Source organism: Tyto alba, unplaced genomic scaffold, assembly GCF_018691265.1.
Source record: "Tyto alba isolate M040663 unplaced genomic scaffold, T.alba_DEE_v4.0 Super-Scaffold_27, whole genome shotgun sequence".
NCBI lineage: Eukaryota > Metazoa > Chordata > Aves > Strigiformes > Tytonidae > Tyto > Tyto alba.
In genome coordinates this window covers 11,198,735-12,331,751 of record NW_024881301.1, presented here as the reverse complement: position 1 = coordinate 12,331,751, position 1,133,017 = coordinate 11,198,735, and the positions used below count along the sequence as shown (strand labels likewise).

Below are 1,133,017 nucleotides of genomic sequence, written 5' to 3'. Positions count from 1 at the left end.
CAGGCTTTGAAAGACGATCTCTTGAGACAGCAGATTTCATCATTGTTGGTAGGCCATGTGGACATATGTGCAATTATCTATGGAAACTCCGGAGCACTGTTATCTTTCACAAGCACCATTTTGTTATAATTTCTAATAATGGCAACTAAATCCAGAAGCAAACATGACTGACTTTAATTGTCCACCCAGATCAGGCTATTAAAAAAAAAAAAGATTTATAAAACTAATTATGGCTCAGCAATCTGAGAAAATGATTTAATTTCTAAAGCATACATCCTTGCACATTGTTACCAGTCTTTTATGTTACTTAGATTAATTTCACCCCATTCTATTTAGATATATACTAATTATGTCTTAATTTCAGCTGTTCATAACTAAACAGCCACAAAAATAATTGCTTGTATATTTCTGAACTCAGTTTTCTTACTGATTTTACTTGGTGAAGGTTGGGACTTTAAAATATTAAATAGTAAAAAAGTTATCTTAAATGTTAATAACATGATAGAGGTAAACAATCATCAAAGTTTCTGTTAATATGTACTTTTCAGTGATAACCAGGAGTCAAACACAACTGCAATCAGTTGATCAGTTGACTGACTAAAACTCTGTTCATCGTGTTTCTGGCACCAGAAATGTGAGTTTTCTATGAATACAATTGAGGTGCATATAATTGATTAGAAGCAGAGCCTCTAGCAGATGGGCTTTCTTTCCTCTCTAACATCTCCTCACATACACACATGTCTTTTTCACACATATATTTGCAAATTTCTTTTCTCTTTATAACTCAAAACTGCAAATTAAGTATCAGATTAAAACCTGGCAAAACTCCACGCAGCCTCCACTGGAATCACTCTGAAGTTTGGTTGCTCTGCCTGGATAAGGCTGTATGATTAAAGCATCATCTTTGGTCAGGGCTGCACAATACATTACCTCTGTTTTTCCTGTCATCAAGAATCAGTTTATCCCTGCAGCTGTAGGTTTTGGCTTCAGGGAAATACAATGATCACAAGGAAAGTTACAGCCAGACCAGTGCTGCACGTCAGAGCTCACAGGTGGGATGGTTGCTCCAGTTTATTTATTTATCTGTTAATAGCTTGGAAGTAATTACACCTGACATTTTCCTTATTCTCTCTTTATAATCCAGCATTCTTCCCCGTGCTTATCGTCTGCCCTTGGCCGCAAGTGCCCAGCCATCAGCAGCACTAGCTCCTCGCACCTCCCTGGCTGCAGGCAGCGGGACCGATGCCCGTGGGGAAGGAGGTCCCAGCCTGCCCCTACCCCTCTCCCCTGGCTGGGAGCACTGGGACCACTCCTCCCCAGGGGGCAGAGCGGGCTCCAGCCTGACACCCACTGCGTTTCAAATAAGATAAGTAACAGTCACTGAGTAGCGCTCGGAACAACACACTCAGCATTTTGAAGCTTTTGAAGAAAAGGGAAAGGCTTCGATACGTTTGGGGTCAGGGCCCCAGTGTTTTTGCTTGGCATCACTGCACAACTCAAAGCGCCTGTGCAGTTAGCATGTTATTATAGCAGGACAAAACCACTGTTAACTTCTTACAATGGCATTACTTTATTGCCGGGCTTTGTCTATGAAAAAAAAGGATCACATTTGTAAGTTTTGCTTTTCAGAAGAGCTGAAACAAGCGAGATTTTTTTCATTAAACAAACACAAGCCTCATACAAAACAACAGAGCCGATGGATGTTAATCTCGCCTACTAAATATGGATCCCATCTGGAAAGGTGTGAAAGCTCTAGATCTTCCCTGCTTCTCTGCCAGGGAACATGACTACTGAAAATCCCATTCCCCGACAGCTTTTTTCCAAAGAAAAAGAATGGTCAAGAGAGATTTATCAGCCAGATCTAAGCATGCCAGAAGGGTAGGTCTTCAACCTTCATGCATCTGTCCCTTTGAAACTTTGTGTACAGAAATATCAGCAAATTCTTGATCAGTTGACACCAAGTAGAAGGAGCAAAAGGGTGAGACATCCACACAGGCAAGTAGAGTTTTGACATATAAGGCAAACTAAGGAGAGTCCAAATCACCAAAATTAAGAATAATTCATCATTAGTTAAATCACAAATTAAAAGAAAGGGGGGAAGTAGAGGAGGGGGACAAGAATACAGTCTTTCCACTGTTTTGGAGGAACAAGAAAGTCAAATCCCAGGGGCCGAAAGCTGGGTTATGGCACAGCCTGACTGTATTTCACATCCAGTATGTGGATGCTTTCCTAAAAGATGTAGGTAGGGCAGACTATAGAAAGAAAAGATGGAAAAACGGTGCAAAAATGTCCTATCAGTCATGGTGCTAGTCCCGGACTTTAGGAGATCATTAAGGACAAATGGGAATTAATGATTACTAATAGTGATTATTTGCATGCAATACCACCATAGCTCTGCATGGCACTTCAGAGGGATGTTAATGGGAAAAAAAGCAGAAAGAAAAAACCCAGATCCCTCCCTATGGAGTCTGCAGTCTAATTTAGACAAACATAGAATGTGGAGATAAAGAAATTAAACTTAAAGGAAAGAAATTAAATTCATTATTCAATGTAAATGATGTGATGAGAATGAAGGGCTGATCAAAAATTTTCAAATACGATATTTCTTTTCTGGCAAGAAGACACAAAGATAGATAGAGACCAACACCATCTCCTCTACCACCACCACCGGCTCAAGGGAACTGCCAGGCAGAAGATGGGTAAGCGGTTTTGGGGTTGCAAGTCTGGCAACAGGGCAGTCCAACCAGCACCCAAGCATCTGGCTGAGTGCCAGCACTCCTACCTTTCTCTGGAGAACCACTTTTCTTTGTGTTTTGCCTGGTGCCTGGTATTTTCCAAGAAGCTCCATTTTGCAATTCTGCTGAATAAAAACTTTTTTTCTTCAATACTGCTAGAGGTGGGTAAGCTCTACTATGAATTCTGCTTTTACACGACTTCAAGACAATCAATTTCAAAGGTATTTACTCCATGTGCTCTGTGGTGGGCACGGCATTCCAGCTAATTTCCAGGATGAGTAAGTAAAAACATCAGTCTTGCCATATGCTACACACATCTGTAAGCATGTGGACACACAGAACCTAAGTTTGTGGTTGCTTTTCATTCACAAAACTTGTAATGGGTATCTGAACTTATTTTAGGTATTTAGGGTGGCTGTTCCTGGAGAGCAGTGCTTTGAACCTCACGGGCTGTGTCTATGCCTACCCCCTTGGACCCGGTGGATGTTTGACCAGGTCGGGCACTTGCTGTGGTGCGCTCTGATCTCAGCCAGCGCACACCTCTGAATGCATACTTGGGTTTGGAGACAACTCTGAGTAACAACCTAGAGTTGGGAGATAGCTAGGATGGGCACCTATAGGCTGGGCTGTGTCAATGTATAAGACTGTTTCTCAGTCTTTCCTACCCTAAAGAATTGCTGAAGAAAACTGAATGGCCACCTTGCACAGTGCTGTTGCAACGGTTTTCATTTTCAAGCCCAAATCCTTTGCTTGCACGAGTTACAGTGTGTGTACAGCATAAAGGTATTTTTTCCCTGTGTGGTTTCTGGGATCACTTCCCCACATTGTGAGTGGTGCAGAGCTGACCCATGGTTACTTGGTTAATTTTCTGAAGTCCTTTTTAAGGCTTTCCAAGGCAAACTACAGCTGCTCTTAATGCCTGGATTTGGGCCGAGGAAGCAAGCACAAGGAATCCACTCCCTCTGCACTGCCCTGGTATTTCCAGGAATGAGGAAAGGAAGGACAATGCCGCCCACAAATCCTGGAGGACACAACTGTGTCTTCATGTAGCTTCATCTGTAATCTGCACGTGCACAGGCATATTTATTTCATCCATGTATCCTACAGACTTGCAGAAAAATAAATTCTCTGACCTGACTGACAACTCAATTCTCCGTAGCAGGCACTGCAGGCAGAAAGCCCAGTGCCCCATTTTAAGGTCTGATTAAGCTGTGTGTGTATTGGCTTGTTGGGGACACTTGGTCTGCTGTGTTCCAGAAAGCAGGCTGCAGCCCCTGGCTACCACAAGCCCCCTGTCTGCCTGCTCAGCTGCCTGTCCTACCCACTCAAGTGCAACATATTGTAATGATTTATTATGGTGGTTATTACAGATCAATGGATTTTAAGATTCCATCGACTCAGAGGCAATCCATAGGCCTTGGCTGTGTACACTGAGCCTGATGAAAGCACGATGTCACTCTCGGCTCCTTTTGCAGCGAGGTGAAACACTATCCCCATCTCTCCAGCTATAAACAGTAACCATACGGGTGCTGGGAAAAGCTTTAACTCCTACAGTCAGCAGAGAAAGCAGAGGAAACCAGGCAGACCGCTTTCCTGAGAAGGATCAGCCTACGGGATCTCAATAAAACCAGTGTCCAAAGGGAGACTGAGTGGGCAGCTTAGGCTCTGTGTTGTATCTCAGCCTGGGGGAGCATAAATTCACCTGCTGCCCCCCCGACACCAGAGAGAGATCAAACCCGGGGCTGCGACACGAGAACACATTGTGTTGTTGCAGTGTGCGAACTGCATTCCCTGCCAAGGTGCTCATTAGCACATAATCTTTGGCACTGTGTATAAATTTAGTTAGTCCCTAAGGTGCGATCCAATTATTTTGTGAGACAAGGTGATTTTCTCTTCTTGTAGAAAACCTCCAGCCTGAATCTACTGATACAAGCACAACGAGATCAAGAAGCTGCACTTGTGTCCTAAATTACTTCTACATTATCTCTGGGAGGTCTCAGTAGATTAAGGCCTAATTGCACTCTAGTTAATGTGTCTGATGCCCCTGTCAACACTTGTAAAAAGAAATTTTCAGTTTATCATGTGATTTTGTTCAAAACTGCACGTTCTTGAAAACCATACCTGGGTAAATGCCTTTTTTTCTTTGTGCATTTCTCTGCTGCCTCTTCTCTTCAGGGAACTCTGCAATGGAAGCAACGCTGAGTTACTGATAAGCTAAACAGAAAACCTGCAAGTTTGGCAGGGCTTACCACCATAAAACTAATTGGGGAGAAAGTAAAGATATTCTCCTGAGCAGCTGGGGATTTAATTTTTCATATTAATCAATAAAAAACAGACAACTGGGGACTTGTCAGTGAATTTCTCAATGCACAAAACTTCCCACCAAAAAAAAAAAAAAAAAAGGAATAAGATTAGTTAAAAGTTCACAGAGGAAAAAAAAAAAAATCATTCTCTTTTCTTCTCCTCTGGACCACCACAATTTTTGGCAAAACTTTCTTTTTGCATGGGGCAATGATTTATGTGTGATTAATCCAGGGCAGGAGTCCAAGAATGTTACTGACAGTGGATGTGAAACACATTGTGGAAACCTCAGAGAAAAGCAACCCCCAAAAACAAGGGAAGGACATGAATGTTTAAGCTATGTGGGATAACATTATTTGTTATTCCGTGATAGTAAATGTACCGAGGAGCCCAGATACAGACCAGGTAATTCTCCAGGTATTTCTGAATTTACTTTATAAATTAGATTTGTTTGGCTTTGCAAATCTTTATATCCCCTTATAAGCAGGATTTTAAAGACATGGAAATGATGTCATCACCACTGCTTGGTTTTCAGAAACCTCTCAGCACGCAAATGGAAAAGCACAGTTTTCTGAGAAGTGGGAGGTCGAACACCGTCAGGACGTTATCACTGTTTGCACTGACTTGTGTGTCAGAACCAGGCACTAACTTGTGTCTCAGGACCAAGTTCAAACTGGTGCAAACTGGGTTTATTTAGAAAAAGCATAAATTTTACTTTTGCAGATTGAAGTATCAGAGGGGAATGATAGATTTTAGGCAAAAAAAAAAGCAGAAAGCTAGAAACTGCAGAGTCATTTGAATTCAAAGCTGGCCGTATTGCTTTGTCTGTGCCCAGAGCCTGAAGGCTGATGCTCCCCACCAATCACCCTGATACTGTGGCTTCTTTTATTTACCACTTCTGTTTATATTTGTTCTGTGGGGGACAATTTCCAGCTGAGGTGAAGCCTGGGCTGTTATCAGCTTGCTCACAGCGTGCCTCCCCTCCAGCCCATGCAATGGAGCGGCGTGCCTGGATCAGCATCAGCTCCTGCGTCCGACGGGCTAAATCCCGGTCTCTGTAACCCACGTTAACTCAGCCCTGCAAACCATGAGCCCAGCGAAGAGGAAGGGAAAGGAGAGAGAGGCATCCTGTTAATTAGCTAAGACCAGTCTCGTGCCTGGCCATCAGCTGGCAAAAAAACCCGACGTGAGCGTGGGGACAGGCGCACACACCCCATCCAAGTCCTAACTGAAAGCTTTCTGTGGCTTTGTGGCTTCTGACTGTCAAGCTATGCAGCTACTGCAAATTATAATTATTGCACGCTAAGACAAATCTCTCCTTCTGCTCTTTGTTATACACAGCTAAGTAGTTAAAACCCATTCATATGTGGCACCATATGCCCAAGACATACTACAGTTTATTTTTGCTAATCTGCTCTCCACTTTAATCCAGTGATTTCCTATAACTAATGAAGCTGAGTAAGAGAAATGTTTTTTTTCTGGATACTGAAACAGTGTAATGAAAAAAGACTTTAAACACTAAAACATCATATGAAAACCTGTTACACAATCTTAGCCAGGATAAACACTTACTGTTTTCTCTTTTTTTTTAAAAAAATGTGATGTTATTCTGGAAGCAGACATGTAACTGAAAGAAGTCACCAGCCAGTAGCATCATGCCCTGGTGTGCAAGGTGGGTCACTATGGTTGAAGAAATACAGGGCATAGCCCTGGCCCTCACACTCACTGCTTTTCTATTTTCAACAAGAGGAGGTTGTCTGGTTACTGCATTTAATTTGTAAACTCTCAGAGTGAGGGATGAGTCTACCAATTTCTGTAGAAGCCTCAATGCACGATTGTAGCACACAGCTACCAGTCATGCTAGAAATACAAACCCTCGTGCCAAATCCTAAAAACTTCTTGCTCTTACCTGTAGGCTAAAGGTTACACATAGACACATCCCACTGGAGAAGCTAGGGGATATAAATACATGGGCTACAGTGTGAAAGAGAAAGTAATAAAGTCTTTGCTTGGTTGTACAGGGTAATACTTGGAAAATAAGGGGAAGGGAATTAAAACTTAGATAGGAGACATGGATCACAGGTTGAGAAACAGGCAGGTAGTGATCTCACTTTGGAATCTGTAAGCTCCACTCCTCACTGAAAAAATGGATTTCACAGATCCAGACTAACAAGTTTGTAACATATTGTCCTAGATGGGGCCTTGCTGTAAGCATTTTCACACTGTCCTGGTTGGATTTGTGTAAGTACAACCTCTGATCAGTGCTCAGCTGGGAGATTGCTTTGTATTTCCATAAGGCAGAGACTCAACCTTAGTCTGAGTCTGTCCTCAGTGTAAGAAAAAGAATGGGACATTTACCTCTGGGGGCTACCAGTGGATCACAGGGAGAAACCTCCCTCCCGTGTGTCAGTGCGGGACTAGAAATACAGCCATGGCAAGAAGGGACTGCCTGGCCAAAACCCCCTAAACCCTGTATGACAGCAAGGAAAGATGTCCATTTCACCACTGTGGGACCAGGCTGCACTTGTGTACGAAACACCAAAGCAATATAACTGGTATTTCAGTAGGATTAAAGGTAGAGAGCGCCACTGCAAAAACAAGTAGGTGAAACGAGCTTAAATGATTTAAAATGTAAAATGGTGCAATAAAGGAGCATTTCTCTTTGATGTACAGGAGGTTGGCATCAGCAGCTGATATTAATTAATGCTAGAAGGAATATTTCTATACTACTTTTTATATTCAAGAGACCAACCAAGGTTGGCCGTCTACCAAAAAGTCTTTCAGTGATGGTTAATCAAGTCCTTTGGCTAACATAGTCTCTTAGGAAAGAGGTTACTTGTCGGACATTTTCTACCCTCACAGTTTCACTGCAGTTTGTTGCCACACTTCTTGGCTACTAAGGAGAGCTAATATGTGGGGGTAATAAATTGCTCAGTGTTGTAAAAGTTAAACTTCCCAAAAGATTACTGGATGTAGTGACTACAGGATTAAAAGCAGGAAGAGATACAATTATTTTCACTTTTCCTAGGAGCCTAGCATGCACAGGAAGAGATCATTTGTGTCTTTCAGTGAATTCCATTTTTAACACATCCAAAAAGAGTCCTGCAAACTGATAAGTGAGAGTAAGACTAGCCACGTGGGGAACAGCAAACAGGAGTCAATGCACTGGATTTAGAAGTTGAGCAAGACATGGAAATAATGTTTGAGTTAAGAGCAATCATACATGTAAACAGATTATATTCCCTAAATTTTCATACTGAGGTAAGTGCTGAGTAGGATGAGAATAGAGCTGCAAACAGGCAGCAGTAGAGAAGGACTTGGAAAATAAGAACAGAGAACCAACAGTCCCTAAGAGCTGTCAGCCTGTCACTTTATTCACTGCTATTAAGAGGAGCAAGTCATTTTGGGTGCTGTCTGGCATCTGCAGGCAGGCGTGGGCTTGTTATCATATGCACATCAAACTGAACCTGCAAAATCAAGTAGTCAGCCACTGAAGTGACAATGTCTGCAACTTAAAACCAGAGAGGCTGGCTTGGAAAGTCCATCCCTGAAGGCAATTTCTATCACTGTGATGTGTGAGGAATTATGCACAAGTATCACTGGGGCTTAAGAGCTGTATAAATAATGTTCCATGTACAATGATGGCTTGCTACCAATTGCTTTTGAAATGGATAATCACAATTTTAATTTGCATTCATTAGAAAATACTGCCTGTGAGAGATCTGACAGTATTAAAAAAAAAAAAAAAACAACAACAAAACAAAGCTGCACAAGTGACCAAATCTACTTGCTCTAAATACAGCAGTAGCTGAAGCAGACTACTTTCACATTACCAGTATCTGCAAGGTTAACAGCTTCAGAGTTGCATGTTGGAATTTCATAGTAAGAGCTAACTTCTTGCTAGCTGTTGAGCCCCCTCATGTTCAAGAATGAAGAAAACATCCAGGGAGACATAATCTCTGCCCCACAGTACGTGACTCACTGGGAGATCTTGCCAATGGACCAACTCTTTCATAGCGGTTACTGTCCAAGAAACACCAGTGATTTAAATGAAGGTAATTCTGCTTGGCATGAATGTGAACCGAAGAAAACCAGATCCACTTGTAACAGATGGTCAGAAGGTGGATTTATCCCCAAGTGATGTAAACCAGCATTCGTTAACTGCATCACTAATCCTTGCTCGGGAATGCCTCACTGCAAGCGTTTTCCAGGCACTGTGCAGGACTGCATGGGAAGATTATGGCAGAGGATGAAAAAAGCAGGGGATCTCCATGCTCCTCCTCCAGCACCCCCCCTCCACACAAATCCAGTTCCACTGGCCACCGCAAGCAGTTTCACTCTCAACTTGCGGACTTGCTAGACCCTGCCACTGAGGAGATGCACAATTCCCCTTCCTTTTACTACTTCAGAACTACCCCCACTTGCCCAGTCTGGTAGATAAAGAAAAAACCCTTTGTGCAGAACTCTGTCACCCTCAGACCACTGAGGAATAAACCCTTCTAACAAATGCAGCACTGAGAGAATGTGACCAGGGCTTGTTTCTTTAGGAGCAGCAGCTTTCAGCTATCCCACTGCAACTTTCTGAAACCTCTTTCCCAGTACTGTCATGTGCCCATTTGGTGAAAAGGAAACATCTCCCATTTCTGTACCAACATCCCTTTTCTTAATGGTAGGACAGGGTGGCTTTCCATTATTTCTTAAGGCCTGAAGGGTCTAAATTTCAAGTATCCAAGTGAAGTTTTGATTTGCTGCCATCCCATGCTTCTGCATTACAACGGCTGCGCAGTGAAAGTAGGGTGGCTGCTTTTTCTATGTGGGCTCTCAGATGTATCTACGGGATGGGTAATGGAAGTGGAAAATACAATGAAATTCTAATTGCTTTTCAATTGCTGTAGGCCCTTGAAAAAGATATCTCACCAAGCCCTGATAAAGCTGGGTTTGACGCAAGTGATCTATATCTACACTCATTCCCACGTGTGTTTCATTTACTAGAAACCTCTAAATACTGTGATATTCATCATTCACATGACCTAGCTAAGCAAGCCATGTCTGAAATATCATAAGCATTACAGTTCAGGATAAAAGCCATCCCTTGAGTAAAAAAGCAGAAAAGTACACTAGCTTTCAGCAGCAGCTTAAATTTCCCTAACGCTGCATTACTCTATTGTGCTAAGCTTACGAATAGGGGCTTTGGAGGAGCCTCTTTCTTTTGCCTCTTACTACCAACACACGGCACTGGCTGTCTCTCACGGCTTCCTGGTGCCCTTTACATATGGACTGATGCTGTCGTGATATTAGCTGGCTTGGTATTTACAAATAATTCCATGTGACAGGTCTGGGAGTGTGCTGTGGGGAGGGATGCAGCAGGGTTGTACTCGCTGTCTGAAGCCCTGGAAGGCGAGACGGCAGCTTTTGGGTGGATGGGAGGCAGCTGGGCCAGCTCTGCGTTCAGTTCACAACATCATTTCACTTAGTATTTGGTCAGTAGAGGCTGACAAGGGGACCTGAGATTAATATAATCATGCTTATTAATATGATAATTACTTAAAAATCATTATAGTAATAACTGGTAAATAATTATAGCCCGGCGATGTAATAGTTATTAATATAATAAATGAAATACTGCAACAGATAGCTGAGATCCTAATCCCTAATTGGTGTACCACCTTCTTACCCAGTGCTTCTGCCCAAACAGTCTTCTTAATAACTTCTTAAATTCATTAAAATGTATTTTTAAAGTCCCTGTCTGTCCCATTTTGTTAAGACATAATATATCCAAATTGCATCACATGTGTCACAATATATAAAGAAAATTATAATACACTGAGATCAGAGACTTCCTTCTTTTTTTTTTTTTTTGGTTTCTATTTCAGGTGAAGAAAACCAGAAAGAAGCCAGGTAAGTCACTGGCGATGGATGCTTCTCCCCCTCCTGCTCCACCAGTGCTGTGATGCTGGTTTGCCAGGAGCAAACATGTCCCTCCAAACCTTGTCACCCCTCTGTTTGGCAACTATTAAATTGGAGTTCCCCACACTGTGCCCATCCCTTAACCCCCACGCACCACAGGCACGCTTGCTAGCCCTCCGCCGTGGCATCCCCTCCCTTCCAGCCCCTGCGCCAGAGGAGGAAGCCACAGGCACGCATCCCTCGCAGTCCTGCCTGGCAGGAGCGGCAGCAGCACTGACCGGCATCAGGGGCTTGCTGCCAGGTCTCTATGTCTCCATCTCCCACCATATTATGCCCTTAATGCTCACGGTTCATGTGTGCTAGCTGGGACCGCCTGCCTTCCCCTCCCCACCGGCACAGGAGGCAGGACCAGCACCCCAAATTCCCCTACATCAGCTGAGATGCAGTGACTGAGCACCAGCCTGCTCCTGGTCCCTGCAAATGGGCCGTGAACCACATCAGCTTGCACCCCTTTTGGAAAGAGCTTGTTCAAGAGCCGGGCCATTAATCCAAACGGTATGTGCTGCGCTGACACTGCCCGAGCCCTGTAACTGCCTCGTTAGTGTTATACTGTAGCAGACAGCCCGTGAAGAAAAGCACTGGGCACTATATACACACAGACCTCTCCTGAAACAGCTTGCCAACGGGGATAGTACTTGCCCTTGGCCACAAAACCCAATACAATGATACATACCTGGTGCCCATCTCCCAGGCCAAGCTTCAGCACACCGAGAGAGAAATGATGTCCCTCGGCGGCAGGGCGGGCACCCAGCCCTGTGGCCAGCGGTGCCAGCTCCGGGGCTCTCTTCTACGCCTCTCTGGACAAAACAGGGGTTGCAAAACTCCCAAAGATGAAACAACTTGTACAACTTTTTAAAGCCTTTTTTTTTCTCACATGACAACACTTACTGCAGCAGCCTGGGCAAACTAGACAACTGCTAGAGAAAACAAACCCTTGGAAACAGCTCCCAACATACTGCTCTGCCATGCACCATCCACCTCGCACTGCTCGGCATCGCCTGACGCTAAGTGCAGGCTGCCTGAAAAGAGAAGTGAACTGCCTTCCCCTCCTCTTCTCTGCAAAAATGCCTTAAAACCCATACCTTTTCTGAGGGACTGCAGCAAATGTACTGTTTTACAATCCCAAAGGAAGACAATTTTTGAGTATTTACTGCTGATCAATGCACACCCAGCCTGGCATTCCCTGTAGCACGGGCAACTATTACAGGCATAAATGTTTTTGGTTTGGTTTATTTTTTTTTTTTTCAGAAGACAACTAAGAAAGTAGTATATGCACAGGGGTAGATACCTGCTCTCCAATTGTAGAGATATGACCTGCTCATTCTGTGCCACCAAGACCATTTAAAAAGCCACGCTACATACCCGGTGGTCCTAGTATCAGGGCAGCCTTCAGCACACTGGAGAAACAAACTGGAGAGTTTGACAGCAATGAGATGAAGCAGAGCTAGACATGGTTTGGATAGTGCTGGTAAAGGAGAGGAGGGGAGCTGAGTGAAGCCCCAAGCTCATACTAGGTCAGGAGGTTCCTGCAGCAATATATGGCACTGGGAAAGCGAGAAAATGCACAGCTCTGCAATCTCTGTAGTGTTCAAAGTATAGGTATAAAGAGGAAATCTCCCAAAATCTAAATTAAAAAAGAATATTTTTGTTAGTCTTTTTGCAGAGAAAGCTGTTCAGGGCTGTGCAACATCTGAGCTTTCCACCCTAATAGATCAAGAGCCACGGGATTGTTTTTCACATTGTGGATGGAAAGAAACATTTTCCTTGAACAAACAACTGTAAGTATGAGCATATTCGATCTCCCCTGGATTAGAGCAACTTGCTGTTTCTATAAAGTATTAAATTAAATTCTAAAGCAGCAGGGAGATTAAAGACCAACTGCAATGATCCCCAAAGAACACGTCCCAGATAGTCTTTGTAATCCTTAGTCACCCATCTATTATTTCACAATTTTAAAGACACTGTATTCTGAAAAAGGGGTTTATAAAAATAGAACAAAAAGACATTAAATTCACACTTCAGTAGCTGGTGACATTTCTGAACCTCAGCTGCTACCTGTGACACACTTTCCTAGACGTCATTCAATGAACACATCCATTTACCGACAGGTGATGGGTCACCCCCAAGACACCACTATTCAGCAAGCCACAAGAGTCACAGTTCAAGCACAAATAAACTTAGTTCTGCTACAGTGAACAAGGCCATCAATTATAGGAATGAAATTCAAGCCAGCGCACAGCATTTGTAATTAAGAAAGGGTGAAGCCTGGGCCAGGGCAGGCAGAGGTGATGAGAAGGGGACAGAGCTCCTCCTCCACACCACCCCGCCGGTGAGCTGGAGCACACGATGCTAGAGGAGTAGCAGCGAGATGTCCACCTGCTCTCCCAACACATTCTGCAGGGCGAGTTCACCTCATGGGAGAAAAGTGCTAGGCTACCTACGAGCCCAATTGCAGCTGGAAATGGCCAGGAGGGAAAGAAATTTTTAGGAGAGAGTATAATTGCAAAAGCCACATTTTCTTATTAAAACCAGTCTATAAAGATGTGTCAGCAGTAACCCTGTAAATACCAAATGAAAAACTCTACATGATGGATATAGCTTCACAAAGATGCACTTGGAAAGGAGTATTACAAACCCAGTCAGGAACACACTGTTTTAAACACTAAAATTAAAAATGCACAGACAAATTTAAAAAGCGCCAAAGATGTTAACAGCAAAATATTCTGGTGTGAAGCATATATCTGAGGAGACCCCAGTCTGGGTGGGTATTTGGGTTATCCTTAGCCATGTTGCCTGCTTCTGGGGCTGGGTCATGATTGCCTGGGAAACCGTTCCCATTGCTGGCAGGGAGCTGGGGTGACTCAGGAAGCGTACAGGGGCTGTGCTCTCCCATGCTACCACTGCTTTGAAGCCTAAATGAGCTGTCTCGGCTCCTTGCCAGGACGAGTGATCCCTGCCTCTGGATATGGAGGGATGCTTCGACCCCAAGGACCAAAGCACAAAATGAAAGGCATATTGTGCATTACTGGGTTTTACATGGGTAAGGGAGAGCTGGGAGAAGGTCTTCATGCTCTCAGACCTCTGAGAGCAGCTCCTAGGGAGACAGGTGAAAGTGTGGGGTGAGACAATGCTTCTTGGATCTGCTCCTGGGAAGAACAGGCAGCTTTCCCATCCCTCAGCATAGGAGCTGACCACCCTGAGCTTCCCTGCTGCAGTGCCTCAGTGCTTCAGGGTGCTGGCTTCTGGGCAGGCGACGGCGCTCAGAACTTGCCCAAAGGAGAAATTTGTGCCTTTGGCTTTGTTGGTGTTTATCCCTCTCTAAACACATCCTATTTGGGGCCTAACTGCTGTACTTTGTTTGGATACTGATTTTATGTGAAGCACAATGTTTTATCTGTTTTTCCAAAACAGAATATAAGAGACAAAGAGGATGACCCATTCCCTTAAATGAGAAAAAGTATTAGTTTCCGGACCACTCAAGTAGCAATAAACCAAGGCAAAAATCTTCATTCAAGCAACATATTAATTTTAGGATACATGACTAAGGGACTTGAATCATCACTTCTTACTTTAAGTTGTTATATGAATGAAACATTACAAAAGTGGATTAGGACATCTTTGCTCAGACATGTGCTTTTTCCCCCTCACTATATACTATTATTACATTTTTGTTTAATTCATAACTTCCAACTTTCATCACTCCTCTTGACAATTTAGTCTATGCTTTAAGTACTCCTGATAGGGGATGATCTCTCTGAGAATTTATCCCACTGTTTGTGCCTCTGCCTCTCTTGTTAAACTAACCAAGCACGAGAAGCCTAAAATGGCAATATCGGTGCCCTTCCTTTTTTTTTTTTTTTTTTTTTTTTTTTTAAATACAATCAATATGCCCAATAATATAGCATGTTTCCATTCCTGTGTGTGGCATGAGCTGCAGGCACACAGCCAGGGCTGGCTTTCTGGAGCTGCTTCTCCATAAGAAATCTTGTAGCCTCCAGAAACTGGAGGACCTACCAGAGCAGTGCAGGAGGGTCACCACAGCCACCACCAGCCCTAAGCCAAAGCAGCAAGCAGGAAGAGACCATGCCTGCACCACATTAAGCTGACTGGGAAACTTCTCTTCTACTGTTTCCTAACCTTTCGTGTGTCTGAATTTGTAACCCTAGTCACATTGTACACAGTATTTTTATTATGATAATTATTACGGTAACAAATGAAGACTGACAGCACTTGGGTTTGATGGCTTTCTCTCAAAGGCTATAAAATGATGATATTTTCTTTGTACTTTTATATACCTGCTGTAAAATGTGTGCTTTGCTGAGAATATATACAGCTCATCAATGAAGTGGCATAATCCCACTCCAGCTATCTGGATTGTGCTGCTGCACATCCAAGCCCAAATACAGAATGAAATACAAAAAAGGTGTTGACTTTATAAGTCCCCAAAAGCTCATGCCAGTCCGTGTGTCCTCAGTTGTAATCATTCACCAAAACACATAAATTACAGGGAAGAGCTTACTGATACCATTTGCACAGCCTGTTGATGCTGCTGCCTAGTAAAAGAAGTGTCTGAAGATGATTTGAAAATCAGCTTCTGAAAAATCATTTTTAGACAGTAACTCCTAAGTCTTTCTAATCTCTGGGTACTTCGCATGTCAAAGTACATCAGAGCAGGAACATCCTCATGTGCTTTGTATTTGATTTGCCTACTCCAAATAACCCCTTCATATGTGGAAAGCTTTGTAAAGCACTCAGAAAGAGTAGAGCAGCAATGGCATGCTGCTGCTGAGGACTGCAGGCTGTGAAAATATTCTGGGGAAGTACCTTTTTATTATACTTCTTGACCAAAAAGAAAAGGAGGCACTTCTTTTACTATCAATCAGCATATGTAGTACAGGGATTTAACCATATACAAATAGCTAAATACCAGATACCACCATAGAATATAAATTTGTGCCAAAATCACATCAATCTCAAATTTTTAATGATTTTTCCAAAAAATCTCACATTTCATTAACTTCAGTTAGGCCTGGACTAAGGCCTCAGGCAGTGCAAGGTTCTCATTGTCTTCTCTGAAACGGAAGTTTGTAGGAGACTGGGCAGCATGCAGCAGTTGCTGCAGAGGGGTATCTAATGATCACTAATCCATGACTACTGTTCTGCTGTGATTAAAAGTAAGGCAGCAGGGATGCTCGATGAAAGGATGTGATCAGGTCATGTCCTGAAGCCATACCAAGTCTGACAGAAGAGAGTACAAATATAGGATTATTTTGCAAAGACTGAAGAAAGAGCAAGTGCAGATTTGTTAGGGAACTTGATAAACCTTCACCTCTTTTCTCTGACTAGAAAATAAAACAAAAAGGGGAAAGAAAAAGGAAAAGCCTCAAACCATCTAGCTAAATATTCTTTCTCTACCACTGGTCAAGCAAGGGTTGCCAAAAAGCTGTATTTCTTCTAGAAATACAAAAATGGAAAAGTCTGAGCTACATCGGTGGATGAGCTTTTGACCTGAAACATGACAACTAACAGCAGAATAGGCTTTATCCCAGCCTGGGTGCAGAAGATTAATCAGAATCACAGAATGGTTTGGGTTGGAAGGGACCTTAAAAATCATCTAGTTCCAACCCCCCTGCCATGGGCAGGGACACCTTCCACCAGACCAGGCTGCTCAAAGCCCCGTCCAACCTGGCCTTGAACCCTTCCAGGGAGGGGGCACCACAGCTTCTCTGGGCAACCTGTGCCAGTGTCTCACCACCCTCACAGGAAAGAACTTCTCCCTAATATCTAATCTAAATCTACCCTCTTCCAGATTAAAACCGTTACCCCTTGTTCTATCCCTACACTCCCTGATAAAGAGTCCCTCCCCACCTTTCCTGTAGCCCCCTTTAAGCACTGGAAGGCCACTATAAGGTCTCCCAGAGCCTTCTCTGCTCCAGACTGAACAACCCCAACTCTCTCAGCCTGTCCTCACAGGAGAGGTGCTCCAGACCCCTGATCATTTTCATGGCCTCCACTGGACCTGTTCTAACAAGTCTATATCCTTCTTATGTTGGCAGCCCCAGCACTGAATGCAGCACTGCAGGTGGGGGTCTCACAAGAGCAGAGTAGAGGGGGAGAATCACCTCTCTTGACCTGCTGGCCACACTTCTCTTGATGCAGCTCAGGACACAGTTGGCTTTCTGGGCTGTGAGTGCACATTGCCAGCTTATAGTCAGTTTTCCATCCACTAATACCCCCAGGTCCTTCTCTGCAGGGCTGCTCTCAATCCACTCATCACCCAGCTTCTATTTCTGTTTGGGGTTGCCACAACCCACGTGCAGGACCTTGCACTTGGCCTTGTTGAACTTCATGAGGTTTCCATGGGCCCACCTCTCAAGCCTGTCCACATCCCTCCGGATGGCATCCCTTTCTTCCGGCGTGTCAACCGCACCACACAGCTGGGTGTTGTCAGCAGACTTGCTGAGTGTGCACTCAATCCCACCGTCCATGTCACCAACAAGGATGTTAAACAGCATCAGTCCCAACACTGACCCCTGAGGAACGTCACTCATCACTGCTATCTGTTTGGTATTGACTGCAACTCTTTATTGCAACCATCCAGCCAATTCCTTATCCACCGAGCAGTCCATCTGCCAAGTCCATGTCTCTCCAACTCAGAGACAAGGATTTCATGTGGGACAGTGTCAAATGCTTTGCAGAAGTCCAAGTGGATGAACCTCAGTTGCTCTTCCTTTATCCACAAATGCTGTAACCCTGTTGCAGAAGGCCACCAAATTTTTCAGGTATGATTTACCCTCAGTGAAGCCATATTGGCTGTCACTAATCACCTCCTCGTTTTCCACATGCCATAGCATAGTTCCCAGGAGGATCCGCTCCATGATCTTGCTGGGCACAGAGGTGAGACTGACTGGACTGTGGTTCTCCAGATCTTCCTCTTTCTCCTTTTCAAAAATGGGGGTTATGTTTCCCCTTTTCCAGTCAGCGGGAACTTCACTGGACTGCCATGACTTCTTAAATATGATGGATAGTGGCTTAGCCACTTCATCTGCCAGGTCCCTCAGGACTATGAATAATATGTACACATTAGCGTGAATAATGACAGCCCAGTGGAAGGTCTGCCAGAGACCCACAATTTTTTTACATCATTATTTCTCAGATGACAGAAACTATTACAATAAGGAAATTCATGCACTTTTAATTTTTCTAATTAGAACACAAAAACTGTTTCTCTCTACCACTTAGTTCATTGCTCGCTCTTTCTTTCTGCATCCTCAGGCACCTGGAAAAAGTAGGTCCTCATAGGTGTTTCTTAGCTAAGGGCCTACCCTGTCTCAAACGGTGTTGCAGTGTCAGTGCTTAAAGTAAGGGCAGAAATAGCTGCCTTAAGGATCCCCACAGCAAAAGAACTGCCTAACATGAATTCCCAGTGATCCTAGAGCAGGCATGCTGTGGTTGCTACCTGGATGCATGCTCTGCCCACTGACCAATAAAGAAGGGGAATGAAACTGCTTCCAGTGTGGCTGCTGGTTAGCAGAGAAAATTTCATGTGATCACGGTCTTTATGGAGGATCTTGAAAAAATATGCATTTCTATTCTTTTAGAAATCTTGATGTGGTTTTTTTTGCTTGTTTGAGAAGCCTGAAGTCCACAGACCCGTTTGGCAGCTCTTTTCTAAGATCCTGGCATTCTTGACACCTAAAATATTGGGAGGTAGAGAGCTAATAAAACTACAGGCAAGTAGCAGCCAGTCTCAACCAGGACATCACTTCCAACACTTGCTTTTCCTTTAGTTGCTGCCCTACCTTGCCAGGCTCCCAGGAGCCCTGAAGAAAGCTCTGAGGCGGGCCCTGGATAAGCAGAAATGGAGAAGCACCCACTTTTTCTCAAAATAAATCTCTAAAGCATGGCAAAGCCCATGTCTCCCTCTCCAGACACTGATTCTCCCCCACCTTTTGCAGTGTGTTGCCTCTAAAGCCAAAGCAGGAGATGCAGTGCCCTTATCCTTACAACAAAAGGAGCTTCACACACATATATTGAGGCTTTCTTTCTTTTTTTTTTTTTCTTTTTTTTTTTTTTTTTTTTAGAGAGCCTCATGGTGTGCCTTTGGTCCAAGTAACTACACACAGTGAATGACGGGGAGGTTGGACTCCATGTATTGGGATGGGTGAGCAAGGAGTGAAAGCCCTTAGAGATGCACAACATCTCTTTGAAAAGTACCCCACACCCATAACCACTCCACCCCCCCCCCCGAAAAAAAAAAAAAAAGCAGGAAAAAATCAGGCAAAAGTCTGCTGTGTACACAAATAGCCTGAAAATATAAAATATTGACTGTTCAACACTCGTATATCTGCAAAATCACTAAAGGGACATGAAGTTATTAAAAAAAAAAACAAACAAAAAAACCCCAAAACCAAAACAAAACAAAAAATGGAGCTCTGTAAAACTTAGAAACCTTCACCCCATGTACTCGTGCTCTCTCACACAGATGAGCACATACACACGAGCATGCACCTTTCCATATTATTTCTCCACCGGCCAGCACCATCGCAGCCAGGCACGCAGCGCCATCCCTCTCCCACACACACACGTTTTGTCCCCGTGCCACCTGGCTCACCAGTGTCAATGCCAGAAAAGCTCTTCCTGACCACCCCAAATGCCCTGAACGGCACCCAATCTCCTAATCTGGCTTCATTATTTTCTCTTTATTTTGCATATAACTGAGGTATGAATTTCTAATAGGTTTTCATTTACATGGGAAAACTGGATAAAGTTGTTTGTGCCCCAGGAGACAAGGAAACTGGAAGCAAAAGTAGATCTAGAGTTAATCAAAATAAAACTAATTGAGATAATTATTTATAGTGACTTTTGGAACCGAAACTCATTTGGATGAGTCTTCTTCAGACTTTGCCTGTTCATTTCTCTGTCAACATAAAAATGGCAGGTTTTAGCAAAATAGTCTACCCTTACAACAAAAAATAAAATGAAAGCTTGTTGCAACCTTAAATTCTAAGAGTTATAAATTATTAGTTTTATTAGAACGCATATACTTATCTGAAATCACCTCCCATTTTTCAGATGAAAAAACTATTCACACTTTAGGAACAGCAAATGATTGATTCTGACTGGTGCTTAAAGAAGATACTTTCTTTTCTTTAACTTTACTTTCTGCCACTGGTCTCTGTGCTGCACTATGTATGCTCTGTATCACTTGTTGCTATGATTCCAGCAGTGCCTTGCAAATATTGCAAGAGGAACTAAGTAGGCTTTAAGTTCCCTCCAAATGATTCAATGGGGATTCTCTTTAAAAATAAAACTTTTTGAACACTATTCAGCGCTACTGAAACATAAAATAAAAAACTTTCTATCCCCAAATAAGACAAAAATGATAACAAAAAAAACCCAAACTCCCCCCCCACACACCAAAATGCAATAACCATTTTTATTTCTGCAGAGCAAAGTGACTCTATAGTATTTGCAGCTATTCAGGCTCCAAAGTTGTGCTGCATGTACTGATGTGAGTGGTTCACTTAGTCACGCAAGGCATCCCACTGACCTCACTTCAGTACAAACTGCAGAATCACAGCCCTATTATGGGCAGGCCCAATATTTATGCACACTTGTCAGATTTCACACGGCTCGTCTGAATGACATGCTCTCCTCTGGCCCTGCTTTTCTTCTCTTTAGGCACTTCCTTCTTTCCTCTCCCCTCTGACTTCTATATGGCTTTTCATAATAAGTGTGAATTTAACCAGAGAGGCTTTCCACAAACTCACATGTAAGACTGTATATTTCTCACAGGGAGTGCTAGTCATATTCATTAAGATTCCAGGCCGAAAAATTCAGTCACACAATAAACATGCAATTGAAGGATGCCCGCTGGCCAACACTAAAGAGCTGAACCCAGGGTAAGAGCTGAGGGAATGGAAGAGACTTTTAAAACTTTGCAGTTACTGTCTGCTGAAAATACTCCAGACTACCAGCTGATTGTAGTTCCACTCAGTATTTTAAAAAGCAGCTTTAACAAGCTTTCCTCTGAACCAACTGCTCTTCCTCCTAAATTTTTGTGGAAAAACTGTTCTCCATAGAAGCCAGGGGACTCTGATTTTCCTAAGAATAATAAGGCTTTAATACCAAAAACATTGGAGATTAGAAGCAATGCCAGGTGTCCTTGCATGCTGTGCGGATGGAGTGATCTCCCCACTGCTGCTGTTGCATTAACACATTCCCAGTGCAGAACAGCACTTCTGGTTATATTTCACAGCAAGAAATTACATGGGGAAACTACTATGTGGGAATAATCTGCAAAAGCAGTATTTTCCTTTTGGCTGGATTTTAACAATGAATGCAAATGCATATAGGCTTTTATAGTCTGAATGTTTCTATTCAAATCTTTTGATTCAAAAGCCTTTTTTTCTCAACCACTGATCATGAAAACAGAACCTAAAAACCAACTAGTCCTTTTCTGAATCAATATTCTGGGTACAATGGTGCAATAATGTCACCTAAGGGGTTACAGGTTTTAACATTATCACTAGCTCTTACATTTTTACTTGGCTATTTCCATGTTTTAAAAATGAAAACAGAATAATCTTAAAGTAGAAAATCCTGCAGGTTTGAGGTGTTTCTCAGGATACTATCTTGGTAGCATACTGTCAAATGGCTGCTCCCAGATTAGAGATAGGCTGGTATTTTCAGCTCTTCTGGTAATTTTTTACTTTTTCAATTTTATTTCCTTATGATCCTACTGTCGCTTTCCTATCTGTCAGTGTGTCACTACAGAGAGATTAGCTGAAATTTCAGACTCCACTGAAGTCTCTTTGTTCTGTCCCACATGATGCATTGGCTGCACATTGCAGTACCCCAAACAAAAAGAGATAACTAACAACAAAGTGGCCCAGTGCCCACACTGCTGATACAAATGTCTCCAAACCATGAGTTTTAAACCTCATTACTCTCAGATGTTTGGGCATATGTGCCCGGATCTTTGCGAACAGTTGTAAAAAAGTTGCTAGATGAAGAAAAGAAATATTGATTTTTCTCCTCTTCCCTACAATTGTATATTTATGATGCAAACAACCTCTAAAATATGTAGACTTTCTTGCAGAGCCTTGAAGAGGTTGCACAGTCAGCAGAGTCTGAAAGTTCAGCTGCAGAGGTCAGGCAGACACATAGAAAAAGGAATTAAAATGTTTTGAGACTACCCCCACTTCAGAGCAGAACAATCAGATTATTTTGCAAGAGAGGTCACGATTTCAGTTTCTCTACAGCTCAATTTCTACCCCACACAAATAGACAACCAAAGCAGCAGATGCAAGCAAGCATGTGGTAAAGAAGAATGCTGAGTTCTGGTTTAACACTAATTTTTGTATCACCTAATTTCTGGACTGCAGTTTGCTCATGTATGTACCTCACAGGATTGTTGCAAGGATTAAATCCTTGCAAGGATTAATCTTTAAATCTGGGTTTTGAAAAGATCTGCATATTATATGTAGAATAACATGTGTAGTTAAGGTCACTTGGTTATTCTCCAGGCAATATAAATTAAAATTTCAGCTGATAGCTATTGTGAAATTATCTTACATTGCAGTTAGAAAAACTCTCTTTACTATCCTGGGACAAAATCTGTGCATTATTTGGAATAATTTAAAAAGTAGGCAGGTATTGCAAATAAATATATCTCAGATTATTCCACAGTTAGACAAATGGAAGTCATATTTTATTCTTTGATTCCCTCTGATGTTCTCCCACACTGAAAGCACATATGTCATTTAAAATTACGGCAGCTATCTTGGAAATGAGCCAAATTCAGCATCAGTGTTAATAGGTGCAACCTGGTATAAGCCAGCCACGATACAGCTGCTGCCAACAGAGATTGGTTCAAAGCTCTGTCAAACTGGGAACACTCCAGTTTTACACCTTTATGGTCAGTGTCTGCAGTTCTGCTTCCCTATGCAATTCTATCCTGCTGCCTTCTTAAGTGTGAAGCATTAAATCAAAGAGAACAGAAAAAGTAAAAGACGCAGTATAGATCAGAAGTTCCCCAAAAAAACACAATGGCCAGGTTTATAGCTTTGAGGAGCTACTTCTTAGCTGTGGTCCTGCAGTCAGAGCTATTCAGATCTCCCTGTTGTTAGCTCTGACAAAAGAAAAGGACCTTCAAAAAGAGAAGTGTGTTGAGTTCAGTAGAAGAGGATGCCACTGGTATGAAGACCCATGCAGAGAAACAGGCATGCCATCAGTGGGAACAGAAGTATGTTCCCTGTGGGAACCCTCTGCAATCCATGGTGACCTCCACTTCTGGGTACAAGACCATAAAGGCTGTTTTGGGTGGAGGAATTTTTTTCAAGTCACTTCTATTAGTTGCTACCAGTGGCTTTACAAGAGCTTGCAGGGCCTGAATCCCAGCGGGGCAGACTGCAAGAGTAAGAACACCCGCCCAGAAGGGTCCTTCCCTTCATCTGGAAATGGATATGTAGGGAAAGTCTAGCTCAGGAAAGAAAAGGTCTATGGTCTGGAAACCTACATTAGGGAAGATCCCAAGAAGAGATGATTTGTAAGGTCAACCTAGTGACAAAAGCAACAGCAACCAGAGACTTGTGTAAGTGGCGAGAGTGGCACAATGGTGAGAGCTATCCAGCAGTAAGAGACAATAAACACTTAAATCAGATTTATACTTGGAAGTAACACTGACCAACAATTAATGAGGCTACTCTAAGGTCTATCCCAGCTGCTGCTTATCTAGTCCATAACTAAACTCGCTCTTCCATGTCCAACCAGTTCTTCCAAGCCACTTCTGGAAAAGTAAGAAAGCATGTTATTCAGTCACATCATTTGGTAGGGAAATGCTCAGTCCTTGCTCTCTGCAAACGTCTGTAATCTCCACATCACAAGAATAGCAAAACACTTTTTGGTCTTATCTGTGGACCACAGTCTGACATCAGTCCCATGCTGGCTTGGGCCCTCAAAGCTCCCGCTGGATTCCCAGGGGGTTTCTGCCCGCGTGGTAAGTGACTGATCCCCACCCATCTAACAGAAGGACACCAGCGCACTCTGTGCTTCCCTGAATACTGTGCAATTACAGGATTCAATGTAAAGCTCCTAAAGACTAGCAATCAGCTTCTCAGACACTGACCTACCAAACAGTAGGGTGCTCAGCTATGGAATAAAGGAAAAGCAGGAGAGGGCATTTCAGGAGTCTATTGCTAATGAGCAAACCATCTGTCTATCTGCTTTGTGAAAACTGGCTATTTATTCTGACATTTCCTTTTCCCCAAACACTTTTTCTGCTGATGACCATATTATTTTAAAGTAATGTAATCTAATTTTAATGCTAGCACTTGTTAGACTTTTTTTTAGGAAAAGCAATAAAGATAACTGTAGCTGTCTTGGCAAATGGAAAAAAAAAAATTGTACCATGCCCATGAGACAGAAAAAGTGCAAGTTATCCAAGATGTGAAGTCCCACCACAAACAAGCCTAGCTGGTGATAATCACACTCATTATTAATAAAGAAAACCATGGCCACAGCTGTGAAATGAGTGACCAATACTGAATTCTTCATATGGGATCATTCTTCCATCACAAATGAAAAAAGACGCTGAATACAAATTAGAAAAAAACAAAGGAAGGTCTCACTGCTGGCAAAAGCTCATCATAAATACATAAACTGGGATTGACTCTCCCTGGTCTGCCTTACCCAATTTATGTCTCTCAAAGGAATGAGTCCATTTCAGGACAACAGAACGTGCTTGAATGCCTGTAAATGCGAACATCATTCTAGCAGAAATGTAAGAAGAGGATACAGAGACTAATCAAGTTGTCCATCCATCTTCCTGTATCACATCTCTGCTGCAGACACCACCAGCTGCTTCAGAGAAATGGTTAAGAAGCCTGAGGGTAAGCTAATAGGATAGTCTGTCCAGCCAGGAAGTTTCCTCCTTATTCTTACTAGCTATAGGCTAGTTTCAGACCTCAAATATGAAGCTTTGTGGCTCTTCCAGGACTTTTCTTCAGAATTTTTTTGGCCTGTTTTCAAGCAGTGCCATTACAATCCTAAATCGGATCAGCTAGGCAATACCTATGCACTTCTAGCAAATAAGAATATTCTAAAATTTCAAAAACCAGGGTATACCAAATTGTAAAAATTAGGTCTAAGTACACGTGAGTGATTACTCTTGAATCCACACTCCCTTTGATCTGTTGTCTCCAATCAGCAAGCATGGCCCAACTCAGATCTCAGAAGTGAAGTCAGAGAAGGCTGTTTCTTTGGATGGGAAGGTAGAACTTGATAGTGTTTCTCCAACCACCTTCTGATATTAATTTTAGTTTCAGCTGAGCCTGTATTTCTTTGTGCATGGTTTTATGCCAGGTAGTAAATGAAGAACGCTGCATTTGGACTCACATCTGGACTTTGGTGAGGCAAGCATTTACCCCAAAGGAACACTTTGCTCAGGAACTTTGTCAGCAGCAGCATTTTTTGATGCTTAAACTGAAATTCAGTTTTCCAGACTTACAGAGTAAAAGGAGAGATTTATGGAGAAAGGACTGGTGCACCCTGCTGCTGTGAATGTCTCACAAGAACGTACAGCTCGTAACTATATGTGGCCCCTCTTTCTTCAGCCTGATGCCCTCCCCATAAGGCTTTGACGTGTCTGTGACACACAAAAAAAGAGGCATAACAAGCCTTGAGCTAGTACTAATCTAACATCTTTGGGATGTAAACCAGCTGTCAGGTATCAACAGCAGCACTAAATAACATCAAAATGTAAAAATGAAGGCGGTACAAGAGCTATATCTATTTTAATATCCTATGTTTAATGAGCACAGTCCCACATACCAGGAAGCTGGATCAGACTTCTGTATTAAGAGGAAGAAGCTGGTCATCCCTGGTTCTTACAGTGTGCTAAACAGTGTGATAAAGCACTGCATAAAGTCAACAGTAACCAAAATTTCCTTTTGATTGGGCAACAGTGGACACCCAAACAAGAACTGCTAAGAGCAACCAAACTGGCACAAACTTCTGATGATGAGTAAAGCTTAAGTGTCTCTTGCTTACTTGGTGGTTTATCTAAAGCACCTTGACTATGCTCACTTGTCTCTAAAGGCACTGTGGACAGCTACTCCAAGCAAAGCTGCTCCACTAAAAAGGGACTTCAAAAAACGTGTAGTTAGCATTCATCTGTCCTTCATTACTCCAACTGAATACTAAGTCTGAACAGATCTGGAAGAATGTGCTTCCTACACAGACATTTTTTTCCTTATTATTGTCTCTCTAAGTACTGAAAATGCAGCTGAAGGCATGAACAGCTGCAATACTGGAAGCTACAAATACGCTACTTATGCAGTAGCAATGCTGAAATAACCAGAGCACGGTGCTACACTTTTTCCAAAGGGAGGAATTTCAAGAGAGAACTGATAGAGCAGATTTTCCTGCTCCTCTGAGAAAAGCGGGTACTCCAAGGGCATGTGTTGATCAAACAACAGGACACATATTTCTGGTTTTACAATCTAGTAGAAGAGGATAAAGGACTAAAGCCTCCACAGTAATCCAGAGTATGTCTTGACAGCTATATTCCAAGTTGTTCCTTCTGGGAACATTAAGCAACCTGATAATTTGAATTTTCATTAAATGATGAAACCAAGTAGTATCGATGGCAATGTGACCTGAGAGGGAGAAGCATTCAAGACAGCCTAGTTACCCACTGGATTCCATTGCCAGATTGCTAATGTTGTTTGGTCTGAGAGTGACTGAAACGGGAATACTAAGGCTACTGTTATAAAAAAGCTACACCTCAAAAAATTGAAAAAATTAAAGAACAAAAAATGAAGGTGTAAAGTTATCTAACTAAAGGCTTTATCAAAATAAGTATAAAGACCTGGAGAGAATCAGAGGAACAAAGGTGGAAGAACTCAAGTAACCTAATCAGTGAAATCAGAGCACAAGTGCTTCATCAAAGGAGAAGATGAAGCTGTTGTCCCTGGAGTGAAACCCATGAAGAGTTGAGAGGAAGAAACTTTACTCCTGGACAGTCATGCAAAATATGGGGGTTACTGCCTAAGGGGGCAGAGGGCTTATTATGCAGGGGGAAGCAAATTTGGGGATGGTTAAAACCTATCCAGTTGGCAGTTTGTCACTTTAAGAAGATGAAATACCATATTTTGCAGATCCACCTGCTTAAAGTGGGCAGAAAAATAGGTTTAGGGTGAAAGATGGTGCCACTAGACAACCCTCAAATTTATTTTCTTTTTCTACTTGACATTGCTGATATACCTCCATGGATGTGCCCACAGTCGTAAAGTACACTACATCTGTGCGTTTTACATGCCCTACACCTGCATATTTTATTTATAGGGCTGAATAAGACAGCATAGCTACTTTTACTTATCCATTACAGTCTTTACTAGCTGTGCTCAATTTCACTTAAGCATCTCATTTTGACATTAACTGGCTGTAGTCAGGCTCACCTGTTCTGTGCTCACACTAAGCAAAAGACCTCATCATATAAGTTTCCAGGATGCAAAGAAAAAGGATTGAGGCCACTATCGCTTACAATGAATGGGAATCACATGCCTGTTTCCAAAACTGGAAATCCCATTCTATAAGTTTCTGATGTTCTGGGCAGGAACCCAGCACGATCTCCTAAGATTACCTCAAGTTATGAACACCCACTTACAGAAGGACCGCGAATCAAGGATTGTTCCAGTGGGTTAAGAAGATACGCAGCTTCAAAGGAGTAATTGAATCCCCCTTCACATAATTTGCCAGTATGGTCAGAACATGAGGAATTACAAGGACTTTACCCATTCTGGCCTTAATTTAATCTTTCAATACAGAGCACCCAGTGTGAATGGAGACATAACCTAAGGAGCTTTCTCTACCTCTGTGTACAGTGACTGAGTCATGGTGACTGACTCCTGACTGCCTCTCAGAGGCACCCCTGCTATCAAAAGGTGCCCTAAAATGGGCCATTAGCAGCACATATACCCCTCAGCAGCAACATGGCAGGAGTACACTTCACTGGCCATATGCAGAACTGCAGTTACAATTTCAGACCACCCTCCCTTACAACTTTAGACCACCCTCACTTTTATGCACTGTATCCGCATAAAAAATACAAAGTATCACAGATAGAACAGAGCTGACCTACCAAGACACTATCACACCTTGGTAAACCCCTGTCTCAAGTAGCTGAGAGACTTCTGGAGGCACAGGAGAGTCTATGTCAATCAGGAGCTTATAGTGGGTCTTTCCACCCAAGCGAGTGGGATGTCTCGTGGCACATGAGGAAGGGTGGCACTGTGGCCCTCCACGCTGTGCTACTCAGCTGGCCGAAGCAAAACACACCTTCTTCTTTCACCAACACTGTATGTGCTTCTGACTTGGATTTGTCTGTTTCTGCTCTTTTGGGACAAGGGACGCCATGGATTAGCTGTGAATTTTGGAAACAGCACAACAAGTTATCTAAACTGCAGCTGCTGATCTTAACATATTTGATATATGCACAACTTTCTGGAAAATGGCTGGAAAAACCCCTATCAGAACATAAACAGCAACTGAATCAAAGACAGAAACAAGGTTTTTTTTTAGATCTCATTGCCACTGTGCAGGAGGTCAGCATACTTCTTGGTTTACAGAGGTACTTTAACATCGCTAAATTAAGAAAGAGCATCTGTTAGGGAGAACTATGCTGCAGCCATGTTACAGAATAACGTTGAGAGAGATTCTGCAAACATTTCTTACCTGTTCACAGTTGGGAATATATCCCCCTGACTCACATATACGTAGGAGACCTGTCCACAGTCTGAGTCTATGAAGGAGCTTCGAGTAAGACTTTATTACAGTGTCTTTCAGTGCACACCCATAAACGAGTTTGTCTTCTCAGCATAGATCTTCTTTTACATTATATTTATGCTCCACTGCCTGTCTCAGGAAAACATTGGAGGGTTTATCATTGATAAAATGTGAGATGTACTACAGCCAGTGGTTCAGAAAATTATTCATTAGCTGTTAAAACAGTTAATGTAAGCCTCACTTTTAAACTGTAGAGTCTTTATGACAGAAGACCTGTCTTCTGCCTTTTCTGTGAAGTATTTGGTGTATTTTGGGACTCTTAAAGGGCTAATAATATCCTCACAATCAAGGTAGTGAAACCTAGCATTTTATAATGGTCTCTCTGATAGAAAATGTGTTCCAGAAAAATTCAGGCATACCTATCTCTATCTGGAAGTTTTACTGATAATCAGAAAAATATTTCTGTCTTGCCAGATCTTGATTTCATCCTATTTTACTTTTAAGCAGGTTTTCATTTTAATCATACTTTCACAGGAACAAATGGCTTCAAGTTGAAATCTCTTTACTCTTTGCTTTCAACCCTCCCTTATAAAAAAAAAATACCATGGAAATAATGCAAATAGTGGCCTCCTTGCCATAGGTCAGCACCAGAAAAATCTGAAAGCGTTAACTTTTTATATAATACTCCTTCTGTCTGCTACATACATTAACATTTACGATGGAAAATGTTGCAAGACATCCCACCTCCAGTTGTTCAAAAACTTTGTGTTTAGCATCCACTGCATACTATAACAGATTTGCTGGAATAGACATCTCTGCATCCTCAGATGAATACTCTGTGTGTTTGTAAAGGTCTAAGGGATAGGCATGCCAGAAAGTGAAGTTTGTTAACAGCTCCAGATGGTTCTCACTGGAGTTTCTGTGTGCTTCTAATACGCATCTCGGTATTCACCTAGAAAGACCATGTGTAATTTCTGCACAGAGCTAGAACCTGTGCAGTGGGCCAAAAGAGCGTTGGGGTAGATATCAGTAATTCCCTGCTATTCCATGTCTTTGAATATTGTCCCAATGCACTAGCCTCCAAGAAAGTTGAAACCTTTGGTCTTCCTACCTTTTTCAACTTTTTGCTAAAGACCTCCACATATCACCTTTTGCATCTACCACTTGAATTCCTGCTGAACACAAAGAACATGAGTCAGAAGTAGACATATGAAGCATACCAAATTCCTGAAGAACAAAATTGCATCTCGTTGATAAACTGATGAATACGGTTCTTTGCAAGTCAGTGATTAATCTCCCCTTGTCTGAATTGATTCAAATGGAGGGGTGTGACAAGAAGCACATACTTCCTTCTCAGCTAGCCTTCAACTCCCAGATACTCCATGTTATCACTTACTCTTTCATATGTGCAAGGACTTCTAAATCAATCCTGCCCACAAAGAGAGTCATAAGACTTATTTCAAGATTGTACTTGTTTCCAAGGTCCCAGCTAGTGTGGAAAAAAGTGCTTCTTGGCTGGGCTTGAGGCCATTTTGGGTACAAACAGTAATGCTGCTGCATTTTCCTGGGTGATAGATGCGGGGTGAGGGAAGGAGAGTAGTGCTGCCATTGGGCAGCCCTCTCCTAAGGGAGCAATCCTTCAGGGTGGGCAGTATTAGGAGAAGGACATGTTGGATGCCACCTTTTCAGGGACGGGTACATGGCTGCTCCCAGTGCTGCCGCATGGTTCGGGTTTGGCTCCAGCTCCAGGGGTGGCTCTGAGACACAGACTCCCTGTTCCCAGGGACTTTCCACGCTGCATCCCTGCTCCTTCCAGCACCAACCCACCAGGCATGAGGTCTCACGCAGGCACCATCTCAGTGATTCCACGGGAGCAACTCCAGCACCCAGCAGGAGCAGGAGCGTGTGTCCATGCACTGAGAGGTGGGCAAGTAGGTCGCTTGCATCTCCTGCATGCTAGCAGGGTAAGTGTACATCCACAAATGAAACAACTATAAAGGGAGCCCACGTTTCAAAGGCACAGCTTCTTTGACAAGGCAGCACTCTAAAATTGTAGTAAAATACACACAAGTATTTAAATTAACCATGCATGCACATTAAAATGACAAGTGATCCAAGGGACCAATGAAGTTGCCTATTTCTGAGGAGAGGAGCAAATCAGGCAAGGTGAGTTTGCTGTGAAGGTCTGCCTGGAGACCATCAGTTGGTGTGAAGCAGTTAAGCACTGCTTTATTTATTGAATTCATACAAAAATCTTTCAGTCTTACCTACCCATCAGTTCTAGCCTAGAGAAGATACGGAAAACCACCACTGGTCCCTTCTCCAAGTGACTCAGGACACTATGAAATTCAGCATAATGGTTAATAAAGATGTAATAAAATCCCAAAATCTTCAGGGTTGAACTTTCCAAGTAGTGCTGAGGTGGCATGGGATTAGTTCTTGTCCTCTTCTCACTTCCTCAACAGTGCCACCAACCTGTACACCCAGCACTTGGTCTGTCTAGTTCCTTCCTTCTACTTTCCACCTGTGTGAGAATAACTCCTATGCCTTGGTCATACTTACTACCCCTGTTTTTCCTACATTAGATGTGATAAACGTAAAGAGGGGACCAATAGATTTTATGTAAGCCCTGTCGAAAGGATTTAAAAACTTGGAGGATGCCTTTTAACAAGTTTCAGTGATCAAGGAAAAGGACTACACATATCTCTGTGTGGAGCTTGACTCCTTGCTAGATTCGGCTTCTCCAGTCCCAGCACAAAAAGCGGTCCCCAGGGGGCTGTGCTGAGCTCTGCCACATCAGCTCCATCCCTTCATGTCCTGGAGAAGGAGGCTGGCCTGAGCCTGGCACGGGGTGGCAGCTCTTCCCCTGAATGAACCCAGAGCCCAAATCCCCCCATAATGCTGCAGCCCACAGGCTCCACAAGTGACTGTAGATCTGTTATGCAGCTGTTCTTCTCAGGCACCTACCCACACAAATCCTGTTTACTCCAACTCTGCTGGAAAGGTATAGTGCAGCACTAAATCCTATTTCCCTATAGTGAGGATTAGGCTTATACATCCATGATGATAGTCTAAACCTTGCTAAAAAGCCATGTTAAAGCCATGCACCAGCTAAAAACTGAACTCTCAGACTTCCTTGAAATTCTGTAACATTATATTTTCTTCATTCACCATCAGGAGAAAATATTAAAAATAAAGACCTTGGTTCAGTTGAATTACTGATTCGATGTTCATCTAGCAGTTTAAGCAGAAGGATGATATACCCTACTTAAATTTAATTTATTTTGCCAGAGAAAAATTACACAAGCAACTGCATTATTAGGATGCACTATTTCTAATTAAAGCCTCTGAGAAGATAAGCATCAACTAAGAAAAGCTAGCTATGTCTGGAAGCTGTATTGATAATGAAAAAAATGAAATGCCAAAATACATTACAGAAACAGACTTTCAACATTTAAATGAGGATTTATAGAATAGGGAATTTTATAGAATGGTTAAGGTTGGAAGGGACCTTAAAAATCATCTAGTTCCAACCCCCCTGCCATGGGCAGGGACACCTTCCACCAGACCAGGGTGCTCCCAGCCCCGTCCAACCTGGCCTTGAACCCTTCCAGGGTGGGGGCAGCCACAGCTTCTCTGGACAACCTGTGCCAGTGCCTCACCACCCTCACAGGAAAGAACTTCTCCCTAATATCTAACCTAAATCTATCCTCTTCCAGTTTAAAACCGTTACCCCTTGTTCTATCCCTACACTCCCTGATAAAGAGTCCCTCCCCACCTTTCCTGTAGCCCCCTTTAAGCACTGGAAGGCCACTATAAGGTCTCCCAGAGCCTTCTCTGCTCCAGACTGAACAACCCCAACTCTCTCAGCCTGTCCTCACAGGAGAGGTGCTCCAGACCCCTGATCATTTTCATGGCCTCCACTGGACCTGTTCTAACAAGTCTATATCCTTCTTATGTTGGCAGCCCCAGCACTGAATGCAGCACTGCAGGTGGGGGTCTCACAAGAGCAGAGTAGAGGGGGAGAATCACCTCTCTTGACCTGCTGGCCACACTTCTCTTGATGCAGCTCAGGACACAGTTGGCTTTCTGGGCTGTGAGTGCACATTGCCATCTTATAGTCAGTTTTCCGTCCACTAATACCCCCAAGTCCTTCTCTGCAGGGCTGCTCTCAATCCACTCATCACCCAGCTTCTATTTCTGTTTGGGATTGCCACAACCCATGTGCAGGACCTTGCACTTGGCCTTGTTGAACTTCATGAGGTTTCCATGGGCCCACCTCTCAAGCCTGTCCAAGTCCCTCTGGATTGCATCCCTTCCCTCCAGTGAGTTGACCACACCACACAGTTTGGTGTTGTCAGCAGACTTGCTGAGTGTGCACTCAATCCCACTGTCCATGTCACCAACAAAGATGCTGAACACTGCCAGTCCCAACGCCTGAGGAACACCACTCATCACTGCTCTCCACTTGGACATCGAGCCATTGACCATAACATTTTGAGTGCAACCATCCAGCCAATTCCTTACCTACCAAATGGATTTCTAGTATGGAACTGGTGTTTCAATCTAGGGCTGATTCAGTTGTAAAACCTTCTGTTAGGAGTTTGGGGCTGTGAAGCTTCTCAGCTTCGATAAGTATGGTTTTAGCAAAGTTATGCATATGAGACAGAAAGACATCTGCACGTTCCCTTTGGGAAGCAAGCTAGGGATGATCACCAATGATGTCCGAAAGAAGAAGCTTCTGCAGGAAATCCATACAAGCTAATGGGACCTCACATAAATCTCCAAATTTGATGTGCACTTAAATCCTAAATCCAGTGCTGCTTTCACTCCTAAAATTTGTGGTAATAGTTGCACTCGTATGACAGGTTTAGTTGCTCACTTCATACAGATGCATGCCTAGTGTCCTTTGAGTCTCCCTAAATCCTTGCCCTTCAGGGATAGTCATATAGCAGTGAGTTTCACAGACTGGTGAGTTGTTTACACTGTCTACCCAACAAGTTATTCTGTCATGGTTTCTGCCTTTGGCAACCCTCTACACCGGTATAAATGTCACTTTGTCTTGGAATGGGGCAATAAAGTATGCAGCAGCAGAAACACCTTTTCTGTAGTAAACACTGAGGAGAAATGATGGGGGTTTAAAGATTGCTGTGATTTGGAGTGCTGTCCATGAAAGGATACCCAAACCTAGTAGAAACTCTTTAGCCACACACACATATTACAGTTCTAATCTAAAAAACAAAATAAAATATGAAGCTGCTTTCAAACATCCCTGGACAAACTACTGTAGTTGCAATTAAAGGGTAAGTATTCATTGCATAGTAATTGGGCCTCAAAGCCCAATGACCATACCTACTCGAGATCAGGAACAAAAAAAAAAAAAACAAAACAAAACAACAAAACCAAACCAACAATAACAAAAAAAGCTCACAAAGGTAGTATACATTTTAAATAATCCTGTGCCTCACTCTTCTCCATCAGTAAGCCGGGAGTGAATCACACAGAGAACTCCATGATGCAATTTATTAACTTTTGTGAGGGTCTCTTACTGAAAACATTTTAACAGACCCAAATACGTTATTAAATGTCAGTAAACACTCTGAAATACCATCTTTGCATTTTTGTGAGTATGAAAGAGCTACTCATACTTTAAGCAGTTATATTGGCTAAAAATCCGTTTAGGATTGCTAGAAATTCTTGCATACACAACAGTCCTGCACATTCCTGATTCTTCTCATAATGACTGTTTTCTTTGTAGTAGTTGTAATAGTAATCAACAGTAGTTTAAATTTATTTTCAGCATGCTCTTTCTTCTTAATTATAACCTTTTCCCACTACTGTTTAAATCCCCCTGGAACTCAGTGGAGACAGACCTCAAGCTCGACGGCATTGGTAGAGTATTTACCTTGCTCCTGAAATGAGTCTCAAGCTGACATTAGATAGGGCTCCCTGGATGTGGTTGAGCAGCAGTTTGCATGTGGCTATTCCCTACCACACCCAAATATGAAAACAAAGCATTAATCTCTGTTCATGCCATTGCAAGGAATGGTGTAAACATCATGAGATCATCACAGGAAATTCATGTTGTAAAAAAAAGCAGGGAACGAATAATACAAATAGATGAATGCTTCCAGGCAAATAAACTTCATACCAAAAAAAGGGGGAAGGTATCTGCCAACCTCTGCTGCACCAAAGAAGAAATGCTAATTGAAAATTCAAACAAGAGTGCAAGTATTTCATTAAGGTTAGGAAGGAAATTCATCTGACCTCTGATAACTGTCTGTGCCAGCCTAAAGTGAATTTATGGCATAATTGAAATTATACTAATTTTCTGCTACTCACTTGCTTCTGCTGAGCATCATTATGCTGATGCAACTTATCATATTTTATATCTGAAAGAGCCATTCTGTTTCCACAATCCCATTCTTTGTACCATCAGCCTCTAAAAATTTGGGAATTAAAATCTTCCGCCTCCTGGTTCCCTTTTGTGAAAACTCTGCAGACAATTGTGAGGCAAAATACAGAGGATGTGTACAATCTGTTGTGGGTTTAGTTCATTACCTGTTGCCACAACACTGAATTGACAGTCTGGAGTACCACAGGTAGGGAAAAGGGACTACATGGTTGCTGGATCCCACATCATGTGGGTAGGAGTAGGCACTCCACCAGAAGATGCTAATTGGAGGTTTTTAAAGCCAACGACTGGGAGTATCCACAGTTCCAAGATACTGAGACCATAATATTTTATTTGGCTGTAATCAAATTACCTTATCAAACCTCACACGCTTGTTTGTTATTGAATGTCAAACCAAAATAATGGGTGCTTTGATGCATACGTATTAGTCTGAAGTATTCATTAGGTCTGTAAGAATAATCAACAGTTTGGGATAGAAAAAAATTTTTTTATTAGGCAGTCTACCCCCAGAGATTGTCACTGTTAACTGGGAAGGCTTGACTTGCCCTCACTGCATAGCCAGCTTCTCTTTAAAAACTGCAGACAAACAGCAATCAGACCTTTGACACCTCCAGTGATGAATTCCCCTACTTCCAATTCCTTTTAAATATGTAAGTATTGTCACCAGTTTCTCAAAATTCCCATGAACTGAATGCTAAAGTCTGGACTGATTTTTCCCTGCTTGGGCAGCAATGTGATATTTCATTTTGCATTTCTTCATTACATCACTCCTCAAGGCTGCCTTTGTAACACACACTCAGTCATGAAAAAAAATAGGTCTGCAATTAAAGAAATAAAACAAAGTAAAAAGCCAAAGAGCTATTATACCATGATCTTAAGGAAAAAAAAAAAAAAAAAAAAAAAAAAAAGAGAGAACTGCAGGTAGCTATGAACATTCTGACATCTGCTTGCTTCTGGACAAATTGTCCATCTTCTATCAAAGAGAAAAAGATAAGCCGTCATTGCTATGCATGCCATAGAGGCAGAGTCTGGCTATAATAGCTAGGAGTGGTGTCAATAAAAAAAACACACCCTAAATGCACAGTCACTAATGATTTCATTATGGTAAATCTTTCATTTGGAAATAATAGTTGGTACTTTAATGGAGAAAATAGAAACTCAATAAATCCTTAGTGATGTCTAGTCTCTTTTATGCTAGCAGTTTTGTATGTTAAAAACAATTCGTCTTGTGAATGTCAACCTGCCAATCTGGTTTAAGGTTTTAAACTTTTATGAAGAATTCCAGAGGGAGAGTAGAAATATTACTGTTAATGGCTTTCTTTGAAATGTCTTGATTATGAATAATCAGCTATGAGCAGTTGCAGCACAAGAAGCCCCTGAAAAGAAAATTAAAGCTAAATCAGAAGTATTTCAAGGCTTTCTATTCCTCATCCCCCATCACAAGTCTCCAAGAGGTTACTGCCACGTCCTCATCACCCAGCAGTTCCTACTTCTGAGACAGAAGTAAAATGAGCCTTTGGTTGTGGGCGATTTATCTGAACTATTTCCTCTCCCAATTGCCCAAGCGGAAATCTCATATTTGTCCCTCATCTCTGAGCTGCCGAGTAAAACTCAACTCCAGGACCTCAGAGCAAGAGCTAGAGTGACCAAGAGAGGAAGCAAATCAGTTTCAGATGAGGAAAGGGATGAAAAGACAGCTTCAATTTTAAAGACCATATTGTAATATGCTAAGAATGGCAACCTTTGCATTCTAGTACGTGCTCCCGTCCCCTTCAATTATGTCAGTTGATGACCTGAAATAAAGGTGTCAGGATCCAATCAACACCCACATTTAAAACCAGTTAACAGACTGTCAGGTTCAGTTGAGAAAATACCTTTATTAGTAACCAGTCTCAGTGAATCCTGGAAAGCACTGCCAGTCTTTATGCACTTAGAATTACATGCTGGTTGATTTAGGAAACTGAAGATAATGTATGAAAAGGTCTTCTTTTCCCCTCTCTCTTGGTTTGTGTTCACTATAAAAAATGGTGTAGTAATGTTACAGAGATCCTTCTGTTAATACCAGATTCTTGGTACTCCACAAGCATCCACAATGTAATGCTCCGCTCCAAAAGAAGTACATTACATTGTGGATGCTTGTGGAGTACCACTTGTGGATACCTGTGGGTATCACATCCACAGCCTTTCTACTGCTCTTGCTTCTAAGGCAAGCATCTGTGAAGACATGAAGCATGTGTGAAATGGCCATGCCAGCAATGCTCATCCCAAGAAGGCTCCTCTTCCTTCCCTTTAACTAAGAAAACTACTGCCAAATTTTCTCCTGATCATGTAGCAAAGAAACAACAACGCTGAAGTTCTCCACAGTGCTTATTCATACCGACTCAGAAGGACAGCAGTTCATGGAATGTACCTGTTTCTTCCAACAACCTGGTAACACAAACCCATGTTCAATGAAAAGCAGCTGCAGGAGGGATGACACTCCATCCTCCTGTGCAGAACTTCAGAAACTCCTTCTATTTTCTACATTTTTTCGCCAAAAGTATACACAAATTGCTACATATGGTTACTCTTACAACAGTTGTGGCCAAGAGAAGCAAAGGATATCTCTCAATTTGTGCTACCTGAATTACTATCTCCTCTATAGCTATGTAGACTGATGGACTATCCACTCAAATAAAACTGAACAGATGCAAAACTTTACCCAAGAGTGAAATCAACACTGTAGGATCAAAACCACTCTGACTTTAATATTCACTGACATATTGTTTTTCATTTTGTTTGGTCTTTGCACTTATTATAGTCAGGACCAGAATGGAAGTGACAAATTATCCCAACAAGGGAATCTTCTCACAGTATTTCCAGAGAAATTGAGAGCAGGTGGAACCAGAAATAGCACAGAACAAACCTCCTGTTTAAAGACTTCTGCGCTTGCCTGAAGACCCGACCTAGGGGAGCAAAAACTTCTGGCAGCAGCTGTAAAGTAACTTTTCAAACAGCATAGCTCAGTGCCCAGAACTAGAGACTGCTGTCTTGAGGTGTGCCTGAAGTCTTGCCCATCACAGCTGCCCCAACCTCATGGGCTGGTTTACATATACTGGAGAACTGTGGATTTGACTTAGCATCCACATCTGCAATATGCAGAGGAAAAGCCTAAGATGAAGAAGAGAGGGAAGGAACACAAGATGCAAGAATCCCACCAAGGAGGGACTAGTAGAAGGGGAGGAAGGAAAGATGATATGTTTGGCCATCTGAGGAGCTGGAGAACACCAAAAGGGAGGACTGGTGTGCTGGGCATTTCAAAGATGCATTCCAACTCTTTTTAAAACACTTTTTTTTGTTTGGTTGTTTTCTTTAGAAACTAACCTTCATTTCTTTTTCCTTTCCATTGTGAAGGTAATCCAGAAACTATAGTCACATTCCCTGACAGCTGACCACAACAGTAGAGAACTTAAAAGCTATCCTATAATTTTGATGCATAATGGTCAAGGTACAACAGTAATCTGCTTCCCACAAATGATTTCCACCATTTCACATCCTGGTAAGTAATGCAGGACCTATGTTTCAGTCACTCTCCAGACTAAAATGGGAACCTTCCCCTGTAAATGTCCACGGTTTGTGATACTTGTGGCAATATGCACTACATCCTCTGGTTTGAGAATAAACAACAAGTTAATAAAGTCATCATAAAAGGTACATGAACATAGCAATGGAAAATCAGGAGTCCTTTAGAAAGGAGTACCCTGGGAACTACTGATCTGTCAGTCTCACCTCCATGCCTGAGAAGATCATGGAACAGATCCTCCTAGACACTATGGTAAGGCACATGGAGGACAGGGAAGCCATTCGAGATGGCCAGCACAACTTCCCCAAGGGCAAGTCTTTCCTGATCAACCTAGCGGCCTTCTATGATGGAGTGACTATATCAGTGGAGAAGGGAAGAGCTACAGATGTCATCTGTCTGGACTTCTTAAGGCCTTTGACACAGTGTCTCACAACATCCTTCTTTCTAAATTGGAGAGATATTGACCTGATGGTTGGACTGTTTGGTGGATGGGGAATTGGTTGAATCCAGAGAGTAGTGGTCAATGGTTCAATGTCCAGATGAGATCAGTAACAAGTGGTGTCCCTCAGGGGTCTGTATTAAGACCAGTACTGTTTAATATCTTCATCAGTTACACAGACAATGGGACTGAGTGCACCCTCAGCAAGTCTGTAGATGACACCAAGCTGAGTGGTGTGGTTGACATATCTGAGGGATGGGATGCCATCAAGAGGGAGCTGGACAAGCTTGAGAAGTGAGCCCAAGGCCAAGTGCAAGGTCTTGCAGACGGGTTGGGGCAACCCCCAGTATCAACACAGGCTGGGGGATGAGGGGATTGAGAACATCCCTGTGGAAAAGGACTTGGGGGTACTGGTGGATGAAAAGCTGGGCATGAGCCAGCAATGTGCACTCATGGCCCAGAAAGCCAACTATATCCTGGGCTGCACAGAATGAAGTGGGGCCAGTAGGTTGAGGGAGGTGATTCTGTCCCTCTACTCTGGTGAGACCCCACCTACAGTACTATGTTCAGCTCCAGAGTCCTCAGCACTAGAGGGGCCCTGCCACCAGCCAGGTGAAGAAAGGGACAACCAAGTTTAGTGGACTGTGTGAATTCAATGCCCTGGCACATCTGACCCCCAGAAATATTGGAAGTAATCAGAAATCGGCCAGAAGGCAAAGACTTCAGAATGTCACTAGAGAAAGAGGTGACTCATGCTAAAGAGGCTCCACCTTATAATAAACTACCAGATAATGAGAAGAAATATGCCCTGTTTACTGATGGGTCCTGTCGTATTGTAGGAAAACATCCAAGGTGGAAGGCTGCTGTGTGGAGTTCCACATGGCCAGTCACAGATGATGCCAAAGGACATGTATCGAATCAGTTTGCAGAGGTGAGACCCATCCAATTGGTCTTAGATATTGCTGAACAAGAAAGGTGGCCAGTGCTCTATCTCTACACTGACTCATGGATGGTGGCAAATGCCCTGTGAGGGTGGTTACAGCAATGGAAACAGAACAACTGGCAGTGCAGATGTAAAACCACCTGGGCTGCTGAATTATGGCAAGATATTGCTGCTCAGATAGAGAACCTAGTTTTGAAAGCATGTCGCTCTTTCACAGCTGTGAAAGTGCTCATGGACCCAAGAGCTGGGCCACTGAAAAAAATCAAAACAACCAACAGGTGGGTCAAGCTGTTAAGATTAATGTGGCTGAAGTGGATCTTGACTGGCAAAATAAGAGTGAAAAAGTTTATGGTTTGTTGGGCCCATGACTCCTCAGACCATCAAGGAAGGGATGCAACATACAGATGGGCTTGTGATCAAGGGGTGGACTTAACCATCAACACTATTGCACCGGTTATCCACGAATGCGAAACATGTGCCATGATCAAGCAAGCCAAATGGTTAAAACCTCTTTGGTATGGGAGACAATAGTTAAAATATAAATATGGGGAGGCCTGGCAGATTGATTAGATCATGCTCCCACAAACCCAGCCTAGCAAGCACTGTGTGCTCACAATGGTGGAAGCAACCACCAAATGGTTGGAAACATATACTGGTCTCCATGCCACTGCCCTGAACATTATTCTGGGCCTTGAAAAGCAAGCCTTGTGGTGGCATGGCACCCCAGAAATAATTGAGTCAGATAATGTGACTCACTTCTGAAATCATCTCATAGACACCTGGGCCAAAGATCATGGCATTGAGATGCCTGCCCCTATCACGTACCAGACTTCAGGAAAATTGAGCAGTACAATGGACTGCTAAAAACTACATTGAGAGCAATAGGTGGTGGAAGTTTCAAACACTGGGATACACATTTAGCAAAAGCCACCTGGTTAGTCAACACTAGAGGATCTGCCAATCAGGCTGGTCCTGCCCAGTCAAACCTTCTACATACTGTAAATGGGGATAAAGTCCCTGTAGTGCACATTAAAAATATGCTGGGGAAGACAGTCTGGGGAAGTCAGTCTGGGTTATTCGCACCTGAGGTAAAGATAAACCCATTCATGGGATTACTTTTGCCTAAGGACCTGGGTACACTTGGTAGGTAATGCAGATGGTATAATTGTTTTAAACTAAAAGAGGGTGGATTTAAATTGGACATGAGGAAGAAATTCTTTACAATGAGGGTGGTGAAACACTGGAACAGGCTACCTGGAGAGGTTGTGGATGCCCCATCCCTGCAAACATTCTAGGTCAGGTTAGACAGGGCTCTGAGCAACCTGATCTAGTTGAAAACGTCCCTACTCACTGCAGGGGGGGTTTGGAATAGATAACCTTTAAAGGTCCCTTCCAATCAAAACTATCCTATGATTCTGTAAAGGACCAGACTCTTGAAAACTTAAAAGGGAGATAAACAAAAAATCCTCACTGATTGTTTTATTTTTGATAGAAAATGTATTATATATGATGATAAACATTAAAGAGAAACCAACTTAAAGGCTTTCAGATTTAAATGTGCCTTAGAACTGTTTATCATGTAATTTAATTACTTTATTCCTTCCTTCATCACTTCAAAATGTGTCGTTTTGACACCACTGAACTCAGGGTTGGGAATTTATCCTGAGCTCTGCACACAGCGATGGTGGGGAGAGCTGCCTTCACCAATCTCCACACAAGACCCAGTTTCTCTCAGCACAGCTGACTGTAGCAAGAGGACGCTGAAGAGATTGGACTGTAACTATTTTGGAGTGATCCCTGAGAAAGAGGCCTTAAATAGACTAATACGTACATCTGGCAATCTCAGATGGATCATTGTGCTCCCTTCTGCCCACATAGACATTATGTTGATGCCCCTAAATATCAACACAATTTACTCTCCTCAGCTCCAGCTACTATCACTGGAGCAAGACCTAAAATTTTGTGTAAGAATATTTTGCAATGCTTATATTTACTTGGGCTTGAGCTTTCATCTTGCATCAAAATATACAGTAAAAAGAAAAGAAAATACAGAAAGAGGTAATGTACCCATTAGGGGTAGACAGCATCATTCTTCTAGATTGAATGAACCACTGTTATGGGTACTAAAGGAAACCTCAGGCTTTCTCACATCAAGGCACAAACGCAAAGCAAGTGAAGGCTTCACTGTGTCTCCTCCCACAGAACAGAATATGTCTCCTTCCAAGGCATTTCTCAGCAGGCTGAGTGTAGGAATGGGGTGAAAAAACATGCCAGCCTTGCATCAAGCTCCCTGGCGATATAACTGCCAGTAAAACCCATGGGGACCTGTGAGGTGTGGGGATCATTCCTATGGGGATGAGAAAGTGGCTGAAGTATTGCACATGCCATCACTTTGGCATGAATTTGTTTTGTGAAAAGAGTGAGATGGGTGGAAGTATCCTCATCTGTGGCACAAAGGAAACAGGATATTTACAGAAAGCAACAAAATGTGCTGAATCGAGGTTGCATTAGGACTTCCAACTGTGCAATTCCACCTCTTTGCCTGACCTATTTGCACCTACCAACTCCATTTTTCCATTCCAGGGGAATGGAGAAATTTTTGATGGATCCAGGTGAAGTGTGACACTGCCAAGCTGGGCTGCCTGACAGCCAGCAAGGCTTTGGGCAGCAGAGCCAGGCTTACCAGCACAGTGCCAGGCATAGGGAAGGAGGAAAACCCAGTGCCATAGCATGCAGCAAGGCAAAACTTGCAAAGATTGTCAGATTTTTCCCCTTCGTTCATCCTCTGACAGCTTGAGTAGTGTGATGTTAATAATTCATAAGTTATCTGTGCAATAAGTTACATTCTCCTTTTAAAAATAGAGCTAGAGTAGCAATTATAAATAATTAATCTGAGAGAGAAGTGATCAATTAACCCTTTCAAAAAAGGACAAAAATCAATAGCTCTGACTTTTTTTCACCTGCCTAAGCGTTTCTGGACAGTGCCGTCCCCGTGGCTGCCAATACTCCAGTGCAACACATATTCCTACATGCAGCATCAACACAACAAAAACCACATGCAGTCTGGGAATCTTGGTAGGAAACTACGCATCTCACAAAGCTCCTCTTCTCACCCTGACAGACTGTCTCTTCCTCTTTTCCATCCTGCTACCCAGAGCTCCAGATGCTGGGATGAAATTACCGGTGATGTGAGATGAAAACAGTTGGCGCTTGCTCACCGTGAGCCAGCCAAAGTGCAGCAGGAAAGCTGCGCCTTGCAGGAGTCAGGGCACCGAATTTGCACCAGGAGCCAAACGAAGGGTGCTTTTTCACAGGTTTATATAACCTTTCTCCTTCAGCTGGAGCTCCCCGATATGCTTGAGGCCAGAATCACTTAGGATCTGTGCTGGCTCCTCCGAGTCCTGGGAGGAAAGTAGGGAGGGCAGGGTGTGAGACATGTCTGAAACGGTGGTGCTCCAGGTACTCATCTCCATCCCAAACACCATATGACATTTCCTGCATGAACAGTTGCCAGATGGTGGCTGATCTGAATTTCACCGGAGAAAAGACAAGGGATATTCTTAATTAACGTCAGAGTACACTCAACTATGGATATTCCAGCTTTAAATCCCAGCTTCTGCTCACAGAACAGCAGCACGCTGCGAAAATTTGCTTGCCCTGGAAACAGTCTTGCCCACAGCTTGGCAGGGAAAGCAAAAGGTACTGACTTCACTGAGGACTTATGTCCCCATGGAAATGTGATTTACAATATGGAGAGCATGCCCTAATTTTTTCCCCCCAGAACAGCACTTGAAGGATTTGCTACCAATTTTTTTACACAGGCCTGCTGAAGAAAAATTTTAATTATGCTGTGGATAGATTAAAAGAAGGAATGAAAAATAAGCCCACATTTTGTTCCCATGAAAGTTTTATACAGATGTCACAGAGGCCACAGAGGCTAGTTTGTTTGCACTGTCATTGCTGAAGCCCATGTGACAAACAGGATTATTTCTGGTAACAGAGTGGAGGATGGGGAGACCAATACACAGTTTGAGCTTCGCGGAGGTTATCTCCATGCCAGTCTGTTATTGAAAGAATAGCAGTCTTTTAGTTACTGAAAGACTTCTGCTATATAGTAAGCAAAACACATGACAAATGCAGCATAAAGGAATATCAGTTACTATACAAAGACGATTTCCTTATAACTAACCGGTACCTGGACAATCATGCAGCTATGGTAGGTCATTGTTCCTGCTGTAAATGCCACCACTTAAACTTGATTTCTCCATATGCAAAGGCCAGTTGAGGTCCACCAAAATATTTAGGAGCGAGCCATGAAGGGCATGTTAGAAGCAGCCCACGTCTGGGATGAGAGGCTCTGCTTAGACTGTGTAACAGAAGAGCAGGGATTTTTGCATGATATAAAACTCTGAATCTGATCACCACAGTTATTATTGCTTTCTCTCAAAACCCCTCACTTCTAACATTATAACAGGATTTGGATGCAGTGTCAGATGATTCCTGGCAAGCGTGGTCAAATAGCAAATACCTAGAAAATACAGACTAGCTGGAACTTGGTGGCAATTTATTTGGTAAATTATAAATTCAGATGCAGACACTGTTCGGTGGGGGCAGGATTTATAGGCATAAGAGACTGGAATAAAACATTTTGAAAGTTTCAGAGTTTTTTGTTTTCTTTAAATCTATTTTTAATTTAATCTATTTTAAAATCTATTTTTAATTTCTAAAAAGAATTATGGACTGTGCATTAGAAGATGTATAATATAATTCCTTGGAATAAAAAACTCCCACATTACTGAGTTTGCTTCTTAACTGCTATACACTTTGAGTTCAGCCAGATCCATTCCCACACCTTCCCTTCGCCCTGTTTATCAGTACCAACACTGAGCAGACCATTTCACTACCTGTACAGGTCCTGAAAGGCCATAATGAGTACAAATCATTCACTGTGGTTTAGGTACCAATACATTATTTATCACAGTGGAAAAAAAAAAAAAAGTTACTGGAGACAAAATGATGCTGCGATTAAACTTTCATGCAGTTAATGGTTTTAGTTATGATTATTGCACAAGACTTCATTACTTGTAATTGTCACAAGCAGGGTTACTGAGTCAACATGGTGATCCTGCTTAGCCCTTTTGAAGTTATTTGAATCTATAGCTTACAAGTCTTCTCTTTGCCCTGTTTCTTAGCAAATTCCCATCATTTAAACTCATTGATAACTAAGAAAAATCATATATTACAAAACCAAAAGATTTTTCACAATATAGCCTACATCACCACAGTGAGTAAATTTCATTGCAGAAGTGACTAAAGAATGTTATATGCTACCTTAATAAACACGTATGAAGTCCTAGCTAACGAAAACATGGGCAATATCTTCTACAAACAAGTGTGTTTTCACTAGAATTTCTTCACCATTTGTGTATTATGTCACACTGTAGCTATGTATTTATATTAGAGAGAAAAGAGGGAAAAGTGATTTCAGATTAGAATAATCACACTTTACGCACATGTTGCGTGTATTATGCCCTACTTAAAAGGCTCAAAGCAATGAAAAATCAGACTGTCATGCTCAGTTCTAAAGTAGCATCCAGATTTCATTTTGTTATATTATGTTCATAAAGCTAAATTCTTCTATCAGCAAAATTCTCTCTACCTCTACTGATGTTAAACAGAATAGTACACATACACTTTGAAGCAAAATTTATCTCTAAATAATATGCCTGAAATATTTCATCTCATCTTGCATATTTCTATCATTTTTATAAGCATTTGAATGCAGCTTTTCACTCTGTTTAAAGGAACAGGTATTTTAACAGAAAAATGACCTTGTTTAAAGTGGCAGTTCTTGAACTATGCCTCGAAAAATCAGGTGCTGCAGGGGAGGAGGAGAGGGTAAGCTCAGGCATGACAGGATCCCCATTAGCAAGTAAGTCTTCGCTGAAAGAGCCTTGAGAGAAGCCATTACCCTAAAAGGCCCACAGGTAACCTGGGAAAGCCCATTTACAGTATGTACTGGTTTTCATCTCAGTCTGTGTCCTTGAGAGATGTGTTGGAGACATTACTAACGGCCAGTGGACTTGCACTTCTCTCATGTGGAAATGAATGGAAACAGTATTTTTTCGCCGTCCAATTTTGTCTCTGCCTTTCTTTGTAAAACCATCAGAGCTGCAGCCATGGTCCTCCATCAACTGGAAGTGATTTCCCGAGTGAACATGCCTGGAGAACAGCACTCGTGCCTATAACAGTCTCAACAACCTGGAGGGCTCGAAGCACAAATGATTTCAGCTGAAGTTAGAAGCTGGACAAGAAAACCTCAGTGTCACAGGTCTCTGCTATACCAGAGGTCCTTGCAAGAGAGAAAGCAACACCCTCCAGTCCTCTGCTTTCAGTGGCAATAGAGACTGTCATCTGCTCAGTGCGTCCATTCCACAAGCAATAAATGCCCCTTTCTTCCCAGTTACACAATTCTCATTCATTTCTTGCTAAACCATTTCATAGCGCTCATGTGAAATCTTTCGGCAGCTGCTACCCCCATCTCTAATCCTCCCCTCTCTTTGTCTGGTCCGGCAGGGCCACCCTTCCCCAGCAGCGTCAGTGCTGCTGTGGCCGTGCCTCTTTCTCTTCCTTGGCTCACAACGCCAAACCCAGACAAAGAATGCAAGAAAATACACATTTAGCAGCTGCAAACAAGTAACCAACTCATTCACCCTACATGGAACAGAAGCAGGTCCTGTACCATCTCAGCACATTTCTACACTAAGTAGCAAAAATGGTTTATTCTTCCTCAGGTATGGAGTTTTTAGAGAGAGTATTACTCAGAGGTATTACTTGCAGGGGAATTAATGATCACTGTACATAAAGGCACTCAACACTTGCCAAGCATCATTTCATAGTTGTTAAACTTACACTAAAGATAGATCATATAGTTGTGAAATATTTTTGCTGAGAAAATATAAGGAAGACATTCCCTAAAGACACTTTGTGGCTCCAAGGAAATGATGTTTCAGATGGGTTAGGTGTTGAGTGGAACATGCTCAGATATCAAAGAAAATTCACTTGCTGTTGTCAAGCCTCTGAGAAAAGATATGTTTTTTAGATGCTCAGGAGAGAAATGATAAGGGTTATACATAAGTGCAAAGAAAGGAAACTTTGGAAAGAGTTTTCTGAATTCTTGCTGCTTGACCAAGTTAAATTCTTAATATACATCTGTATTTCTCATGAGCTGAATTAGGATATTAGGAAGGGGAAAATGACAGTTGCAGGGATGTTGCTTAGGTAATCTGTTAGTGATGAAGTAATTTTTTCTCTCCTGACAGCCTACTGACTCAAACAGTGATGTTAATACCCTATACAACAAGAGAAAAAAGCAAGCAAGTCTTGGCAGTGATATGTGTATTCATTGAATCTGTGAGGGTATGCTGCCTGTGCTTCTGAAGTTATAAGGAAGAAGCAGCCTGGTAAGTCACAGAAAATCCCAGCAAATTCCTAGAAGGGACTGTTCTTAGAGATATCCCAGTTTTGCAAGGATATGCTACAAAGAACTGTTCACAGCAGTAGGAAAACTAAAGCTCTGAGGGAGAATGCCACAAAAAAAAGGCATCAGAGGGAGGCCCAAAAACAGTTGAAAAGTTCACAGTGGGGAGAAAAAAAGAAAAAAAAAGAAAAAGAAAGAGTTGAAAAAGGGAAACTGACAAAGTAGGTGAATGAGGTGAATGTGATTGCAGAAAAAAAAATAAAAATCAGTGAACCACAGTGCTGCAGCAGTTAGAAAAGACTGAAGCAGAAAAACCTGATACAGTCAGTAGAGTTAAAAATTATTCTGAGAGAAAACATTATTACCCAGTGAAAGAAGGAGCTTCAAAAGAATCAATGGAAGTATGTCAGGCAAGAGTAGCAGCCGTGAACCTACACAGTGATAGATAAACAAAATCTGAAAAAAATTAGGAAGCATTATGGGAAAGGAAAGCACTATATTATCTTTTGACTAAGAGGACTGAAAAAAAAAGTAGAGTGGCATGATTAAGCAAAGTGAATGCTAGAGTGCTGATGAACACATTCAGAGAAGAATGGTGTCTAACTGGAAGACACTGGAAGTTGAGAAAATCCACACAAGTATTGGTTAAGAATCCTTACTGATTCATATTTTAGCTCAAAATTCATCTATGGGAAATGCTGCAAAAAGCTGGAGGAATGGAGGATGCTTATGGAAAAGAAAAAAAAAGGGAAAGAGGTGGCATTATCCTAAAAACCTGTGAGTCACTGATGATTTGATAGCTCCTTATTGGAACTATCAGTGAAAACGAGAATATTTTGATGATGGGGGGTACCTGGCAGATACCAAAATAAAACAAGAGTCTAGATGTGGTTTTGATAGATTATGTAAAAGCTTCTAAAAGCATGTCATGAAACAGGAATCCAGAAGCATCTGGGACTGGGGATTGAAGTGCATCAGCTACGACGCAGCAGTAGAAGAGGAGATAAGAGCACTGTGAAGGACATGGCAGGTGACTTCGTCACCCTTCCTCTTTGTTGTAACTTTGCTTATGTTACTTGCAAAGCTGAGACACACTGAGAAATGTTATTTAGTGACAAAAGAGGAAAGTCTATCTCATATCTACTTAATACAGCTTGAAATTACATAGCCAGAAGGAGGCAAAAATTAATTACCCAGTTAAATCTGCAAGGTTTTTTTGAAGAAAAGACAAAATTTAGACAGAGCAAGCCTGTACATATTTAATATCAGAAGAATCCTGTCAAAAGTATCACAGGAGATCGAAACAGGTAACGGGGTGAAAGAATACATAACAGCACTAATTATCATAAATGTTAGGGATTCTTCAAAAGATAATAATAAAAAATGAATGTGGCTTTGAAGAAAGAGTGCTTTCAGATATGTGTACTATTCCAAAAGATATTTCAGCACGCAAAATACATTAAAGGTAATCAACATATACGCCACACACTGCAGTGAGAAACTGGACCCAAGAGAATTGTATGGCAAGATAATGCAGAAGCTAGCACCTGAATTAAGCAATAAAGATGAACGCAAATGTGAGAAAACTTTTTTTGTTTATCAGAGGGTGATAGAGGAAAAGGACCGACAATAGTCAAGGATATTACAGAAAATGAGCATATGATGACAGTGAGCTATACCAGAGAGCAAATACTGTCTAACTGCGTCTTGGGCAACACTCCAAGACTGGATAGGAAAGATGCTCCTTCAAAGTGTCAGCCTTTAGATAGACAAGATGCATAATCAGGGTGGATTGGGAAGAGGCTACGTGGCCTTTGGGTCACTCTTCTCCTGATATATAAAGTGCTAGTTTTCCCACTCGCATGTCTATAATACATTCCTTTAGAGTTTTGTACACATTAAGTGTTCCTAAAGAGGCATTACTTCTGGTAGTTATCTGAACATATCTTGAGGAAAGAATTTTTTTTTTTCCCCAGCAATGTCAACAACATTGCAAAACACACACTTATCTGGCACAGATATCACTGTGTTTTGCCAACTTTTCTCTTATCTGTCCTTGTGTGACCTGCTGAGGACCCAAACCTCCATCTTCTCACCTACTGTAACCTTGTGAAATTCTGAGTCCCAGAGAAACCATCACTCATGGTATGAAAAACCAGTCTCTATTACTACTGCTACATCTTATGCTACATCTTGTGCCCTGCTGTGCCTCCAGATCAGCATGAATGCATCCCATCATGCTACCTGCCATCTCCTGCTTCCTCTAGCTCCTCTCCAGCCTCTGCCTTTTATAGGGCAAAGTCTGTTTCCAAAGTAAGGGTACATTCACTTCAACTTGCAATGCAGTAGAGACATGGTTGAGTTAGTTGGGCTTCCCTGCCCTGCTAGGCTGCAGCAATGTAAGCAACAAGATAAATTCAGCCTGGTTAGAGTTAGCTTGAGACTTCAAGCACTGTTGGACCAGTTTCTGTCCCACTGCTTGCCCACAATTTGGTTTCCTGAACTGCTTAATCCCAAAGACCACCAAGCAGTATCTAGTGGACCTGTGTGTTCATCAACAACCACCAATACATTCAATACTGTGGATAACATGGTATTTTTGTATGGCATATAGGCTGCAGACCCTGTAACATGGTATCATGTCCATTAAGCACAGCATTCACAAACAACATTGAGAAAAACAAAAAAATAGCTAAAACATCATGCTGACTTTATCTTTTGTGGCAGGTTCCTAAGTAATCTAAGCAACACTGATATTTACACCAGATGATGATCAGTCCTGTTAGGTACAAAACTCTTGCACTGGACTCCTCATAACCCAAATGCACAGAGAAATTAAATAGGGGGTAGGGGGTTGTCCTTATAAAACTGAGTCAGGCTTTGTGCCAGTTGACTCGGAAGCATTGTTTGAAAGATTAAAATAACACATAACTGCACCATCTCTCTAAATCTGACCAGGGCTCAGGATAAATGCCTTACCTCATTATGTTTAAATGCTCTCTCTCAAACTGGTTTAAAACAGAGCAGAGGCTGTGAGCTACCAATCTGCTGTACTGTTAAGAGAACAGAAGTACCACTGCAGACTGGGATGTAGGCTCCAGCAAATAGCCACATTTAGTATTTGGCTTTCCTTTACTGTCCCCTGCTCCTCAGCTCATTTGCTTCCAAGGATCATCACTTCACCCAGTATGACTACGTGTCAGCTCCAATTTAAATGATCCCTTTTCTCAACAGTCAGTGTTTCTGTGCCTGAAGTGCAATGTTATTTATACATTACAGACCACATTCCCACTGGCTAGATCATGCTGCTGGCTCCCACTGTCACCACTAAAGAGCACCAGCCAAAGCGGTGGCTTGCCTAACTGAAGTATCCTCTCAGAGACAAGTCATGCACACCTCATTTGACTCTCAAATAGGTGGAAGTCCCAGTCTGCGTAAAGGAGAGTCAGAGATAGTTGGAGTGAAATCAAACATAGTTTGCTCCAGTATGAAGAGAGACCTTGAGGAGTCAGTTTAAAATGGGACAGAAGCCCTGTGAGAAGCCCTGGCCAAAAGCCCCAGCATCACTCCTCTACCTCTCTATTGTTTCCAAATTACCAACACATTTGAGACATACAACAAAGGTGAGGAAACTTTTGGGGCAATTGTACAAGCAGTATCAGTAGGCATTTCATATAAGAGTCTAAGATGCTTTCATGTCAAATTTCCCATCTAACTCAGCAACACCACTCTGCATGGCTTTCCTGACTATTGCTTACCTCTTTTAACTTGTCCAGCTCATTTTGCAATGTCTGCTTGGATACTTCCACCTCAATAATTTGCTGCCGAAGGATTTCATTTTCATCTTCTGCTTTAACACGTTTCTCCTCCACGCTCTCCAGCTCATGGTGCAGTCTGACAGAAACATCTTTGGCTACCTGGTCAGAAGAGCAGAAACACATGAAGACAATCCATGAAGAGCAACAGCTACAGTATGTCTCCTATAGTAGGAAGCATATTACAACCCTAGACAGCTGAGAGATTTTTTAATTCAATTATGAGACTGTTGATGAAAGACTCCAAGCCTTCCAAGTACCAAAATTAATATTAATTTCTAATAAAGAAATCCAAGATGAAAATATATTTTATTACCCATCTCCAGCTCCCTCTCCACATTATGCTAAGTCAGTAATGAACAGCTGAAGGAAACACGCAGATACCAAACCTGCAAATCAAAGTCCCAGCATATCACATTGATACAGAAAAAGATGAGGAATTGTGTTATAAAGTTGACAGGTCATCGATCAAAGCTGCATCCATGCAGCAGTCTCATCCGCCTAAATTTGCTGCTCTAGCAACAATCACAACTAGACAAGAGTGATATGAAAGCACAGAAATATATGCTAGCTTAGGTTTTCTGAGTCCATCTTAACAAGAATAAATATTTACTCCAAAAGCATTTGGAAAGGTGATTCATCATGCAAAATGAGGAATTACTGAATTACAGTAAGTCAGCAAAAACAAGGCAAACAAACTAAAAAACCCCGGTATCTCTTTCATTCGAATATATGTACAAGATTTTTACCAAGTGACATATCATTTCTATTATGATAAGGTTATAATTTGTTTTCTATCATAAACAAGATTAGGTCTGACGTTTTGAAAAATGTGATGACTTGATATGTCACTCATTTCCACTACTTGGAACCAATCATTCCAGTTTCAGAAGGTTATATGGTTTGCATTTTTAAGTACAAAATGCTTAATAATTCTAGTGGTGGTAAGTTCCTCTCTACAGAAGATGTTTTCCAAAGAGCTACAAGATAGCAATATTAAGAAAGACAAGTAAAGCTAGATAAGCATCACGCCTAGCCTTGATGGAAACACTTCTGAAAAACATAAAAACTGTTTCAGTATGAATATAATTTGTGGTTTTATGGGAATAGCATTTTGATTCTCTATCTGCCTTGCTAAAATATTGTAACAGTCTGTTCCTGTTGTGAGTTACTCATTAGGCACTAAGAAATGCAACTTTGACTAGTTTTTTTACAGTTATTTGGCATAAGCAAGAAGAGAAAAGGAAGGAGATGGAATGAATTGGGGAAAGCATATCAGGTTTTGTTTATACAGTTTTTCAAAGCTAAGGTTTTCAGTAAAAATGGCAAAACAAAATCCTTTAAATCTTTCAAATGCACAAATGTAACTGCACTGCATTTCTCTCATTTTGAATCTAAGCACATGTTTTTTTACTCACTAACACATCTTTTTATGATGATAAGCTGCATGTTTGTTCTCCACTGCAAAAGGAAACTGATCCTGACATTTGGAGAACTACTGCCTGCTTCATGTGTCATCCTCCCTTGCATTGCAGGCAGCCAAATCCCAGTCTGCACTCATTCACTGTGAATATGAATCTTTCACCCACCTTTAAATCTTGTTCCAGGCTTCTAATGAGCTCTCCATCCACATGTCCTGTTTGTGCAACTTTCAAGCTTTTCTGTTCCGCTTTCCTGAGACGATATTGCAGAATGCGGCAATTCTTGTTTGCCCTGTCCAGCTCTCTCCGAAGCTCCTGCAGCTGGTAAACATCTTCCTCTAAATAGCTGTCACGCATTTCTTCCATTTCAGCCCGAAGTTCATCCAGCTCATCCTGTGAGAAGTCAAAACAGTGCTCCATCATACCTCTAAACCTCACCCATGGGAGCATGATAGGAAACATGCTCAATAGGATACCATATTAATGAAGTGATACAGATTGCAACATGCAGCTCCAGAAGTCATTGGAACAGAAGTTTTATCCCAACATTGACTAATTACGCTGAACTAAATTAATGAATACTTGTTATATTTCTTACATTTGCTTGATTTAAAACCAGACCAGATGCTTATCTGTCTCCTGAAACTGGTAACAGCTTCATTTTACCATCTTGAATGAAAATAAAAAGTGCATAAGACTTCACCACTATCTGAACTGATTCCTTGCTTTATTTAGACTACAAAAGATCTACTTAACCAAGTACCTCACTGTCTCTGTGTGATGTGCCTTTTTAACAACCAGCACTTCCTAAAAATTAAATTGCCTTTGAAAATTTTAATGAATCTTTACACCAAATATGGAACTGCTCCATATGAAACTGCTGTCTCATCTGAGCCTAGCACTGTGCACGTGTTTAATGACAGATAGGTGAGGTGCGGGAGAAAATGGGTTTCTGTTGTGTGAGACATTTCAGTAACAGGACCATAGGCAAAAAAATAAGACCTGTGCCCATGGGAATAACCTGGGCATTCTTTTCTGGGCATCATGAACTGTTCCCAATTCCACATTATACCACGAGTGGCATACACTCTCTAAAGTCAGATTTAAAGATTTATGGCTGAACAGGATAAGGTCTTTCATTCCCATTTGTTTAATCTGTGCATGACTGAAGCTCCACAGCTAAAACTCTTATAAAGGCCTTCTAAGTACAGGGGTACAAGCCATTAAACTACTGTGTGAGAGGAAAACTATGACTCTACTAACTTTGAACAAAGTTGGGGGTAAAATAATCAAGAAAAAGAGCCAGGAGGAGAATATTTTAAATCAACTATTGATTTTTTAATGTTTTCTTTCAAATTGCATTTGAAATTCTAAAGATCAAATTTTCAGTGAAAAACAGCTCAAATAAGATTCAGGAAGAACTTGCACTGGGGCTAGCTGCACTGCCACCTTACTTCTGATCTGTAAATGATACCTGAAATACCAAGGATGGCTGGACAACATTTCATACTTGTATCAGGTGGAGAAGACACTGCTGAGGAGTCAGCTCTCTTGACAGAATTGCCCCCAAGGCTGGGCCATCCCTGTTGAGTCCTTCCATGAACATGTCTGCTTACATCACCCTGGTAGTCTTCTCAACCATTCTTCCTTCCCATGGCCTAACTGGATAGCCAGTCATGTTTTTCACGGTATTCATCTTGCTCCACTGGAGCTTTAGTAACAAAGGAGGAATAGATCTTATCTCTGAGCACAGTCCTAACCAAAGGAAGACATGTCAAACTTCTTTAGCCTCACTAGCATAGTTATGTTAGAGTTATAGTGTTACTACTACCAAAATCCTGTCCATGTAAAAAACCTCCAGTATTTATACAGCTACATGTTAACATCAGTTAGTCAAACCTGCATAAGTCAAATTTTGGGGAAGCACAAGGCTTGTTATTTCCAAAATGACCACTCTGGGCTCAGCAGCCAGGCTTTGTGCCACCAGTACAGCCCTCCCAGGTTGCTACACAGTTCTCCCTAGCTGCTCAGAAAGGACAGACAGGTTTTCTCACAAGCCCACTATATCACTACACATTCTCAACATATTCAGATTTTTGCTGTAGATTCATACAGTCGCACAGACTCCCTGGACAGCTGCAGGAGTAGGATATTTGTGTGGATGGAGAAGCTCAAGGATTACTCCCCGGTGAGCTGGACCACGCTCACACCATACACGGTCTGAAAAGGAAGAGTGTAAGCACAGCAACAGAAGTTAACCTTACAGCAACAACATCCTCAGAAGTTAAAAACACATTAATTAACCACAAACAGCAGCCTGTGAGGAAGCAAACAAGCTCTGCAGATCAAACCCAGCAGGATTCTTTCAAAACAATTTACGGTCCAGGCCCTATCTACTCCTCCTCCGAGTATAGACAAATACTCTGGCCAGTTTACAGCCAACACACCAGTGAAGTTTTGATAAATGATGTATATTTTTAAAAAGAAAAACACAGCAACATATGCTTGAATGAACTGGGCAGGAGACCTGGTTTTATAATGTACATATTTTTTCCACCATGCTTCACATTTATAGACACTTTCAAGAGGTAAAGTAAAAGTTTACCCAGTAAAGATAGAGACAGAGAAGAAAACGTCAAGGTTTTAGAAACTGGTTAGAGTAGCAATGGCTTTTAAATCTAAGAAAATTAATACACTTTCGTGTTACCAGTTTATTAACTAGTTATTTTAGCTAAGGTACTCATACCAAAAGTAGAGTCTTTACCTGTCAAAGTTAATATAGCTCTCGGGGATGAACAGGACCAGAGCTATTGTCTGGAGAGTCTGGAGTTGAGTCTACCTCAACTAGACAAATTCAATTAACTTTTAAAATATCATCTTCAGAATGCTAATGTTAGATTAATAATTCGGTTGTAAATTGAGAATTTTGAAACACAAATCCATAATAAAGGAAAACATCTGTCATCACCAAATTAATGGGATCTGGTTTATAATCTGATGCTTTTACTAAAGGACTAAGCAATAGCTTTTGTGTATTAAGTGGCCTGCAAAGAGCAATTACAATATTAGTTCATCTCTTATTCCTGCTTATTTGTATCAGGTTTCGGAATTAGTAAATCTGGTTGGTTTCTAAAGACAAATAATACACAATATTTGACTTCAAAGCATTTATTGCAACCAAATTTGGAAAGTGAAACTCACATCATTCCAAACAATCCAATCCCTGAAACAGTCATCCTACTGAAACTTAATATTCTCAAATCCTCTCAGTGGACATGGGAGCTCTCCCAGTCATAACAGTCACTGTCTCTGTTGAAGACTTGAATCCAATGTCTTTCTTCCCACCAAAGAAGTTCCCCAAAGAGCTACAAGCACTAGCATGAGTTTTATTTCAGGAGATAGGCCCATCTTTTAACCTCCAGGAAAACTGACATCTTCATAATCTCCCTTAACAGCACAACTCTGACTTTGCAAGTCTGATTTTTTTTTTTTTTTTGTTACGTTTGCCTATGGTTTTGCTTATAAATGCATAGTTTGCTTTTCTCTAGTGTATTTTTTCAGATAAAATTTAGGACACAGTCAAGAAAGCTGCACTTTAAAATCTTGCACAGTTCTCCTTTCAGACTTTTTTTCTGACTGAATTGAGCTTCTTCTCCACATTTCTTTTTCCACTCCTAAAACTTTCCTATAGAAATCAGACTGTGTCCCAACCCCTTGTATTTAGGAATACAGCATCCTTCGGACAGGCTTTAAAACATGGCACCATACATGCAAACACAATGAAGACGCAAACAATTTTGACTGTATAAGGAACAGAAACCTCACCGTACGGGCTGCACGCAGCACCAGCCCACTTTCTGCTGTATGACTGCGGTGCCTGGGGCTTGGATCTACATAGTCTGTCCAGCCCAGGGAGGAAAAACCCAAATGGGACAGATTACATCTTTCTGAGTAGTAAGATAAAGTCCTATTTTTATATATTAAAAATATATATACAGGAGCATGTCACTTCAAACACCAAAACATATGAAAACAACATGTGGTTCAGATTTTGTATGACAGCACACAATTATGGATGCTGGGATAATCTTTTATTAGTTACAGTAAAAACATAATCTTGCTCTCAATAGAGGTCACAACACCAGTGGGAATGGTGTAGATGCTTCCAGTTCATAACAAGTTATTCTTCTTGGTCAGTATTTGTGACTCTGCTGTAGATCTGAAACCTTGTTTGAGCATCTCCTAAGGCAGAGCTGTTACGATTACACCTACAAAACCAGGACAGCTTAAACTCCTCTTCTGAAGTCATGCGTGCACACAAAACAGAGGAAGCTAAGTTAAAGACCCAAGGAAATGGAAATTACAACTGAAACTTTGATGGTTCTACTTACTAAAGCAGCAAAACTACATCTTTGAAGGAAAACATGTCAATCACTAGTGAAATCAAAGGTAAATGCATCAAAGCCAGAACCTTAAAAATCCCAAACTCAGTAGCTCACAAAAAAGACGCTTTGGCTGTGAGGCAGTTGGAAATACTAGATAAACCCAATCCCTGACTTCATTAAAAGGTATTGTTGTTCTTATTATTATTACTGTGAATGAGAATTAAAACCTATTCTCAAGAGATTTTGAGGTTCATACCATGGACTTTAATGTAAAATTGAAGAGATTGGAATAGGCACATAAGGGTAATTAAAACAAACAACTAAGAAAGTGGCAATTCCTCTTTGTGCATCTAAAAAAAAAAAAAAAAAAAAAAAGAGAGCCTGCTCCCTTCCTTAAACAGGGAGGACCTGTTCCAGGATCTCAAAGTGGCGATTGAAATTAGGACGTTAAGTGCTGGCATAAGAAGCTTTACTTTGCTGTACATTCCTGTAGGGGATGAGAGCCTCCTCTTGTTCCCTTTTCATTTAATGGTAATTACATTATTACCTTCAGTAAGAGCAGCACCAGGCTGAGAATCCTGAAAGGAAGAATATTGTTTAGTAAAAAGCTAAACTGCTATTCTTTCATCATATCACCCTGGTCACCAGAAAGAACAAATGGAAGTGTGGAAATAAAATAACTCTCTAACTGGCAGCTCTTTCCAAATCTCCAGTAGAAATCCAAGTTGCTCCTGAGTCTAACCGCTTATGGTTTCAGCTCCTTGGCCCAAATGACTTCCTAAAGGCTAGATATATGGGGTCTAATAGGGATCACTCATCTGAGACTCACAGGATGGCTGTATGAACACAGAGTCACACTTATATAGCTGTTCTATTTGCAGGATTCCCCTAGACTTCAGTGCAAAAGCAGGAGAATTAGGATTCACTGTTTCGCTGTCAATCTACCAAGCCAAGGTGAACTGGCTGAAAGGGGAAAGCCTGTGTGCAGTTTACATCGCTGCGTAACCCAAATACATACTGATGGTGTTATTCGACATCTGTACCGTGCAAATTGAAGACCTGCCTCTCAGGAGAGAAGCCATTATCTCATTAATACTTTTACAGATGTCATGTTTGTTTATTATTGATTTAATTTATAATGAAGTATAATTAAGGGTAAATTATAGGAATATGCCTTGTTTAGGATTCTTGGGGGGAAAAAAAAAAAAAAAAGGAGAGAGAAAGAGTCAGGCCATGCAGCTATTACACTAACCCATACTCATGTGAATCATTCCCACTGAAGAAACCAGGAAGACTTGTACAACTGATGGGTGGTGACTACCCAGCTAGTCTGGTTGAGATCCATAATGAGGTCTGAAAGTAACTTTTTCCAATCATCCCCACCAACTGCACACTCAGTCGGCCCACAGAGCACACAAGAACCAGATTCCTTCTGAAATAAAAGAGAGACCTACATTCCAAGGGTGCACTAAGTGTGCTCCATTACTCAAGTCCTCTGGACAACTTTATAAAAAATATGCATGATGAGGACATTTCATTCAAGGAACCAGACTAAATGCAGTCCAAAGTAACACCCCTAAACTGCGTATAAAGAGGTAGGGGCCTCAGCACCAGCTGTGTCTAGGTCAGCCTGCTCATCTACCCTCACTGAGCTGATAATTACTGTCTAATATAGAAAAAGCTCTTAACTCAGGTGAATAGAGACTAAACACTGGAACACCATCACAAGTCAAAAAAAAAAAAAAGGGGGGAGGAATTTTGGAAGTTACTATTAGGGAGAAATTACATGCAGAAAATAGCATAAAAGATGTATGGATGATGAACTCTCTACTCTGGATCTATAATTACCCATAATAGCAAGCTGAAGGTCTTTAGGCTCCACTGAGTTAGAACGTATCAGTGTCCCGAAGGTATATACTAACTTGGAAACATTTGCAAACTAGGAAGACAAAAACATACAAACCAAATAAATTGTACAGTATTTAAGCAAATGCAAGTGAAGGATGAAATTCAATTGCCTATGTAAAAAAAATGTAAGCATTTATTAATTTAGCCCAAAGTCATATTTATAGATTATGCCAGTATTATTTTCTAAATAGAAGGTTATTTGACATACATTAAATCAAAGGAGGGGAGAGCGAGGAAGGAAGGGCAGAAATTACAGTGGGTAGCTGCTATTGCGCTGGCAAATCCAGAAATTCTAGAAAGTCCTTGACAAATCTAAGATTTGTGAACTGCGATTTTACATAATCTCTGCTTTTGTATTTTAAATATCTCAAACTGTCTGTATGTAGGAGATGCTAATGCTGCTAAGGAATAAACACATCCCCCGTATCACTTTACAGCTGTACTGCAGCAGGGGTAAATATGCTCTAAAAGGCTTTGGTTGGGAAGAAAGCAACAACCATTATTTTTGCTTCTTGCAAATTTGTTAATGAACCCAAAGTCCCTGGCCTGCTGGTATTATTGTTTAGCTCTCAAATCAAATTACAAGTCCTGCACCGATTCAACGTCGTTTGAAGCTTGTGCATGAAACGAGACAAGAACTGAAAAATCGTAGGACCGTGAGCACCAGTTGACTTCAGGACTGGTTTAAGTTTGCAGGATCCGAAAGAGCGAGCAGCATCTGGCTGCTTTTCTGCTTCGTTCAAGCATTAGCCCCAGTACTGTTTCAACACACTTCCTCGACAGGGGCGGCTGCAGTCCTTCGAGCAGTCATCTGGCTGGTGCAACGCTGCTATCACCCACCAAGGGAAACTGCTACTGGCTCCCCACGCAGCCAATCCCCCCAGGCAGCGCAGGGACGCAGCTGGGGCGAAGGCGGCACGTGGCTGTGCTATTCTTCCCCAAAAGTGACATTTCCCTCCGACAGCTGACCGTCCCTCCGGCCAAGCCCAGCCACGTAGGTTTTGTGCCCTGGGGCTCTTTGGGACTGCCGGTCACCAGGTGGGAAAAGCAGCACGTCAAGCAGAGATGGGGAATGAGCTTTGTTTTGCTAACCCCGATAGCCTTCACTAAATGGAAAAAAATTGGTCCCATCGCTTCGCATCGTTTTTGCTCTGCGAAAGCCTTTGACACACACAACTCCCTGCAGGTTAATAAAAGAAACGATGGTATTACTCCTTATGAGTTCATCTCAAGCCTACCGACTTGAAGTTCGAGGGAGCTGAGCTACACAATGTAACTTCATACGACACACTGTGATTTTAAACAATAATGATCATCCTTTAGATGTACCAGAGTGAAATAAGGGGCCTGAAGCGGCCCCTTACTCAATTCATATCCAGAACATGTCTCAGATAAATTAATATAGGAAGAATAAAAGACCAAGCAAGATAAACAAGACAATTGTCTAAAATCCAAGAAAGTTTAGAACATAATTTTGTGCTAGTCCACACTGTATCAGCATTTCTGATGTGATGAACTTACACCAACACGCACTCAAAAAAAAGGCCCAGTAAAGCAAAGCTGAGCAAGCACCAGTTTTGTTTTAAGGGCTGTATGAAGTGTTATGCCTCACGTAGGAGGCTGATTTCACGCTGTGGCCATGAAGGATATAAAGAGAAAAAGGGCATGTGTCACGACTAAAATACTACTACTGTTTCTGCTAGCACATCTATTTAATTAAAACAGTTTGAATTAAACTTTGGCCGAGATAAAGCAAGAACATTTTTAACTGCTAAAATCTGGGCCTTCTTCCTTCATCCTTTCATCTAAAGGATCCCTCATCCTTTAGAGGGCTCTACACCACAAAGAGCTCCTTTCAAAGTTTCCCAATTGCATGGCACATGACGCTTCTACACATGCTGGACACTTTAAAGTAATCTTGAAAAACAACCACTTGTGTGGGCAGTATTTTGTTATTACTAACAGGACTGGCTAGCAGTAAGCAAAACGTTACCTTCCACTAGCACTCACCGATGACCTCCTGGCTCCACAGAGTCAGGCAGCACAACAATTTATCTCTTACACATCAACAAATAAGTGATACCTTCTAAATGCTGCTGTAGTATTACAGTCTTCCCTCACAGGTAGCTTCAATAAGGTTATGCAGGAAATGTATGAAACTGAAATCGAGGAAATTTCAGAGGCAGTAGGAGTGAGGCTTCCCAGTGTGCACACTTCTCCTCAGCCACTTCACCTACGAGGCTCAACTTTACAGATAGTTGGCCACTGCTGGAGCCGAAGTCTCATCTAGGGTAAAATCACAGTCCCTGGAAATATGTCAGGTGGCAATTCGATATCAGGTTGAGATCAGGCTCACAGTATATGAAGCCTGAGACATCTGCAGCACCAACAGTTTGCTCTGCAAAGGCTTCCATGGAGCATTCTGGGAGACTTTCTAGAACTCCTTGAGTTAAAAATAAAAACAAACAATTGTGTTTGGTTTGTTTTTTTTTTTCTGGTAGCCCTTTAATCTCCAGCAATCTTTAGCACTAAATTTGTGTGTACATATATATACACACACACATATATATACACATACTATGTTCTATAACCCATGTTCCAAACATGTGAAAGACCTTTCTACGTGAAAGATAAATTTCCCTAAAACAGGCTTTAAAATTATGAACACTTTACTGTTGCACTGCAGCTGCAGGGAGGGATAAGGAAGAGTGAAAAACTAGAAAATTCAGCATATGGCCATGCTCAGGAAATTAACAGTTTCTTCTGGGATTTATCTAATCATTTCTCTATTTACAGCTGACAGCTTCCCTGTTACCCCTCAGCCCCTTCCAGTTAAAGGAGAAACACAGCTCACTCCAATACCAACTAAGAGAACTGCACTGTAAAAAACAAAAACAAACCAACCCACTAGTAAATAACTCTGACAATGCTGTGGTTTTAATTTGCAAAAGGTTTTTATAAGTTTCCCTAGAAAAGGAAAATGAAGTTTAGGAACTCTCCTGATAACTTCTGCACCACGGGGATGTTTCCAACCATTTTGAGAGAGGAGCAGAACTGCTAAGACTCCATGCACCCAGTGGCCAAGGACAAACCATGCACTCATTCCCCTCGCAAGAGGTGACAGTGTGAGCTTGTGGCTTTCCAGGCACCTGGACATGCCCACTGGAAGTCAGCTGAGACAGAGAGCCCCAAGAAAGCGGTCTGTATTATTCTACTGGTCTCAGAAATTCTTGTAACCTGAAAAAGTCATGGTCCAAATCAAAGAAGGGTTGGGACACAATTGCTGTAGACGATAAAGACATCAAGGCGAAAGACCTGAAGACACTGTTGCACAGGGTGAGAAGTCTGAAATGATTCAGAATAAAGTTCTTTACCTAGGACCTGCCAAAGTTAATCAGGTCCTATGATCAGAAAGTCCCTCAGGTGGGATCCACTAAAAGTAGTTGGTCCAAGACAATTGAGACAAACTCTTTTTTTTCAGTTTCCCACAATTAAAAATTACTGTCAATATGAAACAAGAGGCTTAACACATTCTTCATAATGGATTAAGTACTACAATTGTGCAAATCCTGTAATGCGAGGAGATGTGCCTGGGCTTTTGACCTCTGTGACTTCTAAGAGCAGTGCCAGTTTACCTACTCCTATTATCAATTCTGATTTCGCTATATCTACTCTCGTTTCTGGGCTGTCAAGTAGAACAGAAGCTTCTGATAAAGCTTCTCTATGCTGCTCATCATTTTACGGACTATCACATTTCCCTAACACGCTCCGGAGTTTTCCATCCAGTGAGTGCTATAAAAGCTTTGCTATGTGCCAATAATTTTTATTCATCTAGTTCTGTATTGTCCTTTTCTAGATGACCAGCAGTGCCCAAAGTATTTCAGGTACACCCACTGACCTGTGTAACACCTACTGATCTATAAAATACTATAACGTTTCTCTGTTATTATCTGTTCTGTTCCCAGTGAAATCTAACATAATTTTTGCCTGCAGTTTCACATTGAACAGAGATTTTCATTGCTCCTTCTCTCATGATGCTCCTGAGTTAACACAATGCATTTAAAAACCAGAAAAGTGCATACTCAGTCCTTCTTCTCTCCAAGTGTTTCAAGTTTTCAATACTAAGATTTATTTCCCACCCTCTGCCCTCATTCTTCACCCATTCCTCAAGGGTTAAATCTACAAATAAGTTCTGTCTGGTCTCTGCTGGGCTTGACTTAAGAAAAAATTAGTGTCATCTGAAAATTCTGCTGTATCATCGCTAGTTCATTTTTCCAGTTCATTAAGCAGCACCAGACCCAGCAAAGAACCTTGCAGCACCCCTGCTGTTAACCTTTTGCTATGCTGAACACCATTTCTTGTCCCTTAGCCAAAACCCCTCAATAAGCCCAGTCTGTATCTTGACCACAATCCTCTCTCAGGGTTATACCCAACTCCAGTCCTTATCTGAGCAAAACTCCCATGGATTTCCACGGTCATTTTGCCTGACAACAGGGCGTTTGCAAAATCAGGGAACAAAGATTGTTCTCACCAGCAGCTGAGTCAAATGGTACGGTAGCTGCAGTTACATGATTATCTCAGTTTATCTTATTTATAGATCTTTATGGATGTAGCCTCTTCGCTGTGCCAAAAGATCAGATTGTAAGTGCTAGTCCAACTAAAGGTTCCTGCAGGTCAACCCCGCTCAGAGCACGCCTGAATTTAGCTCTTCAGTTTCTCCGGGAACGAACGCACAGGGATGTATTTTTCTACCTGTACAAGGATGCAATGACACTTTTTACTGCTGCTCTTGTTATTCTATTAGCACTTCACAAGGAGCGGCTTCGCTTTCAGTGATAAAGTAACACAATAAACAGACAACACAATGCTGTCATTCTTTCCACATCAAATGAGGGAACTGGTTTCTTTGACTTTTTTTTTTTTTTTTTTTTTTTTTAAGGGTGATATTGAGGAAAACAGTTCCTGGAAAGCAGGGTCTCGCTAACTGGTTGAGTGTTTGTGGTGTTTTTGAATGAGTTGGGGTTTGCTGAGCTACCACCACGCCAAGCAAACGTAACATCGCCACGGTGCGTGTCGCACCGGACTTAACGTTCATCCGGCCGCCGCAAACGGCGCTTCTGCAGGGAGCCGCGCTCACACGCCGAAGCCCCTCGTCTGCCCCCCCGCCAGGCCACGGCCCCGCTTTGCGGGGCAGCGCCGGGCTGGCTCTCCCTGCCTTTCCCGCGGGTGAAAACGGGGCGTCTGACGCAGCGGGGGTGGGGGTCCCACGAAAGGTGACAACAGACCGCGCGAATCCACCCGCACGCCCCGGGCAGGAGGGGGCTGCGCCGCTCCGCTCCCGCTGCCTCCCCCTTCCCGGGCGGGGGGGGGGGGACCCGCCGCGGCCGGGCTCCGCGGGCGCCGCTCACCTTGAGGTACTCGTTCTCCGAGCGCAGCTCCTCCACCTCCCGCTGCAGCTCCTCCGGGGGCGCCGGCGGCTCCCCGCGGCTCGGGGCTCGCCCCCCGCCCGGGGCCGCGGGCAGCGCATCCCCGCGGGGCCCGGGGGGCGGCGGGGCTCCGCGCCCGATGCCGGTGGCCGGTCGGGTGGGCTCGGCGGCGGGCTGGGCGCCGGGCAGCTCCCGCTCGCGGTCGCTGGAGCCGGTGCCGGACTCGGCGTCGCTGCTGGCGGCCGGGGCCAGGCGCTGCTCGTCGGAGAGCGGCTCGGAGGGGCAGTCGGAGAGATCGGAGCTGCTGTCCGTGTGGCCGACGCGGGCCAGCGCCGCCGCCGCATGGCCGCTGCCCGCCGCGGCGCCCCGCTTCCCCTTCCTACCCTTGCCGGGCGGAGGGGCCGCCTCCCCGCCGGGCTGCCGCCCCCCGCCCCGGCCGCCGGGGCCCGGCTCCGGCCCGCGGGCCGCCCGCTTGGCGCAGGGGGCGGCCTTGGCGCCCGCCCTGCCGGCGGCACCGGCGGCGGCCTTGCCCCCCGGGGCGGCGGGGCGGCGGGAGAGGCGGCCCGGCGCCGCCAGGAGCCCCGCGGCCGGCGGGTGGGCGACCGGGTGCGGCGAGGGGGGCGCCCGGCCGGGGAGGCCGGGGGATTTGGGGGGGGCGGGCGGCGGCTTGGCGGCGGCGGCGCGGGCGTGGAGGTCCTTGAGGAAGGGTCTGGCGGGCGACGGGGCGCGGTGCAGCCGCTTCTTCTCGGCGTGCGGGTGGTGGTGGCCGCCGCCGGGGGAAGGCGGCGGCCGCAGCGAGTCGCCGGGCGCCGGGCCGGGGCCGTTCAGCGCCTCCATGGCGCGGGCCGGGGGCGGCGGGGCGGCGGCCGCGGCGGCCGGCGGCGGCAGGAGCGGCGGTGCCCGCGGGGCGCGGCAGCAGGACGGGCAGCCTCCTCCAGCCTCCCCGCTCGCTCTCTCATCACTTCTGCTTCTCCCAGCCACAGCCTTCACACTTTGCTTCCTCGATCCCCCTCTTCCTGCCCCCACCCCCACCTCCTCCTCCCTCTCCTCCTCCTCCTCGCCGCTCTCTCCCGAGCACTGATTTGTTTCACTAAAGCGAGCCCAAATCCCCCGGTGGCAGCCGTCTCCTCCTCCCTCTCCTTCCCCTCCCGCTCCCTTCTCCGCCTAGCCTAGCTTGATGCAGCCCAAGTTGTGATGCAGCCCGAAAAACCCCTCCTTTTCCCCTCAATGGGAGGCAAAGGCGTGCTCCCCGGCCGCCTTCACCGGCAAGCCCCCGCTCAGCCCACCGGCGCCGCTAACCCCATGGCTGCCCCGGCCCCGGCCCCGCTCCGGCCGCCGCCGCCGCCTCCGCCCGGCTCCTGAAATAGCCCCGCGGCTGCCGGGGCCGCTCCGGCGCGGCGCTGCCCGCCTGTGCGCAGGATCCGCCCCCTCTGTCAGCCAGCCAGGCCGCTCTCCCTGCAAACTACTTTTCCTCGCACGCTTTATTATAGGGGCGCCTCTGCCAGCCGCTTCCTATCAGAAAGCCTCATTTCGGGAGAAATTTTAATTTCCCAGTCATGAGCTGTATAGCGCTATAGCCTTGCCCGCGTATTTGGATTTTTTTTTTTTAATCTATCTATTTATTTATTTATTTCCCAGCTAAGACTTCATGAAAAACCTCTCTCCGGGGATTGTCAGCAACAAAACAACAGCCGCCGCATTATCTCTTTGCTCAAGGCAGACACAGGTTCACCCAGAGGCAGGGCTGAGCATCCGAGGGAATCAGCAAGTTCCTGGCTGTGGCTAAACTACAGAAGGCGCGGACCCATCCTTTTGGAGCACGGGGATATGAAATTACAGCCCTTTACATTTGCAAAGCACCCGGGGAGTAAATGAAAGGGAGGAGAGGCTCAAGCGTGGGAAAGAGGCACAGCCTAATGGGTAGAGCAGAGCAGCAGCAGCAGCAGCCAGGATGTTTCTGACTCCTCCGTTTGGGCACAGCGGGACCTTGGGCAAGCCGCGGTAGTTCCCGTATCTCTCAAACGAAGGTGGTAAACGCGTGCTTATCTCACGAAGTCCTTGGGAGGTTGAAAACATCCACGCCTGGACGGCAGCGACTGCCGGGAAGGACTTGGGGAAGGGCAATCCTGTTTTGTTTTGTTTTGTTTTTTTGTGGGGGGGGAGGGGACAGCACCCTGGGGCGCTCAGGTTCTCCCGCTCCGCTCACCTGGGTGCAAGGTATTACCCCCCCGGGGGCAAACCCGCCGGGGACCGCTGGAGCCTGAGGGCACCGGGCACCGTCGCTGCAGCAGCCGGGGAGGCCGAGGCAGGATCAGGCCGCTGGTTCCGGTGCCAAACGACGTGGGGCGCCTGAACCGGCCCGGGCCGGCCTGCCTGGGGGGCAGCGGGGGCCGCGCTGGCACCCCGGGACTCCCTGGCTCGGTGAAGGAGGGGAAAACTGATTTCCCCTGCTGAGTAACAACACCGATGCCGCCGCACGAGTACGCAACAGGTAGTTCTTATTTTGCAAAGGCTGCCGAGGTGGGGGGGAAAAAAAAAATAATAATATTCAAATCAGAGCTGTATTTACAGGTCTCCAGGATCTGGGAGCAGCTCCTCGGCACCGCCCCGGGCAGCCGGCGTGGGCAGCGCCCGCCGGGAGAGCGCGGTGATGGGCGGGCTGCCGGCGGGGCGGCTCCAGCAGCCCGCGGAGAGCCGGGGCGCGGGGGGAGGCATGGGGGGGGTGGGGGGGGGGTCCCTCCCTGCCCCCGGCCGGCGGGACAGACCCCCGGCACCGCAGGGCAGGGCAGCATGGTGCGGTCCCTCCGCGAGTGGGCAGGAGATGAAAGCCCCGCTCCAGGGCACCCACCGGGCGATTTGTTGCTGTTGTTGGGTGGGGTTGTTGTTTTGTTCTGTTTTTAAATCTCTTGACAAATTCAGCTTCTGTTACGGCTCACAGTTTCCTCCCGTTGGAATCGGTTCCCGCATCCAGATGTGCCCTTCAGGTCACACGGCAAAATACCTTTTGTGGCAAAGATTGCGCTTGCTGCTGTCGGACTGCGCATCCAGTAGAGCTACCGGGAAAATCTCCTTGGGCCAAGTCCTTTAAAAATTACACAAAAGACTCTGAGGGAAGGCAAACACAGCAAACCCACTCGCAGGTGTAAGCCCCCTCGTTCTCCCTCCGTGTACACCATTAGTAATTTACTTGATTGGGTGAGATAACCAGTCTACAGAAGAAATATGAAGTGGCTCAGGTTGACTTTGATCTAGAAGAATGACTTATAAAGTATAAACTATCGTTACATTTTGATGACATAGCATTTGTGTCAGACCATCACACACGATCAGTGTTTCCTACCAAGTTGTTGTGCTCTTAGCTGGGGTTTCTTTTGGCAATATGCTGCTGGTCAGTTCAAGCAATCCTCCTTTTCAAGAATGCTAGAGAGTGCAAGAGACAACAGTTGCTGTATTTAATCCTAAGAAACAGTAGTTATTATGGCAATACTAAACATCATGGATGTTGCCCTAGATGAGAGATATCAGGAAGGTTGTTTCGCTCTACTCTATTGCCACTCTCACTTGGTTTTGGTTATAACTTTCAAGAACAGACAGGAATTCTGGCTTCACCTACTAGATGTGCAGTGTTTTATGCCTGTGATGAAAGGGGAACTGCTCTGTGATAATTTATGAGTACACTGTTTTGACTTTGCCCCATGAACAGAACAGTCCAATTCAAAAGGAAAATGAAAGCAAAAAGTATGGCTCAAGATAAGCCATTTTTCTACAAACAATAGCTGAGAGACAGTGCCAGGCTTCTTTGCACTGGAGGGGAAAAGAATTAGGGAGGTGAAAAAGGAGCACATTCACAAAAGGCTGGGAATTGTCTGGGAGAATTAATCTGAGACACTTGAGTACACTTTCCTGTGGTTACCTTGTAAATTTTACATTGCAAATACATGAATAAATATATTTTTTTGCCTTTTTTTTTTTTTACCCCACTAAATGCTTTGTTTCAACTGCTAAATGCTTTATTTTAAAGATGTCTTGTTGTATTGCTGTGCACCACTGACCACAAGCTCCTAAAGGCAAAGAGGACTGAAACTCAGCCTGACTTCTGAGGAGGTGCCTTTGATAAATAGAGCCTCAGAATAATTAAAGGCCCATGACATGGTGACCTCAGATCAGAAAGGGGACCGGAGAGGAGATACCTCTGTAAACATGTATCCTTGCATTCTGTGCATCCTCTTCTCACTGAAACACACAGTAGAGTTTGTTATCCCTTGCATTCACAGGCAGCACCAGCTTAACTAGGCATCTTAACGAAGTGATTTATTTCCATTGATGCTCAAGCAAAATAGCCGTGGAACTGAAAACATGCAGCAGCAAAACACATTAGACTGACATGAATGCTCAGTCACATTAAGATCCCTTTACTTTGTGCTGGCAGTATAAAGCACTTAATAACAAAGAAATGCAGTCTCTGTAACCCTTGCTGGGCATGTGCCTGGCTGGGTGCAGATGGCAGGTTTGTGTGGTATGAGGCCAGCTGTAGTATTTTGGCTGTGTTCCTCTGTCTTCTGCTGTCTGTGCGATGCCATTTGGAGATCCCTACAAGTGTGGTGTAAATAGGCACAGCGTGAATGAGAATAAGACCCTAATATGAAAGCTAAGTACATACCACAGAAATCTCCATTGGGCTAGGCAAATGCCCAGTAAGGATTACTGATATCATATTTCTCATTTATTTATATCAAACCATTTTTTCCTTTACTTAAAACTCGCTAATGGTTCTCACAGGAACATGCAGTCACAGACCATCACTCCCAGTCTAATTCTCCTTTCCCTTTCTTTTTATTTGCTTGTAAAGTCCAATTGTTTTCTCTTATCATAAATTAGTCATACACTCCCTGGTGGTGGAACGGTTTCTTATATACTTCTGTAGCTCTTAACATAATAGGATGTCTGGGTGTTGGTTGAATACACAAATAATCGGACATACCACTTTTACAACAAATTTATTTTGGCAATGCTGATATCCTTTGTCTGATTAATGCAGACATTTGATAACTGAGTTGTATTTGCACAAATAATTATGAAAAGTAGATGCTAAGCCTGACTACTTAGATTAGCTATCGCATATCTTACAAAGCGTAAGACACAGTTTTTGGCAGTGCAGGGCTGCCTAAATTCTTTTCTAGGGCTGAGGCACGAGAGAGTTTACAATTACTTAGAGAAGACGTGAAGAGGCTCAATCTAAATGTAAATTTGTCCCTGAGCCAGCCCAGCTTACAGTGGCCTAAGCCTAAGCTGTTATTTTCTACTATTTCAAATCCCTGTTTGAGATCGACTTCAATGACACTGTAAGAGCTGCCAACTTACAATGGCTGGGCTTGGAGTTATAAGGGAGCACTGATGTTTACAGAGTTAAAACAAAATAGCAAATGAAGACACAAATGCATCCATACAGGCCATATGTATGGATAAAACTGCATATATCTGGTTGAGTCTATCATTATTCCCCCTTTGTATGTTGCAGATCCTGAGTAGTAATTTCTGTGTGGCCACACTGTGCTCTGTGATTATACCATCCTGGAAGAATCCTAATCAGGGCCAGCAGGTGTTACAGTAACACATTAACAACAGCAACGAGGCATAGCTTCAACAGAAAAAAGTGTGACATTTTCAAGTTTGCAATCTCTCCCTCAACTGCTATCTCTCCTTGGGGGATTCAAAGCCCCAAAGACCATTTTTAAAGCTTTATTCCTGGTCCCAGGAGTTATATCTAGATTGTGACTGCTCTTTATTTGTACAAAACCCAACTATTAAAGGTCTCGGTTCTTTACTGGAGCTTCTGTCCTACAGTAACAATATTACTGATTGCCATAATTCAATCAGGGAATGGAAATAATTGCATAACTAGCTCTATAAAGGAGTCTAGTTGCAGAAGAGGAGCTTAGGGAGACTTCAGGCACCTTCACCCAAAACTGTATTCCTCCAAAACCCATCACCCAACACCACAGACTCCTAGCTCAGTTGGCCATCTTAATTTTAGCCATAAAGCTCCATGGATGACCAGAGCTTTTTCCTTGTGTGTGTCCATGCTGCTCACTCAGAGCCAGCACTGGAGCCCCTTGGCATCATGCAGTCACCACTTTCTGGTAGAGATTGGGGTCCACAAAAAACACAGCAGCCATCAGCTCTGATGAGAAAACACCAGCACTTCACCTCTTGCAGAGGACCTGGTGGCCATGTGGCAGGGCAGCAAGTGGCTTCAAAGCCTTCCCCAGCCTGCAGGGATTAAAGACCGAACCCCTAAATACCAAGGAGCTGATGGGGCTCGCTGACTGCTATCAGTCATTCCTGCTGGTGCTGGTGGGTGTGAAACCTCCTGGGATCATGGCTGAGAAGCAAACATGGCTCTGGCACCCTTGCTGGGGAGAGACCTTGGGCCTCCCTGTGAAAGCAGCATGTGGTTCCCATGGGTGAAGCCCTCCTACCCTTCCTGAGCATGGAGCTACCCCTTCTCCTTGTTCCTCCAGCTCTGGGTTAGTCACCCCTGCCCTGGCCAAAATCTGCAACCCTGTTACCACAGGCATTCCCAAGGGAGCACAGTTCCTCTTTCAATGTTCAAGGAAACGCCAAAGAGGCAGAATGTAAAGTCCTACATGTTCAGTGTAACAATGCAGGTTTTTTCCAGTCTGGTGTCTGCTTGAGAGTCACAAAAGTTCATGCTGAGGCCTGACTTGGTCTGTTACCCACTGTCCCATCTCTGTACAGTACAGCTAACTGTAATGTTCCATGGGAAAAAAAAAAAAAAAAAACCAAAACCAAAACACAAACTCTCGAAATTTAATATATCATGCTATTGTACCAAGGGACATCTGTGAACCTCAAACACCAAGGAGCACATATCATGCTATTAGAGTTATTGCTTATTTCAGAACTAAACAAAGGCAAACATGCAGTTTCCAGTATTAATGAATTTGTACTTTTCCTCCTTACAAGCCACCTGTGACCTCCATAAACACCCACATGCACACTTCAAAATTTATCATCCACTCCCCATTGTAGGCACCAGTACCTAGGATCTGATTTTGTCTGTAGCATAGCACTGCGTACCACTCATTTTCCAGGTCCCTACTTTTCAAGGGATCACTATTACATTTCAACAAGTCTCTATTTTAAAGTAGATTTGATAAAGCTTCTTCTGTTTCTGGTTAACCTTTACATGCCACAGGTGCAGCTCAACCCAGTTGACCATTACTGTTTTACAGTTTTGGGGAGGGTTTTTTGAGGTAACTGTATTAAATCAAGACTTTCAAAGCCATAAAGCATTTGATTGTTTTGAACCCCTGGATGTTTGGTGACATTCAAAAGGGAGAGACCAAATAAATCAAGAATCGTTGAGAATCAAAGGCTGGCTCTAATCAGAGGCGCCAAAAGAGGAACCATTCATTTTGGGTCTTCCTTCACAGGCAGCAGGGAGCTGGCACAGAATTTATCAGACATGCAATGAGGAAAAATAAAGATGGGTCGTATACCTGTTACTTGCTGAAGACAGACGCTTTTCAGAGTTTCTGGTTGTTGAAACTGATACACATTACTGGATATACTGTTTGTAAGATACAGTCTGATATTACCTCAACACCAGAAATATTTCACAGAATTATGAAAGGTATTTTAAAAGTTGAGGAGGCAGACTGGTAAGATGACTGTTGGTTGGCAGTGTTATTGGTTTGGCTGTTCTGCAAGGGAAGTGTCACCTTACACTGAGCGAAACATCAGTCATAGAATATTATAAATTATCCATTTCTAATGGTACAGTTGGATGAAGAAAGCTGCAGAAAATATCATGTTCTGCACACACATGCAATCCTCTGATAACTAACCAATATCCCAATATAGCAAACATTCAATAGGATTAACTTCCTAGATATATCTGTGCCAAATTTAGCAATGAAAGAGTCAGTACGTTTCCACAGTGCTTCACTGACACTGTATTACTTCCTCCTGCCCCCAGCACCTCTTCAGCTATTTCTTTTCTGACAATGATTAAGCAGGCTAATCCCAGCAGAAACTAAATCCCAAATTTTTTTTTATTCCTACTTCAATTCCTCCTAAGATGCCATAGGCAGACATGCTGTATTCTTTTATTTTGTCTCTTTTCAGTAATTTCAATTAATCTACCTCCAACTGATCCTAAACCTTTAGGACCTCTGGCTTCTGTGCCAGTTCCCTTCAAAGCTGTAGCTGGTTTTGATTTAAGTCTGGTTTTTGAGACAGCTGCTCCCTATGTTTTTTAATGCCTCTGAAAAAAATCCTAAACAATTGCTTCTTACAAATACTCTGACTGTGGTAGTTGAGGAGAAGTCACTTTGTCCTCAGTGCATCTGCTGTTCTGTTAGGTCTCAGGAAAGCTGATTACTGACGTCTGTTTCCCTGCCTGTGCTTCCACGTGGAATTTCCTCTCCAACTCTCCCATCCAAATCTAGGGTATGTCATTGCATCCCTGTGTGACAGTCAAGCTCTCAATTATGCAGCACCTTTGAGGCAAGCCCATAGCTACCTCCTGTAGTTTAGACTCAGCCGAGAAGGGTCCACAATCAATTGAGAAATCAGTGATTTTTAAGGGACATGCAAACCCTCGCCCATCAGTGTTTAAGTACCAAAAAACAAAGGCTTAGAAGAAGCAGAAGCCAATGAGCAAGAATGTGTTCTACTGACCTAAAGAGAAGTATAAGCAAGGAAGATTGATTTCCATGCATCAGAGGCACATTTGGAAGATGGACCATTGATTGCAGGTGTAGAAGGAGGCACAATATATGTACATTCTAAGCACAAAATAAGTCACCAAAAATAGTACTAGTGGTATATTCAAGGTTCCACAGTCTTTCACTAAGACAGTCATTGACTTTAATTTGTGAATTTAAATATATAGTGTTAGCACCTCCTATTCAGAAATCAAATAATAAGCTTTTCTTGCTTTCTTGTCTCATAGTGTATTACAGTTTGTTTCTGATCAGTAGCAGAATGGATAGTGTTGCTTCCCTGCATGTATAGAAAATGGTTCAACAATAAAGATTTTCACTGAAACTGGGAGCTAATGTTCACTAAAAAATATTTTCAGATCCACAGATGCTTGTAACATATCCAAGAAGTGTCCTTAGCACTGAATTATTAGAATTCCTCAGATAGGCTCAAAAATTAGACACCTGTTCTATCTTTACAACACTTAAATCAAGGGAAGTGAAAAAGAAATGTATGATAAAGTAGAAAATTTAATGGTAAGACACAGAACATGGATCAACCTTTCTTCAACTGTCTTGTATGAGAGGGAACTCTACAGGATTTTAAAAATATAAGCTAAAACATATACTCTGCATCAGACCTTAGCAGTAAGGAAAATTAAGCTAATAAATATAAAATGAAGTTTAGAAATATTACAGGAGTAAATACAGAATGGAGGAGAATTGATCCTAGTAAAAATGGTATCTTTGAAGGAAAACCATAGAAAGACTGTAGAGAAGCTCAGAGAGTTTGTAGGACCCAAAATGATCAGTCCATTATCACACACAGGAACCTCTTCAGTGTTGTCATTCTATCAGGATGTTCAAGGAAGATTTCAATAGTTAAGAACATAACTTTAGTTTGCTTTGAAAAGGAACTACTCAGTGGGTTAAAAGTAAGAGACTATGTTGGTCAACAGAATCTAAAACCCCAGCTAATGGACATCGTAACCCCGTGTGCAGAGAACAACTCGGAGATGAGAACTGGATCATCTTTTGTCATTTTATGAAGATCTATGCTGAGCCTGATTTGGCACACATTACAGATAACTAGCATTGGATTATAAATTATATTGCACACCTAGATTTCTGTAAATCTACTATCACACAGCCACACAGAGAATTTGTGGGGAAAAGGGAAAAGATCTGGGTGAGGAGAAAGAGAGAAGCAAGTTTACAAATCAAATCACCTTCCAACAATTAATAAAATACCTCTAGGTCTAGGACATACTTCCCATTACAGTATATTTGGAAAACTATCTCAATGCAGCCTGGCAACAACTTGTACCTCCCTCTCTTGCCATCCCTCACATGCCCTTTCCAAGTGGACGAAGAAGAGCTGGGCGAGGGAGGGCAGGGGGGAGGAAGGGGCTGTCTGAGGCCCTGTGAGACACCATGGCCGAGGACCGTGCCCGCTGGCAGTGCCTCCCTCTAACAAATCCACCCCACACAACACAGGCCTTTGTCGCACAACGATGTCCCTCTGCTTGCTGTGTTCACTGGTGCAGAAGCCATTCACCCCTTCCGAGGGTAAACAGCTTTGCTACTCCGAGGAGTGCCAGCGTAACACGGCGCTTCATGAGGAGCACGGCAGTGCAGTTTCATTTTAATAACAGTGAGTTTATGTTTGTGCCATCTCTCATTTTTAATTCATGGATACATCAAATTTTTATCATTTGCATCATAAATAGAGTCCTTCGGGAAAAAGGAACACTAAGGATACATTATTTTTATCTTTCCCCCCCATTCTGATTTGCTGTTACTCACCTTTTCCACATGAAAACCAGGCATGTTTGATTTATTCAGGCAAAATGCTGATATTACAATTGGGGCACTTCCCTTTAGCAATAACCAGTGAATAATAATGTAAAGCATTACAGTATGACAGCTGTCACTTGAATGAAGAAGAATACACACCTGACACCCTTTTTGCTGTCTGTCAACAGTAATGGGTTCGGATCTGGCAGTGCCTCTGCATGGCACAGAACAGGTTGTGTCCTCATGTCTTTTGGACTCCTGTACAAAAAATCTGTGTTGCTATACTCCAGAGATTTTTATAACACTTCTGTTCTCCGCTGAATACCAAGAAAAATTTTTAACAACTCTTAAATTGGCACTTGTCACTAATTATTTTTAAGCTTATCATAATCTGTAACTTTAAAACTCTAGTTGCTTTAATTTTGGATTCTGTACATCATCCTTTTCTCATTCAAGGAAAGAGCTCACCATCTCAGGAGGCAAAGCGATGTGATATTTTAACAAACTCTCAAAGAGATGAAAAAGGTATGAATGGATTCTGCAGTCGAGGCGAACAGCTATTGTGCTGCTGTGACTGCATGAAAGAGATCAACACCTAGAATATAAAAAGGCAGGTTCACTTTCAGCATTAAGTTTCTCTTACTTTACTATACTTTCCCTAAAGCATGTGCCTTTGTTTATCTCTATCTCCTGCTTTCTCTTCTCTTCTAACTCCTGCTCATTCAGAGTATCAAAATCACTTTTGCCCTTTGGGCCACATTACTTCTCTCTTCAAATCATTCTGGCCTGCAGCATAAATTTGAAGGTCTTGTTGTCCCATCTTTGCAGGGTTATCCATGCTTCCAGCTTCTTTCCAAGCACAAAATATAGTCCGGGGCAAGAAAGATGCCGTAAACCTGCAGAGTTTGAAACCATTATGTTTAAGTCTGGCAGTTGATCAAGGCAGAGATGCAAATGCAAAGCTGCATTTTGGTACATATATATATTATTCCTGATTTGTAGTAGAGGTTAGCTGTGTAAACTACCTGTTGAAACCTTTTTGTGATGGAAAATTGCAGCGCCACAAAATAAAACATCAAAAAGAGAATAGGGAAGGAGGGGGATAAGGAAAACTGATGCTCAGTGAATTCATTACCCCACTGTGAGATGAAACAAGGTGACCAGGAAAACCAGGTCACAGGTGCTTGGCAGTGCTCTCCTACCTTACCTCCTCTAGAACAGGTAAGATCCATCCACCGTGGGGACAGCAGTCATAATCCTTGAAATAAAGGCCCATTTCATGGTGGATACAAAATATGTCTTCAATCTCTTCTTTTGTGCCCAAAATGCCACACTTACGCTGCTTGACCTTCAAGAATTTTAAAAAATATGTACTGATTAGCTTGATGCAAAATTAACAACTAGGAATGATGGCAGATGTATCTTTTCTTCATGGATACACTGGAAGAAATTAGGTTACAGTTCTTCTAAGTTATTAAATGCTGCTCTGGCGAATTACTGTGACTGTACAGACTGTGGGCAGGTTCAGGATGAGGGTGCCAGTAACTTTGCAGTGGCCATTGTGCAATATGAGATAAGCCAGGTACTGACTTGTCTACTTCCAAGCTAATTGCCTGCAACAGTGCTGCACCCTGCAATGAGGTTGGCATTTCCTTTGGTGACTTGTACTTTTGGGGGAACCACTGCTGCAACCATGAAGGCTCAGACACAAGCTCTGCTGCTCTCAGTTCATATAATATTGGTCTCACCATAACAGTCCTGCAAACTCAGAGATCAACTCTAAAGATAGAGGTCAGATTCACAGGCTGTGTCTCAATTGCTTGGTAAAGTGCTTCTGAATTTGGAAAAAAAAAGGCATAATAGAATATAAGCTGTTGGGGAAAAATTCATAGGAAAATATAAGCTCAGCATTACTTGATGGTATGTTTTATTTTGTATTCTTTGGTATCTTGCTGAGTTTGCCCATAAATCTGTGCTGCTACTGCATGTTTTATCTAGTAAGTGATATTAAATAATGGTAATCTTTTTGATGCATTTTTTTGGTCTCAATTAGTGTCCATATTTGAAATTTTACATTGCATTAAATGAAGAACGTTATCCAAGCAAAACTATGAAGTATAAGGTTAAGAATTGAAATCTATATTTTTAACTCAAGACTAGCACACACTACAGAGTAAAGCCCTTTAAAAAATACAATACGTTACAGATCTAAGCTTTTCAAAGAAGGATATGCAGGACTAAGGCTACATTTAAATCCAAACATGCTGAATGGGAAAAAACAAATAGGCAAAACATGACTACTTTATAGTTATGTAAGAACTTACATAGGGAAATAATTAATCCCCTGGTTCTACCTTGTAATGGTATCAGGAGGGGAAAAGATATTTTAAAACATTCTTTTTTTTTTTTTTTCCTTATCTAATCTGATAACATTATGCTAAAATACTTCAATCCAAACTGTATGGCAATTGCCATCACAGTGCAAAACTCATTTTGTCTGTGAGACTCAGTCCTGTATTTTCTGTTTCAGCACATTTTAATTTCTCTTCAGTACCAACTCAGCTCTGACATTTTAGGAGTTCGTGACCACTGAAATACTTAGCTTTGTGACACTTTTCAAATAACCTCAGCATTATCTGTACTACATTCTATTTTCAAGTTTGTGACAGATATTCTCAGTACTGACTCAGTCTTGAAGTTACTTGTGTTTTCAGGCAAGAAGTTTAAGATTACACTATACTTTGGGACTATATAACGTGTCTATTTTGCAAGCAGCTTAGGATAGGGACTATGTATCATATAAAGTGGAGTGTATAACCAATGCCCTTATTTAGTAATAACCCATGTTCTCTCTCCTTCTGACTGTAGTGCCCAGTGGCAGACTAGGATTTATTTGGGAGAAGATGAGTAGTAGCACAATATCATCTACTAAAATACACTTGTTATTCCTGCCTTTCTCGTTCAAAGTTGAAGACAGCAAGCAGCCACAGGCATAAACTCCATGGTAATCGACATGCATAAGAGGCTCCTCGATCCTCTCCTTGTTTTTCCATCTCCCACATCCCCAGGAAGAAATGCTGTGATGGAGACAGCAGCATTATCTGCAGGAGGGTGATGCTGCTCCCCTCCCTTCCTCTTTCTTCCCTCCCCCAGGCTCCCAGAGAAATATGCTGCCTTTGAAACTCACGTGCCAGGATATTATTCAAAGATTTATGGTTCCTGATTCTCACTACAGTCCGCTCTTACGGCTTTGTTTACTTGGCAGGGTGAGGGAGAGAGGAGGGAACTGGATTAGCCTCAAAACCCCACAACAAAAGGCAGAAAAGCTCTGCCTTTGGCATTTAATAACCTGCATTTCTAGAGAATTATTGAATATGCTGGAATTATCTCCAGAAATTTTGGTGTGTTTTAAAATAGTTATTCTTAAGAAACATTTCACATCAAAATAGATTTGAAACCAATAGTTTTGTCTAACTACTCTCGCATACCATAAGAGAGGAGCAAAACAAGATGTTCTGTTTTTAGCTACTTTACCTTCAGAAGCATAAATGTATCACAGATAAAAATAAACAGAATCACTGGGATAGTAGTATTGGGAAAAAGAAGAGGAAGCAATTCAGGTTTTTGGTCAAGTGAACAACTACCTTCCCATTTGTAAAGACCTTTACAGCTGAGAGAGGACTACAGTATTTACCTGAACGTAACATGGGGAGAGGACTGGGGTATTGGTTTCGTTGATTTTTTTTTTTTTTTTTATTTAAGAGAGGAAGAAAACTACCTAGTCTTTGCTCATGGTATTAGACAGATATCATACAATGGCTCAAAACGCTAATTTGCTTAATTGCATTAGTCCACTCCCCTCCTGTTATGGGAATTCAAGCTTCAATGGCAAATTCAACCTCCTAATGAGATTATGGTGACGTTCTCAATATGAGGCTGTAGGGTGGCAGTAAGATGGGCAAAGGAGCCACGCGTTTCCTTGGTGACTAGCTGAGTGGTTAACCCTGGTAAGAAGGGGTGGAGGGAAGAATCAGTTTGAGTGACAGTACTTCATCCTTTAAACTTCAGTTCATGGCTGAGCAAAGCAGAAATAGTGCCAAGCAATGACCGTGGGGAAATTACCCTTGTTTTAATCTCTTACTCTTCCAGCTGATGTCAGTAGAAAGGGACAAGACAAAAGACCTCACGCTGTGGTAAAGATCATTAAAACAGAAGAATATAAAGCCGTGGACAACACTGTGCCATTTATTAAATATTCATTTCAGTTGAATGCAGACATTTTTCTTTGTTATGCTGTTTGATACTATTATTATTATTATACTTTTAATCTATTCTGTATAGTTTTATTCTTTTTTTAAGGTACTTTGTAACAAAGGTGCCTTTTAGTCAGCTCCACCAGCTAATCAGATTGCTTTCTCTTCATTACTCACATTGAGTTTTTAAAGCCTGAATCCTGAGCTAACTGGAATATATGGTCATGATTTATGTTCTGTGGAAGAGCTGAAACTGTGCCAGAAACACAGCACACAGTTATGTTTTTATTGCCGTCATATCGAGAGCAGGTGAGATGCTTTTGAATTAGGGACTATCTAATCACAAACATGCCTAATTACTGTACAGGAGTAAAACACATGTGTTTATCATTCACAGATTTCAGTGGAACAACTAATCATCTTTTTTTTTTTTTTGCCATTTACCCAATAAATTGTGTTAAAACAAATCTAGGGCAATGTTAAAGAGATGATGTCTGTGAATGGAGAAAGACAAGAATCTTTTTGGGATATATTATTTTTTCCCAAGGCAAAGATATTTCTGAGTCAGAGAACAACATTGCCCACATGCAATTAAGCAGTCTATAGCCCACACACATGGATCCCCTGAGCCCTGTTTGGTTTGCAGCCGTGCAAATCTAGAGGATTTCCATTGCAGCCAGTAAAGTTAAGATGTTGTCAAAAACACCCATAAAAGCAAAACTGTTCCCACTTTCACAAAACTACATATGTGACGAAAGACTGGAGGTGCAGGCCTGTGGGTAAACATGAACAGAGGGCTCCAAAGGCTAAGTGAATCCAAAAGTGACAGAAAACTTACTCTGACCACCGAGCACCACCGATGAGTGATTTGCCTCTTTGGCATGTGGCTGCTGCCCGGGAGGGTGGTGGCGGGGAGCAGTGTCCTGGTGCAAGGGCGAGAAGAAAAGGAGAGACCATTACTACGTGAAACCAACAGCAGCAACTTCTAATTCCTCTACGTTCTAATTTAGTACAACTGAGAGTGTCATCAATTGCTGAAATCTCTTCACTATTTTTAAACCTTAGGGAGCAAATGGAAATTGCATTTTAAAGACAGAAACTTAATTAGGGTTTTTGAGAACTAGTCATTTGCCAAAGGAGAAGAGTCAAGGCCAGTTCTACATTCCTTACCTCTTCTCTCCTCTGGGAAGATTTCTGATGTCTGCTGCAGATCCACGCAGTGTTTCCTTTATTGTGGATTTGGCTGCAATGGCTCCCAGCAGATCATTTTGACATAGCTGGTCATCAGGATTAAAATAGAAGAATCAATGGGTTTTGTCTGTGTTTTGTTTTTGTTTTTTTTTTTTTTTTTGTCTTTTTTTGTTGTTGTTTTTGTTGTTGTTGTTGTTTTCTTTTGTTTTGTTTTTTGTTTGTTTGTTTGTTTTTTCCCTCAGTGCTTTTAGGAAAGCCTGTAATTCTTATAATCACATCCTGACCTCAGTTCTCAAGATATTCTATTTTTGAAGATACCTACACTGTAATCAAAGTTGGCATGGCTAGGTATACCTGCAGCAGCTTTCATCTAGCTACATTCATATTAAAGGTTTCTGCAACCTTTGGGCTGCTGAAACCAATGGCAGGGAGGCTGTTGCAGCAATGGGGCCCTTGCAGCCTCACGGGGAATTCTGGGCATCTGTTTGTGAGGGACCGTGGGCTTCCCTCGACAGCTCCTGCCTACCTGGCTCTGCTGGAGTCACACCTTTGCCTCATAGAAGTACCTTGTTACCCCTATCACAATAGGATTATCTGTAGGTAGATCTTCAAAATATGACTTCCTTCAGTCCTTCAGCCCAAATGTTTACTAAGTGTCTGACCAGTTTTGCTCATTAAGCTCTTGGAGTTTAGGTAGGCTGAGAGTTTAGCTCCAAATCTGGCAGCTACTCTTGTGGCTGCAACAAACATCTGCGGCTCCTCCTCTTCAGCTCCAGATTTTTTCCTGAGAAGTTTTCCTTCTTGATTTTCTTCAAGATTCTTTGCTGTTTCTTGTTGGTCTAGAGCCCAAGAAAAGATGTTCCAGTATACTACTGAAAGTTCAGCAGGATCAGAAAGTTAGCAGCTTAAAAAGTTGAGAGGCTGGGAAGAAGGTGAGATATTCACAGCACCTTTTTTAGGTATTTGATACATAATCAAATACAATCAATTATTTTGATAAATAAATTAGGAGTCTAGTCTCTCTTGACTTTCCTAACAGTGAAAGAGGTACTTCCTCCTGACTCCACTTGTGGGAGGAACCTAATTTAGGCATCCAGATTTAGATGAGTTAAGTATATGATGTGATGATGCCTTCCCACTCCTGTTCATTTTCCACTGCTCACATGGGTAGGAAATTCAGATGCATGTTACTATTTTTTTTTTAGCCACGTGATATGACTCCTTATTGCTAATGAGAAGAGATTAACCCTTTGAAATGTGAGGATGAAATTATACTCTGTTCAGGACTAGAGCCATGAACTAATATAATCACATAGAGCTTAGGAAAGAGTTATAGAGGCACCAGAACCTCAGATCTGAAATTTATGTCTATGATGAGAAAACCAGAACCCTTATTAAAGGGTTATTTAAACAGGCTCAGGATCACAATCACAACCAATTCCACCTTGGCCAGGAACAGAAAGCAGTTAAGAAAGCAAGGATGCAAACTCAGATCTCCACCCAGTTTCAGTGGGAGAAAAGATCATCTTCCGGCTGGGTTTTGCCACTGACTAATCCTGCAACATCAACAATTCTGATTTTTATGGAGAGGCCTAGGAACTAAAATGAGCTATTAGAATGCAGACCCAACACTGTTTGGAACTGAATTTTGGGTGTGTAACATCACTCATGACAGTCTTTGGCTGTACTATGTTTTGAACACAGCTGTAAGCACTCATGTAGTCATTCCCCTAGAAACATCCACCTTAGTTAGGGAAATATTAGTATGATTAGAAAATAACTACTAGTTATTATGAGAGAGCACCCTCATCTGACCGCATGCTAAGAGAAGAACCATGGAATATACACAGTATTACGTGGAAATTTTTTTAAAAAGGGTGTGAAGGCAAAGAAAGGCCAAGATATACCTTTGTTGTGATGCATTACCATAAAATATAAATGGGATAAAATGCACTCATGATTCCAATTCAGAATTTGAGGAATTGCTTAATTATGGCTCTGCCAGAGGTGAATGGCTGACATTGCCCTTCTGATTGCCAGCAACATTTTCAAACTGTTTGACATACACTTAGGTGCTTGTGTATCCTCAGGGGAGGAATAAGCAGGTATAATGTAATGGCATTAAATAGGTTTATCCAATCTGGAAAATACTTACCTGCATTAATTCATCTCCATTTTGGTTCTGCTGTCTGGCGCATCACATGGGATGCCAAGTCAAATACTGCAATTCTGGAAAAAGAGTTTTTGTGCTGTTATTGGCACAGTTTCAACACAAAGCAGAGGGCTAGTCCTGTGCCACCACAAAAGTAGCTCTACATATGTATTTTAGAAACAACCAAAGTACACACAGGCTGATTCTAGCTGAAAGACGCTTCCACTCATAGGCTAACAATTCTGTTGGCAAGATCTAGACTATGCTTTTAATATTATCAACATTTGTTTCAGTTTCTCTCTTACATTTCAGTCTGTCTGCTTCTTTCTTCCTTCTTCTCCATCCCTTCTAATTCTTCTGCTCCCACTGCAACAGAGCTCTTAAGGCTCCTGTCAGTCCCATCCTGTAGGTATGAAATGTGGACCTGACTTTCATGCTACGGCTCCTTGGATCCTGGCTGGAGGAGCTGAGCCCTGCTTGCTCGCCCGGGCTGCCTGGGGAGATCTGGTGTGCAGATTGTGCGGTGCTCTGCTATCCTCTCCTGATTGGCAAGAGGTTGCTTTGATGGTTCATCTGGGCACACCAAGAGCTCAGCTTGGCTCAGCTAGTGCTGACAAGGTAGACATCACCCCTACTAATTCTGACAGGCTGACAATACAAGCTTAATACTAAGGGGCACAATTTCCTCTTCCAGTACCTCATTAATATTTGTTTGATTAGCCTCATGTCTTCTTCCTTGGCTTCCTCACTTTCATTCTCTCATCTAAATTCAATATATTTGTGGTATACTCCCATTCATTCTCCATTTTCTCTTTGCTTTCCCCTCAAACACTCCTCTTATTCTCTTGCCTAAAGCAACAATGGCCAAGTGCACTGAGCAGTTAAAGCCCAGATAAGTGGTTACTGAGCTTCTGAGCCTTTGCTAACACAGCCTTGGATGGAGTTAAATGAGAAACAAGGGGCACAACAGGTCATGTGCTCAGGAGAGAGGTCAAGGTGCTAGTCATGGCTGAGACATACTTCCCAATGAAGAGCTTTTAAGGGAGATCAAAGACCAGCCTGACCAGATGTGTTAAGGTTGCAGTGTCCCAGACAAGGGAGGAAACAGGTCCAGCTCCCTGTGGTCAGCCTTTGCTGAAGCACCTCACAGGAGACTGAGGGGATGTAAAGGAAGATGGAAAGCATAAGGAACTGAACCCCCCAAGCGACATGGGGCAGATCTGAGTCTCAGCCAAATTACTATTTGTCGTGCGACACTTGAGGTCTGACTGTCCCACATCCCTACTCACATTTGCATTCTCCCCCCTATTAATTTTACTCTTCTCTTTTGCCATATAGGAAAATGTGAACCTCGGTGCTTTACTAAAAGGCATACAGCTTTCAAAAAGCCACTACAGCAGCATAACCTTCTCCCCTGCCTCTTCTCATGGCAGAACTAGGACAAGTTAGACTTTCTCTGGAACCACTGACTTGCTAAAGTTTTCTGAAAAACTAAAACATACAAAAAGCCCCATATTAATTTGATGAGATTTCAGTATCTAGATGGTGGCTGATTAGAATTGGATGGCTGATTCAGTTAATCAACCCTGATGCCTGTTGGTCAAGCTGACAACTGGTGTACTCCAGGCACTGCTTTCTGACCTCTTCAGAGATGGGAGGGCACCTGCAGTCAAATGTCTAATTTTCATTTGGACCCCTATATCAGACAAAATCCTCTCTTAAGACTTTTGTCTTTCAAACACTGATATTTACTTATGATACTTACTTAGAGCTGCGCAATGCATAGCTAAAGTTGATTTTATTGCAGAAAACATGAAATTCTCTTTTTCTTGCTGACCTAATTGCATGCTGTGTCCATTTACTGGGAAAAGAAAAGTTGAACTGGTCAGGATAGCTCTCTTCCATCCTCCTTTGGGTTTCATTATCAATGACATTTTCAATTTCAGCAGACACCTAAACTTTCTTCATGAGCTGCTAGCATAGCCTAGCACAACTGCCACGATTTAAATCTATCCTATCCAAATACATTTTACCCATCAGTATCTTATGACCCAGGAAGACATAAAACTCAATTTACTTATTAGCCTTAGCTTCCTGAAACTGCAATTACTGCCCTGTGGACAGTCAGTAATTGAATTGAGTGAGGGTAGCATGCAAATGCCAGCCGGTGCTAGCTACTGCTAAAAACATAATCCCACATGCTTACAAAAATTGCATGTGGCACACAGACATCAGGCAGCAAAGCAGAGTATTAGAAAGGAAAAGGCACAAAGTAGCACGTGCAGGCACTAAGGAGATGCAAAAGATCAGACTCACAGGAACCCAGTCAGTGGGAATAAACACAATATTATGTTATTCTGGGTTTATGGTTACAGTTAATAGCAGGCAGTTATTACTTTTGCATTGAAAAGCATTTTCTGAGTGGATGGTTTCACTGCAGAATCAATCTTGTTTTTCTTCCTGCCTTTTCTAATTCAAGATGTTAGCTGGCATTTTAGATAGCCTAGTATCCCTTGCCCCAACTGTAGCAAAAGAGATCAAGACATTACAAATAAGGACTGGAGTCAGCAGAATGACATTCAGTTTGAAGTACTCTTCTCTTTCAGCATTACTTTCTCATTTTTTTCCCTCCCATTGAACCATGAGTGTACACTTTTCCAGGCTTATGGACAGAGCTTTTACATTTTTCAGCTAGATCTAAGTGTAGGTGACTCTGGTCTCTTGGAATTTACATTTCTTATCTCATCATGGCCCTTGCAGAAATATCTCTCTGGCTGGTTCAGTGCATTTATTATGCAACCTCATATTCCTCTCACATTTAACTTGCTTTGTTTAGTTTCCTGGTTCCAGTCCTAATTTCTTACTTTCTGCCTCCACTATTGGAAGATGCTCCAGTAAGTAAAAAATGCCACTTAAGAACTTTAATCACGATGCTTCTGATCCTATACAAGGCACACCTACATTAGTAGTTTAATTCAGATCAGGATTATGCCTTCTTACTGCACATTGGTTCACATCACAGGATTGTGATGGAGATAATGAAGTGAATTTCTTCTAGAGGAGTCTAAACCGGAAGATGCTCTTCAGGAGCACAGGTAACAAATTCTGGCTGCTATCAGCAGTCAGTGCCCAAAGCCAGACCAGAGCAAGCACAAAGCAATCCCTTCCCTAGCAATGCCCATGCAGATTCCCAGCACCAATTCAGTTAGGCTGATCCACTCATTGTGGATCACAATACTTTTTAAGATGGACATAGCATCCACAGCAGATGTAAGTATACACAACTTTCTCCTGTTTTAATCTGGCAATGCCTTGCAAGAACCTACAGAGGATTGACAGCTATCTATAGAAAACAATATGTTTTTTTGCTAATATTTTTCTTGCAAGTGATGTCTCTTTAATCTGACTTTTGACTTCTTAGAGTAGTTGTCTGGTTCTCCTCTTTGGCTGAACTTACATCAGCCTGCCTGGAAACTTGGTTTAGCTTGCTTAGCTGTAACAACATTTTTTTTCTAGTGATCAGACAGCTACTACCCACTCTGTATACTTTTGCTTATTTTAATCATGTGATATAATAATTTTTATAGAGATAGTAGTGGCAGTTTGTTATTTTACATAGAAAGACGTAATTAGGACTCAAACATTCAGTGGCCAGTGTAGTTACATAGGAATAGAGCCAAGGTATAACAGCAAAGGTCTCCAATGTGGGGACACTGGATGAGATCTAGACAAATACAAGCCTAAGCTGACAAGAGGGGGCTTGGGATAACACTAAGGATGCAAGTACCCATCCATGGTCAATGAAAGATACACATAATTTGGAGCTGGGCAAAATGAGTGTTAGGAGTAAAAGAGAACTAAAAGCAGTATCCAACACATGTAAAATGCACTGTATATTGTAAATGCGGATGTAATGTACCTGCAGACCGGTGAAGAAGGAACAAAGTGTACGAAAGTGTCAGCAAACATGAAAATAGCCCCAAGTGGAACCTAGAGGGATGAAGAGGTTGCCAACATCACATTCATCTTGGCAAATAAGAGGAGCAAACCTCACATTCCACCCAGTGTGTGTGTGTGTTCGTGTGTGTTTCTTTGCATCATTTTCAACTGATTTTTTTTTTTTTTTTTAAAACAGTGACAAGTATTCTTTTAATTAGATAATTGGGACTGTGAAATTTAGTAACTGGACTTATCGTAGTAACTGTTTATTGCATTTTATTTAAGTCTACTAAAATTTCAGTTAGACTAACAATACATTCTTGGCTTTACATATAAGGTACATCCCCATTTTTGCCTATAACAAGGTCTTGAGAATAACAAACTGATTTAAATTAAGATTTATTTTCTGGCCATTTTGAGGAATCCCTGTCTGGATGCACAGAGTTCATAAGAACCTGCAAAAGCAAGTTATTTTGGTACAGATTTGTATCCAGAACACCACCAGTGAAGTAAGATAAATGTAACGAAGTTTAAACTTTTAAATGTGTCAGCATGGAGAATTTCAACGCTTTTAAACTGCTTTCAATCTGCTCTTAAACTGACAGAAATAGTGCAACCTGCCTGTGCCTTCCTTAGAGTGGTGACTATACACGTCTAGTGCAAAACCCACCCATTTTGTCAGCCCTCCCACATTCCACTGAAGACAGCTCTCTAAGGGACATCAGACTGACATCGACATGGGGGTAGTTGGTAGCTACTGTAATCAAAGAATAGAAGACATGTAGAAAAATTATATTGGGCATCTAAGATATCTGTGATAACCAGCCCATCATAGACTGCATGAAAAGGGAGATCCACTTGATCTAATTTACCTGGATTTATAAAAGCCATTCAATCACATTCGACATTGAAGGCTCTTAGAGATACTAAGATGCCATGGGATAAAAGAAAAGTCCCCTTCTGGATAAATTACTGATTAAATGATAAAAAGATATTGTGTAAACCTATGCTGAAACCACATTTTTGAATGCAGTGCTGGCCTTCTTGAAAAAAGATGGTAACAGAAAAAATGTACAGAGGAAGGCTGTAAGGATGTTTAAAGGTATGAAAGGGCTTCGATAACAGGAACAATTGAAGATATTAGAACTTGTCAAGCCTGCAAAGGATATGACTGATGGAAACATCTGATAAAGGATCTTAAAATTATGAGAAGCATTGAAAAGGTAAAAAGGACACAGCTGTTCAACTGTTCCTTCTGGTAAAAGAATGCTGGAGGATGAAATGAATTAGCAGATGATAGATTAATAATAAAGGGAAGCACTTTTTCTCATAGTGTATTGTTATGCTGTAGAATTTACTACCACAGTACATTGAAGATATCAGTAATCCACATGGGTCTAAAAAATGCAAGCAATCAGATCAATTACTGGAAGAAAAATCCACTGTTCTATTACAATTCATCAGCTCAGGGACTGCAGAAGTTTACCATCAAGATTTGCTACCCAGCAGGGGAAGAACTTTTATTTTCTTTTAATCCTTGTCTGATATAGGATAGCAGTGGGGAAAAAGCCTCTATTTTATGTTGGCCTATAATCATGGGGGATTAACTTAAAGAGGCTTGAGCAGCCCCTTCCACCTCTCCGTTCTTAAAAATCAAAACTGCATTGGGGCAAACAAAGCCATGCTCTAATGCAGAGGTCATCACTGGTTGCAGATGGATGTTTTGGTCTCTTCTTTCTCCCAGTGGTTATCAGAAATCTCTGGATTTCTTCCCACTGGGATTTTGTCCCCCTCCTGACATGCCACTAGAAATCCCATTAGGGGAAGCTGCAGTATCCTCCAAGGAGAAGTGACTGTAATCAGAAACCTGTAGCATAAAGTAAGTAATTTCATAATTTGGCAGATAATACAATTCTGGTTACCCTACTGCCTTCCCTCCTGCTTTTCGAGCAAACTTGGACTATTTCATAAAGCTTGTGCTTACATAGCTACCATGAATTTTCATCGCTGTCCCTGAGAAAGAAAAATGACTGCTGTCTTCAGTACTGGCCAGCTTTTAGGGACCATAATTTTATGACAGATAAGGAAGGTGTCTGCAGGACTGTGCGTACTAACACACTGAGGTACACATGGTAGATTTTATAACCCTTAAATGCAACATGAGGGCTTTAGAGAATGTGATAAGGAACTCTGGGTTAGAGGAAAACGTATCAATTTTAATCTAAAAAGCATCTTAATTCCCTCATCTCAACAAAAATCATAGCCAACACCAAATAGGACTCCTTTCTAAGAGACCAAAATCATCTTCAGGAAATAAAAATTTAAAATTATAAATAAAATAAAAACTAAATATTTTATAACTATCTGCTAGGATCTACAGAAAGCTGGATTTTTTTGCAAGGGCTGGCACTTGCCCAGACTGACTGAAAAATTTGTTTTAATAGCATTGACCCTGTAATCCTCTGTGATAGAACAGCATCTTTGAAGAATAATGTATAGAACTGTACCTCTGAAGTACTTAGAAATAAAATGAAAATTTGACATTTACAATTTTAAGGAAAAACACCCTTAATCAGAGACAGTTTATGTCTATTTTGGCCAGAGTTGGAAGGAAAAATAATTTTACTTAAGACCACCTAAATCAAGTAATAGTACAAAGAACAGATTTCAGGGGCAATTCTAAGCATAAAAAATATTATGAGTCCTGATAGAAACACAAGTAATAAACCATGCTGAGTTTCTTTTATATTTTGGTTCAATTATTAGGAAATGAAGAAGGCTTATCTGGATACTTACAGATTTTTGAATAAGTCATTGAAGGAGATCCTCAAGAAGTACAACTAAACAAATTGCACCTATCATAGAGATGACTGGAAGTTACCTAAAAATACCTTCAGTCAGAAAAGATACTCAAGCAGACACAACTTCACATACAGAAAGATAAGTGTCTATTTTTAGCCCTTCAGTACATCCTTCCTCGTACCGACACACTTGGGCATTTCTTTGGCTATGTTTTCAGTGCCCACTGCGATTCACCACTATTATAGATTAAGCTGCCGCTTTGGAAAAAGCTGGAGTTTTGACAAAATAGACACTGGCTCGGTGGGCAAGCAGCGAGGAGGAATCGCGAATCCAGCAGGGCCGGGCCGGGCAGGGCCAGACAAGGCCGGACAAGGCCCGGGGAGGTCTGGGCCGGGCAGGGCCGGACAAGGCCCGGGGAGGTCTGGGCCGGGCAGGGCCGGACAAGGCCCGGGGAGGTCTGGGCCGGGCAGGGCCGGACAAGGCCGGGCCTTCTCCAGCGGCGGAGCTTCGGGGACCCCTAACGGGCATCTCCCACCAGTGCACCCGCCCGTGCCGAAATCCCAGCCGCGCCACAGGAGCTCGCCGTACTCCAAACTTCTCCGTTCAGCCTGATACGCACTCGGGCGCTTCGGATTTTCGTTATTGAGCGGGAAGATATTCATAGTTCACAGTCAAGACGACTGTACCTGCTAGGATGCCACCTTCGTATTCTGACCATTTTGAAATGTTCTGAGGCAGAAGAAAGAGAAAGGTGAACAAACTCTATGTGTAATGCAGCCATTCTGACAACTAGTTAGGACAAAGCAAATCCAGCTTGTTAAAAACTAGAGCTAACTGGTTTTAATCTTTAAAAAAAAATGTTAAGGACTAACATCTCAAATTGACCCATTTAAACTATTTTTAAAGGAAGACTTGCAATCAGCACAATCAAGAGTCTGTATACACAACAGTATAATTTCAAAGCCACAGTCCAAATATTTCTGCCTTCCCCCCCCCATGTGAGGCTATACCTGCCATTAATACAGCAATTAGCTGTTTTCATTACAGGGAAAGGATTCTTTGCTTCAGCAAAACTACTACCATCTCCACTGAATGAAAAACTGCCAACACAAGAAGGGAGAATGAATTCATGCTGGTTGGTGCAGTTTCTTTTTGTCTTTCACAAACTGCAGAGATGAACTCATGTGAATGAACCCCCAGCACAGGAAAATGACAAACCTGGAAATGGGTTTCATTCCCCATTCCCCTTCTAGAAAAGGTTTTTCTTCACATTCTTTCTTTATTAGCTTGTCTGCTCTGTTCCCCTTTTCCTACATACCTTGCTTTCCTTCCCACCTCAGAAAGGTACCTGCTATAAATCTTCCTATCTCAGTGGGATTTTGACACACAGAAGGGTAGAGGTGTGGAACACAAAGCTCACAGAGCTGATGCTAGCACTGACAGCTAGTAACAGAGCAGCACCATTTAGACAAACGATAGCACTAATCTGTAAAACAACCATTGGCTTCCAAATCCAACTGGATTAACTAGAAATCCTTAACCAAGTTAGAAAGACCTACCAAATGCCCAATCCTGCTTAAATCCAGCACTCTAAGTAATCATCAGTTTACAATATCACTTTCACAAATAATAATGATAAAAAGGCAAATCAATTAAGGCAAAGCCTTTGCTGCCAGAAATTGTTGCCCTTTCAGTGCGGTGACATAAATAACAGGTTAAATGAAATTAAATTAACCTCTGGTTGGCAGAGTCCCTTGGGAGGCAGTTCTGAAGGGCAAAGGAGTTCAGGGAGGCTGGACATCCTTCAAAAAGGAAATCTTAAAGGCACAGGAGCAGCCTGTCCTCATGTGCAGAAAGAAAAGCCAGAGGGGAAGACCAGCCTGGCTGAACAGAGAGCTTTGGCTGGAACTCTGGAAGGAAATCAGAGTTTATCACCTTTGGAAGAAGGGGCAAGAAACTCAGGAGGACTACAGGGATGTCATGAGGTAATGCAGGGAGAAAATTAGAAGAGCCAAAGACCAACCAGAACTTAATCTGGCTACTACCATAAAAGACAATAAAAAAAGTTTCTATAAATACATTAATAACAAAAGGAGGGCAAAGGAGAATCTCCATTCTTTAGTGGATGGGAGTGGAAACATAGGGACAAAGGATGGGGAAAAGTCTGAGGTACTTAATGCATTCTTTGCCTAAATCATTAATAGTAAGACCAGTTGTTCCCAGGGTACCCAGACCCCTGAGCTGGAACACAGGGATGGGGAGCAGAATGAAGCCCCTGTGACCCAAGGGGAAATGATCAGCAGCCTGCTACACCACTTAGACACACACAAGTCCATGGGGCAGGATGGCGTTCACCCAAGGGTGCTAAGGGAGCTGGTGGAAGTGCTCACCAAGCCACTTTCAATCATTTATCAGCAGTCCTGGCTAACTGGGGAGGTCCCAGTCAACTGGAAGTGAGCAAATGTGATGCCCATTTACAAGAAGGGCTGCAAGGAGGATCTGGGGAGCTCCAGGCCTGTCAGTCTGACTTTGGTGCCAGGGAAGGTTATGGAGCAGATCATCTTGAGAGCTATCACACAGCATGTAGAGGACAAACAATCAGGCCCAGTCAGCATGGATTTATGAAAGGCAGGTCCTGCTTGACTAACTCAGTCTCCTTCTGTGACAAGGTGACCCGCTCAGTGTATGAGGCAAAGGCTGTGGATGTTGTCTACCTAGACTGTAGTAAAGCCTTTGACACCATTTCCCACAGCATCCTCCTGGAGAAACTGGCTGCTCATGGCTTGGACGGTTGAACACTTTGCTGGGTAAAAAATTGGCTGGATGGCCAGGCCCAAAGAGTTGCGGTGAATGAAGCTAAATCCAGTTGGAAGCTGGTCACAAGTGGTGTTCTGCAGGGCTGTTTTGGGGCCAGTTCTGCTTAATTTCTTTATCAACAATCTGGATGAGGGGATCGAGTACACCCTCAGTAAATTTGCGGAAGACACCAAGTTGGGTGGCAGTGTTGATCTGCTTGAGAGTAGGGAGGCTCTACAGAGGGATCTGGACAGTCTGGATTGATGCACCAAGGCCAATTGTATGAGGTTCAACAAGGCTCAGTGCCGGGTCCTGCACTTGGGTCACAACAACCCCATGCAATGCCACAGGCTTGGGGCAGAGTGGCTGGAAAGCTGCCTGGTGGAAAAGGACCTGGGGGTGTTGGTCAACAGCTGGCTGAGTATGAGCCAGCAGTGTGCCAAGGTGGCCAAGAAGGCCAATGGCATCTTGGCTTGTACCAGAAACAGTGTGGCCAGCAGGACCAGCTAGTGATTGTCCCCCTGTACTCGGCACTGGTGAGGCTGCACCTTGAATCCTGTGTTCAGTCTTGGGCCCTTCACTACAAGAAAGACATTGGGGTGCTGGAGTGTGTCCAAAGAAGGGCAGCGAAGCTGGGGAAGGGTCTGGAGCACAAGTCCTGTGAGGAGCGGCTGAGGGAACTGGGGTTGTTTAGGCTGAAGAAAAAGAGGCTGAGGGGAGACCTTATTGCTCTCTACAGCTACCTGAAAGGAGGTTGTAGCGAGGTGGGTGTTGGTCTCTTCTCCCAAGTAACAAGTGATAGGATGAGAGGAAACGGCCTCAAGTTGCACCAGGGGAAGTTTAGATTAGATATTAGGAAAAATATCTTCACTGAAAGGGTTGTCAAGCATTGGAAGAGGCTGCCCAGGGGAGTGGTTGAGTCACCATCTGTGGAGGTATTTAAAAGACATGTAGATGTGCATAGGACGTGGTTTAGTGGTGGACTTGGCAGTGTTAGGTTAACATCTGGACTCTATCTTAAAGGTCTTCTCCTACCTAAACAAGTCCATGATTCTAAAAATGAGGGAATGCTGGTATCTCCAACAGGGGCACAAACATGCAGCCCTAAATCTGCTTTAGCAAGTCACCATGTCCTGACCTTTAACTTTCACTCCTTTTTTTTACCATCTTCTCATCCTCTATCAGAAGTATCAAATGCTGACGTTAGTTGTGTATCTCTGCTTTGAAGAAGGAGAACATCTGGTCAAAGGAAGATGTGACTGTCACTATTCCTTTAGTGTACACAGCACAACAATGCATAATTTAAGATGTCCTGGTAAGCCAGTGGTTTTCAGCTTTTTCCGTATCATGACTTGCTATTATGCAAAAGAGAAAATTCCAGTCTTCCTACTTTCCTCCTGTTCCTGTATGAAGAAGTTATCTGTTAACTCAACCCACTAGTTGAATGTCCATTATAGGCAGATCTAAAACTTTATGAACACAATCAAATATTGTGTCAGTCTTTTGAGAGATACGAACTTTGGTTTTGGTACAAGACGCAGTGCTAACTGAACATACCACTGAAATTGTGTGATTTCAGCAATTCACTGGATTAAATCCTAACCACACTGAAATAAGCGGCAAACCACCATTCAATGGCCATGATCTATCTACCATTATTTCATGAAAGTCAAGAAACCACCACTACTTTGGAGCAGATGTTACTATGCTACTTCTGACACTCCTGTGATTCCTGCTTGCCATGCTTGCTTATCAAAAGATGCTCCTGTGTATTTTCTCCAGCATGAAGAAACTGCCAGGGACTAGAGGACCTTGGCAGCATCTGATAAGTTTAGTGGTAAACCATGTTGAGCTTTGAAGGAAACAACCCCCACACACTCCCTGAAGCTTGGGAATGGGCTACCCTTAACCAGGGCCCCTGAAGAACAGTGATCTGCAAACACAAGTTAGAACAGACTTAAAGCTGCAGCTAGTGCTCATCTTCCCTTTTTTTCATCCTGTGATCTCAACGGTTGTGCAGACTGTTCAAATGGTCCTTCATTAGATGTCAACAAAGGCTGGGCTGACTGCTGAACTTCCATGTGAGGCAATGGAGCAGTTAGAATAGCTTTTTTTTTCCCCACCCATCTTTCCATGCCACACTGCAAATGCCTGGTAGGTACAGCAAGGACATAAATTAACTTTTTTTGACTCATATAAAAGTTCCAGAGATAAAATTAGGAGACAAAACCATCTTCAGTCTCATAGTATAATGGATACAAAGCAAACAGGTTTCCTGAACTTTTTATGATTTCCAATGAATAATCAAATACATTCAAGCACTCTTACATAAATATGTCTTTCTCAAATACAATAATTTTTAATTTTTGGTACAAGAGACTGGGATCCCAATCTACCTATATACAAACAGCACAAAATTACAAAAAGAAAGTTTATCTAAGTCAAATTTCTTAATTTTTATTAAATTCAAAAACTGCAGGAAAAAAAAAATCACAAGTTTCTAAGTACAAATAAAAACAAATCGGCTAAAATAAAATGGTTGTCAAGTTAAAACTCATTTTCCATATTTTTCCCTTCCTTGATATTGCCCACAGTACCATCAGAAATCCTACAAGTGCTTTAGAAATTGATTTTATCTTACCAATATGATAGTAAACTGTAAGTTTACTACATTAAAAAGCAAACCGTTTAGGCACAAGGTGGCAGAAGACATAAGCACAAATATCAACCATGCTTACTTAATTTGTCAGTTGGAATTCAGGTGTGCTAAAGACCTGCATGGTATTGTATTCAGAATGTCAGAGCTTAGTCAGTGAAATAAGGGCGCTTTTTTTTTTTTTTTTCCCTAACACTAACAGTTGGTTGTGTCTTTTTTCATTACAGAAAACAGACAGAAGCTGTTTAAGTCAGTGGTATACCTTATTGGTCAGTGCCAGTGTTCTGGCTAGAAGAGTGGCAAAAGTGACAAAATGGGTTCAAGCACCAGAGAATGAGAAGTAGAGAAGCTGTAGTGTGAAAAAGACTGGTTCATACTTGTGTTGCCAGTGCAATTAATAGTTTGGTGACCACCTGCTAAGATAGCATGACAAGCAGTCACATGCTATTTGAAGGTATCAGCTGGGCTAGGTCATCAGCTACTCTCACAACAAAGCAGTGATCAAGGTGAACAACTAACATCTGCTGCTCTTCCAACTACACCTAAAGGAACTGTCCAACTGAAAATGACATCATAACAAAATTAAAACAAGTAGTATTCCGTAGTCCAGATTCTACCTTTTAACCATAATTTGATACTTGTCATTCTAATAACAGGTGCAGTTCCACTGTCATTCATAAATACAAAATTTTATTTGCACTTCATTAGTTTAGAAAGACCACAATGTTTTTCAATACCACAACATTCAGGACACACCAAGTTATTCAAATATGTAACTACTGATTTACCACAGCTAAAACTAAACAGTGCATTTTAATAAAAGATATACCAAAGATATAATTCACAAATTCATTATCAGACAAAAACCTAACACAGTATTTGCTTGATGGGAGTCATTTCCACCATTAGGAAAGAAAATAATTTTACCGTAGGTTCCCTTCCCCCCAACCCTACAGATGTCCAGACAAAGACACATATATATTCCTTAACATAGGAAAATGTATCATCTCAATTTTTTTTTTAAGAATTTGTCTAGGACAGAGGTGTTGCTTTTTATACCTTCTTTTAGAGCTTGAATATATCTTCATTCTTTTATTGAAACTTAATGATTCTTGCAACCAAGTTTATGTTAACGCAGAAAATTATATATGCTATTTCAGAGTGCAATCTCAGATCTGCACCAGATGTGATGTCTTGGTACACAAAGAAAGGGTGCAGCATTAAACAAAATAAATAAAAGACTGCCAAAAAACTAAACTTAGCTTTTCAATAAATCCAGTCAGCAGAGGATGCTACAGCCAAAAATGTTTTCACTACATTTAAAGGAAATATAATGCTGATTATGGAAGCTTTTTACATAAAGTCCTCTGTTTTTAAAAAATTTGTCTTTAAAATAGTTAGCAAAGCACCATATACTTATCTTCATACCAGAAGAGCTTCTGCCTGCCTGTTTATAATAACAAAGAACTATTACAACATTTATGTCAAGAATAGGTATAGATTTAATTTCTCCTCCTCCTCGACTGAAAGGGTGGTAAACCCCCACCAACTGTACAGTATTTATAACACTGGGGAAATGAATTTCATCATTGTGAGGGAGAGGGGTAATAATTAAATGTTATAGCTGAATCCTACACAGGATTGCATATTTGCATATTTACAAGTTAGTGTGTAGCTCTGACTCGAATAACAAAGTGCAACAAGAAACTGCCAAATGATTGTAGTGCAGAGTAGTACAGATACTTTCTTTACCCTCCTGCTCCTATTTTTCACTCTGTATGGAGTAACAAGTCAACAGCAACGGACATGTGGCCTTGGAGGAGGCAGTTCTGGTGGGATTTCTGGCTCTGGTTGCAGGGACAGGATACTGTTGGACAACTCATTTCTTATAACATCCAGTGGCATCTTAAAGAAAAGAAAAATCACCTGTAAACAGTCATCTGCATAGAACTCGGCACAAAGAGCTCGTTTTAAGAGTTCACTGTCAGCCAAAGCCTCAGTTTAAGGATCTTTTGGTTCTTATTAGTGAACTACATTCAAGTAAGTTGTGTTAAGAATTTCTTTCAGAAAAAAGTTACAAAATGTTGTTGAGATAAAGCCACTTCCTAAGCCAATTACAACAAATCACAACAGAACTGCCCACAAATGAAAGCAGGCAAATGTACAGTCAGCTGCTGATATACAGTGAAGTTATAGGAAAGAGGAAGTATGGCAAAACCAGATACTTACCAAATTCAACAGCACTATTTATTAAGTGAAGTGTTCAGCAGAGTCTGTGGACTACATCATGCCCACTACATATTAACCAAAAATTTCACCTGACTGGGTGCACTCACCCTCTATGTCTTCTCAACAAGTACCTGCAGTCATTATTATTTAAACATCGACCATCTGTGTGGTCAGAGGAACTACCACCTGAATATTTTACCTTTTTCAGAATGTCATCAACAAGTTTTAGAAATATTTCATCCACATTAAAATTATCCTTGGCACTTGCTTCACAGAACCGCATCCCAGTTATTTGCTGTGCAAACTGATGGAAGAGAAAATAAAATAACTACATGAAGAAACACACAAACAGCCAGCAAATATACACTGCTCATAAAACCTTTAAAAAAACCACCCACAACTTTCCATAAATCTGTGACTGAAGTCTAATTCAATTAGTAATCCTGAATCTCCAAGGTACAGCAAATATTGCCACATATAGCTAAATTTCACTTAGAATTGGTTTACTGGAAAAGTGTGCTGCATTTTTCCAGACTCAAATCTGTTAAATTAGTGTATTCAGTTGACACGGATTGCTGAAGATTGCCAAAAAGTGAGAACTTTTCAGAACAGTTAATCTCAACCTTATTATTAAAATGAAGAAAAGGGAAGTACAGATGTAAGAATCATCCTTGGCTCTCTAACAAAAAATGCTTCACTTCCAAACACATGATGGGTAGCTGAAGGAAAATGTTTGAGTATGTCCATACTGATAGTGTCCTGATCAAGACAGTGCTATGAGTGTCATGTTAAAATGTATTCTCTTGGAAGAGAACGAAAGAAACATGAAAACAAAGGTGAGCCAAGTAACCAAGCAGGGTTCCTGTCTGTCCTAAAATACTACTAAAAAAGCAAACATCTGTAAGAAGGCTCACAAAGATGTCCTGAGTAAAGATATCACCATTTGTGATTCAAGCCTTCAAGTTATCCTTTTTAAGAGCCCAAAAAGGAGTATCCTCTGCACTACAATGTAGTGTAAGCCAACTTGCAGTTTACTTTCTTTAGATCAAAGACAGAACGCTCCAGCAGGAATGCATATAACTGCACATTCCATAAAAAGTAAATACCATATGGATTTTGACAGAACACCACCACTCTCAATATGCTCCTTATGTCTAACAGTCTGAACAAGAGTAGCCATAGTCCATCAGCAGCAACGCCACAGCAGTTTTGCTTCTAACAGTAACTAAGAATTTGGTTAGACCCATTCTTACCTTTTCTCCCTGCTGCCGAGTAATCTCTCGATCAACTTCACAGTCCAGTTTATTTCCAACTAATAGAAGCTCTGCATCTTCTGAAGCATACTGCAATTAAAACATTCTTAATTAACTAAACCTAGAAATGTAAGATTTTGTAATACAAACACAATATTAAAAAAGGGCAATCCCTCTACTAAATAAGTAACCACACCTACAGAGTTTATATGAAAACATTCTTCCCAAACATTATTTCAAATGTTTTCAACTTCAATTTTTAAATTCCATTTTTAAAATATGACTTGAGAAATAGCTGTTCCAGTTTATCTAAGAATTAACATAATGACCTTATTTCACAAACAGAAAATAAAGCTTTTTTTTTTTCTCACCAGTGCACTGGTAAATGAGTAATGTTACAGATTTCCACTGACACTTCTAACTGGCACAATTCTAGTTCAAGGAAGCACGAGTAGGCAACAATTTGCAACAAAAGCACATTAATGTTAAATTCTGGCTAAAAGAATCCAGTGAAAATTAGTCGGCATTAGTTTAATAATCCTATATCAATGCTGGTAAAACTTTTACAGAGTACTGTTGAGGAATAAAAATTGCTTCTTTAAAAAAAAAAAAAACAAACAAACATGTAAAAAGAAAATACTTAAGGCCTACCTTATCAATCATTTTCATCCATTTTGGTAAATCGTCAAATGTTTCCTTCTTGGTGATATCATACACCAAAATAATTCCCTTGGCACTTCTGTAATAAGCTGAGGTAATGCTGTTGAATCTCTCCTGACCTGCTGTGTCCCTAAGAAGCAGCAGCAAATATTGGCACAAATATTTCACCAACTTGCAAAGTACATAATAACTTTGTCTACATTTTAATAAAAACACCCCCACACTCATTAGACACTTTATATTGAACTTTTTCTTCTATATGTGAGAATTTCAGGAAAAAAAAAATGTAGTACTTTTATCATAAAATGTTTTTGTATCAGGACTACTTATCCCATACTAACTTCACCAAGAAAGGCCACCAAACAGTTCTACATGTGTCTGAGAATGAAGCTGTTCAATGAAAATGTACCAGCAGATGAAGCTGGTTTTGTATTGTTGAGGTTTGTGTTTTTTTGGTTTGTTTTTTTAACAGCCCTGAAAAAATGAAAAAAGAAATGGATACATGCTTATCAAGCACAGCCAGACACCCAACTATAAAATGAGCAATGTGCTGGTCATTATGATTTGAGCTTTCAGAGTCTTTTTGGATCAATCACAGCAATTCAGTCATGGTTCTAAAACTAATGTAGAAGCTATTGGCAAAAGTGAGTGAAAAGAGTGAGCAATTGCTATGTGGTACAGCTTTTGAAAGTAGACACCTGGCTTTAACACTTACATCTATTAATCTGAGGTGTTCAGATAACATTTCTACTCTTACTTTCAGCATTGTAGATATTTCAGACAGGGTGCCTTTACACTGGAGACTGTTTTCCAGCAGTGACACCATGTTGCCCATACTAGCTATGGCTTATATTCCAAAGTGGATGAGACAGAAGGGTTATTTTTACTGAACCATGAAAAGCTGTGAACTGCTTTTAATTATACCATCAAGCTTGCTTATGGAAGATTTTTGGCAGTTATACTGAAAAAATAGCTGGTGTGTACCCCAAGTCTTAAAATGTGACTGTTATCACAACTGGAAAGTTATATGCTCCAAAGCAATCAAGCATTTGCTGCTTGAGTTCTGCCCTCAGAGTCAATGGATAATTATGAAATTCCACTGTTAGAGCAAGTCAAAAGACGGACCAAAATTAAGAGTGGATGGGGAAAAAACCCTGTGTGCATGTGTGTGTTGGGACTCAACAGTTCAAAAGGAACTCCCTTCAACAGTCACATTTTAGACAAAAGGAGGAGAAGGATGAATTTGGGAATGAGATTAACAATGGAGACCCGAAACACTTGTTACCAAAAAAAAAGTCATGTTCACAAAATGCCACATCGATTGCCCTGAAGAATTAATTCTTTTAAAGTCTATGCACAACAAGTAGTAGAATAAACTAGCACAAACTGTCTTGCTCTTCACAAACTCTTTAAGAATTTCAACTAAGCAGGTTTAAAAGTGAAGTATTTAACTTCCTCCTGAAATCACCACAAGTGTACTTGATAGCAACAAATCTTTGCTAGTGATTTCACAAAGTAAAGCAGTGTCCACCAGAAAAAGATTTGAAACCTCTGTTTCATAGATTGTGGAAAAATATTTACTAATACTTCACTGCAAGCCAATGGCAGTGCAGTATGGGGCAGAAGAGAACAAATTCCTATTGCATCCATTTTTATTTCATTTTTATTTAAATCCCATTCTCTACTCAGAACTTCAGAATTACATTCGTACAAACCCTTGAGACTCTACAGAAGGTAAAAACAGGTAGCCTGTTTCAATAAGGTCCAGCTCTAGTAGTATTTCAGACCAGTTTTAGATGGTTAATTGGTTGCTTTCTTATCACTAATGAGGCATTTTTACTAAAGCAATACAAGTTCTAGCAGCTGAAATTACATATATAAGTATCAACTCTACTTTCTCTTCCCTCTTCCATTACTTATTTGCAATGGTCAGATTTGTTTTTTGAAAGGTCCTTTGGATGTTCACTCCTTGAAAAAAATCAAAAATTCTAGTATGAACCGTTGATTTTCCACATATGGATAACATTGCTTTAGTGCTTATGAACAGACTTCTCAGAATTATGACCTTGTAGAGCTGCCTCTGCCATCTGTTGCTAATCCAGCCTACCAATTGAGCATATTAAGGTTGGTATCCCTTTACTTCCATCATTCCGAGAAGACATAACTAGATGGCAGGTAGAAGGGCATACCTGATGTGGAAGAACGCATCAACTCTAGCTTTGGCCAGAATAATGGAAAAAGTTGTGTGGCTTTTTTTGGTTGTTGTTGTTGGTTTTTTTTTTTTTTTTTTTTTTGTTTTGGTTTGGTTTTTTTTGTTTTGTTTTGTTTTGGTTTTTTTTTTTTTTGCTGGCCAGTCTTCCCCCTCTTCTCTGTGGCCCTACCAAAATGCAGAAATAAAGGGGCTATTTCAGTCACCTGGCTGTGCCTTCAGGTCAGTGCTGAGGACCTTTAGCAACTCCATCACAGAGGGGCTACCACATCACTCAGTTCATGCATCAGGAAAACCAAAGGGAAATAAACACACCAGTGTTCAGCTACCCTCCCTGCCCTCTCTGAAGACAGTTATCAACACATTGGATAAGCCTAGGGGTAGACAATGGAGGCAACTACGCAACATTACACTCTACCACTCCAGCTACCTTCAACTCCGCATTTACCTTTGCTGAGTGCTGTGTCTCCAAGTCTACCTGGGTGTTATCAGCCTCTCCTCACCCCACAACACTCTCAGGGTCTTTAAAAGTTTACTGTATTCCCAGGCTGCTGCTCCTCTCTGCTGCTGGACCCTCAGGTCCTGTGCTCCCCTTCGTGTAGGTCTTTCACCCAAATATCACACAACTTGTAGTCTGGCTTGCTGGTTAGTCAAGACACATCACATGCTGTGGCCAGTTTAAAACATCCATGGACAGCCTGGCTGCCCACTGCTATGTTAAATGGCCAGATGGCCACTGACTGTCACCTGCCAGTCACGCTAATTACAGTGGATTATGGCTGACTTTGCCTTGCTTTAAGTCACTGACTTCCCGGCACTTCACACAACCAATGCCTCTACTGCTGCAGCGAGTTTAACTGAAACCAGTCAGCAGGTTTCTGATTGTAAGCATGATATCCTAATCCTCGTTTCCTTTGAAAAGTGGAAGAATATAAGCTGAATTTGCTGCCTCTAAGCTGACACTAACATTGTACTACCCTTCAAATAGTAAGGTGAAAGCTGGAAAACTATTTCTGCAATTAGTAGGTTTAGAATGCAACCCCAAACTACCTAAATAAGCTGCAGTCTGAGAAGACTATCAAATTGATCTTTCATATGGAAAATCTCATCTTCTACCACATGCTATCTTATTTTTCATTAAGATGTGCAGTAAATGCTTCCAATACTGAGGAAGAAAAGACAACCCCCTAATGCAGAGCTAATATTAAAAGCATATTCAACTTAAAATGTCTTCCTTTCATGTGTGCTGCTGGAGCAATTGAGTTTGTTATACTGTTTTCATCGATGTATTACACTCCTGCAGCTGGAGTATTTTACTGAGGATAGCTATTGAAGCACTAGTGGAAAGCAGGAAGAAGAGATGATCATTATTAACTGGGCTAGCAGTACGCAACTCCATGAATTTCATGAGTGATACTAAGTGCTGTTAGTTCTTTATTTGCTCTGATCAGCATCAAAATAATAGAATAAGTCAGTTCAATTTAATTCAAACTCCAGAAGTCCAAATAATAAATTACTACAACTTATCAATGATTTAGCATCACTAAAAAATACAACAGATTACTGTTTTTTTAATGCTAAAATCAGGGGGTTTTTACTGATTTTTTTTTTCCAAGAGATTGCTCTAATGGAAAAACACTGATATTTCTAAATTGCAATCAGAAACATACAGCATATGACGCCTTGACCATCTATAATCTGCAATAATAAAATCCTACTGTTTGACTGTTTTTCTGCTTCCAAAACAGAAACTAGACATCACTCCAAAAATACAAACAAACATTACATCAAACAAAAGCAAATAATAAAAAACACAAAAAGCCCATTTTCCAGTGCTGACTTGTCATGTTCTCACTATTTCAGACTGCATAAAATACAATACAAATACAGTTGATGTTAATTAAAATAGGTTTGGATAATTTTGTTTTACATAAATGTTCTCTGTGACTATCTAAAACTGTTGCTTGAAGCAAACACATGCACAGACTCAAAACTATCTTTGGCTCTGAAGTTTAATTAATTTTTTATGACTGGCAGTGCAAAGTGGCAATAGAAGGGAAAATATTTTTAAACATAAAAAATTTAACATTGATTTAACACTTTCACATGCTCTGTGCTTTTATGGAATTTATAATATTTTTAAAAGTGGTTTTAAGTCATTTTAGAGGTTAATTCTACTTGTCAAGCTGAGCTTTCTCCTCTCATAAAACACAAATATATTTAAGATCTTTTATTATACAAAATAATTTATTTCAGAGGTAGTGAAGAGAACAAACTACCTTCTGTTATATTCTAGGACAGGTGATCTTTTCCTCAGACTACTCCTAAACCCAGAGAATTTCCAAGACAACAACTGCCCATTAAAAAACACTGAGCTGGCAGAATGTGAACTTTTTACGAGAATGCACCAATTTAAACCACCCTTAGCAGCAAATCGAGACTGCTTTTTTTTTGCCAGGTCACTGCCTTCCTTGGGCATTAAGCCTGTAGAATTTCCAGAGGGTCCCTTTGGCTCTCCAGCAAGAAACTGGGCACAATGGCAGGGCATCACAGCTTCCAGCAACCAGGTCCTTTCAGAGGGGAAGCCAGAAGTGACGGCTGCTTGTGTCAGCTGAGCACCCAGATGACTCAGGTGGGAGGACAGAGTCAGACACCCTACTGTCCTGCCGAGCCACTCCCGGCACACCTATGCTTCAAAGCATAAACGTGGAAATCCTACTTTTTGGCCTAGTTTTCAAGCTTTGAAAAAGCACTGATTCACAGATGCTCGGATTCACTCAGAAACACTATCCAGTAGTTCTAGTTACTGCACCCCACAGCCTGAGCTGCATGCGTGCATTCCTTCTCACAGAACATACGAGCTTGTTTCAGCCAAGAACTGCAATGCAAAACCAGATTTACTGTATCTACTACTTCTGGCTGCTCAAGGGGCAGTACTACTGTTCCAGGTGGCACAGAAAAGATGGACACTACTCTGTGTCATCAGTGCTGCTCTACCATTTCATAGTCAAAGGAGCAGGGGCTTGTTTCCTGACTGAAAGTCAGGGAAATAAGGGAAGAGGTACTGTGAGGTAGCAGGGACCAGTTAAGAACAGGTAAGCTAGAGGCGAGAGCAGACACCTCTGTGATCCTTAGCACACAGCATCCCATTGTGAAAGGAATATGGGGGACAAACCCAGTTTGTATGCTAGTCTGCTAACAGCAGCAGGTGCGAAAACTGCCTTCAGAAGGACATCCTGCACACCTAATTGCCTGATATATGTAACACAGTACTGCTGGTTTTTGATAAATTTAAGTGGTAGAGCTCTGTGGAGAACACTCTGCTGATTGAATGGCCAGTAGAGAGACAAGTCCAATGACAATAAAAATATGAAAGTTAGACTTTTTTTTTTTTAAACCATTCTTGCTTGATTTTTGAAGTAAAATCATCAGATGACTAAAAAAAATAATCAAACTTTGATGCTTCTAAACATAACCTTAGTCATTTTAAGAAAACAGATAAGCATAAACTTTAAAAATTATCTGTTTAACAAATAAAACAATTTTTTGTAGTAAAGTTACTTTAATCATTGTATATAAGACTACCAGGAAGTATAAGGCAACCTTAATTCTGTCTCTACGTAGGTATGAAAGGAGACTGACTTAGAATCAGCCATGCAACTTAAGTCTGTATTTCTAAACTTCTGAGTGTTTGACTTGGTGAATTGTTTTCCTCTCTTAATCTAACAACTGAAAGTACAGTAAGGAGCTGATGGAACTGGGGCTGTTTAGCCTGGAAAAAAGGAGGCTGAGGGGAGACCTTATCGACCTCTACAGCTACCTGAAAGGAGGTTGTGGTGAGGTGGGTGTCATTCTCTTTTCCCAAGTAGAAATTATTAGGATGAGAGGAAACCACCTCAAGTTGTGCCAGAGGAGGTTTAGATTGGCTATTTGGAGAAATTTCTTCACTAAAAGCGTTGTCAAGCATTGAAAGAGGCTGCCCAAGGAAGTGGTTGAGTCACCATCCCTGGAGGCATTTAGAAGGCATGAAGATGTGGCACTTAGGGACATGGTTTAGTGGTGGATTTGGCAGTGTTAGGTTAATGGTTGGACTCAGTGATCTTAAGGGTCTTTTCCAACCTAAATGATTCTATGATTCTGTGATTCTATGACAATAAGAGTTTATAAATAGGCCCAACATACACAACATAATTCAGGATAAATTAGCAAAAGGAGTGCTTATCAAATTGCTTTTCCAAAAAATTAGAAGTATACCAAGACAGTTTTAATGACTAAGTATAACAGCAGCATTTTAACACCCAGTGTTGGAGAGAAGTGACACTTCAGAGCAGGATGTTGTGCTCATGGATTTTATCATATTATTATAAAAATATTATCTATTTACATTGTGGTTTCTCCACCATTTTAGAAGGGCTTCACACAGGAGTGACAGTCCCACTTGAGCAACCTACCAATTTTTAGTTTTAAAGTTTCCTATATCCTACTAGCATATTCTCAATATGTGGAAAATAATGGTTTAAACATCTCTTTTCCAACAAAAGTCTCTCATATAAAGTATTTATTCAACATGAACAAATTGTTTGATAAGCTTAGCATATTTCATAGCAAGAATTCGTATCAGGTGTACAGTAGCATCTCCATATCAGAATTTTTTGTTACCTCTGTCAGCTCCAGCAGACCCTGGCTAACTGCTGGCTCAACTGCCAGCCTTGTGGTCACAGGTTTCCAAACAGGGACAGATGATGGATGAAGACATGCCACTAACATTCAAGTGTTAGGTGACTGATGATACCAAAGATGAAGCAGCAGTTAACTCAGAGGGAAGCAAGACAGACACATGGTGTGACAAACAGAGTTGATGGTGACCTGCCAAGAGGAGTTAGTAAGCTGAATTCACTGCATCCATGTAGTTAAGAATGAGAAACCACCAGAATATCCCCAAAGTGTAACAACGAGTATATTTAGAGCTATATTTCCCCTTTATGGATTGTTAGCAGCTCTAACAGTTTAACTACAATGCCAATTATGCATCACGCACTGTTAATAAACCAAAGTTAAGCTTCTACAAAGTAGTATATAAGATTAATGTATAGAACATAGCTGGTTTATTCTCTCATAACAATGTTTATGTATTGTACTACTCTGTAAAACGAAGGAGCTCTTAAGCTCAATAATTTCTAAACAATAAAAACTGTATTAATCATTGACATGGAGAATCATTGTCAGGAAACATGTAACCTACTCCAGAAAGGAAAAGCTTAGCTCAGATTTTGAGCTTTCTGTAGTAGAACATCGGTACCAGTTAAGGTATAGAGTCTTATCTGCATGGGATCATTTTACTTCTCAGTGCTGTTTAGAGTGGATATAATTTACTTAGTCTTGAATGCACTTCACTTTAAAGTTATTTAATATAGTGTCAAAGAAACAGCACTTCCGACACCAAGTTTTATTAAAACAGTTTAGAAAATACTTCACAGTTGTTTTATAATTGCCATTGCAATAAAGCTCAGTTTTAAACAGTCCAGAAAATAAAAAAACAAAATGTACTTTCTCTAGTGTCTATTTAACACAGTCACCTTTCTTTGTTTGTAGAACTCCTATTCTTTTTCTTGTGTAGGTGATACCATCCTTCTAGGAAAAGGGCTTGAGACCTCTGTGATTCATTAACATTTCAGTAATTACATTTATGTCCTATTTCTAACTTTTCTCTCCTTCTCCTCCTTTACCCTCACAAAAAAAGTCTAAGAGCTATTTGGTTTTGCTGAAGTCTTGTGGGAACTGAGGAGAGGAAGAATACAGAAAGAGCTAAACCAGCTTATAACAGTTAATAGTATTAGACAAGCATATTAATTCATGCTAGAACATAAAAATTAAAACATACTGCTGGTTGCACATTTGTTTTACTTACCAGATTTGTAATCTAATTTTCTTTCCTCTTAGCTCTACTGTTTTGATTTTAAAATCAACACCTATAAATAAAATACAGTAAACAGAAAAGTAGGAATAAGAAGCAAAAGTAACGAGGGTGTAATTTTTTTTTTTCCCTTTATATCAACTTGTAATAGTCTGAACAAGCAGAATGATTTGCATCACTATGGGTCATCTCAGGAACATCACGGGGATTTGACAAATGCTATATAGCCTGTGAGCCATCCAATTTGGCAGCATCACAACATAAACCTTCCACTTTGTGCAACACTTCCAGCAGCAGGTAAACCCAACATAACAGTAAAACAACAGGCACAGTATGTTTGTTTCTCCCCTGTTCACCTTGACTGTCAAGGACAAGCCTGCTCTACTTCCTACTGGCACAGATGCCCTACAGGCATGGAGCGAAACCAATCCCTCTGCCTGGGGTTTGCCCTCTGTGAAGTGGGAACAGTACACATCTGATTTCCAGGCTAGATGCTTAGCATCTGTAAAACATTTTAGTAGAAGTGCTGGAATTGTGGTTGGTTTATGAAGAAGTTTGTCAGCACTGTCATTCTTAATATTCCTGCAAATGTATATTAGCAAACTGCTTAGATTTAGAGAGGGTATTTGACTTTTAAAATTTCTTTTATACCTGTATGGCACTTCTATCTATCATCTCAAAACTCTACCCATATATCAAATGCATGCTAAACATCAAAGATAGGACCATGAATACCTTGTTATACAGAAAGATTTTACTTCTATTAAAAAAAAAAAAAAATGCTGGCAATCAACACATAAGACACACTATGGTCAGACAATACCTAGCCACAAAAGATTACCACCTCAACTACAAGAATATTTCAGGGTATAAGTGTCCTAGAATATCATAGCATTTGTAGATTGTGAACCTGTTCATTTTAGTATACATTTGTATTATGATTTTTGCTTCGGTTCTTTCTTCTGAACACCATCCCTCCTAACAGTGCTAAATCAAAAATGGGGAAATAAAAGGACAAGAGAACATAGTTCAGACTGGTACACTTAAATTCACATAGAAGTGTAGAAGCATAGTGTTGGAAACACTTTTGCTATTTCACATACAATTGTATACCAAATATATGGATGAAAGTGAAGAGGAAAAAAAAAAATGTATTTTCTCTAACAAAAACTACACATTTTCCTAATGTCTACCAAACTGAGTGTCCCCTGCTGATATTGTTAAGTCAAGACCAGATTGTAAGTTCGACAGAAAGGACTGAACTTGGCCCCTATATAAAGCTTTTCAAAACTCCTGAAAATTTAGGTAGGGGGGAAAAAAAAAAAAAATGCATTTTACACCCTGAAAACCAGTTATGCGTTGTTGACTTGGCATTTATTTCGAAGTGCTTTTAAAGATAGTTATGTTGATAAAGTTGTTGGTATAAAACAATAAAAGGGAAAAGGGACTAAGTTTTATAAAAACTATATATACTTTACTAATTGATATGTAAAGAATACACTCAATTCTACTTTTTGTTTGCAAAGCAGGCTGCCACTGTTCAGCTAAACTAAATAAATGGAAGGATCATGATCTTCAATCTCCTAAACAAAAATCCCTTCAAACAGCTTGCAGTTGCACATTATGTAGTGATAAAAGTATTGGTTATCACCACAACATTTGTCCTTCTCCTCTATGTGCTTAGAAGTGTCTAGCACACTTATTCACCAATTCTTGGAGAGCTATTCAGGACATACAATGCTTATCTGTCACTCACCAAAATGTATCACATTTAAACCCCAGTAGGGTTCTTGGGCAACACAGGAGCTAAATCATTGAACTGATTTGTACTATATAGTCTACAATTTTAATGGCAATTTTCAAGTATTCATATGCAAATTGAGAAAAAAAAATTAAAATTTCAGAGCATTTATTAATCCTAACTTTAAGAAACATTTTTCTACACTTTTGAAAAACCATCTGTGTTAGTGTAAAAAGAGAAGATAGTGAAATGATCCAGCTATGCTCTACTAAACAAAATGTGGGAAATAAGAATTCTTGTAATTACTGATGTTCTATTAATGAGTCTGTTAGGTGGCTTTGCTGTGTAAAGAAGAAGCCCTACTGTCACAAAAACCCCCGAAGTGTAAACCATCTCTGGTCCAAAATTGTGTAATAAAAGCCATCAAAGGAATTTCATGTAAGTTTCACCAACTCCACCAACATAACATTCTTATTTTTACAGAAGTGAGTTATACACTGCTGTCTTACACAAACCAAGGAACAAAAAGCTTTTGTGTTTTTTAAAAGGAAAAATAAATAGTGAACTATGGAGAGAAAATCCAACTGTTCTAATAGAGTAAATCTTCAACTAGGGACTTCCTGGAACTAGAAGGCACAACATATGAATGAAACAAAGTGGAAAGAAGCCTATGTATTGAAGACATGGTTTCAAAATAAATAGTATGTCAACAGCATTCTTATTTCAAAGGCAGATCTTTCTATTAATCATCTTAAAGTCATACCATGAAACATTTCCCTACTGTTAAATTTTGCAGCGAACAATGCAAACCAGTAACAGTTTTGGAAAAGCAGATTCTTCTACAGAACTGTTTAAATCATTTAACACTTAAGTCAGACAGCTTTCCAGAACTAAACAAAGGCTGCTCAACTGCTTTTTATAATTAGTAATGCTCTGCAAGCATCAACACAATACTAAAAGCTTCATGTCTGCCAATACCAAAGAAAAAAATCTGGCAACTTTCCTTTTGCACATGAAGAAGCAAATTCCTAAACCTGTCAGGTTTCAATACCATGTTTCACCATAGACCTGCCAAAGTTAGTGCTTTGAGTTTACATACAAATTAGTAATTTAATTAAAACACAACCACAATAATTTGTTTTCCACTTCAAGTATCATCTCAAGTTAAGTAAAAGTTCAGTGAAACAAATTTCACTTGATTAACATAATCAAAAATACCTAAAAAGTTTTGTTATCCATACAATTGCTACAGCTATTAAAAACAAGAGGAAACACGGTTAATATTCTCTGAAAGTCAATCAGGAAACTAACCCTTTCCACTATTACTGGTAACACATACTTATTAGTCATACAGAGAGCTAGACAACTGCACCCTTCCATTCACGTATGCTAAGCCAATCTTATATGTTCTTTACATTTGCAGCTGTAGAACAGAAGATTTAGAACAACTGCTGAAAACTCCCATTCTTCAGCAAAATAACTGCAAACAGTTCTTTTAAGCATCTTTATTCAGCACAAGATAGAGAAGGTATTAAATCTGCTCTTAGAAAATGCTGTGGTTTTTTTTGAAGAAATGTTTTGTAATACTACACTGTTGACACCAGCAATATTTGATAAATTCTTTAAAATCCTTGCTTCAACAAACAGTTGCACTAAACAAGATAGGTGTTTCTCAGTGTTGTTAAACCTAATTCTAAGACCTGTTAAGTACAGGCAAATTGTCAGATTTTTTTCCAAGTTTCACACTGTTTGTAATGATACTGGTAGCCCTTGCATAGTTACTACTCCCTTAAGCCAGATGCCAAACCACAACTAACACCCAAGTTTATGAAAATTGTGTTTGCTTTGTGTTCAAGGTCACCAGAGGCTGCTCCAGTCTCAAAGCTACGTGGCTGCACACACAGTGGTGTTCTTGAGTGTGTGCACTGACAGACAGGACTTACTAACCCTGGCGTAACTTTCCACTTGCACAGCTACACCAACGTGTTCCCCTCTGTGCACCTCCAGGTATGGTGGGTATCCCCTAAAAGGATGTCAACAACAGACAACACAAGTCACTTAAGCATCTTGTGTCCTTAATTATGCAAATAGAACCAAAGGCACGATTTTATACCTAGTTCAAGATGAATCAATAATTACTGTTGACAACTGCATTAAATCTGAATAACGCAACTTGTAAAAAGAAAGGATTTTAAAAGACTCTCTTTAGCTGCTACTACACCTACAAACTATTGCTGGTTTGCATGCTACATAGTCAGCATTTTAAATGCCTGCCAGCAAATTTATTGTCAACGAATAACCAAATGTACACATGCCACGGAACCAACAAGCGCATGTGCTTGTGATCATACTGAAGTGTTCCCTTTGCCAGGTCAGTGATGTGAGAAGAACTAAAAGGCTTATCACAGTCTCCCCTCCCATTAAAACATTGGCCTCCTCTCTGTACATCAGGCTTGAATGGACCACAGGCAATCAACGTGTTCAGTTTTTTCTAGAATTATTACACTTACACCCTGAGTAAATACAGACCACCACCTCTTTTTTTATGAATTAAAGGTATGCATTTTGGATATCAGATTTTGACCCCCATTTTTTTCTGGAAAGGCCTTTTTCAGGAATCCAAACACACATCACATATACATATAAGAACTAATGGAAAAGGCACAAAAGTACAGATCTTAGCCTCTGGCTTATGTTTCTGATTTGCCATCTATTAAGCATTTCGAATTATACTGATTCAGCTTGCCCTACCACTTAAAACTGCAAATGAGTGGCTGCCCTTTCCCTGCAGGTTAAATATATGTCAAATAAGGTAAGATTATTAGTTAAGGATTTTAAAAATTTTATACAAAGCACACTGCTTTTGTTACTAGTACATGATTAAAAATATGCTTCATGCAAATGAGGATATTATTACAACATGCACTCAACTGAAACTATGCTTTTTCCAGGGAAATCAAAGGGCTAGTAGAATAGAAGGGGTTTTAAAAAGTATATTAAACACACAGATAAGCAAATTGTCTGCATTCCTTTCAAAATTAAACAGCCTTAAAATAAAGAGAACAGACACACAAAATAGAAGTGCACTAATGAAGTTCTAGATAAGTGCAAGTTGGTGAGGATGACATATCTTCTCACTGAACCAAACGACACTGCTCCAAACTTGAGACTGAAATCCAATAAAAAGGAAGTTTAGCCCAGAACAGATTGTAATATATTAATTTCTTTCCCCAAACAGGAACTAAAAATTATCTACTAAATCACAAACTGAAACACACACAACTGGATCTAGCCTCTCTCTTTAAAGCTAAAAGAATTTTTTTAGAAATGAACAAATAGTGAAGAAACTTCTCACTATGCCTTTTGCGTTTACATTTTCAATGTTTTGGGGGTTTTTTGTCTAAGTGGCAGAAAAAGGAAGTAGAATCTGTTTTGTTTAATGCACAGAGTGACCCTTCAGAGGCCAAGATTTCCTGATAATGAAGTTAAAGGAGGAACTGGGAAAACAGATTCAAATAGAGGACCAAAAAAACCCTCCAACTAAAATCAATTCCAATAGATTAAATTTTCAGAGGCCTATCAGTGATTTGCATCAAAGCAATTCAATCAGTGAAAAATAATCAGACCGTGTTTAAAGAAACACAATCAGTTTAAAAATTCAGAGTTTATATACTAAATAACCATCACAGACATCATTCAAAGACTATGACGGTTTATTTAATTTGGACATCTGACAGCAATGTAGAGACAAATTTTCTTACTTTCGCTACAACTGACGACTGAGGTCACATGATTCTTGAGGTAAGAATCATCTTTGTTAGTCCTGGCCTGTGACTAAATACAATACAATACTTGCACCTATCCAGAAAGTACTGAAGTCAATGAAAAGATGCTCAATAGCTTTGATACTGATTTCTGCCATCTTGCTTGGAGGAGGAGGTAAGCAACAACAAAAGGTACATGGGAGGAGAGAAGGGAAGGTTATAAAAACTGTTTCAAGAAAAAAAAACCAAAACAAAACCCCCAAAACATTGTATCTTATTTTAATTGAATCTGTAGGTCATGCAATCAATTTTAAAACACAGTAAAGCAGAAATACCTCTTTCAAAATGCGTGTTATAAATTTAAAGATTTAAAAAAGAGATTTGGAAGCATTAAGTGTTAGTCAGATACCAGTCAGTTTGGGGATTATTTGAGAGGCAGGTAAAGTAGGTTGTCCATAAAGCTTCAGTGCGTAATTCTAGAACGATTAACATGCAGACATTTGAGACTGCTTGCCTAAAATAAAAATGTGCCCATATCTCAACTGGCAACTGTGCTACAGACCAGAATGAAATAGATACACTAACAACAGGGGAAAAAAAAAAGGTAATATACATGCAGTGACTAAATTCTGAAGGTGTAATAATAATAATGAGTTTTCAGGAAACTGTCAGTAATTTTTGAATGTCCAAAATACAGATTCTAAACATATCAGATTCTTGGTACTTTCAAATTCAGTGAGAACAGAGGAAGTTATAATTTCTTTACATTCTTGTGACCAGTAAAATTATAAAGCCTTTCACAAAAGCTAGGCTTTTGACACAGTTAACGGTACTAAGTTCAAAGCATGCACCAAAATTTTGATAAACAGCATGAGGTAGAAGGGGAGCTTGGGAGGAATGAGACTCTGTGACTTCCTGAACAAGCCTTACTTTCAAAACTTCTGATTGCAGAACAGGAAAACATAGTAAGCTACTGGTCTACAGCTACCTGACCTGAAAAGAAAATTGAATATGAAGAAAAGTTAAACTTATTTAATGAGCAGCACTATCCAGACTCTTAAAAGGCAGAATCTATTTCAAAATGAGACTGAATTTAACATTTTGTTTGGGGTACTGAGTTTCCCACTCCTTGGGATATCAGAAGAAGTAAGTTGTAAAAGTGTTGCTATGTGCCGTTAATTAGTTGCAATCTTAACTGGGAATCCCAAACCCCTTTCTTGTTTAAGACTGCCCAGTGAAGTCAGTTTATGAAGACTTCAGGATTTTTGCGATGAAAGGCGCTCTAAAAAAGTCTGTCTCTTCCATTTTATGGTTTAGCTAAAACCACAGTGCAAATGCATGCACTATTTTCATTAAATGAACATTTAAGCTCACAACTCTGATAAATAAGAAAGTCCGTAACTGAGAATCATGTGGCCCTACTTTCTTTTTTTTCTTTGCTACTGACACGCTCAGCTGTTCACAGCAGGGACTGAGTTTGACAGCTGCATTCCACTTTCCTTGCAAACTAAACTCCCCATTTGACACCATTCAAGTGGCCTCTTCATTTGGCCTGCTGTTTTACTTGCGTATTCTCATATATGTACTGACTAGGGACTACAAGATACTCTGACAGTTCTGTAGTGTTGATATAACCCAGTACCTGAATATTTCTACCAGCTGAAGTTAACATCTAGTTTACAAATTAAGAAAAAGTCCATTTCAAATCTACTCTTCTTCTCAACCTCTTGTTAATTAAAAATGCCATACCTCCCCAAAACACTATTCCTGAACCCTGACAATTTATATCATCTACCTACCACGTTTTCCTAAATTAGAACAGTTTTGTTACTTTATGAGGATCCAAATGGTTAGGCTTAGAAACCAATTGCTGACTACACCAAATGCTGTAAAATAGGCTTGGTGGACACATCCAAGGCAAACAATGACTTGCCAGGTGCTTTCACCTGCCGCAGTCCTTGGTGTTGTTTACAAGTGACAACACTGCTCCTACAGGTAAAAGGCAGCTTCCAGGGAACACAGGCTTCTCTTACAAGTTGCATTTCCTAAACTTACAGTTACAGAACTGAAGACAAACAAGGCAGGTTTATACATGTTCCCCAATTACCTTAAGGTTCTGTGTAAGACAAAATTGTTTTCTGTGCAAGTTTCCAGCCTCTTGCTCTCTTCTATTTGTAGTCTGTCAACTAATTGCCACACACCATTAATGAGGTATTTGCTTTATTTACACTATTCTGCACTAGCCAAAAAGTCAATTTCTGACAACAGATATGTAATAATACCCTGGACATGCGAAGATAAGAAGGGTCAATTCTCACAGAAATACTTATCACTGATCAGAACGGTCTTCTTTTTCTTGTACAAGAGCAAAAATTTCTCAGTCCAAGTACAGAGCTGATTTTGGATATAAAGCGAGGACATCTTACTGCTACTTTGTCATGATGTGGTAAAGCAAGAAACATCTATTTCTATACTTTCTCCCCTCTCCCCACTCCAGCTAAGTTTTCAGTGCTACCTTATGGAAGGGGGGGGGGGAATAAAATCTTTGAAGAAAAATTAAAATTAATTACACTTGTCAGAAAGAGCCCACAGGCACATCCAAATGTAGTGAAAAGATAAATGTTCTTCTCGTTGATGCAGGATGTTTTTCTGAAAATTTTATGTAGATTGTTGCTAATTTCAGATTACATCAAATTACTAAACTTGATTTTAAAACATAATTTCTATTATGATTTACTGAAAAATTATTTTTCAAATGGTTGGTAAGCCACACATACCACGTTTACAGTGCTTCTGAGAAATACTGACTAGGTAACTAAAGAACGTAGGAGCAACTTAAAGGGTAGTTCTGAAAAATGACCAACTGATACTTTTAAAATTAATAGGCTGATACTTTTAAGTGAATATAATTATGTTATATGACAAGCTTACAGGAATGAAACTTAATATTTATGTTGTTAGTCCACACTTTTTAAGGATAAAGAGAATGAGGAAAGGGTTTGAATTGTAACAGAAACCCCAAACATATGTATGTATATATATAATTGTATATATGTATATATATCATATATATGTGTGTATATATATTAAAACCAGAAGCTGCCTTACTTGAGATTGTTCTGGTAAAAGATACACCTAACTTTTTCACCATTACTACTGTTTATTTGATGAACATTAAGCATTTTGCAAGGACTTCTTAAAATTTAAAAAAATAATTTTAAGAAAGCATTTTTAAAAGAATTGATAATGAAAAGATTGCCTAGAGGCAGCAGCTACTGAGCTCTGTAAATCTAATGAGCTCCCAGCTTTACATGCCATTTCATACTAACATCAAAGTAAGGTGAGACAAGGTCAAAGAGCATTGCTGTGAAGTAAAAGGAGTCTCACACCACAGTGCATTTGCATGCCACTGATCTGGATCCTACAGACTACAATTAGTCCAGAAGAGATCACAGGTCACAACGTTCCCACCCTGATCCACAACAAACCTTCTCATTACAAACTTAGCTGAGTAGCTCTACCTATGATTTCGCTTGCAAACCAGGATGGAAGGAAGCTTTAGTGTTTACAAGTGGTACTGTAGCTTCCTGCGAGTAGCTGAGAAAAGGCACCCAAACTGCTCTGATATTATCAAAGGCAAGGCCTTGTTGCTGGGATGTTTTCAGACCTGGTGGAAAATGAGCTGAAGGATGAGACTAGGCCTTAGAAACTTTACATACTTAGCCAGCATGTGGAAAAAAAAAAAAAAGCTGAGGAGCTCAACTTGATTTGGAGCAGGAGAATCAGCTGCCCGAGAGGTGAGACAATGCAGGACCTCAGGTTTGGGTGAGCAGGAACCTCAGGTTCAGAGATTAAAACCCAGAGAGAAGCGTAATGCCTGCGGCAACATTAGATGGACAGGAAATACTGCTGAGTACAGGAATTTTGTACATCTGTCAGGGAAGAAAAACAGCAAAGAGACTGGGAATGAGCTACGATTTGGTGGATGCAGGTAGGACAGACAACTGTGAGACTGAGCAGTAGTTGGACAGATGCTGGGAAGAAAACAGAGGCCTCTGACTATTAAATAAAGGGACTCTGATGAAAAAGAGGTGAGATAACACTTTTAAAAAATGGATATATTAATTATAACATCACCACTATGGAGCTCTTAATTAAGATGTATTTGTTTGGGAATATGAACTACTTGGGGTGGGGTAAGCAGCAAAGGCAAGCACTCTTCCTTCACTATCCATCTCTGAATCTTCTGACAAATGTGGCAATGAGTATTTACCCATATACCCTTGGAAAGATCATCCTTTTTCATGATGAATTTGGCATACTTGGTTTTAATTGTCAAGAGTCTGAAAAACCTCCAAGTGATAGTTTTGGATTCTGCTCCTGGGTGAATATTGCAGGTGTATGGGGGTCAGACAACAAATCTTAAAAAGAGATCAAAATTTATTTTCAAAGAAAGACTGTATGTTTGTTGACAAAGCTAACATGATGCTAATACTACCCTTGCACGAGCCTGATTCCATTATAGAAAAAAAGTTATCTTAACCACTCTGGATTTAACAGTGGCATGAAGAGACCAGTTTTACATCATTGTAGATACAAAGGATCATTTCTAAAAACAATTTCTTTGCCCAAATAAGTAATAAAAGTAAGTTATAATCTAATAGTAAGAACAAACATTCAGACTGAGCACATAAAATTGGAAACAGCAACATCTATTTCTCATCTGACAATCACAGGCAAAAGTCAGTAAATATTTGAGCATATTGAGTATTCTCAGTACTGTGTAAATAGCAGATTAAGTAGACACAATATTCTATGCAACTAATTTCATACCCAAAATAAATACATCAAAAGAATTTTAGATCAACAGCACATTGTGTGCCATTACGAATAATGTGCTGAAATCTGCCAAGTTATTTTTGAACATTTTCAAAGAAATTCAGTATCTGAGATGAGACTGAAGACACGTTGATGTGTTTTTATTATAGAATTTACTTTACCAATCTGGCAATGTAGTCTTCTTAAATTAGCATTAAAATACTGTATCTTTCTTAATTGAGTCCACACCTCCCTTTTCAGTGGGACCACTCCACTTTTCAATGACAGAGTGTTATTATCCTAAACAGCACATAGGTATAGGAGACAGCCAAAGTTTCTGGATATCTGCAATTCTTCCACTGTCAGAGAAGACCTCCGAGTAGCCTGTACATCTTCATATGAAAGGTTAACGTGCTAAATGTTGTTCTGGTTGGCCTATACTTCCACAGGTTTAGTATAAAATCATAAAAGTAAGGTTGAGACCATTAATATCAAGGTAAGGGAGTAAGTATGTATTCTAGCATTCCATTTAAAATATAGCTTTACTAACATAAGGTAGGTACAACAAATTTTAGTTATTTGTTTCACTGCATAGCCTTTTCAAACTTCATCTCAAGGTACATTCAGTTTACGTAACTTCCTCTGAAACTAGATCAGTCACAGGGTTTTCAACAATGTTTCAGAACATATCCTGCACTTGTAATTCTTGAAAACCACTGCAGTAAGTGGCAACAAGGAAAGAGCTTTATGTTTTCAACTGTGTATCAAAGTCTGACCTCAGGTTGTTTTGGAGTGTGAGTTATTTTCAGTCTATATGAAATGGAAATAGCAGAGGTTACTTCTTCTTAATCTATAGTGCAAAAAAGCATGGTGCAAGCTGACTGTGAAAACCTCTTTCATTTAGCAGTCAAAGGATCTGGGGGAATCTCAACAGCTCTCAAGTTTAGTCAGAGGACCTTGAAAGAATGCCATTCCTGTCAAGTCTTTCTACATGTATTTTGGCACAAGTTGACTTCCCTATGCTGCTTTATGTTGGCACACTTTGTACATCAAACATTACGTAATCTTCTGTCTAGCAGTATACCACCATTTATTTCCTGTTTCTTTTCTAAACTAAGGAAGCTTCTCTGCTTCAATCACTGTCTCAGTTATCTAACAAATCAGGTTTGCTTACAAGGCATGAGCCTGGAAGTCTGGATCAGGGTCCAGAGCACCTCCTTTCACTTCTAAAGATCCACATGAGGAAACTAGCCCCAGTTACAGAGAGCAGCCCAGCCTCGAAGGAACCCTTAATGTAGGTCAACCCAAAGAAGATGCATGCGAGTCCAAAACAATACATAGAATTTATAAAGAATGAGTTCCACTATTAGTTCTACTTCCTCAGCTGTAACTCTTATTTAATTAAATCTGTCCATCTACAGAAGCCATTAGCATTTCTTCATTACAACATGTCACTTGAGGATTAATGCCTCTGATTCTCTACCACTGCCTTTCTAACTTCTACAAGGTTAAGTTACCAACTTCAAAACAAAAAACATACCAACACTAACAGTGCTAATCTGCACTACCAGATTTAGATGTTTACATTCTAGGAAAGAATGAAACAAGTGATAAAATACGCACTAAAACTAAAGTAAGAGTAACTGTGTATTGTCACGGGAAGAAGCTTTGGATAGTAATAATTCAGCTTCTAAAAGGCAATACAATCACTTTCCATCAGATGCCATAAGTTTCCTCACATTCCAAGCTACAATTACATATTTTCCAATGACACAGACTTAACAACCGCTTTGCTGCAATACTCAAGAGTCCGACTCCAAGGATAGGACTCTAATAACAATGCAGACTAACTAGCTTGTTTTCCTCCCTTTACACATTTGTGTATTAAAAGTCAGCAGGCCTTAAATTACCTCCAAGACTCATACAGATGACTAAACCATGAATAAGACAGCATACTAACAGAACTAGGAGGTTGCTCTCCAGTTAGTTGTGTGAGGAGCAAAACACACAGCATGCTCAAGATGTACTACTCTTCAAGAAACAAAACATTAACTTCCACAGATCTAACATCATGAGGGGGTTCTGGATGAAGGCATAGCAGCAACATGGAGTTAATCAGACTGTGGTCTGGAGGAGCATTTGAAGTCCCATCGACTACACTAAAAACACACTGGGCAACTTTTCAACTCCCAAAATACTTCTGTTTCCCTGCATGCAACACCCCAGACTTGAGCACAATAACCTGTTTTACCAACCACCCCTAATTTTTTTTTTACACGGTGTTTTCTGTTGCTCGCCAGGAAGGCTGAAACAGGATACCCAACACCTTCTCAAAACTTGAAAAAGATAACTAGGACCTCCGCGACCTTTCCTTCCATCAGGAGCTGGGAAGTTTGACACCCAAGGGCTCCCTCGCCATGAACCCCTGGGCTTCCCACCGCGAAGCAGCCCACAGTCGAGGAACCCACCCGGGGGGAGGCAAGGCCGTTCTGGCGGGCGGGAGGCCGGGCGGGAAGGGGACGGGGACCACCACGCACCCCGATGGGGACGAGGGCTGGGAGGCCCCTGAGGGGAAAGCCTCGGGCCGGCATGCGGGAGGGGGAAGGCCGGAGAGGGGCCAGGGCAGGCGGCCGCCACACTGAGCCCCGCGTTTCCACGGCCGGGCCCAGGGCTCGGACACCCCGCTCCCCCGGGACAGGTCCAGGACCGGGACCGGGACCGTGGCGCGGCCCGGCGGGCTCCCTTACCCACGGTGGACTTGCAGGCCTCGCAGAAGGTGTCGTCGGTGAAGCGCTCCATGAGGCTGGTCTTGCCCACCCCCCGCGACCCGATGATGATCACCTGCAGCTTGAAGTCGGCCGGGCGCGGCGGCTGCTTCCTGCGGCGGGACTGCCCCCCGGAGAGCGCTGGTGACCCTCCCGACGAGCCCGCCCCGAGGTCCAGCCCGCCGCCCCCCGCCCTGCGCTGCGGCAGCAGCCCCGAGCCCGGCTCCATCAGCGACGCATGCGGCGCCGCGCTGGCGCCGCGCTCCCTCCCCGCTCCCGCCCTCCCCGCCACCGGCGCCGACGACTGCGAGGCAGGGGGAGGAGGGGGCAGCGAGGACGAGACGCGGCCGCAGCCCGGCCCCTGCGCCCGGCCCGGCCTGAGGGGAACGGGAACGGGAACAGGAACGGGAACGGGAACGGGAACGGAACTGCCGCCGCTGCCGCCGGGAGCGGCGCGCCCAACCCGCGCCGGGCCGCGCAGCGCCCCCTACAGCGCCGGAGCCGCGGCCCCCGCGCCGCAGTGCCGGGGGCGGGGCACGGCAGCCAGCCCCGCCCATCGCCACGCCCATCCCCCCCCGCCCGCCCATCGCCCCGCCCCGCCCTGCCGCCGGGCTTGCGCCGGCCGCGGCTCCCCGAAAGTTTTGGGGGGGGGGGGGGGGTGCGCCCCCGCGCCTCAGGGCGCGGAGTCCGACGGTAGCGGGGCCGGTCCCGCGTTGCCTCGGCCCCTTAAGGAAGGTGGACGGACTCCCTCGCTTCGGAGGCCGGTGCGAACGGGTCGTGCCGGGACGGTGGGGTCGCCCCTAAAATTGACCTGCAGCTACTGAAACAGCCCCCAGCCCCCGGTGAAGCCCCCGCGTACGGCCGCGCAGGCGTTTCTGGTGTTGGCTGAGGGGGTGCGTTTCGCTGCCAAATCCAAACCGAACGCCTGCGCCGCCGGGGGATGTGCTTGCTCCCGCGTGCGCTGACCTTTTCATATCAGCCGCCTGTGCTCGCTGAGTGATTCAAATTCTAAGCGAAGGAAAAAAATGGCATCAGAGGAAGTAGTGTTATAAATCATGTGAAGGAAAACGCTCAGGGTGAGCCTTGCTCACTGTAATTTTTCAGGAAATTTCTACCTCTCCAGGCACTGAGGACACGGAGGTCACAGAATCCAGATTTTTTAGCAATGATCTGCAGCAAAGATGTGGGGTTGACTTCCAGAGGTAGGAAGGATTCACAGTTTTAACAGATCTACAGGTAGATGTGGTATTCCTCTGAGCATCAGAGGTGAGGGCAGCCAAAGCTAGTGGATAGCTGAGAAAGTGTGGTCCCATTTTCTAGATTCTCACTACCATTTGTAGGCTAAGAAATTTCCACAAGGGAATATCAAATCGGGCTTTACATTTAGGAAGCCATTGCTGTACAGGAATGATCTTGTCAAAGAGTTAATTTTCTTGAAGAAATGAGACAGTAAGACTATGTTGTCAAAAAAAACAGATAACTAGAACTAGTTTAACGTTTTTCTTGTCACTAATTTTCATCACCAGAAATAGTCTCAGTTCTTCAAACAAAAGAATGATCTAAACCTTTAAAAAAAAAAAAAAAAAGCTTAATAAATCAATCCCAACACTTTTTATGTGTTACTCCGTTACTGTCACCCCATACTCTTCTTACTGATTATCTGTAATGCTACAATTAGGTATTTGAAGGGGCAATCCATCATGGAGCGTGAAATAATCTAGGAATTAGAACCTCATAACCAGATAAGCTTTTTATGGTGAGGTTTTGGTTTTTTTTTTTTTTTTCCCCTGAGGTCCTTCCTCTAGAATGACAATGTTCTCCAAAATCAGGCACTTTCTGTGACCCACCTGTGACCTCTGATAGATCCTCAACATTGCGCAGCTCTTCCCAAATCATGCAGACCACTGGGTATGGTGTAGTCTGTTTCCTCACGTGTTATCAGTCATTAGAGTTGCCCTATTTCCACATAACATTTTATGTGCTACTAACTCACACTTGGGCAAGGTAATTCAAACGAATCTAGGTTGACCGCTCTGTTTCTGTACCTGCATATAGATATTCAGCAACACCAATATTCTTTTTCAGTCTCTTGCTGAGTGAGTTGAACTGTGAAGACCAGGCTTCAGTTGTGTAGCCTTGAGTCGATTGTATCCTTTGTGCAGCAGGAGAGCTTTTTCCGGTTAGTCAACAGCTACAGAGAACCCACAAATATGAACTGAATTCCTTTGTGCCTCCAGTCTGTCATGTGTGTTCTAGCTTGGTTTTATTCCTCTCTGGCTATTTGGTGGGGCCATCTCAGCAAGCACGCATAGATTTTTCACACTGGCTAGTTCCTTTTCCTTCAGCATCTGTTTTCAGCTTTCCCACACTGACATGCACAGTCAGCTACTGAGTATCACAGGATCATAGAATCACAGAATATCTTGAGTTGGAAGGGACCCTCCTTGCAGGACTACCTAAAACTAAACCATATGACTAAAAGCGTTGCCTAGATGCTCTCTCCTTGAACTCTGATGGGCTTGGTGGGGTGACCACTTCCCTGGGGAGCCTGTTCCAGTGACCGACCACCCTCTCAGTGAAGAGCCCTTTCCTAATCTCCAATGTGAATTTCCCCTGAAGCAGCTTCATTACATTTCCTCATGTCCTATTGCTGGTCACCAGAGAGAGGAGATCAGCACCTCCCCCTCTGCTGTCCCCCTTGAGGAAGTTGTAGACTGTGATGAGGTCACCCCTCAGCCTTCTCTTCTCCAAGTTGAACAAACCAAGTGACCTCAGCTGCTCCTCACAAGTCTTGCCCTCGAGGCCTTTCACCATCTTGGTCGCCCTCCTCTGGACACACTCTGATAGTCTGGTGTCCTTACATTGAGGATCCCAAAACCGCACAGAGCACTAGGGGAGTGGTGGCACCAGTGCCGGGTAGAGTGGGACAATCACCTCCCTTGATCGGCAAGCTATACTGTGCTTGATGCACCCCAGGACACGGTTGGCCCTTTTTGCTACCAGGGCACACTCTTGACTGACATTCAACTTGCCATCAACCCAAACCAATAGAGCCAAAGACTTGCCATCAAACCAAACCAACCAGTAGAGCAATAGGTCCTCATTTGTCAAGATCAAACTACGAATCCCAAGCAGAGTAAGGAGCATCTGGACAACCTGCAGTACTACAGAAATGAGTTTGTCATACCCTTAACTCTTTTACTCCAAACAGAACAAACATTCTTATTGCAGCTTCCACCCCACTCCATCCCTGCCCCCCCCCCCCCCCAGCCCCTGGCTCCGATAGCCGGGCTTGGATTTTCTTTAGAAAATAGACGGTACTATCAGTAGCTGCTGATGAAAAGTTTTTCAAATAGACTTTCAAAATGGTCATCTGAATTTTGATATTTTATATCAGACAACATCATTCATTGCTTGGAATGCAATTCCTTTTCCAAGGAATTGGATATGCCACAGTATTAGTTTGTTGGTGTTACTTGCCATCTCTGGGTGACCTGATCAGCATTTTAATCTCTCTGGCCTCTCCTACCCATGCCATAAAGTGATCATTAGAGGAAGAGTCATTATCAAAAACATGGAAAATGGGTTCTTTGGCTGAGCTGGAAAGAGATGGTATTTAGGAACTGGAGATGACATTTAGGAACTGTAAATATGATCTGTGGCAGAAACAGATTATTCTGAATTAGATTAAATATTTTAATTAGTTGCATTAATGTCAGATGAGTTTAACTTTTAAAAATGTATTTAATTTCAGGGGTAGAAGGGGCTGGGATCTGAGCTGCGCAGTTATAACACAGATCAATTTGACCGCGGGCATGTTTTTTTTTAAACCAAACTACTGTTGACATTCATAATATGAATACTCTTACTGTTACAAAGAGATTCAAATTGGTATGGTTCATACATTTTCCCTGAATGGGATCTGGTCTGTATGATGTATTAAGTATATATGCATCAGTAGAATCTTACCTACATGAGAAGGTTGTACTGATATTACTATAAAAAAAGTTTTGACAAAGCTGTACAACCTTTATGGATACCTTGGCCTACACTTCAACTCATTTATATACACAAAATAACAAAGTGGAAAAAAAAAATAATCAAAAACTAGCTGGAAAAGTAGAGAAAGAAATGGGATTTTGCTTTCCTCATAATTGTTTGGTGAAAAATAATCAATATGCTAGTAGGTAATATAGTCTGAGTTGCAGTGTTTTCATTACAAATTAAATTAGTATTGGCCATCAGAAAAAAGCTCGGGGCAAAGCTCACAGGATCAGTACAGCAGCATGGTTGAAATAGAACAAGAGCTTCTGACCTCTTAAAAAACAAAGAAACAAAGGCAAAAAAAATAAGATTCCTCCAAACCTCTAATTTTCTTAATTAGGAGATGTATAGAAAAAAGGGCTGTTTTATTACATTTCCAAACTCTGTTCTTAGGGGCAATCATAGTTAATGTTCCCATCCCTCCTCTACATCCCAGACACTCGTAGTGTAGCTAGTGCATGTGTTTATGTTTAGAAATGTGAAAGGAGACTTACTTCAATGTGTTGAGCTGTTTGGAGATGTCACTTTGTGCCTGTACAGTTCATTTCCACCATACAGCCTTTAGTATATGTCCCCTATATGTCATCTGTCATGCCTTAGGCCTAAACTCTTTATTTTCATGCAGTTTCTTCTGCTGTCTGCTACGTCTCGTACTCTTCTAGGTTTGACTGCGATTGAATTTATTTCAGGAGAAATACTTAAAAGAAAATACATGAAGTATTACTCTGGAGAGAGCGGGGAGAGCAGCACTGATTGGGTAGATCAACCTCAATGGCTGTCAAACCCACTTTAAGCTGAAAGGATATTGATGAAATATTGACAGAATGGTCATTGTTCCAGTGGAGGGAACTCTTGCTACTCAATTGAGTACAGGAGTATAGTTAATTTAACTGTGTCTCTAATCAATCTTCCTCACAGTCTGTTCTGGAATACTTATAACATCTTAACTATGTCACTATTATAATTAATTTCTCTTTTCAGTACACATCTAAAGGAATACCATTATGCCCATATTACAGATTGGAAAATGAGGCCCTGGTATTTTTGTCTGTGTACTGCTTTACACTGATTTGAAAAATATTAGATGGCTATTTTATGTTTTAAGTCTTGAAGATTTCCTTCAAAAACTGTTTGGAAATTGCTGTTTTGGAAAGGGTGACAAAATAATTTTTAAGACGATGGCAGTCAAAATGAATGCAAGATAGGGACTGCAAGCTTACATGCACATGCTGACAGAGTATAGTCTAAAAGCATGATTTCAAGGCTTGTGCCTTTAAAACAGTGTACATCGGCAAGGTTATAGCACCTCAGAAGATTAATCAAAAAAATAATAGTCTTGAGCTACTCTGCATGAAATGTGAAGCACAGAGGTATAGCCAACATGTCTCTTCCCCACAGAGCTCAAAGTTTTATACATCTTCTTCAAGGTGCATAGCAGAATGCAGATTCTCCCTCCTAGATTAATATCCTAAAACAATGTCTTCTCAAATATAAATCAACTCAGTGGCTTCTGTTAACTTCATTACTTCTTTTTCTGTTCTATAAATTTGTAAATATATCAACACTCTGGGTCTATAAGCAACTTTTTTCTTTGGTAGAAATAAACTATTAACTTTTTTCCCTTGTTTTCAGAAACTTCATAAGATCTGAATATTTTCCCTTCTTTTTTCAGGGTGATCAACTGTGATTCCCCTGTGAATTTTAGATATACTTTATAAATTGTTTTCATTCAAGCAATAATCCTCATTTTTAACATGTTTATTTCTTTCCAGACTTTAATATTTTATTTACTGTGTGAGTGAACTGAAAAAGCCTTTTTCCTAGGCCAACAGAACCCATTTTGGGATTAGAAAGGATAGCAATTTTGAGTTATATCACACCCTAGTTTAGTTCCTTAGTATCTTTTTTTTTCCCTGAAAATTCAATATTAGCATTATTGCATCCATATTTTTATCATTTTTGACAAATTCCATACACGCATGAGATATTTATCATCCAGTATCAACATGTCATATTGAGTATGATTAAATCAAATAAGAAAAACAAAAATTAGAAAAAGTCCTTCTGTAAACAGCTCTGCAGATTCTTTATTGTACTATCGATTTTAAGCAGGTCTCCTCACAGATTTCAGTGGGGAGTTTGGTTAAAAATCAATACTATGAGATGGCCTCCTGATTGTACCTTAAAATTTGTACGAACAATAAAAGGATTTTACGTGAGGGTGGACTTTTTACTAGTACCGTTAGTGTGAGACTTAATGGGCTGTATTCTGATCACTATCACTTCTGAATGAGTTGTCCTTTGACATGTCATGTGCATCATGCACATAGAGAACAGGTGTAATCATGTAGTCCATACCTTCATGCAGGAGTGAACAGCTTTCCACGTTTTCCTGGGGTCAGGATTGATTCCTACATGTGCAGGAACCCTTGGGAGAACTGGAAGGAAAGAAGCAGGACACAGTGTAGATAAGGGACAGGGGAAACAGACAGCCTTCATTTTTTAACAAATCTGTAGATGCCTAATACCATTTAACCATTGCCATGGATTTGTGTGTTCTGCCACAGGAACTCTGGTCTGTTCTGTGAAGGCAAGCAGTTCCCCATCCCCAATAAAGGGTCTCTTAGAATTATATTTTGCTGAATTCCTTGGTTCACAAAAGATTATCATCACAAGGAGAAATGTCTTTCTCTTTATTAACTTCAGTGGAATGGCTTCATAGCTACACAGTGGCTTCAGATTTGGCCTTAGTTCTGTAGTCACACTTTACATTCAACTTTCCAGTTCTGTATTTGATTTAAATGTAACAGGACATGCATTGTAAAAGAAGATGGCAGTTTTGAAAGCTTCAGTACATGAATAAGAAATATGAAACTCACTCCATCCATCTGTCCATTCATCCAGGTAGAGCTGGCTTACTCCAGATGAACTGTGAGATGTAGCGAAGGAGAACAGAGAAATCCAAGTATGGGCAGTAAGTGGCTTCAATGGCTGCTGCAGCTTCTTGTTACTAGTGTTCAAAGCAATTCTCACTCTTCTCTTGGCCCACCCATGTCATGGACTTTCTTGATACCCTAAAATGGAAACAGGGACTGTATTCATTGACTTCTATGGAATCAAACCAGATTTGTACTGCATACTTTTTTTTTTTCTTTGATTGAAGTTTCCAATAAATTTCAAAAGAGCATTAAAAAATGTACAGAGTGGTTTTGCTTCTGCAAGTATATTTACCTCTGTCCTGTTTCTAGCAATACTTCAGATAGACTTAGATATATTTGCTACTGAAGTGAGAAACTCAGTAGAGAGCAAAAAATGAATCCTGCAGATAAATGGATCTACAAACAAATTATTAGAATAAAATTAAGGCTAATGATCCAATAATCTCTGACTACTATAATATGATAAAACATGAAACATACCTTCAAGATATGCAATCTTACAGAGCTCAGGTTGTTACAATAGCTGACCAAGTTTCCTCCTTACTTTTAATTCTATGCTTCTCCTAGCAACGCAAGAGAGCTATTTGTTGGGTAGCTTTCAAATTTTTGATTATTTTAAACAGAAATAAACTCTGAGGTTTGATAATCAATATTGAAAATTATTATTATTAACTTGGAGTCCTTGAATTTAAAATTGAAGGGTTGCAATTAGATGAAAGCATTAAAGTACTTTATTGACTGTAAGGAATAGAAGATTTTTTGTAAAATGTGGAGCCTTTATACGGGTTGGCTCCATTGTAACCAACGGCTTTTAAAAATTCAAGTGTTTGTTTTCTTTCTTTCATTTGTCTGTGAAATACTAAAAGGGTAAATTCCCCCCAGATGAAGATCCAGATCTCAGAGCAAGTGAAAGTGAATGTTTTCTCTCCCATGCAAACACACATACACACAGATGCTTGTGCATGCACACACATACACATATGAAATCTAATACTTGTTTTTAGTTCATTAAATGTTATTTCAAGAACTTAGAACTGTTAAGAACTTGAACTGTTTATGCAAGACCACTAGGTGCTGCCTATTCACTGCAGCAAACTTTACAGTCTCTTATAGTGAGTGAAGAGATATGTGAATTATTTGTAGTATCAAACTGAATTTGAGTCCTTTTGTTTCCCTAAGTAATCTGAACAGCTGAGAATAAAGCTAAAAATGTGATAGAGAGCTTGAGTTGTGTAATTAGGAGACGCATTTCCTCAGCCATTTAATTTTGAGCCCTCAATTACTGACATGGTGAATAAAAGGTATCAAGAAAATCCTACAAAAATCCTTTCCAAAGTTTTAAGAAAGGAAAATACAAAAGCCCTCTCATATTCTGGTCTGCCCAGTATAGGAGGGATTTACTGTCAGACGATTACTGAAAATTGAAAAATATAATTAAGGTTCACTTAAAAGTTTCTAATCTTACTTTATCTCTGATGCTCATTATCATCTTAAATGTGACATCTATTGTTTTTTAAAAAACACGTGAAGAGCTGGGTTCTTACACTTAACGCTTAATCCTTCCTGATATATTTCATTACCTGCTAATTTTGTACATGCAACTACAGATTAAGAACAGACAGGAATAGAACAAGAAAGTTTTTCTGCATAATTATAATAGAAAGAAATAATACAGATCTCTAGATTTGAACAGGCCTATCCATAATAGTTGTAAATATGCTTAAGAGTGAATTGCCAACAGCAATCACAACATGTGTTACCTATCCACAGACAAATGGAAGCTCATGACTGCATGAAATGGCTTACCAACCTTTGCGACTTTGCTGTGCTTAACAAACATGTATTCCTTTCTTCTAGAAGATGGACTGATTTGAAAATAAATATAGGACAAGAAATAGAAGTAAAAGGCATGGACAGTGTGTCTGTATTGGCATATTATGATAAATGAAACATTGAAATAAAATGTGCAGTGTGCAGAAAGCAGGGTTATTGTTGCTATGTGTATTTGCTGCCACTGTTCTCTTTTCTAATGGAGATGACATTTAATGCTTCCTTTGACTCAAATAGACCATCTTTTTCAGTAGAAAGAATAACAGAGATGTGAAACTAATGTTGAAAGGCAGACCAAGCAATATCAAAAGTTTTTGCAATTATTTAGTTTAAAAATTTGAAGAGAACAATTGTTCTCCATGTCAGTAAAATGACTGTAAGAATGAAGCTGTACCCACATAGTTTTCAAGGTCTGGAAAAAAATAGTAATTCTTGAGTAATCAATAAAATGTAGTAAATTGCTAGCCTAGGTGAAGAGATGAATCACTTCTGTAAAATATCTGTCTTTTAATACCTCATGTAAAGATTGTCTTAAGGGAACATGTAGTCAAGTGGCAGAATGCCTGAGGGAGCAGGCTAATGGTAAGAGAATGGGTAAGATTCTGAAGCAAAGTTTAGAAGCCATAAAACCGCACATGTTCAGCTTTCAGTTTCCGCTCTCTTTACTTGCAAGGTATAAATTATATGTCCCAGAATGATGTTATGATCCAGAAAATGTAACATGAGTCAAAACACACTCAATGTTATATTTATCAGGCAGAAATCTCAAATCCATTTAAGCTAAGAAGAGGTTATATTTTTCACCTCTAATTTCAATATAGTGAGGCCTCATCCATCATTGCTTTGGCTGTTCCTTTCCATTAAGTGCTGGCTGGGAAGTTCAGGCTGCTACCAGTTGTGTGGAACAGGCACGACATTCCCATTCATGTTTCTGAAACCCTTGTTTTTCACAGCCACTGCTATGTTTGGGGCCATACAGTCACAGTGTTCTCTGCTGCAGATGTTTTCTCTTTTTTCAGAGCAAGAGACTTGTCATCAACTATTTATACTGTCAGCATCGTGTGATGTTTGTACAAATGTGGTCAAAAGAAAAAAGGTATGTACTGGAGGTGGGAAAAGTCAAGCTCATCTGATCCATGTCATGACTTTAATGTAGTGCAGATTTTGTTTCCTAGCAGTAGAAATTACCATGATTTAGGGAAGACGCTAGTTGTTTGCATCATTCCCTTCTCCAGGAGATCTGCCAGAAAAACAGCTTTAAATCATGTCTGGGATACTGAAGAGGTACTGGTGGCAGAGCCTGCCCCAGTGAACAGTAACCAGCTGCGTGGTGTGAAAACTTTAAATTCCAAATTCCTGAAAACCAAACCCATCAGCTATTTAACAGTGTTATTTTCAGTTACACATGGCAAGCATGTCTGAAGGACCTGCTTAGTGAATGTCACTAAAGTATAGACCTTTAGTTGTAGTAAAGCTGGCTTCTTTATGACAGTGAGGACAAGATCACTGTAACAAGCATCTCATTTTCTGGGTAGAACAGAACATTTACCTAAGGAAGGAAAAAGGAAAATATCTGGTAGTATCTTCTAAAATTAAATATATTTCTATCAATAATTCATGTCCTGTTAAATTTATTCTTGAAATGATATTAAATAACAATAATTTTCAAGTTATCTTGGAAATCTGAAGACATATCTGTAAGGATTTCCAGCACTGTTATAGAGAAAGTGAAGGAAACTCAGGGATCTACTTATTTGCTTAAATCCCACACAAAGTAACAAAACAGTTAATTTTGTTAAAAAATAAATTATAAACTTAAACTGTTGATCAACATAATTTCATAGAAGGTAGATATTTCCAAACAAACTCATCATGTTGTCGTGGTTTGAACCTGGTTGGCAGCCAAACACCATGCAGCCACTCTCTCCTCCTTCTCTTCCAGCAATAAGAAGGGACAGATGAGCCAGGCTTGGGGTCCGAGATAGGACCAGGAGGGTTAGATCACCCATTGTGGTCACAGGTAAAAGGCAGACTCGTTAAGGGAAGAAAAAAAGAACATACGTTTATTATAGACACTAGCAACACTCGACAGACTAGGACTGTGAGAAGCATTGCCACATCTTGAAAACACCTTCCGCTCACCCCTCCCTTCTTCCTGGGCTCAGTTCTGCTCCCAGTACCTCTACCTCCTCCCCTCAGCGGCGCAGGGGCAGGGAATGGGGGGTGCAGGCAGTGCTGCCACTTCTTCCATCTTCAGTGGGGAGAGCTTCTGGAACTTGTTCCCCCTGCTCCAGCATGGTCAACCTCTCACAGGAGACAGTCCTCCACAAACTTTCTCCAACATGTGTCCCTCCCACAGGCTGCAGCATTTCCTCACACTGCTCTGCCATGGGACACCAACTTTCTCCAACTGGAGTCCCTCCCACAGCTGCAGCCCTTCCCGAGCTGCTCTGGCGTGGACACCCCCGCATGCTGCAATCCTCCCAGTGCTGAATTACAGCAGCGGGGATACCTTTTCCCACAAGACCCCAGCCTTCTTTAGGCACAGCACCTTGATGATCCAGGCAAAAGCCACAGGCCATAAATCAGTGTCTGCTCCACCGTAAATCTTCATGGGTGGCGGGGGGGGGGGGCCGCCCTGCTGTCTCACCACAGGATACAGGGGGGTCTCTGCTCCAGCACACCTCCCCCCTCCTTTCTTTCTTTGTTCTTCCACTGACCTTGGTGTTCACGCAGCTGCCGCAACTCCTTCTCACAAGTCCGACTCCTCCTCACCACGTCCCTTCTTAAATATGTTATCACAGAGGCACAGCTGATTGGCTCAGTTTTGGAGCAGAGGTGGAGCTGACTTGGAGCTGGGGGAGCTTCGAGAAGCTTCTCACAGGGGGCCACTCCTACAGCCACCAGAAAACCCCACCACTCACTCAAACCCAGGACAACTGTGTATCTGATGGAACAAGGCAGCTGTATTGATACAGTGGTGTTGGATTTCTCCAGTGGGTTTGATATGATACTTCATATTCTGAATAAAAGATATGATTCACATGGGACAACCAGCATGCACAGCATATAGATTTTAAACTGGATAACTGAGAGGTCTTGAAATGCAACTGATAGAGGACTGACAGAGATGGGTGTTTCCAGCAGGCTCCAAAGGGGTTTTTAAAGTACTTCCAATGCTCCTTTTAAAGTCAGTTGTGTAGATGATGATACAGAATCTTCTCCTGGATGGTTTTAAGATGACATGAAGTTTGACCAGGATGTAGATAATGAATACAAGTTGATTTACAGAGAGGACTTAGTTACTTTACTAAATGCAATTACCCAGTCTAAAGAACTGTGATTCAGAAGAGCCACATCTATAATTAGGAGTCATTACAGGGCACAGCAAAATATGAGCCAGCACTGATGACCCTTCAGCAGGGATACTTTGTCTTGGCATGTGATTTTGGCTATACTGTCCTTTGTATTCAGATTAGCTCTTTAGGACCCACCTCAGATATGTCTGTATTGCATTCTGCAGGCTTGCTTACTCTCTGTCTTGGTAGATGGGTGACTCAAGCAAGAGCTGAAAGTTCACTGTAGGCAATCATCTCAAAGTCAGACATTAATGTTATATTTTAGGAAGAAGGACTGAAGGAAAAAAGTGGAAGTGACTTTGCGAGTACACATATCAATAGTAACAGCATTACCAAAATACTGTGTTCATTTTTCATAGCTACACTATGAAGAGAAAGTGGAGATATGGTTGAAAGATACAGAAGGGTACAGAGCAATGTCATTATAAGGTCTGTAGATATCTCTGCTTAGATTATTGGCTTCTAACTTTTAGAGAGTTTGAAAGAAAACAGAATGCCTTTCCACCATCAACCCTCGTTCATAGCTTCAGTTGTGTGGACTGTTCATTACTTGATTAGAAGAAGTCTGAGATAAAAGTATTCAGCCTTGTTCTGAGAATCACATCTGTCTGCTCTCCAGTTTGTGTCCCGAAACAGAATTTCTCTCTTTAGGCAGTTGGACTAGACGATCACTGTAGGTCTCTTCCAACTGAAATTCAGTTCTAGTCTAGTCTAGTCTAAAAGGTTCACCCCATCATTGGTCCTATTTCCTTGTTCTTTCCCTTCCCCATTTGATTCTTAAATGGTCCTTATCTTGTGACTTTCTTTTTCTCAAAGCCTGTTGCCCACCTAGAAAAAATAGACAAGATACAAGATGAGCAAAGAAGATTAACTAAGTTGTGCAGAGGCAATTGCATAATACTCTGTTATTTAAAATTTAAACCTGAATTTTTTAGTTGTTAATCATCGTATACTATTCTAAAGACCCTCTATAATTACCTTTTCATTTTCACTGACTTCACTGATAGCAGAGGGTGGGCCAGTAATGATCTTTGGCTATGTAGTGCTTTTTTCCTTTCAATGAAAGGACAATAGATAATTATAGCCTATTAATGGACAGGAGAACAGTTATATACATGCAGGAAAAAATGTTAGGGTCTCATTCAAAGTTGCAAAAGGAAAACTTTCAATGCATAGAGGCATTCTGCTTTATAGAAAGACTTGGTTTTTGTTTTTCCTCTAAACACTGGTTCTTTAGAGGCTCATTAATATTTTGCACACTGCATTATTTTGTTATTTAGCACTGTGTGAGGAATTGTATCTTATGGAAGGGGAAATTTACCAAAATTCAAAGCAGTTTCTGAATTGTTTTATTGACTTCAGTTCAGGCGGGTCTATCTTTTTCAGTTAACTACAGATATGAAAACAAGAATTTTAAATGTGATATAAAATGTCCCTGCTACTGGAAAATTTTTGTAATCTGTAAGCATCCCAAATGACATTTCAATACGTGTTTTTGCTATTTTTAAAGATCAATTTTTTATATAACTCCAGCAACAACAGGTATTATTTGAATTTAAATGGTTTCCAGATTATTTAATAAGTCTTGTGACTTCAAAAAACCTATATAGATCACATTAATAAAGCTAGGCCACCTGCTTCCTTCCTTGATCAATACATCAGTTGTTAGGGAATGGGTAAGACTGAGCTGTAAATTGTAGCTATTTGTTTGCACTCCAAACCCTCTAATTCAGTTTTTTTTAAAAAAGCAAAGGGAAATATGTCCTTTTCCCCAGTCCCTAACAAATATTGCTATGACTCAGAAGTGCGGTTTGAGATTAGGTTATTTCCATTTGAAAAGAAGCTTTGAGATGAGTGAATATATGGAAGATGCAAAACCACCAGTCTTTGTGGACCACAGTTTCTGAACTGTAATAGACTTTTTAAAAATTATTTAATGTTAATAAGATGCACCACAAGATGGCTCTCTAATAACAAAAATAGTGACAAAATCCAGGGCTGGTTCTAAAGATAGTTGAGCTCTGACTGGGAGCAAGTTTACTGGCACAGACCTGTTCGTGGTGCTGTTGGAACTGAGGAGAAACAGTTTAACCACCTGGACAATATCACAAGCATCACTGTTTTTTTTTTCCTCCATGGTGTAATTTGCTTACAGGAAGCAACTAGAATATAATAGCACTCATTTAAAGGCTTGATAGTAAATAGCCATGCCCACCTGTGACAGTGTATTTTTTATGTGGCTGCTGAGCACGATAGCACAGGAACTCACTGGCATTTTCAGCTGAAGAATAATTTCAAAATAATTTATACCAAATTTTGAGTGAAAAAGTGAAGCATTTGTTTTTATTTTGTACTATTTTGCTCTCTACTATCCTATTTGAAAGGAAGATAAACATGTCGCAAACTTCCATTTATTTACAGAAATTATGCACATAGCTACTATCTGATCAATGTATAGGTTTGATTGTTGGAAACAAAGATTTACATGTGTGCAAAAGTGTGGGGAGAGAATATCCATGTGGAAAATGCATACCCAATAAAAGTATCAACCTCAACTCGCGTGTGGTAAGTCTTAAACAGGTACAGACAGAAGTGACTACTAAGACAGGCCATCTCCCAAGAAATATGCACTGACTTTGCTGTAGATGAAGCACCACCTGTTTGCATTTTTGTCCTTCATCTCATAGGTTACTGCCAAAAAGCAGAGTTTTCCTGACTGTAGCTGTGGTGGGTTGACTCTGGTTGGACACCAGGTGCCCATCAAAGCCGCCCTGTCACTCCCCTCCTCAGCTGAACAGGGGAGAGAAAATGTAATGAAAGGCTGGTGGGACGAGGTAAGGACAGGGAGAGATCACTCACCAATTACCATCATGGGCAAAACAGACTTGCCTTGGGGAAATTAGCTTAATTTATTACCAAACACAGTAGGATAAGGAGAAATAAAAACTAAATCTTAAAACAACTTCCCTCCATCCCCTCCTTCTTCCCAGGCTCAACTTTACTTCTGAATTCTCTACCTCCTTCCCCCAAGCAGTGCAGGGGGAGGGGGAGAGGGGAATGGGGGTTGTGATCAGTTCATCACCTGGTGTCTCTGCTGCTCCTTCCTCCTCAGGGTTAGGGCTCCTTAGAGTCTTCCGCTGCTCCAGCGTGGGGTCCCTCCCACAGGAGACAGTCCTTCATGAACTTCTTCAATGTGAGCCCTTCCCATGGGCTGCAGCTCTTCACAAACTGCCCCAGCGTGGGTCCCTTCCACGGGGTGCAGTCCTTCAGGAACAGACTGCTCCAGCGTGGGTCCCCCATAGGGTCACAAGTCCCGCCAGCAAACCTGCTCCAGCGTGGGCTCCTCTCTCCACAGGTCCTGCCAGGAGCCTGCTCCAGCAGAGGCTTCCCACAGAGTGACGGCCTCTTTCAGGCATCCACCTGCTCTGGCATGCAGTCCTTCATGGGCTGCAGGTGGAGATCTGCTCCACCAATAGCAATCATGGACTACAGGGGCACAGCCTTCCTCACCTTGGTCTTCATTATGGGCTGCAGGGGAATCTGCTCCCGTGCATGGAGCACCTCTTCTCCCTCCTTCTTCACTGACCTTGGTGTCTGCAGAGTTGTTTCTCTCACATATTCTCTCTCCTCTCTCGGCTGCTGTTTTTTTCCCCTTAAATATGTTATCCCAGAGGTGCTACCACCACCCCTGATGGGCTCGGCCTTGGCCAGCAACATGTCCATCTTGGAGCTGGCTGGCATTGGCTCTGTCGGACATAGGGGAAGCTTCTGGCAGCTTCTCACAGAAGCCACCCTTGTAGCCACCTCACTACCACAACTTTGCCACGCAAACCCAATAGAGTAGCAAAGGCTAAAAAATACTTCAGTTCTTTTAAAGGCAGTGTCCATTTTTGGAGAGCCATTGTCTAGGTCTACACAGTCCCAGCACATGACATTTCATGCCCTGGACATTCAAAAGTCAAAGAGACTAGTTTTATTTGACTAGTCTCGTCCAGCTGAACTTCCCTTGGAACTTAAGTGCAAATTTAACAATGCGATGGAAGAAAGAGGGTCAGCATCTAAGACTGAATTCCCCATTTCTGCTGAGCAGACCAGGACACATAGAACCAAGAGGAGAAGGTTAGAAACTGTCCTTAGCTGCTCCTCATCTGTTAGTCGTGGCTGATAGCTGCAATTCAGTAATTGCCTGTGTGAGCAATTCTATTCCATGTGAGGACAAAACTCAAATTAGTTTAAATTCACATGTTTGAATTTTCCCCTAGATGGAGCAGAAGAGCCCTTGTAGGCAGTTACCAGCTCTCAGCTAAGAGTTATACACTATCCAATTCACAGCAAGGAAAAGAGCAGATTAGTTTGAACTATCTTCAGCAGCTTGTTAAGATAACATGTCCTGAAATGAAGTGCTCCCATAGTCAGGCATAGCAGAGATGTGATGCTAGAATCTATTTTTCCTTCCCTCTCAGCTGCTAGCTGCTGTCTCTGACCCAGTACCTGAGTGTGGAAAGGCTTAGGGAGTACTAATAAATCAAAGGCAGGCACGGATTTAATGTGTTAGCGGGTTTGCTGTGACTGAACTTGGGATAGAGAGCTTAGCCACAACCCATTGTTATTATGGTTCTGATAGAGACCACTTCACAGAGAGTTGTGGTGCTAGTAATGAAATATAAGAGGATTGCTGTCTTGGACAGAGATTTATATCTAGTCTTCCGAGCTCTAATAAGAAATGGTCCTAAGCCGCATAAAATAGGATCTAGACTTTCCTAAAGTTTAGTGGTGTTCTGAATGGAGACTTTGGTACAAGGAAAGCATTTATAAACTTACAAATCCTGAAGTGTCTACTCTCTGAGACTCCCTAGCTTTCTCTACAGCTCCCTGTGGAGCAGTCCAGCAAAATTACTGTGATAAATGTTCTGCCTTGCAGTTCCTCAGCCTTAACCCTGTCCTGGTTTCTCATAAAGGGCTCTTGTTGCCAAGGTGGCCTCTTTTGTTACTGCCCTTCAGGTAAAACATCTTTCACATAGGTGAGCTAAGGTTATAGACAATGCTATGGAGTTCTCCTAATTTGTTATAATGTGACCTTTGTTTGCTTGCCCATGTGAAATCACGGGATAGAGTGTGTCTGTTGATTGACACCAAGTGAGATGACACTGAAATGGCTGGATTAAACTGGAAGTCATGGCTGCTTCCTCCCCTACTACTCTTATAACACCCTGATTACTCTCTTCACTGGAAGGGTAACCTGTAGTTACAATCTGTTACAAAACTTAATCTGATGAAAATGGCCCATTTCAGGTGGTACTGGAACAAAAAAACTGGATCTTTAGATCTGTGGAATGGACCAGGTAGATTATCCATTGTTACAGAATCACAGAACAGTTGAAGTCAGAAGGAACCATCTGGTCCAGCCCCACTGTTCAAGCAGGGGCACCTAAAGCAGGTTGCCCAGGGTCATGTCCAGTCAGGCTTTGAATAGCTTCACAGATGGAGACTCTACAACTTCTCTGGGCAACTTGCTCCAGTGTTTGACCACCCTCACAGTAAAAAAAGTGTTTTCTTGTGTTCAAATGAAATTTCATGTGCTTTAATTTATGTCCTTTGACTCTCGTCCTGTCACTGGGCACCACTGACATGAAACTGGATCTGTCTTCTTCACTTCTTCCCATAACTTATTTATATAAATTGATAAGGTCCCCCCGACCCTTCTCTTTTCCAGGCTGAGCATATCCAGCTCTCTCATCCTTTCCTCATGTGAGAGATGCTGCAGTCCCTTCATCATCTTAATGGCCCTTGGCTGGACTTGCTCCAGTAAATCCATATCTGTCTTATACTGGGGAGCCCAGAAGTGGACTCAGCACTCCAGGTGAGGTCTCACCAGCATTGAATACACAGGAGGGACCACCTCACTTACTGGCTTCACTCCTCCTAATGCAGCCCAGGACACTGTTGGCCTTTTTGACCACACGGCTGCATTGCTGGCTCATGGTCAGCTTGTTATCCACCGGGAACCCAAGGTCTTTCTTGGCAAAGCTGCTTTCCAAATGACTGTCCCCAGTGTGTGCTGGTGCCTGGGATTATTCCTCCCCATATGTGGGACTTTGCATTTCTGCTTGTTGAACTTTCTGAGAATCCTCTCTGCCCAGTTCTCCTGTTGATGTCCCTCAATGGTGGCACAACCATCTGGTGTATCAGCCACGCCTCCCTCTTTTGTATTATCTGTGAACTTGCTGAGGGTTCACTCTGTCCCACTATCAAGGTCATTAATGAAGATATTGAACAGTATTGGCCCCAATATTGAGCCCTGTGACTTGTGCCAGTAGTGACTTGCCTCCAACTGGACCTTGGGCCATAGATCACAACCCTCTGGACCTGGTCATTCAGCCAGATTTTAATTCACCTCACTGTCCACTTTTCTAACCCATATTTTGTCAGTTTGTCTATGATGATGTTATGGGACTTGATGTCAAAGGCTTTGCTGAAGTCAAGGTAAACAGTATTCACTGCTCTCCCCTTGATCACCAAGCTAGGCATGTCATTGTATAGGCTATCATGTTGGTCAAGTATGTTCTCCCTTTTTAAATCCTTGATGACTACTCCCCATGACCTTCTTTTCCTTCATGTATTTGGAAACGCTTTTCTCCATCACCTTCCCAAAAACAGGTGGGGCTGACTGGTCTGTATTTCCCTGGATATTTGTTCTTGCCTTCTTTAAGATAGGAGTGACATTTGCTTTCTTCCAGTTTTCAGGAACTTTTCTTGGTTGCTATGACCATTCAAAGACAATCAAGAGAGTCTTTGCAATATCACCCAGCTCCCTCAGCACTTGTGAGTGCAGTCTCTCAGGCTCCATGCAATTATGTACCTCCAGTTTGTTTAAGTGCTCCCTAAACTATTCCTCCCTCATCCACCATGGCAAGTCTTCCTTGTCCCAGACTTTCCCTCTGATCTTGGGTGCCTGGGATTCCTGAAGGATGTTTTTCCTGGTAAAGACTGAGGCAAAGAAGGCATCGGTTACTTCAGCCTGCTCCATATCATTTGTCATCAGTTCTCTTGCTGCATTGAGCAGTGGGCCCATGTTTTCGATGGTTGTCCTTTTGCTGTTTATGAACCTGTAGAATCCTTTCTTGTCCTTCACAGCCCTTGCCAGACTCAACTCCAAGTCAGCCTTGGCTTTTCTAACACTATCTCTGCATGGTCAGGCAGACTCTGTACTCCTCCTGGGATGTTTGTCTTTGCTTCCACCCTTTGTACACTCATCTGTCATAGCCATGTACCTGCTGAAAATATTTCAGCAAACACAGAGGAGAGTAATAAGATTCTTCATTCTCCATCAGCCCTTTGCAAAACAGACTGTGCTAAGTTTGCCAGCTTCTGCTTTCATTTGCATCTATGGATTTAGCATGGTTTTCACACCTAGCCACTGTCAGTAGCTTCTGCCCCAGAGGGTGCAGCATCACCAATGCAACTGTGGAAACACTGGAGAATCAGATTATGTTCTAACTTACCTGGCTCAGAACCGAGCTAGGTCATACGGCGATGAAAACACTGCTGGTCCAGCAATGCCAGCCCTCCCAGCATTGCCAGGAAGAGTGCTGTCAGTGTGAATAAACCCAAGAAATTGGTGTCTCTAGTGGGGATAAGATGAAAGAAAATGTACACTTGCTTCTGCAGAAAACCCAACAGAACACCTTTTGCAACCAGCTGGGTCTTCTACCCAATGTGCAGCACAGGTTGCACGAGGGCTCCCAGGCCCCGGTGTCACTGCACTGGGAACAGGAGGAAGCACAGTGGCTGCAGCAGCATCTTGTGATCTGGAGCAGACTTGTTGCACTGGGCAGTGCCTTTGAGGTGTTACAGCCTTCTCCCAAATTTATCTTTGGTAAATCCTACCGTGGACTTTTTCGTCTACTGCTGTATATTTACAAGAACAATAGATTTTTTAATATAGAAAGGATAGGGATGAATATGTCACATGTGCTGTTCCATTTATTTCTGTTTAACACTTTATTATTGAAACTTAAAATGACAAAAGTGGCTTGGCCACTTGGAACATGCAATCTGCTGTATTGCTCTTTGGCAAGTGAAGTTTTGGGATGCACAGGACAAATTACCATTACAGTTGGTGTATCATGGAGACAACTGGAAAAATATACAACACAGCTGAAATCTCATGATCTTGTTCTAAGTTAAAATTCACAAATCTTTGCAGATTTAAATGGAGGAAAAATGTATTTTAAAAATTGTTTTGTGATTAAACTATAGATTATTAATAGTGAAAACAATAGAAATGCCTGTAAATAGAAGTGTAACAGTATACTCTGTGCATGCTCAAAAGTTAGCAATTTGAGGGAATTCAGTATAAATGAAAATAAAACACAATAAATTTCATCTGTGGTGTTCAAATGTATCACTGCTATATTGTGAAATTTACAGTCTGCGACTCAAGTGATGATACTTGAAAGTCTTAAGTGATAAAACACAAAACAGTGGCTCGTACAGAACAGAGAAACTGCATTAACATGGACTCAACAAGTAAAGCCACAATAAGGAACAACAGGAAGGAAAATTATGGACATGCCCTCGTTGCTTTCAGAATCAATGTGGGGATAGGGAGACAGATACTCGTTTGAGAAAAATACTCACTTCTTAAAACAAAATATCTATTGACTTAGTCAGCAGTAAATATTATTCCCAGGGTATTAAAGCATCAGCCAATGTATTTCGTCTTGTGAGATCTGTATCATTAATCTATACATGCTTCCAGTGCACTATGAGGTTATGTAGGTGCATATGGTTTATCAGAGTGTATAATATTTTTCTTAGATCTGACAGTCTCTGGGAAGATGTCACACCGCTAATCAGCATTAGAAGAGGCAACATTTTTTCCCCCCTCCATGTGGGGAGTTTATATTTCTAGACTGCTGACAGGGCATCAGAGACCTTTCTTTTCTCATTATTAAAGCTGAGGAGTGCTGCCACCAGTACATGACCAATTTTAACTGAAAGGTGCAATTCAAAGCTAATCTTGATGAAGATGTTCGCTCAAGGGATACGCCAAATGGACAATTTAACTTCCCAGTGCTTGTGCAGCTGGACCTATATTGGAACTGAGGGCACCTGTATGTCCTCACACGATCGAGTCTGATCAGACATCAAGACTGTTAATTTTCAGTTAGCAGTTGAAATACTGAGGGTCAGGCTGCCGGCACACTGTTGAGTCATCAAACTGCACCTTCTAAGAAGATGCATGTCAGCATCAGGCTGCTCTCAGGTGAGTAGCATTAGAATGGGCAGTGTCCTCCTGGCTTTCTCTTGCACTCATCCAGCTACGAGAAATAAAAGATTAGCCCTGAGTGAGACTGTCAATATCACTTTGAAGAATATCTATCAAAAGCCAGGAGGCTGTAGCACCAAATCCCAAAGTGCATCTCCTGAGAAAGAACAAATGTTTTCTGCTGTACACCATAATAAATTCCTCATCGGTGAAAAAGCTGCAGATGTAAGAGCTGAGGTTCAAAATTCCCAGGCCTTATCCTGCTTTGTCACACAATATTCTGTGCATTGAATACAATTATTTTCCTATCAGTAGATATAAGGACAGACATATGAAATATTTTAGACCTACCTTGAATGCCTTAAAGCCGTTCCTGACTGCTGGTACTGGGTACGTCAGGAAGAGCATCTTGCCTGGTTCTCGGTTGTTGTGCCAAGATTTTCAGTTGTTCTTTTAAAATCAAGGCTCTATAAAAATATATTTGGTACAATTAATGTCTTTAGGTGTTTTCTGATGAGGATATAACTATTAACAGAGGCAGCAGTAGGTAGGTTAAAAAAATATGAAAAATCTCTTCATCTATCAACAATATCTTTCAGGCTTGTATGCTACTGCGTACACTCATAGGAGATCTTCCAGGGTCAGTCCCCTAAGCGTGGGGGTGCATGAGTTCCTCCATACAGATAAAGCATCTGCAGCAGAATTAATCACCTGAAATAAGTTACTCACGTGCCTTAGTGCGCAAACAACTTAGCAGTTCTGTATTTACATTGTGCAGTTACAAATGCCAAGTTGAATGGTATTTAAGTGGTTAATTTTTTATATGAAAGAGATACCATAGCACTGTAGTAGACATCTGTGCATTGGTCCAAGGCAGTGTTTTCTATTTCTACAAAATTCTGTACTTAAATTACAATAATAATACTTTATTTGCTTAATGTCAAGCTATCATCAATCCCATACAAATTGTTAGCTTTGCAGCAAAACACCATGTAATTGTCACTACAATCTTAAGCCTCAGCAGTCTTGATTTTCAAATACTGGTTCATCAATAAACCATTTCAAAGGTTTTAAGCTCCAACAGGAATGCAGTAAGGAAGCTCTTTTCATCTGTGATGTCAATAAGCTGAGATGAGACAAGAAACGAGATTCATCCAAGTGAGAAGTGGATACTTATATTTTAACCATAATGAATAAATGACATCCTTATTAATGATTTATCTCCCTTCAACTTTAACAAACAGTTCTAGTGATAATGACTATTTTTTTTTTTTACATTAGGAAAATAAACAGACACATACCTAACATAGTAAAAAAGAGCTTAGTTTGATATTCATAAATTCTAGCTTTGTATATGGAACCCAAGTTGGTAATTACAACCAGAACTATTCATTTCCTTTTTTAAAAGTAGATACCTGGGAATGCCATTTAGTCATTACTCAGAATTACTTGTTATCTTTGATGAACTTAGTCTGTGCTTTCATCTGATACCAGACTGCATGCTAATGCCAATCAAGAGTGTAAATATGCAAAGAAAAAAAATATTTGGGATGCGAATTTTAAATATACTTAGTGTCATTTTCATACTGTTCCCATTGAATCAGAGACTGCAGTGGCAGCACCGTCTTCAAAAATGCTACCACAGGGGCAAGAGGCAATATCACCGTGCGTAGATAAATCCATCTCTATTCTTGTGACAAAAAATTCACTGAAAATGCGCATTTTTCTTATCCCTCAGTCCATTCCATTTGTTACTATTCTTATACTAATTTCTAGCCACTCACCTGTATCCTGCTCATTAGAGCTGGTCAGTAGGTGCTGTTCATTTATCATATGGGAAATAGGCTGCTTCACTGATCAGGTGTTTTACAGGAAGGTATCCATTTCAGTGAGGCTATTTCTTAAGTCTTGGAAAGCAAGAGAGAGGAGCCCTGTGTCCCAGGGCAGCCCTGCCATAGCCAGGAGTCACAGGTGCAGGTGTCGGATACTGAAAAATGGTACTTTGACACAGATCTGTTTTGTGCAAAGGATGGAAACGAGTTGTTTCTATCCTTGTACGGAGTAAAAAATACAGCAGCAACAATAAATGTCACAACCTGAAGAACTGCCACAAAACGGAAATGTCATCCTCTGGTCAACTTTTGGAGACATTTAGTTTGGAGATCTAGCTCAGCATCTAAGACAACAACAACAACAAAAAAAAAGACGATGTAGCTGTTTTTCTACAGTTGGCTTCTATTTTTTTTCACATCCTTACAGTTAAAATATCTATTTTAAGCTTTCTTGTCTGTCATCATTCTCTTTAGGTTTTGCAGAGGAAATTTTAAAACACTAATTATTATTATTATTAATAATAATACCATCAATATCTGTATCAATAAATACGAATGTCAGGGAGGAAATTACTCCTATTCTTGCCTTTGGAAAGTTCTCCCACTGAATCATTAAACATCCCCAGTGTTCTCTAACCTCAGTACATTTATCTCTAGGAAGATTAATGCTCTTTTGAAGTTATGGGTCATTTTTCAAAATGTTGGTTTCCTCCTGTTTTCTGTTCATTTTTCTCAAGATGCCTCTACTCCATGGTGATGCTGGTTAGTACATTAGCTCTTCACCTCTGAAGAGCTGGATGAAAGATTTTTGCCTTTCACACTTGTCCCTTATATTTAGTCAGTCATAAACCACAGCACAGCACCAGAAAAGCAGGAGGAAACGTAGAGCAGAGCTGGAGCAGGAAGCACAGTGCAAGCTTGGAGAGGGGTAATGTTAGTGCAGCTGCAAAGGAAAAACTTTTTAACGCCAGCAGAACCAGTTAAAACTGAGTTAGGCTGTCAGCACTGAGGTCAGTACATTGGATCAACTAGACCAAGGTGAAATCAGGACCTAACCCCCTTTTTCTGCTGCTTGTAGATTTGGTGTCTTGCTCTAGCAAGACTGTAAGAGCTCTCTGCCCACCTTTGGAGACCAGACAGTAACCCTGGAAGATAGTTATTTGCATAAAATATGTTGCAAATACTGGATTTCTGAACACAGGCTTCTATTAACATAGTTCTTCTATTTCAATAAAAGCACATTAAAAAAAAAAAGATGGTTATTTGGAATTGTCATGCATTACAGTGAATACAAATACACTCTTATAAATGAATAAAATGCTAAAGCTTCTTATGTTGGGATCTGCCACTCAGTCTCAGTGGAACTTTATCCTCTTCGTAAAGGATTAGGTTTTCTACTGAAATAAATATAAATCAGCACCTCATTCTAAGTCATCGAAATGGTGGTTTGCTTTGTTTTTCTTGACGAAAATCAGATGGTGTCCAGTTGGCAAGCTTGTAGTAAATGCCTTAGTGGTCAGACTAATCACCTTCAATCATTCCAAGTTCTGAACCATTCTGACATAAAAAGGGAAAATTCAGGCATTGCTGTCTGCACCTTCCTGCGTCTTTGGACACAAAGCCCAGTGGAGGCCATGTCCCAGGAAAGAGGGGCCAGTGGGAATAATAAAATAAGTTCAGTCTAGCCTGGAAATGTTCTTTGTCCCGGTGGGGACCCTTACAAGGCTCAGGAGGATGCTTCTGTTGCCCTTCAGAATGCCATGCTTTAACCTAACTGGGGAGGTGCAGGGGAAGTGGACAGGTAAATGATAGATGGTGCCTCCTGTCATGGTGTGTTATAGGCTGTGCAATTAGGCAGAGCGGTGCTATTCAGGGGTTTCAGAAAGCAAAGTTTGAGAAGCTGGCTGGCAAGAAGAAGCATGTGTGTTGTTTGTGACAGATCACTCCCAGGAAGAGGGCTCTCAATCTCTTTCCCAATAGGGATCTTTTACAGAAAGTCATAGCAAACATCAGACCAGGCACCAGCCCATTCTGTGGTTTCTCTGTCCTCAGATTTCAGAAATAGTGTGTATAGGCCATTTTGTTATTTACACTGAAAATCACAGCTTCCTAGCAGAGACTGGGGAGGTTAAATGAGATTTGTTAACATCTCTGGAATTCCTGCTGGGCTGAGGTCCATGGTCTGCATGCAGGTGTTGATAGTGTCTCTGTATGACAAGGAGGCAGCATATAGAAGTCAAAATGGTTGTTCAGCGTGAATGTGATTTACAACCACAGACTCTGCAGTACATATGAACCATCTCTGATCTTGTTGTAATAAGATGTAGAGGAAAATTTCCTTTGGAAAAAAATAATGTTAACAGAGCTTTCCCAGTTAATTTTCTTCCCTTTTGCCCAGATTCTTTCAGTTAATGTAAGAGTTGAGAAATAAAAGTATTTCCTTCCCCCCTTCCCTCCCTCTTTCAGCTCTCCCTTCTCCCTCCTTCTCAAGCTCTGCCAGACTCTAGTTGTTGTGCCTGAGGTGCCCTTGGAGCTGACTGTTTCCCAACAACATCTAGGACAAAACTTCTGGACTGGGACCAGAAAACAGCAAATGGAAAGGAGGGATAAGGTATGTGTTGCAGACCATTTGTTTTCAACCTTTTCTGTCCCCCATGGCATCATGCAATCAGTTTTTGATTATCCACATTAACAGAGACTTAAGATGGCTCATGTAAAGCAAAAATTTAGCTAATGCAAACCATATGGTAATTAGACTATCGGAACATTCAGTGAAAAATATAATGGGGAAGGGAAATAAAGCCAGCCAAACTCCCAAGACTGGAGTGTGGTGGTCTCCAAGCCAACATTTATTTGAGCTGGTAAGTCCACACTGCCCTGTGGCACCTGCTTCCAGTCACGTGCAAGATCAGAAGGAGCTGTAGGAGTCTACACCTCAAACAGTCTGCTGAAAAATAATCCAAGGGTAGTGACTCCAAAGAAGATGCAGGACCTCCTTTCTTCCTGCATTTCAAGAGGAACAATGACTACAGTCTCCTGAAGTCTGTCCCATCCTAAAACTGAGTTCAGTAAAGAGCCTTTAATAGTCATGTCCTCCTTCTCTAGCTAGTAGATTAACGTGGTACCAAGTTGTTCTAGTCTTTTTATTGACAAAGTTAAAGAAAACTTAGGAGTCTCTCAGTTTTCTCATCCCTTACCCAGCAGAGTTTAGAGCAAGATCCAAGCCCTAGGCTTATTTTTTTCCACACAAGCAAAGGTTGTGATCAACTCCTGTTCTTTAATGCCAATGTAAATGTCCTAGGTTTGAGTGAGTGGTGGGGTTTTTTGGTAGCAGGGGAGGGGGCTATAGGGGTGGCCCCTGTGAGAAGCTTCTCGAAGCTCCCCCAGCTCCAAGTCAGCTCCACCTCTGCACCAAAACTGAGCCAATCGGCTGTGCCTCTGGGATAACATATTTAAGAAGGTACATGGGAGAAGGAGTGGGACTTGTGAGGAGGAGCTGCGGCAGCTGCGTGAACACCAAGGTCAGTGGAGGAACAGAGGAAGAAAGGAGGGGGGAGGTGTGCTGGAGCAGAGACCCCCCTGTATCCTTTGGTGAGATGGCAGGGTGACCCCTCCCTGCCACCCATGAAGGTGGAGCTGACGCTGATATATGGCCTGTGGAGGGCCTTAAATGACCAATTAAGGTGGTTGTGCCCAAATGCAGGTGGGATCCTGTGGGAAGAAGCAGCCCCTGCTGTTGTAGTTCAGCACTGGGAGGATTGCAGCATGCGGGGGTGTCCCATGCCAGAGCAGCTCAGGAAAGGCTGCAGCCTGTGGGAGGGACTCCAGTTGGAGAAAGTTGGTGTCCAATGCCGGAGTAGTGTGAGGAAATGCTGCGGCCCATGGGAGGGACTCATGTCAGAGAAAAGTTGTAGAGGACTGTCTCCTGTGAGAGGGGGACCACGCTGGAGCAGGGGGGACAAGTTCCAGAAGCTCCTCCCACAGAAGATGGAAGAAGAGGCAGCACTGACTGCACACACCCCACGCCACCCTACCCCCCATCCCCTGCTCCTGTGCTGCTATGGGGAGGAGGTAGAGATATCAGGAGCAAGCTGAGCCTGGAAAGAAGGGAGGGGTGGGTGGAGGTGTTTTCAAGATGTGGTAGTGCTTCTCACAGTCCTGCTCTCTTTGTTAAGTGTTGTTGTTAGTTCCTGTAATAAATAGATGTTCTTTTTTTCTGCCCCTAACAAGTCTGCCTTTTTCCTGTGACCATAATGGGTGATTTATCCCTCCCTGTCCTATCTCAAATCCTAAGAATGTGCTTATTTTCTCCTTCTCAGTGCTGGGGGGGAAGGGGGAAGTGAGCGGCTGCATGATGCTCAGTTGCCCACTCAGCACAAACCACGACAGTAAATCACAACCCTCACCCTTCAACAATTGCACTTCAAACCTACCAATTGAATAACTGGGCTTGAAAATTATTAATTCCACTGTGGCTTCTCTGTGGGATCCCAGAAGAAATAAATCTTTGTCCATGCTCAGCAACCATCCACTACAGGTTCAGTTGCCCAGTGGTCAGCACTGAGGGACAGTAAATGCAATCACAACAGGTGAATACCAGTTAAAGCTTGAATGTGAAATACCCCAGCTGCTTAATTCCCTGGTTGGGAAATGAAAGGGCCAGGGTCAGAAACGGTTCCCATCTGATGAACTGAAACCCACATATTTATCCTGTCCTGGTACACTCAAGTTCTTGGTGGAAGGAAACGAGAAATAATTCCTCTTTAAAATGTTTCTATTAAAAACTTCTGTCTGCTGATAGTTTGATTGAGATATAAAAAGGCTTTACTGTTTGGGAACATTGGGTGTTACCTATAGGATTAAAAGCAAAGGTGCTGGAGTGCATTGTGAAATGGATTCTGGGATTTCAGGAGACAGCAAAAATATTCAGGGGGGCTTAGATACAAAACTATTGGGAGGGAAATCAGTAATCAGGATTCTTGCAACGATAGGACTGAAACCACCAGATCCCTTCTGAGCTACAGGACGTCACTTGTCTTGAAATCTAGTCTACTATTTCCACCATACTGTAGTAAAATGACTGGAAGAATCCTGCAACCTCTTCTCACCTGCCACAGCTGTCAGAGTGTGCCTTCTGGTGAGTCTAATATCAGTCTGTTGTTCAGTAGTGGAATACTAAGGGGAAAAGAGCTCCACACATGTCTGGGAGATAGAAAATGCCCAGGAAAAAAAATATCTGTGCAGGTTTACAAAGAACAAATTGTACCACCCAAGCAAGATTATTTTTTGATAGAATTACTAAATTAATGGATGATGGGAATAAAATCAATTAAGCAGTTCTGAGCTTTCAGTAAGGTATTTGATATAGTGTGTCACAAAATCTGGTGTGAAAAATGAGTAGCCATCTGAGCTGCAAAGAAACTGTCATGAGAGCTGTGGATTGAATCAAGGGCTTAAGGAGTGGGAAAGAAAGTTCAAAAAATAAATGACAGTGACAAACTAGAAGGAGGTATTTTCTCTGGGCTCTCCAGAATCTGGTGTTCATTTTACTGGTGTTTCATGCCTTATTAGGGAGCTGTTATGAGAGGTGGAGGTGACAGTAAATTAGGAGTTAGAAATATGAGCAGGAATTAGTAGGAAGATGAATATTCCCTCAGCCTCAGATTCACTCAACAACAACAATCCCTCACTTCTGCACCCCAGACACCCTGTAAAATCCCCAACAAAACCTAATACACTGGGAGAAGGGGAAAAAAACATAGCAGGACTGAAATGTGTGCCTGGAAGGAGTGGCATGATAAGGTCATCATGGACCTTAATGCAGAGAACAAGAACACACCTCTTGACCAGCTGACTGCTGGTTCAACCCATCTTACTGTCCAACTGAGGTCCCTCTGGACTCTGGGTTTTGGTTCTCTCTCACAGCTTACTGTGTCTGACAGTCATGCTCTGCTTGGAAGACTGAGAAGCCAGCAGAGACCTGTAGAGATGGGAATTGAAGAGAAGAAAAATTAGCAACCTGACTCACATAGCACAGAAAAATGATATTTTAAGGAGTATGCAGGAATGTTTCATATCATGTCACAGGAGGGTCCTGTCTGCAGAGTGCTGATGAAACTAGACTTCAAATACAGCTTTGCTGTACTGATTTTTACTCCCATTTCTATGTCTCTTCAATAACAAACAGCATCTTTTCCCCATCTCTCAGGTAAGCTGCACCTTTTGAAAAGATTACTTCTTGAAAATAAGCAGACAGATAACCCACATCCTCAAATAAACCAGGCAGTATGTCAGTGCTTGGTGCCAGGGGAAAGGAGTGAGGAACAGCTCCTATGCCACACCACATAAAAGGTCGCTTTGCTTTGACCTCTCCTATATTCACTGCTGCTGAATTAAAGATACCTCATGGCTGTGCATATGACATCTGTACTGCCAGCTTTCCAGGAATTACTAAATAATAGGGTAGGTATGATCTTTTTTATTTTTTCTTTGTATCCTATGTTTGGAGAAGTTAGAGGTGACACAACCAAGCTAAAGCACCAGTGTGGGTCTGTAGTGTAGCCCAGGACAGACCCCGGAGTACTTGATGCCTTAACAACTGAGTGCCAACATCTGTTTTTTCTAACTTCTTATAAACAATTCCCTCCCCCCATAATATTAACATTTACTCCCAAATGTGGTTGGCTGAAATCACTTGTAGACCTGGAAAGTGCCTTTTGTTCCTCTATATGTGTTGTAGCAATTTCTATTCTGAAGGTCTTGGACCTTCTATCACTCATTTTTTCAGGTGTTTTTAGATTTTTGAGCAAGTGTAGTAGCAACCATGAGTGATAGTAAAACCTTGCCACGCAGAGCGACTAATCTTCTGTTACAAAGATTAATGCTATTCTTTTTGGAAACAAAAGAAATCTCCTGGCTGGTGAACTTTGGTATGACACTGGGCGGGAATGACTCCAGACTGTTATTTTCTCTCTTTCTCCAGAATAGCTTTGCTCAGCAGCTATTTGTAGGATACTGAATAAGCCAAGGAGCCGTGCCAGTTCCTGCTGAGAATCAGTGATCAGCTCTTGTGCTGGGGGAAAAGGCAATAGGAGCTGAGCCCTTCTGAGGGAAAGCTGCCTTGTTAAAGACCTGTCAGCTGCTGCCAAAACCAACGAGGCGAACAGCCCTCATGGGCAGCTGTGAACCCATGGGGTTGGAAGGTCTCTGCTGGTGGCACAGTCCACTGGGTGAAAATACCTGGGTTTTGAAGAAGCCAGTGGTCCTTTCTGATTAACAGCCCCCTACAAAACACATTTTCATCTAATTTACCTCTTTTGGATTTCAAATAAGCAAGTAATATCACACCTGCTAAGCAGCTAGAATTATGCAGCATGATAAATTAAACTTTTTAATTTGCCAGAATTCCTGCCTTATACCATTTATCATTCAGAACCATCCTTCAGAGAGGCAAAATTGTTTCCTGCACGGCTATGTACGAGAGGGGAATCTTTTCCCCTTGCCCCGCAGCGCAGGATGAGGCATGGATGGCAGTGGGCAGTGGGTGCCAGCACCAGAAGCTCTCCAGGAGGATGAATCATTAGTGAAGTCATTAACCCTAGGGCACTTGTGTGGCAGTGCTGTGTTTTGCACCAGGCACCCGCTGGAGCAGCTTTAGGCTGAGTGACTGGCGAGGTGCTGCTGTTTGGGTCCCCACAGCACGAACTGAAGCGGTCTGTGGTGCAGGTGCCTTCGGGCAGTGGGGTGGCACTGAAGAGCCAGCTGCTTTGCTGCTGTCAGATGCTCTGAGAAGTTCTTACAAACGGGAGCATGATGCTCATGTTAGCGATGCTGTTCCAGCTGAGTAGGCTGGCATCAACTACAAACACCCTGCCATACAGGGAGGGAAAGTGTCCTTATGAAGTTGGGTAGTTTTGACCTCCCTCTTCCTCTCCCTCAGCTCAAGGCTTCAAGCTCCTTAACCTCTGAGACAGGGAATCAGAAAAGAGACTATTTCTGTAAATGCATTTCCTTGATGAAAGCTGGGCTTTGAAGATGGATATCTCTTGAAAATTCTTTAATACAGTGAATATCTGTTGGAAGAATATTGGTGAGACTGGGTTTTACATACAAGAGCAAGATGGTGCTGCTGCTTAGCACAAGCTTCCTGGAAGCAAAATCAGAAAAGTGAGCTTGCCTCAGGTCTGGTAATTGCGTGCAAAACGGGGTACCTGCATCGTCTTTTCCTTTGAAAATTTTCAGTGGGTTTTCCCCCCCTGCCTTTCCTTTTGGGCCAAACACTGGACCCTTCCCCTTGTTTGGAGAGTGGCAGTGGGTTCTCCTTCTAAATGAGAAATTATGACTTGCTTGTGGACTGGAATAGTTCAGGGTGGGGGATGTGGATTGGAAACACTATAGTGAAAAACCAATTTTCTTCTGAAGAAATATTTGCACTCACAACAATTTGGCTTTTGAACAAATCTATGAATTGCTGTCTAGGCAGCAAGTAATACAAACAAGTTAAACTAACTCACAGGCAGTTGCCCTTTTCCATAAGCAAAAAATCCATATGAAAACAGATATAGATATATGTGTATGTGTTTAGGGTAAGAGAACTGCATTTAAAGAACTTAACCCGAAAATGGTAACACCACACAGTCTAACATAAACAAGAAGATGAGGGCGATTTGTGGTACCTTGCAGAGAGAGAGTTTAATTTGGATGCTGCTCCTTCGTTCTGTAAACTATCCACAGAGCTGCTGGGGAAATAATTTGGGAAGGAGCCAAGGAGAACAGCAGTGAATGGCATGAACCCTGCAAAAGGGAAAACAAGGTCCACCCACCGCGTGCAGTGCAGCTCGGCCTTCCCTCTCTGCTGTCTGCGTTCCTCGGGCCAGTGGCGCAGCCCCGGGGTCAGCGGGCAGAAGGCGGGTTTCATGTGCTGGCCCCACTGCTGGGAGCCTCCCCCCATTAATTACTAACAGCTGTCAGAGGACCCGCAGCTCCTCCTGACCTTTTTGCTGCCCATTTTACAGCACCGCTGTTCCGGCAGGGGCCTGTGCCAGGGCTGCGGCCCCAGGGCCCGGGGGAGAGGCCTGCGGAGCAGTGTGCCACGCTGCGCCGGAGCCTGCGGTGCGGTGCTGGTTGGGGCAAGGTCCCTCCTGTAACAGACTAACTCACAGCCAGATCTGTTTGGAAAAATACCCTAAAAAGGCTATGGTTCCTAGTACTCCAGGCACAGACTTCAGCAAGGCTGGAGGTGTTCGCCAGTTGCTATTTGCAGCGGTTTGCTTCTGCATGTCCTTCCGGACAGCCCTTCTCCTAGCGGGATCCTGGGCTTGCCAGGGGGAGAGCAAAGAAGCCACGAAGGCTCAGAGATGCACATACTTACTCAAGGCATCAAAACTGCTCTTCAACCTCAGGCAGCTAGGACAATTAAGGAAGCTTTTGTCTTCCCGTGGTCTCTTCTGAGGGAAGACAATCTCTTAACCTAGTTAAATGTGCACGTTGCCCATGTCATACTGATAAAGGATCTTTTACACTATATCCCTGCTGTTAGGGATATAAAAATCCCTTGTTTAAATTAAGACTGCATTATTGCTGTTCACATCTAAATTAAAGTGTGGAGACCAAGTCTGGAATAGTTAGACACCTCTCGTCCCAAAGGACTTGGCCATATTTATTCTGTGTAGGGATGGACGTGGGAGGGTCAAGGTCTGTGAGCGTATTTATGCCTTGGATGTGCCGGCACCGCCGAGCCCCTCTCAGTCAGTCATGCAAATGCACCGCATGGGTAGCAGAGCGTGGCTTGCTTCAGCTTACGGCTGGGCCTGGAGCAGCCATGTGATTAATTCCAAGTCCAGTTGTGGAACAAGCCCATTCCCATGGGTCGGTACCATTATACATCTTCCAGAAGCCAAATCAAGTAAGTTGGATGCACATACCTCATCACCATGTGAAGTGTATTTAGGGCTTCACACCTGTGAGTTATAATAAAAAATATGCTAACATATACAGCAATAAGGTGTGATTTGTGATGTTAATGACTTTCTCATCTATACATTTACTGACAAAATATATTGCATAATTTATGAAATTGCTTTAGCGCTCAGAGCACAAACAGTGCCTCCTGATTGGCTCTGTTCAGTGCCATATGTTGTATAGAAAATGTATTTATACTCAACGAAGATATAATTTGTAAAGAAGCCTTGAGTACAATGATAAAATTATAAACACATTTTCTGCCTGTTGAACACAGAATTTATATTTGTAATCTTATCTTGGTTGTGTTGCAACAGTCAGCTTGGATTCTGTTTTCGCCCCTAAAGGCTTTCTTCAAATATTCCCTTACTAGAAGTGTTTTTTGAAGCTCTACAACCAGACAATTAAGTGAGTACAAAGAGCACAATAATTACTTCACACAGCCAGTATCGTGTCATGTGTGGTAATGTCTTTCTTCCTTTTAGGTTATTTGATCTAGTGATATGCTACACTGATAGACTGGCTTCCAAGTCCATATTCAACTCAGTTACCATCAGTTTCAAGAGAACAAACAGTGCTGTTCAAAAAATACATAAATATGCAAAAGCTTGAAAACTAGAATGAGTTAAAGTGATCCAGGGATTTTCCATTCTCATTACCTGATAAGAGCATTTCAAATTTAAACTCTCCTGCTATATTTATATTTTTATATACACACACACACACACACACACACACACACACACACACACACACACACACACATAACTCCATTTTCCCAATTAAGTTATATTATCATATAGCAAGTTACTTTAACCAGCCGGTTTGTCCTTCCCGAGAGGATTTAGGTGTAAAATATACAAGAGGAGAGAAGTGATGGTGGGCCTTGATACCTGTACACCATCTACATCAACCTGTAGAGGCAGATGGACCCCTTCAAGGATGACTCAACCTGTGGCCGTCTCTGCCTTCATGGGAAAACAGTCCTGGGGTAGGCAGACTCCAGTCAGGGTCCTTGGTGAGGTGGCCATAATTTACTGACCGAGACGGAGCCTTAGCATGTGTATTTCATTTGAAATGCAGCTTGCTGACAATCCTGGTAGACATTGGCCAAGTTGGCCAAGTCTTTTTTTTTTAACTATTATTTTTTTTTTTTTCCCCTTTCCAGAGAGAAATGAAGATCTGTTTAACTGCTGCCAACTTCGTTAGCTGATTGATGGGCTTGCTGGCCTGGCCGAGCACTGCTCTGAAGGTTAGGTTTCCAGAAAGCAGAAGGAAAATCCCCCCATGACCACTCTGGCACTTGTAGAACAAGCAATTTGTTTGACTGGATGCTGAATTTATTAATATTTGAAGTTATTTTGTCTGCTTGAATAATCTGGTGCCAAATCATGTAGCCATTTATCAGTTGTAATGGGAAGACGCTGCTCTTGCCCAACTGCCTGTAGAAGGTAACCACCATAACCTTGGTACATTTGACACAGCTGATTGTGGAAAATTACATTGCCATGTTGTTCTGATTGCTTGGTTACAAAAAGTATTTAGTAGCTTTATGTGCAAGGTTGGCCTAAACTATATCTCCATAGTCCAGGTGAAGTATAACAAATGAATTTGCAGTTGTACCAGCAGTATGAGTTAGGAGAGTGTGCCTAATTCTTCCTGTCTCAGCTAAATGGAAACCTTATGCAACAAGTACATGTGTTGAAAGAGAGAGTTCTCAGCAGAGTCTTTGGAAGGGGAGAGAATGCTCTATTTAAAAACACAGAAGATAAATGCAACCCAAGGCAATAAAACTCTGCCCACCTCCAGCAGACGATGTTCTGCCCCAGGCTGTGCTGCTGACAGATGTGGTAGGGAGGCAGAGGGGAGAACAACGCTGTCAGAATGAATGAGAGCCTTCACTGGAGAACACGCATTTGGCAAAGCCGCCTGTCAAAACAGGCACAGGATGACCACAGACTGATCCTTGAAGTATACTCAGAGATTCAGAATGTGGGTCAGAGTGATTTGGCAAGAGGGGACGTTGGCAGCGGGGAGGGAGGAAGGAAGGGAGGACTGCCAACAGAAGGAGAGGGAAGCTTGATTTGACTGGCAGGCTTTGTCATCTGATAGAAAGACTTTTACAGTTTAATATATCAAGAGCTTTTATTCAAATCAATTACAACAGCAGTCATTTATCGACCCTTTTGGCTGTCAAACTGAGGCATAGGTCCACACTAGGCAGCCTAAAGGAGGCAGAAGGCAGACCAATAGCAGTTCATTCATTTATTGTAATTGAAAGCAATACAGATTTGTGCATGGGCTATCTTCTTGCTAGATCTTGACAGAGATTGGTACAGGCAGGCTAGAAGGACCAGGATGTGAAAAGTAACTAGTATCCTACCAATCTTAGTAGGTTTTGCTTGTATCCTACCAAGAGAAAGCCACTGTATACACAAACTGAATATCATGAAGCAAAAGAGTTGCAAGCCATTGGCAGATGTTTTTTTAGTGGTGCTATCTCTGTGGATTTGCTCAAAAGCTGTTTGTTTTCAGATGGAGACTGTAATTGTTCCAAAATACAAGGCTGCAGTCCACCAGTGTGGCTGAATCTGTGCTGATCTGCTGTAATGGCAAAGCTACATTTTGTTTTATGTGGTGTGTAATATTGATTAAATTCCTGTACATGGCCAACAAAGGTCACTCTCCTTATGCCCAGCTGTGTGAGAGTTTCACAGGTGTTCCCACCAAATTGTGCAGACTGGAGAACATGGAGACGAGCAGATAATGAAGTCTTCAAGGACCAACATCAAATTTGATCCCACTTCACATGTGGCAAGGCAGTAACTATATTTCATTCCCAAGACTTCATCCCCCAAAGGCTTTATATTATAGGCTGATTCTTATATACCGTATAAATCAGAATTTCAAGGGGACACAATGGCAGGCTAGTTATCTGTGTGTTCAGCTCAGCTTCTAAAGGTTACAAATACAGAGAGTAACGAGATTGGATACATCCCAGTGTCTCTTCAGAAGCTGTAATTACTAACCCAATGTGTAATATGAGTAGTAAGTACGTGATCCAGCATGGTGCTCTGCCTTCTGAGTTATCTGAAGTTCATAGTCTTTGGGGGAGCAACTCAGGATCAAATGCCACCTCCTTGTACAGCATCTACAGTTGTGCAGGTATGGAAGCTCTCAGGCAGGACTCTGCTGCACCTGTAACATTCATTCATGGCATAGCAAAAACACTAGCAGACTTTTTTTGTTGCAGTAACTGCTGGTTATAGACAACATTTAAATGGGCTGAATACTGTACAGATACAGAGGCCAAGTACCTGCCCCAAATTTTCTGCCACACACAATTAAATTCCAGGTTTTTATCACTCTGAGTAAGTCAATCTGCCCCTGTCTATTTAGGTTCATTTTAAAAACATGCTTTTAATAGCATACATCATGTCCTTAATTTTAAGCACCTAAGCAATCCTATTCATTTTTTGAGAAGTAAGTTCATATTTAAAACTTCTTGTTGAAACATATCATTGACTGATGGCTTAGTCCTTAGTCCTGCAAACACGTCTGTACCGCCTGTGGCAGGCTGACCTCAGCCAGTGGCTGAGTGTTGGCACAGCCACTTGCACACTCCCTCCACCCCTGGTGGGATAGGGGAGAGAATAGGAAGAGCAAAAGCATTGAAACTCATGGGTTGAGGTAAAGACAGTTTAATAAGTGAAAGAAAGAGGAAGAAGGGAGGGGAAAAATAACCCCAAACGACTGATGCAAAGGCATTCACCGACCACCTCCCACAAGCAGACCAATGCCCCACCAGTCTCCTAGAAATTGCTTCTCTCTCTGCCCCACATTTTGTTTCAGAGTATGATGTTGTATGGTGTGGAATATCCCTTCTTTTGTCAGTTGAGCTCAGCTGTCCCAGCTGTGTCCCCTATCAACTTCTTGACCACTCCTAGCCTACTTGCTGGGATGGAGGCAAAGTGAGAAACAGAGAAGGACTTGATGCTGTGAAAACATTGATCAGCAATAGCCGAAATTTCGGTGTGCTATCAACACTGGTTTAGTCACAAATCCAAAACACAGCACCATATGGGCTGCTATGAAGATAATTAACTTCATCCCAGCCAGACCCAATATAGCATCATGATATGACATATACAAGGACTGATGAGCTCAGATGCAAAATGTATGTGAGTATCAGATCGATTTTTTTGAGCAAGTGGGACTAGACAAGAGGATATTAATGTAAATGTTTGTGGAACTAGGAGTTCTGATTGCATTTACTCAGGCCTGGCAGCAGTATTAATGTATGTCTAACATCAATGAGACTTATGCTTTAATTGTGGCCCCTGAGCACATCTTCACAAAAAACCCAATTACTAGAAATATCACAACTGTAGAGATACAATTAAAAGTCTTCTAGCTGCTGCTGAAAACACATCAATAGAAGAGCTTCAGGAGTGAAAATACCATTGCTTGGAAAGACTGTCAGTGAACATGAGATATTAATCTCTCCTGACACATTCCCTTAGACAAGCTACAGCAAGAATTGCTCTCACTCTTCATTGTCAAAGCCCACCTTTTCTGTGCTTTTGTGCATCTAGTACTATCAACAATATTAAACAAAATTGTGGCAGGGTGTTTATAGACCCCAACCTCTTCCAGCCTCACATCTCCTTTCCACCTGTCTCAAGTCATATTACTCAGAAAGAACTTCCCATGCTGCAGTGGCAGGACTGGGAGGGAAGCAGGATGGAGGTTCATGCGACAAGTTATACATGATCCTGGGAGGAGAGGCAGGACTGTGGCACCAGAGGACAGTGCATCTTCCAGGTGGGCCCTTGGAGTCTCTGATGGAAGATATAGACCTGAAAGCAGTATAGCACCACAGCTCTCCTGCTCTGTCCTGTCCGGCTGGGCCAGGGAGATGCATCAGCCTGGCTCTGAGAGCAGGTGAGGAGCTGGAGAGACGGACTGGAGGAGATGGGGGTGGCAGTGGTTGGTTTTCAGGCTTAGAGCAGGAGATCGGGCAAGCCTAGGGAAAAACCAGTGCAGGAACTGCCTTTTCACCCTTCCACAGAAAAGTCTGCTTGGAAATACCCAGCAGGGGTGAGGATGACATTTTGCTGTTGCTGTTTATCGCAGTTTGCAAAGGGTTGACAAGGCTTTGGAAAGGTTCCTTGGTTAAGGTGGGCTAGGATGCTGAAGGCGAGTGCTGGCAGCTGAGCAAGGACACACGGAGCAAGCCGCCTTGTGCCAGTGGTGTTCGGAAAGCTCCCGCCAGCAGAGCATGTGAATGGCTCATCGTCTTGTAATTTCAGGATCTAGACAAAGTCTAGGATATGCAAAACAAACAAATAAACAAGCTCCAATAGAAACAGTGTTATTTTTCACATGGTCTGTTGGGTTTTATGGGTATTCTGCCCCAAAAGTGACAGTGGTCATTGGCGTTCTTAACAAGCATCAAACAACAGAACTAAGCTGTACATTTTTCTTCTATTCCTAATTTAATTTTACTTTTAATAAAGCCAAGTGTCTGGCATCAGATATGGACTGCACAAGATTTTGTAGTACCAAGGCTCCAAGTTGTAAAACCAACAATAAATGTAAAATATGACAAATAATTCTGTTACAGCGATCTGCCTACATACCTCACTGTTTCTAAAGTCAAATGCACAACTGGTTGAAGAAGCTACTCTGGGAGGCAGAGCAACCAAATTACCTTTGAATCAGAAAACCAATGAGGCTGTAAAACCTCAACTAAACTTTCAAATCCCTTTCCTTCAGTCACCCTTGATTTGACAGGGGGGAGGGATGCGAAACAACCACAAGGGAGAGGAGACTCAGCAGCTGATCCTGCTGTGAGTGTTTCGGAGGGAGTAGTGCCAAGGGGCTTTAGGTTTGCTACTACCATTAGAGCCTCTCCAGGCCTCCCTGAAGGAAGCTGCCTGGAATAGCTGCTGCTGGAAGTGTCAATTTATCTTCATTGCCACACCTCAAAAAAGAAAAATCTATTTGTGTCTTTGCTACATGTTATTAAAGTGCTGACTGAGAAGGGGCATATGCAGTAAGCAGTTAGACCTGGGGGAACACCCACAAACAGTGAAATGAGAAGCGAATGCTTCAGAGATATTAAAGATAAGCCTTAACTGCTGAAGGAGAAATGCAAAATGAAGGTGGTCTTGATGCTGCACAGGCCCTTCTGATCAAGTCTTTGTGGCACAGACACCCTTTTGAGCTACACTGCATACAGCTGGGCAGGAAGTTTTTTCTCTGCTTTATTTTTTTCAGTTTTACTATATGTAGCCCTTAAGCTTTGGGTTAGTACTCTCTGAAGCTACTCTGACAGTGACAGACTCATTTTGCTGATAAAACAGCCCAGGAAGCTTTTGGGTGCATTGCTGTTAAAAAGATACAGATTACCTGCATGCAATCACTTGTCTCACCATTCCCATTGCTGCTCTTTCAGAATAGCTTAGCAAAAATCACCTACCTTAAGTCCCAGAGAGATGATGAGTTAGGTGATACATATAGTTAACCATTTAAAGTATCCCTTTATTCATTTATGTACCTCTTCTTATATACCGGGGATCGAAGAAAACATCCCTTCTTCTGTGCCTTCCAAACTAGGACGGACTAATGACTCCATAAATTCTGCAGCTGTACTGGTGTTGTAATTGCATAACTTTCTTCTGAAGAGGGAAGTTGGTTTATGAACACTTAAAATGGCTGTCACTGCTGTCTTCTTTCTGTTGCCTCCTCTAAAATGCCACCCTCCAGGTAACTTTCATAAACTGCATTCTGCTTCTTGAATACCTGACCCCCACGTTCATCTCTTCTTTCTGCTCCTTTCTGATTCCTTACTTTTTCTCAATTCCCTACTCCTGAGGTCCTCATCTGTTTTTTCTTCTTGCCAAAATACTGTTTTACCTAAGCCTGGATTTCTCTATCAATTGGATTGATTGATAGCTGTAGTACGAGCGTGAAGACACAAAGCTGCTTGATGCGCTTTCTTTAGCTGGCTCCAGTTTTAAGGCAGTGTAGTTTACAGAATGCCTTTTGGGACAACATCACACAGACTCTGTAACACAGGTTTGACTATGCCTACGTCAGAAGAACGACAACAGAAAAAAGCACTATTAGTAAAACAGTATGAAACACTGCAGAACTCTCTCCTCCTTGTCTCCTTACCCCTCTCATCCCCCCAGACCTACCTGTGCAAAATGTCTGCAAGAATACAGCAGCTGAAATAATGTCTGGCAGCCACTGGCAGTCTCTGTCCTTGGGAGAGATTGCCATGATTCTTGCTGCATTTCAGTAAATCTCATTCACATTTGGGATCACATTACTGGTGTCACCTTCTGTTCCAGGGTTCCTTCGGCACACTTAACTGTCTTCTTGAAAGCATCAGGAAATACTGGACACATATGTGCATTCTTCTATAAACAGATATTGGAACCCAGCTATTTAGTTCCCCACAATTATTACAAAGAAGCATGCTTGGCTGGCATACCTGGTCTGTCAAGCTGGTTGTGAGGAATATGTTAGAGGTTTGGAATTTGTTTCCTAACACAAGGGTTTCCAAATGAATCAGAGCATATTCTGCTACAGGGTTTATCCAAAGACCATCATTCTTCTCAGGGCTGGGGTTGCTTTTCATATGTTCTTTAGTACATATGTGCAATTTATAGCAATGTCCAGTACCTGCCAGCTAGATTTTTAAGCAATTTTATAAGAGATGCTTTCCAGCTGCAGAGGAAAACTATTCTCGTGTCTTCAGATCTGAATTTTGCAGTGGTTTGGAACTGGCAGTTGACAAGCTGTGAGTCACTCTGTCCAAGCTGGATCTCTTAGATTTAAAGGTTCTCAAACATTCTGACTGATACTTTTATATAGATACTGCCCCCACTCCAGATGGCTAGCACATTAAAAGGATCTTTTAAAGGGCTGAAATACTGTGCAGCCTGCTGCTTCCTTGCATTGGGTTTTCCCATATAGATTTGGAAGGCTTCGGTATTGAGCAGTTGCTCTGTCTGCAAGGTCTCTGCGACACTTCTGGGTGAGAGAAAGATCTGCAGTTCCAGTGCACGGTGCAGCAAGCCAGTGCTGGCTCACTCCCCTTTCTTGCTGCTTCCTTGCTGTGCTTCCTGCACCCGTGAGCACCAGGCAAGTCCCAGCCTGTTCAGACACAGGTGAGCACTTGGGAGAAAAGGGAACCTTCTGAACACCGTGCAAGTGCAGTACAGCCATTCTCGGGACTGGCAAAAGCTTTAAGGGTCTGAACCTGTCCACTGGCCGTACTGGTAACAGCCCTAGTAACAGAGCAGTTTTACTCACTTATTAACCCCCCCCAGTCATTCTAGTATTGGTCTCTTTAACACGAGGAATTCCTTCCCCCTCACAGCAGTCATTCTTCCCAAGAACAAGTGCACCATCACCCCTTCTGCAGCAGCAGAGGCAGCGCGAGTGGCAGGGCGTGCTCAGGGCTCCAGAGGAATGCTGTGACAGGAGTGAGTACTGCAAGCCCCCCATCACCTCAGCAGGGCAGTTTTCAGGTTCTGCATCTGTGCATGTGCATCTTTAAACATACAATTCACCTCTTTTTACATACTGGTGTGGCTCATCTTGTTATTGGCTGGATCAACACTGGATCACACAATAAACACGCTCTGGATGTAGCTCAGTATTTACAAGAATTAATCTGAAAAGAAGCTTAGTTGAAGGCACTCAGATGCCAAAAGATATTAAATTAAACGAGATTTTATCATGTATGTAATTATTTATTGAGCTGAGAATCCATACAAGGTAAACAAATGTTTACACTATCATACAGTAAGCATTTCCAGGGTTTAATAAAAATGATTGTCACTCACTGTGCTTCACAAAAAAATTCATTTTAATGAATAAATAATTTGATGAAATCAAAAAATATTTACAATATAAACAAATGAAAAAGCTTTGGATATATTAATCTGAGCATCCTGTATTTTGCATTTTCTAACTGTATTTCTATCAAGATTCTCTCTCTGCAATGGTACAAAGTGGATAGAAATTACAACTCAACAAAGTTAACATGATTCGGTACATGTCTTTCCATTAGTTCAGATAAGCTACATATGATTAATTTATTATGCAGGTGTTAGAATACAAATATAACTAAAATCATATATTATCAAAATGCCAGACAGCATTCTCCACAGAACAGAAATGTACACTAGGCTGTGACAATAATTGAGAATCACAGGCAACGAAATATAACAGAAAAGTACAAATTCCTTCATAAGAATATAATTGTGCTCTCTTATTTACCAGAGGACTATGCTGCTTCACCACATCAATGGCTATGTATAAATACAGTGTTCAACAACTGCCATGTGGTTTGGTGTATGTTCATATGGGTGTCAAGCAGCGGCATTATAGTGGAAAACGGGCAGTGCAAGCAGTTTTAGAAACATCTTCTTGGGCTCTTAAAAAGAGCCAATTATACAAAGCAGTATAAGCATAACACTGAGAAGTCTTCATCTCATTTACACAGATATCATGAAGTGACTTGCTTTGTTTGCGGTGGTGAAAGGAGGAACTTTGTCTGTGCTGTTTATGCAGTCAGCCAGAATTCAAGTATTCCAAAGCCACTTCATAGCAGAATTTGTATTGATCCTGAAAAACCAAAAGAAAACCATAAAGTCAGTTACTGAAGGAACTTAATTAAGGGGATCAATATTTCTCTTCTGCTAAAATTATTTACTATCAGTGTTGTCAATGGGAACCAGTTTGAAAATCCAATTTATATTCAGGTAAGAAAATCTTTATATTAACCAGACAATAGACACTACACACAGTAACTTATGGTACTGCTTATATTAGATGCGCATTTAGCTGCTCTAATACACTTGTATGAGAAAAACTGACTACATGTAAGCAAATTGACTTGCAACCAACCCTTCTGTCATCTGTCAAAATGGTCATGTAGTACTTCACCAGAATTGGAGTTACTGGAATTCCTCCCTTTATCTTAAAAGAGACTCAGTGTCTAGTACTTAGCAGATTGTAACTTTTATTTTAATGTCATTCATACACTTGCTACATTTCAGGGGCAAGAGCTGCTTACTGTTCCTCCTCTGACTGTGGCCCAAACCCATGCTGAAATACTGTCCTCTTCCAGTGCAATGGGCCTGTGAAGTCAGGCCTGAGCTAAATTAATTGGATTAATTCCAGTTCATTTTCAGCAATTCATGGTGATGCGTAAGTTATGCTCTTAACAGCTCTTCCGTTACCCAGACTAATTTTTCAGGCTTCAAACACAGACCTGCTGGTTTTATTTGCAACTGCTTGGAAACAGGGGCGATCCCCAGGAAATCCCCTCCCCGTGGCCCGCACACCCCGGCCGCATCCTTCAGAGGTGGAGGGTCGTGACTTCACCCCCCTCACGTCTGCAGCGCCACAGAGAGGCCAACGGTTTTGACGGACTCTCGCCCACTCTGCAACTTTAAATGATGCAGTCACTGACGACTTCACAAGTTTTGTGTACACACACATACCTCTCTTCTGTTTTCTTTCTTGCTACTTGCAGTATTTATCAATACTACAAACAATTAAATGAAACAAAGAGCTGAAAGAAATAGTAGGTGCAGGTTCCCTGAAGCCAAGGGCTCTGGCTTCTAAAAATTCAGTTTGGGAATACCTGCCAGTTTTATGACTATTTCTGCCACTGAAATACCTCTTGAGTCTTGAATATGCACTTGAATCAATTAATAAAAGATAACTAAACATGTACTGTCATATAGGAACAACAACAGAATTAACTAGCTGACAGTACTCAGCCTTCACCTTCCCAACATCACAAGTAGGAAGATTACAATTACACTTCAGATATCTTCTCTTTTTCATTGAAGGAAACGTTTTAAAGGATTAACTCTTTTGGCCTGTATTTGTGAATCTGGGTCACATTTTAGCTGAGAAAAGAGTCCACCTTAATATGCAAGAGACCAAATAATATTACAACGATCAAAAAAGCCATTAACAAGCATGGACAATTTCTAAGCTCTTTTGTTGAGATCTGTCACATCAAAAGAAAACAAATCTTAGGTGTATTTATCACCTAAGTTATGAATGAGTTGTATGTGAGGTCTTAAGACCCTGCATGGTTCCATAAACTGCCTGTGTCTTCTTCAGAATGAAAAAAGAATAAAAAAGATGAAAAGAAAAAAAGGAGGATTATGTGAATTATTCATTTTCCGCTTTTATTGCATATATGTTTCTAAATAAATGTGAATTATTCTGTAACTACATAACATATCAAGAGACCAGCAACTCATCCATTTCCATTTTCTGTGCTCATTTTATGCTGATTTACTGATCCAGCAGAATAACTGTAATTTTTAGTAAACTGAATACCTGTCTTAAAGAGCAGACATACATTATTTCACACTGTGTCCACTCATGTGTGTCCTTTGTACATTTTTATTATTCACTTGATAGTGGATATTAAAAGTCTCTTTACGTTAGCTAGCTTCAGAGAGATACATATTTTTTTTTCTTTTCCTAGAACAACTAGTGGTAGGTCCAGTAACATTTATCACAAAATGCTCTGGGCATTCTGTAATAGATGTTTTGTAATACCATGTGTTATGTTTGTATGATGGCTGAAGAATTTAACAGATTTCCATGTTGTATGGATGTGGCACTCAGATTTTTATACTTGCAGGAAAAACAAAGATTTCAATGAAATTAAGAGATGAATTTCTAAGTATGGACTGTAAAGATTCCCCTTCATCTAGTCAAAAAGTGCATAATGTGCATTGATAAAGCAGTCTTGAAATTATTTTTGTGAAATATTGTTATAATTCTTTTACCACAGAATTTTACAAAGGTAGGTGAATATTGCTGTTCTAATTTTTCAGATATGGAAACCGAGGCAAAGACACGCTAATGTAAGAAATGTCATAAAGGATAAAGTCAGTAACATGATCAGGAAAAGAACACAAGAGCCCTGATATCCTCTTACCATGAAAAAATCTACATGAAAATTGAAACTTTGCTAGTTCAAATATTTGTTCCTACGAAGTAGCAGACCAAGACTGAAGAGATGTGGTTTTAACTCTGCTTTATCAGAGAATTACGTGGTAATGGGAAAAATCCTGATCGTTCCATCTTTGTTCCTCTGTAAAGTAAGGAAAACAAAAGAGATCTTCTTCATGAGTGCTTTGAAATTGCTTAATGACAAGGTGTCCTGGTTTGGGCTGAAATAGAGTTAATGTTCCTTTTTGGTAACTAGAAGAGTGCTGTGTTTTGGATTTAGCTTTGGGTTTGGTATGAGAAGAATGCTGATAGCACACTGATGTTTTCAGCTGCTACCGAGACTCCAAGGACTCTCCGACTCCCCATGTCCTGCCCGTGCGCAAGGGCACAGGGAGCAGGGAGGGAGCACGGACAGGGCACCAGACCCAAACTGGCCAGTGAAATATTCCATATCATGGAACGTCATGCTCACTGTATAGAGGAGGGGTGGTCGGGAAGGGTCTCTCTCTCTCTCTCTCTCTCTCTCTCTCTCTCTCTCTCTCTCTTCTGGGATTGCGACTGTGGGATCTTGGTATCTCGGGGTCGCTGGCCGGGAACGGGCTGGGGATTGGTCAGTAAGTGGTGAGCAATTACGGTGTGCATTGCCCATTTATATTTTCTATTACTGTCATTGTTTTCATTTTATTACCATTATTAAACTGTTTCTATCTCAACCTGCAAGTCTCCCTTTACCCCTCCAATTCCCACCCCTGTTCCCAGGTGGGGGGTGAGGGTGGGTGAGCGGCTGCGGGGTGGTTGGCTGTTGACCAGGCTCAAAACACAACACAAGGCCTTAGAAGGCCTCTCAGTGCCATCCAGACATTCTCAATACCATCCTCAATTTATTAAAAGCTATTTTTATATTCTAAAATAATACATTTAGCTTTAGATTAAAAAAATTCTCTGCTGAAAAATGGAGACAGCTGCCTGACAAATCTATACCTGGAGAACTGTCACAAATGGGAATTTATAGAGAGCATTTTCTTCAACTGTACACCTTCACACTGGTAATTTTCTTTTTATTTCTATAAAATAAATGAATAAGAGATCAGTGAGTTCTGTGGACTTAAGCTCTGGGAGGATGGAGAACAGCAGGCCTGCCAAGTCTCTATCCAAACTATACTATCAGAATGAAGAAGTAGGACATTTTTCTTAATATCTAGGAAATAAAAATGTATGGTTCTCAGCATGATGATTCCCCTCCTGAGAATATAAACTAGAGGAAGAGAAGCCAACTGGGCTGCTCCCTCCCACCGCTGTGAATGCTTGATAGCTTCTCACTGATACAAGATTCATAGTTCCACATTGCTGGCTCATGGCCCTGTGGTACTGCTTGCAAACTCCCTCATTGCTTTGCACAGCTGGCAACATCTGGCTTTTCTCCATGAGCCTGGCCAGAGTAGGGCCTAGGGCAGGGTCTGGGACTTCACAGGTGTGGTAAATGGGAGTGCTGCGATGGAGGATGTGGTGGGAGCTGTTCTTCTGTGGGACCAAAGAGGAGCAGTCATACATGTGGCAGGCAAGTGGATAACCCTACCTGTCTACATGTGACCTGAAAGCCTCACTCTTCCCAACAGAAATTCCTGTTTTCTGCCCATTCTCCAGTGTGTTTCACACCCAGAGCTCAGTAGCTCATCTGAGAGAGGAGGAATCTCTCCTAAAATTACAAGAGGTTGGACCAGCTCTGCAAGATACCTTCTGCCTCACCCTGGGCACTCTGTAAAAAAGATGCTGAAGTATGACCCAAACTTGTTTAATCAGAGCCTGCAAAATTAGCTCAGATTGGTTTAGTATCTCTGAAGCTGTCCAGATGTTGCCTCCTCCTGCCTATGATGCTAAATTGAATACAGCTGCCTCTTAAGCAGCCACCTCTACAGCAGGATGTTGTAAAACAGTGTCTTTTATAGCCCAGTCTTCAGAATAGGGTATAGCACTATACCCATCTTCAAGTACAGAACTATGCACTGAAGTGTAAGAACCTGCTGGTTTAAGCTATTCTGCAGCTCTTCTGGCAAAGCAGCTGGCACTTCAGCAATTCTCCATTTTTAAAAAAAAGCTCATAAAACACTCTCTAGGAAAATAATTGCACATGGCCCCTTGTTTCTGAACTTCTTTAATCTTCTATGAGATAGAGCAACCATAATTAAATGCAATATTCTGCATGTCAAACTGAAATTCATGGCTTTGATAAATATTAGGCGATTAAGCTATTTATAAAATATATAATTTGAAAATCTGGCATTTCATTTTACATAACTATTATTTCTACCATGCAAGGGCAGCTCTCCACTTGGCTCAGCCTGCTAGAAAAGAAAATTAATAAGGATGTTCGTCTGAAAGTTTAAAACTCTTAAAAAATTCAAATGAACATAGACAAAGTCTCCTTGGGAAGAAAGCAGTGTAAAAATACTCTTACAAGTGAAGTGACTTCATTATCCCCTTTGAAAATGACTTGCTTGCTTTGTGAACAACTCCCACTGCAAATCCTGGAAATCTTACTGAGTCTTCTGAGAAAAAGGAACATTTTTCTATTTAGTGGTGCAGTTTAAAAGCTCGTACCAGAAGGTCCACCATGTTAGGCTTATTATTCCTCAGTGTCTTCACAGCATGGAATACGTCAACAGCCCTCTGATGTCGAAGCATTTCACAAACAATACTGATTGCACAAAATGTCCCACTGCGGCCACCTCCATTCCTACAACAAAAGTGATAAAATGGCTCAGTTACAACTGACTCTATGTTATAAGTTTGTACAGCACCAGGAATGGCTACAGAAGGCACAATTTCCAGTAGGGAGAAACCACAGAACATTCCTGCCCCCAAAGGCTGCCAAACTCTAGGCAGAACACGATTTGTAATTGGAATTAATTGGCTGAAAGATCTCAAATCTATGGTTCAGAATATATCAGGCTGAAATCCTGAAGGGAATTGAACAGCTGACTTTTGCACCACTCTCCAGCGAACACTTGAGACAGCACAAAGAGGATGCTAAAATAAGGACAAGGTACTTTTAGATTCAGTTCAGCAGCCCTTTGCACTGTAAATGCATGAGGTTGCAATGAGCAAAAGGCCTAGAAATGTTCTAGAGAAAGTGGATATTTGAGTTCTTTTATTCCAAATCCTGGTGCTTTCCTCCTGGACCCAAAGGTGTTTTGGAGGAACAGCAAAAGTACCCACGGTCTCATTTGCAGGAGCCCTTCTGGTGGTTCCACCTTCTGCATGGCACTAGGAGTGCTGCAATATTCCCCTGGCTGATGTGCTCACTCCCTGGCAGCAGGCAGAGGGGCCGGCTGCCTGGCAATCACTACTTTTAAAAGTGTATGTATTCCCCCTCCACCCACCGTATCAGAGGATGAGAACCCGAAGTGACTTGCTAACAAAGAAGCCAGGCATAAATGTTCATATGCATGATCAAATACAGTATTTAATAATACTTTATCCCTGGTTATTTTTAATCTTTAAGAGAATCTCTTTCTTTCTGGAAACCCTATTATTTCTACAGCTATTCTAATCAGAATCTTTAGGCTGTGCTTCACCGAAAATAATAAACGTTAATAATTACCAGAGTGCAGACTAGTTAGGTAGCAGGTCTTTCAAACCAGATTGGGAAACGGTTGATTTTCAAAGGAAGATACAACGTCGCACATCTGTCACATCCAGACTGTATGAAAAGAATGCTCTCTGCTGCCAAAACATTGCCTGATATTGTGGACTCTTTGAGAATTTTAATTAAAATAAAGTCATTTAAAAGGATTATATTGGAGCTTTTTCTTTCTTTACTGCCTGGAAGTGACGCATGTGTGATGTTGTACAACTATTTAATATCATCAGCCACCTCAGAGATAACAGTAATTTGCACTTCAAAAGGGTCTTTTCAGCTAAAGATCTCAAAACATTAATTAATCACACTGCACAATGCTCATTTGATGAAAGTATTATTATCCCCATTCTACAGATGTGGAAACTGAAGAGCAATGACTTGTTCAAGGTCAGTGATAGTGGGAATTATTAATACACTTTTAGATTTTCCTCCATCGTTCTAACATTGGGTCTCAACTTTTGAAAGTGTGCTAGTGTGTGCTTTTCCCATCAGCATGTCCCTTCTGCACCATAGCAGTGTCTTTAAACAGATGTTTAAAGGAGGTGGGATACAACTTCAAGCACTGAAGACTCGGTCTCAAAAGATTGGCTACTGCTGAGGGCAAACAGCATGTACAAGTATTAAGGTGTTTCAGAGGAAGGAAGACTGATGGCAGAGTGGATGAGAGTCTGCACAAGTGGGGCACAAAGGTCACAGAAGGACACAGATCTTATAAGATAAAGGTAAGGCAATTACAGGATCATCGTAACTGGTCTATCACACCACTTTTACTTCTGTGCTTTATGTCTGGAAGAGGAATCACCCCTCCGATACTGCATACTTCTACTTTTCTGTAGAAATAAAAGGTGCATTGTTCTGAAGGTTCAATTTTGATTCACTCTGAATAGACATGCACCTTTTCCATTTGCAAAAGTCACTGGACATCTTCATATAAAATAGAATTAGCTTGTACCTATCATCTTTTCACAGGGGTCTACCAAAGGACAGAGAGGGAAACTCATGAATCTACATAAAAAAAAATATAATTCCTCTTGTATTCAAAGCTTTTAAATGAGCTTTTAAAATGTTGTATTATTTATCCAGTCCCAGATTAGACAGGTGCCCCTTCATGTCTTCACAATCTTCTAAAACCCAGTGCAAATTCTATAACAGTATTTCCTTACTTTCTCTCTTCTGTTTCCAGCACTTACAAGCAATGTACGACTGTGCGTCCCTCTCCCCCGTTATATTCTTCCTGCCACTTCTCCACTTGGCGGATGAGCTTCAAGAAGGAGCGTTTAGAAACTGGAGTGTCTCTGTACATGGGCCATCCCAGGAACTGGAACTGCTGCACCATTCGATAGCCATCTTGGGGCTGTAGAGATCAGACAAGAAGCAGGGAAAATAACAGCATTTTTTGGGGTATATAATTTAGATATTTGCATCAGTGAGGAAAGTTGTTCAAGCAGATCACTGCTGACAAACTACTAATGTAATTTCAACTGCCCTTGAGGAATTATGGCTTTTAATTTCCAACAGAGTTATTAGAACAAGAGGTTTTAAACTGAGTGCTATACAAATAGACTAGAATAGAGCCATGGTACAGCTGCAGGATCAAGCAAATAATTAATTAATATCATAGCAGGAACTTGGTAGCAAAGAGGGAGCTGCAACACAACTTCAGTTATATACCCTTTTTTTATGTTTCATCATTCTGAAGAATGCTTGAGCGTTTCTGTCTTTTTTTGTAGGAAAGGTCAAAACCTCTCAAGGTATTTTGGAGCAGGAAACATTTAAAAAAACAACGAAACCTTCAGATGTTTCCGGCTTATAAAAAATCTAACTACATTTTATTTTATTGTGTGCTACTGCAGCAGTCAGAACCCCTCTGGTGAAACGTTACTGAACAGTTGCTTTATGGTGATTTAAAATAAAAAAGGAGCATAGAACAAGTGTTAGTGGCAGAAAATTACAGTCCTTTGAAAAGGGCATAATAAACACACATATGAAAACTGTTTTTGTAGTCCAGGATTTGCCACTTTCACTTCTGTGCAAAGTGAGGGCATTTTAGTGCCACTTCTAAAATGAGCAACACACAGAAATGTTGACATTACAATTTTTTCTCTAGAGTAAGAGGTAATAGAGAGGATGTAAGATTAACAAGATAAGGGAATAAACCAAAGTGGATGCAGCATTAGATCTGTTCTTCAATGGGTTTTGTCTGCTTTATGTCAAAATTTGGCATCTACTGATTTCCTGGCCAGTTACTTTCAGCTGACAGCCCCTCTTCCCAAAACACATCAGCCAGACCCAGCGCCTGCTAAAGCACACAGTAACACTGCTGGAGATTGTGTTTTGATGTTGTCACATTTACTGCCAATGCATGGCCTTCGCAGTATTATAGAAATATCTTGAAGCTTACAGTCTGCTTCCCTGTTCAGATATTAGCTTGGTTTTGGGTGTGTTTTTTGGGCCTTTCACTGTCCTGAGAGCTAGCGGATCTCAGGGCAGTTCCCAACTTTTTTCAGCAGGGAGTGTTGCTTATTCCCAGCTATGGTTCTTCGGTGACCGATACCAGTCCATTGCAAAGGCTCCCTCCATCTGGATGGAAGAGATGCCTGGTCTGTGGTGGAATCTTTTTTCCACTCAGCTTGAAAGACATGCCCCATTTAGTTTTCTGCCAACTTTATGGGAGCATAAAAACTGGATATGAGAACGTACTTGTCCCTCTGAAGTGCTTACATATATTATGAGGAGTGATTAGTGGAACAGAATCTTCACTAAAAGCCTGGGACTGGTATTGAAAAATATGTCTAGTATTGGTGCACAGCTTTCTTCACATGAAACAGTATACAAATATGCAAGATGGCTAATTTCAAACTGTTGAAATCAGCACTGATTTCAGCATTTCTTGGCTACCATACAATCTGAATACTGCATTCATTTCATTTGCATTTAATACATTTGAGATATGCATTAAAATACTTTTTACTTTAATTACACATAGAAGGCTTCTTTCCTCATTGATTATGGTGTGTCTCAGTATTGCACCATTGCTTTCAAATAAATAAGCTGAAAAATGAGAATGGTATTTTTTGTGATTTGAGTAGAGTCAACTCATCTACTGAGACAGAATTGTTTTTCAAATAACATCCTTACTCTGGCTGCATTATAAATTCGGAATATCCGGCTGATTATGTCTTCTTCTAAATCAGCTGATACAAACTCCACCTGAATAGGACCGTGTCGGTGTACTCCATTTTCTGGCCAGTACTGAGGACACAGCTATAGAAGACCACAAACACAAAAGAACACAGTTAATCACTTTGAATTTCATGCCGCCTCAAGATACTTCTCTAGATTTTTCTTTGTGCTACATTTATTACTGGAATTCTCACACAATTTCTTTATAAAATACAGAGTGCACCACCTTCCACCAGTTTCGAGAACTCTAGTTCTACTTGTGCAGAACAAGTTTAAAAAAATTCCTTTTCACTTAACTGAACATGCTACTGCTTGTTGCTGTATTCGCTATTCTCTGGTATTTGGAGGAACACATTTCTGACACTCAACATCAATTCTGCAATACATTATGACAAGACAGGGAGATGATGTCAAATATACCATATCTCAGAGACAGAGTGAAGCCTAAAGACCAAAGATCTGGTATATCCAACTGTCCTGAAAAGTTGGTAATAGTTCAAGCTACATCAGAATGTGTGCTTTAGATTATGAAGGGTGCATAAATTCTCAAACCTCAGGACTTAACTTTCACATCTGAAAGTTAAACATCACTGATGATATTGGCTAATATCAGCATTGCTTTAAATTTTCAACAACTGCTCAAATTCATCTTATGAATGACACCTGAAAATAGTAATTATACTTTCTTTAGTGCTCAGAAAACATTACTTCTAGGTATCTAAAGATCACAAAGTAATACTACCATTATCTTGGAAAGTTTTAGTGTCTAATAATATCACAATGACTTAATCCAGGAACCAATTACCATCTGTGTTAATACTTTAAAGATTAAATCAACACTTGGCAAAGACGTTTTTGAAGCTAGATTCTGCTTGTCCATTTCTTTCCATAAAAACCCTAATGATTTTTTTTCCAGAGATATTTAGAGCAGTTCAAGTATGTAGCTTTTGAAAGCATTCACCAAAATTAAGTATGAACTCATGAAATTTTGTTTGCTTGCAGAAACATTGATGTCATATTTGGAACTTTATTTCACTCAGTAAAACAGCTGTGGTCTTCATTCTGCTGCATTGCTGTTGGTGATCCAGAGTTGAGCTGACAAATCACATTTACTCCAGATGTTGTTTTGCATTTCTTATAACACTTAGTCCTCAACAAAGCCGTTTAGAGATGACTACATTTTAGGAAAACATAATCATTTACTACATCAATTAAAAAGAGAACAGGGTCTGATTTGCAGGAGTTCACTTTAACAAGTTAAAAACAGAAATTTTGAGTAGGAAAATACATTTTCATTTATTTCAACCCCCCACATCATTTGGTCTGCTGAGCAAATTACTTTCCAAATATTGTCTAAATTTTACATGAGTTTTTAGTATGAAATATGCTAGTGTACAGGCTAGCAAAATACAATGCACACAACTAATGCAAATTCCAATGCTCAGATCATTTAACACGTGCACAATTTAGTACACATCTTTCAAGTACATAGGAATACTGTTCTAACAGATCTTTGAAAAATGCTTAAATGATAATAAGTGGAGCTGTTTGCTGGAGCTGTTTTAGGAAACCAAGATTTTAAGTTCTAAAGAAACCAAAAGCATTTAGGTCTGCGCATTTTGTATGCATGTGATGCTAGCAAATCTCTTTAAGTCAGAGTCACTGTGAAGGGTTGAATTTCATTTCCCAACAGAGCATAACAATCCACATCAACTGTAATATTTAAACAGAACTTTAAACACCCCATATATACATAAATAATAATGATAACAGTAATTATTAATAAATCTGAATGTAATGAGTGTTTTTAATAAAATCTGCCCTCTCTTCAGTTCTGTTTGCTCTGAGGGTTTTGAGATTTATTTCTAATGAAAAGATTGTTACTCACATTAGAGGGAAAAGGTTTAACATACTGCAGAGGCAGGTGCATTAACTGCATATCCCAATAGCTTTTAAAAGCCTAGGAGACTAATAAATGCTTGAAATAGCCATGCATTATTGTAAATTCAAAACACAGCCCACAAATTAAAAAAACTCTGTTCAGCAGTCCCTAACAGTCTGACTCCCTTGAGTCTTTCCTTATTCACTCAGAAAATAATCTTAGACTCATGAATAAAAGTTTTGTCTTTCATTTCTGTTTTTCTCCCTGTAGACAGTTAAGGGCTTGGAATCAGAAATTCAGTCTTTAAACTAGTGTGTGGGATTCCTACACATTCATTTGAAAGACAAAACAGAAGATTAGTATGTTTTAAAAACAAATTCTTCACATTAAAAAGAAGTAAGAGGAAACACTTTTCTAAGTATGTGCAATACTCAACAAAGCTAAAAAGATTCCTGATCATATAAAGAATAAAAATGACATGCAGTCTGCTATAAAAAACAGCAATTGCTCTTAACCAACAATTAGCAAATTAAGAATACAGATTACCACCATGTTATTCCAGCAAACGGCTGGTGCAGGTTGTTGGAACCAAGGAAATTGCATCTGTGTAAATACCTGGAATTGTGCAGTTGTGAGCCAGGCTCTAGGACGCTTAGTGATTAATGCTAGTGATTAAATTGACAAACCAGTAGGTACAGTTTTCCAATTTTCTAAAGAACACGTACAGCACGCACAACTCTTTTGTAAGGTAATTACATTCCTCCATACGTTTCGTTGCCCTGTTTTCTCTTCCAAAGGATGCTTAATATCCAACCTTGTTTAGTTCCTATCTCCTTGCTAACAATGTCATTCTGTGCCAAATGTAACTCAGATTTTCACACTGGGAACACCTATCCCCTGGTAAGCAGAGCAAGTCATCGACCTGTTTCAGGCAGGCTAATGAATAGCTGTTGGATTCTGTTTATAACTTTTGGCTATTAGTGTGTTTCAGACTTCAGTCAGAATTTTACAATTAAGTTTTTGGTTTTTAGCAGCTCTTCTCAAAGCATGTTCTCTTATCAGAATAAATTATGTGTGCATGCACTTATGTGTGTGCATTAACATTTTGGTGGAGAAGCTGCTGATGGTCTGATTTACTCCTCTTTCCCTATGTGTATCCGCAAGCCACAAATCAATTTTTTAGTGTGTTAGTATTTAATGTTGTTTTATAAAACTAATTACGTCCTAAAGCTGTTCTGAAATGCTGAGGTGCTAGCACTCTTCATCTGAATGGAGCAGTTTTCTGGACTTACTTGTGCAGGATCCACATCGTTCAGCATAACTATTGAAGTGCAGTGATAATCTAGGACCAGCCTCCAGAAATCTTTGACAGTATTTGGTAAGGGATGCTGTGTAACTATAAAAGCTGATGGTTGCTTGTAGCTCTGCAAAGAAATAACGAGATGGTGAGAAGAATGGTAAGAGATAAAAATCCTTTTAACAGAATGCCAGTCATAGTCCCAAAACTTTGGGACTGAAAGCATTATTTCTATTTTCTATATAATTAATACATTGTTTCCAGCTCTTTCCTGAGGTCTTATATGTTTCAAAGTTAATAAACTGTATTTGGGCAGAATATAACTTCTGCAGATGTTATATTTCCAAAATGTATTTTATACCACGGGCATAGAGAAAAACCATCAGAGGTTTTTGTCTCCAATGCTACTCCTAGAAAATTTTGAGCAACAGCTTTGTTTTGAGCTGTTAATGGACAGATTAATCTTGGCTGTCTGCACTTAGCTGTTAATTTAAATGATGCCTGTGAAAGGAAATACCTAGTTATTTTTCAGAAATATGGTTGAAATTCCAGTCTATCTGACAGCAGTGAAGATACCCAGGGGATAAATTTCAGTGTTCTTTGTTTTTTTTAGTACCAGAGTATGTCACTGACTGAGGGGTTTGGTGGAACTGTTCCACTGTGGATCTCATACTAGCATTTTCACTTATGTCCTCCCAAGTGTTGAAGGCCAGTGTGGCCATACTGGGGCAACTGTTGGGAGGGGCTGCCATTGCCTTCATTAGGGAGGGCAAGGGAGCCTCTACAGGCCTTGGACTGAAGCATTTGTACCACAGCAGACATACAATCTGATCAGCTATTTGCATCTTTCTTTCAGAGACAGTCACTGAAGAGACCACAGAAAATGAATCCAATGTGTTTTGGGTTACAAATGAAGACATGCAACACTTCAGTTCTTCGTTTTGGTTTCAGCAAACTGCAACCAGCAGGCATGGATGCTGCTGGTACATCAGCCAGCTGCCTTCTGCGCTACTGGCCTTGTCTTGCTGGAAGCTGCACGCAGATGAGAGATGCTCAAAGGGCACTCCATTACTCCCTCACTTGGAAGCCCTGGCAGTTTTTTAGGGAAAACCATTCTCCAACTCATGCTGATACTGAATAATGAAAATTATGTTTGCTACCCCTTTTGCTTGAAGTGAGCTCTAAAGGCCTACATGAGGTGATCCAACTGCATCTCAACTGATGCAAGGGGAAAGGTTGAAATGCATCATCTTGCCTGCTGCAGACTGAGTGTTTAAAGAGAGGGACAAATGTCTGCTCTTGTCTGTCAGTGCAGGGATACTGCAGGGGCCTGGCTAGGATGCTTCAGGTGGAAAGCAGTCCAAATCTCCTCCTCCCTTGGAACCTTTTGCCCAGACACACTTTTGGATCCAGACCATTGTTTCAACAGTGAAGAAGGGAAGCATTTTTAAAGCAAATATTGAGGCACTGCTCTTTCTGAGAAGTACTTGATTTACAGAATAAAACAGTACTGAACTCTCCAGGAAAGAAGACAGTGTAATGGCAAGGTTGTAAATTGCAGATCAAGGAAGCGCTGTTCTAATATGAAATGTTGTTGACCTACTATGAGAACCTAGAGAAGTCAGTTAATCTTTTGTTCTCAGTTTTTCTACATATATAAACATAAAGATAATACACCCACCTTTTCATGAAAGTGTTTTGAACTTAGGCTTATTTTAGGAAAATGTTTTGAAAACTCGTAAGGAAAGAAGTGCAAAAATTGCTATAAACTGTTATTACTCTAGCTTCACTTTTCAAAAAGGCCATTTACAATGCGTTCATTCTTTGCTAACCTCTGTTTTCTTGTTGTTTATGTGTTTGACAACCGTAATTACTATAGCTCAAAATTGTCAAAGATAGGCTATAAATATCTACAGATGTAAAGGCGGCGTAAGTGTCTTTTTACTGATATTCTATTAGCAGAACTAGAATTACCATAAATGCATTAGAAAAAAAATTCTACACACACATGAAGAGGAACCGTTCATTCAAACAGAAATAAATGAAAAGGCTGAAGTAATGGCTTGTGCACTATCTTGTGCTGACAGACATTTTTTTTTGTTAATTACTGTTTAAATTAGAAACAAAGGGAACTGAAATATTGCTGCAAACATTATCCCATTTAACTGCCTTAGTGTCTTAATAGGTAACTCTTTTTTTTCCTAGGCCAGATGGTTAAAAATCCAAGCACTAGCGAGAAATCCAGACACATTTAATTTATCAAAACTCCCTGACTTGCTCTCCAAGTATGGCTTTGGAACCTTGGCTGTGACATAACATATGTGAGATCCTAAATGTACTTGGGAGTTTAAAGATTTTGTGCCATGTTTTGGAAAACAAGTTAGAAGGATTTCAGTCTTCTTATGCTGACTCTACTTTCTGGCATTGCCCAGTTTGGAGGGCTGCTTATTCCCTTTTTATTATTAATGATGTAGTGGAAACTTACATCCATCAGTGCAGCATTAATGTAGTTACTGCTCTCCCCATCTATCGTTATGAGGAAAGGCAGGCATCTGTCTGGAGGCAGAACATCCATACAGCGATTCTTTTCATGATTTCGTGGTAAAAGTGCTATGCTGCAGTCTTCTACACGCAGTGTCGGAGTCACCATATTTAAAGTCTTTCAAAAAGAGTAAACAATACAACAGAAAAATTAGCACAGCAGTGAAAGCATCCCAAAATATTTAAGAATAGATCAGCTCATCATTCAGTTTCAGTGGGAATCAATATGCAGAGAAATGAAAACACATCACAGTCAGCAGGGTTTGGAAGCAAAAAGTGCTGGAAGCATACAGATCTGAAAAATAAACTCAAAGACAGATGCAGAGTAACCTGCCTTGTGAAGAAAAGACAGTGGGAGGAATTGACATACTTTCCCTGAGTAGAAATGAGATTTCATTACTATCCCATTGCATTCTTGTATGATTTGGCATAATTCAACAGCAATTAGTGACATGTTATTTTCCCTTTTTTGCAGTCCTTCCGCCCCAGGTCTGGTCCAAAATTCACATGATTATAAGCAAGCGCCTAAGCATAAGTCTTAAGTATAGATGAACTGTATAGCTTCTAGGGAATGCTAGCCACAACTTACCCTAAATTCCTCTTTGATCTGGCTGGAGTTAGTTTGAGGATCCAGTTTATTCATTTCATAGTAAACAGACCTAACTTGAGAAGCTGGAATAGATGTGTCCCCACAAAGACAGGCTTCCAGGATAGCATCATGAATGAATACATACTGTTCCTGGTAAAGGAATTAAAATAATTACTGACATAGAGAGCATATGCTATTAGTATTTTGGTAAATAAATGGTTGCCGCTAATTCTCTCTAACTTTACCAGCACTGAATCAAGACTAGAAGCAACAACAGCAGTTCATAAAATTTCATCCAACTCATTTAGAAAGATAGAAGAATATTTTTTCTTGCAAAGCATAAGGCAGTATTCCAGTAGATGAACAATACCTCAGTCTGCACCATGTTTACTCTCCGAGATCGAAGCTCTCTCACGCAATTGTATATGTCTACAACACCTTCTCTTTCTGCCATATCTAGCATGATGTCAATAACAATGAAGCATCCAGTTCTGCCAGCACCAGCACTAAATTAAAAGAAGAGCACAGTTAATGTTCAGCAGTATACTGGAAAATGTAAAGAGCAAGGGTTCCTCTCACAGGTACTTAATCAGTGGGATGATAACTGAAATTGAGCCTTGCATTCAGGCATTTGCAGGATTTCAGACCCAGATTTTCCATTCTTGATTATATTTTAGGTATTAAGTTATTGTAGGTAGACCACCAGTGACTTCAGCAACCTGTATGGGGATCAGACAGCACAGGAGAAGCAAAAGTAGGTCCGGAGTTTAGTGGACAACACAATGGAGGGATTTCTGTTCTGCCTACCTGCAGTGAACAACCAGAGGGCCAGCGTTTGGTGGGCTCTTGGATTTGACCTGACGCACAAATCCCAGCAGGCCTGTCGCATGGTATGGTACACCGTGGTCTGGCCAGCCAGTGAAGTGAAACTGCCGAATTTCTCGAATCTCATGAGCACCTCTCTGTTGAAAAGACAAGAGTTGAAAAAGAAAAACCATCTGGAATGTGAAAGAAATTGGACGAGAGACATCGTAAGAATGTAACTTCAAAAGCCTGAGCCTTCCTGAAAAGCATCCACCCACTACCAATTCAATCTGTACAAACTGTTGGAGAGCTTTCTCATAGCAGGAGAGCTGGTTCAAAGGTTACATACCAACTGGTTTCAAAGCCTTGCAACAAAATTGAGTAATTTAGCACTAGGTCATTTAGAAACTTTTAGCAACAAGATGGATGCTCATCTCTATATTTAAGCACTAGGTTGCTTAGAAAACTGTGGCCTTAAGATGCATGCCATGATCACAGCACAGGTCAGCAGCAAGGCCATGAATATACAGCACAGACGACATTTTTTTTTTTTCCCCACTGCTCTCCACAGGAGTTTTGCTGCTGACTTCAGGGAACTACAGCTTCAGCATAATTTTACTTATCATTTGTCTCCTTCATTGGTCTGAAAGAAACAGCTGAATAGTAAGAAACCTTTTTGCAGCTCCAATCATAGGGGCTGTGTTTGTAGCCCTCCACATGTTCACCCTTCAAGTGATTTGCCATAGCCTACAAGGACATGGATATGGTGAGACAGGTATGAATGAGAAGCTGATCGTGTAAGTAATTTCCCATGTGACTTTCTGGAGCAGTCTGGATATTAGAGGTGTGTATGCTAAGTTTGATTTTTTTTAGTGCTTGTATTTCCCCTTCCCCCTCTGAAAATGTAGTTGCCAGTATTTTATTCTCATTAGAAATCCACAGACCAGAGGCCATCATACATATTTCATAAGCAAACAGCAAAATTATGACATATCATGTCTAGGCTGGACTAAATGTCAGTGATATTAATAACTGGTGGTTTACAGTTTTTCTTCTTAAAGATGTATTTCCTGTCTTGAGCTGGTTTGCATATAAAAGTTCTAATTCTCTTTGCATAATGAACTAACATAAACTTCTTCATTTATTGCTCATATGCAAGCTAAAAGAGTCTGGGATTTTCAATGGTTGAGAAATTCTGGCTGTGCCAGTGCTACATGACTGGAGTGGGCTTGGTGTATCTCGGAGTCTTGATGCTCTGACAGCTCAGGCTGGGGATCTGTGGAGACTGGGCATTTGTTCAGAGGAATATCCACACTCATCTCCCTCAGAAACTGTGACACAAAAAGGCAGGCAAGGGAGAAGATGAAGAGCATATGTGACACTGCTGTAGACTGAGGAGATCACACCCTTGCAACAGAAGTGACCTTATATCCTAAAAAACAACTTTAAAACATATTGAAACCCAGGAACAGACAAAGTAATTTGCATTTTAAGACAGTCTAGCGAACACATTCAAATATAGTTTGGTCTTTGTACTCTGGGGATTTTAGAGTGTGTTAGTTAACACATTTTTTGCTACTGTAAGCAAGGCCTCCCAACTCTGTAAATAGCTGTGTGTAGGTGGGGTATCCATGTCCCAAACACTTTTATATTGCTCATAACAACTGTCCACAGTCCTCCAAGAAACAAAGATCTCATACAAAAAAACAATGCCATGACTATACAAACCGAGGACTGAAACAAGTACCGCACACAAATTCTTCTTGCTGTATGCAGCCTTGCTTTTCAAGCAATTTACAAAAAGTAAACTGCCCATCCAAAATAATGTGTCTGGCTGATGCACAGATCAGGCTATGTCCTGTGTATCTTGTGCATTAGTTTTGAAAACACTGTCTGTTATGCTGACTGCATTTTTGTCTATTGTTGGTAACACTTAGCTACTTAGAAAAGGTTTTACATATAGGGTACTTTTATAATTAGTTTGCTTATTATACCTACAAAAGAATTTGTGTCTGTAGCTTCCCAGCTGGTTTCTAAACCCAAAATAGCAACACAACTGCATGAATCATAAAAGCATATGCTCAGCTTGGAAAGACTGTATTTTTACTTTTTCTTTCAGCTGAAACAAACAGAAAATGGTGTACACTGCTAACAAATCCTAGGATGTTAAAAAATGCTACAAATACTTACGATGCTGCTGTATGTTGCTGAATAAATCATCTGAGCTAACTGTTGTGCTGTAAAGGAACTGCTCCAAAGGAACTCCTTATGTACGTAGCATAAAGCACATCTAGGAAGTGGTCCTCAGAATCAGAGCCTGATTTTGGGTTTAATTTTCTTAGCATTATCCCCATACTCCTCAATAATTACAAAATTGGAATTTAAAAAAAAAAACCAAACCAAGTGATCAATTTATCTCCAAACAAATCAACTTCTAAATTGTATCTTAGTAGCAGGTATGAGATGTTCATCCACAAATAGAAAAGATGGTCAGAAGGGACCTCTGGAGGTCTCCAGTCCAACCTCCCACTCAGAGTGGGTCTGTGTCCAACACTAGATCTGTCTAGTTGAGCCCTGATGACCTCCAAGAACAGAGATTCCACAACTGTTCTGGGTAACCTGCTCCAGCACTGCACTACCCTTCTCCTGAAGGAGTTTTTCCAGTGCAAGCCTTCTGTGCTGTAACTTCTTGGCCACTGCTCCTTGCCATCTGCTACCATTGAAAAGAATGAGGAGAATCTGGGGCCCCTGATTTTCTAAACAAGTTTGAAGTATTTGCAGGCTGCAATTAGATATTCCTTACACCTCCTCCTCATCTCTACCACACTGAACAAGGCCAATTCTCTTAACCTCCCCTTTCAGCTCTTGTGTCTTACATCCTTAATCATTTCGGATGTCAGATGTTGTCACAGGATGTCACAGCCTGTACTGACACATGGGGTTAGTCCACCTAACGTGCAGAATTTTTCATTTTTCCTTGTTGAATTACTAAGGTTCCTGTTGGTCAAATCTTCAAGTCCTTTGGAACTGAGGCTCCAATGTTCAGCTTTTCAACACCATCCTTCACTTAGTATTACCTGCAGATTTGGTTAGAGTGCACCCTGTTTCATCACGCAGATTGTCTTGGAGACGCTGAAAACTATCAGTCCCAGCAGATCAGAAATATAAACTTGAGAGAATTATGGTGGAAGAGATGTACAGACTTGACCTTCCAGTACCACTGGAAGAGTTAAAAAATATGGAAAATAGGGTAAAAACAAATGTACTTTACTCAAACTATACTGACACTGCTTTTAGAGGCTTACTGAAAAACTACCAACTATTAAAAAGCAGTGTCTAAATGAAATCTTTTCAGATGGAGATTTTTTTTTAAGAAATAAAATGTTTAGTGCCTTTTATCTCTATCTGTTCTAATGCACTTATTCAAGACAGTTTGGTTATGTTCAACTGTAAAATCCTCTAGGTCTTTTTTTCCAGTCCCAGTTAAGAAGTGAAAAGCTAACATCAAAGCATGGGCTTAAAATTTGCAGAATAGAAATCAACCAGTGCTTCATCTACTTCAAAGTGTAGCCACTGTTTCTCATCTGTTTATTAAAAAAATCTAAATGCAAGGAAACAACAGGCTTGAATGAATTTGATGTACAATATGTATAGTGGTAAATATGATATAATATTTCAGTTAATTCAAACAACATAATTCTATTATCATTACCCTTGGGTTGCTGTATTGATACATATTTAAGTATTAGATTGAAAAATAAAACTGGAAAAAAACTAATTCCTTTGTTACTGTGGATGTACGTACAGAGACCCTGTTGGGTTGTCTTTTTGGCGGTTTCATCTACCTGGTTGCAGGATTCTTTAATGCTAAAGATGATGTTCTTCAAAACCGTAACTGAATACTATTTCATCATTAGAGAGAACCAGTATACCACAGGTACTGCAACTAAATCAAAAGGAGTTTTCTAGGCTAATTAGTTGAAAATCTACTAACGGTGATACTGAGAGAGCATTACTTCCGTATGCCATTAGGAATATCAAGCTTCCAAAGAGGCCCTTTCTTTGTTGTTCTGCAACTCAAATGAGTCTCGATACGTACAATTAACACGCTACTGTTCTTTAATGAAGTCTGAATAAAACCCCTGAATTGACACAAAATGCATGACACACTTCCTTCTTGTTCTCATGTTCAGTAAGTACCTTATTTGTTAATTTGTTAATTGTATGTTGTCCATTAGCTGTATGAGAGAGCTACAAGATCTTGTAAACATCAAACAAATCAATTACGTGATTCTAATAAACAGTAATAAAACACGCTGATTTGAACTCTCCATATAAAGATGGATTCCACATGAAAAGTGAAATTGCCTTGAGAAGAAAATTTGTTACAGCTATGTCTCTGCAGACCAGGAACATACCAGCCCAACAGATAACAGTATTCTCCACCACGGACAACTGAATAATGGTGCACGCAGCCTCTGGTACAGACAGAAAATGATTGTGGGGAACATAAGATGGGAAAACAGCACGAATGTGTTTTTCAATTGATTGCTGGGAGGGAGGCTTCGATTTCTCCTAGGCAAGGAACATCACTTTTTTTAACTCAGGCAGGGGCCAACAGTGATGGAAAGCACATAAAAGTTGCTGCATTTAAAGAAAAACACAGTTTACCATAAGAGGGCGGTAGTAGTTTACCCAAAAATTAGCTACAAAATCGGATGTCAGTCAAAAGATTTAACTTTCCCATGTTGAAGCTGTACAAGTTACTTAGGCAGATACCATTGTATTTAAGAAAACTGAATTGAGAAGCTTACCTTTTCTACTGCAAATGTTCGAATCACATATTCAGCCAGGAGCTCTGTTTCTATTAGGGTAACTTTAATGTCTTTATATATCTCCGTGTCATCTGGCCAGTATTTGCAGCATTTGACCTTTAAAAAATACAAAAGAAATTAAGTTTAATTTATTTTAGAAGGTTCATATTGAATCCATTCTGTATTCTGTGCAATGATTTCTGGTTTTAAATGCAATCACGTGCAAAACAGTCACATTTTCTGCACGTGGAAACGATTAATGTTTAAGGGACATTGTCTCTTCTTTTTCAGAGCTGCAGGTGAGATTTGTGTTGTGCTTAGTGAACTAAGGAAAATATATAAGGAGCACAAGAGATATTTATATGCTGCACAACTCAGTTACAGTAACTGTTCATTTCATTTGCTTTCCAAGGCAGGGTGTGCCCAGAGGCACAACTACCACCAGAAGGTTTTTTTCTCCAACCTCTAGTTAGTGATTTGTCTCAAAAATATCTTCCTACCTTCTAAAATGAAAATGTGCTTTTCAGACAGGAAAGATCTTCTCTATTGTTAGAAAAGTATCTGTTTTCTCAGATTAATTTTCCAAAGGAACTCTCCAAAGGATGAGAGATCACATGGCAAAACTCAACACTTGAAGTCGAGATGAGTTTTATGTCTGGGCTTTAACAACAATTCACTAGATGACCTCAAACACTATGGGTGGGCTTCATCTCACTTAGCTCAAACTAAGATGAGTAGGACGAATGCCTTTTAGAGGTGCCTTGATTTTTGTTATCCATGAAGAGTCCAAACGACTGCCTTAGCCTAGGTGTTTGGCTTCTTGATGGCTAAGCTTAGCTGAGATGAATTGTCCTTTCCCCCATACTGATTTCAGTAGGCTTCTGGAGCTGCGTGTTCTTGGCAAATTGATCCTGGGATATGGAGACAGAAAGAAAGTGGGTTTTCTGAACTGTATTTCAGATTTTCCGAGTCCTGGTGTGGTCTACATGGGACAGACTTCACTGTATTTAATGTATTCAAACTTGCACTATTATTCTGCTATTTTTTAAAGCAGGTGGTTGTGGGGACTGTATATGATGATGGAGATAGCTGACAAACTTAAGAATTTTCTCCTCCTTCCCATTTGTGTGGACAAGGTGGTGGGCGGGGAAGCTAACACATTACTTACATATCTCTCTTTTATTCTGTTCTATCACGGTAATAGCTATGCTATCACCACTGCATCTGGTCATTGTCCAGGAGTGCAGTACGTGCTAGGAGTAGCATCTGTTATACATCTGCTGTATATATGGTCTCTCTCTTTCTCTCACTGAAGGTAAAATTTAAAATGGATCTTTTGATACATGTAAATCTACTGGTTTACTTAAATACACCCTTGAGTGAGTTGGGTAGAAAAACAAAAGACTTCAAATATTCAGTGGAAAACTGATAGAAAAATTAAAAAAAAATATTAAACTTCACAACTGGTAGAGTATTTCTCAAACCCATTTTTATGCCAAAATACTTGGCTTACCATCATGTCTAGTCTTGAGCAAAACGTAAAACTGATGAACATGTGTATAAGCACAGTGAAAACTGTAATGCATGATTCAAATGATTTATTTATACAAACTCCAAGTTCAGTATATAAAGGATTACACAGCAAGTCAAACCTTGTCCTGTCAGGCAGAAGAAAATACTTTTCTCAGAATTTGTTTCAAGTGATGTAGCCGATGATCACATAAAATCCCTCTTTATTGTCTGGACTGAAAAGAGGTCTTGCCACATCAAAGTAGTGGTATCATCTGATAAAATAAAGTTTGTCCGGGCAGGGTCAGTAGTTCTGATCCTCTTTCTGAATCTTTAGCAGGATAAAATTTAAATCCAAATAGAACTGAGTTGAAGGGCTGGAAAAACACAGCCCCCCATCAGGATCCTCTTCAGAGAAAAAGAGAAGCCTGGTAGAAAGCCCTGACTCCCAGCCACAAAATTATACAAGCATCCTAATAGCTTATTTCTGCTTACGCAGCTGATGGAAAGCTCCCAGAGCAGAGTGGAAGTTCAGGTAGCTATAAGCAGGCTTTTATTTATTTCTCTATGCTTGTCTTCAGATCTAGTAACTGCATTAGTATTGGCTAAGAAAAATTCTTTATATTCTTCACATTTCATCTGGCATTAAGCATGGTTTCAGGCCAACTGGCAAACACCTACAGCTCCCTTCCACAGCGAGAGACTTGGAGCTGGGATGCTGATCAGTCCTCGTGGTGCTCAGCACTCCTGTACCAGGGGCAAGGGTAGCAGGACTGCTCCTCCCTCCATGCTCACCAGCCAGCAAGCTGACAGGGTGTCAGTGCGGATGGGGAGGTTTCCACCAGCCACGGGCCAAGCTGAGGGCCAATCTTAGGGTGCCTAAATGGCAGGATCTCTGGCTAACATGCATTCATCAATAAAGCATATCTAACTGTAAGCAATGAACAACCATTTCAATAGCATTAAGAGCAAGTCCAGTAGTTGCTGCTGCTATTGTTGCATCTACTTGACATTTATTCACATCTTACCTTGTTTCGATGTATTTCAAAAAATCCTCTAATAGAAGCTAAGTAAAAAACATTGAACGCTGATTGTTTTGTCTGTGTTGTTAAAATAATCCAGGAGATTCATATTGTTCAAATCCCTTAGGCCAGCAAATTGACCCTTTTAGTCATTGCCGGGAACTCTCTGAAACAGGGTTTTCCTACCTATGGCTAAGATGATTTTATGACTCTCCATGCAGAATAAGGTAATTCACACTGCCTCTGGACTGGAGCAGCCCACTGACAACCCCACCTCTGGAGCTGATTCCCTTTTCCTGCCTGTTCACTTATCCTTTCCATAGGTGGAACCTGAGCCACGTGGAGATGGCCAACGCATGTAGGAAGGGAGCAGCTGCAGCAGTGATCCTAGTCACAGCACGACTGATCAGCATGTCTCTTTGTTGCTAACGTTAGCCTTGTTTCTTTTTGATGGGTGCCTGCCATCCTCAAAACAGCTCTAGTTTAGTAAAATAAACAATTGGGGAAAAAAAACCCCAACCCTGGCTGAATTGAATTGCTCAGCCTTGAAGGAAAACATGCCTGTTTCTAACTTGGTAAGTCTAGACAGGCTGGATTATGACTAAGAACTAGGGACATTTAGAAAGACCAATTTAGGAGAGCACAGTCCCCATCTTCTTATTCTTCAAATGTTGGATTTGCTTCCACTCTTTTTTTAAACCTTATTTAATATGATCCAGTGGAATAATTGGGGGAGCACTGGGGGATGCTGCACAGTAGTTGTAGCCTTTCATGCCTCGTGCAGCTTGGGCCTGTCGGGGATTTCTTACTCAGCTGCACAGGGGATTTTGGGCACGGAGCAGAATGGAGCTGAGCAGAAGGATCCATGACAACACAATTTCCTGAAAACTCTCCCAAGTGGAACAGGGGCTGTAACAGCCGTGGGAACAGTGCCAGAGCCACAGTCAGAGCCACAGACCATCACTAAATGATTCACTCACTGGGAGGCAAAAAAAAAAAAAAAACCAAACCCAACACTTTTTTTTTTTTTTTAATTCAGTTTTTTTCCCCTACTTTTGGCTCTTGTTTTGCAACGCTGCTGCATGTGCTGAACTCTAAACATGGGAACTCTGTGGACTCCTGATGAGTCAAAAGCTGAGTAAATTCTTAAAGACCAGTCTCCCATCTCCTCCAGAACCTCTCAAATAAATGTAAAGGTGTCTTAAAGATCGAAGTAGATTAAACAGTGTAAATCAAACTCACACTTATAGATGTCTATTGGATCAGGGCCTTTATTTGTATAAGGAAAGACAATTGTAACAAAATAGAATATGGTTTTATTCATCAAATATGAGAAACACTGCTGGTAACATATGTTTGTTCATTTTTTCTTTTTAGCACAGCTTTAGCAACTGTAACTTGATGAATCTCTTTCCCCTTTTATAAACATTTGGTACATGTTTTACAGAAAAAAAAACCCTACTAACAGAAGGTTTAGCTAAATAATTGATAGATGAATCCAGAACTGAATATTAAATGCATTAGATTTTTTTTCACACAGTTGCTACAATAACAGTAAATATCCCCCACAAAGTAGAAAACATAATTTTGAAATCTCATCTGAGCAGAACTATAATTGAGAGTTTGTTCAGATACACCCCACATTTATATCCTAACAATGTGCCAAAAAATACAGATGTTCATCACAAGATGAAATAAAAGGGTGATTGCCAGAGACATAATGAAAATGCTCTGCTTTAATCTATTCATCCCAAGGTACACTGTCCAATTGTTCCAAACATGTTTATTTTACTAATAATTTTAGAAATGTGGAGAAGATTATTATCTACTGCCACCCCATAGCTCCATCCCCCAGCAAAATAGTCTAATGTGAGAAACTAAGAATTAACAATGAAGGTGGAAAGTTGTGTTGCTACTTCTAAATATAACAAACGATGTAGGCAGTGGATAGCTAATGAACACAAATTGTGACTTCTGAAGCTGTATATTTAGCCATTTGGCAATGTGACACATCTAGCTGAAGGCAGTATGAAAGCCAGGACAGTAATTCATTTACTTAGAGATTTGGAACAGGAAGAATATTAAAGAATTAATATGTGAGCTGGCTGTGAAATATTTTTTGTAGTTCATACAGGAGAGTTTAAATAGCACTGATTATTCAAAGTTTCCAATTTCCTTTGATTCTGAAATATTCTTAGCAAAAAGGTGATATAACTGGCTATGGACTGCATGAATTGTCGTTAGTGAAGAGCAGTATTATATATTCTAATCTAAAATTAATCCTCAACTAAGTAATGATGATAAGTCAGACATAAATTTTGAAGTGAAACCTCTAGGATATAAAATGAAATAGCCAACCAAGCTCACTGGTGAAATTTTTTAAAAGATTTTACAGATGTAGCTAGGATAACATCATATACTTTTATTTGTCTGACTTGAAGTAAAAGGACATCCAATAATTTAAAGTATTTTTATTTAAATACTTTTCAAACAAAAATTGTATTGTGATATAAGAACATTTTATAAGTTATAAAACAACCTTTGACAGAAGATAAAACCCAGTCTTTCTTTTTTTCACTTTCTTTGCTTGCTTTTGATCAAGTCAGTTAATTGATTTATACCTCATTTTACAGTTTTCTAAGAGGTATGGAAGAGTATTGAGAAATACAACATTTAAGATACTGTTTGGCACTATCAGTTAAATGGGTCTGTATAAAGGGAGCCAGAATTCTTTATGTTGTTCACAGCTCTCAGAGGGAGAGAGGTCTCCATGAATTTTACTACCTCAGTCTAACTTCTTCCAGTGATGACACAGAGCTGAAACAATTCTCCACCTTCTGCTGCCCTATGTTGCCCCAGCAGTGCAATCCCAGGTTGCCTGGTAGACGCAATCTCATTCAACTTCTGCCCAGAATAGCTGCCTTTCTGGACATGTCCAGTAGTAGTCACATGCTAATACTTTCTACCTGATGGAATGAGTAAGATCCCTTTGTTTTATGACACAAAGAATCAAATTTACCATTAGCATGCCATCAATCTGGTACCTTGGGTTAGAAGAAATTAAACTGACAGGCCAAACCCACAGTGTGCCCTTCCTTTGGCCGTAAAAAAAAAAAAAATTAGTCTAGAAGAATTGTTTTATGGTAAAGCAGTTGTAGTGCTCCTGCCTCCATTGCTAATACCAACAGAAGAATATGGATTGCCTCTTTCTCATTGCTTATGTTTAGGCAATTTTGTCTCCCACTGGTCATTCACAAAGGCTGTAAATTAGTGCACCTTAGTACAGCTCTGGAGGAAAAAAGGCTGAGCATAGAACACATGAGAAGGGTGGTCCCATGGCAAGATAAAGGATGGTTACAGAATTACCTGGAGCTACTCAAAGCCTGTTTCAATCCCTTACACAACTGTGAAATCATGGGCATATTGCTCAGATTCTGTGCTCGAGAACCTGATGTGCCTGCACTGAGCAGAACAGCCTGTGCTCTGAATCGTGCTTCCATTCCAAGAGCAAAATCATGCCATTAGTTGAGCTACAGAGCACCACCAAGTTAGCAGATTGTCTTCTGGCTCTAAAACCTGATCATCTGCTGCTAGGTTAGAAAGCTCAACATGTTACTCTACTGGGCAAGGTAAAACTGCATCGGTGCTTCCAGGATCCTTCTTCCTTCACAGAGAGACTGAGAGATTAATTTCACAAGATTGCTGAGGTGAGGAGACCAGCAGTGATGAAGCCATTTTGCTAGCCTCAACATTTCAAAGAAGAGCTTGAAACTTTGCTAACTGCATTAATACTTGCATCTTACACTTTGGCAGCACTTCAGCAGCTAGCCCAACAAGGTAGTCAATACATTCGTGTATCCTTAAACCTCTTTTATTTATTTTTCAAAGTGAATTATATCAATTGGATTAGTGAGCATTAAGATATTAATCTCTGTTGACTCACATTCTTTGAAACACAGCTTTTAATGGAAATGAGAATGCATCAAGACAGAGCTGAAACGATGTCTGCTTTGGGTGACATGGGAAAGTGCTGAACACTTGCAGGTTGATGTCCTGTTTGATGATGCTAACATTTCTAATCTGAGGACATCTTTATTAATTGATTGCAAAGAGTCCTTTCTTCTCTTTCCTGAAGAAAAACAGCCAATTTTTTTCCCCAGGGGCTTCTCCTCTACTATGCATAATGGAGTAATGCCAACTTGTTATTTATGGTTAGAAGTTTAGAAAGTTGAAATCTGTTTTGATGACTAGAAGGGTTCACTTACTTGAAAAATTAACAATAGTTTTAAATTATGATTGGTTTCTTTTATTCTCACTGATACTCTGTAACAGTATAAACTGTACTCTATCCAACAAGAGATCTCAAAATTACAGTGAAACCAAAAGTGTAACAACAGAATATATAATAGCATACAGTATGTACCATTAGCACAGGTCCCAGGTTTTCTGGGTAAACATGATTAAGAAAAAAAAATTTCTCTAGATGGTGAAGGACACTATTTATAGGTTTCGGAAGCTGAGACTAAAAATACCTACAGGTAGGAAAGGGTTTTGTACAGCAACCTTTCTCCTTCTCATTTACAAAATATGGTTTCTTTCTTTCAGTAGAAAAGTTAAATGAAATCTTAGTCACCAGTATGCTAGTGACAAACTCTTTGGCACACCTCCTAAGGAGCGCTAATGCCAGTAGCCTGAACTAATTCCAATGTAGGTAATTTGACTTATTATAATTAGAGGCAGTTTCAATTAGAGTGTTCTTCCATTTATACTAAATACAAATGTGCAGTTTGCGAGATGTTAAAGAGTTACTGTGTTTCATCTCTGCAGTATCTCTGTAATGGGTGATCTGAATCTTAAATACAATTTGAAATTACCTTTGTTTATTAGACGGTTCTTCTGCATGAAAGATTCTCAAAACTTGTAAAAAGCGGAAGTGCAAGCTTCATAATAGCTTTGTGTCAAAAATCTACTTTTTTATTCTAAGAACAGGTAGCAAGGTCATTGGAAATTTTGCACAGTGTTTATGTCGCTGGAATTTCCTATTAAGTTTTTGTTTGGTTCTTGCAATATGCTTTCGGCAATAAGTCTTTGGACAGGGCTTTATTTGGCAATTTTTCTTGAATGTCTAACATCTGCCTATAACAGAAACGGAACATCAGGAGGATCTGAAGAAGATCTGGTTCAACATAAAGATTTCTGGTTTTTGTTTGTTAAGGAAACATATTTGTATCTGTTTTAGAAATGTCTTGAATGCTGACCAAGGCTGCACATTCTGAACACCCAAGGCCCCAGCACATGCACATACGACTACTTAGGGCTGGGCCCATACAGTCTTTCCTGAGAAGAACAACTCTTTTCTGACAAATTTTATCTTACAACAGGGAAAGCTTTTTAGCCAGCCAGCATCAAGGAGATATTCCCTCTCTGTCAGAAGACCACCATATGGATCTCCTCACTGTCATGTGGACCCCAATACTCTTTTAAGCATGAAGAGTCAGAGCCATCAATATTTTTGCAGCAAGGCAGATCAGAGTGACCTGTATGTAACATGTCAACCTTAGGTCCAGTAAAACAAGCAAAGGAAAAGCTAAGCCACCACTGTGTTCTTTCTTCTTCCCTATGCAGATGCAGCCCTGCCAGATCCTGGGAGGGAAAAGTCACCCAAGAGGAGTGTAAGATGGCTATCAGGAAAGCACAACACTCTTGAGAGGTCAGATGGCAGTGAGAGGCTGTTTCAGTAGTGCTAAGGTGTGTGTGCAGGCATAAGGGCTATTTACCAGTCTATGACTGACCTTCTTTCCCCTGTTTGTGTCACATCCATTCTATTGTAGTCAACCTTGCCTCCTTTCAAAAAAGGGTCTTTTGTGTGCTTATTAACACTATTAGCACTGGCTGTTTTCTAATTCTGGATAATAATTGAGAAACTAATTACTGTAATTACTATGCTCCTGAGGTAAGGTTTTATTTTTTATAATTATTTCTAGTATTTTTTTTTTTTGTAAATCCTTTGTTATATTAAGAGCATGATAGACAATCATGAGTCCTTGCCATGCATTTATATATCAACCACCTCCACTGAATTTCATCAGTGCATTTCACCATTTATTCATCAGATATTGCTAAATTTCTTCTGCCTCAAGCAAAAACAAGGAGTGGGAGAGAAAGTGACTACTGACAAAGGACAAATGACGTGACATGGCAAGCTTGATTCAGCCAACCAAGTATTTGTACCAGCCCAACAAGAGCAAAGACGGAGGTGATAGCTAGATGGTAAAATTGAATATATTCTAAATCTTCCCAATATAACTCGTTAAGGAGGAAAGAAATGTTTCCATGTGTGCAAACACTGAAACACTTCAAGAAGCAACCTGAGACTTTGGCCAGTACATAAAGACCTTGACCCAGTTCTTATTGCTTTCCACAGAAGGATCCAGCTCTGGCTTTTGGAATCTGTACCCAAGCACAGTCTCTTGGAGTAAGCAAGATGTTCTCTTGTGCCTATTTTCCGATCACCCCTACACTGGTGGGCTAAAAATTTTTGCCTCTTCTAGAATAATGCACCAGATTATGCGAAGTCTCTCAGGAAGAAACATTGTCTGAAATTACACTACTATCTACAGTTTCCCTACCAGTTACAAACATGAGCATGGAGGCCTCTTGCATTAATATAATCCAAAATACATTATTTTGAAATAGCTTGTGGTCACACTGATATATTTTTATGAATCTCAGTTTTGTTTTTTACCTGTTACTGTGTGGTTTGGAAAATTTTAATTCTTACACTAAAATGTAGGCAGATTATACAATTACTTGCCATACCCTTTTTGTGAACTTCGTTGTGAATGGAAAGTTGTTGACCCCAGCATGAAGAAGACAGAGACTTTTTTTCTGAGGCTGCTTCAAGGGATGCTTAGTTTTTTTGTAAAAGTTCTTATGTCAGCCTAGGCCAATCTTAACTAAAAAACACTTCATCATTCGTTATCAAAGAATTGTTCATGCAACTCAGCAATGATTTTTCTAAATGACTGTGAGACCTCATTTAGATTTTTAATAAACAGTCACATTCTAATGAGGTCTTCATAAAACTGACTAAATATGTTTAGAAATCATTAGCTTAAATTACCAGTACAAAAGTCTCCTTAGGGAGCCCTGCAGATTTTGTGATAAGACTTCTGGCAGATGGATTAGTATAACAGCACAAGTGAGTTCTGACTTTCCATGCAAGCAGTGTAAATGTGAGTGACTGGGTAACAGGCTACTAGATAAAGAGCTAAATGTCCCTCAGGTGGGTTCATTAAAGAGAGAAAACAATCAAAACACATTTCTGTGCCATTTAAATACCAGGTGCACAGCAGTCTGCAGGTGCCAGAAACACTGACAAGGGTCCCTTGCTGGAACACACAAGAGCTTAAAGGGATGCATGGTTTTGACAAGTGTGCCTCAGATAATGACAGATATTGGCAGATGTACCCAGACCCTGCTGGAGGGTAATGCGGGGACTGAGTCATTTGCAGCAGGTGCTTGCATTAGGGACAGCCTCATGGTGATTCCTCCATCCGCAATTAAAACAGTCCTGATGCATAATGCTCCAGGGCAAGAAGCAAGTTCCTAGCACTGATTTAATGACTATCCAGCAAGTCCCGGTAAACAAATACACATACGCCCCCCCCAATGATTAATTCATGAAGGACATACACTGTGTGGCAAACATGTTAAATAGATATCCCTCTTCCTGAAAACAAAGGAATTTTCCTCCTCGGCTTACAATGGGTCAAGAGGGTTAAAAAATAAAAATAATAAACCCCCGTACATCTTATACCAGCAATAGCAATTGAAATAGAAAGCCTCAAGGTTGGGAAGGTTACAAGGTTTGCCCTGCAGGAATACTACCAAAAGGTCCATTAAAATCATTACTAATCAAGGTGGCACAGAACTTGTGTTAGGGTTTGCGGGACAGATGGTGTGTTGGTAAAATGCCTCCTTGTTGCTGATGGTTCCAGCTCTGGGAGTGGGACAGAAGCGCCAATGAAGGAGTGACTGCATTGTTCTGTGGCTCATATGATCTCATTTCCATTAAAAGCTCATTTTAATTTCTGCTCTCTGATCTTACCTATGCTGGCCTCCAGAGAAAGTGAGAACAAAGTAATTTCTACCACTGCCAGAAACAACAAAGCTGCAGATCTGTATCCCACAAGGACTCTTGCACCCTGAAGAAATCTCCATGGTGGCACAAACTGTTGCTTGCTGCTAAAGGAATGTGCTGTGCACTTAAATGTTGTGAGTTGAGGCAACCAATGCTGGCACCGAGACTGGCATCTCCCTGGTTTATACCTGACAGTTCACTCTAACTGACACTTTCAAATACTGAATTTAGGAAAACAGTATGTGGTTTCCTGCAGCATGCTATTTTCGTTCTAAGGCTTGTTTATCTATAACCTGAAAACATCCCTTTTTAAGTTGTCTGCTTGGGTACTTATGAATGTGTATAAAGCTTTAACCAAGAGGTTTGCTGGAAAGCTGCCTATTCTTACAAATCCATCCATTTTGAATTGATATGTGACTACCCAAGCATTTCCACCTTCTTCCTCACTCAAGCGAGTGAATTTTTAAAGCGGCCTCCATGATCCTTTTTTGTCTCTACAATTAGTCGTACATGTGTTGCTGCAGCAGGTGTTAATTGCAGCCACTAATCCCATTTTTCTTATATATCTAAAAACAATACTGGTACCCGATCTGTTGTCAGGCTTGGGCACACAGATACCTAAATGTTAGGATTTATATTAACAATTGACAAAGGACATAAGGAAGAATAAATCAAGATTGTAAAAGTGGACTTGCTAAAAAGGAGACGAGATCCGACACTTTGACTCACACCATCTAAACAGTGCTCTCTCGCCTTATGAAAATGCTAAAGGCAGAGGGGCATCAGCTAGCTACTCCACCAGTATGAAATGAAAAACATCTCTTAAAACCATGTTGCTCACATCAAGATATGTGCACATGGCTTCTTACTTCAACACTTTGACTAACAATAATTGCAGTAGTTGCAATAAAAGAAGGTTTGGTTTTTTTTTTTTTTTCATTCCAAATGAAAGCTATATGCCCATTTCCCAAGCAAATTTTCTTGAAAAAAAAATCCCAGATGAGAACTAAGACACCAGTGCATAGACAAAGCAGTAAATTAAAAGACTCAGTTATTGACGGTTGTGAGAAACAAAGAAAATGGTTCCATTCAATACTTGTTGAAAACAAAATTAGCCATAATGACTTGAGTAGGAGGCCTACTTTAAAAGTTATTAAGCAAAGAAAGAAAAGTACACAGTATCAGCCAGGTAGCTCAAGCCTTCCTTTACTACTCAGCTCTTGAAGAAGACCTCCTGGTCAATAAATTTAGTGTACAAATAAGTAAAGCTAATTTTTTCTGTTTTAATCCAGAAGGCTTACAGGAAGGAAAACCCAAACAAACCAGGTTGATTTAGACTAATATACTATGAAGGAAGTGCAGTTTCATAGTTTAACTACTTTTCTCAGAAATCTGTTTCAGAATTACGCTCCCCCTCAGCCTCTCTTAAAAAAAAAGATGGCTCCGTACCTTGTTCTGTAACCAATCCCCTGGTTTCCCTTAACAGAAATGGTATGTCTGCGATATATACAAAGATAGGATGCTTTTCCTCTTTGGCAGTCTTTGCAGGCTGTGCTGTACAGAATGCAGCTTTATCAGTTACTTTCTCATTGCGCTAATGTTATCAAAGCCAAGCATCCAAGGCATGTTTAAAAATAATTGATAACGAACCTCTTAGCACAGGCAGCCATAAATATTTTATGTGCTATATTCAGTATATAAGCATCTTGTTGGTCTGCTATTTAATTTCCAAAAGCAAACACCTTGGAAGTCTTTCATCTTTTTAAGTACAGAAATCACTTACCCTTCCCACTTCTACGAGATTAGTAACCATGATTATGCTGGCTGTGTTTTCATGCCATACCATTCTCCAGAAGTCATATATTGTCTCCTGCATTGGTCCTGAAACAATAAATCAAGGGAAAGGTTACTTTCTGAAAGTCTCATGATTGAAAGCTTGTCTCTGGGGAACTTTGAGAAACCGTGACTATACACATACATTCATATCACTATCATTTTATTTTTCATTTAGGGTCAATTTCTTTTCTGTCATCCAACCTATCTGCATTTAAGTATTTTTTCCCCTGAAATAGTGCTCTGAAAAAGTTAGTTCTCCAGCATTTAGGTATTTATCTCTGTAATACCCAGAAGTGGAATTATAAAAAATGGGTAACATTACTCTTTCTCTTAACAATTGGATGATAACCTAGGGAAGGTGTATTTGGAATGAAATGAGCCTCAATGGACTATGTGGCCTTTCCTGCTTTCTAATATTTTTCTTAGTATACACTATCCATCAAATTACCCCAGCTCCTAAATTGTACTTCCTGAAGTGAGACAGAAGTTATAGTTTTTTGCTGCAGTATATCACTTTGCAAAACAGTGAGGAAAGCAGTAAAGAACTCTGGCATGCCATGGCAACCATGTCCTCTGCAGTGCCTTCCCAAACAACCTGTGCACTTTTGTAGATGAACAAACAGGGATTCCTCTAGTGTTGTGCTAAAGCTGGGTACCAGCCCACAGAAAATGTCACAGAAATGTAAAATGTTGAGAACAACCACATCACTTTGTGTATGCCTGGTCCTGTCTGTTTCTAGCCTATGTCTTACCCGTGATGTTTGGTGTGCCACTCCAATTTTAAACCACTGCTTTAAAATCACTGAGCCAATAAGAATAAACAAATGTAAAACACTATCAGGCTCTATAAACTTAATATCCATATTAAATCCATTATTGAAGGGCCACACTGCAGCAAGCAATTAGTGGCTTATTTAGAGGAATGTCTTAAATCAGCTAATTGGAAGACAAATGGATGATGTATTGGCCTAAATGTGCCTCTAGTGAAGAAACCAACACTCTTAAAGCATTACAAAAGCATATGTTGACAGATGTGGGTAGCTTGGCACCCACGATTTGGTACTTTGGCTTCCTTTGAAAATAAAATTTTCACTCTGAAAGTAAAGTACTTACTGAAAAATGTAGTAATATATTATTACTATATTATCATGGCAGAGGGTTGGACTAGATGATCTTTGAAGGTCTCTTTCAACCCAAACCATTCTGTGATTCTATGACTTTGTGATTCTGTGATATTACAGGCAAGTCAAAACAAACTCACTAGGCAAATAACATCACAGTTATGATGTAACTTACTTCGAACTGAAGTTTAAGAACAATTATGGTAATATTCTAAAACTTTTAAATTTTTAAAATTTATTTTTATTTTCAGCAATTTCAAAGGATAATTTTATCATCTATACTTTGCATAGAACATTTACAGAAGTTATGTATTCTCCCCCTTACTTTTAAAAATGCTACATACATAGTTAGTCTCACTTGTTTCCCTACAGTAACTCAACTTGTCTTTTACTTGCTTTGGTAGTTCATATAACAGGAGAAAAAGCCATTTAAAACAACAGGAAGCTATGACTGCTAGAACACAAGAAATGTCAGAAGGTCTCAGAGTAGAAATAACAGCAGAATCTAAAACTACTGTTTCTGAAATTACCAAATTCAAGCTGATGTCATCGCTGCAAAACTAGACACCATTTTTTTCTTTTATTTTATAGGACAGAGCAGTTGATACTTTTGTGAGATTTCACTCTGAAGTATGACAAGAGTTAAATCACTCTTCACCTTATGGAAATTTGCAATAAGTATTTTACTTCTGTGTAAGTGTCCTGGATATGTAATACAGACATGTTCCAAGTGCAATTTTGAATGTCACAGTAAGATAATTAATAAACATTATAGTCAATGTTTAGCTTGCTTGTGTTTTAATAATGTAGGATTCAATATAGCTTTTTGGGCAATTAAACTCATAACTGCATTAGAAAGGTTTTGGGCTAACCTATTCTCCTGGCAAAAGGAAGGAAACTATTTTACTCATTGCAGGAAAATACTATCTCTGCATAGCTCCTTCCTTCCTCTCAAATCTCAAACAACTATTCAGCAAAATTACTATTGCTATCATCTTTGAAGGAGGGTAGCTAAAAATAGGACTACGGAAAGACAGTTTTCCACTGAGTAGTGTCCTAGAAAGAGTCTGCTGTCCTGGATTGAGTGAGTGATGGGGTTTTTGGTGGCAGGGGAGGGGGGTTATAGGAGTGGTCCCCTGTGAGAAGCTTCTCGAAGCTCCCCCAGCTCCAAGTCAGCTCCACCTCTGCACCAAAACTGAGCCAATCGGCTGCACCTCTGTGATAATATATTTAAGAAGGGATGCGGTGAGGAGGAGTTGCGGCAGCTGCGTGAACACCAAGGTCAGTGGAGGAACGGAGGAAGAAAGGAGGGGGGAGGTGTGCCGGAGCAGAGACCCCACTGTATCCTGCGGTGAGATGGCAGGGTGGTCCCCCCTGCCACCTATGAAGATCTACAGTGGAGCAGACACTGATATATGGCCTGTGTTTCGTTTCACCTGGATGATCAAGGTGTCTGTGCCCGAAGAAGGACGGGGTCTTGCGGGAAAAGGTAGCCCCTGCTGTTGTAGTTCAGTGCTGGGAGGATTGCAGCATGCAGGGGTGTCCACACCAGAGCAGCTCGGGAAGGGCTGCAGCTGTGAGAGGGAATCCAGTTGGAGAAAGTTGGTGTCCCACACCAGAGCAGTGTAAGGGAACGCTGCAGCCTGTGGGAGGGACTCACGTTGGAGAAAGTTTGTGGAGGACTGTCTCCTGTGAGAGGGGGAACCACACTGGAGCAGGGGGAAAAAGTTCCAGAATCTCCCCCCACTGAAGATGGAAGAAGCAGCAGCACTGACTGCACCCTCCCCATCCGCTGCTCCTGCGCTGCTGGAGGAGGAGGTAGAGATATCAGGAGCAGAGCTGAGCCCAGGAAGAAGGGAGGGGTGGGGGGAAGGTGTTCTCAAGATGTGGCAATGCTTCTCACTGTCCTACTCTGTTAAGTGTTGTTAGTGTCTATAATAAATGCAATAAAAAAAAAATTATTTTTTTTCTTCCCGTAACGAGTCTGCCTTTTGCTTGTGACCATAATGGGTGATCTGCCCCTCCTGGTCCTATCTCGAATTCCAAGCCTGGATCATCTGTCCCATCTCATTTCCGGAAGAGAAGGGGGAGAGAATGGCTGCATGGTGTTTGACTGCCAACCAGGCTCAAACCACGACAGTCTGCAAATGCGTGACACATTATTAAGATTATTTAAGCTTGATCAAGGACAAAAAATAACAACACTATTGCTTCAACAATCCTGATTCACAACCTAGTTTACTGGAGAAAATCTAAATGGCTCAACTGCATTCTGTCACCATGGGATTATGTCATGTTTCAGATTGTTCATCTGAGTACGTTTTCAGTAAAGCTGAAGGAAAGGTGAGAAAAGATCCTCTGTCGACACAGTCCTTTTCCCCTTGTAAGAAGACAGAATCTTTTGAGAAACCAAGGGGCAATGCAGCAAGTTTCTTTATGTATTATTTCAGTTTTCTCTCCTACAGATTCACTTGAAGTACAAGATGGTTGTGCCCTAATTTGTAACAGTCATTTATTTTTGACAGCTCTGGGATAACCTGCAACAATTTATTCCTGTTTTTTTTTTTTTTTTGTTTGTTTGTTTTTTTTTTTTTTCCTACAGACAGCATAATTTGTTTTGCGATTTAAAGATCCCTACATTTCTGATCCTGAAATCATACATTACAACTGGGGAGAGGTCCTAAATACTAATTTCTTCCTGAAGATTTTGAATTTGTCATTCTTTATAAGAAGTATTAGCATTTTTTCAGGCCAGAGAAAGAGCTGAGCTTTGACAAGTCTTTCAAGCTTGATTCCAAATGTTTTTCTAGAAGTAATGTCCTACTCTGCAGTGCTGAGTATGCTCTTCTCAATCTTACTATCCAAATGATAATACAATCATAATTAAAAGTGCTTGACAGAATTTCCCGCTCTCCTCAAGTATTATCAAATGTTTTCCTGCTTTTCCTCTCCAATTCTTACATATATCCTCCAAACTTCTTTCATGTTCAGGACACTGAAAGGAAAAAAAAAAAAAAAAAACCGAAAACCTACCCTAAAGTCTCAGAAAGTAATTCTTTTCTATCCTATTTTTCTTTTCTTCTTGACATTTTTCAAATTATTTTCTGACATATGAATAAATTATTACTTGTCTCCAGTCAGAATTGAAAACCATTAGAGGCTAGGTAGGGTTGGAGGATTTATTGTCATGAAGAACTGAGCAATTTGATTCCAGAGACTTGCGATAGGGAGAGAAAGAGCCTATAATTGTTCTAAGCATCAACTTAACAGATGTGTGCACAATAGGGAGGAAGGTTATTCTCAGCAGTTGCCCCCTTGCAGGAGACGAAGCTCTGAAGAGAAGGTACTGTGCTGCCTAACAGTAAGCCTGCAGTGTACCCCATTAACTACACAATATAGTAGCTGGTATCAAAGATTTCTGCTGTGAAAAAAAGAAATCAACAATATACTGCAACCAGAAGATGAAAAGAAAAGGGAAATAAGAAAAAGAAATCAACCCTCCAAACCCCAAGCTAATTAAATGCATTATTGAAAAATCTCAACAGAAATGATCGGTTGTATATACCAAAACCATTAGTTGTATTACCAGTAGTTGTTAGTTGCTGCTCTGGGAATGCAAACATATTAGGAAATGGAAAATCACACAGCTTGTAAGAATGGTTTAAGCTCTTAAGAAGCTGCTTCTGTACAGAGAGCTTTCTAGAGCTTCTACTCCCGATTGTTATTGTGAGATCCTGTTCTAACAACTGGTATTGCTACTGGGGTATGTGATCAATTTGAACGTGATAAACTAGCCCAGAACACAGGGAGAAGTGTTCAGATGTAGGAAAGAAAGCAAATGCACAAAGAAACAAGTAAAACCTGAATGTTGACATGTCCCCAGTACTTAATCAGATGGGACTTGTAACTCTATGGGTCATTTTTCAATTTCTAGAAAAGCAAGCAGCTTAAACAAGGAACAAATAGCCTGTAAAACCTTTTTCTAGCGTAGAATGTCAAATTCACAAGCTAACGTTTGGTCCACCTGAGACCAATTTCAGTGATCGATATTAAAGCTAGAAACGTGCAAAAAATGAACAGATACCTTTAAGCTACAAAAGGTCCCCAGGGACAGTGCATGGGCATCAGCATGTGTTGATAGAGGTAGCGGACTGACATGATGCAAGGCTTACATCTGCAGCAGTTAAATTCCATCTTGAAAAGAGTGCAATACACCTCCTTCTAGTAAGTAGACATCTCCACTGTGTGAGGAGGTAGTTATAAAATGGTTCCTTCACCTAATGGTTACTGCAGTTTCTAGTAGCAATAATAACTGTCTTCACTTTTTACTGAAGCAAAACTTGCTGCTTGCTATTGTGACTGCCTACAACTTGACCACTCAAGGACAACTAGCTAATATGCCTGAGTAGAGAGAGCTGCATTTTAGCCTTCATTCTTTACTATGTATGATCCCTTTAAAATGAACTTGAGATACAGTAAATGTTTTCCTATTAACAGATATGGCTGAATGGCAAGAAAAAGCCAAAAAGCAATGAAACCCTTTGTAACTACACTGTCAAAAACCCCCAAACCCATTATGTAGCAGAAATTGTTCAAAATACACATGAAAGCATAAAACCAGAGATTTTAAAAAAATTTTAAAGTACTGGGAGAGCAGACTGTAGGCTAATAGATTAAAAAGTTCAAGAAGTCTCCTTTTCCTAATGAACCTCTTAAATGTGACAGTCTAGCTGTTAGTAGGATAACTTACAGAGAGCTTCACAGGAGGAACAAAAATTACAGGGTTACTAATGCTCTGCCAGTCCAGTGATCTGATAATCTGTAAGTGCACGTTATTTCCTCTTTTACCCATGCTAGAATTCAGAGGTAAGAACAAAGTGTCCTTTCAGAAAAAGTTATGTAAAAAACTCCAGTTAAATGTTACTTTAAACTATAAATATCACTGACTGTAGGCAAGGGAACATCTCCCTGAACTGAAATACATTTTTTCCCGACTCAGTAAGGCAAATGTGCTCAAGGTTTTATCAACAGGTATTCGCAGACACATCATTATGTGATCAGGTTTTCATGAGTATTCAGTTCTGTCAGCCTCTCAATTACCTTGCAGGAAGCTCATCAGTGGTCAGCAGCTCTGCAAACCTGGACATCTCTTTGCATGACCAGGTGTACATTAAGGAGTGCAAGATTAGGTTCCACTTTTTCAGAAAGTAAAGTAAAACAAAATAAAATAAAATGTCTTGTTTTTTCTATCTCAAATAGTCTGCATACTATAAAGAAAAGTGACAGATCCCAGTTGTGCTGATTAAGTCAACTAGCAAGATGAATTACTAGTTCAGCTCTGCTATAAAAAGTTAAACTCAGACAGTGACCATGCAGTCTTTCTGCAATAACTTATCTCAGAACAGGTTTAGATATTTGTTTTGTACCATAACATATACACTTAAATTGACTTTAAAGACTTCTACAAGAGTATGTTTTCATAGGCACAGGATGTATGCTACTATAAATATTGTGAACAATTTTTAAGTCTGAGCTAAAACTGTGGTCAAGATATCACTAAACCATACGAGCCCACCACTCGCCAATAGCTATCAAATCCATACAGATCAGTCTTTCGTATTTTAAGATGTCAAGAAAATTATGATGAAAAAGAATCAGGTCACATAACCTGGATGCTTCTAAATGCTTTAATTAAAGTCCTCCCAAGTCTGTTCCAGAAATTAAAACAGCATTGAGGGTAAAATGTACCTCAGTGCTGTGCACCTATTTACTTTTACTGAAGTCTCCTATAGACCTGTCACTGTAAGAATCAACACACTGAAAGGTAACAGACATTCGTACTAGCAAAACTTGGCCAGAAATGCTTATGTTATATGTTCATTGCTGGTTTCTAGCTGCCCTTCTTCAGCATTAATTATTATTTGTCGCTTTGGCATATTCCAGTCCCAGATATTCTGTGCACTAAAGAATCTCAATGACAAACAAAACGCTTGTAATGACCTGAAAAAAAAATACATTCTCACTTATCACTTTATTTAATTTGACTTACAGTGTTTATTGTGACAGCATTTGAAAGCCACTTTCTAATTATAGCCTTATAAACTTAATTATTATGTAATCCTCAGCAGGGCTATATTGTAATTATACAGCTATGCTGGCTTTCCTGATAAAACTTTCTTGGAAATCTCTCTTGTCTTGGAAAAATCAAAGGATCATTTAGGTTGGAAAAGACCTTTAAGATCATAGAGTCCAACCATTAACCTAACACTGCCAAGTCCACCACTAAACCATGTCCTAAGCACATCTACATGACTTTTAAATGCCTCCACAGATGGTGACTCAACCACACCCCTGGGCAGCCTCTTCCAATGCTTGACAACCCTTTCAGTGAAGATATTTTTCCTAATATCTAATCTAAACTTCCCCTGGTGCAACTTGAGGCCGTTTCCTCTCATCCTATCACTTGTTACTTGGGACAAGAGACCAACACCCACCTCGCTACAACCTCCTTTCAGGTAGCTGTAGAGAGCAATAAGGTCTCCCCTCAGCCTCTTTTTCTCCAGGCTAAACAACCCCAGTTCCCTCAGCCGCTCCTCACAGGACTTGTGCTCCAGACCCTTTCCCAGCTTTGTTGCCCTTCTTTGGACACACTCCAGCACCCCAATGTCTTTCTTGTAGTGAGGGGCCCAAGACTGAACACAGTATTTGAGGTGCGGCCTCACCAGTGCCGAGTACAGGGGGACAATCACTAGCTGGTCCTGCTGGCCACGCTGTTTCTGGTACAAGCCAAGATGCCATTGGCCTTCTTGGCCACCTGGGCACACTGCTGGCTCATACTCAGCCAGCTGTTGACCAACACCCCCAGGTCCTTTTCCACCAGGCAGCTTTCCAGCCACTCTGCCCCAAGCCTGTAGTGTTGCATGGGGTTGTCGTGACCCAAGTGCAGGACCTGGCACTGAGCCTTGTTGAACCTCATACAATTGGCCTTGGTGCATCAATCCAGACTGTCCAGATCCCTCTGTAGAGCCTCCCTACTCTCAAGCAGATCAACAGGACAACAAAATACAAAAAACCAAAGCTGTGGATGAACTTCCAAGGAGTTTGGTTTCCTATGTTAAGCCAGCAGGCAGCCCAAGGAAGGAAGCCTGAGGCTATGGCTACTCTACTGCGAGGTATGGAAAAACCTCCCCCTCAGTTTTAAATCTTATTTGAATTGATTCCTCCACGGCAGTGGATTCAGAGATGGCACAGAGAGGAGCCACTTGTTTGTAGAGGCAGTAATTAACTCATAGTCAGGTAAGAAAGAACACCATTTTGTAATCAAGAATTCTACATGAACTTAATTCACAAATAAATAAAAAATGTTCAGTTTCTCCTAACACCAGTTTTAACCCAGGCTTCAGACTATACTGTACATATCAAATATATGCAAAATCTATATTTGAGCTGTAGCCAGACCACCATTTCTTTTTTTGGCCTTTTACAACAATACCACCTTACAGTACAAAAAAAAGAAAACAGTATGCAGCAACACTATTCCACAGTAAGTCACCTCAGCTACACTCAAGTAGGTTAATCAGGACTGAGCTATGAATTTAAAATGTGGTTTTCATTATTTCCTTACCTTAGATGGATTGTCAATAAGAAAAAGATCTGACTGAATCTTGTTAGCTTGACATTTCAGGAAAATGCTGCTTATAAAGCAAGCTGAAATGTTTTATTGGGACAAATCCTGCCCAGTACAGCTACTGGCAACACAGAGGCTTTCTACTGTATCCTTTGCTCAGGAAAAACACAGCCCTCTCTCATTACCAGCCAAGGGACAGCACAGTGAATAGTAATTGGCTGATTTTCAAGCAGAAACTAAATCCTACCTGCTTTGAGCTAGCCAGTCAGCAAGCCCTGCTGCCTGCACATTACTGTATGTGAAAATTGGCTTTCACAAAATGAAATTTTCAAAGTGCTTTCAAGTCCCATTAGCTTTCAACAAGGCTTAGATTACTAAGTGACTGAGGTGCATGTAGAAATTTTATCTATAGCTCCCATGAGACTGACCAGTGCTTTGGCTGGCTTTCTACACCACCTCCTTCTAGATTTAGAGTCAGCACTAGACCTTTCACAGAATAAAGGAAGGAAACACTTGGCCTGTAATGTGCCGTTTACAATGTACAGTAATGATGAGCCACAGTCCTATTGTTTTATGAAATATACACAAGCGTCTCACAGCTAGCTAAAATTAAAAAAAAATCCCTCCATTCTAAATTCCCAGTTTAATATAGAGATGCTTAAAAAATATATCCTTTGAGTAATGACAAAACTGATTATTCAAGGTAATTTTTTCTTTAAAATTGCTCATTTAACAAAATTAGATAATCAGTTTGAAAATACATATTTTTAAGTGTGTGTATACACACACACACATCAAAAATTGGCTAGAGCTGGATCATTTCCTCTGATCCTATTCTGCAATGATTCTGTGGGTAGTCAGAAAGTTTTAGGGGGATGTAGTATTTATTTTCCAGAATATCTTATAGCATTTTCTTGTATTTATTGATACAGATCTAACTAGGCTGGAACAACACACATCTCTATGCATTATTTTGTTTGCTTTATGGTACCATTTAGAAATCCCAGTCTGGGACTGGAGCTCCACTGTAGCAGGAATTGCATTATGTATTAAATGCCCATGAACACATAAAAGGTGTTTGTGCCCCTCACAGTCACAATCTAAACATACCTTGAGAGACAACAGGAAGCAAGGTAGGATTTGAACAAATTGAACGGGTGTGGCATAATATATAGCAGCCACAATATGCCAGCTCCCTAGCCATTTTTGAATAATCTTACCTGTCCCTGCTCCACATTAATATTTCCACCATGTTCAGAAACAAGTAATTATCGCACTTAAGTGTATTTTAAGTCTGAGACCAGACTTTATTTTTGCACTCTTGGCAGGTGCCATTTAAGACATTTTTATAACACTACAGCTAATGCTACCAGCTAACTTTCCATCTAATAAAGTGTTACACACTTATTGACTGACATTTCTCCACGTCTAAATTTCCAATACTAGCTCAGTTTGTTCTGTATCAACAAAACAAAATGAAAATGTCATATGATTTCCCAAAGAATAAATAGCACATTCCCATAACACCTTCTGACTACTCACAGAAGTACTTCAGATTGGGAACAGAGGAACTGGCAGCAACAGAAATGGTCCAGATTTATCCAGTTAGCCTGAGATTAGGCAAAGCTGAATGTAATAAAAGCTGTATACATGGTACAACTGGTCATTTATGTACCATTACGCCATTCAAGAAAGATGTTTTTTCTGATCTTAACTGCAGAAAATTGAAAAAACCCAACAAAACAATGTAGTTGTAGTTTAGTGTAGTTCATCAAGTATAACTGAAGAATTCTTTCTTTCATAGAATTTGTTTGCCACATAGTGGGGATGTTAAATGGTCTGTTCCTTTCATTAACATTTTCTCAAACTGGATAAATCCAGTATCTTCCAAATTTTGCACTCCTGGGGGTTAGGGATCCCTTAGTGAGGGTTATGTGGGATACCTGAATAAGGCCAGAGTATTGGATCTTTATCTTTTATAGCTTTTAAGAGAGTACTGCTAGGCAATGGCTTCACAGGCAGTATGTTTCAGGTTTTTCTGCTATGAAACAGGAATACTTTGAATAACTATAATTGTAGCTGGAGGCCTTATTGTATTTTCCAGTGGAGTGTACTGGCTACAGAGAAGAAGAGTTGGTCTCACCCTCACATGGATTCTCTTTCTCTCTTTGTGCTACAGACATTTAATTGTTTAATTACAGTCAAGCACATCAGGAGAATGATACGTGATTCATCTGGGAAACTGAGATACAGGACCAAATTGATTCAGATCAAATAACAACATGAGGTATTGGCTCTCCATCTGAGGTCACAGCTCTGACTGAGGGCTTATTCCAGAAGCCTTGAGCCCATGGTTTGAACCTGAACTGTCTTTGTGAAAGCAGTCCAACAGAAAGTTTCAGTTTAGCTGAATCAATGTTTTCAAGTAAGAAAGTTGGTTTAGTTTCTAATTTGTGCCTTCTTCTCAATAAGTATGATTTGCATCATGGAAATATGAATACCTATTAATCACTCATTCTAAATAGCCCATCTGAACTTGGGAAGACAAACAAATGTGGAATTTATTTTGTAAAAAACATGATGCCTGTAACATTTCCAACTCAAAAATCGTAGGTAATTGACTTGTTGGATTGGGTTCTTCATATCAACTTGTAATGCAAAATCAATTTTGATGATGGATGAGAAGTTTAAGAACATTTTATCCGCTTCAGTAGAAGGTTCCTTAGGGAGTGGACAAAAGAACCTAATTAGTCTTTCCCATTTCTACTTTCTATTTTCATATTGAGTCAATCATAAGCATCAGGATGTAATAAAATCATCACTATTCTCTGGCTCAAAAATATGAGTTCATTTTGGCTACTTGTTTCTTTTATTTTTCCCCAAGGACCTTATTGTGAAGGAATGTTGCTCATGCTTGTGAGTAAGATATTCAGATGCTGTATTTTTTAAATTTGTGCTGAGAGTTTAAGTGCATTAACATGAACACTTTACCCACATGAACAAACAAGATAATTTAGTCTACATTAAAGCATAAGTAAAAATGCTAGAAAAAACAAACTTGTCATAATTTATTGTCCTGATAGGTATCTCATCAGTGAGATATATCATTCACAATATATTTTTCTATTTAAAGCTGGAGAACTTTAGTACATTAATTTCTTCCTCTTCATATGTATCTTGATCTGACATTAGTCAGATCAAGATACATATGAAGGTCATTAACAACTAAATGTGTATTGGATATTTTTCCTTTTAACTTCAAGGTAATTAAGGTAAAAATTAAATCTGCATGACAAAAAATTCTCTCAGCACTATTATTTATTGTTATTTTTGGGAGCACATTGGTTATTTTCACCACTTCAAATAGGAAAGGGCAATGCTAACCTTTTAATTCTGTTTTTTATTATATTTTATAGGAGACCACAATATTTGATGCACACTGTAAACAAGGAAAGGCATTCTAACATGCGGAGTGTATCTGCGCTTAGTACAGACACCGTAACACGAGCATGCTTGCAACAGAATGAGATTTAGCAGCAGCAGAGGGAATCTCCACAAAGTCTACATCTGAACATGCAACTGCATGGAAAAATATAGACAGATAGGGAAGGAAATTAATCCAATAAGCCTGTATCTTTATTTTTCAAAGGCAGTGCTTCAAAATCACCCAGACTGTCATGTGCATTGGTGGCCATATCAATATAGAGATTTCAGTTGCCACCAAAGTATACAGAATAAAGATGACAAGTTTCAAAGGTTTGCATATGGTAACAAGATAAAAAAAAAAATGCTGCCTTATTTGTTTCTTGATACATTTGTTTCTGAAATACATTCTGTTTGTAAATTTGTTACTTTTTTTTTTTTTTTTTTTTCAACAAATGAGAAGGCAAAAAGCCTCCTTACACCTGCTGCCAAGCTTCCTCCAGGCTGCTGAAGACTGGCTGGAAAATAAACTTCACAGAAAAAAAACATGCTTTGACTACATGATTTTCCTGACAAACTGCATTTTTCTGCTCTTTCTTTTGCTTTATCATTAGACTTCACTGATTGACAGGTATGTTAAAAGTACTCCGTCAAGAGTGCCAGGTACCTTCCCCATCAAGTCCAATTTATGGCTGATTCTTTATCGAGAATGTAAACCCTATCATCAAACATCAGCTTTTCCGAACTCACATCCCCCAAAAATACAGACATGTGGTACATTTGTAAGGCTGATGTTGTATGCACCTTCCTTGCACAAAAACCGGATTCGACTGCATAATCTAGAGAACTAGGAGTCTGAGCAGAAAATACACTAATAAATGGCTACCACCATAATGTTCTTTTCTGAAAGTTTGTTTGGTTCACAAGGACAGTTTGATCAGCTCTTGAGTTTCGGGAAGATGATAACTACCTAGTTTGAAGGACATTTTATAGTACCATTTTTTAAAAGAGGACAAATATACTACTTTTCACACAATCATCTATTTTCTAAAATACAACCTTGAAACAACTCCTTTTGCCTGATTCACCTCTGTCTACTTAATTACTGTAGTCTCTCACTTCTCTTACTTCTGATATGCAAAATTCTGTTGTAGCTATTCTAGACTGACTTCACAACAGAGAAATCAAACCAGTATCTTGTCCTTGAGACAGAGATCCATATATGCTCTTAAGACCTTTATGTGTGATTTCCTGCTGCTCAATCTTTGCAGGAGAGGATAGAAGGGTTGCTTTTTCTTCCTCTGTGGCACTGACATGGGCTACAGAAAAATCATCAATTCCTCAAACCGTTGTTTCACAAGCCACATTAACAAGCGAGTGAAAGAACAGCCTGCATGGGATGTAGGAATTTATATTAGCAAATAAATATTGTATAATTATTCAGTATAATTTCTAGAGAATGTTTGTACTTTTGAAGAATTTCCAAAGGTTTATGAAAGGCAGGCATGTATTTTATGCAAAATGTAGCCACATATATGTGAAGAAGAATATAAGTGGCTCTACCTAGTAATGGATCTATCAGCAGTTTTCCAACAATACTCCTGTTTCACTTGGTCTGCACACAAAGATTCGGAGAAGTGACACATGGCAACAGAGCCTAAGCCAATTTTGTATCTATTGGAAAACTATGCTAGCTCTGCATTTACAGCCTTCTACACTGAGTGGAAAGCAACAGGGGCATCTCGTTCTCTGTGTAGCCAGAATTACCACACAGCTGGTTAAGACAAATACAGAAAAATATAGGAATCATGCAAATAGTGAAAGATAACTGTTCTAACATAGTTATCACTAAAAACTCCTGTTATAAACAAAGAGGCAGAGAGAAACTCTAGTATTCTCATAATGTGGCAACTGTTAAAGTGTTGACTTTGACGGTTATCAGTTTTTACTACACACTCTGTTTTTGTCCTCAACACTAGTTAAAAGTTCCAAGTTTTAAATGATGCTCAAATGTAATCATTATCATCAGCCTTCGGTGGGAAATTGTAGAAAGAAAGCTCTGGTGAATTTGCCATATGGAGTTACAATATAACCTAGAAATATCACTTCCATATGCAACGAGTCTATTACTTGTTTATGCATTTGGGTGTGGGGAAAAAAGTGACTTCTTTGCCATTTGTCACTACTATTGTAAAACAGGTGAAGGACATGTTTCAGAAAGTCTCGCCTATTCAACATACTGCTTAAGAATGGGTTTATCTCCTTCACTGAAGACAGATGGCTTCAACCACCTTTTTAACATTCTGATGATTAAGAAGTAAGGAAGAGCATCAAACACAGTTGAATCTTCAAGATTAATGCAAGTGTATAGAATTCAATCACTTCGTATATATATCAGGAAATCAGCATGACTATCCTACATTCTGCAAAAATGACAGCATATATAAAGCTGAAAAATTGTGTAGAACTATCTTGATTTGTTGTTTTTCAATTCTCCCTGCAGTAATTCTAAATGTTAATTTTCATCTTGAGGCTAAAACCATGGCAGCAGAAGTTTCTTTGTAAAGAGAATTGTGGAGCTTCTACATTTCTATAGTTCTGACAATTTTTTGCAACATAAAAACAAAAAACATGCCAAGGAAGTTACGAGTATTATTATTCAAAGCAATATTTCTGCTTCAGATACCTGAAAGAGAACTTTCAATTTGAAAGAAAAAGTATTTTTTTTTGTTCCTGAAAACCCTTATTAAAATGTTCACACAACATATATAGTTGTGTGTGGAAGAAAGACACATATTTTACAAAAAAGAGAAGGAATATGAAAGGGGTTATTACAGTGGCAAGTTTATGCTGCTATAGTGAAGACTGTAAACATTTCTATTGTAAATATTTATTTTCAGAAGTTTATAACTCACACCTAAAAACTTGTCCCTGACTAAAACTTGACTTGATGTCTGTCTTCATAATGATGAGATGCTCAACATGATCCAGCAATGTGCACTCACAGCCCAGAAAGCCAACCGTTCTCTGGGCTGCATCAAAAGAAGTGTGGCCAGCAGGCTGCAGGAGGTGATTCTCCCCCTCTACTCTGCTCTCATGAGATCCCACCTGCAGTGCTGTGTCCAGCTCATGTCTTTCTCATGTCCTCAACATGAGAAAGACATGCACCTGCTCGAGCAGGTCCAGTGGAGGCCATGAAGATGCTCAGGGGGCTGGAGCACCTCCCCTGTGAGGACAGGCTGAGACAGTTGGGGTTGTTCAGTCTGGAGAAGAGAAGGATCCAGGGAGACCTTATAGTGGCCTTCCAGTGCTTAAAGGGGGCTACAGGAAACGGGCGGAGGGACTTTTTATCAGGGAGTGTAGTGTTAGGATGAGGGGCAATGGTTTTAAACTGAAAAAGGGTAGATTTAGATTATCTGTAAGGAAGAAATTCTTTCCTGTGAGGGTGGTCAGACACTGGCACAGGTTGCCCAGAGAAGCTGTGGGTGCCCCCTCCCTGGAAGGGTTCCAGGCCAGGTTGGACGGGGCTTTGAGCAGCCTGGTCTGGTGGAAAGTGTCCCTGCCCATGGCAGGGGGATTGGACTCTTTAAAGTCCCTTCCAACACAAAGCATTCTATCATTCTCTGATAATCAGCAATACACAAAGTGAAACAGTTTAGTATCTTCTTTACAGTTGGATACAGACAAAAAAGAGGTTGAAAGGCTACACTGGGCTATTATACCTAAAGCTGTTTTACTTTCAAGAATAACTTTTTACAGTCATTAACATATTCTCTGAAGTACTTCCACAAAACATCATAGATCCAGTTCCTCTGTATGCTGCAGGAAGCAGAAACAATTTGAACTGTGAGGATTATTCAAAAGTCTGAGATGCACAAATGAATGTACTTCATATCCAAAGACATGTAGCTTGCATGTGAGTATCTGTTGTTTCACACATGTACTATCTGCTTGGAAAGCAGCCCTGGTGGAAATGGCCATGAGCAATGATGTAGAACTATATTAACACTCATTTGTCACTCACAATTAACCGTTGCTGGCACAGTGGTGGAAGAAGCATTACAAAACCTTTTATAGAGACTTGCTAAAAGAAGCTAAGTCATAGCCCTGTTAACTACATGAACTTCAGGGGACACACAACAAATAAATACAGAAAAGATTAATTTATCCTGCTTAGTAATCAGGGTAAGACATGTGAGATCATAGAATCATAGTATGGTTTGTGTTGGAAGGGACCTTAAAATCATCTAATTTCAACCCTCCCGCCATGGGCAGGGACACCTTCCACTAGACCAGGGTGCTCAAAGCCCCGTCCAACCTGGCCTTGAACCCTTCCAGGGAGGGGGCACCACAGCTTCTCTGGGCACCCTGTGCCAGTGTCTGACCACCCTCACAGGAAAGAATTTCAACAACATTCATCCAGTAGTAAGAACACCTAGCACTGTTTGTGAGAATAATTTCTGTACACATATTCAAACTAATGCTCTCAGTAAAGGACTTGGTTAAAATTCATTGATTACTTAGCTCCTGGAAAAAAAAAAAAACTGAGCTGCCTGTAAATTGAACAGATCATACAAGAGCTCAATATTCTGTTATAAAAATTTTTTAAGGAATTATATCCATGGGAACAAGGGATATGTAAAACAAAATAGCGAGTTTAAACTGCACCAGCTTGCTGGTTCTGCATGACCCAATATGCCAGCTTGTTATGAGGGATTCTTTTTAATCATGGTGACTCAGGTGCGGATCCCATCTGTTGATGCCAATTACAGCAGATCACCAAAAGTCTTTATTAGCTGTAAATTCAGTCTACCACTCACATTATACTTATCACATAAAGGAAAATTGATGTTAATTTTATAATTGAAATTGTACACTCTGAATGTATTACTCTTAAAATGGAAGTGAAACCTTTTTTGATTATTTGTTGAGAAAGACACCATTAGGTAAGTCTTTTAAAAAATGTTTCTCTCCCTAATTCAAATTTACAGCCGGATGCTATGAATGTCAAGGTGGAAAGATACCAGTCTGTATGTCAAACTCCGGTTAGCATGGAAGACAGTAACACTTTAATAAACAGGTGATTATGCAACTCCCAGCTCTGTTAAAAGCAGATTGGTAGTCTATTACAAACTTATTAAATTTGCCACTTCTTCACTTCAAACAATTATATTTGCTCATTAACACTTAATATGTTGAATGCAGTTTAAGAAGAACATAGGAAAATTAAATATCAATCATTCTAACTCCTTAGAGATTTAAAACTGACTCATATAATGATATTTTCCTTCAAAGAACAATAGGCATGTGCACCTGTGAAAGTTGCGGTGGAGGAGAAAAGAGAGAATAGGAAAAGTTATTTAAAGACTGATGTAAAGTAGACATCAGGGGAATTAATCATGAAGCTTAACTGTTGTGCTGCATGGATGTGTTTATACATAGCTATATGAAAGCATGTTCTAAAACAGAGCATGAACACTGTTGGCTATATTGCAAGCCGTGGCTCATGACAGGCTTACTAGTAAGGAAGACATACAGAGGCATAGTCTGTTTGACATGTGAAACAAATTTCTTTCCTTTTGTAGTTATTACAGAGCCTTAAAGGAGTTTTAGATTATTCCCAGTTACCTTATCACCTTTGCAAAAGACAGAGACTGCATCTTGCTGGACGTGTTGCTATTGTGCAAAGGCTTTTTCAGGATAGTGGAGAATAACACTAGCTAGACTTTGCACAGCTGCATCTATCAGGACATTGCAGAGAACTATAAAAAGCAGATGAGTATTTTTAACCCTATTCTTCAGATGAGAAAGCTGAGACAGAGGAAGGAAAAACAACTTTCTCATGAGTCTTCATCAGGCCAGGGACAGAGCCAGAGAGAAAGAGTAAATACACCTCTTGAGATCAGTACTCTGCATTCCTCCAAAATGGAGATACAAATCTGCTTCCCGACTGGCCTTAAAAAATACGATGTTAAAGCGGAAATCCACCAAAAAACTCACAGATTATTTTGAATTTTATGTAAATTGTATGCCCATTTTTAAGTGAATTTTATATTCTTCAGAGTCAGTTTTTTACTCATTGCCCCATGGGAGGGGTTAGGCATCTCTGTATGCACTTAGCTACACCTACACAGAAGAAACTGATGGGACCTGCATCAAAGAACAACAGCTGAAACAATCATATATCCTTTACATCTTGGAAGAAGACTTGTTTCTATTCCTCTTATTCTCCTTGACTAGGTATTTCTTGACACTGTATCAGGAAAAATGTGTGGCAAAGAAACTGTTGGGACTTGCTGATGGATCTGGTACATAGATTTTCAGTACATTATTAATTCATTACTACATACTTGGCTTTAAGAGCTGAAAGTAAAAAAAATCTCAAGCTTGGTATTTGCTATTCAAGTATTATGATGAATGATAGAGTGGCATTTAAACTTTCTTTGGATAGGGATGTCATATGTCTATCAGAAAGCTGTCAGGGAGATCTGGTGAACCTCCTGATGGAAACAACTGCATTACAAACTGCAAGTAAAATGCCAACTGTGTATCTCTTTATTTTAGGATTCAATTAAAGGTGAAAAACAATAGTATCATTAGCTAAAGGTTAAATGGAACAATCCATTTTTTCTTAGAAGAGGAGGGTGTAAAAGCCCAAAGGAAACTAAGCAAATTCTGCACTTTTGTCCTAGTTTTCCTGTCTGGCTCATCTGTAGAAAGACTTTGGACTGAGGAATGTGGTGGGTGGGTAGCAGAAGTGGAAGAAGAAGTACATTTAAATAGCTCATATTCTAAGATCACAAATTCTAATTCTAGTCTAAAAGTGTAATATTGACAGTAGTGAGTCGGTTCTAGAAATAAGATCTGTGTCCTGCCTCACTGTCATCTGACACAAAGTAGCACCTCATTTGGGACTGCTGGGTGCTGAAGTACAGAAAGGCACGGATACGAACTTTCCCACTGGCAGAAGTGGGGACTGGAGGCTGCAGACTCTGGGTTACTTAGGGGACAAATGAAATCACAGGAAGAGCTCTTATTTGACATGGTCAACATTTTCTCTGCTTTGATAAAAAGTCATTAAAAAGTATGTATGACCTCTAAATCCAACACATGGTAAGATTACTCTCAGTATATTATACTCAGTACTCCAGCTGGCTCTCTTAAAAGGTTGGGCATGTGCTGAAATAACGTACGTGGGTGTAGCTCAGCTTCTTCAGATCCACGGGCAAATGCAGGAAGCTCTGTCACCAAATACCTATTACAGAGAAGATTCCCTCCAAGCAGTAGAGGAACAGCCAAATTTTCACCTGTATGCTATCCAAGCACAGGCAGTAGATTGGGATATATTTCAATATTATGATAAAGCAGTCACTGAAGACTCATCTTTCCCACTTGTTCCAGTTCTGAACTTGACCAAAAATTAAATAACTGCATCAGAATGGGAAATTATGTCTTTGAAGACAAGTACAAATTGAAAACTAATTTGCATGTTGACAAAGGCATAGGTTCTTGTTCACAAGCAAGCTTTTAAACAATGGCCTGTAAAATTGTCTCTCAGGATCCCTTTGAAGAATCCCCCCTGCAGGCGTAATACGCCTTTGGGTCCTCTACTGAAACTTTCTAACTGAAGTGTTTTTTATTTTAAGGACGTGAAGACTAGTTATCATTGAACAATTAAAAGAACATACATTTTCATGACACTGTTGTCTCTCTGAAAAGCTTACTGAATATTTCTACCATGACTTACTTTTTTTTTTTTTCTCCCATGAGTAACAACATGTGAGTAACTTCTGTCAACAAGGATGCATTTTGCTTTTCTACTCAAAACCTATTTGAACAGGATTTGAAAGGATTGCTTACTTGACATACCTCAAAATTAGATAATAATTCAGTTTGCTTGTTTCTATCTAAATGATTGAGTCTACTGTGTCCTGGATATTGACTGTGGCAAGAAAGCATATTAGAGAGTACAAACTGTTATCCAAGTACCAAAACCTCTTAGCCTCACATAACCAAAAAGAAAGGGCGATTAACTTACCTTGTGTAGCGATGTAGTGATTTGGTCTATGATAACCCTAAAATAAATTGAAAAAAAAATATAAGCGATATGCACCTCAGCTACTTTGCTATCAGTGAAACTTCAGAGTAGTATTCAGTAAAAATCACAATAATACAGATAATGTATTAGATGTAAAAGTTCCTTCCAGTGGGGGAAGGGCAAGGGAGAAGGGGAACAAGAAGCAAATGTGTTTTCTGCAAGACACTTAAGTTGCAGCCTTGTACATTAGGGGACAGAACTAATAGCCCCTTGTTGGCTCTGCTGAAAATGAAGAGCATGAAATCCTGCCTAGCCTTGCAGCTAATGTCATCAGATGCTCACATGGAGGCTAAGATATAGCTCCAAGCTGTTGCTATTGAGTGCAAAGCCTATTCCTTTTTTAAGAGCTGATGAATCCTAGATTTGCATTCAGCCTGGGGAGCAGTGGGAGGATGTTCACTCTGTCCATTGTGATTTGTTTATGTTTTATTTCCGAACAGTAAAAGGGAGAGTATATACTTTGACTAAATGGTTTGGAATGAATACACTTGTTCACACCCGAATAGGAAGAACATAAAACTATTCTATGTTTCTGTGATGACAAGAGCAACTTAATCACAAACTGGCCATGCAATAAAGACTAATATTCTATGGATTATTTTCAGCATTGAACAGGTTGCTAATAGGGAACAGTATCATTTTTATAGTATTTGAGTTTCTGATGTGATGGAAGTGTCAACAAAGGTTTAGATAATGCATTAGTATATTGATAAATTTGGTTACACCAGTGCTAATATTTTATTAATGATTATGATGTGTTGTCAGTCATCACCAGGAAGAACTTCAAGCTGTTGCTTGCATGCCATTGCTATTTCTTTGTACAAGAGCAAGGGGCATTGTAGTGAGGCAAAGTGGGAAAGACTCAGAACAACTGAAGATATCTTCAATATTACAGAAAGAATAACACAAATTACAGAATTCATTCCTTTACATGCCATTAAAACAAAATTTGGATGCCTATGAACTAACAAGTGTTCAGATAGCTACAGAGTTGATTTTTTTCTGCTATGTGTTATCTAATATCCCTAGTGGCTGGGATCAAACCATTCAATTTCCCAGTGAAAAAACGCAGCATAACCATTGTCCCCCTCTCTTTTATCCAAGAAAATTTCATAGTGTCTATGATGGTGCCATTCCTTTATCGACATGTTTACTCTGACAACACGACAACTGTAGTAATAACCACATGTAAGAGTAAAATTGCAGCTGCTTCTGTAGTAGAAAGCCAAGATTTTCTAATGGAAACCTGACTAGCAAGATTATAAAAAAAAAAAAAAAAAAAAAAAAGCTGTGTTTTGTCATAGAGGTGTCTCTGGAAGATGTCTGCAGTCCTCCAAACTTTTCAATGAAGCCATCCGCTGAGTATGAGGGTGAGAATTTTTTGGTTCTCACCCACTGCTTCATTTGCGGCCACATTCTCTCCATCCTCTTTTACCTCCAGAAGCAAAAAAGGTTGCTATGCTGCTATCTTATCAGCATTTTAAATGAGACTCTATGGTCAAAATCCTTACTCCTCACATCTTTTAATATTTTAGAGTCAGACCAAAATCTGACACAAGAATATACTAGTAGCCTAAAATGAGAACAATCCAGAATGTTGGAGAAAGTGTGAAAGTGAATTCAAATCTAGGTGCCTATCGTGATCTCTCTCTTTCCTTTCATGACAGATTACTCCCTTCAGAGTTTAGTGAGACGTCAAACTAAATGTATTTCCATATATGCCTTCACCTCTCAGTGACTGTGATATTCTTTCAAAGAGCAAGGTAATGAGCAGAAATTTGAGCTTAACTTAATGGTTCTTGAACATGCTAATAAGCATTGATAGAAGGAGATATCTTCAGAAAGTTACAACTTCAGACTTCAGATTGTTACGACTGAAGTACCTACTTTTCTCATATATCTCTAGTTTCTTCATTCTCTGAGAAAAACATCTGTTACATTCCTGTTTCATACTGGTGATTAAATTTGAACTGCAAACTGTGACACCATTTTTCAAAGATGCCACTGCTGAACAAGAAATCTTTAGCAGACACTGTTTCCTATGAAGCAATGCTTTTTTCACTTAGCCTAACATCTAGCACTCCATGTAAACAATAAAATTATTATCTTTGCTATCCATAGATTTCTCACTTTAGATAGTATTGACTTTCTAATGATTTTCAATTCTACTTTTGAGTTCATTCTTTCAACCAAAACCACCTTGTCTCTTGAAGAATTTATTCTAATGTAAAACATTAAGCTAACATGATGCAGAATGAACAAAGAAGCCACCTTCAATAATTAAACAGCCTACATATTTAATGAAATGCCTTGCTTGCACCAGAAGTACTGGTTAACAGCTGCAGAATATACTTTGAAGGCGACTTAAAAGTGTAGAGATGACAAGAGACTGCAAATCTCTGCATTAGGCATTACAGAGTTTTGTCACATTAATATGCAAATAGCTTGCTTTTAAATGTGGAATGACGCCAAGCTGTTGACAGAAAGTGAAAATAACATTTCGTTAGCTCATATAAGCACCAGCAGGCAAAGTAGCCATACAGTGTTGCTGGCAAGGTTTCAGTCTAGTGGCAGTTGGAGGAAATGATTCCTTTCATTTGCTTATCGACAAAACCTTTGAGGCTTTTTTTTTTCCCTTTAGTGTATACCTAGCTTCCAATAATAGTACTTTCCAACAGTGTTTAGCCACTGGTATTAGCTGTGACACCTATTACAAATTATGAATAGAGAGAGAATAATAAGAGCTTCCTCCTTGACCTAACAAACTGTTAAGTTTGTTGACTGCATCAGTATACGCACATCAATATAATTTCCATTGATGTAATCGGAACTTGTTTCTCCTTCAATGGGCTGCAATCTCACTCTAGAATGATCATCTGAAATGGGAACAATGGAGAAAAAAAAAATTAATTAAAGCCACATTCAATAACAAAGCCTTCATCAAAATATTACTTTAAAGTCAAACTAAAACTCCAGCATTTGCAAGTTTATGCTTGTTTTGTTGTCCATGGAAACACTATATCTACATTTAATCCACATTTCAGTCATTCATAAGGCTTTCCGAATCCCCTCTGATTTTCAGTCTGAATGTCTTAAATATTTCTAATGTGAAATCCATTCCAATTATGATTTTTGCATTGACACCTCCCACCCCTTTTGTCAATAAAATAAATAACATACAATAAATAACAACAAAAATTGTCAAAGGTTTAGTCATGATATGCTTCTGCCAGGATTCAAAATAAGCTGAAGTCACTCTACAATACATCCTGCCACCTCACAGTTTCTGAAGGAAACTCATTATGTTTTCAGTAAAGGAGAAAGCAAAATAAAATAATAACAAAACCCAATCAGTCAGATAATGGCTTTGTCACTGAATTTTGCTCCACTGTGGCCATATACATCTATCCAGGAATGTGCAAACACTTCCAACTCTATTTTCTGAATTCCAATCCAAAACACCATGGCATGAATTCATTTCTTGTCAGCTGCCTCATTTTCTTTATGATACCACAGCAGTGATTAAGATACACACACCCACACCCACACCCCCCAAAGTATATCTGTATGTTGACAGGGCTTTTTCTTCTTTGAGACTTCATATCCTGCTCTTGATTCTCATGGTTCAAAAGCAAACAAACACAATGGCTTTTCCAGAAAGCTGCACAAATTGTTGATAAAACAATTTGAGGGTATGATCTCAAGGATGGAGAGATGGTAAATAGCCACTGCTGCTCTGTTTACAAGTTATTCTTGCTAATTAGATACCTGTGTATTATTGGTTTTGAATGCTGCTTGATAGCTGAGCTAATATTACTTGCAGCTGATGACAGACCTTGGTGATTGTCATTATTTTGTTGTAAATGTAAATAAGCATTAGAGCACCTGAAACTTGCCCCCCATGTTTTGAATAGCTATTTTTTTTCAGCTTTAAAAATCCTAAAGTATAACAAATCAATGAAAGAACATGAAGTGGCTTAAAAACCCAACTCCATCATAAGTATCATAATACTGGCCTACATTATGAGGCAGGAAGGAGAGGGCAAGTGGTTCTTAAAATAATACTGTTTTAGAATTACAAGTCAAGAGATTTCCCAATGGCTGAGTAGAAAAGGAAGAGGTGAATTCTTTATGTCATCCTATTTTATGCTCCAAGTCTCAGGGACCAGAGACTTTAGAGCCTCGTTTGCTTCCCTGTGATTCCCTTGAGAGAGAGAAAACGCACATTTTAAAATGAAATACAGTAAATCAGAATGAATTAAAATTCCAGCTCTAGGCTCCACACAACTCTTATATGCTATTTTCTCATGACTATTTCACCCAACAGTCTTCAAGAACGAGCTTTTCCAAACGTGCTGGAATATTCAAATCAATTATGTTCATCAGGTCAGCCTTTTCAGCCTCTTTATTTACTTTTTCAAGACTAACAATTTATTGAGATGTGACCCTCCATTCCATAACCCATGCTGTGCTATTCGCTGCTTAATTAAGCTATTTATCAGTTTCTGCAGAACAGAGGTACAGCTCACAGGCCTTTAATTCTAGAATTCAATTTTAAGAGAGATAGTACATTAGGAATGTTTTAAGCTCCAGACATGGCTGCTGCTTTTCCATTTTTGGGACCCGATCTAACTTCTGCTGAAGTTGGCAGACATGAGCAGTCTGGACTCATGGTATGTCTTCATCTACATTTTCATGATCTCCTGCATGATTGCCTCAAGAGCATTCACACCAGGACAAGTTAGGCTAGTAAAGACCTCCATTTTTATATTTTTTTAATTACTCAGGGCAGGATTCAGTTGTCTAAGCACAAGCATCTCATGCCACTTCATATACCCCAGGATACACTGCCTAGACTTCAGCCGCCACTATGGAGTAACACAGTTCTCTCAGGTGTACTGTGTCACATTTGTTGGTTCTGCACAGATGTCCTAGATCACCTGAAATGGCATTACACATCTATGTTTAGGCAACTGAATCCCTTCTGTGATGACTTCCCCACCAATGAGTTCCATATTTGGCAAAACAAGCTTAAATTTCCCACTATGGTACATCTTAAAAATTTAACTTCCTGTATTTCTTTTAGACTGATTCATACAGTTGAATAATATGCAGTGATATCTTTTCTTTACCTTTCTTTATTTACTCCTTTCTTTCCTTGCAATAATTCTTGCTTTGGATTGGGTAAAACTAAGAAAGCTACTTCATACCTATATCTTCGTATCTTCTTTTTGCCCTTTTTTCTTCTCAAGTGCATCCTTTCTAGTACTGCATTCTCAGCTAAGTTTCTGGGAACTCTGGAGGTAATGGACTGTTCAATACTCTTTTATTTGCAGTGGAGTTGGAGTGATTCTGTTTTTTTTTATTGCTTTGAAAACTCCAGTTAACTCCTTACTGCATGGCAACACTTCCTAATTTGAAAAAAAAAAAAAAAAATCTTTAGTCAACAAAAATAAATGTTACCGTGTCTATGCCTGTGCTTATGTCAAGTAGATTTAAACGTAAGAGATATACAAGACATACAGTCTTCCAACATGTATGTTGATTCTTAAGTAGCCTCTAGGTTAACTGTCTAGATTTTTAGGGCATTTATTTCCTTTATACTTCAGCTGCTCTTGACAATTTTTGTAGCTTTTAAATAATTCCTTTTTCAGCCTATTGTTATTTTGATACCCTTCTATTAGGAGATCAAACTTCACTGATCACTTAAGCTTTCAAAATTAGTTATGTTAGAATCCGTTTGTCTTTGTAGAAAATGGTAGCAGATAATGAATATAAGCATTTTATTCTTGCTCCCCTCATGTTACCTACAACATGTATATGCTAGCCTGCAGTCTGTGATCTCTAACAAGACCCTTGAGTAGCTGGTTGATTAGCATGTCTAGCCGATGACTCTTTCTTGGGATGTGCCTTGCTGATTCTTTGCAACTCAAGCCTTTTATAAATGTCTCACCTTAAATCTTTAACTGCTTTTAAAAGCTATGATCAATATTCTCTTCTCACTTAGTCAATATTAAGTTAGGTAAAAATAAATACAGAACCCCCTCCCTCTTCTGAAATTACCTCAAGATCTCTCCTGAGGAAAAACCAATAGATTTTCCCAAAATCCATGCATAACCCTACACAGTTATGGCAGAAACAGAATTTTTCTTAGGGAAAAAAGGATTCATTTAGCAGATTCATGCAGGTTTTAGTTCCTAATGAGAAAACACAAAGCTTTTTGTGTTCAGTAAAGAAGGAGCATGTTTGCTGTGGGTGACTGGACTGTGATCATGATTCAGCTTGTTGATACAGTGGCTTACAAGTTGTAGTTGCTTTCATACAGTGGGTAGGGCATGCCTGTAGCCAATTAAACACACATCACTTGTATAACGTAAAGCATATTGCCATTTTGACAAGCTCCTGCAATGCTGGCCGCTTGGTGCTATTGTTTTAGTTCCCTCAGAGAACAATAATGTCTACAAGCAATAATGTTAACAGTAGTATCTTGGGGAAAATTTAAACAAAGAGGATAAATGGATGGAAAAAAAATACATTAAATGCTTTACAGAAAAAAATACACATTTCATTATAATCATGTACCAAGAGTCAGTGGCATCTGCACCATCATATTTTTAAGTCTTTCAACATAGCAAAAATGGGCAATTCAGTAAAACACTTCTCAGATAAAGCAAATACTTTATACAACTATCTGGGACAAATTCTGAAAAGAGGACTCCAGAATTGTACTCTCTGACTCTGAGACAAGTGATCACCTATCCAGCAGAAAACCACATAAAATAATTAAACACTAACTACCCCATTTCCATACATGTATTTAACAGACGACAAATTGTGGGCAGTTTCAGCCTCTCTTTTAAGATATTGCCTTTAAATCTAATGGATTTTAATTTTAACTTGTGTTATCTGTGTCTTCACAGCTACATAAATAGGAAGTGTTACTGATAATAATTCCATCCAACTCTTTCCCTTTGCTAAATACTGAGGACATTAAAAGGAGATCTAAATGAGCTGAGTTATATTTGCCCTCTCAGAAAGCCTTCAGTATCACTTGTAGTTGCCATTGATTTGTGTATCTAACATCCTTTACTTGTTTTCCCTTGGCTACTCATCACTTCATTACCTCAGACACATAGCACTGTTAGTCTTCTGTTTTCTTCAACCGAAGGGTCTCAAAGTGTAAAGTGTACCTAACATGACAATAAAGAGAGGACTAACAACACTAAACCTGACTAAAAGAGAAAATCTATTGTCATAGGCTTGGAGTGAAAATAAAACTTTTTGATATTCTTATTTATGCCTTCCATATTTTTACTTAAATGATAATAGTAATCTAATGTATTGCTACATCCTCACAAAATAACCCGTTTGTTACACACTAAAGATTGCTTGGAGGGTAAAAAGCAGAACCACATATAGCTAACTTATCTTCTTTTGCATATGCTCCAGCCCATCACAGTATCACATTTCACTAGATTTCATTTCCTTTTTCAGTAAGAAGCAGAGTATATATCCAAAATACCCAGCAATACTATCATGTCCATTCAAAATGCTGTGGCAGCTAGTATCTCTTGCTTCACTTGCCTCTGCCTCCATAAGCATTTACTGTGGGTTCTTCTTCTTCTGCAGCAAGTTACAGGGCTGCTTTCTCTTTGAAGACTGTCTCAGCCCAGCTGGGCCATGGTGATATAAGGGCCTACTCATATCACCTACAGTAGGTCACTAAGCGAGGAGCTGGTGTCTCTAGACTTGTTATGCAAGCACTGCAGGGCGGACCTCCTGAGGTGGTGATTCAAAAAAATTCAAATGGGATCTATTTTCAATCATTTCCCTAGAAGAGCTGTCCTTCTCTCTCTCAAGTCCATGTGGTTCACTGATGTGGAAACCTAGGGAGACCTGTGCTTGCACAAGCACCTAGACTTGGTGCTGAATTTAGGCAGTGTAAATACGCACTACATACTCCTTCCATAGGTCTACCAAATGTTCAGACAATCAGCACAGTTTATTCTTCTATGCTGTCCCATGTACCTGGGGTTATACATGATTTTTGAAGTCCAGTAGTATCATTAAATGATCCCTCCTTAAATGCCATCGTTCATTTTCATACTTACAAAACTTCTGACATGTTGTGACTGCTGCTTATTTCTCTGCTTATACCTGCTTCATGGTTATTTGTCTGGTTGGTAGAAACACATACGCTTCATATCGTAAACTTAGATTTTGAAGGAACAATTGGGGAAGGGATTATCTCCTACATACACACTGGGAACTTATCCTTTAAGTGCAGCAACACTAGTGTGTAAAGAAAACTATAAATTTACCAAACTTGATAGATTTTCTGCCCCCATGCTCATGTGCAGCATCTCTTGACACAACATTATGCAATCTCAAAATGCCAGATTTAGGGGTCATTCACCAAAGCATTCTATCATCTCCTTAAGTTATTTGATTATCTAATTATATCTAATCTTCATCAAGTTTGGCATTTTTAAGTAAAACATACAGAGTCTGTTTTTTTCCTTAGAGTCTGTCTAGCATTAAGAGGGTAGGTCGAGATAGCTGTCACTGTTATTAAGGAATACTTAAGCAGCAGTATTTCCCACACCTACAATATTCAGAACACAAAATATCAAGGTATCAATGCGATCACGGGTACTCTTTTATTAAGCTTCCAGAAGTTTGGGAGTTGTTAGATCTGAGTACTGGTTACAGGTGTCGTTCTCCATTAGCCAATGTTGACCACAGGATGGAAGGTATACAGAAGGCTCGTTGAGAAAATGCATTAAATCTCACAGTTTTCTCTCTCAAAAAAAGTAACATCTTCCCTCAGTTTTATCTTCTTAATTAAAGAAGAGGAATATAGGCCTGATGTGAGCACGAGGCTAGTGGTCATTCTTATCCAGTTCTGAAGGGAATTTAACACAGTGCACAATTACGTTGTCAACACTTACATGCAATGATATTCCCATATCTATTTTTCATTCTGTTCTCATCTTTCTTAGCTGAATCCCATGGTGCAGACTGTCCTTCAAAGAAACTCTAAAAAAGCAAAGAAAGTGACATTAAGAAAAGTATGCAGCAACAGTTACTTTACGGATAAACCAAGGAAAAAAGCAAACACTACTTGTGGGTATTGTTGTTAAAGTGTCATTTAACTGATTCATTTATTGAGCAAAAATGAGTCTCCTGTTTAAATGGTATTTATGAATACCTCTAGATGTTAGCTAAAATTTGACATGATTATCTGTGTAATAGCAAGAAGAATTACTTGCACGTGAAGTGCTATTGAATATTTCCAAAGTTGCATGCTTGCAACACTAGGAGTCCTTTATTTGTGCTATCCAGATTCTCCGCATAGTTCCCATACACACACATGAAGCTGAAGGAGCTTCATCGCCAATGTTGGAGATGTTCCAGTATTTGAATGCAGAATTACACACTGTACTAACATGTTTTATTTTTGACATATCCACAAGTTTCAGTTACTTCTTGGCAGATGACCTCATGGATCTAAACATATACAGGCATTTAAAAAAATTCTGGATTCAACTAGCATGTATGTGTCTTTTTTTTAGAAACAAAATTTGTGATACCACCAAGATGATTATTTTGTCAGAGAATAAAAATAATGTGATTTATGAAAGACTATTCACTCAATCTCTGTGCTGTAGTTAATAAATTTAATGTAAATAAGAAAGTTGAAGGTGTTAAAAATATATTTTTACATTAATGAAACATACAAGCTGCCAAAAAGGCAGCAAGCAAATTGTTATGTCCTATCTATCTTGTGTGTTCTGTGGTCTAGAAGAGCATCTGCACAATTTCTTAATTTATGTACTGTATCTGGAAGTCATATAATGTAGATGCACTTTATTGTTTCATATTGAAATAATCTTGTGTTAAAAATATTTAGTTGCCAAACCAACCACTAGAATTCTATGAGGATGATGGCTAGTCTTAACTCACTAGAATGATCTTTTCTCTAGAATGATCAGTACATCAAATCTTTTGATTCAAGAGGGACATGAGGGTATATGATTTACTTTTCTGGTAACAGAAGCCAAAGTCCCAAACTAAACAGGGAAAACCTCAGGAAATTTGTATCTCTTGCAAGACCTCAACACATTCTGAGTGGTTTAAAATAGATAATGCCCAATAAATGGAGTACCATTACTGTCCTTTGCCCTCATACTTGAAATATATTGTTGTTCAAATCACAATAATTTCCATTAGTAAAGAGCATAAAAGTCAAAATAAACCCTTGATCTCTTGCTGAAGTCAATGGAACACAGGGGCATTCGGTGTCTAAAATGAGTTCACTAGAGTGCTGGTTTACAACTTATGATATGGAAACTCCTGGGAGTACCTGCCTTATTTCTAAGAAGTTTGTAAATAAAAACTTAAGAAAAACGAGAGCCTTGTCAAAAGGCTTCAATTTGTCTGTCCTTCATCTCTCCACACTTCCTCAGAAAATGTTTAAAGGTTTGCAAATTGAAATGATTAAAACCCACTAATATAAATGAGTTTCTCCTTAATCACGGTGTACCATCATTGGGTACTAGCTTTGAGAAATGCAGTTTGCCACCAGGATAGATAAGTGGAACTCTATAAACCCTAAGATGCTTAAGGTGCTAATCATTATCTGATTACGTATCTGCCAATGGCATCTAAAGCAAGCAAGCTCTCCCACTCCAGAGCACTCTCATCTCAGGCTGGATGGAAAATACTTTTGTAATAAGCCAGGCTGAACTCCATAAGGAATTGCTCTCCATGTGAAAAGACCTATGTCTCAATTTCTTGCAAAGTTCACACTTACCCTCAGACAACACTGCATGATGAACAATTAAACATAGTTAAAGGCAAAATAGAGATGGAAATGTTCAGCAACAAAACTCCAAAGGCCGAACAAACTAGTCATTCATCCAATCTAAAACTTGACCTGGTATCTTCCTCAGGATTTTGCATTTTAGGCAGCTAGATAGACTACAGAGCATTCTAGTTTCCTTACAGTCCTTCTGCTAGAGACTAGTTCACAGAATTGATCCTTAAAACACTAGCCAGCAAGTAAATTTGGGTTTAATTCACTAAGCATTATGTGTGCTGATACAGAGAGTCCTGTTGATACAGCTTCCAAGTCTACACCTTGATATATGGAGGACCAAGTATATTCCTAGGAAATTCTCACATCTCCCTGTGCCACTAATGAACTTTTACAAAATTGCTTTAAACCAATCGATTGAAGCAAATCTCTGGAGACAACTGGGAAAGATTTGCATGGTATTGAATTCAGGGAAGATATACAATAGACAATGTACTGGTTTGGACAGCTTGTCTGCTTCTCACCTGCTAATGTACAGGTTCAATTTCTCCCACCTGTTTGGAACTTCTGAAAACAATGATAAGCTTAATAAGCCTTACAGTTAAAATATCTCCTAACAATATATCTGCAACATAGATGGTTCCATTCTTTAGAATACATATATATCAAACCTCACACAATAATGAAAACCAGGAGACAGACTCATGTTTCCAGCTACTGCATATTGACTTCACTTTCTTTATTAGAAATGTATTATAGAAAAATAATTCCAGATGTATATTTTTCTTTGGGTTTTTATCAATAAATTAGTAAATGAAATAAAACCTATCACATAGGGAAAATAGATGTAATTTATGTAGATCCATTTTTCTTTTTAATTCATTTTGGAATACACACAGGTATTTCAGTGAGATGTATACAGAAAAGATAATTTGAAGGAAGAGGTATTATAGTGCAAAAGCATCAAAAGAAACAGCTATTGTAAAAGACAGCTGGAGTATCATTTCCTAAATTCCCTATGTGCTGCCATTATACAAACCGCAACAGAATGATAATCCACAATGAATTATAAGGAGAAATCCCATTTGTCCCACAAGTAAAGAACAGAGCAGATACCTCGTAACAGATGATCTGTCAAGATCTTTCCTTACTTGTGAGAAATATACGTTTCATTACAGAAATTCTTTTAATGTCTTTCCTGACATACCACTCTCCAGGGAGACTGCTGCACAGCAGCCCACATATTATTTTAGTGGCTATTCTTTCTAATTCATCCTTAAAAGTTTCTTAAAAATGTGGACTATTAGGAAGAAAAATGCCCCCAAACAGCTTCCTTCCACTGAATGTCTAGCAAGGGCAATGGAGAACCAAAAATGAGTGTAGGACATTTCTCAAATAATTTAAAGTAAGTATTTCTTTAACTCAAACCACACAAAACCTTGGCTACCCAGCCTCCATGATCTACTTGAAAAATGAAACACTTTTTAAGCCAGCTGTTGGTACAGCAGACATTTCAGCATGCAATGTCAACTGCCATTCTGTTATTAGAAAATATTTCAATAATCAGAATAAAACAGTTTCTGAAAAAACCATGAATTATAAAGTACTGCTGTATATGCAACATGAGAACTGGTCAGTGATGCAGCAGCAGGATCATCTTAGGATGAATGTGAAGCCTTTGCTTGCTTTAACTCAATGCTGCAGTGGTTTCCATTAAAAATTAAATATTTGCCAAGGGCTAATTCACTGTGACCCTCAGACTAGAAAATAACTGCGATATCTCAAGTGAAAGGGGGAGATAATCATTGCAAATACAGATTTTTTTTAAATTCCCTTTCCTCATTTAAAATTCGTAAGACCAGAAAATATTGGAAGGGACCTATATAAAACTATAGTTTGAGGAGACTGGAATGTGGAGAATGGGGTGAGATCTTCAGGGTACAATTTGTAGCTCTATTGATTGTAATTTTTGGCAACACACTTTCCATCCTAGATTTTCATGTTTCCAATTAACGATAGTAAAAATAATGCACATTTGTAAGCACTTTAAGAGCTACAAATGTAAAGTGTTGAGTGAAATTATTATTTTTACTATTAATCCAAAGTGAAGCAGCAACTTTTTCAAAAAATACTTCATAGTTGCTAGGTGACAACAGTATAGTCCTACAATGTCATTTACAAAATGCAAGCTCTTACAAGCAAAGAAATGAGAAGTTAAGGACATCATAAATCTCCCTCTGCCTACTTAATAAGCAAGCATATTATTCACAGGTACATAGAAATGCATATTTCACTGTGTAACAACCTTAAGCTTGATCCGTGGATTTGTTTTTAAATGTATAATTCTTTATGATGGCTGATTTTCACGATTGACCCTGAGTTGTGCCACTGATAACAACCATTTTTCCATTGCTATTTCTAGATAACCAGATTAAGATGTACTTTTGCAAAATGAGTAATTTGACCTATTCAGTTATAAATGCCTCTGGATTTGTTTTTAAGCTACATGCAGACCTATTCAGTTATAAATGCCTCTGGATTTGTTTTTAAGCTACATGCAGAATGTTACCTACACTGTCTACTTTAAGCCAGACCATACAACTAATGGTGGTCCTAATGGAGGTCCTTGTCTAAACTCAATAAACTACAGAAGAAACTTACATTTCTACCATAAGTCCTTTGAGCTGCAACTAAACTAAAGCCTAAAATGCTCTGAATTGGATAGTGAAGGTAAATTGCTAGTTTTACCTAAATACATCACCCTTTACTGCTTTTGTATCTACTTTATATGTGGAGATCACCAATGGAAAAAATTGCATCCATTAAACTCTGAATTAAGATCCTACTATTGCATTAGATTCTTCTTTGTATTTACAAACCCCAGTAAATACACATTTTATTTTAAGAAAGTCCATAAATGTTTGGAGGACAAGGACCTTCAGGCTCATTAAATGAACAGTGCAAGATTTAGGAGTACAGTAAATCTGTCATCTCATCGGTTTTTCAGTATCCAGAATCTGTAAAATATCTGGCATGTGAGGATGTTCTTGTTATGTAACAACATTAACTGTTTTTTTAAACAGGAAATTGAAATAATCACATTCAGCTTGTTGATAACTATTTAAGGAATTAAGGAGGAAGAGTCATTGATAACTATGTCAAAGAAATCTCCAGAGATGTCCAAGCTGTGAAACAACATTTTTTAATCTTCTAGTCACTTTGAGGAAAGATTTTATCATTGAAAATGCATCACCTGCAAGTAGTAGATCACCCCAAGTGTTTGTGAGCAGAGGTGAATGTTTTCACTGATGGCAACCCACTGTATGCAAGCAGATCTTCATACTTCAATCATTGCTTTGGTCACTGAAAGCATTTGTGGATGACAGCGTATCACTAGAGGATATATTCATCATCAGCTTTTTCTTCTCTGTCAACTTCAATCACTGAGAATTATGTCCAGTTTTCAAATAATGGAATTTAAAAAACCATTTTACTATGCTTGCCCTTGAAAACTGTCTGTTGCAAGAGCCAATGTGAAAATCTATCTAATCAATGTAAACTGCCTTCAGCAGTTATAAAGCACTTACTTTAACCTAGTGTTACTGTAACCTAGGTCTGAACATGGAAGAAAAAAAAAAAACAAAACAAAAAGACTGCTGCAAATAGAATATATTGAGGTTATTGCCAAACCTCCCTTGCTCTGTTTTGAATTTTCTGGAAAAATTAGGCTGACAGTTTAAATGAAGCTTTCTGAACATGAGATAAAAGGTGCAGATCAGTCTTAAAGCAGATACACAGTTAGAGTCTGACATACAGCAAGTCTCTAATATTGTTCCTTATGTCCCTTAATGTGGTTGTGCTCCCTTGAACTGATGCACAAAAAAAAAAAAAAAAAGAAACATCCATTCATAAAGGCTTGCACAGCCATAAGTAGGAAACAGTCTTTTCCTCCTCAGGTGCATTTAGGTTAGTATACATTACACATGAGAACAAGAGTAGAAAAGCAAAAGTCCTTCTGTTTTTTTTGAGACACTAAATATCATACTCACTGCCTATGTTACCTGTTAAAATGGAAGAGGAACTGTTACTTTTTTCACTGACTGCAGCATGACATAACATTTGGATTTCAAAAAAAGGACTAAAACCACAGGGTAAGATAAAATCTGATACTAATTCTGTCATTGTATTGGAGTGCTCATTTTTCAGCAGCAAGATGCTTTCAATTAGTGTATTTTCTAACACATTTATATTTTTAAAGTCAGAGGCTTTGGTACTTCCTGGACAGCTGACCAGTCTAGTCAAGCTGTAGTTGCATAATGGTAACGTATTAAAATGATCGAGCTGCTTTGGTGTGGTATCCTTAATTACATAGATAATTGTAGCAGTTAGCATGAGTTAGCTCTAGTCAACAATAGTGTTAGCAAATGCACATGAAATTTAGTTAACGCTATAGGATAAGGGAGTAGATCTGTTATAAGAATAGAGAAGTAATTTATGTGAAAGTGACTTATCAGTCACTGAAAGTTGTTAAGGTGTTGCACATCTTCAAGAATAGCAGATTCTGAGTGCCACACATGGTATAAGCTAATTTTTTGGCACCAAGTGCATTTGAACAAAATAATCAAGAACTATGTACACTACCCAGTCCCATAACTGAGTGTCCTGTGTTGCCTTGGGAGAGGACGCAGAGGACAAGGGAGGAAGTTCCCTGAGAAACACTGTAGAAGAACACATGGCGTGGCTGGAACCACCACGCAGACCCACCTTACTTCTCTCCTGGACCATGTCATCTCTCCTGCGGAACAGGGAAGTCACTCCATTTGTAAAATTGCATATTTCTGTGACTGAAATATTTTGACAGTTGAGTTCATTTAGTATCCAATGGCCAACTGTAATTTGGTCTTAAACCATGACAATACAGCAAAAGAGAGTGTCATGGAGTACTTTTATAGTAACTAACAAAGAATTAATTTCAGTAAATTTTTTACACCAACCTATTTATGAGATCTGTTGATGTCACTTCTTATCTTGCTATCTGAGACTGCCACACCTGAAGTTCACTTGTAAGATTCAACAGCAGGAATAGAAATCTTTATAGATCCTGCAGAGTGGTCTAAAAATTTAATAGATAACCTAGTTCCTATAGGCTTTCAGAGCCATTTCCATTTTAGCTACTTAAGTTTTAAAAACTCCATTACTTTAATTCCTTTAAAATTCTTTAAGACTCCTGTATAAGGAAAGATTTTAGAAATATGGTGAAATGTGAATTAGTAAGAGGTCTGCAATAGAACATAGAATTAAAATTCTAATTTAGAAACTTACTCTCTGGTATATTAGATAGTGATAACTTAACCTCATTAATCTTCCTGATTTATTTCCAGCAGAAAAATATAGTATGTTGATGGGATTTTATGATCCTTTTTTTATAGAAAGGACCCTCTGGGTACAATATGCACGCTTGCACTGTAACTTATGTGCAGGATACATTATTTTTACCTTGTGTGTAAAAAAAATTAAAGTTGGTCTCAAGTAGTGCTTATTTCCTCTCATGAAAATAGATTTCCTGCTTTTGGAGGATTTATCGAATAGTTTTCATGTACAGCAGGTGGGATTTTCGTATTTTCTTATTCCTCTCTCCCTTTTTTTTAACATAATATGTAATTATAAGTTTTGTTCACAACTATCAGACCTTGTACATTTTCAAGAAGACAGTGAACTTGAGCAACACTTGTGACTGTAATGTCTGTAAACATAAAATGAATAAACACAGGCTACATGGAATACCAACTACTTCTGTGCTCTGATACGAAACCTCTTCTGGGGAAATACAGAAAGACACTGATCAACACATAGGCACTCTCCATCCTTTTGTGAACAAAATTATCTTCTTCATTATTCAGTAACTGTTATGTCCTCGTTTCCTCCCTACATTATTCCAAAAGACATAATTACACATTAATTGCATACTGCATGAGTAAAAGATGGTGCAGAGTTATTTATTTCTTTATGAGAATTCCTACTTACCAAGATACAGGTATTTACACAAAAGGAGCAGGACTCAAGTTTATGTACAGGACACTGAAGGTGTGGATAAGGGTTCTAAGATAAATTCTAAGTTAACTTTTTTATACCACCTTCAAAAGGGTAATATGTAAAGACCTCAAACAACTTGGACAGAAGGAAAATACTCGGCAAGATCACTATGACGTGGTTTGAATGAGGTCTGAAAGGAGAGGTATCTTAAGATATTGAATGAAGGCAGAGGCATTGTCCTGGTTTGGGCTGAAATAAAGTTAATATTCCTCTTCAGGAACTAGAAGAGTGTTGTGTTTTGGATTTACCTTTGGGTTTGGTATGAGAAGAATGCTGATAGCACACTGATGTTTTCAGCTGCTACCGAGACTCCAAGGACTCTCCGACTCCCCATGTCCTGCCCGTGCGCAAGGGCACAGGGAGCAGGGAGGGAGCACGGACAGGGCACCAGACCCAAACTGTCCAGTGAAATATTCCCTATCATGGAACGTCATGCTCACTGTATAGAGGAGGGGTGGGCGGGAAGGGGCTCTCTCTCTCTCTCTCTCTCTCTCTCTCTCTCGCTTCCGGGATTGCGACTGTGGGATCTTGGTATCTCGAGGTCGCTGGCCGGGAACGGGCTGGGGATTGGTCAGTGGGTGGTGAGCAATTACGCTGTACATTGCCTGTATATATATTTCTTTTTCTTCTCTATCGTTGTCATTGTTCTTGTTTTATTGCCATTATTAAACTGTTCCTATCTCAGCCTACGAGTCTCCCTTCACCCCTCTAATTCCCTCCCCCTTTCCCAGGTGGGGAGGGGGAAGGGAGGGTGACCAGCTGCGGTGGTTGGTTGCCAACCAGGCCCAAACCACGACAGGCATCAACTCTGAGATAATGCAGGTATCCAAGGTATCATTACAACCATCTAACTATGACTTAATTCATGGCAGTTAACATTATGATGATGATGATGATGATTATAGCTGATGATGATAATGATGATGTGCCTCTTTTGCCCCCATCTTTGAAAACTTACCTCACTTTCCTGTATTAGAGGATAAAGTATCTAAAGTGGCTATTGGCTGCCAAACTATCAGTGTAATCTCTCCTTTTACCAATGTCACAGTGCTAAATTCTGGTGCTCTTTTGTTGCAGTTGTTTTACATGTAGCCACAATGACAGACCTCCTGAACTTCCAGACTGAGCAAGTTGCAATATTGCTGTAAATGGTGCCACAGACTTTGACTTTTTGCATCACAGATCTGGACTATTTGCTAAGACTTCTTGAGACTTCCTGCTGAGTAAGCTTTGCAGAAGAAAGGAAATGACATCCTGTTTTACTTAGCTGTGGTTTCCTCCAACTCTTTCCTCCTTGGCTGCAACTCTGCTTCTTATTTCCTTTCCCTCTGCTTGGAGTTACTTACATTTACATAAGTATGTCGGTATCTCCATGCGTTGCTACTCTACTAGAATCTGGAAAACTGTGGGTTTTTTTCTTCTTGTTTTTTGTTGCCAATTTTTAATCAAGAAACTTCTTTTTGAGTGCCTTTCTACCCAGAAAAACACTCCTTCCACAATACTCATTAGAGTACTCAGGAGTATATCACTCTTAGTGTTTCTCTGTTGAACTCAGAATGTTAGCAGGCAGATGAATTCTACAGTGTGTTTTTAGGTACCTTAGAGCTTTAAGAATAGTATTTGGGGCCTTTTTACACTTTAAATTTTAATTAAAAAAACTAAGAGAAGATTTACATATTTCTTCTGAGTCTAGCCCATTTTTCCTCCTAAAGATTAGCATTGTGATATTTGATTTACTTTACAAATAATAAAAGCTTGCCCCAAGGAATGGTTTCAAAGAGCTAAAGAAATGTTACTAAAGCAGAGCATAATGATAAAACGTGCCATGCAAAAAGTAGGCAAGAACTACAAATTTTTTTCCTTCCTATAGTAAAGAGAAGAGTTTGTAATTGGTTTAGAAAACAACAAGGAAGAAAAAAGAAAAAAAAAGAAAAAAAAAGAAAATGAAAAATACTGAGAAAGAGCGAGAGAGAAAGAAAGGGGAGAAGACACAAAAATTTCTTTAGTCATCAGAAGAAAACCGTCAGTGTGCATTTAACTGAAATAGTAAGCTTTATGTTGTAGTCATAATTTTCTGTTCACTAATGTTTTACGGAGTGATTGATGAGAGTTACTACACTCATTGCTTACATACGCTATGTAGCGCACAAAACAAGGCTTAAGGATTCCAAGAAACTATGAAGTAAGTGAGAAATACTTAAATTTCCATGGCAAAATACTTACTTTCCGTGACTTGATTGACACTGGAGGCCAGGACACTACTCTTTGAGCAATTATATTATTTGAAGAGGTACTATTTATTTAATACCTGTGCACTTTTGTCATCTGCTTGTTGAAGATTATTTCTAATGAAAGCTGATCAACAGTGAGCCGGTGGACACATATGCAAATAAGAAAGGTGACTTCTGACATATTTCTAGCTAATCCAGTAATATTTTTGCCCAATTTTATCTGAATAAATCACTGTAATTGAGACATTGCACTGAGCTCAGAATTCACAAGAACAGCCCGACTCTTAAATTACCAGCTGACCCAAGCACAGAAACCCTGATAACATCTTCAAACCCCCTGTAAAGACAAGCTGTTTCTGATTTAGAACCACACAATCTGGAAAAACCTTGAACGTAATAAAATTCCCTGAAGCAATAGAAAACAGCATGTGGAGAAACGAAACAAAAGCAAACAAATGTTGAATTTGAAAAGTGAACAAAACCCCTCCTATCTTCATTCAAGTTGTAATGTATACGCAGCTGATCTAACCTTTCAGAAGTGATAAAGCACCCCTCAGATTTTGCTCACTAAGTGAGCCTCAAGGGTTTTCATGAGTATATCTAGGCTGCTGTAGTTAATATAGTTTGGATAGAAGATAAGAAGGAAACAAAGCTCACATAATAAGATTTTAATTCTGCCACAGGGCAACACTGACATCATAGTAAACTACAAGATAAAAACCAGAGTACACTGGCGAGCAAAGATGGAACACAAATATTTTGCACGCTGTTGTTTTTTCCAGTGGATAAGATAGTACTTTTCAAGGGAAGTAGGAATAGTAGGGTATGCTAAAATAGATAAGGGTCTACTTGCAGTGCCCTTTTAAAAAAGGACAGCACTCCGTTGTGCTGGTTCATTACATTTTTTGATCTTCACAGGAAACTTTGGTGCCTTAATGTCTGCCTTGCTTGTTTTCAAATACACTATTTGCTAGCATATATAAAGAAAATTATTCATTCCTCTAGGCTTGACTTTTAGCCCAGCTTTTTCCTTGTTCTAAAGAAAAAAACCTATTCTATCTAAAGCTACATGTCTACTTCCCACTCTTCCTGGCTGGCTTCCAGTCCCTGTGCCTATTGTTTGCTACACTGCCCTGCTTGGGGGAGAGCAGTAATGGCTCATAGTAGCGCCGCCGAGTGCTTCCACAGCAGTGGGAGCTCCCGCTACTTCCCTATTCAAAACTCCTGGCTCCGGCTTTTTAAAGTTATGCTTCCTTTTCTCAGTCATCCCTCTGCAAACTCTACAATTGTCTCCTGCCAATCATCTTCCCTTTGGACAACTACACACTTGCTGGAAAGGAGTGGGTGTGTAAAAACTTTGAAAAAACATGGTGTTGGTCCTAGATGATTCCACACCTCTCTGAAAAGCTATTGAAAGAATAGCACAGAGTATTTAAGAGCATATAAAGATAATCAGCATAAAAATAGCAGTGCAGTAATGGGATTGACAATGACGACAAGTGTTGCTGTCAATTGTTAATCTAATCATTTTTAGCATGCTCACTGTACACTGACAGAGAGCAATGCTTTAATACAGCCCCAAGACTACTTGTTAGAACAAAGAGTGTCTGGTTAGGCGCGCTAATGAATAGTGGCAGCTCACCAACCTCAATTGTCCTATTTTGAAGTTTGAAATGTATATACAGCACTTTCTAATTCCAAGAGAGGTATCCCTGCAGCAATTTATCAACCAGACTTAAAATCAGACAGTTTATGCAAATATGTAATACATGGGATCAGAGGCTACTCAAATAACCCAGACTCAGCTAATGGATAAAGTGAAGTGGAAGGACTCTGGGTTAACAATGAGGAAGGGGCAAAAAGGGTTGCTGTCCTTAAACACTGTCACTTGAGGACCACTTCTTCATCATTATCTAACAGCAGATACGTGGTACTAGTATTTTGTCAATGGAAAAGTATAAATGTACAATACACAAGTTCAGTTCCACTATGGCGTGTATCCACAGGAGCTTATCAATGGACACCTGGATTATCCAACTGTTTCCTTGTATACAGCTAGTATATTCCTGATGCCTGAGAAATAAATTTTCAAAGAGCTTTGAGAAGTCTTCTAAACTTGTATTGACCTTGTGCAAGACAATGGAGATCCCTGAATATCCCAGTGCAAATGCCTCTTCTTCCTTATTTATCACTCACACAGCATACATTCAGAGAATACACTCTGCAAGTAAAATAAGTATTGGACTAACTAACAGAAAAAAAATCTATCTCCAGCAATATTGATGGAGATGGCAATTTGAGTGGCATCAGTTACTTACCAGGCAGGTGTTCAACAAAGATGTCTCTTCTACTCTAGGTTGGTAGTGTTTTACACTTGCCATGTACAAGTAACAGCACAGTTTAGCAAAATAATAAACCAAAAGTAATATTCACAGAAAACAGACTCCAGCAAAACAAGGGAAGAAAACATCCACTGTTTGATAGGACAGCCCTTCTTCTAAAGGACAGTATGGTGAGGACATGAAGGTGAGTTGTTTATGGAGTAAGGGAGCTAACTGAAAAGTTACAAAGTCCATGTAACACAACTGGATTATGAAATAAGAAACTTAGCAAACAAATAAAGGGTTAGACACAGAGGAAAAAATAGTGCAAAATATTGTTTACATTAACAGCTTTAAGAACAGAAAAGGAGTAATCATAATTCTGCACTTTGATCACACCCATGACATTATTCTGTGGATTTTTTTCTTCATGTGCAGGACCCTTGAGAACATGTCACCTAGCTACTCTTTTGTTCAGACTCTGATCTTGCTGAATATCAAAACAATTCTTCAGTAATGAAGATTGAGATTTAATGACTTGATGTATAATTCTGTTTTTTGCAATCTGCTTCTTCATTTTCTCTTTTGCATAAACTGAGCAAAATACAGCAATTTATCAACTCTCCGTGGACATTTCAAGATTTATATACATTTCAGCTCTACATTTTTATTTTACATTTCCTTTCATTAGAACGCTACACTCAAGCTAGATTAATTGAGGCAAGCCAACATTATAAAAGCTCTGTTGAATAGCAGCAGATGCCTTTATTCTCTGCATCCCTCCACAAAATAAAACTTTTTAAAATTTGAGTCTCTATATAAATATTTCCCTTACAAGACAACACAAAGATGCCAGGCATCTGTCTCTCATTAAGTCAATTACTAGCTGTTTAAAATAATCCAATAAAGTCCATATTTATCAGACTTCTTATTAAAACTATTATTAGACTATATGTGCCAAATTGTGCCAAAGGAACCAGATAATATGATGAAGAGTGAGCTAGATGGACAAGAGTGACTTGGCACTGAAGCATTCCAGTCCTGACATTTCCTAGAAGTTCCAACTTGGAGACAAACACCCATTTAAACAAAAGGGGTAAACTTACTGCTATGATATTCAGAGACATCAGTTCATTAGGGACTAGACTTCCAGCTAGAGTACTAGGGAGGACATATACCAGGGAGTATAGAGATGGAATATTAGGGAGGTCAATACTGGGATGAATCTTGTGTAACATCTTCATTAATGACCTGGATGATAGGGCAGAGTGCACTCTCACCAATCATAGAATCACTTAGGTTGGAAAGGACCTTTAAGATCATAAAGTTCAATTGTTAACCTAACACTGCCAAGTTCACTCCCAAACCATGTCCCCAAAGGCTGTATCTTCACATCTTTTAAATACATCCAGGAATGCTGACTCAACCACTTCCTTGGGCAGCCTCTTTCAGTGCTTGATAACCCTTTCAGTGAAGAATTTTTCCTAATATCCATTCTAAACCTCCCCTGGTACAAGATGAGGCCATTTCCCCCTGTCCTATTGCTTGTTACTTGGAAGAAGAGACCTACATGCACCTCCCTACAACCTCCTTTCAGGTAGTTGTAGACAACAATAAGGTCTCCTCTCAGCTTCCTTTTCTCAACACCAGTTCCCCCAGCTGATGAGAAAGAAATGTTTCAATTTCCTTTAATGCTGGATACAGGAGTCACTTGAATGCAGATTGTGATACTGAAATTTTATCTGACAGTTCAATGATTAGGACACCTTCCTGATACTAGCTATTTGCTGGACATGGGACATAGTATTCCTTAAAATTAGGTCTCAGCCCAACTTGCATTGAAACTAGAAATGTCCTGGAATTATCTAACATAAGTTACACGAAAAAATTTGTCTTCCAAACCAAAATAGGCTCCTGGGACACTGTGATGGTGTAAATAGACAATTAGTAAAAGATAGTAAGATAGCAAAAGACAGTACAACTGATTCAGGCCCAGCGAATCTTAAACTCTGGTTTTCTCCCACAGTTACAGTACCCCACTGCTAACAACATTTAAGGTTCCAGGAGAAACCTTTTCATACCTGCAAACTGCCTGGATTTAGTGTAAATCTGTCAAAGTAACATGGTGGTCCCATGTCCCACCCTGGCTCCCTACCTAGCCCTATGTCAACCTCTGTAAACTGAATCTTAGTTCCTTAAGAATTCCTTAAGAATATTAAGAATAATATAAAAGTATATCCGAGACAATATCCAAAAATGTATGGTTTGCTTTTTCATATTAGGTAGCTGAATTTGAAAGTTCTTGTAATTTCACTGTAGTCATAATAGTTGGCATCTAAACTCGCCATACCAATTAAAATACAAATACCTGATATGATACCAGATCAGACTTGAATTTTAGCATAAACCAGTGTAACTTTTCTGATTTTCATTAGAAGATGCTGAAACTTTTCCAGGTGTGGGCAGAACTATATGGTGAATGGAATACTTTATTGATTTATACACATGCATTTTCAGCTTTTTAAAATGTGATGTGTATTAGTAGCATTAAAAATACTATTTTCTATAGTGTATTTTTTTTCATTTTTCTCCGTGTAAATGGAGAGGAAAGCAACCTTTTTGGCTTTTTTATGTTGTTGCACTACTAAGCTTGAGCACTCCAACACACTTCTCCATGCTAAAACAGTCATATCTGTAGCACCATTCAAATGTTTCATGACACCAAAAAATCATGTTACTATTAAACTTCTAGATTAGTCAGTCAGGTTTCCAGGGACTCTGTCATTTGTTATTCTGCAAAACTGGGGAAAAAGGACACATAACAGGTGACCTTTTCCTCCCTCAATCCCAGAGACACCCAATCACAACCCTAGCATAACTCCTTCCCACAGCTGTTTCCGTATCCTGGCCTCCCCAGTCAGCACATCTCCACTGTTTTCTCGTGTGCAAAAAGGGGTGCTGCTAGCTAAAAGGAGTAAAGTATGAATGTAGTCCACCTTTTGCTTCCTCAATTTTCCTGCTGTTAGGGAGGAGGAGACCTACCCACTGTGCTGCCTGCTGAGCTCAGGAGAAGGAGGTGGCAATGGTAAACCCTGGGTGAGAGATGCAGGGTGGGTCTGGGCTGGACCAAGTAGGGAAACAAAAACTGTAGCACACCTTACATATTGTTCAGCATCAATTCCACTGAAGGCAGAATCACTATTCCACACTATCTCTGTGTTTTAAAACGCTCCTGCAATAGCTATGGGACTATGAATGTCTTCACCTTACCCTCCTGTGGCAGTCAGGGGATGTATCGAAAGGTAAAGCTTTATCTGTGGGGAAGGTTCCTGGTATCAGAGGGACCACTTCTGGGGAATGAGTGTAAATGTTGAGTAAGCACAAGTGGACCTCTGTGTCAGTGTGTAGCTAGACAAAAGTTTAGTAGTTTCACTCATTTCTTGGCCATTGGGACAGGGCTACTTTAAAAAGATCCAACCTGAACCCTTATAAGATATTTAAGGCAATTCTTCCGTAGTGTACTTGAGCTAAAAGAAAACATACTCCTAGCTATGTCAACAGGAAAGACATTTGCTTCCCAACTAGGCTGTTCTTCTGCCTCTGCAATGTTTAAAAATCGATTGATGGCAGAATCATAGTGTTTGGAAAAAATGTCACCAAAAAATCACAAACACATAGTCTCAGTAACAAGAAATAAGAAGCAATCCACAAAACAGTTAAACTTTATCAAAGTCCTAAATGCTGCAGACAGCATGGCCTTTTTTAGCTTTCCTTGTGTGCCAGAGATACGTGTTTTTAGTAAATATCAGTAAAATAAACACAAATGCTGTGCAAAGAACTGACAAATGGAGGGAAAATATGTCAATCTCTAACAAGATATACAATTAAACATACAAAAAGCATGAGCAACTTTTGTGATTTTCATTGGATTCAAACGTTTTTGTATGTTCTAACTACTGTCGGTTCTATAGACATGATTCACAATGTAACCGTCAAAATGTAAAACTCAAGCTGGTGATGTTGTAAAAGAAGAGACGATTAAAAAAGTCAGTGGTAAAATAGAAATGTGTATAAAACTACTAGGAAAGCAGCAAGACACAAAATTTGCTTGGATTGAAATATCTTTCCTAGTGCAAAACAAAAGCAAATGCTTTGGTGTGGTTTGGAAGCTCAACCTGTTTAATTTCAAAATTCATATAACTGTCCCCTTTTTGTTCTCCAAAAGGCAAGAAGTGGTTTACTGCCCATACTAGGAGTTTAATTCCACTACCTCTATGTAACGTAAGTAACATGACTCCCTTGAAAGCGCCTAATTAAAGTAAACAAGGTTCTTTGCAGAATAAAGCACTGTTCAGAATAAAAGCCCAAGGATTAGGCCTTAGCATGGCAGCTACATGCATTTTAAAAAAAAACATTTTACAACTGAATTTTTTTTTTCTCTTTCCCTTTACAGCATCATCATCTTGCATTTCACACTCTAACAGCAAGACAGTGGACCAGGAGAACAGCTACTAAAGTAAAAGAACTAGAAAACACCAAGGATACTAGCTAACTTAAAGAGCATTTTGTGCTCTTTATAGACTGATAGTTCTATAAAATTGACTACCAGTAAGTAAAAAATAAAAATAAAAAAATTACCATTTTACATCACTTTGTTTGCTTTGTATATACAGAAGCATTGATTTATTTTCTTCTTCTTTATGTGTGTTAACAGCCATACTGGGTCAAACAAGAGGTCCACACAACCCATTAATTTTCCTACAACAGTACTAGTAGCAGATGTTTACAAAAAAGTGTGAAGAATAGAGCAAATAGAGAGTGAATCTTTCCCCAGCATACTCTCTTAGCTTCTAGCAATCAATGGCTTTCCTTAGCAATCTCTTCCTCAGCCAGAGACTGCACACAGCCATTGTGTTTAATAATGAATTTGTCTAGCCCATTTTTGAACCCATTTATAATTTTGGCTTCACAGCATCTTGAGGCAATGAGCCCCACGATGTAATTATGTGCTGTGTGAAAAATATTTCCCTTTGTTCACTTTAAACCTGCTGCTTAATAGCTTTGTTGGGTGCTCCCGATTCCCTATATTATAAGGAATAATGAATAATTGTTGTTAGCATTGCAGAAGTAACACTGATCTCTGGCACAGCTCAGAATATCCTAAAGGGGTATTACAGCAGCCAGGAATGAGTGATATTTCACTATCCTGGAAACAAGGTAGAGACTTGCAACTGGAGCTGATAAAGTGCCTTTGTGCCACTTTAAGGATTTCCTTACTCATAGAATCTTTACATACTTTATGATGCCAACCTTACAGAAGCTGTGTACAGCAGTGTTACACAGAGCATAAAAGCTGGGGTTGATGTATGAACTACAAACTGAAAATGCAGAGTTTTATTGTAGTTGTTTGTCCAACTTGACCAGAGACACCAATGACAAATAGAAACGGGCACTGATAAAAATCAAGGGTAAGTGAACAAAAGCTCAGCTGATATCACAGCCTAACGCAGAGGACAATGATCTGAAATATTCTTCAAGCAAACAATATACTAAATTGTTCTGATTATGAATAATTGTTGACAGCACTTGGAAGAGCAATATCGGTACCACAAAAGATAGAAGAACTGTTGTATGCAGTCTTTCTCAAGATTAAAAAGACTATATTCTTTCAATACTTAAAGGGGGCCCACAAGAAAGAAGGGCAGGACTTTTTATTAGGGAGTGTAGTGACAGGATAAGGGGTAATGGTTTTAAACTGAAAGAGGTTAGATTTAGATTAGATATAAGGAAGAAATTCTTCATGGTGAGGGTGGTGAGGCACTGGCACAGGTTGCCCAGAGAAGCTGTGGTGCCCCCTCCCTGGAAGTGTTCAAGGCCAGGTTGGACGGGGCTTTGAGCAACCTGGTCTGGTGGAAGGTGTCCCTGCCCATGGCAGGGGGGTTGGGACTAGATAACCTTTAACGTCCTTTCCCATGCAAACCATTGTATGATTCTATGATCCTATGTCTCAACTTCACAGTCACGCTTAGATTCAGAAAATCTTGGAAGGACATAAAAATCTAAAAAGAGCTTTGCATTACAAGCTTTTCCCCATCTCATTTCTTTCCTAACTATTCACATGGGACTGCAGATGGCTGCTTTTACTGTTCTTTCCTGAGTAGAGGATACAGGATTTGACCTACTTTTTAACACTCGTTAGGTAATACTGAAATTTTGTTGCTTTGTCATTGTTGGTAAGGAAAGCACAGAAATTGATCATGTGTAGTAATTTACTGTAAGTAATCTGAATGGCAATATTTTCTCATGTCAAAACTCTAGTCCTGTGATACAGCCAAGTATTTAAGCATCAAAGACAAAGTATTCCCATTGCCTTCTCCCAGACTAATCCCACACTAAAACTTGATGCTTACTTCAGGAACTGCACTGCATGGAAGCTTCCACCATCCCAGAGGAAGCACTAGGAAGCATTATCTTCAGAAGGGAATCCTGTCGCTGTTTGGGTAGGACAGAGACAAAAATCTACAATTTCACTAAGAACAGCTTCTATCCCCTTCACTGCAGGCTACCTTTGTTAACAGAAGGCAGCCACAGCTATGTCTGCTTCTCAACAGCCCCAGACTGTGCATCAAGGAAGGTCCTCACCTTTTTTGTCTCCCTTTGGTGTAAGAGTGGATGGAGATAGCCTGCTTAGAGACTCAGACCTCTTTCTTTGAGATATAAGAACACCTTTTCTGTTATATATTTAGAGCTGTTATTATTGAACAGGCAAGCACCTTAAAGCTAGACAGGTAATAACTGAGCTCAGCTGGTAGATGCATTTTAACCTTACATAAACACATGCTATTAATTTTTTCCACAGACCAAAGCAGAGCAGAGAATCTTTTTAAGAGCTTAAGGGGAAAAGTGCACCATTTTGGTGGACATATATTCAAGTTCTGTCACCATTACATGAATATGTGTGAACTATTATGTGTCTGATGCCCTTGGTGTTGCTTCCATGTAAGTGAATGGTAAAATGTAAAACAGGAAATAATGTTTATTAAAAGCAACTTTAAACCAGTCCCTTACATCCCTTTAAAACCAACTGGACTTAAACATTTGCTTAAGGTCTTCCCTGCCTTGGACTCCAAATCATGCTGTAAACCTAAACCTTTCAGCTCTCGTGGGTAGGTTTGTGGCGAGTGACTCCAGTCTGCTGTTTCTGTCTTGTGAAGAAGTGTCAATATTAGGAATTTTCATCAGTCCTGAACTGAGCTGCAAACCCAGTTACTCCCAATAATTTTACATGGTTGATGCTGTCATCATGCCATTTCTGAAATACTCTCACCGACTTTTTTGCAAGTCCCCAAAACCAGCTTGCTGTTCCTTCTGCCCACCTCCTGGGCTGCTTTGCTTCCACAGGTACTCCAGTCTTCCCACCAGCTTTGGCCTGGGGGCCAATTTTATCCCATAGTTGCCCTGCTCATCTTTGACCAAGATGCCTGCATCCGCTCATGGCTGTTTGGCAGGCTATGTCCTCTTCACCTCTCAGATGACTTGCTGAGGATCCAGGGCGACCTAACTGCTAATTGATAAGACAGATACAGAACCAAGCAGTTGGAGAACAGCAGTAGTCTGAGTGTAGCCGTGTCATCACTGAGATCTCGTGTGATGGGTAACTGGGGAAGCAGCTATCACACTGAAACAGAGGTGATGGCAGGAAACCAATAGGAAAGAAAGGAGGCTTGCCAACCCCCTTCTCTGCCCAACTACAGCCCACCAGGTTTTCAGTGGACTTAATATTTTCCACAGAATCTTTTGGTCCCACCAAATAGTATGTTGTAATGAAAAAATCATTCCTGCTAGAAAATGCTGATCCTCTGTTCCATTGACAGGAGAATTACTGAAGCACCACAGGAAACATGTAAGAAGTCTAGTATTTCAGTTAGAAAACTTCTTAAAAGATACACTGAGCCACAGGCTACATAAGAATACAAATTTTCATTTCCTAAAAAATTTATAATGGTTATTTTAACTTATTTAAAACAAATGCACTATAGAAAATAATGAATGTTTTAGGTATGCTGTGGGTAAACTGCTGCTAAATGAAAACTCCTAATAGCTAAATTACGCTAATTTGATTTGAAAAGTGTTCCTCTCATTTTACAAACAGCCAATAATAATGTTCTGGTCATGAAATCAGCAATGGACTAAAATGCCTGATTATTTGTAGTGAATAAATACAATCCACAGAAAACACACAGGGTGTATATATAATTAATAAATAATAGATTATAATTGTATTTAACATAATTTGCATAATTTAAAATGGAATAACTACATGATTGATTTTTTATGTCTTTTAAAAAGGCACTAATAAAATATGAAAGAGGTAAGGAGGCTTATAGAAGTAGGAAGTAATGAATAATATCTTGAACATTAAAACACAATGTATTATTCCGTGCACATAAATTGGACCAATTCATTTTGCAGGTACAACGGGAAAAATATGGTACATCAGCAGTTTTCAAAAGTAAATAATATGTTAACTGAAGAAGAGATTATGGATTCTGATCAAATATTCAATGTCTTATTTGAATAATTAATAAGTCAGTGTGGTGCAAATATGCAGCATCTAGCCTGCAATGTTTCGAAAACTTTCAAATCATAGTTGTCACTAGCATTTAGAAAGTTTAACCTATCACCTTATTGCTGTAAGCATTACAGCCATTCTTGTGGATTTCCCTCTGGAAACTCATGTTATGAGTGAAATTAAGTTCACTGGCCTCATTTAGTTTCCTACTGTGGTGTTCAATAGCCCATAATGATGTGCAGATTGGCTAAATCTGAAACTAAACCCTAATTTCAAAAGGTACAGAGAGAGCATTAATTTGATACTAGCAAAAGCACAGTAGCAAGATCACTCAACAAAAATGACTTGCCTAACAGACAACTAGAGTAAAATATATTTTGAGAAGTCTGTTTAATAGAGTTTGACTGTTTCTTAACCTGTGGCTGTCAAAGGAGAGGAAGGCAAGACAGGCTGGAGTGATGTGCGAATGTTGGTGATTAAAAGAATAAGCATATACCTCTGTGTACATCCAAACACGAGGAAGCAGTAAGATGGAAAAGGTTAATTCTTTCCATTAAAATTGTACAACCCCTGTGTTAATTACTTGGATTTATCAGATATGGGTACTGTATTTCCAGAGATCTGCTCGGTGCCAAGTTGACAACAGTGAAACTTGGAAGCTATTTCTTTTATTGCTCCAATTTGACATTGCACATGTCCACAAATCTTTCCAGAATAAATTGAGAAAGATTTTTTAATGCTTTCAGAGAATAAAAGATCATAGTGATGGAATCATTCGTCAGGAAAAAGGGGAGTAAAATTAAAACAAGTTTTGAAAGACTGCTGTGGTAGCTGGACTCAAGATCGGAAAAACCCCACCACTTTCTAAAGCATATTGAAACTTTATTGCCATGGGATAACGGAGGACAAGAGGCATATCCACAAAACTGCATGCAACAGCTAAAATGGTTCCATTGTAAATGCTTAAGTAGACTCACTGATTAAGGATCAGGAATAATATCAGAAGTGCTTATCATGCTTTACATTACTTTTTTGATTTTCAGTCCAGCTATGATGAAATATGAAATCAATGTCTGCTAAATATCTAAAAATGGAAAAGACTCCCAGAGCATCTTCAGGACCATGAGAATTGAAAGGTTACAGTCCATTTTTTATTGCTGATAGATTTTCTATTCATTCATATGTTTGCCACCACATACACCAGGTCTACCACATTCTGTAGAGAGAATGATTAAACTACCTTCCAGAGCTCTTACCTAAGAACAACCTGCTTTAACTTTATCTGTCCAGTTGATCAGCTTAAGCATCTACACCTCACGACTTTTGAGTGGACCAAAAGTTTTCTGAGTGGATCAATACCACTAGTCTCTGTTTTAACTGCTTAGACGGATACAGTGGTCATGAAAGATGCACTTAAAAACTACCAGGCTTTCCTTAGGACACAGTCCAAACTTTACTTTACATACACAACTGAGTCTGGTAGACTTACATGGAGAAAAACACTGGGCTGAATTAGCCATTCTTGTTAGTCATCCTTGCTGCCTGGCATCATACACAGTTCAGACTGTTCAGGCTACTAAGACATAAAAAACAGGAGGTTCACACCCAAGCAAATCACAGACTGATCAGTACCAAAAATAGCCTTGTCACAGCACAAGCCAGCAGCTGCCTACACTCCAGAGGGTAATCCTGAGGATATTGGAAGCATTCTAGTCTATACACCTCTGCAATTTTATTATTCAAACAGATAAAGCCTCAAAGCCTTTCTAATGAAGCCACACCCTGTCTAAATCTATAATCTGTGGTAAGAATAAATTCTAATTAAACCTGCTTAAACAAAACCAAATTATTAAGCTGTTTCAGCATATACATGCACTTTTATTTAAATTGGAGAAGGTATTTTAGGGAGAGTGGGAGAAGGACAGCGTGAGATTTAGAAAGTCCTGGGACACCTTGATCACTGGGCAGTAGCCACAGTGCAGCATAGGGCAGTGTGATGTGAATGGTATTAAGCACTGTGACAGCACTTCTCATACATTTGAAATCAGTTTAAAACAGAAATTCACAGCTGTTAAGGACAGGTTTCAAACTGCATAAAACTGGCTGACACATCAACAGACGTTCAGCAAACTAAGTGTCTCCCCTCTGAACCAAAAAAAAACCCGAACAAACTCCTTTTAACTGCCATCCAGCTAAAAATGTTGACGACTGATTCTTGCTGATCAACAACTCAAGTCACCCATTCTGCTACAAGAATTAAAGGGATATTGCATGCACTGGGAAGTTGTGTCACTAATAACATACTATTTACCAGTGAATGTAGTTTCTGGTTTGGGATGACTTTATTTTAACAATTTGGTATTGATCTGGCGTACCTTAGGATTTCCAAACCAAAACATGCTTCATGGACATGGCAGCTGCTCATTTTTACTATTGCTTTTGACCTCCCTAGGTATGATCTCTCCAGTGCTGAGGCTTCCAGTGTCCAAGAGTCTGGGATAAACCGAAGCAGGAACAAGTTACTTGGGATTCATGGAAGGCTGCTGCAGATCCCACAGCAATCTGAAGGAACTGGGTTTTTCTGAACACAGTCCTTTGATAAAGGAGTAATACCTGTCTCAAACAAAGGACCTTTATCTCACCATCAGTTGTAGTTATCTTTCATCGTGCATGGGAGAGAACACTTACGTAATAATATATGCCTATAATCAGACCACTGCAATTTTCCAGTATTAAAGATAAAAGATTCAACTGGGCATTCAGGTGATTGTTCTGAGCCCCATCTAAACAGATTAAACTTCACAAAAAATAATATCAATGATTTCGACAGATGAATATTTAAAAAATTTTCCATATTGTTTTCACAGGACAAATCCCTACTATTTTGATTCTGTTTCTATCCTGTTATGTTTACAATCCCTAATGAGTTTTCTCATTGTTACAAAAACAGAAGGAGAGACAGTTACCTGCTCTTGGTGCTGGAGGATGCAGGTGGTGTCCTTCATGTATTTACACTGTGGACTAATGCCCCCATTCCCACCCAATGTTCCAGAGTCTTTCTGCTTTCTTTGTAATTTGTGTCTTGTGAGATAGAAAATAACCTGCACTGATTGTGGTATTGACTGTCTCAGCTGGTGATCCAGAATATCAAATATAATCAGAGAAAAGGCATGATAAAAATGTACAGGTTGGAGGTGAGACAGGCCAGTTGCAGTCACAAGGAGCACATGCAGCAGGACACAGCACCAGCTGGGTCCTGCCAGTAGCTATATCAACATAACTTCAACAAAATACTTATTTTTCCTAATGTTTTTAAGATTTCAGAATGGCCCCAGAAGCAGAGGGCTTAGAAGTGTCATGTGGCAACAAATTTGTCTTCCAGCTTGAACCAAAGAGAAAGAAAAGCTGCAACTTGAGGACTGGGTTGGAGGGACAGGATTCTAGCCTGTTATGCCTTTGCATGACAGCAGAAAATGGAAACTATCAGATTTCTGTCCTAGGACAGACATTTATCAAACAGTGGGCTGGAGAAAACAATACCTTAAGCAGGCACCGAGGGGCTAAACTCCCTCCACAAAGAATTTCCTGCTTACCTGCAATTCTTTCTGTCCCCCAAAACAAGGATCTGTATTTCTGCTGATTTTAGAGAGTTTTTTTCCTGTTTTGTTTCTTAAAACCATTTACTATTTACCCCAGATATTTCACTGGTCAGTAATACAATGCGTGAAAAACCTTCTTTCTATTTACTATCAGCACATCTGCCTGTATATCTTCTGAAGTTCCATTTGAATGAATATATTGCTGTGAAGAAAGGCTTTCATACCCCCAATTATTCTCAACACTCACCTCTGAATCCTCTTCAAATTACCAATTTTTTTATTATCACCTTTGACCACAATCCCCCAAGGTATAACTGAACAGTGACCATGACCAGATAACCTATTTTAAAATACTTCTAGCAATCTATAATAGGTGCTAAGAAGTGCTAAAATGAAACGGATTGTTTAATATACATTAGATAATATAATTCATGTTCCTGACCTTGATAGGCCCTCTGAGCCTGTAAAGGCATCCATCTATTTAACTGTGGTGATTTAGAGATTAATACAGTTACATTGGTGTACCCCCTCAGAGAGGAGACCGTGTAGCATAACAGGGGCATAATCAGTACAGTTTATCTTGACAGTATATAACTTCACTGTATTAGGAATAGTATTGGTTTAACGGTATTAGTATAAAGTAAATTCCCTGACTGAAACAGTTAACTGCCACAAAACCTTGAGAAAGGATGTGTTTGACAGGAGGGGAGGAGAGGGAAGACGAGAGAGACAGTGGGGGTAAAGGCCTTAAAGTTAAAGCTACATGGAGGAACCTTTTTTTAAACTCTGTTATTGACACAGTCCTGTTAGTGATGGTAAGTGAGGCTGATCTGAGCAGGAAACCCTTTGCAAATCCTGGCTTTTCAGAGGAACCTCTGGTTTTGAGATAATGGAAGCTCAGAACTCCCTGTCATGGAACATAATGTGAAATTGATTTTGCAAGGCTTTCTCTACACAAAGTTGCACTGGTTTAATTAAAGGTGTGTTTTTAAATCAATTCTGTTAAACCAGTCCAAGCTCCTGTGTGGACACTCTGAAATCGATTGGAAACTGTCTTATGTCAACTAACCTTAATTTGACAAAGAACCAATTTACACTGAACAGGCACCAATTTTTGCTGATTCAAAAATAGGTTAAAAATAAGTCTTATTTAAAATAATAAAACTTTGGTGAGTTTCTCTTTGCCCTAGTTACACCTAGCTACGTTGGCCCCAGCAGCCTAGCCTACATCTATTTAAGAAGGAGATGAACTCGCTTTTTTGTACCTATGTGTTTATGGCCTTGGTACAGACACATGTCCTTGTGAAAGGAGACAGTGTAAAGCACTGTGATACTAGGGACCCTAAAACCAAAAGGTGGCAGGTATAAGGAGAAAGGAGTGATGAAATTTAGAGAACACTTTCACCCTCCTTTTCTATTTATTTTGTTTCTGTAACGCAGAAAGGAAATACGCAATAAGTCTCCTTCATGATCAGTAAAAGCTCACTCATGCTGTAGTATTGGGGAGCATCTTAAATAACACACAATTACTGTAGGGGTGCATGTGAAATCAGGTCACTGTTATCCTGTCAGTCTAATGTTGCTGGAACCAAGCCAAAATCTCTCCTTTCTTAAGGGTCTGGCTGGGGATAGAAAGGATTTAAAATATCTACTGCAGACTAGCTGTGTGGAAATTTCCCCAAGTTTAAGGATTTTGTTGCAATCCCTTCCAATCATTCACACTTCACTAGGCTGCAAATGAAGGTCTGCATTTGAGTCCACAGCTTACAGAAACGTATCCACGCTTTTTCCACACCTGAGAAACACATGGGAAAATGGGCAGTGAACTTGGTACCAATGTGCCGCTAAGGTCATGTCTGTATTTGCTCTCCTTCCACAGGCACAGCTAGACACGAAATCCAAAGCTGCATCTAGGAGCCAGGGCCTGATCCTGCTGTAGGGAGCAGGAGCCTTCGCACGTGCCATCACAGGAGCAGGGCCAGGCTGTGGGATGGTTCCCTGCTTATACTCAATCAAAGCCTTTCCAGTGATGAGAGCCAAAGTATCTCAGCTTCTCCCAGAAGGAGAAAAAAGGGCGCAATCCTGCAAAGTATGGTGTTCCTCTAGCCTCTGCATATTGGGAGCTAAAGATACTCAGTATCCCAAGTGGGTAATCCTAATGCAGAGTTGAGGAGTGAGTGACTAAGTACTAGCCTGCTGTCACGTAAAGATTATTTTTCAACCTTTATCCCTTGTGTCAGTTACGTTACTCCAAAAAATCATACATGAAGCCAACACATAGATGTGATTAGATTGTGAACTATAGCCCTAGTTATTGAGAATAGTGGCCCTAATTATTAAGTTTAATTTTAAAGCACTTAAAACTGTGCACAACAGTAAATGCTCTGTGTCCTTGCACTCCTCTGAAGTGCTGTTAATGGGTAATGTGCTACTTTACTTCCTGTTTGGTTCAGCAGATTTATTTTCAGAGTGAATCCTGTGTGAATTTCTCCTGAATCAAACTCTTTCCCTGGTGAGACTATATAATCCTGCTGTCTTGTTAGAGCAAAAATCATCTATGAGACTTCATTCAAAACAAATCCCCTGCCAAACTATTTCTTCCTTTTCATTTGGACATTTATCCTTCTGATAATTTATAAGGAAAAAATTATTTCATTGTCTAGTTCAATCTTGTAAAGAGGACAGTATCAGTCTGACAGCAGGATAAACAAAGAGATTCTCAATCTTACCAGTGTGAATATATTGGGCAGTTTTTGATTGCATATGGAGGAAAACCAGCAATACTGCACTAGTTCAGTGGAAAAACCCCCTCAAAGATATGTCTAGTTATGGTTCCTTCTGAGTATAAACAATTTCCATATATAAAGAGGACTTTTTCAGATGCAGCTGCAGTATTTGAAGTCCCCCCTCCCTGCTACTAGTAATAAACTGCACCCGGATGTATTGCATCTACTGGCATTAGTCATGACTACACCTACGGTCCGTAATAGGATGCCATTCATCAGCTTGGTAAGCTCAAAATTAAGTGATTTTCCTGGAAACTGTTTCTCAGCAGCATCATTTGATCTGCTGTAGTTAAAAAGCCATGTCATTGGCTGTATTATGAATTCCGTTTTTTTTTTGTTTTGTTTTGTTTTTTTTTTTTTTGTAAATTAATTGTAGCTTTCCTCTAGGCTTAATGCTGGTATAAAAGGTTTTGGCTGATGAGCAGATCTTTTCCAAAGACAAGAATTTTCAATTCTATCAGTTTTAAATAACAGTGGCATAAAAAACTCACAGGAGCAAACTTGTTTAAGTCAGCTACACAAATGAAACTTGACAGGTGATTAGCTCCTTCTGGGAATGAATTGTTTTCTACATTTTAGGAGAAAAAATGTCATCAGTGACTTTTGAAGTGGCCTGAAGCATGAGCTTTGGAAGTCTAATACTACAAATGCCAGTTTAAACAATTACGTATTTAAGCTATTGTTATAACATGGAGTTGGCATGACAAAGTGCAAACTTCAAAAAAACACCATCTCTTGCTAAATTCAAGTAGTATGCACACTTGTAAAAACTTAGCAATATCCTAATTATTGTATTAGTTATCCTGAAGGAACTGCAACAGTGAATACATTAGTTCCTACTTTTAAAACTTAAGCATCGTTTATTGAGCTTCTAGGGCAGTGCACACTTGTGCATGCCCAAAAGAGAAATTGTTGCTGGCCCTACAGGGTGGAAGTAATTTAAACAACTTTGGCCAGTTGTCCTCCTCCCTTCTCTTTCTACCAGATGAAAGACTGAGAAGGTTGGGTTTTTTTGTTGTTGTTGTTGGTGGTGGTTTGGTTCTTTTTTTTTTTTTTTTTTTCCTTCTGGCTTCTACTTTGAGAAGACAGAATTAAACTTGAATCTGTACCATTCTGCTTCTCACTGGCTATGTCAGTCACATCACGGTAAGCCCCATTTTTACCTGTTCCTCTGATTTCTCACATTCTAGTTTCCAGGGAAAGGAAATTTAGGACGATGTACTGGGTTGGAGACGCAGTGCAATTTGAACAGGTTCCTCAACTGGACAAATGGACATTACCACAAACAGAGGCAGATATAGGCTCTGTCAGGTGTAGCCGGCTCCTGGAAGTGAGGAGGATGGGCTGCTGGTAATCCTTATTTGCTTCCAAGAATGCATGGCAGGGAACATTTTTTTTTTTTTAAAAATCCAATCACATCATCTTGGATCATAGTCCATATAATGTATTAAAAGTTAACAAAGTATTTCAGAGGTGACAGCTTCAAGTCTGCCTACAGATCAGACCCCACAAGTGCTTATGCAGTGCATCTTCCTACTCGATCAGCCAAAATTATCTCACAAATTCTCATACACTCATATGACAATCTTGACAATTTGTAGTCCAACCCTGCACATCAATCTTATGCATTCTTCCTATGTGAAATAAATATATTTATGCCACTTGTTTTTGGGGTTCAAATCCACTGAAGTGTAATCTTGTGGGAAACTACTCGCTGTAGACATCAACCCATATTAGAGCATTCCTGTATGTGAGAATCATTCACAAGAATAAACTCCTTAAAAACTGAGCTAAAAGGCAAAGAAAAGTAGACAAAGGACATTCATTTTTACATCCTAACAACTGCAAGACTGGACCAAAGCAGATTTTAAAGGGTCTCAAATCCTCCCTCACATTAGACAAGGAACCAGTTTGGTCAGTCTCTGTTGATTCAAATATATATTTGGATGAGTAGTGTGTTCTTGAGACTCTTTCAGCAAAACTAAGATCTGAGTCTACCCTTAATTTTGGGCACGAGAGCAGGTTCTGCTTGTATGTGCTTTTTTCACTTAGCAAACTGATGCATCTCACAAGAAAGACAGGATCTGCAGTCCAATGTGGTGTGTTCCTATAGTACTTGCCAGGATGTTTAACATCTTTGTTGGTGACATGGACAGTGGTGTTGAGTGCACTCTCATCAAGTCTGTTGACCACACCCAGCTGTGTGGTGCAGCTGACACACTGGAGGGAAGGGATGCCATCCAGAGGGATCTTGACAGGCTTGAGGGGTGGGCCTGTGCAAACCTCATGAAGTTCAACAAGGCCAAGTAAAAGGTCCTGTACATGAGTCAGGCCAATCCTAAGCACCAATACAGGTCGGGGGATGAGTGGATTGAGAGCAGCCCTGTGGGAAGGACTTGGGGGTGTTGGTTGACGAAAAACTCAACATGTCCTGTCAATGTGTGCTTGCAGCTCAGAAAGCCAACTGTATCCTAGGCTGCATCAAAAGCAGTGTGACAAGCAGACTGAGGGAGGTGATCCTCTCCATCTGCTCTCGTTAGATCCCACCTGGAGTACTGTGTTCAGCTCTGGCACCCCAGAGTAAGAAGGACATAGACCTGCTGGAGTGGGTCCAGAGGAGCACCACGAAGATGGTCAGGGGGCTGGAGCACCTCCCCTGTGAGGACAGGCTGAGAGAGTTGGGGTTGTTCAGCCTGGAGAAGAGAAGGATCTGGGGAGACCTTATAGCGGCCTTCCAGTACTTAAAGGGGGCCTACAAGAAAGCTGGAGAGGGACTTTCTACAAGGGCATGTAATCGGAGGATGAGGGATAATGGTTTTAAACTGAAAAAGGGTAGATTTAGATTAGGTGTAAGGAAGAAATTCTTTCCTGTGAGGGTGGTGAGACACTGGAACAGGGTGCCCAGAGAAGCTGTGGCTGCCCCCTCCCTGGAAGGGTTCAAGGCCAGGTTGGACGGGGCTTTGAGCACCCTGGTCTAGTGGAAGGTGTCCCTGCCTATGGCAGGGGTGTTGGAACTAGATGATCATTAAGGTTTCTTCCAAGTCAAACCATTGTATGATTCCATTATTCTATGAAGTTGTCATGACATTAACAGGGAGGAATAGGTCACTAGCATGAAATGAAGAAACAGAAGTTGAATTTAAAAAAAAAGGAAAAAAGAGAGACTATAAGTTCATATGAAAAACAGTGAGGATTAGAGGAAGCCTCCAGCTAGTGGGAAACAGTTCAGGCACCACAGAATAAATTTTATAGCCCTACAGGCCTCTCTCAAGATTTGCACAATGCCATTCCATGATGAATACTATTATTCCAAGAAATACTGCTTGTAGAACTTGACTTCTAAGCTAATATCACATTACAGGGTAACTTTGATTAGACAATCTGTAATGTAGAACTTTGGGAAAAAGCTACATTCTTCAATATCAAAATAAAAATATGGCAAGGTCTGGGAGAACGCTAGTGGACCAGTTTTTCTGAATATACAGCTTTATGCAATTAGAATTAGGCAGAGATTTCCAAGAAAGGTTTTTATATATCACTCCTCATCCTAGCTGATTACAATCAGAAAATTTCCTCACTGTAGTGGTGATTCCTTCCATTCAGTATCTTCCCTCACACAGCAGCTGGCTTACTTGAGTAATTATTTTTCCTGTTCTGTGGTACAGATAGCACACAGATAAAGCCAACAGTGCAGAAGACATAATAATCAGATCATTAGACCTGACACTTACTTCATATTCCTCTTTGAATCCATAGCCTTCTGCACACTTCATTTGGGTGATGTGCTGTAGCAAGTCAGCTACACGAATGGCTGGATGAAGCTGTCCAGTCTGGTAGGGCACATCCACTGGATCTCGCTTCTTGTAGGTATGGGATTGGACCAGGCTGCTTGTGTCACTGACCATCGTATGGGTTTCATCTAGAAAAAGAGTATCTCATAATGTATTGGCTCACTTGCACTTATTAATAGATCTATAAATTACACAGATTTCTAGAGGAATGGCAGAAAACTGACATCATCAGTATTGCTTCTGTCTGTGAAGGCTACACCAGAAGAACAATAAAACCACGGAGCAGTTTACACAGGAAAATTGCAAGACTGATTGGAATGAGGCAAAGTCCATGGTTCTACAATGGAAGCATTGCAGAGCAGTCCGAACTCTAATATTGCTTTAAATATCACTAGCTGATTACAAACAGGTTTTAAATCAGGCATTTGGTTCTAAACTGCATAGAAGTTTCATTCTGAAACTTCAACAAGTCCCATGGAATGAAACTGGACTTGTATTCTTCTTAGATTACAGAAGTGCTATATTTTACACTGCAAATTTAGAGCAAATGTTTGGAGTGAGCAAAATAAAAAGATGCACAAAATGACTTATGGTTTCATCAAGCTAGGACTGCAATGGAAATGTAGATCTGATACAACATTTGGAGACAAACTACGAGAGGACAAATGCAGAGGATCGTCTGATCAGGAAAAATGTCTTGACTGGCTGCTGAACATGCTTTAGGACTATGGTATATCATGAGCCATCACATTAGGCATGGAATGTTATATGTCAACTGACATGCAAGCCAACAAACAGGAGAATCCAGTGGGTTGGTTAAAATTTTCATGAGACACATACTCTCCCAACCCTCCACATCTTTTCCATAGGGCAAATGGGGAACTTACCATTGATTGGCACTTTTAAGAAGATACATATCAGGAGAAAAAAAAAAGAGGAGGAGAAAAAGGAAACAGGGCATAAGCAACAGTACTACATTAATAATTACAGGTAATTTTATGTTTGTAATTTAGTCTTTACACAGTGATTTCCTAAATGAGTCAGATTCTGATCTCAGTTTCACGGCAGAAATTAAATGTACTGAAACCAAGGTATCTTACTGTGAGTCAATTCACACAGATGCAACTGAGATCAAAATTTATTCTTAGCAGTAGACAGATGTGATAGTGCACTCTACCTAAAGAAGCAATATGACTTCCTGTTTAGATGGAATTTAAAAAATTTGTTCAGACTTGACAAGAGAAAAAAAACCCCCAAATTCTAAGGCCCAAGTATCATCATAAATAATTTTTCTGCTTACCCAAATAATAACTTTACATATGTCAAAGAGTTTTTGATTTTTAACTGAAATTGTAAATGTTGTGCTTTGACTTATTCAAACTACTCCTCACTGGCTGCACACTAAACATAGCAAGGGGTTTATAAAAATACTATATTTATTAAAAAGATATCACTTTGTAAAATATGTTGTATGAAAGGGTAGCATTAAAATAGTATTTCTACATGAATAAATTAGAGATATTACAGCACAAAGTTCCACAAACACTCTGGATGAAAAGGTCCCAGATTCTCATGTACCCACCAAAAATACTACCACACATCATTAATGGTGAGATTCTGGTCTTAGTTATACCACTGAAAATTGATGTTGAAGTCACAAAACTCAGTGAATCATATTTCAAGGAGGATTTTAGGTTCTCTCAATTCACACAGATACTAAGACACATGAAATCTGGTCCTCAATAAGCATACAGTCAATATGAACTGTGCATTTAAACCTAAAACAAAAATAACAGAGAAAAATTTATGGGTATGAGTATGGGCATTTCACTACTTTTCCTGTCAGTTTGCTAAACTCATCTAATGCAGAGGAAAAGGATTCTTCATCTTTTAGTCATAGAATTTGACAACTTTTGTCTAATGTGTGATAAAATTGTACTGCAAAGCACCTTGGGATGCATGGCATGAAGCGTGGTATACAAGTGTAGGTACAGTATGTTGCTGTTGAAATGGCACCTGAAAACTACAAGGTGGCTAAGACACAAAAGACAAAAAAAGTGTAGGAAGTTGACCATGGTTTTTTGGGTGACTTATTTCAATTTTAGAAACAGGTTAGAAAACTTGGGGTTTTTTTGCAAACTACAGAATTCCTTGTAACACAGAATGTCAGTAACTAAGATAAAGTTATCAGCTGGGTTTTTTTAAGCAGTTTAAGCCTTATGAATCTCTCTCCTGTGAGCTACTTTGTTTTAGACTAATGTTCCTCTCTCCATGTCTCTATCTTTTATAGCTGCATTAATACTATTTTTCTTTCTTCAGGAGTGATCTTTTAAGTTGTTTTAAATAGAGTGATTTCAATCCTTGGTTTATATGGTACATAAGGAGCCACATATATTACAGTTTTTTGCTTTGCCTTTGAGTACTGTAGCATGAGCTTTTCAGGTGTAACAGTCCACTGTTTTTAAAGGGTAAGGTCCTCCAGATGCAGTGCTCATATTCAATGGCAAGTTTGTCCAGCTTAAATACTCCTACAGCTGCAGTTGTTCTATTTTTCACTTACTCATACACATAGAGCTGTACAACAATTAATAAATAATATATTTATTTACTAGTTATATGAACCCACGACATGGAAGGTATCTGGAAACCCAGTCCAATATCTTTTCTGGGCTGAGACTCTTTCTCCAATTTCAGAAATATGTGCATCGCTCATACTAGAAAAACTCATGCCTAGCAACTATAAATGTAGCTCCTGTTATGTAAAGTGTTTTTTAAAATCTCAGGCTTTCACTTAGGTTATTAGGCTAAGCATGAAAGTTTTCCCTCAAATGTAAGAAAATTTCCTCACATCTGGAAGTCAGAAGTCAGACTGTTGCCTTTTGTGTCATTTAAAGAGTTCACCAGTAATTAAGTCTTTTTTTTTTTTTTTTTTTTTTCTTCCAATTGGTTAAGAAGTTCCTAATTTGCATGAACTAAAGATCTTGCTGTACATAAATCTGGAAATGGTAAGTGTGTTGTGGCCTTTCTAGCAGATTTTGAAAATTAAACTCAACCATTCACCAGACCTTTACCCTTCCCAGGAGGTCACACTGAAAAATTCTGAAAAAATCATTTAATTCTAACTACAGGCTTGACCTTGCAGTCTAGCACAAGTTCTAACACAACTTCTTTGGACATTGAAAGACAGCAAGGGCAGGTATTAGTTGCAATTAAAACCCAGCATATTTTGTTAATAGCTATATCCCTCTACCGACTCAAGTATAGATAATTTGATTTACCTCAGATCAAACACCACTCCTATACAGACAGCCATAAACACATTTTGGGAAAGAGACCTGGTCTGAATGGAACATCACTCATGAAAGGATACTATATTTTTAACATGTAATGTTACAAAAATATTCATTTTCCACAGTGAAATAAGTGGAAGATTTCCTGAGATGACTAAGCACAGGTTGCTGTAGTAGACCATAAAATACATATCTAACTGATTCAAGATTTTACAGACTTAGTAAAAGCCAAGAATTGTTACTCCCAATGTGTGTTTGTCTGATATCTGAATTACTTGCTTACAGATTATTTCTTGGGGGAAAAAAATCTAACAAATGATTTCACCATCATTATTATATAGCAAAGGATCACAAAAAATAATCAGAGAAACCATTAACTAAAATTTAATAACGCAGATAGGAAATCTCAAAGTTTTTCTCCTGATAATAGTACTTTTCTCCTTTCCCACACACAAGGTCAGAAAGAACATCTACTGGATGAAGCGTTGAATGAATGCTAAAGCACACAAAAAAATCTAACATCTCAGGCAGTTAATAGGCACTGCAAATTTCATTTGCATGCAGATTATTACATTGTTACAGTCACTACCATTACCTTCTTCCAGATTTACATAACGTATAAAAACGCACAAGTTCCTTCTCCAACTTATCGTGCTGAAATGCACTGCGCTAAATATTCTTTCACAATAACAAATTTTCAAGATCACCTTCCTAAACTTCTACTTATATGTTTCGCTCTACTTTTACTTGAGCCTGTTTAACTTAAAGTTTAAGGGCAGGAATCAGTTAAGGGGTCTTATTTTTTTACAGTGATTTGAAGAAAAAGGAGGAGAAAGAGAAGTATTTCTTATAAAAATAACAATCCTTGTAAAAAAGAGTAAATAGATGGGCTTAACATTGGAGTTTGATTTCTTCCTACAGTGCACTGTTATATTTTGATTTATTATGTAAATTAAATCTCCCTGTTTAGATTAAAATTAGTATGGGAAGGAAGTGCAAATGAATACAAGCCATAAAGCGGTTAGGGTTACTTAAGCACTGAAAATGCATTAGTACCTCATGCTTATCGTTTTATCAGTCTGCAGAAACCTCTCTCTTTTTGACAATGGACAATAGCAGGTTTTCCTAAATTCCCAGTGGAAATGATTTACACTTTAACAGTATGTTTTTAACCTACCATTCTACTGTTTTAGTTCATTCCCGTGACACCTGATGCATAATAAAGTATATATTCTAAGTGTCATGTTATCATTTTGCTGTTCAAAATACCATCTCTCCTCTGAAACTTCACTTTGACAAGCATGTCAGAAACTATGCGGTATTGTGAGAAGAAATGATAGCTGGTGGATGGCCAAAACTGTATTTTGTCTGATTTTCTGTATCATGAATAGTCTAATTAGGAAAAAATGTTATTTTTAAGAAGTGACATCTTCAGTTCTGAGATAAAACGGAAAAAAAATGAGAGAAACTATTTCAATTGCTGCGATAATCAAATTCTTTTGTATCACTCCAAATACATGCATAAACATTTCCTCACAAATCCACTTGTTAAAATTATTTCTCTCTTTTCTCCCCTGACTTGCACTATGACAGTAGTAATCAAGACTGATAACTATCTTTAGCATTCTCAGTGTAGCCAAGTCTACCACCTCTCCCTTTAGCAAAAAACTCCAGCTTTTTGCATTGTCTGCACCCCGAGAACTGTGACTTTCTAAATTACTTCAGCAATAAACTTTGATAAAGGGAAATGTTCTCACCTAAAATTGCAGTTGGCACAAATGGATCTGTCATACATCATAAGCAGGTCAATGCAGAAAAGGTAAAAAGAGAGAGAACAGTAAATGATTGATAAAAGTTCCCAAGTTTTCTTTCAGAAAGCTACTGTGATCAACCAGTATGTTGCTTATATATGTATTAAATTTCTATGGCAAGAAGTATAATAACATAATTATATAGGCTTTTATTATGAAAAGGTCTATATAGGGTAGAAAACAAGGAAATAATCAGTTACCTGGGTAATAAGAATTAGGCACTGTTGTGCTCAATGTGTTAGTTTTCATTGTAAATGAAGATGGTGAAGATACAGCTGCAAAGAGAAACAAAGCTGGTTAGAGATGGTGAAGTGATATGCGGCTATTTAAGCTGAGTGGTTGTGTATGTGATTGACTTGGTTTAGAGGCCAACCTGCTGTGTTTATTGCACTGGAATCAGGACCTAGGAAAAACCAGGTGTTTCAAGTGAATAAAATAGTTCATTGAATTTGATCAATTCTCTAAAACGAAATGTCATCAGAGAAAGCATTTTCGTTGGTGATGACAAATATACTTCTTAAATCACAAGATTAGACTGAATACTGATGCTTGCATAAAGATATCAATTATAACAGGTGTTTTTGACAGAAGCTTTGATCATTAGTAAGTTTACTTAATAACCCTGTAAATACTGCATGCAAATATTCTACTATAGTTCATTTTTTCTCTCTTTTTTTGATTTGCTCAGACAGGTGGATAACGTATATACAGATACTATTATCCCTGAATATTACTCTTTAACAATGGTTTTCAAGAAGTGATACATAGACCAACTCTCACATTGGTATTTAATCATTTAACCATTTGTAAAGCCTATGGAAAAGCCCAATGCAACAAATTAAGTTCAGTTAGTTCCCTGGTATACAGAGATCATGTGTATTACTGTTGTAAGCACAGGTACATTCAACAGGTGGGAGTCAATCACAACATTTTACAGGATGTTAAGCCAAAGAATCATTAAAGGTTTTTAAGCCAAGCTCATTGCAAATTAATCTTTAGTTGCTTGTCTACACAGCTCAAATTCAGTCCAATCAGTGAATGTAAGCACACTAACAGGAATTTGTGAGGAGTGAGATTACTCCTGATGGTTTTCATCCATCCTTTTTATTTTTTTTTTTGGTTGATCTTCTAGGGCATACAGTCGTCAGCTCTTGTTAAGATGGAGCTATCTGGAAACTGGCTTACATAATGATGGCAGTTATCACTTATCCTATAAATGAATTACACTTCTTTCCTTTGATTATGCCTCCTGAATCACTAGATGGAAAGAACAGAGTGGTATTCCCTTTGGGTAGGGATGCAGAGATTAGCTGAGGTCAGGGCTGTTGCAGCTAATAAAACCGGTTAGATACAGAATGTAGCCAGAATAACAAACTCTCATAGGAAGTAGGAATGTCCTAAATCTCTTCAGTACAAGGCCTTACACAAAGATTATTCCTAAAAACTGTCAGACTGCTGCTTCTGGTGACCACACTTCTTATGGAAAGTCTAATGAGTGGTTCTAACCCTCAAATGGTATAAAATACTTGCTATGCCCATAATTTCAAAGGCTTAAGGTGTTTTCCTCCACCAAGAGGATTTAGTCTCAGGAACTCATTGTAGCCTTCTTTGGTTGTGACCATTCAGTAACACCACTGAAAAATGACATCATGATGTCAGAAGATGAAATCAAACCTCACAGAAGTAAACAATCTCATTTACTGCAATGGTGTATTCTCGTCAGAAAGGCAAGTCAGATTTTGAAGGATCTATTTCAAAGCAATTTGAAAAGTAACTCAAATGCAAATTAACATTGCAAATTATGATCCTAATGGTGTTGAGGGAAGTCTCACTGCATAAACCTCACAGAGTGTTTGTACAATTGAGCTCGTCAAAGATAAGTTCTTAAGCATATTATTAAAGAGTGGGAGTTGGGCCTTGTATACTGTTAGTACTTGAAATAAAATTCAATTTTTGACAAATTCTGAAGATGTTAAAAAACACTGGTATACAAGAAAAACTGAAGTTCTTTAAGAACTACAAAAACAATTAAGCTTTTTGAACACAGTAATTATTTTTTCATTTTTTTTAACAATTATAATAAACTACTGTTTTCCCCTGTCTTTGGTTAGTGCTAACCCCTAGAGAGGAGTGAGTCCTTGAAAAAATTCTTATACAGGAAATTTTACATCCCAAATTTTATTTATTTTCAGGTTAGATCCAAAAAGACCCAGGATATTACAGAATCTCTTATGAAATTGCAGAACCAATAATTCCATTGAGTTCCTCCTTTGCACAAGAAACAGAAAGAGCATCATCTAGAATTGGAAATAAGAAGACAATTGGATCACCATTATTAAGTTATGACATTCAAAAATAAATTTTGCCTATAAGAAAAGATGTGAGCAGGGGAAGCATCTGAAGGACTTGGGACAGCATGAGGGATATAAAATTTCTAATATAATAGAGCTTGGAGAAAGGTAAAACCACAGCTGTTTCAGTAATGTCTTTGCTCTTCTGCAGAAGAAAAGGATGGACAGAAAAAAGCTCAATTATCCTTATTATTTTTAAAGAAGTCTATTCTTGATGTCTGGCTGACTTGCTCATCTAATACACACTGTAATGTGCTGCACAGTGGGAAACTCTGGGTCCCATGGATTTTCCATGACTGAGTAATGAGGAATATTTTAAAAACCATTGGCATCTTTCTTCCATTTTCCAACAAAAAAAAAAAAAAGGAAAAGAAAAGAAAAAACTTACATCTCCCATTTAGATTGTGCGTGTCCATGAAAGAGAAAGCTTCGTCACAGTTGGTGCCTTGCTCAGTGTAGCTTTTATCCATTGAATTCACCATCACTGTCATTTCCTGCCGTGTACTACTCAATGTCTCTTTCCGCTTTTTAGCCAATTTTCTTAAGAAATGAATGTTGAGGAAAAAAAAAGAAAAGAAAAATACAGTCAGTGAGCAGACATAGTATTCATGTTGTTTAAATGAGTATTGTAGTTTGTAACCACATTATTAAGTAATTACTCCTGTTTCTGGAAACTTAAATCTATTTCACGCTTACATCTTTCAACAGCATCTGGTAATCAAGGGATAGTTGCCAATGCCCTGATTTATGGTGAACAGTAGCTTAATCCTTGGGGACCATCACTGAATTAAAGGGGACTACTTGGATACAAAGATGATGTGAGCTACTGTACCAGAGGCTACATCTGTTTAAATACATAAATAAAAATGATAGGAGAGAACATTTCACTGACACTGACAAATCAGTCCCAGTTTTCACTTCACACTAGTAGAACTGTCTGGAGCTGTTTCACTGAGACACCATATAACAAAGCTAACTGGTTTACATCATACTGTATAGTATATGTTTGATCTCTAAACACATGTTGTATAAGCAAGTGACGTTTTAAATTGACTTGTATTTCTAAAGACTATTTTCTGTCAGTGAAATTTCATTCAAGTACCATAAATAAAACAGAACTCATATCTTTGCATCCTCCAGTCTCCTCCCTCCTTCGTAACTAATTAAAATGAATAAGAAATACATTATTTAATGTAGAATCTAAGATGAAACTCCTAATGCCTGAACAACTTAATGGAAGTCCTTTAGAAGGACAGGCTTATCAAATCGGTAACATGAAATGGATATAGTTTTTCCTCTTCCCACGCTTAAGCTCGGATGGCAACACACGAAGTCATGCATGACTTCTCTTCCCATCTTCTTCGGCCTTAAGCTGAAAGTACATACAGCTTCTCCCACCACCGGCCAACCACTGGGCAATTCCCAGTTTAGCTGGGTTGTGAAACCAGAACCTGAACAGTGACGACAGCATCCACAGTGCGGTCACGGAAACTTCATTTGTAAGGCACATATCCTACTTATTTTATTTCGCTGCTGTGCAGACCATAGGAAAGTGCTTCAGGACAATTCAGCACTAGAGCAATGCTCCAGGAAGGCATGCAGAAGCAGCTTTTCTTCACAAGAGTTCCCTCTCTTCGGGCTGGAATCAGCAGCTTCTCTTTAACCAGTCGTCAATATAATTAGCTATCTAGACACTGCATACTCACTAAAGCCAGGAAACTGCAGTATATAGTGGCCTTTGCTTGCCTATCAGGGGATCTGTGAGTACTATCTCTATCCACAAAACCTTTAATTGCTGTCAGTCTCACAAGCTCAGCACTTTCTCCGGGAACTCCTGCATGTGAACAATGTACTGGCGAACAGGTAACAACTCTTCCTTAACAGTTTTTTAAAGAAAAGTTACTAGGAGAATTGCTCAGGGCAACATTATAGAGATAGTGGTCTGTACCTGAAAATCCACAATGTGATAAGATGCATGATACCAGCCAGTCAGTAGGATTACAAAAAAAAACCCACCCATGCTCCGCAAGGTGTACATCTCGAGCATCTGCTGTTGCAGGGAATGTCCTTTATTTTTCAGTAAAAATTGTGTCCTTCCCAAGGAGAGCAAAAGTTCTTGCTTATTAAAGCAACAACGTGATGTCCACATTTTATAAAAAGTCAGCTAATTTTCTTAAAGGTATTACACTAACATTTTCTCATTTCCTTAATTTTTGGTTTTGGTCCCATTACCAAGCTATAGCAGATTGTTTTTATGACAGTAACAACTGTACAGTACTTCTCAATCTGAATCTAATTTTGGAAATAGGTCTTGTGGGAAAAGTTCAAATCTGAAACAACTGTTACAGGAAGAGAGCGATACCAGTCCGACTTTTGTACTGTGAACAAAAACACCCACTGGACTTAGGTAAACTTTAGCTGAATATAACACTTTTTACATCTGCAGTTTTCAGATATTGCTGAAAGTGTTGCAGTGCTGAAGTCTTTGCAACCCATCCACTCCTTAGATCTCTCAATCCCTGGGAGGGTCTAGCTATACAAGATTTAAGAAACTTGTAAAACCATGGTACTTCACATCACCATCACCGCTCATGGTCTTAGATTTGAAGTAGAATTTTGGGGAAAAGAAGACTTAAATATTTGATCATCTTCACTCATGGAAAAAACACCTCATAGCTACTCTCTGATGCTTCCTCCTTCTTAAAGGAAAAGAGATCTACAGCCAAAGGAAAAAATAAAACAGATGGGAACTCCCATGATGATTATCTAGGAAGAAATTCTTAATGTAGGGAAAGCAAAATGTTCAGTGTATCACACAAATAGTGTTACCATCACTATATGAGAAAGGAGAATATACTATGCCAGTCTTAGAAAAGAGGAGCCTGATGTTCAGAACAATCTCAAGACTAGCTAGGAACTGTTGGTATTTTAAGGCACAAGAAATTGTGAGAAGTGAGCTGGTATAATGGTAAAAATATGGTAAAATGTAGAGCAGACAAACATATGGACTTCCCCCCTCCTCCCCAAATTGTGTGGGATTTGGGTTATCATTTACTCTGTCCTGTTACAAATATTAATAAAATCAGCCTAGGAAAATAATAAGATAAAAGCTTCCTCACAATCTGTCCCCATTTTATGTGCCATCATGAAACTCTTAAATGGTGCATCTTCTCCCGTACAGTCCCTTCTACTTGAAAGGATCACCTTGTAAAACTTCTGCAAGCCTAACTTGCTACCTTTCTCAAAATCCTCTTCCTCTGTGATTTCTCCCTCACACCCTCCAACAAACCAGCACTAATAATTAAGCTGCTGCTACATTATCAGCATCTATTTTTGGTTAATTTTCCATCTACTTACCTGCACCCATTTTCTCTGTCCTGTCCCGACTTAAATAACAAGCTCTTTGGGACCTAGTTTGCCGTTTTCCTTCGTGCTTATAAAGCACTAGGCACAAAGTGCAAGGCACAATGGGACATCATCATAGCTTGAGGAATGTAACAACAGAAAAAAAAAAGAAGAAAAAAAAAAAGATGACTGGGGCTGATAACCAGAATCAATTCAGGCTTTGAAAGAAATGTGCCTTCCATCTTAGAAACAGTGAGAAAAGCATATTTATTTGACTAAAGCAAAAGCATTCACTTCCTTCTTCCCAATTCCAAGCTAAGTGGTACTTCCTTTTTTGTATAAGTATGCCTCCTTTCTTCCAAGAAAAGAAAGAATAAATAAGATGCTGCTACTTTCCACAGCTACAGCAACACACTACCACCACCAAGATATTATTAAACATGGTGAGATGCAATTTGAAATAGCATTACTAAAGGAATTGGGCTTAATACCTTTCCTCTAGTTAATTCAATTAACTTATTGTAAGTTAAGATAAAACAGCTTCTTATATAAATATTGCTTTAAATTTTACTTCTCTATTTGCAGACAGGTCACATAAATGGTTCTCATAAAGAAAGGATTGGGGGCTTTAATGCAACTCACTGGTGTGGTGTGCTTGTAGTTAGAAAAGCTTTTAACAGTTTGCTCACCAAACTCCTGAAAGAATGTAAACTATAATCAGAAAGATCCTTTAGTAAAATAATAGCTGGTTAGAAAGATACAATACAAAGAGTAGGACTAAATGTTCTTTTATTAAAACAGAGATACATTACTAGTGGGTATCCTACAGAAGTGCATGTTGGGATTTGTACTGTTCACCACATACACACTGATCTAGAAAAGGGGTGAACAACATTGTTGCACACAATGTTTTTGGACAACACACAATTTGTAATTGGTACTAAAAATAAGAAATACATTTAAAAAGTTACAAATTTATCTCATGAGATAACTGGATATGAGTGACTGGATATTCACTTAAAATAAAACTCAGTGTTGATAAAGTCATGCATATGAGAAAAAATAAACAACTATAGACACAGAATATTGGGTCTAAATGACTTTATAAACAATAGAAGTAAGAGATCTGGTAGTCACTGTCTGAAGACAAAAGTTCAGTGCTATGTATAGTCAAAAAAGGCAAAAAGAAGTCAGAAATTATTAGGTAAGGAATAGAAATGGAAAATGTCATTAAGCAACTGCAATAAATCTGTGGAGCTCTGACATTTTGAACACTGCATGCAGTTCTGCCATGTGTCTATCCAAACAGGATTTTCTCAAACTAGACAACATATACAGAGAGGTGATGGGAAGATCAAAGGAACAGATCCTAACAGAAGAGTGGTAGTCCTGATATAGATAGGGAATCCCCAGTTTAAAAAAGAGGAAGTTGAATTGGGAATATGATTAAAGTATACAAAGAGGAAAAGCATGAAGAAAAGTAAGAAATTGAGAAAGAATTACTATTTCTCAACAATGTAAGAAACAGAACCAGAGGGTACAAAGAAAATTTTTTAAATATGAAAGCAAATACTTTCACACAAACCAGATAATTATGGAACACATCACAACAGGACCCCAGACAGACCAAAAGCAAATACTGGTAAAAGAAAAATCGATTAAGTGCTGAGTGGAGGACAGTGAATGCATTACCTTATCTTCACACTGTTCCTGTATTCATTTAAAGGTTTGTCACTGTCCACTGTTACAGACATGATGTTATGACTGGTGGACTTTTAATTCCAAAATGTGATGCAATTTTTTATTATATTAACAATCTCTGCACAGATTATGCAAGAAACAGGATGTGAATACCTTATTTGCTTTTCTAACACTTAGAATTACTCACCTTTTTGCATTGTTTAGGCTATTTATGATATACCTGGCAGGATTAATTAACTCAGAAATTAATTACTTTGCCCACCTATTTTAGCTGTCTATGATATGCTAAAAGACACATAATTATATTGGGGAAAATGCTTTAATCTGAAATCATTTAATAAGCATCACTGCACCCTCAGCAAGTTTGCCGACACCCAGCTGTGTGGTGCGGTTGACATGCTGGAGGGAAGGGATGCCATCCAGAGGGACGTGGACAGGCTTGAGAGTTGGGCCCGTGCAAACCTTATGAAGCTCTACAAGGCCAAGTGCAAGGTCCTGCACATGGGTTGGGGCAATCCCAAGCAGAAATAGAGGCTGGGTGATGAGTGGATTGAGAGCAGCCCTGGAGAGAAGGACTTGGGGGGTAGTACTGAATGGAAAACTGACTGTGAGCTGGCAATGTGTGCTCACAGCCCAGAAAGCCAACCATGTCCTGGGTTGCATCAAGAGAAGTGTGGCCAGCAGGTTGAGGGAGGGGATTCTGCCCCTCTGCTCTGGTGAGACCCCAGCTGCAGTGCTGGGTCCAGCTCAGGGGCCCCAGCGTAAGAAGGACACAGACCTGTTGGAAAGAGTCCAGAGGTGAACCACAAAGATGATCAGGGGGTTGGAGCACCTCCGTTACGAAGACGGGCTGAGAAGGATCTGGGGAGACCTTATAGCAGCCTTCCAGTACCTAATGGGGGGCCTATAGGAAAGGTGGGGTGGGACTTTTTACAAGGGCAGGTGGTGATAGGACAAGGGGTAACGGCTTTAAACTGAAAGAGCAAAGATTTAGATTAGATATAAGGAAGAAACTCACTACTGTGAGGGTGGTGAGGCACTGGAGACTGTGACTGACAGAGAGACTGCGGCTGCCCCCTCCCTGGAAGGGTTCCAGGCCAGGTTGGATGGGGCTTTGAGCAACCTGGTCTGGTGGAAGGTGTCCCTGCCCATGGCAGGGGGGTTGGAACTAGGTGATCTTTAAGGACCCTTCCAACCCAAACCATTCTATGCTTCTATGATTCTGTGACCACTGATTCAGTGACATTCAGTCTGAAGATGTAATTTAATAGAAGTTCTCCACAAGAAGTGTGTAATAAAATCTGCTAATGTAACTGACTTAATCCCTGTTTATTGTGGTTTTATACATTTTTTATACTTATGTTGTAGTTATTTTTTCTTTAACAATAGAACAGTCCTTCTCAATAACTGTGACTGTTTTCTTGTCTTCAGTAATGGGTCCTCTAAGGCAGACACAAAAACACACACCACACATCATTATGAGAATTACATGTGTACAGTGGAGTTTGGGTTTGGTCTACCACTTCTGGTCTGAAATAGTGTACATTTGGTAACACTGGGTATTATTCTAATCTGTATTAGAAAATTAAAAATACTACTTTCTATATTTTAGGATATCCTTTTAGGGCATACCTTGAATCTCCAATGTCTCATCTGTACTGTTTATGTTACTGTTAAAAAATTCTCACGGAAAACAAGTTTTAGGAATCTGAATATCTAATCCAGTTCAACCAAAATGGTAAATTTCTTCAGGTGTTATTAAATAATTATCATTATAAGTAATTAATACTTTTATTTTTCTTTATATTTCTTATCAAAACAGCAGCACTCTGCACAGAATCCCTTCTATCTCCCCTGAATGGACTGAGACACAAATATGAAGCAATTGAAATCAAGTGAGGAAGTGAAGTAGTACGGCATTAGAGATAGTGAAGTTCTGCTCATAGCAAACTTCAATCATTCAATTTCACATTTATATGCTTTATATTGAAATTTAATATGCTCAAGAATGCAATTTCACAGTGACATTAAACTGTATACTGTCAACACTCTATCAGACAGAAAATAAGGTTAGGAGAAATATTTTTGAAGGCACTATGTTTTGCAGCAAGAACTAGTGAACACTTAAAATGCTTTACAAGTTGTCCCCACTTCAGGAACTAGCATTTCCGGAGAACAACCACAGGCAAAATAATTGTCAGGAGAATTTAAAAAGAAAAAGGTAGGCAGGATCCCACTGAATTCTGTTACTCCTTGCTTAGAATCACTTAGTATGCACACCAGTATTAGATTACAAAATTATTCTTTGCACTAAGAAGACCAACATACATTTTGTATTGACATCACAACAAAGTAAAGCTACAACAGTATGGAAGACAGATGTAGAGATTATGAATATCTGACTATAGCCAAGAGTGCATAACCCCTTTTACCTGACTTTGCAAAGGTGTGGCTTATTATAATTTCTTTTAGGTGTCTTCTCTTTGTTTTAATTTCAACTTCCTGCTTCCGAGCAAGCGCCAAGATTATTAATTTAATTTTTATCGTGCTCTTGCACTCTCTGATATAGACAAAAGAATGAACTTTAAAAAAGTGCTCTGATGCTGCTCAGATTTTAAAAACAGTGTCCCTGATACCACAGGATTTAATTTTCCTCACTTCCATTCACTGTGGCTTTCATTTTTGACACAGAGACTTTAGAAGCACTTTCAGTAATGTCAAAACTAGTACTGGGAGACCAAGAAGGCATCCCAGCAGGATGCTGCTAGCAGGACCTGCTAGAAAGGGAGAAGAGAGGAATATAAGTAAATGTGGGGGGGGGAGGAAGGATTCATTTAACTTGCAGAGTTACAAGAACTGAGTGTAAAATGAGTACAAACTTTTTAAATGGAAGCGGAGGTTAATGAAAATGGCTTTGATTTATGCCAGCATAAACAAAACCATTTTTTTCTGTGTTTTTTACTTGCATTTTTACTCACTGTGTATTAGAACTTTAATAGTCTTTTTGCACTTCGTTGCTACCAGTAGATGGGTTCATTAGCATTACATGAGCTCAAAGCAAAAAGCAGTTATTTGGTTACATCCCATTTTCAAAGTATCAGTGATAGCTCACAGGTAAAGTATGTCTTGGATCCAAAAAGAGAGAAGGAAAATATGGAGGGGAATAGGAAATGAGAAGGAAAAGTTGATGGAAAAATAAGGTACAGCTGCAGTCACAGACAGACAGCTCATCTAGTGTTTCTGCTAAGTGTTCTTTCTTGAATTCAGGTATTCAGCACATGCTTTGAAATTTGCTTATAGTGACTTCATTAAAAACTCTGCTTATTTGTTTCTTAGCTTCTACTTTGTATGAACTCCTACATGAGGTTATCATCTAAGTTTCTGCAAGTGAGAGTTACAGAATCAAATCCAGGAACACCTCAGGTCAAAGGAGGCATTGCACTGACAGATTTGCTTTGCTGATGCAGTGGATGAGGAGGAACACTGGTGACTGAGTGACAGTGAGAAAAAAATGGAGCTATGTGGTGTGTGAGATTAATGTAACAACATTTATTTGAAATGAGCTGACTCTCATCTTAGCTCACAGAGGAAGTTTATTTTGTGGTTACAGTTTAGTTCTTGTTTGTCCACCTAAGAAGACCTCAATATGTTTTAGTATGATTGACAGGCTCCTCAGGGAAGGCTCTAGGCTATGGCAGTAAAAAGGAATTTGAGAAGCTCTGGCAGAACTGTATGTCTGGAAATTTCCTGGCTGCACTGTTCCTGTCTCAAGTTAGTCACTGGTTTTGGTCTTCAGAAAAATGCACCCACACACTTTAAAAAATAAAATCCAACACCATCCTGCTCCCCCAACAGGAGGATAAAACAGTAATGAGATGTGACCAGTAATATTTTTCAAAATTTATCATTAACGGATTTTGACCATGACCTTGATTATTACAAGGAATGAATCAGGCAATAAAATTTCCCATTCTACTTAACTGAACTAAGGAAGGAAAAATGAAAAGCCACAAATTCTCTGAATTTGTTTCAAAATTTAACAATTTTGTAATAGGAATTTAAATTTGTGTTTTGATTCTTACAAACTCCAAATTAGTCAATCCAATAGTGAATAGAATACTTAATCAACCTATAGGTCCTCCTGAATTGTAAGGGTGTGTAAGGAAAATACAAAGAATATTAATACCTTGCTTTTTTCTCACAAATGAATTAAAAGGCAAATGCTTATGAATCTGTTCAGTTTACTAAAGACTTAGTTGACTTATTTACTTTGGGGTTAGAGCATCCATGTGGAACTACTTACAGGATAAGGATCAGTGTGCCACTTGGAATGTGGGAGAGACCAAAATATGACCAATCCTTTATGAGCACAGGGAGGAACCCAGAGGAACAGCAAACTGCTATGTGCCTGTCCTCTCTTCCCCGGAAGAAAAGAGGACAGCGGAGCAGCTGAGAGGTCTGTTACGGTGAGGAATGCAGGGAACCGGAGCAGCTGGGAGCAGCTAAATCAGGGTAGGGAGATGAGGGGTGAAATGACTGCATTCTACCAAAATATATCACTATAGTCTCTGACATAGGAGCGGACTGGTACCCAGGTCTCTCCTTCAGCTGATGACCCTGCTCACCAAACCAGTAAGTCATACTCTTTGATCCAGTCAGTCCTAAATTACTCTCTTCAAAGTAGTGTATTTTTAATGGTTTTGGAGAGTTCCTCCTATTAAAAAATGTATAACCAACCAAGGGATTAAAACCTTCTGATAGGAAAGGGCATGGACTTTTAAACGTTACCAGACTGATCAGGGAATTGAACCTGGATCTCTCCTGAATGACAAATCCTGACTGAGACTGAGAGTGTTGTGCTGGCTCAGCCTGGAGAAGAGAAGGCTCACAGGGATCTTACTGCAGTTTTTAACTACCTAATGGGAGAGTAGAGATAAGACAGAGCTAGACTCTACACACGTGGTGAAGACAATATATACTAGATGCAAGTTGCAACTCAGGAAATTCTTATTAGATCTTCATAAAATTTTGTCGCCATTGGCTACTCAAACAGTGGAGCAGGTGCTCAGGCAGGTTGGATCTCCATCTTTGGAGACACTCAAACCCTTGCTGGACAATGACCTGAGCAACTTGATTTAGTTTAAATCTGCTTTGAGCAGGAAGCTAGAAAAGATGATCTCTAAAGGTCCTTTCTGATCCAATTTATTCTAGGATTCCCATTAAATGTTCTGGTAATAGGGCCTTCTTAATAAAAGGAAGCAATGGGAATTTAAAGGATTACAGATTTGAACACAATCCTCAACTGTGCCCCTCCTTTGGGATAGTGCTACACATGAGATGCACAGTCAGAACCAATATAGGATAATATGAGCAAAATTACATACAGTCAAAGAATTAAACATTATGATAGATATATATTCTTTTTAGTTATTTCATTTTTTTATCATTGTTTTTTTCTGCTGCATGTACTAAATCACCTTTCTAATTTAAGGAGCAAAGCTTATGTAAATATTTTTATCAATAAAGCTTTTTCATTAGACAGTTAGTTATATTCACATTGAACTACATAATGAGAATGTGATAATTTTCCATGAAAAAAGGTAAATTATATTTTTTCTAATATGGTATTAATAATATACATGTTCTCATTTTAATGAAGATTAACTGTTCCATTTTCCATTGTCTTTGATTTGTATTAATTTCTGCTACATTAATTGTACATAAATGTAAAATGACATTACACTACTTTACATGCTTTGTATTACACTATTTCAACTTAATTGAAATGAAGTATCTGAAGTTTCTAAAGAGATCCGCTTCTGAAATGTATGGTCATGGGAAAATTCCACACCTGACCTTTCCTTATGCCTGAGGATACTTTTTTTTTCCCACAAAAAGAAATTTAATTTTCTTAGCTAACAGCTAACTCTGTTCAGAACAACAGTAAATGAAAATTTACACAGAACCTGGACTTTCTCTTTTGTTAGCATATATATACCATTTTACTTATCTATAGTTAACAAGAATACCTAGGTTCTTTTGTATGCAAATGAATATACATATCTAATTTTGTTTTAAGAGATAAAACTTAAAAGAAACAATTTAGCTGAATGAAAGATGTGTATGTCGTATTGGGCTCACAGAGAGATGTATTTCTTTCATAGTATTGTGTAGTTGGGTATTAAAGAATCTGCACATGGTACAAGAATACCATATTTATATTGTTTAAAAGACATATTTTGCATTTGACATTGCAAGTCTTCTCCTTTGTCTCTTTTTCTTGTTTTCCCCCACCATATTATCATATGATCTGAATAAAGAACTAAACAGACACTGGGGGCTATTCAGGAGGAGGTATCTGTGTGATGTATAGTGCCAGACAACATGAACATGAAAGCTTTTCACAGAAACACATTCATGACAGATTTTGAAATTCTCTTCCTGAAACTAATTATCATTTTAGAAAAGGTTGGCTAATGATGAAAGAAAACAAGTTCTTATCCCGTAGCTGTCAGTTTTAAATAGAGCCTCAAACTCCCAGGGGTGATGTGCACTGTAGGTGCCCAGAATCCTTCTGCTTTCACAAACTGAGACAAGAGGCAGTGTTAAACTGATGCAAATTTGTTCTGGGATGATCTTCCCCACACCAAATTTTCACCACATTTTCAGACGTGTTCTCAGCATGAGGAATTACAGAGCTGTATGGCAGATGTATCTATTACGTTGTAGTTTCATCATCCTCTCTGTCCACTAGCCTCTCTCTTTGAGATTTGCTATGACATTCTAAACTCCTTAAGCATGGCAAAGCAAATGTCCTTCTTTAGAAGAAAAAATCTGCCACATAAGCAGTTCCTTCCATAAACAGAAAATCCCTAAGACCACAGCACATCACTACCTGAGGCTGATCTGGGTATGGGGCAGGTGTTTTCTACATGAAATAACTTGATACTTTTACTACTGGGTTAGAAAGTTTGTCCTGCAAGTCCCAGCAGTGGAAGCAAGTTCCCAGATTTCTACAGAGTCTAATAAGTTACTTCTAGACTTGCACAGGCTCAAGTTAATAGAAAGCAATAGTAACTGTAACAGTTTTAAATATAGAAAATACTTTTGCCTCAAGATATTTATGTTTCTGCATAGATTTCTCTCCAACTGGACAGGAACTAAGTCACTTGGTTTTATCAATATAAGGACATGAAATACAGTCCAAATAAATTGTTTAAAGTTCTCCAAAACATTCCTTAAAGGAATTATCTTTAGCATATTTTCTATTTAAATATATGTAAATATAATATATGTATTGTATAGAATATACACATGCATGTATATATGTAAATACAGAACTAAATATATGTAGCAGTGTAGTGCAGAACAAAAACCAAATGTTTTAATAGGCTTAATCTAATATGACTCATTCACTGGCTTGCTGCTCCACACAAACAGAATACAAAACAGCCAAAGGTTTTTCGCCAATGAAAAATTCCATTGGATTGGTGCAGATGTTCTGGTAGACAGATAAACACCCTGACCTAGCTCCTGCGGTACGTCCTGCAGTGGGAGGTACTTACTTCTTCAGTTCCTGGGTATATTGCCTTCTATGCAAGACAGCCTTCCTTGCTCATGCTGGCTTTTGAATTGCAGCCCTACACTTGCTCACTTAAACAGATAATTTTTTGCCTTTTTGTAACCCAATACAGGCAGCAGCCTGGACAACATAACTGCTAGTGCTGGTACTGAGCACTTACAAACTTGCATATGGTTTTTCTGCACTACCTACACTCCATCTACATCATGTACCTTTCACTTTTTCAAGCAATTCCCTCCTTCAAGACTTTTGTAATATTCAATACATCCTGGCAGTTCAAAATACCCAATCACATAGGGTTTTAATCAGCCTTTTAGAGGACTCTATCTTCCTTCTCTTCCACAGGAGGAAATCTGTCTCAACAAAAGTCACTGACTAAAAGCTCAGAATAGGCAATACTCAGTCATGTAAAAAAGAAACTATTTTTTTCCTAAGTTGCTGCTGAACTTGGGCTATCCCCTTGAGGTGGGTAGAACAACTAGTGGGATGCATGAAGATATACCCGGAGCATAGTGTTCTTGGAAGTGCACTAATTTAATAGCGCTCTGTGCTCACTGAGGGAAGGCAGGCACTAAGCAGTGGTTCTTTAGCAGCGCGTAGCTTGTAAACCATTCAAGTTCTCTCCAAAGCCATGGGAGTATCATCTAATTGGCAGTGGAAGCATGGTGGCAGATGGAGTGCTGGTAATCCAAAGCTGTGACTACAGGAGGAAGCGGTCCAGCTGAGACATCGTGAGGCTGGTACTATTTGGTCAGTCTAGGATGCAGCTGCACGCTCAATCCAATCTTATCCCACGCAGAGGAATGGGGCTTCTGAGAGAAACTGTCATCTGTCCTTTTATAAACAGCTAATGAAGCTGTCCAGCCCCTACTTCTCTATTAGCAGATATGTGTGTTGGGGTCTTATGTCCTATATTCAGTGGCTCATAATGAAGATGATAGTATGAGGCTTGTGTGGCAAGGAATGTTGATTAATCCACTTTAAGAGCTCTTTGTACAGCTGTGGAAAGGGCAGCTGATACAGCTGCATACCATAGTGGGTTTAGGTAGGAAAACTTAAAATAAATGTATTTAGATCCCCTCATTTCTAATTTAGCAAACTTGAACCTATTAACATTAAAGACTTTCTTAATTAAAAGATGTAAGAAAGGTGCCAAGGAAACCTTCTCTAAATCTTTCTAATATAGTTTCATCTGGAAAAAAAACAGTGTTAGAGCCACAATAACTTTAACATTTGAGAAGAATGTTAATTAATGATTGCATATAATATGGGATTTTCACTCAGAGCTTTGCCACCCACAAGCAGTATAATCCGAAAACCGAGGAATCAAATTTTTTGCATGTAACCACGCCACATTTAAGTCTACACCTCTGTCACAGTAACACAAAGAGAAAATTAATGCCTTTTACTTTTTCTCACATCTAATTCTAAATTCTGTGAAAATACACTTTTAAAGAGAGAAAGACAACTTTTATCCTTGGAAAAGAAAAAATATGAAACTTCTGAATAGAGCTTGCATGGTAAAATTCCTTTTGAGCAACAGAATAAAATCTATAAATAATGTCATAGTCCTTCCCCTGACGAAATAATCCTTTGCAAGAATACTATATGCATGAACATGAGTTGCTAGGCACCGTGTTGTTCTTCAGAATGCAACAACCCCAAACAACTAAAATACTACTACATCATTAAAAATAACAGTCAGTTGGAATTTGCAATTTTAACAGTAATGATAGCTGCTGTTCTTACAATACACAGCCCAGTACTTAAAATATATTGGAATTTTACAGTTTACAGTAGCGATGTAATACAGTAAGCGTACTGAGTTTTACAGAGATACACAGACCTGTCTGAAGTGTTGCAGAGAGGCAGCAATGAAGCCAGAAAAAGTAGTAGGCTTTTGTGTTGAAAATAAGAAATTATTCCTTTGCAGTCCTCTAATAATAACAAATAATGATGAAGTTTCTAAGATATAAAGTGTTAGTGCTAAAATTAACTCTCCAACTCATTATTTACAGAGAAAGGATGTAAACCGTGACAGCTACAAGGAAAACTGCTCTTTATCAAAAAAAAAAAAAGAAACAAACCAAATAAACAACAGAATTTGATAACGAACAAAGCAGTACCTCTGTAGCAAAACTTAAGGGAGATCCATAAAAAAGATTCTGCATGCCTGAAGAATTTAATGGTTAATAATATCCTTTCTATGAATTTATTGAATAATATAGCTATCACAGAATTCTTTGTTAAAGTTCTGCATGATTTGGGAGATAGCACTTGAGAGGGAGTGTCGTAATGCCTGTAACAAACTGCAGGTTAGGTCAGGAGTCAGGTCTGGGTAGAAGTGCAATTAACAGAAATTAGAGGGAGAGGTTAGCAGGATATTAACTTGCATGACATCACTATCAGTCAGTAACATTTGAGAATATGTGGATATTTTATTCTCCTAGAGAAACTGCTGAAATATTTTTCTGCACTTAAAAAAAAGATGCAGTGAGTAGGAATGCTTCTAAAACAGTACAATATTTACTGTGGAACAGGTTCTTTTAATGTTTTGGCACAAATGTTGGTATATTTTCTACTGAATTAGGGTAAGTAATCCGTAATATAATCATTATGGCTATTTACCTATACAAAAGCACCTGAAAATATCTATGGTGTTGTGATTGTTTTCTAAAGCTAAAGAAATATGAATGCACAACTACAAATACATCACATTCATAAATCAGAACATGGCAATTTCTCTTTAACATACTGTTTGATTCAAATTATAACAATTTTAAGATCATATGTCAAACAAACGTTTTGACTAGACTGACATTTCCTAGCCTATCTATACAACTTGTTAAAAAGGTGTATCTCTCAAAGGAAATCACAAGACTCCTTACAGCTGACTTCAGTGGAGAGTTAAGTGAATGAGGACTTTGAAATGATGCATTCCACTTCTGTCCTTGGAGAAAGGAGTACTGCCTCTTTCAAGGAGCTAAGGGGATTCCCTTTGCTAACTTTTAGTTGTGCGAGACCAAACGTAGAAATGGGATCCCTAGTATGTATGGCACTTAGTAATGGAATCTTCTTAATGAAAAGATGATCTAAGTGCTGCACCATGGGTACTTACAAGAGCTTTATACTGAACTGCAAGTCTCTGCATGCAATGACACTGCCCTCCATCGGGGAGTAGTTTTTAACAGTCACTAGTAACCTTTAAGCTTACAAACATTTGATAAAAAATAGTATTGAGCTAGTTTCTTCAACAGCAAGGAAGCAAGTAACCTGAAAACAGATGAGTGGACACCAGTGCGATTCATTAGTGATGCATGTTCACTATTTAAATAGCATCTTCCCTCAAAACACTGTAACAATATAAATAACTGTAACTAAAAAGAGTGGGTAATGGACATTCCAATACTATTTTGACATAGGTGAGTTACAGGTGAGGAGACTGTGGTTGAATTTAGATGAGAAGTTACGGTAAGAAGAAGCTGGATAAACAAGTTTTCCCAAAATCCAGACTTGGAAAGGCAGGCTGAAGAAGATATGTGGACACCTAGTTCAGACGCTTGGACCTAAGTTTGGATATAATTTCAGATGGCAGTAGAACAATATTTCCTCTACAATGACAGCTGATTTCTGAAATTAGGTAAAGTTTCTCAATTACTGTCACTGGCAGGTGAAACAAACAGAATGGTTTACTCTGCCAGAAGCATAGAGAAATATTTGCATAGTTTGGTATATCTTTTTTACATACCGAAATATAATATGGATAGGAATGTATTAATATTGTGGCCTGCATCTGATAAGGACATTTTATCTCCCCTCTGCAGTCCCAGCCTGAGTTTGTCTCTGCCACTTCTTTCTTTTTTTTTCACTACAGTGATCTATGAAGTCTGCATTCCTACACAATATAAGACACTCATGCTATTTTTCCACTTTATTATTATCGCTCCCTTCACCTGAAGAGTTTTAAATATTTAATGGAATTTTCCTAATTAAAACCTACATCACTCCCTGTGAAATATGTATGGTAAGGGGACAGACAGAAACCATTTCACCCATCAGTAAAATGGACCTTGGAAGGAAGTTAGCAATAGGTTGACAGCTGTGTTACTTTTTACACAGAAGATAGAGACGACTAATGCATTTGGACAACAGATGCAAGGATTTCAGGAGGATGAATGCTATTATATAAAGCAATCAGATAGTGATAAGGCTTATGGCAGTTATGGACCACTCTCACTGACAGACTGGGAACTGTGTCTTGTTTTATTTATGATTTTATCCCCTCTGTCTAATGCCCCTCTCTTAACTTATCTTGCCCACTTTTTACGTCTGGTGTTTTGGATTTCAGGTTCAGCAGTGGTGAGACCTTCACTGATTGGGTGTTTGAACACCTAATGTGAAAGTGTGATATGGAATAGCATGAGTGAGGTTTTTAGATATTTTTTTTTACTAGAAATTTTAAATTAAATAAAAACATGCAAAAATATCACAATAGAATATGAGGTAAGCTCAGTGCCCTCTGGAAGTCCTCATCTCCCTCCAGGCTTGAAATGGAAGCCAGTCATAGTAATAACTTGTATTATGTATATTTACTTAGGATTTAAATTACATGGAAATAATCTGACCCTAATGACTTTAGTAGGACATAATCTGGTACACAAAATCAAACGTGTTTTAAGTTTTCCTAGTCGGGGGCACACTAATGCATCAGCTCTTAACTGCTAAAAGTAGTTTGGGACTAAAAGTGGTTTAGGGCACAGAGAGATAGGCAGACATATTAACTGTATTTTTATTTCGGCACTGGTCACAACATTTTTCCTTTAATTGCCAAATAAATCACCATGACTGGCTTAGGTGAACTTGCCATACTAGTGCTTCCCTGCTACTAAACCAGAAATGGTCAGAGTAACTCCTGGTAATTGTATTCAAAGAACCATTTTGCATCCATAACCATATCTGAAATATTTTGATCTGCTTCTTGGAAATAATGCATTTTATTACTTGCAGGTACTGCTAACACCACAGAAGTTGAGTCATTAAGATACAGGAGGTAAAAACAAAATGAAGAAACTGTGAAGTTTCTTCACTGTGTGCCATCATCACACGGTCTTTCTACTGATTTCAGAAAGAAAAAGGGATGTAATGGTTAATCTATTGTTTATTCAAAACCACCAACAGAAGTTAATAGACAGTTATAAACTAATTGAGTGCGTCTGTAGTGCTATCTCCTCATTCATCTCGCTTATTCAATTTAGCTCTGTTAGTGTTCCATATGGTACAGTGCCCCTGCTGCTAGGAACAGTCATTCACCGCAAAAAACCCCCTGTAACAACAGGAAGCTAATAGTTTAACTGTTCCTCTAAATTTGTTTGACAAAACTGACATTTAGTAAGCCACGTCACGTTGTCAGTAATCTGCAGTTTACCCTTAGGCAGGCAGTGGATGCTCATTTTATTTACCTCTCATAGTTAAAAGCGTAATTAATATTCCACTCTGAAACAAAGATTAGAGATTTGACAAACATTGCAATTTAAATTCTCCATTATAGCAAACATTAAAATCAAACATCTTTCATACACCCCGCTGCATAAAGGACATGTGTAGCTGTAATTTAACTTTTTAGCTTTTAATATCACAAACTAATTTCTGCTGTCAGTTTAATGAGGTGGAAAACACAAATCTTGTTGCTCTCTGTGTGCACAGGCTGGGACAGACTGCAGAGAGCTTGAATCAGTTTGCTTCACAATGTTTCAGTCAAAATCCCCAGATTATTGTGAGTCTGAATGATAAAAAGTCTTAAAAAAGACAAGTCTTAAACACTTTGTTTCACAAAAGGCTTCAATAAACAAATACTTCAGTAACAAAAATACCGTAACACCACAGCAGCTTTCTGAATTACTGAATCGTTGCTGAAAAACTTCCATAATTGCAGTCGGGGCTGCAACTTTGTGGCAGTGCTACCTGTAGCACAAAGCCCAGCTAAACTCTCCACCGATTGCATAAGGAGGGCACGTTTCCCTTCTCTCTGCTTGACCTCCTTCATCCTGCTTTGCACCGAGCTGAGGTTAGGCAGCCATGCAAATCATTTAATCACGGGCTTAAAGCAGAAGCAGGTTGCAGTGATTCCTGCCCCGAGTCAGCCGTCAGGCTGGAGGCAGGGGCTTGGCTGGCATCATTGCCTCTGCCCCCTTCCCTGTCCCTTCCAGGCCAGGCTGGCATACTCCTCCCCCTCATGCTCCTTCGACCTTTGCTCCATGCCCACAGATTTTACGCGTATAGCAAATGCAAAAACAACTGCAGTGCTTTCTACTCACAGTAGTTATGCTCTGTGTAAAAGTCCCACAGCAGGCTGCTTGGTGGCGTCTGCGTTACAACTGATTTATGGTGCCAGATTCTGTGACAACAGGGCATATTATCAAACTGGCAAAGTAGGGGGAGCTCTCAGAGAAATAAATGACTGCGGTTTTAACTCATGCTAATTCCAATTGGAATTCTAGCTCCATAAATTCTGTGTGACTGATTAAAATTATTAACATGTAGAACACCTTTAGGCAACCATGCTGGCTCATTAAACATGGAAGCCTAGAATTATCTCCACTGTAACAAATGTGTGTGAGAATGTGTGTGTTTCAGGGACATACATCAAGAATTTTTCTTTTTTTTTTTTTTGAGTTTTTCTTCACAGAAGCACCAAAAAAACCCCCAGCATAAACTCTACAAAGAGGCTGCTGTTACTCTCTTCTCAATCCATCCTATGTAGTAACCCACTGACTCCTGACTCCTTCACAAGACTTCATTAGTCACTGACAACTTCAATCTGCTTCAGTTATTTTGCATTCAGCTCCCCAAGGAAAAGCACTCTCCCCACTGATCACAGGCTAAACTAAAGATAAACTGGCTCATTTTATAACACATCAAGCTAACATGTCCTGAATCACACCAGCATCACAAACCAGGAAAGGAATCACTGAATATATCTATCCCTGACACAATGCTAAATAAGAGAGATGCACATTTCTAAAACTGGGTCTCCAAAGCAGGAATTCAAGTTTTAGATGCAGGGAGGTTAGTGTAAGCACATTATTTCTCTCCTAAATGTCAGAGGATATTTTCTCTTTCATAATAAATGTCTGCATATAAAAAAATCTTAATAGCACTATTATACTTTAAGAGTGCTGTTGATGTACAATCTGAGATTCTGTGAACAAATGATTTGAATGTCCCTGGTAAGAGCAAATATTTGAAAAGGTTATAGCAACTGGATGAACGTTATTTAGATTTTTATTTTATTCAAAATGAGATGCAGGTTATGAAAATGTATAAATCAGGAGATAAGCAGCAGAGCCACAAAGGTCAGAATCACAGCTGTTGATAAAGGGAACCTCATTAATCATAATGTAAGAATTGCCATATTGGATTAGACCTGAGCCCAAGTAGTCTTATATCCTGTTTCTGTGAAGTTCTGGATGTTTTATGGAAAGTATAGGAGATACCATAAAATGCAGATGTGAAAAAAAAAAACTGTTTCCAAGCCCTTAATGGCAAGAGATTGCTCTAAGTTTTGAAATAGCAAGTTTTACATGCCTTCCAAAATGCTTTTTGTCAGTATTTACACCTGAATTTTAACAATTTTACCTCTCCATACTCTTCAAATCCACAGAGATGTCCAGTTCACCTTTGAATATTACTATAATCTTAGCCCTAGCAGCACCTGGTGACAATCAGTTTCATACTCTAATTATGCATTATATTAAAGTTTTCTCTTCTACTTTAAATGCAAGTTAATTTAAAAACCTGTTCCCATTATGCTTGTAATAGCTGATTTATGGAGAATAAAAATTCCTATTATGATCTACAGTTTATTGATTTGTTTACTTTTACTGTGCCTATTTTTATATTTTTCCTGAAAAGGCCAATGCACAGCCTTTCAGTGCCTGTTCATGTACATTTTTCTATGCCTCACTCTGAAATTTCTCTCCCCCTTCAATATTCTTTTCCAGATGAAGACTGACCAAATTAAGAACAGTTTAGATTTGAACAACTCTAATGCACATTTGCCCTTTGTAGGTTGAATTCTTTCACTACTTTATCCTAGCTTGAATTCATCCACATTTTTATGATGTTGATTGCACTGAAGACTCTTAAGAAGCTGGCTGAAAGCCTGTTGTGTTTCTGAACTGGTCTAACAACAAGGGCTGGATTTCGTAAGAGCAAATTAAGAGAGAAACTTGCACGACAGGAGAATATATTTCTTTCTGAATTCTAAGTAGCAATGCCTGACTTGACACTGTTACCTTTTCCTCTTACAGGTAAATGGAAAGCCAAGATGGCCTTCAAGGAAAATCGAAGGGGCACAAGCACATGTTAGTAGCCCTCACATGTAATCAGTGTGCTCCACTGGCTCAGCATTACCGTAGCAAGAAGGGCCAGAGACTTCTTCCCTTGGGAGGTCTAGAATGACATAAAATCCATTCCATCATCGTGGCACCAAATTTTCCATAGACAGGGGAAAATGGGAAAGCCAGACCTTCATTTGAAAAGCTAATAAGCATACCGGGAATGTTCACAGTTTTCTTACTTGTGTCGAAAATGAAGTCCCTAAGTGTCAGGGGCTTGAAAAATCTGCTTTATATCTGTGGTAGACATGGAGATCACTAGGTTGTCTGTAAACTATTCAGAGCTGCTTTTGTTGTTTGACATCTGAATCTGCCCCAGGGTCAGTCTAGCAGACTTAAATATGAAGACTACCAATGTTCTCATTAGGGGCTTTGGCAAATCTGTTTTGAGGTTTGCTATGTGTATCACAAAAATCACCTGCAATTATTTTGCCTGGGTTTTGCATGGCCCTCCCTCTCCATAAACTTCCTCTCTCTGATCATGCTACAACAAGCTAGAGAAACCAACACAGGTTGTTTTACTCGGTCAGGGCTTTTATGTAGCTTCCTGAGAAGAAGAGAAGAAAAACCACATCGGACACGCTTACCAGTTGTGTTTTTCCCTTGCCCTACTTTTAAGAGAGAAATTACGTATATAACAACTGCTGTGGCAATGTAACAGCAATTATTAAATCCATGGCATTTTCATGGTCTTCTAATTGATGCGCTCTAATCAAGAGACCTTTAACTTCTTTGAGAATGGTCTTCAGAAGAGACAAAGGCAACTGTGAATAAAACATCCAGTTTGAAGGTTCTGCTTGAAATGCTCCCATCTTTCAATGATGTCGAAGGTTTGTTTCAACATTTGCACTCTAAATGTTGAGATGAAATTTATGAAGAGTCTGGTGGATTCTAATTAACACATTTTTTTTTTCCCCCAATTTAAAAAGCAACAACAAAAGCATGTTTTATTTCCTGAAGCATGCAAGAAGTTAGTGACTCTACCTGTGCTGCTCTTTTGACATACAACCAACGGAAATCACAGGCGTTCGGGAAATTATAGAATTCTTACTGACAGTGTCTGTTCAGCCTAGTCTGTGTGAATTTACCACCAAAACATTCAGCTTGCTTCCTAAGTGTAAAACATTGCAAATGTTTTCCTGAAAATGACAAAACTAACTTAGATTTCTAATTTTTTGCCATAAAGCTTCTTCTCAAAGAAGTGCAATTTTCTCAACAAGGAAAATGTCACCTAATATAAACCCCACTTAGGAAACTGAAGTTCATTATACACCTAAAATGAGACATATTATACAGACTATGCCAACATTATGTCCACAGATGACTAGGTAGGCAATTAAATATGAAAGCTAGCTGAATAAACAGTGGCATTCATTTTTGGCAGTCTAGATCACAGCTAAAAATGTCTTTTTTCTGATGTGTGAAATTATTTTCATATGTATATACATCAGTGTACATGTATCTTTCTGCATTACCAGGCTAATGGTACAGGGCAATATAATATAACAAGACTTTTTGTATTTCTGTTGTGTATCCTCTTAACCAACCTTTTCCAACTATAAACTCACATTATATGCAAATAGACAGTTAACTGACTTATCATTATATGTTTAATTTGATGATGCTTAGAGCTTCCTTTTAAAATCTTTCCCAGTGAACTAATTAATTTCATAAGCTTAAATGTGCTCTAGGACATTACTGTATCGTAAATTGTTTTCTCCTTCACAAAAGTCTATTAAAAAATTGTGAATCTGCTCTGCCATTGACATTTGGGGATAATGAGTGAAAATCCTGCATTGGTAACTATGTGAGTGGGAGCTATGTGTGTAAATGCTCAGCACATCTCAGTAGTCTGTACCTCAAATCCTTTATGAGAAAATTTGCTTTTATAATATCTATAGTTTATTGAACTTTCCTTACAATACTGAATTATTCATTCAGTCCACTTATCAATTCTTTTAGAATTTTTAGGAATTTAACAAAACTCTCCAAACACCCTCTCGTATTCCCTTTAGAGCAGATGATTTACAAATCTAAAGTCTTGGTGTGAAATGCACAGAAAGCTCTGAAGGGAGTTGTTTACATTCCAGCAAGGCTAGTTTAGACATTTATCATTGCAACAGATAAATCACAAGTACTTATTTATTCTTTGGGAATATTGGAAGCCCTATGATTTAATTGGTTGCATCTCAAAAGAATGGCAGAATCGACACATGGTATTATTTTAACACTTTCAGAACTGGTTTGTGTCAGTACAGATGTAAACAAAAAATTCCTCTTGATTCGTTGTGAATGTGCAGTTGTACTGTATATCCATTCACTGATTTATCCTGAGATGGGTGTGAATTGATGCTGTGCTGATTGGATTGGACAGATTTGCTGTACAGAGTGACACAGGTAAAGTTTTTCATCAGAGGCCTCTTCTAGTGCAAACACATTTTTCTTTTATCTCTAGGTGTTTCTATGGTTCCTGGGATTTTGTAGTTTTTTAAGGTGCCTAGCAGCTAGTTGAAAGCTGGAAAATTTGCAAAAAAGCTCTTGCTAGTAAAGTCCTATTCATGTGTGCTGTGTTTAGGTTCTGTATACACTGTGTAAATCTTTATATGTCTGTGATGGATGAATCATTAGGTAGATAAAGCTAATTGAACAGTATAGACCTGTTGTGCTGAAAAATTTAATTTTGCCTGTTTCATATAGCACCAAAATGTATTTCCTTGACAAATGACTATGACTGTGATGGTTTGGTATATAGGGCTGTATTATGTTTCAGTTTTTAATGGATACTGTATCTCAGTTTTCTGAATTCTACAACACTCTCAGAATTTGAGAGCACTCGTATTTCACTCTCTTGGCTAGAATGCTTATCTAATTGACATGCAAATTCAATAAACTGTAATCATTTAACTGGGCAATATTTGGGTCAATAACAACAGAGAAACCACTCCATAAAAGCAGCAGTAGTGAAGTTACAAGCAATACAGGTAGAAGCCCCCTTGGAAATTAGATATCTTTTGATGTTTTCATATAATCTTTTTAAATACTGTGGCTATCTCCATTACTAGACCTGAGCATTACAGGTCACAAAGAACTGAGAGAATTCAAAGGAATGAAAATAATTTAGGATGAAACAATGTTGAAAAGAATAAATCAGCATACATGGAATAACTGGTTGAAGATGACGTATAGATATGGAACTTCCAATCCAATCACTGTTCTGAATTGGGTGCAAATACAGCTTTAGACAAGTTTTAAGTGAACTACAGAAGACTGACCTTTCTTACCACAACACCTTCTTTCATTCAGTACTCTTCACCAGTGCAGATACTAGGCTGAGAGACATCTCCTTTCATCTCTGAATCTCCGTCTCCCTCCTTTCTCCCCTTGTCCCCTCCAGCCCCCACCCCAGAAAACTGTTACTGACATCAAGGTATGCTCATCCCTTCTTTCCACCGTTTTGTAGTCTGTAAGCAGCCATTGTGCTTTCAAAACTAATCTTCTTTCTATTTATATATCAATAAAAAAAAAAAAAAAAAAAAACGCCTAGACTGCAGCATTTCACTAAACAACTTCAGGGATTTGAAAAAGAAAACAAGCCTATTTCACTTCAAAATGTCAAGATTCAATTCACCCCACCAAGCTATTCAGCACACACAAAGAAGGGATAAAACATATCCCAAAGTGTAGTGAGTGACTACCAATCAAAAAATGTCACATTTAGGTAAAGAGCTATTGATAAACCTCTGGGAAGAGCAGGAGGAAGTGGGTACTAACAACAACAGTTATACACACCCTGAGAGGGAGAAAAAATGTGATAATTAAGGCTGTAATCTGTGTTTCTAGAATAAATATTAACTGACACTAAAGCAATACAAATGAGTTCACTATAGTCTTTCTTAGGCATCCACAACACAGTGATAGCATTTGTCTGTGTTCTGTTCCTACAAAAATAGCAATGGCAGTTTAAATAAGTAGAGAGACTGTTTGAAGATTTTTGAAGGTTTTTTTCCCCCTCTTTTATTCTATCTTGTAAGAGTGCCTCTATTCTAAAGAGATGATTGCAAAATAATCTGAGGAGGATACTTTCAACTTCAATACCAGCCACTAGAATTCCTGTGTCTTTTTTTTCCTATTTTCATGACAGTATGTTTATTAAGAACAAATTCATAGACATAAGCCATGAAAGAATAAATCACTCGTAGATATATAATGAAGGTTGGGCTTGAAAGCATGATTTTTAACAGTCTGCAAGGAACTCAACATGGAAGGACTGCCTTTCAGCCATTAACGGCATGCTCTACGTAATTTGGAATATTTAATTAGCCACTTATTTATCACATCAACAATGCCAGCAGAAACCTCTGCTGCTTTAATGCGAAGGTATTTTGATCGCACAACGTGTTTTCAGCACATACACTGTACCACTCAGGGATCTATTCTATTCCTGCTTGCACTGTGTTGTAATGACTTCAGGCAGTTCAAAGGAGTAATCTAAATACTGCAAAGCACACACAGAGATGCACGATTATTTTCTGCTGTCAAAATATCTACCTTTTACATAGCTTTAGATTAGCACAAGATTGTATGTATAGCCAGGAGAAACAGAAGAGACTATCTGGAGGAAGACTGCATGTCAGTTAAATTAACAAAGATGGAATCAGTGCAATGTGCTTGAATGAACCAGTTATGCCTTATTCTTCTCACCACTGTGAAATCTTCTTGTCTGCCTAAGGACCCAGGGCTGCATGAACAGTGATTATAGCCCCCGAGAACCTAGGGATCAAAGGACAACACTGCCAACCAGCATACCATGCCACTTCTTGGTCGCCTAGCTAGCAATTAATATGCATACTATGTGTTGCTAAAAGGCAGTGATGGTAAGATCATGTACTTTCCACTATTAAACTCCACCATCCCCTCTCCAGTGCTTTTGTCCTAAAGGTCCTCAGTTTATTCTCACTTCCCAGTACTCCAATACATTTATAATGCTTACTAACTCATCGGTAAACTTCATTAGTACACTTCCATTTTTTTGTGACATGGTGAGTAATGGCAAGTCAGAAAAGATTGACACAATGGCAAATCACAAAATATTGACACAACAAGCTCCTGTGTCAAAAAGGAGGTTTTGCTACTAATATAACCAACAATTGTCATCTCTCCCTTGATCACTTTCCTATGTGTCCTACAATTTCTGTAATGATTGCCATCTTGGCTATTTTAACTAATACACATCCCAGTGGCACTGCACCTGCTGTCTTACTGAATTACAGGCAGACAGACCAACTACATTCCTGCTGTGTAGAAGATCATTTATCTTATTACACAAAAATATCCTATTAAATTGGCATGTCCTACCTTGGCAAATCTATTTTTATGTGATCCTATTTACATTTAATCTCGGTTCCAAATTATTTTCTTAAAAAAATGTTCTAAAGCCGTGAATAAAAGATTATCTGAGACAATATTTGCCCATGTAGGTTTTTGGTTTTTTTTTTTTTTTTTTTCAAGAAGGGCACTACATTCAGTATTCTCCGGTCATACAGAACCACTCTGACTCAATAGCTCTATTAAAGATTGTTCTAGTGGACTTGTCATTTCATCTGACAGTTCTTTCAGAATTTGAGAAGGTGCATCATTTGCTTCCTCCAGCTTGGGTGTATCGTGAGTTTTGAGTTTTGCTTCCCCCCTACAGGGGTAATTTCCATTTCTATAACTTTATTCATGTCAGTCATTCTTCCTGACAGGCATTTATCCCCATGTTAACTACGATCATAAGACAGAAACATAGTCTTAGTTCAAGAAACCCCCTTCAGCATGGACACCAGGAAGAAACAGCATAAGAAGGGTAAATCATGAACAGAGAACAGATATTATGTCAAATGGCTCAAATGATTATACTTCCACCTTTGATGATTTGCTTGGTGAGTTATGTAATAACTCACTAAAGGAAATTATTTTTGAAGAATACTAATTGTGTTGATTTTGTGGTTTCAGTCATCCCTCCATCTCAGTACTGTTAAGAAGCAAAGAAAATATATTTCCACTGATGCTCTGATGTAAAAAACCACATTATTCTGTTCCAGAAAGACACAGAAAGCCTGATGTGTCCCAGGACATGCAAAAAGATTTTGGCTGAGCCAGAAATTTTAACACAGCCTTGGGACTCAACTGGAAAATAATCATTTCTTCCTATTCTAAGTCCTATGTTTTGGTACAAAGTTACAACTTACTCCTAATACCAAGAATTTCTGGTAAAAGTTGAGAGCACATTAAATGGAAATGATAGAGGAGGAGAAAGACCTGGGTGTATTATTTAACACAATATTATTATAAGCCATCAGTATGATGCAGTCTTAAATAAGGAAAATCCAGTTCTAGGATGTAACAGGACAGACACTTCCAGACATAGAGAAGTATTAATGCCAGTGCAAGACAGTGGCAAGACCTCATCTGGACTCTTCCAGATTGTTAAAAAAAAATAAAAACAAACAACAACAAACCTCAAATTGGATCAGATACAAAGAAGGGCATCTGGGTTATCTAGAATGGAGACCTTATTTAACAGGAGAATTTTCAAAAAGCACAAATGAGGATGAGTTACACATAGGACACATACAGATATGTGTTTGGACACGTGAAGACCACCTCTAGCTAGAAGAACTATATGTCTGCCTTTGACAACTAATAGCTTGGACATAAAAAGAACCACATAAATCAGAGGCCAATGCTAGCATAGGAAAAATTGTCTATAAACTGTATGTGCTGGAAGTATTCAAATATGGAACAAATTAGTCAATACATGGACCAACCTTGAAAACAAAGGGAGCTTTAAAGTAAGTATATATTTGTGAAAGTAATTTTATGATAATAATATTGAGAAAGTGATTGGATTTGATAAGCCTTCTAGTCTGAGTAACCTACATTCTTAGAAACTCATGTGCTGTGATAATCAAAACAACAGAGGCAAAATTGTCATGCATGACATTGTGCACATGGCTTTGTATTGATTTACGCAACTTGGAAAAGTAAGATGTCCATATTGAGATGGAAGGTGCAATTTTCTGTATACAAAATTTTTGTGGCTGGATAAATTGTATGTTTATCTGTTGGAATCAGTATGGTGATTATTATTTGACTATTAAGCACCCATGCAAATCTGGTATTTTAAATAAGTTTTTTACACTCTTACAAGTCATTTTTTTGACAGATCAGTTAGGAAAAAAACACCCAAGATGGGCCAAACCTTGCTACTACATAACTAATACAAACACAATCAATAAAAATACATAGAAGGTAGAGTACAGATAACATGTTAAACCTTTAGCTTGTGATTTAGACTTCACTCATTGTCAACAAATTTTACAGCTGAACAAAATTAAAACTAAAAATTAAGTGGAGAGTGTTTGGGTTAAATGGAGCTGCTCATCTTGATTAAGTGGAGTATCTTTATGAAGCAAGGGCAGATGCCACCTACAGTTCTGCCCTGTTACTTGCATTGTCTGATTTATTCCAAACAGAAGATTTGTACTAAGAACTTAGTAAGTACAACCCTCTGTGACAGATTTCAGCAGTAACGTGGCTGATTTGTAGACAGACATGCAGTGCTACAGACAGTAGCAGACATAAACAAGGTATGAGTTGAGCAATGCTGATCACATGTAATGTTTGAATTAATGTCAGTTTGCTGCATAAGGAAGTACTTTAACATGGTACATCACTGGACGTGTTATGTACCGCTGCAACTCACCAATGGCTTGCCCAAAAGGTCAGGACAAGGGTCTCTACTCTTAGAACAGACCATAGTGGATCATATCAGAATGTGATTTAGTGTATTACTATTTAAAAAAAAAAAATCTTTCCCCCTCATTAAGTGCATAAGACTGAGAATTGCAGATTTACAATCACCCCTGACTTTCAGTGAGAGTTATGCACCCTCAGCTCTCTTGCAACGCTGCTGCCCAAGTTAGTGAGTGAAGGAAGTTTGGTGATTTAGTAATACTGTAAAATGGAAACCCAAAACTGAACCTAGCTGTAAAGGAACAGAGGGAAGCTAAAAAATGTGCTTACTAAAGCTGAATCCTTGGTGTTTGGTTCTACTTTCAGTGTTGTGCCTGCACTGAAGGGCTAAAGTGGATTTGGGATGTGTACAAAGATGCGATTTAGGCCTTTCATGACTAAGGGCTATTTTTTTCCAGGAATCAAGGAGAAAGTTCTCCTCTTACTCCTATGGAGTAGACTGGGAGAATATTAGAAACAGAACAGACTTGTATTCCCATTGCCTCTGCAGTGGACAAAGAGAATCACAGCTAAGGTTGCTAGTAAAAGCTTTATCTCTAAGATATCTCACTTAAAACATTTGGATCAATATATTCCAGCCATATTTTTCTGCTTTAACAGTGTAAAACAGACATAAAATTGACTTAATTAGATAGTCAAGTCCAGTTAATGGATGATTTGAATCTCCAAAGTATCCCTAAGTAGTTGAAGTGTACTAGTGATTCTGGTCTTTGCAGTTTTATTTTATCTTTAATAGCAACATTCTAATGAGGTTCTCCCATGTTTAAAGTATATTAATTTTTAACCTGAAGTCTGTCTTAAAGTCATTTTGGGGAAATTTATGAAGTTTAATTGGATTTTGAGACTTTCAAAAAATAAAAAACCCAAATGAAATGAAATTTCTCCTATGATGCCTTTTCTTCCCAGTAAAGTTACACAGTCCATATTTTAAATAGCTAATATGTACACAAGATACCTTATTTTATCAACTTTTTTTTTTTTTTTTTCCAGCCCTTTACACCAACTGCAATAGCAAGCAGCTATCTTTTCTGGATTCTGCAATTTAATGTTGAACAAAATATCAAGTACTGGATTTTGACATCTGGGGGCTCAGACATAAAATGTAAAATGGGTTCTTATATGTGTAATTAAAGAGATGGTCAAAAATATCCCTTAATAGATTGTTTACTTAAAAATTTACTTGAGTTACGTATTTTATTTAAAATACTTCAATTTTTAAAGGTCAGTGCACATTGGTCTTTAGTAAGTTTGTAGCAACTGGGGGCAAACTGCAGAGGCAGGAAATCTGCAACACAGTCTGGATGATGGACCCTGAAAACATCTTGTAAGATGTCTGCTTACATAATGTACTGCCACGCAAGGGTCATTTGCAAATTAAAAGCATGAAAATGCTGATGCTACTCAAAACTGTATTAGCAGAATCACAAGACAGCATGTGGTCCGATTAATCTTATGAACTCGGCATTAACATATTACTAGCTCACAATGTAGATTACACATTTATGAGCGTATCAACATCCAACGCAGAGTAAAATATGCCCTAGAGCACCTTTGAGTGTAATTTTCATCTACAAATAAAAACAAAGGTTTCAGAGCAATGGCCAGTAGCACTTTCAGGCTTAACAAGAAATAATATGGTCACATTATTATCAGTTGCCACAAATGGCTGGTTCAAAATTCTATCTCTAGTTTCAGATTAAGTCTATTATTATAAAGTTTAAAAAATGGAATGTATAGACAAGGATTTATTTTCTGTACAATCTTTTCTCAAGACATATGGAATTCAACACATCATGTACACGTGTTGCTCATTTAGCATGCAGCAAGTCAGGAGGCAAGAATGGAACACCTTGAATTTATTTCTCTGTGCTGGTGTTATGTAGTTAAACACTGAAGGAAAGCATGCCAATAGATATATTTATATATATATATACACACACTACTTAAATGTTTATTATGCTCTAAAATAAACAAACAATAAAACCATCCTGTCTGCCATGGCTGACTTGTGTGATTTCTAATGTTGATTATGGGATCGGTACTGCCTAATATTAGTTTCCAATTTTACTGTGGGTGTAACAAATATTGAGAAGATGGGCAACAGTGTCAAATCAAGGGTGGATTAGGAACAAAATTTACGAGTCTGGGATGTTTGATTATGATTGATATAATTTTGATACAATGTTCTTAATACATTTTAATACATAGATACAATAGATTTTTCCTGCTCCATTAATTCAGGTAAAATGATTTTCACTATTTTCTGATTCAGAGAGACAGCTTCTGGGCACAACGTATCTGCTTTGGGAGTGGGTCACTGTAAAGTCAGCATTCAGCCTGGCTTTCAGTGCAGACCCACTTGACGAGTTTCCAGGCCCACAGGCCCCAAGATCTATCCAACAATATTCAGTAGGTTTGACAATGAATAGGCCAATCACAGTTTGCTTTGCATGCACATACTAACTGTGATGCAGTGCACTTGCTGTGTTGGGAACAATAATGCTCAGCGTTTCCAGAAACATTTAGGCAGCCCAACTAGCCAGGAGATAAAATTGCCAGTGTCAGAGGGTCTGATGCAATGTAGAGCTGGAAAGTTTCATCTTGTCCTTACTCTAGTTTAACACTAGATGCCCATACAGTATCTATCAGGCACTTCCATCTAGAGCTGATACCAACTACACATAAAAGAGGAGACATGGAAACAGTTTTCGGGTCCCAACTCCTTGTGCATACCTTGAAAATATACCACATTGCATCAGTCTAATTCGTTACACCCTTCATGACCTGCTTTTCATGGAAAGTAAACATGGAATGATCTGAGTCTGGGGACCCATACTTCATGCTCCTTCAAATCAGCTTACATGTCAGTGTGGTTTATTCTGGAGGAGAGCACTGACTCAGTATACGGCCAGCCCAGAAGTGTGGGAATCCAAACACATTCTTTACAGCACACTTTCACAAGAGCTTCCTTGAACACATACAAAGGGATTGCTGCATAATTACAATGCAACTCACAGATTTTTCACATTTCATTTAGTGAAAAAGCTTCATGTATCTCAGATGTAAACTGATGACACAGATCACCATCTAATAAACTAAACAGAAAAAGTAAACGTTGAAGGTACTGTTTATGAGGGATAAGCTTCAAAAAATTCAGATATCTGAAAAGCAATTCAAATATCTGGAAGGTCATTCAGAACGAAAAAATGTCGATGAAGTTATTTCCTGCTTTTTTAATTTCTAAATATCTTAGGATGTTCTGCTTACAAAATATGTATCACAGCTGCTCCTACCTTTTTTCTTCATAATTCACTGTGCCAGATTCTAAATGCCTGTGATTAATCTATCAAAGACATTTCTGAGTATACAGGACATTTTGCTAGAACAGACTCACTGACTTCAATATGATGATATGATAGGGGGGATGGGTGTCATCAGGCCAGATGCACAAGGACCCTTCCAACCTAAATTATTCTGTAAGTCTTTATCTGCTTACCTACTGATACCTTTGACATCAGGAATAGCTCAAACTCATCAAAGAAACGGTTAAAATTAAATGAAGAATTATAAAAAGGCTTATCAGGAGTTTCACTGTTCCTCTCCAGAGGCCTAGATATATGGTAGAAAATTGTACATAGCTGGTACCTCAGTCCTGGGGGGAGAAAAATACTCAGAAAAAAAATTCCACTTGCCTTTCTATTAACTACAAATACCCTACTAAGAAACTCCCTCTTATTCTGATTGTTCTCAAGACAAATATTTTTAATGTAGTCAAAAACAAGTGAGAATTCTACTATGGAATTACTTTTTTTTTTTACTTCAAAAATGGGATCTTTGTCTACCTGGCTTGATACTACACTCAAATACATGCAAGACAAAGACAAAGACTTGGCAGAAAGAAATAAATTGACTCTTCCTTTTAGCACCTATGTCAAAATGAAATGTCGACTTGAAGTAACAGCATGACTAGCCTGGAATCCTTTGTTGCTCAAATATTATAAATGAGATAACGAAATTTGATTATGGTCACCTTCTGCACTGCAGCACTGTAAGTGCATGCCATTAACACAGCAGAGTGTAGGAAGAGTCTTATTTCCACAAAATAAACATTTTAAATAAAGTACCCAAAGATTTTGCTGTGGACTGGAGTTCCACATTGATACCTCACCAGATGGAAAAGTCGGGTAGGTATCAGCTGTAGCAGTCCTTCTTGCCTATGCTATTTTCAGACTGAGTAGGCAAGATACAACTCCTCTGCCACAATTACAGCAAATAAACAAGGCCTAGTAAATAACCATTGTTGTTTTAGACAAGTCAAGGAGTTCCTGTTCATAAAGCAGTTTGTGTGTATTTTTCCCATCCTATTATGCCCTTGTAGTTCATAACAGAACAGATAAAAAGCATTCTACTCTTTGCTTTGTTACTTGCTAATAGGACAGGTGTTGATTGTGGTAATATATGTTTATTAAACACTGTAATTGATTTATTTTGGAGTTCTCTTCTTTTTGTTATATACCTGCTGACATTCAACCCCACAATAAAATACTGCATTAAAAATTCAGTTTCCACCTGGCTGATATAAAAATACAAATATATTTGATGTGAAAATACCATTTATGCAACTGGTCTTAAAACAATTAACTTTTTTTCAAGCAACACAAAAAAATAATCTCCGTGAAAAGATGTCAACCTTACCATATCACAAAGTACTGTAAACGTCCGCAAAGTAAAGTGAAGTGTTTAGCAAACAAAAAGGATAAGGAATAAGGACTAAGTATAGCTGGTAGATGAGATATGGCCACCTGACATTAGAAATAGCCTTTTAACTGCCAACTGTATAATGAGAGTAAATACCAGGTGAACATGAATTCACTGACAGTTATTGAGAGAAAAATAGTTGATGTCAAAACAAACCAGTACTACAAAATTGCCACGGTAGGCTGCTTTTCTTAATAACTTGTTTTAGCTGGATTCAGCTTTTCTGCAATTTAACATGTTTCCTTAGAAAGATGGTCAGTTTCTTTGCTAAAAGTAACCTACTGAAGAGCTGGCTGAATGCAAGGTTCATTTGCAGTACTGATTTGTTTATCTTAGATCTGTTTGGCATAATTGCGTATGTGAGAGTAATCATTAGCTGCCTGAAATAGTGCTGCATCTACTTGAATGGAGGAAAACGGAAGAACCTTCATAAATAATAGTGAGGTACAGTACTGATAGTCAAGAATTCTCTGTCCCTGGAGTCAATGCTCTTATATTTGGATGAAGATTGAGCATTGAACATAAGAACTGCAGCATGTGCAAGCCACACATACATTAAAAATGAACAGCTGAAGGCTGAGGGACACGTTTGGCTCAAACATTTTTTTTATGTGAATAGCAGACTGAGATACAGAACACTGCTTCTAGCTTTGTCTCTGATGTTCTTTGTGAAACGTCATTCTTTTTAAAATCCTCAATGGCATTTGTTCCAGAAATGCAACCTTTTATACTGCTACATCAACTTAACTTCTGGAAGCTGATTCATCTATCACACTTTTAACCTTATTATCATGTATAACTAAATAATGATATGAAAAATGCATTTTCTGAAAATTAACATCATTTTCAACTGCAGAATCACTGAAAGGATTATAGTACAGTGCTCTTTGCTTTCCTTATGGTTGTGCTGTTATTTACTTGGGAACTACTCATCCTTCTCACTCCTCATTATGTCATTTGCCACCTGAAAATGTCACAAGAATGTGATTTTGTACAGTTATTGTTCCATGTCAACATGAAAATGCCATTTCCTTTAGCATTCTACATGCTGCCTAGAAATAAATAAATAAAAAAAAAAAGATTTAGAGGCCTGGTTCAGTATAGAGTATCAGTATTCACATGCACATTTCTGGCAGAATTTGCTGCAAAATTATGGGTTGGTTTAATGCTATGGAATAGAAAAATGGCAGCTGCTGTTGCTACAATAAAGGGTAGCAAAAAATCCAGCTGTGGATATGCAATCCCTCTTTCAGTGTAATACAAAAGGTGATATTTCCTATGTCTAAATGCAATGTGCAACTTTGGCTTGTTTCTCACTAATCTCGTGTTTTCAGCTGCTTAACTTTCTTCAGGATTGAAAAAAATAGATGCTCAATGCACCACTCCCACAAACAAAAGTATCCATGGAATAATTAATGAAAGCTGTGTAATTTCTTTTTTCTATTTGTGAATCAACCCATAATTTCAATCTCTTCTGATTTCTATATAAACATTTATTTTTAGCTTCAGAGATGAAAAGCTGACAGGCTTCGTAAAGAGACATTCAAAAGAATTAAGGCACAGGAAAATTTTAATAGCTATTAGATATAAATGTAAAAATGCCATCTGTATATAAACTCCAAGATGCATATAGAAGAAAAAAATATAGCTGACGTTTAAATGTCTATATTTCCCTGGTAAATTAGCTACTGTAGGAAATTTTCCAGCATTAGTAATAGAAAATGTGACACTGTCTTGTAGTGGAGCTGACTGGTGAAGGGAACAGCACTGTCCTGTTCCCTTAGATTTGCAAGGGCAGAATGGAATAACAGAATGTCTTGTTGCATTATGTTATGGACTAAAACGCCAAGAGCTGCAACTTCAAATTTGGGCCACCATTTGGGTGGACCTCTGCCACCTGTTTATTCCAAGCTTTTTACGTCATATGGAAAAAGAGGAATTTACTGTATCACAGCAAGCCACAACAGGTGACAGTTCTCAAGTTCCCGCTGTACCCACCTCCACTTCAGCAATACTAGAAGGGTGGCTGACCGGCACAATGTAGGGACAAAGCGTGGGGGTACTGGATCAAAGAGAAACAGGATCCCAGTTACTTTTTCTCCCACAGCATACCTTTGCTGCTCTATCACCAAGAATTAAATTCCATGTAGCACCAGCTAATTGTTTCTCTGGTCAAATGGATACTTGAGGGTGTTGTGCTGTGAGGGAAATCTGTCAGCATCTGAGTCACTGTCAGCTGAGGATTTTCAATGTTTTTTCTTCTACTGAAAGTACTGCCTCAACCTCACAGGTATTTTCTTTCTCTGGTTTGTGTCCCAGGACATTTATTTTCCTTAGTTGTTCCCTTTCAGGGCACATTTGTTCATTGATAAAGCATACAGCTGTCTCCCAGCTCATGGCTAAACTGAGGAACCCAGCAGTGCTTATTAGCCCCAGCAACTAGGTGTATGTCCTGACTTCATCCTGACTCTCAGGTCACAATGAGAATGATCATCCCAAAGCCCAGGGGGTTTGGTTTCCTGGCAGATCCAAGATAACCAACATATTCAAGATTGCATTGCATTAGAGTTCCTGCACAAGGGACTCTGGCCGAGGACACACTGGCCTTCCAGGAGGGTATCATAATGTCAGGAGGATGACATGGCCCACTGGCTGTCACTAGTTCACAGCTGTTTGTCTCGTCTTACTATCTGGTGTCTATGTGCTTATTCAGTTGTCTTCCGCAGTAAGGTTGGTAAACTGTAGATGCCTTACGTCTTGAGACTTGTAACAAGCAGAATTAAACCCCCTGAAGTACCCCAGAACAAGCTTCCAAATTTTCTTCTCAAAAAGTTGTGTTGAGTTACAAGAAAGCAATGTGAAGAGATAAGTGGCTTGCTTTTTAAAGATCATCCATGCAGACATTGCCTGATCTAAAAGGAGTATGAACAAAAGGAAGGGGAAAGCTTGGTCAAAGATGAGGTCATAGGAGACCACATGCTCTTCTGCAGTAAAATTTTATAGCTTGTCACATTGTCTCAAACCCACAAAAAGACCATTTCAGAATGGGAGAGTGAACATAACCCACACTGCATTACTTCTACAATAACCTGCAATAATGATATTACTAGAGAAAGTCCCAGGACTAAATTAACCCCCCTTAATTTTGAAAGCTGGTATACGCAGATTATCATCAAAATGCTGGCAACTAGATGTTAGCATGACCTCATCTAAAAGAGTCTCAAATTCTCTTCTTCAAAGCTTGATAAAAAGATAGAGTTCAAATTCAACAAATGGAAAAGACTCAAAGGAGGCACTTATTTACTAGTTCTTGGGACAAAAAACTGAGGAGGTTTGCTGTGCAGTGCACTTGTACATGCACACCTACAGAGCTTCAGATTACAGCTTCTATAGAGGAACAGAGGTATGAAATACCTGACATTAGTACTCTGGCACTTCATTTCCTTCACTTCAGATACATCCTCAAATGATATAAAAATAGACTAGCATTACTTTCTGATGTGACTAAGGATCTTTAGTTTTGATCTACATACAACTGCATTAATAATAGATTAAGGGTTGCTATCAAAGCATGATCACATCCTCCAGAAGGAAGAAACTACAAAGTACAGCTGTCAAATCACTCTCACTAGCTAAAGCAAGGGCAAACTAACCATATCTGAACTTCTAGGACATTTGCTGATCTATTCAACCTCTCTTTTACATTTAAGTTCTGAGCAATGACTTGCATGCACATGACACAAACTAGTATTCTCCTTCTGACTGACCTTTGACACATAAGGAAAGAAAATAATTTTTTAAAGGCAACAGTATCATTGTAGGACATAATGCAATAAAACAGCAGTCTGCAGAGAGTAGGAGGAACTGTGGCATTAATATTTTGTTAGTTGATACTGAAGAAGCAGCATGTGACATAGATTTATTTAGTATCTCAATCCAATTTCTCAAGGATTACTCAATACTGAGTAGATGATGCCACTTCAAAATGCATAAACCCTGAGTAATCATTTAACTATCTCTTAAGCAACATAGTCTGTTTGGCCTGTAAATGTTTTAAAAATAGCTGTTTTGTTTTACTGTCTGGTAAGCATCTGACAGCAATACAAGCAACAACAAAAGAGACCCTATCACTGGCTTTCCTCAGAAAGGCAAAGTCATTCTGCCACAGACCACTGTAACGTCTGCAAAACAGACATTTCTCAACACCAATTAGAAACCAAGCACACAGAAGCTACTAAAATAACAACAAATGGCTAATGTGCATGGAGATTCCTTTTGTCACAGACAAGATCTGCATGAGTATCTATGGAGAAGATCCCAACAGGAAAATTCTAGCTCACAGGTACTGCAGTGGCTAATGAGATATGGGGAAGATGAAGACAGGCCAATTTAACTTTGAACTTCTGGTGACTAATCAGCAATCATGAACCAGGACAGTGACCTTTCCTGCTGTGTTTTCACTGCTAGTTAGTCACTCCAATATATATGTATTTCTTGGATTTCAGATTATGGAAGACAAAGTAGTTTTCCATTCGCAGCAAATTCACAAGTACCAAAACAACATCAAGTGACTTTTCGGAGGGTTTTACAACTTCTTTGGACCACTGCAATTCCTCACTCATATTAAAAGACTTTGAGATAGAGAACCAATTTGACTACAAAACTAGATTCTCCTTGATTAGTCAAATGCAAGAGATATATTATGAAAATCCTGCAGTATAAATTTAGACTAGATTTTCATTAGACTGACAGGACACAGCAGGAAAAACTAGGCTCCAAGAATGTCCACAAAAGGAAAATAAACCTGACATTAAAAAGGGAGAGTCATGAGACCAAAATGTTAACCTGTTGTCAATATTTTTAACCCACCAGGCAATAATGTAGTGATTGAAAACACCTAAGATTAAGTGATACAGAGAACAGCACTGCTCAGAAGAATCTGTTTACAACAAAACAGTGACAAATTTGATAGGATATTAATGGGATGTGCACTAGGACTGCGGTAGGCATTTCTTGTGTTATTAAAAAGCAGTGTGAAAGGGAAAACAAGTTTTACAACTTGGATCCTGTATTAAGGATGTGTGTTCCTTTGTAAATAATCAGAATGGCAGTTATAGGCAGACTCCATAGCTGAAAGTGAAAGATGTGATTAACCAAGAGTAGCTTATCTTGGAGTGCTCGTAGTGGACAGTAACCTTTTATTTATCGCTGAGGTTAATTTCTTTCTGAGGGTCACTAACTTGATCTTATTTGCTTGACTTACTGTTGACCTTCTGTAATCAGAGAAAAAAACCTTTGTAAGTAACTCCTGTCTGAATGCAGCTAATTTAATCGTATGACCTTTTCCATCTTATTTTCACCTTATGGCTATCTGTCTGCTTCTAATCAGACAACAAATTATTAGACTCTAAGTGGTATAGTATGCTCAGTTATTGTATTTATGCATTTCTGAAAATCATGAGATGCTAAATTATTGTATTATTCTGTTTTACTGTTCTCATACCTTTATCCAAGGAAATTACTACTGCAATATCTGGGCTTTAAAGATTTTTTTTTTTTTGGTCAAAAGAGTAATTCCCATGCACAAGAGTTCAAGCAGCAAAGCTCAGATGCTGATTACTCCTACTGTGGGAAAGGAGGCAGCTCTGCAGCCACTGAAGTGTCAAAGTAACTGATGTCAGAGAAAACACTTTACACCTCCCCTGGTGCTTTTGCAAGGGCTACTCATAAGAGAACATGTGCTTTTGCAAGTATATGTGGCTAATCCTGCCTTAGCTGATCACTGATTTTCAGGTACTAATATTCCAACAACATGCATTTTCAGACAGTGATGGCTTTCTATTTAGAAATACAAAGATCAGATTTCTCAAATCCAAGTGATGATAAAGGAAGCATGAAGTACTCTGCCTCTCTGATTATCACACCTCCAAAAGCCCTGATACCACTGCTTTGTAGCAGTTAATAGCAATCAAAATGTAATTAATGTGAAGAATATGGCACCTAAAGGTTTAAGAACTTTCATCAGCACACTGGTGGCAGAAACCAGACATTTTGATTCCCGTGCTCCTTCCATAACCTGTTTGGAAACTTATTTAAAAAGCAATTGCTATTATTAGACTTTTAAGCCAGGAAGAAGCCTGCAGGAAAGAAGTGAATACCAGGATTTCTGAAAGGATGACTTCATAGAACTGCAAAGTTATAGTTCATTCTGGTGGGAAAGGTTTTGAAGAAGTATTAAAATTACAAAACCTTGGGAAATTGCAGGGAAATTGTAGCCCTACAAAGACAGACTTCCACCAAACAGCCAAGTTTTTTATCTGCCACCACAGATCCATCACTCACCAGTTAATTTCTCTTATACTGCATGGCAGCAGTCATGGCAATATTTAGAAGCAATCAAAACCTGCTTTAATCAGCTATTATTGGGATCTGAGAGGGGGAAATAATGTTTGTGGTGACTTTATTGCCTTCCCAGAACTATATTTCTCTTTGTTTTTAATAGCAAAATGTACAACTGGGCCACAGACAATTTTCAGAAATCATTGTATAGGACAAAAAAAATGTCCCTTATGAAATCAAATCTATATTCTGCCCATGTATGCCTTGCAGCATTACATATTTATATGAAACAGTAAAACAGCTAATTCATTACACAACATAAGACAGTGATTTATTAGTCGTTTGTTGTGCTGTGAGAAAACCTGGAGTCTTTCGAATTTTAGTCTCATGTAGTTAGGTTTTGCAGCATCCTAGCAATTCTGTCCAGTTGAAAATAGGATCTGACCCCATGCAGAACACATTCCTCTATTCATCAGGGAGAGAAAAGATGGATCCCTATTCTTTAACGTTTAATTAGTACTTAGCTACATTATGCATGCTGAGGGCAAGATTAGCCATAAATGCTTCCAGGGGCACTGTACACTTACTAGTAACCTCTGCACGTAGAAAGTATGTATTTCACCCAGAACCAGCAAGTGGAAAAATATGTAGCAGAGAGGGTTGGACAGCATATAATTAAACTCGCTTTGCATATTAGGTGAGCGACTAAAGTAGAAACCATTACTCTCTGCCTTCAAAGCAACTCCCAAGGTTGTTGCAGGCAGAACCACAGAGTATGTGTCTTGAAATACCAGGTATATGCTGCAAATGACTAGTGAAAAATAGGCTTTTTGTTATGGCTGGGCTGAGACATCCAAATACAGGGCCAGATTCTGCAAGGTGCTGAAGTCAATGGGAATTGACGGCATTCAGAACTTAAATGGATTCACACAGCAGGATATCAGAATGGCCCTTGCTTTACATATTTGAGGGAATCAAATTTAAGTGGTTATGCTGAGTCTGTTTTACTCATTTGATGTTGGCTTTATCATTCCAAGATTTTAAAGCAGCATAGCTTTCCACTGTCTAGTCAAATTACCAGATGTAAATATGACATTATCGACATGATTTTAGGGAGAATGCTGATTTACTAACATTATATGGTGGGGGAAAAATATATTTATAATCTTAAGAATCCTATCTAATACAACGCAATCATACACCAAACAACTAAAGCAATATGTTCTACTGTATTTTTCTGCTTTTTTTTTTTCATGGGTATGTCAGCACTTTGTAGATGTGAATACATCAGTAACTTAAGCTAAGAGCATTTTTTGTGAATAATACTTTATACTTCTAGAGTCCATGTCATTGAAAAGTCAACTAATAATGATGCTTAGAAATTAATTTATTTCAGGTATGCTGTAACAACCATAATCAGCTATAAATCCTTTTGCCCTATTTGCATTTACTGAATTTGCCTTAATTATATTGCTGCCTAATTATGAAGCTGAGTCCAGAGGGGAACTTGCAAGAAGTAATGATGCAGAAAGCAGAGGACAGTTTATTCCACTTCATGGATTTACAACTTTCTACTACTGCTAACTGTTTGGAACAGACTCTATTTGTGAGGTCATTAACATGTAAACAGTGTCACACTGAAGACGCATGGCAATGACCTACCATGCTAATGAAAAGTGATATTGAGTTTACTAATTCAGATAAGGGTACACAGATTGCCTTTTCTCTAACATGGAAAAGCCTGTCACAGAAATAAATGCATGGTCCTTGTTGCAAATAATTTGATTCTTGTTCTCTTAAAGCTTTACTTGTAGATTTAATTAAAGCTTTCACGCAGCCCACACTTTCAGGAAGTATCTATGTTTAATGGCTTTTTCTCCTAAATTAAAGAAATGAGTGAAGGTTATGATTCAAAGAACAACAGGCAATCATAAAATGAAAAGCTACTCTTAATACAGTAAGAATTACCTTGTTTTGACATAAGTAAATACACAGTACTGTGGGTGTTGAAGAACATTTCTTATAATTAATGTTATATTGCAACTTCCATGGTGACATCACTTTCAATTGCTTAAGATAATTTTTTTTCTTTTTTTTGAATGTAAACTATTGCATGCTATGTTTCAGCCTAGAGGTGAATATTTTTAAAGCCTTGGCAAAATAATTTTTTAGGTAAGAAAAAATGAGCAAATAAAACGACCTTGCTGTTTTCCCATGAAAATAAAGAAACAATCCCTAATGAAAAAAATTCTTATGTAGATGTCTCAGTCTTTCCTTAATTTTACTGTATCAAATGAAATTATATCTAAAATATTACCATATTAAACAGTCTTTCCTTAATTTTACCATATTAAATGTTCTCACAGAGTAAGTCTATCTAAGCAATGCCCTTTAGTTAATATCAAGAATGAGAAGAATTACCAAAAAAAAGGTTGCACAGTAACAGAAGGATATTCTGACATTCTTAGATTGGCCTCTCCTTCCCTTCTACAGGTTCTGAGGAGAGAGATGGTAGGACATGGAGCAAGAACAAATGACTAGGCAGCCTGCATTAAGTATCAGGAGACAAAGCAGAGCATAGAGCATGAAAATGAGGCAATTTTAAGGAAATATTTTTCAGGACAGAGCAGACAACATCGTATCTGGGGGGGGGGGGGAGGGAAGGAAGAGGGGCTAAAAGAAAGCAGGAGTAACTAAAAGGAAGAGCAGAGGAAGAAGAGAAACTGATGAAAAAGGAAATGGTCAGTAGAGTAAGAATGCAGACTTAAGAGCTAGTCGTACACATTAGTGCTGAAAAAGAAGCTGGAAGGAAGACAACAACACTAAGATCTAATGAGTAAGTTATATAAACCTCTTTGTGGACAGTGAACTAGACAAGACACTTTCATGAGTGCACAGTACTCCTGTCTCAAAATAGGTTTACAGTGCTTTGGTTACAGCAAAAGGCAACTGAAACTGCAGTAAACTATTCATCAAAACAACAAACTTGTTCTTGCTGAGAGCCTGTATTAGGACTCAACATGCAGGTGTACCTTGTTTGCCTTTTCATTTATTTTTCTTAAGCATACAGTAGGTAATCCCTATGGTTTACTAACATCCTTTTGTGTTTTTATTCTTAATTTAAAACACCTTCTATAATCTTAATCTGGAGAATATTAAAATGCAGACATGAATCTTCCCTATTTGGTAAGCAGAAAGTAAAGTTCTACTGCCATTAACACCTGGATGTTACAGCTAAAGATCAGGGTCTTATTCTATGATGTATCATAAACATGACAATCTCACCTTAAAAAATTCAGTAAATACAAAGCATTCCGTATTTCATCTGCTTTTGAAAGTACAGTGTAAACCATGAACCTAGTCCCTTTGAAGTGACGTTTCCATGGACAATTGCCAAATAGGACCATAAAACTGCAAAATACATTGAACTATCCTAGAACGGTTTGCGTTGCACAGGACCTTAAAGGTCACCTAGTTCCAACCCATGGGCAGGGACACCTTCCACCAGACCAGGCTGCTCAAAGCCCCGTCCAACCTGGCCTTGAACCCTTCCAGGGAGGGGGCAGCCACAGCTTCTCTGAGCAACATGTTCCAGTATCTCACCACCCTCACAGGAAAGAATTTCTTCCTTTTGCCTAATCTGAATATACCCTCTTTCAATTTAAAACCATCACCCCTTGTCCTATCACTACACTCCCTGATAAAGAGTCCTTCCCCAACTTTCCTCTAGGCTCCTTCAAGTACTGGAAGGCCCCTATAAGGTCTCCCTGGATCCTTCTCTTCTCCAGGCTGAACAACCCCAACTCTTTCAGCCTGTCCTCATAGGGGAGGTGCTCCAGCCCCCTGATCATCTTTGTGGCCTTCCTCTAGACACAAGTGAGCAGGTCTTAAGTTGGGGGCCCCAGAGCTGGATGCAGTATTGCAGCTGGGGTCTCATGAGAGTGGAGTAGATGGGGAGAATCACCTCCCTCAACCTGCTGGCCACACTTCTCCAGATGCAGCCCAGGGTATGGTTGGCTTTCTGTGCTGCAAGCATAATCTGGCACATATCTCTGAGCAAACTAGATCTATCTAGCCTACCTGATCCACTACCTGCTGCAGGCAATATTCATGCATTATCATACCCAATATGAACATATCCGTACTGGAAGACCAACCTTTGGCTACTGACATCACCATGCAGGTGGAAAGCACACTATCACTTTGCGATGCGAGATGAGGAGTGGCATAATTGCTCTAAACCAGCTGATCCTCTCATTCCTGTACAACTGTGAAATGCACAGGTTGGGGAATGCTTTGCTTTACCTTTCCTTCAGAGAAGCCAGAGATGCCTCTGGTAGCTCTAACTTATGTCTTCACAATCAGTGGAATCAGAGAATGAGAAAGGAGAAGCTAATTCCCTCTGCAGGTGAACCAAGTATAATTTAGATACCCTTAGACATTTGGCTCAATGTCTTACTGAGGGATCTCTGATCGAATGCAGAAGTGGTCCTGAACTTCAGCTGCTAAACAGAAAAATAAATGTGCTTCTTTATGTTCACCAGCTAAGTACTCACAGAAGCAAGTAGTTCATGGCATAAGTCCTACAAAACTCTGCTCTGCCTCAACTACTACCTCTTTTTATTTGCATCACTGATGCTGTCTGATTGGCACTGGAACTATCTAACAGAATCATGCAGTACTTTTCTGACAGTCCTACAGATTTTTCTTTGTAGCACACACTAGAAGCTACAGTCTAATATTAATAACAGCAGTAAACAGTAGTAAAACCTTTTTTGCACACTTGTAAATGAAATAGACCCATTATTCTAATATCTTTGATAAGTCTTGTAAAAGATTTTCTTTTGTAACAGGGTGTCTGGGACTGATGAAATGCCAGGCTTTGCTGGATTTGTAAGCACACAGCACAGTCCATTCTTCTGCTTCCTTGCTTGGTTAGTTTTTGTGAGGCTCAATTTCACAACTGATGCAATCTTCCTAGCTACATTTTGCATATGGGCTATTGCCCTGAAATTAGGATGGACGCTGATCAGATAGAATCCTTGCAGATTTTCATAAATGGAGGCAGACGGTCAGAGTGACCAGGAGTGGCAGAAGAAAGCAACTGAGGTATGATTCCTTATCCTGTCATGCCAGAGCTAGGTAATTCATTGCAAGAAAACAACGACCAAGAAAAATGACAGAAAGAAAATTTGGAAATGAATGATGATTTTTGTCAGCTAGACACTATGGAAAGCAAATGGCCACTGTTCTTCCCCCTGGGAATCTGGAAGTCTAGACTTTAAGGGAGCTCAAGGAATACTGTCGATAAGAAAGGAAATGAATAGGAGAATAAGGAAAAGAGCCAAGATTAGAACACTTTCATTGTGAAATTAAGAGTGAACACTGACAGATGCTACCTTGAGGCAGATTACCATTAACCTGGCCTTAACTCCTGCAGATAGGCTTAACAAAGGTATTTCAGCTGAAGCATCTCCCATGGGAATCAGGGGTCAGAGAAAAGATTACAGATAAGAAGCTCAAATAAAAATATAATCACTCAGTAGAAGTTATTGCAATAGTAATGACTACAACACCTCAGTGCCCTGTGCTGACATCACTTGACAGACATGAACATTTCATTACAGTTGTTCTTATCTGTATCATGGAAGTGATCAAGTCTGTGCTTCACTGGAGCAAAGAAGTCCTAGGCTAGATTCACCATACGATTTCTTCTACCCATTTTTCTTTAAGCATTTTTATGCTGCTCGTCCTCCTTGTGTCCAGGAGAGATACAATGCAACATTCAACTTATTCCTTCTAGTCCCACCTTTTCTGGACATCTGTTGATCAGTTCAATTTCATTAAGCCATTTTGAAAACTAACACTTCCATCTTTTAGAAAAAAACACAGGCCTTTAGCAACCTGAGTTATGAAGGGTGTTTTGGTCTTAATATGTAGTGTAGCTTCTTTACTGTTAAGACATTTACAGTCACACAAAGTGTAATGGAAGGTTTGGGGTTTAGAGAAAATAAGTTTCCAATGCCATTACCCCTCTTGTACAATAAATACTAATACTAAAGTAAGGAAAAACTCTTCTTTCTATTTGGATATTTAAAATGAAAGAACCTGAAGTCAGTTTTGAGCTATCTATGCATACAGAAATGCTATTTCAGATTAAAAAATGCATGAATCGCACCTTTTTCCTGAGGGAGAAGTTTTAAACAAAGTGAATGAAAATTTTTCACCTTACACCCTCTTTGAAAGTCTAATTCAACAATGATGATAGATAATGGCAAAATCTCAGTGCCTAGAATGACTGCTGTTGACAGTAAGCATGACTGATTTGGGAACCAAATTTTTTAGGAAGCTACAATGTCAACAGGCTAATTGGGGAATTAATTCAATCCACAATTTTATAGAGAAGACAGTCCACCTTGGTAAACCGGTAACATTAACTGAACAAGACTCAATATGGGACAGCAATACAAATACTCTAATACAAATACCTGTTCCTATCCTCTCTTCCACTCCTGAATGTATGTATTATGTCTCAGTGTTATATGTAATAAAGCTAGGCTTTCAGGCTTATCCTACAAGAGTATATGGAATCCACAATTTCTAAAAGCAATTTTAGTATTCAATTCAAATCTGTGTATATTTAGAAAAGCAATACAAAGCTTTTATTAATGTGGAAAGAACTGAGACATCTCTGGACTGCACAGCATCTATTTTTCCTACAGTACAACTGGTTCCCACGCTAAATGTCTGGTACCTTCACAAAACAAGTGGTGTAAACTGAAACTGCCCCTTTAAAGACAGAAAAATCTCCAAATCCCAGCTCATCTGCAAATTTACTGCTTGACACTGAGGGAACAAGGACAGTAACTGAGTGTGATACTGTGACCAGCATAGCAATCTATCACTTCTAATAGTTCACCTCACTCTCTCTGTAGTACCCGTTTATTTATTTTGAAAAACCCAAACTTGCAGCACATTACGGATTATGGTTTTTCACTCAACACATCTGGGCCAATACAGTTTTGAAAAGTCTGGGTAACTTCAGAAATTACTACGGGTTTCCTATGTGAAGGTATTGGAAAAGTAACTTAAGTATCTAAACACGTCCAGAAAAGATGAACTAAAGCAGAGCTATTCCTCCACATGAATGATCTGATCTCTCTTACACTTCAAGAAAGCTGTTTCATATAGTTAGATCACTGCCTTGGGGGCATATTTCAGAAAGAGCTACTAAAAAAACCAAAACAAAACAAACCCCCCAACAAACCTAAAAGGATTTACTTACTGGTGGTCTGAGTATTAAGGATTATTAACAATTTTTTTCTACAAAGAAATGGGAATGCAGGCCTTAACTATAAATCGATACAATCAGATCCAAAAGAATCAAAATATACAAAAATTAAGTATAAGAAAGATTGACTTTAGATAGATTTAAAAAAATTATGTGGTGTATTTTAATTAAAAATAAAATTCTATTTCTGAGATTGCTTAATATCAATGCATGAAAGCTAGATATCATACCTCTGTACTCAAAGCATATGGCACATAGCCCACAAATGTATTTTTCAGTGACGGTGATTTAGTAAAACACCCTCCTTGCTATTTTGGGCACTGCATATTATCCAAAGATTTCAATATGCTGGCATTCTAGACTTTGCCAGATGCAACAAACCTCATGGGACATCCCCAAATCATTTAAGTCTATCTTACAAGACAATTACAGAAATCCATGTTTATTCTGGGTTATATGATTCTATGATAGAAGTCTATGTAACTATGCATATTTAAAGATTCAAAAGAGATCATAGGCATAGTCTAACAGATCAAACACTTCAAACAGTTCAAACACATTAATGTTTTTCTGTTCAGAGCTTTCCTCCATCTGCAAGATGCAAACGGATGAATTTATTCTAGTTCCAGGGGCAGCTGTAATTGAGAATACAAGGCTGTTTCTAACCTCTTTCACTATTTTCAAATTACTACAAAAGTTTTTAATGTGATGACTGCATGTTTCCTGGAATTACTCAGAAATCACTGTTAAGAGTTTCGTCACCATTGAGTTTTTGGAAATTCTATGACTCTGATTATTAGGGTCATTTTGCGAATCTGCCACTCTTGCGCCTTCTGCCAAAAGCACTAGGTTAATCGCAACAAGACTGGGGAAATGAGCCATACATTAAATCTCTGTACAATGCTCCAGAAGCCAGTGCTGAAAATCTGCTAGTGAAACAAGAGACACAGAGATAACTAAACTGAGAACAGACTCCCAGGCTCCTGAACTCAAGTCAGATACACAAGAAAAGTACTTCAACTGGGTCCCAAACTACCAAATTCTCATGAAAAGGAGGGTATGTTTTTCTTCACATTTACATGGAAAATGTCAGTGTTTGTAGAATTCATTATCTTGAGGGAGGAATTTTGTCTTCTTTGAGTCATGTACAAAGTACCAGGCAATAGGACCTCTAGTCATATACAGTCCATTTTAGTAATGTTTCAATACTTTATTAGGCTTCTGGATTGAGATTACCATACAGAGGACGTACCTGTGATGCATTTCTGTCCTAAGTCACCTAACTAGATGATTAGTGCCAGGTCAGACAATATCAGATTTCATACTATTAAGATCTCAACATGATTACTATTTTATAAGAATACTGGGCAATAACTGTCTCTTATTTCCCTACTTCAGCTTTCACAAGTTGAAATGACTGTGCAGCAGTGTTGTTGCTTAAGTCCTTAATTTCAATAATCATAACATACCGTTTTGATATCAAGATCAAACTAAGGGACAATAAAAGATACCTTCACAACTTTGTATTTCAACTGGTTGTACATCCTATTCATAGCAATGTAATGAAGCCTCTTCTTGAAAGTAACTTATAACAGCAACAATTTAATTATCTTCCCCAGAATTTGGGGTAAATTGAATTCCCCCAAGTGTTTATCAGATGCCAGCGTCTCAAGTCAACTCAGATGGTCCAAGCACTCATTTTGTTTGTCTGATGCTTGAATTTGCATTAATCTAGCTATGTTAGCTCCTGACTAATGATTAATGATCTCCAAGGGCAGAATCTTTATCAAAATGAAATCTCAGGTATAAAAGTTAATGGGCACCAGTGAGCACAGGGGCACTCGTCACCTGAACAGGCTTGTCTAGTTCATTTAACCACAATTACACAATCAACTACTAATCTACTTTTCTTTCTCTGGTCAATGTTGCAGGGGTTTTGACCATCAGAAGATGTGTCAGGAGAAAGCAGTCATGCCAGTGCTGGTTGCCATGCGGACACCACCACTCATTACAAGTGTCACTAAGAACACAGCCTCTGTTCTTCTTTTTTCCCACCTGGAATTGACTGTAAAGTCAAAAGACCTGCTGCAGAGTTAATGAGCACTATTAGGTTTGCTCTAATCTTAAGAACAAAAGAACTCATACAGGACTAACTACAGCCAGATGAAAAAAAAACTGCTGCCTGACTGAGGTGAAAGGTAAAAAATGCCCCCTTTCTAAGGAAAGCAAGAGTGGGAGGAAAGGTGCTGGCAGCGGCACTTAAGACCATTAAAAAGAAGCATAATTCTCAATAGCAGTACTCAACTTCTTTTCTGTAACATCTCTTGACTGGGTAACTAGTAAACACAAGATAAAATGGAAATAATTCTCTGCCAAATATGCACAGCTGTAGGTCCACCTCTGATGATTCATCAGCAGCTCTAGGCATCTGCCAATTTTTTCTTTTTTAATTTTAATTTAGAATGGATCTAGAAGTGGCAGAGATTGCAGTCTACTAGGGGAAAGAAGCCCACAGCACATAAGGAAAGCAGCACACAAGATAATAGTAACTATTTCAGTGCATAGATGCTTGCTTGGATGTTACAGCTTGCATTTACAATGACTAATCAGTAAATTTGAATACGATACTCAGTATAGAAGTGGTAAATTAGCAATAGCAGAGTACTTCAAATTATGTTTCTCAAAATACAGAACATTTTATAATCCATACCAACTTCCTCAGCCAAAAATAAAACTGTAATGAATTCTGCATTCATCTAAGATTTCCACCAATTTCAGTGAAATTGTGTAGTGCATAAACAGGTGGAGAATTTGGTCCAAAATACTTCCTCCTGTTGGGGGCCAATTTTGTCTGCTCTTTTCAGGGCTCTTACTTCCCTTCTTTCACCAGACTGGGAGAAAAACAATACAAGGTCAAGATCTCACAGTTTATTTTGAAAGAGTTAAGGTATCCAAACTACAAAGTTACTGAATTTGTATCACATTAATGAAAAGACAGATCTTTTCTTGAAGCTGCTGTTAAAGTATTCAAAATAATCAAGAGAGGCCCTATACTATCTCTGTGATTAACAGGCTCTGCGATTGCAAAACCTGTTTGTAAAACTTATAGAAACATTTCAATTCACATATTTTCCATTTTAAGTAGAAAAAGATAAAAAAAGATATAATCCAATTTCTGTGAATAATGAAAGTGTTGCATTTAATGTTCCATTTGTTTCAATTTTGATTATTGACTTAGTCTTGACACAAGAATCATATTAAAATATTAATTTAAATATATTTACTTATTATGGCAACAACATACTATATGACTTACAATATTATACTGTTTTGACATTTAAAACCAACATTTAAATGGCCCCAAACTGAATTTTTTTTTTGAAGGCCTATTTAATGGAAAATACAGTATTTTCATCTCAGAAACAAGTTTTACAACACTGTATCCGTGGAAGAGATCATTTTTTTCTGACCTTCACCTTAATACAGTGCTTTAAAGAACAGTTTTAAAAAATTGCACTAGATGCAAAGTGTCAAATAATATAATATGAAATTTGAATTACCAAGTGAATGAGCAGTTTCAATATATTCAGAAGTCTTAGGGAATTTCATCTAAGAGGTTTAAATTTTAGTTGCTTTAATTTATTTGAAGCATAGATCTGCTTACCAACTTTTCAAGTTAGAAAACATATATTATTTTTTGCATAAATTCTATAAATCAATGTTTGATGCTTTTCCAAAATATTAACTGGAAAAATAGTTACTTAAAAAGTTTGAAGAGCAGCTAAAAAGGAGAGCAAGAAACTTAAAATTGTTTTAAAATAAAAACATTACTGAAATGTATTCCTTTCAAGAGCATGCTACTACCATATGTACCTGAAAAATAGTACTACAGTCTGTCTCAAGCAAGTAGCACCACATCTTCTGTAACTATATAAAAATAACTCCTGGTTTCCCATGACTTTTAAACCTGAGCTTTAAATCAGACAGACATCTTCTGGACAGCTGATTTTTGCTGCCAGTCAAACAAGATCATCAAAAGCAAGGAAAAGATCAAAGAAGTTTAGATACGTTGCATTCTGCAACTAAGCAGGACCCTTAATATTTTGCTAATCTGAAAACTACGATGTACTCCTTGTACTTGAAAGCTAGAAAAGGTGAATAACCTCAGAAGGAGATTTGCTAAATTCACAGAAGAACCCGTCTCATTCATCACTTGATGACAGCCGAGAATGAAGCAAAGGCTTTGGGTAAATAAGGAGTCATATAATGGTATTACTAAGGACTGTATCAAAATGAAAAGTTATTACTTACTGAAAGTTACGCTTCATCTTGCCCTCATTTTTTAATGCTTTCTCCTTTGAAATTCACTTCAGTAATAGTAACTCATGATGTCTATACATGATCATTATTCATGAAAAAGTAGTAATATGTACACAGCAACAAATGGAAATGCTTGCACATGTCACCATTGCTCTATTTTCAATGGAACAAATGAGAAAAAAACCACTACATAAATTCTAAAAGTAGTTACTTGGGCATGAAAATTTCTTATAGACATGGTTGTGGTTTTTACACCTACTACTTTTCAATTAAGAAAATACTTTACATAATGACATTCAAAGGACTCTAATGAACAGTATGAGGCATAAGAAACCACTATAAAGCTAAATATTTCATTACATTATTGAACATGTTTTTATTTCAGTAAAAGTTTCACAAAGTCTGTTTTTATAAAGGAACTTTCAATATTAGCATTCACTACTTAAGCATGGAACAACATGGCAGAAAGTGTCTCTGATGACAAAGAAGTTACTTACAGGTAGTAAGTGTAGGAGTGATAGCTTCTTCTGCCATGATGGTGGAAGGATTAGGCAGTGGTGGAAAAGATGAAATGGAAGGAAAGAAAAGCCAAATATTAATGTATGAAAAATCAAGATGAAACTGAGACCAGAACTGGTGACCCAAATGAAAGGTAGCAAGAATGCATATCTGGGCATGTCATGCAATGTGTCTGAAACAGACAGATGACATATCCAACCTCTGTAAAACTTCAAGCAATACAATATATAATGTATCTCCAACTGTTAAATCAAACCACCTTAAAGTATAACTCCTAAGTAAGGTGAGATATTTAATGTATGTTTATCTCTGCATATACTACACACACAAACACTCCCAATTAAAGTGATAAAACACCTCCAGTTGCACCTCAACTGCATTAGGAGTAAGTATTTGGCACTTTTAACATGGTGTTAGAAGTTTAACAGTGCAGAATTTCAGACTATGTATTAAGTAGCTTCTCCTCATGTCACAATACTGTAGAATCTTTGGATATCCATTTCTTTACTTAAAGAAATCAGTTCTGTCATTGACATGACTAGGACTTGTTTCCAGATGGGAAAAATCAGTGGCCACAGCTTTTTAAATATCTCAGTTTTTTTAATAGCCATTTAAATTCTGAAGAAAAAAATTACTTCTTGCCATGCAAATAAAAAGGCAATCCTTGCTGGCTAAAGCTATTTTGGTGGTATTTTCCCATGTGGCAAAGGAAAAAATAAGAATTGATCCTGTATCCCTGCTATTTCTGCCCATGTGAATGTCACATACAACAAGTTGGAGACGTAGCAACACCATCTTGAGACATGTGGACTCAGTCAGTCTTCCCTGTATCACCTCTTGCACAGCCAGTTCCTCCACCCAGACATGCTCTGCATGAGCACAAAGTATAGAAGCCCTCCAGTGATGCTCTTCTGCTTGACATCTCTCCCTCCCTCAGTTATGAGCCCACTACAAGCAGGACTGCAACATTCCGAAAGGGGCAAGTTCCAACCTAAATTAATTCTATCTATTGATTGCAATTAAAAAGAGGCTGGAGATCTTAAAACATCTCTAAGCATAACATCAAGTAGCATGCACATGTTGGTGAGATAAAAGACTGAAAGAAACCATGTAGGCATTTGTAATTTTTACAGCACATGCATACAGCTCTTTGACTACAGAGAAAACATGTAAACAGGCCTTGCAAAGGACTATAACTAACGTTAACTTGCCTCTAGCTACATGCTTCAGGCATCCCTTTGAAACTAGGCTTTCATCAAATTTTCTCTCTCATCTTCTTTGTGTGAAGATGCCGTTAGAAACATTTCCCAGTTTTTATTCCCATTTTTCTGATGCAAACATTATTGTTCAAACACAAGAGGCTAGATACTAAATATTTAATCACGTGGCACATCTGCAAAAATGTACACCTGTTGAGTTTTAAAATATATATAAGAATTGTGTAAGGGGAAAATTCCAAACCAGTTGAACGCTTCTTTCCTCAGCACATACCCCATTGCCTTCAGTAAGGAGCACAGGATCAGGTCCTATCAAAGCAGACCAATTTACCTGCTCTGTTAGCAAGGGGTTGTTTTCTGGTTCAGTCATAATTATATCTCCTTCTTCCCTTCTTTTCAAAATTACTCACTTTCTCACTCTCATTTAGAATCTCATGCCACTGCCAATTCTGTTTCTTGCCATATGTTGTCATGACAGAGATTTAATGTAATTAGTACTAATGCTTTCATAATTTCAAAAGATGTATAATAATTGAGAAACAACAATAAATACAATTAATCAGTAAAGCATTGCTGGTACTTATATACAGAATTCCATTAAACATGTTATAGAGATAAATTATTCCTTAAGAAAGAAATGCTGAAAATTCAGGAATGGTAATATGTGTAAATGTCCCATTAAAAATTTGTGTAAGATGAGAAAAATTAAAATTCTCAAGGTCCAGTTATTTCTATATTGTTACAGTTGTGAGATTTTCCATATGAAAGTCCTTGAAAAAGAGCACTGTGTTTTTTGACTCTTAAGAATATCAGACACTGAAATAGACAGGTAAAGAGAGTAAATAAAAAACCTACAGAAACAGAAAGTTTTAGACTTGCAAGTCCTCAGACCACATGGAAAATCACCATTCATAATTAAAAAGATTTAGCTTTTTTAAGAAATATGGTCAGGTTCCATTTTAGTTTCTACATAATGTCTACAAACTTACTTTCTCTCCATGTATGCAAAATCATTTTCTCTTAAAGAGAGTGACCCTAAGATTTTGTCCAACATTGGCCAAGTTTTCTTCTGTGCACGGCTCTTCAGTCACTTCTGAATACAGAGGTTATTTTATGTCAATAAACTGTTTCTGTGTATAGTGATAATATAAAGCACTTTTATATTCTTCAGGACTGAAGATATAAATACATTTCATAAATATTACTTGTAGAATAAGGCCTTACTATAAAATTTAACAAAACCAATGCAGCTGGATGCAGGAGGATTCTCCCACTAGAAGGAAAAACTTCTGGAACTGTATAATTACCACAGTGATTTCTTTCATTGTCTCTCCTTTGTAGCTGGCCTAGAGGGAAAAACAAGGTTCAGGGGTAGCACTGGGAGAAGAATGGAGTTTTCCTTCAGCCCTGTTATCTCGAATTTCTATTGTAACTACTTGAAATTGTTGGCAAAGGTGTATAACTGAACAGCCTGATTTGCTATCAGGGAATGGGACCAATGCATTCCCAGCTCAGCTTCACAGAGTGCAAAAGCCCTCCTTACTCACTGCCAAGAATCAGGGTCTCTGAGTGAAACAGATGCCACAATTACATACATGCGAAACTACTGGAAGGCTCAGGCATAGAGACAGCTGAAACCAGAAAATAAAGATAGGCAAAAGAAAATAACCCTTTTATAAAGAAATGCAATGATCAGAAAAACTATATTCTACAACTGAAGCAGAAGCCAATGTAATTAAATTTTAATAACCACTTCCTTACTGCACTCCCACTGCAGCAGCAAGATGGAAGCCCCAAAAGAAACAGCTGCCCCAAAGACATGTATACTTTTAAGCAAACTTTGGACCAGTAAATCTAATTTCTCAACCACTGCATACTTTTTAAACTTAGCTGAAATAGAATACAAAAAACAAAACAAAAAAAAGAATAAAGCACTAAGGTTATGATTTTTCCAAGTCTTGATTTAATTGCTATTGCTTTTCCAAAGGCTGTGGGAACAGTTCTCTCATTTTGACTGCTCAACTTCAAGTTGACCAAAATGTGAACTTACTTGTTTAATTTTTTATTTTTTAATTTTTTATAAAGTCCTATGCAATTATATCAAAGACTGGCACTGATCAAGGGCCTTATCTGAGATTTAATATTCAGGATCAGATTCAAAATCCACTTTATTGTGGAGCAATATTGTGGAAACACATGTATTTGTTTCCACTGACTTTGTGTTAACTCTTACGTGAGAGGTTCAGAGCACAGCTGAGGAGACCAAAGCCTACTGTCATTGTTCTGACTTCACAGAGAAGAATCACCTCATTGGTATGAGGAGTATATTGGTATTAGGAATAGCTTGCAGGTTCCTAGTCTACATTACGCGACATCTTTATGCTGGAATGTGGTTGAATGGATAAAGAAATATAGAACAGATCATATAAAGAACTCTGAACAACCAAGCGAGGAGAAAAACAGGAAAGCACTAACAGTCCTCCCCTGACCCAGGTGACAGGTGTACAAATTTGGTTTACTTTAGTCAAAGACTGAGTGTCCATACAGAAAATGTTTTAGTGTCCATGATGTTCCTACCATCACTAGTGATTCTGTACAATACACTGAATAGTTAGGCCACCTAATTTCTCTGTGAACTAGCTTATAACTACTTCACAAGACCACTATATAGTGAAATTAATAATGATCCCTAATGACTATTGATATTTGCAGAACTTCTCTACCTATTGCTTTGACAGTGACCATATCCAAGGTATGTCTGTGCTGCACTGAAAACTCTGCTTTGAGTGTTGGCCTTGTCTACCTGGCTACTGAATTAAAAGTCAAAGAGGCTGATCTGTGAAAATCTGCGGTGCCTGGCACCAACCAAGCAAAGAATGGTTGCTGGATGAAATGACGTGTCTATTAAAGGAGTATGTTGGGCAAAGTCATGGCTAACATGTACAATAAAACCGCTTTCCAAATCTCTTGACGATGGCAAGAAATGGTTTGAAATTAAGTTAATTAAGTGCTGTGAAGCCCCAGAGACCAAGTAAATTTAATCTACTGGTGAGATCTGGAGATCAAGTCTACAAGGACCCATTTCCATGAAAGAATGAATAACAGACAGTATATGCCTTGCAATAGTGGAATGTGAATGGGATATTGCAGTAGCCAACTCCAAGCAAGACAAGTTTCAGAGCACGTAGACTCAGCGCAGTGAAACCTAGCATTGTAGCCCAGAAAGTCTGCACTTAATAGCGCAGATAGAAAAGTGCTTCTCAGGGGAAAGGTGCCACTGAATTACAAGGTGCTATTTTATTTTTTCACTCAGATCTTTACTTCAGTAAAACTGATAAAGTAAATGAAATAAAATGATCAAGTGTGGTAGTCAAACGACATGCTAGCTTGATAAGATTGTTTCACAAAGTAGCACCTAAAGTATCATAAAACTGCAAAACCACTACAGTTATACTAAGCCTGCAGAATGATTTATACATTTTCTTCAAATGCATAATGTATACACAGTAACTGAACCAAGGTGAAACCATAGGGGCTCTCAGCAGCATAGTGAATTAATGCATCAATATCAATCTACTGAATAATTGGTTCATCTCTTGCTTAAGTCATGAGTGTAATTGTATTCAAGACCTTCTATGCTACAGCATCTGCTTTAGAGGTCTGGGACACAATATACCTACCTCCTGAAACTCTCATTAAAGCCTAGTCACATCCTGTTACACAGATGAACCATTCCTACTTTTTAATATTCACTTCAACTCACTTCACAGTTTGTTTTGTTCAAGGCTGCAGCATCATTCTGGGATATGTTTAAGTTATTGGCATCAGTCTTTCTGTACTACACAATGAAATCATATGTATTTCGTAACAGAACTCCCAGACTTGTACTTTGAATAGTTTCATCTCTGTCACAAGCAGATTTATTCCAAACCCCAAAGAAGCTCAAATAATGCACTTTTCTTCTAACAACAGAATTACCATGAATAATAATTAGTGCGCTGTGGTAGACAGAAGGAATCAAGTATCCTTCTGCATTAACATGCAAACACTTACGATTCAAGACTTCCTGCCTCTAACAGATTATCAAAGAGCTTTTCCCTAGAGAGTTAAGCAAGAGCTGGTATAGCATCCATTTAGTCCGACACCCTGACACCTTGTTTACTTTGAAACTATTTGAATCACTTTGCAATGCTCTCCCTCCAAGATTAAGAAGAACTTGTCTCCCTTGGGTGAATATATCCTCCCTTTGGCGCAAATGCTTAAGAAAAGGCTCAGAACTGGAAGAGAGAGAGTGATGAATGCTGGTCAGGAATTATGTGAAGAAGGATTGGCCAGACAATGCAAGAAGCCTTCCTCCCTGCATGCCAAGTGCTGTGTCTGGCCCTAGGGAGGAGTTTGGGAGTTCAACTGTTAAAATTGAAGGTATGAATGATGCAAGAAATCAGAAGTGGGAAGAAAAAAGTACTGCAAAGTCAGAACATTTTAATTCTGCTACACTGTACTTCATTGAGAACATGTGGTTACTGGGTCAATTTTGTTGCCCCAGCCAGACTTACCCTGGGGCTTAAGTCTCAATCTCTTCTGTATGGCAGCTTTTGACTGCTTTACCCACCTCTTGTTGTGACCTAGCCCTCAGCCCTGGCCAGAGCTCATCTTTCTCTGCACAGAGCCCTTCTAACTCAAGGCCCTGCTTCTGTCTTCAAGGAGAGGGGAAAGCAGCTACTGTTGCCCGCCCTGAGGCACTGTCAGGCAGCTGCCTCCTTAGCTGTGCAGCTCCACTGTTCAAATTCTGGAAGAATTTCAGGCAGCTCAGGGGTTTGGACTATCTCAGATCTGCCAAACTAGTTAACAGACAATTAAATCACATAGTTTTGGGATGAGCAAAATCAGGCCAAGACTGCTCTCGAAGGAAGCGAAGGGGATAATACAAGGTGCATGGCAAGGATGTGGGGGGTTAAGGGACAGTAAGACTATGGCAGGCATGGAAGGAGAATTTGTGACTCTCTACACAGCTCCCATACATTCCCCATGCCTTCTATACAGCTGTAAATCTCACATCGCTCAGGATACAACCTAAAACCTTAATTCTACTGGCTAATGAATTTATCCCAATCTAGACTTAGCTTTTATTATCACATGGATTTTTTTCTTACCCATGACACCTCCCTAGCTTTATTTTTCCCTTTATTCTTTTTCTTTTTACAGTGTTGAGAAAGACAACCAGGTTTAAAAGCCTTATGCTTCTAATGTTGTAGCACTTTTCAAATGATATTCAAAGCAAAACAATCTCAGTGTGTGAGTATGTGTGTGTGTGTGGAACCAGCATTTGGAAACATTCAGCACCATTGTAACATTTTCTTTTGTTTTCAGGGAATAAGGTTTATGCAGAACAATATAGACCCCATTCTTAGCACAAATTACCTTAGCTCTAGTTCCTGTTTGACTGAGGATTTCTTTTACATTCAAGAATGAAACTACATCTAACTTTCAGCTGATCTGTTGAATAGAGCGGAGACTCACACTTTCAGGATAGAGCTATTGTTCTATTATTAGAGTCCATCATGCAGTACTAATGCATAAAGTGCTAGAATCACAAACCTCAAGTTGTTTTTCTTCTATAAGAAAGCCACAAACATTAATTCATAGAAAATTCTGTGAGATGAAACAGATACTGTGGTTTTATAAAAACCCAACAAAGCTTTGGGGGTGGGGGGGAGCAGAACTTCCTAAACAGTGTAGCAAAGGGCATGAAGGTGGCTGGGTACTTTTGCCAATATCAAACTAAGAGCTGCTGTAGAGGATGCTGTGATAGGAATATGTACATAGAAAGCATCTACTAATTGCTCACCTCTTCTTCATGACCAGCACGACCCCCAGAAATATAATGACGAACAGCAAGATGCCTGCAATGACTCCAGCAATTTTAACAGTATGGTCAGTCTGCTTCTCAGGTTCTGGGTCCGGTTTTCGAGTGGCAGCCCCTATGGAATCAGTAAAAGGAAAAGAGGAGAGAGGAAAAGAATAAGGATGTTATTCTTTTGATGGTTATACATTTAACCTATCAATGTCATTACTCTTATCCAGGGCCAACAGATATCATTGCTTGATCTTTTAAAAAAAATCCTGGTTTCATATGCATTGACAGAAATATAATCCTTCATATTGTTCCATGACATTTTGCAAGACCACAACACAGGTGGGATACCTCTGCCAGCCCTGACTCTTATAAGAGCCTCTTCACAGATGTACAAATTTTTATATTTTTATTATCTGTGCTGGCTTCCTTTTCTTTCTGCGATTTAGAAACTTGCTAACAACACAATAACTGTCCTAAGCCTTTATCCAAATTTGATTTGCTGGAACATTTTCCTCAATTATTTTTCATAAATGAAGCTGTAGTTCCATAACATATTAGTTTAAACACCTGGAAAAGTGAGATAAGCTCATTTACCATGCATTTTACCCACAATTGTTTTTTACACAATCGACTTTTTTTTTTTTTTTTTTTTTTGCCTTTGGAAATCTAAATCTAGGTCACATCTGGTAGGCAAAAAGACTCCTTCTAAGCAATTTATTCACAAAGTGGGAAGCAGCTGATGATCACACCACTGGCACCCACATTTAATATCTGTTTAAATGAGATAACCAGTGCCTTACAGCAGCTCCTGTCTTAGCTCTTCCAGCTTCTCCATTTAAAAAAAATAACATTGTTTGTACTGTTTACTGTATAATGTGATGGAACGACAAATCCATGTCTGATGAAATATCCATTTCCTCTACTAAATGAGTTCAGGATGAAAAATGTTAAGGAAGCAACATTCAAATCTCTAAACTGATTTAATTTTTTTTTTTATGGACTTCCTTCTTTTTTTTTTTTTTTAATCAAAACATCACAGCATTCATCATTGGAGGCACCATGCCATAAAGTGGATGCAGGAATTTATGGATCACTTTCCTGCTATAGCTTTCTTGGGAAGGGAGAAGGAAGGGTAAAGCCTAAGTGAAGTTTAACATTTTAAGACCACATTCTTATCTCACTGTCTGGGTTTCACAGAAGATTTTGAAAGCACCAATTATATTTTACTGGTTTCTTCACTACCCTTTTTTGGAAAGAAAGCAAATTTGTGATCAATTTACACACAGAGATATTTTCTTAAAAGTACAATGGAAACATTTCCAACATTTCTTCTCAGTTGTAACCAGGATATTCTAAGATGGCAAGTACTTCGAGGTGCCCACAGTTACACCTTTGGCCTACATATTCAAAAGTCCTTATCAGGAGGAATGCCAGGAAAACCTGGCAATTAATATTGCTGCCAGAAAAGGTGATAACCTTTAATCAAAATATATCTAGACCTAACTGCAGAACCAGGTTCTTTGGAAAATTCTGGCCATGGTACTTCGTGTGAGTGCGAAGTCAGAATAGGTGATCGGCTGCCTGTCTCTGTGCCCAGTCCCACCAGAACATTATCTCAATAGCAATACACTGTATTGCCAATACACAGTACAATTCCAAATTAATAAAATTCTTATTTCATATGAGTAAAGGTAACAGAATCTGGCTCTGTATTTTCTTCAATGCAGATACACAAAATTCTGTTATAAACAGTTCTATTTTTATTTTCCTTATGCCATATATAAGTAATTTTGTTAAACTCTATATTGCTGTAATCTGCAGGACACTCAAAAGTGCAGCAGATATTCAGAAGACATCTAGAGTATCTTCATGCAAGACGCAGCTGTTGAGTTGAACTTGGCAAACAGGAAGCAGCGAATCAAGTATGACGCAAATGGTAAGACGTGATAAGGAATTCACAGTTCTCTTAAATCTAAAACTGGAGCAAGGAAGAACGCAAAGTCAACAACAAGTAATAACTTTTTAGATGTAATTTCTAAGACTGGTTCGTTCCAAAGTCTGTTCTTCATTATCTCCTTCAGAGTATCTCATCCCACTGGAATACTTGCTGGTAATGCCTTCTTAAAATAAAAGTCTGCCTTATGGTTTCATTCCTTTCATTAAGGCTTCCAGTGCTAGTTTTGGGATCATGAATGCTAAACATTAAAAGTAAGTGAAGGCAACCTTGCCACATTTTCACATAGAACTCTCAACTATGCAATGTGTTTTATCTCAGTGTCATGTCTCTCTTTGACAGCACAGGGTCCTCACTTCAATGGAACTAGCTAGACTTATACTATGCAGAAGAAATAATATTAAAATTGTATTCAGAGCACACACATTTTCCGCATATCACGGAGCACAACTTTCATGAAATGTCTTCAATGACACAAAGCATTATCCTCTTGGGAGTCATGGACAAGCTGGGGAACCCACCACTATTGCAAATTCTCCAAAGCAAGCCTACTTAAGAAGAGATACAGAGCCTAACGTCAGGAAACTGAAACTCCCATATTGCATCATCTACTGATTAACCAATTGAGGGATCATCTCAAATTGTCTAAGAAAAGTGCATGTAATGCCCCCCCCGAGTTAAAAATAAAGCTTCCCACCATGATGGACTCAGCTTGACTCATAATAGAGATTGTCTTAAACTGCAAACATGATGTTGACATGCCTTTTAAAAACTCTTATCATTGATTATTATAAAACCCCCAAATATTGGCATTATCTCAATTCTCCATTAGTTCCATTCAGCACATCCTTCATTCCCTGACAGAATGTTGCTCCTTTCTTGGTGTCCATGGGTTCCAAAATCCACTTGGGTAAACAAATCAAGTTTGCCACTTTTCACCTTTTTTGAGCATCCCCTGAGTCTTTCAGTATTAGAAATTCTGGATCAACTTTCTTCATTTTATTTAATACCGTTTATTACTTTATTCCTCAGTTTTTCTACAACAGGATTTAAAAAAAATGTTGTGTTCTACTCCATTCTTTATCCTCCATAGCATTCTGTTTGGTTTTATTTTGACATCAGATGGACACCAAACAGGTCACTGGTATACTGTTTACAGTGACATTTACATCCCTTTCTTCAGAGCAGTGTTCAATTTTGAACCCTTTATGAGCTAAATGTCATTCAAATTTACCTATGATGAACACTACATAGGATTTATCAAGACTGAAATTTGAGTTATTCAGTTTACTTTTGTCCTGCTGAAATTCTTCAGAGTTCTCCGTGAATTCTGGTAACCCACATCACCTAGAATCATACTCAAGAGCTGCTGCGTCAATGCTGACTCTTCCATGTATTTAATAGACATACTGTAAACCATATAATAGTAAACCCTTAAGTTCATTAGCTATGATGAAATCTGGTAGTTTATTTCTCCCTGGTTTCTGTCTGATAGGCAGATTTTGATCCAGAGTAGTATTTGCCTCTCACCTCATATTTACTTCTTAACTGACTTTTAACCTACAGCCACACAGGCAATTGCACTGGCACCGTGGAGAGAAAGGTGAACTGTGTGTAAGGGGATTGAAGCAGCCAGGGGCAGTACTTCGGAAATTCATTTTACCACTTGACAAATGACAATGTCAATTTGTGCTTTTAGATTTGTTTGTATGTTTTCAAGAGATATTTGGAAAATTACTGTTGCAAGTCTAAAAAAAAGATGCCGTGGTTGCTCTTTTACTCTGTTGTACCGACACGTTAAAGAAGTTGATTGAAATGTAATCTTTATTTACAGAAATAGTGTTAACTATACACTACTGTATCATTATATAGTCCTGGCAGTTTATTCTATTTATTAATGTTATATCAACCAGTTTGTCTGACACAGTCATTTTTAATTTCCTTGAGCATCCTAGAGCCTTTAGAAATATATAGCTACAAGACTAGAGGAGTTTTGTATCTCCAGTAAAGTATCTGTTCTTAATGACAGATACCGTTGCCAACAGCTGAGCTAAGCCCACTGCATTTTTCTTACAACGCTGGGACCTAATGACTTATTTGTTTTTTTTTGTTTGTTTGTTTGTTTTTCTTTCAAGCTTTCTACCCTTGCACACAGAAGCCTGACTTCAAACCTTGCACAATTACTTCATTTCTGTTTTCTTACTGAGACTGTCTGGGCTAGTGGAGTTAGAAGAATCAAGGCCAAACTGACACTTACACTGTGGTCCACCTCTAGAAAGGCAATAGGTCAGTAAAGAGCAGTGAGTGCAGGACAGCTCAAGGGAGCTGCTTAGAAAATGAAAGGCCAAGGAAATGTTTCCTGACAGTTTAAAAAGGATTAAGGTGCTGACTTTGGAAAGTCCTTACTCGATGAGAACAAACTAGAGTGCTTCCTGCCAGAAGTGAAAAACAGATACACTTATAGATAAACCTCAAGGTGCCACAAAACCCTGCAAAGTATATCCACAGGCTTCCTGCATTGAATAAAGTAGAAGACAGTAACATTGTTTGGTTCCATACCCTTAGTTATTTACTCTTCTAATTAATCTCAGCAATTCCAGTTTCCTTTTTACTTATTTATTGCCCATTCTTTGTGACTTGCCCTACAGCAGCATTTAAAATTTGATTTTTTTTTTTTTTTCCTTCGCTTATTAAAAATGGCATTCGGCTGGCCTGTTTTATGACTTTCCCTCATGGGTCCCATTTAGTTCAGTACTTTGCAAGACCCAGTGATGATATTTTTAAGTAGCATCCATGAAAGACCTAAAGATTTTATTTCACTTATTTTTGACTCTCAGACCTATTCTATTAACTTTTTCTTAATATTGGAACCTGCTTTTCTGAGGTTTAGTGATTATTCAGCCACTTCTTGGCATCTTACCTCCTCTTCAGATTGAGAACTGTATTATATTCTAGTTGTTAATATTTAATGTCTGTTGTACTGTGAATTCTTAAATTACTTCATACAGTGAAATTTCTATTTTGGTACCATGGATTAGAAGACTCCTCTCTTTGAAGAATTTCTAGTTCTCATCAGAGATATACAGGTCTAGTATTAGTATTATATGAATAATTTGTGCTTTTTGGAAAATGGTTCTGCCGCTTGCTTGCGTGGAAAATTTTCTTCTCCTTTCTTACTCAGAAGGCACAAGTGCCGTGTTACTGATCAACTCCCAAACTTCATAAACAATAATCTCCTGTAGTTTGTTTATGGATAGAAAAGTTGGAGCAGAACTATTCCTCATTAAAATGGAAGCTTAGACTATTCTTTGAATGAACTAACCAGGCACAATATAATTCTTTTAACTTACATGCAAGTGATAACTTGTTTTTCAAAATCAATTAAAATGTTCTTCAGCAAAAGAAATTGACCTCTACCGAATTGAACAAAATCTCTCTCTCCTTCGCTCTTTGTAAATGAACAAAGTTTGGACTTGCTTTTCAATGTTTCTTAGTCCCTTCCAAAAGCAATGTAGTTAGAAATGACTGATCTTTGCATAGAAAACAATGACCAGTAAAATAATCCTGGCTCAGCAGTCTATGAGGCTGCTAGTTGTTTTTTCAAAGAAAGGAATAAGATTAAAGCTGTTAGTACTAAAAACTAGCTATAGGCTGTTTTGTTTAAAGTGATCTTTAAAAAATCCAGACATTTCTTCTCCTATTTGAGTCAACAAATAATTTGTTCCTTTAATTAACTACACTGGTCTCATTTTATTTCTCCTACACAAGGCTGACCATAGTTGCTGCCTTATTTACTTCTTTTCTGCAGCTTTAAGCTCTAAAAAGGTACTTGCTTGATAGGCCACTTACAAGCCTTTCCAACTGTATTTCATTCACAGGTGTTCCAGTGACTGATGTAATGGCCAAGTTTACAAGGCTTTGAAGTAATAATACAGTTAGTTCAGATCGTCCTAGCTTCCAGTCAAACTTGAGACTTACTTGTGTTAGCAACTAGCCCATGATTTTTTTATGCAGGCAGCTAAATTCAACTACCGCATCTCGGCACCTACTTTTAACTTATTTCACGAAGTGAGTCATGAAAATGAAACATTATATCCCTGTGTGACAGTTGCACTGTGAATAGGTGGCAGAAATGATGCAAAATGGTACAAGGCATAAGGGAGGCAGAGAGGTGTGATGCTTCCTTGGAACACCCATCACTAGGATCTTATTTCTCCTGTCACAGAGTAATAAGACTGAAAAGACCAGAGAACTTGGCTTTAAAGACTCTGCCCATGCTCTCCAAGGACAATACGAATTACAAAGGCTACTATAAGTATTACTCTCTATTATTTGTATGATAGTAGGATCTAGAAGCTCTAAATCAGTTTGGGAGCCCCACTGTGCTAAGAACAGTGCAAGCACACAGCTAAGCAATCGTTGCCACTAAAAGCATATGATCCAGCTGAGCTAGGCTGAATAGGCAGGGGTAGCAATCACAGGTGGGAGAGAAGCAAATACCCCTAAGAAAATGCATTTACAATACCCAAATAAATGAGCACTTCTATCTTTCCTGCTCTTTTAGCTAGCTGGTATCACTCTGCGTTTACAGTTAGCAACACAGTAGAAACAGATCTTCAAGAGTGATTTGAAGGTAGAGTAATATTTTTATGGATGATGTTGATTAGGATGTTCCAAGGAAGGAAATAACATAAAGGTAGGAAAAGCAGAGGTGTCAAAAGTAAAGGGCTGGAATAAAATGTAGTATGACAAAATACAGAAGTACACAAATAGGTGCTAGTGGTATCAACAGCAGTGCTCCACAGAGGTAAGTCCTTCTTATAAACGTCAAATGACCAACAGGAATTCCAACCCTGTATCACAATCTGCAAAATACACTTGAATGGGGCAGCAGTGCAAAGTGTCCAGTTTCTTCCAGAAGTTTCCTCAGCATTTCTACCCCCATCTCCCTCATGACTGCAGAAGACTGTACCCTCATCTTTAAGTCGGTAGGAGAATTACTGGTGTTATGAAAAGACAAGGCAGTTTGCTTTTTATTTGAGTTTCAAGTTGATTCCAGATGCCAGGATTTGTGACTGTGTTGGAGAAGACCCAAAACACATACAGATTTGTAGATGAAATGAATTACCACCCTGGCTGGTCTGTTTATACTGTAAGTGACTGGCATTCATTCCTCATCTGCTAGCCAGCATGTATTCTGCTAACAAAGTCTTTGTTTTATTACTCCTGGTAGAACTCCAGCTAAGAGAAAAAGTTCTCCCCCCCCTTCCTCATTGTTAGATTTCAAATCAGTGTTCCTAGTTTTCCTTCCAAACTGCACTGCTTTTTTTTCCATATGGTAGAAGTTACAAAGTGTTGTTGGGCAGGGTATAATTTGTGACAGAAGGTGGTTTTGATCAGTATTTGTTTCAGTTTTCTCTCTCTACTCCATGCCTTGAATCTATTAGTTTTGTAAATGCCTCAGAGTAAGATCTGCTTTACTTCCCTTTTTACATTATTTTTTCCTTTCTGTTCCTGGCTTCTTTTGGAAACACTCACGTATAAACTGTTTTTTCCATGGGGCAAAGTTTAAGTTTTCTCTCTGTTTTGCTGAGCACAGGAGCCATTTAAGTGTTGAAATTGATGTATCCTGATTTTCCCTCCTATGACATGTTAGAGTGTAAACCTATTTAGTCTGGGAAAGAGGGCAAACAGCACTTATATTTTAGCAGGGGAGTATCCTCTCTGTAATTTATGATCATTGGTACAATACATATTACTGTGTTCAGATCTTCATTTCCTAAAAAAGATTTCCGTACTTCCGTAAGACAACCATCCTGATTTGTTACACTGCTTACTTGGTGTTTTTTAAATGCAGGAGGAAACAGCCTTGTTAAAAGATCTATGGTGAGAAGTGACTATCAAAATAAGGCTCTACTGTGTAACAATAATTATGAATTATTAATTTTGTTTGTGATATTCTTTACAAAAATGTAAATACAAGTGACAAAGAAGTGCATGAAAAGAAATGCAAAGAACTACTTTATTGAAGAATATGACTCATTTAACTGACTACCAAATGAACTGTATCTTTCACTGGTGGATGATTCATGTTGGTGCATGTGAGCAAAAAGACTTTTTTTGTTAAACATCTGTGTTTCTGGTTGTTAGGAATAATAACATTTTCTACAAAACATGCATAAAACAAATAAAGTTTCCAGTTTGACACATATTTTTTGTTCTCATCACAATCTATTTTCTAATGGGATTTTAATCCAGGATCCTTAGACTGGATTTTTCTTGACACTGTGTTTTTTAAAAAAAAAAGACTTATAAGAAAGCAAGCAAGCAAGCCTTGATGAACAGCTCATTTGCTTCTTTGCAACAAAACCACCAACATTTCTGCTAGCTCTTTTTTTCCCTGTTCTGTTAATCAAGGAAATTTAAATAATTACAATTCATATAAATTTTCCACTCCAGTGGGCACCCAAGCAGTCAGAAGTCCTCACTCATACTGGAAGAAAGACAGTGTAAGTCTTCACACTTTAATAGCACTGAGATCATTAGAGGTTGTTTAAAACATACTCAACAGGTACACCACAACCAGAAATTAATAACAAATCTAGAATATACAGACACAGTGTATCTTCTGGGAAATAAATAATTTCTTAAGGAAAAAATATAAAATCTTTGGAACCTTAAACTTTCAAGTGTCCCTAAAAGGTATCCCCCCCCCCCCCCCCCCCCCTTTAGTCTATTTTATGAAGAAAAAAGTCTGGTTACATATTTATAAGTACTGTGTGGCCAGAGAAACAGACACAATGGTGCACATCACTGACCTCTATCTAAACAAAGGGAAAGGTCATGGCAGCGTATTTGAAAGACAGACCCTGCCACTGAAATAAAAGATAAAATGCTTCTGACTGCTATAGAAAGGAGAATCTGGGCTTCTTTGCCAAACTGCTCTCTCACTACTCAAACACTACAAAGGTCAATATGACTTCATGAGATGCAAATTTCTGATCAAGAAGGTTGTCTGAGGAGCAATGAGAACATACTTGCATCAAATTAGCTGTATACAAGTAGGTCTCATACTGAATAAGGTTGAGGAGGTCTGAGAAAGACACACCTATAAGGGCTAGAACTGCAGGTGTCTCAGAACTTTGAAATGTAGGGCTGATGCTGTGTGAAAGAAATCCCACTTGCAGCCACTGGAGGTGCAACTGCATCTTATAAATCTGACTTTTGTGAACGAGAAATCCTAGAGGTATAATGAGCGAGAAGGGTAGCTTTTAGCCCTAAAACATTTGATTTTATGGCTCTCTACATAACCTCAAGCCAACAGTACTCAGGGTAGAAGAGTGACTCTCAAATTAGCAATAAGGAAATGTATGCAGTCAGTCTAAATTGATCCTGTCCATATATAATGCATTTTCTAAGCAAGTCAGCACCACTTTCTAGCCACTCCTATAGAAGTAGCAGATAATTTATCATCACCCTCACCAAAGATATTTGAATTTCACAAATTGCTGAAGGAGACGTCTGGTTCACCCTCATGCTTTCAATGCCAGATCAACTCCTGAAACTATACTGAAAAGCATCAGGAAATATTAGACATACCTGAAAGTTTATTTCATCTATCTTCTAGAAACAGGAAAGGTGTGAATTTGAAGTCTTAAGAGGACTCTGCCCTCTTTGGGGGAGGTAAAATGTGGCTTTGCTAGTACTCTGTTGGCCTCCACCAGGCAGCAAAGATGTAAAGTCAGGTCAGAGTAACGTTTCTGGTGCTGACTTACTCAGGGTGAAACTCCGCTACAGAACTAGATGTTCTTGGCATGGACAAACACAACTGTGTTATTTTTCCATCCATGAATGCAGGGATCACATCCAGCATGAGTAACCTGAAACTATGGTTAGGAAGTCGTGGAATGAGATACTGTCTTCTGATCTTGCTGCCATCAAGGACTTAACTACAGGAACACTAATGAAAAGTTCCAAATGAAAGGCCAGTGAAGACCTGGTTACTTTCCCATTAGTGGGTGGGGTGTGTCAGGGAGCAGAAGGACAATGTAGCATAGGAACCCCCGTGGTAGGTCTGCTCATCCCTGTACATTTTGGCCTGTGCTGTGTACTGGCTCATAGATGAGGCTGACATTCCTGGTGATTTCCACTACCAGCCTTTCTCCACACTGTAGTCTTTATGAAGAGTTCTTCAGAAATCCTTCAAAAACAATTACACTCTCAGAATTTACTGACCATTACTCACTACCTACCTATTTTCTTAGCGGAAAGCATAACATAGCTCATTCTACTCAAAGAGAAATGGAATTATACATGCAACAATGTACACAGAAAGATAAGAATATATTTGTCATAAATTTATAAAAAGCAGGAAAAAAGGCATAAAACTTTGTTTTGTTTTGTTTTGTTTTGTTTTTGAAAGCATTTCCAGAGTCAACACTATTTTGGGACAGGAAAGTTGGCTAGGAGAACTGGAAATGAGAATCAGCACAAGAAAGGAAAAATAATTCCACAGAATTCTAACTCTGTGCCAAAACATTGTATCAATTCTTTCATTCACATTTCAGAAGTGCTTACAGTATTGCCAATAAAAAGCCTGTCCCAACTGAAGTGATGTTAGAGGAACCAAGATTCTCGTACAGGTACAAGAATAGACTAGGCCTCCTCTGAATTGTTATCACCAATTTATATTTCATTTTTCATGTATTTCCTGTAGGTTTTAGGGGTTACAGAAAAATCTCCATCTGTCCTATTTGATGAAGAATGCCTTAAATAGCCATTTTTCTAGTCAGTTCTTTTCATATCACTTTCAATTATCGACACATTTACTCATAACCAGAAGCTGTCTAAGTTAATGACAGCGTACTGAAAAGTGCAAAATAAAACCATTTCACTTCAAAAGGGCTTCAGGATTACTCTGTTTGATTTAAACTAATGATAATTTACCATTTTTCCTCTGTTTCCCCTTGTGTTTCCAATGTGAACTCAAAAGATGAAGCAGAACCTGAAACTACTGTATTTCCCCTCTTGGTAACTTGAAAGACAGCAACTTTCACTCACTTTTATGCAAAACTGTGACCCAACTTTCATTTGCATGGGAGTTTTCTATTTACACGAAAACTTCTTAGTGGTCAGCAATAACAGAAAATCAGATGAAGAGAAGGAAATGAAAGTTCAAAGCTTTGGAAAAATAAAGACCTGAAAATGCACACATATACTTGAATGCCTTTCCCAGAGCTCTAAAATCATCAGCTCTTGCAAACTCCACCATTACTGCAGAAAAAGGACATTTTCAATATAATGTATGTCTAGAGAAGCAGGTGTTAAAATCCCATCAATAACTACAGTCATGGCTTGCATAGTGTTAATTGTGTCAAGCAGACAAATGCAGCTTAGATATTTATTAAGATTTCAGTTACTTCAAGGAATCTAAACTGAGAGAATTGCCGAAACATTATTTTGCCCAAGGTAGTATGTTCTGTGTATTTTGATTGAAATTGACATTATTACTGTCCTCTTCTCTATACTACTCTATTTAACTGTAACACATTTTAATGTTCACCTATACATTAACACAAAGGTAATACATGCAAATATTGCATCACAAAATTGTTAGACTTTCCAGTGATACAAACACCGGATTTGCAGCTCCTTAGAACTACGGGTTATTTTACCCACAACTGGTCCCACATCTTCTTTCAAATTAAAATTCTAATTGCTTAGCATTTTATGAATACAGTCAATAACTACAGATGGGAAACACTGACATTCACAGGTTTTTTTAGTTACTAATTATATCTCTGAGTTTCCCTCTCTTCCCGTTCCTCTCCTTAATTTTTCATTGTGGTATATGCAAAACATGTTCTGCTTTGAATGTAAAAATCAGAAGCTTTTTTTTTTTTTTAATACAGAAATGAAATAGCACACTACATGACACACAACCATGCTCTAAAAATTACCTAGTGGTATTTCTGCTTTGTTTTGTATTTTCTGCTTCTCTGTAGGCTGCTGATGTTCAAATATTTTAGATAGATGTGGTACTGACCAGTTCTACACAGATGGCAGAGATTTCTTCAGTTTGTTCAGAATTTATCTTGGTCAGTGCACTCATACTGTTACTTTCATGACTGGGTTTTATGTTTCTGTTCTCTGTAATGAGGTTAAGGAAAGCGCCCTCACCTCCAGTCCAACCTGAAACAGCCTCATAGACATCCTCATATTACCATTACACATTACTGAGCAAACTATTTTTCAAGCTAGGATGAACTGAACAGACTCATCTTTAGTGGCTTAAGTTAAATTTTGTTTCACTCTCTTAATAAAAGAGATATTTGACAGGACACTTGGAATCATATTCTTCTTTCAGCTATAGACTGGAACACTCAAATTTCCAAATCAGTTGTGTACCTGAGGGATGTAACATAGCTCCTGCAATGACCGGTTATTAACTCTGTGGCAACCAGCTTTTTAACTCCTCTGAATAAAAGACAAAGTTTCTACAGTGCAAAACATACCTAATCGGGCTACTTGTCCTTCCTAAAGGGTACGGAAAGATTGATACTTTATTCTAGGTCATGGGATCTTCTCCAGCTGTTCCTGCCCCAGGTCTGTAACACCACTGGCTCTGGCGATACAGTGCCACGGCAGCTGATGAACCCAAACCTCCTTGGCCAACCATAAGCATCTAGTCGCCAAGGTCCCACTGTCCCCAGCATAACTTGTTCAGTGTAAGAGGAGTTGAATGGGAGGAGGTCCTGATCAGAGCCTCTGGTTGTTCTGTAATGACCTGAACACATTCAAAACTAAGGCTGCTAATTCATATTCAGAAAACCTTGTAGGAATTCTTATTATTGTAAAACATGGAGTACTTAATATCTCTAAAAGAATCACATTGGTAACTGACTTCTAATCAGCTCAGGTTCTCTCTTGTCTATAGCTGGAAAGGGCTTGCATTTATATTATGGGCAATTTCAGCATTTGTGAATTGTTATCAGCATTATTTTTAGGCCATCTTTGTCTAATTGTTTAACTTCAGCTCTTCTTCAGGTGCTCTGTAGAAAACGTACTAATGTTTCAAATCCTAAAGGCTTTGGCTGCACTGTCTTAAAAAGAGAACACCTGACATCTGACTCTGTAATGTACTAGGAAAAAAAAAAAAGGAGAAAGGGAAACAGTAGCTCCCATGGCACTCCTGTATCCCCTTAACATTTTCTTGTAACTATACTGTTTTATAGATGAAACTGTCACTGCAAAAATGACAAATATAACACATAAAAGAACAAAAATGGGCAATAAATCACAAGTGACACTCTAGCCCATTGAAATGCATTCAGCCAGTGCTGCAGAACGTAGGAAGATTTCCTTTTGCTTTGCATCCTGCCCAGCTGGGTAAGAGGACCAGAATCCTTGAACAATCAGTACAACAATTGCTGGGGCCATCATGTAAAAACAGGTGTAGAATTCCACTTTTTGAGAGTCAGATCCATTCTCACTCTGCTTTCCTTGTCACTTGGCCTTGCAACAGCATCGTAACATGGCTTTGACGTTACACCACATAGGTGCTTGCTCTCCCCTGGATGAATATCCACAACTCCCACTGATGTAAATGCTATTCAGAAGTATCAAGAGAAGAATAACCTCCTAAAATGGCGTATTCAACTTGCAGACAGACATATCTGCACAAAACTTTGCTGTTACAGACAGCACTGTAGTCTCAACTAGGAAATCATGGGTTGTTGGTTACCCAAAATAGCACTTCAAGTTTCAGCATGTCAGAATGCATCTCAATCAATGTTACATGGTTCAGGATGGAGAAAAATGAATGTGAATGTCTGTCTAGCTCATGTTGCTATACCTCAAATGCATTGTAAAGGACAATAAAGGAAAGCACTCCTCAAATTCATGCCGTTGTTTTTTGTGTTAATAAACTGTGTTTTCAGTAATGCAGTATAAATCTGGAGTAAATTTCTTGTCAGAAAAGAATGCAATGATGTTGTGATTTAATCAATCAGTGATTTTAGTTGATTTTTTTCACTTCTACAGTGGAATGGATGAGAACAGAATCTGACCTAGACTACAGGAACAAATCATGCTATGTATTGAATACGCATCTGAAGAAATCTGCATATTTTAATATGCCAGTAACTTCATAAGGGAAAAGAAACAAGTTGGGATTATTTTATGACTCCTTTTAACTTGGTTCTAAAATATGCTGCTCACCTAGACCTTAAGGCATTCAGCGTAAAAATAATTTAGGCTTTAAGATTGCCAGTACCTTAAAAAAAAAAAAAAAAAAAAAAAAAATATTTCTAATTCTTAAGTACCAGTTATTCTACAAAACCTCTGATATATCTTGTTGTATCTGATTTGTACCAAGAACTTAATCTATGAAGAGAGTACAATACAGAACTCTTCCTTCCAGCTGCATGTGTAATTAACAGTAGGTAGTAAAAAGGGCATTCTATGGAAATCAGTCTTAATAATATCCAGTAAAGTAGTGGCTGTTCCACTAAATCATAAATGGAAATACTTTAATTTAAATATAAGTAGCTCAGACATATTTCAACAATTAAGAAAATGTCTGAAAGAATGAACACTCTAATCATAATTCCAAGCATGGTATTTTATCAGAACGGAGAAAGAACAAAATAGATGAGGGCCAAGTGCATATCAAATACGGCCAATTTAAACCTAGTACATAAAGTGTCTCTTACAAAATAGTGAAGCAAACTGTAAATACTTTCAGGCTTTCTCAAAAGCATGGATTTGTTTTTCAACTGCAAAGTCAAGACCATACAGTCACTTATGCATGTGTTAAGTTTTTTGTTAACCTTCTGTATGATTTCAATTGTACTGTTAAACCATATTTATTTATGAAAACACGGAGGCAGTATTATGCTTCATGTATACATAGTCTTTTCTCCTGGTTGACAGATATTAGTGAGATATTCTCCCCATCTTGTTGGAGAACACGGTCAAATGAGTGGATTTCAAGTTAGTTATTTTTTGTAAGGTTAAAACTGAAAGCTAACCACTATCCCCCAAATATGAATACCGTAGTTACTAAGGAATTAAATCAGTGATAACAATGTATCACTAACTCTAACAACACTAATTTACCTATTTTGGCTTGCGAGAGTCCAAATCACACAGTTGACTTTATGGCATGTTACTATAACAAGAACAACTACATCGTAGATATTTTAAGTGCAACTGCAAGGAAAAACTCCCTTTGCTAGAGGCTGCAAAGGATTACTGAAGCAAAGAGTGGCTGTCAAGATATTTAGGGCAAATAGCAGGTTATCCTATAAATAGAAGTCATCTTATTTTTATATGAAATGGAAGGAGAAAGGGAGGATAAAGAGGAACTAATAATACATTGTTTATAAACTGTACCGGTAAGGGCCAGGATGAGTTTATGACAAGGGTGGAGGAAATAAGTGCAAGTAGAGTTGGCTTGAAAGCTGAGCTGTATTATCACAAACTTTCTGAAGAGGAAGACCTTTCAAAATTGGTAACAATACTCAGGAATGCAGCCAAGATTCTAAGTTTTCATTATGCAAGAAGCATCAGCTTCCCACCTGAAAAAAATAAAATCCCAGCTCTGACCTCCCCACTGCCAGTTATGAATCACATCATATGCTAAAAGACAAAAGTAATTTCTTGATCTCAAATGTAATTACTCTGGTGCTGAGCAAAGTAGTGAGGAAAAGGCACTGAAGAGAGAATGCTAAGTAACCTTATTTAATAGTTACAGCTGCAGGGCTTGTGGTAACTACAGTTAGCAACAGTCATATGATTTCCAGACGAAGAAGACCTTTTACATGTAGATCCTTTCCAGAGTCTGGGAGTTTGTAGGAGAAAAGTGTAGGGAGAACGTGTATCATTCCCTCTTTCCTCATGTCCAGTCCAGATCCTGTAAACCTCCTTTAAGAAAATCATCAGGTTCCTCATGGATACTGCAGATACCATTATTGCTGTACTGCCCTGAAGTGGAAAAGCCAGCCTAAGGGGCAGAGCATGTCTCTGTAGAAAAACACAAATTCCTGTTGCTGTCACAGGACCAACCACATTGGCTGGGTGAGGTTTTTTCACTCCCTATTGCAGTTGTGGCAAATGAGAAGGAGGAAGATGCTTCTTTCCTTTTCATTACACATTCTTTCAAGCATTAGAAGGGGGTTGTGAAAATGATGAGGGGATTTCAGAGGCTTTTTAATACATTTCAAAGATAGCCATAAATGCTGTTTGAAGGTATCATTTGATACTTTCCTTTTTACTATAAAAATTAGTTGCTGGTAGAACAGATTTGAAAAAAAAAAAAAAAAAAAAGAGAAAAAAAAGAAAAAAAAAGAGACATCACAAATCTGACAGACAGACACAGTGCCAATGCTATGAGCCACCAGTGACAAAGCAACCAAATAAATACTTTGCTGGTTGTCCTAAATTAGCTACATCTGTGTTCTCTCACTGTTAGCTACTATAGCCATCTCTCCCCTGTGGAACAGGCATATCACCAGTGTTTCTCATAGCTATCCAGTTTTGCATTAACCAAAAAGAAAGTAAGAGAAGAAAAACATTTATTTCCCCATATGGAAAAATACATAACCTTATTTGAATGCTGTGATGAAGAAATCAAAACTTGTTGAAGTTCAAGGATATGGAAGAGATGTTCTTTGTGTCTCCAAATCTTTATTTGTATTCTCAAGTGAGAAATACTTGAGCTATAAAAATGTATGTGGACAGAGCTTCTGACAAGCAGCACTAACAAAAACAAGCTAGTACTTCCTGTCATCATCTAAATAAGTTATTCTGGTTAGTTCGTATGTTATTACATAATATAAATATCCATGCAACAATTTTGTCTTGATGGGCATGGCAACCCAGGCATTGTGGATCACTCAGCTCTGTTATTAAAACACAGACCCCAGAATTAAAAGCTATAGCAGCCATGTCACTAATCCTCTTGTCTTAAGCTGAATCACTTAAGTGTTTCTTTTTGACTAAAGCAGTACCCAGATGCTAGGCAGCTGAACTCCTCTTCGTCCCCTAGAAACCCTGGTAGCAACATGTACACTCTTCCCAAGTAACTATGCCAGTATTCTTGAAAAAGACAACAATTTTATCATTTGCTAAATGATGATGGACTAGGTCTAACTTCCCCTGTTACATATTCCATCAAAATTACCTTAGATTCTAGAGTTTTTAATGCTCTTTGCTTCTATTTGAAAATGCATGTGTTTATCTTATGACTAAATTAACCATTTCCACAATTTCATAAAGATTTTGTGGTATATTCTGAACTAGTCTTCAAGCCACACACAGCTAATAATTGTCTCACTTGCATACTGAGTTTACTTTGACAATTAGATTTAAAAACCTCACAGATTTGTTCATTCTCATATGTCACATGCTAGGTTATTTTGGTTTAATCCTAGAACTCACGTATGAGAGAATTAAAAATGAATCTTTTTTTTTTTTTTTCATATTAAATGTAGTCAGAAAGTATGTTCTTCCCAACATTCTGCACTAAAAAAAAAATAATCCATTAATACAAGATCTTTGTCCTAACTTAACATGCAACTCCTGAGCCTAAGTTGTTTAGAAATTCTAGTGTCTTGATCTAATAACATAAACAGATATATATCTATATTCAAACTGTCTTTTAATTTACAGATTGAGCAACACTAGATCTCTTTACAACATCAGGGTTGAAGGAACATTCCACAGATCACACACACAATGGGCACATGCAGTGGAGTTGTACGTACAGGGATGTGTGTGTAAGTTTTGGTGCCAAGCACACAATTTAATTTAATGGAGCTGAAGAAAAAATTTTAAACAAAAAGAAATTTTTAACATAGAAAACTATTCATGAGCAGAGAGGGAAGAAACCATCAGGGAAAAGGAGCCAAAGAAAATGAGACGAAATGGGCATGATGACTTGTCTATACTTGAACATCTGACCTGTTAGTTGGTCGTCGCCTGCAGCAGGGGCGATGCGAATGTATGGTGTTGTAAGCTGAGTCACGATTATCGCAGCTAAGGCAAAGGAAGATTTCCAGGTCAGCATGCATGGGGGAAAAAAAAGCCAGACTGAAGCTAGGCCAGCAAGAAAAATCTTGGTCAATAGTTTATTGTCTGAACTTCTTACAAATAAAATCCGAAAAACTCCCACAAGTTCCTTTTCACCTTCAGTTGTTATTCTGGTTATTCTGCAAATTAATAAGCTTTTGTATGTGATTTTCATTTAGGAAAAGGACTCAAAGCACATTATTTACATATAATGCATTTGAGGAAACTGGACATTTTAGTTCTTCTAGTCACAGCACTGGGCTTTCTAAGTGAAAGTAAACTGCTTATTCAGATTACTCCTGCATTAAATTCTCCAGGTAATTTGAACTAGTTCATTTTTTGTTTTCCTATTTCATAATGGTACATTTTTCCTGTAATTCTTTTTTAAGATAATATTAATGTAAAATATTTTTGAGTTAGCTAAGATTAATTTTTCTTGTACCCACTTGAGTCTTTGTTCTGAAAAGGCATACACTACACATATACTTAACTTTCAGCACACAGGGAATGACCACTGAGAGTTGGCATGCTCTTAGCCATGTATAACTGTTTGAGGTCTGTTTCAAGTTCATGTTTTGCCACTAAGACAAGAAAAAGATGAAAAACCTGAACTATTTGTGTCCCTCAGGTATTCTGACTTTTCTGTCAGAGCTGCAACAATCACTGACTAGTATAGATAACTATTACAATGGCTAACATTAATAAAATCTCATATTTTCTGTTTGCCAGCAGTTCTGTGATTGCCTCTAAATGGTTAAGCATACTATGATACATATACATTAAGGAATATAAAAAAAAAAATTAAAAGGTCAGATCCAACATGATGCAGCTGGAGAATGATGCAAAGAAAAAATATTGGAAAATTAAGGACAAAATTATATGAAAGATCACTCATTTACATAGAACAGCCTGGGTGCTATTAGAAATGTGGCAACGAGTGAGGAAAATAGATCATCTACCATCTGCAGACAATTAAACTCAAAACTGCTGCTGCATAATATTTTGAAATATCCCTCTGCAACACTGAAATGCAGTGTTGATAGTAGCTGCTAGAGTACTGTTGCTATTGGATTTAAAATATTATAATACCCTTTTCTCTCTCATAATTAATGAAAGCCTTCCAATATTGCAAAATTAGAACAGTGATGGCTTCCTCTTGAGAACCGGATTCCTAGGAGATAACCAAGATGTTTCTATTCAGACAAGTGTTATAAGTCATATCAGGAAATATAGTCTTAATATAAATCACACAACACCACAAAGTTGATAGCAATAAACTTGGAGGAGTTTTGGAATGTCTTCAACTTTGTCTGCTGAGATTCTACAGTCATTTAGCTTGAAAAAAGAGTAGGTATATGAAAGCCGTATTTCAAGCAAAAGATGACAACCTTTATTACCACTGGTACAAAAATCTCTTCTTGATTTTTGTTTGTTTGTTTGTTTAATTATCTTGTCAAAAATAATGGGAGTGAAAATCCTGCAGTCTCCATATTTGTATATACACCAAGTAGTCACAGAGGTCCTAGAAGCCTTCCTCTACAGAACACTACGATCAGAAGACTCCGCATCACAAGAATATGCTGTCTGATCCTTCTCCTAGCAAAGTCAGTGGCAAAGGTTCTCTTTGACTTCAGCAGAAGCAGAAGGAGAACTTTCAGCTCTACAAAAAACAGTATTCTGATCCTAAGTTACAGTTACAATCATTGCAATCTTGCAATCAGGATTTTTATATGATCTCTAAAAGAACACATTTAATGGAGGTTTCATTTATAAAAATGTTATGTTCATAAAACAAGAGCATTTTTAAAAATGCTACAAATTGAGGTTGGTTAAAATACACTTGATGGAATGATAAAGTATTATCCAGCTACTGACCCTGCACGTGCATTTGATCCAGTAGATTTAGGCTGTACTTTTCTAGAGTTCAGCTGTACTTTTCTAACAAGAAGCCTGTTAATATGATAATAGGCTATCTGGTGCCTCTGATCTAGCATCACAGTGTAGTGTGTGACAATTCAGCACATGCTTGACATACATTACTCCTGTTGACACCAACTGGAGTGAAAAGTGAAGTACCTACTCCAGGGTTCTGCTGGATCTGGGCCAAGATGCTCTGTATCTCTGTATTACATTTACTCATTTATTTTTAACAAAAATTACAAAAGCATACAGTGGGCCATGGAATGAACACTGCAAAACCCAGTGATAAAACAGAATCTCAATGATCTTAAGAAGGTCTCCAGGGCACCAACAACTTTTAGATTGTATTGAGTTGGGATAATTAAAGTAAACACAGCTAGCAAATGATATAGCTATGCTCATGTCAGGCTCTGAACTCCCATATCGGTCCTGAGGGAAGACTTTCAAACAGGTTAGCCACATGCCATTAATACAGACAATGAGGTAGCTTGGCCAAGCTCAGCTGGCTCAGTGGAGCAGCTTGGAGGTTGCCTCAGGAGACCTGGATGTCAGGAAGAGCTGCCAATGTGCTTGGTGCTATTGCCAAATTACACAGGATTGGAATTTCAGAAGCTTTCAAGAAACAAGAGGACAGTTGGCTGCACTGGCATGTTTGTTTTACTAGGTGTACTTTATGGCACAGGTCTTTACCCAGTAAAATACTGATATGTATATTTTAAGACAGAGTAGTTGCAATGTAGTTAGTGAAATTATTCTTTGCGCTCAAAAGTAGGTACATAAATTACTTGATTACGGCCTAAAGGCATATGTTTTCCCACATATGTATTAAATTCTACAGTAGGTCTACTAACTCCAATGGCCTACACAAGGCTGTAAGTATTTTCAGGATCAGACCTTAATTTAAAAGAAGATTGTACCAGTTTTATACATGAATGGCCTAAAGCATTTATTTTTAGCTTTAAAAGCCACTAAACTTGAACTTTTACGGATAACAGAAGCCCAGGATGCAAACATTTCAGAAATGTTAGTAGATGGAAGCTCGATGTTGTACTGGAGAGCATTTGTAACCTTATTTGTAAGAAGCACTGTAATAAGTAGCTAGAACTTAAGTAGGTTACTGTGTAGTATCTATACTGCAGTCACAAAGCTCAGTGGAAAATGGAATGTGTCTGTAAGAGATCAGGCACAGTGGTTAGAGCAGCCTTTGTTTCCTGGGGTACAGGCAATGTAAATATTGTACAAGTTTTGGCAGGGTGTGGACAGAAGGGGAGGTGAACAGGAGCAGACAATTCTCTGTCTTGCCCCACTGCGGGTGTGGTGACTTCTGACCTACAGACATCAAGCATTTTTTCTATTTTTTCTAGTCCACATGTGTGAAGTCCAAAGAGGGCATAGAAGTCTGCTTTTCTCCCAAGTATCTCTTTTAAATCCAAGGGGAAAAAATCTGTACAGACAAGTGTTATTAATATTATATTAAAGTATATCATGGTCTCCATTTTATTTGTAAAAGTTAATACAGTTTAAAAATATAAAATAGACATTCGTTTTATAAGGATGAAATCTGTGCTTTATAGAAGCCCACCCAGAAAGTTTTGCACTAGGCACATAAATGCCATTGAGGACACCTCTGGTTTCCAAGTCCTCACAACAACCCCTCATACTATTTTACAGGCTTCACATAGGTATTACGAAAAATTCTGAATCATGCTTTCAAAACAGAAATGTATGGAGATTTGTATAAAATAGAAGATGCATTTCTCACATCTCCCTTGCCAAATGGGTTAGCTCGAAGTAGCTTGTTGCTATGGGAGCTATTCCAATCCATAAAGTAACCCTCGCTTCTCAAATGAGAGTAAGATTTTACAGTCAATCAAGTAATTGAAATAGTTGAACATCCATTAGTGATTAGGGATACAAATCTTCAAATAATTTAAAATCCATTCCTCTAATCACCTGTTATGATTTCTGAGGTAATGTAGTCCACTCCTGGTATCACTGAAGCTACTGGAAAACAACACAGGATTCCACTTGAATCTGGAATTAATCTCTCAACTATATTTTGTTGGGTTTTAGTTCAGATATTTGAAAGTTTTCTACGGTTTAGTAAGCAGTGAGTTAGTAAATCAGAATTAAAACTCCCTCCTTTTTTTTTAGAAAAAACAAAAAAAAAAAACCACCAGGAACCAGTTCAAAGAGCCATAAAAAATGTATTGGTCACAATAGGGAGGATCCAGCCTTTCAACAAAGGCAACTGCATGCTAACATTTCTGTTACCTTTAAGTCATGAGATTATCAACCATCCTATTTAGATTTAGTGGTGGTGGTGGATTTGTGAAGTCTACATGTCAAGGAAATTATAGTGGATTCAGTGACGTTAGGGATAGTCACTATGAGACATGCATGTTCTCCTGCAAGGAACAGTGCTACAGGGATGAAGTTTCATAGTCTTACCAGGTGCCCAAACCACAAGGTGGTATTACCTATTCCTACTCACAGCAGTACTTTCTTTCCTTTTCCTCTATTACAATCTCCAATTAATCATACTACGCCATCACTTCTTTTTCAAACTCTGAAGTTGCCACCAACTAGAGCTACTAAAAAGGTGAGACTACAAAGACAATCACAGACAGATCCTAGCCTCCGAAGTTAAATATATCAGCAGCATGTTTATCTTTCCCTGTTTAGGGATCAAACATATAGCTAGTACTGTCTCAATTATACAGACTTGTCCCACAAATGATAGTATTATGTGCTGACAGTCCAGTAAATATAGCTGATCTGTACCGTGAAAATGAAGAACATGATTTATCCATTTTTCTTTTATAAAGCAATTAAGATAAGATAATTGCTTACAAGTAAGGGGTAATTTTTCACTATGGATGTATAAGCAGCTAGTATGCAGTCTGCAATTAGCAATTTACAACTCTACTATATATAGAAAAGTCCAAAATATTTATTGTGAGATCATATAAAAACCCACAGAATATATTTTAAAACCCTGTGTTCAACTAGACAACTAAAAAGGAGTAATACATTTATTATTAAAAACAAACAAACAAACAAACAAACTTCCTAAATCTCAGCTAGAGACACAAATGAATCATTTAAAATTCTGTAATAGGTTTAGTGATGCCTTTTAGCAATATAAACACTTCTGGAAGTTTGCAAGACCGTGTGAAGGAAAGGTCAGCAAGCTGAAATACAGAATACATGACATAATATGAACATACCTTTTGTGGCTACCCTGACGCAGTCAATTTTGGTTTCCTGTGTCAAATAAAGAGGAAAAAGGTCACATCTTGTGTTTCTAAGCAAAGGAAGTCACCCATGATTCTATTCTTAAAAGTACTGATAAAATGTCAGAGAAGTGTTAATTTAATGTGCCTCATTACGTATTTAACTGCTTATTAAGCAACTCCAATGTGCTCTTATAACATGGACAAACACTGCTTGGGGTACAGTACATAAACATTTCACTTAAAATTCCTCTAAATGTAGGAAATGTGAGATATCCATAAGAGCACAGGCAAGTGTTAAGCTTTTTTATTTTGGAAATATAGTGGCCTTGGGAGTTTTTCTTTTTCTTGCAGATAGTATAGTTTGAGGCATCATGCTAGACAATTTTAGAAAGAAAAAGATAATCAATGGTGTTTCACATTTCTGCACTGTCAGTGCACTGTGAAAGAGGGACCATTATGGTTTCTGGCAGAAAACATTTCCAGGCTGTCAGCACAGACAGCCAAAGCTTATCAAGAATTGAAGGGCTCTGGGCAGGTCTGTCCAGGAAATGAAAAACAATTCCAGGAAGAATTAGTCCGATGAAACATGATCTGTGAAGACCTTTTTACACACTTTTCATTCCAGTTCCATCTACTTATTTTTCTTTTTATTGTTTGGAGAAAGGGAGAAAAAAGGTGGTTTCTAATTCAGTCAAGGCAACCAAATGAGAAAATACGAGTTCAAGATATTACAAACTAAAGTAATGTGACTGGACAGGCCAAGATATATGTGTTAAAATCCAGAATCAAGTTTGGCTTACACTTAACAAAAGAAATCACAACACCCTCCTCTTCAAAGCAAAAGAACAAAAACAACAAAAAAAAAAGAAAGAAAAAACCCCAGTCAAATACACTTATTGGACAGCTTTTAGATAACAAGACAGAATGGTAACGCACTACTTTGCCTACTTACTATTGACAAAATGTACTGTTTCCCCCTATTCTTTCCTGTAACTTTTTATCATTAAGCAATACTGTGTTAGGAAAACTGTTATTTTTTTTTAAACTCAGTGTGCTGGATTTCACGGTCACTTCATTTTCTCATTAGCAACTAAACTGAGCAAGAGCTAGTTGGTACCCATCATCTATTATACACAAATACTGTATAAAACCACACCTGTCATAAGACTTACCCCATTGGCTCTGCTAGCAGCTTGAAAATAGATGCTGTAGCTCTTATGAGGAAGAAGAGGAGTGTTCCAGAAACCACTGTAGGTTTTGTTATCACCGACAGTAAAAGGCTGAGCAGCTTGTAAACCATTGGCTGGAAACTCTGCAGCAAAATAGTACTGGGAATTCAAAAGTGAGGCATTCTGGAAATGAATGGGCACTGGGTAGCACTTCAGGATTTCAGTTGTCTTTTTGGTCCTCCGTGGGCGTTCTTCTTCAACAACTATTTGATAGACACTAAGGGTGTTGAAAAGAAAGAACAAAAGAAACACACAGGTTATTTTAAGACTTGGGCAGTCAACACATTCTGAAACCATACTAGCATACCAGTATTTATGGAAGAAAAAGAACCGTAAAAAGCAAAGGACAGAGGAAGAAAATGTCATTTTGATATTCAGATGTACAAATTTGTGGAATAGATTCAAGTTTTCAAACAAATTCGTTTTGTTTTGGAAAAACAAAATTAGCCGTACACACCACAGCTTTTCATATAGAAAATGCACAGAACATTTTCTTGTTTGAATGCTTGTATAGAAAAAAGTTTGCTTGATTAGTGTTAAAATGTAGAATTAAGTATTTTTTTTGTTCACAGAAGTGAGTATGAAGCTATAGATTCCATTCTCTAACCTGTTTATCTTGTCTACACAAAATAAAATATGTAGTAAGATAAAGATGAAGAAATAAATTACAAAGAGACAGGAAATAGTATTTGCTTAACTGTTGACATTATAACTTTTTATAAAAGCACATATAGAGTAAATTACAGTCTTTTAAAATTTCAGTGGGATATTGACTGTTACTGAGCAAGAATAAAACACTTTTTGATGGAAGTTATTCTCACTCAGCAAAGCACTTTTACACATCTTACAGATAACCATATTTTTAAGTGTTCTTGCATTCTGCAGAGCAGTTCAGTTTGCACTTGCATTCTTTGCTGCGCTGTGACCTACAGGGAACAGTCCATCCCTCTACTCCATAAAGGTGCTATGGACATTCAAGCAGGAACAAAGAAATTGGTATTTCTGCTGTATAGGCAAACAGCGTAATCATTATACCTCTGCAGTTGCTGTAAAAGCCTGAGTCAGTGTTTTCAAATTTGTGAAGTGGGAAGTCCAGGCCTCTAAAGAGGACTGGCTTGCAAGTTTATTGCTTCACTGGAGACCAGTGATTCTTAATCATTACTTGTCTCCTGGAATCTTGAATCCCAGTAAGCAACTCAGTATAGGTAACTGATGTTAAAGCGGCAATGTGACCACACTTTTGTACATCATCTAATAACAATACATGATCTTTCAAGTTGATAATTCATAAAAAGCAGCGATCTCTGAGTAGGGTATATTTCTTAAAGATGAAATATCCACATAGTCTTCTGACATGCTGTTGCCACTCTGTCATCTCTAGGTAGATGATTATGTTTACAGAAGATTCTGCCCGAAGTACACTTGGCCAGGGGACACTTGGGCTGGGCCTCTGTAGGTCTCAGTATGGACCCAGAAGGGTTTACTGGCTTAGTCATATCACTGCACAGCTATGGATATTTCCCTGCTGAAGGCAAATCTGCTTTAGAAATAAAAGAGATGACTTTGTGCAGTCACCAAGACAGCTCATAGCCAGTGAGTTCCTGCACCTGATGGGGGTCTCCTAGACTCAAGCTGCTTTGAGCGCTGGCCCTTGCACTCTCTGGAGCCTTACTGACCCAGTGCACAACCAGACTAACGTACTGCTTCGACACCCAAGATGACTTTGCACATTTAGATAATTCTGTGTGCCTGAATAATGCCTTGTCAGTGGAAGTGTTCAAGGCCAGGCTGGACAGGGCTTTGAGCAATCTGATCTAGTGAAAAATGTTGCTGACCACAGCACGGGGCATGGACTAGATGATCTTTAAAGGTCCCTTCCAAATCAAACCATTGTATGACTTCATGATTCTATAACAACATGATGTGAGGTCTGCAGAGCCTTCATAGTTGAGTATCATCAAGAGGCAGAAGAACGTCAGTTCTCTAGGCCATCATACTGTTTTTTTTTACCAGACCTGCTGATCATATGCAACAGACCCTGTTCACTATGTTTTTAAGATCTAGCATTTGAGTAGGAGATGCAGCACTTCCTATGCTCACAAAAAATGCCCAGAAAGTTAACACAGAATGCTTAATACCTCTTCTTCTGCCTGTTTTAGATTTTCCCCACGGTGGAGATTTAGTTTAAAGTTAAGACACTTAAATTTAAGTGTCTTCATGGAGATATCTATACATCTGTAAACTCCCATTATAGTCATTGGAGTGTTAGTACAGGCAACAGATCTTAAAGACCTGACCAGTGAGGTATCTACTTTTGGGACAACTTAATTGCTTTCTAGGCTCCACTGACTATAATAGCTAAATATGCAGCTCACATGTAGACATCTACAAGTAGACACCTGAATTTAGATGTTTTAATCTGATGCTGAACACCTCACAGAAATCCAACCACGTATAAATTTGTTAGAGCCAGGGAGACAAACAATGTCTTGAGGGTCCACTTGAAGGCCACCATCTGTACATTTTGCATCTCTGTGCAACAAAGTCTACACATCTAGCAGAAAGATTTTCATTTGTTGATTAATTCCATGCTGAGTAGTAAATGAAGGTCAATAGACAGTAACCTTTCCTTGATCCTACCAGAATTGATCTGTAAAAACTAGTCATGAGATATCTACATTACAATCTTGTTTTTTCTATTTCAAATCAATGTTTGACATGATTTTAGCAGTTATTTTCTAGAATAAAACACAGTTCCTTAGAACTGGGATTCCAAGATACTTTGGAGAGAGCGTGTTGCCTGTCCTCACTATTAATTTACAGTGAATCTACAATAAATACTGTTTGCGAATTTAAATGAAGTGTTGGAAAAAAAGCAGGTTGTGTTGTAAACATCTATTCTTGCAAGGTAATGAAGCTTGATACACTTGCCTAATACCACAGCAAAGTAAGAATCCCTCAGTTTCACTAAAGCATGATGGACAGGAAATGAAGTTATTTGGCTGTTGCCTTCAGGGTAGTATTGTTACGTTTTTTAATGCATCAAGACCGAATATAAGAGGGACCTTACACCAGACAAGGTAATACGACCTGTTTCAGTACTGGTTGAAATGAGGATTCTTTTCATTTTTCACACAGTGATTAAAGCTAAAGAATATAGATATTTTAGAAACAAATCTGTCATTAAAATTCTCCTTCTCCTCTGGCAGATTCATGTTAGTTATACTACATGCACTACTTCTTGTATATTGTATTTTAAATGCCTGCCATCTATTCATCTTCAGATACATTAAAGTAAGAACTAAGTTGACTGGAGCAATTTCAAACTCAAAATGTCTTTTCATCCTTACTCCACAAGACAAATTAGATTTGCAAGCATCTAGACCTCAAATCTATTTGCTCTTTAATAATTTAAGCACTGAAAGGTCAAGCAGCTCTTTTCTGTTCCTCTTTATCAAAGTCCAAGTGCTAATGAAAAATAACTAAATCCTATCTGCTGCCCAATTTCCATACACTGCTGTTTCTCCGATGTAAATTAACACATTATAAGCACCTGGGTCAATGGAAACCTGACAGAACTTTATGAGTGATATGTTTTACATTTGTACAAATGCGATCATCTTGCTAATGAGTTTTACAAAATTACCCCAATTACAATTAGAATCCAAAAGCTTCCTCTAATTCTTACTATTAAAATTGCTTTCTTTAATACGTAACAGCTGAATTGTCTACTCTGAAAAGAGTTCAAGCTTAGCAAATTGAGCTAGCACTGCACCAGGACTCTATTATTCCTCTTAAGTATTAGTCATATTTCCTGCTTGTTTGAAGTTGCATTATTCCTTTTCCACACCTCTAGATTTCAGGGAATAAAGCTGTCCTACTTGTAATCCAAAAAATAAAATCTACACCACAGTGAAAGGTGCCAAAGGCATTTGGTTATTGGTAAAACTTAGACTGATCTTTCTGAAGGAAAGAAATGTAATTTAATTCATGTTACGCAGTTCTACTATAGAATCACAATGCCTTGGTAATTGAACACAAAATCTACTTTTATACAGAATGAAACTTACTGTTGCATCAAGAAAGGAACACTTGGAAATTATTTTTAACTTAGGATTCAAATATTTCAAATTTGGGGATTAAAAAAGGTGTCTGGGAGAAGGAAAATTTGATGTAATTTTTAATCTACTTTTTATTTTAACAGTTCCAAAACAATTCCAAATTTAAATGATTATGAAGAGATACGGAACAGAACATAATAAAGACTGTAATTTTAGTTTGAAATTAGACATACCAGGCTTCTCTGCTATTTACTGAAATTGGGTTACTTAAACTAAAATGGTCTGTCGATGTCTGCTAGCTAAATATACCATTTTTCTTCAAGACAGAGTTGGAAAAAAGACATGAAAGAAAATATGTTAACACAGTAATCAAAGATGCTAAGAATATTTAGACAAATGAACCAAACAATTCAAATAATTCAGAAGATGGTTTAAGTGTATATCTATTCTTAAATATATGAAATGATGGGGTTTAGTAATTTGCTGAATCAGGACATTATTCTACATTACTGGAGTGCAGTAAAACAGATTTTAATTAATCAAAGTTTCATTCAAAGTGACAAAATAATTTTCCAGGAAGGGCCTATTGGACACAAGCATGGACTTCATGGTTTTTGTTACAGAAGTCCTTAACATGGACAATCTATGCATTTATCATTTGAAACTTACAAATTTACAGTTACACCTCCACCAAAAGTAATTCCAAATCAAAAACAAAGGGAAACCAAGCTTGATTACTTCATTATTGAAATATCAGCTCTATTTTTCCTCCCTTAAACAGTCTTGATGTTTCACCTAACTGAAGCTGTAAAGAATTTTTAAAAATGTATTTTACAGAAGAAAGATGGCCTAGGGACCTGAATCTAGACTAAGAATACCTTAATTTATTCGCTAGTCTTAATTCAACTGTTTTGTGTGATCCTAGGCAAGTCAATTAAATATTTCGCCCCTCAGTTCTCCATCTGTAAAATGAGAACAGGAAATTTCCTTATTCCCGCTGGCCTGCTTCAACTGTTCAAAACTAAAACCTCTTCAAGACCTTCTTTTTTATTATCATTGAAAAAGTAGGGTTTTTTTCCCCTAAGAAATGTACAAATCCTGCAAAGCTGTTAAGCTCCACTAACAGTGCCTTGATGAGCTGTGTAAACTGTTGGGCTACCTTTGCAGACAGTTATGGTGACACTCTAGAGCTTGATTTCATGTCTTCTGCTCACTGTAGTAAGTCTCAGTCTCATGCTTTATCATAGGCACATAGAATTGGTAATTTTATAGATCTATTTCTGTATCTTGACTTGTATGCTTGCTTTGTTTTCATGTAAACAGATTCAAACAATAGAATAACCTTTAATAGACCATTATTTTAGTTACTTATTCCCATAGCCTTATTTATCTATATGCTAGAATCACTTCACTGCATTTTTCTACTAAAACACTAAAGTTCCAATAGATGGCAAAATTACAAAACTCCAAACCCACCTTGTTATATCAGTTTCATGTCGATGAAGAACTTGATTGCTCAAACCATAACAGTCTATATGGTCCGCACAATTTCCCTAATACTTCTGTAGATGCTGCAAGCTTTATCATACTGCCATTTCAGTCAGAAGAACTTTTTAAAAATATCAGTTGTTCTGCTCATGTCTTCCATCCAACGTTTCATATATCTTTGCTCATTATATGTTAGGTAACGACACTAACAACACTGCTTCTTTAAAACAAGACAATCTTTGGACAATTTTTTTATATAATCTGCAACATAACTTCCTCTTCATCTCTGTGATCAGTTGTCTCTGACATGTTTATAACATATCTATATGGATTAACATTGGAGATGTTGATCTATTTCCTCCTGCCCTTATATTGCACTAGATTTTTGTAATTCATCCTATAAGTTAAAATTTTACAGTACTAGAAATTATATGTAAAACATATCTAGAAATGGAAGAGGGAAATCACTCTTTAAAGGACAGAATTAATAATTTACAGTCAGCAGGCAAATAGAAGAAGGCTACAAGAAATTGCCACTAACTCTCCCCCTACTGAGCAAGAGTCTGTACACTTATTATAGGTAGCATTAAAGAAAGGTGATAATGACAACCCTTGATTTATCAAATGTCTCACCATCATAGCTACACAGGCTTTGCCAGTGGGTCAGGAGTTCTAGCAACACATAATAAATTCTGAACAAATTATAACCCTCTGAGCACTGTAGAATTTTACACATTTTGTCAAAGGGGCAAGCAGACACTGTTCTACTGTGTTTTGTCTGCATATCAAACAGAGACCACTGCTATATTCAAGATCGGTGTTTACCGGCTGAAAGAACTGGATGCAGTAATAATTGTTGCTAGGAAGGGTATGGCCTCAACACAAGGGCAGTCTGAAAAAAACATAAAACGGGTACTTTATTTCGGAGGAGTGACTTTTCTTGCCCAAGCATTAGAAATGAAGCAATCTGTATGAGTTTGGAATTTTTTTTCCTTGTTTTTTTTTTTTTTTTTTTTTTTTTTTTTTTTTTTTTTTTTTTTTCTGAGAGTGAACTGGCATTGTAACAGGTGGGTTAAGGATTAGAACAATGAGTCCATAAACCTGGAGCTTAGGACAAATGAATATGCCTACTAATGATGGAGAATCCTTTTCAGGTAGCCCCCTCTGTTCCAGGAACATTTTATTTCAGAGATCAGAGATTTTCTGGGCTTTAAGCAAAATACAGACTTGCCTGCTATAGTTTGTAAGATAAAAAAAAAAATTAAGTTTAAAGAAACCCAAAACCTTGCATGAACATAAGGTTCAGATATGAAAATACAGAACTTACAGTAAAGAAAAACGAACTGACCAAACAAAACCTCCACATGAAGGCTGCTGTACCAATGCTAACAATGATGCAAGTATTATTAAAGTAATATACAAAGATTTAAAGGACTAAGATTTAATATTTAAAAAAGAAGGTAAACTAGGCAATGTTGCAAATAATATTGGCAACATAGAAGCAACCAAAATTCTTGCAACTGTTCACATTTAAGTACTTGATGTATCAGTGTTAGAGGTGTATTTTTTTTTTTTTTTCTGTGAGTGAAGAGAGTCTTGAATCCCTTTAACTTTCTGTTTGCGTATTCACTTGAGGTCAGCAGGTTTTATGCAAACAGAAGTTCCACAATCTTTGGCAGGCTTCTAAGTCTGTGGGACAGTTGGTGCCTCCAAAGTTTAAGAAAGGTACTAAGAAAAGAAAATACTTTGTGCTAGTAGCTTGTTGAAACTTGAATGGAGTGATTCTACTTACACACCTGGCTTTATTTACTGGCTTTGCAAGTCAAGAGATAAGTCTGGTTAGATTCTCCAAGGCATCACCTGTCTTTGTTCTTAAGTAACACTGTTACTGGCACCTGAATTTTCCAGCCCATGGGAAAAGTCAAATTGGAGAAAGCCACAAATCTTTCAGAATCAGACCTGGAGTGAACACAAGAAGGACTAATATTATACAGCACCTCCATTGTCATGCAAGGAGCCCTATTTCTCAGGTCAATCAAAGCAGAAATACCTAAACAGCTGTAAAGGAGGAGATAAGACAGCTTAAGGTTCAGCCCCTAGAGATACTGCCAAATGTAAACGCTCAGGTGTCGTAATAAGCTTTATCTTCAGACCCAAGTCCATCGGGGAACAGTATCTGATTTTTAATGTAAAACTCCTAAGCTGCTTTGTGACTGCTCACCTCTTTTGTTTTGTATGGACAGTCTCAAAGACTTAAAAGTTAGTATTTAAAGAGGGGATTTTCTGGGAAAAATGCATCCAAACAAACCACTCCTTAGCATTCCTATGGATTCATACAGGAAATCCTGACACTTGTCATATGGGGAGCATTATGTCACTGGAAGTTATTTTGCATGTTCTTTCCTCCAAGGACAGTCACCAGGGGAGGATATGACAATGCATTAAATTCCCTCGAGAACAAAACCACTTGCTACACATTATCTTAATTGTAGAAGAGTCAGATGGGCTCCGAACGTGGTAAAGCAATGGCCACCAGCAGTTCATCGTGGATTTAGATGTTTTTTCCAAACACAGAAGAACTGATAGATTTCTGTTTTGTGAGTTTGGACTCTGGGATCTAAGGGAGGCATCAGAGCCTAGGCTCCAAATATTGTTAGAAGAAAATCTGCAAGAAAGGAAAAGGAGACAATGACGCACGCTCCTTCCACCTTCCAGTGTCCAGATGGGTGCCACCTAGTCCTGACGACACAGCATATTTAATTTTTTGCCTCATTTCCTAGTATATGGATTCACTGTTTTAGAGAATCTAAGTGCACTAAATCAAGGGCAAAGAATGCCCAGCAGATATTCAGCCTTGTAATCTCAGGCAAACATGTATCGTTCATGACATGTTTGTGCAATGTTTCTGCCTTTAGATTCAGTTATCATAAATGATAACTTAAAATATAACTTTGTTTTGTTAGTAAATACATCAGAGAGAGGAGAGAAAAAATATTTTAAGGGTTTCAGTTTGTAATACTTTTGTTTCAGAAGGATAATAAAAGATTGACAACATCTAACTGGTAATAGATAGTAGAAAATCTGTATTCCATTTTACAACATTTAGCGTGCCGATGGACTCCAGTTTTAACTTTATCTAGTCTATCCTTTGTAAAAATCAATAAATTTAATACATATGCTAAGCTACCCTTATTCAAAGCAAGTATTAGTTTACTACTGAAACAGCATATTAATATTGATAAGAACCATTTGATCAACACATATGTAAGTGGTGGTTAGACATAATGCCAACAATAACTGTGGCGCAAGAGACTGCTCTGTTGTTCACTGAGATTCGCTGACTGGCAAGGGAATCAGAATTGTTCTCTTAACCCTCCCAATCCCCCAAATCCTTGATAAATATTGACTTTTTTTATTTCCTGCCCGCCCCCCTCCCCGTGTATACAGCCCCATGGTTAATTATTTCAACTCAGTTAAATAGTGGTGCCCAACTAGGACTTGGGAGTGATACTACTGTACTGGTATGCAAGTGTAAGAGACTGTCAGAATTATGACAAACAGGATGAGAAGGACCAAACTATGTGTCCACAACTGTTACATATGTTTCTACATCTGAAATTCCTTAATCCTGAAGCAAAGTTTCCCCACCCCCACTCTCCCAGGGACTGCCTACTATTCCATACTAACACAATCAATTTCATGAGGGACAATGTATTAGCAACTCTCCATACTTAGAAATAACCAAGTAATTCTACCCTTTTTTATTTTTTCTATGAAGATAAAGATATACGTCTCTGTCATTTTGAAGGCAAAACTTTTCATTATTATTTCTTCTGAAAAAAAACAAAACAAAACAAAACAACAAAAAAGGGTTCTAAAATATTGCAGGCCACATAAAAAACTACAATCAGAAACATACTTTTTCTGAACCACTTACAGCCTCTCTGTGGCTTGTGCTCTCCACACTTGATATGGATTCATGTGTTTGGCTGTTTTTTCTTCAACCTCACAATTGTCAAGAAAATATACAGATTTTGTACATATTCTGTAGCCCTGCACAGAATAAAGTGAGTGCAAATTGAAAATAAAATTAAACCTACTTATAATGATACTGTTTCACACTGACTTCAAAGTAATGTTCTACAGGTGTAAATCATAGAAGGCAAGTGAACATTTAGCTCTATATTCAGAAATTCTCTTAGCTATTAACTGTGTATTTGCTGGACAAACAAAAGCCATCTTTGATTACAGATCTTCCCAAATGTGCTCCGTAATGCATCAACAAGATTGAGCTACTAAATACAGACTGCAAGTGACAAACTAAGGAGGGCACCAGAGATTTGGTAGTGTATTTTTTTATTTTTTATAGAAATGTTTAGAACGAAGAGACTGTTAGGACACATTTAAATAGTTTTAGTTTGTAGATAAGTAACTATACATGTGAAAAGAGAAAGAAAAACTGAGCAAACAAAACAAGAAAAAGATTGAAACAATTAAGAATACAAAAGACTACACAGGGTAGGAATGTAGAGAAGAATAGAAGAAGAAAACAAAAGGAAAATAAAAGAACAGATAATAGACTGAAAACAGGTTGAGATGTACCATTACTTTTGATAAACAAGAGGTGAAAGAAAAAGTAGTAAGAGGAAAGATAAAATAAAAATGAAGTCTATCTCATACAGATAGACTTTAAACAAAACATTTTATAACAACTTACTGTCAGTTACTTTTTATAAATTACATGCAACATGTTTGTAAAAGTCTTTAATTTCATCATATAGTTACGAAATCATATTATACTTTTATAAGATTGGGGGAGGGGAAATTGTTTATCCACGAATGACTTCTACAAGATCCCTTTACACTCATGATGATCTACTGAGTATTTTTTGAATTGCTCTACCAACTGATACTTGGCTTCTTCCATAAATAACTTTGGTATACGTAAGTTGATAGTCTTTCTAATAGGTATGTCACTATTATATTTCTGGCAAACATAAATCCTCTCTGCTCATATCTCTTTCATGTATATGGGACAACAACTTCCCATTTATATTGATCTGGTTCTGGGTTCTTTAAATGCCATTTGAAAGAGAGCATGCTTCAAAGCCTTATAAATAGACTAAGACGCTACAAGCTTTTCAGCAAGAAGTGTACCCAAGAACATGCTGTAATCCCATCCATATTCCACACATCGTCTGTGATACCCAGCTCCCACCCTCAATATGCTCAGATCCTTTTAGTATCTCCCAAATACTGGCTGGAAAAGAGGCAACACATGCTGTGGCTGTTTCTGGGCTACATATGGGCTTCCTGGTATGTGAATTGTAGCTCTCTACTGACGGACTAAACGAAATGAAGTAACTGGCTCATACCATAACACTGCCTATCCTTCAGCACAGATGCTAATCTAGGTCTATCCTCTGTACTCAGATATTCCAAAATGTGGGAGAAACTTACTGTCGTGGTTTGAGCTCACAGGGCAACTGAGCCTACTACCCAAAACTCCCACCACTCACTCAAACTCAGGACACTTACTAATTATTTCATATGTGTTTGGAAATTTCCAAGAGGTCCAGTGTTAATGAGGGAAGGAAGGAACATATAGACAGGTGAACAGTATGATATATAATCCTTGTTTTCTTAGGAAACCAGGATATAAACTTTAACTTAGTTATGTTCCAAAAAGTTTAACTCTTATCTTGGATATGTTATACAGCACACACAAGCCAGGGAATACTTCCTTTCTTCATTTTACCAGTGAACAAGTTTTATCCCTCCTGAGTGTAAGAGCTCTGTCCCTGTAGACACCAGATACTATTGATCTCACTCCACAAGGCTTTATGCTCTTAATTTAAAGCCCAAGCAGGATTATCACTAATTTAAATGATGGTGGTCTAAACTGAACTAACCTAAGGCTTCAGATTCTCCAGGGCTTTGGGACTGACATTACTACAGAGCAGTATAAAATAGGGATACCTCCTGCCTATTTTGTAGTGTGCTCACAACATGGCTTAAAAAAGAATCAAAAAGAGGGCTGGATTGCGAGGGTAATAATTCCACAAAATATTCCACAAAGCCACTATTCTGGGATCTTCTGGTGGGCATCATGAAAGAGGTGAGTTAAAAAAAATAATTCTCTCCAGACAGCTAGCTATACATACAGCTGCTTATTACGACACTCCTCACTACTGCCAAGTTGTTCACAACCACGTATAGATATTTTTCCCTCTATTTCTTTAGAGGGGAAAATGCTACTTCCATTTATTTAAATTTTAGAGATAGGAATGGAGAGAGCATGATATATCAATTTGCAGAAAGCTACACAGATTGTCCCTACTTGAACCAGAAGTAAAACTGTGCTCTCATCTGCATCGAACCCCAGTGCTGTATCTTCTAGGCCATCCTTCCTCCCACAGTAAGACTACAATTTTCAGTAACCAGACACACACTGTAATTCCTCTCCTGGCCATCTGAAGAGGCTTAGCTCCTCTTCAACTCTACAACAGAGCTCTCCCTTGGGGAAGATGGGCCTACTCATTATCTTGGCAACTTTGCTGTATACAAACAAATAATAATTTTTAAAAAATGTTGCAGAGATACATTTCAAGAGGCTATTTCTACTCATATCAAAGAATTAGCAAACCATTTTGAGTACAGAGCTTCTTCTCCACTATCCTGATGGTGACCATCTTACTTTGAGTATTTTTTTCCAGCAATCACCAGTTCAAAGCATGGAGGAAAGCTGGAAAGGAGAAAGATGGTGAGAGGGAGTATGGGAGAGAGAGGGATGCAGAAGAAAAGAGGCAGTGACAGAGAGAGAGAGGCAGAGGGGGAGATCTCTGTAAAATCCTGCCAGGAACAGGAATGCCACTTAGTCCCAAATTATGTGAGAAGCTTTTATAATTAAAACCACTGATCATCAAAGTTATCTAGGTTTAAGAAACATTTCTCTCCAATCTTGTTTGCTGGTATTTACATGATAAGACTGCCTCCACCTTTCAAAATTTGTATTAAAACAACCTCCTTTTATCAAAATAGTTTAGAGTAATAAAAAATCCCTCAGTATGAACATCAATGAAAGGAAGGCATTTTGGTTTATTCCAGTTTACAGAACAAACACGGTAGCAACTTGAATGCTCAGATATTTGCATATGTCACGCTGTGGAGGTGTTCGTGCTTAGCAAAGCTCATAGAACAGTGTGTAACTCTTAGTACAAAAAGCATATGACCTAAACTGTTCATGCTCATAAAATATAACAGTGAAAACAGATAATATCTGGTCTTGCACAGACAATTTTTGCTAGATGCCACATTTTTGATATAATAACAGAGAGTTGAATATTTCATTCTTGTAACTTTAATTTCTCTTTGTCCTGGATTGATCAAGATAAGATCAGTCCTAAATTGCTGTGGAATATTAGCTAGGTACCATGAATGTATTTTGTATTCTCTCAACCATAACTCATTACATGGAACTTGCTTGGCATCAGTAAGTCACTATCGCTTTTGTGTGTACGTATGTGTGGGATCGTGTGCGGCTCAATACCCTGCTGCTAGGCTATTTAGTGATAAAATCTGATATAATAAAATATTAATTACAGCTGAAAGGTTGGATGAGAAATATGAACTCAATTACAGTCCCATATTGTGAACAAAGGGCAGGGTGAAAAAACCCTTTAGTTATAGAGGTTTGGGATAATAAAAGAACAACTAGAACATTAGACTCAAGCTGAGTGCTCCCTAGAAGGCCACCTATTATTAATCTTCACATCAGGCATAGAATTTCAAGTAAATTAGGTCAAGATGAAAGATTTTTGCTGCTGATTTTTTTGACTTAACTAATTTAAAGGTTTCTTTATCTGAGCGTTTTTTTCTTCAATGTCATTGCAATTTAGTAATGAGAAATTTGTAACAAGCACAAGGAGACAGCAATTATAATTAAAGGTTAGATATCATACATGGTATGCAAAATTATCACCTTATATGGTATAAAAATAGGTGAGAACTAGCAGTTGATTCTAAAAGTCTTCATTTCAGTCAGACTGACAGTTTCTTAGTGCCAAACTGCAGCAGATGTGGTCCTACCATCTTAGAAAGCCAATTTTTTTTTCCCAAAATACAAGAAGTGGAATACAAATTTTTTTAAGACTTTTTAATAAATACATTTCTGTTCATCTGAGGGTCCTGAGGGAACTGGCAGATGAAGTGCCTAAGCCAGTATCCATCATATTTGAAAAGTTGTGGCAGTCCCTTGAAGTTCGTGCTGACTGGAAAATGAGAAACATAAACCTCATTTTTAAAAAGGGAAAAAAAAAACATTCTATGATTCTACGATTTGTTCTATTTACCCAAGTGTGGAGTCAGATGAATTATGAAAGACCTAACAGAATGTGGTCTATTTTTATAATAGATTGTAAACAAGCACAACTGTGAGCCAAAGTTAGTCCAAACCAAATAATATAACCTTGAAATCCTATGCATAGTAGTGAATCATAAGAACTGAGCAATTTTATCTATTATTGCAAGCTAAAATGTGCCATTATATCATAAAATAAGATTTTCATTGTCTGAAGAACTGTGTTTTCTATTAACAGTGTTTTCTATTTCAATGTATTTTGCTGAGACTGTGGCAATATATTTTGGTACCAAGCCAGAAAACATACTTTCAAAGAATTTACATTTATGACACTTGGAAGAATCCAAAGACCATTTCAAAGCATCTTAATCAGCTTTATGTTCTTTGCTTAATTTCTTTTTAAAAAGAACATAGAAAAATTTTAAGTTCATAAATGTGAGATAAAAGTATCTTCATACAGCAAGTGAAGTGCTTTTATAAGCCAGTATTACACCATTTACTCACCAGTTTTCAGGTTGCCAAGGCCAATTTATAAAACAACTGGAAAGCAGGAAAAAGGGAGTAAAGTCTTTTCACAGATTCAAAGAAATTAAAGAAAGCAAAACTGTCTAAAATAATTTAGTCCAAAAAAGAATGATGTTAGATGAGATCTAAATGAAATATTCAAATCTGAAAGCCATGGCAGAGCTGACTGATCCTTTCTTTTCAATCTGTCACAGAGAAAGAAAATACTGATGCACAATTGTACTAAAGTACAGATCAACAAGGAAGAAGCAAAAGGAAATTCCAGGAGTCTGAACACATGCAAACCGATACGCAACAACCTGTGAGATCACACAGCACATCTTATCAAAATCACAGAATCAGTAGTAGCATTTCTGCAAGTGTATGCCTGACTGATATTCAAAGAAAGCTCACTACTGCTTGGAAATTGCAGGTCTGCTTCTGACTAGAACGGAAAGGTTCATTACATGCTGGAGGGAAGGGACACCATTCAGAGGGACCTTAACAGGCTTGAGAGGTGGGCTGCTGCAAACCTCATGAAGTTCAACAAGGCCAGGCGCAAAGTCCTGTACATGCATCGGGGAAATCCCAAGCACAAAAAGAGTCTGGGTGATGAGTGGATTGAGATCAGCCCTGCAGAAAAGGACTTGGGGGATATTAGTGGTTGGAAAACTGACTATGAGCTGGCAATGTGCGCCCACAGTCCAGAAAGCCAACCATATCCTGGGCTGCATCAAAAGTGAGGCCAGCAGGTCGATGGAGGTGATTCTGCCCCTCCACTCTGTGAGACTCTACCTGCAGTTCAGTGTTCAGTTCTGGAGCTCCCAACGTAAGAATGACATGGACCTGCTTGAATAGGTCCAGAGGAGGGCCCCAAAGATGGTCAGGGGGCTGGAGTAACTCCTCTGTGAGGACAGTTTGGGAGAGTTGAGGTTGTTCAGCCTGGAGAAGAGAAGGCTCCAGGGAGACCTTACAGTGGCCTTCCAGTACTTAAAGGGGGCTACAGGAAACGTGGGGAGGGACTCTTTATCAGGCAGTGTAGCGCTAGGACAAGGGGTAATGGTTTTAAATTGAAAGAGAGTAGATTTAGATTAGATATAAGGAAGAAATTATTTCCTGTGTGGGTGGTGAGACATGGGAACAGGTTGCCCAGAGAAGCTGTGGCTGCCCCCGCCCTGGAAGGGTTCAAGGCCAGGTTGGACGGGGCTGGGAGCAACCTGGTCTGGTGGAAGGTGTCCCTGCCCATGGCAGGGGGGTTGGAACTAGGTGGTCTTTAAAGTCCCTTCCAACTCAAAACATTCTGTGATTACAACACACTTCCAGCTCCACCAAAGTCACTGACGGTACCTGAACCAGACTCCACCTGGTTGCTTCCTGCTGTATAAGCAGGTGCAAAGAAGAAACAAACTAATTATCTTCCTTCTTACATAATATGACAAAATGCTATTGCCCAGTCTTCACAAATTTGGTAGAGAATAGATCTACCAAGGTCTATATGATCAGTGCACTTGGATTCCCAAGAAAACAGGAAGGCAGACTTGCACCTAACAGAGATATTACTAGTTCTCTAAATCTACATGGGATGAATGCGTTTTGTCATATCCATTAAATAACTTTGAGATTCAAGTACTTTTTTAAGAAATACTATACTACCTTGTTATCATTCTACAATGTTCAGAGTTGCTGGACATAATATGATAAAATACTGTATTGGAATTAAATGGAATGGAGTAACAGAAAAAGAGGCAGTCTTCATGCAAGAGACTGCCTGAGTCATTTCTACTTTCAAAGACATCAAGAGCCAACTGCAAACCACAGATTTCTTCTTCAGTTGTCCCGAAGAAGATCAATAACTACACAAAGTAGAAGAAAAATGAAAAAAAAAACCCAAACCAAACTAAACCAAAACTTTAAGAAATAATGTGACATTTTTAAAGAATAGGAAGATTTCCTCAGATCTAAATCCATACGTATATTATAAGATACACTATTGCTCCTTCTCCTATATTCAACTCCCAATTTATGTTTCTTATATAAGATGCTGCATCCTAGAGCAGTGTTTTTCATTCTGTTCTCTACAAATTCCCAGCGATGCACAGTTTGCAAAAGGTAAGAAAAACAAATATACAGCTTACAGATTTAAAATTGCAACATAAAGATCTGCACATACACTGCAGTATCTTCAGGGGTTTACAAATTTAAAAAAAAAATCACTTCTACTGAGAAAAACTGATTACAAGTGAGCAATATTCTACTTTAATATTTTCTAGTAAACCATAAACTCCTGCAATGCTGTGACTATGCCCTGGAATGTGTGCATGAGGTGTGAACACTCTGCAAATGTAACAACATTCACATGTGCATCTATGACAAGTTGCTCAGTTCTTATTTACAAATACAAAATAATATGCACATGCAAATTGATCCAGGAGCCTGGATATTACATAGGAATTAAGAAGCGGTATTTAGAACAGGAGATCAGCTAATGGATTAATGACACAATGTTAACACTAAAATAATGAGATCTTTCCATATTCTACAAGCTGTGCACTGGAAACTCACTACTGAATTGGGCAGGGAAATTAAACAAATAGATGTATTAAAATGAGTGGTTTATAAGTAGTGGGAGAATGCTTATTGTCACCCTTTTTCAAGGATGCTCTGCAACCTGCTGGTTTGTGTGCAGCAGAGAAAGAAAAATATTTGCTGAGGCAGCTGAATGAATACACAAGCCAATTTTAACAGTTTTTTTGATTCAAAGCTTGAAAACTGTTTACTGCTCATTAAAGCCCTCACAAGAGGATATGAAGTTTTTAATCTATTCAACCAGGGTATACAACATGGAGCATGGAGAGACTATCTCAAACACATCCGCTGCGGTGGTTTAAGATGTTGTCTCATTTGTCCATTTTCTCCTTCTGCCAGATGCTATGCTTTTATGGGAGACTTGGTGGGAAGAAGCATGTGCCTGTGCTTCAGTTGCAAGTGAAAAGCCTGGCGTTATCATCTAAGCAACCCAAGGTACGGGCACATTTTCTCCTGCCAACTCTGCTGTGGAAGAGCAGGACCACAGCAAAAATAACCACAACAAAATTCTCGTCTCTCAATGTTATCATCTCTTCCCACAACTTAAATGCAGTGGGTCCTGGTCCAGAAATTTGGAAATGGAGATTACCGTCTGTGTTCATTTTCATCCTTTCTTCTCTACAAAAAGGCTCTGCAGGTCACTCTCATCAGCAGTGCAGAATGATGCAGGCAGATACAGAAAAACAGTCAGTTTTTGTGCCACTGTCCCCAGTTTCTCAAGACTTCTGTGGATAAATACAAGGCTGACCTTCTATTCTGTCAGTGAAGGTATAATTCTTCCTCCTCCCTGCACTGGGAGCAACTCTGGTAGGATTAGGTGGCATAGAAACCTTGGCAACATCATGTTGTACAGCTCTTCCCACAGGAAATCTGGCCGTAGATAAAAGATTCTGCACAGTTCAGGATTAGCCCAACTGTTAAATACAGATGAGATTTTGGCCTTGTGCTTCTACTACCCTTCGAGACTAATCTTGCAAACAGCTTCAACTCGAGATGTGAGAACACGGTTAATTCATTCGTCCTCATCTGATTTCCCCATAGTAATTTCTCCCTAAATTCAACATTTTTATAATGCCTTAGACATCTATCCTACTGCTCTCTGAGACTGTTTTAGGCTGAGGCATTTATACTGCTCCTGACTAAAGAGTTGCTGCTTTCAGTTGTAGAGCCCAATAAGTGACTCTAATGTTTCTTTATGTCATTTAATGTAATCCAGTTGAGCAGATTAGCTTTTACTTAGCTATGCTTTAGAGTCACGATGCTTGTTGTAAACGTCAGTGATTTCCTTTCCTACTTAAATGAACAGTGTAACAGAAAGAAAGTTTTCATGTTAATGTTCAGTAAAATGAATAATCTTTCAGCATCCAGTACGCGAAATGACAGTGTTCCACTCAGAGTACATCTATACCTTTTCTTCCTCCTTCCGTGTAGAATTGCTCTTTATTCTTTTGTCTCCTTTAATGCTACCTAATATCAAATAAAAGCATTCACTTGTTTGCTTGAAATGAATGATCAAAATGCTTTAGTACACACAGAATGTGTCAATCAAATATTTATACTGAGAGTTAGGAATTCCCCCAAATTACTTTGCTCTAGAAACCACAGTCCTCCTGCAATATATTCATGTATTAGTAACAATCTTTCTTAATGCAGCTATTTAGTGTTTCCAAGAGAAGAAATAGCTCATACAAACTTGCTCAAGAAACACGATACTATAAGAAAAAACCCAAAGGTCAACATCAATATGACAATGTACCATTGTCAAAGAATCTATGGAAAAGGCAGTTAAAATGGTACAAGTTACTTCTGTGTTGTAACCTAAATTATGAGAAAAACCCCACTGACTTTTGGCTCCCTGATGAAGAGAACACTAATCTGTGTGAGCATCCTGATGAAAGCTTATACTTTTTTGGGGGTTGTCATGTACAGAAAACTGAAAAGGGACTTTTGGCACCACAGTGCCATGTGACTAACTCTCACATAATACCACATCTCATAATCATTTCTATAAATTTATCTAGTACCACCTTCCCGACATCTCTATACCTGTTTCAGAGCTTCAATTCACCCCTGGGTAGAGACTTTATACTTGAGTTGTTTATTTACATGCCCCCTGAACTGAAATAGTTTTTTCTTCTCTTAAGTTTACTCCTCTGATGTATTTTTAGAAGACAGCCGTATCTTCTCTTGGCCTTAACTGGCTCACTGAAACAAGTCGTCTCTTGGTCCCTCCATGTATAACGCAGGTTTGCCAATTCCCTGATCATAACACTCTGCTGCTATGGTGCTAGTACATTACTGTTTCTTGGCAGATCAGAACTAGGCACAGGAGTTCACATGAGGTCCTGCCAGTGTCTTGTACAATAGCATTTACAGCTTGTCACCTTTGCTGGAAACCCCACCTGCTGTGTACAGTCTATTTGCCTATTTCACAGTCATGCCATGTTTTGATGATCCACAGTCACTCCACAAGCCATAAATACACACTTTATTTTCTTCTGTTATTTCCAAAAATGAGCCTCTATCTTATAACATGCATCCCTGTTATTAGCTCATATAATGCAAACTTCTCATTTCAACCTATTTGTAGGAGGTTAATCCTAAAGGCTATTCAATATTTTCTGTGCAGCATTCCAATCCAATGCTGCAGGTGGGATCTACTTTTACTGCCAAATGGATTACAATGTGTTATATTTATATTTGATATCTATAAAGAAAATATGCAGAACATTATTGGGTCACCTCTCGGTTGATAATTCAGTACTTCACAATAAAGCTCAACAAGCATGTACTTATTGCCACTGGTTTAGAGCTCTTGTGAGCCACTTAAAAAGACATAGTTCATTTAAATACTTATGAAAGAAAAGCAACTGAATATCAAGAAGCACAGCAAATATAAAGTATATGACATGGCTGAAGTACAGAAAGATTGATGCATAACATTGACAAGGCTGCAGGACTAACAGGGCCCAAGCAACTGTGGCTTCCAATATGATCTGCAATACTGACTTGGATGCTTATTTAGTCAAATGGGTGAACAATCACTAAAAGCAACTCTCTACTTTTCACTTGGGACATCTCACTTCAGCATCCAGTACTTGTGAGCAAAGACACCAATGAGATTCAAATCTCCATGAAAAACAAAGAACTGTTGTGAGCTGATAAGCCACAGTGGAAGATCTAATTTCACATTGACATTAAGGATAGGGGAAGCACACATGTATAATACACATTAACATCAACAGTGAAAGCTCCCAGAAACAGCAATGGGTTATATGTGCCTGACAATTACTAACGAGTTTTGCAGGAATTCAGAACGGGTCACTCAGCCCTGTGGATACAAACTAACATACAGTTACTGTGATACGCATTGCCAGAAAATGATTTTAAAATGTCTCCACAAAGTACATCCCCATGTAATCCTGTTCAACAACCATTCGGGGAAATGTAGCTGACTCACATACTCCCCCTTCAATCCTTCCAGCACACAGTAAAATGAAAACAAATCCCTGGCATACTTCAGTAAACACAGGGGAACAGCATCTTTCTTACATTTTCAAGGAGTGCTGTGGTTTTTTTTTGCGTTTGAACTCAGGTATGTATAAACTGAGTACACTTTCAAAAATCATGAAATGCAGTAATTTCCAGTGATGTTTGTAACACTTTCATTACAGTCCCTAAATGAAACATCTCTCTCTCTCAAGGCAAGTGCCCAAAAATACACTTGAGTCCCCTACACAGTGGGAGAGAGAAACACGTCTCTTTACAACTCCAGAGGGCTACTCAGAGATGAACATGGGATTGTACCTCTCATACTGTTTCTGCAGGGTAATCCATGTGCCTGTAACTGAGGAACTACCTAAACTCAGTCAGAAGTAAATCCTTAAATTTAAAGACCTGAAAGACACTTTATTTGGGGCTTTACTGTGTATGTCTACATCTGCTCAGGCTACAAATTTCTGAGCTGTCTCATGAGAGATGTGACAGTCATGCCAGCTTTTTCCACAATAACCTAATGACTTGAGCATGTTCTCAGGAACTGGAGGCTAGGGTTCAATACTGTTTTCAACCTGAGAGGCTTTCACCATACTGCTCCCACCCCCCAACCACATGAACAGCATTACTGCGGTCTGCTGCTGCGGCTGGCCCAGCAGGCAGAGAGAAACACAAGAAGAATCAGAGACCCAGGACAGTACCCATGAAGGAACCTGTCTAATCAAATGATGACTCTCCTTTTTCTGTCCATTATTTCTGTTTTTATTCAATGACCACCTAACATATAACACACTAAAATTCCTGTGAGAAAGGGACAAGGACTTCAGGTCTCTTGCTTGCCTAGGAAGAGCTTTAGGAACTTCATGCTCCTAGTTAGATGTTTCTGCTGGTTTACTGAGAACATAGCGGTACTTGAGAACAGGCTGGTGGCTCAGACTTGCTAACACTGAGATGCCTAAATTCCATCTAAGCTATATGCATTACAGAAGACTGCACAGAGAAATGCAATACTGTCCTCCCTGTTAAATGGTTTGAAAGGTCCTCAGCAGAGCTTTGGCACCAGCCAGATACCACTGTCCTCAAAATTTCTAGACATGAATCAGAGCCTGTCCCAACTGGCCATCTGTAGATGGTCATTATGACTGGGAGCTCTGCAGCATGCGTATGGACTAGTTTTAGCCTGTTGGCCTCGGTACCAGACAATGGTACAGGGCATACAAAATTCAGTAGTAAATATGCACACCCAAAGTCTGAACTCAAGTAGGCTAAGTTGAGCGCTGAATAGCCATTCCTTGGAAAGGGATCATGGAAAAATGACACTGTTCTGTTCCTTGCATAAGAGACTGAGCTGTTCATTTCAGTAAGTAGATTTAAGAAAAACATGTTTTACCAATTCTGACTGAAGTTGGCAGTCTAGAGCCAGCAAAACAGGGTATGAATACCAGGAGTTTATGATTCACCAGTTGAAATGCTGCTGGACTTCAGCACTCACCAGGGAGAGTGGAAAAACCCAGTGGTCTAAAGGATGTTAGCAGAGAACTAGCCTAGCTGAACTGGACTATCATGCTGTCAGAATGAGAGGTAAGCAATACCTCTCATATGAGAGGTAAGCAATACCTCTCATTCTGAAGAAGACTATCATCAGAAGACTATCATCAGGAATTATGCAAACATATGGTCTCCACTGCATTCTACTTAAGGCCAGCACATAGAAGGAAGGTAAAAAAAAAAGAAAGCATAGCCTCATAACAGTGCAGCAAATTTTTCAATTGTTGATTATAATCAAAACCCATGAGAAAGTATTGATGAGTTATGAACCTGAGAAAGAATCTCTTCAGGGATATGGAATAATCTATTCTCTCTTTTATTCTGGAATTGCTCTAGCTTGCTTTATTTATCACAGATTAATTTTTATTAATCACATTGCTAAATGATAGGTAGCACTACATGCTGGGTTTTCAGTGACACAAGTTACTACTTAAAGAAATCAAGAATCAATGCTGCTTTTACACAGGGACTATGTGAGATATCACAGCAAAAGGACCATGGAAATTTCTGAACAATCCAGCAGGACATGTGAAGCTGTACCACGCATGCCCAGGCCACACGTACTATAAATTCTAACTCAAGTCACAGTAAAAATCCAAGGACAAGTTCTACTGCATAACAAAAAAGAATTACAGCATTTTTACAGCATAAGCAATTATTGTACTGTTCCCTCAATGAAACTGAAATTGACCCTTCTGCTGTAAATAATTATACTTGTTGCTATAAAGAAGTGACAATTATGGGCATTAATAAAACCCCATCCCTTCTGTCCCACAGACATTCTCAAACAAGTTTACTGTCTGTCTTACAGGTTGTAAAACTATGATTTGGAAATACAGTTTGCAGGCAAGAGCTGACCCTACAGCATACAATTCAAGCCTTTATGTTTACAGACCATTGAACAATAGAAAGGATCCTGTGGCAAGCAAATTAAAGAATGGACAGTAAGTTCCTTTCATGCTCTTTAGACCTTGTGGTCTCACAGTATTTCAAAAAGCTATATTTTGAACATGACATTTCAGAATACTAGTGAGTTAGTAATGCGACTTGATCATATATAGTAACATTATTTCACCATAACAATTTCTTTATCATAAATCTACCAAATATCTATACTATTTTATCAGCGAGCTCTTGAAAGGCCAAAGTTCACTTTTCATTTTATTGGGAAGCTTTCCAAATCTCTCCTGGTTAATGTACAGTTTTGATATTTCTCTCCTCAGCTGTGTCTACATGAGATTTTCTTTTTTTTCATTACTGCATTCCCATATAATGTCACTCGGAATAGAAGGAAATTAAAGTAACATGTTAGCATTACATAATGTGCTAGGTAGGAACTGTGAGAGGACAGAGCTAAAAATACAGATATTGCAGTGCTTTTATTTGCATGTGCTGTTGCCATGTTTTTGCCCACAGAATACTAACATGTCTCTTATTGTGCAAATCAGCATTTTCCCATTTCAAAACTCATGTGTTCACTTATCCTGAATTTATAATCATACTCATGATGTCTGCCTCCATAATTCATGCATGGGAACTAATGCTGCACTCTTACCATGCAATGAAGAAACTCAGACTGAGATACCAGTACCTCTTCTTCTCTGAGAAGTGGATTGAAACTTTGAGGCCCAGTCCTGTGTCTGCCATGTACTCACAACAGCAAATGCAAGTGCCCCATGGTCTCTTCAAGGTTATGGAAAGTATCCTGAAACTTTTGTATTCAGAGTGCTTGAAGCCCTGCTGGTTTTGAGTTCCAATAATATCTGCCATGGGTTTCCAAACAGCCTGGCTAGCTTGATAGTTTTTGTTTGGATTTCTTGATTGTCGGTGAAACAATTTAATCTGCTGATCTGTTGACTAGGTATTTCTGTGAAGGCAGTAACTGAAGAGTAAAGGTAGGTAGTAGTTTCTCTGGAAGGCTGTCTGTCAGATTGGAGGGTCCTGCAAAAGCTCTCTCGGGCTTCAGATGATCCCATTTCTTTGTATGGAAGTATCTGAACAGTATTGTAGGCCCTAACTGATGTGGTACAAGGAGTGAAAACTCCTACTGCCAGCCTATGAGAAAGTGAATAGACACAGTGACAGAGCAGGGAGGATGGCCAAACACATAGAAGGCTGATCCTCATGGCATCAGGCATGACGAACAAAAGAGATGAGGCCCTAAGACACATCCTCCTACCTTACAATGTGTGTGGCAGGGATGGGAAGGCAATTGTGACCTTTGCTTTGTGTACAGTGCATCGTGGTTCCAGTAGGGAACTGCTGAATTACATACAAGTCTCTGTGTTTCAAAGGTGATCACCTCAGTTTGATTAGCTCCTTCCTACTGATAGTCAGTGAGTAGGAGTTAGGTGTCCTCTGTTACTCATTTAAGAATCATACTATGAGTGTTGTCACTCATACGGCTAAGTCATATATGGAATGAAGTACTCCCTGGACTTGGGCTGACAAAGGTTTCTTTACACCATTCATCTTTCTTTGAATCATGCTCTTCCTATCCTAAGGACCATGTGCAGATGGCCTTAATTCCTCCTGTGACAAAGAAGTTGGTATTTACAGGGTGCCTTTAGAGGTCAGGATTAGGCCAATAAGAAACTTAAATATCTGTGGCATTTAGACAATCTGAACACATCCTGAAGTGCTTAGCTGATGAAGTAGTAGAAAGGAATGCTTATCACTTTAGATAACATGTAGTTTGAAATTTCTATGGTAGTTTTCACCTGCACTTCAAAATACTTAATAACTTTATATGGCCTTTTGGGCTGAAATATAATATACTTCTTCAGGGAAGAGAAATTAAAAGTATGTTTCAAAATTAAGCACTTCAAGTGAAGAATTGTTTACTTAATTTTCCCAGTAGAGTTGTTCTTATTCATGCATGCTGAAGAAGCTGGGCACACTGATGATAAAGGGGATGCACTGAGACTACACAGACTGCCTTCACTCTAGCACACTCTCAGCTTTTGGCTCACATAATTCAAAGTTTATTTGTTTCCTTCTGCATGTTTTCTTTAAGGTACTTCTAAATCATAACACTTGGCAATCGCTGCAATTCTCTCTCTTCCTCACACCCCATCTGGGTTTTGCAGCCCCAGGTGCTGCTGGACTGATCCCACGTGCTCCTAAATGCCGAATATTGCACCCACAGGGCGCTGCTGGTTAACATGCTTGGCCCTCCTCTCACTTCAGGCTGGAAGAGGAAAGCACCAACAGCCTGTGGTGTCTACACATGCAGAAAGGGTGGCCGAATGGCCCATTAACTGATTAGAAGGGTTTAATGGGGCAAATCCAGCTGAGCCAAACTCTGTAATGTAATATAAGAAAGAGACCAGGAGGCAGAGAAGAGCCTGGATGGCCTTGCTATCTTTCTTATCCTTCTTGCTCCTCTTCCCGGTTTGCTGCTCCCAGAGTGCTTGCTATGCCAAGTGGTTTTGGTCTTAACTGGGCCAAAATCTTTGAGATGTTTACTGTTAAGGCTTTTTGAAGATGTGGCACAGAATAGCAGGAGGAAGGTGGTATGGTGACAGCATTTTGCTGATTATGTAAGCAAGATAAAAGAAGTGGAAACACTTAAGATTTATCACGGCAAGACTGAATGGAAATCTTTGTGACAAAGAAAACTTGCTCCTCCACGCTGATGCTAAGAGCTTGAAGGAAAACTTTTCCAGAGAAGGTCACAAGAACCTTTTATAATGGGATGCGGTAAACAATCTAAAGCTCTTTCTGACATAGGTGAATATATAAATAACACTAAATACATGCAGTCACTGAGCATTGCATTTTTCATTTCTTTGTATGAGCCAGATCTCTGTAACAAATTAGCATTCCTTAGTTGAAGCATATGGAACTGAACAATCTATATACCTGCAGACAATTTAGCCTCAGGGTAATTCAAAATTTAGGCTAACTTGCCCTGAAGAAGTAAAAGGTAGAAATGATACTGCCTGGGAAGACTGAGTCCCTAAACAGATGTTGAAGAGTCCTCATATAAAAAATACTTGTATCTGTATGCTTTTTATGCAAATTCTTTAAAACTTTACTGACTTAAATACACGTCTTTGGAAAAAAGAGAATATCCACACAAGACATATATTATACAATATCCACAGAGCCATCATCTTAAATAGAAAAAAAAAAAAAAAAAAAAAAAGCCTTGTAAATTACAGTAATTCTAAAAATCAAAATAGCTTTGCCAGCTGTTAAAGAAGTGCATACATTCAGCATTACTGAATGCATTACTGCTTTAAACAGATATAATTCCAAAATAATCTCCTTGAAATAAACACAGAAACAGCCGTAAAACATGCTGGACCTGAAATTGAAGACAAAGCAAGCAGTATTTGTTGTACTAAAACACTGACAAAATACATTTTAATCATGTCCAGTCTTATGAATTCTAAACCAACATGGAATGTCATTTGGCTTTCATGATTAATGTGTACTTTATCATTGTAAACAGAGCTTCCTGAACATTTCTATAAAGTCTGCTTTTGAATAAACATTTAAACAATCAGCATTGCCCCTTCTCTCCTTTTATGTTGTGGTGGTTGTGTGCTGATTCTAAATAAGGTATAAGATAGTGGGATTTTTCATATTTAAGTAGATAAAACTAATTTAATCACAGAATAAAAAGCTGAAATTCTGAATGACCTCAGGTTTTAGCTTTGTTGACTTGAATGGTAGAATTTGTACTCTCCTTATCCATCTCAAGAATTAAAGAATTTTATGTGACATGGCTGATGTACTGATCAATAAAACAGCAACAATCATTTACACTGCAAGTTTAGTGCAGTTTCAAAAATCTGCATTAACTAGACGGTAGTTGTAGTAGAATCAATAGACAAAGCATCTCGTTTAGTGATGTGCATAAAGGAAGCATGACTAAACTTTTAACACCCAATGAATACAGATTAAGATGATTACATCCATATGCAGAATGAGTTCTTCAAACTATGCAATGAAGGTGTGCTTGAGAGTGTAATGTACAACAAAATATTAAAAGTATTAAGAAATTCTTACTTTAATTTTCACTCGCTGCTTCACTCAGTATTTACATTATGCGTCTGCAGTCAGCATTCATTTTATTTTAAGATCTGTTGCAAAGGACCTTGGTAAATTTGCTGCTCTGTGTTCATCTATCAGTTCTATACCTTCATGTTACTTTAAATCTCTCCTCCTATTTTCCTAACCACTCATCCCCTTATTTGGCACACTTTAATCTCCTAACTAGCTCCTTTCTATTGTCAGTGAAGTTTCTGATGTATCACTGATGCTATAGGAGTCAATCATCTTTAGTTCATGATACAGATAAAAGGAATGAAACTTTTTTATTAATGGTCTAATAAATTTGTCTTTAAATAACAATGACTCCAACTGGTATTATTTTAATCCAGATGCTTAAATTCAGAAGGACTACACTTTGTGAGATAAACTAAAACAAACATCAAATCAGTCTGTTTCTAATCTAATCTGCTAAATCAAACAGTTTCATTAAATCTGCTCTAATTGTTTTCTGTTTTCTTCTCAGCTGGTTCAGACTTCCCCAAAGTGCTACAGTTTCTTTTTAAACAGTTGTCTGAATGACCAACAGGATGGCATTTCCTAAATGCAGACCTACAGACATATAATATCTAATGCAACAATTACTATATTGCATAGTAAAAAACCCCTAATTATATGAAATTTTGAATATTCTGAAGAAACCTAAAGAACATTTACTTTCATTCATGCATATATGAATATACCTGATCTGTATTTCCCACACAAATACAAATTACCAAAAACCTTAGCATGACGATGAAAAAAAATTACAGACATTCACTACAGGAGGAAACTCTTACTACAGTAACAAAAGAATTAGCCATTTTTGATGATACAAGATAAACCAAAAGGAAAAACATCCCAAACCTCTGAAAAATCTCTATTTCTCTAATCTGTACTTTCATTTATTCAGAGTGTTGAGCTCATTATTGGTTCTCATTCAAAATAATCTAACCATTTCTGAGTTTTCTTCAGTGAAAAGTAGGCATCTTTTATTCTAATTAATGAAGAGCTTAGACAGTACTGTGTGTCTGTCAGTGAAATAAACCTCTGCAAATTGGAAATTAATTAATGGATACTATATAGTACTAAAGAATCCACGCTATGGGGTTTCCAGGCTGATTTTTTTCTATTTCTGTTATCATGGTCAATTAAATGTAAATACCTTATGAATGTTACTGTACGTATTGTTTAAATTGGCTAACTTCCTAAGAGTTGATTATCTTAAATCTGTGAAGTAAACAAGAAGAGTGAATATTAAAGATAGTAGCTCAGCATAAAAAATGTGATATGCCCTTGAACTTATAACACTTCAGTAAGCAATTACCTTAAAGAAGCCACCCACACAACAGAACTATGGCTTTGTTTCTTATCTTCAAAGAACAAGCCACATGCATCTGGATCAAATCCTTTAAACAATACAGGAACACTCAACATCAAAGCACTTTCATTTTCTTCAGCAATCTAATTTAATTAGAGCTAATACAAACAAGAATTTAAACACTGATTGCTGTGTAGAAAATCCCCAGAAAACATGTTCAATAAATTAATCAATTTGCTTTTAATTTTATAAAGATATTTTCCCAGTACCTGACAGGAGCGCCTCTGCTCTGTGCAGGTTTCAGCAAGACTGTCACAGTGCTGTCAGTTTGATTCAAAGGTGTTTCAAGTTCATATGGTGGCATAGAGGGTGCTAGAATAAGAAAAGAGGTAAAAATAATCATTATTCCTTTATTTCCTCTTTCAAGAGATGTATCTTTATTTGCACAGGTAGTTTTAAAGAATTCTTCAAATATAAAGACCATATTATAGGTCTAAGATGCTCTCTGTTACAACACAAGTGTGAGACAATTGTTAAATAACTTCAGCAAAAAAAGCTCAAAGAAATTGCAGCTCACTGCCAATTTCAAGACAGGAAACAGATACTACTAGGAGTAAGTTTGCAGAAAGTATTGGGAATCCATGACTTGGAAATGGAAAGTTATCTCAAGAAGAGCATCTGCAAATCTGCATGCTGAAGCAATGATAGCTTTTGAAACTGAGCCCAGCTTTCTCAGTATGTCAGTGGTATTAGGATGCACTATCAGAATTTGTCATTCCTGGAATTTTAACTAGCGCTGTATAACTGTCCTGGGTCTATTGTCCACCACAGACATAATTTACAGTAATGAATCAGGATCATCACCACAAGAGCTTATCCTAGTCTGAAGCCACACTCAATAGCACTTTTGTGAACTGTGTCTTCATTAAGGAATTACAGTTGTGATTAAAACAAATGATGCCTCAGTTACTGTCTTTTACTGTTGCTACTTTTTTCAGTACTATCACCTAGTCACGTTTTTAGCATTATATTGGATGGAAGGCTGCTCAGCTAATTGGTTGTTTAGCAGTCTGTTGTATCCTTATTGTCCAGTTGTCAATGATGATACACAATGAAGAGATTTAAAGGCTACAGAAGCAAAAAGTGGTCACTGCAATGATCTTTTCTGACCACAGGAATAATGCCAAGCAGTGAACTTCCCTAAACCTGATTGAAAAAGGAAATACGTTTGGGGGGGGGGAAGATCTTTTCTTTATCAGGTTCATCCAATGGCTAATTATGCTTCGCGTTGAACATGGAGACCTACTAGGCATCTCAATTTGTTCAGCTTCACCTTCCAGCCACTGGATACCTTGTGTACCATACTGATGAAGTTACCCAGAAGTTACTGATGAAGTAACCTCTAGGCTCCTCTAGCAAACCGAATAGCTTCAAAAATGTAAGTCTTTCTTTCAAGTATGTTTTCCAATCCTTTTCACCTTCCCAGTAGTAGCTGCATCTACTTGAAATGTATATTAACTTCTCCCTCCTTTATCCATATTGCCATATATATACAAGTAAAGATTGCACTAACACTTTTGTCCACAACTCTTCAGTCTGCTGTGAAAATCTTAACGTCTTCATCGCTTTTCGTTCATATTCACCAGTTTTGAAATGCTTCACAAACAAAAAAATTAATCTTCAAATACCTCCTTGTAAGATGAGAGGGTTTTAGTCTGTTTACAGTCTTGGATATAATGCACAAACATTTAGACTAATCAGTTTAAGTAATCTGGCTGTCCACTTTGAGAAGCCTAAGGGCATAATATTACACAGAACTTCAAAGATTCTAACACAGTTTTCACATATTTCAGTTTTTCATATCCAGAATTCATTCAATTAATGCCCCATTCTCAAGTTGACCATCCTGAAAATAAAAGAAGCACAGAGTAACTGCATCTCTAAAAAGCTAGATGAACTCTGAGCATTTTTGGAACACTGCAAGAGTAATTTATTGCCCTTGGTCTCCTGCCCATATCTTAACAAGCCTTGTAATCTTCCTGATTTATGACTCTTAGGTCCCTACTTGCACTCTTTACTAATCTTAGTCTCCATCCACCAAAATTGTCTTTCTGTCCAGGATATGAGCTGTGGTTCTCCCAGTCCCACCTTTTAGTCCTGTCTACTTTTCCTCTTCTCCACAGATACTCAGACATTATCTATTCTTACACTCTTCTACTGTCTAGGTTAGGACTCTTCCTCCTCCACACTGCTCACAAGTCAAGATGGAGTTTATCAATAAACAGAGAAAACAGGAGATACTCTTCCTGTTCAGTTTTTGCAACTGCACGCCCTGGTGTTCAGCAGCAGAAAGCTCAGATACACTAGAAGGTGAGGCCCCTAGAGACACCAGTGTTGGGCCACACGGAGTTGATGAACACAGGCAAGGCTCTAAAAGCTTGGGGAACTTAAATCCATTTAGCAAGTATGGCATCTATGGTGACATTCACTGCTCAGTTCTGTGAAGTTTCTGCCATTTGTGTGCAAACTGCAACATTAACAAATTGCCTAAATATGGACAGATTTTCAGAGTGATGACTCAGAGTAATGTCTATCTTCTTGCTAAATATTTAAATCCCTGTTTGAAAGCACTTCAGCAATGTATCAGTCACTAGAATCTTTCATGATGTCAGCCATGTTCGTGAAATGGATGAAATTCTTAGTATAAAAGGCAGCATACAAAATTTCAGCCTGCACAGCTGACTTTTGATAAAGCTATATGCAACAGAAAACAGTCTTCTAATAGAGTGCTCATCAGTTTTGATGGCATGCACTGCTACAAGCTCTGCTTTTGGTAATACATATTAACATACAGATCACTTCATTCATCACTGCCAATCACACAACTGTAGAATGAAACATGGAAACTACTTACAGTAGAGAATAGTACTACCCAAACACTTAAGACAGGAAATTACGAGTATTTTATTCAAATGAAAATGGAGTCTGGAGTTAGACAAAGTAAAATGCAATGACTCCATTCAGAAATTTGTCAGAATGCACTGTTGCCACCTCATCTGTTTCAAAAAATAGTGAAACCTTTCATATATAAGTGTTCAGCAGTTTTTTTTCACATCTCTCCAAAATGGAGAGCACTGGCCACATCAAGAGCCTCAAAGCCTTACAGTTAGACAATGAGATCACAGGCCAATAGCACTGAGCAGAGGGTACCATATTCAACAGCTAAAATTTCAGTTGTGATTTTTCAGTGATACTAGGAAATGTAAGCATTCTGCTTCTATTTTAAATTCAACAGGACATTGGCTTTAACTACGCATGGACAAGTTATAAACATTCCCTGTTAGTGCAGTAACTAACATGAAGTAATGAGAGGGTGGGGTGCAGACAAGACAGCTTGTGGCACCTCGCCACATGGTAGCTTGGAAGTTAGCCTCATTCCCAAGCATGCCTGCAATGTCTGTTCACACTAATGAGTTTCAGTTGGTGGCATATCAAATTTAGAAAAGAACAACAATTTAAGATCCAGCACTATTCCCAAATGTCCAGATTCTCATCCACTCTCAACAGTCTCCTTCCTTCCTCATTCTAATAAGGGCTGATTCTGACATCCTAACTCATATCAAGTCTTGCTGTGTCAGAAATTGATTTCTGACAAGAGAAAGTTTTTGCTGAGTATAGGAAAGGGGATGAAAAATGAACCACATCTTTACTAATCAGTATTAATTATGTTTATATTTTCTATAAAGAATAATTTTATAACTTGAAAAATATTTTTTTTTGTCTATGAACATCTGTATTGGCAATAATTTCCACCTTGCATTAACCACCCTTTGCTACAATAAGAAAAAATAAATTGCTCTATTTCTGATTAACACTTGTTACTTTTTTTCATTCCAGTGAGGACAGAAAATGAGTGATGGGGAAAAGTACACAGAGTGAGAAGAGTAAAAGAGAAAGAAGATTTTGTACCCAAATGCTTTCCTTTATCCTTTCTCAAAAGCACAGTTGACCACAAATAGATAAGGCAATTTTCTATCAGTATTATCAAGGAGCTGTTAGTTTAATTCCCAGGAAGACTGTAAAGAAGTGAAGAGTAAAGGGATTTCAACTGTAACTTCACAAAACATTTTGTCATCATTACATAAGAATTTTGGAGGATGCAATAGTATTGCATCCCATCAGCTAGAGAAATTGTTACTCTGCCTCTGGGGGGAGGGGGCTTTAAAATATTGTTCATGGATCTGCAGAAGTGACAGAGTCGTGCTGCTGTTATCTGAAAATCGCTAGTCCTGATGTTCTTGTCTAGTACAGTTTCATATCCACTTCAGTCTACACGCCTGCTAGGAGCATACGCAGGCTGGCAGTTAGCAGCACTTTCTAAGGGAGTGCTAGACATATAGTATTTCTGCTCTACTCTCAATTGTTCATGGCTCATTAAAGAGATTTTCCAGAACCGTTACTGTACTAATTTAGAATCATGTCAAGGCTGACTAAGCTCTGAATGAAACCCTCATTCTCATGTCCAAAAAACCCTATGCTAAATGTTGCAACAGCAGCTGGCACTGACTGCAGGCACATAATTCATAGGGTTTCTTGGGTGATAAGTTACAGTTGTGAACAGGAATTTCAAAGTACTAGTGATATTTAAGCACTTGGAAGTTTTTCAGTTATGTTAATATATGTCACTTTGACATCTTCAGGGATGAAGATGTATTTCACTTTTTCAGTTTGCTGCTTTTTACATCCTAAAGAAGAAAACAACAAAAGAATTACCCATGTCATTATTATAAGCAAATAATAATATTATTTAACCAAGTACCTGATATTTTAGTGGTGAACTGATTTGTTATTGGAGGTCCAAAGCCTTTAGCTGTGCTGGCTCTGATGGTAAAAGAGTAGGTAGTGCCAGGATACAGTCCAAAAAAGAGATAGTGCGTTTCATTTCCCAGCTTTGAGACTCGTCCACTTTGATTGGATAAATCTATTTCTGGGTCAAAGGAACTGACTGCTTTGTAGGTGATCTGAAAAAGAATAAAAAAGTTATAAACTGCCTTCAGCAGATGGACAGAGATTGCATCTTTATCCAGTAAACCCTTCTGATGTATGCGCTGTCAGACATTTTATGATAAGCTATCTTACTCTCTTACACTCTTCAAATCCTGAATCCCGTGAAGGGACACAGAAACTCAGCCATAACTGGTATGAGTTATTACTTTTATAGATACAGAGACTTAGAGGCAGCTAGATTACAACTCTAAAGGATGGACTCAGGCTTACATTAATTCCTTCAAGATGCTGGCTTTAACAGTGTCATATTTTGAATTCATCTTCCTGTTGCTTTTGATCGACAACAATAACAAAAGCAAAACAACCAGGTAAAAACAGATAAGCAAGTAACAGAAGCTGTAGCCCCCACTTCCAGCTTACTTCACTATAATTATACTTTGCTCTGAATAAGATTATCTGTAGAAGATGATAAGGGCAGCTTAAGGCAAATTTTTCAGAAAGTGGGTAAAGCTTGTATTTTAGTCTGAAGCTTAGCTATTGCAATTGCTAATTTGGAATTTTTCAGGTTATTAGATTGTACCTTGGTCAGATTCTCATTTGGAGGAAAGAAGAGATAAAATGTTAAGTAATATATGCAGAATGTATATTGTATTCTCAGTTCCTTTTTTGATTCAAACAGTATTTTTAGTTTTCATTAGAAATGTTAATGTAAGTTCACAGTAAAACTTGATCCAGATTTCTCCTATTAATTACTAATTTCCACGCACTGTAATGAGAATTTAAAAATAAGAAATCCATTAAAAAATTAAAAAGTAAAAGTGATTCATCCCTCATTTTTAAAGTTTCATTTGTATGCAAATAAATTCAACATTTATTATATAAAGTGATAGTTGACATTCTTTTTTGCTATATTTATTCCATATCATTATAACTAAGAAGACACATAAAACAGTACATAGAAACATCTAAGCGTTGGCATTACACACCTTAAACACTTGCAACTTCCTAAAACCTCTGACTTAATGAAAATTGATTTTTATATGACCCATCTAATATAACATCAACAAAGTGTTGAAAATTAGTAATAAAAAGTTTTCTACCACCTAGATAAACCCCAACATTATTTTGGTAGATACAGGCAGGTCCTCTACAACTCCTCATCCATAAATTGAACTGAAAGTGCTTTAAAACCCACTCAACTAACCCTCCTAATTATAACAGTAGACAGAAGATTATACTACCAAATATATGAACTTTTATCAGTAAAGAAATTAAGGTTACATATTGTCTAAAAGAATCTCCCTTTCTGATGGTAAGTGTTCTTATGTCTGCTTGTCAGAGAATGGGTCATAACTTTTTTTTTAGATTTTGAAAGACAAGTTAGACAACTACATCACAACTGTTATATACTGTTGATCTGTTTTTCCACAGATATGTGAACTAAATGACTTGCTGCAGCTCCCTTTAACTCTGTTTTCTGTATTTCTATGGTTCTTAACTGGATTTTCCAAAATCTCATTTAAGTTTTATTCAAAACAATACCAAGTTATTAGAGACTGCAGACTATGTCAGATTTTTACAAAATTTTTTTGCAGTGCTTAGTTATTAAGTAGCTAAGTGGCTGATATTCCATAAAGAAATAGGTTCTTACATGGATCATGCAGAACACATGAAAAAAAAAGTGTTTTCCCTGGTATAAATGAACTTGCAGTTTCTATATTCCACTTCTACTTGTAAGACTGTTCCTACCATTTTTTTTTTTTTAATACTGATTTCTTACATCCACCATTGCTAATGCCAGTTCAGCTTTGCAGTGATGAAAAAAAAAGGGCATGAGGGTAATTTTCTCACTGGATGTTGAATATTTTTATCAAATTTAGATAAAAGATTGCCCAAAGGACTAATCCTTTTATTCCTACAACTATGGACCTGTACTGGTGATAGAGGAGCAAAATGGCATAATTTGTCATTATAACATTTCTTCCTCTAAAGGCTTATTTCTTTAAATATTGGTAAAACAATTGGATTTGCACTTATTTTCAAAATAGAAATGAATACTTTAATACTTGATATTTCACCACACAGTTTTTTCCACGACATGTATTAAAAGACTGTCTCCTTCAGGCACTAAAAACAAAAGCCTGGCCCCAGAAAACAGACTAAGTTATGAGATTTTTAACAACACAGAAAGTTAGGTACTCAGAGTAAGAAATGCTAGACACAGAGGTGAGATTGAGCAGGGATGCAGACTCACGACTGCACATTAAGTTCATCTATCTGCTGGGATCAAGATCCTGGGAACTCCTGCTGAAAGAAGATGTCTGTTGCTGTAGACTTAAGGCTGCTCCTATAAAAAACAGCTACCAGCTTAAGAGCTTGCCCTGGAAAGAGCAATCTTGCTCCTATGTCTGGCTCAGGCTTACATACTTGCAGTTTTGCCTCACCCAAGCTGCATGTCTTCAACCCTAAAGTACCTGGCACTCTTGTACTTGCTTTCTTCCTGGCAGTACAATTCTTTCATTCCTGGTTGTGTACAGCCCAGTGGTGGATGACAGGTGAATGGAAGGAGCATTCACCCCTTGCTGCAGCTCTGCACCAGAGTCACTCCCCTGCAGGTAGACTATCATGAATTGGGGAACTCCTCAGGCTGAAATGTCCCCTACCTAGGCCTCCCCCTTACTAGGTTAGTGCTCATCTTCTAGGCTGTTGTCTGAAAGGTGAATGCTACAAGGACCACAGTTTTGATGAACATACCAAAGGTGGCATATGTTTGTGTGCCAGGCTTGTGTTTGTGGTGGGGGGTTTTGGTAGCAGGGAAAGGGGCTACAGTGGTGGCGCCCCATGAGAAGCTTCTCGAAGCTTCCTAAGCTCCAAGTCAAACCCACCTCTGGCCAGGGCTGAGCCAATTAGCAATGGTGGCTGCGCCTCTGCGATAACATATTTAAGAAGGGGAACCTGGAAGGAGGAGTTGTAAGGAGGAGTCGTAAGGAAAACATCTGTGCAAACACGAAGGTCAGTGGAAGAAAGGAAGAGGAAGGGGGTGAGGTGAGCTGGAGCAGAGACCCTGCGGCAGCCCGTGGTGAGAGGGCAGGGCCGCCCTCCCCACCACCCATGGAGGTCTACGGAGCAGAGGCCCATCTACAGCCTGTACAGGACCTCATGCTGGAGCAGGTGATTATACCTGAAGAAGGCTGAGACTCTGTGGGAAGAAACCCCCGTTCAGTGTCAGGAGGACTGCACCATGCGGGGGTGACCCATGCTGGAGCAGCTTGGGAATGGCTGCAGCCCATGGGAAGGCCTCGTGTCAGATAAAGTTTGTGGAGGACTGTCTCCTGTGAGAGGGGAATCACGCTGGAGCAGGGGAAGAATGAGAGGAGTTCTGCCCCCCGAGGAGGAAGAAGCAGCATGACTGACAGAACCCCCCCATTCTCAGCCCCCTGCACCACTGGAGGGAAGAAGGTAGAGAAACTGGGAGCAAACCTGAGCCTGGGAAAAAGGAGGGGTGGGGCGGAAACTGTTTTTACGATGTGGTAATGCTTCTCACTGTCTTACTTTGTCTGTTAAGTGTTGCTAGTGTCTGTAATAAATTTATGTTCTTTTTTGTTCTTCCCCTAATGGATCTGTCTTTTGCCCATGACTGTAACGAGTGAATCACCCCTCCCCATCCTTATCTCTATTCTGAAGCCTTTTGCTTTATTTTCTCCTTCCCAGTCCTGAGGGGGAAGGGGAGAGTGAGAGGCTTCACGGTGCTCAGCTGCCCTCTGCACTCAAACCACAACAGTTTGTACAACAGCAGCTTTACTGGCTATGCTTTTTAGATCAGAATTGTTGATTTACACAGAGACAAGGCTTAGATGCCTCTTTGTCTAAGCTTTGGCTTGCAACAAGGCGTAGGCAGGAGCTAGACACCTCACTTCTCAAGCATGGGTGATTTGGAGCTGTACTGGATGCACTAGATTGACAGCACAATGATCAATCAGAGACATCATGGATACTGAGACATCATGGATAGTCTAAATCAACCTATAAAACACAGGTACCAAAATCTCAGCTAGCTTGTCTGGATCTTATCCTGTGAGCTACTTCAGTTAGCTAAAATATACTTGAAGTATACTTCTATACTTCACTTGAAGTATACGTTTAAAATAGGTAACATGTCCCTGTAATTCACTGTGTATATTTGTTGGCCTCCAGGTAGTTTACCAGTCATATTTATAAAAACTCTGTGATACATTTTAGGCTTATAAGCAAATATCAGGGCAGAAAAAGTATTGACAAACAAGCTTTCAGCAACTAGACGTCTGCTCATATTCAGCCACCTGTCTGGACTGAGTTGGCATCTTTAAAACAAGGGACAATTTGGCTGCATCAGTCTGTTGGTACCTTTTACTTAAAAATTAATCAAATCAAGTTTCTGATTGCCTTGCTCCCTCTGTCTCTGCTTTGAGGGGTATTAGATAAATGGTATAAGGAGATATCAGTATTTTCTTTTCAATATTCTCTCCACTGTTGGAATGTGTTTGATGTTCAGAGACTTGCACAGTCCTGACTACCCTAGAAAGTCTGGCCAAGATATTCTTTACCATCTCTCAATACAACTGCATAATTCCCATTACAACTGATGGAGTTATGTATGTATATACATTTAAGAATGAACTGCATGTATACAGTGCATATACTCCTCAGCAATGTAATTAGACATGCATGCATTTTCCTAAATAGAAAGATAATTCACCACTGTGTGTTTCTATGTACATAAAGCCTAACATCAATAAAAACATTAACATACTAACTAAAACATTCTGATCCCTGAAGATAGGCAACTGTTGAACTAGCTGAAAAGTAGTTAGCTTTATGAAAAATCAATTCATACTTTTTCATAACATTTCATCCTCTTACAATAAAATAGTTTTCAAAACAGTATCAATGGGTTACATTCAATTTAACTTTTCTTTTACACCATATCTCACTTAGGTGTTTTTTTTTTAAAAACAAAGCATTTCAATACCGATTTTGTAGTAAGGTCAGGTAAGAAGCTTAACAGTGATTACTGTCTGACAGCTTAATCTGTGCAGTCTTTTGTCAATTTTTCTAAAAGGTATTCAGGCAGAGGTTCCACATGAGGAAAAGCAGCGATTTTTAGATATCTAGCAACATACAATTTTGTCAAATTTGCATTTTAAAAATGCTAGATTTTTTTTAATTATGCCTGGTTGTTTCTATTACAATAGGCTTCCTGTTATGTGTCTTATCTAAATGTGATGTTGACTGTCATCACTGTTTTACATCTCCTATTTTTTAAAAAATTCACTAAGATCTGTCTTTCAACCTTTTAAATATTTGATCCACATTACTAGGTAGAATGCTATATCACATGGCTCTAAAAATAACAGTTTTCTTAAAGCTGATAACCCAGGAACATTTTGGGTCCTGCATAATTCACTCCTATATTATATATTTCATTTTATTACTTTGTAAGTGCTACTATATTCAAAAAGAAGATTAATTTTACACAAACTGGAAAAACAAATCAACTTTATTTCTCATTATGCACTTTCGAAAATCAAAACTATACATAAAAATTGAAACATGGCAAAATGCTAGGTACCTCATACAAAGTGATCACACCATATGTTTGCACTGGCTCTCTCCATTGAAGAAAAATCTTCTCTTCAAAGGTACTCCCTTGAATGGATTCAAGTGGCACAGCACCTGGGACTAATGGATAAAAACAAGGAAAAAATACTGTTTTGAGAAATATTTCATGAGACACTCCACTTAATATTTGCGCTGCTGAGGCATAAAAACCATCCCACTATTACTTCCCCAAGACTGAAGCAAAGGGCAGAGTATCTCAAGAGGAGAATGACTTATTTAACAAGATTATGCCATTAAGGAAACTTACACGTCACCTTCAGTGTAAGAAGGAATAAGTGAGCATTGCACTTTTCCCATAAAACACTACTGATGAAAGCAAAAGACAGATTAGCTTTTTATAAGGAATTAGGTGATATCTCATATATATATTCTTATAAATAAAATCTACTTGTGATACCCACTTATCAATAGTGTTAATGTCCCATAGTGAAAAACATACAAAACTTTCATATATGAAATGGACAAGCACTGAAGTAACAAGGTATAGTTTCAACAGACTGAACTAGAATGGTTAGGTTAGAAAGATGAGCCACATGTTGCATAGAACAGTGATGCTCACTGATATTAGGCCTGAAAATCTACAACAGGGTCTATGTGAGGAAATTATAAATCAGCCAAGCACAGAATCTGACATTATTAATTTTTCTTAAAGTCTCTTAATTTATGAGAATGACCTCTGAAGAGTCAGGGATGTCAGAAGGTTGTGATAAAAGGTATGTCAACCGCTCTCAGGTATCTACTTTTGTTTCCTGTTTGTTCTACAATAAAGTTATCCCTGAACCAGCCTCATGAAGTTTTCAGAGAAGGAGATGCACAAACAGCACATGGACATGTATCTGTAATTTTATTTTTGTAACACTATTTGCAATGGAATGTAAGAAGAAAATTCCGAAAAATGCACAAAGGACTGTTGTGAGGCAACAGGCACTGGTGGGTTAGGACTCTTCCACAAACTGTATGTCAAAATCCAGTAAGATACACTTAACAGTTTCCACATGCTAGAGAAAGAAGGTGGAAACTACTTGCTGCAGTGGTTGAAAGAACTTCTCAGACCCCTTACTGAGATTTACCCAAATGGTTAAAGAATACGAAGATCTGAAAGCAAGACATCTGGTGACTGCTTCCCTCTGCTAGGTCTGGTAGAGTACTATCCTCCTCCGACTGCTCCATGCTGTCTGTCTGGTAGTTTACATTGTTTGAGACTTCATAATGACCTCTCCATAGCTCTCTGCAGAGTCCTCTGCTCTACCAAGGGGGAGTTCCAAGGACACAGGTAGCAATTTCTGAACTGGTTTACCAGTCCTGTATGGACCAGTAAGATTATGCCTTTAGGGTGACCTTAAACCTGTGCACTAAACCTTGCTTCCAAGTAGGAGAGAACTGGCAAAACTCATTTGGAGTCATGAGGTCAATGATTTGTGTGTAAAGGGAGAGGAATTAAACATAGTGTAAGTTGGAAGTATAGGAAAATACTGTGGTAACCCTCTAAAATCATCTGAAGGCCATAAACTCTGAGCAGTTACGCACTGACGGAGGTCAAACACTGGCAGAAGTTACCTAGAGAGGTTGTGGGATACCTGTCTTTGGAGATACTCAGAGCTCAATTGTATTAGACCTTGAGCAATGTGCTCCCACTCAATCTGCTCTGAGCAAAAGGTTGGACTAAATGAGCTCTGGAGGTCCCTTGTAACCTACATGATTGTGTGATTCAAAAAATTATGATCATTTTTTGGGTCAGTATACTCTGCTATGTTACATCCAGATTTATGTACCTTACTGAAAGTGTATGGTATACTAAAAAGTTAGCATTTTTGTCCAAGGTATTCTCTCAACCACTGATGCTGTTTATTAATAGGTCTTGGAATAATATAAAGTTCCAGAGGGCCAGGAATAAGAAAATGTTATGCAAAATTTTAGAGAAAACACATAAACGGCCCAGATAACAATAAGGTCTTTAGCTTTGTCATCCTACAATTGAATTGAATCAAAATTAGAGGATGACAGCAAAATTAATTCTAATTAAACAATTTTTTTGTTAGCTATGCTTTGTGAAATCTATTGCATTAGCAACTATACATTCCTCAACTGTTTCATTTATTCCCTCATATATTTTGATTAGATATTAGTACTACACAAAACCAATACAGCATATATTAAATGATTTAATAGGTTTAAATGACAGACTTTAAGTATTTATTGTAAGAGGAACTCATCATTGCTGAAATTTTTTTCTAGAAATCTTTCCAACACGTTTGCAGTAAATCTATCACTGATCCGGAAGAAAATACAAAGCCATTCCTGTTGAGATTGCAGATGATAAAAATGGGAGGAGTACAGATCTGTTACGTAAAGCAGTGCTAGTCATCTCACAAGGTTCTTTCAACAGTATGCATTTTAAAATGGCTAAAAGCAAGGTCAAAAAAACTAAGGTACACTTGTAGAGGGCACGAAGGGGCTATACCTCAGCACCGAGTGTTCTGGAAAGGTGAAACTGATTCCTGGTGCATGATCAATTCAACAAGGAAGTCCCATTTTAGTATCAAAGCTAATAAAGTTCCAGTACACTCTCTGCATGTATGAACACAACAATATCACAGAGAACTTATTAAGATGGTATAACCTTTTCATGCAATATTATTAGAGCATTACAGAGACACAATGGCAATTCTGCTGTCCATGCTTCAAAAAAGACACAAATTACATTATTGGTCAAAATAAAAAAATGAGATCTGAAAACCCCATGTTAGCTGAAGCTTACTACAAGAAAGGGACTACCTATATATTTCAATGTCTGTATATAGAATATATTGTCTGAATAAGCAACCAACAGCATCCAGTGACTGCAAAGCCAAAGCTAGAGAAATTGAAACCGCAAATAAAAAACAAATATTTAATGCTGAGCATATCACTCAGTAGAAAAGCTCACATGAAGCTACTTTGTACATTCATATGAAATTTCTTCAAACTGAAATTTTAAGAGGCAGAACATAGTTCAAGCACAAGTTATGAGTTTAATGAAGAAATTATTAAATGGCATGTGATGTTATAGGTTACGTAAAAGATCACTGTAACACTTCTAACGAACCCTTTACTGCCTTAAAATTAGTGAATTTGGTGGAAAATCTGTTACAGATTTTAGTGAAAGTGGAACATGCACTTATATAGAAAAGTGTACTGACTATCAGGTAGTATACATGTACAATGTATACATATATGTAAAGACAAAAACTCACCATCTTCATCAGTTTGTACTACAAGTTCTTGGCTTTCTTTTCGTCCTTCGGGATTCATTAGTACTAACTTGATGCTGACATTTGTGTATGGTGATAGATTAGTAATTGTGTGCTGCGGATGTGAACTTTCTGTATCCCAGCTTACTTCTTCTCTCACTTGCTCTTGTCCTCCAGCCTGGTAACGGTAATGGACTGTGAGGTTGTATCGATGGCAACGTGTGACGTTATATCCAAATGGTTCCCAGCATATAGTGATTTGTCTAGATTTGATCTCCACAACTTCTAATTTTCGTGGCCCACGCATTGGATCTGCAAAATTAGCAACATCATTCTGGTATGATTATTTATTCATATTATAATAATAAGTAACATGAGTATTAAGAATTTATACAGTTCTATAAATGACACATAAGCAGAAACAGAAAATCATTGCTTTATTGCTTACAGAATAAATGACAATAAAAGTATAGGTCTCTGAAAAATCAGGAAAAAAACACAGTGAGAAAAGGAGAAAGAAGTGTCTCTGATGAAAAATGAAGAGCAAACAAAATACCAGAAAGTTTTTACCATTAAACTTAAAGTGCATGATACAGTTTAAATGATGCTTACTCTTTTACCTATCTGTTGCTTGCAAAAAATAAATATCCAATTTTCTTTACAAATTAATTTGTGTTAACACTTTTAGAGCAAAAACCTTCACAAATTAAGTCTCTAAAAAGAAAAGGTAATTTTAGGGAAAATTTGCAATACATGGTGATTTTCTCCCAGGACTGTTTACACAAAGAAAAAGTGTTAGGTGGTTCTTCAGTTATTTCTATTCATCTGATTTTAAGTTAGACTGAATGCAATTACTCCATCTTTATTTGGCCAGGACACTAAGTTAATATTCCTATTCCTTTAAAATAGTCCATAGGGTTCTTTTTCCATAAACATTAGTTGTTAATAGCTTCTTTCTTTTTTTCTTTTTTTCTTTTTTTACCACATCTAAAATAAACAGTGGAAATACCTGTTTGCAGTAGTGGTTTAGCAAAGAATCAAAAGAAACAGACAGGAGACACATTAGCCAATATCCTACCGCATTTGTGCTTTCCTAGAGATATCCCAGTTGACAACCAGACATAACTCACATCTAGCAAAATCTTACCCAAGAACTTATGCCTATTGACATACAGGAACCAAAGATTGCTGCTGATGAAGTTCAATTTTCTGCAGTCTTACTGGTCCCAGCAACTGAGATAGAAAAGCGAACCCAAATTTCTACCATATTACAGCAAAAACACTGAGTTGACACACACCCCACATTTTCAAAGCACTGTCATTAACAGAGATATAATCTGGGTGTTTTCATATTGGAGCCCTCAACAAGATTAAAGACAATGTCTGGTTTCATCCACTGCTTCACTAGTTAAATGCTTAGAAGACTTTTAATGAGCTAGAAGCCTCTTATATGTAAACAAATTAATATGCATCTTCCCTCTTTTATGTTTATTAATCAACATGTCTTCACTAGGAATGTTCTAAACAATTTACACAGGATTTCATCTTTTTACTTTTTAATAAAATCCCTGCATGCTTGAAATATTTGTTCAAAGATGTTATTCATCTTAACTCCTTGAAGAAAAGGTGTTAAGAAATTGCTTCTTCTCTCTAAAATCTACAAAGCATGGTATTTTTTCCCCCTTTCAAATCCTGAAACTTTTTTTTTTTTTTTAATTAATTAATTGCTACTACCCAGCAGTGTTAATCACCAATACAGAATATTTGTCAATTGGTGAGAAAATGACAAAGCAAAACAAATTCAACAACAGATCTAATCATGGTCTTCTTTCTAGAGACTAGACTGACTGGTAAAAATGTCCTCACCAAGGATAAATCATTATAGGGCCATTTACCTGCTTCCACAGCCAGACACCCCAGATAAGAATCCTGGTGTTTGGGGTGTTTGAGATATTTTCTGTTGCTACAAAAATAAAGATTAATGAGAAGCAAACCTCAAAGACTGGCAAATCCTAGGACTTTCATGTCTTCCTTAAGCATTTACTTCTGCATAATTTAGACATAAATTTAATGAAAAAGGAGTTTCCCTTTGTTTTAATTTCATATTGGCTTCTAAGCATTTCTTCATTAGGTTAGACTATGAATAGCAAAGAACATTTGATGGGTATTGTGTAACTGTAATGCTATCTGAATGGGCTAAATAGGACTAGAAAATCAACAAAATTGAGGTGACCCTGACATACATTAAGCAGTTGAACAAAACTCCTAGCTGCAAGAATATGAAACAGCCTGCTTAGTTCCACAGTAAGTGCATCAGAAAATTCACAGGGGAGCTGAGAAATCATTTTATTAGAGACATAAAACTAATTCGTAGCATTTCAAAACTGAAAACGAGTGACTGTACAAAAAATCTGGATCAAAACCTGTCCAAGATTTCTGCCCCGGAGGAAGATATTCTCATGTCACATTACCTTAATAAAAAGTACAAGTTAGCCCTCTAGTTAAATCCTGAATTCATTGCTATGAGAATGACAGATAAATTTTCACTTCTAATAAAACATACAAGGGAAAAAAGAGATCAGGTTGTAAAAAGACTGAGACAATACAGCTTTTGTTGATATTCACAGGATAAAGCTCATCAGACAAGGCAAATATCCTGATTGCTTTGGTTCCTGACTCAGTTCTGTAATCTATAGTATCAGATAGCTACGAAGCTCCATCTGTTTTTCTTACCATTCATTCGCAGACTATACAACTGATAGGGCCCTAATGACTCCTTTGTGGGGTAAGCATAGTGTGTCAACCAGTCAATGTGTCAACCAGTCAATGACAGCACTTAGTGGAAAGAAAGGTAGGATATAAAAAACACTCAGAGCAGAGAAAGATATGTAAGGAAAAATAAAGCAAGATCTTATAGTACACACCAGGTGGGATAAACTCTGGTTTATGGGGGATATCCACTGAGAAAGTGAGTTCGAATATTCCAGAGACGTTTGTCCATGAAAGAGCCTTTGAAGGTACAGGCTTGTACTCTAAAGAACTTACCCCTGTTGTGTCTCACTGTCAAATTCTCATAATGGACATGGCTAGTGGAATAGATGACGCTTTATTATTTCTTTCATCAAATAAACCTGATTCCTGAAGTACCAGTACTTTATTTGTTTTATTTTATTTTTCTTTCCAATACTACACTTCTTTCATTTATCTGATACTACTTTATTACAGACCTGAGGATATCAGTGCTCATTTGCTCTATATGGTTGAGTTCTCAGTCATAACAGATCTATATGCTTCAAGTACATGCCAATTATTGGTTAAGTTAATTCATACAGTAAGCAGGAAAGAGATGAAGGGAAACATGTCTACTTTCAGCCAGAAAGAAAACGTTAAGGTAACAATGGAAATTTTGGATTAAAAAAAACATGTGGCTCAAAACAGACATGAAAAATAGCAGTTACTGAAACAGAAGATATAAAAAGAAGTTTCCATTTGATCAAGTTACCACTGAGCTTCTCTGAAGATATTGTTGTATACCCCAGAGGAAATATTTAATATGATATGGTTTTAAGAGCACAGTACATCGCTTCCAATACACTGGAAAGTATATGTTCTTCATCATGAAGGATGCAGGATACTTAGGGAAAGAAAACTGTTAAGCAACACAAAAAGAATGACAACTAATAAGTATGGTTTAAAAGGGAAAACTGAATTAATTACCACAGCATGATGACTTCACTTAGTTAATTTTTTTTTCTATAGAACCTTTTTATCACTTTCTCATGGTAAGTTCCTAATTTTAAGTGGAAAAGTAAGCATTCTATAGAGATGCTGCTGTTGGTGCTCATGAGACTTGCACTAACTATTCATGTGGTGCTTGAAGGTTGTCATCCTAGCAATGGTCTGCTGTTATTGCCTTGCATCAGGTAAGGTAAGTGATAGCTACATACACTCACTCTGCAGTTCTCCAGATGAACTGAGCCTCTTGTTCCTCAGTATTCCAGCCATTTTCTTATGCCCCACTGGTACAAATCTTGAGGTGAAAGGGGAATATAAGGCCTACCAATTCATAAGAGAAGAGGTTTTCCTCCCACAGAAGCGCACTGCCTGTCACGCCTGAAGCTCAGACAGGTAGTTCTTACTAATTCCCCTGCTGGTGCCTGCGGCATTTCTCATACTGCTTTCCTTCTGCCAGCTTCAGCAGGGTATCAAGCAGTGAAGTCTGACAGTTGCAGCTCTAACCTAGAGGGACCAGCAAGCCCGGTTCTAGCCCCTGGCACTTTAGCATCCCATTTAATCGGTGATTTTGGCTCCTTCTCTGCTCTGCTCTGTTTTCCAGAGAATATGGAGCAGAGTCTGACAGACAGGATCAATTTCCATTGCAGCTGCAATTCACAGCTCATTTCTCTGGAACTTCACACTTTACCTCTTACCACAAGTACAATGATTTTTCAGAAACTCAATTTCAGAATCACAGAGACATTTAGGTGTATTTTTAGCATCCTGTCACTGATCATCAAAACTTAGGTTTAGAATGAAAACTCAGACTGCAAGTTTTGTCTTTTCACCATAGACTGCACAGACCTCCTGAAATTAGAGATGAAGAAAGGAACAGCACAGTGATTTTATGCCACTCCATGATACTTCAGTAGCTGCAGACATCTGTTATGTGTTAGATATTATTTGGAAGACATCTGAACAACAGGAATGAAGAATTTACTTCTAGACAAACTATTAGTGTGGTTTAGCTCTGTAACAACTCTCGATATTAAAATCCCAGATTGGACTCTATTGTTCTTCCACAGGAAGCAAAGGATGAACAGAAAAAGAAAATATACAAATTTAAGATAAAAACTGAATCATTTGAGATTTAAGATACTATTCACTACAGCTTCTTTAAACATAAAAGTTAATTAATGATAATTAAATGTACATACTTTGTCACAGATTGTATAAGCAGTCCTGTTCAAATCACTTAACATCTTTAGACATCAATTTGCTCTGAGTAAAGTGAGAGTCATAGTACTCTAGCATCAGTATCAGAGTGTGTCACATACAATTTCATGAACGCTTGCAAGGAACTTGCGTACTACAGTGATGGAGACCGTAAGTACATACACACTTTTGATTTGATTTCGTGTGCTACTTCTGATTCAGCAGACAATTTAAGACATGTGCTTTGTTTCAAAAGACTACTTGCATTTTAAGTCAAACACATGCTCTAAGAGTTCACCAGCACTGATAAAAGTGATCAGGCTTTCAGTGCACTTTACTAAGTCAGAAGTACCTTCCAGGAAAAAATAAAACAGAATAACTGAGGAGGTGACACGGGAAGTTCACTCTTCCCTGTAGAAAAACTAAAACATTAAACACTTCAAAAAAATTTATCAGTGGAGATCTATGCACACCATACTTCATCCATGTTTCTCCTTACTTAGTAAAACGACACCCTGAAGAGGTTATAAAGCCAGATTTCTCTACTCAGTCTAAAGTTCTCCAGGTGAACAGATGCTCTGCTGCTCCTCAGTAGTCTAGATAGTATGTTATGTCTCAGGGGCACAGATCATGAGGTAATGAAATACCATTTCATCTGTAGGGGAACAGACTATATGCCTGAATATATGTTTAGAAAACAAGTATCAAGATTTGTATACAACTATAGTCAACATCAAACAAGGAAGTACGTAAAATATTTTACTTGTTTGGCTTATTTGATTTGTTTTGATATCCAATCTATAGATGACTGCAACCAATTTGAGGTTGTTTGCAAAGTTGGTCAGACAGTTTTGTAAAAGACCACATTCAACTGTGATGGAGTGATTTTTATACTGTAATTATTCTTCATCAGAGTTCTTCAACAACAGATTGAAGTTCAAAAAGAGCTCTTCTTTGCTCAAAATACCATGATTTATCAGATCTGGTAACAGATCAGGGGTTTTCAAATTCCAATTTACCAAAAACTGCAGAGTGCAGTGGGAAAAGAAACACTGGGTAAGATTTTGAGTGGTGTAACTGATAGCTTTTTAACACATTTTTGTTTTGATCAATAGGAACACATTGGTTTTATACTGCTGCATCTCAAACCCAGAGGAGCAGTCAAATTTGTTAATATGAAGAACTGCTTTGTAGTTAGGACTAGAGGAAGAAAAGGGGCACTTTACCCTCATGATTTTTCATACTTTCCATTATTTGGTTTATAAAATAAAGGAATCAAACAATGAGAAGGCAAACAAAGAAACAAAGGGACAAATGACTCATGAGCAAAATCAAAATCCTAATAAGATGTTGCTGATGTCATTGTCCTGCTGATTCCAGTAATTTTAAAGTGAAAACAAATACTAAGCTACCAGTGTGCACAAAGCTGTCTAAGATCCAGAAGCAACCTCTGGAGTAAAGAGCAGCGCATTAGAAGTTAGTCATCTGACTTATCTAAGAACACAGCATGTTGTGGCAGCAAGCAAAAATGTTAAAAGCAGCAAAGAACAATTGTAAATTTGTAAAAAACCTGAAACACTAGTTTCATCTGGGATATCTCGACTTCCTGTCATGGAGCAGCCATGGAAATTGATAACAATAGTTACTAAGATTATTCAGGTAAAAGTAAATCACCTCAAAAGATACCTATCATCTCCTAGAAAGATTTCAAGTCATTATGGTATTTTATTATGGTATTTATTATATATATTTATTATGGTATTACTTTAAAATTATTATAGTATTTAAAATTCTTATCAATCTTTCACTGTTATTTGATAATAGCATTTCAAAAAGAACATGCCCCTCCTTCTGCAAAATCAGGTGCCTCCCACAGAAAAGCAGTAATTCTATCAGTCTTCTAAACATACTTCCTGACACTTTAAAAAATGTTAGGATGCAAGCCCTGCAGAGCTTCAGAGCTAATGAGAGAAAGAACCATGAGACAGCAAAACTGAAATTATAGTCACCTGCAGTCCAAAAGAGGAAGGAAAATCAGTTATATATATATATATATATATATATATATATATATATATATATATATATATATACTATATGCTGGAAACCAGAGTATTCCTGTTTTCCTTTGAGCAAATTCTGGAAAAATTGGCTTCTTTTTAATTATATTAATAATTTTTTTTTTATGATATTATTTTAATTATATTCATTTATCTTCCACAGTCAAAATGACAATGAAGGAGGATAACAAGGGTGTATATACCCTAAAGTTATCAGGATGCTAACATAAAGCCTGTGGGGGGATCTCTTTGGCACCCTTCTCAGCTATTGCAGATTTAAGAGCACAAACCAGCAGCAATAAGCTTCCCGGATACGTTTCCCCCAGCACCTTTACTAACGTGATCAGCATCCACAGTTTCACAATAGAGAGAACGTGTAAAAAGGACAAGACTTAAGTATAAAAAAACACGTCAGGGCAACCCCACCACAGGCAGTTTTCCGTCTCTGGATTAAGCCATTTGCAGCATCTGAGAACTGGAAGATTCTCACTTAGAGCACATGCTCGTACTCAGCCTCTTTTTCCTGCCAGAGATGCCAGCAGTCTATTGGGCACAAGAGAAAAGCTAGCATCTCCCCAACTATCCTGCTGACAGTAAGATTATAGCTAACATGATTCTTCTTCAGTGTGGAACCAGATGCAAGATCGTCCTTCCACTGATTCTATTTTATCATACACTTTGGAAGTATTGTGTAGCTAAACCTCATGTAACTGTATGAGGTAAGACAATAGCATTTCTCCTAGTTTATATACAAAGAAACAGAAGCTCAAAAGAAATTAATTATCTGAAGGTTACAAAGCATCAGCAAAAGCCATTGAATCCTTATTCTCAGTCTTATTTTTAACTCATTAGAACATAATACTCAACATGTCTTTCTGAACTTTGTGGCCACAACTGGTTAGTTTCAGAATGTGGGAGCTCAGAAAACAATAAAAAACTTACTCACAGCTCACAGCAGTAAAATAAGCAGGCTAAGTTCTTAAAATGAGCCAGCTTGAATCCTTGCTTCTCAAATTCAAATGTGAGATACAGTAGACGTTCACTTTTAGCAAGAATGATCATAAGTTAAGTACTAATATCAACTTAACATTAGGAAACTACTTTTTGTGATTTTTTCTAGCTGAAACACAAGCTAAAAATGTAGGGAATCTTGGGAGAGAACCACAATACTTAGCCAATTATAGAAGATTAATTGAAAGCACATTCTAATACGTATCCAAGGCATCAGCTCACTGCTTACAAAAAGTGTATCCGTTGCTTGAAATCAGATGAGGCGTTGGATTTAAGCTTTTAGTAATGTATTATTATAAGTACGGGATACAAAAACATGAATGAGTGATATAATCGTGCATGACACTTTTTCACCTCTTATTCTCCAATTCATGGCTACACATATCCCACGAGCCCTATGTCAACATTCACAGTTGCAAAATATATTGGTCTAATGATCAATAACACCATTTTAAAGCTAATAGTACTTTTTAAGTGTTAGTTTCTATACAAGGTTTTCTTTTATGAGAGATCTGGTATGAACTTTTCACTTTATAGTAAAATTTGAAACTGAACTAATGCAAATTGAATCTAATATTTCTTTATGTTGTCATTTTATAGGTATATCCTGAATGGTGAGTCATTTAAATTCTAATACATTTAAATAAGGAATGAAAGAAAAACATCGTTCGATATATTTTTGTCAAATTACCTACATTACATGATTACTCCTCCACAATCAAAATCAGATTTTAAGTATGAATGATACAAACAAGATTACATTCTGAATCTGCAAAAGAGATTTTAGTTGCTTGTTTAAAATGACATACCTAGCTATTCAGTAATCACTTTATAATAACCCCTTTCATTTCTAAATCTACTTAGCCATCAGCCACTAGTGAGGAAAATGCTGGCAGTGGTTTTTACAACTACACATTACTTTTACATTTCATGACAAGCTAATTCTAGAGTTTGAAAGACAGACAAGCGTGTGTTCTTAAGTTTTTCTTTCTCTTGCATGAAGGAAGCACACATCTAACTGAGAAATGAAAAATAGAGTGCAGACATATACTTTTCACTTCACACATATGGTAGTGACAATTTATCCCAACTTCACCCCAGGAACCTCTGTGAATATGTAAATCAACATGAAATAAAAGGTTGTGACAAACACACCTCAGAAGAATTACTATGGTAAGATGACAAATAAAGTGGCTATTTCTGGTAGATGCTACCTTTGGTAGATACATCTTTGGTAGATATTTGGATCAGAACAATCTTTAAGGAAAATTAAACTCAACCTATGTTGCATATATTGTCCCCCCTTGATTGAATCTATCACAGGCATTTAAACCTTTTCCTGAGTTGATTGCATGGCTGTTTTACAGTGTCATTATTGTCCCTTTCTATCACATGTCCATTGTGTGGTAACAAAGCAGATGTCATTATCTCCTGATCTGACACATAGACACATTTAACCAGACATATAGCTCCACACCTCTGTTGCCCTTCAGAAGTTGGCACAGGTAGCAGACTTCTAGATCAATTTATACAGCGTGCAGCCCAGACGTTGCTCATATTTGAGAAGCTGCAGGCAACAAAAAGGAATCAGAAGGTCTGAGGAACTGCTCTTGTGGCCCCTTGACATACCTCCTTCACACAGTTACCACGCAACAGTATTGTCTTCACTGAACACGAAATCATCTGTTAATAACAGGGTCAATACAGAAACTTTCAGATATACTAAGAGATGGTGTAGGTGGCTGGCTCATAATTAAGTATATTCATGAGCACAACAGACATAATCTGACCCTGCACCATGAATAGAGGCAATAACATTAATGTAACATACTCAGTGGTCAAAAAATGGGAACCCAGGAGAACAGTATAAACATTTAGAAGTTCTTGTGTGAGGGAAAAATCTCTTTTCTAGCCTATTTTCCTGGAAATGTCTGGAATACATATATGACATTGTAGTATGTCAGACTGTTCTCTTTATACACTAATAGAGCACACATAGTTTTGTACAGTGAGTGCCCCAATCACTTTCTAATTGTGACTAATATTAATGACAAGGCATGCACTGTTTGCTCTGTTGTGTAACAAATTAGCATGTTTGAACTCATTAAGTTTTATGGTCCAGCTGCTTGAGTTGCCCCTGAAGTCAGCTGGAGAAAAGATAAACCATTGTGTAAATTAGTGAACATTTCAGCTGCTCAATACCTACCATGAAAGTAGAAAAACAGAGGCTGTTTATTATGCTGTTCAAAAAAATAAATGGGCAATGCTGTTTCATAGATCAGTCAGAATAAGATGTAGCAGTGTGTTTTGGTTATCACTGTGGCCTGTTGCTACTGACAAATCACATTAATTCAGAGCTGTTACGTGCAGTGGTGTTAGCTAAATTGGGGACTGAAAACAGGCCTTTATTGAACCTAGATGACAGGACAACATGGTCATATAAATCTGCATAAAAGAATGCCACCAATCAATGTTATTCGTCTAAAAAGAATATTTACCATTCTTTCTAATCTGACATGTGCAATCAACCTTAAACAAATGATGTAGAGTGAGATTGGTTTTGACAAATAACTCTCAAATGCATAAACTTGATAAATGAAACAGATTCTCTGTAACAACTGGTAAAAGAAAATTTGAACTTACATACATGTCAAAAGTGAACAGAATATTCTGTCTTCCTACTACACTATTATGTGCTAACTACTATTAATATGTAAGTACGATATTAAATGAGAGGTAAGTACTGTAAAGTTGAGAAGATAAAATTTTTAAATTGTGACAAGACTTTTTTCCCAAAAGTACCTCCTATGTAATTCCCAGTCAGTCTGGATACAGCCTTAAGTTTTCCTCAGGTTAGGCCCATCCTCAGGACTTTTCCAGGAGCTTCACACAAGTCTGAGGAGTTACTAGCTACTGAGAAAATAAAGGTGCTTTTTTGCCCACCAATCTATACTAGCATCTTTGTCTTCATATACTGCCAGTAACTAATAAATTTGGCCTCAATATCAGTTGCAACATTGAACTCTGATTCCTTTCTCAAGCTAGCACAAACGAGAACAGTACTTTACTCAGACTTTCTTAAAAGAAGCAAAATACAGACTTCTCCTATGCTATCTGGGTAACTCATCAAGTTTTGGATGTTTTAATTTAGAATTATATAAGAACTTACATAAATAAGTAAAGTGATTTTTGTTTTCCTGTGTATCGGGCCACCTTGTACAAAAGGAATTTCTTGCTGATTATCTTTCCCATTCAATAATTATACATGAGGTCTTTTACATTAAAGTACCTACATTAAGAGTATACACTGTTGGCATTTTCAGTTGAATATATTCCGCCTTTTTTTTTCCTGCTGTATCACAATATCTAGAAAATTTCTTGAAGAACTCCCCCAGATTGCTCCCTCTCTGGCAGATTTCTTTGAATTTTCATGTGACAGCTGAATAAGTTATTTGCCACCAGTGTTCTCTGCTATACCATTCCCTGTAAAAAGCAAACATAAGAAAATATGCTTGCTGATGAAAGGAATTTATACTGTTATACTGTACTATGAAATACAGAGGAAATCAGCCCACCCTTGCTTCTGTCACCTTTGTAATAAGGAAAGAAACTTCCAGTGGAGGAGGAAGGAAAAGAGCTGGGAAAAAGGGATGTGGTGGATGGTAAACTGCTCCAAAGTTAATTTTCTTTTTCCTCATAAGATTTAACAGAGTCCTATGATTCCCACACAAACGCATATACCTGGGACTTTGATGTCTGCCTCAGATACAGAATTATATGATACTACTGATAAAAGGAGAAGACAATGGAATACAATCACAGAATAAAGAGGAAAATATGAAAATAAACATGCTTTTGTGTAACATGTATCACAGGTTAGTTAAGCGTGTGGTGTGTTGTTTAGTTCCCTTCCCTAGTCATAAAGATTAATCATTTATCAGGACTACATTTCCCTACATTGCCTGCAGCATCCCCTGCTTTAATTGCTACAGGTCACTTTGCATTCGGTTATGTCCTTTAGCTTCCTTCCCTCTTCTAAATTTTGTCCCTTCAAATGGATTAAAGAACGTGTGCATTTATGCCAGAACCATAACTGACATGGAAGAACACAAAGCAGCCATTAAATATTCAGGAAAGTGAAGGTTATGGCAGGTTGCTAAAGTACCTGAGATCCTGAGTGAGGGAGAGGGGCCAGGGCTAGATTATAGTTTCACTGGTCAAAGACAGGCAGTTTCTTTACTGCTGAGACTAAGTCAGATCCGCAGGTCACTCAGTTGCCCAGGATCATGGTTTTACCTCACAGCTCAAGGAAAACAAAGAAGAGGTGACTGATAGAAGTCCACCAGAAATAAGATGGTGTGACAAATTATGGAACTGCATATGACAGAAATTACATAAATCTGAAGACTGTCTAATTCTATTACCAGTGATCCGGGATTCAAAGTCCATTAGGCATTGTTTTTTCCAATTGAACTGAACTAATGGCAAATAATTACTACTCTGAAAAAGGTCATATACAAAGTGATAAAAAAGCAAGTGCTAATACAGTCACTATTTATATGTTACTCTAATTTGAATTTATAAATTGTGGAAATCTGTTATAAATCATGCAGTTTCCTACAAAGCACTTAAGTTTCTCATCACAGGTTTTCCCCTGTCTCTATTACGATTATGAAAGTAAGAAATTCAGAATAAGCTACACAGGAGCTCTTCCTTACAAAACTGGGAAAAGAGTAAAAAGGAAGCAAAAAAACCCCCAAACCCCAAAGGCATAAAAAACAAGAAAAGCCTACAACAGCTCCCAGAGCTTTTGCTCATAGAATAACCACAAAAGTGTCCTTAGTTAAAAATGAAAATAAATTTTTTAAATAGTTTAATTTTAGAAAATGGGAAAAATTCAGAAAGATATAAACTGCACATTTCAAATATAAAAATTTGTATTTGTGTGATAGGAAATGTAAGTTCTTATTTGTAACTCAGAATTGAACCAAACAAGAAGGCAGCAGTAGAAGAGCTGCTGCTTTTGCATTTGCAGAATGGTTTAGGGGTCGCCCGTTATAATCCTGAATTATGATGATGCTTATTTTTTTGTCAGTAATCCACATGCACATAAAAATGGTTTGCTGGATTTAGTCTACATACAAAATCTAGAAATATTCATATAAAGTATAACCAATTTAAGCTAGAAGTTTCTCGACAACTGAGCATCTGCTTTGTGCTTACATAAGCCTGCCAGTGGCACAACAGCATTTTAAACTACATTATATTTGCAGGAAGAAATAATTTCATCGGTTTGTAAATAGGATTGTGACATTCAGAACTCCATTTCAAATAGTTAATCTGAAAAAATGGAACATAGCCATTAATAAGATATTATAAACATTAATTGCTATGGTACTAGATGGTGTAAACACTCCCATGAGGTCTTCCTGACTGGATCTCAAAGGTTAACTGTAGAGACAGATTGGAAAAAAAACTGACAGAAAGACAATACAACAGAGACTTGAAGTCAACAAAAGCTCATTTGCTTGCTTGCTCCATCCAACCCATCAGCTAAAGTCTGTGCGCATCAGTATGATTCACACAGGTGACAGGGCTTAGTGGAAAGATCCCTGTACTTGGGAATTTGAAACCTTGACTCAATTTCTGGCTTAGGCACTTGTCACTGGAAGATCGTAAAAATCCCACTCAACACCTCAGATTTGAATAACTAAATCCTCTGTTTGTAAAGCACTTTGATATTTATGGCTCAAAGGTGTCACGTTGGAAGAAGATATTATTACTTTTTCAGTATACTCTGAAAGTTGAGAGAAAAGCAACATGAAAGTCAGGGTGTCTCTAGCTATTCCACTGCTGAGGACACACGAATTCATACAACTGTGCTGATGCTAAATGCATGTGGTAGTCTGCTTCCCTAATGCACGACTTCAGAGACGTCGAGAAACTGATGTCAGGGAAGGCAAGCACTTCATTCAAGACAAACAGGGGAGTTAGGATGGTGTACGGGGTGCAGGTGCCCTGGCGCTGGGGGGGGCTGCAGGGCCCCCACCGTGAGGAGAGGCTGGGGCTGCACTACCCAAATCTATTTCAACTGACAATAAATTAAATTAATTTTCGCCGAGTTGAATCTGTTTTGCCTGTGATGGTAATTGGTAAGACATCTCCCTCTCTTTACCTTGAGTCATGAGCTTTTCCATCTTATTTTGTCCCCTTGTTCTGTTGAGGAGGGGGAGTGAGAGCGCAACTGGGTAGGTGTCTGTCAGCCACAGTCACCCAAGGTCAAGCCATCACAGATGTGTTTGGTATTTTGAAAATTTAGGTCTCATCCAGGTGCAAGTGAGTGTTCCCTGAATGAAGAATACAGTATCAAGACCTCAGTAAATCACAGACTAAAATAGACAAGAAATTTTGCACTATACATATTTTTTTTTGTTTAATTTTTGATGAATTCACATGATCTATTAAGTATTGGAGCAGAAAGCACTTGTTTTAAATTGTATCAGCACTAGCAGCATGTAACCATGGTAATTAAAAAAATATTATTTTAAAAAATTACAAAAGACTACTCAAGACACATCAAAAGGAATTATCCAAGAAAGAACATCTTTCTTTTGATAGCTACATTTCTGTAAGCCTTCAGAATTATTAGATGACATTTTTTACTCCTGCTAAATAGTTAGTTAGATATGCTACAGAATAATGATTTAAATTAAGAATTAAATTAAACAGGGAGTTTGAATGGACAGAACTTTCAGGAAGCCTTAGAGCATATTACTGTTGGACCTCTGAGACAATATTTTGACCAGGATTTTCCTACTCCTTATTTATATGGAGATTTCACTACCTTAATGCATATTTACAAGTACTCTAACACAGGCATTTTAAGAGTTAAAGCAGAAGGTGCTCAGAGGCATTTAAGTCCAGTTCAGCCCTTTCACTCAACACTGCATCTAATACTACCGTTAAGAACATAAGTGAATAGGGGTTGGAGGGACCGATCCCTCATGATGCAGTCCTTGCTTGTGACAGAAGAAAAAACTCAGTAGGCAACAGCACAGACTCTCTTCAGCGGTAAGTTATATAATAAAGTTTAATGTGGAACAAAAGCACTCTTGATTTAACTTCACTGATCTGAGGCTTCCTCTAACACTGGCTCGTTCCAATAACAAAAAAGATACAATTCCTGGATGTGTTACAGTTGTTCAATATGGTCACACAACTATCTCTAGAGCAAATTTGTTTTAAATTATGAGCTAAAATGAGGGAAAAAAAAATCCTTCTACAAGCCCAAGAGTAGTTGTTTTCTCTCTGAATTCATAAGTGAATTCAGCCACTGCATAGCCATACGTGTGGCTGTCATAGAAAACCTTCTGTAGCAAAGTAAATGGAGGAAAGATTTGCAAGTTCAGAAGACACACATCCTTTGCCCTCTCCAGCATGCTGCAGCACAGCAATTCCCCACAGAGTCCTATGGTGCACAGGATCCCTGTAGGGGCTTTCTGCCAACAGTAATGGGACCTTAAAAGCTCCCAGCCATATCTGAAGTCCATGAGTGAAAGCAGGCTAGGAAAGGCAAGTTTTGCCTTAAAAGGACAGGAATGTGGATTAAATATTATTGTAGACGAAAGAGATAAGACAGACAAATCTTATTGGCTCTCAAGTTTCTCATCAAATACAAAATTGTCACCAAAAGTCAAAATATGACACTGTTACTAACATGAGGAGATTGGGGCATAAAAGGTTAACGTCTTATCGTATTCAGGGAACTTCTCATCCTCCCTGCTCTGGGTTGTGTTTGAACATGCAAATGCTGCAGGAGAGATAGTCACTACAGGACCAACCTGTACCCCTGGGACATGTGCCCAATATCATGACTGACACGAAGTCCTATGCTTCCGAGGCATCCCAAGAATTTCTATCCTTGCTGTTTTGTTTCCTGAGTGACTGGTGTAGTAAAAGCTGCTGGCTCACACAAACAGGAAACCACACTTTGGGTTTTCTTAATTTCTCTCCATTGCCCTTGGCAAAATGCAGCAAGAAGTGGAGAGTGGAACAATGGTTCCAGCTATTCTCAGCTGCCTCCAGGAGGCATAGGGGACCCACTGCAGACAGACAGGTAATCAAATAATGAGGGAGCTCAAGGATGCTATAAACCTTTGGTTATTCCTACAGCCATGCAGAGATTCTTAGTGAAAGCTTCAAGTTAACCAGACTGTCTGATAAGAAGCAAAACTGCCAAATGTTTCCTCAGAGAGCCTGTTCTCAGTACTAGTTGATAGTTTAATTTAGCAGATTCAGGGCATGTGAAAAAATAGCTGAATAAAGACAAAGGCAGTTTATTTAAATTAGGCTTTAGCTCAGAATGACACCTGTGACTAGAGGAAAGCACTGCATGTCAATGCTATAGGTGAAAGACCAAACCAGGTAGTGTTTATATGTGCTGTGCAATGCCATGTTACATATTTGTAAGAGGTATTCTAAACAAAAAGCTTAAAAAGCTGAACCTATTATTATGGAGTTTCTGCCTTCTAGCAGAGGGAAGTCCAAAGCATGGTTATAACATCTATTTTTACAAGTTTGTGCCAAATCATCTATCCAAATTTTCTCTGGATAAATTTCCAGCGACAAGTTTAAAAACATGTATAAGAAGTTAGTTACAAATGGCAGAACAAACCCTAGGAGGCTTCTGGCAGATTCAGAGGCATTAATCATGATCCATATATAAAAGTAGTCCCCATGAATTCACATAAAATAAGGCAATAATTCCATCTACGGTTCCCAATGACACGAGCAAATGACTCAAGATTCAACCCTGTTGTTTATGATGTTGCTAGAATCTCTCAATAAAACTAAAGCCTAATGTTTATAACTACAGACACATTATTCTTTACCGTATGCTCAGCAGACCATAGGATTACCTACATGACTGTATCTTGTTGAAACAATTTTACTCTCAGTACAGCTGAAAAGCTATTTAAAACTACAATAAATAAACCCATTTGCTTCAGTAGAATTTGAAACACATTTCAAATTTTAAAAATAGAAATAGTTAACCTGATCTTAATGAAGAGCTATCTCTTCAGTCAAGAGGGAAACATGGACAACAAAGGAATATAGCAATACTGTGGAGACAAAAGAAATAGGTGCATGAAGGCTGTCCTATATATACATGAAATTACTTTATTCTTGCCTAAGGCACTGTCTGAAATGTCCTGGAATAAAATTTCTAATAGCTGGTTTGAGCTTTCTCTATTTCTTTTAATGAAGAAGAGCATCTAAAACATTCTGAAGGCAGTCTATCAGAAACACTAATACAGTGCTGCCTGTGGAACACCTAGTAATAATTATAAAGATCACTGTACACACAAAAATACCATTACGAAAACATAATCAACATCCAGAAAAATGCTAGTGTCACAGACATCACTGAAAATCCCGAGTTCCTTTATTTGGTGATAAAATTTAAATAATTTCATTGTTTCCCAATAAAGCTACAGAAGTGCACAGACAATGCTGGTATCAATCTGATCAATCTTGTGCATGCTTTTGGAATTAAATTTAGAGGTAGATATAGCTGTTTGTCTTACCAGGAGAGAAATTTAGCAGTGATTTGCAGATATCCCACTCCCATGTAAAAATATTTTTATATCATTTAAGTCTGGCAGTCCATATGGCAACACTAATGATTGCTGTTCCAATTTAAAATACATCTACATATCCAAAATTTAATTAAGGCTATGTCAGTACATGAATTTTTATCCTGAACTCTATTGTTAAGTAATATAAAAAAGCCATGTTTAAAATTTCAGTATCATTGGCTACTTTCCTGAAAATAGGGAAAATAGCTCATAAATAGCTTCTTTTTTCATTGAAATAGAACTGGATCACTATAGAAGTTGTGGAAATAAAGTAAAGAAAAATCAACCACTGCATAAAGATGCAAACTGAAGAAGACCAAAGAGGGAGTACTCTCAGGACTTAGGTTAACACAGCAAAACTGTCTTTTTATTAAAAGCACAATTTCACAAAATACAGGATTTGGGTTCTTGACTCCCATCAAGTTTATGGCTGCGATCTCATGTATGATGTTTATTGATAAGCACATGTGGTAAAAAAAATGGGGCTATTCATGTGACAGCTCATCTGCAGAACTGCCCTAAGCACTGAAGACCGCAGTATCGCAGCCAGCCTGGCGGTCCAGGCACGATGGCTCAGAATAGCAGCAATGGCAGGAACAGACATTCCCAAACACTGGGAAGGACAGGGCAGCTTACGCTACATTGAGAACTTACAGGTGAGCACCCTTGCTATTGAGCTCAATTTAAACAGTAGCAAGACAAGGCTGAAGTTCAAGGAATGGAAGCTGGCCAGCTGGATTCCAGAGGAGAAAGAAAAGAAATGTTTTCTTTACATAAAGACTATTAAAAGAAGAAGAAAAAGGAAAGAAAAAAATCTTTAATTACGAACTTTACTTAGCAATTATTCCAACGGGAGAAGTATACAGATAGTACAATCCATACACTTGTTATGCTGTGAACAGTCACTGCTTTTCACTCTGAGTTTGTTTCTATAAATAAACTATTTTTTCAGTAATGTTGTGGAAATAGAAAACTTTACTTTTAGAATACAGTATCTGAGGTTGAAGAAGAGCAGAAGTCCTTTGCAGAAATCAAACATTTATGGCTTGAGGCATGTAACAAAATAAAGCTAGTAATTCGTAAGGTTTCCTTTCCTTCTGACTCGACTTTCTAAAATGTGTTGTTTCACTTGAATCCAAAATAAAAACAACTTCATCAGATGGCAAATGGCTCACCTTGTGACCACAGGCTAACATCTCAATCTTGTATTAGAGTGAAACATTGCCCGTAGTAAAACTCACTCTGTCATTTTGGTTCAGGCAACCTGATACCTAATGTACACATCCAGAGGCGGAATTTGGCCATGTGTACAAAATAAGTAAATCTATCCTTTGGACAAAAGACAAATTACAATGTTACAAACCTAAGCCAAGCATATTGCCTAGGGTATCTGCAGACTGCTTGCAAACTGTTCACCTACTAGTTGTAAAGTAAGAAGACAAAGGGCTAGAGGCCCTTGTATCTAAAGTAGTACAGCAGACCTGAGGCCCCTGAATCTTCAAAAAAACAGTACATTTGAAATATTTTCCAATTCATTTCTCTTTTTCGTTAAGTACCTGTTTTCACTTAATGGTTTTCCCTTACTCTACATGATGGTTCTTTAATCTTTCATACCAATTTCTAGCATGATAAAACAAAGTCAGCATCCACTTTCATTAAATATTTGATGATTACTTGGTTCTCATATGGCAAAAAGTTTCTACAGTTTTCATTGTAGGTTTTGTATGTTTTGTAAAATCCTAAAAGTACACCAATAATTGTTTATGCCTTAAAACTTAGCTAGGTATACTTTGTGATACAGAACTGCTAGTCTCCATTATATCTGAGAAATGTTTTCATTCAAAATAATGCATGAGCATTTAATATGTGGCAACAAAAGACTTGAGCACACAGCTTTGTTTTTACCCATTAATTTCAATGTCTTTAGGCAGTAATACAACTTGCCTATGTTATTGTGCATCACTGGTTTATTTTATTAACAAAAGTTATGAAGGTGTTTCCTGTCAAATGAAAGCACTTACTAGAGTGCCTTTCTCTGGAAATAGTGAGAAGCCTCCATGAATCTATCTTCCCTTTGATTAGGAAATACCGGCAGTTGATTTAATCCAGTCTGGAGGCATCTCTGCGTGGGAAAACATTCTCTCCAGTCCTCACAAGCTTTCTTGTCTTTGCTTCTTTGGCAAGATAGCCCTGAAAGTTTGTGACTCCTAGCAAACAGATTCATAGTAGGTTTGGTGCTAATGATACTCCTGGCTTGTATATGCTCCCATGTAATGCTTTGATAAAGTTATTCAGGAAACCAATGTAACCTTAGGGTTTGGAATTTGTGCAGCACACACCTCAAAAGTCCATAGGATGACTAGATTGTTGCAGTTGTCAAGCAATGAGGCTCTCCTACTAGACTGATGACAAATTTAGTCTTGCAATATGTCATGACATTTTCCTAGAGCAATTCATTTTCTGTGAACAAGCCAGTTTTACTTGGTCATTTTCCTGCAAGACAGAAGGCTGGCAACTTCCTTCACCAAAGAGGAATACATTTGTTCAGCTCTTAATATCCACTCCGAGATGAAATATCATATCCACATTTATCCACTGGGCAAAAGATTTAATCTACATGAACCATATGGCTTCCACATGTGATAAAAGAGAAGACGTTAAGTTTACAGACCACTCTACTGGACAAAGAAACAGCAATGAACAAGGAATGTTGAAGCCTGAGATTTCATGAGGAATGCCAAGGTTCTCCAGGGAGCCTAAGACCCAAACTGGAGTATCGAAAGGACATTATCATCACCTGAAGCTAATGCTGTAAAGCCACAATAATTGAATGTGGTATTAATTCTCTATGTGCAATCTTTGCTTTGCTTTGCAGGCATACCGGTATATCAGGAAAATATTATTTCTGGAATACACTGATTTCGCTTTCTAGAAGGCATGGAAATTTTTTAATTTCATTGTAAAGTTTCCCTCAGCAGTTCACTGTCTAGCTAATGATACCTAGACATATTAGGTAAGAATTGTTTAAAAGCCTCATGGCTTTGTCTTCATGTGCCTAAGGTACTATTATGGAATAAGGTGAATTGGGTGCCTAATTGAAGGTTTGGACCAAAGACACAGCATCTTTAGCAAAAGCTCCTCATTTATTAGCAGTTTTGATGAGGAAAGCAGGCACTAGTTTCAGGTTCATTTAAAAGAGAGGCATACCATAACTCCTGGTCCCGTAACAATTCTTCTTCTCAGGTGACACACAGAGTCTCGAGGAGAGAGCAGCTCTGCACATATTTCATGTCTTGCTTTTTTTTTTGCAAGAAGAATTGTGCTAAAATATCCAGACTTTGTGGTTTAGTCACTATAAAGGTATAATTAGAACTAAAGGTCAGGTATGTCTGCTGCAAAGCACTGCAAGTGTACAGACATGTTCAGTCGTAAGCCAGGAGCATGTGACTGACGTAACTGTTCATCGAGAAAAAGCATGGTATCATACTGTTGATACTTCCCACAATTTGTAGATGAGAGTTGTAGCAGCTGCTGATGCATTTGATGATACTGGGAGAGCTGGTGGTGATGGAGTAGGTAGGATACCTCCCGTTATCACAAGAGGAGAGAGGAAATGAGACTTGGCATGTGATGGAAAGATGGCTCCAAAGATAAGCAACTGCCAGTGTAACGTGAGCAGTTAATCTAAAATGACCGCTGTTACTCAGTGCAAGATTTGAACCCTCTGCACTACTAGAGCTACAAAGCTCAGAAAGACCCTTTTCCAAAATGATGTCATTTCTATATTAGCATAACTATAAACAGTATTTTTCATCAGCCAATGTGCTTTGAGCACATTATCTAAAATAGCTCCTAAGCTTAGGAAACACAACAGCAAAGACATGTTCTATTCAGCCTCTTCCTTTCTGTTAAAATGCCTCCTTATACATAGGTAAAACTGAACTAGGATAGGAAAACAGACTGCAGAATCAGAGCTTCCTGATACACAGGAGAAAAACTTCCTATTTCTTAATTTAATATGGTATTCATTTTTATCCTTGATTATAAATCACATTTCTAGAAGAATTCTTATTTTTCTGTTAGTGTTTGTGGGTCTGATGAAGAAATGTGTTTACATTTATCCTACGTTCTCTTTCTTTGTCTCTCAGTGTTTTTTTTTAATTCTGTACCTTAGAGTTTGCATGACCACATAGCTCTGGTTCTTTTCTGAATAGGAACTGTTATGAACACTGAAGCATACTGCACTGCTTTCCTCATGTCATAAGTAAAAAAAATCAGCTCTCAGAACATAATACAGAAGAGACTGAGTGATGTAGAGAGCATATATTTTGCATTATGAATTTCAGTTTGAAAGAAAACAGAGAGAGAAGGGATGCGAGATAAAAACAAGAATAGATGAACATATTATTGAAGGACTCAAGCTAACAAGCAAGAACCAGTGTTTCTTCTTCATTAGTTCCTCACACAACATATTTGACAGAATTAATGCTATGCCTAACGACACAATCCACTGGTCTCCAAACTTCATGGCAGTATGTCCTTGTCAAACCTGACACCTGTTTTTCATGTCCTGACATTGATTCTCCACCGTGTAGCCCATATATTTCATAAGAATAAACTGTTATCATTACCAGCAAAATATTGATTAGACTGAAATCCCTACCTGTAAATTTATAGCCTTCATTTCCAGTAGGTTTCATCAGTTATCTTCAAGCAGATGAAGATGTAATAGAGTCATTAACATGTGTCAAGCAAAATGTTAGGTAGTCTCTCATGTATTTATTAAAGTTTAACGAAAACAATGAATAAATAATTAGCTCTATATAATTGGAGAGAAAAAATAAATAACAAGCACCTGTTCAGGGTCAGACAACTGAAATTCACAAATTGCAAGCCATAGACCTTATAGATGATTAATAACACGGACAGAAGTCTACAAGGAAAGAGCATAACTCTTCTAGTTGCAGAGCAAGAAAGGGGTCAAAGATCCTCCATATCAACCCCCCCTAAATCCCTCTAGTTTCAGCCTCTTACCATGGCCAGTTCTCTCTGTCCCTGTGGTATCAAAACGCAACCTGATTTCAGTCCCTGGGTTTCTGAAAGCCTCCCTGCCCAAGTAATCCTGGGTAAATTAAGTCCTGTCTGGCCTCCACATTTCTCATATTCCACCTGAAATAGCAGAACTACCTTCTAGCATTTGTTGCTTTACTCTGGTATATGCTGTTTTCAGTTTCCCATGAATTGTTTTATTATATTTACCCTCCTCATCACAGGGAGATATTAATTTTCCCTATATATTTCCACAGTCAAGATCCTCCTAATTCCGTTCTCATTCACTAAGCTTGTACTAATTATTTTCATTGCCACGATTCCTCACCTTTGGCCGTTGACTGTTCCTTGTGTGAATCAATCTTCTTTCTCTTCTGAGTCTTTTTTGACAACATTTTCATGTTCTACCCCAGATCTTTTTCCCATTATTCTTCAGGGCCATGATGCTAGTTAGCTACTGTAGAAACCCTTCACAACACTCTCTTACAAAAGGTATTGCAACAATATTTTCAGTAGATGCCTTATTTCATATGTGCAAGTGGAAAACTTAGACCTGTAACCTTATAACACTGAAGAGCAGGGTCAAAATCAACTTCTTAAAATGCAGAGTACTTTGCCAAAGAAGCCTATGAATAAAAGCTCTTCTTAGTCTTAGACACACATGAGGACACTTTCCACCATACTGAAAAACCTCTGAAACAAACAAGACCTCCAGGAGATCAAGGGTACACTTGTTTTCTCACTACCCTTATAAAAACATAATTTTTTGCTCCTTCAGTTACAGATCATCACCATCAGCCCATAATACATCTGAAGAACAAATGGGGCATTTTCAGAGCAAGGAAAAAGTAAATTGCTTTTCTAGAAATTACACTATTCTGACTTAATTGACTCAAAATGAATTTAAGTGACTAAACTGAGGATCAGAAGTTCAACTTCTTTTTCACATAAACCTCTGTTTTTTCTAAGTACAGCTGAACAAAGAAATGCATGTGAGTGTACATATTAGTTGTATGAACCTTGTTGGTTGTAAACATGGACAAGTGGACTTATAAGTGGAAATTTATAATGATTTGAGAGGTTATTTTCATTAAACATATAGTCCAGAGGAATCTGAAGTCTCAGTGCCTCAATGCCAACACTACAAGGGCTCAATTCACCTGCAGGAATACATTTATGATAATGTAATCCCAGAAACCTCTTCTTCTATCTCCTTCCTATAAACATGTAACTCCTCTATTTCTTCTCATTTATTTCTTAAGTAAATAAGTTATTTTACTTAGTATAAAGAAAAAAAAAATATATTGAAAATATCAATCTAAAATAAATTTATGCAATTTATTAAGATCAAGAAATTTGTGTTGTTTTCAGCCGCACTGATAATGCTACAGCTAGGAATGAAAATCCTATATAGTCACACTGCACTTTTCATATTGTAAATAGAATAACTCACCTTTCATTCATTAACCACATATTATGATTCACAAATGTAAAAGGAACAAGATAACTATAAGAAAAAATGCTAAAGCTTGGCTATTTGTTTTTGCCTATCTCTACAATATCGTGGAGTTCTTTTGTATGGACAGATTCAAAATTCTCTGGAAATCAACAGATAATAGTTAGATGAGATTTATGTGCTGAAACAGCAAACAGCATAAAATTGAGGAACTATACAGTTTCCTAAGGAAACAGATATATATACATTTTTCAAATTACAGGCAAGTCATTTACACTGATAATACTGATAGGTATTTCAGTGAGATAAAAATGCACAGTGTTTGTTGTGACAGAGTTGTGCCTAAAACCAGAGAGGCAGGTCATTACTACATCAATTTACAGTGCATAATACAAATTTTGCAACCTGTAAAAACATTATGCTCTGTTCTATTCTGCTGTGCTTACGGTTGGTCAGACTGACATTTTTCTTTTGAATAATGCAGAGAATCAATATTCTAACACAGAAGGGAGGTGGGGGAAAGGATGAAGTGGGGGACTTGCAGAAAAACTCTACTTGGACTGTGCATATTAAACAAGACCCAGCAGTCCACAGAGTAATACAGATACCTCAGCAACGAGGTCCAAATCTGCAATAATCTTTTCTATACAGAGACTGAAGGGTTTTTTGCATTTCTTTATTTTACAATCTATGAAATTCTCATAGGCCTCTCCATCTTGGAAAGGGAATTTCATCTTCTATGGAGCAAAGATGATGATGGTTAGGGAGTTACCCAAGTTGTTGCCTTAATTTTGTCCATCAGAAAATGTGAGAAACTCAAGTGGAAAATTCTCTGTTCTTTCAAATCTTACATACAAGAAGGAAGCATATGACAAAGTTGGTCAAATCACCAAGTACAGATGCCTGGCCACAAAGACAGAATCAGCAGGGTGCACCAGAACTGCGTATCTGGTACATAAACTATGGTAAAGAGAAGAACAAGAAAACTGGTTTGCTATTGAACAAAAAGGAAAAGTATTCAGTATGGACATCAAGGCAACTGAAGTATGTAATGCCCTTTTTGTATTAGTCTCCACTAAAAAAATCAACTATGATCTACTGGTTATCAAAAATGCAGATTCAAGGGCTAAAGATCTTAGCGTACAGTAGGGAAGGAACAGGTATGCTGAAGGGTTCTCAGGTAAGTTAGATATTTTCAAACCTCTAGGCCTGTTTCTCATCCTGTTTACTTGAAGACTGACTGCTCGTATCTTTAATATATTAGCATTTATTCTGGGAAACCTGTGCATAAGATCTCAAAAATGCAGAAATAAAGCTGGGGGTTTTTTTAAGTCTATTTCCAAAACCCTAAAGGAAGATACATGAAGAGTTACAGGCCTATAGAACAACTAACGAGACTACATGCAAGACACGTAACTCCTCCTCACCTGTGCCAAATTAGTAGAAGACAACTTGGACTTGGTAAGAACACATCACATAAAAAATTACAAATGTTTTCTTTCTATGACAAGGTAACAGGCCCTGAGTTTGGAAACAAAGTAGAAGATACCTATGTTTTGACTTTACTACGTATTTTGATACTATTTTAGAAAACTTTTCCATAACCCAAAGCTAAGGAGGATTAGCCTAAACGAAGATTACTACATTGTGGACTCCAAGAAATAATCAACTGGAAAACTACACTGAAGATTTAGCAATCTGGTACCCTGCCAAAGTGAAATGTAGCTGACAGGGATCTGTCTAAGATCTGGTATATTTCAAAATTTTCACTAATGGTGCGTGCAACAGCAAAATTGATATCTTGGCCACCAAATCTCAAAAAAACCCAGAAACAACCCCACCCCACCACCACCCATCAGGACAATACTCGTAAGTTGCAACTGTACAATGCTACAATGAGGCAGGAACAATGAATTGCACAAACTTTAGACACGGGACAACTGCTTTAGCTGTGTTTCTGCAGAAGATGGTCTTGGACTTAGTATGAAGTTTACACTGTTACGGTCAAAGGGTAGTGTTCAACAGTTTAACTGGTGGCTGGTTAGAAGCTATACTCCTTGGGGGATGACACTGGAGTTCACATTGTTCAGTATATTCGCTGAAGATCTGAAGAAAGGGATGGCATGTACCCCTAAGCTAAGAGATGAGAAAATTAGGGGAGCACTTGCTATGTGGGAAGGCATGACCACCAATCAGAGGGATGTCAACCAGCTGAACCTGGAGGAATTGCCCATCCTCATTAAGTTCAACAAAGAGAGATGCAAAGTCTTGCACTGAGGGTGGAACAATCTCATGTGTCAGGACCAGCTGGGGACCAACAGGCTGGTCAGCAGTTCTTCAAACCTAGAGATCCTGCTGGATGGCCACTCAAATGCGAGACACGAAATGTCCCCTTGCTAACTACATAAGGGACTGCATTAGCAAGCCCAGAGCAAGTAGGTGAAGGAAAGTGATTTTTCCTCTGTATAAGGCACTGGTGAGGTTGTACGTATGTGCATGTTTTGGTTCCTCAGTATATGAGATTTGACAACAAACTGGAATGGCTCAGAGGGTGAATAAAGTGGATGGAATGCATCAAACAATGAGGAGAAGCTGAGAGAAATGGGCATGCCTAGTCAAAGAGACATTTCTAATTGCTTTATTCCAGTACATGAAGGAGTAATGCAGATAACACAGCGCCAGACTCCTGAATGTGCAAAATAAAATGATGAGACGACTCTCATCTTGGAAATTACAACTCACTGTGAAGAAAAAAATTCTTCACCGTGGCCAAGCTCTGTAACTGGCTGCCCAGAGAGGCTGTGGAATCTCCATCTGTAGAAATATTCAAAACATGACTGAAAAAGCTCTGAGCAAGCTGGCACAGCCTTTTAAGGACTGTTTGAAGATAGAGATTGGACTGGATGACCCCCTCAGACAAAATCCTGTGATGATTCTTTGATTTTATGATATACCAAATTATGTGTAAATAATAATAATTTATAATATATACACTTACAATAAAATTTTAAATAATATTGTTATATATTGTATATTACATTATCTACTATGTTATTATATATTATTATAAATTATATATAATAATATTTATAAAAATATATAAATAACAGTAAATTTATTAATTTATGTGAAAAAAGCAATACTGCTAGGACTACTTAAAGCTCAACCAGAATGCCATGTTCAGGAAGGGAATAACCTTTTCTCTGTGTCTACAGCTAAAAAATAACAGGTTTATATTGCAGCAAAGAAGAATGAGTTTACAGATTATGAAAAAGTCTTAACAGCATGAACTGCTGGGACAGGTAGGACGAAGAAATTACAGAATTAAACTCCTTTGAGAGCTTTCAGAAAGTTATACAAAAAGATGTTACAAACAACAGATATACAGCTGACATGCTGTATAGCGCATTTTAGGACACAGAAGGAACAGAAGGCCTCTAGAGAGGCTCTCCATTCTAGGACCCTATGAAAAGTAAACAATAGTGACACACAGAAATGGAAAAAAATAAAAATGCTAAACAATTTATTTAGGTGTTTTTTTTTTTTTTGTTATAGGTTTTATTAAGAATATTAAAATATTAGTATTGCACCATTATTTTGAAACATAGCTTTCAGTTGCTAACATTGTTTGCTTTGGGCGAGCCCCTAGGAAGCTCAATTCGACGTTGTTTCCTTGAAGAAAGTTTCTGAGTAACAACCATGAGAAATTCAAAAAAGAAAAGAGATAGCTGCTTTCTTTCTAAGCATAAGTTTGCCATTAATTGTTCCCCCCCATGCTTACCTTTGGAAATGAAGTGCTATGTATGGACTAAGCATCTAGAGCTTCCAAAAATCTAGACAAAGGAAAATCTAGCTTGCCCATTGGCAATACTTGACATCAGCATTAGAAAGAAAATGTTACGGACTCCTTTGAGACTGCAGTATGTGATGAATAGAGAAAACTGAAAGCTCCAGGCTGACAGGTGGAATGCAGCAGTCTCTTGTATATTTTGTGACTGTAGCTTCAAAATTCTACCTGTAGTACTGTGCTCCAGAAATCAAGTTTTAATTTTAGCTTAAAAAATAAAAAAAACCAAACAAAACTCACAAAAACCCCCAAAACATCTTGCATCTGACATTTTGAAAACAATCACAATGATGACAATAGCGTGTATACTCCACATTCTTCTTTACTCTGCCAATAATTTAAAACAATAGCTTCAGGAGATTTAAAATCCAACTCTGATGACAAAAATTCCTTAATTCTAAAACCTGCCTACACGTTAACATCATTAACTCCTTGCTCTTGCTGACTGGCTATTATTCCTTCTTCTGAAGGTGAGGCTGGTGTCAAAATTTGACATCACTCTGATGTTAAAATTTGGGATATAATCTTTCTGGAGGCTTGTGTGTGTGTGCAGGAGAATGCACACTGAGGTACATGAACAAACCAGTACTTCTCTCTGCTAAAAGGAGGTAGTTCACCTAGATATTAAATAGCATCCTCAATTACTCAAATTGGTATTTTCTTCATCTTCTAAAGAAGCTTAAGTGTAATGATGTCATGCCAATAAAAGTTTCTTTTGATAAGCAGGCCAAAGTAGCAGATGTCTAGTTTAGCCTAGAGGAAAAGATGTTTAATGGTGTGTGACAAACAAGAAGAAATAAAAAAACAAGCAACATTTTTTTTTCAGTACTACCTACTTTAAAAATGTTGCTTTATTCTATTAAATATTTTGTACATCCCTACTTACATTTCATTAGAATGACAGTAATAATTTCCCATTCAAGACTGGGTATTAAAAATCACCATAGCAACCTATAATATCCTTAACAGACAACCCTCGATTTTATTAAAGTCTTGACCCACTACTTATCTTTTGAATGGCCACCTAACAAAAGTGAAGAACGATAATGGAGATAAATACAAGGAATCAACTGCACCATTGCTTTCAAGCCCTCCACATGCATACACTGCCAAATCCAGTTGACTCACTTGACTGGTTTAAAATTCAAGACTGGTTTCCCAGAGAGGATAATGGACTAGTGTATAAACAGAAATAAAAATAAAAAAGGCAACAAGGCAACACAAATGATAGAAACCTTTCAGGGGAAAAAAAAAAATAATCTTTTGAAAGAGAACAGATGCTTCAGATACTATCTGACTATAGCTTTGAACAGCAGCCTACTAACAAAAACATGACACTTCAAACATATTTAAAATAATAACATGTTATATCATTAAATGGTCCACAAAGCAGACAATACTCTCCCAGTAGTGCCTAATCTAACACCAATAATAATAATCACTTATATTACCAGTGGGCCTAGAGTACATAATTATTCAATATTCCATTGACCTAGGAGCTAAATACACACAAAATTAAATGACAGCACCTGTCCCCTGTTTACAATCTCGGGAAAATGGAAGATAAAATCAGAGACCACAAAACAGATTCCCATACAGGGGTGGCAGAGAACAAGTGAAAAATCAGATAGTATTAGTTACATATACAACATGTACTCTATGCCAGGGAGAAAAAATTCCTACAGTCTGTATTTTAAAACTCTGAAGAAATGTATCTCTGCATATCTGACAAATCTCTTGGATAACTGTATCTTATCTGGAACTCATTTCTTTTCACATAGCGGATAAAGGATATTACAGATTTAGGTATGGTAAGATTCTGAGCATCTTGTTTTTCATTCTGGATAGTCCATTAAAAATACTTACTATTATACAGCTTACAGTTAAAAAAATATTTTTCACATGTTATTGCTTTTGGAATAAGAAGTCGTCAGTGTGGTGGACTGGATTCTCTAATTCACTTTGATCCAAAAAATTACCTGTAGTACTTATGCATGGCTATTGCATATGCTGTGATCTCAGAACAACACACAGGACTAGGACAATAGCACAGCCTGTAAAGGACATCTCAGCACCAAATCCTGTCTTCCACAGTCTGTGGTAGGCTACATTCCTACCTCTCCCTTTTCACAGGGTGTAACATTTAACAAACTGTATGTGTGTTTCTCCTGTTTTTCACCAAAAGTCATCAACACAGAAACAAAGTTTGGCTTTCACTTCTCAGCTGCATGTTTTTACATTTCACAGAAATTCATACTCTAGATTCCAAAAGTCCCTTTGGAAACCAAGGTGAAAAAGGTGAGATCTTAATTCAGTATGCTCCAGAAGAAGCTTTAAAAAATAAGTTTACTCTCTTTTTAATGTTAGGAATGAAATAAGGAAAATAGTAGCACAGTTTGTGAATAACCCTATGTTATTTTGTATAGTATGTGTTGTGAATGTTGTTAAAAGCATCCTTTCACAGCAGTGATGAGGGTCAGAGTAGAAAGAACTGTACACATTGTACTTTTTATTACATACACATTTTATGCCCCTTCATACTGTGATTTAATCTTCAGTGGATGCTCTAAATAACATGTGTAATTGTAGATTTATTGAAAGGAGACAATTCCAGCAGTTCAGTGAGCTTATCAGAATGAATTTTGCAGATGAAAACGCACAACATTCTTAGAAATTAAATGTGAAGGACAGAGATGAGCAAAGCCCTTTTCTTCAGGGCTCTGGCTGGCTACCAGAGCATGCAAGTGGATATTTGTAATTGACAATTTTTCTCTGGATTCATAGCAATACATTAGTGGGATGCAACATAAACGTAGAACAGTCACAGGGAATTGTGCGTATTTTCCACAGCAGGTTTTTTTGACAAGATCTACAGACTTGCCTGACTGTAGACTCACACTCGTCATACATAAAGAGTTCCTCACTCAGAACTCAGTCCTCCAGGTCAAAGGGAAGGGGTCTGAAAGGGACAGTCAAATCTGGTGAATCAGCAATTGGTTATAGGACTGGTGCCACAGCCAGGGGTTTGGCTAATTTCTCACTTTGAGAAACCTGGGCTGATGTGGGCCGATGGGGTCCATCTGTCAGAGAAGAGGAAAAGTATATTTGGTCAAAGGCTTGCCAAGCTGGTAAAAAGGGCTTTAAACTAAAGTTGCCAGGGGAGGGGAGCCTCAGTCCATCCCACTCCTACCAGTTTAATGCCAGTGGCAGCAATAGATGCTCAAAGCATTGAGAAGGATCACAGGTGAATAGGAGAGCACCTGAAGAGCAGCACAAAGGAATTCCAGCCAGGAAGTCAGCTTCATCGGGGGCCCAACATAAATGTCTCTATGCAAACACATGTAGCATGGGGAATAAACAAGAGGAGCTAGAGATGTGTGCATGCCTACAGGGCTACAATCTTACTGGCATCATGGAGACACGGTGGGATGGCTCCTATGACTGGAGTGTCGGAATGGAAGGACACAGGCTATTTAGGAAGGACAGGCAGGGGAGACAAGGAGGGGGTGTCACCCTCTATGTCAGTGGCCAGTTGAAGTGCATGGAGCTCTGCCTGGGGATGGATGAGGAGCTGACTGAAAACTTATGGGATCAGGATTAAAGGGCAGGCAGGGACAGAAGATGTGATAGTGGGGGTCTGTTACAGGCCACCCGAGCAGGAAGAGCGAGTGGATGAAGCCCTCTATCGACAGACAGGAGCAGCCTCATGTTCACAAGCCCTGGTCCTCATGGGGGACCTCAACCACCCTGATACCTGTCGGAAGGACAACATAGCAGGACATAAGCAATCCAGGAGGTTCCTGGAAAACACTGATAACTTCCTTCTCCAAGTTATAGAGGAGCCAACAAGGAGAGGTGCTATGCTGGACCTTGTTCTCACCAACAAGTAGGGGCTGGTGTGGAGTGTGAAGCTCAAGGGCAGCCTTAGCTGCAGTGACCATGAAATGGTGGAGTTTGAGATCCTTAGGGCAGCGAGGAGGGTGCACAGCAAACTAGATACCCTGAACTTCAGGAGAGCAGACTTCAGCCTCTCCAGGGATCTACCTGGCAGAGGAGCATGGGATAAGGCCCTGGAGAGAAGAGGGGCCCAAGAAAGCTGGTTGATATTCAAGGATCACCTCCTCCAAGCTCAGGAACAATGCATCCTGACAAAGAAGAAGTCAGGTAAGAACACCAGGAGGCATGCATGGGTGAACAAGGAGTTCCTGGACAAGCTCATTCATGAAAAGGAAGCCCACAGAGCGTGGAAACAAGGACAGATAGCCTGGGAGTAATACAGAGAAACTGCCTGATAATCCAGGAATGAGATTAGGAAAGCCAAAGCCCTGACAGAAATACATCTGGCCAGGTACATAAATGGCAACAAGAAAAGCTTCTGTAGGTACACTGGTAAAAAAAGGAAGACAAGGGAAAATGTGGGCCCTCTCCAGAAGGGGAGAGCTGATTACCCAGAATATGGAGAAGACTGAGGTACTCAACAACTTCTTTGCCTCAGTCTTCACCAGCAAGTGCTCCAGCCACACTGCCCAAGATGTAGAAGATAAAGCCAGGCACTGGGATAATGAAGAACCACTGACTTTAGGAGAAGGTCAAGTTTGAGACCATCTAAAGAACCTGAAGGTGCATGAGATCATGGGACCTCATGAGATGCATCCATGGGTCCTGAGGTGTGTGAAGTGGCTAAGCCACTATCCATCCTGTTTGAGAAGTTGTGGCAGTCCAGTGAAGTTCCCACTGACTGGAAAAGGGGAAACATAACACCCATTTTTAAAAAGGGAAAGAAGGAAGACCCGTGGAACTATGAACCAGTCAGTCTCACCTCTGTGCTCAGCAAGGGAGCTGATCCTTCTGGAAACTATGCTAGGACATGGAAAATGATGAGATGACTAGTGACAACCAAAATGGCTTCACTGAGGGAAAATCATGTTTGACAAATTTGGTGGCCTTCTATGATGTGGTTACAACACTGGTGGAGTAGGGAAGAGCAACTGATGTCTTGTACCTGGGCTTCTGCAAAGTATTTGACACTGCCCCACATGATACCCTTGTCTCCAAAGTGGAGAGACATGGACTTGGCAGATGGACCACTTGCTGGATAAGGAATTGGCTGAATGGTCAAACTCAGAGTTATGGTCAATGGCTCAATGTCCAAGTGGAGAGCAGTGACAAGTGGCGTTCCTTAGGGATCGGTATTGGGACCGGTGCTGTTTAACATCTTTGTTGGTGACACTGACGGTGGGATTGAGCGCGCCCTTGACAAGTTTGATGACGACACCCAGCTGTGTGGTGCGGTCGACACACTGGAGGGAAGGGATGCCATCCAGAGGGACCTGGACAGGCTTGAGAGGTGGGTCCGTGCAAACCTCATGAAGTTCAACAAGGCCAAGTGCAAGGTCCTGCACATGGGCTGGGGCAATCCCAAGCACAAATACAGGCTGAGCAATGAGTGGATTGAGAGCAGCCCTGTAGAAAAGGACCTGGGGGGGTATTGGTTGGAAAACTGACTGTGAGCCACCAATGTGTGCTTGCAGCCCAGAAAGCCAACCGTGTCCTGGGCTGCATCAAGAGAAGTGTGGCCAGCAGGTGGAGGGAGGTGATTGTCCCCCTCTACTCTGCTCTCATGAGACCCCACCTGCAGTAATGCATTCAGCTCTGGGGCTCCCAACATAAGGACATGGACCTGTAGGAACAAGTCCAGAGGAGGGCCACGAAGATGATCAGGGGGCTGGAGCACCTCCCCTGTGAGGACAGGCTGAGAGAGTTGGGGTTGTTCAGCCAGAAGAGAAGGCTCCGGGGAGACCTTATAGCGGCCTCCCAGTATTTAAAGGGGGCCTACAGGAAAGGTGGGGTGGGACTCTTTACCAAAGAGTGTAGGGATAGGACGAAGGGTAATAGTTTTAAACTGAATGGGGGTAGCTTTAGATTATCTGTAAGGAAGAAACTCATTATTGTGAAGGTGGTGAGATGGTGGAACAGGTTGACCAGGGAAGCTGTGGGAGCCCCCTCCCTGGAAGTGTTCAAGGCCAGGCTGGACGGGGCTTTGAGCAGCCTCATCTAATGGAAGGTGTCCCTGAACATGGAAGAGGGATTGGACCTAGATGATCTTTAAAGGTTCCTTCCAAGTAAACCATTATATGATTCTTGCCTACTTTGATATCAACTTTTCACATTTCACTTAGCAGTAAACAACTGAGACATAATGTACCCATAAGAGGCAATTATCCTCACAGTTCTAATTGCTATGTAATACTTCTGCACTTTAGAGTAATAGAATAAGAAATGTTTGCCTTCTGCAGAAGCAATATGAGGATGAAGACGCTACTGCATTGATCTATCAAGATTTCACCCACACAGGTAAACAGCAAAATCTGAAAATATAAATGCATTAACAACAAATTCATCCACACAATTTATTTGAGCATGACTCAATAAAGTGCTTTTGGGAGCTATTTAGTTGCCTAAACATAGGTACCTACTGCTATCTGAAATGTTCTAGCATATCAAACTGATCTGTAGAAGGATTTCAGGTAAGACAGACTCTGTGGGAGACCCTCTGCCCTTCTGGAGCAGCAGAGAGACCATGAGGGACACAAGGAATCTTCAAAGATATTCACTAGTTGCCTGTGTTTAGGGACCTGAACTAAGCCTTACAACTTAAGGTAAACAAAGTAAACACAATTAGTTAGTACTTTTAAAATAAATTTTACATCATACACATGGCCCAGATGATCAGAATCATGCATGAAAAGAAGTAAAAGCAAGAAGAAAAATATTCAATTACTTATATGTTTGACTGCCCCGGACTGCTATTTCTATTACAAACTAATATATTCTCTTTTCCTAATATTACATGTATAATGGGAACAAAGAATAAAAAAGGAGGAAATTATTATACCAACTGCACATACTAATCTAACGCATTGTAATTTGAATACCATTAGTTTATGTAAGCAAATATATCTGTGGTCTAGCCTGACCAAGTGGACAGAAGGGAGTAGAAAAAAATTAAACAAGAGAATCAGGGAAGCAACTCAGACAAAGCAACAAGAGAATCCAGCTTTATTATCTGGTTCATGATTTCATTCTGTATCGACTGCTGCTTTATCTGTTTCTTCCATTCTTCATGAAGTCATGAAGATAAACTAACAAAACTAACTACACAACAATGGAAAATAATTCCTTGAAGTGCTAGTTTTGTTTCAGCGAAATACAGTGTTGTACGTCTGTGGCTAGAAAAAAGTTCAAGGTGGGAAATGAATGCACATGAATGGAGGCATACACTAACAAAAATTAGCTTTGTATTTCAAAAGTGGCAGTGAGTTTAGACAAGTAAAAGACTTAGCAGTAAACAAATTATGCAGCTCTTTCTCATTCTTCTGTGCAATTTTACACTGATATCATCAATATTAAGTTTTGTAAGCAAAGAGTAATTTTGATTCCAATCACAATATGCAATTCCACACTGCTGGAGGAAATGCATTAGGGAACATACATATTGCCCTTTGCAGGTTATTAATGTGCTTGCCAGCTTGAAAAGTAGCTCTAGAATGAACTATCAAATGAACATGCCTTGATGGTCTAGCTGTGGGTTTTTTTCATCATCATCTCTTTAGCCATTTCCAACAGCATTTAAAAAGAACCAACTGTTTCTTAATTTTGCTTTTTGGATGCTGCTGTTGATATGATATGAGGCCACAGGACAAATGTCTGACTTTCCATGGTGGAGCTTAGAAATGCTACTCCAGTTGGACGGGCAGGACTCAGAGATGTTCCTCCTTTGGCCCCACGTGTCTGGGTAACAAGCTGAGAGTCAAGCTCCACAAACTGAATCTGAAAGCACCATCTGCTTTCAGAGACATATATCTTTATGCAGGTAAAACTAATGTCTACATTCAAGTTTTTCAAACTTTGTGCAACAAAAAGCCATGGATAGGTGCATTAGCAGTTGTGTACAGTGGAATAAGTACAGAAGTTTTTCCTTGTTTGTCTTATGGGTAACATCCATTCCCAAACAAAGGAGTGAAGCTATGAAAAGAACCAGAAGCTATTGCTGTTACTATTACTCCATGGAAAAGACAGCCACCCACTTTGGAAATCCAAATAAACTGATGTGCCTTCTTAAACACTTCATAAAAGGATAGTTAAAAAAAATATTTGTTTCTTAACACATTCCCAGTGCTGTACAAAGAACATGTTCTTTTTTCTTTATGGATCTGTTCTAAAAACAATATATGCAGACAAAAAGAAGAGGTGGGGGTTTTTACCTCAAAAATTTTATTTTAAGCTTAACAATGAAACATTTCACCACCTTTCTTCCTCACCCATTAATTTTCCCATAGTATGTCAGCAGCTGTTTATTGATTTTTTTTGACATCTATTTTGCATTGTACAGGACTTCACTGTCAACCTCCTACTGTACACATCTGATAGTCTGCAATTTCCATGATATGTAGGAGGACGATCTGCTATTGGTAGTTAACATGGCAGCAATATTAGCAACTCGTTAAATTGGCAAAGACTTCTTATGTAATGTTCCTCTGATAATATACCACATATTCAAATCATAACAGGCTGAAAACGATTCACCTACATTTTACAGTTCATCTCTATGCCAAAATACTTGCTGATCCTCTGAGGGGGCCTGTCAGGGCATATGCCATCTAAAAATTTTGCAATCTGCATAACCAGGCATGGATGGTAGATAATTTTGCAAAAATATTCCAGAATAGTACTGAAATTCTGTCTCTTTTCTGAACATTACAAAGATATTTGACAGCATTAAAAATTAAAATGTTTTATTTTCTTACAAAATTTGCATCTTACTTGAGTTAGTATTATAAAGGTTCACCCAAGTAAGGATTTTAGTTTTTTAATATGCCCTAGAGTCACAGCATGCCCCTATTAGTTGAGAAGCAATAAAATTAAAATGCTTTTGAGCATTATCTGACTTTGTCCTTCAACATAGCTATGCAGTTTGTGTATGCAGGACATAATGATTACAGAAATCTCTTTTATTTTCATTTTGTACCTTTCTCAATTTCTTAACCAAGTATCTCCAGATCGGATGTAAATCTGAGTACATGATGGAAGAGGTACTGAAAAGACATTTAAATAGTACTTATCTGGTTCTATGGTATGTCACCAAATCTGGCAATCCAAAACCTTCTGCTCAGACCTCTAGAGCAGAAGCAATAATCCCAATATATTATACTTCCTGCCACCATTTAGAGTGTACTGCTCAAGTGGAGAGAGATTTTCCAAAGCTCTTTTTTAACCAAAGAAGTAATTTGTGAGAACGGAAAATGCGTGGATACGGCTCCTCAGGACAACAAGCTTTTAAAGCTTTAAATGTCCCTAAGGACTTGCTCCTTCTTTGCAGGACTAAATTAAAACTGATGAGTAGGATTTCACAGCTCACATGAAACCATGTAAAACTCTAGATTTTGTTCCAGTACTTTATAAAAGTTTTAAAGGAATTACAATTCAGGTTAGATGGGTCACATTCAAGTGTCCACAGATGTAACATTCCACCAGACCACCTCAGACTTAGGTTGTGGAAGGGTTAGATTTTCTTCTCAACATGGCTGGCTGAGAAGGCAAGAAGCACTCCCACCAACAACTGGAAAAGACTGGAGCAGTTATACTTGTGACTAAAGAGAACAAAAAATCCTCACAATAGAGAACTGGAAAGACACAAATCTTAACCAGTTCAGATAAAACACACTAGCCTTTTGTTCAAATTTGCTTGAGAATGGCTTATTTAGCCTAAATAAGTGCCTACTTACCTCAACATTATATGAAAATTAAGAGAGTGCACACAGATTTTACTCAGGCTACCTCAGTCTCATAGACAAAACTGGACCACGAGTGTCTTCTAAGACACTTATGTTAAACATTATGCCAGATCAACAAAGCTTCACAGTATCTAGACATTGTCTGATTTGCACGTTGCTCATGTCTCAAAAACCAGTCTAAGGTCAGAACTCCAATTAAACCAGTACAGCCTTAGAGGTATATCATAAGCTATAGCGCCAGTCAAATTTGCATGTCTGTGAGCAACTAAAATGAAGATACAATTAATTACCTAGTGTTCAGAGTAGTGGTAAAATGAGATAACTGAGACAGAACAAAACTCTCTAGGTGATATAAAACATTCGTATAAATTAGGCCACTGCAAAACTGAAATGGGAATGTGCAGTATGGGTGCAACAAAGAAAAGACAGACTGTGGAGAAGGCTCAGAAGGCAATGCCAATTCAGCCTGAGGGCTCCAATGCACAAATTCATGTAAACACAGCCACGCAGCTTCCAGACCCCAGCTAGCTCACTGGCAGCCAGCTCAGGTCTCCGCATTGGTGGCACAACCTACTGTGAAGTTGGATAATCTACCAACAGATAACCGTGGGCTGAGTGTGGCTCAGTTTCCTAGCAATGTAATTTGTGATGGCAGATCATTATAATTGGAATTGCTGTTGCTAGAAAAATACTAGCTGAGAAATAAGCAACCCAAACCAGTAAACGCAAAATAAGTATTTAGTACTGTGGGCTTCACCTGTAATTTCTTCCTAGTCTGCATGCTACATAGCATCATACATTTACCTCAATGTATATAATATAGATATTAATTCTATGTGATATAGTTGTAATATATACCTACAAGTATAATATTAGGTGATAATATAGCGGAAATATAATATTATGGCAAATATTATATAACACAGCTACTACTTTTATAACACATATAATTACTGCTTAGAGATAACACTACCCTTTAGAAACTTGTTTTCTCCCTTAGCCTTCACAGTGAGTTACTGGTTAATGGGATATGTATGGGATTTGGTTTTGAAGGGTAGAGAGGAAAACAAAACAAAACAAAAAGATAAGAAAATCATCACATATCACTTTCTCTACCTGAATTTCAGAAGTTTTACTATATCTGTAAAGGGTGTACAAATTCAAGAAGGTTCTGCTTGCATAAAAAGATTCTGAACTAATCCAGCACAGGCTTGATGTTTATCGAAAAACTAGAATAGGGTAGAATACTGTATCCCTACTTAGAAAAGTTCTTTTAAACTGTAAATGATTTGTCTAGAAAGAACAAATTAACATAGTAAAACACTGGTTCACACAAGCATAAACAAAGCTTTACCTGTGTTCACTATTCAGCAACACACGTAATTTAAAAAGAGCTGGCTACGCAAGTTTGTAGGACAACTCTATTCCAAGAATTTGAATCTTCAGAAGTTATTTTCAAATGTCTACTGGTATTGTGCAAGCACTGTGCATTTTCAGGATCCGTTCCTTCTACTACAGAAACATAACTCAGCTGGTAAACTTTACGAAGCACAGACACAGTAACAGTGAATTTTCTAAATTCTCACCTGTTTTTCACAGGTAGTTTCTCTTTTTCCTTGACTAATCTTTTTACAGTTTATTTTTTCCTTTCTTAAAATCATTCACAGTTATCTGATACCTAGAAACAAGATATACAATATATTAAATCTTTGAAAATATCTTTTTATACTGTCACTAAGATAAAACTCGTTTAATACTGTAAGTAAACAAAGCACACCAACAATGACATTTCTTTATTCTATGCACAATGTAACCTCTACTTTGGTATGGACCAGATCGCATGAAGAATAACCAAAAAACTTTACAATGACAGTATATCTGGATGGTGCTTGCTAATCAAGCTTTACTATAGGGAACATATTTTTTATGTGCTGAACAATGAAAATCAATTTTGACCAGCAATTATGGCATACACTGTTTATCTGAAGTTTAGAAAAACCTTACAACATTCAGTTGAGGAAGCTTTTTATGTTGAGCTATTTTAGGTATAGTAAATTTTCTATCATAAATGCTTTACAGTAAACAAATACAACCTAATGTTTGTATCACTATTACTGCAAATCTCTGATCTTATTGGTGTCTCGAAACTGAGGCCCTCAGATGAAAAGCCCTGGTCTCCTGTCTTGTGCTTCTGCAGGTACTGTTTGGTTTCCCATTACTGGGTGTGAGGCATCAGCAGGCCCACCTGAGCTTTGAGACCACCTACGCTTCACCTGAGGTGCTACGATGAGAGTGCAGTACATCACTGCGACACAGCTTTTCCAAAAAACACACCGCGTTTTCTAACCTCGGTAACAGAAATAGGCAAAGAGGAGTTTTAGCCCAGCTCACAGCCTACAGGCATTCCTCTCTTAGGAACACTTATGCAGACCTAATTTGGGTTAACAGAAATCTTCTCTATCCCCTCTACTCCTAGAACAATGTAATTCCATTTTCTCTGTCTCCCATTATTCTTTAGTCAGCACATGCCTTTAACCCATGCTGTTCCGAACCAAGCATTCAGAGATGGTCAAATGAAAATGTCTAAGGAGTGTTGCATTGTTCTGTGAAGCCACAAGCGTGGAGGTACATCAGTATTGCTTCCTTTTTATGCAGAATTTAGCCTAGGTCTGAACCATCTGCTAGAAAACACACTAGCCAACTGAGTAACAATCACGCGGATTTACAAAATTGGTAATTCCCAAAGTGTCACTATCTGATTTAGACTAGATAACACAGTTTACCATAAACCCTTCTATAAATCACCAGGATCGGTGTTTCTCAGCTGAGATTTCTGGGGCTCCATCAACTACTTCTATGTGATCCTCAGCAGGTAACTGAGCAGACCTCTAGTCAGTAGCCTTATATGCATTTCACAGCGCTGTATGCAGTAATGGCACAGCTGTACGGCTGTTCAAATTTTTATAGAGGTCTGCAAATCAAAGACAATGAGGGGGAAAAAAAAAAATCACTCTACTGAGATTTACTGAAACAGATGAGTGAATCATTAAATTTTCTGCTTTTTTTGTGTTACTTAATCATTCTAAATCTATCTGATTTACCAACACAATGAAAGTACAAATTAAGAGCTCTAACCTCTACCTTGTCTGAAACACTAATTTTGAAATTAAAGACTACATGAGGTTACTAGCCATTGCTGGGAGAAGTATCAATTAAACCTAAAACACTAGCACAACTTTACACGACGTTGTTGTTCCCACTATCTGCACCCAAGACCAGGCAGTTCTGAGACCGACTAAAGATCAAGGCCTGAGCCTTCTCACATTAACTGTGGTGCTAATTACTCTGGTATGAGCAGAGCTCCTGCAGAGAAAACAAGGCCCCAAGATGTGGGCTTTCTGTCTGCAGTCTAGCAGGGCCAGTTCAGTATAGTCATGACAAAGCCAGAAAGGACCACACAATACAAATTTTTCAGCTACCTAATGGTTAAAAGCAAATCACTAACTGGTAACAAAATAAACAATAAAATAAAAGCACGAAAAATACACGAAGAGTAAGACCCACAACCATGTCACAGATTGATTTTACACAAGTTATTACAGTCAAAATCACGTGGTGTAATTAGTTTCTACATCATTAGCGCTATGTGTTTTGGAACAACACTTAACTACAGGTATCATTAAAGTTAAGGAATTGCTTCTTTTATGAGGAGAGAAACATTTGCAGCTCTACAAACCACAGACTAGCCATCAGGGAAAACATACTAACATCTGAATTTAATCGTATGTTCCTTCTGTCTCAAAGAATGGACTTCAGAAAAGTTTAGTACCAATGCAATAGTATAAGCCTAAGATGCGGAAAATATTCTTATGGTTAAAATATACTTGGATTAAATATTTCAGATGTTTTTGTAGTTGGAACTGCCATTTTCATATGTCAAGATGCCCCCAGATTAAAGTAAATTCATAAAGAAAATGAAACTGCTTTTTCCATCTATTTTTCTCTGCCCATTTTTTTATTCGCTGCTTGTATACATGTAAGAGAAAGTTGATTTTGCAATGTGAAATATTATGACTTGCAGATTGTTTAAAGGATCATTACATATTGCGTTGTTATTTTTTTCCTTTTGCTATTAACACTTACCCAAGCAATGGCTACATTCTGTATAACACTATCTTGACAGGAGATCTTTACACAAGTCACCATTTATTATATAATTCATGACTTTTAAGATTTGCAAGTGCTGCTCCTTCCTGATGGTGATCCTGTTACTTATTATAGCACAATCTGGTTCTATAAAAAGTAGCTGAATAAATTTGCTAAGTTTTTCCAAGAAGGGATAAGGTATAACTTCTGTATTTTTAAAAGATCTTTCAATCCATGATGTAAGAGAAATTTCACTATATATCTGCATGGTAATAGGATTTATATAGGCTGCAAATCTCTTTTCTTCCTCTTTTAAAATACTGATTTTATGATTCTTTCTTAGAAGACTAGGCACCAAAAATAGCTTTATCTGAATATCTGAGTTCTCTCAAAATTTGACTTTCAAAAGCAAAGCAGTAAGACACAATGAAACTGGTCTGTGAAAAAGGAAAAGGCCTCCAAGCAAATATCTTGCCTTGTGTCTACCCAATGAAAAAATCTATGGCTAAATCTACTTGGACGTTTCGTTATCCACATGATAGTTTTCAGCTCTACATCTCTAGAGAAACAATGGAATTGGCAAAAAAAATATGGGAAAGCATATGTGCCGGGGTTGGAATCCAACCCTTTGGGAAGCCAATACTCCTCCTTATGTTTTTTCTGCAAAAATACTAGTTGAAACTAGTCCAGGAATTATTTCTTAAAAGACTTCTCATTACTAGGGACTTCCCTCACCAATTTAAAACTCTCATATTCCAAGATGCAGAGGCTGTGCCTTCTTCTGGCTAATGTCCAAATTCCTAAGCTTACTCCTTTTCTGAATGTGCTCTGAATTCCAGAATGATGCTGTCTGCCAGTGGACTCTCCTTGTATGCAAGGTCACACAGGGTTGTGGTCAACTAGAATATTATTAACTGGATCCCAGCCACTCCTTTGCATCCAGGAATGGTTCCATGCTGAAGTTAGCACTGTTTGAGCAGGGGCAATAACTCTGTGGGGAGAGAAATTAACTCTGAATAATCCAAAACACAATGCATCTCTGGAAATCTGTGCAGGAATACAGCTTTCATTTTTCTAAATCTAATTTCTGAAAGAGCAGCTCTGTCTCTTTTGGTGTTTATCTGAATCCCTGGAGGAGTCAGTGCTCTGCTGAAGATGAGATTGCTTTTGTCTAGATTTATTGCAAATCAATGTGTGCTGAGTTCACAATTCACCCTGGTTATATTCTAAATGACTTTGCTCTTGGATGATGGCTTGATGAAAGTGTCATCCAACTAAAGAAAAAAGTTCACCACCACAAGTTTCAAAAACGCTTTACAAATTCCTGGGATCATAGAGAAGCCAAATGGCACATATGTATCAATGACAGATGTCCTTTCAATGGTTAAAAAAAAAAATCCCCCCCATTTGAAAAACATCAAAGAAACTGTCCAGAGTTTCTTGGATCAAATTAAACTCTGAAGTAGCTCTTTATTTTACAAGGGAGATTAACCAGATGATGCAGGACATTCACAGTTCTTTGATTCCTTTGACAGTATTCCCTTTGGGGTTCCTCTGATCCGTTTCACAGGGCAATTCTGCTTGAAGCTCCTGAGGAGGGCCTATGACAAATATAATTCCTCCACAGGACAGAAAAGAGCTGATTCTTCCTTATTTGTTGGCATCGGCCTTCAGCAGACATTGATTGGCCAAGGACAATGGATCACAACTGAAAGAGTCACGTAGCCAAAGCTTCAGAGAAGTTTCTAGTCTCAAAAGTGGATCTAAGGAGAAATGGAAGTGCTTGTAGCACGATCTATACAATCCCAGCTTGACTGTCAGGTGTCTAAGGCTGGGAACTTTTCTGTGGCCATTGCCATGGCCAAACCTCTTCTATCTTGTGACAATTCACATCACTTTCTGAGAACATTACAAAAAAGTTTTCATAATTTCACAGATGAAGCATTTCAATGTCTTATTTTAAATAACGCCTTAATAGCCCACATTTTTAAAGAAATCTTTGAACATTTCTACTACTTTGAAATTTTTTACAGCCCATATGTATTATCCTAGATTTTTTTTTTGTTAAACCATTACCTATAAAAAGCCGGGGGGAAAAAAAAAAAAAAAAGATCCTGTCCCTTAGATCATCATCCCTTAGTTGCTTTATCTCTAGCATTTCCATTTCTGGTGGACAGGATACTAAGACTAAAGCAAGCAGAAAGTCTGCATTGTAAAACAAAATATGATTTAATATTTTCACTTTACTCAGTCTTACTACACCAACAGAGTAAAATGGAATAGCATAAAATTCAGCACATACTTTCAGGTGTGCATATTTAATTCAGTGGGACGTAAGTGTAATGTGATCCTAAATACCATGGTATAGAGCAAAGGGTTGTCTAAAGCAGAAGTAGCATAGGCAGCAGAGGAAGGAGAGTAAAAAGGTAAAGATCCTTGACAAAATAAGCAGTCACAAGAAGAAATGAAGTGAAGAAGCAGGCAGCACAGGACAACATTCTAAGTAATTTGATAAACACTTGCAACATGTTTTCAAAAAGTCAAGTACTTCAAATCTGAACCTACTGAACTTAGTATGTATTTTGGTAGGGAAGGGGGAGGTCTTGCATGCCTATGTTTCTTCTTCCATTGTGTCACCCTTTTTTAAGTCCCCTACAGTCTTGTTCAAATGTCTTCTCCCAACAGGTCTGAAGGGTGTGTGGCTAACATCAGAGATTTGTTCTTCCAGGTGTCACTTAAGTATAAAGGAAATCTTGTTTTGAGCTATCAAAACATCATGAGAACATAAAAAGAAAGTCATTTCAGTACATGTACTATAATTTCTAGTCTATTTTGGCTAGTAGTGATATGTACATTTTCACCACTCAGCTGTACTGTGTACAAAACCCTATACTCAAAACATATGCTGGTGTTTTTTAAAAAAAACAAACATAGACATATAGGTAAACTATTGGCATAGTGGAATCTGGGAACTGATTTAGCTACAACAATGTATTACATACATTTTTAGGAACATAATTTCGTCTTTTTCACCAAATTTGACCAAACATCTCCTATCCATTAAGAACTATTAAAAATATAAAGCAAACATATCCAATCTTTCTGACAAAATGATAAAATTATTTTTCTCTTCTTCCAGAACATGAAACTCTTCTGGTAACACTACTGTTGTCAGCTTATTCTTAAGCAGCACAATTCCCTGGCATCTCTCACAGTATATCAAAACAGTTCATAAAATCCATAGCAACTAGCTTCAGAATTTGTTGTTTGTTTTGTTTTTTTTTTTTTTTTTTTTTTTTTTGTTTTTGTTTTTGTTTTTGTTTTTGTTTTGTTTTGTTTGTTTGTTTGGTTTTTTTTTTTGGTGTGTCTTTTTGTTGTTTTTTTTTTGTTTGGTTGTTTGGGGTTTTTTTGTTTTTTTGTTTTTTTTCCTGGTATTGAAACTTCTTTGTTTATATTAGATGTTTGGACAACTTTTAACTCCACTGACATAATAAATAGTATCATCCTTGAAACAGCCATTGAGAGTGAGCAGAGTCAAAGTGTTAACACTTTAACCTGGGCAATAGCCGATCTAAAAATGAATGGACACAGTCTGGAAGATTAGGGAGACATTTGTCTTCTCTATTCATAGTAAGAACGCATTCTGCTCAGATTCAGAAAATCAAAGCACCATCTCACCTTATAACAGCGAATTTAATCAACAACAGTCTAAAAATCAGGCTTTAAACAAGGTGTTCCTGACATTATTTTAGGAAAAAACCTGATTTCAGTCATTTGTCAATGGATATCAGGACTGATACTACCACTGTGCCAATAGCCCAGGCAGGTCTAATTATTTTATGGAGCAGCAAATCTTCCCTTCATCCTTGAATGTTTTATCCCCAAAGAGACTTGTGGGTATTTACAAAGATGCAGGAGGTTAGTCTCCCTAGAATCATTTTATCATCAGTGGAAAGATGATAAAATTTAAAATATTAATTTTAAAAATATTAATTTAAAATATTAATAAGAACACTGTCTTTGGATTCTGCCCTGAATCAGCCTCTTGCAAAGCCTGTCTTTCCATGCTGACTACAGAAGCTACCAAAGATACACACTGAGCAGCATAAGCATAGCTCCTGATAGGATATGTAAAAGCTGAAAGTAATTCTCAATTAGCAACTCATACTTCTGTCAGAAAATAAGTTTATGGGAGTAACATTTATTGCTTCCATAGGCACTATGCTCTCAAATGAACCAGAGTATCTCCTCAAATTGCTCATAGCAATTCTGGGTCAAAGTCAGGAGAAAGTTTATTACAAAAACACTGACAAAACTTTTCCAAGTTTGATCACAAAAGGCAAAATTAAGCTTAGTTTTACTGCCTTATATTTACTCTTCACAAGCCAAAATGACTTGAAATAATATCATGATGACAGTACAATTATACAGCATAATCAGATTACTTATTAGTAACTTGAAAACAAATGTTTCTTTGCTTCTCTGATTACTCCTGATAAATACCATAGACTTGCCTCAGAATTTCTTTTTCAGCAGTAGATCATTATTAGTTAAAAAAAAAAAAAAATCAAATGTTATTTGAATTATTGCTTTATCAACGGTGCTTTTCAGGATTACGCCTACATATTCTATTTTGTAATATGGCTTATGCATGAAATGCTACCCAGAACTGGTGTCAAACATGATGAGTAAAATGGGAAAGCTAATGAGAAGGAGGAAGGAGGTTTTCTCCATGGATATAAGCAAAAGAAAATGCTGGAAATCAGCAAAAAATGTGGGCTCAGGTTGGACTGAATTAATGAGCTTCAGCCAAGGAAAAGGACTCAATGGTCTCCTGATCCTCATTTAGAAAGCTTCTATCTGAAATGACCTTAATCCTTTCTCTCTTCCCTCCTCAACAGGATTCCGCATTCACTTCTGCTCACCCATACACCTGAAAAAACTGTCCTGATTTTTGCCTTTTTTGTTGCTGTGTATGAAGAATTAGGATATGGCTGTAAAGAGTGTCAGCTTTTGCAAGTCCTAAGCTCTGAGCAGGTAAAGGCTCACTGATCCATGACAGTTTCTGTATCTTCCTGCAGGCTGTCTCATCCTAAAGCAAGGTTGAGTTGCAGCACATTTCAGCTTCTGTTTTTCACTGGAAAAAGTGATTCCAGTCATTATCTCAACATCTAATATCACTCCAACACTGTTGAAGTCCTTTTTCTCTCTCCCAAACAGCAAAAATCGTAATTTTTGCAATCCATGGAAACTTAAAATAGTTAAAAATTCTTTTTCTCATACACCATGTACCCTGTGATTTTACTATACCGTGACAAAATTCTGATTTGAATTCATGAACAATTTTGTATTATCCAGGACAAATTACATCACTTTAAGTTTCTTTAAAAAGAATATCTGAGTAGCATATATTCTTTAACATTTCATTTAACCAGGCATCAGCAACTGTATGTTAAAGTAAAGCAACTAAGTATCTTCTGAATTAGTTTGGTAACCTTAAATTTGGTGTTTTGCATGAGAAATAGCATGTGAGTATACACCTACAGATCCCGGTGTAGGTAGTTGTCACATAACATCTCATTATCAGTTCTTACCAACTGTATGTGTAACTTTGCCAAATATTAACAATTTAGACTGAAACAACCACTCTTCCTCTTTCATCATGCTGGAAAATTTTAGCAAATATAGTTCAGTTTTTTCTAAAAATGAGTTTAAAATCAGTTCATCTAGTGTTATGTGTCTTTCCACTGTCACTTAATAGCACCACCATCCCTTTAGGGCCAGAAATAATCTTGTGTAAAAAATTAAGAAGAAAAAAGAAATTGGTTACCTGTGCTCATAAAAATAAACTTAGATTTATGAGTTATAAATCTGAGAAATAAGTAAGTCACCATTTATGTACAATCTGAGAACTGCATAAAGATTTGTTCCAATCAGTTGCTCAGCTGTACTAGATGCACCCATTTTTGATCAAGATACTAAGCTATCATATATGAAGGAATAATTAAATGTCTGTGCAGAAGTGTGATGTAGTCCTGTTCACAGAATCCTCAGAGGGCTACCTTTTTCTTCTTCATGCATCTTTAAGACACTGCAAAGGCAGAATACTGTGTTGCACTGCCATTTCAGCATTTCAACTTGTCAAATCAACTGATACTAGACTACAATTGTTACAGAAGACATCCAGGGCCATGTCACTTAAAACTTCACAACAACATAAGGCAGCTCAAACCTTTCCATTTTAAGGAAAAAACTAGTCTGATCCACTGGAGAACTGTGCACGTATAAAGCTCCAAATGCAGAATAAAACCTTAAGATGGTGTCTAATTGCAAATTGTATGGTTTTAACAATCAAAGCATAAATCACTTTGCAGATATTAAAGCCTGTAGTCTGAACAAAAAGAAAGACAAACTGGTCTCAGCAACTTGCCGTAACAACCAGAATGCAGCTATTGCAGAGCATGAAAATGAATGCAGAACAGTACTTTTTTGACAGATTTTAAGACATTAACACTGACTGCTTTCATAAGCTATGGTCTATAAGTCAAAAGACTAACAGTAAAGTGGTAGTACACACAGTAGTAAATGATCACTTTGAATTTTAGTAGACAGTCTCTGAAAATTATCACTATGAAAATAACGTATTTTCAAGTCATTTGCTTTAGGAATTCAATATAGTATTTTACATTAACTTCTTAGCAGAGATTGTGTCACTGTAACACAGAAAAAAAATAAATTAGCTTTGGAAGATTCATGACAATCTATCCTGTGATGTTAATAGAGCAGAAATCGATTCATTGTCTTAACAAATTCACAGATAAGATGAAAGGCATTTTTACTTAGTCAAGAGTCCAACTTCCCTGTGTAGGTAAGAATTGTAATATGAGATTAACAGCATATACACTTTCTATAAATAATGAACAGATAGTATAGTAAGACGAATCAGTGTACAATGAGACAACTTGTGTCTAATTAACAATGGTAACAAAAGCACTCAAAATACTTTGTAGATATGGAGCTCGAGTGTATGGAAGAAGCATCACCCATCTGTTATTTATATGAGAATGATTCTGAGTTGTGCAGTTGCCTTTGAAAATCTGGTGCCAAAACTTTTTAAAATACTAATCTTTGCTGGAGCTCCCTTTGAAAGATTATGTACAAATAAACAGGGTAACCTCAAAATGTTTTTATTCATTTTCTTTGACACCCCAGTATCAAAAAGCAAAGAGTCCACCTCAGTCAATAATGGGAAAGTTGGAAAATCAATGTATGTTATGTCTTGTACTAGAAACAACTCTGTTCAAGATTAAAGAGAACCTTGATAAGATGGCCTTAGAAAGATCCTACTTTTTCATGTACAGACTGAGATTATATATAGACTGAGAGAAGATTAATGTTGATAAAGCGAAAAACAGACTGAGAAGCCCTAGCTGCATAACATTAGTCTGAATTACAGAAAGACTTGATTCAACCACCAGAATTTTTTATCTTTTACAATAATGAAAGAATTTTTAGTTTCTTTTTAAAACAACTAACAATGCAATGCTATTTGTCAGTGTAAGGTTTTTTGACAAAAGAAATGCTTTCATTGATTATCCTGAATTATAAATTATAGCTCTCTAATTCTTCCTCTTATAAATGAATACTTTTCACAATCTAGCCTTACATGTCAGACAAAAAAGATGAAACTTTTATAATGGAAATTTAATTATAGTACAATTTTTGCCAGCTGTCATTCCAAAGTCATCTATAATTATGCTCAGGTCATTAAAAGTTATTTTTTTCATTTACTTGGCCAAACATGCCAGTTACACATTGGTTCATCCTCTGAAATTCAACGATGTACAACAGTAATTAAGTAAATTATTGAATATTTTGGGGGTGGTTTTTTTTTAAGCTAATTGCAAACAAAACATCTGCAGACACAGTCAAAACAAAGAGCAACTGACAGGCAGTATGATTTTTTTTCCCAAAGAACATAAATTTTTAGAAATTAAAAGGCACTTCTGTATGTCAAGAGTAAACACTTATTATTGCATTTTTGCTTTACATGCATTTTCCCATACATATAATACTAAAAGATAACAGTCCACTATAAACATGATTTTCTACTGAAAAATTTCTGGACCAGAAGACCTTCAGAGAGCTTTTCAAAAATTCTGAATCACGAATTAATGGATGAAACTGAACCCTCCCTCTTCCAAAAGAAAACCCTCTTTTTTCCTTACCAGGAACTGATCAAGCTTAACAGAATGAATAAGCATGAACTAAATGCACAGATAGTTTTTAATATATTTAAAATAGAAAAAAAAGTTGCTCAAAGGACAAAAGTTGAAAGACAGCTAAAAGCAGACATCAGAAGTATAAATTTGAAAACAATTGTTGAAAGTATTTTAGACGGTTGGTCATATTTCTTATTCTAAAAAAGATCATCCTATGGATGAAACAACAGAAGTACTGAAATGAGAGAGCCCTAATTCATTAACTTCACTGGCAGTCCTATTTTAATCTCCATTTTTTAATTTTAATATGGTACTATGGTACTTCATGATAATGCTAAGCACAGCATTTTCCAATTCTACTTCTTATTTCCTTTTAGATATTTAAGTAAGTATTTGCTTGTTCAATGTCTTCACAGTCACATGTTTTATTTTCTTTGGGCCAGAATCTATCTAGCCATGTAGATATAGAACAGCAGAAAAGAACATAGAGCAGCTTTCTCCCTCAAATGTTTGCTGACTATCAGAGCCTGGAAGAATCTTGGTTCCACAGAAATGCCGCTCCCTGCCTAGCCAACACAGCAGTAATTACATGGATTACCAAACAAAACTATTCTTTTAAATCTATAGAAACTGAGGTCTAGCAGTCTTTGAATTGTCTCAACTTTATTGTTCTGTAGTTGTAAACAGAAACATGATGCACACTTGCTGAGCAGAAGAGATCCTCGGGCTGTAGGACAGCGTTACCTATTTAAGCACACTAGTGACCCAGCACCCTGAAGAGAGAGACATTTTTTTCCTACGAAGTCAGGATATTTCTTCATCAGGATCTGCCCTGATTTCAGGTGTCAACCTAGACACTTAGACTATAGTTAGGCTAAAAAACTGTAATTATACTTTATGGAAAAAAGCAGTACCAGAAACCCCAGAACTCACAGCACCAGCTCATCTTCCTGGGAACCTTCAGGAGGTTGGACTGGTTTCTGCGTACAGTTCTACATTTGTAAAACAAACAGCCTTACAAAGCCAAAATGCCTCCTGAGCACTGAAAAAAATGGAACCACCTGAGTGGTGTCATTGTTCATTCCTCTTTGAAGAGAGGTAGAATTAATGTACCATTCACTGGATGTTTCATATTTCACAGATGATCCAATAGAATTGTCAGTTGTGTGTTTTTACAGCTGGCCAAAGCTGCTGGGCAAGATAGCACACAGTCTAACAGTTTCAAACAAAAGAGTGAGCCTTAAAATAATAAAACAGAGGAGCATGCCTGTCTGTTCATCCATTTCCACCTCTCAATACACTTTAAAACCGTTGGCAAATTTCATCCAAATAACGTGCTTCAAATTTAAACAAATTTGACACAGTACTGCCAGAATTTAATTCCAGAAGATGAGAGAGTGCCAAACAAGTTCCCTAATTCAGGAGGCTCAGGGCAGACAAGCAGAACTTTAACATCAAATACTTGATTTGACAGCAGATTCCTGGTTAACTGGGTGCTTCCTCTTGCCTTGCAGGCCTCTCATAAGGGCAAATGGGATTACCATCATCAAGTGGCAATATCTAGTAGACAAATCTTTAAGAAATTAGGCTTCTGTTGTCTATGGGACATCTTATTTTCCTGGCTCCTAAAACAGATGGCTCAGAAGTTCACTCGCCATTTTTTTTAGTTATAAAACCTGTTCTCTAGAGCCTAAATCCCCTTTAGCCATAGGGGTGATACATTCATTTCTATATATGAAGGAAACAGTTAATTGGATTGATGGGGGGTGGGGTGGAGGTGTGTGTGGGGGTGTGTGTGTATACACACACATACACACTCTCAGGCATGTATAATTTTAGGCATAAATTGAAGAAGTAAATAAATTTTGGCCACTTCAAATGTGTGAAAGGTTTTGCTTTGGTTTTGGATAAGACCTTCTCCACTGACTAAGTCAGAGGAAAAGCCATTCTTTCCTGTCTCATTTCCTAATGTTTTTGTCAAAGGATCAGCATTAATAATGAAGTGAAGCTTGCTTGGAACTAGAAGGCAGTATGGCACAACTGGATGTGAAAACTGGAATAACTGATGTGAAAATTGTCCTCAGAAGAGGGGAGAACATGCTCAGCAGAAAGTTGTTAAGAATAAATTCAAGGCACCTGTGCAACCTCACAGGGAAGGCAACTATATGCAAAGCATTATCTTTTCTGTATGTCTAATTGCTTTTAATAGTAGAGTACCAATGCATTTATTTAAATCTGCAGTAATAGTACTTCTGAAAAGAGAGATCCAAAGTATCCATGGAATAGTTCATGTTCAGTTTGTTCAGGACAGACTAATACTATGGAATGCCTTATCAATACTTTTCACAAGTATATCTAATTTACCACTTCTATTAAAAGTGTCCACATACCAGTCTTCTGTTTACAACCAGTACACTCCCAACTTGCTGGGGTTTTTTTCACTCCGTACCAAGACATTATTCCCGAATTCCTGGGTAAAATAGTTTTTTGAGTCTGTGTTCTTTGAGCTTATCCTTATAATTAATAAGAGACTGTAACAAATCTGGAGATGGAGATATGTCATAGGAAAAATTACACTATCTACTTTTTCTCAAGGGTCATTATGTTTTCTTCACATTCCCTCTACCTTGCAGATGTGAAATTAATAATTTTGCCCCTCAGGTTTGCTATAAGATGGTGAAGGTTCATCTGTCTCAAAGAGCAGGTTAATTTCTTCCTCTGCAAATGTTTTGAAATGAGAACCTAATAAAGTAAAGAACTAAGTCTCCATTTACATGATTGCTTTTCACATGACCAAAGACAGTCCTACGTGGCAGTTCTTTATATACAAACACCCAGTTCCCACCCCTGTGTTAATCCAGCTATACTTGTCAGGAAAGAATCCTAAATACTTCTCCTCAGTAATTTGGATTATTTCGTAATGAGGAGCTCCTCCAAACAAACTGATCTGACAGTCAGGCTTCATACTCTGTGTCCTTATCATCTTTAGAATGTGTCTACACTCTTTATATGCTCCAGCACACGTGTCAGAGAGAGGGCCAACAGACCTAGATCTTTGCAGGAGTTTTCTTGTCTTCTTCCTCCCATTCACTTTAGGTGGTGGGGAGGGAAAATGTTCTGTTTCTCCAATGAGACCTCTGGATGCTGTAACTGAACCAAAAATATGTATTGAGGGACTGATAAAGACACAAAAGTGCAGGAATTAGTAATTTCTACCTAACACCAGCTCGTTTGGTTGCTGATGTTAGGAAAAGTGTTTGTGTGCAGTCTGAAGATTCACTGAACAGAGAACTGACCTGCGAAGGAAAGACACACTTGGGATGAACAGGAAGATATCTTGATAATGTTTTATTCCCTAAAATAATATGTTTATTTTTCTCTATCATTGGCAACCACAAATCTGAAGCAGCATCCAGAATGATGTGGTGGAACTCAAACTTTTGTCTAAGATAAAGAGTCTTTCCATCACACTGTACCTCACTGTTCATACAGCCTTGGGTAAGGACAGGAATATGGTGGAGAGATCATGATACATCCCTGCTTGTGAAAGCAGCATCTAGGAGAATTTAATAGACACCATGGTGACAGCTCCTCTTCCCAGAGTTTGACAAGAAACTCAGAATCACAGAATGGTTGAGGTAGGAAGGGACTCGTCCACCCCCTACCCCACCCATGCTCAGCCAGGGCCAACTAGAGCAAGCTGCTCAGCACCATGTCCAGACAGTTTTTGAGTATCTCCACTGCTCTCCCCTCACCTACCAAACCATTTAATCGCAGAAGGCTATCAGGTTTATCAAGCATGACCTCCCCTTTCTGAATCCATGCTGACTTCTGCTGATCATTTATTTGTCCTTTGTGTGACTGGAAATGGTTTCCAAGTCTGGTTGTTGTACCACCTTCACAGGCATTATGGCGGGGCTGACCAGTCTGTAGTTCCCTGGGTCTTCTTTCTTGCCATTCCTGAAGACAGGAGTAGCGGCCTTCATTGCAGCTGCCTTCGCTACTGTTCACTGCATTTATTTTGCTTTCATGGACTTAAATGACTCCTACAGAAGAATTTTATACTGTAAGATGAAGAGGAGGAGAACTGGGTTGAAAGAGATTTTTTTTATGGGAGGAATTTGGATCATTTTGTTTTTTCTTGATCCCAGATCTCCAATAACACAAGGGAAAGCTGTTCTGTAAAACAGCATCAGAGAAATCAGATCAGTAAGGAACAACCTGGGTGCTTGTTTCCAGGCAGGTGGCTGCCAAGGAAGAGCTTGCATATAGTTATTACAGGTGGACATCATTTGTGTTTTCAGTAGGGCCCTTTCCAAGAAGATGCGCTTTATTTGGTTCCTAATCAGAGGTAAGTGACAACTGACACAGAGACATGGACATACATCCCACTAGGTAATATATTCTTGGATTTCTATTAAAATCTATCAGCTTACCTTCTGCATATCCAAAAGCTGTGACTCACCTGCTACACTGCAGAAAATCCAATACTAGCTTTTACCCTTGTGAGAAAGTGGACCTTATATGGGAACGACTTGTATGTTAGAAAGGCATTAGGAGAAAGAATGATACAGTAGGTAGTCTTGATTTCAAATTTCTGTTAAAACTGTAACTTACTTTCACAATAAAACTATACATGAAATGTAAGTTCACTGTGGACTTCCTGTTCTGATAAATCAGTGAAACTTCCTACTAAAATTTATTACAGCTTCAGGTTTGGAATGGTAACTTTAGAAATATCATTGAACTTTTCCATGGAAAATAAAATGGTGCAATATCTGCAACCCTCCTCCTCAGGGTTCAGGTGTCTATGATCTGAGGTCTAGCTCTGATACAGCACAGCTGCACAACCTTGGTTCAAACTTCTGAGAAAATTGCGAAGTTCTGTGAAAGAGCTGTAGAAAAGAAACTGCAGTACGGCTTCAAGTTGACATTTTCTTATGATCACAAAACTAAGTGATCCTAAGACTTCGTTATACGCCTGAAAAAATCTGAACCTGTTCACAGACAGTCCCCCAAGGTACAGCAACAAGAAGGAAGAACTTAATTCCCAGTGACACAAAGATCTTTCCTCTTTTCTTGAGACAAAAAGGTCAACAGATCCAAAGAAGCCTGCAAGGACAGAGAAAGGTAGCTCCCATTTCAACCTAGAGAATTCTTAGGAAGGAACTCATCTTTCCTAATAGTGATACAGAATGGGGAAGGTCATGGAAATAAGCAGTAAGTACCACTGAGATTCAAGACAGGCTAAGGCATGAACACTGACAGAGGGAGAGACTAGCTACAGAATTAATAACAAAAGATGTGAGGGTGGAAAATAGGGAAGACCAACTGCAAAGATGACTGAGTATTCAAAATGTCATACACTAGGGGCTGCAGACTGCCCATCTTGTAGGGCCGGGCGAGTGCTATCTGGCACACCTAAGCACGTTGACTTTGCATGCAGGGTTCAAGACAGTTGCTGGCTGGTACCACCTGCCTAAATATATTTTTATCGTTGCAACCTGATGCAGTTAGAGTGTATGGCAGTATATACTGTATAAATTGCAGGGACTATCTAAAATGGGTATATGGGGAAGAGTTTTATACTGTGGCTTTGAATCAAGCTGCAATTTTCAACAGAGAGAAACTCAGTTGCCTATGTAAGTTATTCACCCCTTTTAGCAATGAAAAGGAGAAAACAGGGAACTTAGTTAACATTCCCAAGTTAAAAATAGGGTAGTTGCTCTGGTCCACATCTGATCACTTTCAGGATCTGACAACAGGAGATGAGGCCTTAACTGATCAGAGGGAAGAGGATACTCATTCCATCAGTGAGCATTCTGGCACATGTAGATTGTTTCACAATGCCAGTAGATGCCAGTAGGCAGCACAGAACTAGTGAAGTAATTTTGAAGCCCTGGAAAATGATCCAGCTGAAGCCAAAGCAGTGAACAAAATGAATAAAATTAAAAAGAATAATCTTTAAGAGTGGAGATTTAAAGAGTTCCTTTGCTCTGCTCTTCCAGATTGTAACAAGCCTTCTAGGAGTAACAGACAGTTTACAACTAACCTGAAGCAGTGATTCAAGAGCTCAGTTGTACTGAGAGTAACAGCTTTCCTCCTGACAAGCTCAGGTGATGGGGTAGAAGAGACAGCAAATTGAACTATGTTAATTAAAACATTCCTGTTACTTCCTTGTAGGAGAAATGTGTAAATTCTCTGCCTGGCAAATTATTTGTTAAATTGACCGTGATTGTTTTTGCAAATACTTCAGGGCAATAATTGTCTCTTAGCACAGAGAAGTAACTGGGGCACTGTCACGCCATCAGGGTGCAGGGACACATACTGGATTAAGATTTGCATTGTGCAATGCATGTCAAAAGACAAAACATGTTGCAAAGAACTGCAATAAATAATGCTACCCATGGAAATATTGATAAGAGGAAACTACAAATCATAGTCTATCTTATTAATCCTTCAACATTCCTACTTAGGTTTTACTACAGAGAGTTCTCCTGGTTTTGGGTCAGATTTAGAGAAGATTTGATTCTGGACTTCTCCAGGCACTACAGAATTCCCAATCTACTTCAGTAAGGGATAACAAGGCTTTTTTTGTAACTGTAGATTCTCAGATCCTCAAACTTACTATATCCCATATGGCAGAGCCACTGTTGGTTCTGTGCTTACATACAAGGTGATTTCTTTGGTTCAAATACTTGTGCAGCTATATAGCTGCTAGTAATGGCTGGGTGGTTGAGATCTCTCATAGCAGTGGTTGGCATTGCGAGCCTCACACCAAGCTAACAGTCTTATTCCTCAAATAACGGTCTCTGAAGTGTGAAGCATTCTGATATCCTGCCCCTAACTAACTCTAATTATGGGTGACTACCCTGGATTTCTTATTTTACAACTATATCAGAGTGAAAACATACATCAGAGTAATTTGAGATATACTGTATAATGGAAATGTTCTGTCATGTATGTCCTCATGAATTTTCTTCCCATATCCCCTCATCCCCTTTTTATTTTAAATGGCAGCACTGTTCTAGGTTCATAACACTATATAAGACAGCTGTGGGAAGAGGGAGCTTTGAGTATAGCAACTGGTGATTCAAATTTCAGACAACCTGGGGAGGCCTTGACCTTGAAATGAGAAAAACCCATTTTTCTAAGTCTGACTCAAATGTGGTTCCCAATGTCCAAAATCCATTAAACTCCTCATTCAAACCTGAACTCCACGTTCTAGGTTAAATCTAATCCAGACCTGAATGTAATTCCTTGCCCTTCCTGAACATTACACTAAAAGAGCACTTACATTTATATTACATTTCATCCAAAGGAAGCAAAGCACTTTAGAAAGTATGTAACTGCTCCACGGAGGCTGATGCAGCTAAGTCTAGATATATTTTTTTTCTTTGCATTCTAATTATAGATGCTTTTATTTACTAAAGTTACAGATAAGACTTGTCTATTACAAGACTCTGAAATCTCATTTTGCTAAAATGAAAACATATTTCAAATGCTTTGGAGGACTATTAAGATATCGAATACTGCTTCGAGTCTCCAAGTGGTTCACTAGACCCCCTAGGGAACTGGCAAGCAGCATACAATTATCACAGTAATTAAAAAGGTGCAATGACTCTTCTTTTAAAGACTCCTGTTTTATTAATTCTATTGTATGCTTGGGAGACTGGCATTATTTTACTCCTACCCAGCTTAATTATACCATCATTAGTTTATCAGCATCTCTTTTTAAGCCCTTGGGCCAGTTATTAGCATGTCACTTTCTAACAGTTAACCAATAACCACTACACCTTCAAAGCAGGATCTTCTGCTATAAAAAAGCCAATTTGTAGACAGATTTAATATCATCATTCAATTTAAATTTTTCAGTCAGCCATCACTTTTTGCTTTTAATTTAAAAGGGTTACTGTTTAGCTTAATGAAAACACAAATAATGCTGATGTATTACAAGACGTTACCAAGTAATAAAATACTCCCAGTACATAGTGGTTTATGAGACTGAATGCATGTTTTAATACTCAACAGTATGTACCACTGAAAAGACGAGAAAACATACGATGTTCTTAAATAGAACTAAAATTCTGGATTTCTCTCTCTACTGGGTCTGACTGGTATGGACTTCATTTCCTTCATACCTGCCTGTATAGTGAAGTGTTTTGGATTTCTGACTGAAACAAGGTTGATAACACACCAGTGTTCTGAATGTTGCTTAGCAGTACTTGTACAGCCTCAAAGCTTTCTCTTTATTCCCCCTCTGCTCCCTCTGCAGGTAGACTGGAGGTGGACAAGATGCTGGGAGGAAACAGCAGGGACAGTTGACTCCACCCAACTGACAGGACATTCCATACCACGTGATGTCACCACCAGGAATCAAAGCTCAAGGAAAAGAGGGAGAAGGAAGGGAGAATGTTTGTTGTTATGGCGTCTGTCTTCCCAAGTAACCATTATGCGTGCTGAGGCCCTGCTTCCCAGGAAGTGGCTAAATATCTGCCTGATGATGGAAAATTGTAAATAAATTTTTTATTTTTCTTTGCCTGCAAGCACAGCTTTTGCTTCACCTATTAAACAGTTTTCATCTCAATCCATAAGTCTTCTTGCCTTCCTTCCATTTTCTCCCTGTCTTGTGACAGAAGTGACTGAGTGAGCGGCTGTGTGGGTACCTGGCTGCTGGCTGGCATCAACCCACCCCTTTAGTACAGTCAGGCTCACTTACACAGCACCCAGTGTTACCTTATCTAATCATGTAAGCAGATAATCAAACTATAAGAAAAACTTCTAATTTTAAAATAATTGAAGTATTTGTGTATTAAATACATAATTACCTTGTCCAGACAGATAATTTTACATTATTTTGAAAGGCACAGTGACCCAGAAACCCTCCTGAAGGGAACCGTAATTCATTTTTAGGCCTCACATTTGACTAAGCTGAAGTTATCCTAGTCTAGTAAATAAAATCTTATAAATACTAAATACGGAACTATTGTTGCAACTTTACTGTACTGCTTTTTGATATTTTTTGTTAAATACACCTTTCCGTTAATGAAAGGAAGAAAAAAACCAAAAAGAATATCAAAGAGTTAGTACTTGTGTAAGCTTGCATCTTCAAAGCATGACACTGGGATTCTGACAGCAACTATACTTCATTCTATGACATCACACCAATCAGTTCAACTGAAATGCCATTTGGCCAGGTTACAACAAAGTAACTTTACTTTCATATGCAATGGAAAGACAACATTATTTTTATTGAAGGACGTAATTTTTCCTGTTGAAAAGAGAAATGACACCAAGCCATTCTTTAAAACATTAGGATCAATAAGCTAGTACCATTTGCTCAGTCCCATTTCCTATAGGCACACTTCTGCTTATCTTCCACCAACTTTACAGCAGCAGAAAGAAGAATCAAAATATTGGAGGAAAATACTAATGACAAAAAAAAAAATTCCAGGTCACAGTATACTCTTATATTCTGAGCAGCTGAATCCCAAATTAATATCACTGCCACTCTTCCTGAAAATTACTGTACAATTGCTTTTCTATAATAGGTCTTGTTTCTTTTTACAGTCAGAGGTCAGCACTATTAATTATAACATCCAAAACAGGAGCCATGACTGCTACACAGCACCACAAATTACACTATCTCATTTAATGAAAAGACATGCTACTAGTCACTCAAGAAAGCAGTCCTTTGCTAAATCTCACCTCCTAATTGAGACTTAACAGTGTATACTTTTGCTGTTACACAGGATCTATTTCCACTATACCTACAAGTTGGATATAGCTGACAGTGAAAAAAGGAAAAAAGAAACTTTATTTAAAACAAACAAATTTCTTAGCACACCTGAGATAATAGCCAAAAAAGAATTAAAAGAAAAGAAAAAAAAAAAAAGATGAACCAACCTGAAACCCAAACATACACTGGCAAGAAAAAGGTGTAATGAAATGGCAAGCGCTCAGTGTACACCTGATAGAAAAAATTGTTTATTTATAGAGCACTGACCACTTTAAGGCATGCACAGGCATGATTTCATCTACAACCTACACTGGCACTGAAGGTTTGTTTCAAGGTCATTGTAGCTGGCACATGCTAATAGCTTATACCTAAAAGCATTCAGTCTTAATTCCTGCAGCCTGCTGGTTTAAGGTAGACAGTAAAAGCTGCGAGTGAAATATCTTATGCTTTCAACTTAGAAAGATGCTTACAGCTTTCCAGTCACTTTTGAGTACTTACCAGCACATTTGGTTCTTGTTTTGAGAGCTGGGCCAGGAGATCCAGTTCCTCCTTCACCTGGTCTTGTAAGTAATACACTGATTTCATATTCTGTGTCAGGATCCAGGTGCCCAATCTTATAGCTTGTGGAGTCCACAGGTTGTATATCATACCAGCTTCCACTTGAAGTTCGATACTCAACTTCCCTTTGAATAATGGGTCCATCCCCATTGATGGAATTGGCATTCAACTGTATCCAGAGGTAAGTTGCACCGACTGAGGACAGCTGAGGTGGAGCAATGGGAACTGGTGGCTCTGAAGCACAATAAGTTACAAAGAGCAGCAATGAATATACCGGCATTTTTTCTGTTTCTAAAACATTCAAAGAAGCAATGGGTTTTGTACTGTATTAGAGCTGAAGACTGTATAAAACTATAGAAATGAAGAAATCATCACTACAGATTAACTTATTTCCAATAAACTTCAATATGCAAACTCTTTTGCTTATGCACTTGGAGATTTTAACATGAAGCTTTTGTTTTATACCATGTAACTTCAGACCAGGTGCAAACAGAATTCTATTCACTAGACTTAACACAGTAGCTTTTAACTTCCAATTTAAAAAGAAAGATGATCTCAGGTTTTCTTCTTAAAATACACTTCTTACTGCATGTAAATATAAATCCTACTCAAAACTAACATTTTTAAGCCAGAATTGATATTGTAGTCTATCCTCAGATATAGCCAGAAGAATGATTTCTGCATGAAAACAAAATCAATTTTTTCTAATTATTTCTCACGGACTGTATTACTCAGCCTTCATATTTTCAAACTTCTGTGTAAGCATAATAAAAATAGTATTTTTTAAAAGTTCTATAACATGGTTAAACAGAAAGAGCTTCTAAATGAGAGCAAGGGAAATTCTAGAGTCTTTACTACGAGTCTGACTATTTCATGTAATGGCTTATTTTTACTAACCACCACACAGAAGCAGTACTCTGTCTCACAGGGCAAGCATGCGTGTGATCTCCTGACAGTCTGCATTTTAAAGATGTTAAAAGTCAGTAAAATTTTAAAACCACTTTTACTTATTATGTGATGGACATCTCATTTTAGATTAGACTGAAGAAATAATTTGCAGGCATCATTTCTTTTTAAAGGTAAATAACAAATTCATTTTTTCCTACTGATTAACAAGGAGATTACTCTGCTGTTTCATGCATCACATCTGCATAAAATTCACCTTCCCATTGGTTAAATATATTCGAGTAGAATGAAACCAGGATGGTGTAATAAGGCACTGTTTGATCCAATATTCTTAACATATCTATCAGCAAACACTGCCACCTTCCTAAAGCTACACAGAATACGTAATGAATGTAGAACATCTGTCTTCCCTAAGCTGTAGATTCAGATTTATCCTCTTCTGCTAACCATTTCCCAATGTGTTGAGATATAGGTAGTCAAATAGAAAAGAAGTTGAACTTCTATATTTCATCATTTTCTCAAGGACTTCAAAGCCAGAGTTGAAGCAAAGAACATAAAAGAATGAAGCACAAGGGAGAAAGGAACTCTGAAAATAAGTATTCGTATTTCCTGAGAAATAGCAGAATTGCTATTTTAACAAACATGTAATTATCCTATGTTTTGCTACCTTTTTTCATTTACAGAAAGAGTACTCAAGTCACAGAGCACTAAGTACACTGAAGATTAGCTATGCCTCAGATAGACAGTGTTTCTAATTAGCACTGCACACCCGTATGTAAGCTTCCATCTGTGCGATCTGTCAGTAATTGCTGAAATGTGACATCACAAACCAGCAAATATAGACATCAGCATTACATATTTTTATCTTAACAAAACTAATTGATTACTATCACAAAGAACATCATACAGGGGGCAACAACCCGGAATGTCTCCAAAGATGTCTACTAATAATTACTGATTGGAATAGACATAAAAATACTTTAATATATTGTGGTAGATTCCAGTAGATGAAGAATACTGTTTACATTTTCAAATTACTAGGAAAAACACTGTTATATGTCTGTAGCAAAGTATGGCAAACTGATGTCATCTTTTGGTTAGACACATACTGCAGTTTTATTGAAATTATTGCTCCTGAAGTATATAAACTATGGCTTCATACAGCGTTAGCATGTCTGGAAACCGTTCTGGCTTGACTCAAAATGATTTATCGTCAATTTAAATCATTAGGCTGTTTTGTGAACCAAGACATTAAATGGAACTTTCATAGAGCATCCTAAGGCATTTAGTTAACCATGCTGAAAGAACAGTTAATTACTTTCAAGTTTCAAATGCTACTAAAGGCTGTTGAAGTGCCATTCAAATGCGAACTCAGTAGTTAGGTCACTAAGGTTAGTGGTTACACCAATTCATTCCCAGTATTACAAGTACTTGAAACAGACAGTATTTTATTGTCTTTTTTTCCCTCTGGGCATACTTTTCATTCCCTTGTGACCACAGTGCAAAAGGTTAATGCAAGATGCATTATTTCAGCAAAGCCTGCATATACTGCAGTTCAATACTAGTAATGTAGTTTAATACTAGAAGTAGTCTTCTTACCCGAGATCGAGGTTACATAAAATGAACCTTTCATTACAAATATGATGCTCATTATTAAGCGACTGGTTAAAAACATGAGACTCAGAGTTAAGCATACACTTTAATACAAACAGTGTACTACCAAATATATAGAGTTAATTTCATGACTAAAGTATGAAAGTTGTTCTTCTGACTTATTTATGCCTTCTTTAGGCAGAATGATTTCATTTTTTTTAGGATATTGAGGAGTTTGAATCACTTAATCAGGTAAGTACCAGACAGCAACACCACTGTCTTTCACTAAAAGCAGTTTTACTGGTGGCCACTGGGGTAGACTCAAATAAATACTGTGCAAATTATTCTTCAATTAATACTCTGAAGAAAATGGTACAATAGACCTGTGATTTTGCAGCTGTGTACATTCAAGGAACTTCAACTGACTGAAGAAATAAGTTTGCAGCAATGGCTATTTCATATGATGGTTTAGCCTAAAGAGGAGTTCCTCCCTGTAGATCTCTATTGAAATGTTAACAAAGCTATTCAGTACTGTGAAACCCTTTAAAGATGGGCTTTTAAAATGCAATATTAACTCAAAAAAAAAGAAGGTAAGTTTATCCATAATTTCAAATTTAATGCTTTTTAGACTTTGGACAGCCAGGTGACCTCTTCTTGAATTCTGTGACAAATTATGATGGTCTTGATCCCTTATGGAAACAAAATAGTGGCCACCTTACTAAGACAGAGGTCTGTAGATGACAGAAAGCTTTAGAAAGATGCTCTAATGTCACCCTATGTAAGCGGATCATTTACAGTAAATATGAGAAAAAGCAAATCCTTTGTGATAGGGAACAACCCTTCTCTTATGTAGAGGATAAAAAATAAATTTAGCGATACATACATATAAACTGTTTATTCTTATGCGTTTCTATATTAATTGGAAAGATACTTGAAACAGCAGCTCCTTTATTTACACTGCTTTGTACTTTAAATTATACAGTATTTCCAAACTTTTTCTAAAAGATCCCAGCATCTTTATGGTTTGCAGTACTAAAATCTTAATAGGGAGGGGAAAGGCATCACACAGAGATGCCAGTGGAGATAATGTAAATCTCTGAGATTTAAGTGAATTATAGAAGAAAAAAAAGAAAATAGGCATTTCTTGTCTGTTGCTAACTGATAACATAAAAAATGAAAAAAAATCTACTTCAGTAGTAACAATAACATTTTTCAATTTTTCTTTGGAGGTGAGAGAGTGGAAGAATGGAGTCATGTTACATTTGAGGAGGAACAGGGAAGAAACATTTATCCTGCAAGCTTATATTTTTTTAATTAAATAGCAACTGTTAGAAAGACAATGCCATCATTTTCCCATGTGATACTGTTCAGCACATTATGACTTGGTGCAGTGATAAAAATAAGGTATCGATCATCTCTGATGCTATGTCCACATTAATAACATTTAATTATTATAAAACTAATCAAATCATTATAATTTATAGTCTTGAAATCAACTGAACAGCTTTATTTTAAGAATCTTTTATTCCATTTTCCTCTCTATTTTGTCTTTTTATACATATATATATATTATTGTGCTTCTCTTTTGAATATGCAAATGACTCCACTCCTCTGAAAACAATGGAGAGCAGTGCCATTTTGCAGCATTTAATTGTGGGTGAAAGACAACAAATACCCCTACTGGTAACAAAAGACTCCGCAATGATTTTGAAACACCACAGTTCTTCATGAAATATTTTTTTCAAGAAAGTCTTTAAGTAATTGCTGCAAAAGCATTTAATTATTTAATTAAACAATACCTCTAAAACAGTACGACGCATAAGATGAGAGCTAATTTTACACTATTCCTTTACTGAGACTGTTCAGGATGAAAACTTGACCAAGTATCCTTAAGTTTTAAAATTACTTGTAAATTCATAGTTTAAGAAAATATCATTGTTGTATTTTATACATATTTTGAAACTTTACAGAAAAACAAGTGTCCTATTGCTATACACTGATCAGCTAATGCAGGTACAAGCTAATTAGTTGGACATTAGTAGATATCCTGCTAAACCCTGTAGTGGTAGTAGTAATACTACTATTACCACGCATCCCTAACTAGGCACAAACTGTTCCTTTCCCCAGACACGATCCCTCCCAGACCCAACTGCTCTGACTTGCTTACTCTTGACTCACCAACTCTCTTTTAAGATAGCAATGCCTCAGCCTGCACTGCTCTCCCTCCATCCTCATCTGCTTACTTAAGTGGTCTAAAACCACCTACCCTTCCCATTCTCAGCTTTGTTCAGTTTTTGTTTTCTCCTCACATTATGCTCACCATCTCCACATTCCAAACATCACTAAATTCCCGCTCCAGGTTTGTTTATATTTTTTTTACTCCAAGCTGTATTTACAAGCTCTGTGCCTGCTCTTCTCCCTGCCTTCTAATCCCCTGCTGTTCTTCTAACTGTGCTTCTCCCTATCATCTGCTTTTCTTCTCCCATTCTGCACTAGACAGCTTCCTTTTCCAGACAGCTCCCTCTTCCACTGGCCTCAGCCCCCATCCTCATCCCTTACACACATCTGTATGTATATACATACATTTTTTTGCATATGCATGTACGTATATATGTTTATCTTCCACACTTTGTTGCCTTTCTCCTTAGATTTTAGTGCTTATGTGGTCCCAATTTTCACCTACCTGCCCTCTCATTTCAGAACACCTCCCAGTTTGCCATACCTTTCAGTCCCTACACTAACAATGTCATCTGAGTATGTAGCTTCTTGCTCTTGCAGACCTTGCTATCCACATCATGCATCTCCCCATTTTACCCTTACAGTACAAGGGCTCAGCAAGGTGGAGGGTTTAGGATTTTTTTACTAAAAGCACAGGAATGGGAAGCTCACAGCTTTTGATTCCTGTGTTTGGATTCAGACTGCCCCAGAGGAGCTCAGATCAGTGCTTGCATTTAAATTCTGAATCTGAAAGCTTAATGCAGAGAAGTCTCCATTGTACATATCAAAATAGGGGTCTTGGTGGGTTTTATTTAGTAGCTTGTAAATTGACTATCCTTGAAAACAGATTTTCAGAGGCACGGAGAAACAGTATTCTTGACATAACTATTACACTCCTGAAAAACAGTTCCTGCTTCAAAGCTCAGAGTCTTCAGCACTTTCCTATGCCAAGTTTGCTAAGACATCTGAACTATCTCAGCTGTTTCGGCTGGAGGTTTTCTCAAAACCTTCAGGCTGAGGCACACACCCACAATGGAAAATATCAGCCTGAAGTCAGTTTGCTAAAATATGAGCATTTGAAAGCAGGACTTCATAATAGGAATCATCAGGAAACCATAAAAATAAGTCCTAATACCAGCATTGTTAGTAAAAATGGGGTACATGGATCCAGCATGAAGGGTTAGTTGGCTGAGAGAGAAAACAGACGTTAAGTACCCGCATATATTTCATGTATGAGAACAACTGATAACACAGATAAGCAATCGCCAATATTTTCTTACTGTGTCTTGATCTCAAAACGATTCTGCCTTCCAGAATAAATTCTTTGCTCTAGATGTCCAGAAAAGGTTTGGTTCTATTCCCGCTGTTAAATCTTCCATTTGGAAGGATGCAGACATTTAAGCTGCCAACACTGCAGACAGTTACCTTCCTATGCCCTCACTTAAAAACTTAACAAAACTCCTTTTAACCAATTTGACACCTAGGTTTACCTTGTTTGAACTCAATAAGCAGCCTGAACTCTGTAATAATCTGATGTCTGCTCAGACAGGCTCATTCTGTTCTCCTAAATCTAATCTGTGTTGGATCTGCCCACTATTAGAAAAATTCCATCTGAAGACTGTACGTAGAAGTCTAATTTACTTCACCAAATACATTTAATCAATTCCACCCTACTATTTTCCTTTTGCTCAATGTTTGATTACTTTTATGTCACCTATTAGATGAGAACTGCTGTTTTTTACAGTAAGTGGGTGATCTGACAAGGCCAATTTCATGTCTCCCATTAGATAAAGTGACATTTCAATCCAGTTCTCTGACAAACTTAGATGAGGATACTGTGTAGTTTGAGCACACACAATGACAAGGTACTTGTCTTTTCAGCCCTTCCTAACAGAACAAACACGCAGATAAATTGAAAACCTCCCCTTCAGAATTTATTCAAATAGAGCAATCAATACTTTATTTCACCATCCTCTAAAAGGCATATAAGATAACACAAACAAGTTTTAAAAAAAACCTTTTTTCCTTCTTGTTCAAAGCCAGACTAATTGTTCACTGACAGGGTTTTTGCTCATTACCTTGACAATATAAATGTTTACAGTTCTTTAATAAGATAACATGGGATTAACTGACAGCTCTTTAATTGCCTTTTTGCTCTTTTTCCCCTCCGTACAGATTAAACCTTGCTATAACCATATCTGCTCAGGTAAAAAAAAAAAACAAACAAACAAACAAAAACCCAAACAAACAAAATAATAAATAAAAAAAAAAAAAAACATTTGACAGTGTCTTGCATATCTCTCATCTTCAAGATTTCATTCCTATACCTTTGTGATTTCAGGTTTGGTTTGACGCATGTGATTCTAGCAGCCCCTACGGTGATTTCAATAGTTCTGGTACCTGGTCCCCGGTGCCACACAACACCACACCACAGCAGTGCTACAAACCTTAAAGAGGTTTACATAAGAAAGTAACAGGAATCTACTTAGAATAAGTTCATATTTAGTGAAACTATGTGTACAGTGAAGTAGAACAAACACTGTACGAAGTTGTAACTCACTCTACTGTGCAAACGTCCCTACTTAAACGAAAATATATTTTGAAAAAATTCTAACTCTAGTTCAGGATTTACTTCTTTTGCAACTTGAGTTACAAGTTCAATAACCGGAATGAAACAGAGCACAATAAATGTGAAAAACTGTTTCTCTTTCATTTACAAATGCTAGGTTTGATTCTCCTGTCATCCTAGAAATGTAATTCCAGGGAAATTCCTCTCAAGTCACCTTAGTTACAGCAGTGTAAATGAGAAGAGAATTAAATTCATTGTTTGCAACAAAGAGCGGGGAGTAATTACACCACTGTTTCTACACATACTATTATTAAGCCATCAGTAATTCCCAAGTATACTAAGCATTACATGCAATATGGGTAAATGTATATTTTTCATGATTTATTGATGGTAATGGATTAAAAAAAGATACAGCTGCACTGAAATCAATCTATTCTCTTTGAATTCTGCTAACTAACATTGCAGAAAAGCTGCTGAAAATATTAGGAAATACCATTTCTTAATTACATGCCATCAATAAGAAAGCATATTTACTAATTAGCCTTTAATGATGCTATTTCAGTATAGTCATTGAAGGTTTTACAGCACAGTGTTTAAAATAGGTCTTTTTAGGTCAGAAGGAATGACCTGCAGGTGGTCTCATAAAAGCTCCAATACAGGCTACGGAGATTATCATAATTACTTTGCCACTCTACAAGTAGTTAATGGGATTACACCCTAAGGCTATCCACTTGTTCACAGTGCCCAGTGCAAATTTTCCAAAAGAATCTGGGTAGGTACAAATGCTTTAATGACACAGTTCTTAATTTCATCTACTGAACTGCAGAAAGAGCACTAATAAATTAAAACACCCTAAATCAAAGAAACTGAAAAAAAATCTAACTTCTTCAGCTTCCTATTCCTCCTGGCACTAAGACAGTAAATATTCCATCTGCTTCCTTCAGGCAGTCTCCATTCTTCCTCATTTTCACTGATGTTAGGTCTGAAAGATGCTTCATCATTCCTATTGGGGCTCACAGTCCCCAGTTTCTTTCTTTGCTGACCTCCATACATTTTCATTTTTGGTCACCCCTTTTACTTCCTTTTTGTGCTTGGATTGAAATAACCTTATTTCTTCCATTGCGTCTTGTAATTACATTCTTCTCCCACCCCCTTTATTTGTTTCTTTCTTTATCTGTCCATTCAAATAGCACAGCTAAGTTTTCCTACTACAATTTGTTTTGTCTTGTTATCTTCATTCACGGGTTATTTGCAACCTGCTTCTCATTGTCTTGTCCTGCTTCTCCACTTTCTCTAAGACACATCCACCAAAACCATACTCTTGCTTTTGGAAAATGGCTTCTTCAGTATGGCTCTCTTGCATCTTCTATTGGTGACCTACTATTCCCCAGTCTGACTGGTAGCTCCAGTTTCTTCTTCTCCAATCAAACCCTGTTCATATCAAAAACACTGTTCTAACCATATCACCTCTCCATTATTCCACTCATTACTTTCTTCTTAAATAACCCCCTAAATTTTTACTTAATTCAAAAAACCTCATCCTTATCTAAAGTCTAATCACTAAAGTTCCTGTATCTCTTCTCAATGTAAACTCTATTGTCCTCCTCACTTTGTCTCATCATTTTTTTCGCAAAAACTTTTGCTTTGCTTTTTTAATTTCTTGGACTGATTCTTTATTTATGTGACTGTGCCTCCTGCCCTTCCTTTAATGATAGCTTCTCATACACATGCTTTCTATCTTGACTTCAAAAAGATCCAAGGTACATTTTCAGATGTAACAGTCATCCTACAGCTTGCTTATTGTCCTACATATAAGTTGCCTTTAGGAAAAGGATCACATCTTTAAAAAGTTCTGACAAATCCCATATAGCTTTATAAATATACAAAATAATTAAAGAGTAAGGAGAAAGAAAAGAGAAAATCCCTGATCAACTAACAACAAAGCCCTTTATCCAGTCTGCTGTCTGCAACTAGAACTGTGTAAGCTCTTATACTGCAATAGGTACCAATTCTTTAATTAGATAACTAAGTCATAAGAAATGTTAATTTGTATCTTAACCCAAAAGATAAAAGCTCGAGCAGAATTTGGAAAGCAGAGTGACGAGAAGGTACTACACAAAAATGGATTTCTTGCTCTGTTACCTCTTAGCCTGAACATTTCTTTAATTCCATTAGAACAGTTATAACGATATCATCTATGATAATCCAAATGTTATCCCCAAAGGAAAAAAAAATCCTAGCCAACAAAGGATACTGTTTCTAAAATCAGAGGATGCATAATAGATGCAAGTGTGTCCTTCCTAATTCCCACCTGCGGTGGATTTAGTTTTAGGGCACTTGTTCACTCCTTGCCAGCTTGGATCAAATTGTTTTTAGAACGAAAAGAGCCTTTAGCCCTTCATCTCACTTCCTGTTTGTTAAGCACAGAATGGACCAGAAAGGGAAGACACACAACACAGTAATGTGGTTCCACTGCTTAGATGCTACAGAATTTGTTCTTGTCTCTGACAAAACAAAAATAAAATTGTGTTCCTCCACAATGTTAGTATAAGAGGCAATCAAAATGCAATTTAAATATAACGAATGTTAAATAATTATTTTAGCATCCTTTTCTATAGTAAGAATGGACAGCACTATATGCGTTCTATTGACATTTAAGTGTTTCCTGCTGTTTTAAAAACATCCCTCTGTATGTTGGAATATGTACATTTTATGTGATCATTTTAATATAAATCTTTCATATTTTGCAGTAAATATATTTGTAGAATGCAGTGTCCACAAAGGAGGTAAACAGACAGTATTATGTTCATACCTTAAAAAAATCTTGTAAAGACATACAGTTCTAAACAGTGTATTTTGGGGAAATATTTAAAACAACAATCAACAAGTAACTAGCTAATTAGCCCTGGCTTCTTCTGTCATTCCCTTGTTACAGCTGGATAGACTCTTAAGATTTGCATAAACAAAGTCTATTTATTGAACCTATCGACTTTAACAAGCTATGGGTGACATTCCTACTGAATTAGCAATTGCAGGTCCTTATTTCATACACTGAGCATACAAATACTGATTTTTACTGTGAAATACCTTTGACTATCAGTTCTGCATAGTTTGACACACCAACTCCTCCTTCTGTACGAATCATGCAGCGATAGTTGCCAGCGTCCCGCTTTGTGGCATTAACCACACTAAAAAGAGCTACAAATCGTCGAAAGTTGAACACTTTAATGTCCTTCAAAGGTGCATCTCTTACATAAATACCCTAGGTGAAGAAACAAAAATAAAGAATATTGTTAGTCATATTAAATAAAACACTGACAACCAGTTTTATTTCTCTCCAGTTCCTCAAAAGGAAAGGCGAGATAAAAGCAGCAGTTCTGTATGTTACTTTTACAGATGTTTATGCTGTGTGAGATCCTACTGCCTTTCCATTTGAGTTAAACCATTCATCATCAGTGGGCAGCCACTCATTTGGAACAGCTGCTTTCAACCCTTTATAGATTAACTAATAGAAAGATTTAAGAGCAATGTAACATTTACTCGCTTGGCTTGCTTTACACAAATATTTAAAGTTATTTCTTTTAAAGAAACATGAAACCCAGCATATTCAGTCTCTGCATCTGCTACTTGGCATATGCATCTTGCACAGCTTGCATGGAAATGTCAGTGGATGGTTTGCATATAGCAGCACCTACACATGGGGTTATCAGCGACTGAGGTGGAAGAGACTCCGCACAGATTTACCAAGAAAATGACCAACAAGGCCGAAACTGTCTCCATCTCACTTCCTCAGCACGATACTGGGATCTGGGCAGTTCCTACCTCAGTGAAGCATCTCACCCTTAATTCAACATTTTGCATGCATGGCACAAAAAAATGAGCTACATAACAGCCGAGGAGGACAAGGCCCAGCAGAAATCCCATGCTACCCGCCTGCTCCCTCATGTGATCCAGTGCATGGCTGGAGGAGTGAGAACAGGAGGGTAGCAGACAGAAGAGGGCAGAGATGACATCTTGCCATGTCCTCTGACACAAAGATGAGGGCAGAGAGATTTGGCTCTCAGATCCTCAACAGAACTCGTGCTCCACGTGTGCATGAAATAGGATACGTGCAATATGAACCCTCAAAAACCCTCAGAAAGTGTATCATCATTAAATTACTAGAGCTAGCTGAAAAAAAAAAAAAACCACAAAATCTAGTGATAACATTTACTCAAACAATCAAACAAGATGCATGCACTATTCACATGAACATATATATTTCAACAAACAGAAGGCTACAGCCATTATCAAAACATCAAGAGAAACTGGAGAACCCCAACAAGCACATCCCAAAGAATGCTCTCTCCAGGAAGGCATATGCACAGTCTGATGCTATGTAATGATACCGGTTATTTTTAGTAGGCTTTTTTGACTTCAGGAGTTTCAAGCAGGGCAAGGGTCCTGCACTACTGAGCTTCTATAAACCATCGACACAGCTGGTGATGACTGCTCTTCTGTCCTAGAGTTTCTAGTTTCTCTAGCAGAATGTAAGACCTATACAGGAAATACCGACCTCCTTTTGTTATGGTCTTTACTTGTCACTATACGGAAAGTACTTTTAAATACCAGTTATAACTAGAGTTTCAAATAACAGCCACATAAAATTAAACTCATCCATAAATCACAAAACCAAGTTGAAGTTAATCATGCCATTAATGCCAAAGAAGCAGCATAATTAACAGTAAATACTGATTCTCATGCACAGCAAGGTAGAGTTCTTCTTCAAAACTGAACGTGGGTGATGCACAGCTTATTTAAAAGAAAAAAATGTTTCTAAGATGCCCAAAGAAGAATGTACTACCATGCCTTAAAAACTACTCTGTCTTAAATTATTACTTGAGAATTACTTTAGAAAATCGTCAGCTCCTTAAAATTCCTAGAGTTCTGAGCTGCTAACAAACCGGCTTCTCTGATGTGGCATGGCTGCTATTGAAAGCAAAACCTGGAAGAAACATTTCAAGCTACTATTTCAAAACTACTATTTTTACTGGGTTTGCCACTGTAATATCCTTTTAGCAAGAATGGCCGCAGATAGCAGGAAGCAAGCAGAGCAGGTCAATTATGATTTCTGAGAATTAATATTTCTTAAAAGCAACATTATTTTTTAACTAAGACAATAACTGTTTAATCTTAATTATCAAAGCTGCTGACCAGTCACAAACCACACATTTTTAAAGTATGTTTCTGCAGCTTTCAGATTCTTTAAGAACTCTGTGGATAGCCAAGTCATGTGCTTACATTACATCCACCCACGCTAGTTTTTACTTTTTTCTAGTCACAACATCAGGAAGCTTCGCACAGGCTATTTTATCCTGCCAAGAAATAGGGTAAATTATTCTACAGGGAACAACACACTGCCACACACTGATTAATCCTAGTACTTAAACTAGATCAGCTCATTTAGAGTGTGAACAAGCCCCTCTGCACTCCAACCTGCACAGTACGACCACCCTTCCACACAGGGCACCTGCATCCCAAATTTATCCAGGACTCTCAATGAGTTATAACACAACTGAAGAACTGTGTAAACATTTTAAGACTTATTCCTGGTGGTTCCCACCCAACAAAGGCTCTGGTATGATGTTAAAGGGAGAAAGAGGTGAAGGGAAAGGACTAGGCAATGCCATGAGGCAGTATAATTTCTGCCTTAATCTGCAGCCCTGAAGATAGGAGAACATGGAAAGGCATGATGCATGCACACTCCCCACTGGCCCCACACAGAGGACTGTCTCCTACCACACTGGCCCCCCTAGACCTCCCAGTATCCAGCAGAAACCCAAATCAACACGGCCCGGTCTGTCATATAAACTGCCAGCAGTCCACAAAGGGAACTGCTCAAATACCCAGCCCCATAGGACATATTTCCCACCTTTTTTGTGCATATGTAGAATGAAAATTGAATTGGAACTGATCAATGCACTGCAGCATTTATAATAAATTATGATTTCACTAGAGTCCCATACTCTTTTTCAACTTCTGCTGATTCTAAAACACACTAATGTCTACTGATTTAAAATGTTTTGACTGCTGTTCTACAACGGGAAATCTTAGTTTGATCAAATAATTGACTTATATGGCCGTGCAACACATGCTATCCATTCACACGTCAATAATTTTAACTGAAAAAGAGAGAAGCCATAGCATATTTCAGAGGCACACATAATTTTGCTCAAATGAACAAGCTACATGAGCTTTAAACGTAGCTCAGCTTGGCTCTACAGAGGATTTGAGCATTTTTGTCCCCCACCAAAATCCAGATGTGAAACAGGTTGTTAATGGTGGCTTCAAAATTCATGAAGGAGCTCCAGAACAAAAAGCCTTCATTATTATTATTATCACACCTCTAAAATATATGTGAGATTATTATTAATAAAGATTATCTTGACTGACTTCTCTTAAACATTACAAACTCACAGAGGCGAAGTGTGGAGTGTCTAATTATATGTTAGAACTCAAATAGTCCCACAGAAATCACTGGCATGACATTTTCTACTAGAACTCAAAGGAGAAAAAAAAATATTTGTTTCTTTAGTCTCTTTTGGAAAAATATTTTCAAGGAAAATATAACATCTAAAACAGACAAAGACTAAGAAACATAGTTGCTTTACTTTCCACAAGAAAAAATACAGCTCAAGAGAGCAAGTCTTCCCTCTCTTCTGGGACGACGGCAAATGAGTAGGAGAGTGGCCTAATTGATTTATGTCTGAGCATAAAGGAATGGCAATGAAGGTAATGAATTCAAGAAAAGTTCAATTCACAGGCATTGGGAAAGAGAGGTAAAAAGGCTGCACAGCAAAAAAAAAAAAAAAAAATAAAAAAATCCCACGGCTACAGCCTCTCCCAAGATCTTACTTCAGCAATGGACAAATGGCAAAAGACTCTTTTTAGTCTGAAAAAAAGCTATTTATAATTTGATATATGAATACAGAATGGCTTCTGTTTTAATTGTACCCATACAGCCAGTTTTGCTTCCTTTATTTGTGATTCACATTTTGTTCTCTCTGATTTACTGCACAGTGTATTCGGGAAGCTGCACCAGTATGACAGTTGTCACTTTTATGGGTAGTTAACTATCCGAATTTTGGAGAAGAATGTCAATAATATTTTCTTTTCCATATTTAACAGGCCCCTCTAAGTACATTGTATGATAAGTGAAAAGCTCTCAGTGCTGACTCACTAGCTATTTCATTTAGAATGACTAGAAAGAACTTACTTGTATCAAATGAACATTCATTTATTGAACATATTAGTACATCCCCCTACAATTTTTTTACAAATATTTTTAGTAGCATTCACAAAAATAAGTTTTTAACACTCACTAATGCAAAATTCTGAAGTCTCACAAATAAAAAAGATCACTTATGTTCTACTGCTTTACTAATTACACTCATTAAAACCTTCATGTCAGTTTTTTTAAGATAGATTCTGAAATTTACCAATAGGTCTTGCAAATTCACAGTATTATGTGGAAACCTGGGTCTTCACAAAAACATCAGATCTTATTGAAAATTAAACAAAAAAAATTACAAGCCTGTAATTTACTAATCCCATTACAGAAAATAATATAAAATTAATGATCTACAATGCAACACTATGGTACTCTATATTAAAATCCATTACAACAGGTTGTTAGAGCAAATTTGTAGTATCCTTCTGTTTTCTGGGAGGGGTTTATTTGTTTGTTTGTTTTAAATACAATTCAAAGATAAATATAGTTCTTTTTATTTTTTTACTTTAGCCCTGCTTTGCTATGTGAAAGACTGAGGCTTTATTACAGATTAAGCCTGTTGTCTTTCCCTGCCTCTTAGACTTGGAGAACTGTGAGAACAGGACTCTTAATTCTTTGGAAAGAGGAAAGTGCCGTCATTATTTAATGCTGGACCTACTTGGACTACAAAGGCCACGTCCCCAGGGCAGAGCTATCTAACCTTCTTAGAGCAGAAGAATTCTGACCACAAAACAAAGATTGCAAGATGCGGAGATCCAAAACTGAAAATAGCAGATTCCATTGGCTGCTGAGCAACCCATATGTTTTCAAATGCTCAGAGAAAGCTTTTAAAAAAAATAAGCACACATATTTAAAAATGCTATTTAAGCCAACTAATGAAAAAATATAACAGGTAAATCACTTATAAGAATAAATTTTCTATTAAACGACATGTTATTTAATATATAGGGATATAAAAAAAATAAACTTAATTTAACCTCAGGATATACACAGCTTGAAAATACATATTCCTAGTACTAGCATATTAAATGCGTACAGAGACAGCTTAAAGCACTTTAAAATGCACATTATTTTTCCATTTTAGGCAAGCTAGAATGAAAAGAAATGGGTTGACGGTTATTTAAATTAGACTTACAGTCTGGTTTAAGCAATGCACTAACTCTAAGTCTTCTAAATGAACAGCAATTTAGCAGCAACTAGATATATGTTAAACCTTTCAGAAATACTTTTAACAAAAATGCAGCAGTAATTCAAAGGGACTGAAGTTCTGGGATGTTATATCCAGCACTATCACTGCATTAATCACTCTCAAGGTAAGTTTCAACAATTTTGCCACAAGAGACTTAAAAGGAAACATCAGTCAGTCACCCTCTGTCCATACAGGTAGATTAAGCAGCTTTTCATACATTTAATAACAGAAAGGGTTTGCATTATCCCACTTTCAAATATGCACATTTGTAAAATTGCAATTAGAGTCATACCAGTGGGATCTCACATAACACCAGCAGTGCCAGAAGTAATTTTGTTTAAAATATGTATAAAATCTAAATCAAACAGTAATTAATACCTCAACAAAATTGCTTCACAGAGTTCATATCATTCCAATAATTAAGACAGTTGGCTCTACCTCTGAATTTCTAGAATTGCTTTCATAACCAAGACAACTATTTGTCAGTCTAGATTAGAACCACCACAGATCCTGTGATTATCCTTTATTTATTCCATCTGTGTAAGTTAACAAGTGTATTTCATTCAAGTAATGAGGCCATTCTGAAAAAAAGATTATTATTGTCCTATTTGGAATTATTCTGCTATGAGCCAGAATTGCACTCTGCATGTGTAACTAATGGGCTTTCAAGCAAAATGTTGTTATTTTACCTTTCAAGAAAGGTTTCAGCTTTCAATATTTTTATGTTTGACAACTGAGCCTTTTCTTCAAATCACATAGCTCTCCACAAATCTGTTTATTATGACTAAACCTAAATTCTGGCTGGAGCTGGCAGGTAATATTGTAAAGTATTACTAAAGTTACACATTGAGTAGTCACGTTATCATATATTAAGCAATGACTCTATTTGAAGATACAATTAAGCATACAGAAAGTAAACAAAGACATTATTGCATTTCCTGGAGTCATTAAACTCAGTGTAATTTACCCAAAGCAGTTGCTCTGTGCTTAAATACTGAAATTGTTTTATATCATTCTGACAGCAGCAAATCTGTTCTTACTACATAGAGATTAAAAAAACAAAAAACAAAAAATCCCCACCCCCACAAAAAAAAAATAAACCCAAAACCTTGATCAATCTATTTTTTATTTTACATTAAATTCCAGAGCAATTGAGTTAATATTCTCTAACAATTTGTCAGTGCTCACAAAATACGTAAAAATTCCAAATCTTCTTTTCATTTATCTTTAATAGCACACAACAGAATACAAAATTACTTGTAGGGAACTACATCCTCAGAAACATCTGGAGAAAAGAGCACGAGGAAATCTCTCTCTAACAGAGAGGTTTATACTTTGGACAGAAATTATAGCAATGATCCATGTATCTGCTAAGCATTTTGCTGAACTCGTAGCCCTATTATAAAGTCATTTAATCTAATACTGCATCTTAATTCTTTAAAATATGCAATGCTAAGTACTTCTCATCATCCTTTTATTTATATTAAAAATTCAAAGAGTTAGAATGAACACCTTGCTAAAAAATGAAGAGAACATACATAGGATTTTAAATACTCTGGCTCGGTGTTCTGCAGACACCAGTCTTACAGAAGGGCTGGGAAGAAGCAGGGTGATGAGGAGAAAATAAGAAAGAAAGAATAAAAATTAGCATAATTTTCATCCATACACACAATGCAATGTATACCAATGCAGGCATTTGTCTGCCTTTTCTATCCAAGTACATAACAAGACAGTTAAAAACCAGTGAGCTCTTGTCCCATATTCTCTTCACTGGACAAGTGTTACCTTGTTGGGAAGAAAAGCAGCATGGAATGAAGAAAGTCCAACATGCAAGTTCTGGGGACAACCTGAGGTCTATTCCAAAGTTTCAAACAACCGGAATAGCAGGCAAAACCAAAGCAATACCCAGTCCTACAAAGCAGGTAAGGAAGAAGTAGTCAAGAAAGAAGCACACACATACTTGATGGCAAAAAAACATGCCCTGTTAAGGATGAGGCAGTGGCCTCCTGAACAGATTCTTCCAAATGGCAAGCAGACGCATGCCTATGGGTAAAGAAAGCTACAGTCAATCCCTCAACAGTGACAGTGCAATTTGTCAATAAAGACAACCAAGGCAGTAATAATCAGTAATAAGTAAAGTACACATTGATTCGTGTAACAGGAAAGCTAATGTAGAGGGGTTTGGATGGAGGTGTTTCAGTCTTAATTACTGAGTCTGTCACGTAGTTTAACAGCTCCCACCCCAAACACACACCTCCCCCAATGCTCTGTTTCCTCCCTATCATCTTCCCTTTGGGCTAAATTTAATTTAATCTTTACTTTGGTTCTCCTTGCCTCAAAACAGCTTCAACAGCCCTTGGCCTTAAAAAAGAAGCCTCCGTTCAATTTGAACACGGTATCTCCCAGCAGTAAGTTTGTACATTTTAACTACAGCATTCATTGTAAAGGTCACTGTTTCTTTCTCCCAAAGGTCCATGAGCATAGCACAGAAAGTGTATTGAATTTACTTCATCAGCTGCCTAACTCATGTGTGTCCCTAAGTGATTCTACTGCTGCTGAACTGTGCTTCATAGCAGGGCAGTCTTCAGGGTCCAGAAACCTAACATGGTCTTGAAAAGCAAGTTGAATTTAAGCAGCCCCCTGTGGCCCAGGTCAACTGTTCTATTATCTCAGGTTTGCTAATCACTATGTACTACATTATTTAACACTCCAGAATAACTAGAAGATTAACACTTCATACCGAGTTTCTTGAAGAGAGAATACTATTGGGTTGCTTCATTTGCAAATTCAGACAATAATATCAAAACGGTTAGACTGATAAAGGTAATCCCAGAACAACTTTTCTTATGGGTCACTTCAGCAAATGAGAATATATATATATATATGGGGTGGATAGAGATGGAGAAGAGGGATGATGGATAGGGATGGAAGAGAGGGATAGATTTATATGCATCCCCTCCAAATTGCATATGTCCATAAATGTCTGCAGGTAAGCAAATTTTATGCAAATCAATGTATGTAGTCAATTCATTAATATCTGGTAGTTTCTGAATACTTGAGACACTGTCTAAAATAGGGAAAAAAAGAAGAAAGAAGAAATACCTGTTATCAGAAGCTTTTTGTCCAGAGTCCAAGTTTCATATCATCTTTGTTAAAAAAAAATAATAATGGCTCTTTTAACTGGCACTTCTGACACTCTAGAGTATTAAGGTGTGACAGGGCCTTTTCAGCAAATGAGGATCAAAATCTACAAATTTTTCAGATTATTCACAAACTTTGCCAAGCTGTCTCCAGCAGTCTTAAGGTTTTGCACTGTTGTCCATAACCAAGATCCTAGTGGGTTTTTTAGTTTCCAGTGTACTTCTAAAAGCAAAACTACTACAGTTCATGAATTCTTCAGATTCATTTTTTCCCAAAAATCTCATTTGGTCACAGGAGATTAGGAAAGAGACAAAGGATTAAGAGTTATAATTTTGTGATTTTTTCAAGATAAAAATTTTAATACCTATATTAAAAGTTTTCAGACTCCATATTCCCTTTGTAGGCAGGAACAGTTGGTATTCTGGTTGAAAACAAAATGCGTATTTCAGTGTCACAAGCAGAGCAGCATCCACCTCTGCTAGACAGGTGCTGAAGGAAGGCCTTTGGAGAACACCATCCATTATCACTCCTTGTAACCTGAGGGATGACCAGCACCACTACAGAGATAAGCACCTCTCTCCCCTCTATCTACAATACTTTATTTTTTCTACTGGAACAAGCGTTGCTTAGTTTGCTTGAATTAAAATCATAAAATATGCTCACATCCAATAGTTTCTACTTGCCTTTTTGATATCACTACCAACATGGACTGTGGTGCTCATTGATCGGAAGAGCTCCTGATTTAAAGGTTTTGATTACTGTCACAGTGTAAAACTTCACAGCTGCTTCTGTGAGGTATTTTCAGCAGAAATCAACTATTTTGGATAAAAATTTAAGCTTCCCCATCACTGAGGAATGGTAGACCTTGTTCATGAGGATAAGAGTGAAGTTTATTCCTCCATTTACCCTTATCTGCATTTTTTTAGTATTAATTATAAAACACGCTGACGTTTCTTCATGGTTACCGACATTGGTTCTTGTGCTGGGCAGGGCAGTCCAGGTGCACTGGGAGGCTTACCCTGTAGAGTTGCGTTGCTGGCCAGGCTTCTGCAGTGTTTCTGAGCAGAATATAAGGCTCATTTTTGTCTCCACTGTGGCACCATCTCATACAAGTAGTGTAAGACTAGAATATAGATACGGAGTAGCTATAGCACCATCAGACATTTTGTTTTTTTCAGCTGTGCATTTCATTGGTCATAGCATCTCTGCGATCCCCGGTTGTGCTTCCCTTGCAAGAATCAGCCTGAGCAGGACACTGCTGTGGAGAAAATATTTCATTGTGCTTGGATGCAAAAACAGGAGGACAGTAGGTTGGTAACCCATTTCCAACACTTCTGAGAGTATGTCACCTCCCTGATTTTGAGAATTTAGTCCTAAAGCAATCTCAGCACTTGGAGAGTCATGTCAGTGATAAAAGTACACAGCACCTGATGTGCCACCCAGACTTGCTGATGCTAACCTGCAAAGGAAAAGATAGTGTCCAAGGAGGAAAGTCACCTTTACTGTACATTCCTACCACACTTCAAACATTGTAAATTCAGCTGCACATAGTTTACTAATAAAAACTCCAGGCTGGAGAGTTTCTGCTGGCCAGCTACAAAACATCACTGAAGTCAAAACACCTCACAGATACATTGATTTCAAGATGCTTTTTTGTTTCTTGCATACGTTCACTGGGATTTATCATTAACTGTCCACAATGAATTAATTTCTCCTAGTCTCTGGTATCACTAATAATTGAAGATTCTGTATGAGAAACCTTAGCATCAGAGAAAGATTAATCAAATCTACACACACATAAGAATAAAACCAGGTAGAAAACCTGGCTGATATTATCCATGATGAGACATGGCATCTCAACAGACAGGAGAGAGAAAAGGATTGCTCTAAGTCTGATGAAGCCTTCAGCCCCAACGCACAGAGGAAAGATGTAACTGTTCCCAACTAAGCTTGTCACATAAGCAATGTATTTGACTTCCTCAAAGGATAAGCATCTAACCTCACAATGCTTTTGTAAGAGGAACTGGTTTGAAAGCGTGAAAGTGTAGGTATACATATTAAAAAATGTATCTGACTTTTCATAAAATTTAATTATACACTGTCTTAAGGTATAAAGCTTGTAATATATCCATTTGCTCATAGCTAGAGTGGAACAATTATAATAAACCTAGAAACTTTGTTACAAAAATTTGATGTGGAATCTCTAATATATGTGAACATACTTTACAATTTTATAAGTTTGAAGTGATGTTTAGAAAACCAAGATTCGTTACATTTCTTCCTTATGCCTCTCCTTAGGGAAAGAAAATATGCAAATTAAACTGAATCCTTCTATCACATTTTATCAAAGTTCTTAAAATGCAGAAAAACAGAAAAATAGAAGGTTGCCTCCTAAAAAATTATTGTAACAGAGTTTGTGCAAATTAAATCTCAATAAGAATTAAAATAAATGCAAACCCAACTAGCTAACGCAATATTGTATGCAAATGTTTATAAAATTGTGCTGTAAAAATTATGTAAGTGATGAGGAACAGGGATATACATATAACAATGCACTGTTCCACAAATGCTTCTTTGCATTTTCTTTACTTCACATCTGTATATCATATGAAAAGGAGCTTCTTTTTCCCACTTTCTATACTACTGGCATTTTATACACAGTACTAGACTGCGGCCTCTGCATTAACAGATGATTTTGTATTTCAGACACTCTCCCAGCAATATGCTACTCCTCCCACATAAATTGCTGGAATTTGAGTGTGATCAGAGGTTTAATAGGTCAGTGTTGATTGATAGCCAAAGCCCCATCCCAACTGCTTTGCTGAGTTTCCTCTGCATGCTCTTATTGGTGAGAATTTCCTTTCTCTTCCTTTATGATCAACAGAAGTAAAGATATAAGAAGTGCAAACTGACAGAAATTGGTTGGAAGGAATTTCTAGTGATCTTGTAGTCTTAGCCCCCTGCTCAAAGCAGGGTCAACTATAGCAAGTATCTCCTGACTGCATCCAGATGCATTTTTAGAAACTCCAAGGATGGATGGAGACTCTCTAGCCTCTCCAAACAACCTTTTCCCGTGTTTGAACATGATAAAAAGTTTTTATTTTCTTAAGATTAAATAGAATTTCCACCATTCAGCTTGTGTCCACTGTCTCTTGTCCTAGCAAGAGAAGAGTCTCGCTCTGTTATCTCTACTCCTTTCAAGATCTCCCCTGATCCTTCCCTTCTCCAGATGAAACAGTCCCATCTGTGTCCTTGTATGTCAGATCCTCCAGTCCCTTAGTCCTCCTTCAGTGTGCCCGTATCTTTCTTGTGCTAGGGATCCCAGAATTGGACATAGCGCTCCAGATGTGGCCTCACCAGTGCTGAGCAGAAGAGAAGTATCACCTCCCTCGACCTGCTGGCAACACTCCTAATGCAGCCCAGGAGACAGCTAGTCTTCATTGCTGCAAGGGCACATTACTGCCTCATGGTCAACCTGGTGTCCAACACAATCACAAAGTTCTTCACAAAGCTACTTTCAAGCCTGTCAGGCCCCAGTGTGCAGTAGTGCGTGGGATTATTCCTTCCCTGGGGCAGGACTTTGCATTTCCCTCTGATGAATTTCTTGGGGTTCCTCTATGTCCACTTCTCCCGCTTGTCAAGGTCCCTCTGAATGGCAGCCCAACCCTCTGGTGCATCAGCCTGCCAACTTTGTAATGTCTGTGAACTTGCAGAGGGTGTACTCTGTCATCACCCAGGTCAGTAATAAAGAGGCTAAACAGTTCTTGTCCTGGTACTGATTCCTAGGGTACACTACTAGTGACGTCTCTGTAATGCATTATTACCCATTACTCATTATAAAGTACGTAATGAATGCTATACATAATTGCTAACATGTGTACTATTTTTTATATTAGCCAAATATAAACATGGGGTTTGTTTTGTTTTGTTTTGTTCGTTCTTTCTTTTTTAGCCCAAGGTAAAGAAATTTGTAAGAATGGTCAGGCCATCCATATATGTGTTACTTTTTCATTTCTCCTAAAAGAACTTAAAGCCTCCTAACAAAATCCAGGCAAATTTGAAGCAGTATTTCAGTTCTTACCATGTCTATAAAAATAAACAACACAGTTCTGCAAAGTTACCCAAAGCATAAACTAAAGTTTAGTATAGGCATCAGACAATTCATATTTAAGGCAGATAACGAAGGAAGAGTTTTCATCAAAGATCACAGCTCTTTCTACACTGAGTAACACAAACATGACACACATCACATGCCTCCTATGTCCTGCTGTTCATAGAACTTTTTCTATCATATAGTAAGATTACTATGCAATTAATGAAAAGCAACTAAAACTGATTAATGACAATTAATGGAACATATACAATACTGACTGCAAGAACGGCACTTAATAGATACTGGAATGGAGAGGGGAACATAAAGGAATTAACACACCAATACCTGAAAATAATATTAAATGGTCACTAGAATTTTTAAGAAGTTTAACTCTCATCTATTTATTAATAGTGCCCCTTCCTACAGGGCACTAATTATCCTTCTAACAGTAAAATCATCTCAGGTTATCTACAACAAAAACACATCAGGATGCACATGCATCAGGATGCATGTAGTCTTGGCAAAATCTTTAGTTGATTGATGTCATTAAAGCTCTTCCCAAGTCAATTGACTCAAGACAATTTGCTACACACAAGGTGGTGTGATCAGTCTCAGAAGCCTAAGCTACTTACGAGCAAGAGCAAGAATGATTTCCTGTAGTACAGAAAAGCACCTACTGATCAAATCCAAGCTCTTTTATTAGTATTCAAAAGAACATCATCTTTAGGCCTATATCATTGTGCAGTTTACATTAATAGTTCCACCTGTTTGTGTTACTAAGTTGTTACATATGTATATGATTTAATTGCATCAGGTAAAATACTGCTTCATTATCTTAGTACTCCAAAATGGCTGAAACATTTTTTCCTCAAGTGCTTCCAGAGTTAGCAATGAAAACGGTAATTATGTGAAAGCCTCAGAGAGTTTACAGCATAACAAAAAATTCTTATGAAACTCTAGGACTTTGGTTCACCCTCTGGGATACTTTCTTTATGTGATTTACATAAACAAGCACATGCACACACACACAGTTTTGTATTTTCTATAAATACACTTTATTCTCATAATTTTCCGGGAATCATTGCACTGGTTCTACATTCTCACAAGGACATTTTTAATACCTCTCATTTGTGTGTGTGTGTGCATGTATTCCAAAGGAAAACAATTTGCTTTCCAGAACTCCCTCTGACACAGGATTATATCTCTTCCTTTGAATAAATAATAAATAATGCATACAGGTTTTGCAGTTGTGTACGCAGAGAAATAAAATCTTTCATACCCTTCATACCTTCAGCAAAGATTACTGAAGATACAAAAAAAGATACACTGAATAAAGTGAAAGACGGCTTTCAGGAAAGACAAGAAGAAAAGTCAAATCCCTTAATTAACAGGTAATAAACTGTTTACATAGGATAGAGAAGACTGACCATTAGAGTGATACTGTTCTTAGTTTCTTGGCTGCAAATGAAGGACCATGCGTTCTGCATGCATAAACTATAAGTATAAAAGACTTCACCCTCTTCCCTTCTATGACAGAATACCTGCTAGTCTTGCTACCCGTAAGTCTGATGATGTCACTTCCTACAGCTGTCAGACATATCCTGAGATCCTGCTGTTATTTTTTTACCTTCAACAAATTTTTACTCTTAGGTCTGCATTTCTGCAATAAAAGTTACATGTCTAAGAATTACATTTTAAAATAATTATTGGAATTTTAACCATGTTTTAGAATAAGGCTAGGAAGAATACATTACTTCAGTGAAGTGATGTCCTTTCTTTCTCACCAACTGTAGCCTTCCACAGTCTGAGGAGCCTCTCTAAACAAAGGCTACCCACACTGAGTCAAGGCACAAGTCTCTGAAAAATGCAATTGCTATATGTTTAATGATGCTACAACAAATATTTAGAAATCAATATCAAAAGATTAGGTTTGATCTTAAAATGGAATTTCATGATAATTGGGTACCATCAGAACATCAGTTTCCCTGAAGTCACACTCTAGATTGTTCTAAGAACAAGTAGTGCACAGAGGGAACTGAATGAACCAGCTGCAAATTAGAAGCAGGAGCAGATGTGGGTGGGAAAATGGATGGAGTCAGGCCTGAGAAATTAAGGAACAAACAAGCCAGTTGCAGAATCTGTGTGATTCCATGATTTCACAGACATGCCTCTGTCACAGAGACCTTATGTCATGTCACTTAAACCTTTCCCAGGACTCTTCTAACTGTATAATGATATTCTAGATGCCTAATTTTTGTCTTTGAGTTCAGTTCCCCACAGTACTGGCCACTCGCTATTTCAACTAACATCAGCAGACACTGAGCATAAAAAAGTGCTCAGTGACTTACATGCAGAGAAGCAGGTCCAGATGTCTCAGAGACTGTTTCCAAAAGGAAGGGATACATTTTGCTTTAGTTTCTCAGTGTTTATGTCCCTCAATTATATAATGAAGATCATATCAATCCATCCCACAGAAACAACTTCATATTGTGAACCATTAAGATTAGTAGAAAAGCTTCCATTAGAAAATGAATAAACTTTCTGTCAGAATTGATCTGTATAATTTAGTAAGCAAAGTGAAGCCCTACATATACTTGTGTGAAGGAATCCACATATTAAGGAACTATTCATCAACTGAATATGTCCACTATACTGAACAAGATGGGGATTCTGCAGAAAATAAAAAAGATGTTAGTATGTAGCTTAAAAAAGGTAGGCTCAAAAGGTTCAAACTTTTAAGGCTGCAGAGGCACAACCTTTCCCAAGGATTGCCTTGGAAACACTTATTTTAATATTTAAGCAGTTTTCATTTGATAAGAATTTCATTTTTGTTACTACTAAATATAATACTTTGTGTATGTAAATATTCAATACATGTCTGTTCAAACTTCAGAAGATAAGAAAATCCATGTATGTGTATACCTTAGGCTTGCAGTGGAAGAAATTTATCTGCTTTTAAGTAAATCATTATTTTTCTAAACTTCATTCTAATTTGTAAGCTACACTTTAGATTTCTGGCTCAAAGAGGTTGGTGGAAAACAAAATGTGTGCTTTTTCAGTGTTCTAGGCTGCACAAAAAGAAGGTTACTTCCAAAAAAGAAGTCCACCCTCTTTTTCCTATAATACAGATTTGTGTTTCCTGGGCCAATTTACTAAACACTAATACTAATACAAACTTTTCAGAAGACATTGTCTCAGCCACTGTCACTTGACCATTAACTGTTCTGTGTTCCACATGTTAATTTCTTTGCAAATTCTAACTTTAGTTCCCACCTACAAATATATTTTAGGGGGGGGGGTTGGTTTGGTTTAGTTTTTTTCTGAAGTGTATTTCCATTCCTTGGGATTACCAGCTCCTTTAATGCCTGAAGCTTTACCTTATTTTTGGTGTCAACTTCTGGAGTTTGTAGTTGCAAAGAGGAATTTGTTTAATTAAAAAAAAAAAAATTACAGCAATTGCTACAGCCCTTAGAGTGGGAGCACAGGAATGACATTTTTGCTCAACCATTCAATGAAATAGATAGAGTCATCCCATACTGACAATAACCTGTGTTGTCCACAGATGTGATAAAAAAATGTAAGCAAATGGGATACATCTGTTAATTATAAACATTCCTTCATTAGTGTCATCAGATTTATTTTTAAGGTATGTTTATGTTTAGTACCTAAGCTAATGGGGACACAAATTTATAAACATACAATCTAGTCAATAATCTCATTATTTGGACAGTAGTTACAACAACAAAACCAAACTTGTATGATGCTGTGTTGTGTTCTTGAGTCCTTTCATTTGACTTGAACTTGAAATGATATCACTGAAAACATCCATAATTTGTTGTCAAATTATCTGACAAGCTTGCAGTCACAGTTCACGCACAAGGGTGCATGGCTACCTAGCAGGATCAGGAAAAACGTTTTCTTGCAAAGCATTGCACTATGGAAATATTAAACAGCTTTCTGTCTTCCCTTTCCTGGAGTAAATACTGATCACAGCATCATGAAACAAATCTCATGGCTCAGTGGACTAATTCGGGCAGATTAGCTATGAATTGTGGTTCCTCCACCACCTCTTCAACTGCAAAAACTTTCACAATACTCCATAAATTAATAGACTACATATTCCATAGGGAATAAGAGTGGGATAGACTTGAAAAGGGGGAAAAAAAAATGGAGGGAAACAAAATAGGATCTATAGATTTCACTTAGGACTGCCTCAAGGCCTAGGCATTATTAAACGAAAAACATCTATGCTGTTTCCAACAACTACTCAGCAAAGACAAGGAGAATAAAATAATCAATCACGTCATAATTATTCATTTGTTTTAAGGAACATGTATTCCTCACAGCCTAACAAACCGTAAAAAGTAAAATATTTGTTCACCAGAAAAACATGTACTACTAAACTCGAAGTCTTCTGCCACATAAAAGCTGAGAGGTACTATATAAAAGAGATAGAAGTACAGGAGTAAAATCCTGCCACTACTGGAAACAGTCAGAAATGTCACTGAATTCAGTAGGTTTGTGGTTTCAGTCCAGAAATCTATATGTACTTCAGACTAAGAATGTGACTATGAAAAAAAAAGGACAGCTACTAGAAATCATTTGAGAGCAAATTATCTCAGAATATTTTGCAACTGCCAAATCCAAACACATTAGACCTCCTGATATGACTTACTATGGTTTGCCCTTAAGATTTCATAAATTTAAGGAAACAAACCACCAAAAGGATAGTAAAAAGGGCTTAATACTGATGATGGACAAACTAGGCATATCAGACAGATTGCACAACCCATTTGTAGTACCACTGAAACCTGAACTCCTATTATCTGAGTGGAGCGTAAGTGTCTCCAGAGAATGATGCTCATTTTATTCTGGCTCTAGTGCACATAAGAATATATTCTATTAAGATGTTTTGTAGTTCAGTATTGGTTCTACTGTTACTGGGAGCAAAAGGATCTTTAACGTCCATTTAACCATTCATATGATGTAGAAAATACCATGTTTCCTGACAGCTATTACAGATAGCTGCATTGTACTCATAGTCTTGTGGCAGTGTCATGAGATGTGATAAGCAGGTATATATAAAATTCCTCAGTATCACACCATGAAACCAGATCTTCTCAATTGATTGATGGAGAACTGCAAGGTCTGGGGATCTGTTATCCGTTGGTGACCGGGCACACTAAAATACAGCTAATTCTGTTGGGAACTGTATCTCATAGCCTTGATTTGCAGCATCCCACACGTGGAGCTGTCTGATCAATCTCACTGTAAGTTGTAGCAGACATCTGTGTAAACTGGCAAACAAGTACAAAAATAAATCCAAGCTATCCAGGAGATTCTGTCAACTTTTAAAATGTTCTTACACAAAGGCACACCTGCACAACCTTGGACTGATTACCAGAGGGACCTGTAGTTGTATGGGCAGGATAAATAAACAGAGGCCCTGAACAAAGATAAAACTTCTTAAAAATTCAGTCACTACTTTCGTATCCTTCAACAGAGAAAAAAAAAAAAAAACTCATAATCATGTATAAACAAGAAATCCTTTAACTAAGCTCAGCAAAGGTATTCTGGAATCACTTCACCTGTTAAGAAGAATGATTTTTATATTACATAAAATCTAGAAGGATATTTAATTTCTAAAATCAAGAAATTACATTCCAGCCTTGCAAAGAATTTATGTGTGTCTTAAATTTAATGAAAAAAAGTTAAAGTTGAAATTATACTATCCTGAAAGCTATGGAAAAACTGAATGGAATCAAATTTTCCCTATACTGAATTCTACCTTCAATTCTACAAAAGAGCATTATGCAGAAGTTCAAAGGTTCTAGAAATGTTATCATTGATGAAATAGCAACCCACTATTTTCCCGTATGTGTTAAACTCTTTTCATGACTGGAAAAAATCATTCTTTCAAAAAATCTCAGTGGCTTAGGAAAGACAGGAGTCTAATTCTCCCAATTCAACACTGTAATAATGGCTTTGAAGGGCTGGTGTGTTAGAGAAATATCAGCCTTATATCAGCACATAGGTTGAAAATATCCATGCAAACCCAAATAAAAACAAAGGAGATTCCCCTTGTCTTCTATTGTATTTGATCAGGCTCTTTCTGGATAGACATAACAGTTCATCATTCATATATAGATAAATATGGGGTTTTGGTTTTCAAGTGGTTTTATTTCTTTGGTTTTGCACTAGTTTTCTTATAACTATGCAGCTGTTTAAGCTGTCATGCTGTCGTGGTTTGAGCCTGGTTAGCAGCCAACCACCACGCAGACACTCTCTCTCCCTTCTCTTCCAGCAATAAGAAGGGACAGAGAGCCAGGCTTGGGGTTCGAGATAGGGCTGGGATGGGGAACAATCACCCTTTATGGTCACAAGCAAAAGGCAGACTCATTAGGGGAAGAAAAAAAATAACCTATATTTATTACAGACACTAACAATACATAAGAGAGTAGGACAGTGAGAAGCATTGCCACATCTTGAGAACACCTTCCCCCCACCCCTCCCTTCTTCCCGGGCTCAGTTCTGCTCCCGATATCTCTACCTCCTCCCCCAGTGGCGCAGGGGCAGGGAGTGGGGGGTGCAGTCAGTGCTGCCGCTTCTTCCATCCTCAGTGGGGGGAGATTCTGGAACTTGTTCCCCCTGTTCCATTGTGGTCCCCCTCTCACTGGAGACAGTCCTCCACAAACTTCCTCCAACATGAGTCCCTCCCACAGTCCACAGCGTTCCCCACACTGCTCCGTCATGGGTCACCAACTTTCTCCGACTGGATTCTCTCCCACGGCTGCAGCCCTTCCCGAGCTGCTCCGGTGTGGGTCACCCCGCATGCTGCAATCCTCCCAGCACTGAATTACAGCAGTGGGGCTACCTCTTCCCATGAGACCCCGGCCTTCTTCGGGCACAGCACCTTGATGATCCCAGCAGAAGCCACAGGCCATAAATCAATGTCTGCCTCACTGCAGATCTTCATGGGTGGCAGGGGGGGCCACCCTGCCGTCTCCCCACAGGATACAGGGGGGTCTCTGCTCCGGCACACCTCCCCCCTCCTTTCTTCCTCCATTCCTCCACTGACCTTGGTGTTCATGCAGCTGCAGCAACTCCTCCTCACAAGTCCCACTGCCCGTCACCACGTCCCTTCTTAAATACATTATCGCAGAGGTGCAGCTGATTGGCTCAATTTCCCAAACAGAAGTGGAGCTGACTTGGAGCTGGGGGAGCTTCGAGAAGCTTCTCACAGGGGGCTGCCCCGATAGCCCCCTCCCCTGCCACCAAAAAAAACCCACCACTCACTCAACCCAGGACACATGCTTAAATGTATCCTTTCCAAACACTTGATGAAATTTTGAACCACATGTAATGTGAAAGGAAAACTACAGTAAAAGCCTGGAGTTGTTTAAAAAATAAGAATAGAGAATTTCATCTTTACATCCTACCTGTTACTATTGCTTCAATTTCTCCTATCCTTCCTGCAGTTTCATCTGACTTATCTCTTTAGGCATTGTTTTAGGCATCCTTATTTCCTTCTCATGGACAATGTGCCAGTTCTAGCATGTTGTTTTTCACATATGGAAATCATAGGGATCTGGAGGTTGGTCCATCCCTAATGCTAAGTTCAAATACAGACTATTGTTTGCTGTAGAGAACAGACAACTCTGGAAAGATGGCAGCAAGACAGCAGTTAAACTTGCACCCCTAATGCTAAAAGAGATCAAGTAAGATGCATGTTTTTGATACAAGCTTACACATATGGATAAGGGAAAACTGTCTTTACCGAACGAAAACGAGTTGGAGAGAGTCTTTAAATCAAGATCTGACACCTATCTAGAAGCTACATTACTGAATAGGTAAAAAATTATTGACTCACTGAATGTAAGATTCTTTGGCTCTATAATACAGAAGGTCAGATTTGACTGTCATACTGGTCTTCCCCAGACTGAAAAAGTAAGAGTGCAACTATAGTTGAAAATACTAAATAGAGATAGAGGTAAGCCAAGAAAATCATTATGCATAATGTTACAGTTGGCCAGCATAGACATACAAGAAAGTAATGTGCTCTTACTTGGGAATTTAGTCTTTATTAATGATTGCCACATGTAACTAAAACAGTACCTTTAATTTTAATAAAGCATCCCATTGACTTAAGGGAAGAAAATCCTCCACGACCATTTCCTACAACAGAACACCTAGTATGCAGCGGTTCAAAGGCCCTATAAAATCTAGTATTGTTGAAATGGACATGCCTCTCATTTTTCATGTTTTACATTCCTTTCAGAGTGATGAACTCCTCTCCTCCCAGATCTCAGTGCACTAGAAAAGAAAGAAATTACCTGTAACCAGAGTCTGTCACCCGAGTCTGTTCCACCATTGGCAGTGCATTGAAAAGTAGCAAATTGTCCTGCATTGACTTCCACACTTTGCAGACGCAAGAAATGGGGAGTTTTTGCTGTTGGAAGAAGATAAAGTACTGAAGTTATGCAACATGGAAGTATTGGCTATGAATAACATACCAACCAAATGAAATTGCCCTGCTTTAAAAGGTTCAAATCACTGACTACACATTAGATTTTAGGTTGGTTTAATTCTGTACCTGGGAAACAGCAGAAGAGAAGGGTGCTATTTAACTGTTCCTGCTGTGTAGATTATCTTAGCTTAGCATCCCTCTTGCAATAACACTCTATTAATAAAGATCATATTAGAAACTAATTATGTTTTGAACAAAAACCTATTAGATATTTACACTACCAATGAGACATAACAGTAAGAAGTTGAGTGACGTTGTCAGGGAAACAGGTTTTTCTTTTTAACCAGGAACAGTGTCTATAGAGGAGATGCTTTAGAAATGTAGCACAAACAGCTAAAATACAAACATAATACTTCTCATACAACTACAACTGTATTCTTTAAATACAATGTTTCAGCAACATTTCAGAAAAAAAAAAAAAAACAAAACACAATGCATTCTCCATACCAATACCTATTTTTTATTTAGAAAGAGAAAACACTCCCAGTAAAAATTAAAGCAATACAGCTACAAATAAGCTAATGAATGGAATAGATACTCAAACCTCACAACACAGAAAAACACAGAAATTTGATGTAAAAATTTATCTTTTAAAACGTAGTGTTCCTCAATCATTCAAATGCTACTGCAGCCAAGAGGACTTTTTTCACTGTCTATACTAGCAGATAAGCCAGGCTCTGAACATTGCTTTCAGACATGGAAATGTTAGTATTAGCAATAAACTGGCAAGCTAAACATACATTTTTATAGCACAATATCACAACCATTTAAAGTGTTGATGACATTTTCTTAAAAGACCTTATCACTGGGAGAAATTGCAGCTTTAAGGCATTTGTAAATAACCAGCAACCAGAATTCAAGAAAAAGTTGCTTAATATCCAGTGCAAGGCAGTGTAAGAAGGAGGACATGGAATAATATAGCTCAAATTAGTATCTAACTATGGAAGGAAAACTTTTCATGATAACAGTTGTTATGGCAAATTTATTAGACATACTGCTTTTTTTTTTTTTCGTTAATAAATCCGAAAGTATTTTTTCTGGTAATATACAGAAAGAATAGCATTATGAGTCTTAGACACACAGTAGTTCTACTTCAATTTTCACACTTTTTCAATTTTCTTGTAGACAATGTAACTGGTTTGATGTCTTAATTTCTAACATTTTAATTACTTCATCAAATAACTTTTCATTAAAGCTGTCATGGTAGAACTCTACGTGCTATGGGGTATAACTGAGTCTCCACATTAGGAAGAGCTACTTGCAGGTTTTGAGAATTGATTGGTACAGATGCACAGATCAAACCTTTCAAAATCTGTATGAGAAAAATTATTAAGCTGATAAAATGCTGCTTTAGACTTATCCTACCTGAACCAAAAATATAAATTCAAAATGCTGAAGCACAAACACTGCCTAACAACATGAGAGCCTGCTGTGTTTATTAGAACTAAGTGATTCAGAAATAACAGCTGCTGATTCTGCATAACTGTATTTGAAGAAATGTCTGTGTCTTCTTGCCACTAACACTAAAACCATTTTTATGAGTCGCTCTGGTACTAACCGATAAATCACTTTTTATTTTAAATCACATCTCTTTCTTACAAGCCACAAAGAATGCATACAAGCACAATATGGTATAAGAGGAAGGTGAACAATTACACAGAATTTGGTGTCTTTATCCTCACTCGGTCATTTGGTCAATTTGGACTACAACCTACAATTCTATGTATGATCTTAATATACCTTATTTAACATATAGCAAATATGTGAAATAATTATTTACTTAAGTAGTCTGTTCAATTACATCTGGATTACCACAATAAAGCTTTAATTTATAAGGTTTTGTTTTGACATGAGTTTTAAAAGAACTTAAAATAGTTAAGTATTACATATCCTTAATAATGGGATAAGGAAACATATCCAAAACATAAGTAAGTAAAACAGTGCAGAAATTGAGCCACAAACCTTGGGAAGTACCCTAAATCACCTTGTTTAGCAAAGCCTCAGCCCTCAGTCAGCTGAGTTTTCTTCTTCCTTCTAAGCCTTGGAAACAATAATCATATAGATTCAGCTCTTGTGTTGTTCATCTGCTCTCACTAATGTCTCAGCTTCTGGCTGCTCTGAATTTTTGATGCAGACAGAAAACTGGTCAACAGATCCTGATGACTTTTTTTCTGAAGGAGTTGATAGATGGCCCAGTTATGGTCTGGGACTCATGCCAAGCACTGTACACAAGGTACATATAAGAGTTGTCTTTAAAGCCAGTAAGGTGCAGTGCTCAAATGCTAGCAACACTTTGTACAAACTCAGCCTATATTTATAGCAGGGACATTGTTTTCTGACATTTTCCTTATCTTTTGCTCCGCGTTCATTGAAGTACAGTGGCACATTCATTTTAGGGAGCTGGCTTTGAAAAAGTGGATAGGTACTTACTACATGGATGTCCTAAAACCTTCACTTCATCAATAGCCACGTATCCTGAGTGACCTGAAGTGATCACTTCAAAAACAACCTGAGAAGAAAAAAGATAATTTCAGTTAGCAGCTTTGTAACAGGGAATATAAAAATATTCTGTTATGGAAAATACATCGTCTCTTTTAACATGTTCAGAACACCTTGAAACCAAAAACCTCAACATGTGTTGTTATTAAAATTAACCGGAACACAAATCACATTTTTTCGTTTTTGGAAACTTACAAGTGTGATTGTGTATAGCTCAAAGTGAGAAATAACCAAATCCCTCCAATATTTAGTCTGCCAAAGTAGTTACCTAATAATCATCTTAAGTATTAAAAGCTGTATTTTATTTACAATTCTTTGTCTCATAAACTCCTACTTTTATTTAAAAAATTACAGTTCTGCAGTATACAGAGATTTGCATGGTATCAGACACAAACACACCTATTTTCATCAATGTATTTTCCACGCGCTTAATCTTCCACCAAATGTAGTAAACTAAGTAAAGCAGATCCATTTGTCATGGTTTGTTTAATGGCTACAAATAGGTCACAAAACAAATGGACCATTCTTGTCATTTGAATTAAGTACACTCAAAAGTAAACCTCTCCAAACTTTGGCAGTCTTAACTTTGAACATCCCAAGAATGTTTATGTGGAATAGAAGAAAATGTAAACAGTTTTCTACCTGCTAACGTGTCAGTAACATTAGCAGGTATATTTCCAAAGCAATGCTCAAGAAATTAATGCTCAAATCCAGGTTGTGATTTTTTTTTTTTTTTTTAATACTTCCCTTTTGCTTGGAAAGTTAACTCTAATTGCTTCCTGTAACTAGTCTCAGGAAGCACACTGAGAAAGACAAAGTTCAGAAACTAGTTTTGACACATATGCTGTACTTGACCTTGGAACAGATACAGGAGGACACGGTGTACCATATCCTTTACTGCAATTATTCCAGAAGAAAAAGAATGATACAGAATGCAAACATGTCACAAGGAAAACATACAGCCCCATAATATTATATCACAGTTTCCTGGTGCTGAATAAACACTGGCAGAGCACCAATTCTGATTTTAAAACAAACCTTGAGGTAAGCAAATTCTTCACCACCTCTTGCCTCTGCTCTCTCCTATCTTTCTCATTGCTCTATCTGTGGACACCGATCCTGTTGTTCTCTCCCAGACATCTTCCTAAACTCTGTCCATTTCTCCCTCTCAATCTCACTGGAGTGAAATTGCTGTAAATATGGCTTTAACTCCACATAGCACACAAGGAAAAAACTACTTTTCATTCTAGTCCTGCCTCCTGTCTACACAAAATGTAGACCAAGCAGCAACAAGAAAACACGAGACAGTAAAGAGGAAAGTCTGAAAGCCACCAAACAAATTTTGTAGAAACCAGTTCTGCAAGAAAATGATTGCTCAGTCACAAGTCCCAGAGTATGGCCTTCTAAATGCCTGATGGCTCTCTGATGGCGCTTAAAGTTGACATTGCTGATCCACAGCAACAGAGTGAACAGGGTATGGATCTGGCTCCCAGCATTCAGCAGTGCATCTAGAGAAAGACAATTCAAAATTTCAAAGCACCTCTTTCCTACAAACAATAAGATCTCCTGGTGAAACAGGTCTTAAGAACTATCTTGGGAAGCAGAAGCTCTTAAAGAATAAAAAATTGGAAGCTCTGAAAGAATAACTTGCATTCAAAGACCTGAAAGAGTTTTTCCAACCATGCTCATTCCTACCCTCATCCTAACAGCCTTGAAATTGAAATACAGAGAGATAGGTCACGTGCTCACAGTAACGCTAAGCTTTGACAGCAGTGCAAGACCCAGAATGCAGCTCCTGTTTTCACTCATTGAGCTTTCAAAAAAGAACAGGCATTTCTCTCTATTAACAAATGTGACAAACATTTGTATGTTCGCAGTTTGCGTTAAGCTCTCAGCAAAAAATTATTATGTTGGTGCCCTTGGAAAGAGGAGGAGACTGCTCTGTTTCCTAAAGAGCTACCAAGCCTATTCAAAATGGAAAAGATCTGAAAGACTGTAGGGCATGAGAACCATGGCACAGACCCAGGAACCTGCAGCTAGGGCAGGGATGTCACAGCACGGTGGTGAAGAACAGGGAACAGATGGCCAAGTCTCAGAAATGGTGGAAGTAGTCATAGAGTTAACTGAATCTAAGTGTGGAGGCAAAAACCTGTCTGTGAAAACACAGAGGTCAGGGGACAGTTACTGATTTCTCCCCTCTATTCTCTAGTGGCTTTGAGTTTTCCCTGTTAAGAGGGAAAAAAACTAGTTTCTGGTTTTCATTGAAATATAACTTATTTGATAATAAATAATAAAAAAAAAAAAAAAAAGAAACCAAACTCCCCCTCTTTTGGATCACTCAGTGTAAGATCTGCACAAAGCCATCTGAAAAGTCTACCTGATCCATGATCCCATCAGTGCAGAGCAGAGGATGTTTTCTCAGGTTCTTCACTTCTAGACATTCTAAATTCTAGAAAACCCCATGAGGAACTGGCACATGCACACCTCTGAAGCAGCCTTCCAACCAGACAGACGTTTTCTGCTAAAAATATTACTGCCAAATAACAGGGATTTAACTACTAAAAAAAAAAAAAAAATATATAGCAAAAAAGTGCCTTGTCCAAAAAATTACCTGATTTCCAGCAAAATCAAATACCTGAGTTTTAGAAAAGAAAACATATGCAATACCTGAGTAGAAGATCTCAAAATAATTTCATTAATTCATAACAGGGGGAGCTTAGCTACAGGCTCTCCAAGCGGCTTTAAGTACTTCATTACTGCAATATACTCGCAGACAAAAAAATCTTGTAGATTCTAAACGCAAACCTGTTCCTTCAGGTCACAGGCAGAAACTACAGCCTTGAAATAACTGAATCAGACCTGCTTATGACAACAGAGAAAGACTCAATGTGTGATCTAAAATATCCTGCCATATCTTTAGACAACGTTCCAAAAATGTCATTATCACAGTAAGCCAGGCAATGTATCAAGAAACTGCCAGCTGGACATACTATCAAATTATAATTGTTGCCTTTAAAGAGGGCATGTTTCAAAGAAAAGTAATACCAATTGAAATATTGTCAGTTTAATCGTGCTTCCATTAAAAGCAATAGCCAAGATGATATCAACTTTAATGATTGTAAGTTTTGGTCTATTCTGCCATAAAATATGCAATTTTTAGTAAATAGAAAGAGACACCAGAGCCCGTAGTGACATAGCATGGTCATAGAGACATCGCTGATGTGCCTTTCACTTCGTATGAAAAACACACCACCTATTTCAAGTACAGTAATATAATTTCCATTCTGTTCACAGACTGTGAAATACTACCAATGGCTGTATCCAAATTCAGTATTTTGTTTTATTTAAATTAATAAATGAAGATTTTGGACTAAAATATCTGCTTAACTAAGCATTTTTGCTTAGTTTTGCTTTACTAAAAAAAAATAATCTGATCCTATGCATGACATGTTTCTGAAAGTCCTGTTAAGTGGGCTGCACACTGTGAGAGGGTGCTCAGGAATGCACCTAGAAACACATCTAGTAGCTCATTTATTCATTGAACAGCTTATATTAGGGATGTCAAGACTATTCAAAAATCTGGATCAGTTTTGCTAGTAATTTCACTAGAAATGAAACCTAGAAAGGTATTTCACATCTAGTTTTTTCCATCATTTCACATCTGAAAAGTTTCTTGCAAAAGTCAACATTTTTGCTCCCACCTCCAAACTTTGTCTTGCCTCATGGCTGACGCAACACCTGCGAGCAATATAAAAGACCCCAGTCAAAACAGAGACAACAATCCAGCAACGTCAGGCTGGGCAGCCCTTGGATTTTTTGCCTATTATTCCACCACCTTATCAGTCCGGAAACAACCAGTTAAAACAGTGAATTCATTTGCTCAGGAAAACCTCTGCCGAACATTGGCCTTAGAGCTGTTTTACACCATTCTCCCCCTCGCAGGCCAAACAGGAACGAGGGAAGCAGCTTAGCGCTGCACTGTCCCTGATCCTCCCTGCTTCAGTGAAGAGTAAAATTAGCTTTTCATTCCTGCCACTTCCCCTTGCTACATACGAACAAAGAAAGGGAGTCTGCTCACCAACATAAATGCTTACTGCTGAAAATGTGCGACTCAAGATAACTTGTCTGTTCCAAAGAACAATAGAAATAAACAGCTTTTGTTGCCACACAACCTCACTCCGTAAATTCCTGCCTTTGTTGTTGAAAAATTACAATGCTTTTAGTCAAAAGGTGGATTGTACCTAATATAAACACTCTCTACTTCACAGGACTTAAAAACAGCACTTTGGAGAAACAAGGAAGAGAAAGGAGTATTCAGAAAGCTACTTAATGTCAGGCTGCAATCCTGCTCCCCTGCACCCCCAGGAATCGGGCAGGGGCGTTTCACACGCTGCCCGCAGCACGCACTGTGCTCGCCTCTCCGCCTGCCGTGCTTTGACTATATTTCACAAAGCATTGGGAACAGTTTCTCTCCAGAAAACTGGCATTGTCTTCCACTCCTGGAGGCCGAGTTCTTCTCCCCCTTTTGACGCATCCTAGGACTATCCGCTTAATCACTGTGGCACGATCATAGCAACTGCTGCCTTGTCAAAGCCACACAAAGCGACGTTTCTGACCTGGCCCAACAGAAACCTGTCACAGTTTATTGACTTGGGGTGCCTAAAATGTGGTCAGGCCTCCCTGGCACTTTATGCCATTTCCCTCCCCACCTCTCACTCCTATACAACTAGCATTTGGCACTCATACAAGCATTCAAGCTGCCAACCTGAGACTCCAAACAAACCTCTTAGGGGTGAGCATCACTAAAAACTGACCTCCTGACATTAAGGCTTATTAAATACCATTCTTCTCTTTCTGTTTTTAAGCCCATTGTTGTCTTACATTTCTCTACTGAGGGCCAAGAAGCTTTCTTGGTTTAGGAACAAGGGGCAGGAGGAAATAACAGAGACTTGTGTATACGACGTGCTGATTACAGTTGTCCATTTTTAGACTGCTGGGTTTTTTAAATTTAGGTATGCAGTTTGCCCTGGCGCATCTTTCTCAAAATAACTACTCCCAAATTACCCAACTCAATGAAGGAGAGCTGTTTAAGATGACTGACATAGGGTTGTGATTCAAAATGCAATATGCATTTCAAAGTTTCTTTTGAGTTCAAAGCGCAGTTCAGGAACTGTATGCATGCAGCTGAGTGCAACACACACACGACACGAGAATGTGAGCCTGACCTTTACTGCACAAGAAGTTTAATTCTCTGTCCTAGCTGATGACTTAAGCACATTGTGTGAACCAAACTCCAAGCAAAGCATGTACAAGGCAGGTTATGAAACAAATGAAAGTTTAAGCCCAGATTTGCAAAGGTAGGTTGAATCTACCACTTCTTATTCCCCAAACTCCTAATTTACAGGGGAAAGTGTCAGAATGGTAAAGGGTAAATCTCATCTCAGTGTGAAGTGATACCATGTAACTCCTTTGTGTCCTTACTAAAAAAGATCAGGAATTACTGCCAGGCTCTTATCCCGTTTTCTCATTCCAGCTTCATCGGAATTTATGCTTAAAGAAGATCCAGTGCCATAGAGAGTAATGTTACTCCACTGGAAGCTATTTTTAATCCTTTCAGTTCCATTTCTGGATTTTAAAACTGCAGTGTTTTTTGTTTTCTTTAATCAAGATTTGTTTCAGCTCACTGCTGCCATGCCTGACTCCCAGCAAAGTACAAAGCAAATAATTCAAAATATAAAAACTTATAGGGGGACAGCATGTAACTTGCAACAGTGCTGCGCCAAATAGCTTGCTTGCAGGGTTAGGAGCAGAGAACACAAGCCACTCACCAGACTCGACCCAGTAGTGGCATTTTGCATATTGTAAAGCTGCAAAACTACAATCCTTCAGAAACATAAAATGTATTTAAAATACTACTAATTGGTCTGAGAATCATTAATGAACCTAGGAAAAAAGAAAAAAATAAATTACTCCTTGACCCCAAACACACAAAACAAGAAAGCAATCCTGAAATCAACAGATTTTCCTCCTGCTAGAAGATCCAAATGAGGAAAAAAATCAAAACAGTAAAGAAAATAAAACTAAACCCCCCCAAACCCTCCCACCCTCTCCTCACTAGAGGAGCAGCCTTTTTGGGACTTACTTATATCTCAAAGCATCAATTTTAGAACCTCTCAACCTATTGAGACTGCTCCCCAAGAATCTAAAAATACTCACCACTACCCATAGAAATCTACATAGCATTTAATCCTCTTTTTCTGTGTATATCCTAATTCTATTCAAGTAAGGAGGAGAGTGAAGGTCTTAGTAATTATGCGAAGCCTTGTTTTGTTTGCAGGCTGTCTCTAATGGAATGATAAACTCCTTGATGCTCTTGTTTACGATGCACCAAGTAGACAATAGCTCAGTAAAGCAAACAGTTTCTCCCGTGACCAATGATAAAAAGAGGAAGTCAATGCTCCCTCAGGGGAGCACTCCTAAAGGGATTTTATAATACAGAAATAAGACTAGCTCCTGTAGAAATATCCCAGCTACTTTGAAACAAATAGCTGAGAGACCAGGAGGCACAGCAGAAAAGAACAAACTGTGCTGATTATCTTTGACCTCAGAAGGTGTTTGGAAGCTTGAACCTACATTACTGAACTATACTGTAATCAGTAACTGGACTGCAATATAGATATACCCTAAAGTTAAAGGCAGATGTTAAGAGTAGCACTTAGAAGACCATTAATTATGGAATTAAATATATTCTTAATCACCAGAATACTTGACAATTTAAGTTTAAATAAGCAGTAGTTAAACTACAATTAGTGTTGTTACATGTAGGTTATCATTGTGTCATTGTGATTTATATATGTAGCAAAGCTTTCATATGGAGTGAAACCTACACAAATAATTACCTAGTAAAAAGAAAAGTGTACACTAGAAGAAATTAATTACTTTGTTCTGAGACTGTAACTTCGAAAAAGTCAATTCTAAATGGAAACCCAACATGAAAGGTATTAACAAGCTTGGATAACTGGTGCTACAATAATAAAATACCGCTAATTATTAAATCTTTTGAATGCTTTGTATGTATGTGTTAATAATATGTGTTTTAAACAAATAAATCTTAAGAAGTTGGATTAAAATTCTCTCCACATTACACCATCTAATTTCTAGTCAGCTACCATTAGTGGGAGTTATTTTGCCTACATTCTTCATGAATCAACAGCAGAACAGACCAATACGACCATGTGTTTAAGCATCCTGAATTGTATAAATACTGTAACTCTGAAATGTTATCATACATAATTTGTCTTCATAGTTCTGTAGTACATTTTGGTTTCATTTGCAGCTAGACACCTGTGGGTGTCCTACTAATGGAATGGAATAATAAGGCATTCACAAAAACGCAGATGCCTATATGTATATATGGTTTTGTCCAGAGTTTAAGTGAGTGGTGGGGTTTTCTGGTAGAAGAGGCGGGGCTACAGCAGTAGCCTCCTGTGAGAAGCTTCTCGAAGCTCCTCCAGCTCCAAGTCAGCTCCACCTCTGCACCAAAACTGAGCCAATCAGCTGTGCCTCTGCGATAACGTATTTAAGAAGGGATGGGGTGAGGAGTCATCAGACTTACGAGGAGGAGTTGTGGCAGCTGTGTGAACACCAAGGTCAGTGGAGGAACGGAGGAAGGAAGGAGAGGGGAGGTGTGCCGGAGCAGAGACCCTCCTGTATCCTGTGGTGAGATGGCAGGGCGGCCCCCCCTGCCACCCATGAAGATCTACGTGGAGCAGACACTGATTTATGGCCTGTGAGGGGCCTCATATGGAAAATGAAGGTGTCTGCGCCTGAAGTCAGCCAGGACCCTGTGGGAAGAAGCAGCCCCCGCTGTTGTAGTTCAGTGCTGGGAGGACTGCAGCATGCAGGGGTGGTCCCACACCAGAGCAGCTCAGGAAGGGCTGCAGCCTGTGGGAAGGACTCATGTCAGAGAAAAGTTGTAGAGGACTGTCTCCTGTGAGAGGGGGACCACGCTGAAGCAGGGGGAAGAAGTTCCAGAGGTTCCCTGACTGCAAAGATGGAAGAAGCAGCAGCACTGACTACACCCCCCATTCCCTGTCCCTGCACCATTGCGGGGAGGAGGAAGAGGTATTGGGAGCAAACCTGAGCCCAGGAATAAAGGAGGGGTGGGGGGAAGGTGTTCTCAAGATGTGGTAATGCTTCTCACTGTCTGTGTAAGTGTTGTTGTTGTTGATGCCTGTAATAAATTTATGTTCTTTTTTTTTTTATTTCCCCTAACAGGTCTGTCTTTTGCCTGTGACTGCACTGTCACATCCCTCCCTGGGCTTATCTCAGATCCTGAGCCTTTGCCTATTTTCTCCTTCTCAGTGCTGGGGGGAAGGGGGAGGTAAGCCGCTGAATGGTGCTCAGTTGCCCTCAGAGTTCAACTCACTGAGCCTTTTGCTTTATTTTCTCCTTCTCAGCACTGGGGGAAAGGGGGAAGTAAGTGGTTCTGTGGTGCTCAGTTGCCCTCTGAGCTCAAACCATGACAGATTTAAAACCCAACAAAGAAACATGATTACGTTGCTTTGTCCCTTCATCTACTAATGCCAAGTCTTTTTCTGAAGATTACTCTTTGGGAAACCACCAACCTTCATATATGAAAATTTAAAAAGTGCCCTGTCATTCCTTAAAAATATTCTTAGCAGATTTTTCTTAATTTTGTTCAGTAAGGTCAGACAGCCTCAGAAAATCCCTGGGAGGAAGTCTTGTACACTTTGGAGATTATGTGAGAAACATGTGAATTTGTGCCAAGAGGCCAGAGTTTTGGAATCAAATAAATAGCAACTTAGGAAACAGATCTGGTGCTAGACACCTGTCAGATGGGTCCTCTGCCTTCTCTCACCATACATGCAGTCATCTGAGCTCTCACCTAACTTGGACTCTCCTAAAATCCACAAAATACCCTCCCTTCTCTTCCTGCCCCTCTCCCAGCTGCTCACAGCTAACTTCCTGCCTCCTCCCAAAACCTACTGCGAAGAAGAAAAAGAATGAAAACAGATAAAAAGAGTTCAGAAACAATGAGAAATTGCAAGTGTCACCGCATGAGTGAGGAAATTGCATCACAGATTTCTGAGAGGATGGAGGCAACCAAAATGGAGGTGACTGACCATAAGCTGTCAAAACGGAGACAGAGCTTTCTCAAGAATAAATTAGCTCACCTACAGTGAAACTAGTGAAGTTACACTATCTTATACTGATTCCTTGAACTGCCACAGATATTACTATAGCATAAGACATTTTGGCACATCAGTTAAATTGCACTACCTAACTAGGTATTATTTCAGACTATGCAGCAAATGCAAAGAAAATTACTTACTCTACTCCTCAGTGAAAGAAAGATTATGTAAAAATTTCTGTATTTCCAGAGGCAAAGAGAGCACATGGAATCCATTACAGACTCAGGTGTCTACTATATATAAGCTGATCCATGGTAATTTACTAAACTTGGTACCCCATCCAATAACATAAGGGTTCACCTACGAATAAGGGTGAACAGTCCAGATGGCAGGTCTTAAAGAAAAAGTGGACTAAAAAGGTTATCTTTCTATTTCTGTGGCCAAATATCTGTATTACTCAGACTTCGGATGTATCCTGTTGTTAGAAATGTGACACAGATTATTACTTATATCAATAACATTTAAAACTGTCAGAGCTTGCCTGCATTTTTATTAACACATTAATTTAGCTTAAATTTATTAGAAGAAGCCTTGACTCTAACTAGTAAAATTCCCCTATCCACATTAGCATTTTGCTTCAGAGCTAGAGCAAGGCTTTGAAGCACAATCCTTGTCTCTACTGACTGCTGGTTCACAGAGCAGTTCTGTTGCATGAAAACCAGGCTTCTTTCAGAAGACAGGAAACTAGAAACTCCTCTACTAATTCTCTTCAAATCCAGATGGGGACATTACAGTCCAGACTTAGGCATAAGCAACATCGTCACACATTCACCCAATGTCTGCCAAATTTTGCATGCACCAGATAGTGCTCCTGAACCACTCAGCATGGTCACAAAATGCTCCAGTAGATCCTCTGTTACAAACTGCCCAGAGTTATATCCAATGCCAGCCACAAAACTGTCTGTGGGATGCTCTACGCTTCTTCCACCATCCACTAACAACAGACTGGTCCTTGTTATTTCAGTGAAGATAGAAAGGCTCTTTGGCATCACTGAAGGGCATTCTTAACACTAGCATCAAATTGGTAACGTGGGGTCCACAGTCCTGCAGTAAGATCATAGAATCATGAAATATCTCAAGGTGGAAGGGACCCATAAGGATCACCAGGTCCAACTCCCTGCTCCTCACAGGACTATCTGAAAATAAACCGTATGACTGAGAGCATCGTCCAAACACTCCTTGAACTCTGTCAAGAAACAAAATACACACTGCCTTTTCACCCTGAGAGATGTAAAGGTATGGCTAAACCAAGCTTCGATTGTGATGCCTGCCCTTCTGGAAAAAGTGCCAGTATTCCTTCATCGAGCCCCCAGCCAATTATAGGAGATCCACATCATGAGTCCTCCCAGTGAAGTTTGACGAGATTCCCATAAACATACCCTGAATCCCTTCCGGGAAGTCCTGACACTGCAGTTGTAGCAATTCCCAGACACACTGGGCAGAGTACTGGATGCAAATGCGGACCCTGCCAATAGCCCCTATACAACCACGGAATATACTGTTGGAGGCAAGAGGAAGTGAATCAGTGTGCTCTTTTGGGTCTTCAAGTATTACACCCACTGCCAGGTATCCCATGTTCCAAAGAAAGATGGTCCTGGCACTTCAAATTAATCTTCTGGATCAGGAATTTCTATCAATTGTGGGTGAAACAATCGCAAAGAGAAAGACTCCAGAAAGTTAATAGAATCATAGAATGGTTTGGGTTGGAAAGGACCTTAAAGATCACCTTTTCCCAACCCCCCTGCCATGGGCAGGGACACCTTCCACTAGATGAGGCTGCTCAAAGCCCCGTCCAACCTGGCCTTGAACACTTCCAGGGAGGGGGCTCCCACAGCTTCCCTGGTCAACCTGTTCCACCATCTCACCACCTTCACAATAATGAGTTTCTTCCTTACAGATAATCTAAAGCTACCCCCATTCAGTTTAAAACTATTACCCTTCGTCCTATCCCTACACTCTTTGGTAAAGAGTCCCACCCCACCTTTCCTGTAGGCCCCCTTTAAATACTGGGAGGCCGCTATAAGGTCTCCCCGGAGCCCTCTCTTCTCTAGGCTGAACAACCCCAACTTTCTCAGCCTGTCCTCATAGGAGAGGTGCTTCAGCCTTGTGATCATCTTTGTGGCCTCCTCTGGACCCACTTGAGCACGCCTATGTCCTTCTTATGTTGGGGGCCCCAGAGCTGGACACAGAACTGCAGCTGGGGTCTCACAAGAGCAAAGTAGAGGGGGATAATCACCACCCTCAACCTGCTGGCCACACTCCTCCTTATGTAGCCCAGAATATTGTTGGCTTTCTGGGCTGTGAGTGCATACTGCTGGCTCACAGTCAGTTTTCCATCCACTAATAACGCCAAGGCTCCCCTGCCTGTCCTTCCTAAATAGCCTGTATCCTTCCATTCCAACACTTCAGTCATAGGAGCCATCCCACCATGTCTCCATGATGCCAGTAAGATTATAGCCCTGTAGGCATGCACACATCTCTAGCTCCTCTTGTTTATTCCCCATGCTACATGTGTTTGCATAGAGACATTTATGTTGGGCCCCCAATGAAGTTAACTTATAGGCTGGAATTCCTTTATGCTGCTCGTCAAGATTTTCAATATCTTAATTTTGTTTTTTTCCTTAGAGGAAAAAGGTTTCAAAAGGAACGACTTTAGTTCACTTGAGACATCCTCACAGATCAGCTGCTGCTGCCACAGAGTACCCTGCAGTGACCATTGACAAACTCATAATGAGAACATGATGGGGCACCAAACCCTTGGTCACCCAGTCACCCTAAACAGCCCATGCAGGAATAGAAACAAGGCTCTGCCACATGTGACACTGGTAGTTGGGGCATTGATGTAGGAACTAAGATGCTGTCACCTCCTGGAACAACACTGGGGAATGATAACATTGTACTTTCTCAGCAGGTCTGCAGTTAAAGAACCCCCTATCTTTGGGATGGCTTTTCTTCAGAAAGCTTCAATCCCTAAGTATGGTGACACTGTTCAGCACAGACGATCAAATAAAATCCAAACTGCAAGTGAAGATGAGAGGAGCCTCAGTAACATCTTTGATCTACTGGTCTGCTCTTTTTACACCAAATTACTTGTTTGTGGAGAAACGGACTATATTTTCATGGGAAGAAGGAGAAAAACTGTTGAACTACTATACAGTAGTAAATAACTGCATAACCTGTAAACTTTCCTACAGAAAAGCACCACCCTAAGGAACTGTCAAGTGAAATTCTCCCTAAATCTTTCTGATGGAATCAGAAGCCCATTCCTACAATAACTACTGTTATATTTATGTTTAGTACTAGAAAGAACAAACGGATATTGCATTTGAAATGAAGACTCAAAGTGAGGATTCAAAGGATTCTGCTGGTTCTAAAGCAGCAAGTATTGATGATCTAAATCAAATTTGAAGATTCTACTGCAATAAAATTTATTGGCATTCAATTCCAGCATCCCTAATGAACTGAAAAAATGAGTGAATTTATTATAAAGAAACAGAGATAATTGACTGAAATCAATGACAAAATTTCTAAACTGTTTCAATGTAATTATTTCATCTACATTTGAAGCCTCTGTGTGTGTACACATTTCACATACTTCTATAAAAAAAAATAAACATATAAACACAGCCATATGTATGTAAAAACAAACAGCATCATCTACAAAAATATAATTAAGATAAACATTAACAAAGCATACTGAAAGATATTTTGATTTAAGATCAAAATGATGATTAAGAACCAGGTGACTATTATGAGAAACAAAATTTCAAAAAATATAAAACATACCTGATAAAAATTGGGCCAGAAAGTGCTAATTGCCAGTTCTGCTCTGTTCCAAGTAGCAGTGATAGATGTGTTCCAGATCGGGTTACCAATAGGACCATCATTAACTTTCACATATATATTCAAAGTGCCAGGGCTAGCTCCACTCTTGCTCGAAACATAATAGTGAAAATCAATACAATGCGTATCATTTTCTTTCAGGTGGGGCAGCAGGAGGTGAGCTTTCTGTCCTGCAAATCTCCCAGATGTATTCACCAGCATGAAAGAACCTGCAAAACAAAGTCACTAGTTCAATTTCTTTATTTTATTTTCCTCTCCCTAATATGGCGATCTGTAATTAAAGCATCATTAAAACAAAGTCATTTTGTTTTGCTTCTACTAACATAACAGCAATTTGTATTTCAGTAGGTATTTAATCTCAAATTACTTTTGAGAATTCCAAGATTCTTTTCCAAAGTTAGTAAATATTAGAATCTTTGTTTTACAGTTGGAGAAAGACAAACAAAGAAAAACACTGAAGTGATCTGCACTGCACTGAATCTACAGGTATTAGAAGGGAATCATTTCTAGGTCCCAACTATCCAAGCATTTCTATATGCAGAATCTGTACTGGGCTTGCGTGGCAAGATTTTTGGTAGCAGGGGGGCTACAGGGATGGCTTCTGTGAGAAGCTTCTAGAAGCTTCTCCTGCGTCTGATAAGAGCCAATGCCAGCTGGCTCCAGGACAGATCCGCCACTGGCCGAGGCTGAGCCCATCAGCAGTGGTGGCAGCTGAAGTGGAAAAAGGTGCTGCACAACACCAACAGCAGTCAGTGAGAGGAGTGAGAATATGTGAGGGGAACAGCTCTGTGGACACCAAGGTCAGTGAAGAAGGAGGGGGAGGAGGTGCTCCAGGAACCGGAGCAGAGATGTTCCTGCAGCCCGTGGTGATGACCACGGTGAGGCCGGCTGTGCCCTGCAGCCCATAGAGGTTAGCGGTGGGGCAGATCTCCACCTGCAGCCCGTGGAGGACCCCACACTGGAGCAGGTGGATGCCCAAAGGAGGCTGTGACCCCATGGGAAGCCCACGCTGGAGCAGGGTCCTGGCAGCACCTGTGGACCCATGAAGAGAGCCCATGCTGGAGCAAGTTTGCTGGCAGGACTTGTGATCCCATGGGGGACCCAGGCTGGAGCAGTTTGTGAAGAACTGTGTGTAGCTCGTGGGAAGGACTCACATTGGAGAAGTTGATGGAGAACAGTCTTCCAGGGGAGGGACCCACGCTGGAGCAGGGGAAGAGTGTGAGTTCTCCCCCTGAGGAGGAAGGAGAGGCGGAGACAATGTGTGATGAACTGACCACGACCCCCATTCCCCATCCCCCTGTGCCGCTCAGAGGGAGGAGATAGAGAAAATGGGGAGTGAAGTTGAGCCTGGGAAGAAGGAAGGGGTGGGGGAAGGTGTTTTAAGACTTAATTTTTATTTCTCATTATCCTACTGTGATTTGATTGGTAGTAAATTAAATTAATTTCCCTGAATCGAGTCTGTTTTGTCCATGAAGGTAATTGCCGAGTGATCGACCCACAAGCCTTTTGTTTTATTTCCCCCCCCCGTCCAGTTGAGGAGGGGCAGTAACAGAGCTGATTTGGTGGTTTGGTGGGCACCTAATGCCCAGCCAGGGTCAACCCGTCGCAAGAGTCGCAATGAAATCGAGAAGATTATATGTGCTCTGACAGTGGAATGAAGTATATGACGCAGATGGAGTCTAAAATGTTCTTGATTCCTTAGCCTTACTCTAGCTAATCACCAGCTACATCCTTGACTGATTAAAGTGTGAAAATTGTCTCCTGGCCTCAAGAACTGAGAAAAGAACAAACAAATGAAAATACACAGCAAACTGGTAAGCTTTACAGGGGAAAAAAATAAAGCAGGGGCAGTGGTGAATTTTACTCTATGGTTCCAACTTAAACAAACAACAAGAAATGTAGAGGTATAGTTCAAATAAACTCATATTCAAACAACCCTCACGTGAACAGCTAGTCAATTTGTGCTCTATTTTTCAGTGCCTAATAATGTGTTTCACTGAAGTGTACTTTCAAAATAATCTTGTTACAGAACAGATATGCAACTAAAGAATTTGAATGACTGTATAGACATCACATTAGAAAAATACAACATGATTTTCAAGACATTCATATTTCTGGGTTGAACAAACCCAAAGGAAAGAATACTATTAATACATATACTATGATAACATAGAAGGAAATAAAATTCAACACAATGTCTACTTCCGAAAGAAAACATATCAATAAAATATATGAGGTAATTTAAATCCTGCATATTTCATAAAAGTCAAGAAATGGATATGTTATAGGTGCATGCTATAAATGCACAGCTAAGTGCTCATAAAAATATAAGTACACATATTTCTCAAACAGTCATTATAAAACAATTTTAAATTATTCTGGTTTTCTTTTTTTTTTTTTTTTTACTTTGATGGGTGATGATACCTTGGAATTCCAATGAGATACAACCTCCTAAGTCATTTCTTGAAATGGAATGTGTTTAGAGAACCTGGGTCCAGACTACACCTTTATCCTAAATAGTTTTAACTATTCAATACTACAGTTTTGCAGTTACTTTAAATAATTTATCAGGCATAACTTCTCATAAATTTTCATCCTAGACAAAATAACTGAGTTTGCAAAGTTTATAAAAATGGAAATTAATTGCGATACACAGGAATCTTAACCTTTTACTTCCTAAAAGGCATTACTCTTACTAAATTTACAGACTGCTACTGTAACATCGGGAAAAATCCTTATTCATTAGTAACATAAGTCACTGAACACATTTACTATACTCCCCAATAGAAAACTTAATTTTTAATTTAGCAGAAGCAAAGAAGTTAAGAAGGCAAGATTCATGTGCTTTTCCAAGCAAGGACTGGTTTCTACAAGTTTCTGATTACGCTATACTCAAATCTATAGTATCCACATCTGCAAAATTATGAAAGAAGAGGACACACACCCTCATCCCCATTCTAGATGGAGCAGCCAAGAGGTGGTAACCTTGCTCCTAATCTATTGGCAGAAGCAGAATAAGGAGTAGTCTTTATTACTAGTTTTTGCACATGCTTACCCTGTTTCAGCCTGTCACAACAGTACACCATTTTCACACAGAATGCCCTATACGCTTTTGAGAAGGAGAAGACTCCTGCCTTTATCTTATACCGAGGAGACTAACCAAGTTAGTAGTCTTAGGTCTTTCCTATACTTTATTTTAGTAAGATGGTTCCTAAGTTGTTCGTGGTCTTTGGTTGACCAAAGCATAAAATTCCTGTCTTGGAATTTTTGATCCTGTTGCTCAGTGATTGACTAGGATGCTGAAGGGTGAAGAATTAACAGACACACAGCTAGAAGAAGAGTTAGTCCTGCTGTATAACACATTTACCGATCTTTATAACAAAATAAAGAGTCAAAAATAAAACTCACAAAAATGTATTTGGGTACAAAACCAAAGCAAATAAATTTTGAATTTAGCCACATGGATCTTTGCTTAAAATAGGCAGGAAAGAAACAAATATTCTTTCCATCACTTAGTATGTGCCCTGCTATTCAATTTGTTTATATAAATTTAAAATGTAAACCCCTTAAAATAGTTATAATTTGCTAACTTACCAAAACAACACTTAAAGCATTCACGAGATCGTTAAAGATTAACTGACAAGTTTTTTTAAATCTTACCACCAAGAATGCCATAGAGAAATGTCCATCTTTTCTTAGCCACTTTATAATTTCAAACTAGTATCTTCCTGATAACCCAACCAATTTCCTATACAGTGCTGCTAAGAATCCTACATTCCTTGACAGAATTATATTTTAAAGAACTATTTAACTTACAGCATCCTGGTTAACATAGCATGTGTTACACAACAGAACCGTGTGAAAAATTATCAGTGGCTTAAGAAAAGGAATATAATCAGCCTGTTTTAAAAATTTGTAACTTCTTTGTTGAAAGTGAAGAAGAATGTCACTGTAAACAGAATAAATCCTACTTTGCTTCTTGTAATAAAAAAGGAATCTTTAAAGAGAACTAAATTAAGCAGCAGTATGTTATTCAGATTTGCTTTTTTAGTTTTCCTGCTAGGAAGTATCTGGTAAACTCTTCTTAGTTCACAAGGCAAGAATTAAACTATCATTTGAATCTCACAAAAAAAGACACCTGGAAGTGCCATGACAGATAAACTACATCACATAGGTCTTTTGGGACATTCTGATTTCCCACTTGTGAAGGTCTCACCAATTAACACTTTCAGAAGCTGAAGTTCTTTTGTTCCAGCACACCCAGAGCAACATCTTCACGCATACAATTTAGAGTTGAAATCCGAAAGGACATTTAGCCATTTAGCGTGACCTTCTAAACCCAGAGTTGATTAAGTAACATGTAACAGCTAGTTGTATTAAACACAGTAACTTCTACCTTAAACATATCCTCTAGATAGCATTTAAAGAAAACTTTCCTGCAGCAAACAGGCATATAGAGGATGGATCCAGGAACACCCAACTGCAAGAACCTGGTTTCAGAAGAGAACAGACTTCTTGCACCAGGCACAGGCCACGACTTGTGTGCAGGGGAGTGAAATCCCAAAGTGCTTGTTCCTTAAGCTATCTAAAATCAGGCTGTGATCAGGCTGTGATGTGGAGCCATTTCAAGCTAGTCCATGAAGAAAAACTGAATATACATACATCTGCAACATTACACATCTTTAAAATTGCCGGCTTTGCTGGAGGTGCAAGAACATGCTGCCTGCCTAGAATAGCTACTACTGCTGTAGGTCTCTTTTTTTTCAGTGGGCCAGATGAACATGAAATGGTCACACAAGTCTCTGGTACACACAACCACCAGCTTGTGGGTAAATCTGAAGTTCAGATGTAAGCCACCAACGTTCTGGGGGTTTGACTAAGGTTAAGCAAAAAGAAAACATGGATAATAAATTTAATGGAAGCCCCCTGCCAGTGCCTTAAGCCTTTGTTAGCCCTTGTCTCTGAAAGGCTGCCATCTTATCAAGGAATTCACTATCTTGTTTGACAGTATCTGTTTTTCCAGGCATGTGAATTCTGATAATGATCAACACAGCTTCTACACCTAGTTTTAACTATAGATCTCCCCACAAGAAAAAAAAACCTAGTATGTATTAAAATGAAAAGGCATAAACATGAGACAGAAATCATTATATATATTTTACTTAGAGCCATACAGTGTGCATAACAAAAAGAAAAAAGTTAATTGAATGCATTAAAATCTTTCTTACAATGTTTGGGCTTTTTCAAATCTAGTCAACTTACCCTCAGTGGTAAGTCATGTAGAAATTTTCTCTTTCAACTTTTACTATTGTCATCTGTTAAATGGATTGCAGAATAATAACATGCCAGATAGTTATGTAAATCTAAAGCATGTGGATAAGCCCAGTACACAAATAAACACTTAATTTTGACCAAAAATAAGATGAGGGTGAGGGGATTGAGTGGGATGTCTCAGGCATGAAGAAGGAAAAAAAATACTCAAACCCATGGCATACTTTCTTGTAGTAGATCAGTTCTCCAGAATTGTTTATCACATATTTGGGCACAGGAGAAATATATACAAAAAATAACTGCAACTATTCACTGGTATATCTACTAAGAAACAGTTATTTGCCAGGAAATAAGGATTCAACATGAAAATATATAAAATTATAATCAATTCAGTATTCATTCATAAGAAGAAACTGCAAGCGCACATATTACTATAAACATATTCCTTTTAAAGTGACTAAATTCCCTAGATGTACTTTCATGTTTAAACACATGGCTGATGATAGTTTCCTCAGTCAAAAAGTTTAAATTGGATTTACTTGGGTTCAGTGCTTAGGTCTATGTTTAGGCACTACATGCAATTTAATAGTTCAAAAGTACACACTGAAATCAAAATAAGAATAAAATCTAAGATAGTTGATGGTGTTCAGCATCCATTAAATTCAGGCTTCTTTAATCCACAAACTTGCTAAATCATCCATATTTCATCCTTTTACCCAGAGGGTTTAAATTAACAAACTGGTGAATTTGCTACAGTTGCTGTTGTTTACAGTTCCTCACTGCAAAATGTTTCAGCAGTAATTCAGCAAATATTTGGCTCATTAAAATCTTAATCCTAAAAAGATGCAATACTTGAAACAGAAAACATAGACTAGAGTTTCTCCATAGTAAATGGGCAATCGAACGTCTCAGTAATTCTCATTAGCCTCAATGAAAATTTTCTGTGAGGTTATGTGTTGGGTTTGTGTGCGTGTCAGGCATTTTGGTAGCAGGGAAGGGGGCTATAGTGGTGGCCCCTGTGAAAAGCTTCTTGAAGCTCCCCTGGCTCCAAGTCAGACCTGCCTCTGGCCAAGGCCAAGACAATTAGTGATGGTGGCTACACCTCTGCAATAACGTATTTAAGAAGGGCAACTTGAAAGGAGGAGGAGGAGTTGTGAGGGAGATACCTATGCAAACACCAAGGTCAGATGAAGAAAGGAGAAGGAGGAGGAGAAGAGGGGAGGTGCACTGGAGCAGACTCCCCTGCAGCCCGTGGTGAGAGCAGGCTGTCACCCGGCTGCCCATGGAGGTCCACAGTGGAGCAGATGCGCACCTGCAGCCCACAGAGGATCCCACACCAGAGCAGGTGTCTGCACCCAAAGAAGGCCGGGACTCTTGAAGGAAGCCTGTGCTGGAGCAGTTCGTTGCTGGGAGGATTGCAACCCACGGGAGGGACCCACGCCGGAGCAGTCAGGGAAGAGCAGGGGAGGAGTGTGAGGAGTCGTCGTGTCATGTCCTCCCCCTCCGCGAGGAGGAAGGAGCAGCAGAGACAATGGGTGATGAACTGACCACAACTTCCCTCCCCTGCCCTGTGCTGCTGGGGAGGATGAGGTGGAGAAAAAAGGAGCAAAGCTAAGCCGAAGAAGAAGGGAGGGGTGGGGGGAAGGTGTATTTAAGATGTGGTTAAACTTCTCATTCCCGCTCTGATTAGAAAATGAAGTGGTGGTAGTGGTGATGCTGAAATTAAATTGATGTTCTTTATCTTCTCCTCATGAGTCTGTCTTTTGCCCATGACCATAATGAGCAAGTCATCCCTCTCTGTCCTTATCTCGATCACCGAGCCTTTTATTTTATTTTCTCCTCTCCAGCCCTGAGAGGAAAGGAGCAGGGAGTGGCTGCCTGGTGCTCAGTTGCCCTCTGGGCTCAAACCAGGACAAGTAAGCATAGAGGAAAATGAAATATTGTCCACAAAAAGATGCCCAAAAGATAGAGTGACACAAGAACTGCAAAAACAATAAAGTATTTGGTTTTTTAAAAAAATATCTGACAATGGGAAAAGCAATGTACTGTCCTACAGAAATGATGGAAATGGCACAAGAGAGATTTTCCAGTCACTTCTGCAAGTTTTCACCATGTCACATCACCTTGTTAAGAGACACTTTTTATACTTGGAATGTCAAATGCAATGAAATTTAATTCAATATCATTTCTCATGCATGAAGAAAATGTGACTAGTGAGCAAAGAATGTTACTTTGTTGATTTTTCACCAGTCTTATACATGGTTGAAGACAGAGGATTGGTTTTCCTTGCAGACCATGACAACAGACATGACCTATACAGGTCACAATCGCAATCCGAGTGAGGTTTCATTGATACAATAATAAATATAGGAAAAAAAAAGTACTGGTGTTTAAATTATTTAAGCATCAGTACTGGCTGATTTTGAGTCTCAATATTTGAGAAATGTGCTGAATGAAGGAAAGCAGAAAGTCTGATTTTAAGAACAGATATTCTATGTAATACCTTGTTAAGAAAACACCCTTCAGGTGCAGAAGTATTTCTCTGAAAGGTATCAAAAATGGTGTGATTAGGTAGATAGAAAGGATTACTTTTTACTAACAAAACATCATTCCCTAAAAGCCAGCCAATCACTTCTGCCATCACTCAAAAGGGATGGCTATCTTTTACCGATAAAATCACTGACTGCCTACTGTGAGTACTCATGGTTAAGTATGTGACTGTCCCTGATACTGGAACTGCTGTGCATATGCAGATGAATTGCAATACCCAAGCATAATGGATCCTACTTTCAGACAAAGCAAAGTCAATAGATATGGGGGGTTTTATTTATTATATTTTATAAACATGTGTATAGAACATCTTGGAAGTACTGAAGAAAGCAGAAGATCTGAATTTAATAACAGCCAGCCTTGAACTTCAGCTCCCAGAGCTAGTAAACAGAAGAGTTTCTGCCTTCAGTATTTTTTCCTACTATTTACTAATTTTACAGATAAAGGAAAACACATTTTCAGGAAACACTCGAAAACTGTGGAGAGGCTGTAATTTGAGAAACCTCTCAAAGCATGACTAGTGCTACCTAAAGAAGGTAGAACTTCTGCTCAAAAGCACCACTTCCAGATACATAAACATCAGTGCCACTTGTACCCCTGAACTGGCATAATGAGGTGTGCCAAAATACACAACTGAGAGTCTTCCCTTCAGTGCCACAACTAACAGCCATCAATTCTGTTCATTAACTTACAAAATATTATTTAGTCTCAGGTGAATTTTAAGCCTTGTTTTGAGCAATATTTACTCAGAATAAATTTCATGTGATAATTCGAATAATTATTTATTACCCATCCTAAAAAAATCATTAATCATCTCAACTTTCAAGTTGTCTTCCAAATTTTCAACTAGCAAAACTCTTGAAAAAAAATTTGTTAAATTATTCCATTGTAAGTCCTGCATAATGTTTGAAAAGATCAATCCACTTCTACCCATGACACCTTCGTTTTAGCAGAACAACTAATAAGCCTAATAAGCCTTATAATTCTTTCATCAAATTCAATTCTTCAAATTCTTCCTCATTTCATATGCATAGGCACATCTTCCATTATTTTGTTAGAAATTGTTTTGATCAAACACAAACATGAAATCACCTATTTCTGAATCATGTATTTCTGCAGTCCCTTTTCCAATAGCCATTAATAACTAAAAGAACTGCTTTCTGATGAATGCTGTTTGTTTTTTCAATCCTTTTCAATATTTAAAGAATTTTAATAGTTAATGAATTTGACTATTCGTCCTATAATCTTTGTTCTGTTTCCTTCATGACTATTCTACATTTTCAAACACTGTATTGACATTTTGAAGACCATTCCTTATATAACTATTAGCTCTTTGCAAAAAGCAAGCAATGTATAGAAAGTCCATACACACAAAGTTCACAAGCTATTAAACAACAGCATGTGAACAAATTCAGAGAGATTTCTCTGAAGTTTCAGATTCAACTTCTGAACCAACCATTGCATTTTAGAAAAACAGAAAGCAAAGTAAGAAAAAGCAATTCATCCATACGTTGGAGTATAGAGTATGTTATTTAATGGAAATAAAAATATCCTCTGGTGCAGAGCTAACTTGAAAATAAAAATATTAAGGTTATAGATGAAGAAAGGAAATTAAGTGAGGGAGGATGGAATGGAAAGTGTTGAGGAAAATGTATCAAGTGAAGATTCATAACCCCAGGACAGGTAGAGGCAGATCCAGACAGACTTTTTAAAACACAAAGCTATCCAGCAGCATTTCCCCAGGGCTGGAAAAGGCAAATTCAGGTCGAGTATTATAGTCCTGGGAGCAGGTAGATATTTGAAACAATTAGTTTCAATTAATTTAAATTAGAGGACAATGTGGATCCTTCCAAAACCTCCTTCATATAAAGTAATATGAAAAAGAATTTCACTCATTTAGTCTCTCAATCTTGATGAGAGACAGCCTTTAACGAAAGGGATAAAGCATTCCTGAGAGAAAGGTATAAAGTGTTTCCTCATATGAGGCTGTCACAGCGGACATTTCCAATCCATTTTCAAAGCAGTACAGCTCCAGAATAAGAGGAAAGATCATTCTTTAAATATATACATCCAAACTGGAGGAAATTATATATTGCAAAGTATTTCTTCCATCTTACACTGTTGATAGAGGACAAGAGAGAGGTTATAAAAAAAAAAATTTAAAAAAAGGCAATAGTATTGTCCTACAGTTGGATGATTGGTATGCAGAATGTAATTAAGTCTCTATCATGAACCATATGTGCACTTAAAGAAAGAATACTGAAGAGAATGTATTCATCTGAATTAAAAATACCATGCAGAGTATTAATGGAAGGCAAAACTAAAGCTCACAGGTTTGAATGCTACCTGTAGTTAAAGATCCTGTAAATATGACATATCACAAGCTTCTCTGGCTTCAACATTGTGGATGTAGAATATTGTCAATTTGGAACAAAGATAAGTTAATGCTGGGTTTGTCTAAAACCTTCTGAAGGGCAGGAAAAAGGGATCACATTTGAAATGCAGTTTCACAGTTGAACTGCAATTTTATTTTAGGTTTGGTTTTGTTTTTTTTTTTTTTTTTAAACAGGAAACCTGACTTGCCTGAATATAACGCAAATGCAATTACAAGGTAACTCTCCCCTGTTTGGTGCGGGCAACCAAGTCTCCAAGGAGTTGTGCTACTCCTCTTGCCCCTGGGGGATACCCTAGATGCAGCCCAGCCCCAAGGCAGTAAAGCAATACCAGCACAGGTGGAAGAAGTTTTTCTTACCAGCTCTAGTCACTCAGAAAATCCATGGGCAGCTAACTAGCCAAAGGGTACAACCACTTAGGAGAGTTCTTCATTTGTGTATTTTTAAAGGAACTGGGCTCCTTTTAGGCTTCAAAGAGACATGTTTGGTGCAAGACATTCTTGTGTTTTAATTTCTGCCAGATCCCTTCTCCGATGTTTGGCCTAACACGATATGCTCTGGCAGCTCCACCAGTAGCTTCCACAGCCAGTGAGAACTGTGCTACAAACTGTTAAAACAGTGAACTGATTTATAAAATGCACTCACAATGGACAGCTTCCCACAAATGGTACACAAAGTTTTCTTCAAATTCCCTTGAGTCCTCATGACGCAGTCAGCTGGATTTCTTTAAAGCTGGACTAATACATTTTATCAGTTATAACATTTTTTAACTTTTATGCTATGACTGGATCTCAAACATGCCAGAGCTTTGAGACAGAACTGTTTCACCTTTTCTTTCAAGTGAACACACCAAAAAATACCGAAAGGGCTTTGAAGAAGCAATGTTTTATTAGAGCATAAACTTGAACAAACTCTCTTCTGTCTGAAAACCCAGATTCTTTCGTGTGAGAGAGATAAAATACAACCATTTGAAAACAAATACCTTTTCTGCCCAACTGTGTCTTTGCAACAAGGGCCCTCTTCCTCTAGACCTGCTGTTCTTAGTAGCAACGTTAAATAGTTTCTATGGTTTCAATAAACTGTACTTGTTCTCCTTCGGGTCAACTAAAAAATCTCCCCACTTTTCATCACCTTTGGCCTCTTTTTGTGTCTTTTCCCTGTGATTCTAAGAAAACTCACCAAGTGCAAGCTCCCCAGTCAGCACATCTATTACTGCCTGCCCTGTTCTTCCCTGGAAAAGCTTCTCCCACAGCCAGGTGCCCTCACAGAAGAAATCTTCTCCCCTTCAAAGAACTGCCCCTGACCAAAAAGCGTGCAGTTACCAATCATGGACTAATCACAGCATATAATGTGTATACAAAAAATAATTTTGAAAGAAACCTTCAACCACTACCTCATTTGTCACATACAGAATAACAACATGTGCATGAAGATATTTTTGCATGTTCCTTCTGTTTTCAAGGAAATAAGATGAAGTTTCCAACCTCACAAAAAGAATATGTCCTGGGTTGAGTGAGTGGTGGAGTTTTGTTTTTGTTTAGCTAAAAGGCTCTTTCCATGCCTCTGAGGGTTACACTCACAGATGCTTCCTTGCCTTGTATGTTCCTAACAGCACAACTCCACCAGTTGATTCTTCAGCCTCTGTGCCTGCCATGAGATTGGAAGAGGTCTGGTAGACATATCTGCTAGATCTATCATAAACAAAATAAGGAAAGTCAAAATACAGGATTCAGTAAATGAAAGATTAAAGGATAGGAATAGAAATAGTAACAATCAACATGGTAACAGACAAATAGGTCTTACTAAAAAAGAAGCTTGGTTTTACAGTTGGAGGGGATTGCAAGTGCTGCTGAAAAAGATAGCAACTAAAGATATAAAGGATTTCTGTGAAGTGCTTAACATAGTAAACAAACTGATTAGAGCAGCATAACAGAACACATCTAATGTATTAAAAGCTGAATAACTGAAGCAACTGTTAATGAAGAAATCCCAGTAAACAAGGGATGAGGTTCTGCTAGTGGGATTCTCTTTGGATCACCATTAAACTAGATGCTGTTTAACTTCTCTAACAAGGATGTAACAATAGATATAAAATTGTTTCTGGGAAAAACTGTAATGATACTAACACTGACCAAACAACACAAAGTGTCTGAGTAGCCAAATCTAGGCTACTCTCAGGACCCACAGTGAGTCCTTCTCTCCCAGCTTGACAGACACAAGGCTGCTGCAGTTCCATGTCCCCAGATTCAGGTGGTGAGCCTTCCCAACACGGACAGACAGACAGACACAGATCAAACAGAGACAGAAAAACAGTGCCTTTACTGGCACCCCCTATAAACACAGAGCACTCACACAAAGAGCATAACCAGCCCACGCTGTTCCTCTTCTCCAGCTAATGGGAATTTCAGTCTGCTAGAGGAACCCACGCCCTGCTCCTCCCCAGGTGCTGATCCCCAGACCCAAAAGCCCTTGACTTTCATGGCACTCAAATCTCTTCCACTGCTCCTTGTTTAGCCTGGTTTCAAGTTCATGAGCATTCACAAATACACTGAAGATGAGAGTGAACCCACACACAAGATCAATAGAGATATGATTTAATAAGAACACAGGACAGACTGTGGTGATCAAGCATGAGGCACAGTCACACCAGTATACTGTGTAGTCAGCTATTTACACTTCTTGATGCGCCTCTTTTATCCCTTTATCCCTCTCTTTTGCACATGCTTGCTCCTTTCCAATCCAACTTTGCAATCCTGCCTTTGGTCCCCCACATTAACAGCTTCACATGCAGTGAGGGCAGCAAGCAAAATTGCAAGCCATGTTTTCCAATGAGCTGCTTATCTATCAACTTGTATTTTATTACAAGTTGGCATTCAAAGCATGAGATAGTTGTTTTGTCACTGAAGAAAAGTACCTGTAAAACTAACCAGCACATGCCAACAATTAATGTTGTAGTCCAGAAAGTCTCCCTTCTTTTCTAAGCATGATTGTTGCATCACCAATAACATTAGTTGTTATTTTTGTAGAACATTCAACCATGCAATTCAGCATTTAAGAAACAATACTAGGGAGCTAAGCAGAAATCACCTTTAACATGTTTCAGGGAGCTCCTGGGGTAAACCAATTACTCTTCAGGTAAAAGCTTTGGGGAAGTAAAAATAATGGGGGAGGGGAACATGGGTTGATCCTGCATGTTACCCTTATTGAAAAGTGCCATCTCCAAGAACAGGGTTAAGTGCTACTGGTGCTCTTCTCCCAGTGACAGGCTGAAAGGTTTGTTAAACACAGAGGTTAATATAAAAAGCTTCTCAAGGCCCAAAGACAGTGAGCTTTACAACTTTTATAGAAATTCAATTTTGTTTCAGCTTTAGGTTGCTAGGTTAATGGTTGACTGCCAAATATACCTATGTCTAGTCTTCCAAATTGTAGATGACCCCAGCAATAAATTACTTTTAATTTAAAAGCAGACTGTCATTGTACTTTCTGCATACAGTATTCTCTGGAAAGTGTACTGCCACCTGGCCGATTACCAATTTCCTAACTACTGAAGGCAAATTGTCACCATAATACTATCAGGTGTGCAAACTAAGGCTTTGCACAGATTAGTATCTGCAGTAACACAGCACGGGCAAATGACATCCATCTTTTGAATTGCACTCAAATGTCCAATAGTTTGTCACAGACCTGTAAGACAGAAACCAAAACACTACTATATTGCCTATGAATCTAAATCCCACAACAATACAGAGCCTTCCAAAATCACGTTTGACATAGCAGTAATTTTAGAAGCATATTAGCCTCAAGGACCATTCTGTTACTGAAGTATTTTACTCCTGGTTTCATGAGTGTGAATGAAGATAACTCATAAGAAAGATACCTTATCTATCAAAGATGAGGGTAGAATAAAAACAAAACAAAACTCCTCCACAAATCTACAGTAGACTACAGTGTAGTTAGTGTTTAAAATACTCTTCTGAATCAAAGAAACCATCTTTTTCTCAGCTGTTCAATACGTTCATCTAAAAGCAACCTTAGCATGGACCATATCTAGCCTCAATTCCTTTACTTCCACATAAAAAATCCTGCTCAGAAATTAGAAGCTCAGTAATATAAGTACAATCAGAGATGCTCCCCTAAGAGATATTTCTGTATTTTGCTTGTTTGTTTGTTTCACTGAACTGAATCACTCACTGAAACTAACACAAGGAGTGGGCTTTTTGCCCAGTTAAACTATAAATTATTTTAGATTAGCATTTAGAGCATATTTCCTCCATAGAAACACTTCAGAACCTTAGGTAAGACTCGCTGAGTAAAATCTTAAGCACATCAGAGCCTGTGTTTAGCTGCTAAGCAATGGGACGGTTCAGGAGCCCATGTACCCACAGGAAAGCACTGCTATACCAGCATAAAGGCACTCACATGACCCACGGCAATTACAGGACAGTTTAAGCCTTAATGGATAAGCTACTGTACTTTCCACAGCTAAGTTACACACTTCAGATATCTAGCTTTTACTGTCTCATAGCAATCAGTCTGCACAGTCAACCTGTATTATAATAATATGAAAGCTTTGAAACTGATATAATAGCATATGCAATTGGCGCTGTTATTTCAATCTAAAAAAAAAACAACAAAACAAATAAAAAACTGCAGCACCATGAATTCAAAATTTCCTTTTAAAATGGAATGTTGCCCTGGTCTACACCAAGATTTATATATGTGTGTGTATATACATCAGCTTGAAATATTGCATTAGTTGGACTTACTCTGTACAAGAATTAGAGATCTGTTACATCTCCATTCCTGGATTTCTTTCTCTCTTTTTTTAATGCACTTATGCCTTTGCCACAGAAGCAGCTGACAGCATTTTTTACAAATTGTTATATAGAGCCATATTTCACGTAAGTTTCCTCCTCTTAGGGATCCTGTTACACTTAGCAAAGATAGAGAGAAGAGTGACATATCTTAAGAGTTCAGATTTCTTTTTTCCTACCCAATTTCCAAATTCTAAAGCAAATAAAAAGTACAGAGGTATTTGTTATCCAAGGTCTAACTTATATGACAGGGTTACATGAAGGGGTTTCAATACATAACAAATGAAAAAAAAAACATAAATAAGGCATAAAAATTATGTTTGCTTAAAGAACATATTTAGCTATTAATTCCACAAATTTGAAACCTTGCCTACAAAATAAAACTCTTTTTTCAAAAAAAAAAAAAATACACCTTCTTGCCATTCCAGGAATAAAAAAGACTTACTCTGAGCTGTTTTATTTTAGATGTGTTAACCACTACAGTACAATCTATCTGTAAAGGCTCTTATCTAGAAGAGATTACGTCACAGACTACATCACAAATAATGAATACTATGTGGGTTGACAATTTATCTGTGTTTATTCACACAATTTCCTTCACTGTGGCAAGAGGCAGACTTTCCAAAGCCATCTGCATATCAATAAAGTGGAAATTTTGCTTCTCACTCTTTAAAGAGACTTTTTTTCAGAAGAAATTGGTTTTAAATCTTGTACTACTATGGCTATTTGCTATGTCCTAGTTAGTCTCAACTTGTATCCACCTTAAATATAGCAGAAATCATCCCTAAATCATTTAACTGGTGTGCATAATGAAGTTAACATACTTACCCCATGGAACTATATATTTTTTTTTTTTTTGTCCTGTGCACTCCTATGAAAGATATTGTTTGATGTACTTATTTTCAAGTTCTAGTCTGCTAGAGATGCATTAAAGATACTCATTTTGGTCTGATTCATCACTGAAATAAGCCCTCCGGTTTCCAAGATTCACAACCTGAAAAACTAGATTGTCAAGAGAACAGGGTTGGGTTTTTTCCAAAAAGGGAAGTGTAAGACTAATTAACACAAGGGCTTAATGATGTGCTTAAATACCATTCAGAAAAGCACTTAGCTACTTACTTAATTTGGCTTCAGTAGGATTAAAAATTAAGAAGGTACATACATAATGTTTCTGCATGATGCTTTCTAGAGTTCTGAGTTCCTGCTATCGCAGAAACCTGACATTTCACAGCTTATTTAAAAATTGCTAATTGAAATACCATTGTATTCATGCATACAATTTTCAAAAATACCTAAGTGATACAGAAATCCTACAGATGATTTAATGAGAGCTAATTTGTCAATAAAGTACAATAGCTAATGTCGTGGTTTAGGCCTGATTGACAGCCAACCACAATGCAGCACCTCTCTCTCCCTTCCCCTCCGGCAATGAGAAGGGACAGAGAGCCAGGCTTGGGGTTCAAGATAGGACTGGGATGGGGGAAAATCCCCCTTTTATGATCACGAGCAAAAGGCAGACTCGTTAGGGGAAGAAAAAAAAGAGCATACATTTATTACAGACACTAACAACACATAACAGAGTAGGACAGTGAGAATCATTGCCACATCTTGAGAACACCTTCCCCCCACCCCTCCCTTCTTCCCGGGCTCACAGGAGACAGTCCTCCACAAACTTTCTCCGACTTGAATTCCTCCCACGGGCCGCAGCGTTCCCCACACTGCTCCATCGTGGGTCACTAACTTCCTCCGACTGGATTCTCTCCCACAGCTGCAGCCCTTCTCGAGCTGCTCCGGCGTGGGACTCCCCCGCATGCTGCAATCCTCCCAGCACTGAATTACAGCAGCGGGGCTACCTTTTTTCCCATGAGACCCCGGCCTTCTTCAGGCACAGAACCTTGATCATCCGAGCAGGAACGACAGGCTGTAAATCAATGTCTGCTCCACCGTAGATCTTCATGGGTGGCAGGGGGGGCCGCCCTGCCGTCTCACCACAGGATACAGGGGGGTCTCTGCTCCGGCACACCTCCCCCCTCCTTTCTTCCTCCATTCCTCCACTGACCTTGGTGTTCACGCAGCTGCAGCGACTCCTCCTCACAAGTCCCACTGCCCGTCACCACGTCCCTTCTTAAATACGTTATCGCAGAGGCGCAGCCGATTGGCTCAATTTCCCAAACAGAAGTGGAGCTGACGTGGAGCTGGGGGAGCTTCGAGAAGCTTCTCACAGGGGGCCACCCCGATAGCCCCCTCCCCTGCCACCAAAAAACTCCACCACTCACTCAACCCAGGGCAGCTAAAGACAGAAATTTAGGACCTACAAGCTGTAAAATGATACTGGCACACCCAAATACGGTGCATAACCCTTGCCCTGAGAAGTGCTAATTAATTCAGCAAAACTCAGACTCCTAAGTCCTCAAACTACTTTTTCCAACAGTATTTAGGCATTTCTCAGTAAACTTGTAATTGCCAAATTACCTAGAGCAAATGAACCACGCAGAACCGCGTTCAGCACCATTCAGCATGGTGCTCTCAATGAAATTTTTTATTAAGGGTGGCTGGTGGTCCATAAGAAATGTTAAGGCTTGGTAGCAGTGCTCAAGCCAAAAAAGTCTGGACAACACTGAAGTAAACTCTTGAAAATATTTTTCAAACCTAGAATTTAATCCAGATGTTAAATATTAAGGCATGTGAGTGACTCTGAAGGGTGAAGAGGGATAAATGAGTGTTTTCACTGCTGTGAAAGGAGAATATGTATTTATACTGTTGTGGTTTGAGCCTACTCAGCAGCTAAATGCCACACAGCCGCTCACCCACCCTCCCCCCACTTGGGAATGGGGAGGGAATCGGAGGGGCAAAGGGAGACTCGCGGGTTGAGATAAAAACAGTTTAATAACAGTAACAGAATACTACACTGACAGCACTATCAGCAGGTAATGTACAGTACAGCTGCTCACCATCCACCGACCGACACTCACCTGCTCCCAGCCAGCAATCCCCAACACAAAGGCACCACAGCAACTCCCAGAAGCAGCAGCCTCTCCCAGCCCTCTCCTGCCTTTATATGGTGAGCACAATGTCACATGACATGGAATATCAGCCAATCCCGGCCCAGCCCTCCAGCTGTGCTCCCCCCGCCCCCGCACACAGGTGAGGGCACTGGGACCTGGGGAGCCCCTGGGGTCTCAGGGTGCTGCAGCACTCCTCCTGCTACTAAAACAAACAGGAACTCTAGTCCAGCCCGAACCAGGACATATACATATTTAAAATATGCTGCAGGATAAAGCAGAATGGAACAGAAAAGCAGAATGGAACAGAAACCAAACTAAAAGATGGAAAATGCTCTGCACTTTTCTTCTTCACTGATTTTGTCTTACCTTTAAAGCTTCTAGGCGGAAGCTTGTGACAGGACAGCAGAATCCCCTGGATTTAATTATATATTAGTCAAACACAAACTAGGGAACTAAAATGACAAATTTTTTTATCATCTCACCCTTTTCTGCAGTAATTTTAGCCTGGTATGGTCATGACCCATTCTGCTTCTCCCTGTTCCCCATGGAGACATGCCTCTCCCCACTGAAGCTTGTGGGGCTGTCTTCTGCACGAGCCCCAGGCCACCATTTTCAGCCACTGCTCTGTCCTTTCCCCGTTGTGGCTGCCAGGAGGCCAGAACAGGCTCCCGCCGGGGCCGTATACCCCAGCAGAGAGGGCGAGCAGCCCGGAGGCCGAAGCTGGTGCCAACAACACCTGCCCGAGGGAGGGAGGGAGCAGAGGGTCCTCCAGCAGAAGGATGGATCCCGACCCTCAGGCCTGCAGGGAAGGAAGCGTGATGCCAGCCAAGCCCCTCCACTGTGCCCACTGTGCCCTCAGCCTACAGCTCAGACCTGGAAAGACGGCAACATTACACGTGGCACATTCATTGTCAGCCCCTTACTCACCCTTCCCCACTCCTAGAATGTTCCACACATTCTGCTAATCCTTTTTTTTTTTTTTTTTTTTTTTTTTTTTAATCCCCGTTTCAACTGTTTCTTTCAGGTAATGGTTGTTGTGATGCTGCTCAGTGACATGAAGTGTCTCTTACCAACCCGCCACCAGAGCAACCCATCCCCACTGCAATGCTCTCTGCACCTGGCAGCTGAAGGCTGACCATGGCAATGATGCCAACAGACAGGTTTTACTACAAATATGGCTTAATGCTTCTGCCTCTGTCAATGATCATTAACGTGTTTTACATCAACAGCTTCTTATTCCTGCCCCCCTAATATTAGGAGCAAATTGCTATGTACAATAAGGCAGCTTTAAGCTGAGCCTTGTATCTAAGTAACCACGAAAACAAGCAGTGGAAGCAGTAGTTTAGTGTAGATGTGTCAAACCACTCACAAAGTAACGTTCCTATATTTTTAACATTTAATGAAAAAAATCATTTCCAAACTGACTTGTAATTACTGTGTCTGACTGTAGTTTGGTTCAAGTTTGACTAAAATATGATTTAAAGTCTAAATTCCATTCCTTTCCTTGTCTGCAAAACCAAACCATTTTAATGTATCTTCTGAAGTACTACAAACCTTTTGTGTTATTTTCAAAGTCTGTTTCACATAACCAAATAAGCTATACTTCAACAGCATTTTATGAGGCAAAAATCTTCAGAAATATTGTAGAACATTAGCATAATGAACCAGATTACACTGAACTATTAAAGGAAAATTAAAAACCTACAGTGAATAATTGCTAGACTCATTTATCCTTTATAATATAATAAATATTTTGTGTTTCACTCAGACTGCAACTTATTGCCAACAGCAGCAAAGCAAACCATAGTGACATAATTTGATTTTCAGGCAAGTAACTTATCTTTACTTGAGACACAGTAGCATTTGTTTTCTTTCACCTTACTTGTTGCCTTCTTATTTTGCCTAATATAATTATTTTACCTAACATCATTTTGGTTTGATTTACCAAAACTGAATTTGCAACACTGACATTCCTTCTCCTGGAATTTTTGCTGTGATCCTTTGAAGCCTGGCTACCCTACTTTTGTAAATATTTTCAAGTGTTTTAATGGTGAAATTTCAAATAAATGAAACGTGTTCCAAATTTTAAAGACTTATCTGCAATCAGCCCAGGAATAGTTTGCCAAGGAAGTCATATCAGTGGCAGAACACACTCAAACTAAAAACTTCAATTATAACAAAGATATTATTTGAATCAGCTACTATTACAAGCAGTACCTACAACTCTAGTACTTAGCCAAGATAAAAATAATATCGCCCACATTTCCCAGTGCACTTTGTGTGTGTTAGACAGAAGTCTGTATATAGGAACATCCAGACTCCAAGCTATATATCCAAACCAAAATAGAGATAGGAAAAAAAAAAAAAAAAAGCGGTGGTAGATATGGTACTATAAATACTTTTTAAAGTTACTCTGGAAGTTGACTTGTTTTGAAATAAATGCCCACTCTTCCAGCTTCCTTAAGAGTTCTGTGTCTCTTCTTCAGAAAAGCTACAAAACAAACTATAAACAAAATCACCCCTTACAAAATACCCACTCTCTGAAGCACAGTGAAAAGCCCAGATCCTCAGGCAAACCAGGTTGTTTGCTAAATCTGTTGGATTAATCTGAACACTAAACACTGCTCACTCTCTCACTCCCTCCTTGTTACATTGTCATATTTTTCCAAGTCATCTGTCTTCTATTCCTTCTTATTGCCTACTGAACACAAGAGGGAATTTGAGAATAGTCTACTAGGCAAATGAACACTTAGTTAGCAGATGTCAGCAATCTTTTACACATTTCGCAAAATTATGGATTTACAAATTCAGAGGTTAAGATTTAAGAACACATTGAAAACATTTGAAATAAAATTCTTGTAAACATATTTCTTGATGTGTGGGGATATTTTAAACAAACATTCTGAAATGCCTGCTGAGACACAGAAGTTGCTATGTGAAGCACAAACAGCTATTTACTGAATGCCTTTTATACACAGAATGAATTATTTATTATGCCAAAGATGTGCATTGTTGTTTGCATTTTGTTTAAAGTTTGCACTAACTTTTGTAACTAAGTGTCTGCTGAAAAAGTAATCCTCTTTTTACTCCCTTATGTAAGTCTCTAGAGACAGAGAGGGGTTTTTTAATCATTTGAAATGTACTTATTTTAAAAAGAAAGGAAACTTTCCAGTTAGACAAAAACATCATCCATTTCATAACACTCAAACTTGATTTTTTCTGCAGACTGTAACTTGACAGACTTTGCCATATGATGAACAATTAATAGATAAATGCATCTAGGCTATTCCTACTCTTTGCTCATCATTTTGATAAGGCTTGTCATGATATAGGAGGTAAAACTCACTAAGCTTTAACAGAATGTAAGTTAATTTCCTGAAAGAATAATTTAAGGGAGATTTTTATTAAATCCTAATTACTTCTACTTCATTATCACTTCAGTAGGTGGATTAGCTGATATCATTATTGTAATGGAGGTCAGTGAGAATTAATCAGTCCAGTCTTACAAATATTCTTCTTCCTCTCCTCTTTTTATAATAGTCTGTCACCTTTTCTTGTATTTCAGTAATAAAATTCACATAGGTCATACTGGGAAAGTGAAAAAGCAATGACTGAAATGCGTCAATGGTAGACAAGCTCTTTCTATCTTTTTTTTAAAAAAAAAAGCCTTCATCCAGGACTTCCTCTAGTTGTTGGGACTGGTAATATTGCTAATACAAAATAATTTAACTTTCAGCCTGGTTTGGCAGATGAGCAGAATGCATTATGAATCTCCTTATTTTGTCAGAAGTGAGGTGCAAAAATTCTGAAATATAGCCTGACAACGGCTACTTCAGGAGCGACCTACAGCTTTGCAAGTATAGCTCAAGCAAGAAGCCTCTTTTTTCCTCAGTCAATATTTCAAAACAAAACAAGATCAGCACTATAACTAACTTAAATTATTACAATTTATAAACCTGTTTCATTTATTTAAAAATCTTTAAACTTGCTGTCTTGATTCCCCCTGCATAAACTTTTCATAAAGAGTAGTCTGTAACTACTGTTTTCTAGTCCTTCAGAATAAAAAAGCAAAGGAGGAAACAAAGGCTTAGGAAAATAATAAAATCCTATAAAACATAATTCCTTTAAGAACTAGAGTTTGTAAAAACTATTTATTTTTATGAAAAGCTAGGATTCCTAAGAAGGGAATGGGTTTTTGATTGTTGTTAGTTTACTATGCTATTATTATTAACAAGTACTGGCATTTATTTCACAACTACAAACACTAGCTTAAGATTCTTACAGTTCACATGCCTAATTTCTTCCTTAAATTTCTGGAGTTTCTTGTCCTGCCACAGTCTACCTAACTTCTTTGCTCCATCAGGGATGCCAACCTCATCAATGTCTTTGGTTTCCTCCTGACCATCTCCCTGTGTACCTTCCCTCCAACTCAATATTCAGCAACCCATCCCCTTTCTTTCTTTAACTAAATCAGTTTGAAAGGGCAGTCAGTATATTAACAGGCTAAAGAAGTTAATTGTTGAATTTTGGCATTTCCTCTGCTTTGAATCCAGATTCCTTAATTACTGTTAATGCAGGAAAGAGCTATTATAATATTTTAAATCATTAGGCGGATTGTATACATAAGTATTTATACTGTCTGGTTTGTCCTGACCTCATGGGTACCAGGAAGATTGCTACAAGGTAGATGGAGCCTTTGAACTTAATGAGAAGTAGCTGAAACTGCAGATAGCAACATATACCTGATCTAAACACACTATTAGGGTCGTAAAGCTATAGAAAGCATTCACATCCTTATATCCATAAATTATCTATCTAACAATTATGTGAGCTAAACTACACATGAAAAGCATTCTTGAGCTGAACTAATTTTAATCCTGGGTTAAGTAACAAAAATAGTATTTCATACCTTTAAAAATCTCAAATGATTTTCTAACAGATAGAAAAACAGTAGTTGAGCCAAAATACCAGCACTTCAATTATTCTCTGTAGCATTCTTTTTTATTTCATGGCAGCTAAAAAGATCTCTTTTTTTCCCTTTTCTTTTTAAAAAGTAATACACTAGTTCAGTCCATTAAAACACACACACAAAAAAAAAATTAAAATTAAAAAAATCTGAAAACACTGAAGATTTTCTGAGATGCTAGCAAAAATGTTGCTTAAAGGTTCTCAAATGCCCAAGAAAATCATTACCAGGAAATTACTTTTTAATCAACCATGAGGAGGAAAGCAGAAAGCATTTTATTCCCTACAACAATATAGCACATGCTCAAACAGCTAGAAAACATTGTTTTCACTTCAAGAGAGACCGCTTTCCCTCAAAAAACTAAAGTTCTCCAATATTTAGCTTATATCCACAGGGAGATTGAAACTCATATTTTTCCATAGCTTACCTTTCCTTATGAATTTCTAGCATAAAACATGTAGTCACTCTGCTATTATTTACGATTTTCCATCTGTCTCAGTTAGGACAGCAATTATAGATTAGCTATCTTTCCTTTTACATTCCTCAACTTCGGTTAGTAAGATGATTAAAACCTAGATAGAAATCTGCAATCCTCAGTCATCCTCAATATTTTTTTTTTATTTAATTCCCCTGTCTTTCTATTTTTTTTTTTTTATTATTGTCTGAGGATAAGAAGGCATGGATACTTAGTACTGTAATTATTTAACAATGGCTCTGATACTTAAGTAGCACAGATAAGTAGTATTTTAAGGTTGGATGTGTCATGAAAGCTCAGCTAATATGATAATAGAGTAATATAAACATTCACTATTTTTAAAAAATAGTTGGCATTTTAATAGAAAATCCAGTGGAAATAATTCTGCTGAACAGTCTACTAAAAGCTCTATAATTTCTACGTTTTCCTTTATCCTTCTGCTTTGCTCTTCCATAGATCTTCACAAAAGCATTTTGCAGCTTTTAACCTCAAAATAATCAAACTGATCCTAGGTAAATTTGCAAGACCTATTCCCAGGTCTTGCAAATCATCACCGAAGATGCTGAGAAGCATGACTAGTGCCCATGTACACCTGCATGGTAACTGGGTCTCTAAAATCAAACACTCCGAAATGGAGACTTAGAAATTGCAATTGCCAAAGAAAATCTCTAGCCCTTCAAAAGCAATCTGCATCACCTGATAATACTTAGAAATTAAAAACAAAACTAAAATCATTTAGTAGTGTTGGCAATATCATAATACTGATGTTTATAAATGACTACAAAGTAAAATGAATATGGAGAGAAACCCTCAATTTGGAGCAGTTGGCATAATGCTCTGTCTCCGGGTAAACTCTGAGGAGGTTTAGCTAGGCTTTCTGAAACAAAATTCCCTAAAGAATATGAAGGATTTTACCAATATAAAGAGAAATGTCACCTTAGTCGACTATGAGCTGGAGCTCACTGGAGTGAAAAAGATACGCAACATTCAAAGCCACGTCAACATCTGTCCCCATGCAGTGATTCCTGCATTGCTTCTAGTGCATTACCGAAGTGTTTGCTGAGTGCAAACATCCACCGCAAAAAGTTCGTCTTTTACCAAAGCCTCTTTCATTAAGGCCATTTTTTATTTCAATGGAAGTTTGAGTTAAAGGTGGATCGCTGACTTTGAGCCAGGATTGGTGTTTTAGAGTGGAAAGCAATATAGGCACCCTGTTAGGAATCATGAACTAGTCTAAGTACCTCTCAGCTTATCTCACACTCTGCCACTAACATTATCTCAAGTGAGTCCCTTAACCTGTGTAGGTCAATTATACTGTCTGTAAATTATGCAGGACACCACACAGCCTCACAGTTGTTATGAGGTGTTATTCATTTCTGGAAAAACATTTTACATTCTTGGATAAATAAGAGTGTAAATTTTGTTACTACCAGCTAATGAGAAATTAGCTTATAAGAAAGCCACACTATGTGCCATTTGCCGTTATTTTGCGTGATAAATAATTCTCTCAAACAATCATCAGTGGTGAATGTCACTTTTCTCAGTCCCTGCCTTGTTTTCCATATTTACAAGCTTTTGCACTAGGTATCCAAGATCACGTGAAACAAGGACAGTAATTGTCAGTTCACAGAAGTGAAACAGAAATGGGGACATGGCAACCACAAAAATGAGATAGAGTTCATTTTGTTCTGGTAAGTAAAACAAACAGTAACTTTTTAGTCATGATTACGATGTCCTTGATTAATTTTGTTTCCTGAAAAGCAGAACCATACCCCCTACGTAATACTGAGTCCAAATACTTAGTTTACAGCATACTATTATTTATTTGACAGTTATGTTAAAACCAAGACTGTTCAAGCTGTTTATATGTGTTTTACTTGAAGCCAGAAGCAGAAAGACTGTTTACTACACAGTAATAAGCAGTATTTGGCATCGGAAGGTATAAGAGATATGAAGGTCATCAACCTGTGGTGAAGGAATATGCTTTTACTGTTTGACTCACAGGAAACATCTTGTTACTAACACCTTCTTCTGGGCTTTTTTTTTTTTTTCCCCCTCCTTGTATTTAATTAAAACAGGAATAAACTGTTTTCCTGCTTTGCTAAATGAACAGAAAAAAGATCATGCTGACAGAAGGAAGGAAGGAAATGTCTCTTCTCAGGAGGTATTTCCTAAATGCATAACCTTCAATAACCTTTAGTTTCTCAACAGACAATGTGAAATTTTGTTACAGTAAAATGCGATTGTTTTTTGAAATGGACAAATAATTGTTTCAACTATTATTGATATACCATCTGTTAAGCAATGTATCAGGTAGAAAATGCAGATGCTAGGCTAGGAAGCATTTCAAGGCCTACCTTTGTAAACAAATTTGCTTTTTAAGCCACTATAGACCGGTACTGCTACTGAAAATAGTCCACACATTTCTACTGTGCACAGTAAACCAAACCAAGGATCCAACTGATTTTCTATTTTCTCTCTTTTTTTTGTTGTTGTTTGTTTATTTTTTTTGTTTTTGTGGTTTTTTGTTTGTTTGTTTGGGGTTTTGTGGGGGTTTTTTTGTTTGTTTTTTGTTCAGTTGGGGTTTTTTTTACTGCTGGGGATGTGGGAGAAGGTGGTGTCAGATGCAAGGGCACTACCAGGCCACATTGTCCCACACTCTCCCCAACCCTGGAGCCCCACTTCAGCTCAGCCCTGGGCCAGCTGTTCCTGCCCCGGCGATGCTGGGGCAGTGCACACATCCAGTCCTGTCTCTGGCCTCTTCTCCTTTGGCTCCTGCCCACAGCCCCTAGTTGGACCCTGGACCTGGGGCTTTCCTTGGATCCCACTAGCAGGATGCTACACCTGTCACGGGCTCTGCCGGCTGCATTTAGTTGCTGTGGGGCTCCACCCCATCTGTGAGGGCATAGCCAGTGTCAGGGTCACTCCTGACACTCCCAAACCCCCTTTTCCTAAGAAGCCAGCCCTTGGTGCTCCCCAACAGGAGACAGAAGGTGTTGGTCAAGTTAATGTAGGCATGTATGAAACTATGGCCTAAAAACTAGGCTTCATCTCAGCTCATGCACAGGAAATAATAATATATGTACTTCCTCTCCAGTTGTACAACCCTCCGTAAGAAATGAAATCTTATGCAGCGCTGACATTTAAAATATCACATTTGTTACATGAGATAGCAGTTGTCGAAACAAAAAGCTGTTGTTTCAGGTCTTTTGCAAAATCAGTTATAGCAAAGTTAAACAGTTCCATCACATTTTAAATGTTTGCAGTAGAACAGCTAGAGAGCCACTTCTTCAAGAACTTGTGAGAAAACTGATGCAAGAAATCTATCCCTACCCTGACAACCGCTGATCCCTTATCTATCCTACTCAAAACCATTGTGGCCTTCCTAGATCTCATGCTAGTGATAGACTAAGAAATCTGACTGAGGTGAACAGATATGGTCTACCTCCAAAACAGAAAACAGCAGTCATGTGGCCCATTACATTTCTTCATAAGGATGATCTCATAGTACAGGAAAATAGGAGCTCAAAACATAGCATGATCTTGCAAGGCTTCCAAAAGCAGGAGCTATTCCACTCCATTTCAAAAATGCTAAAGAAAGGTTTCAGGATGAGAAAAGTGGATTCATTTAACAGAACCCAGGAAGATCTCACTTTAACCTTAAATTGCTTTAGTAAAAAAGAAACTGCTGAAAAATACCAGAGAGATCTGCTCTGGGAATTTTAATATGCAATAGACTTGAATAAATGTTAACATACAGTCTTCCAACATCTTATTGACTGTTTTATTTTTGAAACATTTCTTGCCCTCTGACTTCTGTTCCAGCAGCTAACAATTCTGCTGACCAGACAGCATGATTTACTGACTTGCCCCACTCAGACCACAATATGATCTTCATCTGCTTATCTAGCACATATTCTTCTAACTCCCAAGACAAGATAAAAAGGGACAACATTTATTAATTGGATAGTGTCTTGAACTAGAATTCAAGGTTGATTGTTACTGGACAGAGCGTTCAGTGAAATAGAGCATAAAGGAGATTGTCTGACACCAATAAAAGCAACCCAGTAGCTACCACAAGACCATAAAGCAAGTACATACTTTTTCTAGTACTTACTTTTTCAAGTACTCCTTTCCAGATGTATCTCTTGTATTTGTTCTTTCTTCCAACCAATCTAACTCTATATGTGTGCTGAAAGTGTCTTGCTTCTAAGGTAATTTCTTACACTTAAAGGTTTAAGAAAAAGCTCATTTAGTTATTTAAAAGTTGCCTGCATCCTTGAACAACCAGGTGCTGTTTTACAATATGATGCAGCTAAATAAGAATGCTTAAACACCAAGAGGAACCTACATTTGAGCACTAAGTCTGATGAACATTTCAACTCCTCTACCTATTGAGAAGTACAGCAAATTACAGAGGGGAACTGCAGGAACCTCAACTACTAAAACACTATGCAATCATATGGTACACACAGTTTTATTTACCTTAATTTTTTCCTTTAGTAATTTGTATGGTAGTATTTCATATCCATTATATATGTAACACATCAATATTTAAATACTATGCTGCTTCATTATACAATTATTTGTATGAAAATAGTTGATTCATTATTTCAAAGACTGGAATGGTTTTGATTTACTGGGGCTTGGGGTTTTTTGTTGTTTTATGAAGAACCCTAATATTCTACTCTCATTGACCAGCAGTAATACATATATTTGGAAGTGCTGTTGTCTGAGTGCACAGAATACCAAGACTTGTAGTGTGTCCCTTGTAAAGAAACATAAAACAGAAAAGCCTTCTTTTCTCCCAAAGGAACTTTAATAAAATTAAGGAGTACATTCCCATCTGAGTCTCAAAGTAAAAATATTTCAAGGATCCTTACAAGCCATTTAGAACTGCAAAGTAAAAGTACACTCATGTTTCCTCAGTGTAACAGAATTATAACTATAAGCCCGCAAATCAAGGTAAAATAACTATACCGAATGGGCTACTCTTTCTTTGTTTTTACTGAAAAAGGATGTGAAAGCAGAGGGAGGATTATAAGAGAGCAGGAGAGGAAAGAATGACACAGAAAAAATATTTTACCATGTTCTCTCCATAAAAGTTTATCGTTACTTGGAATTACAAGCAACTTATACTCACAAAATACAGTTCATCACAACTGTAGTGAGCATTTGCATATATCTAGCCTAGCATAAGAAAATGAGGTCCAGGTGAAGTCAATGGCAGTGCTGAACAGGATAACTAATTCAGCTTCAGCCCTTAGTCAGATACAATGCATTGCTGTCCTCATAATTACAATCGGGAAGTTTTGTCTTAGAATAATAAAACATTTCTCTTCCAAAAAGATACTTGAAAATTTAGTTAGAAATTTCATTTCTAACGATGAGATCTGGTTCTTTTAATAGGCCATGAGAATATTTGAGGCAAAATACTTTTTGATACCATAACAAAGTATGTACTGAACAAAGAAAACCAGTAATTATACTTTTAATTACTGTGCTATAATTAACATGTCTTGTATAACAAACTTTAGAATTGTAGACAAAGAATATCAGATGAGGGCAAAACTTGGTGTCATCTGCTGCTATTCACACTTAATTAGCAACCTCAAAATTGCAGCAAAATGGTATCAGTTTCTAAAAACATGCTTTTTCACAGTTTAACCTTGACATGGGAAGAAGCATGTGTTAGGAAGCTTTGTATTAAGTATTGAAGAATGCCTGGGAAAAAAGCAGCCTGTAACATCATTTATCTTGAATGTAAGTAATGCATCTGTATTTGTGGGAGCCAAGTGAAACTGAATCTCTTCATGTGACATTTCAAAGTAAAGGCAACTACCTTGCTCAGAATATCCTGTGGCTCAGCGGATGTATTGAAGATCATCAATGTGGCTTTATCCAATTGCTAGTCAGGCCTTCTGGAGTCAGAATACATGCAGCCATAAATATTAATGTGTGTGCTTTTTCAGACCTATCTTCAAATGTTCCATCAATTTTTCTTGAAATGAGGAGAGACATAAAGGAACACATTTTAATAGGCAAAGCAAAGCTCAGGCAACTATTAAGTAAAAATGGTATCCCAGAATCCTTTAGGGAATTTGACAGTTGGTGCTTCCCTAAATTCTGCATTATTGATATGCTAAAATGCAGTATACCACCAAAGCTTTAGTTAGGAAATGAGTCCATGAAAAATAATGCATAGAAAAAGCATCTCAAGTTAGAGATGGCAAAGAGAGAAATTTGGCACACAATCACAAATACAACAGCTGATGCAAAAAGTAAAGTGTCTGGCTAGCAGATTCAGCAGAATTGAGAGAGGTCCTGTGAAGACTTCCTGACCACAGAAATCTCATGCACATACTAAGCTTAAAGAACAAGGAAGAGAGAATGAAATTCTTGCAAATAAATATATTCTCTCAAATAGTACATGAACTGTACAGAATAGGAACAAGAACAGAATCCTGAAGTAACAAAAACCCAGAATCTTGAAGGAACAAAAATTAATAAACCTTTTGGTAATTAAGTTTTGCTTTCATTACAATGATCTGTCATTTAACAAATGTATTACAAAAAATAGGACTTCTTGTCAGGTTTTAGCCTTACAATAGTAATGAAAGGGTCTTAAATGGCAAAATAAAGGAAATGCACATCTTTATCATAAAAGCAGCCCACCTATTAGCACATAAAATAGTGGCCTCAGGTTACATAACTTCAAATATTTTTCTTCTCAATATGAATGAAATTCACCAGTGAGATAAACTAGTCAACCTGAGATTATATCAGAGGATTTTCTATATACCCTTATGCAGGATAGGCTCTATTTGCCAAACAGAAAAGATAAATAGCAGCACTCTAGTTGTTGAAGCATCACTGCAGTATCAATTTTTATTTCCACATTACAGGTGGAGAACTAGCTTTTCCAAGAGCATTTTCATTTGAATGACAGTGATATGGGTAAATAGAAGATCTCAGAGGAGCTCTTTCCTGGAACTTCGAAGGCAGATTCATTAGTGGGAAACACACCCACAAAACTTTTTATGTATGTCTGGATAATTTCACATATCTTTCATTAGATCACAAAAATTACAGATTTCAGATTCCAGAAATAATCCACTTTGGAGAAGATTTTTTTATGACCCATTTGCTATTGAGTCAGAACATCACTGCTATTTGGTGAAAATTATCTGTACCAGCTATAAAAGGGAGTAACTTGATAGAAAAGATGCATATAATCTGAACCTTAATACTACAGAGAATGCCAAATAAGATTTGGAGAAACCTCCAACCTGTAGAGCTTGAAGAGGAAGAGGAGAATGATGAAACAAAAGGGGAAGCTGGACAAGGTTAATTGACATAGATGTGTAACACCAGAGAAATACTGTCATCCTGCTGGTGCTGTGCAGCTGTGAAGACTACACATAATATAAACCCATTTTCTACATGTAGAAAACCTAACTATTGACTTCACTGTTGAATGCACACCGTATCCAAGGTGTGTATTCCAAAGGCAGCTTCCTTTTTTCTTTTTTTCTTTTTTTTTTTTTTTAAATTAACTTTGCTTCTTTACAGACTTGCACAGGAGGTAAAATGACCTGCTTTAACACTATAGGTTAACTTAAAAGTACATCCGGATGTCAACACACTACAGCAATTAGCATGGGTAATTTAAATTCAACAGCCACTATAATGTGCCCTTGCAAAATATAGCTTTTCCTTACCGTAACTAAAATAATAATAAACTTCTTAGTAATTATATAATTGTTGTTACTGCTACAGTAAAATTCCATGGGGGTGGAGGTGGTGGGGAAATCTGCCATGCATTCAGTAAAGCTGCTTATGTTTTGCAAGCCATGTAAGTAAAATGCTTGAATTGACATTTCTCCAAACAACTTTCTGCCTTCACAAATGTGCCTCATGCTAAAATTAAACATGGCAAGAAAAAAAACACCACACACATAACACCTAAATATTACTGCTGAAGGACAACCACATCTCTCTATACATGGTATATCAATTTATTCCACTGCAAAATTTCAGGGTCAGGCTGCCTTAAATTTCACATAGCACGCTCACGAAGAGAACTTGTTGCTGCTGCTGACCAAGTCTACTCTAGAACATGCTTATTTGTTGTTTCAGGCATGTAATCATTGCTAGTGCTGCTACACGATGAGCTTCCAGAACTCAAGTAGCATCTTCACGTTGCCCTGCACAGTGCTTTGTGAATTAATCAGTTCCCACAGGCTCAAGAGCAGATGCACAATATCCCACTGATCTCCTCAGAACAGGACTCTTATCAACCTAGCCTGGACCCTTCAAAGGCATGTCATTTGCTGTGTACTGCTTAATAAGGAAAACTCCTAAGGAAAGGGCAAGAAAAGCAGCAAGTTTCCCATCCCTTTCTTCAGGTACCTTGCTAGCTTTGAGGAAAGCACCCGTCCCCATTTGGGATACAGAAGAATCCAGAATCCTCCTCTGAAAGCCTGTCCTCTCAGTTCCTTCTTGGGATACCACTTGTAAGAGATCACAACACCATCCTTTTAAGTAGCAGTACAGTGGTAGGACCCCTTTCCTAAGATGGGAGAACCATGGGGTCAGTGCTGTCTGCCACTCAAACAGAAATCTGTGTCGATTCGTATTAACTGAAAACTGCTAAAATACTGTAGGGGTAAAAGACTAGAACCAGGAACCTCCTTCTCTCTACCTGCTGCTTTCCTTCTAGAGCCTTCTCAAGTGCCTGACAAATCTTGATTTCTCTTCTACAGATTGATTTCTCATGTTGATTTTTTTTCTACAATAGCCAACATGCAAAAGGAGGGCTGATGACCAACTTAGGTTCTCATTTTGGGGATAGCGCCATTTCCTTGCAACTGCAAGATGGGAATTTAAAAAAACTTCAGGACAGAGCATCTCTAACTCCTTTGAGCAGTGGTCTGATCACACAGGTCTTGCACAGAAGTAACACCCTCTTTAGCAAATTGCCAGTTCCCCTCTTTTCCTTCTTTTGTGGCTCTCAACACATAAGTAACAGAGCACATTAAGGATCATCCCACTGTCACTACATAATTGATATATTTCTTGCACAACTGCAGGAGACAGACATTCTGGGAAGAACAGTGTCTGACTCCTGAGCTCAGGCTGGCGCGGCAGTGCTCAGCTGAGTATGTAGCAGGCACTGGGAGAACTCCCCTTCACTGCAGCGTGACTCACACGGTGCTTAGGTGCTTCCAGGAAAAGGTGACAATATTCCACTCTGTAATTCCTTCAAGGAGTTTCCACCATTGCTGTTTTGAACTTGTGTACCTTAATTTCGCTCTTAACCTATTGTGGGTATCTACGGGCCTTTTTTTTCATCTAGGTCTCACTCTCCCCTCTTCCTGATCTGAAAGTGCTTGGGGTGTTGGGAAAAACTGAATGCCACAACTGCAACTAATGAATTGTGAAGTATATCCTGCCCAGTCATACACCAGCAGAAATCAGAATGAAACAAGAGTTGACTGTGACACCTAGAAGAGGTAAAGACTCTAAGAGTATGGGGAAAATCAGGAACTCAAATCTGGCAGAAGGACATTCCTCCCCTCTATGCAAGAGAAAAAATGAAATAGTAAAATTTTAAGTAACAATACAATCATAATTGAACTTAATGCAAAATCATAGTATATGAAGTTACTGGCAAGAAAAGAGCATCTGTAGCTTCCATGTTCTAATATGAATATGTATGTATTGAAAAGTGCTTTTCAAATCTGTATCATGTGAGAAGCACAGAACTGTGATCACTTGCTCGCAAGCAATTATCACAAATATTTGATGTTATTAGCTGCTGCAACATTATGACTTGGATAATTACCTGCACCTGTTTTCTCATAATTAAATGGCTGTGTAGATCATTAACTTTTCAATGCAGTCCAGACAGTATTTTTTTTCCTTTGTACTACTGAAATGCAGTTGATTAGAAATGTTGTGACTTCTAGATGAAGAATGCATTATTTCAGCTGGTGAGGGAAATAGCTATATTGCTTTAACACTGAGAACAAAAGTACTGAGCTCTTTAATTCGGCTCATGAAATTAATGAAAGCCTTTTAATTGCTTCTTCTCTGACTCTTAGTTCTGCAAACATATACAAGGGAATTAAGACTGTGTCTGATATGTTGGGAAATTTGATTGTTTCAAATACAAGAGGACTTAAATACAATACAAAATAGAATCAATATGGTTTGCTTGTATATTAACCTAGTTCTGCAGCCACATTTGCCACCTGACATACTGCCACATGACTGTCTTCAACTTTGGAGCAGAAGTCCAACAAGTGTAGAAGACATTGGGAGGCACCTGAAGCTGCATTGCAAGCAGGAGTTCTAGGTGGCTTTACATAGTCTCCTCGGTGTTCTGCTTTTGGTTGAACCAATTACTTTCATTGAAAAAATGTTGTTTATGCCCACACGCTAAGTGAAGAGACTTCACAGTCTGCAAAATTTTAGAGATTTTCCACTACACTTCTACTGTGTATCAGATTTTAAAATATTACATAGAGTATTTCCTCCAAGGCTTGGTTAAGGTTAAAGAAGTAATTTGAACCACACAATTCTCTGCTAAAAGGAGAAAGGCAAAGGGAGATGCTAAAAATACATTGTTCTTAAACTGTGATAAAAATATTGTTTTGGTCAGAATATAGGTCTGCTTTTAACATTGACGAGGAAGAAGCTTTCTTTATCACTGTCTTGTACTTCAGAGTAATTTCAAATTCAACCCAAAGAGCAAGTACTCTGTGAATGACAGGTTTGCCAAATAGCTTTCTGATGCAGCACTTAATGACCTCTACCTCAAATCACTCAAATCAATGACTTTTTGGCCACTCAGTATAGTCACAGCTCGAGCTGCTAACAACATACTATCAGTCATCAATGCCTGCCAACAAATTAAGTGCTGTAAGAAGGTATGAAAAAATCTCTCATAAATCTAATTGAGACAAGAATTCCCTCTTTAATTTCAGCAAAAAGCCTTAAAATAATATGCCAAGAAAATGATTCCCCGAGGAATCATAACATTTGTGCTTCTAAAGAGGAGTGATGGAGTCCACCTCCAGCTCACTGGCATCTTAACTGTGACTATGACTATGATCTCATCATATAGAAGAACTGTCTTAAAAGATAAACTTCTAACTCTGGAAATAACTGACTTGGCCTCTGAAATGGAGGCAGTCACGTTACACACTTTAAAGCCTGTAGATGCAAGGAAAGGTTTTGATCCACTCTTTATTACTTTCTAAAGGGCAGAACAGATGAGAAGGAATCTAATGGGATAAGCATGAGACTGAAAGAAAAGCCCTGAAGACTGCAAGAAATTAAGAGCCTGCTTTTTTTTTTTTTTTTTCCCCCAGTAGATTAATTACTAAACAAGAAAAAGCTTATTTAGGAATACTCTGATTATTCCTCTTCCTCCTGATCTTGCAGTGCAGTGAGTGCAGCTCCTAGAGGAGCATATTCAGACTTCCTGTTTATTCACAGTCCTCACAGACTTTTTACTGGTCACAGCTTTTCTCAAACTGGCTAAGTATTCTAATTCTCCAATGAGAAGAAAATAGGCAGGCAAACAAGCACCAAAACTGTATTGCTACTTAATAAAAGTTGGCTGAAATTGGAGCAGAAACTGCAGTGGTTTCAGTAAGATACCCATGACAGGGAAGTTACAGTAACAGCCTTCAGTGCTGAGCGAATACCTAGGGACCCCTACGCTAAAACATGTGCTACTTCATTTATATTACTATCGGGTCCCAGACTACCTAGATTAAAGCTTCCTGAGGTACATTTACATGTCTCAGGCATATCCTCAGGAAATAAAATTTACATTCTGTGTGGCATTCTCTGAACCAAGAGCCTCCACCAGAAGTAACTGATTTTTTCTTTTCCAGGCCAGTATTCCAGTTGAAAAATGGCAGTTCACCCAAAGTTAAAGGTAGCTGTCCTGAGCCCCCGATAAAATATCTTAATCATTATTTACTGGCTTTACAATATGAAGCATTTTCCCCTTCTCCTGTTGGGTCACTCCTACCTCATCTAAAGGAATTCCTTACGAACACTCCTGGGAGGTAAAACAAAGACACAAACAAAAGCGCAATTATTCAGTGTATTTGTACTTTTTAGCAGGAGATCTGAAACAAGATTCTGATGCACCTAACCATCAGGATAGTGTCTGGCACTATGCATGAAAGATAGCAGGGAGACTGGGTTACCAAAGTGCAACAGTAAAACTTTGTAATCCTAAATATTTTTCTTGTCAAGAAGTCCATTTAAAACCCAGCTCCAATGTCTGGCTTATTATGTTAGCTGCTTCTCAGCATATATTATGGTAGGTGTTACATAGAAACTCAGCAGGAATGTGTAATCACAGCAAGGTAAGTGAGTTAGGCTAGAGGGCTTGCTTAGCACTATGTGGCACTACACTGTGTTACACTGAAATACCCTCAACAGTCAATTTTACCTTCCAGGCTGCTTTAAGAATACTCTGAATTAATGAGAAGTGAATTCCCGGAACTTTCATATAGCCTCTACCTGACTTCCATGGAAGAGGAGAGATCCTAAAACATTTTAAAAGTCATCATTTATCACACCATCATTTTCCAGTCAAGCATCTTTAACAAATCTTTATCAGCTACTGGTAGATTCTAATGTAGCGTCTCCCACTCATTTCTACAAGTTGCAGCATGTTCTGCGATTTTGCACTCAAACATCAGAGGGCTGCTGGAATGCATAAGGAAACTGGACAACTGTCATCCTCCTGGCAAGTTACAGTTATAAATACTAAAGCAAGCCCACTGCTTCAAATGAAAATTTGGAAGTCGGTCATTTATGTTGGACATTACCTCATGAACCACATTGTTTATATGCAAAATACTTTGTTCTACAGAAGAAGAAAAAAGTGTAAAATAAGAGTCATATGCAGAGAACATCTAAAACAAAAGATTAAATAAACTATTAGCATACTAACCCCACCATTTTGTCTGAAAGCTATTAGCTGTGCAGGCAGAATACATCAAATAAATTGGCTAGTTGGCCTGTTAAGCAAGCTAGGAACATTGCCCATCAGTGATTCAGAATCAGAGATTCTGATGCTGATAAATCTTTTACTTCCCTTTGCAAGAATACTGGGTGCTCAATATTTGTAATAAACCCACCATTTGTGACAGGTGCTGAAATCTGGAAGTTAGGTCAGAAGTTACAAAAATGACCATAAGATTCCTCTAAGTTATCCCAACAAGCAATACTTCAGATGTAGCTGTTGACATGATTTTGGTTGTTGACAAATCCATTAAGCGTACTACTCACTAAGTCTTTAGATGTGTTTTTACAGTAGCTAACCCCTTTAGTGCTTGCTCTGCAGCCATGACACCACAAAGCTAGCTGGGTCTGTACACAAGTGGTTTGCTAAGGCTGACCGCCGTGTTGCTCCATATTAGCAGCAACTGATACTACCTTAAGCAGTTAACTGGAAACTGGCTTGAATGCATCAGTGCAAGCTGGAGCTGCTTGCAAAAGAGGCATGTCCTTAGTGCCTGCAGCAACTACCTGATGTGCAATAAAATGCTAAACATCAAGTGTTCCAGATCTAGAAAATTCTACAAAAGAAATGTACTTGAACACAGTGAACAAGGTACAACTCCCACATCTTGATAGTACTTCAAATATCCCTGCGTAGCATTCAAATTAATTAAAAAATGCAGCTATTTAATCTGGGAGAAACCACGTTGAATAAGAAACACATTTAATTCTCTTTTATATGAATGTAAACAGAAGAAAAGCATCCCTGCTAACACAGAACACAAACAATGCGGTGCTAAAATATACTTAAAATACTTGTCACAATGGAAAGTCAAAGTACTATAACTTTACACAGTAAGACACTGCAGTTGGCTTTACCAGAGACTTGCCTACTGATCACTTTATCTTTTCAAAATGGATCACAACTCTTCTACACACAATTAAATAACAATTTACGTTTTCCACACAACTACTTCACATTCTATAATATGAAAAACTCCTTTAAATCACTATCATGGTTTATGGATTATCTGCTAGCTACCCATGTCTGCTAACTAGGTATCAAAAGGCCATTTTAAACAATAATTAATATAAACATTATATGCATTTTCTGCAGATACAGCATAGACATTTCTAAACATTAATCAACACTAGATATTCGGGATAGAAATAACCATAGTAGGCCATTCAAAAAATTACATATAACCATGAAAATAATATATTATCATATAATAATATAAAAGCACAAAGAGAATCCTCATCCTGGCTTTGATGAGTACTATATTAAACACAGAAGTCTTCATTGCTGAAAACATCATTTCAACACACTGAACGGCAGCCTGTGAAGATCTGATTTATAATTGGTTTTGAACGATTCCAAAATGAATGAAAGGTTGATGCCAGTGACTCATTGCAAATGCACTGACATGCCTTCAGTGATATCAAACCAAATGCTTGTCCAGGGTTTGACTGAGTGGTGGGGTTTTTTTGGTGGCAGGGGAGGGGGCTATAGGAGTGGCCCCCCTGTGAAAAGCTTCTCGAAGCTCCCCCAGCTCCAAGTCAGCTCCACCTCTGCACCAAAACTGAGCCAATCGGCTGCACCTCTGTGATAACGTATTTAAGAAGGGATGGGGTGAGGAAGAGTCAGACTTGTGAGGAGGAGTTGCAGCAGCTGCGTGAACACCAAGGTCAGTGGAGGAACGGAGGAAGAAAGGAGGGGGGAGGTGTGCCAGAGCAGAAACCCTCCCTGTATCCTGTGGTGAGATGGCAGGGCGTCCCCCCCCGCCACCCATGAAGATCTACGGTGGAGCAGACATTGATTTATGGCCTGTGGCTTCTGCCGGGATCATCAAGGTGCTGTGCCTGAAGAAGGCCGGGGTCTTGTGGGAAAAGGTAGCCCCGCTGCTGTAATTCAGTGCTGGGAGGATTGCAGCATGCGGGGGTGTCCCACGCTGGAGCAGCTCGGGAAGGGCTGCAGCTGTGGGAGGGAATCCAGTTGGAGAAAGTTGGTGACCCATGGCGGAACAGTGTGAGGAAATGCTGTGACCTGTGGAAGGGACTCATGTCAGAGGTTTGTGGAGGACTGTCTCCAGTGAGAGGGGGACCACGATGGAAAAGGGGAAAGAAGTTCCAGAAGCTCCCCCCACTGAAGATGGAAGAAGCAGCAGCACTGACTGCAACCCCCACTCCCTGCCCCTGCGCTGCTGGGGGAGGAGGTAGAGATATCGGGAGCAGAACTGAGCCCTGAGAAGAAGGGAGGGGTGAGGGGAAGGTGTTCTCAAGACGTGGCAATGCTTCTCACTGTCCTACTCTGTTACGTGTTGTTGTTAGTGTCTGTAATAAATATATGTTCTGTTTTTATTCCTATAACGAGTCTGCCTTTTGCTCATGACCATAATAGGTGATTTGCCCCTCTCAGTCCTATCTTGAGTCCCAAGCCTGGCTTATTTTTCCCTTCTCATCGCTGGGAGGGAAGGGAGGAGTAAGCGGCTGTGTGGTGCTCAGTTGTCCTCTGAGCTCAAACCATGACACTGATGCATCGAAGAAAAGTGACACTACTGTCCATTAGAAATCAGCTGGAACTGTAAAACACTGTAGAAAGATTTTACAAAACTGAAGACAGTGCTTTGTAAGAAAACACATGGACATGAACAGAAATGATAACCAGTAAATGACAAATACAGCAAAGTCCTGAAAATATTGGCATTTCTTACAGCAATCTAGAAAATTCCAATTGCATTGATGTCAGTGACAAGACTCACTGTAGCAGTATATAAACACAACACACTCAAATATCTCAAAAATTCTGTTTTGATTTGAAGTTTGCATACTTCCCTGTTTCGGTTGGTTGGTTGGTTTTTTTCACTCATCTGAGTTTTCTCAAATCTTACCCTACTCATTCCTCAGACTACTCCCAATCTGACCTAACTCACTGTTTCAGAACTCTGGCCCTGCATTCTTTTCTCTTCACTGCTGTCTGTATACCAGCCGTTCTCAATCAGTAAACTGGCATCCATCCATCCATACGTACATGCCCATATGTATATTTACACACATATTAATTCTTCAGCTTGGATCCCGCCACCACCTTTAATCCAACCAACACCTCTGTTGCTTCTGGTTCTTCTCTTCTAGGATACACTGCCAGGTGTCAGAGAGATGGCTTCACTACTGCAATCTCACACATTCAGCCTGCATTCCTTCCTATAAACATCTCAGAATAAGCAATAGTCTTGAGTTTTAAAGTACCAGCCTGTGGGAATACCACAACACCAAAATGCTGACAGGCCACGATGAGTTGGATGGGACATGAGCATAAATGGGACTATGGAGCGAGAGCAGAGCAGGCATAGGCCAGAGAAAGAAATCAAAATCTAGGAGAGCAACCAAAAATCAAATTAGAAATGCAGGAAGAAAAGCTCCAGCAGACTGTTTATATTTACTTGCATTATCACAGGACTTTGGAACACTAAACAAGAACTGCTGGGTCAACACAAAATTAAAAAATTGAATGAACAAATGACGTAAAGAAGCACTACTGAATAAACAGTGCAAAGGGTTTTAGGCACACAATTTTTTTTAATAGACACAATGACAGAAGAAAGTTTTAAAAACAATGAGGAAGTCACATATGTGTTTAGAGGGAGCACCTTCCATCAGTCAGGCAACATGAAGGATAAAGAACTCTCCCCGAAAATTTACCAACTAGATGATGAAGACTGCTATCATAGTGTAGCAGAAAGCAAAAGTCATATAACGACACTTATGCTAATATAAGATAACTAAGGAGGTAACAGACAAATAATTGAGATAACTAGCAAATATTTGATGAGAAGGGTTTCCCCTCCTGTACCGAAATAAAAAAAAAAGTCAAAGCAACTAGTTTGGAAAAGAATCTTTGCAACTTCATTTGAAATTTAAGTTATTTGTGGATGCCTATGGGGCATAAATCTGCAAGAATTTGTCATAAATTATGTTCTAAATTTGCTATTTTCTAAATGGAAGCAAAACTGAAGATGCCATCAATGGTGCTACTGTCCACACTGATCAAAAATGTCATAAAAAAAAATCTCATCCAAGTGATAAATTGCATTGTGCATGTCTTTACTGGTGAGTTGACCTTGGCTGGCTACCAAGACACCCACCCAGCCACTCTCTCACTCCCCCTTCTCAACAGGCAAGGGGGAGAAAATGAGATGAAAAATCTCATGGGTCAAGATAAAGACAGGGACATCACTCACCAATTGCTGTCATGGTCAAACCAGACTCAACTTGGGAGAAAACTGATTTATTGATGATTAAAAATGGAGTAGGATAGTGAGAAATAAAGACAAAACTAGAAACACCTTCCCACCACCCCATCCCTTCTTTCCAGGTTCAACTTCACTCCTTTGTTCCCAACTCTTCTATCTCCTCCGCACACCGAATGGCACATGGGGATGGGGAACAGGGTCCGTCCATAACACTTCATCTCTGCTGCTTCTTCCTCCTTTTCCCCTGTCACAGTGCAGGGTCCATCCCACTGTAAACAGCCCTTCACAAACTGCTCCAACGGTCCCGGGTCCTGCCCACAGGCTGCAGTTCTTCAGGAACTGCTGCAGCATGAGTCCCTTCCATAGGGTGCAGTCCCTCGGGAACGTACTGCTCCACTGTGGGTACCCCACAGGCCACAGGTCCTGCCAGAAAACCTGCTCCTGCATGGCCCTCTCTCCATGGGCTGCAGCTCCTGCCAGGAGCCTGCTTCAGTGTGGGCTCTCCACAGGCTGCACCTTCCTTCAGGGCATGTCTGCCTGCTGCAGTATGGGGTAGGGGGTCCTCCACAGGCTGCACCACAGATATCTGCTCCGGAGTGGTCCTTCATGGACTGCAGGGGACAGCCTGCTCCACCACGGTGGTCTCCACAGATTGCAGGGGAATCTGTTTGCCAGTGCACCTCTCACATTTTTTCTCACTACTCTCTCTCACAGCTGCTGCCCAGCATTTTTTACCCTTTCTTAAACATGCTATCCCAAAGGTGCCACCAGCATCACTAAGGGGCTCAGCCGTGCTCTGTGGTGGGTCCACTGGAGGCAGATGGAACTGGATTCATCCAACATGGGGCAGCCCCTGGTCTCCTCTCACAGAAGCTGCTCCTGCAGCTTCCCCCGCCCCGCTGCCAACACCTTGCCAATACAGTAATCTACTGTTTGGCCATATTTTTATGAAGACATCTTTATTGGTCTACAGCTAGAGGGTTTACAGTTAGCTATAAGTGTATACATGTACTATATAAACACATTAATATCAAACTGCTGTAACTGTTCTACAGGACAATGCGAGGTGGCATTAATAATGACTGTTTCTATAATTATAGTTTTGAAAACTATTATAAACATATATTCTTGGAACAGAAATAAATGGAGAAAGTCAGAGGCTGAGAAAAGGGAAGAGCCACTCTTCCTACAGCATTTACTTCATCTAACTCACTAGAAACTTGAAAAAGAAGAGCAGTGGATTAACCACACTCATTTAATTCATACCGATACATACAGAAGTATATACATGTCTTTGCTTTTTGGGTCTGTTTAGCACAATTTCAGATGAGTACTAACTCATTAAAGGTCATGCTTATATTTACCAAGAAAATTAGAGTGATAGCACCCTACTCACTTTACTAGCAATAACTTCTTATTTCTCTACTACATTCACAATCCAACAAGGATTAAAGTCCACTGTAAGAAACACATCTAGAAACTTTTTATTATTCTCTTTGATACAACTTACCAATTTTCATCTAAAATATATCTGAATGTCCTGGTTTCAGATAAACATTTTTGCTTTCAATGATCTTATGTGGATTAAAATAAATCAAGTGCCATAACTACTGTGCTTCCCCCTGACTGCCACCAAATTATACAAAATTTTATATACTGACATCAACTCACTCACTGGAGCATATTGCCTGAAATTAAGAATGTTACATGCATCACTTTTTTCTACTGACAAGGGACTACTGAACTGAGAGTTCTTGTTTCAGTCTAGTATTACAACACTGTTGCATAAAGCATCTTGCTTTCAAGCCAAGAATTCCCCACAAACCATTAATCTAAAATGTTCCATTCATTATCATTTGAAGTTATTTTTTCTAAAATATGTAGCTCAGAAACTGCTGACAAACTACTTGAAATCATTTTTTAAGTGTATCACATAAATCTCTGGCTAAGGCTAACTGAAAACTAATTAAAACCCATTAAGAAGACGGTTTGAACAAGAACAGGAAAAAACTGTCTAGATGAAATTATGAGGAAAAATTAGATACCACTTGACTGAATCGTGCCCTTAAACACACTGCTTCTCATTTGCAAAAAATGAGCATTTCTTTCCATCTCAAAGGGGTTTTTGACCTTTTAAGGCACCAATATCCACAACCCCCTTCAGACTAACTCGTTCATCTTCTGACCCAAGACTCCCAAAGCATATTTCACTTTCTTTATGGGCAGAAATAAAACTCCCTAAACTCTAAATATAATTTATTACCAAATTTAATATCTTTTTGCTTGATCATCAGAACATTATTTCAGTCTTCCGATAAAAAGGCAGGAAGACAAACAAGAAACAAGTTATATGTAACTTTATTTATCAGATACCATACATATAATTTTCCCTCTATAAAAATACCAGTCCCTCATACTGACTCTTGCCCCTGGGAAAACCAAACAAATCAAAAAATCTTCAAGTTTATGTTCGTCACAGAAAAGAACATATATTTGAACCTCTTCTATCTGCTGAGAAGACTGAACAACATATACTGACAGTCACTTCCACAAAATCCAAGTGGGGAAAGTAATGAATGAAATTTGGAATAGAAAAGAATTTCCAGTGGTGTGATCGAGAAGAAGAATGTATAGCTTGTACTGCAAGCCAAGATGATTGATAAACTATGTGTGTTAGCTCCAACTTGAGAAACAGTATTAAGCAAGAATGAAATAGTTCAGAAGAATTTTAGCAGTGTGTTCCAAGACCACTGGACAAGAGCCAGTTTAAAAAGGAATTTGTAAGAACCTCCTTATCTGGGATGATGAACTCAACCTAGCATGATGACCCAGTGGCTGGGATTCAGGCAAACTGAGCATTCAGCTTGAAGTTGGGAGTCCTACCTTTGCCAGAGTAAACAAAGTGATGAAGGAAAAGGCACTTTAGTTCAACCATCAACCTTGGGTATGATGTTGTCCACAACACATGGCAACACTGAGAAATCTATAGTGAAGACTGCTGAGAATAGTTTTACAAGTGAATGATATGTAGGGCTGATTAGTGCCTACCGTACATTAGTGCATTTATTAGTCCACTAGTGATGAGTGCGTACATTCAGGTTTTGCTTATATAGTTACTTCTCAAGAGTCACACCGTTTGTCTCCTAATTCTCTTATCCAAAGTTAAGGGAGGAACATTCTCTTGAGAAGGACAACTATTAAAGAGATGTTACACAAACGCCAAAATACATTACAGGTGCTTTAAAGAAGCAATTGAAATGAATGTGAAACACCGGGACATTCATCTGAAATGCTTTTAAGTGTTCTGCATATATTTATACTAAATTATGAGGCCAGTGAAGAAGTAGTCCCACAATACTACAACCACTGTTTTTATGAAGTGGTCTTTCTGTTTAGGCTACTTTTACATGGCCATAGTCACAGGAGGCTCAGTCTTTAAAAGCCAGAGAAGATGCTGAGCTGGGCTGAAGGCAATTATCCCCCAGGAGATCAGTACATGGGAGAACTCTTAAGATGCTTAGTTAAAACAGGAAAAAATAATAACTGATAAATTTTAGGCTAGTGAATAGTTTAAAACCAATGATCAGATTTTACTTATTTGTGTGGGTAAAGGAATGACTGTATTACCCGAGCAAGCTTATAGTTCAGCAGAATGCAAGGGTTGTTGCTATAGTCTTCGGTCCAACTGCATGCAGTGCACCACATTAAATAATAACATCACAACTGTCTTTTAAAAACAACACACATAATATCATTAATGCCCTTTGCTTTGGGATACCTTTCCTCTCCTTTTTTTCTCACCTCTTTTTCACCCTCCATTTCTTTACAGTACAGATTTTAATTAATATCTTTTTCAATGAAAATGCCTAGGACCATCTTTGGCTTATCCCTCACTATTCCTTCTTCCTTTGAGTCTTCCTGAGTAGTCCTGCCTGCTTATTCTAGTACTAGTTCACATTCATTTTCATGCCATCATTCTGTTTGCTATATGCCTTCCCTAACAACGCCAAGTTTCTATTCCTACTTTCTAACATTTGTTTCCCACACAATGAAAGAAAACCTTTGCTTTGCAAAATATCCCTCGCAAAAATCACTGGGAAGATCTGAGTATTGCAATTAAACAGATTTAGACAAAGAAGCATTCTAACAATAGTACTGTTAAGAACTGCTGAATAAACACATAATCTAATGTCAAATAGAAACAAAGCAAAATAAAAGACCAACCAGATGGCATCCCTTGACCTGAGGAGGGCTTTATCGGTGCGTTCACCTGATCCCAGTTAAGATCATCATCATCTGACTGACTATAGCCACAGGAGCTAAGAGGCTCATCGAAAGTACAGCATCCTGTAAAATAAACACAAAGATAAAAATTAAACAAGGCATGCAGATAACAGATTATGAATCTTTAATCCTAACAACTGCAACATGATTCAATGCAGTCTGTGTCATTTTTAAAAGTCTTTTAATACAAATGATTATATATTTATTAATCATCACTTTCTGAGAGGGCATAAAACATTCTTGTCATGAAAACAAAATCCCATAGGTAAAAGAGCAGATTTAGAACTGCAGCCAAGTTTTCTCCCATGACACAGTCATCAGGTATCAAAAACAAAACAGCAAAAGAAAAAGCAGTAAAACTTAGAACACAAAAAGATTGAATGATTAGCATTCCTTGGGAAAAGCAAATTATTCCATGCCTGAGAACCTACATTTTAGAAGAAAACTGTTAAGTGTGGGAACATCAGCTCCCACTCCCATATCTTGCTTTCCAAGTAAGGGAACGCCTAGATGCCCCCAGGTGCGCTGTGCCACAAACAGGCACCAGTCTGGGTGTTTGTGGGATCAGCAGCTCTGCTACAACACAACACATCTATCTCAAAAAAGCCAAGCTAAACACAGCCTCACACTCTGAAAAAGTATTATTTCCTCTCTTTTTCCCATTCTCTTCTAAGTAATTTAAAAAAGAGTAACATGTTATAAAAGCTCACACTATCCCAAGCTGGGTCAGGGAAAAAGCTAATGTAATGAATTTAGAAGTGAATCTAACATTAGTCACAAGAAAACAGAAAAGCTTTACTTTTCCCCTTTGGTACAGAGGAAACTTTTCCAGCTTTTTTACATCGTTCTCTTCTCACAGGAGACTAACACAGGGTTACAAAATTCTGTTTTCTTTTATGTTTGATGTTTCACTCCAGTGAAGAAAGACATCTTTCCTATTCAGGAAAACAAATATAACCCTAGTCACAGATATCTTAGTCCATATTAAAGTAAATTCTGCAGCTGTTCAAACAAAACTAAACTTTAGAGCTATTCATCATCTTTGCTATCCGTCCATAGGCACGGCAGACCTAGCCTTGCCAAGCTGTATTAAAATAGGAAACAAGACAAAATCTAGCTTTAAAAAAAGACTTTAAAATCCAATTTTTCCTAGAATATTATAAATGGCATTAAAGAATACCTTATCAAAAAGCAGAATAGAAGACAAAATTTCATTATACCTGACAAGCTATGGTTAACTGAAGCCCAGCCTTCCTAACAGCCAGTCCCAGTGTATATTTGAGATTCATGACAAGCAATTTGCTATTGTATAATCTTCAATAGAAATTATTTTTATATGCAATCACCAAATAATTTCATTTTTTGTTCTCTTACAGTCCCATTGGTCTTTATAGACATATCATGTTTGCCATGCCCTTGGATACAGGTCATCCTATACTGTTCTCCATTCTAAAATATCCTTCTATAGGAAGACTTTGTTAACTCTAAGCTTATTAGGGAAATTGGTACCTCTGGACACTGCATCTTTCTGTAGAATTTTAAGTGCACAAAATTCAATTAGATAATCCAGGGGGAACAGAAAACCCACTAAAGAACTCACAACTCCAAACTCTAATTTTTCACCTCAATAATAACAACAGATGTAAATTATCTCTCTCCTAAAGTTAAACAAATTCAGAAATACAAGAGATTTGTATATAGTATATCAAATAACATCTGCAACATTTCCAGTAGGAAGGATTAGAAAATTAGGCAGTCATTTACAAATTTGTTCTAGAACTTGCATAAATATTTCTTCAAACTTCATAAAATATGCCACAAGCTAAGTTTCAGACACAAAAGCAAAACATCAACTTTCACAGACTTATCTGTGCTTTTTTATAAAAAATAAAATAAAATAAAATAAAAAAAAAAAACGAAACAAAAAAACAAACATGAAATTAAACAAAAACTGACAGGTGAAGCAAAAGGAGGTTTCATTGCTAAGGTACTGCTAATACCATGCTCAGTATATAGAGGAGGGTCAGCTGGGAAGTGGGGGCTCCCACTTCTGGAATTGTGGTTTCGGGATTTTCTCTTCTCTGGGATCGCTAGCCGGGAATGGGCTGGGTGTTGGTCAGCGTGTGGTGAGCCACTGTATTGTGCATTACCCATTTGTATTTTCTGTTATTATTACTATTATTTTATTTTATTTCAATTATTAAATGGTTTTTATCTCAACCTACAAATCTTCTTACCTTCACCACCACGCCACCACCACCCCCAGTTTTCTCCCCCCCAGCCTGGGTGGGGGAGGGCGAGTGAGCAGCTGCGTGGTGCTTGGCTGATGGCTGGGTTCAAAACATGCAAAATGATACTAGGACAGAAGTTTAAATATTAAATTATGCAGTGTGGAACGTAGTTAAGCTTGGCAAAAAATATACACCCAAATAAAACTTGGCATAAATCAGTATTTACAATTCAAACACAGGACTAATGAATGCACTGCACAGCTCCCATACCTCATTACAACATACATATCTCTAGAGATAAGAAGACATAGAAAAGTTTAGGGTGTTTTCTTGCTCAAATCCAGAAGCCCAGCCAAGCTCTGCAAAATGTCCAATAGTGGAAAAAAGGGAAGACTTTGTGATTCCAGATGGTTACTAAAGACTTCTCCCTTTCTCACTAGTTAGGAAGATGTGGATAAATAGAATGACAGTTCTACTTGTGTAGACCATTTGTCTGTCAGCACAGGACCATTTCTCACTGCTTGCTTTTCTTCATTTCTCTTGGGAGTTTATAGCTAAATCACTCTGTCAGGATTTCTTTTTTTTTTTTTTTTATCTTTGCCATTTACATCTGTCAAACCTTTGTGAATTTACTATCTTATAACTCCCTCAGAGTGGGTATCTAATCTTCACACCTGCTACAGGAAGAGTTTAAAAGGAACTTTTGAACTCCTCCTTCCATTCCTAAGTCATTTCCACCCACAACCAATATTCAAACCATAGCAAGTACTAACACAGGTAACCAAACTGTACAGCCACCTACCCAGAGAAGTGACCAGTATACGTAAGATCTCTAACAGTACAGAGGCCAAGCCATGTTTCTTTATACAGCCAGACAGCCACTAAGGGTAAGTTGAACACTAACGAAGGTTTTGCAAAGCCATGACTTTTTGGGAAGTCTTTTGTAGATTAAAATAGCATACATGGTATAGGAAGGTATTGGAAATATAGGCAAGTTTATAGACTGAACTAAGAACAACACAGAACATCTTACAGGAACAACAACAACAACAAAAAGTTTAGCCAAATGAGCCAAGTAACAATTGCTGTAAATCAAGAGTCATTGACAGACCTAATGGCTTATGCCTGCTCCCCAAAATTCTGACCCTCATTATCTTACAGTATCACAGATAAGATGAAGTTCCTTAGAAATGGATCATGAGATTTGAAAAAATCCTACATTTGTACCTACTCAAGCCCTCCTGTCTTCTGCAGTGCTTCAACTATATTCTAGTCTTGATGTTCTTACTGTACAAGGTTTTCACTTCATAAAAAGTTATCCATGTATGATACCAACAAGGGCTGGTAAAATCTGAAAACTTTGCAGTGGTTTTTAATGTCTCTCATCATTGCACTGTTTTGAAACATGAGCCACTGACAAGAGAGGCAGTTGTTTATAATCAACTAGCACAGTTCAGAAATTCTGCCCATTTTTGCTATTGGAATTTATAATAACAATCAAAATACATATTGTCTGCTATACAGATAATCAAGCAAAGCAATTTCACTGCCTGTTACACTAGTGTTACAGTTTGGACAGATGACCTGTATTTTAAAGGATGAAATCTGTGCTGACTGAAATGTTTATAAGTAAAAGAGAAGATACATATCCCATTATGATTCTTTGTCTCATGCTGCATTTTATAGATATTTTTGATTCCTAAGAGGTGTTGATTAACAAATGCATAAGATGCAACACAGTCTATTCAAGCTTATGGTTCTTTCAACTGCAGTTATCCATTTTAGCATCATGAATCCAGTTCAATATAGCTATGTCATTGAGTAAATGTCCTTTTTGCACATTTCTATTTTTATTTGGTTATATTACTTTAGATCTTGAAAAAATTATGAGTTTAAACAAGGAATATAATTTAAAATGAAAGCAACCAATTAAAATAAATGGGATAAAGAATACACTGTAGCCTTCCTAATGTGAATAAAGTTTTTATTCAAAGTATTCTGTGTGTTACAGACTATAATTATGACATCTGTTATAAAGTATTCTCAAAGAATACCTTATGAAAGAGTAGGATAACAGAAAACAAAAATCAGTTAAGTGACAAAAACTAACATAGAAAAAAGTTCAAGTTACACTGGACACCACTTTATTTTTGTTATTCTTCTATACTGCAAAGATCTCAGATCGATATGTACTTTCTATCAAAATTTTGCTGCTAAATGTACAACTGCTAAAACTTGTAATGCTTAGGAGTATCAATGCCAGCATTGGTAGGGAACATATGTGCATACAAGAACTGATACAAGGGCCTTGCTTTGGAATAAAATACATTTTTTTTATTTACTGCAAAACCCTATGGTTTCTGGTCTGCCATAGTACCATGCATTTTGTGGCAGAAACGTGAACCCAGAAGATGAATTTACTGAACCCCACATTTTCTTAGTATTCTCCTTCATCTCACTTAAAAAGTATTCTAAACTCTGTTGTCTGTGTATTTTCAGTTTCATACTGGAAATGTGTTTATGTTGATTAACTCTAAGTACATTGTAGCTATTCTTTGAAACAGAAGTAAAGGTTTTGATATCTGAATGGAAAGCTGGGTGTCTAGACCACATGTCATATCAGGGGGCGTTGATAATACAGTGAAAGACTAATCTCCTAGTAGGCAATGGAACTTTTATTTCTGTGCATAAAAAAGAAGCCTCTGCCCAAACCAAAAATATATCTATCATTCCACAGACAGAGATTGCCTCCTGTCCTCATGAACATCCCTGCATCCAACAGCAATGGACCAAGCACATCACCTGGACAACATACCAAGGCAAATGAAAAGTTAAATTATTGAAAACTGTGACAAACTGCAATTGTTAAGCTTGGCTAGATTGTGAATGAGCCAGCTTTCATCCCCAAGTGCTACTGCTCAGGACGATGAGGCAACATTACTGTGGCAGGTAAGTAGATATAAAGTGGAAAATAAAAAGTCACACTCAGTTATAAACTGGCTAACAGAGAAAGCAAAAGTGGGAATCAATGGTCAATTTTTAATGTTAAAAAAATTAAAATACTGTCTCTAAATCTGTACAACAGGTCTGATCTGATGTATAACTTTTATTAAAGATAGGGTAATGACAAAAATTGTATAACACAAAACTGTTCATCTCTCTGAAATCAATAAATTGTTGACACAATGAAGCTCCAAGTAAACTAACTACAGCTACATAAACGGATGGTTTAAATAACATATTAGAAACTGGACATAATGGCCTGCCTGGATTCCGCTTTGTGTATAGATTCTCAGTAAAAAAAGGCTTTACTTGCCCCCCTTTCAAAGGTGTTACAGCATTACATGTTAAAAGGACTTTCCAGACACAATAGCTCAGAGATTGCTACCAGAAGAAACTCGTCTCTGTGTGACCTCAAAGTGCACGCGGAGCTGCCACATATCTGCAGTGACATACACACACCAAAAATTCTTATCCAGGCTTTACAAGTGAGCTTTCAACAGTGGGTAGTCTGTTTTAAAATGGAACATTTATTTTCTCTCAAAATACACTAAGTTTTTGATTTATACTAGAGGCATGTGTTCAAAACTGTAAAATAACACTGTAATCTAGATTACTGGTCAGGGAGTCTGAAAAACCATGTGCTGCATGAAGTCAATTTAATTTAAAACAGTATTTAGATTTTGTCAATTCTGCATATGTGTGGGAGTGAAGGAGAAGAGCAAGAGGAAACAGATTTTACAATTAAAGAACTTCTCCGATTGAGGCTGTGCTCTGAAAGAGGTTTGAAAAAGGTAAAGGATGGAAGAATTACCTGGAAAAATCTCATGAGCCAGAGCAAAGATTATAAGGTAAAAGGATGCATTTTGCACTAAGAAAGGTCAGATATTAATTCTGGCTGTAAGGGAGAATAACAAATGGAAAATGATACAAAATTGTTCAAAGGTATGTGGAAAAGGTGGTATAAGAATGCTAGAGTTCTGAATTCACACACACAATTCCAGAAGTATTGCTGGTGATGATAGTACACGGAAAAAAAATCACTTTGAATAAACATTTAAAGCTGTTATTTATGAGACTTCAGAAGCTCACCACATGTTCATAAAACATTTACAATTGTTCTCTCTGTTCTCCCTCTGCTGACCTGACAGAAACTGAATCAACACAAACGTCTCCAAAAACATTTCAGTTTTGGTGACACAGGACACTGTTGCAAAGTTGCATTTTATGGAAGAAGTATCTCAGTTCTAACTTCCCCTGGAAACCTGCCCACAGTTAGGCAAATAAAACACTTTCTAAAAAATTACACTTGCTTAATAGAGAACAATTCAAGATTTAGGTTCCTGGACTCCAGTGAAAAGCCCTGGAAAAAAAGGAAGTTTCCTTTCAAAATGTGCATTTTAAACTCCTTTTAGATACCAAGACATAGGAACAGACACTACTCACCAAAGATAAAATATAAGACATTGCATAAGGGCTTCTAAAATAAGTATCACTCATCTTATCTAAGCAAATAATGTCCATACATCTGTGTCATTTTTATATCTGAGAATATTTATGAAACCCATGGGAAAATGGGTGCACATTAATATTCTGTGAGCAAAGTTATTTCTGTCATTTTTTAATGTCAGGGTGTTTGATTTTGCAATGTAAGTGATAGCTTTTCTTAATGTCTGGCATGGATTATATAGGCAAGTACAGACATAATGCTTACATACACAAATTATATCCCTGATACAGTTGTCATTCATTAGAACATGTTCACCAAAAGAAATATTTGAGTGCTCAATCCAATAAAGAAAGTATAGGATTACGCAGAAATTTATTTAGGAAACCCTATTTTGAAAGGTATTATTAAAATAAGCATATTTGAAGAAGTTATTTGGATTTTATGCTTTAGTAATAGGGAAGAATATCATGCCGGGTGTTAAAACTACTAGCTAGTCTTCCAGTCCAACACAAATTAATATTAAGAGACATTCCTTGTACAAATAGCTGCTATGGATAAATTTTAGTGGGGGGTTTTGGTGGTTTGTGTGGTTTTTTTTGCTTTGGGTTTGTTTTTTTGGTTTTTTTTTTTTTTTAGCTTTCATTTCTTTTTGTATACATACCATTGTACTGTTTTAATTATTAATTTAATGTTTAAATATGAATTCCAGATCAGGGAATTCACTTCATAAATATAATAAACATTGTCATGATAACTTTTTTGAAAGAAAACCTTGGAAGGAAAAAAAGGTCTCCATACGATAAATACTTTCGAATTACTTTTCAAGAACTAGAAGTCCAATTGGTAACATATATTTAACGTACAGATGTATATAGCTTATTAAAGAGATTGCATTGGGCATACCAGTTGCAAAAGGGAGATGAGTGATGTATGTATGTTTTGGAGCTGACTCAACCTGTTGAAATTCTGGACTGCGGTGAAAACCACTATAAAAATTAATAAATAAATGGCAGATTTCCCATGTGTTTTATATCTTATTTATCACAAATACATGACAAAGCCATGCTTCAAAATGCAGAATTCTATTGTATAAACTGCCTGAAATGTTTCAACATAAAACTCTGACCTACAAATAACTAACAAAAGCAATCTTCTTTTCACATACTTAAAATAGAATTAAAAATTCAAAATATATTCCAGCAGCGGAAGAAGCCTCTTGAAAAAAAACAAAAAAAGCAACTGAACACCTCTTTCATAGAGCTTATATCATAGGATTCACTTTATTTTTATAGCTACCACCCAGCAGTGCACAAAACCCCTTATTAAATATATAAAAGCATTCAGTCATCTTGGTTGGCAAAGAAAGCAGATGCTACAGAAGAGAGGTGTGGGAGAGGTATTTTTTTTTCTCCCCACTTAATTGAAATGGAGACTAGTAAGGACACACTGATAGGGTGGGAAACAGATGTACATATTACAGCAATATATACATAAGATAACAGTTAGGTATACTTTATTTTGACAAGTTAACATACAGTACCTCTTAAAGGACTTGAAATGCCATCTTTGTTTTGAAAAGCTACAGTAAAACACATGACAATGTTTTCTGTATTTTTTCCTATAGAATAAAAGAAATAGGGTAGTTTTCAGTCTAGCTGCCAGACCATACATTAGCCAGTTGCGACTCTGAAGCTGTAGTCTGCAGCATTTCGCCCTTCTGTCAGCCAAGGAACAGAATACATACCATAGGTATCTCTTTCCCACTCAAAATCTATTTGTGATTTCATACGTTGGTAACAGAAGCTGCTCTAATTTAATTATTATGTAGAGTGCCTCTATCCTTTCCTCACTTGGATTTTATTGCAATTCTACTTTCAATTCTCCTTTCAGTTCACTGAGGAGAGCTATCACCACAACATATCAAAGCATGTGCAGCTGGAATTAAAAAGAAAACATCTAAACACAGTCAGAAATTACTCATTTGGTTTTTGTTTTTTGTTGTTTTTTTTTTTTTTTTTTTCCTGATTTCATTTTCTCCTATAGAGCTACCAAGGCCTGGAGGCAAAATCCTGAACTGTTTCCTTAAGTAAAGTGGTGCCCTGACAAAGACTAAACTCAAGAATCACTCACCATTAATCTCTCAGTGTGGTACTTATGAGAGATGTAAGCAGTTGTGTCGATCTGTTGGAAATAGGCAAATTTCAACAGAAGGAAAGAAGAAAGTTGTCTGCTCTCAGTAGCTTCATACTAATTCCACTTTCATAATTGATGATCCTAAAAACTGCTTACTCCTTTTCACTTCACCTCACCTGAGTACCCCAGCATCTTTGTATAGCATTGAAATACAGCACAGTGGAGCTGCTCCAGAAAGATTTGTCCAGGGGAGGGGAGGGGAAGGCACTTGGGAAACAATACAAAACTGCAGGGATGATAGTCAAGAAAGAAATGTATATACTGGAAAATCTGAAATTAAATAAAATGCAATTCAGAAGGAAGGAAAAAGCCATGTGGGGATAAGTCAGTCTTTTTTTTCCCCCCAAGTAGGAAGAAGGGATTGAAATGCATGTCTCACAGCCAAAATCCATCACAATAAAGGGCTCATGCCGACACTTTATTTAAAACACAGTGTAACCTAAGAAACATACAATCATCAAGACTGTGATTATGAGACCACACCAGACCATTTCTCTAACATCTGTTCAGGAAACACTGTATTAGATTTTCAGATTGTCATGAAGACAAACCTTTTCATGCTTCATCCATCTGAGGGCTCTGGGAAAATACAGCCAAATAAAAGACAGTCAAACCACCTTTTCCACAACCAGCACTGCCAGTTATTCAACTGACAAAGCCACCAAGTTCCTGATCCCATTGCAATCTGATTTTCAATAAGGTACTTTTAATAACTTTGAAAAATAGCACTTTTTTCTTAAAATTACTAAAATCCAACATCTAATTCTTAGAAATTCTGCTATTCAGTTATCCCCCCAAAAGTTTATCCCCACATTGTAATGGATGTGAATGAAGGCAAGCATAAGCAACACAGTAAGCAGCCACTGTTCTTTTGTCTGTGGTTGTGCCAAGAGTCATACAAGTTTTCAGAAAACAAATCAGCTTTCAGCTACATTTCATGCTATGAGATTATGAAAAAAAGTCTATGTTGCTTCAACACTTTTATCACATAAATTTACAATTCAGATTGAGTTAAAGAACGCTTACTCTGACTGAACAAACCAAAGTGTTACTTCATTGGTCAAAGTCACTTTGTTCATTCCTTGCCTTACAGCGTTAGGAAAATGGACAGACATTGACAAGCAACCCTCATGCTGTCATAGAATAATCAAACCCCGTGATATTTTAAATTACTTTAACTACGGTATAACTACTATAACTACCTGTTAACAGCACAGATTGTATCAAAATAAGAAGCAAATAAGAAGCCAAATTCTGATTTTAAAGCTCAGTATCATTATGTTTTTCTAAGGTCAATAAACAAAACAGTACTAAATAGCTCAGTCTTGGAATAGGTAAAAGTCAGATCTAAGATGATGGGCCCACAGCAAACTTGGAGATACAACAGCTGGACTGCCAGTACCGTGTAGAACATTCTCAAAGTAAGCCCCAAGGCTCACTGCTTCCCCAGCTTCCACAACTTTTACAGACAGTTAATACTGCCTCTGAAGTTATCGGATAGCAGGACTGAAGACAATCTGTTTTATCAAATCCAGTTTTGATAGCTGAGAGATTTACTATCATTTCATCAAACTATCAGGACATTCTGAGCTAAGTAAGGTTTTTGGTGTGAGGTTTTTTTGTGGTTTATTTTTTTTTTGCTGTTGTCAAAAAACGACTATAATATCCTATTTATCTATATATAAATGGATTTCATTGAGAAACCTGACAGCATTCTTCTCATCTGCCAGTTGAGCTTTTAAAATGTATCTTCACCTTTAAACTCTTCAAGCTCAAAAACACAAGTGTACTTGAAGCTCAATCATTCTCCCTGGTGCTGCTCATTTTTAATGAGCCTCTTGTCTTTAAGTCTCCCAGAAGACAGACTCCACAAAGCAATCTCAGGTGATGTGAAACCAATGCTTGATGCTTCTCCAAACCCCTGTCTTTTTGAGCCTGCTAAACCCATGTGGGACTGATGGGCCATTTCAGTCAAACCCAATTTCACTTATTTATCACAAGCCCCTACTTAGAAACTCTACTGTGGATTGCTTGTACACACAATCTGTTTCCAGCTTTGAACTTTAAAAAGGATTTAAGCAGTCAATCTCGGTACAATTATAAATCCAACGTGCATTACTTGCCTATTGATTGTGAGAAAATAAAAGTTTGAGGCTTGATTTCAGGGCTAATCTTTCCATTTGCCTGATGAAGTCTGCAGTTGTTACAGAACACTTAGTGCATCCTGTTAGATAGCAGCATATTCAGCTTGGTTGAGAAATCCAGACTATTTACAACACACTTCTAGCTTTAAGTAAAGAACAAAGGCAGTGTTAGCTTTGACAGTCACAGAGGCTTTTCAGCTATACCACAATTAAAAACAAACAAACCAACCACTAAACATTTCTGTATAAAGGATTCCACAACTTTAAAATATTTTTATAAAACTAATAATGTTAAGATGGATTTTATATCTCTTCTGCCCGATATCAAAAGTCTAGATTTGGACAGAATATATTGAAGTTTATATGCTAGTTCATCAATGCATAAACCAAATGAAAAAGACAGGACAGACTGGTATTCATTCCATGGGTTATTAGACTATCTTACAAATGCTATTTTGCCCTATACTTCTTAAGTGAAACAGTTTATCATCTAATTAAATGAGCTGTTTATGTTCTGAATTTTAATGCGTGTACTGAGACACTTGAGAACAAATGCCATAAAACAATTTTACACATAGAAAGAATTCAAACAGATTTTGAAACCCATGCAGCCCCTTCCCTGCCTGCTAGTTGAGGAATTTCCCTACCTTTATTTTTTTTTTTTTTTTTTTTCTCCTTTTTTAAATGTATAGGTTCTCTGCTGTACTTTTCCTCATTCAATCTAGGGGCTTTCCTTCAGGTGAAAAAGGCTGTTACTCATTTTGGTTTGCTTTTCAAATTTACTGTGTATGCGTTTTCCCATGCCATGACTATGAACTGCTACAAATGCATCCCAAACCATTTAGTTCTATGATACAACTCTAGCTACCCAATCTATAATTCAAGAAAATATTAATCTCGGTTTAGTTACTGCTGTCAGTACAACCCTTTGTGCCTGGATGAAAAAAGAGCAGGACCTTCATCTGGAAGTTTTACCTGTGCTGCTCAATGAATTAACCTGTAGGAGGTGCCACAGTGATGAAGCAGTCAAAAACCTCCAGCAGGCAACTTCATCACACAGGTAATTAGTTCACTACATCAATAACGCCTCCAGTCATTAGCAGCAGCACCAAGGCTGAATCCCAGGTCTGCTTGTTAAATTCAGTCAGCACAACAGGCTTTCACTGTGCTACAGGTATAAATAACTTTCTATTTTTAAATGTAGTTAGCTACTGCTTTTTTTTTTTTTCCCTCCTCATTTTTAGTCATTATCTCTTGCAATAAATTATACTTTATTTCATTCATCACGGCTATAACCTCCTCCCAGAAGGAGAAAAAAAAAAATTAATTTTAGAAACCTCTGACATTTTCACAAGGTCTTATCAACTACAAGAGACCCGCATTTGAAAGTATTAAAAACACTACTGCTGCAACACTGACATGCCCAAGCTCATATGACCCAAAGAGTGAACTCCTGAATCTTCCACATAGCAGAACAGGGCGCTACTGCTACACTACCTGGATAAAATAATTACTTCCAATTCTTGCTTATAAGAGGATTAAGTCAGCACTAAACTCACTTCAATGTTGTACCACAACAAAAAGACATATCGAGGCCACACAGAGCTTCATGCTTTCTAACCTCGTAGAAATCATTTCAGGTCTGCGTGCAAATGTAGTACCTAAGTACTAGCAAATCCAAGGACTGGATTTGCTTTCTACTAATTCCTGCCCCACGCCTGATGAAAGGGATGTTTTGTCCAGGTCAACTGAGATACACATCCCTGATCCTTTGTGAAAAAGGTCTGATATTCCTGGGACCCCAACGCGTTACTAAATTGGGAAGTTCCTGCCCTCTCAGTTGCCAAAGTTCATTTCAGGATAGGATAATCTAATAAAAGCTAAATGTATACTCATGTCTCCGAACAGTATAGATTAGGACAGATTTATGACAGATGAGACTAGCTCAGAGTTTTTAGCTTAATTACTTGAAAGTAGCCACTTTTTATTATAGTATTTTAGTAATATCATATAACCTGTTATACAGAGTATATACAGATATATCTTTATATGTGTTTTCAAGTACTTAGTTTACCTTTAATTATTAACAGAAAAACCAACAAACATTTGAGCTTTTGGGGCAATTTTCTTATGTAAATGCATCTTAAATGTTTTTATATCTTAATAAAAGTTATGCTTGGCCTCTATTTTTGAGGTAGCCGATAGGTCTAAAGACTTCAGTGGGTACTAAGAACTGTGTGAAGTGTCAATGCAGTCCAAATACAGGGATATTTTGTGTGGATGCGAGACATTCATACATTCATGTGTCATAATCGTCTAACCCAATGTGGAGCACAGACCTCAGGACTTAAAGCAATTAATTTCTGACTGAAGCACAGCATATCTTTTAGTGACATATGCAATCACCGATTTCAAACATTTTACATCATAGAGATGTCAGAGTTACTGAGCTAACTGTATTTTCTTTAATAATCTATTTGAGCACCATTTCAGGTCTTAGCTCTCAACTCTGTTCATGGGTAGAATTTGGTATTTTTCCTACTGGCACGTCAAATCACAGACTGCAGTCCCCCACCCCACTCTCAGCCAGCCTGACCTATTCACATCTTGCAGTTCCTCTGCTCCCTTTGGAGCCAAGGACGATAGCCGACAACTAAACAGCTTGGAAAAGTAAAGTATTATTTGTTCATGTCAAAAACATACTAGAAGAATAGTTTAACAGCTAAATCAGTGTATTTTGCATAGGGGTTTTCTTATAATGTTTAACATTTTTAGGACTTGAAGGTTTAGTCTTGGGTTTGTTTGTTGTTTTGGATTTGTTTGTTTGTTTGTTTTTGTTTTGAGAACACTTCTTCACAAAATGCCTCTCTCTCCCTGTCTCCTTCCCTCCCTATTGGTACCCTGCTGATCCTCATGTTAACTGAATCATTCTGACTTCAGCAAACAATCCTAACTGTTTACAGCCCTTCAAAGTACTGCTCCCATGAACTAGCAAGACAGTCCTCTTTCCAGCTTCAGGTGTGGAAGCATGAGTTTCCCCTACAACTGTCTCCTGCTATTAATTTGAAGATTATGCATCTATAGCTATTGTGTACCCGTCTTGTCTTCCTCTCTGAAAGAGGTATTTGGACAGAGTAAGCCAGTTATCACCACAACACCATCTCAAAGATGTCACTTAAATGTATTTGTAAAATTACTTCTCAGCATTTTTAGATTCTTGAATCACAGAGTCAGAGAAGGGCTGAGGTTGGAAGGGACTTCTGGAGGTCATCTTGTGTCCCCCCACCCCAAACATGGACAACCTAGAGCAGTGGGTTCCAAAGTGGTGTGCATGAAAGATAGTCCGTTGGGGTGGGAGAAGAAAATATTAGAACTTCTTACTACTTTTTTTTTTTTTTTAAAAAAAAAAAAACAGAGCAAGAAATTAAGCTTTACTAATATTTAATATACAGCTGGACACTGGCACCCTCAGTTGGTCAGTCAGTCACGTCTTCCTTCCATAGAGGGGGTGACAACGATGCCTTCACTTGATCATTTGCTTTAAACACACTGCAATGTATTGCAGTTCAAGTGTCCCTGGTTAAGTGGATTTATGGATATTACCTAGTTTTAACTGAAGTAAAGTAACCATCACAAAATGGACAAGTGGCTTTAAAAATTCCTGCAAAGAAACCTAAGTCTGAAGATGATACTAATAATTCAAGTATAAGCGAGCAACAAGAAAATGGCAGAGCTGACATTTCTCCTTAGTAAGAGCTCTTTGTAAGCAACATTACAAGGTAACAAGTGATGACCTAATCAGATCTCACAAGAACTTGGCCAGAAAGATTTGAAATTCTCAATATTTAAATAAATAGAACTTAGAAGCAGACCTTCAAATTACTGCATCATAAAGTGTTAAACCAAAATTTTTAAAAATAATGAAGCATATTCAATCACACAGATGTCCCTAAACAATGTATTATTAATAACACTACTAGAAGAACAAAAAGGGGGGTTTTACTATTACTAAAATAAAATTTTAAAATATTTTTTATCTTTGTATCATCCTTTTTAAACTTTTTTTGTGCATGCTTTAACTATACTAATTATATTTGTATAGTAGTATGTGTATTTAAATTATAAATAAATATGCACATATTGAGAGCGCATGCTCAAAAATATTTACTGACAGGGGTGCATGATCAAAAGAGTTTGGAGATCATTGACCTAGAGCAGGCTACTCAGGACCATCTTCAGATGGCTTTTTACTACTCCCAAGGATGAAGGTTATCTGGTCCAACCCCCCTGCTCAAACAAGGCCACCCAGACCTGCCTGCCCAGAATAACACCCAAATGGTTTCTGAGTATTTCCAAGGCTGGAGACTCCACCGCCTCCCTGGACAACCTGCGCCAGCACTTGCTCACTCTCACAGGGAAACAGTGTTCCCTAATGTTCAGAGGCAACCTCCTGTGTTTTGGGTTTTGCCTGTTCCCTCTGGTCCTGGCTCTGGGCACCTCTGGAAAGAGCCTGGCTCCATCCTCTTTGCACGCTCCACTTGGGTATTTGTAGACATTAATAAAATCCCCTTGAGCCTTCTGCTGTCCAGGCTGAGCATTCCTAACTCTCCCAACCTTTACTTATATGAAAGATGCTCCGGTCCCTTCACCATCTTAGAGGCCCATCAGTGGATTCTCCCCAGTACATTTACCTCTCTTGTACTGGAGAGCCCACAACTGGACCCAGCACTCCAGTTGTGGCATCACCAGTGCTGAGCAGGTGGGAAGGATCACCTCCCTTGACCTGCTGGCAACACTCCTAATGCAGCCCAGGATATCACTGGTCTTCTTTGCAGTGAGGCCATATTGCTGGGTCATGGTGAACCTGCTGTCCACCAGGACCCCCAGGTCCTTTTCTGCAAAGCTGATCTCCAGCTGGGCAGGTCCCAGCCTGTACGGGTGTCTGGGATTGTTCCTCTCCAGGTGCAGGACTTTGCATTTGCCCTTGCTGAATGACCATCTGGCACATCAGTCACATCTCAGTTTTGTGTCATCTGCAAACTTATTGAGAGTACACTCTGTCCCATCATCCAGATCATTAATGAAGATGTTGAATTGGACTGAACCAAATACAGACCCCCCGGGTACACCACAATTCAGTGGCCTCCAACTGGACTTTGTGCCACTGATCACCACTCTCTGGGCCTGGCTGTTTGGATAGTTTTCTGCCCGCCCCACCATCTGCTTATCCAGCCCATACTTATCAGTTTCTCTGTGAGGATCTTATGGGAGACAGTGTCAAAACCTTAAGGTAGTCAAGGTAGACAATATCCAGTGCTCTCACCTCATCTACCAAACCAGTCGTTTCATCATAGGCTATTAAGTTGGTCAAGAAAGTTATCAAGTTGGTCACTTCCCCTTGGTGAATTTGTGTCAACTGTTCCTGATAACCTTCTTGACCTTCATATGCCTGGAAATGGTTTCCCGAATTAATTGCTCCATCACCTTCCACGGGACTGAGGTGAGGCTGACCTGCCTGTAGTTTCCTGGGTCCTCTTACTTGCCCTTTTTGAAGACAGGAGTGACATTTGCTTTCCTCCAGTTCTCAAACACGTCTCCCCATCACCATGATCATTCAAAGCTTATGAAAAATAGCCTTGCAATGACATCAGTGAGCTCGCTCTCAGCAATCATGGGTGCAGCCCCTCAGGACCACAGGTACCAAAGGAATGTCCCCTTCAACCCTTAAGTTTTTTCAAAATAAATTCACCTAATTCTCAGTCTAAATTTTATAGTCATTCAGGATTGTTTTACTAGCGGCCTGCCACTCTCTGGGTTGCCTCAATTATTAAACAGCAGTCCTCCACAGCATCCTTGCAAACCTAGATCAAATACTGTAAATTTGATTTATTGAATAGATTCTAGTGGCAGTTTTAAGGAATTTCAAAGGTGTGCTTTCAAACACCTAATGGTTCAACATAGTTCTTCTGAGCTCCGTTGAGACTGTTGTCCTTCATAAGTTGTGATGCCATATGATCTAGATCAGCATTCCATTGACATTACAATAACGCTAAGTATTCCTCCTGTTTCAGATACTTCTGATCAGACATCAAAAAGAATGGCTTCCAAGTCTTTTTCAATCATTGTTTCCTTGATAGTGTTTCATTAGGCTGGAGGCATGTTTTCATTTCTGTGTCAAAACATACAGTGCTTTCTTGCACTTCAGCTTTCAAGATCACTTAGCTCTCCTCTGATCACTACTTACCATGGCGCTGGCCTTGTTGTCATCTGCATGCTTTTATCAGTAATGACTCTATATTTCTTCCTCATAACTAGTAAAAAGGTTAAACACTGTCAGATCGAAAATTAAACCTCAGAGGGCCTCCACATACTCCACATTGATTACTGACTACAATTATGTTATTGAGACTTATTAGCTATTTTTTAAAAAATACACTTGATGTATGTTGATGATTCTGTATCATTCCAATTTCTAAATCAACATGTCACGTGGCACCAAATCAAACATTTTACAAATATTGTATGTCACATATCTTTGAAAAGTCAAAGTTACTCTCTCAAAACATCACATTCTCTTGAGAAAAGATCATTCACCGTAACATTGTGTTGATAGAAATTAATTAATGAAGAATTACAGATATGCAGCAGTTGCATCCCAGGCAGGCATTCTACTACTATGCACCAAACTAATGTCTGCTTGACAGACTTGTGATTACTTGGTCATCCCATTCACCCTTTTAATGCTTTGTCCTACCATTTTTCAGCAACTCCTAACTTTTTAAATGCACCTCCACTTCTCCTTCTCCTCTTTCCCCCACTTCCACTCCATTTTTATAACCTATTTTACTTTTCCTCCCTTCTTAACAAGGATAAACCGAACAATTCCGTAATTGTTATTAGTAACATTCTGCATATAAATTTGACAGTCTTTTTCTCTACTACTTCCAAATCCACATTAGTTCTGGAAGAAGTAACCACCTGTGAATTGTTAGAAAGGCATGTCTTTTTCTCATTAGAAACAAGCATGCCGATACAGTCATGCGGGTTTATGATGCTAACAATTAAATTTCCAAGAGTAGCAGTAAAGGACAGCACCATGCAATTCCTAACCTAAAAAGGAGTTCTGAATTGTGAAGCAGAGATATTCTTTACCAGAACTATCCTCCCTGGAAAACAAAACAAAACAAAACAAAACAAAAAGTAAACAAACAAACAAAACCCCCCCACATAAAAACAAACAAACAAAAAAGAACTTAAACAGAAAAACAATAATACAGATATTTTCACGTAGAACCTAACAGTCCAAAATGTTTCATAAAAATAACATATGTAACCATACAGTCAGAGCAGTGATGTAAAATAATCACCTATAACAGAAAACATCCTCAGTATCAGTGAAGTCACTGCCCTTCCAAATAAATCCACTGAACTGGATTGACTTTTAGGAACACGCACACATGATGCCTTTTCACACAGTTTGTTTTATTCACATTGGAAAAAAATATTGTGATATAACTCACCTGTGGCATGAAATTATTAGCAGTGTTCTGGGAAATATGGTATTTTATTTAGAAAGGCATTGATTTGCAAACAATGGGGCTACAGAAACAGAGCTTGACAAAAGTAAGTAAGAGACTAAACAAACGGTCATGGAGACAGGAAATTCTGTGCATGAGAACTTTCTGGAGAAAAATTTATAAGAAGCTTTTGTTCTTTAAAATTGAGACTAGTAGTTGCAAGACGTATGGCCGGTTCCACTGTGTTTCACAGTTTCTATTCTTTAGAAGGTTATTTTATTGAAGTAGAATTTAAACCATAGTTGACAAAATGCATGTCTGTTTCTCCATAGTTGTGAGTGTACCACAAAACCATGGATCTTTCTGCAGAAAATTGCCTCATTTACAAGACAAGCATCCTACATTTTATACACTCATCACATTCAGCCATATTTTCCCGTGTTCTTAGGCAGTTTTTATTTTCTCTTTTTCCTCCTCCTAACCTCACGTAAGCCTGAGAGCAACCAAGAATTAAAGTAGAGCAACCAATAACATAAAATTTGTACCTCTTATTTTTCTTACTGTTGTTCAGCATGTTTACATTCCAATTTTTCAGGGAAGTATTTTAGCCTAGCTTCAAATTTATGCATACTGGAGACTTATTTAAGGTAAGTGCAATATTAATACTAAAGTAATTTTCCTCCTTCACTGATTTGCAGCAGTAGATCTGTTCTTCAGTCCCAAAAGACTAGTGATACTCACCCATATCTCACCCCACCCCCTGCACTTTTTTTTTTTTTTTTTTTTGTTTTCCCAGATTAAGCATATTAAGGCAGAAAAAATGGCCTACTAACAGTCTGTCCTTTTCACCAACCATGCTTCCAAGCCAGGTAGATACATGAGGGTAATGGGGAAGTTGCACTTTCACTCAGCTGCCATCTGATCACATTGTTCCTTGCTAAGGAAAAACATCAGAGCTTCCTCATGTGCTTGCTTGCTACTGATGTTATGGCTTATATATGGCAATGCCCCAACTCTGGCATTTTCTTTGCAGGGAACTAACTCCTGCATTACAGTATCCTCAACACTATGTGAAGCCATTTGATATTCACCAAACCTGACAAGAATGAAATCTTGAGGTATTGTTTGCTGAGTACAGCAAACAACAGTCCCTGTGAAGTTCCACCCCAAACAGACGAACAAAAAAACGTAGCAACAAAGACGGTTTCATTATTTTAAAAAGGGGACACCATTATCATGCCGAGTTACTCATGAAGAGAGTCACAAGCTAACATCTCAAATTAACACTGCTGCAGCAATTCTCACAGATGGTAAATCAACAACAGCTTCTGTACTGTAAATCCTTTACTAAAAACTGTAAATCCTGGCCTTTAAGGCCCATCTCTCTGTAATCATCTTTGTTCATCTTTCACCACATTGCCAAAAGCCCATAATTAGGATCATGTTAGGCTGCCTTTCACTGCTCCTCACCCTAATCAGTTGACTAATTACTTGCACATAATCTCAGTGTCAGGCTAGAAGATATTTTTTTGAATGAAGGTAAGCATGTAGAAGTCCTGTGACTATGGGGCATGGAAGATAGCCTGTAAACAGCTACAAGAAGACCTTAAGTTGCAGGTAGGTAAACCCAACTAGCCTTGCTTAACAGAAGGAAAGGCAGTCACAGCCAACAGCAAATTTACAAACATGATAATCCACAAAAGGTGACATTAGGAAGCTTTTAGTGAAGAAGGCAAGTCAAGGGAAAGGCTGCGCAGTAAGAACTCTACTAGAATTGGATTTCCAATTTGACTATACAAAGGAACACCAGCAGATGCTGCAGTAACTGATGGAGGAGGAGGGGAAGACATACACAATGGTTTTCTGCAGAGGAAGAAAAGAACACATATGACTTTAGGAATATAAGAAAATATTTGAAGATGGTATGCACACATGAGAGAAAAGAAAGCATCAGAGATGTAGCCCCCAAAAAAGTAACAAGATTAATTAATCAAGGAGCGTGACCAAGAGTAGAAAAAACAGTGTAGAGAGCAACACTTAAGAGGATTTAACTTCTCCCCAACTCAGACAGCACTGGCGCAACTTCCTCAACATAATGATGATGCATTAAAGAGTAAAGGAGATAATTCAGGAAAGATGAAAAGGTCTGGATTAAGAATGGAATCCTTTTCAGACTCTTCTGCAAAGAACTGGCCTCATGACTCAAAGTAAGAGAAGGAACAATTAGATGTAAAAAAGCATTAAAGAACAATTTTTAAAACCAGCGCTTTAAAACTATTAAGTTTATATCATATTATTACACTTAAGTAGAGACAAAATACAATATAAGCTTTTAAAAAAATGTTCTGGTGACTTAAAAATTCCATCAGCTGGAAAGATCTTGAGAACTTCTCTGGATATTTTGAAAGCAGTACAGAACTTGTGAAGAATGCAGAAGAGCATTTCACAGACATGTATTTATGATGGTGCTAACTGAGAAGTTAATTACCAACAGAGTAAATACGGCAAATACCCTAAACAGACACCAAGGCAAATCTGTGGGGATGACTTTTTACTATTAAGATGAAACAAAATTACACTAACTTGAGTTTGTGGACATATAAATCAAGGAACACTGGAAGTTCAATATCTACAAGTTGTGGTTCTGTCACCCCTCCTTCTTTTCTCCATTTTTTCCTTAACTGAAATGCCTTGCAGAGATACTTCTATTTTGTGCCTAAGTGCAAGAGGAACCACAGTACTATCTTCAAAATTATGAACTCATTTGAAAACATAACTGCCGCACTTCAGAAACAACATCTGTGCTCAGCACAGCTATTCAGCAGAATTCCCAGTGGGGGGGAGTTATTTTGCCCAACACTTTTGCTCCATCTAGTATTTCTAGGGGAGATCCTAAGCTTCTTCAAGCCAAGTCATACAGTTCAGAGTAATGTTGCTGAATCACACCCATGCAGTTATACTGACCAACAGCCAAGCATGTGGATTTACAGCACAGACGGAATCTCCAAGCTGATGCCCTGGGTCCAACAGCAGCCACATCCCAACAGTTTAAAGAAGAAAGCCTGACAGCCCTTAAATTTGTCATATTTCAGATCCTGTTAAACTGGGCAGAGGATGAAGATCTAACTCTGCAGCTGGCAACTGTGCTGCAACACGTCAATCCATAAACTGCAGACCTGGGCTGTGTCCAGCAGCTGGTGCAGCTCACCTTCTGGAGTCTCTACCAGCATTGCTGTTGTATCCTTTCAATAATTTCTACCAATCCTTGCTAGTGTCCTTCACAGTCACTGACATGGTACAGAAGCCAATACTCGCTCTAAATCACCACATGCCAACGCCTGGAATTCAGCATTAGCATGCCATCATTTCTTTTCCATAAAAGTCTCTTTTGTGTTGGGTGAGAAAAAGCTAACACATGTTTTTCTATGTTCTGATACTCCTCAACAGACGTGAAGCTGATTAAATGGCTAATTGTCACGTATGTAGAAAAGTACAAAGAAACTAGTTGGTTAACTCTTGTTCCTCTTTATTTAGCTTGTTTCTTATTAATGGGGAGAAAGTTTAGTTTGGAAAAACTGTCATACAAGCAAAACACAACAGTTTATTTATCTCAACAAGGCAGGAAAGAAACTGAGGCATATACCAAACATAAAGGTTAAAGAGTCAGGATTGAAATAGGATTTACTTCTCCTTGACTTTGGACACAGCTGCCTAAATTAGAAAATCAGCTCCTTTAAGGCCCTGACACCCCATCATCTAATCCAAGGAACAAGAAGATATCTCTAAAGGACAATTCAGATTTACAGTAGTATTGCTTCCAATTTAGGTTTGGTTGCTGCTATTTATGTGCTAGGCATATATAATGCTTTATCTATGCAAGTTTGTTGTTAAAGCAGCTTTGAAAAATCTCTAGTTCAAATTAAATGTTTTGTAACAAATGTCAAAACCGTAAATCACTGAACAGTAGCGGTAAGCTGACAGAGAAGATGCAACTTGCTCAATACAATTCTCCAAATCTGTTAAGCCAAAAGTTGTTTAATATAATTTAACTTACCCTGGAGTGCAGTTAAATAATTTTGATGGATGGCAGCTTGTCTTAGTCTTTTCCATTTATGAAATTATGATAGATGAATTATGAACATTACTGAATTTCAATGCATTCTTTCTGTTCACCACCCCTATTTCATGAAAAACATCCAGTCAATAAATAGTCTAAATCCATCTCCATCAGAACGTATGATGTTCTACAATTATGATAAAGAAGCTGAAGGCCAAAAATGTTTAAGTCCCTTGACATTAAGAATAACAATAAATGTATGCATGAAATATAACTTACACTTTACTATTTCAAAAAAAAGTAACTGAACCTGTAATCTGGTAAAAATGTTTGTTATTAGTGCTTTATGAGAACTTTGGGGAAAGGATGACTATAATGACTCAAACCCCCAAAAATACATGAGATTTTTTTTTTTTGAGCAATTAGCTAACATGGTATCACATACTGAAAATTATATAAAAACAATTATTTTGTAAAGAAGAAAAAACAAGAAATATATTGCTAAACATAAATTTTCTAAGAAAACTTCACTTGAGCAGTCATTTGCTAATTATCTGCTCTTTGACAACACCTGTGCAGAGACTCCGAGTATGCAGACTGTCATTTTAACATATTCCACAAAATCCCACAGCACTAAATTTCAAAAAAGGAAATTCATACTATCTATTTTTTAAATGTTTTTTTACCTTGCAATAATTGTTGCATGTCACTGCATCTGAGTTCTAGCCATTTCAGTATCCATGCTCAACCAGTATGGCTTTTCAAGAGAACGTCTGTTTACTTTGAGGTATGTCCTTCAACTGGATTGTTCTTCATTTAACCAGAGATATACAGTGTCTTAAATTCCTCTATTTGGAAGAAATTATGAAGTGGAAACGGCTGATACAGAGGTCTTCTTTAGAAAAAGGTAGTGTATGTCTCCATGTGTAACTCTCTATGGATTCATAAATGACCACAACTCAAAATGCCTGACAGATGTATTGGAAGATTAACAGAAACAGCTTCTGATTTCAGGTATGCTGATGTGCACCAGGAGAAAGCCTGTGAAACCTATGGAGGTACATCAAGGAAAGACAAGTGTACGAGAAAATCTAGTCAGGCTTTAAATGTGTCCCTCAAGACTTAGGAAAAATGAAACAAAACCAAGAAAACAGAAGGATTTGATTTTACAAAGTGCCACAGATTTCAAATATTGCAGGGTATTTACTTTAACTGTTGGTGAGGTATTATTTAACACAGCTGAAGAACAACATTGTGTATACGATTCACACTACCAGACCGAGGTACCTTCCACAGTAGGTTTTCATCATAGGTGGAAGGAGGACTCAACCTAGAATGGCTAGTTTGAAGAATAAGGAACAAAAACAAAAAGAAAAAAAACCTAGACTATTAATTTCATTAGCAAGCTTCTCCATCTTTGATGAAAAGATTTACGAAAAGTTTATGAAAGTACAGATATGAGATAGTATCTCTGTCAAATCTCAGCAATCTGGTCTGACTGACAGGTATACAGCTTCACAAATGCATCCTGACAGTTACACACACTGCAGCACAAGGAATCTTATTTTAAGTAAGTTTGGAAAAACTAAAATGTGATATTTACAAGATTTCTGAGCAAAAATAGCTCAGGGACAAATTCAATCAGTATTACCTTCATTTCATCCTAGCTCTCCTTAAATATATCGTCCCAGGTTGTTCTTCTGATGTCTCCTATCCTGATACTGACCTAATGCCTAGGAACTACCTTGTCACTTTGAGTCTGTCAGGAGCTTTCAAAAAGTATTTTTATCTTAAATATTAAGTGTTTTCCTGTTGGTGAAATGGCATTACATCTTCCAGAATTCTTCATTCATCCCCAGTGATACCATCTATTGTGGAAGGTTAGATCTGAATCATCTTCCTTAAAGGAAGCTTGACAGTTCATTTCAGAGGTTCCTTTTTGTCTCCAATTTCTAAGCAGAAAAAAAGTGTACATTCAGAAATTTCAAGCAGCTGTGCACCACTGCAAGTGCCACAGAACTAAAATAACATTTCTCAGAATTAGTCTTTCATAGTTTAAAGCATCAAAATTGTTAAGCAATTCTCAAGTGACATTGTAATTACAGAGTGCAGTCGCAGTGATGCTATACTTAAGGTTGAAAGAGCTATTCCTATCTAAAACACCATTTTCAGTTTCTTGCAACTTTCTCAGCACCCTTCCTTTAAGGCATACCTGACATGGGGCAGATAGAAGCACACTTTTTTTAGCATGGACCTCCTTCACAATTCCAGTTTTTAATTGACTAGACAAACTCCTGTTCCTTAGAGAGGTTAATATTCAAACAGGAGCCAGAAGAAATTGCTATACATAAACATTACAGAAAAACAATTATGTAAAATCATACATTCTTGTCCCACTAGGACAAGCTTTTAGATGACAAAAGCTATGCATGTAGCTGAAATCGGGGGTTATGACAGCAGTGCAGACACTATGAAATGGTAAAAACCCTCCAAATAGTACAATTTGGAAAAGATTTTAAGGTAAAAATCATTCGTTATTTGTTGTCCCTATTTAGCTGTCCCCCAGTCCCAGACTGCCTAAAAACAATGAGTGACAATTTCCACTCTGCATTCCCTAGAGCTAAGGCTATGATGAGCCCAAACAGGCTGTATGAAATGCTTGCATCTGACTCCTTGAAGCAGTCTGATTATTTCTGAAAGCTCAGCTGAACCATCAGGTATGAGTTGAGCCCTGCCACCCTTCCTCTACAAGTCTAACTTGTGCCAGATGCTATCAGCCCTACTAAAATCCAAAAGTGAGCTATTTTTTTAACCGCAGACTCCCGAGATGCTATTTGTAACACAGACCATGCCTCACATAAACCCCAGGGAAGGAACACAACAACATAGCAGTGGACACCTTTCAAAAAAGCAGCAGAAGAGTCTTGCCCTGTGCCTGTTTTTAAATCAACAGATTACATGTCAGTTTACTGGCCAATATATGCCTAAATTCTCTCGAGGGAAGACACTCTCCAATGCTCTTGTTAAGATGTACTGCTGTGCAGAAAAGAATGCAAGACTCACCAGTCCAAAGAGGAGGAGACAGAGGGATGGCTGATGACACTACAATCTCATGATAAAAGAACTTATCCTGAAGGTAAAAAACTTTAAGGTTCTATACAGTAAGAGATAAGAGAAAAAAAAAACACAACCAGAAAAAGAGGAAGCAGACAGTTATATTAAAAACCAAGTTGTGGACTGTCAGGAAGATGCGTATTCCAGAAGACCCACCTAAAGCTTTTGGAGATTCAGTTGTCTTCAGAGTTTCCCTGCTCCTTAGATCTAAACAGGCTTGGCAAGGTGTGTTGGTGAAGCTGCCTGCCTACTCTGCCAACTGCCCTGGAATGCCTGGCTTTCTCCTTGTCCCACAGAGAATCTCTCAAATGTATTCGGGAGCTCCTGCACGCCCAGTGAGTGTCCAGCATTTTACTGCAAGACCCAAAAAGCTCCTTGGTACGACACCTAAGCTCTTTTAAGTACTTTTACTGGATTTGCACCTATCACTTCTCATTTCAGGCCCTGAAAATCAGAAAGATCATGGCCCACTGATAAATTGTGTTCACTGTTTGTTCTGTCTTGGTTTCAGCAGATCTGTGGTAACAGTCAAGACAAAGACTAAACAGTGTTTATTTTCCTCTAGAGTAAGAGGAGAAAACTGTTGTTCTCTCTCATGACCTTTTAATTACTTCTTATTACTCAACAATCTCTCACAGTTCTGTAGCTTCTCGGTTTTCTCAGATATTTATTAATTTTCAAAGTTTCCCAGTGCAGGAAATAGTTTTTATATGAAGGATACCTTTTTTCCCCCCACTAGCAATCATCTTCAGTAATTGCCAGTCAATAAGAAAAGGATGCCTATCTAGGCATATCAAAATTCTTCCCAGAATGTGCAATAACTGTTTCCTCACCAAGACTGCCTTTTTAGCTGTCAAGGTTGACTGAAGAACGGAGGGACAGAAAAATCATCCACCATTCTTTCTATCCTACTGCATCTATATTGTATTTAATCCAACAGAGACAGCAATTTCTCACACATCACGTGCAAGACCATGAACATGTAGATTTCGTTATCCAGCTTTCACATTTCACCAGGCTTAGTTACTGAGATCAGTCCTTGGACTGCACATTACAAGGGAATCTACTGAATTTTCATTGAGGTAAAAACAGTAAATTTTCTTGGATTTATTGGGGAGTAGACACTATTTCTTCCTTGTCCCTAACCAACACAGACAGCAACTATCCTGAATACCTGTAGCTGAGGTCCCTAAATGTCAAGGAACCAGTCTATTTATTCTGAAGAACAGGAAAGGGTGAAACAGAAAGACATCTCATAACAATAATTAATTAATTAAAAGGGAAATCCTTTGACAGCTCTGGCATACTGGAAGTGACAGCCAGTGATCTTAATAAGCAAGTTCATTTCAAGACTTCTAAATAACAGAATTCTTGCTAGAGCTCAAACACCAATACTTGAAAAGCAATACTGGCTTTAAAAATAGAAATAAAGGCCAGTCCTCAGATCCTGTCTTTCTTAGAAGGAGAATTAAGAATGCAAAAGGATATCAAAAGAGCTAAGCATGAAAACCAATTATTCAGCAATTCTTAAAGCAATAGTTAAAACAATTTCTCAGAAATTGTGAGAGAAATATGGGCATTTGTGAAACCTACCACATAGACTGAAGACAGATAAAATCATAATTATTAGAAAGAATAAAAAAAAATATTAATTTTGTTCCTTTCCATCTTCCAATCATATAGCTCTAGATAAGTTTATTTTAAGTACCTTTGAAATAGAGATCTTGACAGAAGAAGATATGGGTGGAATAAAACCATCAAGTACCTTTTCCATTTTCAGTGCCCAATCACTGAAATGCACCAACATCAACTAACCACTCCATTACTTTAAACTTAACCTAAAACTGAAATTAACATACTATCAACAATAAAGTGTATTATGTGACTTAATAAATATTCTTCCTTCTCTGTATGTACAGACAGGTAACATGATATTTTTCCTTCCTCCCAAAAGCAGGAGATATGAAAATTAATTTCATCTCATTGTGAATAATCTAGGCCTATTTTAATACTTATTACATTTTACTGCAATAATTTATAGGCTGAACACTTTCGGTGACAAACACTAGGCCAGAATTTTTCAGTAAAATGACAGAAATAGCACTGTAAGCAAATAACATAAAATGTTTTCACCAAATAAATTGCTCTCTTAAAATGTAATCCCCAGTAAATTCTTCAAAAGAAGCCTGATTATAATTGGCAGCCCTTCAGAACAGGTTAATTTAATATAAAGAAACTGGAGGCCAATTTTTTTCACAAATACTGCTAGTTATGTTTCACATAAATCGTGGTCATAAAATATGTGTCAAATTTAGCCTAGAAAGCTATACCTTCTCTTAGTTCAGCTACTTTTTTCCCCCCCACAAAATCACACAGAAATACCTATGACGTTCACAGGTGTAGAACTTTTATACGTGTTCCTGAGAGAGGCAGTTAAAAAGTCAGAATCAATCTTTCCAAAGATGAATATCCGCCAGGTGAGAAGCAGAGATGCTCCTCCATGCCTTCTGCCTGCTGTCAATGGATGACAGCAAGAACAAGCCGGGAAGCGGCACTGACAACCCTTCCGCACACGGGCATTTCCCCAACACTTTCAGTCACCTGAGAGAACTACAAAATGTATAGGTTTCTATAAAAGAATAATTTTTGATCTGGTGTTTAAAAAAAGTGCTTGATTTTACCCATACCAAGACTCTTCTGAGACAACTTATACAAAGCCTACGCTTTTTCTGTTTTTAAAGCATAAAACAAGGGCAGGAATTTGTAGCTTATTGGTGACAACAACTGGACATTACTGCTAACTTCAATCTAATTAATAAAAATTAATCTATACATTATATTTAAAATAACTACAACTGCTTGACTAGCTGAAAGATTTGTCTTCAATAAAGATCAGAATACTGACATAAAAGTTAATTTTTTAAAACTTAACTTTTTTTTATAGCAGTCAAACTGTTAAGGAAATTAGTCAAACATCAGAAAATTAATTTTGTATCAACCACTAATAAAGTTTGGAAACATGACCAGACCTTCAGCCTTCAAAACTAAAAATGCTAGACTCACTTTATACATCTTTTTCATTGTAACAATGTCATTTATTCCTCCTGTCTTGGCAATTTGCAAAAGGTCAGCTTGTTATACACCAAGGAAAGAATTCTTAGACCGTAAATTAATAAAGTGAGTTACATGACATTCTTTATCAACCTTAAAGTTATTCCTCACTAAGAAGTTTTGTGGAAAAAAGTCAAATTGTAAGATTTTTATAACTACACCTCCAAACTGTAAATGCTTAGTTTTTCAAATATATTATGAGACACAGTGGGAAAATAACTTGTTACATCCAAAAGGCAAAGCAGTGACATAAAGGAATTGTTTTTTAAAAATTCTTAATGCTCCCTGTGCACTACAGAACATCAGAAATCCATTCTTTGATGATGCTGTAATAAAAGAAAGTTGCTCTGGTAATATGTACAAAGCCCCAGATAAAAGCTTATAGGATTAAAGGATTACATGAAGGTTATTAAAGGGGGTGGGGAGGGAGGGAGGGAGGAAGATGCACGCTCTTTTAAATAATGATCATCATTCTGTTTGGAAATGTGGTAAGTTTGTTTTTATGTTGCATTTTAGCTTTTGTAATGAATGCTCTACTTATTACTGGTTTGGTTTTGCTCAAAATAAAGTACGTAAGGAAATAAGTGCTTAACTTGATCTTCAAATGCACAAGAAAGATTTGTTTGCAACATAAATCTGTTGCTTTGGCATAGCTTCATTAAATAGAGGTTTCAGTTCTGAACTAGCACATTATATATTGCATTTTTATCCACAAGACTGCCAAGCACCACATTTTCAGTATTTCTTCCTATGGAAAAACAGATCTAAATGAAAAATGGACATATCAGTGTAATGAATTACACTGTTCATTACTTCTAAAATAAATAAGTGCCTACTGTTAATTTACGCATGTCATCCACAGACATTATGCATGAGTTTCACAAAGTTTACGGCTGACCAAGATTAAATCCACTGTGGCCTCTTATTTTCACAGGAAAAAATAAAAATAAAAACCATTTTTTCATTCTAAACAAAATACTGATGTTCCCAGTGTACTGAGTAGAGTTACTATATGAAGAAATGAGTAAAGTAATTAGAACAGCACTCTAGCTCTTTTCAGACATAATGGAATACATGACATCTCCTTGGGGACTCATTTGTTCTTAATAATTAAGCATGATTTGAAAATCTTACTGAGGGCAGATTTGTAAACAAGTAGCTATCTAAGAAAACAGGACAGTCTGTCTATTCTGTAACCAGCAATTACTAGTAACTTTTAAGGCAACACATGGGTTTAAGTTCAAATATTTGGTCTGAACTCAGTATGTGTATTTCATTTTACACATACCAAATTAGCCTATTAATATTTTATGCAGTTCATAGAAAAATAAAATGAGATAATTTTATCACTTTCCAAAAGCAGATTATTTTGCAAGTTCACATGAGCAAACATAGCACAGTAAAGTATTTCTTCTATGCCTCATATTATGTATTGTAGTGGCTACCAAAACTAGTATAGGAACCAGCTGAACACTTTGTGACCAACTTTTTTTGCAAACTTTTCAAATAATCCATGTAAAATATATTCACAAACTATGCAATAACTGAAAAGATCCAGAAATCAAGAACATAGGTACGTTTTTCATGTCCTAGTTAAGAGGAATTTGACATCAACATTTTAAGTCTTTTTGCCAATCATAGAGTCATCTAACAGACAATGAAGGGAAAAAAGGCCAGAGAGTTAATATGCATGACAATAATGAGATGCATAAGAAAGCCAAATAAAATAAAGGCTTTATAATTAACACTGAGAACGTGGGAACGTTATCTAAAATACCAGTTTTATCCCTCCAGTACTCTTAACTTTAACCTGTTATCCTAATACACCTGCTAGAAAGAGATATTGCTAAATAACCATGGATGGGTACAGAGGATTTATGGAAATAATAACACGTTGTTAGGTGCTACTAGTGTAGCTAAACTCCCAACACAGATGCAATATGTACATACTTCTGCTTGCATTTTTAACACATGAATCCACTATTCAAGACTTGTGTTGCACAGACGTTGAACAAAATCCCATCCACTACTGGAACCCTCATGTAGAAAATGTTAAAAAGATGGTAGAAAATTTCCAAGTGATTGAGAACATGATTTCTCAGTATTTCCTATGTACCTTGCATTCATCAAAATAAGTGATAGGCTTTATGCCCGTCAAAATTATTAAATACTCATAGGTTGTTGGCCCCCATTCTGCTGGTAGAGAGAGACCATGAAGATACACAGGCTGGAGTGTATAGACAAGTCCTGCTTTTTCCAAACCATTCTGTCAAGCTCCTGGCAGGAGAAGAATCAGTAGCAAGACCCTCAGCACTCCAAAAATGTCTTCTACAGCAAACATTAACAGAGCTTAACACTGGCCTGATAAAAGGGCACAAAATCCAACCCCTCATTCTGTGACCATACGCTGCCTTGGACCTTTTTTCTGCTGAAGAATCCCACATTTCATGTAACCCTTTTCTTCACTGCAAGATCAAATAATCTGTGTCCCAAGGATACTGCCAAAGCCTCCTATAGATGGGCAATACTCATTTAATTGGAAAGTTCAGAGATGCAGCTTCTTTGAGTAGTTTACTCAAACACATCACTGCAGTAGATGCATTCATAAATTATCTTTGTTGTGTTTTATACCTTTCACTTGCAGTATTCGCCCAACTTGATCCAGTTACAAAGCTTCATACATATGGCTAACACTGCTTTATATGTGCTAATAATCCTGGCAGGTTTCCCTTCAATAGACCATTCCAGATGTTAGCCTCGGTAATTATGTCTGACATCTCTCAGCTTTGGTAATGAAATACTGCTGATACAATTCCTTGTTTGTATTTCCATGGATCATCTTCAGGCACAAGAACTAGAGTGTTATAACAGTCAAATCAACTGGCACACAATGAAATCTGCTAAAATGAATATACAGCAATTGCATGATTAGCATGAACAGGATAAATATGGAAATACAGGATTCTATGAGAAAGCTATCAGTTATACAGTGTATTTCGCTCTTCTGCTTAATAAAGATGCCCTTTCAAATACTATATATACATATGTATTACTACATGAAAGACAAAATTACCAGTGTTATCAATATCATGTAACACTGTATAAGATATAACCTCTTTCTTGCTTCAGAGAATCAAAACTGAACTTTACACGATAGGCCTGTTGCCAGCAAGGTATGAGAAGATGAACAGTAGAATTTCTAATCTAAGAAGTCAACATTCAATACTTATGTTACCTACAATATTATCACATCAGCCAAACTGAATATTAAAAGTGCTTAGGCAGAGCATGTGGCTAAATAATTTGCATCCAAAAAGCTTGAATATTGCAGATGTGATCTTAGGAAACACAGATTATAGACAGCATATTGTAAGACGCGTACAGTTTCTACACTGATAAATAAGCCTGCTCAAGAAGTCATCGGCTCGTACTACTCTCTTGGGGTTTTTTAAATTATCACGTTAAATGTCAACACGAACAATGAAGTGATTAAATCAGTACACAACTACTGCTGATGGATGAAATTTCAAACAGTAGTAGTGCTGTCAATGTTGTATGGGGCACACAGAAAGGAATTTAAGCAGGAGATGATTTGTATCAAAAATAAACATTTCTTATGGTCTTAAGATGTAATAGGTGTCATGCCATTATTTCTGACAACATTCTTTTACTTCTGATAAATTATCAAATAGTGCTGACAAGTTCTTAGTGATAACAGCTTTCCTATATATTACACAAAAATATTAGATATATTACACAAACATATTAATTATTATGATTACCTAGCAACATTAAACCCCATCACTAAGAAGCAACTTTTAGGACCTACCCATCAGCACAAGCCATTTTTTAAAAAAAAGTAAGAATAATGTAAAACTCACTTTAACTACTGACTTTGAAAGAAATTAAATTAAGCCAAAGTCACTTAGGTCAGTAGGAACTAAAGTGACTGCTAATATGAAGGCCTCTTAGTTGAAAGCCAGAAAGCTACTCATACTTACTGTTATATGCAATGTCACCATTTTCATCACAGAAAACAAAAGCTTCAGCACATGCAGCAATGAAGGAACCTCCCCACAGGCTACATGAAGCCCATGGAATGGGCTGTTTCCCAAATACTATTATGACTGCTCATATTGTTATTCTGCAACTTAATATCATAACTGAAAATCATTTATAAATACATGCAATTGCAATAATGATGTCCCATCAGTGAACATTTTGTTTATATAAGCATGAGCAAATGTTTTGAACAGAAGTATGTGGACACACATACAGCTGCCCATCCCCATGGCAAAAAACCCAGAGACTCTTACACAAGCACATGCAGCACACTGGATGTGCTTTTGTAAACTCTAGGTCATCCAAAGCTGTTAATGGTTTTGAACTTCTCCAAGTATTTTTAGGCATCTAAGTCAGCAAAATGTTTGTCTCACTACAACATTCAGTTAATGATCACACAAGAAAACCAGTACTAACTGGCCACCTGTGACAAAATCTCATGGCTATAGTTTACTAATGAAGCAATAATTTTGTTTTTGCAAGAAATAAGGAAGTATACATTTCAAAGGGATTCACATATTACAAAAATAACTAATATCTCAGAAGGATGCACTAGGGCTTGCCCCATCAAATAAGAGAAGAAAGGTGAAAAGAAGTCAGAGGATCACCATCTGCAATTCTGAACATCTGTTTATTCATGACATGAACTCTATTAACAAGAACCACGGCACTTAAGTGGAAGAAAAGAACTAGTGCCAGTGCCGTCATTCATAACAAAGAATATGAAATGTCCTGATGAGAAGGTGACTTTATTTAACCTAGATTGTGCTAATAACTTGGCAGGTTATTTTTTTTCATGGTAGGATGAAAGGGTACAAAAGAAAACGACTACAAAAAGCTCAAGAGACTTGCAACGGTTTCAGCAAAATACAAAGTGTATTTTGGAAGGGGATACATTAGGAGAAACATATCAATATATCCCATATCAAATGCTTCTGGTAGGTAGGTGTCACAGACACTGTAGATTTTTTAAGGCACCACTGCTATATCTGACTCTAAACAGAGAATCATCAAGCTCATAAATTTAAAAAAATAAAACAAAAAACATTTAAGCCAAAATTTTAATTGTGCAGATTCATTAAACTCCCCGTGTTTTCTTCTAGAAAAAGTCTAGCTGAAGCCTAGAACCAGTCAGTTAGAAAGATCTGACACTGAGGATTACAGTCTGCATGGGTACATCTGAGTTTACCAAGGGAATCAGCTCCTTGCAGACAGGACAGAGAACCCAGCACAGCACTGGTAAGGACTTTTCTAAGTCTCAGGTGAATGATTCCATGACCTAGGTCAAAGCTAATGTGTTGGTAAATTAAATTCAAAGACAAACTCTTTTCCTTTTTTCATGCTAATACTCATGACCCATCTTCAAGGTATACCATGGAGAGGGATAAATCGAATCTCTCAGAAGCAGCAGTGCAAAGTGACACATCGGAGGCACAGAGGTTTGTCTTCCCATAGCCTATGCCACTAACCTGTATTTTGAAATATTCACACCACATAAAATAAAAATGTTAAAGCTTATATTTTGACTATATGAACAGAGAGAAGAGCCAGGGGAAGGTAAAACATTAACAACTACTCTTTCTGGAAAGCAATAAACTGTATTAGGAATATTTCATTACAGAGTGGATAAAACCATTTTAAATAGCTCTACAGTGTTATTTTCTGTGTGTCTCAGAGAAGAACCACCTCCAGCTGAAGAACTACCTCTTGATCTCTCTGTTCTTCAAGTAAAGTCTTTCACATTACTAACACAGTTTATAAACATGCACTTAGGATCTAAAGAGCATTGTTATTTTGACAGGACTGCCTACATACCAATATGCTTGTGCTAGACTACTTTGCTTAATTGAGATCTAAAGGTTGAAGTAACTAGAGCAACAACATGAACCCCATCACATTCTCTGAAGGTAAATTGACCAAGTGTTATGGAGACACCAATTTCTGTGAAAAAACTTCTGGTCTGTGATTCCTTTCAAAATTGCTTAACAGCAGAGCTTAAACATCTCAGCTTAAGAGGACTCTCCGGAGAGAAGCCAATACTCACCACTCTGAAATCCATCAGAAATAGGTAGCTTAAGCCATGCTTGGAAATATTTCCCAAACAGGATTTTTCACAGAATCAAGGAATTATGAATTCAGAGACAAATTAGTTTTGCTTGTTCTCATACAATACTCAATAAACCTATGTTTCCACCTGTTCCTCAATAAAAATACTCTGAATTTTCTAAAACACAGACCACATCGATATTCCGTTACCATTGTAACTATTTCAGTACAAGCCTTGAGGAAGCTGTTGTTAAAAGTTTATAAAAGAAATACTACTGAATTCTTGAAAAGCATCATTACTGGTTTTTACCTTTTGAACCATGTAGGAAGGTGTGCACAACACAAAGCTGCAGCTTTCTCCCTCCTGGCCTATGTGGCAATGAACCAGTTGGCCATTCTTTAAAAAGGCAGATTTCTATTTGTGGTATTTAATGCCAAGGCTAAGCTAGCTGCATCCAGACAATAATAGCTATTTTTATTACTTTGTTTCTGAGACAAGAGGATTCCATCATTAAAGTGTTCTTTCATGCAGTTCTTATTCCTGCTCTAATATAGTGGCTGAGACTGGGAAAGCTTGGAATTGACCACTGCCCAACTTAACTCTCAAGACTGTATTGGCTTCATTCTCCAAGAGGTTTCAATGATGCTGATTAAATAATGTCATTTTTAGGTAATTTCTAACTTCTATTATAAAATGCAATCATTTCCCCTCCTCTACCTCCAACCATTCACACAGGACTGTGCACACTTCTGGGCTCCCCAGTACAAGGGAGACGGACATACTGGAGAGAGACAAGGAAAGGACCACAAAGATGATGAAGGGACCGGAGCATCTCACCTGTGAGGAAAGGCTGAGAGACATCTGGGACTGTTCAGCCAGGAGAAGAGCAGGCTCAGGGCGATCTTATCAATGTCTATAAATACCCAAAGGGAGGGTGCAAAGAGGACAGAGCCAGGCTCTTTCCAGTGATGCCCAGTGCCAGGACCAGAGGGAACAGGCACAAACCAAAACACAGGACATCACTGAACATCAGGAAACACTACTTCACTGTGAGCGTGACCAAGCACTGGCACAAGTTGTCCAGGGAGCCTGTGGAGTCTCCAACCTCGGAGATATTAGAAGCAGCAGAAACACAGTCCTGGGGAACCAGCCCTGCTTGAACAGGGGAGTTTGCCTACATCAACTCCAGAGATCCCTTCCAATCTGAGCCGTTCTGGGATTTCGTGAATTACAGAGGCAGAATATAGGTCAACAACAGGGTCTGATGCAGTATTTGCCTGTAACACCCAAATGAGAATACCTATCAAGTGTCCATCACAGACCTGACCAATTCTTTCACATCTTGACTACTAAGAGATTCATACAGTATTTTGTATTACCCCAATCAGATGAAATTAAACAAAAAGATTAATTTCTTCCTATGATCAAGACAGATATGAATCCCCGTGACTTACCATCTTTAACTTCTGGCATATTTTGAGACATCACATCACATTTTTCAGTACTCACTGAGGTTCATACGTGTCATGAAAATAGTATTTTTTTTTTTACTTTTAATAATATGGTAGCTCTTATTCTGAGTTTCAATGGCAAATAAGATTTATTTATTTTCCCATTAAATCGACTTCCTTTCTATTTGAATGTCTCATAATACAAAACAGAAACTTTAAGTCTGACCATTGTAATTAATTTTATATTACACTGCATTACCACTTGCATTCTAAAGTCAAATAGCTAGCCAGTATCATCCCAAACATTGCACGTCTAACTTATTTCCTGCATGTTCACAGGCATACTAGCTTAAGAATCTATTTACCAGAAAATGTGTTTTTCCATAGACACAGAAAATACACTTTCTTTTGCACTAGTTATTCATCAAAATAAATACTGCAACCTGTTTTGCAAGCTGTTACTCTCCTACTTGAATTATATCTTTCAGCTTTCTGTAGCTGTCATTAACTTTGGCCTCTTCTTTATCTTCAATCTGAAGTTAATTCTCTGGCCAGCATGTTGCTTGCTGCTTTACGGGATTAAATATAAGGGTTTCTGAAGAAAAGGAGACTTTCATACAATGCTATTACACCATGATAGCTTTCACGTAAGTTGTTGACTCTTGAAAAATGCATGTTAAACATACATGTTCATTTAAAAAGAAATATTATGATATTGCAAAATAATTAAAAAGGATTATTTTAAAGCGTTCACTAAACATATATGCAATCCTATTACAAGAAGCAGACAGTAACATACTCATTCTAGGCACAGCACACAGACATTGGAAATGCTGCTCATTGTTTATATACATTGTACAATTATTCTTCTCAGATATTCAAAATACCACCTAAATTTTTACTTCTACAGGAAAGTCTCTAAAGAAAATGGTAAATCCATAGAAGCATTCTAGCGTTGCAGAGTTACAAATCTGTGTTCCTGTTGTACCAGCATTTCATTTTATCTCACTTTAGCTGATGATGAAGTGAGGCATTCATCTACAGACCAATTTGAAAATTTAGGACAGTAATTAAACATTTTATGCTAACCATAATATAGTGTGTCTGTGCTAATGTCTAAGATCTGTCTAACCAATGGATGCAGTAACAGAGGAGAAATGTTGTGCATCTGTGGACCACATTTGCTTTCACACATCCTTCAAAACAGAAACTCACAAATAATTCTTCAATGATAAAAATACACACATACTTTCATTTTTAAAATGAGCAACTTCAGGTGACCTTGCTGATCTATCTGAGCACCAGAAGACTATATGGCTTTTCAGTTACGAACAACTGGGAAAATCTTCAAAATTTAAATTACACATGATTATGCTATAGTCAGACTTAACCTGGACCAGGTCATCAGTTGGAAATAATGGCAGTATCACTTATTTCCCTTCCCAACATGTTTTCTACCCCATAAAGTGGAGAATGGTGTAGGCAGCTTCAAGAGACAACTTTGTTAACAATTTAGCTACTGAAAAAGTCTCCACAGTTGAGGGAATTTTCCATATCATTAGGGCAGGGCCTGAAGAACATCTACCACTACCCAATACCATGCATTTAAAGCCCCAAATTCTGTATCACCAAGAAATAAAGCAAGCCACCAAAGGAACACTTCACTCAATGTGCCAGCATGCCTGTCTCTGTGGAAAGAACGTGTTGCAAGGTAATTTTGTTTCAGTGAATGTCACATTGTATACAAAAAAGAATGTACCTATCTCAGTAACTTCTACAAGCAAGAATCACTAAGTTGTGCTGTGTTCTCTTGACTGAAGTGCTCCAGAATGCTAAAATAAACACTATTTCTAATGTCAGTTAATTTGCACTGGATTACAGCTGATTTAAGTAAAAAAAAAAAAAAAGTATTAATATTACATCTGTTACAGATGGAATAAGCATGGATAAGCATAATCTTTTCATTGTTTTATGGAACCACAATCCACCAGCAAGTGTACAAATCCACGTGATAACCCTGAGCCCTGGATTTAGATTTAGGTGTAAGAGGAAGGTTAAAGATGTGCAAGAACTTAAGTATACAAAGAATCCTTAGCTGACTAAACATATAAGATAGCTTCTGCAACTCATTTGCAGGGATAAAGCACATCTTTATTTCAGCATAATCAACATAATTTCTCACTTGTTCCTGATTTTCCAAACAGTACAGGGAACACACACACAAAAGGGTGCAACTGGGGACTCAGGAACCTGCAGCTCGGTACGACACACTGCAGTATGCTTCCTGCACAGGCTCCAGGAAAATCAGAGATTAAAGTTTTGCTAAGGTAGCTCTGCAGGAAAAATACAAATTTATATACCCATTCAGCAAGGGAAATTAACTGTTAGCAAAAGCATTTTCGTTCCAGTGTAACTAAACATACACTGGTCAGCACTTAAACACTGCAGAATAAGCAGCCTACATTAGGTACAGAGGTTTTCATACTTTGAAATATGCAAATACCAGTATCGCAGTTTTCTAGATAACACTGTCACTCTTGAAATCATTGAGTTTTGCCCTTGGCTTCCGATTTTTAAAAATCATAAGACAAGTACTTCTCCTGAAAGAGCTCTAGAGGACTGATACTCTGAAGATTACGAAAGATGCCAGATAATCAGACAGAATGAATAGTAGATGGCCTTACAGCCAGACATGTGAAGTATCAGTACTTTCCTGTTAAGTACAAATTCTCTCTCTCCTTCCCCTAACTGTCCACAGATGATGACAATAACTTTCCAAAAGGCTCTTCAGCTCTCCTTCCATTTTTAAATATGCTAAATATGCAAGCACAAAATTGTTGCTATGTCCATCTGCAAGAGATTTTATCTGGCATAGTACTTTTCATCTACTTCACATGCATAGGCCAGAGGGGAAAACAGTAAATGGTCCGTCATCTTCACATTTCTTGTTTTCGCCAAATACTTCAGGCACTTAATTTTGAACATTTCTTTAAAATTTAAATTACATAAAACGCACCTTTCTCCCTGCTGACTGGTTATGTATTAGACAGTATCACATATTCAAGAGATGATGGACAGCATACAATCTAGCTGCCACTGTGGAAAGTTTATGAAGACTGGCACTAATGACCAAAGCACAGAGCTGAACAAGCACCATACTGCCTCATAACCTAGGAAGGTTTGCAAAGTAACACATCCCAGCACTACTCACCAATTCTTAGCCACTGGACGTTGGGGAAAAGCCTTCCCTTCCACCTCTAAATGCAGTAACTAGCACGACCCCTGAACACATGGACAACCCCCTCACCATCCAGAAAAGAGGGCTTTAATACCTCAGCAGCTGCTCCTCAACAGGCAGGCTGCTGAAAGCTGAGGGGAAGACTTCAACTAGTGGAACTCAATGGAAATGAAAACAGTGCTTCCTTTTTAAATGAAATTGTTTGGTCAAGATCTCACCTATATTGTTATTTATTGTGGGTGGTGGGGAGGTGTTAACTGAAAGGAAAAGGGCAAATTAGACATGAGGTTTAAAGTGAAGTCTAGCAACATGTACTCGGTCACTTCCATTAATCAAGCAGCATTCAGACAGCACTGATCTCTTTGAATAAAACACTGTCTGAACACTGGCTCAGCCTGTATGTGAAAGCCAAAACTGATTTACTTAATTATGATTTTAAACTAGGCATGAAGCAATTGAAACTTACAGTACAGGCATAAAAATGTGCAGTAAACAAACTCCTTACAGAAGACACCAACACAGGAGTCTACAGGATAGTCTATATGGTATTACACAAATAGCAGATGAATTATTATCTAATTAAACTTGCCTTGAAAACATATTCAAGGAAGCTCCTAGTATCTGCTTCTTACACCAAAGAGCTGAAAAAAACAGTAAAATTTAAGTTGACTGTATACCACATTTTGTCTTCATAATGCTGACTACCAATTGACAAATGCACAGCTCTTCAAAAATATCCATCATCATTCCTTTTGGCTGACTACTAACTTCATCTGCACAACTGAAATAAGCCACGATAGTCAATAGCAATAGAAAGACCTGTAAAAGCCCCTCAATGGCTTGAAATTGTAATTTTAAAATAATTTTGTAGTCCCAGATCCTAAAGATACTAAATAAATTCTGAAAAAACTTTAAACTAGAAACACCTTGCCCAGTATGTCTTTGGACACCATCAAATCCATATTGTAGTCTTCAAATCACAAGAAATGTTTGTCCTTAGGAATCACCCATTTGGACAGGAATATATTCTCTCTTCCCTCTCTCCCCCAACTGGATCACAAATCATTTGTGGTTGAAGTTAAGCCTGACATTTAGCTCTCAAATGTTTAGACAGAACTAAAAAACAACAGCCAAAAAAAGATCGAGGAACATAATGTAGCAAGTTGGATTTTTTAAACAATGGACAAAAGAATTGAATCAAATTCAGAACTTCCAGCCCAATAGTATCAACACAGAACCCCGCAGGAAGTATCCTGCTCTCTGCAGAGGCTATCCCAGCAGCTGGAAGCCTTTCCCTAAACAGCAATCTGAACTCAGCTGAGAGAGTAAGATGAATCAATTTTAAGGCACAGCTTCACATTTTGAGAATTAAAAGCCTACTGAAATATTAAATAGATTAAAATAATCTTGTGAGCATAGACGTTTCTATTAAAATCTTAGTAGAAAAATGAGATGGCAGTAAAATGTAAATATGACACAGCAGGTCAGCTAAGTCTGTTCTTAACTCTGGTAAGAAATATGTAAAAGAAGTGCATTTCATAAAACAGAAAACCTGTAAACTCAAGGACAAGTTTACACAGCACAGAAGCAATGAGGACTGGGAAGTGACTAAATCACATGCTTTCTCAGATTCAATACAATTGGTTTGATTCAATACCTATCTCAAATACTAACTGTGGGCTAAAGGAAGGAAGTGAAAACATGGTGGCAATTACCTTAATGCTCGCCACTGAGAAAATACTAACACTAAAGAGCCCTCTGTCACACTTCCAGGGGGTACATCAGTAGTTCCAAGGCTTGTGCTGGGCATCTGTGCCAAAATGACTTATCCAGCCCAGAGCGTGCTCAGTACTGAGACAACAGCAAAACTGAAGCTTCCATAGGATGCTGTAGTTCCTTAACAAGCAGAGCTTCACACCATTAAATTCAGAATGACAGGTAGTTATTACATTTTCAGCTGAAATTCAGATTATTAGTATTTTATAAAAACCCTCAAATGGCTCAGTTACCTTATATATCACCTCCTCATCCCAGGTTCCTCTGAGGTAACAGATGAATTCTAGTAAGAATTCCCCTCTCCTCAGAGAAGAGAGAATTTATATGGCAAAGTTTCCTGAAGGCTGTTAATACTGGTACTTTTTCCTCCATTTCTATTCCTCATTAGAGCTTTCTTCTTGCAGCTTTACAGACTGTACGCAAGATCTGATTCCTCCTCCTCCACTTCACCTCAGGTTTACTCTGTGGGCTGAAATCCTTGAATTTATCACATTTGCTGAAGACATTCATTCAGTAGAAATAAGGAAAAAAATCCTTTATTCAATATTTTTTTGTGTGTTCATTCTTTTACTCAAAGGATGAAAATCTAGAGCATTGAGTAAATACCTTGAGAAAAAGATACAAGAACGTATTCACAATCAAAATCATGCAGCTTCAGAACAAACTCACCTAGCTTCTCCCGAAAACTGAATTTTCAGTTAGTTTTGTTTGAACAGAAGAAAACCAGGAATTTGTTAGATAAAGTAGGTCAATCTAAATCTCAATTGTTCATGAAGCGGAGGATGGCTCAATGCTGTGTGTCAGGATCATAACCAGTTTCAAGTTTGTCAACTGTAGTTTCTCTGACAAGGGCTGGTAATAAGTCAACTTTTATTCTTTTACCCCAAGGCTGAGAAACAGAAGAAAATTCTGGAAAGAGCATTTAACTGACCTCATAGTGCTAACTCAGTCCACTTTAAAGTGATAAATGACCAGCTCTATAGGGCTCCACTTAGAAAAACTTTAAATAGCACAGCTGACCACTAACACTAAAAGGTTCTGCAGTTTTGACCTACGCTTTTCCTTTACAGATGCAGGGAAAGGGAAGAGGAAGGCTTTTATCCTGAGGGCAGGGAAGAGATGCCGATTGCAATTTTAAATGCTACTTCCACTTAAAACATTTGAGAATATACCTTTTTATGTTACTGACAGCAATAAATATACTTACTGCATTTTCAACCTTGACTAAAGTTTTTCTCAAGAAACCTGAGACACAAATATAAAATATAGGCTATATTTTTTTTTCTGGTATGTAACTGCTCAAAGGTTTCCAATTTAATTAAAAATTTTGTTAATTTATTGTTGGTTCCAACTGAACCCACTCTATAAGTCTGCAGCACAGATTTATTTTTTTTTTTTTTAAAGAACTTTGGGGAGCCTTTGAAGGGAGTTAAGGGTTTTTTTTTTGTTTTTTGTTTTTTTTGTGTTTTTTTTAAAACAACCATTTATTCACAGCATTATCATCAACAGTAGATATGTAACTATGTCATTAATTTTGCTTATACCCTTATAAGTATGTGCTTCTAATTAAAATTAGTCTACCGAGACTATATGTATTTTCAGAGGTTAAAAAATATCTCTAAGAATACTTTACAAATGAGTTACATAGCAGTATGGCATTCCAGCTATAATTTTATACAAACTGAATTTCCTGTTGGAAGTCTTGAAAATAAAGGACAAGATATCCCTAAGAAAATGATTTCATAAGATTGATAAGTTTATTGAAGATCTTCCAAACTAATCTCTTATTGTTCTATTCCCACAACAACCATATATAGTTATCCATCTATGCATACAGAAACTTGGGGCTATGACTATGTAAAATACAATCAGATGTAAATAACACACATATTAAGGAGAGTTATTGATATTTGATGCATCTTTTTCACAGATACACACTATGTGATCCTTCTGAAGGCACTGGAGCTTTTTTCCCCAAATGAGTAAAATGTAACATGCACCCATCCACTTAAAAAAAAAAAAATAAAAGTGCTTTCACTCAAAAAAGATAATATATTCCTATACACAAGAGAAAAGTAATCAGGAAGTTAAGGTGGTAAGTTACTCTACCAATGTTTTGCTGGACTTAAAGTGTCGAAGTGAATAATTGATCAACTGTGACACCGCAATAGCTGAGACTATATGGCAAAAGAGAGAGAAAGATCCCTAAGGACCAAAGTGCACATCTTTGTAATGGGAGCAGCTGTAATAAATCTAAGCTGACAAGTATTCAGAGACTGAAGCAATGTTCCATCAAATATTTTTAAAGTCAGTTCCACACAAGTCAACCCAGCTTTGCCTCGAGATTTATCAGACATTTAGCTGGTGCACATGTGATCACTTGTTAAAGTGAAGAGGAAAGCAAAAAGAGTGGACAAATGAGAGCTACTAGACCAAGGAAAAATAAGATTTTAATGCCTAAGGATGAATTTTCACATTCTGTTAAAGTTTAGAAAAATCTAAAAAACTGTTCTTGTACCTTGCATTTTTTAAATATCTTTTGTTTTCCCCCTAAAGGTTTTTATTCAAGGAAAAAATTTGAGAAACTATTTTCTCTCTTTTCCTAAACTTAGGAATCTGTTTTAATCAAAGGTCTTGAATGAATTTATTATTTTTTTAAAGATGCACATTTAAGTTGTTCTTGATCTCCTAACACAGTTGCACATTTTTAACTTATGAAGTTTAACAGAGAGGTTTGTAAAATTCTGCTGGGAAACCCGACCAACTTATACAAAAGTAAGACATTTGATTAAAACGGACTTTAAAAAACAGTCCTAGAAATATATGATATCATTTGAAAAAACAGTTTACGAATATCCTTCACAGTATCAGATTAAGCAAAAGAATAAGAACAGTCATGGAGTCCCTGATCAAGAACTGCCATCCTCAACAGCAGACCAAGCTTTAATATTGGGAATTCTTCAAAGTACTTGTCAAAATGGACAACTTGGCAAATCCTGAGGTCAGCGAAAGCCCCAACATTTGGCAACGAAAACAGATACATCAAGTACCTGTCTATATGCCAGGCTGATTCTGTGTCCTGATTCCACCTACAGCCACCTGAGAAACGTGAACTGAACAGCTCTCAAATGCTGTAACTCAACACAGTTCAAACACAGACACCATTAAAAAAAACTCTAAGATAAAGCCTTCCCCAAAATTCAGAAATATGGCAAATCTCTCCAAGCAGAGATTGGAGGGAGGAGATGGGGCAGGAAGTAGAGCAATGAAGAGAGGAATTAAAAAAATAAAAAAAAATCAACTAAAGGGCATGAAATAAGACAAGGCAGCTGAATCCTGTACCATTTCACAAAGACTGTTCATGGACAGTGGAGCTGAGCAGAGTATTAGACATTCTCTGATGCGAGCCCTGGATCCACGCTTCTTCTGTGCATATCTCTGTAGTACCACACAGCACAAGCATGACTCTGTTCCTAGAGTTAATGGTAACTTTTAGGTTTGGTTTCACACAAGTGAAATTTAAAGATGCTGTAGAAAATCTTCATGGGTGTTCCAGACTGGACCAGGCTCTCTGCTCCCCAGGACTCCATGTTCGCACGATTTAGTGGATCTGAATCAACTGATTTAGGGATCCAGGACTTTGAAGATATTTCTACAGAAAGTCTTTGAATCTCACTGCCAGCAGGAAGTTCTGTGACACTTCTATTTATTTACATTCACACTTTCATATCCAGGTTTGACAACAGCCATCTACTGACAATTTGGTTTATGGAGTGAACAGAGATGGATAAACTGTCACACAAACTGACATCCACAGTTCTACTCATCTGATGATGGAAGCTGGCACCAGCTTGTCTCTGTGAATGAGAGAAGATGGCACAGGGTGGAGATGTATTGTAAGGGGCTGCTGAGGTCCCTGAACACAAGCAGTTTATAATTGATGAGGTAAAGATGCAAGACCCAGATGGATTTCTATCGTGCCGTCTTTTCTGATCCTCATTCATGTTCTTCTCTGTCAAAGATGTAGGAGTTGCTGGTTTCAGTGATGCAGTGCTACCCTACCTACTACCTGCCATGGCAGAAATGCACCATTACCTCTGGCAGCCCTCCTGCTGCAACTGCCACGGAGAGGTAAGCACAGCCTCTCCCTCAGCAAGAGGGTGCACAACTCTCCCTCTGCTGAACCGAGATTGTCTCAGTCAACAAAGAAACAGGGACTACAGCAAGGTGACCTGTTCCATTTTGAAATATCAATCTGGTTTTTTTTTTTTTTCATTCTGAAGCTTTTGATTAACTTTAAAATTACTGATGTGAGTAGTTTCAGAATTTTGAAATTCGCAGGGAGGCATTTTTATGGACCAAAACGTATCAACTACAAACTGATCAACAAAACATACTTATGATAAGACTTAAGCACAAAACCACATTTTCCCAAGACCATTATCTATCCTTATTAATTTGGTACTGTTGTTACTGAGACTCTTCGGAATTACTGAAGTATTTACTAGCCTGCGCAGATATCAACATGTAAAGAACGATTTTTTTTTTTTTTTTTTTTTCTTCAAAAGTTACTAATACAGAATTACATGATAACCTCATTTTAATCCAAGCTATGGAGGGGTCAAGGACACATCAAGAAAAAAGCAAAGAGCACCCATTTATTTCTGCCTTACTGGACTCCAACAAAGACACTGATGCCAGCACTGATGGTGACACCAGGCACCTGCAGCACCGTATCTGAAGAGGATTCTCAGTGGCTTGAGCTGCAAAAATAACCAATGTAGCCACTCACTGCTTTTCAGCTCTCTAAAAGCCATTATTTGTTTTAAGTTAGTCATTTACATTGTCTCTATAACAAAGAGACAGACAGTCTATAAGGTAATTCTCTCATACTACGAAAGGTAGCCAAGAAAAGTGAGATGGAAGACCCTGCAAGAGGTCTCTTGTCACTACCAACTGGAGAAGCCTAAACAACTAGGTTACACAAGAGGTCAAACACAGTAAGTCAGAAGAAATAAACTGGTCCCCTGTTTGCTAGACTGAATTGGGGGGCTTGATTTCATGTTAACTGAAAAACTTACTTTTCATGTTCTGGTCTATCTACAAATAAAAGACAATGCCTCAAAAGAAACAAAAAACCCAGACATTTAAATTGAATTAAAAATTAGTACTAGCTCTTTGTCATACTTGGAAAAAAAAAAAAAAAATGACAACTCAAGGCTTTTTTCATTCCCAAAAATGCTGTAAAATTCATAGAACAGAGTGGCCAAAATGAATTTTTTTAAAAAAATATATATTTACATATATATAATCTTCCTGTTCTTCTGTAGTGCTTTTTACAACAGCTGAGAGGCAACATGGACATTGCCTACACTGGCTACTGCAAAGCACAGAAAGAGCTCTCATAAATTTTGCACTTGTTTTGGAGAGGTTGGAGGATCGAGTCCTTATCTTAAACACCAAACATAATTAATTTTATTCAATGGGACTACTCACATTAGCAAAAACATTTGTATATAAGGCTGTTTGCAGAATGAGACCTAAAGCAATTTTGTTCTCCTTGACATTCTGTTTCATGCAGAGGCCTTTTATTTTCCATATATGGCACTCATATTTTATACATGGCAGCTTGGAGAGCCCCACTTTCATCAACCTCAGCAACTTTTTGAAATCCTCTGATGCATTACAACTCATGTCAAAATATGGCAAGTCTGTATTCTGCACTTGAGATAAAGGAGGAAGTTGTTTAAAAACACAACACAGAAAAGTGAAATAAAATACATAATTTGGTGAAGGACTATTAACATATATGATTCATGCATCTTTCACAGTTTTCAGGTCACAAAAAAAATGCGTGCAAAGTATACATATATTGTGTGATCTGGACTCAGATATTTAAGGATTAAAAACTGAATAAAAATAAGTAAAATAATTATCTGAATAAGCAAACATTAATAGGAAATAATTTTCTTCATTTTCACTTCTCTGAATAATTATACCTGCGGGCTATTATGAATAATTTATGAGATGGCACACAGTTTACATGTAGCCCTTAAAGTCTATGCATTTATAATATGATCATTCCAAATAATTCTGGAGCAAACCATGCCTAGTAAGTGACTTCTGCACAAACAGCCTTTCAGCCTTAGGACACTTTAAGCTTCTGTTAACAGAGCAAGGCACTCCATCAGCTAAAAAAAAAAAAAATGGAAAAGAAGTATTTTTAGTTTATTTAAATCCCTCTCCCACAAGTAGCATTCAATAATTCATTAAAAACTTGTAACTCCAAAATTCCTTGAAGCTTTGCAAAATATTGACTAACTACTTTATATATTGATCTTTACAGTGATTAAATTTTTAAGGCACTTGAGACTATATTCTGGTAAAGGCAATATCCTCTTTTTCCCAGCAGCATACAAATTATGTCGCGTAGCCCAAACCATTCTGAGTACCCTACACTAGTTTTAAAAGTACAACATTGTTTCAAAAACAAAAACCTGACTCATAATTCCAATGTTCTATTTTCTGACTGAGTGGAATATATGAGGACCGTTTAAAACAATTGCATACCACTTCTCTATTGAAAGTCCTGTTTGCCAAGAAATAGTTTATTGTACACATACTAACAAAAACCCAAGAATATGCAGAAACTCTTTCTTTTTTTTTTTTTTGGTCTACAGTGAATTTTAGTCTTGACCAAAGATGAAGAAGCCACTTGCAAGAGTACAATAGGACTACACATTCTTTTCTCTCAAGATCATTGTGCAGATTTGTAAACACGCAGTACTTTGTCTTCCAGCATAAGTAAACTATACTTGATGACTAGAGTAGTGTATAAAGAGATAAACTAGAACAAAAGCTGTTCTGCAAAATACAATTCAGTCTTTATGCATAAATTATCCATTCACAATACTGGCATCTTTTAATAAATTTGGGGCTTTAAAGTAAATTTTTTGTAGCTTCATTTGTTTTTAACACATTTACTACCTTTATAGTATATTTTGCTCTTTCCTCTTCAAGATGCAATGGAAATAATAACCATCAACAGAAACTGTATTTTCAAAGCAGGTAAGTTTATAAATAAATTCTTTTCTTCTTAAGCTGTGTACGTCAAAAACATATCTATTGTGTTCCTGGGCACTTTAGTTCACAGACTGGAGTTTGTCTTTTCATCCATATTTCATTCATGCATCTGAAACTATCTTCACAGTATATTATAATGTTCCTTAGAAATTAAAAATAAATAAATAAAGGCAAGAAACACGTTCCTGAAAACCATCCAAAACACTGACACAGTTCCATCTTCCACCCACCACATTTTGCTAATTGTATCTCAACAGTTCAGCTCTCTTAAAACAGAGAGGGAAGCAGATGACACCGTCAGTATGCCAGGGGAAAGAGTAAGATAAGCAAGCAAGGGAACCCCGGGGAGGGAAGAGAATTGAGAGTTGCTACATTATAACAACTACCAAAACCCAGCTCAATTGTATGTAAAGAATGCACGTGCTACAAACCTGCACTGAAGCTGCTGTATGCCAAGAACTACCATGTGTATTCCTTCTGTGCTGAAAAAGGGTGGTTTGGACAAAAAAAAAATTGATGTCAAAGACATAAGAAGAAAAGAAAAAAAATGCATGGTCAAAACAGCATAAAATGTCTTTAAGTTCTCTCCTTAAAATAACTTCCCTTGTCCTAACATTCTCCATCTCCTGCTAGCACATACTCTTACTTTTCTCCAACAAAAGCATGACCTTTAGAGGTTTGACTACGGGATCCCTGATACCTTCTCCCTTTCCAGATCTTTCAGTAACACTAAGCATCTTGCCTACCTTAAACCAGAGCCACTCTCATCCTACTAGTGCTTTAAATTACTGCACATGTACTAAAAATACTGATTTTTACAAGCAAAGTTGCTATTGGACTGATGACAAAACTTAGTAACCACTACCCCTACCAGGAAAGGGCGGTTAGCAATACCTACCTTACTTGGAAGCTGTTAATCTATTTGAAAAGTACATCAACTCCCTTTATGAGAAAGTAAAGGTCACTGGCCAGAGAACACTCTTCCAGATGTCCTTTCTTGACTTTACTGTTTGCCATTTTGCTACAAGAATGATCACTCATATAAAATTCTTCTTCAATAAACATGTTACATCATACCCAAGCATATGCTTAAGTTGCTTATAGCATTAAAGTACACTAGCTAGTTTCATTATCAAAGCTCTAGTATCCTCTTCATTATAAATGAAACAAATGTTTAAGATACTTAATTTAAAGACTCATTTGGGGAAGGGAATAGGAGAAACAACACAGCTACACAGCCCTTATATGCGACATGAGGAAAAAGGAGTTTATTTTGATTGGGGGGAGAAACAGCAAAAATAAACATTCTACTTTAATTCCAAATGAGCAATGCAAGCATCCACATTTCACATCAACGCACCCTCCCCTCATATCTGTTGCCAATGGCACACCACAAGAAAACTTCACCAAAATTAGTAATACACATAGAACAAATTTCTATTGGCAAGATATCCCTGCATATCACTCTTAATGCATGAGAAAGAGAGAGAAAGAGATGCTATACCATGTAATGATTCCCCTGATGGTACACCTTAGCTGATTTCATACTCTTCTAGCAGAAAGGGCATGTCAAAAGGAGAGATGACGAGACCAAAAAATACCACACGTTCAGCCACATCCTAGCAAATACCAGTTTAAAAACAGCATTAAATGCAAAGATGAATCAGAGGAATTTGGCTTAACTTTATGTGAATGCTAATTATGTTATATAATTATATTAAAAAAAAGGCAACACACTCTTCTTCTGATATCACCTTCCAATTACAATGGGAAATATAACATATGATGCCAAATATTTTCTGTTTTATAAAAGACAGAGATGGCACCATGGCACCAGTGTGTAATTTCTTATAGAAATATTGGGTTTTCATCTTTACATAGTAAGTGGCCATTCAATAAATTAGTTAATCTTAAAATATTGCTTGAAAATCAGTTAGCAAGCATAGTCTATCAGAGCTGCAGCACTTTAACTTGACACAGGTTGGAAAATTGAAAATGCCTCAGCAGAAGAACAGCAGACCTAGGAGGTGGCCTGGATATCACAGGTCCAATGCAGACCATCCATCATTTCTATGCAGTTTCTATAAAAACAATCACTGCAGCATTCTGGTCTGACCCAGAACCAGCTGAGCTCTTTCCCAACAAGCAAGTGGGTAATTTTCATCCACTTCTCAGGCAAGACTGGTATCTTTTACCTTCACCAACCCACGCTTCCTCACTCTTGGTTGCAAGGAGACAACACTAAGGGAAGAGAGAAGCCAAGTTATTACTCCTGTCCTGTGAGTTATTTTTGAAAGCGGAAACTGAGACACTGGATTCCACTCAACCAATGAAAAGTGCCTGACACCTCATCAGTGTTTACATGTAGCAACCAAAGAAACTATTTGAACACGGAGCAGAGTCTGAATTTCATTCATTTGGCTATTCCACATGAAAAACTCCACCAAACTGGAACTTCATTTAACACTATCCTGTTCCCTGAGAAAAGTATTGGCCAGTCTTCAACTACCTATTCTAAATCTTTTTATTCTGGGAGTTAAACATATGTGCACCACATACAGAGAAGCATGCATGTCTGAGCACCTATGATTAAGAAAGTGTAGTATCTTGCCCTCATTTTCACATACATTTAAGGATAAACCTGCTGCAAAGCAGAGGAAAACCACCTAAGTAGACGAAAAAAAAAAAAAACTGTAACTGATGTTTGTAAAGAAGTAAAGATAACATGCTTAAGGGGGGATATATTTTAAACAAAAAGACAGTACACACAAAGAAGGTCTGGTACATTTATGGCATGCAGTATTTTACTACATAAATACTAAGAACTAAAGCAAATAATTTACCAGAAGAAATCCAGATTTTCCATATGGGAACCTGGTGCTATATCATCACATTAAGTCTAAATTCCGTCATGTACTCCTCTCCTCTGAGTACAGACATCTGGAATAATACAACCTGAAATAAGTAATTATTTTAATGCAATCAGAAATATTATCTGCAAAACTCTTACTAGGCAACCTGTACTTTAAATGGTTTATTAAAAAGGAAAGCTGGCTTATCTCTAGAGATCAGTCTTTCAAATTAATATCTTTTATGTTCTAAATAATGTATTGTAGCTAAGTAGCAGAGAAATTGGAAAATTTATGAGTAACATTATGGATGGTTATAAAAAATTAACCTTCCCATTTTTTTTTTTTCCCTCGAAGGAATCCGGCATACTATTCTTTTTAAACTCACAGTAAAGCATCTGCAAATACTCATGATATTCCTTTTTATATTTTCAACTATCAGCTTTTCTGCATTAATACTAAACATGCGAGAGCAGTATCTTTTTGGGAACACACACAATTTTACATGCAGTTTCTATCCATAAAATAAAGTTGGAGAACCAAATCAGTCACAGTGGTCAGCAGAGCGTCGTAACTCAGTGTAATGAATTTCTCAATGTAATAACAGACATTATAAGAATTTTCATATTTTCAGGAATGGTGGATTAGAGATAAATGAAAGATGGAGACACCTGCAGTATCTATATAATGCCCAAACTTTTCTCTGTCATCATAATCTGTCTCATAGCAGCTCAACACACAAGAGGATTAAAGAGCCTAAGTATACAGACACCTGAAAATGAAAACCTAGCCAGAGTGACATATTTTGTCACGTAACAATTTACCCTACCAAAAAAATGCTTTGACCTTAATTGTATTGTATACAAAGGAAGAACCACCATCTCTTGCAGCAAAAAAAGGAGCTTAATTTATCATCGCATTATTTCTTGAGACGCTCATGTTATAGTCAGGAGGCTACAATGACAGAAGGCAAGAGATACACATTTTTGTCCTGCTAGTAAAGAGCAAAGCCATTATAGCTCTTGATGATCCTTGAGTAAATTAACATATATTGCTAAGTTCTTCAGCCATCAAAATCCACAGCTGATGAGCTTTCACTTCCAATTATTTTCAACCATGAAAAACAATATGAAAAAGCACACATTCACTTTAGAACTGGGCAGGCTACAGTTTGTCTGGTCTTCAGCCTGCAGGTGGGCACCCTCAGCTTAAATAACCCTGTAAAACTTAATTTAAATTTCTCTGAACTGCATAAAGAAAGTGCATTACCACAGCACCACAAACTGTTCTACACCACGCACTGGAGCATCTGAAGGGAGAAACAGCAGAACATTGGAAACCTCATCTTCTTTTAATTCATCCTTATCAGTGCCATTTGTATCTTCTTTTCAGTGGATTTGAGTAGGTAAAGATTATTTCCTATTCAAAAGACTATCTTCCCTTTCCAGATTCCAATGATAAACCCCTGCTCACAGTATGTGATAGAACACTTGACCATAGATTTCTGATGATTTCAGTATTTCCTTCATAATGAAAATCATCTTCAGAAATACAAATGAAAATGTAAACCTCCATCCAAATATAAACTGAATATTTATAAATGGACAGTGATTCGAATTACTCAAGATCTCTAGTATCTCCTTCACAGTTACGGGTCTCCCCAAGGAACAACAGATTTCAGGGTGAAATCTTTGCACAGTATCAGTGCTGTTAATCAAAAATCTACACTCATGTGTACCAGTATCATTAACTAGAATTATACCTATTTTAATTCAGCCTTGTTTCAGAGCATAGGAAGTATCAGCAATAAGTTACTGAAGATACTTGCAAGAGAAGATCCTCCTTCACCATCTTCACAGAAGAGGTCTTGGAAGAAACCGAAGGGGAGGCTTGATGTCAACAGTAGAGCAGTGAAAAGGCATGTTTTGCTTACAAGTATCAAAGATGAATGCTAGGATTTTTAGTGAATGCATCAATTGGGAACTAATCTCCTGCAGTGATTCACATAGCTGCTGTGGTTCTTCTGAGAACGTTCTCACACTGCTACGAAGAACACCAAGCCGTGAATCGTCTTGGCCCCTATCAGAGACCAGAACTGAGATTATCACCAAGGCACTTCTCTTTCTCCACTTACTAACCAAGTCAGCCAACATTCTAACTTCTTGTCATCTCTCAGTCACAGAATATGCAAAAAATACAAATTCTCCCCTAAAGACTCTTTCCTCTGCAATGTGAGCTTGTATCTTCTAAGTCCTCACAGGAAGCATGCAGAACACTGATTTGGAAAAATACATGCACACTCACATATGTGGTCATAAAGGAATCTGTTTGGCACTACACTTTCCGACTTCTGTATTAAGATCCCACCTGAGCAAAACACAGTAATAAAACATAATAAACATGAGAGTCTGGAAGATTATTTTATATGCAAAGCATATTTTGATAGTGGTACTCTGTAGTAAACTCAGAAAAGAATTACAGAGCCATAAATTGAATACCTGCACATTCTTGGGTATTGATGCTTCATTAAAAAAAGAAAAACAACCCCCCCAAAAAAAAACAACCCAAACAAACAAACCACTTTATCCTGAATGACAGTTGAATAAGGTCAATGTCAATTAAATCTTAAGTGTTCCTTCCATGGTTCAGCTGGTGAGACTTCCTATATAATTTTACTAGAATATACAGCATATAAAATGAGTAATGGAGCTTGTATTTGTATTCTGTCATTCTCTATTAGCGTTGTGTACAGAAAACAAGACCCAAACAGTTAGTGATAAGTGAGGTGAAGAAGGGAAATGAAAATGTCAAAAGCAGGAAGAAACTGTTAAATGGCACCAAGTGCCTGGGTGAGGTGTTTGTCTACCCATGTGCTGCTTGTCTTTCCCAATCTATCATCAGAAAGGACAAGGAACCTCAGGAGGGATGAATGTCCTAAGTCTGAAGGATGGAGTGGTCTACATCCTTGACTGCCTCAGGCAATAGCATGCTTGCCCTAAACTGTCAGTTTATGGTCTTCACTGCAATCTGCCTCCTGTCAATGTAAAATTCAGAAATTGAAATCTGATGTGACTTGTAGCCTTCAAAAATAAAGACTATACTTTTTTCTTCCCCTCCCCCCGCTCCCCCCCCCCCCCCCCCAAATGATAGAATAATAATTAAATGCATTTTTAGGGGGAATCACAGCATGGGAGGGGACACACATTCCAGTATACCAACTTGCCCAGTTTTTCACTCAGACCGATGCTGAGAGATAAGAGACTGACTGCAAGTGGTTGGCCCAAATGACCATCTGACCATGAAAGAGAAATATAGCCTAGAATTTGAAAGGAAGTCCTAATGGAAATGTAAAACAGAGAGGAGCAGCACTGCCATTACTGTTAGTAAGGAAGGACTGGAATAACAGAAGAAAGTCTATCAAAACAGTTAAAGATGGGAAGAGAGACACAGAAACATGCTTAAATTTCTACATGTCAGTTCATCTCTCCTGTTTCATAATAAGCAAAGAGATGATTAACAAGAGGCAAGCTAACAGGTTGTACTCTTATTATTGCTCTCAGAGATAAGCAAGACAACAATTTTGATTGAAAGACCACAGGCCACCTACTTCTACAAATTATGCCATCATGAATATGTTAGGTACATCCCAGTTTATCCTTGTTCTCCTTTGCCTTTTTCTTTTTTTCTTTTTAAAGTATTTTTATTTCTACATGTGATGCATTTGAGTACATGGCAAACAGAAGAGGTCTATATGAGCGTTCAATATAGAATAGTCGTTTCCCTTTTACAGCATGAAAGCTCACTGAGAGGATTATATCCTATTTAATCACAAAATAGTGATTTGGATTTTATGTTGTTAAATCTTTCTTGTATCTGGGGATTTTAAAGAGTTATTTTTACATTTGTTAAGAATATTTTACAAATGAAGGCACATTATCAATATTAAATATTCTGGAATGCTTACAATAGTACCAGAAACTATGGACATCATCCCTCAGTTGTCCACAGATACAAAGTCAAACCATAGATCTGACAGTATTTTATCAAGGGACCCTACAATCCAGAACCCTTTAATGAAGTCTAGGCCACACTGGGTCTTGCACTGAAAGGCTTCATTATAAAGAGTTATTACTAATTTACCACGCAGCCAATTAAACCAACTCCATTTTGTTTAAGATCTTCAGTAAAGACTTTCACTTACAGTCACTTTACAACTTAAAAAAATAATTTTACCTAACTTCTATAGTCATAAAAATTAACACCACAAAATTTCATAAATTTTATATTCAGAAACGTCCTAGATCTACTTTTATTTTTAACTGAACTCCACAGCCAATCTACCATCAAGTCAAGTAGCAGCACGGTTAGTTCACAGTTTAAAGCATCTGAGACCCAAGCTCTACATCCACATGACAAGGATGAATGCTGGAATCTTTTACATGCAGCATATTTAGGACTGGAGATTGTGCTGCAACAGAGCCTACTGCTACTCTAGAGGAAAACTAGAGGTGTCCTCTTCTCACAAGATGTCACCAAAGTCTGGGCAAAAATGTGCTGGTGATTTAAGGACAGACTAGGAGACAGGGATGCTGAAACACAGGCATGAACACACTAGCTGTGGTGATTCATACCCAATTTGCCAGACATTTTAAACAGGAATCCAGACAACCTGCACGCAGTGCAGTTACTGTCTTTATGGCAACTGCGTCAGAATTGACAAGATATTTTTGCATAACCTCCAGAACTTTAAGTGGTTGCTGGCATAGGTTACACCTTGGCAAAGGCTCATGCTTTAAACCTGACTCAGTCATCAGAAGCTGACTGTATATTTCTGATGAGGTTCTGTGCCAAGCCAGGCCAGGTTTTCACCTTCTCCCCCTACTTGGTGAGCGTCGTTTCCAAATTAATATCCATATCTAAACAGGAAATGAAACAGTCGGTGGAAGACTATCACACAGCATGAATATCTGTTCTGGATTCCTCTATTGGTGATGCTTGGTACAAGCATGAAAAAAAGGTAAAACTTAGTTTGTCAACATACGTATTACTGCAAGACTTTTCAACCTATTTATATGTCTTAAGAGATATAAAACTGCTTAAATGGAGAGCAATTAAAAGAAAGGGCTATTTACATACTGGTTTTGGTTTTGCAGTCTGTATTATTTGATCCCATCAATACAAAGCAGCTGAAGACACAGACTCTACACATCCTATAATTTTTTGTTATTTTTTTTAAATGCAAAATTGCCCGAGTATCTCAAATTGTAGCCTTTTCCACTTACAGACACACAAATATACATACATACAGTGTGTGTGTATCTATCTCCTTCCTCACCAATCAATAATAATTTGATGCGATATCAAGTAACGGCATCATGACACCTTCTCCCCATTTCCATCTCCTCCCTCCCCCCCAAAGAAAGTTAAATTAATTTTTAACTACCTTGCACCCTCACTCCTTGGAAAACAAGCCCTAGCAGAAGAACAGCCAGTTTACTGAAGACCCTGAACCCACCTTCTCTCCCTGCTGACTCCCAGCTTGCTCTCCTTCACCCTCCCAAGCTCCCCCAGCTCTAACCCTTCACAGGCTGAGTATTTTTTCCTCTCAGCAGCCCCTTTACCTCTCACTGCCTCTTTCTAGCTCCTCTCAGGACTCCGCCTTTGCACAAGGACACATAGCAAAATATGGTCTGTAAGGCCCACTGATAACATTTAGATGGGCAGTGCAGGGGAGGAGTCTTCTGAAGACAAAAGTGTTTTTAAGGAATTCCCCAACAGCTTCTCAGTACTCACTTTCACAAAACAAGAGTAAATGTAGTAGCATGGCTAGGATTGCCATTCTCCCTCCACCAGCACAATATTCTCTGTGGGGAAGAAGGGAGAGAAACAGGGCAGGGGGGCATGAAGGGAGAAAAAGAAATAAGCAGCCTTGATGACTTATGACACAAAATTTCTCTCCTACCAGGACTAATCTCCATTTATTCTACTAAGATGGAGCTTCTTTATGGAACACTTCATATACGGCAGGGAATTACTGATTCACCATCCATCAGAGACAAATTTTTTAAATTTTTTTTTTTTTAAGCCTGATAGCTTTATAGATAGAGTTCTACTCAATACGTGTAATAAGATTGTTTCCTATTTAATGAATTATTCCCAGGTGCAGAAATAGCATCCCAAATTTAAAAGTAATTCAGCTTCAACCTCATCTCACCATAACCATATATCTGTCTTAACAGTATGATCATCACTCACCACATCCAAGTTGCCTCAGGTCAGATGAATTTGTAATGATCTTATGAAACTAAAATAATTTAATTTGAAGGGAAGAGAAAGCCTCAGAAGATGCAAGTAAATGGCAAATTGCTCAGCTGTTCCTTCTAACTGCAACAATCATGGAAGGAGCAGCTCACTCTCAAGACAACTAGAGTTTTCTAAATGAAAACAGGCTCTCACCCCTGCCCCCCAAATGCCAATAAAAAGCCAAGAAAGGCTTCCAAACAGCCAAAAGAGGAAATGCAGCTTCTTTTTTTCAACCAGTGGAAAACAATCCTGATAGCTTTTCCAGTATATGCAGATTCTGATCATAAAAATATTCTGCTGGGGTTTCTTTACCAATTTTTTTTTTTTTTAAATAAATTATTTTTAGTCAACTATTCTCTCGGTCAACTTGATAGTCTCTCCAAAGCTTTAGCTAAGTGTTCCTATGAGGAAAATTATAGCCAGTCAGTGCATAAGTAGATGCATTAACAGCCACAAAACTGAAAATGCAACTGTACCGATTTTAAATTTGAATACACTATGGTGTTGCTTTTACCCCAACAGCTCTGATAAGTTGCTTAAGGTTCTAGTTAATGAAAGGTCACTCAGTAGCAATTTTTTTCTTTATTTTTTAATGTCAGAGAAATCCCCAGGGCTGTTGCAAAGAGCTGTGCAAATGGCATAACATGGAATGGAAGAGAACAGCTTCTGAGCTGGGGGCAGGCATCTGTGAGAACCAAAACTTTCTTGGTCCCCAAGGTGACAGTGAAGATGAGTCTACTCATGCAGACAGACAGAGCTACTGAGGGCTACAATGCTCTGCTCTCAGTGTCCTCACTGAAAATCTGAAGAACGAACATTACCTTTCCACAAACTTCTACCTGCTTGTAGCATATAGTACCCATCTAGTGTTCCACCAAGTCAGAAGATGAGAGATGGAAGACTTGGAGAGGTCAAGGACTGAAAGCACACACATTTCAATGAGAATCATTTGAAAAGAGTCAAAGCTTGTCTTCAAAAAGAAGACAAGTGGTTCAACACAATAAACTCATAATTTCCAGGCAGAAAAGTCTCACTGAATAAAACAACTGGAGTGCTATATGAAAACTCTACACACATCAGTAAGACTTCTTAGCATACCTAGGTTCTGTTGACTCAACATAACCTTAAGGGCAGTTATTTATTTCCTAAAAGTACAGCTCTTATTTACAATATAACCTAGGTATAAAATGCTTAAACATAGTATTTGCTTAGACAAGTCTGTTTCTCTTTTTCTTCCGTAAGAAATAATGAGACCAGAGAAATAAATATATTTAAACAAAAAGATAGGGTGGTTTTCATTCTTTATTCCCTATTTTACGACTATGCAAGTCAGAAGGTAAGAAAAACTGGAAGCAGAAAAGAGAGGTCCAATTTCCAGTATTTAAAATATTGACTAATATGAACCAGAAGAAAATGGCATGTAATTTAGGGAAAGAAAAACTTCTAAAGGAAAAAAAAAAAAAAAAAAAAAGGCAGAACAACAGTTTTCCTTAAACATCTTACCGAGTTAATTTGGAGATTTTTGGTTTTCTTTGAGATGACAGAAGGAATGAGTTATAAAATCCTGAGTTATGAAGTTTTGTTCCTTTGATATATTTTAGCAAGTATTCTTTCATTATTCACTGATCTCCCCATAATAAAAGGCACAGCTATAAACTCAGACTCAGTTTTTAAACTAGATATAAACTAGCTCCTGCAGCACCTCAATATCAGGATGCAATTTGGCTACTTAAGAAATGCAGAGATATTCTCCATCAGCCAACAAAAGCAGAGTAAAAGCGCCACAGTTAGAATGAAATTGTAGCAACTCAAATTAAGGGTGAGATCACTATCAACTTTAGCTATAACAAGCATTTTTATTGTACTGTATTTTATTCTACTTTAAAAATCAATTTTCTTGAAAGAAAAGTACTAATTAGATACTGGGCTGATAAGTGGCAAAATAAGAAATTTGGAAAAAGTTTTTAAAAGTTTCCTGCTATTTTTCATGCTATTTCTACTCTTGTAAGCAGCTTCAGTATACATAAATTAGCTTAGTATACAATAAATTAGCTTCCCTTGCCCAGAAAGTCTGATTTTCTTATTCTTTCTTAATCTGACTTTTCTCTCATCTTCCTGTGGACAGGAAGATGCTGCTAAACACTGTAATTACTCTTTGTAGAAATTACAGAAGGAAATCACAAGAGGCAAAAAATAATTTGAAATTAAAGTCAGTAAGTTTAAAATTGGTATTTTTTGCAGAATAAAGAAAACCAAACTATTATAATTCCGTGTTTATACATAATATTGGTAACAGGAAGTGGTCATTCAAACACATGGAACCTATGAAGCTGGGCATCATAGCTTGCACATTTCTTATCCAGTCCAGCTTACACTGACTATTTCTTCCTATGTCCTTCCACCAAGGGGAAGAAAAAAATCCACGCACAACACAAAGAAGCTGCAAAGACATGCAACATTTCAGATCAAAGTTAGAAAGGCAACATAGGAACTACATCCAAGTCAGCTTTGTGTTTCACATGGTCACAGCGAAAATACAGTATTCATTTTTCCTTAAAATGTGAACACTGAAGCAACCATCCGTGCCTGTCTCTCCTCCATATTAGACAGCTGATCCCAAAGTGCAGCCCACAATTAGAAAACACTAAACTCTGTGCAGAACTCTGGAGCCTGTACACCAGAAAATGTAGCTACATTGGCTACCAATGGCACTAACATAACCCCAAAGTGGAGTGGCCATTATTTATCTGAAAGCTCTCCTTTCTTTGAGAGAGACTTAAGTCACACTAGTAAAGCTGCAATAAATACGATGTTACAGCTAGAGCTACAGGTACACAGTGGATGAACAATTAACGTGGTATTCTTCTGAGTTTCTAGGCATAATGCAAGGTCATTATATGGCCAGAAGCACAGAAGACCTGAAACATTTTCATGAGAAAATTACATTTAGGCATTTGCTATCACTGGTAAGAAGTTCCCATAAGTGGTGATTTTTTACTCTATGAGCATGTAACTAAAAATTACTAAATATATGTTTGCTGAATGGCAGGCAGAGCTATCTCATTTCAGATGGCCAATTGCTTTCATTTATTTACCTTAAGGTGGTTTGGGTTTTTTTACATTATTGGAGTTTCTAATGGCCATGTTTATCCCACTAGGATTCTGATTTGAAATATATTTAGGTCTGCCTATAAAAAGTAAAACTCATCTGTTATTAACCACTTTTGCAGAAGTAGTGCCATTATACCCAGTCTAGCTATTGAGAAGTGCAGATGACCACCACATCGATGTCAATGAATTCACAATAATGGAATCTAAAAGTAAAATGTTTGTTCAAGCAGCTGTTGCAAATTTCCAACTAAGAATACAGGGTACATGAGAAGCCAATGCACTGAAATAAACACAAACAAAATTCACCTGGCTTTGCAGGGTAGTTATGCATTCACATCAGCTGATGATACATTTCAAGATAAGAAAGAAAAGCGAAGAGTTTCACTTCTCTCCCACCCACCTCCATACTGCATCCAGGCAGGGATGTGTTTGGCCCTAGTAAGGACCAAGAGAGGGCTGTCCTCAAGTAAGTCCCCGCAACTGTTCCAGGAATGAGAGATCAAACAAGAGTACATTTTGGCAACTGGATTTATATATAGGTCACGGCTGACCTGGAGGCTGTGTTATTTTGGTAGTGGAAATGGGAGAAGCACTCAGCTCCTCACTTTTTGTGGACAGAGCCATCGTTATAACCTTTGCTACGGGCTGTGCAGCCACCCTGCAGTCGGAGGGCTCAGGAACAAGTCTTCCACGTCGGGGAAGACCCCATGTTTGCTGCAGCTCCCTCAGAGTCCTCTACCTGACACAACAGGCAAACGAAGGTGGGCTGCAAGTGATAATTTTCAGGTGAAGCAACTTAGGCAGGTCTATGGAGTATCTTACAGGCAAGGTCAGAGGGAGTTTGAAAGTCAATCAACTGGACTAAAAAGCAAAAGATACAAAAGAGGCTGCTGAACTTGGAGGCAAAGCTGATGGCTGACCTGCAACTAGTAGCCTGATAGACTGAGCTTTAGGAAGAGTAGGCAGAAATTGCCTGGCCACAGTGGACAACCTCTCCTAACTGTGCAGCACAGCCCCCTTACCTGTGACATTGATATTTCTTGGTAACAGAACTAATACCATCAATACAGGTGAACTTGAGCTCATTTATGCCTGGTTGTGATTATATTGTGAACAAGTTGCTATCTGCCATTCAGTCCTACGTGATCTCTCTCTACCTCTCCTATCTCCACATATGATCCAAATAGGATTGCAACGTTGATCACTTCAGCCATTACTGCACTTACAGTGTTCTTGTGAAAGTACTATTCAATCAAAAGGAGAAAGCACCTATAAATCCTCTTTTATCTCTATAACAGAAGGTCACAATAATTTGCAAGTTCAATATACTACATAAATTACAGATTAAATCATCTGCTAGCGTTTTGAAGAGCTCTCCTTTTTAAAAGCTAGTGCTTCAGCACAAAAATAAAAAAACTCCTTCTAAAAGATTACACAGAATATAAAACCTCCTCTGGCTTAATACAACTGCTGTGTTTTATAAGGACCAAGCATTTGAAATTCATTTTGCATTAATAATAATAATCTAGATGTATTTAACTATAAAAAACAAAACTGAGCTCCATTCAATATGAATTTGATATCAGTTGTGTTACGGCTACATTTAAAATAACTGCCCATGATGTTTCTTGCTTACGTATGCATAAAAAGCTGTTCAGAATCAAGTCCTATACGGATTTTCCAACACGAATGCTGGCAAGTATTCTGAAAGTTCAGAGTCTGTTGATATATATGGATATTTTGTAAAGATACTTTGGGTTTATTTTAACTTGGTAAAACAAATATTTAGGGAATACATTGTATTAAGTGATTCATCCAACAGGGAAATATAAACACTCTCAAAAATACACAGCTAACACTCAAATTTATGTAGGCTGCTTAAAGGTACAAGACAGCAAAGCTGTCATTTGATTTTAGAGTATCAACGCTGTGTATCTGCTTTAGTTTACAGTTCTACCACCATTGCTGTTAATGACACACTGCAGCCTGATGCATCAGAGGCTAATCCTGAGGTTTAAACAAATGACTCCCTATTATCTCTTGGTCTTAGAATGTGCCACATCAGAAATCTGATGGATTAATGAAACACTGCTACCGCTAATTGCTGACACAGGAGCATTTAGGGCACTGAGGCAATCACAGGAATAAAAATAATAATTATAAAAAAAAAAAAAAAAGAGAGAGAAGCTTCTTCATTTTTCTCTGCAGTACATTAATCAGTCATGCAATGTCCTGTTGTGAAAGATCACTAAACATATGCTGTATCACTTGGTCCCAGACAAAGCAAGTCTCTTCCATAATAAGTGTTCTTTAGTTTGGCAGCTTTATGACTAACAACCAAAGATACTAAACACTCACACAAAGCAAAAGATGAACAAAGAAATGCTTTTACATTGACTTCCTGTAGAACTGTGCCTAATGCAGGAGGAGGCTAATGAAGATGAGAAAACAAACTATACAAAATTTTGGGCCTGATTCCTAGGAAAAAGTGCTGGAGAATTTGCAAGAGTGCACTGCTGAGCCTTACTTTTACTGACATCAAAATCCAATTTTGATGTTAAACAAAAAGGCAGGTAGACAGACAATTTCACTCAGCAGAAATCACAGTTTATTTTGCCAAACAGCATTGGTTCATTGTCAAGACCTGTAAAGGAGTTGGAGGTGTTTTGTTTTGTTCTGAGCGAATGACCAGAAAAGGTCGCTAAATACACAGACACTTCAACTGATGATGATCAGCATACCAAGCTCTTCCATACTCTCACTAGTTTATGCAGTAACAACATAAGAGTTTAGTAAATTCAGTAAATTTGGATCAAGCTTGCTCCAAAGTCCCTTCAAAAAGTTCCCCCACCCAAAAAAGAAAAGAGAGAAAAGAAACAAAACATATGATGGAAATATGCAGATTACAGAGAAGTATAAAATAGGTTTTCTTTATATTTAATGAAAAAATACCAGTCATTTTCCATAATCCGCCAAACACCAATATGCACATTCACTTGTTATATCACAACTGATAGAAACAAAAACACAAAACCAAAACCAAACAAGAAACCACCCCCACAGACTAACAGAAAAGATGACCTGCCACTCTCGGACAAAGCCAAATCACTGAACTAAATGGCTATTCAATGACAGTGAGAAAGCATGCTTTGAAATTTTCCATTCTTTTGCCCGCACAATGAGAGGACACAACTTTGTCACAGGAAGACAAGGCAATGCAGAGATTAAATTTAAAGAGAGATGACAACATGTATTTTGATCAGAAGAAAAACACTACCATTTACCATTACTTCTAATTTAAAGACAAATAGTCACCAACTAATAAAATATACATATCGACTAATTCCTCATGGGTTTCTGCAATGACCTGAACAGACAAACAGCCACTCTTAAATTTCAATTAATGAAAAGCTAACATAACAGTGGTTTTCCAGTACCATACGCAGTTTAGGATTTCCAAAAATTCAGAAACCTCTCGAACTGCCAGTATCTGCAAGTTAACTGATGAGGCAGCAGTGAGAGGCAGCCTTTCCAAAGAAAGTAAGAGCATGAGCAGCCTGCAGCTGCAGGCTGCGCCACAGCACCCCAGCTGCCAATGGCCAGGCCACAGAACAGACCTGGATTTTTAACTCCACTGAAAAACCTGTTCCACATATTTGAATGGGAGTAACCACAGATACCACAGCATTTAGCGCCTGGGTATCCTGCAACTGTTATCAGTGGTTTTACTGTGGTTTGCTGTAGAAATTCTAGTGGTTTTTCATGACCAAAAGTGGTTGAAATTAGTCCCAATCACCAGTAGATTATTGCCTACAAAACTCATTCCCATGAACGTAAGGATTTGAACTTAGCAACAGTCATCCTGAGAAAGCATTTGTTTTATCTCAAAGAGCGTCTAATAGTATTAAACAAAAATCTGAGTGTTAAAACTCTAGAAAAATTTATATTAACGAGATCTACCACCTCTTACTGATATCACACAGTAAATGGTAGAAGTTGCTGCTTCTTGTTAGTGTTTTGAAGAACTTTTTCCCCCTGTTCCACATAGAAAAGTATTTGCTAACATAACTGATCCACAGATTAAAAGCAAGAAAGTGCATAATGCAAAACCAGAAGTACGTTTAAATTCTGATTTACTTCTCTGACCATACATACCTCTCTTAAAATATCATTCATGTTCTCTTACACGTTATTTTCACGTATTTTTTGTTCAAAGATGAAACTCCATTAGAAATCAATATGAAATGTTGTCCTGGTTTGGGCTGGAATAGAGTTCATGTTCATTTTGGCAGCGGGAGGAGCTGCAGCGCCCTGAGACCCCAGGGGCTCCCCAGGTCCCAGTGCCCTCACCTGTGTGCGGGGGCGGGGGGAGCACAGCTGGAGGGCTGGGCCCAGATTGGCCGATATGCCATGTCATGTGACCTTATGCTCACTATATAAAGGCAGGAGTGGGCGGGAAGGTGTGCTCTCACTTCTGGGAGTGTTGCCGTGGCGCCTTTGTGATCGGGAGCAGGTGGGTGGTGAGCGATTGCATTGTATATTACCCCTTTATACTGTCACCGTATTATTCTGTTACTGTTATTAAACTGTTTTTATCTCAACCCACAAGTCTCCTTTTGCCCCTCCAATTCCCTCCCCATTCTCAGTGGGGGGAGGGTGGGTGAGCGGCTGCGTGGCATTTAGCTGCTGACCAGGCTCAAACCACGACAAATATCATGAACATTATCTACTAGAAGATCAGATGTTATGTGAAGTTTTTAAAAAAAAATTATTAAGGTGCCTTGTTCTAGGAAAAGAAAAAGTCAGAGTACAAAGACTTGCTCTACCACAACATTTTTGCATACAAACTATAACAGGCTGAAAAAAAAACATTCTAAAAGCATGAAGTTATACTAGCAGGCTTGTAATGATCATTAAGTTTCACACAATTAAGTACATTATATTGATTTTTTAAAACTAGATATTTATGAAAATTTTAGCACTTAGAAATGAATAATGCACTAGAGGGAACCTCCAAGAATCAAGGTTCCCAGCAATATTATAGTGTGTAATCTTTTGCCAGAGATGAATAGCATCTCAGACACACAACTGGCTTTTGCTTCCAAACACAATAAGTTCAGATGTGAAAAAGGTCTGTTGGAAAACAGAAGATTATTGAAGGTAATATTGGACAATACTGAACTAGTACATTTAATTTACACCAAACTGGTTCTTTTTTAAAAGTGACCATAATATTTTTTTTTAACCACCTGAAATTATTCCCCTGGTGTTCTGGTACTAACAGAGTATTGAGAAAACATCCAGTAGACTTCAGCATATGCTGCAGCTCTGACTGACACTGTGTTATAGGAATTGCTGCACTTCAGGAGCTTCTCTATCCCAGCAGCAGAAATCAGGATGATCACATGTATTTTGTTAAGTGCAAGTGAAACGTGTTTTGCTTCAGAGCACAAGCTAATTCAGTACTCCTACTAAATACATATTGTTGGTTTTGGGTTCCAGTTACCCTTTGGCTGTGGCTACCTCAACCACAGCACGTATACCTCACACCAAGCCTCTGCTTTAATGACTACTCGCAGTCTTCCTGTGGCAGAGGTACAAGAGCCAGCAGGTGCTGGAGCACCCCAGTGAGGTTGTTATTACACCCCCATGCAGCGTGGAACTGAAGAAACAACCACCAACTCGGAGAAGTCACTACGCAACTCAGAAACATCTACCACTGCACTCAGCATGAGATTCCAGCCGATCGCCCACAAGACAGCAACCAGAACCATTCCCAGGTTTAACACCACACTGTGTGCCTGGGCAGCCTCTGGAATGACAAACTGAAAGACTGGAAACTGTAGTTTTACAAGCTACGGGGGTGGTTTCACTGTATCACGATGTTCTTTACCAGATCTATGACATGGAGCATTCTGAAGTAATGGGATTTTCATCTTGGTACCATAATGAGCTTTTGACAGCTGCATCGCTTCAATAACTGAAGAGCTAGGAACAGAAAGCTGTTGAAGATATTTTAGATATATCAAGTTTTTTTAAAATGATAACCTCATCACATGTAGCATTAAAAAAAATGCAGGAACTTTAGCAATTTTCTAATTATCTAGCCTATGTCCAAATGTTACCAGTTACCTAAATAAATGCTTACAATGAACTGGAACGTTTTTCCTAGACACCCTTTTCAACTGATTCTAGTAGCAATCATTTTCTCTGCCGGTTGCTGTGGAAATAGTGACATAAACGACTAGAACAAGTGAATGACTGAGTAGGTAGAAGTTCATAGATGGGAGTAAAACTTAGGGTCCTATAAAAATCTTCAGGGAAAAAAAAAAAAAGGGGGGGGGGGGAAATCTAGAAAAGCGACACTGTGCAATGTCGTTTAAACTATAAAAAAGGCCTTAAATCAGAAATGTTGTCATTCATAATACTTAAATAAGGTGACGTATTTTACTGCTTCAAAAACTCATCTGGTCTCTTTTTTTTTTTTTTATTCAACAGATAGATTAGTAGAACAATTAATGTGTCATTGCATTTTGGCTAATGTTTCCATCTAATAAAGCAGTAACAGTAGTTTCAACTGAAATTATCATCCAAAAAAGGCCAATTTGTCATTTTGCAAAGATCAGATTTTCAAGGGTTTTTTCAAGACTAATAATATCCATTATTTGCTTTAATTCTCTTCCAGGCTTTTTCAGATCACACCATGATGGAAATACCTTTTCTACTGGGAAACATTTATTAGTCAAAATCTGACTGTGAACTACCAAAATTACATTATTCCTTCTTATTTTACTACTGTTCAGACAGAGCAACCACATCACCTACTAATATTTAGGGTATACTTGTGGTATTATATCTACTCCTGACTAGAATGGTTACATTTTGATTTTAAAAGTCTGTGGGTGGAATATAACCAACCCACTGTTATTCAGCAAAACTTATCCCCCCCACCCAGGCCAGTAAAAGCTACTCAATTACGTAAAACTTCAACTTAATTTTTGAGGACTTATACACAGAGTCAATCTTCAGAGACAATAGTAATGTCTCCTCTGCTTAATTTAGTTCTTTAAATCAGTATTGCAGTCTTAACGTTTTCATTATTTGGACTTTAATCTGCCGATTACTTTGTTGACGTAGGTTTATTAATGGATGGGCTTACTGCCCCCAATTAGTGCCTTTAATTATTGGTTTCTTGCTGGATTTTCCTTCCTTTTATAGTTGGTAGGCAGCCTTCAATGTTTTTTTTTTTTTTGTTCTTGTTTCTTCTGCTTCTCTTCTTACAGATAGTTCATTTGCTTCTGTAACAAGTACAAAATTATATTTGTAACTGCAGTAAGCATTGAACAACACTTTCATAACTGACACTCTTACCAAGGTTATCACATTTAATATTGTTCTTTGTCATCTTTGTGGCTGATGCTCTCCCAGACAGAACCTCATTCACATGCTTTCTTTTGATTTGCTTCCCTTCCATGTTATACAGCAGCTCCTGATGTTATACTGGACACAAAGCAACACATCTGTTTACTCATATCATCTCTGATTTTTGCTATTTGGCAGCTGATTTCAGCAAGTTATTTGTTAGGGGGAGAGGGGTGGAGGCGTGGGGCTTGGTAGCACTGAAATTAATTTTGAGTCAGCTACTTAGGAAAACACTTCTCTTTGTATTATACTCTGGCAGGGCTTTTCAGCAGGGGATGCCTAGCTCTGAAATTCATTGATTCTGCAAAACTACACAACACTGACCTTCATGAAAAGATGCAAAAATGTTCCAGTTCTGTCAGGATTTTTCAGGGAGAGAATGGCTATTAAGGAACAAGCAAATCAGGAAGGCGTGTAGCTTTCCTGAAGACAGCTGTTCTTAATATAATATTTTTGTTTCTTACACTAAGTTAATACTACATTTTGACCCCTGGTCGGGTAAATATTTTGGTATGCTATTTTATTTCAACTGTTTTAAGTTGCTTCCGACAACATAATTCAACTTCTACACAGAACCCCCCATTAGCTGCCATGCAGTCCACAAGCAAAAAGGAGGAGCCAGCATCTTGGTGGCAAGCTGCACCAGGGCAAAGCTCTTAGATGGTGCTTAGCCCTGTCAACATGCAATTCAACTCTTCCACTTTGTCAGTCAGAACAGAAAGCGAACAACCTAATAGCCAGAATCATTTATCTAATATTCAAGTTTAACCATGTTGAAAGTAATATCACTATTTTTTCCATGAAACCTTGATTTACACTTTTAATTTTTAAGCAGCATCTGAGTTGCTGAGGTTTTCTTTTATCGCATGTTTTACTGTGTTTCAGCCTCACAGGTATCAACTGAGACTTGTATGAAAACTTTGTTTTACATGCTGCTCAAATTATCTAGCTTCAGAGCAACAACTGACTTCTGAAAATAAGTCTAGGGGACCTTTACCTCTTGTGTCTAATACAGAATTAGTTCCCTTCATATGAAAAAGTACACACCTCAGTGTTTCTAGTTTTCTCATTATTCAGGGTGGGGATGGAAGCAACCTCATTAAAAATAACGCTCTTAAATGCAACTTGACAGGAATGCAAGCAACCTCCATATTTGTTCTTCTAGCCTCTATATATTTTTTTTTTAACTACCATTGAAATATTATAATCCACGCTTTGTCATGCATATCTCCTATTTGTGTTTAGGGTAAAACTAAAAAAGCAGTGGCAGACCAACCAGCTAATCATGTTCTTCAACTTACAACCTCAAACAAATGACCTTAAACACTGCAAAACATGATCTTCATTAAGTCAAAAAAAAAAAAAAAAATCAATGTTAACATACAGAAGTTTAAGAACTGTCCTCAGGACACAGCAGAATGCTAAATACACTAAAAACATCTCTGAAGGAAAATACAGCAATGAAGAGCCAAAATATCTTTCTCAGAAGCCCTCTCTACTGCATGTCACTTAAATGCAAATTTTAACCTGCACACCTTAAGTTTCATCAAAGTTAGAGGAAGAAAACCAGCATTTTGGCTTCTTTCACATTATAACAAATACGAGATCTAGGAAACAGCCCAGGATTTACTGCCACAAATTATCACCGCTGATCACACCTTCCACACAGCGGCATCTGCACATCTCCTTCCATACCCCCAATGCTCCCTCCTACCTCCCATCAGCTGTGTCGGAGCTTCCCGCAGTAACGGTTCCCGGTGGGCAACAGGCCGGCCAGGCTACAGCTCAGCTTCTGCAGCAGCCATTTCCCCTGGCACACACTAACCTGAATCGCTCTCCTTTACTCCATCACGAATTTTCACACACCTAACAGGAACTAATTACCTCTGAGGTTTTTTCAGCTGTTAAACACGGACAAGAAAGTTCCAAAGTTGCGACAGGGGACTGATGGAGCAACAAGCAGAGCAGTCACATGAACCTTACCCCGTAGGACAGCACGCTGCAGACAGAATGCATCTGGCAAAGCTAAAGCTTTTGTTTCTGACTCAAGGCTTACATAAAAAGAGCGTACAGACAAGATAATCCATCCCGAATTATGTCTGAGATTTCCTGAACTTTGTGTTCAGATAGCACATCTGGTGACAGTAAGGTGCAAGATTACAAACCAGTTTTCATTACAGTTATATGGGGATTAATCACACAGGTATAATCCCATGCACCTTCATCTACTTCCAATACATATTGGAATAATACCCTGTATTATTAAGCACCAAGCATGGCCCAATGAACCTGTTGAAGCTGCTGACTGCTGACCATTTAGCAGGGCTGAGGAACTCAAAAACAGAAAACTGTGTCAAGTTACACAGTTCATTAAATAAAGATGTAACTAAGGTTCAGTTTTACAGACTTGCTTTAGCCTCTATATATGAGGTATGACTGGAAAAGTCTCCAAGGCTGCAGATGTGTTACCTGTGTCATAAAACAGAGGAGGGATTATTCGTGTACAATGCAAAAATATATATATTTCTTTTCAGTAAGGGAGGGTGTTAATCAATGACTGACATCCTACAGGCAGCTGTACTAAGATCATATAGTTTAGACTTTCTGAGAAAGATGACTTAAGCAATTTCTAATCATGCATAGTTACTTCAGGAAGTAACTGAAAGAACTGAAGTCCTGGAATGCCAGCGAGTTTCAGAAAAATAAAGCTGTAATCAGAAGATAAAGCTGCAATGACACTTAAAAAAAAGAATGAGAAACCTCCCTATCTCTCCCTGGATACTGGAACAATCCCCAGCGAGAGAACAGCTGCTGCAAAGTTCAATTATATCAAACTACCATAAACTAGCACTAGTTTATGGAGAATACCTTGAAAAACTGAAATGTATGCTTAAAAGCAAATTTAGCCAAGTGCAACAGTTTTCATGCCTTTTTTCCCTGAGGAATTTAGCAGCCTCTATCAAGAAAATCTGAAGGCTAAAAAAAATTTTCAGTACATTTGTTAAATTAACTAATACCTATCCAATGACACATCTCAAAAAGTAACTACTTAGGAAAAAAGACCACTAACTAGGTGTGCAGTGGGAGCCTGCAACAAGAATGATGAATAGGTCAATGTTAATAACCTTTCAGAAAGGTGCACCATCCCCAAATTGATTTTGAAGATGACAGAAAGACTAAGAAAGAAACATTAATTAATGTAGTGTTACACAGCAACCTCAATAACATTCAGTAAGTCAGAGACTAGTAAATAATCATTTTGACAGAAACATACAAAAACTTCTATTTAGAAGCAAGAGATGAGTGTGGAGAACAAGGGCCTCCATGCCAGGAAAGAAGGAGGACTGAAAGAAAAGAATAAAAATAAAAGTATTTAAAAACAAATCAATCCCCCAAAAACAGATGGTCAATCAACCAAGCGTGGGTTCTTCATAGAATGGTAGGGCCAAAGAAACACATATGAACAGCAGGTGGGAGTTAACTACCTGGGCACTAAATGCTGGGGTTGCAGGAGGACTTAATTGTGGGAGCTGCTACAGCTGAGAGCAGAGAGGGATGCAGGCCAACCCACACACACCCAGTCTCTTCTGGTCATTTAACCTACTAATCATGTAAAAATTTCCATAAAGTCAGATTAGCTTCCTTTGAAAGGAAAGGGAAACAAAAGAAGGAAACTGGCCTTTAACAGACAGTTAATAATCTCTTAGCCTTTCATTTATTTTGTTCAGAAATACTTTTCAGTTTCAATTTAATGTTAAGCCCAAAACAGAGGGAAAGTCCTTTACTAGTAAAATCAACTTTTCGCAACAGCAAATTATATTGGTTTTCTAAATAAAAACGATCTCCACAAGATCTCCATAGCAAAGGATACAGACTACTAAAGCAGCATTTCTGTACAAAATTTCAGTGAAGTTCTGATACAGGTTGCAGAGGTTAAATGTGTGGATACTACTGAAGCAACAAAATGTAGAAAAATTAAAAGCTGTAAGGGGCAACCCTGGAGGTTATACATATTCAACTGACAGAAATATAACTGGTATCCTCTGGATTTTTTCATGAGCTCTAGAAGCTTCAACATTGCATATGCCACTGTGTTGTATGGAAACTAAACACTAAGTATGTGTTATCATACATACACAAACTTCTTCCTCACAAAAATATAGTTATATACATATTTATCTATTCACCAGAAGTTTCAAAGTCAAAGAGATATGAAAATTCACTATTTCTGCAGTGAAGGCATAATGGCTGTTAGAGTGTGGGTAAAAGAAAGCAACACCCACTTCTAAGATTCTGAGCATTGTTAATATCCATAACATGACTTCAGCAGTACCAACATGGACCTTTTAAAAATATTAGTATAAAGGAAGGAAAAAAAAAAAAAATCCTCATTTTATGCTATGAGCTTACTTGAGTACTTAAAATTCTGGGCAACAAATGAGCCAAGTAACACTGATGTGTAGAAACCACAGATAAAAGACATTCCTGAAACATTCTTCTCATACTCTTTAAACAAAATAACTGATAAATATATGCAAAATATTAACAGAAACAAAGCAGCAACACAAGGAAAGCTGGGTTCTCTCAAAGGTAAGTATTTATTCCTCAAACCTAGTGCTAGTAAGACTGTAAATTGACAACAGCAACAAGAGAGCTATGAGCTTGCCTATCTTGGTTGCCTCTTAGCATGGGTGACCTCAAGCTCAAAATTTCCTGTTACAGACGTGTAATGCAGGAGGCTCTGAAGACTTCTTTGTGAGAGAGCCATTAAAAGTAGGTTTACTTTAAAAAAAAGCTCCATAGCACTGACTCAGTCTGCCTTAGACTATCTCAAGACTGGTAAACAAAGATTTCACCCTAACTGATGATAACTGACAGACACAGAAACCCTACTATGGTATTTCAGAGAAAGAAAGAGTCATTGAGCCTAGTATTTGCAAGAGCATCCATACTAACCCGCATATACCAGCAATTTACGTTTCCAGAGTAAAGAGCAATTAATTTGTTTTAATTCACTTAATACTCATTCTTTTGTAGATTTATTAATACTGTAAAGTATCCACTTATCCGATTTCTCTAAATAGCTATTATATTTGAATTAACTGAGTTCTCTTCAACAGTTAGTTGACATTATTTGTTTGTGGAAGACTTCAACCCCAATTGCAATGACCTCTACATACAGCTGTAATTTCACCACAGGATTTCAGATTCCCCCCTCCCCTCTTTTACACTCACACTGTGGAAAGGTAGATACTGAACATCAGGGGTTTTAGCAATCTGATCATCACAACCACCCAATCTAATGTGAGGACACAGAGTCTTGCTGTAAGATTAAGATTTCAGAAGTCTGAGTTTCTTTAAGAAAATAAATTATCCTGCATTTACTCTTACAGCAGATCAAATATCGTATTTATGTCAATGACTTCTTAGCATTAATCTAGTTATTTCATCAGTGCCAATAATCTGACTGCTTACCCCTCTGTGAGTCCATGCAACTGAATTGCTGAAATTGTATCTTGCCTATGAGCTTACACATGAAGATCAGCCACCTAAGAAACTGCTCTAGTTGCCAGCTGACTCCCAAGATTCACCAAACCCCTAATCTACAATAAATTAATCCCAAATCCTTTGCAATGATACTGAGATATAGTTACAAAACACTTTACTGCATTGGTTCCCAAAAGATTCAAGGTGAACAGATCTGTCCCATTTCATATTCTTGATTTCAGAAGTCTTGTGCCTCACTTCTCAGCTGAGAAAAAAGTGCTGGACCTGGAAAACAGCCCTAGCTTTCTTTTAAATGGAAAGAGAACCTTGTAAAAGTTGGCTACACCTAAAAACATAAGCAGAATTGTAAAGTACACTATTCCTCGGATAATAGGAAGTGACCAGTCATTAGGCTCCTATGATCATTTCAGGGTTTAGCTAAGAAAGTCCCTGAAGAGATGCTAATTTGCTAATTTTTAAAAGAGGCAAGTAAATGTAACAACATCTCAGGACCAGGTCTGCTGACCCGAACAGAAGTGCCCTTATTTCCACAGCTAGAGGTCACTAAATGGATTGTTAGTTGAAAGAAACCCTGACCAAAAAAAAAAAAAAAAACAAAAAAAAAACAGAGAAAAAAAAGGCAGGAAAGTGACTAAATGCTACCAATGGGTCATAAGTTTTTCCAAAGACTGTGGAAGATGCACGTCATTTTCCTATTCTCCCATGGACGCTGTGAATCCATCTACCATTTTGACATAACTCCTATAGCACAGAGGACATGTCGAGCTGGACATTTGAGACATAAACTCAAAGCCTTTTGAGGAAGATGTCTGGGTTTTCTTTTGGGTACCCCTCGTTAATATGGCTCTTTCTCAGAAATAAGTGAAATATTTTCCAGTGATACATACCTAGTTTAAGAGGTGATTTGCTCATAGTCTAAAGAATTTAAAGAAGAATGAGATTTTGATAACAAGCAACTTTTTCATTTAGCAAAAAAATACGTAATGAGATACAACAGAGCAGAACCACAAAGCTTAGACAAATTCAACTTAGGCATTCATTTAAATTCTCTAAGTGACAATAATTTACCACTGAAAGCACTTACCTCAGGATTTGGCTTATTATGCATCAGATAGACTCTCTGTATCAATACCTTTCCAGATAGAGGTCCAAAAAAAATGCAAAATGTCATGGGAAAGCCTGTCTAGGCAATAGAGAAGACTAATTTATAGAACTGTAGATTTTAATCTATTTACTCTTGGGCCTTCTTAAAGATGAGTCACAGCAGAGACTTGACAGTCTTCAGAGGAAACATTAGAGAAGCTAAAATTTAAGAGTTCAGTACCAACACAGCAATTAGCATGGGCAGAAATTAGATGAACTGAGTAGGCAAAAACCTTTTCAAAGCACTGAAAATTATCACAAGTTTGTGTGTATTCAACCAGAATAGTTTCTCACATTCCATTTTGCCCCCTGTAGTAAAGCTTCTAAATATTAAATATCTCATTAGCAGATTTAAAGAAAAATTTAAAGGAGGGAGGGGGAAATGTGTGGGGGAGAAGGTTTTGTACTTTTTAAAATTGAAATCATACATATGCTGTCCCATTTGGCAGAAAACAAAGGAAACCCTCTGATATGTAAACCTAACATTCTTCCATTGCTAGCAATCTTTCTGCTGCCTCCCCTTTTCCAAGGAAGGATCCACTCCATATACTAAGTAAATCTTACACAAAAACAAACAACTCGAAAAAATCCAAGTCAAAACAAAACAAAATGTGATTTATAGGCAGGATTGGGGATGAACCCACAATCACACATCGTTTATACACATTTCCTAAATGTTTTTGTAAAGATCATATTAAATACTATGTATCAAAAATCATCATACAGTAAAGGAATTTAACATCGAATATTTCAAATACTAAGAAATCTCAACTTTTTCATGTTAAAAACTGAAATAGTTCAATAATTGTAAGCCATCCCCACAAAGATAACATATTCCTTTTTATGAAGAACATTTTTGAATCTTAAAACACTTCTGTACAAACGTCAGTCACTCCCAACAGACGTGGGGTTTTTTGGGTTTGTTTTTTTGTTGGTTTTTGGTTTGTTTTTTTGTGGTTTTTTTTTTGTTTGTTTGTTTGGTTTTTTTTTTTTTCGAATCATCAATAAATGTTCTCTGGGGCAAAGCTCTCACAAAATCTACAGAATGTCTCCTGGTACTAAACCTTCTGTGAATCAAGCTTTTAGATACTTGCAGTGCTCTGGCATCAAGACGTTCATACAACTCTGAATTATTTATTCACCAATCTTTGTGCAACTTCCCAAATACCAATGGGGACCAAGACTATTTCAGCTATTTGATGTTACATCTTCTCAAGTGGCTAAAGAGGCTATAAAGTACCCCATTGCTTAAGCCTGCCATCTCAGTTCCATTAGCAGTAAAGACCTCTCTATTCAAACTGCTAAGTAAATCCTCCGAGAGCCCGGGGACTGTTTCATGCTTGAAAGCAACTGTTAAGGATTTGACAACAACCAAACTGTTCCTATTTAATCCTTCTCCCAAGGTAAAAAGAATTATAGGTAAACATATGCCTTCATTATTTGCTTTGCTGCATTTCAATACTCAATCCCACACAAAATTGCCAGCCAAGGATTTAATGCAATGTCTTCTGTATTTCAGAGCTATTGCCTTTACAGAATAGAAAAAGCTTAATAAGGGCTATAGAGTTGGTTAGCAAACAACTCTATTTTCTATAACACACACTAGAGATTTTGCAAAGGTAACTTTAATAATGCAAAGAGTTTTGGAATTTTATTTCAAGTTAGGATTTTCAGGTAAACTAAAATAGTTGTTAATCCATTCAATCTGCCAATAAGTATTTTTCTTCTTAATTAAAAGAAACAAAATCAATCTATTACAGAGTACAGCAACTCTAGTTTTACTACACAGACGTATTTACATAAGCTTTCTTTTGGGTTAGCAATATGTATGTTAATCAAACACTAGAATGTCGAGGAAAGCTTCCTAGATTCACTCTAGAATACATTAAAATGAAAATTTTCAAGCCTTCAGTCAGGTTAATTCAGAAACGAAAGAACTTCAAAGTTTTTCAGAGCCCGACACTTTGTTATTCTCTTACTGATGTACAGTGCTCTTGCTCCCGCGACCAGAGCATTCACTGCCTTATCTCTCTTCTTTATGAAAAATGTGAAGCAACAGAAACCCAGAATGATAATGGAATGAAAATAAACACACAGTTATGTTTCGTTGCACTAGTCGCTAATTGACAAAAGGAGCACGGACATCACAAAGCAGCAGTTCCTACAAACAGCTGCCATAGTCACGGTCACAGCAGCATCGCAGCCATAAGGGTTTTTGTCCTGGGTTGAGCGAGTGGTGGAGTTTTTTGGTGGCAGGGGAGGGGGCTATAGGGGCAGCCCCCTGTGAGAAGCTTCTCAACAGTTTTGAAACGAAATGGTGCTGTGTGACGGGAGGGCCCTGCAGAGCAGAACAGCTGAGCTGAGCCACTGTCCACACTGGTCTTGACTTCAGACTAACTGCAATGCTGACTCAAGGACCGGGCACCCATTAGCAGCCGTGTGTGATGCGAGTCCTGCTTTAGTTACATCCTAAAAGAATCCAAATTTGCAAGCTCCAGGATGGTTTGGCAACAGGAACTGAGGTGCGCAAACTCAGCCAATTCCGAAGTTCATTTCAGAGTTACATTCTGATTCAAACTAAAACATGAATGTCAATGCTCCCTAAGACCGTAAGTGAGGCAAGGATACAAAAGAGAGAGAATAAGTGTATTAAACCATTTTGTTATTTAATTCAAAAATAAAACCAAAGAAAATCCCCAAAAGCAATCTTTCAGGTACAAAAGCCCTTATTCAGACTGCAGTTTTATGCAGTGCTGGAGACAAAACCAAGGCTAATATTAAATTTAGGAGTTTATTTAAACAGACAATAGAAATTCCCAATTTAAAATTAAGGCTGTGAGCAATTCATTAGGCATTAGAAACTAAAGGCTAAATCCAGATCTCTCATTAAAATTTAATGGATTTGGACTGAATATACAGTACAGTAAAAGTACCACTTACATATAGCAAAACAAATATGTCCAAAAATATCTATACAGTTAGTAACATTCATACGATGTCACAGGACTCGTTTGACAACTATGACTTTTACCAAGAAGCAAAGAAGAAGAAACATATTGTGGCTTTTATCTAATTGACATGGGACAACTAATCACTGGGAAAGTTAAACACAAAAATCGGAACTTGATTAGCATGAACCCTAATGCCTATGATGGAATCTAAAAATTTGCACACCATTTATCATAACCCACTTTTTAGTGGATTTCCTACACGCACCTTAGCAAGCAAAGCCTGTCATTCATTTTAATAATACTTCCTACTAGTAAACAAGCAGGTCATGAAAACAAACATGAGACTCGAAGACACTCAGACAGTTATTGTAGGACTAATTATGTTATTTAATAGAAAAATAAAGCCTTCCTAGTTTAATTTAAGAAGCAAGAAAAAGGCACCACTAGCTTTGAAAGCTGCAGCTTTCCCCACTGTTCCATTAGGCTTTCTTCTTTTTTCTGCACATTCACACATTGAAACTTCTTGTTCTTTTCATAAACATTTAAATAATAAATTCCCTTTTCTGTTCTGTACTGCTTAAGGAAATGGGCACAGTACAGCCTTTATATCACTCCTAAGCTTTTTCGCCATGTCAAGTCTCTACAGATGTCTTGGTTGTGCTTAACACGGTACTAAAGCACTGCTGAACACATTTTGACCGGAGCAGCAGATTAAATGGTAGTACCTTAACAGTCCTTATGTTTGTTTTAAGTCAACTCTTCAGAAACTTCTAAAACCAATTTGACATTAAAAACTTTTTTTTTTTCCTTTCTTACTCATGACGTGTTTTAACCTATGCTTCCTCTACAATGACATTTGAGTACAGTAGTGCACTAAATTACTACCTTTTGAAGGGAACAAAATAGAACTAAGAATATGTCATCCCATCCATGTGCATAAAGCAGCTCCAATGAGCACTTACGTGAACTGATGCTTAAGTAAATGTTTTGAGACTTCTTCAATATATTTAGTGTATTTCAAATTTCTTGTTATTCTTCCTGAGAAATGCTGCTCTGCTGAGGAGCTTGCTTATTAGTAAAATCTATTCTGGAAGAGTGGTAAACTAAGTGCAACAATAAACAAAATAAATGTGTACAGCAAAATCCTTCATTCAAATGGAGAAGGAAGGTAGGGACGGAGAGTGAATTATCTCCTTTAGATGTATCTGCAAGTTTTTGTACATTTGTTCCATACTAGATCATCTGTATTCAGCAACACTCATTAAAAACATTGCACAGTATAATAAAATACACATACACAGTGTAGTCAAATACATAGTAAGAAAACAAACCGAAAAAAAAGTATAATTGTAAACAACCAGTCACTTACTAGCGTCACTTTTGACACACTTGAAATTTTATGAAAGTTACTGCTAAACAGAAATTTCTGCTACATTATAAATAGAAGATACAGTTAACCAGAATCATGTATGGATGGGGTTTTTTTTCAGAAGTCATTCTAATAAATCTGCTGTGATCAGTGTTTTGTTCTCTGTATTTTCTATCTTGTCCCTTATCTTCTGCTTGTAGGCTTCTCCTGGACCAAAAGCATCTACTGCTCTGTTTACACGGTGCCGACCATGGTACCTCTTTGGTTCTGAAGTAGTCCTACTCACGGTGAACAATAACAGCTTTCTTACTTTATACCCACTTCCATGCTCCTTTTTTCTATGTTGTAGTATAGGATTTCTAAACAATAATCAAATGTTCCCTTATACTACGGACAACACTGGGGAACAAGAAACTCGAAAGCTAGACTCACACCCATTACATGTCTCTCCTAAAAAATTCAAGACTGTATGAGGCATGACTCATTTATATTCAAGCCCCTACATCTGTACATTTCTTTCTATAATTATGATATTGTATAGTCCACAAACAGCCTAAGCACTAAATGATACACTGTTGCTGTTGCTAAGGCAGCAGCAGATTTACATGGGTGAAATCAAGCCAGTGTACCACCCTTGTAAATTATCAGTAATTAAGCTGCTTCTCCATTAAGGCTGACACAACTAAAAAAGTCTTTATTTGTTATGAAAACTTCACATAAAATAAAATAAAGGTCTGTATGGTAAAGACGGTAAGTATTTTTCAGCTTTTAGAACATTTATGACAATTGTTTTTTTGAAAGCACAGCAGCAACTCGCGGGCTATGTGCCCAGTCACACAAACTACTTCAGAAAGGAAAAACACAAACCCAAAACCAGTTATGCCAAAAAACTGTTTTGCAACCAGTTGCATTGCAAACCATGGTGCTTTATTTAGGTTAACTGCATTGCAGGTATTGCTATCTTTGGGTAGTTTCAATAAACGGCTATCTCTGTCCCTTTTTAGTCAATAGAAATACTCACAACAGCAAGATTTTAAGACTTTTCTGCAGAAAAAGAAATGTGCAGGGGAGGTAGTGGCTTGTTCACTGTTTTTTCCTAGCTTAAACACTTTCAATGGGTAAAAATAACAAAAAGATTTTATTCTGAAGAAGATCAGGGATAAAACCTTTCTAAAAGACATTACTATTCCAAGCACAAAGATCGCTACATATAATCCAATTATAATTAAGACCAACTGCAAGTAGCTTAACTATACTTTTCCAGAACTTACTTCTTTAGAAGTGGCTGGTTTTGTCTGTACAGGGTTTCTGGAAAATGGAAAACATACTCTCAGCAAGTTGCATACTAGAAAGCGAGCACAACAAACTTTAAATACTCAAACACAGAGTACCAAAGCCATGGAAGTTATTAGTATCAGCCCAACTCATTTTATTAGAATCTCTTGTCATTATGTTAATAAAGAATTAGTAGCAAATTAGTAAGTCACAGTAGTTGCATTACAAGGCAGTGATATTGAACATGATAGTTTAAATGAGACTGGTAAAACTATACTTAAGCTGAAGATTATTTGCACAAGGAGCTTCATAACTGATACGTCGTGTTTAATTAAAATAAAAATTAAGCTAATTTTTTCTGCTATCTCCCCAGATCACTCCAATCTACACACAGCAGATAAACATGCTAATCTATACTGCGTAGTATTTGCTGAGAAGACTTGTTAAAATTCTACAAATTTCAAATAAAAGTTGCTTTGATAAAGTTTATATTGTATAACCTTCCCCTAAACAGAACATGCTTGATAAATGGGGGAAAATGTAAAAGATGAAACTATAACAACTGCCTATCTTTAATTATGCAGATAGATACAAGTCTGTGTTTGTATGTACACATATATACATATACACACGCTCATGCCTATTTGATTTGTATCCTAGCCATTTTTAAGAAGAGTTATCCAGAACTGTCTGGACATGTATATTCTATGAAGTTCGATAGAACATAATAGAGATATCAAATCTGAAAGAGTATGCTCAGCATACTGGAAAAGTGTATTAAGTTCTTCCACAGTATCTTTCAAATTAAATAAATAATTCCTATAGGAAATCATCCAAGAGAATTAGATGGCAGGGATAGAGTTTCTTTTCAAATTCTACAGGCTTTTGCCACATGGAAGACTAGAAATCCAGCCCTTTTTTTCTACAATATGGCAGCCACCTGTCAACTGCAACCTCTTTTGCTGTTCAAGACATGATGTTGAAATACTGTAAAATAAAAAGTAATAAATAAGTTTAAAGTAGTACATACTACTGCTGAACTGGGGATCAAGGCTGATTGAGAAAGCAACACGTAAAACTGCAGTGCTGTTAACTACTTCGTTGTCTCTTCACATCCTCAAGCTGCCCTTCAAGTCCCACCTGTGCCTACAGGGTATATCATAATCTGCTTCCATCCTCACCAACCACCTCCCAACTCCTCTTATGCGTACAAGTGTTAATAGCCCATAATATATGTTGGCAATCAGTCCCTTGCTACCAATTATGATCCAAACTAAAGATGGTTCTGAGGTCATCACAGCCTGTCACTCACACTGTAAATGCCATACTACAAGTACTGTTTTGAGGTCGTTAGCCGTAACTACATCAGCTCACGTGGTCTCCTAAGACTCTCATGAGCATACAATAATCTGAAGCTAAGCCTGCAAGCACAGTCAAAGGCAGAGACTCAACGGGGCCTCTCCTCCAAAAGCCCACCAGTAGGTATACTCAAGAAGGTCTCCTCATTTTGACTATATCACCTGAAGATGGAAGGGCTTTGCTGCATTGGTGACTGCTGCTAACCTTAAAGATGAACCATTGCCGATCCTCGTAACTGAGCTAACAAATAACCAAAACACACCAAACCTAGAATTTCAAATGTTCCAACAAGTGTAATAGGTCCACATCACAACTTTCATAATACTGTGGGATGCACGTCTTTCTACAACTACTCCATTACAGTACTCTCGAGCTATGCCAGTTACCAAAAAGAAAGCTGAAGTAAGCCTTTTATGTTGGCTTAAATTCATATATGTAAAATGCTGCATTTAGAAACCAAGCATTACATCCATGGAGATTTATTCAGCTCAAATACCTGAACTTTTGGAAATGCAATATTCACAAAAACCAAAATCTTTCCTTTTATTCTTTTAATCTCTGCATTGGGTAAGCAGAAGGGAAAGTTCTAGAGAACGGCCATATCTGATCACATAAACAGGCATTGTACCAGAATGCTTGCAGAAGACAAGAAAATCTCATTTCACCATTACTGACAGCCTTTGAGAGCTTCTGAGGCGTTCATAGTTGCTATGACATATTCAGAAGAAAAAAGGAAAATAAGGTGTTGCATTAATCAATGAGGCAGAGATCAACATCCCCCCCCATAAAATGAGAAAATGTATCTTCCTTTGTAATGTGCTCTGAGATCTGCTGATGAAAGACAGCTATAGATGATAAGTGTGCAGGGAATAAGCAAGTGAAACTGTTTTACTCTTGTTATCAGAAATATTTTCAGCTTGGCACACCTGCTTAATATTTTTTAACCTTAAAATCATGTAATGCATTTATATTTCTTATCTAAGATGTATTTTTTTATATATATAACATTTCAACAATATTTAAAGAAAGAAAAATACCTCTGGCTTTTAAGGAAAACATTCTTTCAATTTATTTATTAGTAAGTTAAAATATTTTAAAATTAACCCTGACAACCTTATTATTAAGAGTGAATTAAGAGCTCACAATGAACACAGTGACAACAAATAGCAATATACAATGTTTTGCTTATTCCAATATTGTACTACTATTAAGTTATAAAAATTTTGTACATGCATATAGAATTCTGTCTTAACTAGAACTGACTAAAACAGTGGAAAACTAGAAAAGCATGAAGACACCACATTCTCTTCTTAGATTACTGTAAACATTTAAGAAGCATTCAGAAAGCAACAGTTCAGTTCCAAATATTAGCTAAGTCAAAGTAATTAAAAGCTGTTTCTCTGAACATTAGAAACTGGCATTTGCAGTGACCCCTAAGGTATTCTGCTTCACTCACATCACCCTGATAAAAGAACCTGGTTTTCCCACTGCATCCAGCATAACTTTAAAGGGAACAAACAAATAAATATTTAAATTATACAAAAGCAGTATGCTTCCTCTACCAGCAAGGAAGCATACAACAAGCACTACGCCCATGAAGCAGCACCTACATGGCAGCAAATAATGTGAGATCTAATTAACATAAATTTTGAAAGTGTCTGAGAATGCAGGGGGGAAAAAAAAAAAAAAAGGAAAAATTGTTATATATTGTTATACACAGTCAAAACCATATGAACTGGTATAAGGCCGGTATTAGGAGACAAAAAGTCTGGGCTCTAAAGACAGTTTAGGCACAAACTTCAAAGGGAGGTAGATGATGTGGTATAGTTAATATTCTTGCTTTAAGATTTGAAAAAGTAAAGGAAGGACATTGCCTAGCTTCTGCTTTATTCATTAATTCACTCTTCAGAAATGTACTGGTGCAAACTAAGAATTAATCGGTGTAAAAGTACCTATTACAACCCTAAGCAACAGCACTTGAATTCAAGCAATATGAACCAGACCGTATAATACCACAAAGAGGGGAAAAGAATCACTGAAGATTAAACAGTTAAAAAACAGAAAAAAATGAAACAGTCACAATAATCATCATATTTATGCATGCTCATCTAACCTTGAACAGCTGTGGCAATGTAGTTCACACCCACAGTAACACAGCAACAAATTCTTGTCTCTCTGTATACATATTTTACACTGTCTCTTGTTTGTTTTTTTTTTTTTTTTTTATTGTTGTTTTTTCAAGTTAGGAAGATGCCAGCATCAGGAACAGCTACTGCAAACCACCCAGCAACAGAAGCAGGGGAGAGGGGGGTGGAATCTATTATAATAATCATCATCTTTCGACTAACTCAAAAGATTCCCTTGAATCTACTGCAGAAAACAGTAAGAGTGAAATGGAATATAATGAACACACAGCATAATGAAATCAGAACTCTAAAACAATTTCAAATACGACACATGATACACAAAAAAAAAAATCCCCAAAAAAGGAATTCACAGTATAAAGCACTATAAAGATTATGTAGATACTTTTCTTAGTGCCATTTGCTCTGCTTTGGAAGCACTGGTGGTTCCTGCTGCTATTTCACACACAGAGCCTTTCAAGGACCTCTTGGCAGCTAGTACAGAATTGCCAGTACAATGTAAATTCACACCTTAACCTGGTGTGCGGTAAATTTGTTCGCAGACACATCCTGAAAGCGAGATAATTTACTGTGTTTTTCAAATAGTTATCCACACTGTCAGTCTGTATTCAAAAGGGAATTAGTGCCATCTGAATTCACACACTAACTCCTCTCCTGATGTGCATAGGTGCGGCATTACTTGTTCTTCATTCAGCAGCAATTCCTCATCTGTGACCAAGAGACCAGAGGAGACCATGATCTAATGGTTCCTCCTAGCCTTGAACTACTTTATGTTAGGCATTTGCAGCAAAACCAGTAAGCCACTGGAATTCCACTATGCACTTAATAAATAGGTAAAGTCAAAAGATAATTTAGTCATAATATATAGGCCGTTTTCTGTAAAAGGCAGAATACTATTTTAAATTATTTATTCCATATAAATGTACCCATAAAAGGCTATATGGCAGCACCAACTCATATGAAAAGCACCAGTTCGATCACACACTCCCCTACAGAGCTGTAAAGAAATGAAAGACCAATTAAACAAGGTATATTGTGCAATCACCCAGATAAAATCCAAAATCATGTTTCAGTCACTAAACTTACATACACCATAGAAATATTTTTCACTGATAAAGCGACAGTATGCAAGAATAAAGCATTTTCCCACATTTGCCTGAAGAACTTAAACACCTAAGTATATAGATCTTTCATAGCTCTATAAATTCAGTTTAATAATACATTTTATATTTAATTAAAATAAGTATGAGAATGTATTAGCTTAAGTTCAATAGTGTATCTTTCATATATATATATATATATCATGTCTTCTATAATGACAGTGACAATCCACATAATCATATATACAGATCTACCAGACTATTTCAAAACATCAATTATTTGCTTTGTATTATTTGCAGCCTGCTTGAGAATTGGATTAAGCATCAATGATGATTTTTTTTTAAGCTCACTAGGTGGTGTTCGTTTTTTCATTTGTTTTTTGTTTGCTTTGTTTTTTAAGTTATAATCACTATTGGTTCTGGAGGATGTCAGAAAGAAAAGAAGAGCAACACATTAGCCTCAATCTTTGCCCCAGTGTGGTTTTGCCAGTATTGACAGACCAGATAACACCAACTAAGTGAGTAAACAAATCTATTTTAATTTCATGCTCAATTAAAAACACAGTGGGCTGTCCAGACAGAGAAGGGTGCAGAGAATTTAAAAAAAAAAAAAAAGTTTCCTAATTGCAAAGATTTTAAGGGCAAACTATATGTATAATCTATTACATAACCCCATTGCAAAGAAAGAAACAACACAATACCTACTTATGGCTGATATGCATACAAGAACTTGAAAAATTAACTTGACATCTGTTACAGAATTAACTCTACCTGCTAGAGTGAAAAAAGTTAAGTCAAGTGCCCAAAAAATAAAAAAAGCTCTTCAGACATCATGTAATTTGTTTAGCTGCAACATACTGTAACTATTTTTTATTAAACAAACTGTTACTGGCTTTCTTTCATTTCGTTTTTCCCTTTCCTATACATAATAAATGAGAAATACTTCTGTATGTTTCACATCCCACACACATTTGTTTTTCCTTTCTCTTCTCGCTGGCTCTGTCCTCAACAATTTCATACTCTTCTGCTTTGCAGGGTTTTCCACCCTGTGTCTTCTCTTCCCCTTTTTTTTCCCCAGTTCTCATCATAGCCTGTCTCTCTCTCTCTCTCTCAATTATCCCAGCAATCTCTCCCTTACACAAGCAGGTAGGGAAAAATTCTCTCATAAAACCTCTCTTTTCACAACTAGGACAGTTTTACTACATTAAGAACTAATGCCAATATTAAATTGTAACAATATAGGTCCTAATAATGATGGGCTGGAAAGCAAATGTGTAGATTCTCACTACAAAGGGAAATGAAAGAGAAAGTCACTGGAATTTTAAGAACAGAGAAACGTAAAAAAATACCTTATTTTCATTGCCATTTTCCTACAACCTTCTGTCATTTGTGAGAGGTGTGTGCTGCATGTGTGGAGACTTGCACGTTTGCAGCCTGCCTGCCACAGTCTACTAGTATTTTTTTTTATTCTTCCCCACAGTAAAGGACAGCACTGCCTGCTTCTGCATTTGTAGTTAGAGAGCAAAACTGACCTGATAATTGACAGCTGTACTGGTGCCCACAATGTTACACTAAAATCATCATCCAGGTAAGAAAGAGTGTCTGTAAACTCAGCATCACTGCAGCAGTTAGCATGCCTCCTTTATTCCTGTTAGCTTAAATTGTGAAAATGCTGACCTAGCACAATGCTAGGATTGAATTCTGCTCATCAGAATCAGGTGGGTTTCCAACCATGCCATGAAACATCAGAGTTGAATTTCTCACAGTTGTGCAACTTCTGCTTGCTGGTTTCACCAATGTCCCTCCTACATTACCTTCTCACAATCCCACTGCTCTCTAAAAATGAGGCATATGTTACTCGTGAGATCTTGATTAGGGATCCTGACAGCAGCGAGACCAGTATTAAAATCCTGTTTCTCCCTTATAGCATTTAAGTTTCATTAATTTCTCCATGTTTCAAATACAGTGTCTCTGATGTAGCACATCATTGTATCAGACAAATCCATTTAAAATATTCTAATGTAAGGTAGTTCTAGCCAGAAATATGTGGAACCATTGTTGGCAATGGTCAGAAATTCATGCAGCACCAAAAACTCGAGGCTGTTACCACACACCACCCACTCTACCAGCACCCTGTGAACACACTGGGGTTGTCAACTACTGACATGAAACCAAAGGAATAGTAAAATGGAAACACAGACCACCATACACTGCCTATTTTATTTCCCTGATGCAGGGATAAATTTCACTCTTACAACAAGTAACAGTCTGTGGCATAAAAAAAGCCACTCTAAAACTAGCAAGAATTTGAAGCTTCAAGTTATAGCAGCTTTAGCTGGTGTTCAAAATGCCCTCCTCACAACAGAAAGCAATACTCCACCAAACAGCCACAACTGCTACTCGAGTGAGGAGGACGGTAAAAAGTATGTTAATGCTGAAAAAAGAAAGGCTAAAAGTATTGTGTTGAGTTCTGCTGGTGTCAAATAATGAGACTTCAAATGAAAAAAGAAAATCCACATTTAGGAGGTTTCTCTTTATTTCCCTGCTGGCCTGAGTCAAATATGCTAGTTCTGGGGAAATGTTCACAGACAAATATCTTTTATGTACACCAACTCCAATATTCACAATTCTATTGACCTGCAAGTGTAAAGCGGGTTTTTTTAAACTATTTTTGTCTTGCTTTGAACTGACAGTTCTTAAAATTGGCACTTATGTGACTATATGCATGCACACACAGATTCAAATGATAATAGCAGCTACATGACTAATTGAAGAAGTGTGCTACTTCATCTTCTGCATTTTATCCCCTGCTAACACAAAATCAGCATGGTTAGCTAAACCAGCAGTAATTAAATAAAAAGAACAGAGAACCCCTTTGCAATGTTTTAAAGAATTTTTTAAAAAAAAAACACCACTGTGCATTTTAAACAGCACAGGAATTGCATCTGGAATTTCGATTCTCAGGTGCTGACTGTAAAGAGCTTGCTGAGATTCCCGAAACACAGAAAGAAGATACAAATTTATTTTAGTCATTCCTGAAATCTCAGCTATAATATACCAACTCCTAATTAGAAGTCTGACATGGTAATTAATTTAAACAGAAAATAACCCATAACCTTTTCACTGTTCAGTTATTACTAGCAAGATGTTTTTACTGTAACTAGAAACTCTAGAAACTCTGAAAACATGAACTTTAATCCCTTGGAAGTGACCAGCATGTGTTATCTCATTACTTAGCACATTTCTGGCAAGAGCAAAATTTATTGCTAAAAGGATAAATAAGGAAAGAGGACAGAAATGGAGACTTATGTTACATAAGTCTCAAATGAACCAATACCCCTGTGAATACCAGCATGCCTGGGATCCAAACCAAGTCTAGTCAGGCCCATTTCTCCAAGTCTTTCTTAATTTGGTCTCCAAACAAAAAGAAAGGTTTAGGTTTCTACAGCACTTGGAACTAATAGAACCCAAGTGAAGTGAAAGTCAACAGTAGTTAAATACATTTAAAAAAAAGTATAGGAAAAAAAATCTTTGCACACAGCATAATAACCTCTAATTCCCCTGCAACAGGAAAACATGTTTGTGCTTGTTCCTTTCCACAAACTTCTCTAGAGGAATCGCTTCTCCTTTCTTCTACTGTTTTAAAACATCCCACAGAGTCTTGATGTTAAGAGTAACAACACTTCTTCTCCTGCCAGTGTTATCTGGGACAAAATTCAGCTAAAAAAATCTATAGTTCTTATCCTTCAACTATCAATTCCTCTCCGAAGGACTTTTTTAATACCCTTTTCTCACTTTAGTGGCTCTGTAATTTGTTTTCTGTTTAGTGTTGCTGTATATTTTCTCTTTGCTGGAGTTTTTAATTGAAAAAAGTATCTTCATTAGGGAAAGCTCCAGTACTCTGTTATTAGATGAGAATGCTGGTACCATACAACAAAAATTTCTGCTATGAAAGTAGTTAAGTGTATGACTTTAAGCTATGTATATTTTAAAACCAAATTAAAATGTTTTCTGGAACAACTATCTCTTACTTGATATAGGTCATCATTTTATTGTTTGAAAAATAAAACAATCAGTAGCAGTCGTTGGTACAATTGTATTCATTCTGAACAAAACTAGACAGAAAGCAACAGGAGTTTACATTACTGGCACCCTTAAAAGTATTTGTCAACAGTATGAAAAGGTATTTAGGAAGAACTTCCTGACAGATGCATTTCAAACACAGTGTGTTCAGAAGCCTAAAAAAAATCCTTCCGCTTCTACCTTTTATGTTTAAATATACTCTTGAATATCATCCCTCATTAAATATTTTATCTTGTATAAATACACTGCACTAACATATAAGGCTCCTATTTTACAAGTTCATATAATGCAGAGAGGTTGTAGAACCTCCCTCCATCGCTAAAGGTTCTAAAAGCTCAGCTGGACAAGTTCCTGAGCAACATGATCTGTCTTTGAAGTTAGCACTCTGTGCTGAACAGGGGGTTGAGCTGGACAATCTACAGAAGCTTCTTCCTACTTTAATCATTCTGTGACTCCAATCACTTCCAAAAACAACTGAAAAGAAGCTGCAGCACAAATACAAAGCATTACAACTGACCTCTTAACAAAATCTGCTTAATTGCAGATTTTTACCTACCTGGGGTATCGAGCAGCAAGCATTTGTCCAACTTCACATCTACATTTCATAGTCTCTTAAAAGCTGTTAGAATAGCATTATTAGCTCTTTATAATACTGAAAACTGTGTGGACCAAAGCTGTGTTACTGATCCTCCTCTTGGTTTCTAGTCCTGCTTCTTGAAGGCAAAGTCTGTCAAGAAATATCCAGGGAAAAGCTGACAGTAAGAACCTCGTCGTCATGACTGATTTAGCAGGTAGTGGCATTTCCTGGCTCGATCTTCTACCTCCATCTGGTGAGGCTGACTTTCAAGATTAGAGGAAGACAGTCAAATCAAGCACTAACACAACGAAAAGTGAAAGACACAGTTGCCAAAAGTCAATCATGAGCAAATCTCTCTCTTTTTAGGTCTGAATGCCAATTCCTCTGGCATCAGATTCTACCTGTCACTGTTCAAAAGCAGGTGACATGTGAAGTAGCAATCTACTCAACGGAGTCCTCATCAGAATGAGGACATTTCCCATTTACAATTTCTGTCTACTAACTTCTGGTAACATATTATTAATATATAACCAATTGGGCATAAACATCAAAGTTGTACTAGACCAAACAAAAATGCATACATATGCAGTATTTTTTTTTTAAGGATTCTTCACCACCTTTAATAAGTCATTTATAAAATGGGCTGCTATACAGTAATGGCTAGGAGCTGCTGTACACCACTTCTTCCAAACAGCATCCAGCCCTTTACGCAGAATTCAGAGAGGAACAATTTCATTCACACTTACAGACTTACTATGTAACAGACAGACACTAGAATCAAAAGCTTAGAACTTAACTTTTAAAGAATACAAATTAAAAAATATTTTCATTCTTCACCCGTGATGCTTTTAGTTTTTGCATCTAGTCAGCAAAACAAAACCGATTCTTCCTATTACTTTTTGATTTTATAAGCAAATATTTACCTCCCAATGCCATGGGATTTTACATGCAAATACTACAGGAAAAGTATTTTAATACATAAACTATATTCATAAAGATATTTTTCAGTTTGCTAACTTTTTTAATTATGAAACTGCTTAAGGTTATCGCTGGGCTTTTTTTAAGAACAAGCAGAGTTTACTAAAGTTTTTAACTGTGTCCTTTTAAATGTTTGTGCTACTTAAGCATGTAAAATACAGAGTTACATAGGTTGCAGCATACAAGGCCACATTTTCAAGTGTTGCATTCTGCCTCTGGCAGAAACCATTAACTAGAATTTCAGAAAATAAAATACCCATAATGCATTTAACTAGTTTTGTAGATTTTTTTTCTGTGCACTTTAGAAAAACAATCCTGCCTGTCAACACAGTTAGGCATTATTAAAAGTTCTTAATCTTTAACAAGAGCACTCTCAATCAATAAAAATGTCAAAGCCAAATCAGTTTCACTTCTTTCTTCTACTTGATGATACCAAGCTGGAAATTCCCCATGCTACAAATTACCACTTCCAATCCTCCTCCTATACAGTGGAGTCCCTCTTTCTTTACAGGGAGGGTCAAGGTGAAATGCTTCTGATGTACGGCTGAAGCCTCGCAGTTGCCTATTTACCAAGCCCTCCAGACATGAAAACTGGTGCATACAGATCAAATACAAGCAACACTAATGCGTTAATGACTGACATGTGGCAGAGACAGACACAGAGATGCAGCTTGACATTAATGGAGAGATTTGCCTGTGGTCATGCACATAGAAAGGGGGGGAAGTAGACCCACCTGCCTCATGTTTTAACCTGAGTATGAAATCAAATGTCAGACAAGATTAATTAGATGCCTAGAGTTTTATTCTTTTTCTGTTGATAGAAAAAGCACATTTCCATAATGTGAGGAAGCATTTATGTGGATAGCAAATCAGGTTGACATTGAGGGAAGGTTTACTTTATTGTGAATGCTAGCTGTGTGGTGCTTGTCAGTGCAATTACTTTCTACTCAAGTGGTTTGCTTTTTAACATTTTATTATCTTAACAATAAAAACGCTGGAAGCAATAATTATTTATTATGCTAATTCTTTAGCTTTTTTATTATGAATTTCTGCCAGACCATTAAAACTTGCTGTTTTCCAGAAATAAACCAGATTTATTAATATTCTGCCAATTAAGAGGAAAGAAAAGAAAAGGCAAAAACAATCTCTGTATTGGTAATTAGTTACTAACCAGTCAATTTGTACACTTATCAGCTTCCCCATAACTTTTATTTTCATTTATTCAATACCCAACATTTCTAACATCATTCTGATTGAAAACAACTTCAAAACACTAAGTCCACTGCAGCATTTTTTATAAATAATGATTTAAGCAGTCTGAGAGGCAGCAAGGCTTTAGACCACTCTGAAAATGCACTATACTCAAGGACTGCATTTTAATTATGGAAACCTTTTAGAACATCCCTGTTTTATTAACAGTAAGTGAAAGACTATAAACAAGGCTTCAGTATGCATCCCTTCTTCTCAATCCTGCCTAAAACCCTCAAGGGGAAACAGCTTCAATGTGCTTTCATTTCTCCCCCCAAGCATTCTCATCTCTGAATGCCTCTTCTCACCAGCTTTAAAATTCATTTAACATAACAACCACATAGTTATGCTTTTTTCTTTCCTTTTTTTTTTTTTCTTTAAATATACAAGTGTTCCCTCCTTTAGGAATAAACACCAAGGCCACAGCTCTCAAACTCCCACACCATAAATGCAGTGTAGGAGACCATAAGCAAGTCTAAGCAGAAAAGCACTGCAACGAAATGTACCTTGAAAAGCTCTTAGTTTGCAATGCTTTTATAAAGCTTCATGTCCATGCACAAACTGTCCCTACATTTCACGCAGTGACAGTGGTAGTAATCCGTGGAAAACTTCTAGAACAAATTCCCTAGCTCAAAGTTCAGTTCTCTCTGAGCCAGTAGAGCACTAGTTTCACCTATGGTAAAGATGCAACGCCTCAAGGTTTATCAGAGCAGCCCTCCCAGCTTCAGTGAACACCATCCCGTGCTGCCACACACAAGAGCAGAGCCAGGCTTCTCCATCGACTCTCTGCTTCTGAACCAGCTTTCTCCTGTACCTCCCACTGGGAGATTCTGCCTGTGGCAGCAAAAAGTTACCTATTAATATGTAATACATACCATAATTAGCACTGTAAAGCAGGTAGTTATCTCACAACTGTCCTCCCATCCCCTCCCACATAATCACAAAACTTTATTTACAGGTGAAAAAAAAAAAAAAGGGGGGGGGGGGGGGAGAGAGAATAATAAGTTAAAAAAAAAAACACACAAAACAAGGGAAGGGAGAAAAAAGCAAAAAAAAAAAAAAAAGGGAGAAGGAAAAAAGAGAGAAAAAGACAACTTATTCAAAACCCCAACTAGCCGTTCCTGGCTTGAATCACTGATATGCCACTGCTCACTGGATGGGCACAACTAATTTGCTCTTCAAGCACCTCTAAGTCTCCCTCTTCCCCACACACCTAGAACCCAAACCAGACAACTGTGCTGCTCCTGCCACTGAAGGAACAGATACAGAAAGGAGGGAAGGCAGGCACATGAGGTAAACTCTTGCTCTAGAGCAGCAGTAGGAAGAAGTAAGCTTTGCTGGAGTGGATGCTCAGTAAAATAGGCTGTGGATGGAGCAACTTTTGCCTGAGAGAGGTCTCAAAACCTAAATCCAGGCTCTGTGCTACCAAGGTGGGACCATCCTGACCAAGATTAATGGCATGGACCAGATGTAGACTAGGGTGTAATACAGATGAGCGCATGGTTACTGAGTTCAGGGTAATTTTTGTTAAAACTATGACTCCTTGTTATCAAAGGGCCCTACCTCTCATGTACTGTCTCAACACCATCAGCCATTTGCGTTGAGGGTTCAAAGGGTATATTTACGGAAACTCATATTTGGAATTTTTATTTCTATCCTAATAAATATTTCCTAATATCCTAATAAATATTTCTATCCTACTCATTAAGTAGATAAAGTCATCACACGGAGCACAGATGTAGAAATATAGAGAGACCCTCATAACCACCTAAGTCCCCAGCTACTCCATACCTCTAGCTTTCATGGTCCCCTGATATTTATTGAAACCAACTTCCTTCTCAGCCTCAAGAAGTTGAAAAAACTTCAGTGAAGGTACTTTTTCACACCTAGTTATCAGAATATGATCAGATCAGGCAACATCCATGTCTGAAATGCTCTGAAGAGCACCAAAGGAAATATAAAAATTCAGTTCCATATTCCATTGTCCACATCCAGGAATAGCATAACAATACATTCAAGCATAGGTCTCCAAAATCAATTAACAGGCCACTTAATTATTTGTTTAAATCTGTAGGTGCTGTTGAAAAGGAAGCTGTTATACTCAGTGCTACCACCTCTGAAAGAAAGAGTGACACAACGTTCTGTTTACTGTTGTACTACCTCCAGTAAAAGACACTTGTACTTAATAGTGATGTGAAATAATGCTGACCTTTCTAATTTGCTCTTCCCATTTTCTATGGGAACCTGGCCTCTTGTACAAAAAGGGAAAAAACAAAACCACAGAAACCCCACAAATAAATAAAATCAATCAAGACCAGACCAAGAAAATTACCAAGACTGTATCAGAGTAGAAAGGCACACTTTATAAAGTCCTTTTTAAGCATGGAGTCTAAAGATGCAGGAAAAAACAGCAAGTGGGCAGGAATGTGGATACAGTGGGCCTTGGCAGCCTTGTGTGTCCTGTCCTGTTAATACACACCTGAATCAATCAGAAACAGCATCTGCCTGGTCAACCCACAAACCACTGTCAACACAAGGGAACAGCAAGATAATGAGTTTCCTGGCCAGCATCCACCAGTGGTTTACCTGACAGAAAGAAAGGCCAAGGGTACGGGTGTGCATGTGTACGAAATCCATTTTTACAAGGGACTAGAACTCTCAGGACAGGCATGCAGCAGTTCCCTTGTCTTTTTAAATACATACACGGCATATTGCGCTTTAGTCCCCCCCCAGGACATCAGGTTAGGCCTGTAATGTTTATAAGCTTAGTTCAACCTTTCTAACAAAGTATGTGCCTCAATGACATGCATTGTTCTCTTCTACAGAAGAAGTGGCCAGATATGGTGCAATCACTACATTCCTAGCCATGCCCCTGACAAAGCATGAAACAAGCTCTGAAGTTCTCATTCCTGATCCCAAAATTATTTCACCTGCAAATATAAGCCAGTGCAAGTTGCATTTATTACCAAAAAGTAGATAAGGTAAATTGTGAGTTGCCCTGCTTTGGCAGAAAGTTAGAATGTAGTGCTCTTAAGCTTTCTTCTCAAGATATAATGTATTTGAGTGAGTAAATGCTAGAACTATTTTATAAAAATGTACAAAATCTCTCTCAAAAACTATTCACCTACCAAAACATTTTAATAAGCCTGATAATGAATTTGAGAGCTACACAGAAACCTCTAACAAATACAAGCTTCTACAGACACACCTGAAGACAATTAGCTCTTGGCAATGACTTCTGGCTGCTCCGCTCACAGTAACTTAATGAATACACAGTGTGTAGGTTGAGAGAACCAATGTACATGGAACAGAACAATGCAGAAGCCTCAGAATTTTCTCTATCAGGACAAACACTGAATTTTTTAGTAATATACTCTACAAAGTATATTACTAAACATAATGCAGAAATAGAAGAAGCTCTTTAAAAATATGATGATGAGACACGAGCTATATATCCTATTATTTTCATTTATTGTCCATGCATTTCAAATGGCATTAGTTTACAACAGCAAAAAAGCAAAGCCATTAAGTATGTACAGGTGCCTGATAGCTTCAGGTGTAAAAGAATAGTTTCTCACAAAGCTTGAAGTGCTGTTGTGTAGAGTCAAGTGTATAGAGTAAAACTAGATACTGTTGCAATTCTCTCTCATGTATACACAAGAAAACACATGGAGTAGCTGTAAATATTTTCTCTTAAAGGAAATGAATTACCACAGGTGTAATATTCCTCTATCAAAGGCACAATAGTTCACAGCCATCTTCCACATCAACATAAAAATTTATTGCAAGTGATGTCAAAATCCATTAAGCCCCACTTTGTTTGTTTACTACTGATCCGACACTGGAGGCAATCAGCTCCATCTCCAACCCAGCTGCATTAGCAGGCTGACTCCAGTGCAAAATGTGAGTGGGGAGCATGAACCACCTCTGAAAATAGTCTCAGCTGACCCAGCTAGATTTGCACAAAAACAGATAAGAGTGCTTATGAAATCTAGCAGCACAGCGATAACATAAGTATCCCCCATCTCCAGGTAGGTAATGAACACCTTTGGAAATAAAAATCTAACTTAAGTGATTTGTTGAAGAGTTCATCTACCTGAACTCTTACAGGAATATACCCCTACCAAACTCATTATCCTGTTATATAATAGCAGCCATTTTAAAGCTTTTGCATGATTTCAACAATTCCCAGAGAGCTAAACCTCCACACAGTGTGTGTACAGAAAATCAGCATAACCAGTTTATATTCCCAATCATGTTCTCACCTCAGCTAAACACAGAATCTTACTGCTTTCAGATAACTGAGACCCTGCTTGGAAATCTTCAACTACTCTCAAAGTCACCCTGCTTTTCAAACTTATGATTCTGTCGATACTGTAGAAAGCAGCAAATAAATCAGTTGCAGTCTCAGACTTACGCAGCTCTGAAGAAAAGACACCAGTAAAACCTGCTCCTGTCATTACATAGAAGAGACAGAACCCAACCAGTATTCAGCTTCCCAAAGCTCTGTGATCTAATTCTACACAAAAGGCTTAATAAGGTTTAGACTCATAATACAATTAGTAATTTAGCTCACAAATTAGACTATCTATTAACACTCCAGCAGAGACATCAGCCCTATGAGGATTAAAAAGGAATCTTCTCTCAATATGGAGTGAGAACTTGAATGCTTTAAGAGACCACTTCAGCTTCTGCACAGAACATAAACTGCATTGTACAGAATGATGTAAGATGGCCAGAATCCTGCTCATATATTGAACTTTCAGCAATGGGAACCACGTTATTAATTTGCACAGTAAATGCAGAGCGGAAACTTTCAAGCTCATTTTAAAGCAGAATTTTAACTGGTAAAAATATGTACTGACAGCACAGAATACACTGCATATGCATCTATATGCATTGGAAGCACACATAAAAACAAGGGCCAAAATTAACATGTCAGCATGGACAAAACACAGATAAACTCAAGGTATGGATATGATACAACATTTAACTGCAGGATTTGAATAACGCATCAACCATTTCCCAAATCTTTGAATACAATGCTTATTCTATATCTATTAGGAAAGGAAGCAGGTATATTTAATATAAGATTATGCATCATCTCCTCTCCATCCACAGTATTCAAAAGATTTAGAAAAGGGTCAATACCTCTAGCATGCTACTTAACGTCACTTTGTCCACACAGAAAAAATATTCCAGATGGATTTTCAAAAGCAGGCTGATTAGGCAAAAAAACACTCTACTTATTACCAAGGAACTAAAATTTTAATTGCTGTGTCCAAAAAGCGTTGTTCCAATTTCCCAAAAACTATCTGTCTAACTACATTTCTACAAAATGCTGATATTGGTGTGTTCCTGCTGACCTGTGTTAACACCTGATTTACGTGAACTACTGTTTCAATGGGAGTTTTTTGAAATTACTTTCATAGTATGCCCAAAACTGACTGTATTCAGCTTTAGGTTTTAAGCTTCTGTTTGTATAAATAGTGCCAGTATTACTAATTCTTTTTAGCTTGAAAAAACAAACAAACAAACAAAAAATCGTCGTCAGTTTACTTCACACTCTAGCAAAAAACCATTCACACACAAATAATATTATGAATAATGTCCATCTGGTCTGAAATCTAGATCTGGCCACAGTATCTCATTCTCCACTAGCACTGCCTGCTGTTGCTATCAAGTATTCAGTGTGACTATAGTCAGTGAAAAGTAAGATTTAAACTTCACTCACTCACAGTACTTAAAAGTACATTCTTTGCTAGCATGTATGTTAGCACGTGCATGGGACCATTTTGATCTCATTTATCTCAGGGGAAAAAAGAAAAAAAAAAAAAAAAGGCAAAAAACCTAACATGAATAATATTAGGGCAGTCAAGAATTATATCCCCAAGCTTCAGTCGTAAGCCCCCCCAGAAGCTCTGGGGCTTTCTCAAAACGTGCACACAGATCTCCATACAGTAAGGTCAACAGAATGGCCCATGGCACTACAGGGTATCCTAATCAGAGCTACCACTCTCCAGTTTCAGATCTCTTCTCAGCTCAGTCACAGCTGCCCAAAAGGATGGAGATGGCAGGGGAAGGCACAAATGATTTGTGTCACACAGTGATGAGGAACAGACATGCACAGAGAAAAGGAGGTGGCAGGTAAGCAATATATTCTTAAAGGTGGCCTAGTGGTTAACAGCTTTGTTAAATATGTATGTTATTTGCTGTGGAATAGATGGTACTAAAGTGCAATTTTAGATGGAACTGAGAGCAGGTAAGAACCCTCCCTCTTCTTCTGCACAAAATTCCAGAGTACACAGCCCTAGCAGATTACTGTAATAGGCCAAATCTCTCTTTTATTGCTAGACCACTGAGTAGAGTCAAAGCACTGAAATCATGTGAATGGCACTTCTGGCGAATATCACATATTTGCTCAATGCCAGTTTCAAGCATACGGATCTGATTTTCTTGCAGTTCTGCTCCCAATGGTCCAGAAATACACATCATCTAATTCTGGCATACAAGCCAGAATTAATTTTTCACTGCTGCAAATCTCACATGGCACTTTGCAGTTTGTGAAGACTTTAACAGAGCGAGTTCTGAAAAAGCGCGATTTCTCACAGTGAGTGGTTCCCAAACTGTGGTTTGCAAAACTCCTGTGATTCACCCACTACGAGCACTGATTTGAAGCAAACAAGCCTGTCAGATACTACTTCACAGAGGAAGCTTTACTGTGGATCAATTCATGAAGCTGAGAGTTTATATTCATTTTCAAATTGAGATCTTAAAAAATACAGACAGTTTTCATTACAAAGTCTTTGAGTTTGGGCTACACATCAGAAACTGACTCCAGTTTTGCAATGAACACAACAGAACTGACAAGCAAGCAAATAGCTTTCAAAATACAAGCTTCCATGTTGCAGCCTAAACTGCAACCCCACCGCATGTAACCAAAACCTACAGTGTAGTTCCTGACTGATGCCAGAGTAAGTCCACAGCTGCTTTCTATTTCCATTCATCACTGAGTCATAACAGGTATCTTCCACAACAAGAATTTAGACATCCAAAGTCTGTATCTGTTCCTGTTCAAAAACCAGAGAAAGAATTTCAGAAGCAGCAGACAATGCATGCACAATTTATGTTCCCTAATTCCCTTTGAAGCAACCTTGGCAATACAGCTAGACCAAGTCCAGGCAGTCTTTATCTGAACTTCTCGGTCTGAACATATGCAATACCCAAGGTCTCACCCCTACTCCCAACTCAGAATTCCCATCTGCACATCAAGACTCCAAGTCCACTGTATGACAGAGGAAGGTACAGGTGAGTAAGGCTAAAGTGCACATTCAGCAATGGATCTGCCAGTGCATCAACCCACAAGCACAGCAGTATGTTTGCCTATGGTTGAAAATAGAACAGAATTAGCTGAGGAATATTATTCTTAAAATGTTATTTCCACATCATTTCCCTACATGGATAATCTTATGCCAGATACTGGGCTACAACCTGAAGAACATTTTCAAGGCTTTTTATGTTCACATCTTTTGGTGGTCATATTAAGTTTTTAATGTGAGTAACGTTTAACTCCCCAGTATTCAGAATGTAAAGTAGTAACAGATTCTAGTGGACAAATCAACTTTCTGTTAAGTAATTGTACAAGTAAAAATCCAGCTCTGAAGCTTCTGTGAGAATCATTTAAAAACCCCAATCCACATCTGCTGTTGCTGCATGGCTGCTGCAGAAGCCAGTTTTTTATTTGTCAGGAGTGTATTTCAGCTTGTCTTGGGCTCCTGGGCCCTACACAATTTCAACGTTACTTGCTCTAAAGGGCGTGTGCTTGTCTCAACCACTTTTAAATAAATAAAGCAGTCAAACCCTGATGCTTCCCAAATCCCTGAATGAAGATGCTAGGCTAATTCACGTAAATCCCTAGCCTAGATTTACGTAGGCAATTCTAACAACAATTCTTAAAGTAAAAATAAATAAAACACACCTCATGAACTTTGCATGTGCTCTTCAATCCACGTGCCTTGCTGTCACTATAAACAGAAGGTAGTAATAATGGCAATAAACAGGCTTGCATTTCACATTTTCAACCTCTAAGGTTTTAAATAAATATTAACTTCGATTGTGTTTTGGTTTTGTTGGTTTCCCATGACACTCACAGACCTAACCCCAAAAGGTTGCTTTCATATTTAGAAAGTTGCTTGCAATAGTTTCCTCCTGAGCTAGGATCAAGCTAGAATCAAGATGACGTCTCTCAGACACAGTAAAGAGGGCATCAACTGCACAGTGCCTTAAAATTATTACTGGGACAACAATTTATCTTACATAACTGAGAAACTACTTCAGTAATAGCTGCCTCTGCAGAAGTTAAAAAGAAAAACACCTTAAGTGATGTGTTATGTAAAGTGCTTATATTAAAGCGTTGAATGCAGTGCTTTGTAAAATAATCTTCATCTACTCTGCAGAATTCAGAAAAGGTAGCATTAAAGGAAAAAAGGCTATAGCAATTCTGAGTCAGTAACATAAGAACTACCCCACTGATTACTCTGGTTCCTGGAAATGTCCACAACTGTCTCTATCTCCCAAACATGTGACAGTATTTAAGCATATTGTGGAGTTTCTAGGGAAAACTGAAGTTACAGGTGGTTACAACTGCTATAGATTTTCTCTAAATACATTGGGCAGTTCTGAACTGTCACCTTTTTTTTTTTTTTAATGGAAAATTAGCAGATTTCTCAACCATGAAAAAAATAAAATAAAATCCTACTGGTCGAAACTAAGCAAAAACCCACAAACAGAACAGAAAAGCCTGGCTATGACGATCCTCACCCATGTCACCATCAAGTGCCAGAGCACAGTCTTAAATCCAGGTCTCCCACACCTATGTAGGAGTTCTGATCACTAAGCAACTGACTATTACAACAGAAGTTAAAATATATATCTGTCTTTTTCATACTGCGCTCCAGTGATATGTATTCATGTTAGGCTATGTCATCCCAACGTGGAACCAGAAAAATCTCCAGGCTCAGAAATTTCCACTGAGAGAAAATAACTTCCTGGTTAAGATTACATGATGCATCATAGAACAGTTAAGTAAAAGAGATCTTACACTATCAAAATAGTAATAACTTCCAAAAAATGTAATCATCAGTTGATCCTGAATTATACTGTTTGATAGAAACATCACAGTAATTACAATAGATTATATACAGTCCTATACAGAGATGCAAACAGTGTCAAACCTGGAAACAAATTTATTTCCTCGCAAGTTTCTACCAAGCCTGTGAGCACACTCTGAACAGGCTGTAGAGTTGTTAGGAAACACTGGAGTTGTCCCAGTGATTTTAATTACTAGAAGGATGGAAGAGAGAAGAGGTAATAATTATTTTTTTCTTCCCAAATGAAACAAATACACAAATCACTTAAGAAGAGACAGCAACCATACGAAATATCTACAGAGAAAGCAGGTATGTCTGACCAGGGGCTTAAGACAGTTCATTGAGATGGCAATTGACTTCCATGTTTGTTTTCAACTGCCAGCTGAACTGTTTGGTGAAACAGGAAAAGTTGCAAAAGTGAAAACAGCAGAAGTGAGACAAATGGGAGTTTCTATGCAGGCAGGGGACACTGTGAAACCCCTTATGAAATATCTCAAGCAGAGGCTGAGATAACCTGGTAATATTCTTTTTTCAAAACTGGAGATCTGTTTTCCCTCAGAAACTATGTAGACATGGTAAACAAAACTTTAGGATGTGCATGTAGGTGTCCTTTTTTTGGTCATAAATTACTGTATCAGCGACAATAGAATTACTAAGCATCAGCTCCCAAAATAAAGAATTGTTTGACCTTGGAGGGAGAAGGAGAAAAAAAAAGAAAATCCAAGCCCCCTGCAACTACCTCTGCTGCAAGTACACCATGAAAAATGCAAAAGTCTGCTAAAGGGTAATAATCACCTTTTTAAGACACAGACATACGAACTCGTGACAGATTACAAGCATATGCACAAGTACCTAAGTGCACGTCATGGATGGAAATTATTTACTCAGTCTAGTTTATATTCACTAGAAAAACAAATATGAAAAGCCCCTCTATTCATTTACCTGTAAGAACAACTCCAATATGAAAACCTCGAGACATTACTGGTCCACTACCCATCTACCTGAAAGTGCATAGAAACTCCTATAATATCCTCCTCATTCTTATGTTAGAATTTCATCAGCACAACTAAACAGTTATTTCATCTTATCAGCCTACCTCTTCAGAATTAAAACAAAGGGCGGCCAACAAAAGTATTCTATCCAGTGTATTAGTTGCAAAAATAAAGAGTCTAAACAATATTTGATTTTAGAGTTAAGGATAAAAGAGGCAATAGGATTCAAGGTAATAAAGCACGATCTTTCTGAAAACTTACCCAAAATAACTGTGCTGTAAACCTAAAGAAAACCCGAACCAACAAACAAAAAACCCACAAACAATACACATAAAAAAAATAAAAACAACAAAACAAAACAAAAAAAAACCACAACCAAAATAAACCCCAAAATCCCCTGCTCTAGAACAGGCATGTAATGCTCTATTTCATTCTCCTAGAAGATGAAGAGCTGAAGTGATGAAAGAGGTAATTAGCTGTTACTTATTCCAGAGCAAAACCACATTTCTTGTGATTAACAAAAGAGTGCTGTAAAAGATATTTATAATAGCTTAACACTGAAGAAGATTTAAAAAATAAAGGGGGGGGGGGGGGGGGGAAGGGGGAGGAAGCCAATCTACCTCTCAAAAAAACCCTACTCTGACCAAAACTTACTGCTTTCTAAATCAGGGCAGATTACACACTGGGAGGGAGAGCAGGGAAGGGCAAAAACCAAAACACTCATAAGTAAAATGTTGGTTTTACACAATTCCACGGGGGGGGGGGGGGGGGTGGGGGAAGAAGATTCATTAACATCATTACACTTAATCATATGTGTAAAAATAATCAACTATAGCTATGTAAAGCTATCAGAAGATATATTCAATCCTTGAATATATTATTGAAGACAAACATGTTCAAAACTAAGATGACAAAAATAAGAAAATGTGAATAATTATAAATCCATTTCTATTTTCCAGATGCAATTTAGCTGCCTTTAGGACTTAAGCTTTTTTCCTAGAACATCTCTTCCAGTAAGGTTCATCACTTCAATTTCAGCAAATTTTATACCTTCCTTCCCACCTTTTCCCCCAAACACCCTAATTCTAACCCGTTCTCAGAGCTCCTTCCTGCTAATACTGCTGTGGTTTTGTCTGAGCAAATGTTTCCTACCATTGCTCCTTATGTGGCAAAGGGTCACTGTGAAGTCAGACACTTCTGGCTGAGACACTTCTTTCCAATTCCCAGCAGGTACTGAGAATGAGTACGTGTTAAGAGACACAAATACACCTTTATTTTTACTGCTATTAGTCTCAGAAATCTGGGCAGAAAAATGTCGTTCCTTCATTTTTAAAGCCTATGTGGGGACTTACCCCCTGTACCTCCTCATAACATTAAAGGAAGTCACATAGCTTAAAAACCAACACAACACATTATTCCAAAATCAGTACAGAATTCCACTGACAGCAACATCGTTTCTGAAAATAATTTTGAATGGAACAGAAAGCTTCCTAATCGGTTGTGAGATGACATATACACACATAACACTTAAGACAAGTATCAATCAAGACGGTTAAGATACAGCCTTACCAGATCTCTATAGCAATAACCCTTGCATTTAAACCACTAGTAAAATAGTGACATTTTTTTTTAATTCCATGCATTTTATTATGTATTTTTGTTATATTAGAGAATTCATTCATCCTTTTGCTGAATAGTAACACAGATACTGCTATCAGCATTTTTACAAGTAATTAAAAGTTCATTTGTATTATAATCAAACTGGTGCAAACAAGCCACCAATGGATTAAAATTCTCTGGCTCACAAAAATCCATCATGTTTTCATACCTCCCCAGCTCCAAATACACCTACACTCATAAAGCTGAGTTTACAGCCCTTCCTCTTTCAATGCTTAGAAAAGGGGATTTAGAGATGCAGCTACACCTAGTGATCAGTAGCAGATCACAGCAGGACAAACTCATGAAGATACTACAAAAATCAGAAAAAAAAGCATGTGAACATAGTGAGGTGAATACAATGACACAGTAAAATTTATTGCCAGACTGTTTTTTGTTTTTTTTTTTTTTTTTTTTTCCCCTAAATATACGACCATATGCTCCAAATTGGTTTTGGTTTCTTGAAATCCTTTTTAATACATTGATAACATTAGATATTAAATCAGAAATACAGATCTGGAAGTTATCAGCAAAATCAAATGAAATAAAGAGGACTCTCAACTTTTCCTAAAGAAATTGAGCAGATAGTTCAGCTGCATTCACACATCAACAAACGATTTATTCCTGGGAAAATTTTCAGAACTACTTCTTTACACAAGAGTCATAAATGTGAGCAGAAAGGTTCACAAATGCATGTCATTTTCAGAGGAAACATCTTTAAAACTCAGTGATGTAGCTAGCTCAAATAAGTGTTTGACAGTGATACTAACGAGCTTTAAACACCAGAGATATCCCTCTCAAACAGCATTTCCTTTAGCATAAAGTTGCAACATGTGAAATACAGGATCAGTTCACAGGTCCTGACCCCACAACATCACTGGACTTTGTTCTATCAAGTCTACACCTATTATCTTCCCCTAGCTGAATCTAATGATGCGAACTGAACCCGTTGTCTCAGCAGGAATGTGTAAAACTGATCTGGCCACTGGCAACTAGGCTGTTGGACACATTTGCTGGCCATCTCAGTGTCTGAGCATGCAAACGTGAAAAATAAATGATCTCCACGTTTTTTCAGGTCAGACTCAAACAACATTAGTGAGATGGAGTTCAGAAGCTTACTCGCTCTATCCTAAACATGTTTCATGATTTGCCTGAGGATTTGGTCTCTCTAGCTGCCAATCTAGCAACTTCTGTGAGCACTAAATATATTATTTTTTCATAAATTATATGCTGCAATATTGTTTCAGGACACTCATTTGTTTTCCTCATGGATTCTGAAGACTGCTAAATTGTGAGACCAAGTAAACATTACAGGGTTCCTCCCATGTTATTACATCCTTGCAATATTTTGTAGGATATTCTTAATTTCTGATGAGGTTTCATTACTAACTTTTGACACTAGAACAAGACCAGAATAGCTAAATAAAATCTTAAAATTCAACCCACATACCCAGCACATCGGGGGGTTTTTTGACAAATTGGGCCACTTCCAAAGCCCAGACTCTTATTTTTACCTCAAGCATTCTAAATGTTTACAGGGCAACAAAAACTTTATTTCATCTAACTGTCAAAAGTTTAAAAAAAAAAAGTATTTAGAAGCTAATTCTTCAACATGCTTCCATTTACTTCCTGGACTATTTTAAATACGAATATTCTTAGGTGTAAAACATTAATCTAGTCATTCACCTATTCACCTGACAGCAAGAAGTTTGGTTTGAGAATCTTCCCCCACAGCTCTCACTGTTTAGCAAGGCCAAGTCCAGGCTATGAACTTTAACTGGAATAGTTTTGTTGATGAGCTGACAACGGTGTCAGCCACTGATGAAGCTGCATTTTCACTAGCATATGTTACTTCCCTTAGGAAGTGCAGGAATACAGACTTGATGGATGCGTGAAGAGGAAGGAAAGCAGGTGGAATTAGCAGTGCAAGCAAAAGCAGAATTTGTTGAAATGAGACACAATCACACTTGGAGCCTTTTGCTGGTAAAATGATCTGAACAGCTATTAAAGACTTCCAAACAGAGAGCATGAATGCTCCCAGCAATATCTTGAAACACAGTTAATTATACCAGAAACTTTTTATTTTCTATACATTTCTCTGACTGCCAGGAGCTTCATTTCAGCTGGGATAGGATCTATGAAGACTTAACCTACATTCTTTCTTTTAATCTTCCCTACCTGCAGTCACCAAACATCAACATCATCACAGTAAGTTTCAACTTCAGTGTGTCAAACTTCTTACTTAAATCAGGTTTTGGAAAATGTGATTCTTGTTTTTAGAGTGCCTACACCCAAAAATGAAACAGATGAATATAAAGGCACACAATTCAGAATACAAGTTTTTGTATTTTTAGTCCATGAAATAGCTTGAGGACTGCTATTCTCTATGTAAAACCTTTACTAGTCACTAGGAAAAGTAATTTGCAATTTTTGTACAGCACTTTTTCTCTTGTTGTTCTCCTCATAACTGCCCCTTGTCCTGGTGTAAAGTTTGTTATGAATGGCCTCCTACAAGCACTTGTAGTCAGTCCGTCCATGCATCCGCATCTCTCCCTCACTGCAAAAGGACCCATCCCTCCTCAGAGAAAAACTAAAGCTTTTAAAACCAGTACCATAAGAAGTGTGTTAATATACAACCTTGTCGCTTTCTATAGCGAAAGAGAATATAACAGCCTAATAATAGCCCTCCCTTGGTCAGATTTAGGTTATAAGCTAGAAGCACCAATTTCAGAATTCAGGCTGTGTGCAAATTTACATCTATCTCAACATGATGGCTTCATAAAAAGCACAATTTCCAAGTTCTATTACATACCTCTTTGCCTTCAATTTCAGTTCCCCATTTTTGTATTTGACAGAAATCATCTTATTCAGACCCATCATTTTATATAAGACCTAATATTTAGGCTTACCATGCCCCTTCTAACTTTCCACATCTCTATGTTTGACCTAAATCCCTTACAGGAATGGATTGCTTTGCCCAGTCTGAATAACCTACCAAGGAGATGAAAGAAGGAACACAGTGGAATTAGGTGGCATTTTGTAGGACAGGAACACCTTGTTTCAGCAACTTTTGCAATGTTAGCATTCAGCGTTCGCACAGGCCCACTTAATAACATTTATGTTAAAATTATACAGAAAACCCAACTAAATTAGGTGTGCTACCACTTCCCAGAAAGAAACTGAAAAAAAAAAAAAAAAAAAAAACAACCAAAAAAAAAAACTACTTGTGCAGAAAGATACCAGTTACTTTAAAAAAAAAACTTAAGCAGCATTGTCCATTTAAGACCACATTTTTAGTAACACCTCTTAAATTCAAATTCTTGAAACCATTTGCTTCTTGAACTGATAAATCCAGAATTTTAAATTCTTTAGTTAAGGACTCAGAGAAAAATCTCATTGCTATTGACTGTTAAGCTGCTTTCAAAAGATTATTTGAAAGCTTCCAGGCCTTAAAAAGCCAAGATCTGATCTTTCAGTAGATTATTTTCTAATAAGAAACTCAAATAAAACAATAGCTGACAATGTTACAACCAATCTCTGTAAAACAAATCAGTCATTTTAGAGAAGGGTAAAAATAAAAATGGAATTATAAATGCCAAAGATTACTTAATTCAATCATTGTTATTCTTTGCTTAGAACATGTGTGAAGTGGAGTTTGTTTCTTTTTTCGCTTTTAAAAACTTTTTATAGGTTAGTCATACAACTCCCTTCTGCAACAAGGGACAGCTATTACAGAAAGTAACTATTTAAGGACAGATTTCCCTGTAATTTAGTTTTTACAACACTGACACGTCAAGCTCTTCACAAAAGCAACAGCAATTTTTTCCCCCAAGCAAAAATGACTCCCAGGCACACACTTTAAATGGTAAAGTATAAAATGGAAATTTCATCAATTTTGTTCTGAGTGCCAAGAATCAATATTGAAAAAAAAAAAAAAAAAATCTGTATGTGCATCTTCATCAATAATCTTTACATTCAATACTTAACATACATGTACATATGCACACACAGGGAGACAGCAGGCCAGATCGTGTATCCCACAATGTCCTTTGCAATCTCGATGAAATCTGCAAATTGCAGCCTCTGTTAAGGGACTCTGGGGAAGTGCTGGAACCACACGTTTTGAGTAAGCACAGGTCATCTCTGAATTGTTTGTGTTTTATATCACAGTTCTTTCCACAGTGGGTGGCAATAGAAATAAATACAACAGATACAAACCTAACACTAATGTGGGACTGTTCTTCAGCAACATGAACGGCACTGAAATGCTGAGCCCAATGTAGTATCAGCATATCACACGCACAAGTCATTTAAATATCCAGGAGAGTTGCCCCACCTTAACTTTAAAAAAGAAGGAAGACAGTTCATGAAGTTCTGCAATGAGTTATGGATTTTTCTTAATAAAGCAAAAGCTCTCACTGAAGTCTGGACACTAGACTTCCAATATTAATGAGTTATAGGGCTAATATATGTGAGTTCAGTTCATTCAGTTCCATAACTCACTACAGAGCATAGCTTAATCCTAACATGACTGCTTGGAAAAGATTTCATCATTGTTATATATCACCTCAGTACAAAACATTTTTCTGCTCAGGAATCTTCTGTCTCATCCACAGTAAAAATGCTTGAGACAAATTAGGGGAAATGCAGCTGCGTGTACAAAAAGGTCCCTGGAACATAACATAAAACCAAAATGTTTTAATTCTTAAAAAATTTAAAAAACAGACCACCAACTCCTAGCCATAAAACTTGGTTTAGCTACAGTGCTGCATAGAAGCAACGTGTAGTGTACAAAATCTAAACTATTCTGCAGCCTAAGCAACAAGGAAAGTCAAAAGTACTGCTTCCCACTAGATCAAAGCACACTTCGCATGAACTGAAGACCAGATGTCTTCAATTTAACGTGCTTTTCAGTTGCACTAACTTCATGTTAGGAACAAAACAAACAAAAAAATCTGAAGTTACTCTTTGCAGTGAAGCACACAGAACTATTTCCCAATCCAAATTTCTCTCTAAAATGATGGGCTTCTTCAACATATAAATAGGAGAGGGGTGCAGGCAGAGGACTCGAGACCAAGAGAACAGGTCTAGGACTTCAGGGAAGAGAAGAACGCTGCTGATGGGACGTGAGTCCCGACACCCCGCCGGCGCGGGCAGCTCCTGCCCTGCCCTCCCAGCTCGACGATTTTGGGGACCGGCACAAAACGCGGGGCTGGGGCTTCTACCTCCGGCTCTACCCAGCCGCTCCGACGGGCGGCTGGGAAGGCGGGGAGCTGCGGGGCACCCGCCGGGGAGCACCCCAAGTTTTCCTTCCCCCGTCGCCGGGCGGAGCCGCAGAGGGGGGTGGGACGGACCCCGGCGGCCGCTCACCTCACCCCTCCGCCTCCCGCGACGGGGCAGCGGGAAACTTTCGGGAAGTCGGCGGCGGAAAAAACGCCGGAGCGAGCCACGAGTCCCGCCCGCCCCTCCAGCCCTGCCCTGCCCTCGGGCCGCCCGAGCCCCGCCGGCCTCCCGCCCTTCCCCTCGGGGCGCAAAGCTAGCGGCAGCCCGGCACCGCCGCCCCCCCCCGCCCCTCCACGTACGCAGCGGCTCTGAAGTGCCCTGTCAGAGGGACGGGGAGGAGGAAGGGGGAGAAAAAAAAAAAAAAAAAAAGGAAAACCAAAAAAGTAACCAAAGCCCAACCGACTCCGAAATCGCAGCGCTCCGGCCCTTGCCCCTCCGCCGCCCCCGCCCCCGCGAGGGCTGCACGGCCCTGGGGCAGGCGAGGCGGCTCCTTACCTGTGAACGTCTGCGCTCCCGCCGCCAGCAAAACTCCGGCCAAAGTAACCAGGCAAGTTCCAACTTTCCCCATATTTCCACCCCTTCCTGCTCCGGCTCCAGCAAAGTGCCAAAGTGCTTGCCAAAGTAGGAGGCGCCCCTCTCGCCCCCCTCCAGTCCGTGGGGCAGGCGGGGAGGGGGGAGCCGGACTCCCCCACTTGGTGCCCGGCGGGCGGCTTCCTCCTCCTCCTCGCCCTCTCTTCGCTTTTCAGGGCAGGGAAAGAGGGGTGCGAAGTGGCCGGCGGCTGCCTGCCTTCGCCCGCTGCCCTCTCCCCAGGGGCTGCAGCGGGCGCCGCTCGCCTCCCCCGGTGCCCGTGTGAGGAAGAGGAAGGGGGGGGGGGGGAGAGGGGGGGCACCCTTAATCCCGGAGTCTCCTCACCCGGCGCCGCCGTTAGTCCCGGTTTAGCTCGGCTCCCTGACTGACTCGCGGTCCCCCCCGGCAGGCGGGCGGGCTAAAGGGAGCGCGGAAAGTCACGCCCAGCCGCCGCCGGCGCCGCCGCCGCTCTCCCCCGCTAGAGGGCGAGGCGGCGCGAGCTGGCGGCGGCGGGGCGACGCTGACGGGGCTGCGGGAGCGGCGGCCGGCGGAGCGCGTCCAGCCTCCTGCCCGCCTCCACACCCCCCCCCCGCCCCGAGAGCGGCTTTGTTGAGGTGGCTCCGTGCCTGGCAGGACGATGTCGAAAGTTCCCGTGCAACGGGGGAAAAGAGGCAAAAAAAAAAGGCGCCTCGTTAACTTTGCCGCCGGCCGGCCCCAGCGAGAGCCGCGGGCGCCGAAGTTGAGGCCGTTGGTGGTTGTTACCTGTCCCGCCGGGACGGGGCCCTGAGGGAACGGCCGCTGCCGCGCCGGGCGGCCCGGCCCCGGGGCAGCGGCCTCGGCCCCCCCCCCCCCCCCCCCCCGCCCCGCCGCCGCTCCGGGGCACCGGGACGGGGCAGGCTGAGCGTAGGAGCCGGGGGAAAGCGCTGGCGCTTCGTAATCGTTTTGGTTTGTTTTTTACAGGCAATCTCGAGTCTGTCGGGAGAACTCGTTCCGAGGCCACTACTCAGTCTTCCGCGAAAACCGCAAGCGTAAGAGCCCTGCCCTCGCCGCGAAAGGCTGATACGAAAAGGAAATTAAGATGTAAATGGGTTTCTCCGGGCTGGCGACGAGCGGCACTGTGTTGTAAATAAATCGCTTCTCTTTTCGTGTGCTGCTAGTAAAACTTCAGCGCCTTGCCCGGCCCTCGGTGACAGCCGCCCTTCGCCCCTCCGGAGCGTTTCGGGGCAGGGCGGGAGGAGGGAGGGAAGCGACCTCTGGAGATGGCCCGGCCCGGCCCCCCCGGCCCACGGCAGGGTCGCAGGTTTTACTCCTGCGAGTGAAGAATGACGTCATGGGCTGGCAGGGTTAGATAGCGAGTGATGGAAGTAAAATCACCTTAAAATGGCAGTTACTTTTCGCTATTTGCAGTCTGCGACCTCTGGCACTTACCTCTCCGTCACGTATGAAATGCAGCTGCGTGACGATCCTTTTCACTTTGGGGCTTTGGCTCCTGGTGTCCAGGACGCCGCAAGGATGTCTTTGTTAGTTTTAAAACAGATCCATATAAATTGGACTTCTAGAGGTGGAAATATGTTGGCTATCCCTTTCAATGAAAGCTTTCTTTTTTATTTAAAGTGCAAGTGTGGCCAAATTTAATGCCTATTTATTCCCGGGGAGTTACAAATAAAACGGTAAAAACAAGAATCTAGATAATGCAGCAATCAAGGGTTTGAGCTGGCAAACACAAGTATAAGAGCTCAGGTTCTAGGTTCTCGTTTTTCTCCAGCACAGGTCCTCTGTTTTCTATGCTACTCATCTATAGTTAGCCGGGTTCACTCACGTTTCCATAAGTCTTAAGTCTACCCATCCCCCCACATGATAGTGTGAGTTAACAACATATTAATGATTTGTGCATATTTTGTGTTGTTTTTACATACAATACATCATCTTTAAACTTAGGCACACAGCTGTATCATTTCGAGTGATAGCCCAGCCATGCTGTTGTCAGGACGCTGCTCAGTTACCTTTTTGCTAATGCATTTGTTATGTGATGCAATCTTCACGAAGGGACACGAACTTTTCGATGTGTGGGGGTAAGGCAGCTACCTCAAAAGTCAACGCAAGGGGGCAGGACAGCATTAATTGTTGTGTTTCCTGACGTCAGACTTTTTCTTTTGCATTGTGACCATTCTCCATTTATTACTTGCCTGGAACTTCCCGGACTTCTCCCCGGCAAAAAAGTTACCGTAATTCCCCAAGACTTGGATAACCTAGGGGTATGTTGCAATAAAAATTCTATTTCTTTTTCTTGTTTTACAGTTTTTTCCTGGTTGCATAATTTATGCAAATTTTTTGTCCTTTACAAGCTGCAGTTATAGCTTCTAAAAATTAGAAACTATAGCTAGTCTTGAAAGTGCTACCTTTGTAGCTACAGAACTGTTTAAAAAAACCTTCAAGAAGCCTCATAAGTAATTTAACTTACAGTAAATTTAACTTTAAAATGTGTCTTCTGGTAGATCTGTCACTAAAAATCCAGAAACGCACAGTTAAATCAATTCTTATGCTAATGATGACTTCTCTGTAGGTTCACAATATCCGGACACACATAAAATTTTATCTCTGCTCAGCCAATGTCAATCCTAACACAGTTAAAGTATCGTGTTCAGACACACTACGGTAACTGTCAACCAGGTCTTTGTTACAGGGAATCAAAACCGCCATGCCAATATCCACAGCTATCTAGTGTTAGCTTGGTGAAGATGAGAGAGAAGCTCACCGAGTTCTGTGAGTTACAGAAGAGCATGGAAGAATGTTTGGTCACATTTACAGTAGGAGTAAGGATAAAGTGCTTGACCTTCAAAGACATAACCATTCTGCTTTAATTACATTAAATCTAAGAAGCGGCTAGGCTCCAGGGAATAGCTAAACCAACAAGAACAATAGAAAACAGAGGTCATGCATGGCTGATCAGGAATTGTTATCTGTGTTTCGCTGCATTTTAGTGCTGGAGTGTGTATGAAAACAGTCCAGAAACACTACAAAAAAAGAACTAGAGCATCAAGAAAACACAGACAAAAAACACAGGTTCACTATTGGTTTGGTTCCAAGAATGCCTTCAACAGAGTTCATTAAGGGCTAAGCTGTAGCTGGAAAGGGGGTTGGAGTCATCTGCAAAAAAAAAAAAAAAAAGAAAATACTTTGCTGATTGTTTCTTACTGACAAACAGATACTTTCCATCTGTTCTTGAACTGGATGACCTCAAAGAAATACCCGATTACAGTTCCCTACATACACACAGTTTTTGTTTTATTTTTAAATATGGAATTTGTATATATATCCCACTGGGGGATAATTAAACAACCTGATGATAAATTATGAACAATTGCAATGTTTATTATACAAACTTGACTGGCTCAGCTGTCCTCTCTCTGCTAATCATTCTCTTGCAGATCCATTTCCAATATTCCAGATCTCTGAGCTATTTCTGAGAAATGATTTTTTTAAAATCTAAACTGACGGAGAACTGTATTACTGGTTACAGAGGTCTGTGGTCCAAATACTTACCATAATGTGGAAACAGAAGTACTTGACCAATGTCATGGGAAAGTTCTTAGGACAGGCATATATATATGCTGAACAATTGCATGCATATTGTGTTTTATCTATTTAGCTGTTACGTTTCCTTTAAGGAACTAATGATTTTCACAGTGCTATTCATTCTATATTACTGGCACAAGAACAAGTAAACATATCTCAAATTCCATAAGACATCAAGGCCATCCTGCATAATCCGTAGCATGAAGTCACTCCTCCTATAACGATACGAAGGAGGAACACTCTTGCTCAGGTTACAGCACAAATAGAAAAGCAACAACTCTTACTGAAATATTGGAGGAAGGCCCAAACATCCTGCCTTTTTTTGACCTATGACAATGCTGATTAAGTGGCCAAGAATGTGGGCTACATGGCTGTCACCTGATCTTAGGGATCAGTCGCAGATAACATCACTCTCAGCCCTCGAAGCTATTTTTTGCACTATAAAGTAGTCGGACAAGAATGATTTTCTCTAGCCCACTCCATCTTGTTCTAAAGCTCAGACAGACAAGCTTCATGAATCTTTTAATGACACTACTGTTTAAATATGATGAAAAAGTAATTTTCTTCACAGGACACGGACACATTTTCTTAGTTAAGTACAGCTAATAAGCGAAAGTAATATGTGCTTTGTTAGAAGAAAAACAGACATTTCGATTCTCTGGTTTTATCAAAGCTACTTCTCTGCTACAATGAAATTCCAGAGACAATCCTTGGTCAGGAGGACCACTCAAGAGAAATCACATCTCTGTAGGTCAACAGAGAATATGCCAAACCTAAAGGTTTTTTTTTCCATTTGTTACTATTTCTTCTTAAATACGGAGCAGCATCTTCTTCTTTGCCATTGTTCACTTATCTTTAGGTAGCTTTATCTTTTCACCCAGATTTTTACAGATACTCTTCACCTTTTTACTGCTGATCTTTTGTCAAAAGCTTCAAAAAGAAAAAAAATGTGCTTATCTATGTGCCAGGATTTATTGATTGCAATATACTCAATTATATTCTATTTCATAATGTTTAATATGTCTGTATCCATAGATGCTGTAAAGGTTGCATTTGTTACTGAAAAGCTATTTCAGTCGTAAATGTAGAGTTCTGAATAAATCTTCAAGTGTTTATTCAAAAAGTCAGGTGTGCCACTTTTTTTTTTTTTTTTTTTTCTTTTTGAGGGAAAGGGTGAGGACATAGTAGTGTCCTTGAAAGACCACATCTACCCCATGCCCTGTCTTTCCCTGCCTCAGAGGAAGAACAGAGAACTCCTTAGAATCTAAGGTTGTTATAAACCAGTTGCAAAAGTCACTGCATACAAAATGTTCTGTCCTCATCAGAGGCTCATCATCTTTCCTGCTTATTGCTGCTGGGGCTTGCTGGCACTGGAATTGATCCCCGATCATTCATTTGGCACTGAGATGCGCTAAACACAACTGTGGCTGCTCCCCAACAGATATTGCCATGTGTAGTATCACTGCCTGCTTTTTTTTTTTTTTTTTTTAATACTAATTATTTGTGCAAGCAATGATAACAATCCATTTTGTTCCGAGGACAACTTGCCTTATTCACTTGATCACTATGAAGTTTGGTGGTAATTAAAACCAAAGGCCTCTTTGTTTCCAACTGTTAAAACCCAACAATTTGATGATAGCCAAGGAAATTCTGCACGGCCACTCCTGGCCTTGATATTAAATCATAGTTAGGACTTGAGAGAGAAAACACATCTAGATCTTTGAAAAAAAGTATTTAACAGACCAGAGGGAATCAATCTTTAATCAGAAATTGTTGAAATAGAAGTGGGAGAAAGGTTTGAAGTATCCAAGGAAAACAGTGGGGGGACCTTTAGGATCTGAATGTCAGGAGGGGAGCAAAGAGCAACAGATGGCACCGTACAGAGATGGTTACTGCTAAGTCCAAGTCCAAGAACAGATAGCTGCATTGTTGTAGAATATCTGTTTCATAATCTCACACTTTGCTGTAATAAAATGGATAAGACAGAGTGTAGCCCAGGCAGGTAGAAGCTTGTAAACTCACAAAAAATTTAACTCTATATGCAATGCTGTCTTTTCTGCCGGAAACAAAGTTTTTGATTCCATGATCAGCATAGTCTCCTTCTACCCACACGTGTGGTTTGTATGGACAAGGAAGAACGTATACCTCATGCCAGGTTGTGTGTGATGTGTTTTGCTGTCTGCAAGCCAAATCCTCTCTAGTCTTCTGATCATCAGTATTTTATTCAAAATCTATTGTGTTTAACAATCTACGAAGCATTAAAGCCACTGTGGCTTTTAACTCTATTCTTAGAAATATTTTACTGCTGTATATTATATGTAAGAAACAAGCCTCTTCAAACTTGAACTTTCTGTCAGGGAACAGAAAGGGTCAGTGTCTCCCTAAGGGATGGGGAGCCAGGAGATGAGTGCAGTAACACCTCCCAGCAGGATTGGGGCCAGGTCTCTGATCCACCAGCCCCAGCAAGGGAAGTAGGGCAGGCCAGGAGAGCATGGCCAGGTTCCACCAAGGCTCCAGATCATCAGGAAAGTTTATAGAGATGAGGCAGGTCTGAGATGAAGCCAGGAAGACAATCTAGAGGTCAGGTTTTAGGGTCATGTTCAGTGATCACCAAGCAGGTCCACAGTGATAAGACAGATTCAACATCAAGCCTGGAAGTCAACCCTCAGGGACCTGTGTCAACAGGATCTGTGACCAGACACATGGAGACCAGTGTTCCTACTGCATAGCTCCAGAAGAGACTGGAGGCCCCAGGGTGATCTGAAATGAGGGTCCTAGAACGACTGGGCAGAGGGTGTGGGTTCAGGCCCTATTGAAGCTGATCAGGGTCATTAAGGATTATTACTGCACTCAGAGATATCCCGTTTTCTACCTTTTCATCTTCAAATGTATTACATGGGGTTTAATATTTTTTCTAGCTTCCCATACCTTGTAAAGAAAAGTATCTTCACTTCTTTTACTGCTTGTTTTTAGCTTCTCCCAAAATGTGTATGTCCTGTGTCTCTGTCAACATTCTCAGGAGGTGCATACAGGAGACGAGAGCAGTATAGTTCAAATAACTAATAGTGTTAAACAAACACCTACTTACGCCAAGTGAGAGTGTATAACCTTCAGACTTGTGTATGGCTAAATAGGATTGGTCAGGAGCAGAAAGAAACAGAAACAGAGGATTGATCAAATTCAAATACTTGCAAATATTCATATATTCAGTCTTCAAAGTCTGCACAAATACAGACTGTAATATCATCTTTGTCACTCATTGCTTTGATCTTGTCATTCATCTGGGTTAACATCCTTTTATATTACAAATTTAGGCTTAATTTCATTGTCTTCAAAGTTCTCTACAGGTCTACCTCTCCCTACTCATTTGAACTTCAAGCTGTTATTCTTTTTATTCAGTGCTTCTATAATCAACGGTGTCAAGGAGTTAGACCAGAAGAATTTAAATTTAGGAGATAAGCACTGTGAAGTAAGCTAACTTCTCGGTCTTCCAAGACAAAGTAATTGTTCCAAAACAAATTACATTTATTACACAATAGAAGGAACACACACGGAGTTATATCAGCAGAGCTATAGCATTATATTTTTTTCTGCTAAAAGTATTCTAGTCCATAGATAAACCCTTTTCCAGACTGGGTTTCTCTGCAGGATCCCATCAGATGGAACATTCCCTTTAGTAGTAATCCACAGAAACACTTGACAAAACTTTTTCAGATGTCTTCATATAAGGCAGAGGTCTTCATATAAGGCAGAGGCCTGAAGCAGACAACTGGAATAGTAATGTCTGATGCCATCAGTGCTAACACTGACTGATCACATCTGCGAGAGCCCTTCAGATGGTGTCTCCAGTTAGGAGAACATATATCTGACATCTTGGGTTCATTCCACCAAAAATGCATGGAAGCAAAAGCCAACTGAAAAGCTAAATTCAATATAAGGTTAGTTTTCTTTCTGCCTGTAGACTTCTGAGTTTGTTCACTCACATATATTTTTCTTATATTTCTTCAGCAGCTCTGAATTAGCATCAGATAAGAGTAGCTGTGCATTGACATAAGATTAAGTTTTTCCAAAAGTTCATTTACAGCTAATTAGGAGTTTGTGAAACACAAGTGAAATATGAAGCCTCTTTGTTTCTCTCTGTGGGTCTTAAAAACAGTCATTGATGGATGAAATCAGAGTTCCTTCTGCCTCTTCATTACTAACTCTTATTTAGCAATGTAGCATTCATGTTGTCAACAGCACCTCTAGACAACTTCCTACTATTACTTTGATGCAATTGTTGTATGAAATGCATGAGATGTTATTAAATTGGATCCTATTGGAACATGAAGTTAGGATTTTTTTCCCTACAGTTGTTGTTGAATGGAAGATAATGCATTTTATATCTTGTACTTGTCTTTCAACAAAAAAAAAAAATACTTTTTTTTTCCCTGTGAAGTCTACTTTAACAATTTTTACTGTTGCAAAACACTGCGATACCATTTCATCAGAGGCAATTCTGAGCAGGTAGGCAGAGTAGTCAGTGATGCAGAATCCATCAGAGGCAGCATATGAGCAGAGATGTAAGTACAACCTCTCACACCACCACCTGTGTTGACTGCAGGTTTCTACCTTAATACGTTAAAAAGTTATTGATAAGTAAATTATATGTTATAATGATGACAACTCTAAATTACGCAGTTTGTGTTAGTCATTTGTAAGATTTATTTCATATTTGTGTATTTAGAAATATTTTAATATTTTTTTAAAATGGTAATAATGGGTCGGAGAGGTACTACAAAATTGAAAGGTTCATATGTAAAATCTACTTCTCTTATTTAGTATTTTTTCTGATTCTTTATTTTATTTTTTTTTAATATTTCTGCTTTTTTAGAAAGGGGAGGAATATATTTCGATATGATTGAATTCTTGTGGTGTTCACTTGTGCAGAATGATGAAGAGGCGTGAAAGTTAAATGTGCTTCATACCATCATTTTTTCCTCTTGATTGCTTTCATACCAACAGCAGATGTCCAGTGAAGGGACACAAATATTTCCCTTTAGCAAGTCATTCCACTGAAAATAATGGGAGCTTATTTAAATAGTGTGGCCCTGAGGAAACAAACAGGGGAGCAAGCACAGGAGAGAATAAGAGCAGAAACTTACTCAATCAAAGAATGAATTTATTTGCATGCAGTGACATTTTTTAGCAAGTTACACATAATAAAATTAGTAGGAATTCAGGTACTCATTGATCTGTCAAAGGCATCAAGAATAACTTTAAATTTGTTGTGGCCATGAATGCTATTGATTCTCCCACTCCATGCCCTATTGTGCTAAAAAATCAATTCTTTAATAATAGATTTTATACTGTTAAATTATTTTATTAAGTCTAAATTAAGAATTATGATGGATACAAATGTATGTGCTAAAACATAATGCTGAAATGGATTCCTCTCACAAGTTTAAATAACCATTCTGATGAGACAAGAATGATTACCAAAATAAAAGCATGATAAATAAAAGTCAGGAAGGCTTTGCAGATGTCGTGAATCATTACATATTACTTTGCTTTTCAAATTGAATGCTGATCCTGCTGTTGCTGATTGTTCAGAACTTCGATTAAAGTTAATGGGAATTCCATGCAAAGGAAAGCTGCAATGTGGTAGATTAGGTTGTTTCACCCTGGCACCAATATTTATGGGAGTTACAGGTGTGTTTTGGGGCAAACCACTACCCATATTAAAAAAAAAACAAAAAAAAAAAAAACAAAAAAAAAACCTACCCACATTCGAAGGGCTACATAATCGTATTAGTTACAGTTCTCAAAAAGATGAATCCCTGTGGCAAATGAGACAGTGTTGTTTTCTCCCTTCTCCTATGCAGTGATCAAATGCAGGCATTGCTGAGGAAAATTTTCTCATGTTGAGAAACTGACCAGTCATTGTCTGAAGCTATAAACCAAGGGTATGTCGTTTCCAGAGAGACAGATGCTAAATCAGACACAATAAGTTTTCATCACACATCCTTATTTTTATTACAGTACAAAGAAAATATATTAAAAGAATATTACTAGAAATCAAGCACCAGCAAGTTATAAAATACCTAGATTAAAACACTTCCATAACTTCAGGACTGTACCTCTGCCAAATTCAAAGGGTCGGGTACAAACAATGAATCGACAGAGCTCTTCAGAATAGAATTGAATTAACTATGTACAATAACCTTTGTGGTCACAAGCATTGCAGATGTGAGTTGGAAGTTTCCTAAATTAGAATTTCTCCCTTCTGAGCACCAAGCACTTTGGAATAATCCATATCGTAACTGGAAGTAACTGCTTCTACCTCTTGTCTCTAAAATCTCAGAAATGCCTCAAAACCAGGCAAACACAGCTTATGGAGAAAGGTAACTGGGGAAAAACTCAAAAGTAGAAATCAAAATATTTTTGCACACAAAAAGGCATGTCTCTGTCCTAAACCTATTCCCCAAACTGTGGACATCTACCAGGGATGATGCTGGCAATATTATTTCAAAGCATTTTTGTGTCATAGTTCACTGCCAGAAGGCCATGGTTTTTGTTGATGCCTTTCTTAGAGTACCTTTATTTTAGTCTCTCTGTCTCTGTCATATCTTTCTGCATTCCCACTTCAGATTGTCTCTCCTACTCTGTGAAAGCAGCAGACCAAGCTGTCTGTTGCCACATTTGCAGAAAATATTCTAGTTAATGATGTCAGTCCCTGACTGTTCTGAAAATTTGTTCTACTATCCCCCATTTTTATATATTCATATATATATATATTTATATATATATATATATATATTCATTAGTCCTGGATTTTCATTCTCATCAAGTTTGAACAGGGGAAGAAATCCTCCCTACTGGCAAGTTTCTGTTGTCTCCCATCTAGAGAAAAAGTGTTTTCTAGCACATTGCTTGGAGAAAGTCACAGTATGTGGCTTCTTTTCGTGTGTGCCTTTTACCTACAGTAGGGCTTCTTGGAGGAGAAATGTTTTTCCTTCCTTCCCTTTTGAATGTCTCCCAGGGTAAATGTCCCTAGGACAGTATCTCCTAGCGTGAATGACACCAGTCCTCACCTTCTGGGCACTTCACAACTCCATCTCATTCTCTGAACTTGCTGCAGATGTGAAGGATAATCCTTGCAAAAATAGAAAGCAAACACTGGGCTCAAATCTGGAAATACCTGTGTCAAGACAGATGCTACAGTATGCCTGGAAGACCTATATGAAGTGACCCTGCATGGCAAGAGTGCACTTGAGAAAAAGAAGGCATAAATGTTCCATCCTGACTGACAGAAATGCATCATGTCCAACAAATGAAACCATTAGGCTTTCTTATATAGGCATAGCCTTGTATTTTTGCACACTGTCTTGAAGGTACAAGGAAACAGCACTGAGGCTTTGCACTGGCATTCCCCTTGGTAGAACGAGGACTGAGAAGAGATAGACAAGAGGACAGGAGACTGCCTTGGACCAGTGGTCCACAGAGAAGTCTGACTGAAAACATGATGGGCTTAAATGCAAGAAATCACAAGGCAGACTCACAAGGCAAAGGTCTGGTGACCCCACACTCTGGTATTCTACTGCTACTTTGAACAGAAAACATATTTGTAAAAACTGATTTCCAGCTATTTCCATGGTCAAAGTGAAGGAGTGTGAATGCTAGCTAGTGTGATGGTTCAGGGCAGGACTGTTGGGCTCCCCCTTCAGCAGCTCCTGTACCCTCTTATCTCTGTTTTCTCTTGTCTTACTTCAGACTCAGAGTTGTGCAGCTGAACCTCTGAAGATACCATGCTATGGTCTATTCTGGCTGTTTTGGAATTAAGAGTCCCAGAAAGAAATTCACCAGTTCTTGTTTTCTATCCTTCAGCAACATCCATGGTGGCTTGGAGAAGAGGTTCACCAAAAGAGTTCTTCTCTTATTCATTTCTGTCTGATGGAAAGCAAGGTATGGCTAAAGGCAAGCCCCTAACTAGTCTAACAAGGAGTAGGTCCTCTGCCTGGAAGGACTGAGGCTACTGGTGACTCTGTGTAATGATACAAGGACAGGTTGTGTAAACCTTGACCTAAGAAGGATGTCTGGGGAGACTTGGATCAATGCAGAGTGGGAAGTATTCCTGCAGCTGCAGCAGAGTGGATTTGTGGTACCATAGACTATACTCTGTTAGCTGGGATGATCTGGAAGCTTTTTGCATTATTATCTCACCAGTTTGGGGAATAATAGTCTGAAAATGGTTGTGAAGTTACTTGGCATGAATGGCCTGTACAGTGCATTTGGCCTTAAGACTGTCTCTGAAGATGCTCTTACAAGATAGCACAGTGGTAGCTGTTAAAGATACAAAAAGAAAGTAGCTGCTTTTCGTCTTGTCTTTTTCTAGGTTGTTTTGAACCTTGTGTGTTTGATTCTGCTAACAGTCACTAAGTGCACTGGTAAAATAATAAATTTGATTGAAAATTAAATCTGATAGAAATTGGGAGGGACTGAAGTCATAAAGATGAATAACTTATTAAATTAATCCAACTTTCATAGGCATGACAATATTTCTGATAATATTAAAAATGGTGATTGCACAAGAAGATCATGTAAACAGTGTTACAGTTTTGTAATGGTCATAGTGCCTAGCACATGATTAAGTTAGAAAGTTGTCACTGCACATTGAAAAAAAAAACCAAAAAAAAAGGAAGAACCAAGAATTACATATAATTCCTCCTGTCATAACTTAACAGTATTTTTGCCCACTTAAGGTTACTTTCTCCAAAATCAATGCTCCAGTCACCCTAAGTTATATTTTGACCTTTATAAATACCCTTTTGACATAAATGTGCTGCAGCTTCTTTAATCTGTTGCAGCTCATATGGCCAAAAGACTTTCTTCACTAATAGCAGAAGACCAGCTGTATTAACTATACCTGTCTTAGATAAATGTAAGTGAAAATGTCCCTCACGTTCACTGAACATTTTAGGTTTTACTGAGAAGCAAACATTTCTGGGCAGCTCCTGTTGCCCTTGAGAACAATTTTCCTCATTTTCCTTAATTCTTTTCTGTGATTCAGTTTCTATGAAGAGATTCAGAAAAATACAATAGGCGGGGGAAAGAAAGGAGGGGAAGGATAGCAAAGAGACAAAGAAAGGAAAGGTGAAGTTAAGAAACAAAACAGCATGTAACAGAAGTGGCAGGGCATGAAGGGGGAAAGGAATTGGAGACCCAGAATGAAGGGACCCAGAAAATGATGAAACAGTTGCGACTGACACAGAAAACTAGACCTTACCAGTAGCTAACATGAAAAGGATATTTAGAATAAGAAAGGTCTGCTTATATTTCATGGTCCTTTCTGTTCAGCCCATTTGAAAAAAATTACTCTACCAGACACAAATGAAAGACAGAGAAAGTCCTGATTATATATATATATATGTTATGTGATTGCTGATCTCTGTTGATGACATTTATCTTTATGAATTCACTGAGTTCTTTAGATGAGAGAAATCACAAAATGTATCAGTGGCATTCTCTTGGCTCTGCTCAGAGTGAAATGAAATGTCAGTGTCATCATAAAGCTGAGATTTCATGTGTAATATATGTGTAGTATTGGTTTTATGATGAATTACAGTCTATAAAATACAAACTATTTTAAAGACTTTAAGAAATTAATGTTATGGATATTACTCATATGCCAATAAAAGAGTTTGCAGAAAACTGATCAAATATTAAAAGAGAAGTTTTTATGCATAGAATGTTAGAATGTTTTAGAATGCTGCATATTGTGGGAAAAAGTTTGTTTTTTCAGATGTTGCAATGAAGTGAATTGTAACTTTATCAAATTAAGAGGTCTGCTTTGTACTGTTCACTGAGGGGATTCTGTGAGTTCATGTTGTCATCCTCAGTAGCTGTCTTGCTTGAAAAAAACATTTAATGCTTCACTGAAAAAAAAAAAAAAGAAGTGCCAAGAATCACCAGTTCTGACTCCTGGCTCACCCTCAAGGACCAGTTCTGGACAGATTTAAGTGGGAGAATGATAGATTAGTGTGAATGGGCATGTTCTCATCATCATTGAACAGAGAGAGGAGTAGGATTCAGATGTGCTGAAGAGAGTAGGACATTGTTGCATAAGGAGAGCTCAGGAATAAGAGAGTGATCAGCCTCAGTTGATGACCAAAAAAAAAGCAGATTTAGGGAGGAGAGCAGTTTAGAGTAGGAGAAAGTGTGCCAAAGCACCTGTAGATACTGAGAGCCATGCAAGTTAGTAGTATTTCTTTCCTGAAACTTGAATTCCAGGTTTTTCTGGCACATGGAGTCTGAAGGGTATAAACTTGATCCACAGACCACTCTGTCACAGTGCATGACTGGAGAACTTGGGAATGTACAGAGGCTGCAGTCAGGAAGTCTGGGGGGACTATCACTTTTTTTTTTTTTTTTTTTAATAAAAAAAGTATGCTAGACCATTAGACAAGCAATCTTAAGTTTGAGAGTGTTAATTTCAAACTAGAAACTCAAGAAACTATGAGAGGGCTCAAAGCAGAGGCACTTTGACTGAAAGCATGTGAAAGTGAACAAATTACTCTATTTGCACCAGTTTAATGGATAATGAGGTTAATTTATAACTGAATAACTTACCCAATATTCATGTGTACCTTGCTGCTGTGCATGGGCTTATGTACAGCTACAGAAAACAAGCATATTTATATGGGATTAATTAAAACACATACATGTATACATGACCTTCACGGACATTCTTGGCAAGACCATTTGCTCTGAAGATTATATTCCTGCTGGTAGAATGCAGATATGATTTAATTTGAACAAACCTTTCAGTGCTTTTTAATAACAAATGAGAGACAATGGTATACGTTAAGTATATGGCTAAGATGTCACACATGCTGAGAGAAAATTGTTGTCAAAGCAAATGAGCATTTGGGTGATACAACGATAAGAATAATGTAATTAAATTCATTTTCATACCACTGATTTTATCACCCCATTTTCCACACTGTTCCTTCTAGCCATATGCTTTGTTTCCATCCAAATCCGCTCATTAAGGAACAGTGACTAATATTTGTTACAGACAATGTTGAAAATCAAGTCCTGGGATTGTTGGAATAAGGTTTAATTCATCTGAAGAAGCAGGAACACAGTAAGAAAGAAGACGGGGAGAAGCTGACGTAAAATGGAAAAGTCCATGAACAACAGCTGGGTAAAGAACTGGGGGCTGAGAAGACAGATGATCAAAAGGATTTGGAAAAAAAAAGTTAAAGTAAGGGAAAATGAAAAAGACACAAACAAGGATGAAAGGGAATGAAGGAAAAAGAACAAGAAGGGGAAAAATGAAAAAGAGCCTGTTAATGATAAAAGGGGAGAGGGAAGGTAAGGTGTAAAATGAGACACAATGTAATTATGCATACTTTTCTTTAAATGGCTATCTAGCCTTCAGCCCCATTGGACAAGTGTCTGTTTCAGTTCGATTGGTGGAACAAGCATGTTGTGTATCACAGCTAAAATATTTTGCAATGGTGGTATGCTGAAAAGAGCACAGTTTTTAGAGAGGGGCTAGGCAGGATGAGATGTTGGGGACAGGGATGCTAAAGGTGCAGGAAGTCCAGGAGCACGGCTCATCTCCAGGACCAGGCCGGTGGGATTTCACCTGCACTCCTCTGCTGCAGTGAAAATGGCACTTGTGAGATCAAGGGCATCCTTAGTCTTTTCAGACAGTGGAGACATGCATTTGACTATTTTACTTATCAGGGCCCATGGGGCCAAGGTAGTTGGACCATTTGAATATTTGCTAAAGCTCTGGGTGCCTGTTTGATTATAGCACTCTGCTACACTGTCTTGACCGCTGCAGCCCTTCCTCCCATGTCCCTGCCTCCAACTGCACCTTTTGCTCTCTGGTGTGCTTTCGGCAGCATGGTTCCTTCTCCTTCCTCCAAACTGGGTGTTAAAAGGGGAACCAAGGAGTCATTCTCTGGTCAGAACCAGGCTGGTTTTCATAAGAGTTATTATTGTGCAGCATATTTACATAATCAAAGGAGCAGGGCAAGAGTTAGGATTAAGCCTTTTACTGTTTGGCATTTTTAGGATTGGAGTCTTGGTGTTATATTTAACCTATCAACATACAAAAGTTTTTCTAATGGCTATGTTTATAAAAACTTACATTCCAAATTTGGGAAGTCTTGAAAATCACTGGTGAAACCCTCAGTTCTGCCCTTAGATTAAGAGATCTGTCTTTGTCCTCTTGGTGTGGTATACTGGCCCTTGAAAGAAGCTTCAGACATTCCTGCAGGAATAGCTGGTCAGGGAGGGAACCACCACCATGCTAAGAGACGACTGACCTCTCCAGCTGAGGCCTTTTCTGGGAACAAACCTCAAAAGAGCCTCTATGAGATGCACGTTCTTTTTGTCCCAAATATTCTCAGGTCAGAGACTAAAAATAATTTATTTTCTCCTGTTCTGCTCTCTCAGAGACAAAACACCATTGTCAGAAATGTTGGAAAGATTGCTCTAGAGTCATGATGACTCACAGCATTGAACCACCTTTTGTGATAGGGATAGTAAGATTTTACATTTTGAGGCCTGTTTTCCAGTTCAATCAACATCAACAGTCTTTGGATCTATTTTTCTTTAAATATCTCTGGTAAAGTTACAGTACATTTTTTTTCTTTTTTATAGTGGTGGTGGGGCATCTTGCTGTCTAGTGCTACCATATAAATAATGTGTAGAAATGTGCAATACATTTTATCTCTCCAGGTGTGTATAATTTATACTAGGACTAAGCCTGCTAAACAGTGAGGTCATGGCATGGCCTGGCCTCTTGGTCCATCAGCAGCAAACTAGGGTGCGATGTAACATCATTTCTGCCTATATTAGCTGTCCTTATTTTGAAAGGAAAAGTGCACAGAAGCTGGTGGTTGATTATGGCCGAGATTCACATGACAGTACAGGATGATGCACATGCTCATGAGACGAGCAGCTTAGACATAACCAGAAAGACCAATTTCCATCTTTTTCTCCAAAAGGCTACTTTGTGTAAGGTTATATTAACTTTCTTTAAGGCTATAAGACTACAGCTTTAAGACTATATTAGCTGTGCTTTTTCATTAGCTTTCTTTCCCTCTTGCCCTGTCATCTCATTTTCTCTCTCCTTTCTTCACTTTCTTTATCTGTGATTCTGTCTTCCCTAAGAAAAGGTTTCTAATAACATCTCACTACTTCCTAAATGAGCTCAATGCCGTTTGGCTTAGAACTCAAGTGCCAGCAGGTGACTGCTGACATTTTTAACACTATTTCAGATTCATGTCTTCTGAACCTCTTCTGAACACACTTACAAAATGAGAGTTTAAAAGGTCACTTAAGGCCTGATGCCAATGGGATATTCACATTCTGTTAGTACACAGTGTGTACATTACTACCCATTATGCAGTAAGTTGGTCATGGTTTAGAACTAAGAGAAAACCATAGCAAAATGATAGAAGCCTCTTATTGTCCTGAACATCGAGAGATCTGTAATACTGGTTTTTTTCTACACTTTTGTGGAGGTATTGTCTTTTACCTAAGTCATTTACCTAGTATCCTCTTACATACGTATATAATTATAGCATCAGACTTGACATGCACCTCTTTTGATGTATACTTTGGAAAAATAATTATATCACTGCAGGTGGGGGAAAATCCAGATTAACCACTGAAGAGCCAGGCTGAGTTCTCTCACCTACTGGAAAAATAATTAGCAGCTCAATTTGTTCTTCTTTTCCTGCTACCGAGAGGAAAACTAATAAAAGAATGGTCATAGGATATGCCCGTTAGATGTCTGCATTTAAGAAAGTTTGCATCTAAAACACTTTTATGGACATTATGGCTATTACACCAGTCAGTTCTCTGTTTCACTTTCTTTTAGAATAACATGAAGAGGAGATAAAGAAAGAAGACACAGAATGTTAACTTGCTCTCAGAGCCAAGTCTAATCTTTGGGTTTAAACACAACATCTCAAGGGACTTCAAAGAAAGCTTTACAGTCATCTAGAGAAACAACTAAATTGAACCACAAAAAGGGAATTCTCACATCTGGAATTCCTGTATTTATCAATATTTCATATTCAGACATTTTGTGGAGCAAGGATTAGAACCCAAATTTGCTTTAGGGTAAAAGGATACCCTAACAACTAACCCAATAAATGATCATATTCTTTTTTCTTTCTGTTGTTTTTGTTTGTTTTTTTTTTTTTGTTTCTTTGGCATTTTGTTGTTGTTGTTGTTGGGTTTGTTTGAATTTTGGGGTTTTTTTTTGTTTGTTTTTGGTTTGGTTTGGTTTGGTTTGGTTTTTTTTACCTAATTATTATTTCTGTGGTCCAAGCAAAATGAAACAATTTTACCAGAGGGATTTAGAGAATTTGCTTTTATTCTAGAAAATGTTGAAAGTAGACATTTCAACAATTTGTTAATTTTCCCCAAAAGCAATATCTGTTCCATAAACAAACTATTTTAAGTAAAAATTTTTTGGGTGTTTGATTCTTTCCAACATCTTCCTTAGTTGTAAAATCAGCATGGATACATTGTTATATTTTTGAGTTCATAAACACACATTGTTCTTCTTCAAGAAACAGAGTAGAAAATTATTCTTTCTACTTCAGTCATTAAAATAATCTTCAAAATGACTCACACATTTCAAATTCAGATTTCTGAGGGTTTGGTTTTGTTTTGAAGGAAGTGGAAAACAAGCCTTAGTAGACCTACAGAATGTGACAAAAGAGTTCAGACCTGTCACTGAATCATATTTTATGGTGAGAGAAAATGGTGAAAATGTTACATGGTAAAGAAATAAATCCCTAATGTGGAAAGAAAATGTAGGGTGTTTTGTCCCCCAAAATCTACGGCTGGTCACTTTTAATTCCAAAGACATATACAGAGATAAGCACTTTCAGTGATCTGTGTTGCCACCATTCTGTGGTAAGCAAACATAAAGGAGGAAATCATGGGCTATTCAGAGCCTGTGAGAGCTTGCCTGGAAGTTGATCTCACTAATGTATTTCAGAGGAGAATTAAGGAAACATCTGCATTCCCAGATATGGTAAAATAATTAAAAGGCTGTTTGGTTTTTATTCTGCTGCTTTTAAAACCATGCTGTGTCTTGAATGGAATAAAGCATTGGAGGAATATTTTTTTTATCTAAGCTATTTTTAGTATAGAAGATGGAGTTACATCTTTCTTTGTTTTCTTCCTAACATCTTAGGGTAACGGTAGCTGCTTCAGGCAGCTAGTAGCTTAGCTGGCTCCTGCCCAGCCATGATGGCAGGTGTGCAAGGAAGGCTGCTGTCAGCCAAGAAGGCATGCGCAAAGGTTAGTCTGGGCCTCTGTGTATTAAGTAGTAAGAAGGAAATTGTTTCTCTTCCAATTATTGAGACGGATTCTGCGCTCCCTGTGACCCAGTTTTATCAAAAACGATGGGATTGATGCAGGGAAGGAGTAAAAATGTAGAGCTATGTCTCTTCAGAAGTCACTCTAAACATTAAAAGATGTTTTGCATTTCCAAGTTCTGCAAATTCTCTTTGTAATATCAGTAAAAAAGGCAACCTTTGATATACTTTTTCAATAGAATACTATTTGTAGTTAGATAAAAATAAATGCTTCTGGTGAGTTATGAATGCCAGCTATCTGCTCAATAGGTGGACCATTTTGGCAGGTGGATATGAATTAACTGGACTGCTTCACGTGTCTTTGCTGACTCAGTTCTGAAGCATGCCAAATTTCAGTAACAAGTAACCAAATAATTCATCAGATTTTTCCATTCTTTTCATAATTAGGAAAAAATCCTCCTCTCTGTGTAGAGACATTCTGCTTAAAAAATGGAACAGTGAAGTTACGTAGAAGTTATTTAGTCATAACTGAAAAGTAACAATAAACAAAATAATTGCACAAAGCAATTGCTTTGCAAAATTGATGTAACTCTGCACATTTAAAATTGTACACAACTTTTATATAGTAAGTCATTTAGCAAGTTGTTTCATTTACTGCATCCAGCTTCCTACCCAAGTCTCTCCTTGTTCCCAGATAAGCTTTCAAGAATAATAAATACCCCCTTAAGGGGATATGCTTTAAAGCAAATAACCACTGCCAAATAATTTATCACATGTAACCACTGGTCTCCATCCTTAATTACTAGCATTTCATTCTACTGCTCATTTAACAGAAGTTAAGCCTAATGCCTATTCTCTGTATATTCTTTTTTTATTTCAATAGTTTCTTTTCATAATGTATGCAGAGTTTGAATCAGACTGTCCCTTTTTTTCATGAAAAAAAAAAGTATTTCTGTGGGACTTTGCCTATGGGACCTGGTGACAGAGAGAATCCTATTTAATTCTTGTCATGAGACATATAAAAAAAAGTCCTTGTTTGAGTCACGTTCAATAAACAATGGTCAGTACTTATTTGTATAGGGTAAGATCTACACTAAACTTCTGGATAGCTCAGTTTTTGCCTGCTGTTCAATATTTATTGCACTATCTTATTAATTTATTTAATTTATTTAATGCAGCAATATTTGGATGTTGTTTTTCCAGGAACTGAAACAAAATGAATAGTCTGATTCCTTGTAGTTTCATTGAGCTTTTTTCAAGGTCAAAACAATTTACTAGGACATGGCTGCCTGTAGGAACCAAGTTACCAATAATTTATTCCACTTTTTAAATAGTATGGTTCTAAAAAAGAGAGAGGAAAAAAAAACCATGCATTTTCACTATGTTAATGGGAGTCTAGTTTATTTCACTAAGGATACTGAATAACTAAAAGATTATATGCTGATCTCATCAAACACATACAATTACTCTGACATAGTGGACTTATGTAAGCAAATGTTTTCCAGCATTTCGTGTGAATTAGGAAGGAAGTTTTAAATAGAACTGATAATTTTAAACAGTGTTATAAACCAGCTTTGTTTACACAGAACTATGAGATTTACTCCTTTACTTGCAGTTTATTCTCTTAAAGTCAAATCTTCCTCTGAAGTCATGGAATAGAAAATGAACAGGCATGATCCTGACTATTTTCATTGAGCTCAAGGGTTTAGCTAGTATTAACAGCTCTTTAAACAACATATGATGGTGAGAGCTGGACTCTACAGTGACCTGAGCACTGCACATGGCCTAACTTGGATACAGTTCCCAGGACAGGTTTAGATAGGATCTGTAGCATCCAGGGAAGACTCTGACTGTCAGCTCATCTAGATGAGAAAAGAGCAACATCTCCTCTGCTTCTGCCTAGGCTACTTGGGTCTTGCCTTGATGTAACTGAGACAGCAGCAGTATTCAGGGAGACAGTGACTGAGCTCAGCTACTTCCCACGAGTCCATAGAATCATAGAATGGTTTGGGTTGGAAGGGACCTTAAAGATCACCTAGTTCCAAGCCCCTCTGCCATGGGCAGGGACACCTTCCACCAGACCAGGTTGCTCAAATCCCCGTCCAAACTGGCCTTGAACACTTCCACGGAGGGGGCACCATCAACATCTCTGGGCAACCTGTGCCAGTGCATCACTACACTTACAGTAATGAGTTTCTTCCTTACATCTAATCTAAATCTACCCTCTTTCAATTTAATACTATTACCCCTCATCCTATCACTACACTCCCTGATAAAAGGTCCCTCTCCTTTTTTCCTGTAGGTCCCCTTTTAAGTACTGGAAGGCCCCTGTAAGGTCTCCCTGGAGCCTTCTCTCCTCTAGGTTGAACAACCCCAACTTTCTCAGCTTGTCCTCATAAGGGAGGTGCTCCATCCCCCTGATCATCTTCATGACCTCCTCTGGACCGCTTGAGCAGGTCCATGTCCTTCTTATGCTGGGGGCCCCCGAGCTGGACACAGCACTGCAGCTGGGGTCTCACCAGAGTGGAGCAGAGGGGCAGAATCCCCTCCCTCAACCTGCTGGCCACACTTGACACAGCCCAGTATACAGTTGGCTTTCTGGGTTGTGAGTGCACATTGCTGGTTCATATTGAGTTTTTCATGCACCAATAACCCCAATTCCTTCTTCGCAGGGCTGCTCTCAATCCACTCATTTGCCAGCCTGTGCTTGGAATGATGGCTACAGAACAAGAACCACAGCATCAAGAGGTAACTAATGATTGAGGCCTCTTGGGGATACTCCTGTTCTGCTACTGCTGATCACTCATTCAGTGATCTAAATAGGCAATCTGACTTGCAGAATTAAATGTGTTCTGTTTGGGGTGGCAAACGGACTACTGTGTACCTGTGAGTCATTACATGCAGACCCCAGCTCCTCAGCTGCCTGGGAAGTATACCTGTGCAGGTGTTTTGCACCTATTTAGCAGTCTATATGTGAGTACAAATTTTCACAAGTGCAAGGACCAAACTGTCAAGATCCTGGTATTTTCAACTTTTAAAGGGACTAGACAGAAAACTATTTAATATAGAGCTGGTAACGTAGCCCTTATTCTGGGTGGCTTGCACAGGGAATAGTACAACATGAAATGTTGCTCAGTCTCTATGGTGGAGCTGTAGAGGAGAAGAGCACCTCTCAATTTCTCCCCTGAAACAGCAAAATCTGTAATCAGATAATGAAATGTTTTTGTGAATCAAAAGTAGTGTATTTCATTCAAAGATAAAGCTGTTTGAAAACTGGTTACACCATGATGAGCATGCTTTATGTTCAGAGAAGAGAGAGTGGGGCTGCATTTCAATCAGCACTGAAGTTAGGCTAATGGATTGTTTCTCTGAATGTAGATATTTCAAAAAAATAGCGCAGAAGTTTTGTTACTTTTTTAAGGAAAACCATCTTGGCAATATATTTATATATATATATAAATATAGAAAAAGGCAGTTGATGTGCAAAGGAATATATTAGAACTGAAGCAATAACATGTTTTAGTACCTACAGATACATGAATTAATTTTCTTTTAATTCGTTTGTTTCTCTTATTATACCTTTCCTTAAGTAGATTGAGGATATATGTGAAGTGGTTATTCCATATTTCCTCACCTATTCTCACCAACAAATTCTATAGCAAATATAGGTTTCTGCAGCTATAATGATTAAATAAATTCACTGGCTGTGCTCACAAATAATTGAAATAAGTCCAATATCTGTCTTTTATCACAGTTTATATACTGCAGATATTAATTTCAGAAAATAAATCCTTAAAATATGTTCCCAAGTAAAAGATTAAAAATGTGTAAGAAATTGGATTAAAGTGGCTAAAATATTTCACAGAATTGCAAGAAAAATCTGAATTTCATTTTGTTTTGTTTTCTTAGACTGTAGGGAAAACATTATTCACAAAACCATAAGAAATAGATCCAATATAACCTAGATTTATTCCTAGCAGAAGGCTATCTTAGGAAATTACAAGATAATCAAATCTCCACTATAAACAAATAGGAACATTCTAGGCACATTTTTCTAAAGAACCAAGGGGCAATATTGACAGCATAAGGTTTTACTGGGAAAATGAAAGCAAACCTCTAGAGGACTAGAAGGATTCAGTGCTAACTGCTGTGAACAGTGCAAGTTTTCCTTAGAGAGCAAACACCAGTGAAAAATTGTGATTAGCAATTTCCAAATGCAAGTTTGAAAAAATAAATGCAGAAAGCAAAAGGAAGTAGTGTGGTAGTAGAATGTTTCTTGAATGACTTATTGTCCAATTTTAAAACACTGACAAAAATTAGTAGAGAATTCATATTCAGTATTGCCAACCTCTGTTGTTTATTGCTTATTTTTATAGCTACTTCCTCTACTTCCTTAAGTAGAGGAATTTTTACCCTTCTAGCATTTATAGATTTATGTTTTCCCATTCCCATTACTCATTCTTTAGATACTCTGAAAATCCAGCAGGCACTGTGGGCAATCTCAGCATTGTATCAGGCACAATTGCACGAAGTGTTATTTGAAGTAGGACCTGGAGCTTGGAGTCTGGACAGAGCCTGTTTGTGTCCTGTCTGTAAAAAATATATTTATACCATACAGGTGGCTAACATAGGCATTGCAACTGTTGTCCATTGATCGCAGAGGGAGTCAGCGTCTGGCAACTATTTATTAGGCAGCTTGAAGTGCATATTGCTCTGTTGAACTTCAGTGCCCACAGTAAAGCTGTAGGAAAAATATGGCCTCTCCCAGTGTGCCAGGACTTCAGTTCACGTACCTGCTTCTGACGGTGGAGTTCGTACTCAGAATCTGCAGCAGAGGAGGGAGTATTTATAGTCAATGACCCTGCTATTAATTGATCCAAGAGCAAGTTTTCTGACCTTCAGGCATACACAGATCTCGTCCACTTAGTCTGACTTTTACCCTGGAGTGACTGGGATTCCTGGAGGTAACATTTTGAGGAAAATTCCTTTGAGTTGATGTTTATTGACATTTGCTGTGAAATATCATATAAACAGGGTTTGACAGACACATTTTTATAGAACTTGAATTAAAACAAAATACCACACTTAAAAATGCAGCATTATGCTTGTTATCCTATCCTACTAAGCAGGGTTATATATATTAAATATGCACATTCAGGTTTGGGGTTGTGGACCCAATGTGATACCCAGAATCCTGACATATTAACTGGTATTCAACCATACATGCAGACAGTGTGATAACTGAGTTCTAACTGAGTTTGCTATCTATGCACTCACTATTAAAGCAAAACATTTAGTGAACCATGTCATACTCTGCCTGAAGTCCATGGGAGCTGTATGGAACAAGTCTCTATGGAACTGTGCAGAACAGTATTTAATCTAAAAAAAAACCCAAAATCTGTAAAACATTTGCTAATGTAATACCAATGGTACAGAAGTTAATGTTTGCATTATATGAGATGTAAAATGCAACATTTACTTCTGGTACATCTTTAAATTGTTTTTCTTGCAACTGAACTTTTTGTACCAAGGTTAGATAAACATAAGCAAAATATTCCTTTTTCTTTATGATTTTTTATTTACTTTAGAGTACAAAGACTGCAAACCATCAACTGCATGTTTACTCAAATAGATTAATAAGATGATTATATTATTAAGTTCCTTCCTTCCTTCCTTCCTTCCTTCCTTCCTTCCTTCCTTCCTTCCTTCCTTCCTTCCTTCCTTCCTTCCTTCCTTCCTTCCTTCCTTCCTTCCTTCCTTCCTTCCTTCCTTCCTTCCTTCCTTCCGCCCTTCCGCCCTTCCGCCCTTCCGCCCTTCCGCCCTTCCGCCCTTCCGCCCTTCCTTCCTCTCCCCTTCCTTCCTCTCTCTCACTCTCTGTGGAGAGCAAGACCTTTTGCCATTATAACCTATTCTATAAATGTATTACATTTCAATGTCCTCTTCAAGGTGTCCAGTAAATTTAGCAGATTTTTAAAAATTATTTTAAAACATTTTTTTTTTAGACTTCACCAGCAAAATTTCATATTACCACTACTGTTATGGCACAGAGTTATATATAAATATCTAAAAACTGAGGAAGAGGAAATAAAAAAAAGTTAGTATTATACAAGGTGATACTATATAAGGCCTATATGTATGATACACTCTCATCACATAAGAAAAGATGAGACTTTTCAAGAGAAGCCAAATTTCTACCAACCAAAAGGTAAAATGATGACAAGCCTAAAGGACAAAACTGTAAGTACTTGATTTTTAAATGCTGATACTTTCATTACCTCCATACTGAAATCAATCAAAGCAAAAGTCAATGATTAAATTAATAAGATGATAGATTGATCAATACGTTTTTAATAGTTTACATTTAATGATCATGTAATGCCTTTTAAAAAGTGCTAAAAATTCCTGATTTTAGTACCTCAGCACTAATAAAATACCATAACACATAGAAAACTTTTCTATTTTTGTTTTTTCTGACTTTATAGTAATGGTGTCCATTTCAAGCTTTTATCTGTCCAAAAATCTCTAAAATTATCAAGTTATTTTTATTTATTGGATGTATGCTATACTTTTCATATCACTTTAAGAATCTACTAATTCCTACTAATCAGCATTGAATGATCTAGAGGCATTCACACCATCTACTTCAGGCAGTAGAGAGCATGTAGAGTAGACTAGTCAAGCCTCTCTATATATTAGAGATGTCACAAGGCAATGATTCAGGTCACCTGCAGCTAAAAATATATAGTGTGAACTTCTTGCTGGAGGTCCTAAAAATATTCAGATTTAAGCTGTAAATTAGTTTTCTTCCAAAGGACCTTTTTCCATCACCAGCATTAGGTTCACAGTTCAGAAAGGAGTTGCCTCTACACCCTCAAGCACAGGAAACAGCACTGAAAAGTGACAGAACACATATGGGTGGCTATAGCTAATCCTCTTGGCTGTTGCAGCTGCTGTTGTATACATGTATGACTGGAAATACTTGCTGTGCTATCAAACACAAAGCCTTTGTCTCAATCATATTAGCAAATCAAATGTTATTTGAATGACATACTACTTCAAATGCCTCATTTCTATTCAAATGCACACGTTTACACATTAAGAAGCTTTTTATCTCTTTCTGTTGTGTTTCTGGTTTGGCCATGCTTGCAAGATCATCGTAAAACAGATGAGGTATAATTTAATAAGCTCAATAAACTGATCATGTGATCAGATTGCAACCTAAAGCTATTGGCAAAAATCTAATGAACATCCATGAGAAGACACCAGTTTTTAAATATTATGTAAGCTAGTATTATAAGTCATTGATCTCAGTAGGTCCCTCTCGGACTTTGCTCTTCTGAAAATGCTAAAGCCTTTGTAATCTCAACCATTTGATTTCCATCTCTTTGATGTTCCTTACCTATTTTATTTTATTTTACTTTCTTACTTGTCTTGTATTTGAAAAGATCATGATGCAATCATCCATCATGTCTAACGTTGACTACAGGTTTGTGAAAATCCAAATATGTTAAATCTGCTGGCTCTGTCTATACCAACAGTTATTTCATTAAGTACTATGATTTGTCTGAGATGATTTACCTTTCACAAATCCATGGTGACTCATGCTTATTAAATTGTTCTTTTCCAAACTGTATGAATATTTAAGATAGCCAAAAATAGCATCTCAGAAGTTCTGTTACTATTGGCTCAGGCTTTGACACACTTAAATAGACTGCGAAATATCTTCCTTCACTAATTTCCAGTTGGGATTTCTTTTTCGGAGTAAGTTATTATTAAGCCTGCATAAAGGTGGCATAATCTTTCTCATGGATGTTTTTCTTAAGATTTAATATGGTGTTAATCACTACAACTTCTGAAAATGATCCATTTCTGATCTAGGTTACTTTTCTTTCTTTTCAGGTGGTGAGACATTTGTAAGTGCTTATTCATGATATTTTAAAGGTCTAGCTATCTAAGATGTATTATTTTTTGTTCACAAAGACAAGGCATTAGAAATACTTTTCTACTTATCTATGGAGAGGTGAGAAGCTTTAAAGCACTGGGAAGACTAGCTGTAATAAACTATTTGAAACACTTTGAAGAGTATTTATTTTACCATCTCCAATGATGAGTACAAAATGTACCTGGTTTTAAAACTACATTTATTTTACCATGACTATTGTAAGCAGTCCTCTTTTTTTAAAGCTGCTGTTTCTTTGTCCTTTTTAAAAAATTTATTTTACTTGTCACACACTATATGCCTTTCATATGCTGTCCAAGTTAGGGGAAGGTTAGTAATGCTTGTGAAATCAGTGCAAGACTTTTATCACAGTTGTTGTTTAGGCCTTTTTATACAGCTTCTTCCCCTGCTGTCCTCAGTAAATGAAGGACTCTTATTTAGTGCAGCCAGTTTTATATAAGCCGTACAAGAATAAGAAGGCAGAGCTGGAGTGGAAAGTGAGCCAGCATATGCTAGTCTCCAAGTCAGTGAAAATTAGTGGCTTATAAAGGAAAGAAGTAATATCAGAAGAATGAATCAGAGGATCAGGAGAACAAATACAAAGAGTAGGTAGGTGAGGTGACCACAGTACAAATGAAATCTTAATGGCACAAATTCATTTTTGTTTGTCCCAACACGCTGCACTGTTCTATTGATGAATTTGCCAAAAACCTGGAATTGTCTCCAAGGCCCTGTGAAACATCTCTAATTTGTGCACTGAAACATAAAAGGGCCAATCACTGGCACATGTTGACTAGAGACTTCCACTTGCAGTGAGTGTCTCATATTTATGAATATATCTACTCAACCCCAAAATTCACTCCATTGATTTCCTTGTTAATATCACTCACTAGTTCACTGATTTTGATTAGCAAACCCAACAGCAATTCTGCTCCCTCCTCCTCCAACATTCTCAAGCCATTTTTCCTTGTGCAACTCATTACTATAGAATCAATCTTTCCTAAGGTATTTCAGTTTCAGAGAGCAATGCTATATTAAAGCCATACTGCCTATAGAACATTTTGTTTCTTATTGAAAATGTCTTAGGAGAAATACTCCATGATAATAAATGTTTTCAAGAAACAATTTCAAATTAAATTTGAACACAAATGAAATGAGCATTTACTGCTATGGTGGTATTATCATGGTTTCCACAATAACACCAACGAAGGTCATGTAAACTTTCATATTACCCATTTCATGCTTCATCTAGTTCTATACATATATGTGTGTGTAAATCTGATATATTGTGGAAAGAGAGGCCTGGGAAGATTCATGTCATATAATTGCTTTCATGGAGTGATCAAGTACCACCTTAAACAAAGGTGGAGGCTTTACCTCCGAGTTCCCACAGAGCTTAGTTGTTAGGAAACCTCCTTTTCTTATAATTAGAAATGCAGTTTCCACTCTGATTTTATCCATGGTTAAGTTTCTTCCTCTTAGGCAAGTTTAGTCCTTTAGTTTAAGAAATTCTCTTCTCTCCATGGTATGTGTTGTTATAATGAAATTATAGACAGAAACAAGATCCACAGAGTCTTCATTTGGCTAAGGTGTGCATGCCACACCTTCTATACTTTCTTCATAAGAAGAGATCTCCTTTCACAGTGCATTTTCAATTTTTCCTGGGTTCCTTGTTCCTCTTAATCCTCTCCTTTCTTTTATTTCACACTGATACCTCTATATTCCTGCCTGTCTCCCCCTTCCAACTCATCTCTATATCCCCCACCTCTTCATTCTTCTGTCTCACCACTGCTTTCGAAAGCTATCTGCACATTCACTTTTTTCCTTAACTGCCATCACAACATTAGGCTTAAAGCAGCAGCTGGCAGCCTGTTCCTCATCTTAATTAAAGGCTACCCTTGAACTTCACAGGAGATGTCTGTATGTGGGACCTCGGGACTCTAGCTGTGCTTGGAACAGTGAGAGAAATTTTTTATATGATTCAGTGCATTAATACTGCTGGTGCTAAGTCTTCCAAAGTGTCTGCCAGAATCCGTACAAAACAATCCCCCAGAAAAACAGAAAGAATTTTTTTTTTTTTTTTTTGTTAACTATAGCAAATTCAAGGTAAAATGTGAGGAACAGAAAAGAGACCTAACCAAAGGCCTATTTTTCACTATGCGAAACTAAGTCTTAAAGAATAACCAGTAATTGCTGTGATTCTGTTTTCCTGAGCTGAACTTAGTTTTGCACCAGTGGCTCACAAATGCCTAAGCCAAGTAAGATGTTCTGAGAATTAAGGAGGAAGGAAAGAAGTCTGTGGTTTGGGAGGAGAAGCAAATTCATTCTCTCTCAAAGTCACCTAAGAAATAAAAGATTCACCATCTTCTATTTAAAATCATTCTCCAGCTGGATCAGTTTTAAGTGTCACACATTCCAAATATGTGTCATATTTTTGGACAGAGGTGCTTTAATGTCATGAGTCCTTCTGAATCATCTCTTCCAGTAGTACATCCAGGACTGTCTTCCCCAGCAGGCTGAGAGCAGCCCAGCCTGGGTTTGGGTTGCCCCAGTAGACACATGCACTCCCACTGCACTGATGAGGACTGTACAGTGAGGAGAAATACTGCTGGGAACATAAATGGCAGAGGAAGATCCTGTCCAGCTCTTAGCATCACAAACAACAAATTAAGAGATGCTTATGGATATAATATCTGTGAACCAAAGAGAGGAAATTGTAGTAATCACCCATTGTGTTTGAGTAGTACTTTGTACTGTGAAAAAGCTTAGCATGAAAGTGATATATAACTACGTTGCAGCAGGCCTGTCATTTTGAAAGTGGGAGGGAAAGAGTTTATCCCTCTCCTCCACTCCATCCCTCATTTATGTTTCTCCTTGTAAAATCACGTCAATAGCAAACAAAAGCTCACAGTGCAACGAACATGAAGATAATCAGCTTTCATACCCCTACTCCCACTGGATTTTAAATAGCGGATTCCCCTGAGCGTAACGCAGTTTTATCAGAGTGCTTTGTTAAAATGGGGGCTAAGCTGTTGATGTTCAAAAGCAAACACTAGTCTACAGGTATATACAACATCTACAAGATTCCGAGGTTCCACAGGGCATGTCAGTGCTTGCAAAGAGGGGGTCTTCCACTAGTATGGGAGAACTCAGGACAGCCCTTTATACCCTTGTGGGGACTGACCACGTGCTTGCAAGTGGACGCTGTGTACAGTGGTGTTTGCTGAAGCACAAGCAGCTGCCACCATCCTGCACTCCCAGCAGAGAACTAGGGATGATAACCCAGGAAGTCTCCCTCCACAGATGCAAAGTTTCATTTGTTTTCATCTTTCATGTAGATTTTATAAAATAATAGGTATTAAAAGAAAAAGGCAACAACAGAAAGCTCCAAAAATAGTTTATATATATATAAAAAATATTTCCTATTATGTGAGCAAAGCTTGTGATAGATTTCAGTTGCCAAAGAGTATATGAGCTGCCTGTAAAAGGTCCAACATTCTCATCTGGAAAAACTTTTAGATTTTATTCCTTTGTTTGGCTTGAAACAGAGCTTTTTTGCTTTTGTTAAATCTTTAACTGAGGTCTGGGCCACAGGAAAAGTAAAAGGCAACATGCTGGCTAGAGGCCATCATTTTACATTTTAGAAGAAGGATTTGGAGTGAAAACAGATGAAAGCTATGGGGGCCCTGGTCAGATGGCAGTCAAAAGATCTGCAGGAGCCAGAAGGAACAGAGTCCAACATATTTGAATCCTGGCTAAGAAGAAATCAATGATCAGCTGAAATTGGGATGATGCAAGGAAAAATAAAAAAAAAAAAACCAACATTCCTTGAGGTATTGCTTCAGCACTTTGTATAGTGAATAATGGAAAAATACCATCAAGAGGAGATTTTCATAATTCCGGCATTGAGAAATTCTGTGAAGTGTTCATGTTAACTGCTGTCACTCCAATTGTATTTCTAAAAAGAACAGAAGCTGCAGAGGCACAGAAAGCAAAGGATGGCTCAGAACAAAGAAGAAGACCTGGAAAGCCAGAAGAGATCAGACTAAAGAGTTGTATAGAAATCTAGACCATGCTAAGCACCAAGTGGGAATTAGATATGTAATCAGGAAGTAAGCCTACTGACATACACTGGATGTGGTAACCTATCAGGGCTGAGGAAGAATTTAGTTTGAAGAGGGCCATGTTAGAGAAGATGTTAGAGGAGGTCATTGTTTTTGTGAAAGCTAATGAGTCGATTAACATACAACAACTCCAAACTTGCTGCCTTTGAAGCTTACCATGCCCTTATTTAGAAAAGTCACAGAGGTCACAAACTGCAAAGGAACCTTCTAGCTTCACTGCACAATCTTAAAGAGGTGCAGCCAATACAGGAAACACTTGCAAGAAACAGGGAAATGTGGAAGGTGTATCTAGAGACAAGGAAAACCCCAGCTAACAGCTTTTCTGTTCTCAAATTGTGAAGAAAAACAGTTCTGAGCATTTTTGATAAAATGGCTTAAGTGAGAAAAAAAATAACTCACAAGAAACATTTCACTTCTTTGCTTTTAAAACTAAAGCCTAAAGCAATCATGCCACACACTGAAAGTTACACAATGCGGTTCTTAGGTGGATCAGCTGATATTCCTGTTTGAAAAATCCCTCACACATAATGGTACCAAAACATTGTTTATATGTTAACTATACTGCTATTACAGATATTTATATTGTTTTTGTTACTAGCTGTGCCATTTCAGTCAATTCCTCTTTCCTTTGTCATCCACATATGGTCAGTGGAAGTAGGATATCCTCTTCAAGCTCTGGGACACAGTTTTGCTTTCCTTGCCTAGTATTCTTTTCAGTGGCAGTTTGTATAACCATAAAAATCAGAACTGAGCCCCTGCATCACTGTTGTGCTCCTCAAAACCACCATGCAATGGATATGACCAAAGAAAACGATCACTAACATCAGCTTTTACTGCAGTGTCGCAGACTCAATTTAAGCTACTGGAGAAAAAAAAAAAAAAAAACAACCAACCGACAACAAAGAATATACGTGGACTTTCTGTCACCTAACTATAACATACAAAATTAAATTTGGAGTGTTGTAAACAAGCCAGCTGAGTTTTTACAGTCACTGAGGTGATGGTGAGAGAGGTAAAAAGGTGTCCATCTTTCACATATCTCAGGACAGGCTGAGTTATCTTCAGAAATACTTCCATCTGCTGATGATACAAGAAGACTCAGTTCTTCAGGTGTTTCAGTTCTCCTTGTTCTGCAGAACTTAGGTACGCAGAAGAGGTACACACCAGATTTATCTTCATCAACTAGTTTGTACCATTAAACAAAATTATTTTAAATTAAACAAAATGTCTAACCTCCCCCCAATCCTTCATGCTCCTATTGACACTCAATATATCATACACATACTTTATTTTATACATGTTGAATTTCCAGCTATGATAAAAAGATATTATATAAATTTACCAGGGGGATGAGGAGCAGGGAGGGAGAAGGCTGAAGGAAGTTAGATCCGAACACTCATTGTTTCAGAAATTCATCACTGACTATTTAAAAAAAAATCATTTAAACAGCTTTCCACATGTGCTATTGTTAAAGCCTCTGTGTGTCACACAGGAAGACGTCTTGCACTGCTGCATCAGGCCCTTGAGAGGAAATGGAGTTGTTCAGCCAGTCACTTCTTTTTTTCAGTTTCCATCATTATGTCAAGGTTAAAGTTTGTTTTCCTTAAGGATATGAACTGTAAACAAGCACCCACTAATGCTGATAGTCTCAAAAAAAATTGTGGTTTATCTTTTAACAGAAGTTAAAACATCTGTTAATCTTTAAGATTGGAGTTATAATGTACACTTCAGTCTAGCAGCACTTAGCATTGAATTTAAAGGACATTTCCTTCATTAGAAAGCTTTGCTAGAAGGAGAAAAAACACAAATGAAGTCTCTCTAGAGACATTTTGCTTTTAATTGGAATTCTCGATTGCCTTATACCCCAACTCCCCTCACACCCTCCCCCTCACAACAAATGCTCCCCACACCTTATTACATGGCTCCTTTTATATGAACATTCTCCCTAAAGAAGAGCTAAATAATCTTCATTTGTAGAAACATGTTTGCTAGCAGAAATAGATTACAAAATGCATATTCATAAATGTGTAACTATTGGCTAAAATTTTCGGAAGTACAAAAATAAATATTGACTACAACTTGTTTAGCAATTGCTTTTTTTAGTCCACTCTGACCTGTAACAACAAAAGACCTTATCATATTTATAATGCTTGTACATTTTACAATTAGAAACAAAAGAATATGTATTTTCATAATGCATCTGTATTTAATAGTTACAAAACAGTCAATATACGTTACTCTTTTTTTTTATTTTCAGTAACATTTTCCTTGGAAAATGGCAACTGTTTTATAAACCTAAAACTAATACAGTGAATTTCTCTCTCCCTTCTCCCCTGACATCATGGGTAGAATCCTCTCAGGAAAAACCCTTTCAGGAATATTACATTCTAAAGATCATTTATTGTTAAACTGTATTACATTCTTTTTCTATCATCTTCTTGCACTGAACACTGCGAAGACACAAATTATTATTGCTAGCATTATTGCACCATCTCACGTTGTTTCCAGCGGCTCATAAATTCTGTATATCATCATATCCTTTTCCTATGACTTTACATTAGCACTGTAAAAGCCCAGAATATGGATTACTGTTTTGGACTTCATTTTCTCCTTTTTTGGATTATTTTTCCTGAATAATTATTTCTATTACCTGAAATGTATGACAGATGAACAGTGCCTTATTAAATAGCATGTAATCTTTACAGATATGGCCCAAACCATTGTGAGTTGCCCTTGTATGAAGAGGTGCAGCAACTTTTTGCCACCCTTATGTTCAAGAATCTTTTCCTAAGACATCTCTGCTAGTCTCAGCTGTTGCAAGGAAAAACCTTGGGACTGAAAACAAGAATTTGACATTGGCCTGGGTCCACAGAGAACACTGGAGAAAAGATCAGGAGCCAAAGACAGTATTTGAAATAATTTTCACTGTTAACCATTTCAGTGCTAATGAAAAAAGCAGCAGGCGTGAACATAATGCAAACGTCTGCCGGATGGTTGAGAGCTTTACCTCACAGTTTGGGAACTCAGATGGGCAGGGCTTGGAGTGCCACCTTCTTTTCCCTCCTGACCCAGGTTAAATATTGACTGAACTGGGTTTAAGGCCATTTGTTATTTGCAAGCCAAGGTCATGATTAATGCAACAGCTCGCAGGGTCCAAAATGACTAAGTACTTTATAGAAATATAGAGCAAGCCAGGCTTTAATCTCACAAAGATTATATGTTAGTGTCAATTTTAGACACAGCAACCAAACATGCCACTCCTCCCTCTTGCTCCTCCCCTCCCATGCCCATTTCCTTGGGCTGCATTGCCTCTCTGGTCTCTTGGAAAATCAGAACACTCATTTAGCTTTAGGAAATTAAAATTTGCCTCAGCATCTGAGTTTTGAAAACACTTACTTAAACCCATGTGTTTTTTCAGAATGAATGGGAATTAATAGGAGTCTGTGGGATCAATCACCTCTGGTTGCATGGTGAGTAGAAAACCCCTTCAGCCATATCAAGGAGTGAACAGATATCGGTAATCATTGCTGGCTAGACCTAGCAATGGGCTCTTTGAGTAAAGGTTCCTGCACATTGTGGCAAAGCGGGTGGGAAAATGATGGCCTCCATCACTTATAAATCCATCATTAAATTATCTTTTTTTAAGAGAATAAAAACTGGAATAATACATTTTTTTTAAAAGCAGCTTGATATAAACTAGTTTCAACTTGTCTATGAGACACTGGAAAAATCATAGCATTTTCAGAAAACAGGTTTTTGCCTCTCACATGTTATGTCTCTTTTAGTCAATTCAGTGGAAATGACAGTTCAGGGTGAACTGGCAAAAAGTTATTTAGTCTAGATCAAAGGTTAAATTTTCAGCTTCCCTCTCTAATCATAAATAAAGTTTTGAAAACATGTTTTGGAAATGATATTTTGTGAAATGAATTTCAAGGTGGCCTTTTAGAATAGTCAGTATTACAAAAGCCAATATGACACACATTGTACAGGAGAGGGAAAGAAAGAGCTCATGTATGAAGGATTTAAGTAAGCGTATCAAAACTGCTCTTGTTGAGTTGCATTTTTCTCCAGCTGAGTTCCTGCTCAGTAGCAGTTTACCAATTGGGTTCTCCTCAAATTAAATCTACAGTTTTCTCTGCAAGGGAAGGGAAAAATAATAAATCAAATCTAATGAGGTATTCTTTATACTATTGACATCTCCATTTTTTCTTCCTGCGTCACTGTTAGATTTGAAAGGAGAAAACAAGGAGTGATATTGAATGTGAAAAATTAGAACTGCCCACTTGGTGAAAAGAAGGGAAGGAGGAAATCAGGAGGGTGAGTTAGCAATTCCCTAAGTGTATGCAATATCTGTAATTTTCAAATTTGACAATTAAATTGAGACACAGAAGGGAAGTGAATTGCTTGGGAGACTATTTGCTCTTTCACAAACAGACTTGCAAGAGGAGTACATCAGTCATTTTGTCCAGACTCTGTGTAACATATGTACATCTCAACACAGGAGCAGAACAGCAGCCACAGGAGGGAGGAGGGTTCTCACCTGTTTTTCCTTCCCTGACTGCTCTGCCTTCCCTGCAGGGAGAAAATTGACACAGCCTTTCCTTTCTCCAAGAGGAGCTGTTAGCTCAAACTTCTGTCAATTAAAACACTTTCCTTATCCTTCTCTAAATGCATACACAAACACCTGTGCTTTTTTTTTTTTTTTTTCCCCCACATATTTTAAAATCACATTATTCTATTCCGTTTTTAATTCCTCCTTTTGTTGCTATGTGATGCTTTTCTCTCTCTCCTTCCCCAACCCCTTCCTTAGCTCCCTCCCCCCAGGATAATAGAGTGACTAGACTGAGCAAACATTGAAGCAGACAATGTACAGATTGCTTTCAAATGCACAAAAAAAAACAAACCAGGAGAGAAAAGATAAAAATGGATAGGTTTCTTTCCCCCTCTTTAATCATAGGTGTTATTATAACAGTATAGGTAAAATATTTTCCAATGGAGGTGTGATTTTTAAATTGATAAGGTCTGTAAGTTCAGACAGTGGTTGAGAAGTTGGAACTCATCAGCTTCTGTGCGCTGGAGAACTGGCACATTAAGCAGAATGAGTGCAAGGGTGCTGCCCTGAGCTGTGCTCACCCATATCATCGCACATGATTAAGATCACACATAGACTTCTTGCAGTTCTGTAAGAAGATAAATCTAGAGTTTGACTGTCACTAGACTGTACTGAATTAGTGGAGTTTTTTGCTGCGCTCATCTTACCTCTTGATTTTTCTTGTCTGGCTGCTTCTGATTGTTATCCAGAGATCCATTCCAATGTCTAAGAAATTAATTGATGCTATAGTCTTGCTAGGGTTGTTTTCAGCTGCTATACTTAACTGATTATTTGACTGAAGGCAGTTCTTCAGATACAGAAATTTGAATAAAATGAACAGTGAAGCCAGAACATTTGCTCTCAAGTAAACATTTGTAGTGAACAGACAGACATTGAGTATGATGTGTAGCATTTCACATGGCTACCAAATTTGTCTTTAATGAACGCATGTTTATCTAAGAGTCTTGTCCTTACTTCAGGGCTGCTGCATACTCATAGGTCTGCTGCCTTTGGTGGGGGCTGCATGATAACAATTCTCCACAAACTACCAATTTGCAGAAAGATAACTCACATTTAATCCATCTCTTCTACAAGAACAGGTATGTAAATACATTTCCTCATGACCAGAAAGCTTCCATTATCTCCTGTTTTATGATATTTGAATGCTGTCCCTGTGCACTTATCTCAACAATTAGCTCACACTCTGTAAGACCCATCACTTATTTTGCCTGAGATGTATCTCTGTGCGTGCTGTAGAGGACATTGGTATACATAAGACATAAAAACTGAAACATCAACCTGTATTTTTGATGAGGCAGTGCAGAAGGTTTGGATTTGGGTCTAAGTCTAAGAACAAATAGAATTTATAAGTAGTTTGGGTGAAAGAAAACTCTTTTCCTTGCACTTTCAGTTATTTTCTTTCAGGACTCAAAGGATCACTGTCTGGAGCAATCAAAAATTCCACCCTCATATGACAGACTAGAACTAGAAGCAGAACCTCTGTTGCCAGACTGACTCATCTGGCTTCCCCAAATAAGAACAATACGTATCTTTATAGCCCCTCTCACTTTATTTTTGGTGGATCCTGTAACTGTGTTGTTGAGACTGTGTGTCTTGACTCGATATCTTTCAGACTTTCCAGGAGACTTAGCCAATCAGTGCAAAAATACACTCTGACCTAGGACCCGCCCTGGCTCTCACCTTTGGGAGAATAGCTGACCAAGATTTAAAAAGAAAGCATTCTTTTGTATTAATTCATTATAAGTTGTGGGCAGCAGCACGTATTCTTCTGGTAGCCATTATGGATCTTGGCGCTTTTTACAAAGATAAGACATTATACATTACAGCATAGAGGGAAAGGACAGTGTAGAAGCAAGTGACAAGAGCAGACCCTTCCATCAGAGAAAACCTGATTATCAGTCATTTCTTTATTTGTCTGTGTAACACTCAAGACACCAATTAACTACCTGTCTTTCCCCTATTAGTAATATCTACAGTGTGCTATGCGGGAAAAGCATCTTAGTCAAAATTAACAAGACACAAAGCACTAGTTGGATAGCAATTAGCAGGCAGTGTCATTGCCATATCTTGCTAATAAGATGAAACAATAGAGAAGGAAATGTATTCTGTGTGTCTAATGGATGTTGTAGATCAAATAATATCTCAGAGATTTATGAAGTAGCGTAAACAGAATGACTCCCTGTTGTGATAAGTCATCTTGGATCAATGGTGGAACTGGAATAATTGCTGGTATATAATTGATGGGCAGAAAGGAAAAATACAACATACTGAATTTTATGTTATCAGATGAAGAGATTCATTTGAGTCTGCAAGGGTGTTGACCAACTCTGTACTAGGTAAGAGACAGACACCAGTGGGACTGGTTTGCTTTTGCAGACAGATGTCTACAATACCACCCTTTTCCCCTCTTGTTGCCCAACCTCAGCCCAAGATCAACATGATTCAAAAGCAAGTTTCACTTATCTGACATCCACATGTGCTCCTTTAGGGGATATAGGCTTAGATAAATGGTCAGGGTTTTGAGGTCATCTCTGTAACAAGATTAAAAATATTAACTGGCTCATAAATTTGTTTTACCAGGGTACTGTTGCCTGACTGAGCCTGTATCATTTTTATTGCTAGCTACAGTTATGTTTATTGACAGACAAGGATTATAAAATGATGACACAAAGCAGTAGTTATTCTGGGTTCCAGCAGGAACAATAAATTCTCTGCCTCCAGTTCTGGAAATGTTTCAAGGCTTTTTCTTCATGAATAGTTACTCTATAAAGCCACAGTGTTTTCTTGACTAACATTACTCATTTAGTTCACCTGTGTTGCTCCAATCAGTAGAACAGAGATGCAGAAGAAAGTAGTATAATACTATAAAATTTACAAAGTTCTAAACAGACAGAGCTGAAATTATTTTTTTCTGTAAATCTTAGTTGCCAACACCAAGAACATAATTTCATCTGTCTAGGAATATTACTAAACACAAAAAAGCAAATCACCAAAAAGGCAAACAAGAAAACTTGATAAACATAAGGAGCTTCAATTGGAGGAAAAAGAAATAAAGAACATCTACACTTCTAAATATGCAACAAAATGACACAAAATCAAACATGTATCAGAAGTCTGTCGAACTCCAAGTTTTCGAATGTCAGTTATGTGCTTTAATGACACCAATAAGTTATAGGACACTTGATGCCCAGTGCAAGAAATGATACAGAGGTGGCCTACTTCACTCTCAGCCTATTTCAAATGTCAAGTTTTTCAAGACTCTATCATTTATCTTATCTTCCTTTTGCCTTTTTAATATTTGTTTACATCTTTCCCATAGTCTGAAGCCTGAAACTGCACTCTAACCGAGGTATCACTGATCTCGAGAATAGCTAGATTTATACAGAAACACAGAAGAGTTGAGGTTTGAAAGAATCTCTGAGATCATCTCGTCCAACTCCCCTGCTCAATCAGGATCACCTAGAGCCACCTAGAGCCTCTTGCCCTTTACAGATGAAAATTAATATATCCAAGAATAATAAGAATCTTTTTTTAACATAGTGTCACACTGTTGCCACTGTCTGTGTCCCCTTAACTTCTAACTCCTTTTCTGCCTTATATTGTTTCCTAACTGTTCTCTCCCCATTTCACATATGCAAAACACTTCCATAGCAATTGCATGTCCTTTAATCATATTTCCACCAGTTGATTTTGGAACAACTTTCTAGTTTCTGGAACTCCTTCCAAATTTAAAAGTATCATCATCATTTAATCATCCAGATCATTGATCAGCAAAGGATTTAATAGAACTGGGCTCAGAAACACCCCATTTTAAATGTCCTCCCTGTTTGACAACAAACCGTTGATAGTTTCTCTTTGATTTTGTTTTCTCAACCACCTGTGAGCCTTCTCTGCAGTGATTTAATCATATGCTTTAATTTGCTTACAAGAATGCTATGTAGGAGACTCAAGAGCCTTACTGAAGTCAAGATATATCACATCTACTGCTTCCCCCTTATTCACTTATCCTGTCAAAGAAAGAAATTAGATTGGTTTGATACAATTTGTCCTTGACAAATTCACATTCACTAGACTATTATTACCCTCAAGGTGCTTATAAATTGATTGATTGATCCTCCACCATACAGCTTCAGTTCAAGGAAAATCACTTCACCAACATCTACCCCGATGTGCAGCTAATTGAGCTCAGTTCTATGATTTCAAATCTACTTCCACTGGTTTGGTATTGTCTTCCCAAAGAGGCCTCCTAACTATCTTGACCATGTGTTCTCGTCAATCCCAAAGCTAACCTAGTTATGTGACCTTTACCTGCCATACTCCAAAGCACCAGAACTATGAACACTAACCATGCTCATAAAAAGACTATGCACCCTCTAACTGACCTCTTTCTACTATACTATTAAACATAAAATCACTACCTGCTGATGAGAGTGACTGACCAGTTCTTGGGCGCATGTTGCTAGGGCCCATGCTTCTAGGGTTCATGAGCAGTAATTTTTTGTCATTTATGCAGAAAGGTTCCAGCTGAAGACCAGAACTCAGTAAATGGAATTATTGGTAGGCAATATTTGTAATTTATATAAGTGAAGTTGCCCAGAACTGTCTCGTTTCCTTTTTTCCTACAAAGGGAGCAGAGAGTTTCAGTTTTCTAAGCCATTTGACCCTGGGGCTTACATTTGGAATTCCATGCTAATAGACACTACATAATTATTATTTTAATTAGAAAAGCTGCAAAAATATTCTACTGAGTCTCTTCATTCAAATGGTGTAACTGCCACATAGGACATAGTCTTACAATGGTTTCAGCACAGTATTATTCTGAGAACAGTTGGCTTTTGCTCAAAACAAGCTCAATATTTTGGCATGGCATCCTCACAATGCAGAATTAGGTTACTGAAAGGGTGCTTAAATCCAAGCTGACCACAAGTAAATATTCCACTATTAAATACTGCAAATTTGACTTTTACACTTGTGGTTTAACCCGGCAGGCAGCTAAACACCACACAGCCATTTGCTCGCTCCCCCACAGTGGGATGGAGGAGAGAATCAGAAGGAAGGTAAAGCTCGTGGGTTGAGATAAAGACAGTTTAATAGGACAGAAAAGGAAGGGAAAAATAAAAATAATGATAAAATAATATACAAAACAAGTGATGCACAATGCTATTGCTCACCACACGCTAACCGATGCCCAGCCAGTCCTGGAGCAGCAGCCCCCCACACCCTGGCCAACTCCCCCCAGTTCTTTCTTTCAGCATGATGTCATATGGTATGGGATATCCCTTTGATCAGTTGGGGTCAGCTGTCCTGGCTGCATCCCCTCCCAGCTTCTTGTGCCCCCCAAGCCTGCTCACTGGCAGGGCAGCATGAGAAGCTGAAAAGTTCTTGACTTACTGTAAGCACTGTGCAGCAAAAACTAAAACATCAGTGTGTTATCAACATTATTCTCATCCTAAATACAAAACACAGCACTGTATCAGCTACTAGGAATAAAACTAACTCTATTCCAGCCAAAACCAGGACAACACTTATGACTTTTGAGTAACGGGTTTTATTAAAAATGTTAACATGCATAGAGACCCAATTTTATAGTACTTGGGCAAAACTCCTGCTGCAACTAAGGAAGGGTAGTTCAAGCTCAGTGTGAGGTAATCTAGCTTCAGTCACAGTCCTGTCCTCATTCTTGTTTGATCTTGGTCCTCTTAGGCTCTGCCATTGCAAAACTTATGCACAGAAATTCACTGGGACTGCTCCCACCAGTAACTAAGATTTTTAGGGTCACGGTACCTATTTCCTATTTGTGAAACAGAAGCAAAAGTTACTTTCCTACATCAATGTTTGAAGAGCTGAGACACATTTTTAGGTTCTGGAGAAGTACCAAAATAATAGACTATTTGTTTCAAAGATAATGCAAAACACTGAATAGGTCATTATAGAATAATTTTATTTGACGAAACATTACCACAGAGGAAAATGAATAGATTAATGGTATAATTTCGCTATTTCTTCTCTTTCTCTGCTTGCAAGCATATAACAGATAACATTTGCAGAATGATAATATTTTTTTTGTATTCCATCATCTACCAGTGCAAATATATCCATTTGCTTCATTTTATAAGCAGTTAAATTACTCTGACTCCTTATACACTTTTTGTGAAAAAAGATGCCTACCTTAAGACTTACATGCCCCCCTCTTCCACTCATCACTAAGGACTCGTTTATGTTTTGCAAAGGGATACAGAATGATGCCTGAGGTAGGTTTCATCCTAGCTTCTATGTCGACACATTGCTATACAGAGCCCTGCTACTAACCTAAAGTGGAAGCAACAGAAGTTCTAAAACCGAGCACTGTAACTGCACCAGTAAAGCCTCGCCTGTCAGCAACTGGACTGGGACCTGGGCTTTGATGGGCCTGGCCTTCTTCCTGTTCTTCTTTTCCACAAAGATCTTCTCCAAAAACAGTCCCATCACTGCTTTTATGTTCCTACCATAGGTCTTTCAGCAAGATATGGAAGCTAAGATTATATAACAGTAAAACAAGCAGATCCTCGAATGTTCCATAAAAAGTTAAGAGCTTTATAAAAATAGGGAAATAAGTTCAAAGATGCATTTCAGCTTAATTACCTATTAATTCGCATATGAGACTTGGACCGTATCTTAGTTCTGTGCCCTAGTTTTATCTACCTAAGAAACAGCAAAAACATGAGATTTCTTTGTGGCTCTCTAAGTGCAGCTGGCTAAGAATATTGTTCCCAGGGCTGTGTGTGTCCCTCCTGACACTGCCAAGGTTACTTGTGAATAAGACTCACATTTGCTTCTGCTACATCAGAAAACAATTAATCTTCATTGTTTACCAACCACGAGTAATCAAAAGTGGTAGGGAAATGAACTATATTTTCAGGTATCTATGAAGATACCAGAAAAACAAAGGCAAACGTGCAAAATAAAGCTGAGGAAAGCTCCTAGACTGCCTGTTATAGGAAAATTAAGATTTAGGTACTTTACAAAGCGATTAGTTTTTCCACATTTCAGTGAAGACATATTTGATGGTATAAACTCCATATGTATGGCAAAGTGATCCAGAATACCTTATCTGCTCTGGAAACAGTTAAGGATGGAGCAGATATACGAAAGCTGCTTTATTTCTTTAGGTTTGATTTGCGAAGGTGATTTTAGCAACATCAATGGGGAAATTTGGCTCCTTTTTACTATAGTGGAGGAGAAAAGTATTGCTATGAGTAACCAGGAATGCACATGTAAGGTACTAACACACTGATCACCACTGTAATTACAGGGATAGATAATTATCTAGGTTTGGACAGAGTGCAGAAATTAAAAGAGTTGAACTACTGACTCTATATTAAACTGAGGGCTAGAAGCAATAAAGGATTTGTAAATCCACAGATTAGGCACTGCTCTGCCCAAACCAGAATACATGCAGTTCACTGAGCAGAAACTAAAATCCAGCTGGTCCAGAAAACCATGAGCAGGTACTAGCTTTCATCTAGTTAGCAAGAAAGACTAAGCTTCAGGCTGTGTGCCAAACCACCCAAGGGAACAAAGGCCCCTCCATGTGGTGGGGACCCAGAGCCTGGTACCTCAGATGAGGAACTGTGTTTTCTTCCTGAGAAGACACGAGATGTTCTCAACATTCACCTTTTCTGTAATAGTATGTGTTCAAGAATCAGGCTGAGGCCTGCCAAGCCTGGGGGAAGAGCAGAGGGAGAGCAGAGGGAGAGGAGATGGAGAGCAACATTTCAAAAGAAGGCAAGAGCACTTCTGATTTCTGTGGGGCCAGGTCCAGCCCCAGACATGTACTGGTCTCTCAGAGGAATTAGACTTAATTAATCCCTGAATTGCTTTTGGATCTCAGTGGAAAATGAGTAAGAACTGGGCCAAATTTTTGGTCAAAAAAGCCCAGCAAATTTAGATACTGCTGGCTAGCTTCTGAGTGGGTTTAAAAAAATGAAAAATAAAAAATCATAGTTTCAGATGTATATACCTAAATGCTACAAATGCAACTGCAGGTTCTGGAGAACTTTCTTGGGTTCAGCATCACATGTTTCACACTGTGCTTCCAGACTACAAACCCCAACACTACAGCAGTCTGCTACGGTCCCTTGCACCTCAACCCATATGAGGTTTCTTCTGTGCGTGACATGTATTTCTCACAGGGACTCTTGTATCACTTTAACTCAGTCATGACTTCCTTTAGCAGAGAACATTCAGCTACAGACTGACTTTCCAAAAAATAATCACAGACTTGGAAAGGTAAAACTTCTGTCCATTTTAAGCTGTAAGCTCACTGGAGCAGAACATCATTTGAAAAAAAAAAAAAAAAAACCAAACATGCTGACAGTCAAATCAAAAATGATTCAGTCTGTAGTAAATACCAGCAGGACAACACACTGGCTTTCTTAGATTCAATCCTAGGATAGTGTTATGCACATTGTTAAAACTTCTTTCTATGTGTATTTTTTCCTACAGAATTTATCCTGGAGTATCTACGTCTTGTACAGCTGCTCCCCCACTACTTTCTGATTATCTGAGAAGCTAGCTGAAAGCTCGGTTTTAGGCTTCTCCTTTTTCATGCAGTATGGTTTTACTGTAGTTTTTTTGTTAAAATTATGTGTGTGACAGAGACATGTTTCAGAACATAAACAGAAATACCCCTGTAAAAGTATTTAAAGCCTCAAGCTTGTTATTAAACTTCTCACCAATGGTTGTGTTCTCCATTGGTGTTGCTCCCATGAGTGCCAGAATGACACAGATCCCTGGGCATGATGCAGGATTTCAAATGGGGGACAAAGGCACAAAAGAATAAGAGATAACACACTGGTAGTTAGAGTGGTTATTTCAGATGAGTTAGAGAGGGGTTAGGTGAAGAGAAGGGCAGCAGGCAGCTGTGCAGCAGCAGTCCTTTTCAGAATGGTAGACTGCACAGGGATGCAGAGGTCCTGAGTGGTACTGAGACACCCTAGGCTGAGACACGGGGATAGTACGTTATCATATGCTGATAGATATCGAATATGCTAATCATAACCTTGTAGATCTGTCCAGCAGACTCAAGCAGGAGCCAGTATCTCCCTGTGTCTAAGGGAGCTAACACAGGGTAAAGCTAAGAAAAGGGGAAAAACTACAAGGAGTTTCAGAAATAATTAAATCTGTAGATGAAACCAGTGCAAGGTCCTGTTCTGTTGCCAACATGTAACTCCACCGGGAAGCTTTGTGCTGTTTATCTTACATACTGCAGGGCAAGATTTTTTCTAGGTGACCACTTAAGGAGCTGAAAAAAATATTTTGTCGGAAAGATGGTCTTCAAATAAAGTGAAGCGTAACTACTCAACAGGCTGAGAATGCTTTGGGACAGTCTGTTAGGACAGATGGCTGCTTAACAAGAATGATCTCTTGACCAGGTTTCTCTGTCTGCATTCCAGGTGCCTGCGCGTAAGGAAGCAGATCACATGCACTGTTTCAAATGTGTATCGATTTGCCAGTGGGGAGAAAGAGAAAACTGCGTCTTTGATAAAGGATTTGATTTGATGATCATTTACAGACCACACCACACGAAGTCTTGACACTGTTTCTTCACCCTAATTACTTTGTGAGCCATCTGGTGCACCTGCTGTTGCAGTGAGGTAGGAATAACAGTTTTACACCCTCCCTCCCTTTTCTTTTCCTTTTTCTCACACTGAGATGGATCTTTTAAGTGAACATCCACCTGACGTGGCCAGACAGTGCAGATGTAGACGCAGGTGCAAACTCGGTCAACCATGCCTCCAGATGGCTCTTACTTATTAAGACAGCCAAAGTAATAACCCCAGACAAAGGGCCTCCATGAAAAAACCCAAGACCATCCTGCAGGAAAACATGAGGTTCAGAGATGGAGTTTATGAGGATCCCAAAGAGGTAATCAGCTTTGAATCTGTGGTGAAAACAGGACTGGCCAAACCCCCTTGAAATTTGGATGAAATGACAGATTGATAATTGAGCAATCAGGAAAATGGTTAAAATGCAATAGTCTCTCCTAAAGGCTGATTACATAAGCATAAGTGCCAGTAGCTGGATGCCAAGATGAAAGCCATGGCTTCCTTTTCTCCTGCTGAGTAATATGCCCTGCAACTGAGAAAGCCAAGAGACAAAAGCAATAGGATATTTTATAGTCTGGTTTCTTTTAAACATCAGAGAAATCACACTTCCAGTGGCTGAACTCCAAACAAATAAACAAGCGAACAAAATGAAGCAATTGTGTCCTCCCTCAACCTCTCCCTTTAGTATCTTTAATTACTAGCCCACAGAGTGTGAAAGTTCAAAGGAATGAGTTTCAGGCTTAGGAAGCTGTCTTACTAAACAAGTTCATTTGGGCAGAAGAAGCTCACAGGAGTCCAGAGGCCACCTCTGCTTCCACAATTGAATGAGCTTCAACTTATTAACCTGAATGCTCTAGAGGGGAAAGGCATCAGAAGGAAAAACATCTTTTTCAGCCAGCTATTCCAGCATACCTTCTTTGGGACTATCACAGATCATTTGGGGCTTTTCTGGCCTCAAGGGACAGCATAAAGAAGGGCTCTTCTCTCCAGTGATCATCCCAGCAGCCATGCTGCCTACATGAGTGCTCCGCTGAGCAGAATTAATTGCTGCTTTCCACCTGCATTTTCTTGAGACAGGATCACTGGCAGAGTGCCTGGCAGACACTGTGCTACTCAGGACAGCGGGTCCAAAGAATCAGCATGCAAAAGTGATGGGAGGTGCAAATCCACAGGCAGGACTCCCTTGGCCTTGCCATTCTGATAGCAACACACAAACGTCTTTGGGCTTGGCTGAAGAGCAGAGTCTGCACTGCTCCAGACCCTCTCCAAAGTGAGAAGGAAATGCAGGGTGGGGGAACTTCATAGTAGCAAATCTTAGTGAGAGGTGGGGTTGCAATGCACTCAAGTCATGCCAAGCTCCCTTGTTTTAGTTCAAAATTGCTATGAAAATGGCCTAGGTGTATGTCTCCTCTGACAGGTGTCCTCTGAATGCTCCTGCCTAGAGGGGTCCTTAAACCCTGAGGTCTCAGTGCCATCAGTGCAAAGACTTCTCTCACCATGAAAGCAATGAGATCCCAAAGCTTTCTCATAATTCTTGATATACCCTATAGAATCAAATCAATTCCAGATCTCTGATGTGTCTAACCAACGTTCTTCGTCCATCTTGCTTTCTTTCTCAGTGGCTTAATCCCATTCCTCTGGAGCAGAAAAAGGTACATTTTTGACTTTCTGAAGGCTATCTCCTGCCCCTCCCCTCCCTTGTCTTCTACCTCCCCTCCCCTCTCCAACCTTTGTATGAAGGTGTCTGTCACTGCCCTAAATACTACTTTGCTGACACAGTTGAGAAACCTTGAAAATTATTATTATTTCTAGAACATAGAACTAAGAATTTTATTCTTGGACCAGTACCACCTGCACAAACCCACGGCAGTGAGACATCTCCCTACCACAAGAGCTTTAAATGCTGTGCATTAGGCAGCAGATGGAGATTGGGAGTGTAAGGAGACAGTAAGACCTTCCCCACCAGCCTGACAGACGCTGTTCTGAGCATAGCAAAACCTAACTGTTGCCAAGTTTTTGTAGGTATGTTGAAAAGGGAGAGTTTTCCTGAGGCTTTGAAAGAGCATAATGCAAGCAAGAAAAGAACCATATTGTGGATTATCATCCTTTTTCAAAAATTCTTTTTAACACAACACACAAGGACACCAAAACCACTTTTTAAGTTCTGTACTCTGTGCTGTGTTGTGAGAACAAACCTTTACCCAGAAACCCTGTTTTATTTATTGCCCATTCAGTTTGCTAGCCATATGTAAAGCTAAACCTTTGCTAGTCTTCCTGGAAACTAAGCCAGCCAGACCACTGAAGAGATATATTTAGGATGGAGAACTTGTAGGGGACAGCTGGAGCATATCTCTTATACTTCTTTACTGTGGCTCTATTTATCCTTGTCACTGGGCCCAGAGTGAAATAGCTGGTACTCATATTTTAATGAATGACAGCCAAGCAAACGCAAGTGATGAAGTTGTGATCAGCTCTTCCACAGTAAAACAAGACTTTGGCTAAACCTGTATTTGATTTGGCCTATAAATATATTGTCCTATTAATGACCTCACCCAAAGGCAGTCTTAAAACAGGAATAATTTGTTTTTCTGAAATCAGGGCTTTCAGTGAGAGCTTTGATTTGGATGTAAAATCCAAGGACAATGACTATGGGTTATTTGTTTGTTTTGCTTTGCTTTGTTTTGTTTTGTTTTGTTTTGTTTTGTTTTTTGTGGGTTTTTTTGTTGTTGTTGGTTTTTTTGTTGTTGTTTTTTTTTATGCTGGAGATTCACTGGGCAATTTCTAAATTCACTGAAGGGTAGTTATCACCAATACTAGGATTTACACGACAAGTCTGTGTGATGCAGGATGGATTTGTTTTACAATTTTGTCTCTTCTGGGCTCACCGTGATCTACAGTACATGTATATCAGTTTGCATCCTGCATTCTGAATGGTCTTCATTGGCAACAACACAAATTTTATATCACTTACTGGTGATATAAATCAAACATTCCAGCATTTAATTAATGACTAATCTGAGGCTCATAACCAGAAAAGGGAAAATCAAGTCCCTCCTTTCAGGACAGCAGGATGATTCTTGCAGCAGCTTGTCTCCAACTTTTTTCTTCCCTTTTTTTTGCAGCGGAATTTCTATTTGGAAAAGCAAAGTGACAGGACTGAGTGAGAGCCTTTGCGATACATTGCAGTATGCAAGAAGCAGATCTGACAGCCTGGCTAACACAGCCCAACTCCATAAGAGGGCAGTGTAAGAAATAAGCACTGCAAATTAATCAGAAATTATTTTCAGTAGAGGAATTATTTTCAGAGTTTCCCCAGAGGCAAGGTTTCCAGTGGTTTCAGGTAGCTTGTGGGACAAGTTCTCCACTGAACAAGGTTTCAGGGATTGTACTGAAGTCTGAAGGATTACTGCATACAGGAATTTGTCCTTTGGCCCTCCACTCACACTTGATTTTCTGTATAAACTCATGATTTAATTTGGGTGAATCCTGATTTATACCACTATGAACAAAAGGGAGCTGAGGCCATCAGCAGTATAAATAAAGTCTTAGCTCAGTGGCAGTCTTGCCTGTGTGAGAACTGTAGGGTCAGGCTGTATGGTACTGGTAGCTCTTTGGCATTTGATGAGCAAGTTAGCTTTATTTATAACATGGTACAGCAGGATGTGTGGTTGTGATTGACTTACAACAACTGCAAGGTCAGAAGTTTGATACACTGAGGGAAAAGTGTCCCGGCAATGTATATCTGGAGATTGTGTTGAATCAGGGATATGTAAAAGGTTAAATAGGGTAAGTCCAGAAGCTTTAGGCTTCTTTATATCTCAGACTATCTTTTTAGAAACATCCTTGGAGGATACTAAAGAGCACCTTCTATTGCAGAATGCTGAATTCACCCTTTTTGCCACACTCTGTGACCTTTTCACCACCTCCTTACTTGTGTTTTGTAAAATAAGAACCACTAAAACAACCCTGTCATCAAATCCACAGCATCTATTCCTTCATTGATTCTTGAGAGGCGATAACAAGCTCAGCTAGGAACACATTTTAATAATTATATAGCTATAATTATCATTTTGGATTTGCTAGGATTTTTGAAAGATAAACTGTGCAATCTATTTATAAGCTTGATAAACAGGAGGACCTATTGCCCTTTCCCTCTAGTAAATCCATAGGAAGTCTCATATGCAGAGTGTAATCATCTAAAAGAGCATCAAATAAAACAACGAGGCTTCCGATTAAGCACAGTCTTGCAGTAGGTGGGTACAGTAAATACCTCACCAGTGTAGGGAAAGAAAGCATTGTGTTTTACAAAGAAACACAGACATTTCAGTAAATACTTAAAATATGGCAATGTGCCATGGATAGTCCTATTCACACTAACACTTATCCCAGCACAAACGGTGAAGGCAAAAAGCTGTTCCAGGAATACCTTTGGTTATACCAAGAGGATAAATTTTGAAGGAGAGCTCCATTTTACACAGCTGGTTAGGTACATGGTATGTATCTGCGCATTTGCAAAATTGGATTTTGTAAGCAAAAACAAATGGAGAAAAATAGCAGGAAAGACAGTGAAAAATAGAAACACAATTTCAAGGATGTCAGAGCAGGGGCTTTGGGTAAAGTCTGAAAGCAGTCCCAAAGACAAGGCTTATGGGGTCCTGACAACTGTTTCCTAGCAACAGGAATACTATTAAGGGGGATGCTGAAGTCCAGTTTAATACGTTTATCCAATGTTCTGAAGGACAAGTAAGTAACATCAAATTCCTCATTTTATACAGGGCTACTCAGTCAGGTTCTGTACCAGTCTTTACAAGAAGAGTTTCTACAGATATCAGTCCTGCATATGTACTTTTATATATATATATATATGTATATATGTTGGTCCTTTTCCAGCAGAACAAGGAAACAATATTATTTATTGGGATACCTGCTCTGGGTTTTTTAGTTAGATGCAAAACTGCAAATGAGTTAAACACAATTATGTGAAAGTAAACTACAATACCTTTTGCTTTTATTTCTATGATATTTAGACTGCTAAACTCACAAAAAAACTACTATGGTATTTACCACTGACTGTCATAAAAACTAGTTCGTGGCATAGCTTTAATATAGTTAAATGCAATTATTTTTAGCTTAGTTGTGAAATTGCTTGAAGTAAACAACTGCTGTTATCCCATTTTATCATACATCTCATAGTAATGCTAACCCAGACTAAAACCAGAGTTCTCTGTTAGAAGGTTTTTCACATTAAAGAGAGATCCATATATAGCTACAAAAACTATAGATTGAACACTGTAGACTATATTGTGTTGGAAATTTATTTTAAAGCTGTCAGCATACTTTCCATAGAATAACCACCCAAAGAAGAGGATAACACCATGTAAACTTTTGGGAAGGAATGTGATAACTTGGTTAAAAATATGGCATAATTCAGCAAAACTCCTTAGAGTCAAAGCTCAAGAGCAGTATTTATGTATACCTTGGAGTGACTAAGACCAAAGCCAAAACTGAACCAAAATGTTGGAAATCATGGAGAAAATGATTCAAGAGCCAAGCACTGAATATGGTTAGCTGCTGCATGTCATTATGCTTATGTCAGTGCAGTCCTACTCTAGTAAGCTTCAAATGTAGATAATTAATGATCACCATAGCTCCAGTAACCTCCCAAGCCAACCCTCAGAGGTCTGCCATCTGATTTCCATGGCAGATGACCTTTGAAATGGATTCTTCACTTTTTTTTTTTTGGGGGGGGGGGGGGGGGGGGGGGGGGCGGGGCGGGAGGGGGCGGGGAGGAGGAGGGCTGTTTTGGAGGGAGGGGGAAGGGACAAATATATAATAGGATTTTGTAACTTCTTTTTACTCTATTGTTTTGCTGCTCAGGCTGAAGTGCTATTTAGTACCTGATATTATGTTTTTTCCAACACTGTTTCAGGGATCTGATTCTCTTCTTCAGCATTTAGTAGATCCCTAGACCCAAACAACAAATTCTAAGCTCTATTCTTTCCACAGACTAAAATAAACACAATGCAAATAGCCTCTAAGACCCACAGCCACCCTGTGGGAAATTTACAGAATAACCCTGGGTAGAGAACTGGTTTGCCATCTCTCATTTCCCATTTGGAGCATGATGTTTTGTTAGCCAACAAACACAGAGACTAGACAGCAGCACTGTCAGTTTCAAACTGACAATTTTTCAGGGATCTCTAATTAAAGCAAGACAACAAGCATTTTTGCTCGTGTCCTGCATTCCTTTCATTTCCCCGAATGTGAATTACTAGCTAGGCGCACCCCACTTTTCAGGCAGGGGTCTCCAGAGGGGCTGGAAGACTGATGCATCCCCATCCCACTTGACAAGAGACCTCAGGAGCAGCCTGCAGAAATGCCTGCAGGCAGGCTCTCCAGGTGGGCCTGCTGGGGTAATAAGCTGCCTAATGGCATACTAAGCAGCCAAGGAGCTGGGAGTGCTTGAGCCATCAATTCAGGTGACTCATACCAAAAATACCTGCATTTGCACAAGCCATAGAGATCAGTCATGTCACTTTTTGGGTTTTCTGTCAGGAATGGAATGAGACAAAGCTGGCAGCCATAGCGGAAACATCATTTCCCACCTAATTTGGCAGGCTGAAAATCCTGCAACCATCTTTGCTTCTGAAAATGTCTCTATGGTCTCTCTATGTGCCTCTCTGTGGAAGTCTGACTAGAAGCCATTTTATATCCCTTAAAGGATGGAACAGGCACCTTTACATAAAGCAAGACAGCAGACTGTTGCTTTCAGACTACATAATTTCTAGAAGTGAAAGTGTATTTTCAAGAAATTAATGATTTTCTCTTCTGTCCTTCTTGAAGAAGTTCCAGATTTTGCCTGAAAAAAACAGATTATTTATTTTAAAGGAAAGTTGAGGTACAATTGAGATACATACACAGAAAGAAACATTGAAGCAGTGAAATCACTTTGCTACTTTGAATCCATCTGCGAAATATATTTGTGTACTACCTCTATAACCTTCCCACAACAAATAAAACTCCTACCTAAACACACATCTATGCAGAGCTTTAGGCACTTTAACTTTTTAGTGAAATTCTTGAGACACTTACATGTAGGTTCTACCATCACCCACAATTAAAGGAGAGCCAATATCTTTCTGTAGTGAGGTAGAATTGATATGTATTACAGAGTCTGCAGTTCCTATTGCTGTTTCTCACCACTTTGTCAAAAACAAGGGCTTGTGCTACCCTTTTATCTTCACACCTGAGCACTTGCTCACAAAATTGTAGTGTTAATGTAAAATAAACCAAAGTAAGGAAACAGCTGCTGGAGCTCTGAAGAAGTAAACTGCATGAAGCACACACAGGGATTTGCACTTTTGCTGTTCTAGTTACAAACAGGGGGAGGTTGTTATGATCTGTTCCTCCTTGTGGCCCGATGTTTGATAAATGACAATGCTTTCTACCGCCATTAGCTGGCTGGGCTCCTTTTTTTTTTGTGGTAGTAGAGGGAACTGATACTTGGAGGGATCTAAAGGTGTCAGGCTTAAGTCCCTGCTGAGTTGGATTTCTCAAAAGAGCGCAGCAAGGAAATGCCAAATGAAGGGTTTTCTGTGTTTGACATTTTTACAGGTTGTTAAGGAATAGTTTATAAAACATAAAATGATAAACAATCTTTCATTTCCTCTGTTAGCTGCCTAATCCTTGTCTACCTCCTTAAAACATGAACTTACAAAATTTTGTCAGATCTAGCTTGCCTTTTATGCATACTTGTGAAAGTTCATAGGCAGGGATCCACATACATTTAGTATGAACATACAATTTAGCTGTCTAAATTTGATCACATTAAGTTTTGTCTGCCTGGGTCTGAGACTGAATGCCGGAATTTGTTAATTGTGATGCCATTAGCACTTAAAGATTTTAAGAAACTAAACAGTTGTGTGTACATTTTGGGACTGTGTCTTACTGCTGCTGGTGGTTTAGAAACAAACACTGAAGAAGTCTTCAAATGGATTAGAGATCATGAAGCCCAATCTTTAGTGTATGGTTGCTATTAAGCATTTATTTAGGGGCTTTCTTAAGGGGGTATCTCTGGATTAAGGATTTATGGAGATAGACCAAGGATTTCTTGGTGGGTACTTAGTAGTTACATATATACCATATGTTGCTGGGTTTTAATTTTCCCTGTGTTTAATAGTATTACTTTTCTGGCTTTTCCTTAACATTATTTGCAGCTAGGTCAGAGGTCCAAAACATCCTAAACCCTGATCTGAAGACACTACAAATGCAATAGTGTCTGAATCCTGCACTTTTCACTCAGCCTATATGAAGTAGTAATCAATTACAGGGTGAACTTAGCCCATAAACAGACATGGAATGCAGGAAGCAGATCTGATGACATCAAAAGCAGCAAATCATAGAATACCACTTGTCAGATATCCCCTGAAAAGATATTAAGGACTTCATGAAACTCATGGTGAAATTCTATTTACTTGAATCAACCTGGGATCACGTGAAAGCAGTCAGAAGTGAAAAACTTCACCATTCCTCAGGCTGGAGTGAAAATAATATTCAGCTTAACAATAAGCATTTCTACCACAACACCTATCGAAAATCATTTGGTTAACAATGGTCAGATAAGAACACTTGGTATTTGCCTATCCACCTACAATGAAACAGGTAAACACGTGTGCATACCCACAAATGAAAACACATATTTCATGTGCATTTGACTATATCCCTTTTTGATTGCTCGTTTTCATTTATCAATCATGTCCTGAGCTTATAAATACTTTATAATGATGACCCTTAGGTGTTCGACACAGTTCTAACAATTAGGGCCTGTTTTCCCCATGTTAAGTTACATATGTGTTACTTAATGTGGTGACAGAGTTTTGCCCGCAGGAGTGTGTTTGAACAATAAAAAATACTTGTTCTCTTGAAAAATGCCTTGATTACAATAGGGAAAACCTTGATTTTCACTTGCTTGCCTCTTCAGTCTGGGTAGAGCGGGTGTGAAACATTAATTCAGCAAGTGGTTACATCTGCTCTTAGAGTTCCAAATGAAATTATTAAAAATAATTAAAGAATGAATCAGCAATGAGGACTGGAGATAGGACAGTATTTTGCTTCTATGGAGGCTTGATTTTTTTGCTGCTGTTGCTTAGATCAGTTAACGCTCGTTTGTTATTGGTCATGACCCCTGTCCATGAGTCCTTTTCAGACAAAAACATTTCATTGTATTATTTTGGAAGATCTACTGATTTTTGATAAGCAAATGTCATCACAGATGCTGCTATTGGCAAATCATGGAAGTTCTTTCAGAGAGTATCACTCTATCGCCAGTATTAGACTGCAGCAGCTTTGCTGCTGCTGTGACAAATTTTAAATTAAATTTTTAAAAGCGCAGGAAGATAATGATTTCCAATAAATACTGTGAAATTCACTTCCTGTGGTAGTAAAAGACACACAAGTTACAACACACTAAAATTTATACATTTGCTGCAATTCACCTTTAAGGAACGCAAGAGGAAAGTTAGTGATTTTGAATAGATGATGTGTTTTATTTTATCGTTTGGAAGCATGCCCGTTATTCAGGATCACAGAACTCATGAATTGATGATCCAAAGGGAGGCTCTTTTACTATTGCATCTCCTGAGTTGCCTCCATAAATATATTTTTTTATTATTATTATTATTCTGCAGTTTTTAGATTTGTTTTATGGTAGTGGTTATTAATGTTCTACCTCTGACTGTTAAGAGAATTCATAGCTCTGTTAGAAGTCTGACATGTCTGGGAGATTTGCTTGTGTATGTAGTTTTCTTGCAATAAACTAATCTGCTGGACAGGGAGGGGAATATTCTGCCTTTGATAGCAGGTATATTTCTGATTACAGTTAGTGGGAATATGTGGCTTCAAACAAAACCAACAGCCCCAAAAGTTTAAATTACTGCAAGTGCAAATTGTGTAAGCTTTTTGTATATGACTTCATAGCCTACACAAAGAACAATGAAATAGCTACTGCTATTTATTCCTACTCTAGAGTGAGGATTTGGCATGAAAATCTCAGGCTCCCAATTAATTTCTCTGGGAATTTAGAGGATTGCCCAACTATAGGACAAACAGTGTCTTCAGCTCATGTGAAACTGCAAATAAAGGAGATCAGTGTTACTAATGGCATTGAACTTTTGTTGTTTTTGTAACCTACATAGTTTCTCCTTCTTTCCTGAAAATACTATTGTGACTATATTGAGGTTCCCTTCCCACTGCCCTCAGGATATTTCAGAGCCAGGAAGATACTAAAATCTTAGAAGATGTTATTTTGTATTTTACTTACATCTTTGAGGTATAGTAAAATGACAAAACACAATGATGAAAAGGAGTCAGCAAAACTATGGCAACAAAGACTTTAATTTCTCCAGCAAAAGGTACTAACTTGGAGCCTGCAACCTACTGCAAATCATCTGTAACACATCAAGTGATTTGCAGACATTTAGTGAGTAATTGGATAGCTGCTGGTGCAACAGCTCAACAGTGAGGCCAGTCAGGAGCTGGTTTATCCATGAAGGCTACAGTAAAAAAGAAAAGCATGCTTTTTTTTTTTTTTTTTTTAATTAAAAAAAAAGAATAATCACTCAGGAGGTTAGATAGCTCCTCCTCTTTGGGAATGACTTTCAGAACAGACTGAGTTTCTGAGGTTTTTTTAAGGTTATTTCCTCTCTGAGAAATATTCACTGGTGAAAAGGTAGAGGGAGAAAATGTATGCATTGCTTCTTACAACAGGTTTTGAGGATACCTGGGGGAGCTTTGCACCAGGTAGCTATGTTTATAACACACCTTTCAAAGAGAAAGACCATCTTTAAAAGCCATAACATCACATTTAAGATCCTCTCCACACTGGGCTTGTTTTTCTTGCCTTCTAGCCCTTTCTCCTCCACAAGGAAGAAATACATCTTTTGACAGAAAGCCCCCTAGACAAGCAGGCATGGGAAGGCTGGTTCTTGTGGAAAAAGCTGATAGTATGTTCTGGACTCTGGCTCTCAAGGGAGCTTTGCTATTGACTTTATCTGGGCCAGGATTTCACCCGTTGCTTGTGTCAAGTTTGGCAAGGATTACTGGCATGAAACTGATCCTGAGGGAAGAAATCAGACCGCTTTTCTATACAAATGCCCAAAAGTCCAATGTGTACAAAGAAAACTGGAAGGATCATAAAAAAGACTAATCTTTTAGATGTGCTTAGCAGACGTGATGATGCTCCCACTGAGGCTATGGGAGGTGACTTGAGGAGCAAGCACGGTATGCCAACACGAGCATTTCACCTCTGTCCCTTGTCAGGTTTCCTTTACAGCCATCACAGGGCAGCTGTACAGCTCCAAATGAAAGAAGCTAGTGTGGCCCAGGAGAGATTTAAGCTGGTCACTGCAAACTGATTCACGAAAGTGTCTCTGGTGTGAGGATGTGCTACTTTTTAAGCAGCAAGAGAAGGGGAAATGAAATGAAGAGGTTGTATGGCTGCTCTCAGGAGAACAGCAAGCTAACAAGAGCAGATTGGTGTTAATTTAGCTGAGAAAAGAAGCCTCTCCTCTTTTAGTGCTTGAGGATTTGAGATTCCAGCAACAGGTTGGTGAGGTAAGCAGGGGGAAGGAGTGGGAGGGAGATCGCTCTTTCTTAAATGATTGCAGAAGTGTGGAAGTAGGTTATGGAAGGTTAGGGAACAGGGAGAAAAATACATAAGTGAAAGGGAAACACAGAAAAAAAAGGGAGAGAACAAATCTGGGAGAACAGCTGGCTCTTTGCTGCTCAAAAGCATCTCTGTTGGGAGAGCAAGGCAGGAAATTTCTGCTCTGCTCCACAAAATTAAAAAAAAAAAAAAAATCACAACAAAACAAAACCAAAACCAACAGAAGAACTACTCCCACTCTGTATCAGGACAGATCCTATATCCTGTCTTTCAACAGGGTAATATTATTGTGGAAGCACAGTATGGCTTTGGAGCAGTGTTTACTCTTATATAAGACTAGAGCATGGGAGGAGCAAGCTCCAATTTTGTCTTTATGTCAGTCCAACAAAACATGTCCTGCAGCCATAATCCCATGTACAATTTGAGCAGTTAGCACTGCCAATGAAAAAAGCACTTCCCTGTCATGTGGTCCTTAGTTCTCCCATCTAGTTCAGTGCAAAACCCTTAAATAGCCCTGCCTACATAGTCTTGAAAGTATAACAAGTGTAAATGAGTGACTGGAGGAAGGGACAGAAGGTTAAACTGCTCTTTCAAAGTCTTAGAGTGTGTATGAAACTATGGCTCAAGAAAGACCTTTTGTAAAGATAAGAGAATATCCATCTAAGACGTACTTGTTTCTGGACAGCCAGAAATTTCTGATTAAAATCTGTATTTAAGAGATGCTAAACATGACCTTGAAGAGGACTACTGCTTCATATCTGATAACATGACATAGCATGTAGATTTTTGAATACAATATATCATGTATATGATGATAATAATAATAAAAGCATAGGAGATTTTGAGTCCTTCTGCATCCTAGGGTTGTTGTTATTCTGGTTTGTACTGTCAAGATAAAGCAGAAAAAAATGATTACCCAAGTGCTGAGTATCCTTGAGAGAGCTAAAGAACAATTTTCTGAAGATGCAGAGAAGGCTAGGTTGGCATGAGGTAAAAAGAGACACCTGCTTCATTTCTTTTTGTTGATCCAAAACTCCTGTTGATTCAAGGGATAAAAGAAGTCCCTTGATGGGATGTGCCAGGAGATATTTTTAATCTCTTTTTGCTGGTGAGCGAGAAATTCTATTGCCAATGTTTGCAGTATGAACTTCATCCAGTGTTTATTGTGTGAAGAGATGAGATGACGGGGTAGCCTTCCCTGCACCCCTCAGACTTAAATAGAGACTAGAACCTAAGATGCACACCCTTTAATCGTTTAGGGAAAGGATAGAGAAGAGATATGGGTCCAAATCCTTAGGTTCAAATCAATGCCTGCATCTTTGGATCTCAGAAGACCCTTATTTTTATTTTTAATGTGTTCAATCTCCTGAAGAATGACTGGTTTATTGCATATTTAACTCAGTGTGGTGAAAAAACAGCTTTCAAAACATCAGCTATGAAACACTGAGTGCAGCAGAGGCCTGGGGCATCTTCATCCTAAATTCAGGGTAGAATGAGGTCCAAACACACCATCTGCAAATTTTCATATCACCTGCCTGGTTACATAAAGGAGATTAATGGCTTTTTATGGCTTTCTTCTGTGGAGGACAGTAGTTGCATTTCCTTCAGTTTCCAAAGAGGTTAACTTGTATGCTGATCCAAACAGTTAACTAAAGTGCTGTCTGGTAGAAAGCAAAATTCATGCCAAAACTAGGTATCTGTTATGCATTCTAATTGGCTTTCCCTGATTACATCAGGAATCAAACAACAACAACTGCAACAAAAAGAAAAAAAAAAAAAAAGGCACAGAGCAGTGCGCAAAGAATCTCTTTGAACTAGCACCCAACCCAAAAGCTCTCCGGGCTTTTTCTCTGAAGTCGTTCTACCCGTCCTTCTATACCTGATGGTTTCTTCTTTGTTAGTCTGTTTTTTGCTTCCTCCCTTTTTTCAGTATCTCTGTCCTTGCAGCAGTTTATCTTGCAGATACAGAAAATTACTAGCAGAACAAGAAGGGGTGAAGCAGATCTGCTTCTGGGTGCCTGTGCTCCATCTTTGGGGTGTGGAGGTGAAGTTGCTATGGTACCAACTCTCCCATATGTAAGAGAAATCAGAGCCAGCCACTCACTTGTATTCTTGCAACTATATTGAAGTGGGGAACTGTGATTAGACATCCCTGCAGCTGTTGGTTTCAAAGAGGTTTAGCCAAGTGTATAATTACATTGCTATTTCACCTTTACCACTTGGGGCTCAAAATGCCGACAATTCCAGAGTGCAACCACTGGCAAAGCCTTATTACATTTGACTTTGTCAGACCCCTTGAGTTTTCTGTGGGATATACTCAACGCCTTCACATCTGGGAGTCTGCCTCAAAAACTTTTTCCTAGGTAGAGGGAAACAAAGCAGAACAAAACAAAAATCAGTGACAAGAAAACTCCAAATATTTCAAGACATTACAGTCAATACATTCTAGAGTAGCTTTGCCATTAGAGGTGTGCTCCTGGTTGGTCAGCCTAGTCACCTCTTGTGAAAGCAGTCAACTGAGAGATTTGAACATATTGTTTCCTCCCCAAATTTTTTTCCCTGTAAAGAATTTGGCCCATCCGTTATTGTATCAAACTCCAAAGTAGACTTCTCCATGTTATCACCTATAGAAGCGAAACCTCAAAGCTGATGAAAAATTAAGCTCACTAAAATTTCTGTTATCTCAGTATGCTCCATATAATCCTGTTTGCAAGGTACTGTTTGACCGAGGCTCTTGCAGTAATTTGGATTTGAATGTCCTGTTTTCTGAGTTAGTTTTCTAAATCATGCCTACATTACACCCAGTAGAATTTTTTCTCATCTTTGATAAAATCTTTGTGGCCCCAAAATGTCCAGGAGTTTTACAATCATCTTTAAGTTATAACTTAATCTCCCCTGTTCCTCATTTAACTGCTCTCTTGAAGTATCATGTCTCAGCTTATATCCTTCCAACTTTGGATGAATGAACAACACTCAACATCAGAGAGAGGCAAACACTGTAATGATTTTATGAATATTCATCTGTATTTTGAAAGGAACTCAGCATTTCCTTGGTTTTAATTTTCACATCGTGAATTTTCTGACAAGAAATATCTGTATAGAAATTCTCGCCAAAACAGAATATAGTATTATAATAGCATCAAGTAGTACTAGAATGTTAAAATTCAAATGAATAATTGATATTCACATCAAAAAACTGAATCAAAGAATTATCCAATTGAGGAAAGAAGATATGCCATGTGATCTCTGTGCTAAATTGGATCAGACTGAATTTCTTTTCTGAAAACCTGCAATAAGCTGCCTATGAATGGGCCTAAACTTGAGTTTCACTCACTGTAAATCATTCTGAATGACAAACAGACTTGCAAAACATGTTTATATACAATTTTCAAATGGAAAAAGAGGCAAATGCGTTAAAAAAAGAATTTACCCTGAGATATTCTCCCAGCTGAGCTCTTAGATAAGTTACTGTCAGGCAATCCAGAATGGTACTTTCCCTTTGCATTCTCTCTCTTTTAAATGATGCCAATTCAAGGAACAAAAGATTGTGCTTTGACCCTGACATGTCAATCTTCTGCTTATCCATGCAGAAGACTACCTCAGAGTCAATGGCCTCTCCTTATTTAAAATACTCTTTCACTCCCTGCCCAAAGTGTGCCCATATAGGGAGTTAAATTATCCATGAGTATTCCCGCTTCACCTGCTGACCTATATGGCTATGACCATTACCCAATGTGATGCCTTACTGGTATTTCTGCTCCGGTAAATGAACCTTGCCAGGGCTAAAATACCCTTTATTAGAATGTTACAAGGAAGCAGCAATACGCACTAAAGTGGTCACCAGTAGGAAAAAAGTCTTTTTTTATGAAAGGTGATTTTATAAAATATTCCCAGTCAGCGGGACAAAAGGACAGTGCCCAGATGAGCCAGCACTACTTCACTCCTCTCCTGGGAGAGAAGGGGAAAAGCCAGTATAAAAGAGGGGCAAAGGAAAGGTCCCATACAACATGGTACTTCTAGGATTTGTCTGTCTGGTTTCTTCTGTCAGAGAAACAGAAGAGAAAGCAGAGGAAGACTTACAGGTCTTTGAGCAGCTTGGTCATGAAGGTTGGGCCATTAAAATGCACTTATGGAGGTTGTTTAATGAGGTAGGCTCACAAGGGGATGCAGTATTTGAAAGGGGGGTGCACTGCTGGAGGTCCTGGGGAGCACCTGTCCATCTGCCAGCTGCAGTGGGAGGGCTGGAGCAGAGCCAGCTTGTGCATGGTCACCTCGTGGCATGCACAATCCGGAAAAGTCCTCCTGGAGAAAAAGAGTTGATGGGAGCAGCACTTCAGACCTGTTAGTGAGACCAGGGAAGGGATGCTAGGGTGCTCCGGATGATCAGGCAAGCCATGTGTTTCTCCCGGTAGGCAGTGTTGCCAAAGTGGGTGTAGACGATGGGAAGCATAGTAAGAGCAGCATGAAAGCTAGATCTGAAAGTGGTCAAAATGCTGGCATGCACGGGAAGAGGTGAGACGACTCACAGGGGAAGATACAACATGTGCAAGGAACCGTTTAGAGTAAGGGGAAATGCATCCATCTGACAGCAAGGTGTTTAAAGACCTACTTGGATCATGTTTTTTTAAAAAAAGTCAAGCAAGCAAAAATCCCATGTTGTAGGACAGGAATAATACTTTGGGGGTTTGCAGTACACCACCTGGCGTGTCTGGATGCAGAGCAAGCCAAGAGCCATCCTGCAGTAAGAGACAGGCTGACTGATAGGCCTTGAGCTCTGAGAAAGGAAGGTGAAACCTGGGACTGTTGGATCATCTTTCCTATGTTTTTTCCCAACATGAGTCCTAAGTGGATTAAGGAATCTTGGTACCCTTTTGCTCACCACATATACTTTTAAAAGCTGTGTGCAATACATAACTGTAGGAATCCTGTCATATTCACTGACTTCTGTTATGTTATTCACACCTTATGTGTAACAGTAACCTTCCGCTGAAATTCAGATCCAATGGTCATGTGTCCCTTGCCCATGAGCTGTATGATATCAGAATTATTTATGAATCAGTGTCATAACACTTACAAAAAATCTGTCTTTGACGTCACTTCTCTTTCTTTTTCTGTATCCTAATATTTGAGCTATGAGGAGAGCAGACAAATAGCAATACAAACCAAGCCAGCAACAAAATCCTACACTGAAAACATGCAGTACCCTACTATTTGGAGAGAGGCCTTTCAAACAGCAGTCTTTGCCTGCTGCATCTTTACATGTGTAGAATTGTGAACAGCCTCGTTATCCCCAGACGAGGTAATCCAAGAGACTGGTGGCAGTTCGCTGCAGCTTTTTAACACAATCTACTTGCAAGTATTCAGTGCAGAAAGATGTTATTCGACAGCGTATTCTGGGAATTATTTCATCTTCCCACACAAAGGCAAAGCCATTTATCAGCTCAGATCCATTCATTATCCTTTTGTAAAAGACAATACCTTTCTGCCTAGATATTGCCTTCCAAAACCCTGGCCATGTTGTATGAAACAATAAACACTGGAGCTATCACTGAAAAGCATCTTTCCTGGCTTTGCCAACAAAGCTTTTCTTCTGGGGAAATGTGTGCAGACAGGATACTCCTCCTTTTCCTTCCCAGTGACCTTCAAGCCAGCAGCTGTCTGAGGACAAGGGGCCTCCCTGAGTGTTGTGATTGCTGTTCAGCTGGACTTTATAGGCCATGATAGGTCCATCTAAGGGCAAGTAGGATATTTCATAAGCTTTTTCTATCCATGCAAATTCTGGATTATATCCTCCTCTGCACGAATATGATTACAGTTAAAAAAACAAAACAAAACAAAACAGAAAAAACAAACGAGTGACAGAAAAACAAAATCCTTCTTGCTAATTTGTTTATTCATTGACTTTCATGTAATACAGGAACTGACAATGCGGTCCCTGAGCTAGCTCTTCCAGTATCAACACATCAGTATTCAGGAGTCCAACTGCTGCTGTTTGCAAATCTGTGTAGATGAATGCAGTCCAAAATGTACAAATTGGACCTAAACATTAAACTATATTTACTGTAGAATTAAAGGTAAGTCTTCAACAAACAAAAAATGAAAAATGTAGATCTGTAAATATGAGCAAATATAAATTTCTGATTTTAATATGCTGGGAAAAAGGATTTTCATACAGTTTCTATCTCAGATATGCCCCTGTTCTACATACATTTCCTCTCCATAGATGTGTCTGGACTTGAAAAAGTAGATTTTGGAGACTAGATCTTTATTTGCAGCATGAACAGTTGCTCAGTTGAGTAATTATCTATAAAAGTTTTGGCCAAAATTCAACAGTGTTGATGCAGAAGATTAATCAACTAAGGTGAAGACTCTTCCCCCTGTCTGGCAAGGCACCTTAGCACATGTTAGGTTTCATGTATATGGGCATACACACTAGTGCCCAAAAGGGTACTTAAGATCCTGCTGTGAATAATGGTCTGCAATGGCTTGTGACATGAAGGTCTTCAATAAAGCACCAATTTTTTGGACTGCTAAGTATACCTGTCAGATTTATATTTTTTTTTTTTACACATGGTAAACTTTCTTCATTTCAGGTGTGTTTATTTGGCTATATAGATTCATTTCAAATGTTTTTCTAATTGAACCCAGTGTAATATACTGGTGCACAAATGACAGAGGAAGGCCATTGGTGGTATTTGTTTGTGCCACCAAAGCACTCCCTTCATCTGGATAGAGGAATTTTGAAAAGACATGTTGTGTAATAGCATTAAAAATATCTCAACACCTGGAAGAATTGGAGGCCGGCCCAGGGTAAGAGTGGGACCTCTAGGCACTTGAACTTCACGCTGATGGAACTTGAGGAGCATCTTGACAGTGATGGAAATGAACCCTAGACTGAAAACTGAAGTGGAGAGGAGGAGTTAAATTAATGTAATGGCTAGCCAAAGTACAGAGCATCTCTGGAGCCAACTTTGTCACAACTCAGATTGCTTGTGAAGGGAATATCAGACTCTGAAGGGAAAACCACTAGCAGTGCCACTTTCATTCTGGAAGGTAGATGCTTGGGGAAGAAACATGTATCCATGGAAATATTGTGTTTGAAAGCTGACCTGTCTCCCCAAAATGCACTTCACAAGGCACGGTGCTATCTAAAACATGCAGAAGTTCATGTGCAAGGAACCAAGAAAAGCATAGAGAAACGGGCAAATGGAGTGCCAGGAGGAGCTGTACACCCACGTAGTTTCATATTAAACAGGGGAAAGAGTAAATATTGATTGTCAGTGTAGGATTTTGATGATAATAAGAGTCTTTCTGTGGGTAGCCACTTCATTGCTTGAGCACAGGAAATGAAATCAGTCTGATCCCTGACTGTTAGGAAGCCTGGATATGACCTGACCAGCCAGTTAGATGCCTGTAACACCCTCTAGGCATCAACCTACCAAGATAGTTCTGCCCTAGATATCACACTGCAGCTGCCAGGGTGCACCTGGATCATTGCCTTTTGGCACTCTGCTAATGAATTCCTTCTTGGCCTTCATAGAAGAAAACAGTTTAGTTGCCCAGGAGCAATGCACAAGCATAATGATGTTTGTTAGTGTGTGTCAGTTATTAACTGGGGTTTGCATGCTTTGCCTAGTGTCCACAGGCAGAGCACACACATGCACACATTCAAATCGGCATGAGTCTGTTTAAGCTTTCTTCTTTCAGTGACTAAAGAGAGCAAAGGAAGTAATTTCTCCTTAGATCACCCCAAATTGCCTGGCTGTATGCAACTTTTTGAAGGTTCTGGATCTATCAGTGGGCAGGTAGGAGTCCCTCTTTCTGCTGCTTCTCAGAGGAGTGACTCTGGCCTAAATGTTTCTCTGCAAAGATGATGCATTTCATCTGTCTCTGTTCTTTTGTGGAACAAACATAGAGAAAGGGTAAAGGAGATTGGCCAGGCATGTGTCTGACTTACCTGTGAAGGTGATAAAATTGGAAAACCATAGTAGTATCCAGTAAACTACTAATAAAGTACAACTGCAAATAACCCTGTATGCCCAACAGGCTTAGCCTAGGTTGTTATGAAATTTTAGCATCAAGTCAGGAAGAGTGGATGGATGTCTGCCTTGCTATATATAGTAACTGCTACTTTGGGTGCCATTGGCTATAGTCTGCTGGCCTGACATTATGAAATCTAAGTTTACAGATTTGGATGTATTTTGTACTTGCTTGGGTCAAGTCTGAATTTAACCTGCAATGAAAAAAGAAAAAAAAAGAGAAGAAGTAGAAGCAGGAAAATTATTTAGGAAACTGAAAATGCCAAGGGAGCTCTGGGATGTTATGCTTCTCTTTTCCATCTTACTGCATGCAAATAACAGCTTTCCTTACAATTTCCGACATAAAGTATTTGGAGCACTCATTTTGACTTCCTGATTTGAGTGTGTGCTTGAGTCTGTGCAAGTGGCTACAGTTACCAAAAGCGCTGAAACATAATGCTGTGCCTCAACATGAATATTCAAGTTCTTTCAGGAGGACACCGCTAAGATCATTACAATTGCTAATTATAAAAGTGGTAGCCAAAACTCCCGCTTCCTTCTATTATTCTTACATCCTGCAGATGTCCTGATTTAGCCAGTTAATCATCAGATTCTCTTGGGAATCATCTGGTCGTTCAGTTTGGTGTTTCTCTTTTTTTTTTTAAAAAAGAAGTTGCTTTGAATTTTTAGTGTGGTGCTTCTCATTTTCTCAAATGTTATGTTTCATTTCTTAAATATTGTATGTGATGTTGCATTTCTTAAATACCGTGCTTGGCATGTGTGCGTGCACTTAGAAGGTCCCTGAGCCACATTTTAGTTCCTGGGAAAACAGCACATATCCCTTCAGTCAAAATAGACATTTCATTTTGCCTTCAATCGTTATACCACCTGCTCACTCTCAACCACAGCAGGTCTTTCAATAGCTCCATCATGAGGCTTCTGTAAGTTTTGTTTATATCTGAAAATATTGCTCCTGTGTGGCACCACTTCTGAGAACCGAACCAAGACTGGGGTGTGCTTTGTGGGCTGGTGCAATGCCCTTCTCTGCAACAGTGCCTTATGAAATGCTGTTTGGGGGAACGATAAGAAGAGTGAATGCTTGGCCAGAGTCCCCTGGCTGTTCCAGTGCTTTTGTGTTACCTGTCAGCTGTAGATATCTGAATGCATCCTCATCTATTCATATGCTCTAATTTTCCCACAGCTAATAAAGTAGCATGGGACTCCCACACCATAATCTGTGAGGAAAAGGATGTGAAGGGAGGAAAGGTCACCCATTAGGAAACCATAACCCTGAGGCCTGGAAACACATAACTGTTGCGTTGTTCCACCTACTGTTTTGTAAGAGGCTATATTTGTAAAGCATTTATGCTGTATTATGTTTGTAACGTGCTGATGGTGTGGTATTCACGGCATGGCATAATCTGACACTGTGAAAACTCGTATCCTTTGAAAAGGCCACTAATGGAGAATGGGAATAGAGATAATTACAAGAGTTGGCAGATCTAAACCATCAGATCACAATAGCAAATTTGGCCACTGAATTGATTAGCAGCATGAGAGACTCTTCTACACCAGAACAAGTTCTATTTTTTCCTCCTCATCTCTTTCCAATAAGCCAGCAGAACTCAGCTCCATGGTTGCAACAGAGTCCACAGATCATTCTCTGTGACTAACTCATCTCTTCTGTTTTTTTGGGGGGGTTATTTTTTTTGTTGTTGTTTTGTTTCTTTTTGTTTTGTTTCATTTTGCGTTGGGTTTTGGTTTGTTTCTGTTTTTTTTTTTTTTTTTCCAGTAAACAATGTAAAAGTTATGTGTTTATTCCTTCTGTGTGGGTTAATGTGTCTGAAGATAAAAATTCTCTCTTTTCCCTGCATATGCACGAACCTCTGTGCTGCATTACCACCAACGATTCAAGTCCCAAACTGTGTGTGTAGGGGTGCAAAGCATGAATCTTACCATGCTCATAGTAGTTGCTGATTTTTCAGTCAAGCCTAAAACTACTGGCAGGTCACCTTCCTGAAGCACTGGAGCTCACTGCTCAGAAGATGGCCCCAGGGACACACTCCAGGCTCTCCAAAAGTGATAGCCAAAGCCTTGGGAAGAGAGGATGCATGAAAACGGAAGAGGAATGTAAAAAGCAAGATAGGTGGGTAAAGTGGATGATTAAAGGGATAGTAGGGGGAGGGAAATAGGAAAGAGTAGTAGCTCTAATGAACCTTGAAACAAAAATCTTGCACAAGGAGAGTTTTTGGGAATGAACATGTGTCAGACTTTCTATTTATTCTCTTCTCTGTGGATGGGACCAGAGGAAAAAAAGATGTGTCTATATCAAATGGATCGCATTACTCTGGAATTCACATTATCCAGCTGTGAGGATGTTGTTTCCTCATTGCACACCTATGTCTGTGTGATTTATGACACCATTTTAGAGAGCAGATACTGAAGCGCCAAAGGAGTTGGGGTTTCCCCTCTCTGCCATCTTGCACTGCATCTCATCATCTGCACTGGTGTGAAATGCTGCCTGTGGGATTCAGCAGCAGGCAACATCCGCTTTGTGCTGGAGTAGATACCTGCACAAAGAAGCAGAAGTCAATGGCCTCAGTATCATGTCCAAAGCCATCCATCACCCTCGCGGTGCAAATGTCACTGAATCTCCCAAGCCCCACTGCTGTGTCTGAACCACAGGAGCAGCCCTCCTGTCCCAGAGCCATGTGGTGTACCAAGTTGCTATGTCCCCATGCGAGCAGGTGGGTTGCAGGACCAGAGTGAGTTGCTGTGCAAAGTCCCTCAAGGGGAGTCAGACTAAATCTTTCCATCCACAGTTGCTTTTATTCATGAGTGCTGAGGGTTGAAAACATGAATGGGCAAGCAATGAGCATTTATGATGCCATATGAGCTCCAGCCCACTGGTCAGTATATCAACAGGTATTTGAGCTGCCCATTGTTTTCCTGCTAGGCAGAAGAGGCTCAGCAGCCATCCAGCACCCATCCTCTCCTGCTGGACTGCGTCCTTCCACATTGACCATCCTACATACCTCTTTTAACCTTGCCGTTGTGCAACACTTCACATCTGTGTTGTATAAAATCAAATCCTTAAATATCTTTCTTAATCACAGCTGAATTCGTTAGCCCAGATTCTTCTCTTGCTTACTTGAGACAAATCCATGTGTTCTCTAGGTATAGCTGAGGGAAAAACTTTGTTGATGATGTTTTTGAACCTCTTACTTTGATACAAACACTGGCCTTGAAACAATTCTTCCCTGCTTTGTGAACTCATTTTTCCCCATTTGGAAATACTGAATAAACTGAACAACTTGGCGGCACATTAAAGCTTGTTTGAAACCACATACAAAAGATTTTGTGCAGCTTAAATGCCAGAGAAATGTGTTCACATGTGATTGAACATAATAACCCAAGATTAGAAAATCTAGCAAGAAGCAGGGGGGATTAAGAGCATGCTCTCATGAAAACCTTCATAACTTCAGATGAAAGTCAATGCAATGGGGTGCCCAGATGAGACTAATTTGCTGAATCATATCACTCTACCACAAAATAAGCATTGTGAAAAGGAAGATTCTAGTCATTTCACTTCCACTGTTATCCTGCATCTAGGGATGAATATCAATTTTTAAAGCCTTGCAGTATTAAAGCTATATATTTGTGTCAGCAAATTGTACATAATCTGTTTTGTAAATATTAGGAGCTCTAAACCCTTGGGCCAAATTCTGCAATGAGATGCACACATACAACTCTGATAGTCTTCGGTTGGAGTTATACATGAAACAACAGAAAGCTTAATTTCTCCGAGCCACATTCATTCCTTTTAGTAGCATAAAACATTGGAAAAATAAATTGGGCTAAATTCTGATCTCACATGTATTATTATAACTGAGATAATAACAGTCAGCTAAGTTACTGTCTTTTAAAAATACGCTAGCAAAAAAGATCAGAATTATAGCTATTTCTTCTAGAATCTTATAGAAAGATTATCCTCCTTGATGAGATGCTGGTCTGCAAAGTAAACTTTAAAACCTATGTTAAAAAAATTAAATTCCCTCATCTGCCTGGATTTTTGTGTATTTTGACAAAACAGGACAGCAAAGCAGTAAGTCATCAAACAGGTCTTATAAATGTCGTGGTTTGAGCCTGGTCGGCAGCCAATCACCATGCAGCCACTCTCTCTCCCTTCTCTTCCGGCAATAAGAAGGGACAGAGAGCCAGGCTTGGGGTTCGAGATAGGACTGGGATGAGGAAGAATCCCCCTTTATGGTCATAAGCAAAATGCAGACTCGTTAGGGGAAAAAAAAAAAGAACATACATTTATTACAGACACTAACAACACTTAACAGAGTAGGACAGTGATAAGCATTGCCACATCTTGAGAACACCTTCCCCCCACCCCTCCCTTCTTCCCGTGCTCAGCTCTGCTCCTGATATCTCTACCTCCTCCCACAGCAGTGCAGGGGCAGGGAATGGGGGGTACAGTCAGTGCTGCTGCTTTTTCCATCTTTGGAGAGAGGGACCTTCTGGAACTTGTTCCCCCTGCTCCATCATCGTCCCCCTCTCACTGGAGACAGTCCTCCACAAACTTCCTCTGACATGAATTCCTCCCACGGACCGCAGAGTTCCCCACACTGTTCTGTCGTGGGTCACCAACTTTCTCTGACTGGATTCCCTCCCACGGCTGCAGCCCTTCCCGAGCTGCTCCGGCGTGGGACACCCCCGCATGCTGCAATCCTCCCAGCACTGAATTACAGCAGCGGGGCTACCTTTTCCCACAAGACCCCGGCCTTCTTCGGGCACAGAACCTTGATGACCCAGGCAGAAGCCACAGGCCATAAGTCAATGTCTGCTCCACCATAGATCTTCATGGGTGGCGGGGGGGGGACGCCCTGCCGTCTCACCACAGGATACAGGGGGGTCTCTGCTCCGGCACACCTCCCCCCTCCTTTCTTCTTCCGTTCCTCCACTGACCTTGGTGTTCACGCAGCTGCAGCAACTCCTCCTCACAAGTCCAACTGCACATCACCACGTCCCTTCTCAAATACATTATCTCAGAGGTGCAGCTGATTGGCTCAGTTTTGGTGTAGAGGTGGAGCTGACTTGGAGCTGGGGGAGCTTCAAGAAGCTTCTCACAGGGGGCTGTCCCTATAGCCCCCTCCCCTGCTACCAAAAAAAACCCCACCACTCACTCAACCGAGGACAGTAAACTACTTTTTCATGTTCACTCCACCGGAAGGATGAATCTGAGAGGTCGGCTATATTGGTGTATGACTCAGTGTTGTTATGCTTCCACTAGTGAGATTAATAAATGAGATTAGAATTTTCACCCATTGTATCCTGAATAAACTAAAGTGGTATATTCCTTATCTGAAAACTTATGTCCCAGTGCTGGCCTCCATCACTCTGTAATGGAGCTTGCTGCTCTAATGATAGATCTCTCTTCTGACAAAATTAAAAAACCCGTATCTTTCTACGATATTAGAACCATCCCATACTTTTGCAATTCTCCAGGTCTCTGGAAAGGTACTAGTTCCAGAAAAAGAATTAAAGAGCTCAAAATGAAATTTATCAAACAAGCCATTTTGAATACTTTTCCTCTGCTTTATACTCTAACAGAGCCTTTTAGTACCCATTTTTTGATCAATAAAACAAATTATGTAGTTGTATCTTAAGATGGCCCTGAACTGAACAATTCTGTCTCTGACACAGATTTTAAAGTAGAATTATTTAGAATTTTGTAATTTTTGTTTTCAAAGAGAAAGATTTCCTTCTTTATATTGTCTCATTTTGTTATTTGCAAAACTAACATGTGGATCTAGAACTGGATTTTAAAAACTGTGGTCAGGAGCTGTCTGATCTTGGGCTGGGGAACTGGTTCATCTCCTTTTATCTCTGTGATTTATAGTGTTTTGTAGCAAGGACAATAAAGTGTTATTACAATTCAATGTGTGTTACTACTGTCTAAGGAAAGGGCAACCTATTAGAAAAAAGGCACAAAACCCAATGTAATTTGAAAATAACACAGCATAACTGATATTTCATTAAAACAGGCTTATATGGAAGGGAATCAGAGGTTAATTGTGCAAAATAATATTACTGCACATCCAAATGTCATTTCTAAATGTTATAGTACATTAAAGTATACTGCAGTGAATTAATAGTCCTAACAGTGATGATAAGCATGAGTGGACTTGAGGAGGTATCCTGAAGCTGCTTTCTGTCAAATATAAGTAATATTAAAGAAACAAGTGTACGATTGCTTTTGATCAGATTTAATGAGACATTAACAGTGAGTAAAACAACTTTAAACCAAAACTTCCTTATTATATTTTAGCAAAATATTGCTAAACACTTCTTCTGTAGTGACAGAGACGGAATGACCTTGCAGAGGAATTTGGCAAGTCTGTGTAATGTATGGGTTGCTTCTCCCAAGGTGTCACTAGTAGGGCTAACTCATGCCATGCAAATTTCCATCCAGCCTTCCTTGGTGCAACCTGATGATCCTTCCACACTTTGACATCACTGTCAATGGTGGATATTGGTATAGTGTTCCCAGGATGTCTGGACCAATATTCAGCAAAAATCAAGTCAGTGCAACAGAGGCTGAACAAATAATTCTCGCCAACAGCCATATCAAACTAGTGGCTTTCAGTTGCTGAAGTGCTACGAGAAACAGCATAAGAAATGGTGACTGAGCCTCTGTCCTAAGAGACCTGTAGCCTTCATTGTCACCTGGCTTGAAGTGGTAGAGTTCATCTCTAAAGGAAGTTACTCAGTGCTGTGGAAGGGTAAGTGGACTTTTATGAGAAGTTTTCTAAGATAACCAGAGGACTTAGATGCCTTTTATCTATTTCTTTTCAGAAAGCACGGGGCATGTGCTCTGCTTTTGAAAAGTCTCCCCTGGAAAGGCTCCAGAAAAGTATTAGAAATTCTGTTGCTCCACAGCCCCTCTATGGCCCCAGTGATTATTGCTGCTGGGCAGAGGGAAGGACAGAGACAAAGGACTGTCAATGGACTGTGTAGTGTATCAGGATACATGAGGTTGTATTTATAAACCAGATCTGCAGAAACCCAGATTAGAGGAGTGCCAGAAAAGGCAGCGGTGTTCCAGGTAGCTGCATTGCCCAGTCTCTGTAAGAGAGAGATGAAATTCACTCTGCTGCTTGGTGCCATTCAGAGCTATGTGCTCCTAAACATGGGTGAAGATTCCAGAGATACTGAATAGAAGTGACACAGAACTAGCTACTGCAGGAATAATATGTTCTGTCAAAAGAAAAACTTCTCTGAAGATTGGCATGCAAGTTACCATTGGATGATTGCAGGGAGAAACTTAAATTTCTTTGTGTTTTACTTGCATCTGTCTTAAGGAAAGTTGTCTCAAATAATGAGGCATAACAATTTCCTTTGACTTTCATATACATACTGATCTATTATTGCCTTAAGCAAAAAGGTACAGTATAAATAACTGTATTACAATGCAATGCACACTCTAGAGCATTGTAATCGTAGACATAATTGTAACAGCAGGTCTATGTTGTCCAGCTAAATAGAGATCTGTAATTCAGACCATGCAGGATGGAGTGCGGTTTGTATGTCTCAGTATCATAAATCTAAGGTGGGAATTTTACTCTTCCTGTTACATTGCAGCTTTCTTCACTGTGCAGTATTGCCATCAACTGCAAGGATAAGCTCCTACACCAATTCAGTGCTAATAGGACTCCCTGGGTATCATCAACCAAGTGTCTCTGGCCAATTAAAGTTTTTAACTTAGTCAATACAGCATAAATATTCTTTAATACAAATTAACACAATCCATTCATCATTATAACAGTTTTACAATTGTTCCAGCTTTTGCAGACATTGGAATACATACAGTACAGAAAAAAACCCACAGCCTGAATGAAACATCATCGTGTTATTGAGATAGTGTCCTGATATTTTTGCATGTAATGTGATATCAGAGAATGAATGAATGCTCCAGGATAGATGTTCAATTAAATCTCTTGTTTTCATTCCTGAAAGACCTGCCGCCGTAGATTTTAGATTGTTCTGCTCTACTACGTTATTTGGAGTAAACTATGTTATTAAGGTTATTTAAAGAAGGTATCTCTTCCCTTTAAGCAAGTGGTACTGGGAGGGCTTGGGGGTATTTTTTCAGCCCCAGTTATATTACTTCCCCCAAACAAGACTGTAATTACAGTGTAAAGGAGGAAAAAACAGATTTACAATCTGATGACAGTGAAGGCAATAATCCTAACAAATAGAGGACAGAGCCTAATAAAAAACAGTTATGATTTTTGCCTTGTCCCTGACTATGTAATTTCCTTGTTCTATCTGTGGGAGGACACACATTGCCTGAGCTACTCCTGAGGCTCTCCAAAGTCATCTTTCACTCTTACATTTCAGCATCAAGCACTTACAGCAAACTTTCATTCCATCTAACAGCTGCGTATTACCTAAGAAACCTCAGCTGCAGGATTGTTCAGTGTGATTCTTGGAACATAAAAATGATTGTTTTTCATTGAAATGTTCTGGTCCAATTTGACCCACTGAGACCAGCAAATAGTGAGTGCCTGAAATAAAGCATTTTCAGATGACAGGAGAAAAGGACTGGGAATTAGGAGACTCGGGGTATTAGTTCTTGCTCTGCCACTGTCTGCCTACACGACCTTGGCCAAACTGCTTGCTTTCTCACGTTTCCCTTCCCTTGTTCTCTCTTCTTCAATTGCAAGCTTTCTGTATTTGTTTGCACAGACAGTAGCACAGTGCAATTCCATCTAAGAAAGGGCACATTTACAAAACCAGGCAGGCTATCTCTCTCATTAACTTTGGCAGTCTCATGTTGTCTTGGGGTTTTTTTAGGGAGGATTCAGAACATCAGCTGCTGAAACCATATATTTTTGTTTTGGGAAAAAGTAATTTTCTGGCTTTTGAGCCCATTCTCTCCTTCCTGCTGAGCTGTGGGAACAGCAAAATGCGTGTGGAGGGGGATGCTTGTAGCCCCTGTGCAGGCAGCTGGGAAGGGCTGCTGGCAGCGTCTGGTGCCTACTCCTCCCCGAGCTACCTCCCTGTGCCAGACTCACTTCACTATGACCGAGAGGGGAGTTCCTTCACCTGGTTTCAGGAAAACACTGCTTACTTGGCTCAGGCATAATTCAAACATGAATTATAAGGGTTATAAGGAAGGTAGAAAACAACAAAGATGCGAAGGCCCCCTCACACCTAGATTATGGTGGGATTTATATCCGGATAGGTTTTTTGCCTGCTTCTGTCATTGCCACATTTTGAGGACTCAGGTAATTTTCCTCTATCACCAGATTGATTGAGAAGGGGTGAATTTTTCTGCCTTTCCCAGGAACCTGGCTGGGTCACTGTAGAAAGGGTAGGTTCACACTGGCACATTTCAGCAGGTGACAGAAAGCCACTTCAGACACTTAACTGATGAGGAATCTGATACCTTGCTTGATAAAGCCAAATCAGATGAGAGCGCAGCGGAAAGCAGAGCTCCTACTATGTCACTGGAAGGAAACAACCTCCTTTTCTCAGACCTTTAGTCCTTGAATGATTGGGGAGCCCCAACATTAGACTGGGGAGTAGCTGTGGAAAGGAGCAAGGGAGGAGATCTCCATAGGGCAAGGAGATGGCGGGGAGTGGGGTGGCAGGGAAGGAGGAAACAACCTTCCAGCAGGTGAAAACAATCAGGGAAGAGGCTGTGACCTATGCTGCACAAGTTATTAACAGTTGCTCCCAGGTGATTTTTATTAATAAAATTGTGGCCTAATTATGCCACCTCACTTGAATTTTGTTGTGCTTTCTATGCTTCTGGGACAAGAAGCAAAATATATTCAGGAGAAATGAGAAGATAGTCCTGGAGACAAAAATCCCTAACATTTTTAAAGATATATTAACCAATATACTAGCAACCTTGTTCATGGGAAAGCAGACAAAAGAGTGAAAAAAAGAGATGGAGACCACAAAAAGAGAAGAAATGGAGTGAAAGGAAGAACAGAGCAATGTGGAAGAAATGAAGGACACAATACAGCTTCTTAACTTGTAAGGGAAAAACATTATTGCCAAATACCATGCATAACATGGGCGAACAATGAATATTTGCTAAATCCTGTACAGAAGCGTGAAGGGTATAGAAATGTCTGCCAATATATCCTTTCCTAAAAAGATACATCCATCCAGGGCAAAATTATGCAGGCAGCCTCACAAAAGAGTGCTCTGTGGAAGCTGGTTGTCTTCTCTCCTGTCCTCTGGTGTTACTAGAAGACCAGGAAAAAAAGCAGCTTTTTTGTTCTTGGCAAACACAGGCCTTAATTTATAAAGACTCATTCCGAATAGTCCTACTGTAACTTCAATGGACCCACTGAAGTTGAGAAAGCTCAAAAACATTGCAGGCTGAAGATGTCCTCTTGTTTTTTCATTTTATTTATTTTCATTTTGTAGCTTGTTTTTAAAAAGCCTTGTGTTACTATGGTTATAACTGTAATGGTCAAAGGACACAGGCAAGCTAAAATTTGCAGGTCTTTACTGGATAATCTAATACAGTGGGAAAACTGAGATAATCTTCCTGGTGTACAAGCCCCTCCTGTCTACCTTTTTCAACTATTCTGGTTGGTTTAATAAAAGATGTTAATCCCACCCACAAACCTTATCTAACCTGCAAAAAGATTGTAATGATTTATTTACCTCTCTAAAGGCCTCATGATACTATATTTTTTTTTAATGATGGAACAGTCTTGAACAATGGGCTGTGTATTTGATAGTCTAAATTTGAAGCACTAGAGGCAATTTGTGACATAACTCACTCAGGCCTTTTTTGCTGTGGTTTATTTTTTTTTTTTTTTTTGGTCCCAAATGCATAGCTTAACTCACATAATCAGAAAGTGCATTTATAGAAGCCATTGCAGCTTTAATAGTTGCAGAAGCATTAGCAATTTAGGAAAAGGTAGTGGATAAAATGACTGGAAATTTTAGAAAATGTTAATCCTTTTCCTTACTGAAACACACTTGCCTTGCCTGAGGCATCATTCCTAGGGAAAAAAAAAAAAAAAAAGAAAAAAAAGAAAAGAAAAAACAAGCTGCACTAAGATTTAACTGCAAGGTTGAATTTAATTTCGTTTTATCACATTTGTACATGGGAAATGTATATGAATAACTAGTCCTTTCTGCAAAAGGTATCATCAGAGCCTTGCCTGGCATGTTTGTAATTGCTTAGGCAAAGACGGGGGAATGTGATGGGAAATGCAATATCCCAGCAGTGGTAAGCTGTGTTAAAATCCACTGTAAAATAAACTATTGCTAGTTAAAATATTTGAGCAGATCAGCTTAAAGGCCATTCATTGCTGCATGTGAAAGAACAGCTCCTCTGTAAACACAAAAGAGGCATTTTGCTCAGCTGTATTATGTAGTTGCAAATTATTTACATTTTGGGTGGAATCACATCCTGTTTTGTTTTATGAGAGTATTAAGCATGTTTCTGATACTGGATAAGTAGTGAAAAACAACAATATTAAGGACATAACAATACATCCTAGGTACCTATCACTGCAGTAGACAAGCCCCTTGACAGATACAGATAACAGAGACAGAGACTTTTGAGATTCAGCTGTCATTTTGTTGTATCAGTTTACCTTCTAAACCTGTCTGGAAGAGAAAGGGAATAAACTGCTGTTTGACATGCATGCAAGGAAATTCGTTCTGCTTATGTGCATGTAAGATTGAAGGATTTCTTTTGGGTTTACTATTAGCATAATCAGAAACATTGCACTCGATCATTCTGTGATAGTAATCCTCCTTGTTGTTATAGGGACAAAATAGACAGCAGGATAAACCCTTTGTTCACTTACATTGGGACAAAGCCAAAATAATCATGTTCATAACAGATTTACTCTGGAGCTTACTTTGGGGTAAATGAAATCAGAAAACATTGCAAACTTATATGTATTATGGACAGTAATGGGTACCAAGTGTAGAACATGCAGTGTTATCACTTGAACTCAGTTTTACCTTTCAATAGCATTATTGGGCTGCTTTTTTGCTCGTCAGCCACTCAGAAGGCTAACATCTAGTAGAAAAAAACAAAGTGAATTTTATATAACCAATATCTTTAAGTCCTTGGATTTACAGATTTCATGCTTCATCCAATGTGATTTCTTATGAGATCCAAAATCCACCACCTTTTAGATTGACAATATTATAGCTGAAGTAAAAGTTAAATAGAACTCCTAGGACTGGATTAGCATTTTTTCTGGCAAAGAGGTAAAATTATATTAAGAAATTTTGCCAAGGACTCTGCTACGTGTACTTAGGGAGCAGTTAGTCTGAGAAGCAGTCAGTACCTCCAGAAAAGTGGTTTGTCGTTGGCTGGGTGGTTCTAAATGTACCAGCTTGTTTAAATAGCAAATGATTTTAAATATGAAAGGAGGCTTCTTCCAAGAATTGTTATATTGAGCATTACAAAATTGCTGTGTACTTTTTTTTTTTTTTTTTTTTCCCAGAGAGCTAACCTCCATCTGTTTCTGAAAGAGCTTAGCATTCATAAAGTAACAAATTATATTTCAGAGCATAGCTCTTTATCACTCACCAGTTAATGGGGCTAAGAAAAGATTTCAGAAGATCCTTCCAACTGCAGTGCAGGCTCGGAGGAAACAAAAGGAGCTGCCTGGAGATGTTGTGAAGGCATAATTATTTGGTTACAATTTAACCTCTTGCAATCAGAAGGCAACAAAAGGACACATGGCATTTAGGTTACTACAGAAAATGCTGGCATTAAGCTGGTCATATTTCAATGGAGTTCCGAAGTCTGAAATGCTATTAGGCAAGCAACAGCCTGGAAGAAATATAAAGAGAGGAAGCACTGAAAAGTGCAAGAGACCAATAGCAAAGGACAATATATTTTAGAGAATATACAAATTTTGATTCAGTCCACTTGAAGCTGGAGAGTACAAGGAAGTAGGGACCATTTGGCACATCATCAACCAAGATGTTTCAGGGACTCAGGTTTCTTCTCTGTGTGTGTCACAAAGCACTGGAGAATTTAACTTTATATTAACCACCCAAATCCAGTTTCTGCCTCTTGTTGATTGTTGTTGTAATGTTGATGGTTGGTTACTGTATATTTGTGGCATATGGGGGGCAATGGGCCACCTTCCCCATTACCTGGTTGTCTCTGAGCAAACCACTGCTTAGCAAAGCTCCTCTCTGTCTTGCTAGGGGTTGTTAGCAAATGTGTTCCCAGTGCTTTTCAGCTCTAGCTGGTTAGTAATGGGACAATTCAGCATCAGCCCTGAGATGCCTTTTTGATGACAGTTTTGACAAAATCAATACATTTCCACAAGACTTCTCCACAAGTTGGCCTGAGCCAATAAATATTTTGTTGGAAATCTGCTGACCAGATCTATTAAGAAATAGAAATATCCCTATGTAGTTGCCTTTCCAGTCTTACTTTTCCCCTGTCCTTCCACATATGCATTGCAACACATTCTCAAAGTATGTGTCAGATGCTATTTTCCTTTGGTTCCTTGTCTCAGTGAAGGCATTTGAAGGAAGGTCACCCAGTGGATAAATATTCAGTACATCTTTCTTATCCAACACTTCAGTGACTAGTGCTAAGTGTTGGTTGGTCTGAACCTTGAATACTCCATAAAATTGTTACTTCATGAATAGGTTAACTTGTTTTAAAAATTATTTTAATTAGGGCACAGAAATATATTTTTTCTTTAATCTCTTTGTCAATGTCTGAGCTCAGTAGCAGAAATATTTGCTTCCTCCCACCCCCAAAATCAAGCTTCAGGCATAAAAAAACCCAGGCAAAGATCAAAAAGTTAAAAGCAACTGAAAATCTGGATCTGATAATAGACAATTTTCAGTGGAGCTGTCACTGCTGGTAATATGTTAATCCTTTTGTAAACACTCCCACACCTCTCCATAATGTACATAAATGAATACCACATATAGCAGATAATCACAAATGTTGTAACCATGACAGTTTTATTAGTGCTAATGATACTATTTTATACACTTACAAAACATATGGCAAGCAAATTAATACTTTTAAATTGGCTGAATATCTGTCTCTTGACAGTGCCTTACTCGCCCTGAATTTCCAGAAGGATTTATTGCAGTTTTGGTCTCCCACCTTCAGGGCAACCACTTAGAAGTGCCCTGGAGGGGCTCAGAATTTAGCAGCAGATCAGCATTTCTAAGGGCAGCTCCTCCAAGGTAACTCACTTCACAGAAGTCAATGCATAACACATATATAGCACTGCCAACAGCATAAGGCTGAAACGGGGAGAATGGATGCATTTAAGGAGACACAATATATTTCTCCGGTTGACTTGTCATAACCTGATGCGATTTTCCTTTCAATTTGCTGCGGTCCCACATGCAACTCAAATGGAGCAGTAACACATGTATCCGCAGCAGTAACAGTAAACTTGCTTGGACATTGCAGGTTTGTTGAGGTTTTGTTTTGTTTTGTTTTGGTTTTGTTTTTTTGTTTTTTTTTTTTTTTTTTTTGTTTTTTTTTTTTTTTTTAATGTGCAACTTTTGCTATGACTTCAGGATAGTGACATCATTTATTTAATTTTTAATAGGGTATATTTTGACCTGATGATGTGTTGCCCTTATGTTTTGACTGATGGGTGTTTACTATAACAGCAGTAATTTTTTCCCATTCTTAGCAAACTGAGGGCAAATCAGAAAAGAAGGTAGGATTTTAGAGGATATAAAAACTTGCTGCTGCATGACATCTTTTTATTGCTAGCATTCCTGATGCCCCTAAACCCTCTGGCTGCACTACCCACACACAGTTTGAAGGTACAGTAGAAAGTTTCATCTTTCAGTCTAAAATAGCATCAGTCTCCTCCATTTCAAAAGCAGTTTGGAAGACTAAAACCATTATAAAAAATCTGTTCATTAGGGTTAAGTGTCACTCAACTTTTAAATACCACGTTGTGACATTCCCTTAAATGAGGGGAGGGGAGGGAGGGGGAAGTTTGTTCTTTCAGTATTGCAAAAGCCATGTTCCTGCTTTAGGGACACGCAGTCCACTGGGAAGAGGCACCTCTGAGATGGTCGTAGTCAGCAACCAGCACTCAAGAGCCATTGCTGGAAATCCTTGTCTGGAAATCTTGCTGGCTTTAGCAATTTGGGCAAGGATCTTTAACCTGCTCCTGGAAACTAATTAAAAAAAAAAATATACTCTTAAATCATTTATGCATGCAGACTGGGGGAAAAAAAAGGGGGAGGTGGGGAAGGGGGGATAAAACCTTGCATATTGTCCTGGCATGTTCAGTATGGTTAGAGTACAAATCATGCTGCCTGTACCAAGCAAGTCTGTTGCTCTTTGGGTAGCTGCAGAAATGGCTGAGAGCATCCTCCTCCTCCTCAGCGATCTCCGTCTTCAGCATTTGTCAAACAAGAGTTTGCGTTGTTGCTAATGGTATATGATTTCTCATACCTTTTAAATCTCCCACAGTGACAATGGGGACAACCTCTAGAGACAGCAGTAAGAGTTTCTGAAATGTGGGTGATAAAGATGGTGAAGTCTGCAGATGTAAATGGTTTTGAATGAGGGAAACGGAAAACAAGAACTGTATCAGCTGAGAATACTTTTGGAGTTCTGCAATTCTTATCCTTTGTGAGGGAGAAGAAAGCAGAAAGTTTATTTTATGCAAAATCAGAAGAAAGCTTTACGCTTTTGATTTTTAAAAAGATGCCTTATTATTATATAGTTAAAAGCTGAAAATAATAGCTTGCAAGAAGCTTTTTTTTTCCCTCCAAAACAACAAAAACCTGAAAAAAACACAACTAAACTTAAAATCCCTCTGTATCCAAATCCAAAAGGTTTGAATAGAGTACTAAGACTAAATGGAAAGTAGTTTTGCAGTAAACAGAAAAAATGAATAATTTTACAATTCAGCATATATGAGGGGCAATTGCAAGAAACAAAAAATACAGGAGGAGAGAGAGAGACAATGAAAGAAGTATGAGCATACATGCACATGTATGGCATGTGCATGTGTGTGTACTTGCAGAATAAATTAGGAAGACATAAAATGCACAATATACAATTGACCTTACTGCTGTGATCTTGATAGATACGGCAGTTGAACAGGAGTTGACAGATATTATGGAAAAATGTTTCTTCTGGAAACATTTTACCTGCCTCTACTGAATGCCTTTCCCTCCACAAATACCTCATGTTCCATTTTAGTAAGGAGAGAACTTTTTTGTTTATTTTCTTGGAAAGCACTGAAATGTACTTAGGCATACACTGGCTTAATGCTTAGAGTTTAAAGAAAATATAAATACCTCATTCAGTAGCATTAGCATTGCTACTGTTACTACTGTGCTTCTGCTAAACTGATGTTTTGGTCAAATGCGATGCAGAAGTAAGTTTGCTTTTTATAAATCATATAGATGGAGGAAACACTTCCATGGATTTCCTGCTAGAATGTGTTGACACTCACACAAGGCTCCACAAGCAGGAGAAATGGGCTAACAGAAGCCTCCTGAAGTCCAAAGGCAAATGAGAAGTCCTTCCCACCAAACAGGATAATTCTACACTGTAGCACAGGCTGGGGACTTGCAGAGACAGCTCTGCAGAAAAGGACTTGAGGCCTTGGTGAACAATAGGTTGCACAGGAGTCAGCAATGCACCCTTGCAGCAATGGAGGTGGTTGTCCTGTTGGGCTGTTTTAGCTCAAGCATAGACAGCAAGCTGGGAAACTTGATTATTCCCCTCTACTTGGTACTGGAGAGGCTGCACATGAAATAAAGCACTCAGTCCAGGTCCACCCAGCCCAAGAGAGACATGGGCAAGCTGGACCAAGTTCTGTGGAGGACCTTCAAGAAGGTTGGCAGCTGGAGGACATGACACACGAGGAAAGGGAGTAGAGATTTCTCCATTTGCAGAAGAGGAAGTCAAGGGGAGAGCTAACTATATTCTATTGCCTAAGGAGGAGTTATAAAGAAAGGAAACCAAACCCTTCTTAGAGACACAAAGTGAAGTACAATAACAAGTTGCATCCAAAGAAATTTGGATTGGATATAAAAGAGTTTTTCTTTACAGCAAAAACATTTAAGTTCTGCCGCCAAGAAGTTTTGTTGAAACTCCATCACTGGGGTTTTTAAAGTTTGACAGGTAAATGCCCTGAGCAACCCTGATCTGACTTTGAAATCACTTCTGCTTTGTCGTAAGAGGCTGGACTAGCTAACCTCCAAAAGTCCCTTCTGATATAACCTTTCTATGATACAATGCTTTTTTGAAATGATTTATTCGCATGGGAAATTTAACTGTCCAGGATGAAAGAAATGAAAAAGTTTACAAAATCCTATAAAACTGAGCAGAACTAATTAGAATTAGAAAACTGTTTCTATATCACTGCGCCCAAACTCCTGATTCATATCCATATAGCTAATTTAGCTCCAAGACTGGTAGGTAATGATTCAGATTCAGAAAGGAAGTTTAATGCAACAGTATGGAGTGGGTCAGTTCAAGCACTGGGAGGCAGGGGAGATCTATGTTTTCTGCCCTGATAGTCTCTGGAGATTGATTAAATGCTGCATCTGAGTGCAGGTTTGCATCCTGACAGTCTGGTTTGGGGCATGGAAAATTTGAGCCCTAATTCCATCTTACTCTTTGAAATACAGTGCGGAGCTGCCTGTAGGCTCTCAGTGGAATAAGCATGTGAATCTGGGATCTAAAATCACTGCCTATGCCAAGAGACAGAGCAGAGTTCTGTGAGCGGAGCTGTTCCTTTGGTCTGCAGTCCTTGAGACAGGAGAAGTGGATGGAGAGCACTCATATTCCACTTTTCTCACAGGGTTTACAGCTTGCCACCATCTGAAAGTGGGTATGAACAATCTTTCTTTCAGAAAGAGCTAGCCAAGGCAGAGGACACTTATTGTCTCTTCATACATTAGCATAGAGGTTAGCAAGCTCCTTGTGGAAACAGATGTTTTCTCAAAAGCAATACTCTCCCTCCCACCTACCCTCAAGCTTGAAGAGTGTCTCATGTCTTAGGACATGCCCTAATTGTCAGTCTACACCTTTGTGAGGGAGGGAGAAAGGGAAGGGGAAACATTCCTAACTCTGCTGTGAGAGCTCTTCAACTTCCAAGAAAACAATGTTTTTATTTTTTTTTTTTTTTAAAGGAAGGATGAGAAAATTTGATTTGATTACATCTCAGAGATATATGTTTTGCAATTAGACATATACACCTCTAATAAAGGCTGGATCAGTGGTCCTTACCAGTTTTTTACTGGGTAATTACTTACTCAAAGACATATATGTAAACCAGAGAGCATTAGAGATGTGTTTTACTTTTAAGAAACATGTTCACAGAAACCAGCACTCCCAAGCTCAAGTATACTGGGAACAGTATGCAGACCCAGCAACCCCATCCTTGCATGATCCCATGGTACCTTCACCTTCTACATTTATATGGGGGGAAAGAGAAGGAGGTCATTCATTTCATGGGTACATCCAATTTTTTTCTTCGGGGGTGCTTCTTCAGGTGTATTCCCCATTGCAGGGCACAAAGGACACTGCAGCGCTGATGGACTGTGTGAGCAGTGACCATGCTACAGAAGAGGAGTGGGAGTCATAGCTCCTGCTAGTCCCTAGCAAATATGTGTTTGAACTTTTTTGCTGGTAAACCACTGTTCATGCTAATGAGTAGTTCACTGTTGTGTGGTTGTCCTCTATTTTGTCAGTGGCAGCATAAACCAGAGCTACTTCGTTCTCATGAAATGGGAGATTTAGCTGTGAAATAACTAGCTCCAGCATGTTTTAATTTTTTCATGTTGACTAAAGTCTGATTCCACTTTATCTACGAGATAGCATACTTGCCTATGTAGCAAAGTGAACAGATAAATATTGTCTATGTCACCAGACACCTGATCTACTCATGCCTTATGACCTCAATAATAAATTATTCCAGGTTTGTGATGGCAAATATATACTTGCTCTAACTACACAAATAATACCGTGTAAACTGATTTGCCCCTTTACAATGACCTTGTGCAACATTACCAAATATTTTGTATGACTGTTAGAAATTCAGAAGTATTTACTTATTCAAGAAAACTCCAAAACCAAACTTGTTACAATGAGCTTACTTGCAATGGGTGTTTTTTTTCCAAAAGAAGATAGTCCAAGATGGTTATTTAAGAGATGGGAGTGAAATCCATGCAGTCTTAAATTTGCATTTTCATGAAAGTATGTCCAGACTTCTATCAAATCTGCTTATGTTCTTCAAAACATGATGTACCACATCTTTTTCTTCACAGAGGTGAAGCCCTGAGCCTACCAAATGAAGCAGAATGTGAGTTAAGATAAGCCAGGATATATTTTTAAAGCCGACTTCACCAATGGGCTTCAAGCTCTAACTTGTCCCAGTTACTCTGACAGCTTCAATCAACCCAGAAGTTCGTTATTTCTTTTCAATTTATAAAAGCTGCATTCACATTATAAAGGAGAAGATAATCCCTGTGAGTTAAGATAAATCCATAGACAGTGCTCACTTTGGTTCTAATTCTAATTAGAATCTGCACGTTTATTATGGAAAATGTAAGTTGTATGATTTAATCTTTCATATTGCCAACACTGACCATATTATTTCTGTATTATAAGTTTGCCTTTCACATACATAGCAATATAAAAAGGATTATTAACTTAAATCTTGTATTACAAATACTGATCCATACAGTGAAGCAATTACAGTAGTTAAATGTATAGGGGCACAAAGCTCTTCTCACCACAGTCAATAGCAATTTAGCCATTAACTTAAATGAAAGTAAGATTAGGTCTGCATTCTAAAATAGGTAAAATGCATTTTTATAGCTACAGTTAATGACAATGTCAAAGTAAAAATAATGAGTCAAATCACTCATTGTGTATAACTTCCACTGTTATCTAAAAAAAAAAACATCCAAACAAAAAATCTTTTTTTCTACTGGCATTTATATCATCAATCAGAACATTTACAACATCTGGAGAAGGTAATAATTGCTTCAGCTTGCATTTAAACTTCAGCTTGGATTTAAGTCCAAATAGCAATTAGTAGGGGCTCACCTTCATCAGATCTCAGAGACATCAAAACCCTGCAAGCTGCTGGGATTTGTGCCTACCAGATCCCCATGCATGAGGAGCTTGATGCAGTAGATGGGCTCTGAAAGTAGCAGTTGTTAGCCTGAGCTGCTTGTCTACACAATTTGTAGTACTCACTAGTTCTCCTTAAAAGAGATTATGCTGCTCCCTTTCCATTTGTATATCTAAGGCTGAAAGCTCTCATCTTGAAAATTAGAAATTCTCCTCTCTGCTGTGGCCCTGATAAAGGAATGATTGGCCTAGGTCAGAAACTAGTTCATAAACTTATCTGGGGTGGAAGGTGCCTTTCCCCTCGCTGTTGAAGCAATACCCTCGTACACAAAATGAAATGAGAAGATGAAAATTGAGCAGCAAAGATCCCACCTGTACATGCAGAAACACCTACATGGTCACCTAAAAGTGAAGTGAAGGAATCTACATAAGAGGATTCTTGCTAAGGGCTCTCACAGGTGCTAAAGATCTTGTTCAAGATGAAATGTCTTCACCAACAAGCGCTAGTGCTTTCCAGGTTTGTTTCTCTTTAGCTATTCTGTGCAATCTGCTTAAATTGAGTATGTAGCAGGATTCTCCAGGAGATGAAAAATTAGAGTTTGATTTTCACAGGCTGTGGCAGAGAAATGAACTTGTGTTTTTCATAGTCAGTACTCTGTCTTCTGCATGGTGTTATACTTTCTGATCATATCAGGACTTTTGACAATTTGAATATGGATTTCTGGATCCTTCTATATGTGAAGTAAACCTGTGCAACTACTCTCTTAAGCTATTTGTAAAACCAGGGACTAAAATCAGATTGCTTCCTAGAATGGTAGCTGTAGGTCTAAAACAAAGGTTGAGAATTACTAGGAATTGTAAACAAGATTTAGCAGAATTGGGAGTTAAGTGCTGGCTTCCAGTTCTGTGCAGATTCCCAGAGGCTGTTAGGCATTTTGTATTTTTCCAGAACATTACCTGTCTTTGCAATGCAGGAGATGAGTCAGTTTATTCAACCAATATGAAGAAAATGTGGCAAGATCCAGTATACCTAAGAGGAATGAAAATATCAATAATTTATGCACCAAGGAAAAGCTTGAGATTATGTAAGAACCAAACATTAGCAAGAGTTTTTTTGATGCTTGAAAATACCTTTTTTATTCCTTTCTTATGGACATTGCTGAAGAAATGAGTGGGTGGTAATGTATTCAAAACATGTCTTGTCATGTCTAATTGGCTACATAAAGAAATCCAATAGCCTCCTTCTTCAAAAATGTATAGCACATTAATAAGGAATTATTATTTTATTGATAGAGCTGACTATTGACTAGGAGAGAAAAAAATTATTCTTGAAGATAATCAAGACCCATATTTTCCAAAATGTTAGAGAACAATTGTCAGTCAGCTGTCTAAAGCATCCCTCAATCAATTGATTTAATAGAAACAATATCATTATAATAAAATATTGTCAAAGAATAAGTCTCTCAAGAAAAAACATGCCCATGACTTTATTTTATAACTGTCCATGATTTGTCTTGGGCTTTTTTTATCTCACAAATGGAGACCGTTCTCTTATGACAAAGTTCTAACCAATTGACATTATCTCTGAATTATTTTTGTAACATTCATTGCAGAATTTGTTCAAGTAAGAAGTTATTGTTTAATTTCCATGATGGATGTGCTCATTTCATTAGTATTAGATTAGTGGAGAGTATACAATTTGTATTAACATGCATATGTCATTAAAGAATACATTGTTTTCCAGCTGTCTTCAAACAAAAGGAAGCCTATAAGATACTGATTTGCTTTTGCAACATCTACTCATGTGGATAGCTCTAGTTAATATTAATGTGAGTAAGGATTACATAATTCAATCTACAGTTTTTGCATTTATTTTACTTTGTTTTGCCTGAATTTTCTTTTGTGTTCTTTCTCCTAGAAAACACACACACACTATTTTTTCTTGAGATTGCTTTCATAGTAAGATTAATTTTGATGCTTAATGCAGCCAGAAGCAAACCAAAAGGTCAACAGTTCTTGCCTAACAAAAATAAATATTTATGTGCTGTAAAGAAAAATCCTGCATTTCTAGAAAAACTGAAGGGAGGGCCTAATGATAGGTCTTTCATTCTCTAAATCCTTTAATGTCAATTAAATCCTATAACAAATGAAATAACTGAACATTCACAGGGTGACAAAAGGGCACCACAGACTTTTAGAATTTCATGTCAAATTAGTAGTTCCTATGCTTTCCATTGTCTTTGCAGTCAGGAAGGCCCTGCACCCACAGCCATGGGCGTTCCTGATTCAGCCAGTCCATTGCTCCCATGTGCATTCCCAAGGATTGTGTTTTATCATTCTTGCCTTAAGATTCCTTTAGATTTACAATTCTGGAAGACATGTGGGCTTCAGATGGACACAATAATCTATCTTAAATTGCTGGGGGTCAAATATGCTTCTAGCTCAAAGCTACAAGGCAAAAGTGATGAGGACGGTAGTCTACTTTCTGTAATCCTTGTGCCCCAAGTTCTAGCCTGGGATATGTTGAATTTCACTGTATCACCCTGCAAGACTCAGAGTACAAAGGGACTGTGTGAAAGGGTGATAGACAGCAAGGTTTGTCTCAAAATGGCAGCAGCACTTGATTATTGTTTTCCTCAACAACAGCTGGGAAGAACACCTGACTTCCACAGCAGATACATAACTTTAGTTACCAAAACAGGATTTAGTGCCTATTTTCAAAATTGTGTCTGTAAACTCGGCACTCAACAGTCACATAATCCTGGTGGCACCTTTACCAAGTACCTCCTTTTTGACCCAAAGTGCTGGGAAGCTGGGGTCCAAAGAAGAGCAATGCCTCAACCACCCAAGGGGACCCTAACTTCCAGAATCTTAGATCAGGCTTGCTTTTGATATTGTTTCTTCCATGAAAGTAATTTTTCTTTCTCTACTATTCCACCACTTCCACAGGAAGGAGTAAAAATAGATGTGAACAATATCAGCCTGGGGGGAAGGTTTCCTATGTCTCAGACAAATACTAAGTATGTGTAAGCATCAACACCTCATGTTCCCCCCATGTTCCAGAGAAAAACAGTGATCCATATCCAGCTCAAGCAAAGAAGAAATGTGGGTTGCTACCCTCAGACAAGGGTCCTACCTGTTGGATCCAGGGGCACAGCAGATCTTGCCTGCAACTTTGGTTCAGGCAACAGGACCTGAGCTGGGGGGCTGTGATCCAGGCACCCCTCTGTGCCTGAGGTTTCCTATTAACTGTTCCAGATAGCTCCCATTCCCCTTGAGGGGCACTCACATCCCAGATCTGATACACCAAACTACATTTTTGCAGAAATGGTGCCAAATGGTGGGCTTCAGTTTCCACACAGGTGGCCAGGCACCACAGGGTTACACATTTTGGCACCAAGCCTATGCTTTTTAACTAGGCAGAGTCCTGTTTGGGTAAGCATTTGCCGGGATAGACATAAAGTGGTTGCAATTCCTCAGTTATTGTTTTTTAATGACTAAATCTCTGATAAGTTTCCAGTTGCCTTGATGCTGGTTGATTTTAGTGGAAGCTTTCAGCAGCTTTCAGGATAGAACTACATTAAAAAGCCAGCTCATGCATATGCAGCTACTGGTAAATAAACAAGTATCTCTCTAATTAAAACACATCTAGGAAAGTCTAAACTAATTTAACATCTAAATGACTGATGATAAAAGGGTAAGAGAAACCCAGAAATACTAGCCTTTTAAAAAATTGTTTGACATAAGAACTGTAAAATGAATGGAGATAAGCATCAAGATATCTGGCATGAAAAATCAAATGAAAAAAAATCACTGAGACAAAGTTACGGAAAGAGATAAAAGTCCATGTGCACTGCAAGTGAAAAGACATGGCAGAAACGTGCTCAGTTTCCCCAACATGCTATTAACATCTGAGAAAAACACTACTGAAATGTTACAAACTAATTAAATTGGGCATACAAGGGAACTAAAGGGAATAAATTATTATGCAAATGCAAGGTTTTCCCTACATAAAGCAACTGCTAGGAGTGGTGGTAAGCAAGGAGTGGGGTGGATGTGGGGGCTGCCCAGGAGGCCAAACTTGCACTGAGGGACCCTGGCGTTGCAGTGTCGTGCTCGGGTGTGGATGGACCTGATCACAGAAAATGGGGTAAAATCCCACAGAAGGAGGGAGGGTAGGAGGGAAAAATGTACCTGGGAGTTCCTACAAAGGGAAAAAGAGACTGATGCAGGACTGCTAAAGCAACAGTGCCATCTCCCGCCTAGTCCCCTATGGAAGCAAGCTGATTTTAGCGGTCTACTCTGCTGCAGCAACGGCAGCAAATCTGAGAGCCCCCGTGTAGCACTGAACTGAGGGACAGGATGAAACCCAGTCTTTCCCCAGGCTCAACCTTTGTATGCAAATATGCATACCGGCCTCCTGAAAAAAACGTTTCTGAACTGTCTTTGTTAGAGACATGGGCCATTTTTTTTTTTTTACATTTTTTTTTTTTTTAAAAAAAAAAAAAGGTTTTGTCTCTCTTGGCGGAGGAGGATCCCGTGCTCAGACACTTGTGAAGGATCAGTCCACTATAAAGCAGTCTGTCAGTGAGACATACATCATGAATGTGTAAGCAACCAAACAGCTGCTGTCCAATCTCTTTTCTATGATGTATTTCTGTCACCTTGTAAAAGGGCTTTCTGTTACTTGTGCAAATCTGGTGTCGGTTTCAATCCATATTTTTATGCACAGTCCTTTTCACAGTGTTCATTACATCTCTGAATGCCTCTATATTTTATATTATCTGAAGCAATTATAGCAGAAAAGTCTAATCAATATTATGAATTTTTATAATGCTTTTCATCATAGCTTTCAAACCTCATTTCTAAAGATTGAACCTGACAGAACTCATAAAATGCAGGTGTAGCCACCTTGTGCACAATTCTGGTGGATTTAAGTCTGTAATCCACACACCCATGTTTATATGTCTGATATTTTTAGCCTTTATTCAAACACCTTTACTTTTTTAAAGAGTTCCCCAAAAATATGTCCAGGACAGAATAGGAATGGAGTTTTGATAAAGTGATTCCCTGTCATATGAGTTTCTTCTGGATGCTCAACCTATTCCTTAAGGACATTTTGCAGGATGGAATGTCTAACATTGTTAGCCCAGAGAGTGTTGTATTTAATAGGTCCCATTAAAAAGATTCCCCATACAAGGACATCCCCCTTCAAAAATGTGTGTAGGCAAAAGGCTATTCTTGACATACTTGGGCATCTACTAATTTTTCTCACTAGACCCTTGCTCAGGCATCTATTCTTTTTGCACATGTGTTACAGAATCCCTGTGATTTGTCTGCTGTGGGTGTTAAACCTCAGTTTTCTGTTAATTTGCAGACTTCCAAGCTGTCCTCTGCGTCCTCTGCTACTGTTCCTAGACTCATTAACGACGCGTGGAGGCGAGGCTTTTAGAACTAGACAGTGTGGGATTCTGGGGCAACAGATGCTCTGCGGTAACTCAGAAATGCTTCATATTGCAGACCTGATCTTTGCAATCAAGGTCTAAATTTGAATTTCAGAAAGGGATAAAACTTGTGATAAAGAGTTTTTTATGGAGAGAGATGAACTCCTCAGAAGAACTGAAGTCAGCTCCTGCATGGGTTCAAAATACGAACCCCAGTCTTTACTGGTAATGAATGAACGCACACTCCATCACTACAGTACCCGAATCACTGCATTAGCACACATAGGCTGCATCAAGGATGCATTTCTTGTGACTTTCTGTGACTTTTTTGGCTTCTTAGAACTTTATATGATTACTTTAGACTGGAATAGCTATAAGATCTGGAGGCTTCACATTAATTATTAACCTCAGTATCCGACTCCTATATTTTAAGATCTACAACTTTGAAAGTGGAGACACTGCTGACAGTAGCTACCTTGGGAGGGTTGAAATTTATTATAAATCAAACTAATCTATACTGTCTCCTGCTCAGGAAATTGAATTCTGGGAGTTTGAGAGTCAACTCAGAGTTGACTGAGCTTCCTAATTCACATAGATGAGGGATGTTTGCATTGAGATAAGAAAAATCTGTTGATCTGATTCTCATTACAAATCAAATTTAGTCATTCTGGAATTCAGTCTACTATATTTAAGTTAGTTAGTGGGACCTTCAAAAATGGAGAGTAGAGACTTTGTTCTTTAAAAATAGATGCAACAAGATTATCTGTTAAAAAAAAAAAAAAAAAAAAAGAGACACTCATTTTGTGCATATTTAGCCAACAGATACTTAAAATCAAAGAGTGATAACAAGTTCCCATTATTTGGTTATGGGCCTCTGCTGGCTAAGGTCCCACAGTGGCAATTTTTGAGAGAGTTCTTTGTACTTGTGAGCTTAATCAAAAACAAGACTCAGCTCTGTATTTTCCTCCACAAAGTCAGTGGACTAGACTCACCAAAGTAATAGGGTTAAATTTAGCTCAATGTGTCTTTGTTAAAATGTTTATAATGCAAATGGTGGCTATTCACAAAAGAAGTAACAGAGAGTCTGTAGATGGATTTGTTTCTTTGTCACCTCACTGAGCAGCTGGAAGGTATCTCCAGAAAGAAATATAATATATGTCTTCTTGCGAGCCTGAAAAAACCCCCACCCTCATATTGTGTAAACTCTTGGCTGCCCATTTCCAAGAAGATGATGAGCGTCTTTGTGCCATGCTTATGAGCTACAGTTAAGAACATTATTAAAAGCTCATAGATGCAAGTTTTTCTAGCTAGCGCAGTAAAAAACGGTGATGGAAATTCCTTCTGAAATCAGAAGATTCAGCATTTGCTCTGCCTTACACCTGCTGAGTGAAACTAGCTGAGCTTCAGCCAGGCCTCTGCTGGAAAGGGCGGTGGTGGGAACTGTCAGGGAAGTGAGGAATCGCTGCAACCCCTGCCTGTGGCCACCAGTTTGGGTCTCAGGTGCCTTTGTCACAGCAAATGCCAGCAGGGATACAGTTTGCCTAGAAACATCCTTCTGCTGCCAGCAGCCCTCCACTTGTGATGAAGGCACCTGACACTGATGTTAAGCGAATGAAGCCTTTCAATGCAACTGGGTCCCAGTGCCACAAGCATGCTCTGTGTTAGAAGCAGACAGTGGGGGAACTCAGACAAGAGTTGGGGAGGATGTATTAAGCTGTTAACAGTATCTCCATGCTCTGACTAAACCTGTTTGAGGGCTGCTCCAGCTCCTGAGGCTGCTGATGTGTTTTGTCAGCAATGAGTTAAATTCTTAGTGCAGACAAGGCTGAAGAGGTGAACATTTCTTGATTTCTAGCTTTGCAAACACCTTTGACCAGCATCTCAAAGTACGACAGCCTGAGAGCATATTAATGAGCAGCTACTTCCCAACGGGAACTGTTATATCAGCATTTCTTCTCTCTGTGTTGTTTCCTGCCACTACCCTGAGTGGTGACACAGAGGTGCACGAGCAGCTCAAAGATGACTGCAGCAGCATTAGGTATCTATCTAAAACAGCCAGGAGGGCTTGGGATGCAGAAGCAAATATCCTAACCTTGGAATGACAGCTCTCTTTCATCTGGAGATGGGGTTATGAATATAGCATTTACTTTTATGCCTTCAAATAGAAATGATAACACAACGGACTGGCAATTCTGCTGTTATTCAGCGACTACAAAAGCACAGAAACTGAAAGGCCAGGGGAATTATTCTTTTGCATTTAGCCTTAATTCCTCTGCAGATACAGCACTATAATGGGAAGCCAGAAATGGACCTCAGCAATGCCCTATTTAACCTATGGGAATCTTTCACTAGAAAAAGGGGTGGGTGCACTGTGTCAGAAATTATATACAGTGCTAATGATATATTAGACAGGAGATAATCAGCCTTTCAGGGATTCCTAAATGTGTTACTTGTTAATTTAGGAGGTATCCTGGGTGCAACTTATGAGGTGGTACTAATTTAGAAAGTATCATGAGTAACTCTGCTTGCTGGAGGGCTGAAATGTAAATCCCATTGTGCAACAGGGAAAACGAAAATGCTCCTTCCATTAAGTCTGTGATCTGTCCTTCACTTGCCATGGGGAATAGCATAATTTAGAAAGCTGCCTTCTAGGATGTTGAACAATCATGCCTCATCAGTGAGATCTCTAGATTAAAAATGTGAACATTTTTACATTACTAGAGGGATTATTATATCTTGCTTAATATTTCATATATTTGACATCAAACTACCAAGTAATGAGTATAATGTATTAAAATGCCCTTCTAGTCATATTATTTGCCTGCTTTTATGTAATAAGACTCTAACTGTATTTGTTCAGAGATACTGTACAGTGGTTTGATTTATGTTTTGTAGTGTTGAGCTGAGAAGGAAATTTAAAACTAATTGTCATAGTCAGTTCAGCTCTATCTCTGAGTTTCTATGGCTCCAGAAAGAGGAGGTTCTCCTCAGAGGCAGAAAAGATTTTGTATCCTTCCCTTAAATGCAAAACTGATGCAGTACCACCTTCCATGAATCTGGATGCACCCTCAGGCACCCAGCAGTAAGCAGCAGCATTATTTTCAGCCCTGATTGATTCCTTTGGAACTAATGGATAAATAATACTGTTATGCAGTTACTATATCTTATATCATAATGCGCTGTGTACACCAGGTCCAACCCTCTTCACTTCTGCATGCCTACAGTTCTCACTTTACTCAATAAGAGGTTAGGCTTCTAGGAGCAGTTCCCTTGGCCCTGCTTTGCTGGGGTGAGTACCGCATGCAAGGAGAGCCCCCCCTCAATAAAACACCCGACAGCCATGGCAGGGCACTGCTGACCTTCACACCACACACACACATCAGCTAGATCAGGCTCAAACCAGGCAAGCAAATATGTGCTTCATTACTGGATCCTCTTGTCTTCCCTGTCTTTATCCTACCTTTTTTCCTCCTGCCCTGAAGTTGAAGTGAGGACCTCTTTGTGAGCAGCTCAATTGTTACTGCTCTCTGTAATTGCGGCTACGCATCACTGCTCCAGCCTCAGACTGTAGCTTTCCTTTTAAAGGATTGACACCAAAGAGTAGGAGTGTATTACACAGAGGTGAAAGGGAGTGAGGTGGGCCTATATTTACAGCAGAAATGGAGAACTAGATATAAATATCACTGTCTACAGCACGTGACAAAATCTGGGGCTAGACAAGAGTATCTATTCCGGATTTTGTATGTTTCTAAATCATTCCGTAGCAATATGACAACCAAGGGGCACCAAAATTCCTCACTTCCAAAATACAGGTAACAGAGGCAGTGAATTTATGTAGAGCTTCACTGGGAACAGGAGAGGACTTCTGAAGAATAAATCAGGTGAGGACAAGACTTGTTTGTTCACAGTTATGCACAGACTCTTTCCTGTCTTTAACATTTGTAGTAGCCCTTCAGTAGCTGGTTAACATAAATGTCTATCTAGAATCGAACTGGAGACTGAGGATTTATGAACTACAGGAGCACAGAAAAACTCCACCAACTGCAAAGTATATTCTGCTCTTCAGTCTAGTTACTGCTTCCCGAGGCTTGTTCTCCATTTTTCACTTATTCGATTTGCTGGTTTTCTTTTTTTTTTTTTTTTTTATCCCCCTGCGTAGTTGATGAAGACAGGCCTCAGCTAATGATTAACTTGTTTTGGAGGGCAAATTCAGAAAAGGAGGGTTGAACTGGCATCAGTCAAGCAGTCAACTTTAATTAAAAATGTTGAAACTCGTTAATAAGAAACAAAGAGGCAAAACAAAAAAGGAAGGAGAGTGGGTAGCAATAGAAAAGAGAGAACATAGTAAAACAAGGAGGAAGGACAAATGAAAAGAAAAAAGCAACAGAATTATTGGGAAAATGCAGATAGCTAGTATAGAAGAAACTACATCAGCTGTCCTGGCTTCCTACTGAAGTGACTAGATGTCTAGCAGTAGCCTTTAAAGTGGCAATTCTTTCCCCCTTGCCCCTTTATATTTATTATTTATCTGATGTTTTAAAATATACTGTTGCTAGTATGAACTGTGGCAAGGCAAATGTGGGGCATTTCTGCTGTGTATTTGTTGTTGAATATGCACACAAGCCTGGGTCCTGCTCAGAATAGCCAGCTGTTGGTTTGGGGAGTACAAGAGGGAGGGGGCACTGTTGCAGAAATCCCAGTTTGGTGACTCATCACCCTGGCAACACTGGCAAGAGAAAAGCAATGCTTATCTTTATCCAAATCTAGACTATGCTAAATTGATGTAAATGTGAAAATTACTTACTGAGAAGAGCTATTATCTTCATGGATAAGTCTTGAAATGTCATTGCTTTGCAACATATTATCCTAGCTAAAGAACTTTAAATAGCCTCTGTAATGGACACCTGATACACCAGGGAGAATTCTGAGTCCCTGGTGAATTTCCACATCCTCCCCTAAGGCTAGTCCTCATGAGGATTTGGAAATGCTGAATGAATTTTCTCACCCATGCACTCTAATATCTGCATGACAGTCCAAAGAAGATGAAACATCTCAGCTACTGTAAATTCACAACTTTGAGCCATATGAGAAATAAATAAAATCTATCCCTGATATGGGTTTTGCTAAACTGAAAATTTACCAAGTCTAACTAGGAGCATTCATTTGCTTTCTGTTCTCCAAGCCCTGGGGGATCGTTTAGACCAGAACAACATCTGGTCCTCCACGCAGGGCTGGAAAATGTAGTACCTGAAATCTGTGAGACACTGACTTTATGTTTTCAACCAGTGTAAGAAAAGGCTATTAAGGCTTACAGTAAAGACCATTATATTAACTTGTCCAAATAAAATACAGAAATCAAAGGGCAGGATTAAAACCTTTACATCAGCTTTTGATAAACAAACAACTACTAAAATTCTTCTGAAGTTAAACCAAATTTTGAACTAGCTGTATTTCACCCTCCATCTCTAGGAGTAGCCCAGACAACTGGGTGTGAATATTCACTAAAGTTTTCCATTTGAGCATTCTACAAGTATCTGGGACAAACTGAACTCCAAAAGTATCCAGTTTGGTGTCAGATCTGTAAGTTTTCTTAGATCAGGCTGTGTAGAATTTAACTTCTTATCTTCTTTGATGGGTTAAAGAATGCATTTCAAATAGTTCACTGTAAAAGCTACTAAAGTTTTAGTGACTAACAGAAAATGAATGTATCTGCTTGTATGGTTATTGATCAATTAGAAGAACAACCAAACATGAATTCTTCCATATTTTAAATCCCCACATTGCTTAATAAAATTCCCAATGATCTTTGTGATATCTAATACTAAAAAACACCCAGAAAAACTGATGTACAAGAAATTCAAAAGCAATGTAATTTACCATCATGTGTTTTAAGCCCTGCTTTGATTACCAGCATTTTATTTGCAGTGGAATATGCTACTTTTCAGTCAGCTCACACATATTCTTCAGATACTACATTGCAAAGCATTGTAAAATCCTCCCAGATACCTCCAAACATATGCATGCACAAATGTACACACACACACACACACATGCTCGGAGGGATTTTTTTTTTAATGAATTGAATTCAAGGTTAGTATCTTTGTAATTTCATTTGTATGTGGACAGAACACACAAACACCACACTACGATCTATTCCTTACAGGGTTATTTTCCAACTGGAAAGAGAAGGTAAGTGTGCTGAAAGATATACAGGACCCTTGTGCACAGAAATGGCTATGGAAGGGTGTTACCTTAACCAAGTGTTGTGGTTTGAGCCTGGTCGGCAGCCAAACACCACGCAGCCACTCACTCCTCCCTTCTCCTCCAATGATGAGAAGGGACAAATGAGCCAGGCTTGGGATTGGAGATAGGATGAGGAGGGGCAGATCACCCATTATGGTCACAGGCAAAAGGCAGACTTGTTAGGGGAAGAAGAAAAGAACATACATTTATTACAGACACTAATAACAACACTTAACAGGGTAGGACAGTGAGAAGCATTGCCACATCTTGGAATCACCTTCCCCCCACCCCTCCCTTCTTCCCGGGCTCAGTTCTGCTCCCGATATCTCTACCTCCTCCCCCAGTAGCGCAGGGGCAGGGAATGGGGGGGTCCAGTCAGTGCTGCTGCTTCTTCCATCTTTGGAGAGAGGGAGCTTCTGGAACTTCCTCCCCCCTGCTCCAGCGTGGTCACCCTCTCACAGGAGACAGTCCTCTACAACTTTTGTCTGACATGAGTCCCTCCCATGGGCCGCAGCATTTCTCTAGCTGCTCCAGCATGGGACACCAACTTTCTCCAACTGGATTCCCTCCCACGGCTGCAGCCCTTCCCGAGCTGCTCCAGCGTGGGACACCCCCGCATGCTGCAATCCTCCCAGCACTGAACTACAACAGTTGGGGCTACCTTTTCCCACAAGACCTCGGCCTTCTTTGGGCACAGCACCTTGATCGTCCAGATGAAACATTGCTGTAAATCAATGTCTGCTCCACCATAGACCTCCGTGGGTGTCGGGGGGGGCTGCCCTGCCATCTCACCACAGGATACAGGGGGGTCTCTGCTCCAGCACACCTCCCCCTTTCTTCTTCCGTTCCTCCATGTCCTTGGTGTTCACGCAGCTGCAGCAACTCCTCCTCACAAGTCCGACTTCTCCTCACCCTGTCCCTTCTTAAATATGTTATCCCAGAGGTGCAGCCGATTGGCTCAGTTTTGGTGCAGAGGTGGAGCTGACTTGGAGCTGGGGGAGCTTCGAGAAGCTTCTCACAGGGGGCCACTCCTGTAGCCCCCTCCCCCGTTACCAAAATCCCCACCACTCACTCAAACCCAGGACACCAAGTCACACTCAATTGAATTAATTTCCCAAAGTGAAGGTTTTTTTCTTCTGGATTCTTCAGCTCTCCAATCAGTGCCATTCACAGAGCACTATATTACTCTGTGCCAGAGAGACTTGTCTGCTTACCCAGGCAAACAACTTAGGAACCTAAAGCAACCTTCTGTTGTCCCTTATAGGGAAAATATGTATACATGCATGGACCAAATCAAAAACCCATACATACATTCAGAGACTTCCATTATATTTTAAAAAACAAAGAGGACAAAGAACAAGCAAAGAAAATATAATGAAAATAACTTTGTCTTCTAGATGGAAGTGATTTTTTACTGTAACAATTTGTTGTTACTCGCTTGGTAATTTCTTTTAGCTGATTTTGGAATGCTGTTTCTAAAAATTACAGAGGCCTCTTTTAAATGTGTCCTGCTTAGCCCTGTTTTGAGCTGGAACATTTTAATAGCTAGGAAGAAAGGATTTTCTGCCATGGAAAGCATTTGGCACAGGGCACTGCAGGTGTGTCAGTGTTTCTCTGATATATCTTCCAACCCTTCTCAGCAAGTCTGAATGTTATACGATGCTGAGAGGTAGTGCTTCGTGTCCTGCACATGCAACAGAGGCAAGGCCAGACGAAGGAAGGTATTTGTACTCTACAGCTTCACTGACCTAAATTAGGCTGCAGAAGTCCTGAAGCCCTCTCTAGCTAGTGGGGAGAGACCCCAGGACAACATGGGGCACTTCAGCAACGATCCTTTTCCAGTGCCTCCTGAGAGTAATGAGTCCACCCCTCCCTCTCTCAACTATTGAAACTGTGTCCGGAGACTAATCACTGCCTGAAACCTCTAAGGTAGGTGCATAAATTTGATGTCTTGAGTATGACACTTGTTTTGGGTAGGTTAACTAACTCATGACCAGTGGTTGTAGAGCCTGCCAGTGTCGCCCGTCCTGCCGTCCTTGTGTTGCAGGTGAGAGGTTGGACTCCTGGTACATTTTCATGCCCACCCACAACTGGCATCACTGGCTTTGCAGGAGGGGAAAAGCAATTTTTTGCCTCTGTGAATACACCCATGATGCAAAGGCTGGAGACCAAGAAGGAAACAGAGCAACAAATATTTCCCTCAATGAGTTGTATCAAAAAGAAAAGAGAATTTTTTTTTTTTTTAATGTCTGGGAAGTGGAAATTAAAAACAGGCTATCCATCAATGCATTTACAATATCTGAAACTCCTCTGAGCACTAGGAAAACATGAAGCTCTGCCCTTTGGTCTTCTTTTCAGTCTGCCTGGGTAAGCTCACTTTATGAGGCAGCATAATTTGCAGTGACCTTTTCTGAAGCTGTTGCTACCCTTCCTGCTTCACTGGAAACCACCCTTTTAGCCATGCATGACATGACTCCACATACACCGGAGTATAAATTTCAGGCTTTGTTACCAAACCCTGCAAAGCAGTTTGGTGCGGCAGGGAGCCGTACCGGTGCAGGATGCTCCCAGTACCACTGGGTTGCAGAAGACGGTGCTGAGGCATGGTTTTTGAAGGCTGGGTGGCCCTTGTTGCACCACAGATAAATGCATAAATGCGTGGAATCAAAGATGGTGGGGGATGAAAGAATTTAAAAGCATTAATGTCAGCAGTCTGCTTTTCTCTGGATTGCTGGGAGGGAGAAAAAACATTTTTTATGTAATTCCCACTTTTAAAAAATCTTTATATGAATTTGATTTCCTCTTGGGATATTCAGGGTGTTCAGATAACCTAATACATTTCTAAGGAGAGCTGTTTCAGTGTCTCTTTTTTCATCTTTTATAATTATTATTCTGCCTTTTATTTGTGCAGAGGAAGGATAATGCAATTTTATAAAAAGATTTTCAGACTTACTCCACATGTGAGTATTAAAGTGTACCTCTGTCCAAATATATCTAAAGCCTCATCCCAATTTAAACATCTACTGAGTTTTTAAATCTTGTTTTTGTCATATATAAAATGGTAAATGTATTTATTCTCATATAAACGCAGCCCTTCAACTGTCAGCAGAAGTTTTCCTTTGGCTGTAACTGTTTCAGGATTTCAGCTCACACATGTGTGGACTGAAGAAGCACAAGTGACATAATAATAGTATACATATTTTCTTAACATTTTAGAAATCATTATATATTGTTATTTTTGTATAACTATTTTCATACCTGTTAATTATACTTACTAGAACTGTGCAAGGCAGTCTGAAACACTCCTTGAATCACTCAGGAACTATCATCTGAAGGTTGTGTGGCAAATTTACCCATGGAATTTGGTGAAACCATACTGACCGTATGATTACTTCATTTTCTTTGCTTGCTTTCTTTATCTCTATTTAATTTATCTCTCATGAAGCAAAGGCCTTTGGGGTTTCTTCTTGGTTTTGTTTTTTTTTTTTTTTTTTTCCTTAAGGAAATAAGCTGAAGTATTAATGATTTTTCTACTTGTGGAAATTATATGCTATGATATGTCTTTTCAAATAAAGTGCTGGCCTAGCAAAATAAGGAATGTGTTAAAATATCGCCAGGATCAATGCAATACTTTTTAGACGCATCCTCCTTCACTTAAATGATTACTGCAAAGTTCTTGAAAATATTAGCTGAAAAATATGGTTTCCTGAAGCTACAGCATAGTAACAGGAAATTAATTAATTTATATCATAAAAAGCTTGAAATGCAAAATGCATATTCTTATAGTAAAAATGCCTAGAAACTGTTCTTGAGTTTGACAAAAAAAAGAGGAATTTTGATGAAAATTAAGAAAAGTATGGAGAAAATATTGGCAAGTTGGAAAAAAAAGTTGGCATATTTTTCAACCAAAACAATAATATTCATAAAATCTTTAATAAGAATCTCAAGAACTTTCAGCTGGAATCTGAAAAGTTCTGTTTTGAAATGCCACCCCAGTACATCTTAGAAGCTGATCTTTGTAGGTCCTTGCTGCTTCGTTCACTTAACGGGCTGGTGTTCCTGGCCAGATTACCTGCCCACGGGTGCCCTGCAGGGCTGCTGGGATGTTGCCTGGATTTTAGGAAGACACCAGTCACAATCCAGTCACAAGCAGTGTGAGGCAGTTTGCCCACGTGGCAAGTTTGGCCAGTGGCCTCAGAGCAGTAGGTGTAACACATTTCAGTTTTAACTTCCAGTGAGGCTTAACAACAACACTTCAGATCAAAATGTTTTCCTTTCAATCAAAGGCTGAAGTCACTAACTTTGGTTAGGCCAAGAGCCTGAAACCTTCCAGTTTGCAAAGGCTTTGCTTGTTGACTAGGCTTTAAACTTTTCTCAGAATGCAGCTTTCTTTTTGATTTAAAATACAAATAGATGGAATTTGTTTACCTCACCAAATGTAACAACAGTGTATTTGATGATAGCTGGGGAACAAATTGTATATCCCAGTTTACATTAGATAATGATATATTATGTTTATCCCAACCATTTGACCCCTGATTATGCTCTTTCTACTTTGTTCTTGTGCCTTGCCCTTTGTTTCATCCACATCAAGAATTTTTCTAAGGTCTTTGAGAACTCCTCTGAGAAATAGCCATAGAAAAGTTACCTTGCCAAGAAAGTATCCTTTTCCAAAAGAGGATCCCACTTCTTCCATTCCTGGAAAGACCACCACCACCAATAGTAATTAAAATAATAGACGCATCAGAAGCTATGCAGCTGTGAGGCTTAGGATGAGAAAACTTCCCTAAGGACTAGAAACCAGTGTAACGTTCCACATATAGTTCTCTGAAAGATCAAAATTGTATCTTTTAATATATACATAGTAATGGTACTGTCAAATATTATGAAATATGACTACAGTCTTTGCAGTGTTTCAGCTCCTTTTTTCCCTGTCATCTGTACAACTAATATCAGATGACAACACTGAGATCCACCAATTCTTTGCTAATGCCCTGCTCAGAACTAGGGCCAGCATGTGACATTCTTTTTCTCTCTCTCCTGCGTCTCTTGTTTGCTTTCTCTGTCTTGCTCCCTCTTGGATGCAAATACATATATCTCTATTTGCCTCTCATGCATATTTCTATACATTAACAGCGATATACAGTTTTTCCTTTTATAGGAATCATTCAGAACACTACCTTTAGTCATGTGAGATTATTTTCTGTATCTCTTAGAAAGCTATTTATAAGGGCCTTGACTGAGGAATGAAAGAAAGACTAAAGCAGTTCAATAGAAATTATCTTCTTAATGGTAAAATCTGAATTATACATTAAAGTACTATTTATTCAATGAATTTTATTATTCTGTTTTAAAAGGCAGAGATTTTTATGTGTTTCATATGCTTACAAAGGTTTATTAGCTTGAGTAAAAGGTTATTATTATTCAGTTGAATAACTGAATTTTAAATTATTGGTATTGCACTTCATATTATAACTGCTTTTTCCAGATGCATTTAATTATGTCAAATTTGCCTTTTAATCCCCTGTCTGGAGACCATTTCCTTGAATCATGCACTGTTTCTCACCCTCTGAAGTGGTATCCTAATGAACACACACGGTCCAGTCTCACATCTTCCATGTAAATTACTGTGCATACCTCTTCTAGTCAGATCACATTGGAGGCTATCCAGTGTCATATAATCCTAGATACTGATATGTGGAAAATCTCTGCAGGTGATTAATGCCATAAGCATCTAATTTTCCTGCAAAGGACTATTGCAGGACTGAAGTGTTTACATGAATGCCAGACTTAGGGATATGAAATGGACATTTAGAAAAGTTAATAATCTGTGCCTAATCCCCTCCAAGAATTATCTGTTGGTATTTCTAGAAACAATTGGAGCTTTATTTCTTCTTGCTAACTGAATCACATATTAATATATTAAAAATATTGTTCATTATAAAACTTGGAACTTTGCTATAAATCTCATTGCATAGGTGAAATAAATGCATGTAAAGCTATGTATAAAATATCTTTGCATTTGAAACATATATTAATTAAAATAATATCACAAAATAACTGCTTTGGTGTTTGTTTACTTGCTTTGTTTGTTTGCTTAATGCTCAAGAAAATGTGCCCTTCAAAAAGGTTTCTTGTTTGCTAGAAACATAAGATTTGTCCTTGACTGCACACTTGGAAACTGCAATTCCTGGGTGCAACAATGAAATTCTCAATTAAGATAACAAATGAGACACAAAACAATCCAACATAATAAAATATGAGGGTAGGCAGTCCCAGAGTGGAATATTCTGTGAGCACTGATTCCTCATTGCTGTGTTCAATACCACACTGGTAACATCAGTGTGGCCAATGACGTTGTGTTTGCTCGCATGTACCTACGGTTGCATAATTGTCTGCTGCCATCAGTCTGCTTTTACCTCTGCTGAGTTTTTCCCTCAGCCAGGTTGTCCACTAACTTCACTAGAAGCAGGATCCCACAGCCTTCCATAATTTTGAGCACATTATATTTTAGGAAGTAATCATTGATTCCTGAGATCTGACATAGGATGGGAAACGCTTTAAAAGCGGCATTGAATACTCTTATTTAGCTCAAGAATTACAGGCTCATTCCTCTTTTGCACTGCCATTACAAGCATTTATCTCAACTGATTTCAACAGAGTTGTTTCTGTTTTACACTGGTGTGAGGGAACAAAAAAACCAGGTTGCATAAATTGTTAACAGCTCTTTCATGCTGCCTCTTTATTACCAGATAAAACTTTGATGAAGGACATTCACAGAAGATCAATATGAAGAACCGCATAAGACTTGACTTTTATGCTACTGGCTGATACTAAAAATCACAGAAATCAGTGTTTGTTTTTGAAGCTCTTACTTAAGCTGATGATTGGTTTGATGCTCTTTTTCTGAAATAAATATTTCACCTTTAGGAGACGTAATGCCTTCTGAGTAAAGTTACTCCGCGGCTACAATTGCAGGGATGTGGGGAAGGGAATGGAGTGCAGTTGTTCTCCAGTGATGGGCAACTTCATCTGACTGCCTTTGTTATATGGAATGAGGACCCACAATTGTTCCTCTGCTTTGTGTGGATGTTGTTCCCAGCTGATGTGTTGCACCACTGTTGTCATCCTAGGAGGCTCCACGGGAAAGGCTGCATGTCTCAGGAGGGGAACAAGTGGCTTTTGTGAAGTCTGGGGTCTTCTTCCAATGAACTGTGAAATCGTCTCATCGATGGCGATTTTCACCTGTAATTTATAGAGGCCAGTGCACTCTATAACACACAACAAATGGTAAACAACAAATGGTATTGAACTGGACAGTAATATTCACTGTCTGTGAACTAATATAGCTCAGGATATATTCACTGCCAAAAGTAAATTAAATATTTTCCTTGAGATTCACTTAGATAGCAGTTTTTGTTTATGTAGCAGTTTATCTACATATGAAGAAGTGAGCAGGAGTTAAAGTGCAACTGCAATCACATACAGTAATCCAATTCATATTAATATTCTTCCAACCTAATAGCTGGCAAATACATGTTTCTGCAGTTCTAGCAGTCTGCCTTAATTTGTTTCTGTCAAAAAAAGAGCAAACATTTTATCACGCTTGTTGTTTTGTTTTGTTTTGTTTTGTTTTTTTCCTAAAAAACCTCAAGCACACTAACATTGAAGGTTACAGAGGTGGCTATTTTTAGAAAGTTTACTCTTCACACACTTAATCAAGACCATCATACTTTACTTGTTTTCCTCCAACAGTTACTAAAGCCCTCCAGTCTTCGAAATCTGAGCGTTACGAAGTGGAAATGCCTGTACAGGAAAGCGCTCCGATATGACTGAGTCTTGATGACAAGCTTAATCCCAAGCTCAGCGGAAACTCAGTTGTGCTCCTTTTTCTCCCTGAGGTAGTTGAAGAGGACATCCAGCCCGCCTTCGATGACCTCGGGCAGGGGTCGGGACAAAGGGTTGTGGGCGATGTGGAGGCCTTTGTCCATTGGGTTCCACGCGATGCGTGGCAGCCGGCGCAGCAGGTAGAGGTCATCCGGGAGAGTCTGTATGGCGTTGTAATCAACATTTAGTAACTCCAGAGTGGCGATGAAGCAGAGAGACCGTGGCAGGCTGCGTATATTGTTATTCTCTACAATAAAGATTTGCAGATTGACTAGATACTGGACACTCTCTGCAATGCTTTCAAGCCTGTTGGACCCTAGGTGCAAGAAGTCTAAGCTTCTCAGTGCAAAAATGCAGAGGGGAATTTGCACAAAGCGGTTGTTACTGAGGTTCAGTTTCCTCAAACTTGTCAAGTCGGTGAAGCTCAAAGGCAGTTGAGAGATGCAGTTGTGCGAGAGGCTCAAAACCTCCAGCTTTCTGCACAAGCTGAGCTCTGCTGGCACTTCTGTCAGGCAATTCATATTGACGAACAAGACCTTCAAGTTCCTCAGCAGCCCAATCTCTTTAGGCAGACACTTGAGGCAGTTGCCACCCAAGTTCAGCACTACCAGCCTGTCCAGTTTCCCCAGCAAAGGAGGAATCACCACCAGCTGATTACGTGAAAGGTTCAGTTTCTGCACCTCGGGCAGTCCCCACAAGAAGTCAGGCGTGCTGGTCATCCCTTTCATTATGAGGCTCAAGCTGACATAACGCAATCCCCGTTTCAGCAGTGACTTGGGTTCTTTCCCTGAGAGAAGAGCATCTTCCCATGCAGGCAACTTTGGACCTTTCCTCAGAAAAACCATGCTTCTTCGCCCCTCGTTCTTTGAGTGCTCAGTTCCCATAACACCCTGGAACCCTCCTGAGAGATGAAGCGAGCTTTTCTTCCCTTGCAAGTGCTACACCAACATACAAATGCCAACAGAGGATGAGAGCTTGCAGGAGGCAGGAAAGTCGAAGCAAGGAGATAAGGAGGAGCCTATGAAGTGCACCTCAGTCCACCGGAGTAGTTTCCATAGATGCTGAGGGAAAGTTTCACTTTTGGGGGCTTATGTTGGTCCTGGTGCAGTCTGTAATGAAATACTTGCTCCTGACTTATGAGCAAACCTGTTCAATTCAAACTGAATGCCACAAGGCAGCTGTCACTGTCATTTGGACTGGGTTTCATTGGACAGATATGTATCTTCACTGCAAAAAGGTCACAAGGATGCTGTATATAACTTCACCATGTCAGCTTTCTTGGCTATCTGGTACATACCATGGCTGCAGGACAATTAACAAGAGTGACTTCAAAAAACAAACAAGCAAGCTATAGAAGAAAACAAGCAAACAAAGAAGCCATCATTTCAATCCTGATTTAAAGGATATTTTCAGAATTATTTTTATTTTAGTGTTCCTGATTTCACTGAAATAGTTACCAGTCCCGCAGAAAACTCTGCACGTTGTGCTGGTAAAGACTTTTCATGTAAGTCCTTGTTTTCTGTTTGGTTAAAAAAAAAAGAAAAAAGAAAAAGTAAAAGTAAAAAGTATTAGCTTTTGTACTGTCTTTGTGGTGAAGATAGGCATCTTTCTTTTCAGAAAGGGTACCACTTTCACTGCAGCAGTGACATTTTCCAGTGGTATCTGCGCCCACTTGGATGACTGCTTGCTACCCACGTAACCAAGTGTGAGAAGTCGTACCACACAGTTCTGCTCAAATTACTCTGTCCTAAATGTCCTGTGCTACTTTCACATCTATCAGTGACATTTTTGGGGTCTGGTTCTTTTGTACTCTGGAAAACGTAGTGTGGAAATTGTAGCCACTTGATGACCCTTTCCCCGTGAACTTTCCTGTCTTCCTGGGCTATTCTGGGGTACAGGGGGACTAGCAATCAAATAACTCGAACTATAGATGACATTTAACTCTGGGATAGAGGGACTGATGGGAGAGGAAGGAAGCAGTGAGTTATAATAATACCTGATAACAGCTGAAGCTAGCTTTGCTGATGAGAGGAAATTGTATTGCAGTGAGTATAAGCTCAAAGGGACTCTAAAAAGGATATGCAAAAACTTCAGGCACCATTTAAACTAGGTGAAAATTGCAACAAATAATACAAGACTTTCAGGGCTTTTCCTCTCCAGTGGATCTGTGGTGATGGAGATGCTCTGCTGCTGCCTGAGATATTTGGTGATAGAGGTACCCTCCCTCCCACCTCATTTCAGAGGGCATCACCTTAATACCCTGCATTAGCTCAGATGTTAAAGGACTATGCATGAAGCTGCAGCTGGGAGTCGGGAACTCCATCAACCTCTTCAGAGTCTATTGCCGCAGCCCCTTCTTGCTTCCAAGCACCCGCTGAGTGTCTTTTCAGATTTGGATCCCTCATAGAGCTGCTTGGGAGGCAAGGGAGAGAGGGGGCATCCCTGCAGTTGTGTCTGGAGACTGGGTCCCACAACAGGAGAGGAGCCTGGACAACAGCAAGAAGCATGGGACGGTGGCAAGCTGAGCGAGTCACGCCATTAAAACGTGTGCCTTAACAGGGCTGCATGGCATAAAACCAACTGGTACTGAGGCTGAAATATTGCATTCCCTGGGGCGCCTGGATGAGCCTGTAAAGGGCTGAGGCCAGTTGTAGCTGTTTGGTTAGAGTGGGTTGACAGCCTGACTGAGAGACACAGATATCTCCCTCGCAAGCACTTTCTGCCAATATTTTTCAGTTTACAAATAAACATTGTATTAAATCCCATCGCAACCATAAGCTCTAAGTCAGTGTTCTTGTTAACCATCATCCAAACACGCTGTCTGGAGTGGCAGAGTTAACCCTGCTGCTGTAGGCAGAGGAGCCGCTCCGTGGGGGTGAGGAAACCCAATGGCAGGCCAGGCTCGAGCCAGATTTGTCCTTGCATGACAGGGCGACCTAAGGCTAAAATGTGGCCCTTTAGCCCAAGCAGGTGGAGAAGCAAAACCAAGAGCCTCTTATAAGTCCTGACTCTGGGTTGTCTGCCCAGCTGCTGTTAAAAATGCACCTATTATCAGACAGCCTAAATGGATTTGAATAAGGCCTTTCCTTCTGCAGCGGCAAACATGAAGGAAAGAAAAAAGCTTTTTTGGGGAGTATTTACAAAGTTAGGCATTTCCTTTCTTTGAATCACACTGTGGAAGGAGGAACCTGCTGCAGCTCTGCCCAGCAGCCCTCACCCTGCCAATGGCTGGGCTCATACGTGTGCCCATGTCCCCATGGTCGTTTCAAAGCTCTTCCTTCTGGAGGTCACTTCTAGTAACAAATGCAAACAAAACACAGAGGAAGCACAGTCTCCCTGTAGCCACAGTCTCCCCCCTGGCTGGCCAGATATTTTTGGATGGGAACGTCTTCCCCTTCTCCAAAACACATTAGAGTTCTCTGCCTGGGGACTTGGCAGGGCCCAGTCCAGCCTCTCGCCACAGAAATCCCCATTTCCTAACAGTGTGACTCAGCCAAAGTGCTCTGTACCCTTCCTTGGTTTTGTATCATGCCACCGATTTGAAACTAACCCCGTGATACAGCCAAGTACAGTCTGGGTTGAGCTGTTGTTGGAAAGCTTCACCCGGGGCTCTCTATCAAACAAAAATGTGTGCTCTGCTTCACTCTTGCAGCATCTCCTGCTATTGCACTGCTGTATTTCTACTGCCTGTCAGGCAGCAGCAGCAGCAAAGGAGATTTAAAAAAGAAATTCCACATCTGCGGCTTCCATTGTCCGGTTCCCTTCCTGCCTCTGTGAGTACTGTAACTGCTGTGTGAAATAAAAAAAAACAACCATTTCCTTTTCTTTGTTCTCTGACAGAAAAACAGGCTATTGAGCACACTTGCAGTTGTGGAGATGGGAAACTCTGAGGTAACCAAATTAATTTCCTTTCTTGAAATCAGGATAATAAAACCACAGTGGCCTCATCTGGACATCTCAGGAACTAAATTTCTGAACAAAAATAGTCCCTTATCTGTTGGTGTCCTCAACTGGTTTTGTTCAAACACTTTTCAGGTCCCTTTTCTCTGTGTTGCCTGCTGCCCTGCCCTGCCCTGTGCTGCGCTGCGAGAATAGATCGATTCCTTTGGGCTGCTTTAGGTAGCTGGGCCAGTGAAACACTGACCTGTGTTGACACAGCCTTGCAGAAAGCAGAAATTAATTTCATGTTTACAAGTATAGCAGGGGAAAAAAAAAAATGGTTGGCATTTACATGATACAGTGTAGTTGATAATTGCTTCATGGATCAAAGAAAAATATTAGTGTGCAGGGGGAGAAAGTGAATGACCCAAAACTTGCTGAAGAACTTTATATTCTAACTAATACAATAAGAGAAACTGCGCTATTAACAATGATAAAAAACTGGTAGGCTGACAAAAATGACAAGCTATATTTTCTGACTTTCTTTGACAATGCAAATGAGTTGGGGTTGGGTTTTTTTTGAAGGAAGCAAGATTGTCAGCCCTGAAAAAAACTGTAAGATGAGTTCACAAAGACCTGGAATTTTAAAGTCTATTATCTATGGGCTCTTTTATTTGCCTGCAGGTTTGGAGTCTCTAGAATACACTTGGGAAACATTTTCAAGCTTTCCTCTGAAGCCAGGCGAGGGGGCTGGACGATTGCATTGTTTTTAAATACAAGTTGAGATCATCACATAATTACTTTTCCATAGAATTTAAGCTTTTAATGAAATATCTGATAGAATCAGGGTTTTAATGAAACCATAGCCATCTTGACACACTGAATTTAGTTTCCTGCAAAACAAAATTCTGTCTTTTAAACTGGTGAGCATACAATAGATACCTATAGTTTCATCAGCATATACCTGTAGGTTCATAACTGATTTTGAAGCAAATTTCATGTTCTATATGAAGTCAAAATCTCATCTAGTTCCTCTGTCTTAGCTTTATTTAAAAATGTATTATTATAACAAAGAATAGTTTAAATCTTTAAGCATAGCCTTTTCTAAAATGCTTGGAAGTTCAACCCATAATTTCGGAAGTAATTTTCAATTTCTTTCATTACCTAGGTGTTATAATAAACACCTGGCTCAGTGAGGATGCAGAAACTACCTGTCTTCCTGTGACAGGAAGGATGCTTTGGCTAAAAAGGTTTAACTTGTTTCAAGTTCAGCAGAAAGCAATAGACATGCCAGAGAACTACTCACTACAAATACAACTGCAGCTACCGAACCATCTTCTCTTGTGCCGTTCCTCTCCTCTGAAGTAAATAAAGAGTTTTAAAAGTGTCAGTGCCATGAAGACTGTCAAAGATATCCTGTGGTCTTAGTGCTAAGGAAGCAAATTTTGTAGGTTTTTAACTACTTTGTAGCGATTTGTTGATCTTGCAGCTATTCTGAAATATCAAGTCAAATTTCAAAGGTAATTTGAGATTTATGAGATGTGACACAAGTCAGGAACAATTCTTAAGGCAATTTCAGATTTCCTGTTAATTTGTTTTTAATTATGGTGTTGTTAACAGCTTTTAATGCCTGTGTGTCCCTAGAGCTTTCCTGGAATGTTTTATTAAGGTCCCATGTGGAGCTGCTGGATTGCCTGATCCATGAAGAATTGGACTCAAAGGTGAGTGACTGCCTGTGCGGGGGCTCATTTAACAAGAACTTTCTCAAAGTTTTCTGCAGACCTCTTGACAGAAGACAAGCTCAAACTATTCATAGTATGGACTAAAAAGAGAGATTTGGTTTTGTGTGTGTATGTAGACTAAAAATGACAGGCTTAATTCCTCCTGGTAGTCAGTGGCCAGTAGTGACTCTTAAGTTACATGGAATTACAGCAAGTTTTCTTTATTTTCTGCAAATATGCAGTAGTATTTTGAAATTCCAGAAAATGCATAAATGACTGGTTGGTCAGCTCCTACTTCCACCACAATTTCCCTGTGTGTACACAAGCCAAAGAGCCGGTCTGTCTGTCTGTATTAAACAGAGGCAACACACAATCCTGCACTGCGACATCACCCCTGTCCTCTGGGGCACCAGTTTATCCTGTGCCGACGGTTGGTTCTCCCGGGCACCAGCAGAAACCACTTGCCTTAGGTGCTGCAGGGAAAGGAGAGCTTAGCACATGGACGTGCCCTAGGGCATGCAACCGTCCTGCAGAAGTACACCGAGGGCCCTCTCCTGCTTTATTTAGTCATCTGTGCACAGCCTCCCTGTCTCAGCCTTCTCCTCCTCTTATAGCCAGTGTGGGGAGAGATTTGACACCGTTTATAAACGTATTTGAAACCATTACACGGAGGATACCATTACAGTATAGAAAGCATTTGCTGTTCTATTATTCATCACTACATTTATGAACAGTCACATCTGCATTCATAAACACTCATAAAATAGCCTGTACCTGCCTCTTAGCAATATGGATGTTTGCTAAATGCTACTTGTGGTTTGTGGCTTTCTGAATCAAATTGAAAAAAATGTTGGACTGGATTCTCCAAACTGTATGAAGTAGCTTTTAGTATAACTGCTGCCACATCACCTCTGCCACAGGTACTTTTTCACAGAGCTCTTGAAGGTCATTTTGTTACATTTTGAATGCATCATAAGAAGGAAAACAGCAGTTCTTGGAAAGTAGAAGAGAAAGCCTGAATTCTCCTTGCCTAAATCTAATCTGATCTAAAAAGAAGTGTGTCTTGGCCTGTCTCACAGAAGTCAGATCATCTAAGTGTCCGTCACGTGCCTACTCTGCTGGCCTTAATGCAGAATGCATCAATACTTTCCTTTCTTTCTTTCTGTCTTTCCTTTGGAGTACAACTCCTCCCAGACTTATTTCAGTGCCTGGAGCAGATTCAGCTCAGCTGTCTGTGGTGTACAACCCACAGCTCTCTGAAGCATCCTGTGACCCGGGGCTACGCGTGACTCTGGCATGAGGGAATATGCCCACCTCTCCTAAAGCTGTTGCTCAAATTAGCAGGTTTTCTTAAACATCCGTGGGTGCAAAGAGTCCAAAAATAAGCATGACTCTATGGTCTGCTGGCAGAACTCCCAGTCCTTCCTCCAAAGACTGTTTATGTATTTTACATTTAATGGGTCACTGTAGTTACCTACTTTTCCAGAATCTGAAAATCCATGCTTTGTTCTGGAAACAAGAGGCAGAGATAACCCTGAGGGTCCTGGACAGAGAGAATCATTTCCATAGGGTCCTAGGTGTAGTGCCTGTAGTTTAGAGGCAGATGGGATTTAAACTAGACAATTAATCTAGCAGTATCTAGTAAGAGTCTTACACACTCTCCCTGCTCAATCTGCCAATCAGCTGATTTTGATAGACTGTTTTTAAAATAAATAATTTTCTCCAGGCATTGTTAATGTCAACGTGTCTGTGTTCTGGCTTGGTGGGGTTCTTTATGCCACAGTCAAGACTAGGCAACTGAACATTATGTATTGAAAAATTCATTGCTGCTGTGCCAATACCCCTCTTTTTTATCCTAATGGTTTAAGTGAGTTTGAAAATGCCATTGTATCATAAGGTCTTAAAGGACAAAGCCAGAGGGAAGTTGTAAACTTATTCTAGAAATAAAATAAAACACCAAATGATCCAGCTTTTCATGCCTGATTTTGTGTTTAAAATAAATGCATACTTCTCCAATTGAAAGCACAAGCCTTTTTTATCTTAGTCCTCGTGAAATTTGGCAAATCAGTACTGCAAATCAATGTGACCCAGTGTGAAGGGGTTTAGGTATTTCCATCCAGAGTCCATTACAATAATGACTGCAAAAAAGAATTTAGGAAATAATTCAATCAAAGCTGCTGTGGAGCCTTAATCCCAGATCCATGACTCTTACACAAATTTTTCTGATATGAGAAGAAACTGCATTTACCTTCACATGCCTGATAAATGATAAAACAAAATCTAATTAAAACTCCCTAAAACACATACCAGCGTCTCAGTTTGGGATTTGTCAGAGACATTATCAAATGAAAGGGCAGACATCCCTCTAGACATTTCAAGACTCAATACTGACAATTAATAGCTTGACTTTTAAATTTCCAAGCTCTAACTTAAGGAAACATATTGGATGTTTATCTTCAAAGGGCTTGAATGAACAAATAAAACTTCTCACGCAATCAGTAAAGCGATGCATCTAGGTATTATTAGTATGACAGCAATATTTGAAATCCTATGAAATAATATGGGTCACTGTATGGTCAAAGAAACTCTGGCGAGATCTGAGTCAAGTTGCAGCGAAGGGAAGCTAAGGGCATTGCACAGAGCACAGCCTGGAGGCAGAAGATATAGCCCAGTAGGTGAAAAAAGCACAGGAAAAGCAACTTGCATTAAAAAATTACCTTAAAAGTAATAAAATCAAAGGGAAAATAAGATCTTCAAGCTCAAGTACAGGAAAAAGAATAAAGAAAGGAGAAGAAAGGCCCACCCATAATCATTATCTCTCTTATTTTACAACCTCTAACGAGCAACTTCCCAACAGAGAGAATCAAACGTGAGTCTGTTCTGTACCTGAACATCACAAGAGATTAATTGTGGTTTACAACGACGGGGTTTCAGCACTTATTGGACTGTGGGAAGACAGGATATTATAGTTAATGATTCCACCTGAGGTGGAATGATGGCATATTCGGCAGCCGTGGAGGTAAGCGGAAGGTGAGCACTGGTGCTCTGATGTGTGGCCAGGTCAGCTAACGATGAGGCAAGCTCTTTCAGAAAGGTGGAAAATGATGTGTGGCTCAAAAAGAACACAAATGGCAATGCCAAATTTTAAGAATGAAATCAAAACAGGATGTTGGATTCGTGTGAGCAGGGCAAGTGGTTGGAGTATTTTATTTTTAATCTTATCTTTCTGGACTGAGGAAGCTGACAAGCAATATTTGTAGAGGATTTGAAACGACATTGCCAGCCTGTGCATTTGTCATGAAAATTTACTACACACAGAGCTCAATAAACTGATGAAAGGTATTCTATGATATTGTTGCCTGTGAGATCTGGAGGCTAGACCTGGTGACCCATGTTGTCTTTTCCCATGCTGTGGTCTTAAATCTGACCTCCTCTTCTGCTGTTTTCAACTCCCCTACACGTGCAAAATTCAGGAGCCTCGGTTCACAGGCCACTGCATCCACATTATCTTTGGTGCTGATCTACACATTTTCTGCCTCACTGCATTTCACTTTTAGTTTATTGGATTTGAACAAATGTAGGCAATCAGAGGAAAATGCAATTATAACAGAGTTTCAGCCAGTTGTTTTCCAAGTGATAAGAAATCTTATCTGTAGCCAGGTCTGGGCACAGACATAACCCGGGCTGGTGAGCTCAGAGCAACATGCTGGCAGATGCTAGCAGAGGGTTGCAGTCTGTTTCCCTCCCTCATTCACGGAAATGGATTCGAGTTTTCCAAGGCTAATGAACTTTGTTAAGCCATTTCATGAGTCCAGGATGAATGTACAATGTATTACAAAAGTCTTAATTGAGTCACTTTGGCAATATAAAAATGAATATACACATACAACTTTCATGAGTTATATTTAACTAGCAGCCTGGAAAACACCAGAGCTTTATGGGTTTAGACAGGTAACATTTCAGGAACATAGATTTTGGCAGCTTTACTTTAAAATCCAGTGATGGAATGGAACAGCAAGAAAAATATTTCTTAATATTCTGCTTTTACCTACCTCTCAAATGATGGTGTCATGATACTGGAGTAATACTGGGTAATATATGGTGACAAAGGAATGGTGATATTCCCCCACTGGTAGGGCAGAGTGAACATTTGTCTGGAGCTACCTGTTCTTGAACTTCTCTAACTGCAGTTTTTCACTGTCTCACTCTGGAGCAAACTATGTGCCATACAAGTGGAAAAGAGCTAAGTGCTCTTCCTTGTGTGGAAACCGATATGGAAATACTGAACATTGTCTGCTACCTGACATAAATACTGATCTAAAAATATACCACCTTCCCCCCAAACCCTCACTTTACATCATAAATGAAGCATAAGCAGACCCTAGAAAAATTGAAGCAGAATGTCTACTGAATTTATGATTAATAAGCATGTCAAGTTTTATAACAGCATCCTTATGTGGACACAGCTAATAGCCTTAACATTGCTTTCAGAATCAAAATTGAATGGTTGAGCAGACTTAGCCTCAGGAAGGCCCACAGTGATAAGGGAACCATCAGAGAAAATAGGTGTATGCATTTTTCAACCTGTCAAGTGAAAAAAATCACAGATGATGATAAGTCAAGGATATGCCCTCTCATATATGAGTTGTACAAATGTTTGTGCTGAACAAGACTGCCTCCTAAACAAGAGGGAAAAGGTGAATGTAAGCAACAGAAAGCTGCGTGATTATCCCATAAATTACACTCACCTAAGAGCAATAATTACTCTGAATCAGCATTTAAACAGGGAGTGAGTTGTTTTGTGCTGCTCAGAGCTGTTGTAAATTGCTAACCCTGTAAGAGCAGGAAGAAAGGAGCACACTGGTAGGCACAGCAAAAAGGGGGCCACAAATTTGGATAGAGCAACAGATAGGCTTAAGAATTATGCAGATTTATTGGGGAGGATTTCAGCTCCTAGTGTTATCAAAGGCTCTAGAAAACATCTCAGGCCTCAGGAACCGATCCAGGCTGTAGGTGCTGAGGATTAGGAAACTGTAAACTGGAGGCAAGTCTAAGGACTGGCCAGTGTGACATAAATTTGCCTTCCTCCCAGGCACCTGCTGCTGTCTTGCTGCTGAAGATAGGATTGAAGGGATTGTGCACCAGCCGGATCTCATACAGGAAAATCCAGATACCAAATGTATTTTTTTCTGTTTCTAATTAGCAAAACGATATGTACAAGTATGGACATGGGTAAAATGGAAAGCACTGGACATGGCATTTTGTCTTTTAATGTTGATAATCGCTGATGTTCTGCTGGATCAGTCTTCTGGGAAGGGCAGTAACCGACTAGTTAGAGATGTTATTCGTGTCAGCCCAAATGCTACCCAGTAAATCTCATAAACAAATCTCAGCTATTACTATAATGCTTACATGCTTTATTAGTTTTCAAATAAATGCTTTGAAGAAAAGAAAAAATTGTTGTAAAGGTAGAAGTCATAAATTAAGGGGAAATTTCCTTTAGCAGCAGTACACAATCATAACATGTCCTTGCAGAGCAGTATCCAGATAACTTATTGAACTATCCAGGCAATCACTGAAAAGCATTGGAAGAGGGACTGTCATCTGAGTTGTCTGTGTGCATCATAGAACATCTGCTGCAAAAACGATAACTAATTTTGTAAGAGATTCTGTTGCTATGTAATAAGAACAGCTCTGCACAACTGATTTGTGAGAGTATCAGTTGTGATAGACTAAGTCTCTCATTTCACAACCCAGCAAGATTTTTTACTACTTTGCTCTCATTAGGAAAGCCTCACCAATTCCTTCTTTTTTTTTACTGCAGGACCAACCAGTGGCGTCAGACAGTGCTACAGAGGCAGTTTTTTCCTAACCAGCTTCTGAAGGGCATTTGTACTCTTTGATGCAAGCAGGTCTACATCTCTTCTACTACTACCTAGTACAGCTTGTAGGAAGTATTAATTTTTATTATTGCGGCTTCTTAAAAAAAGTGAAATATATTTAGGCATAACACTGCTGCGATAATCCCCAGCCTCCTCATGATGTGCTCCATGGTGAGTCCTTCCCAAACCACCCATGATCATAATTTCCACTGTGCATCTCAGCAGAGCATAAGCTTTGGCAGCTCCACATTTGTGACGGCAGAGCTCCAGTTCCTGCTCTGTGCTGACTTGAAGGCAGGAGTGGCCCATGATGAATACTGACTTCCTGAGGCATTTAGGCAATTTGGGGGCTTCTGATACAAGTGCTGATAGATGAGCTTTGTTTCTGATATGAAGAATGCATATGATACAGTGATATGGTGAAAAAAAGGTTTTTTTAAAAAATAAACATAACATTAAGTACTACTATGACCTCTGATTATAACTCTTTGTAAATGGCCACTATTTTCATAAGGTATATTTCCAACACAATTATTAAAATTCTCATGTTCTAGAATTAAACAAATTTTTATGCGATCCATGGCATTTAGATAATTTGAAAACACCTGTGACTATGTGAAGGTATTTTGTATTCTGGGGCATTAACCAGACAAAAATATTTTCTAAACAACAGACCAAATTCAGAATCAATGTCAGTCAATGTTGTTTATTCTGGAAGTTGCACCTGTTAATTCTCGGCTGGAATGTGACCCTCTGGCTTTGCATCTTAAACATTCACATGTATCTCAAAGTCAAAAATGGAGGAGCTTTCTTACAGACTCTTACAATCACATCATTACATCCCTTCCATGCTTCTGACACTAGAAAGAGCTCTATCTACTGATTAATAGAAAACTACACCTGAACAGCCAATTTCATTTTACTTAATCTCTCTGTTGACAGTTTAGTGGCAAATAACTGTACAACATCCACTGAATTCATTCAGTTGTTGTGGCAGTTAAGACAGAAATGTGTGAGTCTCTACATCTTCACTGAACAGAGATTTGCACACACTGCTGAAGTTATTAAATGTACCTGACATAATGTATTAACTGAAAGCCCATTAGTTCCTGACAAAAGCTAGGAAAAGGAATCACAGTATAAATATTTAAAGTATTAATTCAAAGACTTTTAAGGAACATGAAGATGACATAGGATTATGGAAACCAGGCTTTGTGTAAGGCTTCCTGTTGTGAGATTTCTTCTCTCTAAACCATTGAGCATCCTAGTAGAGCAAAAAAGGAGCTACTGAAATACTTCATCAATTATATAAGAATAGCTACTTAAGTATACCGAAACATATGTATGGTTCAATAGTTGTGATTTTATTGATTGTCTCAAATGATTATGTGATTAAAATATGCCAGTGATGTGTGTTTTCAGGAAATATTCAAATTCTGCTTGCATTCAGATTAGAAAAAAATAAGACTTGAAGACAATTATAAGACTGTGACATGTTGTCAGAATATCTTTTATTCATCAAGATGTCAAAACTTGGTTCTTTAACATCACTAAGTGGCTTATGGTATTGCCCACCACTGGCTTTGAGTGGTTCCTTGCTCTTCAAACTGGACTGGTACTGCCTAAGAAGCATGGTCACATGCCTTTTTTTGAAAAACTAAAAAGCCACAGCATGTGCTTACTTTGCTATTTGCAAAACAAGTGATGCCATTTGGAAACGTACTTAGAAATAAAATGATCATCTCTCTGTGAATGAAAGGCATTGATCAGGTGTGCTCTGGCCAGAGAGGGGTGTTCAGCTCCACAAGCAGCACCTGGCCTGCCTTTAAATATTGTCCTGATTACACCTGCCTCTTCCTCCTCTGCCTCTGGAGCTGAAGAAGGCAAACCCTGGGCAGAGAGAGAGCAGGCAGTGCAAACATGCTCCACCCAGTTGGCACAGAGGTGGTTGGGAACCTGGTAGCTGGGAGCTGAGCCATTGGGTACTTTTGTCCTGGGCCCTTTATTTTGGTGGCATTACTCCTGGTTTATCTGTGCAACTCCCAGTTTATGTGCCCTGTACCCATGTCACACTGGTGGGTCCCACTTTGGTTTTAAACCAGGTACATTTCCACATCTCCAGCATTTCTGCAAGAGGAGTTTAGTCGGTATATGGCTACCACTACCCTGGATGCTCATCTCCTCATTGAGTCACTGGACATTTTCTACCTCTGCCTTGGGAAATTTCATCCATAAAGTAGAAATTCAGGATGTTGGCTCTTCAGACAACAGGGAATCATGATAGCAGAAATAGAAGTACTCCAAAGCCATTTCCTCACAGTGTCTCGGTACTGATTCAGAAAGATCACTTCTAGAGGTAAAAGGATAATTCAATCATCATTTCATTTCTCTTCCTCCGAGACTCCCAGCCAGGAATGATTTACTGAAAATTGTCATGATAGCTGCTATGTTTCAGACATTCTTGGAAAGGCTCTTTTATAATGTGTAGCCAATTCACATAGGCATGAAAATGAGCTTTATTTTAAAGACAGGTGTTTTAAAATATGTATTAGGAAAAAAAAAAAAAAGACATTTGAATTTAAACTGAACATCTATTAGCTTCCTTCAACAGTCTTTTTTAGTAACAATTGCCTATTAATTATTTACTGCCAGCAAAAGATTTGATCTCAAGCAAAATTCTTTGGCTTTTGTTGGCTTTGCTGCAGTCACCACTGCAAAGTCTGACACGTGATAATTCCAAATTCCAGGATCAGTTATTCACTTTTTTTTTTCTGTGGTAAAGTTCAAACTGACTTTAATGAAAGATTTGCTTCAGGAAGGGATATGAGATTTACTATTTTGTCAGTATTACACAACATGACACAATATGTATAAAAGTAAAACCTATTACCTTGGCAAAGCAATTAAACCCATGAATGTTCAAGGCATCCTACTCACCAAATGGAAGCTTTTCTTTGTTTTTCAAAGAGATGAGGCTAACGTGGCATTTAGATGAAGCAAAAGATAATTATTTCCTTAAATGTAGTGAAATGCTGTAGTTCAGAAGTACCCATTGTACTCGCATTCATTTTCAACCTTGCACATTAGCTCCTGCACAAACCTGCACCCCTCTCCCACCCAGACTTTTGCAACCTTCTCCGAACTCTGCTTCTTGTAGAAATGCCATCGGGGAACAGTGTGTGAAACAGGCCTGATACTGTCAACCTTCAGGCACCATATACATTGTGAGGACATTCATGCAGCCGATAAGTTAGATAAGGCAGGTGGAAAACAAACACATAGAACTCATGCTTTATGAAATAAGCTAATGCTAAACTGTTCAGGAGCAGGAAAACTCCCCTACAGACAGCCTGCCTCATCATTTTTTCCATCAGAGTGACTGTTTTGTCTTCCTGAAGCATCCAGAGCTGGCCATCCTCCTGCCGGGTACCGCCAGCACCAAGCCCCAGCCTGCAGCAGGGTCTGTGTAAACCTGAACCCGGGTTTTCTGATTTGCTTCGTGAAAGGTGTGAAAAATGCAAAAAAGCTACCAGTAGAGAGGAAGCTGGTGGGCTCTGCTTTGCGAATACAGGTTGCATTGATCTCATTAGCACGTTAAAGTGGGTTTTAGTAGGAAAGGAGTTAAGGGTTTTGACTTGCAGTTTTACAGTGCCATCCAGTGGCTACTTTCAATGACTGCAGAATAAAATCAGGAAAACTTGGATCTTACTGCCGTTTTAACTATGTAGCAAAATTTTCAGATTTAAATGAAACAGAACATAGGTTTTCAAAGTGAAATTACATTAAATTGATTAACTGTAGTTTATATTTGTTGTTTTAATAATTAACTTTTTATCACAAGTATTTACTCTTTAATACGTGTGAAGTACTTCTCTACTTTAAAAACAAACATATTTGTATTAGTATTAAATATTTGATGAAAAATCCAATTAAATATCCTGTAAGAACACAATCCACCAAGGAACAGCCTCATCACAAATAACTTAGCAGTGTCTGAAAGTTGAACTCATGCTAAAAAAAATGTCATTAGGAAATTCTTAACCTACTTGTTAGTGATCAGGTTTGGGATTTAAAGTTTTTTTTGTTTGATTGGGGTTTTTTTGTTTTTTCCTCTAGAGTCTTGTGTTTGTGACTTAATTGTCATGCCAATTAATTGAATCTTATACGCTGTTTGTGTCATCAGCTTACAGAGTTTATAGAGTGCTTTGGAAATATTGTAATGTAAAGTATTCATCAGAAGTCACTGTATAAACTCCATGTGCTGAATTGTTTATTTCATCATTGGCTTGTTTTCAGTCATTCTTTGACAAAGCAACTCTCAATCTTCTGTAGTTCCTGATATTTTATTAAAAATCCTACAGCAATAATAGCTATTTTTCCTGTTCCTTGATAACATTTATCAAAAAAAAAAAAAAAGGTTTATTTGATTGTATTGTACATGCAATACCCGTCAGTTTTGGTTTTTTCCCCCTACTTTTACAGATGACAAAAACTGAAAAAAAAAAAGAAAGAAACCGATGGCTTTGTGGGCAGATCAAGATGAGAAAAACATTATTTCGGTCTGATGGTGCCTCTGATCAGAGGTGCGTGTACCTGCAGCAGGGTCACCTTGGGCTGCATGACCATGGAAGGAAAGGGGAAGGGGAAGAGAGTTTTTGCAGATAAAGAAGAGTTTTAACTGCTGCTCGCAGGACGGCACCTCTGCCTGTTCCCTGCAGACAACCAGAGACTCAGGAACCGTAAATACGGTGCTGCAGTGTCACTGCAGGTACCCATTAACTAAAGCTTGATAATGTTTTCATTTGTTTAAACACAGTCATTTCTTGATTGAAGTCAAAGATGAGCTAAAGAGCTCACCTCCTAAGCTCTCCCCTCATCAGACTGATTGGCTTTGTGTCTCCTCCAAAACAAACCTCTAATTAGCAATGGAGTTTACACAGAAACACTACCTTAGTAAATACAGCCTGGCGATCCATCCATCATGCTTATAATATTTATGTAGACACAGTTGTCTCTTCTTGATATGCAATTCAGGTTGTAAACATTTCCAGTATCTCATGAATTTTTAATTATAATTCTTTTTAAAGTGGAGCTGATACCACGCCAGATATTAAAAAGTGTCAAACTGCTTCTTCACTGATGAGCGTTTGCTGAACAGCACAAAAGAGACAACAAATGCTCCTGTCAAGCTCAGTAGCGTTTAGCACTGACTTTGCACTGTAGTTAGCTACGTAAGTAGAAAGGGAATCAGAAAATACGTTCTAGTCAGTGCAACTTAACTTCAAGGTAATTAAAATAAGACTGCCCATAAGCTTTGTCCTTCTGCTTATATTTATTTATTTATTAATTATTAGGGCATCTGATTTCCCCTACTTTCCAAGTCAGGCTATTCTTTCAATGCAACTTAAAGACCGATTCCATAATTACCTGTAGTTAGTTCAGTGTAACTGTATTTAATTCAAAAATCATACACTTCAAATAATGCACAGTTAATTTTAAAGATAAAATGTAAGCTTTATCTCTGCTTCCATTCTAGATATCAATGACAATGTTTGAGTATCAGAGGATCTCTCTAAATAGCATTAGAAAGGTGAAGCACAGAGATTTCCAGACTACATCGCCTTTTTTTTTATACACTTGTGAAAATTTAGTTGAAATACATGTAAGGATACCCATCAGATAGTAGGAAGGCACATCTACCTGCTTCTGTAGGTAGGAAGAGTTAGTGCTGGTTTTGAAATGATGACCCCTGAACCTCACATTAGAACACTCCTACTGTTCCTCAGAGTAGGAGCCTGCCATAGTTTTTTTGATTATTATTTTTTAAATGGCTTCTGGTTTCAGTCTTAGGTAGGGTTAATTTCTTGAAAATTGGAAGTGATAACATATTCAGTTTGCTAATAATGGCTTTCCAGATAGGTGTAAGGCACTTCCTTGTAATAGCAGGAATGGCAGTTAAGATTAAAAAATAGCTGGCATTATGCACAAATTTCCTCCCACACTAATAAAGTTAAATTGTCTCTTGAATTAGATTCTATGGCAAATTTCTATAACAGAAGCTTAAAGCTGCCATCAAACTAATGCTTAAGTGTATAAATAAATTAATTAATTTTTAAATCTACCAAAGACCACTGGAGATGTTCATTGTTCCACAAGTTCAACTAAGGTCACATATTTAAGGTCTTGGCTTTCATCTTCTGCTTTCTTGAAGTTTTGTTTCTTGCGTTGTCTCTAGGTATTCTACCAAAACAATGTGATGACACCTTGCTAATCTCACATCAAGATGCCTTCTTTTAACACAGACTTAATTTAGGCAGGTATATGTCTATGGGCAGCAACATCTCGACACTTGCTATTAAAAGCTCAACCACCAGAACACTAGTGACGTCCTACAGACCTTTTCCCAGATGCATACCTGGCTACACTTGAGAAGAAATGCAAATTCACTGAATAAGAGATCAGAGGGTATGATTAACTGATTAACTCCTATTTAATATTTTTTTGCAAAATAATAAGGAAGCAAAAATTAGTCACAAACTTTAATCTGCTCTCACAAATTAATTGTGGTTTAAAAGTAGGAACTACATTATTTTATAAATTCTTTATCCATTCAGAACTATCTGAGATGTTAGAAGCAGAAATCAAATGCCATTCAGCTTGCACATCTCTGTGAGGGCAAAGTTATATTCTCTCCTGTTCCTAATACAAATTTTGAAGTGATGGGTTTGGATCCTTCAAGTCCCACAAGTCCAAGATCAGTTTGGAGATTATCAGTAAGATTTTTCCTGCTATTAAGACTTGTTCTTCATATTACAGATGTCTGCCATGAACTTAACTGTGGCTGCTCCTTTGCCTGCGTTGGCTAATGGAGCCTTCCAGCTCTTGCAAAGAGTTTAATCAAAATGTAAGGAAAAGTCCCATGCCCTGACTGGGAACAGAGTTATGTAAGGATTGCTGCTGATTACTAGTGGTGCTGGTATTGGATTCCCTATTGCCTATGGGTTCCATTTTTTCAACAAAAGAAAATTAATGTGAATTCACTGTGGTTTTGGGGCTGAATATATTTGCCATAATACAGTATACCATCCAATCATTCCTGTTGGACAGTAATTACAATTTACAGCCTGTGAGCTGCTCTCAGAAAACATGCTGAGTCTTGCCTTCGACACCACTGATGCCAGTGAGACAGTTCTAGTAAGAAAACAGCAGAAACCAATCAACAGGAAAGCATCACCACTTACTTTGTAATGTGGAACCAGTGCAGCTCTATTAACCTATTTCTAAACCATGACACCCTTTGCAGGCATGGCTTCCTGCTACCCAGTATCTTTTGCTACCTGCACCTCCTGCTTTGGTAGCCATTATGAGACAAGACTTATAAGAAGTGTATTCACAGTCAGGTGCCTAGACACAGTCCAGGCATGTGATATTTGCCACAATACAATGAGATAGTTCCGTATTTAATTTCAAAACAAGAGTGTGGGGCAACTATGCTGCTTGCATCGAGTCTATCCAATGCTGCGTGAAAGCATGGTTCCCAGGATGAAGAGATCTAAGGATTACTCACTATCTAGATTCCTCTTTTTATTAGTATCTTATTATTAAAGCACTTTTATTATGCTATTCAGTGTTGTGCCTTACTTATTGGGATCAGGGAAGGACCCTGCACATTCCCTGTGCAGGAACAGGCAGTGCTGGCATTTCTGTGCTCTCCTAATTCCTGCCACTTCTCCTCCTTGGCAGGGCTTTCAGCCTCCTTGCTGCAGCCCCCGGGGCCTTGTTCCCAGCAGCTTGGCAGGAGGCGGCTGGACCCGCTGCCTTTAGCACCTGGGCTAGATTACTGCTGGCAACATGGGGTGTTCACAGTCGCCTGAAAGCCTGGAGGGAAGGGTACCACTAAACCTAGGTGCAGTCAGTGTGAGAGACGTGGAGGTGCCTGGAGGTGGGGACATGTACCAGGCATGGGTGGTAGCCCAGACATTAAAAGCCTTCTGTGTTATGGGACTTAGTGTTCTGGGAGCAGACTAGGAAGTTACACAGTTTCCCATTTTCTTTCTTCCACTTCCATTTTTTTTTGCATCCAGACTGTCCTGGAATGCCTGCTTCTCTCCAAAGCGAGCCCTCCTCTCTGGTGAGCACTCAAGTCTGGGCAACTCCGGAGGTCAGTGAAGCTTGTACCATGAAATGGTCAAGCCCTTGAGGGACCTTGTGCCCAGGGGCAGCTTGCACGGTGCCTTTTCTGGCCAGGTGGGAGGAACTCAATCCACTCATGCCTTTTCCACTGGCCTGTGACAGCTCCATGCAGGCTCCTCGAGCAGCTGTTTCCCAAGTTCCTCTGAAACAGATTTTCTTCAATCCTCAGGGAAGACTTCATCATCTCAGAGCCAAATTATCATAACATGTATTTCAAGTTACAGCCTAAAATTACTTTCAGGAATAGAAAGGGCAAAGTCTTTTGCTGCCAAAGCAGAGTGTCAGGCTACCAGCCAAGGAACACCAGAAGGGACTGGGATGTGCCCTGGCCTACACCTCTTTCCTTGAGTTGCATTTTCAGCTCATCAAGCTGCAGAGGTGGTGTCTCTGCTGAGGAAGTTGTGGGCAGGGTGTGCTATGAAGGGCCTTTTGCTTTGATTTTACTCCTCTCTTTGGTCTGTCACAGCTCAGATTTATTAACTTCTGGATGTACTTCTCCAAGGAGGAAAGAAAAGTACCTGAAAGGTTCTGGGGAACAACTGAGAAGTTATCTAAACCAGCTTTTAGTAGCAGCTGAATGTTTATTAGAGGCAGGTGGAAGGTTTACTATATTGGCTTTTTTCCCCTGATTACAAGTGATAATTATTTCCAGAATGCTTTTTCAAAGCACTTGGGTGGTGCTTATGAGATAATGAGGAAGAGAGGCAGAATGGATTACAAGTGTGTGCAAAAAAGCCCCCAAAAGACCAGCTAAAAATTAGAGACCCTTTGTTGTACAGTACAGCTATTGATAAAAACCATATTTAGCCATTAAATGTAGTTCCAGGTGGAAAAATCAACTGGTTATATCAGTGTACCAGCTTCTGGAAACTATTCCAAATTCTTTACCCCAGTTCCAGCAGATACTGTGTCAGTGGTGTTCAAAGTGCAGAAATGTCCCGATATGTGGTGAGGAGAAAGGATCACCGAGGGTGGGATGGGTAGTAAGGTGGGATGGTGGGACATGCAAGTTATTAAATGCTATGGATGAGGAAAAGCACGGCGCTGCTGACAGCTATGAGTGCCCCTGCTGCCCTCCAGGGTCAGGAGGTGACCTCATGCTCCTGAGGGGCCTGAAGGGAACCTGCCATTAACACAATAGCTCTGCCTTAAGCACAGAAACACAGACAAAAGCTGAAAAAACATATTTGGTGTCCACTTGGAGTTTACTTAGGTGCAGGATAGGAGAGCGGTTCCCTTTAGACTCTGTGTGTTTGGGTTTTCTCCAGTTTGAATTTTCCCAAACCTCTGGTTTTGCCCAGGGCAATGTTTTTATCCATAGGTTGTTAACCACAGATGGCTAAATTAACATATTCACTCTGTGCTACATCATCCTAAATATTGATTTTCCATTCCTTTGCAACTGAAACACTTAGTCCTTAAGGCGGTTCTAATTAATGAAAATTGTTGAGACAGAAAACAAGATTTTAAGCAGTTCCCTGTAACCACATCTCTGAGTATTTTCTGGGTATTTACAGATAACTTTATTCTTGTCTTACATAGCAAACTTTTTTTTGTTTTTGTTTTATTGTGTAGTAAATTTTAATTATTAAAACCAGTAAGTGTGAAGCATTCAGACTTATTGATCTTCCTAAAGTCTGTGTCATCTCTGTCTTTCTCCCAAGTGAATTTGGAGCAGTAGCAACTTAATTGCTTTACAATATAAAAGTTTTGTGTGCTATTTTAATTTGCAGTGCTACTATCTATGTTAAGCATATAGGATATAGTAGCATTCAGTTTCAGTTTATGCAGATGATTTTTGGGTCTGTATAAACATGCATGAAAGTGCAGTGCCCAAAAATGCTTTAATTCTTGCGGATGTTTCTTGACTCGTTCAAGATCTTACCTGTACCACGGCATTCCATTTTCTCATCAGATTAGTTTGTCAAAGACTGAGAAATTTCTTATATTCAAATTCCAATAGCTGATGCACTCACTCGGTGTGAACGTGCAGTGGAGTTACACTTGCTTAAGAAGCTGAGATTCTCATCTAACATTCAAAGCTCGTTAGAAACTTAGGTTAGGAAAGAATTATATTAATAGTGCCATGTTTTGAACTGGGGATCAGCCTGATTGCTTGGTACTTTGTAATACCTGCAATGAACTGTGGAAAAAGGAATGATAAAAAACACAGTAATCCTCTTCTCTGAGAAGGTATGCACTCAAATGAAATTTGAGAAGAGTCAGTTTTCTTAGGGAATGATTATAATTGACACTGAACAACAGTGATGTAGTCCTGCAGACTAATTCAATGTATATATTTCAGTTACAAGTTGTATAGAGATGTTTAGTTAAACTCTGGTAATTGAGTTAGATGATAAAATCCGGAGCTGGATCTCAATATACATTCTTCAGCTGTTGTGGAATATTCTGATGAGGATAAATGCACATAATGATAAACTGGCACCTATCATTGCATGGTTGTCAGGCAGTCCTCTTCAGCTGCTGTAATTTGAAGAAATGGTTAAACTGGTAACAAAGCTGTGAACTGGCAGTATTTCATGTTGCACAGATGCTCCCTCTTTCCCTTTCTTTTGTACTTGGCTCCCAACTGGTACTTGTGATCCTGCACAGAGGATTCCTTAACCTGACCTCTATGAGTTTAGAACAAATGACACTTTGACTCTTGAAACTTGTTGACTTTTCTCTCCACAGATGTTTTGCTTTCCTCCTTCTTGCCTGTCCTGAAATTTAAGAAGTTCCTGGTGTGAGCAAAGGACGGATCTGTTGGAAGGGACAGATGTAGAGTGTTATTTATTTGCAGGCTTGAAGGCCTTTGATAAGGTTTTATGGCAGAAATTTTTCATGTTTTACTCCTTGACCCATAGATTTTTCTTGTCTATGTTTTCAATATAAACATTGCTATGACTTCTCAAGTATAACTCATAATTCTGAGTTGCATGATAAGAAATAGCTTTATTTTATATAACGTATGTAAATAACTATTCCTTTCCTAAATTTCTTTATCCCTAACAATAAAAACAGCCAACCAAGCTGAAGTCTGAACTCCGCAAACAGTCTGAAAAATGCACTTGCAGCCTAACTCAGCTCATGAAACTCAGATTATTGCATTTTGAAATATGGTTTTAGATACAGTACCACACAGAGCAGCACACCGTTTTCCTAGAAAATAAGCAGCATGCGTTGTCAGTGGCTATTCACATTTGAGAGACAGTATCTTTTGATTATTCCCCCACCTCAACCAAGTTACTTTGGGCACACAGTTCTTTTCTCAGGAAAATGTCGTTCCTTGCTGCAACTTACTTGAAATACTCGTTAAGGAGTACTGTAGGTACAAGCTCTGTGACTTGACAAACCTTAAAAATAGGAAAGCCTGACGCAAATGAACTTTCCTGAAGTACTAACAAAACATCTCTATCTTGAGGAATTTCTACAACCGGTTTGTTGTGTTTTATGCTAGTTTTGAGAGGTAGCTGATTGTTAAAAAGTTGCAAAGACTTCCTACAGGACAAAAGTAGTCAACCTCCTAGTTTACCAACTGAGGAGACAATTAATTTGATTTACAAACATGGCTGATTTGTTGTGTTTATGTGGAGCAGAGGCTCAAAAAGTATCAGCAAGGGCATGAAGTTTCAAAGCTGGGGATGACAAATTTACAAGGAAAGGCTCAGCGGCTTTTTTTTTTAATTATTATTATTATTACTACTATTTTTTAAACACGTGGAAATACCAGCCATACATGAAAGCTGCATATTGAATCAGTTAAGCAATGCTTTCTTCCCCTCACGCACTTTTACCTCGTTATTTCGCACGCTCACCTTTCCCTTCTCCCCCTCCTCGCAAACCGTCCCAGACCCTCAATTACAGTTTCCCAGAAACTTTTAGGCACCGGAATCGGGCTGATCGCACCCCGCGCATCACCCGCAATGCTCAGCCGGGGCTGCAAGTGTTTTGTTTTGTTTGTTTTTTTTTTTTTGGGGGGGGTGGGGAGGGGGTTGCTGTTGGTGGTGGTGGTTTTGCGGGGCCGGACACGCGTGGTACGGGGGCGCGGGGTCCTTGACGGAGTGAGTGCGGGAGCGTGGGCGTGTGTGCGCGTGTTCGAGGGTGCGTGTGGGAGCGTGTGCGTGTGAGGGAGCCCCCGGCGGGGCGGGGCGGGCCGGGCCGGGGGAGCATATAAGGCGGGCGGGCCCGGCGGGGCGGGCAGCCTCCCTCCCTCCCTCCCGGCGGTGGCAGCAGCAGCAGCAGCAGCGATGGGCAGCGGCGGGCGGCCGTGGCTGCTGCTGGCGGCGGCTTCGCTGCTCTGGGTGCGGGGGCAGAGCCAGCCCCGAGGTGAGCGCAGCAGGGAGAGGGCGGGGGGGGGGCGGCCGCGGGGGTTGCGCGGCTCTCTTGGGGGTGCGCGCCGCTCGCAGAGCAGTGCGGTGCAATGCTACGCCTGCAGAGTTTGTTCGCAGCCGCGTCCCGGGGCAGGCTTTCGCCCCCGCGGGGCTGGGGGAGCCTCGGTGGCGTGTCCCCGGCCCCCACCCGGCAGGGCCGATGCGGGGGCCGCGCTGTGATGCGGGGGGGGGGGGGGGGGAGGCGGGCTGGGGGCCGGCAGCGCTCCCCGCTTCTGCCCTGAGCGCCCCCTCCACCACTTTATCCCTCATCTCCGCGCTTTGCAGCCTCCCTCCCCCCTCTCCCACTTTCCTGGAGTCCTTTCTTCTCCCTCGGCGGCGGGGGCCACTCCGCTCGGCCGCCTCCGGGGCCGCCCACTCCCTTTGTGGGAGCCGAGAGACGCTGTGGAGCGGCAGAAACCCGGGGGAGGGGGCGGCCCCGGCGGTGCGGCCGCTGCCCCGTTCCCCGTGGCACGGGAGGGGGCTGGCGGCCGGCCCGGGGTCCCCCTCCCGCCACGGCGGAGCCCCCGGTGCAGCCCCGGGGGTCCCTCTCCGGGGGCGAGGGGAGAGAAGGCAGACCCGAAGGATGCCTCACGCTGTCGCTAATGTAAACCAGATTGAACCCTGTAATAGGGAGCGAGAGGGGATCAAAACCACTTTCCAGGCATGAGGCAGGGGTAGCGTGAGGGTGTCGCAGAGATAACTTACAAAAGTTCGTTGATTTTTTTTTTTTTCTTTTTCTTTTTTCCCCTCGCGTGGGCTGGCCGTTGCGTTGCGGCGGGGACACCGGCACGCTCCGCGGCGAGCCCTGGCTTTGCGAGTTACTTGGTCACACTCATCCTCTTTGTTCGAAGTGCAGCAACTTTGCGTTTCGCTCGTGTGCCCGAGGCTGGTGGGCAGCTGCCCTGCCCTCGGCCCCAAGGGGCAGCGCCAGATGCTCTCACCTTCGGCTTGTTCAGCTCCTGGTGGAGTCACCAGCAGATTTTCTACTCCTCCCTACAAGTTAATCCCCAGCATCATTAGGTCTCTATTAAAAAACAAACAAACAAAAAACAAAACAAAACAAAAAAAAAACAAAGCAAAAAAAGAAACCCAACCAACTAACCAAAAACAACAAAAAACCCCCCGAGAATGGAAAATAGTTGGAAGGCATATGTGGTGCAGATGCACGGTGCAGTTTTCTTGACGGTGAAGTGTGGTGGTCGGGATGGATATAGTGTGGGAAGTGATCTGGATGTTTACACACTGCAGTAAAAGAGAGTGTGTCTATCGTTGTCTACAAAACCTCATCCTTCAGGTAATGAGGACAAAATCAAGCCCAAATAAATTGCAGAGTCTGTATATTTCAGCTTGTAAATAAACACACTTCACATTGGTTATGAAAATTCAGGCTTGGAAACAAATGAAAAGCTGGACAAAATGATGCCAAATTAACTTTTCATGATTGCTTTTTGTTAGGTACTGTCTTATGTACACCAAATCAAATAACCTTATATCATTATTAACTCCTATTTAACTATGCTAGTCTCAAAAGGTAGCAATCTTCTTAAAGATGGCCACATATAGGTGATGAGTCCACTTTTCTGTAGAAATTTGCAGAGATCACACTGCAGTAATCTGCTGCAGCTTGTGTAAATAGTTTAGTGCTGATATTCCAGCTTTTATATAGCAGCTCACATTTAGAGGCATCTTGATAAAATGCATATTTTGATATCAATGATCAAAGATGCCAGTATATTTGGTTGCACCTAAGCCACCCTCCTGGAGCTATTTAAATTCATAGTTACATTTTTCTAGTTGAAAGATCAGGTCAGGAGATCATTCTTCTATTAGATTAAGTTGATAGAATAATTTTTTTTTTTTCTCAGCATGAGAGCACAGAACATCCAAGGAAGCAGTGAGTATCAAAACCCCCTGGTGGATAACTGCCTTACAAAAACCAGAATTCAAGATAACTGATCCTAAAACAATGTGAAGAATGCAATGCAGATTAGAATAGCCATGTTGCTTTTGCAGAAAGTAAACAATTGGAGCTTGAACTTGTAAGCATCATGATATAAAAATAAAGTTTTGTGGTGAGGCTGGAAAGATTTGTAAACTGTTGCAAGAGCATTGGAGGAGTTTGGGGGAAGGTATCTTGACATGCCCATGGACAGTACCTTGGTAGAACTCTCAGCATTTCCTGGTTTTCTGTTTGTTCCTGCTTTTATCCTGTCAGCAAATGGGGAAACATGAGTGTACAATGGTTGCAAGGGTCTGTCAGAAAATGCCGAAGTCCAGTCTAAGAAAGAAACACAGAATAGTAAACTCACTGCACTGAACAGCTTTGAAGGTTAATGATTGGTTCTTTCAGCCTAAAGATTAATATCTACATACCTATAAAATGTAGTTGGTATTTTAATTGCAGGTGTTTTGTTAAAGTGTCCCCATCATGTTAAAAAGTTGGGTTTGTGTTTTCTTTTGTATTCACTAATGGAGTAACTAACTTCTTGAAGCATGTATCACCAGTGTCTGGTCCAGAGGAGAGTTATTTTACAACCACAGAAGCAAATAGCCTTTTAGCAGCTTTGCTCTGCTGGAATGCATTCTTAATTATACTGGTGGTAACAGTGATATAGGACTAAAAAGTAGGAGGGGAAATCAGTTAATGATATTGTACACTATTGCCTATATTTCATAAGTTTGATTCTGCCACTGTCAAGTGATTTTTCTGTAATTAAAAAAAAAAAATCCTCCTACTGTAAATGTGTGGTAATGATAACTTTCAAGACTGTAGTTGGAGACTAAATATTTCCTCAGCTGCATCTCGCATCAGTTTTTTGTAAGCTGATGTTTCATAGTAGCCTGCTGGGTTTTTCCTGCCTGGGGTTTTGGAATCAGTAGTCTTTAAGTGTTGATGTTCAGGGGTTTGAATGGCCCCAGGAAGGTGCCTGGGGTGCTCCATCTGGGCAGAGCTGAACACAGGTATTTCTCAAGTTTACCATCATTTGGGTTTCAAACCTACCTTGCTTCAAGAATCTGGTTTAGTAAGTATGCTTAGGCTATGACTAATACACAAACTATGACATTATTGTCGGCAACCACATTTTTTGCTGAAACATAAGTGATATGGTTTGTTTATAAATCAGATTGCTAGAGCACTTGCCCAGGAAGTGGGAGATTTAGGTTAATCTCCTTAGTGTGAGATGGTTTGAATGCATATCTCCAATTTCTGAATGGATTGCTGTATTACCAAGTTGCTGTGACAGGTAATGTGGGAGAGGGGAAGTCATGTACAAAATCTCGCAAAACCTGTGTTTGAAACTAAGCTGCTGTGCAGCCAAAAATGTAAGCTTAAAGGTGCAGAAAGAGAATGGTCAAGAAAAAAAAGCTGATGCTGTAGTTGAATCATTAGGGTACTCAAAGATGGAGAGAGAATCAAATTACAGTCCTTCTTAATTTACTTGTAAGCAGCAACTAGGCATCTGAGTTCAGGAGAAAGCTTTTTTTTTTTTTTTTTTTATTTTGTGTCTGCTGTCTCTTTTTTTTTTTTTTTTTTTTTACTGGGTCACTTATGCCTGGCACCAGTTGGTGGAATGACTGTGCATCCCACTTAGTGGAGAAAGGCTTTTTGGTGCCATATTCAGGTAAGCTGAAAACTTTAACTTTTGGCAAAACTGGGCAGAATGGTATGCTTGGCTTAAGTTCTCACTTTTTCTGAGTTAGATTATGTAATAAGCCTCATGTCCACACACACAAAGGAGCACAGAGGAACAAGGTGGGACACCCCACTAATGAACCCAGAGAAATGAGCCCCTGCCAAGGCTGTCCCATGACAACCATCACCAAGTTATAGGAACGGCTCTCCAAAGTTTATGGGGTGGTGGTGGCTGTCTACATGGATATGGGACTCATTATGGGATGCAGGGGATGAGTAGGAGGAGGGGCAAGGTGGTCTAGGAAAGAAAAAGTATTTGTGGCTGGGTGGAGGGGGGTAAGATGTTAAAGAAGACCAGTTGGCTGTAAATAGATTGCAGGTCAGTATGCTTGTCTCTCCATGCCCTGTACCCCATCAGTACATGTCCTGTCTTTTTATTAAACTCCGCTTCTAACTCTTTTCTTGGGTGAGGGCGTCTCAGTGCTGTGTACATGGAGCTATAAGTGCCAGTCAAAGGAGAAGGGACCACAAGTCACAGGGGCCTGTGTGTCTCGGGTGCCCGCGGCTGGAGAGATGGGAGCGTGTGTGTGTTGTGTGGGGCTGTGTGCCAGCGTGCGATGGCCAGAGCAGCCAGTCGGCAGGGTGGGAGGCTTGGGAGCCAGGTACCAAATAGCTGTAATTTTGGGATGGACACTGGAGAGACCAAAGGGTCTGCAAGTTGGCTACTGGGGGGAGCAGGAGATTCAAGGCAACTACTGGGTAGACCATGGGGTTTAGGGACCAGCCAACAGACCCATCTGCATGCATGTATGTCTGTGTTGGGCAACTGGTGACAAGAAGATCCAGGGCCAGCTATGATGTCAGCTGAGTGTCTCAGCCAGTAACCAGAGGGGTTCACAGTGGGTGTGTATTGGGTGCGATGGGGGTGATCGTGTGTGTTCAAGGCAGTCTGTGGGGCTGTGGGCCTCAGGGGCTCATGTGCCCAGGTGCTAGCAACAGGGGAGAGCTGGGATCATGGTGGATAGACTAACTGTCCAAGTCAGCTACTGAGGGAACCCACACTGCATATATATCTGCATATGAATACATATTTTCTACTTAGGGTCTTTCATCCCAATCATCTGGACTAGAGAATCTGATGAGACTGTTGTTGGTGGTTGCATTTGTTTCTGTCTTTGATCTATGTGGCTGGCCAGATGTATATGCATGTATGTGTTGCATTATGTATGTGTGTGCCTTTTGGGAATACATGCTCAGCTTTACTGCTGACAGGACCTGGGAACATGGAGCTGCAGCAGCTGCCTCTCTGTGGGGCTACAGGACTTGGCACACTGCAGCAAAACTCTGTGGAAGAGCAGATGTAATTCTGGAGCTCTGGGCTTTTGTTTTCTCTGATACAGTTTGGCCGTTGAGGCCTGAGTATAATGGACTTTGTTCTACATAGTACTCTACAGAAGTAAATTTCAGTTGACCTGTCTATGAAGTCACCTCAAACTGAGGCGTCATTGCATGTCCTCCTCAGCAATGCTGACTTTGTGGGTACCACTGTGTTAAAGTGATAAGGTTCCCTAAATTGATAATAAGCAACACATACCTTGAAATTTTATTAAATAGAAATGGGGCTTGATATTATTAAAAGGAATTTGTAGTGTAAAAATAGTAATGCAAAAGGTAATGGGTCTCAACCAGGTACAAATTTTGCTGATTGAAGTCTGACTTGAGGATGGGAGAGAGGAGGAAAGAACCATGAGAAATTTCAGTTTTTCTGGTGGTCTGCAAAGAACATCTTGGACATTCTGTGGGGAAAATGTTGTGCTTGGCCTTGATTAGAAAATCCTAAATTTAAAATGAGCTTTGTGTTTTTCCCTCACTTATTTTAAAAGAAAGTTGGCACCGACAGACCACAGGCTATTTTTCTCAGAGTACAAAGGTACGTGACAGAGAAAAATCCCATGAAAGGATTCTAAGTAGACTGAAGATGAAGATAAAAAAATAACCAAAAAACAAAAACCGAAAACATTTGTCTGTCATAAATATTTTCTCCATTCCCTGAGGGCTTAGAAAATGCATCTCTGGAAATTCAGGACTATCTGTGTGTGTTAATCAGTTGTTGGTATTTACAGCAATCTCACACAGGATCTTCAGGTGGGGTTTGCTGCCTTCTCCTATGTCTTTTTTTTTTTTTTTTTTTTTTTTTTTTTCCTCCAGGCATCCCTTCCTGACCAAACAGAGGCATAGAGTGTTGAAGTTTTGCAAGATGAGATTGGCTAGGTCAGCTTGCAGGAGTTGTGGTTTGATAGTTGGCATAAACCTTGGGTCCACATCAATCAAACTTCCCATTTATATGTGTTTTTTAGGCACATAAGTGATAACTCAAAGGCTGTGTACAGTGCCTCTGGGCACAAGGATATCGTTGAAATTTGAGGTGAGTGCTTCATTTGCTTGTGAGTCAGAGCAAGAAGAGGTTAGGTATATCCGTGTTCGCTCTTTTTGAGTTACTTCTGCTATTTAAGAATTTTATTTTAATGATTTCTTAATCATTCTGTGTTTTTTAGAGGGGAAAAAACCTGCTTTTTCCCAGAGATGTAATTGGTTTATACACATTTTTGGGTATTAAAAGCTGTATAGACCACAATTTTTACAGGAAAACCAGAAGATTTATTTTGTGGTTACAGTACATCTAAATAACACTCTAAAAATTAGAAAGCATAGAAGTGTAAGAATATAATAAATCTATCAAAGTATAAGCCTTTGGTATCCTTATTACAAAGATACGTAGATGCATATAATTTAGACTCCCTCTCCTGATGTGAAACAGCAGTTATGATTCCCCAAAAGTTTTCCCTTGTGTTCTTGACATAGCAAAACAGAATTATCAGTTGCTTTGGTTTTACCAGAAAACCTGGTATCTTTTTTAAAAGTCTCCCTGGAAATTCACTACTCCTGTAACGGCCATGTGAGCTTGGAGGGCTACTGGAGAAGGGCACGCATGGCAGGCTCTCACCCACTGCCCTTTCCACAAGTGGTCCAACCTTGCAGGCCATGTAAAGGAGCAGCTGATGCAGGCTGATGAACTGAGTTGGCTTGTCTTGTATTTTCTGGGCTTTTCTTAGAAGACAAGGCCATGAAGATCCCACTGTTACTTCGTGTAGATGGAATAGATTTCAGCCTTTAGCAATTCCTTCTGTTCTATCATATTTAACTTGTTAGCTTTTGATGTTTGTGGCTGTTTTTTTTTTTAAACTGTCATTTAATACAGTAACAACTCTGTCAGAGATATTCCCTAACCAATTCTTTTAGATCAAAGTTTCAGATTTGAAAGTTGTTTTGCAAGCATAATGTAATTCGTTTCTGTGAGCTCATTTATTGTGCTGTGAGATCCAGCCCCCCTCTTGATTCCCGCATGAGAATAAAGGTTAAAAAGCTGTTTAAAAGTTTCCACTTGAGGAAGACCATTTCTTATTTTTACCCTTGGCTCTGCCTACTGTTTTGCTCCAAAATGACCTTGAAGCTAGGCCCTTGTCCACTTCATTTATCATATTGGCATGAGCTTTTATCTGATGAAAGGCTGAGAGGACAATGCAGAACCTGTGTAGGTAATTTGAAACAACTTCTATAGTCTTGATTTGATTATTGGCTTATTTATTTTTTTTCTCGTGGACCTGATGAAGCCATGTTTTTAACAGCAAAATCCTAGCTCTTTACAAATCAATGGCACAAGTCATGCTGACTATAATAAACCTTGGAATTCAACCATTGAGCATAAGCTGGAGCTGGTACTGATGCTTGCTTAGGTTGATATTGATAGTTTTTGTTCAGTTTTCTGAAAGCACAACTAGCACTTTGCCACCTGTCACAAAACTCATCTGAACAAAGAAGTGCGTAAAGAAATGTCCGTGTGGGAAGGAGAAGAAAAAACCCAGTAGCGACTGGCACTTCCCACGCAGCTTGATTGTGGCCGAATGCTGCCCTTCAGGGAGGACTGGAGCAGGGGTCTTGAGTTGTCCCTCATTTTGTTTACGTGGGCACTGGCAGAATGAACTTTGCAGCCCTGGCACAAGGTGGTGGGCGAGCTGGGTGCTGGGAAGGATGGCAGCCTGGATGTGCCTGGTGCTCTTCTGCTGCTCCCCACACCGGGCAGAGCTGCTGCTGGGATGGATGGAGTCTGGTCAGTCTTCACTCGCTTCTCAGGGATATACCAGATCCATCCAGGAGTATCTGGACGGTGAGTGAATCAATGAGAGTCTAGCAGCAGCAGTAGGCCTGTGCTTGAAAAACCAGTTAATCGGATTATGCCTTCCCTGTTCCTGGATGTTGCTTTATGGAAGTGAAAAAAATGGCTCCTGAAGGTGCTTCACTACTAATAGAACTGCAAAGAGTCCGCTGTTTTTTCTTGTCTAGCTTTCCCTTTCAAACCTTTCTTATTCAAATGCGTGAATAGCTAATGTGCGTTCTGTTATTCTCCATGCCATACCGTTCATATAGTTTACTTGCCTTTACAGTGTTGCCTTTTGTGAATATCTTGCACTGTTGTAGGAAGAGGGCAAAAAAAGGCTTGTAACTGTGTGCTAGTGCCTTAATGATTGCGTTGCATATGCTTTATTGACTGAGAAGGGCTAGATAACAGAAGTCTGAAGTGAAGGTTCTTTGAATTGTCAGGATCTGTGTCAACCCTGCTTTAAATTAGGGTTGTGGAATACATGCTCTTAATTTCTAGGATCCCTTTTATTTGCTTTAGCTTTTAGAGTGTCTAAAACGTGTACTCAGTGACTTCTTCTAGAAAACACTCTAAAATATGCTGAAGAGATAAAAATTTTGATGGGAAAATGAAGGCTCAAATGAACTCTACTGACTCTGGTAGAATTTCTGGGAATTTACATTTATGTACAGATAATTGTTCGTTTACTCCTTCAGTAGTTGCTAACTAATGTGTTGGTTTGGTAAGGCGCTTTTTTTAATTGCCTAAATGTCCAGTTTGCTTTTATGGGGTAATATATCTAATTTACAGAATTAAGAAAAACATTTTTTACAAATAAAGAGCAAATCTGCCATATATCTAGAAGTCCCATGACTTGTGAATAAAACTGGGTATTTTTAACGGCTATTTTTGGTTATGAACAATAAATCTCAGTAAAAGTTGATCAGAATTTTAGAAACCATAATTTTTTTTTGTTAATGCAAAACTGCAAGCTTGTAACCGAAATGGACTTTTGAAGTAAACAAGAATTTTAAGCTAAAATTTACAGGAATAAGTACTTCCAAGCCCTTATCCCAATTTATCTTCTTGAAGTAGGTTTACAGTATGTCTGCCAACATCTTCCAGAGCAAGTTTATCGTTGCTAAAGGCATGCAACAAATGCAAATACTAGAGTCAAATGGATGACCACTCTTTACTCCAGAATGGTCACACAAGGGACAGCTTAATTCCTTGCATATTTGATAATATTGTAATGAGGACATTTCTAATTGAATAAATGATTCTGCAAAGTACAGTGCAGGTTTTCTGTGAGGTGGAGGAGGCTGCTCTTTGCAAGCAATGAGAAAGACGTATGTGGCTGGGCAGAAAACTTCAAGATGAATTGCATGATGACTAAAGGAGAATAGATCTTTCCATAGTGATGAGTGATAGTATATGAACTGAAGGCAGCAATGAAGCAGTCAGTACCAATGATGACTTCTGGTGGACAGCTGTATTTAGCATGTATCTTTGTCATGGGTCAGAGGTTGCCACGCTGATGTTTAGCTCCAGTGATATGTCAGGTTGCTCAGAAACTTTTTACTGTAGGTACTTGGTATAAGGATCTGCTATTGCTCTGCTGCCACAGCTAATAGTGGTAATGGACAAATCCAAGTTTGGATATCTCTAGGCTGAAAATCCTGCTGTAGTGATAGGAAAAGAGGGTAAGAAGGGGCCTCTCTGGTGTAGTGACAGGGAAGAGGTCAGGGTGATTGCACCAAAGAAGAAAAACCCTTCTGTATACCCCGTAGTACTGACTGATGATACAATCTCTCTCTAGAACTTGAGCAGCCCTCCTCATCTTTTCTGTTCTTAAGGACAATGAGAAATAAGCTGCCCACTCTTCAGCTCTACCTATATAACCACAGCATTTCCCACAGTAATCAGCAAAAAAATACTCAGGGTGTTTCAGGGTAGGATCCAAAATGTGCCTTACAACTTTTTTTAGTGTCACTGTAGCACTGCTGAATTTTAAATTAAATTACTTGAGCTCTCAGTCCTGGTCTTCAGGCTGTTAGAACTTTCTTTAAAAATTGCCCTTTGGGCTGAAATGCATCATTCTTGTTTTCAGGCCAAAGGCAAAATACTTTCAGGACACTTGATTAAAATTCCATGCAGCTGGCTGAGTTATTGATCACTGATGGTAATATAGAAGAGAACTTTTTTAGAAGTTTGCAATATTGATTGTTTTTTACCCCTCTTTATTTTTGTGTTTTTAAAATTACACCTTTTCAGGAATTTATCCTGTGTGACACAAGTGGTTTTGATTTTCATGAAGGCATTTACTGTAAAATAGTAAAATGAGGATTTGAAAGTGTCGAGGGTTTGAGATGTAGAAAATATGCAACAGGTGACTTGTTATTAATATCTTAAAAATACTTGCAATACGTGCCCTGTGCATTTGTTAACCTGTGTGTCTGGAGATCAGCAGATGTAAGTAAACAAAGCATAGTAATCTGCGATTTGACTTCGTTGCCTAGAAAAAAAGTAGCAGGATATAATTTACTTTTTGCAAGGAGCAAAAAGCCACATCTATAGCACATTGAAGGAACAGTTGGTTGTAACTGAAAAAAACCCTACAGAGGTTATTTCCCAATTAACCATTTAAATAAGAGATTGCAAAATCTTGTCAGAAGAGATAAGGGAATGATCAAGTTTTGCATGTCTTCAGTGTTACACAGTTGCAAATCCTTTCAGCTCCATTCAAGCTGGAGGAAATGGGTTTCTTTCTACCCAGGAAGATCTGGCAGTGATACAGGGCTGTGTGTGCCCTGATAATGGCTTTGTGCCTGCTGGGATGAAAACATTTTTCTTTTATGTCTGAAAAAACCCACATCCTTGTAAAACAGGAGAACTGGTAGTTCTGAGGTGCCAACAACTCTTCAACTTGAAATAGCTTTTGTTCATTAACGGACAAATTCCACTTAAATAGAAATTTAACTTCATGTAAGGCAGCTGCAATTTGTAATATTAAGATAGTGCATTCATATTATGAACTGAAAAAAAAAATTTAAATTAGGAAAGCAAAATAAATTTTGGTTTTATATATGGCTGGCGAATAACAAGCTTAAGTGGACTAAGTGAAAAATACATTTCAGAGTTCCTTTGTACTGCAGGTATTTGCCGTAAGATATAATTTCTGATCACAAGGAGATGCTAGCTGCCTCAAGGAGTCCTTTATGCTTACATGGGAAAAGAAGTAGTAATATTTTGTTTGGTTGTTATTGTGACTCACAAGTAGAGAAGTGACTGGGACAAATAAACCTTTAAAATTCTTCCCAAGCTCAGGTCTCTCAGATTTTACAAGTGAGAAACAGAGGTTTAGAATCAGGAGAGAGCTAACAGATACTTGGGTCATAACTTCCTATTTATTATAATAAATGATTCAGTGTGAAGCCTAAAGCTGCACATTTATTTAATTTAATTAGGATTAAACTCAGACAAGATTTTAATTTACAAGGAAGACTGTTGCCTCAGGTTGAAAACTGGTGATAGGAAAGAAGTGCAGGGTGAGCCATTATCTATTGAGGTAGTCATAATAAAGGGGGCTAGGGGGACAGGGAGAGGAGGTTACTTTAGATCCAACATCAGTAAGAACAAAAGTGTTCTGTCTCATTGATACTGGGACACATAAGTGACAAATGACTGAGGTCCCTAGTCTTTGACATGCCAATCACTGCCAGTACTACTGTCATATTGATCTAAGCTAATATTGTGTCTTAGGCTGCATATAAACAAAACTGACAAGACGCTGAAGTATTTAATAGCTGGGGCTTGTATTTACTTCAGGTTTGAGTGAAAATCATTCCCAAGATTAAGATGACTTCAGGAAAGAAAACTAGTGTAAGCTAAAACAGAGAACAACCCCCAAAGCAACAAACACAACGATGTAGACTCCTCAACATGTGCAAAAAGCTTTGGGTGAACAAGAAAGAACCAATTTCATGGTCTGGCAGGTTTGTTGTTCCTTGGCAGTCTGCCCATCTGTCAACTTTTGGCTCTTTTGCTTTGCTGTAAATGCTGGGACAATTTCTAGGCAGATTTTTGAACAGGCCAACACCATACATAAAATCAATGCTTGCAAGACATGACTTGATAGAACAATTATTGATCATACTTTGAAAATGCATGATATATATATATATGTAGAGTGTATATTTATATATATATAGAGAGAGGGAGAGATATGTAGAGTACTCACAAATTACCTACCTTTTACATCAAGTTGTACTGTCTGATGCTGAAAATTATCATGAAAGCTGGTTTTCTTATTTTCTTCCTACTGCCCTTTATTTCTAATTGGCAATAAATTGCTGCTTTCTTTGTGCTGAAGGTATTAGAAATTGCTGTGATAAAACTTTTTTTTTTTGATACTCTTATCCTCAAGAACTCAAACTTTTTTTTTTTGTTGTTTTGGCCTCAGATCCCTGAAATCTGTGAAGGACCAAGACGTAATGCTAGAAACCACATTCAGGGCTGTGATGTAAGCTATAAAACCTGTTGCATTTACCAATGTTTTCTATTATCTCAAAACAGTCAGCAGAGGCTGTCAGGGGTGATGTGTGCTCCTTTGGGAAATGGTAGCTCATTTGTAGGAATCTCTGGATGGGACTGGAAATCAGCTGCTCAAACTCCTTCAGTGTTAAGCCTTTGCATCCTTACCTCCCCTCTACTTCAAATTGAGTACATGTGTTGTGACTGTTTCCATATGATCTACATCTATTTTTATAAGCTCTGAGCATGGGAGGGACTCGGAAGGTGGGACACTAAATTTTGCATTAGCTAACTTGATAACACTTAGCTTCATAAGTTAAATGATGTTTTAGTGTTAGTATTCAGTCTAAACAGTATGGAACCCATCTCTGGTCTTAAAAACCTCAATTCTTTGTGTAAGAAAATGTTAGTTACTGTGTAACTATCAGAGGTGACAAGCTTCAGTTTCTTGTGGAGATTTGGTTGGCCTCTTTTTTTTAAAAAAAATATGTTTTATCTGGAATTCTGGGTTTTCTTTGTTATAGACATTTTCCAGTGAGTTTATTTCCCAAATTTTAACTTTCTATCCTTCTAATACTGCATATTGCGAAATTTAACATCTTGCAATTAAGACTGAATTGGGATGTATCCCTCTTCCTTTACCTCTTTACCTTAGCTTCCCGTTGCCTTTATGCTTTGCATGCTGCTTCTTACACTTTGAATTTTAACATTTTATTAGTATTCAGGTTTTCTGCACCCTTTTTGGAAAAAACACTTTTGTCTTGTTCAAATTCTCTGCTGCATTCTGGGCATCAACCTGGCTGTATGCTGGTGTCTGAGAATTTTAATGAAGACATGCAAGTTATGCAAGACTTATGCTCTTTAACCTTCACAAACTATATGGAGAAAATTAGTGAGGGAAGAATAGTACAGCTGATGTTCATTCATGAGTGATCAAACGTTTGCCTTCTGTGTTTGCAGTCTGAATTTAGCAGGATGTTATTAATTTGCAGTGTTACACTTTCCAATACATTTCTGAGCACTGAATGTTAATTAGCACATCATTTAGCCCAAGGCAGACCAGGGTAGGTAAATGCCTGTTGCTGCAGTAGCCTGTCTGCGTTAAGGTTTTTATTAATAAAGCTGAATGCATGTAAGCAACAACAGAAAATGTTTGGCAGAGAAGGCCCTTGCTATTTGGACAGAGGAAGAGGCAAGGTTTGGTCTTCTGTAGATTGTGCTCCAACAGCTTGAAGAGCTCAAGAAGAGCTTTTGGTCACATTAACTGCAGTAATGGATTTTTTTGTTGTTGTTGTTCTTTCTTCTGGTGCTCCAGTTGGATTGTTTAAGTGTGATTTGCAAAAGCTTGACAGCATTAGAGCGGTAAAATAGCCAGCAGATTATTCTGAGAGCAAGTGTTTATGAGCATTCAGCAAATGGCTGCAAATTAGTTTGTTTTACAGACAACCTGAGCACATCCCGGGGCCTGAGGTGGAGTATACTTCTCTTTCATGACTGACCAGGCTGCAGTACAACAGAAAAGGATCTTTTACTTACCCTAGGGTGCAATGCAAATCTAACTGTAGCACCTTGAAAAGAAAGCAAAACTTATTTTTGGGTGTGTTAACAAAACTGTCAAGCATTTAAGAAATTATTTTACTCCAGTTGGTGTTAATGAGGTCTGAGGAGCTGCGCTGTTGGAGAGATGCAAACTGCCAAGAGTTCAGAAGGATAAGATTTAGAAAATTGGCTGTGGAAAGATTGAAAGGGTTGTTTACTTAGTCTGGTAAAGAGAAAAGGGTGTGTGATAACAACCTTTCAGATAATCGAAATCTGTAATCAAGATCATGAAAGATCATGAATGCAGCAAAGACCAAAAATTTGTAACTTTTAAAGTGATAAAGCACCAGAGTAGACTTGTCAGGGATGTTGAAGAATATCCCTTGTTGGAAGCTCTTGAGGAACAGACAAACTTCATATGTTCTTATATTGAAAACAGATTGGATTAAAAAAATACAAACTGGAGAAGGTTCCATTTGATTGACACATTAGTCAGCTTTGCTCTACAGTATAAGAAGAAATAGAGAAAAAGTTTTAAATAATGGCCTGTCATGGTAGTGAGGTTTTGTTTTAATCTGAAGTAATTGAATTTAAACATTGCAAATTAAAGTTTGCGGAGGTTCTGCTAGTAAAACCATACCCCTTAGTTAGCTCCTGTAAACTTCGTTGTGCTAGCAGAAATTATCCCCACTGTTAGGCTTCAGAAAACTTCATATCAGTTTTCTAAATAATTTCTAACTAGGGACTTGCTACCTAAGCTTATTGTGTAAAGTTGTAGTGAAGCTTTCAGCTTTTCAAATGGGTCAATGCTGCAGCTAATGCATATTTTTAGGCAATGTCTCCACTAAATGGATTATAAAGCAGGTTGAGTGTTATACCTCAGATTTCTTGCTGACTTTAAGAACAGTGAATTAGTGCCTCAATTCCTGCAGTTAGAAGTCAGCAATTCCAGGCCATTTTGTTCTAGGGAAATCAGCCTGGATCTTCATCGTGATTACAGAGTAAGATTCTGATGAAAGTGTATAGAAAAAGTTAAGCAAGGGATGTTTGTTGATAAAATATAATTAGGGTAAATCTATTGAGCAGTCAAGGAATCTGAACTTAAGTCTGGTAGTTCCAGGGCTTTTATTTACTAAACTCATTTAATCCAAAATTTAAATAAGACAGAACAACTAAACCAAATCTGTGCTATTGAAAACTGCCTGACAATGTTATAAAGAATGTGACCTCAACTTCTGCGTTATAATACTATTACATATTTTATACATTCTAATACTCTGAGACATTTTATTACATTTTGTCCTTTGCCTTTTGTTAGCCTGAAGTGCATCAAACTATTCTGAACTGTCACTGTGCCCTCTAAATGTTTTCAATAAAAGGAGCATCTATTGCTTATGAGCAAACTTCAACATTGCCTGCTTGTTATGAACCGCTGCTTGCCTTAACATTTTAAAAAATGCTAACTTGCAAATGAGATTAGACCCCTTCAAGTATTTCTGTGTTCTGAGAAATGACACAATAAGAAGCTCATTGTTACTGCACACATCAATCAGCTCTGTTTTTTAAGTCGCATCTACTTTGTTCACTTGCAAATTACTGCTTTTTTTATGCTCAGCACAAAAAAGCCAAAATACTAGGGGAAAAAAACAGTCTGTTGCTTTGCAGAATGCCTCAGAGTTGTTCACTGAAGTCTAGTTAGGAGTCTTTATTGTATATACTGATGAGCAATCCAGAAAACATGTCACCTTCTGGATTCAGTTCTTGTCTTTCTTCAGATAATTTATTGTCTTAATTTCCCATCAGTTTGTCTTCTGATTTCTTAAAAAAAAAAAAAAAAAACAACCCAAACCAACACCACCCACTGCCCCCCCCCCCAATCCAAACCACAAACTCAAAACAAAAAAAAAAGCACCAAAACAACAAAAAAAACCCACCCACAACAAACAAACGCCTTCCTATTTTATTCAGCTTTTAGGGGATATCAGACAGATTAGTAAATCTGGATTCAGAGGGAAGCTGTCTTAAATGTGGCTTTACTGTAAGAAGCTTTGCTGTCCTCACTGTGTTGATCAGGGTAACAAGTATCATCTTTACTGTGCTTATTGAACATATTTGCTGAGATAGTGAAGCCTGTGTAAAGCGCAACTCTTGTATGTATCTTTCTCTTTGTACAAACTGTTTATAAAAGAAATTAATTTAATCAGCTAAGTCTTCACTAGGGAGATTGTTATCTGGGGAATGTCTCCTTTTCTCCACATGCCAGCTGTAAAAAGTAAAGTTCAGTTTTGTCCTGTCTGTCAGTCACATTGAGAATCCACACAGTTAAACACGGTCAAAACCACAATGTATGGATTTTGCCAAAATGCACAAATCTATTTTCCTTTCACCTGAAACTGATCAGTGATGAAATCCTATTAATTTCCTGAGTGACAAAATTATTAACTAGGAATGAAATTGGCGTTTCCTTCAGATCTAGCTTTACAGAATGCAGCCAAGGGTCCTAAACCAAGAATATTTCTTAAAGATAAGGAAGGGAATAAATATGTATGAGAAGCCTTTGATAAATGTCACACAACTGCATGTGGTTCCCATATTTCCATTAGTGATGTGTATGTGCTGTGGTCTGAGCAGGGAGAGTAAGTCTAAGGTCTTTGGAGTGCACTGAAGCTTCTGTGCACAGGTAGGTGATCGGAGCTAGACAAAATGTTCAAGTCCAGGTTATGTCAGATCCACTGTGCAAATACTATGGAACTGACCTGATCATGTGCAGTAATTAGATTTATCCAGTATGTATCAACAGATGTGCATTGGTCACAGCTGGAGTTGCCAGAACCCTGGAAATGTCCCAGATATTTGAAGTTGTTCTTGGTGAAAACTTCAGGGGTGTTTGGTAGTCTATAACAAAATCAAAACTTATAAAACCACAAAGAATTAAATTGAGTCTCCAGGGAAGATGATGGTACTTATAGCTGCAATGAGGAGCTTGTGAGAACTTCTGTAGATGCTGTTTTCAGGTAGAATAATCCCTAGAGAAGTGTAGGCCATGTGATTGAAGAACATACAATAGAAGTTGACTGCCTCATCTACCTAAAAGCTCTTTGTCTTCCTTTTCCCTGGCATATTGCATGATGGCCACCTGTTCATCATTCAAATACATTACAACTGGCTTCATTATGAACAAGCCTTTTTTCTGACTTTTGGTGAAAAATTAATGCTATGTCCCTCACCACAAGGTCTGCCTGCTGAGCTATATATAAAACAAAATCCATCTAACCTTTGAGTTCTTTCTTCTTGTCATTTCTTTAAGAATCAAACGTTGTAGAATGTGAATGAGACAAATTCTGCCATATCTATGTTGCTGATCACAGATTTTTTACAGATTTGATTCCCTTTGCTTTCTCTGAGCTTGTGGCATTTTGCCCCTGTAGAAAAGCTCTGAATGACATAATTCCAACGGTACCCATCCAGGTTTTCAGTTTTACTGTAGTGAGTTTTCGTCATGCATCTGGCTAAAACCAAGTTCTTATAAATGAGAACAAATTGCTTGAACATATAATGAAAACATTGTACTCCACTTTTGTGCTGAGCAATACTGAACCAGTTGTTATTTTTTCTTAAAGTCAAATTAGCATCTATACACTATTCATTTTCTGGTATTGTGTAGCGTGTGAATCCTCTGGTTTAGGGCAAATGGGCAGCTGAGTAGCTAGAAAAAAAATCAGGTTAAAAAGTTTACCTTACCATGAGAAGTAAGTGAGTTTAATTTAAAAATTCTTACAGCTTTTCTCTGGACCACTATAGTATCTTGAAAAATGCTGAACAATAATTCCCAGAGGTGGACTTGATGGTAGAAAGATGAAGTAGCAGGTATTTATCTGCAAAGTTGGCTGCAAGGTATTTTAACAAATGAAATATGGTCAATTAAACTAGTGAGCTGAGAAGTGTACTACTGAATTCTGTACAGATCCATATGGATCTGTTGCCATCCACAGAGATCTCTCAAGGCTGGTTCAAAGCTAGGATCGTCTAATGTGATAATGGAGCCTGACAGCTCAGCAGTAAAAGTTTCATCAATGTCTTCAGGAATGCAAATATAATTTGCTAAAAGTTCAGTTTAATGAAACATGGTATCTTCTGCCAGAGTTTTATGTCTGTTATGGCCACTTGGATTTTATAGCAGGATTTGATGACAGTCACCTATTTATCTGTAAATGGCTCATTTAAGTGACTGATTCTGTGGCTGCTCATCCTTATCATACCTACCTCATTCTAAGAGAGGTAAAAAAATATATTTTACCAGATAGTTTTATTCTTTGCTTTTTTTTTTTTTTTTTTTTTTTTTTCTGTGGGGGGTTGGGGGTGACAGCGGAACATCTAAGAGCTCTTGAACTCACAATTTTGAATACCTCTGTTTTCTTAAAAGACTGAGGAGGAACAATGTTCTTTAAAGATGCAACTTCTTTGAAATTTGCCTTTTTTCCACTTTGTTTAATGCATATACTTATTGTTTCTTAATAAATTGGCTCCTACATTAATCTGAGTCTCCCCTGAAATCAGTGGCCACACCTCTGCAGATTGCCTTAAATTTTGATTACATTAAAGAGAATCAGAGGTTAATGTAATCAACTAGGAATTAAAGAGATGCAGTACCTTGCAAGATGAAGCTAACAACCTCTTGATTTCTGTTTGGATCCTGGGGCAAAACTTCGGTCCAACTCAGTTGGATTGAAATGTTCTTTCTTATCTCTGTGGGATCCAGAAAACTCACCATGAGACCTTAATGTTATCATACCATTATTCACTTCATTATCAATAAACAAATTTATTAGAAGTTGGTGAGATGTGTGGTGATGAGCAGGCAAAAGGGCTGAATCCAGGGTGAATGCTACAGTGGCTTGAGGCTGGGGTTTCGAGTGAAGCTTGGACAGCACAGTACTTGCCCTCAGCACTTTTTCTTCAGGCCTTTGCTATTCCTTTGGCACAAATCTGTTGAGTGAAGGTTATTGTAGGCAAATTATGTCACTCTAACAAATGACCCTGGAAAGAAATAATGGGACTACTGTGTGATGTGAGTGAAGGTAATGAATGACCTGGGGAAGTAATGGATAGCTCTTGAAGACTGGCTGATAGACCCCTGTGTGAACAGTAATGAATACTGAATAAGGAAGATTTTAGATCATTGGAGGGTAATGTAAAAAAGGATACCCTCTTCCACCAGTGAGCTTTCTTGTCCAATAGGAAAATGGAAGGCCGCATTTCTGCTTTGCCTTCAGCTTTAGGTCTGGAGGAATACTGCATCCATACTGCATGAGGTGAGAGAATACTGTGCAGAAAGCATATTACTGTCAGAAGAGCCTCACAAAAATGGTCAGCAGGATGTCTTCAGCATCCTTGTCTGCATCAGATTTAGGTATAATGACAACAAGGCATCTGACATAGTCTGGATTTAATGTAATGAAGTCAGGATTCAAAAGAATAAAAAGCTCCATCTCCCTCCTGTTAAGTTTTGAGTATAGCACAATTGAAAACACACTGTTTGTTATTCATACTGTGGTGTAGAGGGTTAGGATTTAACCACATTTTCAATAGCTGAAGTCAAGGTTTAAATAACACTAACACTTTTCTCCAGGCTTTCCAGTGTAATGCAATTACTGGGCAGACAAAGGCACTTTAAAGGAATATTTAAAGTTGCCTTGTTGAGATGAACAACTAAGAAAAACAAAATATTAATATTACAATATTTGTTGATGTATGTTGTAGATTAACGAAGAATTAGATTAATGAAGAATGTAGATTAATAAAGAATTCATATAGTTTTACTAGTGATAAAGGCATATATATATATCCACAAATACGACTGAATTTTTTTTTTTTCAGAATTCTTTATAAAAGAAGAAAAATATTTTAATACCTCACTGTTGTGACAGTAGCAATTCTTGCGGCACTGTTAATACACCATGCTAAGGATCTAGCTTTGATTTCAGCCCATTGTTATTAATCTCTAAAGACAGGACTCTTTTTTTTCAAAACGGTTTCTCTTTTTCAGAGTTGCTTCTGAATGGGTATTTTTGTTACGCTGTAACCATGAAAGATATAAAAGCTTTTTAGCTCAGGAGGGAAAGCTAGAAACTGATAACAACGTTGCTGAGAAGCTGTGCTATACTTCTTTGTCGCAAATAGTATTCTTTGCATTTTGTCAGTAGCCTTCAAGCCAAAGTTAAGCTTTACTCTTTTTAGAAAATACCGAGGATTCCCAGTCCAGTACCAGTGATCTTGAAACAATGAGTCTGTTGTTTCATTATTCCAGAGCACAATAGCAACACCATTTGAAAGTATGGTAAAGTGTTTGTGTAAAGATTAATAAGTGGCAAGCAAAATATACCTTAGACTTTACACAGACTGCAGAAAAGCTCAGAGCAAAGGTCTAACATGCAGTCCTTAAAACTTATGAGCCTGGAGCATATTGTTCAGGGCGGTGGCACTGCTTCCACGGAGGGCTCGTGTTAAATGCCATTTTCCACATCAGCACAGTGCGTGCTGTACAGTTCCTCCTCATTTCTGTGAGCAAGCCAGTTGTCCTCCTGGCTTTGGTCAATTCACAATGTGAAGAGGAGTTTTAATAACTGCATGAGTTAGTTTGCTAACTCTTGTGCTCCTCAGCAATAAAGCATCCAAAGCTGGAATGAAATAACAGGGTTATTGCAATAAGAGGGCCATGGGAGGGACCATGGGGGCTTCCTGTAGGTCTGTCAGGGCAGGTCCTGACAGCCAGGCCCTGTCCCACCACCCCAGCCGGGAGCAGGGCAGCCTCAGTCCTGGACATGGACACCTCTATGGGGACAGGCTGAAGTTGGGCTAAGATGTGGGCCCAGCTCAGCGGGCCCCATGGCTGGGCAGGGCTGTGGGGAGCTGAAGACTAGCCCTGCTTTGATGTCACTTGGGCAGGGGCTGATGGCCCTGGGAGGGGGGCAGAAATGGGGCCACAGGCAGGGTGGGAGGAGCACCAGTGGGCTGGAACAGGGTTCTGGGCTGTGGGCAGAGTTAGAGGAGACCTAGACAGTGAGCAGAGGGAGATAGGGCTGCAGTGCCCCAGGTCTGTGCCGGCTGATGTACTGGTGTCAGTGTGGTACAATAATCTTTTCACAAAATACATTGGTTTTGTTGCATTTTTCTGTACCTCTGACAAAGCTAGAAGCTCACGAAACCCTGTTTGTTCAGAGACCTGTCTCATACCTATGTCTGTGTTTTACTTGCCTTACAATGTGCCTGATAATCATTATTTCTTTCAAGGCCTGTTCCCTGCGATTTTGAACCTGGCCAGCAATGCTCACATCTCCACGAATGCCACCTGTGGGGAGAAAGGACCAGAGATGTTCTGCAAACTGGTGGAGCATGTTCCAGGACGGCCTCTGCGCAATGCTCAGTGCAGTGTCTGTGACCACCACAGTGCCAATCCCAAGGGTAAGTTTCAAGTGTGGAGGGTTTTGTGTTGTGTGTGGGTTTTTTTTTTTTTTTTTTTTTTGCATGTTTTTTGTTTGTTTTTGTTGTTGTTGTTTGCTTGTTGTTTTTGTTTGTCTGTTTTTTGTTGTTGTTTTTTGTTGTTTTTTTTTTTTTGTTTGTTTGGGTTTTTTTTTGTCTTATGAGTTTGTGTCATTCTTTTTGACCCTTTCCCATAAGTACAGAGTGTATTGGGATCAAATACTTTTTGCATGTAATCTCTCTACTACATGAGTGAAACCACCTTTTTGAGCAAAGGGCTGACAGAAAGCATGAGCACCTTAAATTACTGTTAAGCACTGTAGAGTCCAATGTCAGCCTTTTTGTCTGGGGGAAGATTTCAGCTATTACTTCTTTATGACAGGAAGAAATTGTACACAGTGTGAAAGAAAGGTGCTAGGTCAGAGAAAATGCAGTGAGATGTATTTTCAAGAGATGTTTAACTTTCTGCTTTAAAACAGAGCAGCACCCAATTTCCAGTGCAATTGATGGTACCAATAACTGGTGGCAAAGTCCCAGCATTCAGAATGGGAGGCAGTACCACTGGGTCACCATCACCTTGGATTTAAGGCAGGTGAGTAACATTTAGGTGAGCATCATTTAAGGCATGTAGGATATAAGCCAATGTGATTGATTGCAGTTCTTCAGTGTTTAGATGGCAGGATATTTAGCAGTCATCCAGCAGCACATAGTTAAATGTGAATAGTTAAAGCTAATATGAACAGATTTCAAATGCATGTGTTTTCACTTATTGTTCTAGAGCATCTTAGAGATTTCATTCCTATCAGACTGGAGTGGAAGTGACTATGTAAGCATACAGGTCACAGGTTGTAATTCATGGCACAGTAACAATTGTGTATGTGTGGATGAGAGTGTTTACACAGGCATTCCTTCTGTCTTGGTAACCTTCCTCTGCCTGACTCTGCTGTCTTTTCCCCAGCAGTTCTCTGCTTGTTTTCTTCCACGTTTGATTTCATGCAAGTTACTTGAAGTCTGTGTTATCAAAGACTTATTTTCAAGCAGCAAACAGTATTTTCAGGAAATTGTTATAAGTGCAGATTTCATGTGTGAGAATGCATCTGTTTCTGTTTATTAATTATAACTATCAGCCTGTCACCTGATCATTGTACCGTTTCTTAGTAAAAGAGTAAATGATTTGGAGTAGGATATGGTAGAAACATTTGACATCTACTGTAAGAAAACAGAGCACAATATACTTCCAAATATGAACTCTTTGATCCATAGGTATTGTAGCTCAGTGAGTTTCAGAGGAGAGAAAGGTAAGTGACAGGAGGATTATTGTATTCACATCAATTATCTGACAATAGATCTCAAGTTAAACTCGTCAGTTTAAATTTCTCAGTTTATTTTGCATATTTATGTTAAATATACAAACCTGTTAATTCAATGTAATGGTCAGATTGAAGTGTAAAATGTCAGAAAGTTCAATTGCAGGATCTCCAGAACCCTGGAAACACAGACTTTCTTCAACTGAGGGATATCCTTCAGGACTAGAAAGTGAAACATGCATAAAATGGGGCAAAGTTAGTGTTGCTGAAAGAAAAGTTGATTTGCCACCTTGTGCTTCTCTTTTGACTGATTCTGATCACTATCTTGTTAGAAGCAGCACTGGGAAGAAATGTTCCACATTATATCTTCTATGAACTTTTGCTGTTTTTTGTTCTGAAGATTTGGACATTATGTCTCTAATACACTGTTTTCTGATCCTGGGGAGGCTGGAGCTTCTGGGCAGAAGTCGGTTCCTTTGGCACTTTATGGCAAAGCTTGGAGGGATTAATCATTTTTAGGTGGGAGGCTGCTAAACTGTACAGATCACTTACTAATTTATTAGTTGGTCTGTTAGATGTGGAAGAATCAGAAGTCTCCTACCCTGCTCCAAGAAAAGACAAAATAATTTCTGAAGAAAATGTGTTTTTCTTGTCTTTTTTTCTTGTTGTTTTGCTTTGAACAGATCTATACGTTTGTCTAAGCTGTTTGAAAATCATAGCTCAACAGTCCATTATTAATATGGGGATACTTCCAAGCTCTGAAAGAAGCTTTATTACTAAGAAATGCAAACTTGAGGTGTACAGTTGGTAACAAGCTTTTGCAAGATCTCTAAACCTTGCTTGAAAGTTATTTCAAAGATTAAACCAGAAGATTTAACTTTGATGTTTTAAAATGAAGCACAGATTAAACAAGTGTCTTGTTTGCTCTTTAATTAGAAGGAAGAACTGTTAGGAAAATAATCACAGGGTATCTTTTGTCGGTGTCTGAAAGTTTGGATAGGACTTCTTGTTTGAAGAGTTGGCTTTGTATTTGGTTTTTGAGTGGGCAAACAGGAAGGAAAAATGAAGGAGGAGGGGATGCCTCATTTTTTATCCTCCTAGAACATTTTCACTTTGGAAACAGACCAGCTGAGCTGCCCCCTGAGTATTTAATTCTCCAGCCTTATTGCTGTTGATGTTCCACCAAATACATATCTTTCCTCTCCTGACCCACGCTCAGTTTCACTAATTTGATTTGAAAAGTTTCCCCCCAGGGGCCTTTCTTCTGTGTTTTCCTTAGAGAGCTTGAGAGAGAGAAGGCATCTAGGGCTATGCAAACTGAATGTAAATTACTGCTCTGTGAGAAAGGATTTGGTTAATAGAGATTGCTTGAAGTCAATGAGTTATTAGAGCTGACTTGGTGTGCTTTAAGCGAGTCAGCACAAGTAAAGAAAACACAAATGAAAAGCGTATGAAGGACCTTAGTGATTTTAGTAGTTCTTTACTTCATAAATTTGCTTGAAAATTAGTTAAAATACTCTTCTAGGACCTTTAAAAGTACTCCTGAAAGTCAGTACCTGTAATTATATGTGTTGCAGTATATATTTGGCATTGGTACTTTTTTTACATTTCAAGCTTTGTGCATTAAATCTGTCAAGTAGTGTATTAAAGTAAATATGTCCCTTAACTTTCCTTGCCAGTATGTAGAACATATCCATACCCTTTTGTGATGCGAAGAATGACCATCTGATCATTATTTATGTTTTTTCAAGTTAATTACCAGAAGCTCTAGCAGTAAGAGGAATGGATTATTTCTTGGAATTGTTACCAATGTACAGTTTAGAGATACAATCCAGCAGTTGTATTGGTGAGTGTTGGAACATATCCTTGGCTGGAAAATATGGGGAAGATTAGCCCTTAGCTAGTGAAAAGTAGCCCCACTTCAGTTTACCCTAGGTGAAGTTCTAGCCACAGTCTGTGTCCTGCTTTTAGCTGCATTTGTCTCTTGGCTGAAAGTTGAAGGGAGCAGGGGACATGCTTTCAGCTGATATTCTACCTTACACTTAGTTTATCGAGCCTAAAGACAGCTAGACTGAAGAGCAGCTTGATGGAATCTTCTTAAGAAAAGAGGGCTGGCTAATAAAATCAGCATTAAAATTGCTGTTTTGATCTATTTCCTTTGCAGATTGTGTGCTATTTATAACTAATACTAACCATTTTATAAGAGTAGTCAGTTGGTATGTCATGATTTTTTAGCTCATGTGGATCATAACGACTAAGTACATGTATTCTGGCATGCCTTTCAGTTATTCCAATATTCCAAGACCGAGATGTATGATAGTCTTTATTTTTTCTCTTTTTTTTTTTTTTTTAATTTTTCTTCTTTTCCATTAAGTGTATGGCAAAGATCCAGAACTGGGGAAAGAGTAGTTTAGCAATGAGGTGTAGTATTGATGTACAGGATACCAAGATTTGATTTATGACCTTGAGCTTCCTACACTGACAATTCTACAGAAACAAAATACGCAGCAGCAGTTTTAGATAAAACGAGCATTTTTGCCTGAGTTTGACTCCTGAACAGCTATTTTGTGAAATTATAATGAATTACATTAAGTGCTGACTATTATAAATGCCAGCAGTGTGCTCGAACAAGCTGTAAAATATTTCTCTGTCACACCATTAAATGAAGAATACTTTCCTCAGTTTTATTATCATGCTTCAGACTTTTAAAAGTATTTAAGGGTACTTTGTACTAGGCATAGCAGAAAGGCACAAGTGTGTATATCACAAAGTTCTTGAATTGTAAAGCAAGACCAGTTGTTCTTGGGAGACCCATAGTATCAAGTTGAGAAAACATCTCCACTTCTGATTAAGTTGTAGCTCATGAATTATTTCATGAGTACTGGATTACTGCTCAGAGACTTATGTAAGAGTAATTTGTGGTTGCTGCCATTAGAAAGTAAAAAAGAATGTAAATATTATAATATGATTTGTATAGAGATTTTGCCTTGAAATCAATTGACAAGAAGAGATTTCTGTAAGGACAAATCCTTTGCTGATGTGAAAAGATATTATTCGTGTTGACTTCACTGGACCTATGTTAATTTATTGTACACGGCAAGCTTCCTTAAAAGCCTTTTGTGGCTTTGTAAAACTGATGATGCAAGATTCAGGGTGCTCATCTGTACATTTTTGCAATACACTTCTTGAGTAAAATGAATTTTTCTTCTATTCCAAAACGATGGTTGCATATAATGAATCAAGATCTTAAAGAAAAGATAATTCAGGAGACTAGAAATTCTACTGGTTTTAATTTATTTCGCACTTTTAACATCAGAGACTCGTCAGAGGAAAATGCCACAAGCAATTGCTAGGCCTCACAGTCTATAATAAGAGCCTGAAGCCATCTTTATCCCTTAAAAAGACATTTCTGTGAATAATATAGGCTGTTACGCAGAATATCTCTTCATGTAGTCTTCTACTCTTTGAGAGTTTGCGCAGATTAATTATATACTTTTTGGACAGTAAAATGAAACCTGAGAAAAAGAGGCTTTTCTGGTAACCAGGTTTATATGTGTTGACAGCACTGAACAGAATGGATTTTGCAATTTCACTTAAAATATGGAGTAATGTTAGTTGTAATAACCATTTTCACCACAGGATTTGTCATGCTATTTTGAATTGGATATAGATTTGAAGTAGCAGTTAGTACCTCTGTTCTTAGTAGGTTAAATGTTTCTGAAATTTAGGAAAAGGAAAATGTGTTAGGACTCATCTTTAACTTTTCACTTATGGAGCCTAGGGCTCAAATACTCATAGATATGAAAAGACAGAATCTTCTTTATTGTTGTCTCCTTTTGTGTAAATTGAAAAGTGTAACTAGGAGTCTTTATCCAAAAACACTGCCAGGAAAACTGTTCTTGCCAGGGCACGTATCTGTGTGGGTTACAGAGCACTGACCACGCTCTTGGAAATGGGGCCTTTTGGCTAACATGTGCTGCGTGGCCACTGCTGGCTAAATTTACAGTCTTGAGTAAAAGAAATATGCAAAACTTCCTGATTAATGGGGAGAAGGGTTCATTGATAATTCTGTTTCAAGAATAATGTAATTGGTGTTGATGGATACACATTCAAGGAAACAAGGACATTAGAAAGGCTAAATAAAGCAGAAGTGACTTGTTACATTAGTATTGCTGCTATGAGGAAGAGGTTCTTCAGTACAGGTTTATTTGGCTGGTCTTTACAGTTGGGATTGAAATGCCTGTAAAATGACACTTTTAATCTATGGCTGCTTGGGAATTGCTAACTTGCTTTGACTTGCCCTTTTTACCCTTGTATCTCAATAAGGAAATGAGTTCTGGGAAAGCTATACAGCCAAATTAAAGTGTACAAATCATTAGCTCTTGTCACACAGATCAAGTTTATCACGTAGCTGGTTGGTGGACACTGAATGGATGTGGAAAAATGGTAAGAAATTGACTTTGACCTGAAGAATTTAAAAGTAAAAGTCTGTAAAGAAGTGCTCTAAAGACGTTGGAAAATCAGCTTGCATTACATGGCGCTCCCAGTTCAGCCATTTTGGGTTGCAGAGGCTGTGGGACATGAGGTCTGTGAAACCCCTACCTGTTGACATTCCGTAAAACATCTTCACCTGCAAACACTGGGAACACCTTAATCCCTTCCTCCAGCTTAATTCCATTGCATTGGAACATAATCCTTGAGAATGTAACTCCTACTGCTGGGTTGTCTTGTGACTTCTTGACTGCAGGAGCATTTATACAAAATCCTTTCATTTCTGTATTTAATCTGTATTATTTGAGGGACTGACAATTTTTCCCAGTATTGCTGATATTCGTTATCCTGTGAATTTACCTATTAAGTATTTTTGGGTATCTGTGGGCTATATATGTAAATGGCAGAGAGTTAAGAGGATCTGGGGGAAGAGGTGGTGGCAGTGCGTTCCTGCACTGTGCATACGTAAATGTTTATAGAACCATTCACTGACTTTTGAATATATCTTTTTGCTTCATAGTGTCAAATATCTTAATTTCAGCTGTTGGTGAACTACAGGCATGCAGGAAAAGTAAATCCCTAGACGCTTGAGTACCAAACATGGCTGCTGTTTTTCTGGAAAAATGTTGACTTGAAAAGACTTTTTTTTATTGAATTGTTGATTGAATGTACACACAGTTGCTGTGAAAGTTTTTATCTTTAACTGTCTTTTCCCTTTACTCCGCCCTCACAAAGAAACTTGATATTTAAAATAAATTTAATTTGCATACTCTTGCAAATATCTTCTCTTACTACAGCAGTGACTGCAGTTAATTTGTGATGAAGGATAGCTCATTGTTACTAGTTGGAACTGGATTTAAAACTAGCTACATCAGCTGCAGACGGTAATGGGTCTTGAAAATTCTCAGTATAATCAGTAGACCATTTGTTGTTCAGCCGACTGTGTAATAAGTAGGGAAGTAGCTTAGTTGATGACAGTAAGCAGAGAGGAAAAATAAATAAATAAAAGACATGTAAGAGTTTTTGAGGAAAATTTTCTACCATGACATTAGAAAAAAATTGGGCTTCCAGTCTTGCATCTTTTATGTGCTTGAGATGGTTGACTTCAAAGGAACTTGGAGGTGCATAGCAGTTCCTAAACTCAGTCAATAAAACTTCCTTGTTTTTAAGTTTTCTGCAGTTCTCTTCTGTGATGCAGAAAATACCCATGCAAGTGACTCTTGTCACATACAACTGTCTTCAGGTTAGGGGTACTGAAATGATGATAGATATCCCAGATTCTGCTTGTGCATAAACCAGTGTGAAACAGGTGTATAACTCAACTACTGCTTACTGAATCAATGAAATCCAGGTTGTATGTAGGGAATACAGTTCCTTGATTTGGAGTCTGCCTGAATTCTGCTATTTTCTCTTTAAAAACATGTGTTTTAGCATTTTTTTCAGTTGGAGCTTGTTGGCATGATGTAAGTTTTATTTAAAAGGGGCTTTTCTCTTCATGGAAAGATTACAATTCTTGGTATTCAGTTAACTTTGATAAAAATTTAAGATTGTGCTGAACAACGGGGTATTCACAGACCCCAGAGAAATTTTATTTCTAAGACTGTAAGGCTGTGACTAAACAGTGAGCTGGCTTCTCTTTTTGTTTACTTCTGCTTGCATTACTGAAAATGTCATATAAATCAGTGGGCAAAATCCTCAGTTTGTGTTAATTTTCATATTTATTGAAACAACTGAAAATGTTCTGTTTGTATATACTCAATGTCTCAAAGGATAAAACTGGAGTGCCTGAAAAGAAAATCAGACCAAGTGAATATCATGTTTTAAGTTACGTCTGATTTTAATCAAAACTGAGATACTTTGACTTTTTTTAAGTTATTAAATCTATTAAGTCACTTGAAGATAACTATCACCAATTTGTTTTTCTTCTCATGTCTGCAAGATCTCTTAAGCAAAGCTCTGTTCACTTAAAGAATGTTTTGTTTCAAAATTAGTTTCTTGAATTGCATACACAATGCAGTCACTGTTTATCTCTGTTTATTACCCCATTTGACAAAATCGAAATCTGCTTTTATGTGGCAAGTGCTATTCTTGCTCTGTCTTTAATATGTATTGAAAAAAAAAAAAAAAACCTAAAAAAATTTTAAATTTCAAGTGTCTGAAAGAACTGATTGTGGCCAGATTGGAACTCAACGCAGTATTAATACTATACCTGCAGAATGGAATTATGATTATACCAGCTGACCAGGCAGTCTGCTCAAATGAGAATACATACCTCTGAGACGGTTGAATAATATGGCATTTTTCTTTCATCTAAATGTGGCTTGATACTGTAGTGAGTGTAAAACATTAAACTCCTATATAGAAGTCTTATCAATTTGCAAAGATAGCCTTTTGAAGTGAGGTGATGTAGTAGGTATAAGGTAAGGAAGAAGATAGTAGCTTTGCAGTAAGTGCACTTCAGTGTTGGTGTCTAATGCTGTAGCTAGTTGGGGGCCAGTGCAGGTTATCTAGCTGCTACGACAAGGTCATTTAAAAGATGATACAAACCTCATTACAGCTCTGCCTACTCAGAGAAGGTCTGAACAGAGCTGTTATGTCGATGAGGATTTCACTTTGGACCCAGGATTTTCAAAAATATAGTCAGGATACCTGTGTAGCTTAGAGAGTACACATCTTAGAAGAGCTACTCTTCATAAATAAGGTTGTCATGTTTATATTTGTCACATTCATGTTAGTGTCCTCTGTGTGTTTTCATCAGTGTCTGTAAGTAGTCTTCTGCTTAAATAATGTTAACACAGAATTAAAATGGAATGCGCAGAGATTTTTCATATAGGGTGTAAAAAGCTTATCAGAAATGCTATTACTGAGGGGATTAAACTCCCAGCTAAAATGTGAAACAGTGAGTTTTTTGGGCTGCAGCTGTTTTGAAAAAAAACAACCCCCTTTGAAGCCCTCAGTGGGTCAGAAAAGCTAAGTAACACATTTCCCATAGAAAGAATGTTATACCCAACTAATCCTGAAATGTACAGTGTAGATATAGATTTCAGCTATTACACTAACAGAACGATGCACTGAATACATTTAGACTTTTTTTTAGTTACATAAACAAATGTTTTGTGGTAATGTTCAGAGTTGTGACAACAAATGATAAATATTTCTGTTATTAAAAGATTAGACTGGTCTTCTGTCAAAAGTTAGTGCAAAAATTTTATCCAGAGACACTATACCAAATTTTACCCTTTCCCTGGACAACCATTATACCGCTTTTAAAATTTGAATTTAGTACCCAATTAGCTTTTAGTGGTCTTTTCCAGCGTAATGAAGTGTTAAAATTTTCTTGCATTTTTTTAGGTCTTTCAAGTTGCATATGTCATCATCAAAGCTGCTAATGCTCCACGACCTGGAAACTGGATTTTGGAACGCTCCATAGATGGCACAGAGTTCAGACCATGGCAGTACTATGCAATTAGTGATACTGAATGCTTAACTCGTTATAATATTACGCCAAGAATTGGGCCGCCAACTTACAAGAGAGATGATGAAGTGATCTGCACCTCTTATTATTCCAGACTAGTTCCTCTGGAACATGGAGAGGTATGTCTGGTTTTGCACTTGTGGTTTGTGAGTAAGAACATGGACTGATAGCAATTTGAAAACATTTAGATTACACTTACAGAGTTCATCAACCCTCAGCAGATCAACCAGTTGATTTGTTATTCTTCATTAATGATACTATCTTTACATCATGTACCGGTATAACAAACTTTTAAATGTTGGGCTGAAACATATCTTTGGCTCTACGTATTTCCATTACTAAACTTTTTGTTCTCTCTCTCCACATAATTTGATTGTAGCTATTAATTGTGAATTATTAGTTGTTCTATCCTGAAAGACTGACAGAGGCTCTATGTTTTCCCAGGTTTTTCATTTAATAAAAAAACCCCCTGTGTTAGGAACACCTGGTTGTGTGAGATAAAGCTGCAAACACTATTGAAGTGCTCAGCACAGCTGGAACTCCTAAACAAGCCTTGGCATTGTTTCAGGGATGTAGAGTAATTAAAAGAGCTAAGAGTTGTGTAGCCTCACTGTTGATTGTTCTTTCTTTTAACAAACTCTGTTAATGGTACTTGTGTAATTTATTACACAGAGGCAGCCACATAATGAAATGATACATTAGAACCAGCGGTTATTCTATTGTGAATGCTATAATGTAAGAGCGTGATAATAAATGCAGCGTTATCCCATGGAGAATGCTATTAACTGTTAGCTTAATAGAAGCCAATATGTTTTTATTTCTTGGTTAAAAAAAGACTGGAGTGCAGGCAGCTAAGGGCTAAAGTGTGTTGAATGTTCACATAGACTTAAAACTTTCAGCAAGAAAAACCCAAATTCAGTAACATCAAACCCCATTCAATTTAACCAAATGTTTATTGCAATGAAGTAAGCATATTCCCCACAGATCAGATGAAACAAAGAAACTTAACCTGTCACTCCAGACAAATAACCAGAAAACCCTTAGGCTGACTCTATGAACTGTGCCTCTTGTAATATATGTCTGATGCCTGATAGGCGATACAACTCCAAACCCAGGAATGCCAGAGATTCAGTGTAGTGACATGCTTTTCTCATTTGTTTTTTTCCTGATGTACAGAGAATTAATTGGGTGACACTACCCAGAACATTGCCTTTTTTCTGAGTGCAGTAACATAGCATCAAAAAATGACAGAATTAAATTGCTGTATAATTCATAAGTTCATAAATCATTCAGGTTGGAAAAGACCTTTATGATCATAGGGTACAACTGTTAACCCAACACTGTCAAGTCTACCACTAAGCCATGTCCCTAAGTGCCACATCTACACGTTTTTTAAATACCTTCAGGGATGGTGATTTAACCACTCCTCTGAGCAGCCTGTTCCAATGCTTGGTAACCCTTTCGGTGAAGAAATATTTCCTAATATCTGATATAAACCTTCTCTTGTACAACTTGAGGCCATTTCCTCTTGTCCTATCAGTTGTTAGAAGGAGGAAGAGACTGACATGCAGCTCCCTACATCCTCCTTTCAGGTAGCTGTAGAGAGTGATACGGTCTCCCCTCAGCCTCCTGTTCTCCAGCCTAAACAACCCCAGTTCCCTCAGCCGCTCCTCATAAGACTTGTTCTCCAGACCTTTTCCCAGCTTTGTTGCCCTTCTTTGGACACACTCCAGCACCCCAATGTCTTTCTCGTAGTGAGGGGCCCAAGTCTGAACACAGTATTCGAGGTGTGACCTCACCAGTGCTGAGTACAGGGGGACAACCACTTCCCTAGTCCTGCTGGCCATTGTTTTTGATACAAGCCAGGATGATATTGGCCTTGGACACCTGGGCACACTGCTGGCTCATATGTTTTTACTCTGAACTAGATATTTCTCATGTTTAACTGTACTCATGCAGCAGACAAATGGAAAAAGAATTTACTAAGATTCTGCCACTCCTCCTAAGATTGGCAGTCACATATCATTTTCCACCAGGCAGCTTTCCATCCAGTCTGCCCCAAGCCTGTGGTGTTGCATGGGGTTGTTGTGATCCAGGAGCAGGACCTGGCACCGAGCCTTGTTGAACCTCATACAATTGGCCTCAGCCCATTAATCCAGCCTGTCCAGATCCCTCTGTAGAGCCTTCTTACAAGCAGATCATCACTCCAGCATAAAAGCTGTCATTCACAAAGGACAGGCTGCTCCTTCATAACTGGAATGACAGACAGACAGGACTATTCCTGCACAGAGTGTCTCACAACTTTGTATTACTGAATCTTGGCACCCTTTTGAAAATACACATATTTAGTGCTTTGTAATTGGTTCAGGCCAGCCTATTGGACTTAAGTATGGACCTATAAGAAGTGCTGCAGACCAGCTGATCTCTACAAGCACCAGTCTTGTATCCAGCATTTGTTAGCATCCCAATGTTCTGCAGTCAGCTTGTAGTGCCCTAGTGTGAAAGAATTAGTAGGGTAAAAAGACCCCATGTCTAAATGTGGGTGTTGTTTAATAGTAACATTTTTTGCCACCTTGGGCATTTTGACAGTTTGACTGCTAGATTTGGCACAGGTTTGAAGATGTATAGCCGCTCTACTGCAAGCTCTGTTGTTTACCTGATTTATACTGCTTGAAGATCTGCTTCCAGAAGTTTATGTAATGAAGTCAGGGCTCATGATGAATTCCAAGGCTCAGTTGTTTGGAAATGGTCTTGAAATATGGAGGACAAATAAGCCAAAAAATATAAACAAATATATCAGTGTATATAAACCATATATAAGCAATATATTAGACAAATCTAGCAGTGTACATGGGGAATCATTCTTTTTCTTCCTTAGTGTCTTAGTCTCTATCCTTACTGTTTCTTCCTTTTCCTGCTAGGAAGGATTCCTCTGTTATTTCTGTAGAAATTATAGCATATTATTACAGAATTTCTATTGTTCAAGCCAGTAGATAACTTTAGAGTTAAAATGTGAATAATGTTTCACTTATCATCACCTGAAGACACTATTCAGGAGTAGAGAGAGTATATATTACCAGAGAATCTAATTGCCAGCAGAAAACATGACCTCGGAATGAACATATCGCAAAGAGTTTGCCTAGAGAGAACAGATTGAGGTGGGGTAGACATGTTCAGTCTTCAGCTGCATAAAACATAGGCACAAGGAGGAATAATCTGTTCTGCATGTCTGTGATAGGAGGCAAGAAGGGGTCGAAACTGCAACAAGGAAAATGTGGTTTAATGATTAGGAACATTTCTAACAATAAATCAGAAAGGACTGGAATAGATTGCCTTGAAGGATTGTAGAGTCACCACCAACAGTGGCCTTCAAGAACAGATTGGTCAAACATTAATCAGAAGTCTAGTAAATCCTTCTTTGGGGTAGGAAATGGACTGGAATAATACTCTGTATTTCTATGAGAGCTGAATATTATATAAAGTGGTGTTAATTTGCAGGATCGGACCTGGAAAAAGTTTTGGGTTTCATAACTGTTGGAAAATGGATGACAGTTAATTTCTGAACGGGGTATCAGAAAAGTTAAATTCTTCAAACACAGTATATTGGAATATTTAGAAGGAATGGTGATAACCCATAAATGGCAAAATTATAACATTGGGAGTGTGAACTCCATTACCTGTCTTTGTATGTCTTTGAAATAACACAGTGACTGTCTAGGAAGCCCCTAACTTCCACTGCAGAATGAAGATTTATTGAAAAAAAAAAAAAATCTTTAATATTTAGAAATATTTTCAGAGGAACAATTTGACAGTGCTGGGCAAAGTTGAAACTATAGATTCAAAGGCAGTATATGAAACAAAATTACTTTTCATAAATGAAGGTATGTATTGCACTCTAAAATGTAACTGACAAGCCCCTTTATTTGTTGTGGATACCTGGTGATCTGTTTAACATTTGTTTGTGGCCTGTAGGGTCTCATTTTTCAGTTTATTTCGTAAAACAGAGCAGTAACTGCATGGTCATATGAAACTAAATCCTCGTGTGTTCCTAAGTTGAAGTGGCTTTGGAAAGAAGGAAGGGGCTATTGCCAGAATAAATTGTGATGCTTGGTACCAAAAGCCATCTCCAGGGGGGCCAACTGGGATTGTGTGAGAAAGGTGGAGGCCAGATGGGTTGGTTTGTGGTGACAGCCCCTTGCTTTCAACTGTCATCAGTTCTGTGGCTTCCCACTGTGCTCTCGTGTCATTGAGTACTCCTTGCTTACTGGGCAGTCCTGCCCCAGCAAGGCATAGGATTGATGACCCCAGACTGAGCATGTGTACCACATTGTTTTGCAATAAGATCTTTACAAATTGTAGAGGGGAAGTCTGTAAGAACAAAACTGTGCTTATGGCCAGGGTTACATGTTCCATCTCAATAAGAGAGAAGAAGGAAGAGCACAGGACCTAAAGATTAGCTTGTGGTACTGTTTTTCTCATTATGCTATCTCCACAAAATCCAAGGGTATTTGAGACTATGATGAGCTGATAGTGGAGATTTCAGAACTGTATGAGTCAGGAAACAGGAATTCTACATGCAGGTAAAGATTGGGGAAGGAAAAAGAATTCCCGGTAGTTTAACATCTCCCCATCCAGAGTTGTTGGAAAACAAGCTTAAGTTCTGTGCTTTTAATTCTCAAACTAAGATGTTTGTTGTTGAAAATGTATCATAATTATGCTTATGATTAAGCCAGTCCTTCTTTCCAGATTCACACATCACTGATCAACGGTAGGCCTAGCGCTGATGACCCTTCACAAAAGCTTTTGGAGTTTACTTCTGCACGATACATTCGCCTACGACTGCAGCGTATTAGAACTCTTAATGCTGACCTCATGACTCTCAGCCATAAAGATCCTAAAGAACTAGACCCCATTGTTACCAGAAGGGTAAGCTGATTGTTCATAAATGGTGTTCAGTATGACTCGATGGAAGAGCCTTTTCTGATCTATTTGAGCAGGATGCAGTACTTGATCCTTGCCATTCACAGAGTTGTTTTGATAGGTTGTTAAATTATTTTTGCTTTCCCTTTGATGTTATTAACAATACCTTGTCAGAAACAACTTTAAAAAAATGCTTTTTAGAGGTTGTTTTTTGTTTGCTTTTTGTTTTATTTGTGTAAATGATTTATGCTAGGAATGGTTTTTATAATGCTTTATCATCAAGGTAAAAAATTTGGTTTGGCTGATGGAAATGTCACTTGAGGTTTCACTTGTTGCAACTGCAGTACCTTTTCTGATGTATCAAGGATTTCAGGACCCAGTGCTCTGGTTCATAAAAATTATTTGAAAACCTTGCCATTGTGAATTTTGACATCTAATGAGAGTTTTCTTAAAGAAACTTTTTAAAAGCTGTTGTAATCCACTGTTTTAAATCCCATGGATTAATAATCATGTAAAACACTTGGGTAGAATTTTGAGAGTATTAACTGATCTTTGCACATTTGATACTGAACCTGGAAACTGAGGCACCAAGCACTTAGGCTGACTTCTTCAAGCTCTCACAGAAATTCAGTACTGGAGCCCCTAATAACAGTGCTTACCATGACTAACTCTTCTGTAGTATTTCTGCTTTGTATTTTGCCATTTTAACCCTCTTCTTAATTTACCTGAGAGCCACAGTTTAGGAAATCAGTGTCTTCAAATTTTTCTATGAAGTTAGGCTTTCTGATGAGTACAGAAGGATATAAGAAGTATTTCCTCTTCCCCTTCCTCTTCACCTTGAAGAACATCCACAGGCAACTCTTCCTTGTTCAGCAACAAGACTCTTGCAATTTGTGGCTTCTCTGATACAGGCAATCCTTGTGCATTGACATAGCTCCTGTGAGGTTTGACTGGATAACTGAGTACAGAATGGAGAAAGGAACTTGGATCTGGTCAGGGTTTGGTGGGTACTTTCAAGGCTGCCCCTCTTACCTCACTCATGGAAGTGCCCATGCAGCTGTAGAATTTCTAAAGCATAGAATCTGGATGTTGTGCTTGTTCTGTCTGTCCCATATGGGAATTGCTAGCATGGAGACTGCAGTCATGTAGTATTGGACAACTGCTCCAGCTGTGCCTTGCTGGCCATAGGGAAGTGGTTAACGCACAACCCAGGCAGGTAAGATGTTCTCATGGAGCAGGCTGGTTGACATTTAAGTCTGTTGATAGTATTGTAGTATCAAGAAATACACCCCAAAAAAAGACTTGACATGGAAGCATAAAGACATACAGCTAGGAAAGAAGGATGTTGAAGACAAGCATTCCCATTGCTTTTGTAACACACACAGTTGTGCAATCCAGGGCTTAGTATTACCCCACCTAGCACTAATTTAGTGCATTTTTGCATGAAAGGCTATGCATCTTCAGAAGACATAGTTTTATTGCGCAGCATTCCCAAATCCTGATACCTCACCTTGAGTCTCACTGTGCAACCAGCTACAACCAAGATACTTCCAGCTTTCTGGATTGTGCTTTTATTGTTTTTGAAGACTGTACATCCAGTTGTTGATACCAATTGTGTTTAGTTTCTTGTACATAGTCTTGTAAAAGGGCCGATGCAGAACTTTTCTAAGTGTTCAACAGCACCTTTATTTCTGTATTCTATTTATTTCTGTCTGTAGCATTTGATTAGCATTGGTCTCTCATTTAGCTTCAAGCTTCACACAGCTGCTGTGAGCCACACATTGTGAGTTTTAAGAAAACAAGACAAAGGAGATTAAGCTGAAAATGCAGTGAGAAATACAGCTCTATTTTGTCTTCCTTCTTTTCTCTGTCTGGACCTTCTCTGCAGCTAAGGACCAACTGCTCATGATAAGCCCCTGGATGTTTTTTGTAATTCAAGCCCATAACCTTAAAAAAAATACTAAAGTGATAAACATAAAAAAAATTAAAACCATAAAAAAATGAAGTATGAACTCAGAAAATAGTTTGCTCCAGCTTCAAGATCCTTCAAAGAAATAACAGTCCAGGAGTCAACACATCTGACCACCCAGGGCCACCTCCTCTTCCGGAACCAGATGACTGTAGGGTTGTTAGGTCTGAGAGTCTTGAACTTTTTCCTTAGAAGTATCCTCGAAAAGTGTTTCTTTTTCATTCCCATGCAGTACATACTTCCCAGGATACAGACCAACCATGTTGATACTGCAGCTGTAACTCAACCCAGATGGTCATTTCCTGCCTCTTCCTTGCCTTGAAAATTAAATCCTTTCCTTATGTATGTTGCTTTTGCTCACCACCTGGCAATATTAATGGATTGGACTGCTGTATCATCAATTCTTAAGTTAAGAATTTGGATAAAATAATACACTGCCTGTTCAGTAGTAGTAGCAAAGGCCTGGTCTGGAAGTGAGAGTACAAACTGGTTTTAATGGAGGGCAGAGCTCCCCTTTTATGAAAGCAGACTCTCTAGGCTGAAATTAAGATATAGCAATTTGTTATGCATCATGGATTCTTATATGGTGAAAAAAGCAATTTTTTAGAAATAAATTTTGGCTGAAGTCACATTTGGTGGTCTTACCTGAAGCCAAAGAATTGTGCTCACTTATTTAAAGTTAAAAGTCAGTTACTGTTTTGTACCCGTGAGGAAAAACATGGGGGGAGAAAATATTAAAATCACAAAATGGAAAGTTTCCCCAAGTGACAAAAATTCAAAGTTTCTTTTGTTTTCCAGCATTTATTTTATTTTTCAAGTCATAAAATAGTTAAATGCTGGTATTTTATTTATCAGAATAGGGGTTAAGATGTAAATACATGTAAATGTCTTTTATTCATCCCTTTTTCAACTCTGGGTTTTTGTTTTGTTTTGGTTTTGTAGTACTACTATTCAATAAAAGACATCTCTGTTGGTGGCATGTGTATTTGTTATGGCCATGCTCGAAGCTGCCCTCTGGATGAAATCACAAAGGTATTCTTTAATCTCATTAATTTATTTTCACAAAACAACATTTCCAATGTAAAAAAAAAAAAAAAAAAGGACTTTGCCTGAGACGAATGAGGAAGAGAAGGCTAAAAAAGAGTTTATGATATGGTACACACAAATTATTTACTGTAATTTTCTTCCTTTTCTGTGCAAACATATCTGGATCTCTGGTAATGTAATCTTCTTGAAGTAAATGTTTTCTTTGGCATTAAATTTAAACAATTCAGGAGGCACAACAAGAAATAATCTCTGAAACACAAGATTTGCCCTTCCTATTTTAGAAGGGATTTTCTCCAGTAGTTGACATAATGTGGTTGAGTAGTCTAATGATAATTGTGGGATATTTGTGGGTCTTGACATTTTTTTGGAGTAAGTCTGATACTAGGCAGACTTTTGGCAACATTGATTGAATTATCCATTAAAAATATTTCAAGAAAGCAAATTTTTTTATTCTTAGAAATTACAGTGCCAGTGTGAGCACAACACATGTGGAGAGAGCTGTAACAAATGCTGCCCAGGCTACCACCAGAAACCGTGGAGACCAGGAACAATTTCTGCTGGGAACAAATGTGAGAGTAAGTATGTGCAGCGGTTTAGATAGTTTTATAAGGCTCATTTTTTTTGTTTTGAGATTGCTTTTCATACAGATCTATACTAATTCCCAAGAAAAATCCACAAACTTCATGGGATTGTTTAAAGGTAGAGGACCTACTTCTAATCATAACTGTTAAGATAATTCTGAATATTCTATCCAATATGAATCCCTGACTCCCTGGAGTTGTCATGTAGTAAAGCTTTCAGAGTCTTCTTCAAAGAGACTTGAAGATATATTATACTCCTGTAAAAACTAGCAGATTTGTATCAATCATTTTGTTAGCTACTTGAAATGCAAATTTTTTACATTGATCATAAATTTTGTCAGATAAACAACTTTGTTATGATAACAAATGTTTTGAAAGAAATTCCTTATGGGCCAATTACATTTCAGATTATCTGATAGGTTGATTTAAGGTATGCCAGTATGGCTGAATGTGTTGCTAAGGCTAGTTAGTGCATTTTCTCTCTTCACATCACTAATGCATAGCACAAATTGCAGGCAATTAAGAACCTATTAGATAAAATTCACAGCTGAGAATGGAAAAGTAGTCTTTTTAGTTGAAGTATTTACACAAGTCTTACTGTCACACTTTGGAAAGTATGTGTTTATGACTGTTTGGACTGAAGTATCCTCTCACCTACACCAAACTTATATGAGTGTACTGGCATTGTTGACTTGTCAGACTTTTGTCTATAATAAAAATAAGAGAAGAATTGGACTTTTTTCTGTAATGGAGAGGACAGAAAATGAAGGAACAGTTATTGCTAATAGAACACATTACTATCAACATCAGTCCTGACAGGATTGTTTTAGTGGGATCTACGGAATACTGTTAAAAACAGTGCTATTAAAGTGGTGACAGTGGTTTTGAAATGTGCTTACTTGCTAAGGAATATAGTGTATCAGGACTGCTGAAGCATATAACATGGTTAAAGGGAAAAAAGCACACTTGAGATGATTTGATGTACTCTTCTACTTACATTTTCCACTTTTGAAAAATACCGGTGTTATAGGAACTGGTATACAATGTAAATGAAAAATGGATTTCTTTTCCATTCCTTCTCAGAGTGTAACTGTCATAACAAAGCAGAAGATTGTTATTACAATCAGAGTATTGCAGATCAGAAAAGGAGCATGGATATTCACGGCCAGTACATAGGAGGTGGTGTGTGTTTAAACTGTACTCAACACACAACTGGGATCAACTGTGAAACATGTGCTGATGGATATTTTAGACCACACAAAGTAAGGTTTTGAAAATTCTATTCTAATGTTTTGGGCTTTTGATTATTGTAGAACATGTGCCCTCTGAGCCTGTGTACTTTCCAGTTTATTGACAAATGTTACTTTTTGGAAAATGACCTAAACACCACAAAAGACTTCTGTTAAAATGTGACTGACAGAGTTAAAAACAGGAATTTCCTGCAGTGTTAGAGGTCTCTGTATAATGAGACATACTGAACTAAATTTCTACTCCACAAGATCTTGCTTTGTCAGGTTCATGCATATTTTGGAAAATCCATACTTTAGAAATCCAGCCTAAATCAGTGCAGAGAGCAAGGGTGAGTCTGTAGGAGTATGGTTAGACAGCAGGTACAGCTCATCCAAAGTAGTAAATGGAGGTTGGAAGCTGTCTGATTCACTTGCTGTAAGAAGCATCGAAGAAAAGTCTTCAATCAACTCGCAGCCAATAAATGTGTATCTAGAGGTCATTACTGATTTCCTTGACATCTGAAGCACCTCAAAGGAAATTTTTCCCTGAAAGAAAATAAAATCTTTTCCATATGAATTGCATTGCCTTGTATTTCAGAGATGTATAGATCATGAAGTCAGAATGAATCTTCAGGAATAGATAATCTGTCCTCCCACTGAACACAGAGCCAAGGATTTCTTTCATTTCCTTCCTCTTTGAAACAGAGTGTCTTCACAAAAAGCATCCATTCTTGTCTTAAACATTTCCATAATCTTTGGCAAACCATCACAGTGGTTAATTGCTGTTACATTAAAAAAAATGTCTATTTATGCTGAATGTGTTGGGCTTCAGCTTTCAGCTGTTAGCAGTTAGTATATCTTTGTCTGTGTTATTGAAGACCAAATTTTTTTCCCCACATTTAAGTTTTTTCTAGGCGGCAATCCCCTGATCTTCCATTAGCTAAAATTAAACTAGTCCCTTGATCTCTTGCTGCATATTAGCTTTTCCAGTCTTCATTTGTATTGGTTCCAGTGATCCCAGACAAGAAACAGATTTACTTTTCCCAGTTAATAATTTGAGAATTTGACAGAGAATGTTTGTTTTGTAGGTTTCTCCCTATGAGGATCACCCCTGCTATCCCTGCAGCTGTGACCCGTTCGGATCTCTGAGTTTTGACTGTATTAAAGATGAGCACCATTCTGACTCACAGCGTGGTAAGGGAGTGGGAAGCGACTTTTCTCTAAACTTCAAATCTGGCTGTGTTTCTGGACATTGAAGTTTGAGGGAACACTGTCTACTTGTGAATGGCTGCCAGTTAGGTACCGCTTCAAAACAATGCTAAATATTTAGGAAGGAAAGATGAGGTATAACATAGTCTTAGGATTTTAAGGTATGTCAGGTTCCTGAATGTGTTCTTGTGTGGGGATGGTGGGTTCTGACTACGTAAAACAGTATGAAGGATTGAGATCTAACGCTGTTTTTTATGAATGCTTTTACAGCAGTTTCTGTGCATCTGATAATCTAAACATGAAAAATAGCTGGTGACACTGACATTATGCCAAGTAACTGTGTGGAATATAACATGGAGTGTAATAAAAAATGAATGCTAAATTACTTGCACCCTCTGAGACATCTTGAATCCAGCCTACTGCCTGCTCTTATTTATTTGTTTCTTTATTTTTGCTTTTCAAGGAACTTGGCCAGGTCAGTGTCAATGCAGAGAAGGTTACACAGGAGAAAAATGTGATCGTTGTGCATTTGGGTATCGGGGCTATCCAAACTGCCTGCATTGTAACTGCAGCCTGATTGGTAGCATTAATGAAGATCCATGCACAGAACCTTGTCTTTGCAAAGTGAGTATTAAACTGTCATTTTTATTTAAAATTGAATCTATGGATTGATTTGTAAAATCCTTCTTAATAAGGAAATTACTTAACTGGAGAGATCACTCCTTTTATAGGAAGTAACCTGGTGTAGCTAGGTGAACACTTTGAACTTAAAATTACTATTACTAACTATTCTCTGTACTGAAAAATAGAATAATTTCTGCTGAATATTTCTGTATGTTACTGATATACTTTTTTGTATAATAATGGGTCAGACTGGCATTAAAAAGAAATAATAACTGCACATGTAAGTGTGAGGGAAAATCACAGAGAGAATATCAGTATGCCTAGTGGGGTTTGGTTTTAGGGATGAGCTGATACTTCAAAGTCACTTTTCTTGTAAAAAAAGGATGTGTTTTTAACATCTGCTTTGTGTGAAGAAACAGCATGCATTTGGAAAGAACTATTGGAACAATTACATTAGATGTATGTATGAAATATGATTTAATTATTTGATTACAAAATATAAACCATAAAAAATGTTAGAGAGCAGTTTTGCAGCCGCCTTTTATTTTTTGGTAAATATCCAAACCCCCTTGAAATACCTTGCAGCTGTAGATTCTGCTGAACTTTATTACAAAGCTGTGTGTCAATGTTTAAAGAAGTTGCATTTAATTTTCTGAAGCAAACGTTAGCTAGTAGTTTATGTATTTGTTGCCAAGTATGATAGTGAACAACAGCCAAAAAAATCGTGGCTTGTTTGACAATTTTTCTGGAACTTCTTAGCCCTTTTGCATAATTTATCTGATCCAAAATATCAAACATATAAATAACCAGATTCTGGAAGAAAGAAATAGCTCCAATGGACAATTAAATAAGAAAAAGATACAACCATTTTGCGTGATTTTGAGCTAGAGTAACACTGTCAGCCAATGCAGCTAACTGGTGAAAATTTTGGTGTAAACTGAACAAGAACCTGTCCCCTTTCAGTGCTGTTGTGGGCATGAGCCTGGCACAGAGAATTTTTAAGCCAGATCACAGAGAGTATCGCCAGCCAGCAGCCTACCTACAGAGGTGAAAGGAAGGAAGGAGAAAAGCTGTGTGTTCCAAATACCAAATGAAGGAGGCAGGATTTCTAAACCTCTGTGAATACAGTAGTACAAGCTATTACTTTTTATACTCTGAATTTCATAATATTTGATCTTTTGTGAAACACAGCTCTTGAGGTCTATTTATTGGGTAAGATTTTTATTTTTCATTAAGACATAAATAATAAATTCTGGCTAATAAGGTTGCAAAGTGAAATCTATGATCCAAGTGCATTCTGAAAACAGAGACAGATTTTTTTTATTAAAGCTGAAAAGATCATACAACAACTATTTCTGTAAAAATTCAAGGTTTTAAAATCTCCTTATCTCAGGAAGCACTTTGCCTGAGATTTTCCCCAAGTTTGAATATTAAGAAATAGAGAGCAGTCATCCTCAGCCTTTGAATCAGAGCTGGGGATTATAACATTTTCATTTTTTTTTTTTGCAAAAACAGTTTGTACTTTGCTTACAAAAGCACATAACCTACCTGTTTAGAGAGGGCTTATGTAAGCTTGATGTGCCGAACACTGGTCTGGAAGAAGAGACAGTTGGTAGCACTGCCACCAAAGGTCTGAGATTTCTCACTGGTAAGCCTGAAATTTGCTCTGTAGGATCAAATCTGATGTAAATCTGGAATCTGGAGTGATTCTTTTGGCTGAAGTTACCCTGGAAACTGTTGCTGAAAGCAGAATTTGATCCACAGTCTTTGCATTTCAAATTGCAATGCAGAACTCATACAAGCCTTCTCAAAATAGCAAGATGGCTATGCTTCAATGCATGCCCTGCAGTTGTCCTGGTGTCCTAACCATATATATCAGGGGATTTTGTGGAGTGCTCTGTAAAGTTCTTTTTGCCTTTGTAGTGAGTTTTCCCACAGTGAAGCCAAAGATTGAGACAGGGCATGTGTGATGTGTGTCCAGGTCTTGTCCTGATATGAAGCTAGGGCATGATCAGAATCTTGTCCCTGGTAGTAGGAAATGTTCTATATCTTATTGTGTAGAAGTACCCATGGAGGTCTACTATTTACACAGCTTCGTGGGTATTTAATGAATATTTTCTCTACTGGTTTGCTTATCAGCATTGATTGTCTAAACTTTTAAAATAAATAACTGCATATTGTCTGTACATTTTACAAGAAAAAAATTGGGTGCACTGTTTTGGCTTTTCTGCTCCTTCCCTCCAGCATTTCCTGCCCCCCCTGCCCTGGGTTAAATTTGACATTGAAAGAGGTATGTAACAATATGCTCTGAACTACCCAATTTTCATGGTAAGAAGGCCAGTGAAAGGAGCTGAAGGAGTGGAGCACCTCTACTTTTGGAGTAGGAGTTTCTGGACCTTACCCAGAGCTTATTAGGAGGAAGAATTGCCTGTTAGCATAAGTGTATGTAGTGTTCCTCCTGGAAGAGGTGACAGCAGTGGTGCACATCACAGTATAAGTATTAATAGATGTCTGAGGAACTGTTGTCTTGAAGCTGGCTGTGGTAGCTCCAGGAGTCTGGTCTTAAAGGTGATCTATGCTGTATGTAGACCATCTGGATTCAGTAAACATGGGAACTTTTCTCCAGAGCAATCTACAGATTCAAGCTACAAAAGTAGTAGGCTGGCAAGCTGGCAGAAACTTTTCAAACCCTGCCCGTGTGCTGAAATTTCACTGCAGTAGAGCCCTTGCCAAGGCATGTTTAGATTTTGTTGAACTGGCAAATTCTGATTAATTTTTCCAATCAGTTTTAGTTTTAAGCTCTGAGTCATATTCAGTAATCCTGCTGTGCTGAAGTCCATTTTCTTTTATAACCTTCTGAATGCTGTTACGCCTATATCCCACCTAATCCACTGTATTTGTTACCATAATAATGCTGATATGAAACAAATGTTATATGCCATTGACAGGAAAATGTAGAAGGTGAAAACTGTGATCTCTGTAAACCAGGATTCTACAATTTGCAAGAAAGAAATCCTCAGGGCTGCACTGAGTGTTTCTGCTTTGGGGTTTCTGATGTCTGTGACAGCCTAACATGGCCCATCAGTCAGGTATTTATATGTTATGTCCATGACCTAATATTCTTTCCTCTCGCAGCTGCAAAATATGCTATATTTTTCTCTGGCATACAGCCAAGTTAACTCCAAATTCTGGCATGTGTCTCCTCAGAGAGGAATGGATTTTCAATGTCATTCAGCAGCTCCGAGGTAGTCAGTGTGCCATCCCAGTGCAACCTTTGGCCCCACTGGCTTACAGTAATATCAGAAGCACTGAGTAGCAGAGGCTGCAACAATGCACTGGAAAAATACATTTGTTCAGGCCTTGTGCTGTTAAAGTTTGCTTGCATATTGAAGAGATGAACCCAAACCTGTTTTCTTGACCTCATACCTATTGGGGAAGGCTAGAGTGACCTCTGACAACACTGCCAATACTCTTTCTTAGAAAACAAAGTGATTATAAATATCACTGTCTTCTGAATAGACCTTTTTTTGAGTTAGGGGGCTTTGGGGACACTTTTTCCACCAATTTCCTTCTATATCTTTGCAGAGCCTAGTCACATTTTAGACCCCTGTTTTGTGTGCCAGTAAAAAGAGAGGAAAACACATCAAGCTAATTGAAATTCTGAAGTGCTTGTATAAAGTTCTTTTGGTGAGAACAACAAAGTTTTCTCATCCTGCTCCCTCTTCTGAGACTGGATTTAACTTCCCTCCAGCTAGCTCAGCCCTATCAACAAATGGGGATGATAGACTTCAAAGCCCTTGAAGTTCTGTGATTCTATCTCAGGGAATTACATAGGTATAGCAACAATTTTATTGGGAGGATGAAAATCACACTTGTTCCCATCTAATACGGAGGTAGAGACAATCCTAGTCTGTATTGACATATTTGCGTGTATTGGGTGTCAGACTGGGCTAATGGAAGTGTTACAGATTCATCAGTTCGAATGAATATCTAAGGAGGTGTTAAGTCTCAGTGACACAAAGCCCAAATCTGTTAATAATACTATTCTTTCTTGCAGATAACAGACATGACTGGATGGCTTGTTACTGATCTATATAATGCAAGGACCGTGCAACCTCAGCGAACTCAATTTGATGGACCCCGTCAAATAAGTATTAACAACACTGAGGCTGTGAAAGCACTGAAACATACTTATTACTGGTCAGCACCTGAGACATATCTGGGAAATAAAGTAAGCTCTCAGAGTCAAAACTCTTTCATAGTTTCTCTATTTTAATCTTAATATATTGCTCTAAATATATAGTTTCTCTAATTAAAAATTACACATAAACCCAAATATTACCAGAGTTCTCAATCTATTTCTGCTCTTCAAATCACAGTGTTCCTGTCCAGACATTCCCAGTACATTCTTTTTGGTCTTTGAGTTCATTCATCTCCCCGCTTCCTACTCTGCCTGTCCTTGACATAATACAATCTCTCCTTTTTCTCTTGACTGTTACCAATTTGCTTGCTCACATTGCCCATACTGTTGGCTCATATCCCCAAACTTACACCCTTCACCCCTTGTCCAATACAGTAGACAGGACCATTATATTTCTCTTACCTGTCTCTTGGCCATATCCCATTTCACATTTATTAGTTTCCAACCAGCTAGTCTTTAATTTTTGCCCTGGTTACTACCTAAAGCTACGAGTGTTCCATTTTTTTTGCATCAGAATCACAGAATAGTTGAAGTTGGAATGGATCTCTGGAGGTCATCTTGCCCAACCTCCCTGATCAAGCAGGGCCACTTAGAGCAGGTTGTCCAGCACCACGTTCAGAGAGCTGCCTCTGAGTATCTCCAAGGATGGAGACTCCACAACCTCCCTGGGAAACCTGTGCCAGTGCTCAGTCACTCTCATAGTAGAAGAGTGTTCCCTTATGTTCAGAGGGAAACTCCTGTGTTTCAGGTTATGCTCATTGCCTCTGGTCCTGTCACTGGGCACCACTGAAAAAAGCCTGTCTCTGCCCAATTTGTACCCTTGTTTCAGGTGTTTGTATACATTGATGAGATCTCCCTAGGCTGGACAGTCCTGATACTCTTAGTTTTTCATCTTACTCTTAATCTTTCCTTATATGAAAGATACTCCAGGCTCTTAATCATTTTAGTGGCCCTTCGCTGAGCTCTTTCCAGGATGTCTATCTCTCTATTGTACTGGAAAACCCAGGAACAGACTCAGAACTCCAGCTGTGGCCTCATCAGTGTTGAATAGAGGGAACCTTTCAGCCTCATCTTTAATTATTTTTGGTCCAGTCTCTTTGCCCATGCAGCCCTGTTTCTTAGTATGGTGACACAGCAAATGAAAACAAGTCTCAGAAGTGTAACATTAAGGAATAATTTTGCACAGGGCAGCATTCACTCAAATTCTGATCTCTAATTTAATATAGGTCTAACCATTGGTACTACTCTTTAACTTACTTTAAAGTAGTGATCAGTAGTTGTGGGGCTAGGGAGCCTGGAAGGTGAAATATGGAACGTCAATAAATCCAACATGATGTGCCCCTTGGATAAGATGGTAGTGTAAACCTCTGCAGTTTGTTGAAAGTCCTGTAGGTGTTTCACTGAATGAGGGTACGTCCCTGAATCCTCTGTAGAGCCTTCAGCTAGCTTTCCCCACCTGCACAGCAACAAGCCAGCGCTTGTCCCTATACTGATACACATGTCGTGCCAAATTTTCCCTGGAAAGTGGTATTTGTAAGTCAAGTCATGTGCGCCTATAATTTGGACATTTTACTCTTCCATGTCACTGCTTTGTGTTTGTTGGAGGTTATTTTGTTGTTAAGACTTTGCTTTTTGTTATTTCAGCTCACAGCTTTTGGTGGAGACTTGAAGTATACAGTTTCTTATGACATTCCAATGGAGAGCGTGGACAGTGATATAGTGTCTAGTGTGGATGTCATCATTCAGGTGGATTTTTTGCAGCTTGTTACTATTCAGATATTATTAGGAAACTATGAAGGTGTTAAAAAATGAAAATAAAATAATATTTCTATAGTGGTAGTTTTGTCAATTTTAAGTCCCTTCTTAAAAGTCACTACCAAGATTTTATTACTACTCAATTCTCTGATTTTTCTGATCCATTTGTCTGAAATTGTAAGTATACAATATTAGTTTTAAATTATAAATACCTAAATTTTTACCTATGTGTAATCAGGTGAGGTGGTCATTATCAAATGTACACAGCTCTGTTTACAATTGAAACTACAATAAGCTGGAAGGACTTATATTTATGAAACAGATAAGTGTTCTTGCTGATCGCTTGCTTTTCTAGATTTATGTTTCAGTCAAAAAGTAAGGCTCTATATTGAGTCCAGACACCTCCAAAAAAGCATTATTTTGTAATACACACTCAGCAAGAGAATAAAGGAGAAAAGAGATCTGCTTTATAGAGGAATTTGATTTTTGAAATTTAATTCTTTTTCCAAAATAAAATAAAGTATTTCTGAAGTCTCTGAAACAAAAAGACTGGGATTGTAGTCTTTCTGAAGCCATGGAAAATACAGACCTTTTACTTACTTTGCAGTGCAAGAAATCTAGTTTCATTGCCTCTTTTCTGCATTATCTGGATGTATATCTGACACTAAGTGTAATTGCTTAGTAAAATTTGCATCTAAATATGGAAAATGTTTTCTCTGTATTTCAATTCCAGGGTAATGGGCAGATTTTGAGTACAAGAGCAGCAGGCTTGTCATTACAGCCATATGAGGAATACTCTAATGCAGTGAGATTTGTATCGGAGAATTTCATAGACTTCAATACAAAAAAAGCTATAGATCGGGAAAGGTTGATGACTGTTCTGGTAAATGTGACCCATCTTCTGATCAGGGCCAACTACAACATTGCCAAAAAAGCTGTGTACAGGTGAGGGAGAGAAAATACTCAAGTTAATCTATATACTTCTATTAGTTTTGTGCATATGAAACACTCTTTATAGTGATAGTATTTTTAAAGTTTTATGTTAATAATTTATATATAAAAAAATTAATTTTCTTAAGACTGGTCTTGTCCCCAGAATATATTCATGTGGAATGTGTGGAAAAGGGCATTTGGTTGTTTTAAGGATATCTGATATCAGAAAAAATGTTTCCTGCTTTAAAGAAATACTACATAAAAGTCTTATTACAATGTCTTCTTTGTTAGAGGGAATACCTCTGAAACTCTCAACAGTATGCTTATTTTGGTATGTGGCAAGTTAATCCATCACTGACTATTGAAAACCTGCCAGTGAAGATGCTGACTGTAATTTCTTTTAATGTCTATTTGTAGATGTTACTGACACTCATCTCTGAGGGAGTGCTTAAAAAGAAAAATGGGCTGCAACAGAGTAACTGGTCATTCCATAGTCTCAAGTCAGCATTAGCAGTATCTGCACCAGACTTTACCCATCTCTGTTTTACCTGTTCTCTAATATACACAGGAATAAAGTCTTGTAATTCTCAAGGGAAACGGTTTCAGCGCTTCACCATTTATTTACCTAATTCTCTTAGCCTCACCAATAGCCTTTCTTCCTCATTCCCTAATTTGATATCATTTAATGTCAATAACATTGGACTTGATACTAAATTTGCTTTGTGCCCTTGAGGAGTGGTGATATTTATGTCTATTTAGGGATAGTGTGTTCATCTTTCTGGAATGCTTGTAAAGATTTATTTAAATCATTTTACCTGTGACTGAGAAGATTGTCTCTGCTCAGAGCTTTGCTTTGTTCTGTTGTGTGCAGCACCAATGAACCAGTGCACTTTCTCACTACATACCCACCTGCTATATGCACCTATTTTAGACATGGTGCAGTAAAGCCATCTTATTTCAGGACAGCAATAGGCTGCCCCACTGATGTACCTCTAATATCATGACAGAGGGGGAAGGTTTTGTTTAAACCTCTCCACAGGAGAAGAGACAAAGGTAGCAACAATAACAGGAGGAGGGCACATCTACTCCCAGAATTGCAAATGCAGTGATAAAACTATAATCGTAGTCTTTTTACAGCAGAGATTTGTGCCTATTCTTCAGCTGTCACTGCTAGGAAGGCACACTCAGCGGTGTTATTCCCCTAGAAGCAAACTATCCTGTTGAAAATCAAGTTTGGGGAAACAAATGAAGTGATGTTTTCATGCTTGATCCTAGGCTGGACTCTGTGACCCTGGATACTGCAAGTGCAAATGTTATAGATCTTTCTTCAGCACCAGATGTGGAATTCTGTGAATGTCCTCAAGGTTACACAGGAATATCCTGTGAGGTAACCTCTTTGTGTTTTCTGTATGCAAAATTATTTCCTATCTGAAAGGATCTAGGTTTTAAAGGCAGTCTGCCTTTAATTATATTGCCATCAAAGTACAAGTTCAGTGGTGGAATGCTGTCTACTATACTGATATATATAGTGCTGTAGATATTTTCTTCCAGATACACTAAATAGAAATCAAGAAATAAGTTTAAAATTCCATTTGGTGGCACTAAAAGATGATGATACACTTTACACTTACACTTTCAGTGTTGCAGAGGGAGCAGCTGTAAAAGCTCTGTGAAGCTGTTTCGGGCTTATCTTACACATTAATAGCACTTTTCCTGGATCTGAATCACGTACAGTTTATTTCTGCTTTATGTCATTAGGTTTATGGAGGCAATAAGGAATCTTAGCAGGGAGGAATGCTAGCCTTTGGAAGATCCCACAAGGGTCACATGTGTTGTGCAAAGTGGTGTCTTATATATCTGAATAGAAGACTAGGGAGGCAGAGCACCATCTGCAGAATAGCAGGAATTATTTTGACAAATCATTTCAGTATGAAACCTTGTGCCATAGCATCATTAATGATTCTGCAGAGGAGGTAGAGCATCTGTTTTTTATTGTCCCATAATAAAGAACTTTACATATTCAATTGCACAAAACTTACCTTATGTGCCTCCAGGGGACAAAGGGCTGAATCAGTCTTTTATGGAGTTAATTCTTATCCCTTTTAACCAGTACAAGTAAAAAACAACCATCACAAAAGAACTGCAGTGACATCAATAGAGTTGAGAGAGCATTCAGTTACCACAATGTGAATGAATCAGATGGTGGGTGGTCAGAAGTGGGCCCTTTTGAGGTGTACTTTTAACACACATAATGCTACTACTTTTTTCCCTCGTTTCTTTTCAGTCCTGTCTCCCTGGGTACTACCGTGTGGATGGAATACTCTTTGGTGGTATTTGTCAACCCTGCAAATGCAATGGGCATGCAACTGAGTGTGATATTCATGGTGTTTGCTTTGTAAGTCATCTTTCAAAGTGTTTGTGTTTTAAGCATCTATTTAAGAATTAAGAGAGCGTTTTGGCTGTGGGAGACAAGTTTATGGTGTATGTAAATTTGAAACTATAGGTACCAAGTGTTTATTTTTCTTGCTTTTCATTGTTTACTGCAGAATATGTTCAGGGGGCTCCATTAAAGTGTTCTCTACTAAAGGTTTTGTTTTGGTTTATCATTTCAAGTGGGGAATGATCAGAAATAAAAATGTCACCATATACTGGCTGATAAAAACCTTAACTTTGCTTGCTGCAAGTGACAATAAAACTTTTCCTGAGCAGTGTTTTGGGTGAATATTTGTTTTCAGATATATGTGCATCTTCCATGACTGACATCAGTGGAAATTACACATTGCCTTCTGAAGAGAGAATTTAGCTCTCAGATATCTTCTGAAATTTAAAGGTCGCAGAATTAAAATGGCTAAACACCAGTAAGAAATGTATAGGAACTTTGTTACTGCAAATGTGTGCAATATGCAAAATACATTTTAAGTTTGTGTGTAAGCAATATGACTGTTTCCAATGTGTAAACTATATTCTAAAATGTAGGAAAGAAACAATTAGGATTTGTTGTTACATCACAGGAAAAAACCTACTTGTTTTCAAAGTTATACTCTGTTCTTCTTGGCTGTCTCCTTGAATGTTGTACTGCATACAGTCTCTTGCAGGGAGCCATTGGGGACTGAAAACCAATCAAGATTAAATACAAAATGATTTTTTCCATGTCTCACAGGCTTGTCAACACAACACTACAGGACCTTTCTGTGATCAGTGCTTGCCTGGCTTCTATGGAAGTCCATTTGAAGGAACTTCTGAGGACTGCCAGCCCTGTGCATGTCCTCTGAGTTCTGCTTCAAACAAGTAAGCTGCTTACGTGACACTTTCTTTTGCGTCTTCAGCAAAATCAGGAACTGAAATAACGAAAAAGTGTCATGAAATCTGAAAGAGAGAGGCACTTTTTTTCCTCTTTCATTTGAGCGTATCTCATAGAAATCTTGTTTTTCCAGATAGACAAATGTATAGACCAAGCTAAGACAGGCTGAGTCAGCTGGTGCAATTTGTATGTGAAGGTTGAAAGTAATACTTTGACTTATCCTTGCGCTTGGTGTCAAAATCACTGTGGTCTTTCATGTTGTTTCAGAAAACAACAGAAGGGCAGAAGTGTTGCATGTGAAAAAGAGGAGCTCGGTACAGAAATTGGACAGATTGGCTAGAAAGAGGGCCAGATTTTTAGGAAGTTTTAAAATCTTCCTTTCCTTTAAAAGAAACAAAACATCAAGAAGAGTTTTTGAAAATGATAACTGTTTTGACATATGGTAGTGTTTAAAGCATTGATGTTGATCTAGAAAAACTTGCAGTTGCATGGTTATATAGATAGGTGCATGGACTTGAAGGATGGATATTGAGTGTTTGTAGAAGTCTTGTGTTTCTGTGTATTGATACTGACTGCCATAAATATTTTTGATAGTTTCAGTCCTACTTGCCAGCTGAGTGAAGGAGGTGGAATTGTCTGTGACAAATGTCTTCCAGGCTATACTGGTTCTCAGTGTGAGAGGTATGTGCACTATCTTTGCGTAAAAATATCTATATCATTGCCATCACTAACTGTTCATCATCCTACCTGCCCTGAATTGTTCATACCGCATATACTGAACATTCCTAATAAAATTGTCTTCCCCATTTTGTCTTTGCCTGTAATACAGAGATACTTTAGATAAAAAATTAATAGGAAATACTCCCTTGGGTGGGCAGAGTGTTTGACATGACTGCATTCCAGCTGATAAAATTTTTAATCTCTGGTGCAGGTGTGCTAATGGTTACTATGGAAATCCACTTATGCCTGGAAAATCGTGTGCTCCTTGTGAATGCAGTGGCAATGTAAACTCCCAAGAAGATGGCCACTGTGATACGTTCACAGGACAATGCCTGAAATGTCTGGGGAACACAGCAGGTCACCACTGTGAAAAGTGTGCTGATGGGTATTATGGGGATGCAGTGATAGAGAAAAGCTGTCGTGGTAAGCTATTCTTATTACTCTCAAAATTTAAAGAACACAGAAATGTGGTGTACATGTAGCAGAATGGATGGGGAGATATGCACCTTTGCTGAAAGAATTAAACTTCAAGTTGTGAGTTTGCAAGTGCAGGTTGAAAACTATGGGGTTGGGTTAGCCTCAGGAAGGAGCGTGTTATGCTAGGTTCTGACGCTTCATATTCCTGAAACTTATTGGCTTGTTTAACACTGTCCCCGCCAGTGACCTGCAGTAGACATTTCCTACTTCTAAATGTTACATATAGGGCTGGAAGAAACAAAAATCTCAAATGTATCTATTCAGAGGTGATTTTTTTAATCCTTCAGCCTAAATGTGTAGTACAGGTATTGCTGTAGTATACTAACAACTATGGGATATAAACAGGTGAAACACACAATGTATACTGCATTTGGAATTCTGTATAATAATGAATACATATAGATAGACGTTAATAATTTTTTTTTTAATTTGATTTCTTTTTGTCTACACATAAGCCTGTGCATGCCACATGAATGGTTCCCTTTCGAGGATGTGTCATCATGACACAGGCGTCTGTCACTGCAAATCAAATGTGGTGGGAGAAAGATGTGATAAGTGCTTGGTAAGCAAATATTTACCTGTCCCTAGTATCTACATTTTCTTGTATCTTGGTCTTCCTGTTTATCTATAGATATTGATTAAAGAAGATACAGAGAATAGGAGCAAATATATTCAAGGGAGAGGGGGCCTGCTGCTGGGATGGAGACCGAAGGTTTGTCTGCAGAGGCTTTTGTGGTTGCAAATTGCTCTGCCTGTGCTCTTTGCAGATGTGAAGCTGTGTAGTTGACTCAGCACCCTTCTGAGTAGGACTCTTCAGACTAGTGCTGCACTCACTGAGAGTGGGCAGTCATGTTGGCTTACCAAAATACCAAACTGAACACTGCTAATAGACCTGAAGGGACCTTAGAGCTGTGCTTCTGCAAAATGAAGTCTGAGTGGGAATATCTGAAGAACGTGGTTGGTGATAATAAATACATCATGGCTGAATGCCAAAACAGGATTCAGCTAAAAGACAGGCCTGTTATAGGAACAAGTAGGTATTCACTGGTGATACGAAACAGCAGTTTCAAGTCTTTGAGAAGTGTGGCACTGCCTCAGAGACCAGAGCAGGAAACATGTGCCCAGTTACTGCCCTTGTGCCAGCCCAGCTGAATGCCTTTCAATCCACACATACTGTAGGCTGCTGACCTGCTCTGTTCTGGTCTTTCATTCGCATTCACAGAAATCTGTGCCTGATCAGCACAGCCCACACTCACCTCATGGAAGCCTGTAAAACATAAAGTCTCACTGATGAGATTAGAGGACCATGAGAGCATTTCAGTGTTCACTTTTTCACCAAAATGCATGTTTGCATATAGCTAGGCACAGTGAAGAGATAAGGCCAGGGAGTCCTCCCACAGCAATCACACAGTACTGACCAGTATTCATGCAAGTCAGACAGCAGGGAAAATAAACAAGAGAAAATAAGAGTGTACATCATATTGTTTTCAAAAATGTATGAAATATAGCTGAAATGTATTTACTTCCTGTCCAACAGGATGGTTACTATGGCCTGCTTACTGGGCTTGGCTGCATTCCCTGCAACTGCAGTCAATTTGGCTCAGTTTCCAAGGACTGCAATCATCAGGGACAGTGTCACTGTGTACCAGGAGTGGCTGGAGAAAAGTGTGATCGTTGTGCTCATGGATTTCATGCATTCCAGGATGGTGGCTGCACACGTAAGCTCTAATACATGATCCTTTCAGGGTTTGTCTGGAATTTCTTTCAGCAATACATTTTATGTCAAACTCTCTCAAAGGTCAGTTGTTTTGATGACTATATGGGAAAATTTGTAGAATGGTCTCCTAATACTTTGATTAAGCTAGGGAATAAAACATTTCTTTGACTGCTTATTGTGTGGTTCCTTGTAAAAGGTAGTGACTATGAAATAACAACTCATAAAGGTTGCATGAGAGAAATATTACATCCTCAATATCTCCTTTGTCTCCTTTTTTACAAAACCCTTCAGTCCACCAGCAAGAATAGAAACTTAATTTTTTTCTACAATCGTAAAAGTTAAGAGCTATTACTCTTACAGATTTTTACCTTGTTTTTTCATTTAATTCTTGGAAATATACTTTATACTTTGATAAGATGTCATTGACTCTATTTTCCCATCACCGCCTGGTTGTGTACAATTTTTAGTCATGATACAGAGGAAAATGTTAATCCAAACTGAGAACATGTCATCAAACCTCCTAATTTATTATGTTAATAAAATGCCCTTTTCAACACAGTATAGCTAAAGAAATGCCTACCTTTTCTCCAACTTGACAAAAACATCTTTTTCATGCCTCAAATAGTACAGTAATATGGAATCTGCAATGAGATTATGTGATAGGATTATGTTTTGGAATGTACTTGCTGTGTTTTTACTAAGAATCAAAGATCCATTAGGTAGCTTTAACTATTTCAGTCTTAAACATTTTGTAAATGTTATTAAGACAATTAATGCAACCACTTTTTTGAACTTCTGCTTTTTATCAAGAATAGCATTACATTTCTTAGAGACAAGTGCTTCCTGCAGCAGTTAATTATTATTAAAGTAGTTATCCATCCCTATTATGCACCAAGCAATACTTGAAAAGTACTAATTGCTGAGATTAATCTTTTCACCTTCTTGAGAACATTATTATATCTTCTGATGAGATTTGTATTCTCAATAATAGAATTTTTTCTTACAAATTTACTCTTCAATAATTTTGTTCACCTTTGTTGATTCCCCTGTGGAAATAGAGCACTGCTTTTTAAACAACTGAACAGGCTACGTCAAGAAGCAATAATGGGCTTTCAGTAAAAAGATGAAATATCACTGCGGTCATAATTTGTTTCTCAGTGACTAGGAATGGCAAGGAGTTCCTAGTGGAATGGATAAACTATACTGCATGATTAAGAAAATGAAGACAATCAGTGGAGTTTCTTCTCTGTAGCTAAAGCCAAAGGTAAAGTTGATCCTATTTCTCTTCCAGCTTGTGACTGTGCTCATACTCAGAACAACTGTAATGCTGATACTGGCCAATGCATTTGTCCCCCTCACACACGTGGACCAAAATGTGAACTCTGTGAAGAAAATCACTGGGGACTTTCTCCTAAACTTGGCTGCAAGGTACAGTAGGCTGGTTGAAAAGCCATGGCTGATAAAACCAATTTTCCATATACCAATGTAAGAACTGAACTCTTGTTTTGAGAACCTCAATGTTTGTTCTCTGTCTCAAAGTGTTAGTGTAACATGCTCACATTAAAAAAACAAAAAACAAAAAACAAAAAACAAACAACCAACCAACCAACCAACCAAAAAAACCCAAAAGAATAACCACCAACCAAACTGAAAAAAAAAACAAAATCAGACTGTAAAGTGTTTATTGAGGAACTTTCTAAGAATGTTATCTTTGAAAATACTGATCAGAGCGTCTATTCTGGATAGGTTCCTAGATCATATTAGAATTTTGAAGTGTGTATTCTAGCTTTTAATTGTCTAAATATTGATACTAAAACTGATTTATAGCAACATAGTTTCTGTGCTAATTAAGGAGTGATGATATTATGGTTTTAAGAATAATGAAATCTAGCTTATCTTGAAAGTCACTATGCTTTTTTCTGAATATTTAAAATTAAAATGGTATAAGGTAGTTAATGTTTCATGAATGGAAAAGTGATAACTCCCATTATCTCAGCTTAATGTTTATAATTAAGCAGTAAAATGCCAACTCTGTGGATCCAACGAGTAACAACCTTTTATGTAATTAAGTTCATGCAGCAAATTCCTGACAGATATGGCATTGGGCCAATCTTTATTTTATTAATGTTGAGATTTTTAAAAACCTCAGAATTACATGAATGTAATGGGTAGTTTCAATGGAGAAACCACAAATATAATCAGCTTGACAAGGTCTGTCATTATATGCAGTAACTACTTGACAAGTACAAGTATCAGCCAGATTTTCTTTTTTTCTCTCTTTAATTTTTTAGAGTAAGGATGATAAAATAGTCCTATAATATCCTTCAGTGTTTGCAATCTTAGTAATTTATAGCAACATATTTGGCAGCAGGTCTTTAAACCACTGCTTTGTCAGCTACCAGCTACTGCCATTCTTAGCTAATGTTCTGCAAATACAATGTGCTGGTGCCTGTGTGTTTCCCTTGAAGTGTTCCTTTCATAGGTGAGTTCACAGCATTTGCCAGTGACCAGGTTTAATTAAATATGTAACTGCTTACTTTTGCTAAGTTTTTTAGCATTCCTTTTGGTTACAGCATCGCAGTAATTAACATTAATTACTCTAAAGTATTTCAGTTGCTTTTTTGATGCATCAAACAATACCATGATCTGCAGGTAGCAGTCCCAACAGAGGCTCCCCTGTGCTGAACAGCCACATGTGGCAGGTTGAGATCCAATGCGATGTCTACTGGCAAACCCTGGAAAAGCAATTGCATGCTCTCTACATGGATGAAGTGGGAGAGATGCTATCAGAAACCCCACTGGTCTGTTTCTGCAGCACAGACTACATTAGTGGGATACTTCATTTGGCTCTGTTTCTTGCAGTTTTCTTGGTATTCAGCATCCATTTCTGGATGCAGTGATGGAGCAGAGCTGTACTCGTGTTTTGCTTACAAATACTTTCAATTGTGTTGCAGCAGAGTCCTTATTTATCTTTATCACATATAAATAGAGATTGAAGTACATTTAAATTATTTCTATTACTATTATTCTTAAAATAGGGTTTGATGTTCAGAGCTGTAGACCTTTAATGGCACCTGGGAGCCAAAGCTGTCAACTTGTTTGGTCATAAAGTTCATTATACTACACACCGTAGTTCCTAGTGCTTGCTGCTAGAGTAGAAGCTACTTAATACGAAGAGTATTAATGGTGAGCAGCAGACTTGCAAAGAATGCTAAAGGATATATTTTGTGGGTCTTTGTGTAGAGTGCTTTACAAGGTAAGGCTTTTCATCTCAAAGAGAGATGATGAGGAAAGAAGAGTCCGGGAAAATGCTTATAGTCAGGTGATGATAGATAGAATGCACTTTTTACCCGCACTGTTAGAAATAACCACAGAGCAAAATTGGACTTAAGTAACCACTGATCTGAAGTTAAGACTGAAGATTAGATCCAGTCAGCTTCAAAAAAGAATTATAAATTGAGTATATTCACTTTGCATATTTGTAATAACAGGTTCATATTACCGATTACGTAATGAAGGATGGACTCTGACAGGGAACAGTATTCTTTCGGTAATCCAGGAAACAGTAATTCTTTGGTACTGAGCTGCAGTGCATACTGAGCTGCCCACCTTTGGATGCAATGAGATTCTTGGTTCCTCATCAAATAGTAGATGAAGCTTGAGCAAGGTGTTGACCCTATTAGTGTTTCTTGAAATCTTAAGAGAGTGTCAGTATTAAAATTTTTCTTTCTATAATATTTATAAAATTATTGTACTTATAGATTTCTTTCATCCAGCATTTATATAACATTATTTTAATTTATTTGCTGAGCTTAATACATAGTATTTTAAATAAAGTCTTTTGGATTTATTTTCCTAGAACAGGTTCCTTCAACTCCTTTGATTCCCAACCCAGATTTAGGAATCAACAAAGCTTCTTACTTTTTGCCACCCACTGTTTACTGGAAATGCAGTTCTTTGTTCAAACACAAACTAAACAACCCCATTTCTATGTGGAAGTTCTTCCCTTTTATTATTGTATAGTAATTGTTTGACAAACATTGAATTTTAATGGCTACTCTAAATTTACTATACTGTTTCTATTGTGACAAAATTGTTCTTAAACATCTGTAATTTATGAACACTTCTTTTCATCTAAGGCTTGCAACTGTAGCAATGCTGGCTCAGCCAATCTCCAGTGTGATGTATTGACAGGCCAATGCCAGTGCAAAGTTGAATTTGGAGGACAAGACTGTTCCAGGTGTGCATTAGGCTACAGGGACTATCCAGATTGTGTTGCCTGTGACTGTGATTTGAGTGGAACCAAGGTAGAGATGTGTGATGACACTGAAGGACTTTGTGGTTGTGAAGAAGAAACTGGAATCTGTACCTGCAAGGTGAAGTATATGAAGTATTCAAACCCTTTTGGGACAGCACTGGGGTTTTCTGGACACTTATTAGATAAGTCATGGGAGGTGTAGGGCTGAAAGACCTTCAAAAGGCAGTCTGCATCCCCTCTTTGAGACATTTCTGAGTACATCTCAATCATCCCTAAAGGATTTTGTGTGCCAGTGCTAAACAGGTCTTATTATTAGTCAGCAGGGTTAAAAACTGCGAGATGATGTTCCCCACTTTGGACAGACACAACACAGCTGTTGACAGAAGAGATAGCAGCATTACCAACATGACATTGTTATTTCTCTTCTCAGAAATTCCTGTGAAAATACTAGACAGTTTGTCTCTCCTACCTCTCTTTGTTTTGTTTTAGGTAGCCATATAATTTTATTTCCAGTTTGAGGTCATAAAATTATCGTGGCACAGTACTGTAGTTCTCTTTAGACAGAATTCATGGAGTTTGATGTGGATGTGTGTTAAGAAGTCAGGATTAAGACTACTTGTATGCCTAATCACAAAAAGTAATTTTCAGCTGCTTAATGCTGAATACTTGCTGAGTTTACAAAACAGCCACTGTACATCTGGTAGGAAAATGACTGGTGTGTTTCTAGTCTCGTACAGGATTTGTCATATTTCAAGACTATGGTCTCACTGTAGTCCTAAACTCAAATAGATTGCATTTGTTCAATGTAGGATCCATGTATTTATCCTGTATTAAGTGAATTTCTGTAACCACATCATTCTTGTGGTACATTCAGTGTCCTCTTTTTCATGGATTAGTGTTGTAAGGTAGACATGAATGAGGATGCATTCATCTTACTTTTCCTTTTGCTCCTAGATTTCTGTCTGGTCATGAGTTCTGGGACAAATTTTTTAAAAAAATCTTGTTAAATATATAAGAATAGTGCTAGTGACTTCGGTGTCACTGTTTCTCTGTATGATGTAAATACCAAGAACAATGCTGTATGAACCATTTTTAATGGTACATTTTTTACATGTTTTATTTATCCCACTTGCTTTTTGCTACAATTACATTTTACTTTGCAAGTAGTTGCAATAATAATAGTACATAACTCATGCACTATTTCTTAGTTGCTATTTAAAAATTTATTTTTTTTGTTCAGTAGACATAGAACATTGGAGAAGAACCAGCTGTAATAGATAAAAGTATTCTGATGCAATGAGCAATACAGAGAAAATGTTTCTACCTCAAGCCAGGGAAAACTACTCCTTCATAGAGTCTAGGAACACTTTGCTACAAGAGTTGCACTTCTGAGTGCAGGTCACATTAATTGATATCATCTTGAAGTTTCTGAGCAGACAGTCTCTGATAAAAAGGTTGTTTTTTTCTTAACTTAAAAGCATAAATTCCCTACATGCTGTCTTGGCAATGAATTATTTCATTCTCCTCATAGGGCTAGATAGGCAGCACTTCTAGAGCTTCTTCCATCCTAGATGTGAAAGCATTTTAAAAAACTAATTAAATGTTAGGAAACTCCAGTGAAAAAGCTATTATATTCTTATCCTCATTATACAAATGGAAAAAATGAAATACAGGTTTTTTGCTCATACACATGGTTTTATTGGATTTGGGAACAGCACGATGATTCAGTTGATACAGCCTGCTCTTTTGAAAATTCAAATGATGATGATAGGAGGAAACCAATAAATACAAAATAGAGAATCTCAACTTTCTTTAAAATGTGGTTATGTTGCAAGTTCAAATTTGTTTCATGTTGTATAACCAAAGGCAGTGCTTAAGAATAACTCATGTATAGCTAATAGTGAAGTCTGAATTGATGTTTTCATAGGAAAAAAAAGGAAACATTAAACACAGAGTTTTAGTAGTATAGATTTTTCGGAAAAGGTGGGAATCTGTTCTTGAAAGACAGAATGACAGAAAAGAACTTACTTCAAGGCAACAAATGTATGCCTTCATAGGTGTCCCTCCAATCTTCTGGTTAAAGGTGCCAGGTGGCACTGGCTGTAGTTTTGGGGGTTTCTTCAAGTTGGACCTACCAGTTGGGAATCGAGTGCAAAAACAGACACTTAGAAATAGGCCCCCTGATTCCTATTCATACTGAGTAGTCTCTTTGGCTTTGAAAGCCCATTTTCCAGATGGGGGGAGTAGGAACGTGGTGGAAATTTTGTGTCTGTTTTGAATGGAAATGTATAGCTGCTAATTGTTGCTAGAAATTAAAATACATGAGTTTAGTTTGAATGTTCAATTTGTGGCTTTTTTTTTTTTAAAAAAAAAAAACCAAAAACCCAGAACAACCCATCATTGGAAAATAATTAAAAAAAAATGGTGTACTGCATAGTAAAACAGTATAGATGCAATAATTGACTTCCTGTTATGTAGTTTACATAGCAGCTGCTTTTTCTTCCAAGAAAAGAAGTTTCTTCCAATAAAAGAACCATCTTTCATTTAGTTAGCAAAGTAACATGAGTGTGCTCTTATGTTTTGTTTTTGTTTTTTTTTCTGATTTCTTCCAGGAAAATGTATTCGGTCTACAATGCAGTGAGTGTAAACCTGGAACTTTTGCTCTGTCTGCTAACAATGCACTAGGTTGTACTCCATGCTTTTGTTTTGGGATGTCCACATCTTGTTTGGAACTAGAAGATCATGTGAGAATTCCTGTAAGTAAAGTGATGTATATATACAGACACAGGTTGGTGTTACCCTCATGTTAGGTACCACACTGGTGTGCCTAAGGTTGCATACATTTCATGAATTGGGCTGAATGTAATTGCTTAGCTTATGGAGGCAGTGGCATATGACAGAACAGAAAAGAAAACAAATGGTAAGTGGTCATAGTCCTATTTCTGAAACCTTGTGTTTTACTCTTCAATTTTTAATCAAAACAAGTTTCCCAATTTTTTGGTTTGGTCATTTGTTACTCTAAGACGGACTACTGACAATCTTAAAACAGCTAAAACTGTGAACTATATATTACACCAAGATAGAGTATTTATGTTGAATGAATCTTTTGCAATTTGTGTTGCAGATAACCTTAACTCCAGATCAGTCTATTCTGCATGTAGTAGCTCAAAGTAACCTGACTGGAACAGTGCAAGGAGTATTTTCACAAGTTCCTGATGTTTTACTGGATGCTGCCATAGTCAGAAAACACTTAAATACAGAAACTTTTTACTGGAGGTTACCAGAGCAGTTTCAGGGAGATCAGGTAAGACCATTAAATAATTAGAATGCTTTGTAGATACTTTTCTTTATTGCCTAATAGTTACTCCTTTAAAATAGTCACTTGGTAACATTTTTCTGAGTTCTATTCTTGTAGGTCATAATATTATAAATATTCAGTGACTAAACTTATTTATAGCAAGCACAAACAGTATGTTTAGATTACCCTTTACTAATGAGATTTTTCCTGATGTAGTAAATTGGTAACACCCATACTTAATTACCAAGTTACTCTTTAGAGATAGTATAGGGGGGAAAGAGTGATGTATTCAATTTTACTTTAGAAACCTTGAGTTTTCAACCTTGATTCATTATATAGATCATGGAATCTCTGTTGCTTAGGAGTTAAATGAAAATTGAGTGTACACCTTGAAAGGGCCTAAAAGAAGAAACTGAGACTGCTTTTTAGAAATATGCATTTAACCTTGGTGTAAAAACTGCCAAGTTTAAGTAAGTTTTTGTGGTTTATTGCCAATTCTTCAAAGAACTGAGAGTTTTCAAGTCTTCCAATGACATGAAAATATTTCCAGCTAGTAGCTCTAACCTTGGAATAAATAAAAGTTGTAATTTTTTTATCCAAACAGCTCATGGCCTATGGAGGGAAGCTGAGATATACTGTTGCTTTTTATGCTTTGGATGGCTTTGGAACCTCAAATTTTGAGCCACAGATTCTAATGAAAGGAGGTCACACCAGCAAGTTGGTCATCTATGTAGACATCCCCTCTCCAGAAAATGGAGTAAGAACTGACAAGGAAGTAGAAATGAAGGAGGTAAGCCAAAACATTGGTGTGGAAATATTTCCTTTCTTCTGTCAGGTTTTGCAGAAAAGCTCTATATATTTAATAAAATACTTTGAAAAATGCATATCTGATTTCAAATTGGCTGAGTAAATAGAGCACTTGGATTAAAATGCATCTATTTAGGGAGAACATGGCTGGGAATATCGTGCTATAGCAGCAAATAACATTTTGACATTTGTTTCTTCCTTTGGAAGTGCTAAAGGGGTTGCTGTGTCAAGCTTTTCAAACATAGACTCAGATTTCAATGATAAATGACAGGCAGCCAGGTATTGTCACTCTCAGTCAGTCTCATAATTTTGTAGCCTGTATGTTACATTCACAGCCCAGGTGCATCAAATGGGACGTGAATCTTAGCCTAGCAGGAGCAGTAAGTTGCAGTAGTGCCCACTGGACAGTTTCAGAGGTAATGATCACATCATTTGGCCTCTGGGACTCTCTGCTGACTGAGACAGAGGTGAGGTCTAGCCTCTCTTCTTGACAGGAGGCAGGACACAGTTACAGCAGCTGTTTCTAACTGCACAGAAAATGAATGCTGTGAAGTCCTGGTCTTTTGGATGCCTGGGTTCTCCAGATCTAGACAGAAAAAGCTGTGCCATGCAGGCCTGGACTGCTTTCCTGTAGAAACTGGTCATGGAATTTGAGTGCAGGGAATGAGAGAAGAAATTATATAAAATCATTCCTTGTTCTAACATGGAGCAAGATTTTAGATTTTCTGGGACCCAGAATTTAGACATAGTCACTGTGACTGCATTTCTGAAAGAACACGTAAGGAAGAACAGAGCATTACCTTGAAGTGAGCTTGAACAATCATGGGTTTAATAACATGTGTTATATTTTGCTAGGATTCTTGGAAGTATTTTAATTCTGTGTCTGATGAGCCTGTTTTACGTTCTGACTTCATGTCTGTGCTAAGCAATGTTGAATACATCCTTATCAAGGCAGTTTATGGCCAAGGATTACAGCAAAGCAGGTAAAGCAATCTCTGATTGCATTTACTTATTATATTACATTTACTCTAATTTAACCTAGAAATAGTCCCAACTGAGCAATACAGTAAAGATTTAACTCAAATTAGAGAAATTTTCAATTTCATATTTATGGCTTTTGTTCTTCCTCTGATGAGAAAACATTTATGACCTTTAATGGAATCCCTCTTTAATTCTCTCTGTGAAACACTAAATGTCTCTGCTGCTTACTTTGATAGAAAAACCCATAAAGAAGCACATAGCCTTATAGGCTGATGCAGTGTTCTTCAGGATGGATGATACAGTTACATGTTTTCTAAATTATTTCTTTCCCATCTTTATGGGTATTGAAATTTTTTTTTTTCCAGTTGAAACACAAGGTCCCTTGAGTTCTTGGTTTTGTACCAATCTAAGTCTCTCCTGTAGCTTTATGCATTCTGAGCAGTGATGGTAAAATATTCCCACCTCAGAACATTAACATTTTACTGCTATTTTGTACAGAGCTATGTTACTAATGAGAGGGAGGAGATGAGATATGGTCATTGCATCTGTCAGTTTGTAAATTAACAAGACAAGCAGAGATGTATCCAATGAAAACCCAACATCTCTACATCTCCACAGTTGTGAAGAAGTGTGGTTCCATCTCCAGATTTGGGATTATTTTTGGCTCACATGCCCTCAACTATCTTTTTGTTAGCTCTGTCCAAAAATCTGTGGGACAAAACAGATGTATTTGTCTAGTGTTTCTGAGGCAGAAATGCATACTCTTGCATGGTGGCTTTGTCAAGTTTTGCAGACCAATAAGAATCAACCTATATTACTTTTAATTACTTCTGATTTGTTTGTTGTAGGTTCTTAAATCCCATATATAAGTAAAGAATATTCAGATTTTATTACTACATTTGCATGGGGAAAAGGGGATCATGGGAGATTATGTATGGTAGCCCTGACTTTGAAGCATAAAAATGTTTGGATCTCAGTTTTGGTACTAGGATTTGTCTAGATGTTCATGCTCTCTTCTGCATATATCCTGTAGAATTGCAAATATCTCAATGGAAATTGCAGTGAAGTCTGAAGAAATGCACGAAGGCAGAGCTAGAGCTCATCTTGTAGAGCAATGTCAATGCCCTGCTGGTTATGCTGGATTGTCCTGTCAGGTACAGAATCCTTGAATCCTATTGTTGTGTGTAATAGTGAGGTAATAAAAAATTACTTGAATGACTTTTAAAATTGTTTGTTGATAACTATGATCATATATTTTTTAATTTTACTCCCCTTACAAATAGAACTGTGCTCCAGGATACTACAGGGGAAAACATACAGAACTCAGTGTAAAAGAGCCTCATACTCAGATAGCACCTTGTGTGCCATGTCAGTGCAACAACCACAGTGAAACATGTGATCCTGAAACTGGAAAGTGCTTGGTATGTACGATTTATACATTTTTCTGTTGATTTCACCTGAGCATACAATGACAATAACCTGTGGAAGGAGTTTCTTGAGAAGTATATGGCTGTACTCTTTGGATAACATATAATTTCCCTGCCAACTCTAGAAAATAGAAAATCTGAGTAGTATTTCTCTTAGGGTCCATTCTGTAAAAATATCAATCTTTTGGGGCACTAACATCGTAAAAATCATTAATTATTTTAGTTTTAAGTTTACTTTAAAAATAATGCATTTATCACTTCAGTTTATCTGTTTTTCTGTGAGACTTTTTGAGCTTCTGTCCTTGGTCTGGCCAAGGTCATCTTAGTCACACAGAAAAGAAGTAAAGGAAACAGTAAGCCATACCACACCACAGACTAAGTCGAAGTCAAATTATTTGTGTTTCAGGAAAAGATTCCTCTTGGCAGCTTTAAGTGAGGCTTTTTTAACTCCCAGAGACTAAAGTAGTATAAGGATATGCCTCATCTACATTCATTTTCTCACTTCTCTCATTTTATCCCAAAGATTGCAAAGAGGGGCCAGAACTGAGTAACACATTGCCTCTCTCTTGTGGGGTCACAGCCTTGTGGACAGCAAATTCTCAGCTAACCAGATAAGGCACACAAAGTCTGTTCTCTCATGACTCAATATTCTTTCCTAAAGTTTCTTCAGTTTCTTTGTTTTTCCAATGGTGAGTTGACTAGTTCAAACTCGACTTCGGCCGAATTCATCCTTTAAGTCAGTTTTTAAAGTGAGTTTCCTTAGTTCTTCAGGCTTTTGTAAACCATTCTTTCACTTTCAGGTTTGTCCTAAATTATGTGTATCATGAGTAAGAGCTCTGATTCTCTTTTCTACAAGGCCAAAACACATAAGTCTTTCACACCAATGAATACTAGTAATTTTTCTTCTCGGCTTTTTATTGCAGGGGTGGAAAGTCACCTATGTGTTGAGATTACTACTTGTCTGTTTCCAGATGAGTAGTGCAGGCAAAAGGGATGGTTTTCACCTTTGACTTCTGCTCTTATACAATAGAAGGCTGTATTGCTACTGCTTACTGTCTTCAACTAATCTCTAAAAGATACACACAAGAATATGAATCAAAAAAAAGGAAAAAAGAAAAAAGGGGGAAAAAAAAAAGGAGAAACTTAATTTTATTCTCTGAGGGGACTAGCCAGTTAAATTATGTTTATAATACCAATTTAGTAGTTTAATATTAATGGCTCTGGCTGTTGATCAGTACTGTTGACAAATTAAATTACATGTCTGTGAATCCTAACAGTGGATGGTCCTTGATTTATAGCATTGAAATGCATTTGCTAAAAAAATTGAAACTTATATTTTTCATCCAGATATCCTGTTTAATATTTCCATCATTTTTATTCTTTTCTGAGGATTTTTTGCTTCGTACTGTGATTTCTTGGCCTGAAGTGGATTAATAGAAGCAGAAATATATAATGGAAATTTAGAGCAGGAATTAGGTCAGCCTGCCCGAGGGGGCATTCACATAAGAGAAAATATGCTGGCATTTTGCTTATTTTTGTACAAAAGGTTCCTCTACTCAGAGAATGCTGACCAATGGATGGTGACATTTAGAGATGATTGTTGGAAACTATACATTTATTGATTGGGGGGAAGAGTTCCTCTTCTTGTTTGTTGTTGTTTTAATCTGTCTGAATTTCTTTTTGTGTATCAGAACTGCAGAGATAACACAGTTGGTGATTATTGCAGTGCTTGTGCCCCAGGCTACTATGGGAAAGTAATTGGATCTGTCAAGGACTGCTCTCTTTGTGCCTGTCCCAGAGCCAACCCAGTTAGGTAACCAGAACTTATTAAATCTAATGTACAAGTTAGCATTCCGGATTTCTTGTGCTGTATGTCCACCTCCTTCTCCTCCCACACTATGATAACAGGAGTTAATTATCATTGCATGTCATTAATTTTTAGACATTTGAAAGCTACCAATTTTAGTAAATGGAGCTTACATTCTGAGTTGTTCACATGCAGCGGTAACTGTGAGGCTTTAAAATAAAACAGATTAACTGATATATAAGTCAATTTTTTCTCTAATAGTAGATCAGTCACATAGAATGTTTTATAGATAATGGAGTAAGTTGCTCTGACATGTTTTAGTTTCAAATGTGGGTCCTTTCTTCATTAGAAAAACAATGCTTTTGTGTTTGCAAAGATTTAGTCGATTTCCAGTCAATTCAGGAACTTTTTATGAGATCAATCCTAGGGGAATGACAAGTACTCTTTTGTTTGAAATTTATACATCTGTTTGTTTGGTAGAGGAACAATTAACTCTTCATATTTTGAAAATCAAAATGCTGTGTGAACTTTTTTCTCCAGAAGCTTGGAAAGCATATTTGTCATTTGCTTTTTGGATAATTAAATCAGAGTAAGTCTAACAACTCTGATGTTCTCATGCAAGTCTCAGTTAGATATATACTGTAGCCATATCATGCATCATCCATTTTTCATTGTCTTTTATCTTTTTAAAAGGGAGCCATAAGGTGCTTTAGCATGTTATACAGTAATGGAGTCACAATGGGAAAAAAAACTTTTTAAGAAACAAATAATTTAAAGTACAAATCCTTGAGCACTGCATCAGATTGAGCAGAGGGTGCTGTTGCTTACAATATTTAACCTGTGGCTGAAGGTGTTCTCTGTCTTTGTATGATCTTCCATTTATGTGATAGCAGGTATTTGTTTATCCTTCCTCCAGTTTTAGTCCCACTTGTGTCCTGAAAGGTGTTCAGGATTACCACTGTGATGCTTGTCTCCCAGGATATGAAGGACAATACTGTGAAAGGTGAGTTACACGTGATGTCCCCATTTATCCCCAACTGCCAAAGACAGTTTGATTAATATGTCGGATTTGTACTGGAAATAGGTTATTCAGTGATCATAAATAAATAGATAAATGAGTGCTCAAGGACTGAGTGATTTGTTAGTTACTGTTAAGAAGACATTAATTAAAAACCTATCAGTGATTCTCAAAGTTAAATATAACATCTAATTACATGATGCTCAGTGTCACATTCCTCCCTGTGTAGGTGCTCCTTTGGCTATTATGGTGACCCTCAGCTTCCTGGTGGCAGCTGCCATCCGTGTCAGTGCAATCCAAGTGGCTCTGTTCATGTCAATTGTGATCGTGCAACTGGCCAGTGCCTCTGTAAGCAAGGTGTGACAGGACAGCTCTGTGAGGAGTGTGAACCGAGACATCTTCTTGTGGAAGACGAGTGTGTCTGTAGGTGGTTTTTAAATTACTTTCCCAATGGGCTTTGGTCTATTCCAGTGATACTTATGTGCACATAATCATTCATTGAATGCTTTTATGATGTCAGGCCCTATTCTTCCTATGAAAGGAAAGAAATATTGACAACTTACTATCTCTGTAAAACAGGGGGGCTTGAACTAGATAATCTCTGGAGGTCCCTTCCAACCTTAGCCATTCTGTAAACACAGAGGAAACTACAGTAGAGATCATAACATCAGACAAGCAGTTAATCCTTACAGTGGCTCATTTTGTATTATAGACAAGTTTAAGCAGAGATAATATTAGTATGACTTTGCTGTCTGTATCATACTTTTATTTATGTGAAGATGTTGAATTACTATGTCATTGACTGTTTAGATATGAGGTTGCTGTAATAATACTTTCAGAGTTATCCCAGTTATGTAGGCAGTCTCCACCAATAATTAGTCATATTCCACCAATAATTACTCAGGTAATTCCTTATGAGAGGGCGAATAGCAGATAGACACAGTAAATACAGTAATCTGCTTTTATAATGAATTGGGATTTAGGACTCAGATTTTGCTTTGTATAAGTAAAAAAATAAAACAAAAAAACCCTAAAGAAATAGGATTACACCACTATAGGCTTGAATTTCCAGTCTTCCTAACCTGTTTGAATGTCAATGATATCATCCTGCTTTTATAACAATATAGCTAAATAGGCTCAGTAAGCTTCCAATGCAGCAAGCAGCTCAATAGCCAACCAGGCTTAAATGTGTGTTAACTGAAAGAGAAGAGTATGTTTGGAATGGGTCCACTCTTAGGACAGGATGGTGAGGGCAATACTACAAATCTGTATACTCAGAATTACTATACTTAATCACTCTTAACTTTAACTCAAAAGTTATGTAAATCAAAATAAATTTCAGTATTTGGTTTCTTCTTTTTAATACTAATTTTACTTCCTCTTAAAATGGTTTATTTAGCTTGTGATGACAACTGCACAGGAGTTTTGTTAGACAGTTTGGATAATCTCAACAAGGCCATACTTTCAATGAACCTCAGTGGTGTAGCCCGTGTGCCCTATGGGATATTGTCAGAGTTGGAGAATGCAACAAAACATCTGAAGGTAAAATGAACACACAAACAGAAATACTTAGTTACACCTTTAAAGCAAAACTTTCAGCCACTCACATGTGCCAGTAATTTAACAGAAGCCCTTCCGAAGTTCATGGTTTGAATGTGTGTATGTGTAAATGATACTGGATTAAGACCATTATGTTTGGTATAGAAATATACCTTGCATTATTTAGAGCTGCCTGTATTACTTTCTTTTTATTTGTTGTACTAATATTTAAATAAATGGATGAATATATTTTTCAGTCAGCACTGTGATTATTGAAGGTGCTCTATGAATGTGTTCCACTTGGATGATGTACATCCCTAAAACTGGCCCAGACCTACTGAAAGCAGGGAGAATAATTTTCAGCAGTGAAATAGAAACATCAGGCCAGGTTTTTTCCTTTTTTGGTCCCACTGCTAAAGAGCTGACAAGGCACAGATCTCAACACTGTTCCCCTAGAGTCCCCTAGGACTGGCCTAGAGTGGTAGGCTGCTTCTCCATTAGCCAGGGTGCCTGGGATGCAGCAGTTTGCTTTCCTTTTGGTTGTGTGGCAGTCCAAGTGCCTTATGCTGTCCTCCATATAAGGACACAAAAGCCAGGTAGAACATTTCAGTGTTGGACACTTTCAGGCTGCTTGTGGCAAACTTGTTTTCCAGCTCCTCTCCCCCTTGAACAAAGCATGAAATACCTCATTTTGTGGTTTTAGAATGTCATTTGCTGTTGCTGAGGATTAACTTCATGTGGTCTCTGCATAAAGCCTGAGATAAACAGAATCCTCTCTGCTTCATGACCACTAAAATATGAACATTTATTTATAAGAGTCTGCTCAGCAGTAAGTCAAGCAAGACAAGCTCCAAGAGAGAAACAAATCTATCTTCTTTGTATTACACCATATCACAACAAAATCAAAATGTGAACCTACTTGTGCTGCTGAATTCAGCAAATTGAGAGTTTGAATTAAAATTTCTTCTATTTGATATGTAAGGCAGACTGAATTCCAATCAGTGTACTTCAAAATGATAACAATTACAATATCTGATGGCAAACTTGATTAAATTACATGTTTATATTTCAGCAGTTCTAGTTCTAGACTAACTAAACATCCTTTAGTTCTAGTTTCTAACCTTTTCGTTATAAAGCTTCAGTTATGCTTCCCTTTATGTCACAAGGCATAAATGTATGGAATTATTGTAATACTTTAAGGATGCAATCAACTTAGTTTCTGTAATTGTTTTGTGTTTGTATAGGAATATCATCTTCTGAGAATATAAACATTCAATATGTAGCTTTTATTTAGCATTTTAATTATAAAACAAAATCAACTCTTATGCAAAAATAAAAGCAGTTTAGGTTTCTCCTTTAGTGCCTACACTTTTTTTGTATTAGTCGAATCAAAGCCAGCTGTCACTCTTGGAAGTAGGATGCTAAAAGTGATATAAAACCTCTTGTGACTATGATGTCATTTCTGTTTATGTAAGGCCACAATGTTCTTTAAACAACTTAATCTTGAGGGTAAGTTGGTAGTCTCATAATTTTTCTCTGGAAACAGTTATTCCCCTCTTTCTGGCTAATCAAATATTACCTTCCCTTTTGCTTTTACCAAAGTAACTGTAGCTAGAAGTCAGAAAATTGCCAGGTTTTTTAATGTGAATTACAGATCTTCCCTGAAAGGGCTGTCCCCTGCACTGTATTTTGTCTTTGACTCATGCTGGTCACTCAGGAACTTGAACATTTGTTCTTTTCTATGCAATAAGTGCGGGTCTTTCAATAATGAGAAAGTTATCAAAGCAGATTGTCTACCCCTAATTGCTTCTGCATCTTCAGTCCATCTGAGGACTTCAGTAGTTCTGTTTTTCTAGTTCAAGCCTCCTGCTCTACTCCTCCTGACATATATAGACATACTTGCTGTACCACCCTGGGTATTTGAATTGGGCTTCTAAAGAAACTTTGCTGTGCTTTATCACAGGAAGCTCAAGAGCTTCAACTTATGTCACTTTTTCACTTGTTCTTTCTTCATGCTAAGGAAAAGACTGAAATTTCCACTTGACACGAGGCTGTTGGATAATCCTGTGTATCACTTCTTTAAAAACTTGGGCAAAATGATACTTATGGTATTTACTATGGTTGGCTCTGAAACATCTGAAATCTAAAAATAACCTTTCCCAGACTTATTCTGTTTGTAAGAAATGCCTTAAATTTCTTTGCATCTTTAGAAAAGTGGTATTTTGTTACAGGCCTTGACTGTATCAAATATGATACACTTGGGTACAATGGCCTATTTATTGCCATATAGAGCAGTTTTGAGTTGTCCTTGAAGCCAAATAGAGACTATGATTCACTCTTATTAGTGAGAGGATCCACAGGGCTGCTTATTCTACCTTATTGTGTTTGGAGGGCCAAAATTCTCACCTCCTGAGTGCCATGCACTGGCTTTTGACATGGAAACAGAGCTATCCAGGTCCATCCTCACAGATATACCCTAGATATGCAGCTGTTTTGACAAGACCAGCTGCTGAAACAGTAGCAGCTGTGGGGCTGGATGGAAGCATGTAATTTGTTAGGTCTTGGATCTTCCCAAAGTATCTTATTTGGAGAGCTCAGTCTGTGGTGAAACTGAAAATCAGGAAAGCAGAGATTGCATTTCCTTCTTATTACTTGAGTGAAAGTACAACATGGCTGGATACTTGTTTCCTTATTTAAAGAAATTACACACTTTGGATGAACTGAATGTATGTAATTACTTTATGTCCTCTAATGTGCTTTTCAAGTCAGTCATTTAAAACGTATAAAAAATCTAAATAGTGTGAATAGTTATTTTCTTCCTAGAACTTTTCTGGACACACAACAAACTCTTTAGATTACAGTGCACTGTTTCTTCTTGTTTCTTATAGGGGTCTGTAGTTCCTAGAGAAGATCCAAGTTACTCATTAGCTACAGTAAAAGAAAGTCTTCTGAGTTTATCAGGAGGAATTGATCAGCTGCATGAAGAGGTAAGTGCTGGCTTCTTTATTCATAACCTTTCTAGAGAAATCCTTTGAGTTGTCATAACATGGTAAATAAATGCCAGAGAGATGTTTAGAAATTATTTTAAATGTATAGAGTTCAATGAAAGAATTCACTCCATTATGTAGTCTTTCTGAGGAGGGGAGTTAATCAGACTGTGGAATTCTTATACAAACTACAGTGTTTTATGATATTGTACAGGAGATTTACATGGTTTCTGTTAAAGTTCAGAAGCTTTCTGTACTGTGATTATTTAAGGCCCTAAACCTGGAGAAAGGGAGATACTTTCTTCTCACTTTTTTGACATGTGAAACTTATTCAAAATGATGTCAAAACTGAATATTCACTAAAAAGTCTTTGATACCTATAGTATTGTGTTTAAAATTGTCTCTGCAGAAATAAATCTGTTGAAAGTCCACATGAATAGTAGACAGCATTTGTATTCTTTATTCAATTTTAACACAAGAAAAATTATAGGTAGAATACTGACAATAGTACTGCAGCCATTAGATCTCATTTGCTGACCATATGTACCTGTATTTCTCTGGCTATGTATATGTAATCTAACTAGGTGCTTGCACTAACAGTGGTGTTATTGCTAATAGTGATGTATCCAGAAGAATTATTTTCTTAAGATACATTAGTTGTAGCTAAAAATATATGTAATGTTTACTTAAATATCTTTGGTAATTATGATCTTGCTGATGATGAAAATAATTGATAACACAATTCTTCACTGGCACCAGAGGCTGGAACTTTCAATATAATTGGGACATCTGCAAGCATGGAATCATCATAGATTTATGAATCAGCTAGGTCTACCTTATCAAAAAACATTGTTTCCTCTCATAAAATATTCTCAGTATTGGGGAAAAAATGTAAAAATCATAGACAAATGTCATGAATTAATCAGTGTTTTAGGAGAACTGTCAAATATTATCTGTGATTTTATTCTAGTCATCTAGATTTTTGAAAAAAGCTTGGCAGCTTAACACAATGACTGGGGAAACCAGGAATAAAAGTCAAGAACTGACTGGATTTATTGATACAGTACACACAACCATCAAAGGTATCCTGCTTTTAAGATATTTCCACTTCTTTACAGACTTTAGAAGGGTATTTCCTCTGCAATTCTTAAAAGAATTATTTACATGGAAAGTCCTGCAGTTTGCACAGGAGAGTCACATATATTCTTTTTTTTTTTTTTAATGGTATGACTAAATTGTTTACTCTCCTACTTAGTACTTTCTGAAGTTGCTGTGTCACTAAATGAAACACTGGGCCTGGATCTCCCACTGTCAAATGCTACATCTCAGAGCCTGCAGGATGATATTTCTGCCCTTTTGGATGCCTTGCGCAAGAAGGATTTCGTTCAACAGCACCACAATGCTACCAGTGTCCTAAAGTAAGCCTGTTCTTCTGAAAACTTTATTTCACATATGTCTACACTATGCAGTAATGCTTTTTGGAGAGATACCTGGAGAGGCACAGTGATGGATAACTAGCCCAGGTGCAGCTATATGAACTCTGAATTTGGAGTTACATGATTTGAAGATATTTGGGCATCCTCTGTGATATTAATATAGTCAAAGCTTGTTCATTTGGATGTGATACAAAATTCCCTTGCAATAAGTGAAAAGACTCACTGGATTCGGTTTGTTTCAGATCTGGCCCTAATACATATCTCCTAGTTGATTTTGGCTAGGAGATGTCATAGAACTGCCCCAGTGAATTGCAAGCCCAGGACATGTCAGGTCTGTTGAAGGGCATGACGATTTATTGATAGTGGAATATGTAACGCATAGATTTGCAAATGAAACCAAGGCATTTGTTTCAGCATTCTTACCCACTGTTTAGGAATGTATTCTGTTGTCCTAATTCATCCCCTGTTAAAGGCTATTTTAAAATTATTTTTTTTTTTTTTTATATTTATTATTAGTGCTTATTGCCAGACTTGGCAATATCAAACATTAACTGCTCCAACCATCAGCAAAAGTCTTGTTCCAGCTTCAGAAATACTAAGTATTTCCCTAGTCCACTAAAAGCTGTAAGAATGTTAACATTGGCTTCAGGGGACAAAGTTTTAGACCAGAGTGAAATATTTCTGAGAATCTGACTTTTCTTTATTAGGTGCTTTGAAGCAGGCAGGGTAAAATGTTTTCATTAGTAACATGTATGATTTTGTTTGACAGACTCCTATGCTTGTCCTTGTGCTGAATATTAAGATGTATAGAAGCTAAAGGGACATGAAAATTGACTAGAAATGTATCACTTACTCTTATATTTATTAGGGACTTCAAATAGCTTCTTTTATATTTACAAAAATATCTCAAAATATCCTGTTGCATAGTAACAGAATGTTCTGACTTGCAACATCAGCTTTTGAGCTGTTTATACAAGGCATTTGTAAATTAACTTTTTCAATTATAGCCTCTGAATGTTCTCTGATAAGTATCCATTGACAGATTGAAGAAGAGAGTTAATAAGATTTATAAGATTGTTTGTTCTGAAGAATTTATCGTGCAATGCAGCTGTATATTCAAAACTGATTTAAATAAGCAGCTTGCCAGTCCATTTTTCAGGGAGCAGAAGTTACCACATGGCTCACAGCGGACTGGGCTTGTGATGACACACTGTTAAACAACATTCGTAACTGAGGTCTGCGCACATTTGCCACGTAAGGCAAAGTTCCCAAACAGTTTGGAATATAACCTTCTTACTCCACACTGAAATAGAAAGCATTACTGTCTCATAAAGTACTTTCTTTCTTGTAATGTTTTTAAGGCTATGGCTTCTGAGACGTGTAAGGACTCTGAATTATTAGTTTTAGGAAATACATGCAAATGCACATCTGCTATTCAATAAGAAAGAGGGAATGTATTTTGCTATGTATAATTGTGAAATAAACTGGTTTTCTTTTGCTTTGGCTAAAGATCTATATGATTTGAAATCGACAAACGTTTATGTAAAAGTATCATTACAGGAGTTGCAGTGTGCAATGTATGTGCTGAAATGAAGAGAAACAAAGGAATAGACTTTCAGGATAATTTTCAGTTCAGTTCCTTCAATACTGGAAAGTGTTCAAATGGAGATGCAAATATTCTCAAATAGAACAGCTGAAGCGATTAACTGACAAATTTGGGGATTTTTGATATTTCCCAGCTAATGTCTGTTATTGATTAAAAAAAGATAAGTGCAGATTGCTTATTTCAATTAAGCTATTTATTTTTATTTGACATTTCAACTTTTCAGGACTCCTGGGTATATAACTTGTCAGTTCTGGTTACTTGCTTCTTTCCAGTGTCAATCCTTATAACTTATGTTTTGATCCTACATTTAAAATATGAATCACTACAATTAAGATATAGAGCAGTCCCAGAGGAATGTTACACAGAGATTTTGATGTGGGGAATGTCCAATATTAAGTCCAAGTAAATGTCATTTGTACGAGCACCTTTCCCCTGTAATCACCACATACAAAGTTTTTGAACTGTATTACTGACGTCTCCCACAGGCTGTCATCTTTTTGTGTGGTAAGACAAGTAACTAAGCTACCATGTGTATGTATGCTATCATAGAAAAAAAAAATGCAGACTTTTATGAGAAGATGCATTTAAATTAATTTCACATGACCCCATTTTCTCCTCAGGAAATCTATGCCTAAGTTTCTCCTTCACTGTTTATTTATTTTGATTCCTCTCTTTGTCAGAGCTGCAAAAAATTTGTTGATCCAGGTTCAGAAAGAGTATCTTAAACCCCAGCAGGAGCTTGCTGAACTAAGAAAGGATGCAAGCCAGCTCTTATCAAAGCACAACAACAGACTGCAAGATGCCCAGGACCTGGTAAACGAGGCACTCGCTAACATCAATGAGACCAATCGCTTGTTTCCTCTTATGTCTAGCAACCTGGCAGAGTTAAATGTAAGACTGGACAATCAGTGTTGTTGCATAAGAAATATCAAATATTAAATTGTATTTAAAAGCTGCTTTTTAGACCTTAATAAAATTGTGCAATTTTAAACATGTTAATATGTAATATGTTAAAAACTCAAAGGAAACCAGACCCCTGTTTGAAAATCAAAAAATGATTGTGTTATATGAACTCATCTGCACTATCTGACTGTACAGACTACTATAAAACACTTGATTTATGCTATAGGACAAAAAGCTAAATATAAAGGAAGATGAAGAAGTCTCAATCACGCTGATTAAAGAAGGGAAGTTCCTGGTGAATGTTGCTGCTGCTTTTGTCCAGGATGTGAAGAACTCTACATCTGTAAGTTCTTAAGTTTTAACATCCTCTGTGGCGCTATCAGGTGTATTTTGTTATTGGAAAAAAAAAAAAAAGAGGAAACCCTTTTGTTGTGCAGAACCTGGAGGTCCACCAGGATGGGTTAGTCCTATGGAGCACCAAACTGCGACACCACGTGGATGAGCTGGTGATGCAGATGTCTGTGAGAGGAGTGCTCGACCTGGTGTACAGAGCCGAAGACCATGCCATCCAGTTCCGAAGGCTTGCAGATGCACTAGAGAGGTGATAAACTCAAGGAATATGCAATCAGGAGAGATTAACAGTAGTGTCAGATTTAATTTAAATAGGTGGTGGCTTAATCCACTAAGGGAATTTCCTGCCTATGGCAGGGGAGTTGGACTAGAACTCCTTTAAAAGTCCCTTCAACCCAAACCATTCTATGATTTGAAAGTTGGGAAGTCATTCCAGTTAATTCAATGGAAATTATTCCTTGTAGCCAAGGAATCCTTCCAGGGTTCATGATGTTTTGTCTTTTAAAATCAGCAGATATCTATTAAATCATATCAGATTGGAAAATTTACATGTATTTTAAGTTTGAAAGCATAAAATTTTGCTCATGAGTAACACTGAGCAACTCTGTTGACTTCACTGCAGCTAGATAAATTCAATAAAGCAAAATTCAAAACAGAAATTATTTCAGAATCTTATAATTTCCTCCTTGACTCTGTATTTATTTTCTTCCCTTTTGAGCTCCATCTAGGAACCTGCTTCTGTTCTATTTAGGCAATGTGATTTGTTTGGTTTAAGTGGCTTTATAAGTTGAAAGGAACAAATTAGGAAAAAAAAAAAAAAAGGCAAACAGATTAAAACCTTCTTTGAACTGTATCATGTATTTGAGAAAGATGTGCATGTTGTAACCGAAGACATGGAACTTAATGCTTGATTAAGATACTCTCATGAAAACTGGATTACTTGTAATTTTTTTGTTCAGTGGCCTCTCTAAAGTAAGAAATGTGACTCTGAACACAACTGCTGCTGTCTACACCCACTCCAGTGTTAAAAGTGTGATTGAAAGAACAGAGAGTTTGGCAGATGATGCATCTAGAGTTGTGAATGGCCCTTTGGATTTAGTAAGTATCAGTATTAATATTTTAATTAACATCTTTCCCTTTCTCATTTTGGAATGTTTGTTCTAATTTTGCATCTGCTGAAATTTGAGTCTTGTTGATGGAGTCATGTATGGGAGCCTGTCCTACCAATTAGTATGTATTGTATCCTGAATCTGTACTCCAAGACAGTAATGATACCAGATTTCATGTTCTGTTTACCTTGCTTTTCTCTTTGCCACAGTACCATTTAACCATGTTTTCTGGTTTGCTTTTTTAATATCTAATGTATGGTTAGCTGAACTGGACTTGTTTCTGTGAGAGTTTATATCATTCATTGGCCATGCATTCCTGTAGAACTTAAGTTCCCAAACCTCTGCCACTTCCTTCCACCTTTGGAATTATTCAACCATCTCCTTATTTAACCTGTCCCTCTTCCATTTTTATATAGATATTTCCAACCACATCTATTTTGCTTAGTCAAGAACATTTCATAACCAAATGTGTGTTTGTGTCTCATCTGCTATCCCTCTTGCCTTGCAAGACTATCAGGTTGTTATTGAATCAGTAGATTAAAAAGACCTGACCAGTTATCAGTTTGACCTTATTACTTTCTTATTATTATATTTCCCCCCTTTTATCTCTTTCTGATTTTCCTGATTGTAAACCCAAGGAAAGAACGGGCTATATTTTGGAAGTGTTGTGCATGTTATGCCTGGACAAACAAATATATGACAAGGCATTTACATGATAGTGATCAAAATAGTTGGCACTGTTTTGTGAGCTTGTAAGTTATTTTATAGCACTCTGTTTTATTAAAGCTTTGTACAGCATGACTCCTTCAAGGTACTTCTCCAGATTTTTCAGCTGGAGAAATTGATTAAAAGAACACTTTAAAGACTAGGATTTTGAGAGATCTCACTTTAAAGTGCTCAGTGCTGGGAATTTTGACTTAGACCTGAAGCTAGAATTACTGGTGTTCCAAAAGGCAATACTGAATCAGTAGAATTTGGTAGGTGGTGTGTTTTTTTGTTTTTTTTTTTTTTCACAGTTGTCTTTTCTTATTGACTCACAGAGAGATTCAATGTCACATTCTTGGACAAATGATTGCAAGTTCTATTTTTTTTTTTTAATGGATGCTTAATAAGATAATAAATAGAATATCTCATAACGAGAATGTTCAGTAACTTGAAGTAGACATCCACAGATACTTAAATGTTTTCAGCTGAATTTCTGTTTTTCATATGTGACAAGTGATGTATGTGTTTTTCAGCCAGAGGAGTCTCTCAGTCTTCTTGGAAAAGAAACTCTACTGCTTAGCTCCAAATTTCAGAATGAAGCTAAAAATATGAAGAAAAAAAGTGACGGTTGGTTCTTTAGAGTTCGCATTTCTGCTTCTATCACTGTTTCTATATCCTGTTTTAGGATTTTTTTTTTTTTTTTTGGTAATGTGCTTTTTGGGGTGTGGTTATTTTAAATGAACATATGCTTAGGTAAAATACTGCATATGACTATATATGGCTATATACGTATTTTCATACAATTAAGATTAATATATTATGGAGTTATGTAGTTTTTAACCCTTTTTGGTAAGAATATAATTTTTCTCTGCAAACATTAAAAAAAATGGCTTTTGCTATACCTCATTTACCTCCAAGCAATGTTTTCTTTAAATGGATGTTTTTCCAAATTTTATGAATTAAATCATTAGAGATTGTGCAGTAGATGAAGGACAAACATAATTCTTGAAGAAACCCATTCGTGTAATTTTGTCTAATACACAAGTATGTAGAATGATATATTTAAATAATAATAATATTTTTTACTTGTTTCTTCTACATAACTAAAATACAGAAACAAGCTGAACATTTTTTGTTTATACAAAGTGCCTTTTGGCTCAGACTCCCTCTCTAAATTCCCAAATCCTTTTGGTTTTTTATTACTCCAAATATATTGACAAGGCATTGAAGGTCTTCACCATGGAAATTTAAAAGAATTTTGAACACAAACTTTGTATAGGAGCAGAGGATAGCCCTAAGGAAAATTTTGGACAATGTTGGATAGAAAGTGAATGTTTCACAGAGATAAATTGTAACTGTAAAATGGTCTGCTTTTAATATCAACAGCTTTGCAAATATGTATACATTTTATCTTAATTCAGATGGACAGAATACATACTGGTTTTATTCCTTCTGTTCTACATAATTTCATTTCTAGTGAGAGGGTTCTGCAAACAGATCATAAATAGATAAAAGAAAAACATTTCTTTGGCTCCTGTCAGGTATCAAAACAAGTAAAGAACATAATAAAAATTACGAATCCACAGTCATGGAATCATTTTCATTTATAGCTTTTTCCTGACTATGTTTCTACCAATTCAGTCAGATGAAATTGGCTAAAAAGGGTAACTCTGTATGAAACAGTGCCCACTTATCTGTGCATACTGTATTCATTTTGCATTCCTGATTGTAAAATTCTCTTTCTGTTGAAAAAAAACAAAACAAAAAAAAAATTTCTATTGATTAAATAAATGAATGCTTGTTATCCCTATACATAGGCTTTGTGTGGGCTGTATGGTGTTTGTTTGTGCATAGAAAAATCACAGTTATTTCTTTCAACAGGCCTTTTATTTGGATTGAATGGGTTGAACAAAAAGGTAGAAAAGATTCAGGAAAGTACTAACAAAATTGTCAACCATCTTAATGATTCCCTGTTGACACTAAGAGCATTGCCTAATGGTAAGTGAAATTTATATTGACATTCTTCTTATTACAGAACTGTCCAGTACAATTGTAATAAAATCCTTTTCATTGCCTGATTGCAGAGACCTAGCAATAAGCCGTACTGGAGACTCATTTAGCCTCCTTCCCATACAAGGAATTTTTTCCATTTTTTTTAGTAAACCCATGAAACATAACTGGGTTATCATGTAAGGTCTGTAGTTTGATTCCCATTTCACACTGCTATAAATCAGGAGGAGCTCTGAAAGCAATACAATTACACTGATGAGAAGAAAGTGAAGTCCTAGAATATCTCATCCCACATTGAGAGAAACTTCTATATGGAACTGCGAGGTTTTGCTTTCTTTTGATAACTTGTTTCAAAATTGTTCATACTGTGCTGTGATTCTTATCATCTGCATCCAAATGTTTTCTTGTTGTGAATGCTGACTTCATTTAACTAATTAAAATGTTATTTCTGAGTTTTTCCAAAACAAAATAACTCCCTTTTTTAGAAAAAAATATTATTTTGGATAAAGTCAAAGCCTAGAGATCATTGAAAGTATTAATAGAGAAGAAGTCTTTGAAGTTGTAAATAAGAGGCTCTGAAATACTTTGCCAACCTTAATAATGTTTTTTTTAAGGTATTAAAACAGTCATAAAGATCTCCTGCCTGTGTTGTTGAGTTGTACCGTATATACAGATTAGAATGATAAATGAAATCTTTAAAATAGACATTTTGCAACTTGGGCTCTTAACTGACACTAAAGGATGATTTTGGTAATAAAGTTACACTGGATATTAATTGCAGAATGTTATCTAACATAAAGCTACACATTGAAAATGAAGGCATTATAAAAATCATAGGATCCCTGCAGACATAAATCAGGACTTTTTTGTCAGCTGCAGCGTCTTCCCACTATTCCGGGCACAGGGGGTGTAAGGGGCAGGATGAGATTGAGTGGTGCACTTACAATATAAGTGATAGTAGCCCAAATAAAAGGATGTAATAGACTTTCTGCCTTACCAGTTTTCTGTAGGATTCAAAAGATAAGTCTCAGACTAGTGACTCCAGATGCCAAAACTTATTCAGGGAACTTAAACACTATAAACTATTCATATAAACTCTGTGGTGGGATAGGCAGAATCAAGCTCCCTAACACTGCATTCTGTGTCTGTATTGTATTCAGAGCTGGTCATGAAAAATAAAACATTTTTTCCTAGAATTCAAAACTTGGATTAATCAAGTCTTTTGATCAAAAGTCTTGAAAATCTAAACTGACGAGCCTTAATTAAAATTGCAGCAAATTCTACTTTTTATATATGCGTGTAATATATTTTATTATTATATACCTCTCTCTGTGTGTGTATGAAGAAGCGTAACTTAATCTATAGCTATAGCCATAGGCATATCTGTATCACCAGCTTGGGAAGATTTACCGTGTTTATTGTTCAGGGCAATAGCCATGGCTGTTTTCCAGCTTAATAACTGGGCAAAAGGAGTTGCACCAGTCTCCTGGCACTGCAGTTTCAAAGAAGGTAAACTTCCCACGCTGTAAGCCATGGCACATTCAACAGTTAGGCAAAGTTAGATCACAGTAGGTCTTGGTTTGGAGCTCCCCTCACAGACTTAAGAATAAAAACAAAAATATAACTCTTACTATGAAAGGAATATAAGTGAGAGCATTTCTGGTGTTTTGACTATGTTTGTAACTGTGTTGTTACAAAGCCAGGCATTTATTACCCCTGAGTATGTACAAAAGCTGTGAATTTTTTTTTAACCTGGGAAATGTGTTTCAGATACAAGGAAATACATGCTTGAGGTGAAAGAGCTGGCTATGTCTGCAAACACCAGTGCTGTGGTGGGTTTAAGTCACTTTGGGGATTTCAGCCAAAAGCTACTGAATACTTCTTCTACATTATCTCAAGTTAATGACACATTGAGGAAAACTAGTGAACTTATATCTGATTCATCAAAAGCTGGTAAGTTTGCTGCTTCATTGCTCTTTAGAAATGTCACTGCTTGCAGAAGCAGTACTAATATTCAGTTTTAATAGGCATTAAATATGAGTCTGACGGATGGAAAGTTTCTTCCTAATTCAATAAAAATGTGCCAACTTTTAAAAAAAGATCTCTAGAGGAGTCACATGGAATACCCTTAAGTATGCATATTCCTTACTGATGTTTAAAATTTCTGAAAAAATAATGATCAGAAACGGTCAACCTTGGCTAAATATTTTAGCAATCAACAGTACATTTATTTCCCTTTCAACCTTCCTCAACATTTCACTTATGTTTTGGCAGCAATCACAGCTAGAAAACAAGTTAAAGAAGTTGAAGCACAAGCAAGTCTTTTATTGGATAGGCTGAAACCTTTGAAAATGCTAGAGGAGAACCTGAACAGAAACTTGTCTGAAATTAAAGAGCTCATCAGCCAGGCCCGCAAGCAGGCAGCATCTGTAAGTTCCATCATCCCAGACTTAACTGGCTTTACTTTCACTTATAGCAGGGAAGTTCTTTGAAATAAACAGACTAAAATTTACTGTCAAAGTACCTGCTTGTTCCAGGGTCTCACTGAAGTCCAAGAGCACTGACTGTTGTTAAAAGCATACTGGCAGGGTTGTTGGTACATCTTATAGTTTTAGCTTCAAGTTTCTTACCACATTTGTGGGTTTGTTAGAACAGCAAGGCAATAATTTATTTGCTATTTCCTTTTGTTTCCTATAAAAATAATGAAATACAGTATGTCAGAAAGCAATCACAGTGATATTTCGGTGAGAAAGAGACAAGCGAGGGGATTGTGCTGCCATTTTTTCAGGATAAGATGTTAATTTCTAAGTTTATTTTAGAGATTGTTGTGGGGTGCTTCTGTATAACAAGTACCATTACAACTTTTTTCACGAGTGTTGATTCTCTCAATAACTTTGCCATCTATTCCCTGCCATGTCCATATGTACTTCTCTGCAAGAAGCTGCTGTGCATCCAGAATACTTTAAGACAAATAATATACTTGGTTTTAAGTCTCTGCTCTCTCCTTAAAGACAACAGAGGTGAATCAAATGTACTATGAACCTCATTAAACTGTGAGGGGAATATGAAAATGACTTTGCACTCAGTAATTTTTGGTATGCATTTGGCTTTAATATGCATATGTTATTGTAAAGTTTAGGGAGGTTTTGTTTTAAAAAATAGAAGGCTTTCGGTTCTTTCTGCAAATCTCCTTAACTATATAGTTATTGCTTCTCTGTCACAGTCAACTGAAGCTTAATGAAACCACTGCAGAAAAGAGGGAGTAGTATTTTCTGAAGTCATAAACCACAGAGGTTCCTGGGAGGGTCAAAAGAAGTATTAGAAAAACCCCTTTTCCAACTTTAAGAATTTGTTCTGTTTTTTTGTAAACATTTACTAGGGAAAAGAAACTTTATATATCTGTGTCCATACACATATGCACTCAAGTGCTTTATGTATTTAGTTGTTACAGACATATTCAATGAACTTGATGAAGTTAAGGCTTTTCTGTTGTTAAAATGGGTTTTCTGTCATTACACTACCAAGTGTACACTATGTATTCCAGAAATACGTGCTGTGTACACTGAGACTTGTTTAAATTCCCTTTCCTCCTTTTCCCCCCAGATTAAAGTTGCAGTATCAGCAGAGAGAGATTGCATTCGTGCCTACCAACCCCAAATTTCATCTACGAATTACAACACCTTGACACTCAATGTGAAAACTGCTGAACCGGATAACCTCCTTTTCTACCTGGGTAGCAATGGAAAGGTAAGTTTCTGGTATACATTCACTGGTGATGGTAGTCAAATATTTTAAATGACCACATACATGTTTTTTCCTACTTGATTTCAAACTAAATATCCAAGTGAGGTCCTTTGCAGACAAATGTGTTCACTTGAGGTGGAAATATTTTTGTGCCCTAGATGATTCCAGAGATCCTTAAAGGTAGAGAATAAAAGCACCTGATTCCTTAGCATTGCCTCTTGGCCATGTCATGAAACCCCTCCTTCCTTTTCCCATGCTGTGCATTAACCTCATGGAGTGTGACACTATGTGATGCTTTCATATAGCATGCTGAAGTATATGACTTGAATTTGGCCCTCATGAGCACGGTGCATCCACCCACTTGAAAAGGAGCATGATGACACACTGTCACATTGCCCTCCTCTTCCTTCCTTCTAATCCTAATAAATGTACAGCTATTAGCTCCTTGTGGCATGCTATCATGTGATAGTTCTTTGTCACAAACTGGTAGATCACTTCACATACACTCAGAAGTGAATATTTCTATATGTCTACATGTGTATGTACATTACCTGTTTTTATACGTCTATAAAGAAAACATTCACCTATTTGTATTTAAGCTGAATTTTTTGGTTTCATTAAAAGTAAAAATGAGCAAAAATTTACTCAGCCTGATTTTGCTACAAGTCAGGTCCCGTAATATGGGATGTAGGGACATGAGTCTGGAAAGACTTTCTCAATATTTATTACATGTTAAAATACACAAAACAGAAACTACACATTCGATGCCATGTATTAGAATAAGCCTTGCTGTTTTTCAGCCGGACTTCCTTGCAGTGGAGATGCGACGTGGTAAGGTAGCTCTTCTTTGGGATTTGGGCTCTGGATCAACAAGAGTGGAATACCCTGATTTTCAAATTGACAACAACAAATGGCACAGAATACATGCAACCAGGTAGTTAAAATGAGAGTGGCATAAATGTTGGATAGGAAGATTGATTTTATTTTTTTTTTAATGCGATGGTTGTATTGTAGAAATATCCAGCTACTTAGTGTGTGTAAACTTTGCATAAACACCACAAACCATCTTCTGAGTTTTCCAGTGACAAGATTATTATTGTCCTTAAAAAGAGAAAGCAATAGCATGTGTTGATTAAGTCTGGTGATTTCTAAAACTATTTATTCACATTTATACTTGTCAGGTTTGGAAAAACAGGTACACTCAGCATAGAGGAAATGAACTCCAATCAGAAGCCTTCATATAAATCTGCAACCTCTCCGGGGACAGCCAGCATACTGGATGTTAACAAATCAACCCTAATGTTCATTGGAGGACTTGGAGGGCAAATCAAGGTTAAATTCTGAGATCATCATTCTGTAAAGTATTCTTATGTCTGAAAGTTACTTTTGACTTAGAAATAATTGTATGAATTAGTTACTTCATCATGAAATGTCAGGTATGCTGAACATAAAGCAAAGATGTTATAAGGTTGTTCTAGTATCCTGAAGTTAATTTTCTCTGGAAATTTTTACATAAAACCAGGACAGGCTACGTGTGCATGCATGATACATAGATATTACACAATTAATTTGTTTTTTCATCTCCTTCTTTCATGGCTTCTTTTAGTTTACCTTTGTTATTCATGCCAAGAGGCATGTAAATAGGTCAAGGACAGAGTTATTTCACTTTATCACTTGCTGCAAAACTAATCTATTATGATTTAAATGATAATTGTTAATAGTTTTGCTAAAATGTGTTGTTCTTCTATTATGATATAAATCTAGCAAAGTTAGAGTTTGAGGTAAACAATCAAGCAAAAATCTGACTGCACAATTTTCAGTGTACTTAACATTAGTTGTATTCATGAAGTATTTACTGTCTTGCAGAAATCACCTGCTGTTAAGGTGACCCACTTTAAAGGGTGCATGGGAGAGGCATCCCTGAATGGCAAATCTATTGGTCTTTGGAACTACATGGAAAGAGAGGGCAAGTGCAATGGCTGTTTTGGAAGGTATTTTGTCACACTCTTTTTTGTAACAGATTTAGAGTAATCTGCATCTGTAATATATATTTCTGTGCTAGCTAAAACTAATGAACTCAGACAAATTGCAGTGTTTCTTTGATCATTAACATAGACTTCTGAACACAGTAATCTCAGTGTGTCAGTGGTGTGAAATAATTTAATTGTATGGAATTTTATTCACTTATTAATCACTTTCTGAGAGGAGTTCTGTTGCTGTGATCTGTTTTGTGCATTGTAAGTAGAGACTGACAGTGAGTGAACCAAACTATTTTGGAATGTTTTCTTTCCAGTAATTTCCAGCAAGACAAATTTATTATTTCCTATGATAAGAAACAGTGTAAAGCACTCTTATAAAAAGAATCCATAGCAAAACTATAGCCCCTGAGCTTTCTGTCATTGTTGTAATCATTGTGAAAGGGGATTGCAGACTGTACTGTTTTTATGTTTAAGGAATTGAAAAGGAATTTGCTTCATCATACCTCCTTTTGCAGAATGTTTTGTGTAGAGACAGCAGAGGGTGCTGCTTGATTGTATGAGACTTTTTACAAGTATTCTATTGCAGAGAAAGGGGCTAATAGAACATTCATTGTAAGTGCAGTTATGCAAAGCATTTTGATAAATGGATGACATGTTTTAAGTAAGAGACTGTATGTTGTAACAACTATTTTTTCCCTTAAGAAATCATTGGGTTTTTTTCATACATCAGGGAAGAACATTTTTTTATTTTGTATACATCCCTCCTCATGGCTAAATCATGTATTGTGAGATTCTATAATGAAAGAGGCCTTTGGCTGGAATCCTTGTTATGCATAACATCAAGATTCAAGTCTCTTTCCACACTTCCTAATCATACTGCCTGGGGGCCGCACCAACTGATCTAATTTTTCTTATATTTCATATAAAAACTACTACTAGAAAAACACAGATCTTCAGTTAACATTTTTAACTCTCTTTTCCACTTCTGTAGCCCACAGGATGAGGACACTTCATTTCATTTTGATGGCAGTGGATACTCAGTTGTGGAGAAGGCACTCCGTTCAACAGTGACTCAGATAATAATATTTTTCAATACCTTTTCACCTAATGGGCTGCTTCTGTATCTTGCTTCAAATGGCACTGTAAGAAAATGGATCAGATTCTTAAGCTGTCAAAAACTATGTTTAGATCACTTGATGGTTTCTTTCTTTTTTTTTATTTTTCAGCTTATGTTCATTAAAACACAAAATATTATCTTTGTATAGATTATCACCCATGGTTGATATCATAAGGCAAAGGAGTAAAGACAGGATAACTCTTCAAAGCAAATATTCACATATAATAATGGCAAAACTAAGCAATCAAAAGAATTCTCAATAATTCATTTTAATTCTAGAGTAAAATTAATGATTATTTAACCAAAGAAAAGAAGAAGAAACAGTAGGGACAACAAGCTACTTTTGTTCACTTGGGGGAACCTCTGCAAAATGTAAAATCTTTTGGAACTTGGCTTGCAGAAGGATAATGTAGTATTTGGTAGGCATATTGAATTAAATCCATGAGACAGGAATTCAGTAAACTGAAATAAGTTAAATAAAACTCTTCTGCAACAACAATATAACCTAGACCCATCTCCAGACCTTCATTGTCATGTCATGAAGTTTATTACATATTTAGCTGGTGGTTTTCTTTTCCTGAAGGAGGACAAAGCTTTGTTTAGATACAGATTGTTTCAGAGTCACTGCATTATTCATTTACTTTATGGTACTCACTGCCTGAATACATTGCATGATGATATCTGACTTAAGTTTTACAGTGCAGAGGGGGCACTTCTAATACAATTCAGAAAGTTTTTTACTACGTGAAGAAGCTCTTTGCTGCCTACAGTCAAATCAAATTGATCTCAAATTCATCCAAAAAAAAGCAAATGTAATATTTGTTATTTAAACCTTCCTCTGATGAGTAATGAAGACTGATGATGCATTTAAGTATGAATAACAGTAAAACAAACCAAAAATACATCCTTGTGAGGTACATGTAACTTAGTTTTCCTAAACATAGCAAAGATAACTCCCTTGAGCCTAACAAATAGTCTAGGTACAAGTGTTACCAAACCTTCTTCACACAATAGCCCAAACCTGCCAAGGATGCATCCTTTTGGAAGATTTTATTTCCAGGAATTTAATCTGATGTTTGTTTGTTTTTTGTGGTTTTGTTTTTCCTCCCAGAGAGATTTCTTGTCCCTTGAGCTTGTTGATGGCAAAGTGAGACTGACTGTTGATCTAGGTTCAGGACCTCTCACTCTTACAACAGAAAATCGTTACAACAATGGAACATGGTACAAAATTTCATTCAGTCGGAACAAGAAACAAGGTAGGCTACAGAGTGAAAAAAAGAGGTGTCTGCACATTTACAAATACAGATATCCAAGATACTGACAGGAAACATCACTGCATCCAAATTTGGTCACTTCCAATGCAGTTTCTTTAGCAGCAGCCAGATCTCTGTTACTTTGCTTTTAGGACAGCAGTGTAAATCTTGTGCTTGGTTCAGCACATTTGTTAAAGAGCAAGTAGTGCAGAAGCTGCCAGGCAAAAACCATATCAATAGTCTTTAAAGAGTGAAAGATCTTCATCCAAGTCTGTATATCAGGGATCATGTTTTCTGTTCTCCATTTTAATAGTACCTAGTACAACAGTATTTTGGAGCCTATGTTTGTGAAGTAATGCATTACAAATAATACATGTTAATAGTTATAACATATTCTCATATATATGCATATTTTCCTGTAGACTTCCCCAGATTTGTTTTTGGCAGAGAAAAATTAATGACTTTAACAGAATAGCTGGAATTACAATAAATTACTAATTCTAAAAATAAGAATATTGTCCATACACGATTGAGTCAATTAATAAGTTTTCCTTTATTAGAAACAAGATTGCCAAAATAGAACAATGTGTATTTGTATTTGTGTCCTTCTCTGGACTTTTACTCTCTTTGCAGGAATTTTGGCAGTCATGGATGCATATAACCTTAATTATAAAGAAACCAAGCAAGGAGAATCTCCTGGGGTTGCCTCAGACCTCAACCGCTTTGATAAGGACCCAATCTTCATTGGTGGGCTGCCAAGGTCGAGGACTGTGAGGTAGTGTCCTCTCTTTCCCCCCCTTTGCTAAGACTCTTGTAAGTAGAGGGAAAGACTTGAACAAACTATCTCCACTGAAATTAGTGAAAATTAGTTAGGTCTGAAGTCTTGTTTATGGCCGTGTATACCACAGAATTATCTGTCTTTTGCCCTGAAACTCTAATGTGGTACTTGCCACCGGTAGGTCTGACACTCAAGTTCAGATTGGAGACAAGCTTCTGTTTTTCCCCTACGTGGGTGATTTCCACGACAGCAGCTGCTACAGTAGCTGCCTGCTCTTTGTGTCGGGCTGTGGAAAGCATTCAGTACTGCTGCCTGGAACAATGCTCCTTTGATCTTTGCCTGTGTGAGGCTTGTGATTGCCAACTTGGCATTTATGGGCAAAACCTTGCTTCAGGATAAAGTTCTACTTCAGAAAGGAATTCTTGTAATTCAGTGTTGAAACTTGGAACAGAGGAGAAACTGTTGTGAACAGATCAGCGAAAACCATTACAAATATCTATTTTATAGCATGTCTCTAGTTTATACTTTTTGTATTGCACATCCCTGCTGAACTTGTAAAGTCACATTTCTTCCAGTGGCTTCACTTTGAAAGGATAAACATAGCAAAAAAAAAAATCTAATTTAACTGTCTGCATGCTCTTGACAATAAGGTAAATTCCAGGACAGTATTGGTCTCTACACAGTTACTGCAGAGGTACAAATTTGTTAATCTTAACTGGCATAGCAGCCTGTAAGGGATTATGGCAGGACAACCTTAGATTTCTCTGACTTAAACCTGAAACCAAATTAGGCATCCTTTGGAGATAAGAAATTAAAAAGGATTGCTAGGTAGTGGAGAGCTACAGTTAGCCTCTGACACAAAACCTGTTACATTTAATCTGAAGATTCACCTTAAAGTTTTGGAAAATGACCTGGCATGGCAACACAACACTACACACTTCTATGTTTCCATTTGGGGACAATGTTATCTGACTTTTTAAGATCAGAATTAGTATCTGCTAAGAGGAATACCCAAATTACTTGTGTTTTCACTTACACTGGGCTGACTGTATTCTTTAAAACAGATCTCCCTTTTTCTTATTGAAGATAACTAATCTTTCCTCCCAGGAGATTCCAAATACTACTCCTTGGAAAAAAAGCCTTGTTTTGTGTTTCAGGAAAGGTCTTCTTAGTAGAATGTATGTGGGATGCATCAAGAATCTGGAAATATCCCGTTCAACCTTTGACTTGCTTAGAAATTCATATGGAGTAAGAAAAGGCTGTGTATTGGAGGTAGGAGACTTAGGTTTTGTGACTTGATCTTTATTGTTATCGAACAATGAGTAGTAATGTTTGTGAAAGAATACAGTGAGTTGAAATTGGCTGATCTTGAAAAATTTTCAGATAATCTAATCTATACTTGAATTATTTTTTTTTCTTACTGGGTACTATGTGGGGACAAAGTAATTATTTCTCTTCCTCATAAAACAGCCTATTCATAGTGTGAACATCTTGAACAATGGATATATTGAGTTGGAACCCAAGCCCTTAAGCCCGGAATCAGAACTGATGGCAACTTTTGCTACAAAGAACCGCAGTGGCATCATCCTTGCTGGACTCAGCAGGGGATTGGAAAAGCGACGGCGTAGACAAGCCCATTTGGCAAGTACTGAAAACAAAGATTTTTCTGGTTTTGATTTCGTCATTTTTATTTTGTAATATCAAGTCAGGTTTTTATGACTGTAACTTGCAAAGAATGAGAAAGAAAAAAATTATTTGGCTTAGAAAGGCCTTATTACAGAGGCTAGATGAGGAACAGAGAATATTCATTGTCACAGAGGAGAGGTGAAGGATTAGTTAGCAGAGACATATTATGGTTACTAGGACCCAGAATGCTTTTGCAACATGGAGGAAAACTGCACATGAAATGTACACAGTATTACTTTCCACTTCTGTTAGTCAGAAGTAGTTATTGTGAGATTTGAGATGAACAGCTTTCTCATAGCTGGTGGACTGTTTTGCTGCTCCTGGAATCCAAGGACAAAGTCTTAATAGAAATACTTGCCTCTTCTTATTCCTTTTTTCTAGCAGGAGGAGTGGGATGGTGGTGGTTTTAAAAAACTCCTGCATTTTAACCTGAATTTTAATCATGACTAGAGAAATTTTCAGCTTTCATGTTTCCTCTTATAAGGCCTTGCACTTCGTGAGGTACCAATGCAAGCCTACCAGTCCCTGAATTTCATTGAAAAGTTTGTTTATAACAAAGTTGGAGCAAATTTTTCCAAAGTGTGTTCTATTTAAACACTGAATGAGTATCAGGAGATTGAGTTATAGCTAAAAATTAATCTTTTGATTAAATCCACAGCCCTTCTTTTCCATCATGCTGATTGATGGTCATCTTGCAGTGCATGTTAATGCTGGAGATAGAGCAAGTACTAGAAAAGTAATTCTTCAGTCTACTAATGGAACATACAGTGATGGACAAGAACACTCTGTCATCCTAATCCGGAATAAGAGGTACATGTGACTGCAAAGAGTCCTACCTGTTTAATTACTGCATGCTGTTGTCAGTTCACTGCACACTCTGAGGAGCTGCCTTTGCTAGCTCATTAGGTGGAACAATCAGGGCTGTGTTTTTCTGCTGTTAATGGAGATGTTCTGATTTACACGGTAATTGTATACAGCATAAAGCCACTAATGAAGTTGTAGTTAAAAGCTCTCAAAATCTCTAGACAGCTTGGGCCACTTGACTAAAGTATACTAAATAGCATTAGAAAAAATACAGCTATAAAAACAATTAGGAAAGATACCTATCAAAATAATTGAAAAATATAATTTTTAACAGGTAAAGCTTTGTCAAATATCTAAAGAAGAAGGTCTTCTAGTTTTAAGACACTGAAAGGATTATTAAAGTGATGGAATCTTTATTTCTCAGAGCAGGACATTTTCAAGGCTGAAAGGAATGCTTTTCATTTGAAAATGAATGCCTAATGCCATTGTTGAATGTTTTCCCTACTTTATCTCTTTCAGGATCATAACTGTACAGGTGGATGAAAGTAACCCTGCAGAATTGAGGCTTGGTTCATCAGCAGAAATGAGCCCCATGAATATTTCTCACTTCTATGCTGGTGGCATTCCAGTAGGAGAGGGCATCTTAGGGCTAAAAATGGCTGGCTCCTTTCATGGCTGTATCAGCAATCTCATTTTTAACAAGGAGTAAGTCAGAGGGGTAGCTGCTCTGTTTTGGAAAACTGTTTATAGTAATTATTAATTGTACTTTGTAATTTCTGTCATGACATCATCCGTTTGCTTGTTTTTTAACATAACACAGGCATGATACTGATGATCTGGGTAATATAACAGGCAGAAAATTGATATGGCCAACTATATTTCCAATATCATTAAAATGTCTTTAGTATGTATAGAGATGCTGCACAAAATGCAACTTTCTCTACTATAGTTTCATCTGCATTCACAGACAGAATGGTTTTCTAAGGATATTAATATTGTTTTATGGACAGATTGTTTGCCACTCGTCAGTCTTTCCATCCCAGCATGTCACTTATTTCCCTTTCTCCTGTTACTAGTGAAAGACCCTGTAAAATACTCTCCTTGTGCTTAGAAAATGTAGAGATTTTGGATTTCACTTCTTAAAATGTAGGTGTTTTAAAAACACAGGCTTTTGTATTTCACTACTTTCATGAAGTATGAACATGTGGATATGGACAGCTGCTTTTTGTCAGAGAAGCCTAAACCAGCCATACAGCCACAAGACATTGAGATTCAACCTGAACTTCAGGCTTTACCAGTTCCCCTGAGGCCTCTTACAGATACAAAAAGAGTATGTATTCCAGCAAAGCTCTATTGCCTCTTCTAGGAAAGTGTTCAACAGATCGATGCATTTTAGCATTGTGGAGAATTTTCAAAGTGCGGACTGTGTATATTTGCTTATTCTATGGTATGGCATAGTTCACTGAATATGAATTTGAAATTATTATTTTCATAGAAAAACTGTGATGTAAACCTTTGTAGCAGTCTGGTCTTTTGGAAGGGAAATGTAGTTAGGTTTATCATTGTTCAGGCAGCAGCATTAAAAAAGAAAAGTAGTAGTGGAGCAATAATCTCCAGCAGAAGGACTTGACAGTAAATATTATCTTTAGTGTGTTCCTGCCGAAGTGGCTCTGTGCTTAGATTTGCATCAGCTGTGCAATTCAGCATTCATATTTTCCTGGTCACACACATGCAGTCTCTGCTCTGTGTCAAAGAGGAGGCACAAACCATTCCAGAGAGGCACAGTGTCTGAATGCAGCTTGCATGGCACCTGTTTCCTCTCACACAGTCCCTCTTCCCAAGAGAGAAGGCAGCATTACTTCTCTCCTTCTGCAGCTGCACATCTTTATAATGAAGTGTTTCCAAAGCATCCTGAAATCATTTTTCTGTGGCAACAGAAAGCAGGATTTTATACATTTCATACAACTGTGGCTATAAAAAGAAATAAGCTGTCCATTTTAGAGCTAAAGTTTTGCATTGACTCATACTCTGTTATTCAGCTCTCTATCCCCCAAATCATAACAAAAATGTGCATTCTCACTAAGTGGGAAAATATTTCTACCAAGTCCATAAGATTTTCACACTGAATTTGTACTGTCTTCCAGCATTTGTTATCAAAAGGTCTATCAGTTAAGACAAATAATTAATATTTCTCAAACTACAAACATTTTTCAGTAGAAAAGATCAGTGCTGTCCATGAGACATAGCTTAATCATTAAAACTAGTTCTTTTTGAGCCTAAAGATAGCTCAGAATGATTAGGAGTTTTGCTAATTGATGTTGCCGTACACTTTGTGGTTATCGTGTCTCAGTTTTGCTCTTTACAAAGTTCTGCACAGGCACATTGCTACTCAGCACTTGCTGGTCAGCACTTGACACTATGCTTCTTAAGAAAGTCTTTCCATTAACAGGTAGTTTGTGCAAAAGATGAGCTACCTCATCATGTTCAAGGTGCCCATCAGTTTGGACTTGCCAAAGGCAGCCACTTGACATTGCTCTTCAATCAGTCTACTGTCAGGAAGAAGTGAGTATATCCGGAATTACACGTCCACACGTTGTCTTACCTTGTATTGAGCTACAAGAAGCACAATGGTGGTTTTCATGAATGATAATGGCAGTACCAACTTTGAACATGGCCCTCACTTCAGGTTTCTGTGGGTTCCTCATGGAGAAGGTATCATGAACACCACAATGTAATTTAGTGTGCCTTTCCCAGGTTTGTGGTCATGAGTTTAACTCATGGTCAGAGTTCTGCATTTTTTTTCCCCTCAGACTTAAGAGCCCCACTATACCTTCTGTAAGTATTTTGATTTCTGTTTTCCACATACAGAGCTTAGCTGGTCTCTGTTCCTTTGACTGATGCAAATAACATCTTGCCCTCTCCTCTGGATTTTCTGTGATTGAACCTTCCATGTCTACTTCACTCCCCAAGTCACTGAAGGAGCTAAGACTACTGAGAAGAATCATTCTGTTGAGACTTAATGTGAGATAGCCTCCCTGCCACTCTTCTTTGTTTGAGAAGCTCCCAGCAAGGTCCCCAAAACAGCCTGCAAGCCACTTGCATATGCTTCTTTCAACTCAGCAAGCCTCTGCAGGCATTGAGAAAAGAGACCTTTTTCTAGCCCTTCTGTTGTAATTATTGAGCATTGCAGAGTGTTCCTAGTGTCTCCATAACAAATGGCTCAATCAGCTCCTCTACCTTTTAAGCCTCCCTCTGTTCTCAGTCTGCCCATTATATCCCAGCAAGCCTGGCTAATAGCAATGGATGCCATCAAATTATCCTGGAATTCATTCTTTTTCTGGGGCAACAGGCAAGCCTGCAGTTGCAAACAGCTGAGCCTGTCCCTCTTAAAGCCTGGATCACCCTGTGACAAGCACTTTTTCTGTCTCTGACAGGTACAGCTTTGATCTCTATTATGAAATACATTATAGGCCATGCTTTTTTAGAATCAATGCAAATTCTACTTTTCTGGCCTTTGTAATAATAGATTTCCTTTCATAATAATAAATTGGTTGAGGCTGTTTTCTGCCTCCAGAAAAGCTTTTAATCAGTGCAGAATAAATATCTTTTAGTAACACTGTATTTTTATTGTCTAGACTTTCTGTCCAGCTGAATCTCAGAACCTTTGCCTCCAGTGGCCTGATTTACTACATGGCTCACCAGAACCAGGTTGATTATGCAGCCCTACAGCTTCATGGGGGACAGCTCTATTTCTCATTTGATCTAGGCAAAGGAAAAGCAGTAGCTTTTCACCCTGCTGTTATCAGTGATGGAAAATGGCATACGGTAGGTAGCCACCAATCTTGTACTCCATTTTCTGTTCCCTGGAGTTGCTGGGACATTTTTTTCCTGCCCTTCCTGTATGTTTTCTGTGTTTCAAAGGCAAACAAGTTTTAACCCAATCACTAAACCATTCAGATAACTTGTGTTTGAGTATATAATTATTTATTTTAAAAATTCTCATTGATTATGCATAATTTCCAACATTCAACTACTGTCAAGTATTGCAGATTATTTAGAAATAAAATACTTCATCAACTGTATAATAGTGGTCATCTTCACCAGGGAAGAGCCCAACAGAGAGAGGTTTAGAAACTCTAACTTTTTCCACAGAGAGCTTTCCATGCACTGTGTTGCCAAAGACTTGCAACTGAGATTTGTGGGTGCAGAATTTCTCCTTTCTCCCACTTAATAACTGAGCATATCATAGCAGCTAGTGCTAACGGGGAAACGTTCTTTCCTTGCCTTGGTTGTTGCAACATGAGAAGGGTAGACATTTGGAATGCATGGAGACTGGAGGGGGAGAACTTGGCATAAGGAGAGTTTGAGAAGAAATTATGGCTACAGCTTTTGGGTCACCTAGCATTCAGGATCTTCTGTACAAAGACTCTGTGTCACCTCTATTGTCCCACTTCCTCTGAGCAACCCACCTGCTGCTGGCTCTGTCTTTCTTCACGAGAAATGACTGCGATGTCTGCATGAATTTTAAAAGCAACTCTGACCACATTACTTTTTCTTAAGGCAGGTGAGGATGACAGTATTCATCCTGCTATAAACTTCCCTTCCCTTGTCCCTATGTGAAGACTTAACTCGAGGAAGCGGCTTCTGTGGGATAAAGTGATTAATGACACAAAGCTGCCACATCTTCCTAGGTTCCTTGGGAATTAGCAGAGTGTTATTTTTTCTTTTCACATATAATCATCAGAACAAAACCCAGCAAAAACTAACATAAATCAAATGTGAATTTCTGTCAGAGAGAGATATCACAGTCAAGCTCTACTGCCTACCCTGAAAGGAAGAACACTCCAGGATTTACAGCTGCATGTTTAAAATTAAATATATTCACATAAAACTCATGTTCACACTATCTACATGTTAAAAGGTGAACAGATTCCATATGAGAGCTGATCTACCTTTACCATTCAGGACATAAAAACATGAGCTTGAACCATTTTCTGGAGATTAAGGCTGAGTCACACCACTTCACAGCTGGGGGTTATTATTGCAGTAGCTCTACAATCAATTTAAGTTAATATGCATTGCTGCCAAAAGAAGCACCACTTCTTTCCATTGTCTGCCATCTGCTCATATCACCCTGCTGTACCACTTTATCCCCTTAGCAACCTAAATGTTTATGAAACCTCATGCTGAACCTGGTCAGGATTCTGAGTGGGGCTAAAGTAGCCAAGAAAGAATAAATGGCTAGCTGACTTCACATAAGTCCCTCATCTGCATTGTGAGTAATTGCTTTAGCATAAGGAAGGCATAGGGGATTGAATGAACAAGATGGACAGAACTGGAAAGCTTTTTGGTCATAGGAAATTCAGCACTGCCCATCGTAAAATTACAGCGTAGGCATGTACACTTCAGAGAGCTAAGACGGCTCAGAGGATGGACAGCACAGTACTCCCCTTTGCAAACCCAGTGATCTACTCTTATCCTAAGGCAATAAACTAGCGGTTTTAAATAATGATTGTTAAGATACTGAAAAACCTGTGTAGGGCAACCAGCAATCATTGTGAGCCCTTGGGGAGTCAAGGAAGTGGTTTACCTGCTCAGTTGTATTCTGAAATGACCTCAGCCTCACAGTGAATTTCAAAAGGATGTCTTGGTACAGTATGTCAAAGCAATCTAACCACTAAAAGACTGTTTTGCTTACTTCTATGGCAAACGATGACTAGGAAATTGATTCAGCTTACTGATTTGTGTTTGCATGCTCTAATTTTTTCCAGATAAAGACGGAATATGTTAAAAGAAAAGGTATAATCATTGTGGATGGACAGGAATTGGTAGCAGTCAGTGCTCTGGGAGATGGTAGCACTTTGGATGTGGAGGGGAAGGTCTATGTGGGAGGACTACCCTTTGACTATGTGCCGAAGAATCTCGGGAATGTAAGAAAGTTTGGGGTGGTGGGGCATCTCTGACATTTTGAATTACTAGAATGAGTGTACTGCATGAAACCCATCTAATTCAGTATCCTATCTCTGGCAGGTGTAAAAAAGAAGTACTTAGGGAAAGAAACAACAAAGAAAGTAATGACTCTACCAGATAAATCTTTCCAGCTTTCTATGGTTTAGTGACTCTAGCTAGATCTTGTATCCTTGTGTTTTAGTAATAGCCCTTAATAGTTTGTGGTTTTTTTTTTTTTTTTTTTTTTTTTCTTCTATCAAGCTCTCTGTTAAAAATGGATAAAGAATATAAATTCCTGTTTAATAATATAAGATAAAAATATGACCTAGAATCTCAGGCATTTTGGTACCTAACTCCTGTTGCATTCAAACAGGAATTAGGTGCCTTAAATATCTCTGAAAGGCTGGGTTTAGCTCTCTTAAGATTAAAACATACTTTTTACACATGCTTTTAGAGGGTAGGTTTTTGTCACCTTCCTCCTTGTGCCACCCATTATCTCAGGGGGGATTCCAGTGAATGATAACAATGTTCCTCAATTCCTGAGCATACTTTCTTCACCCATGCTTTTTAATTGGATAACGGGGCTAACAAATATTTTAATACTTTGAATCTGCAATTGCTGAAAATAGTAATAGAAATTCTAATGGATCTTTTTGTCTCATAGAACTCTGATCTCGTACTTCCAAAATGTTGTAAAAAATCTTGATTTACTTGTTAATTTGCTGAAGCATGTTTGGAATGTCTTTAACTATTGGGTGTATCCCTGCTCACATTCAAGCAATTACAATTATTTCTATATGTTATAGAGAGTGTATACTGTTTCTACAATATTTGACTCTAAGACATTATGTACATTTGTAACCATATGAAAATATATGTAATTATAGAAATGTAGTTACATACGTATTTTAGATCCTGCTGTTTTGTTCAGAGAATTTTTTATTTACAGTAAAATTAGGTGAATCACTAAGCATTGAAGCAGTTTGCATTACACATTACACATTAACTCTTACTTTTCAATATGCTTAGGTGACTCACAGTATTCCTGCCTGCATTGGTAGTATGACAATTAATAGCAAACAACTGGACAATGAGAGTGCAGTCTCCATCTTTGCTGTGAATAAATGCTATGCAACAGTGCAGGACGGTACTTTCTTTGATGGGAGTGGCTTTGCTGCTCTTGGTAAGTGTAATTAAATGAAAGCAGTACCTTACTGAATTAATGTTAATGAAAATGTACTCTTTTTAGGTCTTGCTGGAACTGTGTAATTAATTGACTCCTCACACAAAGAGTGCATGCCCTGCAAATATTTTTCTAACTGCGTCCCTTTACTCCATATGTCCAAAAGTGGTCATTTGTGCAAAAGACTATCTTCTACAAATGAAAGAGCTAATAATTCTCACACTGGGAAAGAAATGAACTACCTCTTTCTTCAGCTAAGAATATCCATGTTCATGATGTTAAGGTCTGTTAAAGACTATGGAGACAAAAGATGTAGGGGACTTGTGAAATAACATGAAGGATTACTTTTGTGTTCTTTACTGCTTCTTATAAATGAGATAGAATGTATTAAATCTAAAGCAATAAAAGAAAACTTATTTGAAAATTTAGCTCTTCCTATATAAAGTGTGAATTATGACTTTGGAAAACTTACTTTCCCGATGTTCCACAAAGTTGTATCCCAGCAGAGTAATTAACAAGTTTTTTAGGCCTTTTAGTGGCAATGTATGCATTGGACTTTTTACTGTGGGTTACAAGTCTTCTGTTAAAAGCTTATGGTTTCTTTTCAGTCAGAGAAGGTTACAAAGTGCGGTCTGATGTGAACATCACACTGGAGTTTCGTACAACAGTGGTAAATGGTGTTCTCCTTGGGGTCAGCAGTGCTAAGGTTGATGCCATTGGACTGGAGATTGTAAATGGCAAGGTAGGCTGCCCTGTATATACTTTTCTTGTAGCTTAATACTTTTTCTGCCATAAAGCTACACTTGTCCTTGATAAACATATTGCATGTACAAAGCACACTGTTTTGTAACCTCTTCTTCAATTTTCATGAGCAATTAACTCACTCGCTACTTCTACTAGCCATTATGCTTCATAAACCTTTTAACAATCAATACATAGTTCTCCATTTATCTCATGCATAAAAAATACATACTTGATTGCTCTTAAATATTTATTTTTCTCAGAAATAGCTCATTTTTTATTCAAAACTTCCTAGCTAGAGACAGTGTTAAATATCACTGTTTCTGTGGGACATACTTTCACAGTTAATATTTGCATATTAATCCTCACCACAGAGCTGAGGAAATGTCTGCTGCTTTGAAAAAGAAATACATGAAATAAATCAATACATGCATTGGCAATGAGAAGTACTTTCAGTCCATTCTCTTTCTAATCAGTTAGATATGGTGGATCTTCTTTCAGATCTGGTCTCAGCCTCTGTGAGAAAATTACTTGATTTGTATTTGTAAGAAACATTGAAATTCCAAGTGAAGTATACCAAGCTAACCCAATGGACCACTGCATGGATAGATCTAAGTCTCTTCAATAAGACACACTCTATCCATCAAAGTAAACATCAGCTTTGTGTAATTATCAAACATTTATTGAAACAGAAATATCTGCACCAGCATGATTGTGCTGTTATCTAGACAAATTAGTTCATGTATTCTTACTTTATATCTTTATTGGCATCTGGATGTTTATACAGGTTTTATTCCATGTCAACAATGGAGCTGGCAGAATAACAACTACATATGAACCAAGAGGCACGAATAGTTTGTGTGATGGAAAATGGCACAGACTTCAAGCAAACAAAAGCAAACATGGCATTTCTCTGATAATTGATGGGAATTTGGTTCAAACTGATAATCCCTACATCCAGTCAACATCTGCAGATACAAACAATCCCATTTATGTTGGAGGCTATCCTGGTAGGTACAATAATATTTCTCTTCCCTTGTCTCCCTCCTGGTCTTACTCTCTCCTATAAGAATGACTCTAACACATGCACTCGCTCCCTTTCCCCCACAATATCTTTCCCTCACTCTCTCTGATTCATTAAGTTCATGATGGAGTTATAAATCAGTTACCATTTTCCACATTGTCACTAAGATCACAGTATGTTAATATTTGTGTATACTGTCTTTGTGGAGGACTGCATTTAGTTCTTGAGTGTGTTGGCAAGATCAGCTGAACTCGTATCACTTTCCTACACAAACCTGCTGCTTAGATTCTGGGAACAATTTCCTCCATACGGTTTGTCTTTCACAGTCTCTCTCAGGCTTCACAACGTCCCTGCCTGTGTATGCTGAGGTGTGGTTCTCTTGCAGTCAAATTCATATTAAAGCTTTCCTTCGCATTCATCTAAGTAAGATTTCTATAGTGCTCATCTCTGCTTTTATTTTTGCCAATGTTTCAAGTCAGGGGCTGTTCAGGCAGAAGTCAAGCTGCTGAAAATGAACTTATATTTCCCTTGTTCTGTGCAAATTCCCTTCTGAATTCTGTCAATCATACTACAATGGTAATCTGAAAAGATAGTAACACAAAAAATATATAATTTAATTACTTTTCAATTAAGTTGTGCAACTCATTAGTTGATAGTTTGATCCAAGACAATATATTCATTAAGAAGATTGAATTTTGAATGTCATGAATTTGGCCTCTTTGCATGTATACATTTTCATGAACACATCAGTACTGGGAGTGAATAGACTTCGTATGGTTTTGAATATCTTATGCATTTAAACCTAGCATAAAATGCCCATATATATTTGTGTCTGAAACAGCTGTTAGAGTTTATCAGTTCAGATATTTCCATTTCTGTGAAAACAGTGATGAGGTCTGAAGGGCAAACTCAGCTTTTAAATATTTGGAAAACTCAAGGGATAATAGCATGAAATGTTAGAGTCTTCTGTTGGACAAGGTTTTGGTGCTTTATGAAAATTGAATTAATGCTAATTACCCAGATCTTGATTAATATCTGGTCTTCCTCAAATACCAAAGAGGCCTTATCAGCATCTTGTAAAACTTTTTTTTTTTTTTTTTAAATAGGGTAACGTGATACTAATTGTTCTTTCAGTGCTCCGTTTGTAAAGATTAGGGTTCAAAGACAAGTTTAGTTGAGTACTGCAGCAGTGGAATGAATTTTTTCAACAGTTTGTATGACAAAAAGAGTTGGACATTACCAACCTCATGTTTTGGTTTGTGAATGGAGTCCATGACTCTGTACAGCTCAGCTATTGCTTCCTATTATGCCAGTTCCAATTTCAACATTGAAGACACTTATGTAGAGTGGATTTCTCCTCTGTTTTCCCCTCTCTTATCTCCTGTTATCCCTGGGAGAAATTATTTCTACAAACTCTGCACAGGTTATCTCAGTGCATGGCTTACACTTGACTATCCATGGTGGGATGTCCCTGATCATCCAAATGTGAATGGAACTTGGTACTCCTCAGGTGTTGGTTTTATCTCTCATTTGGGAGGGAGAGGAAGCAGTTGAATAATAACCTGGATCTTTGTATTGTTTTAGTTCACTAGAAATAGATTCTGCATGTTTATTTGTTTTTCAGCTGATGTGAAGCAAAACTGCCTCACCAGCAAGAGCTCATTCCATGGCTGTTTGAGGAAACTTGTGTTGACCAAGGGCCAACAGGAAGAATTGTTTGATTTCAGCAGAGCTTTTGACTTGCGTGGAGTCTTTCCTCATTCCTGCCCTGGGGCTGAGCACTGAACTGCAGCAAAGCCTACCTGGACTTAGAGAGGGTTTTTTTTGTTGATCTGTTATTTTTCATTCTCTTTTCGTAATGAAGAGAAGAACTGATGAGAGCCTGCATCTCTTTGATTTTCTGGTTGTTTTCCAACTCAGGTCATTTTTTTTTTTTTTTTTTTTGCAGAAGCTCTATGTCTACATTTTAACTAAATGGTTTTAAACAACAAATACCTCTATTACAATGTTAATGGCATTAAATGAATATTTTTCTTTTGGGAATTTTTATTAATCAGTGTTTACAGTATGTTTTCTTTTGATTACTTGACAGTATTTCATTTTATTGCGTGTTTGTCATTTTATAAAAAGGTAACAATTTTGGACCACATTATAAACCTCCAATAAACTGTGCATTATTTCATGTAGTTCAGTTGTCCGTACATTTCAGAAGAAAAAGACCCAGAAGGCTAAGTGAAAAGTACAAGTGGATAGAATCCAGCAGAGGGAGCAGGAGATTAAAGGCAAAATTTTGAAGGTCTCAGATTCAGAGTCTAATGAATAGAATTTTCCTATTCATACTTAGCATGGTAGCTCCAATCCCTTTTCCTTTTATATCTGGATTTTTTAATATCCAGTGCTTCCAACCTGCATTATAGCCACTTTGTCTAGGAGGATTATGTTCCTGCTTATGCTTTCATGTAATCAGCTGCAGGACAAGCAGCAACTCCACAGCAGAGATGCATATGAAATGTTGTGTTGGTGAAGAAACAATTTGAGTCTGTCTTGGGAATAACTATGTATTTTTGCAACGAGAACTGATGCATCTTTCTTGGGAAAACAGTATTTCTTACAGGATACAGGGAAGCATCTTTGGTGATCTGTGATTCCTAATTCACAGACCAGTCAGCAGTTCTGTTTTTCCACTGTGCCTGCCTCTGTTTCTAAAATGAGTCATCCGGTAGTTGCACTTGAGCCAGATTTGGGGGGCATGCGCTCAATCTGACTCAAGTACGGACATCCACTCATCAACTGGCTGGATCACTGAGCAGTGACAAACTTGTTTTGTATTTCAAGATGCATCTATAATAAACATAGTTCTTTACCAGTCACTTCCATCTCCTTCTTTCTTTTTGATCTAGCAGTATTTTTGTTTGCTCCTTACAATTTAGTTTGGCTTTTAGTATGCATTTTTGCAATTCATTCTAAAGTCTGTTTTGCTCTATCTATTTCGTACTAGTTTAAAAAATACTGGTTCACATGAAACCCTAAAGCAATTTGTCATTGCTTTCAATGTGGCAAGTTTCTAAGCAGTGTCGTTTTATACCTTGCCTCAAGGCAGTCCAAGAGCAAAGAACTGCTCCACTTCAGCAAGGATGGCAGAATGTGGTCCTTTGTGTATCTAGCTATTCAGGTGCTATAGCAACAGAGGTGCTTTGAAGATGGATTCACCACTGCTTTTTGCAATTTCTTTCACCTGCTTCTATCTGAAAACCATGTGTTTACATTTGAAGAGCTTGCTTTGTTGGTATTGTTTTTATTTTTGACACAGATACAATACAATGGACACAATCTGCTGTACAAATACACTTAGGTGCGGGCTTACTTCAACAAAACACATAACATAATGAGGATTGTAAGAGAAATGTACGTACAAATATTTTGCTTTGATTAGTGGCACCATACTATTTTCTAGAGAAGACGCACATTAATGGAAAGCCATTGAAAAATAAAAACTGAAACAGTATGTTTGTATTTATTGTCTATTAACCCAAAGATCTAATCTCATATGGTTCATGTTGCAAACAGTAATTGAGGCAAGATGAAAAAAATTTCATCTGTATCCTGAAATATGTCTCAATATATATTTTTTTTATAATTTCCAAATCTTGCCCCTTAGAAGGAGAAACTTTTTATCAATGTAAAAGACTAGTGGAGAGGTTTTATTTTCTATTGATAAACCTCTAAGCCAAAATATATTTCCTGGAAAATGCAGAGTGAGGTAGTTTAATATTATACATAGACACAGACACAGACACATTTGCACATATGCACACATTCTAATGACATTAGCTGTGTGGACAGGTTAGAGCATTCCAGTCTGTTTCCAATACCTACATTTCCAATACTTCCAATACCAATACACTCTCCCTATGTGTTGATATGCAAAATGCTGTCTTTGTAGAACCATAGAGGACATAAATGCTTGAGGCATCTTTGGAGTTTGCTGAATAAGTTTCTCCCTGCTTGCTACCACTTTCTTATTAATACTTTTCCACATACACTGCTTTTTGTTAGGTGTCAATCCTATCATAATTTGGTTTTGATTTCAGCTGCTGTTAGGAGCAACAAAATTCCTGGTGCCTCCACTGGCATTTGAAAATACAAGGCCTAAAGTTGAGATGTCATGCTCAAAAATGTCATAGAGATTGTTCAGTTTGTCTGCTGCATATTAAATCAATTTAGTGTACCACAACAAGGCAAAACAACTTAATGTGTGACAGTATTAACCACAGTACACATGGATCATTAGGTCCATTTGTATCAAAAAATAATTTTGCCGTTATGTTTCAGAGACAGCAGGTATTTGGCCGTGCTGCAGTAGTTTGGTCACTATACATACAATCTTAATTCATCTGCTAATATGCATGTCTTATAAAGTTATAGACAATTTTGGTATAAAACTAAGTGCTCACAGGATGGATTTCATTACATCAGATTTGGCTTTCCTAAGATGCAAAGTGGTAAAAGGTGAAAGTCTTCCAAAAAGCCCTTGTATCCTCTATGGAAGAGTGAGATCTATTTCAGAAATAATTTTGATGAAGTCATCATTTCAGGGTGACAGTGTGAACACAGGGTGCTCTGTACTTTCCCTTGCATAGCCATTAAAAACAGAGTGAAGCGAGTGGGCAAGAAGGAGGAGGTCAATGTGTTTGTCTGAAAGTACTGTAGAAAGTTATCTCATTTGCTACATTTTGAATTCTTTAGTTAATGCTTAGGCTTTCTGTATAGTCATAAAAGCTTTCGTTGGCTATAAATAAAATGATGCTTAGCATTTATATGATGCTCTTCGTATTCAAAGCACTTTCCACATAAAATCCCTTTGCTGAGTTTGTCCTTCTGAGATGGATGTTTATAACTCTTGTTCTGCTCTGGGAGTTGTTTGGCTTTATCTGAGAGCAGAATTTAACTCAACTAATTCTCATGTTACCTTTACAAGGAAAGTACTAGTCCTGTTTTACAGCTAAAAGAAAATGACAGCATAGTAGAGAGAGATGTCCATTGCCACAGGGGGAACTAAAGGGAATCAGGAACAAAGCACTTGACAAAATGTTTATGCTTAGTCCAATGAACAAATCACAGATCTACTATCTCTCATATACTTAAAATAAATAGTTGGCAAAATAGGTGGTGTATTTTATAATATAACTGTCCCAGTCTTTTTCTGGCTGCAAATATGCATCCATTAGTGTTAAGAAAAAAAAAAAAAAAAGTTAAAAATTTCACGGTTTTAAAGAAAATTAAAGGATAATGTTTCTAAATTTTATCGTATTTTATCTGAAGAAGGTAAAAAAGAAGGATGGGCTTTGCCCTCTGTAGATGTTACTGTTGGTGGTAAAATTACAGATTCGATATTGATTTCTTTCACTGAATACTAAGAATTAAAGTTAACTACTGGAGAAACACGATTAACTTAAACCAGAAGCAGGGTTTCTAGAATGTGCAAATCGTCTCACAGCTTCAGCAGAGCATCACAAGTTACAGGCTTTCTCTGCAGGACAACGTAGTTTATGGTCACCTGGAGGACTTGGTTCAGAACGCTTTTATATTGTTACCTGGTAAACAGAGCAGCAGCTTCTGCCTCACCTGTGTGTCCAGATCAGGAACAAAACTCACTGTGCAGACTGCGAGTGAATTAATTGTGCAATATCATCATCCGATGATGGAGACATTGCAGTGCAGTTGAAGGCATTAGTTCCCATTTTTTGAGTAAGACAAAGATGAAAAAGAAAAACTTGCTGTTTTCCAGAGACTTGTGATTTCTCTACCCAATAAACATGCTTTAGTTCTATCAAGTATAGCCCAAAACAAGACAATTAAGTGAAGAATGGTGCTCACCCTTGTGACTGGCTATAAACTAGATATACTGTCTTACATTTCCTACGATGCATTCTGAATGCAGTTGCAGCCCACTGTTCTCTTGTCAGCCTGTGTGTTTTTATAGACTGCATGGCATCTGTAAAGGAGCTGCAATTTGCTACATATTTGTATAAACCCTCAGCACAACTGGGCCTGATTTGGCTATGGTTTTAAGGCCCTAATGTGTAAATGTTAAATAAGAAAATTAAAACCCTCGGCTCATTGGAAGCTCTTTTTCTTCTCCATGCAATATTATACAAGGTCCAGACAAAGATCTCTCTTCTCAGTGCAGCTGAATAGTATAAAAGTTGCTTACATATTAAAGCTAAAATAAACAAAAGAAAAATAATTAGGTTACAAATTAAGAAATTATAATGTTTAACAAAAATATGATGGCTTTAAGTGGCACCATTAACACATATCTCATATTATGGCATTACACAGACATAAATCTGAGAGTATCAAGTAAAAGGCAGAGCCAGGGGAATATGCCCCTTCTCGCCCAGCATGTCTCCCAAAGTTTCTGTGTGTGATGGGGGAAGGAAGGAGCAAATGGATTGTGGTGCTACAGTTGCACAGTGATGTGATCCAGATAGACAATTTTGGAAGACTGGTAGTAATCATACAGTGGTACATACATAAAGCAGTATAGCTGTCTACACAGTAGTTCTTCCTGCCCCCATCCCTCCCCCCCTCCTCTGGCATCAGGTACTCATGAGGAGTGACTGAGAGACATAAATATTGCAGTAATGCACACTGTACAGGTTTACTTTCAGCAGAAAGGTTTGATTTTGTCACACAGCTATGTCTTGGCACTGCTGCAGGTCAAGCTCCTCTCTTCCACACTTGACAGATACCTTTTCTTCTTGAAGGTCTCCGTGATGCTTCTGTGTTAAGCTGTGATTGGTAGTGTTTCATGCATCCACGGATGCCAATGGATTCTTTCCAAAAACTCATGTTCTAACACCAGGTCAGGAAATAAGTAACTCTGTATGTGACCGGTTGTTTTCTGTACACCGTACCTTGGTCCGTCCTTAACTCCTGGGCCAACTGGCACAAGTGTAACCCATATAAAAGCATAACTGATGTGATATTTTCAGATGGTCCAGAAGCTGGAGTGATAATGCTTATACCAAAAGTGGTACATGGTGAACATCAGCTGGACAGTACAGTTGGAAGGAATGATGTCCTGTAGCTACCATTTTGTTTTGTCTCTGCCAAAAGCTTCTTAAAATGGCAGGCATCACTGTTGTCCATTTGACTTTTGTCCAGTACATCGCAGCCTTCTGCTTCAGCTTGCTTTTGGCTTTATCACCCATTCTGCCTGAGGATTTGCACGGTAAACATCTAACATGAATGCATCCGGATCCAAACAGTGCTGACCTGAAACGGAAATCAACAGCCATGAATCTCAGAATGTTTTGAGCCCATTAGCAAGTAGGACAGAGCTGTGTTAAACTGTCCTTGAATGTATCTCTGACCTGCACATAGCCTACCTAGTTTGTCGTGTCCAGCTATCTTGCCTGGATAGACAGGGGCTTTAGTAATTGTGCCAGTGATTTTACTCAGTGAGAGTCATGAATTCACTTTCACTTCCAGGCAGGATGCGCTGCACTACACTGAGTTATGGACAAGGCATTTAGTCAAATGATGAACAGGTATTACGGTTTCTTTAGGAGCACTAACACACTGTTACTCAAAGTGCCACAGCATGTTTTTTCTAGTTCTTTGGATTTACTGGGCTGGAATTACAACACTGTGACTTCGTTTCTACACTATTTCTAAATGCTGAAAAAGTAGCTTTGTAAACCATGTGTTCTCATTCAACTAGGATCTTTCAAAGAAATATAGGGACTATATCAAGCTTTTTGGCAGCTACTATTTTTCTGGGGGTTTTTTGTTTTGTTTTGTTTTTTTCAAAAGAGTCCTCCTAAGTATGTCCATTTGAGTGTTTCATTAAATGGTGACTGGGAATAGGAGTTGGAAGGTTGCGGAGTCTCTGCTTGCTGCCTTTGCTGCAGAAATAGGCATTTAATGCCTCTTAATTGAGTAATAAGGCAATAAATTTTTGAATTAAGTTGATTTGTTGGGCTATTTTGCATTTACACTGGTTGATGGAGCCGTTTAACTGGTGAGGCTGCATTGCTGTGACACAAAGGATTATGGTAAATTTTTTGTACAGTTACTTAAAAGGTCACTGGAGTCCTAATGAATTTATTCAAATGAAAGCAATATAAATGAATTAATGCATTATCAGTGGACTAAGGTACTCTGAAAGATCTAGGACTATAAAAATTATTTTAAATGAAGATGCAAATTAAATGTCCAGATTTTTGAAAAAGCATGGTGGGAATACTTAGGATTGTTTCACAAGGCCCTTAGGATCTTTTCCTGTTTTAGAATTGTTTGGTCATCCTGTTTAGCCAGGCAAAACAAATAGCTAATCAAATATAGCTTTGTATATCTTCAGCAATGAAGACATTGCTTCTTGACTGCTGCAAGTCTGTGAAGTTTTGTAACAACTTTATAGAAACTGTTTGCAGCTGAATCTAGAAGAATTAAAGAATAATCTAATCAGACAGTTCTCAAAAGACTCCAACAGAGCATCCAGAATTTAAGTATGAATAGAGAAAAGAGAGAGTCAGGACTGTGCAAGATCAAGTTAAAATCTGTTTTTTGACCTTTATTAGGCCATGAACTTGTGTGACAAGCCACTGTTGTTGTTATTACAAAAATGTCACTGCATAAAAGATGGAAGACAAAATCCCTACAGCAAGGAATTTATGGTCTAAATAAAGCACACAGATTAGTACAAGTATAGTACACCCATACATGCAGGGGCTGAAATCCCAGTTCTGTGGTTTTTGTTTGAGGAATGTTAACACTTAAATACAGCGAGGAAGAAATCGGTCTTGGGAAAAGACTTGACAGCGGGGTGAAATGTGCTAATGAGAGGAAGACTAAGGATCTCTTAACCATGGAAAAATGCACGATTACAAGAGTGAGAGAGGTAAGTGGAAGGTCAGATTCATTTGACAAGACTGTAAGGAGTCCTGCTGAGACCCAGCCACTGGGTCACTATCTCCTGCAGGGTGCCCCTCTAGTCATGCTGGAGTTGGAAGGAATTGTTACTTTGATTTTAACAGCTTTTGGGTCAGTCACCTTTCCTGCAGATGGACTGGAGGGTAGGAAGGACCCAGCTGTGTGAAAACAGTACTTCCCTGAGGTGTTTTAGGAGGCTAAGGGCATTCAGAATTGAGTTTTCAGACATGAGACCTACCTATATTTCCTCCAATTTCATGTAAATTTTGGATCTGGCCTCTCATGTTCTGTGATGATCCGTGGCTAGGATGGAAAAAAACCTTTCAGTTTGTCTTTCTGTGATAATCACTGCCTTATCAATCACCATCTAGGTTAAGCTATAAAATTGGTATTTTTACCCCTGTGAACTTGTCAAAAGCAAGGACTTCAAAAAACAGAGCACTGCAGAATACTGAATCTGCCACAGAGGTAGATTACTGTGTCCCAATTAACTAAATATTCTATTCTATTGTTTATTTAAAGAACAGAATTATGTGGTAACAAGGGAAGGCTTTGCAGAAAAGACATTCAGATACAATTTACCATTTGCCAAAACTGTTAATAATTATTACCTTGCAGAAATAAAAACATTCACATTTTATGGGTTCTCTGTGTGGCAAGTCTATAAAACGTATGTTTTTAATAGTGGCATAACAGAGGTCAGATTGATTCTGTATAGAAGCCAATTATTAAGTAAAATACAAAGAATAAAATCAGTGGTTAAAATTTCTTTGACTAATGTAACCATAAATTAACAATTTTAGATTAGAAAAAGAGTTCTGCAACACAATGAGTCTTTGAAAAGGGAACAATCTATTCATTAATGGTTCTGACATTATTGTTCAGGAAAAACAAAATGTTCTGATTTACCCACCTGTTTTCACAGTGGAATCGAGCCAGGATGTCTTTGGCTTTTGTTTGGCTGTTGAGTTGAATTGCCATAGAGATTTTTGAATGCAGTGGAGCATAAACTCTTATCACCCCCTCAGGTATATCAGACTGCAGATATGGGGGAAAAGTGACAGCTCCCTAAAATCAATATTCAGTAGATTAAGTCTATGGCAAATATTGTTCAAGCTCCATTCAGAAGCAGTTCTGCATCTCTTTTGAGGTTGCTTGCAAAAATCACTGTCCTGGATTCACTTGATTATTCAAAAAACGTATTTACAGTCATATGACACAAAGACACAAACTCCTTGGTAAGTATCACATAAATGCACACAGAATAAAGAAAAGCCCTTGAATTTGAACCGCTTGCAGTAATATAAAGTTGAGTTGTTATCTAAGCCTTTTCAAGTTAGTTCTGTTAACACTGATCAGTGAACCAACTACTTATTTAAAAATACATGAAAATGATAAAGAATATCTGTTCTTCCTTTTAAAGATTAAATTCTCCTGAGGCATGAAGATTCAGTTCTCTGTTTCTGCTTCCTATAGCTTCAACTAGATTGAAGCATATGTACAGTAAAATATCAAAGTACCATATGGTTTCTGTTAATTTGAAATTTGACCTTGTGTAGGGTTCAAACGATCATCTATGATGTTTATCCATTCTTCCATGATTAATGGCAGATAAATCAATTAGCAAGGTTTGCATTCCAGTTCTAATCCAGTTAATACCATGCTGATCAGAGTACAATAGCATATCCAGTCTCTGTCCCTGTGTAATTTAGAACATCTGAGACACAGGGATTGTGTTAAGTGCTCTCAAAATTCAACTCAGTTATCCAAACAGAGTTTGCCTTCAATTTGCCTTTCATAATTCAGCTACCTGCCATGGCTAGTCTTTTATTAGATGCAAAACCAATTACTATGATCAATGAACTTGTCTTCCCGAAGGTGCAGTGGCTGCAGTAATTGACTCTGCTCAGAAGCTCTCACTGTATTCATTCCAGGGTGAACAGTTTTGCAACACAGTAGTCTATACCGCCATTTTAAACAAACATCTCTGTCTCTCTCCATCTGCAGCACAAATGTGTGTCCTATTCACAGTATATTTCAGTCAGTGCTGGCAAATAAATTCTCAAAAAAGCTGAATTAGCATGGATTCACAATTCATGTGTATCAGTGCTTTTTCTATTTTTTCCCAGCTATTCCCTTCTGTGTTTTCTCTGTTGTCTGTATTAGGTGGATTATTGTCTATTTCTTATAATCTCTTAATATCACTCCTTCCTAATTTATCTTTTGTTCTTTAAGACTATTCTTCAATAACTGCAGGGTCTTTGATCAGTTCCTTGATTACTCCTCTTACAATTCACCATCTCCATTCTTTTAAATCTCCATGGAAGACTCTAAAGACTTTATCTCCAGTTTATTAAAGGTAGTTACTACTACATATAAACTGCTGTAGGGACTGTATATGTTTTGTACACAATATGCTTTGTTGCCCAATTATATGTTACACCTAATAAGTAAGTTAATTCTAATTGTCTATTGAAGAATCACACCTCCAGTAAGTTCCTAAACTCCATATCTAGGCAGTGGAGAAAAGTTGGTGGCTTTAAGACATCCAAAAGAAGATTCTTGTATCAGACTTTCCTAAATCTGAACTGGAGCTCTGGATATCCTCAAAAGTATCCACCTCTCTGCCTTGATTATATGGGGAATAACAGTGCAAACTTAAAATTTAGACCCAGTTTCGGTGTCTATGTTAGGCAAACTGGATTTTTTCTCTGCTTAGGAAGTTAGTGCGAAGCTGTAAAACTAAAGCTTGCAAGGAGAATATCGGGTGGCCTGGACCAGAGTATGGGTAAGTGCAATTTATCCTACTATGGACTATCCTACTATTCAACTACAGATCTACATATTTGTTGAATATCTACAGATCATTGCTGTCAAGAGCAGTCCACATATGTCCATTTTCTTATAAAACAGATTCAAAACCATCATGTGTTTGTAACAGCTTATAGCCTGGACTGCTAGAAATGATTCTGTCTTCCTCACCTTTCTCAATCAATCCTCAAAGCTTTGTTTTATCAGAATGTTGGACTGGGAAACACATCTTTCAAGATAACTCCCAAATCAGCTTATTTTATATGGCAAAATTCCCTCTCTGCCCCCATAAGCTTTTATGAGATAAGAAAGGAGGGAGGCTGGTTAAAGATGCCCTTGAAAATTATAAGTTTTAATCACACCTCTGGTCTTTCAGGTCTCTCCCGTTCCATGGTCTTTCTCCTCAGAAGTTTTCTCACTCCTTTGTCAAACATCAGCTGCCTCTTGCTGTTGTTCATTGCTGCTTCATTCATTTTTCTCACTTGGGAAATCAGGAAGGATGGGATCTAAAGGGAGGAAACCAGAGCTGAGAATATACAGTATTTTTTTTCCCCATAAAATTGGTGTTGGGGCTTTAAGAAGGCACCAAATTTTAGGCAACAGAAGCTCTATTTATTCCCAGAACATATGTGAGTTTAGTAGCTCCCTCTAACAAACTATAGTTATTCCTTCAATGATATCGTAGAATTCATACCATATGAAACTTTTTAGTGATGTTTGCAGTTGTAGGAACGTTTTTAAGAGGTGGTTTTTGCAACACCCCTCATACCCTCCCTCTGTTGTGAGGAAATGAGGCGAGACTGTAATCATCTTCATGCCAACCTTTGGAAGTCCAGCAAGTTGTCCCCACTTTTGGCTCATATTATTAGTCATTCAAGTTTAAATATCTCACCTATGCATCTAGATGAAATCATTCTCTTACGCATTCTTCTGTATAAAAAATGATGTGGGATTGGTACCTCCAGAGGTCAATTCATGATTAAACGGATGACAGATAAGTGAGGTAAATTGCTATCCAGAGTTATCTGTCACCCTATATCATTCTAGATATAGAAGTCTCCAGCCAGTTTCCAAAGAATAGCTAACTGTATCTTCTAAGGTCAGTTTAGTCTGATTTCTACAGAGCTGCTGCATATAGCAAAATACTACTCTGTACTGGAGCCATAAAGAGGGAACCAGCATTACTCACTGTCCACAGGATGTCCTGGTACCGAATTAAAAGCCTCACAATGTGCGCTGTGGTGGCGGCAGCTTGCATTTCTTGTTGGTTTGCACGTTTCCCTTTGTAGATGAAGAGGTTTGGTGCAACGATCATAGAAACATTCCACAAATTCATTTTATTTTTCCCTTCATTAGCAACCACCTTCTTCAGGAACTGAAGAAAGGCCTGGAAAAACAACACCTGTTATGCTGAGTCTCACAAAAGAGTTTACTTCTTAAATTCAGCATTTTCAAATGTATAGCCGGCTTGAAAGCTGCTATATTTGCATTTGGAGGTAAAATTTTTGGGTTTTTTGCATTCTAATTTTGATTACTTTGATCTTTGCTGGCACAACCACTTGTGTCAATGACAGAAGAATAATTAATGTTATCAACATATACAATAATAGATTTTTTATCACTTATAGCATAATCCCAAATCTATAAATCAAGTACAGTGCCTGCATTAAGGCTCTGAATCCTGCAGTAATGATATACAGGTGTTGAAATGGAATAGCTGATTTCTTCATAGATTTCAAGGTGTCCATTTTGATGTATCTGGCCAAGGCTTTTTCTATTGCAATCACCAGTGTGATCAGCCCCTCTTCAAATGTACACCAGTCCCATATGTGATAATCTGAAGGAATTTCTGAGGAAAGTCTGAGGAATTCTGCCAATAGAAACCAGGACAACCCCCGAACTTCTATTCTGGGATAATGAAAGCAAGAAGAGCTCAGTGATCGTTGGCGTCACTTCTACACATGCATGACAGAGTCAAAGGAAACTCATTTCCCTTTTGGGCAGTTTATTCAGAATTTTGTTTGAGTGACTGAATAAGATGGATTGCAGCTGTGGGTAGAGTTTAGGTCTGCTAATGAGTTCATACCATTAAAACCACTGTGTTTGTACCTTAACATTGCAATTAAAACATTTTTACAAACCCAGGGATTGCAAAACAGAAACTGTTGGAGAAATTTCTAAAATCTCATTATAGATAGCAAGTAGAGATGCATTCAGTTTTGTCATCACTTTTATTTTTGTATAAAATCCTAGTAATAATTAAGACTACTCATCTAGCATGTGTTTTACATATACAACTCTATACTGATACGGACTTTGGTAGAAGGAATAACCCCCATTCTACACAGAGCAATAGTAGGCCTCCTAATGCTTTAAAGAGAGTTGTTAATCTTGTCCATTTTTACTGTATAAATAAATAGAGTTTAAAAAGAAAAGGCACCTGGACTCATAAAGCTATATCTAAACTGACCAGTGGAAACTTTCAGAGGTGGGGGACCTGCAGGCCATTGATGAGCAGAGGACCTGATGGAATGTCTAGGGGCTCCTAGGCAGCTTGTTCACCCAGGTTTCCTTTATGTAGAAACAAATCCAAAGATGCAACCAGTGTCTCTTAAGGTCAGGACATAGCTGCAGCCAGATCTGGGAGCTCCCTAGCACCCAAAATGCTTGTAGCCACTGTGTTTGTATCAAGAAGTAGTACATGGGTGTGGGTATGGGTTTGTAAAGCAAACCAGATGACACTGAGGTCCTGATATCCATGCTATAGATGTAAACTTCAGGGATTTTTACTTTGGACTACCTCTTCCAGTCTGGTCCGGTGCCCTGGAAGCCTTTCAGCCCTGGGAGTGCACTAGGCAAACTCCTCGGGGTGCAGCTTCTCATTTAACTTCATTCTGGAGAATTCCAGTTATACAGAAAACACAGAAACTGGATCTTCTCTTTCTGAACTATGCAAGGAACATGCCTCTTTGAAATGGATACTCTAGAATAAATGATGCCTGGGAGCCATTTACTGACACCGGCAGTTGGATATCTCCAGCAACTATTTCTTAATTGCTTGTAAAAGAAATGACAGCCAGGGAATTGGAACAGTTTTTCAAGGAAATTATAAAAAACACAGATTAGTACCTTCATGGTGCAGTGTCTGATCACTGACTGTTAGAAAAAAAAAAAAAGGGTCTCATTTAAAAATCAAAAGCACACAGATGGCAGATGAAGATAGCAAATGAAAAACTTACCTTGGCTGTGTCTCTGTTGGCTTCAGGCAGCAGCATGATCAACAGATGCAAAGCTTGTAGCTGTAACTTGATCTTGGAGATTTCTAAGAATATGAATAATTAATATTTTTGAAATCCCAGTTGCAATTGGTTTGTTCTAAAAACCTTGTTGGTCAGCAGTTCTAGAAAGTTAGCAACCACTGCCAGGTTGAGACTAGCATGTTTAGGTGTTGATTAACCATAACCTCTTTCTCAAATATAAAATCAATTTAATGAGTGGGGTTTTCCTCATCATCTTGGGTCTTTGCCATCTGTAATTTTCAGCTTTTCCACAGGGGGAGACAAGTCTTTGCCACTAGGGGAGACAAGGCTCTATAAAATTTTGTCTAAGTATCAAGGAGCCAGTATTTTTCAGTGCTACCCAGTTTCTCTTTGATATCATGGTCAGGATGTGTTGTGAATATGGATCAAGTATTTTTCCCCTTTCAAACTGAAATAGATATCTGTTTTCAGAAGATTTTCATACTAATGTTATTGCATAATTTGCTGAACATTTGTGCCATTAGAGTGGAGACTGACTGCTTATAACTTAAAAAGTATTTGTCCCAAATCTAGCACTCTAGATAAATGTAGAGCCCCTTGTCAGTTATAAAATACCATCATGTTTTCAGCAGTTGTTATATATCGACATGGTGCAATTCTCACTAGAATAGCTGAAGTGGAGAAGACAGGAAGAATAACTGTCATTTGCTTCCACTCAGGGTAGATGAGAGAGGTTTGGAGAAAAAAAGGGTGTGAGTTGTGGACAGTATATCTTTGTAAGAAATAAAGTTACTTTATTTTGCACAGACACCTCCTGTGCAGTCTTCTCCAAACTGCTAAGTGATCGTAACTGAATGCAGTCTGGGATTCACAGGGAACACACTCAGGTATCTGAAGGTTACAGGAAGGCATCACCCCCTTGCACCCTTTAAACAACCTCACGGATACAATGAAAACTTGGCTGCAACCATAAGTAAAGGGCCTAAGTTTTCTGTACTGATTTGTCTAACAAATTCACCACTCTGATAGTTTCACTGTGTCCTAGTACAAGTGAATTTACAATGAAGTCAATAGGCATGGCAAAGTACTACTGCGGTCTTCCTAGAAGATAAATGAACAAAATGTACTGAGAATGAGAGGGTGTATGTACACTGAAAACAAAACGGAACTGCCTGAAGCTTCCTGTGATCACACATATCTTTGTAAAAATAGTCTGGCCTCAGCATAAACTTTAAAAGAAATAAAATAGATCTAATAGAATATCAGCTAAAGGGCAGTGATTTGAGTTTACCTTGCAGAAATTTTCATTTGTGAAACCTATCATTTGTGTGAATCAGAGTCTATCTATGAAAGCCATTGCTCAGCCATCATTTGCTCACAGGTTTTAAATTTTACATTAAAGATTTGTGTCATTCACACAAGTCTATGTTATTAGCTAAACGCAGAGATTTTTTTCCATTTGAAAAGGAAAGCTTGCAGAAAATTTAAATGTTTAGTCAATGCACTGGGCCTTTTGTTCTCACTGCTTCAGAGAGAGAGAAAAAAAATGTAATGTCTACTATTACATTTTATCTAGATTTCCACATACTTTCCACTAGCATGATGAAAGCAGGCAGGTATTCTACTGTGAAGAGTGGACTTGGGAGTTCTCTTATAAACATTTTCAGCAGTCCTGCTGCATCATTATTTCGTACTTGGTTCCAGTCAAAAGTATCTTCATAAAATTTTGCTTCAAGTTCTTGATGGAGATTCTGAAAGATAAAAGGAACATCTGACCTTTAATCATTGCTTCTGACCCGGTAGTTTGAGATCACTTCAGATATCCTATTTCAAACAACAGTCAGGTTTACACCACAGCTGAATTAAAGTAAACCTAAACCAGTAGTGGTACAGTTAGAGCCATGCAGAGTTCAGAACAGGTTAACAAATCAGGTTCCTGGGTATATTTTGCAACCCAGGCTAAATTTAGTTTGCTATACCTAGATTTCTGCCAGTGACCCACTTAAAACATTTTAAAGCAAGACAATTTTGTGTAACGTCTTAGAACTACAAACAGAAAATTCAGTTCAACAGGATTTTTAATACAGCTGTTCTTTTTGTTTAAAACACTCTCCAGAGGTTTTGACCCTTAAATTACAAAGGAGTGGCATTTCTTCCTCACTGCCAGTGAACTTGCTAGATAGCCTGTTGGCATCCGAGTTCATGGGCCCTGAGCAAATGGATTTAACTTCAGAACTTCCTGTCCTTAGAATGATTGTTTTCTTTTAGGATAGCTATAATTAGATTTGATAACTTCATAGAAAAATAAAGATATCAAACCATTACTGTCAGAAAACCTCCACTCAATATTTGCCAAATAAAACACCCTCAAAAAGCACAAGAGAGGTCTAAACCAGAATTGATTACAACCTTTTGGGTCCCCATTTAATCCTCTTGTTCTCAAAAGGCTTGCTCTATAACAGACATCTATTTAGTTCCAGAGGGTAACTAATCAATGTTTCACACACGTGTGAATAGGAAACATTCAGTAAGTTTCCTAGTAGGAACAGAATTTGGCTTCAAACCCATATCACTGTTTGGAAAATGCAATCTCCTCAAAAATTTGGTGGGTTAATAAGATTGAAGGACACTATTGTAATATCAGGATATCCATAAATAATGTAGCTTTCACAATTATTACTGGCCAAACACTGCCTTATCCATAGGAAGTTTGTTGCAGATTTTGTGAGACTGTTTATGACAAAATATATTTGTAGCTAATATTCAGGTTTCAGATAATTTTTTTGTCAAATGTACTTTAATATTATGCAAAAAAAAGTTTAGTCCATTTAGGAAGAAGAGCTTTTAAAAATGAATTCTGTTTACCCTGTCTCACATGAATGGAAGGAAATTACATATCAAATATGGTCACACATAATGAAGTGGAAAGGTTGGCACAAAAGGAAATAGAAAGTCATTCAGGATTTGGAATAAAATGTTACAGTCTCATTTTTACTAGCCCATTTTACTGGTTGTAATCTGGGCTATCTCAGCTTCCTCTGTATTTACATCCTTTACACATAATCCATACAAACACCTGGATTAAATTCTCTCCCGGTAACTGACTGGAAAATGTGGAACAGAAATCTTCACCTCGTCAAAAGCACAAGAGGACAGAAAAAACTCTACATTTTTCTGCTGAGAACTGGGAAAATGATGTAGAAATAGAAAGGAAGATTTTTGAAACATAAACATTTAACATATATATCCACACAGGCAAACATATATGTATATTTTGTACACTAATCCCCCCCCTACATATATATATATATACATATGCACCGAAGTACTTTAAAAAAAAACATTTTTGAAATATTTTTTTTAAACATGACTGCTCCTACAGTAGACTATCATACAATTTTGGTTCACTGGAGCTTTTATTACAAACCAGATTACAGAGGAAAACTTGTATTAATTTCTTCTATTCTTTATTTTATAGAAAACTAACCTTTAATAATTTCCATATGCCTTTTCTTCCTCCAAACAAGACTGAAATAAAATTGGAATGCCCTCAAATCCTAATGTCACAATAATGTATGAAGGCTTTAAAGGATGAAATCTGGATCTGCTTTGAAAAAGTCTCTCTCTTGCTGTTTGGCTTGTTGGACAGACTTAAATGAAGCCAAAACTAAAATAATTTAAAACTTTCATATGGGTAGTCTAATTTACCACCCAGTATAGGAGAGTTACATATAAAGTCATATCTCAAAGCAGCTCCCTGGATATAGGTTGTGAGTAAGAAGTGAACAAGACACAGTACAGTATATTCTAAGAATATGAAAGTAATTTAATTAATTAGAGCACAGCCCTGATGTGTAATCTCTCTGGAGAGGTTGGAAAAAAATGAGATTGTGTGAAATAATACTTTATGTATTTGTATGAAAAATTAGGAAGCTGAAAAGTACAGGCCAGATTAGTAGCTCTGTCCCTTCTGCAAGATGTGGCACTTTGCAAAGGGCTGAGTGCTTTTATCAATCCACAGAGTCAAAGGGAGCTGGAATGCCACTGCCTATCTTTGGTGCATTTCACTTAATACTGCTTTTTCTTATACAGTCATTTTTGATACTTCCCAGCCCACCAGTGTTTAGCAATCCCCAACATTTGTGTAGCTGCCACAATGTTGAGACTTCCTGCCTCAGAAAGTAAGACTGGTTTTCTTGAGGATGAGAAAGTGGGACTGGGATGCATTATAAAAATTTGCTTAAGCCAGATCAAAAAAAACCCCAAATCTGGGAAAGAGGTAGACACTACTGAGCTCAGAAAAAACTTGTTTTCCTAATTTGCCTCTGCATAAGGCCTCCAGCTCCAGAAATCAAGTTAGTCTGGAGAAAAAATTGCAAGCATTACTGCACCACAATATCATGTTATTGGGTACCAACTATCCTGTGTTCATAGCCCACAAATAGCCTGTGAAAATGCAGTACTTGAGGCTGCCAAACAGTGAACACAGGCCAAATTTCTCTCACTTGGAACATGAAATTGTAAGATCACAGAAGATAAATGAGAAATAAAATGACACAAAGGTTAAAATGACATGAAATAAGATGTTTATCTGAAGTTCGCTCAGTTTAGCAACTCTGGATTTCTGAAATAAATTAAAACAAAGATAAGATCATAGCAACTTTGGACGACAGAGATAAACTGAAAGGATCCCCCAATGTTTAGTGGAAAAAATCTACATTCGTTGTCAAGTCTGTGCTTTATATAGAACATTAACAAATGCAGAGTGATAGACCACATGTTCTGTGATTTATAGGTTCCCAGGAACCAATCTGACCTTTCACTGGTAGGAATAGAAATGCTGAGCTACACATATTTATGTGTATGGTGAATTTGTATGTGCTGTATTATTTTACATAGAGTCTGTGATCCAAGAGACAGAAAACTGGCATGAGCATGTACCTTGACTCTGGAGGCAGAACCAGGCACTCGTAGAATTCCTTCTGTTTCTAAACCTGTTTCCTCAAGCTTGAGCAGCAACTAAAAGAAAAAAAAAAAAAAAAAAAACAAACCAGGAAAATACTCAGAAGCACTTAAAAATACTAAAAAATACTGTTAACTTTTTTCAACTTAGGTATCCTTGAAACTATTTTGGAAAAGATACATTTCTATGTAATTTGCTAATGAAAACAAGCCAGCCTAATTTGTCCTCCGTATTCCTGACCCTGAAATATGGAGTATGCAGAGTACGGAAAACTGATAATACAATAGGTCCTTCTGTCCTTGATTTGAGACTTGGCACTGCTATAGAAAAATTAACACATAAATGTATTAATAAAAGAGCAGATACACTGGGTAAAACACAATGGTGTTTTGAGTGAAAATTAACCTCTGAGAAATGTTTAAGTCTTTCCCTGAGGAGCACAATGGAAAGGTCTATAGATAACATATGTTTCTGAGAACTGAGAACTCAGATTAGAAAATGATCCCAGGATATTTTATTTTGAAAATTCTGTGAATAGGGGAATAGGCTTTCCACTCTAATTCTTTATAAAAAGAATAAATATGTTTTTATTTAACATAATTTAGAACAACAACAACAACAACAAATTAATTTCCTAACATTTATTTATACAGCTCTGGATTTTCCTCACTAGCTCTGCTTCCTGTCCTAGCTGTTGGATCCTTCTAATTTCCTATGGTATCTTGACAGTGGAGCTGTGGAGCTGATTGCAATGTCATATAAATATTCAAGTCATATCAGTCCTTCCCCAAATACTCCACACCACTTTCCCATTTGTCAGTATTTACAGGGAAATTTGTTGTACTTTCGAGTCCATGTAAACCTGTGTAATTGGATGTGTGCTTGTGTCTCTGTACCTGTCTTCAGGACAACTGCTGGATGTTATTGTACTGTCCAATAACTTATATAAATGATGTTGTCTTGTCATACAAACTTCAATGAGAAGATACCACTTCCATTCTGGAAATAATAGCACTTTGAATACATGTGAAATTAAAACTCCTGAGACAGCTCTCTGCCACTTCCGCACACACACACAATTTTGCATGGCGCTCTAATGTAACAAGAAAGGGAAGCAGAAAACCAAACATATGTTTCCTGAAGTTTCCTTTATGGTATCACATAATTACAAAAATTGAAAGAGATTCCCACCACAGATAGAACACACCAAAGGTGCAAATTTTGTCTCCTTGTCACAAAGTTTTCAAACCACAACATACAGACAGACAATCTGTAGACAACTTCAAGTCTGTAGTGTCTGCTTCTTTTATCTGATGACTCTTGACTGTCAATGCAAATGATCAAAAAGCAGATCTTAGTAGCCAAGCAGGCTGAGTTGTACTCACTTTTTGGAAGATGAGGGGAACTTTTATTCCAGGAACCTTCTTTTGATCATTCTCCAGCAGTACGGTGAGAGGGACTCCAAACAGACCATTTTCTTAAAAATAATAATAACAAATGTGAAAAAGAGGAAACACAGCCTTGAACATATCTTCTTTACAACACTAAGCAGCACCCAGGTGGCTGCCGTGGGGATGCCACAGCACAGTACCTCGTCCCCGCACCCTCTCTGAGCGGTTCCTCTTCAGCTCTACCCCCAGTGCATCATAGAAGGCCGTTAGCTCAATCAGGGAGAGGTAGCGGATCTTCTTCATGTCTTCAGGAGAGAGGTCTCCAACCTCTGTCAGTCCAAACCGGCTTTTCCGAACAATGAATTTCTATAGTAGAGATGGGTCACATCTTTATTTGCACAAAAATTACAGGAAGTTAATTTTTGTTTTGAGAGAGATGCACATATGTAATAGGAAGTCATATTGGGGTAGATGAATAACACCAGTGAGATGAATTACAACTCTATATATTGGCCTGGTATGTTAACATAACTTGCATCTATCTGAAACATAAAATTGAACTCGCTCATCATGTTCCTTTACAGTCTGACTGGTAAGTGGTGCTGGAGCAGAGCTATTAGCCTCAGTGCCTGTACTCCAGCTGGGGCAAATGAGCTATGTGCTACTTAATTATACTTTTGCCTGGTTTCATCAGGATGTAACATTTTGCACTGATTCTGCCTCCCCCAGAGTGTCTTTGAATGCTGTTGAAGTAGGTGACACATTTCATCATGGATGTGGTTGTATATCAATTGTGTGTGTATGTGTAATGAAGCAATGCCTGCTTTGTAGATTACTACGAATTTATGAGGTTTTATAGGAGAGTTCAAACTAAAGGTCTGAGGAAAAGCCCAGAAGCAAAATCATTTAGTCCGATGCCAACCTGCCAATTGACTGGTACTTTTTATTACTCAAGAAGCATGTAGGCTTACAAACAGAGCTCCCAGTAGTTAAGAAATTATTTATTCAAGCAGGCTTGAACTAATAAGACTTCATAATTTGGGGGCATGAGAAGATGTCTACATGTTTTAGAAACTGCAGTGTCATGGACCAGAACCAGGAATGTTGCATCATGACAGAAGCATTTGTACAAATGTCAAAATGAATAAATACCCATCAGTTTTTGACATAATTGTTAGACATAATAACCAAGTTATAGTAAAAAACATGCTTTTCAAAAAAACTGTTGTTCTTTGGTATTATATGTTTTTTTTTTTAAATGTAATTGTAATTTAAACCAGTAATTATTAGTCAGAGGTATAAATAAATAATATTACAACTCATCTCCTCCCTTTAGGGAACTGAGTGGAAACCCAATCTTTAATAATGTTTTGATTCTGAAGATTTCAGCCCAGTCGTCCCTTTTTTAAACAATTCTGGACTTGATAGATTTAACTCATCATTAGATGAAACCAGTCAAACATATTAAGAAAAATGTAAACAAAAAAATAATTAAACTTACACCAGATTTCAAAAGTAAGAGAGGACAAAGGACATCTAGATCATGTAGGTTAAGACTTCCTAAGTCACAGTGCACAGTGCACTCTTCTGAAGACTCATAAAGTACTAAAGAATATCTGTGTATTTTGATTCCAGTAATGCAAAAAGTCCAAAAGCAGGCAAAGCACAATAAGTCATCTTGAAAATAATAAAATATCACACGGTATACATATTTTCTAAGGGAAAAGAGAAGAAGTATGTTTGCCAAGAAAAAATTACAAACACTCCAAGCCTGATTACAAAGGGTGGCTACAATGATTTTCCACAGTGGCTGGTTGACTCCTAGGGTCACTATGATGTGATGCAGTGTTAACACAAGGTTTGGGACTGGGCGTCTTTCTTCTGTCTGTGTCACAATTTTCCAGTGATTTTTCTTACAAACAGTAGAGTCACAATATGCAGCACTGAAGGAGTCTATGTTATCCTGAAATTAGATTACCAGCATTTTGGCAAAGGATCATGTCCGATATGCTGTTTCTGTGTGGAACTATACAGTGTACTAAGATGGGCCTGAAATGTTTATTGACTCTTAGTTCTGTAATATCTTCAACTAAGCCACATCAATCACGGTCCCACATCAAGGAAATTGCATGTAACCCTGTGCAGGCAGTGATGTTGGGTTGGCTGTACTGTGAGCTGCAGGGAACATGCTATTTTATGATATATAAGGTCTCTCTCTGCAGCTCAGTATATGTCATCCATGATGTTGGTTATATTATTGTGTCAGACCTGCCCTGGAGAGAGTATGATATTGTGAGGACTTCAGTCTAGCCCTGTTGGCCCACCTTGAGGAAGGGAGGACAGCACTTCAGAGTGTAGGTGATGTTGCTCTGTCTAACAGAGCAAGAGGTGATTTTTCTTCTAGGGCCGGTTACAGTCTAAGCCATTATGGAAAAAAAAAATACCATGGGTGGCAGCATATTAAGTGAGAGAAATGCCAGTGTCAACAGCTACAATTGTTGACTTTATTCAGAAACACTCTCTGTGATGACCTGGCATATTTCTCTTCTGAGAACACAAAATGATGTCCTGTATGCAGAATAGTTCATCTCCACCATAGTACTGGCTTTTTCTAATACTAATCATTTGTGCATCCACAGGTCCATGATATTCAATGTGGCATCTTCTCTTCCTTGTATATTACCAGTTTTGCTGCTCTATCAACTGCAAATTGTCTGAGTTGTTGCAGAGAACAATTTGTGTGTGTGTGTGCATGCGTGCGTGTGTGCTTTGTAGTGAAGGCTGGGGTCCTAAGTTTGCTATTACAAGGAACAAGGATGAACCTTTAGTTTGCCAAAACCGTCATGAATGCAGAGATATCCTTAGTCTCCACAGGGACATCAAGTTATCCCCACCACAAAAAAAAAAAAAAAAAAAAAAAAAAAAAAGATGCACTAAAGCACAAGGATTTGACACCAGTTACAATCTACTTGGTGTCTTATCCCTCCTTTCAACATGGAAGCTTACTTCTGCATCTCAGGTTCTTCTCCCTTGGTGGTGCCTGAGATGGACAAATGATAATTCTCAGAGAATTCAATGTCTGTATGGATAGTAACAATTCCAGATTAGTTCAGGACCTCAGGACATCATAATATTTAGGAAATTCTTCCAAATAATTTACAGCTATTTCATACATTTCACTTAAAAGGTGGTATCTGAAATGCAAACATAATGCTCCAGTTTTCAGTAATGGAAGTTGTGAGGACTGATGAAATAGAAAACCAACTTCCTTGACTTCAAGAAATAATTCCAGATGATGACACAACTGCTCAGTGTATGTCTGGTTGGATGATATGATAAGATACAATAAACTTTCCTTTAACCATGTATGTAGTATCCCGTATAGCGTAATTGCACTGAATACTGATTGGAGAAGATCAGTACTGCTGCAGGACTAAGGCTTGCTTTCCCCTCTTCATCTGTGAAGCAATTTTAAATCCACATGTTAACAAAGGCAGATAATCTGGGGGGGGGGGGGAATAAGGTAGGAAAGCAGACTGGTAATGAAAATGATTGCTACCTTTATTGCCAGTAACTGGTCTTTATTTCTACGTGAAAAATGTGTGAATGATGTAATATTTGTGGACTCAGTTACACATATTCATCTGCCATGGGTATGAGTGAAAACCAGGGTTGGATATCCAGATTAGCTTTGGTGCCTCTCTGGGAATCAGTCATGAGCAGTAGGCAGGCACAGCAGGCAGTCTCTATAAAGCACACATCACAAAGAACAGCTACTATATCTTAACAGACAAATGTGCTAGGGATACAGAGCAAGAAATTACTATGTTAGAGAAAACAATTGAGGAAACATGTCGAGAAAAAACTTACAGGCAAAGCAGCATCTTCCTTTTTGAACCTCTGGTTTTTCGGCCATTCTTGGGTTTTTGGAAAGATCGTTATGGACTCTGAGAAAGAGACCTCATAGGAGAGCTCTTCTGTTACGGATGGGCTGCCTTTATCTAGTCCACAGTCTAGACAACTATTAGCTGTAAATAAGGGAAATTAAATATGAATGCTGAATGTTGTCTTGCATTTAGTACAGAGACATTAAAAAATTGAACCAAGATGACAAAAATCTTGAGAAAGTAATAAAGGAAGTTCTTCAAAGAGGAATTTCAGTGTATACCACAGCATGTTCCTGTTTTGTCTGGAGGAAATAACCCCTTCGAAATAAAATCCCTATTTTCATTTTAGATTATTTAACTTGTTGCTTTTCGTGAGAAAGATAGTCAAACTGGAACTTCCTGTTTATCAGGAATTATTTAGTTTTTGTACTCCGTCCTTGTCTACTCAGGCCAGAAAACTGTGGTGCACTTGTCTAATGAACAATTAAAAATAAAAGTTCCTGACAGAAAAATGTCATTGACACAGGTTCTCAGGTCACTGTTGACTGACTTACAATCATAAGATATTATGCATAAATTCATATGTTCACATACATATATTTCTCACAGTTGCTAATTTAGGTGTGTAGCACCAAAACAGGATACAATGTACAATCTTCCAGGTTGAAAAACACTATATCTACTGGCATTTCTGGTAGTTATTGTGAAATGACTTATTGCTCTACTCTAAAATTTAGTCACCTCCTGAAATTAGTGGATGCCAGGGGAAAATTTCTGAAATCAGTACAATCAAGTACAGAAATATCCTATTGTCATGGAGTCCTAAGTGTGATAACACACATGAGTTCCAGTGTTGCCAACTTTCATGACTGATCTCTCACATCTCAGGACAAATTTTAGGTTTCCCTTAAGGGCCAGCTCCTAGACTCATGCAACTCGAACACAATCATAATTTTCATTGGAAGTGAAGTAAAATTTCAGCCCCCAGGACTGCAGAGAAGAGTTTACTAACATGACTCAAGTGCATTCAAAAGCTATGGAAATCAAAATGCAAATTAAAAAGCATTACATATTTTAGAAACATGTATGTGTCCCATTATTTTTAAATCATTGCATTTACAGATACAGGGACTTAAACAGTTTTTGCAACACCCTTTATTTTGCAAGTCTAATATGAAAAATCTAAGCGTGTTATTAAGCGGCTTCTGAACTGTGGCCTTAGACATTACCTAATGGCCAAACCATTTAGAGTAGTTTCCATCTCTCTTTCCACCTTTGGACCTGGGACCACAGAATGTCCGTAGTACCTCTGGCCATTTGGTTCCCCATCTGTTCTCATACAACTGCTTGCAGAGCAGACGTATCAACAGAGCAGCTTTTGGAACCAAGGGAAATGTCTGTGGCACTATATCCAGAGGTAAACAACTAAGGTACTAGTTTAGAAACTCAAGTATTAATAGTTAAGCCCTGAACAATGGTGATGGGAAGAGATTTCAAATTAAAAGATGGACATTCCTGTGGAAGGCTGCTGACTGTTATCCAGATGCTGAGTAGAGCAGAGCCATTGTGTTCATTAATACTGCCAGTCACTGTCAAGGCAAAGTGTTTAAGGGATGTTCAAAATAACACCATTAGTAGATCAGAATAATAAGGCAGAACCAGAAAAATTGTAAATTTCCAATACTACAGTTTCTGCAGTACTAGAGAGGAAATGTGAAGGAAATATGCATCTTTCTTGTCATGATTTGCAACAAGAAAATACACTGCTGACATATGCTGGACAAATTCTGCACCACGATGTTTAGAGGTTATTTTTTGCATTCCCAGCCTTGAAATGATCAGTACTTTTCAGACACTGATGCCTCAAGGGCAGCAGTCTGTGTCTGTACAACACCGGTTTTGAATGGGAAACTTTGGTTCCTTCATGACAATAAGCTGACAATGATTTTAAGAAAATATATGTAGCACGGCCCCAACATGAAAGAGAGCACTAACCTCTGAACCACAAAAGGATCTTTCTGTCTATCATTTTCCTAGGAGGAAGTGAACACTGGTTACATGTTGGCATACTCACAGCTAACTGATTTCCAAACTGGCTTCTGCCCAGGAAGCTGGATACCATTAGAAGGAACTGGTGACACTGGAACTGTCTCAAATGTGGGCTGATAGGCAAGGAAAAATGATCAGACCGCAGTGAAGGTAAACGTCTATGGACAGAAACTGCTACAGTTCAAGCAATAGCATATCATTCTCAGCTTACACTCTTTTGCCAAGATTAAACAACCTGTTGTGATTCGCCAGAGTACATTTTTCATAGCCAAGCCTGAGAATTAATCTTCCCCAGGCTGTACAGATTTGGATCATGTTGAGGTCAGTAATATTGCATCTTGCTGTAGCTAATGAGTTCTGTCCTATATAATGACTGAAATTAGCTAAGTAAGTTGCTGTACATAATTGCACTAATCAAAAGGTCCTCATCAAATTGTAATCCATCTTGCTTTTAATCATTTTGGCCACAAATTTTTTGAAGACTCTCTGACACATATTGAATATCCACTGCTCCCAAGCACCTGCCAGAAATCAGGCTGTTCACCACCTTTATGGACTTAGGCATCAGGAAATTATTAATGGATGAATGTTCTCCCATAGGTTATGTACTAACAAATTATCAGCGAACTTCAAAAACAGTTTTAGGGAAAGAAGACCTTTTCTATAGTCAAATTAATTTATTTTTGCTCCAGAAATCATTCTGCACTGTGTGAAAATGGAGGAAATGTGTGTGGCACACCAGAGAAGGGGCTCAGAAGCCCACAGGGTGATTTGCAACCACTGTCACCTCTTCTTGGCAGTGGAGTTTTACTCTTGTTCTCAGGAATTTGGGACTCATAAAGACAAATCTGAGTGTGTGTACCTGTGGCAGTAGCAGATTATCTGCATGTTCTTCATTTAAAAAAAAAGGTCAGGAATTTAAAAAATGCTCTAAATGGTACTCAGTGAAAATAACTACAATGTCCCAAACCAGCTTTGTAATTTTTCTGCTGCCCTTTGCATCCTGGTGAGAGCCCTTGGAACCCCTCCTTTCTCATACCTGCTGCCTCTCCATTCCCTAAGCAGATGAAGCAGCCCCAGCTTTCTAGTTGAACCTACAGCTGAGGGCCCCAATGTGCATGCAATAGCTGCTCTTTAAATTGCTGTTTATCAACAAGCAATGACTCAGGGCAGAAATTTTTTCTTCGCCATTCATAGCCAAAGCACAGGAGCAGCATTTAGGCTGCTAAAAAATGTCAGATATTTAAAAGACAGGCAGCTCTTCCAATTGAAAGCCTGAAATAATGTTGATGTTCTTTTATTCAGTCTTATTCTCTGAGCTATTTGTGTAACAAAATCAAATGTAACATGAATGAAATCCCTCCTGAGAGAGTCCATTCAATGGCCCACGAACTTGATAGCAAACAGGATTTGAGTCACATGGACTTCCTTTGCCAGAAGACTACAAGGACCATTGATTACTTTAAAAGGAGAACTCTAGGATCTTTTCATGATAAAATCCTTTAACATTTACACAGAGGGTTTTAAGACATAAAAAGCGTGATAAATTTCAGGTGGAAGTATGGAAGTGGAGGGGATGGTTAAACTTGCCACAGCAATTTGGGAAAATCAAACATTAAAGTAGTTATTCTACTGCTTAAGATCCAGATGGAGAAAGTAATGGTAAATATTAACAACTGGCCCATCTACTTTCACTGCTCAAAGTGTCTGAACCTGAGAACAGTATTCAGAACAGATTTCCAATGAATCAAGTTTATTAAGAAAAACATCCTTCCAGCCTTGTTACACAGGTGAAATTAATAGTGAAGCAGCTGCAGTAATCGGGTTCGTCTAAGCACAGTGGAGCTGGCAGAGGGGAGCTGACAATACAGCCCTGCTTTGCACCCAGCAGTGCTTGCAACAGCTTGCAGGATGCTTTAGCTAGTGGCAGTTGAATAATGTGAATTGTGTACAACATCAGGGGTAGTTAAAAATGTCATATTCTTGGTCTTATTTCCCAGCCTCCACAGTGAGAGTGTATAAAGAAGCCAAATCTATGTCTCTTTTGTGAAAATCTCTTCCAAACAGGACCAACCTCCTCCCCCCAGCTTTTTAAATATTAGTATATTATGATAAAAAGAAAGGGAAGACTTGGAAAAAAATACTTTTTAATCCATGAATTTTAAAGATCTAGATTATTTCTTTAGTAAAAAAGATTTAAAAACTTTGGAGGCTCATGCCTTAATGAATGTAAAAGGTTAAGAGTCACATTGTGTTCTTAATTAAGTCAGGAGAGCTTTACTCATTTGGCTGGGACTCCTTTGAAAGCAAGACTTCTCATATCCTGATTTCTGACTGAAAGTGATTCATTAGACAGTTCTCATTAGCCGATACTAAAAATGAGCCCAGTGTTTACCAGCACAGTGTACACAGAAATTTCCAATGGGAAGAGGAAACCAGAAGAGCAAGAGATGAGGTAGATAGTTCTTTAGTAACTACCTTGATTGTAGAAGATGTAAAACCAAAGCATTGGAGCACCAAAGCAACCAAATTCTATTGTCAGCCCTGCAGCTAAGGGAAATAGTCAGAGGAAGATAGCCTTATAGCTCTGGTTAGGGTACAAGTTGCCCATGCTTTGGATATATTCATATTTCCAAGCACTATCATCACAAACGCATTTTCATGCAAATAACTCTGGGTTTGTTAGTGATTCTTCTTTAATTAGGTCATGATTTTCTCATGCATTTCTCAAGTAAAATGTTCCTAAAACTCTTGAGGAGTTTTGAGTGATCATAACGTACAGGGTTAGGCTGTTAATGAGCATAATGCTTCATTTCTTCCCTCCAATAACAAAATCAGTTTTCCCATCCATTTTTACTTTGCTGTTGATTATTCTAGACTTTGAGTACTAGCATTACCTCTAGCTTCTGATGGAAGCAGCGGGACACCAGCAATAAGGAAAATCAGGCCACTGTGATTAATAAACCATCCAATTTAAATCTTGGAGTGTGGCTGTCAGCAGAGCCTGCTGTAAGTAGGCTTGTCTGAAGCAGAGCAGAGGCACCTCAGCTGGGGCCAGCTGCTCCGGCAAGGCAACACTCTCTGAGGGGCAAGGTACCGCAGGTGCTGCATTTTGCCCCCAGAGATCATGGCACCTTTGCAGAGTGGGCAACAGAAAACAAAACAAAACAAAATATGAGAGCAAACAAAAAAAGGAAATACGGCTTGCATTTCAGTCCACTAGGGCTGTTGATGGAACACTCCTTCCCTGAGAGGATCGGCCTCAAGGCAGGATGAGAGAAAACCACCCTTTGCTCTGTGCTGACCCTCACAGAAACTGCCTACCAGGCAGTAATAGTGAAACGTCTAGCAGGCAGTTTTTTTCAGAACAGAGAGAAGAAACTAGGGCAAATCTCTCTTCCCAACCCTGAATAACAACTATTTATGCCTCTTCAGTAGTCCCCTAAATCTCATCTCAGGTGACCCTAGTGAGCTAATCACCTTTTATCTCATCATTAGCCACAGATTAGAGTAATCCATCCTGTGACCCATCCCTCTAGGCTCCTGCTTAGGTTGTTGGGAGGAAGGTGTAAATCCATCCTCCTAATGGGGAGGATTATAAAGTTATGTGAAACAATTAGTGCTGTTTTGCTATTTGCAACACATTTACTTCTTGCCTTCCCAACTAAAAAGCAGGATGGGAAAGCAAAACTGCATGTCATTTCAAGCAGTCTTTTTAACAGCCTCTCTTCAGCAGCTGTGCTGAAAAAATTTGCCCCTCCCTGTCCCCTGTTGCTCTTCCTTTTTGGCTGGGTTGTTTTTAATGTGGATCACTTTCCCAAACTGATTCATCATAAAGATTCATCGACAGCTGTAGTGCCATGCCCGAAGAGGTAGCAGAGCATGAAGGACTGCTTCAGCTGATACCCCCTGAGAAAGGACTACTCGGGAGACCCCCAGGTTAGGGCACAATCTCCCCTGCAGTGTGTTTATCCCTGAGGAGCTGGTAATTAGGGTGAAGTTTCTAAATCCCATAATAAACAGCAGAGATAAGAGCAATGGGAATGTCAAAGTGGTATTGGGAACCTTGCAGGCTTTTAGAAATACAATCTGTTTTGCAGCCCATTGGAGGGAGGTGATGGTGTGCTCTGCAGCTGTATTTGTTTAACGTTTAGGTAAGCACCCTGCAGAACAGCATATTTTTTGTGGAAAGAAGAATTAGAAGTCTTAATTACTTATTTGGTCTTATCTTTCAAACTTTCACAATGCAGAACTAGTAAGTGAGCTGAATTTCAGAGGAGGTAAAACAGTGATTTGAAGGGCAATGGCTCTGAAGCTCCTGATTCCTCTAGCAAGTGAGAAACAGAGGTGAAAAATAATCAGGTCAAAACCAGATCAATAATGTGCCTATCTGAGAGAATGGGCACAATATTCATTTAGTTGATTGAAGTTTACTAGGAAATTTAAGCTTTATTATAATTTTTAAACATTTCAAACACATTAATGTTTACAGATACTTGAATCAGGAGAAATGTGCTAATCTAATAAGAACTGCCATCAGCTTTTTAATGTTCATGCAAACATGCCTGATGATTTCTCATACAAGAAAGTTTGCCCACAGGAAACCACTAGATGCTTCTGGATATGTTTGTGGAATATGTGTAAGAGGTTCCAAAGAGCCCAGATACTTAAACTGGAGACAAATAATTTAACTCCCCAACCACTATATCTTTGTAATTTTAATATAATTATGCAGCTACTATTTTGTTTCCCAATTTTTTGTTTTAAATTCATCCAGGATGTCAAGCCTTGAGGAGAAGGTAGGACAAATAGAAAATGACAAAGCAATTTCATAGTGAAAAAGAGTTTCTTTGAGTTTTGTAATGGCAAGAACTTTAGTATTAATTTCAAAGCTTGTGAGCTTACTGGCGACTCCCATTTAAGACATCATGACTGACATATATAAAGTCATGCATGTTGTTTTGAGCATTGGACTAAACTCACACATTTGACTGCATTCATCAAAATGTGTGAGGATAGGAATTTGTGCATTTAGAGCTATCCTCAGGGAAAAGGGGATGAAACCACCAAAGGTAATGCTCATTTCTGAAGCCGTGAAGCAAATGAACAGTTAATAGATTTTCATTTGCTACATAAGTGAAATGTAACTGCCAGTGTACCCATTGCAATCATGCCGGCAGGTGTTTAATTGCTTATGCATATTTGAACCCCACTTGCTTCATTAGATAAGTTTTACTTCACTGCTGAGACTGCTGAGTAAATAGCAAGTGTCCCCAGAAGCCAGCAAAAATTTGAATAGCTGCCAAGAGTAACTCACCAATTTTGAAAAAATAAAGGAGTAAATGTTAGTCTTGATAGGAGATTGGAGGAGGAAGGCTGGCAACAAATACAACATTATGTTACAGGTTATTTGCAAAACTGTGCACCATCCATTTTAATTGATTTCTTCTTTTTCTCTTAAAATGTTATAAATAGAGCATTAAAAGTCTGGACTTAGGCTCAGGAACTGCTACTGGCTGTCTATACATTGTCAGCAGAAAATGGTTCTTGTCTGGTAGAAGCTTTGATAAGCTACTTGTAAAATGCGTAAAAAACTAAGCTCAAAAGCATTCACTAGGATGCATTATCTACTTACAGAAGAGTCATTGGTGCCAAAGATGTCTCGCACATCCCGGACTGTGTGCTTGTTCTTCTTCCTGAGGGTCTGAGTGTAGGTGTTGTACCTCTTCTGTACGGCAGCAGCTTGGGTTCGGGTCAGAGTGGACAGTAGGGCTTGGCCGTCCTCCTCTTCAGCTCCCGAGATCAATGTAGATAAACCTACATCTTGCAGCCATTCTGCCTCCAGCTCCCCTTCTGCAGAAGAAGAGAGCACATTACCAGACCTGGCAAGGGAAGTGACATGGTGGACTGCTGCCTTAGCCTTTACCTTGAGAAGACTCCATTTCCAATCTTTCTAAGGACACAAGTGTAAGTTAATTTAGATTTGTTAACATACCGTCAACTTTCAGTTTGGCAGTGTCTGCACAGGAGAGGCTTAGAAGAACAGAAGAGGCGTTTTGAACCTGTGCATCAGCATACTCATGTGAAGAAGGCAGTAGAGTAACTACCCTGACACAAGGTCACTAAAAACTAACCCTTCATTTAAGAGCATAAATCCCCTTGATTACCATTTATACTATGTTGTATCGGATGAAGACACTTGACAACTGGAAATTAAATTGGTATTCCAATTAAAATAAGCAAAAATAGTGAAGTGGCATATACAATAGAATAATGTATTTGCACACTAAGGATGTGATTTGAGATGCCAGGGAGTCAGGTGATAATCGGACAACTAGTGAAGATGCCACACTGACAGAAGCTTGATGTCCACTTAGTCCAATAGCCTTTTTTGAAAAAACCGATTAAGAGCTGAAGCTGCTCGCTAAAGAGCAAGGGTCAGGTATGGGTAGGTGTCAAAGAGGTCAGGTAGGGGTGGAAGATGCAGCAATAGATATTCTTGCATGCTAGGTATCATCTGATTTCAAATAATTAAAGACTGGCTAGCACTCTACACCCCAGAGTTTCTTGGTATCTTGATTAATGAGTAATATCTTCTTGAGTCCTGTTCAACACCACAACTGGCTCCATAGTGAGATCATGCATTGTGTGAAAAGGTATTTTTTTTCCTGGGTCTATCTGACATGGGACAAACTTCTGGCATCTTCTCACAGCGATACACCTGCAGCCCCCCCACTACCATAACCTTGACATGCAAAGCCAATACAAGGTTTCAGCTTGCTATCTGTTATATTAAATTAATATCCCCTGTTACTGTAGGACAGGGAGAAGCTCCCAATCTACCTTCTCTAAATCATTTAGTAACTTTAAATTTTGTTGTAATTGCTTTTTTTATTTGTCTGCTTTTTAAAGTATACAGTCATGGTCTTTTAAAATCTCTCTTCATCTAGGAGATTTTGAGGGCCTTCATTTTGTTTCTGTGAACAATCTTAGCTCAGCAATATGCTGCTTGAGAGAAGACAATAATTGCATTCCAGCTTTGACTGAAGAAGAGGTATTACAAATAAACAGGTCAAACAGGAAATGGGTTAATTTGCAGCATGTTCTATAAAACAACTAGTCAATGCAGATATTGTTCTTGTCCCAGAACTGGACTTAATGTCAGGTTGGTATTTCTACTCTTCCTTTATTGCCTCTTCTTGACATCAGAATGCAGGCAGATTGATAGATACCAGTCTGCTGCACTTTGGCAGTTAGATACACAAAAATGAAAATTATGGGCCTGGACATAGGGACAAGTGAAATCATCTTACACATTTGCCATCACTGACTTGATTGTTAACTGTCTTGTCTCTTTACAAAGCTCTACAAAAATATCTAATTCTAAAGCCCCTGCTCTATGTTAGACAGGGGTGTGACCAGCCCTGTATCCTATGAAGTGGCTTGTCTCCGCTCTGATCCTTTCTGTATCCACATATAGGATGGCAGGCTGTTCCTTTCCCTTCTTTGTAAGCTTTGAACCAATGGTTCTTCTGCCATCCTCACTCTTCTTTCTAAGGTCTCTTCTCATTTCCGTGTGCTGCTGTTCTAGCCACATCCATTCATGTTTCTGTTTCTTAATTATATTCATTTTGGCTTTTGTCGTGACATATTATTTTGAATAATTTATTCTTTAATCAAATTTGGCTTTTATGATGCTATAAAAAATAGCAGAGCATACATGAAATTCTGTCTGCTTACCAGCTATCCCTGTGACTCGTTTCCTCTGGCTTTTGCCTTTTTCCTGTTCCAACCATTGACAAACAATAGACTAAGAAATAACGACAACAACCAGAGGAGTAAAACTAATAAAGAGAAGGAATTGCTGCATTAAATAACCCCTCAAAATTTTATGACGTATAAGTTTAAATAAGGGCTAAAAAACCCACTACGTTTGTTTACAAAACATTTTTATAGTGGTAGCTACATATACAGCAGGGTCTTGATACTGTGTTTGATTCTGTGCCACCAGATAAGACAAACAGATAATTGAGAGGGTTCCCTCTGGTTGGTAATTCTCTTTTTCTCATAGAGATTTCTAGGAAAGAGGTGTGCCTCTCTTTGAATTTCAGATATAACCTCAAATAACTCACAGCATCCCAGCCTTTTAACACCAAGTTTTAAAGCAGTTCTGCACATCACTGCCATCTTAAATACCCCATGACTTCCTCTTCCCCTACATTTTCATCTCTTGTATCACTTGTTAAGATCTTCTGTTTTTTCTACTTACCATAGCTACTAATGTCAACAGAGTAAGTGTGCTAATGTCTTCCCCTTGCACTTGCGGTCTGGCAAAAAAAAAGCACCGTGGTTTCGACAATATCAGTGGTGCCTGGTTGCTATCACCCTTTGTCTTCCTTCTTAAGCATTCTGCATCTCTTCCTCTCAAAGACATCTCAAAAGGGTGATGAATATTTGTTTTCATTTTGCCCTGAGGACTTCCACACTGATTTTTAGTGTTTTGATCCTCAGCAAGGAGTATTATCCTATTAGAAGCATAATAGAACTCACTATTATTTCCAAGATTTATAATCCCAGACTGAATATATTCCTGAAGTTAATAAGTAGGACAAGCACGGCCTGGTTGTGCGTGGGTGTATGCACTATATATGTGTTTAAAACAACAGTATGAAGGTAAATGAAGTGTGGAGATGTATTGCATTTTACCTGACAGTTTTTAATTCAGGACAGAGAGGAAAAAATCAATGCAATGTAATGAGGTGTAATCAGACAAAAGGTAGCATGGGACTGCAGCAGAGTTTGCACTGTTGTGAAGATTTAGTTCAGCAGTGATGAAACTGATGGAAAAGTTTCTGAGAACATGGAAAGTGGGCCCCTGTGTTGCCTTGTCCTACTAACTTACCCAGCTTGGTAACTCACAGATATGTGACGTTCCACAGACTGTACAGGCCAATCAGGGACACCCAGTTCACACTGACAATTGAATGAAGAAGACACTAAGAGATTCACAAACTCTATCTGGGGTCTCCAAGCTGGAGAGCATGATCAGACAGGAATTTTCCCAATAAGGTCAAACTGATTGAGGCAGATTGCTTTTCTGCCTTCCCATAACAATAGCCATAAAGTTTCAATGTTACACCTTGATCTATTTTTATTTGAGACCACAGGCCAGCACAAAGAAGTGCAGTTTGGATTTAAGATGTCAGACCATAACCCTCACAGCAGACCAGGACTTCTGATGAATGGATTCTTCTCCTTCTGCTTCCAGGACAGCCCTACTGGGAACCAGTGAGTGGGAGGCGTTCCCCATGGAACCGGTACATGATTGGATCTAGATACCTCTGTGTGGGATACTTATCATGACTGATTACATATTTGGTTGCTTAATAAAGTAGTACTTTTTCCCCCTTTTCACCCTTTTTCCTGGTAGCAGAGTTAACGACATCCCATTTCACGTCAAGGTAAGAAAAATACATCATCATGCGTGTTAATAATTGTATGGAAAGAACACACCATTGCTTCAAAATCTATCCCTAGATCAGCAGTTATCAGGCTAGTGGCTATGATCCACAAAAGGGTTGCAGCAGTTATCGGTGGGTAATGACCTCAAAAGAAATTCAGTTTCATCCTATAGTAACACCTGGTATTTTGTGTTGCACAATATAATGCATTTGTAAGTGGGGTCATAACTGGAAAGAACAAGAACTGCTGTTCTTGATGTTATCAAATTATTTAACAAAGCTGTACTGAAACAAACTAGTGCAGACTATTACATGTTTTTCCAAATACATTATGGAAAAAAGAGGGAAAAACATTAGGGTAACAGAATGAGGTAGTAATCTTCAGAATAATTTGTATAAGTGATGAATTAATTTTGACAACTGGTGAGTCTGAATGATGTAGGCATCCATATATTCAGGCTTATCTCTAGTCTGTCCTTGAATTATATCTAAACTGGGCAATCTCAGAGAAATGGTCAGTTATCAAATTACTGACAGTACCAAATGATATCTAGCTAAAAATTGCTTCAAGACTTTCTTAACTTCTTTATTATATTCTACCAAAAGCCAGAAAATTTAAAATTCCAGTATACTAAATGAACATTTTGGTCCTTTTCTATGTTTTTGTTTAGTTTATTTAATGTTGAAGATGAAGTTTTCATTTAGTGCCTCTCTTTTCTGAATTATATCATATCTGTTCTCCTGAAGCACAAATCAAATCAGTGCAAAAAACCTTATTTCAGAAGTCAATTACCAGCCCCAGTGCATAAACCAGACCGAATTATAGTTTCTTTCCAGTGATGGCTTGTAAATTCAGTGTGATGTTCAGAAGTGGAGCTGCAATGATCATAGACCCGACCTAGTACTTTTGCTCATACTGGCTGACATGAGGAGGAAGTTCAGAGCATGACTAAAGAGATGAGGCAAAGCCCAGGTATGAGGAAGAAGAGATGTTTGTGTGCTCACCATCAGCGGGTTTGAACTCCAAGAGTGTTGCTTCTTCAGATCCATCTTCACTGCTCTCCTTGATGCTCTCCACTTCACACCAGAAGTCCTCCATGGAGGTGCTGTCCATGGAGGCCTGTGAGTTGGAGCGACTGAACGCAGGAGGAGGTGTCGACTCATTGGAAAGCATCCTGTTAATTCTTCGACAACGAGGGAGAGACTTTCTGGAAAGAGATAGCGATGAAAATAAATATACCTTTCTACCATGCTAACTTGTACCATGCAGACAGAAAATGCAACTACGGCTTCACTCGTGACTGTACTAGGGAGCAGAGAACAAGATGTTGGAGGCAAAGTGCACAGTTCTGGTGATCTTTATGATCTTGCTTGTAACAGTTATGGCTGGAAATTTATTTGCATCTAATAATTTACTTCTTTAATGTCCTTTAGTGTTTTACACCATAGAGGGGGACTCAGAAGATGCAATTTCTATTTCTGACACTGATATCCATCTATGAGACGCTGTAAAAGTATTATAAAAACATATATGTGCCTCAGTTTCTCTTTATGTCCTTTCCTGTTTCACTTACTGACTGAAATGCTCCAGTGTAAGCTTCTTTGGAGAAAAATAATCAGACTTGGGAGCCCTAAAACATTTTACAAACTCATCTTGGCTCCAGAAAATAATTAAGAACTTGAAATTCTTCTAATTCAGAAGAATAATTACCTTTTATTTGAAAAGTCTTAAAAATAATTATTTTTTTAAAAATTAAATTAAAATAGAAGAAACCTTAAGAAAATTTGTCTTTAAAATGAAATAATATGGCTTAGGTCAAACAAAAGGTTTTGATCACAGGTTCAAAAAAATTTATAATTCACTAAAAGTCAAATTTCAAGTTATGATTCAATACAGTGATTGAAACAAAACAAAGTAGTTTGTTCCTTACTCCTTTATTCTTGTCTTCTCCCACTGTAAATTCTCACAGCTGAAGACAGTTATACGAGTTCATTCAAATTCTTATAAAACACCCACCACAAAAGTCTTGTCTGACTTTGCTCTTTTGCATTATTATGGCTGCAATACTATAAGCAAGTTTTGTAAGTGTAATTAGATTAGTTACAGTAAACAGTAATAATAACCACAACAATATTTGTACAAAAGAGTCAGGAGGTAACATAATGGCAGAGAGCTAGACTACAAGAATTAATGGAAAATTCTGTCATAAGGTCTTCTGGCCTTCTCTTATCTGAATTGATTCAAATGAAGTTTCCCTTTCTCTTCCTTTTCTTTATGGCATCATCCTCACAACAGGCCTTTGTTTAAAACCACAAGCATCACTTTTACTCCTCTAAAAAAAAAGGTACTTCCTTTTCAGTATTTCCCTCCTTGTCAGAGTTTTCATAATGGAAATATAAACAGTAAATTATTTAATAAAGCTGACTGGACATGCTTCTCCCCTTTACACTGCTACCTCTGCTGCATCCTCTGGCTGCTTCCCTGAGCCTCCTTGCTTTGTCTGGGTGGTCTCAGGCAACCCCTTCTGGGTTAGGTCTGAGCCCAACGTCGGTGAGCTGTTGTGGAAACACTGAGGCACAACAGATCCAGCTGTGGACATTATCAGTGCTTTAAAAAGGCAAAGCTGAGGCCTTTACATCTTTCTGAACACAAGGAGGTGTAATATGGATGATTCGGCTGCCCAACCTGCCCATGCTCCTGGTCAGCTTCTGGGAAGCAAAGCTTTCTGATGAGTGACAATATTTCAGCAGAAGAAAATGTTCTTTGGTGTTGTGGAGACATGACCTCCAGGAAGAGAAATGCTATCTTCATTTTCTATCCTTTTTCCCCTCATAAACAGCAAATAATTGTTTGCTTTTAAACATAGTGTTGAAACTGTTACTATTTTAATTAGAACAAGCCACAGTCACCAAATCTGAGAAGAATTTCTGACACAAATGTGGTTAAAGCTATTTGAGTGCTTTCCATGTAGCTTTCCCTCTGGGGAGACACGAGTGTTTCAGTTGTCTTTTGTTTGCAAAGCCTCAGATGACTGGGGTACCTGATAAATCATAATTACTGGAGTTATGTATCTGGACATGTTAGTCCCTATTGTTTTATGAATTCACCTATCTCTTCCCTGCATCAGCAAGTAAAAGGAAAAAAAACAAGTCTCATGGGACTTAAATATCATGAGTTAATACTGTACCAAGGATCCCTGAGGAGAAGTTTTTACCAGAAGGAACAGAACCCTGGAGAAACAGCCCCAAAACCTCATGTCTCCAGCTGCGAGCCGGTAGGGACAGGGGAAAGAGCTCCTGCTGGCCAATTGCTCACTGTTGTGAAACACTGCGCTCTTTTGTTTGAAAGGTGATAGTGAACACAAATAAGGAAAAAGGCAAAACTCCCTGGCCCTCTAACGGCATTTGGGGCCCCTTCTCACTGGGCAATATAGAAGCAGAGAGAGCCGCCAAGGCCTGGTGTCAGGTGTGCAGTCCCTCACCAGCCTCCTCTTTAGCTCAGGGCTCTGCCCCAGACCTCCATGCTGCTGCCCACTCTGCAATTCATATCCCTGCTTAGTATAAACCTTTGTGAGAAATAAGTCTCTACATCTGCTATATAGCACAGCCCAGATCTCCCACACCAGCAATAGTAGGAAGGAATGTTCTCGCCAGTCTGGAATCAAACACGTGCTGGGACGAGAAGAGGGCTTTTTCCCTGATAGCGTCACTGGCTCCCATTATTTAGTCATGATCAGGGAATTTAAACATTTCCTTCCCTCCCAGTGTCAATCTTAACCATGACCCTCGTTCTCTTCATGCGCCACACCAGACTGATCCTTGGGCTTTGACTCCATCAGCACTTCAGCTAGCTCAGACCAAGGCCTTTTATTTCACCATATTAGGAAGAAAGAGGCTTGGTGGGTTGGTTTTTTTCTCCCCACAGTGAGTATGCTATTTTGTAATATTACCATACCAAAAAGCTAAATGCAAAACAGACCACATAGCATAGCAACAACTGCTGTGACAACCAACTTTACCAAATACGTCTAAGGTTCCTGGGTAATTAACGTGCATTTACAACAATATTAACAGTACAGATCTTATTTGGAAAACAGCTGAATGAAGTCTCCTGAAAACCTCATATATGAGTCTTGTTATCTCATCCCAGAATAAATCAAGCTGTGTAAAATTCCTGTAATAAAGGTTAGGCAGAAGTGCCTTAACCTTACTGGTAAATAGCTGAATCTTGTTTCCAGGTGGTCTGGTACAAACCTTCTGCAATTATTCTGAGACTGCCTATTAAAAGCTCATGTGTTTGAAAGGACTTCCAGCTGCCATTTTGACCCATATACCTGTGGTGTTTGTCCCGGAGGAAGTGGTCTTGCTTTTATGTGATAATGGTTGTTGTCTCTATTTCTTCCAGCCAAAGATGCTCAAAACAGTTTCAGGAAAAAAAAAAAAAATCCTACTGAGGAAGCAAAGTATATTCTTCACTTCTTTCAATTCATTCTTGAAGGACACTGAATGAGTACTGACTCAGCAAGCTGCCTGCCTGTCTTAGAAATAGCACAACAAGCCCAGGTTGCCTGTCACCCGGGAACTCTCCTGGCAGAAAACCTGTGTTCCTGATACCTTTTTCACCCTCAAGGCTTTCTGGCTTGTTTGCTCTTTTTCTCAGTGTCTGTAGAGAATTTTACAGGAATAAAATGTTTTCATGGAGTCTAATCAGTTGTTCTTGCAGAAAATTTGAAAACTAGTCTTGTTAGGTAAGTAGTAATCATGAAGCTCATGCTCAGTTTCATTTGCTCCCTCACACACACAGCAGTGGTGAACTAGTCTGAAAGGCTGACTAAATGAAACACAGGAGGAATCTCAGATCCTGTCTTCCTAGATGGAAAATTCTGGGAGAGAAGGATGAACCTTAAAGCACTGAGCAAAAATTACAGTGACTCCACTGAACACGCAGAAATTGTTTTCAGAGTGGAATTAGGAAAAAAAAAAACAAAAAAAAAGCCACACAGACACAAACCCAAACCCTTGAAAAACAAAAGAAAAAGAAGGAAGGGAAAAGTGTACTACAACAGCCAATGTTATCAAAGAACTCCTCTATTACTGGATATTGGTCACAGAAGAAAGGGTTAAAGAGTGCCAGTAAGGAGAAATATGATATCATGTAGAAAGCTTTCTGCAGATTTTTGCAAAGAAGTGGGTTATTTCCATTGGGCACAAGGAGGCTGATTCAACCGTTTGACTCTGGCTTTGCCCTAGTGTATGTTTATAATGCTGATGAAATGCAATAGAAAACCAGGCCTACTAAACCTATATTTTATGTTCTGCATATTGTGCAGAAGTGTGCTGTTCAGGGTCTGACAGCACACATTGATTTCAAAATAGCTAAGCCAAATCAAATTCTTATCCTATCCCAAAAGTGAAGGTTTGTCAAACCGCACAAGGATCTGGTTCAGTGGTACCTAATGATTGCTCAGAGACTGACTAATAGTAAAGCGAAGCTTGTGTTTTCATAAAACAAATGGGAGCAGTAAAGTCATCTTGTAGTGAAAACCAGCATTTAATCCTTGTTTAAGGACATCTTACTTTTGTGACTTATTATGCTTCATTTCATTCAGTGGGTCCTGAACCTGCCTCACCAAAATTAGTCACATTTATAGGAATGGGGAAGATGAAGGAAGAAAATTCTCCTGGACGTTTTAGGAATAAAATCGACCTTTTCATATTGCAATCATTCTATCAGTATAGCCACTTAGTCCAGTGATGTCAGTAGTGCCTGAAAAATATAACAGTGGCAGAGTACAGTGTTGTTTCCTGTACCCAGACCTTTATATCCTTCAGTTTAACATAATGATTCACCGAATTCTGACAAAAAAATTACCTTCTCTTTGCTCAGATCTTCCCAAATGTAAAAAAGAGGATGGTAGCTTGTGTTGATAGGGAAAAAAAATATTCCTCTTTATCAAGAATTGTATTTTTCTCTGTTCTGAAATATTAGGAATCAGTCATGTGCCAATATTTTATTTATTTATCTATCTATTTATCTATTTATCTATTTACTTATTTATTTATTTATTTATCTATTTATTTATTTATTTGTTTATTTATTTATTTATTAATATGTACAAATTCCAGGCAAAGGAAGAGTCTAGCCATTAGAAATAGTATTTTTGTGCACAGTTCATAACACAGTTCACTCTTGCCCCAGATCTCTCATCTTCTGGTTCCTGCCTGGTGACCCTGTTCCAGCACTGTTTGCTGTCTGCTTGTTTCCTTCTCTCCATGCTTGGTGGCTTCTGCTCACAGAAAGGGGGTATACCTCAGACAATATCCCCCCCGACACCATCTGCACACTTCTGCTTCTGATTATCTTGCAGATGTTAGGCAAGTTGTAGGCAGTGGATCCTAAAGTTTCCCTGTTTTTTCCTCTAATATCTAGCATAGCAAATATTTAACCTATCATGATCATTTATTTCACAGAGATGTCACCGAGGCCCCCTTGTAACAGAGTATTTGAGTGAGAGGCAGAATAGGATTTTATTTCATTAATAATTTTTCCATCCTGTTGCCTAGCAAACTCCAAAATCATATAAATCTCAGTGCTCTTTGTTACAAAGCTGGGTTTGAAAATAGGCTGAGCTATCACCTTAGTATATCGCCTAGACTTGAAAACACGGGAATTCAGTACTTTGTATGTCTTTGTATTCTACAAAACATTATACAAAATATGTTTCTGTCAACTATTAATTTTTCTTCCAACAGTGCTTTTCTGTCTCCACAAACATTTTTTGGACCAAAAGTACTTGTTGAACGAGTCTTAAGATTTAAAGACTTGTAAGATTTAAAGGAATTGAAAGAGTTTCATTTATTTATTTATAACTCATCTGCAATTCTTTAAGGTATTAACAGGAGTTAGGAGGTTCAGCTGTACAGTTTTCATGCTAGTGTTACCTGTCAGCATTTGAAAATGCATTTCACCTTGAGTTCTCCAGCTCTCTCTTACGCAACTTTTTCGTAAGCAGTATGAAGTCCCCTGTCTGCAACAAGGGCCACATTGTGACTGTGCTGTGGCTGAGCATGGAGATTGAAGAAGAATCTCTCTCTGTTTGTGTGTTTCAATGTGAGGGCTCGCACAATCAGATCCTTTGAGCTAGGGGAGTGCAGGGAATATACTCTTTAGGTATTGCCTGCTGGCGACGATGACCTTTGGGGACGTGACCCAGACCTCTCCTCCACACTGGCAATCACATCACTTCAGCGCTGGCCCAATGAGACAGTGCACTACATGGCTTCAATGTGTCTGTCAAATTCAGAAAGGGACTCTCTTTTGTCTTCGTTCTCCTAACAAGGCTGTTCCTAAAGGGCAGCAGGGATTCCCAAATGATTAACGCTAGCAAGAGTATGCTCTGTTAACCATTTTTTTTCAAGGGAATTGGAAAAGAATTCTTTTCCTATGCATTAAGTGGAAGCAGGATAAGCTAGTTTTGAATGCTGAAGACTTAAGGATATGGGAAGATCATGGCAGAATATATTAGATGTAATTTTCAAAGGGTATGGGCAAGGTAAGAAGCATCTGGACATGGCCTACAGCAGACAAAAGCTGGTTGTGAGCAGCCAGTTTAAACATCTTAAACATTTCCAACACATTCTTATTGTTAGAAGTGACAAATTCTTTTGTTGGGTTGGTGCTTGCTTAAGTCCAATTGTTTTTATATAAAACAAATCCATGTATCAAGGGCAGGCCAAAGTTTTCCAGGAAGAAACACAGGCACATGGGCCATGTACTGTGGGTTTAGGAAATCCCGTGCTTCCAGGAAATGTTTGATCTACTGTGTCTGTACAGTAGAAATGATTTGTGTCTGAGCATTGTACCCACTGGATGTGACAGTTCATGTACATATGCCTCAGAGCTGATGAAGGCCTCCAGGAGAACTGGCCTCTCTCTGCACGCAGTATACAATTTATTCACTCATATTGAGTAGATGCCTCCAAAAATTCCAGCTGTCTGGCACTCACCCAGAGAGATCGCTAGTTAGCTGAGCACCCCAAAATCCAAGGCAAACCCTTCAAATTACACCTGAACTGAGTTTGAAATCAAGATGTATGGCAGTCCTGGATTTACTACTATAACGTTACCAGCTCTTGGCATGAATTACTCAGTTAAGCCATACAGTAAGCATGAGGCAGACACACTTCATTCTGCAGCTTAGTGCAAGCAGCTACCTGGTGTCTTTCCTACTCAAAATAGCAAGCAAAGATGAAGCAGAGTCACATGAATGAAAAGGAGAGCAGGAAGCACAAATGCATTAGATCCTGTGTAAATTCTGGTACTGCATGAAGTTTAATGCTCTTCACTGCATTCACTCAGTCCCTCCTCAGAGAGCTATCTGTAATAGTGAGGAAGCTCTCACAAAAGGTGGTGGAAAAGCTGTATTTCTCTTTTGCTTCCTACTTCTCTGGCAGTGTCAATTCTAAGGTAAGAAACTGCTTTGTAAGCACTCACCCGGGACAGCATCGTGTCAAGCCAAGCGGTATGTCAGGCCACTACGCATGCATGTGTGTGCAACTACAAATACCAAGGAGGCTAGGAGGAGGAGGATAATGTGCAGACTATTCCAGAATCTTCTCCCACAATAAAACAGATAAGCTTTTGCCAGCATCTCACACTTAGCCAGACTCGTTATTTATCAAATAACAGGATATAGTTAAAAATGTAGGAAATACACAGGTTTAAGAGCTCTGATGAGGTTTAAATCATTCAACAAGCGAAGAAGCAAACCAAGTAAACCCTATAGGCAATGTAAACTGGAGAGTATTAAAAGATTTTTGGCCCTATAAGCACAAACTAGATTTTCTAAAGAAAAAGAAATATTAAAATAGTCATCAGGCACGATAAAACAGTGAAACTTAAGGGGTCACACTTTCTACAGATTTCAGTACAGCCTGTATTTATGTGGCAATTGTGGAAGAATATATACTTATTTTTATTTTAGATCGTTCTATAGGAGCTATCCCTTCAACTGGCATGATTATTACCATTAAGAAACTCACAATATTTATAGGACTCTCTCTCTGAAACACTTCAAGACAAATTCAGTCATTTTGGTTGAATTAAGGTAACAACATAAAGAGCTGGACCATACTATCACCCGGAATGTGTCTAATGCAACCATGTACATTTCAAGGGTAAGCTTTTTAAGATCCTGACATAATCAATTAAGGGAAGCAGATACTTTTAGAGAATGAACATGTAAACTAAACAGAAGCTCAAAGTTATGCAATATGTATTTGAAGTTTTCTTTGTGCTTAGTTTTAAGTGAAGTTCAACTATTACTTTCTCATATCCTATAATTAATGCACCCTTTTAAATAAATGTCACCACTCCACCCATTAATTTTTTTTCATACACTTCAGGACCTAAGCGAACAAGAAGTACTTATTTTTGTGTTATTGGGTTTTCCTTTAAATACGTTTTAATGTATATGTAAGGCAATAGTTGAGCTACAAAATACAAATATGTAAACTCTCCAATGCATTCTTTTACATTTTAGTCATTAATGGCATCTCTTACCCTGCAATTCATGAGAAAACATTTTTCAACAGTGTGCTTGATAATATTCACAGGACTGGAATGGACTGAAGTAATGTAAAGCAACACATTGATTTTTTAAATCTAAGCAACACACAACTTTTAAAGCTATTTTATTGAAAAAATTGCTTATGTGGCAAAGATATTCTTAAACCTTTCAACTGAGTGGGGACCAACTTCACATTGTCACTATAAAAATCCTGGATCAGATTCTCAGATAGTAATAAACTGTTACAACCTCACTGGTTTAATTTATTCCTTATGTTTAAATTCAGAACATCCCTCTTTGTGGTGCTGCTAATGTTGAAGTTATTACAAATCACAAAAATTTCATGAGCAAATATACTTCTCACCATTTAGATTTTTCTCGGCAGCTCTGGGTTGGCTGTCAGGCAATTCTGAACTCAGCTTTTATTCTCCACAGTGTATTGTATTTTGTGGCATACTGAATCAGTCAGAAGGAATGAAAAATTCACTCGAAAATGCTGTCGCCAAATAAAAATCAAGATATGTGCATAATTTTTTTTTTTCCACTCAAGCACATTGGTAAAGATTGTATGAGTTACTTTAGAAAGAGTCCCAAATTTGCTGAACAGACTGTTCCTTTGTTAATGACACTGCTTAACAAAGCAGTGTAGATAAAGAATGTGCAATGAATAAAGCAATGGAGATGAATCTTGGAGAATATCTCAAAGCACTATGGTCCTATTTTTACCTGAAGAAAAATGGTTACATGTCAGCTGGAAACTGATGGAAAGTATATCAACATGAAAACTCTTGTCAATGTCCTGAACAGTCTGAGACTTTATTCTGGATGACTTGAGACAACATGAGGCCTCATCTTTACCTCTACCTCCCTTTCCATCCCTCTGTCTGCATCCAACCCTGAACCTTGCCTCTTTCCCTTCCTTTTCCATTCTCCAGAAAGCAAGTGCTGCTGGGCTGGGTGAGAGTCTGGTGCAGAGGTGATGCAAACAGGGAAGCTGGTAAGGGTCCTCTGTGCAGCGAGGAGGTGACACCAGTGAGGCACAGGGGGACCTGACACATGGGGCAAAGGATGGGTATTGCAGTCGATGGCTGTGTTTCCACATGTTTCTCCAGAAGCATTTGATTGTTGTATTTTCTTATCAGAAGTCACACAGCAGCCCCTCTTTCCATCCAGTTCTAAATATTTATAAAAAACTCAGAGTCAAAGAGACCAGGGCACTTTACATTCTGAAAAAAATAAATTATTAAAAAATCCCAAACAGCTAGGCAATATTAACAGAAGTAAATCCCTTTGGCTCCTCTGAACCAATGGAAGTTTTGCTAATGCAGTGCACCTTCAAGCTTTAAAAAGCAATCTATGTTAGAATATGTTTTTGATGTACATTTTTGAAGGAGACAATGAACAACTAATTTTTTACTAACTCATTCTTCTTTTTGGTCAGAATTTTATAATGATTCACTCACTTTAAAATTAAATAGTGGTATATTGTTTGGTAACCTCTCCCATTCAGGACATCAATAACTATACAAACTGTGTAAGCACAAAACTGAATTTAAAGCAAAAGTTGGTAGAAGAGTCCTATTGGAGACTGGTCTAGAGAATCTTCATTGATAATGAAACTGAACATTGATAATTTCACTAAAATTTAGTGGAGATAAACTCAACAGACAGGGAACACGAAGTAGAAGATCACAGGTCTCCAAAAATCAGACTTTCCCATTTTCAGAGGAAACAATGAACCACAAAATCAAATTTAGTTTATTATATTCTTAGGTCTTCAACAGGGGAATGAGGAAGGAAAGAAAAAAACAAATAAACAAACAATGTATTTTCTTATATTTTGGCTATATAATGGCAATCAGTGGAGTATAAAAGGTTTTTTGTGATCTTACAGTGATTTCTAGACTTACGCTAAAGAGATAGAGGGAACATCTTCATGTTGGGGAATTGTCGAGACAACACCCTAAATTTCAAGTGGTATTTTGCTATTCTGTGTTCAAGCGTTTGCACCATATGCTTGTGAAAAACATGACCTTTCTGTGTAATGAGCCAAATGAATTGGTGGTGTTTCCAAACCACATGGACTCCAGTGAGAGCTGGAAATATTTGACTAAGTTACACTTCTTTTCGATACCCAGAAAAAAAGCAAATAACAGAATAAGAAAAATCACCTCTTGAATGGGAATACTAGCACATGATCCATAGCAGATTTCCAGTTTCCTTCAACTACCTTTTTTTTTCTCCTGCTTATATCGTTTTTGAGGTTTATCTCAAATATTTCATCCATGAGCACTCCAAGGGAAGCTGCAGAATGCCAGGTAGTTCAAAGCTAGCTTTTCAAATATACTGCAGCTCCTAAAGCTCTTAGAGCTACAGAGATCACTGATATTTACAAAACATGGTGCCTTTGTCTGCAGTTCCTCAGTGATATGAGTAATTCTGAATCCTGAAAACAGCCCTGCTGAGGCCAACCAAATTACTTTTGTGCATAGGATTTGAAAGTTTAAATGTCTTAATATTGACACGGGGGGATTAAGATGTAGGTCTTGGAAATCTCTGAGGAAAATTATCTCTTTTTGGGAAGAAGCCTTCAAGATTCGGAAGCCAGAGGGACAATCAAGAATCTTAACATTAGTATAAAATGCCCATTCACGTTCTCCTGGAAAGTAGAAATGTTAGATGGCCCAGAACCATGTTAGAAGCTCTACAGCTCCTTTTGTAGACATCATGTATTACAGGAAGGGATTACTCTTGGCTATTTTGACATTTAGTGGTTTATTCTGTCTTCTTCTAGGTTTGCACCAGGTCTCATTGAGAGAATGGGAAGAGGCCTTTGGAGAATTGCCTCTTTAAGCTGTGTTGAGTTCTTCTCAGTCACATCTGGGATGCTGAACCCAGATATCAAGTCGTCATGCGGTAAATAGTAACAGCAGAACCAAGAATTTGGTAACTACTAAAACACCCCAAACACTCCTTGTAACATTTAGTGAACTATATGGGCAAGAGCTAATTTATCATAACAGCACTAGAGAGATGTCAAATAAGAATTATGGAGGGAGGTAAAGTGACATCTCTAAAATCACACAGATGTTTTGACACAGAAGAGGGTTAAAAATACAGGAGCTAGTTTGTGACTTAAAGCTATGGTACACCATGAGTAATAGAACTGCTAATCTTCTCTAAGTCCTACAGAGCTTGGCTAAAGTTTCTAACTGAGTTTTGTCAACTCTGTGCATATTCTTGACTGACTAGCCTTTAAAAAGTAATTAATATTGCTATGCAAACATAGTAAATCACGTTTGAAAGCTCACATGCTCACGTCAAATGAGTACGACTAAGCTGTTGTTGTGCCCTCTGTCATTGTGAGTACATGCTACTCTTCCTGCTCCTGCCTAGATAAGAGCCATGATCCATGATAAGAGGTGAAGATTCACAGGGCATTCATCCATCTTTTAATGATTGTGTTAGATCTTTCACTGTGCAGGCACTTTATGAATGTTGTGAAGCTGTAATGCTATCCTTCCCATGAGGACACTGAATTACTTATCCATGCTTTTGATATAATGCATCTTGGCTGAACTGTTGCAGCTCTTTCGCTCTGGAAGATTTCCAGTCAAGGGCTATATTTACGTCAGTTACAATTGATTCAGAATGCTTCCACATTATCTTGAACAGGCTAACACATCTTTACGAGTTTAATCCAAACCAGAGACGAAATATGGTTTTGCAGTAAAGCAGGGGAAAAATCATGTTTGTATCTATAGTTCTTTGGTTTGAGTTGGTATCCCTGTTTAGTATTCAGCCACTACTTGGACCAGTGTCTTTTCTGGACTTCTAGGCAACTGTAGATTATGCTTTCAAAAGGAACTAAGGTGGGCAGTCACCTAACTCCCATTTTCAGAAAAGACTGAAGGATTCAGGAGCACAAACCCTGGGAGTAAATGCTCCTGCACACAAAGTCAGTTTTGACTCAGGCTTTTGTCACAGAACCACCTTTGAAAATTCACCTTCAATTCACTGTATACCATTACACTCTTTGTCCTGGAGTTCTTTTTCTGTGAGCATTACGCTTGCCCAGTTTTCTGGGATTTTGACCACCTAAATTCTAGTGTTATCTTTTAAATTTGATTAACACAGCTGTTATTTATTCTTTTGCTTGGCAGGAGTTTCTGCAAGACTGCCATAAAGTCGGCCTGTTTGTGTTGTATTGTATTGTTAATCTCCTTTTCTTTTATGACATACATACACAATATCCTAAGGGGAAGATTACTATACATTTATATGGATTCATACTCACATATAAATAGACCTATGAATATACAGCAAAGATGAGAACAAAGGGAGAGAATATTTTAGTAATCTCCTAAAAGCCTTTGTGAAAAAGTCTAGATAACACATAAAATGGAATGTTTTGTACAGAACGAACGAGGGGATCAACATTAATTGGTTGTTTAATGTAAGTGTAATTCAAGATAAAAATGGAACAGATTTTATTCAAAGTTCAAAGTAGTTGGAATCATTTGGGTGGGAGAAAGAGCTGTCAAATTAAGAGGCTGATATATAATTATGATCAATTATGCACAGCTTACCACCTAAGGTTTTCCAAAATAATGCATTTGAAGAGACTTTGTAATAAGAAGCAATTAAAGGAGTTGAAGAAAATACAATGTTGCTAAGAGTTGCTAGGTTAATTTTTGTCAGAATTTGGTCGTTATCTTTAAACGGCATCAACAGTGGAGAATTTCTATCTATCTAGAAACATTTACATTTCTGTTTTTCACAGAAGCTTTCTGAGTCAGGAATCACTTTGCAATTGCACTGCAAATCCCTGTCTGAAAAAGTCCTAACACCCAGTTGAGCTGCCCTTTCATTGCATGGACAGGAGCACCTTCACTAAGAACAAACAGAAGCAAACCTGGACATGGGAGATCTTTCAGAATTCTTCCATTCATATGAAAAAGAGGTAACAAAATCACAAAAAGCAGTTTGGACATCACTTATGCCAGTAAACCCTATCTCCCACCGCGACAGAACACTGATGGAACTTGTAATGACACTGTATTTGCTGCAGAAACTCTATCAGTGCTAGAACTGTTCAGTAGAAGTTTCACAATAATCCTGTTAATCTGATTCTCTTTTCTAAACAAATCAATCAAAAATCTAGGTAGCAAAAGTCAAATCTCCAGGGATATTGGCTGCTTGGATTTCCTTTCAGTGAGACTTCATGTTTGACAAGGGAAAAAGACAGTACTTGCTCTTTCATCCTGATCAAAGTAAATTAAAATCTATTATGTACTCATCATATTGGATGATGATCATCATGTTGTGCTGCTCTGCAACATCTGATGCCATTTCAAACTTCCCTTTGATCCCCAGTATAGGCCTTGTGTTGCCCCTACAGAGGGAACAGGGGGAAAAAATCCTTGAAAAGTTTTCCCTAAGGCAAGGAGTATTATTTCTGTTGATGGTCATGACCCCAGTTCATGATATTTTGCTGCAGGGGGGACTTTGGAACCGGAAAGCTTGCGCTGGCCACTTCAATGTATGCAAACTGCCATGGAGCAAGAATTGCTAAAAGAAACTCCTCAAACACTCCTGATGTTTGCTCAGGAGGTGCAGAGCTGTGAGTGTTGGGACAGCCAGACAGCAAGAGAAATCCCCTGGAATCCCTCTGTGAGGGATGAGAGAGCCTGTCTGTGAGTGCTGGATTGATCGTCTGTAGGTTGCATTTATCTAGACTGCATAAACAAGCTTCCAGTTTCCTCAGAGCAATGTGACAAGTCCTAGCTTCCAGCTCCCTTGAGTTTCTCCAGTTTTCATAACTAGTTACACAGCTTTAGTTGCTCTTCACCACCAGTGCCCTGCTGCCCTGGATTTTTTACCAGACATAAGCACCTTCAAACTGAAAGTAGCCGTTAGGAAGGGCCTGCGCTACCTGGAAATCCCTGACTGCCAAGTGTACAGAACTGAGCCAGATTTGAGCACAATTTGAAAAATGTGGATCAGGATAATGTATTTGCGAATGTAGAAGAACTTCAGCTCATTTAGTCATGTAATCTGTATGAACTCATCACTTAAATTCTCAGACCTGTCTTTCCTCCCCATGGAAAGATAAAAATCGTAAGTTTCTTTTTCCTTACAGCTAGGTTTGTATAGAGTTCTACTCATGCAAGTTAGAGTCTGGTCATGACACTGAGCTGAAATACATAACAAATCATAAACATCTATATGACATCAGAAAACAAAAGTTGAAAAAGGCAAATTTCTGACCTCAAATCAAATGAAAGCAAAAATGGGAAAAACTGTGTTTAATCCAATTTGATGTAAAGATTCTGCTCCCTCTGAAACATTATTCCAGCGGAACACACTTTTAAACAGAATGGTGAGCAAAAAATGTATTATATTAGAGTATAATTTTCCAGAAGCACACCTTGTTAATAAAACCTTAAAGGGGTTTATGTTAATAAATTCTTGAGGTGTATTTTCATAGAGCTTGAGTCAATGCAAAGCATGCATTTACCCATCCTGAAATTGCTTTCGCTTGTACTGTGTCCAGTTGTTTTTCTACAGTGGATATTTTTTTTTTTTTTTGTCCCCCTTTTCCTGCCTGGTAAAGCTGGAAAATTCCACTAGTGATAACTCTGACAGCTTGCTCCCCCTCCTGTTGCTCCTCGTTTAAGAAAACAAGAGGGAGGGAACAGGATTTGGAGAGCTGAGAAGTTACTGATTTAGTAAATTCTGCAAGTCTTACCTTGGAGCAGAATGAAGCCTTGGTGTTTTCCTTAAAGGAACAGAGCAGAGTCCTTCTGAAACCCAACTTCTTCATGCTCCTAGTGGCAGTGAGTCCCTCCTCAGCCTATGATCACCAAGTTGCACATTCTGGGAGCTATCTGACAGCCTCTGATAGGATATTCTGCCTCTAGTCATACAAGGGCTGTGGGAACAAAGAGTGGAGGAGCTTCTGGCCCTTGTGGGAAATGGACTGACACTGCTTCATCACTATTTAACGAGCAGATGCCTTCAGGATAAATCCTCTTAGTGTGTTTTCCTGTTTGTGTCAGAACTTAAACCTTTTATCCATTTCCTAAGAGGAGAAATAAAAAAGTAATCAGCACTAAGCTGTGCTGTAATTCAGGAGAGTCCCTCTGGGGTGGCTCAGAAAAAGGCAGAGATAATTTATGTGTTTTCTGCTAAAGGGATATGAGACACTACCATTAGCATAATGCAAAAAATCATAAGTGACCAGATGCAAATTAATGAGGAGCTGGTCTGCACAGAGATGGATGCTCCACCAGAGAAGAAGCATAATATACAACACCAGAGAAGGAGAAGCAAGCCAGAGTACAGCTGTTAAGAAATCAAATATTTATGGGGAAGCCTTTTTTGCTTTTCCTTCAGTGGGATGATCAGTGGGAGGCCTAGCTGAATGCTGAAAAAAGCATGCACCAGGTTTCATGTGCATGAACAGTGGCCCAGAATAGCGTTTTGGCCACAAATAGATAAAGTCTTGAAATTCAGGGATGATTTTGAACTGCAGCTGGGGATGAGGAAAACACTGTGCAAAAAGTTCCCTCCCACAGGCTGTTAATAATGTCAAATTTGCTCTAAGAAATAATTCTTAAGCACAGAAAGCATATGAGATGGTCAAACTTTACTCCCTCCACTAAACTCTTGTTTATCCATTGAAATGCTTAAACCGGTCTGTCAAATTTACAGCATTCCTGTCATCATTCCTCCAGCTTGAAATACAGGAGGAAAAGCTGACTTTCTGGTTATAAGCTTTTTGATAGCCTTCACTTCCTCCAAAGACATGGCTAAAGCCCTCCAGCAGAATAAGAGGAAAAGAAAGCCTGTTATTTAATCAGAGAAAAAAAGGAAAAAAAAAAAGGCTGAACCAAAGAAAAGAGAAGGGAAATGACTTCCTGAATCAGGCACAGATTTCCTAAGGGGACAGAAAAGAGCAAAACCAGAAGTGTTTTACAGTTTTTACAGTTCATCTTAAAGTTAAATTTGCTTTATGTTTTAAACTGGACTTAGCATCACTTTTCTATTTCTTTTGGTGAACTTTTAGGATTACATAAAACCCTGAAAATTTTGAAAACTTCCAGTCATTTACCACCGTCTATAGGTCTGTTTAGTCACTGGTAGGTCATGCTTTGAAGGGTAAACTGCAGGGAAGAGCATGGATCAGGAATTTGGTAGTGGACTGTGGGGCTGTTCATGTTACAAATCTGGCTGATGTTGGTGGTGACCAGAAACTGCTTGGCAGCTACTGCTGCTTTGCCTGCAACGATATAGTGATACTAGTCCATATCATCTTGACTAAATACTTCTACAGTGCTAGCTCCTACAGGTGTTCAGAGGCAACCTCTAAGCTGAATAGTCATGAGACTGCCCTCCTTGATTCCTTCAAGGATGTCCTCTCCCTCTTTTTTTAATTAAGTGATGCACTGCTGCCACTGTTACTCTCATTGAGCTGTTGCTGTATGAAGAAATTAAAGTAATTTTTTACCTAACTCTAGGCTTCGCCTGAATAGTCAGATAAATATAGTTTTAGGATTGCCTTTTCCCAAAGTTGCTCTCTGATGGAAATTAAACAAGCTGGCTGTGGTAACAGTGACTTCAGTTTATCCTAGGAATTAAGGTGAGATTTGGTAGCCTTTGGTAAATATGAAGGTGGCTTCCCATTTGCAATCCAAGTCCCTTGAAGCTCCCTGCCTGTGCTGCACAGAAAAATGCTGTTAGAGACGGAGGGGAGGAAGAGGAGGTCGGCTCACTTGCAGCAATTCACAATGAATGTATCTTCCCTCTGGCTGCTGTTGGCAATTAAAAAACTCCCCGTATTTCAATAAGTGTTGGATCTTCTCCTCTAACATTAGGTGTTGAACTGGGATGTGTGAGTTAGGACCCTGTTTGCCATGGGCTCCTGATTACAGCCAGTGGAAAGAAAGCCACCTCCGAAGAGCAATTCAGCTGATCTGTGGATGCGATGTCTTTCTCACTGTCCATAAGGGGAGAGGGCATTCAGGAACTCATGAAAGAGCTATTAAATGCTGGAAGTGGATAAGTGCTCACTGGTCATTAGGTACACTTAAAATTAAGGGAACCGTGACCCTCTCCCTGCAGTGTCCTTGCACTTAACATATTTAACCTCCAAACTACAGTATTTTCTTCAACTATATTTTAAACAAACCTTTAGATTAAAAGTCTTGCCATAAAACTATGTAGATATGTTTAAACATTGTTTTTTGCCCTTACTCTTTCTGGACCAGCACAATGGTGAACCCTAATCACAGCTGTCCTATGAAAAATAAACAGTGGCGGACTTGCATACACAGGTGTCCCAGAAAAGCCAGTGGGGATTTGCATGGCACAGAGATCTGCCCGCACTGGTATCTTTATTCATATTTGAGTATTCTGTTTCACAGTTTGTACGAAAGCAGGTCTGGACTAATTCCATATATGGAACACAATGATTAAATATTCCAGCACATATACTGAAAGCCATACAACTGATAAGTACTGACACATGGTTTCATGCTATTCTTTTCCTAAAGTTAAATGCTGAGACATAAAATAGGCCTGCTGTTGACTGTATTTTATAACTGCAGAAATACATTATCCTTACAATGAGACAAATGTTTGAACTTTTTGCTGCATCTGAATGTAACAACCAGTCATACACAATCAGCTATGTAAACAACTGATTTTTCAGGGCTTTGGACAAACAAGTAATTGAACAAAATCTTCATTTAAAGTTAATCTGAAACAAGGACATTTTATTTTCCTGCAGCAATTCAGTAGAACAGTAAACAGTTTGATCTCAGAGATTTGTTTTACTTCTCTGTTGAAAGTTAAATCCACATAAATTAGAAACAAAACAGTTCATTTATAAAATGTTGCAATGAAATGTTTCAGCTTTTTCTGATTTTTGCCTATTTCTTTTATTGGCTCAAAAAAATGCTCTGTAGATTAGTCTGATCAACACAAACTCTTTTTTTTTTTTTTTTTTTTCCTGAAAAATAAATGTTCCTTTTTTTTTTTTGGTCCCACTTCTAAATACAGTCTCCTGTTTTAGCATGTCACTGCTGCTGGGGAATAGCTTTAAGGATTTGTCTAACTGATGTCATATGGCAAGCATGAAAATAAAACTACAAGGAAGGAACTGGAAGAATTATCATTGGATTAATTATTCCACAGAAATTAAACTGGCCTGATCATAATCATGTGGTGGTTTCTTGTGAAACATGACTGCTATTTCCAGGGACTCTATATACTGATCTATTCCAGCTGTTAGCGAGCAAAAACCAGGGGCTCTTTTCCAAGCTAGATTTTACAGTAACACTGGGATACATTAAGCACACATGCTCCAAATCTGGCTTGTTTTTCATGGTAGAAAAATGACAATATCCTGAAACTTAATAAGTGTTGTATTTGAAAGCAGCTATGTAGATAGGAAGAAGATAGTCATTCATGGCCAAGCAGTCCAGACTTGACATCAGCTCCTCAGATGCCATGAAAGATTAAACCCTCTCTTAGGAGATCTCTGAAGATCTGCTTCTTCTATCTGGGCTTTGGCAGGGGATCTATGAAATTTCCTACCTACATTCATGATTGATTAAGATTTAATTGTGATCTAAGCTCTGCTTAGGAGACCATTCATTTACAGAATAGGGATTTTTCAAAAGAAACTGCTTAAACTCAGGATCATTTAGACATAAAACCAGTCAGGCAAGGGAAGAGTGTTTACAGAGCATGACAAAAGAAGTATTGCAAAACGTGCAGTGCGATGTACAAAAACTGTGGAACAGAGAAACCCTGGCAGTGCCTGTAGGAAGGGTTTTGTTTTGCAATGTCCCTGTGCCTCGCAGGAGGCCGGTGGCCGGCTGCTGAGCTGGGTTTCACAAATGTGCTGAGGCGGCATTCTTTATCTGCAGTAACTCTCAGTGTCGGCTGCGAAGGTCACCTTGACAAATGAACTTGCCTGGTGGAAAAATAACCTTCACTAGAAAATGAGCAGGAAGGGACTGAGCTTGTTTTCCAGTGCCCGTTGCGATAGCTGCAAACCAGGGCCATATGTACACTGGAAACAGTATGTGGAGCCATGTGATGGGGGAGCCATTTTTTTTGTGCTGAATTTGCAAAGACAGAGGGTTTTCTCAGGTGGCTCTTTGATCTTTGGAGAAACACTATTTTTTTACCTTAATTTTCTGTAATATGGTGACTTTTGACAATATTCTCCTATTAGGTCCCTCAAACAAAAGCCTGTCTTCTTGCATTAAGCTATATCATAGAGAAGCTGTTAGTTATCCTAATCACAAGTATTTCCACTACAATTCACTTACTGTCCCTTAGAGCTATAATTTCTTTCAAAGTTAAACCAAGAAGGCCAAGAATAAAAAGATGACTGTCTGGTGGAAGAGTCACTGAGTGAAGAGTTCATGAATAACAAACTCTATCAGTCACCTGGAAAGAAGATGAAGAAAATAATTACTTGCTAGAATCTCTGAATTTCTATGTATTTTCACTTGGAAAGGAGGACCTGAGCTGACAGTCTGTAACACTACCATTTCCTGCATTCATCAGGACCAATTTCTGACTTTTCCTCCTCTGCAGCAACAGCCTGACCATGCTTGCACCCCAGACCAGGTGTGGCCCTGAAGAGGATTTTCTAGGTACAGTTTGAATCACCCCTCAGGTGAAATTCTGACCCTTAAAAATAATCTTTTTCACTGATCCTTCCCTATTTTGCTTTTTCTCATCACAAACCATCTTTCCAAACTGGTCTTTCTGCTACTACTTCTCCCTGATATTGCTCCATGTCTTTGATGCACAGGGAAATGTTAAGGGTAAGGTTCCTGCAGGCTGAAATGGTTGCCTGCCTCTCTTCTCTAAAACAAGAATATTCTTAACATATGATGTGGGCTGAGGGTTCAAAGATTATTATAAAAAGTATAGAAAACCCAGAATGCATGACATCAAGGGCTGAAGGATCACTGCATCTTGAACAAAAACAGAGGAACTTTGTCTAAACCCAAACAAAGCCAAGCGATGGGTAAAAGCCCTGGCTTACTGGTTGCCAAATGTGAGACATTTATTCCCCCTCCTTCCTTAGATGTTAACCAAGCACTGCTAAACTAGCTACAGCTAAACCACTGTAATGTATCAGAGATATTTTTATATTAACAGATGTTCTTCACTAATGTGACTTTAAAAGTAACTGTAACTGCCAAACTCGTATTTGGCCAGTAACTTTTATTTTAAGAACTGGAGTGAATTTTTGATGAGTTTCTAATGGTGCATCAACCAATTTACTTCTCCTTAAAGGTAAGGGTTTAATTTGAACAAAATATCTTACTAGTTTCACCCATTAAGTAATGCCAATTTAATCAGCAATATTACTTGAGGGGGACTGTAAATCCTGAAATGTGTTCCAGTAAAAGAACTCTAAAAAAATCCCTAACTAAATAGGCGTTACATCTGAAAATTCTGTTGGACACAAATAGACAAAGGAAAAAAGAAGTTTTTGCTTTCAATACATAATTAGGCTCTGAATATGCTCAATCAATTACAAATGTCCAATCTCCAAAGTTCATTCTTTTAAACAGAAACATGCATATGTCAAAGACATATATAATTACTGTGTATAACATAAATATTAAGTTAGTCTAAAATTGTGTTAATTATTTGACATGAAAGCAGCATTGGACTTGGCAGTCAGGTAGAATTCGAGACGCCTGTCTTGTACAATGCAGCAAAAAAGAGGGTAGGAGAAAAACTTTTATTAGCAAGTTTAAAAGAAGGAAACCATGTTAACTACTCCACTATGAACGATCAGATGTTTAAACATAAAAAAATAAGATAAATTTGAAAATATTATCATGAGATAAAAAAGAAAAAAAAGAAGTATCAGACTCCCTCAAAAGTAAATACAATACTATTGTTTACCATCGCCACAAATGGCATTAAGAGAGTGATGGTAGTGGAGGCCACAGATCTCCCTTGACTGGCCTCAATCCAGAGACCTAGAGCTCACCATGTTCAGCTCTTGTCACACCCACTGAGGCAAAAATCATGTCCGTGACACCTGAGGAACCAAGACCATCGCTAGCACTGCTGAAAGTGGTGTTTTGCCCTTACTCCTGCAGGTCTGAATGGCTGCAGTGGGTACAAGTAGAGGAGACTCAGGCCTCCAAAGGCACTTTTATCTATCTACTTGGGAAGTGGGCATACTTCTTTTCAAATGCAAATGCCTTCTTGAGCCTGAATGAGGTTCCTGCTTGCTTTGGAGATGAAGGCTTCTGTCAAGATTTAGAAACCTCTGGCTTCAACAGCACTGTCCGAATGAGATACACCCAGACCTATGGTTTTCATGAATGACAATATACAGAAGATCACTGTCACCTGATGTTTCCAGCTTTTCTTTCTCAGTCCCTCTCACACTTGCACAAATCCAGCTGGGAGGCCCGAGGACACCCGCTGTGTGACACTGTCACAGTTTTCACACAGACCTGCGAGATGAGTGTCTGACAGTTATTTCCTCTTGCAACACTCTTGCATCAAAGTGCTTCAGCTCCCTGTTGTTCATGTAACAACCGGTACTGACCCCAACGCCAGCAGTTTCACCAGCAGGGCTTTTTTGGCATTGGCAAAACAGAAGAAAAATGCTGATTATGACTAATAGAAAGTGCTGGATCAGAGAGAGGAAAAATTCAAGATATTTGATAAGAGATGGTGTTTCAAAAAGACTTGGCAACATTGTCAAAACTGCAGTAACAGCCTCCTTTTCCAGCTGTCACAACTGCAGGCAGCACTCTTTGGATGCTCTGATGGATAAGTGTTTCACATGGGCCCTGTTCTTGTTTTTCTGCAGACTTGCTAGAGATGAGAGGGCAACTTATGTCTTTTAGTGGTGGGTTATGTCAGATGAGAAAAAGCATGCATTTTAAAGGGGAAGCAGTGAAATCCAACAATATCACACACATAGGACACGCACAAGCACTACCTGATGGAGATGCACCTTACCCCCTTCCCCATCACATCTGTGTCAGGGGTTTGGGTGCAAGAGACCTTCCAGGAAACCCCACGGGGCCATGTCTTGTTAGGGCTGCAGTGTTGTATAGTATTCTGGCCTAATTCCAGCGTACATTGAGGTCTGTTTACAGTAGTCTTGAAATTTCAGTCTGTTGCTTACATCACGTTCACTCATTGCATTTGTTTCTGTGTACTGTGAAAATGTTGTTGTTGTGATTGTTATGATGATCATGATGATGATGCACTGTGGTGTGAGTCAGAAACAAAAGCCTCTTGGGTGCTGTGCTTTGTACCAGCTACACTGAAAAATGCTGTTTACCATCAAAAGCCTGCAATCCACCTCTGCCCATGCGGATCACTGTGCTCCCTGGCCATGTCCTGATTGCAGTTCAGGTAGAAAATGTTGTTTTATACCCTTAAGATAGCTACATTTCAAAGATGGAATAGCTTATTTCTCACTACATAAACTCAGAAAGTTAGAGCTATAAGAAAAGCATAACAATAACAACAAAAAAGTCAGAGTCTTTCCTATATTCAATTACATGGCAATTTTAAAGCTGTCGTCTTGGGTCTTAGGAGGCATAGCGTTTTGGTCCAGTGAAGAATTATTTCTAGCCTCAGAGGGTATGGGCATATATGCAGACATACAACGCCTTAATCTAATCAGTGATCCAGGACTACACTTTGTCTTCTTCAGGTCTTAGGCCAATTTTATCACTGAGGAAAATAAGTACATATTTCCTTTATTCTTGTTTTTCTTTCTGGCAGGCTGCTTAGAGAATATAGCAACTATTTGAAGATGGTTGGAGGTTTGCAATGCCAGTAAAACTTTGTTGTGGGGGAAGTGGAATGTGAGCAGGGGGCAGCTGAAGGGCGGTGTTCCTGGGGAGTGTGGTTGTCCACATGGCTAAAATGCTGTGTGTCTGCACTTTGGTACCACAACTGATGCACTGCAGGTGACTAACACACCCCACACACATGTACACATGTACGGATGCACAAATGGGTACAGAGCATGGGAGGGACCATACCACAGTGAATGTATACACCTCAAGGTTTTTTAAAGCAATGAGTAATAATTACCTGGTAGGGGAATTATGCGGCCTGACCCTGAAACTAAAACCTTGAGCAGATTTGCCATAGCAGCAAAAAGTGTCTCTGCTTGCTTTGTCATCCCTTTCTCATTATAGTCTTCAGACTGGTTACAGATCTGGCTATAATATTTGAAGATTTGCTTAGGAATTGTAATTTACAGCAGCTTTTTGCAAAGATTTACTGTTACTGGAAAGAGATGGAAGTTGAGTGCATGGAAGGTGCATGTTATGGTGACAGCCATGTTGGGAGTTATTGACTCGAAGTATTTCATGCAGTGTATGCTGTCAGGCACACCACAAGCCCTGGTTTTCTAGGGAATTCTTTGATTTGATTTAACAGCTCATTGCCCCTTTGGAATATATGCTGACAATGCCTGAGAATTTATTACACACTCTCCCTTCTGTTCAATAGTTGAAGTTTTTCTTTTTCATAGGTTGAGCACGAGGCGTTTTGAACAACTCCTGGCAGGACCTCACTTCAGGCTAAAATATCGTCTCCTGGAGTTTCCTCAGAGACTGGTGGTCTATACTGGAGTTTCCACAGTGGGCAACCCGCGGCCTAACTCTGCTTGGCACTGACTATTCAGAATAAAAAAGAAAAAATATGGAGGTTGGAGTGGGGTGGGGAAGGAAAAATCCCAGTCAGAAGTGCCAGGGCTCAGAGCTGGAAAGAGTTTTTTTCTACAAACCAGAAAAATTAAGCAAGGGCTGATTCCTTTGAGGTGCTCAGCATGTTGGCCATGATCCCGTAAAAGACTTAAAGTTAAGCGTGCTCTGGAGAGTGCCATAGGGAACAGCTTGAGCACTAAGTACCCAGCAGGATCAAGCTCCAAATAAGGACCAGACATAAGCCAGATGGCATTATGTCAGCTTTGCCATGTTAATAAGCTCTAAGGTTTGCATTTTAATCTCTCTCTCTCTTATTTTCCTCTTTCTTGCTTTGTCTTTTCTACAAAACAATCCGTACATGCACTGGGAGAGGAGGGCAATATACTGAAATTGCCTCTTATCACCTTTTTACAATCGTGGAGTTAAAGCAAGAGCTGGGAAAACTGCTGTTTGTTTTTAACTTAAATCATCAGTGCTTAGACTAGGACCATGAGTTTGGATCTGCTGAAGGAGGGAAAATGCTGACTCTGTATTCTAATGAGCTCCCCAAACTTGTGTGGTGAGTATGCCACTGTGTTTGAGAGCATTGGTGCTGGCATCAGAGGTCGTTCCAATGCTTTTGGATTATTTGGGGATGGAGGCAGGTAGGATGGCTGAGCAGGGACAATGGGAGACAGCTCTATGCCTGTTCATAAACCAGGTTCAAACAGAACTGAAGCGAGACTACTGCCATGTAGTGCTCAGCACTTGTGCATCCACTGAGGTCACCTGCCAGAAGGCAGTGGGAAGAAAATAAAACCCTGGTCGCTGCTTTGTTTTTTTAAACAAGCTCCTGTCTTTCCACTTTTTCCTTTCCAACACAGTTACAACTATCTCCAGAACTTCCTCAGATCTGTGATTTGTGCAGATGCCAGCTTTTACATGGATGTTTATGAAACTGAATGCTGCCTGACTGGAAGCCATTCTAGCTGGAGCCACTGTCCTGTGGGGAGGGCACGGTGAGCAGCCAGGGTGGGACACATGCCTCTGCCTCGGCACTGCTGGCGCTGCTGACTCTCAAGACAGAGCAGTCTGGGCTCAAGTCCGAGCCTCAGAGCTTGAATTAAGGCAAGTCGGCTGACTGCCAGGCAGGCTAGGGTTATTTCTCCCACACAGGCTGCAGCCATTGCTTGTGCTGGAGCTGTACATGCATATGGGTTAGTGCAGTGAGACTTAAGAGGAAATTTCTGTGATTATTTTAGCATCTGAGCAACTGGAAAAGGAGCTGACAGAGGTGCCAGGCCTTTGCTTTCATGACTACATTAATCTCCTGGCCTTGGAGAGAAATTTTAGATGAACTTAGCACATGTTCTCAAAGAGCTTTCTTTCTCAGCGTTATTTGTGCTGTGGATCCTGCACTGAAGAAAGATAATGCCACTGAAATGGACAATATAAATCAAACTTCACTCAATAATCATTTTAGTGAGGATTCCTGATGCTGTGTTGTTATTTAAGAAGCTGACAATTGACTACCATGGCCCAGAACTTTTGAGATACATAAATTAAAAAAATGGTTTTTTCCTATCTCAGAAGGTGGTAGTGGAGACAGGAAGAAGAACTAATGCCACTTTTTTTCATATTTATTTATCACTCAAGAACATTTATTGAGTTATATGGTGTAGTTACAGAGTTCTCCTTGTCCAGGGGAAAGAGTTTCAGATGCATATCATTTTAAGAACTGAGATAAATAATGTTACTGTTACTGCTGGAAAAGTTCCTGGGTGGCAACTGAGCTATGTTAACTATCATTTGAAAGTTTAGTCTATGGCAAATGCGGCCTAATTCAGAGTTATTCTGCCATGAAAGAGGTAAAAGCCTAGTTAAGTTACTTTTTATTTGCCCTGTGTTAAGAGCAGGTCCCTGGGCAGTTACAAAAACTTACATTGTAAGTGCCAGCTTGTTAAGTCATCACAACCTAATTCTGTTTCTGAATCGTAATAGACTAGGGGGGAGTGAAATAGCTTGGAGGTAGCTGACTACCAGACAGCACCTATGGCCTGGGTGAGAATCTGACAATAACTTTTGATCAAACAAGGAACAAACTGAAGCTAAGCCATTATGTGTTTGTGAGCTGCCTATTCCTCTAAAGTTTTCTCCAGAAAATGCTCACACAGATGCAGTTGTCACAGCCCTAGGAGGTACACAGATATGTGGGAACCTATTTTTTTTTTTTTTTTTCCTACACTTTCTGTCAATTATGGCCATAGGCAGAACTACAGTTCTGTAAACTGACAGGGAAAGTTTTCTGGCCTCACTGTAACACTTTGAGGCAATGAACTGAGTTAGGAGATGGGTCAGGAGGACCCCAAAGTATCCCCTGGCACATCCCCTACCCAAGCTTAGAAGTTGCCTGAGTCTGTCCTTCATGAGCAACTGGACAACACAATTAATTCCCCCAGGTGTCCATCTGGGGCAAAAATACAGTTCAACAATTATATGTAGAATATTTCTATATGAAACAAAATATGAACAATAATGTGTAAATCAGTCCCAGCGAACACTGCAGGAAACACAGGGCATGTGCCACTAACAATAGCTTTATGATAAAGGTGGTGTTCAATGAAAATTAGGCAACTACAGCAAGTTGAACAAGCCACAGAGTTGCTCTCATTATTTATCTTGTTGTTAGGGTTGACACCAGCCCATCCATCAAAAGGTGTTCAAAGTGCTTAGAAATAAAGCAAATCCAAAAACTTTCTATGGTGGAGACAGTAGAAGTGTGTAAGTCAAGAATTTCTACTCAAGATATTATCTGCTTCATTTTTTCATGCAAAATAAACGAAATTAATTTTCATTAGGGAAACATTGGATCATAGCATGAGGTCACATCTAACTGAGAAGCTACTCTCTTATCATAATTTCCAGGGAAGCAGGACTTTCCTATTTACATATTGTATAGGATAATAGTCAGAACTCAAATAAGGTGTAATAAATAATTTGTCCTTAAGCATTTTAAGGGTTGCATCAAAGAAATGTACAGACTTGACCTTTCAAAAAAGTTCTCCCATGATATCTGGTATGAATGTGTATTTTCTTATGCTTTCTTTGTTGAAATGCCTAGTGATATCCGTGTGTTTCAGTTACCTGTTTAGACTTCTGACTAACTATTTTGATTTCAACAATCAGTGTTTAAAGTTCTGGTCACAAACTTTCTTTTCCACATAATGCAATTACAAAACTTTTCAACAGCTTTAATTTCAACAAGTGCATGACTAAATCAGCTAATAATCATGCTAATAAAACATCACATCAAAAGTAAATGTTAGAGTCAAGATTAATTTAAAATAAGCTTCAACTAAAGAATTTTACATGATTTTTCATCTACTTTCATCATGGTTTTAGTCTATCCTTCACTTCATGACTTAGTAATGAAAGAGTGCATGTACTCAACAATCTCTTCCAATGCTGTCAAACAAGTCTCATTTTCAGAGACTCACTAGACAAGTTTTGTCTGATGACAAGACAAATGCAGAAAAAACCCCTCATCTGTGTAACAAAAGCATTCACATGAAGGCATGGTTGTCATGAAAGAGGATTTTATATGTTTTCTTTCTTACTTATGTGCTTCCTATTTCCTTAACTAATTACCATTTTATTCTTAAAATTTATTTTTCTTCTTGAGTTATTTTATATTTTTTTTTAATTATTAGAAGATTACTTCATTAGGTTTCTGCTTGGTTGTTGTATTATTTTTTTTAATCTTTACATAAGCTACACATTCTGAAAATATGGGTAGGATGACATGAATCTCCACCAGTCTTCTTAGGCACCTAAAAACTGTATTCGTATTCATTTAAATTGATACTATGATCAAAATCAATTTAATAATTCATCCTTAGAAGGCACAACATCAACTGAAAAGACTAAAACACCTTCCCTGTTCTCAAGATCTATAGGACTTATTACAAAATTACAAAAGAGCAACTTATCAAAAGTCAAAAGTAATATCAAAAGCATAGACAATATTACAGGTAGAGGGGAAAATGCCACAGCTTGATACTTACAGAATTTCTTAAAATCTAGCCACTTGTTTCCAGCTGCCGGCCAAAGGATAGCTGTGCATGAGGCAGAGACACAAACAGTACGTCCTTTGTTACCTGTCCACATGAATATTTGAAGTCTGCTAAAGAGCAAACTTTTGAGCAGTTACATAATGCAAAATAACATGAAGGAAAAACACATATATGATTTTGCATCAGCTGTTTTACTTTCTTCACAGTAATTCCCATGAAGACCGCAATGTAGAATATTTTTTTTGCTGTTAGTATTGCTCACTTTGAGTTTTTATAGCTGCTTGGAGATCTGCATCATTGTATTTGATTTCAGCTAATCAAGCATACAAATGAACAGGAATGCAGACACATAGCACTGTAAAAAATACAGAAGGAAGTTTTTTCAAACAAAATCCCTGTATTAGGCAGTGGTTCCAGTGATGCAATCAGAATAGGAAGGAAAGTCTGTGTTGCTTCACTGTTGTGTTTGGATTTTGGGGTCCAGTGCTAGCTTGTGATAATATTTCCATTCGTAAGTATATTTCTCTGAGTGCAATCCAAAAAAAGCGACCATGATGAATTTAATAGGAAAAATAGCCTATTGAACTTGGAAGAATTGCCCCACTCAATTATCTTTCTTGTATAGTTCAGTAGCTTTTGGCTAGGTTTGTTTTTTATCAGAGTCCAATAAATGCACAAAGTGGACTCAGTAGAAATGTAATTACAGCAAAATTCAATAATTGATTCATCCCTGTGAGGAATTTAAGAGTTTTTAATGGAGTGACTAACATAAAAGGCCAGAAAGAAGCGCTGCAATGTCTATCAAGGATATAGAGTTGGTTGCAGGAACATCTAGATCTTTAGAGACAAACCCAAAGCCTACTGCTGCCCAAAGGAGTTTTGGATCTGACTTTAAACATTGTGAGATATCAATCACATTTGTAATCCAAAGATTCAGCTTTCTACAACCTCCACAGTTCAACAATTATTCCAAACATGTCTACAGACATGACTTATCTCATCGGACCATCACACTGTGTAATTCTCAACAAGATTTTCCAGGTGGAGTGTGCAGAACACTGTACAGTCTCTCTGGCTTTAGGTAGCATGTTTTAGATGTGAGAAATGTCAGTGGTGGCAGAAATGTTAGCTTAAGCAAACAGGATTTTTCCCTACATCTCCCAAACATAAAATGCACAGCAGCAGTTTTGCAAAGCGTGCAAATTCTTTTCATCAAATGTAAAATTGACATTGAAGATTAAGAAATTTCTTCCCCTTCTGTAAGAATATGTCACTCATCTCACCATACATGTGTGTTGTTCATTGTTTATCCCTGAGACCCACTCATCCCTTTCAAGTGATCTTCAGATGCTAAATTCAGTCTGCTGTAATCACATTATAGGGCATTATTAATTTTTTTAGGTTGTCAAAAATGATGGAAAAGTGATATTAACTTAAGTTTTTAACCAAATATAGATCACAGAAAAAAACAGAAAAATAAATACTGAGCTTATTATCTTCAACTATACCAGTTCCTTAAGTATATTGATGTCAGTGAATGTTGCAAGACCCTGTGAAGAAGGCCAAGGCCATAAATACATATTTTCTGTAAAGATATTAGAAAAACCTCTTACCACTATCTATTATTTTCCTGGATGTTTCTGTTACCTGATAGAAACTGCTTTACTTAATTTCAAAGATGAATCCAATAGTAAGTTTAAATTTGTTCCAAGTCTTCAAAGATTTCCTATCAAATGTTATCGCTATTGCTATATCCAGTGAATTCATGGGATGCAGCTACCTGAGGTCTTTAGGATAGACCCAGAGATGCATATCATTTCAGTGTTTGGTTCATTTCTATTGTTGCACAGCCTGAGGTCCCCTTTGGTTTGGATGAAATATAAAATATACCCCAATGATGGAAACTCATCACCAATAGTCTCAAAGGAGGTAACATAATCTAGCTGTCTATTCCACTGATATAATTAAGAATGCACTTTGTCAGCCTTTGAGGGTTTAACTACAGCTGGCTGGGTTCAAGGCAGTCTCAGAAACAAATCTGTTCTTGGTAACATCATCTCCTTCACAGAATTGCAGACATACTTTCAGCAGACATACCCAGCTAACTGCTGAATGATGTTTTCCCAGCCACTTATGCCGTGGTCAGTGTCTTTTTCAGCATAACTGAAGCCCTGGATCAATGCCATGAAACGATGCAGAAACCAAAGGCTGAACTGGCAGGTCAAGAATGAAGGTTATGAACCTTACTTACGGTGTTTGAATATGTCTCAATTCAGCCTCTGAAGATCGTCATATTCCTGATCCAGCTGATGAGCTTTAATTAGAAAAGAAATTCTAATGGATATTCAGATGCTGGCTGGCCTATTTATTGTCTAAGAAATAAAAGATATTTTAGGCTCTATACATTAGGAAAATCAGAACTCCACTCTTCACATGGATTTCTCTAAATCAGGGCAAAAAACTCTAACCTACTCATAATTTAAAATCTTCTTTAAATATATTTATCAGCCTAGTTCTGGATCCCTGCTGTACTCTTGACTCTCCTGCTGGAGTGTCCAGGGGTTCAGATGACAAATACCTTTATAGTATTGTCAATAAGTTTTTCTGAATATCACAAGCAACTCTCATTTCTCATGTGTTTTGCTCTGATAGGAATCTGTTTTGCCCAAATGAGTGAGATATTCTGTTACAGTTCAAGTTGGGTAAAGCTCCCCCTCCAGACTACAAAATATTTGAGAAAAATGCAGTATAACTTTATACGTATTTACTTTACGCACCTAGATCTGAAAATAGCCAGCCTAACCTATTAATCAGCAGAGTGGCCTGTTAAGAAAAAAACGTACCTTTTTTTTTTCCTTATCAGTCCTGAAGCATTAGTCTAAACACTTTGCATTCCAGCCTTCAAGTTTCCACCTACAACCATGTCAGTGAGCTGGACTCAGGCTCCCCCGGGGCCAGAGGCTCTATAGCTGTGGTAGTGCTGCGCTGCGCCTGCTCAGTGGCTTGGGCAAAATGCTGTGCTAACATCACCACACGGCTCCTGGACACAGGCAAAGGGGGGCTGGAATTGCATGCGGCCACTCCATAAAAAGATATCCTGAATTCCTGTGTTGTTATCGTTACGTGGTAATCATGATATTCGCTAAAGCCATGGATTTATTACCTTGTTGTTAAACCTTGTAGTGTCAGGCTGAATTTTTAAAAATTGTTTTAATTACTTTATTTGTTTTTTGTTTTTTTTTTTTTTGCCTGTCATACAGATTTTCAGTAGGTGTCAAAATGCAGGCATCACAACTGGGCCTTAAATACCGATAGTACATGTATTTCAGTGGCCTGTGCCTGAGAGAAAAAAAAAAGACTGAATTAAATAAAAAAAACAGTATACCTCCTTGCTTCAGTAAGTCTCCATATAAGTAGGAGAAGGTTAATGATGAAAATTGCAACTTACTGTATCTTTCAGAATTCTTGATAGCGCTAACAGTGTTAATTATAGACATCCTCATTACCAATATGAATATCATATGACACGTTTGAAACTGAAAAGAGAAAATGAGCCTCCAAGGACATTCTATGACAATAAACTCCCCATATAAATGGGCAATTACTTAAAACTACAGTGACTCATTTTTGCATGGCACATAATGTAATTAACTGCAGATTTACTTGTGTTCGATGTAGACTGAAGTAAGCTGGTTTGGTTTTCATGGTCTTACTGCATTGCTGAGTGTGGCACAATCAACTTCAGGCCTGGGTTAGATATACCTTATAAAAAAATGCAGTAGTTAAAAAAAGCCTTAAGAGATGGAGTCCATTAAGAATGAAATGCATGACCACACAAAACAGCTGCAGAATCAATGTCTCTCCCAAAAATCTGTAGTGTGCTTCCTAAATACAGAACATGGAGGTCCTGTACGTTGAAGAAGACTTTTAAAAAATTGACATAGTAAGTTCCTTTGTTTGTTTAACTGCCACTCTTTGTCAGAGGCAACAGATGGCTTGAAGAAATACGCTTGAAGAAGATTCCAGTTAATAATTGACTTGTGGGATAAGTAATTCTAATGTTTGCCATATACTCTGTAAATTGCCAATGTTGTATGGGTAACCTTAAGCTTCATGATCCATCTATGGACTTGTACATATTGTACACACACACACTCACACACACACACACGTAAAAAAGAATAAGTTAATACTTCCAGAAACCTCACATTTCTGGTAACGTTATCCTTAAATTCTCATGGATTAATTGTTTTTGTTAATTGAAAAAGAGAAGAAGGGAAGAAAGCAAGTAAGCAAGGCAACATCAAAGTATTGCAGCAGATCACTGGGGATTATGGAGAAATGCATCCTCTGAGTGGGAGATGGAAGAAGGACCTTACACAGGGCGGACACAACTGCTTCAGCAGGAGACTAAAGACTCGCACAAATTTAAAATACCTCTCCTGTGCTTGGCCAGCTGTTCCTGCTTCCTTCTGCCCACCCTCTCTCCAAAAGTGAACACTTTCAGTGTGAAATCCTGCTCCAGCCTGAGTACAAAGGCTTCCCTTGTCTCTGTTCATCAGGATAAGCTTGCTGTTTCCTTTCACTTCCTTGCACATGAATGATATGGGCACCATCTGGCCCAGAACTGGCCAAGGACAGCCAAGCCTGCAAAACATCTTCAGAGAATGCCCTAGGCTTCCCTCTTCCATGTTTCACCTGTAACTACAGCAAAGATTTTAAATTCCTCTCTGATACCTCTGGACAAATATTTACAACTTGAGTTTACAAAATATTTGAATAATGGAGGGCAGTATTGCAAAAGGAAGACAGGCCTAGTCACCATTATGTTTTAATTATCTAGAACTTCATACTGTTGTCTTTTTCTGAAAGAATCCTATTAAATAAGATGTCAGCCTGAGCTGAAGCAAGATATAGCATAATCATGCTCTGTAAGTAAAGTTATTGACAAAGAGGTCTGAGTTCTGACGGCCTGATCCCATTTCCACTGAAATCAGAGGTAAAACCTCCATTACTACACCTAAGTATCCATTTTCTCAGTCCATGTGTATAAGCAAGGCTCATATCCCATTTGATGTTCCACTGCAGGATTTATTATTGTTCGTTTATTAGACTAGAATTTTAAAAAGACAGGGCATTTAATGTTGGATTGAATGCTGCAACTATCCAGTTCTTGCTCTCGTACTAATGTTAACCTTAAAAAGGATCTGACATTCTCATTTTTAGATTCCCTTGTGACCGCTAAGTATGATCATCACTGGGCCGGAAAATAAGCTTAGATGATATTTTGTTCTGAGATTCTATTAGCCAGAGAAAGAGCAACTGATGGGGACGAGGTTCTCCATCTCTGAGCCTAGAGTTTTCCTGGACTAACCCAAGGTCTGGGTAACTGCAGACTCTGGTGTCTGCAGGGGCATAGTCAGTGACAAACATACTACTCCGTGAGTCAAATTCAGGCAGTGCATAAATTTGTTATTCCCTGCCTAAATCCGTCCATTGGGAAGCTAGTATTCTTCTGATTAGCTGTAGTAAAATATTAGGACTTACAGCTCTATAGCTTCTTCCATCTCTGATAGCAAACTGTGAGAGTGACCTGATGTCTGATGTCCTGAGGTTTCACACACAGATGTTTAAAACACAATTACCCATCTTGTCTCCTGCTTTACTTGTCTTTCAGCTGGTAAATTATGTCAACACAGCTGGACTTCTACATCAGATATAGGTTTTCAATATATACTCCCCTCTATCTCTCTGCACTGGAAGGGCTCTTCTACCCTCCACAAAGAGACTTATGGTCATTATTTTGCTCATTATATGCTCAGAGCAACTTCTGCACAAAGAGATGCTATAAAAGGCTTGTATAATCCTCAGCTGGAAATTCAATAATGGCATCACTTAGTAGGAGATTTCTGTTTCTCCTTTGTTCGGCCTTCTGTCTAAACACCCAGCATAGGTCCATGCTAAACTGGATGATTTTGCACATCTGAAAATCCCACAGGCTTACAGTAGCTGAGTATTACACATAGCATCCTAAATAAGAAAACACAACTGTCTTCAAACGAACAAGCTGATAAAAGGCTCCCTGCTCCAGTGTTTGTTCCACTCTCCTCAGAGACTCTGGCAGTGTCTGGAAAGTTAACAGATACAGGCAGGGGAAAAAATGAATTGCAGAGACAAGGGATCCCTCATAGAGCATCATTCTTTCCCTTGCATTAATTACAAGAGATGCCAACTCAAGCACTTCTGCTGACCTCTGCTAAAAATGTCCTTCAGGGTAATAGGGGCACTTTTTCAAACAACTTGTCTTTTAAATAATTTCAGCTTTTGACTTCAGAATCATCACTTAAATGCTTTCCAAAACTCATTGCCACATGTGTCAAGTGGGACTTGGGAATCAGCTGTAAATGGCCGTACCACACAATATCCTTTGGGAGACATTTCTCACTCCAACTCCTCTTATTTGAACACAAGGAGGAGAATCAGGTCTTTTACATGTGAAGATGATTCTTCTCCTGTCCTCTTTTGTTCCCCTTTTCCTCCCACCAGCTTGCATTCTCTTTTTGTCTCCCTCTTCCTAGTCCCTGGTGCATACAATAGGACTTGGAAGACCACGATGGGGACTGTTTCTACCAAGACAAAAAGAGGGAGACAGACAAAGGAGCCGAAATGCTAGAGAGGGTGCCTGGCTTCAGTCACCAGTTTGGGACGTGACTCTGGACTCTCTTCTCCCAATTTCCCTCCTGTGCTCTTTTAATGGACCCACCACGGTGGTACAGGAGGGCTGCACAGAGCACGTCCCACCCTGATGTCAGAATTGCTGCCTGCTAACCTCACTCTGCTGTGCCACCTGGCCAGTGGGAGCAAAGCACTGCGGTGGGCCAAGTGGCTGCTACGAGTATGGTTAGCTGAAATCCAGGATGTTACCTTGATTGTTTGCTATGGATACTCTGCACTATTTCAGGATGTGATTCTATATTTGTACAGTGCTAACCAGATGCTTTTCAGATACTGTTCTATCTAGGACTTTTACTTGTATTCCATAGTTGTGTCTTGCAGTTCCCACCACTGCACATTTTCCACACATTTACACTGAATTATTTTGATCTCCTGTGCAAAAATAACACTTTATGGTTCTCGATTCCTGGCAGTTTGTTATGCCAGTGCTGTCAGTCTGCCAGATAAAATCTGAAGGTGTCTGTGTAGGGCATACAGGGCTCTCAGGTCTTAGGGGTTTTTTTGTGGGCAGCTCCAATCCTTGTGTAATCACAGATAAGTGACTTAGTTAAAAATGAATGGGGCAGCTGGCTAAATGCTCAACCAAACAAAATGATCAAAGGGACAGTGCCAGATGTTTTCCATCAGCTCTACATATGGAGGTACCAGGGAGAGCAGCAGGAGCACCAGACTAAAAAGAAACCAGAGAAGTCAACTCTAGTTTCAACCATAACATGAGGAACTGGCTATAAATACTACATTCCTTAGTGAGGCTCCCAAAGGACGTTCTGTAGGTATTTCTAAAACCTACAGGAAAAGCGTGTCTACTATTGTCTGACTTATTTATATGCATCCTCCTGGTAAGTGTGTTATTAAGAATTATCACTTTCAGCATCTATAAAAAAATATACTTCAAAAATAATATTTTAGAAAGCTGCTAGAAGTCATAAAAGGCGTTTTTTCCACGAAACGTATTTTTTTCCCAACCTGTGTCAATACAGTCTTTTCCTAGACTACTGTTTTGTGGAGTTTTCTTTTATCACATTTTAGAAGTACATTTTAAAATTTTAATTTCATGGGTTTTGAGCCCCAGTTACTGCAAGAAGCCCAAGTCAATTCTAGATTTACTGGGGGATAGGAGCCAGCTTTTTATTTTTGTGTTCTGGGGAAGTTTATGATAGAGTGAGATAAACATCCCAAATAGTTAAGGTTGTTTACCCTGCATCACTTGGAAGACATTCTTGACATCACTTGTATACAACTGAGCAGGGGAGCTGCTCAATCAGTGCTGACAGAAATGAAACCCAGATCACCCAGCCTCAGGGCATACAGACTATACTTCAGTGTGTTAAAATCTGCTTCTGTTGGGATAAAAACAAGCCAAATTTTAGTGTGTATGGGCTCCTCTTCCAATTTTATTTCAGTCGTTATTTCAGGACACTTTATCTCACCATGACATATCTCTATAGTATCTTGGGGCTTGCAAGAGGGGAAGAATATTGCAAAAGGATCTGGTGCCATGCTTGTGCAGTGTAGTGACTTTACTATTGTCCCCAAATATGCAAGTCTTAGACTTGGAGAGCCTGGATTCTGGAAGCTACCAGCAGGAAATTCAAGGCAACATCAAAACTTCAAAAATTTTTCCTGTTCTTTTTTGACTCTATAATTTAGTGATGCCTGTCCGAAAGTCACCCCCTGACATTAGTAGTAGGGAGATATGCTGAACATTAAGAGATTGGAAAGGCATTTCCCTGAAACAACTGAAGTGCCAGTCCTGCCCTTGGCTAGGAAAGAAGGAAAGAAGGGGTCTTGGTTACATTGTTCAGCGGTGCTGAAATCCACTTTGTCCTTTACCTATGTAGTGGTCCTAGGTTTGATAGTATATGTGCTGATCTTTGCATGAGTATTGATTATAAAGATGTTTATTCCATGTAAAGGGCACATCAAGATGTGCCCTTTAAAAGCTGCTCCATACACATTCTGCAGGGACGAAGCCTGCGAATGTGCTTTTTCTTTCCTCTGATTCTTATCTCATGCACATGTAAGCGTAAACCACTCATTGCAGTGGGAATATCTGTGATTTGCAGTGCAGGTTGAGTTCTTTGCTGGTACATGTGCTGGTAACAAATGGACTGAGGAGCTCACTAACTCTCATACTTGAGTCTAGGAAAGCTTGAGCATGACTCACTTAGGAATGCTTTGTACTCCCTTAATTGCATAATTACCTTAGAGAGCTCACTGGCCATTTGGCACAGAGGTCATGCCTGTTTCCTCTGAACACAGGAATAACCCCTCCTAGATTCTCCTATCAGGATAAAAAGGAGTTGTTAGGAAGATGTATGGCCATGGTCCCTCTTTTCCTCTGTATAATCCAGGATCAGTATTTGTGCACAACTACAAAGTTCTTAATTCTCTGAAATGAGGATGGAAAAGTCCATTACTTAACATAAATCAGCATTTTCACCTTTGCACTGAGACAGTATCTGTATTGAAAGGGATAGTGTGATATTCTGGGTCGTTTGGTACTGGTACTTGTGACAACTGAGTTGTAATAAATAAGATTAAAAAGTAGAGAGGGGGATGCCATAAGCACAGGAACCTTCCCCACTATACTCATATGCCATAGAGTTAGTCTAGCTGCCAAGTAGAGAAAACAGATGTCTCCAACACCTTGTTCTCAAAAGCAGTAAGTAAAAAAAGATATGAATAATATAAATGCTATCAACAATTGCAATCATGCAAAGCAAATGACAAGTAAAGTGAAGGGACCCGAATGCCCCATGAGAAAAATGGAAAATGAACTTGTTGTTTGCATTAATGGAATTAGAAGGAAGATTTGGCTGGAAAATTCTCCTGGACCTCTAGTAAACACAACAGTGCAGTTTTCAGGGATCACCTCATGTGTGGAGCTGGTAAAGTAAAGTCTGCAAGATGGAACAAAAGGAGAAATATAAAAATTAATTATAAGGATACCTGAGGAGGAGATATTTAAGTATAGCTATCTTTAGTCCCCCTGATGGTCTCTTGTTCCAGAGAATGGCTGGAATTTGTGGACCCTCCTCTTAAACTTTTTATTAATGTAATCCAACAGTAAATTTAGAAGCTATAATTCTCAATTAGGGGTTGGTGATGGCATCACTATGTAGTCACGCTTTCATCCTGCTCTTCCCTTCACTACACCTATGAATTTGCTATCCTTCATTGCACACTGATGTATCTTCCATTTGAAGCAGCTAAAGCACATCTTCTCCTGTCCCACTTACAACCCACCAGATGTATTATTTGTTAGGGGTTATTAACTGGAGGGTTGTATGAGTCTTCTCCCACTAGGTTTACGAAAGAAAATCCTTGTAATTGTTATACTTCATGCTGATGTTAATGCTGCTGGTGTACGTTTTAGACATGCGCGCCGGATGCCTGCCTGATTGGCCCTTCAAGACTTGTAGATGTGACTCCAAATGGTCTGATGCATCTAAGTTATTTTATTAGTGTAAACATTGGCATCCATGGGCTTCTCAGTGGTGTACTTGGATTAGCAAGAGTGTTTAAGATTACTTATTAGTTAAGAGGTTCATGATGACTACTTAAATCTTTCCTTTTTTATCTTTTTAAATAGTGAGAAGCAGAGCAGTTTAATGCTGATGGAGACTGCATTAGCTTCCACTTTCTGTGAGAATGTGAGAAATCTCTGCTTAGAAGGTTCCCAAAGTGAAAGTGTTTGCAAGAGAAAACATAGCTAGGAGACACATCCAAGCCTGGCTCTGGTGAGTAGAGCTGTTCTGATATAAAGGGAGCATCCCCCCAAAGGAAGAGAAAAGTTTTGGGAAGAGGGAAGAAAATGAAAGATCTTGTTTCCTAAGCTGAGAGAGAACTGGTCATCAGTTTATCAAATTGAGGGCTAATATCCAGGACTGATCCTGTTCTCACATATATATATCAGAAGTATGGACTTCATTAGAGCTACACCTAACTAAACCCACTGAATTCAGAGGAAAGTCAGACTCTGGGTCCCAACTGCTTTTGTTATCAAACAAAAAATAGACAAGACCTTTGCTTGTTACATGTTTTTTCCAATCGTTCTCTTGGAGAGTCAGAAAGTTAGAATGCTGTAGTGTGGGTGGCTGCCCTAGGGATCAAGGAACACCAGACAGAGTCTATAGTAAAGCTTCTTGCATTAGGATGGCGGCAGAAGAAACTATACAGAAAATGCAGTCCAGGAAAGAGTTCTTAGAAGATGAAGTAGGGATTAAGCCAGAGCCTATTTTACCATTTGCTAAAATGCTCAGTGCACTTGCCTTCATGGATTCTGCATTCCAGAGGACTGCATGCTGGGTTACTAAAATCCCTCTCTTGAACAGGCTTTGGAAATTCAGACGGTTGCTGACTGCCCATATGGCAGAATTTGGCTATTGCTATTAGACAGCTGCAGGAAGTTAAAGACAAGAAAGGGGAGACAGCACCAAAATCTTATGGACACACAGACATACGGAGAGACACATGGTTTTGCCTCATGGCAGGAGCTTCCAAAATATGTTCCTCATCAAAATGCCAGGGTCCTCTTTTCTTTTTTTCTTTCAGGAACTTCAGTTTGCACTTCTGCTTTTCCTACGTGATATGTATGTGATTTAAACCCTAATACAAGCTGAGCTTGTTTCAAGAGCATTTTAAAACAATTAGCACACCTACAAGAATAATAGCAAACCACCAAATTTCCGTTGCTCACAGACTCAAAGGGAGATTGAGTTTAGCATTCTTCCTTGGGGAAGAAATGACATGCTCCCCAGTAACGCAATGCCAAACCACTGCTCTCTGTTTTGAGTAGCAAATGCCATTCTCACTGCGTCTAAAAGCCCAGACTGTGTTTCTTTTCTTAACATGAAATTGTGTATTTTGGTACTGCTCTCAAACAACAGTTTAACAGAACAAAGGAGTTATCTTTATGAGACAGCCAGGGAAATACACAAAGAACAGGAAGATGCAGCTAACCTAAATAATGGCATTGAAACAAAATAGCTATCTGGCTATAAATAAACAATATGAAGTAAATATATTTATTTTTATTATGAGAAGACACAGACTTAATTCCTGGGGATAATGACATCTACTGTTTCCTCAGACTTTAGTTCTCATTTTTTCAGTCAAGCCACAGAATAACATTTCCTACTTTCTTCAACTTTTTACAGTATGAACTTTCATACCACTTTTTTTTGGAGAAAATTGCAAAACCCAGACATGTACATTTAGAAGAAAGGTCAGATTTTTTAAAACAATAAAATTGCCCAAACTGCTATTTTTGAACTGTGCAAATACATGCATTCTTACAGAGCAGGGAAGTAAACATACAAATGACTGCATTAATTAAGACAATGCTTAGTTTCCTGCAACCCAAAGGAATTTTCTTATTTAGACTAAGTCTTTAACGATGCAATCTCCCATTGTGTGTATGGGGGTGTACAAAGCAACAACTGCAATTTCACAGAAAGTCAAGGACTAGTCCTGACTTGGAGGGTGAATGGGGAAGGAATTAAATAATCCTCTAAACCAAAGCCAGAATCAACTTTCTGAGCACCAGACACAGTCACTTCAGCCTTCTCACTTTCCGTAATACAGTACTAAACAACCTGAGCAGAAGCCTGATTCACGTGCTTTTTTTTTTTTTTTTCCTAGGGAATGTCTTGTTGAGTATCTTGGGCAGGAAACTGGCCTGATCTCTTGATTTACAAGATTTAAAACAAACACTGGTGTTTCCCCCTCTCAGTCCTGACCAGCGGCACTGGGCTGAATCACTTCCCCAGCGGGGGCAAGAGACTTGTGAGAGCAAAGTGCTCTCTTAAGTGGCTGAGCGATCGGGAAACACTCTCAGGCTGACACACAGGCAGCCAGAACCACGACTGACCCCAGCAAAACGCCAGGGCATGGCACCGGTCCCCATCCCTCAGGCTTTACCTGCCGGTGGGCGAATGGCTGGGGGGGATGTCCTGCACAAAGCTCTGCTCCATGCCCGGGATCCTGGCCGGGCTGTGGGGATGGTAGGCTGTCAGGACCACGCTGCCCGAGTCCTTCATCTCCATGGTCATAGGCACATGTCGGCCCCACTGCCACTGACGAAGGCGACCGAGGGGTGCTGACAGGCCCCGACGGGAGGGCGAGCCGTCCTGTCACGGTCACGAACGCGTGGCCTGGCTCCGGAGCAGCCTCTCTCCACCGTTTGCTGTCAGGAGAGCTGTGTAACTGAGACGCGGCTCCTCTCCCTGTCAGGAAAGCTGAATTAGCATATATTCAAAAACACCGCCCACAAAACAACCCGCAGGGAAGTTACTACGTTCCTAGGAAACTGGAAACCTGAGATAATCCCGCATGGCACTGAGTGACCGCCTGGAAAACTTCTTGCTTGCTTTCTTTTTGTTTCATTTTAAGAGTCAATTTCTTAATACTGCTTCTGCTTCTGCTCCTGAAATAGGCTTGACTAAGTGAAATCATTTGTCCGTTAAGCAGCAGGATGAGTAGAGAGCACTACTCAAACACAAAACATGGTTTGTCAGAGCAGGGAGTGACATTAAGGTGATTACACGAAAGATTCAGAAACCAAGTGGGCTCTGCTCTGCTTAAATTATCAAGGAGCAGGAACCTTGATTTCCTACATGCCAGATCATTTCTGTGGCAGGGAACTGCACTTGCTTTCTTCTGAAAGCAGAGTAAGATTCAATTTTTCTTGATACGGCTGTGAACATAATTAGAAGGGCACTGGGAAATGACTGAATTATTTTTACAATAGTGTGTGTTCATCTGGAACAATCCCATAAATAAATACACCGAGAGACACTGGATATTTTTTCATGCTTGCGCTTGATCCTTGCACACTAATTGAATGTTTTTCACTGAAAAAGAAACCAGCAAGCAAAACTATCAGGGTCCAATTCTGGAGTAATACTCAGAGAAATCTCTGTAGACAAAAAAGAGCCAACTCACACATCCTTTTATTTTCCTCTTCCACTTCTTCAGTGTTTGGGGGTTTCTTGTAAAGAAATGTTGTTGATAAATGACTGTTCCTGAAAACTCCAGTCCTGCCTATTGAATCATGGGAAGTGTGTCCCTAATTTTACTCTGTGAGCCACAGCTCTCTGAGCACCTTGCAAGCATGTGGGTGAAACACCAGCCTGTGCTCACCTTTGTCACAGCTGCCAGCAGCATCCCCAGTGCAGGTACTGTGCAAAACACCTGTCAGGCTCCTCTTTCGCATCCCCCTTGAGTGAAGGGACTCTCCCTAGTGCTGCTATAGGGCTGCCTAAATTACACTGTAGGTCTCTCCAGCTGGTGAGGTAGCTCAGGTTTTGAAGGGAACAAAAATGATTAATTTCATCTCCACCTTCCGCCTGAACTGGGTATCCTGCCTGGAGGGACATGATCATTTCAGTCAAATATGTTGCTGCAACTCCTGTGGGCAGCGCCCAAGTTAATTTTAAATTAGCCAGCATAGGACACTGATAACACTACACTTGGCAGCACTTCTTGCCAGACTCACCCAGGAAGCATAAATATTTGAACATGCAGGGCTTCTAGGCTTGCTCTTTTTAGGCTGCGAACATATTCTGGATTAAATATTTCAAGGCGAGGTTGCCCGGGATAAAATCATGGTTGCTTCCATAGCAGTGTGGAGGCCCTCTGGGAGCCACTGTGCAGCCATGTACATATGTCAGAAATGGAGGAGAAGGCTTTAAACTAACTCTGGAAGCATTGCCTATTGCCCATGGCATCAGGACTATATCCCACCGTGCCACCAGTGAGGACTGAGGTGAATGCAATAACCAGTGAAGACCTCATTGTACTCTGTGATTACTGGGGTACTTAGGAGAGGAATAGGATCTGATAAATTAGGATAGAAGCCATCATGGATCTCACATCCCAACTTTGTAGAGCACTGACTGTATGTCGGGTTGGTACCTGACTGCTGGATGACCAGGGATGCTGCTGCTAGTGTCATTTTTTTTCCCATCCTACCATGGATTTACATTCCTCTTCCTGGACCAGAAGGTAGCTACCCCACTTCTCTGATGAGGGGGACTAAATTATAAATATAGATTTATATTTAGCACAAGTGCAAAGAGTTATTTTGAAAATTAATTAACCTAAATGCGTATGTCAAACTGAGACCACAAAATTGGTAAATATATTTTATAAAATATCTGCTGACAACCTTTAAGGGCATTCTCCACAATTTACTTCAAGAAACTAAACACTTAAAGGAGCACAGATAGTGGAAGGCACCATGCACTGTCAGAAAGTGAGTAGATGTCCTTTAAGAGATCAGAGTGTAGACAAAATATTGACTGCAACTCCAGGAAAGTCTTTTTTCTCCCCTTCCTAGCATCATAACACTAAGCTTTCTCCAGTACCATCAGACAACAAAATGATGGTTATGTGCTTTAAGCTACGTGTAAAGCCCACAGTAGAAATACCATGTATTTTTAGTATAATTTTTATTTCCTCTCTTCCCATAATAAAAAAAAAAAAACAAGCACCAATATGACTTAGAAAAGAATACAGTTACCATGTCAATAGTAAAATTCATATAAAGAAAGGAGGCCCACACTTATTAAATGGGATTTGGTCTCTAAGAAATATAAACATAGAAGATTTTATTTGGAGATTTATAAAGTGCTGGTGCACAAACTGGAGTCTTGTATGGAAATGGCAGACAATTTGGCACAAGTACAAATAGATATTCTGAAAATTAATCAGCCAAAATACATATATCAAACTGAGAGCTAAAAATGTTTATATGCATAATGTCTCTTGGGGTTAGACATCTGCATATTATTGAAAACCAAAAATGATGCTAAATCAACTAGAGATAGACATAGGCCATTAAACAAAGTTTTAACTGGACTAGTGATAAGAAAAGAATACAAGGCAACATGAGCCAGATTCCTCCTTAGTTCTTTCTTTGTAGTTCTGTTAGTTAATGGAGAATTTATTCTCCTGGTTTCTAAAGAAGCAAGTAGGAAAATATTTTAATCCTACATGCTTGTGTTTCTACAGGATCTCATTCAGTATTCAATCATGGAGTATTCAGAACTATTACAGTTCTAATGGCTTTTTCAGGAAGTTTATAGCTCCATAGACCTTTCAAATACTCTGGAAATGTTGTTTTGGTGAGAATTAATATTGTGAGCATGACTTTGACAGCAACAAGTAAAGTGAATGTACAGCAAGAGAAGAGTCTGTTGGGATTCTGTAGGCAGTGAACCCATGAGCTGCTCCCTTGGGTTTGGTAGGTAAGGACCTTGTGCTTCCAAATTTTACATTGTGCTTGTGCCAAGGGGAGGGCTTTGCACTTTAACAAATTTGGCAAAAGAATGATTTATATATAGATCACTGGCTGCAGACTTTGAGAACTAGGAGTGAAAAACCTTTATTAACCTATTGCTTCAGAAACATGTTAGTGGCTACATAGATCTATGATCAAGACTCCAGCTCTTCTGTTGAAGAATATCTGTGACACCCATATACAAGAAGTGTAAATACACAGAAAGTCACTAGTTAAAGTCTATTGAGATGAAAAGAAGTTTTCATTGTTTTTAATAATATTTATGTATTTATATAATACTAATTAGTAATCACTGTGTCAGTAACATGATGAGCAACCTTTGTGTAGCAAACTTAGTGTTTATTGCTTGGAAAGGAACAAATACTGTTTTCACATAGGTTTTAAACAGCCTTTTCTGGTTAAGTTCAAGGGGGGCTGTCACTGGGTGGAATGGGATTTGTTAGCTAGGGGTTCTTGTCCTGAGATGGTGAGGACACGTACCATTATATCGTAAGAGTAGAAACACAGAGCCTTGGAAAGTTCAAAATTCCCCTTTGAACTACAAATCACACAAAAAATCTCTGGGTGTTGAATTTCATTGCTCACTTCCAGCTTAAATTAGCTGGGACAAAATTGGACCGAATTTACAAAACTTTTAAGCTAATTTTGGACCAGTTTAATGTAAACTTGGGTTAGATTAAGTTTTAAAAGGAAGCTGTGTAAACCAGCATTTTTTACTGATTAAATCAAAGGAAATAGAGTGGAGCAATACAGAGAAAAATGTTATCCTAGCACTGCGTCTAAATTTTCTCATCCCTCTCGCAATAAATATTGTATCTATCTGTGTGAAAGAAACCAAACCCTGTACCACTGTATTTCTCCATGCTTTGAGGAATAAAAAATGGTATCTCTTACTTGTCTCTAATTTGTTGTTTGGATGGAAAGATGCTTGAGGATTGTTGGGCAGAAAGATTCACGACACCAAAGAGTTGGTGTGGGCAAAAAGCACCTGGACACGCTGAAAACAAGGAGTGCCACAACATTGCGTAAATGTCAAGGACAGTGGCATGTGAGTCTCCTACTGCTCGGTACCAATCCTCCTGTGAAAAAAGTTTCTGAGAAGGGGCTGGCTTTTGTGTCAGGGAAATTTTCACTGTGGCTTGAAGTCTGTTTCCTTTAAAAGAATTCTATGCATCATGAAGGATAGTTTCTAATGTTTGATTTAGCCTCTGTGCTTTCCATTCCTGTGATGCCAGGAGGATTAGTCTTTTTTTTCCACTATAAAGGTGAGGTGTTTGTGTGCCTTGGTGTGGGCAACTGGGAATGTGAGTGAAGGGTGAGATGCATCAGTAGCATCAAAACACACCTAATGCTTTTAGAACATTGAAAAATTAATAAGCCAAAAAATAAACAAAATTAGAGGAAACTCTTTGTTAGTCTGCTTTCTTCATCTTTTCAAACTGAGATTAAAGACAACATTGAGAAAACTGTTACTTGTTCTTTATAAACAGTCTAATTAACAAAGCTATTTAGGCAAAGAGAATTGAAAACAGGTATAGTGGCAATTAGTGGTTTTTCAAAGATTTTTAATTAGAGTATAAAACAAAACATTCATCTTTGTTAAATATAATCTCACATATTTCAGTCCCAGGCCCAATTTAAATATACATCACACTTTGGTGAACTTTCATGTTGTCATTTTTTTATTGAGTGATTTACTATGGATTCTTTTGTCTTAGAAAAGACACAGAAGCATAGAAAAAAAATCTTTAGACAGCTTTGTGTAGCTTCTTGCTTAGGAATGACTCTCGTTTATTTTCTAGGATTTCAAAAGTTGGTTTTCCTTAGCCCAGATTAGACTACCCATATATTATTGCCATGTTAATTATGTATAGAAAAGGAAACTTCCTTAATCTGTCTGCCACAATAGGGCTTTCTGGAGGTTTACTTTAAGAAAAAGCTCATATCCTTTCATTCATCCATTAAGTTCATGCTCCTTCATGACATGTTGATCTAACCACTTCAGCTGGGACAGCTGACATCCACAGCTGAATGCTGTGGTCTGTTTTTTTTTTTTTTTTTGTTCTGAGGCAGTAAGTTAAAATTACATGAAGGAGTGGTAATGTGGTTAAGTTAGGAAAAGCAGCATTGGGAGAGGCTGGTTGCTTCTCTGCAGTGTTTCTGTAAGCACAAGCTGAAAATGAGAATTGGTCTCTGCAGCATGGAAGGGGAAAAATGGTCAAGGATAGACAGCAAGGAACATTTTCAATACGTGTGTCTCCATGCTCATGCCTCTGAAACAGCAGAATTGAGTTAGGTATTTGCGTCTGATACAGGAAAATTGAGTCCTCATATTAAAATTATATATATATATATACATATATATATATGTAAATATTTACATATTCCACATCATGCAGTTAGGGTTGTAATGAAAAAAAAAAAGAAGTTTCTTGTATAAAAAGCCAACCAGACAGAGCTTTATAACATTACCCTTTTAAAAACTATTGTTTTTCAGGGACCAATCAAATATTTAAGTGGCTTTAGGTATATGTATATATACATAAACATTTATATACATATGTATATATACATATTTGCTTAGGATATGTGTACATACAGACATAACCCTTCCTCCACCTTTAGACACTGTTTTAAGGCTTAAGTATTCCTTTTTTTAAATGCTATGAACAGTAAAATGTGGTTTTCTGAAGGTGGTAATGATTTATGCATCTATTTTTGCCATTGCAGCATCACTTTGGTAGAATATCTAAGACAAGATTATTAAGAAAAAGATTGTAGCCCATTGCGTGTTCCAATCGAAAGCGATTGCACATTCAGCATTTTTGTAACATTTTTAACCTGTAATCCACTCCATTTCTTAGGAAGGCTTTATGTAAGGCACAGTCAGTATTTCCCTGTAACTATGCCAATGATTTATTTCATTGTGCCATTTTGTAACTGAGTCTGTTTCCCAGGGAGCAGCAGTAGGCCACAGCTCTGCTGGTGTATTGGAAAGTTGTACGGAGTCAGACAGTCACCAGAACACCGCTCTCTTCATTGAACCAGACTTTGAGCTGTGTTCTTATGGATATGTGCAAAAATTGATGAATCAAGGTAGAGAGGTGTTAGCACAAACCATTGATGTTTCTCAGGCACATAACTGGAGACATGTCAATATCAGGTACCTTGTATTGATTGCACCCTACACTTTTTAAAATCAAGAGCTGTGGTTTTAAAGTTAAAGAGTCCAACAGCACGATTAACTGGATTTCCCACATCTGCACCCAAGAGGAGAAACCTCAAATTCTCCTTCCCATCAAGAGAAGAGCAGTGTATTTCAACAAAGCTTAGCTTATATCTTCATCCTGATTTGCCTTCTTTCTGTGGCTTGATGACTTGAATTCCCGAAGTTATTTAATTTACTTTTGCCTTTTTTATGTGAAAATGAAGAAATTATTCTTATCTGCACATTTCTTCATAGTACTACCATATCACCACTAAAGTAGTAATTGAGGCTGTTGGAGAGTATTTTTCTTGTATTGATCATGCAAATACAGTACCTCAGAACTTCCTTGAAATATCTGTGTGCATAATGAAGAGAGGTGAGGATAAAAATAATCTTTGTGTTCTTTGCATGGTAAGATGCAGAAAGATGCAGGTGTTCCAGTAGTGGGTCAGGACTGTATACAGTGGATCTATCCACCTATTCTGCATAGCACCCGCTTCTGGAAATGTTGTGATCATGTTGTCATCACTGTTCAGCCAAGCATGATCAAGATGACCAAAGAACTTCATGCAACACTCACTTCTCAATTTTGAATAAACTCAAAGTTGCCATGGTCATGAATGGGAATCTATGAACTTCTGCATTCTGAGTTTTGGTCACTCCTTTCAAAAATCTAAATTACTGCAGAATGAAGTGAGTTCTACTCAAAAGTGATTTTCCTATTTTGACAGAGAAATTTTTACAAATTAGTAAATTCAAACTTAGATCTGCTGCAAAAATAAATAGTTGTTTACTGACTTACACTATAAATTAATTTAATGTTATAATTTATATAAGTGTTATAATTTAAAATCTTAATTTTATATCTTCTATATCTTATGAACAGTAAGAGGAGAATGCTCTCAAAATTGAAAGTTTGAATATATCTAAACATAATTTCATATGCAGCAGAAAAGCACTAGAAGGTACAATTATTAATGTCCGTTTTCATTTTGCAATCATATTATCAAAGGTATGCATTTACTTTATAGTATTGCTAAATTAAACATACCTGAGGGAAAAGCATATTTCATTAATCTCTGTACAAACACTGTGTGAATTTCCCAGCAAAATGCTGCGACATAACCATAAAGAGAACTGAAGCTGCTTGACTCACAGTCCTGTGCCCTAATCACATGTGAGTTTGCAGCTTAATTAATCAACGGTTTGGAAAGTACTTTTGTAAAGGAATGAGTGAAAAAGATAATGCAATTAATCAGCTACAGAAAGAGAATCACAACAGGAGATATAGAGAACATACCATGTAAGCCACAGAAATGAGACATTTTCCCTGTAAGTGGCTAGTCAGCAATTATTCTCTGCAGAGGATATGTGCTAATTTTGGTAGGATGTCTAGGGATACTAGAGGGCGTTCTACCTAATCATTGTTACAGATTATTCCTAACTGGAAACACATAAATGAACATAACTTTGCTAAGCACATTAACAGACATGTTTCTAGGCTACTTCTATGTCACAGTATTGAATATTATGAGCTTAAATATGTTTTAGAAGCACTAGAAATAAATTTTGCCACTGCTCCAAGTAGGTGGTTGCATCAACATGGTAAGCTAAATGAGCGATGATATCAGAGGGTGACAAAGGGGAATTTTGCAATATAAAGCATCCGGGAATTACTGGTTTGGGAGATTGCAAAGAACATTTCCAATTTTTTGTTTAACAAGGTTAAGCATGAGCCTTTCCCTCTATGATATTGGCACCAGAATTGTTGTTCTGTAGTTGAAAGACATATCAGATTTTTAGGACATGGAAATTTAGCATTAAATTTTGTCATTGTGTATTGTTCATAGAAATATAAGGATTCCCAGGGTTATTGTGCCAGTTTTGTCGGTATAAATTGCTAGCCTTCTTAACACGACAGAAAAAAATTGGAGTTATCCCAAGGGCATTTCTTTTAGTGAAAAAAAATTATCATATAGTTATTATTTATTTGTTTCATTTGGATTTTGTTTTTATTCATATGTAATTTATTGGAGGCCTCAGTGGGCTACAATCCATGGTATGCAAACCTATTAAAATAAAACAAAGTCCCACCAGGGATGAAATGGATCCATTTTCTCCAAATTAATTTAATAGATGAATGTTTCACACAATAAGGAAGCCAAGACTGCAGATGACTTGTTTTGGGATTGGAACTTCAGGGAACAGATGGGAAAGCAGCAGTATTAATATACCTTAATGGATCCACAGGACTGCATTTATTATTTGGCTTCAGTTCAGGTTTTTAATTTTTTTTTTTTTTTTTTTTTTTTTTTTTGCAGTGACTGTGCCTTGCTGAATCATCTCAGAGCCTTTTCAGAAACTTTTTCCTTCATTTCTCTACTGTACCTTTCCCCCACTTTTGTTCCTTACCTTGGCTGTCTTGCTTGATTGCAGGTTTCAGTCTCAAAAAAGCATGGACAGTCTCTGGCTGTTTTTGCAAAGTGTCTGTCGTACACAAAGATGCTTGAAGGACTGAAGGGAATAGTCAGGAATGTGCCCTCTCGGCCCTGGCTCCAGGGACTGTGGGTGCTGGGGAGTACAAAGAAAAGGACCTGCAGAGTGGCTCAGCTCACGCACTCTTCCTAAACAGCATCTCCTTTTGCCACTATTAAGGACAGAGGACTGGGTTAGGTAGACCACTGGACTGACCTTACAGGGCATTTCTTGTGGTCCTCTGTTCACAGAATGAATTTTTATTAATTACTGTAGAACAGGACAGGCACAAAACTGGAGAGGTTACAAAAACTGGAGAGGTTACGGGTAGTCCATATAGGATAAGGTTTTGTTTCCAGTACAGTTTTGGTCTCCCAAAGAGGTATAGATAACAAACACAGCTACAGTTTATCATAATTTAAATACTTTTATCTGGGGCCATTGTGATATAAGAAGCCAAGGAAAACCAGTAGTATATATTTATTACAAAATTGTTTATATCTAATTCATGAGGGTGATTCTGTGCAACAAAACTAAGGTGTGGGTCTCAGTCAGAGAAATGAGGTTTCAAGGATTTGTACCTTTGGAACTGGAAGATAAACTCAAGAAACCCTGGAGACGAGATGCAACTTAGAAATAAAAAGGAAAATTTACAATGGTGGTTCTGCTGCTCTGCTTGGTTTTGTTTTACCATTCTTTTCTGATCCAAGAAAGTTCCTGTTATTAAGTAGAAAAGTGTTGTGAGCTAACCCATAAGTGGAAGCAAAGCATATTCACTGATTTTCTACCTTTGAACTTTAGCCCACCAACAATCAATGACGACATCCCTGTGGAGGACTTGAATTCAATCTGTGGCTCTGTTTATCATTTTGTTGAGGAAGGTATTGGATAAAAGAGCATCTTGTATATGAACACAGCTTGCTTTCTAAATTTATGAAAACTTAGATTTGCTTCTAGCTTTACCAAAAGACAGCATGAGTGCGGACCCCCACAGGAATCTACCTTGGCCCATCAGATATGCTTTTGTAACACTACCAAGCTGCAGTGCTCCTGAGCAGAGGACTCTTGTCTGCTATAAGTCCACATGGTGCACAGTAAGGTTTGGCTTACTTTTAAATACTGCGTCAAAAATCTCTGGACTGCTACTAATAGTGCTGTATCTTTGCATATATCTTCTGCATATTATGTGCGATATAATTTGTTTTTCTTTCTTGCAAACAGCAATTTCATTATATCTCTCCAGTTGTTCTGTCCTCTGACGTTTTAGTCTGTCTTACTTTCTACTGAACTGAAAACAATACCATTAAGTGAAACTTGGAAAGAAAGAAAAAATTTAGCAAACTCCTAATTTACTAAGTGTAGTTGAGAATGATTCAAATAAGGACAAAGAGGCATGAAAAAAAATTTAAAATTAGATACTGATAAATTGTGAGTGTTTTGTCTTCCTCAAAGTCTCATAATTTGATGAATGAGATATTGCAGGTCTGTTACTCACTGAAAACACATTTCTTGTGTAATCATGCTAAGCGTGCATGTCTGAGCAAAGATCTAATGACAAAGATATGTGGATAAATCTGAATTACATCAAGCATAGGATTTTATTTAGTCATCCAAGTTTTTACTCAGCAACCAAACTGGCATGTCAGGCCTGGCATTTACTTGCATAAAATAGAAACTGTGAGTAAGCCCCATTTTCCCAGGAAATTACTGGTATTGCAACAAACAAATAAAAAGGCTTTCACATGCAGAATGCAAGGCCATGCATTTTCCTGGGTGATCCATTGTATTTAGTGCCCAAAGTGTGCCTCACTCTTTCTCAAAACAAGAGCTAATAATAGGCAGGCACTTTGTGCCATTTTAATGCTGAGTATTACACATTCCAGCAACCTCACTTTTTCAGCTGGTTATTTTTATTTTCCTTTGTTGTGATTGAACAAGTGAGCCCAGCTCACTTGAAATGACACCCACTCCTTCAAAGAAAAATCTAGGAATAAGCTCAAAGATCAGGAAAGGGCTCTGCCTAGAAATACTCCTGAAACAAGGAGAGAATGAATAAAACTAAATGAGAAGGCTGATCTGCTTGCATGAAGTATTTTGTTTGCAAATGGCAATGAACTTTTGTCTGAAAACCCCTGCCTTTTCTGGTGTTATTTTAAATCCCAGTCCTTAATGAGGAACATCACTAGACTCAGGAGGGATGAAGAAAATATTTTATGGCAAGTCAGAAAGCTGTCTGAAAAATGTTACTTTTTTTTTTTTTTTTTTTTAAGTGTGATCCCCTATTGTTTCCATACCCTGGGATCTGGCACTCAGGGAGCCAGTAATTTCCTCTGAACACTTATAGAATACACCAGGAATGGTATGGAACATTACTGTCCCTTAAAATTAGTTTCAGTCTGTGGGGAAACTACTACAGTGTGAAGACACATCTATAACGCATCAGAGGGACTTCTTCACCCTACTATCTTTAACAGTATAGCGTTCCAACTTGCAATCACCATCCTGCTAGAAAAAAATTCCTAATTCTGCAGTCATGTCAGCAGCAGTTTCCTGGATGCCCTTTGTGTTAACAGATTTCAGTGCAATGCAAGTCTTTAGTTTTCACCTGACTGCTCAAATCCGTGCTGGATCTGCACCCTGGTGTCAAGCTGAGACTTGTGTTACCCATTTAGACAGCCTGGACTCTGGCTGCTTGGGAATCCCATATCCCTTGGTGGCAGGCAAGACTCTTCCAGTGACAGCCACGGGCAGAGCCATCTGCTTAATCGTAGTCACTGCATTAAGAGCAGATGTGGTAGAAACAGAAAGTCAGAAGAGCTGCATCATGCTGGGGCTGTTCGTTATGAATGCAACTGTGAAACTGTGTTTTGGAAAACCCAGTGTGTACACAATATTTTTCTGGTAGATTTACCAGATGGTTTGCCCAACCTGGTCTGTGAAAATACTCTAGAGGATAAACACTCAGCAAATCTGACAGTGAGCTAACAATAAATTGAATAGCTTTACTGTCCCTCTTCTGAGGATTTAAAAGTTTTTTACTGAATTATGCAAAACTCCTGTTCCTGAGAAACATTGTCTATGTGGGATCATAACTATTCTGTATACTGGCAGTCTGTGATCCTTGTGGTCTCATATTGATGTCACTGCAGTTTTATTCTGGGCTGAACTTCTCTGACCAAAATAAAATTACTCCTTATTTATGCCACTAAAAACAAAGTTAGTATAAATGGTTGATCAAAGGAACTGCTCCATCTTCTAATGTCTGGGCTAGGACAGGCACTGGGAGCAGTGACTGCATGGTTCTACACTGCTCGGGAGGAGGTCCATTTGCACAAAGCTTCAATACCCTAAACTTCTACTGCAGCTTTTGTCCATCACTAGACCACCCTCCTAGACTTTTGGCCCTCCTTCATCTCTTCAGTATTTCTTCCAGCCCCATAGACAAAGTTGCACATTTACTATGCTGGTTTAGTTCTTAATTTTGTCTCTATGGTAAATTTTGTTCAGGGTGATTCTCTTCAGGAGAATTTCAGTTTGGCGATCCCTAAGGAACATCAAAATATTTATAATCAGTAGTGAGTATACAGCAAACACTATAGGCCACTGGACATCTGGACTTAAACAAAGGAAAAAGATTCAATATGACTGCGTTTCCTGTGCTGCACTCTAGTAATGGGTGTCTATGGGCACCAAATTTTCTTTCATAAGCTGATGGAAGTGGGTATTTGTTCTTGCAGCAGCTAGAAGGGCAACCATCTAAATGTGGTCTGTTGTATAACACATACAGGACTTTCTCTGCACTGACAGCAACTCTTGGTACTGCAGAACGTTTGACAGTTTGCCCTTTACTGAATAATCTAACTCCTGCTCTCATTATGAGAACTGTGTCCTCATTTAGATCGCAAAATTATTACAGCCAATGTGCTGAAATTTGATTAGAACTAGTTAAATAAAATAATTTTTTAAAATAATCTTTGTGATTCTGCATAATTACTAAGTTTTTCTTGCTTTGCGATTACCACACTAGCCAAGAGAGATAGTGTCCAGCAAATCACCCAATAAAATGATTTTCTGCTGGAGAAGCTTCCTCACCTGACTTTGCTTCATTTTCAGAGAAGGTTAAAGAGATCTCTTACTGTAAATAGTATGTTGATTCTATTGGAAGACAGTGTAACTATGATATGTATATACCATTTTATATTGCAAGTAATCCCCTAAATGGCTTTAAAAAAATCTGCTTCACAGTGCACCAAAGGTGCAAAAAGGGGCCACAGTCACCAAAATTGGTTCATGGCCTTCAACTTTGGCTCTCTTAGTGCTGTGAATGATGACTTCTGTGCTGCTGATTTTGGGTCAGATACTGTTAGCTTACTTTTTAGGAAAGGCCTAAAGTAGTGGCAATTACCATACTTTTGGAAAGAAAAACACAAGAGCACATAATGCACTTTCACCTGGAGTATATGATTAGGAAACAAGAAAGTAACATAAGAAATGTTCAACACAAGGACAGGAAGAGCCTGTCCAACTCAATATGCTCAAGTCTTTTCTTTGTGCCCTTGTTTATCTGAAACTAACTTCCCTTCTTTTTTCACTCTGCTTCTATAACTCATTCTGAACTTGTCTTTAATTTCCAGAACTTTTTCCATTAGCACTATGTAAAATCTTGGCATAAAGTAGTTGTGATGGAAACATTCCCCAGTTTCTTCTAAGTTTTGAACTTGGGGGAAGCTCTAATCTCTTTGCCAACTGTTCTAAAGGGCAGTGCAGACAGTGAGCACACAGCTTTAGTCTGCTAGCTGTCTGTGCATTACATCTTAGCTGAGTTTTAAAATTCTTGTGCCAAATTAGATTAGCCTGAAAGCTGCTTTAATAAACTTTTAAATAACCACTGTTTCTTGTGGCCATACTTTTCAATCAGCATGGCATGGAGCTGTCCTTCAGTCTTCCTTTTTCTATTTAAGCATTGTCAGGACAAGGGGATATTGCAAGAAATCCATAATTTTATTTAACTTGGAAAAACCTGTCTCGTTTCATGAGGAAGGTATATTTGTGATAGTTGTGTGGGACAAAGTGGATATACTCCATCAGAAACCATTGCCCTTGATTTTTAAAAGTCCCATTCAAATTACTAGTACCTCAATATTTTTAGAATGTTTAAAGCATATACTTCAACAAAACCTGCCATAAGCAGTAACCTCTTTTCCTTTTAATAATAGCTTTGCATCATTGTCTTTTGTTCTTTACTTTAGGAGAAAATTTCTATCCTATACTAGATCTTAGCCTTTGTTCTATACTTTTATCCAGTAATCTTTGATGTGAAGTAATGATAACTATCTTCTGAAAACATAATTAAATTAGAATTCTCTTTATCTATTACAGCAGTAATATCTTCAAAGAATTCCAAAAAGTTAGTTAAGGTTGAGTTCCTTTGTTTCAATTTAGCCCAAGTGTCTTGAGATGTTATCCCCCTTAACAGAGAATTCTTTAAAATAGCTTTCAATAAATTCTTAAGACAGTCTTCAGAAATCATTGGATCACCATCTCATCCTACCTCTCCCATGTAACTTTTCTGGTGATTGACCTTAAATTGTTCATCTTTGTTGTTTTATACAAGGATCCTACCGTAAGTTAGTGAACTTCATATGAAAATTAAAATAAAATAAAATATATGTTCAAAGGTTCTCTTTCTCCTCTTACCCACTAATGCTAATGAACATCACTTGGATTAAATTAAATTCTACTAACCATTTACATTATCTACCTAACAGGATATATTCTTTCCTCTTCAACTTTGAAGGCTGATTCCTAGCTGAGAGCAGTTTGTTTTATATTTCCTCTACAAGGGATGGAAGCATAATAAAGATTTAGTAATTCTAATATTTTTGATCCCATAGTAATCTCCTGATTTTCTCTTTTGAAAATTGCAGGCAATATGCAGATTTAACATATAGATGAAACAAGAGCATTTGGATTCATATAAAGTCTTAGTATTGAGAGCTATCCTATCACTTATGGTTGATTAATGTTTGCTTTAATTTAATTTTAAAAATAATTTCTAAGTTTGCTGTTTCTGGGTTTTTTTTTTGTTTGTTTGTTGGGTTTTTTTTGTTGTTGTTGTTTGTTTTTTGTTTTTGTTTTTTTTTTTTTTTTTTGGTTTGTTTTTTTTTTCATACATTCTGGCAGTCCTGGCTTTCCCACTCCTTTTTCATTTGCATAACCCTGAGCATATTTTATGTTTACACTGTCCTGGAATAATCTCATTTTAGTCAGTAATTTCACCTGTGCTTGAGCAGTACCTGCCCAACACTTGGCTCTCCTGAGCTAAAGGGCTTGCTGAGCTGACTCCATTTCTGCCTCTGCCTGGAGCTTTCCAGCCCAGTGCACAGTGACCTTCCAGTTCCTTTTCTATACCTTCTGTGTTTACAATAAGGCTTTGAGCCTCTACTAACAATGAGTTAACCAGACACTTCTACAGCCCTGCAAAGCATGGGGAACAGGCACAATTTACACAGAGGTGTCCAAGGAGGAGGAACCCCTCATCAGTGTCCCTGTTTGAGGCAACAGCCCTGTGTTCTCCTTGGCTGTGCCAGGGCACAGGTTGGCTGGGCTTGTAGTGACCTCTGTGCCTGATGGCTGCCATGACGTGGATGGTGCAACCATTTCTGTTTAAGCATCCCATAGGAACTTTAATTATGCTCTTGTTTAATTTATTTTCTAGTCATTTCCATGAACTAAACAGAAGTTATGAAAAAATCAGGGGTATCTTGAACCGAAAACCCACTTTTAAGGGTAATGTCTGTTTTGTTTAAGTAGGATATCCTTTTTGGCAGGTTTACAAGCATGTGTCAGACAAATGTTTTACAACAAAAACATTTCACTACAATCACAGGCTGATAGAATGACTGATTATTATTTAAGAGACCCTTTGTTCTGACTTCTCAGAGGTCTCCTCATGTGCTTACAGTCTGAGATTCATTCCTCTCCAAAATTGAATTCATATGTGCTGGAGAAAAAATATCCATCCCCTCATTCTTCTACTATGAGGTCTTTTTCTTTCTCCCCATGACTGATTTTCATAGTCCTGTAACTGATTTTCATAGTCTGAAATTATAATTTTATAAGTTTAGTGTACATAGTTCTCAGAGTACTGACGAAGTGAATCTCAGCCCCAGGAAGCAGGGAATTTCCTGGACTACCTGTGGAGAGCTGTATGGAGACACCTGTGTCAATGTTGAAAGAGGTGCCTTGGACACTGAAAGCAACACAGCTGCTGCTTCACAGAGGGGACTCCCTGCTCTCATTCCTCCTAACACAGACCTCAGGCACAGAGATTATTTAAAAGCAGCCTGCTGAAGTAGTGAAATACTACACCTACAAGAGTTGCCTGCAGTCACAAGCTGCAGCAGGGCCAGGAGCTTAACCCAGCCTGGAGTTCCAGTCTAGTGCCTTTTACCACTTCCTTCTCTCACATGACTACGTTACTGACCTTTGGAAAAAAACCCCAGGTATTTATACATGCTCATAGTTGTGCACAGAGTTCTTGCTTTTGAAACATCTTTAAAAACTCTGCAATCCAAAGGTCCCTGTAAACTCTAGTGTGTCCAAGGGAAATTACATACTGAAAATCAAAATTTGAATTCTCCTAACATTTGAATGGACATATAACCAGTCTGGTAAATCCCGTTTAGCTACATTATTTCCCTTTCACACATTATAAAGGAATCTAGGGATAACTGTTGGGTGGCTTCTAGGAAAAGTAAGAGTAGCAAAGTGTTAAGGTAGCAACAGTGGCTTAGCTTTTACAAGGATTTCAGGAGAACAGTCTTGATTGTGCTTTACTGCAGACCTCAAGCTAATCAGCCCTGAGAGAACACTTTCAAAGTTTAACAGTGGTCTCAGCTGCCTCAAACAATTTCAGTTATCCATATTGTGAACAAGCTGTCTAATTACTTTATGGAAGAAAAAACACTGTTACTTGGATGTCTTCTTCATGCTAACTTGTAAAATGTTGAATTTGTTGACATAATTAGCTTAAAATAGAAATGTTTAATTACTGACCTTAATGCCCTTCTTTGGATATCACAGTTTGCAAAATGGTTCAGCTAGACCCTGACATCAGCCTAGGTGCCTGGTACTCTGCAGAGGGCATGCTGTCGCCCTTTGCTGAGCAAATGCTATCTGTTTTAGCCTAGGTCTGCTGTCTCAGTCCTAGACTGCCAACCTCCACCACCAAATAAAGGATTTTGACTTGGAAAGGGCATTATGAAAGCGATGAAAAAATGCAGCATATCAGTCCCTCAGTTTCTAGACACCTTGGGGTCATTAGAAGCCAATGTATTTTACAGGAGTCCTTATGTCCTCCTGGAAAGTGAAACTGCTGTAAAAGTAGAAGAGTAACATATAAATGCTCAATTTAAGAATACAGATACGCAAGAATAAAAATGACTAATCTATTTGAATTTTTAGAGCTGATACATATAGAAGTATTGTTTCATGATATCAGTAACATGTGCTGCCCTGTTACAGTGTCATATAGCATAAACTAAAGTGAAAAAATCAGCTAAATCTGAAATTAAGGGAGAGTTTCTGTTACCTGTCTCCAAAAAGCTTTCTCAGGGAATTCCGTACACGGCTATGTTATCAGTTCACATGCAACATGAACTGATGGAGGAATATATGTAAAATACAAATATTGTGCCTTAAGGTTCTTACCTTAATGAAGGGTATGGTAGTCTGAAAAGAAAAAAAGATGATCTTTCTTGTATTGTACAGAAGCCCAAATGCACAGATGAGCTTTGTGTTCATACACACACAGTGAGATCAAAACACAGCTGTAAGGTCTAATTTTAGGGGCCACTAACCTTGATCATGCTCTTTTAATAATCTTCCTATTTGGGAATTCAAAGATTCAAGGAGGGCATAACCTTGAGGGTTTTAACCAGTCCTTGGAACTAGGATTCACAACGTGTCATCTGATTTTAGAAACAATATTATCAGAATGCACTGATAAGTAGTGGCTTGACTACGAGGTTTTTTGCTGGTGTAGGTAGAAAATTAGGATGTCCTGGAAGCTGATATGTCATCTTAAAATATGAACAGCACAGAGAGTTCCACAAGGATGTTTCAGCTGAAAGAAATGTGCTGAGAGTCTAATACCACATTCCTGTGTCAATCATAACACAGATAGAAATCAGAAGTAGAAATTCTCCATTCTTCAAATCACCCACTGAGCTACCTCTTTTAACAGTTCATCCTTCTGAAGAGGAACTTTGTTAGGGTTTTCTGGTAAATAAATGAGGAATTACTGAAAAAGTCCTGAAGTGGAATTTATGCTTGAATCTTCTTTGTGTTCTTTCAGCATTCCCAGTTTATTCTTGCCAAATAAAATCTTTTATGCCTTTTGGACCAGCTGCTGGTTTGACAAAACTGCAGAATTTTCTCCTTTCAAATGCACTATTTATTTAAAACCTTCTTATGTGACAGCTGACTCACAGTAGGCAGACAAAAAGTTTGATTGAACAGTAACTCTTCATGTTATTTTATTCATTTAAAGAAACCTGTGATATGTAAAAGGAATGAAATAAACCAAGTGTATGCATCTATTAAAACATAAAGCATAAGGGAGGTCTTAGTCCTATCCTGCAGTGACACAGCGGCTCCACAACAGCATTTGAATGATGCCCTGCACAATTGATCTGATAATGTTAGAAGGACAGTCTTAAAGTATACTACTTCTGCAGCAGGGACTAGAACTAAGCTGAGCTCAGGATGAGTTAAACCTTAACCCGTCATATACAGTATCTTTGGTTGTTGTTAAGAATATGTTGCCTGAGCATCTTCTGCAGATTTTAGGTTTGCTTGTGATGGCATAGATGAATAATATTCCAGGGTAGTGTTAACGGAAAGTTTCACAGCAAAATCCAATCCCTGTCACTTTTCTACCTTATGATCACAACTCTTTACAGTCCCTACAACATAACTGCTTAGCTGTATTTCAAAATCAGAATGATTCCTTACATTCCTGGTTAGCACATTCAGAGGTTAAACATAAACCAGAAACCAACACTGACTATCATTAAGCATTCTTGCACCACATACCTTGCCAAAGCAAAATGATAAAAGCTCAGCACGTCATTCTTGGCAGGTATGACTGATTTTTTTTTAATGTTTCTATTAATATTCAAGTTTTACTATGGTCTCACAATTGCTTTTATTCATCTATATAACTCCATTTTGTTTAGTCTTGTGAGCTATTATTTCTGATTCAGTCCTGTATCACATACCAAAACCAGGCTTCAGGAGTTCACAGCTCATTATTATATATTGTAATGAACTGCTGTGGAGCTAACGTGTTACCACGAGAGCTGGCAAAATGCTATGTGAAATCTAACTTTAAAAGACAACTGCAGAAAATGGGCAGCTATTTACTTATATATTTTTCCCATTTAACTAGAATGTGCACAGGCTCTCTGTGATGGACTATAGTTTGGTTTCTGCTTCCTACCCAGATTTGTATCTATTAGCACAGACTGTTCCCATCCAGCTGTCAAACACCTTTCTACTCATTGCTTGCTTCGGTATGTAGGGAGGTTTTTCCCTTGCTACTCTCTCACCAGGGGCTCCAGGCACTCCAGAAAAGGGTGGAAAGGGATGAGCAGTTCACAAGCCCTAGTCCATGCAGCCACATATCATGGATCTGAACTGACTTTCAAACAGCACATCACTCGTATGGTATTTTAAACTCTGTTGTTGTCAAAAACCACTGATTCCTGATAGTGCAAATCAATGAGGTTTTCTGAATGTGTGAAAATGGCATGTGAGATAAAACCACAAAACTAAAAAATATTAACATAAAGCCTATGGGAATAGTAGAGATACGTATGGAAAGGCGTACCATCAATCTTGTATGCTATACCCTGACGTTTCTGGTCTTCTGCATACTCTGATGCATTCATGTAGATTACAGGCTTGACAATGAGAAGGAGTATCCGCCTCTGGAACATTAACAGATCTGATTACACCTCTCCAGTACTCAGAAATATCATATATTACTAGGATCTTCCCCAACTCCACTCCTTCTCTTCCAAATTTTGATAAAAATGAAATTAGTATCAGTACATAATGTGCTTGACAGTGCAATCCATTAATTTTCTCTCCTTTGATAAGTACAGTATTACCATAGAATCATAGCACAATGGGTTCTGCTTATGTGACAAAATCCACCACCTTATCCATTCATTTTGAGTTCAGCAAGGATTGACAGATGTAAATCTCAGGAAAGGCTTTCAGACACACCAGAACAAGTCATGGAAAAAGGTGGAATTCTTTCAGTTTTCTTTTCAAGTGGAAGAATTAAGAGAGTTGGGATTGCTTTTGTGTCTCCTGACACTTAAATTTTCCTTATCTTTTATATAAGTGCTGCTTAATATAGCAAGAGGGACATTTAAAAAATGGAAGACAGTGTCTAATAAATAAAGTTATGGAATCCTTCTGTATATTTGAAATAGCTTTAAAAATTTTGACTAGAATCCTCAAATCTGTTTGTCTGCAACAGGGGATCATTGAGGCCCTATTTAAAAACAATAATATTGTGATAAAAATGTGACTTGCTTAGATTTTTCTGGATTAAGTCAAAGGAGTTGCAAAGGTGTGAAAGACTGGCAAACAAAACCATATACGTAGATACAGTTTTTTTAAAACACTGACTTCACCTCTGATTTTTAAGGTCCTTATGAAAATAGCCAGCCAAATGAAAACTTAAACTGTGCCCAGATGTTTTGCTCATAAGCAAGAACAAATGAATCTTGACATAACAGGGATTTTTGATCTCACCTTTCTGATAAAAGTAATTCTGGTTAAAGAACTCTGTCTAAACATTAAAAGCAAGGATAATATCTCGTCCCAAAAAGCTTTCTCTGTTTTCTACTCTTCCAACCTCAGACACTCTCTTTATCTCCCGAGAAGATTGAACAATATTATCAAAATTAGAAAAACTTCTTCTCCAAGGGTTTTGAGTGGTTCTTCTCCCCAGTTATGTTTTCAAATACCCCGAATAAAAGCAGAATTTCTTTGCCACAGAGAAATTCCCCAAAACACCACTGGAAAAAGCTAAAATTGAGATAAAAACTCCCTTCTAAGGTTTTTTTCCTTGCTAAAGCCTCCACTGAAAGTCAACCAAAATAGTTCACTCTGCTTCTAAAAGATATCTCAGCATTAGTTGTTTCTGTCATGGATTGTTTTCCATTAGAAGATGGAAAATTATTGTATACTTTGGTCTTTCTCACATATGTTTTGCTGTGATCATCTAAAGCTCCCATCAATCTTATCAGACTTAGCTGTTGAATTTGAGTAGTTTAGAATTTATTTCTTGGAGAAATAATCCCCAAATAATACTTTGTAATCCGGAGTTCTTATTTTATGCACCCCTGTTACATATCCAAAGAACTTCTGAGACTAGTAGCACTGATTTTGGAAGCTTTTCTGGCTGCCTTTAAAATGCAAAATTAAGGGAAAAATATTTGGCCATGGACCATAGTTTTAGAAAATAGCTATCTTTTGAAATAAGGTCAGTATTCTCCATCTATACATCCTGATTTATATTAGATTTTTCTTTGTTCAGGAATGTTTTCTGTCCTTGTCTGCTTGTTCATTGATTGATGCAGTGTGAAAAACCAATCTCTAAGCCTTTGAAAAATACAAATCACTGTTTATGGACTGTCATGCATAGACATAATTTTCTCATGTTTATTATTCTTCCTACTGAAATCAGTATTCTGAACAACAATAATGAATAAAGATGTTTTGACCTCTATTTAAAGATATACACATTTACCTATGTAAATCCTATTCTGATTTAGCTGACGTTAACCAGAATAAGTCAGCTGATGCATCATGCAATGTGATCCATCAACTGCATGGTACATGAAAAAAATGCTGAAGAATTTTGATCAAGAAAAAGCATATTGAAGTAAAAAGTAGTTGAGTTTCAAATATAAGTAGTGGGACATAAGAGGAGTAGCAGATGTAGCTCTAATATTGATTTTGTCTGAGAGGACCAGCTATGAGTCAGTTAGTAGACACTACCCTCTTCCTGTGAAGCAGATGTGGGTTTTCTGCAAAACTCCTATCTGGTTACTGATGACTGAGGTCTGAAATACATGTGACAATTATAAGCATCTGTTTACAAGCAACTGCTAATCCTCTGTCACATAGGATACACGATGTGATTGGAAGAAATTAATCTTGTAACAGAAAATTCCAATATTACAAGATAGCTTATTGAGCATAAAATATATTATTGAATTTTTATTTACCCCACTCAGAAAAAAAATAGAAATAGATTCTTACTGAAAATTTCTAATTATTCTTCAAATAAAAGTTAATGTTGATTACATTTTTTGTGATGGTATTCACGACCCCTTTATTTAATATTCTTTTTTCTACTTCTAAATGACCTTATTAGGATCATGTAATTTAATATAGATAAATCTAGTTCTGATTTAATCTACTTCAGCTCACAAGAGCAGAATCCATCTGTTCACCTACTTTAAATGTGAAACCATTACATAACTTAGTTTTGCATGAAATATTAAGCTTAATATAGTTTTTAACATCCATGGGCTGAAAAGAAAGCTGAGCTTGTAATAAAATATGGAAATAGTTGATCTGAACATAATGATTACTGAACAGTAGTCCAATATGATGGATTTTGTAGTGGACATAAGTACACATGTAATGTGTGAAGGCATCATGAAAGCATAATATTTTCCATTTGTAATACTAACAAATGGTCAATTTATTCTATCCTGCTGTTTGCAACAATGTGAACAGATGGATCTCAACGTAGAAGAGATCAATCAAATAACTTTGTCAAACTGGACCAAAACTGTGATATGTATAACCTATAAGATAAGACCAATTAAATATAGTGACTATGATGAAAATATAAATTAATGTAACAATATTACTCTCTGTTATACTTGATTTGGTATTTAACAGGATCCTTATTTTTGACTTACCTTACCCATCCTATAAAAGAATTTGTAATGACAAGCCTTTACAGACTTTATTTTCTTACTGTAATTACTCTTATTTTATAATATTTAGACCATTCTGAAAGAATTAGTAATCAGATTGCTCTGAGACCAGAATTGATTTCTTACATTGCTAACTTGTATGAAATTAACTTTGTTGGCTTTAAGAATAGTTTTCTGAATGGATCTTCAGCAAGTATAGTGGTTCACCAAACTTTGAGGAATGAAGTACCAGAATGACAAACTTTTCCAAATGTGACGAAAGGACCAGAAAGCCATAGCAAAACCAATTTGCTATATGAGAAGCCCTGGTCACTAAGAGGGAAAAATTCAAATGCCAAGCATTTAAATTCTTTAACCTTTATTGCTATTTTAAGTATTGGCATGTCTGGAGTGGAGAAGGTCATTTTAGAAAGGGAATAGCAGCTGCTAATTTGAGAGCTAGAAAGAAAACTAAAGGTATTTATGGTAATTGCAGTAGTATGAAGTATGACCTCCACAAAATCTCAAGAATCTGCAGGGAAGCACTCCAGAATGGACTACTCTAATTATTAACAAAGCTTCAATTACAACCCACACCACATGCCAACAGTTGTCAGTGGCTACCATATCAAAGATATTTAGTGATCCTACAAGGATGTAGTATAAGCCTGGTTCTCTGTATTCCAGTTGTCAGAATTTATTGTTAATATTGCTATGATACTACTATAAGTATTTCAAACATAAAAGAAAGGTTTTTTGTCAAACATGATCAATGATAAATCTACTTGATCAGATCAGAAATGTAGTGAGCTGTCCAGGAAGATAGAGGAAAATATAGTGTTTTGGTGAACTTAATGAGTGAATTTTGAACTTCAGGTTAAATTCATGATTTTACCCAGACTTTCTTCTCTGACATCTATTGTCTTCTAAATGCCTCTACATCCATATGTAGAAAGCTCTTCTGAAAAAATAGTTGGCCTTGTTTACAGGTTGGATATAACAATCAGATATCACATTTTAATTTGTGGTTACTGAAATTACAATATCTTGAAAATCAGATAACTCTGTCCTATGCAAACCAGAGTGGCCAGCTAGTCTGTAGGGGTTACTGAAGCTGCCAAACATTGAACAAAGAAACCAAGAGATAATACATTCATTTAAATAATGATTCATAAGAGGTAAGCCTCATTCAGACATGGAAAACACTGGACAGGAAGAGAGTGGAAGCAAATGGACCAACTTTCACAGCAGGAGAATTGCAGTTTAATTGTTGGTTGATATCAGCCAAGAAAATACAAGTGTCATTCTGGAATATAGTTACTATCCCCTCAAAGATTCCCTTCACCAAGGGTGAGTTACCTTTTACTTTCAGAATGACTGTTGGGTTTTTTTTTGAAGTTATATGTACACATTTGGATTCTGTTTTTAGATATAATAAAGTGCTACAGTTAGAGATTTGTGAATAGCATATGTGTAAATCATAAAGACTCAAAACTGCATGAAGATCCTGAGAAGGATGAGTACAGGGTTTCTCTGAGAAGTCTGTGCTGGACACAGTGTCAGGTCACTGTATCTCAAAGGCCTAATTGCAGGAGGAGATGGTATGCAAGGGTCCACACTTGAAGAACAAGAAGGCCCAGAAAAAGAAAATGCCTGATGCTTGTCGGCTTAAGCTGAAGTGGAGATTTTCAGTGAGTGAATTTTGGTGAGAAATCAACCCTGGTCCCAATTTAGTGTTAATTCATTACATTAAATGGACGACATAATGTCTGCCTCTGTGTTCCATACATGTATACTTTGCAGTTCTGTAGGTTTTTCTAATGCTGCAAAACCTTTTTCTAACAAGAACGAATGACCTCACTATAACCTATAAAGTAAGAATTTTATCCCTATTTTATGGGAATCTGATACAGTGGCTGATTAGATGGCTGACCTGGTATTACACCCAATAGAGCTGTGGCAGAACTGAAAGCAGAACATTGATTCTTTCCTATGGCTTACTACTCTGTGAATTTTTATGGCAGAAAGTCAAATTATTTAGTTTGCTTTCCTATTGGTTCACATTCTTTGTACCTGTACCTCTGCTTCAGAAATCTACCAATCCCCTCAATGCCTCCAGATCCATCCTCCTGCAACTTTTCTGAGGATTCACAGGATTCCTCAGCAATACTAGCTATCTTTTTTGCTCCATTGGTAGTCTGTGAGGTATGTACCATAGCTTGGCCAATGTGCCAATTGGCTCATCAGCAGGTAAAACACAAGAGATGACCAATTAATTTACATTTTTTGATCGGAAGGACCACTACCTGGGTTTTTCTTCTCTAGTCAGGTGACAGTTTTCATGAAACTTGTATGAATTTAATTATACTTAAGATTTTCATTCTTCCATCACACCTGTTTAAATCGGCCAATTAGGTCAAATTGATTGAAGAGGGTTTGACATAAAAGATGTGATTGCAATAAACCTTGTCTCCAAAGAAATCAGTTAAAGGTAAACTTAATTGAAATGAAATAAGAACTCCACACATTGAGGAATAAATTATGATGAAAGATTAGAAATAAACTTGTGGGATTGTTCCTAAAACAACCTAATACTGAGTTTCTTTCATTTTTCTTTGAAAATTTGGGTAATTGTATTTGAAGCAAGGAGTGAGACTTCAAAAGTCAAGGCACAAATCCTTGGTTTTTATTTTTGCCAGTCAGAGGAGAAACTGCAGTGAGGAATAGATTCCATACAGTGATTGATCTATGAAGCTGAGCTAGAACGTTCTGTCTTTTGCCCCTAATTGTTTGATAGATATTTTACACATCAGGAATTTTCCTAGCCAATTTTTGACTAAGAAAAAGGCCACTGTTTGACAAATGGTCTTTCTGTTCCTGTTCTGTCTGAGACTCCTGGTCCCCATTTTTTTTCCCCTGTCTGGCATTAGCCTTCTCCTTGGCTGAGGTGCAGGTGGGTAGTGTTATTACACCAGGAGTGCTTGGCTTGTGTAGCTACATTTCTGTCAGTATTTATCATAACAAACACTTTTTCCCTTTCAGTGGATTCCTAATTAGAGTATGAAAGCTGGCTCAGGGTTTTCTTAATATATCAAGGGCCCAATTCTTCTTTCAATTACATAAAAGTAAGTCCAGGATAGTTAATAGAATCGATATAGATTTATGCCGGTGAGATCAAAGTCTAATCCAAGTTTCTGCTAAGGAATACGTTTTCAACTATTTGGGGGAAATAAATAACTTGATGTATTTGTTGTGTTAATGGCTGGATGAGAAAACGGCAGTTACCCTGATGAAGATGATTTTCCCCCTGCTTTATTCCCTCAGAGCATATCTGGTTGTGGTGAACACCTGCAGGTGAGGAGCCTGCAGGCACCATAACTGGATGCAGGGTCCAGATTGCCTGTCTGTAGCTAGCACAGGTTAAACAGCTTTGAAGAGCTACAGCAAGGAAAAACAGTGAGGACAGTTTCACTCCACAGCTGGTGACAGAATTGTCCAGAGGCACAAGGTATTTTAGGGCCTCTATTGCCCCTTGCACAGATAAAGTCAAGTACAGAAGATTGATAAGGACATTTCTTGCAGGAATGTAATGTCTCCTACCTCGGAAACAGAGAGCTAAACTGAAGATCTATTCACACCTGAGCAAGCACAGTGGAGTGAGTGCAATGGCGCTCAAGGGGTTGCTTTAAGACAACGTAATACCACAAAAATACTAACAGGACTTCTAGCAGCCTCCCCCCAGGGGAATCTGGCATACAGATAATGTAGGTGGGAGGTATTTTTTTTCACTAGGAAGCACTTCACATTTACAGGCGCACTGTGAATGGATCCACTGAGGGTTGGAGATATTCACATAAGCTACTATAAACACACGGCACAAATAAAGAGCCTGGTCCTTTTAGTCTTTAACAGGAGACACATGCTTGTCCAGCACTATCATGCTCATTCTTAAAGCAGTCTGAGCTGGTTTTCTTTAACTGAATTGATTCAGAACAATTTTGATTATTTTCAGTAACAGATTTAACAGATTTTGATTATTTTCATTTTGAATCTGATTATTTTCAGAATTTTATTATTTTCAGCAACAAATGAAGAAGTCATACACTCTCTATCATAGGACAATTGTAGGAAATTTGCCTGGTAAAGTCTTGTAGGGAAATAGATTTTGAATATGGTATTTCTTCTTCCCTAGATCAGTGTGAATATGATATTTCTTCTTCCCTAGATCAGTGTGAATGGAGTTATTAATTCCCAAGAACTTGTTATTCTTCTGTTGCTTAATTTTATACTTCAGTTTTAAATCCCAATTTAGTTTGCATATACCAGTTTATTTTAGTTACAGGACATCTGAAGTTAGCAGTAGTTTGTCATTGAATTCAACATGCAAATGTGGATTTAGGGCAGTAGACCAGGAAGGAAGAAGTTGTCCAAAATTTTGCTGCCAAACCAAGGCTTAACTACATTTAGTCCAATATAAATGCTTAGCTCACTCTGATTCTCTTCGATCCTGGGTTTGTGCTCTGACCAAAAGGATCAGATTTAGACCAACACAGTGTTTATTCTGACTTTTGATAGCTAGAAAGATCATAACAGAGGAGTCAGTTGTTGATAAGGAATGAGAAGATAGGAAGACAACCAGTGTGTTTATAGACTTGGTCAATATTTTCTTTGAGGAACCTATGAAATAGGTTGTTGCTTCACACAGGGTAGGTATTTTTATTCCCAGAACCTCAAAACTAATTAGTGTGTGTGAAATTCTGGATTACAGCTGTTGTAAAAAACATGCTGCTATGTGGAATCTTACAGTAGCACCTGTATCAATTAAATTTAAATATGGTATTAGCAATCCCATGTACATGAAAACCACATAATGTTGAGATTTCTGAAGTGCTGGAGTGTTTTTCAGAAGTACAGTGTCCTGATTAAGTGATTCATACCCTAGTTTACAGGAATCAGTTGATCCCAGATAGAATATGCTGAACAGCACATTCCTGAAAGGAATTTGCTGATGTATTAACAAGTGGTGATCCCAAGCTATCCTGCTTTAAACTTGATCAAGCACTTGATATCCTACCCACATTTAAAAAGGAGGTTGAGTCCTGAGAAGAAAATTGGTATTCATGGAAGTGGAACAGCAGTGACATCTTTACGAAGGAAGCCAGCTGATGTGGCAGGGTGTTTTCAAAACTTTCCTCGTAGACAGATGTTCAATTGAAAAAGCTCTGATTTTTCTGCAAACTTGCAGGAGGAGGAATAGGCACTTTGAGAAGTAGATTTGTTCACAAAAATCACTTCTGTTTGATGTTATCCCTTCACACATGGATAACAAACAAGATAATCAAGCCAATGATCACGGATGTTAAAAAATATCTGTGTCAGGAAGAAAAGCATGTGCGAGGAATTTCCCATAGAGATATTTTGAATAATACAGTTACATTGCTGTCCATCATGTAGATGTCTTTTACCAAAATTTTATACACAATATACAGGTATTTGACAAAAAAACAAGTGTAAAGAATACTTTAGATTTTTAGATTATTTAGATTTTTAGATTATTTATAGACAGTTATATAAAAATCAGCACCTTTCCATCACAGAAACAGTAACAGAAAGATAGTTTTAATAAGACTTTACAGAAAGCTACAAGCTTTCTATAAAAAAGGTAGAGGTAGCTAACTAACAGACAAAGTATATCTGATATTTGATATTAAACTATATAGCTGTGCATTAATTTTAAACTGCTTGGATGGCAAATTTCCAGAAATCACAATTTTAGGATGGATTTCCAACAGCTATGTGCTCAGTTTGTTTGAGAAACTATTGTTGATTGCAGAATTTTTCCAGCTAAGTTTCATCCTTCATTAAGTGTCATTGCAGAATCACAGAACAGAGTGCTTTAATTTTCTTTTTATGTTTTTCTGTATTTACACTTTCAGTCATTTTGAAAATTATGTGTCAGTGCTCCTCTTCCCAGAATTAGAAAAGGGACTTTGGCATATAGTTTTTTAAATGCAGTGAATAACTAGTGAAGTATGAACTAATTTCCTTAAAACATGAATGAAAACATAAAGCTTCACACATTTCACAAATTGATAGCCATATGAAAAACACTGATATTCTCATGGTAATAAAATTTTGCAAGAAATGTCTGGTGTCTGGCAATAAATTGATTGTGGTCCCTAATAAATTGCAGTGTTACTAACAGGTTTGTACCCTGGAGTTAGAGATTCTTATCGTTCAGAATTCATTGAACTTTAAGACATGTTAAACTTTAAGTCTTATTTGAACTTTAAGGCCATTTCCTTTCTTAGGCCTCTACCTAAGGGTGTGGGCGAAAATATTTTCCTGATTTTCATAGGTCAAAACTTTATCTTTGGTTAATTAGTTTAATCAAACTGATTTGGTCATTGAATTCTTTTAGGCAATTATGGTGCACATACCATCATAATTTAATCAGGTAAATATTTCACCTCTTCAGTGAGGAAATGGTTGATCCTCTTTTAGTAAAACAATGTTGGATAGATTTCAAAATGCTTTTTCATGATTTGTGATGGAGCTAGAGGAAGAAGGAAAATTCTGCAGTTGATAGTTCAGTCTTCTACTCCAAAACTGAAAGGGATATATTTCTTAAGACTAAACTGCCTTTAGATTGCAGCTATTTCTGGCCACCCAACCATTTAGTTCACATATCCTTGCAGCCATTTGGTACATGGAATTTGGTTTAAATTTTATCTAAAATGTAAGCACGTCAGGGAATGTCTCTGAGATCATGTGTAGGGATGCACATTGTTGAGATCCTCCCTGAATGTTTGGATGGCAGTTTTCAGGTGAGATGTGAACCTATCCTTTTCCTTCCGAGGTTGAATGTGAGCTTGGGCTCTCATTCCATATGATCATGGAAGCAGGATTGCATATTCACTGTGGATCATACCTACTTGTACAGTATAAACACAATTTCTTGGAACAAGTACACCTTCCATTATAGGAACACTTATATTTAGAACTGGACTTTTTAAAACCGGAATTTATTAAAAATACAATTAAAATCATATAGAAACAAAAATAAATGGTATCTGTGATATTTATAACAATATCTATAAATATATGCTATATATTAATATATATATAATGCTATATATAACAATAAACTGCCTGGGATAGCTGCCTTCTTTGAAGCAAAAGAATGTGCTGTGAGAGAAACCATACAAACAGAGTGCACACACTTCAGTAAATACTGAAACTGAAGCTGCACAGATATCCAGACCAGTGCTGAACATGGTTGTATATTAAGAATATGATCTGTCTCAGAGAAGAGTAGAGGTAATGATGGCCTGAAACGTATATATAATGTTTGTAATGAAACAAAACGTTGCTAACAGTATACTAGGTAATTGCACAACTCTTCCAGTAAAGGACAAGTTTACGACAGATTGAAAAATGGCAATCTTTTGCCAAAAATTTTCCCCTTTTTCTCCTCTGCAGAAGGAGAAAAGATTAAGCTGGGTCTGTTTACAGAGTGTGATTACACTCTTCTGAGTGTTGTTAAAAGGAAGCTTGTTTAACCTTACCTCAAGCCTGTGGAATCAGCAGAAATAAGAAAACATCATTCAAAACCACAAAATCTATGAAATGCTACCTCAATTCTCCAGGTAAGACATATTAGGATGTATGCTATCTTATTTTAATACTCTAAACCAGCGTGACTGCTTTAAATTTGTTGCCTGTGTTGTCTATCTTTCCAAGTCAATGACAAGAGAGAGGTACATCCAAAGAGGCAATTTTTCTCAGCTAAAAAAAAGATTTCTTAATTGACCAAATTTCCATTAGATAGGTCAGGAAGTGAGCCACAGGATCACCCTGCGTTTGTTCAGACGGGCAAAAGATAAAATTTTCTGAACATTAAGTCTTACAATCAATGCTGAAGGAACAGTGCAGTGTTGATTCAGATATGTTGAGAGTAATGCAAAATGAAACAAACATTAATTGCAGAACCATATGATTTAAAGTGGATACAAAAGTACAGTGTAATATTATTCTAAGGAAATTACGTTTTATTTTAACTATGGAAACAATAGAGAAGTTTAAAGCAAAATTTGTTTCATGTTCCAGACATAGAGGTGGTAATATTATGTTTAACTATTCAAATATATATTTTTAAGTAGTATGACTTTCTAAACAGGAGATGGATGTAGTTTCATTCCAGCTCTTAAGACGCTAACCTTCTGTTCTAGTAAGACAACTAAAACCGAGTTTACTGAAAATACCAAATAACCAGGTTCAGTATGCAGACACCATATTCTACATATCCTGATGTTTTTTAAAGCCTAAAATGTAATTTATTCCGGTAATCCTTTCTCAACAAAACTTTAATCAGAGTAAAGACTAATTGTGATAAAAGGGGAAAGCAAAGAACTTTATGAATGAGAAGATAGAAGAGCCCACGTCTTGAGTTAGTTGCTGATTGTATTATCAAAGACAAAATGAGGCTGAGTGATGTACACAGACTATAATAAAACTTTATTTTTTAAACATTATTTCAGAAGTTTTCCTGTGACAGTACAGAACTCTCAGAAAGAGAATTCTCTTCAGTAAATATACCTACAATGTAGGATTTGCATTTAGAAAGACAGACTTCATGTTCTAGTTTATTTCATATATTATTCAAGTATTCTACATTGAAACTAAGTTCATTTGGTATTATAATTAAACCTAAAATATATTAAAAAGCAATCATGCAGCTTTTGAAGTGCTAGCAGACAATTAAGTTACAAGAAAAATATACAATATGAGTTAGGAGCCATAAAGGCAGACTGAAGAATTGAGGCAGATTTCAAGTGAGCAAGAGAAAAGCAAGAAGTTAAAAATCAGTTTAACAAATCAGTCTACCATACTCTTATCTATTAGAGACATATTTTGAGCAATGAGAGCTCAAGTGGAGATAAAAGTACAAGCAATAGGTGATATATCTGAAAAATATCAGGCAACCGCTGATGGAAGCAGAAAAGGTAAAACTGCAGTTCTGTGGGACACAGATAAGGCAATAAGAGAACACAGTCCTGGCCAGGAAAATCACTTGCAGGCATCAGCATTTCCATGGCCCTCAGGTACAGAATTATTTAAGACGCCAAAACCACCAGTATTGCCAAGTTTGTGTAAGCATGGTTGAAACTAAATTCTCATCAGTTCACTTAGTGTGATAGCAAATGTGTTAGTGCATCTTTAATCAGACAAGTGAGTGTAGGTAAACATCTGTAAAATTAAATATATTTGATACAAATAAAGTATGTGTTAATCTGATTTTAGACTCAACTGACTGATCCAATTTTAGTGCTTGAGTGATTCATAAAAGTGACAAAGCACCACTGCTGACAAATCTGATTACTAAGCACCTACCTCCTGATTCCCAAGATCTTATTGAACATGACATGTTCTACATGTAAAAATATTTTGCCACATCTGGTGTAGCACAGACAGAATTCAGAAAGCATGGTACAGCTTGTTAGCTGTCTGTATATGCATTATGTTGGCCAGACAGGTTTCCCAGTAGCACACAAAATAGTTCTTATATTCCAATAATAATTATTCAAAAAATAATAATAATAGTAGTAACAGATCTAAAAGGAATTTTGATCACCTAGTTCATTCCTTTGCTGAAGTATTTTATCTAAGACTTTTCTCGTATCGAAGAGAGTGAAAGGATAGCTCCCTATGTCTTATAGAGAATGTCTTCTATAGATCCAAGTTTGGCATTTCTCACTCCTGTTTTTTTTAAAGTATAACACTGCTAATTTGGGTTAAATTTGTGTTCCACACTAGCCACGTGGCCTTTTTTCTTGATTTCCTTTCTGTGTCTCTAACTAAGCAGTCCTACTGCAATGGGACTTCCTTATTGAAAGATATAATAAGAATATTTTGAACTCAAATTTTTGTCTTCTAGCCTGCTTGAAACCCCTTACAGGCTTAATTAAAAAAAAAACCCTTTCCTTACTGTCCAGACCATTAATTTAAATATGTAATAATGACAAATCCATGACAATTTATGGAACCCTTTTAATTTCTATAGTATTTATCATAATTTGCACATAATTATCCTTTTTGAACATTAATCTCAAAAAAGAAAGCTTGTTCACAGAAAGACCTGTTCAACCAACTTCAGCATAAACTTATTGCGTTATGTCAATACATCCATCTGTGGATAAAACTGGACCATGTAAGAATCCATGAAAATTAAAAGTGAGACACCCAGAATACAAATATGAGTGAAACCTGTTGAACTGTTAAACAAAACCATTTTTGTTCCAACTACTGGTAAAGATTCTAGGTGGGTTTTTGATAGTGTTTTTTTGTTTGGGATTTTTTTTTTTTTTTATGTGTACTACCTCTGTCCCATTTTACAGTAGCATAGTTCATAATTTTTTATATAATTTTATTTTTTGGGGGTAAAAACCTCAATTCTAACATTTGTATGGATGAGCTTAGTGGGTGCAAGAAAGCTTACAAGAAGAACAGAGGCAATACCAAGTGCAACAATAGCATGTTTAATTGTATGACTAAGGATTAAAATAATAAAATTTGAAAGAATTCCTGATGAATGAATATGCCAATTTCTTCAACAAGGAGTAACTTGCTCTTTGAGCGTACTACTCCATAAATTCCTCACTCCAGAGTTCAGAAACGTAGAATAAGAAACATCTAATCCAAGTTAGAGACAGAATATAAAATAAGATAGAATGCTGGTATAATGTGGAGTGACAAATACAATACCTTTGTGCATAATCTGATTAAAAAATAAATGAAAAATTGATTTGTAAAACTGCTGAAACTTAGGTTCCTTCTGACTTTGAAAGAAAAAGTGTCTTTTAGCTTCTAGTTAAGGTGTCCCATTTAGTCATTGCTGCTGATACACATCTACAACACAAATAAAACCCAATTAATATAATTTCATAAATATTCAAATATTTTTATATCAGTATCACCTCTGGGACCCCAAACATAAGAAGGACATGGACCTGTTGGAGCAGGTCCAGAGGAGGCCATGAAGATGATCTGGGGGCTGGAGCACCTCACTTAAGAGGTGACTGAGAGTGACAGAGAGCTGGGGTTGTTCAGCCTGGAGAAGGCTCCAGGGAGACCTGATAGCTGCCTTCCAGTGCTTAATGGGGGCCTGCAGGAAAGCTGAGGAGGGACTCTTTGTCGGGGAGTGTGGTGATAGGACGAGGGAGTAATGCTTTTAAACTGTAAAGGGGTAGATTTAGATTAGATATAAGGAAGAAATTGTTTACTGTGAGGGTGGTGAGGCACTGGCACAGGGTGCCCAGAGAAGCTGTGGTGCCCCCTCCCTGGAAGGGTTCAAGATCAGGCTGGACGGGGCTTTGAGCAACCTGGTCTGGTGGAAGGTGTCCCTGCCCATGGCAGGGGGGTTGGAACTAGATGGTCTTTAAGGTCCCTTCCAACCCCACTTAAGAAATATAGACTTTTGTTTTTCAATTAAAAGTGGTAAGTCATCTGTAAAATCTAAATTATTCCTCAAGGAAAAAAGTTATTAAAGGTTCCAAAGTCAATAATTGCCTAATGATCTATGAAATATTATAAAATTAGATAATTCAGTATTAATCTTCAATGTGGGAAGGAAAAACTGCTTAAAAAACCAGAAAGATTTAGGAATAGTCCATTATTTAAACATTTGGAACTAGAAAAAATATTTATTATTATAATATTTAATGTAATATTTATTTAAAGTAAAATTTCTAGAATCAAAGATTATCCTTCAAATATTCTAAAGATTTCGGGGAAGACTGATTTTGGAATCTATAAATAAACTATTTCTAGGTATAATAGTCAACTTTTATCTTGATTGATATTATTGAGCCTTGACTTCAGAGGTCTACAAAAGAGATAAACTAAAGCAAGCCTATTAAAGGGTCTACTGACAATGTTTAGATGTCTGCAAAGTTATTTCAGATGAACAGTATTAAAATATGCAAATCTGTCTGTCTAGCTATCTTCAACAGGTTTATCTGCAGACAAATCATTGTAGGTTGCACAACAGGTTAACCTTCTTTATGCCTGCTCACGTCCTTCTGCACTGAACCTGTCACTGTTCTTCACATTAGTTTTCTGCAAAGTCTCAAGCAGATAAGACAATGTCCTAAAATTTGATGCTGCAAGTTTGTGCTATGGCTGCTGTTTAACACCTTCTACTTAACAAGGCAAATAAGCCAACTTTTCTGTTTTCCTTAGACAAAGTTACCAAAGTTGCTTGCAGCAGAAGTTTCTTATGTAAATCCACTGATAGCTGCTTTGGAGCAGAACAATAATAGGACAAAACTAAGTCTGCTTACATCCTTATGAAAACACAGTAGTTGATCATACGGATGTAACTTTGGAGAATCATTTATAAACATATTTTCCCTGCTTTCAGCACAACTATTATTGAATCTCATTACTGTAATCTGTCTTCTAATGATCAGAAATTATGATCTGGTTCAGTTTACCCTCTAACAAAATCAGTACCTCTAATTAAAAAACCTGAGAGTTAGCATCCACAATTCTAATTTAGTTGATAGTTTTAATGTGCAACTTCTTGTTAGTTCCTCACACATACTGATTTTGCATTTTACAGTTCTACTATTCAGGCTGGAGTTTTCACTTATGATTAATTGCACACCATTCATCAGGCATACAGTGAAGAAGTTTTGAACTTTTATTATATTGAGATGGTTTTGCATTCCCTTTGGAATCCACATGATTATTTTATAAAGACTCTTAACGCTTAACAACCACTACAGGAAATTTCAGTTAAATGAATTTATGCTGTTGAAGGATAACAGAAGGACAAAACAAAGCTGTTTTAGCAGCTTGTGTTTTATGAGAAACAGAGGTAAGGGAGAAACCACCCACGCGTTGCAGGGTGACAGAGGCAGTAAAAAAAGTATGCTTCCTTTGAAGTTTTGAATGCTACGATAATTAATAGAGCTAAATAAAATGCAGAATTTCAAAAGCCCTGGGCTTTTGGCAATGTGAATCTGCATAAGGACATAAAATTATCACCAAAGAGAGATCTTAAAATCTTGGTTTTAAAAAAATATCGTGCCTGCTTTCTCTAGCAGCACTAAATTGTCCCTGAAGTTGGCTGTGTAATCTGTCTGATCTCCCATTTTCAGGATTAGATAAGGGAAATGAGGTTGCTGTATCATTGATCAAAACAACTGTATTAATGGCCTCCTTTTGGATTAGGTCAAAGAGAATCTCTACATTTGATAAGCTAAATTTGAGAGAAAGCTGACAGTCTTTATGAAGTCTGGGGCCAGTATTCTGGGTATGAATGTGTGAAAGAGAGTCATCAGTAACATGTTGACTACAGTGAATAACACATGGCAATATTTAGTGTGAACTGGTAGGGTTAGTCAGCCCAGCACAGCTGCCAAAATCTTTGCCAAGATCCTCTTTCTCTCTGAATGTGCACCTACCCATTGAGAAAAAGGCTCACTCACTCACGCACTATTGCTCAAAATGCTGAATTTATGAAATCCCCTAATGAAAAACCGTAACTTTTTCTTTTTTCCCCTCCCAGAGAGCTACTCCATTCATTACCCATACTCAATATACTCCCACTCCAGACTGAGAAGGCAACTAACTTGTTTGTCAAGACAAATGTTTGCCAAGTCCAGCACAGGGCTTCTCTGAACTGTGGCATTCAGCTATTGTAAGGCATGTGCAGAGTTTACTTGGGGAAAAAAAAAAAAAAAAAAAATGAAGTAACAATTTGGAGAGTGGAAAGATATTTTATAAAAAAGAAAGTACCTTACACTTACAGTCCTTTAAAGAGAATGCCAGTGTTTAGCAACTGACAACACCAGCTGATACAAAAAGAGCATTTTAATAGTAAGCGTCATGGTATTATTATGCTTTTGGGCCAGGAATCAATGAATCTTCACAGGACTCTGTCCACCTCCATATCCTACTATTTATTACGAGGAAATCTTGTAGAAACGCTACAGAAACCCTATGTAAAATTCTCCTCTTTCTTGCTTTCCCACAGTCTGGGGACACCACCTCTCAGCCTGGGTCTCCACCTGACGTACCTGTCAGGTCCTGCTCAAGCAGGGCAACCTAGAGCCAGTTGCTCAGGACCACATGCAGACAGCTTTTGAATATCTTGAAGGATGGAGACTCCACAAACTCTCTTGACAACCAGTGCCAGTGCTCAGTCATCCTCACAGTAAAGAAGTGTTTCCTGATGTTCAGAGGGAACCTCCTGTGTGTCAGGTAGTGCCCGCTGCCTCTGGGCCTGTCACTGGGCACCACTGAAAAGAGCCTGACTTCATACTCTTTGCACCCTCCCTTCACTGATGAGAGTCTCCTGAGCTTTATCTTCTCTAGGCTGAGCAGTTCTAACTCTCACAGCCTTTCCTTAAATGTGAGGTGCTTGAGACCCTTAATCATCTTTGTGGTCCTTTGCTGGACTCTCTCCTGTATGTCCATGTGTGTGTCATACTGGACATAGCGTTCTAGGTAAGGACCTCACTTGTGTTGAGCAGAGGGGAAGGATCACCTCCCTTGACCTGCTGGCAACAATTCATCTAATGCAGCCCAGGATACCATGCATGACGTTGTTCCTCCCCAGGTGCAGAACTTGTCACTTGCCCTTCCTGAGCTTTGTGAATTTATATCCTGGGACAGAAAAGAATCTGAACTTTTATTTTTCCTAGTACTGGAAACTTTATTTTTCTAAGAGCTTTGAAAAAATATCTTCCACTAAACAGATAAATATATAAAAGTAGATAATATATTTTATGAGGAGAAAGATATTTTTTTTCCTAATTCTTAGATGCCAGAAAGGTATTTCAATGTTTTGTTTATGTCTATTTTCTTCTAGTGTGTTTTTTTAAGATAAAAACAAATGAGAATTGTAGTTTTGCTATGCACAAATACTGATCAACAAATTAGTAAATTTTCACCTTACTGAATCCACGTTAGCTTTTCACAGGCAGGCCATATTTCTCAAGGTATCCACTAATTCTACACTTGGCTTGCATTTGTACTAATTTCCTCAGTAAAGAAGTCAGACTTAGTGGTTTCTTGGTCCCGGTGGAGCTTTTAAAAAATATTTGATACCACATTTGCTACACTCCAGTTCTCAGGCGCCATGGGAGTCCTAAGCCAAAAGTTAGAAAGCGCTGTTATCAATTTAGCTGTTTCATCCTTGAGATCTCTTAGATCTCTTGGGGGCACACGATCCAGGCCTGGTGATGTTTTTTGTGCTCATTTTTTTGGTTTGTTCCATGGCCCCTCCTACAATCACTTCAGTTTCAAACAGGCCCTTTGCTGAACCTGCTTCAAGAAGGAGGTTATGGAGGGGGAATTTCTCTTGTATAGCATTATATCCTGATCATCAGCTGTCCCTACTAAAAGTGCATTTTTTCTAAAACCCTACTAAAAGGGTTTTTTCTCTTGATGTATTTGAGGGATTTAATATTAGTTTTTATTTTATTTGCTAGTTATTAGCTTCAAATTCTGGTTTAGTCTGCCTTATTTTTCATTTGACATGCCTGAGTTTCTATCATCCCCTTTGTTATATCAATTTGAATATGCATGATTTCAGTAATTTGAAAGTGTTTTCCTGTTTCTAGCAAACTCTTTTCCTTGCCATTCTGTCTTGTTTTTATCCTTATTTAAGCCTTTCTTATTGTAATGCAATATGCACATCACTGTAGGAATTTAATTTTCTTAGCTCCTTCTAACCTCCCCTTTCACAGGCTTTCTCTATTTTATATAGTTCTGTTTCTTCATGACTTCATGAAATAGTGCATGAACTGAAGAATTGTTTCAGATGTGGAATCTTTTTCTTGTTAGTAGATAGGTGTATGATTATTTGGGTTCCCATAGCACCAATTCCTGTATGCTAAAAACAACACAATTTAACAGAAATGGACTGGATGACTTCTTGAGTGGTAGTTCCATCAGTTGTGATGGAGAATGATGGTCTAGATGCAATCTCCAGCTCAGGAAATCATTATCTAATTGATGGAAATTAGGATGGTGTACCAGGGGAAATATTACCCTTTATGCATTGTCCATCTCATATATACCTCCCTAAGCATACCAATCACTGTCTAAGACATGATATTGAGGCAAATGGCTTTTTTCATATAACTCCATATGCTTGTTTTTATAAAAAGTAAATCTGCTAAGAAGGAAATGCTTTGTGGAGTGAGTTAGATTTTCCCAGAACTTTATTTCATAGGAAAATAGCAGAAAAATTCTGACATTATTCAATTATTCATTCCAAACATATTTTAAATTTAAAAGTATCTATTAATTAAAAAAAAAAAAAAAAAACAAACACACAAACAAAAATGAAGTGAAACAATTTTATTGCAACATAAAGTTTCTCCTGATCCAAAAGCATTTTTCTTCCAGTATCTTCCTTTCAGAAACATTCACAGTGGTCTGCGTTGATCCTTTCAGAGCATCACAGACCTTGAAATCTTTAAAAACTTTCACAAATCAAAAAATTCAAAGCCTTGAAAATATAAAAAACCTCAAGAATGCACAAAATATGAAGTCCTTCCTAACATACAAGAAGAGATTTGGTTATTTTGAAATGAAAGACTACTGCCTTTGGTGTTTTCTTGCAGTTCCTATCATAAAAAGCATTAGGTCAAAAACAGATGAAGAAGTGCAAATTTAAAAGCTAGAATCAGGATGTAACTTAAAATGTTTCTGTCCTCTATTATGTGCTTCCCAACTACACTCTACTAAGCTTCATCACAGCTTGATTTCAGCTTTATACCGGAGTTATGGTTCTTCCCTTGAAGGAGCCTGATTACCTCAGTCAGCCTTCATACTGTTAGCAATGGACATAGGTTTTTTTTCTTTCTTTGGAAAGGCATTCAATTATAAATGTGAACTCACCTTGAAGCTATTTGACGGTGATCAGTTTGGGAGGAACACACAGTCTGTTGTGATTGCAGGCTGTTTCTGATGGCCTGCCTAAACAACCTGCTCCACTGGTCATTCCCATGAATCTGGGATGACCTGTTTATTTGACCTATTGTGGAATGTAAAAATACTGAATGACATAGTAAATTTTAACTATTAACTATGTTATGTTTATCGATACATTCCTAACTGCTTCAGAAGACATGTCTTGTTCTCCTTGTTATTTTATTAACCACAAAATTATACTGAGTTTTATAAATATAAGAAAATAAAATAATATTAATATATAATTTTAGATTTTATAACATTCATGTGTATATTCTAATTACAAAACTATTAAACCTAACGAAGAGAAGCAGAAATTTGGTCATTCTTAAAGCGCATTTCCTGATTTCAAACAGAGTAGCATAACTGAGAAAAAAACTTTGTTTAAATTAAAATACAGTGCTGTGAAATGAAAGTTTGAAACTAAAAAATATTTATTATGTCTAGTGAACATTTGAGTTGCAGGAAAGTCTCAGAGCTTTTACTGAAAGAGCTCTCATCTTAAGCTATTGGGAAACAAATAAATATTCATATTAGTGCTTGGCCTGTATTGAGGGACTCGACCATATCCCTGGTAGGAAACATACTGTATAGGTTTAGTTTGTATGGGGCTTTCCCTGCAAGAGAAAGGATAATATGGGTAATTTTATAAGCAGTTCTGTACTAATAACTTGGGTGCAGATATCTGATGCAACATGCATATTTCGGAATCCACATTGCTGAATTACTTTTCTGTCTGGGGTCCATATTTACTTAAAAGGAAGGCTTTTTTAAAATAAATCAATTTATTTTGGTACAAATTCTCAGAAGTACTGGATTTTTCTCTCACTTTTTGTCAGGATGTGAAGCCTGCCATTATATCTTTCCACTTTTTCTGTGAAGCCTTGAGCCAGCTCTCCCGGTTTGACTATAAAGCTGTTACCTAGCTGTCAACTTGTACACTGATATTTTTAATAGCTCTGATATCTCATGCTAAGTTTGCTTAGGCATCCAGGAAATACCTGTTCTGCCTCGGATGTGCTCAAGTGCATGGCAGAGTTGTTAGGGTAGTCAATCCACACTAGCTATCATCATATCTGTTAAATTGATGGTTTCCTTTGAGTCACAAGAGAAGAAAGTGCAACGTTTAAAGCACCACCTCTGTTTATTGACTCCCAAGTCTTGCACCTTGCCTAGTTCTGAATCCTTCTTTCTTTTTCCTTTCTGTCTACTGTTTCTGCTGTGCCCATCTCCTTTCTCTGCCCTTGATCAAGCGTGCACATTGCTGCACAGGAAGCCAGGCTGTTGCCTCCATACCATAGCTCCAAAGAAACAAAGGTTCTTCTTGTCATCTCCCATTTTTTTGGACTTAAAATTAGTGCTCCCAAGATTTTCCCTCTCATGACAAGTAATGAATCATAGGTCTAAAAAAACCAAAGACACATTCTCACGTAACTGCAGTTAACAAAAGCCTTAAGGAAAGATTAAAAAACTAAATATAGTAAAATGCTCACATTAAACTGAAAACACATCTGCAATATGAAATAGCATTTTTCTTGCTGAAAGAAAAAAATATTTTATAAAGAAAATATAAAAAATACTATTAAAATTGGATCTTTCCTATAAAGAAAAATCCGTTATATTGCAATGGTCATTTCTAATTAGGGGAATCTTTGTTTAAAAATGTTGTTTAACTCTAGTATCTCATTCCTTATTCTACACAAGGGCAAGTTTTTCTGTCACCAAAATACAAATTTCTAAATTTAACAATTTTAACATGTACATAATCTCTCAAAAGACACTGACAAATCATGCTGCTTAGATATACACGGGTTCAATTTCATACCAAATTTCAGATGCAGAATCTGATTTTGCCAACACATTAAGCACATATTTTATATGAAGCCAGGGGTAACTCCATTGACTTTAACAGTCCTATTAGCTGGTTTACCTTGATTTTAAACTCACAAATGTCTCATTAAAATAAATTACACTGACTATACAGACTTTTAACTCACAGCCCAGGCAGATATATATGATTAATCTTTACTGGGTCAAGACCACAATATTAACTGTCTGAAAAATTTATCACTTATGTGTGATAAAGTATACAATTAACTATAATTATAGGTTCTCATGTCTGGACCAATTTAGAAAAAAAAAAAAATCCTGCTTTGGAAAGTTTTGAAAATTTCTGTTTAGCTTGTACAGAGAATATGGTTTCTCATATTTCAGCCAGCACAAAATCTTCCCTTCATCATACATTAACCTGGATTCTTCACCTTTCCTATTTCCCTTAGAGATTAATAGAGCTTTTACAGTTGCAACAGCTAACAATTTAAAAATTGGAAGAAAAATACTACAATTATTTTAAAGGAATTGTATATTTATGTTTCAGAACTTTCAGAAGATATATTTCATGCTTTGCAGTATGAGTGTATCTACAGCTTTGAAATCTACAGCCTTTTAATGACTCTTTCTAGTTACTTATTGCAGTCATAAATTTTGTAGCATCTGATAAAACACTTCTAGGTGGGTTCTCAAAGAGGAACTCAATAGCTTAATGTGCTGTGATGCTTATATAAAGCACCGTGTTAAAAAACTGACAGAATTTTGTAATTAAATGTGGTACAATTGTATAATGCAATGGTTAGTAAATCTATGTTACTGACTCAGGAACAAGGGACACTAAATTATACAAGATGATCACTGGAAATTAGAACAGAATATGTGCAAGTTTAACAATCAAACGACATACAAGTAAATGTAGTCTGAATTCCCCTTTTAAACCCATGGATTTTTTTAAATACCCTTTTAAAAACATGAAAATGCAGGTAAGAAGTATAGCATTGCTTTCAGCAGAGTATGTACTCTTTAATCTAACACTTCCCATGTGAGCTTAGTCATAAAAAACCCACATAAACCTCTAATCACAGGAACTGTGAATGAAATACGGTCTATAACTCAGGAGACTGCAGTCAAGGGGGAACCATCAGCTGCTCTATGTGACAGACAGGTGCCACTGATTGTTACCCAGCTACTTATTCCTTTACTAAGAAGCTCCTCTAACATAGAAGCAGCCAGGTAGAAAACCGAGTATTATAGCTGTAAGAGAGATGGCTATTTGGCCTAGAAATGTCCAAATAATCAACAGGAGAGGTGAGAAATTTTAGTAGTGATTTTAGTAGTAAAAATTGGATTTTCTGCCGGATAGGAGAAGTATGTTCTACAGGAAGTCATACTAATGTCAATGGTTATCATAATTTTTTAATCTATGTACATTGAAATCATGAAATAGAGTGTGAATTTTAAAGTGAACATATCTGAAGCAATGATATTCATAACAAATCTAGTCATAACACTTAGGTTAGATGGTTCTAATAGCAAGACTGTTTCAAAGACTTTTTTTTTCCTCAGAGATTAGAGGTGTTTATAGTGACAGGGAAAGATGCAAAGCAAGAGGTTGTTCTGATGGATGAATTACTACAAGTCTCTTCCTTATCCAAGGATGGTCAATAGCCAACAAAGAAATTAAGTGATTAACTTAAGCGGTCTTTACTTATTCTGTCATTACATTTCACTCAGGCTTGCACTACGGCAATCTTGTGGTATGCCAAAACACTAAAGACACAGTAATGGATTCCATATGTATATGAGTTTATACATGTTTATCTGTATGCTCAGGTGTGTTGACTGACATTTAATTCCCTTGCACTATCTGAAAAGAAATATTTGAAAAGTAAGGGTTTACTGAATAAGCTTAAATGTAGAATAACATCTACTCAGAGATGAATAAACATTAACCATCTATAATATAAAAGCAATCTAATGGCAAGTATTAACTGTTTTGTTTTGTTTTTTTTTTTAACTTCATCTATTAAAAATTATTGTTTATGTATCTAAATATTCAGAATGTTCTAAGATGAATCCCAAAGACACTTGTGAGTTTTGGATGAGGTCTTCAAAAAAATCCATCATGTGAAATGACACTGATCTGTCCAATCATGGCATTTTTTATGCTATATTATTGGAAAAAGTGCATTCAGAAAAAAAGCTATGGGCAGTTTACACTGCACAGTTCTTTCAATAACTTTTGAATTATTTATCTATCTTTAAAAATCCAAGACGCTTATAATTATTTATTAAAGATTAAGGTGCAATATTTTAGACTACAAGGAATTAGTAAAGATACATTAGTAGCTGCGATACCATATGGTCACTGTCACTAAATGTCCATTCTTAACTAAACAACTTATGTGTGCAGTTGAGAGAAGGTATTTCTCCTACAGAAACACTTTAATTTCTTAAGGAGCACCTCTGTGCCATTGTACCATTATTTTTGAAATGTCTACATAATGCTAAACTTGATGTTATTGAAACTTTGAGTAGAAGCTATTCTTTCAGTCAGGATAAGCTTTAAAAAAACAATTACTGTTGTTAGTATGCTGACAGTGCTTGTACTATTTCTTGTACAGGCTAATCCGCAATTTTTAAACATCAGTACAGAAAAGATGAGAATACATGACAGCTGTCCTTCAGAAAGGGACAGGTTTATTTTCCACAGATAAATGTATAACTGTAGTTAATGAAGGAATATAGAGTGAGGAATAATTAAGAATTAATATTATGAAAAAATGCTGAACAATAATTCATGGCATATTAAACATATCCATAATCACATATTTCAGTTTAATGTGATATGTCACAGGAAAGAACATTAGTTATAACACAGTCATTGGCCAGGTACCATGAAAAATTAACATTCTGAGGGACCAGGAAAATGATTGTTGCTAATCTATTTGCCAAAACAAATGTGAACTGTCCCCAGATTTCTTTTCACACAAATGTTCTCTACATTCTTTGAGAAAAATGACTGTGAGGTTAAATGCTGGGTAAGTCTTTTGCCTGTGCTATGCCAGTAGTAGGTGATAACCCCCACTCTTATTAGGTGAAGGTACACAGAAAGGTAGATGAATATGCTGTGTTTATGCTGTACCAATCAGGATGATACAAATCTACTCATGTTTGGATCAATCTCACTGTTATGTCTGGTCAAATAATTGATTTTAGGTAACATTATTTGAATGCTTATCTCCTGCTGAGTGACATGACCTCATGAGTCTTGATGAATTTACTATACAACAGTTAATGAATAACCAAGCAGAGTTGCTCCCTGAGACAGGTCTTCTGCTCGATCCCAGGTGTTTCAAAGGAGGTTAAACACACTTTCTCAGTTCAGACTCTGCCTTTGAAATCTTGAGTGCTGCTGGATGAAAGCTGACTTTTCCCCTGATATACCTTCTAGATGGCTCTTTGCTCTCATTCAGCTCAGTATTTCTTCAATTTTTATGTATTTGCTTAGTCACAAAAAAGTGGGTAAGACTTTTTCACACACATAACAAAGGGGCAAGATTTCTGTAACCAAGAGAATGGCAACACGGCAAAAATTGACCTCAAATAAGTTTTCACCAGCCAGTTATGTCAGGGCTTTTTATGCAGAATGACTTAGACCATGTGTGAGTGTCACCAAGCAGGCACATTTCTATCCAGGCAGATTAGGTAATGTTCCCTTCATCTGAGAAAGTGGAAAGACAAAAATGTTGGATGCTAACAGATGAAAAAAAATTCTTGATCAGGTTATCACCAGAAAGCCTTGGCGGGTCTTGAAATTTTTTTGCTACAAAGGGTCCATAAGACAAATGACCAACTTGAGTCTCTCATGCAAAGAAATCCTGAACAAGGTGGAGCTGGAACAGCACAAAAGATCCAGTTGGCTTTGTAATCTAGTGTTTTGGAGGAGGTGACAACTAGTGAAGGTGTTACAATGAAACCACATGTTAATGTAGTAACAGAGCTTAAAATAGTCACAGTAAACTCCAGAAGTCATTTGGCACAATCTTCTAACTGGAAATTGTTGGCAAATAGCACTGAGCAATGATAAGATGATGAAGGGGTAATACTAAGGCAGTCTTGATAAATCATGTGACTTAATTGCTTCAGTCTCTTGTTCATCAAAGTAAAATAATCTTTCCTTGTATTAACTGATATTGATTAATTTCTGAAATTAAAAGCTTGAAAAACAACTGAAGAATAGTCCCACGAATAATTTAATAACTTTTGTTAGAAGCAGAAATTTTACCCTGTATTCAGGGTAAAACACTGTTATACTGCAAAGACCTCTGCAATAACATAATGTGAAATGAAAGCTGAAACTAGCATTTGCAAGCTATAAAACTCACAGTGTATTATATGAATTGCCTTGTAGCTGTGTATATTAATTTGCTAGCAACAGTCTTCTACATATCCTTTTACATGATAATATTCTTACTAAACTTATTTACTCATTATTATAATATGACTCATCTTGCAATTAATAATTTTAATTATATGCATGTATACGGTCATTTAACGTAAAATAGTTTTGACAGCTAGCAGTTCTTTAACTCAGAAGTGTTTCAGTTTGCTGCACTTAACAGCAAGCTTTTCTATGAAGTGTAAAGATGCTCTCTTAGGGAGAATGGTCTATATGTAAGGTTTAATTTCTTTTCAACACAGTTCTGTAACATCCTGACTCTCGTTTCCAAGGCCCAGGCGCAACACGGGACAGTCCTACTCTCTTTCAGGGTGAAACTGCAGATTTCCTTCCTAGTTTAATTTCGGAAGTTGCACACAGCAACCTTGGCCTCCTGAGTGCTGCTGAACCCACCATAAATTTGTGATTTAAACAATGTTTTACGAGTTCTAATTTTCTATTGAAAAGCTAAAATCTCTATTTTTGATTAAAAAGACATACTCCAAACAGAACACTTAAGATGCAATATTCAGAGACTTTCATCACGGCATATTTATTCCAGCAAGTGTAATCTTTAGCAGAAGTTATTGAATTTAATTTTATATTCAACAAAGCTTTTGCAGGGAGGGTTACCCTGCAAAGATTTTAGAGTGGGAATGAGGAAAGCAGCACTGTTCTGGGGCTTCTCTCAACAAGAGACCTAACCAGAGCTGTATCTTTGAAAAATTAAAAGAAGGATTTGCCTTTTATTTTTCCAACTTCACTGAGCTTCATAAGGTAAGATGAAGAGGCACTTCCTTCTGCTGGGGAGTTCTTGCAGTGGTGTCTTAAAATCAGGATATCCCCATGCTCTGCGCAGGCTGCAGAAATAATTCTGAATGTCTCATTATCTTCCAGGAGAATATACTAATAAGAGCTATGTTGTCTATTACCAGAGCTCAAACAAAATCTATGCCTGCTGCCAAAAAGTATTGTTTGCTTCTGGCAAATCCTCTGTGCTCCTCATTCTTCCACCACCTGTAAATAATAGGTACACAGGCCCTGTAAACATGAGCTGTGCTAAATAACAGCGTTGCAGGGGTACTTTGGGTCGCAGAGAGGCAGTGGCTCAGGTTTATACTAATCTCTGAGCATCTGGCTGACTTGGCTCCTTTACTAGTGAATCGGTTCAAACATTGGTCAAATGAGGTCTGACCTCTCGCCTTCCCTCTCCCTGCTGCCTTGGCTGACGTGGCGGGTGCTCTCTCCTCACATGAATCATCTGTGACCACAGGACCAGCGAGGTCAGCCCTGCCTCTGCCCTTGCAATAAGCTCTTCTAATATTGACATGGCTTGTCTGGCAACAGTGTGGGTTTTGCCAGGATAGCTTGTAGGAACTTCCCTGACTGGAGTAAACTGAGTGAGAATTTCAGATTTTGCTGATCTAACTGGTGGATGCAAATCAGTAGGCTGAGGTAAAATACCAGTAAAGATGTTTTATGCTTAGACATGGCCAATGTGAACCTTGTAGAAAGAAGCAGAAGAGTACCAAAAGAAGAGGGTATGGGTAAAATAGTTCATCAGCAATGCTGTAAGATAAAACCGAGGCCGGGTCTAAACCCAACTCTTCCTCCTTCTTTCTACAACCATTTTCTTGCTGCCTGCACAGTTCACAGCCCAAACATTTAATGGCCATGTACCTAACACTAATGCTTTTCCCACCTGCCTTCCTGACAGCTCACTTTGCTCACGTTTGCACCCCCAGCCCCTCATAGAGCATCTGCTATGATCGTTGTCTGTGCCCAAAACCTCCAGCATTTATCAGAGTCAAGGAGGGAGACAGAGAACGGTGAGAAACTCTCTGAATCCTTTTAAAGATGAGTTAGGGTTGAATTTGTGTTGAGCAATGTAAACATTACAAAATAGCTCTGTGATTAGCTATTTTATCTTAGATTAATAGGACTTTGTGTTGCAAAATATCCTGCAGAGATCTTTCAGTGCTCTTTGCATATATGCATGGATTTATGGTCTCAGAGAAACATGTTAAGAGATGTTTATACTCACATATAAGTACCTGTATTTGGAAAACTTATAACCTTTGATTTGGTACTTCTTTGTTTTCTGCTTTTATTACAGATCTTTCATGATGTTACAGTTAATTGAACACAGGATTAATTTGATCACCACTTTATTAAGAAGAAAAATAATGAAAAAGTACACTGGCATTCTCAGTGAGTGACAATGAATTTCCTGATTTAACCTGCCATGAACTATTTTATGACAAAGCTGATTGACATTCTTCTGTTTACTATTTGCTTAAACACTAGCTTACTATAAGAGACTAAACAATGTATAATTCCTACAGAAACCTGACCTGCTTATATTTAAGTCAGATGCGATGTAAAATTGAGAGTTTCTGTTATTCTTGACTCAATAATATGTAATTATGATAATTTACACCAGCATACACAGTGCCTGTGATTTTGTGACAAAAGAGAAGAGGCCCTTGCTTAGTTGTTTCTCTTCCATTAGTGACAGGATGACTTAACCACGTTAATGCAAGCTAAAGACTTGCTGTCTCAGAGATGTCTTTGCCTGCACTTGAGAGATAGAGGGAATATATGGAGGGGTTTTATAAGTAAAGTGCTTTATTATGCACTGAGGCACATAGATACATGAACACAGAGATGGCTATTCCTCCCAAGTGGCCAACATCTTCCCCACTTTAATGGCTAGCTCCAAGAAAGAGGGTGCTAAAAATCTGCTTATAGTTGCAGGTTCAGCTAAGTTTAGCTGTTTCTTAATAGAAGCTCAGAAAGCACTGACAGGAGCAGCGCACAGAGTAGTAGGGAGCCAGTGTACTCTGTTGTTCCCTAGTTCATTAAAAATTACTGTGAATGTCTGGTATGGGTGAAGGAGACAAAAAGGCTTTTACCAGAAACTCCAAAACTCTACTAAGAACAACAATGTATCGAAAAGTAAATAACGAAGCTAATAACTAATTATAAAAATAAGTTAACTAACTTCTCTGTTTCAAGTACCTGACTAGATCTGTTGAAATAATGTTGTAGAATGAAAACTAAGGGATAAATCCCTTTCTTTGCATGCTAGTGGAGAGGATGTTGGATTCCTTCTACTCATGCTACAGATGTGTGAAGTAGGAGATGGAATATCATGTTCACAGGAAAAAAACCCAGGCCTTGTAATTTATATTTCCACTTAGTATAGAAAGTGAGAGCAAACAAAATTAGAACAGAATTAAGCTTTTTTTCTACACCTAAAAAGAAACAATACGAACAATAAGAGATGTGTAATTTCATTGCCAGACATAAGATTCTTATTACATTTGCCAGAGCTATATAAAAAGAATAATATTGTTTCTATTGTCATAGGCATCATTAAATAGAGAACCTACAGTTTGCCTGGAATGCACATTTCCTGAGTCATAATCACCATTAACTTGAATTACAGCTATTCATATTTCAGAGCCTTCATTCATTATAACTGTTAATATTTTCTGGCACCTACTAATGATTTGCAACATAAATATTGTAGAAAGATGTTTTTTCCTCTAAACTATTGACAACCAAAATTGAGTATTGGACCATACATAAAACTAGAATTTACATTTCCTAAGGACCTGGCATCTATTTCAGCAGACAATAATCAGTTTATGACACATAATCAAGCAGTTTACAACACTAATATACCACCCAGATGAGGGTGTAGTAAGTTCACCCATGCTAAGATAGATTCAAGATGGACTGTTTGCTATGTCTGAACATTCACCTCCCTTGGGAACTTGCAATATTTTCAAGTTTATGAAAAATATGTGATGGTCAATGGATTGACAAACTGGCAAGTGTTACTGGTTTTTGCAAATGACCAAACCCTTTGCTCTTAAATAGGGTAGTTACACAGACAGTGGTGAAACATTATCCACATTACTAATGTACAATTTTATAGATAATAGAAGCACTATTTAATTGCTTTATGAATTTTAAAAAGTAGCGTCATTGCTGCATATTATATCTTGGTATTGTCACTGTGTGGAGTTGAGTGTAACCACACTGCAACTTCGTATGAAAAATAGCTAAGTTATTTATATTTCCCATCTTGTGAAATCCTCTTTCACAGTGGATGTTTCTGATCATGACTCATCAGTTGGCTGAATAAAATCTAAACAGATAAAAGAAAAAATACTTTTACTCAATTTAACGTCTGTCAGAACCCACTAATTCTTCTGCATATTTCTGCAAAGTTTGTGTAAGGCCTCTGTTATCAGGTTGATTCAGCTCAGAGGGGTGCGATATTTTGCTTTTATGACTCTGTATAAACTTTTCCCCTGCAGTTGAAGATGCATTGTCCCCTGACTCAGAACAAGTGATGAATTATGAGGTAGCACTGCCAATTTTCCAATACACACAAGATGAGAGATATAAACAATCATTTCCTCATAACAGCAACATGAACTAATCTGGGCTCAACAAAACTGAAGTAAAACCTCAACAATACCAAAATTATTTTTTCCTGCAGACTGTGATTCAAGATCTCCTTTGGGTCTTATATTTGAAATTTTGGGTATGAAAAATGCAGAATTCATTTCTATAAGCCACCAACCAACCAAGGACAAGTCTGGATAACATTAATCTATACATATGTACGTGTATGTACCTATATGCACGAACATACACACACACATATAAGTTCTCAGTATTATTAATACTCAACATAGGATGATAACTCATACACATAATTTCTTAAGCCCTCATGCACCTTCTCACAATGACTTGGGTTTTCTAATTGTAGGTTTAAAATTCAACAGCTGTGTACCTCGAATCAGGAAGATCTTCTCTTTCCTTTGCCCTCAGTTCAACTTCTGCTAAAAACTGTAAGAAACCTTAGAAATAGTTCCCTTTTCCTCAGAGCATTATTTCTGTATTATATTTCAAATGTTGCTATAATAAAACTATCACTTAGCCATATTTTTTGTGTGTCCTAGGGCTTTGCTTTAATTGCCATGATAGTCAGAGGCTTCAGGACTGCTTTGCAAAAGTTTTATTCACCACTGTTTCCTTCAACACCTGCAAATCTTCATGGTTTGTGGAACCAAAAATTCAAATTACCCTGTAAACTGAGACATGCAGAAAAAGAGGACACCTTGTAGATCAGTAGGGAAAGAGCTACAGATATGTACAAATATAACTATATGCAAAAATGCAGAAATGCTGATGTCTGCACATGCGAACCTTGACAAAATTCCACCCCATTTGAGTCTTCCTCTGTCTGTCTTCACTGTATTTTTGTCCTGGTTGGGGCTGGCCTAGAGCTCCCGTTGGTTTGGCAGTGGGAGGAGCTGCAGCACCCTGAGACCCCAGGGGCTCCCCAGGTCCCAGTGCCCTCACCTGTGTGCGGGGGCGGGGGGAGCACAGCTGGAGGGCTGGGCTCCGATTGGCCAATATCCCATGTCATGTGACATTGTGCTCACTATATAAAGGCAGGAGAGGGCTGGGAGAGGCTGCTACTTCTGGGAGTTGCTGTGGTGCCTTTGTGTTTGGGATTGCTGGCTGGGAGCAGGTGGGTGTTGGTCGGTGGATGGTGAGCAGCTGCATTGTACATTACCTGTTGATACTGCTGTCAGTGTAATATTCTGTTACTGTTATTAAACTGTTTTTATCTGAACCCACGAGTCTCTCTTTGCCCTTCCAATTCCCTCCCTTTTCTGAAGTGCGGGGGAAGGGTGGGTGAGCGGCTGCGTGGCATTTAGCTGCTGAGTAGGCTCAAACCACAACAATTTTTTTTTCAGTAACAAATGTTAACTTTTTCACTATGTTTGACCCTGAAGTATCTTTGTGAGTATCTATGAAAGGATGCAACCCTCCTTCGTTACTCCCAGGCACCCCAATTTTGTCCAGGGCTTCTTTTCCCAGATTAACAGAGCTGAAAATACCCATGAAGAATAGGGTTTCTCATGAGGAGAAAAGGAGAGAACTGACTCACAAGTCAAAGTGAAGGTGATCTTTGAAAGTGAGGTAAAAAACAAGACCAAAACTAGTAAAGAGATTTGGAAAACAAGTCATATCTTTTCAGACTAGTAGGAAGCAAAGGTTTTTGTCTGTGATACTTCATTTGGTCTGAAAAGAAGACTGCAAAATAAGGAATACAGAAGCCTTCCAGTACCTACGGGGGGCTTACAGGAAAGCCAGAGGGAAACTTATACAAGATCAGGTAGTGAAAGGATAAGGCATAATGCATTTAAACTGAAAGAGAGTAGGTTTAGATTAGATGCAAGGAAGAAATTCTTCACTATGAGGGTAGTGAAGCAGTGGAAGAGATTGCCCAAAGCATCTGTGGCTGCCCCCTCCCTGGAAGGGTTCAAGGCCAGGTTGGACGGGGCTTTGAGCAACCTGGTCTAGTGGAAGATGCCCCTGCCCATGGCAGAGGGGTCGGAACTAGATGATCTTTAAAATCCCTTTCAACCCAAACCATTCTGATTCTATGATAGTATGGGTGCAAGCATTGCCCCACAGTCATCTGTACATATAGACTGTCAATGCCAAGTTGCCCTCTACTAAATACATCCTGGACATTGTTTATGGATATCTTGGGATAGGGACTTTTCTGAACAGGCAGTCTGGATGAGGCCATGGGATCTGTGCAAAGGATGGTGGTTCACTGCTGCCCTCTACAACTCTTCAGGACCTAGGGCTGCCTTTGCTGCTCCAGCCACAGAAGAAGGGACAGAGAGTGGAAATGTCCTTCTCCTGAATCTGTTTAAACAAGTATGATTCATTAACTCTTGGAAATGAAGTTTTCTCTTAGACTAGAGCTGCAAAAAACTTCTTCCCTAAACCGAAACCTCTAAGTTGTGTAATGCTTACATTAAGACTCCTGCAAAATTTCTAAATTCACAACATTAATTTTAATATCTGAGTGGGTACATAAGTTAATTCTTTATAGAGGTAAGACAAAATGGATATGGTGGTTGATACATTTCAACATTTTATCTGTTCATGGTGAATACACTTCCTAGTCAACAAAAAAGATGCTAATAACTGCATCAGTGAAGCTAAAGTAGGAGGCAGTATTGTGCATAATTTTCTAGATGTTCTTAATTTTTGCCTAGAAAAAGTTTTTAAGTTTTGCATTTAACTCCAACATTTATTAAAAAAAAAAAAAAAAAGTTATTTCAGTAAATGTCATCTGTAAAATCTTCCAAGTAAAAATGGTCAAGGTAACAATGCTCTTTGAGATTCAGAAGCATTCACTTATCTCAGGTAAGTAGTCAGAGAAAAGAGCCTTTGTTTATAGTCAGCAATGACATTTGAACCAATTATAACTACCTTTATATATTTTTTTTTTCCCAAAAAACTTTCACAGATCCAAGGGAATTTTGATTAAGAAGAAAAAGAAGATATTTGTCAGAGCTCTGTAACTATTTCCACTCATGACTTCAACATAGCACTACTAACAAACAGTGTCGTAATCAGCACGGATCCTCGCTCAGTTCTCTGCAAAAACACTATAGTGTTTGTTTACGTGTTCAGGCAGTTTTGGTGCATGTCTTGTTTTATTGGCAGTTCTGAAAATGGCACGTTCTTTAGCGATGACACACTCTTGGATTTCACCCCAAAAGTGCATCAGACTGCACAGGATGTGTTGTTATCTGCTCTGTAGCACAAAGACAGTAAATTAACTGTTATCAGCCAGATGACTGACAGCTAAATTGAAAGCTTTAATATAACTTTATTTAATTGGCTATATTTCTTGATACCTATCTTTTCTGATATTGCTCCCATAATCAGATGTGAGAAGATTAAGTCTGTCAAAACAATAGGGGAAATTATTGTAGATAACAAATATACGACACTCCATCAGTGGAAAGCACTTTTCAAACTAATGCCCTGTAGTGTGTATTGCACACATTCACAAGCCCTCATTTCATGGTTCTATAAATGTATTTTATCCTATGGAAAAAAAAAAAAAAAAAAGATTCACAGCTTTCTCAGATGTGCCAGCAATTTCTCTGAGTCCTTGAGGAGCCTAAAACCATTGTATCTTGAAGTGTAATATTTTTACGAATGCACAGAAAATTTGAGAGCACATTTAGAACGGCTGTAGATGCATTTTTAGAAGGATTTTATGACTTTTCATTACAATTGGATTCCTTATAAAAAATGAATTTCAATGTGTACCTGAAGCTGAAAATCCTAAATGCTCTGAATATAATTTGGGAAAATTACCCTTTCAATCAAAATCAATAAGTAAGGAAATCCAATAGTCAGAAAAATGCCAAATTCAGTCATTCACTGAAGACTAAATGATGTTTTCAGTGCATGTCTCCCAGCTATTAGCTTACTGAAAAAAATCATATACTCCAGTAATATGTACTAGACTTTTATATAGATGTCTGTCTAAGAATTTACAAATTTCACTGAAAGTTTCTTATTACTACTGTAATTCAGGATGTAGTTATGTCACCTGTCATGACAAGTACAATGCTGGAGCAGAATCCTATGACATGAATACGTGTTAATATATAAAAGTCTCTGTCCCACTCTTTCAGAACATCTGTGTTATGTTTTATAGCAATACTGATACACGCTGTCTGCACAGATAAAAGATAAAAAAAAAAATGCAACTTGTTACATCAGAAATGCGATCTTCTGCAAAATCCAACTAAGCAGAGATATTATGGCAATTAATTACACTAAGGAGGCCTGTTATTGCTACTAGCAATTATTTCTGGGTGAAAAGTTGCTTCTGGAATTACCCTCTATGACAGAGGTTTACTACTTGGTTTACAAACACACATTGTGTGGAGAATTGGCAGCAATAGTTTGTGGTAGAACATAAATGTATCATGAACAAGTCTGTACCTTCTGTAATATAATATGTTTTTAGGTTGTCTGAGATACAGCCAGGAATCACACAGAATTTTAGAGGGGCCACTCCTTATACCAAAGAGAGTAAGTAGGAAAGCATCACAGAGTCTAAGGCAAGGATTCCATAGACCAGAAAGTTACATTTTTACTTAATAAATATTTAAGACAGCTTTATACAAGGTTATTTAACATGGCATATTTTAGATCAAATGTATGCAGACTTTTCCCATGTAATCTGCATCTCTTATTATAATGCTTGCTTTCTTATTTCTGCACCCTTTTGTCATATTTTATGTTCGTGACAACATAAGATGGTGCCTTTCATCAAATTATCTTTGCCTATAGTTTCTGTTATTTGTGTCCTACATGGCCAAGTACATATATGCCTGCTTCATATGTAAGTCTTGACTTTCTTTTTTTTTTTTTTTTTTTTTTTCCCCTCCACTGGCAGTTGAAAAAACTCCAATCTGCTTTCCTATTGGTTATATCTTACATCATAGTTTGTGTGAAAAAAAAAAAAATTCTTTTGTCCTATCTGTCCCCTAAATTATGAGTTAATCCACCACTATACTGAAAAAACATTATTTGTGTTTTCAGTTCATGGTACATTAAATGCTGCAGTGACATCAATCACTTGACTTCATTGTGCCATCCTCAGAACCATAAATGAACCAGATTTCAGCTGCACAGACCTGCAACCTTGAGTAAGCTTTTTCTGTACAGGAACACAAAAGAAGACCATTATAAAGTAAATTTTTGTAGAAAATAATCAACAATTAGATAAACAATTTTATTAAAAAAATGAAAGATAGATTTGTAGTTTGATGTAAAAATCCCTTAAACCTATGTGCTGATCATCATTAGCTCTGACAAGTTCATTGGGCTACATTAGATAATCTCATTAGCCAAGCAGTTTACCTCAAGTCACAGATGCTTTTTGGAAGGATAAAACTGATAATCACTTTTTGGTTGTAAAATTGACGTTGAGTATAAAGGTATGTAATTTCCCTTAGGTCAAAAGCTGAGGATTTCTTGTATGTTTTATAATGTTTTTGCTTTGTTCTTCTGGAAGTAAAAAGCTAAAGGTTGGCAAAGAACATGGGAATTTAAAATTAATAATGCTTCTTCTTCTCAAAATATTTCTGTTGATTTTGTAGCCTTGTACTTGATAACTCATAAAAACAGTAATAATTTCAGTGCCAAAGTGCAAAGAAGTAAAACCAGCCTGAGGTAATGATTTTTCCGAGCTACAGATACTATAGATGATGAAATACTTGGGGGGGTAGGGAAATAAGATTGTTGTTGGCACGTGAGGGCACATGGAGGACAGTGATTAAGCTCAGGAAGAAAAGGGAAGATGTCAGACATTTACCATCATGCAACACAAGTGAATAACATTTAGAAAAACAAAATGTTTATGTTGCCCCAGGATAGCTCATCTTTCAAGAAAATATGGTAAGTGTGACAAAATTAGCATTTATCTTGAAAATGTCTTCAGTGATGGTTGGCACAATTTTTCTTTACTTCACTCCTCACTCTTCTTAGGACATGTTGATTTTCTGAAATGAAAGAAAGATCATTTGAATATGATCTCTTGCATATGGATTGTACAATGGGAGGGGAAAAGAATCTTATTCATGCAGGTATCTTTCTGACTTCTTTTTGTAGTCCTTGGTACACTTTAATTAGATAAACTTAATTGGCTTTACTTCTTCTGAGTTATGAAAACATCCTCACAGATCCACTGCAAGTGTCTCCACATAATACTGCTTCCTACATTTGTGCATTAAATCTCGAGTATCTTGGGGTAGAAGCTGGAGTCACATCTGTGTCGTGATAAACGTCCATAAGTTTATGGGTGCTTTGTACACCGGCCTGGAAGGGAACTTAATTTTCTTGCTGAGATGAAGAGTTGTTTGTGCAATGAGGTTGGTTCCCAGTGCTCTAAAAGCTGGTAACAAGCATTTATGCAAAAGAGACACAAGAATGGCTGCTGCTTTTTTATTCCTGTGCAATGAATGTTTCATCACCAACTATTACAAAAGGTGAAATGTTTACAGTCCTGTTTGGTGTTGGTAAGATAAGCAGGTCTTAAGTTATGGGAGGAATCAACCTAAGCTTTAATTCTAATGCTCTATATAAATTTTTAGCTGGAGAATACTCAGTTCTGGACAACTATAAGACAAATTGAACCTAAAATATCCTTGTCTATGGCTAAGTGGTGTCAGGGAACACCATTGGTATTCTGTGCTGCTGAACAGCTAGAGTGGTCCTGGCATGGGAAACAGTGCCAGCAATTCACAGCACAGCTAGGGGGTTAGTGTGGGCCAGGGCACTATCCCCAAAAAACAGTTTGGATGCTGCCAGCCACTTCTGAAATGTAAAAGAGTTTAAAATACGTATGGGCTGCTCTGTACCAGCCTCTCTGTGCTACGGAGCATACTGTGCATGTTAAATTTATTAGTATAAACTGCGCTTTTCTGTTTGTTGTTGCTTGTAGAGGAAAACAAGGGACTGCAGAGACAGGGGGCATGCCACCATCACCTGTGTCGGGGCCACCTGTGGCAGTCTGGCATCAACCTTTGCAGCACCATTGCCTGCCAAGGCTGAGGTGAGGATGGCCTTGGTCAGGAATGGCCTTGGTGCTGTGGGCCACAAGGGCAAGTGGGGTGTGAAGACATCCTTAGTGTGGTCATTGTCACCACAGCAGGGACAAAGGCAACTGAACTACACTTCACACATCCCAGCAACACAGATATCTGGAGCTGATCCAGGCACTATTCTGGGCCTTATGCCTGACATCTCTTCCTTTCACTTTTTTCCTTTTGGCTATAAAATTAACCACTGGCTTTTGCATGAATTTGTGGGTCCAAGCTGCTAGAAACCAAAGCGAGTTTTGTATGAGCAAGTCTGAGCTTCAGTAGCATATGGCAGTAATATCTTTTTAAGAGAAAGACTCATTGAATCATAGAATCATTTAGGTTACTAAGGACCTTTCAGATCATTGAGTCCAACCTTTAACCTAACACTGACAAGTCCACCACTAAATCATTTCCCTAATCACCACATCTACACATCTTTTAAATATCTCCAGGGATGACAACTCAGCCACTCCCGTGAGAAGCCTATTCCAATGCTTGACATTTTTGGTGAAGAAATATTTCCTAATATCCTATCTAAATACAGCTTGGTACAACTTGAGGCCACTTCCTCTTGTCCTATTTCTTGTTACTTGGGAGGACAGACCGACACCTACCTCACTACAATCTCCTTTCACATAGCTGTAGAGAGCAATAAGGTCTCCCCTCAACCTCCTTTTGTCCAGGCTAAACAACCCCAGTTCTCTTAGCTGCTCCTCACAGGACTTGTGCTCCAGACCCTTCCCCAGCTTTGTTGCCCTTCTTTGGACACACTTCAGCACCCCAATGTCTTTCTCGTAACAAGGGGCCCAAGACTGAACACAGTATTGGAGGTGCAGCCTCACCAGTGCTGAATACAGGGGGACAATCACTAGCTGGTCCTGCTGGCCACACTATTTCTGGTACAAGACAAGATGCCATTGGCCTTCTTGGCCACCTGGGCACACTGCCGGCTCATACTCAACCAGCTGTTGACCAACACCCCCAGGTCCTTTTCCACCAGGCAGCTTTCCAGCCACTCTGCCCCAAGCCTGTTGTGTTGCATGGGGTTGTCGTGACCCAAGTGCAGGACCCGGCACTGAGCCTTGTTGAACCTCATACAATTGGCCTCGGCCCAGCTATCCAGCCTGTCTAGATCCTGCTGTAGAGCCTCCCTACTCTCAAGCAGATCAAAACTGTCATCTGCAAACTTACTGATGATGTGTTTGATCCCCTTGTTCAGACTGTTTATAAAGATATTGAACAAAACTGGCCCCAGTACTAAGCCCTGGGGAACACCACTTGTGACTGACCACCAGCTGGATTTAACTCCGTTCACAACTCTGGGCCAGGCCATCAAGCCAGACTATCACACATCTAAGTGAACGTCTGTCCAAGCCGTGAGCACAAGAAGAGAATAGTCTCCTCAGCCTTCACATCATATTAGTTTGCACATCTCCCCACCATCTCTCAGACCTCTCAGTTGGATGTCTTTGGACTTTTACAATCACTAATCCATCCTATCATTTACAGTGACTATACTTCAGGTTTATCTCAGAGGCTTATGAATCAGCCTCATAAGTTCACCTACAGTTTCAATTCCTCTTGTAGCATTGGTGTGTACCTCCTCCACATAAAATAGCCAACAGTGTGGAAACTGTTTTGACGATATGTTCAAGGACTACCCTTCAAAATGACTGTTCTTATAAAAGGAAACCTCAGCAGCAAGATGTATAAAGTTGCAACAGGAATTAATTACAGTATAGAAAGTAAAAAACCCTCTCATAATAATTGAAAATAACTAGAGAATGGCTATGGTATTTGCTGTATGAACATGACTTGACAATCTGCCCTGATGAAAGGCTGAGAGCACTTAGACAAGATACTTAAAATTTCTGCTGATCTGATGAAACACGTTTTTGTTAATAGATTAAGTGATACAGGCTGCAGGACACCAGACAAATGACTTGGCTGAAATATTGCTAAATGCCTTCTGAAAGGCATATATTTGAGATAATGTCTCTGGCTGGGAACAAACAATTCACAGTAAATAAAATCACTTTCTAAATAGTTGTGATTCATTGCTAGCAGGCAAACTATCAAAATTACATCTCTGAGAACTTTTTTTTTTTTCCACAGAGGGCTTAACACTCCTGTAGTTAAAGAACAAAACATTTAGGGCTGTGCTTTGTTACCACATATTCATGTTTCTTGCATCACGCAGGGATCAAACTTCACACATGACCCTGCAAATAACACACATATGGAAATCCAGAAATAAATACATGTCATGTAACACTTGATGATTACTGAAAGGCTTCACTGAAGAGCTATAAGGTGTCATACCAAGACCTCACAAAATCTGACTGCTCTTCCTTCCATGTCTCTCCCATCTCATTTGCACACTGTGGCAAGTTTTGGCACCTAGAGTCATCTGGCCTCAGTGTTATATCTGTCCGACCTATCCACTCATCCCATGTGTTTGTAATCTGTAGTAAATTAACTTTCGTTATTGGCAGAATTTATGAGCTGGGACTAGTCTATCTTTGTAGTAGAGACTAGGTGAATACTTCTGCGGCAACGTACTATGCACAGTTTTCTGAGGGAATAAAATCCAAAAAGTCAGCCTAGCCATTTTGGAATACGTGATCAAAATTCCTTGGAAACAATCCATAAAACTACTGGATCAAGTACTATTTTTAGGGTCTAGTTTTGGAAAGACCTTTGAGCAGTGTGCTACCAAGCTTTGCATAGCCTATGTCCATTTTCAAACTTGATTTAGGCACTAAAGATAAAAACCTGTGTTGGGTTTGCACAGCAAGGTTTTGGTAGCTGAGGTGTGTTGCAGGGTGTTGTGGTTTGAGCCTGGTCAGCAGCCAAACACCATGCAGCCGCTCACGCACCCTCCCCCACTTAGGAATGGGGAGGGAATCGGAGGGGCAAAGGGAGACTCGTGGGTTGAGATAAAAACAGTTTAATAAGAGTAATAAAATAATACGGTGACAATATAAATGAGTAATGTACAAGTCACAGCCCCCTGACTGACACCCACCCATTCCCTGACAGTGATCCCAAAACACAAAGATGCCACGGCAACAATCCCGGAAGTGAGAACACGCCTTCCCATCCACTCCTTCCTTTGTATGGTGAGCATAATGTCACATGACATGGAATATCGGCCAATCCAGGCCCAGTGCTCGAGCTGTGTTCCCTCCCTGCTTCTTGCATGCCTGTACACAGTCAGGGTATGCGGAGCTGGAGGGTCTCTGAAATCTCAGTGTGCCATCAGTACGCCTCCAGCTACCAAAAATGAACATGAACTCTATTCCAGTCTGAACTAGGACATAGGGGTGGCTTCTGTGAGAAACTGATAGAAGCTTTCCCTGTGTCCAACAAACCCAATGTCAGCCAACTCCAAGACAGACCCACCTCTGGCCAAGGCCGAGCCCATCAACAGTGGTGGTAGCACCTTTGTGAGAACATATTTAAGAGGGTGGAAGAGAAAATGGCAGTCAGAGAAAGGAGTGAGAATATTTGAGAGAAACAACTCTGCAGACACCATGGTCAATGAAGGAGGGGGAGGAGGTGCTCCAGGTGCTGGAGCAGACTCCTCTGCATCCTGTGGTGAAGACCACGGTGAGGCTGGCTGTGCCCTTGCAGCCCATGGAGGTTAGCAGTGGAGCAGATCTCCACCTGCAGCCCATGGAGGACCCCATGCCAGAGCAGGTGGATGTGCCTGAAAGAGGCTGTGACCCCGTGGGAAGCCTCTGCTGGAGCAGGCTCCTGTCTCGACCTGTGGCCCCATGGAGAGAGGAGCCCATGCTGGGGCAGGTTTGCTGGCAGGACTTGTGACCCTGTGGGGGACCCACTCTGGAGCAGTCTGTTCCTGAATGACTGCACCCCATGGAAGGGACCCACATTGGGGCATTTCATGAAGAAGTGTGAAGGACTCATGTTGAAGAAGTTCGTGGAGGACAGTCTCCTCTGGGAGGGACCCCACACTGGAGCAGGGGAAGAGTGTGAGTAGTCCTTCCCCTGGGGAGGAAGGAACGGCAGAGACAATGTGTGATGAACTGACCGTAACCCTCATTCCCCATCCCCCTGTGCCATTTGGGGGAGGAGGTAGATAAAATTGGGAGTGAAGTTAAATCCAGAGAGAAGGGACAGGTGGGGGGAAGGTGTTTTAAGATTTAATTTTTATATCTCATTATCCTACTGTGATTTGATTGGTAATAAATTAAACTAATTTTTCCAAGTCAAGTCTGTTTTGCCTGTGGTGGTAATTGGTGAGAGATCTCTCTCTGTCCTAATCTTGACCCACGAGACTTTCATAATATTTTCTCTACCCCGTCCAGCTGAGGAGGGGAGTGGCAGAGTGGCTTTGGTGGGTACCTTGTGCCAGAGTCAACCCGCCACAGAGCCACAGAAGATATCTGATTGTGCAGTGTTAACTTGGGGTCTTCATCAGGGAGAAGTGGGATGAAGCCCTCAGAAAGAGAAAAGTGACATGAAACCATATATTTCCTATTACAGGAAGGCACTCTGACTTCCTTACAGTTCACAGGATACAGGTGTTTATCTGCTCTGCCTTCAGACTCCTGCACCCCAAGTTTTCTTTAAGACCAAATTTGGCAAGTGTGATGTAAGAAAGACTAAGTGGTTTAGGCCCTCCAGATGTTTTTTGAAATATAATATAGTCTAAATATGAGATAGCTGCCTTGCCCCTCAACATCACCAACATTTTAAGACATTCTTGGCTTGTCAAGAAACAATTTGGGAAGTGTGCAGGGAAGAATATTGATGGCAATTTAGCAGCATGGGAAGCTCTGGCAGGGCTTTGTGAGATACAGACTTGGAGGTGCTGACTAGGCATGTTTGTTCTTTCATGGACCTAGTCCTTAGTCTCATTGAATGCCAGAAGAGCTTAGTCTTCTTCATGACTAAGTCAAGACTAAAAGTGAGTCTGGCTCATCTAAATCACTTTAATTTTGTGATATTAGGTCAACTCAGAGAGTCTTCACATTTGCTCTTGGAAGGTGTTCAGGAAGAGCCTGGTCAAGGAACAGATGAATAATTTATTCTGTTAACTAAAGAGGAGGGTTTGGAGGGAGAAGAACAGGCCAAAAGCTCTTGAAGTCATGATGGGAGGTGGAAGAGAAGATTTCCTTACCAGAAGGTACCTTCAGGCTCTGCCTCCCAGCTCTTATTCAGTCTCATTCTCCAAGACTGCAGCAGCCAACACAGAACTTACCTTATTTCCTTTCCCCAAAGCCTCCTCCTTCCTTGCCAGCTCTGAGTGGAGCAGAAAACAAGCAAATTCCTCTGCCCTGCCCACAACATCCCTTCTTTCTCCTACGATGAGCAATGTTGTTTCTTGTCAGCAACATTTTCCCTGGCTGACTATTCAGACCTAGCCCTGACTGGTATCCACAGGGCTGCTGATACAGCACATCCCAGTGCACAGGAAGGCACAGAAGAAGGCATAGAGTCACAGTATCCATGGGTGGTAGATTGAGTTGTGCCATGTGCACACGTGTGTCGATGCTTGGTGTGCTCATGCCTTCAGCAGTGAAGGCCCAAATAACATCCTGAACAGGAGTGGAATTCTGAAATGCTGCCTGCCTGGTCCTTGCTGTCCCAGTCCCTAATAGAGGAACAAAACCTCAAGGTGGTTATACAGGGCACAGCAGGCTTCTGAAATTCAGAGGATGTGAGGAATATTTGTGTCCAGTCACTCACATAGGCACCATCACCTTGCAGGAAGGTCTGTCTTCACCAGGGCATCTACCAAGGGCTGCCACCCCCAGAAAAAAAAGGTCGCCATTCCCTTTCCCATTACCCCCCACCAAGGTGTGTTTAGTGGTCAAAGTACCAAGCATGAATCCAGGAATGGTGCAGACAGCAGGCACTGTGGTTTCACTCCTTAAACAGCAGACACAGAATGAGAAAGAACAGAAATAATTTCTTGCTTCATGTCAGAGCTCATACAGGAGGCAGCAGTAGGAGCTAATATACGTTCCCAGCATGACAGTGGGAAAGACAGACTGTGATTAAATCCCCAGTTCTGGCTCCTCTTCTAGAGAGAGAGAGGATTGTCCTCCAGCCCATGAAAAGTAATTCCACAGTGACTGAGGCAACCGCTGGTTGTGAACATCTGAGTTTCACTAAGACAGCCAGAGCAGCAGCTCTTGGAATTATTGATGCCGAAACAACACACCTCCAACTTCCTGCAGTAGCTGACAAAGTTCACCTCATGCTGTGCTGGCTTTTGGTATAGACCCTGACAATCTCAGAAGTTCCCCAGATTCTGCAAGGAGGCAGCAGTGATCGAATAGCATTAGAATGAAAATTTTCTCTGATATTCACCTTTAAAAATGTATCCACCTCAGCAATGACACTGTTTGACGATGCATACCAATGATACATTATGATATAGAGAGAAAGAACATAGCATTGTAGAATGGATATTACACTTAAAGGAAATTGAAGAGCAATGATTATGAGTGTTTTTAATATTAAAGCTGTCACTAAGTTGAGGTTTCATTGTGGTACAGCTGAAGGCTGTTTCTAAATTTGGATGCTGAATCAATGCCATCTAGTGGTGGTAGGGTTGGGGTTTTCTTTTCTTTTTTTTTTTTTTTTTTTTTTCATTTTGTTTTTACGGTCGTGAAGTTCACAGCCAGCTTAGCACCATCAAAGATTCACCTAAAATTAGAAAAAATTCTTGATGTCTTTCATACCCTTTTGAAAATTGTCTAAATATTCCTCCTACCTGAACAACTAAAAGCTACTGATATGTAACGAACAAGATATGCACAAATTCAGAAATATTTACATTTCCATTAGTTCAGATAACTGTATCACAGACTAAGACTCTTTTCCGTTGAAGACATCATTGCATCACAACTTATCCAACACTCCCAGTTTTAAAAGAGCATCTTTGCTTCACTATGGCCAGTGGAGATAGGAACATCACACTGACCAGCACTAACAACCTTGTATCAGTTTGTCTAATAAAAGGTATTTCCTCTGATGATAAGCCTTACAATGAGATTAATTTTCTTAGCTTTTAATTATGTGTATGAAGTTCCCAGGCATTTGTCATCACACCTGGCCCCTCAGCAATAAATTCTTCTATGTCAGTAAGAGTTGACAAGAACAGGAGTTAACAAGAAGGATTCATTTCAAAGCTTCACAGGAAAACAAAGTTCTGAGCCCTCTGCAGTCATATGTATGAAAAATGAGCTACTTTGGTGGTCTGTTGTTTACTTGCAGACTAATGGCAGAAGTTAAATATCAGAAACAAATGTAGTCTTATCTCATTACCCCTACAGGTTGACCGTGGTAGTGAGTGTAAATGAGAAGACATACACAGTTGAGTGTTGTACTTTATATTCATAAGGCAGGAGTGCTGAAAGTGCATCTTATGTATCAACTCATCATTTCCTTAATTATATTCCTCACTCTAGGATTCATAGTAGAGTAGGTACATTTATAAATGTTTGGTATTCTCTTCAGTACTATGCAGTTCTTGGATAAGCTGTTGCTTTAATTTGTTCCTAGTATCAGTGCTGATCTACAGCTCACCTGGATGACGGTTGTACTAAAATGTGAAATGGTGGTGTGCTGAGTACTAAAATTCCTTAAAGAGTGAGTGCCTGAGACAGAACTAAGGGTGACAAGAGCAAGAACTTGGGGCAGCAGCTTAAAGCAGCCCTGGAAAAATTGCAGTGAGAGGATTCTTTGCTTTGTGTTTATTGTATTGGGTTTTTTTTGTTACATTGTGCTCTTTTTATGTTTACCCTTACTCTTTTTCTCTTATGAGTTCTATAAGGATCTTCAATTTTGTCCTTTTATATAGAGGCAAATCCAGCCTTATTTTATAAACAGTACTCGTAAAGGAGATTGGGTTTTGATAACTTGATTGTTGTTGTAAACATTTTCTTCTTTGTAAAAAGGCCCTCTGGGACTTTATTAAAAAAATCCAGCAGCACTGGAGCAACAGGTCCTTACACCTGCAAAGCTCTAATACATTTTTACAAACATAAGTGAATGAATCTGAAATCTAAGAAATTTTGTAAAAGCAAAGTATCTTTATGTATGAAGTACATGAAAAACCTGTACATGTACACAAACATCTGCAACTGATGCATATATAGACAATACTTGAAAAAAATTAAGAGCTTCTGTGGTCTGCCTTTGCAAGCAGGAGAAAACTAGCAATAAATGAAGGAAAATATTGTCAGTGATACATTGCTTTAATTTATTTCCATCCAAGACAACACATTGCTAACTAGAATTGCTGTTACCTTTAAGTGAAGTCCATTTTCAATGGGATTTGATACCTGAACTTTACAAACAGTAAAAACCCTCAGAAATTATGAAAAATACCTACACCACTGGACCTGTAACATCTTCGAATATCTTCTCAGTTGCATCATCTGGGGCTTCACAAGCTTATAAACTAGTATTATTATCAAGTACATTGTTTTTCCTGGTCATAAAGCCATAGATTTCCTAGTTAAACTGGATGCTTGAAAATTACTTCAAATGAGATTTTGGGCTTTGGGAATGAGTCCCTTGAGGTGTGTTTGTAAGAATATGGTACGAACATGGTAGCTAGTGACAGCATGAATGTACTGTAGTTCTTGGTACTCATCCTTTCCTGTATAATCCTTCCAACATTTATTTTAAGAATTTACAGTAACAGTTTCAGCTTTTAAAATCTTGACAGCTTAAGAAATTAAAAATACTGTTTTTTCACCTCTTTAAAACAACATAGAGATCTTGCTTGAAGTTTAGACTGGGCTTAGTGTCCAATTTACCAGATGTCTGGTTTAAACCCAAGATGCCACCTGATGAAAAACTATGGGTAAGACAGCTAGCATGGGATTGGTCATCTGCTGTCCCCTCTACCTCGCAGAGACCTCCAGTGGTCAACACTAGATTGAGAAGATGGGCCCTGACTTTACCTGCAGTGGGTATCACACATCACGGATGAGGCCTAAGGATCAAGAGAATAGAAAATTTCACTCACTGGTGGAAATTTTTATCTTGTTACTAGAAGTCACTAGTCTTGTCACTCCCACATTTGCACTTCCACTAAGCGACTGGAGTTGAAATGGAGTCTTGGTCTGTGTCCAACTCCCACCACATTAAATCCTGACATTAAACTGAAATGGTAGCGTCTGTCTATCCAGCTGTAACTTAGACAATGCTGTTTGGTTTTGGCAGCTGTAACACCCATTGTCGTGAAGTCAAGCTTGGTGAGGTCTGGGAGTCAGCTCTCACATTATCAGCCACACAGCAGCCAAGTCTGTGAGAGGCTATTCTGTACATATTTGTTTTCATAGATGGGGGCTGCATAAGAATTAGGAAGCTCAAAAGTAAAGAAAAAACCCCAAATCTTGTCCTTGACAAGGTCTCCTGTGACGACAGACAGCTGAAAGGTTTTGGGCCTTGGAAAAAAAGTTTCCCTTCTCCCTTTATTCCCAAAGCCTTGTGCTGACCTTGTTTGCCATTTCAGCGGAGAAGTGAGGGATGCTACGAGAACCACCCCTGCCATTGGTGATGGTTACTATGATCTAATTGGTTAAATAGCACTGGCCTCTTTTGAATATGTTTGAAGATACTTTTAATTATAAAATCCAAAGAAATATCCTTGATGCTTTATTAAGAAGCAAGAACTAGTAGTTGGTATTATGAAGAATTTTTTACTGATGAAAAAAAATGAACATCAAATAAAAGGATAATGAAGTGTTACTTACCCTTTTTGTCCTGTGAGTGAATATGGTATTAGAGTTTTACTTCTGCAGAACTTCTGAGCACTCCTGGTATGACTTTGCACTGCTGAGTGCTTATGGCAATTCCTCAAAGAGTTACCTCATAAGGATATTATAGGGCTGCAGATGTGTCCTACTTACACATAGGGTACCCAGAGGCATTTTCATGTTCCTCTTCTTATTTCCTTGTGTTTAGTATTTGGTGGTTTGTGGAAAGTCCTAACAAAAATGCTTAATTCCTGCATCTTTGGGTGATTAAACACGTTTGAGAATCTGAACAGAAGACAATTTTTGTCAAATGCATTCTTATTGTATCAGTTAATATCTATTGCAGTGACTAGTGCTATGATGCCATTTTTCTACAGTCAATCACCTGGACACAATACTGCCCTTCTGTTTTTAGCCACTGCTCCAACATCTGACTTTTCTCACCAGATGTTTTGTAAGAAATGTCTGTTTTCCTCCAAAATAACATGTAATTTTAAACAACTGCTCACCAATCAGTCATTAACAAGACAGAATATTTTTGAAACCACACATTCATGTGGCAGCTTAATGAACAGTGTTTTGCAGGCAAAGAATAAGTTTTATATATGTGCAATGGTGTTCCACTCTCCTCTCTCAAGTATTAATTTTCATGTGGAAGGCAACTTATTAAGTGTAATGTAGCAAAATGCACAGAGAAGAGATAACACTAAATATGACTTTACAAAACATCCCACTTCCCTGGAAATGGCTCCCTCAGCAGTGGAATCCACTTTCCTTTAAAATCTATTTGGATTGTTACATTGAGCATCCACATAATTGCATGATTCAAAAGATGACTAGAGACTGTCAGGTGGCTCTAGGACAGAAGCACTGAGCTGATGTAATATGTTTCTGACACCGGTGAGGTAAGTAAAATCTCTCTTACTGCCTGATAAATGATTTTTCTTTTGGCAGAAGTGCAGCAGATACCACATTTCTGATTAGACTGCAAAAAGAGACTGCAATATATGGTTCTCAGAATAATAGCTGTGCATGAATGTGTATGTATAGGGAACACTGATAATGTAAATAGGACTTTTCTCTCTCTTTCCCTCTTTTTTCTTTCCTTCTTTCTATTTCACCTGTTACAAAGTCTCAGTTACTTTTACAGCAACTTGTCTTCAAATCAATATTCTGCTATACTAAGTGTTTGCCCTAGTTTCTTAGATGTAGCAGTTTTGGACTTATGCTTCATATAAAATACAAATATGTTTGTATTTCTTTTTGACTTCAGGAAAGATATTTTCAAAAGTTGCTCATCAGCCAGCTCTGTTTTCTTGAAAAGAAATTCTGCATCCTTTGGTGAGGAATAACAGCTATATCCCCTCAATGACATTCAAAAGGAACTTAGAGCCATGGCATCAGAATAGTCACTTACTGTGGACAGAACTTGTCTAGTATGCATGAGTATTTGGAAATTAAAATGCTTTTCATGAATTTCATTCCTACAACAACCCTCCTCCCCCCAAATCAGACACTCTCTCTTCTCTCTGCACAACTACTGAGAATGGGGGGAATAACAAATACTATAAGCCAGCCACAGTCATCCATTCCTAGGCCTAATCATCAGCAATTGTTTCACAAAGTAAAATCTGGAACTCAGTAACTCTGAGACTATGCATTTAAAGTGAGCTTTAAGTGGGGATTGAAAGAGAGTGTGAGAGCTCTCCCAATGCCCCTCTCTCTTGACAGATTTCTTCTGTGTTCAAGGACTTCAGATAAGAAATCATTTAATACCGGCTTTACCTCTAGTTTCTTCCTCTGTGAAGAAAGCTGCAACAAGTTGCCATGGAGGCTATAAATATACTTTTGTCCCTGAAACCAAGCAAGATCTGATTTCTGTTTCTGTCACTACTGCTTTACACAGGCAGATAGGTTTTTGGTTTTACTAGGTTTTTTCCTTTGAGCTAGGCATATCTAAATATTATTGAATAATGAAATCAGAAAAGAAACTCCAATTACATTAAAAGGATACACTAATTTGTATATTAATTTATATGAAATAGAAATATGAAGGCTTTTCTAGATTATAAAGGTGAGCAGAAATTCTTAGAAAGTGCTGTTAATAAACACATCTGGCAATTTAGCCACAACACTGAATCCTATGATGCCAAAAAAGACAGTCTCACAACTGTCAGAAAAGTGCATATACTTGCATTTCCTATACACGTCTTCAGAGTGCCAATATATATGGCATATGTTTCAGTGAAGATAAATAAAATCACAACAACATGCTAGCTGGTATGCTGTAACCACTAAAATTGTAACTATGCTCCAGTTACTCTTACAAATAGAATCCAAATGGTACTACACTCATGTGGAAAGAACATGAGTTAGAGCCCAGAGTCAATGCATGAGTTGGTAAAATCACTGCAGCAAATCAGATCAAGAAATTAAGAAAAGAGGAGAATGCTACTTGATAGGAATAGAGATTTTAAGAGCTGCCTGAAAGCTTTTTTTACATTGGACAGAAACAAAAGATGCAGGGAGAAGAAATAGCAACCGAAATACAGGAAGTATTGAGCAAGATGTTTTGAACTACCACAACAAAAATGTGTATTGTCTGCTAACAGTGTTTACTCAGACATTCACACATTAAATGTTCAATTAAAGTAATAAGATCAAAGCAGACTGAAAGTAGTGCAGGAAATGTCAAACGTTATTTTATGAATTCTTTGTGCTCTCTCGGATCACTGGTCATCCAGCTCAATAACCCGTCTTTGGAGGTGGTCAGCTACCGATGCTTCAAGAGAAGACTAATGAACAAAACATAAGTAAAACAGAAATGATACTGGGGGAAAAACATCCTTTTTGTCAAGACACTGAATGAAACTCTGGAATTTGAGGTTTAGTCAAAGTATTTGTTTTAACATAGCTCTACCAGTGTCAGGAGCATGTTAGGAGCAACAAAGGAGGTGGATGAACATGGGAACTCAGAATCCCACATTCCAAGCTCAGATAGATCATGATTACTATTTGTCTAAGCTCTCATCTGACACTTTTCTCCACATAGAGGTTGGGGAATGTGTGTCATGTCTCCCCTCCTCACCCAAATAAAGAGCACACTAAGGATCTTTTTAAAGACTATGCTGTTTCATGATAAGGATTCTTGGTGATGGCGTATTCACCATTGCCCATGGTTAAACTGGATGAATATTAAACCAAATTAGTTTCCATAGCTTCTAGTTGCAGCAGCTGGACCTTCTCATCAGCTCATCAGACACTTAAGACCACCTCATATTTGTTCCTGTATCTAAACACAGCGGTCAAGTTTCTTGTGGTCTTCTTCTTGGGCATCTAAATGAACCAAGGTCCTTATGCACCTATTAGAAGTGTTCATTTCCAACTCCTGCATCCTTCAGTGAATTTTGAAATTTCTCCATTTTTCATAGTCATTGTGAAGCACAGTCAGTTGCTGTAAACCAAGGCTAGGCCCCTTCCTTATTTTTATGTCAACATTCATATTTAGACAGCTAAAGATTCCCTTCATTATAAATACAGAATCAAGTATTTACATTTCTTATAAGGAATTCTGAGGTAATTACCTAGCACTTGTCAGAGCCACTGCTTTCTATGACCTCATTTTCCATCCCACAATCATACAAACTTCCAGTTTTAAAATATGCCACTTAAAGGGTATACTAAATGAGTGATTTCCTATTTAGTTTTACTGATAACTGAATACATTTTTAGACATCTGAGTTCATGTATGGTGAAAAATCTTATTTCTAATGGAAGTGGTTGATTTTATTTTGGAGTGCATGCTAAGAAAAATAGATTTGCAGGTTTTTTAATCAGCAAAAAAGGGTTCTTTGAAGAAGACACTTACAATCAACTAAATGATTTGATTTTGTACTGTCATCATTACATAGTTGTTTTTCTTCAGTTACATTGTATTCATTTGCAGGTTGAGTTATATGGCCATTCATTATATGGTTTGAGAAGAAATTAATCTTCCCGATTATCTAATTTTATTCTAAAATCTGCACTATTTTAGACTGAGACTCATAAAGAGCTTGATGAAATAACTGCCCTCATTTCTAAAGCTGTGTTAAAAAAAATTTAAAAAAATATAATGAATTAAAATTTACTTCTAAGTGAAGATGACTACTCCATAGTTTAACAAGAGAACATAGGCATCCATTCTCAGTTATAGATTCAATTCAAGATCTAATCTTTATTTCATAGGATGTAAGGCTATATTCCTACAGCTGTAGTTCATTTTACATAGATATGGAGTAGAGTTTAGTAAGTGTCCTGTTTGCTGCAGCAATTATAATAGCTAGAACTTTATTAATACACACGGTAAAAAACAGTAGCAAACAATATGTCTTTGACATAGACAAGCTTTTATCATATTGTGTATGATGGAAAATTTCTCAAATTCTTTTCCACATTTGACAGTTAAAGTTCTTCAGTTTTATATAACACCTACACAGTTATTTAGAAACTAACAATGATCATTCTTTCTAAATAGACAACAAATCTAAGATCAATTTGATGTAATTTATTCTAACACACTTAGCCTGAAGATATACAAGAGGAGATGTTATGCTGGTTAAATATTTCTAAGTAGATATGATACATTTTACTGAAGATCCTGCAATAAAATCAGATTTGTGACTCTTCATGCTATTTACACAAGATAAATATTATGTAGACTGCAAATATTTAATCATCTTAATTTTATTTAGTCTCTCTAGTTTAATAGATGACTTCCTCTTTATCATTCCATCTGAACTTGGAATGCTAAATAGCCAACCAGATTAGCAGCATCTACAACCACAAACAGAGCTGAATTTTGATTATTCAGAATGTTAACAAAATATGGACAAGAGAAGTCTACTGTAAGAAGATGTGAACTATCACTTACTGAGAAATATGCTCTAATCATCAGAGTTGATTCACTAGACCATGACTACAACATGACTATAGTCAGAGCAAGATTGCATCCTGTTATTTAGGACAGTCACCTGGGAAAAGGAAAACTTAAGTTTTAGTCACTTCTGCTATTACTCATTCACTTAAACATTTTAATGTAACACCAGATCCTTCCTTCTGCTAGAAGCCTCTTCCATGTTCATTTTGAAGCCTATTTCTTTTGTGGAAAAATCCTTGGGGATATTTTTTATTCCCAATTTGATAGGATTTTTTCCCATCAAAGCAGCTCTTTTCCTCCTACTAGTTATGTTATACTTTGCAATGAACTTTGGCTGACTGCCTATTTGCCTTTCTGAACATGGATAAGCAGGATTTCATACTCATGGCTTCAGTGATGTTTATTAGGAATCAGGATGTGAAAAACAACTGAGAAGGAAAAGGGCATATGCTCGAAAAGAATTTTAACAGTTCTGAAGGCTTAGAAGTTTAGCTTCCTTGTGTATGAACTGTGTAAGAGGTGACATTGGTGTATGATGAAAAAAGGAGACAAGGAAAGAAAAGCATAACCAGGACAAGCAATGAAAATTATGAAGGCATGCATCAGTTAACTAACTGATCATGCATTTGAATAATATAGTATTGTGAATATTGCTCTTCCAGGAAACTGCAATTTTGAAAATAACATTAAAAGATTTTCTGTACTTACAGCTTTCTGAAGAAATTACTGTGTGCCAAAAATGTATCCAATTGCTAAATTACATCTGAATATGCATGGCATGGCACTTTAGCATCAAGAATAACTCAGGTCAGAAATGCAAAACAATGCAATATGTGTGAAAACTCTTACTGTTACTAGTTTTCACACATATTACATTGTGTTGTTACTACTATTTTTACAAAATATAATAATAAAATATATTTAACTCAATCCTTCTGTATAGAATAATTTGCATAAATTATTAAAACTCTGTAATCCATTTCAGTGATATCTACATCAGAGATATACAGAATTAAGAATATATTTCACCTTCAGCAACTATTTCTGGAGCATAATATCAATAAGCGTAATAAATCAAGCTTTAATGTGCTGAAATAGGGAGTGGATTTTCAAACTAGGAAAGAACTACTACAGAAAGACATGATTCACCTCTTTTTCATTTTACATGAGTCTTCCTCTAAGAGGATCTATATGAAATATAATTTCTTATTTTAGAAAATTCAAATTTTTAGAGGTTTTATTTAATGAAAAGTATTTAAATAGCTCCGCACACAGAGTGCACTATATTTATGTAATTTCCCTATCAAAAATGTTGAATAAAATCTTCTAAAACTTCCTAATGTTTTAGTTTTCGTGAAAGTTGGCAGAAGCACCAATTATGAATAAGGTCTATGAAGGAGTGTTTTTTAAAATATTTAAAAAATTAAAACAGGGAAACATCACACCCATTTTTAAAAAGGGTAAAAAGGAGGACTCTGGGAATTACTGACCTATCAGCCTCACCTCTGTGCATGGTGAGATCATAGAACAGATCCTCCTGTAAGATATATTGAAATGTATGGAAGACAGGTAGATGATCAGAGACAGTCAACATGGCTTCACCATGGGCAAATCATGGCTTTCTGTGATGGAGTGACTGCATCAGTGGTCAAGGGAAGAGCTACAGATGTCATCTATCTGGACATCCGTAAGGCCTTTGATAAAGTCCCCCACAGCATTCTTGCTGCTAAGTCGGAGAGAAATCTGTTTGATGAATGGATTTTCAGATGGATAAGGAATTGGTTGGACAGTCATGTCCAAGAAGTTACAGTTAATGGCTCAGTATCCAAGTGAAAACCAATAATGAGTGTTGTCCCTCAAGGATCCATACTGGGAACAACACTATTTAATATCTTCACCAATGACATGCACAGTGGGATTGAGTGCACTTTCAGTAAGTTTGCAGATGACACCAAGCTGAGTGGTGCAGTTGGTACACTAGATGGATAGGATGCCATTCAGAGGGACCATGACAAGTTTGAGGAGTGGGTTCTTGTAAACATCATGAAGTTCAGCAAGGCCAAGTGCAAGGTCCCACACCTGGGTCAGGGCAAACCCCAATACCAATACATATTGAGGGATGAATTTATTGAAAGAAATCCTGTGGAGAAGGACTTGGGGATACTGGTGGATTAAAAACTGGATATGAACCGGTATTGTGCACTTGCAGCTCAGAAAACCAATAGTATCCTGGGCTGCATAAAAAGAAACATGGACAGCAGGTCAAGGGAGGTGATTCTACACTCTACTGCACTCTTGTGAGACCCCATCTGGAGTACTGTGTCCAGCTCTGGGGTCCCCAGTACAAGAAAGACATGGACCTGCTACAGCGGGTCCAGAGGAAGGGTCTCAAAAATGGTCAGAGGGCTGAAACATCTCTCCTGTGAGGAAAGGAAGAGAGAATTGGGGTTGTTCAGTCTGGAGGAGGCAAGGCTCTGGAGAAACCTTATTGCAGCCTTTCAATATGTAAAGGGTGTTTATAAGAAAGATGAAGAGAGACTTTTTATCAGGGCCTGTAGTAACATGACAAGGGACAACGGTTTCAAACTGAAAGATGGTAGAATTAGACTGGGCATAAAGAAGAAAATCTTTACTGTGAGGATGGTGAGACACTGGGACAGGTTGTCTGGAGAAGTTGTGGATGACCCCTCTTTAGAAGTGTTCAAGGCCAGGTTGGATGGGGCCTTGAACAACCCAAACTAGTTGAAGATGTCCCTGTCCATGGTGGGGGGGTTGGACTTGATGATCTTTAAAGGTTCATTTTAATCCAGACCATTCTATGATTCTGTGATTCTAACAGAAATATAGACTTATCAAAAATAAATAAAAAAAAAAAGGAGCCAGAAAAGAACCTCCCCTCTATTAACCACAGATATTTTTTCTACCTTCAACTCTAACATGAAGACTAAATTTAAACATCTCTACACCATAATATCAATTGTCTGAAGAAGACATTTAGTGAATAGATCAGACTTGTATGCTATTGACCATGCTAAATCACGAAAGCCTTTGATTTGTAAAATATGATTTCTAAACTAGGGGTCAGTCAGCCTCATTCACATTGATTTCTGGGAAAATCATTGTCCTGGTTCGGGCTGGAATAGAGTTCCTGTTCGTTTTAGTAGCTGGAGGAGTGCTGCAGCACCCTGAGACCCCAGGGGCTCCCCAGGTCCCAGTGCCATCACCTGTGTGCGGGGGCGGGGGGAGCACAGCTGGAGGGCTGGGCCCGGATTGGCTGATATTCCATGTCATGTGACATTGTGCTCACCATATAAAGGCAGGAGAGGGCGAGGAAAGGCTGCTACTTCTGGGAGTTGCTGTGGTGCCTTTGTGTTTGGGATTGCTGGCTGGGAGCAGGTGGGTGTTGGTCAGAGGATGGTGAGCAGCTGTATTGTACATTACCTGCTGATATTACTGTCAGTGTATTATTCTGTTATTAAACTGTTTTTATCTCAACCCGCGAGTCTCCCTTTACCCCTCTGATTCCCTCCCCATTCCCAAGTGGGGGAAGGGTGGGTGAGCGGCTGCGTGGCATTTAGCTGCTGAGTAGGCTCAAACCACAACAATCATAGACAGTGTCCCCTTGGAACATACTTCTGGACATGTGAAGGAAAATAATGTATGGAGAAGAGCTTTCACGGCTCTACCAAGGGTGGGTGTCACCTGAGCAGCCTGACTGCCTTTGGTGATCCAGTGACTGTCTGGATGGATGTGGGGTGAGCAACAGAGCTTTTGACACTTCTTCCTGTTATATTCTTGTGTACAAGTTAGGATGTTACAGTCTGGACGGAGGGCCACCAGGATGGTTGGTGTTGGAGCACTTGTCTTTTAGGGTGAGGCTGAGGGACTGGAGATGGTTCAGACTGGAGACAAGTGCTCCAGTCTTGGAGACAAGACTGGGCACCTGACAGCAGCCCCTAGAATGTATGGGATTACCCAGGAAACAAAACCAAGCTCTTCATAGTGGCACATGGTGGGAGGATGAGAGACAACAGGCATAAATGTAAACAAGAGGAGTTCAGACTGGACTTAAAGAAGATTTTCAGCCTGAGGACAGTCAGGCAGGGGCACAGGTTGTCCAGGGAAGCTGTGCAGCCTCTGTCCTTGGAGGCTTTCAATATAGAACTGGACAAATCCCTAAGCAACCTGGTTGAATCTTACAGGTGACCCTGCTTGGAGCAGGAGGCTGAATCGGAGACATCCTAACATTCCTTCCTGACAGTATTATTGTAAAATAAAAATTGATATATATCTGTATAAAATACTCACTATAACTGCAAAAATTTCAACTATTTGGGGAAATCCTGTTCCCTCAGGCCTGAGAAGAAGAAGAAAAGATGATACTTTCAAAGGGTCCTGCTGCTTACTAAGGCTGGTATAATATCTTCAGCTTGTTCTCTGGAGAAGTGATTGTAGACAGCTTTGCTATAAATACAGTAATCAGAATTCATTCATCTGTCAGTGTAACACGGAATTTCATTTTAGAGAACAAAAAAAAAAAAAAAGAAAATATTTCCAAAGGAAGCAGAAATCTTTTACTTTTCCAGAAAATGAACACAGGCTGGCACTCACAATCACAGCTTTAAATTAAGTGGAGCATTTTTACAGATAAAGGGGCACTAGTGTCACAGTGAAATTTCTAAAGGTTTTTTATTTGGAATTCAGGAAAAAGGGAGAATAAACCTGCAGAAAACTAGGCTGACTTTCAAGCATATACTTAAATGTTTCATAAATCATAGAGTGGTTTTCATTGGACAGGACCTTAAGACCATCTGGTTCTAACTCCCCTACCATGGGCAGGGACACCTTCTGCTAGACTAGGTTGCTCATAGCCTCATCCAACCTGGCTTTAAACACTTCCAGGGAAGGGACAGACACAGTTTCTCTGGGAAGACTGTGCCAGTGTCTCACCAGTAAAGAATTTCTTCCTTATATCTAATGTAAATCTACCCTCTTACAGTTTAAAACCATTACCTCTTGTTCTCACACTTCATGCTCTTGTAAAAAGTCCCTTTCTGGCTTTCCTGTAGGTCCCCTTCAGGTACTAGAAGGATACTATAAGGTGTCCCTGGAGCCTTCTCTTCTCTAGGCTGAGCAACCCCAACTCTCTCAGCCTGTCCTCACAGGGGAGGTGCTCCAGCCCCCGTGATTATCTTCATGGCCTCCTCTAGACCTGCTCCAACAGGTCCATGTGCTTCTTATTTTGGGGGCACCAGAGATGAATGCAATACTCCAGGTGAGATCTCACAAGAACCTCAACCTGCTGGTCACACTTCTTTTGATGCAGCCTAGGATACGATTAGCCTTCTGGACTTCAGGCGCACTCATATTGAGTTTTTCATCCACCAACAGACCCCAAGTCCTTCTATGCAGGGCTGCTCTCAATACACTCATCCCCCAGCCTGTATATGTGCTTGGAATTGTTTTGACATGTGTACGAGACCTTGCACTTGGTCTTGTTGAACTTCATGAGGTTTGCATTGGCCCATCTCTCAGACCTGTCAGTGTCTCTCTGGATAGCATCCCTTCCCTCCAGTGTGTCTACAGCACCACACAGCTGGGTGTCACTGGGAAACTTACTGAGGGTGCACTCAATCTCACCGTCCATGTTGCCAGCAAAGATGCTAAACAGCACTGGTCCCAGTACTGACTCTTGAGGAATGTCACCTTCTTTTTTTTTTTTTTTTTTTTCTTTTTGTCAGTTTGTCTGGCTCTTTCCATGACCTCTCAACCATAGATGCACATGACGGGTGCTATGTGTGGTATTGGGTTCTGCACACATGGGGCAGATACGCATGTAGCTGAAGTATTTCCAGTCTTGTCAATATATGTGAAAACATGAAATGGGAAAAGTGGTGTATTCAGTGTGTGAGCCTTGGAAAAATGCACTAGTCTGTATGCAATGGACTTGCATTAAATCATGTAGAGTCTATCTCCTCAAATAAAATTTTGTGAATGCTGTGCTGTGGCAAGAAGCGTGCACTGGTGGCAATACTACTGTGACATTATAAAATATGGGTCAATGCTGACTCCTAGTTTCCAGCACTAAGCAACTGCCTCTGGAAAAAGCATGGACCACACAGTTCTCTGTTGTTCTCTTTCTTTTCAAGCCTTTAAGTAGCACTAATTTTTTTTTGGCCAAGAAAACATAGTTAGGAGCTTTTAACTCAATGAACCGTTCTTGGTGGGGAACAGCATTTCTGAAAAATATTGTATTTTTACCAGTTGTTGACCTGCTAAGTAGGCAAATGGACTAACGGATCAAACTCTGAAGGTATCATGGAGTGATAATCACAAGGCTTCCAAGCCAGTCATACAACATTATTGGTAGTTTGCTGCCAAAAAGCCCAGTAATCCCAGGTAGCCATGTTTGCTGCCAGATATATTAACAAGCTGTAGCTGTGTTAATTTTGTTTTTATATAGCATAGAGGAAAAGTGTCATGAATAACAGCTAATCCATTGTCCTGGAGTAACATTAATATTTTAAGCTTCTGTTAACATAGATACATTGAATAAAAAAGGATGTTAAATACTCCATAAAAGATGGCTACTTCACAAAAATCTGTTCTGCATTCAAAGTCCCCTCTGACGATATAAAACTGAAATGTGAGTGCATATGAAGAACTGTAGCCATTGGAACACTGTTTATCACTGTTCCAGGATTGTATAAAGGACCTTAGGGTAAACAAGGAGATGGATGACAAGGTGTACAGCAGGGCTAATTTTGATTTGAACGAGATTCTGAAATATGAATTCATGTAGTTGAGAACAGTTCTACATACACTATTTTTAAACAAAATTAGCCCTGTTATATCATTTTTGGCAGATGCATCTGTAACTACATATTAATTTTTTAACAAACTAACAGAAAGGTATGGTATTATGAGCAACTAATGGATTCTATCTGTATTAAAAACTAGCTAAAGCTATAACAATAAACATAAGGAAAGCATATTAGTAGCTTTAACATTTTATTGTTTTCACTTAATTAATCTTCCCGAGGAAGTTACTTTCCATTTTTTTTAAACAGCAGTCATATAAGAATTGAATCCTGAATTGATTGAAGTCCATGACAAAACTCTCATTTACTTCAAAAGGATCAGGATTTCAACCTTGCTTTTATTGTGGGTTTGCTTGAAAGGTTTCCAGAAGATACCAAGAAAAAGGCCTAAGGGTTGTGAAATGTGGTTGTAGACATCCTTCTGCAACAAAGGCTGAAGGACTACACAACATATTCAGAAGGGCATTCCAAGAACCTCACATTTATTCATGAGTCTAAAGAGTCAGTAAGCCAGCGTTAATGCAAATGATTATTACACTTGCATGTTGTTTTATTATCTAGAAGAAACTGAATTTTAATCAGAAATATACTTTGATAGTTAGTGGCATTTTAGAGTATATACTAGTCAGTAGATTTACATGTTGAATATCACAGCATAGCATTTAGTTTTCCCCTTTTCTTTTATCAATCACATTAGTCTTTGCAATTAATGGCAAGAACTTCTAACAAAAGACAAAACTAAATGGCCTCATAGGAAAGCATACCCAATTATTCAGGGTTTAAATAACTTAGATGCCAAGCTGTAACTTCAGACTCCTCACTCCTGTAGACCTGAGAAGAATAATTGACCAGCAAGGAGAGGAGCACTCCTTGTCAGCTGGTTCCACCAAATTAATAAATGAACCCTGACTAAATGACCAGTGAAACTTTGTTTGAACATGAGTAACCCAGTGGATGCTGAGGAGTGTTTTTAAACTTAATTTAGATTAAAAAGATTTTTCAAAAATTGCTGAAATTTTCTAAAAGCATGTCTTCATATTTTCAGAGATTTACTGGAGAAAATATTAGACTGTATTATTGAGATATTAGAGAGCTGCATGAGGAGAAGCATAGAAAACAGTAAAAGCAGTGACACTACAGAAATCATTGACATATTTTCAAAAAGATTAGACTATACAGAATTTTGGTTACTGCATCAAAAACAACCCCAAAAGAAACAGAAACCCAGCAGCTCTGACAGAAAAATTACAGCTCTAAAGATTCTTCACATGAAAAGAGGAAATGAACACCAGCACCATCTCATTTTGAAATAGCATGCATATGAGGTGATATGACAGATACATAGGAAAATGTGTGTTACTTTGGCTGTCATTCAGATGTCCTGGAAGTACAGAAATGTGAAAGCCCATGATGAAATAGAAAGGAAAGCAGGATGGAAAGCTCTCATTAATGAAATGTATAAACATGAGGAAGAAGCAGATGGAGAGGTTAGGAAAGAGAATAATTCGTAACTTTCCTAATGATTTCAATGATAACCATAGCAAGGGCAAGAGGAGCTCTTCTGAGTGCTGTTTTGAAGAAAGTGACCTCTCCACAAGCCCTGGCGTAGTGCTTGGATAGCTCTGAGCCACCCTCTATCCACCCTTATAGCTCCTGCTCAGTTCTGTGTCCCAAATTCACCCTCATGGTCTAAGTGGTGGCTTATTTGACTCTGGACACAGTATCAGCCTGCAGCTTCTCTTGAGGCCAAACTCTGTCACTGGTGGTTCCAATGTCAGCCACCACTCTTGGGACTAGCAAAGCTGAAATCATAGCAGGTGCCTGAACGGTGAGAAGAGATAATGCAGCTGAACTCCCAGCTTCACAGCTCTTCAGTTCTAGATAATGAGTGAGAATAGTTTCAGACTTCTGTAACTCACCTCCAGCTGCCTGTCACCCACCAGGACAATTTCGTCAGCCAAGAACAGCTATAGCATAAGAGTCTTTGACTTTAGTTTTTCCACCTCAGCCTTGCTATCTGATGTCACCCACTGGTTCCATTTACACACACAAAGTCCTCTATTATCAAGTTCAGCTGCCTCTCTGATTGCTTCACTGGAAAAGCAGGAGGCTCCAATCCTATACACTGACATAGATTTTCCCATATCTAATGTACTACCTCTAGGGAAATCTTTTGTTCTACTTTTCATCTTCCTTTTTTCTGACATTAGTCAGCATTTCTTGTTATATCTTGTCTTCAATTTGGTCCACAGCCCGAGTGATAATAAGCATTTTCAGTATACCTGCATCCCACTGAATCCCATTAAAGTCTATGAATCTCTTGGGATCTGACCAGTAGACTGTTCCTCATTCCAACAGCAACATTTGTAATTCATCAGGAACTTTTATAGAGCTATCAGCAGAAACTATACAGTAGAAACAACTGCACTATGCAGTCCCAACACCCAAGCCTTACCTTAGCAGCTACTATGTGCTGAAATCTTGCACACGGGATTTTGAGCATGTGTGGTATTTTTAAAATAAAAGAACCAGGAAAGTTTTTTATTTTAAACAACAAGAAAATTTATCAGGGTAATTACATTGAAATAAGTTACATGGAAGTTGTTTTTTTGTTTGTTTCAGGCTGTTAGAATCTATCACTCAAGAGCACACCTGTTCTCCATTGCATGACAAAAGCAATCCTCTATTCTGTTGAGGTAAATATGACAAGAACATGTCTGGTAATCTGAACTTGATTTTGGATAGAGCTTTGGATAGACCAAGGACTTTACAGATATAAACAATCATTTTTGCTTAGTGCTAAATCAGTTCAGATGGTTGCAAAGGAGACAGGCACTGTGTCTCTTGTGTGGAGACTTTTTTTCTCTTTATTGTTTTTTCAGACTCAGACATACTTCAGACTGAAAATATGTGAATACTTTTGGAAACACAGGAACCTAAAGCAACCTCTTCTTAACCAATTAACTTTGAATTGTGTTGTTCAAATTATATTTTTTCAGGATGCAAATTTATTTATTATTATATTACTGCAGAAATATCCATGCAGATTGCTAGTCATATTTAGACAATCTATACTGAGAGAAAATGAGAGGTAACTGATTTAAATTGTGATAGAAATGCTAGATGTAGAACACTGATTTTTGAAAGACAAAAGAGACATGTAAAGATAAGAGCTTTTGCAGCCATCTGACATGCCTCTCCCTTGGTATTTATACAGGTGGTTTATATCAATTAGCTCTTGATGAAACCTCATGCAAGAGTATTGGTGAGGCAAAAATAACTGTATTAAGAGTGAGTACATCTTGTAGGTTGGAGAATTATGGAGGACAAAGTAAAGTAGGAAGCAGCACCAGACAAGTAGCTGAGAGGCTATGAGTTGTATGGGTTTTGCTGTCTTTGAAGGCTTTTAGAAGTAGCCACATGCAGACTGTCAGGATACCAGCTGGTTTCACTTCGTGTGAGTTTGGTAGAGGAGAGGTAGAAGGGGAACAGAGGTTACCACAGGCTGACATTTCTTCTCATGTGTCCTTTTCCTATAAAACACATATATTATATTATATTATGACTTCCAGATCATGGTGCTAATGCTTGTTTCATCCTGTTTTCTGCTGTGGACAGCACTCACTTTCTATTTTCCCTAACAAAAGAAAATATTCCAATATATATTCCACTATTTGGATATGTTTGTGTGTGTGTATATGTGCATAAAAGACATATACACATATATTATATTCTTTTTAAATCCTTTTTTAGGAGTGTGGCAATCACTTCTATCTCTTGTAATCGCTTTTGTTACCCAGCGACTGACCACATGTTTGCGTGTGTGAGTGTGTGTGCACACAGGGGAGGGGAACGTGGGGGACTGCAAGTGTGAGAGCAAGATGGAGAGTGAAGTGACATTCTAACACCTCTGTTTGATGTGTGTTACATTTGAGCACTGGTATATTTTTCTGAAATATTGCCTGCTTCACTACTTGCTGCACATGCTTCAGCATAAATTGTTGTTTTGCTGCATTTGTCCAACTTATTAACTGAAGAAGCAATAAAATAAATTCCAACCCAAGGGAAGATTTTTCTATGTGTATATTAATAGTGTAGCTAACACCTAATACAGACACTGAATAAAATAGTAACATTTTCTGTCTTTTTTATCTTAATTATAAAATTATAATTTGCATTAAATAAAAATAATTTATTTATTTATTTATTTATTTTACTTTTGAAGTAGCATGGAATCTCAAAAATACCCAAACAATTTAGTATTTCTTAGAGAGAATATGATGTCCTTCACAGACAGTTACACAGATTATGCCTGCCATTCCTACAGCCACAATTTGCTCTTTTCTTACATATATGATTATTTCATGCTCATACCACACAGTCCTGACGTATGCAGTCTTTTATTCATGGCATTCTTATTGCAGAAATGAATCAGAGGTTGAACTAGATGTTCAGACATATCCAATCTTTCAAGGATTAAGCCCCAGAATTGTCTGTTTACTTTATTCCCAGCATGTTTCTGAAATAAAAAGTGAGAGAAAATTTCAAAAAGGATCATATAGAAATATGACTAATAAAAATATTTTACCAGTGTCTTCCTCTCAAGCTAAAAAGTTCAAAGGGAAATATTTGTAAATTTCTGTACTGGTTGAAGATCATACATCAAATGCCAAATGTGGGAATGATACCTTATCTCATGTTTAGCATTGGACTCAAGTGTAATTCTTTTTACTACGGTGGAATATGCAACACTTTGCTTTTCTGAATACTTTAAAGATAATTGAAAATGTCTGATGGATCCTAGCCTTTGAAGTAAAGAGATTCTCATCTGTAACACCTTTAGTCAGCAAAGCTCATTGTTAGGCAAAATCATGCATAATGACACTGAGATTAAATTTTGTTTACAATGGAAACATCAAAGCAAGTAGTTAGAAGTCCCATGCCTGAGAACATACTATTAGTTGTTCTTTAAAAAAATTAAGTTCCATTTTCAGCTGATGGACATTTTGCTGCACATTTTCACCCTCTTCTTTGTGACAGATTTTATGATATTAAGAAATGTAATTGGAAGAAAATAAGCAATAGGTTCAGAGGAGGTACAAAAATAAGATACCAAGAAAGAACTGATGGTTACTTCCTCTTTAGGACAACACATGTATATAATTCCAGGTCCCACCATGTTACATCTTCACTTTCTTGCAACCAGAAAATGACTCAAAATATGTTTATACATTTGTATTTATAGTAGATACTATCAAAAGTGAGCATACACATTCTTTTAATTGAAAATAAATGGGCTTATATGATACCAGTTTAGTATTTGTGATGTTCATTGAACTTTACAATTCATGTTTTGATTAATTTTTGGATGTATTTTTTCTTCATTGTTTTTCATTCAGGCACTTGGACAATTGCAGTAGGCTGATAAATTCTGTGCATCGTTTTTGCATGGATACTTGCATTAAGAATGGTTTTGAAAACTGGGCTATGAGTTTACACACGCACAACTCAGGTCTGAATCAGCATTTACACTGTCAATACTTACCTAAGCATAGATTCACCTGGTATTGCAAATTACACTGTCATTAAAGTTTCATAAAACTCTCATTCTATTCTCAGTTGAGCGACTGTTGTGGTAGTTAGTCACAATGAGCTTTGTTTTTTGTAATATGGAAATGATAAATTTGAAAACAAATACTGATGGAAAGAACTACAGAAAAAGCAAGAATGCATGTGTCTGTATGTGATTATTAATACAGCTATTCAGTCTAAAAGTGGGTAGTTAATGTCCTTAAAGTGATGCATCATCATACATGGTCTGACCATACATGGTTTCCTCATTTAAGTATGAATCCTGTTTCAGTTAGTTGTCTTCAAATGAAAAAAAAAAAACAAAACAAAACATTTTTTTAACACATGCAGTCTGGTCAAGAAGACTTTTCTACTGAAAACTAGACTGTCCCAGTAATGATTTTAGAAAAGGAACACAATAGTAATATTTTATTTACAGGTAAGAGTTCACAAAGGACCACCCTCCTCCAAGCTTTAAAATACAAAATATCAGTTCATTCAGCCTTAATGACTAAAAAATTACAGTTGCTACAGTTAGGTGGCACTGTTTCCTTTTTCTTATTAAAGTTTTAAGCCTTTGCAGTCACTGTGCTTCAGAAGCACCAAAAAAGTAAAGTCTTTTTCGATGAAGGCTTCACTCTGAAAAAGAACTGGACAAACATCAGTCTGTCTCACGGGTCTGTAATTATTCCCTTCTCTTTGAAGCTGACGTGCTTCCTACAGTCTTTGTCTATCATCTTGTATAATATGCTACAATTACTATGAGTACTTTCTAGCTTGGAGAAATGCTTGAGGGTGAAACTTCCATCCTCTCCAGGTGCCTTGCTTACTGCTGTGCCCTGCTTTCTCTTACCCTGCAACACGTTGAGACCTATATTCAAATCATGTATATTAGCTATGCTGAGGACCCTCAATAGTGAAAAAGTTTAATTTCCAAAAGACCATGCCTACAGTAAAATCATGGCGGTGAAGGGAAGAGGTGGCTCCACTTTAGTCATGGTTTTAGCGTGATACATCATTCTACAACTGTTTTATATCCCTTACAAACGGAACTGTCTTGAAGAGAAAGGAATTTAACATTTTTTGGGGGAGGAGGCTACCATGATGGAAAACAGAAATAACCAAAATTATTTTGGGTTACCACTGAAAGAATTTAGATCCTCAGCCTTCAAAGTTTTGCTCTAAAATGGCCAGTTTAAGCATAATTAGGAGCTAGACTGTCACGCCAAGAAGATAAATTGGCTCTCATTGAAACCAGAGTATGAGAACCTCTGTGGATATAATAGATCACAGGTGTTGATGAAAATATCAGAACCCATGGCACTTAAAATAAGCTAAAACTACCATATCAACAACTGTCCCATGTTATTTCACTACTATTTAAAAATTCCCATTGTATTCATTACTATTGTTTCAACTGACTTTATACAATGTTTCATCATGCTAAAATCTGTTTTTGTTAAGAAAGGGCCTGTCAGCCACCAAAGACCCTTTGGCACTGTATGAAGAAGAAGTGAAAAAGCAGTCCATGTTGCTTTTTATCAAGACAAAAATATGGTTGAAATACTTGATGAAGTTGACTGAGATGTGTTGGGAGGTATTGTCCCAACTCAAGTTGAAGTGAGCAAATGATAAAGTTTGCACCTCTAGAGCTTTGCCCCATATTTTCTATATCAAAGTCTGGTGCAATGTCTTATGTCAAGAAAAACACTTAATAGTCAGCAAGATTCTTCTTTGTATGTTCTACGCAGTCACAACAGTGACATCATGCCAGGAGTGATTCCTGAACTTCTCTAATTAATCTTGAACTTCAGTTTATGTCTTACCAAAAAATCTCAGAAATATGATGGACTAAGCCAGTGGAAAAAAACAATGCTTTGTAATTTCTGAATTGCTTTTTTGCAACATGATTCTAGCATGTTTTCCTGATATAAATCATCCCTCTGAATATTTGCTTAGCCTTAGTAGTGGTCTTTCCAACTTGATGCACTTTTAAAATATTATATTTCAATAAAACTGCATTATTGAGTGATTGTGCCTTTCTGAAAAGCTACTTTTTTAGATATAGTTTATTTTGTTATATAATTTAATGCTATTTTTTTAAGTGTGAGCTAAGTAAACTATGAAACGGTTTCACTGTGATATCTGACTGTTTATCTCACCCTTTCCAATCTAATCTTTTCCACAAATATTTCTTCTGTTCTTTAATTGACAATAGTCTATAGTGTTACTAGAGACTATGAACCTGAGAATTTATCAGCTATTAATATACCACAAGTTACTGAACATCACCAAGAATGTTTTGCTATTCTGATATCCCATCTGTCAAAGTAGACACCAGGGAATGCAAGAGAACTACTAAGGTACACAGCTGTTACTACTATTTTTTATTGAATGCTTCCCTTCCTCTCTATAGACATTTAACTTAACTAGAGAGAATTTTTCACATAATTTGACCAAATCTTCATAAATGTGGAAGCTATTGGCTAATTTTTCTCTTACATAGTAGAGTTTTACTGTGTAAAAAAAAGCTAAAAACAAATTTTAAAAACCCAGACTACTCACAGATCTGTAAGATATCCTTTTCTGAGGATATCTGCAGACATTTCTGCTTGAAAACCTGAAAGAATGAAAAGATTGAGAGTAGAGTTGGGTATTTCTCCTTACTCAAAGGCAGCACTTGTTCAAGATTAGCGGGCGGTGATCCCAAAATTTATTTTCAAGTAATCTTCTGAACTCCAAGAGGGTAACAACAGCTCTGGGGTAGGGAATTGATGGATCTCAACTTGTTTGGTAAGATCTGCTGATCAAGGTTACTCTTCTCCTCAATGCAACTGCCTCTCTTTATATAACAAAACAAAGGAAGGCTCATTCTGTAAGTGAAATCTGATGGACTCTCTGTCCTATCTGCAGGAAAACGTGTGGGGAATTTATATGCCTTGGGAAGGTCAAAAAAGGAAATTCTCAGCTACAGTAATGTTTCTTTGGAAATTCCTCAGTAATAACTTATAATTAAACAATAGAATTTTTTTTCTCCAGAAAAGACACCAGATTTCATTTATAATTAAAGGAATATAATAAAAATAAATTCTTCTCCTGAAATAGTCAGCTAAGTACTTAGCTTCAAAGTGTCAGGTAGGGAATACAACATTTAAAATGGGTTACTATTCTCTCAACATCCAAAACTGGTATCTACATTGAATATAGTCCATATTAGTCAGTCTGTTCAGTGCAGATGTCCTTCCCAACAACTGTTGGATAGCAAAGCAAAAAGAAGTTATAACACATATTAATATATATATATATTATGTTATTATATCACAGTTTCATTTTTATCTGTCCATGAATATTACTATACCTGCAGTAAGCTGAGTTCTGTGTAATGTGTATAGGAGATATACGGGTCTGTTCTTTTCCTTTACTCACAGAGTTTCAGTGGCTCACTGTACCTTAAAAAATTATTCCTTATGCCTGTATGGAACATCTGACACACTGGAGTTGAAATATTAAGTAAAATGCAAAAATTTATTAAATTAATAAACCTGAGGTTTATGGTAGATAGTTCTCAAATGCTCTGAGGTCCTGTATAATTACTGTTCTGTTTTGTTCTTGTCTGATTCTATTGCTGTTTCTTAAGATCTGTATGCACATAAATTAATGTAATTCATCAATATGACAGCTGAATTTTAAATTTGGCATTGTTATTTTTTCAACAGTTCAGCCGTTCACTTTAACATGAACAGCGATGCAGGCTTTACATTATGTACTTTTTGACTTCTTTAATTCCAGATTTATGTGGCATAGATGAAGAGGAACATATATATTCCTCAGTGGAGCAGACATTTTTATTTTCTAGAAATCTCCCTCTAACAATACCATCAGCTCTTCTGAAGTCATGAGACCATCCATGTTTAACTTAATCTTCTACTGGGTCATCAAAGTGACACGGGAGTTACTCTAAGAGCTGGACAAGCATGCCTCCCTGCTAGCAGCCCTGCCTTAAGGCAGAGGTTCAAAATTGTTTTTATGACCTGAATCCCTCTGCTTCTGTATGTTTTTTCTTCTAAGGGAATATATGAAAATCATAATCACTCATTCTCTTTCTCAGGCTGGTAGTACAGTTTTCTTGTTTTTGTCTTTAAATATGAGCTGTTGGATCTCTGTTATTGTGCCTTTTTTTTTTTTTTTTCTTTTTTTTTTTTTTTTTTCCCTCAGAAACAAATAAAGAAAAAGAGATTATGAAAACCAGTGAGAAGAAAAGACTTATTTAAACTACCGGTTTTTAGTATTTACAAAATTATCTGTAACCTTTCACAACATGTCATTTTCCTCTATAACATGTTAAGCCCTTAGGAAAAAAAACAGATTCTGACCGCAGACCTTTGGTTGAACCAAAGAACCTCCCCGAGACCAAGATCTGGTCAGCTGTCCTGAGGCTCTGAATTTGCTGTAGGACATAGACCATAGCCGTGTCTCTGTATTGCAAACACCTTTTTCATTTTTCAGTGGAAGCTGCTGAGCAAGCAATTATATAAGCTTTCTGTTTGTTTTGAGTAGCACCTTGCCTTCATTTCCATTTCACTGAATCTGCAGCAGAGGCATAGCACAGTGCTAATGGTAACTTTAAAAGAGTAAACTTTCCACAAAACAACAGCTGTCAGGCTTACCATATGGAAAAAAAAAAAAAAACACAACAAATCCACAACAGAAAATGTATCCAAATTTTGTACAAACAACTTGATAATAAGATAGCAATGATAAGAAAGCAGTTGGATAGTAGGCTAAAAAGAATAGCTACAAAATTAATCATCAATATAAACAATATTTTTATTTGAAAGTGCTGAATGCTTTTTATTTTTTGGGGAAGGATCCTTATTTTAGCTAGCAAACTGATTCTTGATTCTAGAGTCCTGTACAAAAAAGGAACTTGCAGTGTTCAGACAAAAGTTCTTCAATTAATGACGATGGCCATGCTCTGCATAGACTTACAAACTTCTCTATGAAATGTGCAGTGTAACTAACTATAATTGAATATATGCAGATATCACAATAATAAGAGCTTGATTAAATCCATTCTATAGGAGGCTGCATATTAATTTCCATAATACTTAAAATTAGATGAGTTCCATCTGAATTTTAACATTTTCCCTTGCTAAATGAAGATGCTAATCGCACTATTCAAATGTTTGAAGAGAGAATTGGGAAGCTTAGTGCAGACAAAAAATCTATAGTGTTACCATTTTAGCAATACTCATGTGCCCAACTTAACCAATCATGAATGAAGCCCTTTTACTTAAATATTTGGGAAATGTCTAGTACATCTCAACAAACCAAGGGTTTTTGTATTCATCTGCAGAGAATTAAAAATGAAAGGATGCTTTCTAAATAGATTACTATGGTATTTATTCTTCTTGGGAGAGAATGTCAGCGCAATTTCGTTGAATATAATATTAGCTGAATTTTAGAAGATGTTTATCTAAATCCTACTTTACAGAAAACATATATGGTTTCATGTCATTAATAACTATTGGTTACTTTTTGGCACAAAAGATTTTTTGTATATCTGGATGTTGAATCATCCACATACTGAAAATTATTTGATCAAGCCAACTTATCTTACGATTACAACAAGCAAAACAGTACTAGAATCAAGATCTCCTTTCTAAGAAAAAAGATGTTAGCTTCCTATGCTATTCCTTTGATTTCACTCAGTTCTTGTAGCTGAGATATAAATCTAGTAGCTGAGATATAAATCTTATATTCTGTACAGCTTGTTTCTAATCCAGCTTTTGGGAATGGGTTGGGTTTGGGGATTTGTCCTGCTTAAAATTGAGTCAGCTAGCTATAAAGAGCTACTGCTACTTTCAAGACCTTTTCAGTTCTGGTGTTGAGGGAAATAATCCCAGCCAACTTAAATGCCAGCAGGTGTCAAGGGGTTAAGCACTTCAGGACAGGAAAAGTGTTGTTTTATTTCTTCTAGAGTTACTAATCCAATATATCATGTTTTTAAGTAATGTCCAATGAGAAGCCAGTGATGATTCCTTAGTGTAACAACAAATAAACCAACAAATGTTAGGGGAAAGATGCTATGACAACACTAGAGAATCTATGGTTTGCTCTTAGTCAGGCTTCTCATCCAACAACTACAGCTGGTTTTAATCCTACTATTTTAGTCTTCAAAGACTTTTAGGGTGCCAGTTTCATTTACACCTTAGTCTCCTGCTAAGAGAGACGGTGTGATGCATAACACATTATTTGAGAAGGACGTAGTGATGATTGCAACACACTACAGAGCAAACCAATTCTTTTACTACTCCTCCATTCCTCCTGGCTGATGTTTCAGCTTATTGATTTCAGGATATCATCAGGTGTCAGCCATTCATTTAAAAATCACCATGTCTGAACAAGAGCAATGCCACATAAGTGTTATAAAAATTACACAAGCTTTAGCTAAATCTTAATCACTGAATTTCTGAACAGACTGATGATGACAGCTATCATGATGAAAAATGTCATAATTTATGACACATGGTATGTGTTCTCTGAAAGACTGTAAACTAGTACTTCTGCTTTTACTAGATATTTAGGATGCAGATTGCTATTTTACATAATTATGGCTGCCACAAAAGATTAAACTTGTACTAAAAATATGTATCACTATCTAAACACAAAATGTGAGCTTTTTTTCATTTTCTTTCTCCCTCTATATTTCTAGTCAACCCATATCTCTTTCCCTTTTTGTTGTTCTGCCTCCATTCTCTTTCCCATTTGTTTGCTTCACTCCATTTTCCTTTACTGCTTTATTACTTCCCCTGCCCCTGTATTTCTAAATAATTACTTATTTAGGGGAAGAAAAGTTCCTTTCAGCCTTTTTATTCTGGTTTAATATCTTTCTCAAGTCCCTCTGCTTCTCTCCTTTTTTCCTTGTTATTTGATTCTCTCCATTTCACCTCTCTGCAGTTTGAAGTTCTTCCCTTTTCCAGAATTCCTGATTTTTTCTGCTTCCTCCAGCCACTTATTTCGCTGCTTCTTCTATCCATTGGTTCCATTTTCTTCTGCCTCTTTCCAAAGAAATGTGTGGTTTTTTTTTTTTTTTTTTTTTCAGAACAGTATGTCATATTTCATTTTAAGGAAAGCTCAATTAAATCTAGAATGCCTTTTATCAGATTGGATGCATCTGAAAAAATCCTTAAGCAAACAAAATCTATGTATCCAGTATTTTCCAGGTTTGGCCAGTGAAAAGCAGAAGTGGGCTGTAGATTTTAATGAAGAAAACCTAAAGAAAGCATCAATGATAGTGTTCAAATAAAATAGGGCTTCAGCAAAAGCAGAAAAACAAAACTGTATCCTGAGGAGCTGTTACATATTTTTATTCTCATCAGAGTAGATGGACTTTGGGTCCAGTCTTCACCTAAGCTCTGTTACATTTCAAAGTATTTAGCATGTTTCTCCAAGATCCTATCTGATCAGCCCTTCCTCTATTGTCTCAACTTTTGCCCTTGAGCCTAAATAGGAAATTAGGTTAACCTTCCTAGGCCTTTAGTTTATATATTGCTTAAATGGATCTAATTGTCATTTAACTGTTTGATAAGGTATTTACAGTTTACTAACTATTTCTAAGGATGATAAAGATTATCTGATTAAAGATAATTTAAATACAAACTATTATAATTTCCAGTAGAACCCATGCCCTCAGAATTAAGTAATTATTCACTTAATCATGTAGCCCTACAAGATACTTATTTTAGCAAAATTTATTTTTGCATTAGTTATTGCATTTACATGACAGAAAACTACTTTGTTACTTGCCAACTTATTATTAGAATATCATATATCAGTTCTGAAATACCAACTTATTGTTAGATAGTTGTTAAACAGAGAAAGAAACAGACTTGCAAAAATTTTACAGGTTTCAAGTTTTGTCTTGTGATTCTCTTACTTTATGCGTTATCTGCATGTTGAAGCACAGAAGGTATAGTGGCAGTGGCTTTTTTGTTACCTAGAAGAAATCTATAAATCAAGTAAAACTTTCAGTCTCTGGTTGGCACTGGCAATCTGCTGTGTCAGACTGAGATATGAACAGTCTGGTAGCTGAGCAAGAGTTGCTACTAAGGTCTTGCATCCTGCACTGCCTTCTTATTAGCAGTTTAAAAAAATCTGTTGGTACAATCCCTGTTTTAAGACTACAATATTTAAAATCTTGGCTATGAATGTTTAATGTTGCTTAATTAATTTAAATTGCACCAGCCATTAGCTTGCTAAGGCATTCAAATAAGGACTGAGCTACCAAGGGCCTCATAAGTAGCAATTAAGACTGTGAAATGGGAACTGTGATCAAGGGAGTAGTGTGCTGGGGCCTCCATATCCATGTTCACTGCAGCACTGCAATATTCTTTGGAAATAAATTTGAAGCAACAGATACCAGTAGACCCACATCATATACGATGTGTAATTCTTTTTTAACTGAAGGCCTTTTGACCTGCCTCATATTCCAGACCAGGGTAAAGGCTCCAGTTGGCTGCTGTATATCCAGGCAGTCTTGGTAGTGGCACTGAGTGGGACTGTTGGCATTTTTATAGTATAGTCATCTAGGTGCCCCTGTTGGGGTCAGCAAAAAGAAGGTGGCCCAGCCAGCACACAGAAACCTCAACCCAAGCTATGCACCACAGGGCGAGTGGATTGCCACCTAAAACTGCAGTGGCTTCTTACATAAGGATGGTTGCCTTCTAAATATAGATGAGAAGAAGCTTACCCCTAAAGCTAGTTTCTATTCACAGGGATCTGGTTATTTAAGCAACTGAAGGAAGCAAAGGTTGAGGACAAAGGCAATATTAGTATTCTGTTAATGTGGCACTGAGGTCTGGATAAAGCCCTAAATCTCAGATCCTCAAAGGATTTTGCACACCTCGTTCAAGTTCAGCAGCCTCACTTGCAGCTGTTTGGTGTCTCTGTCCGTCCAGGGCTGCCTGTCTGCCTGATGGCATGCGGTAACCTAAACATGCATTCCAACTCACAGCTCATTCACCATCTTCACCTCTTAGATGGTCAAGATATAATCAAACAACTTCTGCAAAATGCAAGTATCTGCTTCTGCAGCCTGTTAAACCACCCATTCCATGTTTGAGAAACCAAACATGGATGTTTTTGTGTATATAACATTGATTTTGTGAGGGGAAAAAAAAGTTTGAGTTTCTAATAGGGAATTAATAGTAAGAAGAATATAGTATTTGATTCAAAATCCTTCTAAATGAGTGAGGCTATGAGTTTGTCTAAGTTTAGTTCAAAACTTGATGAGAATTTAACTCATAACCAATTTTTTTAGTTGCTGACATTAACCACTGCATGTTTATAGCACTTCAGTTGCTCAAGAGCTGATGTTAGCATTTTAATGCCTATATCTTCTTTGTCAGTAATTAAAAGAAGTCTTATTATTAATTGTTTATAAGTATAATAAATTTATGGTCATAGTTTATATTTTGACCTGTTTTTGAATAAGTTCTATGTGGAAAAAAGCCAATCAAAAGAAAAATAATACTTATATTCACAGTATATCTTTACATGGTTTTTTACATTTTGTTTGAAATTTTGCTTGACAAACATGGGTCATTTTCATGAATTTTGCCAGTTATATCAGCCCATAGGTATTATTTAATTGTGGCTTTGAATTAGCCATCTTCATTTTCTTTGTTGTGTCATATTCTTTCAAATTTTAGAATATGTCTGAGTTATCAGAAACCAAATTAGTGCAGAATACAAAGGGGTTAAGTCATGCCAAGGAAGTTGATGTTGGATTCAGGGTATGAGAGGCTGACCATACCTGTAAAAAGCCTAGAGCAATCATGCCTCTCAAAACCTTGAGAAAAGGTATAATTTAAGCAACTTGGTGTTCTTCTGCTAATCTCCTTGAAGTAGTGTACCTTTTTCATTGACACAACAGCAATAATTATAGTTCATATAATGTAGAAGAACTTTATGCTGAGTAAATCCAATTCAGTGAATTTTGTTTGGAGATGACGGTAAGGCTCCAAAAATATTTTCTCTGAAATTAAATTTTCTGAGACTAGGGACATCACTACATTCCTGCAAAATGTTTGTATGACTAATGCAGTCTTTCTGAGTTAACTGTAGAGTTGCTTTTAGATTAAAAAAAAAATAAATTTTGACTTGCTATAATTATTTACTTTCTGTGTATGAATTAATATATAAATACAAATTATTATTTCTTCTTAAAAAGAGCAGATCATCCATACTTGAGCTGACGTAGTATCTAGGAGGATATAAAATCACATCCTAAGAAGGTCATTGTTATAGCATGTTTTTAACCTTTGTTACATCAATATGACACTTGCCTCACTGTCATCTTTTAGTGCTCCCTTCAGCCTCACGCACAAAGACAACTTCCAGATGATTTAGCGGTCAGATAATTTTCCTGAAAGCAGCACAATAACCAGAGAAAGCATGGCACATGAGGCTGGAAAGGCCTTCAAGATGTTGTTCAGTTTGTGGAAGGTGGTCCAAAGCAGGGCCAGCTGCTCCTAAATCACATCACACAGATATCTGTCTGTTATCTTAACAGATATCTTTTTCTAGAAGCCAAAAATTATGGCTCTATATCGGGTTAGACGTTAGGAATTTTTTTCTAATCATAAGGGTAGTGCAGCAAGGATGTAGCTGCCTGGATAACCTTCCAGATGGGAGGTTTTTAACTGCAGGTGAGACAAATATTGACCAAGAATCAGTGGTGGCTGAGCCTGCCTTGGGGCAAGGTGATGGATTGGATGAGCTTGTCAGAACAGGAAACAGCAATTGTTTGACTTTTCGTAGTGTCTCCCATCAGCACCTCTCAGCTTTCTCAATGCCATGTACCACATAACATGCCTTTTTCCCAAGTGGCTGTGCATCACCCAGATCACTCATGTTGCCTTTCTCCATGCGTTTTTAACAATGAAGTGATGCTGTCTTCAAGTCAGTATGTTGCTGCCTCTTGCTGCGATAGCTGAGACTTGAGGTCATGATGTATGATGTGTGACTTCTACTTTTGAAAACATAACTAAACTATCTGTAAATCAGGTTGTCTAGGTCCTGCTAGCAGGTCCCAAATATGATTAAGACTGCAGTTGCATTGTGCTTTCCCTGATATGCAAGCCAGTAAGGTTAAATCTATTCATGCTACTGAACACAAGCTCCTGCAAGGAAAGCTGAAACCACATTGGGCTGCAGTGGCAGGAGCTTAAGTAATAGTTTGATGAAAGTGATTATTGCCTTTTGCTTGGCACTGTGGTGAGGTTGTATATGCAGCACTGCATCTTGTTTTTGATCTCCCCTCCACAGTGCAAGAGGAATATCAACAAATGAGAGTCTAGCATCCACCAGGATGTCTAGGGGAATGGATCATATATCTTACAAAGAGAAGCTGAGGGAGCTGGGTTAGTTCTTCTTGAAGAATATAGGTTCAGGGAATATCTAATCACTGCCTTCAACTACCTAGAAAGGAGTTGTAGAGAAAACAGAGCCAGGGTCTTCTCAGAGATACACACTGGGCAAATGAGGCAACACTCAGAAGCTACAACAAAAGAAATCCCTAGTAGATGTAAGGGGAAAAAAAAAAAATCATGAAGTGTTCAAATTCAACACGGTGAGGCAATGAAATCTGCTTTTTTTGAGATTTTCAAACCTTAACTGGAAAAGGTCTTGAGAAACCTGATGTTAGCCCCACCTTCAGTACAGTGTTGGTCCAGAAAACCAGCAGAGGTGCTTTCCAACCCAAATCTTTCTGTGATTCTGATTCAACTCCTTATTATGCACTGTAGTTACTCCTTCAGGGAAGAAATATTTTACAGAATCATAGAAAAATTCAGGTTGAAAGGGACCTCAGGAGATCATCTTGTCCAATCTCTCATGGGAAAGCTAGCCTAGATTAGATTATCTAGCACCTTATCCAATTTCATTTTAAAACCTCCAATGATGGGAACCCTACCACATCACTGTGGGGGGGTGTTCCAGAGACTGATTGTTCCTGCTACAAAAAAAAATTCTTTCTTACATCAAGATGAAACCTCTCACAGTGCAATGTGCATCTGTTGCCCTTTGCCTTCTCCATGTGGATCCTCGTGGAGAGTGAAGCTCTGTTCTCTTTGCCCTTTAAGTACTGGAATACTTTAAGTACTCTGATGAGGTGCCCCTCCCTTCTTCAGGGACAAAAGACCTGACTCTTTCAGTCTTTCCTTATGGGGCAGGTTCTCCAGCTGTTTGATCATCTTTGCAACCTTCCTTTGGACGCTCTTCAGTCTGTCTGTGTCTTTCTTGAATTGTGGGGACCAGAGCTGAACGTCACTCTCCAGGTGTGGCTTGCCCAGAACTGAGTAGAGAGAGATGATCACATCTCCACCCCAGACAGTAACGACCCTGGGGATGCATCACAGGATCCAATTTGCCTTTGGTGTTTCAGCAGTGCGCTGCTGACTCATGTCCAGCGTGTTGTCCGCAGGGATGCCCGGGTCCCTTTCGGCAAGGCTGCTTCCCAGCCACACAGACCTGAGCCTGTAACTGGGGATTTGGGGCATGTCGTCCCAGGTGCAGGACTTTGCACTTGGTAAATGACCTTAGCAAAATAAAAATTTGTTTACCTTTTGTATATGAGGGCTGCTTTAGCTGGGTATGTGTGGGAGGAGAAAACATGGGATGACTATGTCTCCATATTAGAGAGTACAATAGGATCCAATAATTCCTGGGACTTCTGGAGTGTATTGCAGGATATGATTATTAATAATAATAACAACTCCTATAATGTTCTATTAGGATCACATTTGTCCTCCATAGAATAATAATAGCTATGTTAAGCTAATTTTGAAAGGATTTGATCTGATCTGGGTATGAGATAAGAAACTGTGGTTATGCCAGAGGAAATGAGAAATCACAATCTTTTTAAGAAAGTGACACTAAGGAAATGATCTAGAATTCAAACTACTGTTCACCTTATTTTCTGGAATTCATAGTCCTTCCTTTGTGCCATATTTTATTAGAAAAAGGCAAATGTTTTTTCCATATTGAGCAACTTAATGAGTGTGGTACATAAAACATTTTAAAAGAAATTATAAATATTTGTGTTTATCATCAGAAAATATATCACTCTTCATTTTTGTTATTCCTATCCCTTGAAGTTTGAGATCCCATAATTGTCTGATTAAATAAAAACAAAAAATCATTATTATCTACTTTTGCTTTAATGCAGAAAGTTATGTCAATGACACTACTTTTAGTAGTTACGCTTCTCCTGTCCCAGAACATATATGTAGGTATCAAAGATGTTTTAAGCTTTTGTACTAAAGAGATTTCTCTGCTTCTGAGAGTGCAAAATAACTTTAAAATATATTTTTTTTAGAAACAGGTCAGTCTGTACTACTACAGTACAGTCTAACCAGTACTGCAGCTAACGACATAGCAAAATTAAATACATCAATTAGTTTTTTACACACATACAAAGACCAAGAATATCTATTACATTTAAAATAATTAATTAACTCGTGTGTTTACTGGGACCAAATAAAGAATTTTTAACAAAAAGTGACATTATAAATGTTCGGTTTATGGTTTTAAATTATTTTAAATATATATTTTTATGGGCTAGACTATGCATCTGTAACCTAATTTCAATAAAGAGCCGCATTTAATCTTGCAGTTTTCAAATGGAATAGGGACTTCTCTACTTCTGCCCTCCCTCCTTACTAATTCTAGGTCAACAGAAGGTACAAAGTGCATGTCCTTCCACACTGGTTCTGATGTGCTGGACACACCATGTATCCATCTCACCATCTGTAAAGCATCTGCCCTTGCTTGCTGAAAAGCTTCTGGTCAAGAGCCCATTTTGGTCATGACTATTCAGGCTTCCTTCCCTCAACTGATGGTGTGTAAGGGAAGAGACAGTTTTGCTATACACCTATTTTATCTTTTATAGATCTTCAACACTTAGGAAATGTTTCTAGGAAGTGTCACTTTATTTTCTTAGCACTACAATAAACAGATCTTTCACAGGCTTTTCACATAAATATATAAAGTATTTGCCATTTTAATCAGTGCAAAGGCTTTTAAATTGATAATTTTTGTGGTAGAATAAACAACATGTTTTTTTATACACTTATCTCCAGCAAAAGTTGCCTGTTTTATCTGAGAAACTTTGGCACTCCTGCAGTGAAAATCACTTATCTCCTCTGAAAATTGCTTTTGGTTTGTAGAATAAGTTAAATGAAGCTGAAAAGGTTCAGTTGCACTGGGAATTGGCAGAAATACTTTTCATTTGCTTAGATATGTTTGAATTTTCTGCACATTTCTGACAGCACAGTAAAAAGACTACACATAAAAAGGCATATATACTATATTTGTAACCTTAGCTTAACACCTGAGACAGTGAACCCAAAATCTAATACATTTATCACCTGGTAGCCTTTCAATTTGCCATAAATTTCCTGTTGTTGTTGCTTCCCATTAAAGCTTACAGGACTAGCTTGGAATATGAAAGCCCCAAGAGGCAGTAGCTAAACCAGTATGATGCAGTTCCAGCTCACAGGTTCCAGGTCTGGGCTGACACTTGGATTCTGCTGATGCTACGCTACCAGGGAATTTAATAATGTTACACCAGAGGAAATTATGTCCAATATTTACAAGTGCTAAGTACTTGAGCAGGTGCTTGGGTCACTCAGTGGTTTGGGATTTGTGTCTGCTTCAGTAAAAGGGTGAAACACACACGTTTTGGCCTACATAGAGTACAGAAGTATCTTTTGCTAGTTTCTCAGTAGCAATTGCAACCGCTCTGGGTCTCTGTAAGGTAACAGTCCATCTCCATGCTAACTAAAATAATGAATACACTTATTTCTAGATGTTTGTGCTGGGATGGGAGAAGAACTAGTGATGATAAGGGGTAAATGATCATTTTTTTTTCATTCTGCAGATGCTGTAGTTTATAAACTCAGATATATTACATGGATATGTACACATATGGAATTCCACATGGAAGATTTCCTTTTAATGAGCATGTGTGTGTTCACTTCCACACATTTTATTGTGACACTTTTCATCAAGTTATCTAAAGAAACAGGTATCTCTAAGCCTGTGAATAGTCCATCTTATTTCAGCAGCACAATTTAAATGCAGGCAATGAGGCTCATAGTGACATCCTTCACAGTACTGGGCTTTTAGGATGCAACGTAGCACTGGCTGCACCTGTTGAAGAAATGCTGACTGGTGCCAGTGTTTTGAGTCAGATCCACTCACTGTGTTTTGTGATTTTTGTCCAGTCTGTCTGGTAGAGGGTGGAACAACCAGTAGTAATTTGGAGGCATAGCAATCACCTATGACAACCTGCATCCTGATGAGCTGCTTCCAGATTGCAGAAGCATTGCAGCTGTGCACCCTCAAAGAGGGTTTAATTTTGTCTCAACAGGGTCAGCAGCACAGCCATAGAAACAAAATAGTCTCGTGGGGGAGATGGATGCCTGTGAGCTAACGTCATCCATTATCCAGAGATGACATTAAGGGCAGATTCAGACTCAGATTAAATTAGAGATGAAAAAGTGCAGGAGTGCAGAGCAAGAGTTAAACTTTTTAAATTTATACCTACCTCAGTAGCCCTCTCACCCATCACCCTGTTCAGATACCAACTTAATGAGCCAGTTTGTAAAGCAGTGTGATCTTCCTCTGTCCAGATAAAAATATTATTTGAAAATTATTTGAAGAAAGTTGAAAAAAGCTCTTTCAGGGAGTCCTGATCTTCATTAAAGTGAGATAGAATGGTGATAATGAATAGTCCAGGGAAAAGACTATTAAGTTACTCAGAGCTGCTATAATTGGGAAACAGCACCAGCTGTAAACTGATTACTCATGTGCAAAGTTGGTAGTCATAAAAGATGTTGATCTCACAAAATAATAAGACCATAGAAGTTTATTAATATAACCCACCAATATTTTTGATTGAATACTTTAGGCTGATAAAATCCGAATCATGTTTAATGAACAAATAACTCTTTTCTCATGCATTAGAGGAAAATGTGAACTATTTTCTTATTTCTGTTTAGAAGGATGAGGTGAAATCTGATTCCAATCACACTTTCTTCTTTATTATGACAAGAAATATTAAAACTTCACTGATCAAACTGGCTCTATTTTCTTCCCAATCTAATACTGATCAGCCCAGATGACTTCATTCAAAAGGATGTGCCACTGATAATGATAACTCTTTTAACCTCTTGACTATCACATGGAAAACTGTATGTAGATTTTCTGAACCATGGAAGTGGGTTTTTAGTCTGGATCGTGATGAGGTTTAACTGAAGATTCTTCAAAAGACAAGCAGGGACATCAGCTTCTGGAATGTCCCATCCCTATACATACAAAGAAAGACTAAGATGCTCATGAATACTTTTAAGTTACTGCTGTTTGAATTATTCAGAGATGATAGAGGAGGCTGCTTGTTTGCCAGCTCTACTGAAAAGTTTTTCTACTAATAAATACACCAGTGACACTTATGTTATTAAAATGGGCAATAGACACCATGAAATTAATCAATATGTAGAAATTATACTGTTTTCTCCCTGGAGCCCATCATTCTTTTTGCCAAATTCATATGCATTTTTTATTACTTTACATTCAGTTTCATATTTTAAAGAGATTCTGATAAAAACAAGGACAGTGCCAAATCTACTATTTGCTGCATAAATTGCAGGACTTCTTTCCAAAGTCATTTTTTGTTACAAAAGGCAAAACGTCTATTTAGTAGTTAGATATGAAAGTTGTAGACAAATTGAAAGACTTCCTCAGATTTCATGCTGCATATTCCAATGTTGGGTGTAACCATGAAGAAAATGAACCCCTGAAAAATTATTACCTTCCATGAATAGCTTAAATAAAAATGCCCTATAAGCTGCAAAAAAGGTTACAAATAGTCTTTGTATTTGTCTAAACATGTCAGCATTAGTGACTGAACATGAAAATGAAAAAGGTACATTTTCTTTTCCAGCGAGAAGGCAGTCATAGATATTTTTTTCTTTTTCCCCTAACAGTTAATACATGAGATCTTCATGGATATTCAGAAATCAAGCCACGTTTGAAATTTGCCATCTCTGCCATAAATTAAAATAGCTTCTTTCTAGAATCCTATCACTCCATGAATCATTAACTTCAGTGTCTTACAGTAGGTTGTAATTGAATTACTTTATCGCATCATTTCATCACATTGTATTCACTAAAAATATAAGACCTCTCTATTTCACCTTAAATTACCTATAACATTTTAAACTGTTCACCTCTGGCTTTGTGTTTGCAATCCACTCCCTACTGTCAGCAGACTGTGTTCTGCAGGTGTTTTTAACAGAGATGGAGAAGGATGGGCAGGTTGCAGACAGTCTTTCCTGTCCTGGGTGCTCTCCTTTGCTCCAGGACAGCCTTGAACAGAGATGAAGTTGGAAACAGTCCTTGCAATGGCCATGCAAAATCTTAACATTTCTTACCACCATATTAAAAGAACTTGTCTCTATATTGGGCATCTTCTGCTGTGAATTTAGCATGGCTGCATTCTCTAACTCCACTTGCCTGTGAAACAGGGCATAGCATATATCCATCTTTGCTTTTAAACTTATTTTCTGTGGTCATCTACAAATAACAGACTCATGTTTGGATTCAGTCCTCTTTGTAAAGGGTAACTCACTGGGTGTATAAAGGCCCTTCCAAGTTATTAACAAAGAAGTTTCAAACTCAGGGGGATTACTCGGGTAATTACATCTCACAGAGTAGTCAGTGTGCCATCTTCAAAGCTCATTTCTTCCCCTCAAATTCTAGACTTTCCATCTATTTCCCATATTCATTTTCTGTTATGATGAACTGGGGACAGAAGTTCAGACTATTTCACAGTACTCTATTCCTTTTTTCCTTGTTTAAAATTCAAACCTTCTACTTGGGGTACATGGGTAACTATTCTGGAGAGACTGAACTAATATTTTTATCTTCAGAAGATCTTGAACTAAATGATCATACTGTTACTGTCACATAGTCTGTAGGGATTGTCCCTCAGATACCAAAACAAAAAGTGCTATACCTAGAGGTGGGGCAGACATTGCTTTCTGCACCTGCATTGAAGTCAATGGAAAAACTTGATTTAAAGTATAGAAATACTCTACTCAATGAAATAAGCATTGTCTTTGTTTTCAGAGTGTCAGCACTCATATTTTTTTTCTGTTTGGCTGAAAGGGGTTTCTAGCACCTTTGAAAAAAAAAAAAAAGGTTGCAAGCATTATGAAGCTACAATAAAAATCTTTCCTCATAAACTAGCCTAGCTGAGGCATTTCCATTTCCATCTCAATCACAGAATAAAGAAGAAAAGTGAACTTGAAACTGAAAACATATTTTCCTGCAACATTTACTAACCAGTGAGATTGATGATCCCTCTTGTTGCCCTTGTTTCCTTAATGTGCCTGAAAAGCTCTCCCAGTGTCCACAACACCTTGTTTCTTCGAGGAGCAACAGGTTACCAGATATTTCCAGGTCTCTTGGCTATGAGTTGGAAAGACTGAGCTTTCTGATGGTGATCATTTGTGTGAAGGCAGTGAAGTCACAGAGAAATAGGTCCTGTATTGTGAGAAGAACAACCCTGTGGTTAGAGCCCAGGTCTAGGTTTATGACCATACTGTTCTGCCTCCCACTCAATCTCATGATGCATGATACTTTGGTATATTACTTTCTGTGAGTGTGAAGTAAAATATGGTCTGCCTTGCAGGGTATCAGCTAATGTGTTTATGATCTTAAAACTCTCTGTTATTTCTAGAATTTTTTTTAAAAATGAAAAGGGCCTAGGAACAGAAAGTGTTGCTATTCTCTCCAATAATAATATAATCTTCTTTATACAAGTAAAGGATATTTCAGACTATGTATATGATAGTATTTATTTAGGTTCCTACAACTGTCTTAACAGCTAAAGAGTGAGTCTTTCTCAACAGGTCTGTAAAATGGAGAGGACATAAGGAGATTTTCCCCCATCTCACACACTGCATGTAAGGTTTAGTCATAATCATAATATCCACACAGAAAGAAAGAGAAGGGACTGCTTGCCTCATCCTCCGAAAAACACCATCTGAAGGAACCTGAAGTGTGTGCTCACATCAGTATTTCACATCAGTATTTCAGTTCAGATAAGGAGTGTGGTTTTGAAGTGAATGTCCCTGTTGTCTCCATTCACAGCACTTTAGGTTGTGTTGTGGAGCAGTCTTAGAGGCCTAAGATCCCTCATCATGAAAAAAAGACATAGCCTAAGAGCATGTATAACACATGCCTGCGGCCAGGGCGTTCAGTCCAAGGGGCCAGGCTAGAGTTAGTGTGAAGCAAAACCCCAGTGCCTCAGAAACAGTGGTTTTGCCCTTGAGATCAATTCTTATCAGGAGATGCTACTGCTGAGTTTCTATGGGGCTAATGTGGACGTAGGCTCAGTTGTACAAGTGGTTGGAAGCACTGGAAAGAACAAGATGCATCAGGGAATCAGTAAGCATGTATTTCTGCATCATAAAATCCAACCAAAAGAGTAGAAAAGCTGTAACACAGCATGTTGTATGTGGAACATAGAGTTTCTCCTTTAGTTATTAATTTTATGAATATGTTTTCCAGCCAGATCTGCACTTAAGTAAAGGTTCTCAGAACAATTTGGCAGTCTGGCATCCAAAACAGTACAAATGATTTCTGAGCTCCTCCACAACATCTTTGCGACCCCTGTCTCAAAGCGTACATTAGTACCTTCTTTGGTAGCAGTATGTCTTAAATGATCTGATTACCTAACGTGGAGCCAGGGCTACCAGACTTGAGGTCTCATATCAAAATGTTGATAAAATAATATTGGTCGTATTAAGGAAAATCTGCCTTTATATCATTTTACCTAAACCCATCCAGGACTAGGACCTGACTGTCACCTCATACTTCCCCATAAATTGGGCATACTCTTCACTTTGTTCAAATCAATCTCTGCTCTGATTATTTCATATCATAGAAGAGAGGAAGCTATGGGGTGGGAGAGTGAGGATTCATTTGTGTTAGTAGATGTGCTTAAATTCTTTGTAAAAATACATTTTTAACACATTGCTGGTGTGATATAAAGTCTTTTGTGCAAAACTGGAAGTGACCTTTGACTCTTAAATATTTTCACTTTCTACATTAGTCGTCAGTCTGTGTCAGTAGTCAGTGCCAAAGCCATTGCCTATACACATCACTTGAATCACTGACATTGGTTCAAGATCAATAGCTTTGGAAAGCTGGTTCTGACAGACCTGCAACAATGCTTTATCTTGCTCTTCATAATATCTCTTCACTTTCTCCTGGCTGCTAATCATTTCTTCCTTGGTCCTTTTTAGAGAACTCCAGAAAAATGACTTAGCTCTGTTGCGATAATCAGACTGGCACATGGCAAATCCTTAATTTCATGGGTTTATTGTTTGGTGCTGACCACAGTCAGATCAAGGCAGGCTCCACTGTTGTCTTGCCATGCTAGTCCTGTGTTCTTTTAGCTGAGGGGCAGTAGCCATGATGCTGGGAGACTGCGTAAGGGGTGGGCAAGTCAGAACCGTGGTTTGTATTGAACACATTAATATCTAGGGACAAAGTGCATGCTAGATTTTTTTGCTAAGGTCTGCAATATGATAATTTTCTCTCTTTTTTTCCAAATAGATAATCCTATCTTTTTAATCTGGGGGAGGAACATCATCATCCTAAAGGTATGGTAAACTAGTTATCTTCTAATTTCTGTCTTTATACTTAGAGGCCTGAAGGTATGACCATGCAGTAGTTATTATATATTGTTTTGTAGTGTTATCAGTGAAACTGCTGTATCCTCTGCAGCACTGGGAGTCTGGTAGATTTGTTTCTTGTTTCTGATAAAGTCCTTTGGGAGTCCTAAATATTTCTAGTGTGCTCTGAATAAGCTGAAAGGAGCAAGAGGAAGATAAAATACAAACAGTCTCATTTTAGTATGGCAAGTTGTGAATAATCATTAATTATTGAAAGCAAGGCAGGCATCAAGACATGTATTTGTGACACATGGCCCAGGGTTGGCAGTTGTGTGCCACAGGCATTGATTTTAAATTGTTCACTTACAGAGATTGATAAATTTTATTTAGACAGCATGAAATTAATCTTTTGTCATTATATTGAATTTATTCAGCCTTTGTCTTCCAATCTCCCCAAGCAGGGAGTTATTGAGAGTAAATAATGATTTAAGATAAATAAATACACATGTACACAAAACCCCAAAATAGTATCTTTCTCCTATTGTCTCTTTGGACTAACAGTAATATTTTGCGTGGTTTGTTGGATCTGTAATCACCATTCACAGGGAATTCTGTACATAGACACAAAAGACATATGTTTATGTATGACTAATTTGGTGGCGATTCTGATCACTACCACCAAAAAAATTAAAAGCAAGAGTGGACAGTTACTATACATTTTAAGTACTTATTATGTTATTTTTGGCCTAAAATCAAACATAATTTCTCACTGTTTGTTCTCTGAAGCTGTGCATTTTCTTCTGCAATATGAACACCAAATCACAATATTAATGTATTTCCTGAACTTTAGCAGATAGATGTGGTATTTTCTTCAAAAGCTACATTGTTCACAAGAAATTTGCTAAGAGATTTCTGTTCAGTAACAAGAGGTAAAATAAACTGAAAGGATTTATGAAGAGACCTGAAATGAAGTTAAAACACGGTCATCCAGTTTCTTTATTCTTAACTGGATGTATTCTGAAACAGTACTTTACCCTTAAAACAAAGGTACAACAAAACAAGGAAATGAAAATTGGTAAGCTATACAATTTGTAAACTAAACGACAAGTCTCTTATGGTAGATTCCTGATCGGTAATCTTCAGTCAAACTTTCTGATCATTCAGATGGAATACACATACTGAACAAAAAAACCCAAAACCATTACCACCACCAAAAAAAAACCCCCAAACAAAAAAAATAATAGGTTAAACCTTGATAATTGGAATTACTATCTATTCAGTTCCTTGAATGAGAAAAAATGTGTTCCATAAGTAAAGGCTATCAAAGTGCATATGGGCAAGGGGCATGGATTCCAACTGTGTGGTTAATCTCAGTTTAGCATTTCTGAACACTGGAGTTTAAACATAAACCTTGACTTGTTGTATGAATTACATCTCAGTAGGACTGTAGGAAAAAATAATTTTGCATGTGTTATCAATAAAATCAAGCAAATACAGAAGCAATGAAACAAATTATATGAATGTATGATGCTCATTCTTTCATAGTTTACAAAACTAGCAAAAAAATTACACTAATAATATGCAATGTTATTCAACATAATTTTGTTTTCTTACTACGCAGTTCATTAATACATATACATATACATATTTTTTTCCCACTAGGAGCAAATTCTAAACACAACAATAAATAAGAATATCTGTTAGGTTTACAAAGGATACATTTATATTGTCTATCGGCAGACAGGTTCTATAATAATAAATTCCTTTTTCCTGCTATAAATCTTCCTTCAACATTTATCTTGATTTATTTGAGGTCTTAGTTCTTCCTTAATACAATGAAGGAGAGTAATGAGGTAATGTTTGGAGGGTATCACCAGCACTGTTGCCTGGGCTGAATTTATCCTCTCTCTAATAGATGGAAAGAATTTGTCCATGAGACATCCTGAGAAAATCTTTATATTTCAGTGAAAGTCACTCAATATGAGATTAGTGTAAGCTATTGAAAGACAAAATGTAACCCTTTGCCTCCCAGCTTGGGACTCCTCTTATCTAACTTCAGCACTGTAAATATGAGATATCTAGACTTATCCCATTGATGACCTAAGCCCAATTGGGAGAAAAGACACCTATAGAAGTAATTTATCCAAACTTTGACTTATTTTCTATACTGAAGTTTTAAGTTTTTAAATCAGTCACACCATACTCCTCCAACACCCCTCACTTTCGGGTGCATTCAGTGAGGTGAAAAGAATCTCATATCACCTTCTGAAAGAGAATCTGATAATGATGATATAAATATTTTAGTAATATTAACATAATTAATGCAAAAATACATGATGGTATGTGTTTCACAAATTCTTGTTCCTATTAATTCTTGTGAAAATGTGAGTTTTTTAGCTAATTTCCATAGGTACATAGTAATCAGGTGTAATTTTGAAAGTATTGTCTGAAAAGCAAATAATTCTGTTTAGCAGACATGTTCAAATGTACAAATGGGAATTAAAAATGTAAGTCCTACGGATCTTCAGTGACAGTCACACAATTTTTGGAAAATAAAATGTATCTATTTTTCTCTTCTGTTTCTTTTTCTTCTAATTTTTCTCTTTGATCATAATGTTGAAATTACCTTAATAAAACATTTTGAATCCTAAAATATTATTTTGATTTTAGTTTAAAAGTATGATTTTGATTTAACATGAAGCTACAGTAACTATGAGAATATAAAGTACACTAAGGCCCTTAGGATTAAGCAACTAGTATGCTGTGTGCTTTGAACATTATAAGAATCGTCATGGACTCTGAATTAACACAATGGGTACTGGTTATGGATCTTGACTTGAAACAATAGGTACCTGAGGAAAACTGGTTTTGGTTGGAAAGATCAGCCAAGGGAGAGGTGACCATTAACCAAAGGTGGAGTGAGCATGCGCAAGGATGGAGTTCAATCAAGCGGACACAGTGATGAAGACTATCGACGACCACCAGAGACCCCCATCCAGTATAACCACACATGCGTTTGAGACATTTGCATATGATAATAATTTCCAAGAAATAACATGAATATGCTAATCACTGCCCTCATCCCATTCTATTTAAATCAATTAGTGAGGATGACCAATGACTTCTGTAGAATAGGAATATAGGTAAGGTGAGGTAACTAAAAGCCAATCATTATAAAGGTCAATTTAAACGTTATGAATTTATTGATCTTATGTAACTATGACTCTGCTGAAAAAGTGTATAAATATGTTTTGATTTGTACCTGTCGATGAACACGTCTTTGGCGGAGTTATCCCCCGTGTTCCCCAGCGCTGGAATAAAGAAGTGCCTGCTTATCTGCTCTGTGTAGATAAGTTCTATTCGCGATTGCGACCGCTAACAATAATATGACTTAGTGAAGAGCATCTATACAAAAGTACATCATATATCGGTCTGATTCATCTATAATTTCTACTACATATTTATTGTTTTTTATGAACAGATATACTGGAACAAATCCAAGTTTCCTGCCTAGTGCAATATCTGTACCATATTTATTAATCACCCACTAGGCCAAATCCTAACAAGCAAACTAAAGCTTACAGTTCTTAACTCTATAAAGATTTAAGGTGCTACAACTGCTTAGTAAAAATGAGGCTAGTTTTTAATCAAGACTAGGTTTGTAAGTAGGCGTGGTTGAAAATGTCAGGCAAGCCTTTAGGCACATAAACTCATCATCAGTTTGAAACATATATTTGTCTGTATTTTAATTAAATTTTCCAGATATACCAATGTGTTTAACAGAAGATATTATCTCTGCCTAGAAATATTCTCCTGTCTGTGCTCTTAGGCCATCATGGATATCTCTAGCTTTAAATTCCTTTTTCAGAGTTCATAGCTGATTCTTGTTAAACACAGTCAAAAAACTTACTACAAAGTATCTTATTAGCACAGCAGAGTCTTCTTGTCCCCAGTGGGAGTGTCATTGTTTTCATTGCTAGAAATCAGAACGGAAGATAACAGGACTTATTTATATGTCCTTTCATGTTCAAAATTTTGGCATGGTAAAAACAAGTTGAAAGGTAGATATCTGAGTGTAAGAACGGCTTCTAAAAAATTCTCTTTCGCACCTCTTAAATTTTCAAGGCATCTAAATTACTTGTCCATTAGCAAATTATATATTATATTGTATTATATATATTATAGATGTGATCCTCACAATAAGTCAGAGTTCTATGTTTTATTGGTTTATTATAGCTATATCTGCATTTAAAGCAAATTACCATTTACAGTTACCATGCGATCAGAACAGTACTAGCCCAGGTCAAAGACATAACTTTAGACTATATTGGTATTAGACAATAAAGTATAAGCTGTACATGTTAAAGCAAATGTATTGTTTATTCTCTGACATAATCAAACTTCATATTATGACATACTGCAGGTTTATTATCCAGCTACTTAATCAAGTAAAATCAGTCATCTTGTCAAGTTCAATCATCCATGTCCTGTATTTACCTATGCCAATTTTTAACACTTCTACATTATTAAAAATAATTTTGTGATTTATGGACTAATTCTTTTTCATTAGCTTAATAAAACTTCAGAATCATTATTATTTAGACAACTGTGTCCTACTAATCTTTAAGCTGAAGTTTTATCCATATGAATCTATTCGAGTTGGAGGTTTCTGCATTTTCTGCATCAGCAGAACCCTTGAGGCAAGGAAACTAAATCAGTTATGCTGCACTGAAACCTGTCCTCACTTATGCCAGCAATACTGACCTAGTCTTTGTACACGCACTTCTTTCTTTTCAAAGGAGAAAAAATATTCAATAAAAATTATTATTTTACCTTCTACAGTATGTATTATTACAGGATATATTAGCTAACTGAAAAGCTCCGAACGTTCAGTGGGATAAAATGAAAGATATAAGACACCCTTATAATAAAGAGGAATGTATAGTAAAATTGCCATTTTTCTTGTTTTGTTTGAAGGTAAGATAAACATGCAAGATTCTTCAGCAGTTCACATTGTGTTTCTTAGGGTTTTCTTTAATATGCAGATTTCTCCAGCATAACCTATACCAGAGGAGAATAGCAATTAATTAAAATTGCTATCATCAACAAAATCACAAGTTTGCTTCTTGGAATGTGAAGTAGGACAAAAGTTATAAACGTTAAAAATATATACTGAAAGTTTTAGCAAAAATTTGATAATTAGCCTCCAGTACAATTATAGGATGTTAACTGGTTCTAATTCACCCCAGATGTGTCCAGGTTTCTGCCAGATTAAAACAAGGACAGGGCTACCAGTGATGGAGATTTACTCAGATTGATCAGCCAGCTTTTGAACACCTTTGTTAAAGAGCAAAATAGGCCCATGTATTACAAAAGAAAACACTATTTCCAGGAAATGGGGGTGCTAATTCATCAGGAAAATGCGTAAGTTCTTCCTATTCCTATAAAATCTTCACCAGGGCAGGGATCTGGTGGTCTGTCAAGCTGAAATTTTCAAGTCCCATCTAGAACTGGAGATGTAGGGACATTTAAGTCATTAAACCTCCACGGCGTGCCCACCTGCTGCTCTCCATAGCACATCATGAGGAATTTGCAAGGTCCCTTTGCCAGCAAGGGGAAGTCAGTCTTGACAGCAAGCCATCTCTAATGATAAGCATACTTACATTTTTAGAGAAATGCTTGATAATTCATCTCCTTCATTATGGATAATTGCAGCTTGATAACTGTAGTAGTGGGAATCATGCTCACACTTCAGTGATATCCACCATAGGATGAAATTACCTGCCAGACCATTACAGACACCCCCTTGAAGGCTCTCAGGTCACAGGTGTTGAAGAAAACAATAGAGCATTAGGATGAATAGGTGCAGTGACAGGAAGTATTACTGACAATGTAATATTGCTGTTATCTAAAATATTCACTGTCAGTCTGAATCACTTTTTTTCCACTGTGGTTGCCACAGACCAGTTTGAGAGAAGACAGCTCATGTGAATTGCTCATGTGAACTCACCACTCACATCAGGAAGAGACTATATTTATTTCCAAAAAGAATATGGAAGATATACAAAAATTAAAATATATGTTAAAAAATTGACAGAAGCTTTTTTTTCTTATTTACTCATTTCTATCAGAGTAGAGGGAATATCCAGCACTCTGTAGAAGCTATGTATTACTGTGTTCTAAAACCTTGATTCATGGGCAAAGAGGAAGAACACCTTGCATACATATGCTTGGAATCAATCAAGGAAACATTTTATAATAATTCTTTGTGTAATTTTTTCATGTCTGAGTAAGATGCAAAATCAAATAAAAAGTGTATGTAGAAATTACAAACCTTTATGCTTCCATATATGAGAGAGTAAGAAATTTTACTTAAGAATTTTATTGATTTTATGCCATTATATAGTGTTGGGAAAGATGTAGTTTTTGCAAAGTCAGCAGGAACTGTAGAATTAAAGGGACTTCTGAACTTAGAATTTACTGGGAGATGTCTTGATCCAAAACCTATTGGAATCAATGGAAAAACCTTTTACTAATTTATACATGTTTGGATTAATTACTCAAAATATTCTCTTTTTTTTTTTTTTTTTTTTTTTTTACTTATTTACTTCTTAAAATGACATTTGAAGATATTTTATTAAATTCTTTATGGTTAATATTTAAGAAAAAGATGTCTCTCTTGGAGTATTAGATTAGGTGTTAAACTGTCATATGACTAGAAGTCTGGCAGCAATTGAGTGGAAAGTTAATACAATATTTAAGCTACAGTAAACATGACAAACTAGATATTTCTCCCAATTCATCTGTACTGTAACAAGATGAACTGGACAGCCCCACAAGCAAGCTGATCAAAAATAAAAGTATTCAGCTTTCGAGGTCGCTAGGGAAATATTACTCATCACAAAAAATTGTGTAGAAAGATTTGCAAATAGTTTTTAGTTTTGTCCTCTGAGTTACATCTGTGCAAATGTTCACTGAATGATAAAAAAGCCATCTACTTACCCATTAACTTAGTTGATTTGAAATACTGATAAATGAATAGCAGACACTTTTTGCATTATTATTTAATCTAAGATGGGTTAAGTTCCATTTTGTATGTCTGCTGGAAAATCAGTAGAAAAAATACACAAAAAGTCAGAGACATGTAATGTGTTTGTAAGCTTCTGATTTTCATACAGAAGGAAAAGAAAGCAATGAATATGTGATTAGATAACTCTTATTCAATAGAAATGAGCAAAATCTTACTATTGACAGCTGTCAGTGAATATCTTCTTGATTGCCCTGTTTGGAATATAGCAATCTCCCACAATGTATTATACCATGAGTGACTTTAAAAGAATGTATTAACACTTATCACTAATTCCTTTTTAAATCAGGTGTGCATCACTAAGTTGTTCTTTGGATAGGTTCCCTCTTCCATTTTGTTTCCTCCAACACATTTAATGCCTTACATCTGGGTCTAAGTCAGGTTTTGAGCTTCTCCAAACTTTTAACAAAAAGTCCATCTCTAACAGAGCAAGCAAGAAATGTTTGTGTTTTTTTTTTTTTTTTTGTTTTGTTTTTTTTTTTTTGTTTTTGTTTTTTTTTTTTGTTTTGTTTTTTTTTTTTTTTTCTAAGTTATACAATGCTGACAGTAGAATGTTCTTGTGTGTTTTTTATAGGTCATGGCAGAGTTTTATGCAAAGGTGTTTTTTTATATTGCACATAAAAAGAAGACTTCCTTCAGGGTGATTTCTTAAGATGTAAATATTTCAAGAATCTAAAGAGAGTTTTCATTTCCTCTACCCCCAAGTAAAACATAAAACAAATGTATGGCCTTACCTGCCACATTGCTGCCTGCCTCCTGACACTCAACATGGGGGAATACGGTGGAAAAGAGCACCTTATAAAGCACGTATCTCCTTGTGTAACTTTGATTATCAGGTCATAAACTACCACGGTATTTTAAATATAATATATAACATTTCATTTTTCATTACAGGAAAGTTTCTTTCTCTTTAGTTCATAGCAGTCTGTGCTTTATGTCGTGAAAAGCTCTCTCTAGTAGGTCTCATTGTGCAGGGGGAATTGAATGCAACACACATTCATGTCTTCGGAAATGCCTTTATCCTGTAGGCAGCTACACCTCTTCCATTTCCAGTTTCTGCTCTACTGTAAGTAGAAGTCAGGATCTGTTGCCAAAGTTGAAACTCATTTTTCATGCAGTTTATTTTTCTACATAAATGTGAGTAGTGGCATTGATGAGGCAGACAAATTATTTTCCACTGATTATAGAGCAGATGTTACATAATCTGTGTGAACCACTGCAGCCTGTGCTTTCTTTCATCTTCTGCTTTGATGGATATTTGAATAAAGCGTGAAGCTGATGATATGCGCACATTAAAGCAGACTGCATGGGTTGCTGCTGGGCAGCTTGCTCTCCGCAACACCAACCAGAAACCACAAAGAGAACTGGTACATGAGATGACCATAAGTAAAGGGAGTAAAAAAAATGATGCTGAATCAGCCCTACAGTACATCATGTCTAGAGCAAAACTGAGCACATAGGTATGGTTGATCTTGGTTTGGGTTTGGATGGAGGACTGACTGACTTAGAGAGACCTCCTTTAAACTTATTTTCCTTGATACAATGGCAGACAGAGTTCTGTGCTGTGTTGAATTGTCCCAAGCAGTGAGGTTGGCCCTAGAGCAAGTAGGTCTCACATAATCCTTCTTTGACATGTGTCCCACCTACCACACACAGATCGACTGTCCTGGGTTATTTCTGTATATATGCAGTAGTGTATGTGAAATAACTTGTCCTGGGTTATTTCTGTATATATGCAGTAGTGTATGTGAAATAACTTGTCCTGGGTTATTTCTGTATATATGCAGTAGTGTATGTGAAATAACTTGTCCTGGGTTATTTCTGTATATATGCAGTAGTGTATGTGAAATAACTTATCCTGGGCTATTTCTGTAGATAGGCAATAGCTTTCCTGGCAGCTTCTTGTCTGCCTAGGTGCAGAAAAACTGGCACCTGGGAATATGTGGCATCCCATAAGTGTGGGGCCCTGTGGAGCAAGGCATGGTCTGGAAGAAGAGTCCCTCCCTGGCAGCTGGTACCAACGTACCAGCCCTTCCTTTCTGACCCTCTGCCTGAGGGACACGGGGGAACCTGAATCTCCACTCCCCTTCACCCAGGAATCATGCTCTACCTTTGTCTCTGGAAAAATGCAAAGGCTAAGGCTTCTGCCCTGGGAATAACAATATTTTCTGTTTTAAGTCTAAGGTTGCATGTGAAGGATCAAGCAGGCATCTCAGCATAACTGTTGATTATGCATGCAAGAGGCAATGATTAAGTAATGACATTTCTCCAGGGTGTTTTCTGTGTGTCTACCCTAAAAACAACAAAGATTGTCCAGAAAGAAGTTCAGGACATTTTATAAACTGAAAGCAGTTACGTTTTGCAATATGTATCTTAGTGAATTCCCCAAGAATACTGAGCTAAAATTACTGCTGGCACCCTCTTTATATGCATCTTCTTTACATGTATCATTTGTAAGAAGTATATAAATTGGTTGCATGGTATTGTCTTCTCAAAAACTCAGCATCTTATGGGTGTAAAGTCTATTATAATATTAGTTCACATACTACAGCTCTAAAGGAAAGAGTGGGATGGTATCCTATACTGAATTTAACTGACTAAAAAATGAAAAAAAATGAGTTTTTCAAAGTCTAAAATATCTGTAAAAGACTTTGGAGTACAACTCCATTCCTAGCCCCTGGGTGCAGATGCACTCTCAGTTCTGCACTTAATTTTTTTACACAGCTGTTCTAAAACAAAACATCAGAAACTCGTTGCTGTTTTACAGCATAAATGGAAGAAAAAAGAAATTATGGAAGAAAGAAGGAACTTGAAAAATGATGTGGTCACTCCTGGATGGATTTAAAGTTCAAGCCATACATTTAATGTGTCTTTGCATCTCTACAAATTTTGAGGGAAAGAAGCTGGTCTACGAAAGTAGATTTTGCTTTGTTAAATATCTCTATGCAAAATTGTATTCAGAATGTTACTGTGTTATTGTTAAACAGAACAAAATGTTGCAAGGCTTAGGAAATATTCTGATTTCAAACATTTAATTATGTTTATTTTCTCTATTATATAAATCCTTAGAAAGTGAAAAGAAACTGTGTATAACAGTTTGTGATAAGTCAGCAATGTATTTTATCTATTATTCTTCAATTTTCCATGTCAAAACCTCCTAACTTTGTTATATTCATATATTCTTGAAAACATTCAGTGATAAGAAGGAACAGTTATATGTCACAGAGAAGTATCAATTTATCTTGTTATCCTATTATAGAGTTTTCACGTCTGCTTGTCAGCAACTGATTTTTAGCATTACTCCTACTCATTTGGTGACTGGTGTACTGATGAAAAGACCTGAATACATGCTGCATCACCCATGACAGAATGAATATCAGGTAATGTATGACTTTTAAGGTGTAACAACAGATATTACAGGGTATTTGCTTTTTACCTGTACGTGAAATACTAACTCCTTTCAAATCAATATGCATCTTGCCATTGTTTTTAATGAAGACAAAATTTTACCCTTTATATTACAGAATATGGCAAATTTCTTGCTTTAATACCAGAGATCTTTATTTAACTTTCTTGGGCCCCAGAAGTCTGTTATGCATTATTATTTTAGTTGAGTAAACCATCTTGTGCCAAAAGATGGAGGAATGGCTTTAGAAGTTTCTTTTAGAGCTGTAAATATTTTAGCATAACCACAGGAGAAGGAACTGCTGAAAGAACCTAGCTGAACCTCAGAAAACTGATCCATGACAGTGGTGTTGTGCCTTTCCTACCCCAACACAGGAGTTGTGTGATCCCTCACCCCTATTAAATGAGGGGGAAATGCATACTTTCTGTTACAGGCAAAAATGTAAAGCCTTCCATATTTTTCTTCTACAAATACGTGGCCTGGATCTTGCTGAAAAAGCAAAGGCAAGTGTGTTTAAATTTCATAATTATATAACTTAAGATTCAGGTCTATTGAAAAATGTTTAGTTATGTTAATAGTGGAATTTAAAAAACACATATATTACATTTAACCCCAATAATAAAACAGGTTTTCCTTATTGTACTATTTCCAAACTAAAATAAATACATATATGGCATGATTTGAGCTCACAGGGCAAATGGGCACCACACAGCCACTCACTCACCCTCCCTTACCCAGGGGATGGGGGAGGGAATTGGAGGGGTGAAGGGTGGCTAGTAGGTTGAGATAAAACCAGTTTAATAAGTGAAGTGAAATAAACCAATAGCAATAATAGAAAGTACACATGGGTAATGTACAATGCAATTGCTCACCATCCACCAACTGATACCCAGCCCTTTCCTGGCTAGTAAATCTGAAATACCAAGATCCTGCAATCGCAATCCCAGAAGCAAGAGAGAAGTCCCTCATTCCTGGCCAACCCTCCTTTATATACTGAGCATGACGTTACATGATATGGAATATTTTATTAGCTAATTTGTGTCTGGTGCTCTGGCTGTGCTCCCTCCCAGCTTCTTGTACACTTGCACATGGATAGGACATGGGGAGTTGGAGAACCCCTGATCTCTTATCAACAACTGAAAACATCAGTGTATAATCAGCATTCTTCTCATACCAAATCCCATACTGAATCCAAAGCACAGCACTATTCTATCTACTAAGAAGAAAAATTAACTCTATCCCATCCAAAACCAGGACAATAAATTAAAAAAAAAAAAACAAAACAGTTATTGCTGTCTTCTGTGTTCTTCATACTTAGTAATTTTCTTTTCTGTTAACATATTATGGCATGTCTTCCTCTAAAATGACAAAAAAAAAAAAAGAGAAATGAGTAAATCTGCCTTGGCTGAATTCAAACAACTGCAGTTGGTTTTCAGTCCATAATTAATTTTTTTATGTAATCCAATATTGTAATTAGCATCTGTATAGATATTTTCTTATTTAAAATATATTTCTCTTGTTGCTGCACTCCGCAAACTTTCCTGTGGCTATGTCCCAAGAAGGGAAGCCACATTAGAGCCTGATAGCAATATTCTTCAGGGCTTCCAGAACAAGGGCTGTTTCAGTGAATGGTGAAAGAGAATTGTTCCTGGTCCATCACAAAGCAGTGCAGAGGCAGTTGTGGCTGTCACAGAAACTTTACACTGGATTAAAGGACAGAGAACACTTTTTCTTATCCTGAAGGCTGCTTGAAGGAAAGACATTTCTCTTGCTGAATAAACAGTAATTGTAGAGCTGAGCAGTGATATTCATTAGTCAGTGGGAAAGAAGAAAAGAATAGTCACTGCCTGATAGAGTCAAAACCAAGCTACTCCAGCTGAACACCTGATATAGTTTTGTAGGTGAGAAGGTACTTTTCCTTGGACTACCCAACAACAATCAGAAAAAGAATAAAATCTCACTTTAAAATAAAAGCTCCAAACTGGACATCCTTCTCTGTGAAAGGTTTATGAATGTAGGTTTTTCAGAGATTTTGTCCAGGGAACTGTGAATGTTATTTTTTAAAACTTAATTTAAAGAAAAATCTATGTGTCAGCTGCTGTGCTTTCTAAGTCAGAAAAAATATAGCATATACTGTTAACAATGTTCATGAAACTGTTTTTGTTCCTTTCTGTAGCATGTGTCTCTGACTGCCTATATGAGTGTGAGGAACAAATCTAACACACGTTTTGTTGTTTTCCCATACCTTCAGGCAGGGCTGTTCCTCCAGGAGGCATTGCAAGGTCTAGGGAAAGTAAAGAAAAGAGTAAGGGAGACTGTGAAGAGGATGAGCTATTTAGTTGAATAAATAATTTCATAAAGTAGGACACAGGATAAAAGACATGAATCTATTTAAGCACAGTTTGTAAAACAGAAATGATTTATGTCCCCAGATGAATTAATGATAATGTCCAGTGTATACTAAGGCAGCTAGACTGACGTTACTGCTGTGGATTAAATAAAGGTCTGATTAAAAATCTGTTTTAAAGAAAAGAACAAGGGAAAGTGTCCTGTTCACTTCAACAGGGCTTGGATCAGGCCCCAGCTAAGTTGTCTCCATACCCATACTACATATAGAATTTCCATATGTCTTCAGGTAGGCACACTAAAATGAGTGGGGTTTTTTCAGATTCTGAAATGTTGGGAAAACCTTTCCTATGTTTACAGAATAACTCTTCCAAGCACGCACGTTGCACAGTTATACGATGTCCTACCATAACTACATGTTCTACACATGCCTTAATATAGATTCAAGCACTTCGGACAAGTTCATCACAAACTGTTCACATAATGTAATATTGGATGGTAGTTCAGCACTCAATGAATCTCAAAGAACTGTGCTGGGCATTGTTTTAGTGGCAGGCAGCTGGGAAAGGGTCAGGTAGATCCCCTTAGAAATATGTCTATAAACTAAAAAACTGATTGTGGTGAACAGTGTTGGGGTGTGAAATATTCCATAGCCAAAATTGTGGATGGTTTCTCCATTTCAGGAAATGCAGTGTTTAGGTAGTGAAAATTAGCCTAGATCTGCTTATATATAATAAATATACACTTTGGGACAGTGAGATGTTATCAGTGAAGTCTGCCCTTGACAATAGACAAGGGTATTCCAGAATCTGAAATTTTTGCTGAGTGAGATTTATTATTCGGTGACGTATGGAGCTTGGAGATGAGTCAGGAGATGCCACATTGTTTTTTGCTTTAGCAAGGCCAGAAGAAGCAGACTGCAGTTCAAAAGAGGGGACCTGGCAGAAAGGTTATGCAAAGAAGAATTCTACTAGACTGGGAGGAGACCTGCCCCAAGGTCAGAAGGTTTCTCATGAATATTCTTGTGGTTTTGGTTAATGCAGCAGAATTTTCTTTCTGTTGCCGTCCAGAATTAAGCATGGTTCTTCAAAGGAATGAGATATTTTATGCAAAATATTCAGAGACTCAGTTTTTCTACAGAACTTTTCAGTAAATATGTTGGTTTGTTTTGTTTTGTTTTCTTTTTCCAAATAATTCTGCTATCTTTTTTCAGCCCAAATCCACATTTTCCTGCACAGAGCATTACTTTGTTTAATTAGAGTCTTAAATGTATCGACTGAAGTGTTAAGGAGTAATATTTTGAATTGTCAACCAAAATGCTTACATTCTCCTTGGGATTTGTCTTTCTTGCTGTATTGGGTTTATGTGACAAGGTTTTGGTAGCAGGGAGGCTACAAGGGTGGCTTCTGTGAGAAGCTGCCAGAAGCTTCTCCTGTGTCCAACACAGCCAATGCCAGCCGGCTCCAGGGCAGACCCACCACTGGCCAAGGCTGAGCCCATCAGAGATGGTGGTAGCACCTCTGGGATAACATATTTAAGAAGGGGAAAAAACAGCAGCTGCGAGAGAAGTGATAATATCTAGGAGGAACAGCTCCACAGACACCAAGGTCAGTGAAGAAGGAGGGGGAGGAGATGCTCCAGGCACCAGAGCAGAGACTACTCTGCAGCCCCTGGTGAAGTCCATGGTGAGGCAGGCTGTGCCCTGCAGCCCATGGAAGTTATCAATGGAGCAGATCTCCACCTGCAGCCTGGGGAGGACCCCACGCCAGAGCAGGTGGATGCCTGAAGGAGGCTGTGACCCCGTGGGAAGCCCACATTGGAGCAGTCTGTTCCTGAAGGACTGCACCCCATGGAAGGGACCCATGCTGGGGCAGTTCATGAAGAACTGTAGCCCATGGGAAAGACTTAGAAAGTGGAGAAGTTAATGGAGGAGAGTCTCCCATGGGAAGGACGCCACACTGGAGCAGAGGAATAGTGTGAAGAGCCCTCTCCTGAGGAGGAAGGAGCGGCAGAGACAACATGTGATGGACTGACTGCAACCCCCATTCCCCCTCCCCCTGTGCCACTCAGAGAGAAGAGGTAGAGAATCAGGAGTGAAGTTGAGCCTGGGAAGAAAGGAGGGGTGGGGGGAAGGTGTTTTTAAGACTTGGTTTTATTTCTCATTATCCTACTTTGATTCGAGTGGTAATAAATTATACTAATTTCCTTGAATTGAGTCTGTTTTGCCCATGATGGTAATTGGTGAGTGATGTCTCCCTGTTCTTATCTTCACCCACAAGCATTTTGTAATGTTTTCTCTCCCCTGTCCAGCTGATGAGAGGAGTGACAAAGTGGCTTTGGTAGGCATCTGGTGTCCAGTCAGGGTCAACGCACAACACATAGCCAAAATAAGTAACCAGGTTTTCCCTAACATTTTGCATGTATGAGGATAACTGTTTCAACTCAGACTCTTGCCAGGTGAACCATAGAAAGAACCCTCCCAGTTAATTGCAGTATAATCTTATCTTTGCAAAAAGAGAGGTTTAGTCAGTGTACTTACTTGTCCTTTAGATCTCAGGTTGATAGCCTGCCAGAAAGCCCTGGCTACCTTCAATCCTCTATCTTCACAGACTCTCAGTGACACTTTCCACCTGAATTCTGTTTGTCACTTGAAGCAAAGGTGATAACTTAGTGAATTCTCAAATGTGAAATAAGTGTGTCAGATCTGGGTAATTTAGATGTATCCAGAAAACCTCAGGCTTAAAAAGTTCAATAAATTCTGGCTTTTCAATAGGTGTGCTAGACCCATCTTTTGTTTCAACTTTGTCATCTCACCACAGGAGAAGTATACTGTCATTTGTCTACGATGACTGTAATTAATGCCTCAGCTCCCAGTTTGGTCTTTGGAGGACTGCAACTGAATAATTCATTCTCTGCAGTGCACTAAGAAAATAATGTATCTACGTGTCCAAAATGACAGTACAGCTCCTGTAAGCCATCAGACATTTGTTTGTATTCACTCAAGTGAATTTTTAGGTTGATCTTTGTCTAAGCAACTTGTTAAGTGATTCATCTTAATTTTCCTGGTTGCTAACATGTGTGCTCTACCCATTTTTGTTCTTAAAACTTTTACATCATCTTATAAATGACTTAATAGCTTTTTGGTTTCTAGGGGAAAGAAGTACAAAGTCAGAACTAAGAGCCTTCTTTCTTTTCTTTTAAACATTTTCAATAGTTAAAATAATGTGTAAATGTCTGTTACTGGCTAACATATTCCCTGAAATGTTTAATGAAGATGTACGAAACAAAAAGAGTTCATAAATGGGAGAAAGCATCCCTACAGAAATTACTACATTTGAGATATGATTCCCACTTTTCAGATATTTGAACAGTGATTATATACGTATCTATATTTCTTGTTCACATTCACAATTAACAATGTAACAAATAACTGTTGTAACCTTACTATTATGAATATTACCAATGGTAGGCAATTACAGTACTTGTTGGGTGATAACATTATTGCTGGAAAAGGGATTCCAGGCTTAATGACTGTTTCAGCACTTCTGTATCAACAATCATCGTAGTAAGGGCTTTATGTGAGAAACTAGCAGATGGCATCACGAAATGCATCTCTTCTGGTTTTAGGTTTGTATAATCTGTTTCCAGTGGATGCATAATGTGCTGTTCAACTATCTGATGGCTGGCTTCCCATTTGACCCTTTCAAACCTGTCAGCAAATACAGCAAAAATAATTGATATCTTGGGAGTGAAGAAAAAAAAAGGGAAAAGTTAGAACTGCTGGAGAGAAGAGGCATCCTTAGAGACCTGCTCTGAGAGGAACACTGTTGCAGGAGCATACCCTGTCAAACCATTCATCACCAACTGCAAGACTTTTCAAAAGAGGATTAAGGAGAGAGCAGAATTCTGCAGTGTTTTAATAAACTAATTGTACCTGTTCCCAAAACAGCTGATTAAGCTCTATGCTCAGCAAAATGGTTACTGAATCTTTAGTTCCACAGTAGTCCCAGATTTCAAAACAAAACAAAACAACTTCCCCAAAGAAACCCAAAGAAACAAGAGTATTGGTCAGGAAGTAGGAAAAAAAAAAAAAAAATATAGCTATTCGAGAGCTGTGAGACTTCCTTGTTATTAACCCATAAAATTCACACCAGGGTGAACTAAGAAAAGACTGACAGAACTGGAACAGATGAGTGTCCTGTGGTTATTACTCTCTTCAAATGTTTACTAAGATAAAATAATGGTCATCAGAAATGACCACATAACAATATTTGTAAAAAATAACTATACAAAACTACTGCAAGAATATCTAATAAAAGAGAGTGTGGTTTATGAATGCAGGCATGTATGACACCTGATCTAAAGTTATGCAACCGGTATTATGCATTATTATGCATTATCATACATCATATATCATTAAATGTTTCTCCAGGAAATGTGTTATTGGTTTTTGCTACCAAGAGAAATGCAGGGATGTATAGCTGAGCTAAAAAAAGAAGAGAATAAAATGTGATGAATTTTGAGGCTCATGGTCTCTGTCATTCTCAATAAAAAATATTCAGTGAAGCAACAACTGAGATGAAGAGAAATAGAAGGACAAGTAGTGGGTGTCACAACACCTTACTTCAAGTGTTTAATGTAGGCATCTACATATGAGCTAGTCAGCTAAACAGCTATTATGGTACAGAAGAGAAATAAGCACTAATTTTAGAGCATCCTAATTTAGATCTATACATTCAAGTTGTTTATAGAGGTGAGAAATGAAACTTATCCTTGATAGTTATCTTTTATGTACTTGCAGCATCTTATTTGCTGTGTTCAAGATTTATGTACCCACACAAATAAGTCAGAAATATTTCTAATCACCTTGGTTTCTGTAACAATAAAAACGTTGATGCTAAACTCAGTGTATGTGCTGGACAAAGGGACAACAGAGAAGAGAAGAAGAAATGTATTTATAACAGAATGGCTCAAATGGTTGACCTGCATGAAATGGAAAGAAAGACATTTTCAAGGACAGCTAGTTATCCAGAGAAGGTGAAAAGCCATGAAGTCTAAGAGAGAGAAATACAAATAATGGAGAGCTAGGAACACAATTTTAAAATTACCTGCCAAATTTTAATCTTGAGTTTACTTGTTCAAAAATACCATCATTTTAATTGTACTGAGCAGTGAACTGTTTAGGAATATAAAGTAGTTTTCCATCAATTGAGAAAAAAAAAAAAAAAAGATGATATTTATTTGTTTAAAATGATCAATTGCCATGTCATCAAGCTTTATTTATTAAGTCCCTGTTGTCCACATGGTGTTTCCAATCAGTGCTATCTGCAATGTTTAACATTACTCTGTAATTTTCTTCTTTGGTTAACCAAAGAACACATTCCAGAATTATCATTATTATGCACATTATGCAGCTTACTTAGACCAATACAAACAACAGCAAATGTCACTTAATTCAGAGCAATTCTTCTGCTGTAGAAACAGTGTGAAAGTATTCTAAAAAATTACTATGTAAAATTAGAACTGACTTATTCAACTGAGCAGACGTGTATTCATACTTGTAACTACATTAGTGACAGAAACAAGTATTGTACCCCTTTGTTGGGTCTTGCGTGCATTTGTGAATCAATATAACTGTGGGAATGTAAGCTAGATTGTATTCCAACTTTTATTTCATTAATAGAATAAATGACTTAATCAAACTTCAGCCATCTATAGTTAGACATCCAGACTGTTCAATTCAAGACAATATTAGACATCCAGGCTGTTTCAATAACCATCAAACATCTCAGATTTCTTATCCTAGCTACTTCAAGTACCTGTCCTGAAATTAAAGAATGATCCCCTGGAGGTTTTCACTACTATTAAAGATATATTGGACAACAAGATTGGACTCACCTTTAAAGGGTTGAAATTTAGTGAAAGGAGTCTCTTTTAGACTGTCATCCTGTCAGCTGTTCCACAATGGTTTATCACTGTGCCTGTTTCAAGTCACTGGGGAGATGGGTTGTAGGTTGTAACTTTAAAGGCTCAGCATCCAAATTCATTGCAAGACCAGTATATATGAACTAGTTGGCAAAAAAAAAAAAAAAAAAAAAAGCCAGTTTGACATGCTGGCATTTGAACTGACTGAGTAAATTTGGCATTAACAAACCCCAACACTCCAAGTTTTTGTTTAGAAGCTGGAATCCACAATACATTTTTGTACAAACATTGTTTAGAGTAGAAGCTCAGAAGTTGTTTTTTTGTGGAACAAAAATTTAAAGAAAAAATAAGCACAGTGAAGTCTAAGCAAAACTCTTGGTTTTCTAATTTGAGCGGGCCAAAAGAGTTCTTATGTTTGCAGCAGAGATGGAAGACTTCCATAATGAGACAGATATGTTTGTGTGTGTATCAACACTTGGCTATCCTCATTGAGGTACCCATTACTGCTATTTCATTTTGCAACTAATGAACCCCTTCTAGAAACATGTCCTCCCAGAGATGGATGGCAGCTGACTCTAGAGGCCAGTTGGACATCTGGCATCTTAAAGAGATCATCACAGTGTGCTTGATGCCTCTTATAGATACAGGGGAACAGCAGCCACATAGGCAACAAGCAGAATATTGTTGCCCCACCAAAGAACATGGTGCTAATTACAGTAATTTCAGCGAGGAAATTTCTTAACTCAGGCCAAGTTAAAAAGTTCACTGCAAAGTGAATGATTTTATGTGGAGTGGCTGGAAGAAAATAGGCATGTTGTGAGTGATCCAGACCGAGGGGCCTCACAACTGCAGCTGTTGTGAAGGACATGCAAAGTTGAAAGAGATAACGAAATTGGGGTTTTGATAAACTGTCTATGTTACAGAGAGGTAAGGAGAATGGAATGTACAAAACAACATAACAAGAGGGAGAAACAGAATGTAGGTACAGCAGAGCAAGGCGTGTGAACAAGCAGCTTTAACCTATTAGCAACCAAAACGTAACTCGTGCGCTTTGTGCTAGTGTATAAATTGCTGTGTGTCTTTTAATAAAGTGGCATTAATTTGATCACATTGATCGTGTATCTTATGTCCGAGACTTCCGTGTCAATTTTATGCACAGCAATTTCATCAAGATTGGGCATTTTCATGCTCAGTGAAAGAAAACACTGAATGCAACCCCTGCGGCTTGTTGGTAAGAACTGTGTTAGGGCAGTATATTTTTTTAAGACAATAAAGCTTATGTTGTTTTTATGGTAGCTTATACTGCACATATGACAATGTTTATTTCAGTTCTGAGGACCCTGTAGCTCAGTAAAAGCTTTCTGCACATTTAGTTGCACGTTAATTTATATTTCAGAATGCAACTGTGGATTCATGAAATTCTTAAATCATCTGCAGTAGATCAAGAGCAAGTTTTGCTCTCTCTAGAGATCTGCTAGATGCCTTTGGAGAGCACTTCTGGTACTCAAATAGCACAATTATTCTGAAGGAACTTTCTTTGGGTAGGCAAAGAGCTCTTACAATGGCACCTCAACACTTCTACCACCACCGTACCCCTCCCAGTTCCCAATACCCACCTCTTTGCCATATCATCATTAGCAGCTTTATCATCATCTCTAACAGTCACCAAAATTAATATTTCAAGTAGGCTCTTGGCCTGTTGTTTGCACATCGTTTGTTGGGTGAGAAGCAAGGTCACCAGTGAAACACATACATTTTTGAGGGCTTGAGTATCTGAGGATGAGACTTGAGGCTTTCCACACACATTCGGTGGCTTGCCCTATAGTAATGGCAACAAGATGACTGTCCCTACCCTGCACCCTGATGTCTGTTTCCAAATGCAACAACATACAGACAATATCTTCCACTGGCTACTGCTTAGTATAAACTAACAAGTAGCACCCTGGAAAAATCACATTCCTAACCTCACAGTCTTGTTCCATAGGCTGACAACATGCCATGTTGCTGTAAGGTTTTTGTTAGGACAATAAAGTGGCAACCATCAACTCTTTTCAAAATAAGGCTTCTGTCTGTCAGAGGGATTGCAGTAATTACACTTTCTGATGTAAATTCAAAAGCTGATGCCAGCATTTGGGCCCTGTAGAAGTGGATTTCACAACATGGCAGGGATCTGCTGACCCTGGGGAACTTGAAGGAGTTGCTTTTCTCTACAGTTATCTGACACATTTATCAGTATGATTTTACGTTTCTAATTCATTGTTTCACAGCAGTAGCTTTTCAGGGTGAAAATGGTGTTTGGAAAACTACCACTAGCTTTAAGTCATTGAGTTTGCTTCTGTGAACTGAAATTTGCCAAAATCAAAATCACTGACCCAGCTGGGAAAAGTGGTCGTTTTCTAATGGTTCTCATATGTACCTTAATTCCCCTACCCAGTCATCTAATCTTTTCCTCTTTCTTTCCAAGGAGTGCTGTCGTTACCCATCATAACTACCAATCTCTTCTTATTATTTTCATTTATCTTTTTAGTCATCTCTACAGCTTGTTTTATGTGTGTTTTTGGCAACAGATACTTCAGAGACTGGATTGTTTTAAAAAGCCTGTTTTCTTCACGGTTGCTAGACTTCACTGTAACATGCCTCTGGCTCTTTGGTTTTTTATTTTAAAATTATTTTTTATCACATTGTGTGAAACATAAGTTGTTTCTAGATCTTCCTAGACAAAAGCTTAGGAAATGTGATTTTTTTCAGGCAAGATATTGTTTGTTACAATAAGGCCTAGCACCAACTCATTTAATTTTCTGTTTTGGCTACAAATTCACATCAATTTCTCTTAAATTCTACTTCTGAGGACTGGGACAGGTCTTGGTTGAGGACAGCATGTCTGATGTGGGTGTTGTCTGGGCTTAACGTCAGGCTGAGTCTCAGCTGGCAGTGCAGGTGGTACAAGGGTGAGGGAGGCATCCTTTCTGGCAAATAGCAATACTCCAAGTAGTGATGAACCAGAAAAGTTATCTCATTTCTTTTCCTCTTGAAGGGCATTAGCACAGCATGACATAATGTGGCAGAGCTTTGCCAGTCCACCCATGTTGCAGGCCCTCTGTGTAAGCTATATTTGATGTATAAGAGCAGCAAATAAGTGATACTAGCGGATGCCTGGGCATCGTCCTTCCTTCATGGATCTCTGTATGCCCAGTCCCATCATTTACATACAAGCCTTGCAAAGAGCCCAGCTGAGATCTAATTCAGCCTAGTCTGTCTTTGCATAATGCATGACCTTTATATACATGCACAAAAAGCTCCCTTCATGCTTCATGTTGACATTAGTTCTGGCCTTCATCAAAAATCGCCTAAGTAAATTAAATCTCAAACAAGCTATCTCCTGAGACTGAGGGAACACTTTAGTCCTGCACACCAAGTACCATCATGTTGTACAGTCCTCTGTACTGTTAAGAAGCATGTTTGCCTGTCTTACAGACCTCACCTCTCAGAGCCGATGAGTTACGTTTTCCTTTTGTCTCTAGCAGTTAGCCACAGTTTTTAGGCTGACCATCAAAGGGTAACCTCCGTCTCTATGTCTTTTTCAAATAATGTGTGATAGTTGTGCCTGTGGTCCCTTTTGTACTGACAGAGTCAGCTGAAGTGCTCTCTGATATTAATAACTCTCTTGTGCCTTCTTCCTTCATAACTTGTGTAAATTTGCCTTCTTGGGGCAGGGTCTAATCTGCAACAGCAATATAGGCCAATAACTTCCTACAGGTCACTTCAGACTCAGATTGCTCTGGCATTTCCTCTGGGTCATTAGGGTTCCTAGCTTGGACCCTGATGGCTGTTGTGAATCCCAATATACCTGTGCTATATAACTAATAGAAAAGAGTTTAGATGCCTTAATTAGTGTTACTTGTTCCATTCCCTGAATTGCCTATCTTAGTCTTAGGCATTATTTAGGCACAACTCTTGAGACTGTTTCCTAAAGCTGATCCTTCTTGTTTGTTAATTACAAAAACCATCTACAAATACCTTCTCTTTCAAAATACTTTTCCTCAAACAGGCAAGCTATAAAGACTAAATCACACCCAGGACTGTGCCTGTCCTTCTGAAACTGCATGGGATATAACAAATTTAGCTATCTATAGTACAGCTGTTTAGCTCTGAGCTTGTTTTGTAGATACCTTTTGTACTCAGCAGAGAAAAACAGGCATTTCTGGGCAGTGATTCATCTCACTCTAAGTATAAAGTAGGTCAGGTGAATTACATTCTCAAACCGGGGTGAAATGAACCCTAATGATCTTCAGAGACTATTTCAAGGGCCTGATGCCAAATTTGGATGATGCAAATGTCACATAAGCTTCTGCCTCTAGTAAGTGAAAAGATATAGTCACTTCTTAATTTCTCTGAAGAGTGACTCACAAACTGTAATAAAGAAATGGGCAGGGAGCTGCCATCCAGTCAATAAAAACCACAAACCACAGGGAATTGGAGGGAGCGCAGGCTGTCTTTATTTGCAAACGACATATGCCTCAGACAGAGGGACCTGAGAGGGCTTCCTGCGCCTTCGTCAGTCGCTGCAGCTGGGGCAGAGGATGACAAGCATAATAGCAGGTCGAAGGAAGCAGCAGCACTTATGGCTAAAAAACAGCCTCAGCTGAGCCCTGGAGATAAAACTGCACCTTCCCACCCTTACAACAGGGGACAAGGTATCTTTGCTGTGTAGAAGCAGCATAATTTCTCCTTAAAATAAAATCATAAAGTGGGTATAGCAGCTTATTCTTAAAAACATGATCTATGTGTTTCCTCTGTGTAAACAACTTTATTCTGTAAAAGAGGAAAGGGGATAGTATTTCCTTTACCCTTAGGGGAAAAAGTGTCCTACTTCTATCTAATGGCATCCTCAGAAATCCACACAATAACAATAATCATTGTGAGGAAAAGAGTGGTTTTCAGGGCTCTGTGTCAAATGTCCAAACTTCTACATGTTAAAGGGCACAGTTATCAGAAAGTACTCAGCAGTCACCTTCATTAAATGAGTCCCTTCCTTTTGAATTGTGAAGTCAATCATTAGTCATTCTGAATATCTCAGGCCTGATTCTCCTGCAATTGCTTTGGTGCTGCTGCTTTCTTCTGGAACTGGAGGCATCAATAAGCACAGCAGAATTGCACTGTAAAGGGTACTACTGAGAGAAAGGTAACAAGAGATCTTCTGCTGTAAGTTAAGAGAGTCCCCTCTGACTGGTTGTTTAAAAATCCAGGCTTAATCCATTACTGCTTTCTTTAAAAACCAAAAATCATTATTTTTTGCCTTAGCAACCTATTCGAATAAGTTATTCTCAAAGCTAGACCTTTTGTGAAAGTGACTTCTTATGATCTTTATATGTAATATGTTTGCACCATCCTACACCCAGTAAGACAGTAATAGCAACTTTGGTTGACATGTAAATTATGTAAGATTTTGCTTACTTTATTGACATCTGCCTCTTTGCTTGGTTATGAATGTTTGATTTTCAGCCTGTCTCTCTAACTATGTCTGTTTGTTCCAAAAGCTTGTTTGTATCTTTCTCCTGTTAATTTTTAGAACAACAACTCATCGGACAACTGCTAAGTGTCTGATTCTACAAGTCTCAGCTCTTAGACAATCCGGCCCTTCGACACCTGCAAGTTGCAATCTTTTTTCTTTATTTATGTGTGTTGTGGTCCCTGAGTAGCAAGGATGGGCCTGGCCAGCTGTATGAGCAAAGCACCGTGAGCCCGGTGGCCCCCTTGCCATTGCAGGGGCTTGATGGCTTTCCCCAGGGGCTGCTGCAGCTCAGGGGCAGATCAAGGACCCACCTGAGCTTTGCTAAAGGCAGCGCCTCTACGGGCACACGATAAAACTACTTGGGACCATGGCTTAAGAGTCATTGCTCTGAATGCCAGAACTGACACCTGTCTCCCAAAGGGTCAGACACTTGGTTTAAATTCTCTGCCATTCTTATTCAATTTCTTACTGAAAGGATGTGGGTGTTTTAGAATTGGTAATTGCTGGAAAGACATCTTCAAGCTCTTAGTTATGCAGCAATTATTCACACTGTGCACACTCGTATGTAGCAGGTTATTGTGTTTCTTTTCAACAGTATTTTAGATGTGCCATCTTGCCCATCTTGCTTAATTTGCTAAAGTAGGGTTAGGTAGGAAAAAGAATAGGTTGTTTGCCCTTTGAATTAAACTGTCCATTTATTGAACAATTCCTGTTACCACAATTACAATACATATCATATTAATGATGAGTCATTTATAGTTGGTGTCCCTGGATAAGCCATTTATACAAATGACAAACTGTAAAGGTTTAAGCAGTGACTTCTAATACTCTCATTTGACTCTTAGTCCTAACCTGCCCCAACTCTACCTACAAATATGATTCATTTTCTTTCATTTGTATGACCCCACATGTCATTCCTAGGCATCCTTTGAAGACCTATAAATTTAATTTTAAATATTCAAACATAGGTCATACAACTCTTTGTTTCAGGATTTCTTTATGGAGCTTGAAACTCTCGTTTTTTTTTTTTTTTGTTTTGTTTTGTTTTTTTTTTGTTGTTTGTTTGTTTTTTTTTTTTCCCCAAAGCTTGTGACGTTGAATGGTTCCATTGTAAACAAGCTGTGAAAGTCATGATTGGATACATTGACTTGGGAATTTAGTGATTTTAAAGAGAAGTTGGAAAGTGTGTGTCTTTCATGTATACATTTCACCATCATTAACATCTACCAGACGTGCTTTAGTTTATATGCAGCATCATCAAGTCACCTTATTGTCTTGCTGAAATAAATTCAGACGCTCTATTAGATTTACCACTGTGCTTTATTTCCCAGAAGTCTATATTAGCTGCAGTTTTACTTTCATTTTTCCCCCTGTGATAACAGCAGGGCCTGTTACATGTTTTCCAAATGTTGCATTTTCCTTGATGAGTTTTATCTCATTTTGAACAAATAGTATTGTGACTAGAGAGCCATAATAGCTTGAACTACATATACACAGTAATATCACCTGAAACTTTCATGTTTGAGACTGACACAAAACTCTATTCTAGCTTTTGAGACTGATACAAAACTCTATTCTAGCTTTTTTTTTTTTTTTTTTTTTTTTCAATGGGAAATGTCACAAGAGAATGTCCTTTTAAAAAAATACAAATATTTGTGAGGATTTTTTGTTTAGTTAGTGATTTATTTTCATTTTATTTGACAGAATAGGAAGTTTTCATGATGCTTCTGACCCAAAAGCCTCATGTTAATATTTTCCAGAGGAGGAATTTTTCTGCCTGTTTGAACGTTTCTGCAGATTTTCAAACCAGAGTACTGTTTAAATTATGTTATCCAGATGATCCCAGATAGACAGCAATATCCTAACAGATTACACTGTCAATTTAGAAAGTGAGGTACACAGACCTGAAACACTGAAAGATTTCCTTTTATTAAAACAAGTCTTTCATGAGGGATACTCTTTAACAAAAGCATATTATTTTTACATATATAACTCCAGGGTCCTGAAAATATTTGGATCAAAAAGCATCCATGCTATCTTAATTTCATCAAAGAAAATGATATTAGCAGACCTTCAGAGACCTCTCATGAGAGGATGGTCATTGAAGTAGGATTAGGGAGGAGGAGAGATATGATTCAAGTATGGTATTACTAAGAATACCATTGTTTTGTAGGAAATCTAGTCTCTTCACAACCTTAGAAAATTGCAGAGAAGTGACTGTATTAATTACTAGAATTATATGAATACATAGAAATAGAGTAGGTCAAAGATTTTTCCTTGAATAAGCAACTGGACTGACTGCCAACAAGGTAAATTGCTTTATTGAAATGGCAATGAATTATTAAACAGAATTCCTTCTTGTCATCTCCCTGTGGCTCTTCTTCTCCTTTCCCCTGATAATAAGCAAACACACAAGTTCCTGGAGATACTATTTATACTACAGCAGTTTCCAGGAAGTAAAGTATTGCTATGCTTTGAACTGACAAATACAAGAAAACATAGCAACTGTCCACAGAGCTGTTCATGTTCATGTTCACTCACAATAGTCAATGTGCAACAGGGAACAAAGGAATAAATATTAAGATACTACAGTAATGAGGTGCTAAGAGCTGAAAAGCAGAATTACAGCTAGATGGGCCAGGGGTCTAGCCAGGCCTGATCGTGTGGCTGTGTAGGTAAAGGAGGATTAAGGGAAGTACCTATTTTATGAGAAATCGTTTCTGCACCATTTGAGAGAGCACAGATTATAAGAGATTTCAGTGAGTATGAGATGATACCCAGAATCTTGTGAATTCTCTTAGAAATATTATCAAAAGATGACATGTTCTTCTCCACAGAGAAATTAAAAATAAATTTGTGTATCTATCTCTGACCCTAAAATTGAAAACTTAAAAGAAAAAACAGATTGCAAATACTCTGCCTGAGCCAGACCTGGACTTCAATACTAAACACCAAGAAGCTGTGGGGATTTGTAAGCTCAGAAAATAAATGTTTAATTGTCATCTGGGCAGTGGGTAGAGGAGAGGAAGGAAGACTGTAACTCATGAGAAAGGAGAATATAATTTGAGATTAAGGGAAAGAAAGAGATTGCACTCTTTAAGGGTAGAGCTATAAACTATTAGTAGATTAAATGGAAATGGACTATTCAAATTACGTATTCAAATTATGATATTTTATTAATAGTTTACTTTTTGAACATAAGTTTTCACTATTCCTTATTTGTATAGTTGATACGGTATGAGTGGTTTTCCAAGACTACAAAAAAGATATTGCTCTACCTGGGAACATAAAACTTCTACCCTGACCTTGCAACCAGATCTGTGCCCAAAAATCCTTTACACAAAATATTAAACAGATCTTTTCTTGCAAAAGAAACTCTGCTGGCAACCTGAGTCAGGACTCAAGATCTTACTAGACAACAGATACATATAAAGAAAAGAAAGTCAAGACCATTTAAGAAACCATGAAATTCAATAGACATTTTCTTAGACCCTCTTTTTGTCTTTGCCATTTTTAGAAAGTTTATTCTTTGTGTATTAATATTCACATTCTTGTAACAAAAGCTGTTTTTTAAGCACCAGAATTTGAATAATGAGAGATTTATTTCATCTTTTTCCTATTGTAATTACCTCTGTGGTTTTGGATGAAGGCTAAATAAAAATCACATATAAAGTGTGGCTTCATTTCTACTTTATCTGTGAGGTTTTTTGTTTGGTTCGTTGGTTTTTGATTTTTTTTTTTTTTTTTTTTTTTTTAATATCAGTGTTTATATGATAATCTATTTGATTGATCAATAAAAACAATGTCAAGATTATTTTACCACCTTGGAAATTCTATCTTATTGTGCTTTGTTTCCTGAATTATACAGGAATTATCAGAAATAGTTATTACTTCTTCTTTACCCCTTATATTAATGCTATATTTCAGTATACTTCTTTGAAAGACTTATTAAGACACAAGGGCAGGCTGAAGAGCAGTGCATCTTCTCCCACATTTTAATATTCTGAATACATAACAAATGCTTTCCTGCCAGTTAGAACTGACAAAAAGGAAATTTTTCACTGTTTTAAAAACCTGACTTTCTCTGACTCTGCCTTGGGTAACAAGGCTAAGGATAATATCTGGTCATAAATATAAAGCAATGATAAATTTATTATTTTATTTCTTCATAGTTTCTTGTAAGATTTCTCAGGTTTCAGAGTTAAGTGAGGCATTTTAATACTTGAAGTATTTTGCCATTATAAACTTACCATACAGTTCTTCTGAAGGCTTTGGAGAGCTTGATATTGCAAAGAAATGGTGAGTGTGGATTAATGACACCACCTTTGGTAACTATGTTGTTTTAATTTAAGCAGAATTGTATTTTATAAGACAGCTGTGTTTTTTCAAAAAAAGGAGATTTTTCAAACTTTTTTCCTCAAATGAGACAACAATTTTATGTCATTCTGCATTGCAAGGAATTCATTGTCCTCAACAAGCCTTATGTTTGTTCAAGCAGCACTTGTACGACATTATTTCTGCGATAACATAGCACTTTTCAGCTCAATGTATTCATTCACAATATTTGTGTTTTACTTAAATATTGCATCTCTTATCATGAGGAAAATCTTACATCTTCTTTTACTTATGATGAAGCAAACAAGGAAGTTCCTGTTTAAGACTGAAAACCAAAGCATGGTTAGTCCTGTATCCCTCAAAACAAAGACGTATTTAATTCTAACTGATATAGAAATCTAAATGAAGTAATAAACCAGACATAAACATCAGCAAAACAGATAGGAATCATATTAACCAGCTGAGCATTTCCCCAATTACAACAGAAGAACTGAAGGTCAAGGTGAGTTCAGTAATTGGTGAATGTGCATAGAGTGCAGTAATTGTTTAGTTTAAAAAAGAAGACATCCATTTGGATGTGAAACCTTGGAGAACAGCTATATTTGTCACTTTCATGAAATCCTTGCTCACACGAGATGGTGTTCACATGACAGCAATAGTCTCAGGAGAACATCAATGAAAATTTGTGGAGACCTTGATGTATTAGTGTTATAATGTGAGATATATGAATATGCATTGGCAACATTATTTCAATTGAAGGTTGTTGAGGCTTCAACTACAGAGACATTAGAAGGTCAATTGTGAGATTTAGATTGGTGTAATGCTTTGAATTCAAGACTACAGAGACCACTTGAGTTTTCCATTATGATACTTTGATGAGGTGATTAGTCTAGGAAAATTATTCCATTTCAAACCTGAGCCATTAGAAGAATCATTATGAGACATTACACTATATTATGGCAGTGTGATTATTTCAGTATTGTATTCACAGTAAAATAAAATGAACAGCAAATTAGAAACTCTAAGCATGACTTCTGAATAGCATTATGGTCAAAGACAGAAAAACAAATGACAGTACATTGTTTAGTACATCAGGAATGTGAAGAAATGTTAGATGGTTAAAAGAAAGAATCAGGGAAAGATAACATCCCTTGCAAGAGCTGACTAAAATAGGTGGTCATGGAATGAGACAGAAAAAACATCATCATTAATAAGAATCAGAACTTAGAAGCAGGAAATCACAGAATTGGCAAGGGTTTCAAAATTCTTCTGATCCCAGCTTCATGCCTGAAAACATGATCTATGACCCTCCTAACAGATATTTGTCTTACTGCTTCATAAAGACATCTGTTAGCAGAGACTGTATAATCTCCCCGTACAATTAACTCAAGTTCCATTTTTTTTCATCAGTTTTGCTTATATCTAAACTGGATCTTTTTATCTGTTATTTAAACTCATTGCTTCTTCTCTATGAACATCATGTACCCTCCATACAGGAAACAGATTTTTGTGTATTTCAAAGCTAATAGTATGCTCTTTGTGGTCTTTTCTCCATCAGGCTAAATAACCTTTATTCGTGCTGTCATTTTCCAAAGGCCATTATTTTTAGACTTTGCTATTCTGATCTTTCTCAGTGTGGCCTGACTGATCAACATCTTTCCTGTCATATAGTACCCCAACCTGGACTTGTTCTTCCAGTTTAACCATTGCTAGCAGTAAGGTTAACTTCATCTGTCTGAAAAGACAAGCAGAAAATTATGAAATGGTCATATTTCTGCACATAAAAGAATGATTAGTGTAACTGTTGAAATATATTTTGACCCAAAGTTTATATTATTATAATACATACCATGTGCACGTCAACATGGCTTTGAAATGGACTTGGGGTGGGGGTTAAATCTGATATTTTCAGATTTAAGCAAAATGCTCTCTTTGAGATTTTTTTGTCTGAAACATTTTAAATTTTCATTGGTATGACTCTTCAGGAAAAATGTGGAACTGCACATCAGATTGTACAAAACTTACTATCTAACGATATATCTATTCCAACCACTCTAAATAATATTGGAATGCCACAAGCCTCCTTTTGGAAATAAGTGCTATATTTAATATATCTCATCCTACTTTGTGAAATTTTGCATGCGTTGGAAGGGAAGTGATTTGTTAGTTGACAATTTTACTGCTGAAAAATACGCATTTGTTACAAAAGTCCAGGCAATATCTCTAAAATTCCAGTGGAAGCTAAAGTAACTATGTGAGTGAACAGTGCACAGCGTGTCAAAGCTGACAATATGTATTGGCATTGTTAATTTGAATTGCTCACACACATCGCCTGTTTCAAAATTAATTGCAACCACACAGAAGAAAGACCTGATCTCATTGTGGAGAGCTCAAAAAATAAATGCTGTTTAACATGCACCATCCAGCAAGAAAGTGAAGAAATTGCTAGAATACCTAAAGGATGCAATGGAATGGAAAATAGTGAAAGTTTCACTCTCTTGATAAAAATGGATGCATGAACCATACAAATCTTGAATCTGCTCCCAAAAAATGGATGGATCAGAAAAAGGACAGCAAAGATGAGTATTAAGAACATCTATTAAAAGATGCCAAAAAGAGAACTTGCACTGGAGAGGAGATGCACAAAAGAATTAATAATAGAAATAATCGAGGCAATGTTGAATGTTGGGATGATAAATAAGAAAACTCTGCTCATCCTTTCCTTATGTAAAAAAGAAAAAAAAAAAGTGCCAGCAAAAGAATGATTAAAAGCAAAGCCATACCTACCCAAGTCAAATCCCTGATATTCCCTGACTCTGTCCAAGAGATGGGACAGAGCAACTTTTCCCAGCTTCCAGGAAAGGCGTGTAGAGCTGACACAGGTCCCACCTAAACAGTGTAAGAAGGCTATAGATTTCCCCTTTGTTTTCCTATTTTCCAGAAGAATAAAAACATGTTATACAGGTCAAAATCCATCTGTCTTGTCTAAGGACCTCAGTGGCAGATCAGCTGGTGATGAGCAGCTGCCTTGCTATCTGCCAGTAAGTAGTACTCGTCATAGATACTGTGACAATATAATGTTGATATAAAAATAACAAGAGAATGCAAAGTGAGAAAATAATCACGTGGATAATGACAACATTCAGATTATTATTACTATTAGGGAGGAGATAAACCTCAGTAGCATGATTCTATGATTTTACGATGTATTACTATTTTTTTTTTTTTTTTGTCATATTCTTTAGCGTATCTATTCCAGGTCATTGTACAAAATGGAGCTATTAGAAAAGGGATCACCTGTTTAATGCATAATGAAAAACTTAAACGATGTCAGAGTAATATAACAGTAAGAATCACTGTTTTAAATGCCTAGATAATATGAACTTCAGAGAGCTTTTTTCCCCAACAATCTGTTGCTTAATTTTGTTTTGTACATTTTGATCACATTCATTTCATACCTGTCTGGTGACTAATGTGGCAATGTTTGCTTAACAATCAGTGTTGCAGATGGTGTCATGCCTGGAGGTGGAACCACGTATGGAAATTTCATTACAACTTGAGAAATGAAACTGTCAATTTAGATTGTGCTGTTATGAAAAAAAATAAGTTTCATACGATGTTAAAATTCTGGCATAGTGACAAAACTGTAAAAGCAGGGGAATATTGTGATAAGGATTTGTTGTGGTTTGATCCGGGTTGGCAGCCAACCACCCTGCAGGCAATCACCTACCCTTCCCTCCCCCCCACACACCTGGGAATGGGGCTGGGAATTGGAGGGGTAAAGGGAGACTCGCAGGTTGAGATAGGAACAGTTTAATAATGGCAATAAAATGAGAACAATAACAGTAATAGAAAATATAAACGGGCAATGCACAACGTAGTTGCTCACCACCTGCTGACCAATCCCCAGCCCGTTCCCGGCCAGCGACCCCGAGATACCAAGATCCCACAGTCGCAATCCCAGAAGTGAGAGAGAGAGAGAGAGAGAGAGAGAGAGAGAGAGAGAGAGAGAGAGAGAGACCCTTCCCGACCACCCCTCCTCTATACAGTGAGCATGACGTTCCATGATATGGAATATTTCACTGGCCAGTTTGGGTCTGGTGCTCTGGCCGTGCTCCCTCCCTGCTCCCTGTGCCCTTGCGCACGGGCAGGACATGGGGAGTCGGGGAGTCCTTGGAGTCTCGTTAGCAGCTGAAAACATCAGTGTGCTATCAGCATTCTTCTCATACCAAACCCAAAGCTAAATCCAAAACACAGCACTCTTCTAGTTCCCAAAAAGGAATATTAACTCTGTTTCAGCCCAAACCAGGACAGGCTTTCAGAAACTGCTTTACTTTTCTCCTAGAAACCAGCAGCAGGCACGGCCTCAAGCACTCTCAGTGAAGGAGTTAATTTATCAGTATGCATTTCCTGAAAAACATAAGCAGCAAGTTGCTTTAAGAAATATCTTTCATTTGTTATTGTCACTGACTTGTGACACTTAAAGAAATGTAGGTTGAAATATTCAGTTTCTTGTATAACAGCACTACAAATTTCTGCCTAACTGTAATGAGAAAATTTTCACCATGGTTAGTGTAGACAAATCCATTTTTCTCCTGCTGTGCTTACCTCAGACAACTTTACAACTTCTTCCACCACCTACTAATTTGTTACTTTTGAGGCATTTTAGAGATAGTTGTATTTTCTTAGGAAACATCAAGGTAATATTGTCATACCTAACTTTGTCATTAATCTGACACCGAGTTTTGCAACATCCGTGGTTCCATTGCATAACAAAACACATTGCAATTCCCAACTCCAAACCTGCAGCCTGGCTTGCTGTTGTGTGTCTAGCTTCCCAGATCTCTCTCCAGGGACTGGTGGAAGACCTCTGCCTTTCAGCACAGTAGCCAGATTTCCTCCAGCTAACACCAGACAAATGTACTTTCCCTGCACCCAGTGGTGCCACTCACATGTTTCACATGAAATGGCAATGCAAAGAGGAATTGACTCTGCTGATCTGCACATCCACAGGCTGAAGAAAGAGCTAAACCTACACAATATTTCTTTCTTGCTCCTACCAATAGCCACAACAGTAGTGACAAAATGTTTTGTGCTTGTCTGGGAGAGTTTAAAATAACAGGTCTGGTACTCTTAATTGACATATATACTTCAACAAGCTTATATAGATTTTTTTTTTTTTTTCCAAAAGGGAAGATTGGTTTCCAATATTTTTTGATATATATCATCAAATTTCCATTGGGAAGTTTCAATTCTGCCTTCCAAGTTGCCTAATACCTAAAATAAGCTTCTTGTTCATAGTTTTAGTACTTAGATTTAGTAATTAATTTACATCCCAAAATGCACCATAGCAATAACTTAGGGTATTTCTGGCTCTAGGGGCCTGTGTGCTAATTGTAGAAACAAATTTATCCACAGTAAATTAAGACAAACAGGAAGGCCTTCAGCTGAAATACTGTGGAGAATGTTTACTAAAGCTGAAACGGATTAAAAAGCTTTGGTAAGAATTTGTACTTGCAACCTAAATGAAATAAATTTCAGAATTTAAACATAAATAGATAATTCAGTTTTTAAAATACCTAGGGAGTATTAACTGAGAGTCATGCATGTTAAATCTTGAAGAAATATTACTGCTTTAAATTCTTTAAGCTTTGTTAGCATAATTGGCAGAGTGTATTTCTACTTAATGGAGAACACAAAAGTCTGATAAAATGTTTAGGTATATATTTTCTCAACCCGTGAAAAAGCATCTGTTTGTGCTTCATTTTGTACAGGTGAATCTCTAGATTTAACTTTGATCTTTTGGGTGATCATTGTATTTTGATTCACAGTTATACAGCTGTAGTTAAAACAATAGGTACCGCTTGTAATAGAAAACTCTCCACTTGGATGCTGCTGTGTTTATAGAATGTTTTTCCATAGCATATAACTTCAATTGCAAAAACTGAAAATTAGATAATCACATAATCAGAAAAGTATTAATACCTGGTATCTTACCCACAGAGGAACAGCAGATGTAAAGATTTAAACATTCTGATAATAATCTTATAACTACTGTTAACATTGCATTTGTTCAGCAAATATTACTTTTCATTGGACCAAAAACGTTTCTGAATGTATTAAGTTCTCCTACCTTGGGTTTTATTTTTTGTTTGGTAAGCACTTGTGAAGGTTTTGAAGTTATGCCATAATTTTTTCCATGGTTATAGGACTACCTGGTGGATAGGCTACAGATCTGACATACACTCTTGCATCATTTAACCACAGGAAGGACCTTGGAATGTTCTTTTCTTTCCAGTCAAATAATAAGAATCTTATTAGTCCGTGGATCAAAGGTGCTTTCCTGTTTTATGGGTATACATCGAGCCAGCTTCGTGATGCAGCCCAGCAGTGGGACACAGGCTGGTGAGGAGGGCTGCCCTGTGCACTAGGCAGTGGAGGGGGGGGCTCGCACCCCCTCGGCTGCACCATCCCCCCTTCATGGGAAATGCAACACAATGCTGTGTGGTTTGAGTTCAGCTGATGAAGAGAGAACACATGTCTCCCTTTGGACTCAATTTTTTTTTCTTCCTTTTTCAACACTGGTTTCTGTTCCTCAGGCTAATGAAACTGGACAAATAAACTGAAGAGGAAGATAAAAACACTGTATCCCTGGGTCCTTGCAGTAAATTCTAAGAACAGATTATTTGTGGACGCTTCTTCATGGACAATTAAGGCCATTGATGTGTTCCTGAGGATAGCTAGCTGCCTATATGAAACAAATTCTCTCTGCATTTGTTGACCTGATGAGTCACATGCTGGTTTTAATCATATTCTTCAGAACAGCCAGTTTCCTGATTCTGAAAAAACAAAACTCAACTTGGGACTCCTAATAACCCTTCTAGAGGTACAGTTTCACTGCAAAATCTGAAATATTGCTGCTCTAGTAAAGGTTGAAGGGATAAAGCCCAAAGGATATGCTGCTGCAGAAGGCATAGCTCAATTTTAGGCAATGGAGTCTTAGCTACTTACAACACAACTTGTCCCTAAGTTCCTTTGTAATTTGAAAGTATACTAAGGATATGTATCATAGGGTGATATCTAAGTTCCCATTTCTTACTCTCATGTCATGGATGAACTTTCATGATATCTAGAAGTAAAGCAGTGTAGATGTTTTTACTTCAGTGCAACATTTAGAAGAACCAACCCACATTTTGTTAGTTTTGAAATATTTCCTCTAACAAAATGAATGCAATTAAAAAGAGATTTATTAAATGACTGTCCATTTTTCTCTGCTACTGAATGTGTTCACTGTTCAGAGTTTAATTTAGTTACTTTACTTTTCAGAGTTTTATTTTAAGCCTTTCCCGATTTGTTGAAATAGCATTTTGCGCATTGTATAAGCTGTTTATAGATTTCAGCTGCTAGAAGGTTGTTAGGGATATGAATCTATTTTGCCTTCAGGCATGTCTGTCAAAGACTGATCTGCAAATGAAAAAATAATTACATACTGTTTCAGATTATGTTTTGATGATAATTTTGATACCCAGTGTAACTGAAGCCTGTTTTTTCTTTAGGGGAGAATAAAAATGGAGAAAAAAACACTTTGTTCCAGTGGAAGAAGCAGAGTCATTTATACTTATTCTAAAAAAACTGTAATCAGGATTGGAAGTGCTCTCTGTGAAGAGCAAGGGATACCATATCTGAGAGACAGAATGGGTTTGATTTGTCATCTTCCCCTTTCAAAGCCTAACTAAGTGAAATATCTATAGCACTTCAGAAGAGGATTACTTCACCTAATCACTTGTCCCCATGGATAGTTGAGCAGATGTGTGTTGTAACTACAGAGGGGTGAGAAACAAGCAGGCAGAAGGTAAACCCCGAGCTCTGGGTGGCAATACCTGTAGGCAGCTTGTCTGCTCTTCTGTTCCCTTCCCGAAGAGCATCTCTACCACAGCTGGCTTTGAGAGAGTTCTTCAGCTCTGACAGCACAGGAGCAGCATCTCCCTCACAGTGACGGTGAGCTGTGTTTTGCCTATAGTTTCCTATAGTTAGAGCACTCATTCATTAAAAAATTAAGAGAGGAGAAAATGAAAGTGATTTTTGTCATCAATTCTAGTTTTCTGTACCTACTTTACCTGGTCTCTTAAATCTGTCAGGTTTAGCAAAGGTAGGGCTGGTAAAAGAATAAAGAATAATTAGAATCCAGTTTTAAACCTATAAGGGATGAGAGTTTCTTGTGAATATTTTTCTTGGAGAGAAAAGGCGAACTGGATGAGTGAATGATAAAGTGGGTGAAAAATTGTCTGAACTGTTGAGTGTGGTCCCAGGTGCAACCAGCGGCTGTTTACAAGCAGCGTTCTCAGAGGTCACTGCTGGAGTCCATCTCACCCATTTTCATTAGCAATGTGCAAAGGAGATGGTGCGCACCCTCAGCAAGTTTGTGGGACCCATCAATTTGGGGGGAGCAGCAGGTATGCCAGAGTGCATGGCCACCATTCAGAGGGCCCCCAACAAGCTGGAGATATGGGCTGAGGGAAACCTCATGCTGCTCAACAAGGGCAAATGTAAAGCTCTGCATCTGTGAAGAAATAACCCACACAGCACCCGCACAGGCTGGGGCTGGCGGGCTGGGAAGCAGCTGGGAAGGAGGGGACATGGGGGCCTGGAAGATACAGGATGAGCAGGAGTCAGCAGCGTGTACTGGTAACAGCGAAACCAAGCCCTCATCAAGATGGTGCTAGCACGTGTCTAGCAGGCTCAAACTAGATATGAGAAAAAAAGTCCAATGTCCTCACGGTGAGAGTGGTTAATCCCAGGAGCAGGTTTCCCAGAAAAGCTGTGGAACACGCATCTTTGGAAATAAAAACTCAGCTACCAAGGCCATGGGAAACACAGGGTAACTTTGGGGTTAGACATGGTTTGATTAGGACCTTGGATCCAAGGACTTACCATCTACATGATGCTATGTTTCTAAGTCAAAGAAGAAAAGCATAGACTACACCTCACTGCTCCTAAAGGTAAAGCTTTATCTGGGCAGGTGGCCTTGTTCACTGCTCCATCTCAGATCAGAAAAGGTTCTAACAGTGAAGCAAATGCTGAAAGAGGGGACAGGAGGATGGCAGAGGAAGGGAATCAGCTCCTTTTTGGAGACATCCATAAGCAGCAATAGTCTCTTTGGATTATAAAAACTTCAGCATGGAAAATAAATATATGGTATATATGCTGGCATTATATTGGCATAAATTGACCTAAATTATGTTTGGTATAATTTCATCTGTTTACATTAACTGATCTGTGTGCTGAGCTATTTTTAACTGGTGATAATGACCTCCAACAGCTTACAGGACAGATCAGAGAGATAGGTCCAATTGTGCAGGGATAAGACTGGAAATCAGGAGTCTCCTCACAGATCTACTGCATGCTAAATAATTTTCATAAATACTTTGAAACAGCTCAGATGGAAAATACTGTACAAACATAAAATAATATTACTAATATTACCATGCTTTGTATAAACGTTCCTAGCAATAAAAGGATATGAGGAACACAGCCCTTCTACCCCATAAAATTTATATTAAACAGAATTATCTATGAACAGAATCTTTTAAGAGACTCTCTTTAAAGATCAGCTATCCTCCATGCTATAGCAAATGATTAGTAACCACAGTGAAATAATCTTCCACCTGACAGATAAATGTACAGGATGTCACAAATGGGTATATTAAATAACAGAAATGGAGAACAGACAAGGAAAGACATGGCAAGAAGATTCTAAAAATAAAATGTGGCTGTACCAGTAGGTTGTGGTTAGGTACTGTTACCGATTTCCAGAAACTCCTGAATCTTTCCAGTATCAGTCAGTCTATATATAGACATGATTTTAATTTTATTAAAGAGTAAAATGCTCTTCTAGTCTTCTAGTATAATGCTCTTCTACTCTTCTAGTCTTATGTTTTGAAGATCACAACACTTTCTACAACAGTCTCCAGTGGCCATAAGCTATTGCTTAGTACCTTTTGCTAGAACACAGAGATCTGTTTAATGCTTCATTTTAATGTTTATGAGATGTTGGGCTAGAAGAGAACAGACAAATATGAAATGTTAAAATCTGGACTTTGATCATTAAATACATATTTTAAGATGCCAGTTTTTTCTCTGGGATGAAATTTCAAGACATTGTGAAGATACATATTTCTGTATTTGAACCATTTCAGGCTATTTTTCTGTGCTGCCTACCTAGCCAGTGCAACTTTCAGTCTGAATAATAATTTTTTGCAGGAATTCTAAATAAAGAGAAACTCTCATCTCATGCAAGCTCAAAACTAGTCAGGCGGTATCTATTTTACATCACTGCCTGCGTTTCTTAGACAAGGAATAGAGATACAGAGAAACAAGGGGAAAATGTAAAGTTACAAAGGTTAAAACAACATTGCAATAATTCCTGGAGTTTTAAGTAGCAGAAAAGACAAAATAATGTGTATTATACAACTTTTCCAAACTGACAAATTACAAATGACAAATCATTGAGTAGTCATATATTAGAACTGAGTGAAAAGGAATAAAAAATGAATAAATATGAAAACAATTTCCAATTAAAAGTTTTTGTTGACTATGTTTGCATCCCCTTCTAATGTTTTTTTTGGTAGTGTTTAAGCAAATCAAGATTTGTGTTGGCTAACACTCAAGATTAATTTAATCACAAAAAGACAAATTTTGATGACAAAACAAAATTAGAGAGAAAGCCAACTACAGTTTATAAAGGTAGGCTACAAGAAATAAACTATGCTAACCACTATGCTTAGGTATAAAATCACAGCCATAATAAGGAATTGAAGGTGATTAAATAATTCACAAGTTGGGAATTTTTTATTTTAAAAAATGCTAAAAGCTAAGCAAATTTTAAACAAGTGCTGTATGTTCTCAGAATATTTACTAATTTGATGAAAAGAGTAGACTCACTAAACATTATTTTCCTAATTTTTTTAGTTCTTCCATATCTTCATATCTTCTCTTAGATTAGACATGGGATTAATTTGTATGCAAATTCATGTATTAGATCAACTAAAATGAGTGGCAAATTTTTGTAGATTTTATTACCAATTTCAATTTTTTTCCTGCTAATTGTTGATACATCCAAGTTACACATTAACCATTAAGTTTTTCTTTTCCAGAGTATCCTTCTTTAAAAGTAAGAAGCTATTTGTCTTATTTCTGAAATTCATTTGTGGTCAAACTCAAAGCCCATTGATGCTCAGGAGAAGACTTCAGTGAATTGTTCCAAACACCCAGTTTAAGACATATTTCATTATCTGGTAGACCAGATTATATCTGGTGCATCCCTGGATACAGAAAAGAACAGGAGGAGAGAAGGCTCCTGGCCTTTCCTGGGTCCCTTTTGCAGGATTTAGGTGCTTTTAAAATGAGCTCACTTTCTGAGGTCACTGGTTCTTTCTTTCTCCTGTCCCTGCAAAGGCCAGCAGCAGGCAAGTCCCAAGCCTGGAAAGTGAATGGGCTTTGCTACCAGCCCTGCTCTGCACTGCCTAGAAAAAACAGGTGGTAAGAAAGGAAATTTTGCATCTTTTTACAAGGCAGGGTTCATCCTCAGTGTGATTCAATGAATATTGGATAGTCTAGTCTATGATTTGCTATGGCTTGTACATGAATTATGTTCTTGATACTCACTTTGAGTCTACATAATTTCTGTGAATGGTTTTAGAACATTCTCACTTGATTTGTGCTGCTAAATTTGATTGGCTAATCTTTAGCTACAGAATTGCCTTTTCTGGTTTTGGATAAAAACAATATGCAAAATGCATCCTACTGTCTGGAGGAAGATGTATGCCTCCCCTATTTGATACCTGACATTGTTTCTGCTGAAATTTATTACCCATGATTTCTTCAGTAGCCCATTTCGATGCCATGGGTTTTATTTTTTTGTGTGTCACTCTTTTGATTTGATGCTTTCTCAGTTCTTCAAATCATGCTTACTAAGATATGACAGAGTAAAATTTTAGGGAAAGCAGCAGTGACCATACAAATCATTTTAAATCCAGTCTGCTGGATAGTAGAGTAATACTTGAGAGTGGTGAGAAACCTAGACATGCTTTTGATCTCTCTGTAGATAGAAATCCCTCTACCAGATTTGCACTGGCTTTGCATTTTCAATTCATGATTTTTAAAGTGATCATATATTTTGGATAAATTGAAAAGGAAATGATTTGGTGGGTATGTGCAGATATTTCCTCCTCATATTCTTGTTTGTGCTTTGAAGAACTTCTGTAGAATATTTAGTTCTGATATTAGCAAAGTAGCAGAACCAGTGAGTTGAGCTGTTTATGACTGATGACCCGGTAATTTAACCTCTATAGCCAATGTTTAGCACCCATCTTTAATTTAGAGAGATATTATATATTCCATTCTTGCACATAACTTATATCAAAACATCAGATGATAACCATGCAACATATAGTATGGAAGGGAACTTGAAAGCATATTTTATGTCTTACATACATACATTTGTAACAGTTCCTTGTAGACTATGAGTTCTCAAAAGAGCAAGCAGGGAAGTGGGCACTTGGAATCATGCTGCTTGCTGCTGGTTCTATTCTTAACCATTCGGTCTTTCCAGAGTGATTTTATTCCCTTTTAAAACACAAAATATTCTTTAGCTCCCTTGGCATAGCTGGAAAAAGAATTAAAGTGATGGTGAAAAGATGACGACTACAGCTAGCACTAAAGCTATGTATCATCTCCTACTTGAGTATACACTAGAATCAGATCCAGGATGGAAAACACAAATATATGCAAAAGAAGAAATTAGGTAAGCTCGTGAGTTAGGGATGCTCAAGTGAGTGTCACAGGAGAAGACCTTAACTGGAAGACAGAAACCTTAGGGTACATTTGACATACCCTAGAGCATGGTGTGCCAGTACAGGGTGATGGGCACAGCAAAACCTGCAGGGAAAAGGGGCAGAAGGAGCCAAACCTGATCATCTTCTTCATACTGCCTCTTGTGTGGGACCTTGCAGTGAATGGTCACCAACACCACACAAGGTTTTGCTTCAAAAGAAGCCAGTTCTTTCACTTAGAAAAAAAAGCCGTACTGCTTACTCTTAGCTGCACAGTGTGGATGGCTAAGGACCTTGGAGGAAATTGTGTAGTTAAGTTATGTACTAGTATATATGCTAGGTGTATCCATAGGCATCCAATTAGACTTTGGCTCTATAGTCTAACACACAATTTCCTGTAGTGCACAACAGCCCTGCTTCCACAACAGATGGGTAATTCTGGTATTGTGAAGTCTGTGCATAAGCTCTGAAATAAAATCTGATATAACAGCTGAAGTGGCCACTAAGGATCAAAAGGAAGTGCCAATAATATTTTTTCTTTCTGAAGCCTTACTGTGGCATCACCTGCAACAATTTTGCTCCGTTCAAGGCATCCTTATACGAGAAAGATATTGATATATTAGGAGTGTAGACAAGAACAGCAGGAACTGTGATGAAGCTGGATAGATGCATTAAAAGAAGGGTTGATGAGAGAAAGAAATTATAGGAGGTACCTATGTTTAAAGGAAGTTAAAAAGGGAAGGGATGGATCACCACTAGGAGCAGTGTCTTGGATTGCTTTGAAATTGGGAGTTTCATGCTGAATGTTAAGAAAGAAATTCTTGGTATTATTTCTCAGGGAACTTGTAGCAGCTCTTCCAGTCGGCTCCAGCCCATCTTTAGAGTTGCACTAATAAATGTTGCAGTTATGTTTTTCATTTGTATCGCAGTAATGACCAAAAATGCTTCCACAACAGAAGATATATAGCTCTAGGCCCTTTTCCCACCGTAATTTCCATATAGAAAACAAACAGAAAAATACTAACAGTAAGTGCTCACTGGAGATACTCAGCCAAATCAGGCTCTCACAAGTACTAGGTCAGTGAAGTCCATGCACACATGCAAAAGCTAATTTGACCCATAGTGTGAGATACAAGTAAGGCAATAGTAGTTGAACATTTTTACCCCTCAATGAGGTCATATTTAATATGCTGTGAGCATCTCTGGTCACCTTATTATAGTACGGTTATTGTAAAAAGGAAGTGACAGCAGTGGGCAATCAGTATTGTATAATGCAGAGACTTAGCTTTTCAATTTTTTTCTGAACACCTGTGAAAGTAGGACTGTGTTAAAAGGAAAAAGGAGAATTAGAGAAGCATTGAGGCACACAAAGCCCACTACCTATTTAAATTCCAGTCAGAGATAAGAGCACAGGTTTGTCACTAATATAATGTGAAGAAAAGTTTAAAACAATGAATAAGCTATGATTTCTTTAAAGTGTCGGTAATAAATACAGCTGCAGTCAGTTTAAATTAGATTATTGATGATTTGCAATGGGTTATTAGAAGCTATTCACATCAGTGCTTTCCAAACAACTTTTTTCCACCCACAGTACAATAGCATTTTGTGATGGATTCAGTGTGCCACTTTCAATTTAGATTGAGGGAATTCTGAGGACTACAAGGGCTGAAACCCAGTTTAAATTGCAGTCTTTTGGAACTCACTCTCAATTCCCAGAAAAAAAAATAAACGTTTCTGATTTTGCTGTAGACACCTCCCACTCTCACCTGTCCCTGTGGGCACAGAAATCCAGAAACGCAGCCAATTTGTCACAGGCACCATTCCCTTCCTTTAGCTGAGAGCAGAATAAATAGGCTGAAGCAGTAGCCTGAAATTTGCAACCATACACTGGCTGTGTGCATCTGTACTAAATCCTAGAGGAGATTTTAAACTTTTTGCTATTTACAGGACAGTTATGTAGAAAATGTATAATTATTTCTTAAAAAAAAAAAATCTAAATAGACTTGTTTTTAATATTAAATCACTCTCTCAGTTTGCTTTCAGTGGTTAGCTTTACTGAGGACTATTCTATTGTTCATATGGAATGTTTCTCTTTGTTCCATCAGATATTCTGATTCCCTTCAAGCTGCTATCGATTTCGGCACAGAAAGGCTTCACCTTCACTATTTTAAATGCATTGTGTTCTTCAAAAGTGTAACATCAATAGCTGCCCATTATTTGCTGCTCATCCTTCAGGTTGGTGTATGGAGAGGATGGAAAACCTCTTGCTACCCTGCAGAGAGGTTGTATCACACCACCATTTGTGCCCTTGCAAACACCGTGTTATGGAATTATTCCCTTCTTAAATGAAAAAGATTTAGCAAAAACTCAGATTAGGTGCTCAAATCATTACTGGTTTTGGAAAATATTAAAGATTTTAAAGTCTTAATTTGAAAATTAAGTTTGATCATTTTTAACCTTTAGTTTACAATGCCAGTAATACTATTTGTGCTACAGTAAATATCTATTTATGCAGTAAGTATCTATAATCAAATGGATTAAACTGATTTTGTGAATGACACCAAACACACTTTATAACAGAAAAGTAACAGAAGTGAAAGTAATGGAAAGCAGATAAACACACATACTAGTACACTGTCAGTCATCTGCAACAAAATATTCACTTAGAAACTAAAAGGGTATAAAATATTTACCATTTAAAGGGAGGAAAAGAAAGAGAAGTGTGGGCGAGAAATATGATCAATACTATGATTCACACAAACAGGTCACAAGGCTTAGATGTGGTCCAGAACAGTTGCTTGTGGATTAGATTATTTGAATGTTTAGCTATTTTGAGGTGATTTGTTTTATGTAATCTGAACATTTATCCCAATTAAAAAAAAAAAATCTAAAATATAGGAGCTATTATTCATAATCCAAGCTGAAAATTATGTAAGAGCTATGGCATACATATTTTTTTTTCACATTATAATTTTTATAACTATATTTCCAGGGTTTTCAAAAACAAAAGTGCAGTCATGTCAATTTTGTGTGAAACACTAGGACTAAAATGAATTATGTTCCCTAAAATGATATGCTTTTGAGAAATACATTTTATGATGACTATGTAAGTTTATACATATATTTCACAAAATGGTATCCCTATGACTGGAGCTAATATTATTTCAAGATAATGAAAAGGTTATTTCTTACAGTAAAACATTCAGCAGATACATATTTAAAATTACTTGTTCTAATTGTTATGTTTACTCATTTGAAGGTAATAATGCATAAAATCAGACATCTCTTGGTTTATAAATTTGTACATACGCCTTGGATTCATCAGAAATAATTGTTTTCTTAAACATGAGAGGTTTGTCAGTATCTTGTTTTACAGATACTTCACATGAAATTGTATATTTTGTATATCGCATCAATTACATAGTTTTCAGAAAAATGTATAGATAAAAATGCAGTACATATAACTAATTGCTCTTCTGAGGCCAATTAAATACTTGAGAGTAGAGTAGTATGGGCTGAGACCAGGCAGCTGTCCCCAATGAGCTGTGTTAAATTTTGGGGGATTGCAATGAAAAGGAAAAATGTCAAGGGAAAAAAAGATAAAAGCAAATAAAAAGTTGATTTTCCAGCAAAGAAAATTATGAAACACCCATAGTTTTTAGTTATGCAAATTCCTGTCTAGCAGTTGCTTTTGTGCTCTGATTTTTGTGTTAATAAACATAAGCTTTTTTCAGCTAAGATAGATTTTCTCATTTGAAGAAGGTACTTGGATTAAGTAGTTGAAAGCAGGGAAGATACTGGAGAATATTCAATTATCCTTTGATTCATAGATTAGTTATTTTTATTAGTCTGGAAAGGCTTCAGATTACTCATTCTATTTTGTTGTGCTGTAGATTGTCTACATTTGATTGCTCATACTTGATGAGTGTTTTCTGTAATTAAAAATCCTGGTTATTGTAAAGAATGATGAAATATACATAGTTTCCTCTTGTCTTTTTTTTTTACTTAACTCAAAAGTGCTCATACTTAGTAATTTAGGAGAAGTGAAAGTCTATAAATGTGTCAATGACAAACTACAACTGACTTTTTGATTTCATATTCCCTTTAAGTCCATAATCAATTATTCATTTGTTTCATCAGACATGATTGTCCTGACATAACTTGATTCAGCTCTCAAGCATGTTGACAGATCACCTGATTCCATAATTGGACAAACTGATGTTTGTCGTGGTTTGGGCCTGTTCTGCAGCCAACCACCATGCAGCCACTCTCTCGCCTTTCTTTTCCAGCAATAAGAAGGGACAGAGAGCCAGGCTTGGGGTTTGAGATAGGACTGGGATGGGGAAAAAAATCCCTCTTTATGGGCACAAGCAAAAGGCAGACTCATTAGAGGAAGGAAAAGAGGAACATACATTTATTACAGACTCGTAACAGAGGAACACGTAACAGAGTAACACGTAACAGAGTAGGACAGTGAGAAGCATTGCCACATCTTGAGAACACCTTCCCCCCACCCCTCCCTTCTTCCCGGGCTCAGTTCTGCTCCCGATATCTCTACCTCCTCCCCCCAGCGGTGCAGGGGCAGGGAATGAGGGGAGCAGTCAGTGCTGCCGCTTATGCCATCTTCGGTGGGGGGAGCTTCTGGAACTTGTTCCCCCTGCTCCAGCATGGTCCCCCTCTCACAGGAGACAGTCCTCCACAAATTTTCTCCAACACGAGTTCCTCCCATGGGCCACAGTGTTCCCCACAGTGCTCTGTCAGGGGCCACTAACTTTCTCCGACTGGATTCCCTCCCACGGCTGCAGCCCTTCCCGAGCTGCTCTGGCGTGGGACTCCCCCGCATGCTGCAATCCTCCCAGTGCTGAATTACAGCAGCAGGTTTACCTTTTCTCATAAGACCCTGGCCTTCTTCAGGCACAGCACCTTCATCATCCAGGCAGAAAACACAGGCCATAAATCAATGTCTGCTCCACCATAGATCTTCATGGGTGGCAGGGGGGGCCGCCCTGCCGTCTCACCACAGGATACAGGGGGGTCTCTGCTCCGGCACACCTCCCCCCTCCTTTCTTCCTCCGTCCCTCCACTGACCTTGGTGTTCATGCAGCTGCAGCAACTCCTCCTCACAAGTCCCACTGCTCCTTACCACGTCCCTTCTTAAATACGTTATCACAGAGGCGCAGCTGATTGGCTCAGTTTCCAAACAGAAGTGGAGCTGACGGAGCTGGGGGAGTTTTGAGAAGCTTCTCACAGGGGGCTGCCCCTATAGCCCCCTCCCCTGCCACCAAAAACACCCCACTACTCACTCAATCCAGGACAATATTGAAAAGTCTACTTCTTCAACAAGACACTTAGTCTGGAGAGTGGAGTCTGAGTTGGCCTCTAATCTGAAACAGTGCTGGGATCTGTCTCTGCAGTCATCATACTGTATTTGTTCACTCACAGACCTTCACGCTAAATTCATCTTTAGCAGACACTCAGAATCTGATGGCTAGAGTTAATCTCAACATATAGATAAACACTGGGTTTGACAGCAAGTTACTTTGTCAGTGCTTGTGAAAGGGAAGATGACAGCCCTGGTGCAGAAGACCTGGGAGCTTGCCCTTGCCCACCTTTGCCCACAGGGCTAGAGAGCCACTCGGCCATGAAGCAGTATCCCCAATGTAGTAGCATCCAGTGGAGGGATAGAGCTGAGGACAGGCTGTGAACAGTGCTACAGAAGCCTCACAACTTGCATTTTTCTCCTCTTCCCCAACTTCTACCTCACCTAGAAGTGTCTTGTAGAGAACTACTGTGTGTGGCGAGAGTGATTTCTTTGGCCCCCATCCCTAACACAGCTTCCTAACAACCATCTTTCATCAGGGCTGTAGATTGCATTTTTTTCTTTTTTATGTTGTTTTCCTCATATAGGGTCCATGTGTGAGGTACTGTTTGCATTCAGCTTTAGTTGGAAGTATTCAATACAAGCAAGAAAGTTTTAAATTTGCAGTAAAGATCTTGAAATATGTAATTGCTATTCTGGGGGAAAAAACTGCTTGTCCTCATAAGAGTATGTGGAGCAATCACAGTATTGATGGAAACTATAAATGAAAATCAAAATATATTAGAGACAAGAAGTGGATGGAATAGATAAGATCTAAATTCATTGTGTCAAATATCAAATATCCAGCAGCATCCTGAGAATAAATGTGGACACCTCAAGCTCCATATCCCATATGTTTTCTAACTGCACTGGTGAATGTTAACCTGGCAGTAACTAGGACTTACTTGCTACAGCATCACTGACACATGCATCCCCTTCAGGGCCAGCTCCTGGGGTGCAGACAATGCAGGGTGCTCACCACACACAGCTCTTGGGGCTAGCCTTCTCAAGAGCAGGCTGTACTTGCCCATGATATCATGTATTTAATCCTGAGTTTCTGTGACCCTAAGACAGTACTATGATTTTTTTCTTGGTGTTTTTTTAGCTCCCATAGTGCAAAATGCTGTGTGGTTTTACCGTCGAGTAATTGTCTCTCTCAGAATAAGCAATTGTTGAGAGAGGGACAGAGCAAGAAAGTGGGAAAGTATAATCTTTTTCATTTAGAAAAGCATCATAATTACAGAAGCATACAGAATATGATAACACATTTTCTTTTAGCTACTCACTGCCTCAAAGCAATTTAAACAGCCAAAGCAAATGAGAGAGCCAGGAAGATTTACAGTATGTGTTGATATTCTTGCTGCAGGCAGAGACATAGCTAATTGGCCTTAGACACTTCTGAAAGGAATACTTCTGTAGAAACATAGGCACACCATATTTTATTTTATTTTACAGTGGTGTGCATATAGCATGCAAAAAAAGAGAAAGCAAGTTTTCAAGCATAATTGCTTATAAACTTAATCAAAAATGATAATTATCTTTCATTTCCATAGCTTGCTTTCCACAAAGTTTCTTTGCAGAAGAAAGAAGTGGTAGATGAGAGTTACTGATGAATGAGAAGCACAGTGAATGAGATGCTTTCTCCTTTTGGGATGGGTTTAATAATTTCAGCTGAGCTTCCATTTTAAAATGTAAACATTAGGAAACAACCGTTCCCTGATTGCTGTCATTCCACACTCTAATGGAGTACTCCACTTGCAATAGGGAATATTGACTTAACAGGAATCCCAAAACATCTTAAACCAAGGGAAAAAAAAAAATAAAGGAACCGCTTGGATTGATCAAAAGATAATATGAGTAAACTATTAAAACCCATTCCTCATGTATAGGTGTTTCACAAACCTCAGTACAGGTATTCCTTTAATAATCTCATAGGGCCAGATATGTTTAATACTTGTAAAAGGTTTAGGATCATCTAATACACCTGTGGAGCAATCCTTGAGAAACTGAAATGGCACATTACAAAAACCGCCCATAAGTTACAAAGAAGCCTGTGACAAAACCAAGTTTTGAATCCAGAATTCTCCCAAACCCCGTCTAAACCTTACTTTGTGACTGAGACCCCCTTTTTCTTCCTTACTAGTTAAGCTTTTAAGACTCTTGCAAACTGTCAAATGGAAAACAGTGATATGGATATGTTACCTTTAAGTTAACCACATACACTTCAAACATCTGGCTTGGCCAAGTAACCAGGGGTCCTTTAGTCCCCGTGAAGCTCCCATAAGGCAGCCGGACAATTCCTCCACACGGGCAGAAGGTTGCGCTGAAGCAGAGGTGTGCTCTCACCCTGAATGGCACCTTTGCCTTCAACCGGATCTGAGTGTTTGCAGAGCCCTTCAGAGCTGCAGTGTGCTCACCTTTGTCTGGTCTGTGGTAGCTTACTTCCTTTTTCACAGACTTGCTTTGCTTTTGCAAAATGTGTCATATGCTCATCACAACTGTAATGATTCCCTTCGATTTCTCTTCCACCAAGGCAGTGGGATGAGTTTTCCAGCATCAGTGTAGGAAGAGAAAAGCAGAACCCTGAGGAATCGTGCAGAAAGTCTCCCCTCAAAAAGCGCACAAACACTTTCATAGTCAGGATACAGCCAGGCATTTATGTATGAGTACATTTTCACCATCTTGCAGTGCAAAGTCAACTACAATTATTGTAAAGATCATTAAGTTACCACAGCAAATGCCATAAGGTTACCCAGCCCTTCAACCTCATCACCTAAATAGAAGAACTGAGCATGGAAAATAATGTCACCATCCTGCTTTCTCATCATGTTGGGGAGGACTGAAGGCTAGTGCATTTTCTTCGTGTTTCTAGGTAAGCATCCATCCTGCATCTGCTCTTCCTCTCACATCCCACTTCCTGGTTTATTTTTGTTAGCCTACCTCAGACAGTTCTTTGCCAAGCACAGTTTTTGCAGCTCTATGGAGCCACAATCTCATCTCTGTTTTCTTGTTCCAAATAGGTAAATTCTGAAACACATCCATGGTTCATCCTCTCCAACTTGCTTATTTGGTGTTCTCTCAGAAATCTTTCCTGTAGAGACAATAGAGAGGAAAGGACAAACTTCTTCCAGATTTGAGTGAGATATTGCTTACAAAAAATAAGGACCATTTAAAAATATAATTGTCTGTAAAACCTAGTAAATATTTTTCAAAACCTAAGTCACTGAAAATGCATTGTCCTTAAAAAATTGAAATAATACTAAGGATGTAATTTGATCACTAAAGCATGAAGATGAGGGAAGTAAAACACTGGAAGCGTTTTCAAGAAAGGAATTGCTCCCATTGCCAGCATTTCCTCTGGGTGCCTGAGCCAGGTGAATGCCACATCAGCTAGAGGCTCTTGAAAATGATTTTGTTCCAGCATTCTGCTAATGATGGATTTCACAGCTGGACAGTTTCTTTAGCAAATCTGCTGACATCTCAATTAGCAAATGTTAACCATGAATAGCAAAATCTACCCATGGGATTTAAACTTCTTAAACCAAACTTCTATCTTTTGTAGTTTCCTGCATTTTACAGCTTCTAATTCTCTGGACCATCACTTCATCCTGCTTTACACACAAGCATCAAAAGTTAGTTTTAGCTGAATCTAAAAAACATTCTGTGAATAGGAAAAGGATGTATTATCATCTCAGCTGGATCAATTTTACAGTCCTCTCAGTGCTCTATCACTTTTAACAGTGCATGTTCAGTATTGAAGAACCCAATGTGAGGTAAGTGCCAGATCTTTGAATGGGGTGGGGTTGTTCAATCCAGCACTCGCCTAATACTGGAAGCTGTTTGATTATTAGCAATAGTTTTTCACTTAAGACAAACCAATACCTCTTGGTGCCTCTCATTTTGTTGGATTAGGCCCTCCTTACATTGTAAATATTACTCTCCCCCAGAAGATGTGAGGAGGTGAGGTACTGAGAACTGAAGGTGTGCCCTTACTGACATAGACAACCATCTAAAGATATGCTGCTGCTGTTCACATGACAGTCACACATTAAAAGTATATCCTTACATCAGAGGAATATCTTCGAGTATAGCACACAGGTTTTCTTTTGTCATTTGGCACTTGTTTATAGAGCCAACAGCCTTGTCTTTAGTAAGTCTTCAACAGAAGACTGAAAAGTGTTTTAGGTTAGAAATATACAGTGCAGTAGCTCATTGCAAATGTCAAAGTAGCCAATGAGCTAGTAGTTACAGTCATGAAATATGTATGTGGACAATGAGTGCTGAGCGGAAATGTAAGCTGTTAGAGTCTCTATTTCATTTAGGCTATTGTAAATCCATAAAGATTTCTTCAGAATTATCTGGGCTTGTAATGGGGGATAGCAAGATAAAGCATCTTTAATTCCTGTGAATGCAAATGACATCAGAGTGGAGTCTATTATTTCAGCATGAATATTCCGACATTTGATTTTTCCCCCTCATGACTAAGATTTACTGCTAACTAAGTATAAAAGCTAAAATGAAATTATTAAGTATATTTTTTTACGGTATATAAAATATTTTTTATTTTAGGCTTGTCTAACTGATTAGTCCACTGAAGCGTTCAGGACACCACATCTAATCACATTTATATTCTCCCAGCACAATGAAAGGAGAAAACACTTTAAAAATGAAAGACATGGTCAACACAGACTCAAAAGAGGGTGTTAAATTAAAATTTAAAACAATATCAAGAAACACAGTAATGTTCAGAACTGCAGGATGATTATGGAGTAGAAGGTCTTAAAATAGCTCTGACACTGGTTTCACAAGTAATCCGTTCACAAGTAATTTTTGTATTATATACAATATTTTTTGTATTATATACAAAAATGTATATATTTAGAATTTCCCTCACTACCAGAACACTTCATCTCTTGCAAGCAGACCTTATTCTGGCCCTGTTTACTGCCGAAGGATTGCAAGTAAGTGACAAGATAACTCTGGGTTCTCAGCAGGTTTCATATCAGCCTCCTCTCATCATGGAACCACGGTGAAGTTTTGATCTGGCTTTGCTATTTTAAAATTTCCCAAAGCTTTCCAGCATCACTGATGCTGAATCACTATTTACAGTCAGCATTAGAGAACATTTATTTTGAATGTGCAGTTGATGCTTTAGATAATTCCTCTGTGTAGATAATTTCTGGTTGTAAGAATAGGCTTACTTAGACTTGCTTAGAACTGCTAACAGTTAATATAATTTAGGCTTAATAAGCTGTGAAAAAATTTGGGTATTTTTTAATCCTGTGGGAAGACTGCTTGGCTATTGAATAGTTTGACCATAGGAACTGCAAAAAAATCCAGAGTCCCAAAATGTCCATCCTGGGAGATGTGGAATTGATTGAAGGAAAACACTTTCTTGAATTTTCTCCTTTATGGATCTGCCCTTTCCTTTCTGGCTCAAAGACATAGTCATCACAGTGAATGACCAGCATGACTAGGTAAGCAGGGAAGTCATAATAAGTATTCAGATCACCTCAGATAGATCCAGCAACAGTAGTAACATCTAAATAATTCACAGGTTTGTACAACCATGTATTTTTGTTTCATCTTTGTGCTAATTTAGTTGATGTTAATTATAACAATTTTTTACAATAACAAAATAAAAATTAGTCTCCTTTTTTTAAGTTTAGGAAATCAGGAGTCATTTACTATGTTGGCAAAGATCCCCTGTCAGTCTACATGCACCTCCATACAGTCTGACCTCATTCATGTTTGGAAGAGGATTACCTGCTACTTCTTTTAATTCAGCACCCAAGTGAGTAACATGAAATGATCCAAATGGGTGAAAAAAAAAGTCATCATCATGTTAATTCTTTATCATCATTTATCTGTTCTCTATCACAGAATGATACTTGTGAACTGTGTGAGTAAATTACCATCAGTTCAGTCTAAGAAGAGCTGGCTGGTAGAAAGGAGCTAACTCACCAGTGTTTGGCATAGCACTTTCAAGTACACCTTTCAGAAGGATGCTATTACTGCCATAAGTCAGTAGTAGTTTTGGTTCAGATTATGAAATCTTCGTCTGCAAAGTAATTTTCTTCTTTTGAAGGTGACATGTCCTTAATTAACATACTTATTTTAGTTCAATTAATATTTATAACACTTTGCCCAAGAATTTTTTCCTGTATTCAATTTAATGCTAGTTGTTCTAACTCTGAAATCACTCTTTGCTTTAGTGACACAATGTTTGCTCTCTCAACTAAATTCTTTGGTTATGTTTGGTACCTTAGCAAAAATAAGCACTTTCTATTTATTATCTAAATCAGTGTTTGGAACATTTTGGTATTTTGCTGATATTTGTTTATATGTGATGTCGTACAGATAAACATATTTGGTGCACTTAACAGAATTCAATATTTAATAAATGACTGCCCTATAGGAACTTCATCTAAACTGTGAAATTAATAATAAATGTTTTCAAATAGATGCTTTCCAGCATACAGCTTTTTGAATAATTTATAAGTTGGGCCCCTTCAGTAAGTCTTTTCATATTTAATGCATTAAGTTAGAGCATTTATTGCATTTCTGAAAAGAACAAAGAATGAGGTTCAAGAGAAAAATCATTCGGGGTTTGGATGAAAGGAAAACCAAATAGGGATAGACTGTGCCTTTAGGTAGAACCTTAAATAAAACCCTATACATCCCATTTTCAAGCAAAGGCTTAAGTTCTACATTCACATCTGAAACATCACTTCTCCAACACTCCCTCGTTGTACAGAGCAAACACCTGAAGAAACCCTTAAAAAGTTGTGATGGGCTCTTTCCCCTAGCACAGACAGCAGAAAATTAACCCTGCCCACATGCTGCTTGTCTCCCCCCCTCCCCTGGCCTCTGGAAGGATCCGAGAGCACACCTCCCAGCACATCTCTGGGCTCCTCTGGTGAGCCCTTCTGCCGGGACTGTGCAAGTGGTTTGCACAGGGGTTATTTTATGCAGCCCTTTATAAACTGGATTAAGGCTATGGGCAATCTGGCTCCTACTGATAAATGTATAGGAATTATTGCACTGGAGAAGCAGTATTTTCTTGAGTTGGTACCTAAAGGCAGACTATGGCTGGGGTTACCAACAGAGAGTAGATATTTTGGACATTTAGCGCTTGTGTGGAGTTCTGTTGAAGAGACTGTTGCAGATTCCTCCCTCACCCCTTCCCAGCTTGTCTGTGCCTCCCCCTACTCCTAAAGGGCACTTGGCAAAGCCTGCCTGGCCCCTCTCCACATGTGCAGCACCAGTGGCTCTTTGGTGCCTGACTGGGGACAAGCTTGGGCACCTGCAAGGCTGAAGCTGAATTGTACATGGTCATTGCAGTACGAGCTGCTTGTAAAGATCAGGTTTGCAAAGCACTTTATGGGGACAGGGTGGCCATGAGAAGAGATGGAGGTTGTGCTCCATGTAACAGACTTGGATTAGATACACCAATAACAGTGTTTAACCCAGAGAAAATTTAAATGTTTTCAAGAGCTGAAAAGCACTGGCATTTGTTGTCTACCTTTCTTGGGGCAGCAAGACAACTAGCAGCTTGCATTAATAAATGTGAGCTATTTTATTTCAAAAGCTAGAAAATATATAAACAGACACTTAAACAAGATCAAGGCACAAAACCAAAACTGTAATGTTTTCTCATTTAAATGAAATTTATGGATCACATTTTTTTGTATCCTGCTGTCAAATACATGCTGTAAGAGCCAGGAAGTGTTTGTAATGCAGGTCTTCTGGATGACTTTGCACTATTAAATTGACATTTTTTGTTGTAAAGATTCACATTGCTAATGTATACAAGATATTCTTCATCTGTAACACAGATTAGCATTTAATATTAGCAGCACTCTGCTTATTTCTTTTGCTGCATTACTCATTTGTCTGAAAAGAATATTTATGCTGTGGTTATCACTGACAAGATTATGATCTGTTCAAATGGACCGATCTAGGCTGCACAAGGTAAGTGAATAACATGAAGTACATCTTAGTCTGATACCTTGCAGATTAAATAGGTCCCACAGTGATACCAGCCCCCAATATAATTTCAGTTTATATTAGTATGAGGCAGAAGGATTTAGCTGTGGATGAGCAAGCTTCCTGCCTCCCTGCCAATGAATCATGTAAAAACTGTGGAAAAGCAGTAGCTCAGCTTTCCATCCTCAGTCCTGAACTTGAAATATTTCTTTAATACAGTGCAGAAGAGCCCAGGATCAGAGGAGAGCCAAGCATTATGGCTCTAAAGTAGAGGAGATGCTTCCCAGGGGGCCAGAGAAGTGCATGTGGAAGCTAGCGGTGACTGAGATTTAAGATGTACACAGTATTTGATATCATTAGCCTTGCAAAGCTCTCTAGTCAGTGTATTGGCACATTCCTATAACGTTAATCTTCCCTTGAACAGAAGCACAAGTGCTGATTTAGACACTGAATATTCTGTCAAGAATCAAGACAGAGCAGAGTGTCCCAACATGCAGCACCCTGGGGTCCTCTTGGCTGATCCAGACCTTTCTGTTTTCTGTTTTCTGTGTATATATACAAAATGGCACATGACGTATCAAAGCTCCACTAGGCACCATAGCTGAAATTTGTAAGAGGCTTAAAATTAATAATTTATTTCTCAGCAGCCTGACTAAAATTCAACGATCATTCAGTAAAGGTTTAGAAGTATAGAATTCCTTGCACTGATTTGATAATTTTGTTATGATTAGTTAATAAATCACTGTATCCAAGTGTTAATAATATTTGTTTGTAACAGATACTTTTCATTAGTTATGTGGGTCTCTTGCAATAGTGTTTTAATTAAAAATTCTGGACATATGCTATAAAAGTAGATTGCAGACATCACTCAACTTCACACAGATTCATTTGAACTTTTGCTTCAAATTTCAGTAAAGTTTCCAAACCCTTAAGATCTTTACCACCTCTGACCAGATTCAGTACCTGATACTATAGGCTTCCTTGCCATTGTTGAAGTAAGCAATTATGCAGAACACATGCCTTTGAGGACAATTCATTTTTGGATTCCTAATTGGTGTATATTCATAGACAGAAGAATGATTATTGGTTTGACTTCTATTCTAAAGAAAGCAAATTATTAAAACTGATGGTTTGAGAAGAAAATTAATGCAGGATTCCATGTTTTACTCTGTAATAAAATCTGATGTAATCTTTATGCCTCCTCAATAGTTCTTTTTAATAGGAAAAATATTCAGAAAAAAAAAATAGGATTTTCCTCCCTCAATCTTCCCCTCACCCCTCAACGTTTAAAGTTCTCTCAAACAAGTGAAAACTTAAAACTCAGTTTTTCCCTCCTGGTCTTCATACATTAGACCCCATTAAATGTTTGGGTTTTTTTTTTTTTTTTTTTGGGGGGGGGTTCTCTTATTGAGAACATTGGTAGGCCACCAAAGGAAAACTGGAAACAATTTTTAGTCCTATTGCTTGGCCAAGGTTGGTCTATATTGGTGAAAACAGCTCTGAAGTTTACCAGCAAGGTTCTGATGCAAACAGTTACTTAGGTGGTTGCTTAATTAATTGCTCACTACTTATCCTGCAAGGTGGCACCTTCTTTATGGAGACTGTTAAACCAAGATACAAAGTTTCTGCAGTTTTAAAGGAAGTATCCTCCCCCAACCTCTTCTGCCATCTCCTGGCTCCCGCAATATATAAACTCTCAAGCTCTAACCAGTACTCTAACATACACAAATATACTTTTCCTGACAGAAAATGCAGCTATTCTTTTTTTTTATTTCAGCTGTTGGAGACTGCAGAGGCAAGAGTCATGCTGTTCTCTAAGGAGCATCATATAGATTTAAACACAATTATTTGTGAACAAGGGCTAATTTCAAAATCCCTGTGTTCTCCCTCGGGCTCTAGGATGAATATAGTCTAACATTTGGAGATAACATTAGTAAAGTGCTGCAAAGCTTATTACACAGGAAGTGAGAAGTCAATACCATCTTCATAGTCATATTCTCATATGAAGGAAACTATCTTGTGCTAAAACTTTTCTACTTGATTTTCCTCAGGGCTACGAGAAATGAAAAATCAAGGATTTAGCCATGCTGGATTAAGATGTTACAGCTCCTAACCGCAGGCGCAATCTGACTGGCCCTATGCCAGGGAATGCAGTTCCTTGGGAAAGAGGGAAATTGCAGTTTTCTAGGAGGGGAAAACTATCTGTACCTCAGGTGCAATCTGACAACTTGGTTGAAACCCAAGCTTCTGGCAGCCTAAGGAAGCATGGGATTGTACAAAACAAATATTCTGTTTTGATACTCCTCCAATGGCAGTAATAATTTCCAAGCAAAAAAAATTTTCCCACATGCCACCTCTTGTCCATCAGAGAGTGGAGAGGAAAAGGAAATGTACTTCCAACATATTTTCCAAGTCACCATCACCCCAGGTGTGAGTGACTATTCAGGTTAACCCAGGGTTAATAGTGGAAACTGTGTTTAGATGAGGGCTGGCATTTTAAGCTCCACATCCCGCTTAACCAGACTGATGGTGGATTTTTTCCATTTGGTGTAGCAGAGCCTGGCAGCAAATTGTTAATAAAAGAGCTTTTTTTCCTTGTGTTGCCATCAAGTAACAATATTACACAGTGCTCTAGATGAGAGATGCAAATCCATCAGCCCAGTAGAGAAAGTCTCCAGCATGAATCTATAGGCCTTTGGGGAATTTGATTAAAGATGTAAATAATGAAGGCAGAGATTGGGAAAAAAAATAAATAAATAACAGGAAAATAATGCTGCCATCTAAGAGCTTGAAAGAGGGGAAGAAGGATACTAACTTAAAAATGAAGATGGCATTTGCTATTGTATACTAATAAAGTTCAAAAAATTATGCAGAGAAGATGAAAAGGAATAATTTAAAAAAAAACAATCAGTAAGAAATTTATACTGAAACAAACAAACAAAAAGGAACTAGAGAAATCTGGCAAGGCAAATTGTTGAATTGCCATCCTGGGAGACATTAATCTATGTGAGATGTGTAAGAATAACTAAATCAATCCAGGCAGATACAAAGGGATAGAAATGACAAGTCCCTGTCAACTCATCTACAGTGTCACTCCCATACCTTCTCTCATTTTGTTTTCCTAGAGTGCAAGTCGCATTTTGTCTCATAGACTACAATCAGATTATTTCCTACCACAAAGACAACCCTATTTGATTCATATAAACAGCATCTATTTTAGCTGTCATCTAGGATTTTTTTAAATTACAATAAGCTGTATTTTGGCTGTTTGCAGTTTGTTGGTAAACCTCCCTTGGTTGGATCATGTGTGTTAAGACCACCAGCACTACAGTATACGTGTTGTTACATCTGAAAGTTAAGTAGATGTCTACTAGGCACAATATGCTAATCTCACTTTAGTACGCCTTTTGGAGTTCTGTGTCCAGCTCCAGGCTCCCCAGTATAAGTCAGACATGAAGCTATTGGAAAGAGTCAGGCAAAGGGCCAGAAAGGTGTTTAAAGGACAGAAGCATTCCTCATATGCAAAGAGGCTGAAGGAACTGGGACTGTTCAACCTGGAGGTTCAGGAGAAGGCTCAAGGGGATCTTATCCATGTGTTTCAATACCTGATGAGGGTAGAAAAGAAGATGGAGGCAGGCTTTTTTCAGTGGTGTTCAGTGTCAGGACAAGAGACTATGGGCACACTGAAACACATGAAATTTCATTTAAACATAAGAAATTAGTTTGCTTGTTTGTTTTTTCTTTTTATTGTGAGGATTGTCCAGAAAGGCTGTGGAGTCTCCATTCCTGGAGATATTCAAAACCCAGTTGGATATGGTCCTGAGCCACCTGTTCTAGCTGACCATCCTCTGAGGAGGGCATTTGTACTAGATGACCACCAGAGATGCCTTTCAATGTCAACTACCCTGTGATCATTATACTCTGTAAATGCAAGAAAAAAAAAAGCCTGTCTTAAAATGATGATATATAACTAAAATGGTGTATCATTTCACTATGCATAACTCCAGGATATGTTGTTCACTAGTACAGTTTATAACAACACTGTTATAACTCTGGCTTGTTGTATATTATAGGGCTATTATGCTAATAACCCACATCATAGAAATCTGTAGTCCCTTCTGTTTTACTACTTCCTATTGTACAACAAATGTCAGGATACTTCATGTTAAGCAATAATTGTTTCTGGATTTTCCAACACTGATAACATTTTAAAATATATATAAGCTTCAAAGCACAGTTGCATTCAGGCTCCTTGACATGACAAATATTAACTGAAGACTGAGTAAAATAAGATCTTGTATTTGCACCAAAACCTGAGAAGTACTGAGTTCTCTTCATTTGAGGGTAAAACTCTGCCTGGGATAATGGGAGGTTTGCTATTCCATTCAGTAGGGCCAGAACCTTGCAATTAATTAGTTCTGAGACATGCTTTTAAATTAATGGACAAATGGTCCAAATCAGTCAATATAAAATACTGTGGTGTGTTTTCATAGATTTCCCCAGCTTACAAAAATCTAAGAAAAATTAAACCTAATTTAGCTAAAACTTGCACTATTAACCCCCTAAAAATGCTCTAGGGTTCCCTATAATTAAGATTTCAACAGAGTCTCAACTGAAAGTGTATGAAATAGGCATGGTGATCCTAACCATCCTTTCTCCCTGCTCCCATCTGACGACACTAATTACACACGAAATTTCTGACCCTGGCACAAACTGAAACCTTGTCTCTCAACACCCCTCCCTCCGCACCCAGAGGTCTGGAGCATGTTTTGGGGGTTTTCCTGGTAGAGATGACTAGTCGCAAAGAGAGCATGGGAGCCAGCACAGTGGGAGCTTCAGATCAGGAAGCCATCAATAGCCTGTCAACTCTTCAGCATGTTCTGCCACCCCGTGGGCATCACCAGAAATCTGTTCTTTGGCGTAGGGTGTGATAGAATTTCCAGTCAGCTGAGTCTCATCGATTTTTAAAGAGTTTGGATGGCTTGTAAGAGCATTGCAGGCAAGCATTTGGCAGCTCAGGGTAGGGTTGGAGAGATGCGGGGCAAAAGTATCATTGTAAGGTGGACAAGAAGAAGGCTTAAGCAAATGAGTTTAAAATCCTTTTAAGTCTGGATGACTGGAACATCTGATTTATACTTACCAGAATTTTGGACTAAAATAAATATATTTTCCGCTCACCTTTTACAGCTTTATTTTAGATCCCTTATCTGAAGGAAAGCAGAGGACAGAGTAATGTTGACACAACTGGAGGCACAAATGAATCCGGTGACTTTTTTCAGTGTGTACTGTAATGACACTTGCAATTCAGCTTTTTACAAGATGTAAGCTTTGATTGTAGCCGTTTTGTTATAGACTTCCAAAATATATAGGCTTTCTGGGAACACATTGAAGTATAATGATTATATGCATATATAATCATTTAATGACCCACCAATGTCAGAAAATTGACATCACAGGTGGCACAAATACTAATCCTGGTAAAAGTATTAAAAACAGTGAATTGTATCTTATTTTCTTGTAGCTAATGACCTCTCATTATAATGAAAAAATCATAAGTTTCTGACATTGGTTCATGGTATTCTCTTATGTCAGCAAGGGAAGCATTCCAGTTGTTTTACGGAAGACAAACTGGGGTGGAAGTTGATTTAGCATAGTGATGATCACTATCACAGATGGTGGACTATATACAAAGTAAAGATACTATCCATACTAGGTTTAGTACTACATATTATTAATCATGTGAAATGGAAAAAAAAATATAATAATTAATCTGAAAATGTCATAAAGAGAGGAAAAACTGTAAGGAATTAAAAGAAAAATCTCACAAGAGAGGAACCTTATTCAAGCACCATTTTAGCTAGCACAGCTACAGGTACCTCTGCTTAGAAACACCTCAGAGCTATGAGACAGTACCCAGTAGAAGGGAGTGAGAATGCTTCAGAAGTAAGAAAGGCTGATTTACGAGGAAAATCTGAATAATCTGCAGTTGTTTATACTTGTGAAAAAAAACAAACAAACGAAAACAAACAAACAAAAAAACACAAAACAACCAAAAACTCAAACAACAAAAACCAGTGATAATATTCATAGACATACAAGTCTTCTGTGAAGAGATAACCTTACAGTACAGGAGAAGTAGTAACAGGGATAAACTGCAGAAAGGAAGATTCAGTTTAGATAACAGGAAAAAAATAAGTTATTTTGCATCTCTGTTTCTAGGATAATAGAGATTTAAGGATTTTCTATTCTGGCTTTTAGATTTACAACCAATTTCTGAGTTTCAAAAAGTCATTTGGGCTTATAGCTCCTAAGATCTGAAGAATACCAAGACATGTCACATCTATAGGAGCTGCAGTTACCATAATGAGGGTAACAGAGGAGCAACTACTGTCCCCTGGTGGGTCATGAAAAACAGGTAAACCAACAGACACATGCCCAAACTCTTTTGTGTCTGAACTAGATGTGTGTCTGTATAGAAACAAAGTACCATACCCAGATATTATAGCTAGATGTGTAGGGTAATAATGTTGTGCATTTATGGCCATTACTAATTTATATATATATGCATGTTTTTGTGCATCTCTGCAGAGGGGAGGGTGGAAATAAACAGCAGATATTTAAAGGCAAAATTGCACTATCTGTGTCTGGTTTTAATACGAAAATAACTTCTCAATGTTGCTGAATTTCATTTAAAGTCCCAATACAAGGTACATTCATATAAACAGATTTTTTTCCTGTAGAAATCTCTTTAGAAGTTGGAATTCCATACTTTTTTTTTGGAGGAGGGGTGTGAAGATTTTCAGATCTAAGTATTTCACTGCAGACATGCAGTTAGCCTATTAGAGGCAGCACATAATTAAGACAGTAGAGTATTGGTAGACAATGGCTTGATTTCAGTTGTAAACAAGGGAAGGGTTATTTACAGTAAAACTTCTCAATTGTTTGCAATGAGTATTGAATGTATAAAGTTTAAAAATTGTAATTTTAAAAACTACTTATGTTTTTGGCAAGTTACAATAAACATAAACAGTATTCCAGCACCAGTCTTACACAGTGAGGTCACTGAAGTGAATTGTTGTACAGTTTGGAAACAGAAGGCTAGTAGGTGAAAAATATGAGGGTAAATTTTCTGCAAAGCAACATAGATAATTGGATGTAGAAGAGGGAAATACTTGTACCTGATCTGCAAAGATGTGGAGGAGGTTAAAACCTTCTCAGTGAAAAGAATAGATTTTGGCCACAGTTCTTGGTCACCATTAATAAGAGGTGAAGAGGAAACGTTGCCCAGGGACTGAAGACAGCTTAGCTCAAGAGGATGGTCTGTGGTCCGGCACAGCCCTGCCAAGAGACGGCGTGCCGGAGAGGGGCCTCATCCTGATACTCACAGCAGGCAAGTGTGCCTCAGAGGGCTGGAGCTGGAGAGGTGTAAACTCTGTCACGGGTGTGCAGAGCAACAGCACGAAGAAAGATTAAAGTTGTGGTTCTCGTATTGACATGCCCACAAAAATTTGAGTGACAACACCTGTGCTCCTTAAAGGGGTTGTCATTGGAAGCTTTTCGTTCGGTCACAGGGAATACCTGCCACTGCTCCTGCAGCTGCAGAGGCAGAAGCAGGATCCATGCGAGGTGACGAGGGTTTTGGGCTGACTGCCACCACGTTCCCACTGAACCAGACGAGATGTGTGTTACTGAACACTGCTGGGCAGCACTGACAGAAATGTTTTTTTTCCCTGTTACCATGGCAATAGTCAGACCAGACCACTAATGAGACATCTGAAGGGGCAGGCAATATAATACCATATGTGGCAGGCTGGATGTGGGACAATAATGCTGTATATCAAGTATTTACTTACCAGAGCTCTTTCTAGCTGACTTCTCAAAGAGGCAGCAAAAGGATCCTCTAAACTGTGGTCTTTTACTTGGAGAACTATCTGCATTCAAATTTGGATATTTCTCACCCTTTGTGAGGTGATGTTGGCCTCTAATGTCATCTGTAATATTATTATAGCCTCCTATCTACTACTTCAAATTTTATACTACTCCATTAATTATTAACTTCTAGTACAAATCACTATGATAGGAACATGCTGAACTTAGGTCTGAAAAGAAAACATTAAATCTTTCTTAAGGTGTAAGTTCTTTTACAGATCATACAATTTCGATTCTTTACCTTCTATCTGGAGCACTTTTATCTTCCAGCACTTTTAATATGATTTCTGGGAAAATCAGAGGAGATAAACACATGGGTCTGCATAATCAGTTCAGCTGATTTGTAATAGAATAAACAGAGATAAATACTTATGTGCTTATTTCATTAGTATATGCTATTGGAAAATAAGTCACATAATCCATATGAAAATATTTTTCATCTTCTTTTTTTGCTAAAGGTCCAAATTTATTTATTTTTCTCTTTTAAAGTGGAAGAGCATGGAATAAATATCCTACTTTGAATTTTGTAGATAATCTGATATCTATAAAAAAGGCTGATATGAGCAGCCTTCTGAACACAAAATCCTATGTGGGTGGACACAGAGGTATGAAGCTCGGGTGTCAGGCAACATGGAGGGCAGAGGCTTTGAAAGCAATAGACAGAGATGAAGCAGAGAGAAGAATGAAAACAGGAAAAAAATCACCATAAATTCTAATGTTGCAGATGATTGGCACTTAAGGACTTCATTTTGAGAACTCTCTCTGTTGCAAGTAACCTTATGCACATAATTCTAGAATCAGGCTCACTATAGACTAAGGAATGCTTTGGTAATTGCAGCCATGTTTCTGAAAGAAAGCACTAACCACAATCTGGTAATTCAATAGTGATTCCAAGCAATTTTACATAGGCTGCTTATCATCCACATTTTAAATCTAGCAATGGCTTATTCTGAATTATTCAGTTTGGGTAATTACTTTGAAAAATGCTAAGGCATAATGCTTCAGTTCATTATTTACACCAGATTTGTCATTGGACTATACCCTAAGTATTATCTGGGTCCAGTTCCAGTAGATACATGTAAAACATCTGTGATAACAGTTACTCAACCAGCTACTCAAGCCATTGTTCTCTTGGAAAAAACAAGACAGAGAATGCCTTACTGAAATCTAATTTTCCAGTAATAATAGGTTTCCTCAACCACCTGCCTGTTATTAAGTCCATATCCTAAATCAATTATATAGCTCATTACACAATCACTGTTAGGTCCATCTAGTTAAATGCATTTAGGTAAACACACAGATAAAAAGGAGTACGTCTAAATTAGGGATGTGCTTTAGAATTTAAGAAAGGGTAAATTCAGAAAATAGTCCTTTCAGTAATTAAATATAAAATTCTTATTTATTTATACCTTTTTTTTTTTTTTACTTCACTCAGAAATTGTCAAGTATTTTGAGAAAAAAATCTTTCTTTAATAAAATCATGTATTTTCTTGAAGAAAGGCTATAAAAAAAGGCACTACAGAGAGCAGCTTCCATAGTGAATGATTTTTAGAACTGAGCTTCTGGAATACAAGGATTAGATCACTGTGTTGAAGGGAAAATCCTGAGGAGAGATTCTATATGTGTTAGGTAATAAAAAAATAAAATAAATTAAAAAAAAATAAATTGGGAAAATAGTTCTCTGTGGATCTTTTTTTTTGTCCTACAAAACCTATTAAAACAAAAATTGCCTAATTACACTGAATTATGTGATACTGTGGGCTTATTTACTGTGGAAACTGTTCACTAGGTATGAGAATAAGAGCAAACTTGGTTTCATATCTATCACATTCCCCCTAGATAAATTTAAATAGGAATTTATTGGAGGCAAGAAAATTGCAGTTAATTTTCCAAATAAATTCTCCAGAGATCATACTTCATTATTATTGCTAGCTGTTATGTGCATTATAATAGCTTCTAGAATCTTTATTTATGGACCTGGACCTTACCCATTGCTATATATGTTAATTCTGCACCATACTAATGATTAGAGACAGGTGAGAAGTAGGAATATTTGTATTGATTTCAACAAGTGCTGAATTCTGCATTCCTAACATCACTACTGAAGCTGTTTCAGTTCTGTTTAGTAATGCTGCAGTTAAAAATAAATAACATAAAATGTTAGCCTTTCTCCATTCTTAGTCTGGGGAATATACACTGGCTGTTTTATGTTGTAGAAAATGTGTTTGCAAAGCTAAGAACTACCTCGCTGCATTTCACAGGGAATTTTTGTCAAGTTCTGTAAATCAAACAATACAAGCAACGATTTGGTGCTCTGCTTTCAGCAATTGTTTATGTTATCTCTTAGCTTATGTTTGTCATGGTGAATTTTCAGGCCAGCTTTTTACTTTACCTTATTCAAATCACAAAATTTCTGCCCAATATTTTTCCCCCTGAGCATTTGTTAAATGTGCACATCAGAATTGTATGAGGAAATCCTACTAATGCTCTGACTGGCCGTCTCCAAAAAAAAGCATTATCTCCCTCCTCCTATTCATTATTCCCTTGAGTATTCATCCAGGAGAGCTGCATTCAACACTTCTGGCATACTCTATATCAGGAACTGAGCCGGTTTACCCCTTGGACTCTTAGAAAATTTTGAAGTCATTCTTTACAAGTATATCATCCCCACTTCTACAGGTACCTGCAACTCTTAGATGGAGATTTTCACATTTCTCTGCGTTTAAAACCTCCATTTCTGTTTTAATAGAGTCTGGCTTACCATGTAATACAGATCCTTCTATGTGATAGATCTCACACTGTTC

At 38.4% G+C, this 1,133,017-nt stretch overlaps 6 protein-coding genes and 1 long non-coding RNA gene across 18 annotated transcripts in view; 2 read left to right on the top strand and 5 right to left on the bottom strand.

Moving 5' to 3' along the window:
* MTCL1 (microtubule crosslinking factor 1) overlaps positions 1 to 65,016 on the bottom strand; it is a 113,370-nt gene extending 48,354 nt beyond the window's left edge. Inside the window, exons 1-3 of the mRNA XM_042797921.1 lie at positions 64,570 to 65,016; positions 53,037 to 53,261; positions 51,391 to 51,549 (exon numbers count right to left, since the gene is read on the bottom strand). Of these exons, the coding sequence (XP_042653855.1) occupies positions 51,391 to 51,549; positions 53,037 to 53,234 (357 nt within the window). The 5' untranslated portion in view covers positions 53,235 to 53,261; positions 64,570 to 65,016. The remainder of the gene's footprint in view (positions 1 to 51,390; positions 51,550 to 53,036; positions 53,262 to 64,569) is intronic.
* LOC116960401 lies at positions 63,596 to 66,324 on the top strand. Its single transcript, XR_004406364.2, has 2 exons — positions 63,596 to 64,434; positions 66,226 to 66,324. It is a non-coding gene; the product is annotated as an uncharacterized LOC116960401 (long non-coding RNA).
* A 29,251-nt stretch (positions 66,325 to 95,575) lies between these two features.
* On the bottom strand, positions 95,576 to 120,720 carry RAB12 (RAB12, member RAS oncogene family). Its single transcript, XM_032987704.2, has 6 exons — positions 120,238 to 120,720; positions 107,162 to 107,222; positions 99,036 to 99,174; positions 98,385 to 98,474; positions 97,331 to 97,435; positions 95,576 to 96,807 (listed from the first exon to the last, which is right to left on the bottom strand). The coding sequence occupies exons 1-6, from the start codon at positions 120,482 to 120,484 to the stop codon at positions 96,694 to 96,696; spliced, it is 756 nt and encodes a 251-aa protein (XP_032843595.2). The 5' UTR covers positions 120,485 to 120,720; the 3' UTR covers positions 95,576 to 96,693.
* Positions 120,721 to 162,240: 41,520 nt separating this feature from the next.
* On the bottom strand, positions 162,241 to 653,016 carry PTPRM (protein tyrosine phosphatase receptor type M). 9 transcript variants are annotated; one of them, XM_032987657.2, is made up of 35 exons: positions 652,554 to 653,016; positions 543,025 to 543,147; positions 497,982 to 498,247; positions 484,912 to 484,990; positions 482,288 to 482,403; positions 461,349 to 461,523; positions 450,917 to 451,210; positions 390,528 to 390,836; positions 387,245 to 387,354; positions 381,449 to 381,650; positions 376,899 to 377,001; positions 348,171 to 348,444; positions 346,990 to 347,026; positions 341,732 to 341,806; positions 323,806 to 323,938; positions 316,719 to 316,748; positions 265,081 to 265,232; positions 262,542 to 262,616; positions 262,288 to 262,314; positions 258,128 to 258,139; positions 257,181 to 257,368; positions 225,980 to 226,067; positions 219,828 to 219,904; positions 216,969 to 217,005; positions 196,707 to 196,804; positions 184,250 to 184,366; positions 179,439 to 179,593; positions 179,002 to 179,137; positions 178,632 to 178,781; positions 177,987 to 178,160; positions 175,497 to 175,628; positions 172,278 to 172,403; positions 170,330 to 170,493; positions 168,098 to 168,233; positions 162,241 to 163,138 (listed from the first exon to the last, which is right to left on the bottom strand). In XM_032987657.2, the coding sequence occupies exons 1-35, from the start codon at positions 652,624 to 652,626 to the stop codon at positions 163,085 to 163,087; spliced, it is 4,497 nt and encodes a 1,498-aa protein (XP_032843548.1). In that variant the 5' UTR covers positions 652,627 to 653,016; the 3' UTR covers positions 162,241 to 163,084. The 9 variants fall into 9 exon arrangements, with proteins under 9 accessions (XP_032843548.1, XP_032843556.1, XP_032843549.1 ...); XM_032987665.2 differs by lacking the exon at positions 652,554 to 653,016 and adding an exon at positions 592,457 to 592,488; XM_032987658.2 differs by lacking the exon at positions 316,719 to 316,748.
* Positions 653,017 to 757,162: 104,146 nt separating this feature from the next.
* LRRC30 (leucine rich repeat containing 30) lies at positions 757,163 to 758,074 on the bottom strand. Its single transcript, XM_009972498.3, has one exon. It carries the CDS (start codon positions 758,057 to 758,059, stop codon positions 757,163 to 757,165), a length of 897 nt encoding a protein of 298 aa, XP_009970800.2. The 5' UTR covers positions 758,060 to 758,074.
* A 23,011-nt stretch (positions 758,075 to 781,085) lies between these two features.
* On the top strand, positions 781,086 to 885,932 carry LAMA1 (laminin subunit alpha 1). Of its 2 annotated transcripts, XM_032987684.2 has the most exons (63): positions 781,086 to 781,179; positions 802,418 to 802,588; positions 803,086 to 803,198; positions 811,756 to 811,998; positions 816,626 to 816,805; positions 819,711 to 819,800; positions 820,273 to 820,390; positions 821,480 to 821,658; positions 822,714 to 822,819; positions 823,298 to 823,458; positions 826,407 to 826,547; positions 827,516 to 827,689; positions 829,304 to 829,405; positions 830,148 to 830,359; positions 831,623 to 831,734; positions 832,632 to 832,742; positions 833,508 to 833,635; positions 834,243 to 834,329; positions 834,580 to 834,791; positions 835,301 to 835,407; positions 836,383 to 836,563; positions 837,854 to 837,990; positions 840,702 to 840,938; positions 843,433 to 843,576; positions 843,945 to 844,124; positions 844,723 to 844,908; positions 845,781 to 845,908; positions 846,940 to 847,060; positions 847,190 to 847,327; positions 849,025 to 849,146; positions 850,057 to 850,143; positions 850,388 to 850,581; positions 851,558 to 851,700; positions 854,586 to 854,684; positions 855,655 to 855,766; positions 855,940 to 856,102; positions 858,407 to 858,617; positions 858,856 to 858,972; positions 859,067 to 859,230; positions 859,940 to 860,078; positions 861,328 to 861,421; positions 862,676 to 862,792; positions 864,575 to 864,757; positions 865,079 to 865,233; positions 866,408 to 866,551; positions 867,349 to 867,482; positions 867,730 to 867,880; positions 868,415 to 868,539; positions 869,519 to 869,669; positions 870,756 to 870,900; positions 871,531 to 871,672; positions 872,833 to 872,947; positions 873,146 to 873,316; positions 874,020 to 874,171; positions 874,685 to 874,870; positions 875,333 to 875,495; positions 876,615 to 876,727; positions 877,801 to 877,990; positions 879,937 to 880,095; positions 881,144 to 881,297; positions 881,906 to 882,039; positions 882,826 to 883,048; positions 884,687 to 885,932. In XM_032987684.2, the coding sequence occupies exons 1-63, from the start codon at positions 781,101 to 781,103 to the stop codon at positions 884,845 to 884,847; spliced, it is 9,291 nt and encodes a 3,096-aa protein (XP_032843575.2). In that variant the 5' UTR covers positions 781,086 to 781,100; the 3' UTR covers positions 884,848 to 885,932. The 2 variants fall into 2 exon arrangements, with proteins under 2 accessions (XP_032843575.2, XP_042653989.1); XM_042798055.1 differs by lacking the exons at positions 874,685 to 874,870; positions 875,333 to 875,495; positions 876,615 to 876,727; ... (4 more) ...; positions 882,826 to 883,048; positions 884,687 to 885,932 and having other exon boundaries at positions 873,146 to 873,320; positions 874,020 to 874,144.
* A 405-nt stretch (positions 885,933 to 886,337) lies between these two features.
* ARHGAP28 (Rho GTPase activating protein 28) lies at positions 886,338 to 962,108 on the bottom strand. Of its 3 annotated transcripts, XM_009964026.3 has the most exons (15): positions 961,843 to 962,108; positions 920,830 to 921,032; positions 915,999 to 916,216; positions 910,389 to 910,476; positions 908,298 to 908,455; positions 904,628 to 904,793; positions 904,422 to 904,513; positions 903,015 to 903,092; positions 899,662 to 899,824; positions 898,053 to 898,135; positions 896,003 to 896,200; positions 895,176 to 895,319; positions 892,916 to 893,070; positions 892,241 to 892,305; positions 890,128 to 890,343 (listed from the first exon to the last, which is right to left on the bottom strand). In XM_009964026.3, the coding sequence occupies exons 1-15, from the start codon at positions 961,971 to 961,973 to the stop codon at positions 890,252 to 890,254; spliced, it is 2,034 nt and encodes a 677-aa protein (XP_009962328.2). In that variant the 5' UTR covers positions 961,974 to 962,108; the 3' UTR covers positions 890,128 to 890,251. The 3 variants fall into 3 exon arrangements, with proteins under 3 accessions (XP_032843570.1, XP_032843571.1, XP_009962328.2); XM_032987679.2 differs by lacking the exon at positions 892,241 to 892,305 and having other exon boundaries at positions 886,338 to 890,343; XM_032987680.2 differs by lacking the exons at positions 892,241 to 892,305; positions 961,843 to 962,108 and adding an exon at positions 936,145 to 936,353 and having other exon boundaries at positions 886,338 to 890,343.
* Positions 962,109 to 1,133,017: the final 170,909 nt, after the last annotated feature.

Bases quoted from the DNA above. Each gene is read 5' to 3' on its own strand.
- RAB12 (XM_032987704.2), bottom strand. From the start codon at position 120,484: ATGGAGCCGGGCTCGGGGCTGCTGCCGCAGCGCAGGGCGGGGGGCGGC. The intron at 97,436-98,384 runs GTAAGAATGGGT...CTCTTCCATCAG, and splicing joins CTCGGCAGCAGGGAGAAAAG to TTTGCACAGCAAATAACTGG. The intron at 96,808-97,330 runs GTAAAATATTCA...CTTTTCTTTAAG, and splicing joins TTGATGACATTCTGAAAAAG to ATGCCACTGGATGTTATAAG.
- PTPRM (XM_032987657.2), bottom strand. From the start codon at position 652,626: ATGGGGAAAGTTGGAACTTGCCTGGTTACTTTGGCCGGAGTTTTGCTG. The intron at 381,651-387,244 runs GTACCTAGCATT...ATTCTTTTTCAG, and splicing joins GTGTGATCACTTTGTATGAG to ATCACCTACAAAGCAGTCAG. The intron at 262,315-262,541 runs GTAACTGATTAT...GATGTATGACAG, and splicing joins GCCTAATTCTTATTACCCAG to ATCCATTTGTGCCAACTGCA.
- LRRC30 (XM_009972498.3), bottom strand. From the start codon at position 758,059: ATGGGAACTGAGCACTCAAAGAACGAGGGGCGAAGAAGCATGGTTTTT.
- LAMA1 (XM_032987684.2), top strand. From the start codon at position 781,101: ATGGGCAGCGGCGGGCGGCCGTGGCTGCTGCTGGCGGCGGCTTCGCTG. The intron at 802,589-803,085 runs GTAAGTTTCAAG...GCTTTAAAACAG, and splicing joins CCACAGTGCCAATCCCAAGG to AGCAGCACCCAATTTCCAGT. The intron at 850,582-851,557 runs GTAGGTGGTTTT...TGGTTTATTTAG, and splicing joins TGTGGAAGACGAGTGTGTCT to CTTGTGATGACAACTGCACA.
- ARHGAP28 (XM_032987679.2), bottom strand. From the start codon at position 961,973: ATGACCATGGAGATGAAGGACTCGGGCAGCGTGGTCCTGACAGCCTAC. The intron at 908,456-910,388 runs GTGAGTATGCCA...CCTTATTTACAG, and splicing joins AGTTTGGAAATCAGTTAGCT to CTAATAGTTGTCTAGACTGT. The intron at 899,825-903,014 runs GTACATGCTCAT...TTTATCTTTCAG, and splicing joins GTTCTGCCTCCAGAGTCAAG to AATCTCCATCAAGAACTTGA.